The sequence below is a fragment of the Mus caroli genome, unplaced genomic scaffold (assembly GCF_978045245.1).
Source record: "Mus caroli unplaced genomic scaffold, Mus_caroli_1 scaffold_15, whole genome shotgun sequence".
Taxonomy (NCBI): Eukaryota; Metazoa; Chordata; class Mammalia; order Rodentia; family Muridae; genus Mus; species Mus caroli.
The window spans coordinates 39,531,933-40,685,365 of record NW_028227270.1 but is presented as its reverse complement, the minus strand read 5'-3'; the positions used below and the strand labels follow the sequence as shown (position 1 = coordinate 40,685,365).

General features: G+C 40.1%; 6 protein-coding genes and 1 pseudogene across 12 annotated transcripts; 4 read left to right on the top strand and 3 right to left on the bottom strand.

Moving 5' to 3' along the window:
- Positions 1-88,031: 88,031 nt before the first annotated feature.
- On the top strand, positions 88,032-100,713 carry Arrdc3 (arrestin domain containing 3). Of its 2 annotated transcripts, none has more exons than XR_002379473.3 (8): positions 88,032-88,569; positions 92,040-92,121; positions 93,710-93,857; positions 94,734-94,836; positions 95,172-95,428; positions 95,695-95,857; positions 96,084-96,276; positions 98,021-100,713. XR_002379473.3 is itself a non-coding variant. In XM_021180071.3 (8 exons), the coding sequence occupies exons 1-8, from the start codon at positions 88,290-88,292 to the stop codon at positions 98,075-98,077; spliced, it is 1,245 nt and encodes a 414-aa protein (XP_021035730.1). In that variant the 5' UTR covers positions 88,032-88,289; the 3' UTR covers positions 98,078-100,713. The 2 variants fall into 2 exon arrangements, 1 of the variants encoding a protein (XP_021035730.1); XM_021180071.3 differs by having other exon boundaries at positions 96,122-96,276.
- A 138,750-nt stretch (positions 100,714-239,463) lies between these two features.
- LOC110307713 (zinc finger and BTB domain-containing protein 44 pseudogene) lies at positions 239,464-246,933 on the bottom strand (annotated as a pseudogene).
- Positions 246,934-300,218: 53,285 nt separating this feature from the next.
- Adgrv1 (adhesion G protein-coupled receptor V1) lies at positions 300,219-804,388 on the bottom strand. Its single transcript, XM_085830825.1, has 92 exons — positions 804,283-804,388; positions 795,357-795,545; positions 791,772-791,953; positions 789,276-789,425; positions 788,848-788,943; positions 786,475-786,579; positions 784,307-784,420; positions 781,932-782,497; positions 781,369-781,639; positions 780,713-781,042; positions 777,601-777,777; positions 775,823-776,046; positions 773,094-773,126; positions 771,237-771,363; positions 770,965-771,150; positions 769,944-770,124; positions 768,861-769,024; positions 767,581-767,704; positions 766,177-766,443; positions 764,082-764,208; positions 763,268-763,482; positions 761,519-762,250; positions 759,569-759,942; positions 745,552-745,728; positions 744,456-744,636; positions 739,223-739,425; positions 737,341-737,470; positions 734,008-734,088; positions 732,588-732,727; positions 729,685-730,294; positions 726,559-726,774; positions 725,804-726,019; positions 724,781-725,025; positions 723,360-723,541; positions 721,843-722,654; positions 719,280-719,489; positions 712,835-712,965; positions 712,192-712,291; positions 710,695-710,874; positions 710,009-710,172; positions 707,432-707,525; positions 705,286-705,364; positions 705,048-705,186; positions 704,184-704,325; positions 700,182-700,444; positions 697,419-697,594; positions 696,793-696,917; positions 695,353-695,510; positions 695,112-695,258; positions 694,697-694,804; positions 691,260-691,524; positions 690,320-690,442; positions 677,689-677,911; positions 677,150-677,354; positions 675,322-675,468; positions 672,161-672,416; positions 670,622-670,824; positions 668,691-668,867; positions 668,203-668,385; positions 662,354-662,533; positions 655,838-656,002; positions 649,282-649,399; positions 646,838-646,958; positions 645,752-645,890; positions 645,406-645,591; positions 644,899-645,131; positions 643,018-643,166; positions 640,549-640,744; positions 639,913-640,132; positions 637,976-638,212; positions 636,064-636,213; positions 633,942-634,415; positions 628,439-628,582; positions 625,109-625,283; positions 623,002-623,137; positions 619,896-620,995; positions 614,889-615,006; positions 613,558-613,729; positions 605,750-605,992; positions 597,712-598,119; positions 591,572-591,756; positions 587,759-588,008; positions 586,936-587,075; positions 583,101-583,261; positions 575,133-575,233; positions 486,587-486,703; positions 474,131-474,309; positions 401,653-401,810; positions 366,191-366,312; positions 318,556-318,744; positions 314,822-314,999; positions 300,219-300,535 (listed from the first exon to the last, which is right to left on the bottom strand). The coding sequence occupies exons 1-92, from the start codon at positions 804,386-804,388 to the stop codon at positions 300,417-300,419; spliced, it is 19,194 nt and encodes a 6,397-aa protein (XP_085686951.1). The 3' UTR covers positions 300,219-300,416.
- Positions 804,389-849,208: 44,820 nt separating this feature from the next.
- Positions 849,209-865,008, top strand: Lysmd3 (LysM domain containing 3). Of its 6 annotated transcripts, none has more exons than XM_085830923.1 (4): positions 849,209-849,424; positions 856,177-856,390; positions 857,587-857,855; positions 861,700-865,008. In XM_085830923.1, exons 3-4 carry the CDS (start codon positions 857,597-857,599, stop codon positions 862,356-862,358), a joined length of 918 nt encoding a protein of 305 aa, XP_085687049.1. In that variant the 5' UTR covers positions 849,209-849,424; positions 856,177-856,390; positions 857,587-857,596; the 3' UTR covers positions 862,359-865,008. The 6 variants fall into 6 exon arrangements, with proteins under 6 accessions (XP_085687049.1, XP_085687048.1, XP_085687050.1 ...); XM_085830922.1 differs by lacking the exon at positions 856,177-856,390 and adding an exon at positions 855,311-855,436; XM_085830924.1 differs by lacking the exon at positions 856,177-856,390 and adding an exon at positions 850,189-850,245.
- A 1,348-nt stretch (positions 865,009-866,356) lies between these two features.
- On the bottom strand, positions 866,357-906,258 carry Polr3g (RNA polymerase III subunit G). The gene is made up of 8 exons (XM_021180821.3): positions 906,015-906,258; positions 895,071-895,220; positions 890,343-890,472; positions 883,927-883,986; positions 881,777-881,827; positions 876,167-876,249; positions 870,433-870,576; positions 866,357-868,601 (listed from the first exon to the last, which is right to left on the bottom strand). Exons 2-8 carry the CDS (start codon positions 895,185-895,187, stop codon positions 868,515-868,517), a joined length of 672 nt encoding a protein of 223 aa, XP_021036480.1. The 5' UTR covers positions 895,188-895,220; positions 906,015-906,258; the 3' UTR covers positions 866,357-868,514.
- A 12-nt stretch (positions 906,259-906,270) lies between these two features.
- On the top strand, positions 906,271-939,675 carry Mblac2 (metallo-beta-lactamase domain containing 2). Its single transcript, XM_021180819.3, has 2 exons — positions 906,271-907,133; positions 936,351-939,675. Exons 1-2 carry the CDS (start codon positions 906,680-906,682, stop codon positions 936,734-936,736), a joined length of 840 nt encoding a protein of 279 aa, XP_021036478.1. The 5' UTR covers positions 906,271-906,679; the 3' UTR covers positions 936,737-939,675.
- A 31,616-nt stretch (positions 939,676-971,291) lies between these two features.
- On the top strand, positions 971,292-985,227 carry Cetn3 (centrin 3). Its single transcript, XM_021180298.3, has 5 exons — positions 971,292-971,443; positions 972,719-972,854; positions 974,927-975,041; positions 980,060-980,251; positions 984,725-985,227. The coding sequence occupies exons 1-5, from the start codon at positions 971,427-971,429 to the stop codon at positions 984,766-984,768; spliced, it is 504 nt and encodes a 167-aa protein (XP_021035957.1). The 5' UTR covers positions 971,292-971,426; the 3' UTR covers positions 984,769-985,227.
- Positions 985,228-1,153,433: the final 168,206 nt, after the last annotated feature.

The window sequence follows — 1,153,433 nt, the reverse complement described above, 5'->3', positions numbered from 1 at the left end:
TGTTTCTTCAGAACAACACATTAACATTGAAAGACATTAAGAGCAACTATTCACTAAAACACGAATGCTTTAACCCTGAGCTGATTGCCTCCCTTGTTTCAGAGCTCTCTGACAACATATTTATAAACATCATCTTCTTTAGAGTCACTGAAAAACATTAAGAATCTGAGAGCTCTTGTGAGCCCTTTCTGGAAAGGCACTATTTTATCTGTCAGCCCAGGGATTTCCTTCTATACTTTTGTTTAAGTTACCAATTTGAGAACACTCAGGATGGTATCCACAATTCATCCCCAGACAGACATCTACTTTCTCTCTCTAGTTCCATTTGTTCTATAAGAAGAATTTTCCCTACTCAAAGGCAAGCACACTCTGAGTTTAGTCAACACCTTCCTTCATGACAAAGTCTTGTTTTTCATACCCACCACTGTTTCAGAACACATACCCTTCCATTCTTCACCCAGAACATCATCAGCTAGTTCTGTGACTATGAATTTTACAAAGTGTGGTGGTTTGGAGAGGTATTCCCACTACAGACTCATGTATTTGAATGTTTGGCCATAGGGAGTGGCTCTATTAGGAGGTGTGGCCTTGCTGGAGTGGGTGTGATATTGTTGGAGGAAGTATGTAACTGTGGAAGAGGGCTTTGATGTCTTCTATGCCCATAGTACCAAGAGGGCACTCCTTCTGCTGCCTGCAGATCAACATACAGAACTCCCAGCTGCTTCAGCACCATATCTGCCTGCATGCTGCATGCTTCCCCAAATTGATGACAATGGACTAAGTCTCTGAAGCCGTAAGTCATCCCCAACTAAATGTTTTTCTTTATAAGAGTTACTGTGGTCATGGTGACTCTTCACAGCAATAAAACCCTAACTAAGAAAGAAGTACCAGAAGAGGGATATTGCTGTCATAGGTCTGACCATACTTTTGTGGATTTTAGAACTTTGGGTTAGAAAAGCAACAGAATGCTTTAAATGGGGCTTAATGGGCCATAGGAGTCGAAGCATGTAAGACAGTGGTGCTGAGGATGATTTGAATTGTGTAGGTCTTGCTCACTAGGTTTCAGAGGAGAAGAATTTTAGTATGTTGCCTAGAGATTGTGCTTGTGTACTTTTCTGAAGAATGTGGATGCTCTTTGCCCTTGTCTGAAGAGTCTGCCAGAGGCTGAAGTGACGAGATTTAGATTAATTGCATTGGCAAAGGAAATCTCAAAACAGCTTAGAATGTATGCTGTCATAAGGTTCACTCTTATGATGAGTGTTTTCATGAAACACAACAAGCTAAGCAAGAAAAAAATTTACAAAATGTATGAACCAAGGATTAATGGGACATCAGGAAGTAGAATTGCTCAAGGAGATAAACCAAGTACAGATATTAAATGTAATTAAAGGAGTGGTAACCTTGGAGTAAGATCCAACCCAGTTAAAATTCCATCTTGTAAAAAGGAATTAAACACTTCTAAGTATGGTGGTACATACCTTGAATCCCAGTACTTAGGAGACAGAGGTATTCAGGTATCTGAATTCAAGGCCAGCCTGGTCTACTGACCAAGTTCCAAAATAACCAAATTTAGCCATTGAAAAAAAAAAAAAAAAAGAAAAGAAAAACTGATGAAGATGTAATTTACCAAGGGGCCAGGTTCCAGACCCAACAAACAGCATGTCAGCTTCAGCCACATGGTTCTGGATTTAGAGTCAAGGATAGTTGAAGGGGCTTATGGAATCTCCCACAAAGACTAGAGAAAGCTACTGAGGACAGGCATGTGGCAGAGGTGTTCTTGTATAAGGCCCCAGGGACACTATTGTATGAAGCTGTGTAAAGCCATTGTGTGAAGCTGTGAAGTTGAAATATGTATTGCTTTGGAGAGCCCAACATGTTAGATATGCCAGAGTCATGAGATACCTGTAGAGAGAATAGGACCAGCCTAAGACATAGAAGTGTATTGCAGTCATCACCACTGGAAGGAGATGGAGCTCTGCAAAATATTTTGACATCACACATGGAAATACAGAGTTTGATGGTTTGTCCAACTGGTTTTCAGTCTTGCTTTCATCCAATACTTCCTCACTAAGCTCCCTCTTAGGTTAGTAATATATATCATGTACTATATATAGTATATATAACACATATGTGTGTAGATAGATTAGATAGATAGATAGATAGATAGATAGATAGATAGATAGATAGATAGATAGATAGATAGATAGATAGAGATGTGTGTTTGTTAGAACATGTGATCTATTTTTTATTATTTTCATAGGGGATTAAAGATAAGAGATTGCATGAAATTCAAAAGAGACATTGAACATTGGATATTTAAACATTGTTGAGACTCTGATTATAGGGAGTTTGAAGTTGGATTAAATGCATTTGACATTATGTTATGGCTACAAGACTATGGGGGCCAAAGAATGGAATATTGTGGTTTGAGTAGGCACAGCTCCATAACTTCATGTGTTTGAATGCTTGGCCATAGAGAATGGGACTATTGGGAGATGTGGCCTTGTTGAAGGAAATGAGTCACTGTGGTGCTGGGTTTTGAGGTCTTATATATGTTCAAGCTATGCTCAATGTAGCACACAGTTTCCTTTTGTTGGTCATGGATCCAGATGTACAAATCTCACCTTTTCCAGCATGACTGCCATGCTTCCCACCATGATGATAACAGACTAAACCTCTGAAAATGTAAGGCAGACCCAAATAAATGTATTCCTTCGTAAAAGTTACTTTGGTCATGATGTCTCTTCACAGCAATAAAACCCTAATGGAGACACATGGAAAAAACAATGTTTGCTTTCATTATACATGTCAATATTTTCTGGTTGGAAAGTAGATATTCAGTTTCATCTTGACACACAGTTAACCACCTAGGAGCTGACATTTGAAGGTGCTATGAGAAAGAGCCACAACAAAACTTTTAAAAGTCCCACAATCTTTAAAATTCACCAAATCTAAAAGTTCAATATATCTTTAAAATAGCCAGTGTTGCTTAAGTGTGGGATACTCAAGAACAAAGAATAAATCAAAAAAAATTTTTTTTTGCAAAAGAGAATGATTAGGACAGACCATAGGAACAATCAGATCACAGCAAAAACAAGTCCAGCAGGGTAAATATCTCAATGCCCAATAGAACTTAGCCATGATCAGAAAGGGCTCCAAGTGGCTTAAATACTCCCTCCTCTGCCTCTCTACCATCTAAAGTAGACATTACTTTACTATTCAGATGATTCTACTTCAAACCAATTACTGTCCTTGGTGGAATGTCCCTCAGTTCTAGTATTTTTAATATCCTGGGGTATCCACTGCAACTAAGGCTTCACCTTTACAAAGGCATCCCAGGGTCTTCTACAGGGATCCAGCTCTTCAACAAAGTAAAGCCATGACTTCTCTCCATGACTCCTTCAATCCTGAACCTTTTATACCTTCAAAAGCATGAGGATGACTCTCACTTATCTCATCTTGAGATTAGGCTGCCACCTTGAGATGAAGACGTCCCCTCCCCCCTTTGAATAATGCTGATATCATCCACTGCCCCAGTGAAGAAAAAAGGCTGTATGAGTTTCTTGTTAAACACAGCTAATTCTTCAGCCCCAGCTGAGCAACAACCAGAGATTCTCTTTTATTATTTTTTATTCACTTTACATCCCGAACACATCCCTCCTCTCCTCACCTCCTCCAAGTCCCACCCTTACAAATCTCTCCCCACCACTGCCCCTCCCCCTCTCCTCAGAGAAGGTGAAGCCCCATTGTTTACCATCCCACCCTGGGATATTTAGTCCCAGCAGGACTACATACATCCTCTCTCACTGAGGCCCAACAAGGCAGTCCAAGTAGGAGGAAGGGGATCCAGTGACAGTGAATAGAGACTGAAGCAGAGTCCATTCCATTTATTAGAAGACCCCCATGAAGACCAAGCTGAACATTTTCTGCAAATATATAGAGGGTGTGTATGTCAAGCTCCTGCATGCTCTCTGATTGGTGGTCCAGGCTCTGTGAGCCCCCATGGTCCCAGGTTAGGTGACTCTGTAGGCCTTCTTGTCCTTGACCCCTCCATAGGCTTACATTTTTCAAAACTTACTTTAATAAGGGTTCTCAAACACTTCAACTCCCATTCTACTCCACTCTCCAGAGGTAGGGGAGAAAAGATGGTAAATAGGACAATGGGGATCGAGATCTATGTAGAAGTAGTCCTTTGGGGGCAATTGCAATATCCATTTGTCAGGATACCAGCAGTCCAGTTCAGTAGTATCAGGATACCAACAGTCCAGGCCAAAAAGTATCACCAAATACAAATCAACAGCAGTGCCACAATTCAGCAGAAACAGCCATGTGTACTTAATCTAAAATAAGGGGCAACAACCATGCCACACTTATAGTGTTTGGCTAAGACATAAATAGGACTTTAAAAGTAAACAGAAATTCTTAGCACTGGCATATGAAAAAATATAATGTTGAAACGTATTCAAAAAAATATGGAGGAATTTCAAGTTTTCCTGTCCTGCTTTTTTAAAATTACTATTAACAATTTTGAAATCTACAGATTAGCTTGTTTACCCTTGAGACAAGCTACTCTACAAATTCGTTTCATTGTTTAGCTTGTGCGGGTTTTTTGAGCCAAAGAACATAACTATAGCTGTGTCCCAAGATGCTGTCCTCTACCAGCTGCATGACACACTGGTCATTTCAATAAATAGTCATAATGGCCAACATGGGAAAAGAAAGAAGTATCTCCCTAACCCATGTTCTTTGGGAATTCTAAGGAGAAAACAAGTAATTACTAAAATTTGGCTGGCACATTGAACCTGGTACATAAAGAGAAACCATGGGACTTTTAATGAAGAAAATGATCCAGACTTCGGGTTTATATGCCATCAAATCAAAATAAATCCTTAAGAAAAGTACAGTAATGATGATGTGTTTCACTTCTGGGCATACTTCAGTCATTTTATCTGAAAAAATAGTTATTCTCCATAATTATAATGGTTTTTGTTTCTTAGCTGTGTAATCGGTGTTAACCAGGCAATAACTTGAATGAGGACATTCTCCACCCAGAGAGCCTGCCCTTCCTTTCATCCTCCTTTGTTCCTCCTTTCCTGTCTCTAAAAAATATTTCAAGATAATGGTTGTTCTGGCTAGTTTTATGTCTATCAGACCCAAGTTTGCTTCATTTTGGAAAAGGTACCCCTGTTCAGAAAATCCCCCCCTCCCAAGATTTGCCTGTGTTGTCTGTATTATTGATTGATGATGATTGGTTTGGGAGATCCAGCTGACTGTGGGTGGAGTCCCTTCTGGGATGCTGGTATTGGATATTGCTGGTACTGAACCAACGGAAGTCTGGGCAAACCATGATGTGCATGCCAGTAAGCAGCACTTCTCCATGACCTCTGCATCAGCTGCTGCATTCTGCCCTGTTTGAATTCTCATTTTGATTTCCTGAAAAGAAAAACTGATATGAAAGTGGAAGCAAAATAAACCCTTTTCTCCCCAAGTTACTTTTGAAAACGGTGTTCATCTCAGCAATAATTAAGTCTAATTAAAACAATGGCATTCACTATGTAAGTCCTAAAGTTACAAAATTACCTCTTGTCATGAAACACATAATATAATGGGAAAATACTCAACTGCTGGAGTATATAGCTCATTGGTATCATGCTTAAATAGAGTGCATGATAGACTAAGCTTAGTCCTGATTAACTATGGCTTGAACTTGATCTTCTACATAAGCATTTGTCTTGAATAATTAGTTCCCTGCTGAGGATGCCATTTTGAGGAGGTTCTGCAAATGTTGCAATGTGGAATACAAATGGTGAAAATAGGTCACTAGTAGTGGGCCTTTGAATGTTATATATGTGACATGTGATTCCTGCGTCACCATCCATGTATCCTGGTTCACCAGAATAGAATATTCTCTGAACATGTTGCTGCCACCATGAAGTGAACAGTGCCACCATGTCTTTCCCTCTCTGAACTGTGTGCTTTTAAAATGGTTTAAATGGCCAATTTTGTGTTATCTGTACTTCACTAGAATTTTTCTTAAAGACTGCATAGGATCTGTTTTCAAAAGAAAGGAACATTAGATTGATAAACGTGCACTTTTGGTTTGGGTTGTTGTTTTGTAAGAACAGCTTTTTTATTAACTGTGATGCTCAGATTCCTGGCACATGACAAAAGTTCAGTAAAAGAAAGTTAACTTTCACAATTGCGTTTTGTCATATATGCCTCTGATGGTGACCAGTTAGAAAGAACAACACCTACAGTTCATGTTACAAGGTAAAAAGTGTCCTCTAAGGAGTAAAGCATCTCCAATCCTTGTCATGTTTCTTGTCCTAAGAGTGTGAATAGTTCCCACCGAGGCATCTTGATGCTTTGGTCTCAGGTACAATAAGCTCTAATGCCATGGATTATGACATATTAAAGGAGATTCATGAAGGTATTATAAAAAGAATGCCATCTACTCCCCATTTTGGATAGTGATGTGTAACAATTGTCCCAAAATAAAATAGGCTTTTTTTTTTTACATCTCTCCTGATGACATATGAGTCATTCTAAAGAAATTCTGCAGGACTTGAGTATTTAGAAAGTAAGATTTTTAACTCACTTCTCCAGGAAAAAAAATAATCTACAAAAAATGCAAAACATAACTCATAATCGTTTATTTGATACATAGTCATGATTTTGTGTTACAATGCTATATTTCTACTCACCTACTCATTGGTGTCCTTGAATCTGACTATTTTTAAAAAATCAACCTATTCCTAATTGTGAGAGTTTAAACACATCATGACATGATCCCAAGAACTTGGCAAGCACACAAGTGACTTTACATCTGGCATCGCACACCAGCTGCATGTTGACGGAATGAAAGGCTTTCTGTTGCTTTACCTTGCTTCATTAGTGAGTATGTGGTGATGCATGAATTACCACATGTGTGCAGGCTCTGCTCTCCATATGGAGTAGGACACAGTGATGCCACAAAAAACAGACATCGTTGACTGCCATGCTGAACTTTCAGAAAATAACGTGATTTTTTTTTCCAAAATGCTTTCTTCTGTAAATGGATATATGGGGGATTTTTGCCAATAGAGCTAAATTATTAACAGATATAGGTAGAACCTGTTGCAAAATTTTCTAGGGAAGAAATGACTTCAGCTGTCACAGTGAACATATGTACAGTATGGTACCCATCTTCAAGTCATCATACAGTAAAAAAATCAATAAATTCCTTGCCAAATCCATGTCCAACACGTTTTCTATTTAGTTTTTGACAACTATACTACTTACTGGGAAAATATCTGTGCTGTGAGCTTTATATTTATCTAATTAAAGAAATCTTCCTGGTGCCCTCACTCTCATCATAACTCCGTGCATTACATGAATTTTGTAAATTTAGATGACATCTCTTCACATATGTTATCTGTTGCTGTGTAACAAGTTGCCCAAAATTGAGAGGTGTGAACAACAGTAGCAATTATGATATCATGGTTTAAGGCATCAGAGTAGTGGTATATCTAGGAACTCAACGCTAAAGAGCTCTCAGTCACAGTGTAATGCCATGGGCATGGTCATCCAAAGAATTCATGGTGGCTGCACGATCAGCTTCTAAGGTAACTCCCTTAAGTTGATTCTGGCCATTTTCTAAAGAAGTGTTCATCCTATTTGTGAAAACCCTCTAAAAAGCTCTTTGAAAATAATTTCATAAAACTCGAGTTGTTACCAAAGGCCAAAAGGCTAAGACCACAACTAGGGGTAAACAAATTCAGGGTTTCACAGAATGCAAAATTATAGGAACTTACAGTCAAAATAATGTCTTTAGTGACTACAAGTCAATAGACTGTCTTTGCCTATAGCCTAAGGAAAGAGAAAGGGATGTGTATGCTGATCTGTCTGTGCTTGTACTCTGAGGAAAGAAAAATGGGTGAGTATGGTGAGCTGCACAAAGAAAGCCTGCAACTAAATGGAGTGTACTTAAGTTTTTAAACCATTTTTTCCTTTGTTAGTGTGTATGCATGTGTGTGCATGAACACATATGCATATCAAATCCATGTGAATTGATGCAATATTAGCAAGTTTGTAATGGGTGTAACCAACTCTTTCTGGTTGCTTTGAAGCCTTCTTGATATCAGGGAATTCATATCTGACCAAAGTAAAGTGGGTAGGAAGGTCATAAGCTCTAGAGGAGAGCTGCTGCTTTTCAGTTTCTAACTATATATGAAGTGCTTGTCAAATTCTCTTTTAAATATGCTTGCTTATATCCATAAATCAGTGTTGCTTCCAGATTGGGCAAGACACTTATTTTTGCAGTGAACAGCAGTTACTACAAAGACTCGAAATTTATCATTGTTGTAATAATAAGTGGCAAGCTAAATGGGACACCTGCAGTGCCCTCTGCAGGTCAAGGAGCATCATGGAGAAGGAAAGTGGACATTAAAACCAGAGAAGGGGCAAAGCATTGTGGAAAACTTTCTTCCAGGTTCTTGCATTCTTGTGCACTCAGCAACTGTAGTCATCCGCATAAGATGTATGCAGTAGTAGGCCCAACAGCAGTTGTTCATGGGTGGGAGAGAAAGGGGGAAAGGGGATCATGATGCTACATCCCTCCCTGAGAATATCGGTGTACTTAATGATTTCTGGAAGAGGAAAAAGAAAAAAAAAACGTTTTCTTCAGTAATGTAGCTGCTGATAGATGCCCTTGCTCCTACAATTGACCCCTCACCCACTGTGGGCCTGGCGCTGCATCTGCCCTCAGGGTATTCAGGCACTGTGGAGTGTTGGCCTGAGAGAACGAACGGAACAAAGCCTTGCCTGGTGGATGACTTTGCAGTATCTCTCAGTCAAACCTAGTTAGTATGGGGTCAGAGTGGGGACGAGGCCTTCTCCAAGATGGTTTTCAATGTTACAGCTTTCCTTTATCAGTGGAAAGTGAAACAATGCTCTTATATGATAGTCCATGAAACAGCAGTTCTCTTTATTTGGGAGTAACAAGGGCTATGTAATCTTTGCGGAGTTGGTAGGGGTTTTCAATGAAAATGCACATTATTGGCCGGGGCTGAGGTGCTGGGAATGCTTTTGAAGAAGGATTCCAGGTGCTTAAACCTGCAATTTGGCCAAGAGGCTATATGACTTCCTAAGGACAGCTGTGGAAGTCATGGGGCTCCATGCCCCAGGGCTGAAAATAAGGGGAAATTAATCCTTATTCCTGCTGCTCTAAAGATAAGATTTTGGTCTCAATATGAAATTTTCAGGGTTTAAACACTTCTCAACCACACTCATGTTCCAGGCACGTTCTCCCCAGTTGTACTTGCCTCACAACCCATGACCCTATAGGCAACTCTAGTTAAACTTTGAGCTCACAAGAGAAGATGGGAGGGTTAGAGATGGAAAAATTAAAGAAGGAAAGGAAAGGGGAGAAGAAGGAAGGGGAGAGGAGGGGAGAGGAGAGGAAGGGAGGGAAAAGAGGAGAGGAGGGAGAAAGGAGGGGAAGAAGGAAAGAGGAGAGGAAAGGAGATGAAAGGCAAGGCAAGGTGATAGGAGAGAGGAAGGAAGGGGAGAAGAGGGAAGGGTAGAGGAAGAGAGGGGAGGGGAGGGAGAGGAGAAGGGAGAAAGAGAAGGGAGGGGATAGGAAAGGAGAAAAGGAGAGAGGAGAGGGATGGAGGGAGAAGATGAGAAAGGAGGGGAGAGGTGGGAGGGGACTGCATAGGAAGCAAGAATGGATTGTACAATACTTGGCCCTTTTTGCGAGCTCTTACATTCCCTTTTCTCTTCCATGATCCCTGATGTTGGAGAGGGTGATATCAAGGGAGTAAAGGGGAACAAGAAAAAGATGTGGGGGGGGGGGGTCATTTTTCTTCCTACTACTGCGATTCCTTGAGAAAAGCAACCTAAGGGAGAAATGGTTTATTTGGCTTACAATTCACAGTCTATCATTAAAAGCAAAGCAATATGGCAGGTACTTGAAGCAGCTAGTAACATTGCAAACAGGGTAAGGAGCAGACAGCAGTGAATTCATACATTCATGCCTCTGTTTAGGTCACCTTCTGCACTCCTAAACAGTCCTAAATCCCTTTCTTAGGAATGATGCCACGCCAAATGGCCAGCTGTTTCTATCACAATAAAGTTAAAATAATCTCTCATAGATGACCCCACAGGCAAACCTACCATAAAAAATCCCTCATTAGCAATCTCTGTCTTGCCATCAGTTTGTGGCAACTGATACTCTTGGCAGCAGCCTGGGTTGTTTGAGGGTTCCCATGCAATATTGGCCAACAACTCAAATAAATGTAGTCCAATTCCTTTACTGGAAGCTTCATTTGGTGACAAGAGATGGCCAGTGCTGAAGACAACACCTATAACAATTCATTGAACATGAAGAAGTCGAGTTGGTGACTAGAAAGAACTTTCACCCATCTTTAGTACAGGAAGGTACTCTGCCTGATACCAAAGGAGAAAGGCAAACACAACCCAGCCACAAACGCTTTCATCTACAATTGTGTCTTGCCTGCAAGTTTTGTTAGGACAATGGAGGCACTAAGTTTATGAGAGTAACTGAACAGTATCTGATTGGATTTAAGACCCACTGCTTGACAGGGACCCATACCTGATAATGCTTGGGCAACCAAGTACTGGAGACTAGAGAGCCTAGAAATATAGAAGAAAACCAAATATTACTGTCCAAGGAAAAAGGAAGAATAAAAGAAAGAAACACTAAAATTACACCTAATGACATTCTGACATTTTATTATACTCATCAACCAATGCCTTGATCAGCTATCAACATAAAAGATTCTTAATGCAACAGATAAGAACTAGTATAGAGATCCACAGCCAGACAATAGCACTCAGCTCTAAATGGTATAACCCTCACTCAAATCCCTTACCTAAGGACTCATGGAATTCCCATGAAAGAGGATACAGAAAGAGTGTAAAATCCAGACAAGATGGAGGACATCAAGAAAATAAAGCCCTCTAAATCAACAAAGTCAACACACATATGAACTCATACAGATTGGAGCAGCTTTCAGAGGGCCTGCATGGGACTGCCCCAAATATCATCCTAGAGGCTAGAAAAGTGGATACATGCCCCATCCCAAATCCCAAAGCTGTGTCCAATTGATAACATGGGTAGAGAGTCCCCTTCTCAAGCACAAGCCACATCAGCCAGAAAAACCAGTGAAGAAACAGAAACCAAGCAACAAAACACCCATCTAACAAACACAAATTTAGACAGTGACATTTAGACCTAAAATCACCCAAACCCCAGATGCCTAGATCCTAGCTTAAGAACACAATCAACACCAGCGAATGCAATATGTCATGACCAGAACCCAGCTATCCTACAAAGCAAGTGCTGAATGTTTCAACATGGCTGAAGCATTAAAAAAAGACCTTAAAACCAAATTGATGAAGATGATAGGGATCATTAAAAAAGAAAGGAATACATCACTTAAGGTAACGTGAGAAAATAACCAACCAGCTGAAGAAAACAAATAAAAGTGTCCAAGGTATGAAAATAGTAATAGAAGAAATAAATAAAATACAAATCGAAGAAAATCTGGAAATGAAATATTTAGTTAAGCAACTGAAGCTACAGACACAAGTATCACCAACAAAATGCAAGATATTGAAGAAAGAATCTCAGGTGTTGAAGAAAACAAGGAAGAAATAAATGCACCAGTGAAAGAAAATGTTAAATCTAAAGAAACTCTTGGCATAATAACCAGGAAATCTCAGACACTATGGAAAGAACAAACATAAGAATAATATAAATAAGAAGAAAATTTCAGCTCAAAGAGATAAAAAAATGTTTTCAACAAAATAGTAGACAAAATCTCAAAAAGGATATGCTTATAAAGGTACAAAGATTGCAGAACACCCAATAGATTGGACCAGAAAGAAACACTCCTTATTACATAATAATTAAAATGCTAAACATACAAAAAAATTAAAAGCTGCAAGGAAAAAAAAAAGAAGGTAACATATAAAGACAGACATATTAGAATTACACCTGACTTCTCAACAGAGACAAAAAAAAAAAAAAAAAAAAAAAAGCCAGAAGGGCCTGGACAGATGTCTTGCAGGCTCTAAAAGACCACCGACGCCATCCCAGACTACTATACTTAGCAAAATTTTCAGTCACAGTGGATGAAAAAACAAGATTTTCCATAATAAAGCCAAATTTAAACAATATCTATCTACAAATCCATCCTAATAGAAGATACTAAAGGAAAACTCCTATCCAAAGAGGTAAACTACACCCAAGAAAAAACAGGAAATAAATAATCTCAAACAAGTAAAACCAAAAGAAGGAAATATATACACATATATACAAAAGAGTTGACAACAATTGGTCATTGATATCTCTCAATATCAATGAACTAAATTTCCCAGTAAAAAGACATGGACTAACATGAATAAAGGATACATCTGTATAGTGGGTTAGCCTGATGCTGCTTGTATTTTAATGTTCATATTGGTTCCTCAAGATCTGGTTGCCCCAGTGACTAGAAAGTCTACACATAGACCCAAGTGATGCTATGTGACCTTGCTCTCCAGTTATTTCTGATTGGTGAATAAAAATGTCAACAGCTAATAGCTGGGCAGAAGAGATATAGGCAAGTTTTTTGGGGTTCCCAAGCCTGGGGTGTCCAGAGGAAAACCATGACGAGGAGTAGGTGAAGGAGGAAAGGGAAGTTGTCACAGATTAGGTAAGTTTGTGAAAACATGGTCCTGAGGGCTGACCTATTGGAGTTCAGAGCAGTTCAGATAAAATGTAGTAAGCAATATCTCAGGGTTATGGGTAGAAAATTGGATTTTAATTTAATGAAAGGTAGATATCTGCCCAGCTCTTGTGCCAACTAAGGTTTTCTGTAAATATAAGGTTGTGTGTGCCTTTTGTCCCAGAACTAAACGGTTAAAGGTATAGTAGAAATCCTGGATTGGATTAATATTTTCTGCAACATATCTGTCTGCTGCATACTAGAAACACACCTCAACATTAAAGATAAATATTACATCAGAGTAAAGGTTTGGAAAAAGGTGTTCTAAGCAAATGGACCTAAGAAGCAAGATGTTGTTGTCATTCATTGTCAAACCATGATCAAGCAGGCTTCATCACAGAGATGTAGGAATGGTTCAACATACAAAAATGTGCCAATGTAATTAAACATATAAAAAACTAAAAGAAAAATACCACAGTGTCATCTTATTAGATACCAAGAAAGGTTTTGACAAAATTAAACACTCCTTCTTGAAAAAAAAAATCTGGACAGAGTAGGATTGAAGAAACACCTTAACATAATGCAGAAAATTCACATCAAGACTATAACCAACATCAAATTAAATGAAGAGAAATTCAAAGTGATTCCACTAAAATCAGGGATAAAGCTGCCCATTCTCTCTACGTCTATTCAATATAGGATTTGAAGCTCTAACTACATCAATAAGACCACTGAAGGAGATCAAGGCTGTATAAATTGGAAAAGAAAACATCAAAATATTGCTATTGAGAGATAATATGATAGCATATATAAGCAACCTCAAAAATTCTATCAATTAATTTATACAGCTAAAGTTCACCTTCAGTAAAGTGAAGTCAATACAAGACTAACTCATAAAACTCAATAGCCCTTCTATAAAGGAATGACAAATGGACTGAGAACAAAATCAGGGAAACAACACCTTTCCCAACAGACTCAAATAATATAAAATATCCTGGGCTAACTCTAATCAAGCAAGTAAAAGACTCATATCATAAAAAACTTCACTTCTTTGAAGAAAGAAGTTGAAGAAATATCAGAAGATGGAAAGATCTCCCACACCCATAGATTGGTAAGATTAACATAGTAAAAATGACCATCCTGCCAAAAGTAATCTACAGATTCAATCCAACCCCCACCAAAATTCCCAGACAACTCTTTACAAACTTTGAAAATCTCAATTTTACAAGGAAAAAAAAAAACCCTAAGATAGCTGAGCCCATGCTGCACAATAAAAGAACCTTCAAAGGTATCGCCATCACTGAGCCCAAGCTGTACTGCAGACATATATTAATAAATTCTGCATGGTTATTGGCATAAAAACAAACAGGCTGATTGATGTAATTGAATCAAAGACCAAGACAAAAATCCACACAACTATGGACACCTGATTTTTTTACTTAAAAAAAAAAGCAAAAAACGATATAGTGGAAAAAAGAAAGCATCTTCAAAAGTGGTGCTGGTTTTACTGGATATCTGCATGTAGAATACAAATAGATCCATATCTATCACCTGCACAAAACTCAAATCCAAGTAGATCAAAGACCTCAACATAAACCCAGATACACTGAAGCTAACAGAAGAGAAATTGAGAAATAGCCTTGAGTGCATTGGCACAGGAGACAACTTCCTGAACCAACTGCAAAGGCAACAAGATTGACAATTAATAGATGGGACCTCATGAAACTGAAAAGCTTCTGTAAGGCAAAGCTTTATTGACACCATCAATAAAACAAAATGACACCTCACACAATGAGAAATATTTACCAACTCCACATCTGATAGAGAAATAACCCAAAATATATAAAGAACTCAAGAAGCTAGATATCAACAAACAAAATAATCCAACTTAAAAGTGGAGTACAGTTCTAAATAAAGAATTCACAGTGAAGGATCTCAAGTGGCTGAGAAATGTTCAACATTCTACTCCATTAGGGAAATGCAAATCAAAACTAAAGGACATTCTGCCCTACCTCAAGATCCGGCCACACTTACTCAACCATCTTCATAGTGGCTTAATTCACAATAACCAGAACATCATTAGGAATCATTTTATTTACTTTTTCCTCTCATAGGTCTCTGGGCTATCCAGCCTTCAATTCCTAGTCATGCTAGCAATGTTGTGCATAGGCTCCCTCTTGTGGCATGGGCCTCAAATTAAACTAGTCATTTGTTAGCCATTCCCACCTTCATTGCCCCAGCCCATCTTGCAGGCAGGAAAGGAAGAATTGTTGGAGCCAGAGGAATCAAGGACACCAGAAGAACAGGGCCTACAGAATCAGCTAAGCAGGGGCCCATAGAGAATGAACTGGCAGTTAAGAAACATACATGGTCTGCATTATGTCCTCCACATATATGTTATAGTTGTTTGCTTGGTGTTTTTGTCGAACTCCTAACAGTGGGAATGCAGGTATCTCTAATTCTTTTGATTGCTCTTGGTATCCTTTTTTCTCCTAAAGGGTTGCCTTGCCCAGCCCTACAATGAGGGTTTGTGATTAGTCTTATTTTATCGTTATTCTGTATTTGGTTAATATCCCTGGGAGGATGCCTGTTCTTTTCTGAAAAGAAACAGAGGAGCACTGTATCTGGGGGAGAAAAGAATTGAGGGGTGAGGGGGGGCTTAAAGTAGTGGATGGAGGGGAAACTATGAGAAAAAATAAAAAATAAATAAAAGCACACACACAATTAAAGAAAACAATGCACAGTGGCATTTAAAAAAAATGTACTTTTACTCCAAAGAATACTAAGTCCCATTTAGAAAGAGGTACCCCGTTCCTATTAAGTTATTTGTATGAGGAGGAAAAAAGCCCTCGCTACCCAGATGATTTTACATTGTGACAAGTTGAGAACCAAATCTAACTATCCCAGGGATAATTATTATCAAAACATATTATATGCATGTGTGTGGATTCCAAAATAAAATCCATTATTATATAAAACTAACATATACTAATAAAAACTCTAAATAAATTATGTACTGGATAAACACTCCATTTTACACCAGGCACCCATTTTGAGTGATAAATTCCAAGTAACTTGGACTCAGTGACCCTCACCCAAAAATACACAACCATGACTATTTACTTTGTTGTGATAGGATTAATTCCTTGTTTTGCTTCTGTAACTTGCTTACACAGATATCCAAAGACTCCTTTAAGCTACCCTAACCATTTAACTTGACAGGACAAAGAAGTTTTTGCTTGCTTGTGTAGATATCGAAAGTCTTCATGTAGTTTTGCCTTTATAACATCCTTTTTTAGCCAGGAAATGACGACACATGCAGTAAATTCCAGAACTTGGGATGCAGAGGCAGGCAGATCTCTGAATTTGAGGCCATCCTGATCTATAAAGCTGGTTCCAGGACAGCCAGAACTAAACCGTGTCTCAAAACAAACAAACAAACAAACAAAAATATTACTCCTCTTTCAAAACATGCTTGAGATTTAGCTTTAAGCCTGGCATCCTGCTAGCAGATAATAAATCTTTTAATCATAATTGCATTGAGTCTATAGTCGTTGTACAGAGGTCACAAACTCCATAACAAATAAAATCTACCAATGTCTGGAATGAGGTGCTTAGCTGGCTATTGTTACTTTTTTAAATAATTTTTATAATTTTAAATGTAATTAATAAAAGTAATACTAAAATTATTTCTTTTATTTTCTGGGATTGTAAAATTTTCTCCCTCCCATTCCTCCCTCAAAAGTCCTCCCTATACCACTCCTTGCTCTCTTTCAAATCATTAATTGTTGTTACATATGTGTGTATGTATACATATATATTAAATCTAGGGAAATCATGTTGCCTGGTACTTGAAAGATAGCTAACCATTCAAGGCCAGTGAAGTCGTGGATCTCAAGAAAAATCTACAACCATCACTTTACTAAACCAATAGAAGCCATAAGGAGATTTTAAATATTTGATGTTATGCCCATAGATAAGTATAGCCTTCACCCCTGGTGGTAGTGTAATAAGAGTGAGTCCCATGTGCTCATACATTTGAATACAATTTGGGAAACTGTGTGTGATGGGTTAGAAGAACTTGTTAAAGAATATGTGTCACTGGGAGTGGGCTTCAAGGTTTTCAAAAAAAAAAATTCATGTCATTTTCAGTTAGCACTCTCTGGTTCCCATTTATGAATCTAGATATGGGCCCTAAGTTCCTTCTCCAGTTCCATGTCTGTCTACCTCTGCTATGCTTCTGACCATGATGGTCACAGACTATAAACCTCTTGAACCTTGGGCCTCAAATTAAATGTGCTCTTTTCTAAGTTGCCTTAGTCATGGTGTCTTATCAAAATGATGGAAAAACTAAGACACCTCTCATCAAAAATAAAATGTTATTGGTAAAACAAAGACCATTACAAAAAAAAACCTACAACAAATCACATGGTATAGATGTGGAGCCTATTCACATTGGATACTTCCTAACATTTTTCCCATATAGTGTTAGGAATACTTGCCAGAAAGTTACCTAGCAGAACAAGTGGATATGCTTATAACCTAAATGGCTATGGTCATATCAGGTTGGTTCCTGCAAGTATCTATAGAAAACTGCCTTTGCCTTCCTCAGATGACTTAAAACTAGGTCAAAAAAGGCAATGCAATACTTAATCTACTTAGCAGTCACATATAAAAATTGCTTGTGCCATATACTACTTGTCATACACTATGTATTGGGTATATATGTGTGGTATGTATATTACAGACCAACATTATATAATATAAAAGTGACACAAAAGCTTGAAAATCAAAGAGGAAGGTCACCAGTGCCTATCTTACAGCACATCTCCTGCAGAATGCATCACAAAACTATTCACTAAATCTGTAACTTAGTACCCACTGCATTCCTTCAAAACATGTCTGAACAACTGTTGCCTTAAGATACTCTGGAAATAATGTATGCTAACCAAAGCCTTTACCTTCAGGGAATGCATAACTTGTTAGAGTAATAAGAGAAGGCTAATTTGTTCTCTAGTATTAATCACTAAGCAGATTCACAAAAGCAGAGATAAGAAAGTTAGAAAGAATGGGAAATAAATTCAAATGGTAGCTCAGCAAAGCATTATAGAATTGTGGCGTTTAAGATGACTCTACTGGGATGAATAGATTCCAATAGCAGGAGATGAGAAAAGTTATTATACTAAACAAAACAGCAGAACAAAAGGGCAAACAAACATCAGCAACCATGAGATTCTACTACAGATAGCTACCACAGCCCTGGTCCAAATGAGAAACGACAACCTATGGTGGTTTGAATAGGTCTGACCCCCCATAGACTCGTGTGTTTAAATACTAGGTGCATAAGAGATATGGCCTTGTTGGATGAAGTCTGTCACACTGGAGGCAAGCTTTGAGGCTTCCTATGCTCAAGCTACACACAGTATGGCCCACAGGCTCCTTCTGCTGTCTTCTAATCAAGATATAGGACTCTTGGCTCTTCAGCAACATGTCTGCCTTCATACAGTCATTATTCCCACTAGGATGATAATGGACTAAACTTCTGAAACTCTAAGTCAACCAGTGGCCTGGTACTGTTTGCATTTTGATGCTAATTCCGCTCTCCTGGGAAGGGTTATAGACAAGGAGTGAGTCACATAATCAGGTGACTTTTTGTGAAGCAATCCCCTAATGAATAAAGGAGCCAATCACTGGGCAAGTAGGAGGTACTTCCAGGTAGGATAGGGGAAGAGAGGAGGAAATGAGAGAGAGGGTCACTTTGGACAGGATATAGCATGAGAACAAGATGTAGCTACGAGTGTCTCCCCGTTTCAGTAACAGATCCAACAGGACTCTTTACTGGAGGGTTTAGATTTAATAAGGCTTACAAGTTAGGATTTTAGTTGTTGTGCCCAGCAATTGAGTGACTGTTGTTTCAGAACTAAGTTTGTGTTGTGTCGCCAGTGGCTTGTCTGATTTCAATAAGAAAGATATAGTAGCAAAGCATGGGTTCACCTGATGTGCCCCACAAAGACCATGGGGGCACTGAAGTATGGGTCTGGTGTGGTAACGACCCTCCAGTGGGAACCTAGCAAGCTGGGTGGAGACATTTTGGAGCTCTGAGTCAGAGTCTCCATGAGATAAAAATAGATCAGCCATTGCCCTCCAGTGCATGGCCAGCCAGGCTGCTGGGGAAAAGAGTTGCTAGCACAAGCACAGTAACATGATGGGTCACTTTTAATATTTCCCACAATACAACCTAAATGTTTTATTTTATAAGATTTGCTGTGTTCATGGTGTCTTTTTTTTATTAGATATTTTCTTTATTTATATTTAAATGTTATCCTCTTAGTTCTTAGTTTCCCCTCCAAAAACCCCCTAATCCCCTCCCACCTCCCGCTGCTCACCAACTCCTGCTTCCTGGTGCTGGCATTCCCCTATACTGGAGCATAGAGCCTTAACAGAACCAAGGGTCTCTCCTCCCATTGGTGACTGACTAGGCCATCCTCAGCTACATATGCAGCTGGAGCCACAAGTCCTTCCATGTGTACTCTTTGGCTGGTGGTTTAGTCCCAGGAGCTCTGAGGGTACTGGTTGGTTCATATTGTTGTTCCTCCTATGGGGTTGCAAACCCCTTCAGGTCCTTGGGTTCTTCCTCTAGCTGTTCCATTGGGGACCCTGTGAACAGTCCAATGGATGGTTGTGAGATTCCACTTCTGTATTTGTCAGGCACTGGTAGAGCCTCTCAGGAGATAGCAATATCAGGCTTCTGCCAGCAAGCACTTGTTGGCATCCACAAAAGTGTCTGGGTTTGGTGATTGTATATGGGATGGAACCCCAGGTGGGGCAGTCTCTGAATGGTCATTCCTTCAGTCTGTGCTCCACTCTTTGTATCTGTAAGTCCTTCCATGGGTATGTTCTTTCCCCTTCTAAGAAGGATCTAAGTATCCACACCTTGGTCTTGAATCTTCTTGAGTTTCATGTGGTTTATGAATTGTGTGTTAGATATTCCAAGCTTCTAGGCAATTATCCACTTATCAGTGAGTACATACCATGTGTGTTCTTTGAGATTAGGTTATCTCACTCAGGATATGTTCTAGTTCCATCCATTGGCCTAAGAATTTCATAAATTCATTGTTTATAATAGCTGAGTAGTACTCCATTCTGTAAATGTATCACATTTTCTGTATCAATTCCTCTGTTGAGAGACATCTGGGTTCTTTCCAGCTGCTAGCTATTATAAACAAGGCTGTAATGAACACAGAGGAGCATGTGTCCTTATTACATGTTGGAACTTCTGGGTATATGCCCAGGAGTGGTATTTCTGGGTCCTCAGTACTATGTCCAATTTTCTGAGGAACCGCCAAACTGATTTCCAGAGTGGTTGTACCAGCTTGTAATCCTGCAAGCAATGGAGGACTGTTCCTTTTTATCCACAACCTCGCCGGCATCTGCTGTCAACTGACATTTTGATCTTAGCCATTCTGACTGGTGTGAGGTGGAATCTCAGGGTTTGTTGGTTTGCATTTCCCTGATGATTAAGGATGTTGAACATTTCTTTAAGTGCTTCTCAGCTATTCAGTATTCCTCAGTTGAGAATTCTTTGTTTAGCTCTGTACACCATTTTTCATATGGTTATTTGCTTCTCTGGAGTCTTCTTGAGTTCTTTGTATATATTGGATATTAGCCCTCTATCAGATGTAGGATTGGTAAAGATCTTTTTCCAATCCCTTGGTTGCCATTTTATACTATTGGCAGTGTCCTTTGCCTTACAGAAGCTTTGCAATTTTATGAGGTCCTATTTGTCAATTCATAATCTTAGAGCATAAGCTTAATGGTGTTCTGTTCAGGAAATTTTCCCAATTGCCCATGTGCTTGAGGCTCTTCCCCACTTTCTCCTCTAGAAGTTTCAGTGTCTCTGGTTTTATGTTAAGTTCCTTGATCCACTTGGACTTGACCTTTGACAAGGAGATATGAATGGATCAATTTGCATCCTTCTCCATGCTAACTGCCAGTCAAACTAGCACCATTTGTTGAAAAATGCTGTCTTTTGCAGGGGCATGGTTGTAGGGATAAGCGGGGAAGGAGAGAGCCAGCGTCCTGCCTGAGTTCCTGTGCTCTGGGCAGGTGGACATGGGAGGACTGCCTGATGCTTTCCATGTGAACCTGCATGGGCATCTGGCTGTGTGAAGCCACTGACCCCACACGGCAGGGGTGGGGGGGTGGACAAGGAACAGCCTCCAGTACCAGGTTCTCAGTCTCTGGCATCCCACACTGAATACAGCAGAGGAGCTGAGAACAGAATAGGGGCCCTGGGCAGCACTAGGCCCTGGAGATACAGGAAGAGAGCAGAGGGAGAGAGGGGGCGCTGGGTGGTTCCCACTCAGGTGAGAGTCTTCAGTTCAGTCTGTGACTGGAGCACAGGAAGCCCTTTTGATAGGAGGTTAGAAGTGGCTGTTAGAAGAAAGCTTATCCCATCGCCCAAGCACAGGGGGCCTTGATGAACAGAGACAGTCTATGGTTTTAGAGCTTTATTGTAGGAAGGCAGGGGAAAATGAGAGAGAGAGAGAGAGAGAGAGAGAGAGAGAGAGAGAGAGAGAGAGAGAGAGAGAGAGACTGGCCATGGCCAAAAGGAGAGAAGGGGAAAAAAGAGAGATAGAAGAAAGGCTTGAGAGTAAGAAAGCTTAAAGAGAGAGGTAAAGGCTTAGAGGGAGAGAGAGAGAGAGTAAGGAAAGTAAAAGCTTAAGAGTAAGAGAGCTTAGAGAGTAAGGAGGGGCCAAGCAGCCCCTCTTATAGAGGGCTGTGTTATTTTGCTGTTGCTAGGTAACTGTGAAGAGGAGTCTAGCCAGAGGCCAGAAGCTTAGGACATTGTCTATGTGACTGCTAGCCATATGCTTCGCTTGTGGGGACTGTGGGGGCAGTAAGTTAAAGAGGAGCCAGGAATCCAGGAGACATGAGGAAACCCCTTCTGTCCCATGTAGGTGGGAATTACCACCACCAGGTCCTACCGGGGTTCAAAACCTCAGCTCAATTAGATACCAGGTCATCTGTGAATATCCCATTGCCCCACAGTCTTTTTTCCACTAGATGGTTTTAGCTCCTTTGTCAAAGGTCAAGTGACCATAAGTGTATGGGTTCATTTCTGGGTCTTCAGTTCTATTCCATTGATCTACCTGCCTGTCACTGTACAAATACCATGCAGGTTTTATCACAATTACTCTGTAGTAGAGCTTAATGCCAGGCATGGTGATTCCAGAGGTTCTTTTATTGTTGAGAATATTTTTCACTATCCTGGGTTTTTTGTTTTTCCAGATGAATTTGCAAATTACTCTTTCTAACTCTGTAAGGAACTGAGTTGGAATTTTGATAGGGATGGAACTGAATCTGAAGATTACTTTCGGCAAAATGGCCATCTTTATTATGTTAATCCTACCAATCCATGAGTACGGGAGATCTTTCCATCTTCTGAAATCTTCTTAGATTTCTTTGTTCACAGACTTGAAGTTCTTGTCATACAGATCTTTCACTTCCTTAGATAGAGTCACACCAAGGTATTTTATATTATTTGTGACTATTGTGAAGGGTGTTGTTTCCCTACTTTCTTTCTCAGCCTGTTTATCCTTTGTGTAGAGGAAGGCCACTGATATGTTTGAGTTAATTTTTTATCCAGGTACTTTACTGAAGTTGTTTATCAGGTTCAGGAGATCTCTGATGAGATTTTTGGGGTCACTTAAGTATACTATCATATCATCTGCAAATAGTGATATTTTGACTTCTTCCTTTCTAATTTGTATCCCCTTGACCTCCTTTTGTTGTAGAGCTAAGTATATAGTAAGTATAGTAGAGCTAAGTACTATATTGAATAGGTAGAGAAAGAGTGGGCAGCCTTGTCTAGTCCCTGATTTTAGTGGGATTGCTACAAGTTTCTCTCCATTTAGTTTGATTTTGGCTACTGTTTTGCTGTATTTGTTTTTACTATGTGGCTAAATAGAATAAATTGGGTAGAGTACCTTCTGTTTCTATTTTGTGGAATAGTTTGGAGTATTGGAATTATGTCTCCTTTGAAGGTCTGATAGAACTCTCCACTAAACCCATCTGGTCCTGGGCTATTTTTTTTTTTTTTTGGTTGGTAGACAATTAATGACTGTATCTATTTCTTTAGGGGATATGAGACTGTTTAGATTATAAATCTGACCTTGATTTAACTTTCGTACCTGGTATCTGTCTAGAAATTGGTCCATTTCATCCAGGTTTTCCAGTTTTATTGAGTATAGGCTTTTGTAGTAGGATCTGATAATTTTTTGGATTTCCTTGGTTTCTGTTGTTATGTCTCCCTTTTCATTTCTGATTTTGTTAATTAGGATACTGTCCTTGTGCCCTCCAGTTAGTCTGGCTAAGGGTTTATCTATCTTATTGATTTTCTCAGAGAACCAGCTCATTTGGTTGATTCTTTGTACAGTTATTGTTGTTTCAATTTGGTTGATTTCAGTACTGGGTTTGATTATTTCCTGCCATCTACTCTCCCTGAGTAAATTTGCTTCTATTTGTTCTAGAGCATGCAGATGTGCTATCAAGCTGCTAGTGTATGCTCTTTCCAGTTTCTTTTTGGAGTCACTCAGAGCCATGAGTTTTCCTCTTAGCACTGCTTTCATGTGTCCCATAAGTTTGGGTATGTTATACGTTCATTTTCATTAAATTCTAAAAAGTCTTTAATTTCTTTCTTTATTTCTTCCTTGACCAAGTTATCAATGAGTAGAGCGTTGTTCAGCTTCCACATGTATGTGGGTTTTTTCTATTGTTTATGTTGTTATTGAAGACCAGCCTTAGACAGCAGTGATCTGATAGAATACATGGGATTATTTCAATCTTCTTGAATCTGTGAGGCCTGTTTTGTGATCAATTATATGATCAATTTTGGAGAATATACCATGAGATGCTGAGAAGAAGGTATATCCTTTTGTTCTAGGATAAATTGTTCTATAGATATCTGTTAAATCCTTTTGCTTCATATCTTTTGTTTGTTTTACTCTGTCACTGTTTAATTTCTGTTTTCAGGATCTTTCCATTGATGAAAGTGGGATGTTGAAGTCCCCCACGTTTATAGTGTACAATGCAATGTGTGCTTTGAGATTTTATAAAGTTTCTTTATATGAATGTGGGTGCCCTCAAATGAGGAGCATAGATATTCAGAATAAAGTGTTCTTCTTAGTAGATTTTTCCTTTGATGAGTATGAAGTGTCCTTCCATGCTTTTACTCTGAGGTAGTGGCTGTCTTTTTCACTGAGGTGGGTTTCCTGTATACAGCAAAATATTGGTTCCTGTTTACATATCCATTCTGTTAGTTTGTGTGTTTTTATCTGGGGAATTGAGGCCATTGACATTAAGTGATATTAAGGAAAAAAGATTGTTGCTTCCTGTTAATTTTTGGTTAGAGGTGAAATTATGTTTTTTTTTCCTATCTTCTTTTTGCTTTGTTAAAAAAAAGACTACTTTCTTACTTTCTCTAGAGTGAAGTTTCCTTCCTTGTGTTGGACTTTTCCCTTTATTATCCTTTGAAGGCCTGGATTTCTGGAGAAATATTGTATAAATTTGGTTTTGTCATGGAATATCTTTGTTTCTCCATCTATGTTGTTGAGAGTTTTGTTGGGTATAGTAGCCTGGGCTGGCAATTGTGTTCTCTTAGAATCTGTATGACAGATCTTGTCTTTCATATTTTCTGGCAAGAAGTCTGGTGTAATTCTAATAGTTCTGCCTTTATATGTTACTTGACCTTTTTTCCTTATTGCTTTTAATATTCTTTGTTTAGTGCATTTGGGGTTTTGATTATTATGTGACAGGAGGAATTTCTTTTCTGATCCAATCTATTTGGTATGCTGTGGGCTTCGTGTATGTTCATGGGCATTTCTTTCTTTAGATTAGGGAAGTTTTCTTCTATAATTTGTTGAATATATTTACTGGCCCTTTCAGTTGGGAATCTTCACTCTCTTCTATACCTACTAGCATTAGGTTTGGACTTCTCATTGTGTCCTAGATTTCCTGGCTGTTTTGAGTTAGGATATTTTTGCATTTTCATTTTCTTTGACTGTTGTGTCAATGTTTTCTATAGTATCTTCTGTGTCTGAGATTCTACCTTCTATTTCTTTTATTCTGTGTGTGATGCTTGCATTGATGGCTCCTGATCTCTTTTCTAGGTTTTCTATCTCCAGAGTTGTCTCCCTTTGTGATTTCTTTATTGTTTCTACTTCCACTTTTACATCCTGAATGGTTTTGTTCAATTCTTTCCCCTGACTGGTTGTGCTTTCCTGTAATTCTTTAAGGGATTTTTGTGTTTCCTTTTTAAGATCTTCTACCTGTTTACCTGTGTTCTCCTGTATTTCTTTAAGGGAGTTATTTATGTCCTTCTTAAAATTCTCTATCAGCATCATGAGATATGATGTTAAATCCAAATCTTGCTTTTCCAGTGTGTTGGGGAATCCCAAACTTGCTTTGGTCAGAGAACTGGCTTCTGATGGTGCTAAGTAGTCTTTGTTTCTGTTGGTAAGATTCTTGTGTTTGCCTTTCTCCATCTGGTTATCTCTGGTGTAAGATGATCTTGCTGCATCTGGCTGGAGCTTGTTCTTCCTGTAGGTATGTAAGCCTGTATCAGCACTCCTGGGAGACAAGCTCTCTCCTGGTGGAACTTGTTTACAGAGGGCTCTGGAACAGCCCAAACTCTGGTGCAGATGGTGACTGGAAGGATTCTGTCCCAGCTGTTCCACTGTTCTTGTGCCCTGTGTGCTCCTTGCCACCCAGCTCCAGACAGTTGTTGGAGAGAAAGTGGCTATCTAACCTCTGAGTCCAGGAGTGAAAAAACTCCTGGGAGAACATGTATCTCCTGGCAGGACCCAAGCACAGTGGGCTGTGGAATAGCCTCAGCTCATGGGCACAGATGGCAGATGTGAAGACATGTTGTCTCTTCACAGCAATAAACCCTTTTTAAGAGAGAAGTTGGTGCCAGCAGTGGGATATTGCTGTGACAGACCTGACCATTCTTTTGTTTTGAGGAATATAGACTGTACTTTGGGGTAGGAAGGTAGTGAATGCTTTAAATGACACTTAATAAACCATGCTAGTAGAAGCATGGAAGACACTGTTCCTGGGAATGATTTAAACTGTGAGAGTCTGGATCAATAGGTTTCAGAGGAGAAGAAATTTAATATTTTACTTAGAGATCATTCTTCTGATATTTTGGTGAAGAATGTGGCTGCCCTTTGCTGTTATCTAAAGAGTCTCCCTGATGCTAAAATTGAGAGATTTTTAGATAAATTACATTGGCAAAGTAAATCTCAAGACAGTCTAGCATAGACTATGTCCTATGGTTCACTCTTATGAAGAGTGTTTTGATGAAAAAGAGCAGACTGGAGAAGGAAAAATATTAATTTTATGGTTCAAGGGTTAAAGGGGTACAAGAAAGTAGATTGGAGATAAATCTTGTGTTTAAGGAGATGAAGAGATTAAAGATATTGAATGGAGTTAAGGAAATGATGACCTCAAAGCAAGATCCCACCCAGCTAAGATTCTATTTTGTGAAAAAGAATTAAAGAAAAGCTTAGATTTAGGCATGGTGGCACATGCACTTAATCCTAGCACTCAAGAGACAAGAGTCATGTGGGTCTCTGAGTTCAAAGTCAGTCTACAGAGCAAGTTCCAGGACATCCAAACTTAGTCAGTGAAGGAAATCATTGAAAACAGAAAGTTGATGAAGATGTAACTGAAAAAGGAGGCCATATTCCAGCTCCAGCAAGCAACAGAACTTAGACTATTCTACCTCATGACTCTGTCTTTGAGTCAAGAACAAAAGAAAGGAGTTATGGAATCTCCCTCTGAGACTAACAAAAACCACAGAGGCTAGACATGTCACAGGGGTGCCCCTACATGGAGACCCAGAGAGGCAATTGTGTGAAGCTGTGAAAGGCCATTGTGGGATTCTTTGAGGGTGACGAATTGCCTTGGATACCCCAAGATGTTAGAAATGCCAGAGCCATGGAATACCTGCCAAGGAAAATTGCTAATAGGGAAGAGAACCAGTCTAAGAGAAAGAATTGTGTTACAGTCAGTAAATCTGAAAGGAGTTAGAAATCTGAAGATCATTTTGACATCAGACAGAAATGCAGAGTTTAGAGTCTGTCCAGCTGATTTTTCAGCCTAGCTTTAGTCCAGTATTTCTTCACTATGTTCCCTTTCCTATGTTTTGAAATAGTATATCCTATATCATTATATGCTGGGAGTAGGTGATTCTTTTTTTTTTCCTATTTTGATTTAAAATTGGATTACAGTTAAGAGATTGCATGAATCTCTGAAGAGACTGAACTTTGGGATTTTAAACATTGTTCAAACTGTTATAGACTATGGGAACCTTTGAAGTTTGACTACATGAATTCTGCATTATGTTATGGCCACAAGCTTATTGGAGCCAGGGAGTGGAATGTGGTGGTTTGAATAGGTATACCCCCACCCCACCCCCACCCCTGTAGACTTAGATGTTTGAATACATAGAGGACCATAAGAAAGTGGCACTATTAGGAGGTGTGGTCCTGTTGGAGTAGGTGTGGCCTTGTTGAAGGAAGTGAGTCTCTGTGATATCAAGTTTTAAGGTTTCCTATGCTCAAGATATGCCCAATATGGCCCACAATCTCCTTCTGCTGCCTGCTGATCAAGATGTAGAATTCTTAGCTCCTCCAGCATCACATCTGCCTGCATGCTTCCATGCTTCCCACTATGATAGTAATGGACTAAACCCCTGAAACTGTATGTCAGCCCAAATTAAATATTTCCTTTATAAGAGTTTTCATAGTCATGGTGTTTCTTCATAGCAATAAAACCCTAACTCTCTACCTGAGCCCAACAGACTTCAAAACCATGAGGCTGAAAATGAGCCTAGAGTAGCCTTCTTCAGCTGTTGTACCTTCGAGCTGTTTGTTTCTTAACAGTAGACACTGGCTGTGGCCATGGCTTCTGAAGACTGGACTGGGCCTCAGACTCTACTATTCCTCTTTAGGGTGTAATAGTGAAAGAAAGCTTCAGGTACATGGAAGAAAGACACTGCTGTATGAAAAAACCTTAAGGTAAGCCACACTGCCCTTGGGACACATGGGTAAGCAAAAGTGAAGAAATATTGAGAAGTCTGTTCGTAGAGCTTAATGAGCTTCCAGAAAAATATCAAGGGAACTGAGGGTACCTAAGGGGGCATCAAACAATGCTCATGGAAACTACAGGACATGTGATGGAAAATGAGAAAACAAGGTGCACTTGGATGGTGAGGCATAAAACCTGACAACACAATAAGCTATAGCAATGTGGACCAGAGGATGTGGATCTGATGGTCAGAAGCTCTAGCTGAGATGTGAGGCAGACTGCTGAAGTGGTGTCTGCTTCTCCACGGCTTATGATAAATGGCTAGAGGCAAAAGCCAAGCAAAAGAATGAGTTTCTAAAAACACAGCAAATAAAAGGACTTCTCACTCCCAGCCTTTTAAAATAAAGTCTCTATTAATAAATAATTCACATAGCATGAAGCTTTACCCATTTACATAATTCAGTAGGCTTTAGAATAGCATATTCATACCATTGTGAAACCATTACCAATTTTGTTGTCATTGTTTAATAATATTTTTATTTTTTGAGAATTTACATCTTATGTAAATATTGAATTGACACATTTCACCCCCTCCAACCTTTCTCCTTACCAAAACTCCTGCTCCCCTTCCCTGAACCTTCTCACTTTTATGGTTTCTTTAAAAAATTAGCGATTCAAAATTTAAAGTTGCACCTGGGCAGAGATGATAGCCCATTCACCATCAGGAAAATGATCATAAAATGCAACAGAGTGCAGAAATGTTAAAAGCTTTAGAAGGATTTGAAGTGGCAGCGTCTGGAACTGTCGAGTCACACTGAAAGCTCTTCAGGAATAAGAGTAGGTACTTTGAAGATCCTCTCAGTTAAACAACTATATTGTAAAGAATCCTAAAGGTGAGTATCAAAATAGACTCATATTGAGTCCATGTTTGAGAAGGACTTAGAATGAAGAAATAGTAGGGTGCATGTGTCTTAGACTTATAGTATGATACATTAAAACACAAATTCAGAGCCCTGTAAGAAAATTAGAGTTGTGCTTTGCTTAACTGTGGGGACACTGCGTTATTAGGTGCATTCATCATGAGTTAATTTCACCCCTATGCAAACAGCAGCAAAAGCTAAACCTAGATGATGAAGCTTAATGCATATCTAGGCTACATGACATAACAAACAGCTCAGCCTATTGTTCCTAAGATGTGGTAACAACACTTGATTCATTAACTCAAGTAGAGAGGAAATGATTTAATCAAGAGATGTAGGGCTGGACCTATAGCTCCATGATACAGCACCTACTTAGTATTTGTGAGGACCTTAGTACCATCCCTAGGACCTCAAAGAAAACCAAATGTAGTATAAGGCTAGGAGTGACATAAGACACTGTACTTGTTTACAGCAAGTTTTTTTTTATTACGTATTTTCCTCAATTACATTTCCAATGCTATCCCAAAAGTCCCCCATACCCTCCCCCCCCTTCCCTACCCACCCATTCCCATTCTTTTGGCCCTGGCATTCCCCTGTATTGGGGCATGTAAAGTTTGCAAGTCCAATGGGCCTCTCTTTCCAGTGATGGCCGACTAGTCCATCTTTCGATACATATGCAGCTAGAGACAAGAGCTCCGGGGTACTGGTTAGTTCATCATGTTGAGGAAAATGTTCTTAAATCACCTAAGAAAGTATTTCGTCATTATCAAATATCATAAACTATGCAATCCCCCCATAAACTATACTTTTATACCACTGGCTGAACAGCAAGGCTATTTGCAATGTCATTACCACAAACACATTGTTCTATAATGTTACAACAAATATGACTTCCTAAGCAGTAGGATTAATTTAGTTCTATCACAAGCGTGGAATCAGCAACATAAATGCAGTCCTGTCGGGCAGTGGGCTGCGCACAGACAGCCTGGTCTCCAGTCAAGCATAGGTCTTGAACTCCCGAGACCCGGTGAGGGGAGATTTCCACCTCCATGGGACAGCAGGAATTCGGCCATGCCTCCTGGGCACCTGACTCCTGTCAAGTAGCTAGAGCCTCCCACAGTCCCCTTGTAGAGGGGTATGCAGCATCAATCTCTTGCACCAAGCCCTCCCATATGTAAATAAGGTTTCCCCAAACTCTCAATCCACACCAATGAAAAGTACCTGCTGTCAAACCCTGAATTATCCCCAAAACTGTATATAAGTCCCATCCAGGGAATAAAGGTGTGCGAGAACTACTCCATCTTCTGAGCCTTTGTCCTAAGAGCTGTAAAACTTGGGGAAAGGAACGCTCTCCCTAAGCACTGCCTGAGGCCCTGCCTACTCCTTACTGGCTAGTCGGCTTCTCATTGGCCCAGCCCAACCAGACTCAGTGCAGGGCAGCACAGAATTCAGTGCAGTCCCCCCTCCCCCCTACCCCCCCACCCCCCCACCCTCCCACACAGAATTATGGCAGAGATGGAGGTGGAGCCAACCAGCACAGCAGAAGTGGGGAAGTGACTTCCCCTCCCAGCCTGCATTCACTTCACTGGAACCATCGCACCAGGCCTGGCCAGAGATCTCCGTTGAAAACCTCTGGTACCCAGGCCCACACAGTCCAGTGCTAACCAAGATGTCAATCTTTAGAGCATGAATTCTGGCAAAGCCACTGCCATCTTAGATTTAAAACATCAGGTAAGTACTTAATAAAAGATGGCTCAGAACTTCTACCATTGTATAGACAGGAAGTACAGTGAATGGGCTAATGAATGGCAAGGCTAAGTTTCCTTGAGGATTGGAAAACTGAATGCAGAGTAAGAGCCTAGAACATGTTACTGTCAGATGTGCTGGAGTCTTCATCTAAGATGGAGAAACACTTGGCCTTCAATGATGGCAGTACCCTTGATATTCTTTGTGTGTTGTACCGTTATTGTATTCTGGGGACGTAGGAGAAAGACCCGTCCTATTTCCTATGTCTTTATTAGTGTATGTTAATTATACACAATGATGTGGTTTATTCTTATGTTTTCATACAGTCTATAATGTATCTCTACCAACCTCTCTCCGTGTTACTTTCTCTCCCTCTGCCCTTTCAAACTCTTGCTACTTCCCTTCCTATCTCCAGGAAGTCCTCTCTAATTTCATGTATTTGTGTGTGTGTGTGTGTGTGTGTGAGAGAGAGAGAGAGAGTGAGAGAGAGAGAGAGAGAAACCCAGTGAGTTTCAGATGTACAGATAACAGCTTGTTTACAGAAACATGAGTACCTTATCAGTGGCTTCATTCAAAATATTTCTCCCTTCCCTGTCCACCTCTAACAGCATAAAAGTCCTCAGAGAGGATTGGGTTTCAAGATACATTGTGGCCAGAAGTCAGTGTCTCAAACCTTTCTCCAACTGTTCCTTCAGCCCTTACATTTGTCCTGCCCCTTCTTTGATGATGTTCCCTGAGCCTTGCAGGGGGTTATACAGATGTTCCATTTTAGCAAAACATTCAGCAGTCATTTGGATCTCAGCACATCAACCAATTGCCTACCTCTGTAGTAGAATGCAAAGAGAAGCTTCTCTGCCCAAAGTTGACAGCAGTACTGATGAATGGGTATAAATATGTTATTTACAGGGTGATTTATTAGGTATAGTGAGTCTATTTACCAAAACAACAACAATGGCATCCCCTAGTGCCTGTGATCTCCCAAGTATGGGATGTTTTTAAAATATTTAAGTTTTTGATATTTTAATATGATTATATCATTTTCTCTTCTTTTTCCTTCCCCCAAACACTCCCATGTAATTCCCCTTTCAAATTCATGACCTCATTTTCTTTTTTTTTAATTTTTAATATTTTTATTACGTATTTTCCTCAATTACATTTCCAATGCTATCCCAAAAGTCCCCCATACCCCCCCCCCACTTCCCTACCCACCCATTCCCATTCTTTTGGCCCTGGCATTCCCCTGTATTGGGGCATATAAAGTTTGCAAGTCCAATGGGCCTCTCTTTCCAGTGATGGCCAACTAGGCCATCTTTTGATACAAATGCAGCTAGAGACAAGAGCTCCGGGGTACTGGTTAGTTCATCATGTTGTTCCCCCTATAGGGTTGCAGATCCCTTTAGCTCCTTGGGTACTTTCTCTAGCTCCTCCATTGGGGGCCCTGTGATCCATCCAATAGCTGACTGTGAGCCTCCACTTCTGTGTTTATTAGGCCCCTGCATAGTCTCACAGGAGACAGCTATATCTGGGTCCTTTCAGCAAAATCTTGCTAGTGTATGCAATGGTGTCAGCGTTTGGAAGCTGATTATGGGATGGATCCCTGGATATGGCAGTCTCTAGATGGTCCATCCTTTCATCACAGCTCCAAACTTTGTCTCTGTAACTCCTTCCCTGGGTCCAGTTCTCATGACTTCTTTATGGCCTATGACCAAAGCCTTTGGCATCTTTGGCAAAGAATGCCTGAGCCATGAGTGTTGTTAAGTAGTCAACAGCAGTGGCAACTGCCTATATTGTTTTGGGAGCCTTGGGGACACCCTACTATCCATTTGTTCAGTTAATGGAGTTTCACTGAAGGAATTTCATCTCCAACTGGGCCTGATTTCAATAACAAGGTCCTGAACATTTAGAAGAGGACTTTGCAGAATAGGAGAAGAGAGCACATCCCTTCTAGCAGGCACTGTCCTGGGCCAACAATAGATGATGAGAGACACTGATTGACAACAGGGCTACAAATAGCCCTGTAACCCTAATAAGCAGTTACAGTAAGATGAAAGCTTTCCTATATGCCCAAGATGCTATCTGATGACATTTTTAGCTTCTGAAATGGTGAAAGTTAGTACTCTATTAACTTAATAGATTTTTTTAAAAAATAAAGAAAAAACAGGAGAGGAAAAGACTCACATCTCCCATATGTGCTCTTGGATCAAGCCCGTGGTGCTTTTACACAGGAAGACACACCTCGCTCACATGCTCCAATGCCAGCAGGCTCTTATCATGCCAACAATTAAATGACACGACTCTGGAAGACAGTTTCTGAAAAGCATTGCCAGGTCATTTCCGTGTCCTCGGTGGTTAATAGCACTGGCTGCTGCTCCACAAGACCAGTTAAAACCCCAGTACTCACATGATAGCTTGCAATCATCTACAACTCCAGTTCTAGGTGATCCAATGCCCTCTTCTGGTTTCTGTGGGTATCAAGCATACAAGTAGGGCACAAACATATATGCAGACAAATCATGCATACACACAAAAATGTTTGAAAGAAAGCTTTAATGAATACAATTTCTACTTTGATGTCTTTGGACAGTACCATCTACAAATGAAGAAAAATGTAGAGTCCACTCAAAAGACATACAGTTTTGGGTCAACATCCCCTGCTAAGTCTGTATTAACCTCCACTTCCACATAGGAGAAGGAATGATGTAGACATGGTCCAGTCAGTTTCATCTCACCACCACTGCAGAGACTTTCCAGGTACGAGACACCTAGCTGAATTCAATTTAGCTCCAAAATTGTTCAATAAAACCTACAATAATCCCTGTTTGGCTGGTCTTTTATGCCACTAAATATGTTACATGGTACTATACAATGAAAAGTTATCTACTAAAGTAACTACTCCTTAGATTGGGTAGGACTAAGTTACCTTTAGAAGCTCTAGCTTTCATACCACTGTTTTCAAGCAGTATCTTTCTCCTTTGGCATACATGGTCAGGAATACCTGCTTCCATTTGCTTGCCTACTTTGTCCTTTCTAGCTGTTGTGATTATAAAAAGATAAAGGGGTTTTAATATATGTTCTAAGGTGTGGTGAGGTATTCGGGAAGGTAATGTCTCAGCAGGCATATGCCAAGTCATCCCTTCCCCCTGAGGGACTAGCCTCATGATGGTATAGCATAGAATAGAGTTAATTTAGGGCTTGGAGAGGGGAGTTAAGAGGGTAGTAGAGGCAGAAAAAGGCAAAGAGAAGGAGAGAGTAGGGAAGTAGAGGCTGGCCATGACTATGTGGAGAGAGGGGGAAAGGGAATGGGGCAAGAGGCCAGGTAGAGAAGCAGAAGTAAGAGAGAGAAAGGAGGGGGCAAGCATCACCTTTTATTGTGGACCAGGCCTGCCTGGCTTTTACCAGTAGCTGTGGGGGTGGAGTCCAGACAGAATACCAACAACAGTCAAGGGAGAGGTTCTAGAATTTAGTGGATTTCATGTGACCCACTAAGGTGAGACAGTCTACCTAATGAAGGATGAGTCACTGGAGAAGTATAAGTGGAATCACTCACAAAAGTTATCAAATATAGTTGCAAAAGTAAAGCAGAAGTTTTTCATTTATTAACAATCCAAGAGAAGACACTTCAAGATTGGCAAAGTCACTGTATCCTAAAATATTATATGGGAACACAGAGTCTCTGTATTGCTCCTTATTCTCTCTGCTCATGGCCCATCTTCATCTGCAGGACCAGCACTACTCACTACACCATAGTCACACTGTGGCTTGCAAGGACAGAAGGAAGCAGAAAGAATGTTTAATTTTTTTCTTAATTTTTTATAAAATAGAGCCTATAATTTCTGTCCATTATGTCACACTCAACTCATTGGCCAAACCTATGAGTTACTACTGGTTACCAGACCTGGAAAAGTCTTCTCCAGCTAAACAGATATGTACCCAATTTTGATTCACAGAAATAGCCCAGCTATCTCTGCATTCCTGGGTTTACACACTTGCATGTTTTATGAATGAATCTGATTTAAAACTCTTTTTTCTCTGCTCTAGTTTATGGTGTCAAAGAGGAAAGGCATAGACTAGCATACTCTGAGTAGAAATAAGTAAATATGTGAGACTTCAGTAAATTGTAGAGTTGGGATCAAACCTTCAGAGTCATCTGAAGTTAAATAATGTATGTAAAGATTTGTCTCAAGTAATGAATATCCTGCCACTGTCAGTGTTTAATCAGAAGATCAATAGTTCTGTATCAGAGGCCACAGATCCAAGAGTGTACAGCACTTGTTGTGTAAATACTCAGTGAACAAGACCTGAAGAAATGACACTGCACACTGTCAAATATAAAGTTCTGTCATTCTTCAAAATGTCCATTTAAAAGAAAGTCACGTGCAGTCCTTGATATTTCTGAATTTCAGTATTTATCAACAAAGATATTACTACTTTTTAGGAAGTGTTTCCAACAGTCAAGAATATCATTCTTTAAGGAATCACAGTAAATATTTTATTATTGTTTTATGCACCTCCCTAAATGAGGAAGCTTCACTCCTACATTAAAAATGGAAAAATTAAGGCTCGCCATGCTTAATTAATATATGCAAGGTCACAATCCTAATAATATATAAAATCAAAATTTATCCTAAATCTTGCCTCTCAAGTCAGATTTCTTCAATATACCAGTTCAAAGAACAAAATGGCTGCTTAGCTGTTGGAAATAAAATATCAGGTTCAAAAAATTTTCTAAGTGAACTCGAAGATATACATTCTTCAGTTGGCCCAAGGAATACTTCTTTTATTTTATTCTCAAAAAAAAAAAAAAAGAGTCCTTGTGGTTAGATCAGAAAAGACTCTTATTCTTCTGAGCCTTAGCCTTGAATACAAAAGGAGGAAAGTAGTGTAGAGTGTGGGGGCAGAGAAGCAGGTTACTCGCTTTAACACCAGAGCAGGAGGCTTAGTGAGGAAAGCAAAGATGAACTACTTTCACTTTGGTGAAAACATATAGAAGAGGAATATCAGTGGCCAAAATCCTTGAAGTAAAAAAGAAAACAGAGGAGATCCTGGGCAACAGGGAGCAGGTTGGGACTTCCTCAGTAAGAAATAGAACTTTCAGTCTCTCCTAAGAGGCAGGAGAGCTAATTATTGTCCCTGTGACAGTCGTGAGATTCTTGAAACATGATTAAACACCAATAACGTTTTTATCACATGCAAATTCATCAAATATGCAGATTTCCAGTTCGATGCAGAGCCTACGGAATCAAAACTTATGAAGCTGGGACCCAGCACTCTGCAATTCAACATGTCTCCAGATGAGTCTAATGCATTCTAAACGTTACAAACTGCTGCACTGGGGAATGGGATTTGGTTCATTACAGCATGCGCCTGGGGAGTCAGTATTCCCCTGACAAAAGGTGAAAACAAAAACAAGTTGATTAGAAAGTAACTGTGCTGGGGAAGCTAGAGATAATGATTCGTTTCTTCAATTTTCAGCAACAGAAAATGTCACAAAAGAAGCCAGAAAAACAAACTATGGAAGGACCATGGCTCTTAGCATCTCTCCCACCTGTGTGTATTGCTGTACAACCAACAATTGATTGCTGATGGTCAGACTTGTGAATCAGTCAAAAGTATTCTCTTTAAGTACTATAAAATTAGTATTTAAAATGTGTGAAACTTATCATATCAACTAGCAACCAATTTGGCCAAACACAAATATGAGTAATATAAACACATATAATTCACTGCAATCAGACACATCAAAAAAATTGAGACCTGGTTATCAACAAAATATAAGGTGCTGATATCCTCATAAAATGGCTTATTTTTCAAATATGCAACGTGAAAAGTCTGGCTGTCTTTGATCTTTAGGTAAATTAAATTTGTAAATAACTGGATAAAGTAGTGGACAGTGTCATGACCCCACACCCATCTAAAATCAATTTTTTTTTTTTTTTTTTTTTTTTAGGATTTAACATTTGTTTAAATTTCTTGTAATGAGATCATCCTTTTTCTAACCAGAAAGACTTCAAACTCCTAAAGGCAGGGATTATAGACAGGTACCACCAAACCCAGCAGCAATGCATTTACTGTTTTAAGTTTATAGGTCTTATAACAACAACCAATTTCCTTATCATCATATAGAATATACTTTCCTCTTTTTTTCTTCTCTTTAAACATTGATTACACCAAAACAAGAAGAAATGACCCTGAAGACCTTTCTGACAACTGACAGACAACAACCTTTCGGGTTGCATGAGGCAAGGTAGCTAATGTATGAATAAGAGCAGACTGTCTGCTGTAGATCATTACACAAACACCAGTGGAGCTGGAGTGATGCCAGCACTCCTCCAAGAGGCTGGGCACAAAAGTCTCAGAGTTGTACACAGAGCAGAGGAAGGAAAGCTGTATGGTGGGTGATGACAGATGTTTCTCATCCTTGAGTACTTAGAACTGTCTTTATGAAGACAATGATAATGCAGGGAAAATATGATCTGAAGATACTTCTACAGCAAATCCCTTCATGGGGTTTTCTTTTCAAGCTTGCTATATTCAGAGACACCTAATTATATCACCATATGCTTTGAAAAGAACATTTTCCACTGCATTTAAACAAGCATATGGTGGAATATCATTCAGTGTTATCTGTTAAATGAAGTACAGAAGAATTGAAGCAGACTATAACACTTCCGATATATAAGTAACTTGAAGAATTTTATATATAACAGCAGAATAGGTAGATTAATAATTGCCTTGACATATTTCTGCATATTTGATTAATTGAACAGTATCTTGAGACAATGTCATTTTATATCAAGATTTGAGTGTACATGGGTTAATTTGGTAATGGATACCGTTTTAATTGGATTTAAAATTGGGGTATATTTCTCTAAGGATCTTTACTGGTCAGAGTAGTCAGAAGTATTAATTAATACATTTTAGAACACTAACTTATTTTCTGAATGTCTTGTGATTCTTCTGAGTTGACAGATCGGCAAAAGTCCCACAGCCTGATACTAACTCATGCCATGCATTTTTGTGTAATAAAAAATTCAAATATAAAATTATGGAAAAATGTTTTTAAAATATCATATGCCTTCTGTTGGTGACTTTTAAATTAGTTTATGAAAATATGCATGTAGTATCCAGGAAATTTTAATTTTGTGATATTTCAATGCATAGGCCCACATTCTTTACTCTAGTAGAGAAGGAACACAGATTCTTATAAATTCAAGGAAATTACTCTTCCTTTGAGATACATCCCCAAGGTCTTGTTTTGGTTTTGGTTTTAGTTTGAGCCAGGATATCTATATGAAGCTTAGACCAACTACTGTCTCATTAGATGATCCAGATTGGTCTCAAATTGACAGTCACTGACTCAAGATCCTGAGTGACAAATGTACAAAAATGAGTTCAACCAGACCCACCCAGGTCAATTTTCTGAAAGATACAATTTAAACCTGAAAGATTTTACCAATTCAAACTACTTTAAAGATGTGTAAGGATCTCATTGAAAAGTATGTATGTCAAAGTCATGAGAGAATCAATTATGGCTTCTCTATTCTGAATCTTTGCAAATCTAGCCAAGGAAACATGCCTTGTGGGTTTGGTGCCATATTGTGGGTATGATGCAGCACTATACAAGTGCCACAGTCCATTGCAGCCTATCTGTGAATCCAGTCTTCAACATCTTCAAGAAGGAGGAGCTTATGTCTGTTTGCTGACTTTCTTGTATTTATTGAGGCTCCAACAATTATAAAAAGACTCAGAGTGTAAGCATTATAATCTTTAGCTTTGGAGGGTATGACACTTTAAATTTTTATTCTTTTACAATTTCTCATGAATATATAGTTGGATTATATTTTCCCATTATTTTTTCTTTTCATCTTCTTCATCCCATGAAACCCCATTTTCCAAAAGAGATTTCCTTCCTTTCTTGTCTTGTGCATATATACATTTATGTATATATACACATGTTCATGCATGTATGTGCATGTGTGTACATGTGTGTGCATGTGGCATATGTGTATGTGTGTGAGTATATATACACGTGTGTTTGCATATATGTTTGTGTTTGTGTATATGTGTCTGTATGTATATGTATCTGTATGTATATGTGTGTGTTTGTGTATTCATGCAGCTCCTTCCTTTAAAAAATTATAAACATGCATGTATGTATTTCTATGTAAGTATAGGATCCCCTGGAACTGGAATTAAAGACATTTGTGAGCTACTGTGTGGATGCTTAGAATCAAACCTAAGTCACCAGAAGAGAGCAATTGCTCTTATCCCATAGCCTTCTCTCTAGCTGCCTGGCCCACTGAGTTTAATTGAGATTGCCTACATAAACATGAGTGGGAAATTATTTAATTAGTTATTGAGTAAGAGCTAATTACCAATGGCTTAATCCCTGACGACTTGAATTCCCCTACCCAGGTAACTTACTTTAGTTCCTCAGAGATCAGGAGTACTCCCCATCCATAATGGAATGTTGGTAAATCCAGTCTGCTACAGTACTGTGAAGCTAGCCACTGCTGCTGTGAGTTCATGCATGAACATGAAATTAGTTTTAAAAAGAAAGTCTTTTGAAATGTCAGTCCTCACAATGAGCATAACTTAACCGATCATTCTTCAGTGCATATCATGTGGATCCCAATGACCTCTTGAAATTACACATGTCCTCCAAGAATCCCTTCCATGAAACTTCTGTATAAGAGAATATTGGCCTACAACTTTCCAATCACAGTCCCTGAGACATCAGAAGAAAGCACTCAATGAATATGCAATCTTCTTCTTTTGAGTTCTTCCTTTCTGTTGGTGAAAGAAGATACTGGAACCTTATCTAGAGTCATATATGGCAAACCCTAGGAGTGTCTGGTGTGGCCTATAAAGTAGTACATGATCTGGACACCTTCTGACTTCCTACCTCCATCAACCTTTGTAAGTAAAGCAGCTTCCCTTGTCATTGATACCCTTAGAGGGAGCATCTTGGCTCATTCCTCAAGGGTGTGGTAACTGAGATCCCTATAGAAGACATTTGCTTTGTGATGCAGACAGCCTCTAAAGCATTGCTGCACTGGACCAGCATTGTTCCACATGCTACACAATCCCATGATACACTCAACAACAAGATTCACTTTCTTATAGTAAACTTTAGTGGCCTGTCCCTAGTCTGGCTCAAGTTCCTCTATGAAGAATTCTAGAAGGTGTGACCCTTCCTTCATATCCCTGCATTCAATCCTACATTCTCTGATAAGGTCATGTGAACGATTTGTCTCCCCAGCTCATCTTCATTATCTATGACTATGTACTTTGAAAATGTTTAGCTTACTAATACATCATTCAACTTCAGTTACAAAAAACAGAAGCTAGTTCCAGCTGATTTTTAAGCCAGTGTAGAGACATGGTTTTAAAACCTATAAAGAAGCATCATAAGAAACTAAGAACCCTGGTGGATAGTGGATGGTGGTAATGGATGAGATGAATGACTTTATTATCCACTGTCAAAATACATAGACCTACACACCACACGGAGAGCTAATGGTATCAATATAACAATGTTGCAATCTAGACCTAACACCTAGACAGGAATAAAGGAATCCACTCAAAATTCAAACTATGGCCCAAGTTAGTTTCCTAGAAAAAAAAGGCGCCTTAATTCCAGATGTCAGATTTTACCATCTCGATCAAGACAAAGAATATCAGAAACCAATCTTGTCATTCAAGGGCATTGCTTGAAGTGAACCCTGGAAGCTGGATATCGATACTTCCATAGCAAACAGTTGCCTAGAGTCAGAAAGAGTTTCTTTCTATGACTTCTTTGAGTTAAAGATGTCAAATCAAAGACTTGGGAAGATGCAAAATATTGGCTGAGCCCAGATCACACTGAAGGACCTTAAATTTTACAGTCCCATACACTCCTTAGAGCTTCCCCCTCCCACCTGGGGTCAAGGCTTGGTCAAATTCCATTCTCTGCCCACAGGAATATTCTTTTTTTTCATTCTTTTATTAGATATTTTCTTCATTTACATTTCAAATGCTATCCCCAAGCCCTCTATGTCCTCCCCCCACCCTGCTCCCCAACCCATCCACTCCCCCTTCCTGATTCTGGCATTCCCCTGTACTGGGGCATATGATCTTCACAAGACAAAAGGCCTCTCCTCCCACTGATGGCTGACTAGACCATCCTCTGCTACATATGCAACTGGAGACACAGTTCTGTGGGGTACTGGTTACTTCATGTTGTTGATCCTCCTATAGGGTTGCTGACCCCTTTAGCTCCTTGGGTACTTTCTCTAGCTCCTTATTTAGGGGCCCTGTGTGCCATCCAATAGATGACTGTGAGCATCCACTTCTGCTATTTGCCAGGCACTGGCATAGCTTCACAAGAGAAAGCTATGTCAGCAAAATCTTGATGGCATATGCAATAGTGTCTGGGTTTGGTGGTTGTATATGGGATGGATCCCTGGGTGGAGCAGTCTCTGGATGGTCCTTCCTTCTGTCTCAGCACCAAACTTTGTCTCTGTAACTCCTTCCATGGGTATTTTGTTCCCCATTCTAAGAAGGAGCAAAGTATCCACACTTTGGTCTTCCTTCTTCTTGAGTTTCACGTGTTTTGCAAATTGTATCATGAATATTCTAAGTTTCTGGGCTAATATCTGCTTATCAGTGAGTGCATATCATGTGTGTTCTTTTGTGGTTGGGTTACCTCACTCAGGATGATATCCTCCAGATACATCTATTTGCCTAATAATTTCATGAATTCAATGTTTTTAATTGCTGAGTAGTACTCCATTGTGTAAATCTACCACATTTTCTGTATCCATTCCTCTGTTGAGGGACATCTGGGTTCTTTCCAGCTTCTGGCTAATATAAATAAGGCTGCTATGAACATAGTGGAGCATGTGTCCTTATTACCAGTCAGAACATCTTCTGGGTATATGCCCAGGAGAGGAATTGCTGTATCTTCTAGTAGCAGTATGTCCAATTTTCTGAGGAACCGCCAGAATGATTTCCAGAGTGGTTGTACCAGCTTGCAATCCCACCAGTGAAGGAGTGTCCCACTTTCTCCACATCCTTACCAGCATCTGCTATCACCTGAGTTTTTGATCTTAGCCATTCTGACTGGTGTGAGGTGGAATCCCAGGGTTGTTTTGATTTGCATTTCCCTGATCATTAAGGATGTTGAACATTTTTTCAGGTGCTTCTCAGCCATTCGGTATTCCTCAATTGAGAATTCTTTGTTTAACTCTGTACCCCATTTTTAATAGGGTTATTTATTTTCTGGAGTCCATCTTCTTGAGTTCTGCATATATATTGTATATTAGTCCCCTATTTGATTTAGAATTGATAAAGATCCTTTCCGAATCTGTTGGTGGCTTTTTTTTTTTTTTTTGTCTTATTGACAGTGTCCTTTGCCTTACAGAACTTTGCAATTTTATGAGGTCCCATTTGTTAATTCTTGATCTTACAGCCCCAGCCATTGCTGTTCTGTTCAGGAATTTTTCCCCTGTGCCCATATCTTTGAAGCTTTTCCCCACTTTCTCGTCTATTAGTTAAGTCAGGCATGGTGATTCCACCAGAGGCTCTCTGGTTTTTTTGATCCACTTAGACTTGAGCTTTCTACAAGGAGATAAGAATGGATCAATTTGCTTTCTTCTACATGCTAACCACCAATTGAACCACCACCATTTGTTGAAGATGCTGTCTTCTTTCCACTGGATGGTTTTAGATCCTTTGTCAAAGTTCAAGTGACCAGAGGTGTGTGGGTTCCTTTCTGGGTCTTCAGTTCTATTCCATTGATCTGTCACTGTACCAGTACCATGCAGTTTTTATCACAATTGTTCTGTAGTACAGCTTGAGGTCAGGCATGGTGATTCCACCAGAAGTTTTTTTTATTGTTGAGAATAGTTTTTTGCTATCCTAGGTTTTTTTTTTGTTATTCCACATGAATTTGCAAATTGCCCTTTCTAACTCAGTGAAGAATTGAGTTGGAATTTTGATGGGGATTGCATTGAATCTGTAGATTGCTTTTGGGAAGATAGCCATTTTGACTATGTTAATCCTGCCAATCCATGAGCATGGGATATCTTTTCATCTTCTGAGATCTTTTTCGATTTCTTTCTTCAGAGACTTGAAGTTCTTCTCATACGGATCTTTTACTTCCTTAGTTAGAGTCACACCAACAAAAAGAGAGAGAGAGAGAAAACTTCAGACCAATTTCCCTTATGAATATCAATGCAAAAATACTCAGTAAAATTCTCGCAAACTGAATCCCAGAACACATCAAAACGATCATCCATCATGATCAAGTAGGCTTCATTCCAGGGATGCAGAGATGGTTTAATATACGGCAATCCATCAACGTAATCCAGTATATAAACAAACTCAAAGATAAAAACCACATGATCATCTCATTATATGCTGAGAAAGCATTTGACAAAATCCAACACCCATTTATGATAAAACTCTTGGAAATCTCAGGAATTCAAGGTCCATACCTAAACATAATAAAAGCAATATACTGCAAACCAGTAGCCAACATCAAACTAAATGGAGAGAAACTTGAAACAGTCCCACTAAAATCAGGAACTAGACAAGGCTGCCCACTTCCTCCCTACCTATTCAATATAGTACTTGAAGTCCTAGCTAGAGCAATTAGACAACAAAAGGAGATCAAGGTCAAGAGGTTACAAATTGAAAAGAAGTCAAAATATTACTATTTGCCGATGATATGATAGTATATATAAGTGATCCTAAAAATTCCACCAGGGAACTCCTAAACCTGATAAACAGCTTCAGTGAAGTAGCTAGAGATAAAATTAACTCAAACAAATCAGTGGCCATTCTTTACACAAAGGATAAACAAGCTGAGAAAGAATTTAGGGAAACAACACCCTTCACAGTAATAATATAAAATACCTTGGTGTGGCTCTAACTAAGGAAGTGAAAGATCTGTATGATAAGAACTTCAAGTCTCTGAAGAAACAAATTGAAGAAGATCTCAGAAGATGGAAAGATCTCCCAGGCTCATGGATTGGCAGCATCAATATATCAAAAACTGCTATCCTGCTGAAAGCAATCTACAGATTCTGTAGATAAGAACTTCAAGTCTCTGAAGAAAGAAATCAAAGATGATCTCAGAAGATGGAAAGATCTTCCATGCTCATGGATTATTATTTGTAGATGATATACATAAGTGACCTTAAAAATTCTACTAGGGAACCCCTATATTAGATAAACACATTCAGCAAAGTAGCTGGTACAAAATTAACTCACAAAATCAGTAGCTCTTCTATAGATAAAATACAACTGGACAGAGAAAGAAATTAGAGAAACAACATCTTTCACAATAGCCTCAAGTAATAAAAAATATCTTGGTGTAACATTAATCAAACAAGTACAAGAATTGCATGACAAAAACTTCAAGGCTTTGAAGAAAGGAATTGAAGAAGCTATAAGAGTATGGAAATATCCCCTGTACTCATGTTTCAGTAGGGTTACATCATCAAAATGACCATTCTATCAAAAGCAATTTACAGATTCAATGCAATCCCCATCAAATTTCCAATGCAAGTCTTTACAGATCTTAAAAGACAGTTCTCAATTTCATATGGAAAAAAAAATCAAACAAACAAAAAAGCCTGCAATAGATAAAACAATCCTGAACAATAAAAAGCTGCTGGAGGTATCACCATCCCTGATTTCAAGTTCTAGTACAGAGCTATAATAATGAAATGTCCATGATATTGCATAAAAACAAAATTGATCCATAAAATCAAACTGAAGAAACAAGACATAAATTTAAACACATATGGACACCTGATTTTTTTATAAAGAAGCAAGAAATACACCCTGAAAAACAGACAGCATCTTCAACAAATGATGCTAGTCAAAATGGACAGCCGCATTCAGAAGAATCAAAAAAAAATTTTTTTACTGTGTATTTAAGATGTATTTAGGATGATAGATTCCATTTATCACCCTACACAAACCTCAAATCCAAATGGACCAAAGACCTTAACAGATAACCAGATACACTGAACCTGATAGAAGATAATGTGAGAATAGTCTTAGACACATTGACACAGAAGACAATTTTCTAAAAAGAACACCAGTCGCACAGGCACTAAGACCAACATTAGTAAACAGAACCTCATAAAATTGAAAAGCTTCTGTAAGGCAAAAAATATCATCAATAGGACAAAAAAGCAACCTACAGAATGGGAAAAGATTTTTTACCATCTCTACATCTGATAGAACACTAATATCCAAAATATATAAAGAACTCAAGAAACTAGATATCTAAAAACAACTAATCCAATTTAAAAATGGGGAATGGATGTAAACAAAATGGAGAATTCTCAATAGAGGAAACTCAAATGACTGAGAAACACTTAAATAAGTGTTCAACATGCTTAGCCATCAGGGAAATGCAAATCAAAACTACTGAGATTCCAACTCACATCTGTCAGATCGGCTAAGATCAATCAACTCAAGTGGCAGCACATGCTGGCAAGGATATGCACAAGGAAAACATGCCTCTGTATGAGTACCAACTTGTACAGTCACTATGGAAATCAATATGGTGGCTCCTCTGAAAGTTGGGAATCAATCTACCTCAAGACCTAGCTATACCCTTGGGCATATACCTACAGAATGCTTCATCCTACTACAAAGACACTTGCTCAACAGTGTTCATTGTGGTTTTATTCATAATAGCCAGAAACTGGAAACAACCTAGATATCCCTCAACTGAAGAATGGATAGAGAAAATATGCTGTATTTATGCAATGGAGTATTACTCAGCTGTTTAAAAAACTGAGATCACAAAATTTTCAGATAATTTGATGGAACTAGAAAATAATCATCTTTAGTGAGGTAACACAGACAGGAAAAATAAATATGGTATGTATTTACTTATATATGAATATTAACCATTAAATAAATAATAACCAACTTACATCCATAGACCCAGAGAGGTTAGGTATGAAGGAAAGTGTTGCAGAAATTATTTTTAAAAAATAAGAAAAAGAACCCTCTCATTCCCATGCTTGTGCTTCTGTCCTGGAAGCCTGTCCGGCCATCCACTGGCCTGCAATGGCTGACTTGTTTTCATCTCAAGGAGACTCTCTGGCCCAGAGCTCCTGAAACATCTCCACCCAGCTCACTAAGTTCCTACTAGAGGGTTGCTACCATGCCAGCACCATGCTTCAAATCCCCCCACGGCCTTTGTGGAGCACATCTGGCAAACCCACGCTTTGTGGCCTTACCTTTTTCTCTTGAACCCAGATGAGCCACTGCTTGAAGGAAGACACAACCCAAACTTAGTTCTGAAATAACTCAATCGCTGGGCACAACAACTAGAATCCTAACTTCTAAGGCTTTTTACATCTAAATCCTCTGGTGTCAAATCCTGAATGATCTGCCTTTGGAACGGGTAGACACTTAATTACATCTTGTCCTCATGCTATGCCCAGCCAAAAATACCTCACTCTCTCCTGCTTCCTCTCTTCTTCCATCTAACCCTGAAGTGCCTCCTACTTGTCCAGTCATTGGCTCCTGTATTCATTAGGGTATTGGTTAACAAGAAGTCACCTAAGTACTTGTGACTCACTCTTTGTCTGCAGCCCCTCCCAGGAGAGGGCAATTCGAATACAAACAGCACCAGGCTCACCTACAACAGGAAAGGACTAAAGGAGACATTTGAATTTCCCTGGGAAAAGGAAACAGAATAGATTTCCTGTTGATTGGGAACAGGTGGGGATTGAAATGGGACAATCAGGTGGGAAGCGGGAAGGGAGAATAAATCTTTTTAAAAGAAAGTCAAATATGAAAGTAATTTAACGTCTATTTAAATGATAAACATTGGTAACACTCCCAGGATCATAGAATCAGAGATGAGGCAGACACAACATCTACCCCAACACCAGAAGTAACTGGGACCAGCAGGACACAAGCACCCAGAAACTCCTCCTGACCAGTAGCAGGGGTTCCTTTCAGACTGGGTTAATGCCCTAAGCAGACCTTAGGCACAAACTCTGCAGCCAGTCCCACAATACCCAGAGGAAGATCCATTCCCAGGCACTGTAACACTCAGAGGATCATAGGATCAGAGATTCCCTGAGCAGACCTTGGGCACTGACTCTGTAGCAAGTCCTACAACAATCAGAGGAAGCTCCACTCCCAGCTGCTCTAACATGGACCACAGAATAACAGGAACCCAGGATCCAAGGAGTTTGGTCATACCAAGAGGTAGCTTGACTTACAGGAGATCTGACACACCTAGGATCTCAGGATCACAAGATCCCAGAATCACAGGATCACAGAGACAACTGAACTCTGAGAAGTACTGACACCACCAGGATCACAGAAAGGATAAACTCCAGTCAGATATATCAAGGGCTGTTGGGAACAAAACAAGGGGGGAGGCACTGGGGAAGAAGGGGAAGGGAAAAAAGGCCAAACGTCCGGCCAGAGTTCCTGTGCTCTGGGCAGGCTTAGGTAGGCATTGGAGGGCTGCTGGGCACTTTCCACTCGGCCCTGGGTGAGCATAGTCTCTGACCCACTGGACAGGGGGTTGAGAAGGGGCAGCCCCCCAATCTGGGGACCCCAGGGCCACACCCAGTAGCCCTGGGGTTATAGGAGAGAGGGATCAGGGAAGAGGTTCCCAACACTGGCAAGAGTGACACAGCGGATCTAGATGGAGCTTCTCTATGGTTTAAGAGCTGTATTATAGAAAGGCAGGGAGAAAGAGAGGAGAGAGAGAGAGGAGAGAGAGAGAGAGAGAGAGAGAGAGAGAGAGAGAGAGAGGAGAGAAGAAGAGACAGGAGAAAAGAAGACAGAAAAAGGGAAGAAGACAAAGAGGGGAGAGAGGGGGTGAGACTGAGGGGTAAGAAGTAAGAACGCAAGAGTAAGAGTAAGAGAGAGAGGTGGGGGCTGAACAGCCCTTTTTATGGTCTTCACTGTTGCTAGGTAACTGGGGAGGAGTTTAGCCTGAAGGACAGAAGCTTGGTCCATTGCTTACATGACTATTGACCATGCTTCTCTTGTGGGGGCTGTGGGATGTGGTAACTTAGGGAGGGGCCAGAGTTCCAGGGGCATGAGGGAATGCCTACTGTACTATGTAGGTGAATTATGACCTCAGGGTTCAGACCTCAGCTCAACCGGAGACCAGCCTGCAATTCCCCACAAAGGGCAGGTAGCACTAGAGATAATCAGATAGTAGGAGTCAAGCATGTTCATAAGCAACAGAAACCAAGGTTACTTGGCATCATCAGAACCCATTGTCCCATCATAGCAAATCCTGGATACACCATTACACTGTAAAAGTAAAAATTGGGTCTAGGAACATAAATAACTCCTTTAAAGAAATATAGGAGAACACTGGTAAAAAGCTAGAAGCCCTTAAAGAGGAAACACAAAAATCCCTTAAAGAATTACAGGAAAACACAATGGAACAGGCAAAGGAAATGAACAAAACCATCTAGAACCTAAAAATGGGAATAGAAGCAATAAAGAAATCACAAAGGGAGACAACCCTGGAGTGAGAAAACCTAGGAAAGAGATCAAGAGTCATAGATAGGCTGAAGAGCCATCACCAACAGAATACAAGAGATAGAAGAGAGAATCTCAGGTGTAGAAGATATCATAGAAAACAATGACATTACAGTCAAAGAAAATGCTAAAAGCCAAAAGCTCCTAACACAAAATATCCAGGAAATCCATGACACAATGAGAAGACCAAACCTAAGAATAATAGGCATAGAAGAGAGTGAAGATTCCCAACTTAAAGGGCCAGTAAATATCTTCAACAAAATTATAGAAGAAAATTTCCTTAACCTAAAGAAAGAGATGACCAAGAACATACAAGAAACCTACTCCAATCAGACTGGGCCCGAAAAGAAATTCCTCCCAGCACATAATAATCAAAACACCAAATGCACAAACCAAACAAATACTAAAAGCAGTAAGTGGAAAAGGTCAAGTAACATATAAAGGCATACCTATCAGAATTACACCAGACTTATAACCAGAGAATTAAAACTAGAAAATAAAAAATAGAAGATCCTGGGCAGATATCATACAGACCCTAAGAGGGCACAAATGGCACCCCAGGCTACTATACCCAGCAAAACTCTCAATTACCACAGATGGAGAAACAAGATATTCAATGACAAAACCAAATTTACTCAATATCTTTCCACAAATCCAGCTCTACAAAGGATAATAAAGAGAAAACACCAACACAAGGATGGAAGCTATACCCTACAAAAAGCAAGAAAGTAATTTCAACAAACCCAAAAGAAGATAACTACACAAACATAATTCCACCTCTAACAACAAAAATAACAGGAAGTAACAATCACTTTTCCTTAATATCTCTTAACATCAATGGACTCAATTCCCCAATAAAAAGACATAGACTAACAGACTAGATACGGAAACAGAACCCAGCATTTTACTGCATACAGGAAATGCACCTTAGTGACAAAGACAGATACTACCTCAGAGTAAAAGCATGGAAAACAATTTTCCAAGCAAATGATCACAAGAAACAAGCTGGAGTAGCCATTCTAATATTGAATAGAATCAATTTTCAACCAAAAGTTATCAAAAAATATAAAGAAAAGATACTTCATACTGGTCAAAGGAAAAATCTACCAAGATGAACTCTCAATTCTGAACGCCTATGCTCCAAATGCAAGGGCACCCACATTCATAAAAGAAACTTTACTAAAGCTCAAAGCACACATCATACCCTCACACAATTATAGTGGGAGACTTCAGCACCCGACTTTCAACAATCGACATATCATGGAAACAGAAACTAAACAGAAACACAGTGAAACTAACAGAAGTTATGAACCAAATATACCTAACAGATATTTATACACATTTCATCCTAAAGCATAAAGAATATACCTTCCTCTCAGAACTTCATGGTACATTCTCCAAAACTGACCATATAATTGGTCACAAAACAGCCCTCAACAGATACAAGCACCCTATCAGATCACCACGGACTAAGGCTGGTCTTAAATACCAACAAAAACAAGGAAAAGCACACATACACATGGAAGCTAAAAATGCTCTACTCGTTGATAACGTGGTCCAGGAAGAAAATAAAGAAAGAAATTAAAGGCTTTCTAGAAGATGATGAAAATGAGGACACATCATACCAAAACTTATAGGACACAATGGAAGCAGTGCTAAGAGGAAAACTCATAGCTCTAAGTGCCTCCAAAATGAAACTGAAGAGAGTTTGCACTAGCAGCTTGACAGCACACCTGAAAGCTCTAGAACAAAAAGAAGCAAATATACCCAAGAGGAGTAGCAGGAAATAATCAAACTCAGAGCTGAAATCAACCAAATAGAAACAAAAAGAACTATACAAAGAATCGACAAAACCAGGAGCTGGTTCTTTGAGAAAATCAATAAGATAGATAAACCCTTAGCCACACTAACCAGAGGGCACAGAGATAGTATCCAAATTAATAAAATCAGAAATGAAAAGGGATACATAACAACAAAATATATCTTAAAATAATTATTCTGTTTATTGAATAATAACAGTTGAAAATATTAAAATCGTGTTCTATAAACATCATGGAAATATTGATAATTTTTCTCATTGTGCTTGAAATTATCCTTTACTTAATGTTTAACTTCAAAGAGTTTGTGCTATTTTGAAATTTTTAAAATATATTTACTGATAAAATAATTTCTCTCCTAGAGACACTGATAATCTTTTTTAAGTAAACTGATTGTTAGATAATGTACAAAGATATATAATGCATTTTAAATACTCTTTCATTGTGTCAAGTGGTATCATATAAGAGCTTTTGAATATATTTCTTAATGATTCATTTTTAATGTTTTATGCTCTTTTACTATGCTTAATTCCCAAAGAATATTTTGTATGTTTTGAAACAATTTAGTATACAACACTAAATATAGGATCCTCTGTTATGTATAGTATTAAATATTTATTAATGAATTTTTATGGTATAAAAGGATATGAATATAAAAGTTGAACAAACTTTTATGTATTATTTTATTCTCAAAATACTCAATATTATTAATGTTTGATATATAAAATGCATTTAAATAATAAAAAATTTAATAAATAAATAAATGATAAACATTAATGTTGGCAAAGCAAATAATATATTTTATTCCCTGGGTTCTTTCAAGTAACTCTTTTAAATACCTGTTCTATTCCATATACAAGTTAAGGAGCATTAACTGTTATTCTCTCTATGCCATCAACACAAATCAGTGCACCAGCTATGAACATCTTTATGCACAACTCTCTTTTCCTGATAATCTTCTTTACCATACCACTGGTCTGTGGAATAGAAGAGAGGATGAAGCATCTAAGAACCCTAAATGAAGTAGGTTTTGAAAAAATATAACCCTAGAGAGATCAGAGATACAAGGCACATACCTAAATATAACAAAAGCAATATACAGCAAGCTAATGGCCAACGTCAAATTAAATGGAGAGAAATTTAAAGCAATTTCACTAAGATCATGGACATGGCAAGGCTGATATATATATATATATATATATATATATATATATATATATATATATATATATTTAGTATAGTACTTGAAGTATAGCACTTGAAGTATAGTACTTGAAGTTCCAGCCAGAGCAATAAAACCACTAAATAAGATCAAGAGGATACAAATTGGAAAGGAAGAAATCAAAGTATTGCTATTCACAGATATGATAGTATACATAAGCTATCTCCAAAATTCTACCAGAGAATTCCTACTGAAGATAAACACCTTCAGCATAGTAGCTGGATACAACATTAACTCAAAAAATCAGTAGCTCTCCTTTATATAAACAATAAATGGGTTGTGAAAGAAATTAGGGAAACAATACCCTTTACAATAGCCATGAATATTATAAAATATCTTGGTGTAACTCTAACCAAGCAATTGAAAGACTTTTTGACAAGAACTTCAAGTCCCTGAAGAAAGAAATTGAGAAAGATATCAAAAGATGGTAAGTTCTCCCATACTCAAGGATAGGTAGAATTAACATAGTGAAAATGCCCATCTTACCAAAAGCAATCTACAGAATCAAAACAATTCACTATCAAAAGTACAGCACAATTTTTATATGCCTTGAACAAGCAATTCTCACCTTCATATGAAAAGCAAAAAACCCAGGATAGCAAAAACAACCCTGCACAATAAAAGAACTTCTGAAGGTATCACCACTCGTGACTTCAAGCTGTACTATTAGGCAATAGTAATAAAAACTGCATGGTTTTGGTACAGAAACAGACAGCATTGAATTGAAGACCCACAAATAAACCCACACACATACAGACACTTGAAATTTGACAAAGAAGCCAAAACTACACAATGGAAAAAGAAATTACCTTCAACAAATGGTGGTGGTCTAACTGGAAAGTCAGCATATAGAAAAATGCAAATAGATACATATTTAACCACCCTGCACAAAATTCAAGTCCAACTGAATCAAAGACATCAATATAAAACCAGATACACTAAATCTAATAAAACAGAAAGTGCGAAATAGCCTTGATCTCATTGGTACAGGAGATAAGTTTCTGAACAGAACACCAATGGCTCAGGTTCTAAGATCAACAATTGATAAATGGGACCTCAAAAAACTGAAAAGTTTCTGTAAATAAAAGGACACTGTCAATAAGACAAAATGGCAGACTACAAACTGGGAAAGAATCTTAACCAACCCTATATCTGACAGAGGCCTAATAATTCAAAATGTATAAAAACTCAAGAAATGGGAAAAAATCCAAATAACCCAACTTAAAAAGCAGGAAACAGGGCTGGATATCAAGACTCAATTCCCCAATAAAAAGACATAAACTAACAGAATGGATATGAAAGCAGGATCCATCATTTTGCTGCACACAAGAAACACACCTCAATAACAAAGACAGACACTACCTCAGAGTAAAAGACTGGAAAAAAGTCTTGCAAGCAAATGGTCCCAAGAAACAAGCCAGAATTGTCATTCTAATAGCCAATAAAATACACTTTCAACCAAAAGTTATCAAGCAAGATGGGGAAGGATACTTAATATTCATCAAAGGAAGAATTCAACAAGAGAAAGTCTCAATTCTGAGCATCTATGCACCAAATGCAAAGGCACTCACAAATTTTAAAAGAAACTTTACTAAAGCTCAAAACATATAATGAACACACAATAATAGTGGGAGACTTCCACACACCACTCTTACCAATTGACAGGCCATTGAAAGAGAAACTATACTCAATTTTAGCCAAAAGACAGAGAAGTGATTGAAAGAGAAACTAAAGAGAGACACAGTAAAACTAATAGAGGTTATGAATCAAATGGATTTAACAGATATATGCAGAGCATATCAACCTAAAACAACAGAATATGCCTGCTTCTCAGCAGCTTATGATACCTTCATAACCAGAATTGACCATATAATCAGTCACAAAACAAGCTTCAACAGCTACAAGAAGATTGAAACAATCCCATGTATCCTATCAGATCACCATGAACTAAGACTAGACTTCAATAACAACAAAAACAACAGAAAACTCACATGCTGAAACTGAACAATTCTCTACTAAATGATAACTTTGTCAGGGAAGATATAAAGAAAGAAATTTAAAACTTCCTATAACTCAATGAAAAGGATGACAAAGCACACCCAAACTTATAGGACACAAGGAAAGCAGTGTTAAGAGGAAAATTCATAGCACCAAATGCCCTGGAAAAGAAATTGAAGAGAACCTATACTAGAAACTTAACCGTACACCGGAAAGCCCTAGAACAAAAAGAAGAAAACACACCCAGGAGGAGTAAATGTCAGAAAATAATCAATCTCAGAGAAGAAAACAATCAAGTAGAAAGAAAGAGAACTAACAGAATCAATAAAAGTAGAAGGTTTTTTTTTTTTTAGAAAATCAACAAGGTAAATAAACCCTTAGCCAAACTAACTAGAGGGCACAGAGATATTATCCAAATAAACAAAATCAGAAATAAAAAGGGAGACATCACAACGGAAACTGAGGAAATTCAAAATATCATCAGACCCTACTACAAAAACCTATATTCAACAAAACTGGAGAATCTAGATGAGATGATGATTTTCGTTTTGTTTTGTTTTGTTTTGTTTTGTTTTGTTTTGTTTTGTTTTGTTTTGTTTTGTTTTGTTTTGTTCGAGACATGGTTTCTCTGTGTAGCCCTGGCTGTCCTGGAACTCACTGGAGACCAGGCTGGCCTCGAACTCAGAAATCCGCCTGCCTCTGTCTCCCAACTGCTGGAATTAAAGGTGTGCACCACCACCGCCCAGCCAATGATTTTCTAGACAGATACAATGTACCAAAATTAAATCAAGAGCAGGTAAACTATCTAAATAGTCACATATCCCCTAAGGAAATAGAAATCATTAAAAACTCCCAACCAAAAAAAAAAAAAAAAAAAAAAAGCCCAGGGCCAGATGGCTTTAGTGCTGAATTCTGCCAGATCTTGAAAGAAGAGCTAATACTAATACTCCTCAATCTATTCCATAAAATAGAAACAGAAGAAACACTACCTAATTCATGCTATGATCCCACAGTTACTCTGGTACCTAAACCATACCTAAACCTAACAAAGAAAAAATTTTCAGACCAATTTCACTTATGAATATTGCTGCAAAATATTTTAATAAAATTCTAGCAAACTGAATCCAAGAACACATCAAAATGATCATTCACCAAGATCAAGTAGGCTTCATCCCAGCGATGCCAGGTTGGTTCAATATATGAAAAATCCTTTAATGTAATCCGCTATATAATCAAACTCAAAGAAAAAAATCACAAGATCATCTCCTTAGATGCTGAAAAGGCATTTGACAAAATACAACACTCCTTCATGTTAAAAATATGGGAGACTTTATGAATTCAAGACCCATATCTAAACATAATAAATGCAATATGCAGCAAACCAACAGCCAATATCAAATTAAGTAGCCATATACTTGAAGCAATCCCACTAAAATCAGGGACAACGCACTCTCTCCATATCTATTTTAATACAGTACTCAAAGTGCAAGCTAGAGCAATAATACAATGAAAGGAAATCAAAGGGCTACAATTTGTCAAAGAAGAAGTAAAGGTATCACTATTTGTAGATGATACATTAGTAAACATAAGCAACCTCAAAAATTCTACCAGAGAAATTCTACAGCTGATAAACAACTTCAGCAGAGTGGCTGTATATAAAATTAACTCAAACAAATCAGTAGCCTTCCTTTATATAAATTATAAATGGGCTGAGAAGGAAAATAAGGAAACAATACCCTTTGCAATAGTCACAAATAATATAAAATATTTTGGTGTAGCTCTAAACAAACTGAAAAATCTGTATAACAGTAACTTCAAGTCTCACAAGAAAGAAATCAAAGAAGACCTTAGAAAATTGAGAGATCTCCCATGCTCATTGATTGGTGGGATTAACATAGTAAAAATGACTATCCAACCAAAAGCAATCTACACATTCAATGCAATCTCCTTCCAAATTCCAACACAATTCTTCACAGACATGGAAAGAGCTATTTTGAAATTCATATGGAAAAAAATAAAACAGGATAGTGAAAACAATTTTTGACAACAAAAGATCTTATAGGGGAATCACATTCCTGACCTCAAACTGTACTACAAAGCAATAGTGAGAAAAACTGCATGGTATTGGTGCAGAGACAGGCAGGTCAATCAGTGGAATAGACCTGAAGAACCAGAAATAAAACCACATACTTATGGACACCTGATCTTTGTCAAAGAAGCCAAAAATATACACTGGAAAAAAGAAAGCATCTTCAATAAATGGTGCTGTTATAACTGGCTGTCTGTATGTAAAACAATGAAAATAGATCCATTTTTGTCACTGTGCACAAAGCTCAAGTCCAAGTGGATCAACATAAAACCAGATAGGCTAAATCTAATAGAAAAGAAAGTGAGAAAGAGCTTTGAACTCATTGGCACAGGGGAAAATTTCCTAAACAGAACTCCAATGGCTCAAGCTCTAAGATCAAGAATTTATAAATGAGACCTCATGAAACTGGAAAGCTTCTGGAAGTCAAAAGACACAGTCAATACAGGACATATTGGTAACCTACAGATTGGAAAAAAAAATCTTCACTAACCCTGCAGCTAATATCCAAAATATATAAAGAACTCAAGAAGCTATCCTCCAAAAAACCAAACAACCTAACCAAAAAAAAAAAAAAAAAAAAAATGGAGTGTAGAGCTAAACAGAGAATTCACAACATCTAGAATAGCTAAGAGGCACTTAAAGAAATGTTCAGAGTCATTAGTCACCAGGGAAATGTAAATCAAAACAACACTGAGGTCCCACCTTAGACCAATCAGAATGGCTAAAATCAAAACTCAGGTGATTGCACATGTTGGAGAGAATGTAGAGAAAGAGTAACACTCCTCCATTGCTGGTTGTATTGCAAACTGGGACAACCACTCTGGAGATCAATCTGGAGGATCCTCAGAAAATTGGAAGTATGTCTACCTGAAGACCCAGCTATACCACTCTTAGGTACATACCCAAAAGCTACCCCACCATACCACAGGGACATGTGCTCCACTGTGTTCAAAGCAGTCTTATTTGTTGTATCCAGAAGCTAGAAACAACCCAGATATCACACAAACCAAGAATGAATACAGAAAATGTGGTTCAGTTACACAATGAAATACTACTCAGCTATTATGAATGAGGACATCATGAGTTTTGCAAGCAAAAGAATGGAAGTAGAAAATATCAGTCTGAGTGAGGTAACCCACACCCAAAATGATATCCATGGTATGTACTCACTAATGTACAGAATACCTAGGATACAATCCACAGAACTCAAGAAGTTTAACATACAGAAGAACCCAAGTGAGGATTCTTCAACTACTCCTGGGAGGGAGAAGAAAATAGTCATGGGAGGCAGAGGGAAGGAGGAACTTGGGTGAGAGAGGAGAGGAGGGGGTGAAAGGGGGCACATGATCAGGTATTGGGGGGAGAGACAAAAGAAAAGCCCTGAGAGCCAGCAGAATGAATGAAAATATGCAACTGTGGGGAGTGGGATTGGGGGAACCCTCTAGAAAGTACCAGAGACCTTGAGATGAGAAACTCTCAGGACTCAAAGGGATGAACCCTAGATGAAATGCCCAACAGTGGAGAGAGGAACTTGTAGAGTCCACCTCCAGTAGAAAGACAGTGCATTGTGTGGAGGGATGGAGTTGCTATCACACAGTCAAAATCTCTGACCCAGAATTTTTCTTGTCTAAAAGAACTGCAGGGACAAAAATGGAGGAGACTGAGGGAAAGGCAGTCATAACTGGCTCAACTTGGAATCCATCTCAAAGAGAGTCTCCAAGGCCTGACACTACTACTGATGTTATGGTGTGTTTACAGAGAGGAGCCTACCATGGCTGTCTGACTAAGACAGATGCAGATACCTTCACAGAACCATTGGACTGAAGTTGGAGACCCCTGCAGTTGAAGAGGTTGAGGAGGAAGGTGACCCTATAGGAAAACCAGCAGTCTCAACTAACCTGGACCCCTGAGATCTCTCAGGCACTGAGCCAAGAACCAGGCAGCATACACTAGCTGGCCCAAGGCCCCTGACACATATATAGCAGAAGACTGCCTGGTCTGGCCTTGGTGGGAAATGATGTGCCTAACCCTTGAGAAACTTGATGCCCCAAGGAGTGGGGAAGCCTGGTGAGGGGAGCATCCTCTTAGAGACAGGAAGAGGAATGGGATGAGTAATTGTGGGAGGGGGAACTGGGAGGGGGCAAAGGCTGGACTGTAAAAATAAATAAAGTAATAAATTAAAATTAGTGGATATTAGGCATAAAATGCAGAACAACTCTGTTATAGTCCACGGACCCAAAGAGCCTGGGTAATAAGTAGATCCCAAGTGAGGATAAAGAAATTTCACTTGGAAGGGAAAACTAAATAATTATCTGAGGTGAATGAAAAGGAAGAACTGGGTAGGAGAAGAAATGAAGAGGGAAATGAGAACAGTGGTACAGTGTGGGGAGAAAAGGGTATGAGAGAGGCTTGGGAGAGAGAATGGAAATGAGGGGAGGAGAGTCTCTGGTGACCCATTAGAGACTTGGGATGGGAGAGGATATGGGGAGTCTATGGGGATGAGCCTAGCTTAGATTCCTTCCAGAGGGGACATAGAGACTGAAATGGCCACCTCCTGATGAAAGAGGAAAAACTGAACTTTTCCTGAACTCTCTTACCCCTCCCATCCAGAGATTGTTCCCGGAACACACCTGAACTTTTTACCCCAGAGTACTCTTCACCCCAGAAGTCCGACCCCCTCCCAAATGAAAACTGTTCCAGGAACATTTTTTGAGATAAGGGTCTCCTGGAACGAACAAACCTAGTCCTACCCCTCCTAACTGAAGACTGTTCCAAGAACATTTTTGAGATAGGGGCCTCCTGGTACTACCCCAGAATGTTCCAATAGATCGAGTACATTGCCAAAATATAGGACACGACCCCTTGGTTATGTAAAGCCCCTTGGCAAGACCCCTTAGTGACGTAAATTTGTACTTTCTCCACCCTGTTCCCCCCTTGCCCTTTTCTTATAAAAGCCTGTAAAAATTTGGGCTGGGCGCCGAATCTCCTCTGCACCATGCTTGGTGCATGAGTTTCGACCCCAGGGCCTCTGGTATATGTGCTTTTTATGTGCTTTCTTGTCGTTGCTGTATTAAATCTTACTCTCTATACATCTTAAGTTCGGTCTCAGTGTCTTCTTGGGTGCGCGGCTGTCCCGAGGCTTGAGTGAGTGCCTCCCTTTGGGAGTCTTAGAGTCTTTCACTGAAGCCAAGCAAGATTTCCAGAGGAAGGGGTAAGCAACATCGATCCATGAAAAAAACAAAAAACAAAAACAAAAACAAAAAACAAACAAACAAACAAAAAAACCTTTAACTCAAAATTTGTCTTGCCTACAAGATGTGCCTGAATAAAGATGGAGCAAACCCTGAGGGGATGGTCAACCAGTGTGACTGCAACCAGTGTGATTGCTTGAGACCAATTCTATGTAAGAAAGCCAACCCCTGATACTATTAAGAATACTCTGCTATGCTTGCAGTCAGTCACCTAGTATAACTGTCTCCTGAAAGGTTTTATCCAGCTGTGGATGGAAGAAGATGGATGCAGAGACCCACAGCCAAATATCAGGCAGAGCTCGGGGAGTCTTATGGAAGAGTTGGGAGATAGACGTGAGCAAGCCAGAGGAGTCAAGGACACCATAATAAGACCCCACAGAGACAACTAACCTGGGAGCATGGGGGCTCATTGAGCCTAGACCACCAACCAGGGAGCATGCAGGAGCTGAACCAAGAACCCCTAAATATTTATAGCAAATGCACAGTTTGGTGTTCATGTGGGTCCCCTAACAAATGGAGTGGGGGCTGTCTCTGACTCTTCTGTGCCACTGGATTCCCCTTACCCCCTACTTGGGCTGACTGGTTCAGCTTTAGTGGGAGAAGATTTGCCTAGACCTGCAAGGTCTAGATCACGCAGGGTGCCACGCACTCTGATCGAGTCAGCTTGACAAGGCTTGGAAGCTACTCACGAGGCAGAAGAGTTTCATGGAAACTCACTCCTGGAGTCTGGCGTTCTCTCTAACCCATACATTAATTTTCCATTCCCACATTCATCTAGTGTATAGATCCACGTGCTCTCTTTTAGTATTATCCTATCATAAGTGCCTTTAAGATTGAATTCTGACATAGCTAAAGCCTTTGCCAATGTTCCAATGTCCTAGAAAGTCCTTGAGCAGACCATGGGCTTGGAATTCAGTAAGAATGTTGCTATTCAGTGACATTCAGAATTGCCTCTGGTACTACACTATCACTTTGAATAAAAGCTAAGTCACTGCCCTACACAGGAATTTACCATCACCTAGGAAGAAGGAAGTTTCAGACCTAAGGAGAAACCAGAGTAGATACTTAGAACTATAGATAGCTGAGTTACACCCAAACGCACGTATTTACAGTGGCCTAAGGGAAAAGTGGACTATACAATAGACTAAAATAGGAACTGTGGCAAGGGCACGGAGCCCTTGACCCTGGATTCTAAGATTAAGTGAATTTAGGTGGAACCCTTGTTGATCCCAGTTGTTAACAATGAATTCTATCCCGTGGTTCCTGTTAGACCTTCTGTGTTTGCATTCCTCTGTTTTATGTAAGAATCCAGTAACCTCTTTGTACCTTGTGGGTATGTCACCCAACTTCCTTATTGTCTTCTGTATGAAAAGTTTGATGCTCGATTTGACAAATTACATTCAGATTCTACACAACCTCTCCTGTGTGTATCTGTCTGTCAATTCATCCGACATTTTGCCCACCCACGACTAGAGACCCATTCCACACAGACAAAGGGGCCCAGAGGGTCTGCAGCAGCAGGGTGTAGTAATATCCAAGAGGGGCTTCCCTTATTTGAAGAAAAAGAGATGGGGTAATGGAGGAGGGTTTTTTAAGGTGGAACTGAGAAGAGAGTGAAAGGCAGGCTGTGATCCAGATGTAAAGTAAATGAATGAATCAATGAATAAATAAGTAAATAAATAAATAAATAAATACAAAAAAGAAGCATGAATGCTTTTTATGGAGTTCTGAGATACTCACTCTTAATTATTAAAAAACTATAGATAATTTGCATATGGTAATGTTACCTTGGTTACCTCTTATTATTCTGGGCTTCATTCCCCATCTATTATTGATGTAAAGTAAAATTTAAGCAGAAATTTTCTGAAGAGATGGATAAAAAATCTTTTTCTGGTATGAAATAAGAAAATATAAATCTTACAAAAGATAAAAGGTTGATTTTACAGTGTGAAAGATTGATTCAATACTTCAAGAATCATTCTCCTGGAATAAGCACTTATGTTCAAAATATAAAAAATATATATCAAACTGCTTCTTTTGTGATAAATTTGGCTAATAAATGTCATACAGAATAAAACTATCAATTAATAAAATCTGTCTTTCCTATAGTAGTCAGGAAAAGTGGTCCAATGTTTGGTTATAAATGTTTCATCATACCTGGGTAGCTTATACATCAAAGTGACACTGTAAATAATTGATGTGGGAATAACCCATATTTATCTAAGCTTGGACTTTCCGCAGCAGCACACTATCCAATCTAGATTTCAATGGCAATAGCTTCTAGGGAAGAGATCCAAGGCAGGCCACAAAGGAAAAAGTCAGATTTTGTGTGCTCAAGGCAGTCACCACTGACGTTCAGACTTAATACTAGATACAGTGTTTGAACTGCCTAAAAGAAAGATGGCTGAAGTATCTGGCCTCAGATCCATTGAGGGTTACTCACTAATTCATTCATGATCCTTTTTCCCTCAGAGAACACAAGGAGCTCAGAGAAAGCATTAGGGGTGGGATCTGATGGGGTATGAGCCATCATTGCCAGCCTTTTTTTTTTCCAATTTTTTATTAGATATTTTCTTCATTTACATTTCAAATGCTATCCCGAAAGTCCCCCATACCTCCCCTCTCTTACCCACCCACTCGCACTTCTTGGCCCTGGTGTTCCCCTGTACTGGGGCATATAAAGTTTGCAAGACCGATGGGCCTCTCTTCCCAATGATGGCCAATTAGGCCATCTTCTGCTACATATGCAGCTAGAGACACGAGCTCTGGGGATGCTGGATAGTGCATATTGTTGTTCCACCTATAGGGTTGCAGACCCTTTTAGCTCCTTGGGTATTTTCTCTAGCTCCTCCATTGGGGGCCCTGTGTTCCATCCAATAGCTGACTGTGAGCATCCACTTCTGTGTTTGCCAGGTACTGGCTGGTTTTGTGTCATCTTGACACAGCTGGAGTTATCTCAGAGAAAGGAGCTTCAGTTGAGGAAATGCCTCCATGAGATACAACTGTAAGGCATTTTCTCAATTAGTGATCAAGGGGGAAAGGCCCCTTGTGGGTGGGACCATCTCTGGGCTGGTAGTCTTGGTTCTATAAGAGAGCAGGCTGAGCAAGCCAGGGGAAGCAAGCAAGTAGAGAACATCCTTTCATGGCCTCTGCATCAGCTCCTGCTTCCTGACCTGTTTGAGTTCTAGTCCTGACTTCCTTGGTGATAAACAGCAGTATGGAATTGTAAGCTGAATAAACCCTTTCCTCCCCAACTTGCTTCTTGGTCATGATGTTTGTGCAGGAATAGAAACCCTGACTAAGACAGAGCATAAACCATTGGTGTTCTGTTCAGGAAAACCCTGACTAAGACACCAGCATAGCCTCACAAGATACAGCTATATCAGTGTCCTTTTAGCAAAATCTTGCTGGCGTATGCAATGGTGTCTACGTTTGGAGGCTGATTATGGGATGGATCCCCAAGTATGGCAGTCTCTAGATGGTCCATCATTTCACCTCAGCTCCAAACTTTGTAACTCCTTCCATGGGTGTTTTGTTCCCAATTCTAAGAAGGGGTGATGTATCCACACTTTGGTCTTCATTCTTCTTGAGTTTCATGTGTTTTGCAACTTGTATCTTGGATATTCTAAGTTTCTGGGTTAATATCCGCTTACCAGTGACTACATATCATGTGAGTTCTTTTGTGATTGGATTACCTCACTCAGGATGATACCTTCCAGATCCATCCATTTGCCTAGGAATTTCATAAATTCATTCTTTTTAATAGCTCTGCAGTACTTCATTGTGTAAATGTAACACATTTTCTGTATCCATTCCTCTGTTGAGGGACATTTGGGTTCTTTCCTGCTTCTGATTGCCAGCCTTTTTTAGACCAGGATTAGGCAAAGATTCTCTATAAAGGTGCAGAGCTAAATATGTCAGGATTAGCCATTAACAGTGCCACTATATTTCAAACCCAAGCTTAGAAAATACAGAAAGGAAGAAGAACAGCTGTTTCGCTAACTTTTTCTGTTGGAGTAGATATGCCCTTGTTAGAGTAGGTGTGTGAGTGTGGGCTTTAAGACCTTCATTCTAGCTCCCTGGAAGCCTTCTGCTAGCAACCTTCATATGAAAATGTAGAACTCTCAGATCTTCCTGCACCATGCCTGATTAGATGCCACCATGTTCCTGCCTTGATGATAATGAACTCAACCTCTGATCCTGTAAGCCAGACCCAGTTAAATGTTGTCCTTATAAGAGTTGCCTTGGTTGGGCTGGCGAGATGGCTCAGTGGTTAAGAGCGCCGACTGCTCTTCCAAAGGTCCCGAGTTCAAATCCCAGAAACCACATGGTGGCTCACAACCATCCATAACTCCCTCTTCTGACTCCCTCTTCTGGTGTGTCTGAAGACAACTACAGTGTACTTACATATAATAAATAAATAAATCTTAAAAAAAAAAAAAAGAGTTGCCTTGGTTATGGTGTCTGTTTACAGCAGTAAAACCCTAACTAAATCAAAAGTTGGTACCAGGAGTTGGGTATTGCTATGATAGGTATGAATGACCATGCTTTTGTTTGCAAGAATGTGGATTTGGGGGCTTTAGATTCGGAAAGTGGTAGAATGCTTTAAATAGAGCTTAATCCTAGTAGGAATATGGAAGACTTTGTTACTGAGAGTGATTTGAATTGTGCAGACATGGCCCAAGAGGCGTCAGTGGAGAATTTCAATATGTGGCCTAGAGACTGTCATTGTGATATTTTGGTGAAGAATGTGTCTACTTGATACCCTTGTATGAAGAGTCTGCCTGAGGCTAAGGTGAAGAGATTCAGATTAATTGCATTGGCAAAGGAAGTCTCAGAAAAGATCATTATAGACTTTGTTCTCTGGTTAAGTCTCATGAAGAGCATTTTAAACAAGCATAGCAAGCTGAGAAAGGAAAAATATAAAATATATGATTCGAGTATTAAAGGGACACCAGGAAGCAAAGTGGAGCTGAATCCTGTGTTCATGAATACTAAATTAAATTAAGGGAGTGGTAACTTGTGGGGCAATGGGCTATACACAGACAGTCTGGTCTTCAGTCAAGCTGAGGTCTGAACCCCGGGACCCGGTGGTGATAATTCACCTACATGGCACAGTAGGCATTCCCTCATGCTCCTGGAACTCTGGCTCCTGTCGAAGTTACAGCCCCCAGAGCCCCACAGGAGAAGTGTGTGGCTAGTAGTCATGTAGGCAAGCCTTTAATCCCAGGCTTCTGACCTTCAGGCTAAACTCCTCTTCAGTTACCTAGCAACAGCAAACCATAAGAGGGACTGTTTGGCCCCTCCTCACTCTCTTGCTCTCCTACCCTTACTCCCCTGACTCTACTCTACTCTCTCCTTTCCTCTCTCCACTCACTCTTTTCTGCTCTCTCCTTCTTTCTCTCTAGCCTTTCTTCTCTCTCTTTCTCTTTCCCCCTTCTCTCCTCCTGGCCTTGGCTGGTCTCTCTCTCTCTCTCTCTCTCTCTCTCTCTCTACCTTCTCTCTTTCCCCCCTGCCTTTCTATAATAAAGCTCTATGTTTTAGACCATAGACTGTCTCTGTTCATCAAGACCAGCTGCGCAGACTATTGCCTGTGTGGGAACCTCTCTCCCATAACCCTGGGGCTACAAGATATCACCCCAGGACTCCTTGGTTTCAGGGGCTGCCCCTTGTCCACCCCCTGTCGAGTGGGGTCAGTGGCTTAGATGCTCACCCAGGGCCAAGTGGAAAGTATCTGCCTGCCCAGAGCATAGGAGGAACTCTGGCCGGACATGGGCTATCCTTCTTTTCCCCTTCTTTCCCCCCACCCCCTTTAGTTCCCACAGTAAAACTTGTGGCAAGATCTCATCTAGCTAACTTTAGGTCCAGGTACAATAGTGCAAGCCTTTAATCCCAGGAGGCAAAGGCAAACTTCTTTGACTTCAAGGTCAGCCTAGGACAGAGCAGGTTCTAGGTGAAGAAAAGCTTAAGTCCAGGCATGGTGGTACACACCTTTAATCCCAGCATTCAGGAAACAGAGCCATGCAGATCTCTGAGTTCAAGGTCATTCTACAGAGCAAGTTCCAAGACAGCTATGTTTAGGCAGTGAAGGAGTTGAAAAACAGAAAGTGATAATGTAATAAAACAAGAGGGCCATGTTCCAGCTCCAGCAAACAGCAAAACTCGGCAGCTTTGGCCAAGTGGCTCTGGCTTTAAAATCAAGAATAGAAGGGACTACTGGGACAGCTGATGCTCTATAGCTGGAGCTAAGAAATTAGTGGTGATTAAGAAGAGACGAATACCGAATGGCAGAGAAACACCTGAAAAAATGTTCAACATCCTTAATCATCAGGGAAATGCAAATCAAAACAACCCTGAGATTCCACCTCACACCAGTCAGAATGGCTAAGATCAAAAATTCAGGTGACAGCAGTTGCTGGCGAGGATGTGGAGAAAGAGGAACACTCCTCCATTGTTGGTGGGATTGCAAGCTTGTACAACCACTCTGGAAATCAGTCTGGCGGTTCCTCAGAAAATTGGACATAGTACTACCGGAGGATCCAGCAATACCTCTCCTGGGCATATATCCAGAAGATGTCCCAACCGGTAAAAAGGACACATGTTCCACTATGTTCATAGCAGCCCTATTTATAATAGCCAGAAGCTGGAAAGAACCCAGATGTCCCTCAACAGAGGAATGGATACAGAAATTATGGTACATTTACACAATGGAGTACTACTCAGCTATTAAAAAGAATGAATTTATGAAATTCCTAGCCAAATGGATGGACCTGGAGGGCATCATCTTGAGTGAAGTAACACAATCACAAAAGAACTCACACAATATGTATTCACTGATAAGTGGATATTAGCCCAAAACTTAGGATACCCAAGATTTAAGATACAATTTGCTAAACGCATGAAACTCAAGAAGAATGAAGACCAAAGTGTGGACACTGTGCACCTTCTCAGAATTGGGAACAAAACACCCAGGGAAGGAGTTACAGAGACAAAGTTCGTAGCGGTGATGAAAGGATGGACTATTTAGAGACTGCCGTACCCAGGGATCCATCCCATAATCAACTTCTAAACGCTGACACCATTGCATACACTAGCAAGATTTTGCTGAAAGGACCCAAATATAGCTGTCTCTTGTGAGACGATGCTGGGGCCTAGCAAACACAGGAGTGGATGTTCACAGTCAGCTATTGGATGTATCACAGGGCTCCCAATGGAGAAGCTAGAGAAAGTACCCAAGGAGCTAAAGGGATCTGCAACCCTATTGTTGGAACAACATGATGTACTAACTAGAACCCCGGAGCTCTTGTCTCTAGCTGCATATGTATCGAAAGATGGCCTAGTCAGCCATCAATGGAAAAAGAGGCCCATTGGACTTGCAAACTTTATATGCCCCAATATAGGGGAATGCCAGGGCCAAAAGAATGGGAATGGGTGGATAGGGAAGTGGGGGGGGCGCTATGGGGGACTTTTGGGATAGCATTGGAAACGTAATTGAGGAAAATATGTAATAAAAATATTAAAAAAAAAAGAAATAATAAAAAAAAAAAAAAAGAAGAGACCAGCCTCAAGTCAGGCATGGTGGTGCACACCTTTAATCCCAGCACTTGGGAGGCAGAGGCAGGCGGATTTCTGAGTTTGAGGCCAGCCTGGTTTACAGAGTGAGTTGCAGGACAGGCAGGGTATACAGAGAAACTTTGTCTCGGGAAAAAAAAAAAAAGAAGAAGAGACCAGCCTCATTGAGGTGAAATCTTCTGGGAAGTGTTTGCTGAAAGCACAAAGAAGCTGTGTTCCAGATATAGCCAAGGTTTTACCCCCTGCAGCAGCTGTACTTGGTAATGTATAAGTGTCACCCAGATGATACCAGTTTGAAGGCATGAAGAGGTCATGAAGAACAGTTGAGGCTTGGCACTGTGAGAGGCCAGGGAAGGCCAATGGTGAAGGTGCAGCTTCAGTTGCAGTGATGGTCCAGGACTGAAGGTGTCATGCAAAGGATTTGAGGCTTGGCACCATGAAGAGAGCCTATGAGAGGCTATTGGTGAAGCCTAGTTGCAGTGGAAGACCCCAGTATACTGAATATGCCAATACCATAAAATGATCACCAAGAACAACAGCAGCAGTAGAGTGGATCAACCTGAGCTTAGAGTGCTACAGAGGGCAGAGCTGGAGAAGTGAAACCAGCCAACCCTTTGAAGGAGCCCAGAAGATCATCTGTGGATCCCAGACACTAGAACAAGAAGCTGTAACAGTGAAGCTGCCTTGGAGACATCAAGATGTTTGAGATACCAGAGCCATGGACTATCTGCTGAAGAAAGCTGTTAACGGGGAGTGGAACCAGCCCAGAAGAAAGAAGTTTGTTGCTGTCAAGAAAGATGAAAAAGGAGTTGAAGATCTGAAGACTGCTTTGACATCGTCCATGGAGATGCAGAGTTTGGAGTTTGCCCAGCTAGTTTCCTGACTTGCTTTGGGGATTACAGTGAAGTGATTGGATGAATCTCAGAAGAGACTTTAAACTTTGAACTTTTAGCATCGTTGAGACTGCTAAAGACTATGGGTACTTTTAAAGTTAGGCTAAATATATTTTGCATTATACTATGTTTAGGTAAGTACACCATAGACTCATATGTTTGCGCAAGCTTATGGGAGCCATGGAGTGGAATGTGATAGTTTTTATATGCTTGGTTCAGGGAGTGGCACTATTAGAAGGTGTGACCTTATTTGGGTCGGTGTGGCCTTATTGGAGTAGGTGTGTCACTGTCGATGTGGGCTTTAAGACCCTTATCTTAGTTCCCTGTAAGCCAGTTTTCTGCTAGCAGCCTTAAGATGAAGATATAGAAATCTCAGCTCCTTCTGCACCATGCCTGCCTAGATGCTGCCATGCTCCCATCTTGATAATAATGGACTGAAACTCTGAATATGTAAACCAGCACCAATTAAATATTGTCCTTTATAAGACTTGCCTTGGTCATGATATCTGTTCACAGCAGTAAAAAAAAAAAACCTAACTAAGACAGGCTACAATAGTTGAAACTCTGTTTTAATTTATGAAATTGTTTACCAAACATTTTGAAAATCACAAGAGAAAAAAGATTCAATTTTAAGCATATAAGATGATAGATAACATTTAATCACTAGTCTAACACAAAAAAAAATGACCTTGGTGTTTTGAAAAATAGTTTTCTCCCGCATTAATCTACTGTTTGCTGGAGTTATATGAGCAATGACGTGTGCGTCTACAAATCCAAATAAACCAATTACCCCAGACTTCCTTAACAACATACTAATTTCATCTTAAAAATCTGTTCTTGTTGATGCCCTGTTTTTCTATTAGAGGTGGACTCTACAAGTCCCTAATGTGCTAACCTTGCCATTTTAACTTCCCTAGTTGCACTTCTGACTAACTGTTCTTGTTTAGTGAAGAATGTCAACCCTTAGCACAGTGTTTGTGCTTAAAAACTCACCTGAGAAAGTCTTGCTACTACACTGGGATCCCAAACACCCAATGTAGTTGCAAGCTGACTAATAAACACTTTCTATTGACTATAAATAAACAAACAAACAAACAAACAGGATGATGAGGGGATTAAAGAGAGGGTAATGCGGTGAATAACTTCATAATACATTATATACATGTATGAAATTGTCATAAAAATAAAATTTAAACTTTCTTTTTTTTGATTTTTAATATTTTTATTACATATTTTCCTCAATTACATTTCCAATGCTATCCCAAAAGTCCCCCATACCCCCCCCCCACTTCCCTACCCACCCATTCCCATTCTTTTGGCCCTGGCATTCCCCTATATTGGGGCATGTAAAGTTTGCAAGTCCAATGGGCCTCTCTTTCCATTGATGGCCGACTAGGCCATCTTTCGATACATATGCAGCTAGAGACAAGAGCTCCGGGGTTCTGGTTAGTACATCATGTTGTTCCAACAATAGGGTTGCAGATCCCTTTAGCTCCTTGGGTACTTTCTCTAGCTTCTCCATTGGGAGCCCTGTGATACATCCAATAGCTGACTGTGAACATCTACTCCTGTGTTTGCTAGGCCCCGGCATCGTCTCACAAGAGACAGCTATATTTGGGTCCTTTCAGCAAAATCTTGCTAGTGTATGCAATGGTGTCAGCGTTTAGAAGCTGCTTATGGGATGGATCCCTGGATACGGCAGTGTCTAAATGGTCCATCCTTTCATCACAGCTACGAACTTTGTCTCTGTAACTCCTTCCCTGGGTGTTTTGTTCCCAATTCTAAGAAGGGGCACAGTGTCCACACTTTGGTCTTCATTCTTCTTGAGTTTCATGTGTTTAACATCCTTAATCATCAGGGAAATGCAAATCAAAAGCGAGGATGTGGAGAAAGAGAAACACTCCTCCATTGTTGGTGGGATTGCAAGCTTGTACAACCACTCTGGAAATCAGTATGGAAATTTAAACTTTCAAAACAAAAGAACCTTTAGATGTACTGCAATCAGAAAGAGTTTAATTTAGAAGTCTTGGCTTCTGGTAACTGCCTCATGCCAAAAATAAAAGACCCACCTATTCTAGCTAATACCAATATAGCAGCTCATGCTACAGCAAACCTTGAGCCACAGCTACAGTTCTAATACCCTCCGTTTTTTTCTAAAATGTTAGTGTTAATGTCTTCAGTGTCTTAGCATTTCTTCAGTTCCTGAGCTGGGACAGGAGTGCGCAGTTTGGAGGGTTGTTGTGGAAGCTGATAGAGACCAGCTGCTGAAAGTAAGGAATTTTGGTCTGGGTACAAGATGTCCACCCACTTTATCCCATGGTGCATTTAATTTAACTGGCAAAATCATCTCTGACGATGCTATAGTATACACATAGGACCAGGTTGCTAGCACTCTGTAATCTTGGCTCCGAGGAGGGCAGAGCAGAAGGATTGAGAGGTCCAGACCAACCTGAGCTAGAATGCAAAGATTCTATTAGCTTAACTGATTAGTTAAATGTTCATATATGTACATAAATCCCCTAACTCAGTCTCATAAATATTTCTTATATAACAAACAAGTGTCTCTTTTATTAAGAAGTACTCTTTTATATTAAAGACAAAGGTGCCGCTTTTGTGTGTTCCATTCTCAAGAATGAAAAACAAATATTGAATCTGTCATGTAACTATATTTTCCTTAATAACTATGTTTTGGGATTTGTAAAAGTTCCTGAGAGTGATAGTTTGAATAATTTCAATTGTTTACTTAATGATGTTCATTAGAACTTATGACTAAAAAGTAATATTTCCTTTGTTAAATCAAAGCGTGGGGGAAAAAGGCAATAAGCCTCCAAAGGAAAACTCGATGTGGAGCCAGCAGATGGCGCCATGTCCTCAGAAATGCTAGGGCAGGCACCATACCACAGTCCAGAAGGGCCAGATGTAGTTTGAATCATTTGTTTGCTTGGTTTGTTGTTGCTGTTGTTGTTGTTGTTGTTGTTGTTGTTGTTGTTGTTGTTGTTGTTGTTGTTGTTGTTTTGTCTTGTTTTGTTTAATGGATGCGAGGGCTTTGCCTGAACGTATGTACCACATACATGCCTGGTGCCTGCGGAGGTCAGAAGAGGGTGTCAGGTCTAGAACTGGAGTTTCAGACTGACTTTCTGAGTTTCAGGTTTTGACTTTGAATTTACCTGTACCGTGAATCATGAGAAATAATTTCCTGTGTGCTAAGATTTCTTTATGGATTCTCAGCCAGGTTCTTAGTTGCTGTGTCTGTTTTAATAAATCCTATTGAGAGTCTCAGCAACAGACCCATAAGCTTAATGAAGTACCTGTTCAATAAATATTAAGCTGTAAATTTTAAAAGGGTGGAGAGTAAATAAAATGTCTTACAGATGGGAAATTTTTATTTCAAATTCAATAGAACAGTATAAAAACTGAGATAATCAAGGGTTGCCATAAAAGAGAAGTATTTTAGCTCTATCTATGAGACATGAAAATGTTCTTTTTGCAGTATCCTTTGGGTACTTCCACTGACTGGATTAGGAGCTGTGCATTGTAAATCCACTTGTAGAACATGTTCTACATGGTTGTTTTGGAGACGCTCTGAAATTGTGAGTTTTCCTACTTTATCTCAATGAGATGATTTTAGTTTCTTCCTTAATTTTTAAAGATAAAAAATAGAATATGTTGAAGCAAGAGTAATTGACATTTTCAATCAATTAAAGTAGAAACCATGGAAAAATAAAATTAGAAGACCAACAACGTAGCTTGACAGGTGAAAAGTCTGCAGTGTGCACTCCTGGTAGGATGGGAGGAGAGCAGCAATTCTACAGTGTTGTCTTCCTCCAGCCTCTACACTCCCACCATCCCATCATAGGCCAGCACACACACACTCACACACTCACATACACTTACATACACAGACATGCATGCACTCGAGCACACACACACATGTGTTTACACACATGCACACATGACTTTTCTTAAAACCAAGAGTTACTAAAGAACAAGTCAGACCAGGTGAAGACAGACAATAAGAATGACTGGGCAGCGGGGGGGGGGGGGGGGGGGGGGGTAGGGGAAATCAAGATGGCCAAGTATGACTACACTACACATGTGACCAGACCACTAAGTTTTTTTAAGGTTTTAAGAGAGGAAGAGAGAGAATGTGTGCTGGAGAGAGCTTGGAAGACTGGGGGATGGGAAGAACATGGCTTTCATGGATGCCAACTCCCACTTCTACCAAGAAAGGTCTTTTAAGGTAAGTTCTACTGTGAATTCCCACCATCTCTTCTTAATCACAAGAAGCAGGGATACCAGCCTCAAAATTAAAACATGACTATATAACCATATTTTGGCCACTGCACTGTGGACCAGTAAAAACTGTGACAAGCCAACCTTTGTGCATAATGACCCGAAAATGCAAAGTTCAACTTTGATTAACGACAGAGACAAAGAGTCCTCAAAGTGATGCTGAGAAATTTCATCTGGTTCCAACCAGTCACTACTGTACATCCTTAAACACTTGAAGAGAGCTGCTTAGAACGTGGGAGTGGGTAAGAAGGAAAAGCTAGAAAAGAATTTTGAACATGACTCTACAGTGACCAGAAAGTTAGGGGCCTGGGCTAAGATACACAAGAACAAGCAAGCAGACAGATCACACTAATAGGGCCAGGAGGGAGCGTTAAAGTAGGTTTTCTCTTTTACACTACAGCTGTCTTTCTCTCTTTTTTCTTTTAATGATTTGTATAGAAATTGATGTTCTTAAATGTCTGACACACCAAAATGTTTCACAGATATTGAACATGCTGTATAAACAAACCCATCACTCAGCAATGAGAAAAACCATTTGAACATCCCACCCTGGCAGGGCTATCACCTAACCCTTCATCTGGAAGACATAAGCTCTTGGTGGTGTAGCAAGTAAGTCTTGCTTATGCAACTGTGGTCACACTTAGGTTTTTATGCGTTATGACTCAGTTGGCCACACAGGAAAGCAATTCTACTTAAGCAATAAATGAGTGGTTATGTGGACTCTGGGGAAAAGCATTACTAGTATTACTGAACAAAAGTTATTGTCACCAGGAACAACTTTATCCTCGAATAGCTTTAACCTAAATAACTTAGTAATTTTCTTTGACGTAATATAGTACTTTGTTTTTCCGGGAGGGGTTGGATAAAGGATTTTTGCACTAAGTGACCTTGTAAAATACATCTCTTTTTCTCTTTTTCTTTTCATGTGAAGGTGTGTATATATGTCTGCTCGAAAGCATGTAGATACACATGTGTATGTGAGTGATGCTCACAGGCATGTAGATATACATGTCTATGTGAGTGATCATGCTCATGTGCACACCTGTATAAAGATGCCCAGAGTTGATATCTGCCAGGGCTCTTCTTTGAGGACTCTTCCATGTTATTATTTGAGACAAGGTCTTTCAATCAAATCCAAAGCGAGTCTCACTACTCAGTTCAATCCCGAGATCTCCTGTCTCTGCCTTCCAAGGCTGAAATTACAGAACACAACCAGCCATACCTACCTGACACTCCTGAGCTATCTCCCCAGGCCAAATCCACCAGGATGTTTTTGTTTTTCTTTTTGTTTTTTGTTTTTGTATATGGGGTACTTCAGGGCTGTGAATAGACAGGCCTCATAGCCTATTCAGATCACTAAAGACACAAGAGTTAATCAAACTCACCAATCTGATCACCCCTGCTGTGGAAAATGCCATTAGCAAACATTTTTAAGCAACAGCATCAGTGAATTATGCCCCAGCTGTCCTACATTGCTGCAGATAGAGATTTGTTAGTTTCATTTCTTTTAATATTTTATTTTATGTGCATTGGTGGCTTGCATATATGTTGGTATATGGCTGTTAGAGCCCTGAAACTGGACTTAGACAGTTGTGAGCTGCCATGTGGGTACTAGAACTTGAATCATGGTCCTCCGGAAAAGCAAGTAGGTTCTTAAGTGTTGATCCATCTCTCTCCAACTCCAATCTTTTGCTTTCTTGAGAGTTTTTCTGTATAAGCCAGGCTGGCCTGAGATGTCTGAGCCTCCTGCCTCAGCCTCCATAGAGCTGAGAATACATGTGTTTCCCTGCTATGCTACTCTTTCATAAACCACTTAAGTGTATGAAACTATAAGGAGAATGATACTAAAGATACCTCATATCCAGTACAAGCTTACAGCATAAGGTATAGGCTGGGATCATTGTGCTTCTCCTTCTACACACTGATCCCAGCCATTTCCCTGCCATGCCAGAGACAAACACTACCTCAGTTTGGTGATCACCACTTCCTTGTAAGTTGTTGTATCTTTACAACACATGCAAGTGCCCATAAACTATATGTAATATTGTTTGCCCTGTTTAAAATTTACATGCCTATTATATTTGGGTTGTGAGCCTAGCCTTTAACGGCTGAGCCATCTCTCCAGCCCAACATGCCTATAATATTATACTATCCATATTTTTGCCCATGTTTCTAGTCTTAGTCAACATAATATTGGGGTTTAGCCATAGGATTGGTCTGAGCTATGTATTTTATACTACACTTGTATTTTATACTATATATTAGTCTATGGTTTTATAGTTACATATTTTTCTGTATTTGCACTCTGAGAGTGCTGTGGTCACCTTCTTATACACATATATGACACCATTGCTAACTTCCATATTGGCACGTGGGACAATCTCTCACCAACAGTGAGATTCTTCCTTCTTTCACCAGCACGTTGGTTAAATTGTGTAACTTTATGTCCTATGAATTGTATACAATGGTGGTACCTAGAAGTTTTCTTTTCTCTTTTGCTCATGGAAGTGAAGTTGTATTTTAACAGATCCTCCATCTCTCTTCCATAACAAGCCCATGTATGTATGCCCTTGCCTGTCCCTCTATTGAGTTGCTAATTTCTAATTAGCATCTAATTTTGAAGGTATCTCTTTGTGTTATAATTTAGGCTTTTCCTACTCTCTGTCCCCAAATAAGTGGAGAAAAGGGGAGGGGAGGGGAGGGGAGGGGAGGGGAGGGGAGGGGAGGGGAGGGGAGGGGAGGGGAGGGGAGGGGAGGGGAGGGGAGGGGAGGGGAGGGGAGGGGAGGGGAGGGGAGAGGAGAGGAGAGGAGAGGAGAGGAGAGGAGAGGAGAGGAGAGGAGAGGAGAGGAGAGGAGAGGAGAGGTGAGGTGAGGAGGAGATGGAGGAGGAGGTGAGCTGGAAACTTCAGGTGCTTGAAACCTGCCCAATAGTGAAAGGTAAGCACCCACAAGAAGTGATGAGGCAGGCTGGAAAGATGGTTCAACAGTTAAGAGCACTGACTGCTCTTCCAGAAGTCCTGAGTTCAATTCCCAGCAACCACATGGTGCTCACAACCATCTGTAATAGGATCTGATGCCCTCTTCTGGTGTGCCTGAAGACAGCAATGTGCTCACATTAAATAAAAAAATAAATAAATCAGTTTTTTAAGAGAGAGATAGGGAGAGAGAGAGAGAGAGAGATGATGATGATGATGATGAGCCAGTGGGGCTCCATTCATTGGTTGAATTTTTCAGTGATATTAATATTTTTTTAAAAAGTTCAAAGATGTATCTTTATGAAAGCATCAGTTGGCAACCTCAATGTTGGAAATTATACTGTGCACTTTTATAACCTACAAGAGTGTACTAGTTTTAATTCATTGCAACTATGTAACTGTCATGATTTGAATGAGAGGACCCCCCCCACACATGCTCATGTTTCAATGCTCCGTCCTCAGTTGGTGGAACATTTTAGAAAGGATTAGGAGGTGTGGCTTTGTGAGAAGGGGTGTGTCACTGGGGGTGGGCTTTCGGGTTTCAAAGCCCTTTCTCCATTCCCAGTGTACTGCTCTACCTCCTAGTTGAGGAGCTGTGTGGAAAGGATGGACCATCTAGAGCCTGCCATATCCAGGGTTCAATCCCATAATCAGCTTCCAAACGCTGACACCATTGCATACACTAGCAAGATTTTGCTGAAAGGACCCAGATATAGCTGTCTCTTGTGAGACTATGCCTAGCAAACACAGAAATGGAAGCCGGGCGTGGTGGCGCATGCCTTTAATTCCAGCACTCGGGAGGCAGAGGCAGGCGGATTTCTGAGTTCGAGGCCAGCCTGGTCTACAAAGTGAGTTCCAGGACAGCCAAGGCTACACAGAGAAACCCTGTCTCGAAAAACCAAAAAAACAAAACAAAACAAAAAAAAAAAAACCAAAAAAAAAAAAAAAAACACAGAAATGGATACTCACAGTCAGCTATTGGATGGATCACAGGGCCCCCAATGGAGGAGCTAGAGAAAATACCCAAGGAGCTAAAGGGATCTGCAACCCTATAGGTGGAACAACATTACGAACTAACCAGTACCCCGGAGCTCTTGACTCTAGCTGCATATGTATCAAAAGATGGCCTAGTCGGCCATCACTGGAAAGAGAGGCCCATTGGACTTGCCAACTTTATATGCCCCAATACAGGGGAACGCCAGGGCCAAAAAGTGGGAGTGGGTGGGTAGGGGAGTGGGTGGGAGGGTATGGGGGACTTTTGGGATAGCATTGGAAATGTAAATGAGGAAAACACCTAATAAAAAGTATTAAAAAAAAAGATATTTCTGCTCCCATATCTTTGCCCCACCATCATCAGTACCAACTTTTTGAAGAGACCAAATTAAATACTTTCTTTTACAAGTTGCCTTGTCATGGCATTTTGCCACAGCAATAGAAAAGTAACTAAGACTGTAAATAACCATAAAATATGTCTTGGATTTGGGCCTGGCACAGCCCCTTGTGCCTGTAATATCAGCAGTGAGGAGGTAAAAAAAAAAAAAAATCAACATAACGTGAAGGGTAGCTTGGAATACATGGAAGTTCTAAGTCAGTCTAGATTATTGAGTAAGATGCTCAAAAATTAATAATATATCCTGAATTCTAGATATTAAAAAATGATACCTTAACCTAAAATTTTGGTTTGTATTTGATAATATATGTTTATAAGACAAAAGTATATATTTTTAGGTTTCAGCTATAGAATGCTGTCTCTTCTGAGGCTATAGGTTTTCTTGTAGTGGGGTTTTATCTGGTCTCTTCCCACAAATATCAGGGTGAAATCTAGGAATTGGCAACAGTGGGAAGAGCTAAGCATTAAAATCACCTGGGTTTTCTTGAGTTGCCAAGGTGGCTGATTAAGTAAAGTCATCTGTTGCCAAGCTTATTAACCTGAGTTCAATTCCTGGGACCCACATAGTGGAAGGATACATGTAGCACATATGCAACACAACATACCCCAACATACATACACACACACACACACACACGTACACACATGCACACACGTGTATACATGCACACACACACATATACAGGCACACAAACACACACACATACACCACACATATAAATGGATACATGTAATCTTAAAGTTTTGTTTCTTCTCCGTGTCTTACTAGCTACATGATACAGGACAAGTTTATTAAAATTGAAGAGCCTCAGTTTTTCAAGATGGCAAGAGCCTCAGTTTTTCAAGATGGCATCAATATCCCTTAATTTGTTATCAAAGTGTCACAGGATTAGAAATAGAAAAAAAAATTAAAAATCAGCTTTGGTTATTACATTTGCTGGTTTTGTTGTAACTGAAGCTGAGCAGACAATGTTGTCTGAATTGAAAAAGCAGCCCACATGGTTAACATTACTCAGAGCAAAGTTGGGCTTGAGGATGGCTCAGTGGTTAAAAGCACTGTTCCAGAGATTCTGAGTTCAATTCTCAGCTATCACATCTATACTCACAACCATCTATAATGGGATCTGATGTGCTCTCCTGGTGTATCTGAATAGAGCAACAGCATACTCCTATAAATAAAAATAAATAAATCTTTTTTTTTTAAGTAACAAGGTTGAAGGCTGCCCTCCTCCAGTGTCAATCTTTGACCCAGGCTGCCAGAAGGAGATACGTTGGCTTGTTCCTGGCAGTAGTCTGGTCTCAGCTCTTGGGAAGATAAGCAAACCATCTCTTCCAGCTCTGTGATGAGTATATGGGTATATGGTGAGCCCCTGCTGGCAATCCATTACCCATAGCTCACATCGTACTTTATTGTCCTTGCAATATTTTCACTACTTATAATTACATTCCAAACATTTGGGTGAACATACTCATTCCATAACTCCACTGTTAAAAATGCAGATTCCATTAGAGAAGGTAAGTTGTCTCTATTGTTTTCCACTACTGGACTTTAAGTGGCTAGAGCAGTAGCTAGACCATGAAGTGAATTCAAGATATACTTATTAAATAGATAAAGCATTAATGTAATGTATGAGGATCAGGAAATTGAATGGAGGTGTATAGCAATCGGGGATAGGAAGCTGTGGGTAGCCACTAAAAAGTTCAAGACGTGAGGAAATGAAGAGGCTCCCATGACCCAATGGGGATGACATTACCTAAAATACTCAACAAAGGGGAGAGAGAACCTATAGAGACCCTATCCAGAGGTTAGTCACTGCCCCTGGTTGAGGAATGGGGCCACCCGTCCATCTCAAAAATACAGAATTGTTACTGTCTAAAGGAAATGCAGGGACAAAGAATGGAGCAGAGACTGAAGGCAAGGCTATCCAGAGACTGCCCCACCTGGGGATTCAACCCATCTGTAGACACTGTCTTAGTCAGGGTTTCTATTCCTGCACAAACATCATGACCAAGAAGCAAGTTGGGGAGTAAAGGGTTTATTCAGCTTACTCTTCCATACTGCTGTTCATCACCAAAGGAAGTCAGGACTGGAACTCAAACAGGTCAGGAAGCAGGAGCTGAGCAGAGGCCACAGAGGGATGTTCTTTACTGGCTTGCTTCCCCTGGCTTGCTCAGCCTGCTCTCTTATAGAACCCAAGACTACCAGCCCAGAGATGTTCCCACCCACCAGGAGCCTTTCCCCCTTGATCACTAATTGAGAAAATGCCTTACAGCTGGATCTCATGGAGGCATTTCCTCAACTGAAGCTCCTTTCTCTGTGATAACACCAGCTGTGTCAAGTTGACACAAAACTAACCAGTACAATTGACCCCTTGTCAACTTGACACACAAACACATCACTAGTAAGCCTCAACCCTTACATTCTTATTCATCCCCAAGATCTAAATAACTTTAAAAGTCTCACAGTCTTTACATATTCTTAAAATTTCAATCTCTTTAAAATATCCATCTCTTTTAAAATTCAAAGTCTTTTTACAATTAAAAGTCTCTTAACTGTGGGCTCCACTAAAACAGTTTCTTCCTTCAAGAGGGAAAATATCAGGGCACAGTCACAATCAAAAGCAAAAATCATTCTCCAACCGTCCAACGTCTGGGATCCAACTCACGATCTTCTGGGCTCCTCCAAGGGCTTGGGTCACTCCAGCCATGCCCTTTGTAGCACATATGTCATCCTCTAGGCTCCAGATGCCTGTACTCCACTGCTGCTGCTGCTCTTGGTGATCATCTCATGGTACTGGCATCTCCAAAACACTGCGTGACCCCTTCAGTCCTGGGCCTTCAATTGCAACTGAGGCTGCACCTTCACCAATGGCCTTCCATGCCCTCTCACAGTGCCGAGCCTCAGCTGCTCTGCATGACCCCTTCATGCCTTCAAAACCAGTACCACCTGGGTGACCCTTACATATTACCAAGTCCCGCTGCAGCAGGAGTACAACCTTGGCTATCTCTGGAACACAGCCTCTTTGTGCTTTCAGAAAACACTTCCCAGAAGATGTCACCTCAATGATGCTGGTCTCTTCTTAATCACCGCTAATTTCTTAGCTCCAGCTAACCAGCATCAATAGTCCCAGTAATGCAAAGTTTATGCTTTAGTAGTTCTGGTATCTTGTTAATCACAGCTGATTCTTCAGCCCCAGCTAACCAGAACTACAGAATCTCAACAATCAAAACAGCAATGGCCCTGAAAAGAGTCTTTAATTTTCCCTCTGAAATTTCACAAGCCAGGCCTCCATCTTCTGCACTGTTCTCAACATTATCTTCCAAGCTCCTACACAGCATCTGACAGAGCTCTTAACAATGAATGGATATTCAAGCCCAAGGTTCCAAAGTCCTTCCACAGTCCTCCCCAAAACATGGTCAGGTTGTCACAGGAATACCCTACTCTGCTGGCACCAATTTGTCTTAGTCAAGGTTTCTATTCCTGCACAAACATCATGACCAAGAAGCAAGTTGGGGAGTAAAGGGTTTATTCAGCTTACTCTTCCACATTGCTGTTCATCACCAAAGGAAGTCAGGACTGGAACTCAAGCAGGTCAGGAAGCAGGAGCTGATGCAGAGGCCACGGAGGGATGTTCTTTACTGGCTTGCTTCCCCTGGCTTGCTCAGCCTGCTCTCTTATAGAACCCAAGACTACCAGCCCAGAGATGGTCCCACCCACAAAGGGCCTTTCCCCCTTGATCACTAATTGAGAAAATGCCTTACAGTTGGACCTCATGAAGGCATTTCCTCAACTGAAGGTCCTTTCTCTGTGATAACTCCTAGTACCAAGAATCCCCGGAACTAAGAGACATCTAGCTGAGGTATGCTTCAAAGGCTAGGCCCACATTTAGAGAGACCTTTAAAAACGAGCCAAAGTTGAAGATTTGGGGGCTCAAATTCAAGATAGAAAAGGATAAACAAAGCCTGCCCGATGGAACCTAGTTCTGAGTGGATTCTCCTGCCTTTTTGTTGTTGTTGTTGTTGTTGTTGTTGTTTTTCGAGACAGGATTTCTCTGTTTAGCCCTGGCTGTCCTGGAACTCACTTTGTAGACCAGGATGGCCTCAAACTCAGAAATCTGCCTGCCTCTGCCTCCCGAGTGCTGGGATTAAAGGTGTGCCTACCACGCCCGACCTCTCCTGCCTGTCTAAGTAAAGCCAAATGTTTGACTATTTCCCAAATTACCTCTGATAAAATTCACTGTGTTATTTTGCTTTGCAAAATACAAATGAACTAATACCACTGGTCAATTTGGTTTTGAGTTTATGTTCTTGGGGCTTCTGAAATCTCAATCAGGAAGCCCACTTGCTTTGTTCCTTGACTGATTGACAAACTCACTTGCTCTCTGAGCCAGTCAGAGAACTGTGGGACTGAAAGTGGTCAGAAGCTCTTCTCACAGGACACCATCGTAGTCTCAGCAAGAACTAGGAAAACAGAAAGAACTAGGGAAACAATGGTGGGAGTGTAGGGAAAAGTTCACATTGAGTGTGGTGGCGCAGGCCTTTAATCTCAGCACTCGGGAGGCAGAGGCAGGTGGATTTCTGAGTTCGAGGCCAGCCTGGTCTACAAAGTGAGTTCCAGGACAGACAGGGCTACACAGAGAAACCCTGTCTTGAAAAACCAAAATAAATAAATAAATAAATAAATAAAGTTCACATTGGCGAAGGAATGTAAACTCTGCTACTACAGCTCTTATTTCAACCCAATCCCAACACCACACACCAAGCCCTCCATCAGCACTTACCAGATCCCATTGGGGGTCTACTCCATTTTCTTTCAACTTAAAGTTTATAAGTTAACTCCCATTCTACATTAAGAAAGGAAGGAGACAGCACAGTTTACAGATCACTCCAGTGGAAGAAACAAGCCTTTAAGGGGCTAGAATTATGCTTATCATCCATGATCTGAGAAAATCCCTGTGATTATTAAGTTTAATAATCCTATTAATTAATGGCATTTCAAAGTTCAAATGAGTTTTACATTTTAGGAAGCTATCAAATGCCTCAAGAATGATATCTATGGACATTGGGAATTCCAGAAAATGGGACTTAAAGAGGTTAATTTATTCTGACAGGAGGATGATTAATGTAAGGTAAAATTACTTAATCTCTAATTAACCTAGTCCATTATTGAGCCCTTAACAGGAGTCACTCAGAAAGAATTCTGTGGAGAGTGTCTGAAGACAGTACTGCTGCAGGAGAAAATCACTGTGTCTGCCACTGGGGGATGCCCAAAACCACCTTCATATCTAAGCCACAACCTAATTTTTTTTGTTTAAATCTTTGTTAAAGAAACTATGAGGCATAATATTATCAAGTATCTTTTAACACCAACTTTACTGATAAAGGTCTTTCAAAAGTCTTAATGGAAAAAAAAAAAAACTATTTCTTAATCATCGCAACTGTGCTTATAAACAAAAGTCTTTTAATAAAAATGGTTCAGTATGGGTGTTGAACTGTGCTTTCATGTGTTTTGTTTTGGATAAATTGATATTTATAAAAAATGGATGGAAGTTAGAAGCATATGTTAAGCAAAATAAGCCAGACTCAGACAAATATAATTTAGATTTAAAAGGAAAAAAATAGATATGTATTATTGGGGGATGTAGAGGGAAATGGGCAGGAAAGGTGCACTGGACTTCAGAGGGTGATAGTGTGAAGAATATGATCAATGTACAAAGGTACCTATGTGAAAGTGACCAATGTGGGAAGATAAACTCATAAGTGTATTAGTGGCGCACATAGTATGGGGGTAACCTGGTGTTTTCGGATTAGATTTCAGACTCACTCCACTGAGGGAAACTGAGTGGTGCTATAAATCTGGCCTAGAACTCATGGTTGGGGAGTTCCCAGGCTCCAAGGATGAATCTTGTACTACCATTCTGTTAAATAGGCATTATCCCTGTCTTAGTTAGGGTTTTACTGCTGTGAACAGATACCATGACTAAGGCAACTCTTACAAGGATGACATTTAACTGGGGCTAGTTACAGGTTCAGAGATTCAGTCCAGTATCATCAAGGCAGAAGCATGACAGTGTCTAGGCAGGCACGATGCAGGCAGAGCTGAGAGTTCTATGTCTTCATCTGAAGGCTGCTAGCAGAATACTCACCTCCAGGCAGCTAGAACTAGGGTACTAAAGCCATAACCATGACACACCTACTCCAGCAAGGCCACACTTCCTAATAGTGTCCCAAGCATACACAAACCATCACATTCCACTCCCTTGCCCCCATAGGCTTGTCCAAACATATGAGTCTATGGGGGCCATACCTAAACACAGCATAATGCAATATACATTTAGCCCTACTTCAAAAGTCCCCATAGTCTATAGCAGTCTTAATAATGTTAAAAGTTCAAAGTTCAAACCCTCTTCGGAGGTTCATCCAAGTACTTAACTGTAATTTCCAAAGAAGGACAGGAAACCAGCTGGGCAAACTCCAAACTCTGTATCTCCATGGATAATGTCAAAGCAGTCTTCAGATCTTCAACTCCTTTTTCATCTTTCTTGACAGCAACAAACTTCTTACTCCTGGGCTGGTTCCACTCCCTGTTAGCAGCTTTCTGCAGTAGATAGCCCATGGCTCTGGCATCTCAAACATCTTGATGTCTCCAAGACAGCTTCAAAGTTACAGCTTCTTGTTCCAATGTCTGGGATCCACAGATGATCTTCTGGGCTCCTCCAAATGCCTGGTGTCTTCTCCAGTTCTGCCCTATGTAGCACTCTAATCTTAGGTTGATCCACTCCACTGCTGCTGCTGTTCTTGGTGATCATGCCATGGTATTGACATCTTCAATACACTGGATCTTCTACTGCAACAAGGCTTCACCAACAGGCTCTCTTCATTGTGCCAAGCCTCAAATCCCTTGCATAACCCCTTCAGTCTTGGGCTGACAACTGCACCTGAGGGTGTGCCTTCACCAATGATCTTCCATGGCCTCTCACAGTGCCAAGCCTCAGCTGTTCTTCATGCCTTTAAACCAGTACCACCTGGATGACTCTTTCACATTACCAAGTACAGCTGCAGCATGAGGTAAAACCTTGGCTATCTCTATTTCTTTGTGCTCTCAAAAAATAATTCGCAGAAGATTTTATCTCAATGATGCTGGTCTCTTCTTAATCACCAATAATTTCTTAATTCCAGCTAACCAGCATCAATTGTCCCAGTAGACCCTTCTATACTGGACTCTAAAGCCAGAGCCACATGGGTAAAGCTGCTGTGTTCTGCTGCTTGCTGGGGCTGGAACATGGCCCCCTTTATTCTATTTTTAGTTTTCTGTTTTCCAACTCCCTCACTCCCCAAGCTTAGCTGTCCTGGAACTTGCTCTGTACATTGACCTTGAACTCAGAGATCTGTGTGGCTCTGTCTCCTGGGATTAAAGGTGTGTACCACCATGCCTGAACCTAAACTTAACTGAGTGGGATCTTGCTGCAAAGTTCCACTCTCTTAATCTGGTATCTTCTAGAACATAGGGTTCAGCACTTCCTGGTACCCCTTTAATATTTAAACCATATATTTTATATTTTTCCTTTCTAAGCTTGCTACTCTTGTTCGAAATGCTATTCATGAGAATTAGCCAGAGAATAATGTCTCTGCTGGGCATTTCTGAGACTTCCTTTGTATTGAATTGTACTTTATACTGATTCAGTACTCAGAACAACTAGAAAATCATGCATAAAAGTCATAAAGTAGAAACCTACTGAATAAAATCTGTGTGTTTTAATACTGATATAGCTTTTTAACCAATAAAACCATAGCAAATCCTGTCTTCCTTTATTTTCTATTGCAGTGATAAAGAGCAGGACTAAAAGGAACTTAGAGAAGAAACAGTTAATGTACTTCCAACTCACAGTCCAATGCTGAGTAAAGTCAAAGCAGGAACTCAAGACAGGAGGCTGGGTACAGAAACTCAGTCAGAAACCATGGAGGATGCTGCCTACTGGCCTGCTCTCCACGTCTTACTCAGCCTGTTCCATATAATGCCCAGGGCCATCTTTCAATTATGCCTGTCCTCCCCCAATGCCATACAGACTTGTCTACAGGCCAACCTTATGGAGGCATTTTCTTAACTAAGATTCCCTCTGCCTAAATATGTGTAGATTTGTGTAAAGTTAACAAAAACCATCCAGCACAAATCCTTAATTTTTTAAAATGAAGTTGGATATTACACCAAGGTAAGGATATCATGGGTAGCATTCACTTTAAAAAAAATTACTCTCTATTTTATTTATTTATTTATTTATTTAATGTACATTGGTATTTTGGCCACATGTGTGTCTGTGTGAGGGTGTTGGGTCCCTGGGAACTGAGTTACAGACAGTTGTAAGCTGCCATGTGGATGCTAGGAATAGAACCAAGGTCCTCTGGAAGAACAGCCAGTGCTCTTAACCTCTAAGCCATCTCTCCAGCCCCAAGGATTCACTTTTTAAATAAGGATGATTTGAACTTTTTTTTAAAGATTTATTTATCTATTTATTTATTTTTATGTATATGAGTACACTGTAGCTGTGATGGTTGTGAGCAACCATGTGGTTGCTGGGATTTGAACTCAGGACCTTCAGGAGAGCAGTCAGTGCTCTTAACCGCTGAGCCGTATCTCCAGCTCTTGAACTTATTTTTAATTCATCAGTCTCATGTGGTTTTTTCTTTGTGTGCTGTTAGCTAAATATATATATATATATATAAAATAATTAAAAAAATTTTAAAAAGTATCTTCCCATAACATTCTATAACCTTACAGTGAGCTTATGCTTAACACTGGTAATCAACATTTATGGAGCCAAATGAGGGCAGAGAGGGCAGTCTTCTGGTTAGACTCCTAATGAAGTCACAGAAACTGCATGTTACCTGCACAAGACTAAGCCAAGCAAAATCCTAGCCTAGCTTAGAAAGGTGCTCTGTAGTCTCCATCTCTTCCTGGGGAGCAAATGGCTACTGGAGAAGGAAGAATTACTCTTTGGTGGGTTTCTTTGGGAGGAGCTTGTGTCCCACAGATAAGACAGCCTGACACAAGTCTTTCAAAGTCCGAAATGATAAGGCATTAAAAGTCTGACAGATTTTCCCAAGTGAAATACATACATAACTATAAGGAGTCAGGCTAATCCTGAGTACAAATTTCTGATGCATCTTCTCTCCTGTAAAATATGCTGGTTTACACAGTTGCTAAAAAAAAATCAAAAGGTTTATATTACAAAAATAGTAAACATAAATCCAAGTGCCAATTATGCATGAGAATTTACCAAGCCATAGATGAAATGTGCTGTTTCACAACTTGAGCGATCATCTGTTTCCTGACCCTGAAATAAAAGGTCACTTGAAAACATCTTCTAGAGTAGCACGCCCTCAACCAACTTTTAGACTTAAATCACCTCATCTGCAAGTGTCCCATGAGACACTCTCTTGATTGATTTTAATCATAACTAGTCAAGTGAAATTCTCCACAAGCAGGAACAACAGCAACATGAACAGTGAGCTGATGGTGGATTAAGATCATCTCCTGCGGATGTTCAATGACTGTAAGTAAGGGTAGTTAACAATGGTAACACTAACCTGATGCTTGAAACCCTCCAGGATGCACATAGAAAAGGTAGCAGCCACAGGTAACGCCTGGGTTTTATTATATTATTTTTTGATATTTTCTTTGTCTGTCTTATTGGTTGCTACTGTTGTTTGTTGTTTGTTTGTTTGTTTGTCTTGTTTTTAACAGGATCTCAGATAGCCAAGACTGGCCTTGAATTCCTGATACTTCTGCCTCCACTCCTACCCCCAAATCTAGGATTATAGGTGCCCCAACCATGCCTGGCTTTTATAAACCTCGTTATCAAGAGAGACTACTAGGTGACGGGAAGGGCAACATTCCCCTAGTACAAACTTTCAGTCAGTAAAATGTGAATTTCCTATACAAAACTAGGAACCAATTCCTCTTGGTGACTCTCGCCTTTAAATTACATATTGGCAACAACAAGCCAAGCCAACAAAGGGGGCAGAAGATGTACTTGACAGGAGGAGAGACTTAGCAGATGAGTAGGAGGACAAAGCATATGAGATGTAGGCTGGGTTGCAGCAGGAAAGAGCCTTGGTGTGAAGATGAATAGCTGAAATCTAAATCAAAATACAATACTGTCCCAGTGAAACATCAGAGAAGCCCAAGATAGCACGCCACAAACCAGCACTCCCAGCTGTCTTGAGGGGAGACATTTTGAGTCTGCAAATTAAAATCAAAGAGAAATAACATACAAAATTTAACCTAAGCATAACATTTCTTTTAGAAATGAAAACATACACAAGTATTTAGAGGTACCAGAATATTTGTTTGTTCATCGTGCTTTTGTGGCTTCAATAACGAGGAGGGGAAAGCCAAATGAATCAAATATGCTTGTTTACACACGTGAGGGATACTATGTAACAAAACCTGAAAAGGAAAAGGGGACCAAAGCGAAATAAATGCAACATGGGTAAAAATTATTGTTGGTTAAGGTTTAGCATGTGTCCATTACTAACGTGTTTGAGAAGTCACATTAGACTAATAGCAAAGTAAATCCAATGAAGCAAAAGATCTTAGGAGCATCAAATAAAAGAGGGAGCGTTACAGGGATGGGGATGATTCCCCATTAGAAACTTTACAAACTACAAACAATACTAGGATCCTTTTCCATTAAATGCAATTCTCATGCTCTTAAATAGTGATACTTAATTTTCAGAAATGTGATACACACACACACACACACATATATGTGTCAGTTCACAGCACCCACGTAGCCAAGTTCACATCTATAACTCCAGTAACAGGGAGTCTGAGGCCACCATCTTCTGGCTCAACAGGTTCCAGAACACACAATGCATGCTCTTACATAGATATACATACATACATACATACATACATACATAAAATTTAAAAAATAATGTAAATTCTCCTTGTGCCCACTTTTAACTCCACTCCCTGCTCAATCTTCTGTGCTGTCTAATGCCAAAATCCACCTCATACTGAAGGAAACTTGACATTCTAGCAAAGACGTGGCTGTTACCACTAGGGGGAGAAAAACACCAGTAGTATTTGTTACCAACCCTTAGCCCAAGGGTTAGACACTTTACCTGGATTATCCACCAGGTGTCAACCAAGAGAAGAAAGTTGCCCCCACCCCCACCCCACACCCTGGCCCAAATACACAGATGTGTAATTTTATGCATAAAAAGCTAAACTCTTCAGACAAATGGCTTTTCCAGTAATTATTCCTGACATAGTTATATTTTAGTGTTTTTTTAGTTCAAGTGTCAAGTTCAATCTAACTAAACATGTAGATTTTTTTCTTTTTTAAATAAAGAAAACAGCAAAATGAATGTGTTTAGTTTGTTGTGATTCGACCTATCCAGATTTATCATGCAAAAAGAATCTAATGTTTAACTATGGACAACGTCCCCCCACATTTTTTGGTTAGGCATAATACAGAATTTTATAACATAGCCCTGATATGAGGTTATGTTGATTGTTAATGATCCATTGCCCCCTAAATCCTAATGATGTTTATGACTGAGTATTTTACTCAAGGCATTAAAAAAGGAGAAATGTGCCTGTATTTAAAGATGCAGCACGGCAATTAGCATGTTGAATTAAAAGTAAGGCTTAACAAAATTAAGCCTCACTTATATAACAAATCATACTTAGAAACCAAAAACCACCGTATATGCTTTCCTAAGGCTTTTCCGTCTGTTGTAAACCATGTCAGCTAAATGACTATGTTCAAACTGCCTCTTGTGAGGTGGTAATTAGGGGTGTGAGCTCTGTTCTTATTCCTGATACAGGAGTTGTAATCGCGTCATTCCCTGCAAAAGGAGCAGTAGGTGGTGTCTTGAAAAAGGACTTTTTCTCCCTTCGAGGAAGTGGTCAGGCCTACACACTACATAGACAACTTGACTGGGTTTGATGCTGTAGGAGCTGAAGATGAGAGCTGCCTGGAGCATTGTTCTTTGGCTCCTCAGGCCTTGGCTTAGTCCATTGCCACCCAGCCTACAAAGTCCTGCTTGCTTTTGTTATTTCTATCCAAGTCAACAACGCTTTCTTCTATGAACAATATTTGTCTGCTTTTTATTACGTTTCTTTTGAAATTCATTAGCTCAGACTCCGGCCACCAACCGCTTGCCCAACTGGTTTCTCCCCTTCCCCCACGGCTCGCACGTCCTCCGGGTCCGCGGCCCAGGCGCACACTCCTGGCCTGGCGCCGCCGGGTCCCTCTGCTCAGCTCCGGGAGCGCGTGCGGGGCCGGCGCTGCGGCCGCGGCGGGGGTGGCGGGGGTGGCGGGGTGCCCGCCTGCCAATCGCAGCGGCCCATGCACCGAAGTCGGCGGCGCCCGCTCCACACCTACTGTACCGGGAGCGTGCGGCGAGAGCGGGGCGCGCGCCGCGCGGGAGGGAGCGCGCTGGAAGGCTGGCCGCAGTCGCAGCCTGCGCCTGCGCACTAGGGTTGTTTTTCACAAAGCTGCTCTTAAAGTGAGCTGGCAGCCTCCAGCCGCCCGTCTTTGTAAGGAGACCACTGAGACGAGCAGGAGCGAGGAGCAGCGGCTTCTCTGCTGCCCTGACTTTTTAAGAAATCTCAATGAACTATTTGTAGACAATCACTGATCCTGCCTGCATGATTTTTTTTTCTTGCACGGCAAAGACACCCATCAGTGTTAAGTGAAGATCACATCTTATATGCGATCTTGACTTTTTTTTTGGTCTTACATTATATTTTTATAGATTTTGTTATAATCATGGTGCTGGGAAAGGTAAAGAGTTTGACAATAAGCTTTGACTGTCTTAATGACAGTAATGTCCCCGTGTATTCTAGCGGGGACACTGTCTCAGGAAGGGTAAATTTAGAAGTTACCGGGGAGATCAGAGTAAAATCTCTTAAAATTCATGCAAGAGGACATGCGAAAGTACGGTGGACGGAATCAAGAAACGCCGGCTCCAATACTGCCTATACACAGAATTACACTGAAGAAGTAGAATATTTCAACCATAAAGACATCTTAATTGGGCACGAAAGAGGTAAGTTTTTAATTAGTCACTACATTCGACTTCTTTGCATGAGAACTTTAATCTCATTTAGTGCAGTTCTAATCGGCAGTTTGATAAAGGTTAGCAAACTTAGAAGCTGTAGTTTCTCCTTGACGTTCAAGCGTGTTAAGCCTTAATCCATGCAGACGTCTGCAAAGTGAGTGCAAACTGCACTTAACTACATCTGTAACCGGCTTCATATCTGCCATACGCACCTTACAACGTGTTTAAATGTGACTCAGTCGTTTTACTAATATTTTCAAATTCATTTGCAAAAGCTGCAGTCCAATATTGGATATCCTTTATTTTACAATCTTAGATCCAGAAATGAGCTCCAATAAAGAACTGTAGTGACATTTAAGAAGGTTGCTAGATGTATCTGATTTTGATATTAACGTACAAACGACTTTGAGGACTTGATTATTGTTCTTTGATAAAGGGCTTCCATTGCCTATTTTGACATATGGCACCAACACCCCCACGTGTTTTCCCCCTATTTTTTCCCAATTCCTTTTAAAATGTACATCAAGCATCGTTTATTTCAAAGGATAATATCTATCATTATGCAAACTATTAAGTCAGTTTTAGAAGCCATTCGGGGTCAGTAATTTTCTTCTCAGAGCATCATGTCTAACTTTGGAACGTGGATTCAATGAAACCCATGGCAGACAGATGGAATTGAAAAGTATATGACACATCGGATTTGGGTTTGGGGTATAAGATAAAGATTGAAGCATTGTCAAAGGGAGAAGGGATCCTGAGATTTGCAATCTGTTGTTTAAGTGCCTACAATGTGGAAATACAGGCGACTCCAAGCTTGTTTTTCTAAGTTTCCACCCTTTGTTAGAAGCGGTTCAATCCTGTTTCGGACCAGTTCTGGGGGATGGTGAGGAGGGGCGCTTGTTCTGCTCTCAGCAGATTGGTTACACGCGTCAGGTGGTGGCGATGACTTAATTCCTAGTCCAAGAAGAATATAATGTTAAAACTGGTTATGTAATTTGTTTCTCCTTTCTAATGCAGTATTTTAGTGCAAATACTGGCGACTTTTCAGAGAGAGGAATACTTTGTTTTTTTAATATCTAAAATGTACATCCTAGGGAGACGTTAATTGAACTTAAGGCAAGTGAGAAATGGAGGATGCTTTAAGTTACACAGAATTAATGTATCGTCTTTTAAATATGAAGGCGAAGCCAATTCTTAGGGTTTACGACGCACCTACACCGAGGTATTCCACATGCTGAAATGGTTCCCTAGTTCTCCTTCCGCAGCGTCTACACGGATGGTCCGTACAATGCCTAATGACAGCGCTCTTATTTATTTTTTTTAAATAAGGGCAGACACATGAATTTGCTTGTGAGCCTGCTTGGACGTTGCAGCCTTTAATGAAATAAGAAGAGACAAAGGCTTTTGCCTTGAAGAGTTCAGACTTGTAGTGGGGGGGAATAGATAGAGAGATCTATGGACAAACACTTGATCCATTGCACCACGATCTCACGGTTAGGATAACTACCTGCACCCTGCGAGGTGCCCCGGCAAGCCTGGCTACGCGTGGACGGGCTCGTAGGGCTGGAAGAGTTTCAATGACTTCAAACTGGCAGCTCGCTCTCAAACTAGCCTGGTAGCTGAGCGCCCGCCCCAGGCGCCCGGGGATAGGCGGAGCAGCGTTTGTTAGCCTGTTGCTAAGGCGATGCCAGGCGTTGATTGGATTGGGCTGGTGGGGGTGGGGAGGATCAAGCCGGCTCGCGCCGGTTGGGGCGAGGCTTGGAACCGGCGTGCGCCGGTAAAGGTCCCTCCTGGCCCGCCACCTCGGCTTCTGGGCGCGCCTCTCGCCCAGCGCAGCCGCCGCAGGTGCCATTGCCCTGGGTGCAGTCTCGGTTAAAAATCCCCCCTACCGGGGATTGGGGAACGTGCAGGCGCCAGGGTTCCCGGGGCTGGTACCTGTCTGGCCCGAGGGGACATGACAGAGGCAGGGCAGTGCAGAGAACGCTGCGGCCAGCTCGGCCTCGCCCATTATTCCCCCGGGCCTTCGCCTCTCTGCCGCCGCCCCAGTTCCCCCCGGCTGTAACAGTGTAGGTGTCAGGGTGGCCTGAGCCAGATTGAACCGGTCACCGGCTGGGGCGTGGAAAGCGGAAGCGCAGCGCGCGGTGGCCCCGCCCCCGGCTCAGCAGGCTAGGCTGCGCGGGCGCGAGCGCCGCGCGACGTATGCCGTATGTATAGCGGGGCGCGCGGAGCGCGGGCGCGAGCGGGCGGGCCGGCTGAGAGCTGCTCAGCGCCGGTTTAGGCCGGTCCTCTCCTGCTCCAGTCTAGTTCTTGATTGACAGCCAGGCACTTGTTTACCACGGCGCGGCGGCCGCCGCTCGCCTCAATGAGACTGCTGAGCTGGCACAAAAGGGAACCGGGAGGAAGAAAGGGAGAGGGAGGCGAAGTTTGGGCGCCTTGGAGGGAGCGAATTGACGGGCCACGGTCCCCTGGCCGGTCCTCAGGGCTGACACTTAAGAGGGGCTCCCCAGGAGGCGCGGGCAGGAGTGTGCAGAAATGGGCGGGTCACGATGATTTGGGGAGGAAAATCATATTTTTTATGCATTTTCAGTACTTAGGTGAAGTGTAGTGATGCAGCGCCAGCCCCCACCTCCATTCCATTCTAATTAAAAAGGATTGCCCACCAAGTAAAGCTACTAAGACTTTGGTATATTACGTAGAAAGCCAAAAGTACCTTTTCACATTTTTTATTTATTTTCACGACACACACACATGAATCCGAGCAAAAGAAATGGGTTAAGTGAAAGCTTATACCCCCACCCCGCCCAAGCCCCTGCAAATGGAAACTACCCAATTAGACTTAAGGATGTTGAAAAAAATGGTTTCTTTGTAAGCATCTTTTAAATTCTGTGCCTTGTAATTAAACTTATAAAAGCAGATTTCAGTCTGCTGCTAAAACCAGTTGAGTGTTGAATATTGTCTAAGTAAACAATTGTATGTAGCTTTTAAACAGTTGCTTACCACTTTCCTTTGGACAGGGTCCCCTCTGGGTGACCCTGAGTCCCAGGGGTCCTCCCAACTCTGCTAACAGGGTGCAACAGGAGCAGTCTTCTCTAGAAAGTCAGTAGCCACCAAAAACTGGCAATTTGCGATTTTTGTTTTACTAGCACTTAAGTAAACAACTGGTGGCCAAGATAACAGTGTAGTCGGATACCACAACCTGGTTTTGATACATTTTTTAACTGTTTTTCTTTTCCACTAAAATAAAACAGCCTATAAAGTATAACTAACTATTCATCATCCCTAGTTGAGGAATGAAGAAAAATGGAAAGTAAGGATTTTTATTTTAGCCAGAGGAAATAATGAAGTTGATAATGGAACTCATAGCTTAAGATGAAAGCTTGTGGCTTCGATCATGAAGAACATCTTGGGTTACCACCTGAGAATAACAAGGTTTTGTTTTCTTGTGTTTTTCATTTTAGATGATGATAATTCTGAAGAAGGCTTCCACACTATTCATTCAGGAAGGCATGAATATGCATTTAGCTTCGAGCTTCCACAGACGTAAGTATTCTAAGGAATAGGTATTTTCTATGGATACTCTTAGTCAAGCAAAATTAGATACTCCATATTTAAATACAGAGTTTTTAATTTTTTTAGTAAAAAAAAACCCTTTTCATTATAGAAACTTGATAGAGGAAAACAACATATTAAATAGGAGCTATTTTTAATCTCATGTGGCAAAATTACAGAAAGCACACTCAGTTGTTAGAATTTACAGTAGTGTTTGAAGCTTATAAAACAGTATTTAATTTAGGACTGGTGATTCAGTAGGTGCTAATCAAACAGTAAACCTTCAATCAGCTGCTTATTGTTGGCTGTATTAGAAGAAAGCTGAGGCTCACTGGGTTAAAATTCAGTATTCTGTCTTTTCTCCTATTGTAAATGATTAGCAATAAATTTAGAATGTAAAGATAACACTCAAGGAGAGGCCTGTTCTTTAGACACACATTCCATAGCTTTGTATACAGAGCTACTGAGGACATTACATAAGCTATCATAACCTGGACTTAAAAGGAAACGTCTGTCAGAGCCACCAGAGTGGAAAGCTTGAAATACAGTACATTCTTAGCATTTTAACAGATTGTTGAGATAGAATATGTAAACATTTTTGCATAATGCCTCTTAAGACACTGGAGCCTGTAAACTGGCACCTGCATTGATCTAGAGAATGAATTTAGCTCATAGCAGTTTATCAGGCCTTGGCTATATCTTAACTTTGTGTTTACTCGTTCTGTATTAGAATTTTGTGTAGAGTTCATAACCATTGTAAAATAGTGGCACTTCTACCAGGATAATCTAGCCCTCTGGCTTGGAAGTAACAACGCTGAACATTTCTCTAATGGGTCAGGCTGCTTCTTAAAACCTTTTCTAAACACTAAACCCTACAATCTGCCAAGTTGAGAAACAGTTCTGACTCTTTTGACATAGGCTTAATAGAAATATTTTTCTTTTCAAGCCTTAGAAAGTAAAGCTAGTTAACAGCCAAGGGAGAGTTAGAATAGGAGTGGACTGGGGTATAAAGAACAATTCCCATTTCTGTGAATTTATGAAAAAGGAAGTTGTGAGAGTATTCTAGACCTTTTTATGCTATATTTAATTAGTTGCTATAAAAAGAGGCTCTAATTCCTGGCTAACAAAAGTAGAGCAGTTTAAAGACTCTTTTCTGAATGTTTGATTAGGATCTAGGATTTTAAAATAGAAATAGTGAGGCCAGTTTTTACTTTTTTGTATTAAATTTTTTACCTTTTCAAGAATAGTTTATTTAACTTTCATAATTTTGCCACCAACATTAAAAGTAGGCTCTTTAGTTTAAAAGAATTCTTCTGGCTTTAAAAACAAATTTTCTGTTACATTTACCTCTCATCATTACTTGAAAATAAAAGATCTTTCCCCAGTGACTTATCCCTTTGGAAAGTTGTAAGAAATTTTACTTGTGGTACCTCCTTGATCCAAAAACAGCACATGGTGACATCTTTCTATACGTGGTACCTCACAGACAGTTCAACATGCTAATGGTTTATTCTGATCTAATACTGAATTTTTAGAAACAGGCATAAGATTAATATATCCATCTTTATATTTTACACAGACCACTTGCTACCTCATTCGAAGGCCGACATGGCAGTGTGCGCTATTGGGTGAAAGCCGAATTGCATAGGCCTTGGCTTCTACCAGTAAAATTAAAGAAGGAATTTACAGTCTTTGAGCACATAGATATCAACACTCCTTCATTACTGGTAAGAACTGACTGAATTCTGGATTGCTTTTTAACTTAATACATAAAGAACAGTTACTTAATCTATGCAATCTCCATAGCTCTAATAAAGAAATTTTATTAAATTCCATTAAAAATGCCTATTTTAAAATACAGTAGAAATAGAGTACACAAGCAAATGAGTAATGTGCTCCTATTTTTCATGCTGTGCTAAGTAAATTTAAAAGACCAGTATGTGATGTGAAATAGCTTTTACTCTGAACATAGCAATAACAAAGCCTGGTTTCTAAATGATTTGATGCACAATATTATCGTTTAAGACAATAACATCTACTCTTACTTGAAACTGTCACAAATCCAGCTTTGTACTACATTGCATTCTTCCAATTAGGGATAGGCTTCAAGCGATGGGGATTCATCATTTTCATGGAAAAAAAAAATCTTAATTTCTTTTTAATTGCATTTTATAAGACTAATTCAAATTTGGCTTAAAAAACTATTAGGTTTAAACAAAAGATGACATCTTTAAAGAAATAAAATTTAACCTTTAAATGGACAGCTTACTAAATTTTTACATTTTCAAAGTAAGATGTTACCATTTGAAATTACAACCAAGTTTCAAACAGTTTATGCAGAATTTGGAAAGGGTTTTTTTGTTTATTTTCATTAGTTTTTATTTGTACATGATGGGTTAAAACTTTGCTTTGGAATAGGATGTAAAGCATTTTTTTTTTCTTTATTGAATGGAAGTTTATATAAAGACAGAAGTTTTGTGTCATTTAAAACCATTGATTAAGGGAACAAAATCAGTTCTCTAATTGGATTTTTAAAATGTGACATTTTTATGAGTTTGTACATTGATGTTTTTTTTTTTTTTTTCTCAATTTATTTTTTACAGTCACCCCAAGCAGGCACAAAAGAAAAGACACTCTGTTGCTGGTTCTGCACCTCAGGCCCCATATCCTTAAGTGCCAAGATTGAAAGGAAGGGCTACACCCCAGGTATGTGTGAGGTTGAAGCCCACAAAAAGCAGTTTACTAAATATTTGTGTATACACATAGAATATGACAAATACCAAAAGTAAGCACCCAGTCTTCCCTAGTACAGATGTTCCATTGTCTCTGTCCGTTTTCTTCTTACAATCGTGGGCTGCTTTTCTCTTGGGAAAGCAAGAGTGAGCAGGTCTTGTTTTAACTGTAAGTCACTTTGCTCACGTCCAGGATAGTTTCTCTGCCATAGAGTTATATGGGCTTCATAGTTGAACTTCAGAGGTCTACACTTTATAGTGGGTGTTGGCTGGTTTTCTAATAGTAAATTTAATGGCTTCCCTCTGCAGGTGAATCAATCCAGATATTTGCTGAGATTGAGAACTGCTCTTCCCGAATGGTAGTGCCAAAGGCAGCCATTTACCAGACGCAGGCCTTCTATGCCAAAGGGAAAATGAAGGAAGTAAAACAGCTTGTGGCAAACTTACGTGGCGAGTCTTTATCCTCTGGGAAGACAGAGACGTGGAATGGCAAGCTGCTCAAAATCCCACCGGTTTCACCCTCCATCCTTGACTGTAGTATAATCCGAGTGGAGTATTCACTAATGGTAGGTGTTACTGTACAAAGTTTTTATGACTTAAAGTTGTAGGGTTGTAGTGTTAGCTTATCCAAGTATGGTTTTTATAGTCCACTTATAGTGGAGTTTAAATGTGTGTGTGAAATTTTACATTGTAATTCTACCTCTCATAAGCCTAGAACATGGCACATAAAATTGTGAAGAACTTTAAAGGGAATCACAGCTAATAACAGAATTAGGTTGTGTTTTAAAGACGGTTGTACCTGGAGTGCTGACGGAAGCTTCTGTCTCTGTAGGTATACGTGGATATTCCTGGGGCCATGGATTTGCTTCTCAGTTTGCCACTAGTCATTGGGACCATCCCACTGCATCCATTTGGTAGCAGAACCTCAAGTGTGAGCAGTCAGTGTAGCATGAATATGAACTGGCTTGGTCTGTCCCTTCCTGAAAGACCTGAAGGTAATTACATAATACATTTTTAAATGTTCTCTATTACTATTAAGACTTTCTCTTTTGTTTTTGGTATATTATATTCCTAGTTAAATTGTACCTTTCCTTAGCACATGTGACCTTAATGTTAAGTTTGGTTATATGTCTCTCTTGTTTTAATCACCAAACAAATAATTACACTTTCACATGACACTTTTTTAATATCTACTATTCTGTGTATTTTGACATGCATAAGAACATGTTGTTCGAATTGCGTGTATCTTTCTCCTTCAGCACCACCCAGCTATGCAGAGGTCGTAACTGAGGAACAGAGACGGAATAATCTTGCCCCAGTGAGTGCTTGTGATGATTTTGAGAGAGCTCTTCAAGGACCATTGTTTGCTTATATCCAGGAGTTTCGGTTCTTGCCCCCACCTCTCTATTCAGAGGTAAGCACCAAGACAAATAACAATGTACTGAGTCTCCTAGGAAGCAGCAGTAGACGGTTTTAAAAAGGCTTTAGCAAGACAGTTGCTTCTTGATTATCCCAGGAGTAAAAAATTTAGAACAGCTTAAAAGTTACAATTGTCAAATTTTCTAACTTCAACACGTTTGACTTCGTCCAGGAAATAATATGATGTTCAAACTCTAGTTGATTCATTAGCATTTTAAAGAAATAACCTTATAACTTTGTAAACATTAATTAAATAGCTAGAATTTATATTATTCATAGTTCTCCAATCTAATTCTTACATATTTTAGCATTCTTAGTCATAAGAAAAGTTAGCATATTTCCAAATGACTTTTTAAAAAACACGGCTAAATTATTTATGCTCTTCCTTCATGTTGATCACACTGGGCACTCGTGAGTAAAGATAAGCACTTTGGATAGGCTCACAAATTAGTGAAAAAAAAAAAAGATTCAAAGTGAAGTCTTACTTTAACAGTGTTAGGAAACAGCACTCAGGTAATGAGCAGCTTATTGGCGCTTAGGAAATCAGAGTGCTTCCCTGAGAAAGGTGATTCTTAAAGCTGAATTTTAAACTCCAACTAGCCCTCCAAAGACGGGAGTATAGGCAGGAAGGGCAGGCCCGAGGAAGGACAGAAGGGGCTGGGTTCAGCAGTTTCAGGGCTTTCTTACATGACGAGCCAACAGTAGACATTTTTATAGGACCTTTCAAATTGACCTTGATAACCAAAATAATTATAAATCAAGAGAATCATCCCCTGGGTTATATAATTTATTCCACTGTCTCATATGCATTAGACACAAAGGATCTTGTTTTTACTTTGAAACCAATTGCTGTGACACCATAACTGGAGACGTGGTTCCCTAAAACCATCCTCATTGACTACAGGGTACTCAGAATCTGCTCATACACATTTTTGATTAGACATTTTCCTGTCTTATCGTAGTCTATAAAATATGTGTTAGATTCTGAAAATGTTCTACTATTTCTCACAAATTCTATTACTGTATTTTTAGTCTTATATTTTTTATTTTGCTTCTGGCTTACTTTGAGTATTCATAGCTTTCATGGGGGAATTTTTTTAAATGAATATATAAATAGTATTAATTTCATCTAATTTTTCATAAATTCTGCCCATTTCAAGATGAATATAAGTTAATTTAAAACTTGTACAACACTAAACTAGCTCTGGAATGTAACTTAACTACAAGACAACTGGCTGTTTTCTTCAGAAATGTGTATTTTGTGGAAAACTTCTGAGGCACTTTGGTGTCTCACATTTAAGTTCAAATGGATCAGACTTGTAGAGAAGACCCTTAAGTTTCACAGGAACCATAGAACCTCAGGAAAAGGTGCACTGGCCTTTAGAACAAGAACAAAACAGTCACTTTACAAAGAACATGAGCGATTTGATGCTATACTCCAGTGTTATAACTGAGTGTAAGCAACGCTGATGTTGAGTGAAACTGCCCTGCTAAAAGAGAGCCTGCCAGGAACTTGTGTGCAATTGAACTATTCATGCAGAACTATAATGCTAGTACCCTTGCATTCTCATGCAGCACGTCCGAGGGAGGGACACCAGTGTATAATTAACTAAGAAGTTATGTATGTCCTCTGATTATATTGGTTACATTTGCTGATTGTTACTGAAAAGCGGGTAAGTGTTGCATTCTTCCTACACCTTACCAAGTTAACTTTGTAAATTTTGTCTTATTCCTACTAGATTGATCCAAATCCTGATCAGTCATCCGAGGACAGACCATCATGCCCCTCTCGCTGAAGGAACACTTGACTGAGTCAAGTTGACATGGGTTCTGAACTGTATCTCTTCCAGCTGAGGACAGAGAAGTATCTTGGAGACACGTTTTCAGAGGAAGTGGAATTGCTTTTGCCCAGACAGATGGCAAACACATGAAACAACCAGTGATCATGCTTTAGAATCCTACAGCATCATTTGGGGCTGCTCCAACATGCTTGAAGATCTGAGCTTTCCTTCTTTAAAACTGGCACATGTTAAGGGCATCTTCTTAGCCTGTGGTCATCCGTGTCAAGACACCATTGCAGAGAAGGATGTTGTCCCTCCTATTTGAAAATTTGCACATGCTCAATGCTTACATTGTGCAGTTCAATGTCACTACAGCATTTTTTTTTCCATTTATGCCAGACTCTTGATACTCTTACAACTTGTTTATGGTCAGCACAACATGGAACAAAAGAAAGCTTTGAAAAACTTTGACATTAAAAAAACAAAACAAAATGCACTGACAGGTTTTTTTTCTTAGTTTTTTGTTTTGTTTTGTTTTTGGGTTTTTTTGTTTGTTTGTTAAGTTAATGTAGCCTGGACTCTACCTGCATATGCACATGCTCAGAATTGTCCTACTAGGCTGACCATGTATCACCTCTTCAGCTTGGATCCTACTGTGGATTTATTTACAAACATCAAATGCCTTCAAGCCAATCCTTTTGCTGTATGTTTTGCAGCCTACTGTAGTAGATAAGCAACAGATACAAGAAGAAAAGAGACAAGAGGAGAAGGCTGACAAGAGACTTTTTATGGCTGTTGTTTGGTTTTCTGTGAGAGTGTTGCCTTTCTACTATTGATAGCAGAGCAGCATTGTGTTACTGACTGCCTAACATCACTCAATCTCAGGTGAATGCATCACTTGCCAAACTGTTGGAATGCCGTCTATGTTTGTTGCACTGTTATGTTGTTGCTGTTGTTGTTGTTGTTAATTGTTGTTATTTGGTTGGATTTTTTGGAGAGGGATATTCGGAAATGGGACATACACAAAACTGATAACCCACCCACATTCCCCTTTTTATCATTACATAGAAGAAGAAACAAAGCTCAGAGTGGAGAAAGACAGTAGGGCGGGCGGGCACCAGCAGAGGCAAGGGCTGTTGCTCTGGAAAAATATTTTTATTATTTTAAAAACGAGTGGAAGCTGCCCGGTCACTAGGGAAGGGAGGGAAAAGTGCATTTATTTTTATACAGAGTTACTTAATTACCTCCAAAACACATGTGTTGGATATCAGTTTTGCTGATGCAAGGTACTTCAGTAAGCCAGAATATATCAAGGTCATGATGGGGGAAGCTTCATTTATACATTTGCTCACGTTTGAGAGAACAAAATCCCAAATTTGTTTCCAAAGTGTGTAACTTTCTAAGTAGAAAAACTAGAATGTTCGCTGGGATAAGTAGCTTTAGTTTGTACACGTGTATAATACTGTTTTTCAACAATTTTTCCTGTCATCTAAGAGGCATTGATAGGTCTCCAGCTTTGAGTATATATAAGTAGGGCAACACATGAGTAAATTATTTTTAAAGATAATTTATGGTTGGATTGTAACCATATACTAACATTCATGAAACAAGTAAAACCCCCACCTTCTCAAAGTACAAAATAGAGCGATTTTGTAAGAGTTGGCTTGTGTTCTTAGTGACACCAGCATCTCTGATGTTACAACATAATGTGTGAGATGGATCTTGTCATCTGCCCACCTTGCCATCTGACCCACAGTTACAGTGACTGAGAAGACTCGGAACTCTGGCCTGGTGCTTGACCTGGTTAAATACTGTCTTAAAGCTTCATACAAAATAGGCTTTTCCATAAGTGGCCTTTAAGAAAACATGGAAGATAATTCATGTTTGAAATAATGCTGACAGGGTGAAGAAAGCCCGTTGTAAAAATGAATCGCGTTTTAAGTGATTCAGTTAAAGGGTTTGTGCTCCCATAGCAAACTAATACTAGATAATAAGGAAATGGGGTGAATTATTTTTTTAATTGTTAAATCATTTTGTGAATGTCCCCCACCCCCACCCCCAGAAGAAGCTGATGGGATATTTGGCATAAAGGGCATTTGGTGGCTTTGTTTTCGTTGGGAGGGAGGGATTGTCTCAAAACACCTGACTCTGTGTTCTGTCTAACTAGGGAACAATTGTTGGTGTGCATGGCCTCTGGCACTCACTACCATGTTCTACACAATACTCTATTATAATGCAAGAATGACCAATATTCTGATAATTGGCACTGGTGACAAAATTCTTTTACGATTTGGCAAAATAAGGTTTTACTTTTCCCATTAATTCTTTACTCTTTAGAGGCATTATACTTCTAAATATTGGTCAATTCTTGACATAACACCTGAGGGCCACAGTCGTGCTCTAGTATTCAAGATAGCTTCCTAATTTTTCATTTAGGAAAAGTCAAATCCAAAATGTTCGAGAAACAAAGTGCAATATTAAATGTTTGCTTTATAGATTATATTCTATGGCTGTTGTAATCTTTTATTTGGTGCTGAATATGTCCTTGTAGGCTCTGTTTTAAGAAAACCATGTGGGAAATGATTTAACTTTTCCTATTGCTCTTCCTTGTGGAAAATAAAAGTGTTTTTTTTTTTTCTGTTTTTGTATAATTGTTTGCCAGTTTATTTGAAGTTTGGTCAAATTAGTGATGCACTACATTCAGACGTGATTAACATTACAGTTAAACTCTTAGATCCTTCTGAGTACTTTGTTTCTAAATTGGAAATTTACTGATGGAATTTACTGAGGATTTAAAAGACGTGAGTTAAGTCTTAATGAACCAAATGTAAGCAGGTAATTTAGATACTAGTCCCCAACCCCAAACACACAACACACCTCTGAAATACCTTATCCTAACATTATAGGAGAACCTACATTATAAGTTTAGTTGAAAACCACTGAACTGTTTTCCCAAATTTTAAAAACAGCAGTAAATATTTTTTAAAAATGGGTCTATTAGAGTGATTGGCAACCTTAAAAGTCCTTTTGGAATCTAATTTTTCTTGTTCATTGTTTACACATACATATAAGAATATCTTTATGTGCCTTAGAATGAAATTCCCATGTTACCAAGAAACATTTTTACATTTTGAATGCAATTATAACGTGTTACATAAATAGCTGAACTGTAAATTTGTCACGCAAACCAGTGGAAGACACAAATCTTTCAGTAATTAACAAATGAGAGGGGTCAGTGAGGAGGGGATGAACTCAGATCGTTGAGTGCACCAGGCATGGAACAAAAGGCTCAAGTTGATTTCCTCTTTGGTTACATAAGATGCTCACTCTTGAAGGTGTGAATTTGTCTTGTTTATTAAGGAAGTAAAAACACTATGATCTACCACCAGTGGCTGCCAGGTCTGGGCACTCCAGTGAAACTGACTTTGGAGTATATTAAGACTAAACTACCTATCTTACCTAGGTTAAACAACACTGTGGGTCCTCCACTGTCAAGCTGCTTCATGAATTTACTGAATAGTTGACTGACCTTGCTGTATTTAACCTTGCCATATTTGATTCTATAGAAAAGAAACTCATACTAGCTACAGTGAAACAAAGTATTAACTCATAATTCCAGGCATGATCTATATTAAACACAGCTGGATCTAGGAATGCCCTGGGGACGTTCTCTTCCCTTTAATTTTTTGAAATGAGTGTTTTTATCCTGAAACTTTTCATATGTATTTTTTTCATCCTGGCTTCTAAGCTAAACAGACCAGAAAACTTCTTGGTTCTCCAAAGACAAATAGGAGACTTACTCAAACTGACTTCAAACTCAAGATCTGCCTTCCTTACAAGTGCGTGCCACCATGTCCAGTTAATAAGAGATTCTGATTAGCTGGTATTTGAAACTCATTTGTTATGACATAGGTGAGTTTTCCAATAGAAAAACTTAAAATTCAGTATTATCATGTTCCATCAATAGGGCCCAAGCCAGCAACCACAGTATACGCCCTGGAAGTTTGTCCATCTCAGAATATTGAGTCAAAATCTACCTACTCAAAAATTCCTGGGTGTAGTTTGAATGAGAATGGCCCCATAGGCTCCTGTATTTGAATGTCTAGATCCTAGTTGTTTTAGGGAAGTATTAGGAGGTGTGACCTTGTTGGAGGAAGCACGTGACGGGTAGGGCTTTGAAGTTTCAAAAGCCTGAACTAGGCCCAGACTTGTGTGCAACCTCCACCGTGTGTGTGTGTGTGTGTGTGTGTGTGTGTGTGTGTGTGTGTGTGTGTGCGCGCGCGCGCGCACAACCATGACAAGCATGGACTAACGGAAATTGTATATAAACAAGCCCCCAATTAAATCCTTTCTTTATGAGAGTTGCCTTGGTCATGATGCCTTTTCATAGCAATGGACTAAGTGACTAAGATACCAGGTAATACGTTTGAGGTAGAATTATATAATCTCTGAAATAATAGGTAGTTATATCTTTGGAGTTCAGTGTCAACAGTGTGCATTTCCAAAAGCACTTGACTGGTGAAATAGTTACTTTTTCACTCTTTGATTTCATACTACAAAGAGGAAACATGTTGGAACTCAAAACATTTTATGGGTCAGAGGGCAACGTGTTTGCTATGTAAGCATGAAGACTTGCTTTCAGCACCTCCCCACCCCAAATAAAACATTAAACAAATAAAAAAGCCAGGTGTGGTAGTAAGGCCTTCCTTTAATCCCAGTCCTCATCAGAAGCAGGTAGCAAATCTCTACCACATTAAGCACATTCCATGCATGGAGGTCCAGGCCAGCGAGCCCTGTCTCACGTAAGTAAAAATCTTGAGCACTGCTGCCCACCTACAATACCAATGCTGAGAGGCAAAGTCAGAAGGATCCAAGGCTGCTGCTAGTCAGCTAGTCTAACCCAGTCAGCAAGGTCCAGATTCTGTGAAAGAGACTGTGTCCGAAAATAAGTCGGAGTGATAGAGGTTCCTGGCCTGCAACGTGCCCATATAAGCATGAACTCATATGCATACACTACACCCAGGACTTTTTTTTTTCTTTAATTGTGAAAGGAGTGTTCATGGAGATCAAAAGAGTGCACCAGATCCCCTGGAGCTGTAGTTATGAGCTACAATGTGAGTGCTGAGAACCGAACTCAAGTCATCTGTAACAGCAGCAAATATTCTTGACCAACAAGCCATTTCTCTGGCACTTCCCCACTCCCCACGTACAGTTTTTAAAAAGCAAGGTTATTTTGATTTTTGAAGAATGCTATATGCAATGTTCTTTTCAAAAGAGAAGAGAAACAAGGATATACTGGGAATGAGTGAATATGCAAAGTGTTTGTGGTATAGGTCTGAGTGTCCCAGAGCTGCTATGTGGGTGTCCTGGAGCAGCAGTGGGAAGAAGTAGGGCTTTGGGGAAGTAGGCCAGCCAGCAGTGTGCTTGGGTATCTTATCCCAGGCTCATCCATGTGGTTTCCTCTCTGTGTGTCCTGTCCTCCATGAGAAGATGAGACTCTGCCATGTCTTCAATCCACTGAGACTGTGAACCAAAACCTTTTAGGTTGTTTACATAAGATAGGTTGGTCACAGCATAATAAAGTAAATAATCCCAATAGGTTTCATGTATCAAAAATATATGTGTATACATTGTGGCTGGCCTATTACAACTCACAAAATTCAAATGTGGGGAACTGGGATGTAGCCCAATGGTTATGGTACGTGGTTAGTACACATGAAGCCCTGAGTTCCCAAATATCACATAACAACAGATACAGTGGCACATACAATGTAACCTCTCACTTGGAAATTGACTCAGCGCAACTCGGCATCATCCCCTTCTCTTCTTTTTTTTTTTTTTTTTTTTTTTTGGCTCTTCGAGACAGGGTTTCTCTGTGTAGTCGTGGCTGTCCTGGAACTCACTCTGTAGCCCAGGCTGGCCTCGAACTCAGAAATCCGCCTGCCTCTGCCTCCCGAGTGCTGGGATTAAAGGCGTGCGCCACCACGCCCGGCCCCTTCTCTTCTTGATAACACAATAGTGTGCAGTTTACAGAAGGGCTGTCAGACTATAATGTATGTACTGAGTTACACCTCACAGAGCACTCTCAATCCTGAGCTGTGAAATCAGAAGTTTAAAGGAAGCTTATCCCCAGCATCCGCCTTCTCAGACTGTCCTGGTACAGGTCCTGTGGGAGAGTTCTTTGTAGCCTCGCTTGCTGTTTTTGCATGTGTTGTGTGCAGGCCTTTAATCCCAGCACTTGGGAGGCAGAGGCAGGGGAATTTCTGAGTTCAAGGCCAGCCTGGTCTACAGAGTGAGTTCCAGGACAGCCAAAGCTACACAGAGAAACTCTGTCTCAAAAAAAAAAAAAAAAAAAAAAAAAAGAAAAGAAAAGAAAAGAAAAAGGGTTGGTGACCTTCCAGTAGCATCCATTCACAGTGTGTCTACTCAGCTAGAAATGTCACATCCTGGTATAGCACCCATAATCTTTAAGATCCATAGTGCTGTAAAATATATAAATATTTAAATACTGCAGCTTAGAATTTGCACAAATTAATTTCACTCTGGGAAATAATTAGCTTGAGCTTCCAGGACGAAGCTATCTTATTTCAAATAGTAGAATCTGGGCATGTTCTTTTAAAACTAGCCACAATCTTATCTAGTAATGGCAGTGTTTGAGGAAGTATATGTGGCCAGGATTAGTGAACTTCATCATAGTCTTCCTCTGTGCAGTCACAGGGGACAGAGCAGTGACTTCCTAAATGCTATTCTTATCACTAAAAGTGAAAGTTCCCACCGCTTTTAAATTTTCTTCCATCTAAATAGATCCTTTTGCCACAGGAATGACAGTGAGGGGAGACCCTTCTGCCACATGCCACAAATGGGATTTGCAGCTAAGTTGGTTATTTATACATGTCACACCTTACTTAAGATAACAGAATACCCAACTTCGGCATAACAATATACATTTTGATCTGTCTATCAGAGTTCTAGTGTGTAGACTTAAAGATAAAACATGCATACAAAAAAATCAAAATTAAAAAAATACTCCGGTGACTGCTAGTGCTCTATAGAACAGTGAGGTTGCTAAGATTGACAACAATTAGTTGCACATTTCAAATAATTAATAGAGAGCTGGGCTTGATGGTGCACACCATTGATGCCAGCACATGGGAGTCAGAGGCAGACAGATCTCTGTAAGTTCAGGGCCAGCCTGGTCTACATACTAAGTTTTAAGAACAGCCAGGACTATTATGTACAGAAAGCTTGTCTAAAAACCAAACGAACTAATAGGATTTTGAATGTTCCTAACACAAATAATGGTCTATAATGAAAGTAATAAATATACAACTTATTATGACCTCATTACCTATATATATGTGCTGAAATGTGCCTTATAACCCATAATATATTTGTTATGTGTTATAACATAGAACGTATAATATTTATAAATCTATAGCACATTTCTAGAATGTAACCAGTAAATAAGGAACACATTTGTAACAGGAAACATTTACTTACAGGAAAACCATTTGGGCCTCAATTGGAACAAGAGTCAGAAGGAAGGAAATTTCTAAAGAGTTGGCCAGTCCTGACTGACTACAAAACCACCTGCCCCCTTATTTTGCCCGCTTATTTATGATGAAGACACCTGTGACAGGGTTTCTTGAAGGGAGATTGGAGGGGGAAGCAGGGCAGAGCAAGAGAAAGAGGTAATCAAAAACTCCGTTGGAAGGAAAGCGTCCTCCCATTCACACCATTTATTCTATGGTGAGCTTCCAGATGGTGTTAACATTAGATTAAGGATGTGGAAAAGTGGCATACATGCTTATCTAAGTGTAAAAATAATAAATTTATATAACTAGTGCTTGTTCAATAAATACTATTCTATCAAGTTCCTGGAATATTACAATACACAATCTCTTTATATACATTACCTTAAATAAACCTTTTTACAATTTTGTATTTTTACTTTTTTGTACTTTATGTTCTAAATTTTAAAAGAGAAGCCATGATTAATAAAGATTGAGTAACTGTCTTAAATACCACACTTGTCAAATTAAAAATTATTCAGATCCAGAATTATCATAATTTAAAGTTCTTATATTTTACTGAAACCCAACATATATTATTAATTGGCTCTGTCCCTTGGTTTGACCCTAGTCTTTATTTTAAGGAAGCCCCAGTAGTATAAAATATATTTGTGTACAATTTAAGCCCATAAGGCTAACTACCATAAAGGTAAATACTTATAGCTAAAGAAGAGAATAGCTTGGGAAATCATGAACTCTTTGAGACCTAAGCTCTTAAAGGAGAGCCATGTTGGTATTGCATAGTTAAAGGGGAGCACTGCACATTGTCTACCCAGAAGTCTCTAAGGCCAGACTGACAGCAGAAGGGCTGTCATGAGGGGAAAATGTCAGTGAGAGCTCACCTGCCAAGGAGAGGAGAGGCCATGGTAGACCCAAGAGAGAAACTAGGTCACAGAAGAGTGTGTGCCCAGGCTTCTTGCCCACTGGGAATGCCTTAGTGAATATACCTGATGTTCTAACAGTCAGATGATGTGACAGAAAACTAGGCTAGCTAACCCCGTCATCTGATGGGAAAACCATCTCTGTTCACCATGTCTTCAAGTATATGAATGACCAACTGTGCTCGAAGCACTCGATTTGATAGAAGTGGAAAAGCCTGATGAACTGTTACAGACTGGGCTTCGGGAAGTATAAAATCGTAGCCTTCATTCAGTGAGAAAGTCAGCCAATACACATTCATTTGTCATAGCATGGATATAGTGTGCACCCTGAGAAAGTCGGGACTGGGTCCGTTATCTCATTTTCAATAGTTCCATACAGCCATGCAGCAGCTGATGAGCAAATCGTTCATGGGGAAGTGATGGCTCTTTGGTGCTTTTCTTACACAAATCTCTCTTCATATTTTCTCAGGAAGATCTGTTATTGTTTCGGCTTCAATTTTCAATCCTATCATGATTGGAATATCCACTATTTTCAACTTTTTCTCCTTTTTATCTGTATTCTCAGTGACATTATAATAACTTATTTGTTAAATGCCACAGCCAGAGCTCTTATAACGAAAGCATTTGGCAGGCCGTGGTGGTGCATGCCTTTCATCCCAGCACTTGGGAGGCAGAGGCAGGTGGATTTCTGAGTTCGAAGCCAGCCTGGTCTACAGAGTGAGTTCCAAGACAGTCAGGGCTACACAGAGAAACCCTGTCTCAAAAACAAAACAAAAACAACAACAACAACAACAAAAGCATTTAATCTGTGGCTGGCTTGCAGTTTCAGAGGTTTAGTCCTTTACCATCATGGTGAGGCATGCAGACCTAGTTTAGAGAAAGAGATGAGAGTTCTACATCTGGATCGGCAAGCAACAGGAAAAGAACTTGAGCCACTAGGCCTGGCTTGAGCTTCTGAGACCTCAAAGCCTGCCCCCAGTGATGCACTTCCTCCAACAAGGCCACACCTCCTAATACACAGGAGCTTTGGGAGTTGATAGGGTCTTGAAAGCTCTGCCTATATAAATGGGGCATTTTTAGTCAAACCACCACATTGTCCCAAATTAATATGTAGACATATGATAGATGATGGATATATGTTATAGTTAACATATATTCTATTTATATTTACATACACATATTTATATAAATATTATATACCATATGTAATACCATTATGACTTACATGTCAGCTCCACAGAGACCTGAGCTCATTCTAGCTCTGGCACTGATTCTCCCTCTAACATGTTTGTTCTGGTTATTGCTGTACTGGTGGCTAGTTTTTACAGTGCTGCAAGGTGTTGTACAGGCTTCTGGGAGAGAAAGATTACAGACAGTCTTAAAAAGCTGTGAACCTAGCTGGGCAGCAGTGGGGACTTTAATCCCAGCACCGGGGAAGCAGAGGCAGACGCAGATAGATCTCTGTAGGTTCCAGGTCTAGAGAGCCAGTTTCAGGACAACCAAGGCTACACAAAGCAACCCTGCCTCGAAAACACAACAATCAAGAACTGTGGTTCTTGCATGATACCTGCTGACATGCTAGGCCATTTGTGCCCCCTGATGCAATAGGAGCATGACTGTTATAGAATCAACAACTGCTTTCTTTCCTTATTAGATTTGAGACCATGTCCTAGAGGGAATTGTTGCCTGGTACTGTAAACCTGATCAAAAACCCAAAGCTAGAGAAATCATGAACCTAACAGGCAATCTACTGCTGTTACTTCCACAAATGAGCGTGTTGACAAACTGCCTTCTGAATAGTTATGTTTACAGATAGTACAGCTCTTAGCTTTGGTCAGAGAACTTTCTGATTGCAGACACTCCTCATTGGTCAAAGTGCTAAGAATAAGTGGAGATTGGGTAGAATGCTCAGCCCTAAACAGACATGTCACCCTGTCAATGTTCAGCAAAAGGAGGGGACAGAAAAAATGTGAGAGCCAGAGGATGGGGAAGGGCACTGGGAAACAGGTTCCTTAACAAGAAGTGGAAGACAAAAAAAAAAAAAAAAAGAAAGAAAGAAAAAAATCTGTCTCTCCTCTGCTGTATTAGGACAGCAAGAAGATGATAGTAGTTTGTTGTTTGTTGTTGTGGAGGTGGTTGTTTTGAGATGAGATCTTTCTATGTAGCCCTGGGCATCCTGGAATTTGCTATGTAAACCAAGCTAGCTCAAACTCACAAAGACCCTCCTATGTCTGGATGCTGGAATTAAAGGCACAGGTGATCCTTTATGAGCTAGGATGTGGGCTCTCACTGGAGTCCTGAAGCGCCCAACTCTCAGACTTTCAGCATCCTGAACTGTAAAATACTAAGTTTCTGTTGTTTGAGCTACCCTGCTCTTTATCAGGGATTAAACTGGCACTGAGAAAAGCTAATGTTACCAACAGAACTTTTTCTAGCCATTTACTTTTATGGAGAAAAAGGAAGAAAGGGGCAAGAGAGACTCAAAGAGAGAGATGTATACACAGAGACAAATGGACACACACACACTAAACAGAGAGACACACACATAGACTGAGGTAGGCAGACAGACAAAGAGATGTGGAGATACAGAAAGACACAAGGCACTGTGTATGGAAGAACACTTGAGGAAGTTACCATAGTTGTGGGAACTTCCTGACTGTGAAGGTGTAGTGAAAGCCTGGTGCAGTCTGGTTCTCTTCCTTCCCAAAGAAGCATTCCCCTGACCCACAGCCCTCACCACAAGATAGGCCCTAAGCCACTGTAGAGAATATTTTTCTGTTAGCTTAATCTTGTTCCCTAGGCCATGGTGAATCATTCAATCCAGACAGCATTGCCCAAAAGGACATCAGAAGACTTTTATGAGATTTCAAGGAAACTCTCGTCAGTCTAGTATACCAGATCAGAGTTCTCTCTTTCTCTGTAAGCTCCTGTGGAGGGAACAATTTCAGTCACAGTCAAGCCAAAGCTCGGGTGGACTGCTTTGTTTCATGGGCCTCGTGTATTTCATGTATTAGGAATGGAATCCTGAGGATTCATGTGTTAGTGTTTATAGACAGGACCTTTTGGAGTTGATAGGGTTTTGAGGACTCTGCCTGAATGAATGGATTAATGGGCTCCTGAAGGGTGGCTTATTTGTAATTCTAAGCTCTACCCCATGTGCCTCATCTGATTTGACCGAGAGACCCTCGCTAGATGCAGCACCATGTTCCTGGACATCTCAGCCCTGCAGAACATAAATTACTCAGGTTTAAGTATTCAGTTATAGGAATAGAAAATGAACTAAGACACAGGCCTGGGCAGAACTAGAAACGCTAAAGGTCAACTGAGCTGGAAAGCTGACCTGATTATCCCTGAAATCTGACCTTGCCGTGCACTTGAGAGCTCTATGAGCTAGTAAATTTCCTTCATTGCCTAAGCAAGGCTGAGTCTGGCTTTCAATTCTGTACAGCCAGAAACATTCTTCTTATAGAAGAAAAGACTAAGCTGTCTCATGGGGGAAGGATTTATTCATAAGAGAAAATGTATTCCCTCTCACTCAATGTTATCCCAAATGCCTTGGATGTGCCATTTTTCATTCATATATACTAGACCGTGTCTCTGCTAATCCATCCCATAGCCCAAGACTCTTGACATGAGTACATTAGATTGTGATTACATTGGTTTGTCCTCTCAGGTCAATAAATTATACTTTCTGAACTGAGCATAGAAGGAGAGAGTAAACATTGGAACAGGCAGTACATGAGGAGCAGACCAGACTGGGCAATCAAAATCCACTAGGAGAGGTGGAGGACTGACTGGAAATCAGTACGAAAACTTTTGATTCATATTCAGAGCTAGCAGGGAGCCAGGTGCAAGGAGCAGGAGGCCCAGAACGATGTAGTTTTCTTATAGCTAGAATATTATACATTAGCTAAAGTGTTGTGCTTTAAGGATCAGACATTTAAGTCACTTTTGGGTGGGAAAACTTACAGAAGATCTAATGACTGCAGAGTAAAACCTGTAGGGAAGGGGATGGGGGAGGGAGAATCTAGCTTAACATTAAAGCATGTGGTTACCTTCTGTTCATTTTCTAACACACATACACCACACAAACCAGGTTGTTACCACCCAAAGCTCACAAACTCAATGACTACTGGACTCTTGTCTATAAATGGTTGTGTACAAAGTGGACACAAGCTACTCAGTTATGTTAGATCCTGCTCATGGAAATAGCAACACAAGGTATTTTAAAGAGAAATTAGAATTGGGTGTTCAGGGATTATGGGGGGGGGTTAATTAGAAAATAATAATAATAATAATAATAATAAATCATTTAAGGAACAAAGTGGAGGGAAGAAATAGAAAGTCAGCGAGTCACATTTCCATTCTGTTGTATAGATGCCTCCTTAGACGGCCCAGATGACGTATCTTCAGGACACTTTCTACCCACATTGCGTTCTTCTGTGACACTCTTTGCTCCCTCGCTCCTCTGCAAGAGCTAGAGCAGGGCTCCCCCACCTCAAAGTGTGAATAGAATTACCTCAGACTCCTGTTAAGATGTACATCATAATCCTAGCAAGTTTTGGATGGAGCTTTACAGTTCAAAGGAGCTCCCAGGCTTTGATAAGATTCAAAATTCATTCTTAATAAAAGCCCTAGAACAAGTAGGACTTTAGGAAACATATGCTAACATAATAAAAGCTATATATGACACATTCATGGCCAGTATCATCCTAGATAAATAAAACCATTAGTAAGCCCCATTAAAATCAGGATTGGAAAGGACTGCCCACTGTCCCTACTGCTCATCCGTAATGTGATTGAAGCATTAGCTGGAGCAATAAGGCAAGAGAAGGGATACGAATGGAAAAAATTTTTTTTTTTTTAGTTTTTCGAGACGGGGTTTCTCTGTATAGTTCTAGCTATCATGGAACTCACTTTGTAGACCAGGCTGGCTTCCAACTCAGAAATCTGCCTGCCTCTGCCTCCTGAGTGCTGGGATTAAAGGCTTGTGCCACCACACCCGGCTCAAATGGGAAAATATTAAGTCAAATTATTTTCAATTGAAGATTATATTATCTTATACCCAATGTTTCCAAAACGTGACTAGAAAAAGTGTAGAAATTATCAGTAATTTCAGCAAAGTGTTATGATACATGATTAACTTACAAAATTTACCAGTCTTAATACACATGAGTAATGAGCATGCTGAAAAAGAGATCATGGACACGCTCCTCTTCCCAGTTTCTCAAATAAAATAAAATATTTAGAATATACATAAACAAAAGAGATTAAAAAAAAAAACAAACCTCTAAAATGAAAACTTTAAATGTGTGAAGAAAGAGTTTAAGAAACATACTAGAATTAGAAGACCTCCCAAGTGTATAGCTTGGTAGAATTAACATTGAAAAAAAAAAAACTTTCCTACTAAAATAATTTACTGATTTAATGAAATCACAATCAACATCCTCATCTAATTCTTCACATAAATAGAAAGAAAATCCTCAATTTGATACAGAACAACAAAAAACCCAGAATAGCCAGTTAGTCCTAGATAAGCGTTTCTATGTATTCTGCTCATTTTAAGTGCTAAGTGCATCTGTCTATGACCCCATCTTTTCTGTTGTCTGTTTCTATTGAGTTGATTTTGTTAGATATTATAATGACTACTCCAACTTGCTTCTTGGGACCATTTGTTTGGAAAATTGTTTTCCACCCTTTTACTCTGAGGTAGTGTCTGTCTTTGTCACTGAGGTACGTTTCCTATATGCAGAAAAATGCCGGGTCCTATTTCTGTATCTAGTCTGTTAGTCTGTGTCTTTTTATTGGGAAATTGAGTCCATTGATGATAAGAGTTATTAAGGAAAAGTGATTTTTACTCCCTGTTATTTTTATTGTTACAGGTGGAATTTTGTTTGTGTGGCTATCTTCTTTTGGGTTTGTTGAAAGATTACTTTGTTGCTTTCTCTAGGGTGTAGTTTCCCTCCTTGCGTTGGTGTTTTCCATCTATTAACGTTTGTAGCTGGATTTGTGGAAAGATATTATATAAGTTTGGTTTTGTCATGAAATATCTTAGTTTCTCCATCGATGGTAATTGAGAGTTTTGCTGGGTATAGTAGCCTGGGTGGCATTTGTGTTCTCTTAGGGTCTGTATGACATCTGTCCAGGATCTTCTAAGTTTCATAGTCTCTGGTGGAAGTCTGGTGTTATTCTGATAGGTCTGCCTTTATATGTTACTTGACCTTTTTCCCTTACTGCTTTTAATATTCTTTCTTTGGTTTGTGCATTTGGTGTTTTGATTATTATGTGTTGGGAGGAATTTCTTTTCTGGTCCAGTCTATTTGGAGTTCTGCAGGATTCTTTTGTGTTCATGGGCATCTCTTTCTTTAGGTTAGGGAAGTTTTCCTCTATAATTTTGTTGAAGACATTTGCTGGCCCTTTAAGTTGGAACGCTTTGCTCTCTTCTATGCCTATTATCCTTAGGTTTGGTCTTCTCATTGTGTCCTGGATTTCCTGGATGTTTTGAGATAGGATCTTTTTGTATTTTGCATTTTCTTTGACTGTTGTGTTAATGCTTTCTATAGTATCTTCTGTGTCTGAGATTCTATCTTCTATTTCTTTTATTCTGTTTGTGATGCTTGCATCTATGACTCCTGATCTCTTTCCTAGGTTTTCTAACTCCAGGGCTGTCTCTCTTTGTGATTTCTTTATTGTTTCTACTTCCATTTTTAGATCTTGGGTGGTTTTGTTCATTTCCTTTGCCTGTTTGTGTTTTCTTGTAATTCTTTAAGGGATTTTTGTGTTTCCTCTTTAAGGACTTCTTGCCGTTTACCTGTGTTCTTCTGTATTTATTTAAGGGAGATATTTATATCCTTCTTAAAGTCCTCTGTGAAAAGTGATTTTAGATCCAAATCTTGCTTATCCGGTGTGATGATGTATTCAGGACTTGCTATGTTGGAAGAATTGTGTTCTAATGATGCCAAGTAACCTTGGTTTCTGTTGCTTATGCTCTTACTCTTGCCTCTGGCCATCTGGTTCTCTCTAGTGCTACCTATCCTCACTATATCTGACTGGAGCCTATCCTTCCTGTGATCCAGGTTGTGTCAGAACTCCTCAGAGTCCAGTTGTCTCTGTGATCCTGTGATGATCCTGTGATTTTGGGATCCTGTGATCCTGGGTGTAAAGATTTTATTTATTTTTATGTATATGAGTACACTGTAGCAGTACAGATAATTGTGAGCCCTTATGAGGTTGTTGGAAATTGAGTTTAGGAAATCTGCTCACTCTGGTTGGCCCCGCACGCTTTGGTCAGCCCTGCTCGCTCTGGTCCAAAGATTTATTTATTATTATAAAAAAGTACACTGTAGCTGTCTATAGACGCACCAGAAAAGGGCATCAGATCTCATTGTGGGTGGTTGTGAGCCACCATGTGGTTGCTGGGATTTGAACTCAGGACCTTTGGAAGAGCTGTCACTGCTCTTACCCACTGAGCCATCCCATCAGCCCCTACATTTTTATTTCTTTACTAGCTTTTTTACATTGGTCTTATTAGCACTGAGGCTGGTCTTGAACTTACTTTGCAGCAACAGTCGACCTTTCCTTCTGCCTCTGTTTACCAAGTGGTGGTATTATACACATGTGCCATCAAGCATACTTCAGTATAGTTTTTAAATTTTTTCCTATCTCTTCAGAAGCTAGAATAAAAAGGAGGAACCTGTAAACTTTGCTGAAATGCCGTTCAGTAGACATGACAGTAGCAGCCAACATTGGTTGGCCACTTGCTACTTTCCAGGTAACTAACTCTGTTCATTCTGCTATAACAGAATGGCAGATCTTGGCTAATTTACAAAGAATACAAATATACCTTCTTAGGGCTAGAGAGATGTCTCGGTGGTTAAGAATGCTAGCTAAGCAACCAGAGGAACTGAGTCCTATATGCTCAGCACTTATGTGACAAGCCTGGTGTCTCCTGCATGCCTGACACCAGCTCCAAGTTGAGTATAGATGAAAGGCTAGCCAGAGCTTGCTGGCTTTGGGACTAGCTGAAACAAAATCCAGTTTCGGAGAGTGTGATGGCTAATTATGATTGTCTCCTTGTCTATATCTTGAATTAACTGGAACCCAAAACATGGAGAGCACACCTATGAGAGGGTTTTGCTTAATTTGAAGTAGGAAGATCCATTTCTAATCCAGACCATTGAGATAAGAAGATGTCCCTTTAATTCATCCTCCTCTAAAGAGGTGTAGCTCTTTCTAAGGACCATTCATTTTACTGAAGTGATACATAATGGCCAGTATAGTTTAAGATACAGGGGTCTGTTGTTAATCCAATTAGAGTAATAATTAAAGGCCCAGTCAATGTTGATAGCAGAGTAGTTAGCCAGGGGGACCAAGAGAACAGAGACCTGTATCAATTAACTGCTCTCTCTCTCTCTCTCTCTCTCTCTCTCTCTCTCTCTCTCTCAAGTTTTTTCAACCATGTTAAGACATTTAAAAATTACTCTGTATCAATTAGCAGAGAAATGTCAGGGATTTTTCTTCAAAGCCAAACATAGTTTTCTTTATTGTATGAGAAGTAAGTCTAAGTCACTCCATTTTGTAGAACCAATTTTTGCAAGGGAATCTGTTGTTTTAATATCTGTAGGTCCTGATCAACCTGTCTGCTTAGTTTGGAAAGCATATAAGAGGCACATTTAGTCAAACCATTGGTACATACCCACCAAGTAGTCTCAGGGCTTTGTAATCTTGTTATCCAGATGAACTAACCCATACGGCGAAAGAGAAGGCAACAGAATAAGGTAAAGAACCTAAGTTGATATTAGACAAGAATTTGCTCCTTACATGTTTTCTAATGTTATTTTAGGCTGCTCCAGTCACAGCAGGTTTTGTTAGTCAATGGGTGAAAGTCTGGTCACTTCCCATTCCTATGTAGTACATAACCACCAACCCTGGATGGGGTTTGGCTAGGAATTATTAACTTTATCTCCAGGGTCTCTTCCTATGGCACAGTGTCTGATTCCTCGGGATTTTCTTTTTATCCAAAGGATAAAATATTTTTTAAAATAAATTTTCAGAAAGCTACAGTTTTACAGCTCCAGTTTTTGCAATAGAAATTCCCTTTTTGGGGGAGAGCCAACTGCAGGGCATGCATAGAACTGTAAACTTCATATTCTTAATCATATATATATATATATATATTATACACACACACACACACACACATATATATATATATATATATATATATACATACTATAATAGTATATGCTGTATATGTATGTACTAATGATTTGTCTGGATCTTATTCTATCTTTATCTCTATCCCTATCCATATCTATATCTCTATATATCTGGATATATATCTATACCCAGACAAATAAATAGTCATATTAGCTAATATTTTCACTGTATCTGTCATCTTCAGTTCCCAGGTCCAGGCCTGAAGTATGACAGGGGTTAAACTATAACCCTGTGTTCATACCAAACCCAAGTCTCAAAAGGAGGTAGACAAGGAGGAAGTAGAAGTACTGAGGCCCAGTAAAACCTTAATTTCAATGGGTCATAGTCTGGAGACAGTCCATTTGGCAACAGCATCTGTGGCTTCTACTTCCTAGGTGTAGTGGACCCATGGTGTAGTCTCAGAGATCTTCACTGCCATAGGAGTGAGGAGACTCATTGCCTAGTCTTTTCCAAGTTGATTTCACTGTCTCTTTAGCTACTTGCCTAACCTAGACAGTATCACTGGACTAGAATAAGGGCAAGCTGGTGGTGGACACAGAGGTTACCTGGTTCTTTCAGATGGTCTGGTGAATAGCCTTTGTGGAAGCCTTTATGGAGTACCTGTGCTGACTTGAGAAAGGAATGGTTAGAGAGTTCTGCCAACTGCTGGTCCCTGACCCTGTGAAACTTGTCATCCAAGCATAATCTCATAGGGAGGTAAATCCCTCCCTATATGGGGAGCAGAGGGCCAAAACAAAGCAAAGCAAAGGAGGCCTATCCATCTTCTGGTAGACTCTAATGAGAGTTTTGTGTTCTATATATCATATATAACAATATATTATATACATATATAAACTAAGTATGTAATTTATACACATATGTATATAATATATACACCTACTTACACATACAGAGAGAGACTCACTTGTTATCCTTAAGAATCCTGACTCAAAGAAATAGACATGGTGAGTGACAGAGGAGAGCATCTGATACCTTCTTCTGGTTTCTATGCACAGGCATGCACACACACACACACACACATAAACAAACAAACAAATTAAATAAACTTTTAATAAAGAAATAAAATGCCTTCTCACATTGCTGGAGCCTGAGAGGCCTGAAGAAAAGGAGTGGCAGGTTCAACAGTGCAGTTAGATCACTCTTTGCTAAGACAGCACTTACAGATGAGAAGAATGCCATGTCCTCACCGGGCACAACATGGAAGGCTGGTAAGACAAATGCTACCTGAGACACACCAGAAGAGGGCATCAGATCCCATTACAGATGGTTGTAAGCCACCATGTGGTTGCAGAGAATTGAACTCGGGACCTCTGGAAGAGCAGTCAGTGCTCTTAACTGATGAGCCACCTCTCCAGCCCCCCGAGACCCCAATTCTAAGGGTGTCCTCATAACCCAGTCATACCCTAAACATTGTCACATTAACTACTAGATTTCAATGCCTGGATTGTTTGAGATAATATATTCATGTTATAATACTAATAGTATACTTAACAGCATGTGGTGGTTGAATAGAAATGCCCCCATAGGCTAATATATTTGAATGCTTGGGCGTTAGGGAGTGGTGCTTTTGGAAGGGATTAGGAGATGTGACCTTGTTAGAGTAGGTGTGTCACTAGGGGATGAGTCTTGGGGTTTCAAGTGCTCCTCTCTCTCTTCCTTCCTTTCTCTCCCACCCTCCGTCCCCGCTGCCTGCAAAGTTGATATAAAACTCTCTGCTCACTCTTCACCACCATATCTGCCTGCATACCATGCTTCCAGCCACTCTGAAACTCTAAGGAAGTCCCAATTAGATGTTTTCCTTTATAAGAGTTGCCATGATCATGGTGTCTCTTCACAGCAGTAAGACCCTAAGGTCTGTGACAGGGCCAGACATGGGTTAGATTAAGTATGTAGCTTCTAGAGGCAAACTGCCTAGTCTTGAATCCCAACTTAGCCACTTGCAAACTGTGAAATCTTAAAGGGATTATTTTAGCTATCTGTGCCCAATTATATATTACACATAGAAGTGCCATTATCATTACTATTACCTATGATTATTTGATCATTATATAATAATATATGATCTGCTATTACCATTGTTTTTCCCTCCTTATGTACATATGCCAATTTATTATTTCACACAATAACTGTCATTATCATTATTATTTCCCATGGCTATCTAATATTATATAATTGTATGCAATCTATTGCTACAATTGTTATTACTATTTTACTTACACATAGCAATGTGTTATTGCATACAGCAAGTATCATTACCATTATTTTTACCAAGAACTTTATGACAGTAACAGCATTGTCCTTTCTAATTATCCTGTCAGCTAGTAGAGCAGGGAGATTAGGGGGCTCAGGTCATCCTTTCACTCGTTTCTTTGCTGAAAAAAAAACTGCATCTTATTCAGGATATCCATCTCTCTCAAGTGATGTAAGAAGTGATCCTCATTAGCAAACTTCTCAGAATGAATTTGGATGCTTGTATGTTTGGCGTTTTTGCCGATAGCTGCTTAGTGCAAGGCATTTGAGAGAATTCTGTCTGGAGAGTATGAGGTATCAGGAAAGGATCTCTTTTGTTCCAAGGGACGGTCATACTGAGAAGCATGCTCACAAACACAGGAACAGTTGTCATCTCTAGAGACGATGGCTGGATGAGGCCTGAGGATGTATAAGGAACACCCAAAGCATCACCTGGGAACTGTTATGTCTTCATCCACTGTGTACCATAGTTCTGTTTTCAAAGAACACACAATCACTCTTTTAAATAGCCTCAAGATATTAAATGATGTCAAAACCACTCAAAAGCCAGTTGTCCATGTGGAGACTTTCAGCATTGGTTACAGTAGGCACGTATTGGGGTTAGCGCATACAGTGTGTATATACAGGCATGCACCTCCTAACATTTCTACCTCCATCAGGCTACATGTACCAAGGTGGCCCCATAGCTTTGAATGGAGCCTGGAGCATCCTTATCACCTAGTGATGTCACATGATGCCTCACTGGCATGTCTGTGGTACTGCTCATCTAAGCAAACCCATTGCACTCTCAATCGTATAAAAGTACAGCACATGCTATTGTATACAATTCAGAAGACATGGTAGTGATAAGAAATGACTGTTACTGGCTTATCTATTTTTATAAAGTACATATAAAACATTAACTGGAAGACAGTGTGCCTTGTTACACCACACCAAGCCTGTATATCTTGACTTTATTATGTCTCTTGATTGCATAATTTTCTTTTGTGCTTGATTTAATCTCTTGTTGTTTTGCTCACCATGGCCTCAAACATCTACTGGCTAGACTTCGAACATATACCATATAGTCTAGGTATGCTCATACAACAAAATTATTTAATGACACATTTCTAAAAACATCGTTTTGTGGCTAAGTAGCACATGATTCTGTTTAATTAGCAGCACACCGCACAGTGTGGATTTGCTTTCTCCTTTATGACTGTTATCCTCTTGTTTCATGTGGCTGAGTTAGTTTCTTTGGAATGAGACTATCAATTCTGTGGTTATTATAATAAACAACTTTAGCCATAGATAGTTTTGATGCACTCTTACTCCAGCATACATGGTTAATGTATATCTTTCTTAAAATAATTTAAATGTTATTTCAGAGACTTTGATAGAGACAGAAAGGATATTTGGAGGCAGAGTGACCACAGTGACACTTTCAATGGCAATACTTCTTAAGAAGAGGCTGCAGATCCCTCAGGTTCTGGAATCTAACATTTGTCATTTAAATATAATGTTCTATGTGGAAATATATACATTATAATGTTTATACAGACTTCTGAGCATGTTACGTTACAAATATGAATTTAATACACATACATTTAGCATGCAATAACAGCTAATGAAAAAAGAACATGGATTTAAAAGAAAGCAAGGAGGAGACATTGAAGGGTTTGGAAAGAGAAAGGGAAACAATGTAATTACAGTACAAACTCAGAATCAAAGAAAAAATTAAGAATTCATATAGATACATAAAACATCCTAGATAACCAAAAACAACCCTGAGCAATAACAACAATACTGGGAGTATGATAGGCCTGACTTCAAGTTGTGTTACAGAACCATAGCAATAAAAACAGCATGGCATGGCACAGAAGCAGGCTTTGTAGACAGATGGAACTATCTACATTGATGATGAGAGGGCCTCTTCAACAACTGGGGCTAGAAAAACTGGATCTCAACACGAGGATACAAGGCTCACTCCAGTGGTGGAATTCATACCTGGTTCTGTACCTGATTAAAAGTTCATGGCTGGAGGAGGGAGCATGAGCCCTATCAGGGAACCTAAGTGGACATATTGCCATATGGTCATATTGTCAAAGAACCTTCTAAGCATTTGTGCTTACACTCATAATTAATGGGTCAGAGAAGCTTCTGTTTATAGTGGGCAGAGGTTAACTGAGACACTTAACTATCCAAAGTGCTGAAAATATTGACTGTTGAGTACTCAGTCCTAAGTAGGACATCTATCTATATCACACACACACACACACACACACACACACACACACACACACTCACACACACACACACACACACACACACACACACACCATCCACAGCTTAGAAAATATCACAGAAGAAAGATGGAAAGAATGAAAAAGTCAGAGAATGGAACAGAACACTGTGAAACTGTCTTCTAGGCATGACATTGCTGCTTCATTCACAAACTCACCACAGCACTGGTTTCCTGCATAATACTTGCAAAAGAATGCAGAACTCAGTATTCCACCATGGACGAGTCAGGAACTCACACGGTCCCATCCCTTCCCTGGAGCTCTGGGCAAGCACTAACTACATGAAACAGGAGTCATAGTCCTACCTGGAGCAACCACCGTTATGGTGCTCTGGCTCAAGTAAACTCAAGTAAATACAGAACTCTTGATCATGCTTAGATGAAAAGGCATTTGTTCCCCAAACACACACCAAAAAAAAAAGTCATGAAAGTAAGAGGAGGATATGTTGACAAAAGTTTGTGAGAGTAGAAGGATTATAGGAGAGGATAATGGGAGGGGTATACAATCAAAGTATATCATCTGGGTAAGTATCAGGGAAAAATAAATAAAATGTAAAAATTCATCATAAAACCTGATAGTAAGCCCTCTCTATTGGAGAGCCTGTCTGAAACAAGACAAAACAAAAACTGATAAGAAATCCATTTGGTGTTATTTCCTGTTTTTAAGAAAAGATCTCATTGAGCCTATGCAGCCCTCAATCTTGCTTTGTAACTCATGATGGCCTTGAACTTCCAACCTTCCTGCCTTCACTTATTATGGACTCACAATGCAAGCATGCATCTGTGATCATGGCTCAACTTATTTTGTTGTCATTGTTTAATACATATTTTGAGTCTAAAGAGTAAAATTCCTGGCCTTCCCTCCCCCGGCCCCCAACACACACATTTCAAGACCTATAACATTAGGTAATATATTGCAAGCTTTTAGGAAATATCTATTTAATTTTCTCTGTGTGTGGATGTTTTGATTGCATTTGTTTCTGTGTTTCACATCCACACAGTGGTAGGGGAGGTCAGAATGGAGTGTTGGATGCCCTGAAGCTAGACATGTTGATGTTCTGGGAATCAAACCTAGTTCCTTGGGTAAAACAGGCAGTGTCCTTACCTGGCAAGCCATCTCTTGTCCAGTATGTTGCAATCTTTCTTCACTGGGTAGATGTTATCATGCAATGGCCATTGATAGACACAAATTTGTAGTTATTTCTGATGACAAGATCATAATACTGTACCTCCCTGTTATTTTAGGAACACAACAGTTGTTATTATCATCCAAAACTCTTGTTGATTCCTTTTGGTTACATAAAAAGAGCTAGGCAAGGTAACACACACCTGTAAGGCACACCTGTAAGCTCAGCACTCTCGAGGCCAACGCTTGGTGGCGCACACTTGGGATGCATGTCTTTAATCTCAAGACTCTGCAGACTGAGACTCAGTTCAAGGCCAGGATAGTGAGTTTGGGAATTGTTTGGGCTACATAGCAAGGTCACATTTCAAGAACAAACAAATAAAAACAAACACAGAAAAGTCGTGAATAATTTTTTTTTTTAAGATAAGCCCATAGTATCAGCGCTTGTACCTTCATTTCAGGAATACTCTACCCTGTCCCTCAATATACAAGAAGGAAATACAAGAAAGTAACTACAACGGAACTTCAATGAGTGTAAGGACAAAGGGAAAGGAGGAAGGGAGGGAAGAAGAGAGAGGGGAAGAGGAGGCAAGGAAAGGGGGGGGGTCTTTAATGACAAAGTGTCCTCTCACAGGCTGACTGCCACCACTTTTTTTCTGCAGTGTATAATTTCATACATAAATCTAGATTCTGTAAATAAAAAGAATTCTCCCCCCGCCCCAAAAATGGAGACCCCACCCCTTGACCTTGTCAGAGCAAAGAGAGCCTTGAAACGTATCTTCTTAAAACAGTTTCAGCTACAGTGCAGCTCTCAGACCTCAGCAGAAAGTAATCAAAGTTTGAGAGAGTAGATAGGGTAGAACACACACACACCACCACCACCACCACTAACAATAACAACAACAATGCTTAAGGCCTATGAAGAGTTACAAGTTGAAGTCTAGCCTGGACTATAAGACACTGTCTGAAAAATAAAATAAATAGTAACAGGTATATTACAAATAATACTCTGTAGCCTACACTTAGAATGCAATGTGTTAAATTAAAAACAATGATTTGTTAAACTTGTTATCTGCCAATAATTCTTTGGAAACAGTGCCACAGATGATTTCAACCAACAGGTCTGTTAAAGGAGAAAATGAAATCAATAGAAAAGTCCCCAACACAAGGCTTTTTGGTTTTTGGTTTGTGAGAAAGGGTTTCTCTGTGTAACAGTCCTGGCTGTCCTGGAACTCACTTCATAGGCCAGGTTGGCCTCACAGAGATCTGCCTATCTTTGTCTCCCACATGCTGGGACTGAAGCATTTGCTGCCAAGCCTGGCTTTGCCACAAGGTCTTTGACATAATTCTTCCTTCTTCTTTAATTACAAGCTACAACTATTTAAAAAAACTGACATGGGCTCAATTTTTTTCCAATGCAATCTCAATGCTAGTCAAATTCAGAGATTTTTGGTCATCTATTCAGCACAGTTTTTAGGAGTCATGAAAAATAAACTGTCATAGGGAGGCTTGAGTCCTTTTATCTGTGGGCTATAGTCCACAGAAGTCTGAAGAGGAAAACCTAACTTCACCCTAACTGGTTACATTACTGGCTCCATGTATCTACAATGTGCTTTTATCTGCTGAGAAAAAAAAAATGTGGGCACAAGTAGGGACTTATTCTAGTTATTCAGGAAGGTTTTGTCAGAGCAAAGAGAACCTTGGAAAGTATCTTCTTAAAACAGTTTCAGCCATAGTGCAGCTCTCAGACCTCAGCAGAAAGTAATCAAAGTTTGAGAGAGTAAATAGGGTAGAACACACACACACACACACACACACACACACACACACACACACCACCAGCACCAGCACCAGCCACCAGCACCAGCACCAGCACCACCACCACTAAGAATAACAACAGCAGCAGTGCTCACGGCTATTGTAGAAGAGGACCAGGGCAAAGCAGTGTCTTCCAGACATGACCAGACCACTGTAGTCATGAACTCACAAAAGCTGTTTTGGGACCAGGCATATATTTCATACCTTTAATCTCAGCATGCAGGAGGCAGAGACAGGTGAATATCTGTAAATTTGAGGCCAGCCTAGTCTACATAATGGGTTCCAGGCCATTCAGAGGTATATAGTGAGATTCTGTGTAAAAAACAAACAAACAAACAAACAAACAGACAAACAGACAAACAAAAAACCCCCGTCAAAAACAACCCAAACCAAAACATCAAAAAAGAACTGATTGCCTGCAGCAATAGAGCCAGTCCCAGTTCCAACTTGGGGAGAGGAGGGAGGAGCTATTGAAGTAACTTCTTGGTGAGGGAGAGGGAGTTTTCCTTAAAGGTCCAACCACTTATAGGTCTACCAAGCTCCAAGATAGCTTCCCACCCATGAGTACGTAGTATAAACTGATCTTGGTGTTTTGTTTTGTATTTTTTTCATTGTTTTAGTATTGGTTTTGTTTTTTTGAGACAGGGTTTCTCTAGGTAACAGCCCCCACTCTTAGAACTAATTTGTAGACCAGGCTGGCCTTGAACTCACAGAGATCTACTTGCCTTTCAAGTACTGGACCTAAAGGTATGTACCACTACCTCCTGGCTCTTCTCCTTCTGTAATGGTCCTTTAGCCTTGAGATTAGGGGCATGAAATGGATGCCCCATTTGTGGCTAAGCACACCACAGTCACTTATTCTCTAGACTTGGACCAACAGTGAATTTCTATGTTTATCACATTTACTGTAAAGAAACTTCTCTGATGATGTCTAAGAGTTGCTTTAATCTATGAGTGCAGAGTTACTAATTTAGAGGAAAGTGTGATGCTACATCCATTTGTTAAAATAGTAGAGGTTTAATCCTGGGCCCCAGCCATGGTTAAATGGCCAGATTTATTAGAACCATTCTTCTGTGGGGCAGGCTTCAAATCCACTGGGAAAGCAGTTAGCTACAAACATATCATTCATGCCATTATTGTAGTATGGGCATATCTTGACTGTCAATTGGATATCGTAGCTTATAGGGTTCATAATTCAGTAAAACTATTGATAGTTTTTCTTTCCCAATAGCCAGCAATAAGACCTTTCAGTAATGGGAGAGGTAGTTGTCAGAAGGGAGCTTCCTGGTCAGTACCAACTTGATATCTCTATGTCCTATAACCAAAGTGTATAGTGTCTTCATCAAAGGGGGCTTACCAACAAGTCCACTGAACCTCCCTTGATTGAGCTTTTCCAGCACCATCTCCATTGGTCTCTGTGCTTTTGTTTCTTCCTCCTTTATTCCTCTCACTGCAGAAGCAGACAGCTATGGCTTCCTTCAATTCAAGGCAATCCTAATGGTACACTCTTAGTTCATTTTCTGCTCCTATAACAAACCCACTTAGAGTCATTGATTGAATTGACTCACAGTTCCAAGCCTGAAAAGTTGGTGCTAAACATCTTTGCGCTTCCCCACTGTGTCATAACTCTTGTGTAGTGGCAGGATCATTAGGATATGAGGTCTATGCTCTTCTGCTACCGACACAGAAACAGGCAACTAGAAAACAGGACACATCTCAAAACAAAACAAATCGCTAATGCCATTAGGAGGCCTGACCCTCATGACCTCATCCAATCCTAATTCTTCTACCTTCATGAATCTCACCTGCAATCAACTTAAACGTAAAAATGTGTCTAGAACACATAAATGTTATGTGTATACATCCCAACCTTGGCAGTTACCCTCCTGTGAGAACCTGCGGCCTTTACCTTCTGCCTCCTATGGCTTCTGGCACCAAGCAGCATTTGCTCCCATCCCTCAAGTCATACTGTATGGGCTGATTCTTTCTGCAGAAAGCATTTCAGCTCTGCCTGGCTGTCTTTATCGCTTCTTAACTTTCACATCTAAGAGCTCAGGTTCAGGAAATCTTCCTTAATCTGTTTTCACTAAAAGATACCCGTCTCCACAGTGTGTTTCCTGGACTCTTTTCTTCAGAGTTGTCATAAAAAGTCTGCTGACTTTTTTTTTTTTTAACCTTCCCTTTCCTCTGTTTTGTTTCATTTTTGCATATCTGTAGCTTGTGGTCCACCCTGGCCTATCTGACTGCTTTACCTACCACAATCTGGAATTCCATCCTGCTTGGGTGGGTATGCACCATCCTGCTCAGGCTAGGGTTTCCCTCTCCTTTCTTTTAAATATTATCTCTCCCTGCCAGTTCATCGTAAGTTGGTTTTTTTTTTTTTTTAAGATTTATTTATTTCATTTATATGAGTACCCTGTTGCTCTCTTCAGACACAACAGCAGAGGGCATCAGATCCCATTACAGATGGTTGTGAGCCACCATGTGGCTGCTGGCAATTGAACTCAGGACCTCTGGAAGAGCAGTCAGTGCTCTTAACCTCTGAGCCATCTCTCTAGCCCTCACCCGTAAATTACGGATGACCTCGTCCCGTAAATCGGGACAAGGTCACCTCCTATTTCCCTGGCTGTTTCTCAGAGACCCAGGTATTACCTCATTTTGTAGTTGAGTTGATATTATCAAAGAGGGGGGCTTGGGAGACAACTCAGCAAATGGAAGCACTTGCCACACAAGGCTGACAGTCTGGACTCAACCCCCAGAATCAAGCATCTGTAACCCCATTAGTAGGGTAAAATGGCAGTAACCGAACAATCAGCAGTAGCTTTAAGGCAGCTAGCTAACCTGGAGTGTGAACAAGGGAGACTGCTTCTCAACTGAACAAGAGAGATCCTGCCCTTGGAATTCAGACACGAGCTGAGGTGCATATTTAACATTGGAAAGGGCCCTGACCTCCAGGTTCTCCTAGTACCCTTCGTCCCTACCTGTTACCAGGTACAGATGACAGACCCTGTTCTATGCCTTAAACTGTCCAGCAGAGAAGTTGGCCTCCCCCTGCCCCGAAGCTCTTCCCCATAGAATCCAGATATTTTGAGCCCCCTTTCTGCATTTTCTCTCTCCCTGCATGCCCAACACCTTTCTGTCTTCTTTCTTTCCCTTCCCCCTCCACCCTCTCTCCCTCCGCATGGCGACTTGCCTGCTTTAGTTCCTTGAGAACAGTGACTCTTCCATGTACACACACACTAATACATTTGCAAATTAAATAATTTAAGTTTTAAAAGAAATGAGTCTGTGTATTGCATTCTAAGACATTTAACACAACAAATGGAGGTTAAAATAAATGCCTCTTACATTTATCAGCGTACCTCAGGATAGCCGAGGAAGTAAAACAAAAAACAAACAAACAAAAAACAAAAAAACTCAGTTTAGATTTGAAGAATTAAACTGATTTCCACAATAAAGTAAAAAAACTTAAATGACTTAAGAGTGAGGGGTATCTGAAAGAAGAAAAAACTTGGGCTTTAAAAAACAGAACTTAGAGTTATAGACTAAGGATATATAGAAAGTCTTACCAGTTTTCAGGGAGCCAGGGCAGGAAGAGAGTACAAATTTAAGACCACCTGGAATACATAGCAAGGCTATTCCAAACAGGAAAACAACAAAACCAGAAAACTTTTACCTAATGGAATGACAGACACCGCAAGATTTTAAGAGAGTCACAGGTCCTTGAACACAGCTTTGAAGTTGTTCTCTGCTCGGGACCGAACCTTTACAGTTTGGTTTAGTTCAGTTTGATTGGAGATTTGATTGGAGATTGGAGACTGTCTGCTTCACCTTCCATCCTTCAATGCTTACCCACACCTTATAAATGGAAATCATCCCTTCCCCAAGTCTGCTGTTTTTGTCAGGGTATTTTACTATGGCAACAGGAAAAGTGGTGAAGATTGAGTCCTCTGGCTCCAGCTCTTGCTGGAGATTAAAATCCGAGTTTGCTTGCATGCTAAGCAAGTACTCCACCACTGAGCAACACCTCTGCTTCTATTTATGTCTGTTTTTCCACACTACGCTATGTACAACTTTATCACTTGGAGAAAGTAGACAGGCAGAGCTGGTCCCAGACTGATCCATAGAAGTGATAATGTTTGCTGATGCTTACCCATGGGTGCCAGCCAGGCTGCTTCTTAGAATGAGTGAGAATTCTTTTGTAGAGGACAAATTACTCTTGCGGCAGTGAAGTTCAGACTGGCTCCACAAACACAGTTTCAGAGACAAGATCTTTATTTATATTATTATATATATTATAATTAATTATATATTATATAATATATATAATATTATAAAATGTGGAATAGAGAAGCATCTGGAATAGCAACACTAAAGGAAAAGGGGACACTAAGGGAAGGGGACAATCCAAGTATAATAATTTTGCTTCTTTTGGCTTTTGGAGAAACGATTTTGTAACTTTGTGTGTGTGCTGTGGTAAAATTTCATTTCTTCCTTTTTAGATATGGGTTGTCTTCCTCCAAGTCTCTTTCTCGTCTTTTGCTAAAAGAGTTACTATTAAACACACTGCTGCTGCTCTCTTCTTTTGCCCCAAGTGAATGTTTAAATGTTTTCAATAAACATGTCTCTGCCGACTGCTGAACAAGATTCATTCCAGCCAGGAGTCGATCAGTGGAACTGCTGAGGAGATCTGGTTCTTATCCCTGTGGTTTACGCTTGTGGTAGAAACTGCACTAATATTTACATAAAGGGCGTGGTGGGGTGGGGTAGCAGCGAAGCCTGACTGAAGTGGGAATTTGTAGCCAATGCCCACTAATGAAAACAGCTATAGTTCAGTTGTCCTTTCCAAAAGCATCAGTAGGCCTGCCACATGACATGTCATTTCTACATTTCCACTCTTCAGCTACAAATTTTCTTACCATCCATTTCCTATTTTAAGGTGATTACTTAAAAAAAAAACAGTAAGATAATTCAATGTTTATGGATATTATATATTTAATATTTCTGGTTTAGGTTTTACTAGTTAAAATAAATTCAGCCAGGCCTGGTGGAACACTTACAACCTTACCACTAAGAAGAAAGTCACAGGGTAGTTTCAAGTTTGAAGGCCAGCCTCAGTTACATAGCAAGTCTGAGACAGCTTCAGCCACAGGAGAGTTTTATCTCAAAAAACAAAACAAAAACAAGCAAAGGAATAAAACCTCAGACAAACAAACAAACAAAATTCCCAATTTTCATCATGGTTACAAGGGGGGAAAAGTCCTCCATATTATCTTTCAGGTCTGAACAACCCTGCAGCTGCAGTGCTCTCACCATGTGGATGAGCTGCTTCAGATGGAGAGACTCAAATACCCTCTGGTCCTTGCAAGCATCCTTATCTCAGTGACAAGGAAAGTCTCTAACTGGAGGTTGTTTCTTTTCTTCTTTGTGCTCTGCACACTCAAACACAGTTTGTTTGTTGTCTGTTTGTTTGTTGGAACTTACTCAGGAAGAACATTCTAGAACTCAGTCTGTTCAATGTTGCACGATGAAATATAGGTATTATTTATTTTAATCAAGAAACTCTGATTTAATGCAATAAGACTTCTCTGTCTCGATCTAGATACAGATCTCAAGGTAGCTATACAAATGTTTGTGTACCCATTTTACTTGTTTTCCCAGAATGCTGGATGACGGTGATGTAAATCACCTCCCAGTCCTAATATTTATAAATAAAACACATCTGCTTCCTGGTTTCCTACAGAGGTCATTTCAGTCTTTTCCTGTCAGTATTTGTTCACACACATTTCTACCTAGCAGATAAGATGAAACTACTGATGTTTGAAAAAAAAAAAAAAAAGATCAGAGAGGAAAAAAAAAACTAAAAAAAAAAAATATTCAACCAACTTTTTGGTATTTTCTTTCTAAAAGTTGGGAAATTTCCATTATTTGATTTTAGCCCTGAAGACTTCAAGAGATGAGCCTAGCATTGCAGATTTTTGGTAGATTTGAAAACGGCTTAAGAACTATTCTGAGTTGGAAACCAGCTTTAATACATACTTGCTGCTAAGAGGGGGAAGGCAGCATTAATGTAGCCCACCTGCAAGGCAGCTGTGTGCAGGTCCCAACCCCTTTGATTGAGCTCTGGCTACATACAAGGCATCATCTAAACTCAACATATGGCTTAATATTTTGATCTTTAAGACAACTGTAAGAAGCACATATTATATGATGGATTAATTCATTAATTTATATGGAATTCGAATGCCACTCTGATGCCCTGGGGGTGGATCATGAACAAAAAGTCCTTGTTTGGCAAGTTCACAATTTTCATCAAGGGTATATGCCTTCCTGTCTGTTTACATCTCTGCTCCAGCATTCCCTTGCTAAGTGACCTTGGGAAGATTATATAATCTCTGTATTCCAGCTTGCTTATCTCTGAAGCACAAATGGTAACAGCTCCTACCATAGAAAGTTGATATGAAATGATAAGAAGATCTTAATAAGTTAACGTTTATAAGAAAGAGCAGTTCCTGGAAGGCTGCAAGGATGATTTGGGAGTGTGTACATTATCCTGTTCATTGTCAGCACAGTGAGCACATAAACACTTACCCCTGTGTTTGGCACAGAGGAACATACAGTGCACACACACACACACACACACACAGAGAGAGAGAGAGAGAGAGAGAGATTTGTTGTTGTAAGAGGTGAAGTAAAGATACATAAAATGAGTAAGAGAATTAAAGTCTAGAAGTACGAGCATAGGGTTCGCTTGCACAGATAGGTGGGAATATCCTTACAATGAAGGTAATGTTTGAACAGAGATATGGCCAAAATATCAGATTGTGTGACCATGTACAGGAAGGACAATCTAAACAGGGGGAACTACATATGTGAAGGACTTATTAAAGCGAATGCTTGATGAACCAAAAGCCCAGCAAGGAGGCCAACCTGACCATGAAAGGAAACATCAGGACAGGTGGAGCATGGATCACAGTCAAACAAGCCTTGCAGGCTGTGATGAGCATGAAGTTTGTTCAGAAGCAGATATGGAAACCAAGACATCAGCCCCATTACTCATAGCGGTCTGGTCCTAAGAAAATGTTTTAGGTTCATCAGTCAACTGGATGTGCTAAGATGAGGCAGGAAGAACACTGACCAGCGGCACATCACTTGGTGGGCACATGTGGAGGGGTGAGCCCTGGGATAGGCAGGTGGTGGTTTGAAAATTACTCCATACAACACTTATGTGCTAAGTCTTACTGCCCAGCCCAAGGTGTAACATCCAGCCTCTGATGTTGCTTCCTTTCTTGGTCATACTGGCCTTCTCACCATGCTTCTGGTTCATCAAGCATGCACTGTCCTGGGTCCTTCATATATATAGCTCCCCCTGCCTAGATTGTCCTTCCTCTATATGGTCACACAATCTAATACTTTGGTCAGATCTCTGTTCAAATGTTACCTTCACTGTGATAATATTCCTGTGATAATATTCCACCTGTGCACACAAACCTTATTGGGGAATAGTGGAAGCTTTAAATGGTAGGGTCTGTGGGAGGAAGTTAGATCTCTACTGAGCAACATAGGGCATGTATATACCTTGGAAAAGGATAGTGGGCCAGGCATGATGGCGCATGCCTTCAATCCAAACACTCAGGAGGCATAGGCAGGTGGAGGTCTATGTGTTGGAGGCCAACCTGGCCTACAAAGTGAGTTCCAAAACAGCCAGAGATACACAGAGACACTCGCTTCAAAAAGAAAAAAAAAAAAGCAAAAAGGACAATGGGAACCTGACCTTCTCAACTCTATTTGCTTTCTGCCTGCCATGATGTAAGAAGGTCACTCTACCACACATACCCCTCTGAAAGACTGCCTCATCACAGGCTTAAACCAACAAGGCTGACTGAGCATGGGCTGGAACCTCAGCATCTCTGAGCCAAAATAAACCTCCCTCCAAAAGAAGGCCAGTCAAAGGCTGTGGTAATAGGCATAGCGTGCATGCCTTTAATCCCAGCACCAGGACAGCAGAGGGAGACGAACCTATGTGAATTTGAGGCTAGCCTGGTCTACAATGTGGGTTCCAGGACATCCAGGTCTATTATATAGAGACAAAACCCAAACAAAACCAAAGCAAACAGGAAGAGTCTATGGTAATAATCCAGGGGAGAGAGGATGGCGCTGTGCACATGGGTGCTCATCAGTCCTGAGAGACAGCTGTGAGTCAAGACTGAATTTGAGGACAGTGCTAGCTGATGCAGTGGGTATAGGCCATAAGGGGAAAAAGAGTGTCAAAAAGACTCCTCAGTTTGCAAATTCGTGGAGGAGAAAGGTGCTATTTAGTGGTCTGACAGAGATGGGATGTACTGTGATTTGGGGTTGCCCCTCCCCCACCCTGTCTTTAGATGCGGGAGGATATTCTTCAAGAATCTGCAAAATTGCTGTAGCAAGGTTTTTCCTATTGGTGGTGTTCATCCCCACAATGTAATTCCTGGTGCCTGCCCTGTGGTCTTCTGTGTTTTCTCTGATGATCTCTAGCACTTTGCAAATATTTCCACCCATGGGAATGAATTTTTCTCCCACTTTAATTAAAACTCAAACCTGTGTGTATGCCACGTAACTATTTTAGAAGGGAGAGGGCAACACTTTTAAGCAAATGACTGGAGGCTGCCGCTAGCCCACAGTACATGACTGTGCCTTTATGAGCAGTCTCCTCCCTAGATGTATGATCCTCATTAGTCAGTGACTCTTGCTATCTGTGTAGGCAGAATGAATGAGCACTCCTAAAATGTTTAATACTAGACTATTCTATAGAAGCATAAGGAATGAAACAAAAACTAGAAAGGTAAAGGCAAACGGTTTTTTTAATGCCTGGAATTATGGGTAATTTTTATTTCTCTTTAGACTTGTTCATACTCAGGGTTTCTAAAAATAACGTTATGTATTTTAGAAATAGCCTCTTCCTAGGATGACTGATTCCTACAGTCAAAGTCCTCCCTGACCATGTGTACCTCACACACTTTGATGTAAGGACATACATGGGCTGCTTTATGCCTCTTCCAAGTATGCTTCGCAGCCTGTCTCTGTTTTTTTTTTTTTGTTGTTGTTGTTGCTGTAAAACACCACGACCAAGGTAGCTTACGGAAGAAAGAGTATGTTTGAACGTACAGTCCAGAGGGCTAAGAATGTATCAGCACAAGGGACACAACAGGCGGCAGGCATGGCAGCGCAAACAGGAAGCTGAAAGCTTACATATTCAGATTTAAGCATGGAGCAGAGAGGATGAATTGAAAGTGGTATGAAGTTAAATAATCTCACAGCCTGACCCCAGTGCAGTACTTCCTCGTCAAGCCAGTCTGCCTGACCCCAGTGCAGTACTTCCTCCAGCAAGCCAGTCTGCTTGACCCCAGTGCAGTACTTCCTCCAACAAGCCAGTCTGCTTGACCCCAGTGCAGTAAGTACTTGTTTGTCAAGCCAGTCTGCGTAAACCTCCTCAAACAGCACCACTAACCAAGGGTTCACATTTCTGAGCCTCTGCGGGAGCATGTCTCATGAAGAGCACCGCACATGTTGAAATTATAGTGTTTGCTGAGCAACTCTTGTCTGTGTCCTTTAAATCCTCTGCCTCAGAGTCTTCGCCTTTCTTCTTCAAGCTTCCAGTGTTTAGAAAGGAACCCAAAAACGCACTTTTTGTTATTTTTTTGCCCAATAAATATTTCTCATTAGCTGTAGAGATGGCTCAGTGGTTAAGAATGCTTGATACTTTTAAAGAGGTCCAGAGTTTAATTCTTGGCACTCACGTGCAACGGCTCACAACCATCTGTAACTTCTGCCTCCAACAATCTCGTGCCTTCTTCTGATGGATACAATCTCATAAATTTTAAGAAAATGTTTTTAAAATAAGTAAATGTTTGTTAGCATATCCCTACCTCATAGTGTAAAAGTATTGGGAGCAGAGAGAGAGTATCACAATAATTCTAGAAGACTCTATAGCACCCCCATGACTCAGAGTTGACAGTGTTTTGATGAAAAGACCAAAGCAGGAAGATTTCGAACACATAGTGAGGCCTCATCACAGAAAATAAAACAAAAAAACTTATGAAAAGAAAATTTACCAAGAATTTAAAAATTTCAGAAAGATCATAAACTTCAATTTAGGAAATTCTTAGGGCCAAATAAGATATTGCTAAAAAATTTACTTACCAGTGTCTTTATGTAATTAATACTGTAAGAAATACAGCTTACTTAAATGCATTATGATGAAGCCCTAAAAAAAAAAAAAGTCATAAGAGTTAAATTGCTATAGAAAGAAGTGAACTGCCAGGCGGTGGTGGCAGCGCACGCCTTTAATCCCAGCACTTGGGAGGCAGAGGCAGGCGGATTTCTGAGTTCGAGGCCATTCTGGTCTACAAAGTGAGTTCCAGGACAGCCAGGGCTATACAGTGAAACCCTGTCTCGAAAACAAAACAAAACAAACAAACAAACAAAAAACAACAACCAACCAACCAACCAACCAAACAAACAAACAAAAAACAGAAGTAATTTGAAAGAAGTGAATCATCTATTATTAACATTTAAAAGTAATAAGATAGTATGCTCAGTATGGCTCCTTACATATGGAAATTGTCTTAGCCAGAGTTCATGCTGGGTTATGAGATTGCAGATATCTCTGAGTTTCTTCTGGGCACTTAACTATGTATTTATTTATTTTCAATTACATTTGTTTGTTCATCTCTTTTTCTGTTGTATGTGAGCATGTGCATGCGTGTGTACGCATTCAGCAGAGCAGAGACATGGAGATTGAAGGGCATCTTGCAGGATTTCCTCCTTCTAACTCATGGGTCCCAGGGATTGAACTCAGGACATCAGGCTTGGTAGGAAGCACTTTTACAGATCAAGCCGTGTCACCTGCCCCCCAGATTCCTAAATATCTGCAGCAAAGAAACAGATTCCTGCTCATCTCCCTCCCTCCTCTCTTCTTCCTGACTCTCCCTTCCTCCCTCTCCCCCTCCTCCTCGAGGAAGGTTTCTGTCCTTCTGCTTCAGCCGCCACAATGCTATCCTAGATGTGTGTTATCATGCCTAGTTGTTCCATTGTGTTTTTAAATTATTATAGGCAATCAAAAATGGTATTCTAAGGACTTACAATTACACTATAACCTAAGAGAGAAAAAATTTAAATGGGAAGGAGATATGTGAGCAGAATATTTTCTTTCTTTATTTCTGTCATACCGATATTTATCTCAAGCAAAATCATAATTTATTAACTTTAAAGGGGGTTTGTAGAATGAATACTGCACTCAAAACAATCTAATATTGCACATTGTAATAAAGTCAATGAGAAAAATAGAGAAGGTATTACAAGGCACAGTTTACCATTATACTTAAATAGAATGTGCAGGGTTTGTAGGTATGAACTCCTCTTTGGGAGACAAGCCATGTGCATGGCTGATACTTGTAATTTCAGTGCTGAGACGAAAGCATGTCCAGTTCCAGTTACATTGTGATATTCTATCTGAAAAGAAAAATAGAAGGGGACCTGTAGCGATGATTCATTGGGTAAAGTGTTGCACAGACTAGAAGACCCGAGTGTGAGTCCCCAGCACTACTATGAAACCCAGGGTGTGTCTTGCATATGTAACCCAGCACTGCACACAGGAGGTTCCCAGGAGCTCCCTGGCCAGCCAGCTGCAGTGAAGGAGTGAGCTCCAGTGTTGGTGACAGACCTGTCTCAAAAAATAAGGTGGAAAGCAATAAAGACACCCAATGTTGATCTGTAGCCTCCACACAGTCTCAGAGATGAGTAGTATAACCTGTGTGTGCACATATGCACACTGCCTTCAACACATATGTTCACACACACACACACGGAAAAGTAAGATGGAAACAGTCCCATAGAAACTCTCTGGGGAAGGCACATATATGTAATCAAAGGTTCTCCCTGGCCTAAGACCTTATTGATGAATGACTGCTTTGGTGGTGACAAGCATGGATTATGGGAGACAGTGTAGGCTACTTCCTTAATCTCAGTTGCATTTTGCAAAAATAGAATATGAAATTCAGATGAGCCTGCAGGCATGTTAAAGCAATTTACTTTTCAAAGTTACAATTTAACATTTTTTAGTCTATTTCACGCATTTCTCCGAGCAACTAATTCAATCCCCAAATCCACTTCTTCCTATAGTAAAGTCTCTGTTCTTTAATATGAAATCTCTTAGGGTCCTTCTTGAACTAGGACCAGTATTTGTCCAACAAAATGTCCACGGGACATTTCCTTCAGTGATCAAGATGAAAGTGTGTTACTAAAACTTCAGCATTAGTTCTGCAATTTCAAGGAAATGGCTACAAGATAGGATTTCCTACCAGGCCTGGTTCTTAAAGCTTTGTCTTGCTACTGTCTGCCTGCCAGGGACAAAGAGTTCACAAATAAATGGGAACAAGTCATTACCACAGGGAAAACAAGTTAACAAGGATAAGTCTATGAAGGTAGGTATATAACACTTTATAGGACTTACGCACCATGATGTAGAGTCTAGAAATTTAAGACTGCTTTCAACACAGGGACTATGTTCATAAGCCCATCTCAAGATGATTCCCACACTCACAGCATAGGCTCATGCCTGTCAAACAAGTTCTGTCTGTCTCTAGATTAGTAAACTGTGATCTGTCACCTTCCCCCAGTGCCCAGTGAGACGCTGGCAAGACAAGAGTGTGTGTCTTATCGGAGACTGCCACAGACCTGCAAGGCTAAAGACACTCAGGTCCACAGACACCCGGGGAAATGTGATTCATCATTTACAGAGGGAAGGCAGCGCAGAATGTCCCATCTTCCAACTGCTGAGTCACTCTGGTGTGAGCTATTTAAACAGAGGCTTCCAGGACACACACATTCAGCACTCCACTTAGACAAGGCCCAAGCTTCTAGCTTGGCTTCCCAGAGCCAATTCAGTTCCATTTCCATCCTCTTTTTTCCATACTGTCCATCCCATTATGGGGGAGTACTGACTCCTTAACTCAGGTGGAGCATGCTCAGCTAACACAGGGGACCTTAGCACCGGAGGTACCCAATTCCTCTTCCAAATATTCGTATGCAACAATGTCTTTTTTTTTAACTTTATTTTTCTTTCTTTCTTTTTTTTTTAAAGTCTTCCATATTAACAAACATTGTTTGCTAATATTGAAGGGTGTGCATGAAGGTACAGAAATCACTGAAGGGTGTGCATGTAGGTACAGAAATGGTTAAAAGACAAGTAAGAGCTAAATAAAGAATTATCCACTGAGGAATACCGAATGGCTGAGAAGCACCTAAAGAAATGTTCACCATCCTTAATCATCAGGAAAATGCAAACCAAAACAACCCTGAGATTCCACTTCACACCAGTCAGAATAGCTAAGATCAAAAATTCAGGTGCCAGCAGATGCTGGTGAGGATGTGGAGAAAGAGGAACACCCCTCCATTGTTGGTGGGACTGCAAGCTGGTACAACCACTCTGGAAATCAGTTTGGTGGTTCCTCAGAAAATTGGACATAGTTCTACTTGAAGATCCAGCAATACCACTCCTGGACATATACCCAGGAGATGCTCCAACTTGTAATAAGGACACATGCTCCACTATGTTCATAGCAAGAAGCTGGGAAGAACCCAGATGTCCCTCAACAGAGGAATGGATACAGAAAATGTGGTACATTTACACAATGGAGTACTACTCAGCTATTAAAAACAATGAATTCATGAAATTCTTAGGCAAATGAGTAGAACTAGAAAATATCATCCTGAGTGAGGTAACACAATCACAAAAGAACACACATGATATACACTCAGTGATAAGTGAATATTAGCCCAGAAGTTCAGAATACCCCAAGATACAATTCACAGACCACATGAAACTTAAGAGGGAAGACCAAAGTGTGGATACTTTGGCTCTTCTTAGAAGGGGGAACAAAATACCCATGGAAGGAAATACAGAAAAAAAGTGTGGAGCAGAAACTGAAGGAAAGGCCATCCAGAGACTGCCCTACTGGGGGATCCATCCCATATACCATCACCAAACCAAGACACTATTGGGGATGCCAACAAGGGCTTGCTGACAGGAGCCTGAGATAGCTGCCTCCTGAAAGGCTTTGCCAGTGACTGACAAATACAGAAATGGAAGCTCACAGCCATCCATTGGACTGAGCACAGGGTACCCAATGGAGGAGCTAGAGAAAGGACCCAAGGAGCTGAAAGGGTTTTCAGCCCCATTGGAGGAACAACAATATGAACCAGTCAGTATCCCCAGAGCTCCCAGGGACTAAACCACCAACCAAAGAGTACACATGGAGGACCCATGGCTCCAGCCACATATGTAACAGAGGATGGTCTTGTGGGACATCAGTGAGAGGAGAGGCCCTTGGTCCTGTGAAGGTTCTATGCCCTAGTGTAGGTGAAGCCAGGACAGGGAAGCAGAAGTGGGTGGGTTAGTGAGCAGGGGAAGGGAAGATGGGATAGGGAATTTTCAAAGGAGAAACAAGGAAAGGAAATAACATTTGAAAAGTAAATAAAGAAAATATCTCATAAAAAGGGGGGCATGAAATCAGAAGGGACACATAGAGGGGTAAAGGTCTGGAGAGGGGAAAGAGGAAAATGGCACATGGTCATGATCACAATTTATTGCATAAATTTATTATCAATTCAGTCTCATAAATTTGTCCCAATTAAAACTTTCAAAGATGGAATGTTAAAATATTATTTAAAATATATCTGGCTAATCTATATCAAAACAAAACAAAACAAAACAAAACAAAACAAAACAAAACAAAACAAAAGACAAGTAAGAGAGAGACCTTGCTGAGCATGCTGGCACTCTGTAACTTCAACATTTGGGAGAGATTCCTTGTGCTTAGTAGCTCACAGCCTAGTGAAGACTATAATCAGTCAACCACAGTACACGATGTGCTGGTTCTGAGACAGGTGAGCACAGGATCATGATGTCAATGATCCTCTGGGCCTACTTTCTGGAGGAGGGAAGGGGGAGGACCTCTTCTGTTCACATTTCCATCTGTGAATGAAGGAATGCCCTGTAGGAGCAAATGCAGAGAGGCATCAAGGAAATGCAGGAGATGCGAATTTCTGAAGGGCTTTTCAGATCTCATGGCAATGTCTGTTTCTCACTGATGGCCAGTCTTTGCCTGGTTTGACCTGGCTGTGCCAGATCTAGCTGCTATGAGTTCTGCTGCTGCTGCTAGCTCTGCCCCCACCCCCCCCCCCTCCAAACTGGTCCTTTAGGCACTCCTTTCCATGTGTCAGATGAGGACTCCTTTCCCATTAGCTTGCCATCCACAAGCAGAGCTGTCCAGCCCAGACAGCTGCCTTTGGCTTTGAAAACTGCCTGGCTTACTTCCCCAGCAGTCTGTTAAGAAGTCCAACATGTCACTTGATATCACATGTGTTGCAGGTGTTGTGGATGAAATTGCTACAGGAGCTGGATGTAAATGATGTCATTGGGCAAGACGGGACTTGGCATGCCCACGTTTGTCCAAATGCTGTTCCTATCTCCTATCGAAAAGATGTTGTAAATAAAGAGAACAAGCACAAACTGATCTTAAAGACTGAACATAAGCAAGAGCTGTCCTGGGCACCATGGAAAAGCTTGCAGTTCTCATAGTAAGACTGCCCTTGTGTTAGAAACCTGTTGTGCAGACTGAGGAAGTAGAGGCTCAGACAGGTTCAGAGACTTATGTAAGGTCCCACAACTCCACAGATCCCTTTATACTCTCTCTCTCTCTCTTTCTCTCTCTCTCTCTCACACACACACACACACACACACACTCATAGCACACTCACACATGTATACTGACTCACACACACTCACACACATTTACACTCATACATAAATACACACACACACATACACACACACACACACTACTGAGGACAGCAGCCAAGGCCCTGCATACACTAAGCATAGGACTATATAAACAGTTACAGATTACTGTTTATCTTGAATCTGAACACAAATCAATGTGTTCTTTAAACTTTGGACTGGTTTACAGCAGGAACCATGAGATATTAGCATTGTAATAAGATTTCTGATTCCAGCCTGATTATCAGTTTTCTAGGAGTCAAACAAACATAGGGCATTTAGCCTGGGCCTATGAAGTCATGTTCATAAACATGCTATCCATCTAAATACATTGGCTTGAAAGGAAGCAGCAAAGCAATACTAACATAAAGGCCATCAGATAAAAATGTGGTTAAATATATGTGCATTCCCAGAACTACACTAGGGAAACGATGGGGAAAAGTATGCCTGTTTTTGTGACTTGTTGATAACCACCGAGTTTTTTTCCTTGGGACTAAAAACAATTTACAGCCTTGCCAACAGCATTCAGTACATTCAGAACAGGATCGTTTCACCCAGAGCTCACGGAAGGCCTTGCTCGGGACAGCACCGAGGACGGCTGTCCAGCAGACAGGGGAGTATGCCAGGTTCAGCAAGTGAAAAGCCAAGCAGGGCCATTTTAAGTAACACAGCTTATGTAAGTGAGAGCTAACTGTCTCACTGGAAGTGGGTCAGACAGGAGCTGGGAGAACTGGGGTCCTTATGACCCCAGTGAAACCTACAGATAGCTTTCCTTTGCGTCTCTTAGAATGTGACTCTGTCGTGAAACAATGTCAGAGTTCAGTTCAGGCCTCTGTATTTCCCACCCTCTTCTAGTTTCCAAATGGTTTTCTTTCTCCCTTTCTTCATTGTAATATGCTAAGCTGGCTGAGGCACACATCATTTGATAGAGTTTGATAATGTTACTGCTGGGAACAGGGAAAAAAGTAGGGGATAAAGAAAGATCCTTTTTGCTTCTCACAGCTGTGATTCAGTTCTGACTCAAGAGGAAGTGTGCCACCTACTGAATCACAGAAACCACTTCCTGTGGCTGTTTGGTTTATTCTGGAGGCATCAGGCCAGGCCAGGGACTGCCCTGCCCTGACCCTTGCCTGGCTCTCCAGAGCCAAGGCGTTCACAGCTTGAGGTGGTTTGGCCTAAGACTCTTGAGAACATTACATATTAAATTTCAAGTGTTTCGTTTCCTAGCAAAGAGTCTTTAGCAACATAAAAATGAGCATGTGTTATTTGCAAACCATCTGAACCATTACTCAACCTGAATGTTCCTAAGTTTTTGCAAGGTATGTATTCTGGATGACCGCTCTCCAGCGATCTGAATGTAATTAGTTTTTCCTGTGGGCAGCTTGGGCAGTCTGTAGGGTGGCACTAGCTGCATGAGTCTTCATGGGAACCCTTTAATCAGTGAAGCAACACTGGACTTGTTCTCATTGGTCCCTGTGTTTGAGCAAGTGCTCAGCCCATGTATGCAGATGGGTTGGGGGAAGTGGTGTGTGGGAGCCACACAGTGTTGCCCTCATAGCAGAACTGTGCTCTGCCCACTAGAAATGGGGCCCTGGCTGACCACCAGAGCTCACTTTGGAGTCAACTTTTCATGAAGGAGCCCCCAAGTACCTTCTTTAATGTAGAGACATATAGAAGAAGGAAAGGGGGGGGGATGGAGGTAGCCTCAACATTACTTTTTTTGCTGTATTTGCAGGTGAAAATAGGAGCAGTAAGTGGTTTGGTTCCATAACGTCATCTCCAAACAGACTAAAGGTTTTTGATTTTTTTTTTAATCCTAGGTGGTCTAAGATTCCACAGTGCAAACATACACATACATGCTCTCTCAATGATTCAAGTTCCAGAAGTGGATCTGCTTGTAGATCAATACTAGAGATCCCAAGGATCACTTCTGAGGGTTAAAAAGGCTTCTTTCCTCAGAATGCATAGGAATCCCTAATGGCAGAGAACAGATAGTTCCTCTGTCCTCCCCTGCTCCGCTGATGTGTAAAAGAATGCCTGCAAACCCCTGGAGTGGGCAGCGAACAATCTGCCCGTGTCAGCCAGCTGTCCTGAGGAGTCCTGAGCTACACAGCAGCCAGAGTGGTGCTCACACCTGTCCTGGAAGGGGGAGCTTTCCTTGTGCCCCCTTTCAGTGTCATTATCACTTCCATGTCTTCTCCCATGATTTCAGTTGTACCTGATAAGGCCAAATAGTTCCTCAGGGTATGATTGGTAACCTATGGTTAATGATGGAATTCTGTGACTGAACTCTCTTAGCCTGTGTAAACGCATGCATTTCTTTGGAAAAATGATAAAATATATGAAAAAATAACCACAGGTTGAAATGTCTTGTCAAAGAGATATCTAAATTACATGCAAAGTGTTTGCCAATTAAATACATGTGAGTAATATTTTTCCAAATTATAATATTCAACATCTTAAAAGGTATATGTAATCTAAACCAGATCATTTTTCTTTTGCTCTAAGGCTGTTCTCCATTTGACATAAAGAGAAGATGGGGATTTACCCCAATGTCTCTCAGGCCAGTTGAACACCTGATACAGTTTCTGCTTCTCCTTACCTATCATGCCATTTGACTCAAGAAAGCACACAGACTACATTCTAACTTGGGCTTTCAAAGTCCAGATAATCTAAACATTGTTCATTAAGTATTTTCCTGACAACAATAGCAAAAAGATAAATTGGATTATAATAATTTCAGAAGCCTGAGGACAATACTTAAACCTTCATCTTGTGTGCAATTTTGTTAGTTCCTATTGTTTTTATTAATCACCCTGCAATCTACTATGTAACACCTGACCTATAGTAAATGCTTAATAGCTATCTTATTAATAAATTTCAGCATTTACTCTCCAAATAACAAAAAGTATTATTCTGTTTTCTAAGTTTTAAAAAACATTTTATATGAAGTACTTGCATACATATGTCATCAGGAAAGAATACAATTTTCTGTCATTAATTCTTTTTGACAAGGTCTCATGGAGTCCATGCTGGCCTTAATCTCACTACATAGCTGAAGCTCACTGCTTAGATTGCATAAATGTGCCAGCACATCTGGTTAATACGGTACCCAAGACGGAATCCAGGATGGAACCAGGATTTCATCCCTGCTAGTAAGCACTCTACCTACTGAGCTACATCACCAGTCTCTAAATGCTTTATTATGTTACCTTTGGTTCAATGTCACAAAAAATTATATTGAACTCTTGACCAATCTATTTTTTCCATTGGAATATTGGCCCAAATAAGAAATAACATCAAGGAAAAATTATCCTTTGGCAGGAAAAATGTCCTTTCTAAATTCTTGTGTGTTTTGTTTTGATTTTTCCTTAGTGACTGGAGGCCAGTTTCAATCCATTCCAGCACAGATTCCAAATTTTCAATCTGGTTTTCCTGAATACAGACTGAGTGCCAAGAATGAGACAATGAGACAGAATCCCCACTAATACATTCACATACAGATACACAGGCACACACACAGAGATACATAGACACAAACATACAGATTCACACAGGCACACAAAGATACACAAAAAGGCACACAGAAATAAACACAGAGACACACAGATATACACACCGATACACACAAAGGCACACACAAAAATGTAGAGATATATACAGATACACACAGAGATACACACACACAAATACACAGAGATACACACAGGGACACACAGAAATATAGAGGCACATACAGATATACATATAGGACACACACACAGATACATACAGATGCACACAGAAATACACACACACAAATACAGAGAAATACACACCCACAGAGAAATGCAGAGACTCATACAGATACACACAGAAATAAACACAGGGACACACAGAGGTATACAAATACATACACAAAGAAAGATACAGACACACACAGAAACACACAGAGATACACACAGAGACATATACAGACAGATACATACAGATTCACACAAACACACACAGAAATCCAGACATACACAGATATACACAGAATTAGATACAAATACACACAGACTCACATAGAGATGTACAGCATAGACACATACAAAGATACTCATAAACACACAAACCATACACAGACACATACAGATATACACACAGGTACACACACACACATACACGCATGTACGCATGCATGCGCGTGCAAGCGCGCGTATGAGTACAACCAGAGTCTCAGGTGTGTCTGCTGATTTGCATGTTTCAATTCCTTCTAATACTTAGAGGGTGTAGTTTTAAGCTTTCAAATGAAACTTTGTTTAACAATGATAGTCATTGCTTTACTCCAAACACTGAAAATGTCAAATGGAAAAACCATAGAGAGTAGGACTTTGTAGCTTAGTGCCTACAGCTATTCAGGAAAATGACCCAGGAGGAGTGTTGTGAGTCGTAGGCCAGCCTGCAGTATGTAGTGATTAGACTGGCTGGTGAGACCCTGACTCCAAAAAAAGGTGAAAATGATGCTAAGTGTCGTCAATGAATAGTTTCAGGACAGTGGTTTTTAGGGATTGGGATACACTGATCATCACTTCAGAGAGAAAAATGCATGAATATTATCTAGTAATGTAAAGAAAAGTTCCATTTGTTCCGACTCACAACTCTCCTCCTTGGGTCATTTTCCTGAATCGCTGTAGGCATTACCTACTAAATCCTACTCTCTATGGTTTTTCCATTTGACATTTTCAGTGTTTGGAGTAAAGCAATGACTATGCTATATACAATGACTATATATTAAACAAACAATGATTTTGTATTAACCTAAGAGTAAAAAAGAGAGCAAATATTTTTGGCAACCAGAAAAGAATCATATGTTTAGTGTAGTGGATAGCAATCCCCTGAAGGATGCAGTGGACAGCAGTGCCCTGGAGGATGCAGTGCATAGCAGTGCCCTGGAGGATGCAGGTGACAGCAGTGCCCTGGAGGATGTAGTGCTAGCAGTGCCTTGGAAGAAAGGGTGGAGAGCCAAAAGAACAGATGTCCACAGCAAGTAACATGAGTACCAAGGAAGGGTGAAGTCCAGCTCTGTGGTGAGGCTTCCAGAAGTTTGTCTCATCTGCAATCTGTTTCTTCAACTATTGACTAGAGATATCAAAACATTCTGAATGTTTGTGACTCTCCTTCCTAAAGGTTAACTCATTCTGTTTTCCATAATTCCACAGATCCCAAAACAGTGACAGCCAAGTCCCCCCATTAAGAGTAATATGTACTTTGTATGGTTTCTTCCACCCTGCTTGGAGGAGGGGCACTTTCAAGGGCACATTCAGTCAGACACTAGCTGACAATTAAGGTCATTTGTGTTCTCGGTAAAGAAGGGAGAATGTCTGGCTGTGATCTAATCACTAATCAAATGTCTATTATTTGGGTCCTAGTAACTCTTTTGATATTAGTGATAATAGTTGACATTTGGTAAATTAGTTGCAAAACTCTGTGTGTGTGTGTGTGTGTGTGTGTGTGTGTGTGTGTGTGTGCTTACAGATGTGCATGTTGTATATACATGTGAAGGTCAGAGGTCAACCTCAGACATTGCTCCTTTAGAAACCCCTTATTTTCTCAAGCAGGATCTCTGGCTAGGATCTGAGGCTTCATGGTCAGGCTAGGCAAGCCCAGGGAGTCCTCTGTCTTTGCCTCCAAGCTCTGGGTAAAAGTGCAGCTTTTTATGTGGATGCTGTAGCTTGAACTTAGGTCCTCGTGCTTGTACCAAACATACTTTATTTATAGTTCTCTCCAGCTCTTTTTGGTTTTGTTTTGTTTGTTTGTCTTTTTGAGACAGGGATTTGTTACAAATCTGATCTTAAACTCACGGAAATCCTCTGATATCAGCATCCCAAGTCCTTGGATTAAATGGGTAAGCTGACACGCTTAGCTACAGTAGGCCATTTATTGGCACATGTAAGTGCGAATCCAGAGAAATGGCAGATCAGTGACTCTACATTGTCTCAAGGTTCCAAGGACTCTACTGCCTTGAAACTCAGTATTGGATACTTCCTAAGGCTAATCCTTTCTGTAGTGTGGCCTCCAGCAGAAAACTCTTTACTTGTCAGCAAATGCAATACAGAAGAAATCCCTCTACAATCTGTGAAAATGTGGAAAATGTTCTCCTTTTCGTTAGCTTAACTTTGGTCAGTTGCTCATGTCCACAAGGGTAGCTATTGGTGGGCAGTACACAATCACGTGCAAAGCCTTGAGGATTAACATTACCATCATTTTGGATGAATTAGACTTTATTCCAGGAGCTTGACACTTCCTGGAACCACACTGCCAGCTTCCCAGGGAAGAGGAGTAGACTAGAATTTGAGAAAGCCAACTGCATTGCACTCTGTGAGTATACAGATTCAGTAACTGAGATATTCAGTGTGGTGGGAGAGTGAATGGTTTGGCCAGATCTCAAGTAACCCTAGCTAACATACCATATACAGGTTCATTTATCTATCTTCTGTGTGTTTATGGGGAGCTGATAAGACTCCCCAAATGGTAAGGAGAAACCATAAGACGGGCTGGTAGGGGCTTTTATTTTATTCCTTTCAACTCTTCCCACTGTGGGAGCAGATTTTAAAATGGAGCTCACAAAGTAGGGTTTTTCTTTAAGAGTCATTGCCCAGAAACTTGTTAGAAATGCAGAATAATGTTAGGCATGTCACCTTAGACCTGTAAACCTAACATTTGCATAACTGAGTCATAGGGTTATAAGTTCAAGGCCAATTTTTCCTATGTAGTAAGTTCTGGGATAGCCTGGGCTACTCTGGGAGAGGCTGTCTGACAAAACAAAGAAAAACACAACCCTTGCTTCCACCCTGGTACTCTTAAATACCAGGATGCCTTTGGAAGTGGGGTTAGCAGCAGACAAGACCAAATCAATGTTTAGCAACCACCAGTCCAGCACATCGATGATAAATAGATGTTACTTGTTGGCATTGTTACAGAAATAAGCATATTGACTTCCATCTCCAGGAGTCCATATCCAGAAAAATGGCAGAAAGGGAGACAAAAGTTTTATTTGTTCCTTTTAAATATAGAACCACACCAAAGAATACATGCTTTAATATGATACCAACTAACATACTTTGAAATGTATAAGGATTTGAATTTATTTAAGAAGTGGAACTGGGAATGGTTATAGAAGGTAAAATGGCACAGAAAGCATTGAAAGTGTCTACTGCAAAATGCATTGAAAGTGTCTCCTGCAATGCCCTGCAGAAAGTTACCTTCAGACATATCTTTAACAAATTAGAAATCTAATATCACGTGGAAATAAAAATCCATCAGAAAATGCTAGAATATGAATACTTTATTTCTGAATCTGTGCTTCCAACGGTCCTCCATATTCTCCTTCTCCTCCGCCTCTCCCTTCTTCTCCACCCCTCCCTTCCCCTTTCTCTACATCTCCTTTCTCTTATTTCTCCTTCTACATATCTTGTTTTCTTCAATATCACCCTCTTTTTTTCATTAAAAGAGAAAATGAAGGGAAGAAAGAAAAGAAAGAAAGAAAGAAAGAAAGAAAGAAAGAAAGAAAGAAAGAAAGAAAGAAAGAAAGAAAGAAAGAAAGAAAGAAAGAAAGAGGGAGGGAGGGAAGGAGGGAGGGAAGGAGGGAGGGAAGGAGGGAGGGAGAGAAAGAGAGAAAGGAAGGAAGAAAGGAAGAAAGGAAGGAAGGAAGGAAGGAAGGAAGGAAGGAAGGAAGGAAGGAAGGAAGGAAGGGAAAAAAGAAAAAACTTGGACCTAGTGGCTGGTTCTGTACCATGGAAAATAAGAAGCCAGCACAGTTGCAGATTTCAGAGAGGAATGTGATACACACTGGTTAAGAAACACTGGACTAAATAAAGCTATGGTCTGAAACCACAGCTTAAAGAATCTTTACTAACATATTGAAAAAATGTGTACATTTTACCAAAGTCTCTGAATCTATTTGTCTTTTTGTTTTTTATTGCTCAGCATCTCTGAAGCACTGAATACCTATTAGTTGGAGGAAAACATCTGTAAGATGTAGCAAGTGGTGTCACCATCCCTGTGTGGATCACAAGGCTCTTGGCAATCGCTTTTGTACCAGACCAATGAGTACTGTTTTTCTTCTTTCCAGATGGATAGGCAGAAGCACACTGGAGATAAAGGCCTGGTTCAGTACCACACATTTCAGTCACCAAATGAGAAACAATGGCTGCCAGTCTTCACACCCTTCAACAATAAAGAGCTTTCAAGCTCTTGCTGTCAACAAGAATTCTGGAATGATTACACTGGCTGAAAGACACAACGTATCCACCCTTCCCACCCATGGATTCTTCATCTAAACTCAAGCAAATCAAGATGGACAGCATTAAGAAATGAACCTGCCCCGAGTATGTGCAAACAATTACCCTATCATGCTCCAAACAATGTGCTATAATAACTGTAGCATACTACCAGCTATTAAAATTAACCTAGAGCAGATGGGAGGGCATGTGTACACTACATGCAATACTATGGCGCTTATGCAAGGCTCCTGAGCTTCTAAGGATTTGGGCATCATAAATAGATGTCTGCTGATAGATATGCTTGTACTCACAGAACCGGAGAGGTGTGAGGAGGATCAGGAGTTCAAGGCTGGCCCAGGCTACATGAGTCCTTGTCTCATAAAACAAAACAAAACAACTCAAAATCAATCCAAAACTAAGGGGATCACCTATCTGGCTCTAAGCATAAGAGATAAAATAAAACAATGTGTCAGAAAAAAAGTGGCTAGAAGAAAAAATTAAATACAGCTATTTTTTAAATATTTTTAAAGGGATTTTTTTTTGCACAGCAAAATAAAAGCCAAATTATTTTTCCTTAAGTAGTAATTCTTATCTCTTTATTGTCATTCGTTCAATATATAGTTATTGATTGTCTTCAATGTACCAAACATCTCTATGCTAGAAAGAGAAAATAATAATTAAAGTTAAAAATACTTAGAGTAATAGCTAGCTTAATAGGTATTGATCATTATTGGTGAGTGGAGTAAAATATCAAGAAGGGGTCTGAATTAGCTTTGTTTTGGGGGCCACATCCATTGACTATGACACAAATAATGTGCCTTGCACTTCTGCTTTGGGGCTCTTTGGTTACCCCTTCTGTCTGGTAATGCTTCCACAAATGAGAATGACCTGATGCTCACTCTCCCTGTAAAAGCTGCTGGAGGTGACAGCATTGGGACTCTTTTCATTGCTTACTGACATACTAAAAAGATACATGAAGTAAAAGATATGATATCTTAACACTGTTTTAATGATAACAGAAGTTGTGAATTCTCCCTCTCTGCTCTGTTTGGGGTGGTGTGAGACACAGACATACTGAGATTGTGTTGGCTCCATCCCATAGATGAGTGTTGTTAAGAGGCAATGCTTTAAAAAGGACTCCAGTGTTTTCAATGTCAGGCCATACTAATGACGTGTTCAGATGTGAGGAAATCTTCTGAGGCAGAAAGTAGGAGGGAAGTGTCAAGGCAGAGTGGAGTGATGCAATATTTCTTAGTGTTGGTGTGGTTTTGCAATTTGTTTTTCAGTCTGCTTGGAAGGTCCAAGAAGGAAGGTTCTCATGTGTCAACAAGCACACGAAGTGAAGCCTAAAATCCTCAGAACGGAGCTGCGGAGCTGCGGAGTTTAAATGTGAATTCACACTCCTATTCATTTCCCCTGATGAGAACTTGGCTGGAGTTCACACTCAGTCTTGAGAAACGCAAATTCTTCTCTGACAGGTTCACTAAGCTAGCTTCATCCAAACAATGAACCAGAAAGGATGTTCAAGCAAATAAGAAAACGTTCTGCTTTCTCCCAAGTCAAACTGGGGACAGTTGGAGGGAAGTTCAGATGTCCTCCCTGGTCAGTGTTCATCATTTATGTGCTTAGTGCAGAGGGGCGTGGCCAGTGTGAAAGTGAGAAGCTGCAGTAGGCCTCCAGAAGTAAAGTACAAACTGTTCAGATTGTAAAAGTGAGGTCACTCACCTTTTGTAGTCCCAGGCATAACTTAAACTTCTGCTCTGCTGCTATGAAATGCTCACAAAAACAAAACAAAACAAAACAACAACAACAAGAAGAAGCCAGACTCCTACACCTTTACTTTCTCCCAGGCACCTGTGATCACCTCCCAGGGTGCTTATCAGTTATTCCATTCCTTGTGTACAGACATCTGTCTGCTTCTACCTCTAGTCAGCATCCTAGGTATAGTGTTGACATTTCTTTATTCTAAGCAAGTTAAAAGAAGGCAGAGTTCTTAAATGGCATTAAGAATTGAAGCAAAAGAGTCAGCAACTCAGTGAGTGAGGGGCTTGCCTCCATGCCTGACAAGATCCTACAGGGTGCAAGGTGAGAACCATTGCCTGCAAATTGTCCTCTGTCCTCTGCATGCCAAACATACAGATGTAAAATAAGTTGTTTTCTAAGATTTTATTTTAAATCATATATACATGTGCTTGGGTGCATGTATGTAAGTGTATCCCTGGGAATGTTTATGTGTGTGTCGTGTGTGTGTGTGTGTGTGTGTGTGTGTGTGTGTGCTCATGATAGCACGTGTCTTCCTTGATCTAGCTTCACCTTATACACAGAGAAACAGTCTTAATTAAGTCTAGAGCTTGCAGACTTGGCTGCTCTAACTAACCAGCTTGCTCTGGGGATCCCAAGCACTGAGATTTACAAGCCATAGGCCTCTACTCCTACACAATATTTACATAGATTCAGAGGACCCAACTCCAGGCCTCAAGATTGTGTAACAAGTACATTGCTTGAGACAACTCTTATGCTAGGTTATCTCAGGTTATCCTAGACTCCATTTTGTAGCTGAGGGTGACTTTGAACTTCTGATCCTCTAATCCTTGCCTTCCAACTGTTAGGATTACAGGCCAAAACCACTACACTCAGTTTGGTGAAGTACTAGGAATGGATCCGGGGTCTCTGTGCATGCTAGACAAGAACTCTGGTATACAAATAAATATGCCAGCTAAATGTAAAGTGACAAAATAAATTATATATAAATTAAATGCAAATTTACAATTTTATTGTCAGTACTAGAATCAAGCTTTTGAGATAATCTATATACCTTGGGGTCTTTCACTATGCATTTTGTCAATGTCCTTATATTTACTATACTACATCACATTAATAGGAACCATAAACATGTTTATTTACTTTAAGTCACAGTCCATTCTGTGCAGATTAAGAAACATTCACATCATTTTAAAGTCAGTGCACTTGACAAGTCTGTGCAGGGAAAGAACATGATGACACCAGAACGGTCATAATGGCACAATGAATCACATGGCAGTAGCAACTTCCATGAGGATTTAAGCTCTGTAGAGTAGCAGATTCGCTACTCAACATAAAACTTGGCCTCTTCAAGTCCCCTCTAGTTTCCAAGGCCATTATTTTTTTTAATGAATATTGCATGTATTTCTTATATTACATTTCTTTCTTCTACATTGTAGTAGTCTAAATGTATGATACATTTTGTAAAGTATATAACTCATTACCAAGTAATAATGATGCAAAGGAAGGGATCTGGTGGGATGAGTGACATGCCAGCATACTGCATTATAAGAGGTTGGTCTTTCGTGGATCCTCAGATCCAGAAGTAGAAGGCAAAGGTCCAGGGAGCCAGAAACTGCCTGGCAGCATCAATATCCTGGCTGTTGCTCCAGATAGGTTGCAGGTTTTGGCTTTCACTCTGAACCAAAAGTTCAAGTGTGAAAACCAGGACTAGAGCCTCTCTCTTGCAGGAGCCAGGATGCCCCCCAGTTCAGCCAGAAGTTAGTTTGAGGGTGGAGTGACCCAGCACTCCAGGAGTGGCACTTGTCAGCAGGAAATCTGCCAGGGCAGTGTCCCAACCACAGAACTGGGCTTGCCACACAGCTTTCACTTCATTAATATACTGGATGTCTAGGCAGCTGGGCAGAGGCAGAATTAAGCTGTAATTTTCATGCTACCAAGTCTCTTAGGTCAGTGTTGGGAAGGACGTGCTGGGTAAGAGTCAGGTTGAAGGTTGACGAGATTAACCCTTTCTCCGAGTACCTGAATACATCTTCTATCCCTTGTTTCCCCTCTCCCATCCTTCTTTCTCTCTTCTTTCTTTCTTTTTTTCTTAAAACTTGGAAAGAGCTCACATTTCTCCCTTTGTTTGTTTGTTTGTTTTTCTACAGAATCAAATACTGCAGCATACTTTCTGACAGCCCTGCATCAGATGGAAGCAAATACCAAACTACCTCCCAACAGAGTCTGTCCCCTCATAATGCTGGCATTTGGTATTGTTTACTATCACGATGTTTTTTGAAATTCCGGGAGGGTATTACTTTCAGTTAAATTCTTGCACTGTGTCCCAACAGAACAGGCTAAAATCATAATGGAGTCACTTACACTGAAGTCCTGACTCACCAATTTATTAGACCTTCTGACGTTTAAAAAGAAAAGAGAAATTTTCTAACTTAGCCATTTTCAGTAGCTTTCATAATTATGTTAATTCTTTTAAAAATTAATTTAATTCTCACACAATAAGAGATTTGAAGTAACTTTATATTTAGCAATTAGAGAAAGTAACTTAAATGACCACTCCCTCATCCCTTTCTTTCTTTCTTTCTCCTTGGTTTGAGACAGGGTCTTGCCTGGGTGCTGGGCTGTGTGTAGCAGGTGCCACCCTGTCCAGCCTCCTCTCTGTTCTTTGCCTTTTGTTTTTCTTAGCCCTCTTCTGTTTATAAAATTAACCTGTTCTGCTGAGCTCAGCTTGGCACTTACTCTATGGAATTAAGTGTTATGTAATCATAAGATGGACAGTAAAATCAATTAAGATCATCAAAACTGTTGTAATTAGTCCTTTGACTGATAAAAAGGGGAAAAAAATAAAAATATCTCCACTTCCAGACTTAACGTAGACTACGTCAGTGATCAGACTTGTGGTTTTTCTCACCCACGGAGCAGTTCTCTAGTACACACCAACTGAATGACCTCTCATTCCAGTTAATTACGGGACAGTCTGCCTGAACTAGTTCAAATCCCTCAGGCTAAAGTCTTAAGTTTAGGTTGTAACCTATATTTCTGACCAACAGGCTACAAATCAAGGTTCCTACACCCTGGGCTTTATGTTCAATAATTTGTTAGTATTGTTCACACATATCAGGGGGCAAAGCACTTCAATTTACTGGCTTATTATAATGATTATAGGCAAGTAGCTAAATAGACATACAGGACAGTGCAGGGACAAAGTGAGGTGGGGGAGGGGACAAGTTTCCACTTCCTCTTTAGGCATAACCACCCAGCACATCCTAGTTCTCTACCTCAGAAGGGCCTCAAACTTTACCTGATGGTTCACCGCCCCCTTTACAATCTTATACGTATGTATGTATGTATGTATGTATGTATGTATGTATGTATGTGTGTACACTACATGGATACTTGGTACCCTCGGAGGCCAGAAAAGGGTGTTGGATCCCCTGCAACTAGAGTTGCAGATGGTTGTAAGCTGCCATGTAGTGCTGAAGATTAAACTGTGCTCATCTGGAAGAACAGCCATCTTTTAACCCTGGACCCATCTCACATCAGTTTCTGGAGGCTGTAGAGTGGAGCCCACAGTACTAACTCTCCAGTCCTATGATTCACATAATTTCTTATATCTAACCCCATCCTGAAGATACCTGTAGGTCCTGCCCTATGCTACATCATTATTATAAATCCAGGTAGTGACAAAAAAAGCATGTTGGTGTGTGTGTGTGTGTGTGTGTGTGTGTGTGTGTGTGTGTGTTGTTTGTTTGGGGAAGGGAGCTTAGAACAGGTCTCATTCAGTCCAGACTGACTTCAAACTCCTCATAGCTGAGGATGACCTGGAATGCCTGACTCTCTTGGGCCACCCAGGCTTGAATCTGTGCACCTGAATAATCCTATGACTTTAAAAGGAGCTCTGGTGCTGAGAACAGTTTACAGCTCAAGTTTTGAATGGAAGAAGACACTCCTAAGACTCAGGAAGTCGCAAGGGTTTTAGGAGTCTTCTAATTAGAACTGAGGCAAAGAGCAAATGCATATCCTACCCAGACCGTAGACCTGGAGAGGCAATGACTGTCAGCACTTTAATGACTTGTGTTTGTCTGAGCTTTTCTCAACTTTCCTGGAGGTGTGCTATAAATTATGTATGTGTCCCACCTCCTGCTTTGTACAAAAACGAAATATTTCTCAAAATGTAAGTGCAGATTGCAATTGGAGGAGGGCCCAGCTATGATTTGCCTTTTTCTTCAAGGCTTGCCCTATGCTGGGGTTCTGTGGGTCTCATGAAAGAAAAGAGTCCTTGGGTGTGATCTGCAGAATCTAGAGCACTGAGAGCGGGTGTAGCCGCTGACATAAAGAGAGGCTGAGACCCTGCCCCAGTGACTCACAGGCTTTCGTGTTTCATCCCCTTTGCAAGGTCCCACACCAGGCAGCTGAAGATTAAACTTCAAAGGAAATTGGAAATAAATTTTCCTGTAGCTAAAACTTTATAGTTTACATTTATATCACTATTAGCACTAAAGGTAATTAGCTCTTTTTGTGGGAAAAAAAGATGGCCCAATTAGCTGTTCACACACACAAAGAATGCTTGTTCTCACATCGTAATTGCTTTTCTGCTAATGAAAGTGGAAATGCAACTCAGCAAAGTGTAGCATCCCATGCCGTGGTAATCTCATTCCATTACAGACAACACACCCTGACTATCTGTGAAAACTAACTGCTGTCCTTGTGCATATGAGTAAAGTAGAAGTTAGTATACCGCGCCTCCCCCCGCCCCAAAGAAGACAATAATAAAAACAGTTGAAACACCCTACACCTCGCTCTGTAGGAAAAAGAAACAGCACTAATCAGTGAAGTTTTTTTTTTTTTCTTACATTTCTTTTGTGTACCCACATCTGCCAGTAGGGTAATGCGACATACTACCTCAGAAAGATGGAGGGGTGGATGGAGAATGAAAGCCAAATACTCAGCAGCATTTCTGAGGCTGACTTAGAGAGGAGAGATTCAAAAGCCATCGCCTACAAGATACCAAAGACTAAGAGCTTGGAGGAGCCAGGGCATGAGGGTTTCTGTCACAGATGAGCTTTGGCAAAATGGTTATTTCTCCAGCACTAGGGAGGAGAGAAGATTTCTCTAGCCTAAAGGAAGGAAAGTCTCAAAGGGAGACCTAACTAGGCCTCCTTGCTACCTGGTCCCTGAGAACAGGCTGTGGAAACTTCACATGGCATTAAGAAGTTTGGATATGGAGAACATGGAAACTTAGCCTGATGGGACACAGGTCAAGGAAATGACATATGGATCAACTTGACAAAGCATCCAGGGTTGAGGGGAGGGTCTGAGGAAGCCAAACATACCCTTCCATGGGGTGAGTCTTTTTTCATAATATAGTTAATGATGTATATATTTATTATTTAGAGATGATACAGGCCTTTCTACCTTACCTAGGCTGGTTCCAACTCTTGATCCTCTTACCTCCACCTCAGTGGTAGTTGGAGTTTCAAGCAAGTGTCTCTACCTCAATAATCCTACAGTTTTCAAAAGTGGCACTGGATGAGAGGAGCTAAGGAGCCCAAAGGAACCCATGGGAGGGGAAGATCGAATGGCTAGGCCTAACAGATACACCTACAACTTACAGATCGGGCATCATCACCAGGGCTGCAGGACCAAATAGACCAGCAGCAATCAAAAGCGTAGCCAGGCAGGGGCCCTAGATGCCCACCCTGTCCCAGGAAGATTCGTGTGCAATCTCATTAACTCTTAATCATTGTGCTGCCCCTCTTCCTCATTCTCTCTTTTCTTTACTAACTCATGTCCCAGAAGGTGGAAAGAGAAGAATATATCCCAAATTTATCCCAAAGAGAATGAGATCTGAATAAAATACAGTTCATTATTGACAGTGGATATTGAAATTCTTGAGCTGGGTTAAATAAAAATCTGTGACAGAGAAATCAAGCCATAAGCCTATGGGTCTTTTTGTGGGAAAATGTTCAGCCACCATCATATGCACAGACATGTGAATGAGTGTGCTTGTCTGTGTGCTTTTCATAGTATGACAGGCCTGAGAGGCAGAAAAACCTGGGCTTGAATTGTGACTGATCTGCTTAACATGGCTGACTCTGGGCAAGTTCCACCGTCTCTAGTTCTGCTTTTAACAATGAAGAACAAGCACCGTGCTGTGAAGGTTGACGTAATGATTAAATAAGATACAAAACTGACTCTAAGATGGGCACATTAAGCATTTAAGTAAATACTATTTATCATCATCAACACCAGCATGGTCATCATAATTATTATAATTACTAAATCATAAACTATTTTTACCATGATGCATGTGAATTTTGACTGTCGGTGTGAGCTTTTGGTTGGCAGAATATAATTACATGTCGTATGTACATATGACACATCCAGCTCCTATGACTGTGTTTAGAGGTTAAGGGGATGTTCATGAACAGGTTGTTAGTGTTAGTCTTTAGTGTGAATCTGTGTAGCACAAGCTCTGACCAAATGCAACGTAGATAGTACACATTCACGTCATCTTACAGGGGACAGTCCATTATACAGGGACGATAGGCTAGGAACTTGAAGCAGACATCATGGAGGCTCAGTACTTGGTAGTTGACTTGGCAAACTCCTTCTTAGCTAGCTTTCTTATACAGCACAGAACGGCCTGCTTAGGTAATAGTGCCACCGCTAACTGGTTGGACCCTCCTATATCAATCACCTATGAAGACAATCAGTTTCCTACAGATATGTCCATAGGCTAATCTGTCTGATCTGGGGAATCCCTCAGTTAAGACTTTAGGCTATGTCAAGTTCACATTTAAAGCTAAGTAGGAAAATATGTGTGCACATATTGGGTTTAGGGAACAGGTATTACATCATAGCCCAAGCTGATTTCAAACTCCAGCAGACCTTCTGAGTTTCTCTTCTGAGTGCTGGGATTGCAAGCATGAGCCACTGTTCATGCCTACACTGATATTTATATATGTGAATGTAAATATGTATCTATATTTACATATACAAAACACTTTATAAATATAAATTATATGCATATAAATTATATGTGTCTAAGGCTTCCAGCAAATTTACTATCATTTTGTCTCAACTTCTAAAGTGTCAGGATTTACTTGTATGTACCACCATGCCAAGCTGAGTACATCCCTGTCACAATAACCAAGTGTTTACTGTAGTAGTAATTCATTCCAACAGCAAATTCTCTGGGGATAACTTCTGGTCTGGGTAAGTCACTAGACAAAATACCAAAAACACTTCTGGACTGAGCATCTCATACTTCTTATTCAAGTGTGGTTGGACAAGTTGTGTGATATGGTGGTACTTGGGAGGAAGAGCTGGGCAGATCTCTATGAGTGTGAGGCCAGAATGGTCTACATAGTGAGCTTAGGCTAGGCAGAGACACATAGAGGAGCTATATCTCAAAAACAAACAAACAAACAAACAAACAAACAAACAAACAAACAAACAGGCTTGGCAATCCTATTTCCATCCCTATACCATCAAATACAAAGCCTGAAGAACTGCCTGCCCTTGGGTAATGAAACATAATCATTATCCCTAGTGGTCTTTCTGGTTTTGGCAGTAAAGACAAGGTTGGCCTCATTCCTGGGTGGCTCAATACAGCATGTAATCTTTTGATACAGTTAATTCAGCTAAACTGAAAGAATAATGGATATTGTGCTAGTCTAAAGAGGACCAAAGTCCATGCAAATAAAGTGACTACCATTAGCCAGCACTGGTTTTCGTCATACAGTGAATAGTTTATTGTTCAACTCCAGCCGTTGCCATATTAATGCAACCTGTACCTAACAGCCGAATGACAACGGCTCATCTAAATTTATTCAAGATTCATTTTTATCTTTGTGTTTTCAGTCCTAGATTCTGACTGATATCTTCCTATCCCATTAGAAGGTAAGTTCTCTCCAGGGAAACATTTAGCTAGAGGCAGGCCTGACTTGGCTACCTGAGAAAGGATGACTGTGCCTGGCTAGATGTCAATTTAGGCCTTTCCTCATTCACACAGATTTCTTCTTTTTAGCTAAGTGCTTTGCTCATAAGAAAATCTGTGTGCAGATCTATATTTAGCACCTATTTCAGTAGGTAAACTATATTCATGCAGACATTAGGGACAAAATACTCTATAGCATATGCTGGTAGCCTATCCAAAATTTCACGAGTTCTTCAAGCTCATCTGAAAATGTAGAAATTGTGAGGTACTCTGCAGTCAGATCATGTAAATTATGTGCACATGTAGAGTAAACAGGCAATGTTATAAATGATCGCCATCAACCCGAAGGACAACTTGGACATCTGAGGCATGGGGAATATTTGTTTTTTATTACTCAACCCTCTTCAGCATCTATAAAATTGCCAAGGAGACTGAAAGAAGTGCTTTTCTGCAGCAATGAATGCCAGCAGTAGACTCTGGTCTGCTCTGGCTATGGAAAATCTCAGAAGAGATCTAGGCAGGAATATTTTGATTAGGGACAAGAGATTAGGTGATCACCATATTTGGTCATCGTTTGGCAAAGCTCTCTCTTGGCGATGGTTTCTTTTTCACTTAGGGCTACAGGATCATAAGTGGGACATTAGGGCTCCAGGACCTTATTGGGTCAAGGCCTGTTTGATTCAAGAAGACAATCAGCAAGGACATTTCTGGGGCTTCTTCAAAATACAGAACAGGCAAAGACAGTCCCAATGTGTATTGGGATTCCTCTCTTGACTTTCTTAAAGCAGAAAGCAATCCTGAAAGGCAGGTGCCCAAGGCTGTTCTTTACATGTTTCATGTGCTACTCCTAGAAAGATTCTCCTTCTCCAAGGAAAACAAGGTTCAGGGAAAAATTCAAATAATAATTTGAACTTTGGGCAGGGAGCCGTGTTTATTCCTTCCTGGAGACCATGACATGAACTGGCATTATTCTTTGTTGATTTGGTTAATGATGGAGGGTGTAGTTTACATCTACTACTTTTTTCAACAAACTGCCTACAAAAGCTGGTATAGCAGGACTATCTTGGAACTGTCAGTGATATAAATAATGACACAGAGGTTTATTAATATTTTAAACTTTCGGCCTTTTGCCTGGTTGTTTCCCAACTACTCTAATCCAATTCATCCTGGCACCACATCCAGCCATGTGGTCAAGTCTTCTTTTGCTTAGTTCTAGTCCATCTGCCCACTTCTGTGTTCACTGGAGAATCTTCTGCTTCTCAGTTCTTCTCTCAGAGTCCTTACCTCTGCCCAGAGTTCTGGCTTCCATCTCCTACTCAGCTATTGGCTGTCAGGTCTCTATTAAAGCCAATAAGATACAATTTCTAGTTTGCTTTAGACATGTGACAATGATTTATAAAATGTAAGACCAGGGATGGGCCATTAGCTCTCTGCCAGTACAGAATGAATAGTTGAATATACCAAGATGCATGTTCACACAGTATACTCCAACAGGCTGGCTAGCTCAAGTGCCAAAGTACATTAGACAAACACTAGACATGACATACTGCTTGCCTACTGCACATGTGTGGGTTAAATCTCTAATACTACAAATAATAATAACAAGAGTAATTTTTTACAAAGAAGCTGGGACGCAGTTAGTGAAAGCATTTTACTAGTCCTATGAGCTGTGAAATCCATCAGGCCAGGCTTCTCAGAGAAAATAGGACCTAACTGTGCATTGAGATAGAGTTGGATTTGGACACACAGAGAGAAGGCCAACATCACACATTATGCAGTCACCTGAAAAAAAAAAAAGCAGAGTAAAAGTGAGCACTGTGAAGGTTCTATGACATGAAATTGAAAATTGTAGAGACTGTGGAATGAGTTTATGAGAGATAAATGAAAGCATAGCAAATAACCTTCTACATCACACACACTGTGCTCCAGTCTTAGCAGGACTGAAGCAGTAGCTTTTTTTTTTTTTTTTTTTTTTTTTTTTCTTTTTGGGCGAACATTAGAAAGATATCATGGTGGCCTAGAACTGGAAAGGTGGGTATTGCTAAACTTTCATACTACGCCCTGATAGCTCAAACCCAAGTGTCGTCATGTGTGCTAAGTGCCACATGCTGAAGTGTTAAAAGAACAGATAAACACCAAACAGGCAAGTTCTTCCTGGAAGAACTGCAATGGGCCCAGGCAACCAAATCATAGTAATAAGGAAGTCCTTTTGTTTTGGTGGCACAAGAAAAGTGGCCTGAAGCAACCTGATTGAAGCTCTCTGTCTACTTTGTTCTATGACTTGTTCCTTCTTCCTGTCATACAAACCCGGCTACTCTATGCCTAGGCAAGCACACTTTCTGTTGTTTTCTAAAATCCCAAATAAAGCAGTCCCAAATAGAACATTAAGGTGAGTCGATTTTGGTTTTTCCTTTTAACATACTCAAAATCTTCCCCTCCCAGCACACACCTTCCCCCTCTTGGACAAACAACAGGTCCCTAGAGCACACAGGGAGAGTGCCTCTACCTACCTGCAGAATGAGGGAAGAGCGAAGGCTATGGAATGAAACCTCCATTAGCGTTCATTTTGTTCATGGACTTCTAGTGTCTGGCCCTGTGTGACACTGTCTGCTGTTGAGACTACCCAGTCTATGGTATTTGTTGTGGCCCTAGCTGTCAGACACAAGTACATATCACAGTTTTCCAAGAGAATCCGCTCTCTGCTGGAAAAGTTGGTTGGAGATTGACCATTGACCTGCGCCTACAGTTAGGCTCATCAGTCTTACCATTGGGAAGAAAGAAGCTCTTACCTCAGTGTGAAGGAACTGCTATGCATTCAGGCAGTTGATCTCTAGCATAAAGGGCAAAGGCTATGTCCTCTCTTCTGGGATTGCACTGCTTCTCTGTCCCAAGATCTCTCTAAGGATGCAAGATGGGGGGCTCTTCTTGGTGGTTTTGCATGAGTCACCACTTCTCTGGCTAGCTGGTGGCTAGCAGCACTGTCTTGATGTAAAGTCCCTTTACCTAATTTTGTCTAATAATGAAAGAATACTTGCCTAGATACTTAAGAATGTATCCAAGGATCTGCCCAGAGTCACTGAACCACCCCATTTGTGATGTAGAGTCCCAGTCTTTGTTACCCTAGGTAAGATTAATACTTTGTAACATCTGACCAGCTGCTTAATCACATTTAATAATAATGACAAGATACTAATTTGTTGGCTGCTTTTCACATCAGTGTTTTTAGGCATCCCTTCATTGAATACTTTCCACAAATTGATCAGCCAATGTGTCTGGCCTCCATTTTTCAGATGAGAAAACAGGATTAGCTAAGCCAAGAAACAGGTTCAAAGTCACACCTTAGGATAAACCTGGCCTCCAAATTCACCCTGAGAGTATCAAAGCAGCACAAATTTAAGTTAAGTAAGAATAATGACCCAGAACAAGTCAGTTTTAAATACCAGCTGACAAATATAACTAGTTGTATTTTAAATATCTACACAACATTGTCAAACTTTCAAAAGCTAACCTAACCTGTAGATCCTTGTCATCAGTAACTGAAATATGTTGCTTTCCATTTCTTAGTTCATCCATTTCTCACAGTTTTGTTCCCTCCCACCCTCCCTCTCTTCCTGCCTTCCTTCCTTCCTTCCTTCCTTCCTTCCTTCCTTCCTTCCTTCCTTCCTTCCTTCCTTCCCTCCCTCCCTCCCTTCCTCCCTTCCTCCCTCCCTTCCTCCCTCCCTCCCTCCTTCCTTCCTCCCTTCCTTCCTTCCTCCCTTCCTTCCTCCCTCCTTTTCTTCCTTCCTCCCTTCCTTCCTTTTCAATTTTGGTTTGGGGTCTTTAACTTCCTATAAAAAATCTGGCTGTCATGCCTGCACATAAGCTTGGAGAGTCACTTTAACCTCAAAGTTCTTCCCTGCAAGAAAAGCATTCCATTTTTTTTCTTTTTATATTTTATTTATATATTATTATTATTTTAGGGTCTTTGAGACAGGGTTTAAATTTAAACCACAGTGGTTTAAATCCTCCCCCCCAGTCCTCCCACCACACTCCTCTTTCATCTCTACGCCCTTATTATAGCTCCCTACCTCCACCCAGGGTTTCTCTGTGTAACCCTGGCTGACCAGGAACTCGCTCTGTAGACTAGGCTAGCCTCAAAATCAGGAATACACATGCCCTGCCTTTCGAATGCTGGGGATAAAGGCATGTGTCCCACCCCCACCCAATTTAAATATTTAATTTAATTTTTTTTTCTTTTTTTTTTTTGGTTTTTCGAGACAGGGTTTCTCTGTGTAGCCCTGGCTGTCCTGGCACTCACTTCGTAGACCAGGCTGGCCTTGAACTCAGAAATCCGCCTGCCTCTGCCTCCCGAGTGCTGGGATTAAAGGCATGCGCCACCACGCCCGGCTTTTTTTTTTTTTTTACAACTAGAAAAAAAGAGCATACATGTCTTGGGACAGTCTCAACCTAGTAAAAAGCAAGAAAAGCATTCCTAATAGAAAGAAGGCTATTCTACGGTGGTGCACTGTTTCAAAAGCACACCGGCATCAGGAGGAATAAGAATTCTCGGACCTTGAAAAACAATTGTCAACAGTTGGCACAGGTTCTAAAGGCCTAGTGTGATTGTCTTAAAAATCAGCTCAAAGGTGTCCCTGTCCCTCGACCTATCTCTGGATTATCTCATTGACTAGCTACACTGAACAATGCAACACTTGCCATTGGCTCTCAACATAGCATTGCTACAATCACCAGTACAGTTGGAAAAATCCGAACAGGATGCTAGAGGGCTGAATGCCCAGGACACCATCATGGTTCTCTGTTACTATCAAACATGCCTCCAGCTTTTAGAATCCTTTATGAGAAAGGCAATTGCACAAAGACCAAAGATTGGCTTCCTTTAACACTGCAAATCAAAACCGAGTTAAACTCTTTTTCCAGGGACACCCAATGCTTTACAATTCCACTAAGGCCACAATGATTTAACCTCAAAGTCGTGCAAAGGTTTGACACATCACTTGCAAGGCGTGTTTTTGTTTTATTTACTCATTCTTCCTGTGTCTCATTTAAAAATGTCATTTCTCAAATTGGGTGCGGATTATTAAAAAATTTAAACGTAAGCAAACAAAAGACAAAACCAAACAAAAGCAAAAACCAAACAAGCAGACAAAACCCACCCACCCCCCCCCCAAAAAAAAATCAAACAAACAACAACAAATACAAGCCAGAGCAAGAGAAATCTCCTATCTGAGGAAATACATGGGGCGAAAGCCTAAGCCCTGGAAACGGGGTCACGTGGTACCACCCCCATCATTCCCCCCCCCCCCCCCCCCCCGCTGCGGATCCTGGACGTCACCCGCTCTGGCCCGTGCGTGCGGCGGCGGGTGAGTGGCCCCGGGGTCTCCGCGGCCGAGGCGATGGGACGCCCTTCCTGACAGCCGGTCTCCCGGCACGTAGCGCTCGCCTGACTCAGCGCTGAGTCACCGCTCTCGCGGACTCCACTTCGCCCTGCACAGCCAGAGGCTGCCGGGCTCCGTGCACTCCGAGGCCGAGTCCTCAGTGCTGCAGACCGGTCTCTGCGCTTCCTGGAGCAGCGCAGGGTTTACAGCTTTTGAATCCCGACCAAGCCCAGCACTAACTTCCTGCGTTGTTTTCTTTGCCTTAAGGGCTGACTAGTCTAGGGATCAAATTCTTCCATTGAAGCTTGTTGGCGCAAATCCCCGGCTTTGTCCTTGAACAGTGACTTTGAGATGACCTTCGTTTGGATTTTTTTAATACTTCCGCGGTTCCAAACTTCTGTCTTATTTATGCCCTCCGTTTCCTTAGGTTATCTTTTCAGTGTGTTTGGTAACTAATCTTTGTCATAAAGCCACACTCCGGTGACGCAAGTCAGGTTGGAATCTGGCATGGTGTACAGGCAGTGACTTACTGTAAAATCCAGGGCCTTCATCGCGACATCCTATCTGTCATCTCAGGCGCTGATTAGCTGCCTTGCCCTTGGAGAGGTCCCGGGGATTTAGAAGGCCTGTTGAAATCTGTCTTTATAGCGGCCATGTTTCTTGCTTCCTCGGAGTTTAAAATGAAGAGAACGATAGATAAGCATTTCTGCAAACGTAGCTTGGACCACCTGTCCCAGAAGCACAATTTTACTCCAAACTGCAGCTGCAGAATGTCCTGAATAAAACTAGAAACCGGCCACCTGCCAGCGAAACACGTGATCCGCAAAGCCTACCAGAGGATAGGAGGGAAGCAGTTTTCCTAGACTGAACACACAGACCACGTTGGTTCTGGTGTTCTTATTCATCTTTCTGTCTAAAATACTGGAAAGGTAAAATGCAGGGCGGCCACATAAAATATCAGCGTACTGTTATAGTGATAGCCATTTACATCGCTGTTGATATGGTAGAGATGGAACCGAAGGCCTGATGCTCTAATCAGACACTGAGCTGCACAGCTATAGCCTCAGCAGGAAGTTGTTCCGACTTCTGATCCCTGGATATTTTCATTTCCCTGGGAAACTCTTCCAGCTTCATCTTTGCTAGCATTGGAGCAAACTCCCCGACAAGCCCTTGTTGGTCCAAGTAGAGTTCTTGGACCAGCAACGCAGCATCTCAAAGTAGCTCATAAGAAGCACAGGCTCTCTGAGTGCTTGCCTAGTATGCTTGAAGACTGGAGTAAAGGAAGGGAGAATAGAAATTCAAAATCATCCTCAGCTGCGTCGTTAGAGCCTAGAATCTCAGACTCCATCCAGAATTGGCATGTTTACAAGGTCTCTTTATATCGTGAACTTGGGAAGAACTGATCAGTGGGCTGGCAGAGGTAAGGAGAAGGCGTGGGGAAGGACAGCATCTTTCACTTTCCAGGACTGTGGTAAGAAGTGCCACACCTAGCACTGTACCTAAAATAGTAAAGAAGGACTATCTTAGTTAAGGTTTTACTGTTGTGAACAGACTCCATGACCAAGGCAACTCTTACAAGGTCAACCTTTAATTGGGGCTGGCTTACAGGTTCAGAATTTCAGTCCATTATCAAGACAGGAGCATCACAGCGTCCAGGCAGGCATGGTGCGGAAGGAGCTGAGAGTTCTATATTCCTTATCTGAATGCTGCTAGAAGACTGGCTCCCACATGGCTAGCAGAAGGGTCTCATTGTGCACCCCCACAGTGACACACTTCCTCCAACAAGGCCAACCTACTCCAGCAAGGCCACATCTTCTAGTAGTGCCACTCCCTGGGTCAAGCATATTCACTACCACATGGACTTACCCTCTTACAATCCTGGAGCCTGTCCACCATGTTCTAGGTAGACACCTCTAGGCTCCTTTCTACATCTCAGCAATGGCCATAGATCTCTGATTGTCCCTGGCATACAGTCAATACTGCTTTGATCACATGGCATTTTTTCTGTGTTTGTCTCCACATTAACTCCCTACAAAGGTCAAGTGCTCTCACTGGAGGCTCCAAGTTCCATACTAGCAGGTGCAAGTGCACACCATTTCTGGGATGGGTTTGGGGAAGTGATACAGATAGAAATAGCAGGTACAAGAGATACGATGGAGAAATGGGAAAAGGGGTGGGCTGTTATTAGGGAAGAGAAGGCACATAAACACAGAAGGAGAGAGTAAGATAACAGTAAGGATGCCTGAATCATACTATTAGCTACCATAAAAGAACCCCAAAATACCAGTTAGTCTATGTAAAATATCATATATAGTTTAAATAAAATTGCCTCATCTGGGCTGACAATGCTTTCTACCAGAACCAAAGATCACCTAAGAAAAACCCAACACCAGTAATCAAAGGCCTTCTTTTGAGTCATTGAATAGGGTTGTCCAAGAGACTTCCCCCACATACAGACTATGGCTCTTGTCCTTGTTGTTCCCCCAAAATGGAAAACAATCTCTATTACTGAAGATACCAGGTACTTCAGACATAGGGATAAGAAAGTGACCTGAATGTGCCCTTCCTGACAACTAGCTTTCATGGTGGTTCCAAAGGAGGGAGGCAACCAAAAGTTCTACCCAGCTATAATTTCTATAAGCAACAATGGTACACTAACGCTAAGGGTACGGTGGGGGAACATGAGCTTTGGCTGTAACCAACACCTCTCTAACTGGATTTAAGATTTGCTCAACTAGAGGGAAACTGGGGGCTTGGGACTAGAAACCTGTTTAACTCCTCAGGGCTAGTGAAATCATGAATTGGGAAAGAATCTATAATCACCACTTTTAGCAACCAACATAATATTTAACTAAATTCTAAATATCTGTTCCGTACCCACACATAAGTGTAGTCATCACCTCTTACCAGGAAACGTCTCTTTCCCACAGGGACCATTACAGAAAACCATAGCCAATCAAAATGCAGAGCTGTGGGGCCCAGTCCCAGTGAATACATCTACAAAACGCTTCCCCACTCAAGGAACACTGGAGAAGGTGAAAAGATTAAGAGCCAAAGGACTATGGGGTTTGCTGTGAAGTTATGTCTCCTACTAATGTCAGAAGCTACACCCATAACATCTGTCCCATTATGATTGTCTAAGGTGAGCTGCACAAAGATGATAGCACTGAAATGCCATGGTGGATAGAGCCTCAACCCTGTGAAGAATTACAGTCAACTAAGGATGCTGAGAGTGGGGGAAGTAGTCTTCTCCAGGGAAGAACACACCAATTGGTTATCCAGTACCAAATCATCAGCCCTAAGAACCTACATACAAGTTATCATTATACAGACAGAACAGAGGTACACTTAGGAATATATGTACACACATATGCACACACACACACACACACATCTCACAGGTCATATTATTGAAAGAGAGCAATGAGGGGAATGTGGGAATCTTTGGAACGAGAAGGTAGAAATGATGTTGATATAATCACAAAATTAAAAGAAAAATGAAAAAGGATTGATTTAAAAACTGGCCATGGGGCTGGAGAGATGGCTTAGTGATTAAGAGCACTGACTGCTCTTCAAGAGGTCCTGAGTTCAATTCCCAGCAACCACGTGGTGGTTCGCAACCATCTGTAGTGGGATCTGATGCCCTCTTTTGGTGTGTCTGAAGAGAGCGGCCGTGTACTAACATAAATAAAAGATAAAAAGCATGCACCAGGACAACCTGGCTAAGACATTTAAAGCACACAAACAACAATGAACTGGTCATGTCAGTGTGGTGGAGCATGCCTTGAATTCCAGCACTTGGAGGCAGAAATCGATGGATCTTGGATTTCCCAGTCATCCAGGAGTACATAATGATACCCTGTCTAAAACTTAAAAGTAAAAAAGTAAAGATACTGGCCAGATTGCATGAGGTCCCTTTTAAAATAAACTCATCTTAAATCAAACATACCTATAAATAATCTGTTTCCAAGTAAAGTTATATTCATAGCTAGCAACAGGATTTGGATGCCATTGAGAGCCATGCAAGGTATCATGGCCTGTACATTTAATCCCAGTTACTTGGGTGGCAGGACGATAGAAATCTAAGACCAGCCTGGACAAGACGGGGTGATATTATACTCATAAAAGGCAGATTTGGACATTTTACTTTTAATAAGTGAGAAGGCACAATGTAAAAATTGTCTTTAAAATAACCATTATTTTAAGATGTCAATCACATTTTGTAAAATAACTAATACATTATTCTCTTCTACTGGCTGTTATTTTATGGGTTTTAACCTGTCTCCTTCCAGCTAAACAGTGCCTTCTCTTCAAGGCAACTTCTCTTGAAGCCTTTATAATGTACTGCACTGCTTATAATAAGAATTCTGTAGCTACAAATAACAGTTATGGAGAATTACTGAACAAAATTCACAAAATTTACATGGAATACAAGCCAAGGCTTAATTATGCCAGGAAGAATTAGTTTGACCATAAAAATATGATCTCTAGAATTAAAGTATAATTATAAGCCAAAAGAACTTGAAAATCTTTGGTTTTTCTCCCCCTTCCTTGTGTGTGTATGTGTGTGTACATGTGCATATATGCAAGTGCATTTATATATAAAATAGCTTAGGTAGGGCTAGCCAATAGGCTTGGCTGTTTATTGATCCATACATGCATACGTATGTGTGTATGTATAATAAACAACTTAGGTCTAAGGCAAGAAAATCAAGCAAGTGCTCACAGTCCTTTCCTCTGAGAAGCCTGTGGTCATCCTTGGCCATAACTTAATCTGTGTAGAACCATAGAGGCAATGCTCGCTTCCCACTCGGGCCACCCTTTAGCAGAGAAACACATGATATTTTGTTTTATGTCCTGCATATGTAAGTTTGGAGTCTCAAGAATGCAGAAGATAGTTGGAGCTGAATGATTTTAATAGCAGTACTCAAACACATTAACCAGATTTTTTTTTTTTCTGTTTTGCCACCAGGACTACAGTGTAACACCAATTACATATCACTTCCCTGTGTCCCAAAAGCTGGAATTGTGTTGGCAGGTCACACCTTTAGTCCCAGGACCTGTGAATAATGTTTGAATCCAAGACCTACTTGAGCCACATAGTGATATCCTGCCTCAAATAAGCAAATAAATATGTAAAAAAAAAGTTTAACATAACTCCAAATATTTTATTAGAATTTTCAGTTTTAATGTTTAATTTTAACATTATTTCACACTGTTATTTTCAGTTATAATTAAAATTATATTTTTCTTACTGTAAGGGGAGGTGCTGATGTTAAGGTCCTGTTCCCCAATTGGTTCTTGATTTGTCAGTAAAGAAAGCTGTGGACCAATTGTTGGGCACAAGATAGAGACAAGACTTCTGGGTGCCTGGAGGCAGACAGAGGGACTCGAGGAGTAGATGGGCTTTTCACTATGTTTCGGAATGAGAAGAATGAAGCAGCCATGTGAAATCTCAGGAGGAGCTGGGGCCTGGGGCCACTATTACAGCCATGGATGTTTGGCAGGGGCCAGATGGAATTAGCTACTAAGTTTAGAGCAGGTGGAAGAGACTGAGTTAAGAACTTGATAAGGGCAGGCTTTTCCAGGCCGGAGATAGTAGTGCCCAGAAATTGTGCCAAGAAGGCAACTTGTAAAGGAACAAACTGTCTGTGTGTCTTTTATCTATGGATTCATGGGTCTCAGGAGGGGGCTAGTAGAGCAAAAGGGAAGCTGGGTAGGAGGAACTGGTATCAAGGCCCATCCCAGAGTAAAGGCCGTAGTGATAAAACTACATGAAACGAATTACCTTTGAATACAAAGTTATATATTTGAATCATAATTTCCTCTGACTTTCATAGGAACACTGTGATACATATTCTCACATGTGACCTTACACACCTGAACACAATAATAATACATATTGATAAGGACACATATTGATTATCCACCAAGACAACCTGCTACAGCATTTTGCATGCAAGTTAAGTAAAATATGTGCTTTGAAATATAACAGAATTATTTTCAGTTTGTTACTGTTTTTTTTAACCAGCTATCCTTGTCCTCTATATTTCAAGCTGAGTCTTTCCTTCCTTCTAAATCAGCCAAACTACCCAGAGATGCGAAAGAAGGAGTTTCTCCCATTATGAGTTCATGTAGGTCAGCAGATAATTTGTGAGAGTTGGTTTTCTCCTTTCACAATGTGTGTCCTAGGACTGGAACTCAGGTCATCAGACTTGACAGCAAATACTTTTACGTGCTGAGCTATCCTGCCTTTCCCTCTTATCATACTACTTTTAGACAGCAATGTAATTTTTATATGATCTCTATTTTTTCTTGGGGTTTTAATCACATTTCAAATAATAAAGTCTCCTAAAAAAAACCAAACAAACCACTTTCCCATTAGAGTTCAATGCTGCTGTTCAGGACTAGGAAGGCAGAGGAAGAGGAGTATGAGTCAGGGCCAGCTTGGCTTCCTTAACACACACACACACACACACACACACACACACACACACACTTTTAAAAACTTCCATTGATTTTGGTCAAGATAAAAGAAGTGACATTTATTGAATGGATAGTTTGTGTTTGTAGCTATATTATCCATAGATTTTTTTGCTTTTTATAGGTAATAGTTTAGTTTTTATGACTTTAAATAAAGCATTTAAATCTTAATATAGTCCCTTCCACCAGGGACAGGGATTCATGTGCACCCAGCACACACTGTACCACTGAGCTTAGGGTCCCAATAGGTATGTTCCATTTTGTTGAGACAGTTCCACACACATATTGCCCAAGCTAGTCTCATACTCAAGATTCTCCTGCCCAGCCTCATGAGTGCTGGGATTAAAGAAGTATGTCACCACTACCCAGCCAGGTGGGATTCATTTTATAGAGAGAGTTTCACATATTGTCCAAGCAAGCCTCAAGATCGTCCTGCACCAGCCTCTTAAGTGCTGCATTATAGGCGAGATTAACTCCAATCACAAAACCAGAAAAGGGCATACATAGGCCATTTTCCTCTTTATCTCTTTGTACCAGTGAAATTCTCTTCTCTGCATATCCTCTGACCATATTCAGATAGACAATGGTGGCATAAATAATACTTAAAGTCAAAAAATAGTAAAATATTTTTTTTGAGAGTGAGTCCTGCTATGTAGAGCAGGCTGACTTTGAACTCATAGACATTCACCTGGTTCCTCCTCCCTAGTGCTGGTATCAAAATCATGTGCCACCATCCCTGGCAATATGTGTACCATTAGTACTTTATGACTATTCTTTCCCGCATAAAATACTACATGATTACAGTTTCCCTGGAGTTCTTACGTTAAAAGCTGTTTTTTTTTTCCTCCATTATTTCCCATACTTTTTTTCTTTGTTTCTCGACTGCTCTATGAACACCTCATTTTCTAAGGAAGGTTCAGCATCTGGAAATCTTCCAGATCTGATGACCCCACTGCTTTCCAGTCCTGCCACTTAACTGCAGGACATTGTCACTGACTTCTGGAGTCCAGGCTTTACTCACTAGCTAGTTCTCTTCACTCTCAAGATTCTTTAAGAGAGAAGGCCTGGATGAACAGCTCACAGAGTCTACATGCCTAAAACTAAAGCTGTATGTTCAAAACCATCTTCTCTCAAAGCTTTTGTGACACCCTTGCCCTACAGTCATTAACACATTGATGACTGGGAAATACGACAATAGCATGGATTTAAATCATTCATTTTCCTACTCTGCCATTAGAGACTCCGGCATTATTCTCATGTGTTATAGACTAGACCCTGTAACCCTGATTGGCCTTCAGCTCTTTATGTAGCACAGACTGACCTTGAACTAGAAGTACTCCTCCTGCCTCAGCCTCCTGTGTACTAGTTTATAGGCATGTACCATCTGGCTTGGCTTTGTTCTAGCCATCTGCAGTTTAATGAGGTTTCCTCTATAGCTCTCTGTCCATTCTGCTCATTACTGACCAGGAATTTTGCATCTGATAACTCTTGAGATGTTTCCTGTCTTTATCTTCCTTGTCTTTTTCTTTCTGAGTGGTATTTATTAGATCTTAGGCATCTAAGTTGATTCTGTATTGTCCTGGCAAATATTCTATTTGCCTGCCTGCCTTCCTTCCTTCCTTCCTTCCTTCCTTCCTTCCTTCCTTCCTTCCTTCCTTCCTTCCTTCCTTTCTTTTTTCTATCTCTCTTTTGTTTGTTTTGTTTTGTTTTGTTTGTTTTTTTTCAAGACAGGGTTTCTTCGTGTAGCCCTGGTAGTCCTGGAACTCATGCTGTAGACAAGGCTTTCCTCAAACTCACAGAGATCTGCCTCTGTTTGCCTCCCAAGTGCTAGGATCAAAAGGATGTGCCACCACTGTTTTGACAATTTTCTTTTTTTCTTATGACAGATTTTTATGCTTTGCTGAATATTTGGAAGAATTTACTTTTGAGGGGGTCTTCTAATCCTATTTATGTTTTTATTTGGACTATTATATTTTCAATATATTAAGACTTTATCATTAAAGACCCCTTGTCTGCCTAAATGTATCTTGTAAAGTTATTAGATCTTTTTTTTTTTTTTTTTTTTTTTGGTTTTCAAGACAGGGTTTCTCTGTATAGCCCTGGCTGTACTGGAACTCACTTTGTAGCCCAGGCTGGCCTCGAACTCAGAAATCTGCCTGCCTCTGCCTCCCGAGTGCTAGGATTAAAGGCGTGCGCCACCACGCCCGGCATTATTAGATCTTTTTAAAAGAGAGTTCTTTGTTCTCTGTTACCTATTTCTATGCATTAAATTATCTATTGGAGCATTTGGTAGGTTTTCCTCTAATGTCTAGGGATAATTTTGGCTGTGTTTACTTAGTTATTTGTTCTTAAGATAATTTCATGCATCCTCAGCTAACCACAAATCTGTAACCCTCCTGCATCAGCTTCCCAAGTATGGGCTCAGATACCACACCTGCTTGTGTGTATGGAGAGATAGAGAAAAGGAGAGCACAGGCCAGGGGTGGTGTCACCTGTAATCTCATATTCCGGAGAGTGTAGGACAATTGCAAGAGGGCATCACATCTCATTACGGGTGGTTGTGAGCCACAATGTGGTTGCTGGGATTTGAACTCAGGATCTTTGGAAGAGCAATCAGTGCTCTTAACTGCTGAGCCATTTCTTTAGCCCCCTTCATGTGTTTTTAATACATCAGAAAAAGGTCTTTTGGAGATTCTGAAGAAAGAAGTCCCTCATGTTGAGTGTTTTCATTGAGTGGGGATAGAAGGGGAAATGTGGCTCCCTGTTATCTTCAAACCTTTGGTTTACATGGATCATTCTATTCTACTTCTTCTGTGACATTTTCCTACAGCTCAGGCTCTGAGAAGGTCACTGTGGGAACTGCAGATGTCTGCCTCTGGCTTTTCCTAGGAGGTACCCAAATATAGATTCCTGTGCTTTATACAGGGCTCCTGATTCTGGTCCTCTAGAATGGAAGCTCAGGGTCCCACATACCCAGGTCTGAGTAACTCAGAGTACTGTGGACTCAGGGAGGAGGTGATTGCACTGACTGAATAGAAGTGTGAGCCATATCCCCATCCTTGGCAAATGCATTATGTGGGGCAGAAGGTGGACGATGAAATAAACAATGCCTTCTAAACCTGAGCCGAAATGACTGCAGGGTTTCACACAAGCCGTTACTGTGAATGGGAAATCACAAACTTTTGATTTTCTTTACCACATACTATATTAAATGCCAGCTCCACAAAATATTGCTAAAATGCTCATCTTGCAGAGATGTCACTAATCATAGTGAGGCTAGATTATACTCAAATAAAGATAAGTAAATACATTTTTAGCTTAGAAAATGTAGAGTTCATAAATACATGCTAAAGGTTTATCTGCTTTTGACAATTTCTGAAGGGAGTTAACAGACACATAACTAAAAGAGCAAACTAAACAGCAAATAGTGGTAACGTTTTCTGATTTCCATTCAAACAAGTATCTTAATCTTTTAGCTGTAAAAACTAAATTTCAAGCACACCAACTCCCTTGCAACATCTAGAAACAGATGCAAAAAGTGACCATGGTACCAGTGACTCTTCCCAAGACTCACAACCTTACTGAAATGCTGTGACTCATGCAGCTCGCTTACTATTAATAGAAGAGTTTGATGACTCATTTTGTACCTTTAGAATCTGATGGGAATGTTCAAGTCTGCAATGCCTATGATGGTCCTTGCTTCTTCCTTCATTTTAAAACAGATTTGGGGGTAGATGATACTAATTTGAAAATATTGGTTTTTTTTTATTAAGATATGATTTTGTTGCTCTTTCTTTGCTCTGTTCTTGTTTTTCAAGGCATAGTTTCACTGCATAACCCTACTGGAACTCACACTGTAGATCAGAATGGCCACCAACTCAAGATGATTTACATATTGTAGTTTTTAATATCATTTAACAACTAGTTCTTGCCCACAGTCACACATACAACTACTCCATAATCATAACATAGAGGCATTCCTTTATTGTTCAAGCCCTATGCCCACTTTGGCTCTTGGAAAGCTCTCATCTATTCTCTGTGTTTCTGCACTCTTCTCCTCCAGAATGTTGAGTGAATGTTATCAGGCATAAGAAACCTTTTGAGTTGACTTCTTTCATTTAGTTGAGTGCATTTGAGATGCTCTGACTTTTGTCTCTTAGGCCAGCTGTTAGCATTCTAACGAGTAAGGTATGCCAGTAACTCAGTCAACATCAATGTTAAACCAGTCAAACTGACCTTATTTTATAGACAAAACTGACAACAAACCTTGCATTTAGTAAGAAAAAGGAAGCTGGGCTTATTGGCACATACTCTTAATCCGAGCACTTGGGAGATAGAAGCTTGCAGGTATCTAAAATTAAGGCCAGCCTGTCCATAGAGTCAATTCCAGGACAGTCAGGGCAACATAGCGAGACCCTGTCTCTAAACAAAACAACAACAGCAACAACAAAACCAAAAAGAAATAAAGAGAAAAATAAAAGTAATTGCCATTACCTCTTGAATTCTATAGTGAGTTTAGATTTATTTGAACATATATTAAGTTTAACTATTTCAAGAAGTACATGGTAACATACTTTAGCAAACAGTAGCTATTTATTCTTTTGTTTTGTTTTGTTTTGGGTTTTTTTTTTGTTTTGTTTTGTTTTGTTTTTCGAGACAGGGTTTCTCTGTATAGCCCTGGCTGTCCTGGAACTCACTTTGTAGACCAGGCTGGCCTCGAACTCAGAAATCTGCCTGCCTCTGCCTCCCAAGTGCTATACATTTGAATCATGTGGTCCAAAAGTTTTTCTTTTCCACCTACAAGGAATACAGCACACAGGGCGCCATGGCTAACATGGTATTATGTTGCTTTATCAACATATTCTGAAGGCGAGGACTCCATGAGGATCCCATTCAACCTAGACCTTTGAAAAGACTCGTTCCCACTTAAACCCTATTAATCCTACCCCATGGAGGCAACAGGTGGCTTAGAAAATGGCCAGGAGAAAGATAATTCTTGCCCTTCAGGACGGGTGCCAATGGAAAAAAGTGACCTGAAGTCCAGGTCTCAGGCCTGACATGATGAAAATCTAACGCCACAGCTGTTCTCTCTTAGAACCGTCACTCATCATGTTTTAATTTCACAGTTTTGATTTAATCTTTTCTAAATACAGCACTGGATAAATACAGAACAAGATAACAAGAGTTCCCAGCAAAGAAGTCAGGTTGGTCTTGGCCCTGTCTGGCCTGTCCCTAGACCTTTGGGTTTTATTTTCTGTGGAGAGTGTATGCCCAGGGCTCAGCTTTATGTGTAGGAGGAGCAGAGCTTAACATCAGCATGTAAGCCTGCCTACCAGGGATCCCAGAGTGGTGTCAGCTGGGATGCTTGCTCTGGTAAATGTTAACTTGTAACACTGAGCTCCAAGAAAAGAGAATCATTTCAGTGATCTTCCCATTCTTACCAAGCTTTGTCATTTTTATTATGAAGCCACGTTATAAAAAGCTGGAATAAGATGCTTCCTTTCTGAGTGTACAACACTGACTGCTGAATCAATAACAAACCCCCAAATCTGTAGTTTCTTACCAATGCCTCTTTCTAGTCAGTTCTGCCTCCACCCAGTTGTAGGCATTGACTTTAACAAAACAAAACAAAACAAAAAAACAAAACAAACAAACAAAAAAAAAAACTGTTGCAGCATTGACTTTTGTTACTGTGATAAGATAACATGACCAAAAGCAACTTATAGCAAAACAAAAGTGTAATTTTTTTGGCTTATAATTCTAGAGGAAAAAGAACCCACTATAGTTGAGGTATTAGTAAATTTCTTCCCCAGGGGAGACATAAGAACATTTTCCTGTTTCCTAAGATCCCAATGGCAAACAGAGGCACAAGTTCACTCTGAGGAACCGATGAGTTTATAAGGCTTTCTTACAGAACATAGCTGTGGTCTTAATTGCAGGGATGTAGGCACTCTTCCCCTACCAGTGGGCCATACCTAGAAAGCCTTTACTCAGTAGTGATCAGGGCTTTCCAGTAGCAAATTGTTTGAGGTCCCCCTCCCCGTCCCTCCCATCCTTCCCCTCCCCCGAAGGCTATAGACTTCTGCCCCTCTCTGAGGCCACATGCTATTAAGGCAATGATACATAAAACAGGTGGTAGGGAACAACTGGATAATTGAGTGAGGGGCTCATGATCTCTCCATCCCTTGTTGAGGGGAAGTAAACAGGAGCTGCAAGGAGCTGCAGTTCAATTCCCCAGGAAGGAGGTTGTTTGGATTGGGGGACAGCAACACACCACAGGAGGCATAGCAGCAAGTGGCAGGATGATGATAGAGCAGGAAACTGGCAGACCATTTCCAGCCACATGCAGAGTGAACTGGCAGGGAGACAAAGCCCAGTCCCTAGTGATACATTTCCTCCAGTAAGACCCTGCTTCCTAAGGGTCATACCTTCAGAGTGCAACAAAGTTTTCAAACACGTGAGCCCATAAGGGCACTTCTCTTCAAATGACTGCAATAGGTTCAATTTGTATTTTCTAGTATTTCTTACAGAGAATGTATACTCTCTGGACCTAGTTTGTTTGCATAGCATAGATGCTTTAAGATTCATCTGTCTTGCTCCATGTATCTATAACATGTTCCCTAGCTTCCATTGCATTCCATGTGATAGATATTAACATAGCTTTATCTGTATATGTGATAATGAACATTTGGACTGTATCTTTTTTGAGATACTACTCTGAGTAAAGCTGCTAGAGACATTTGTGCGTAAGTTTATATAGTTTTCATTTTACTTGGGCAAATACTCGTGTAAAAATGGTTTGCTTGTGTGAGTAAATTTGTTTGTTTATTTATCTGAAGTCTCTTGAAGACCATGATGTGCTTATGGGATATGTTGGACAGGGTAGTTTTATGTGAACTTGACACAAACTAAAGTCATCTGAGAGGAGGGAACCTCCATAAGACCCAGGTGTGGGCAAGCATGTAAGGCATCTTTCTTAATTAGTGACTAATGGGGGATAGCCCGGTCCGTTGTGGATGGTGATATTCTTGGGCTAGTGTGTTGAAGTTTTTTCTTTTGCTAGCTGTTGTCATGCTAAGTGCAGGCCCCCAAGATTTGGAGTCTGCACATAGTCCCAGTGACCCAAATTAATTCTGATAGGTGAATAAAGATGCCAGCAACCAATAGCTGGGCAGAAGAAACATAGGGGGGGTTTAGGTTTCCTGAGCTTGGAGAGGAGGATCACAAAGAAGAAGAATGTGCAGAAGAGGAGGAAGGAGAAGCTGTCACGGGTTAAGGATCAAGAGTATGTGGTTTTGAAGGCTGCTTAATTGGAACAGCCCAGATGGAACGTAGTAAATAGTAAGTAATAACTCGGGGTCATCAACAGGAAAGTAGATTCTAACAGCATGGAGGATAGGCAGCTGCCCGGCTACTGTGCTATTTAGGGCTTACTATAAATATAAAGGCTGTGTGTGTGTGTTTTATCTGGGAACTCAATAACTTAAGGCCAGAGTAGAAATCCCAGGCCAGGATTTAAATATTAATACAATACTGGTGGTCCTGGTTCTATAAGAAAGCAGGTTGAGAAGTCTGTGAGAAGCAAGCCAGCAAAAAGCACTCCTCCATGGCCTCTGCTCAGAAACCGCCTCTAGGTTCCTCCCTGTTTGAGTTACTGTCTGACTCCCTTTGACAATGAGCAGTGATATGGAAAATGTAAGCCAAATTAATCCTTTCTCTCATCTTGCTTTTTGATCATCGTATTTCATCCCAGCAACAGAAACATTAGGGCATTGGATCTGTGTCTACTGATTGTAATTATAGCTAAGATAGACTATTTGATCAAGTATTGACTTATTTATAAAGTTTTCCTCTACTGGCCTATTATAAAGACATCAAATATCAACATTTTTAATACCCATGCCAAAGAACCCGAAACATTGACAGAAAACCACAGTGTTAAACCAATAGTGTCCATTACTGGATAGGTTAATGAAATCTGGACAAAGAACTGACTATTAAGGCATCTCTTTGGTTTGAGATACCTAATGCTGCTGTAACTATATATGTTTTCATTCCACTTATTTTGCATTAGTAAAATCTATTCAAATATATCATTGTACTGCTTGCTGGTAGGAGTGATTTAGAAATTCACACAGAAAAACATTTATAAATACATTTAAGCAAAGGTGATTTGGAGACTGTATTTCAGTTTTCATGAGGACCCAGGTTTGGCTTCCAGCGCCCACATTGAGGCTCACCACCCATGACTCTAGTTCCAGGTGCTCACATGACAGGTGTGGTACATAATGCTATTAGGCTATTAGGCATGTGACACAATGATTCCATTTCCCCTGGAGTAAAAAATGAATAAACAAAAGCAAGGAGTGTTTACAGTATTTGTTTGTACAAATGCAGTTGGGTTGAAAGATTCTTTTGTTCCTCTGTAAATGTCTCTCAAATGTGTGAAGTAAGCACTGGCAACCAGGCCATGATGGAAATTTGTCACTCTTAGGCACAGCATATCCGTGCTGGCCCACAGAGAGGCCCAGTGGGTGAGAGCTCTTGCTCTTCCACAGGACCCAGGTTTGGCTTCCAGCGCCCACATTGAGGCTCACCACCCATGACTCTAGTTCCAGGTGCTCACATGACAGGTGTGGTACAGCATGAACACTGTGCACACACATTCATGCAGTAGAGCATTCATACATGTAAGACAAATTAAGCCTTAAACAATTTTAAAAATATATATTTGATAAGATCTATGACAAGTCGGTTGTTTAATAATTTGTGGGGCATTACTTTATCACACTAATAGGGTCATATTAAGTAAACCAGGAAAGTCATCTCATATTTGTGTGATAATGCTTATTTACAAAATTGATATGATGTATGCTATTAAGTAGTTAACACTAGCTGGTATCAATTTGTAAAGAAAACACTTTACCAAATTTTTAGGAGAATTAATGGGGAGTGATTTCTTTCTAATTTGAAAATTTTAAACTACAGTGCCTAATGATATGCCACATGTATTATGATGCTTGAAAGTATTTTATACTCAGGCCTGACTCTACACAGCTACACACATGTGCATTTTAATGTTAAAATCTAACATATTAGTTATTCCTTGAAAGCACTAATGTACTAAGTAATCCTACTTGTGTTTTCTGTGAAGATGGATAACCAGAAGCAAATATATGACAACGATTGCTTCCAAGTGTCTCTGTTCCACTCAGTCTGTGATAGAGTACTGATAGAGGCAAGCCAGTGGAGAAGTCCTGGCCAGGCAGCTCTGTAAACTTTCCATCCTCAGGCAAGAGAGCCAAGGTTTATTCTGCCTCCTGGTGCTGGCAGGGAACACATGGGATCATGCCTGTGCTCACAGAGAACCTCAATGTCCTTCACAAACATATCCTAAAGCACTCAATAGAATAATTAACTTTTAAGAAAGGAGCACTAAAATAAGATGTGGCTGTTTGTTTGACCTTATTGGGCATCTGGCCCACTCATCTTTATGACTTTCTATACGATCCAGAGTACTTTCTGTAGTATTTTCAGAAAATACAAAACATTTTTTTCCAGTGCCCCTCCCTCCTTTTGGGCTAGAATTAATGACTACCATCAGCCATTAGATTCCTTACTGGTAGCTTTGCCTCATGTCCATTGTGTGTGATCAGTATACAGAAAGACTAGTAGCTTGTCAGCTCTGACTCACTGTGGAAGGCCTACAGATCATTGTGGTGGGCACAGAAAGAAACACACACATAAATATTAACTTATTTATTATGCTGAGATGCTGGTAATCTAACATGCATCTTGAACTACAGTTTATACTTTTACTTTTAAAGTCAAGTAGGAAGTATGAGAAAAATATAGTATTTAGGGCTTGTTGTGCAAGAGATGGCTCAGTACAGAAAAGTGTGTGGTGCTTTTCCAGAGGTCCTGAGTTTGGTTACCAACATCCTCATCAGGTGTTTCACCAGCACCTGCAACTCTAGCTTCAGGAGCATGCTAGATCTCTGGCATCCTCAGGCATATATACACACACTCACACACTCACTCACACACACTCACACACACACACACACACACACACACACACACACACACTCACACACACACTTACATCAATGATAACTTAGTTTAAGGGTCTTGAGAATGAGAAGAGAGCCTATTTTTCCTGACTTAAATTATGCAACTACCTGCAATCTAAGTAATTGATAGTCAATAAACCTTAAGAATTAAATTGCTTTTATGGTTTGCATATGTATTCTCAATCAATTCTTTTTTTAAAATATTTATTCCTCTTTATGTGTACTTGTGTGTAGATGCCACGTGTGTGCAGGTGTCATGTAGCTAGATTTACAGGCAATTGTAAGCTGCCTCATATGAGTGCTGGGAAGCCAGCTCCTGTTCTTTGGAAGAAGGGGAAGCACTCTTAACTGCAGGGGCATCTCTTCATTCCCGGTCTGTTATTGTTTATGTTCTACACAAGTCAGCCATGTATGCCCAGGTTGCTAGAAGAGAAGAAGCTGAATGCAGAGGCCACCATGTGCTTCCTTCCTTCCTTCCTTCCTTCCTTCCTTCCTTCCTTCCTTCCTTCCTTCCTTCCTTCCTTCCTTCCTTCCGTCCTTCCTTCCTTCCTTCCCTCCTTTCTCTGTCTGTCTCTCTCTCTCTCTCTGTCTCTCTCTCTCTTTCTTCCTTTCTTTCTCTCCCTTCCTTCCCTGCTTCTTTGCTTCCTTCCTCTCTTCCTTCCTTTTAAACACAGTGGCTCTCTAAATAGCCTATGCTGCTCTAGAACTCATGATCCTCCTGCCCTAGTTTCCCAAACACTGTGGTTAAAATGTTGTGTGCAATGGTTTGAATATGCTTAGTCCAGCGAATGACATAAACATGTCACATAAACAGGCTGTGTGACCTTGCTGAAGTAGGTGTGGCCTCCTTGGAGGGAGGGTTTTACCATGGGGATGAGCCAGTCTTCTGTTTCCCATCTGAACATGATGTAAAACTCTCAGCTCTTCCAGCTCTGCCTGCCTGAATGCTGCCATGCTTCCTGCCTAGATAATAATGGATTGAACCTATAAACCTGGAAGCTAGCCCCAGTTAAATGTTGTCAATTATTAGAATTGACTTGGTCATGGTGTCTCTTCACAGCAATGGAAACCTTAGCTAAGACAGAAGTTGGCACCAGAAGTGCAAATTGCTGGGATAGCAAATTGCTGGGATAGACCATGCATGCATTTTTTATTTTTATTTTTTGAGAATGTGAATTTTGGGACTTTGGAAAGCAATGGAATACCTTAAGTGGTCCTTAATGGACCATCCTTGTAGGAACATGAAAGACATTGGTGCTGAGGGTGATTTGAACTGTGCAGACCTGGACCAATAAATTTCAGTGGAGAAGAATTTCAATAGTTGGCCTAGAAACTGTTTTTGTGCTTTTTTTTTTTTTTTGGTGAAGGCTGTGGCTACTTTTGCCCTTTTCTGAAGAACCTGCCTGAGGCTAAGGTAAAGAGATTTATATTAATTGCATTGGCAAAGGAAGTCTCAAAAAAGCCAAGCAGAGACTTTATTCTCTGGTTTAGTCCCATGAATAGCATTTTGATCAACTGTAGCAAGCTTTGGGAGAAAGAGTATAAAACGTACGGTTCAAAGAACAAAGGGACACCAAGAAGAACAATAGGGCGGAATCTTATGTTCCCAGAAATAAACAGATGAACATAGTGGTGACCTCGGGACAAGATCCCACCCAGCTTATTGTTTATGTGTTTGTAGTTGAGAAAGAAATAGTTAAATCATGCTAGACATTCTTACTTGGCTATGGTTTTCATTTGGACTTTTAGTCTGTAATGAACTACAATCCAGAAATGAAGGGTATACTTGTGATCCATATCTTGAGGCTGGAAGACATGGGCTTTTGATTCCAATCTTGAGGCACAGTGGCCATGAAAAGCTTAGGTTCAGGCATGGTCGTACACACCTTTAATCCCAGGAGAGAGCAGATCTCTGAGTTCAAGACTAGCCTAGTATGGAGCGAGGTAAGGGGCAGTGGTACACACCTTTAAGCCCAACATTCTGGAGATAAAGTCATGCAAATCTCAGAATTCAAATTCAATTTACAGAGCAAGTTCCATGACAGCCAAGCTTAGACAGTGAAGGAGTTGGAAAAGAAAGCTGGTAATAATGAACAAGTGGGCCATGTTCCAGCTCCAATAAGCAGTAGACCTCAGCCACTTGGACCATGTGGATCTGGCTTTAGAATCAAGAATAGAATGACTACTGGGAAAATTGATGCTGATTAGCTGGAGCTAAGAAATTATCAGTGATTAAAAGACCAGTGTCACTGTGGTGACATGCTTTCTGAAAGGAAAAAAAAAAAAAAAAAAAAAGCTGTGTTCCAGTGTTCCAGAAATAGCTGAATTTGGTAGTATGTAAGAATCACCCAAATGGTACTGGTTTTTTAGACATGATGGAGTCGTGGAGAGCAGCTAAGGCTTGGCACTGTGAGAGCCCAGGAGAGGCCTGGTGAAGGTACAGCCTCAGTTGCAGTTGACAACCCAGGACTGGAAGGGTCATGCAAAGAAGTTGAGGCTTGGCACCATGAAGAGAGCCTATGAGAGGTTATTGGTGAAGTATAGTTGCAACAGTAGATCCTAGTGTTTTGGAGATGCCAATATCAAGAATAACAGCAGCAGTGGAATGGAGTCAACCAGAGTGCATAGCTAAGCGATGTGACCCAAGCCATTTGGAGAAGCCCAGAAATTGGAACAAGAAGCTGTCATGTTGAAGTTGTCTTGGAGACCCCAAGATGTAGGAGGTGCCAGGGTTGTGGTATACCTGCTGAGGAAAGCTGCTAACAGCGAGTGGAACCATCCAAAGAGAACTGTGCTGCAGTCAACAAAGCAGAAAGGAGTTGGACATTAGACATGGAGGCGATGAGTTTGGAGTTTGTCCAGCTGAATTTTGATCTTGCTTTGGTCCGGTATTTCCTCACTATGAAGTTTTGAAATGGTAATGTATATCATGTGATGTTGGAGGTATGTGATCTGCTTTTTTGATTCTGAGCTTATAAGGAGTTCCTTTTAAGTAATTAGATGAACCTCAAAAGAGAGTTTTAACATTGGAATTTTAACATTGTTGAGACTATTATAGACTATGGGGCCTTTTGAAGTTGGACTCAATGTATTTTTGCATTATGCTACGTTTAGGTATGGCCCCCACAGACTCATGTGTTTGAACAAGTCTATGGGACCAAACAAGGAGTGGAATGTGTTGGTTTGAATATTCTTGGCCCAGGGAGTGGTGCAATTAGGATGTGTAACTTTATTAGAGTAGGTGTAGCCTCATTGGAGGAAGAGTGTCACTGTGGGGATGGGTTTTGAGACCCTCCCCCTAGCTGCCTGGAAGCCAGTGTTCACCTGTTTGCTTTCAGAACAAGATGTAGAACTCTTAGTTCTTCCAGTACCAAGCCTGCCTGGATGCTGCCATGCTTTCTGCCTTGATGATATTGGACTAAACATCTCAACCTGTAAGCTAGCTCCAATTAAATCTTGTCCTTTATAAGAGTTTCCTTGTTCATGGTGTCTCTTCACAGCAATGGAAACTCTAAGACACTGTTATTAAGTTAGGAAGAGATCAATCTTTGGACACTTCATACATTCTTAATGCCTACATCTCTGGAGTGTTTGCTGTTAGAAATGGTGACAAGTGCCTTTTCTGTCATCTCATCAAAATGTATTTTTAAAGGAACAAACCAATTAGAAACAAAGAAAATATCTCAAATTCTGTAAACTAACAGACTTGCATCTGAAGGTAGTTCGGGCAGGGTTATATTTCTGTAAATATTCTTATTGTAGGCTCTTGATTTTTTAATCTATACTTGTGATCTACTTTGTAACTTCTCTCTTGTATGATCTTTTGTTTTCCTTGGATTTAATCTTCAGGTTGTTTCTTTCTTTGGGAAACTGGTTGCAAGGGTTTACCTATTTTATGTTCCGACAGATGCAGAGACTAGACCAAAGTAGTTAAGACACCTCTTTAAGCTCTCTGCTGCTCTGGTTCCTGGTCTAGCCCTCAGGCCAGCAGGCCTTCCCAGATTTCAAGCTTAAACAGCCTGGGCTTCCAAACCCTTAAAACTCCAAAGGTAAAGGGAGCCATTCTCTAGAACCTAGCCTTGCCCCAGAGCCTTTCATCCCTACAGAGCCTAGAGCCAGGGGTGGGCCTGCTTGTCTTCAGCCTGAGGGTGAGGGAAGGAGTTTGCACTGATCCAATAACCGAGGATTTAGGGCATTTTTATGTATTTATACTTGCACCACTCACAAAGTACAGCTTTAGCTCAGAATGTCCTAGAAGTCCCTTAATTCCATCCAGATCATAGTCTAGATTTAGCATTCCAAACTCATGTTGAACTTTATATAAATGATTACTTTGGCTGAAGAAATACCTTAAAACTCAAGGTACCAAATTTAAAATGGTCCAGGCCACATTGTGATTTTTAGAAGGAAACTGGGAATTTTATGTTGGTGCTCAAGAGGTATATGTACATTTCCACATAAAGGAGAAGTAAGATGATAAGAATCTATAATATGCTTTAATACTACAAAGCATAATTTTCTGAAATCTCTCCTTTAAATGTTGGGTTTTATGTCTTTTTGTAAAAAGCTTTCTCACCTCTTCATTCTGTGAAGCAAGGCAACCACTCATACTGCAACGTAAGGGTCAGTCCCCTTTCTTGCTTTATGAGTCTTTGGTCAGAAATGACTACAATACTGGTTGCTAGGGAAGAAGTCACCTTCGTTATTTCCCATTTTCTTTTTGTACTGTTGCTGAGAACCAGCCCAGTACCATGCACTGAGGAAAATAGCAATTGGTAGTGTTGGTGGTTTCAGGGGCAACACTTGGTTTTGCAAGGGCAAAGGTTGCTCACTTTTAGTAGTACTTACCTTTCTTAACTCTTTGCTATTCATAGACCAAAAGCTGTTGGCATCTGGTAATTAACTCCTGATGCTCAGCAGCAGGGGAATTAAGCAAAGAAGTTGATTACTCTGGCTCTTTCTTCTTTTCTTGCAGACCCCTCGATGATAGATGATGATAGATGATGGGTGAGAGACTTGGAGTTCATTAACTTCTTGTGAGCCAGAGAAAAAGGAGGAGGAAGTCATGCATACAGAAAGAAAATATTTTACACAGGCAATATTCATGGACACACAAACACACACACACACACACACACACACACATGACACACATGCACACATACTCTGGTTAGGCCCAACCACCTGTCTCATCAACTCCACATGTGTTCATGCATACTTATATACACAGATCTATACTTATATATACATATATACATATACATATACATATACATATACATATACATATACATATACATATACATATACATATACATATACATATACATATATTTGGTGGATGGAGCAAAAGCAACTTACAATGAACAAGCTCCAACACAGAAAAAACCTCACTCATTCTAGATGAAAAAGGAGCTCCAACCTTTACTGCTCAAAGAAAAAGCTTCACCTTTTTATTTCTGAATGTAAGAAAAAGACTTCACTGTTATTGCTGGAAAAAAGCTTCTACCTTTTCATTGTTGCAACTAAGAAAAAAAAAAAGCCCTTTTCTTATTGTCGGTTCTTAGTTCTTATACTTTCTTAGGAGAAGAATAGATCATATGGTTTCCAAGTATTTTTCCCCTTAAGTTCATAGCAAGTTTAAGACACTAATTCAAGTCATAAATGATAAGGAATTACAACAGAAATGTTTACATGTGTTTCCATTAAGACTAATACCCAACTAAACATTATCTGTTGCTAGCTCCAAAAGTTCATTAAAAGTTTAAAACTATAGTTCTTATGTCATGAGTTAGCACAGTTTTACCAAAAAACAAATCATCTGCCTAGTGTCTTATTATTTTGAAATTTTTTATAGATAAACCAGTCAATATTTTATTTTCTGTCCTTGTAACCACAATATATTGTCCATTCCCAGTTTACGACCTTTATTTACCAGATAATAGTTTCATCATATCTAACCTAGAAGAAATGTTTCCCTGATCATAAATCTGTTTCAAGCCTGCTTTCTTATTCCAGTGCAATTAGCATGTAACACAAGAAGGTTTACAGAACCCCATTTGCCGATTTTAGAGGGCTGAAAATTATTTGTATAAATTTAAGAATTCTATAAAATCATTCTCAGGAATTATGAAGTTATCAGTATGTCTACACAGCATTGCTAAATGAGAGTACATCCTTGTTGATCTGCAGGAAATCTGCCCAGTAGGATGTACTAATTCCCAGGAACCATGTAATAGTGACAGGAAAGGCATATCAGTAGCAAGAAGCAATCCTGGAATGAAGTCTCTGAAGGCCTTGCAATTCAGAGTTTACCCACAGCAGCAATGAAAAATGGTGGGCCATTTCCCAAAACTTACTTTGATGCATTCAGTCTTTCCTAGATGCCTCCTGACATACAGAAAGAAAATATTTTACACAGGCAATATTCATGGACACACAAACACACACACACACACACACACATGACACACATGCACACATACTCTGGTTAGGCCCAACCACCTGTCTCATCAACTCCACATGTGTTCATGCATACTTATATACACAGATCTATACTTATATATACATATACACATATACATATACATATATTTGGTGGATGGAGCAAAAGCAACTTACAATGAACAAGCTCCAACACAGAAAAAAACTCACTCATTCTAGATGAAAAAGGAGCTCCAACCTTTACTGCTCAAAGAAAAAGCTCCTTTTATTTTCCTAAACAAAAGTACTTTGTACCTTAAGAAGCATCAAGAATATTGGTTGAAAAAAAAATCTTACAGAATTTTAAAAAGAATTAATAGTTCCACACCTCAGAGAACCCCATAAGGGACTGTTGCACATCAAGTTTTAGTGCTATCATATTTAATTTATTATTGGGAGTAGGTGTTGAAGCAGGGTCTCATGTTGCCCAGGCTGGTCCCATCCCAAGTAGCCAAGAATGATCTTGAACTCTAGGTAACCCTGTCTCCACTTCTCAATGATGGGATCACAAGCAAGTGCTACCATCCCCTCCATTCTCTCTTTTCATTGTGACTATGTTTATCTCCAAGTTAAAACACCTTTAATCCCAAAGTTTGGGAGCAGAGGCAGGCAGATCTTGGAGTTCAAGGCCAACATGGTTATCAGGGCTATAGAGAAATCCTATCTCAAAAAGAGAAAGAGAAAGAGAGAGAGAAAGAGAGAGAGAGAGAGAGAGAGAGAGAGAGAGAGAGAGAGAGAGAGAGAGAGAGAGAGAGAGACTGTTAACAAGTAAAACCACTCAGTCTGCATTTATTTGTTTGTGTTAGAGAAGAGTAATAAACACTGTTTTTTGTTTTCTTTTGTTTTGTTTGGAGACAGAGTCTTGCTGTTCCCATGGCTGGCCTATTGCTTGTTGTGAGGTCCAGAATGGCTTTGTACTTGTAGCTATCCTCCTGCTTCAGTCTCCCAAGTTCTGGAATTACATATGGGCAACCTCTTGGCCGGTGTTATAACCACTTTTAATTTATAACATTACAACCCTAATATTTGTAAACAAGGATAAGAAAAAAATAATATTAGCTCTTGAAAAGAACTAGAAGCAAAACACACAAGACAAGAACATTTATTTCCTGTGTTATTGATGGGGAGACTAGAAAAGGCCACAAAACCTTGCCTATTGCAAAACTGTGATTAGAGCAGCCAGCCTGCACCCAAAGTCTCCTTGAGTAGCAAACAGGAAGAATATTGTGGCAATGGTTCTGTCTTGCCAGCATGCTTATTTCTAGGGTAGAAAACGTATAGCAGAAAATAGTAACATTTTGAATGACATACATCAACTGATAGGTCTATAATTTAGCAAAAATAGAGTTGTGGTTATAATTGGGATAGATTGCTCACAGAGCACACTGCACAGGACTGCCTATAAAAATGAAAATGTTGTGTTTGAATGTGAAATATCTGCACAGACTCCTGTGGTTGAGGGCTTGGTCTCCAGTTGGCTGTGCTGTGTGTTTAGAGGTGGTGGAATCTTTGGGACCCTGCCTCCCTGGCAGGGGTGTGGTAGGGCTTAAACCTGATAGCTACTTCTGCTTCCTGACCATTCCCTCTTTTTTTCCTGCTTGGCACCATGATGTGACCAGCCACGACATGGTTGAAATGCTCCCACCACTGTGGAGTCTCTTCTTCTCTGCCATGATAGGCTGTAAGCCATAATAAACCTCTTCTTCAAGGTGCTTCTGTCAAGCTCTGTGCCACAGCAATGAGAAAAGGACCAGGGTCTGCCATGAGGAACATTTTTACAACTCACAATAGATGGTGCCACTCTCTTATTTTCTTGATAGACTTTCTTTGTCCAACATGTATTTTGCAAAATTAAAAGTTGCCAGTATAGAACATATTAAAGTGTGCAAAGAGTGCAGTGAACAACATGACAAATGTACATGTGCTGGGCTAGGGATGTAGCTCAGTTGTAGAGCAATGACTTAGTATGGGTAAAACCTTAGGTTCCATATATGTAACACCCCTACCCCCAGTGTGTGTGTGTGTGTTCCTGTGTACATATGTGTGTTAGAGTAAATAAATCTACACTTTTACAAAATAATAAGACAAATACCTTAACAATAAAATACTAACCCTTATTTAGGAGCTCCCATGCTCCATTCCTCGTAGTTTTTAGCTTGATGGAGCATAAGATTTGTCTTAGTCAGGGTTTCTATTCCTGCACAAACATCATGACCAAGAGGCAAGTTGGGGAGGAAAGGGTTTATTTGGCTTACACTTCCATACTGCTGTTCATCACCAAAGGAAGTCAGGACTGGAACTCAAGCAGGTCAGAAAGCAGGAGCTGATGCAGAGGACATGGAGGGATGTTCTTTACTGGCTTGCCTCCTCTGGCTTGCTCAGCCTACTCTCTTATAGAACCCAAGACTACCAGCCCAGGGATGATCCCACCCACAAGGGGCCTTTCCCCATTGATCACTAATTGAGAAAATGCCTTACAGTTGGATCTCCTGGAGGCATTTCCTCAACTGAAGCTCCTTTCTCTGTGATAACTCCAGCTGTGTCAAATTGACACAAAAAAATAGCCAGTACAGGATTCAAATTTGGAAATCATTTTATCCTGCAATAGTTGGTTTTAATTGTCAATTTAACTGGATTAAGAAATTCCTAGGGCATGACTGAGCCACTCCTTTGAGCTTGTTTGTAAGGGTGTTTCCAGACAGGATTAACTGTGAAAGCAAGCCCCACCCCAAAAGTGGTGGCACCACCATGGTGTACACAGGCTAGCTCGCCAGCTGAGTACAGCTGGGGGAAAAGAAGGCAGGTGAAAGCCAGTTTCCCTTTCTCTGCCTTTTGCTCTGTAGAGACAGGAACAAGCAGCTTCCAGAGACCTTGAACAGGACCAGTGTCACCTCCATCCTTTTCCCATCCTGATTGGCTGTCCTCTGTGGAGTCAGAGCCAGAGTAAACCCTCTTTTCTTAAATCATTTATAGCAGGCATTCTGCACAATGGTTTGAAAATTCTAATGTCTCTCTAAGACTTTTATCAACTTTGTGTGTGTGTGTGTGTGTGTGTGTGTGTGTGTGTGTGTGTGGTGCACGTGTGCATGAATGGAGGCTAGAGCTCCTTATAGGAGCACATGCAACTTGCTTTTCCATTGATGGAAAGCCTTTGTCCCCAGTATTTTGAAATTTCCTAAGGATGAGCCTTGGCAGGAGGATTTTTTATTCATGTGCTGTGTGCTCTAGCAGCCTCTTCATATGGAACTCATGAGCTTCTGCTCCACAGATGACTCTTTCACTGAGTTTCTCCAGAGCATTCCCCATGCTCCTTACTATTACTTAAGGACATGATGAGATAATGCCCCAGTTTTAAAAATGGGGTGTGGGAGTGGTCAAGACAGGCTTTCTCTGTATAATCTGGCTGCCCTGGAACTTATTCTGTAGACCAGGCTGGCCTGAGATCTGAAACACATGGTACCACCACCTGACAAAATTTTTAAAAAATTATCTTACAGCACTTTAACTTGTAATTCCACTTTCTAGAAGATTTTCTTAACTTTATCTTCAAACCTTTTAATTTATAATTTCTATTATATTAATAATTCCTAATGCCTCCATTTTTTTCCATCTGAAAGTGTAAATAATAACGTTTTCTCCTCTTTGTATGGTCAGGTTTCTTAGCTGTTTAGTGTGTCTTTGTTTTGGTGGTGCTTTCTCTATTCTGCAGAATTTCACATGTCTTGGTGCCAGTTCTTACTACTGAGCTCCACATCTGTGGGTACAGCTATGGGCCAGGAGAGTTTTTAAAAGGTGTTTGGCTAGGTCACTTTCTTGGGGAACTATTTGTGCCCTCTTCCAGAATACTGTCTTCCGTTTCTGTGCGTTGCCTGTAAATATGGCTGCTAATGTTTCTGCCAAAACACTAGTGAAGGAACTGGGCATGATCAGATGTAATATAAAACATTTTCTTGAGTCCCTCTGTTTTTGCTATGGTAGCCTTGATCACAACTGTTCCCTGAAGTCTGCAGTCAAGAAACAAAGTTATCACAAAACTATCTTACATAGGAGGGGGGTGATAGGAGCAAGAAGAATGTGCAACATCCTCTGCAGTTTGGTAGTTGACCTGACAAAGAAGATGAGGGGATGAAGAAAGGACAGGCACACAGGTACATGTCCAGAGAAGCTGGGGAAGGTGAGCCATAGCTTTGATGGAGATGCACCAGCAGCACTGATGCTCAGCTTGCTCATTACGTACAGCTGTGTGAGCACGTGGTTATTTTATTATTATTTTTTTTTTGAAAAATGTTTCTTTATTAGTCTAAGAATGTTTTAAAGCAGGGTACTGGGGTCAAACTCTTTGCCAATCTGCAATGAACAGGAATTGAGGTTTGTGTTGCTGTGAGGAAGACAGGAGATAGGTAATTCTCATTGGAAGTGTATGAACATTTTCATAGCAGTATTGATTAAAAAATATATGAACTCCAGTGATTCTTTTTTCATTTACATAAAAGTATGAATTTACCATGATTCAGTTATATAGATATTCATTGTTTTTAAAAATCATTTTGAGATAACAATTTAGTCACAATATTTGTCTGTTCCCTACCCTCCCTCCGTGTGTCCCTCCCCATTCTTCTGATCCATGGCTTCTTTTTTCATTAATTGCTATTGCATGCACATATGTATATACAGATGTATCCCAGAACACAACCTGTTCAGTCCACATATATATGTTGTCTATATGTTGTCAGATCTGATGGTTAGACAACGGACAAACAGTTGATGTGCTGTTCCCTGGAGAGGGTCACTTTTCTTATCTATATAGAGGTTCCTAAAACCTCTTCATTTTAGGCTACTTGCATGGCCATTTACCCATCTTGTCATTATTCCACTACCCAAATAATAGAGCATGTTAAGTGATGAATCTAGTGCCAAGAAGACACAGCACTTCTTTAAGAACCTCAGTCTATCTAGGGAGCTCCATACCACATCATATTAAGTACTCTGAGAGTAGGCACTGCTCATAAAGTGGGATTGAGAAGCTAAAAAAATAAATCTTTTTCTTACTTTAAGGACACATTTCTGATTGAGTATTTCCTTAAAGCAATATATAAACATGCATGTTAAAAATAGATCCCTTATAACCAGGAATGAGTAGACACATTCATATTCATTGGCTCAGGAAGGTCTCCAATTATTCCTCCTTCAGAGATACTTTTGCATAACCCCATGACCATCGTGCCAGCCTTAGTGACTGCCCCTTCACCTTGGCTGCTTTGATAGCTCCCACACTAGTCACTTACATGTGCTTTCCAGGTCCTTGAATATATACATTTTACCGTGCGTAAAACATCCTTCTTAGAGTGTTCACATACCTCTTCTGTGGAAAACACACGTGAAGCTTCCCTTGTATACTAAATAGCATGCTAATTTCTGAATATGCGCCATAAGTTCTTGTTGAATATGGTGTTGACCTCAGTCACACCTAAAGTCACCCAGCATTTTATTTGTTGTACTCCAGTAGCATCCCTGTGCAGGCTATGCCACATACATGGAGGTCCAAAACCACACGGAAGAGTCACGCCTCTCCTTCATCATGAGTTCCAGGGATTAAACTCAGATTTTCAGGCTTGTGCGGCAAGCCCCTCTTACTGATTAGGCCGTTTTACAATCCCCTATCACATTTCAGTGAGCCTGTTTCTAGCTGTCCAACTGCTTTTACTAGCAATTTTCCTCCATGTGTCCACGTGTCCTTTGTGCCCTGTGTGTTAACATCTGCATTTTCTTTATTTTTTAAATTTTTAATATTTTTATTACATATTTTCCTCAGTTACATTTCCAATGCTATCCCAAAAGTCCCCCATAGCGCCCCCCACTTCCCAACCCACCCATTCCCATTCTTTTGGCCCTGGCATTCCCCTATATTGGGGCATATAAAGTTTGCAAGTCCAATGGGCCTCTCTTTCCAGTGATGGCCGACTAGGCCATCTTTCGATACATATGCAGCTAGAGACAAGAGCTCCGGGGTTCTGGTTAGTACATCATGTTGTTCCGACAATAGGGTTGCAGATCCCTTTAGCTCCTTGGGTACTTTCTCTAGCTTCTCCATTGGGAGCCCTGTGATACATCCAATAGCTGACTGTGAACATCCACTCCTGTGTTTGCTAGGCCCCGGCATCTTCTCACAAGAGACAGCTATATTTGGGTCCTTTCAGCAAAATCTTGCTAGTGTATGCAATGGTGTCAGCGTTTAGAAGCTGCTTATGGGATGGATCCCTGGATACGGCAGTCTCTAAATGGTCCATCCTTTCATCACAGCTACGAACTTTGTCTCTGTAACTCCTTCCCTGGGTGTTTTGTTCCCAATTCTAAGAAGGGGCACAGTGTCCACACTTTGGTCTTCATTCTTCTTGAGTTTCATGCGTTTAGCAAATTGTATCTTATATCTTGGGTATCCTAAGTTTTGGGCTAATATCCACTTATCAGTGAATACATATTGTGTGAGTTCTTTTGTGAATGTGTTACTTCACTCAAGATGATGCCCTCCAGGTCCATCCATTTGGCTAGGAATTTCATAAATTCATTCTTTTTAATAGCTGATTAGTACTCCATTGTGTAAATGTACCATAATTTCTGTATCCATTCCTCTGTTGAGGGACATCTGGGTTCTTTCCAGCTTCTGGCTATTATAAATAGGGCTGCTATGAACATAGTGGAGCATGTGTCCTTTTTACCGGTTGGGACATCTTCTGGATATATGCCCAGGAGAGGTATTGCTGGATCCTCCGGTAGTACTATGTCCAATTTTCTGAGGAACCGCCAGACTGATTTCCAGAGTGGTTGTACAAGCTTGCAATCCCACCAACAATGGAAGAGTGTTCCTCTTTCTCCACATCCTCGCCAGCATCTGCTGTCACCTGAATTTTTGATCTTAGCCATTCTGACTGGTGTGAGGTGGAATCTCAGGGTTGTTTTGATTTGCATTTCCCTGATGATTAAGGATGTTGAACATTTTTTCAGGTGCTTCTCTGCCATTCGGTATTCCTCAGGTGAGAATTCTTTGTTCAGTTCTGAGCCCCATTTTTTAATGGGGTTATTTGACTTTCTGGAGTCCACCTTCTTGAGTTCTTTATATATATTGGATATTAGTCCCTTATCTGATTTAGGATAGGTGAAGATCCTTTCCCAATCTGTTGGTGGTTTTTTTGTCTTATTGATGGTGTCTTTAGCCTTGCAGAAGCTTTGCAGTTTCATGAGGTCCCACTTGTCAATTCTCGATCTTACAGCACAAGCCATTACTGTTCTATTCAAGAATTTTTCCCCTGTGCCCATATCTTCAAGGCTTTTCCGCACTTTCTCCTCTATAAGTTTCAGTGTCTCTGATTTTATGTGAAGTTCCTTGATCCACTTAGACTTGACCTTAGTACAAGGAGATAGGAATGGATCGATTCGCATTCTTCTACATGTTAACAACCATGCAGTTGTGCCAGAACCATTTGTTGAAAATGCTGTCTTTCTTCCACTGGATGTTTTTAGCTCCCTTGTCGAAGATCAAGTGACCGTAGGTGTGTGGGTTCATTTCTGGGTCTTCAATTCTATTCCATTGGTCTATTTGTCTGTCACTATACCAGTACCATGCAGTTATTATCACAATTGCTTTGTAGTAAAGCTTTAGGTCCAGCATGGTGATTCCACCAGAGGTTCTTTTATCCTTGAGAAGAGTTTTTGCTATCCTAGGTTTTTTGTTATTCCAGATGAATTTGCAGATTGCACTTTCTAATTCTTTGAAGAATTGATTTGGAACTTTGATGGGGATTGCATTTAATCTGTAGATTGCTTTTGGCTAGATAGCCATTTTTACAATGTTGATCCTGCCAATCCATGAGCATGGGAGATCTTTCCATCTTCTGAGATCTTCTATAATTTCTTTCTTCAGAGACTTGAAGTTTTTATTATACAGATCTTTCACTTCCTTAGTTAGAGTCACGCCAAGATATTTTATATTATTTGTGACTATTGAGAAGGGTGTTGTTTCCCTAATTTCTTTCTCAGCCTGTTTATTCTTTGTGTAGAGAAAGGCCATTGATTTGTTTGAGTTAATTTTATATCCAGCTACTTCACCGAAGCTGTTTATCAGGCTTAGGAGTTCTCTGGTGGAATTTTTAGGGTCACTTATATATACTATCATATCATCTGCAAAAAGTGATATTTTGACTTCATCTTTTCCAATTTGTATCCCTTTGATCTCCTTTTGTTGTCGAATTGCTCTGGCTAGGACTTCAAGTACAATGTTGAATAGGTATGGAGAAAATGGACAGCCTTGTCTAGTCCCTGATTTTAGAGGGATTGCTTCAAGCTTCTGACCATTTACTTTGATGTTGGCTACTGGTTTGCTGTAGATTGCTTTTATCATGTTTAGGTATGGGCCTTGAATTCCTGATCTTTCCAAGACTTTTATCATGAATGGGTGTTGGATCTTGTCAAATGCTTTTTCCGCATCTAACGAGATGACCATGTGGTTTTTGTCTTTGAGTTTGTTTATATACTGGATTACGTTGATGGATTTCCGTATATTGAACCATCCCTGCATCCCTGGGATGAAACCTACTTGGTCAGGATGGATGATTGTTTTGATGTGTTCTTGGATTCGGTTAGCAAGAACTTTATTGAGGATTTTTGCATCAATATTCATAAGGGATATTGGTCTGAAGTTTTCTATCTTTGTTGGGTCTTTTTGTGGTTTAGGTATCAGAGTAATTGTGGCTTCATAGAATGAGTTGGGTAGAGTACCTTCTGTTTCTATTTTGTGGAACAGTTTGTGAAGAACTGGGATTAGATCTTCTCTGAAGGTCTGATAGAACTCTGCACTAAACCCATCTGGTCCTGGGCTTTTTTTAGTTGGGAGACTATTAATAACTTCTTCTATTTCTTTGGGGGATATAGGGCTGTTTAGATCATTAACCTGATCTTGATTCAACTTTGGTACCTGGTATCTGTCTAGGAACTTCTCCATTTCATCCAGGTTCTCCTGTTTTGTTGAGTATAGCCTTTGGTAGAAGGATCTGATGGTGTTTTGGATCTCTTCAGGATCTGTTGTTATGTCTCCTTTTTCATTTCTGATTTTGTTAATTAGGATGCTTTCCCTGTGCCCTCTAGTGAGTCTGGCTAAGGGTTTATCTATCTTGTTGATTTTCTCAAAGAACCAGCTCCTTGATTGGTTGATTCTTTGAATAGTTTTTCTTGTTTCCACTTGGTTGATTTCGCTCCTGAGTTTGATTATTTCCTGCTGTCTACTCCTCTTGGGTGAATTTGCTTCCTTTTGTTCTAGTGCTTTTAGGTATGTTGTCAAGCTGCTAATGTGTGCTCTCTCTAGTTTCCTTTTGGAGGCACTCAGAGCTATGAGTTTTCCTCTTAGAAATGCTTTCATTGCGTCCCATAAGTTTGGGTATGTTGTGGCTTCATTTTCATTGAACTCTAAAAAGTCCTTAATTTCTTTCTTTATTCCTTCCTTGACCAAGGTATCATTGAGAAGAGTGTTGTTCAGTTTCCACGTGAAGGTTGGCTTTCTATTATTTATTTTTTTATTGAAGATCAGCCTTAGTCCATGGTGATCTGATAGGATGCATGGGACAATTTCAATATTTTTGTATCTGTTGAGGCCTGTTTTGTGACCAATTATGTGGTCAATTTTGGAGAAGGTACCATGAGGTGCTGAGAAGAAGGTATATCCTTTTGTTTTAGGATAGAATGTTCTGTAGATATCTGCCAGATCCATTTGATTCATAATTTCTGTTAGTTTCACTGTGTCCCTGTTTAGTTTCTGTTTCCATGATCTGTCCATTGGTGAAAGTGGTGTGTTGAAGTCTCCCACTATTATTGTATGAGGTGCAATGTGTGCTTTGAGATTTACTAAAGTTTCTTTAATGAATGTGGCTGCCTTTGTATTTGGAGCATAGACATTCAGGATTGATAGTTCCTCTTGGAGGATTTTACCTTTGATGAGTATAAAGTGTCCCTCCCTGTCTTTTTTAATGACTTTGGGTTGGAAGTCAATCTTATCAGATATTAGAATGGCTACTCCAGCTTGTTTCTTCATACCATTTGCTTGGAAAATTGTTTTCCAGCCTTTCATTCTGAGGTAGTGTCTATCTTTTTCTCTGAGATGAGTTTCCTGTAAGCAGCAAAATGTTGGGTCTTGTTTGTGTAGCCAGTTTGTTAGTCTATGTCTTTTTATCGGGGAGTTGAGTCCATTGATATTAAGAGATATTAAGGAAAAGTAATTGTTGTTTCCTGTTATTTTTGTTGTTAAAGTTGGCATTCTGTTCTTGTGGATGTCTTCTTTTAGGTTTGTTGAGGGATTACCTTCTTGTTGTTTCTAGGGCGTGGTTCCTGTCCTTGTATTGGTTTTTTCCTGTTATTATCCTTTGAAGGGCTGGATTCGTGGAGAGATAATGTGTGAATTTGGTTTTGTCGTGGAATACTTTGGTTTCTCCATCTATGTTAATTGAGAGTTTGGCTGGGTATAGTAGCCTGGGCTGGAATTTGTGTTCTTTTAGTGTCTGTATAACATCCGTCCAGGATCTTCTGGCTTTCATAGTCTCTGGTGAAAAATCTGGTGTAATTCTGATAGGCTTGCCTTTAATATGTTACTTGGCCTTTTTCTCTTACTGCTTTTAGTATTCTATCTTTATTTAGAGCATTTGTTGTTCTGATTATTATGTGTCAGGAGGTATTTCTTTTCTGGTCCAGTCTATTTGGAGTTCTGTAGGCTTCTTGTATGTTCATGGGCATAACTTTCTTTAGATTTGGGAAGTTTTCTTCTATAATTTTGTTGAAGATGTTTGCTGGTCCTTTGAGTTGAAAATCTTCATTCTCATCCACTCCTATTATCCGTAGGTTTGGTCTTCTCATTGTGTCCTGTATTTCTTGGATGTTTTGAGTTAGGATCTTTTTGCATTTTACATTTTCCTTGATTGTTGTGCCGATGTTCTCTATGGAATCTTCTGCACCTGAGATTCTCTCTTCCATCTCTTGTATTCTGTTGCTGATGCTCGTATCTATGGTTCCAGATTTCTTTCCTAGGGTTTCTATCTCCAGTGTTGCCTCATTTTGGGTTTTCTTTATTGTGTCTACTTCCCTTTTTAGGTCTAGTATGGTTTTGTTCATTTCCATCATCTGTTTGGATGTGTTTTCCTGTTTTTCTGTAAGGACTTCTACCCGTTTGATTATGTTATCCTGTTTTTCTTTAAGGATTTGTAACTCTTTAGCAGTGTTCTCCTGCAATTCTTTAAGGGATTTTTGTGCTTCCTCTTTACTGTCTTCTACCTGTTTACCAGTGTTCCTTTGTATTTCTTTAAGTGTGTTATTAAAGTCCTTCTTGAAGTCCTCTACCATCATCATGAGATATGCTTTTAGATCCGTGTCTAACTTTTCCGGTGTGTTGGGGTGCCCTGGACTGGGCGAAGTGGGAGTGCTGGGTTCTGATGATGGTGAGTGGTCTTGGTTTCTGTTAGTAAGATTATTACGTTTACCTTTCGCCTTCTGGTAATCTCTGGGGTTAGTTGTTGTCGTTGTCACTGTTTAAAGATTGGAGCAGAAGCTGTGTTCCACTCACCAGCAGTCTCAAAATCCTGTGGCGGGGTCATGGGTAGCTGGCGGGTGTCAGCAGACCCTGCGCTCTAGCTACCCCGGTGCTGGTCCGGCCGGAAGAGGCCTGTGGTCCTACTCAGGCCGGTTTTCTGCTTCCCTAACTAATGCAGTCTCAGGTCCCGTGCGCAATTGGATTGGAGCAGAAGCTGTGTTCTACTCACCAGAAGTCTTAAGATCCTGTGTCGGGTGTTGTGGGTAGCTGGCGAGTGTCAGCCGACCCTGCGCCCTAGCTACCCCGTTGCTGGTCCGGTCGGAAGAGCACATGTGGTTATTTTAAAGAGCATGAGGAGGAGGAGGAGGAAGAAGAGGAGGAAGAGGAGTTAGAGGCACTGGCAGCGCCAGCTTATTGATCTCTTTGGGTCTCTGTAGGTGAGCAGTCACAGGCTACAGTCATCCAAGCATTAGAAAGCTTTGGTTGATAGTTTCTGCATACAACGATTTTAGTTAAGGTCCATCATTCCTAGCATTTGTACTTGAACCACAGGACAGCTTTCCTTTTCCCCTGAGTCTAACCTCAGGAAGGCTCTCACATTCCTATGGATCTAAGGCATCAGAATCTGTCAATGATGCACAACAATTGGGACTTTACCTGCTCCTCACAGGGATGCTTTCAAGGAACCTCCTTCTGTCTACAGCTTACTGACAGATTTCAGCCCCTGGGTTAAGCTAGAGTCAAGGAATACAGTGTTTCCAAGGGCAGAGGAAACAGATTATGAGCACAGTTAGTGACTGTGTGACTGAGGGGCATGCTGGAGATTATGTTGCCGAAAACATGTAAATGTGCTTAATGAAATTTAAAAATAAACAAGAAATTGGTGACATAATGCACACCCTACCTAATATGTTTGGGTATATGGTATCAAATATGACTCAAGCAGAGAAATGTGGTGCCGGGATTTCCTCCAGCATCCCTGTTACCTTCCCATGTTCTGTACATAGATGCTGTGTTCTGCTCTGAGGGGCCTATATGATGGCTTGGGATTGTTTTGATTGTTTTACCTGGGACATGTGGTTAAATCCTAAAGTTCTGACTACTATCTCTCCCATGATTTTTCTATAGCCCACTCTGCTCTCAAATTTACCATCTGCCTCGGCCTCCCTGTACTGAAGTGACAGGTTGCATGCCGCTATTATAATGGTTTTGTTTTCCTTGTTTGGAATTCCTTCTTGTCATTTGCTTTCCTGGCAAGCCTGTCCTCACTAAAAACCCGTGTTATATTGCTTCAAAAGTCTTATTGGAATTCCCTAGACAGATTTGCTTTTATTTCTCTGTACTGTTAACCTTTGATGGTATTATTGTTTTTATGGGATTGTGGTACTACTTATGAGGCATATTCACTAAAATACAAATGTTCTCACAGGTACGAGTGTCTTTTGGGTCTTCTTGTGTTCATTCTCTAACTCTGGCTCAATCTCAGACACAGAAGGTATCCAAGAACTGTGGGTTGGTCATGACTGCTCCTTAACAACATTCTCTATGCACACAGTCAGCCCTTTACTCAGTTCAGCCTCTCCAGTGGTAGGTATTTCCTGGATGTGCATGCGCTGGCTGTTGCCCTGCTCCATGTTCCACATCCCCGTGAATCAGATCACTTCATTATGTAGGGGGATGGCATGACTTTTGCTCTTCACAAGTTTTATTTCTAAGAAGTGATGTAAAACATCTGTGAGTACACACAAAACTTACAAAGGCATTACAATTTAATTTAAATATATAGTGATTATTAAGCAGAGGGGTTTGGAGGCAGACAGAGCTGACCAGGAAAAAAGACCTATGACGTGAGTTGGGCACACAGGGAAGTGTGGCATTGTACCATCCTGGCTGTCCTCACTCACCCCTCAGCTGCCTGCTGACAAAACAGTCACGCCCTCTGCTCGGCAGCTGAACTATTTTCAGTAGACTTGAAGTCCAGACACACACATTTATCTCTCTCTTCAATGCTGCACAATTGGCACGCCTTAAAATGGAAATCTTTTCAAATTTGATCTTTCATGAATCTAACATCTCGTTAGAACAAAGCATACTTGCCAACTTTTGGGCCAACTGTGTTCTTCAACTGCGTTCTTCTATCTAGCAGCCTTGAAATGGTGTGGTGATAAGCATGGATCTTCCCATCGATTAGGGAAATCCTAACTCCGATATTAGTCTCTTCCATAATGTTCCAAGTGGCAGGGGATAGCACTGTCACTTTTGCAGACAGTGGTAGAGGTAGTTACTTCAGGGAAGCAACTTTGTTTGCAAAGGGCGTTAAACCTAAAGGAAGTGAGGCACTCACCTGTTCCATGATGATCCACCTGTTCTTTAATGCTGACAAGACATTATAACTAACACAAAACCAAGCAATCTAATAGTAACAAGCTCATAGGTAACACCAAATCTTCTCGTGAGTTAAAGTATAGATATGACTGGGACCTTATTTCAGGAATATGAAAGACAAAGAAGTATGAGAAATTGCCCAAGGTTTGAAAGAAAATGAAAATATAAAGATTTGTGTTCCAAGCTTGCGGCCGGTTGTTCTTGTAGGGTCTGAAAATCCTAAAACAGACTTAAAAACTCACAAGATGCCTTGTGCTTGTAACAGTTTTTTTTCCCTCCCATGTGGGGACTTAGGAAACTCTTTGCCATGAGGTTGGAACTCCAGAGAATTATAGCTGAGAGTAAGAGTGAGCTGGGAGCCAATTGGCTATGTCTAGGGTGGTAAGCTGGGTCCAAAGTACATTTATCATTGAAATTGAAGTAAATGATGATGAGAGACCCAGATAACCCAAAGCAAGCATTATCCTAAGTCACAAATTATGCCCACACATAACTGTTAAAAGACGAATTTGGATGCACAATAGCACATAACCAGGACCCGAGGGAAACAGAAAACCATAACTAAAATAAGAACTGTCCTGGAAAGACTTCAGAAATCTTATCACCAAGAAGGAATTTTTGAAACAACGTCTTCTCTCCTTACAGAAATAAAAGACAATATTTAGAATCACGTTTCAGAACTGAAAACAAGTAAGTCATATCAGAATTACAAAGGACCAGATAAAAGAAACTAGACCTGCAAAAGTAAGTACCTAGAATGAGTAACTCAAAGAGTAGATTTAATAGCAGTCTCAATGCAATTAAAGAGAGAATGTATGGTCTGAATAACGGAACAGAAAGAGATAGATTAGGTCATACATGGACCTAATAAGTAAGTGACAGACCACATGGAGGGGGAAGTCACATTGAGAAAGCATCAGATATAAACGAAGTAGAGTATTTGAAGAAATAGTAGCTCGAAATCTTCCAACTTTGAAAAGAAACAGTAAAGCCACATTCAATAGTCCCAAGGTAAACAGATAGTTTACCATACCCTGTGTGAAACTGCTATAAACAATTACAACCAGAAGGCTAAGTCTTAAGGGAAGCCTGAGGCAAGGGCAGGCTATTTTGTTTTTTTGTTTTGTTTGTTGTTGTTGTTGTTGTTGTGTTTTTGTTTTGTTTTTTTGTGTTTTTTGTTTGTTTGTTTTGGTTTTCGAGATGGTTTCTCTGTGTAGCCCTGGCTGTCCTGGAACTCACTCTGTAGCCCAGGCTGGCCTCAAACTCAGAAATCTGCCTGCCTCTGCCTCCCAAGTGCTGGGATTAAAGGCATGCGCCACCACTGCCCAGCTCAAGAGCACACTATTAAGGGCAAGAGTGAGATGGTGTAATCACTTGCAAAAGGAGCCGTGAGGTCAAAATAAAAAAGGAATCAAAAGAAAACATCTATAGTTGTTAGTTAGTGGAAAAACAACTTTCAAATATGAAGATGAAATAGCATTTGATTTTCAGCAATAATGGGCAGAACTGAAAGTCCAGCAGACCTACTAGGAAGAAAGCTCTTCTTGATGCTGGAGAAAAATCATTTCTGATAAAGGGTCAAATATTCAACAAGGAAACAATGAGAAAGCCAAGGTGGGCATTGTGACAGTGTCAAGTCAACCTGACACGCTCCAGAATTGCCTGGGAAACAGACCTCCCGTTGCATGAGTCTGGGAAGGACCATCTCTGCTAGGTTAGCCTCTGGCTGTGCCAGTGAGGCCTTAGGCTGATAAAGTTTACTGAGGTGGGAAGTCCCATTCTAGAAGTTGGCAATAATGCTTCCTGGTTTGAGTTCTAGGATGAGTAAAAAGAAGAGAGCAGGCTGAGTACAGGCCCTCAGCCCTCTCTGCCCCTTGGCTGTGTCTGGGCTGCAGCTGCTCTCTCTGCTCCTTGACTGTAGATGCGTAATGGTCAGCTGCTCTTCATTGCTCACACCTTCACTTCTCTGCACTTTTAAACTGTGAGCTGATATAAAAACCTGCCTCTGTGAAGTCACTCATGCCTCTTGTCACAACAATCCAACAAGTGAACACACTGTTGACAGCTATATTTGTCACAGCTGGCCTGGTTACACAGGTGCCCTGTGTGAGATGAACATAAATGAAAGCAGTAGCAACCCCTGCCAGTATGGGTGGTGTGGGGTAATGTGCTGTCCTCTGAGGACCAATACAGACCTCATTGTTGACCTGCCTTCCTCCTTCAGCTATCTTGGAGCCTCAGGCTATGGTTGTATCTGTCAGTCTGCATTCACAGTCATGAGAGGCTCCATGCAGCAGCTGACAGAAACCGATGCAGAGACCCAGGGCCAAACTTTAAACAGATCTCAGGAAGTCCTGTGGAAGAGTTTGGGGAATGATTAAGAGACCTGAAAAGGATGGGACTCCACAGGGAGACAACAGAGTCAACTAACCTGGACACTTGGAGGTTCCCAGAGACTGAACCACCAATCAAAGACTGGTGCTAGGACCCCTCCTGGCATGTATGTAAGCAGACATAGGAATATGTGGGTCCCCCAACAACTGGAGTGGGGGCTTACCCTGACTCTGTTGCCTGCTGGTGCATCCTGTTGTCCTAACTAGGCTGCCTTGTCTAGCATCAGTGGGAGAGGATTAATTAGTCCTGAAGTGATTTGAAGTGCTAGAATGGGTTGGTTCCCCAGGAAGGACCTCCCCCTTTCTCAGAGGTGAAGGGGAGGAGGGGCTGTTTGATGGGGGACTAGCAGGTGGGAGCTGCAATCAGGATATAAAGCAAATTAATTAATTAATTAATGGGAAAACACTGCCTCTGCTAAGTAGCTTTTGTCAGTGCATTTTATCATAGCATCAGGGAATAGAACTAAGGTGCCGGTATTTCCAAATGCATGTTCATGAAGCAAAATAACACCAATTGCATCGGATGAAGCTTTGTTGTTGTGATTTGGTTCTATTTCAAATTTTTAAATTGTGTGCATATGTGTGTGCCCAATGCACGGAATGCACGGCCACCGGACAACTTTCAGCTATCAGTTCTCATCTTCGTCTTGTTGAGGCAGGGTTTCTGGCCCTCCGGGCTAGCTCACCCAGCAGCTTCCATGCAGTTAGCCTTGCTAGATCACAGTTGTGTTCCACTGCAGCTGACTGTTTTGGTTTGTTTGTTTGTTTTTCTTTTCAACTCGGGTTTCATGGATCAAACTCAGGTTTTCAGGCATGAAGAATTAGATCTTTTACCTGCAGAGCCACCTTTCCAGGCAGCATTGTTATTCTTGAAACAGATTCTCACTGTGTAGCCCAGGTGTGGCTTGAGCTTAACCTAAAGACCTTCCTGTCTCAACCTTAAGTGCTAACATTACAGGAATATACCACCACACCCAACCTTTTGAAGGCTTGATATTGTGGAGAGACAGGGTTACACAGAGCTTTCACGCTTCTGCATATTTGTGAGTGCAAGGACCAGAAGTTTTGCTTGGACTATCTGCAGTGACTACTCGTAGAGCAAGGAGAACTTGGGACATAGAAACAGTGTCTCCCTCCAAGTCAATACAATATCTATTAGGGGTCTCTTTGGGACACAGGCCTGTTTACTCTCAACTCTCTTGTTTATGATACAGACTGACTTCTGGCTCACCCTGTGCCATCCCACTGGTCTTTAATGACACAGGGTTATTGACATGGATATAAAGCTCATGTTTATTCCCATACAGTAGTAATGTCCTTTATCTCTAACCCAGCAATTCTGTGCCTTTTGTCTTCTCAGATTGTTGGCAGTTCTACACACACACACACACACAGAGAGAGAGAGAGAGAGAGAGAGACAGAGACAGAGACAGAGACAGAGACAGAGACAGAGACAGACAGAGAGACAGAGAAGAACTACAAGACAGAATAACAGTATGTAAGCATATACATTGTGTTTAGTAGAATTTATTAAAAGAATGTAAGTGAACTCCTGAAAATTAAGTGCTACTTATGTCATTTGCAGAGTAAAGAAGAAATATTTATGGCCATGTCAAATGATGTATATACCTTTTAGCAATTTTAATATCCATTCATATTAATTGCATTTTTTTCCAAATTAAAACATAAAGGTGTTCTGAGTACATCAAGAAATACTCAGATGTCTTGATTTTTCTCAGTTCTGTTGTCACCATCATCACAGATGCCAGGTTTTGCATGATTCCTCCCACACACCAAGGAAGGCCACTCTATAGCAGTGGAGCTGAGCGGAATGTCTCCAATACAAGTTAGCTCAGGCACGTTCTGCTTAGATGTCAGATACACAGGTTAAGAGCTCTTTCCCTGATAGTGTCCACACCAATTAGCAGCCCCAGGTTATTTACCTATGTTTTTCTGAACTGCCAGCTCTATGTTGTGGTTTACCTAACTTACCACTTGGCCTCGATGAAGGATGAAGTGACTGACAGATCTTGGATGTTAATATTTACAGTTTATTATAAAGCACAGGTGACAAAAACCCAACATATTTAATGAGATATGGGAGAGGAGCTGCTTTACCCCCCCCACCCCCATGACCTGTGTGTGTCCAACTGTCCAGAGGCTCTCAAATCCTATCTTGTATTGTTTGTTTGTTGGTGATTGTTTTTGAGACGGGGTCTCATTGTGTAGCACTGGATAGCTTGGAACTTTCTATGTAGACAAGGTTACCCTCAAGCTCCCAGACATATGCCCTCCTCTGCCTTCTGAATGCAGAGATTAAAGACATGAACTACCACGCTCAAGCCCTTTTGAGTTTTTATAGAGACTCCATTCCTTGTCCATGAATGGATCATGGACAACAGTGGAAACCAACTGGAGAAGGGTATATGATGTAAAGCGAACATGCATGAGGGGGCATACAGTAAGTGGAGTCCACAGCAGTATTAATCTGTGCATGTCTTTGCAAATGTCTGGGCAAGATATGGAGCAAGTGATCTGGAATGAGGAGCGCCTTAAGGCCTACATCTAGACAAGGGCTCGAAGACAGGTCAGCAGAGGGGGTGGGTATTAGCGTTTCTATTTCCTTGGAAAAATAACTTCTAGTTTTTAAAGTCTATACTGAGGAAGGGATTGTGATTGAAAATCAGTACATAAACATGTGCATGCGCAAGTGACCGCACACACACACACACACACACACACACACACACACACACAAGCACACCCCTTCTCTAATATGATGAACATAAGAAACCTGTGGACAGGTGAGAGGGCTCAGCAGGTCTAGACAGCTTGCAGCCAAACCTGGCATCCTAAATTTGATCCTTAGCACTCACATGCGGAAGGTGAGAACAGACTCCTGCAAGTTGTTTTCTGACCTCTGAGAAAGTGCAATGGCATGTATAACTTCATCCAAACAAAGACATAAAGATGTAAGTCAATTCTAAAAACCAAGTTCTGTACAATGATACATAGAAGCCATGCTAGTACATCCTAGCACCTGAGAGGTTGAAGCAGGAGGATCACAAGTTCAAGGTTGATTGAATTACATAACAAATACTGTTTCTCCCTCTACGAAAGAAATACCAGATCTGGGTATGTCATTTTCTTAGCTATAAACCTCCAAAGTTCCTTTTAGAGGGTTTTGATCAGCTTTGTGCCACTCCAGTGAAATTTCTAGCACATGCTACTTGGGAAGTAAAGCCAGCAGATGGTTTTGGAAGTTCAAGTCCCAGATGGGTTAGACTGTGGTGTGATCCTAAGGTAAGTGTGGCCAGTCATGGTGAGTGTATCAGAACTCATACCTCGTCAGAAATCAGAGATAGGTGGGGAGCAGGTGGAGAATGGCAGGGTCCTACTATCCCTTTCAAAGCATCTCCTAAAATGAAGGACCCCCGCACCTAATAAACCCTACTTCACAGAGGCCTGGAGCTCCCCTGCTCTCCCCACTCTGAAGCCTGTAGTGTGAACTTTCAGAGGATCCATCCAAGGCATAAAAAATAGCAACGTTTCTCTCAAGTCAAACTGGGCCTTGCTGTGGGATGCAGAGGTGTCACGTATCAATGGTATCTGATGCAGACTGATCTGTGAGAAGTGATTACGCCCATTTGGTGCCCTCATATCGATAGTTCATGTCTGTTTTTCACAGTGCTACGGATCTGCCTCAGTGCTTTGTACACACTAGGCAAGCACTGTATTGTGTAGTACACTGAGTCATACCCAGCTCTATATTGATAACTTAAGATTAGTCATAGCAAGAGTAGTTATACCACAGAAATGGGAAATTACTATGTAACATATCTTTTTTACCCTGAAGAAACAGACATGTGTTAAACATTTACCAAAACATCATGGTATCAGTGGTCGAGAAAATAAAGGGAAGTAGAAACATGGTTTTATTCAGAGGAATGTTATGGAATTTGAAATGAAATTTAAGTCTGACTTACAACTGGAAAATGTTGTTCAAAGTTTTATGTATTTATTTAAAGAGGTATTTTTATATTACAGTGTGTTTGTGTATGTGTGTGCATGTGCATGTCTGTATGTGAGTGTGTTTGTATGTGTGTATTTATTTGTATGAGTTTGTGAGTATGTGTGTGTGAGTATGTGTGTGTGCAATAGCTTGTGAGTGTAGTTGTCTATGGATTTCAGAAGGTGTAAGATCCCCTGAAGCTGGAGTTGTAGGTAGTTGTGAGCCACCCAGTGTAGGTGCCCAGAACTGAATTCAGATTCTCTGTAAGAGCAGTAGACACTCTGCTGAGCCATCTTTTCAGTTCAATTTTTTAAAATGCATTTAAAGGATAACATACAGTTCTCTGAGGGTACTTCATTATGAAAGTGTGGATCCAGTTTATAAAGAACACCTAAGAATGTGTATCAAAGAACCATGCACATAGGCAATTGGATGTTGAACCAGCTGTCTAGGTTACAATCTGATTTAGACTTTTCTAGTGAAAACAAAACAAAACAAAACAAAACAAAACAAAACAAAACAAAACAAAACAGGTTTCTCTAGATAATAAGAGAAGACAATGGGAAGGACCAAAAGACCCTCCCAGCTGTAGGATGCAGGCTGATGAACACACAGGCAGGGGCTAGGTTGTTTGGTAGAGGCAGCTAAAGCAAGTTTTATCTTAAACTAATGAAAGCAGATAGATTTCTATGACACAATTTGGCTTGGTTTTAGAGTCCCACAATTTAACTTTACAAAGAAAAAACCTCACTGTTGCCTTTTCTCATCACCAATATGTAATCTAATTGATTACACACCAAGTATAGAACCAGCTACTTTGAAAATAATATAACCCACAGCACCCAAGAGGAGACTCTGCTCCCAGGAGCTCTAGCACACCCAGGATCTTAGGATCAGGGATGAGTAGGACACATCTGTTCCAGTATCATCAGGAGTAACTGGGACCAGCAGGATTCAGGGACTCAGAAACCCCACCCGACCAGTGGCTCAGGTTCCTTCCAGTCTGCACCGATTTACCTTGGATGCAAACTCTGCAGCCAGTCCCACAACACCCAGAGAAGGCTCAAACCCCAGGCACTATAGCACAGCCAGGACCACAGGATCCTAGAATCCCAGTATCCCAGGAGCTTGGTCACACCAGAATCTCAGGGTACCAGAGGGAGCTGAATCCCAGGAATTCTGACACACCCAAAATCTCAGTATCACAGGATCACAGGATCCTGGAATCACAAGATCACAGGGACTGCTACATTATGAGGAGTTCTGACACAACCAGGATTACAGGAAGGACAGGCTCCAGTCAGATAGCAAGGGTAGGTAGCATTAGAGATATGCAGATGGCAGGAGTCAATTGAAAGAACATAAGCAACAGAAACCAAGGTTACTTGGCATCATCAGAACCTAATTCTCCCACCATAACAAGTCCTGGATACACAATCACACCAGAAAAGCAAGACTCTGATCTAAAATCACTTCTCATGATGATGATAGAGGACTCTAAGATGGACATAAATGGCTCCCTTAAAGAAATACAGGATAAACAGGTAAAAAGGTAGAAGTCCTTAAAGAGGAAACATAAAAATCCCTTAAAGAATTACAGGAAAACACAATCAAACAGGCAAAAGAAATTAACAAAACCATCCAAGATCTAAAAATGAAAATAGAAACAATAAAGAAATCAAAAAAGGGGACAACTCTGGATTTAGAAAAGCTAGGAAAGAGATCAGGAGTCGTAGATGCGAGCATCACCATCACCAACAGAATACAGGAGATAGAAGAGAGAATCTTGGGGGCAGAAGATACTATAGAATACATTCACACAACAGTCAGAGAAAATGCAAAAGGCAAAAAGCTCCTAACCCAAAACATCCAGGAAATCCAGGACAAAATGAGAGGACAAAACCTAAGGAAAATAGGTATAGAAGAGAGTGAAGAGTCCCAACTTAAAGGGCCAGTAAATATCCTCAACAAAATTATAGAAGAAAACTTCCCTAACCTAAAGAAAGAGATGCCCATGAACATACAAGAAGCCTACAGAACTCCAAATAGACTGAACCAGAAAAGAAATTTCTCCTGTCACATAATAATCAAAACACCAAAAGCATTAAACAAAGAAAGACTATTAAAAGCAGTAAGGGTAAAAGGTCAAGTAACATATAAAGGCAGACCTGTCAGAATTACACCAGACTTCTCACCAGAGACTATGAAAGCTAGAAGATCCTGGGCAGATGCCATACAGAAACTAAGAGAACACAAACGCCAGCTGAGACTACTATACTCAAAAAACTCAATTAACATAGATGGAGAAAACAAGATGGAGAAAACAAGATGGAGAAAACATGACAAAATCAAATTTACACAATAAATCTCCATAAATCCAGCCCTACAAAGGATAAACAGATGGACAACACCAACACAAGGAGGGAAACTACACCCTAGAAAAAGCAAAAAAGTAAGCTTTCAACAAACCTAAAAGAAGATATCCAAGTAAACATAATACTACCTCTAACAACAAAAATAACAGGAAGTCACAATCACTTTTCCTTAATATCTCTTAACATCAATGGACTCAATTCCCCAATAAAAAGACATAGACTAAGAGACTGGATACAGAAACAGGACCCAGCATTTTGCTGCATACAGGAAATGCACCTCAGTGCCAAAGTTAAAACACGATCGGATAAATGATCTAAACAGACCCATAACCCCTAAAGAAATAGAAGCAGTCCTTAATAGTCTCCCAACAAATAAAAAATGTCCAGGACCAGATGGGTTTAGGGCAGAATTCTATCAGACATTTAAAAAACCTAATACCACTACACTGTAAACTATTCCACAAAATAGAAACAGAAGGAGCACTACCCAATTTGTTCTATGAAGCCACAATTACGCTTATACTTAAACCACACAAAGACCCAACCAAGAAAGAGAACTACATATGAATTTCCTTTATGAACTTTGATGCAAAAATACTCAATAAAATTCTTGCTAAATGAATCTAAGAACACATCAAAAGGATCATTCACTACGATCAAGTAGGCTTCATCCCAGGGATGCAGGGATGATTCAATATATGGAAATCAATCAATGTAACTCACTACATAAACAAACTCAAAGAAAAAAAAAACCACGTGATCATTTCATTACATGCTCAAAAAGCATTTGACAAAATTCAGCATCCTTTCATGTTAAAAGTCTTGGAAAGATCAGGAATTCAAGGCCCATACCTAGACACAATAAAAGCAATGTACAGCAAACCAGTAGCCAACATCAAACTAAATGGAGAGAAACTTGAAGCACTCCGACTAAAATCAGGAACTAGACAAGGCTGCCTGCCCTCTCTCTCCCAGTCTATTCAATATACTACTCAAAGTTCTAGTTAGAGCAATGCGACAACAAAAGGAGGTCAAAGGGATACAAATTGGTAAGGAAGAAGTCAAACTATCAGTATTTGCAGATGATATGATAATATACTTAAGTGACCCCAAAAATTCCACTAGAGAATTCCTAAAGCTGATAACCAACTTCAGCAAAGTGGCTGGATATAAAATTAAATCAAACAAATCAGTAGCCTTCCAATACTCAAAGGATAAACAGGCTGAGAAAGAAATTAGGGAAACAACACCTTTCACAATAGTCACAAATAATATTACATACCTTGTAGTGACTCTTACCAAGCACGTTAAAGATCTGTATGACAAGAACTTCAAGTCTCTGAAGAAAGAAATTGAAGAAGATCTCAGAAGATGGAAAGATCTCCCATGCTCATGGATTGGTAGGATTAAGATAGTAAAAATGGCCATCCTGCCAAAAGCAATCTACAGATTCAATGTAATCCCCATCAAAATTCTAGCTCAATTCTTCATAGAGTTAGGAAGAGCAATTTGCAAATTCATTTGGAATAACAAAAAATCCAAGATAGTGGATACTAGTCTCAACAATATAAGAACTTCTGAGGGAACCACTATCCCTGACCTCAAGCCGTATTACAGAGAAATAGTGATAAAAAACAACTGTATGGTATTGGTACAGAGACAGGTAGAAAGATCAATGGAATAGAATTGAAGATCTAGAAGTGAACCCACACACCTATGATCACTTGATCTTTGACAATGGAGCTAAAACCATCCAGTGGAAAAAAGACAGCATTTTTAACAAAGGGAGCTTGTTCACCTGGGGCTCAGCATGTAGAAAAATGCAAATCAACCCATTCTTATGTCCTCGTACAAAACTCAAGTCCAAGTGGATCAAGGACCTCCACATAAAACGAAGACACTGAAACTTATATAGAGGAGAAAGTGGGGAAAAGCCTCGAAGATATGGGCACAGTGGAAAAAAATCCTGAACAGAACACCAATGGCTTATGCTCTAAAATGTGCAATAGACAAATGGAACCTCATAAAATTGCAAAGCTTCTGTGAGGCAAAGGACACTGTCAATAGGACAAAAAGACAACCAATAGATTGCAAAAAGATCTTTACCAATCCTACATCCGGTAGAGGGCTATACAAAGAATTCAAGAAGTTAGATTCCAGAAAACAAAATAACCCTATTAAAAAATGTGGTACATAACTAAACAAAGAATTTTCAACTGAGTAATACTGAATGACCAAGAAGCAACTAAAGAAATGTTCAACATCCTTAGTCATTAGGGAAATGCAAATCAAAACAACCCTGAAATTCCACCTCATACCAGTCATAATGGCTAAAATAAAAAACTCAGGTGAGAGCAGATGCTGGTGAGGATGTGGAGCAAGAGGAACACTCCTCCATTGCTGGTGGGATTGCATCATGGTACAACTACTCTGGAAATCAGCTTGGTGTTTCCTCAGAAAATTGGACATAATACTACCTGAAGACCCAGCTATCTCACTCCTGGGTATATACCCAGAAGATGTCCCAACATGTAATAGGGACACATGCTCCACTATGTTCTTAGTAGCCTTATTTATAATAGGCAGGAGCTGTAAAGAACCCAGTTGTCCTTCAACAGAGGAATCAGTACAAAGATTGTGGTACATTTATTTAGACAGCTACATTTACTCAGCTATTAAAAATAATGAATTCATAAAATTCTTAGGCAAATGGATAGAACTAAAAAACATTATCCTGAGTGAGGTATCCCAATTGCAAAAGAACACACATGGTATGCACTCACTGATAAGTGGATATTAGCCCAAAAGCTCCAAATAACCAGGATACAATTCACAGACCACATGAAGCTCAAGAAGAAGGATGACCAAAGTGTGGGTGCTTTGATCTTAGAAGGAGAACAAAATACTCACAGGAGTAAATATGGAGATAAAGTGTAGAGCAAAGACTGAAGGAAAGGCCACCCAGAGAGTGTCCCACCTGGGGATTCATCCCATATACAGTTATCAAACCCAGACACTAGTGTGGATGCCAGGAAGTGCATGGTGAAAAGATCCTGACATGGCTGTCTCCTGAGAGGCCTGCCAGAACCTTACAAATACAGAGACGGATGCTTGCAGCCCATCATTGGATTGAGGGCAGGGTATCCAATAGAGGAGCTAGAGAAAGGCCCGAAGGAGATGAAGGGGATTGCAACCCCACAGGAAGAACAACAATATCAACCAACTAGACCCCCAGGAGCTTCCAGGGACTAAGCCATCAACAAAGGAGTACACATGGCTCCAGCTGCATATATTGCAGAGGATGGCCTTCTTATGCATCAATGGAAAGAGAGGTACTTGGTCGTATGAAGGCTCGGTAGATGCCCCAGTGTAGGGGAACTAAGGGCAGGGAGGTAGGAGTGGGTGGGTGGATGGAGGAACACCCTCATAGAAACAGGGGGAGGGAGGATGGGATAAGGGGGCTTCCAGAAGGAGGGGGGACTGGGTCAGGGGATAACATTTGAAATGTAAATAGAGAAAATATGTAATTAAAAAAAAAGAAAATAATAAAAACCCATTGGGCCTGTTGTCTATTATAAATATCTACAACTACTAAATGTATACTCAGGCTTTGAAACCACCATGGTATTCTGAAAATAATGGGCCTGGTCTTATATTGTTATTCATCAAGACCTTATATCCTCCCTGAGTTATTTTATCCTCTGTGTACATCTCACCATATGTCATACCATGGTTCTTTCAGATGTCTTCATCATCCATTATGCTGTGCAGACCTGAGTACTCAGGACCATTTCTGATTGTCCGTTGTGGTGTCCCCACTGCTACAAACTTAATGTATACCAACTGGCATGGCATTTGTGTTCAGTGACTACTTACTGAATAAGTGAATAGTTATTTAGTATAGGTAGATGGAAGCATGTCGGTACTGAACATTTCAGGAACCCATGCTGCTTGGAAAAAAAAAACAGTCAAGATGTACAGCACTGTTCTAAAAAGTTCGTCAGGCCTGGAGAAAATTCAGAGGGTAAGAACACTTGCTGTTCTTGCAGAGGACTGGATTTCATTCTCAGACCCCACAAGTTGGCTCACATCTATCTGTGACTCAGGCTCTAGGGAGATCTGACAGTCTCTTCTGAGTTCTTTGGAGTGTGGGCGTCATACATACAAGGGAAAATATCCAAATATGTATATAACAAGATAAAATGGTACAAGAAAAGTTTCTCATTATTGCCACCTACTAATATCATTATTTTTAAAGCATCAAAGGTATGTTTCAAAAATTGTTTCAATTTTTAGACTTAAGAAAATGTCTTAACAATGTTGTTTACTAATAAAAAACAAAGACAAACAAACAAACAAACAAACCAACAAACCAAGTTCCACACAGTTAGACTGCAATGGTTTAGTTGAAAATGTCCCTTCCCCATATGTTTAAATGCTTGGTCCCGGGTCAGTGAAATGTTTGGGAAAGATGAGAACATATGGCCTTGATGGAGGAGGTGTGTTAACGAGGCTGGGCTTGGCAGTTTCAAAAGTCCACATTATTCCCAGTTAGCTCTCTCTGCTCAATGTCAACTCTGTTGCCCAGGTATGAGTGATAACTTTGTTTCAGACCTACAATGAAAAAGAACAAGCATGGCAAAAAATAAATAAAAACTGAGCAGTTTGAGGGAAAAAAAAGAGCACCAGAGTATTCAATGTTGGAGACAAGGCTTGTGCTGAAAGAGGTAAGGTGGGGCCTGATGTGAGATTCTCATTGCCCTCATGTTGATTTACCATGTCTTTTTAAAAAGCCTGCTTGAAAGATAGTGCATCGTTTCACATGGCTTTCATTATATAAAACTAGTAACACATAAAGTTTTATTTATATCTCTTTTGTATGATTACTTTAAGAGTTGAAGTTTCTAATACTGTGTCCACATGTAAGTGTGTGTGTGTTGGGGGGGGGTACTCAAACTGCTAAATTATTAATAGAATCCTCCATTTAATGGTTTGACAAACAGGCTCCTTGGATGGCAAGGGTTTTGTCATCCATAATGTCTAGCATGGAAACTAAGAGCAGCGTTAGGCCCCACTAAGAGCAGCATTAGGTCCCAATAAATATTTATGGAATGAACACTACATAACTGGTTTTAAATGTAAGTGTCCCTGCAACTAGGCCTACAGCTTAGTTGAAAGATGTCATCCTCAGCTGTTCTTCAAAGCTACGTTTTTAGTAGTGAGTGATTTGATGCACGGTGAAATTGATTAAAGTATTACTAACAATGACCACAATTTTAGCTTGTATATTCCCAAATATCTTGTAATCTTTCAAAACCACACACAGACTACACACACATATTCACACATACATACATACACTATACACACATACTCACATACACACCCACAACACATACACACACACATTTATACACATATTTCAGCCAGTGGATTGGCCTACCCCATATTTGCTAGGTTACTTCAACTCTACTGAGCTCCCCTCTTTCTAGGAATTGAGGAAATCAACACTTGGTTCATATCTACACCAAAAAGTTAACAGTTATTTAAATCACTGGCCAAGCTATCATATTTCTAGAGGAATAAATCAATTGTATATAATTAAAATTATTCGTTAGGCCTAAATTTCTAAACTTTTTGGTTTTGAACTATCTACTATTTTAGTGTGGGTATATCAGCAGTGTAGACAGAAGCCTTGGGTACTTGCTGTTTGAATTTCTACTCCCTTATTCTCTGAGGGACACTGGCTGCATGGAAAGGTTCTGTACCTGGTTGCTTATTGGTGTCTTCTTGTATTTCATATAGATGTGTTTCTTCACCACAGACTTAAGCATTTTTCATTTTTCTCACCCATGTGCAATTGATTCTGTGTTCCATGGGTTTAACACCTGTAAATTTAGCCAACATCTGATCAAAAACATTCTTTAGACATATGTACACAGAAAATGAACAGGCTTTTTTTTTAATTGAAACTATTCCATAGCAAAACCGTGTTAAAATTATTTACATTGGGATGACATTATGAGTAATCTACAGAGGTTTAAAGTACACAGGAGAATGTGTATATACAAACACTAAAGCATTTGTGCTGGGCACTTGAGCACCTATGAGTTTTGATGTCTGTGGAGAATTGGAAGGGGATATGCTGGGACCAATAATTTCTGACATAAAGATGACAATTCCCCCATCACAAGGCTTATTTCCAGTATGGTTTCTGGTTATCTGCTTCATTGATCTTCACTTCTCTTTGTTCTATGAGAAAAAAATGTAGTTTGGAGCCAATAGAGGAAATAGAAATGTACTAGAAGTGTTTCCAATACAAGGGCATGTGACCTTTAAGAAGAGTCCAACTTCAATTTGGCTGAAAGGCTTTCTGTAGGCAAACCACCTCCTCAAGGTCAAGAGAGTTCCAAGAACACAGCAAACTTTGTTGAGCATGCCAATGAATTTTGTAAAAGTTATTTGTGTGTGTGTGCGTGAAGACATAGTGCTTGGCTGGTCATTCTGGCCTCCAGATGGTCACAGGATGCAGCCAGTAATGACCATGGAACACCCTGAAACAGATTATTAATTTAATAAACCAAAATTGTCTGATTTCTTTCTTTGTAAGAAGGAATGTGTTAAATTTTTTTTACTCTGTTCTCCCTCGTGTATTCTTTTATGCTGTGCCAAGTAACTATTTTTTTTGTTTTGTTTTATTTTATTTTTACCTAGAAGAGCTCATTTTAAAGCCTAAGTAATATTTTGTCACCAAACAAATATCCCTGGCTTGATAGTATAGTTAAGTACATTGACACACATGCACGCATGCATGCAAACACACACACACACACACACACACACACACTCACACACACACACTTCTTGCAAAGTCTTAATAGGTACCAGCAACAGTTATTTAACCTGTCTGGTGATGCCTCATGAGCTCTGGGATTCTCAGGCTGAACGGTGAGGAACGATAACAGGATATATATGACAGAAGCCTAACTTCAGCGAAGGGAACAGCACAGATATGAATAGTGTGGAAGGGCTGGGCATGGTGGTTCATATCTCTATTCCAGCATGCAATGTTGTGAGGCATGAAGACTCTTTTGAGATTAAGGCCACTGTGGACTACATAACAAGACCTCTCTCAAAAAGCAAGCAAACAAAACCAAAGATAAAGACATAAAAGTAAAAAAACCATCTGACCATTTGATTTAAAAAAAAAAGATATTTGCTAGAAACAAGGAAAATAGACGGAGGATGGACTTCTGAGCGAAAGATGGGCAACTTTCCTTCGATCATTTACTTATATATTTATTTTCTTATTCACTTTACATCTTGATTGCAGCCACCCTCTGTCCTTTCCTCCCAATCTGGCCCTTAAAAATCCTTACCCCAACTACCACTTCCCCTTCTCCTCAGAGAAAGGGGGTGCCCCCATCCCCCTTGGGTACCATACTGCCCTTGGCCTTGGGACATCGAGTCCCAGCAGGACTAAGCATATCTTCTCCCACTGAGTGTCAACCAGGCAGTCCAGTTAGGGGAAGGGATCCAGTGATAGGCAACAGAGTCTGAGACAGCCTCTAATTGTTAGGGGTCCCACATGAAGACCAAGGTGCACATCTGTTGCATGTATATAGAGGGGCTAGGCCCATGTTCTCTTTGGTTGATGATTCAGTGTGTGTGAGCTCCCATTGGGCCCAGGTTAGTTGAATCTGTGCATCTTCTTGTAGTGTCCTGATTCCTCTAATTCCCTTAATTCTACATCCCACTCTTCCCCAAGACTCCCTGAGCTCTGCCTGATGTTTGGCTGTGGGTCTCTGCGTTTGCCTCCATCCACTGCTGGATGAAGCCTCTCAGGAGACAGTTATGCTAGGTTCCTCCTGTCTGCAAGTATTGCAGAGTATAATTAATAGTGTCAAGGTTGTCTCTCACATGGGATGGATCACAAGTTGAGGCAGTCATTGGTTGGCTGTTTCCTCAGTTTTTGCCCCATCTTTATGCCTGCACATCTTGTTGGCAGGATAAATTTTAGGTTGAAGGTTTTGTGGGTAGGTTGATGTCCCCTTGTCTCCACTGGAAGTCCTGCCTGGCTTCAGGAGGTAGCCACTTCAGTTTCTATATCCCCTGCTGATAGAAATTTCAGCTAGGATCACCTCCATAGACTCCGTGTAGCCTCCCTGGAACTTCTTGATAGAGAAAAAAAAAAAAAGACAAGTGAATGCAGGCTGGTTCTATAAAAGAAATTGAACGCTATGTAGGTTAAAGAGTTATCAGAACAGTTTCTTAAAAGAAAAAAAAAAAAACACCAACACCCAAGTAGCACGAATCAACAGAGAAGCCAAGGAGTGCGCTGAGAAGTCTGTCTTTGGAATCAAGGCTGTGGATGGCCAGAGTTCCAAGGAGGAAATGGCCCACACTGGCAACCTAGCAGGTGATTTAATTAAAGTGGGAAGGGAGTGGGTAGTAAGGGATTTGACGGCAGGAAAGCCACCTTTGAGTTTTGCCAAGGAAACCTGAGCACTGAGAAGCAAGGAAAATAACTGGGGCTAGGGGAAAACCCCAGACTCTAAGGACAGGGGCCAGAGACTGAAGACTATTTTTTTGTGGAGCTTGGCTGTAATACAGAGAGAGGCAGAGAACAAGGTGATGGGCTGTGGAGTGGAAGTGAAAGAGAGTGAAATATCAAGTAAGCCTGGACTTGACTGTTTGCTTTTCCCTGGCTTGCCTCTAACACTTTGCTTTTGCCTGTGGTATCCTGCTGAGTTAACAGTATTCTGGGTCCAAAGAAAGCAGAATAAATACCTGCTGATTGACTGACCCAAATCCCAAAGCAGGATACTCCAGTCACAAGGTCTAAACAGGGACACAACACTGCCAATTGAAACCTGCCTTCCTGGTTGCTTCAGGCTACCCACGCTTGGCCAGGCTGTGAGCAGAAACAGTTGACCACAGCCATGTCTACCGTGGCCATAAATCAGTGTGGGAGAGAATTTCCTGGAGAAGAGACATTTCTAGCTGGGTTTTCTTTGTCGCCAGCTGCTAATCGTAGTTATACTGAAAACCCAGAGGGGCACAAGTACACTCTATTTTCCATAAAGCTAAATTATTGTTTCATTGTCAGTAATAAAAACTTCCTGGGCTGAGGGTGATGATGGTTAGAAGCTCCAATATAGTGAGAAAAAAAAATTCTAAGTAACTGCATTTGAGCATCTTCTTTTGCCTATTTTATTTTAAAATTAACTCTTTCCAGCATAACAGACAACATAGTGGGTTTCATTATGTTAGGTTAGTCTTAGACTCATGTCAATGTTCTTGCCTCAGCTTTGATTATCATCACACCTTGCCTGCATTGCTACATTTTCATAAGGAAAGATTACATTTCATTATCATTCAGCTTCCCTTCTTCTTTTCCTCTCCTTGCCTCCTCTCCCCTTGTTGATCCACTTCCTCCTCTCACACAGTCCGGCCTCCAGATTGCATGACCATATATATTTTATAGGCCATTGAGCGCTCTTCTGCAGGGGATCCTGCTGTAAGAGAAGCTAAACTGCCGGTTACTTTGTAGTTTAAATGCTTAGACATCATTTGCCACACCATACTATTGATTTTTCCTAGAAAGTTTTTTATTATTTTTTTTTTAATATTCAATTAAAGGATCTCATTTCCAATGCAATCACAATGTGATTAAAGTGCCAATGTATATATTATTTGAGGTCACAAATATGTAGCTTATACTATTAATAATATGAGCTGACTAGATTAAAGACCATTGGTAAGTGTGGTGTTCTTCCTTTAACTCCAGCTCTCAGGAGGCAGAGACAGGCAGACTCTGGGTTTGAGACCAGTCTGGTCTGTATGATGAGACTTTGCTCAGAAATACTGTAGAATACCCTTTTGTTTACTATGTGATGAATAGGTCATACAAGAGAAAGCATGAAAACAAGAAATTAGTTATAAGTCCAAAGTAATGGGTCAGCTAAGAGAGGATAACAGCTCGGAGTAGTGCAAGAATTGTAGAAAAGCGATGTGAGTGGGTCTGGCTGGGCACACTTTGAAAAGAGAACGCAAACCCATTTGCAGATGGATAAAGGAACTCTAGCAAAAGAGCAAAGACCATAGTTTGGGGTCTGAGCAACAGAACCTAGGAGGAGCAAAGGGTATTGGTGAAAGATCAAAAACCATGTTTCCAACATGGTAAGACTTAAATGCTTCTTACCCTATTATGCAGGGATTTAGAAAAAACAGATGAGGAATTTGTGGGGTGTTTATTCACCCCAACTTTCATAAGAGCATCCATGTGATGAAGATTTTCTATCATTTTGCTAGTAGCTCCTAAAATTAGCTATGGTTCAGTTAGCAGTCCAGTATCAAGTAGATAGCTTTCAGTGTCAGAGGGAAGCTGAGGAGACAGAACTCAGCCTAAAGTGATTCTAAGAAGAAAACCACTAGGTACATTTGGGTGTAATACTGTCCCTTGGTAGGCTTGAATCATCAACATTTCACTTCTTTTTTTTTTTTTTTTTTTTGATTTTTTGATTTTTAATATTTTTATTACATATTTTCCTCAATTACATTTCCAATGCTATCCCAAAAGTCCCCCATAGCGCCCCCCACTTCCCTACCCACCCATTCCCATTCTTTTGGCCCTGGCATTCCCCTATATTGGGGCATGTAAAGTTTGCAAGTCCAATGGGCCTCTCTTTCCATTGATGGCCGACTAGGCCATCTTTCGATACATATGCAGCTAGAGACAAGAGCTCCGGGGTTCTGGTTAGTACATCATGTTGTTCCAACAATAGGGTTGCAGATCCCTTTAGCTCCTTGGGTACTTTCTCTAGCTTCTCCACTGGGAGCCCTGTGATACATCCAATAGCTGACTGTGAACATCCACTCCTGTGTTTGCTAGGCCCCGGCATCGTCTCACAAGAGACAGCTATATTTGGGTCCTTTCAGCAAAATCTTGCTAGTGTGTGCAATGGTGTCAGCGTTTAGAAGCTGCTTATGGGATGGATCCCTGGATACGGCAGTCTCTAAATGGTCCATCCTTTCATCACAGCTACGAACTTTGTCTCTGTAACTCCTTCCCTGGGTGTTTTGTTCCCAATTCTAAGAAGGTGCACAGTGTCCACACTTTGGTCTTCATTCTTCTTCAGTTTCATGCGTTTAGCAAATTGTATCTTATATCTTGGGTATCCTAAGTTTTGGGCTAATATCCACTTATCAGTGAATACATATTGTGTGAGTTCTTTTGTGAATGTGTTACTTCACTCAAGATGATGCCCTCCAGGTCCATCCATTTGGCTAGGAATTTCATAAATTCATTCTTTTTAATAGCTGATTAGTACTCCATTGTGTAAATGTACCATAATTTCTGTATCCATTCCTCTGTTGAGGGACATCTGGGTTCTTTCCAGCTTCTAGCTATTATAAATAGGGCTGCTATGAACATAGTGGAGCATGTGTCCTTTTTACCGGTTGGGACATCTTCTGGATATATGCCCAGGAGAGGTATTGCTGGATCCTCCGGTAGTACTATGTCCAATTTTCTGAGGAACCGCCAGACTGATTTCCAGAGTGGTTGTACAAGCTTGCAATCCCACCAACAATGGAGGAGTGTTCCTCTTTCTCCACATCCTTGCCAACATCTGCTGTCCCCTGCTTATTTGGGCTCGTTCCATAATAGAACATCCAGTTTGGGAGTATGTGATTGTTTTAGTCCAGAGATACAGAACAGAAAAGGAGATAGCTATATATCTATATATCATCTATGTATGTATGTATGTATGTATGTATGTATGTATGTATGTATGATCTATTTATCTATTTATGATCAACATATATCTGCTAGTTAGTCAGATAATTTATTTACTTGGAGAGCTGACTCACTTGATTATGGAGACTGAGAAGACTCCCAAGTGAATTAACGGGGAGGTTGGAAAACTGGGCAAGCTAGCATCATGGCTCACTCCAAGTCTAAACGTTTTATAACTAAGGAAGATAATAGTGTAAGACTTACCCCAGGTCAAAAGCCCAAGATCACAAAGTATAGACCCCAGAGTTCAAAGTTCAGAAACTCAGGGCATAAAACAAACAAACAGCCTAACAAACAAATAAAAACAAAACAAAACAAAATACACAAGTAAAAGACATCTGGCTTGGGAACAACCAAGCCACATTTACATTTCACCATTGTATGGGCTTCTAGCTGTCTAGTTGGTGTCTGTCTACACTGAGGCCTGATCATTGCCTTAGTCCCCTTATCTGTTAACACAGTAGAGATTATCATTTAACGCCAAACCACCTTAGTTTCTTTTTCTTTTTTTTTCTTTTGTTTTCTTTTCTTTTCTTTTCTTTTCCTTTCTTTTCTTTTCTTTTTTTTTTAATCAGAATGAAGGGTTCAGTGCACACTGGGGCATTGGAAATGACCCTCAACATAATCAAGTCAGCAACTCAAATCACTCGTCTAATAATTGGGTGATCATTAGCACTTATATTTGCTTTTCCTGGTCATTTCCTGTGATGTGCTATGTAACATGGTACTTTGCAGCAGGACACATCATTTTATGCAGGAAGATATAGAAAATGGATTAGTAATCACACCATAGTTATTGGCTTTATCATGTATTTCATTATCCAGTTGTTATGTGCCTTATGGAACTTTGAAATGTCACACCACATGTTGTGGTGGCAGTCAGGAGGCAGCAGTCTGTGACTGTAGTGTAGCAATCTACAAGTCTATACAGCATGTGCTCTGAGGGGCTTGTTTATAGCATCAATATTTCTATAATCCTTTTCCTTGTGGAGTAGAACTAACTAGGGAATCACTTTGTATAGATGGGTCGTTCACAAAGCTGCTTCATTTTACTTTCCTCTCTGCTGGTCTGGGATCAGTAACTGCCTCAGCTGTCTTCCATTCCTTCTGTAACAAAAAACCCCAACAGAAACAACTCGAGGAGAAAAGTTTTATTTCTGCTCAGGTTCCAGACTCTTCAGGCTATTATAGCCAAGAAGGCTGGGTATTGAAGCTCAGGTCAGACCTTGGCAAACTAGGGAGAAGAGAAAAAGAACACAGGGCTTTGGCTTTATTTCCCTTTTATTATCTCCAGGAACCACTCTATTAAAGATGGATTTTCCCTTCAGCCTTCCCCATTTATCAACCCTCTTTGGATTGCCCTCATGCACACTCCCAGAGCTAGCCCTTACTGTTCACAAGCATTTGTCAATTTAGTCAAGTTGGTAAGATTATCCATCACAATCACTAAGGCAGGCTGCAAGGACTGAACAAACTGTCTTAACTGAGTTAAGAGCTGAGGGTGAGCAGTCAAAATGGAGGTTTATGACATAAAAACAACAATCAGTCCTAGCTCTGGGGAAATACTGTTGTTATGCAGTGAGTTCTCCTCCTCCTCTTCCTCCTCCTGCTCCTCCTCCTCCTCTTCTTCCTCCTCCTCCACTTCTTCCTCCTCTTCTTTCTTCTGAGACAGGATTTCTCTGTGTAGCCCTGGGTGGTCTCGAACTTTCAGAGATCCATCTGCCTCTGTCTCCTGTGTGGTAGCATTAAAGGCATGTGCTACCACTGCTAGGTCCATGACGCTTCTTAACACTGGTGTATGCACCACCTATGGTGAAAGGAAAGTGCTACTGAACATTGAACAAGGAGGTGCTCTCCCAGGATGAAGCTATGGGTGAATGTGGGGCTGAGGGTACAGGAACTCAATGAAAGTGCTTCTTAGGTTCATACCTTGCCCCTTCAATCCTCTCAATAAGTCCGTACACTGTTCAACACTCTTTGAATTCATTGAAGTGATTAATAGAGGTGGGTTTCATGCCAGCAAGATTTTGCTGAAGGGACCCTGTTATAGCTGTCTCGTATGAGGCTATGCCAGTGCCTGGCAAATACAGAAGTGAATGCTCACAGCCATCTATAAGATGAAGCACAGGGCCCCCAATGAAGAAGTTAGAGAAAGCACCCAAGGAGCTGAAGGGGTCTGCAACCCTATAGGTGGAACAACAATATGAACTAACCAGTAACCCCAGAGCTCGTGTCTCTAGCTGCATATGTAGCAGAAGATGGCCTAGTCGGCCATCACAGGGAAAAGAGGCCCCTTGGTATTGCAAACTTTATATGCTCCAGTACAGCCAGGGACAAGAAGTGGGAGTGGGTGGGTAGGGGAGCAGGGTGCATGGAGGGTATAGGGAACTTTTGGGATAGCATTTGAAATGTATATAAAGAAAATATCTAATAAAGAAGAAAGAAAGAAGGAAAGAAGGAAAGAAAGAAAGAAACAAACAAACAAACAAACAAACAAACAAAAGAGATGACAAAGCATCAGTAACGATGCATCACCAAGAGCCCTTGACAAAATAAGCCTGTCACATCACCTGTGACATGTGCACATCTTCTGTGCTATGTGCATTTCTACATGCAGCAGGCCTCTTGTACTTTCCACTTCCTGTTATTTATGCAGTATACTTTAGCATGGTTTATTTAAATATTAGTCTGACCATAGCATAATTCCAGAAGAGCTGGATTTCTATCTAGGTGAGGATTCTGCTGCTCTCTTTATATGGGGAAAGAGAAAGACAGTCACTTTAGGTTAAGCAAGAACTTCCTCCTTGCCACTCCCCCAGAAGTTAGTATGGAGAGTTCATGAGCTGATGTTTGGCTGCCAGAAGTTTGGCTTACAGGACGTTATGACTCATTTTGGCCACACGGCAGTTCAGCCCCTATCCATATTTGGAGAATTCCCCACTTATGGATCTTAGTGGGAGACAAAGAAAGGCTGAGTGCTAGACAGTGACATCCCTTGAGGACATAGTCTATGGTTCACATTGGTGCTTTGTCCAGAATTACTGATGCCAGGATCCCAGCACGGAAGTCTTGCTGCTTGGGACTCTGTCAATGACAACAAAAAGCTTGGTTTATTTCTTAGCTCAACTGGAGTAGGGCTCTGCAGTCCTTCCCGTGAGTCTGCACATTACTCAGGATCTTTTTGATAAATTCTCATTTTGCATAATTATAGAACTAGAGTTGCCAGAAACTGTGAACCTCAATCGATACAGCATTTGTTGAGACAACTCCCCATATTTTACCACTATCATGAGTTCTTTTTAGCTCAAAAATGAATTATTGAATTATTTTCCTTGCATTTTAAAAATATTGGCTTTCGCTCTGCTCTCTGGAATATAGCATTTGTTCCTCTCCACTACAATACGACATCCCTTAAAGTGTTTGAGGTCAGTATCACAAAGCATGTATCATGGATCTAGCCTTTCCAGCCATTTCTCAAGTGACACATTTTCCAGAACCTTTACTCTCTTATCTTGTACACTTGACTCCAATATGTTCTCCTTTGTCTGTGTTGTTTTTTACTAGAGTGCAATAAAATATATTTCTGTGAAAGAGTATGTTTGAGTGATTAAAAAAAAAAACAACCAAAGTTAAATAATAAAATAGAGACTTCAATTTTGTAAATTTGTTAACTGGGTCCTATTTTTCTAAAATAACTAGAACAGCAGTGTTTGGATTTGGAAGTAAATAAGACACAGTAGGGCTGCCTCCTTCTCCCTTCCCTTCCCTTCCCTTCCCTTCCCTTCCCTTCCCTTCCCTTCCCTTCCCTTCCCTTCCCTTCCCTTCCCTTCCCTTCCCTTCCCTTCCCTTCCCTTCCCTTCCCTTCCCTTCCCTTCCCTTCCCTTCCCTTCCCTTCCCTGTTGTTAAGGCAAAACTATGGAGTCTTTACATTAGCATACACCATCATTTTGTGCCCAAAGGGACTCAGTTTATCAGCACTTTGTTATCCCCCAAAGCATCCAATTGACTTTTAATTCATCTAGAGTTGATGTGATCGCTGACATGTTTATGTCCACCATCTGACTGTTTGCTTTCTATTTGAGTTGTCCTCATTCTGTTACTTGTATTTTCCTAAATTACGGGTCTTAAAGTTTCAATTCTTCTATTAGCTTGATCAGTGTACATTTTGTTGCTTCTTTTATTCATTTCCCTAGTGATTACAACATATGCATTCTTGACTCAGCAGATGCTAATGGATATTAGCACTGTTATTAGTTCCAGAAAACACAAAGAACTTAAAACTGTGGGATATACTCAAACTTTTAAAATTTGCACTATATTATGCAATTCATATGTATAGATGGCAAGGAGAAATTATTATTAACATGCCACATTCAATCAATGTTACTCATCAGTTTAGATTGATTCTCATGGCCTCTTTACCTGAGAACAATGTCCTTTAAGAGTGAGCTTTGGGGCTGAAGAGATGATGGTTCAGCTGTTAGGAGCTCATGCTACTCTTTACAGAGGACTCAAATTTTGTTACCAACACTTACATCATGTGGCTCCCAACTACTCTAACTCCAACTTCAGGAACCAAATGCTTCTGGCCCTTGTGGGTTCTTGCAATCATACACACATACCCCATCTCTCCCACACATACACAAAATTAAAAATAAAGTGTCTTAAAGAGGGTTTTAATTATCTGATGTATCATTTATGGAAACAAAATCTTCTACACAATACCTTCCCTTCATAGACTGTCTTGGTTGCGCTGTTTTGAATTTGAGTTCGCTCCTCCAAATGTAGAAATGTCCACACTGCACTGTGATCACTTTCTAGACACTGTAATTAGCGTAAATGGAATTAAGTGCATCATATGGAATAGGGGCAGTGCTCAGCACTTCAGCAGAACTTAAGTGATTCCTAAGCACATTGATGTGCAAGTCAATTGTTTAATTGAAAACTTGGGGTGGAGCCCAGAACTTAGTCCATTTCTTGGAGAAACTTTCTAGAACTCAGTATGATATTTAAGAATTTTATCTTCATTTCTGAATACCCTTTCACTTTTTCTGCTATTAAATTTGTGCTTGGCCACTATCAGTCTCATAGTTAATGAGAATCCGTATGCTTTTTTACACTGCTACTGATGTACCAGGTGTAACAAAAGTATACAGTATCCTAGGTTCTGATCTACTTGTGAGATATTTTGCCTCTGAATTCCTAGAGATTACTGTAAAGCCCCAGGTATCTGCTGGGTATTTAAAACATAGTTGTTGAAGAAGAGATTGAATAAATCAACAATTTTCCTTTGTGCTCAAACACAGGTTGCATTTGTTTTAAGGATATGTATGGTTGTCAGACACATGCTTTAAAACTAGCAATATGTTTTCGTCATTAAAAATAAATGTATTTAAGTGACTCTAGTGTTTCATAGACAATACTACTAGTTATGACCAAGGAAATCAAAATGTAAGTGTAAAAAATTATATATCGGCATTATCTTTGTGCTTAGGAAATATTTCAAAAAATAGTTGAGTCAGTGCTATCTTCAATAATCTGTAAACACTATATGAAGAGACTGTGATCATGAACTAGGTGAATAAAACAAAAACAGATTTTGTTTTATCTGTTAAATATGAGTTCAGTTTAAAACAAAAAGTACATATATAGAGAATAGACAAAATGTTGCTTAAATACAGTGCTTAGAAACAGTGGTAATCCAGATCACAGAATTATAACTAAAAAAAATAACAACTGCCGAGTTTAACTTGCTATTTTTGCAAAGAAGGAAGTTGGACCAGAAAGTAAACTTTAAAAATAAAAGTATAAAAATGCTGGGTGGTAGCAGCACATGCCTTTGATCCCAGCACTCAGGAGGCAGAGGCAGGTGGTTCTCTGTGAGTTTGAGGCCAGCCTGGTCTACAGAGTGAGTTCCAGGACAGCCAGTCCTAAACAGGGAAAACTTGTCTCAAAGAAAAACAAAACAACATCAAAGTAAACTTCTTGTTCAAGGTCATGTGGTTAGATTCCAGTCTCTACATAAACATTAGGCCTTTGCCTGTAGAGAGTGGGACTTCTTACTTTTAGCTAATGGGGTCTCGCATTCTTCGGTTTTTTGAGAAAGGATTTCCCTATGTTGGAATTAAAGGTGTTCACAACCACACCTAGCTATGTTTCCCTGTCTTAACAGGGATGTTTAGAAGAAAATCTTTGTTATTTTGCTTTTAAAAAAGAAAGGTTGATTCACTAGTTCATATTCCAGTGGCCTTATTTTCCTAGTGTGTGTTCTGAATGGAAAAGGACATTTCAGTCCTGGGATTTGCCTGAGATGTCTATAGAGGAAAAGCAGTTTGAGGAAGCTCTCTGAAGGACTTATTACCTAAGTTAAGATATTTGGGGATTGAGATGAGGTACTTGTAATAATTATGCTGAAAATACAGCTGTGAACTAGAAATCTCTCCAATAAGAATGGATACCCACCGTAAACAAATGTGCACTTGTTTTGTAGCTACTTTGGCAAGAATTCTGACAGTGGGTGTTGGAACAGAGCCTTGCATTTTTATACTAATTGTGTGTCTTAGGTAACAAGGAAGGGCTATAATTTGGACTTAATCCAAGCAAATAAATCATTTCGAATGTGTGTAACCAGAACTGTGTATTCACTATACCATTGAGTTCATAAGGATTAGTCACTAGAACACGAATCAGGTCTCATCGAGGTTGGGGAAAGTACATACTGTTTCAAGCACACCACCTCTCTAATTCCATTACTAATCTTAAAAGCCATGCAAATGTTTTTGTTTTCTTTTTAATTTAGGTCGCATTCCATTGTGCAGTGATGTAAGAGCTTTAACCAAGCATGGGACACTAATGAGCAATTTGAGAGATCCAGGTCTAAAAACTTCACCTTTGGTCACACACAGCCAGAACTTGGAATCTAAGAACATGGAGTCATTTGATTTGTAAGGTTAATTGTTCACCTGTTTACTTTTGGCATATTTTCTAGGAGGTTAAACTGGAAAAGCCAAGCATAGGTTATGGTCCACTTATTTGAGAGAAAAGAAAAATAAACCCGGAGTCGTCCAGTATTTTTCCTACCACATTTGAACATGCTTTTGGCCAGCATTGTTCTCCTCTGCAGACAGCCAAGGTTTGCTATGGTCAGTAGTTTCCAGGCTGCATATATGTCAGCATCAGCTAGGGGCAGTTTAAAAATCCAAATGTGTGGGCTATGTTTACAATCACTTAGATTATTCTTCCAATGGTATTTGATAAACACCAAAGATCACTCCAGCTTGAAGGCAAGCTTGAGAATTGCCCCCACCATGGAAGCTTCTCTAAGTCTGGAATCATAACAATGATTTGAAGAGTTTAGTTCCAGTCCTCCAAGTTGTTTGAAGACCTCAGCATCAAATTATAAACCTGATTTGCTTTACCCAGCTTTAGTAACTGAAATTTTAGAGAAAACCAAATGAAGAAAGGGAAGTCTTTGCAATTGAGGAGACCTAATTTTTATAACAAGACCAGAAACATATTAACTAGACAGATGTGAACAAGTTACTTATTCCCATCAAATCTCCATTCCTGTTTTGAAAAATGGGTCAACGATGCCTTCTATTGAACTGCTATTCCTGCATGCTTTGTTGATCAAAGTAAGCATTCTCTCTCACCTGATCTGGAGTTGTAAAATTCCACTTCTGGACAAATCTAGCTCTTCATGTGACTTTATATCCAACTACTTGGCCTCTGCTTTCTTCATGGGAATGCTTTCTCAATCACTACACTCTCCCCCTAAGACCAGTCCGAGATTTAGACTATTCTACCTGCTGACAATTTTTCCTATTTACAAATGTATGCTTATTTTTTCTAGATTGCCTATTTCTGGGCTCAAGTTCTCTGGTAAATAGCATGCTCTAGAACTTCTAACATTCCTTCATACTGTAGAATGTAACCACACACATTGCATGAATTAAGTTTCCTTGGCTGTATCTCTAATTGGACTATCACTCAAATTCTCTTTCACACCTAGGTATTGTGTTAGTTTTTTTTCATTCAACTGAATTTATTATGCACTTACATTCAAGTTCTTTGATCTACACAGAATATTTCAGTACAAAAAGGTTGTCAGTATAAGGACATAGACAAATCTAGGCCTTGACTATCCCTGTATCATTTTTTGACTCATCAAAATATAACATTTTTATCTAGGTGTGGTAATGTAAGCCTAGTACTTAGGGGATAAAGTAAAGAGGATGGTTTCAAGTTTCAGCCAGTCTGATCTACATAGTCAGTTTCGGGCCAGTAAGTGCTACATAGCAAGACAGTGCCACAAAAAGCATATAAAAACATATTTATATTTACTCATGCCATAGAATAAGATCATCATTGAAGAAAAATGATTTTAATGTAATTTTAAGGTGGAAACTGGAACAGAAATAGTAATTTGCTATATTAAGTTATGGTGGGCACTCATGTAGGCCCAAAATTCATCATGAATTTTGATTTGGTAATTTTTCAAAATTTCATTCTTTCACCTTCAAATATAACAAGCCCTATGCTGGGATTATTATTGTATACATGGGGAGAAGTCCATGAATTTCCTTGGGAATTATTTTGTATGACTTGTGAAGAGGGTATTCTACTTTCAACACTAAGAGATCTGGCTCCGCTTTTCAATACCTATAAATACATCAAAGATATAAACAGCCAATCTGAGTGAAAGAGTTGGCTGACCACTTTTTACCCCCTACATCATGCAACAATCAGGTAGGTTTTGCCTGTGCAACCTGTTTCTTCAGTGCACTGTGCTTCAGCCCCGAGTCCCCTTTGTGACTTTCTAAGTGCTTTTTGTGTCTGTAAGCTCCGTGATCTTGCATTTTTGGGGTGAGGATAGGAAGTGACCGACTCTACCGGAGGCAATTGAGTTATATATGACTACTAGGGGAGAAAAGAAAGAGGAAGAGAGGAGGGGAAGGGAGGGGTAGAGGGGGAAGGGGTCAAGGAGGCATGGTTTGGCATCTAGTAGATTTCAGAAGTAATACTGCCACCAGGGAATTCATAACCAGTAAACATTAAAGCTTTCCAGTTTCCTTAAGGCTGGCTTCCTAAAACTTACAAAGGAGGAAACAAAGCTGGATTTAGTAAACCTATATCCATTAGTAAGCTTCTAGCCCCTATGTGCTGGTTTCTTAGGGTGCCCTCTACTGGGCCCCAACTAATTCTTCTGACATGGGGCAAGAAGTTATGAAACTCACATGCTGAACTCTCATATAGAATAGAAAGACCATTTATGTCTCAAACTATTAGAATCCTAGTGTTTGCTTCTCAAGCCAACAACCCAGATAAACTAATTGCTGTCTATATGTTTTGTTCTGAAAGAGGGAAAAAGGCAAATTCTCCTGCCAAATCTGTTCCCACTATCTGTTCCCATTATGGCTTTATGGAGATAATATCTTTACTTTGCATCTAACTCACTGCTGATTAGTGATGGAATGGAGGCCAGGAAAACAGGGGGATGAATCAGGGGAAACAGAAGAATCAAAAAAGAAAATATTTTCCAACAGGCAGCAGGCAGGGCTGTGGGGCTTTCTTTAAAGCACATTGTGTGGGCAGCTGTCTGTCTCTACTACCGGCCCTGATCTGGGCACTTTCACCCTGCTCAGCCAGAAAAGAATGAGCATCAGTGTTTACTTTTTATGAAGAAAGCCTTGAGCTCTTTGGATGTCCTCATCTGGAATCTCAATAACAAGTAGGTACATGGCATTGTTTTGTGGATTCTTTTATCCATAAAGATGTGCAAGGGCTTTATAAGCATTGGCGCAAACAAGGCAGCCCTATGTACTTTCTCATCTCCTGAACTTATCTGGGTAATCTCTGTCTGTTAGTACATTTCCCCAGGGCTGGTTAGAGCCAGTCATCATAAGAGAAACTTATTATGAAACCAGGACATTTACTTTGTTGAAGATCTTTTAAGAGAAACACTTCATTAAACAATAAACTTGTTTTCTACTGGCCCCCACCTAGCTTCTTGGAAATCCTAGATCTTTAGTATTCCTTGAGTTTAGAATTAGAGAAGGTGAAAGATTATGTCTGACCTGTGTTCTCAAACATGATTCCTTACTGTTTAAATTTGTATCTGGGTATTTGTACTATTGAATATATCTCTTTAGAGTCAAGATCAACTAAACTGTTAACATATTATCAAGCTGAACTGGTCATGGTGGCATATGTCTCTGATCTCACCACTGGGAAGGCAGAGGCAAAATGATCTGTGTGACTTCAAGGCTAGCCTGGTCTACATATCAAGTTCTAAGACAGCCAGGAGTTATATAAAAAGAACCTGTCTTGTAAAACAAAACATATCAGGTTAATAATGTACTTAAGATTAGGAACTCAGAGGTCTTAAAACAAATTTTTGTGAAATTAGATTTCCCAAATCCCTGGCCCTAACTTTCTCTCCTTAAAATGTATTGTGCAATTTGTACCTTTTCCTTTTACACATCCATCTTTGACTTGAGGCAAAAATAATTGTTCTCACTCATTGCTTTTTAGTTATTAAAACTTCCATACTCATATTTGAAGTTTGAAAATGCTTTGGTGAGAGCCAGCCATCGTCATGGCTCCGGATATGTGTGTGTCCATAGATATCTGTATCTGATTTGTAAAGTAGGGTCTCAGAGGAAGAGAGAAGGAAAGGACCTAGTCAGAGAAGACCACAGGCTGATGGTGAATTGGCAAGTTAGGAGACCCAGCCTGCTTTTGTCCTGGAGGACTTTCACAGAAGGGCAGCAGTGGGATGAGAAGGCTTCTGGCAGTTGCATGGAGAAGGGATGCTGGGAAGGGATGCTGAGAGAGTGGGAGTAAATAGAACCCAAATGCAGAGTTGTCAGTGAGTATGAAAGAGGAGGAGATGTGGTGAAGCTCACAGGTCTAGCCAGTCCCTTACAGTCCTGAAGCAATTGTGAGTACATGAAGTGCTAGTCCAACATACAACTTAAAAGGGTCAACCTACATACTACTTTTAGCATACTTCTTTTTCCTCTAAAAATTTAAAGTGGGTTGTGGGGCATTGGGCTATGTACAGACAGGCTAGTCTCCAGTTGAGCTGAGATGCTGAAGCCCAGGACCTGGTGATGATAATTCATCTACAAGGGACAGAAGGAGTTCTCTCATGCTCCAGGAACTCTGGCTCCTGCCTAAGTTACCGCCCCCCACAGCCCCCACAAGAGGTGCATGGTTAGAAGTCACATAGACAAAGTCCCAAGCTTCTGACCTTCAAGCTAAACTCCTCCCCAGTTACCTAGCAACAGAAAAGATAGCAGCATACTTTAAAAGGGTCTGTTTGGCCCCACCTTGCTCTCTCTCACTCCTCTCACTCGTCTTGCTCCCTTGCTCTCCTCTCCTCTCCTCTCCTCTCCTCTCCTCTCCTCTCCTCTCCTCTCCTCTCCTCTCCTCTCCTCTCCTCTCCTCTCCTCTCCTCTCCTCTCCTCTCCTCTCCTCTCCTCTCTTTGTTCTCTCTTCCTCTCTCTCCCTCTTACTCTCTAGCCTTTCTTCTCTCTCGTTCTCTCCCTTTCCCCTTTGTCTCCTCTTGGCCATGGCCAGTCTCTCTCTCTCTCTCTCTCTCTCTCTCTCTTTCTATCTTCTATCTTTCCCCCTGCATTTTTACAATAAAGCTCTAAAACCATAGACTGTCTCTGTTCAGCTGCGCAGACTCTCTTGCTTGTATGGGAACTTCTCTTCCCTTTTCCTTCTCTCCCATAACTCCGGGGCTACAGGGTGTAACCCCAGGGCCTCTTTTGGTTTCAGGGGCTGCCCCTTGTCCACCCACCCTCCAATCTAGTGGGGCAGAGGCTTAGATGCCCACTCCAGGGCCAAGTGGAAAGCATCTGGCAGCCCTCCCGTGTCTGCCTGCCCAGAGCATAGGAGGAACTCTGGCTGGACGTAGGCTATCCTTCCTCCCCACTTCGTTCCCCAGGCCTTTTTAGTTCCCACAGTGGGTGATTTTTTTAATCTGTGGAATACTATATAATTTTATAATTGATCAATATATCTGTTGTTTGAAATACATTTCTTTCAGGAGTCAAATTGTAAAAAAAAAAAAAAAAAAGGTCAAATTTTTGAAAGATTATTTAAAATTCAGAGTTAAGTTTCAATAAAAAGACTTCTTTTAAACATTGAGTTTTTCTAGCCAGTCTTCAATATAAAATTATCATATGAAACATCTGGACTAGATCTCTATCAAGCTCAGGTATCTGCATGTTTTCCACAATCACACTGATAGAAGTAGTCTGAACAAAACTGTGAGAGATAGGGCTATAAGAGGTTGAAATGTAGATCATAAAGAATTGGAGACAGAGCACACTGAGCCATACCTGAAGCAGAGATAGTAAGGTATCACATTGAATTACTTATGTCCCTAAGCTACCAGGTCCCACTGGTCAATGACAATAGTTACCTCCCATGTGGTTACCTCCGCATATAACAGAGCCATGCATGGGTCAACACCCAATATAAACAGACTACATCAGAGTTTCCTCAGTTGAGAATTCCCTGTTTAGCTCTTCACCCCATTCTTTTTTTTTTAATTTTTAATATTTTTATTACATATTTTCCTCAGTTACATTTCCAATGCTATCCCAGAGTCCCCCATAGCGCCCCCTACTTCCCTACCCACCCATTCCCATTCTTTTGGCCCTGGCATTGACCTATATTGGGGCATATAAAGTTTGCAAGTCCAATGGGCCTCTCTTTCCAGTGATGGCCAACTAGGCCATCTTTCCATACATATGCAGCTAGAGACAAGAGCTCTGGGGTACTGGTTAGTACATCATGTTGTTCCAACAATAGGGTTGCAGATCCCTTTAGCTCCTTGGGTACTTTCTCTAGCTTTTCCATTGGGAGCCTTGTGATACATCCAATAGCTGACTGTGAGCATCCACTCCTGTGTTTGCTAGGCCCCGGCATCATCTCACAAGAGACAGCTATCTTTGGGTCCTTTCAGCAAAATCTTGCTAGTGTATGCAATGGTGTCAGCGTTTAGAAGCTGATTATGGGATGGATCCCTGGATACGGCAGTCTCTAAATGGTCCATCCTTTCATCACAGCTACGAACTTTGTCTCTGTAACTCCTTCCCTGGGTGTTTTGTTCCCAATTCTAAGAAGGGGCACAATGTCCACATTTTGGTCTTCATTCTTCTTGAGTTTCATGCGTTTAGCAAATTGTATCTTATATCTTGGGTATCCTAAGTTTTGGGCTAATATGCACTTATCAGTGAATACATATTGTGTGAGTTCTTTTGTGATTGTGTTACCTCACTCAAGATGATGCCCTCCAGATCCATCCATTTGGCTAGGAATTTCATAAATTCATTCTTTTTAATAGCTGAGTAGTACTCCATTGTGTAAATGTACCATAATTTCTGTATCCATTCCTCTGTTGAGGGACATCTGGGTTCTTTCCAGCTTCTGGCTATTATAAATAGGGCTGCTATGAACATAGTGGAGCATGTGTCCTTTTTACCGGTTGGGACATCTTCTGGATATATGCCCAGGAGAGGTATTGCTGAATCCTCCGGTAGTACTATGTCCAATTTTCTGAGAAACTGCCAGACTGATTTCCAGAGTGGTTGTACAAGCTTGCAATCCCACCAACAATGGAGGAGTGTTCCTCTTTCTCCACGTCCTGGCCAGCATCTGCTGTCACCTGAATTTTTGATCTTAGCCATTCTGACTGGTGTGAGGTGGAATCTCAGGGTTGTTTTGATTTGCATTTCCCTGATGATTAAGGATGTTGAACATTTTTTCAGGTGCTTCTCTGCCATTCGGTATTCCTCAGGTGAGAATTCTTTGTTCAGTTCTGAGCCCCATTTTTTAATGGGGTTATTTGACTTTCTGGAGTCCACCTTCTTGAGTTCTTTATATATATTGGATATTAGTCCCTTATCTGATTTAGGATAGGTGAAGATCCTTTCCCAATCTGTTGGTGGTTTTTTTGTCTTATTGATGGTGTCTTTTGCCTTGCAGAAGCTTTGCAGTTTCATGAGGTCCCACTTGTCAATTCTCGATCTTACAGCACAAGCCATTGCTGTTCTATTCAAGAATTTTTCCCCTGTGCCCATATCTTCAAGGCTTTTCCCCACTTTCTCCTCTATAAGTTTCAGTGTCTCTGATTTTATGTGAAGTTCCTTGATCCACTTAGACTTGACCTTAGTACAAGGAGATAGGAATGGATCGATTCGCATTCTTCTACATGTTAACAACCAGTTGTGCCAGCACCATTTGTTGAAAATGCTGTCTTTCTTCCACTGGATGTTTTTAGCTCCCTTGTCAAAGATCAAGTGACCGTAGGTGTGTGGGTTCATTTCTGGGTCTTCAATTCTATTCCATTGGTCTATTTGTCTGTCACTATACCAGTACCATGCAGTTTTTATCACAATTGCTCTGTAGTAAAGTTTTAGATCCGGCATGGTGATTCCACCAGAGGTTCTTTTGTCCTTGAGAAGAGTTTTTGCTATCCTAGGTTTTTTGTTATTCCAGATGAATTTGCAGATTGCACTTTCTAATTCGTTGAAGAATTGAGTTGGAATTTTGATGGGGATTGCATTGAATCTGTAGATTGCTTTTGGCTAGATAGCCATTTTTACAATGTTGATCCTGCCAATCCATGAGCATGGGAGATCTTTCCATCTTCTGAGATCTTCTATAATTTCTTTCTTCAGAGACTTGAAGTTTTTATTATACAGATCTTTCACTTCCTTAGTTAGAGTCACGCCAAGATATTTTATATTATTTGTGACTATTGAGAAGGGTGTTGTTTCCCTAATTTCTTTCTCAGCCTGTTTATTCTTTGTGTAGAGAAAGGCCATTGATTTGTTTGAGTTAATTTTATATCCAGCTACTTCACCGAAGCTGTTTATCAGGCTTAGGAGTTCTCTGGTGGAATTTTTAGGGTCACTTATATATACTATCATATCATCTGCAAAAAGTGATATTTTGACTTCATCTTTTCCAATTTGTATCCCTTTGATCTCCTTTTGTTGTCGAATTGCTCTGGCTAGGACTTCAAGTACAATGTTGAATAGGTATGGAGAAAGTGGACAGCCTTGTCTAGTCCCTGATTTTAGAGGGATTGCTTCAAGCTTCTCACCATTTACTTTGATGTTGGCTACTGGTTTGCTGTAGATTGCTTTTATCATGTTTAAGTATGGGCCTTGAATTCCTAATCTTTCCAAGACTTTTATCATGAATGGGTGTTGGATCTTGTCAAATGCTTTTTCCGCATCTAACGAGATGACCATGTGGTTTTTGTCTTTGAGTTTGTTTATATACTGGATTACGTTGATGGATTTCCATATATTGAACCATCCCTGCATCCCTGGGATGAAACCTACTTGGTCAGGATGGATGATTGTTTTGATGTGTTCTTGGATTCGGTTAGCAAGAACTTTATTGAGGATTTTTGCATCAATATTCATAAGGGATATTGGTCTGAAGTTTTTTATCTTTGTTGGGTCTTTTGGTGGTTTAGGTATCAGAGTAATTGTGGCTTCATAGAATGAGTTGGGTAGAGTACCTTCTGTTTCTATTTTGTGGAATAGTTTGTGAAGAACTGGGGTCAGATCTTCTTTGAAGGTCTGATAGAACTCTGCACTAAACCCATCTGGTCTTGGGCTTTTTTGGGTTGGGAGACTATTAATGACTGCTTCTATTTCTTTGGGGGATATAGGGCTGTTTAGATCATTAACCTGATCTTGATTCAACTTTGGTACCTGGTATCTGTCTAGGAACTTCTCCATTTCATCCAGGTTCTCCAGTTTTGTTGAGTATAGCCTTTGGTAGAAGGATCTGATGGTGTTTTGGATCTCTTCAGGATCTGTTGTTATGTCTCCTTTTTCATTTCTGATTTTGTTAATTAGGATGCTTTCCCTGTGCCCTCTAGTGAGTCTGGCTAAGGGTTTATCTATCTTGTTGATTTTCTCAAAGAACCAGCTCCTTGATTGGTTGATTCTTTGAATAGTTCTTCTTGTTTCCACTTGGTTGATTTCGCCCCTGAGTTTGATTATTTCCTGTCGTCTACTCCTCTTGGGTGAATTTGCTTCCTTTTGCTCTAGAGCTTTTAGGTGTGTTGTCAAGCTGCTAATGTGTGCTCTCTCTAGTTTCTTTTTGGAGGCACTCAGAGCTATGAGTTTTCCTCTTAGAAATGCTTTCATTGCGTCCCATAAGTTTGGGTATGTTGTGGCTTCATTTTCATTGAACTCTAAAAAGTCCTTAATTTCTTTCTTTATTCCTTCCTTGACCAAGGTATCATTGAGAAGAGTGTTGTTCAGTTTTTACGTGAAGGTTGGCTTTCTATTATTTATTTTGTTATTGAAGATCAGCCTTAGTCCATGGTGATCTGATAGGATGCATGGGACAATTTCAATATTTTTGTATCTGTTGAGGCCTGTTTTGTGACCAATTATGTGGTCAATTTTGGAGAAGGTACTATGAGGTGCTGAAAAGAAGGTATATCCTTTTGTTTTAGGATAGAATGTTCTGTAGATATCTGCCAGATCCATTTGATTCATAATTTCTGTTAGTTTCACTGTGTCCCTGTTTAGTTTCTGTTTCCATGATCTGTCCATTGGTGAAAGTGGTGTGTTGAAGTCTCCCACTATTATTGTATGAGGTGCAATGTGTGCTTTGAGATTTACTAAAGTTTCTTTAATGAATGTGGCTGCCTTTGTATTTGGAGCATAGATATTCAGGATTGATAGTTCCTCTTGGAGGATTTTACCTTTGATGAGTATAAAGTGTCCCTCCCTGTCTTTTTTAATGACTTTGGGTTGGAAGTCAATCTTATCAGATATTAGAATGGGTACTCCAGCTTGTTTCTTCATACCATTTGCTTGGAAAATTGTTTTCCAGCCTTTCATTCTGAGGTAGTGTCTATCTTTTTCTCTGAGATGAGTTTCCTGTAAGCAGCAAAATGTTGGGTCTTGTTTGTGTAGCCAGTTTGTTAGTCTATGTCTTTTTATCGGGGAGTTGAGTCCATTGATATTAAGAGATATTAAGGAAAAGTAATTGTTGTTTCCTGTTATTTTTGTTGTTAAAGTTGGCATTCTGTTCTTGTGGATGTCTTCTTTTAGGTTTGTTGAGGGATTACCTTCTTGTTGTTTCTAGGGCGTGGTTCCTGTCCTTGTATTGGTTTTTTCCTGTTATTATCCTTTGAAGGGCTGGATTCGTGGAGAGATAATGTGTGAATTTGGTTTTGTCGTGGAATACTTTGGTTTCTCCATCTATGTTAATTGAGAGTTTGGCTGGGTATAGTAGCCTGGGCTGGAATTTGTGTTCTTTTAGTGTCTGTATAACATCCGTCCAGGATCTTCTGGCTTTCATAGTCTCTGGTGAAAAATCTGGTGTAATTCTGATAGGCTTGCCTTTATATGTTACTTGGCCTTTTTCTCTTACTGCTTTTAGTATTCTATCTTTATTTAGAGCATTTGTTGTTCTGATTATTATGTGTAGGGAGGTATTTCTTTTCTGGTCCAGTCTATTTGGAATTCTGTAGGCTTCTTATATGTTCATGGACATCTCTTTCCTTAAATTTGGGAAGTTTTCTTCTATAATTTTATTGAAGTTGTTTGTTGGTCCTTTGAGTTGAAAATCTTCATTCTCATCCACTCCTATTATCCGTAGGTTTGGTCTTCTCATTGTGTCCTGTATTTCTTGGATGTTTTGAGTTAGGATCTTTTTGCGTTTTACATTTTCCTTGAATGTTGTGCAGATGTTCTCTATGGAATCTTGTGCACCTGAGATTCTCTCTTCCATCTCTTGTATTCTGTTGCTGATGCTCGTATCTATGGTTCCAGATTTCTTTCCTAGGGTTTCTATCTCCAGTTTTGCCTCATTTTGGGTTTTCTTTATTGTTTCTACTTCCCTTTTTAGGTCTAGTATAGTGTTGTTCATTTCCATCATCTGTTTGGATGTGTTTTCCTGTTTTTCTGTAAGGACTTCTACCTGTTTGGTTATGTTATCCTGTTTTTCTTTAAGGATTTGTAACACTTTAGCTGTGTTCTCCTGCAATTTTTTAAGGGATTTTTGTGCTTCCTCTTTACTGTCTTCTACCTGTTTACCAGTGTTCCTTTGTATTTCTTTAAGTGTGTTATTAAAGTCCTTCTTGAAGTCCTCTACCATCATCATGAGATATGCTTTTAGATCTGTGTCTAACTTTTCCGGTGTGTTGGGGTGCCCTGGACTGGGCGAAGTGGGAGTGCTGGGTTCTGATGATGGTGAGTGGTCTTGGTTTCTGTTAGTAAGATTATTACGTTTACCTTTCGCCATCTGGTAATCTCTGGGGTTAGTTGTTGTCATTGTCACTGTTTAAAGATTGGAGCAGAAGCTGTGTTCCACTCACCAGAAGTCTCAAAATCCTGTTGCGGGGGTAGTGGGTAGCTGGCGGGTGTCAGCAGACCCTGCGCTCTAGCTACCCTGGTGCTGGTCCGGCCGGAAGAGCTCTTCACCCCATTCTTAATAGAATTATTTGGCGCCTAACTTTTTGAGTTCTTTGTGTATATTGGATATTAGCCCTCTATCAGATGTAGGATGGTAAAGATCTTTTCCCAATTTGTTGGTTTCCATTTTGTCCTTTTGACTATATCCCTTGCCATACAGAAGCTTTACATTTTTACAAGGTCCCACTTGTTGATTCTTTTTGTTTGTTTGTTTTTGCCTCAAAAAAGAATTCTTTTATTTTGGGCAAAACAACACAGCATCAACATCCTCAACAATACATAAACCTATATACAAAATATAGAATATCGTCAATATTTTTCATTTATATGGCAGCACAATAGTATATGCAAGTGAAAATGCTGTTGGGACACTTCTCTGAGCAATGTTCTAGTTAGCCAGGTGTCAGGACTCAATGACAAGTAAGAGAACCGTCTAAAGAGAGTTCCTGCAAAGCTGGGTATATGTACCCTTTTCTGTACTCTGCCATACCATGTGCAGCCTGACTCTTCTCAATCACACCTCTTAGCCTTTGGAGTGGTAATATAAAGGCACAGGTACTGCCCGATACTAATTTTTCACCATGAAAATTCAAAATGTCTTAGAAAAGAATATACTGGATTTTAGAAGTTATTTACCTTCATCTGAAAAAAAAAATACCACAAGTGCTTCCAAAACTACAGGGTTTATAGCACCCTGTATTTAGGAATATACATTTACTTAGGCATTGTCAAATTTTTTAGTAACTTCTCATTAGCCCTCATATCTTAGGAAGGTCGACCACAGCCTGATTTCTTTTGTATCTGCTGCTGCCCACTTTTAACAATGGAAAGAAGAACTGCCATGTTCTAAGTCAGCTGCTTTTCCTTAAGTATCAAAGTTTGTATTCTGTTTCAATGTTACTTTAATGTACACATACAGAAGCAATATCTCAGCTATGAATAAACAAAACAAAGAACCGTCCAGTTTCAGGGTTTACAAAGGGAACCCCCTTTTTTAAAATTCAATTCAATTTAAACATATGAGACCACGCACATGTACTTTCCAAAAACCCAAACCCCAGGCCAATCACAGAATTACTCAATAGTTATAGCAGACAGCTCTGTCTTAGTGGGGGTCATCTCTGGGAGCCTCAGCAGGAGCACTGGTCTTTGTCTGCTTTTGCAGTTCCTCCTCATTTACTGCAAGCCCACCAAGGGATCCCAGGGCAAAGTGCTTTCACAATTCTGGGTTGAGGAGACCTGTGAAATCCGACATTTGAACAGAGGAGTTGCTTTCAAAAGTATGTTCTCTAAGATCAAACTGAACAAGGGACTCTTTCTTCTTGCTCCTGGTTTAAGTAGTCCGGTACTAAGAAATCAGTGCTCTGGAAGTAGTTTGCTAGCTCTGATGCTTCATGGTTCAGACTCCTCAGGTACACGACTAAATTTCCAGAGTTGGTGAACATGATGCCACGTGTTTTTCAAAACTCGTAAGTCCGAGGCTTGCGGATAATGTGCCGGAAAACCCTCATATAGTGTTTATAGTCCCGGGAGGAAATGAAAGTGGCACTATATATATGGCACTGGAAACAGCGTTTACATTCCTGTTTTTGTGAGTAAGCCCTGGTAAACTTTTTTCCATAGCAGTCACACTGAAATGGCTTAATTCCTGAGTGGATAAGCATGTGCTGTTTTAGATTCTGAATACAGGTGAAGAGAACACCACAGGTTGGACACTGAAAAGGCCTGTCTGGACCATTTGGACTTGGTCGTTCTGTACTATCAGCAGCAGCAGCATGAGCATTGGTGCTAGAAGTGCTCTGAAGTGTAGGTAGTCCTTCAGTGACCCCTTCATCTACTGAGCCTGTAGAGGAAGACTGTAAACTAATCAGAAGGTCCTCTTGAGCTGGTTCACTTCCAGGCACTGTCTGCTGATCACTCAGTGAGCTCTGAGATGCACTAACAGGCTGGGTCACTTCCTCATGGAACTCCTCATCACTTGATCTTTCTACTTCAACCCTGATGTCTTTTTCTGTACCTAGAGGCACGTGCTCTCACACGTCACATACTCAGCCGTTCTTCTATATAGTACAGGACAGGCAATTCTAAAGTCTGGGGATTTTCTGCCTGCTTTGCTTTCTCAGGCTGAATCCTTCGATCTTTTCCGAAAGGGAAAGTCCATGGAAAAGCTAAAGAATTCTCGACTGGCTGATTTCTATTTTCTGCATTGGAAGCTGAAGAATTCAATATCTGCGGGGAACTGGTTTGTGTGCTACATTTTACAGGACTCTCAGGCGATATAACAATGTAGCTTTTGCATTTTCTCTGGGACTCTCGGCAGACAGGAAGGTAGACTACTGGCTTGCTATATATTGTTGTATATTGCTTTTACTGTTAGGTATGGGTCTTGAATTCCTGATCTTTCCAAGACTTTTAACATGAAGGGATGTTGAATTTTGTCAAATGCTTTTTCAGCATGTAATGAAATAGCCACGTGGGTTTTTTTTTTCTTTGAGTTTGTTTATGTATTGGATTACATTGATGGATTTCCATATATTGAACCACCTCTGCCTACTTGATCATGATGAATGATTGTTTTGATGTGTTCTAGGATTCGGTTTGTATTCCCAATATTCATAAGGGAAATTGGTCTGAAGTTCTCTTTGTTGGTTTTTTTGTGGGGTTTTGGTATCAACATAACTGTGGCTTCTTAGAATGAATTGGATAGTGTTTCTTCTGTTTCTATTTTGTGGAATAGTTTGAAGAGTAGTGGGATTAGGTCTTCTTTGAAGGTCTGATAGTATTCTGCAGTAAACCCATCTGGTACTGGGCTATTTTTGGTTGGGAGACATTTGATGACTGCTTATATTTCCTTAGGGATTATGGTTCTGTTTAGATGGTTTATCTGATTCTGATTTAATTTTGGTACCTGGTATCTGTCTAGAAAATTATCCATTTCATCCAGATTTTCCAATTTTTTTTTTTTTAGTATAGGCTTTTGAAATGGTACTTTTTTTTAATTTCCTCAGTTTCTGTTGTTATATCTCCCTTTTCATATCTGATTTTGTTAATTAGGATACTGTCTATGTACCCTCAGGTTAGGCTGGCTAAGGGTTTATCTACCTTGTTGATTTTCTCAAAGAACCAGCTCCTGGTTTTGTTGATTCTTTGTATAGTTCTTTTTGTTTCTACTTGGTTGATTTCAGCTCCGAGTTTGATGATTTCCTGCCATCTACTCCTTTTGAGTGTATTTGATTCTTTTTGTTCTAGGGCTTGCAGTTGTGCTGTCAAGCTGCTAGTGTATGCTCTGGCCACTTTCTTTTTGGAGGCTCTCAGAACTATGAGTTTTCCTCTTATCACTGCTTTCATTGTGTCCTGTAAGTTTGTATATGCTGTACCTTCATTTTCATTAAATTCTAAAGTCTTTAATTTCTTTCCTTATTTCTTCCTTGACCAGGCTATAATTGAGTAGTGTTGTTCAGCTTCCATGTGTATATGGACTTTCTGTTGTTTTTGTTGCTATTGAAGACCAACGTTAGTCCGTGGTGATCTGATAGTGTTCATTGGACCATTTCAATCTTCTTATATCTGTTGAGGTCTGTTTTTCTTATATCAGTTGTGGTCAGTTTTGGAGAAGGTACCATGAGGTGCTGAGAAGAAGATATATTCTTTTGGTTTAGGATGAAATGTTCTATAGATATCTATTAAATCCAATTGGTCCATAACTTCTATTAGTTTCACTGTGTCTCTGTTTTGTTTGTGTTTACATAATCTGTCCATTGATGAGAGTGTGGTTTTGAAGTTTCCCACTATTATTGTGTGCAGTGCAATGTGTGCTTTGAGCTTTAGTAAAGTTTCTTTTATGTATGTGAGTGCTCTTGCATTTGAAGCATAAATGTTCAGAATTGAGAGTTCATCTTGGTAGATTTTTCCTTTGATCAGTATGAAGTGTCTTTCCTTATCCTTTCTTGATAACTTTTGGTTGAAAGCCAATTTTATTTGATATTAGAATGGCTACTCCAGCTTGTTTCTTGGGACCATTTACTTGGAAAATTGTTTTCTAGCCCTTTAGTTTGAGATAGTATCTGTCTTTGACACTGAGGTATGTTTCCTGTATGCAGCAAAATTCTGGGTCCTGTTTATGGATCCAGTCTGTTAGTCTATGTCTTTTTATTAGGAAATTGCATCCAATGATGTTAGGAGATATTAAGGAATAGTGATTGTTGCTTCCTGTTATTTTTGATGTTATTTTTATGTTTGTGTGGGTATCTTCTTTTGGGTTTGTTGAAAGAAGATTACTTTCTTGCTTTTTCTAGGATGTAGTTTCGGTCCTTGTGTTGCTGTTTTCTATCTATCATCCTTTGTAGGGCTGGATTTATGGAAAGTTATTGTGTAAATTATCTTAGTTTCTCCATCTGTGGTAATTGAGAGTTTTGCTGGGGATAGTAGCCTGGGCTGGCATTTGTGTTCTCTTAGGGTCTCATAGGTTTTCTTGAGTATGACATCTGCCCAGGATTTTTCATCTTTCATAGTCAGTGGTGAAACAGTGTAATTCTCATTTTCTGTCTTCATATGTCACTTGACTGTTCTCCCTTACACTTTTAGTATTCTTTCTTTGTTTTGTGCATTTGGTGTTCTGATTATTATGTGATGGGAGGGATTTCTTTTCTAGTCTTGTCTATTTGGAGTTCTGTAGGCTTCTTGTACATTCATGTGCATCTCTTTCTTTAGGTTAGGGAATTTTTCTCTATACTTTTGTAGATATTTACTGGCCCTTTATGTTGGGAATCTTCACTCTCTTCTATACTTATGATCCTTAGGTTTGGTCTTCTCATTGTGTCCTGGATTTCCTGGATGTTTTGGATTAGGAGCTTTTCACATATTGCATTTTCTTCAACTGTTGTACAATATTTTCTATGGTATCTTATGCACCTGAGATTCTCTCTTCTATCTCTTATATTCTATCGGTGATGTTGCATCTAGGATTCCTGATCTCTTTCCTAGGTTTTCTATCTCCAGGGTTGTCTCCCTTTGTGATTTCTTTATTGTTTCTATTTCCATATTTAGGTTCTGAATGGTTTTACTCAATTCCTTCACCTGTTTGGTTGTATTTTCCTCTAATTCTTTAAGGGAATTTTTGTGTTTCCTCTTTAAGGACTTCTACCTGTTTACCTATGTTTTCCTGCATTTCTTTAAGGAAGTTATTTATGTCCTTCTTAAAGTCCTCTATCATCATCATGAGATTTGATTTTAAATTAGATTTTAAATTTGATTTTAAATTAGAGTCTTGCTTTTTTGGTGTTGTGGTATCCAAAGCTTGCTCTGGTTGGAGAACTGGGTTCTGATGATGTCAAGTAACCTTGGCTTCTGTTGTTTAAGTTCTTGCCCTTGCCCTTTGCCATCTGGTTATCTCTGGTGTTAGCTGGTCTCGATATCTCTGACTGTGACTTGTCCCTCCTGGAAGCCTGTGTGTCAGTACTCCTGGGAAATCAGTTCTCTCTGGGAGGAATGTGAGTACTGAGAACTGAGGCACAGGGTTAGCTTCGGGGTACAAACAGAAACCAGAAGGATCCAGTCCCAGGCTTTTCCTTATTTCCTGTGTCCTGATGGTTCTGGGTGGGACCATCTTGGGCTCAGAATTTGAACTGAAGTGTGTGCTCACAGATGTGTTGGCACTCCTGGGAGACCAGCTCTCTCCTGGCAGTATTTGGGTATGTAGCAGTGTGGCAAAGGATTTGCTTGGGTGTTGTGTCACAGCATCAGCTTCAGGCACAGACGGGGTAAGGCAAGTTTTGAGAGCTATTCTTTGAACTTGTGAATTAGGACTAGAGAGATAGAAAACTTGATGGTTAAGGGCACATTGTTCTCTTGTGAAGGGCCGGGCTTCATTTCCCACCATCCATGAGGGACTGTTCACCATCCTTTATAATTCCAGGTCCAGGGTGTTTCATGCCTCTAGCAACTGAGAACAGCCTCCCTGACAGGCTCCTGCAGGTAGTTCAAGAACTTGTGAGTTCCTCCTTACCATCTTCTCCTCTTCCTGTTCTGGACACTGCTGCCTTTCACTCTAATCCAGCCCATGTCTTTCCTGAAAGGTATGTATAAGGAAGATTTACTCTAGTCCTCCCTGACAAACTCAACCACCTCACTACAGTGTGGAAGAAACCTCTGGAGACAAAATGAAACAGATATTATTGTATTACAAACTCCTTTCATTTTCCTGAATAGCAACTTCTTGCCATTATATGCCTAATTGTTTGTCTTAGTCTTTTCTTTTAAATTATTATAAGTAAGAATCAATAGAATTAAGTAAATATATTACTTAATCTATTACTTGGAATTTTTTTTCTGGTCAGTGGTTGTGGTCGGTGTCACAGATTTTACATGATAAGCAACACAAATAACTGGCTTTTCCTAAAATATTTGAGTTTTCATTATTTTGAGTTAATTTTGGATTTTAAAATGTATTTTTATCTTGAGTATGTGGATGTTTTGCCTGCAAGTACCTATGTGTGCCATGTGCATGACTAGTGTCTGTGGATGCCAGAGGAGGGCATCATGAATCCTGGAAACTGGGGTTATAGGCAGTTGTTAGCTGCCTTGTTGGAGTTGGGAATAGAATCCAGGTCCTCTAGAAGATCCTTCAGTGCTCTTAATTATTAAGCTATCTCTACAGCTCCTGGTGTGAATTTTTTATCTGAAAAGTTAACTTCTTTTTCTATAGTAGAGAAAGAATAAATGAGGAATCTCCTTCTACCTGATATCACCAAAGCTGGGTAGATGAGGGATTAGTTGAAATTCACTCATGAGGATCTTAGTTAGTAAATCCAATTTAAAAATTAAATATAAACCCAGTTAAACTTAGGTATTATTTGTTGTTAGAAATCCCAGTTAAACAACAATAATAAAATAATATTTAACAGTGAACTAGAAAAGTTTGGTAGAGCACATAAAATCTACATGATTTTTGTTTGTTTGTTTTTTTCTACATAACACTCAAGGATATGATTTTCTCCCCTGGTACTTTATCCTGTGAAGAACACTTTAAAACTTCTAATCCTTGCAGACCACCCAACTTCTACCTCTATAATCAACCATATACTTTCAGAAGCCCTCCATCTTCTTTACGGGCTTCTGGCTTACAGAGTGTTCTACCTGCTTGCTAAGACACTTAAGATCTCTTGCTTGTCATTCCCTCATCAGCTGTGTACCAGGCTCTGCTTAGATGAGGACAAAACCCCAGAGCCTGCCTCTAGTCATGCTGGAGAACTGTTCCCCATCCCCCTTCTTTTGAGGTGCATGCCTGACTACTCCTCCAGTCTTCTTGTAAAAGATAGGGTGATGTATGTGTCCCATGCTGATGGCTGCTGAGCAGAAGCCCTGTGTCACAGCAACAGCCATGACATACAAAGCCTCTCTGTACTGGCTGGTTTTGTGTGTCTCCTTGACTCAAGCTAGTCACCACAGAGAAAGGAGCCTCAGTTGAGAAAATGCCTTCACAGAATCCAGCTATGAAACCTTTTCTCAATTAATGATCAATGTTGGAGGGCTCAGCTCAAGGTGGGAAGCCAGGGCAAGCAAGCCAGTAAGCAGCATGCCTCCATAACCTCTGCATCAGCTCCTCCCTCCAGGTTCCAGGCCTGTATGAGTTCCTGTCCTGACTTCTTCCAATGATGGATTGTGATCTGGCAGCGTATGCCCTTTTCTCCCTAACTTGCTTTTTGGTCATGGTGTTTCATCACAGCAATAAAACCCTAAGACAGCAATAAAACCCTTTCTCTTTTTCATAATGAACACATATAGAACTGGCCCAGCCATAAAATGGAATGTGGAAACCTGACTGACTCATTCATGAAGGAGAGCCTGACAATTAGGAAAACCTGTTTTGGGCTTCATCAAAGAAACTAAAGGAACTATTGCTTTCAGCTATATGGATATAAGAGTTTATCTGCTACACTGCCTCAATTAATACTTTTCCAGAAAGAAAACTGTGTTGTATTTTCTTGTGTCTGTCTGTGTATAAGTAAAGTATGTGAAGGTCAGAGGTCAGGATTATTTCTCTCTTTCTGCCTTGTGAATCTTGGGGATCCAACTCAGGATATCAGTCTTGATGACCAACGCCATTATCCATGGAACCATTTCATCTTGAAATAGATATTAAAACCCACTGTACTGTGTGTTGGTGTGAGGGTGACAAAACATACTTTGATCTAAGTTTAGAGGATGGCTTAGTGCTTCAGTTACAGAATGGGTGGCTTGCGAGCAGAGTTCTGTCTAGATTTAAGAAAAGATAAGAGGAAAGGAACTGCCATCATGGAGAAAATTGTATGCACTTAAGACCCCAAGCGAAAACACTGATGCTGTTTTGGGCGGTGGTGGAAGTTTTTGTGGGTGGAGCCTAGTTGGACGAAGTGGGTGACAGGAGCATACTGTGGAAGGTGGGAGGAGGTGTCTTATGGGTTATGGCCTAGACTGTTCTGACAGGAGTTCTCACTGCTTCAGAGGAGGAATGGGACTGCTTATCTCCTTGACTCCTGCTGCCTCAGTGAAATGCTCTGCCGCCATGATTTCTCTAAGTAATGAGTACATCCTTTCTTCTCTGCTTTGCTTCTGTAAGAGAGTCTACCTTAGGGATGAGAAAAAGTATTCTTACACAAGTTAACCAGTCTGGAATCTGCAGAGCCCCAGACCCACTCACATGGAACATAAAGAGCAACAACTCACAAACAGACTGGATTCCTAGGCTCCTGTTAAACTGCTTTACTTAACAAACCTCCTTAAATTTTGGAACACAATTTCAAACTTTGAAATTAAATGAGCCTACTGTGGGGGAGTTAATGCTATGTGAACTTCTAGGGGTCAAAGAGCACAGTAATATACTTCTTCTGCCTCTGTAGTTCTACACAAATCAAATATATATGAGATATAAATTATTTTACATATGTATTTGATGAATTAATGGTAAAGAAAAGCCATATCTCATTAAAAACTATTTCTAGACTATTTATGGATACATATTACTCCAATTCTACTTGTCAAACAATTTTCTAGTAAAAACTTTTTGCTTGTGTAACATTTTGAAGAAAGCAAAATATTTTATCCTTTCAAACTTAAAATTTTCTGTGTCATTTTAGTCAATAAAAACTCTTTTATCTTCACTTTTCTATGCTTTGTCTAGGCTGATTGCCAGCTACCTGCTAATTTGGAGTGGACATTCAGTGGGTATGTTCTAGTTCTGACTTTCAAGAGGAAACAAGGGGCCTAACTTTGAGATTCATGTTCATCTTGTACTGAATGGATCCTAAGTTTTCTAGTCGCATCACAGTAAAAATAAATATAAACTTATCTGTTGACTAGATTAGTGAAAGATAGTACTTGCAAAAAGACCTGTATAAATAAAGGCTATATTAGATGTCTACAGTTCTAAATAAAAATCTGTAGGTAATCACATTGATTGACATAAAACAATTGAACTTATACAAGTAAGCTTACAATATATTTAAAACATAATTTGACAATATATTTTATCAACTACACGATAAAAGTTCGCTTGCACAGCTGAGTGAGTTCATGAAAACTTCTTTTGGGCTTTTCCAAGGGTATTGGTGATGGTAAGGCTCAGGGAAAGCATCCCATTTGAACTCCTTTCATCATTAATGGAGAAATACTGACTTCATGAAGGACATAAATAAATAAATATGAAAAGATAGGCAAGCGCACCCAAATAAATTAATCAGCTTTTCATATCAGCCTTCTGTATTGAATGTGCATGTTTCTTATGTAAATGATGATGTGACTTGGAACAATTGGGTTCCTTGCTTTATTTTCCTGTAGACCAAGAGAGCTGACTCAGTTACACCTGCTGCCTTAAGAGTTCACATGAACTTTGATCCTTAAGCAATGTGTTAAGCACTTAACCCCATCTCTTTATTGCCTACCGGTTATCTATTTATTCTTTCACTGTCTATATCCTTTGTCTCTGTTTTCTCAGAGAGCAAGGTGACATCTGTATGAAGCAGTTTGCCATTTGTTAAAGAGCCTTAATGCACACCTGTTGAGAAATTTTGTTTGCTTTGTCAGAAAAGTTCAGGATTACTGTTCAAACAATGATTCTGGTTGTTTTCAAGTGTCTCTGGAGGCTCATATGTTGAGGAATAATATATTTCAAAACCAAATTAAAATAATATTTTGTTCCTGTTTCTACAACTTTGGCAAATTTACTTTAATTTTATGTAAATATGTATACTTACCCAAATGCTTGCTTTCATATTCCAGGGAAGCGTTGGATTTTGTCTGGAGGACAGCATTTCACCGCTTCCAAGGGACCCTGCATACTAGAGCCATGCTCACCTTTCTGAACTGGCCCACTGGCTGTCTTTTCCAACTGCATGTCTCAGGCACTGTGTGTACTGCTTTGGACTACTAGCAATACTCCGCCATTTGGGGGATAAAGTGAGGAAATGTTTACACACAATCATCTTCAAGAAGCTGCGTATGTTCTGTTATGAAGTAAGGATGCTGGAGGTAGGCCCTAATCTTTGAAAGCTGTAAGCCACTATAAGTCTTTTTGATGATGCAGGGAGACAACCTGTTTGTTGGTTACTTTAGATTTGTAAGGAGTCTGTGACCAACACGAGTTGATCCACACAGAAGTGGCTCCTACAAAGTCACTTAGCTATTTATTGTTTTCATTGGTATTGTCTGGGAGCTATGGCTACAATTTTGGACTCTAACATAAATAGGCAATATTTTTTCATGAATTCCTTTTCATTTTGCTCTCTACATGTCTCTCTGTGTCTCTGTGTCTCTGTGTCTGTCTCTGTCTCTGTCTCTCTCTCTCTCTCTCTCTCTCTGTGTGTGTGTGTGTGTGTGTGTGTGTGTGTTGGGATATGCATACTTGAGTGCCATTACTCATTGAGGCCAGAGATGGGTTTTTCTGGAGCAGGAGTTACAGGAAGTTGTGACCTGCCCAATGTGGGTGCTGGGAACTGAACCCAGGTCTTTCTGAATGAGTAGGCAGCACTCTTAACTGATGATGTTGAGGTTTGAGGTTTTGTGGTTTACCAATTATTGTAATGCTAACTGCTGGCCTCCAAGATTTGGAGTCCCGCACATAACCTGAGGGATCCTGCCCTCAGTTAATTCTGATTGGTAAATAAAGATGTCAGTAGCCAATAGTTGTGGAGAAGAGACATAGGTGGGGTTTAGGTTTCTCAGGCTAGAGACCAAGAGGAAGGAGCAGGGAAAAGAAAGGAGCATCCATGGAAGAGTAAAAAAACATGTAGGAGAGAACAAGAAGAGCTGCCACGGGTTAGGGACCAAGAGAACATGGTCCAGGCTGCCTGGTTGGAGCTAAAAGCAGCCCAGATGAAACTTCATAACTAATAACTTGGGTTATAAAAAGGAAGGTAGATTCTAACAGCAAGGAAAGCAGTCCATTGCTCAGCTATTGTGCATCTTAAGGCATATTAAGATATAAAGGCTGAGTGTGTCTTTCATCCAGCAACATAAATGGTCAAAGGTGAGAAGGAACCCCGCGCTAGGCTTTTACTATTTTTACTACAGCTGAACTATTTCCTTTGTCCCATTTCTTTCTGTGACTGACATTTTTCTTTTAGCATGTCTTTGCTTCATCGCCATTGTTGCATACACCAGCATTCCCTCCATTCTAAAGCCCCTAATACACCATTGTGCGTACACACCACAAATTCTTTATCTGCCCATTTGTGGATACTGGGCTGCTTATACTCAGGCTACTATAACTGTTGTACAAAAGTTGCATCTTCCTCCATTTCACAGATTTATATTCATTTCTTCTACATTTTATCTTCAACATTAGGAACTTTCTAAGTAGAAAAATACAGTATTTTAAATAATTTGTATTATCTTTATCTGTAGACTTTTCTTATCTCTTCTGTTCAAGCATGTCTTCTTATGTCTGTAGCCAAGAAATTTAACTCTGATAATTTCTCCCCCTTGTTTCATTTCATTTAGCCCCCTCCGCTTCCAAAAGTGTTCAGGACTGGACTGGTAGTATTAGCTCTTTTCTGGATAAGTTGGTAGAGTCCATCAGTAAAGTTATGTAGGATAGTCCTGTGTTTTAATGAAAGTTTAATTATCAATCTGAGTAGAAGCAAAGTTGTACATTTCTGTTTCTCCTTGAGGCAACTTTGGTAAATAGTATTTAAGAAAGAAATCTTACTTGCATAGACATCTTTTAGTTTGCTGGCACAAAGTCTTGAGGGCATCTTCCCATTCTCTTCTCAGTGTCTGTCGTGATACACCTCTTGTTGATATTACTAATTTCCTCTTTATTGTTTTTCCTTTTTTGATTAGTTTTCCTGAGAACTAGTTTTGTAATGCTTAACTTGATATTTGTTTAATTAACTTTTTCTTTCCTTCTCTTCCTTTCTTTTACCCCTTCATTCATGTTGGAAATTGAACCTAGGACCTGCTTTTGGTAAGAGCTTTAATACTGAGCTAAAACCCTCAACATTGATTTTTTTAAAAAATCTTTACTATTTCCTTAGTTCCACTTTGAGCTTGATTTTCTCTAGTTATAGGTCTTAAATGACAGCTTTCCCACCCCCCCCCCCTCAATGTGCTGCAAAGGCCTACTCTATTATAATATGAATGGTATTTTAGAATTGATGGGACAGTGCTGTTTTCACAAGTACTTGTTTATTGACTTGAAAATCTTACAGCGGTGCTGCTTTAAAGACTTGGGACAGTTTCTCTAAAATTCAATGTAATCTTAGAAAATAATATTTTTAAATTAAACATAAAATAAGCATAGGTGATTAACAGACAAAGAAGCATGTGATGCAAATCATAAAAACTATAAGTAAAATGTATGTTTTTACTATTTAGATCGGTAAAATGAAAAAAAATCATAAATAAAAGCCCAATATTAGTAATTATGAGGAGCAATGCTCATTCCAATATTTTTGCATCTTGGATGTATTTGCTGATATATGTATCTGTATGCAAGCTGGACAGCCCTGAAGCTCAGGAACTCCCATTACAAATCATTTTAATGGTTACATATTTCAGATAAGAGCTGCAGAAGGGTAAATATATGTCATTGTAAAGATGTCTGCTTTTTAAACAGCTTTATTGAGATGTGATTCACATACCATACAACTTATTCACTTAAAGTATACAAGGCTGTTAGTTTATTCACAGATATTTGTAGCATCACCACAGTCAACTTCAAGATATTTTTGCCATCCCAAAGAGAAACAGTACAGAATTATCTGTCACTCCCGTATCCCTGCTATTTCTATTCAGTGTTATTTTGATAAGCCTAAATTCAGAAATGTCTTATGGACCTATTTTCTAATACATGTATGCATTTAAAAATTTAGAAACAAAAAAAGAATGTAGTCTTCATTAAGAATGCACATTAACTAAGAGGAGGTGAATTTTTATATCCCTGGATGCACTGAGTTTAATATTGATTGCTTTTGTTCAAGTACCCCAGTTTCATCCTTCTGTTATTCTGAGCAGGACAATAGCTAAGACAAAGCACCTTTTCTCTCTTGGAGTGTCTGTTGTCTCCTCCTGTAACATCAAATTCCCATGTTCTGTAACTCTAAATGCTTAGAGTACTGACCCTCATCCTTGCTCACTGTCCATCACAACCACCTAGAAGCTTTCTAAAATGACTAATGTCTGGACCATACCCTGGAGGTCCTTAAGTTGATATATAGCACAATCCACAAATCACTGGCAAAGTAAAATCAAAATTTCTCAGCAGAGAATAAAGACCCTCATGAACTTAACCATCCAATTATAATTCCTGGTATCTTTAGGGACAGCAATCCCGGACTTTCTTCTAAAGATGTGATGCTCATTTTCTTCACTGTGCTAGTTCAGTCTATTTACATAATAAGGACTGCTGTTTCACTCTGCATAGAGAAATTTAGCCTGCATTAGTTGCTGACTGACTGGTATAATAAACACCAAGTGACTTAAACAATAGAAATTACTTCTTGCTGTTTCTTCGGGCTAGAAGTCTGAGATCAAGTTTTGTTGTGATTTGAATGTGAAGTGTCTCCCATTGGCTCATACATTTGAACTCTTGATTTCAAATGGTGGCCTTGATTTGGAAGGTGATGAGACCTTTGGAAATGAGCCTCAGTGGAGGAAGTGGGTAACTGGAGGTGGATCTTGAAGTTTTATAGCCTGGTCTCACTTCCTGTTCTTTCTGCTTCCTGATTGCAGAGTCGATACTACCGGTCCCTTATGCCCTCCTTCCTCCCCATCATGGAGAATGTCTGTTGTTGAAGTGAGCGGAAGTAATTTCTTTCTTTCTTGAGGTGTCAGGTATTTGATCTCAGCAAGAAAAGTAACTAATATGGGATATTAGTAGAGTGGGGCTTTTTGAGGATGCGCTCACTGGTTTATCAATGGCTAGTGTCTCCTCGTGTTTTCTTCTGGACTTCCCTTCATCGATCCTGATTTCTGATGATATGATATGAACACTACTCACATTGGATTTTATTAACCTGATTACCCCCCAAAGCACATCTTCCAAAACAGTAGCATTTTCTAGTACTAGAGGCTACTTTCATATGAATTTTGTAGAAAAAAAAAAGGAGTCATCCCATTTTCTACATTGCTCAGCCTTCAAGGAGTCACCTCCACACTCGAGATTCTCCAGATAAGTGCAATCTACATTGGTTTCCCCATAATTTGCATTTGTTTATAAAAGCCTATTTTAAGTCCTTTTTCTGTAAATACTCCTGAGCTTATTCTTGAAAGTGTTTTGTATTGTTTTTCTCTTCTTTCTTTTCTTTTCTTTTCTTTTCTTTTCTTTTCTTTTCTTTTCTTTTCTTTTCTTTTCCTTTCCTTTCTCTTTTCCTTTCCTTTCCTTTCCTTTCCTTTCCTTTCCTTTCCTTTCCTTTTCTTTTCTTTTCTTTTCTTTTTTGAGATGGGTTTCTCTGTGTAGCCTTGGCAGTTTTGGAACTTGTTTTGTAAATCAGACTGGCCTCAAACTCAGAAATCCGCCTGACTCTGCCTCCCATGTCCTGGGATTAAAGGCGTGTGCCACCACCGCCTGGCTCATTTGTACCTTTTCTCCATATTTCAACTCACTACTTGGCACTCACAGTCATTATACTTAATGTGTTTAACTGTAGGGATGTATCTGTGTTTTCTGTGCATTAGTCTATTCCTGAGGATCATTACTGTTTGCATGTGCAAAGATGGTTTCTTCTGGAACTTCAAAATCCTTTTAAGATGGCCAAAGTATAACGTATTGTTTCTAGGTGCTAAGCCAGCAGGGCCATTCACATTAGACAGAACCATCCGTGCTAGCAGCTCTAATACAAAAACTTCTTAGTTGTTCAATACAATAAAAAGACTTGAATTTCTACCTGACATTTTGGTCTGCTACAGATCTGCTTCCACCATTTCGTAGACATACAATGGCTCCTGTGGTAACATTGGGCAAACTATCCGCTCTGCATGTGGAAAACACTCTTGACTATGCACAGTATCTAGAAGGAATAAAGGTGGAAGAAGAGGGAAGACAGCTAATGTGTGCATCCTTCTAGAGAGTCTTACTGTGGTTTCTCTGTTACTGCTCCTGTGGTTTATGGAGCACAGGATGGCGACTTCAGCTTTCCAACACAAACTTAACTATATCCCCTCCAGGACACTTCCAGACTCCAGCCTCAGACTGAGGCTGAATCACTCATCCCATTTTCTGGCACCTCCAACTTCTCACATCAAGCAGGTTTTGCATTCTCTGGCTTTCTAGTGCATGATAAGATGTTTCTTCGAGGTTCAACCCCAAGTCATATAAGCCAGTTTAAGAAGCAAATGCTATTTCCTTCTATATGCACACTCTTAGCTCTGTCCCCTGATTAATGCACAAGGGAATGCAGACTGCATATGCCTGAATGTGGAGAACTAAAAGTGTCTTTTCTCTGATTTAAACCCTGTAATCATTGTTTGAGGCTTCCATATATACATCTAATGTTGGGGATGAAGAGTCAGGTTCTTTTTTCAAGGATATGGACCCAAATATCATTTTAAACAAAACTGAAAATAATACTAGAAATGCCTTACCAACTTTTCTGCTATAGCTTTAAGACTAGCAGGATTCTAGCCTTATTTATAATAGCCAGAAGCTGGAAAGAACCCAGATGTCCCTCAATAGAGGAATGGATACAGAAAATGTGGTACATTTACACAATGGAGTACTACTCAGCTATTAAAAACAATGAATTTATGAAATTCTTGGACAAATGGATGTATCTGGAGGATAGCATCCTTAGTGAGGTAACCCAATCACAAAAGAAGTCATTCGATATTAGATATAATATCCACTGATAAGTGGATATTAGCGCAGAAACATAGAACACCCAAGATACAATTTGCAAAACACAAGAAAATCAAGAAGAGGGAAGACCAATGGGTGGATACTTGTTCCTCCTTAGAATAGGGAACAAAATACCCATGACAGGAGTTACAGAGACAAAGTTTGGAGCTAAGATGAAAGGATGGACTAACCAGAGACTACCCGACCTGGGTATCCATCCCATAATCAGCCACCAAACCCAGACACTATTGCATATGCCAGCAAAATTTTGCTGAAAGGACCCTGATATAGCTGTCTTGTGTGCCAGTGCCTGGCAAATACAGAAGTGGATGCTCACAGTCATCTATAAGATAGAACACAGGGCCCCCAATGGAGAAGCTAGAGAAATCACCCAAGGAGCTGAAGGGGTCTGCAGCCCTATAGGTGGAACAATAAGAACAATATGAACTAACCAGTACCCCCAGAGCTCGTGTCTCTAGCTGCATATGTAGCAGAAGATGGCCTAGTCGGCCATCACTGGGAAGAGAGGCCCCTTGGTATTGAAAACTTTATATGCTCCAGTACAGGGGAATGCCAGGGTCAAGAAGCAGGAGTGGGTGGGTAGGGGAGTAGGGCAGGGGTCGGGTATAGGGAACTTTCGGGATAACATTTGAAATTTGAAATGTATATAAAGAAAAAAAATCTAAAAAAGACTAGCAGGATTCTGAAAGGCCACTTTCCATTTCAGGGCATTCTCTGAGCCGAAGGAATGGGAAGCAGGAGGGGGCGGGGCATAAAAGGCTGTGCCTCTTGGGGTTCAAGGCTGGGGGGTTCAAGGCTGTGAAGATGGTACCTGGCTGTGCCTCTTGGGGTTCCTTCAGGTTTGATGGAGACTGTATTAGGACTGCAAATGCTGAACAGAATCCTACTGTTGGAGGAACTTTGGGGCTTGTCAGCCACCCCAGAACTATGACCAGCTGGCCAATGCATCTGGGCTGCAGCTTTGATAATATCTCTCTTTGATTCTTTGATTCAGGCTGGGGGGTTCTGGGAGTCAGTGCGATTCACTAATATGTCAGAGTAAGGTCATTTTTCTTCAGTGATATAGAAGGAAAATCAAGGCTAAGTTGACTTGAGATTCCAGGTCATCTTTTTAAGGTTTCTTTACAGCACCAGCAACAAATAGACACTGCCAAGTGCTCTGCTGCGGGAAAGGTATCCAAGAAGTAGTCTAGAATATTAATGAATCCATGCCTTCCTGCAGCCTGACTGAAGCCTGCTCCACTCCCCCAAGTACAGTCACAGAATAAAAGACAATGTAATGGCCTCTTTGCAATGGCCAGGAAATTTAAATAATTTAGAGTTAACTGATTTTGTTTTGGTTTGACTTGGCCCATTTCATTGCACAGCCCATCATTGGAAGAGCTGGCACATTGTGTAGTCCCTTTCCTGGCAGCAATCGCCATGGCGATATTTCCCTTCCCTCACAGCAGGTACCTCTGGGGAGCTCGAGCACTGACGTTCTGCCTGGCTGGTGGAACACAGCCCTTCCACGAGAGCTCGGTGCACTGAGTGGCAACTGAACGACAACTGGGATGATGAATAGCTGCTTGATGCTGCTGCTGTCACAGGATCTCTACTGTTATAATGGCACATCGTTGGCTACCACTCATTAGTTGGTGATTTATAGCTCAGAGCGATGTACTAGATAGCAGCAGATGGAGCTGGAGTCTCTTTGGAGAAATGACTAATCCCACAACCTGTAGGATTGTTCCCTGTGCATTTCGTTTTGGCATCTTTCAAAGCAGTAACCGAGAGGAGGGAATCCAGCCACCAGTGCTTCTAAGCTGTTCCTTTGTACATACAGCTCAGGAGCTGAGCCTTACTAGATGCCTAGTAGTTGTTTTCCCGTGCAAAGTCATCACTTTGGTTCTCTGTAAAAACTAGAACTCTGCAAAGCATCTAGGCTCGTTGACATAGGAAGTGTTATCCATAGTCTCTGCCACCCTCTGCAGATAATTTCTTTGCTTTCCAATTATATTAGTCTGCTCATACTGCTGTACAAGCAGTCTGATCATAGGCAAGGTGAATCGAATAATGAAACACATATTCACACAGTTTGGACTGCTAGGCCTTCAAGATGAAGATGCTTGTAAGGGCACGTTCTGATTGGAACATTTTTCTGTCACTGTCCCTTTATAGGGCAAGAGGAGAAGACAAAACAAAGTTCTTCTTTTTTAAAGAACACTAATCCCATTCTGAGGTCCTAGACTACCTGACATAAACTGGGTTCTCTCCCAAAGCGTTCACCTCTTGAAACCATTAGAAGGTGGGTTAAAATGTCAGTGTATAAGCTTGAGAACATAACCCAAACCAAAGTGACAATATAACTTTGACTATGAGTTCTCTCAGCATTATCTAGTACTTTTTATTGATTCTTTGTGAGTTTCACATCATGTACCCCAGTCCTGCTCATCACCCTGCCCTCTCATATTTGTATTCATCCTTGCAACCTCCGCCACAAAATAAGACACACAAGCCAACATACCACAACAGATTCAGACATGGTCCTTGGAGGGAGCTCAGGCTGGGACCTCTGCATGGCCCCAGGTGGCAAGGCTGCTACTCATGAATGCCTACTCTTCCCCAGAGCCTTCAGTTCCACCTCTCTTCATAGTGTTCAAGCTGCTCCACTTCTTTTTATCCCCATCTGACCACTGTATACTCTGGCACTGTGGTGGCTCCCACTGCAGCTTGGCCACATAGCTGTTGGCGCCTTGAATGAAATCTTCCATCCATGCTGTGTGGCATGGCATGGTGGCAAGTGAGTATCTAGAGCCCAGATTTTCCAGGTGCTGGAGGGCAAGCCTGTGGGTGACATGGTGGTCCACAGGTCTCTGCTTGTCTTCCTCGTCCTGTACTGCTGCTTGGACTTGATTTGATTTGATTTGATTTGATTTGATTTGATTTGATTTGATTTGATTTTTATGAGGCGTAGGCATAAGACAGCTTTGGTCACCAAGCCAAGCATTAAGCTAGGATGAACAAAGGAATGCCATCTGCTCTGCATGTGACTGATAAAAAACACCACCACAAAGTGTCTCTGCCCATTGCAGGAGAGGGAGGGTTGGAGCACAGTGTTGCAAAGTTTATCAAAGAAGCCTCTACTTCTCATTCGATAGTATAGTCTTAGCGCATCATTTTAACTGGATTAAGAACGGTCTTGAGCATGTAGAGAAATGCTTACTCCTGCCTTTGAGTTCAGTCTCTTCTTCTCCTCTTCCTATTTTTCTACTTCTGGGCACAACTGGGATGACTAACTCACTTGCTTAAAAGGGCTTCCTACATGCACATGTGCCTACCACCTTCATTTATATATCTATTTATATTCAATATATTCCAACGTATATTTCCCAATATTCTTTCTTGATTTTCAGGTCTGTATACCTGAAACTAACTACATCCTTACTGTCTCAATTCACTGCCTGATTAATACTTCAAATGACAAAGTTTTCCAAATCACTTAACTTGTCCCTTAAAACCCATATCTTCTTTACCTAATGGTTCAAGTAAAATCTGACAATGACCTTAACTATCCCCTTATTCTCACTCCCTAATAGCTTCAGTTGATGATCTTGCTAGTCCTGTTTTATCATCAGTCTGGATTCTCTACTGTCACGGTTGGTTTTGATGTCAAATGGCCCATCAGTTTCACGTGATTGAACACTTAATCCCCAACTGACTCTGCTGCTTGGTAGGGGAGGGGACTGTGGTTAGTGAAGATGAGTCACTTGGGGCAGGCCTTTGAGGGTGATAGATGGGCCTGCTTCTGAACTGGGCCCTCTCTACTTGCTGGTCAGTACTTGGAAGAAGCCCCAGCTGACATCCTACACCAGATCACCCCAGTAGCCATGCCTTTTCTGCCTTTACCTTAAACTGAGCAAAAACTCTAAAGCCACTGCTGTATGATATACAGTCACAGCAATGAGACAAGTGTACTATAGTCAATTTCCATGACCACCCTCACAGGAGTCAGCAAACTTGCACATTCTTCTCATCTGCTTTCTAAGCAGTGACTAGAGTGATGGTATATGGTTTATTTTAATAAGTGCTATGTGCTGCCATTTGAAAAAGTAACTAGGTTTTTTTTTTCCCTCCTCCTTAGATTTTCCTCTTCCTTGTACCCTGTACAACTCCCTTTTCATTTCTTTCTTTTAAATAGTCTTACTATGCAGCCCTGTCTGGAATTTCAAATGTAGACCAGGCTGGCCTTAAACTCACAGAGCTCAGCCTGCCTTTGCCTCCTGAGTGCTAGGATTCAAGGTTTGACCAGCATACCTGGCCCTACAAAAAGCTCGTGACAGGCACTTTCCACTATTCTTGCAATGAAGGGTAGTGTCTTTCACATGGCTTCTGTCCCAGTGCACTGTGGCCCTGCCTTTGGCTGTCTTAGCCTGTGCTCATTTTCTTCTTTCTCTCTGGTTTCCCTTCAGAGTGGCCTCCCAGCACTTACTAACAGTCTTTCCTCCTTGCCTGTCCTATAGAGTCTCTGTTTACTTCAGGCCTCAGCTAGCACGACCCTTCTCAGTGACATCTGTGAAATTCCTTGTTAAGATGCTTAGCTCCTATGACGCACTCTTAGCAGGCTTACGTTTGGTTTTCATCATAGTGGTAGTTACAGACTTCTCTCCCACGGTGCAAGAATGACCTCTGTCATTATCTGCTTAACGTTGTAGGAGTTCCAAAAATTCTTAACTCACAGTTTGTATTTTCAACTGCTACATTTTAAGAGCTAAGTCCCAAGAATGCGGCATATTTAATAAATATTTATTATCATATTGAAATAAGTAGACCCATCTCCCATACCACCCATGAATCACAGGCTGCTTTTACCTCAGGTCCCTTGAACAACTTAAAATAGAATAAAACTCCCTAATGAATTACCACAAAGTGAAGTATACCATGTAACCAGGCAAAGAGAAAAGTTCTTTAACCATGGAGATTGATCAGTTTTCTGTTTAAGAAAGTTGTAAATAGAACAAATTAGGGTTTTTTGTAAGGAACGTACTTGTAATTTAAAGTGCTTGTCCTCAACTGCTCATTTGAAAAATTTAGCATTAAAAATCCTGTTCCTTATGGCAGATTGCCAATTTATTCATGGAAGGGCTGGGATTTCATTATTGAAGTAAAATTCGGCCACATAGAGAGGTGTGATGTGCGCTCACCCATGTGCTATCCACTCATTTAGTCATCTGCTGGAACACTACGGTATTTAACATGTTTAGAGACCCCAAATGCCATTTTATTTTAACAACAATGGCTATTATTATTACCAATAGACAGAAATGCTCTCATCGCTAAGTCCAGCTCTTTGAAATCAAGTGATGGAGCAGCCGATTACAATCCAAACCAGTTTGGGAACCAAGCCCTTGGTTTTTGGTCATAACTAATCATGTCAAATGGAAAGTCAAAAGGAAGAACAGCATCTCAGTCTAGCCGAGGAGCTATGGAGCTGGCCAGGCTCAGTACTGAGAGCCAAGGCTGGCTTTCTGGTTTTCTGGTCTTGTCCTGTCTTGTCCCTTTCCTTCCCTTCCCTTCTTCCCTTCCCTTTCCCTTCTCCTTCCTTCCTTCCTTCCTTCCTTCCTTCCTTCCTTCCTTCCTTCCTTCCTTCCTTCCTTCCTTCTCCTCCTTTTTTTGAGATAGCATCCCATTATGCCAAGTTGCCTTCAAACTGACAGTGGCTGAGGATGACCTTGAATTTCAGATCTTCCTGCCTTCATGTCCAGAGCACTGGAGTCACAGGAGTGTGCCCTATGTTTTCATTTATGCAGTGATTGAATACACGGCTCTGTGCCTGCCTTGTAAGTGCTCCACCAACTTAGCTGCATCCTCAGCTCTGGATTTACATTTTAAGTGGTTATAAACCACCAATAGAAACTATTTGGAGGTGTGTAAAAATTATATGAAGTACAAAATTCTTCCCATCATGAGCAAGTATTGTTTATATCTAATTTTATACTATAGCAAAATGAAATAGTTACAGCAGACATAACAGACTTCCAAAGATTTTTTTTGTAATACATATATATATGTGTGTGTGTGTATACATATATATATATATATATATATATATATATATATATATATATATATATATATATATACACATATATATATATCCTCCTAATTGACAGTTTTACATGCATATTATTTACTTATTTAGACTAGATCTCACAGTGTTGCACTGGCTGAAACTCACAAAAAAATCATCTACCTCTGCTTCCTGAGTGATGGAATTAAAGTTTTGCATCCAGGTAGTTGAAAGATTTTAGAAAACTAATACTATTACATCAAACTTTCCTGTGTTCAACTTCAGTTTCATTTAAACAAAACGTTAAATATCATTTTCAATTTTGAACACTAATGTTTATTACTGACAATCTGAAAAACAATAATCTGATTTGTTTTCTGGGTCCTGGTGGCTTAATATTTTTTAGGAAGCTCAGAAAAAAATAGAACCTCTTACCAGCCAGTAAAATAAAACCCTGGATCTTAAAAAAAAAAAAAAAAATCAAAGAAGCAAACAATCAACCAGTTTCATGGGTGGCTTTCCAAAGAAGTATCCAGAGCTGAAAATGAACTCTGAGTTGAGTGAAGCTGATCCCGTGGCAGCAGGGAGGGGCTTGTTGTTGCAATGTAGAGTCTCAGCCCCAAGATAGAAAGAGGGCTTTTTAGCAGAACTTAGAGGTTACTTAAGCTGTTTTTATGTTCTAGTGTGAGATGCCCCACCCTAAACCAAGTAAACATTTGACTAACCATGGTAGCATTAGATACTCCTCTTAGTGGGAAAAGAAAAATGGCTTGCCTCTGCCTGGTTTTGGATTGGCAAGTGCACAGTGTGAGCTTGCTGGGACACAGTAGTTCAGAGGAAACAGCGTTTTCATTGATGGTGTGGTGGCTTCTACCTGGTGTGAGGGCACCCCATACTAAGTGGGTCAGAATGAGTTTCTAGCTGCAGGGCAGAGGTGACTCGGGAAGTGCCAAGTCATACCAGACCTCTGAGCTGGTAGGGAGCTCCTGCCCTGCCTTCCTTCATGCCTGATGGGCCAGCAGCAGCTGTCACAGAGCTCTCCACACTCTCTGCTTTCCACATGGATGAGAACCAGGCAGACTTCTAGGAACCAGAGTCCAGGCTCTGCACGTATGTGATTGGAAACACCCTCACTCTGGAAATCAAGGTACTTGCTCTTTGAAGCATTGGTCCCAGTAATTCAGGGCTTCCCAGGGACACAGTGAGTCATAGAGGAGATTGGAGGGGTGGGTCTTCAGCAACCTAAAACAACTCCTTGGAAACTTCAACCTTGGAGAGAAAATTTGCCCTCTGTAATTTGCTCAAGCCTACAGTTGAAATCCCAGCACAGTGGTTCCAAGCACAGGTTTACTCTCCGCTGACCTGAGTGACGAGTCCTTCACTGGTGATAACATTTTAGGTGCTGGTAAGAGATCATATCACCCAATATAGACTTTTGGTGTGGTTTGGGGTAGAGGGAGAAGAAACTGGAAATAGAGGAACTGGATTTAGAACTGAACTGACAGAAATGTAGCCAAGTAACAGCAGATCTAGGCAAGAGTTGGAGTCAGTGTCTTTCTTCCTCACAGGCTAAGAAAGCAACCCAAACAGTTTAACTTGAAATGCCCATGCTTTGAGCTGTCTTGAGAAGTCTCCAGAACAGCTTTTAGATGTCACAGCTTGTTCCGACCTTCTTGGGTGAGAGCACAGGCTAGAACGATGGTTCTCAGGGTGTGGTACCCAGAAGGGCAATCCCCTTCTGGAAACAAACTGAAAATGCATTCTTGGGTCCATCCAGATCCTCAGAATCTGAAGCTTAAGTGATTCTGAATCATCACTAGAGTTGAAACTGGTCTTCAAGACCTGTTAGCCCGCTTCATGAAACAGCTAGCTCCTAGCTGGCACTATGAGAGAGAGAAAGAGAGAAACCAGAGACAGAGACATAAAGGCAGATACTTAGTCCAGAGCACCAAGATTTACTTTGGATAGCCACAATAGCCCTTTCCCAATAATAGCTTAAAAACTGTAGTAACCAAGGAAACCTCATTAATCCTCACATTTTCCTAGCAGCTGTTGTTGAAGGTGACAGGCTCCAGTGGTTATGAATCTGTCAAAATGAGAAGAACACTCTGCTCTACTTACACAGTTGCATTATAACTTATGCTCAATAAACTAGATGAATTAATGCCTGTCTGGAAAAAAAATTAAAGTTCGTTCAAGCAAAGTGCAATTCACCTTTTGAAATGCGGTTAAAGAGAAGAACCTTCTGTTACCAACCAGTTCCTTGGAAAGCTAAATAATAAACCAACATTTATACAAAAGCAAGCAAACATGCAAGGTATAGGATATATTGGCTAAAAGCTATAAAAGGCAGCCTAATAAGAGCATCTAATGGAACAACAGACTGAAGTTTGCTGCTCAAAGATCTAGGACAGATCTAGTTCCTCAAGAGATCAACCCAGTACATACATTGACCTTTAGTAGAAATGTCTTCAGGATATTTTATGTGTGTTTTAAGGATTGCTTGAAAAAATAAAAGCCTCCTCCCTGCAATTACAGTAAGTATTTGAGTTAAGAAAAGTGCTTTTATTTTTGTCCATGCATGTGTGCTTGTATGTATTTCTATATGTTGTATGTGGGTGTGACTGTGATATAATGCACATGTATAAGCAGGTGTGTGCCTGTGTGTATGAGCACAGAGACCATAGAACATCATGTGCCTTCACCACTTTTTGCTTTCTTCCTTTGAGACAGGACATCCCACTGAGCTTAGAGCTAGGCTGGTAGCTAGCAAGTCATAGTGATCCCCCGTCTCCATCCTTCACAGTATCAGACTTAAGAGAGGTGCACTCAAGCCTTCACCCATTTTAAAAATATTTTTTAAATATAGGGGCCAGAATTCAAACTCGTGTCCTCTTATTTGCAAAGGAAGTGCTCTTAACCACTGAGTCATCTCTTCACTCCAATTACTCAAAGGAAATCACTAGTTTAGGCCATGTGCTAAGGGTCTATGATTAGCATGCACAAAGTTCTATCTTCAAATCTCAGCATAAAAATTATATACACATAAAATAGAAGTAAACAAAACAAAGGGTAAATGTTGAATAAACAAAAGAACCTACATTTCTTTAATTAAAAATCTAGAGAAGTCGGGGTAGAGACTGTCTCTAAATTAGCATGTTGCCCATTTATTCAGTCACTCCCAGGTCAGTTCTCTCATTTGTTTATTTTTCACATTTACACACTTTGAGCTCTCTGCCCATAAAGAATCATTGTGGGTGGAAAGAAATTGTGACACTTAATTATTGATCATCAAGGAAACAAATGTTTTGGTTGTTTACAAACTGTGTCTGAAGCCCAATTCTTTGTCCTTGACTTGGCAAAACTGTGTGATCTTGAGCCACATATTAAAAAAATATCAAGAACCTATTTTTTATTCCTGCAGCACAATTTTTCTTGTTAATAGGATTCGAGACAAATAACTGATTTTACAAAGGCAAGGGACAAAGTGCAGAAGGATAGAAACGTGTATTTCTACTGTTTGTTTCTCTTTGTAGATAACAGCAATGTGCTTAGTTTCTTTAGATTAGATGAACTTTAAATTCAAAATTTTCAAAAAGAAGCTAGCTATCAACTTCCTCACAGTCTCCTCCTTTTTAAAAGTCGGTACTTCAAAGCCTCGTTAGTCCTACTGACGAGCAGCTAAATGTCTGTATCTCCTTTCCAACCTGACAAATCCCTGCCCCTCTCTTTGTGGTGTCTCCCTCTTCTGGGTCCTGTGTCTGCAGGTCCACTAGAGACAGCTTGTGATTTTCCTGTTTCTACCATCTCTTTCCAAGCAGTCTAACAGGTGCTTAGATACTTCGAGAATGATACCACATGGTTTGACTCTTGCTCCAACTTTTTAGGGTTTCATGAATCTTAGAAATTGTTTTTAATATGAATAGGTTACAGGCCTTTATCTAGAAAGTGAAGATGATGAAGGTGACTTGTGAATGATCCTTTGAAAATTTAGCAATATGATAGATATAAAATACACATAGGACTGTATAAGGGCAAATAACGATAGCTGCTATATTTTTTGACAATTTAATCTGATCAAAGTATGTTTTATTATGGTATTGTACATTCAGACATCTAGACTGACTCTACTCTGCCAAACCTAGTAGAGTGCTCATCAGCTGACAAACTTACTGTTGGAAACCTAAAGACCCTTGTCATAATAAGCATGCTAACAATGCCATGCTGAGTCTGGGGAAGCCAATTCTATCATTCCACCAGGTGGGTTCCAGGGACCAAACTCCAGTCATCAGGCTTGCTGGCAAGAGTATTGTTTGCTAAGGCATTTTGCTAGACTGCACATATTTTAAAGTATTTTTCAGGAAGATTCAGACAAGCAGGTACATGGAAATGTATATATTATCCCTGAAATATGCTGTATGGTGATTCAGGCACAGTGGTACACACCAGTCATCCCAGTCAAGATAGGCTGTGGTCCAGATGCAGAGGCCTGCCTGAGCAGTATGACAAAACCCAGTCTCTTAAAAAGTGATAAAATCAAACACCAGGTGAGGATGTAAACAGAAAAAAGAAAATGAATGATGTGTTTGCTTTGCTCTGATGTAACTAAAAGTTTTATGAGGGACACTGAGTGGCTTTACCCATATCCCCTGTGGGTAGGACGGCCACACATTCTGTTACAGCCTAAACAGTTCATGTTTACATGCCTTATCTTGCCGTCATTGCTTACTTGTTCCTCTTCGTTGTATTGTAGTTGAAAATCTCCTTTTTCATTGTATACATTCCAATTACCCTTTCCCCTTCCCAGCTCTCAACACATGCACCCAACTACTCAACCCCAGTCCTCTGTTTCTGTTTGTAGAAAACCAGAGGGCAGGCAAACAAACAAACAAAACCTCATCAGAAACCCCTTCTCCACAGAAACACAAAATGGGAAATCCTAATATAAGAGCAAAGGGCCAATAAGACAAAAAAAAAAAAATGTTCCAACAAAGCTATATGAAACAAAAGTACCATTGAGTTTGCTTTGTGTGGGCCTTCTATAGCTGGCCATGGGTCCTACCCTGAAGTGTGGGTAATATACCCGGGAGGAATCCATTGGAGAAAACTAACTTTTTCCTTTGTAAGTGCAGTTGCAGATAGCTTCTGAGTTGGGGATGGGAGATGGAATACACCTCCCCTCCCAGTGCTGGGACCCTGATGCCTTTAACCTGTGCAGGCCTTGTGCATGCCAGTTTCTAGGATTTTATATGTGACTCAGTTCTGTTGTCAGGAGTCATCCATCCTCTCTGGCTCTTAAGGTTTTGGGTGTTTGCTTGTTTGTTTGTTTGTTTGTTTGTTTTGTTTTGTTTCTTGGCCTACTCTTCTGTGTAGTTCGCTGATCCCTGAGGGGAAGGGTTTAGTGAAGACATCCTCTTTAGGATTGAATGCTCCAAAACTCCTACCCTCTGCATGTTGTCCAGTGCTGGGTCTCTGTGTCAGTTCCCATCTGTGCTACTCTGATGCTGTCTGAGTGAGACAATGCTCTCTGGATACAGCAGAATGTCATCATTTCTCATTTTACTGATATGTTCCTTTAGCAAGAAAGTGTCTTACTTTAAATGACACATATTTACCTTATGTCCTAGTGTGATTTCCTGTTGCTGTGATAAAATACCCCAGCAAAGGCAACCTAGTAGAGAAAGGGTTCATTTGGCTCCCAGTTCCTGATTATACACAGCCAAAACCAGAATGCAGTGGGTTAATAATGTGGGCCTGCTGTTCTCAGCTCCTCAGCTCCTTCTCATTAAGCCCAGGCCAGCCCATAGGATGGTACTACCAATGTTCTGGGTTGGTTTCCCTCCTCCCTTGATCACTAAGAAATCCCTACTAGCCATCATCCCTAATGTATGTCAAAATCATTTGAACATCATTTCATATGGTGATAGATTAAAAGTGTCTGACTTCCACTCAAAAAACCTTCAGATGAAACCAATTTATTTTTCTAACTGGGCACTGTCTCTAGGAGTTGTTATTCAGGCTTCTTAACCACTTCGCATATATAGATCAAGAGAAATTCTGCCTGGAGTTTGAGGGTCAACACTCATGAGAATGAACATTTTATTCCTTTTCTGTGAGGCATCACCTGGGCAGACTTCTGAGATGGGATAGGAGTTCTGTAGAACCACAGTGTACCTGAGCTGTGCTTCTCAGCCAAACTCTCCTAAGTAGGGCTGAGAAAAGCTTGTTAATCTTATGACCTTTTCTCTGTTCTTTTCTTTCCCTTCATCCTTGCCTTCCTTCCTACTCATCTGTCTTTTTAGTTATCTATTTTTTAATTTGCTTATTGGGGGTGAAGAGATGGCTCAGCGGTTAAGAGCTCTGGTTACTTGTCCAGAAGACCCAAGTTCAGGTCCCAGCACCCACACTGCAGCTCACAATGGTCTGTAACTCCAGTGCCAGGGGATTAGCCAATGTTCCCTTCTACCCTCCTTAGACATCAGGCATGCATGAGGTACACAGACATGCATGCAGGCAAAGCACACATACAGCTAAAATTATACAAAATTATGAAATAACTTAGATATTTGAAATTTGTTTATTATTATTGTTGTTGCTATTATAGTGTGTGTGTGTGTGTGTGTGAGTGTGTGTGTGTGTGAGATATACCCATGTGAGTGTAGGAGCTCACATGTTCAAGTAAAGATGAGTGGACAGTGTCCTCTCCCGCTGCCTCTACTGTACTAAGTTCTTCAGGATGGTTGTCTCCCAGCTTCAGAGCTTTCTCTGTTGTCTGCCTCCTGTAGGAGTGCTGCGACCACTGCTTGCTTTCTCTGTGAGGTCCAGGATGCAGGCTTGTGTGGCAGATGCTTTAGCCACGGAGTTTCCTTTTTCTTTTTCTGTTTTGTTTTGTTCTGTTCTGTTCTGTTTCAAGACAGAGTTTATCTGTGTAGCCCTAGTTGTCTTGGAACCTACTCTGTAGACCAGGCTGGCCTTGAACTCAGAGATCTACCTGCCTCTGTCTCCCCAGTTTTGGGATTAAACGTGTGAGTCACCACTGCCCAGCACTTTAATAGATAGTTATGAGCCACTGTGTGGTGCTGGGCACCAAACCCATGTTTCCCCGGCCCTGCAGGGACAATTGCGGGGACCCAGGGCAGGAGAGAGAGAGAGAGAGAGAGAGAGAGAGAGAGAGAGAGAGAGAGAGAGAGAGAGAGAGAGAGGAGACATGAAGAATGAGAGCAAGTCAATCATACTGATCAAGCTCTCTAAACTTTATTCAGAAGTGGCAATATAAGCATAAGCAAGAGGAGGCTCCAAAGGAGGGGGGAAGAGCCCGGGGGCTCTCTAAAGTTCAGGTGGCAATCTTCAGCTCCTGGAACCAATGGTCACAGTGTCCTCTTTTCCCATAAACATTATTACTTATTACTGTTATGACCACGAATGTTCTCTCAGGACTGTTTATGTAAACTAGAAAATATCCACAAGGCCATGGCTGAGGCCATGGCTCCCGGAATCTTCTCCCTTTTAATTATTTTCAATAAGGCCCCATGTAACTGGGGTGGTCAATAGTCATCTCATCCTTGGATGAGTGGGTGTTAACCAGTGGGGGAGCATTGACCTGATTCCTTCTGTGGGTACTGTAACGACCCACAGTCATGGCTCTTGGTATCTTTTGGGGAGGAGAGGCAGAGCCTTATAAAAAATCCTTAGGATAAGGTTGAAAACAGATACCAACCTCCTTGCAAACCAGGTTTGTCTCACGGGGAATTCAGAGATGGTCCGTGTTAGACCTTCCCCTGTGGTGCTTACCCTCGCAACCCACACTGGTGCCCATACTGGATTCATTTTATGAAGAACCAGTATGCACAGGTCTGAATCTTTTTCAGCTCCTGAAGGAGAATTATCAACCTCAGGTCCAGCAAGGCCTCTGTCAGCCAAATCAAGTCTATGATAATAAATTTGCAAAGGTCTCAAATCCAAGGAATCAATCTGTTGTTTTATAAAACCAGTAATTCTATTAAAAATGAAAGGCCACAAAGTTACTAATAATAAAATGCTTATTAAAGGTTTAAGGAGGGGCATCAAGAGGGTGAACATAGAGGACTTACACCAATTATCAGCAGTGGCTGAAAACTGTTTTCTCTGGAGCTCCAACTTAAGTTTATGTAACCGTTGGATTCGTGTTTCCACTATACCTGATTCATTTACATAAAAGCAACATTCTTCTTGCAGAAAGAGACAGGTGCCACCTTTCTCAGCAGTCAGCAAATCAACTGCTCTTCTATTCTGTAAGGCAACTTGGGCAAGGGAAGTTCATTCTCTGGAAAGAAGCTGACGACTCAATGAAGGCTTCCACTGCCATCACAAATTGTTGAGATAATTTGGTGGAGGTAAGAAGAGAAAGGGTTAAAGTTCCCCCAGTCAAACCAGCAGCCACAACAGAGGTTACCAAGGAGATGCCACCACTGCAGGGAGGAAAACAGTTCACTTGACTCTAATATTTGGGGGGCTATTCCAGGTCAAATACAGGGAGTTAGCAAGGTCAACTGAGGAACAAGGGTCATCGGAAGACACAGCAATTTTTTACCGATGTTTTTGGAGAGAGTTTTAGTAAGGGTACTATTACATCAAAAACAAACAAACAAACAAACAAACAAACAAAACCCTTCAAGGGGCAATCAGATCCTGACTAGGCCATCTAGTGTGATTGCACAATTTATCATTGGGACTAGTGTAGTAGAATTTAAATTGTTTTTGTTCAGGGATCAAAAACCAGGATACTTCAAAAATTGGGGAAAAAGTTTTATGACTGGCACCAGACATATTTAAAGGGATGGGATAAGGAACAGCTGTCAATGGAGGATGTCCTAATGCAGCACAAAGGAAGCAGGCTGAGACATTTCTTAATCCAGTAATATTGGCAAGTAGCAGGCCCTCTCTTTAGAGAGATAGCCAAGAAAAAGGGTGACATGTGGACAATGTGGAGAGCTGTATACTCAGCTCCTTTTCTTTATTTTGTATCTCAGTGTGGAGTGTTGTTTGAACTTGAACAAGGGAGGACCAAACATCCGTCTGCTGGTCCAGGTTGAATGTTGTATCTTATAGATAACTCCTTTCACAGGCGAAGTCCATCTGGAATCCCAAGGATCCCATATGACCCGAGTATAGCCTGTGGCAGAATGGAAAAAAAATGTGGCTTTTATAAGGCTGCTGAAGGATAACCTCAGAACTTCTTAGGGATTTAACACTATGAATTCTGCAGGAGCGATAGGGGCAGCCCACACTTTCTTCAATCCATTCCTTTTTACAATAAGAATGGAACTGATCATGCAAGAAGCATAAAGCAGGAGAAGTTTCTCCAGATAAGGCCATAAAATTTGTAAAATTTAATAGTATGAGATTTTGACATCCTGTAGGTGGGCAGTCAGCTGTAGCTAAAAGATGGCTCTGATTTTTTGTTTTGGCATTCTTGGTATAATTCTCTGCAATAAAAAAGCGCCAGGCAAATGGTGAAGTGATCCCTCTATTAGCAGTTGTTATCATAGTTACCCATTGGCACAGGAGAATCATCCACAGGAAAGTTCCCCATTCTCCGATTACCTTCATCTTTTCTGAAAGAAAAAGAATAAATAGAAGTTCTCAGGGAAGGACTGGTTCCCTGGATTCTTTTTCATTATTAATTTCTTTTATCAATCTTTCTGGAAACCATCTGGCGCTCCTGCCTTGGTATCACAGATGCAGGCTGAGCCTCTACCCCATATGAGGACTGGGTCAGGTCCATTCCATCTGAATGTGAGAGGATCTTTCCAAAGACCTTAGCATAGTCCTTTGTCGTTTCAGGGTGCCAAAAGTGATCAGCGTCACACTTGCCATGGGCATCCAAATTCAGGAAACTGAGGACAAACAAGGCATGATGGAGGAGATTCTTGGGGGATCCCTTCTATGGGTACAATTCCCCTCTTTTTAGTTTATGTAGGGTATTTTTGATGGTCAAATCGGCACACTTAACAATGCCCTGTTCCGGAGGATTGTAAGGGATGCCTGTAATGTGTTTAATCTGTAGCAGGCATCAGAATTCTTGAAAATTTTTTGCAGTATATTCTGGACCATTATCAGTTTTGATAATTTTAGGTTTTCCCATAACAGAGAGGCAAGTCAAAACATGGGCAATGACATTTTTAGAGGTCTCCCCAGTATGTAAAGAAGCAAAAATAAATCCACTAAGGGTATCTATGGTGACATGAAAGTATTTAAGTTACCAAATTCAGGGATGTGTGTAACATCCATCTGCCAGACATCATTTGGAACCAATCCTCTGGGGCTAACACACAGGTGTGGAGTGTGCAGAAGTGTCACACAGGCGGGACACTGTTTAACAATCTGGTGAGCCTGTTCTCGGCTGATCTTAAAAGTAGGCAGAGGGTCTGAGCATTTAAATGATGTAGAACATGACCCTTTTTGCTTGTTCCACGGAACATAGTAGTACAGGAAAAGCCAAACGAGTGGCAGCATCAGCACAGGAATTTCCTTTAGAAAGGGGGCCAGGTATATCAGAGTGGGCACGCAGATGTCCAATATAAAAAGGTTGACGCCTTGCAACAATTAATCCTTGAAGCTGAGCAAAAAGGGGGGCAGCATTTGTGGAAGGTTTGATAAATGGAACTGTTTCAAGAATGGGGACAGAATGAGCAATGTAAGCACTATCAGTATACAAATTAAAAGGACGATTCATCAACAACTGAAAGACTTCAACAATAGCAAAAAGCTCAACAAACTGGGCTGATAAAAAGGGGGAGCGGACAGGGGTGACCTGTCCATCAACAACATAGGCTGCCAAGCCATTAGAGGAGCCATCAGTGAACACCAAACAGGCGTTGGGTATAGGCTGAGAAGATGTATGTTTAGGAAAGATAAAAGGGTGGAGTTTAGCAAATTGCAGCAATTTATCAGCAGGGTAGTGATTATCAATTTCTCCTAAGAAGGAGAAGGAACAAACTATGGGCCACTCATCAGTTTTTTGCATGAGCCAATCTAATTGTTCTTTGGAGCAAGGTAATATTATCTTATCAGGATTCTTGCCAAAAAATTTATGACTTTGTTCTTGTCCTAAAAGAACGAGTTTTGCAACCAAGGAAGAATAGGGGGTGAGTACCCTGGCAGGGGATGCAGAAACATGTACCCAGAGAAGGGGGCTGTGCTGTCAAAACACTCCAGTGAGTGTATGAGAGGTGGCACAAATAACAAATAAAAGTGTAGATTCATAGGCAACAAAGGAAACTCCCTGCTTCTGGATGGCACTCTCCACTAGCTCAAGAGCTTGTCTAGCTGAAGGGGCTGGGGGAGGAAGGATCAGGATCTCCTTTAAGGATGTCAAAAAGGGGTTTAAGTTCTCCAGTGGTAAGTTTAAGATAGGGTCTAATCCAATTTATATCTCCCAGCAGCCTTTGGAAATCATTTAGCGTTTTCAAATGTCCTACCTGGAGCTGCAGCTTTTGGGTGCCAATTTGTTGGTGACAAAGCTCAAAACCCAGGTAAAAATAGGGATCTTGTAGCTGTATCTTATCAGGGGTGATCTGGAGTCCTTGTCTGCCAATTTTTGAGACAGTTCTTGGCAGCAACAAAGTAATTGGGTACCATCAGGGCCAGCCAAAAGGATGTCGTCCATATAATGAATGAGATAAATGGAGGGCCATATCTTACGAAAAGGATCAACCACCTGGGCTACAAATTTCTGACACAGGGTAGAACTGTTAGCCATTCCTTGAGGTAGAACTCTTCACTGATATCGTGGCATGAACCCTTTAAAATTGGTGACAGGCAAGCTAAAGGCAAAACATTGTCTATCCTCAAGGTGTAGGGGTATGGTAAAAAAGCAATCTTTAAGGTCTATTATTATCTTAAAATAGCCAGCAGGGATGGCCACAGGAGTGGGCAACCCAGGATGTAAGGCTCCCATAGGGAGCATAGTTTTATTGATTGTTCTTAAATCTTGCAACAATCGCCATTTACCAGACTTTTTTCTTAATGACAAAGATAGGCGTGTTCCAGGGGGGAGGTGGTAGGCTCAATGTGGCTTGCAGCAAATTGTTCCTGTACTAATGCTGTCGCTGCAGCCAAATTTCCAGAAGTTAGTGGCCATTGATCAACCCACACAGCCTCATTGGATTTCCATGTAATTTTATCAGCGTGGGGTACAGGGATATCAATGACCACTAGGGTAAATTTTCAGCGCCAGTTCCAAAACAAACTTTTCAATCACAGGGAGGGGTTCCCTCATTCCCTGTGAATATTTTCCTAGTCTTTGGCCGGGGCAAAAACGCTGTTTTAACATTTGATAGGTAACAACCTTATTTGGGCTGTACATAATGAAATTTAATTGAGCAAGTATATCTCTGCCCCAGAGGTTAACAGGCAAGCTGGGCACAAAGTAGGTTTGTACAGTGCCAGAATTGCTGGCTTCATCTGTCCATGTGAGGACCTTAGAACTTTGTTGAGGGTTAGAGGTCTGTCCAATACCTTTTAAATGTGTCAAGGATGGTATGAGGGGCCAAGAAGGGGGCCAATCTTTATCTGACATCACTGAGGCATCAGCTCCAGTGTCCACCAATCCCTCAAATCCTTTTCCTTCTAATTTTAATTTGAGTAGGGGTCTATCTTGGTTAATCTGATGGATCCAATAAACATCAGACAAGCCAAGTCCACTAGAACCCCTAGACTCCCGGATGAATTTTTGATTAGAACATTTAAGGGGAATGAGAAGCAACTGGGCAATTCTCTGTCCTGCTTTTATGGTCAGGGGGCCAGATGTGGAAGAAGCTAAAATCTTTATTTCACCTGTATAATCATTATCAACAACACCGTGGAAGATATTCAGGCCCTTGATTGTTAGACTGGCACGTCCAAGGAGGAACCCAAAAGTATTAGGAGGCAAAAGCCCTAAGACCCTCGTGGGTAATACTTGTGTCCCGTTTAGGGATTAATATTGTGTTGGTGGAGGAAGAGAGGTCCAATCCTGCACTTCCAGCAGTTGCTCTGTAGAGGGAGGCAACAGAGGAGCCAGGTGGGGAGGGCATGGTGTTGGAGGGACAAACCCGACAGCCTCAGGGGTTTGACTCTGGTCTGGGGACAGGGGCTGGCCCCTCTGGAGGTTTCCCTTTTTTGAAAACAGAGAGTTTCCTTGTGAATCAATTTTTGAACAGCACTCAGAGGCCCAGTGCCTTCCTTGCTTACAGTGAGGGCATAATGAGTTAGGTGCTGCATGCGTGACTCTTGGTGCTGTGCAATTTCTGGAAAAATGACCTGGCTGTTTGCAGTTAAAGCAAGTTCCAGATTGGCTATTTTGGGTAAAATCTTTAAGAGCAGCACAAATGGTGAGTCCCATAGTATGGGCAGAACCAATGCCCACAGACAAATTAATATAATCAGAAATTTTGACATATGGCAGCCTGGCAGACAGGGTTTGTAGCCTCCCTCAGCCTTGAAGCAAGCTGATTCAGACTTTGCTGCCACTGAATGTGAGATCACCTGGGGTGTAGCCTTCCAACTTAGATGGCTATATTGTTATGTCAACTACTGATGCTCTTCTCCTAGACTCTGCTACCTGCTGAGAGACCCTTGAGACATTCCAGAGACACATCCTATCCTGCATGTCACCTACAGGCTGGCTCCAGGTACCAAGAATGGATTGGCAGGGGATGGGCCTCCCCCCTTTATAAGCAGAGTCTCTTAGTAAACTCGAGGCTTTGATCAGAACCTGTCTTGGCCTCATTCTTTTCTCATCGTCTAGTCTCTTATAGCCTCAGCCTGCCTTTCAGGAGTATCCAGTTCATGTAAGCCGAGGGTGGCTTACACTTACAGATTGGCGCCATGAACACGGACCTGAAAATGGCAGGGTAAATTGAGGGACTGCTGTCTTATGTGGAGCTCCACGAAAAGGGAAGAACAAGAAGATCGTATGGGGCACAGTGAGCAACAGGTATTTATGGTAGCACTAGCTTTAAACTTAAATTTTTAAAGTGTTGCTGGAGGTGCGATAGGATACGGGCTAAGTTGGAACAGTGTTGACCTGGCGCTGATTCCACTTAGGGTTTGGCAGCGAAATATGGGACTAGAAAATTCCAAACAGGCAATTGTCTGCAGCCTTCAAGAGCTGCTTCAGGCGAGAGGAGTAGGGTTTGAAGAACAATTGTTAGAAATTTTTTCAGAGAAGATAGATTCTTGCTGCCCATGGTTCAGAGAAGAAAAAACTTTAGATAAGAGAACCTGGGAGAGAGTTGGAGAAGCTTTGAAAAACACCCAGGCAGATAATTTCACCCTTTGCCTCTGGGAACTCATAAAAGATGCTATTGAAAAGGAGATCTCGCAGGTGTCAGATAGTACCCAGACAGAGCTTGAAGAATCTCAGGAAAAGTGCCTGTCAGAGAGGACTTTCTCAGAAAGGGGCCCTCTCAACCCTAAATTAGAAAGATATAGAGAGATCTGATGATGAGCTAACCTTAGACAAGGAAGATCATTCAGAAAGAGGAGCCGCCAAATATTTCGATGAGGATTGGCCTCCTCACAAACCTTCCGCTCCACCTATGGCCTCCACTATAGGAGATGCTACTCAAATGGGCATGCAACTAAGTAAATTAGAGTTTGAAATTAAGTTGCAGAAATTGACTAATGAGCTTCAGGAGCTAAAAAGGGTGTAAGATACAGGGAAGCGCAACTCCTCTGAGATGTACCAATCTCCCCTAGAAAGAGCTGTGCGTCAGGCTCGTGGGGAAGGGCAAGATACATCTGAAATGCTAGCCTTTCCTGTAGTTGAGATAATTGACCAGCAAAATAATAGAGTCAGACAATACCAGACTTTGGATTTCAAGGTGATAAAGGAGTTAAAAACAGCTGTTGCACAATATGGCTCTACAGCTCCTTTTACCCAAGCATTATTGGATACTGTCATGGAGTCACACTTAACCCCCCAAGATTGGTAGACTCTATGTAAGGCTACTCTGTCAGGAGGAGATTTCTTACTTTGGGATTCTGAATGGCGAGAAGCCAGTAAGAAAACTGCTGCTTTAAATGCTCAGACAGGTAATCCAGACTGGGATGTTAGCATGTTTTTAGGAGAAGGTCGATATGAAGGCAATGCTAATCAGATTGGTTTTCCTGTTGGAGTGTATGCGCAGGTTGCTATGGATGCCCGCCGCACTTGGAAACAGTTACCAGCTAAAGGGGATCTTGGTGGAAGTTTAGCCAGCATTCGGCAGGGTCCTGATGAGCTTTACCAGAACTTTGTGGATAGGCTATTGAAAGCAGCCAGTAGAATTCTTGGAGATTCTGACACGGGAAGTCCTTTCATTATGCAATTGGCTTATGAGAATGCTAAGGCAGTGTGTCGCACTGCTATCCAATCGCACAAAGGACAGACAGATTTAGCAGGATATATCCGTCTTAGTATATCCGTCTTTGTGCAGAGATTGGGTCGTCATATAATCAGGGTTTGGCTTTTGCCGCCGCTTTGCAAGGAACCACCGTACAAGCAATGCTTTCACAGAAACGAGGGAATTATGCATGTTTTAAGTGTGGAAGTTTGGGTCATTTTAAAAATGACTGTCCTTAGAGGTGCTGAGAGTGGGCAAGCAGGCTGTGATCCAGGAGTTTGTCCTCGATGCAGGAAGGGCAACCATTGGGCTAGGGTGTGTAAATCCAAGTCAGACATTCCAGGCCATCCATTGCCAGGAAATGAGAGGAGGGGCCAGCCCCAGGCCCCGAAATACCCACAGCAAGCAGCTTATGGGGCCATGAAGATGTTGCCCAGCCAAAGAAATCCATTTTTTAACTTGTCAGGGCAACCCCATGAAGTGCAGGATTGGACCTCTGTTCCACCACCCCCACAGTATTAACCCCAGAAATGGGAGTTCAAACTCTGCCTACGGGAGTTTTTGAACCTCTTCCTACAGAAACTTGTGGATTTCTTTTAGGACAAAGCAGTTCTATTGTAAAAGGTATGCAGATTTATCCAGGTGTTATAGATAATGATTATGAGGGAGAAATTAAAATCATGGCTGCTTCCCCTCATGGTGTTATAACTGTACCTGCTAATCAAAGAATTGCTCAACTTGTCTTAGTTCCTTTGCATCTGCTACCATCCAGATTTGTTAAGAATGAGAAAGGACAAGGTGGCTTTGGTTCCTCTGGTGTGTATTGGGTTCAATCTATTACTAATCAGAGACCTAACCTTAAATTGACAATAGAAGGGAAAGGCTTTGAAGGATTAATAGATACTGGAGCTGATGTAACAATTATTAGAGGACAAAATTGGCCTTCAACTTGGCCTTTGTCTGATATGCTTACTCACCTTCAAGGAATTGGTTATGCCAATAACCCAAAACAAAGCTCCAAATTGCTAACCTGGAGAGATGAGGAAGGCAATTCAGGACAAATGCAGCCATATGTTATGTCAAATTTGCCTGTTACCCTATGGGGAAGAGATCTCTCGTCACAGATGGGCGATATAATGTGCAGTCCTAATGAGGCAGTGACCAAGCAGATGCTCAGACAAGGATTTTTGCCTGGTCATGGGCTAGGAAAGAAAGGACAAGGTATTAAGACTTTTGAAGGTCCTAAACCTCACTCTAACACAAGAGGTTTGGGGTATTTTCAGTAATTGCCACTATCTTGCCTGCATCCCATGCTGATAAAATTCAACGGCTTAATGATATTCTGGTGTGGGTTGATCAGTGGTCTTTACCTAAAGAGAAAATAGAAGCCGCCTCTTCACTAGTGCAGGAGCAATTAGAGGCAGGACATTTAGGAGAATCTCAGTCTCCTTGGAATACTCCAATTTTTATTATCAAGAAAAAATCTGGTAAATGGAAATTGTTACAAGATCTAAGAAAGATTAATGAAACCATGGTACCTATGGGAGCTTTACAACCTGGGCTTCCGTCTCTGGTAGTCATTCCTAAAGGATATTATAAAATTGTGGTAGATCTGAAGGATTGTTTCTTTACTATTCCTTTACATCCTGAGGATTGTGAAAGATTTGCTTTTAGTGTTCCTTCTATAAATTTTAAAGAACCTATAAAGAGATATCAATGGACAGTTCTCCCACAGGGCATGGTTAATAGTCCTACCTTATGTCAAAAGTTTGTGGCACAAGCCATTCAACCTGTGAGACAACAATGGCCTATGATTTACATCATTCATTACACAGATGATGTCTTGATGGCTGGAAAAGACTCCCAGGATTTGCTTTTGTGTTATAGAGATTTACAAAAGGCCTTAGCTGATAAAGGACTACAAATAGCTCCTGAAAAGATACAAACTCAGGATCCTTATAATTATTTGGGTTTTAGACTTATGAATCAAGCTGTTTTCCCCAAGAAGATAGTTATTCGCAGGGACAACTTTAAAACTTTAAATAAATTTCAAAAATTGTTAGGTGGTATTAATTGGCTTCTCCCCTATTTAAAGCTTACTACAGGGGAATTGAAACCTTTATTTGATATTCTTAAAGTGAGTTCTGATCCTACCTCCCCTAGAAGGATTGCTGGCCTTACAACAAGTGAAAAGAGCTATTGAAGAACAATTTTTTACTTATATAGATTACTCTTTGCCTTTACATCTGTTAATTTTTAATACGATTCATATGTCTACAGGATTGTTGTGGCAAAGGGCTCCTCTCATGTGAATACATTTGAGGATATCTCCTAAATGTAATATCCTGCCATATTATGAAGCAGTAGCTCAGATGATCATACTTGGAAGGAAGCAGGCACTAACTTATTTTGGCAAAGAGCCAGATATCATTGTTCAGCCTTATAGTGTAGATCAAGGTACTTGGCTGAAGCAGCACAGTATGGATTGGTTGCTTGCTCAAATAGGATTTTTAGGAACTATAGATAATCATTATCCTCAAGATAGGTTGATAAAAATTTTAAATGTACATGAGGTGATATTTCCTAGTATGACTTCTTTACAGCCTTTGTATAATGCTCTTTTGATTTTTACTGATGGCTCCTCTAAAGGGTGAGCTGGATATCTTATGAATGATCAACAAGTAGTCATACAGACTCCTGGCCTCTCAGCTCAGTTAGCCGAGTTGACAGCAGTATCGAATGTTTTTCAGTCTGTAAATGATGCTTTTAATATTTTTACTGATAGTTTATATGTTGCACAATCAATTCCCTTATTGGAGACCTGTGGTACGTTTAACTTTAATATGCCAGCAGGATCTCTGTTTTCACAATTGCAAAACATCATTCTTGCCCGAAAGCATTCGTTTTATATTGGTCATATATGAGCTCATTCTGGTCTTCCTGGACCTTTAGCTGCAGGCAATGATTGCATCGACAAAGCTCTAATAGAAGAGGCCTTAATTTCAGATTCTGTTGCTTTGGCTAGATGTGATCATGATAAATTTCATCTCTCTAGCCATACCTTAAGGCTCCAACACAAGATCACTAAAGAACAGGCAAGAATGATTGTAAAACAATATCCTAAATGTATTACATTATCTCCAGTGCCGCATTTAGGAGTTAATCCACAAGGTCTTATGCCATATTTGGCAAATGGATGTAACTCATTATGCGGAATTTGGAAAATTAAAATATATACATGTTTGTATTGACACTTGTTCAGGATTTCTTTTTGCTTCTCTACATATGGGAGAGGCCTCTAGAAATGTAATTGATCATTGTTTACAAGCCTTTAATGCTATGGGATTGCCTAAACTCATTAAGACAAATAATGGGCCATCTTATACTGGCAACAATTTTACGTCCTTTTTAAAAGAAATTTGGTATCAAATATAAAACTGGAATTCCTTATAACCCCATGGGACAAGGAATTGTTGAATGTGTTCATCGCACTCTGAAAAAAATGGCTTTTAAAAACAAAACAGGGGCAGTTATACACCCCCAAGGTCACCAAAAGCACATCTTGCTTTTGTCTTGTTCGTTTTAAATTTTTTGAAAACTGATGTTAAAGGTCAGTCTGCAGCAGATCGCCACTGGCATCCAGTAACTTCCAGTTCTTACGCCATGATTAAATGGCGGGACCCATTAACTAATGCATAGAATGGTCCAGACCCTGTTTTAATCTAGGGAAGAGGTTCAGTCTGTGTTTTTTCACAAAAAGAAGACAGAGCGGGATGGCTGCCTGAAAGACTGGTTCATCAAGTGGACACAGATCCTGAATCTTTTAGTAAGTATGATTCTAACCTCGATGATGGCTAAAAATCCTTTTTAGCCGGAAAAGTTAATTTCGAGCACAGCCTCCACTCCCAGAGAATTTTCAGCCTTTCTGTCAATTCTCAAAGCCACCTCCCCCACCATTGCTAATTTGCAACTGAATAGAGTACCTGGACTTCCCCAAAGAAGCTTTTATCCTGTTGTTTTTCAACTGTCTCGACTTTGTTTTTTCAAGCAGGTCAGTCAACCACACCTTACAGCCTGTTTTCAGCAAGCATGCAGCTCCTAGCAAGCACAGGTGGCAGAAATTCATTGATATGAAGAAGCATATTGAGTATATATTGTGGCTTTGGTCTGATTTGGATATAAGGTGTGCTATGAGGGCTGGTCAGTCAAGGATGGGCAACCAGATTTTGGAACTATATCAATCTAAGACAGAGGTATATGCCAAGAGGCCGTGGTTTATTAATAATACACCACAGAGCCATGTTTGTGCAAAATAAACACAAACAAGCTGTATATATTCTCTTTGACCGATAAGAATAGTTCGGGAAAATCTGAGTCCTCAAGCCAGGCATGGCTGCCAGTCACCATGACTCCCAGGCAGGACTATGGAGCATAAAAAATTTGTATGCCCCAGTTCAGCTAATTTTTAGTATATATTTAGGGAGGAATTTTAGCCTTCCTCAGCCTTGAAGCAGGCTGATTCAGATTTTGCTGCCACTGAATATGAGATCACCTGGGCTGTAGCCTTCCAACTTAGATGGCTATATTTTTATGTCAACTGCTGATGCTCTTCTCTGAGACTCTGCTACCTGCTGAGAGACCCTTGAGACATTCCAGAGACACATCCTATCCTGCATGTCACCTACAGGCTGGCTCCAGGTACCAAGAATGGATTGGCAGGGGATGGGCCTCCCCCCTTTATAAGCAGAGTCTCTTAGTAAACTCGCAGCTTTGATCAGAACCTGTCTTGGCCTCATTCTTTTCTCACCATCTAGTCTCTTTCAGCCCCAGCCTGCCTTTCAGGAATACCAGGTTCATATAAGCCGCAGGCTGCTTACAGTTACAAGGGTTAGCGTTTTCAAATGCGAGATGTCTTTACAAAATGCTTTCAGTTTCCTCTCTGCCAACAAGCCTCTCAGCCTCATCAGTTAAATGAGCAACAAAGCTGCTGTATGGCTCATCAGGACACTGGAGGATCTTGGCAAGGGAAGTAAGTAGTGGCTGACCCTTTAGGGGGAAGTCACTTCTAAGCTTTTAGGGCTGCGTTTTAGATCTGTGCCATGATGCCAGGAGGAAACTGAGCCTGCTTTTCATTAAGGGCTTTGTCCCAGGAGTTTATCCTTGGTCCATCCTTTTGAAGTTTTACTTTCAGAATTACAGATAGCAGTCTCTCTGCAATTTTCAACAAAATCAGTTTTCCAAAGAACATAATCACCCCCTGAGAAGGTGGCACAGGCCGTAGAGAACTAGTCATTAGGAGTAAGCCATCAATCTCTGCGGCTTTCAATAAGGGACAGTGTGAAAGGAGCCATGGCACCATAATTTGACACTGCCATCTTAAGATCTCTAACATGTTTAAAACCCAAGTGGCTGTACCTCTGATTCTTTCTCTCATCTCTCTCAGCCTCAGAATCTCCTGAGGTCTCATTTTCATTATTAGAGGCCTCATTATCTGACCGTGCTGTTCCTCCACTGTCATCCTCCCCCTCAAAGAGACCTTCTTCACCTGTTAGGGTAGACTTTGTATTGGTAGTATCAGGGAGTTCCTTAACTTTACTCCTAGTGACTGGAAAGGCCATGATAGGCTTCAGCGTTTTTTATTTCAATTTACATTTAGGAGTGACTGGGGAGTCCTGGGAAGGTGAGGAGAGGGAGGTCAATTCTAAATCAAGGGCTCTTAATTCTTTTATAAGTTGGAGATATTCCCTTTTCTCTTGTAACAGTTTTCTAAGGGAAGCTGTTTTTTGGGAAAGCTGAGCTTTGGCCTTAATAGTATAATCATCATCGATTGAATCAAGAACCAGGGCACAAAATGAGGGGCAGGAACGCAAGAAGGCTGCCAAGTAGGGTTATGATCTTTTACTGCCTTGTCCTCTAAGGAAGATTCACCCTCATGGGAGAGTACATTATTGGTCCCATCCTTCCTTAGGGTTTTAAGGCTTGAGAGAAGGATAAATCTTTACAGGAACTGGTGGGGGAGAGGAGGCAGCTGCTGCAAGCTTTCTGAAGGGGTTGTCAGTTGCTAAGGCCTCAGGTCCTGGCTCAGGCATAGGGATGCAAACAGATTCACTAACAGAGGGAGGTCTAGATATACATTGTAAAGCTTTCTCTCCTTCTCTAACTACCTCTTGAATATCTGGCCAATGTTTACAAACTTTCAGAGTTTCATTAACAAGATTCCAATAAGAAAAGGCTTGTACAGGAACCTTTTCTGGGCCAAAAGTCCTATAAAAATCTTTTAAACAGTCACCCACTCTAGCCCATCTCTTCTCATCTACTGTTCCCTCTAAAGGAAACCAAGGACATACTTCCCCAACAAAGTCAAAAACTTTCTTAAGATCTTCTTTTTTAACCCAATGTTCCTCGTGTCTTGAGGGATTCCTTAAGACCCCTTAAAAACAATTCATGTTTACTTAAAGCTTGTCCCATAGTCTAGCCACTCTTCCTACCTTTCTCAGATCTGTCTCACAGTGTGGGTGACACTGTGGTGATCTCTGTGCAGATCTTCACTCATTTCCTAATGAAGTGGTGATCCAGTGCAGACCTTCACTCACACCCTGAAGAGGCGGCAGTCTAATGTGAACCTTCACCCACCTCCTGGAACCAATGGTCACAGTGTCCTCTTTTCCCATAAACATAACATAAACATAAACATTCTTACTGTTATGACCACGATTGTTGTCTCAGGATTGTTTATGTAAGCTAGAAAATATCCACAAGGCCATGACTGAGGCCATGGCTCCCGGCACCCATGTCCTCTGGAAGAGGTGCTCTTGACCATTGAGTCATCTCTCCAAGCCTCTTTGGCTTTTCTTGATGGCTCCCATTCGATTTTATGAGTTAGGGTATCATGTAGCTCCGGCTGCCCTTAAACTTATTAGGTAGCCAGAAATGGTCCTGAACTCCTGATTCTTCTGTCTCTGCCTTCCAAGTACTGGCATTACAGGCATAAGCCACCTTATTCTTCTGAACATGGAATTGACTGGATGGCCCTTGTGGTCCATTATGCTCCTGTTCTGCCTCCTTGTTCTGCAATTACAAAGCCTTTGTGTGGGTGCTGCAGGTTCAAACTCAGATCCTCCTATCTGAGCAGCAAGTCTTTTGCCCACTGCACTGCCTCCTCAGTCCCTGTCTCCTTGGCTTTTTTCTTGTTCTTTCTTTATGTTCCTAAAACTGAACTTCTTGTTGTTGTAAAGAGCTAACCAAGCAGGGAAAAAACTTAATGTGAGAAACAAGACAGAGTAAAGGAGTTCTAAGGAAGTCAGGAAAGGAGCAGGCACTGTGTGCAGGGGAGTTCAGATACAAATTCCTATTGGCAAAAATCTTATGGTTTCTGGGCCTCCGTTTCATAGTCATGAAAACATGGGAACATTCACAGTAACTAGCTGTTAGGGAAGTTAGTGCAAGTCTGTCATGTAAAGTACATGAAGTTCATTTTATAGGTGACCAATAATTTTATTTTTAATGTTATCAGACTTGGGGGACACAACCTGCATGCCAAGTCAGGTTCACCCACCAGCTCTCAATAAGCTACTTAAGCCAAATTAAAAGTGGGGAGAAAAAAAGGAAGAGGATTTCAATGTAGTCACATTGACTGATGAGACCCAGTGAACTCCTTAATCCACCAACAGACTTCTGAAGTAAAATCAAAGTTTAAATAGAGAGCCAAGGATACACACATAAGAAGTCCTGGACATAGGCAAGGTGTGATCACACCCATTGCTACCCATCATCCTCTGGGCTTCTGTTGTCTGAGAAGTTGTTAGAGCTGTGTGATACCTCTTTCCAAGAGACAAGTTCCTCCTTTAACTGAGGCCTTTTATTTCTCTCAACATGAGATTCTGGGGGAAATTCCTTTGTCTTTAGAATACAGTCTGATTGAGAGACACAATGGTGTCTGTAGAACTTCTTCACTAATTAATATGCTATACAAGAAGACAAAAGAGCAGAAATATAAAGATTCATTCTTAAAGCCATATTTGCATAAATATTCCTTTGGCAAAAGATAACTCCAATTTATTTTTTAATGAAAAAAATCATAATTCTAGCCCCGTTGAAAACATATTATGGAGATAATTTGATTCTTTCCCTCTAATTACTATATTTTATGTCTATGCCCCAAATACATAAAGAATTTTGGGCTGTTGCACTTCAATGATTAGCCTGGTGTGTGTGTGTGTGTGTGTGTGTGTGTGTGTGTAATTATCCTTGGTTTGCTTTTCAATTAAAATTCCATGAGTAATCAAATAACTTAGGACCTTTTGCAATGGAAATAAATAGAAAGTAGGCAAGGATGGGTCTCTTGACTTTGACTGATCTTCCTGAAAAGCCACACCCTCAATCCCATAGGTTTGTTGAATGCCAATCTGGAACAACTGCCATTCCAGTTCTGGATTCAGCTGACTTAGTTTTTCGGTGGTATGAAAATGAAATAACCAGAAAAAGATCACAAATGCCCAAAGAAGTCATTTCAATTATAGGTGGTGCCCTGTCTTCAAAATTATATATATATATTCAGCCTCACCCAGAGTAAAGAAGAGTGTGTAGCCCAGTCATAGAGAAATGACTGCAGTACACACATGAGGGAAGAAGAGACTTGGTACCTCCGTCTTTTCCTTTTACACATTTTAACAGGGAGCAAGCAACCATTTGCTCTAAAGGTCAAACACCAAGCAAAAGAGGCCTCCATCTTGGTGAGTCTCTGAGGAGACCTTCCTTGTGTTTTTATTTGTTCATATAGTTACATTCTCAGTTACAAGCAGCAAAACAAACAGGTACAAGTGACACCCAGGCCATTCTCTCTGTCAGTCAAGGAAAACAATAGCAGCTGGGAATATAGTCTATATACCATGTTTAATCCAAATTTAATTGTGTAAGATAATGAATGCACAAAACACATGTCAAGGGGTTAAGACACCTATATTAGGTTTTCTCAAGCCATCTCCTGAACCTCTTTGGGCTCAATATAGTTCTGTCATTATACAGGTACTATATGCAAACTTCTACAGTGCCAGATAATCATTAATAGAAGACAAATCATGGAAAAGAATCCCAATATGTATAGTTTTGCCATGTTATTTCTTACACATCAAATTCTAAAGAATGTTATAGCATGCCAACATAAAGTGCTACTCCACCAGAACCTGGTTCTATTGTTATCAGTTGAACAGGCATTTTAAAATTTCCCTGGGATGATTCTATGATACAATGACAGAGACCATGCCCACTCACTTATACTCTTTATCAGTTAGCAATGTCTAACACGAATTAAAGCTCATGCAATGGGTATGCCAGGAAAAGGTGATTGCAACAATTAATCACTAACAACCTTTTTAGAAATGAAAACAAAAGCAAAAATTTACGTTTTGAACTTGATTTGAGTTCATATTTCACATTGGCAATTTTTTTTTACATTTGTGGTGGTTTGTATAGGAATGTGTTTGCCATGAGGAGTTGCACACTATTAGGAGGTGTGGTTTGTTGGAGTAGGTTTGGGCTTGTTGGAGGAAGTGTTGTTAGAAGTACGTCACTAGGGGCTGGCATTGAGATCTCAGATGCTGAAGTTAGACCTAACATGTCTCATTCTTTTCCTGCTGCCTGAAGATAGATGTAGAACTCTCAGCCACCTCTTTAGCACCATACCTCCCTGCATGCTGCCATGTGGCTCACCATGGTAATAATGGACTAAACCTCTGAAACTGTAAACCAGCCCCAATTAAAAGCTTTCCTTTATAAGAGTTTTCATCCTCATACTGTCTCTTCACAACAGTAGAAACACTACTGGAGGTAGCATTGTACTAGTTAAATCAACAGACAATTGTGGTGGCTCTGAAGACACATCCACAGGTTCTTTGATATTTCTCCCTTCAATGAGGGTGGTGGCTAGTGTCCCTTTCCTGGAGTGTGTGTGTTGGGGGTGGGGGGTTTGATGACTGAATAACCAACAGAACACAGAATAAATCGTAGTCTATGATTTTGAAGCCATGGGAGACAACGGGACAGATCTTCTTCTGGGGAAAACAATGAACCCCAAGAACAATGAGGAGGGTGCTATGGAGAAGCCTGAGCTGTGATGGACTGAGGTTTCTTGGTGACAGAAATCTAGTTGAGTCATCTTGGAAGAGGATCCTGAGTCATCAGGTGGCTCTTCTAAGGTTCTATCATGACCACTCCTCTCCAAGCTAAGTGGTTCTCAAATCCCCAAGCTTGGGGAATTGTGTAAGATAATGAATGTTTGTGGCTTTAAGTTGATACTTTTTAGTGGAATTTGTTATGCAATGTTAGATAACTAATATAGTTATCCAAGATCCCTGACATAGACAGATATTCTTCTAACTGAACCCAGAACATAATGACAGTAGGCAATCTCTAGTCTCCTTCCCCACCCCCATTTTGCTTATTTTCATAATTTGAAGCAAAGTCTCGTTAAATTGCTCCAGTCAAATTCATACTTTCTATGACTGGCTTTGAACCTGTCATCCTCTGTCTCAGCTTCTCAAGTAGTTGTGAATAGAGGCCTATGCCACCAGGCCCGGCGTTGGCCACCACAAATCTACAGTGTATTTGGAAAGCTAGCCTCATGTGCACACAAACATAAATCTAACTCTGAAATGTTCTAAGTGTACTATTAGACAAACAGGACTGTTGTGCAGTGGGATTCCTCAGGGTGACATCCATATCACAGCACTTGTAAAATCAGTGTTAAAATCCTCTGAACTGAGCCATGAAGCTAGGCAGTTAACATATTTGGAATATACAAAATACCTTTCCCCTTCAGGGTAGCCCCGTGACATATTTTGACGTGCAGAATGAGTGAGAAGACGTCAATGCAGATGCTTGCTCAAGTGTCTTCCTCCCTCCCTATTGGAAGCTTACGCTGGATCTCAGACAGAACCTGGACCTTCAGTGGAGCATGGAGACTGCTTGTGACATGCACCAAAGCATGCTCCTGATCAGTCAGCTTGATCATTACAAGCTATGTGGAACAAGCTGGTAAGCAGTGTTCCTCCATGGTTTCTGCGTCAAGTCCTACCTCCAGGTTCCTGTCCTGAATTCCTTCAGTGACAGACTTACTTCAAAATTTAAGATGAAACAAACCCTTTCCTCTCCAGGTTGTTTTTAGCCATGGTGTTTCCCATCACAATAGAATTCCCAACTAAGACAACCTGTAAGCAGAACACACCATTTCCTCCAACACCATTTGCGTTGTATTCCAGCCACATAAAAGCAAACAAGGACAGAAATTTTTTATTTCTACCTGGAATTAAGACAGAGTAGTAGGAATGAATAAGGAGTGATACACCTGGCAAGAACAGCTCAGGGAGAGCTCAAATGATGGCAGAGAGGCAAGACAGAGACCACAGCATGGCTGGATTGCTAAAAAAGTGTTTAAGTGCACCAAAATATGCACTGGACTCAGGTGCTCACCTAATGCAGTGCAACTGTAGAAGAAAGGTGGGAGGGGCTCTCTTATGTAGAGATTGTTGGGGTTCATCTACATAAAGCTCAATACTATATGCTGAGTTCCTGTAGCATATAGATACCCTGTGACTGAGTAGCTAGCCAAATGGACTATTTTGTCCACAGAGTGCTGCATGAAAGTTTCCATTCATTCGTCCTTTCTCAGTCCACTTGCAAGTTCTGAAGGCTTCTGAGAACCTTAGAGGTGAAGCTGCAACCAAATGGGAGGAGCCAGTTGCTCCAAGAGTAAGGTACCGTGTGAAGCCACTGAAAGCTGAGTTTTGGTTGTCAATGCTTCTAGCACTAGTTGTCCTAAATAATGTAGTCTCTCTTTTGGTGTGATGTCTTCTTTTACACTATTGTAACAAGAAACTAGAGGATTGCAGACAGTAAAAGTATTACCCAAGAAGAGGGTGGTGGTGGGCAGATGAGAGAAGACAGATCCTCTGGGTCTGGAGGGCCTCATGAGTTGGGAAACATTCTGTAGATGTGCTGATCTAATTTTAGCACTGAGATAGACAACTCTAAATGTGTCTTGATTGGCATATACATAAGCTGACTTACTTTTGACAGCTGTAACTAAAACATATTATTATCTATTTTACACATATAAAGAGGCACAGTAATTTATTAGGAAAGATTAAAGAGAGAAAAAAAACAGACCCTAGGTTCTAATATAAATTGACAAATATACATCTGTCTAAAGGTTTTTCAAATGCTAATGTCCACCTCAGAGAGAAACAGGGGAGGCCTGGCACACTGAGCTTGAAAGGAGGAATGTTGACTGATGGGCACTGTATGTGGAGAATGCTGGCCCGCAGCTCGGTGAACCAGCAGTAGGAAACTGCCTCGGCCTTTTAGTAATTATATATGCAGGTGTCAATTTCTATTCAACAAGAGAAAAATTTAGTGATAGACTTGAACAGTTATCTGAAATTACAGAATCATTAAAGGGAACATTGTTAAGCTATAGTTTGCTTTAAATAGAGCATGGTTTCCTCAGTGAAATATGCAGTAAATCCCTACTTCTGAGTAATAACTCTAAATGTCGATTCTTCCACAAATGATTCCCTTTAACTGTCACATGTGAGCATTCTTTTGAATACACCAACATCTTTACACTCACATTAGAGGACGTGCACCCTTTGCTTCTCAGAGTTAATAGCGGGCATTCCCTTTGGCATAACCATTCCTCTTTCTTTTCTCCTTTTCTGTAACAGTCACAAAGGTCTCTGAGAAGCTGGTCAATGTTCATGATAGAGGGCCCAATGGCTGCAGCACCTCAGTATGGTGCACTCACACCACTCAGATCCTGCTCACCTCCTCAGCATGGATGAACTCTACAAGTATGCCCCTGGTACCAAGAACCAGGAGCCCAAAGGTCTCAGACTAAAATCTCACTAGTAATAACTATAAGGCAAGAAGGTGACAGGGCTAAAGAATAGATTCCTTAAGCACCATTTGGTTTCAATTCACGGGTCAAAAAATTCCATGAGCCGTGTTGCTTTTCATTTCTTTGTTTTTGTTGTTGGTGGTGGTTTTTGTATTTCAAAGATAATGCAAATCCTTTGTAGAAAACTTGAAAAGCTCAGAGAAGCCAAAAAATTGGAAAAATCTCCATAATTACACCAATACTTGTTACATACGTATGTGCGTCTGTAAGTGTAAAGACAGCTGTAAAATCTGTCTACTCATTCATTATACACACACAGAAAATACAGAAAAACTCTAATATATATTTATATTATAAATATGTAAATGAACATCATATATTTATGTAACTATTACTTTTATGTTTATACTGTGTGGAAGCTTTTATATTTGTGTTAATTTCATTATGCATGGGGTTTTTTTTTTTTTGTAGCTGCAAACCTTGGTTTATATTATAGACAGCTTCATACTTTAATTGGAAATTTAAAATTTTTAGTTAGAAGTTTTTATTATCTGTCTGTGTCAGTGTGGGGTGTATGCATGTGAACATAAGCATTACACACTGATCTTGGAGAGGACCCAGTGTAACTACTTGGAACGGAACTGGGTCCTCTCCAAGATCAGTGTGAGGTGATATGTGATCTTAATTATGGAGCCATCCTAATTGGTGTTGTTTTTAAGGACTTCTAAAAATAGTCTCTTTCAAATGTCTTCACTAGAATTCTGTTCCAAAATTATTTGTATTTTCCAAAATACACAGGAGAATCTCTCCCCGCCCCAGTGTGTGTGTGTAAAATCTGTTTATTTTACCACTATAGCTTCTGTTTAAGTGCTTCCTTCTCTGTAAAGGAAGCTTTGGAGTTATGAGGAAGCATTGTGCACTATGTGTAATTAGCATCACAGAAGGATAATATTTAACCTTATGCCTCTTTCCATGCCACCAGAGACCAAAGTAGAAACCATGTTTTTAAAAGTTGACCTGGATTAACAATGAATTTAATAATTTGGACACTGTGAATTTTTTTTATGTCCATGATGAATCAGCTATTGCCTGAGGTGACTTACTGGTGCCTCTGCTTCTCCTGTAAGGAAATGATAATTATACGACTCTTTAATGGTTTCCTATTTCTCTAGAAACTTTGGCACCCTCCAAATCTCTATGTTAGGAATGTCACATAAGTCACTAGTAAGTATGTGATGACATGTTGAGCTAAATTTTCACTCATGTTACAGGCTTTAGATCTAAGAGGGAAAGTCACTATTCTTCATTGGAGGAACCATACAGAGCTCTACATGTATTGCTGTGGCACCAAGAGTCAAGTTGACCAAGTATATGGAATATTTTCTATTGCCATTGAGGTTGTCTTCTTTGAAAGTGACAAACTTTCAGCAAGCGTGCCTGAGAGGAGCACAGACAGTAAGCATAAAACACTGAAGACAAAAGGCCTGACATCTTCAGATTTCTGAACTGTGCTTGAGGTTTGGTTAACTACATTCAGAATCATGTGATGGTTGTTCTCTAATCATAAGAAACCTGGTGAAATAGTCTAATTTCTGCAAAATGACATTTTAATGCTCCAAATGGATGCCTTCTATTCTAGAGATAGTTTTTAATCAAAGCAGAAAACTCATTGAACTTTGGATAGAACCATATGATCACAGTGTGGTGCCCAGGAACCAAGAAAAGTATGCAACATGCAGTGTGCACTTTGTTACTAGAAAATTTGAATTTGTGCATAGATGACCATGGCCTCCTAAGGTTAGTGGGATTTGGAAGTAGTAAGTGTTGGCAAAGGAGTTTTCTAGGGTAATCACTCTGACTAGTTAGACCTCTTCATAAAATCTTTCAGTGAACTTAGTAGATCCTGTTCTACAGTTATACCAGTTGCTTAGTAACTATTTCATGTTCCAATTTTGATATCTTTTTAAATTTTTTGTGTCCATGCTTCTTGTCTCCCTGACTTAAATATTTATAGTACTGAAGAAGTCCCATTTTTATTTATTATAATTGTATTAATTAAACACTTTATACACTTTACATTATTATTTCACTTTACATTCTGATGGCAACCTCCCCTCTCATCCCAGTCCCCCATCACATGGCTCTGGCCCCTGCACCCCTTCCTCTTCACTTCTGAGAAAGGGGAAATCTCTCCCAGGGAACCAAACCACCATGGCACTTCAAGTTGCTGATGGACTAGTTACATCCTCTCCCAATGGGGCCAAAAAAGGTGCCCAGTTAGGGGAGCAGGATCTACAGGCAGGCAAAAGAGTCAAGGTAAGCTCCCAGGGACAAACATGAAGACCAAACTGCACATCTGCTTCATATGTGCTGGCGCCCTAGCTCCAGCCCTTGTATGCTCTTTGGTTGGTTGGTCAGTTTTAGGGACCTCCCAAGGGCCCAGGTTAGTTGACTTCATTGGTCTTCTTATGGAGTTCCTATCCCTTCTGGGGTCCTCAATCCTTCCCCCAACTCTTCCACAAGACTTCCTGAGCTAGATCTAATTTTTGGCTGTGGGTCTCTGCATTTGTTTTAGTCAGATGGTGGGTGGAGCCTCTCAGGGGACAGATATGACTATGAATGCAGGCTGACAGATATAAGCATAGCCTGAGGCTCCAAGGTAGCTGAAGGAGGAAGGTAGACTAGCAATGTGTCCCCCACCACCAAAAGTTGGCAGGGATAGCTACTGCATTCATTCATGTCCGTCACAGACAGGGCACCTGTGTAACCAAGTCAGCAGTGACCAACATAGCTGTCAACAGTGTCTTCACATATTGTGACAAGGCTTTGACCAACAAAGAGGCATCAAGGTCTCACAGTGTGTCCTTGTGAATCCACTCCCTACGTAGACACAGTAGTACTTCTTTCCTACATCCACACAAAGACCTCCATGGAGATATGTCTGACTGGCACATTCATCAAAGTTGAGTTCACAGTGGTCTCCAAGGAATCCAGGTGTACAGTCACAGAAGTAAGCCCCAAGAGCATCTTGACACACAGCACCACATACACATGGCAGGGATCCACATTCATCAATTTCCAACTCATAGTTCACACTCTTAAGGATGGACACACATGTATCTATCTGCCTATCTCATTGAGGCATACAGCCTCACTCACACAGGGCTTAAATTCAATCACTTCCAAGTCACAATGCCTACCTTTGTGTCAGGCACACAGAAACAGGAGTATCCATTGATTCCATCCTGGCACACAGCCCCATTGTGGTAAGGGCTGGAAGCACATTGTCTCATAGAACTTTCCAACATATCCAGCAGGGCAGATACAGTCAGGGTGTCAGGGTCTTTATGGAAGGTGCCTCTATGTTGGGTAGACAGTCCCTCCATAGGAATTACTGGAAGTTTCACAGGTGAGCCCTCTGTACCCAGGAGGACATTGGCACAGGAAACTCCTTTTTCCTGATTATTCACACAAGTAGCAATTCCTTGGCAGAGACTGAAAAAGCAACTTTGTCCAAATTATTGGCTAATGTCTAAGCAACAATTGTTGTCTTGTGGAAAACCCTTGCTTGTAGAATTTTTTTGGCAAGAATTTAAGAGACACCTGGTATTGTTTTTATTGCAAAATAAATCCTGGCACCTCAAGTCACTACAGAACTAGGTACATCCTTTCCCACTGAGGCCAGACAAGACAGCCCAGTTAGGAAAGCAGAATCTACAGGTAGGTGACAGAGATTTGTTCAAATCTTTCCCCTTTCCTCTCCCCCTTCCCTCTCTCCTTCCTCCCTTTTTCTTCTCCTCTCTCTTCCCCACCCTCTCCCTCCTTCTTCTCCCCCCCGTCCTTCTTAAGACACACTCACTATGTAGTACAGGCTGACCTTGAACTTGCAATCATATTCCAGACCCAGCCTTCTGGGTTTCAGTATCTCACGTGGGAACATCCATGCCTGATTCTCAGCTCCCGCTTTGAGTTCTTGTATATACCTCTAACTCTTTACAATAAAGTTTATGCCGAATAAGACTTAATCTTTTGTGGATATTAGATGTATAAAGATCTATTTTATAATCTACATCTTTCTGTAGTTGCAAAGTTCATGAGTGGCCATATCTATTTGTATAAGCTCCTTTGTTTTATATCCAGGGAAGTAATTTCCTACGTAGGATTTCCTAATTATCAGCAGCAGGCTGAGAATAGGTAATGCCTATTACCTACTGGTCTGAATTTCAAAGGAAACTGAATGGTTGTTTGGCTATCAATTCCTAGCAACAATTTTTTTAAAATTTTATTTTAAGATAGGATCTCATATATCCCTGGCTGTCCTCTAACTCACTATATAGACAACGATGACCTTGAATTTCTGATTCTCCTGCCTCCACCTCACATGTGCCATAGTGACTGGGAATACACTGCTGAGAATCCAAGCCAGGGCTTTCTCCATGTTTAGCAAGCACTCTACCAACTGAGCTACGGTCCTAGCCCACTACTTACTATTCTTGAGAGAGGAAAGAGATGAAAAATGAAAATGGGGGGAAGATATAAGAGGGGTAATAAGGAAAGAAAGAAAATGAGGAAGAGGTGGAAGGGGAGAGGTTATGAGAATGAATGAACATTTCCCCTCCCCCACCTCCCCACTTGTTGCCTGGGAATCAGGATGTAAAGCTCACAGCTGTGTTTCTACTGCCTTGCCTATCTGATTTCCTCCAAGATGATCATGGCCTCATCCTCTGAAACCATAAGCAACCCCCCAACTAAATGCTTACTTTTGTAAGCTGCCTTGGTCATGGTATCTCTTCACAGCAGTAACAGTAACTAAGACAGTAGTCTATGGGGTACATATGAGGAGACAGTGATCAGCTGGTCATTTAGGCTGTGGCAAATTTCTATTTCTTTCTCCTAATATCCAGACAGAGGCACTTTACTTTAGTAGAATGAAGCTTATAGCATAATCAGTATTTATAATGTTAAGAATTACAAGAGGCTTTTCCTTTCGACTCAATCCTTCACTTGAGACCAAAAGGACCAACCCCAAATAGAGTGTAGTCAGAACATTCTGAAACAAACTAGGTTTCTGAAAGCACTGGAGATTTATAGCTGTCAATCAAAAAGGGCCTTGCATCATGTCCTGACCCCATAAGGACATATCTTCTGCTTTGACCTTTCAAGGACAGAACCTGGGGTAAGTCCTGTTCAGGAATCGCTTTTGTCAATCATGTCCTTCCTTCTTCCTGATCAAGTCACCTACAAAGACTGAGTGTCTTGTCATGCTAACACAGCTCCTTCTGTTCTATATACAGGAGGGCGCTTCATGCAGGATTATTAATCTTTATATTTGTTGAAAGTAATTCAAACAAGTGTCTGAATTTTCCACACAATATGAAGGCTAGTTGTAAAACTGTGGAGGGTGGAGGGATGGCTTGCTGCTTTTATAGAGGACCAATGTTTGGTGCCCAACCTTCACTTCCAGTTGCCTGTAACTCTAGCTCCAAGGATTCCCACACCCCCTCAGGTAGTCACAGCACCCACACTCAGGTGACATACTTGCCCACACAGGAACACACACAGGCACAAGCACAGGAACACTATTTTCACATATACAAAACCAAATCTTAAAAGCAATATGACTTCTCAATAATCTTTATTAATTTATTAATATATTAAAAAGAGCAGATTCGGAAAGAGTAAATGGCCAATAAGAAATGTACCCAATGTTTTACCTTTTGTTTTTACTATATGAACAGTCTTTTAAGGGAGGTTTTCAAGAATTAAAAGTACTGACAAATTGGAAAGAGGAACATGGGCTGGAGTTGATAGCTCAGCTCTTGTTCTTGCAGAGTCCTTGAGTTTGTTTCCCAGCATCCAAATGGTGGCTCAAAGCTGTCTATAACTCCAGTTCCAGGATCCAAAGCTAGCTCCTGACCCAAATGCACACAAATACAAATGCAGGCAAAATACCCATCCTCATAAAATTAAATGAATAAGCCAATCTTTTTAAAAGAGAAAATACAAAAGATGAATAATGTTTATTTAAATCAACCTTTATTTCAAATAGCAAACAAGCTACAGAGTGTGCAGCAGTCCATTGTAAGCATTAGACTTTTTTTTTTCATGAATTTAAAATAGCTTTTAAAAAATTAGGTGCTTTTCCAAATATTTATCCTTTGCCAGAAGGAAGGCTCTACTTCCCTGTTTAGTCTTTATCTTGGTGACTGGCAAGAAATCATGACTTTTGGATCATAACATTTTAGGTTGTTTTGAGGGATTGAATGCAGCTGGATATGGGAAGGTCTTGATGAAAGCTAACAGTTTGCTCCTAACACTTAAACAGAGCATGACATGATCATAAACATGAGAATCACCACTACCCCATGAATTTAGTACACTAAGTCTGTATTCACTGTGATTAAAACTGGCATGCTATCTAGTGTCAAGTGTGATGTGCTGGGTACAAGCAGCATGGATCATTCATGTTATGACAAATGTACACCACTGGAGTCCCTCACTGTTGGACATGATACATAGGAAGGGTGTGTGTGTGTGTGTGTGTGTGTGTGTATGTGTGTGTGACTTTCCATATTGGTTACTAGCTGTGATTAGCTGTAAAGGGCAAATGGCATTTGCTGTCTGCTCTTGGCTTGATGTTCTTTCTCCAAGTGATCCTTAAGAAACCATTTTGGTTTAGAGTCTGTGTTTGCTTTGGTTTGCCTCCTATAGGAGCATGTGTTGAAGGCACCATCCTCAGTATGGTGACATCTTTAAGAGGTGGGACCTAGTGGAAGGCAGGCAGGTCACTGGAGTGCTGCCCCAGAAGGGATTAATGCTCTGTCTGATTAGGTGCTCTTAAAAAGCAAGATGTTCTAGAACGTGAAGCCTGGCCACCAAATGGGTCACTGACTTCCTGTCTCATTCCATAAACTCTTGTTCACACTCATTTCCACCATAGTGGAATCTACCAAGCCATGCTGCCAGGAGCAACTAGGAAGAGATGAGATGGAGATGATGCTCCATCTTTTACTTTCAGAGTCTACAACTGCAAGCTAAATGAACCTCCTTGCTTTATAAAACACCTCTTGAGTATGTTGTTAGAACAGAAAATGAACTCATCTACTAATAGGCCACTGTCAAATGAACGTCATGTTTGTTATACGTCTTTAGCAGTTTTCAAGACTCTTGGAAGGAAAGAGCAGTGTGAATTACAGATATAATTTAATAAATTATAGCATTGGATATGAGAGGAGGAATAAGTTTGGTAACAGAATGATTGCATAGCGTTTACTATATACATGGGTTTTTAGGTGCCAAGCACTTGTAACAACATGTAAAAGATGAATAAAAGCAATGCTCTAACTTACTAGAGTGTATGGGCCTTGCTTTGTTTCAGCAATGATTCACTGGGCACTGGTTTTGATTTTGGAAGTATGTGGTGTACTTGGGACACAAGAAAAAATGCAAATTTTCCATTTTTAAGGTTCTGAGAGGCACAGTTGGGGTTCCAGAAATTAGAAGAAGACTTAGATTTTCTTCTCTGTGCAGTGCCAGTGCTGAGAGTGGATAGTGGACAGACGGCCTACCAGATTTAAAAAATGTATTCTACTGTAGGTGCTAACTTATTAATAAATGTTAGGCATAAAATATATTATGACTTATTATAAACATAAGCTGAAAATTGCTGAAGGTTATTAGCCACCTTTATTGAATCCTTATGCTCACTGACTCATGCTTGTCTGCCCCTGAGCCTCTGCAAGTACCTTCTCTGTCTTTTACTGTATTGACTATTTTAGATACTTCACATACATGAAATCATGCAATGTTTATCCTTTAGTGGTGTCTTAACTTATTTATTAATGAAGTAAAAAAGGAAACCTCGAGAATGGAAGAATACTTGGCAACCACATATCTTATAAGGTTGATTTCTAAGTTATAGAGGAACTCTACAACTAAAGAGAAATAAATAAATAGATACTCAACCTGGGAGGTGATGGTGCAGGCCTTTAATCTCAGCACTCAGGAGGCAAAAGCTGGTGGATCTCTCTCTCCCTCTTTCTCTGAATTTGAGGTCAGCCTGGTCTACAGAATGAGTTCCAGGACAGGCAGGACTACACAAAGAACCCTTTCACAAAACAAAACAAAACAAAACAAAACAAAACAAAACAAAACAAAACACAAAAAAAGGGGAAAAAAAAAGGAAGAAAAAGATACAAAAATAACCCCAATAACATAATTAAAATGATCGATTAAAAACTGTAAGAGAGTCAATGTAAGGAAGTGTCCTAGCTTCTGTGTATACCTGGATTTGTTCGTTGGTTTTTGTGCTTGTTTCCCTAGGGAAGCTTGGAAAAATGGGATCCATACCCACAACAATTTAAAAAAAAGACATGGAGGTCCTTCAGTGTTTCTTGCTCCAGGTCAGGGAGTGTTGGGGAAACTACTCTAGCATCCAGCCACTAGGAAGGTCAACAACACTTTATCTGACTGAAATCTACCCTCACACAGAAGTCCCCAGAGGCCTTAGTGCTAAACGCAAGGAGTCTCTCAAACCCTGTAAACACCCAGCGGGACACTTTGCCAACAACATTCCTAAAGTTGTATCCATGGTGTATTTATGCAAATGTAATCAGAATTGAGAGAGAAGAACAATGCTATTTAATCTTAAACCACCTTGATCGCACACTCAAAGCAGGAGCGTCTGTGCAGCTTAAATTACGATCTCCTACTGTGTAAAAGACCTGTTTCACTACCCATTGCCAAATGTGATCCTCTTCTTAACTTGCATCCAAATGATCACTTTTAATATTCTAAAGTACAGATTCTCAAAACATCCTTAAGATGTGGGAGTGGGGGTGGAATCTTAATCTCAGACGCACACTGCTCCAGGAATTCTAGCTGTCTTTGGCAGAGAAGAGAAACTGAGAGAGATGGGCAACGCATCTGGCTCAAATCGATGCAGGTATTTGAGGAAACAAGTGATGGTTGCTTGACATTAAAATTACACCATGCGTGTTGTCAGTGCTACTGAATTCTATACTTTGGACAGGTCATGAGGTGACTTCAATGCTATGATATATTAGCATATTTTATTAAAACAATAATAAAATAGAACAAGTACCATTAAATCACACATCTACAATAAGTGCGCTTTTGCAGGATGTCTGCCCCACAATGTTCACTTTCACTCTTGGTTTGATTTGCTCCTTCCAACAGGTGCTTGGCTCACAGGTGTCTCATTTCAGTCTGTGTCAAGACCTTGTGAATGGCAAATAGTCTCTGCTGTCTGCACATGAGGCTTATCTGGCCTGGTCTGGCACCTGGTTTCTAAAAGCTTTGGTTCTGTACTTTTAGTATATAAAAGGATCACATTCAACCATGGACAATGATCCAAAAGAATCAAGAATATCACAATGGGCCCACCTTCTCTCTCCACTTCCCTTTCGTCTTCCCTTCTTTCCTCGACCCTTCTCCTCTTCCCTCCCTCTCTCCTTTCCTCCCCGCTGTCTCCCCCCTTCTTGTGTGCTTATAGGATCAAATTACCCTATAATCCATTAAAGCAGAATTCAGCAGCATTGCTGGCATTCATAGTATAATTTGTAATGTTTCTTCAACCATCACTTTTTTGTTTGTCTGTGTGATGATTTCCCAGACAGGGTTTCTCTGTATAGCCCTGGCTGTCCCGGAACATGCTTCGTAGACCAGGATGGCCTCCAACTCAGAGATGTGCCTGACTCTGCCTCCTGAAATCTTGGATTAAAGATGTGTGCCACCACCGTCGGGCCAACTACCTCCATCATTTCATATATGATGTATGTGTATATACACAGACACACACACACATATATACCCTACCCACATTTTCCCAAATACTGAAAGCATTAAGAAGTAAAAATAGTAACTGACAATTTCCTTTGGAGAGAGTGTGAGTTTTAGGAATCTGAGAGAAAGTACTGCCATTGAGATGCCTGCTGCATGAAACGTGTAGCACCCTCTTTACCCAACACCAAGCTCAATGAAGACCAGTGACATTAGTGCTCATTAGTTTACGGCACCCCGCCTTCCTCTTTATGGATTTAAACCGAGTTTGGCAGTTGCATCCATCATATCATGCGACAGAGAGCCGGGCAATGCTTCAGCTGAAGGATGATAAATTTGTCACTTCCAGGGAAATTTAGTTCTAGCGCCATATTTTCCAAAGTTCCTAAAAGGGACTCTAGTCCACCAGAGAAGGTGTCTCTGCTTTATATACACTTTGATTTTCTTGTGGACTTTTTACCTTCTACTTATAAAAATAATCTGCTTATCACAGTTCAATGTAAGAAGGATGTGGGGAGCATTGAGAAGAAAATGAATGTCAACCATTATCAATAACCCAGTGCAGGTTTCATATAACATATAACTGTATTTGACACCTAGATGGAGCACTGTGGTGCTTTAACTGCAGCTTCAGGGGAAATCATGACGAGAACAAAGTTTCTTAAACTTTTAAATAATGTCATATTTTTTTGTTTGGGATGGAACTTAGTTTTCTTATAAAATATGTAAGAGCTCTAAAAGAAAAGGTCACAGAGCATTCCTCAGGGCAACTTTGTTCTCCTTCCAGCACGTCTTCTGGAAACACAGGAAGCGAAGTCATCTTGACTACAGCACTGCTCTGGGAGAGATTTCCTCATCTCTCATTCCAAGACAAAGAGAGACTAAAAATCACAAACCGAGAAAATTTTCTCCAAAACAAACTGTACTGATTCAACGGACCTCCTCTCAGTTTCGTGAGCGAGTGTGGTGGAGTTATTTTTAACTGAGGACAGAACATTCACTTTGGAAAGTGTTCAGAACCTTAAATTTGTTGAGAGCGGAAATCTATCTTGCTGCAAAAAGACCATCACAATCTCAGGGCCCCATCCACCCTCAGGTGCAGAATCATTCCCAGGCCACACATGAGAGCTTTCAGGACTCAAAATCGTCTAGATGGAGAGAAGTGTGGATGTTGGATCCCTACAACCACTCATGGAGGAGACAGGTGCCTGACATCTTCTAGATTCATACTCTGTCTTTTTGCCCCCACACATTTATTCATAAATAATGAGGCTGGATGCTACCACCTTGATTCCAATACTTTTATTGATGATTATTTTCATTAAACCATGTTAGCCAAGTTCGGATGATTAAAAAACAACTAATATTTTTGGATAATGTATATCCTTGTACATTACAGGAGTGATCAGATCTTTTATTATAGCAGTCTTTTTTAAATTGCACAAACACTAAGCGATGTATATTCCAAACATAATAATCACTTCTGTGTTACTCAGTACGATGTACAGGTCTCTACTACATGGCTGTAAATGCCTACAGAGTTTAGTACAAAAGCCAAGGCAATGAGGAAACTTGTCCTCTTTCTACTGGAGAGTGTAAACGGGACTCTCAGAGGTGGGTGTCAGCAATTGGTATCCTTCTGAGTTCTACAATCTGGGAGTCAGTCAGGGTGCCTCCTTCCTGGCTTCCCTGACCAGATTCGTTGTCACTGACACTGAGACCAGCACCTGAAATCATAAAGAATAAACACATAAACTCAAACAATTAGTGTAATAAATTCTGAATAGTCAAGTTATATTAAACCAAAACATCTTATTTATATATTAGTGAAATTTCAGGATATTTATTTGGAATAAACAACAGATAATTTAAAATTATGGTATACTTTAAATTCACACAACTTTGGTAGCTTTTAAAAGTAGAAGTTGATTTCTCTTTTGTTGTTGTTGATGATGTTGTTTTGTTTTATTTTTTTGTTTGTTTTCCCTGAGATAAGGTTTCTCTAGCTATCCTTGACTCAATTTGTAGAACAGGCTGGCCTCAAACTCTGCCTGCCTCTGCTTCCTGAATATTGGGATTAAAAGTGTATGTCACCATGCTCAATGTAGAAATTGATTTCTAGAGCTATAACTTCTGGTTCCTCGTGTTTTTGTTTTGTTCTGAGACAGTGTCTCATTTTGTAGTCCAGGCTGGCCTTAAATTCATGGTAACCCTACTGCTTCAGGTGGAGTGCTGAGATTCCAAGAGTGAGCCACCACATGTGGCTTTCTCTATCTCTTTTCCTTGTTGACATGTGATGGACAGGTAAAATTTATGATAGAGGATGTGATTTTTCAACTAAGGGCTTACCAAAATAGAGAGCCAGGCAAGCTAAGAGACTTTTTCATCAATGGGGTAGAAAACATAACCACCAATCCACTGGTTCCCATGCCAAAATAATTTAAAACTATATGATGTCAGTACTTGTTTTTTTCTTCAGTATGCAGGGACTGTATTAACTCTTGTTTCTTTTTCTACACACACAGGCACACACGTGTGCACACACACACACTCAGGGAGAAATGAAGAGTACAGATGTGGTCATAAGAGTGTGCTGGTACCAGGGAATAGCCCCCAGTGCTTCCCCCTCTGAAGGCTATTCAGCTTTGCAGAATGAAAGTCAAGTAAGAAGCCAGTGGCTGCAGTAGTTACCAAGTCCCTCACTGTGAGGGGGAGAAAGTAGTTCTGCTGGTAGCTATGGGTTAGTCTTAGCTTCAGAATAACCTATGTGGAGAAAGAACCAGGAGCCTATGTCAACTCCTTCTAACTAAGCCCTACTTCACCTGATCTTATCTGTCCCACCCTCTGACTCATTCATTCCTATGTTTCTATATTACATAAGGTGCCCAGCCCTGCTCAGAGCCCCTGGCTCTTTCAGGTTTTTTTTTTTTTCCTGTTTTCTCTCATGTCTGTTTTTCCTACTGTCTGTGTCTCAATGTTATCCCCATTGTATCCCCAAGAGGATACAATGTAGGATGCACTTGTAATCCTCTGTGCCCTTCAGAGGGCCATTTGTGCTCTTCCTGTGGAGATCAGTTCAGGTGCTGCCTTTAATTCCTGGCCTGTATCACATCCTTCCTATTTTTCTGGCTCACACTCATACAAAGTACTTGGTGCACTAAGGGTATATCTTTATGATGTGTATTCTGCAACCAGGCTTTGAGTCCACCTTCATCACCTTGTGACTGGACCTCTTGGTGCAGATCCAGTGGTCTTCACTGACATCCTTTTTTAGAGATTTCTCAAAAGATGGACATTAATGGCTGAGAAACATTTAAAGATGGACAAATATCCTTATTTTTTTCAGGGAAACACAAGTAAAACTACTTTGATATTTCATCTTATCCCAGCAACTTTTGCCAGGATCAATAAATCAAATGACAACAAATGTTGGTAATAATGCAGGGAAGGGGGACACTTATTCATTTGTGACAGGAGTAAAAATTGGTACGGTCACTGTGGAAGTCAGTGTTAACGTTTCTTAGGAAGCTAGGAATATATCTACCTCAAGATCCAACTCTTGGGCATATACCCAACAGTCTATACATCTTACGACAGGGTTACTTGCTCAATCCATGTTCACTGTTACTCTTCATAACCAGAAATTGGAAACAGCCTAGATGTCCATTAACTGATGGATGGCTAATGAAAATATGGTACATTTATATAATAGAATATTATTCTACTGTTAAGAAAAATGAACTATGAAATTTGAATGTGGATGGATGGCGCTACAATGTATCATTAGGAGTAAGGTAACCCAGACTCCAAAAAGACAAATATTGAATGTTTTCTCTTATATGTGGATGTCAGCTTTTAAGCTTTTGATGTGTGTTTCAGTCTGAGTGATCACAGAGGTTAGCAAGCAACCAGTGGAGAGGACAGGATCTTCTAAGAAAGGGTATACTGGCTGTTTTTGTGTGTCAACTTGACACAAGCTGGAGTTATCACAGAGAAAGGAGTCTCCCTTGAGGAAATGTCTCTGGAAGATACAGCTGTGAAGCGTTTTCTCAATTAGTGATCAAGAGTGAGAGGGCCCATTATGGATGGTGCCATCTCTGGGCTGGTAGTCCTAGGTTCTACAAGCAAGCAAGCTGAGCAAGCTAGGGGAAGCAATCCAGTAAGCAGCACTCTTCCTTGGTTTCTGCATCAGCTCTTGCCTATAAGTTCCTGCTCTTTATGAGTTCCTGTCCTGATGTCCTTTGTTGATGAATAGCAATGTGGAAATGTAACCTGAATAAACCCTTTCCTCCCCAACTTGCTTCTTGGTCATAATATTTTGTGCAGGAATAGAAACCCCAACTAAGACAAACTGGTACCAGAAGTTGGGTATTCCTGTGATAGCATGACCATGTTTTGAGGAGGACTGTGGAAGGACTTTAGAACTTTAAGCTAGAAGAGCTATTGGGATGTTAAGAACTCTGTGGGATGTTCTCTAGGAGCTTGTAAGATAATGTTGAGAACAGTGCAAACAATGGAAGCCTGGTTTGTGAAATTTCGAAGGAAGATTAAAGACTCCTATCAGGGCCTTTACTTTTTTGATTGTGAAGATTCTGTAATTTTGGTTAACTGGGACTGAAAACTCGGCTGTGATTAACAAGATATCAGAACTACAAAAGCAAAACATTTCCATTACTGGGATGTTTGATGCTGTTTAGCTGGAACTAGGAAATCAGCAGTGATTAAGAAGAGACTGGCATCACTGAGGTAAAATCTTCTGGGAAGTGTTTCCTGAGAGCACAGAGATGCTGTGTTCCAGAGGCAGCCATGGCTAGACCTCGTGTTGGCAGCCAGACTTGGTAATGTTTAAGAGTCACCCAGATGATACTGGTTTTGAAGCATGAAGGGGGAGCAGCTGATACTTGGCTCTGTGAGAAGCCAGAAGAGGCCATTGGTGAAGTTGCAGACTCAGTGGCAGTTGAAGGGCCAGGACTGAAGAGGTCATACAGAGAAGCTGAGGCTTAGCACCATGAAAGAGCCTATGAGAATGAAAGTGCAGTCTAATTGCAGCAGAAGATAGCAGTGTTTTTGAGATGCCAGTTCCATGAGATGACCACCAGGAACAACAGCAGTAGTGGAGTATAGGCAACTGGAGCCTAGAAGATAAAGTGTGTCCTACAAAGGGCAGAGCTGGAGAAGTGACTCAAGCCCTTGGAGGAGCCCAGAAGATTGTGAGGCACAAATGTTATGGGTATAACCAACCACTTTAAAAAAAGAAAAATAGATTTAAGGTCCACTCCATGAGATGGAACCCATGCCTAACACTATGAAAGTGACCCAAACCAGGATATTAGATATGTTATAGTGCCTAGGGGAAACCCTCCTACTATTATTCTGCTAAAGGAATCCCCATCTTCTTGCAGTAGATGAGAATGAACAGATATCTACACTTGGACAATGTGCAAAGCATGGAAGAGTCTGAAGCACCCAGCCCTAAGTGGGTTGTCTTTATCAAGCCCTTCCCTTCAAAGCCCAGGAACTTATGTGAACAAGAAAGTAGAAAGGCTGTAAGACCTGGAGGTGTTAGATGACTCCAAGGAAACTGCATTGTTCAGACACAACAGGGCTAATGTACATGAACTTCCAGAGAGACTGTGACAGTTTGCACTGGACCCAACAAGTTCAAACCAAACAAAATCTCAGCACAGAAAAGGGGAAGTGGCCATAGAGTGCTACTCCTAAGTAAGAACTATTCTCAATTTTCTGGGAAAAAGGAAATTCATTTTTTCCTGGGGCGTGTCACTGGGCACATTAGCCACACTCCAGGCTAGACCCATGTCCAGGAGGAGTTGAGCAACACAAAATGGACTCTGTGTTTTTATATGTCTGTTTTGCGTTTTTTAAATTTGATTTTTAAAAATGTTTGTTTTTCAGAGTGGGGGAAGAGGGGAAGGGGAGAAAGGAAGAGGAGAAGAGGGGAAGGGGGAAGAGAGGGGGAAGGGGAGAGGGAGAGAGACAGAGAGAAAGAGGAGAATGCTTTCTTTACTTTTAGTGTCTGCTCCAGCCCTCTGGAGAACTCTGAATTGTAGTGCCTTCTCAATGTCTATAAAAAAAAAAACTACCGCTCTTCCGCTCAGAAAAGCACCGGGGTAGCTAGGGTGCAGGGTCGGCTGACACTCGCCAGCTACCCACAACACCCGCCACAGGATCTTAAGACTTCTGGTGAGTGGAACACAGCTTCTGCTCCAATCCAATTGAGCTCCGGACCTGAGACTGCATTAGTTAGGGAAGCAGAAACCGGCCTGAGTAGGGCCACAGGCCTCATCCTGCCGGACCAGCACCGGGGGAGCTAGAGCTCAGGGTCAGCTGACACCCGCCAGCTACCCACAACCCCCGCCACAGGATTTTGAGACTGCTGGTGAGTGGAACACAGCTTCTGCTCCAGTCCAATCACGCGGGACCTGAGACTGCTTTGGTTGGGGAGGCAGAAATCCAGCCTACATAGGGCCACAAGCCTCTTCTGGTCAGAAAAGCACCAGGGTAGCTAGGGCGCAGGGTCGGCTGACACTCACCAGCTACCCACAACACCCGCCACAGGATCTTAAGACTTCTGGTGAGTGGAACACAGCTTCTGCTCCAATCCAATTGCGCACGGGACCTGAGACTGCATTAGTTAGGGAAGCAGAAAACCGGCCTGAGTAGGACCACAGGCCTCTTCCGGCTGGACCAGCACCGGGGTACCGCCAGCTACCCATGACCCCTGCCACAGGATTTTGAGACTGCTGGTGAGTGGAACACAGCTTCTGCTCCAATCTTTAAACAGTGACAACTACAACAACTAACCCCAGAGATTACCAGATGGCGAAAGGTAAACGTAATAATCTTACTAACAGAAACCAAGACCACTCACCATCATCAGAAACCAGCACTCCCACTTCGCCCAGTCCAGGGCACCCCAACACACCGGAAAAGCTAGACACAGATCTAAAAGCATATCTCCTGATGATGGTAGAGGACTTCAAGAAGGACTTTAATAACACACTTAAAGAAATACAAAGGAACACTGGTAAACAGGTAGAAGACAGTAAAGAGGAAGCACAAAAATCCCTTAAAGAATTACAGGAGAACACTGCTAAAGAGTTACAAATCCTTAAAGAAAAACAGGATAACATAATCAAAAAGGTAGAAGTCCTTAATGAAAAACAGGAAAACACATCCAAACAGATGATGGAAATGAACAAAACCATACTAGACCTAAAAATGGAAGTAGACACAATAAAGAAAACCCAAAATGAGGCAACACTGGAGATAGAAACCCTAGGAAAGAAATCTGGAACCATAGATACCAGCATCAGCAACAGAATACAAGAGATGGAAGAGAGAATCTCAGGTGAGGAAGATTCCATAGAGAACATCGGCACAACAATCAAGGAAAATGTAAAATGCAAAAAGATCCTAACTCAAAACATCCAAGAAATACAGGACACAATGAGAAGACCAAACCTACGGATAATAGGAGTGGATGAGAATGAAGATTTTCAACTCAAAGGACCAGCAGACATCTTCAACAAAATTATAGAAGAAAACTTCCCAAATCTAAAGAAAGAGATGCCCATGAACATAGAAGAAGCCTACAGAACCCCAAATAGACTGGACCAGAAAAGAAATACCTCCCGACACATAATAATCAGAACAACAAATGCTCTAAATAAAGATAGAATACTAAAAGCAGTAAGAGAAAAAGGCCAAGTAACATATAAAGGCAAGCCTATCAGAATTACACCAGATTTTTCACCAGAGACTATGAAAGCCAGAAGATCCTGGACGGATGTTATACAGACACTAAAAGAACACATATTCCAGCCCAGGCTACTATACCCAGCCAAACTCTCAATTAACATAGATGGAGAAACCAAAGTATTCCACGACAAAACCAAATTCACACATTATCTCTCCACGAATCCAGCCCTTCAAAGGATAATAACAGAAAAAAACCAATACAAGGACAGGAACCACACCCTAGAAACAACAAGAGGTAATCCCTCAACAAACCTAAAAGAAGACAGCCACAAGAACAGAATGCCAACTTTAACAACAAAAATAACAGGAAACAACAATTACTTTTCCTTAATATCTCTCAATATCAATGGACTCAACTCCCCGATAAAAAGACATAGACTAACAAACTGGCTACACAAACAAGACCCAACAATTTGCTGCTTACAGGAAACTCATCTCAGAGAAAAAGATAGACACTTCCTCAGAATGAAAGGCTGGAAAACAATTTTCCAAGCAAATGGTACGAAGAAACAAGCTGGAGTAGCCATTCTAATATCCAATAAGATTGACTTCCAACGCAAAGTCATTAAAAAAGACAGGGAGGGACACTTCATACTCATGAAAGGTAAAATCCTCCAAGAGGAACTATCAATCCTGAATATCTATGCTCCAAATACAAAGGCAGCCACAGTCATTAAAGGAACTTTAGTAAATCTCAAAGCACACATTGCACCTCATACAATAATAGTGGGAGACTTCAACACACCACTTTCACCAATGGACAGATCATGGAAACAGAAACTAAACAGGGACACAGTGAAACTAACAGAAGTTATGGATCAAATGGATCTGGCAGATATCTACAGAACATTCTATCCTAAATCAAAAGGATATACCTTCTTCTCAGCACCTCATGGTACCTTCTCCAAAATTGACCACATAATTGGTCACAAAACAGGCCTCAACAGATACAAAAATATTGAAATTGTCCCATGCATCCTATCAGATCACCATGGACTAAGGCTGATCTTCAATAACAAAATAAATAATAGAAAGCCAACCTTCACGTGGAAACTGAACAACACTCTTCTCATTGATACCTTGGTCAAGGAAGGAATAAAGAAAGAAATTAAGGACTTTTTAGAGTTCAATGAAAATGAAGCCACAACATACCCAAACTTATGGGACGCAATGAAAGCATTTCTAAGAGGAAAACTCATAGCTCTGAGTGCCTCCAAAAAGAAACTAGAGAGAGCACACATTAGCAGCTTGACAACACACCTAAAAGCACTAGAACAAAAGGAAGCAAATTCACCCAAGAGGAGTAGACAGCAGGAAATAATCAAACTCAGGCGCGAAATCAATAAAGTGGAAACAAGAAGAACTATTCAAAGAATCAACCAATCAAGGAGCTGGTTCTTTGAGAAAATCAACAAGATAGATAAACCCTTAGCCAGACTCACTAGAGGGCACAGGGAAAGCATCCTAATTAACAAAATCAGAAATGAAAAAGGAGACATAACAACAGATCCTGAAGACATCCAAAACACCATCAGATCCTTCTACCAAAGGCTATACTCAATAAAACAGGAGAACCTGGATGAAATGGAGAAGTTCCTAGACAGATACCAGGTACCAAAGTTGAATCAAGATCAGGTTAATGATCTAAACAGCCCTATATCCCCCAAAGAAATAGAAGCAGTCATTAATAGTCTCCCAACCAAAAAAAGCCCAGGACCAGATGGGTTTAGTGCAGAGTTCTATCAGACCTTCAAAAAAGATCTAATCCCAGTTCTTCACAAACTATTCCACAAAATAGAAACAGAAGGTACTCTACCCAACTCATTCTATGAAGCCACAATTACTCTGATACCTAAACCACAAAAAGACCCACCAAAGATAGAAAACTTCAGACCAATATCCTTTATGAATATTGATGCAAAAATCCTCAATAAAGTTCTTGCTAACCGAATCCAAGAACACATCAAAACAATCATCCATCCTGACCAAGTAGGTTTCATCCCAGGGATGCAGGGATGGTTCAATATACGGAAATCCATCAACGTAATCCAGTATATAAACAAACTCAAAGACAAAAACCACATGGTCATCTCGTTAGATGGAAAAAGCATTTGACAAGATCCAACACCCATTCATGATAAAAGTCTTGGAAAGATCAGGAATTCAAGGCCCATACCTAAACATGATAAAAGCAATCTACAGCAAACCAGTAGCCAACATCAAAGTAAATGGTGAGAAGCTTGAAGCAATCTCTCTAAAATCAGGGACTAGACAAGGCTGTCCATTTTCTCCATACCTATTCAACATTGTACTTGAAGTCCTAGCCAGAGCAATTCGACAACAAAAGGAGATCAAAGGGATACAAATTGGAAAAGATGAAGTCAAAATATCACTTTTTGCAGATGATATGATAGTATATATAAGTGACCCTAAAAATTCCACCAGAGAACTCCTAAAACTAATAAACAGCTTCGGTGAAGTAGCTGGATATAAAATTAACTCAAACAAATCAATGGCCTTTCTCTACACAAAGAATAAACAGGCTGAGAAAGAAATTAGGGAAACAACACCCTTCTCAATAGTCACAAATAATATAAAATATCTTGGCGTGACTCTAACTAAGGAAGTGAAAGATCTGTATAATAAAAACTTCAAGTCTCTGAAGAAAGAAATTATAGAAGATCTCAGAAGATGGAAAGATCTCCCATGCTCATGGATTGGCAGGATCAACATTGTAAAAATGGCTATCTTGCCAAAATAAATCTACAGATTCAATGCAATCACCATCAAAATTCCAAATCAATTCTTCAACGAATTAGAAAGTGCAATCTGCAAATTCATCTGGAATAACAAAAAACCTAGGATAGCAAAAACTCTTCTCAAGGATAAAAGAACCTCTGGTGGAATCACCATGCCGGACCTAAAGCTCTACTACAGAGCAATTGTGATAAAAACTGCATGGTACTGGTATAGTGACAGACAAATAGACCAATGGAATAGAATTGAAGACCCAGAAATGAACCCACACACCTACGGTCACTTGATCTTTGACAAGGGAGCTAAAACCATCCAGTGGAAGAAAGACAGCATTTTCAACAAATGGTGCTGGCACAACTGGTTGTTAACATGTAGAAGAATGCGAATTGATCCATTCCTATCTCCTTGTACTAAGGTCAAGTCTAAGTGGATCAAGGAACTTCACATAAAACCAGAGACACTGAAACTTATAGAGGAGAAAGTGGGGAAAAGCCTTGAAGATATGGGCACAGGGGAAAAATTCCTGAATAGAACAGTAATGGCTTGTGCTGTAAGATCAAGAATTGACAAGTGGGACCTCATGAAACTGCAAAGCTTCTGCAAGGCTAAAGACACCATCAATAAGACAAAAAAACCACCAACAGATTGGGAAAGGATCTTCAGCTATCCTAAATCAGATAAGGGACTAATATCCAATATATATAAAGAACTCAAGAAGGTGGACTCCAGAAAGTCAAATAACCCCATTAAAAAATGGGGCTCAGAACTGAACAAAGAATTCTCACCTGAGGAATACCGAATGGCAGAGAAGCACCTGAAAAAATGTTCAACATCCTTAATCATCAGGGAAATGCAAATCAAAACAACCCTGAGATTCCACCTCACACCAGTCAGAATGGCTAAGATCAAAAATTCAGGTGACAGCAGATGCTGGCGAGGATGTGGAGAAAGAGGAACACTCCTCCATTGTTGGTGGGATTGCAAGCTTGTACAACCACTCTGGAAATCAGTCTGGCGGTTCCTCAGAAAATTGGACATAGTACTACCGGAGGATCCAGCAATACCTCTCCTGGGCATATATCCAGAAGATGTCCCAACCGGTAAAAAGGACACATGCTCCACTATGTTCATAGCAGCCCTATTTATAATAGCCAGAAGCTGGAAAGAACCCAGATGTCCCTCAACAGAGGAATGGATACAGAAATTATGGTACATTTACACAACGGAGTACTACTCAGCTATTAAAAAGAATGAATTTATGAAATTCCTAACCAAATGGATGGACCTGGAGGGCATCATCTTGAGTGAAGTAACACAATCACAAAAGAACTCACACAATATGTATTCACTGATAAGTGGATATTAGCCCAAAACTTAAGATACCCAAGATATAAGATACAATTTGCTAAACGCATGAAACTCAAGAAGAATGAAGACCAAAGTGTGGACACTGTGCCCCTTCTTAGAATTGGGAACAAAACACCCAGGGAAGGAGTTACAGAGACAAAGTTCGTAGCTGTGATGAAAGGATGGACCATTTAGAGACTGCCGTATCCAGGGATCCATCCCATAAGCAGCTTCTAAACGCTGACACCATTGCATACACTAGCAAGATTTTGCTGAAAGGACCCAAATATAGCTGTCTCTTGTGAGACGATGCTGGGGCCTAGCAAACACAGGAGTGGATGTTCACAGTCACCTATTGGATGTATCACAGGGCTCCCAATGGAGAAGCTAGAGAAAGTATCCAAGGAGCTAAAGGGATCTGCAACCCTATTGTTGGAACAACATGATGTACTAACCAGAACCCCGGAGCTCTTGTCTCTAGCTGCATATGTATCGAAAGATGGCCTAGTCGGCCATCAATGGAAAGAGAGGCCCATTGGACTTGCAAACTTCATATGCCCCAATATAGGGGAATGCCAGGGCCAAAAGAATGGGAATGGGTGGGTAGGGAAGTGGGGGGCGCTATGGGGGACTTTTGGGATAGCATTGGAAATGTAATTGAGGAAAATATGTAATAAAAATATTAAAAATTTAAAAAAAAACTACCTTCCTACTTTAATCCTCCCCAATTGCTGTGATTTGGATATCAAAGTTATAGTCTCCTAAAACAATGTATATTAATCATAAAAGAAAAAGATGTCTAACAGAAACCTATAACATCTTTTCTTAAACTAAGAACTAGGCTATTCCCACAGGCAACACACTTAAAAGTTTTACTAATGTAATAATATTGAAATATGTATTATCTAACAAAAAATTTTATTTCTTTTTCTCTCAACCAAACAAAAAGAAAGTTAAGACAACTTGAGGCATATATTTCTACATTAAAAAAAAAAAAAGACAAAAGTATAGGTCAGAGACTCCAGAACACAACACTAAGATTTACCTCCAGGCTTTCAGACAACAGAGGGTACAGACTTCTTTGTTTATGTGACAGAAACCTGAGGGATCCATTTAAGAAGTATCCCACTGAACTCATCAAATAATGGCCATTCTATAGAGAGAAGGTGATGCGAGCAGGTTAATCTGGGCAAGAGGGAGATGAATGATAAGAGAACTTCTCATCATGAGACCAACTAGAGAGAAATGGCAAGCACCCTACAATTAGCATCTCAAGGAAAAGCAGGCAGAATGATGTAACAAGTACCAACCCTCAGTGATTTCAAGTCTGCCTGCTGTCAATTCTATGAGGAATTTGTTGTCCACCAGGATAAGGTACTCTGGAATGTACTTTCTGTACTGACAACTGGTTCAGCCATCCAAGGTCCTAAAAGGTGGAAGGAATAAGGCTCTGGTTCTAGTCATCTACAGAGTTAACCACATCTAAGTGACCCACAACCTCCTTTTTCCAACTTCTTTCCAGTTTAACGGAATGTACACCATGTAGACTCTAATCCCTCACTGGTAGGCAAAAGGGGCATGTGTTACCCATAAGCATAACACAGAATGATGGGGTAGAAACCATCTCTTTGCCATTCACTGAATGTTAGTTTACTCAATCTTTATGTCACAGTGACAAAACGCATAAGAAATAACTCAAGATGCACAATTAGTTTGGTTCATGGCTTCAGAGATTTCAATCAATAGTTGTTTGGCCTCATGTTTTTTAGTAAAACATCACCGTGGTGGAGGAGTTCTTCATAGAGAACAGTCAGTAAATAGATCAAGGGACAGGGCTACATGCAGCCCCATGCCATGCCCCATTTCCTGACCTCTATCAAGGCTCTACCTCCTGCCTTCACTATCTCTCAGTGGTAGTATTGTACTAGGAATCAGGCAGAGACCTCATCATGAAACCACTTCTGGAAACAGCATCCTAGACACATTCTGTGGTATGCTTGACTAGTCTAGACATTTCTCAATCAACCAAAATCAGCTATCACAGACTAAGATGTGATCTGCCTTCTGATTTTTCTGAAAGGTATTTTAGTCCTAATATATTAAGCCAAGAATTCAGGAAAAACTCAGTGACTGTGGTAGCAGCAGCTTTTTGGTAGAGAGAATGAGCAACTAAAACAAACAAACAAACAAAAAAACCCACCACCACCACCAACAACAACAACAAAAAACTACAAGCAACAATTTACACGACTCTTATGCATCCCATCTTCTCAGTAAATTACTGTGCATCGTTAAGAAGAGGGTGATGTTTACTCTGTTTTACAGATGCAGGTGTTAGGTGAAGATTTGACTTGCACTGATGGACCACATCACACTACAGAAAAGTCACAGAATGGAGATACCACTCAGTCTTGTGATCCTGTCTCATGTACTGGCAAATCTAAATGGTTCTTTCTTGGTCTTGAGTTATCCAACTTGGTCTTGAAGGGTTCAACAGTGTCTACAAAGTAAATATGAAACTTGGGACAAACATAAAGCATCCAAACTTCTATATCATGTGATAGTCATGGCATAGTCAACAATCTTGTGGTAGCAAACTGAAGTATGAACATCCTTGTATTGCTTTCCTCCTAGCTCCTCCCAGTCTCCTGCCCACATTCATGTACTTTTTTTAAACCCAGTGAGTCCAACTAGCAATGCCAGTATGTGCATGGGAATGGGATAATAGGACTTTCAAAAAAGGATATAATTGTTAACATAAAGAAGATAGAGTGAAAGAGAAGGAAGAGGTATATATACAGAAAGGGAAAACTCAGGGAAATGGAAAATACATGCCATGAAGGCAGACGAGAGGGAAGAACAGGGAGGAAAGAGGTATAGCAAGAGGGAAAAAGTGGAGATGCAGATAAGAACAAGCATATTTCTTTATACTCTAACACCTTGATTATTTTAAAATTCATATTGTTAGATGCTTTTTTCTAAACTTATGTATGGTATCTCTACAGTTTTAATATTTGCTCAAAAATGTTGAAATGCTATGTGAGTCGAGCAAAATACTTTGGTAGGCCAAGTGTATACTACAGGTCAATGATGAATTCTACTGTAGATAGACAGCATGTGGGTGGCTCCTTTATTTGACCATATCCCATGATAGAATATGTCCAGGGGATGAGGTCTGGTTATTATAGTATCTTTTCTAATAATACAAATAACCAGTGTTAGAAATTGCCATTTTGATGTCTTAAAATATTTTTTTCCCAACGAGTTTAGGGAACTCTATGGCATGCTAAGCTAAGTCTCTAAGCAAGTCATTCCATGCATTCCTGAACCAAATGCACTTAGTAGCTGTTATATATATAGTTCACAGATCTAATTTAATTATGTCCAAGAATTCATTGTACTTGAGTGTTTGAGCATAATGATCAAATTACACTGTATACAGAACAGGGACCTAATGTGCCCAGATCTTAATTTGTAGACTTCCATTCAGTCCCAACTTTACTCAGTATTTTACATAGCTAGTTAATCCATTCTCCTTAAAACTCTGTTTTGTCTTTAGTTGCTCTGTATACAAACTACTCACTAGGGTTCCAGATTGAGTGGAATTGAAAACAAACACACTCACAATATACATGCACCACACACACACACACACAGACACACAGACACACACACACACACACACACACACACACACAAGACAATGAATTACAGCGTGTGATTTTGACACTTTGGCAATGTTAGTTGCTTCTGAAAGTATCTGGAAAACATTCCTCTTAAATGATGTTGTTTTTTTTAAAGATCAGAACAAACCTCCTTAATGAGCGTCCTTATGCTGAATTTGACTTCCCAAGATCTTGGTGTTCTAGCTGGGTTTTAGGACACAGATATTTACATTTAGTTAAAGTATGTTGTTTTCTTCTTTAAAAGCAAATTATGAATACTTTTTAGTTTCTGTTATATTTGATGTGAAGAACAAGATATCCTTGGGTTTGCCTGGGATCAGAACTGGATCATGGGAAGGGGCGTGTACCAAGTGTGACAGTGCATCTGCATGTTCACGGAAGGGGACATGAAATAGCCCTGAAAGATGGCCCACTTGTAATGTCATGTGTGGGTCTCATACATACCAGTTTTTAATGCAAATATCAGGTCATCAAACTCCTGGGACTCTTCATCGGCTATCAGGGACCCCGGGCCATAACCCCCAGAAGAAGGGAATGAGGCACCATTCTGGGGACTTGTCTTCAAATCAGGGCTTGCCTGGCTGGTCTGCTGGAAGGATGATCTTTCCCAGTCAGATGGCACCTTTTGGTATTAAGGTAAGAATAGAAGGTAGTAATAATTGATAACATGAATGAACATATTCATTTTGAAGCCCGAGTTTGCAGTATATTTCTACATTTCATTAAAACCTGTGAATGGTCCATTGAGTTATTCATATGAGCATGCGTGTTATATATGTTCTCCATGACATTACCACTCCTAGTGTTAGTATAGACTGTTTAGAACAGTTTCTCAGAGTCACATGCAGATTGCTATGATTATATGTGTGAGGAGATAAAACCAATTTTTTTTTCTGTAAAATGTATGTTAAGGAAATCCAGAAGATACTCCAAATTCTTAATCTAAAATATATTTTAAATAGACAAAGGACATAATGAACTAAAGGGAATTTATGCATATTCCTCCTTGGTTTTTGATTAAATGCTCAAAAAGAGTTCTGTCCTGAGATGATTAAATGTCTTTCTAGGTTACTGACAAACCAGGTTAGTGGAAAATGAGCCCTCAACCGTTCTCCCTGTGGCCTCCCCTGCTCCTGCTGGCCTTTTAGATATCTCCCACAGTCTGTCTTCGACAGCTGGATCAAGGCCAATTTTGAGCCTCTGAAGAATGTAGACAGACTTTAAGCTACGCAGTTGTGCAACACCACAGAGGAACACTCAAGCAAGGGCTCCAGCCCAGGAACAGACAGTCACAGCTGTTACTTTCTATTGCAAGGTATGCTGAGAGACTGCAGGGACACCTCATGCTGAGAAAAGTAAACCAGGGACCTTAGAGAAGGTAAAACCTCAAGATGATTGTCACTAAGAATCCAAGCATCTAGACCTTTCTTCAGTGACAGAAATACTTCCTATCTGAGTTCTACAGAACTGCAGCTTCTGAACACACTTGTCTATGAACATTTACAGTGTGGTGGGGTAAGTCTAGATCTGAAATGTCAGTTACTTTAATTCGGCCACACATACCTGAAAGAAAGTTCAAAAAACAGGTCAAGCTGAAATGGATGTTAAATTGGTAATCATTCAACAAGAACAATGGATCTTAAATTATTCTTGTTGGTTTTGGTCACTCATTATGATAAAGTACCTCTGTTTTAAGAACATCTGACATATAAATATAGTGCTAACTTTCAATATATTTCAAAGTAATGAAGAGTATCTTGTTTTTCAAAAAAATTGAAGATTTATTTTTATTACATGTGTATGACTGTATTGCCTGTTTGCATGTATGTGCACCATGTGCATACCTGGTCCTTACAGAGGCCAGAAGACAACATTGGATCCTAGGACCTCAAGTTATAAATGGTTGTGAGCTACCAGGCAGGTGCTGGGAACTGAAGCTTGGTCATCCGTTAGAACAGCAAGTGCTTTTAACTGCTTAATCACCTCTCTGCCTCTGGCATATCTCAAATTTTTAAATATCTTTCTTAACTTATTCATATTACACCTAAATAAATATTCTTTTAAATCAATACCTTTCCTTTCTCCTACCTATCTACTTATCTACTTTATGTTTATCCATTATGAGTTAATAATTCTTTATATTAAAATTTTCCCATTCAAATCAAAAGGCTATACATAGTAATGGCATTGTAATCATTTGCTTAAACTTTAGGCTGATAGGAATGAAAGTACCTCCTACATTGCAGAGAAGACAATAAGATTGCTGGGAAGAAAGATTATCTATCTATCTATCTATCTATCTATCTATCTATCTATCTATCTATCTTTCTATCTATCTATCTATCTATCATCTATCTATCTATCTATCTCTATTATCTAATCACCTACTTCTGGCTGCGTATTATGACTTTTCTTTTCTCATTAATTCATTCATTAATTAACTTTAAATCCTGATTACAGTTTTCCATACCTCCTCTACCGCAGTCCCTCCCTCTCTTTTTTTCTCTCCTGTCCTCCCTCCCTTTCTTCTGTGAGAAGGGGAGGCCTCCCATGGATATCAACCCACCTTGGCTTATCAAGTAGCATTAAGACTAGGTGCATATTCTCATATTGTGGCTAGATAAGGCAGCACAGTTAGGGGAAAGGGATCCAAGGCAGGCAACAGAGACAGAGGTAACCTCTGCTCCTCTCTTAGGAGTCCCACATGAAGACCAAGCTGTACCTCTGTTACATACGTGTAGGGAACCTAGGTCTATCTCATGTGTGCGTCTGGTTGGTGGTTCAGTCTCAGTGAGCACCTATGCGCCCATGTTAGTTGATTCTGTAGGTTTTCTTGTGGTGTCTTTGGTCTTTCTGGCTCCTTCAATTCTTCCTCTCCCTCTTCCAGCAGATTCTCTGAGCTCTGCCTAATGTTTTGCTGGCAGGTCTTTATTACCACCAGAATGGCTAAGATCAAAAACTCAAGCACCAGCTCATGCTGGAAGTGAAAGATGACCACTCCTCCATTGCTGGTGGGAGTGCAAACTTGTACAACCACTTTGAAAATCAATTTGCCAGTTTCTCAGAAAATTGGGATCTCAAGACCCAGCTATACCACTTCTGGGCATATACCCAAAAGATGCTCCACCATACACAAGGGCACATGCTCAGCTATGCTCATAACAGCTTCACTCGTAATAATAACAAACTGAAGACAACCTAGATGTCCCTCAGCTGAAGGATGGGTAGAGAAAATGTGGTATATTTACTCAATAGAATATTATTGAACTATTAAAAACATTATGAAATTTGCTAGCAGATGGATGGAACTATCACATCTCTATTTAGCACCCATCTTGGAGTTACCCATCAATATCTATTTATCTAGCCATCTATCATCCTATCAGTATTTCCTCTTCAAGAAAGTGTTTCTTAAATACATGCCAATATATTTTTTTAAGCAAACCAAATATTCTTTTCCTTGCTTGTCTTCTTCATAAGGAATGGCTACTGAGCACATGCCTGACCTGAGCAGTTATGAGGGCTGTGCATCTCTGCCTCTTCTTCGACAGATCTATTCAGGTATGCTTTCAGTTTAAATAGTGGCCCTTCTAATATGTCGCCAAAAGGCAGGGGTAGAGGGCATGTGAGTCAGACTCAGGAAATCAAACTTGTATGGACAGAATAATATAGCCAGCAGTGGGAGGCAGTTTTATGGAGGAAATCCTGCCTGGATTTTCCAGGAGGGCCACTAAAGCACTCTCTGAGCCTTTGTTTTAGAATGCTTGATCGTATTGAAATTGAAAAGAGTAGCTACTTGTTTTCTTCTCTTGGTGGGGATTGAAAAAAGTGTCAGGGGGACAGGCAAATAAAGACAGCTAGCCGTGAGAGTGTGCTTTTAGGAAGAATAGTGTCTTAGAAGAGCATTTCTTAAACATATTGATATCTCTATCACATCAAATGAGGAGTTCTGAAGGTTTTTGAAGGAAATGATGCATTGTTCTCTGATTTCTTGAGATAAATGGCTGATCCAAATTGCTCACAGGACAGAAAAGACATAATAATGATACCTCAAATAATACTGCAGAGGGGAAAGGACTCCAAAGTCAATCAGTAACCTCTGTCTTACACTCAGAAGGAGAGGGAGGGCTGGTCAGAAGGTAAGGGAGGAGAAGCAGAGGTAGGGGAGGGGAACACACCTCTTCCATAGCATTGATGAGGTTCTGGGTAGACTTGTTTATCTCTCCAGCTGGAGGTATTCCGCTCCCAGGAGTGAAGAAGGCTGTGCTGGGTCCTGGGTGACCATTCATTTCTACTGTATAGCTGGCCTTCATAGGGCAACACGTTTGGTTGTGTAAAATGAAATAAACCACAAAAACATAAAGTCCCTAGAAAAAGGAAAAATCAATTAGTAAGTGTGTCAAAGGTCTTCTGGTCAGCTCAGCTAAACATAAACCCAGCAAATCCATCTGACTACCTTGAGGATGCTCCAGGCTTACCCGAATCCAGGAGTGACTGACAGGATGCTGGCAGCCAGGTAAGAGGTCACTGCCAGTTCAAAGTCACTAAATGCTCACCAGTGTTGCTTAGGAAGTGTGGACTCTCAAGTCATTTTTTAATTAATATATGTGTAACTCTGTGCCTTCCTAACATATGAAAGTGAGTTACAGAAATGTATGAATGAGCTGTATACATCTAGATGTATACATGTAGAGAGCAAACAGCTTGTCCTGTAAAAAAGGACTGTTTTTATTCCTCCGTCTCAATGTCTAACTAGCTGATGGGGCATTCTACTCATCTTGTGTGTGTCTGGAAAGGTCTCAATGTCTAACTAGCTGATGGGGCATTCTACTCATCTTGTGTGTGTCTGGAAAGAGCTGAATAGTTGTCACTTGACACCCTGTGTGCATCTCAACTCCTTACCTTCTTGGGAACCAACTCACTGCATAGGGACTCTGCTGATTGCTTAACAGTTAAGCAGAGCTTCTCCATACATGTTGCACAAGAACAGCAAACCTCTCTAGTGCATTCTTCAAAAGCCGTTAGCCCTTCAGATTCCTCACAACATACTTGAGCTCTTGATAATTACTCTGCTTCCGTCACAAAGAAGGACACTGCCTTTCTGTTTGCGTTCTGCTCATTACACCCTTCTTCCTTCATGTTTTCCACACGTGCTGTACTTACTGTATGACTACTGTTCAAAGCCTTGTAATTCTGACAGTTTCATTTAGACAATAAGATACCTTAAATTGTGGGGTATATATATATATATATATATATATATATATATATATATATATTTCTTGGTGTTTAAAATTTGAATGCAAATAAGAATGTGTCACTAAAATTTTGAACCCACAAAGATAAACATAAAGATACTCAGCTAATTAAAGAATAAATAGAATCAATGTAAAAATTTTTCTGAAAACATCAACAAGTGTCAGCATTTGTAAAATGTGGTGTCTCCATGGTTCCTATCATCTCTAGAGTACTGAAGCAATTGGAACTGTACCAGATGTACAACTGTACCTGAACTGTCTACACTTCTTAGCAATCACCACAGCGCCCTCCACCCCAGTCAGAATTAACTTTTACATACAGGAACTGAGAGGACAAGAGGCTATGCTACACATGGCTGTCTTTGGAGGCGTGTGAGAGTCCAGACTCTTCTCTTTCTTCTGGGGTGACACCTTTTCAGCTGGTCTCTATAACTAAGAGCATTTAAAAAGCAGTGGTGTGCATGCTAAACACACAAAAACAAAACAAAACTCCTCATTGTTGTACTTGTCACATCAGAGCAAGCAGAAACACACATTTCCCTTTGATTCAGGCTTGCCTGTTTTTGGAGAGCATGTTAATATTCCAAAAGATGTAGGCCCAGTGAATTGGTTTCAAGTACAAATGATAGTGTGCACATTAATAGAAACAAAGTCTTCCTGAAAACACCCATGCTCATCCAACATTTTTTCTTATACAACTAACTTTTCACATGACTGTGACCTAATTACATTGGCCACAGCAATAGACAAAACAGGAAAAAATTAAAGTGTCAGCCTTAAAGGTTGTGCAATGTTCCTGATTTATTTCGGGGTCACTGGAAGTGTTGAGATGTGTCAGGTTAAAAGCTGGATAAGGAAACAAACCTCATGCTTGAAAACCCATCTCTAAAGACCATCTGTTAAAGCTCGGCAGCCTCTCCTGCTTGTTTTCATATCGAGCCTTTCGTGCGCCAGGAAATGTTCTGCCTGCTGAACATAGCTACACTCAAAAACTGCATTGTTTTTGTTCTTAAAAGCATAGAAGTACATGGCAAATATTTTGAGACTTTTAGATGTGCTCCAGGAAACACAAACATGGTTAAAATAAAAAGGAAAGAATGTTTAAATGCAGATTATGCTTAAATTGACTCTTGCTTGGTCTCGGCCAAGCTGTGCAAATATAGAAAGGGGGCCTGCATTATCCAAAGTATTCAGCTGTGGAGGTTTCTGACCTCAGAGGAAAAACAAGTTCCCCTTCCAAGTACTGCACGCTGTGTGCAGGGTCCCACTACAGTGTTGTGTGCAGCAATTTCAACAAAGCACCTGGATTCTCCGTTTGTAGAATGTTGCGTGGTCACAGTCTACACTACCAGGCCCTGAGATGCATGGATGAAGGAGCATGGTTCCTGCTCTCAGACTGCTCACAAATAAAACAATATTTGACCCCCACCAAGCATCAGGTTCATAAACACCAGCTATCTATACTTCCTGTCATTTACAGATGGCAGATTTAGAGGGAAGCTAATTGTGTCTATGAGTTGCTGTTTTGACTATTTTCATGGTCCTCCTATAATCATGAAAATGCTTTTAAAAGTCTTTAACTTATTTACAGTTGGATTGACTATAAAATTAAGATCCATTCTGTATTTCTTTTGATCTAGGAATATAAACTTATTAATCAATGTTCTGTGAGCCACAAAGGAAATCATCCACAGTTTAAAGGATTACATATGCTCATAACTCTCTTTTTAAAGAATTATTTATTATTAGTTTATTATTATTTGTTTTTCATTTGTTATTATTTATTTGCTTACATGATTTTCTTTGCGTCAAATGCATGCAGAAACCCACAGAGGCGCTTGAGTCCCTTAGAACTGGAGTCACAGGGGTTTGAGTTGCCTTGTGGGTGGTAGGGAGCAAACGCAGGTTTAACCACTGAGACAGGTCTCTAGTGTGTTCAGCGTGAAGCAAGCAAAGGGAGTTCAGCTGTTCGCTCCATCATGTCTGTCAGTCCCGTGCTTCAGTTCACATGTTTAACAAGAAGTGGCAAGACAGAACTGGCTAAGACAGGAGGTGGAACGTGGCTTGGCTGTGTTGGGCTCTCTTCTGAGATCTTTCTCCAATTTCATCAAGCTATAAAGGATCCTGGCTGAGTGACACTTCAGGCTTCCATGTGGAGCCCTGCTACTCTCCTGCCTCCAGAGATAGGGCAGGACAAGGTGGCATCATCAGAATTAAGCTCTCTTAAGCTCAAATATTTGTTGCTGTTGTTGTTTTGTTTTTTTGTTTTTTTTTTTTTTCTTTTGGTTTTTTGAGACAGGGTTTCTCTGTATAGCCCTGGCTGTCCTCGAACTCACTCTGTAGACCAGGCCGGCCTAGAACTCAGAAATCTGCCTGCCTCTGCCTCTCGAGTGCTGGGGTTAAAGGTGTGTCCCACCATGCCCAGCTAACATTTGGCATTTTAAAGAAATCTCTTCAATCGCAAATTCTTAGAAAGAGGAAATGCTCAGCGCTCTTAGTTACGTTTTGTTTGTTTGTTTATCATATGGTCTCTGACTCAGACAGAACTCAAGAAGTAATTAATAAACCAGAGACCACGATTCTAAACTGTTATCAGCAGGCAAGTGTGGGAAGGGGTAAGGACAGAGGTGGTATGTGTTAGGTTTCTCGCTTTGAGTCGTTTATAATTATAGGTGGCCCAATTCAGTAATGGTTTGATAAGATTCTTCTCCAAGCTAGTGCTTTCCACTTCATGTGCATGTACAGACCCAGTTTTTCCAGAAGGAGCATGAAGTCAGGGGTTGGGGTGTGGTCCGCCGCTCCTCTGGTGGGTGTCTCTTGGGAGCTGCTGCTTTGAGCTAAGCTTCCTGTCTCTGATCTTTCTACTGGGGCTAGGTTTGTTCTTTTCTGCGGTTACTTTTCCCCAAAGGCTTAATGTTTTCACTCTTCCCTTGGCAGACAGAGGAAGTCACCATGAGCCCTTCTTTCTGGTTTGGAACTGCTCTAGGGTTCTGACCTGCTGCATTTTGAATGACTGGTCACTTGGCAATAAGGAAGATAGAGTTTGGGTCAATAACAAAATTGGAAAGACAAATACAAGGTTTCTACGTGTGTGCGTGTGTGTGTGTGTGTGTGTGTGTGTGTGTGTGTGTGTGTGTGTGTGAGAGAGAGAGAGAGAGAGAGAGAGAGAGAGAGAGAGAGGGAGAGAGAGAGAGAGAGAGAGAGAGAGAGAGAGAGAGGAATCTCATATTTAATTTCTTAATTTTTAAGTCTTTTCCTTAAGTTGAATTTTTTAAGTGGATCTTCTTAGTTTATACTTTAAATAAGATCTGCAGTTTAATCTGTATAGACAATAGAGAAAGGAAACATGAGCTCATTCTGAGGACTGTTGACTGGTCAGTGTGCCTGCTACCTAGACATTTAGAAGGCATTTATTACTCAAACACTTCTCACAGCATTGCCTACTATGTACTGGGGGTTCCATCAACTTCCGCTGGAATGCCTTCTCATTTAAGGGATTTTCAGTTCAGAACTCACATAAGGAAAAGGAAGTTAGCTGGTTTCAGGAATATCTGGCTCTGGTGAATGACAGGCCTAAACTCAAGAGATCTAGACAGATGTCTATGCTAGGATCCACACAAGAGAGAAAAACTACATGTGAAGTTTTCCGAAAGTCACACAAACACAAACAGCTGATGTCACAAAGCCCTGAAGTCCTGGATTGGAAGTTTCCAAATGCAAATCACATTGGGTTACCGAAGGATGGAGGGGCAGGTAACAGTGGAACTCACAGGGACAGAAAAAAACTCTACTTTGGGAGGAAAAGTAAAGGACAGGAATATTTTGTTTTCTCCAGGGATGAGCAAGCCCTTTGATAGATTATCCAATTCCAAGTGGTCATTCCTAATACATATACTCAGGAGCAACACTAAAGGAACGCAGCAGCTTGTATTCATTAGTGCATCTATCTTTAGATATGTAAAAAAATTTAAAGAATAATAATGAATTTTAGTGTGACTGGGGAGGAGAAGAAAGGGTAGAAATGATATAAATATAGTAGTTGGGTATAAAATTCTCAAATCTCCTAGAAGCCTATTCTTTATTAATGGAAGGCAGAAGAGGAGTTGAACTAGAGGGGAAGGGGAGTGGGGAGGGACTGGGACTAGAGGGATGGAAAACTGTAGTCAAGATATATTTTATGACAAAAGAATGTGTTTTTAATAAATGACAAAAATAAAAACACTATAAAATTCTAAATTGTACTGCTACCATTCACATTTCGTTATAAGTACTTTTTATTAACAATTGTCATCATCATCATTGTGTTTTGTTTTGTTTTTGACAGGATTTCTCTGTGTAGTTCTGTGCTATAAGCCAGGCTGGTCTTAAACTCAGAGATCCATCTGCCTCTGGTTCCTGAGTGCTGGGATTAAAGGCTTGTGCCACCACTGCCTGGCTTGTTTTTTTTTTAATTGGATATTTTCTTCATTTACATTTCAAATGCTATCCCAAAAGTCCCCTATACCCTCCCCCAACCCCCATCCTGCTCCCTTACCCATTCACTCCCAATTCTTGGCCCTGGCTTTCCCCATTACTGGGGCATATAAAGTTTGCAAGACCAAGGGTCCTCTCTTCCCAATGATGGCTGACTAGGCCATCTTCTGCTACATATGCAGCTAAAGACACAAGTTCTGGGGGTATTGATTAGTTCATATTGTTGTTCCATCTATAGGGTTGCAGACCCCTTCAGCTCTTGGGTACTTTCTCTAGTTCCTTTATTGGGGGCCCTATGTTCCATCCTATAGATGACTGTGATCATCCACTTATGTATTTTCTAGGCACTGGCAAAGCCTCACAGGAGACAGCTATATCAGGGTCCTTTCACCAAAACCTTGCTGACATATGCAATAGTGTCTGCATTTGGTGGTTGATTATGTGATGGACCCCCGGGTAGGGCAGTCTCTGGATGGTCCATCATTTCATCTTAGCTCTGAACTTTGTCTCTGCAACATCTTCCATGGATATTTTATTCCCTATTCTAGGGAGGAATGAAGTATCCACGAGTTGGTCTTCCTTCTTGATTTTCTTGTGTTTTGAAAGTTGTATCTTGGGTATTCTTGGTTTCTGGGCTAATATCCACTTATCAGTGAGTGCATATCAAGTGACTTCTTTTGTGACTGGGTTAGCTCACTCAGGATGATATCCTTCAGATACATCCATTTGCATAAGAATTTCATAAATTCATTGTGTAAATGTACCACATTTTCTGTATCCATTCCTCTGTTGAGGGACATCTGGGTTCTCTCCAGCTTCTGGCTATTATAAATAGTGCTGCTATGAACATAGTGGAGCATGTGTCCTTATTACCAGTTGGAACATCTTCTGGGTATATGCCCAGGAGAGGTATTGCTGGACCTACTTGTAGTACTATGTCCAGTTTTCTGAGGAACCGCCAGACTGATTGCCAGAGTGGTTGTACAAGCTTGCAATCCCACCAGCAATGGAAGAGTGTTCTTCTTTCTCCACATCCTTGCCAGCATCTGCTGTCACCTGAATTTTTGATTCTAGCCATTCTGACTGGTGTGAGGTGGAATCTCAGGGTTGTTTTGATTTGCATTTCCCTGATTATTAAGGATGTTGAACATTTTTTCAAGTGCTTCTCAGCCCTTCGGTATTCCTCGGTTGAAAATTCCTTGTTTAGCTCTGTACCCCATTTTTAATGGAGTTATTTGAATTTATGGAGTTCAGCTTCTTGAGCTCTTTGTATATGTTAGATATTACTTCTCTATCAGATTTAGGATTGGTAAAAATTCTTTCCCAATCTGTTGGTGGCTTTTTTGTCTTATTGACAGTATCTTTTGCCCTACAGAAGCTTTGCAATTTTATGAAGGTCCATTTGTTGATTCTTGATCTTACAGTACAGGCCATTGCTGTTCTGTTCAGGAAATTTTCCCCTGTGCCCATATCTTCAAGGGTTTCCCCCACTTTCTCCTCTATAAATTTCAGTGTCTCTGGTTTTATGTGGAGGTCTTTGATCTACTTAGACTTGAGCTTGTACAAGGAGATAAGAATGGATCAATTCGAATTCTTCTGCATGATAACATCCAGTTGTACCAGAACCATTTGTTGAAAATGCTGTCCTTTTTGCACTGCATGGTTTTAGCTCCCTTGTTAAAGATCAGGTGACCATAGGTGTGGATTCATTTCTGGGTCTTCAATTCTATTTCATTGATCTACCTGTCAGTTTTTATCACAATTGCTCTGTAGTACAGCTTGAGGTCAGGCGTGGTGATTCCACCAGAGGTTCTTTTATTGTTGAGAATAGTTTTTGCTATCCTAGGTTTTTTGTTATTCCAGGTGAATTTGAAAATTGCCCTTTCTAATTCAGTGAAGAATTGAGTTGGAATTTTGATGGGGATTGCATTGAATCTGTAGATTGCTTTCGGCAGGATAGCCATTTTTACTATATTAATCATGCCAATCCATGAGCATGGGAGATCTTTCCATCTTCTGATATCTTCTTCAATTTCTTTCTTCAGAGACTTGATGTTCTTATCATACAGATCTTTCACTTCCTTAGTTAGTCTCACACCAAGCATTTTATATTATTTGTGACTATTGTGAAGGTTGTTGTTTCCCTAATTTCTTTCTCATCCTGTTTATCCTTTGTGTAGAGAAAAGCCACTGATTTGTTTGAGTTAATTTTATATCAAGTTTCTACACTGAAGCTGTTTGCCAGGTTTATGAGTTCTCTGGTGGAATTTTTAGGGTCACTTATATATACTATCATATCATCTTCAAATAGTGATATTTTTGACTTCTTCCTTTCCAATTTGTATCCCCTTGATCTCCTTTTGTTGTCGAATTGCTCTGGCTAGGACTTCAAGTACGATGTTGAATAGGTAGGGTGAAAGTGGACAGCCTTGTCTAGTCCCTGATTTTAGTGGGATTGCTTCCACCTTCTCTCTATTTACTCCAATGTTGGCTACTGGTTTGCTGTAGATTGCTTTTATTATGTTTAGGTATGGGCCTTGAATTCCTGATCTTTCCATGACTTTAATCATGAAGGGGTGTTGGATTTTGTCAAATGCTTTCTCAGCATCTAATGAGATGATCATGTGATTTTTGTCTTTGAGTTTGTTTATATAGTGGATTACCTCGATGGATTTCCATATATTAAACCATCCCTGCATCCCTGGGAACAAGCCCACTTGGTCATGGTGGATGATCATTTTGATGTGTTCTTGGACTCGGTTTGTGAGGATTTTATTGAGTATTTTTTGCATTGATATTCATAAGGGAAATTTGTCTGAAGTTTTCTTTCTTTGTTGGGTGTTTATGTGGTTTAGGTATCAGAGTAATTGTGGCATCATAGAATGAATTGGGTAGAGTACCTTCTGTTCCTCTTTTGTGGAATAGTTTGAGGAGAGTTGGAATTAGGTCTTCTTTGAAGGTCTGATAGAACTCTGCACTAAACCCATCTGGTCCTGGGCTTTTTTTTTGTTGGGAGACTATTGATGACTGCTTCTATTTCTTTAGGGAAAATGAGACTGTTAAGATCATTAATCTGATCCTGATTTAACTTTGGTATCTGGTATCTGTCTAGAAATTGTCCATTTTATCCATGTTTTCCAGTTTGGTTGAATATAGCCTTTTGTAATAGGATCTGATGATGTTTTGGATTTCCTCAGGATCTGTTGTTAGGTCTCCTTTTTCATTTCTGATTTTGTTAATTAGGATACTGACCTTGTGCCCTCTAGTCAATCTAGCTAAGGTTTTATCTATCTTCTTGATTTTCTCAAAGAACCAGCTCCTGGTTTGGTTGCTTCTTTGTATAGTTCTTTTTGTTTCCACTTGGTTGATTTCTGCCCTAAATTTGATTATTTCCTGCAGTCTACTCCTCTCAGGTGAATTTGCTTCCTTTCATTCTAGAGCTTCTAGGTGTGCTGTCAGACTGTTTGTGTATGCTTTCACTAGTTTCCCTTTGGAGGCACTATCCCTGAGGTGGGTTTCCTATAATCAACAAAATGTTAGGTCCTGTTTATGTAGCCAGTCTGTTAGTCTCTGTCTTTTTGTTGGGTAATTGAGTCCATTGATGTTAAGAGAAATCAAAGAAAAGTAATTGTTGCTTCCTGTCATTTTTGTTGTTAAAGTTGTGAATCTGTTCTTGTGGTTGTCTTCTTTTAGTTTTGTTAAAGGATTACTTTCTTGTTTTTTCTAGTGTGTACTTTCCATCTTTCTGTTGGTGTTTTCCCTTTATTATCCTTTGAAGGGCTGGATTCGTCGAAAGATATTGGGTGAATTTTGTTTTGTCATGGAATACTTTGGTTTCTCCATCTATGGTAATTGAGAGTTTTGCTGGGTATAGTAGCCTTGGCTGGCATTTGTGTTCTCTTAGTATCTGTATAACATCTGTCCAGGATCTTCTGGCTTTCATAGTCTCTGGTGAGAAGTCTGGAGTAATTCTAATAGGTCTGCCTTTATATGTTACTTGATCTTTTTCCCTTACTGCTTTTTTTTCCCTCAATATTCACCTATATTGTTAAGCTGCTTTCTTGTATCTCTTGCTTTATTGTCTAAGAATTTAATAACACATACCATATGTTTTGATTATATTTATCATTTCCTTCCCTTCTGATTCCTAATCCCCCATTCTCCACCCCCATTAGTCTCATCCAAGTTTGTGTATTCTTTTTGGTTTTAAACCCAGAATCCACTTAGTACGGCCTAAGTGGCTGTGCGTGTCAGTCTATCTACTGTAGCATAGGTACCCCTTACTGCTTTTAATATTCTCTCTTTATTTAGTGCATTTGTTGTTCTGATTATTATGTGTTGGGAGGAATTTCTTTTCTGGTCCAGTCTATTTGGAGTTCTGCAGGCTTCTTGTATGTTCATGGGCATCTCTTTCTTTAGGTATGGGAAGTTTTCTTCTATAATTTTGTTGAAGATATTTGCTGGCCCTTTAAGTTGAAAATCTTCATTCTCATCTACTCCTATTATCCTTAGGTTTGGTCTTCTCATTGTGTCCTGGATTTCCTGTATGTATTGTATTAGGATCTTTTTTGCATTTTGCATTATCTTTGATAGTTGTGTTCATGTTTCCTATGGAATCTTCTGCACCTGAGATTCTTTCTTCCATCTCTTGTATTCTGTTTCTGATGCTCACATCTATGGTTTCTGATTTCTTTCCTAGGGTTTCTATCTCCAGAGTTGTCTCCCTTTGGGTTTTCTTCATTGTTTCTACTTCCATTTTTAGATCATGGATGGTTTTGTTCAATTCCATTGCCTGTTTGGTTGTGTTTTCCTGTAATTCTTTAAGGAATTTTTTGTGTTTCTTCTACCTGTTTAGCAGTGTTTGCCTTCTACCTGTTTAGCGGTATTCTCCTGTAATTCCTTGAGGGATTTTTGTGCTTCCTCTTTAAGGGCTTCTACCTCTTTAGCACTGTTCTCCTGTATTTCTTTAAGTGAGTTATTAATGCCCTTCTTTAAATCTTCTACCACCATCATGAGATATGATTTTAAATCCACGTCTTGCTTTTCAGGTGTGCTGGGGTATCCAGGACTCATTGTGGTGGGTGTACTGGGTTCAGATGATGCCAAGTGTTCTTGGTTTATGTTAGTAAGATTCTTACCTTTGCCTTTTGCCATCTGGTAATCTCTGGTGTTAGATGTACTAGTTGTCTCTGGCTGGAGCTTGTTCCTCCTGTGATTCTTTAGCCTCTGTCAGCACTGGTGGGAGTCCAACTCTCTTCTGGGTCCTAGTGGTCAGAGCACTCTCTGCAGGCAAGCTCTCATCTTGCAAGGCAGGTGTCCAGCAGTCTGGAGCTCTAATCCACCTCCTGAGTTCTGGGGTCAGAATTCTCCCTGTAGGCTGACTCTCCTCTGGCAAGGAATGTGCTCAGGGGTCTGGATCTCAGCTCTGCCTCCTGGCTGAGGACAAAGGCCTCAGGGGACCCTGACCAAGAAGCTCTGTTGCTTCTATCACCCACGTGCTCTCAGGTGATCAGGAAGTCCTGGGTGTGCTAGGGGTCCTGTGGTGTGGAGAGTCCTCTGGTGCCCTAGATGCCCACGGCTGGATTCACACAGAAGATGGCGGGGCTGGCCCCCTACCTGAACGGATCCCAGCCTCTGGTCAGGTGGGGTTCCTCTGTCCCTGTTCCTGCTGGGACAAGACCCTCTGTGATTCTTGGAGCTGATGTTGTGTTCCACTCACCCGCAATCCTGAGGTGCTCCTGAGGTCCTGCAGAGTGGAGAGCACTCTGGAGCCCTTAGAGGCTTCCACTGGGCTCAGAAGGAAGATGGCGGGGGTGGCCCTGACTGGCACTACCTGGCTTATTAACATTTACTAATTATACAAATTTCTGGATTTCTGTGATGTCTCCATATTTTTATCTGTTTTGTTTGCTCTCATTCTCATTCCTTCTATTTACCCTTATCTGCTCCACCTCCACACCTCCCACTCCTGGATAGCCTCTATAAATAACTTTTAAACAATTAAAAAATTATTTATCTTGTGTGTATAGGGTATATTTTGTATACAAATATAACTGTACCACCAGCAGCCAGAGGAGGACTTTAGAGCCCCTTAGGACTGGAGTTATAGGCAGTTGTGATACACCATGTAGAAATTAAACCCAGGTCTTCTAGAAGAACAACAAGTGCTCTTAATCACTGTTCTTAATTGTTGAGTCTTTCTAGCATGCCTCTAAATAAGTTTTGAGATTTTTTTTTCCCCTTGGGGCAGTGTGGTGGTTTGAATGAAAATGGTCCCCAAAGGCTTTATTTCTGGCCCCAAGTTGGTACACTGTTTCAGAAGGATTAGGAGGTGTGACCTTGTCAGAGGAGGTGTGTCACTGTAGGTGGGCTTTCAGGTTTCAAAAGCCCCAGACCTACACCAGGCCCAGGCTCTCCACCCCAACTTGCACCTCCCGCCTCCCCACTACTCTTTCGTAGCTGAAGACCAGAATATGAGCTCCTAGGTACTGCTCCAGCACCTGGCTGCTTGTTATTATGCTCCCACTATGATGATCATGGACTGACCCTCTGAAACTGTAAGCCAGCCAGTAATTAAATGCTTTCCTTGATAAGCTGCCTTAGTCCTGGTGTTACTTCGCAGCATTATAACAGTAACAAGGACAGACAGGGTCTAACTAAAAAGTCTAGGCTAGCCTGGAAATTGCCATGTAGCCCAGATGGGCCTCAAACTTACAGACCACCCATCTCAGCCTCCAAAGTGCTGGGATTACAGTCATCATGAATTCAGCCTAAATCTTTTAGACAGAGTTTTCATTATCATCCTTCAAGTTGCCATTTTGAAAACAGGGCCTTAAAAGTTAGTGCGCTGGTCCCTACTTAATCATCCTGTGGAGTAACCTCAACTAGGCTGCGGCAGGCAATCCGAGAAGAGTGTCACTCTGAAGATGAGTCAGGAAACTGAAAGACCTGGTGCCAGGGGAGATCAGTGGGCTGTGAAAGCAAACTAAACTGCTTGCATGTTTGAAGTGAAAATATGTAACATATTTTAAGTACCAGACTGGGGGGGGGGGGAGACAAGTAAGGTGAGAGGCCTACAAGTGGAAGACAGCTGTGTGGTAGATACCCAAGCTGTGTGGGTGTGTGACGTGCATGAAGAAGGTTTGTTGCTTTGTTTCTGGAGATACTGTACAGACTAAAGAGTAGAGTGCTCAAGATTAAATATCTAGAGAACATTCAGGAAGACTGACCTGAAAAGCAAGCAAGGGACTGCTAGCAAGTCAGAGGAGAAGACAACCACTGGTGTATGGCAGAAACAAGAAGAAGAGTCTGTTCTGCAGGCATGATGTACTTTGTGTTGTCAAAAACAGACACAGAGGAAAAAGTAAAGGAGGCATATTTTCAGGTGCCACTGCTACTACTGGGCAGAACACAGTGACCACAGAGAGACTGATGACAGGTGACTAGAACACACAATGTGCTGATTAGAAGGTATCTTTAGATGAGGAAGGTAGCCTGACTCATGATCTTAGATCCTTCAGTGCCATTCCTCAGGGGGCAGTTGTGGGAGGGCTCCACTGCTGTCAACACTACCAACTTCTGCCATTCTTTTCTTATTCAAAGCAAAAGACTATATAGCTCAGAATTCAAGTCCTTGAAACAGCCCAAGGAATGAGGTACTCCATCTGAGGGGAAACACTGAAATCATACTGTGCATCACCAGTTCCCTGCACTGCAAGAGAACTGTGGGCATATCCTTCCAGAAACTTCACCCCTTCTATGATAGAAATGCCTTGTGCTCAGTGTTGGGATTTGTAATTGATTCCTATCACATAAGCTGCTGAAGACTGTAAATATCTGCTAAAGTCATATACCCTGGGTTTCTAGATAATTTATATTGCTTTGTAAAGGAAAGGAATCCTATAAATAAGCTTTAAAGAAATGGTTGATTTCCTTACAGTATGGTTAATTAAATATCAAAGATGACTTAGAGCTTTGCTTTTTAACCATCCCTGTATGATTCCGTGGGAACACAATGAGAAACTCTAGCAAGCTCTAACACAACACAGATGCCATAGCAGGTAGAAGGTACAGCCTGAGAGAAAAAGCTTGCCAGTTCAATCAGCAAGGTCCAAAATGTTTTATTAGCAGATAAATATTCCTTATGCTATGACCTTATAGATGCCAATCTTAGAGATGCCATATAAAATATGCATAAACAATAGCTTCCAATTAATAATATTGTGGGGGTATTATTTGTTACAGACTTAATAAGCTGACATCTGATGACAAATTATTTAGTAGAGGCAAATAACAAGATATCTTTTTTTGTCTCAATTTTCTTATTAGAGAAGCAAAGATTCTATGGATGCCTTGTAGAGTAGTTACTAGCAAAACTTGAAGAACTCATACATGTGTTCTTTAAAAAATGTAAAAATTTGAGGCAAACTAAGTTTATGTTTATTGACAGAAAGGAAAGAGGAAGAAAATACAGGGACCAAGACTTCTTTAAATAGTAAATCTTAACACTCAGAAGGAAGTATTCAATCTTGGCTTAAAACTACAATTTCTGTGGATTTTCTGAAACCCATTAATTATGTGAGGCTCTTGTGTAAGCATAAAACAATAATAAATTAGGCAGAAGGTTGGATTTATAGCTGAGCAATTACTAGGGTGACCTTGGGTTCTACTTTGCCTGTGACCATGCTGGTTTGCTTTTGATTCCTGAGTAGTACAACCAATTTAAGTTTATCCCCAACTAGCTTATAAATAAATGAGATTCAGACTATGGTTATTTTGGCTTTGACAATTACCCCTAATCTACTCTTTTAACTTCTGGCCTGGCTACCACCCCAGGTTACTTGCTGGTATCCCAGGTACTTGCTGTTGGTCCTGGCCAAATGCTCATGGTCCATCTCCCCTCATGGCTGTTTCATATCTCCTCCTCTCTCTTCCTTCTCCTCTCATCTCTTTCCCTCAACCAGGTCACTCCAAACCCACCTCCCTCTAATCTCTCCAGTAATATTGGCTGTAGCCCATTTTATTTAACCAAGAGTTTTAAATCAAGGAAACAAGCTTTGCATAACAAAGGCTTGTAAACATGAAAATATACTCCTAGGCCCAGACTTCCCTTCGGGTACACAATTTAGCATTAAAGTACATAGCAACAGACCAAACCTCAACATTCCTGAGTTGGTGTGCTGAGTCAGCATCTTTCTTCATATCATTACCCCTACTCCCCCAGCCCCCACCACTCACCCCTCACCAACTATATAAATGTTAAGGACTTCATGGCAAACTAGCAATTGCTTACCAAGGGTGCAGCATTATCCATACTGCTCCAGTTCATGCAATATACCTGTCAAATGCTTCTCTGCCCCACTTCAAACAAAACCCATATTTTGGCCAGCTTCTTTTACATGGGGATGATCTACAATTTAAGTTCTCTACTACCAGTCTTGATTCAGTCATTGAGTTTACATGCAATAGTTGACTGTCCACTTGTAGAATTTGGTAAGCAGTGACTGGAAGAAAAGTTGACCCAATGGGCATGCAGGCTTGCTTTGCTTGACACAAGCTTAAAAACCTGAGGGCACGAATTTGGTAATAAGTTCTGAGCTTTGCAGACTCACTGACTGCTCAAATGTGCAACACACCTGAAGCCATTCATTAATTCATGTTTTCCCAGAAATAGTACAATTCTTAAATTGCAGTTCTCTTTTTGGCATCTGTTTCCATGGCAAATTCCAAGTAAATAGGGGGATGAAGGTTTGCAAGTACAGTTGTTGTCAGTTGTTAACTTGGAACAAAGTCACTTATAGTATGTACAGGGGTGTGTGTGGGCATTTGTGGGAATGTTTATGTGTGCATGCTCATGCGTGTATGTACGAAAGACCTTTGAGACTACACTGAAAAGTATGCCATATTCAAAAATTTTGTCCTTTTAATAATCTTTTAAGATATATATGTAAGGCAATAACCATATGTAATGAAAGAAAATTTCTAAAATTAAAAAGTTAAAGCCCTCATTCAAATTCTGGGTTCCTTTACAAAGTCTTGCAAGTCTTTCATGCACAGAGCAATTCATGACTTGAATTCAATGTTGCCAACCTTATTGGAGAATGCATATTTTACAAACTTACACTCAGGTTGTAATTATAGGGAAAATAAAACCGGGGGGGGGGGTGTTATAGGACAAAAATCTCAGTATTTTATGACAACAATAATCCTTAAAATGTAAGAAAACATTTTAGATTTCTATGAAGAAATGTCTGTGTAGTTAATGAGAACAATGCATTCATATATTTATATATGATTTCTTAAAATTATGATTCAGTGGCTATCAGTTTATATGATTTTTTTTTCAGTGTCTTAGGGTTTTATTGCTATGACAAGATACTATGACCAAAGCAACTCTTATAAAGAAAAACATTTCATTGAAGCTGGCTGATAGTTTCAAAGGTTTAGTCCCTTATCATCATGTGGGGAGCATTCAGGCAGACATGGTGCTAGAAAAGGAACTGAGAGTTCTACTTCTTGATCTGCAAGGAGCAGAAGGAGACTGGGTGCCGCACTGGGTATAACTTGAGCATAGCCCACCCCCATAGTGACAAAATTCCTCCAACAAGACCACACCTCCCAATAGTGCCAGTTCCTATGGACCAAGTATACGAACATATAAGACTATAGGGACCATACCTATTCAGACCACCACAGTCAGCAATAGCATCCTGACTCAAAGAAATAGCATGCAGTGCTGGAAGCAGGTGGAAGCTTACTTGCTTTTGTTTCACTAAAGAATCACAGAAACTTACGTTTTTAGGATACGCACTATTTTCCCTATGAATTTTAGGCATATGTGTTAAATCAGCAGGATGAGATATGAGAGTTTTGTCCTTTCATTTTATTGAAGCTCTGACATATAAAAATGAAGCCAGTAATATATTGAACAGTTTCCTTTCACTTAGTGATAGCTATGGCTAACTAGTGATAGGCCATTGCTTTTAGCATGTCATGTGAAAAAAAATTTATTTAGCTTAAATTTTAGTTCTTAACTAGAAGCACACCCCTTACAATAGAGAATCAAAGTCAGCAGTGTCCCCAGAAGTGTAAAGAGAAGCACACAAATGGAGAAAGGTGATTTCTCTCATAGCAGGTCTGAACGGCCTGCTCACCATCTCAAAGCTTCTGTATACTGTGTTCAAATCTTCAAATAATCTACAAAATACTTTCATTCCTCCTGATACAAGACTCCAGAGAGGTTCAGCAACCTCTTATCTGGTATGTGGTTCTCTTCATCCAGCTTGGACCCCCAAGTGGAACATGCCTCCATTGTTTGTGAGTTCTGTCTCAGCTCAGAGTGGATGAGCACACAGTCCCAGGGGAGCAAGGATGTGTGCAGCAGAAACTAGTGTTAGCCACTCTTGTTCATCTAGGTGGATCATCTCCAGAGACTGAAGATATCAGCAGAGCCTAGGATATCTGGGTGGCTCCTTCTCCTTCTGCTCCCAGCCCCAAATCTAACCCTTCAATAAAGTGAGTCAATTTTATCTTCAAAATATCTCGTAAACTTTTACCTCTTTTCAAATCCTACCCAGATTCTGTCTATGCTGTTCTTGTCTCCATAAGAGATGCCACATCTTCCTGCACTTGTAGCTATTTATTATCATCACTTTTATAATGAAGACCTAAATCTTAACATAGGCACATTTCAGCATGCCCTGGACACCACTCACACTTCAACACCAGCATTGATATGACACTCTCGATGCTGAAATTTAGTTACCCTAACTCTAAATAAATGTCCATGCCTATGTGAAGGTCTTTGTATGCCCATGACTTTTTCAAAAAATCTCGCTAATATTTATCACACATGTATCCACTGGCCACTGTGGTCTTGTGGGCATGAAGAATGCTTGGGCTGAGTAACACAGAGCCTCGTTCCTTCACTTCCTCGAAACCCCGCACATGAGCTTCCTTCTCTGTGCTTCTGTGGGACTTGAGCACATAATCACCGTAAGTGTATAAGATGTGGGGAAATAAGTAAAAATTAAGAGAAACAACAAACAAATAAACAACCCCCCAAGAAATAAACTCATCTTCCTTTACCCGAAGTAGAGAGAAAAGGTTGCTAATAAATGGTCTCATCTTAATGGAAAAAAATGTAGTATTGTTTCATGCTTAATTATACAGTTGCTAAAGACTTTGGATTGCTTCTGATTCCTGCCTGACCAGCAGCCCATGTCAGGGTGCCCAGGAGATTTTAGTCTCATCTGCTGGCAATGACACTAAGGATTTGAGTTTCCACCTCCCTGGGAGGCAAGGGACATGGGAGTGAGCTCCAGAGCTGATCATAAGGAAGAGTCATTCCAGGGGAGTTGAAGATTACACAGTTATAAGACTCACACAGCTTCTCCTTTTCAGGTTACTGGGGAGAAGGTTAAACCCATTTATTTACTTTCTGTAGATGACTGGTCCATTTCCTCAGACACACACAAATCACTCTGTAAATTTACACATCATGAATACTTAAACAGTGAATCTGCTTTTTGGAGACTTGTTTAAAAAAAAACTGCTAAACTAAAAATCAAATTTTGATTTATGATGTTTCCAAAGAAAATCAGCTTCTGAAATGAACTTGTGAGAAAATAACCAACCAACAACCCTCTGTCCTTCCCTGGTTAATGAAACAGGGGAGGCTGCTGTGGGAAGGGGAAATCATCCGGGAACTCCAGACAGGGAAGAAGTCTATATTCTTACCGAGTGGCTTGCGTTAGCATTGCTGTGGCCTCAGCACACTGTTACACTGGGGAGAAGATGTTAAAGTAGATCTTCAATGGGTCTTGCTCTTTTTCTGCATACCTCACAATCATGCATTGGAATAGACAGAGGCAGCACTAGGAAATGTCAGCTATACTTTTCAATTACAAAGGACATGAATTTCAGAGGGAGTTGTTATCCATAAAGATAGTAGTAGAACATTCTAAATGACTTTTACCTGAAAGTTTAATCTAGATTGGGCTCAACAACTCATCTAGTAAAGAAAGTCATCTGCCACCAAGTCTGACAATATAAGTTTAATTCTTAAAACCCCATACATGTAAAACAAACAAACAAACAAACAAACAAACAATATAAAAATACTATTACGTTTTCTTAGTTCAGACAATGTACAGCCAAGCGTCATATGATAGCAATGGCCAGTGGCAACACACTATAGGAAAACTTAATCAGCTTGCAACATCTCACATATCTTAGCTACACACACACTCAGAGTGAAATCTTCTGATGACCCCACCTCAGATCATGCATATTCCCACTGCTAAGTGGCACAGGCTGTGTTTTTAGCCCAGGTCTTGGCTTTTAGGTTGACTACAGTTTCCTTCATCTATATTCTGGTGTTATTAATAGAAGTCTTATTTTGTTTCTTACAACATTAGAGGATTGCCCTTATAATAAATCCTCTAGTAACTTAAAGAAAATACTTATTTCCCAGTTATCCTGTCTTGCCTAAGTCTGTATTATGTATGACAGTGATGCACATGCTAAGAGGGATGCGAGTGGGACATGGGGCAGCCATTCTTCTATGTAAACAGGACAGACATGTATGCCTCCATGAAGGTTTATTTTCAGGGCAGAGTAGCCTCAACTGGAGGTATAGGAAGGCAGAGAAGAGGCGTTGGGATGTACAGTAGGCCAACTCATTGTAAGGGCCTTTTGTGATTCTTAACATTCATTTTAGTATTTGTTCATTTGTGAAGTGCTTTGGAACCAGAGAAAACATAAACAACTGTCTTCAAGCAGGTACTGATTCAGAGAGAAGACAAAAATAACTTGATTGTATCATAAAGCTGGGATGAGATAAAAATCATATAGACAGAATTCAGAGCCGAGGCCTAAGACATAAGGCCATTGGGAAAAGTTCTGACTTAGCGCTTCCAGAAAGACACAGGTAAAAGAATAAAGGACATCAGAAAAGGGCTTTCAAGAGGACCAGACTGTCAAGTCTCAAAGAAACCTGGGACAAATCTCATACCATCTCTGTGGCTCCCCAGCACTTTTCATCCTGATGCTTCCTACCCTAAACCTCTCCAGCCCAGCAGCTAGTCTCCACTCCCCATCCCTGTATAACTCAGCCATTTTGATTATGCACTCCCTTGGTACACACACTGTCTTAGTTAGAGGTTTATTGCTGTAGAGAGACCCCCATGACCACAGAAACTCTTACAAAGGAAAACACTTAATTGGGGCTGGCTTACAGTTTAATAAGTTCAGTTCATTAGCCTCATGGCTAGAAGCATGTTAGCATTCAGGCAGGCCTGGTGCAGGAAAATGAACTGAGAGTTCCACATCTTGTTCTGCAGGTAGCAGAAGGAAACTGCCACAGGAAGCCTAGCTTGAGCATATATGAGATCTCAAAGCCCGCCTTCACAGTGACACACTTCCTCCACCAAGACTACACCGACTCCAACAAGGCCACACCTCCAAATATCACCATTCCCATGTGCCAAGCATTCTAACACATATGTCTGTGGGGAATATTCCTATTCAAACCACCACCCATTCTCTTGACCTCTTGGTCTGTGGCTCCTCTCTTGTTCTGCTTGCCCCTCCTTATCTTCCTCTCTTACCCATCTCTCCATGACCCAGTTCAGTCTGAACTCTGTCAGTTGTCTCTGGCTATTTTCCCCCTCATATCTATGATAAAACCATCTCCTCAACCATATCTAGAAGTGGCCATGTCCTCATTTTTCATTTACAGACAAGTTTCGTTTTGTTCTTGAGAGCAAAGACAGTTCAGTATGGTTGGAACTGGAGAGAAGTTAAATGTAGGAAAGATGGAGGAAGGAGAGTAGATGAGGCTGGAGACAGAGGCAGGGAGGACTCAAATGCAGTGGCCAAGGCTGGGGAAAGGTGGGTTTCAGGAGTGCATAGCTGAGGTCAAACTGGATTAGGTATAACATGGGGTTGGAAGTAGAATGTTTGAGTGAGAATTCATGAAGAGAAAGAACAATACTTACAAGTTCAAAATAAGGAGATTAAAGGACACAGATAAGTCCTATTTTGTACCTGTTGGGTTTGAGTTGTCTTTATTGTAATATCCATCAAGGATGTGCAACCATGCATAAAGATCTGGACCAGAGATTTGAAGTTTAGGGATCATAAATTTGTTGGTGTTGCTCTGGGATAGACTTTTGTAAGAAGAGAATTAAACACAACAAGCAAAACCCAAAGCTATATAGGGATAGTGACATAAAAATTATCTAGAATTCTTAGGCATACTTGTGAGGAGCCAAAAGTTAGGTAAAAAGTAATATAATTTATGATTTTGAAAATTACCTGTAGCCTCCCCCAGCCTTGAGCAGGCTGGCTCAGACCTGTTCTGCCACTGTGAATGAGACCACCTAGGGTGGAGTCTTCCGACCTAGATAGGTCTATTGTTCTGCCACCTGTGCTCCTCTCCAAGATGCTGGTACTTCTGAGAGGCTGAAACCTGTCTTCCTGAGATAAGCAACACCCTGGACCAAGTGCTAACAGGCTGTAGACAAAGTATCAAGAGCCTGGCGTGGCGGAGATGGGCCTTCCCCCTTTATAAGCTTAGACTCTTAAGTAAACATTGTGCCTTGATCAGAAAATTTTGTCTTGGTTTCATTATTTCTCTCGCCATCTATTCTCCATATAGCCCCAGCCTACCATTCAGGAACCCAGTTTGTGTGGCTGTGGGTGGCTACAATTACCCTTATGTTGCAAAGGGAAGAGAGTAATCTTTTGCACATTATATAGCAAATCTCCGGAAATATATTCTATCAGTGACTAACATCTCTCCTTACTTCCCTCTCCCTGCCCTGGTAACACCACTGTCCACTCCCTATGGCCAACTTTTTTACAGTCTACATTAGTAAGACCATGCTATCTAGTTCTGTGTCTGCCTCATTTAATGTCTTCCAGCTCCTTTCAATGTTGCTGCAAATGACAAGGTTTCATTCTTTGCTATGGCCAAATAATATGCCATTGTGGATATATGCCATAGTTCCCTTTGAAAAATGTTTTATTATCATGTATTAATTATATATTATCCTGAATTTCATGTCACATTTTCATAAATGTGCATTCTGTATTTGTATCACATGCACTCCCATCATCTGCTAATTTCCCTGTTCTTACCCGCTGACCCCCCTTCCTTCCCAATACCCCCACTTCTACTGTCAAAAGCATTGCTCATAGGATCATGGGTGAAGGTGTATTCCCAGGAATATGGGCAGCTTACCAGTAGCTACACCATGGAAGAAAATGTCTCTCCCTCTACTACCACCCATTTGTTTCATATAAATCTTGGGGGCTGGGGGGTGGGCATAATGAGCCTCTTCCTTGAGAAGCTGTTGACTTGCCCAGGGTTTACACATTTCCTTTACCTGTTCATTAGCTAGTGGATACTCTGGATTTTCTCCATTTCTAGGCTTTTGTGAACTGTGCTGAAACTGACATGGGAATGTAGATGTCTCTTCTATGTTTTTACTTCCTTTTATTTGTTTATATGAAGTTATGGGACCAGATGATAGTGTTCATTGTTCTAGGAACCCCTGTGTCTGTAACTGTGCTCCACAATGGCTGTACTAGTTAATACTCACATCAACACTATGCAAGAGGTTTCCTTCCAGCACATCCCCATAAGCATTTACTATCTGTAGTATTAATAGTAGCCTTTCTTGTGGGGTTGAGACATTGATTTACATATCCTGAATCACTGGGGATGTTGAATGTTCCACAGACCTATTGGTCATTTGTGTATCTTTTGAGAAATGGCTATTTAGATCTGCTGACTGTTTTCAAACATCGAGTTGTTATTATTTCAGCTATTGTTGCTATTTTGTACTGCAGTTCTTAGGTTCTTACATGTTTTACATTGCAATGTCTTTTCAAATATATACTTGGCAAATATTTTTTTCTTATATTATCTCTTCACTCTCATGGCTGTTTCCTTTGCTGTAGAGATTTTTTTTTATAATATGTGTCAGTGCACCATGTGTATATGTAGAGCACATAGCACATATGTGGAAGTCAGAAGACAACCTGGGTATCATACTTTACCATCTGCTTTGAAGCAAGGCATCTATCTTGTTCACTGATGCACAAGACTAGCTGGCCTACTCTAGGTTTTGCAGTAGATTTTTGTCTAGTAGGAATAAGGTGGAGAGTAATGTAGTGTAAAATCTGATGTCCCCTGGGTTCAACACACACACACACATCTACATCACATTGTTTACACATATACATACACACACATGGAATAACACAAAACCAAAACACCCACATAGCAAGGTTAGGACGGAAAAAACCTAAGAGTGATCCATATTTGTATCTTCTCTGAGTGCCAGTGCCGTTCCTGGCAGCTGATAATAATGGCGGGTGCTGTGAAGAATCCCTCAGGCAGCTAGATTCTAAGGTCAGCAGAGAGTTGACTGCTCAGGTTTGCAGAGCTGCTTGAGGATGGGGAGTGGAGACATACCACCCCTGTGAAGACAACAGGAACGCACAGCTGCAGTCCCAAAGAACTTGCAAGTCTCCCTTGCAAGTCTTCCACCTCTCTCTGTTATCCGCTTATCACAGGGCCTTCCAGTGGCTGTCATGCTGTGGGTCACCAAAGCTAGCCTCTGCAGTTTTATAGACAGCTGGCAACTACCCAAGACGTGAAGTCTGAATGTTATCTCTATAGTTTCAGGGGAAGGCAATGAGAATGTTTTAGAGCTCATAGATTTTGACTTCAGCCTTGTGCTTCATGTTTATCAGCTCGGGCACCTGGTTTGGGGTCTGACTTTAAAAGGTAAAATGAAATGCTGTGCACACACTCTCAGCTATCTGAGTCTCTCCACTGGGTGGTGGTGTATCTTTATTGGCAGATTCTTGGCTAGTTTATGACTTTCATGTCATTCATCCTTACTCATAAGTGTGCAGACATGGTGCTGGGTCTGTAGGGCTGAGGCAGGCCCAGCTTGGAGATTAAGGTCAGCAATTCACCTTGTCAGAGGATACCAGCTGTTGACTCTTCTAGACAGAGCCAGTGTCAGGCTCACTCTCTGATTTTTATGAAGTTTGATGTGAAAATTCCTAGGTTGTTAATGTTCTTATGTTTAAGGACAACCTTTACACATTGTGCAGGCCAATTAACGCTGACTGGCAGGCAGTTCATTGGTTGTCAGCTTACTCCCTCTGGCTTTCCTAGCAGGTTCTCCCTCACATTCCACAAGGATCAAGGAAATGACATTCTCTCAACTTTGCCTTTTACAAATTTTCTATATTGGACTTTTTTTTTCTTTTAAAAAATTAGAATTGTTTTAAAAAATTCTTTGACCCCTTTTTTTGAGCCTGGAACCAACCCCAGGTTCCAGGGTGACCTCAAATGAGACACAAGACGTCAAGTCGTGTGTGTGTGTGTGTGTGTGTGTGTGTGTGTGTGTGTGTGTGTGTGTCAGATCTGAGGTGGGAGAAGGGAGAGGCTGGACATTTGGCCCTGTTCTGGACCAGAACAGAGCTTCAAATCCCTCAGAAACACAGCCCCAGAGCAGGCACCAACCTACTTATCCTTTACAGCTAGGGAGAAGGAACATGCCAGAAACAGCTCTGCCGTGCTGCACGGAGCAGTGTGTACCTGTAAAAGACAGCACGAGCTATGGAGCACGGAGGTGATAAGGAAAGTAGAGAAGGACGTGGAGGACAAAGGATGCCCGCCCCCAATTGTCTGTAAGAAAAAGCCTTGGAAACCAAGAGGGCAAGACTGCCTGTCCACAGCAGGAAGGCAACACAGACAGACTCCCCGCCTGACTCAGGGCCATCCTTCCAACAGGCTACTGGGAATCCCCGCCCAAAATAGCCAGGAGTCCACAGGCTGAGATGGATTCAACAGGCTATTTTTGTTACAAGAAGTCAAGTTATCAGATAAAAACATGATACAAGTTAAAAGAACCTGTCACACACACACACACCCCCCTCACCGCCCATCCCATGGCGATGTCTCTTTATGGCGTGAGAGAGTCAGAGCCAGAAGTCTGAAGAACCAAGCCAGGACCTGTACTTTTGGCTTGAACTGAGCTCAGTTTAGAAACGTGCATAGAGTTTAGGTCAAAGACAATTCTGCCTTTCCAGGGGTAGTGTGTCTGCCCCCTTCTCCCCTCCTTTCTTCCCTCCCTCCCCATCTCTTCCTCCTCTTCCTCCCCCCTTCTCTCTCGTCTCTTTCTCCCTCTCTCTTCTTCCCCACTCTCTTTCCCTATATTTGTCTTATGTTTTTCTTTTTTCTTTAGTGCCCCGCACACCCCCCACAGAAAAAGGAAAAAGATGACCTCAGGCAAATCTGAGTTACAGGTCCATGTTCTTAAAGTTGTTTATTTACTCGTGATTTGAAAAGGAAAGGAAGAAGAAGAAGCCTGCTTGAAAGCTGTGTGTCTGGAAAGAGTTGCTCAAGTTGCATTATGCAGCAACTGGTTAAAATTGCCAAATTGTCTCTTTCGTTTCTGCAAAAATGGCAAACGTTGCTCTTTTGCTTCTATAAAGGTCAGTATGGTTTAAAGTGAAAACACACACACACACACACATAAAAACTTGGGTCATCAACTTGTTATTGAATTTGAGAAGTGTTTTTGTTTACTAGTAAAATAAATCTAAGAATGTTTCTGTGGCTCCCAACCCCAGAAAGACAATCTTACAATGCAGCTAATGACTTTCTGTTCCTTTCCTTGTCTCTCAGGATCCTTCCCCTGAAAGATGGATCTCACAGCAGCCTGTTTCTAATTACTCTGTGTGCACATGAACTGAATACAAAGTATAGGGGTGCTTGGGTGGTGTGTCATGATCTTTCCCTTGTGCATTCCTGCCCCTTTCACAGTTTTGAAGATAATATAATTGTGGAAATAAAGTTCTTAACGAATGCATCTCAAAGTGGCATTTTCCAAATGTAACCAGGAAAGAAGTCAGCTCCTTTTTATAATTGGTGAGGCATCACTGAGCAGGCATCAGCATGCGGATACCCCGAAGAAGAGAAAGTACAACTTGTGCAAGCCATTGTTGGTCATGAGCACTGCTTACTCTGGCCACAGTAGATTGTGACCTCACAACTCTTTCAAGAAAAATAAAGTGGGAATGCCTGGCATGCGCAGGGCACTGAGGTCAACTTCAGTCACAACAGGGAATAAACAAGTCAAGTAATAAGCAAGCGTGATTTAACAGTCCCAAACAATGCATGTCTGCCGAACAACATCTTCTAGTCTGCTTGTTAATTCTGAGTGTACAGGCCAGGGCATGATTGTCATCACTGACACAACACCCAGCAGTGACATTTTATACAGAAGTTCCTCTTCAGTGGCTCCTCACTACTATACTAGTCCTTTTCCTTCTCCCTCCCTTCTCCAACCCCCCCCAGCTTGCATCCTTGTGTTCACCCACAGGGGTGTCACGGGACAGAGTTCAGACATGACTTTTGCCAGGGTACTGGTATATGAGAGGGAGGGGAGAGGAAGGAAGAGGGAGGGAGAGAGAGAGAGAGGGAGAGAGAGAGAGAGGGAGAGAGAGGGGGGGGGAGAGGGAGAGGGAGAGGGAGAGGGAGAGGGAGAGAGAGAGAGAGAGAGAGAGAGAGGGAGAGAGAGAGAGAGAGAGAGAGAGAGGGAGAGAGAGATCTTTTAAATTCTGAACTGCTGGAAAAACATGAAAATACTGATCTTTTAAAGGACTCTTTAAAAGGGATACATTGGGCTAGGGAGATTGCTCAGTGGTTAGAGCACTGGCTGCTCTTCCAGAGAACAGCAATTCAGTTTCTAGCATCCATGTTAGGCAACTTAAAAAATTCAGATGCAGTTCCATAGTATCTAACACCCTCTTCTGGCTTCCACTGGCATCCACATACATACACAGAGCACACTTTACACAATAAAAATACATCTTAAAATTCAATGTGTATCATGTCTTTTTGAGGAGTGAATGAAAAAAAGAAACAAACAAAACGAAACAGGTAAGGACATGCCTGGTCCCAGATTCAGCGCCAGGTGAATGAAAGAAAGAAATAAAAAGGGGAGAACGTGACTGCTCCCAGGTTTGGTAGAGGAGAAAGCTTATCACATATGTGGGAGTCCAGAGATAATATGAGTCATGTAAGAAGACAGCACAGGGAAAGGGAGAGGGGAGAGAGGGGAACCAGCCAGAAGGCCCAAAAGAGAGTAGAAGACAGGGAGCAGATTACCAAACTGGTCAGATTACAGAGCAAGGGCAGCCCAGTCCCTGGTCTGGAGAAGTTTAGGGTGGGGTGGGGTATGTCAGCCAGGAGGGCCCTGTAACAGCTAGGGACTGAGATGATAGGACAATTTTTGACGTGTCACATAGGCACCTCAGCCATCTGTCTCAAGTTTGAAACCTAACAAAGAGAATGTTAGCAAAGTTTCCACTGCTGTGATAAACTTGACTCATACAAAAGTTTTATTTTGGCTCAAAGCTTCAGATCCTGGTAGCTCCCTTCACTGTTCTTATGCCGACGGGGATGAGGTGGGGTGGGGGAGGGGTAACAACACCATGATTGAAGTGTGTGGCATAAGAACCTTGCTTATCTCATGACAGCGAGTAAATACAGAGGGGCAATAGGGCTCAGTGGGACAGAGTCCTAATAGCACCTTTCTAGGGCATGCCTGCCATGCCCTAGCTTTCTCTCTACTAGGTTCTACCTCCAGATGTTTCAAACACTTGCTGGAGTACTACCTTCTGGGAGCAAAGCTTTAACACATGAACTTTTGAGAAACATTTAGGACATTAACCAGAACAGATGGGTCATGTAAGCAATACTGTTTACATAAACAATAGCTATGAAGATACAGTGATCCTTCTGTATGTGGGGAGGGTTGCTCCGGGATTCTACTGAGGATACCATAACATGTGCATGTTCAAGTCCTTCTTGAAAGTATTTCCATATAACTGATGCACAAATTCTTATATTTCCATATGTCATTTAGATTACTTGAAATACCTAATCCAAGGTAGGGTCTGTATAAATAGTTTTATACAGATTACATAAATATAACATTAATACTATATTATCTAGGCGATCATGACAAGAAGAGAAATATGTTTGTGTTCAGTACAGGTATGATTTGGTTAAGAATGTTTCCTACCTGTATTGGTTGACTCCTGACATACAAACCCATGGAAGGATGGAGCTCTCTGGGCCCTTGGAGGTGGAGAAAACTTAAAGTCAGGGCCATCATAACACAGAATTCTTGGGGTAAATGACTTGATGTCAAAGAATGCATTGAAAATTCTTAGGCTCAGAGAGGAAGCAGATGATTAGAGCAGAGACTTAAGTACTCGGGTCAGAGAGGCCTATTTCACTTCCAGGCCAGTGACACTCCTAACCCCTGGGGAAGTGAAATCCTGGAGCACTTAGCTCCATTCTGGGCACACAGTCTGTACATGTTAAAAGCAGCTTTATAACTTAGGAGGAGAAGGATCAGCAGAGGGGAGGAAAGAGAGATAGGAGAGAGGCAAGAGGAAAGAGGGAAGAGAGAAGAGCCTGACGGTCTTAAATAATTCTCAAATTTTATTCTGGTTAAATGTACTTTCTGTTAGTAAGCTGTTAAATACAGTTTACTGTAAAACAAATCAACAAAGCATGCACACATGCATTCCGAGGCACTGGGTGGATGACATCATGCCCATCCCCCTTCCTCCACGTTATTTTCCCCTTTATGATGGTTTCAAGTCTTCTCTTTGTTTGGTCGGGATCCAGTATTAACCTACCACTTCCTTGAAGTCTTCTGGGCACTCACTAATTTATAGTAATCTCTTCTGGTTCCACCCCTGCAGCGTCATGTTCTGTATTTCCCCCTCATTTGGCACTTTGTCCTCCACTGCCTGGGGCTGTTCCCTGAAGACCCACTCTCCCAGTTCCTCTGTTCTGACAGTAAAGCCCATAAATCTTAATTATAAGGCTAGTATATGATCCTCAGTAAATCCTTGTTAAATTCAATATCTTATTTGAAACTTCTAGTGCCCCACTCCTCTCCCACAAATCCACTTGCTCTGGAGAAATCTGGTCTTGAAATGACTAACAAGTTCTAGCACCTCATCCCCAGCCTGACATTTTCAGATTATTTACATACTTCATCATTTTCCAGTGTGTACTACCAAAACAACGTTTATATTAAAAACACATTTAATCATCCAACATTTTCCCCTAAGAACTGTGCTGATAGCCAGGGGCACTGTCACACTTAGAGGAGCTGAAATAAGGAAAGGTTCCATGCTTGACCAAATGATAGACTGGGAGTGGGGTTAAGAGGAGAAATGAGGTCAGCCCAAGACAGTCTGGTGGCCTCGAAAGAGAAGCTGGTGCCACAGTCAGCACACTAGGTCCACTGGAAATACATACTTCCTCATGTGCCAGATGCAGCCAGTCATGAGCTGTGTGTTTACTTTGCTTTGAGAAGTGGCTTTGCTTCTTGTAAGTTTTTTTTTTTTTTTTTTTTTTTTTTTTTTTTTTTTTTTCTGGTGGAAGAAGGCCAACACATGACATAATCTGTTTGCAACACTGGGCTAGAGACAGGATTGTTCTGTGACTTGGCCCTGTCATCTCTTAACTGCTGCTGTAGAAAACAGAGAGGGACTGAAGAACAGAAAACAAAAACAGGGCTGGGAGCAACAAGGGAAAGGCAGTGCTCGGCTGTGCCTCATTCACAAGCAGCCGGCAGCACACACAGTAAGATACAGTTTAATTCCTTAACGTCACAAGGCAGGCATCCAAGTTCCAGATCATCCACAGGTGTCTGTTTTGCAGTTCACAACTTCCTGCTTTCAAAATTCCGGTAATGAGATAGTGACTGCCTCGAGCCAAAGATGAAGTAGTTACTATCAGCGTGGAAGCCCCATTACCACCCCACCCTCCAGGGGTTGTTTATTACCCATGAACTTTATTCTGTAGGTACCGATCAAGCAGCTGAGCCTTTGCCCAGTGCAAGACGACTTAGTAGAGATATGAGTTATTGTAAAGGGGGCCTTGTGCAGAGTTTATATGTAAGACAGGTAGATAACTAGACAGTGCAGTGTGTTGCACATGAAGCAAAGCAAATTGAATTGGTAGCTTTCGTTCAGGATACAAAATCAGGAAGCTGGGTGTACAGCAAGCACCAAGACTTATCCCAAACCATTTAATTCTTGTTTGTTTTCATAATGAAAATTGGGATGCTTCCAAAATCAATAGACTACCATACTGTTGATTCATAACCTAAACAGCTCCCTCTGCCTCCTTCCTAAAGTCACAATGACTGTTGAACGTGCTAGAAGGAAGCCAGTCTCACAGTGCCATGAGTTCCTCATGGCCTCTGGCAGAATTGCTTGTAGCATTGTTTAAAATCTAATCACCCTGCTTAGAATTATAATTTCAAACAATCAACAGGATCCATTTGGGCCTTCTACTGTAGTTACTGGGAACTATATGGCTTGTTTAAGTAAACATCTGTGATCCCCTTTAGCTAGATACCACAGCTAATGTGCTGTGTGAAGATTCCAGTAACTGCCACTCTTTACTGCTGGAAACTGAGCATAGGATCCTAGGGAGGGCAGAATTTTCTGCTGGTTTCAACTTGGCCGTCTGTTACTTCTGTGGATGGGGAGGGAGGAAACACTATAGTATATTTTCACTTGAACTGAGCTGCTCAGTGCCATGACGTTGAGCCTTTTGTTGTTATGATTGTTCTTTTCTCCTCAGTGTATTTTATGGTACATTTTTTAGGAACAGAGCAAAAGTGCCTTTGTATATTGACCTATCAGTTGCCCTTGTCATTTATAATGAAAGGAGAGAATGAAAACTTTAGATAACACTAGTCTTTGATATCAACTTTGGTTCTGTGGACCTGAGCAAATCAGTAAGTTACCTTGAGCTTGTATCTTCATACCTCTGAGATGGCTACACTAACTGCTAGCTTAAGATCTGTTTTCAGTGTGAAATGATTTTCATTCTTTAGCAATTATGGTGCCAATCTAATATGTGGGACACCGGGAGGAGCAGAGCAATGGGCGTCAAATGGAAAGGCTTCTTGGAGATATATCTTCAGGTTGTAGTAGCGGTCCACAATTTCTTTGAAATAAAAATGAGAACTAGTGCCGGGCGTGGTGGCGCACGCCTTTAATCCCAGCACTCGGGAGGCAGAGGCAGGCGGATTTCTGAGTTCGAGGCCAGCCTGGTCTACAAAGTGAGTGCCAGGACAGCCAGGGCTACACAGAGAAACCCTGTCTCGAAAAACCAAAAAAAAAAAAAAAATGAGAACTAGAAAGTAAATACCGCCATCACAAATTTGTTACATAAATATGGAAATTTAGGAAGGCTGCACTGAAACTTCTCTAACGCATGTTCTAGAACTCTAAAACTCCAGTCTCACTGTCTTTAAAAGTCTCTAGCAACTGGGCATGGTGGCATCTGCCTATCATGTTACCCTCAGGAGGCTGATGCTGGAATACAACAGGTTCAAAGCCAGGTCAAGATATGAGGCAGCCTGGACAAGGTGAGATCTTGTCTTAAAACCAAAAAAGATTTCTGTAAATTTCTTATAGCAGTTTAGCCTTCAGAAGCAACTGAACATTCAAGAAGCTGTGACACTGTAGGAACACAGACTTTCTTTATCCATCCAATTCTAGAAATGATATAATAATTTTTTAAATTAAAAACCCTTCTTGTCTGGGCGCATGACTTAGTGGATAACATGCTCACAGCTTAAGCATGAGGAAAGTGTGGAGCCTACAGCCCACATAAAGCCATCAGTAGCAGCATGTATCTGTAATCCTAGCATGACTTTGGCAAGATAGAAGGTGGTGACCGATAAAATACAGAGAACAGTAGGGCCAGTGATATGGGATATTGGGTAAAAGTATTGTGATGGAAACCTGATGATCAGAACCCATGGTCGAAAGGGTCAAATGACTCTTAGAAGTGGTCCTCTGACCTCCACATACGCACTGTGGCAGACATGACCACGCACATATGCAACATGCACATGTACGTGCATATACAGATGCACACATACATACACAAGTATGCATGTGTACACACACACACACACACACACACATGCCCCTGCTACTATTTCCTGTACTCTAAAGACAAGATAAGGTTGCTCACTTCAGTGCTATTTCACTATGTGCTGAACTGCAAGTTCCTTTGCACTTCTGATGCCACAGGCTCTCAGCTCTGCAGGAGGTGCCACTGTGGTGAGATGCATGGGGAGGCTGTTATGGCACACTCTGAAGAACATTGCCCCCTAGATTACAATTTTGACTTATGAACGTGTGTTATTTATTATAGAAAACCCCTCCCATTGATGTGTGCTCTGTCTTCAGAGTAAGTATTGGAGAAAGAACAAGAACATCCACAGTAACAATTTGTATTTTAGCAAACTCTTTCTGATGCTGTCTCCAAATTTGTAGAAGGAATGCAAAAGGCCAGCATTCAAGTTTGCAATGGTTGAGATATCCACAAAAGAATTTTACAACGTTCTCTAAACTGTTCTAATAAAATACACAATGATGACACACCGATGCTTGCTCCTGCCCATCCATGTCCCAGAGTTTTTTCAATGTTATTTTCCTACACAGTTACAGTTTGGTTAAAAAATAAATAAAACTATGTTGTGTATTACTTGTGACTTTATCAATCCCTTTCTTCTACTTTGCACCTATAGAGACTCTCTTCACTCACATTCCATGACTTCTACAGTCCACCTCAAAGACCACACCTCCTGAACCCACTTCTGGATTCTCTTGATCCTCCTACTAACTCTTCATGGCAGTGGTATCATTACCAACAATAAATAGAAACAACACAAGATAAAACCACCTTTGCAGTGAGAGGAGCTAGTAATTTTGTTTCAGTTTCACATACACAGCCATACTTGACTCATGAGTTTTCCACTCCACAAGAGTTTGATGGCATTACCTATTCAGTTGAAATCATTGTGGTAGTTAAACCCTGACTGTCAGACTCATTAGATTAAAAGCTGCCCAAGGAGGTCAGAAAATTACAGTGTTCAGTGTCTGTAGGGGCATTTTTCTAAGAGGATTGATTTAGAAAGAAAAGACCTTCCCTGAGTGTGGGTATACCCATCACATGGGGTGGAGATATGGATAGAATAAAATGAGAAATACCAGCTAATGAGTCCACCTAACCCCTGCTCCTGGCTGCAGGGAGAGAACTGCTCAAATTTGTGTCCTGCCTGCCAGGAAGAAATGAGAAGTCTATACAGGTGAACCAAAATAAACCTTCCTGCCTCTAAGTTGTATTCCTCAAGTATTTTGTCATGGCCATGATTGTATTGTGTACTGTGTGCAGTATTGCATGACTGCATTGTGTGCAGTATTATATGACTGTATTCTGTACAGTAAGAAAGAAGTTACTCACAGTGTGGCAAAGTGACAGTAAATCCAAGTCCTTATAAGCCACGTGAATACAAAATTACTAGCCCATGCTCTACAGTTTACTGTGCTTAACAAATCACACAAGATAACTAACATTTCATTATAATAGGGGGTTAATGTAAAATGGTGTGGTCAACTGAGTGTAGATATAAGTTGTTTTTCTAGAGTAATAGAGGTAAGGTTTGCAAGGTTGTTTTTTTTTTGTTTGTTTGTTTGTTTTGTTTTGTTTTGTTTTTGCATTTAATGCACAACTGAAACCGTACCATGAGTGGGCTTATGACTTATTTAAATTCCTCTGTCTGCTCTGTGACATGATTCCCCCCGCCCCTTATTTTTCTCAGAGAGAAAAAAAGAATGCCAAAAGTTGTTCCCTTTCCAAATGATAAGCAGTGATGGGGAATTATTGTATGATCAAGGAAGTATCTAATTATTAAGTTATTCTCTCTTGAGTTGCTGTTTTACTGCGTACTTATCAAAGTATTATAAACGTAGCATTTGAGTAACAAGCTTCAGTAAAAATAAAAATTAAAGTTTGAATACAAAATGTGTTCTGTAAGTCTCAAGATATCTGAGAGAGTAAGGAAAGGCTTAGGGAGCACCTACATAGGGAGCACCATAGGGGAGAGACTACACAGGGAGCACCTACATAGGGAAGACCACCATAGGGGAGAGACTACACAGGGAGCACCTATATAGGGAAGACCACCATAGGGGAGAGACTACACAGGGAGCACCTACATAGGGAAGACCACCATAGGGGAGAGACTACACAGGGAGCACCTACATAGGGAAGACCACCATAGGGGAGAGACTACACAGGGAGCACCTACATAGGGAACATCTACAAGTGAAGAATTATGACCCCAAAGCCTTCTGGGACTGGTAGTTGCTGGAGATTGCAGATTCACTTCCCAGCCCTAGCCCCAATGGCCTACTAGTCTAAAAATGCCCAGGACTCCTGTAGTCTCAGTTTTTCAACTCAAAACAAAAATTCTAGAGAGCATTTATATTTGAAAACTTTGAAACATTTAGAAAAAACAGAATAAATGAAAGTGTCTACAAAACCCTTTTGGGTGCTGATACATAGTATGGTTCACTTTTCTTTCTGTTTGCTTTTCTAGTTTTACAATTAAAGCACCAAATCCCAGGTGAGTGGGGCTGGTTCTGCTTCGTTAAGATGAAGAAAGCAACCTTTAGGATCTTGGTCCAGGTCACACATTGAGATTGAGCCAGGTCTGTGTTTCCCAATTCTTAGTTGAGAGCTTTGCAACTCTGGTCATAGGTTCTAAAAATCCAGAAGTCCAGTTCCCTTCTTAAGAGGTTCCCTACTTATAAGATTTATGGTAATAAAGGTTTCCATTCTTCTTCTCCTCCTCCTCCTCCTCCTCTCCTTCTCTCCTTCTCTCCTTTCCCTTCTCCTCCTCCCCTCCTCCTCCTCCTTCTCCTCCTCCCCCTCCTCCTCCTCCTTTTACTTCAGAGACAGGGATTTTTTGTGTAACTCTGGATGTTCCAGAACTCGCTTTGTAGGCCAGGCTGGCCTCAAACCAGAGATCTGCTTGCCTCTGCCTCCTGAATGTTAGGAATAAAGGCATGTACCCAACTGAACTTGTCATTTTTCTCATAATCTTTCCTCAACGACCATTTTAACCCTAGATGAAAAGAACTGAAGGAACATTTTAAAAGACAAGTGATTTAGAAGGTCAGACTTTCCAACTAAGGTCTGTAAAATGATCTCATTGACCCATGATCACAAAGCCAGAGAGAATCTAGTTCAACGATGAAAATCTTAGTGCTTACATGAGAAGCAAGAGTAGTCCATGTATTTTTTATAGGAAAGGAACAAAAAGACAATAGAGTGTCCTGGGAGGTAGCAATGAAGAGAAGCATGAAACATGTATGTGCAGGGACAAGTGAGGACAGGAACTGTGATAGGTTGGGGGTTTCCGGATGCTGTATAGTGTCTATAACTGAGATGTCTACAGATGAATGTGAAAATATAATAGAAAGAACAGGGTTAGAGTGAGTTCCACAGCTGTGCACCAGAGCAGTGGAGCAAGGAGGGGGCAGACACTTAGACAATTCAGTGCTGACAGTGGAACAAAAACCACTGTAAGGCAGCAAGAGAAAACCAGCGTCAGGACTCCCAGGAGAGATAGAAGTGGACACTGGAGCAGTCTTAGAATCAGGGTTAGGCGTGCACGTGATCTCATTAATCCACACTGCTCCATGAACCCCTCTCGGTGATTTAAACAGACCCACAATTCTCTCAGAGTTTATACTTGGCTCCTATTTGCTTCTGCATGGAAACCATGCATGCCAAGCTTGGGAGAGAACACACATGCTGAGATGAAATATCAAGGACTAACAAAATGTGGTTTTGTTTTGGTAGATGTGACCTTTTTATATATTGGACTCTATTTTATCCTAAGATATTTGATTCATGTGCTTTAAAGGCATTTTTAAAAAGAAAGAGAGGGGGGGGAAGGAAGGAAGGAAGGAAGGAAGGAAGGAAGGAAGGAAGGAAGGAAGGAAGGAAGGAAGGAAGGAAAAGGAAAAAAACACCTGCTGTGGACTCTGCCCAAAGAAGAAAGTACTACATTTTAGTGTGGAAAGACAAACTTTGCAGTTGTCAAACCCAACGTTCTCATCATTTATATATCAATAAGGAAACCCTGAACCAGAGGAGGGTCTAATGAGGACTTTCTGGAGCGCATCCTCCTAAGCCTAGAGAGATACTTATCCAAGCAAATAGATAAATAGAGCAAACACAGAGATCACACTGGTTCCTAGATAAATTCTAAGATTTCTTGCTTTTGAAACTCATATGTCACAGCACAATCCATGATATTCTTCTCACTGAAGTGAGCCACAGCTAAGTGCACGCTGAAGCGTGGGCTAGCTCTACCTGCTTTGGGAACCTGCCAATCATCACTGAATCATGACATTATACCATTTTACTGAAAACTGTACATACTACACGTCATGATGACTTTGATGAGAGACATTCAACTTCTGTCTCAGACCCATACACATTTGAAAATGAACTTACTTTCCTAGACATTTCTTCAAATAATTAAAGCTTTGGTAATAACAAATTTGCAGCTATATTAAATTCAAGAAAATATGGAAATATTTTATATATTCCTGTAAAGGCTAATTAGATGGCTTCTTAGGATAAATATAGATCTTTAAACTACAATGATTAAGCAGGGCAACTGCCATTTTTACACATCTTAAACATGACTGTTCCTAATAATCTCAAAGAAAGAAAAGGACATTATTAATAATGGGAAAGTTACTGTCAGAGTATTATTACTAATGCCAGTCTGGACTGCCCACAATCTGGCTCCTGTATTTTCAGTGCATTGATGCTGCCCTGCTCACTTCAGCACTGTACTTTACAGAAAATATTTGAGCTCTCATTATAAACTGGCTTTGTGTTAAGAGGGTTTGTTAAACTGCATGCTTAGGTTCCAAGCATGTTTGAGAAAGGCAAAACACATCTTCAACTTAGGGTGTTTTCCACTTCTGTGGGATTATCTCGGGTGTGACTCCATTATGAATTGAGGGGGAGTGCCTGTACTCTTATACAACGACAAAGAAGCTGACTTTGCAGAAGCAGAAACTCTTGAGAAACATCTACACTGGGGATGAGGGATGCAAGCGGGCATCTCCATGGTTTCGTTTTATAGCAATTCTTCACAAATGTTGATGACTTAAAAGTAGCCGCATGTAATGGCTAGAACCACGATGCTACAATCTACGTAGGAAGATGATAGCCTACCCCCACTGAGACAGGATCACACCATGCATAACCAGTTTGCCAGAATCTCAAGAGATACAGTATTCGACTACTTTTGGAGGAAAAATTGTGGGCAGATATTCAGTTGTATTGTGCCTGCCTATCAAGTGTCCTGAAACACTTCAGCACACATAGATTCCATTAAGAATGACCTTTTAGTGGATAATCACTCTGGCAATCACTTAATGAGGATATGAAACTCTAGCTTCTGCTGATCTCTTCTACTCTGGCCTTTAGACCTTGCTAGTGCCAGAGGCAGAGGTGGACATCCATGATAAACTGTAAGTCCGCAGAACAGAATGCCACTACAGGATCAACAGCAGGCAGCATATACACACTGGGGCTAGAAGGCAGGGAAACAAGGCGGCAAGAACAGGGGCTGCTCCAATTCTAAACCCTCACTTCAAAAAGACCAGCTACATCTGGAACAGTTCCTCTTTGCGCTGAACAGTGGAGTGATTGTCACTTCATGTCCTGTCTAGTCCTTGGCCTATTGCAAGTATACTAAGTCGTTGCTTTCTCACTTCATTGGCCAATTAAGTAAACAGAAATAAAACTAGAATTCTAGCATTTTCCTAGAAACATCAGCTCTCCTCTGCATTTGCTGTAATGACATTATCAACAGATAGTTATAGAAAAACAGTATTATGTCAAGAGACCAGAAAAGAATGGAATTTGAGCATCACTGAATGTTTGGCAGCAGCCTTGGCCTCTCTCTTTACCTCAGTGAATGATGCCTTGGGGTATTTTCAGCCAGGTCTTCTCCTAGACATGAATAACTCTGAGCCATCAGCTCTAGTGCTTGGGTTTTTATAGCCCTGCCTTAGCCTCTAAGTGTCTCATATCCTTCTATCTAGTGAGGTCTATCTTTTTCTATTTGTATTACTCAAGGTTGAACCTATGGACTCCTGTGTTCTAGGCACACACTCGCTATAGCACCAGCATAAGTTCTGTTTTACATTTACATTATGAAGGTAGAATTAGTTGGGTAAAAGGCAGTTAGCAGTTAAAAGCATTAGCCCTGTAGAATGGGAAAACTAGTGAGGTGGGAGAGAATATGGGTGTTGCCATGGATGTAAGGACACACATTAATTTCACCTCCTCTCTTGGGGCTTCTTCCTGAATATGGGAGCAGAAGTCATACTCACTTCTGCACTTTCTTTTTTAATATTTATTTTTATTACTCTTGATCATGTGTGTACATGAGTGCAGGTACCCATGGAGGGCAGAGGCATTGGATTCCTTAAAGTTACAGTTAAAGATAGTTGTGAGCTGCCTGTATCATACAGGTCCTGAGACGTGAGTTCTGATCCTCTGGAAGAGCAGCAAGTGCTCTTAACCATGAAGCCACCTCTGCAGTCCCATTAACCTTTTCTTAATAAGTGCTTTCAAATGTCCTGAGTGGGAAACAGAAACTTTACTCACTAACTTGACTTGTTGCTTAAGGCTACTTCTATTAAGACAAGTTAAGTTATAGAATTAAGGAAACAAATGATATAAAGTTTCAGGGACATTTCACTATGAATGACAATTGTATTGAGGACTCAATGATGTTATCATTGCTGTTATAACATTAATTGAGGTATGCGATGACCAAGGAGTCCAGATGACATTGGATCCCCTAGAGCTCGAGGTAGAGGCAGCTGGGAGCTGCCTGACATGGGTGCTATGAACCAAACTTAAGTTCTCTAAAGGGCAGGAGAGATGCTGAGCCATCTCTCCATATATTGTTGTTAGTAATCTTAGCATTCACTTTGTTTCTAGAAGGCAAAGTACTATGTCTTTGCTTTATTATGCTTTATTCAAGTAACTAACATGGAAACAAAATGCAACAGTCTTAAGACAAGAGATGGAATTGGGGGTTTATGTGTTTTAAAGAAACCCATTATAGTCAATAATTAATGTATGCTAGCTGTGGGGGTTTGAATGTGCTTGGCCCATGGGAGGTGCTACCATTAGGGAGCGTGGCCTTGTTGGAGAAAGTGCATCACCATGGGGGGTATGCTTTGAGGTCTCCTAGTGCTCAAGCTCTGCCCACTCTAGGAGATAGTCTTTCCTGGTTGCAGTTGCATCAAGATGCAGAACACTCAGCTCCTTCTCCAGTACCATATGTGCCTGGATGCTGCCATGCTTCCTGACAAGCTGATAATAGACCTCTGAAAATGTAAGCCAACCCCAAATAAATATTGTTCTTCGTAAAAGTTGCCTTGGTCATGATGCCACTTCACAACAATAATACCCAAATTAAGACAGAAGTAAAAATTATCTTTTTAAAAATAAGAAAAATCTGTAACAAAGTAGTTCTCCTACAAGCCTATTCTAACCTGAAAACAGTTTAAGTCAGAATGTGTTCACTACACAGATTGACATAGTAGCTCAGCAGCATGGTGCCCATGAAGTGGGCACATCATTTGCCTTGGAGACAGCGTGGGGCTCAACCCCCAGGAAGGCTAACTCCATCTCCTAGCAGCCATGGTTATTTGCCTAGGGTTAAGACCCTGGAAAATCCCCTTTCACGTTAATATGCCCATCGGCTCTGCAATTGTTCTCCTGTTATTTGTGCAGCCATTTCCAGGACAGACTCTCCCACAGCTGATCTCCTGGTACTATGACTCTTACAGCTCTTCCTGCCCCCTCTTCCGTGATGTTCCTTAAATCACAGTTACAGGAACTGTAATGTAAGTGGGGCTGGGCTTTCCTTTGTTTGTCAAGCTCTGCATTGTGTTGAGTTGTGGTTTTCTGTGATGGTTTCCATTTGCTGTAATGGCAGGCTTTGTTGATGAGGAGAGAGAGCAAAACTTTTCTATGAGAAGTGGCTTACGCTCAGAGAGACGTTTATTTATTCTTATTGCATGTGTACATATGATGTGAGTGTGAAGTGTGGGTGTGCCTGTGCCACGGCATGCCTATGGAGGTCAGAGTACATCTTTGGAAGTAGATTCTCTCCTTCCATTGTCAACTCCTGGGACTGAACTCAGCTCTAGGCTTTTACTTGCTCAGACATTTTGATGTGGTCATTTTGTGGTCAATACATTTTTAAATATAAATTTGTGATTGATCTAGATTGATTCTAAGGTCTTATCCAGTTTATTGAATTTTGGTGATATACAAGGCATAAAGTGTACCTCACCTGCTGACTACATGATATTGCATGTACAAATATCCTTGGATTACAGTTCAGTTAGGGTACATGTCTTAACAGTAGTCACTAAATATCCAATGAATTGCAGTGGCTTTTAGTAGCTCCTCTTATTAATATGCATTTAGTTTCGCTTAAAAATTTATGAGATTTCTTTGAACTGAATCCATTTAGACTTTTGCCGATGGCTCTGAAGGAGTAGACAGTATTAGACTAATGTCAGTGAATAGAATCATGCAAGCTGGGGAAATATTTTTAGACATGTATATACTATGACAAAACGGTGGATGGAAGGCATTGGAGAACAGTGAAAATAGCTGGTACTTGAGAGGCCAAACCCTACGGACAAGGAAGCCCATTAAGAGGGGCACCCTGTGCTTGCTTTTGCATTTGTTTTTGTTCTTCTAGGGATGTTGCAGTTCTCAGTCAGACTCTTCTTGGCTCTGAACCATGCACCAAACATTCTCCTCCAAACAGGGAAGTTCAAATCTACCAAGAAACCTGGACTAGACATAAAAAGAGAAATTTCCAGATAAAAAGAGAACTACATTGCCATTTGACACTGCTAAAGCCACTTGTGCCTGAAGTGGAGGGCTAGGATACTGGACAGAAAGCAGCTACCTGGAAGGTTAAGAATTCAAGACTCTCAAAGGACTGAGAAGTGAAGAGATGACAACCAGGGACTGCAGGGAGGAATGGTTTCCAGAAGAGACAAAAAGACTTTCATCTGAGTTTTCATCCAGACTTTCATCTGGAGTTTCTCCAGAGATGCCATAACTAGGTTAACCTTCACAAAGCCTGAAGACAGTTTCTACTGATTAAGTTAGATCAGGATCAGCCCACACCTTCCAAAGGAAAACTAAGTTCTACTGTGATGAAGAAATACAAACATTTCTTTCCAGAGATTGCATGTTGGCTGCCTGCTGTGGGCTGTGGGAATTTACACTGCAAAAGTCTTTGCTTGAGCCTGTGTTTGCTTTAACCATTTGCATTTCAATGATGTTGAGGTGAAGGTTCTACTTCTAGCTTGTTCTTCCTCTTTACCTACAGTCTCAGCACAAGACCTTGTCAGCCTTATAAATCACTTGCTTGAATCTTAAGGCACAGACAGTGACTCACAAGAGCTCTGTGTCAGATGCCAAGGATGGATAGACCTATGGGGTCTGGGAGAAGGGTCAGGGGAGAGCCAGTCCTCCAACAGGAGACTTGAACACCATGATTGTAAGCCCATCACTCTGGCCCCAAGAGACAAACCTTTCCATTCACTGACTAATTTATAGTATTTTACATTTATAAAAATTACATTGTTTGTAAAAAAATATACATCTATATATATACATACCTATACATACATATATATATATACACACATATATATACATATATATAGTCATATATATGTATATATATATATATGTATATATATATATATATATATATATAGTCACACAATGCTTTCACAAGAACACAACTAGGTCTAGAGTCAGCACCTGTTTAAGAAAATAGACAACTAGAACTTAGAGCTCAGACATGTCAAATTGATGAATAGAATTAAGGTTGCAGGGCTAGGGTACATGACTCAGCAGTAGAAAATTTGCCAAGGCTGCCTAAAGCCCTAGGTTTGAGCCTAAGCACCCAGTGATGGGGGCAGAACTGAGTTTGACTGACAGTTTTATGCTCATTCTAGGGAACCTGACAGTCAAACATTAAATGTTACTGAAAAATGTGTATAGACAAGTATTTATATAAAAAACAGCCTTCCCCACACTAGAATTTGAACAATATAAAAATAATAAAATTTTAGACACTTATTTATTAAAAGTAAGAAAAAGAGAGCTGGAGAGATGGCTCAGCGATTCAGAGCACTGACTGCTCTTCCAGAGGTCCTGAGTTCAATTCCCAGCAACCACATGGTGGCTCACAACCATCTATTGTGAGATCCAATGCCCTCTTTTGGTGTCCGAAGACAGCTACAGTGTACTCAGATAAATAAAATAAATAAATATTAAAAAAATAAGTTAAAGAATCTGACTGACTATATATAAACCAGTCATTATTGTTTGTTCTGCTTTAAAAAAAACCAAAACATACAAACAAAAGAAAACCCCAAACAACAACAAAGCCAACCAACCAAACAAACAAACAAGCGAACCAGTTTTAAAAGAGACATTTGCATCTTGGTTACTGCAAATCTGGTAGGCTTGCGTTTGGGGTGTCCCAGTATGCTAGGTGCTTTTTCAGGTAAACACTCATGGTCCATGCTATACTTTTAGTCAGTTTAAACAGTGCATATAAAGGACCAAGGATTAAAAAGGCAGGAACAAAGAAACTAAAGCAGAGGATGGAGATGGGTAGAGGCATGAGGTCCTCGTTTCAGGAAGGACAGTCTATGTGGCCACAGGTGACCCAGATCCTACACCACCACTGGAAGTTCTTGCTGGCAGATCAGACACAAACGCTCATGCTGGGAAAACCAAGTTCCAGCCAGAGAGTAAACCCTGGAGTGCTCTGAGAGGTGTTGTTCATTGTCAAAAGAAAGAAGAAGTTCCCATAAACAGACATTTCACCACACCATATGGTATCAAACCCTGGAGAGCTTGGTGAGAAGTAAGGGAGGAACATTAAAATACACCTGCTCCTCTCAGCTTCTGTTTATTTATTTGAAAAGTTACGGTGACCTTCAGGTAGCTATGAAGAGTGCATCAGGCACTCATTAGACTCTCTGAATCTTACTCTACAAAACAAATGTAGTTCTTTCTTTTGCCCCTCCCCGAGTGAACTTGACATAGCTCTGGGATAAATCAGTAAAGAGTCCCAGTCTCCCTGGCTTCTACATGTTTATCCCAGGGTTTTCTGGGAAGGCTGCCTTTTCACTCTTCATGAATAGTTCATGTGCTAAGTCTCTAATGGAAACAAAGTGACATGTCTTATTACTGTTGGCTTTTTGGCTTTTGGAAGGCACTGGTGAAGGGAGTGCCTTGAAACAATTAGTTCTCTGTAACTGATTATTTTTATTTTAACAATGCCCATTTCCCAAGAGCTGTTTATCCTCCAAAGAAAACAGCTATGACTAAATGTGTATTGTATCTAAGCAGACACCTGCAGTGAACTACACTGGATGCTAAGTGGGAATTCCAAATGGAGAATGGAGAAGCATTTGATTTTGTAGTCTATTAGTTAATTTTTCCCCATCCAGTGAAATTTAGACAGTGCAAGAAACATAGAAGAAAAGCTTAAATAAATGGTATATATCAGACTGATTCTGACTGGTTCTGTAGACAGAACCATATTGTAGAAGCCAGTAGCTGCAGTGACTTGCAATATTTAGTGATAACCAAGGTGTGGCATTGTCCAAGCCAAGTGGTGCAATGTCTTGTGCAGGAGAAGCATCACGGGGTTCTAGCTTAAGCATTAGCCTTCTTGTGGCTGAAATCTGGAGATGTTTAGGAGATGTATGGAAGCATGGAATAGATTCAGTGGGTTTATACAGTAATATTTCAGCATTTTAATGATTGATGAGGTTCTACTTATGCCTCCCAGCCACGAATTAGCCTGGTAATTATTTCCCTCATTGTTAAACAAATTTGGATGTACTTTGGCTTAAGTAATTTAAAAAAGCAGATCTATAAATAGTAGCCTGAATCCACTAACAAATGACAAACTCATGATGGAGGGATGACTCACAGGTTAAGAGCACATACAGGGTCTGAGTTCAGTTCCCAGCATCCCTACTGGGTGGCTCACAACTGCCTATAACTCCACAGGCTTTGAACTTCTCCACACAATGGCCTTGCTGCCCAGGTAGAGAATAGAGAATGTTACAAGTCCTGTCTCTCAGCTGCAGCAGTCTCTCCACCACTGAGTTTTCTCCAGCTAGCAGGGCTTCTCAGAGAATCCCTCCATTCTGGTCTTCATGCCTCAGTCTGATCTTATACAAGAGCCTGTTTTTGGTTGTCAGTCTTTCCCTTTCTGGTTCTTTCCACAAAGCTCAATATTTTCTGTGTGAACCAGCCTCATCTCAAACTATAATCTTTTTGTTTTGTGTTTGCCTTTTTTTTTTTAACATTCTCCATTAAAACCGTGGCCTTTAATCCATAAATTCTGGATCACTCAAAAACTTTTCAGACATGTAAATTTTCAGAGTGCACTCAGATATTGTAACAGCAACTCCAGCAGTGAGGCCAAATGCTCTGTCTATTGAGAGTCTCCTTCACACAATGGATGGACCCTGAATGCAGACAGGGTATGGAGCCACCTATGAAGTCACATTGCTTCTACGTTCTCTTCCTGTTGTCTTTTTCACAGCCATGGAGTAGGTACCACTTCTTGTTTAAGCTCTTTTTTTCTATAGACTCCAAACTCGTAGCCTGGTTCTCTGCTGTGCTTCCTTCCACTAGCATCTCCACACACCCAGTCAAAAACTTTGCTGTAACTACCAGTGTCTCCAAAACCTCGCCAGCACTGCACCTTCTCAGAGATGTCTCCACATCATCACAGGGAGGCACCTACCAGTCAACTCAGGGATTTCTCAATGATGCTCCTCCCCTGCCCGCTACATTCTCATACTCAATCACTGAAAAAACCTCAACAGTTCTAAAACCTGTCACTGTCCCCACCTCAGCATTGTCCTAATACTCATAGTTCTGGTGACAGCAGCCTGCATGCTCACTGTGGCTCTTTTCAGTATTCTAAATAGTTCCAGTCATTCTCTGAAAGGGTAAGCACCCTCATATGAATATGCCACCTGTTATGAATGGCTCTGTGTTGCTTGTATTTTTATGTTAATTCTGCTCTCCCAGGAGATGCTGTCTAGAACTAGGAATGAGTCAAGAACTCAGGTACCTTCTTGTGAACAAATCCCCTAATGAATAAAGGAGTCTATCACTGGGCAAGTAGGCAGGACTTCCTGGATGGACAGTGGAAGAGAGGAAGCAGGAGAGAGTTAGGTCCTTTTGGAACAGGGACAGCATATGGGTAAGATGTAACTGCTAGAGTTTCCCCTTATCAGGACGGATCCTCAAAGATTCGCCAACGGAGCAATCGGATTTTAATAAGGCTTTCAAGATTAGGTTTTAGTTGTTGCACCCAGAGTCTGAGTTGCCATTGTTTCTGAACTAAGATTGTGTTGTGTTTCCCTTCACATGGCTGCTTGTCTAGGTTCAAGAGAGAAAGGCATGGTGGCAGAGCATGAGTTTGCCTGATGTGTGCCACAAAGGTCGTGAAAGATTTGAAGCACGGGGCTGGCATGGTAACTACCCGACAGCGGGAACCTAGTGAGCTGGGTGGAGATATTTCAGGAACTCCAGGCCAGAGAGTTTCCATGAAATAAAACAGTTTGCCCATTGCTTGTCAGTGCATGGCCAGCCAGGCTGCCAAGGCAGAGGCACAAGTGTGGAAACATGCAGGTTCTTTTTGTAATATTTCCCATAACAGCCACCACATCTAAAGGGAGAAAAAGATAAAAATTGACAATAAAATCCATCAAGGCAAAACAACCAAAACACCCAAGACTTCATATTTGGTTAGGCTGATGGTGAGCATCTCAAGGGTACGGGAGCTGGTATTTGTGTCAACCTGCACTTTCTGTCTCCTCTTTTCATCCCATCAACCATTTTCTTCATCTAGACAACACTAACCACTCTTCTTGTATACAGCCTCAGCTAACCTTGCTTTCTCAGCCCGAAATAGCCCGTTGTCAGCCACACATTCTTCATTTGTCTAACAAGCAGAAGGGGTGTTATGGATTCAGTTACAAGCAATAAAATGTACCACATATAATATGAAGTCATATACTCTACATGAAAGGTTTCTTCTCAGAGCTTGAAAAAAAAAACCACCATCTACGCGTTACCTTGTAAGTCAGAAGTTCAAGTTTTCAATGTTTTTCAATTTTTAAAGGTCTGCAGCAAATATTAAAGATCTGCACCACACCTGTGTACCATAGGGAAGCTGCCAAGTAAAATACATGTGCAAGTCTTGTGTAACAGTTTTCTCCGAGATCAAAACACTCCACCCTGCTTGTGAGCTGCTTAAACAGGGAGCTAAACAACTAAAAATTAGCTTCAGGAAGTACCTGAAACTGACTAGATTCACTAGGCCCTTCGCTGCCAGTGTAAACAGAGCCCAGTTACTAAGAAGACTCTCAGACAAGACCAGCTTCCAGGAAGAAGCAAAAGCCAGCTGATCTGCTTAAAAGAGGTTTAGGGCAGCTGAGGCACCTGAGAACAGTCTCCTACCTGTTGGTTGAGCTACCTGCAGACTGTGCAGTGTACTTCAGAATCCCTGCTATTGTGATCTGACACCCATGCTAGAGTAGACCTTGCTGATGCAGCTGTGTTTTGAGTTGTTTCTGCTCCTGTCAAAACCCCTTACCTATATCCTTTAAGTGACCCCAGTGAAACTCATTGGTTCACCAAATTGGACTTTGGTGGTATCTATCCTTTGGTCTGTCAAGGCTCCCTATCTGGGGTGTGTTTCATCTCCCCAGGAAAATTTTGTCACACAACAGCAAGCTATCAGTATGGACCTTGATCTTAATTCTGCTAGAACTTAGGTATTTAAAGTTGGCCTAACTTCCTACCTTTCCACTTAGAGTACATACTGGTACAGGCAGAGGGAAATGGTCCTTCAGCCTTCACAATACTTGGTGTAAATGTCACCAGCTGTGGCATATCTTATAGCTGATGGTTTACTCATTTCAATCATTGGTCCTACAGTAGTGTGGCAGTCTTCTCTAGGTATTGACAGTACCAGTGAACTTCCACTGTGCCTATGCAGAGGTGCCCATGTACTCTCTAGATTCAAACTTTTAGGTCACTTTGTAGTTTCCCCTTCCTAACCAGATAATGTACTTTGATCAAATGTCATCATGTACCTTGTATTCTGTTTAAAGAATGTGTCTCCCCCTCCTCTTCTCTTCTGCTTTTAAGACTAGGTAGTGACCCATAGACCTCCTGTGTGCTATGTAAATGCTCTACCACTGAATCATATCTCAGCTGCATGATTCTAAGCATGTGTATTTATGCACATATCCATTTTATAAGACAATAAACAAATAATGAGTATGTAAAAGCAGTTTTGGTAATTTTATTGAACTATTTTAGTCTGAGACTTTTTTTCACGTTGGAAAATAAGAAAAAAATGTGTTCATTTGTTTCATTTGATAATTTTAGAATGCAACATCTTCCCATTTCACAAAAGCTCTGAAAATCAGTTTTCATTTTTTGTTATAGCTATAGCCCTCAGTTATAAAACTTAAACATATTTTTCAAATTAATTTAAACTTGCTATTATTGGACTTGAGAAGGGGTCAAATATAACTTTTAGTCACTGAAATTTTCTTATATCTAAACATTAAGAGGAAATTGCTTAACCATCAATTTACTGTTCAATTGAACTAATGTGTAGATACACATGCCCCATGTATGTGGATTGTTTCTCCATCGTTACCATCTGATTAAAACTATCCATAAAGAAACACAGTTTTGCAGTTACTCAATATTGCTGAAAATAAACTAGTAAATACTTTCCCTTTTTATGTGTGCATGATAAGAAAGTTGGAATTTCTGCCAAATTCAAATGTTAAATATTTAACTCCTACCATATTACTCTAAAATGTTGTATGCCATTGTGCACACAAACTCAACTTTATGTAGACTCTTACGTTTTGAGCATTGACACTTGGTGCTTTGCATTCATTAAATGTGTATTGCCTGTAAGGCTTGGCTTACCTGCAGACTATTGAAAATGACAAAGAGAACCAACATCCAGAAGTGTCTGTAGGCCATATGCAGTCCTCCCCAAAGCCATGTCACAGAAATCAGGGCGAAGAGATATAAAATCAGAGGAATTTCTGGAAATCACAAAGAAGACAAGGAAAGATGTTCAGAATATTGCATGATTAATCACATGTAAACACAGTATTAGTTTGGACTCCTTCTCATGGTAGATGGTCTATACCCTAATACCCATCCAGGAAACAACCTTGGAAATCCTTCCTTTTCCTGTGTGGAGGAGGGAAGGCATTGTGCGGAGCCACATAGTTCTGGGTTTTCATATGGGTCTGCTTGCCACTTGGGGAAAGAGAAGGAAGACATTTGTCCCTGCCTAGGCTACCACCTGCTGGACTGTGTGGGAAGTCGCAGGAACAAGCACAAAGATTCCCAAATTTCTTGAGGTAGCCCTGTGCTCTACAGTAAGCATACTCCAACATGGCATTAAAATCATGACGTTTAAAGTTCTTTGCATGATACTCAGCTTTTATTTCCTTGAGAAGATAATAAAATGTATTGTGACTGTTCCAAGTGGAGATGAAGTGACTGACTCAGTTGCCATCAGGGGACGTGTGTTCTACCCATCATGCTCTTGTGCAGTTGTCCTGATGGTTTCCATACTAAGTACCCTGCACAATGGGTCCATTGTGTCACGGGAGCTATAAGTTGATTTTTATTATTTTTTGTGTATGTGTGTTTGCCTGAATGTTTTGTATGACCTGCTGAAGCCAGAAGAGGGTGTCAGATGCTGTGAAACAAGTTACAGACAGTGGTGAGTCAACTGGTGTGTGCTGGGAATTGAATCTGGGTCCCCTGAAAGGGCAGCAGTGCTCTCAACCACAGATCTATCTCTCTCTCCAGCTTCTCTAACAGTGATTCTGGGTCACAGGACCATGGTCATTCCCACTTGTCTCTGATTTAGTGAGGGAATGCTATTAGAGTTTTCAGATGTCTTTACAGAAAAGATTTTAATAGTGATATCACAATCTATGTGTACTTTAGAAAATTAATGAAATCTTAAAGCAGTCATACATAAATATATTTTCATGATATTGAAATGCATGAGGATAGACTACTGCAGGAACTCCCAGGAGAGTCCTGATCATCCATGAGCAGCACTTAAAAATCCTCACACACTCTGGGGATTTGAGTAGTTAGATATGACTTTAGCAATTAAAAAATTTTATTTTGTTCTGAAACAACCGCAAAAATGCAGATTAGATGTAATGTCAGTATGGCTACAGGACTTTGTGGTCTTAAAAATTTACCTGGAAGTTGTCAACTGCATCTTCTTTACTCTGTAAATACTACATTTTGTATTTTCTACAAAGATATACTGTTTTATAGACAGTTTCAAAAATGAAGAAAGCAACACTGAAACACCCTCAAGTTCCGTTTGGTTATTATTTTTAAATTTTAATTTATTATTTTGTATGAATGAATTTTTGTGTGTATGTATGTGTCTATGTATTATATATACATGATATGTAGGATGTATGTGTATGTTTGTAAGTATGTATGTACATATGTATTGAATATAGTATGTATGTATGTATATATGTATGCATGCATTTTGCTTGTGTGCCTGAGTGAGGGCAACTGCATTCCACAGCATGTGTGTTAGCCAGAGGACAACTTTCAGGAACTGATTTTGTCCTTTCACAGTGGATTCTGGGTTTCAAACTCAGGCCATCATGCCTGCATGACAAACACTTTTACCCACTGAGCGATCTCACAAACACCATTCAGTTATTCTAACAATTTCCTCTGTCCAGTGAGAGCCAGAGTTGCATTGTTGGCATCTCTGTATTCCTTTGAACCCAAATGGTTGAGATCTTTGACTCTGACATACTGATTTATTACAGGCAGTTTCTCTTGTAGAGTACTGTGCTGGTTAGCTTTACATTTCAGCTTGACTCAATTTAGAATCACCTGAGGAAGAGGTTGTTAGTGAGAGATCATTGCTATTGGGTTGCCCTGTGTTCATAACTACAGGGATTGCCTTGATTGCTAATGTTAATTGATGTGAAGAAGACCCAGTCCACTCTTGGTGGTTCCATTCCCTAGGCAAGGGACCTGGATTGTATAAGGGTAGGAAAATCAAACTGAACACAGGCAAACAAGTAAGCAGGTATACATGTGGCTGTGAGGTGACCAGCTGTCATATGTTCCAGCCACCTTGATTTCTTTTCTCTTGAACTAACTGTGAGAAAAAAAAAATAACCAAAAACCAAAAACCAACCAACCAACCAAACAAACAAAAAACCCCTTTCTCCCCTTGCAGTTGCTTTAGTTAGAGCATTTTATCATAGGAACAGGACTGAAACTAGAACAAGTACTCTAAAATTTGAGTTTATTTGATTTTTTCATGTTGACATTTGGAATGTAAATGTAGACAACACGTGATAATGGATATTTTAACCTAGAAACTCAGTTTGTCCGGGTAATGAAGATACTCATTCTGGTCACTTGGGTATGGGATTGCATAGATTTTCCATTAAAATTAGCCTTCTTAACAGTGGAAACCTTTGTAAATAACAAGTATCTTGTGTGGCACACCTTAGAGACTATATAAATATCTTTTTTCCACTACCAAATGTTTAGTCACTTTTATAGTTTGGACTGAGACATTCCTACTACATTTAGAAGAGTATTATTCATTAATATTTATCTTATTTTGATGCTCAGTTGCCCATAGCTGGAGTCCTTACTTGTGGCTTCCATGTCGTTTCCTTTCTCTACAATTCTATTGGCACTTGCCCAAGATGTTTCAGACATTCTCTACTCTGGTTCCAGGTTCTTTTAGGAGAGAATTTGAATGATCTGTATGACATACAGGTGGACATGGTCACTTGCTTTTGGTACTCCTAGGGGGTCTCAATAGCCAGCAACTGTCACACACACACACACACACACACACACACACACACACACACACCTGCTCCCAATAGCATATGCACTGACTCAAGTTTAATGTAATTTCTTGTTATACAAAATATTTGTTGATTATGAAGGTTTTCTCTTGGTAGAGGGTAATTTAAGATTAATTTCATGATTCAATGATATTGCTTCTACTGGTTCTTAGAGGATACATTCTCAGATATATGTATGAAAATGTGCACTGTATCCTGTTTTTTATGTCACCTGTTAATGATAATGTTGACAATATTTGCCTTTTCACTTGATGGCTTCTATTTGGCACATTAACATTGCCAGCTTCACTATTCTTGCTCTTCGGAGCTACCATTAAGTGTTATCTGTACCCAAGAAATACAATACTTGAGCAGTCAACCTGAAAGCTGACTGATAGCTTCTTAAGTGGCTAATAAATAGGCAGTTTATTATATATAGTGTAGATATATGTACAGTGTGGATATCCATACAGTGTAGATTCATATAGAGTATGGATACATGTACAATATGGATGTACATACAGTGTGGATATATGTACAATGTGAATGTACATACGGGGTAGATACACATATGGTATGGATGTACATACAGTGTAGATACACATACAGTGTTGATAGATGTACAGTATGGATATATATGCAGTGTTGTTGTGAATAGTCCTTGTGCTGTTTGTATTTTGATGCTAATTCCACTTTCCCAGGAGGGGGTTGCAGATGACAAGTGAATCATGTACACAGGTGACTTCTTGTGAACCTTCTCCCCACCTTAACTTGTAAAATAAATGCTAGAGCTGGTGACTGGGCAGTGGAAGGGAAGCTGGAGCTAACAAGTTTGGGGGAGAAGGAAGAGAGGGGAGAGGAAATATGATGAGGAGAAGAAGGAAGAAAGATGGAGAAAGAGGGAGATGATCCAGATTCGCATGGCTTTAAATAGCCACAGGTAGCTATGAATATCTCAGAAGGGATGGGTAATTACAGGACAATTTGTTTTATCTAGGTGGGAGATTTAAATCAATATCAATTGGCTCTGAGTTCATTGTGTGGGCATTTTGTGGGGTGAGGATTTATCAATATAATTCTGACTCACATATTACAAGCCTCTAGAGATTTGATTTTACTGGGTTACTGGGTTTTGGGACCCCTGAGCACAGGGGCTAGATGGCTGGGAATGTGAGCAGAATCTGCAACAGGGGACCATGAGATGTGCGGTCGCTTCTTGGTGCTAGTCATGGAGGCAACGGGGTTGCCAGGGCCGAGGGTAGCAGTTGATAGCTTAGAAGATCTAATTTTTTAAATATTTCCTGCAACACAGTGTGGATGTATGCAGTTTGGATGTACACAGTGTGGATGTACATACACTGTGGATATATGTCCAGTGTAGACACACTGGACAATGTGGTGATTGTGTCTCAGTCTGCACAGAACATTATGGCACAAGCTGTAATTGCTACTCAACATGATGTGTAATTAAAATTCGTGAATTGGCTCTCTTCAGGTCTGACCAGCACCTGGGTAGCTAGAGCTCAGGGTCGGCTGACACCCGCCAGCTACCCACGACACCCGCCACAGGATTTTGAGACTTCTGGTGAGTGGTACACAGCTTCTGCTCCAGTCCAATCGCGCGGGACCTGAGACTGCTTTGGTTGGGGAGGCAGAAATCCGGCCTGAGTAGGGCCACAAGCCTCTTCCGGTCAGACCAGCACCGGGGAGGCTAGGGCGCAGGGTCGGCTGACACTCGCCAGCTACCCACAACACCCTCCACAGGATCTTAAGACTTCTGGTAAGTGGAACACAGCTTCTGCTCCAATCCAATTGCTCGCAGGACCTGAGACTGCATTAGTAAGGGAAGCAGAAAACCGGCCTGAGTAGGGCCACAAGCCTCTTCAGGTCTGACCAGCACCTGGGTAGCTAGAGCTCAGGGTCGGTTGACACCCGCCAGCTACCCAGGACACCCGCCACAGGATTTTGAGACTTCTGGTGAGTGGAACACAGCTTCTGCTCCAGTCCAATCCCGCGGGACCTGAGACTGCTTTGGTTGGGGAGGCAGAAATCCAGCCTGAGTAGGGCCACAAGCCTCTTCCGGTCTGAACAGCACCGGGGTAGCTAGAGCACAGGGTCTGCTTACACCCGCCAGCTAACCACGACACCCGCCACAGGATTTTGAGACTACTGGTGAGTGGAACACAGAGTCTGCTCCAATCTTTAAATAGTGACAACAATAACAACTAATCCCAGAGATTACCAGAAGGCGAAAGGTAAACATAAGAATCTTACTAACAGAAACCAAGACCACTCACCATCATCAGAACCCAGCACTCCAACTTCGCCCAGTCCAGGGCACCCCAACACACCGGAAAAGCTAGACCCAGTTCTAAAAGCATATCTCATGATGATGATAGAGGACATCAAGAAGGACTTTAATAACACACTTAAAGAAATACAAAAGAACACTGGTAAACAGGTAGAAGACATTAAAGAGGAAGCACAAAAATCCCATAAAGAATTGCAGGAGAACACTGCTAAACAGGTAGAAGACATTAAAGAGGAAGCACAAAAATCCATTAAAGAATTGCAGGAAAACCAGACCAAACAGGTGATGGAATTGAATAAAACCATCCAAGACCTAAAAAGGCAAGTAGAAACAATGAAGAAAACCCAAATTGAGGCAACACTGGAGATAGAAACACTAGGAAAGAAATCTGGAACCATAGATATGAGCATCAGCAACAGAATACAAGAGATGGAAGAGAGAATCTCAGGTGCAGAAGACTCCATAGAGAACGTCGGCACGACAATCAAAGAAAATACAAAATCCAAAAAGATCCTAACTCAAAATATCCAGGAAATCCAGGACAAAATGAGAAGACCAAACCTACGGATAATAGGAGTAGATGAGAATGAAGATTTTCAACTCAAAGGACCAGCAAATATATTCAACAAAATTATAGAAGAAAACTTCCCAAACCTAAAGAAAGAGATGCCCATGAACATACAAGAAGCTTACAGAACTCCAAATAGACTGGGCCAGAAAAGAAATTCCTTCCAACACATAATAATAAGAACAACAAATGCACTAAATAAAGATAGAATACTAAAAGCAGTAAGGGAAAAAGGTCAAGTAACATATAAAGGCAAGCCTATCAGAATTACACCAGATTTTTCACCAGAGACTATGAAAGCCAGAAGGGCCTGGACAGATGTTATACAGAAACTAAGAGAACACAATTTCCAGCCCAGGCTACTATACCCAGCCAAACTCTCAATTACCATAGATGGAGAAACCAAAGTATTCCACGATAAAACCAAATTCACACATTATCTTTCCACAAATCCAGCACTTCAAAGGATAATAACAGAAAAAAACCAATACAAGGACGGAAACCACGTCATAGAAAAAGCAAGAAGGTAATCCCTCAACAAACCTAAAAGAAGACAGCCACAAAAACAGAACACCAACTCTAACAACAAAAATAAAAGGAAGCAACAATTACTTCTCCCTAATATCTCTTAATATAAATGGACTCAACTCCCCAATAAAAAGACATAGACTAACAGGCTGGCTACAGAAACAGGACCCAACATTTTCTGCTTACAGGAAACTCATCTCAGAGAAAAAGATAGACACTACCTCAGAATGAAAGGCTGGAAAACAATTTTCCAAGCAAATGGTAGGAAGAACCAAGCTGGAGTAGCCATTATAATATCTGATAAGATTGACTTCCAACCCAAAGTCATCAAAAAAGACAAGGAAGGGCATTTCATTCTCATCAAAGGTAAAATCCTCCAAGAGGAACTATCAATTCTGAATATCTATGTGCCAAATACAAGGGCAGCCTCATTCATTCAAGATACTTTAGTAAAGCTCAAAGCACACATTGCACCTCACACAATAATAGTGGGAGACTTCAACACACCACTTTCACCAATGGACAGATCATGGAAACAGAAACTAAACAGGGACACAGTGAAACTAACAGAGGTTATGAAACACATGGATCTGACAGATATCTACAGAACATTTTATCCTAAAACGAAAGGATATACCTTCTTCTCAGCACCTCATGGTACCTTCTCCAAAATTGACCACATAATTGGTCACAAAACAAGCCTCAATATATACAAAAATATTGAAATTGTCCCATGCACCCTATCAGATCACCATGGACTAAGACTGATCTTCAATAACAAAATAAATAATAGCCAACACACACGTGGAAACTAAACAACACTCTTCTCAATGATACCTTGGTCAAGGAAGGAATAAAGAAAGAAATTAAGGACTTTCTGGAGTTTAATGAAAATGAAGCCACAACATACCCAAACTTATGGGACACACTGAAAGCATTTCTAAGAGGAAAACTCATAGCTCTGAGTGCCTCCAAAAAGAAACTAGAGAGAGCACACATTAGCAGCTTGACAACACACCTAAAAGCTCTAGAACGAAAGGAAGCAAATTCACCCAAGAGGAGTAGACGGCAAGAAATAATAAAACTCAGGGGCGAAATCAACCAAGTGGAAACAAGAAGAACAATTCAAAGAATCAACCAATCGAGGAGCTGGTTCTTTGAGAAAATCAACAAGATAGATAAACCCTTAGCCAGACTCACTAGAGGGCATAGGGAAAGTACTCTAATTAACAAAATCAGAAATGAAAAGGGAGACATAACAACAGACCCTGAAGAAATCCAAAACACCATCAGATCATTCTACAAAAGGCTATACTCAACAAAACTGGAGATCCTGGATGAAATGGACAAGTTTCTAGACAGATACCAGGTACCAAAGTTAAATCAAGATCAGTTTAATGATCTAAATAGTCCCATATCCCCTAAAGAAATAGAAGCAGTCATTAATAGTCTCCCAACCAAGAAAAGCCCAGGACCAGGTGGGTTTAGTGCAGAGTTCTATCAAACCTTCAAAGAAGAACTAATCCCAGTTCTTCACAAACTATTCCACAAAATAGAATCAGAAGGTACTCTACCCAACTCATTCTATGAAGCCACAATTACTCTGATAACTAAACCACATAAAGACCCAACAAAAATAGAGAACTTCAGACCAATTTCCCTTATGAATATTGATGCAAAAATCCTCAATAAAGCTCTCGCTAACCGAATTCAAGAACACATCAAAACAATCATCCATCATGACCAAGTAGGATTCATCCCAGGGATGCAAGGATGGTTCAATATACAAAAATCCATCAATGTAATCCATTATATAAACAAACTCAAAGACAAAAACCACATGATTATCTCGTTAGATGCTGAAAAAGCATTTGACAAAATCCAACACCCATTCATGATAAAAGTCTTGGAAAGATCAGGAACTCAAGGCCCATATCTAACCATGATAAAAGCAATATACAGCAAACGAGTAGCCAACATCAAAGTAAATGGTGAGAAGCTGGAAGCAATCCCATTAAAATCAGGGACTAGACAAGGCTGCCCACTCTCTCCCTACCTATTCAACATTGTACTTGAAGTCCTAGCCAGAGCAATTAGACAACAAAAGGAGATCAAGGGGATACAAATCAGAAAAGAAGAAGTCAAAATATCGCTTTTTGCAGATGATATGATAGTATACATAAGTGACCCTAAAAATTCCACCAGAGAACTCCTAAGCCTGATAAATAGCTTCGGTGAAGTAGCTGGATATAAAATTAACTCAAGCAAGTCAATGGCCTTTCTGTACACAAAGGATAAACAAGCAGAGAAGGAAATTAGGGAAACAACACCCTTCTCAATAGTCACAAACAATATAAAATACCTTGGCGTGACTCTAACTAAGGAAGTGAAAGATCTGTATGACAAGAACTTCAAGTCCCTGAAGAAAGAAATTAAAGAAGATCTCAGAAGATGGAAAAACCTCCCATGCTCATGGATTGGCAGGATCAACATTGTAAAAATGGCTATCTTGCCAAAAGCAATCTACAGATTCAATGCAATCCCCATCAAAATTCCAACTCAATTCTTCAACGAATTGGAAAGGGCAATCTGCAAATTCATCTGGAACAACAAAAAACCTAGGATAGCAAAAACTCTTCTCAAGGATAAAAGAACCTCTGGAGGAATCACCATGCCTGACCTAAAGCTGTACTACAGAGCAATTGTGATAAAAACTGCATGGTACTGGTATAACGACAGACAAGTAGACCAATGGAACAGAACTGAAGACCCTGAAATCAACCCACATACCTATGGTCACTTGATCTTTGACAAGGGAGCAAAAACCATCCAGTGGAAAAAAGACAGCATTTTCAACAAATGGTGCTGGCACAACTGGCGGTTATCAGGTAGAAGAATGCAAATTGATCCATTCCTATCCCCTTGTACCAAGGTCAAATCTAAGTGGATTAAGGAACTCCACATAAAACCAGAGACACTGAAACTTATAGAGGAGAAAGTAGGGAAAAGCCTCGAAGATATGGGTACAGGGGAAAAATTCCTGAATAGAACAGCAAAGGCTTGCGCTGTAAGATCGAGAATCGATAAATGGGACCTCATAAAGTTGCAAAGCTTCTCCAAGGCAAAAGACACCGTCAATAAGACAAAAAGACCACCAACAGATTGGGAAAGGATCTTTACCTATCCTAAATCAGATAGGGGACTAATATCCAATATATATAAGGAACTCAAGAAGGTGGACTCCAGAAAATCAAATAACCCCGTTAAAAAATGGGGCTCAGAACTGAACAAAGAATTCTCACCTGAGGAATACCGAATGGCAGAGAAGCACCTGAAAAAATGTTCAACATCCTTAATCATCAGGGAAATGCAAATCAAAACAACCCTGAGATTCCACCTCACACCAGTCAGAATGTCTAAGATCAAAAATTCAGGTGACAGCAGATGCTGGCGAGGATGTGGAGAAAGAGGAACACTCCTTCATTGTTTGTGGGATTGCAAGCTGGTACAACCACTCTGGAAATCAGTTTGGCGGTTCCTCAGAAAATTGGACATAATACTACCAGAGGATCCAGCAATACCTCTCCTGGGCATATATCCTGAAGATGTCCCAACTGGTAAGAAGCACACATGCTCCACTATGTTCATAGCAGCCTTATTTATAATAGCCAGAAGCTGGAAAGAACCCAGATGCCCCTCAACAGAGGAATGGATACAGAAAATGTGGTACATTTACACAATGGAGTACTACTCAGCTATTAAAAGGAATGAATTTATGAAATTCCTAGGCAAATGGATGGATCTGGAGGGCATCATTCTGAGTGAGGTAACATATTCACAAAGGAACTCACACAATATGTACTCACTGATAAGTGGATATTAGCCCAAAAACTTAGGATACCCAAGATATAAGATACAATTTGTTAAACGCATGAAACTCAAGAAGAACGAAGACCAAAGTGTGGACACTGTGCCCCTTCTTGGAATTGGGAACAAAACACCCATGGAAAGAGTTACAGAGATAAAGTTTGGAGCTGTGAAGAAAGGATGGACCATCTAAAGACTGCCATATCCAGGGATCCATCCCATAATCAGCTTCCAAAAGCTGACACCATTGCATACACTAGCAAGATTTTGCTGAAAGGACCCAGATATAGCTGTCTCTTGTGAGACAATGCCAGGGCCTAGCAAACACAGAAGTGGATGCTCACAGTCAGCTATTGGATGGATCACAGGGCCCCCAATGGAGGAGCTAGAGAAAGTACCCAAGGAGCTAAAGGGAACTGCAACCCCATAGGTGGATCATTATTATGAACTTACCAGTACCCCAGAGCTCTTGTCTCTAGCTGCATTTGTATCAAAAGATGGCCTAATAGGCCATCACTGGAAAGAGAGGCCCATTGGACTTGCCAACTTTATATGCCCCAGTACAGGGGAATGCCAGGGCCAAGGGGTGGGGGTGGGTGGGTGGGGGATTGGGGGGGGGAGTGTATTGGGGATTTTTGGATAGCATTGGAAATGTAATTGAGGAAATTACCTAATAAAAAAATAAAATAAAATCTAGGTGCTTTCAAAAAAAATAAAAAAATAAAATTCGTGAATTGTTCATTTCAAGACTTAATTTTACTATAGAGAAATGGCACAGTAGAGTGTGCGGCACTGGTAGGACTGACAACTATAGGTGCCTATCTCTCTAAGTCATGAGATTTCTTGATTTATGTCACTACTTCTACTTGCCAACATCAAAAACATTACATCTGCTTATTCCCCATCCACATTTTGTGACTGAGTTCTCTGACATTGAACAGTTCATTCCCCATTACTCTCAATATACTTAGCTGTTCCATGCACTTCCCTGTATGGATCCTAGTTTCTAATGTTATCATCCTTACCCACTCACTTCTAAACTCACTTTGGATTCTACGCTGCACCCTACTGCCCACTGAAAGGACCATAGCAGAGACTGAGTTCAATGTTGTGTACCGTTTGGTACATGCATACCTAGCTCTGAACCAAGTAGTGGGTTTGGGATAGAATTGTTGAGGGAGAGAAAAGAAAAGAAAAATGAAAAGAAGAAAATAAGAAAGAGAAGTGGCAAGAGGAAGAAAAATCATATATATATATATATATATATATATATATATATGCCTTAGTAGGAGACTGTGCTGATATCTTGCTCAGATACACTGGTATAAAATCATGAGTTATTATAATTTCATAGGAAAAACTAGATAATATAAAATAGGTTTATTTATATCAATGATTCTGTTTTCATTAATGTCTTGCAACTAAAAAAGGGAAAATATGGTCAGATTTAAACTTTAATAATAAAAAAAAAAATTCCTGACTGGCAGTGGTGGCACATGCCTTTAATCCCAGCAATTGGGAGGCAGAGGCAGGTGGATTTCTGATTTCAAGGCCAGCCTGGTCTACAGAGTGAGTTCCAGGACAGCCAGATCTACACAGAGAAACCCTGTCTCAAAAAAAAAAAAATCCCCCAATTAAATCATGCTCAGTTAAAGGGTCAGAAGGCCCTGGTGAGACTGGGAAGCTGCTTCAAATATTCATCATCATTTCTACAAATGGCACTCTTTGCTTCCATTGTACAAACACAAATATCCATTCATGGCTCTTTGTGGAGCATGAAAGGGCATGCATAATTTTATTTGCACAATTTGGATGTACAGCTCCAGAATTTTGTTGACATGTTCTTCCAAGTGCCTAGAGCTAAGCAAGCACTATGTAGTTAGTGCTAAAGCCAACAGAGCATGCTGGGCCTGCTGCCCAGGAGGACTCACAGCCTATTCCCATCTGTACGAAGTGTGGTAGTCTGGCACTCCAGAGTACAAACTCCACAAGAAGAAAGCCTGTCGTAAATAACTCTGCACTTAGCAGCAGACCCCAAGCTGGCTTTCCAGCAGAGAAGCATCCAGTAATTAAAAGATGGTTTCAGATGGAAGAAACATCCAGAGGCATATCTGGATTTTGTGGGTTTGAAGCCTATAAAACTGGAGGAGGGGGCACTTCTTTAACAACAACTGCAAGTCTCTAATTGAGTTACAGCATCTTAGAAAGAGACTATCCAAGCAAGAGGTACTGAACCTCAAGTCTAACAGCTTTCTTGCTAATGTACATCTGAAGAGGTACGTTTTAAATTCTTTGGAACGCAGCAAAAGGAGAATAGAGAACGAGGATGGAAGTTGAGAAGAATGTTGATAAATGGCTACCATGCTACCATGAACTTAATTTGGTAAGCTGGATGTTATCATTCATTTAATGGAAATAACTTCAGTTTCATAATTGCCAAGCTGGGAATTTGCATATAATAAATGACCAGGAACTTATCTCTTGCCTATATGCCAATGCTTATCAAAGAAGACACTTAACAGTTGGTAATATTAGAGATAACTTATATTGAGAGATGGCTTTGTTAGCATCAAACAGAGCGATTTCAATGTCCTCCGTAAAAAGGGACCTTAGCACAGCATTTTTCTGTCCACGGGACAAGAAAATCTATGAAAACACAATGTTAAGCACAAGATACAAAGAATTTCCACAACTCAAAAACCAAAGGAAAGTCTCCAGACAGTCCAATTCCAAAGTGAGAAAGACTGGGAAAGATGTTTCTCTAAAGGAAATAAGCAAATGTGTGATAAACATTTCAAAAGATATGCAACATAACTAGCCACAGAGAGAAAACCCAAGGCTACAAAAAAAAAAAAAAAAAAAAAAAAAAAACCCTATCATTCATACTCACTATGGCAGCTACTCTGGAGAAATCAGAAAGCTGAAAGTGGAAAGTGAAGAGGGAAAGTGAGAGGAACCCTAGAGCAGGTGAGCACCACTGATGGGAATGGAATGAGGAGTTGCTATGGAAGCATATGTTGGGCCCTTAAAAGGTAAACAGAGAATTACCACAGGACCCACACATTTCAGCTCTAGCTTTATCCCAAAGAAGTGAAAGTAGGGGACAGAAACCTTTGCTTGTACATCAATGTTCACAGAGTGTCAGTAACAATAACCAATTGAAACAGCCAAATGTCCTCTAACCATAAACAAAACATACTTAGGTGTGTTGTGATATCACCCAGTGCAGTCATAGGGAGTCATGAAAAGGATGAGACTATATCAACAAGGCTTTAGGAAGCTGCCTTGCTCCTTTCAACATGTGAAGACCGTGAGGATGCCATTACTTGTGAACCAATGTGGGGTCCTTACCAAACACCAGACCATTGGCAGCATTGTCTGGGACTTCTCACTGTAAACCCCAAGAAGTAAGTGTTGATGTTTGTCAGGTATGACATTTTTTTGTCTGGTATTTTTGTTAAGACAAAGGTACCCTAGGTTACAAAAGAATGGGATCCTGTTATGCACTACAGTATAAATGAACCTTTTGTAAAATGTTTGGCTGGGTGAAATAATATGGACACAAAAGGACAAATAACGTTCCTGGCATCCAGGTAGTAAGCAAATCACTGAGACAGAAAAGAGAACGAAGGTTACCGGGAACCAGGAGGGCTGTAGCAAGGAGCTACCCTGCAGTAGACACAGAGTTTCTGTTTGGGACAATTAAAAGCTTCAGGATATTTTGATAGCACTGATGGTTACATAGCATGGTGGCAGCTGGTGATAATTAACTGTATAGTTAATGATGCTTAATGATAATTAAGTGGATATTAAAAACATTGTGATGTGCATATTATTACAAAAGGGGGAAGACTGTTAAACCAAGTATGTATGAAGATAAAGTTCTACATTGGAGGCATGAAAATGCCAAGAGGGGGAAAGCTTAAGTGAGGACACATATATACATATATACACATATACATCACATGCTTATAAATACACACATATGTATAATATATGTGTGTAATATATATGTATATACATACATATATATATGTATGTGTATATATATATATATATACATACATATATATATGTATATGTGTATATATATATATAAAGTTAGGTAAGGACTTGGGTTGTAAGGATCTAGGAGAATTGAATGTGGGGAGAGGTGATGGATAGGACCTAAAGACAATGCACTCATGTACGAAATTTCTGAAGAATAGAAGCAGTTTTATAAAAAAAAAAATCAAAAGATACTAATGTGATACACAAAGTATTTTAAAGTTTCTTGTACACAGTAGCAGGAAGAGTTGTGTTTGTGTTAGAGCTGCTGTCCCTGGGAAGCCCGTTCTTCACAGCAGTGCTGATGGACCGCATCCCATGTCCTTATTTATTTATTCATTCATTTATTTATTTATTTTTGTTTGTTTTGGGTTGTGGTGAGGATGTGTGTCATTTCAGTGAATTTAACTGTGGTTTGTGGAGAAAGCCTATTGCTTTCATAACTTTTTTTAATTCACCCATTATGCATGCAGTGACAACAGTTATGACCTCATTGTAAAAATAACACCTCATTCATGAGGCTGAAGTTTATCACGTGTTTGCAAGCTTCTAAAGTACTTGTTTCAGTCTTACCTCACTGACCTCCAGAGTTTTACAGTTAGGAATATAGTACTAAAACAGACTCATCAGTCCAGAACAACAAGTGTGATGATCAAACGGTGGGACGTTAAGATAGCTATGGGATTATTTCTGCCAGGGTACTAATTTTCAATTAGAAAAATAGGTAAATTGTCGGGGGGGGGGAGGGTATCAAAAGGTCTTGTTTCAAAAGCCTGTTTCCCAATGTGAAATTAATAGCTATTTGGTTACAAGGATGCTTCTGGGATCTGACTTACTTTTTGGTGAGATTATAGTGTGCATGTGGACTTCTTACCCTGTTTTAGCACTGATTCTACAACACACAAGCACTCACCAATGTTTTCAAATATACCTGGAAGCATATGGGCATATTTTAAAAATGCAAGACATTCATGTCTCAGAACTGGTCAATCAGCATTAGGCCAATATGTGGACTACATTAAGAAAAACAACACTCATGGGTGTGCTTTTATTTATAGAAACAACTTTCACCACATTTGGTCACCTTGTTTTTCCAATCTCTGATCACACGTCCTAAACATGGTTCTAATATTAGAACGTCTTTCTCATTTCAGTACTTCTGCAACAAGATCTTAAGTGTTTTGAAGAAGCTCTACCACATTCAAACTGTGACTGAAAATGTTCTGTCCAACCCCTTTTTTGTAGCAACAAAAGGCCAAGGGTGCAGTAGTGGCATGAATCTTATGGTGTAAACAACTACTTCAAGTCTGCTCCTCAAGAGGAAACCCATGCATGCACAGCATCATAAATCTGGCCAATAACCCACACAACCCATAGCTGTGGAGCCCAGAGGCCTACAATAAACAGATTACAATTCCATTAAGCGGATGTAGGCTCAAAGGGCTTTCTAAATTCCTATCTCTATACATATAGATTAGTGCACTTAGCCCTCATCAGTGCATCTTCTTTGTACAGTGTGGATGGTGGTTAATAAAGAAAGAAATTGATCAAATTAAAAAGTATTTGTGGAATTCTCAGTTACAAATGAGGCACACACATATATAGTATATATATATATATATATATATATATACACACACATACATATATATATACTATTGTATACACACACACATATATATACATATATATATATATATATATATGTACACCCCATTTGTAACTGAGAATTCCACATATACATATCTTCACATATATACCACATATAAACACACACACACACACACACACACACACACACACACACACATATATATTAACCCCAAGGCTCACCGTCCTTAGTGGTAGGGGGAGGCAAAAATATTCTAATAGCCTGAGGTCAGGGAAGAATGGAGCAACCGTTCTGCCCATGACCTGCACCAGATGTGCACAATATCAAGCTAGTCCACATTTGTGTGTGTGTGTGTGTGTTTTGAGATTCCACTGAAAAATAAAGAACTGTAGAAAATGTATGGTTCTTGGGAAGAAAAAGTCAGTTTTCTTTAAGGGTATAGTTGCTGGTGGTTGACCACAGTCCAGTGGATGGTCCTATAACCAGGATATATCAGTAGCACAAATTATAGTTGATGGGTTATAAAAATAAATAAAAAGAAGACAAAAAATTGGGGAATGGTAGGGGAGTCAGGGTAGGTCTAGGGAGAGTAAAGAAGGGTGAATGAGTATGATCAATAGTTCCTTGTACAAAATCCTTAAAGAATCATTATGTCTTTTAAAATATTTAAAAATATCTAACCATTTAGCAGTTTCTTTTCTACATTCTCTTCCTCTTTATGAATTTATTTTTTAAACTTCATAGCATTTATAAGCACCAAATTATTATGTAAGTTATGCAAGTCTTGATTTTATTTGTTAACTTGATAAGAGACTTAATAGCTGTTTAAACTTTTGGGTGTGTCTTTTAGGATGTTTCAGAAAAAGATGGGCATTTGAATTTTGGATAAAGAAGATAGCCTTCCTCAATGTGAGTGGTCATCAACCAACTCACTAAGGGCCTACACAGAACACAAAGGCATAAGAGAGGGTAGAGCTGTACCTTTTCTCGGCCTGACTGTGTGGTCTGGTACATAGGTCTTCCCTGTTCACTGTGCTCTTGGCTCTCAAACCTTCAGACTCAGACCAGAATTCCCTTCCTTTATTCTTATGTCCTTGACCAACACCACAGGCATCCAGACTCTCCAATTGTAGGTGCTGATTTTGAGACTTCCCAGTCTTCATAATCAAAGAAGTTAGCACTTTACATTATATCACTTTCCCTGGAGATGTCTATCTTCATGTCTTCCAGTCATCTATCTGCCACCTCTCTATTTTCTGTCATCTATCTACATATCATCTATTTATTCATCATTTATCTACCTACATACTTATCTTTCATTTATCAATGCATGTATACTACCTATTAGTTCTTTTTCTACAGAAAATCTAAATATAGTTGTATCTGTGATATTCTTTTCTGTACAAAGTCCATGAAAACACTCTTAAGTGCATAGTCTTGCACCTTCCTTATGAAGGAAGGGACTCAAATATAGGTAAATTAATAAGTAAGAGTCCAATTTTAGTTCACATCTCTGTAGAAATAGCTTTGCTGCAGTTAACAGAGAACTGATAGCTAAGTTTCCCTGCCCACAATTTATTTCCCTCACCTTCTACCTAAAGACAAAAGAACACACACACACACACACACACACATGGGATAAGGAAAGGAGAGGAAAAGTGATGAGGGGCTTTAAGGTGCAGAGAAGGCATGCTAGAAAAATGATGGCTGTGGGTTGCAGGCGAGGCTGCCTGCCAATAACTTTCCCCCAGGGACAGATCCCTCTGATTACTCTGTTACATTTAAATTATATGTATTTATTTTGGGGGTAGGTAGCTGAATGCTTCCATGTCCATGTGAAATAAGAGGATAATCTGGAGACTGAACTCAGTCTTCAGGCTTCGTATCAAGAACCTTTACCTCTTAAGCCATCTTGCCATCCCAATTACTTAATTTTTATGGAACTGGGGAAAGACAGAGAGAAATGGGGTGACAGGCATTGACTACTTCCAGAATCAGTCGATTTTATTCAAGATTGCCATAGTCATATACCAATTCGAATACCACTGAAGGAGACAGATCTGTCCTAAATTCATGAAGGTGAAACTCTGTATCGATCACAGATCATAGAAAGCAATGTATTTGTGAACTGCAAATTCTAGAGAGAAGAGCTGCATAAATACTAGCTTATTTTCTCACACTCAATACATTCTATGCTGTGTCATGCCACCATCCCATTCTGTCCATTCCATGCCACTTAAAATATGCTGATAATGAGACTTACCAGTGGCTTATGGTCCACAGTCATGGGCAAAGGAAGCCTGAGTGATCATATCCATAGCATAGGCCTATACTTAGCACCTTCAAATATAGGGAGCTGATACTTATAGAGCTGTGAAGGATGGCATTGGAGGAACTGTGGAGGTGAGGTCCTGGACCATGGGACAGAAGTCAATACTAGCTGAGAGTATATTTTGCAGGGTTGAAGGAATGTGAGTCTATTCCCCAGCATCTTAAGGTCTACGGAGAATTTAAGCATCAGGACTTGGCTAATGGCAGACTTGGCTCACAAGGATGTTAAAAGACAGCTCAGTGTCAAACCTGCTTTGGGTGTGATTTATATGGACCGAAAAGAAGTGGTGAAAGCCTAGAATTATGGTCTTGCCTTGCAAGAGCTATATATAATTTTCAATTTGCAGGCTATAATTTTGAATCTAAGGAGAATAACCAAGTTATATGAGACAGACCCACATCAACCTTGCAAAAACTGTTATTAGAGTAATTCTATTTGAACCACATACTTTAGAGTTGCCAGCTAATGCCCTGCTGCGTGGTGATGGAGGAGTTGGTTATGACTGTGACTCCTAAGAAAAGGTGAAATTCACGGTTGTCTTCCTGTGCTGCTAAACTTTCTTGGACTCATGGACAAGGGAATAGCATTCATTAACAGCTGACCGAGAAATTTTTGAAGAGTGCTTTACCAAATGAAAGTGGCAAATGCTCTTAGACAGCAGAGTTCTAAAACAAACATGGAACCGGTGAAGTAATAGTCAAAGACAAGCTTATCCTGGCTTTGTAATATTGTTACCAGTTTCTCAGAGGTAAAGAGCTGTGACACTCCTTTAAAAATGTGCTGGGTCACACGGTAGTAGTTCCTTCCACACAGCTATCAGAGCACCAGAAATGGACACTATATTGCCATTTTGAATCCTACTAGATGGCCTCATATTATTTAGAAAATAGGCTACTATTAACTACTAGTAACTAGTAGTAGCAGTTACTAGTAACTTGTTAAATGTGACTCTTGATTTGAGTATCCATCAGAGAGCAGTCATTAGGATTGAACAGGCTTAAATTCAGTGCCAGAGTCTTGACTCAAATAACAAAACATCTCATAATCATTAACACTAATGATGACTCTGTGTGTTGAAGAAAATACGTTTGTGGGTTGTCACATACGCCAGTCCCTAGAACCATTTTCTGATAGAGCCTCAGACTGGATAGATGGCGGCTTACCTCAAAACTCATTGCTCCTTTAACTTTGTACTTTGGCCATCCTACTAGAAAACACAATTTTAAATTTTACTTCTTTTTAAACTTTGACTGCTTTATCACAGGGATCTGCCTGCCTCTACCTGAGTGTTGGGACTGAAGGAGCTCACCGCTGCACCCCTGCCTTGTTTCTTTTTCAATGTGATCGATTACATTTCGTCTTCCATTTGCTATTAGATTACAAGGGGATTGCCTCTCCTTAGAAATAATGCTGCATTGCTCAAAAGGTGTGGGTGGATTACGCTCTCTTGTTAAATGACTATGTCTGTAAATGCAGAAAATGAACATCACACCCACATACAGAACTGTTCTCAGGAATGTACAGCTGACCACAAAGCAATCTGGTATCTGTGTTACATAAACACTTGCCATTGTCCAACAGCACACTATACACAGGTGGGGCAGGGATTTTTATACGAAAGGAATGAACTAATTCCGTATTGCTCATTCTTATTAGCAATCTCAGAGAATAGAAAAGGGGAACCAATTGTGTTGAGAAAGATCCTCCGAAGTCAAACCCCATGCATATGATTTAATGGGAAGGATTCAATTAAAGCAAAACAAAATCGTAAATCACTAGGCATGGTGGTACATGCCTTTAATCTCAGCATCTGAGAGTCACAGACAGGCAGATCTCTATAAGTTTCTAGCCAATCTGGTCTACATAGTGTGTTCCAGGACAGCAAGGATCAAGACCTATCTCAAAATAGAAAAAACAAACAAGCAAACAAACAAACCAAAAACAACAACAAAAAACCTTGGGGTGGGGAGATATGGTTTACTGGATCCTTCTAGAAGATCCAGGTTTGATTCTAGCATCCACATGATAGCTAACCACCACCCATAATCTTAGTCCATGTGGATCCTGTGTACTCTTCCGACTTTCACAGGCATAAGGCATGCTCGTGGTGTACAGACATACAATCAGGCAAAATACACATAAAAAAACAATACTAACCAACCTGCACATCCATAACAAAAAGAACAAAAAAACCTAATAAATACTTGTTTTGACAATTTTTTGTGTGCTATTGAGTAAATAATTTAAACACAGTAACCTGTATCTAATAGTAGATTGTTACATTTTTCTTTCTCTGTATGTCAATGTTTTATGTAATCTTTTGGGGTGTTTTTTGTTTGTTTGTTTGTTTGCTTATTTTGTTTATTTTTTTTTTGTTTTTTGGGTTTTTTTTTTTTTAGATTTAATTCCAGCATCTCTTTCCTCCATACTCTTGAATATTCATGTGAATTTCAAGTCATGGCTAGAATAGTCCACAGGGATATAGTACTAGAGCAGTAAGGTAGATGGTATTGTTTGGTTTATTCTCAAAGATGTATTCTCTCTCTCTCTCTTTCTGTGTGTGTGTATGTGTGTGTGTATGTCTGTGTCTGTGTCTGTCTGTGTCTGTCTGTCTGTCTCTGTGTCTGTCTGTCTTTGTGTCTGTCTCTCTCCCTCTCTGTGTATTTCTGTCTCTCTGTGTGGAGGTCTGTCCGTCTCTGTGTGGCTGTGTGTATGTATACTGTTGTGTGTGTGTCTGTGTGTGTGTGTGTGTGCATGTCTGTGTGTATGCCTGTGTGTATGTATACTTTTATGTGAACATGTACCCACAGATCCTTGGCTCCAGTAGAGTTAGGAATGCATTCATGAAGATGAAGACTGGAGCTTATTGTCTTGGCCTTGAAGGCAGGCAAACATGTAAATATTGAGGTTAGAGGAATAAGAATAGCATTAAAAAAAAAAGGTGAAAGGCACATTTCTAAGTCTGAGTAGGTTGTTCCTTTTGGCTACCGTTAAAAGCTCACAGAAGTGAGAAATGAGAAGAATCTCATAGCAATGGACCAGCTATGCAGAATGATAGTGCATCCCATAGAGAGAGCCCTTTCACATTTCTGAAAAAAAAACAAAAAAACAAAACGAGGTACCCATGACTGAAAGAGAGCTTTATCTCCCAGGAAAGTAAACAGGCTGATGAGAGGAAGCAAGAGCAGCCCCCCACCCACAATGGCAGCAGTCTAAGTAAATGACTGGAAAGGCCCAAGGCAAAGGAGTATCAGGAGAGCACCTCCCACAGTGTAAGTGGAGGGGCAGAGACACAGTGCAGACACAGAACTGTAGGGTACCACACATCAGAAAGCAATGGCAGATGGGAAACCATCACCAAAGATTCTAATTCAGTGTGGCTATAGACTCATGAGAGCAGAATTTCAGAAACCTTCAAGGTTCTGTTGATTCACTTATGATTACCAGTGATCTGAGTGGCTATGACTAGAGAGTGAAAGAAATTACACAGTTCTCCTAAATGCAAAAACAACATGAATTAAAAGCATGAGAAATAATATTGAGATCAGAAGAGCTGATGGAGGCAGATGACGACGTGAGACTTTCTCACACTTCCTGAGGATAAGCCATTGGAGGGAAAATGAAGAGTATCCATCCTAAATGCACACGAGGATGTGTGTGCTGCTAAGTGGGGACAGAGCAGGGATGGAGTTGGCAGATTCTAAAATTCCTGGCTACCCTGACATGGATAGTAGAAGCAGTCCCTAGAGAACATAGTCGCTTTGGAATTCGATCTTAAGGAAGAGCCATTAGCAGGGTGTACTGGCTAGTTTTGTGTCAACTTGACACAGTTGGAGTTATCACAGAGAAAGGAGCTTCAGTTGAGGAAATGCCTCCATGAGATACAACTATAAGGCATTTTCTCAATTAGTGATCAAGGGGGAAAGGTCCCTTGTGGGTGGGACCATCTCTGGGCTGGTAGCCTTGGTTCTATAAGAGAGCAGGCTGAGCAAGCCAGGGGAAGCAAGCCAGTAAAGAACATCCCTCCATGCCCTCTGCATCAGCTCCTGCTTCCTGACCTGTTTGAGTTCTAGTCCTGACTTCCTTGGTGATAAACAGCAGTATGGAATTGTAAGCTGAATAAACCCTTTCCTCCCCAACTTGCTTCTTGGTCATGATATTTGTGCAGGAATAGAAACCCTGACTAAGACACAGGGGATGAGTAAGAAAATGAAAATGTCACTACCTTAAGGGAAAGCATCTTCTGAGGAGGGCTAGCAGTCAGTACTGGCTGAAGCCTAAGAGTTTAAGGGTATGCAGATGAGAAAGAAGCTGGTAGGTCTGGTGTACACAGGCATGGGTGATGAGTGAGTCTCCCTCATGGTAGAGCTGGGAAGGGAAGGTGGTGAGCAAAACTGCTGGAGGGGCTCGTGGGTGAAGGGAGGAAGGGAGAGGAATGGTGCTAGCCTGATGAGACAGCAGCATTGTAAGGAAGCACCTCTAGGTTGTGTAAAGCGATGCATGTCGTTAGATTGTGAGGGAGACCCAGAGGACTGAGATTTAAGCTGTAAGACATCTTTGGAAAAATTAGCAAAATCAGTTCCAAGAGAAGGTAAAATAGATGAAAGATAAAAATGGGAGGTGATCCTGAGGAGCAGCTATGTAGGGAAGAAGGGCTGGACCCTGGTGAACAGGAGACAGCCAAGGATACTGAGCAGGTGAGGTAAGGAAAACTGAGGGTGGCAGCATCATGCTGTTTTTAATTTCTTGTATAGACAGAAGGCATTAAATGCAACATTTTATGGCAGTGGGCTCTGTTTCAAAGATTACTTGAGAATCAATTAAAGATAATTCAAAGATTTCTGGGAAGCAGATATGGGCCAGGTAAGCTTGCTTAGAATAAATTAGTGTCTATTATGGAATACCACTAATTGGCCCACAATTATTTTATATATTATTTTATTATCTTTATTTTTATTTAATTACTTTATTCTTTATTGGCACCCTGTAATACTTTCTGTTATTAAATAACTATGTCTGTAAATGTAGAAAATGAACATCACACCTACATACAGAGCTGTTCTCAGGAATATAAAACTGACCACAAAACAATCTGGTACCTGTGTTATAAGAAGGCTTGCCACTGTCCATTGACCATTAATCACTGAGCATGGCGGTACATGCCTTTAATCCCAGCCTTGGGGAGGCAGAGACACATAGATCTCCATGAGTTCTTTGCCAAAATAAAGAATAATAAAGATTAGTCTGTGGCCTAGACTACACTGGTGGTTAGCCAAACTACTTAAAGAGGAAAGCCAGTTGGTGAGGAAGTCGAAAGAGCCAATGCAAATGCCCTTGAAGTGTCCATGTTCAGAGGGAAGTGAAGGGATTGGGAAGAGAGTGTCACCCTGAGGACCAAGGACAAATGAGAGAGTGCTGCTGGAAGAGCTGCAGAGGCCTTACTGGGTGAGGCATGGAAGGAAAAATGGTGACACGAGGGAGGAGTGTGTATGATCCTGAAAGCACGCACCTGCCTCAGTTCAGAGCTGAAACGGTGGAAGCAAAGACCAGGCTCTGAAAACAGGGAACCAACCTTTGATGGCAGAGCTGTGCTGTCCTGGAATGTGAGGAGGGAAGATATTTCCAGCTCCTGCTAAGTGCAAAAGTGACCTAGTGCAGCTGGTCTAGAGGAAAGTACCACCTCACCACTTATTTTGTTTGGAATAAGGGCCCTGAAGGAGTGCACTTTTAGCTCAGTGATGTGTACATCACTGCTGGTATAGTGTACATTTCTTCAAAAACTATGTGTTGCAAAAATACTATTTTCCTATTTGATTTTTTTTTTACAGCACAGGCATTGTGCCTCCAATATAAGCTGACTTCTCATTTCCCAGATCATTCATTCCCAGTTTCTACCTTTTTAGTGATAACAACCCTACTTTTATTCACTCGCAGATCTGATCTCTAATATTTTATTAGCCAATCAGTTTAAAGTGCATCCATACAAACTATATTTCGAGAACTATATTTACATAAGGAGTAATGTAAACATTGAACCATGAGTAGGAAGGATTTGAAATAATAATAACAGCAGTAAAAAGTACATGGGAAAAATTACAATAGAGTCTGCAACTAAGAAGCTGCCCAACTGTGCATTAAGGGACCACGGTGGAGAGGCCAGCTGAGGGGTTCATTACCACGACAGAATATAAACAGTCCAAGATAAAACAGGCTAAAAAACCTGGTATTTCTACTGTCTAGCTAAATTTTATATACATTCATTGGCAATAGTGTAAATGCTAATTCTGGACAGACATATTTTTAAAATGAGAAATTGTCTTTTCCTTTGCCAGGAGAGGATGGAAGAGTGCTATCATCCACTAAAAAATTGCTTCCAGATCAAAGCAATAAACAAGAATAACTGTTTTATAGAGTTTTCGGAGGACGAGAAAGAAATGAGTCATTGGTAACTTTGAAAAGATAAGTAAAGCAGGATTTGAAGAAGAGTAAATCCTTCTGAAAAATGCATAAGCCACCAGGAAAATTGAAATTTAACACTTTTATTAAATTGGAAATGAGCAAGAAGAAAATATATTAAAAGTCAGTAAGTCTAATTGTGAACAATTAGAATGTTCTAGTGATTCTCTGGACAAATAGGATGTGGCATGACAAGGGTAGCCACAGGACTATTTGATAGCCATACATGCTTGTATTGTTTACCACACAGACTATATTGTCCACCAAAACCTCATAAAGATGGAGAGCAAAGCATAAATCCATTGTGGACTGGTGGCTCAGCAGATGGAGGTGCTTGTGCACACACTTCACATTCTGTTTGATATCCAGATACTATGACAGGCGCTCCCAAGAGCTGTTTTCTAACTTCTACACACACACACACACACACACACACACACACACACACACACACGCTTGTATAGGTACATGTATGAGAACAATACCGTGCCTCATTTAAAAAATATGGATACAGTTCTACTCTCTATCTGCTTCTGAAACTACCATAAATGAACCCAGGACACAAGAGTGAGCTTAGCTGTGTTAAATCCAGACTTATTAGAGTTACACTGCTGTTAGGTACACAGCGGCAAGGCTGTAAGTACAGCACAGGTGTGTGAAGTTCCCTCAGAAATAGTAAGGTTTTTCTTTTAATTTCAACATCTGAGGATTGTCGCCATTAGATTACTTTAATGGCATGATCAATTTGGACTTTAGATTGCTTCAGCATAACACAGAGGTAAACAAGAACCAAGGGACACAGTCTCAAGACAGTGACAAGAGTCTTAACTAGGAGACGATGGAATCCGGTGTCATGGATGGAACTGTGTCTTCTAGCCATCAAATTCACAAGGAGCCTGCCTGACTCCCAACATGGTGGTAACATGCCTCCAGGAGGTGACAAGATCAGTTATTAGAAGTCTCACAATGGGATCAATGACTTAGAAGAGATGCAGGAGGGATGTCTTTCTCTTCTGCGAGTGCACAGCAAGACCACAGCAGGAGGATGGTCCTCGGGATCCAAATCAGCTGGCACTGCTGAATCAGAAGTCACATCGGGGACTCCTGGCCCCTGTAACTGTGGGAAATGCCTGTTCTTTACATCTACGAGCCATGATGTCCTGAGTGGTAGCCAGAGCCATTCAGAGCCATCAAGACATAATGACCAAAAAGGAAGGCAAGGGACTACTTGAGAGAATTTCACAAAGTGTGTTACGGAAAGGATCTCCTAGTAATGTGTGTTGAGGTTTGGTTTGTTACCATGTAGCATAGGGCTAAATTCTGTATCCCAAAGTCTGGTTGCCTTGAGAGAAGTGAATTCTCACATATGTCAGCTTTTGTTGTACAAACCTTGCTCTTTAAAACTATTAGTTTAATAAAGATGCCTACAGCCTGTAGCTGGGCAGAAGAGAGCTGTTGGCAGGGGTAGAGGTCTCAGGATTGGGATCTGAGACAGGGACCAGGGAGGAAGAGGAAAGAGGATAGATGGATCATGAGGACATGGCCATGAGGACCAGCCCGTTGGAGTAGTAGCCCAGGCAGAACATGGCAAAAGGTATCTCAGGGCTACTGACAGGGAAGTAGATAGAATATCACAGAGGGTTGGTATCTGCCTAGCTCTGGTGCTTTAAGGCTTATTACAAATATAAAGGGTTTGTCTCTTTTACTTTGGAACTAAAAATACCAAAGGTGGGATAGAAAACCCCAATAGTATTTTCGACAAAAATTATGCAATTACACATTGTCTGGTATTAAATTAACAAGAAGAAACAAATTTCAAGCTGTTAGTATACTCTAGTGAGTTTATTAAGCACTTACAGATGTTGGCATTTTATCAATCAAATAATCTCATAAAATAGGCTAGTAACATAACAACTGTATCAACTAAGAGATAGAAAAAAAACTGGGTGTTTCAGTAATAAGAATAGAGGGAGAGTTTTCACTAGAAATAATATGAAGTAGAAAATGCAAAGAAAAAAAAAAAGTTTCCAGCCAAGAACCCCTCAAGCTCTCCTGGGGAAGAGAATCTAATGATCATTTTTATGAACATCTTTTAAAATTAAGGTTTACATATTGAGATTATCGGGGAAAGTTTGATTTAAAAAATGCTAAGGGGTCAGTATAGGTGCTGGCTGCCATGGTGGCTTGTGGGGCAAGTGGAACTGTGTCACCAGACAAAAACTGGGAAGGTTGAGCCGATTCAGAACCCCCGGTACTTCTCATATCTGAGAACAGTAGGCATTACATCTATTCCCCACCTGGTTCCTGTCCTAGAGCATGGGACCACGACACTCCACGTGAGGATCATGACCACTGCACATGTAACATAGAGGACAGAGTTCTCCATGCTATTGAGCTGTCTAGATGGGCTATCCTGAGGGTTTCACCAATAAGCTTCCCTTCCCAGACATTCCTTCCTGCAAAAGGTATTTAATCTCTGGTCCATCCTGAGTAAGTTGTATGTTTCCATTTTCTACTATGAATAAACAATTTGGACAAGGACTGTCTCCCTCCCTCATCAAGAAACATTAATCATACAGAGCTGTGCCATCTAAGTCTTCCACAGAAGGCCCCTCTGCTCCAGACATTCACCCCAGAGCTAAGCCAGATTCCCTCACCTCCCAGCCACGGGCTCATCACTGCTTACTCCTGCCAACTCCTCACGTTTCTGGGTTTCTGGGAGTTTGGGACCCCCAGACTCGGCCTCAGCCTGCTCCATTTCTCACCCGGGCTGGGGCCCCCATCTTAGGCTGCATTCTTCAACCCCCCCCCATCCCAGCAGGTGGGAGTTCCGTGAGCCTGGCACCTGAGGGTGGAATGTAGCCTAGCACCTCCCCGTTTTGTCTGCCCAAGCAGTGTTCACAAACCCCAACGGCAAGGCAAAACGTCGACCCACAGTGGCTCTGCAGAACTTAGTGCATCACCTGTAGTTCTCATTACAACTCCATTCTAGTGTTGCCTGTATTTTCCTGTCCGACTATAGAAGTAAGAGTATTTGTTTCATGTAAACTCTGAGATAAAAGCTCTCCCTACACCTAACTTCTTAGAACAGTGCCTGGCATATGATGAATCTTCGTGGTAGTGCAGTTGATGGTAATGGTGACCATGAAGTAGACCAGGACTTCGGAAACTCATACCTGTCACATAGGCAAACACAGTCCATTCACTTATTCTTGCATGCTTTATGAAATCTGCCTCGCTAGAAGATATGTTTGTTTATTGATAGCAAGCTACCCCTGTCAGACATTTGCCAGTAAGAGTGGGTAAGAAATAAAAATATACCCTGACACTGAAGCATTCAGGAATAAGCTGAGTGCGTAGGTAGGAAGTGGGAAGTGGACCTGGGAAGAGTTAGCGGAGGACTAAACACTTACTGTGGAGCTCTCAAAACACTAACAACACCAACACCAACATCCCACTTAATTGTTAATAAAAGGATATTCAGAAACTGTGAGTTATAGAGAAAGACCCTCCAGTCCCTTTTCTTCTTTGGTTACATGTATAATTTGGGGAGTTGAGAATAACTTTAAACGTTAAACTCTTTGATTTTATTCTGTAATTTTCATGAGGACAGGTAAAGGCGTGGGGGAATTCCTGAGAAGACTGTGCTAGAAAGTTTTGCTCGCTTATTTACAGTGTGAGGAATTAACCCCAGGAACTGTGACAGCAAACACCCTACAGCTGAGACACAGCCTCAATCCAGTTCTAAGACTTTTTAGTGATTAATCCTAAATGCAAAAGACAAGATAAGACAAACAAACAAACAAACCAATAAAGAAGGGAGGAAGCATTAACACCACACTGTAACTGGAGTTTAAAGATTTCTCATTTGAATCTCTGAAGACCTAGGTCTTAGAGGCTTCCTGAAACCTCTGGGATTTCCCCCATCACTGCTAACAGGATGTGGCAAGGCTGGGCTGAGCTTGCAAAGACTCAAGTGAAGGGGTGTATTCGCTGTACAGTGAAGAGGTTCATTGTATAGTGAAGAGTGGGGTTTTCCTTGGAGCTCCAGCCCCTGTGTTTTCATTTTCTTTTCTGCAGTAAAACTGGGACGAGACTGCAAACCAGCGTCTGCTGCCCAGACACTGTTTGTGAAACCTGTTGTGTTGCTCACTCTGGAGCTCAGGCAAGCATGCAGTACTGTTCTAGGAAACATGACTCTCTTTTTGCTTTAATGTAAGCTATACGGCTTGAGTATATATGAGTGTATATATATATATATATGTATATGTATATATATATATATATATATACACTCATATATCATTATATATATATATATATATATATATATCAAATGATATCTCAAATGGTATTTTTGCAATTTGACTTATAATCCATGAATGTTTCTGCAAGTCAATCTTAAAATGATAAGAATACATAATTTTGAAGTGAGAAACACGAGACTTCTTGATCTAGATGTTCCAACTATTTGTAACAAAGCAGCACAAAACCCAGTCACTTAAAATTGTGTTTTGCCACAGTCCTGCAGCTGCCTGTGTCAGGTTTCTGCTCTGCTCTGTGTGGCTGGATCCTACAAGATGGTTTCTTCACATATCTAGAAGCAGGGCTAAGATCCCCTACCCCCATCTCCAAACACTGCAGGATGGCTAAACATGTCTCTGCACATGTCTGTTCCTCACTGGCTAGCTTGATCTTTCTATTGGTGTGGTCATCTCAGGAAAACAGAACATACATGGTGGCTGGTTTCCGAGATAAAGACAGTTAAACGTGTTAGTCCTCCACCACACTAGACCCATCGTGAGACAGCATCATGTCGGTGAGATTTGTGTAAGCAAAACCAAAGCCTACCCAGACTTATGGAGGGAATAAGACTCTCACTGTGATTGTAGAAAGGAGCACCCACATCCACAGAGAGAAGCAGTCAGTCAGCTTGCTTGTACAGGGCAGTATGGAGATATTTCATTTCTTAGAGGCTATTTCTTTATTCTCTTATTCATTTGCATTTCAGTGAGTTTTGTGTATCTATTTGAATCATTTTTAAATGTTAGCAATTTTAAAAAGTCACTTAACTTTGAGCTGTGGTAAAATGTTTTACGTTCATCATAAGTTTTCAATGATTTCCATTAGAGTATGGAAAGTTATCTTACCTATTATTGTTAACTCTAAGGATAAAGAGAATGAGCCTTACAAGGGTTAGGAGCATTCTGCGGTACTGATGCTCCCACTCAAGCACTGGCCATTACCATTCCAGGGAATTCTAAAACAGAGAGTCTCCTTGCTCATGGCCAGTGGGATCAAGCCACCTCTCCCATCCAGGTACTGACCATAACTATGCATAGCCTCTGAGATCAGACCATATCAGGTGTGTTCTGGATGGTGTGACCCTGGACTCCACTCTCCTCTCCAGTTTTGTGAATATATTGAAACCTATGTAGAGATCTTTACAACAAAAGGACTCATAACCACCTACTTCCTCTTTTCCTTGCAATTAATTTTCTTTCTCTGGTCCACATATCTTTCATCAAGTAAGAACTGGCTGATGATTCAGAAAGGAGTCAGCGGCTTTTAAAATAAGTCTAAAAGGAGAGACCAGCTTATTGTTGCCCAAGATCAAACCTGAACCTGAAAATTATAGGCTTCATTTGAAATGCTGTTAGAGACACTGAAATGCGGTTTACGATACCTTTATGACTCATTCTTGAGTAGCCACAGAAAGGAGGAGAAAGCTAGTGATTCTCACAGAGAGCCATTGACCTTAAACAATCAGGTTCACAGAGGTCAACTATGGGTTCCCAAGGCAATGCTGTGAGGCTGTTCCAGGACTGCTCAGCAAGAAAGGTATAGAAGATGGCTACCTCAGTGCCCAGGGTATTTGACTTTGCTGGAGCTCCTGCCCCCTTTCCTTTAGAGTTCACCAGTTTTCTTGAATGCTGAGTGAAACTAAGGATGTCAGAAGGAACAAAAAGTCACTTAAAGTGTAAGATGCAAGGATTCTCATTGATACTATATTCAGTAGGGTCATATACTTGGGGAAGTTGGCCCTTTTGTCAGGCATATAGATTCTGGGAAGGGAGCAATTTGGAGAACAATTCTAAAGACAGTGGAAGATTCTAGGCCAAATGGAATGATGTAACCCCTTTCAGGTATTCAAGTATGTCTGACTCTAGTATTAACTATATCTGCTTAACTGTTTTAATGAAGGGGAAATTCAATAAAACTCTAAGCTGTCTGAGTTTTCTTAGGAGGAATTCTTGCCTTTGCATGTTTAGAACTACAGCAAGCTATGCTGGGCCTTTGGGAGAGTTGACTAGACCACACTCCAGCTCTGTCTTCCAGTGTCCAGGAGGGTGGAAACCCCAGCTGCTCAGAGAAAGAGAAGATGGTTCCAAATTTCCTGTTGTCTTTAAACTGAAGTTTTCAGCAAACAGTAAATTTGAGCACGCTATAGATTCTCAAGTCCTAAGTGGGAGTTGTCTGCTTACAGGAAGAGCCAAAAGCAAAGAAAAGTTACACACAATCCAGGTTTCCAAAATTCCAATACACACATGTTCAAAATGTTCTTAGAATTTTGATAGTACTCTCAGCACATATAGATTTCATGTATACTTATACAGATTACAGAAATTTCTGAAGCTTTATCTCTTCAAATTGTGCTGTTTATGGTTCCTCCAATTCCTTTCTTCTGTTGGAAGATCTGTTCTTATACCTTAGCCTCGTTTTAATTTTCTCTCCCTTTTTTTGCTTCCTTGGTGGTTCCCCAGCTTTCCTTTGGACTCTGTTCATGATCTGACTGTCTCCTCTCTGATGTGTTTAGAGTTCACCTCAATACTTGTGTAGTTAACATTTTTAGCAGTATGCTTGTTATTATTCCTGAAATAGGCCACATTTTTCATCTATCTATCTATCTATCTATCTATCTATCTATCTATCTATCTATCTATCTATCTATCTATCTATCTATCTATCCATCCATCCATCCATCCATCCATCCATCCATCCATCCATCCATCTATCTATCTATCTATCTATCTATCTATCTATCTATCTATCTATCTATCTATCATGTTTAAGTACTCTCAGAAATATGCCATCTTTCATATCAGAAGATACAGTTAAATAAGTTATCCCCTCCAGGGTGTCTAGTCTTAGGATTCAACTCTGCCTCATGAAAACATAGACAATAAATAAACAAACAGATGTGGGTTGTTTACTAAAAACAAACAGACACAAACAAAAATAATCCTTATATTTAAAAACAGACCAAGTAGGCTGCTGTGATCCCAGTAATTGGGAGGCAGAGACAGAAGGATCATCTGAGATTACGACCAGCCTGGGCAATACAATGAGATTCCCCCATCTCAAACTGTAGCCATTGCGGAAGACAGTTTTGCAGATTTGACAGTTAAGTGCAGTCACTTTATGGGCAAGCAAGTCTTCTCCTACATATACATACCTAAGAGCAATCAATATACGCATCAATGCCAAAACCTACACGTGTATCTTCTTAGGGGGCAATGGAAACGTTCTAGAGTTAGACTACGGTGAGGTTCCACAGCTATGTGAACATGTTAACTCTCCACAGACTAGGTGGGCTAAACAGAGGAGCTTTGTGTTATATAAACTGCATCTCAGTAAAGCTCTACACAACAGATAGAGTGGGGAAGCACTTTACAGAGTGGCTTGCAGGGGCCCAGCGTGCTCTTCACTGTGTTCTACTTTCAGGGTCCTTTCACCTCTTACAGACCTCTGCGTTGGATTACATTCACCATTTGTTACATTTTAAGGTTTATGCTTAGTTTCCCTTCAGTTTCAGATTGCAGTTAATATTGAATAGAAACTCTTTCTTTATTGGTCAGCCTTTATCATTGGAACGGTTTTGTTGTTGTCTCCCCGCCCCTTCCCCGTTGTGGCTTTTAGAGCCCTCAGGGAGCAGTTGATGCTGTGGTCTTTCTTTTTCTATGCAGGTGTTATAGCTACATAGATATCGGCTCTAACCCTGAAGAGCTTGGCAAACACAGGAGTAGATGTTCACAGTCAGCTATTGGATGTATCACAGGGCTCCCAATGGAGAAGCTAGAGAAAGTACCCAAGGAGCTAAAGGGATCTGCAACCCTATTGTTGGAACAACATGATGTACTAACCAGAACCCCGGAGCTCTTGTCTCTAGCTGCATATGTATCGAAAGATGGCCTAGTCGGCCATCAATGGAAAGAGAGGCCCATTGGACTTGCAAACTTTATATGCCCCAATATAGGGGAATGCCAGGGCCAAAAGAATGGGAATGGGTGGGTAGGAAAGTGGGGGGCGCTATGGGGGACTTTTGGGATAGCATTGGAAATGTAATTGAGGAAAATATGTAATAAAAATATTAAAAATAAAAAAAAAGAGCTTGGTATTTAACGTGCTGTGGCTGTATTCTTGGGTTGGTCTATTCCTTTAAATCAAAGCTGAAGCTATTACAGCAGTGTTCCCAAGCTTCTGCCAGGAATGACCCATTGCCAGCATCTTCCTGCCATTGATTACAATCTTACAGGTTGTTCCACTTTACCACCAGAGCAGATGCCAGCTCACAGCCGCTTTTTTTTTTTTTTTTTTTTTTTTTGTCTCAGGAAATATTAAGGTTTTGTCTCAGGAAATAGTAAGGTTTTGTCACAGATCACCATTTTATGCACTCTGTCTGGTCCATAGAAATACATTAATCTTTTTTTCCAGTTTTGTTGAATATAAATTTTTCTAAAAATATAATTTATTTTTTAAAATTTATTTACATTTCAATTGTTATCCCTTTATCCAATCCCCCCCTCCCAGAACCCCCTATTCCATCATCCCTCCCCCTGTTTCTATGAGGGTGTTCCTCCACCCACCTACCAACTCCCACCTCCTCAACCTCGATTTCCTTACACTGGGGCATCTATCAAGCCTTCATAGGATCAAGGACCTCTCCTCCCATTGATGCCTGATAAGGCCATCCTCTGCTACATATGCACCTGGAGCCATGTGTACTCCTTGGTTGGTGGCTTAGTCCCTGGGAGCTCTGGGGGTTCTGGTTGGTCGATATTGTTCTTCCTATAGGGTTGCAAACCCCTTTAGCTCCTTCAGTCCTTTCTCTAACTCCTCCTTTGGGAACCCTGCACTCAGTGCAATGGTTAGCTATGGGCATCCAAGTCTGTACTTGTAAGGCTCTGGCAGAGCCTCTCAGGAGACAGCTATATCAGGCTCCCTTTAGCCTGTATTTCTTAGCATCCACAATAGTGTTGGAGTTTCGTGACTGTATCTGGGATGGGACAGTTTTGGATGGCCTTTCCTTCAGTCTATGCTTGGCACTTTGTATCCATATTTGCTCATGTGAGTATTTTGTTCCCCTTTCTAAGAAGGATACATTAATCTTATTTTTAATATTTTTTGTTAATAAGTTATCTTTAGCTACTATCTATATTTGAGTATGGAAGAAGGATCATAAAGGTAATAAAACAGCTTACAAACCTGCAGTGCCACTTAAATTGGATATTTTAAAGGTCAGTGCATCCTATTTTAACAAGAAGGTTTGAGCAGAGTATTAAACATAATGGCATTTTACTACAGTGAGTCACACATTGCGTGAAAATGTTCCGGGTTCGAAGAAAAATTAGGACTTCTACATTGAATATTTCCTTTGTATTAATAAATGTAAAGCTATTCCTGGCTACAAACACTTCTCTGTACACATGATTATGCAAAGTGAGAGATGGGAGACGAGCTGGCAAGGTGCCAAGACCCTGCAGCTATTGAAGAAACACAGGAGAGTGAACTTCTCATCCAGCCATAAAGAATGCTTTTGCACCCTGATCCAGTTTAGGGGCGAGAAAGCTGTGTCATGTCACATGTATCCTTTAAGTGACAATATCAACTAACCCATAGTAATGTATTAGACATGGGTTGAGGGACTTCATGGGTGATATCTAAAATGTGATTAATTCCTTCAAGATGGCCATACATTCAATATTAGATTTGTAGAAGCTGAAAACAGGAAAGGTCACTGGCCCACAAGTTACCCCTTTTCCAGTTCAAAGCTCTCCCCTCAATTTCTCCAGTGTTTGACAATTTCTGTCTGTAGGTGTACAGTTATTGTTCCTTCCTAGTTAAGGAAATTCTTAGGAAACTCTATTCTAAGAACAACAGAAAGAGAATCCGACCATAAAAACCGGTGCTGAGCATGATTCAAAGGGAAAAAATGAGCCACAGTGGGAGCCAATGTGAGCTGGAAAGATTTGCACTGTTAAGTAAGCAGACATGTGTAGCCACTTATGAGGCTGTCTGATTACACATGTTTTAAAACATCTGTCTGCACAATCAGAAAGCCACAAGCAAAATCCAACACTCTCGAGCACCGCAGAGGTTTGCTTGACTCTGACATCTCAGAATCTACTAGAAGTGAAATGAGTTCACAGGTTGAATGCAGGTTGTTGCTTGAGTTGGGAAAAACCTGGGAAGCGATTTCCCAAAGCTGGTGACTCACTGGCCTGGACAGTGACACCTTAAGGGAAACTGGAAACAGCAGTAAAATCCACAAGCCCTGAAGGAGGAGAGCTGCCAGGAAGTTCCAAGCAGAAGGCAGCAGAAAGCTTAGTTCCAGGCTGAACTACGTGCTGTAAGCGGAACCTATTTTCATCCTTTCATTTCATTTAGAAGCAAAATAAAACAAAACAACACCCCCCCCAAAAAAAAAACAACAATTCTCCATGGCATTTAGCCCCCTGGAGAAATAAGTACCCATCTCTAAAATGCAAAAATAGGTCCTTCCCAACCTGCTGCATTTGTTCGTCCTCTGAAGACGTCATCATAACCCTTCCACTGCGGCTTCAGCTGGTAGGCATGAATGAACACCACAAATACCACCACGAGGCACATTAGAGGAACAAGAGCAGCCGTGAACAGAGCAGCATAGATGTTTGGGATGAAGCATCTGAAAGAGAGGAGGCAGGCAGTAACTCAGACAAGCACAACATCAAGAGTGTGTGTGTGTGTGTGTACGTTTATACATACATATGTATATATAAGTATTTAATCCTTTCACCATTTTGCCCTAGCTCTTTGTATTTAGATGCTGGCAACAGGAAATGTTGTCTTTACCAGACTAAAGTCATCACAGAGAAGAAGCTACAGGTTTCTCTATGCTTCGCTGAAGAGGTTTTGGCGTGAGTTTGCCTCTTGGGAAAATAAGAAAATATCCAAATAAGCATGCCAAATGACTCTTTGACATTTGCATTGTACCATGTATGTCATTTTAAATGAGAAGGCGTAGAGTTAGTACACCTGAACCTCACAATTAGAGTCATATTGAAGTGTATCAGTGCATTTTGAATAACAGACGTTAGGAATATTTAGCCTTTCTATGACTTCATATATCTTTAAAATAAAAGTTAAAATGGGGCCAGGCAGTAGTGCCACATGCCTGTAATCCCAGCACTTGGGAGGCAGAGGCAGGCGGATTTCTGAGTTCAAGGCCAGCCTGGTCTGCAGAGTGAGGACAACCAAGGCTACACAGAGAAATCCTGTCTCAAAAAAACAAAAACAAAAACAAAAGCAAAAACAACAAAAAAAAACCTAGACCAAAAAAAAGTTAAAATGGTGTCTATAGTAGAAGTTATGAAATTTGCTGAATTAGTTTACTAAACACACACAAAAAGTTTTAAACCACTAATTCTAGACTTAAGAAAAAGCATTTCTTTATCTTGTTTTCACTAGCTCCATTTTTCTAAATATCCCCTGGGGAGCATGCTGGGATATGAAGGCTAGGAATGGGGAAGTGACTCTGTAAAAACGCCTTCTGTGAAGGCCTATCTGTGATCCTCAGCACACACATAAAGGCTAGATATGTGCTTATATCCTAGCCTTGGAAAGGAGACAGACACATCCCAGGGTTTATTGACCAGGCAGCCTAACCCAATGGCAAGCTATAAGCCAACAAGAGACCCTGTCTCAACATAGAAGATGTGCTGGCCATGACTTAAGGATGGCTACTGTTCTCCACATGTGAACCCACACATACAAGAACACACATGTGCATGCATACACACAGTATCTATTACAAATTTGTAGATTCTCTACCCTGGCATTGACACTATCTTGGTTTTGCTATGACACAGTTTCCTCTGAGATGAAAACTTTCATCTTGAAGGGAAAGTTCTTGAGACACTGAGAGTGTATCTCTCTTATTTGTCTCCAGCTTCCTTTGTTATTTTGATGTATAACATTTGTAGATCTACATTATATTGTAGCCATAATAAACTCCAAAGAAAAGACTAGGAAAATATGTTTAGAAGAAAAATCTTAAAATATCATGCTCCAATAAATATATGGTGAACACAAATTGGACTTGGTATATGTTGGGGAGGGCACAAAGGTGGAAAGGTGGACCGGGGAGGAATGGGAAGCCAGCATGATGAAGGTGAATTGTGTGGAATTCCCAAGTAATCAATAAAAATACTATGTTGTAGAAACAACAACTAAACAAACAAAAATACAAAACTAGATAGTTGGCTAAAAACTTGTTCTTGAAACTGGGGAAAACACAATGTCTATACTGAACGTTTAAATGAAGAAGCTAGAGAGATGGTTCAACAGTTGGAAGAATGTACCATGCTACAGAGAATCCAAGTTTGTTCTGAGTATCCTTTTTGGGCTTCTCACAAACATCTGTCATAGTAGCTCCAGTGTATCCTGTATCCTCTTCTCAGCTCTTCTGATTTCTGTAGACACCTACATTCTACTTTTTTTTTTTTTTTTTTTTTGGTCAACTTGACACAAGCTAATGTTACCTGAGAAGAGGAACCTCCAATGAGACAGTGACTCCAGATTGCTTGTAGGCAAGTTTGTAGGGCAATTTCTTGATTAATGACCAACATGCGTTGTGCTAACAACTCTCTGCAGGTGGTCCTAGATTGTAGAAGAAAGCAAGCCCGGAGCATCCTTGGGGCCAAGACAGTGAGCTCATGCTTATGTGGTCTATGCTCCAGTTCCTGCATTGGTGTTCCTGCCTTGAGCTCCTTCCCTGACTTCCATTCATGAAGGGCTCTAACCCTGCAAGGTGAAATAAACCCTGTCCTTTCCCAGGTGCTTATGATCATGGTATTTGATAACAACGATAAAAACCAAACTACGGCACCTCCCACATATACACATATACAGGCACACATACATAATTAAAATAAAAAATAAATCTTTAAATAAACAATAAAAGAGTTTAAACTAAGCTACATTGGTAAGTGCCTTAGTCAAATGAACATGATGTATGTTCATTTGGTACATTTTAAGATATGTTTCAAAATATTCTGCATTTGCAAAAGGATGTCAGAATGATAAATTCCCTTGTTTTAGAATTTAATTTGGATGTCACAAAGAGTTCTTCTGTACCTAGCTTTATTCAGTCAGGCCTATTTTGTCTGGGTCAAAGACCTATGATTAAATAAAACAAGCAAACATTAATGGTTTGATACTAAACATGTTTCTGTACTGCAAGTGATGGTTTTGTTGTCTTCTGATTTTTTTTAACATGCTTTTCCAACAAGTAGCAGCTGTCTTCCACTTGAATGACAGATCATAGATATAGAACTCAGGTATTGATGAAGGATGAGAATACACATGTATGGTGTTACACTTGGGCTCCACTGCCTGCCTTATCTTTTACTTGAAAGCTATTATCACAGTCAAACTTAGGAATAAGTATCGAGTTTATTGTGGTTTGAGCTAGGTGTATAGTCATAAATAAATAGAAATAAATAAAAGATAATAATAAAAACGGAACACCATGGCATTGGTAGACAGAGAACGTGGGCCAACCATTCACATTACCCAGTAGCAGTCAATAGTCAGGGTCAGCCCTCTACTTGCAGAATTTCATAATCCTTGGAAATTGAGCCCTGGATAGCAATGACCGTCATGGTTCATTGGTCCACAGGCAAAGTAGATCTTCAGAAGGTCAGAGATAACTGGGCATCTCAATAGCACATCTCAGAAGGAGGAAAGATGTCAAGTGCCACTGTTTCATGACCTCTCCGACTTTGCTGTAATGGGTCATTCAGCTAATGGGGGGAAACACCCAAAGGAAAAGTACTAGGGTTTTCCTTTCCTGTTCCTTCAGAGCCCTATCCCATATGACCTGTCATGAATGGTAAGCCACTGAAAGCGTCCACCTCTGCCACCCACACAATGTGGGCCTGGATTTTTAAGGACTGCTTTGCTCCTCTGACATCTGACTGGCAACTCTTCCTCCTGTCCTCTCTAGCTGTGATTTGCAGTATTTCAAGATGCTTCCCTTCACAAACAATTTGTCCAGCTGAGCAAACTCTATCCACCTCCCTCCAACAAAAACAAGGATTTGCCTCCTGAACTACTGATAAGGGAATCCAGGATTACTTCTGACACACAAACATTTGCAAATGAAGCAGGGCTAAAGGAGACCCCACAGACACGTACAAGAAGGTCCCAAATTAGGCACAAGCCACTCCCAAACACCAATTTGCACAGAGATGCCTTTATTAAGTAGAGAAGAAAACTCAAAGTGACTGCTCTCTGACTCAGAAAAACAGCAACCCATGACCTTGCAGGTGTAATTTTTAAGAAGAGAAAAACGGGAAGTCTGTAGTATAATGGGCTAGGATGAGGTGGTATATTTTGATTGGGCATGTTAATTAGGTTAATTAAAGGGGGCTTTTGATTCCTAGACTTTAATATTTTGATAGATGAACCTTGGCAGTCAGCCTCAGGAGGAGGAAGTGGCCAAATAAGGGAATAGACCATGGTGGCTAGTTTTAGGTAAGTAACCTAACAGATTTTAACAAGGCAGAGGAAATGGAGAGAAGGGCAAGGCCTGCTAGAGCCACGTTTGCCACACTTGAACTGGCCAGAGTTCCTCCAAGGGCTATAAGAGTAAATCCCATGGGCAGATGACAGAGAGAACCTGACACTTCTGTGATCAGCCTTTGGGAGGAGTCTGGAGAAAGCTAAGTCACTGCATGTTCTGAATTATAACAAAGTCTTAATTTCTTGTCTAAGGCCTTATTTAACTTAAAAAAATAGCATTCTAACTTTCTAGCAATAGAATTTTTACTAGGGTGTAAGGAAATTTATAACATATATTTTTAAAAGGGCCAAAATAAATGAACTATATCTTATTCTTTTAAAAAAATAATCTAGCCAATCAGAATTTCTTCCCCCTCCAACTAAGTAACTAAATCCTGGTAGCTCTGAGTATTTGTTCCCATGAAATGGATATGAGGCGGTAGGAAATTTGTGTCATGGCAGAGTATTTCCTAAGCTAGGAACAAATTCTGGAAGAAATGGGATGGAAGGCTAAGGAGACAGAGAGTCGTGCACACACATCAGGGCAGTGAACTAACACGCTGGCAACCACAGCTTGAAGAGATCTGGCAGAATCTAGGAAATTAGATGAAGGCCATGTGGGTTTCCTTTCTTAAAAAGGATTAGCAAAGCCATGTTTTTTTAAAATTCCCAGCTCACCAGCTCCAAAGGACTCTAGTGTTTCCCCTTCCTGAGCACTGGACACTCTTGTATGTTTTAGGTTTTAAATATCACGTAACATTTTGGTTTTCTCTTTTAAACTTTGATAGTTTTCCCCCTCTTATTATTAGACCATGCTAATGTTTCTTGTCAGACTCCACTCTCTCCTCTATTTTTAACCAAATGCTACAAGCAAACGCATCTCATTATTCTCAGATTTTCCTCTCCCAAGTTCCCCCTCAGCATTCACAGAGCCTGAGATCACATTCTAGTTTAGTGAGGTTGTCACCACCATCAGCAACTCGTTATGCTTTCCGAACCATCTTCCCATGTGCCACCTGACTCAGCTTTCACAAACATGGCTGTGTGTGGTGTGGGTCTTCCACTTCGTTGCTGTCTGTGTGAAGTCAGCTCCTGAGTGGCTCAGAAGCAGCAGCAGCTCAGAGACACACTGCTTAGAGTAATTGACCTTTCCTGAAGGGGCACAGGGAACTCGCTGTACTGAAGATTGTGGTTCGAGCTCATCTAAATTCTATTTTAAAGAACAAGCTGACCCCAGTGGGCTGGGAAACTTGAAGACATCCAGCTGGCTGACATCTGGGTCACAGCTGGGTCACATAGGTAATGAGACAGGATGGAGGAAATGTAAGCGGAATAAGAATCCAAAGACTAAGTTCTTCTCAGCATCTCAGCATTGTTCACAGGTTCATGTGCCCATCTCCTTGGTTAGCTTTCCTCAGCACATCTTCAGAGATGGCATCCATAGCAAAAGGCACACTTGTCTCCACCAACCTTTCCTCCTGAGCATGTAAATTCACTTACTGTATTTGGAAAGTAATGGAGATGATCTGTCTGTTTTATTCTGTAAATTCACACAACATATAATCAATCCAGAATATGGATATTCAATATTTGATAAGGATAAATAACTATCCTTATTTAAAACAATTTTGCTTTATAAAGAAAATGAAGTAAATATGTTCACTGGCTTAATCAGGTGAAGAATAATGATGTTAAAATATGTTACTCTGAATTTCTGTTGTAAAGCATACAGTAATTTTCATACTCAACTTAATTCTAAAATGCATTTTAGTTAATAATTAAGCTTTACTTATCTTGGCTGGTTTTTGTGTATGGTGTTTTTGAGACAGGATCTCTCTAAGAAGCTCAGACAGGCCTGGAACTCAGTCAGTCCGGAGACAAGCCCGGCCTTGAACTCACAGAGATCCATGTGCTATTGCCTCCTGAATGATGGGATTAAAGCCATCACGTTAGGCCCTTGGGTTTCTGTGAAACAGAGTATGACTCTGTGAACCCACTGGTCTGCTTCTCAGTAGTACCCCAGGTTGTTCGCCAGTGTGTGATCCTCCTGCTTCGGACTCTTCACTCCTGCAACTGCACACGCGTATCTCATAACTTGCATAAAGTTTAACCTTTAAACCACAATAATCTTAGGATTAAATTTCAGCTAAGCCTTACAAGGTGGTGTGCCTCATTGGGATAGTGTGTGGACTTAAGAGGTCAGAGAAGACCAATATAGAGTATCTTTCTAAACTGAAATATTTGCACAGTTGAGATTATCTTTTTTTTCTTTTATTGGTTACCTTATTGATTTACATTTCAAATGCTATCCCCCTTCCCAGTTTCCCCTCCACAAACCCCCATCCCTTCCCCCTTCCCTCTGCCTCTATGAGGGTGCTCCCTCCCCACCCCCCACCCCCACCCCCGACTCCCGCCTCAGCATCCTAGCATTCCCCTATGCTGAGTCATTGAGACTCCACAGGACCAAGGGGCTTCCCTCCCATTAATGCCAGATAAGGCCCTCCTCTGCTACATAAGCAGCTGGAGCTATGGGTCCCTCCATGTGTACTCTTGGGGTGGTGGTTTAATCCCTGGGGGCTTCAAGGTGTCTGGGTAGTTGATATTGTTGTTCTTCCTATAGAGTTGCAAACCCCTTCAACTCCTTCAGTCCTTCCCCTAACTCCTCCATTGGGGTTCTCACACTCAGTCCAATGGTTGGCTGTGTGCATCCACATCTGTATTGGTCAGGCTCTGGAAGAGCTTCCACAATTGAGATTATCTTAATTGTTATCACTATCATTGATAGCAATAATTGCTACATGCAAGATAGGATACTGCATCAATACATGAATTAGACACAAAACATCAACATATAATCTTACTTGCCTTATTGCATGTACAAGGGAGATGGAGTCAAGTTGCCTGTAGCATTAATATGTTCACTATCACCTGTGGTTTTGAAAAATAGTTGCAAACTGCAATAAAGACAGTGATAAATAAGCCCACACCCCATTTAAGGACAGGAACCACTTTTCAAATGTTTTTACAGAGAGCTTTGTACAGTTAGACCCGTGTTTGGGTCCTAGCACTCTTCAAAAGCCATTCACCTAAAAGAATGAGGAGAGAAGTCAGTATTTCTTGTCTGCTCAGCTCAATAAAAGTCCAACCAGTATATCAATATCAACTATATACTAGGTATATTGGAAGGGCCTATAGAGCTGCTACATTATGGTCCATTGGGGGTCATAACCACAATGGATGCACAGTGCTTCTGAACCAACTCTTTTCAACAGGAGTATCAGCACCAACTGGAAACTCGTGAAACACACCAACTCTCCGCCCATACCAAGTTCCAGGGTCAGAACCTGTGCTTTTACAAGATCTCCAGGATGTCTTCTCCCCTCTCTCTTCTCCCTTTGCATGTTTATATAGAGATAGATGTGGACGTAGATATAAAGTCAAAGCTTGAGGTGTATTGTGCTAGTCACGACTGGGACATGAAGTAGTTAATTAGAGTCAGCAAATTAATCATTACTTCTCTTTTAACAGAGCAGTAGTGGGACTCTGCAAGCCCAGGGATCTTAGTGCCATGGAGCGTCCATCAGCCGGAAGAACCCGAAGCAAAACAGCAGAAAGAAGCAAAGCAGCAATCGGAGAGGCTGAAAACCGCAGACTGAGCATTCTGACTGCAGAAAGAGTGACGCTCATCTTAAACTGAGCACATGGAAGACTTGGAGTGGTGGGGCAGGAAGGAAAGGCATGCTGGGGGCTGGTGCATGCGCACAAGAACAACCCTCACTCTCCCACAGCTCCACAGCTTCAGTGGTTCTCCACATGTGAGTGAGGGGAGTGTAGTTACTTGTGACAAACCAGAAGTGAGAAATATTTTTGAGACACAGAACACAACCTTGATTCCAGGGCTAATTCCAGGCTGTTAGATTTTATTTTATTTTATTTTTCCTATTTCTAGAACATCCACGTGAATGCATAGGTTATAATTCTCTAATTATGTCCCTTCTTCCACATTCGAACTGGCTTTAGTGGGATTTTATAAGTAATGCAGTGGCCATACTTAAAACATATTCAGTGAGTACACAATGAAGAAGGGGAAAGAATGTAGGTTTGTTGGTGGTGGCCCTCATGAGAGGGTTTCTCACTCTGTAGCTAGGGCCTCCATTGAACGCAACTTCCATAGACAAAAGCTTCCAGACCGAGCTCACATTACATTTCTTTAAAAGACCTTGCTTTTGCTAGAAGGAAAGGGGACGTGTGTGCTTTTAATTCCAGCACTTGGAAGTCTTAGGAAGGAAGCCTATGAGCATGAGGCAACTCAGACAATAGTGAAATTCGCACTTAAAACAACATCAAATATAAATAAGGAAACGAAATACAGTAGCCGAGACATCCGGCACCCTCCCAGTCGGAGGACAGTGACCTGCCCTGCAGGGAACGCCATCTTGGCTCCGGGACTCCGCCGAGCTTAGTCTCTACAGGTCAGAGTGGGGACCACGGGAGCAGACGGCTTCTGGGACAGGCGGGAGCCACAGAGCTGCTGAGGCAGCACCCTTTAGGGGCCGCAGACATCCGGCACCCTCCCAGTCGGAGGACAGTGACCTGCCCTGCAGGGAGCGCCATCTTGGCTCCGGGACTCCGCCGAGCTTAGTCTCTACAGGTCAGAGTGGGGACCACGGGGGCAGACGGCTTCTGAGACAGGCGGGAGCCACAGAGCTGCTGAGGCAGCACCCTTTAGGGGCCGCAGACATCCGGCACCCTCCCAGCCGGAGGACAGAGACCTGCCCTGCAGAGAGTGCCATCTTGGCTCCAGGACTCCGCCGAACTTAGTCTACAGGTTAGAGTGAGGACCACAGAGGCAGACAGCTTCTGGGACAGGCTGGAGCCACAGAGCCGCTGAGGCAGCACCCTTTTGGGGCCACAGACATCCGGCACCCTCCCAGTCGGAGGACAGTGACCTGCCCTGCAGGGAACGCCATCTTGGCTCCGGGACTCCGCCGAGCTTAGTCTCTACAGGTCAGAGTGGGGACCACGGGGGCAGACGGCTTCTGGGACAGGCGGGAGCCACAGAGCTGCTGAGGCAGCACCCTTTAGGGGCCCCAGACATCCGGCACCCTCCCAGTCGGAGGACAGTGACCTGCCCTGCAGGGAGCGCCATCTTGGCTCCGGGACTCCACCGAACTTAGTCTCTACAGGTCAGAGTGAGGACCACAGAGGCAGACAGCTTCTGGGACAGGCGGGAGCCACAGAACCACTGAGGCAGCACCCTTTTGGGGCCGCAGACATCCGACACCCTCCCAGCCGGAGAACAGTGACCTGCCCTGCAGGGAGCGCCATCTTGGCTCCGGGACTCCGCCGAACTTAGTCTGTACAGGTCTGCTGACAGAGGATACTCAGAATCCCCAGAAGAACAACCTCTGAACAGAGACAACTGTAACAACTCCAGAGATTACCAGATGGCGAGAGGTAAAGGTAAGAATCTTACTAACAGAAACCAAGACCACTCACCATCATCAGGACCCAGCACTCCCACTTCGCCCAGTCCAGGGCACCCCAACACACCTGAAAAACTAGACCTGGATTTAAAAGCATATCTCATGATGATGGTAGAGGACATCAAGAAGGACTTTAAAGAACTACAGGAGAACATGGCTAAAGAGTTACAAGTCCTTAAAGAAAAACAGGAAAACACAACCAAACTGGTAGAAGTCCTTAAAGAGAAACAGGAAAACACATCCAATCAGATGATGGAAATGAACAAAACCATACTAGACCTAAAAAGGGAAGTAGACACAATAAAGAAAACCCAAAATGAGGCAACACTGGAGATAGAAACCCTAGGAAAGAAATCTGGAACCATAGATGCAAGCATCAGCAACAGAATACAAGAGATGGAAGAGAGAATCTCAGGTGCAGAAGATTCCATAGAGAACATGGGCACAACAATCAAGGAAAATGGAAAATGCAAAAAGATCCTAACTCAAAACATCCAGGAAATACAGGACACAATGAGAAGACCAAACCTACGGATAATAGGAGTGGATGAGAATGAAGATTTTCAACTCAAAGGACCAGCAAACATCTTCAACAAAATTATAGAAGAAAACTTCCCAAATCTAAAGAAAGAGATGCCCATGAACATACAAGAAGCCTACAGAACTCCAAATAGGCTGGACCAGAAAAGAAATACCTCCCGACACATAATAATCAGAACAACAAATGCACTAAATAAAGATAGAATACTAAAAGCAGTAAGAGAAAAAGGCCAAGTAACATATAAAGGCAAGCCTATCAGAATTACACCAGATTTTTCACCAGAGACTATGAAAGCTAGAAGATCCTGGACAGATGTTATACAGACACTAAAAGAACACAAATTCCAGCCCAAGCTACTATACCCAGCCAAACTCTCAATTAACATAGATGGAGAAACCAAAGTATTCCACGACAAAGCCAAATTCACACATTATCTCTCCACGAATCCAGCCCTTCAAAGGATAATAACAGAAAAAAACCAATACAAGGACAAGAACCACGCCCTAGAAACAACAAGAAGGTAATCCCTCAACAAACCTAAAAGAAGACAGCCACAAGAACAGAATGCCAACTTTAACAACAAAAATAACAGGAAACAACAATTACTTTTCCTTAATATCTCTTAATATCAATGGACTCAACTCCCCGATAAAAAGACATAGACTAACAAACTGGCTACACAAACAAGACCCAACATTTTGCTGCTTACAAGAAACTCATCTCAGAGAAAAAGATAGACACTACCTCAGAATGAAAGGCTGGAAAACAATTTTCCAAGCAAATGGTATGAAGAAACAAGCTGGAGTAGCCATTCTAATATCAGATAAGATTGACTTCCAACCCAAAGTCATCAAAAAAGACAGGGAGGGGCACTTCATACTCATCAAAGGTAAAATCCTCCAAGAGGAACTATCAATCCTGAATATCTATGCTCCAAATACAAAGGCAGCCTCATTCATTAAAGAAACTTTAGTAAATCTCAAAGCACACATTGCACCTCATACAATAATAGTGGGAGACTTCAACACACCACTTTCACCAATGGACAGATCATGGAAACAGAAACTAAACAGGGACACAGTGAAACTAACAGAAGTTATGGATCAAATGGATCTGGCAGATATCTACAGAACATTTTACCCTAAAACAAAAGGATACACATTCTTCTCAGCACCTCATGGTACCTTCTCCAAAATTGACCACAAAATTGGGCACAAAACAGGACTCAACAGATACAAAAACATTGAAATTGTCCCATGCATCCTATCAGATCACCATGGACTAAGGCTGATCTTCAATAACAAAATAAATAATAGAAAGCCAACCTTCACGTGGAAACTGAACAACACTCTTCTCAATGATACCTTGGTCAAGGAAGGAATAAAGAAAGAAATTAAGGACTTTTTAGAGTTCAATGAAAATGAAGCCACAACATACCCAAACTTATGGGACGCAATGAAAGCATTTCTAAGAGGAAAACTCATAGCTCTGAGTGCCTCCAAAAGGAAACTAGAAAGAGCACACATTAGCAGCTTGACAATACACCTAAAAGCACTAGAACAAAAGGAAGCAAATTCACCCAAGAGGAGTAGACGGCAGGAAATAATCAAACTCAGGGGTGAAATCAACCACGTGGAAACAAGAAAAACTATTCAAAGAATCAACCAATCAAGGAGCTGGTTCTTTGAGAAAATCAACAAGATAGATAAACCCTTAGCCAGACTCACTAGAGGGCACAGGGAAAGCATCCTAATTAACAAAATCAGAAATGAAAAAGGAGACATAACAACAGATCCTGAAGACATCCAAAACACCATCAGATCCTTCTACCAAAGGCTATACTCAACAAAACTGGAGAACCTGGATGAAATGGAGAAGTTCCTAGACAGATACCAGGTACCAAAGTTGAATCAAGATCAGGTTAATGATCTAAACAGCCCTATATCCCCCAAAGAAATAGAAGCAGTCATTAATAGTCTCCCAACCAAAAAAAGCCCAGGACCAGATGGGTTTAGTGCAGAGTTCTATCAGACCTTCAAAGAAGATCTAATCCCAGTTCTTCACAAACTATTCCACAAAATAGAAACAGAAGGTACTCTACCCAACTCATTCTATGAAGCCACAATTACTCTGATACCTAAACCACAAAAAGACCCAACAAAGATAGAAAACTTCAGACCAATATCCCTTATGAATATTGATGCAAAAATCCTCAATAAAATTCTTGCTAACCGAATCCAAGAACACATCAAAACAATCATCCATCCTGACCAAGTAGGTTTCATCCCAGGGATGCAGGGATGGTTCAATATACGGAAATCCATCAACGTAATCCAGTATATAAACAAACTCAAAGACAAAAACCACATGGTCATCTCGTTAGATGCGGAAAAAGCATTTGACAAGATCCAACACCCATTCATGATAAAAGTCTTGGAAAGATCAGGAATTCAAGGCCCATACCTAAACATGATAAAAGCAATCTACAGCAAACCAGTAGCCAACATCAAAGTAAATGGTCAGAAGCTTGAAGCAATCCCTCTAAAACAGGGACTAGACAAGGCTGTCCACTTTCTCCATACCTATTCAACATTGTACTTGAAGTCCTAGCCAGAGCAATTCGACAACAAAAGGAGATCAAAGGGATACAAATTGGAAAAGATGAAGTCAAAATATCACTTTTTGCAGATGATATGATAGTATATATAAGTGACCCTAAAAATTCCACCAGAGAACTCCTAAGCCTGATAAACAGCTTCGGTGAAGTAGCTGGATATAAAATTAACTCAAACAAATCAATGGCCTTTCTCTACACAAAGAATAAACAGGCTGAGAAAGGAATTAGGGAAACAACACCCTTCTCAATAGTCACAAATAATATAAAATATCTTGGCGTGACTCTAACTAAGGAAGTGAAAGATCTGTATAATAAAAACTTCAAGTCTCTGAAGAAAGAAATTATAGAAGATCTCAGAAGATGGAAAGATCTCCCATGCTCATGGATTGGCAGGATCAACATTGTAAAAATGGCTATCTTGCCAAAAGCAATCTACAGATTCAATGCAATCCCCATCAAAATTCCAACTCAATTCTTCAACGAATTAGAAAGTGCAATCTGCAAATTCATCTGGAATAACAAAAAACCTAGGATAGCAAAAACTCTTCTCAAGGATAAAAGAACCTCTGGTGGAATCACCATGCCGGACCTAAAGCTCTACTACAGAGCAATTGTGATAAAAACTGCATGGTACTGGTATAGTGACAGACAAATAGACCAATGGAATAGAATTGAAGACCCAGAAATGAACCCACACACCTACGGTCACTTGATCTTCGACAAGGGAGCTAAAAACATCCAGTGGAAGAAAGACAGCATTTTCAACAAATGGTGCTGGCACAACTGGTTGTTAACATGTAGAAGAATGCGAATCGATCCATTCCTATCTCCTTGTACTAAGGTCAAGTCTAAGTGGATCAAGGAACTTCACATAAAACCAGAGACACTGAAACTTATAGAGGAGAAAGTGGGGAAAAGCCTTGAAGATATGGGCACAGGGGAAAAATTCCTGAATAGAACAGTAATGGCTTGTGCTGTAAGATCGAGAATTGACAAGTGGGACCTCATGAAACTACAAAGCTTCTGCAAGGCTAAAGACACCATCAATAAGACAAAAAAACCACCAACAGATTGGGAAAGGATCTTCACCTATCCTAAATCAGATAAGGGACTAATATCCAATATATATAAAGAACTCAAGAAGGTGGACTCCAGAAAGTCAAATAACCCCATTAAAAAATGGGGCTCAGAACTGAACAAAGAATTCTCGCCTGAGGAATACCGAATGGCAGAGAAACACCTGAAAAAATGTTCAACATCCTTAATCATCAGGGAAATGCAAATCAAAACAACCCTGAGATTCCACCTCACACCAGTCAGAATGGCTAAGATTAAAAATTCAGGTGACAGCAGTTGCTGGCGAGGATGTGGAGAAAGAGGAACACTCCTCCATTGTTGGTGGGATTGCAAGCTTGTACAACCACTCTGGAAATCAGTCTGGCGGTTCCTCAGAAAATTGGACATAGTACTACCGGAGGATCCAGCAATACCTCTCCTGGGCATATATCCAGAAGATGTCCCAACCGGTAAAAAGGACACATGTTCCACTATGTTCATAGCAGCCCTATTTAGAATAGCCAGAAGCTGGAAAGAACCCAGATGTCCCTCAACAGAGGAATGGATACAGAAATTATGGTACATTTACACAATGGAGTACTACTCAGCTATTAAAAAGAATGAATTTATGAAATTCCTAGCCAAATGGATGGACCTGGAGGGCATCATCTTGAGTGAAGTAACACAATCACAAAAGAACTCACACAATATGTATTCACTGATAAGTGGATATTAGCCCAAAACTTAGGATACCCAAGATTTAAGATACAATTTGCTAAACGCATGAAACTCAAGAAGAATGAAGACCAAAGTGTGGACACTGTGCACCTTCTCAGAATTGGGAACAAAACACCCAGGGAAGGAGTTACAGAGACAAAGTTCGTAGCGGTGATGGAAGGATGGACCATTTAGAGACTGCCGTACCCAGGGATCCATCCCATAATCAACTTCTAAACGCTGACACCATTGCATACACTAGCAAGATTTTGCTGAAAGGACCCAAATATAGCTGTCTCTTGTGAGACGATGCTGGGACCTAGCAAACACAGGAGTGGATGTTCACAGTCAGCTATTGGATGTATCACAGGGCTCCCAAAGGAGAAGCTAGAGTAAGTACCCAAGGAGCTAAAGGGATCTGCAACCCTATTGTTGGAACAACATGATGTACTAACTAGAACCCCGGAGCTCTTGTCTCTAGCTGCATATGTATCGAAAGATGGCCTAGTCAGCCATCAATGTAAAGAGAGGCCCATTGGACTTGCAAACTTTATATGCCCCAATATAGGGGAATGCCAGGGCCAAAAGAATGGGAATGGGTGGATAGGGAAGTGGGGGGGTGCTATGGGGGACTTTTGGGATAGCATTGGAAACGTAATTGAGGAAAATATGTAATAAAAATATTAAAAAAAAAAGAATAATGTAATTTCCTGCTACTGAGAATAAAAAAAAAATATGTAAAAAAAAAAAAAAAAAAGAAATACAGTAGCCAAAAGGCATGACTCTTGATTAAGTGGTTCTCAACCTGTGGGTTGCAACCACTTTGGGAGTGTGGGTGTCAAACAACCCTTTCACAAGTCTTCCAAGACCATTGAAAAACACAGATATTTACATTATAATTAATAATAGTAGCAAATTCACAGTTACAAAGTAGCAACAAAAGTAACTTTATGGTTGGGAGCCTCCACAGCATGAAGAACTGTGTTACTGGGTCACAGCATTAGAAAGTTTGAAAATCACCACTCTTGACCATGCAGAGGCATATCAACACCTTGTCTGCCTTTGTTCTCTGGCTGGTGTTGTTAGCTGCATTGACAACCACCCCAAAAGAAGCCTGAGGACCAAAGGGCAAGACTGAAGTTCACTTTAAATGTGTCACATAGCCTCATGTTTGCAGTATTTGGGAAGATCAAGAAAAGAAAGATAAGGATGTATGTAATACAATTGCCCTCATCGGTCTCAATAATAAGGCAAAATACAAATGCACAGAGAGTTATGCCAATGGGTGATAGGCTTGAAGCGTAACACGTTAGAAGTAGTTGGTAACAAATGAGTCTGAATGCTATGATGCTCTTAAAGGCTTTTCTCAAGGTACTCAGCTTTGAGCCAACTGTTCACTAAGTGGAATGACATGTGCACATCAGCTGGATAGAGCTTGCCAACTTCCCTCCAGGTAGTTTCCAGTGAATCAGGCCTCTTGAGAAGTCATCAGAGAAAAGGTCAAGCTGACTTCTTAGTTTTGCACGAACTAATGCTCTATGTTCTCTCATAAAACCAAACAACTTGGCACTGGAAAATGTCATTGTCCTAGATCATTCAAAGGTGCCTTGCTGTTACCACTTTTTACCAGGATCCTGGATAATCAGGATACTTTCTTGTGTCTGATAATGGTGAAATGATAGGTCTTTGTAACTTGGTAAAAAAGATTTACAGAGGTGACTGTGAAAATACAACATTAATATTACAAACATCTACCCATCTCTGTTATCTATCATTATCTATCATCTATCTATCTATCTATCTATCTATCTATCTATCTATCTTTCATTTGTCTGTCTGCCTGTCTATCTATCCATCCATAGATCTATCACAGCCTCTCTATAGCATCTGATTGTAGGGAAAGTATGTGGATAATGGGCCTCTACATTTGACACTCACACAGCTTTTTTGAAGCTAAAAGTAGACAATACATGGGCAGGTTATAGTAGCTTCTGATCTCAACAAGTGCAATGACTTTTGGAGTTTTACATTTTGAAACCCATTTTTTGCAAGTTCTGTTTTTGTTCTTTGATGTTAAATCTGGGATTTCAATGAACTCAATAAAGATGGCTTAGAAGACATAGGTCCATGTGACATGTTAGTAAAAATGTTATTTCCGTTTTCTTACACAAAGGTTGTAGGCTTTGAGAGGATCTTTATCAAATGTTCTTGTAAGACCCTTGTATAGGAAAGCCGGAGAAGGAAGTATAAGTGGGTTTATTCTTCCAAGGGGTGTCACTGTGGGTTACTCAATGATGGGCATATTTGAGGGACAGAAATCCAGAGTGAAGGTTACTTTTATAGAAGTATCACTCAGGTCTTAATTAATAGAATTAAGAGGAAGGCTACTTTTATAGAAGGATCACTCCGGTCTTAATTAATAGAATTTTATAGAATAGTAAGCACACTACAGTGCCTGGGACATTCCCCTGGCTTTCTTCCACTCCGAGGATTGTGCACTCAGTCTCCCACGTGACAGTTGTGATCTTAAATTGGAAATGAGATACTTAAGCCTCAATTCTAACAGTCATCTCTGTGCTAATTTACTTCAAACTTGATATTATGAATTTTAAAAAGTTGTCTGTTTTTAGTGGCACAATAATTATAATTGTATTCCACATGTATATGTACTGTACAGGGATCAAGTGAGAGTGATTCCCATACCCATTACCCAATACATTGCTGTTCCTTGTGTATAATGTCTCCCAAAGGTTGGCAGTGATGGGTACCCTGGTTTTCAGGGATGTTGTGATAAAGAGGAGCAGGAGTCACACATGCCACTAGGATATGAACACTAGTCAACATGTGACCTTTGGAGTGGATAGATGATGAGAGGAGTAAGTCCATCTTATTTACCTCCTTCTACCTCCTGCCTACACTCTCAATGTTACTCTCTGTCATGGTCCCTCACAATGATGCGAAGACGTTGAACCTACAGAAGAAATTGCCAAAGAAAACTTCTCTTCTTAAATAGCCAATTCAGGTATTTCTTAAGCATGACAAAAAGCTAGTGAATGCATATACTTATCATTTCTTCATGGGAGGAACTCTAAAATCCATTCTGGCTATTTATAAATATATAGCACACTGGTGTTCTGTGTTTGTCTTACTGTATAACAGAACACTAGAATTTTCCTCTCTTATGTGCTTGTACATCTGTGTCTACTGACCAATCACATTGATCCTTCCCCATCCACTCCCCTGACCCCAGGCTCTTGTAAGTGTGATTCTATCCTTTACTTCTAAAATCTCAACCACTTTAGACTTCCTACACAAGGGTGTTGCAATAAACATGGGAGTGAAGGCGTCTTTTCAATATGCTGATTTCTGTTCCTTGGAATACAAAGTGAGAAGTGGCCAGATTATGTGGCATTAGAGTTTTAGGTTTGGGGAACCTCTATTTCACTTTCCATAATGGCTGTAGTGTTGGCTTCATTGCCAATATTGTCCAAGTGTTGCCAGCATTTACCATTTCTCATCTCTTTTTTTCTTCTTTAAACAGTTACTAAACGAAGCTGGATGATATGCCATCATGATTCTGATTTTTCATAATTACTGACGTTAGCTAGCCTCTCAAACACACAGTAGCCCTTTGCATGTTTGTTTGCTTTTTTTAATGTCTTCTTTTAGAAATGTCTATTCACATTTTTAAAAAGAATTTTATAAGTAGATGATGAACGTTGACTATCACCTCAGCTGTCACATGTTCTAGCTATTATTAGTCCTTGTCGGATGAATAAGTCTGAAATAGTTTTCTTCCCCTTAGTAGGATGTTTCCCCGCCATGCTCTCCTTTGCTGCACGGAAGCTTTTCAGCCTTTCCTGTAGCAATTTCTTAGATTGGGGCTTTATATTTAAGACTTATTGATGTTTGAGTTGAATTTTCTCACTCAGGTCAGGAACTGGGTTCATTCTTCAGTGTGTGGATATATACTTTCCCTAGAACCAGCAACTGGATCTCTTGATCTTAAATCAAAAATGATATTCCTACAGTAAGAGAGCACTATAAAGTGTCATGAAACTCTCCTAATATTTGAATATCTTAGAAATGTCAAATAAGTTAACTATAGATTACAATACCTAGGACAGCTGAGGAGATGTCACGTGTTAATTACAAAAAGCAACCATGAAACTACACGTGAAGAGGACAGAGGCTGAAGTCTGATTCGCTTTTTGGGAAATCCCTAGTATTGAGGGAGAAGGAACACATTTTTATGTTTTCTGAAACCTGGATACCTAAGAGACTGAATCACACAGATACAGAGGCAACATTTAAAATCCTAAGATGCACAGCTTAAATGAGCTACCACACAGAAAGACAGATGCAAAAAGATGCACAGCTTAAGTGAGCTACCACACAGAAAGACAGATGCAAATTATCTACTTTTTCCTCATCTATAAACAGGGAACGGCCTTGCTGTTGAGGATGCAGCTTGGAGTGGACAAAAGCAGTTCCTGACTGCTACCCTGAGTCGGAAACGTTCCCCCACCTGGTAATGTGTGTGAACACTCGAGTACCAGTTTGCAACACTGTCTTGGGCTTTGGATAGTGAATGCAGGGCCAGTGTTAACGGTTACAGGTGCTTCTGGATCTGGCCAGTGTCTTAGCTAGCTTCATGGGTAGGTGAGGAGTGTCAAACAAGGTCTTCTGCCATTAGACACTTTCTGGTACCATGCACTAAGCCACTCTGTATTGCCTCATTAGCAATTGTGGACTGAGACTCTTGTAGCCCAACTAATGGCTCAAACAAACCTTTTCTTCAGGAAAATGATTTCAGTAGGTGTCTGTTTACAGCAACACAAGGGAAACTAATCTACTGGCAGACTGAAGTATTTCTGCTTAGAGGAGAATATTGTCCAAAATGAAGGCTTTGGAGCTTCATGTTTTGGAACAATCTCGGAGCTCTTATCACATCTGTGATTTGGGCTGACACTTAGCTTTTCCATACCTTATTTTCCCAAAATACAAAATTAAGAGAATAGAATCATCGAACTGATAGGCATGTAATGAGAGGAATATAAGAGAGTCAGACTTGGATCCACACCATAGGCCCTCAATAAAATACAAATATGGTCTTTATTTATACCTGTGAATAAGATGAAATATACTTATATGGACTAGAATTAAGCATTATTGAAAAGAAAAAGCATTAAACAGTATCGAGGGGATTATCTGCTGTGTTTGCTTGTGTATCAGGGGAAAGTAGAAATCTTTGAATTTGCTGGAAAAATAGTCTTCCAGTTGATCAAGTCAAACTTCCTGGGTGTAGAGCCTGAGACCCTTTAAGGCTTGATATTCTCACTCTTGAGTTCCTCAGATCTAGACACCATTAGAAGCTCTACCTGAGACACTCATACAAATAAGATCATCTCCTGTGTCCAGAGCACCTCTGCCGCGGGGAGAGGGGTTGGGGTCGCCCCTTGCTGCTTTCCATATGACTCAAGGGTTTCTACAAAAGCTGCTTTGAAACCGAGGTTGTTCATTGCAAAGGGGAACACAGTTAGTTGTCTGGTGAGCTCCAAAACCATACATACAAGTAAGATCACACTGACTGAACAGGTTATACTTAGGAATATATGGGTATATGCAAATGCATATGTGCATGTAATAATAATTAATGGTGGAAAGAGTCCATGAATTTGAATGGGAGCATAGAGATTTATGGGCAGGTTTAGAGGAGGAAAAGATAATGAAGAAATGTTGTAATGAAATGAAATGAAATGAAATGAAAATTTCAAAACACAAACAAATGAACAAGTTCACTGAAGTTTGCCCTGCACCTTGTTTCTAAAATTCCAGGTCAGTGCTATATTGAAATTCTGGAGACTAGGTCAGACTCCATGGTAAAAGCAACTAATACGGTCCACATTCTATTGATAATTCAAAACCCCTTAAAAAGAAAGTGTTCCACATGCTTTATTTCACTTTGTGAATCCTCAGAGGTTACCAGAGACAATAAATTATATAATAAACCCCTGAACATGGTGTGCCTCCAAGGTTAATCCTCAGTATTAATGACCTCGATTAGATCATGCTTGCTCCTCCCATGAAACTGTCTTTACTGACACACTGTATATTTGTAAAATAAAACTCACACAACATCATCTGTTCTATTTGGTTAGAGATAAGATGAAGGCACACAAAAGGAACAGTGATTCCAGACATTCTGCTACCTATAAAGACCCTCCCACTGATGGCCCTGCCCCACATGGCCTTAGTCAAACACTATTTTATCATGAGGAATTTGTTTTTGTTAACAGGATATTCCTGTTATTTCCAAGACCCTTAGGTTCAGTAACAGGACTGGGGGCCTGTGAAATGAAATGAGCACATGAGAGACCATGAGAGAGCTACTGATTTCCAGGTATTCCCATGAATATATGATTAAAACACAATTGGTTAAAGATCTACTTTAAAACCAAAGGATGGTCAAATAAACTTTCTTCATTTCTTCTCTTTAAAAAAAAATGTGTCACAATCTAATATTAAATAAATAGCATTTTCTGAAGTTCTCACTTAAGTCAAACTCCTTAATCTTATACATATGTCATTTGGGAGGATGTCATGCCCTTTTAAATTATGAAATCTTCCATGGAGTCAATGTGGCTCTTCCTGACTCATTGCCTGGATGTTCGTGGGATGGGACCTGGAAAGTGCATATCCTTGGTATCTAATCTTTGCTTGAAGATTCTAATGTGTGCCCTGCTTAACATAGACTAACCCAACTGCTTGCACATATGGATAGAAAGTCATCCAAACCTACACTGTCCTAGGCATTCTGAATTAATGGCAAAAAACCACAACACTTTTTGGACAGCACAAATTGGTGTTGAAGGGAGCAAAAGAAGGATGTCAAGTTCTATAGGAAAGGACTGTGTGGATCTGGAAGAAGCTAAGGGAGGGAGGGAGGGAGGGAGGGAGGGAGGGAGGGAGGATATGATCAAATTATATGAAATTTTGAAAGATTGGGTCATCTAAAATGTTAGCACAATGTACTATGGTAGATGAAGAACCAGGAATAAACACAAAATAAACGTATGAAAAAAAGAAAGTGATTATCACAGTATTAACATGCAAAAAAAGTCAAGGTAGATGAAAACTTTCTTGTGTATTAAGGGTATTAGGAAGGTTGAGGACAGCCTAGAACTGCCTAAAGAATAGGAAGTGGACTCTCTAGACAAGCAGTCTTGCTGATACTTTGATTTTAGAAATCCCAGTCTATAATAGTATGAGAATGAATATTTGTTGCTCATGCAACCAAGGCTATCTTTTGCCATAGTAGCTCAATCTGACAAAGACTATTTCCTTTTATGTTGTTTCAATGTCTGGACAAAAGCAACTACATCTCTATGATAGTTTCTTCTTTTACTTTTCTCTTCAGCAAAGAGGTGTTTAATCTTCTTTGGTTTCTTTATTATTTATATAAGCTTCTAAGGCTCATCAAGATGTTTATAAAAATATATACCAAACATAAAATGAGAGAATGAAGCAAATGTGGAACCAGAAGTGGGTGCCCAAATGCCAAATGCACTCCATATTCATCACTTGAGCTGGCCCCTCCTTTCACTGTGACACACAACTCTTCTCAGTGTGAGAGAATTGTGCTTTCTGTAAGATACACCAAGCAATGTCTTAATCTCCTATGAGTGTCCCATGCAGTCTGACATGAGGTTTCTACTTACTCTCTTAGTATGCATTCAGTAAACATATATAAGCATGCCAATTGGTATTTTCTATGTGTATAGAGTTGGGTAAGATATGCTTCATGGCCCAGAAAAGAAGAGCATTTGTGTGTAATGTGTTAAGTATGGTAGCAATGCTACCTAAATTACCATGGGAACTCCCAAAACAATGAGGGGGCTACTGTGTGCAGAGAAAGTAGATGGTGAAATCAAACTTACCAAGAATTGAGAAAAATACATCTGTTCCTTTAACAGTCTTATGTGAAAATGGGTTTGACAGTCTTGGAGGTGTTATGTTCCCTTTTCCAGACAATGACAAAGGAAGCTCAATGGTCAACAACAACAACAAAACCAGTTTTGTTTCCTGTTGCTTCAGGAATCATCTGTGGTATGCACTTTTAAAGGGAAGCAGGGCTTAAGATTTTCAGGAAGATAATATAATTATCATTAATCTTTGTTCCTCTGGGACCATAAAACTTTCAAGGCCAAAGATTTGTGTATGTGTAAACTGAGACTGGAGTCAGAGGCCAGCACTAATAAACACACAGAACTAAAATGTGTGCCAGATTGGTCAAAAGATACAGGGACTATATAGTTTACTAAATTTAGAAAGAGTGACTGGAAAGCCACATCACTTTGTAACCTCCCTAATGCAATCTAGATGAAGAAGGGTAATCTTGGTGAAAAGTCCATCATACAAGGATTTCAAAAGGGTCCGACAATTTAGGGATCACAGTTAGGAAGGAGGCAGTTACTGAGCCAATACTTCCTTCCAGGATGCTTCAACCCAATGAAGAAAAGACAAGATACAACACATAGATCAAAACTGAGAGGAAAAGCTCAGAATGCACAGAAGGAATCTGGCTACCTGCCCCTCACCTCTACTTCCCTTCATTATCCTTTAATGAACCACATCTACCAATCTAAGAAAGCACCTAAGAAAGCAAACAAATTTAACAAGTTAAAACTCTAGATCTTAATGCTAAACTTTCTTCATAGAAATGTACCTACCCAGTCATGAAATTACATTGTAAAGAAATATGATGCATATTGTTCAATGCTATCAGCTAAAGATAGCACAAACCCATTCAGTAGATGATGCTACGACACAGCTTTGGGAATTATACTATCCACCATTCTCTTTTTAGGAGAAAGTTTTTAAAAAGATATTGATTGGGCTATGACATATGCACAGGTTGGATGGCTTACTCTTTAAAACAAATCTTTCAGTGCCAACTCACTGATATTAACATTTGCACTTGCTTAAAGATCCAAAGGAAAAAAGAAAGATAAACTGGCCAGTTCTTCCACAGTTTTGGAATAACCATTATCAAATGAATAGTACCAAGACATTGATCAAATAAAGTTACTAGCAGTCAGCAGCCTACAGTTAGTTAAGATGTTTGGGATTAAGCTAGGTTTAGTAGTAATTTAGCCCTAGCTATTCAGCTAGCTGAAGGTGGAGGATTTATTGAGCCAGGTACCTAAGGCTAACCTGTGCAAAATAGCAAGACTCTGTTATCACAAAATTTTAACCAAAACCCAAAACCCAACCACCAAAGAGCATATATGAACTCTCTCTCAGGGGTGAAGGGGAGGGAGAGGGGAGAACAACCCTGGGAGTGGTGCTGGGAGGGGCATCACTTGGGATGTAAATAAATAAAACAATTAATTTTTTAAAATTAAAAAAATAATTAAGAGGGGCTAGAGAGATGGCTTAGAAATTAAGACCATTGCTTTTAGAGAACCCAGGCTCAATTCCAGCACCCACATGGCAGCTCATAACTCACTGTCTGTAGCTCCAATTCTAGGGTATCTGGTACCTTCATAGACATATATGCAGGCAAGATGCCAATGCACATTGAAAAAAATAATTAAGAGGCATAAGACAACTGATTTTTATACCTGCCTCAGGTTGACATTTTCCCCATTTGAATCCATTTTATTTTGTTATAACTATCTTCAAATCTCAGTATTTGCCTAAGCAGAAGCTATTGGTAACTACTCTGAATGATATTTGTGATCATTCTGAATGAACACTCAGGATAACAGCTGTCAATATTTGATGATTCTATAACATGCATGCATTTAATTAACTAGTATCTCACGTGGGGGTACCTCATTCTAAGTAGGCCACCATGTGGCAAGTTTGAAAATATAACTTCTTTTTTTTTTTTTAAATGCTGGACTAATTTGCTGCGATCCTAGATGAGAAAAATCTACTCAACACAGATTTCACAACGTCTTCACAAAGTGGCCATAAGCAAATACGTGAGTTCTGAGTCACCCACAGGAAACCCTGTGAACTACGTGAGCTGGAAGCAAACTTTAAGACCTCCAAGCTATTTTCTCAACAATAGAAGAATTCAGTGTCCACCTCCATGCCCACTACCCATCCTCATCTCAAAAAAAAGATCTTAGGGTTTAATTTACCCCAAACACTCACCAGCTCTATATGTAGTATTTCATCTCAGTTATATTTCCAACACCCAGAAAGACAATTTTACAAAAACTTTCAAAGTCAGCTTATGAGTTTCTCCAAACTAATACACCCCCTATATTCTTTTACTGGAAAATTCTCACGTAAATGTTGGTAAGGGAAGTTATACCATTCTCAAGAGCAAACAAATGGGTGAAAGTTGAGGATAATTCAGTACTTGCTTACTACTAAGGTCTGTAGGGATAAGCTAGTGTTGTCTCATGTACATATTTTGTTCAGAGAGAAAGAGTTGCTAGTTTACTAAGCCTTTAAAGCTCTCCCCAAAATATGTTCATGAGTTCAGTAGATTGCTTTTGCTTGCATGCTCAGGGCCTTGGCCTTGTTTCCCAGCATACTGATAAATACTGGCAGATTCAGCTGAGTAATCTTTTCTGGCTTAGTATTAGTTTTCGTTTGCTTGCTTGTTTCGTTTCTATTACAGAAAAGCAAAATGTACAACAAATAGTTGTTGTAATATGAAAGCCGCACTAAGCCTGGACGGTTTAAATTGGTTAGAAGCTTGTTAATGTCCCTCACCTCTGAGTGGGTTATCTGAATTGCCCTCTGACAAAATAATCCCGTGTTGAAGTTAGAAAATTAATGAAGAAGCTAAAAAGAGCTGCAACATTTAGTAATTTTTAAACTAATTTACATATTTTGTTAAAATGACATTTTGGTGATGAGCATGTGGCATCAGTAGCCAGGATATTGAAGGCAGACTGTGACACAGACTGCAGAAAGCTGTGACACTGCAGGTCTCTGAAGAGGTTGGATGGAAAACCTTCATGAGTCAAGGGCCTTAAACAGGACAATTAAAAGAAAAAACGGGAGAACCAAGGAATAGAGAGCAAGTATTTAAATAATCCCTATCTCATTTTCCTGGGGAGAGAGGAGAGGGGAGAGATAAAGGAGCAGAAAAAGGGGGAGGGAAGGGGGAAGGAGAATGAGAGGGAAGGAAAGAGAGAAAAAAGAAGGGGAGAAAGGAGGAGGAAGGGGACAGGGTGGGGGTGGGAGGAGTGGGGGAAGAGGATTTAAAACTGTGCTGACTGCAGATACTCAGTAAGCCCCCTGGAGTTGCAGGAAAAATCAGCTCTGGTGTTAAAACCTAGAGACACCCTGGCAGTTCAATAGTCTGGTCTTGCAGCAATCGAGAGAAGGTCATTGGGATGACTAAAGCTATACTTTAAAAGTTTACTTGAGCAAAGTCTCACAAACATGTTTTTGGTGTATTGTGCAAGAGAAAGCTGGCATGAGATGATTCTAGTTGTTTCCAAAGGAACCTTCTAGGAGGGTCAGAAGGTTACAGCAGAGAGAGCCTGCATATATTTCTTGAGTTGCTAGAGACAACAAATGTTAAAGAATTTTCTAAAAGATAGCTTTCAATTGATGATTGTACCAACTAAATAAACATGCCAGTATCTTCCTGCCTGATTTTTCTATTCTTTCTCCTTGTGTTACAACTCGGGAGAATCAGAAATAGAGATTTGTTAACATTGCTAAATGGGGGTAGAAGAAATGAAGCAGACTTACAGCTCACCCTTCTTAAGTCCTAGCAATTGGAAGAACAGTCAAAGTGATAAATTAGAAGCAGCTCTGATAATACTATTGAACAAGACAACCAACTAAGAGACTGACTGAAGGAACAACTACTAAAAGTGACTAAGTTTGAAGAGGCTTATTTTATTTGGAAGCATAGACTTCTATTGAATCTATTATGAAGAAAGACACTAGAAGTAGAAGGTCAGTATTATCACATTTTATGCAATTCTCAAAGAATACAAATATTGAATCTTAAAATAATCAAGCAGGAACAACACAAGAGAATTGCTTCATGACTATACTTCATCAATCAAACATATGAGATATAAAATTAAAAAGAGTTGTATCACTGTCTCTATTATTCAGCATTAACTGCCGTGGTTAGCGGATGAAAGTGTTTGTGAGACATTATCCTTTACTGTCATGTAAGCTTGTCAGGAACTGACTATCTTAAAGGGCACTCACAAAGCTTTTCTAGGTTTATCAAGTATTTCTGCTTCCAGGTTCCATCTTCACCCTGAGCTGACTCTGTGCCACAGTACTCCATAACCAAATACTGCCAGGAAAGAGCTGTTCTCCAAGGAGTACTGACACACCGGCTTGCAGGAGAGACAGCCACAGTAAGAGACAGCAAGACTAGCTAACACCAGTGATAACCAATGTCAAGAGGCAAGGACAAGAACATAAGCAACAGAAACCAAGGCTACCTGGCATCATCAGAATCCAATTATCCCACCACAACAAGCTCTGGATATCCCAACATACCAGAAAAGAAAGATTCTGATTTAACATCACATCTCATGATGATGATAGAGTACTTTAAGAAGGACATAAATTAATCCCTTAAAAATTACAGAACACAGGTAAACAGGTAGAAGCCCTTAAAGAGGAAACACAAAAATCCCTTAAAGAATTAGAGGAAAACACAACCAAACAGGTGAAGGAACTGAACAAAACCATCCAGGATCTAAAAATGGAAATAGAAACAATAAGGAAATCACAAAGAGAGACAGTCCTAGTGATTGAAAACCTAGGAAAGATATCAGGAATCATAGATGCCACGGAATAAAAGAGATGAGAGAATTTCAGGTGCAAAAGATACCATAGAAAACATTGACACAACAGTCAAAGAAAATGCAAAATGCAAGAAAACAATCTTCTTTTAACAAACCAAAAAGAAGATATCAACATAAACATAATTCTACCTCTAACAGCAAAAATACCAGGAAGCAACAATCACTTTTCCTAAATATCTCATAACATCAATGAACTCAATTGCCCAATACAAAGTCATAGATTAACAGAATGGATACATAAACAGGACCTAGCATTGTGCTGCATACACGAAACACACCTCAGTGTCAAAGACAGACACTACATCACAGTAAAGGGTTGGAAAACAATTTTCCAAGCAAATGTTCCCAAGAAACAAGCTGGAGTAAACATTCTAATATTGAATAAAATCAATGTTCAACCAAAAGTTATCAAAAAGGATAAAGAAAAAAAAGAGAAAAAAAAAAGAGAAAAAAAAAAAAGGATAAAGAAAGACACTTCATAATCATCAAAGGAAAATTCTACCAAAAAGAACTCTCAATTCTGAACATCTATACTCCAAGTGCAAGGGCACCCACATTCATAAAAGGAACTTTACTAAAGCTCAAAGCACAAGTAGTACCTCAAACAATAATAGTGGGAGACTTCAACATTTTGCTTTCATCAACGGACAGATCATGGAAACAGAATCTAAACAGAGACACAGTGAAACTAACAGAAGTTATGGACCAAATGATATCTATAGAACATTTTATCCTAAACAAAAGAATATATCTTCTCAGCACCTCATGGTACCTTCTCCAATACTGACCATATAATTGGTCACAAAACAGGCCTCAACAGGTATAAGAAGATCGAAATAATCCCATGTATCCTGTCAGATCACCATGGGCTAAAGTTGGTCTTCAACAACAACCAAAACCAGAAAACCCACATACACATGGAAGCTGAACAATGCTCTACTCAATGATAAGGTGATCAATGAAGAAATAATGAAAGAAACTAAAGACTTTTTAGAATTTTAATGAAACGTTTAATGAAAATGTAGGCACAACATTCCCAAACTCATGGGACACAATGAAAGCAGTCCTGAGAGGAAAACTCACAGCTCTGAGTGCCTCCAAAAAGAAACTAGAGAGAGCATACACTAGCAGCTTGACAGCACACCTGAAAGCTCTAGAACAAATACAAGCAAATTTATCCAGGAGGAGTAGAGGGCAGGAAATAATCAAACTAGGGGCTAAAATCAACCAAGCAGAAACAGAAAGAACTATACAAAGAATCAACAAAACAAGGAGCTGATTCTTTGAGAAAATCAACAAGATAGATAAACCCTTGGCCAGACTAACTAGAGGGCACAGAAACAGTATCCAAGTTAATAAAATCAGAAATAAAAAGGGGGATATAACAACAGAAACTGGGGAAATTTAAAAAAAATCATTAGATCCCACAACAAAACCCAATACTCAACAAAACTGGAAAATCTGGATGAGATGGACAATTTCCTAGACAGATATTAAATACCAAAGTTAAATCAAGATCAGATAAACTATCTAAACAGTCTCATAACTCCTAGTGAAATAGAAGCAGTCATTAAAAGTCTCTCAACCATAAAAAGTCCAGGACCAAATGGGTTTTGTGCAGAATTCTATAAGACCTTCAAAGAAGACCTAATACCAATACTCTTCAAAATATTCCACAAAATAGAAACAGAAGGAACACTACCCATTCGTTCTATGAAGCCATAGTTATGCTGATACCAAAAACAAAAAAAAACAAAAAAACCACACACATACATACACACACACATACACATACACACACACGCGCACACACACACACACACACACACACACACACACACACACACACACACACACACACAGAGACCCAACAAAGAAAGAGAACTTCAGACCAAATTCCCTTATGGATATTGATGCAAAAATACTCAATAAAATTCTCGCAAACCAAATCCAAGAGAACATCAAAATGATCATTCATCACGAACAAGTAGGCTTCATCCCAGGTATGCAGAGATGTTTCAATATATGGAAATTTATCAATGTAATCCAGTAAATAAACAAACTAAAAAAAAAAAGACCAATGATCCTTTCATTAGATGCAGAAAAAGCATTTGACAAAATTGAACATCCTTTATCTTAAAAGTCTTTAAAAAAATCATAATTCAAGGCCCATTGCTAAGCATTGTAAAAGCAATATACAGCAAACCAGTAGCCAGCATCGAACTAAATGGAGAGAAACTTTAAGCAATCCCACTAAAATCAGGGACAAGACAAGGGTGCCCACTCTCTCCCTATCTATTCAATATAGTACCTGAAGTTCTAGCTAGAGCAATTAGACAACAAAAGGATATCAAGGGGGATACAAATTGGAAAGGAAGAAGTCAAAATATCACTATTTGCAGATGATTTGATAGTATAATTAAGTGACCCCAAAAGTTTCCCCAGAGAACTTCTACAGCTGTTAAGCAACTTCAGCAAATTAGCTGGATATAAAATTAACTCAAACAAATAAGTAGGCTTCCAATACTCAAAGGATGAGTGAGCTGAGATAGAAATTAGGGAAACAATACCCTTCACAATAGTCACAAAGAATATAAAGTATCTTGGTGTGACTCTAACCAAACAAGTGAAAGATCTGTACAACAAGAACTTCAAGTATCTGAAGAAAGAAATCGAAGAAGACCTCAGAAGATGTAAAGATCTCCCATGCTTATAGATTGGCAGGGTTAATATAGTAAAATGGCCATCTTACTGAAAGCAGTCTACAGATTCAATGCAATCTCCATCAACATTCCAGCTCAATTCTTCATAGAGTCAAAAAGAACAATTCTCAAACTCATTTGGAATAACAAAAACCCAGGAAAAAGAAAACTATTCTCAACAATAAAAGAACTTCTGGGGCAATCACCATCCCTGACCTCAAGCTGTACTACAGAGCAATAGTGATAAAAACTGCATGGTACTGGTACAATGATAGACAGGTTGATCAAAGGAATAGAATTGAGGATCCAAAAATGAACCCACACACCTATGGTTGCTTGATCTTAGACAAAAGAGCTAAAACCATCCAGTGGAAAAAAGACAGCATTTTCAACAAAGGGTGCTGGTTCAACTGGAGGTCAGCACATAGAAGAATGAAAATCAGTCCATTTTTATCTCCTTCTAGAAAGCTCAAGTCCACATCCATCAAAGACTTCCATTTAAAATCAGATACACAAAAACTAATGGAAGAAAAGGTGGGAGAGCCTCGAACACATGGGCACAGGGAAAATTTCTTGAACAGAACAGCAATGGTGTATGCTCTAACATCAAGAATAGACAAATGGGACCCCATAAAATCGCAAAGCTTCTGTAAGGCAAAGGACACTGTCATTAGGACAAAACCAACATATTGAGAAAAGATCTCTACCAACCCTACATCCTATAGAGGGCTAATATCCAATATATACAAAGGACTCAAGAAGTTAGACTCCAGAGAACCAAATAACCTTATTAATAATGGGGTACAGAGCTATCAGGGATGCTTCAGTGCTTCTTAGAAGGGGGAAACAAAATACTCACAGGAGGAAATATGGAGACAAATTGTAGAGCAGAGACTGAATGAAATGCCATTCAGAAACTGCCCCACCTGGGAATCCATCCCATATACAGTCACCAAACTTGGATGCTGTTGTGGATGCTGGGATGTGCTTGCTGACAGGAGCCTGATTTGGCTGTCTCCTGAGAAGCTCTGGTAAGCCTGACAAATACAGAGGTGCATGTTCACAGTGAACCATTGGACTGAACATGAGGTCCCTGATAGAGAAGTTGGAGAATGGTACTGAAAGGAGCTGAGGGATTTGTACCCCTATGAGGGGGAGCAACAGTATCAACCCACCAGACTCTCTGGAGCTCCTGGGGACTGGACCCATGACCCCGGCCACATATGCTGCATTGGATGGCCTTGTTGGGCATCAGTGGGGAGGAGCAGCTTTTGGGCCTGAGGGTGGTCAATGCCCCAGTGAAGAGGAATGCTAGGGCAGGAAGGTTGGAGGGGGTTGGTGGGAGGGGGAGCACCCTCATGGAGACAGGGGAGTGGGAATGCTGAAGGGGAGACCTAGAAAGGGGAAAACATTTGAAGTGAAAATAAAATAGCCAATAAAAAAAGGAATTTTCATAATTCTTCTCTATCTTTTTATATGGTTAAGGTGAATATTACATTCCACCTCTGGTTTTTGGTTTTGTTTGTTTGTTTTTTAGAACAAAGGTATTGTTTTCTGTGGAAGTTGTCTACAGGTTTTCAGTATGAAACCCAAGTAGCAAGCCTGAATCCTGGCCTCTCAGGTAAGTATGAATTTGCTATACCATGACCAACAAAGATTGACTAGGTCTTTCTCACACGGAATTTTACTGAAATAATTTGGTCTCAGATGCATCTGTGCTGTGATTACTCGCCCATGATTTTCATGAAAGCCTTGCTTCATCCTTATGAGACTCGTGTGTGTGTGTGTGTGTGTGTGTGTGTCTGTCTGTCTGTCTGTCTGTCTGTGTGTCTGTGTGTCTGTGTGTCTGTGTATTGCTTCAATTTTGACCAAAGGATCACTTACTAAATATGAGTATATAAATTTCACGTTTTAACGGATCAGTATTTGGCAACTGGCTAGCATCAATATCCACTATTTACAGAAACCTTGAAAACACAGCTATAAGAATCCAGTTAGAGGGAGGTCTAACATTTGTAAGATGGCAAGAAGCAGGCAAAATAATCTCCAGTCATTGGATAATCCTTAGTTCAAAGCACCTGCTCTAGTTTTTGGCAAGACTACTTTACCTGCATGTTTGTCTTTGCTTGGGTATGCTCCATGGATGGACAGTTCCCCTCTTACCAGCTATCTAGTGTATTGCTTTTGCTTCTTCAGTGCCTGTCCACAGCTTCCCAGTCTTAGCTCCTCAGGGTCTTCTCTGAGTACAGCCATTCACACTCACCTTCCTTGTTTCAAGACTGCTGTAGAAACTGAAGAACTTAACACATGTAACTGCCCTGCTACCATTTTTTGTGGGTCCCGCCCCCAACAGTTTTTCAAAAACAAAATTCCAGCTGTAGTGTTTTTCAATTCTGTTCCATTGAAAGCATACATGGTAAGAATTCAAGACATATTTGTTCTTTTTTCTTAAAAGTACCAATGATTTTTATTTTAATGAAATTTCAAAAGGTAAAGTCAATTTATTTTTCATCTAAAACAAAATCCAGAAATGACAGCATCAAAACTATTGCAATTCTGGTGTGGAGTAAGAGGGTCATCATTTTTCTGATATCCATATTTTTACAGGATGTCTTTAGTTAAAAAAGCCTTTGTCTACTTTTACCCTGAGGTATGTTCCAGAGAAAAGTAGTTCTGACAACTCATTGTTACATTGGGCAAAATTGAAGATGAGATGGTCTTTTCTCAACTGCAATATGGGGGAGGGGGTTGGGCATCTTCTAGTGACCACCTCAAAGTCTGTGTTTAGCGTTATTTATATTGGAAACAAAATTGTTGTTGAGAAATCAGACTGACAGGCCATGGTTTGCTATACATCTCTTCTTTGTTGGTTATGAGCAGTAGGGTCTCTCGATTCATTCCAGACTCCCAAAGGAGAAGCTATTTTGTTGTGGGAAAATTGTGATTATTTTGTGCTCTGAGGAGTTCTAACAGAAACATTCAGGTAGTTGTAGAAATAAATATATACATATACACACATCTCTTTTAAAACACCAGGGCCAAGAAGTGGGAGTGGGTGGGTAGGGGAGAGCGGGGAGGGTATGGGGGACTTTTGGGATAGCACTGGAAATGTAAATGAAGAAAATACCTAATTAAAAAATATAAATAAATAAATAAATAAATAAATAAAATAATTTTTAAAAAAGTCTCACTCATCGCATGCTTGCTTGGCTCCTTCTATCTAGATCACAGCCACCATTCCGACACTAGAGACACAGCCCTATATAACAGATCACCCCAAGAGGACATGCTTTTTAGGAAGAGAATTAGAAACACAGAATAAAGATGAAATGTTATAGTGAATAGCAGTTAAAGCTACATTTAAAAAAAAAAACAGCAAGAAGAATTTGAAAGTGAAAAGTGCTGACTAGAGGAGACTGTAAGGAAGAATGTGTGCAAAGAATGAGAGGCAGAGGTGAGACATGAACCCTGAAGCTAAGTAAGAAGCTGTCTGTAACTGATAGCCACTTGCAAAGACAATTTTAGCTTTCTCCATCGGAGTCTTGCTGGTCTCATAAACTACACTTGAAGGTAGGCCCTGTGCTGAGGAGTCGATGGCACAAAGCAAACTCAAGAGTATTTTTGTAGACTTTGTCTCATTTTGCTTTATGCAGACATTCTTTTGTTGCCTTATCAGTCTTTTGCTTGTATATTTGGTTTCCATTTTTGTATTTTTGTGGGAAGGTCTCATGTGTAAATTTCATTTTGTCTTGGGGTTTCTTTGTTTTGTTTTTTGTATTTTAAGAGAGAGAAAGAAAGGACTTTGAGTTGGGCAAGTTGGGACACAGGGAGGGTCTGGGAGGAGTTGGTAGAGTAAAAAACATGATCAAAATATATTGTGAAATAAAAGCTTTCAATAAAAGAAAATTAAAAAAAAGAATGGCTGAAAGAACATTCTAGAGGTAAGAGATTGTAAGTACAAAGGCTCTGAGATAGGCAGCTTTCCAAAAATATGCAAGCATGCTAAGCACTTACGGGTCATTTGGAACACCTTGCTTAATCCACAATAATCTAGACAGGGAAATATGAGCACTAACCTCTCTGATTCACTGGTGGAGGAAGCCAGGGCACAGAGGTGAATACTTGTTCAAGGCATTTCGGGGATCTAATTGCAAGCACTGGGTCTTACTTGAGTCCCTGCTCCCACTGCTGCTGACACCATCTCTTAGATTAAGGAAGGATAGCCGTTTTAACAATATTAACCCTGCCAATCCATGAGTATGGGAAATCTTTGCATGTTGTGAAATTCTTAAATGTCTTACAGCTTTCACTGTACAAGTCTTTCACGTCCTTAGTTATATTTATTCAAAATATATATTTGAATCCTGAATGGGATTTTTTCATTGATTTCTTTCTTGATATGTGTTTTGTTTGTATATATGAGAGTTTGTTGGTGGGCTCTTTAGGGTCTTTTATGTATAGAATTATACCACCTGGAAGTGGAAACACTTTGACTCCTCCCTTTTCTACTTCAATCCTTTCTCTTCTTCACTTGTCTCTTTGCTATAGCTAAGACTTCAAATGTTATGTTGAGTGGAGTGGAGAGAATGGACACAGTAGGACAACAGCACGTATTAACTCATTGTTGCAGCAAAATAAGCAAAATTTGTGTGATCCCAAGCCATACCAAATTCCACCATGGAGATGGGACTTGACCACAAATCTCACCTCTAGCCATGGAAATATTTGTAATTATTAGCTCCTTGGAAATGAAGAGACAGTTTTCTCTCAGAATACCTAGAATTACAGTCTTCTTAAACCCAGATATCTAGATGGCAGCATAAAAATACAATCAGTAACAGCCAGGGCAAGATGTGTCCACAAAAACCTGCCAAGCCTACTACAGTAGGCCCTGAGAAATGCAACATAGTTGAAGCACGAGGCAAGGATTTCAAAATGGGCTATGAGTGTGTGAGTGAAGCTCTTAGGAGGAAATAAATAACAGAATCCATGACAACATAAGCAAACAGTGGAATAACATGAAGAAAAAAAAGCAGTTCAAGATGTGCAAGTGGAAATAGAACCAATAACAACACAAACTGAGGGAAAAATGGAACTGAAAAATTTAGGAGCTCAAGCAGGAAATGCAGAGACAAGTGTCACGAACAGATTCCAAGAGATGGAAGAAAGGATCTCAGACATTGAAGATACCATAAAAGAAATGGATATCTCGAAAGAATTATGTATGCCTTCCCCAGACGGGGAGTAGGACATTGCAGATTCACACTGGATTGTGAAGAATGCAAGCATATAAGGCTCAGACTGTTGCTGAGCAAATATTGAGAAAGATGCTTGGGATCCTCATTTGCTCAAACTATAGTTTGTTTGTTCTCTTTAGAAAGCAAAAAAAAAAAAAAAAAAAAAAAAAAAAACAGAAATCAAATTTTAAGGACCTCAATAAAGAATTGGAGTACAACAGTGAGTCCTTTGAGCTCTCTGCGTCACATGACAACCATGATGGAGGCTGCATTCTGAGGTGCCTCCCATTTATGGGTCTACAAGGGCAAGTCTGTTAAAGCTCTGACATACATCATTTTATGACTGCATAAAGAAAACAAGACCAAGATTGTTTGCTAATGTGTAGGGTATTATTTTTAAAGGCTGCTATATTTTAATATGCTGAAATTTTATTCAGATTAAATTACTCTGATTTAATGTTTAGAGATAGCTTTCTGAAACTGGATTGCTGAATCCCAAAATGTAGATTGCTTCATCAATGCAAGATTTGTTTGGGTATATAAGGGTATATAATGCCTTCACCTGCTTACATGGTTAACCCTGGCCCAACAGTAAGTGACAGAAAGGGTTTGCAATGGTATTGGGAAGGGGTGAAATTTTATGCATTTTCCATATATTTACGATATAACATATATTGTGATGGTTATTATAATTCATTGAAACAGTGAGACTTACCAACTTTTAAATTTATTATTTAAAGTAAAAGATTTTATGAAAAATAAAAGGCAGTGTATTAACTACTCGACCGATTTCAAACAGACACATGCAGTGTTTGGTGAGAATTTTAAACTGAATAAATACATCTTCCTGGGCTTAGTGATACCTGAAACATAGTGCTTAGAGCACAAGCAAATTAGTAGAAACCACCAAAAGTATCAAATTTTAAAAATGTGTGCATAATGACCTAGGCCTGAGGTCTCCTACATCCTAGGGTGGACAAAAACTTGTAATGGCCCTACTTCAGAATTCTGGGATTACAGCCTGTGTCACTAGACCCAAGTCAATGAAAACTCTTGATGGCATTCACGAAGTGAAGTTAGTATTTGTTAAGACACAGCCTCAGAAAACTCTCCTTAGATTCAGAACATGCTTCACTTTCAAGTAAGTTTTAAGTAGTTCACTTTCTGCAATAAAGAGCATAATTTGCAATGATGAGTCATTGAACACCAACTCATCTTCAACTTAATTATCATGTATGTTATATGATGACTGGAGAAGAGAAGGTCAGGCTGGAGAGGTGCCTTACACTTCTTTTCTTAACCCAAAATCAGTGTTTAGGGGATGGGTTTCATTTGGGCATTATAAATATATATTTTCCCTTGTTTTTATTAAGCCCCCTCATCCTTTGTCCTTTCCTGCTGGATTTAGTATTGATTCTGTTCAAAAGGGTGCTGCATCTGTTTGCTTTTTATTCAATATAGCATGGCATTTATAAACTCTGTATTTCATGATTACTGCCAAAATGAACTCTTAGTTGATGGTAATGGTTGAAGGCAGTGACTCAGATGATGTAAAAGTTACAGATAATTGGAAATTACAGCCATACATCACACTGGCATTGTCTTTTGCTTGGATGAAGAACATTTCTAGCTTCTGTACGCTGAGAACATGATAGACAGGAAGCTGGCAGCCAAGGAGTCTGCTGCAGATGACAACAATGCCAGAATAAGACAAATATTTGGTAGCTCCCCAAACAGATTCCAGTCCCAGATAGGGGACAATTGCATGTATACACCAGTGATTATCATACAATTTATTCAGCAGATCTTTCAGAATCTACTATACCTTATCTTCTAAGTTGTGAATTGTACAGCATGTAATTTCTGCCCATGAAGCCTGTGAGTCTTCTAACTGATCACTTCCCTCTGAACAGTACAATGCACCCCAACAACAATAGAAAGAGAATAGATTTTAGTTTAGAAGATCCACAGAAAGTTTGAAATTCATTCAATTATTTCATTATTAGCACTTTCACCCAAGAAAGTGTCCATCTATAATAAAAAAATATCTCATGTGTGGACTTGAATTTCTTTATTTTCTTTTTTCTTGAGTACAGATGTTGTCTTAGTTAGGGTTTTATTGCTGTGAAGAGACACCATTACCAAGGCAACTCTTACAAAGGAAAACATTTATTTGGTGCTGGCTTACAGTTTCAGAGGTTTAGTCCATTATCATCATGGTATGACCCATGGCATCCTGTAGGCAGGAGGTGACTGTCTTTCACACCATGCTGAGTTTGATTGAGCACAGGAGACTTCAAAGCACTGCTTCACAATGACACACTTCTTCAAACAAGGCCACACTCCCTAATAGTGTCACTTTCTGTGGGCCAAACATTCAAATATATGAACTTATGGGGGAGCATAACTATTCAAATCACTACAGATGCAAAGGAAATATTCTGTTGCATAAAGGGAGCTGTAGGAAGGTTAGAAGCCATGTGCTGGTGAAGCTATGGAGACAGGCTTCCACATGGCTGATGGGAATATTCCTACAACCATTGTCAAGAGTATCTTAACAGTCTCTACAATTTAAGGTATGTGAAATACAACAATTTCGTTGTTACTTATATGATCTGGAAAACTGCATACAAGATTTTTACCATGTGTTTTCTCCATCACTATCTATAGCTACGAAATTTTCAGAAAACAATCTATGTATCTCCTTACATCTAATAAATTAGAGCAGTACTCTGCCTTACATTCAGACTGTGGCACAGAGAACAGTTGGTGTGAATTAAAAGTAAATATATTACTTGGAGTAATTTCTAAAATATTTTATTGACTAATCAGTTACAAAAGGATAAAAAAAAACCCACGTAAGTTTATACTCCATGTAGCTTATGAGCAGGAGTAAGCTGGAGAAATATAAATAGCAGTCCGTGTCAATACAGGACAGTAATGGAGGCCTGACAAGCCTAATGCTTTCACTTATTGGCCTTTGGTTCAGAGTGTATTTATAGAGGCCAGACTTTAACCGAGAGCTACTCAGTCCGGAGTTGGGTATGACAGCCCAAGATTAGTCTTGGTCCGAATGTTAGACAGGAACAGTCATGTATAAAATTGAGTGCCTTTCCCAGGAAGTTTGGAGGCAGGGTGGGGGTTAGGTCAAAGAGATGGGTAAAATGAAAAGAATATAAAACCAAACTTGAGAATATTAAAGGAAGCTTGAAGTCTTTTGAAAATACAGCCAAAGTCACAAACAAAGCAGCACATTTTACATTTGAGGTTCTCTGCTGGCTGGACAGAAAGGAGAGAAGAGTGGAACAAGTTCAAGCGTTGGCGTAGGATCCTTCATTAAACCAGATGGCCTCGAATTCTGCACGGTCCTTTATACTGATATCAATCTTTTCTGCTTCTTTAAGTAAGAAACAAAAGCCCAGTGACGTTGAAATTCTGCCATCCTTTGGGTTAAAGAATTCCCACTAAACCAAACCAAATTTGACCACTGTAGTAAGTGGATGGCTTGTGTTCATTAGCATACAAACCTGCCATTTAACAAATCCTGATCTAGAAAAATCTCCTATTATCAACAAAGGGAAGGAAAGGCTTGGTAGAGTTTCGAAGCCAGCAAGCTCTGTAGAAGGTCATTGTAAAAGTCAGTATTTATTCCAGCAGTGCTACTGTCAACAGATTAAGGAAGTATTGTACAAAACAGGAAAAGCAAAGGTCCATGTTTATCTTTTGTGGCTGATCACTTTTAGCACTGCTGTGGGAAAAGGAACTCAAACAATGGTAAGTTTCTCCCTAGTGGAATCCTAGCTAAACATTCTGGACCAATGTATAAAAAATTAAGTGCAGCCATGACGGCAGCAAAATTAAACTCTTTGATCCACCTCCCAAGTGCTTTTCAATTTGTGGTCAGTACCAAGTACAATCATTTATCTCATTTCCACTGAATGCATGAGCAGACTAGACAGATAATCCTTTCCCTGGCTGTTCTCCTTAGCTTTCCATGTTCTGCAACGTATTTGCATCCTCCCTGAGAAGATAAAGCCACTATGTTGCAACAATTTAGGATTACAAATTAATAGACTGCACAATACAGACTCCTCAGAGATTTGATCTATAGGTTTCTAGCCAGGATCTGATGAGGAGGTTTAGGACTCAGTTTTATTTATAAGTGTCTGATGCGCAAGAAAAAGAATTGCCAAACAGAGTAGCAACCATTATTTAGTATACTGTGTTATAGGTTCAAATTCAGACCTCAGAAATTGTTCTTTTCCTCAAGTTAAAAGTAGGCAGAACACAGGCTGATATATGATCCAGTGGGTTCCTCACCCATTCTTCATCACAGTGTAAAAGGAGAGATGAGATTATCTTTTTAAAATTAAATTATTTTATTTATTTACGTTACATATGTTGTCCCTTCCGGTTCTGTATCCTGAGTCCTTCACCCCATTCCCCCTCCTTTTTGCTTCTGAGAGTGTGCTCCCATACCCACCCACCCACTCCCACCTCACCCCTACTAGCATCTCCCTTCCTTGGGGTATCAAGCTTCTACAGGATTACGTGCATCCTCTCCCACTGAGGCCAGATAAGGCAGTCTTCTACACATGTGTCATGGGCCATGGACAAGCCCATTAATCCTTGTTGGTTGGTCTCTGGAAAGTCTGAGGGGTCCAGGTTAGTTGATACTGTTTTTCTTCCTGTGGGGTTCCTATCCCCTTCAGCTCCTTCAATCCATCCCCTAACTCTTCCATAATGGTCCCCAACCTCAGTCCAATGGTTAGGCTATAAGTATACACATCTGTCTCAGTCAGCTGCTGGAAGAGCCTCTCAGAGGACAGCCATGCTATCTCAAGTGGGGCGTGTCACTGGCCTTTCCTTCAGTCTCTGCTCTAGTTTTGTCCCTGCATTTCCTTTAGACATGAACAATTCTGGGTCAAAGAATATTGGTTCTTATTTATATCTTTCTTATTCATTTTAACCAAGAGTTCCAAGACTCCATTTATGTTAGGTTGCCAGACCTTTTGGGAGCCTCCAATACTCACTCAGCATATGTTCAACATGCCAGTCAAGCTCCTTAAACCTTTCACTATTGAACACTCTCAAGTCACACCAAATGCAAGCAGAGCAGTGGACACTTACTTCTGCTTCAGTGCCAAAACCAACTATTTGACCAGGAAAATGTTTTCATATTTAAAACCTCTGTTTCAATGTAGGAAGAGAGAACCAAACCAAAATAGAAAACTATTATTACATAACTAAATGTTAAGGTGAAAAAATATTGGCTTCCAGTACCCTTGTGTGTATGAATGCGGAGTTATATTTACAAGTCTATTTGATGACAATAGACTCCAGCTCTTCAGTTTTTCTGTCTTTATTTTTAGGGTTACAGTCCTTTGAATAACTCTTAAACCCCATCACAAACAATATGTACATAGTATTTTTTACTATAGCTTTGTGCCTATATTAATTTCACCCCAGGAAACTTAAACCTGACCAATGGCATATTTAGAACTGTATGATGCTATTCACTGGGAAATGTGGGTAGTTTTGAGTGCTTCTGTCAAATGCATTAAATTTCCTAAGCAAACTTTTGTTTGATTGTGGCTTTCTGTCCGAAAGAATCACAAAGACCTCTAGTGGCTTCCTCAGTATCCATGTTAAACTCACTCTACAGTGGAAGAATCAGTTTTGTCTGATTACCAGTGTCATTTTCAGAAATCTTTTGCAGTTTTTCATTCAACTAGTATTCTCTGCATTCATTGACCCTGGCTATTGACTCATTACCAGAGATACTGTGTGGCTTCCTAAGAGAAAAGCTCTTGGAAAAATGTCTGAATTTTTTTTTTTTTAAATTCACTGTCACCCTGAAGATGAAAATCACAGTCAAAAGAGGACAGTCAGGAGAAGTCACAATGATCCTAGTCCCTATTGTAACTTCTAAGAGAGTTTAAATTGGTGGTCAACTCATTACATGTAGATTTTTTATTACCTGAGAAAACAATAAAATTGATTACAATCGGATGGAACAAAATAATGGCTTATGGGGTCAGTGGTTACCAATGCTCACTCTCCTGCTGAGGCTTTGCTGTGCCAGCACCCATGTCAGGCAGCTCACAGCTGCCGGTAACTCTGGCTTCCAAGGACATGATACTTTTAAGTCACCTGCACTCACATCTCCACATACACAAACGTTAAAAAGGGCTTACATAATATTTATAAAACCCCAAAGCAGCCGAGTGACTTTTGCTTTATTTTGTAAAAGGCATTATTTTGTGCCCTGCAAAAAAACACCTTGTTTCATCTGTTTATATACCATTCTAATTTAAAGTATTTGCAAATATTTACTCCTGCTTGTAAGGTATACAAGTTTCAAATGGAATTTTCTGATAGAGCCATAGGTTGATGATTTATAACACTGACCCTCGAGCTGGCTCCAAGCCCAGTCAGCTACTTCCCAGCTGTGTGACTTTGTATGCATATTATGTAACTCTCTGTGGATCAGATGTCTCCCTTCTGAAGTTTTCCAGTGTAATAGCTGATCACAAGGATATCTTCAGAGTTACACTTGATAGTAAGCACAGAAGCAAACACTGTTGGATAGTATCTTCCTGTTCTCATCTTATCAACACTTAATACCGAACTGGTAACCTTTTCTCCTGTTCTGGTGAGAATGGAAGTGGCCTTGTGCTTGGAAGTGAGTTCTCTGCATACAATGTCTCATTCTACTGGTATATCCTTGGTTTCAGGACTTAAAACCAAAGTTGAACGACTTGGACACAACATCCTTTGAAGATGTGAGAGTTTTGTCATATCATTTCGCCATTTCGCTTACCATTGATCCCAAGCTATGCCCCTGATCATAGAGTGGAGTGTGTGGGTAAGAGGACACTGCTGGCTTAGTCTTCCACCTGTGGCAGATTTCCAAGCCATCAGCTAAAACAATCCAGCCTCATAACTTGCTCTCCCTTGAAGTCCCTTACAGAAGACCAAAGGTACAAGCATTTTCAAAGTGATTATATTCGTTGCTTCAATTATGTGTCCACAATGGCAAACTGGTTGTTTTGATTTGTTTTTATGTCAAATTGTGTGCTCTGGTAGGCTATTTATGCATCTACCTTGATAATTGATGTGACAATTCTGAACTGGCTTAGGTAAATCATGCCTTCAACATCTTCTTCTGATTTAGGTAACTGTTATTGTTTCCCCAGTGTATCTATCTGTTCCTGAATGTGTGATTTTAATGTAAATGATTTCCTGCAGTTAGAAAGATGGGCACAGTGATTCAGAGAACAGAACAGTAAAGTAAGGCACTGTTGTGAGTAGTTGACACAGAGCAGGGGTGATATGAATGGAGGATCTTTTAATTTCCTTTTAATTAAAAATGTTCATAGAGTTTGATCATTTCACCCTCCACCCTCATAGATGTTCCCTACCTCTCTACCCATCCTCTCTCCTTCTCCCTCCCTTCCTCCTTCTTCTTCTCAGGGTTTGAGTCACAGACACTTGCTGTAAGAAACCAACTCCCCTGCCTGAAATAAAAAGACCCTTAAAAAGCTTCAGTTTGGGCAAAGCAGGTAGTCATTGATGGAAAATCCTAGTCTTTTATCCTGGCACAATTCCAAAGGAAGCCAATGGGGACCCCAAAGACTGCAGAAAATCTGATACTTTACATTTGGTAAAAGTTTGCTGCCAAAGCTATTGCATCAAGTTACTGAAATCTTAGTGGGTGTAAATTGCGTCAACTGTCATTTATCCTTGTGAGAAACTTAGGGGCAGCCTTTCACTGAAAGGAAAGATTTAACCTTCTTATCCTGTTGTGCAGTAAGTAAAATTATAAAGCCTATGGAATGCTCTCATGATATAGTTTGGGACAAGTTAATTATATATACATGTGTATCTTTACCAAATGGAGAGTTTGATTGCAAAAGTACCTCTCATATTTAAACACAGAGACATTAGAAATTTTACCTTCTATGTTTTCATCATTGTATGCAGTATATTCTTTAATGTGTGTGCAACCAAGCATTGTTTTTAGGTAAATCTCAGAAAGGACACTGAGCAATGCTGGTTTATAAAAGATGTACAAAGCAGTTTAATGAGTTCAAATCTTTAACATCAGTCGGGTAATCACAGTGGTTAATAGATAATTTCCTTAGGGGTTGTTAATCAGCTTAATAACTTTGAAGCAGAAGCTGCTTCCAATTCCAGAGGAGGAATTATTAATGTTCACTCTTCTGCCCAGATCGGCACAGATCTGCAAGGTCAGTGCTCATCTCCTCTGTCTTGGAATCATGGACCCCTTGATGAGGCTGGAAGCACACAGGAAGCAAAGGCTGAAATCACCAAGGAACTCTGCCAGCTCAGACCAGGAAGTGCTCCAGGTCTACATGTTTGGAGAGTAGGAACCCGACGGCTCACTGAGTGTTGAAGAATACTGGGAATGGACGGGGCCATACTCATGCCCAGCCTTAAACTGTAGGTTCACGAACTGACTCAGGGATCACCAGAGTGGCAACATTCCTTTGAAAACTCTCCATGTGAGCTGATGTGCTGCTGAGTGGGAGAAGGACTGACTCGACAGATGAAAACCACACGAGTAAACTATTTTGCAAAGTTTGACCCTGGGAAATTTCTATATATTATTAGGGTTAGGTCCTAAAATATTTTTAAGACATCTTTGAAATTCTATTAGTTTTGTTCCTATGCATTTTCTGAAACTAGGGAACAGCTCTAAAGCCTTTCTCGTGCTTGAGGAAAGCACTTTTAGAATCCCAGCACCGTGCATGGCCCAAGATGCTTTAGTATTAGGAGAAAGAGCTGTGCATAGAAATGTGACTTATATTTCCACACTGGATACCAAAGCACACTCCCACAAACACCTTCCCCTCAGTGTTCTGGCAACCCCAGACCATTCAAGCAAATGAACTCTGACCCAAATTGCAAACAAAAGGCAGGGATAGAGAACCTGGGAGTGTAACTGGGAAGTGTAACAGTAACTGTGTCTCTGCTCACATCTTCACTTCCTGTTCATCTGCTACAGTGTGTATACCCTCTTATGTCCTCTACCCTGCCCACCCCGTCTTTTGTCACTTGCCTTATCATAAGATCTCATTTTAATTCACCATGAACACCTGTAATTAATCCTCCTGCTCACAGAATACAGAGCTTGTACTAAACTCATCCCTTAGTCACATATACTTCAGAGTTTTAAATTATTAGGATGTTTTAATATTTCAATCATTAAAATGCAAATTCATTATTTGCAACATTTCACATAGACATTGTTGATAGGAAGGTTTCAGTACAAGCCTCACTTCTCCTCGAAATCCCCTGCTGTTGAGTTACCCTGTAGAATTTTATATCAGATACAATTAGCTATTCCTATATTAAGGAATAAAAGGAAGTATTTACTACTGGAAATAATGCACAACCTAAAACATAAAAATATCAACAGACATCAAAATTTGTTTTCAAAGGTCCCAGGATTTCATGATGGAATTTAATTATTGCTTAGCTCTTTTGTCATTGTTAAATGTGGTATTTTAAGTAGTATTCTGAGAAGCTTCTGGTTAAAACTATAAACTGCGAACCTATTAGAGCAAACACACTTCTCACATTAAGGGAAACCAAATTACTATATCCATCCAGAAAAAAAAAATCCTTTTCCTCAAGTAAGCAGCCTTATCTGCAGCTCAATTTTAGTTGTTCCCAAGTAGGGGCTGTGTTTTCCAAATGCACAGGGTGGAAATACGAGCAGTCTTTGTGACCCTTTAGCACCTGTTGTGTTTAGCTTTACTTAGAAAGGTTACACAAGTGAGAATGTAAATATTTTTACCAGTAAGAAAATAGTTGAAGCCGGGGGTGGTAGCGCACGCCTTTAATCCCAGCACTAGGGAGGCAGAGGCAGGCGGATTTCTGAGTTCGAGGCCAGCCTGGTCTACAAAGTGAGTTCCAGAATAGCCAGGGCTATACAGAGAAACCCTGTCTCAAAACAAACAAACAAACAAACAAAAAACAAAAACAAAAAACAAAAAACAAAAAACAAAAAAAAGAAAGAAAATAGTTGAAGCATCCCTCACCCCTAAACCTTAAACCACACTGATGGCTCACTTTTTTTGTCCCCACATCAAATCTGAAGCAAACCTGAACTTGGAATGTCACTGATCCTGGTGCAGTTTGACATACTTCCCACCCGTGCCTACTATGCTTCTCTTAACATAAACCACCTGTTCACCTGGGTATCCCCTGAAAAGCCAGGGCAAGCCTCACCATCATCAACAGCACATAACATATAGCATGGTTTGTGGGGTAAGTCAGACCACATCTATCGCTGGCTTCTTTTAGATTATCTGGAGGATTCATCTGTCCTGAAAGCTTCCTTGGTAACATGGGAGGTGATGAAATAGACTAAGCATTTCATGACGTGTGTGTAATACGTGGCTTCCATTCTGTGTGGGTTTAATAGGGTCTTTCATTCATTTACCAGTACAGAACTTATTAATCTCAGCTTTGATTTCTCTACCAAATATAAATAAAACTGAGCTCATTAAGTCATTTGATATGTTTCCAGGCAGTCAAGTTGGGTTTTCTGGGCTTAACTTTGTAAATATGACATCACAAGGAAATTGAGAACAGAATTACAGCACAAAGGAAAGAGCAGGCTTCAGCTGGAATTCACACCCTATCTTACTTGCTGGTAAGTCAGACCCACACTGGTTTCCTTACATCATAGAGCTGCAAAGGCCCCGGCAGAGGTGCTGGTGATTGACACTCTTCAAATATGGCTAGAATGAGATTGAATTTAAAACTCTCTTTCCTTGTCATCCTCACCCCAACAATAGACTTAGAGAATTAAAATAACCACTCAGAGGCATATAAACCATTGATTAGGATTTGTTTTTGCTATGGGGAGAAAATTGTTATAAATTTGCATTAAAATTTGAAAGTGTATACAATGTGCTCAAAGCAAAACAGGTGAATTTCATTTGTGTGACTTGTAAACTGGGAATTAATCAAAGTTTAACATACTTCAAACCAAGTGGTATCTATGAAAACATTTCTTTGATATAAATCATGATGCAAGTACAGCATGAACTAGCTTGTATTAAAAGTCAGTGCACCTTAAATAATACTGCAGAGATTTAGATGTCCAGGCAGTGGTGTTTAATGTCTTTTCAAATTCCTCCTGCTGGCTCATTTCTCTTCCCAGGGTCTGCCCAGTGTCTTAGTGTCTGTCAAACTCCTAGACCTTCAGACTTGGGTGTCTGCACGTTCTCTGGCTTTAAGGCATTCATGATGGACGTGCACAATAGCAGTGGGTCTTTATGCATGCTTAGCTCTGTCTCATAGTCTGCCAGTGCCCAGATGGATTCCAGGCAGTTGTGTGATGGAAAAAACAGCCTTAGTCCAAAATACACACCTTACTATGTCATGTCTTAGTTCAACAACCTAGCCCAAGTCACTAATAGTCCTCAATCTTTACTTTTTACTGGCAAATATAGACTAATAAGAGCTCCTCCACTGGGGGATGAAAGTGGAAAATGTGCAAGACAGTGCTTTCTAACGTGAACCATCAAATGCACATGTGAGCTTTCTCATCATCTGCTGGCCGCATGATGTCATTATTGAGAGTCACGTGGTTTAGAGGACTGAGAAATGAAACTGGACACTGTTGGCTCCAAGTCAGTCTATGAAAGCACATGCCAACAACAGTGCTTTAGTGACAGCAATGGCAACAGAGGCATGACTAGAAAACAAACCCAGACAGTGTGGTCACTGCAACTGTGGAAGAGACATGGTGTCACACTGCTATGGGTGCAAGTCACATAAATTAATGTTTACAATAACTGTTACTTTACGGTGTTTTAAAGATATGCTATAGACTTTCATTATCAAGCTCCTGATGACCAGATACTTGGTGAGAATTTTAATATTTTGGCTGCTTATGATTATACACAGAGAAAGAATCAGATGTCTGGGGTGGTTAGAAAAGGAACAGGCAAAAAGGAATATCTAGACAAATGGATGAGGAACTGCTCTATGACATAAAGGGTGGTCCCTCTATCTACCTAAAGAGATATCTACATATTTAAATACATATCTACATATTTAAATACATTTCTACATACTTAAATAGTCTTAATAAATCTGAGCAAGTGAGACAATAAGGAACATGTATGTGTCTTGACACTTTTTTTAACCAACACCATTTTTTTTATTTGTTTTACTAGCAATCCTAGTTAAAATCAGTCATACAGTGGTTTCCAAATTATCAGACTCCTATGTGCCAGCTCCTTGCTGGCAGGTCCTGGAGAGAGGCGAGAGAAGAGAGGTTCCAGTCTCACTGGGGTCTCTCTGGGGCTGTAGTGGGATGGCAAGTGTGAGTGGCCCAAAAGAAACACACCGAGCATCAGTCTCTTGCTTATATACATTCAGAACATAGGGAGGGGAATTTTTGGTGGGGTAAGATGACATAGGAGGTAAGGCCAGGTGATAGAGGGTATGGAGTGACTGACAGGGCCAATGGCAAAGCTCTACATAAGCAAAGGCGGGGCAGAGGCAGGGCCAAACAGGTCTTGCTGAGTCACCCTGATATGGAAGTGACTGAGAGAGGTCTCAAAACTCAAGCCAGGCTTAGGCTCTCTCCCCATAAGGCCGCAAAAACTCGAGCCAGGCTCGGGTTTGTCCTTAAGGCCCAAGCCAGGGCCAAAATGGGACACAACACCTATAGAAATAGGGAATTATTGATGTAACATTCAATTTCCTTACATAGAAAAGAAATAACCTATGTGCTACCATTTGAATATGCTTTAGCCTAATGGTTCACATGCTGGAACATGATACTAAGTGCAGTGGGACCTTTAAGAGGTGTGACTTTGGAAAAGTTAATTAAGTATAATACAAAAGAGCTGTCTTAATAGTCATGTTATTTTTGACATATTTATCAAATTGTTAAATATAAGAAGGGATAGTTCAAATTGTTTTAGCTAAGATTTACTGCTTTTTTCCTCAGAACTCATGATGGTGTGAAATATACACAGATGCCATTTGTCTGCCCAACTATTCTTTGTCTGGTAATCGAATTTCATAATTTCCTATCATACTTCTGTTAACTGACCACAATCAACCTCACTCTTGCATAATTATTCTTGCTCTAGAGAGGAGCTTAGGACCCAAACAGTTGATGTTATCAGTTACCCTTAGCCATAGTAGTACGTTGATGGTTAACATGACAATTTCTAATGAGAGTTTATATTGGGAACTCTGGAAATGAGAATGGATTAGAAGCTGAACATCCAACATCTTGAAGTGGCCAGCTGCCAGGCTGTCATCCTGAGACAATCATCTTGGAGAACTGAAATGAATGAACTCATGACCTTGCCCATACTTAGATGAGTCACAATGCAGTGACCTCCAAGTTTAGCAATAACTGAGACAAGCCGTTCACGACAAACCTACCTAAGCGTTAGGGTATAGTCCATGCCAGGTTGGGTATGATTTCTGGGATTCACATTCACATGAACTCTGTAATTTAATTTTGCTTCACAAACATGAAGACACTTTTGAACGAGCATAAATGTGCTGTGGTCGACTACTTTGTAAGTGAGTCTGTGCGACTCTTTCATAAAATATTTAAGATTAGCTTTTTAATGCATTTATGTTAATTTATGTTAATAAATGATTGAATTTTTCGATCATTTTGTTTGTTTGATTTAGAACAAATGTAGTAAGAAAGATTTATAAATTTACCCTCACTAGAAGGGGAAAAGTTGCCTTTCACACGTAAGAACCCAAGTCAACCATGCTGAAATTCATATATTAAGTAGCATGGGCCTCATCAAGTTTGCACACCTCTCAGGGACTTCCCAAATGCCATCTTCCCATGTGCTGCTATGCACATTTCCAATTCCATCTCTAGTTCTTCAGGAACACAGTTCATGGAATGGCTGGCCACATCAGAGAGCAGAGAGCAATGTCTGAGAGACTCAGCTATCTCCAGGTTTGTAAGAGCTGAAAGCTCACTAGAGATCTGCAGGATGGCTGGCCAGCATAACAGAACAGGTCAGAAGGGGAAGGAGTGCTTGGTGCTGGCCGAAATTTTCCCTTTTTGAAGCAGCATCCTTGCTGCTTCTCCAGACATTGCACTCTTCTCCCTAGTAGGCCCAGGACACAGTGATAAATGCTGGGCAGGGCAAACTAGAAAGTTCTCAATTCAGCATGGATTTTTTGGATTCTGTCCTCCTCCTCCTCTTCCTCTTCCTCTTCCTCTTCCTCTTCCTCTTCCTCTTCCTCTTCCTCTTCCTCTTCCTCTTCTTCTTCTTCTTCTTCTTCTTCTTCTTCTTCTTCTTCTTCTCTTCTTCCTCCTCCTCCTCCTTCTCCCCCTCTTCCTTTTCCTCCTCTCCCTCCTCCTCCTTTTCCTTCTTCCTTCTTCTTCTTTCTCTCTTTCACTTTCTCCCCCATCCTCCAGAACACAATGGTAAATGCTAGTCAGAGAAAACTATGAACATTCTCAGTATGGTGGTTCTTTGCTTTTGGTTCCTTCTTCTCCTCCTCCTATCTACAAGCGTGTTACACATAGTCTGTATCTTTGACCAAGTAATGCGTACAGTTGTATTCTCACTAACAATTCAGTTTGACAGGAAGAGAATTTTAAGTTTTTAGGTGCAATTTTCAAATCCTAATTTGCATTTGAGTTCTTTGATGATTTCCTCAGACTTGAGGGACAACAGTCTTTGTAGAAGGAACCAAAAATTAGAATTTGCAATTGAAGTAAGTCACAGGAAGACCGCACTTTGCCAAACATCTTGAGAATCATTTCACATCCAAACTACATGTTTACCTGGGTTGTCTAAATCCATTTAAGAACAATTCACACTTCTGGAGATATGTCTAGAATTTGATGCTTTTTTTTTTTTTTTAAATCAGGAACCACAGAGGAAAAAGAATATATAGTAAGTAATTATTCTGGTCGGTTCTTTTGCCTGCCACTACCTCAAATGAAAGCAGAAGCTTTTAAACAGAGACACACAAAGCCATGAACACCCGTCATGCTCTTTGGAAACCCATCATGCTATCTTGGGAGGATTTATTTTTTATTCTAATTTTCACATAAAATTACAGAGAGGTAGCTATTTTCCTTTACTTGGAACAAATTTTATCTTGCATAGAACACATTTTGTACCTTGTCTGGTTGGATAGACAATCAACTAACAATAAGAGAGAAGATTCTTAATGAAAAAAGTATACCACAGATGGAAGTTTAGCCTTCATGACCAAATAAGGCCTCTCACACATCACATGAGCACTGGGTAAAACACATTTGCAGTAAGTGTTTTGTTATGTTTGGCAGCTCCCATGGAATGACAGGGTGGTACTACACCCAATCAAAAATTCCAAAAGCGCTTTCATGGCAGAAGTCCTTACACTGTGTCCTGAACATGCTAAGGACCTGCAAGCATCCTGCAGTCCAGGATCCCATCAGAGCCCTCTGCTCTGTCCTTTAATTCTCTCATTAGCTTGTCATCATCTCTCCCTATCATTGGGGCAAATACCAAGAGCCACTGTGTTACAGCAGGTACAGTGTCTGCTAGAGAGTACACAGAAGGGCTTTCAAAACACTAAAAGGCTGACGCAACCAATGAATGAAGAAATGAATAATGAAGAATTTTTAGTTCTTCATCCTTTACTCAGTCTATTTAAGCTGGAATGAGTAAGAATACAATTTCAGCATTTCCTATAAGATGCCTAAAATTCCACGATGCAGTCTTTTGAGGCTGAAATTGTAATGTGTTTCTTTTTATTAATGATGAAAAAAAAAAGAGTAGCCAGATTTTGATCTACCCAGCCAGAAAGTCAAGAGTTTTTCCCTTCTCTAGTTAGTAATCAGCTCAGAGTTTTATCTACCAACCCAGAGCTTCTCTGTCTGTAGTGAGTGAGCAGCCTAAAAGGAAATGCACTTAGAAAGGAAGGCCAAGAAAGAGATCCAGGAGTCAAGAAAAGAAATCTCTATGACCATAGGTGCATCTATATGTAGAACTTGGAAAGAGTGAGTGCTTGGGTTGGGACTAGACTGTAGAATCTACAGTGTAGATGAACAGGGAAACCTCCTGGACTACAGCATTCTGAAAGTCTTCACATTTTCTGAACTAAATATATGTTTACTGTTTCCAGTAAGTCAAAAGTTTGTTAATGATGTTGTGGAGGCAAGGTTCAGCTGTCGTGAATCATTTTGTCTTCTAAAGACTTTTACAGACACTCAGACAGACAGACAGACAGACACACACACACACACACACACACACACATAAAGGAAGTAAAGAGAGTGAGAGAGGAGAGAAAGAAACAGAAAGACACATGGAGAGAGAAACAGAGAGAAATAGATATAGACAAAAAGAAAGAGACACAGACAAAGAGAGAAAGAGTTTATATATTTATGAATATAATTTACTCAGATGCCATATCATGCTGGAGCTGATTGCTTCTTGTTTTTCATTATCTCCTGATTATGGTGGCTAGTTTTATGTCAACTTGACAGCAGCTAGAGTTATCTGAAAGGAGGAAACTGCAATTGAGAAAATGCTGCCTCTATAAGATCTGGCTGTAGCACACTTTCTTAATCTTTGATTGATGCAGAGGTGGAGGATGGGCCCACTGTGGGTGGTGCTATCCCTGTGCTGGTGGTCCTGGGATCTATAAGAAAGCAGGCTGAGCAAGTCATGATGAGCAAGACAATGAGCAGCATTCCTCCATGGCCTCTGAATCAGCTTCTGCATTTAGATCCACCCCTACTTGCGTTCCTGTCCTGACTTCCTTCAGTGATGAACTACATATAACATGGAAGTGTAAGCTAAGTTAACCCTTTTCCCCCTGCAATTCGCTTTTTGTAATGGTGTTTCATCAGAGCAATAGTAACCCTAACTAAGACACTCATTATGCTCCTTGATACATAAATAAAGTCAGAAGGAGAGAAAAGCTGCATAAACACTGACTCAGGGCACTGGCACCTGCCACAAGACTGTGTAAACAGAAAGTGATGTACAAAGGAGACAACTGTAACCAAAATGAAGGAGGGGGGCCCAGAACTCTTGGAAATCAACCTCAAAGTGAGCACAAGATTCTTTAAAAAGATATTTGAGGAATTATCATTTTAATTTCTTAAAAGAAATTTAATTTATTAAATTTATATTTATATAAATTTAATTTACATTTATATAGATTTAATATTTATTTAAATTAAATAAATTTAATTTATTAAAAGAAATAATACAAATGAGTGCATAGTGTAATTTGTGCAAAGGAGAATAATAACACACATTTCTACTAGGTTAGAATAAACAGAGTGTCCAATAGTTCTAGGAAAGCTGAGAGGTCTTTCAGGTACTACAGGGGAAATGAGATTTTATTAGGGAATAAGGAGGGACCTGGTCACCACAAGAATGACAGCCAAGAAGGCAGAGGATGCTGATTCTGATAGAAGAAAATTGCAGGGGATCGTCAAGCTATGCAGGCCAATATCCCAAATCTTACAAGTGTGTGCTAAGCTAAGGAACAGAAGAAACATCACATGTGAGAGACACCGTAAAGTAGAAACAAAAAGAGGTGTTAGCCATGAAGCATGGCTGGGGGAAATGGGATGCAGGTGAGTTCAGACACCTGGGAGAATTCTCAGCGACTGTGGCTCACTTCCCAGAAACGAAAGCATTTGAGTCTAAATGACTAAATCAGTTAATTGCTAGTATAGTCAAGAGAATGCAATTCCAAACTAATAAAACAGGTTTATCATGTGTGAGACCATTTCTGTGAGCACAGCTTCTCCACTCATCCTGATTTACCAAGTCGAAACAGAAAATACCTTTCTGAACAGGGAACTAAGTTATTACAGAGAAAAACTGGTAACGAGGATGGTGAGTGAACAGAGAAAGCTCACACTCAGATATTCTAGTTGCACAGATGAGGACTGTTAGGCAAGCACACACCATTCCAATATCCTAATTCACAAAAAGCATTCACAAAGGTAAATCGCCCAAATGTAACAGTATTCCAAAGAGACGAGAAAAAGTGTTAAGTGAGTAGGAGGACTAGGACTAAGGGGGAAATTTGTTTGTGTAATAAAAGAAGACAGACAGAGAATGGGTAAGAGAAGTTGGACCTAAGGGGGGAAATACAAGAAATGTAAAGGAAATTTTTTCTTTTAAAATATGACAACAGGTAAACTTAATTGCCTTTCCTTATCATTGCAATAAAGCAGCTATAAACAACATGAAAGAGGAGGGGCTTTCAGTGGCTTAGGTCTTTAGAAGCTTCAGTCTCCCATGTCAGGAGCATAGGGCAGAGCCCATTTCAAGTCATAGCCAAGCAGACTCGGGAGAATGGGAAAATGGCAGTCTCCTGGACTCCACCACCTGCTTCATTTCTATCTGGTCTCTGAAACCACCATTAGTCTAAGGGACAGTTTTTTGTTTTGGTTTGGTTTTTTTCCAATTTTTATTAGGTATTTTCTTCATTTACATTTCAAATGCTATCCCAAAAGTCCCCCATTCCCCCTCTCCCTGCTCCCCTACCTACCCACTCCCACTTCTTGGCCCTGGTGTTCCCTTGTAATGGGGCATATAAAGTTTGCAAGACCAAGGGGCCTCTCTTCCCAATGATGGCCAACTAGGCCATCTTCTGCTACATATGCAGCTAGAGACAGGAGCTCCTGCGGGTACTGGTTAGTTCATATTGTTGTTCCACCTATAGGATTGCAGACCCTTTTAGCTCCTTGGGTACTTTCTCTAGCTTCTCCATTGGGGGCCCTGTGTTACATCCAATAGCTGACTGTGAGCATCCGCTTCTGTGTTTGCCAGGCCCCGGCATGGCCTCACAAGAGACAGCTATATCAGGGTCCTTTCAGCACAATCTTGTTGGCGTATGCAATGGTGTCTGCATTTGGAGGCTAGTTATGGGATGAATCCCCGGGTATGGCAGTCTCTAGATGGACCATCCTTTCGTCTCAGCTCCAAATTTTGTCTCCGTAACTCCTTCCATGGGTGTTTTGTTCCCAATCCTAAGAAAGGGCACAGTGTCCACACTTTGGTCTTCTTTCTTCTTGAGTTTCATGTGTTTTGCAAATTGTATCTTGTATCTTGGGAATTCTAAGTTTCTGGGCTAATATCCACTTATCAGTGAGTGCATATCATGTGAGTTCTTTTGTAATTGGGTTACCTCACTCAGGATGACAAGCTCCAGGTCCATCCATTTGCCTAGGAATTTCTTAAATTCATTGTTTTTAATAGCTGAGTAGTAGTACTCCATTGTGTAAATGTACCACATTTTCTGTATCCATTCCTCTGTTGAGGGACATCTGGGTTCTTTCCAGCTTCTGGCTAGTATAAATAAGGCTGCTATAAACATAATGGAGCATGTGTCCTTATTACCAGTTGGAACATCTTCTTGATACCAGGAGAGGTATTGGAGGATTCTCCGGTAGTACTATGTCCAATTTTCTGAGGAACCACAAGACTGATTTCCAGAGTGGTTGTAAAAGCTTGCAATCCCACTGGGCAGTGGTTGCACACGCCTTTAATCCCAGCACTTGGGAGGCAGAGGCAGGCAGATTTTTGAGTTCCAGGCCAGCCTCATCTACAAAGTGAGTTCCAGGACAGCCAGGGCTATATAGAGAAACTCTGTCTCGAAAAATCAAACAAACAAACAAAAAGCTTGCAATCCCACCAACAATGGAGGAGTGTTCCTCTTTCTCCATATCCTTGCCAGCATCTGCTGTCACCTGAATTTTTGATCTTAGCCATTCTGAGTGTTGTGAGGTGGAATCTCAGGGTTGTTTTGATTTGCATTTCCCTGATGATTAAGGATGCTGAACATTTTTTCAGGTGTTTCTCAGCCATTAGGTATTCCTCAGTTGAGAGTTCTTTGTTTAGCTCTGTACCCCATTTTTAATGGGGTTATTTGATTTTCTGGAGGCCACCTTCTTGAGTTCTTTGTATATCTTGGATATTAGTCCCCTATCTGATTTAGGATAGGTAAAGATCTTTCCCAATCTGTTGGTGGCCTTTTTGTCTTATTGACAGTTTTTTTTGCTTTATAGAAGCTTTGCAATTTTATGAGGTCCCATTTGTCAATTCTCAATTTTACAGCACAAGCTGTTGCTGTTCTGTCCAGGATTTTTTTCTCCTGTGCTCATATTTTCAAGGCTTTTCTCCACTTTCGCCTCTATAAGTTTCAGTGTCTGGTTTTATTTGGAGTTTCTTGATCCACTTAGACTTGAGCTTTGTACAAGGAGATGGATCAATTGTACAATGGATCAATACACATTCTTCTACATGCTAACCACCATTTGAGTCATCAGAATTTGTTAAAAATGCTGTCTTTTTTCAACTAGATGGCATTAGCTCCTTTGTCAAAGATCAAGTGACCATAGGCTCATTTCTGGGTCTTCAATTCTATTCCATTGATCTACCTGTCTGTCGCGGTACCAATACCATGCAGTTTTTATCACAATTACTCTGTAGTACAGCTTGAGATCAGGCATGGTGATTCCACCAGAGGTTCTTTTATTGTTGAGAGTAGTTTTTGGTATCCTAGGTTTTTTGTTATTCCAGATGAATTTGCAAATTGCCCTTTTTAACTCTGTGAAGAATTGAGTTGGAATGTTGATGGGAATTGCATTGAATCTGTGGATTGCTTTCAGCAAGATACCCATTTTTACTATATTAATCCCGTTAATCCATGAGCATGGGAGACCTGTCCATTTTCTGAGATCTTCTTTAATTTCTTTCTTCAGAGACTTGAAATTCTTATCATACAGATTTTCACTTCCTTAGTTAGATTCACACCAAGGTATTTTATATTATTTGTGACTATTGTTAAGGGTGTTGTTTCCATAATTTCTTTCTCAGCCTGTTTATCCTTTGTGTAGAGAAAGGGCACTGATTTGTTCGAGTTAATTTTTTTTTCAGAGCTGAGGACTGAACACAGGACCTTGTGCTTGCTAGGCAAGCGCTCTACCACTGAGCTAAATCCCCAACCCTGAGTTAATTTTATATCCAGCTACTGCATTGAAACTGTTTATCAGGTTTTAGAGGTCTTTGGTGGAATTTTTAGGGTCACTTATATATATATATATATATATATATATACTATCATATCATCTGCAAATAGTGATATTTCGAATTATTCCTTTCCAAGTTGTATCCCTTTGACCTCTTCTTGTTGTCTAATTGTTCTGACTAAGACATCAAGTACTATATTGAATAGGTTGTAGAAAATGGGCAGACTTGTCTAGTCCCTGATTTTAGTGGGATTGCTTCAAGTTTCTCTCCATAATAACAAAGCACAGAATGAGGGTACAGATTTATATGATCTGAAGAAAAAAGCAGGATATAGAACACAGATTAGCTGTGTTATAAAGGAATAACAGAAAAGGTAGTTTAAATGAAGACAAATAGCAAGGAAGAGCAGAAGTCAGAGGAGGGAGAGCTGATATGAAGGATGCCTGAGAAAGCTTTGTGGAATCTTACTATTCTGTATGTATGTGTGTGTGTGTGTGTGTGTGTGTGTGTGTGTTGTGTGTGTACATGTGAATGTGCATGCATGCATTCATATCAAAGAGTTTAATTGGAATTACCCAGCACATGGGATTATGTTTTCCCCAGTGCCAGATGGGAGACCATCTTCAGCTGTTGCCCAAGTTGTACTGGAAACCCATAAAAAGGTATGAGCAATTGTCAGTGTTCTTTGGTTGCCCATCAGAACTTCACAGTAAGGTTCTACTGCTGAATACACAACACACTTAGATTACAGGGCTTGGAGAAATCTAAGTGGTATTGACCACAGAGTTTCTTTCCAGTTGGTCAGCTTTCACAGTAACAGAAGTCTTTACACAGGCTGTTGGGGGTAGGGTTATTGAGAGTCTTAAGGAGCTGGGATAATAAGTGTGACAAGATATTCTCATGGGTATAATAATGGCATTAATATAATGAGTGTAACCAACTGCTTTAGGATTGCATTTAAGGCCCATTTACGGGAAGAAATATGGTTGATATTATAAATCTAGCTAAGAATCTATGTGGGGAGCTCATGGGCCCAGGAATAAACATATTTATATTATACTTCTGTCTTAGTTAGGGTTACTATTGCTTTGATGAAACACTATGACCAATGAAATTTGGGGAGGAAAATGTTTATTTGGCTCACACTGTTTATCATAAAACAAAGTCAGGACAGAAACACAAGTAAAGCCTTTAAGCAGGAACTGATGCAGAAGTTATAGGGAATGCTGCTTACTGGCTTGCTCATCATAGCTAGTGCAGCCTGATTTCTTACAGAACCTAGGACCATCAGTCCAGGGTGGTGCCACCTACAATGGGCTAGAGCCCTCCCTCATCAATCACTAATGAAGAAAATGGCCTATAACCATATCTTATGAAGGCATTTTCTCAATTGACATTCCATCTTTTCAGATAATTATAGCTTATGCCAAGCTGACATAAAATTAGTTGCTAACTGGGTAGAGTCTCAAACTGTCTCCTAAATCCATGTATTTGTATGCATAGGTTACTTCATGAGAGATGTTTCTTTGTGTGACAGGATTTTCCCTGTCCAATTACATTAAAATATTAGTGCAGCAGGAGGCCTGTGATTGGACAGGGAAAGGGAGGTGGAGCTAAGAGTGGTAGAGACCAAGAGGGGCTTAGGAGAGAAGAAGCCAAGATAGAGACAGACAGACAGGAAGAAGATTCTGATCCCATGTGGTTTTAATACCCACAGGTAGTTATGATAAAGAATAGAATAACTGGGATAATTTGTCTAATCTAGGTGGACAGCTTTTATCATTATCAATTGGTTCTGAAATTATTGTATTGGTATCTTGTGAACTGAGAATTTATTGATACATAAATCGGATTGATTAATTATAAGTTTTTAGAGTTTTATATTTATTGGGTTGCTGGGTGTTGGGCGGCTGACCACGGGGTGGACAGTCATTGCATGGGGCTGGCATGGCAGTGAAGAGAACTCAAGAGCTCTGGCCCCACTGGAAAGTTGGAGGGCAGGGAGTAGCTGGATGGAGTATGGGAACTTGGTAGTTCTTTTTTTAATATTTCCCTCAACACTTTGTACAGTGGATGATGATGAACACAGAAACTCACAACTGGTCAAAGTGCAGTAGATAGTATCTGTGGAATGGCTACAAATGGGACATCCATATCACACTCCTCCCCAAGGCTCAGGGACCATATTGGAAGAAATTGGAAGAAGGTGCAGAAAGATTATGAACAGAAAGATTGGACATGAGCAGAGGGAAATAGTATCCTCTGGAGATGACCAAACTGCTGTACTCATAAATTCAGAGCAGTTGTGGCTGCCCGCACAATACTTACTCACTAATTAAACCAGTCAACGTTCTGACACATAAAGGGAGTGGCTCATGAGCCCCCACCTCTATTTGAAGAGCTATTGACAGTTGACAGATTCTGGTGGAAGGAGTGTCAATTTTCTTTTTCTTTAAAGATGTGGCATCTGGTAGTTGACCATAGCCTAGTGGATGGCCTCCCACTCAGGAGTATATGGGTTACACAAACTGGACTTTGATACAAAGGTAGAGATTGGTGGTAGGAGGAAGGGGTGTATCTAGAAGGTAAGGGGAGTAAATATTATCACATGTATTATTTACATATGTAAAAATTTCAAAAATAGAAATATTTTAATAGAAAGAAAGCATAGACAATAATAGAGAAAAACTTAGATGTGTGCTTAACAGATCATGCCATTTTCCTGTATTTCATGTTTTTGGTGTTTGTTGGATCATTAAATGTAAAATTTATTGTGATTTTTTTGTCTTCACAAAATACTTATTTTTATATCTACTTTTAAATTTCTGATTCTGTACACTTTTTATGATGGTTAGTTCTTCAAATGATAGAAGGCTCTGTTCCTCCGAAGCCTGTGTCTGTCTTAGATTTATCCCCCACAGATATCACAGGGATAATACTATGTGTTCAGTATAAAATATTAGAAGCATATTTACTCCCAGTAATACTTTTGAAGATCTTAAACATTTAAATAAAATGACACTTCCATAAAGACAAATCATGTTTATTCTGTAACACTATTACTTCAAGTTGAAAAAGCATAAAAATCCAGGCTTTAAGTAGCTATTGAAGCCTATTAAAACACTGGCTGGGAGCAATAAAATGCACCAACTGCAGCATATAAGGGTTGAACTCTCTTTCAGGGAACTTTAAGACTCTGGAGTGTTTTACACAACTTTGTGTTTTAAAAATGAACTGTCAAGCAGTGTATAGGGGGCACATCTGTAATCCTAGCAGTCAGCTATTAAGTGTTGGAAGCAGGAGGATCATGAGCCAATTCTTGACTATATGGCAAGCTCCAGGCCAGCCTGGGAACTCTGTCACTCTTTCTTAACATGCAAATGAGCTATAGTGATGTCCAAGACAAGCGTTAATATTGTAGGGCCAATGATACCACATCAGAGAGAATCTATTTCCGGAGCTTCAGTTGAAGGTCTGTGCGGTGGGAACTGACAGACTTGAAGTGAGATCAGAAGAATCAGTAGCCCAGTGACTAAGGCTATGGCAGCAGGTGAGTGGTGAGTGGGAGCTGCCAGGCTACCTAGTGTGAGCACTGTAGGACTCTAGCTGCCAAGGAGGAGAAAGATCCCCATGTTGAGGAAAAAATCCTTATTTTCTTTCTAAGTACTCCAAAGGAATTTAGCAATTAAGCTATTTTAGACTGTTTTTAAAGGGGAGTATTCAGAATTAAATTTATGTAACTGGGAATATTTGTTTAGCTTTTCATTTGTTTTGTGTTGTCTAACTGGCTGACCTTTCACATTCTTTAATATCCCTTCAAGGAGTCCTCTTGTATTTCAGTATTACTCATGGGAGAAAGAAATGCAAAGATAATTAAATCACTTTATGCTTTCTAAAAGTTTCTGCATAACAAATGAAATTCATTCAAAAGCCACCAAAGATGATGGAAGAAAATCTAGACTACTATACATTGGAGTAAAGATTTCTTATCTACAATACAAAATACTCAAGGGACGAAATACAGAGACAAAGTGTAAAGCAGAGACTGAAGGAAAGGCCATCCAGAGACTGCTCCACCTGGGGATCCATCCCATATACAGACACCAAACCCAGATACTATTTCAGATGCCAAGAAGTGATTGCGGACAGGAGCCTGATATAGCTGTCTCCTGAGAGGCTCTACAAGACCCTGACAAATACAGAGACAGATGCTCACAGCCAACCACTGGGCTGAGCACCGGTTCCCCAATGGAAGAGTTAGGGAAAGGACTGAAGGAACTGAAGTGGTTTGCATCTCCATAGGAAGAACAACAATATCAACCAACCAGATCCCCCAGAGCTCCCAGGGACCAAACCACCAACCAAAGAGTACACATGGATGGACCCATGGGTCCAGCTGCATATGTAGCAGAGGATGGCCTTGTCAAACATCAATGGGAGGAGAGGCCTTTCATTCTGTGAGGGCTTGATGCCCCAGTGTAGGGGAATGTCAGGGCAGGGAGTTGCAAGTGGGTGTGTGGCTGGGTGGAGGAGCACCCTCATAGAAACAGGAAGAGGGAGGATGGGATGGGGGTTTCCAGAGGGGAAACTGGGAAAGGGGATAACATTTGAAATGTAAATAAATAAAATATCCAATAAAAAAATAAATAAATATTTACAAAAAAAATACACAAAGAACTCAAAAATTAAATACCAAGAAAGTTATCAATCTACTCCAATAAAAATGCTAATGAAAAGTCATGGTTCTCAAAAGATAAAGTACAAATGGACATTCAAATATATGAAAAAGTGTTCCATATCCTTAGCAGAGAAACTCTAAAAGTCTGCTGAGTCCATCTCAGTCTAGCCAAAATATCCATCTTTAGGAAAATACACAACAACAAATGTTTCTGAGAATTATGGAACAAGAGCCCTTATACACTCTTTGTGAGACAGAACTGCTGGGATTCAGACCCAGGACAAGCGGCCTAGGTACGCATTTAATATACCAAAGCAGACCTGGCCTCCAGGTTCTCCCAGAACTACAGGGCATGGCTTGCATCACACCCTGTCCTCTGCCCTGGATTTTCCAGTGGAGGGGCTTGGCTTCCCCTCCCCCAGAAACTCTTCCCTCTGTAATCCAGACATCTTAGTCCACCCCCACCCCACCTGCCACTGGGCCTTCTTTCTGCATTGGCCCTTGCGGGCATGCTCCTTCTCTTTTTCTCTCCCCACCCCTTGTCTCCCTCTCCATGGCAACTTCCCTAACCCCATTCCTTGGGACCAGTGAACCTGCATGAGAGCCACTCCCAATAAACCAGTCTTTATACTTTAATTTGGCTTGAATTGGCTTGTTTCATCAGCAGAGAATAACTTATCAATAAGTTATTCCAAACACTATTGAAATCCAGTATAGTGGAACCTTACAGAACTGAAAATACATCTACTATATGACCCAGTTACACATGTATGTACATATCTGAAGGACTCTAGGGAGGTATTTCCACATCAATGCTTATTGCAGCATGATAGCCTGTTACAGAACCAGCCCAAGTATTTTTCAGCAAGTGAATGAACACAAATGAAGATCATCGATTGTGAATCAGACTTTATATACAGACCTAAAAATCACAAAAATAGATGCTACCTTGTTGGGTGAAGGAAACTAGCAACAAAGGGATGGAAAGAAGGTAAAGAGTTGAATGGGTCTAGCACATGCTACCTATATGAAATGTCCCCATGACACCCACTACATACAATGAATATTCCCTGTGGACTAATAACTCCCATTCCTGGTTTTTGTTCTGCCCTCCTCCCCTCTAGTATCCTGCTGAGTACAGGTCAGTTTGATCATGAATTTTAACCTCCTCCAGTTCCCCTTTTATCAGTTTGAGGTCTAAGCTTTTCTTACACTGACCTTTGTTTTCATATTATGGACGATTCCTGTGTTCTGCTTGTCCATGCTGAGTTCATCAGCACGATACATACAGATGCTGGCGCCACAGCATCTCCTTTGCCTCCTGTGCTCCTTCTTTAAAATACTTTCCAATAGTTACGTTTAAGTTGAAATTTTGAAACTTTCACTTGCTTCTTATTGTTCATGCTTGTGAATTATTATTTTTACTTTGCTTCAGAATTGACATTCTTAGTGTGCACATGAATTTTAGTGTGCATACAAATTATGAGCAGGATTGCTGTGTTTATCACAGGTTCCACAGGAAAATAGCATTTCCTTTTCCTTTCCTTTCCTTTCCTTTCCTTTCCTTTCCTTTCCTTTCCTTTCCTTTCCTTTCCTTTCCTTTCCTTTCCTTTCCTTTCCTTTCCTTTTTCCTTTCCTTTCCTTTCCTTTTTTTTTTTTTTTTTGGTTTTTTGAGACAAGGTTTCTCTGTGTAGCCCTGGCTGTCCTGGAACTCTATAGACCAGGCTGGCATTGAACTCAGAAATCCGCCTGCCTCTGCCTCCCAAGTGCCAGGATTAAAGGCTTGCTCCACCCACCTGGCTTGACAATAACATTTCCTGCTGGGAGTTTCTCAGCTCTGTTTTGAGTACTAAACAAAATTATGTTTTCTTGATTTCTTCTTTTAACTTCAAAGAAATCTTCCAATATTCAAAAATATCACCAATTTCCCTGTTTCAAGTAGAATAGAATTACCAGTGTGAGTGTGAAAATAGCTATGGATCTTTGGTCGAGTGAGACACACAGGCTTAAGGATCTATGGACAAGTCAGAATCACAGGGTTTTGTTTCTGATGTATTATTGCTGGTCACAGCCCATCACAGCAATAGCAATAAGTGACAATTGAGTCTATTGGCCTAAACAGGACATTTGTAATAAGTATCACCTCCTGTAAGGCTGAGGCAACACTGTGGAATTGAGAATGGATAAAAAATATAAAAGACAGGGAGAGAATACTGTGAAGTGATATTGGCTGTGTACCCACAAACCCTCAGCCACAGCGGTTACCACGTGGGACTGAGGGCCTGCCAGCACTCCCTCCTGAATAGCAGAAGGGCTTAGGAGATGTCATCACGCTCAGGGGAGCTTATATGGGGGTGAATGGTTTCTGTGGGGAGAAGTAGTTATACTTCTCAGTGATGTAGTCACTGGTCAATTGACATTGCTCAAGAAAATAACTTTCCATCCTTAAGTGTTTGCCACAGTTGATCTTCACTGACCTAGCCAACCAAGGGTGCAGTCTTCCACCTGGCAGCACCTGCAATTTCCTACAGGAACAGACTGCCTGCTGAGCTTGGTTTACAACATAATCCAGCTGGAACAAAGGATGGATCCGTGGGCTTTCCCTATATAAATATAGTGCTAAATATTAAACTTTGAGCCTTGATCAAAAACCTTTGTCTTGGATTCATCCTTCTCTCACCCACCTGTCCTTTTTCATTCCCAGCCTCCTTTTCAGGTATACCCAGTTCAACCAAAGCTTCTGGATAGCTACATAATATGATCAAAATAAATTGTATAAAATTCTCAATTAGTAAAATATTTTAAAAGAAAAATACAAGAAAAAATTAAGACAAATGGTATTGCTGTCTTCACTATAAATTGCATGTATTTAAAACTTATCCCCAATTTCTCTATCCACAGTTTTCACATGAGTATCATTTTCTCACTCATTCTGAGACCGTAATTTCTCACTCATTCTGAGACTGTAATTTCTTCCTTTTTTTGAGACTGTCCTCCTTACTTTTGTTGCTGTGACATAATATACTGACAGTGACAGAATCATATTAAAGAAGAACAGGTTTTTGGGCTCAGGGTATAGTCTATTGTTGCAGGATAGTCTTAGTGACAGGAGTTTGAGGCCATTTGTCACTGTACACCTCCATCTCCATCTCCATCCACAGTCAGGAAGCAAAGCAAGGCCGGTGCTTACATTGCATTCTTTTGTGTACAGTCCAGGATCCCTGCCCATAGAATGGTGCCTCTTACATTCAATGTGAGTACTTCTACCTCAGGCAATCAAATGTAGACAATCTCTAACAGGCATAGAAAAGTTTGCCTCCAATGTGATTCTAGACCCTGTCTAGTTAACAACCATTATTAAACACCTCCCTCAAGACCATATTCTTTTTATGGCTTTGGATCAGTTCTATATTTTGTATATTTTCCTTATGGTTTGTTCTCTTTTACCTGTAGTAACCAGAACCAACCCAAGAAAAATAGATTCTGACTTCTAAAGTTACCCAGCATCAGCCATTCAAATGAGACCACATCCAGATGCTGCGGTACTCAATGACCATCACTCAAGGGGAATTTATTTGTTTTTGTCACTCTCTGAGTTAAGTATAACTCCACCATAAATTGTAGGGGGGCTTCTTCTAATAACTGTAAATAGAGTGTATTTCTCCAGAAAGCCACAGAATATTTGTCTGAATGACAAAGAATCAAGTGTAGGTACATGTTATGTTTTCTGTGCTATGAAAGAAAAGCACATTTACAGCTTTCTAGCTCTTTGTGCCTTTCTCCAGATGAGGCTGTGTGAATTAAACTAGCTTCACCAATTCATTAGTAATGCCAAGTTAGACTTTGATCTTTTATGCACAAAGAAAGATTAATTTCTTACAAGATTTGGTGACTCTAGTGGCATTTAAAATATTTAGATATTTAGCATTTTTTGATGGTTTCCAGGTATATCACATGTTCTTAAACTAAGTATTATTGGGTGAGGCAGGGAATATACAGGCAAGAGAGAGGCTACAGAGAAGAAAGGGTGTGGGAGATGGAGCGAGATTAATTATATCCAGAGAGAGCACTAAAACATTCACTGAATTCTCATTTGTATAAACTCCTGTTGGGCTGTTAAATGGTTTACTTTTCCTAGTTCATCTCTTTTCACTGAAGGATAAGTCAAACCACACCTCACTCATTAGGTCATCCAACCATTATGTATCTGGGATTATGTAGTGATGTCCATGTTGAATCTCAAGTTGTCAAGCTGACACAAACAAGCAGTTTTAGTACAGTATCATTGATGCTGTCACAAGATTCATGAATGAGAATGAGTCTACTCCGTCTCCTGTATAGACTGAAGGAGGTATGTTTCACTCTGAAGATAGGTATTCATAAAATTGATACTTAAGCTGTCACTCTGAAGAAAAATAGTGATCTCCCAAGTAAAGGAAAATAATTTGAATTGTAAAATATTAAAGAATGTGACACACATTCATCTGCAAAGGGTAACAAAGGAGGATGGTTCGGAGCAATGATCTCAGAAGGAGGATCAGCAGCAGTGTCCAGTGGTGGTGACATGCTGAGCCATGACCTGGAAAGTTCTGAAAAGCACAACCGGGATGAAAGCACCAACAATTCAGTGACTATTACAACATGATGAAGTTACAAATAAGGAAGTGTGTTAGGCAACCTGTCATACTAAAGGTAAGAGAGGCCAAAGCACAAACATGGTGGGAAAATAGGGGAAGATTAAAATAAGACATGCACTAGGAAAAGATATGAATTATGAGATAAATTGGAAAATATTTCCTGCTTGTAGGATGTGGGCAAGAAGAGACAGAGCTTCAAGCTCTAAGTTCACAGCAATATATATATATATGTGTGTGTGTGTGTGCATATATATATATATAAATATATATATGTATATATATATAGAATCTTATACAAAATAATGGGTTTCATTATCACATTTTCACAGATGGATATAATGTATTTCCTTAATTGCCCAAGTCTCTCACATACCCACCATCCCCTTGTCTTCATTCCTTTCTGCTCTTTCAGTAGTCTCAATTCTTCATGAAGTTTCACCACTAGTCTCTACTGTGAGTGAAAGCACGTGATTCTTGTCTGTGTCAGGTTTTCAGTGAAAATCACAGCTCCTAGTTCTATCCAGGCATGATTCATTCTTCGTAGATGAGTAATCTATCACAATTGCTTCATCTGTTCATCTGACGATAGGTACTTGGCTGATCTTATGACATGGCTGCTAGGAATAGGGCAGCAATGGTAGAGGCAGACAATTAGCACTCCTGTATGCTGCCACCATCCTTCTGGTAAATATGCAGGGGTGGGATAACTGGATAACAGGGATAATTTTAGACTTAAGTTTTGAAGAACTTCAAAACTAGCTTCCATCGTTACTGGACTAATTTATATTTCTACTGACAATGCAAAAAGGGTTTCCTTTCTTTCTTAGCCACAGCATTTATTCCTATTGCTTCCTTAATGATGGCTGCTCTGGTTGGTATGAGTTTTAAAAAAATCTCCACATAGACTTAACTTGTGTTTATATTAGTTCATTTTAAAAATTTTTGATATTGGTTAGCTTTGCATCTTTATGAAAAATGCATTTATCAGATACCTGAATATATGCTATAGAAGCATTAGATTCAGACTATAAAAAGCAAACCACAGAAAATAGTAGTGTATCACTACTAGCAATACTAGTAGCTAAGAATGTTCTGAAGATAATATGAAGATAAACAAAGTTAGAGAACATTGATATTTTCAGCGATTCTTTGTGTCATTACTTCCAAAACATTACTTCTAAATTATAGAAAGTACTTAGTAAAAGTTTTGGTTTGGGTGATCCTTAATGTATGCTATTAGCCAGTACATTACTACACACACACACACACACACACACACACACACACGCTCACATACACACATGCTCACATACACACACATGTGCTTTCACACACACACACAATCAATAGAATCTATCTTAAAAATCCTAACTAACCAAATAAAATAACGTGTATAACATTCATCCTTCCATCTGGGGCAACTAGAAAACACAGATTAAAATTTAATCAAAATGAAACAAACAAAAGTAGTGTTTGAAGGCACTGGCAAGCTGCTCTGGCAGCAAAGGCTTGAGACCCTGGCGTTTTGTGAAGAAGAGTTCCCTTAGATGAGCCCTGTATTCTGCACAACACATTCTCCCTCAAGTTCCTAATGGAAAGCAGCTGCAGATTTAGGAAAGAAATGGGGCTGGTGGGAAGAAGTTGGTTTAGTGACCCGAAAGAGCCAAAAAGACAAGTTTCAAACCCTTCAGGAAAGAGAACCTGTAAGAACACAATATGGGCCAGTGAGCTGGCCCAGCCAGTAAAGTATGGCTTCTAAATCCAACAATGCGAATTCAATCGCCAGGACCCAGATGATGAGAGAGAGAACTGACTCCTATAATGTTGGTCTCCAACCTTCATTTGCAAGCCGTGGCTTGCTCATGTGCACATCCACATGTATATATGCATGCCCACACCCTTCACCCCCACAATGAATGTAAAAAAAAAATTACAATACAATACCACAGGAAAGTAGGTGCAAAGAAATTACCAAAACATTTAGAAATTTCTCCTTGAGGTATTTTCTGTTTTATTGGAGGGTAACTTAAGAAGATGCAAAATAATATCCCAAAAGAAAACTGGACGTGGGGTCTCAACAGCAAAACCATCAGTAAGTACTCCAATCTCCCTGATGGATAAAGCTCGCCCAGGACAGAGAGAGAGAGAGAAACAGAGAGAGAGAGAGAGAGAGAGAGAGAGAGAGACAGAGACAGAGACAGAGACAGAGACAGAGACAGAGACAGAGAGACAGAGAGAGACAGACAGACAGACAGATACACACACACACACAGAGAGACAGAAGAGATAGAGACACAGAGAGAGACAGAGACACAGAGAGACAGAGAGGGGGGGATAAAAGTATTAATAAAAAGAATGGAAAAGGAGAGATCATTGGAGCTTATAAACATTAACATGTGCTTGGCTAAATGAGATGGAAAATTTCATAGAGATGGCAACTTACCACATTCTTAAAGCTGGAAAGAGGCTATGAATAGTGAGATACTTTAAAGAAAACGCAATGCTAATTAAAAGCAACCCTGCAAAGAATAATCTTAGAAGTGGATGGTTTCACACATTCTGTCTTCCAACATTCTAATGAAGATATGACATTAGACCTTTGGTATCTTTTATGAAATCAACATGACCTTCAACTTGACAAACTACTAGAAAACTAGGAGCGTTTACATATTAAAGCCTTAGAGGGTTTAATTACAAAAATCTCCTCACAAGAAAGCAGATCATGACTGTCAAGCCATCACCATTCAGAAGATAACTACCATGCATTTCACACATCCATAGTTCCTACCAAGAGGCTTCAAGGTAGCATGCTATGACATGAAGATCCAGGTTTGCAATACTTTAATACAAATAAGAACTCATGTCTGCTCTTATGCTGAGACTGTGGCTCTATTGAAAAGGAGAATTCTTTAAAATTTGAATTTGTCTGGTGATGAAGAGGAAAGTTGTATGCGAATTAGGGAGAAAAGAAATTACAATATAAAGGTTAGCCACTTTGGGTCTCTAACTATTAAAGCCATCTGTAGAGTCAATGGGCCTTTCACTTACTATTGTTAAGCTGCTGGCAGACAGCATTTTTTGTTTGTTTGAGAAGGTAAGCATTTTACGAGGAGGTTCTTTCAGACATTCTTGTGTAGCTCTTCTCTGACAATCATTTTGGAAGCATCACGAGAGCTTCTTGGACCATGAGCTTTGCTGTTATGGTTCCCATCCATCAAGGCTAAGAAGATATGTAATGAATTACTAAAACCCTTCCCGAAAACAAGTCCTGCTTGCCAAGGAGTTCATAAAAGAAAGTAGCTGCCACCACAAGCTCTTGACTCAAGATTCCATTATGCTTAACAAAGAATCATGCAGAAACTTTAAAAATTAACTTGTACCTCAAAATTTAATAGTAAGTGTGTTTATTGTAGTTTTTTGGGCACATTGAGCAACAGGTATTCATGCTAGCACTGGCTTTAAATTTCATCTTTTTTACATTGTTGCTGTAGGTGCGATAGGATACCAGCTAAGTCAGGACAGTGTTGACCCTGATTCCACTTAGGGATTGACAGCGGAAAATGGGATTAGAAAATTCTAAACAGGCATTTGTCTGCAGTCTTCAAGAGCTGCTTCAGGCAAGAAGAGCAGCTTAGTTGACGTAACAATAGAGCCATCTAAATCAGAAGGCTACACCCCAGGTGATCTCAGATTCAGTGGCAGCAAAGTCTGAATCTGCAGGCTTCAAGGCTGAGGGAGGCTACAGGGAGCTGTCTTTTTAAAAAATTAGATGTGTTCTTCATTTACATTTCAAATGCTATCCCGAAAGTTCCCTATACCCAACCCCCCCCTCCGCCCTGCTCCCCTACCCACCCACTCCAACTTCTTGGCCCTGGCATTCCCCTGTACTGGGGCATAAAAGTTTGCAAGACCAAGGGGCCTCTCTTCCCAATGATGGCTGACTAGGCCATCTTCTGCTACATATGCAGCTAGAGATACGAGTTCTGGGGGTACTGATTAGTTCATATTGTTGTTCCACCTATAGGGTTGCAGACTCCTTCAGCTCCTTGGGTACTTTCTCTAGCTCCTCCATTAGGGGCCTTGTGTTCCATCCAATAGATGACCGTGAGCATCTACTTCTGTATTTGCCAGGCACTATAGACACTGATTGCTATTTTCTAGAAATTATATGAATGAACTCCATTACCATAACATAATCTGTATGAGAGGTTCTTTTTCACTCGATGAAAAGATAAAATAATTATAAATATAAATAGCACATCCATGTGTGTTTGTGTGCATTTGAACACGTGTCATATGGATTGCCTTTGGCTGCATGTGTGGCAACATTTGTATCATGGCTGTGTATGTGTGGAGCATCTTGGTGCACATTAATAACAAGTACTTATTAACTATTTAGCTTTTCAGAAGCAACATGATGCTAGAATGCCTTCTGCTTATACAGGATTTCACCTTTCAAACATTTTCCATATCTATTAAGTAACTGATATTTTCACAAAAACCTTTGAAGAAATAACAGGCAACACCGACTACTCTCATAAGCTTGTGAGTAGGTTATTTCTCATTTCAAATTTTACTTTTTCTCTCATTTCCATTTGAGCAAAAAATCTGGTTAAGCTTTATAATCACAAGAGTTCTTTTGTGGTTTTGTTTTTAAATAAAAGGGGCTAAGTAGTCTTCAAAACAGTAATATATCAGGTTCAGTGTGTGTGTGTGTGTGTGTAGAAGCATTTCAATTTAAGATTATGAATAGTTAGCAAGAATGCCTAGGAAAGACATAATCTTGTCACTAAGTTCATCATCAATACTTTTTCTGACTATGTATTTGGTGTTTAGGCATCTTAGGGGTGATGATGCCCACTACTCTCTATTTCCATTGAAGACATACAACAGCAGAATTTTTCTTTCTTCTTTTTAAAACCTCATTCTTATAAATCATTTTTCCTCTAATAGAGGAGAAAAGCAAACATGACTACAGCATTTTATTGTGTTGCTAAAATTTGGTTGCTTTAGAATTCCTTTGTTAGTAGTCCTGTGCTATAAAAAGAGAATCTCAGCCGGGCGTGGTGGCGCACGCCTTTAATCCCAGCACTCGGGAGGCAGAGGCAGGCGGATTTCTGAGTTCGAGGCCAGCCTGGTCTACAAAGTGAGTGCCAGGACAGCCAGGGCTACACAGAGAAAACCTGTCTCGAAAAAACCAAAAAAATAAATAAATAAATAAATAAATAAATAAATAAATAAATAAATAAATAAAAAGAGAATCTCTTCTTTCTGTTAAGGCACAGCAAGAGGCAAAGTGGATCCATGCTTCTGCTCTCAGCTGTACAATCCACACAAAGCGAAGAGTATTACTGGGAAGGACCACTAGGCTGTTTGGGTAGAAGTCTGCAAGATTCAAGGTCATAAGTAGAAGGACTGGTTCCAATTGGACCAGGGAGGTCAGTTTCAGAACATGCCTCCACAGTTCACTGGAGCAGAGTCAGAACTGCAAGCGGGCTTTTAAGAGATGGGCTCACTGTGTCTTTGGCTTCATCAGTCTCTCCTGTCCCTGTTGATGTCCCATGTACAGAACAATAAACTAAGGCAATGCAACAACTCTTTGGCCATTGATGCAGCTGCTGTTCTCTTGTACTCCCCATGTTATATCCTTGTTCTTCTTTAGTGTTTTTAATGAAAAGAGCAGATGGAGTTGGGGCTGGAGCATCCGGTGGGGCATCCATGGTGAAAGTGAAACTACTCCCTGGATTTACACCTTCCCAGCCATCTCATCCCCAATGCCTCCATGCCTCCCTGGGTTTGTATGGGCCTGAGATATACTACACCATAGTCAATATATGCTGTATGTATGGTGCTTTCTTGTTCTAAAGGAATACAGAACTCTGTAAGTAATATTACTCCACAGACAGAGGCAGCACACATCCTCAAATGTGCAGAAGCAGCTAGAAAAAAAAGTTTAATCCCTGGGTCAAGTCTCAAGCCAAAGGAAAAATTTAAGATTTTTTTTTTGTCTCTTTTTCTCACAGAGAAAACATCAATGTGTCATTATAAACCATCTTTGCATTTCACCATCATGCCTTTCAAGTTTGTCCAACCAACGCTCTTTCACTTCCTTCTGAGGTGAAGAAGCATCAGACTACTGAAAAACTTTCAGAAACATTGTGAAAAAAGAAGCTAATGTCTTCCCAAATACAATAAAAATTTATTCTTTAATGCAGTTTTTTGAAGTTTCTTTTGGTGTTTATAAACCTTTTGGGAATGCATGCCAGTTTTGTATTCAGTTGTTTTAAATAAACTTAAAAAACATTTCAAGCTTGATGAGTACGATCTTTGCATAGTTTAATACTTAGTTCTGTGGATACTTGATTCAAGAAATTACAATTGTAATTTTTTTTTCTTACAAAACTAAACATATATTGTGTTGGCTGCAGATGAAATCCCAAACCTGCTCCTGAAGGTTCTACAGGAGTAGATGCCAAGAGGGTACTGATGAGCATTGCCTACTTCAAAAGGACAGTGGAAAGCTTCATTTGAGAAGAAACCAAATGGGTTTTATCTTTTCCATGTGAGCTCAATGCCAGAATTCCCCATCAATTCATTATCTATTTTCACATGATTTGACTTGCCACACACAATCTGTCTAATCTGGATTACCTGGAAGGCTATAATGAAATCTACTATTGGCTACTTAATACCTCTCACCAGAGAAAACTGTGCTTCTCCAGAGGCAGTGGTTTAATCTTTAAAGAATCAATGAGGAGGGAAAGCACAGCGGCAAACGATGCGCCAGAAAAGCAAAGATCTCCTGAAATGTCTGCACTTAGACCTCTAGTTCTGCCCATGCCCACCATCTTAGGAGGAAAGCCAGCAGTAAAAGTACAAAAGAACGAGGGAGGCAGTGAGCTCCACAGACATACTCACAGGTCACCATGAATAAGTCCATAGATCTGCGGCATGCTCCGATGATAGATTCCTCTCAAAATAAGTATGAGGAGAATCACCACGAAAGATGGAAGCCCCCAGCTGAGAAGGCAGAAGAGCAGGCACCGCCTCTCCGTGTGCTCATCATTCACCACCAGCACGTACCAGAAGTTCACAGACTATGGAAGGAAACAAGATGCCCAGGTTCCACATTAATGGTACAGGACATGACTACTGGTGCAAACTACAGACTCACTCGGTAACAAAGGGTAAAGACCAGCTGAATTAAAACCGTTTGAGTTGGATATTTGTTTTAGCTAAAATATTCTATTATTTCATATTGGGGCATTAAAAAACAACCCTGGGAACATAAGGAAATATTGAGTTTATTGTCCTCTTTCTCTTTCATACTTTGTTCTGTCTTAAACTCTGTCGTAATCATATGAGACTTTCTTATAAATCTGACTCTGAGAAGACAAACACCATCATCCAAACCACCTTCCAAGATGAACAAATTCATAATGAGAATAAATAAACCAATGGCTCTGGACTTTCTTGATTTTTTTTTTTTTTTGACATCTATCACATGGGAGGGCCAAGCACTGCTTTTATGTGTGGTGATGCCCATGAGGAGGGCCAAGCTCCATCTCCAGTGTTTGTGTGTGTGTGTGTGTGTGTGTGTGTGTGTGTGTGTGTGTGTGTGTGTTCGGGGGAGGGGGACAGTTGTGCGCACAGAATCAAAACCACAATTTGACTGTGAATGGGAAAAATACAAACATGCCCCAGTCATGAAAGACTATGATCTGTTTTATTTTGTTTGTACTTTCTTGTTCATTCACTTGACTAATATTTACCAAGAACTTAGTAAGTATCAGAGATCAGGGTAGCCACTAAGGATGGAGCATTGAAATGGACAGGGAGGTAGTTACTATCTTGAATCATAGATTCTAACAAGATGACATCTAATAAGTAAGAGAAACAATTATATTAAAACCGAATCACATGTCTTTGAGTTTTAGGATAAAAGTATTCAAGGAACCAGTGTATACTAGGAAGCTATAGGAAGAAATTAGTTAGCTGGAATAAGGAAAATAAAGCATATAAGTGCTATCACTGGCTCCAAATACCACATCAAACATATGTCAACATCAAATCTAGAAGTTATGTTTTCTGTCTTCTATCAATCTCCCCTGTTGAATAATGCCTTGCTTAGCTGTCATTTAGTACAGTAATGAAATTGGCTGTTGCATCATATACAATAATATTTACTCCCTACAAAATTCATCCTCCTCAATTTAATATGGTGGAATGTGGGGGATAAATGCATTTCACATGTGTGTGTGGCACAAGGGGGGAGAAGTTGGCAGAGTGGCAGCCTTGGACAGGCTCTGCGTTTTTATGCAGGTGCAGTGACTGGAAAGGAAGGACAGCAAATGCTATGTGCTGAGCACACATTTACCACTGGGAAACTTGATGGCATTTCTTACAGCTTCTAGCAGGATGTGGGAGAGGATCAGTAACGTATGCCCCAAATCAATCAAGATACAGTGTAAGCCCTTTTGAAGTAGGAAATCAGCATGTCTCAATGCTTGGGCAAAGACTTTTAAACACTGTTTACTGAGACTTCCGAGCAAGATCCTATCTGGACCCTTTCAGCCTTGAGGGATTATACTAGGCTAAACTTGGGGAAAATAAAAATATGTGGTTCCTTGGAGATTTCTGTCTTTGAATTTATTTCCTTATCTTTATGTATATCTGCATATATCTGTAATTATAAAGCATGTTTTGAATTGTTGCTTATGCAAATTTGTTCTAAGTCCTATTTAAAAGTGATTAAGCCCAAAGCTTGTGTTATTCCCAAACTCCACCTCCTTCTACTCTTAGCATAGGGTGTAGACTCAAACTGGTAGACTGTGCTGAGTGCTGTGTGTTGTGTGCTGAGTGCTGAATGCTGAGTGTTGTGTGTTGAGTGCTGAGTGCTGTGTGCTGATTGCTGTGTGCTGAGGTAGTCAGTGTTGGCTATTAGAGGATGAAAAGTAACCAACCTACCTAAAAATCCCTACAGAAGCACCAGTTGTTTCTATTAGAGTGAGTCTATGGGAATTCACATTGAGGCATACTAGCACTGGAGAAGGGCCAATTAGTGAATGATTTCTACATTGATTCAGCACGGTGAAGCTGGGTATTTCCTAAATATCTTCTTTTGCACAGAATGACTACACAGCTAGGGTAACTGAACCTTCCAGTGACTTTTTAGCCACTGCTAGATATTTGCCACAGGCTTAGCTGAAAGAAAGATGAGAAGATGAGGCATTCTCCAGATTCATCCTTGCAGTGTGTCAGCAGTGTGGCTGGTTTCTCAGTGACCCAACTCAGGAAAGCAGCTCTAAATAGTAGAAACTTTTGCTAGTTTGAAAAAAATGCAAATGCCTTCTTTCTTAACAGGATCCAGTCACTGAAATATACTGTGAAGAGAATATCGTCTATTATGCACCATTTTTGATATTACAAAATGGAAATGCTATATAAAAATGCTTTAATTGTTCTAGAGAAGCCATGTAGTCTACATGTAAGACTGTCTCTAGCACATTTAAGCTTTCCTGAATTTTGTTTGCAAATTTATTTTTATATAATGTTTTAAAAATATTATTTTTAGTATGTGTGTATGTGTGTGTGTGTGTGTGTGTGAGAGAGAGAGAGAGAGAGAGAGAGAGAGAGAGAGAGAGAGAATATGTGTATGTATGCCTGCAGAGTCCTTGATCCCCTGAAGTTGGAGTTATTGGGTCCCAAGATCAGCACTATGGCCTTCTGCAAAAGCAACAGATACCTGTAAGTACTGGGCCATCTTCTCAGCCCCAGTGGAGGGCTTTTGGAGACAGGGCTTAGTGCAACACAGGCTGACCTCGAACCTGCTACACAGCCAATGATGGACATGCATTCCTTGTCTCCTGCTTCTACCTCCCAAGTATTGGTATTAGAGGCATGAGTCCTCACATATAACTTTAAGTTCTATTTAAATATACTTAGGTAGATATATTTTGGGATTCATGCCTAGGTCATGAATCTGTTTCCTAAGCCCTGTCTCTTACCTTTCCCCACCATACACATTTCTCACCCCATGCAACCATACACAGTATTGAATCAGCAGTTCCATGTGCCACATGGTCCTGCACAGCTGCTCACTACTGGTTTGGTCAGGGATAGAAGCCTGGTGGAGTCTGGACCATTCTCTTTCACTGAATCACCTTGTAATCCCAATATCATCTCTGTTGCTCATTGAAATAAAGGGAAATATGAACTGTGTAGCAGCTGTACCACAAGCATAGTCTAGAGAGGAAATGTAACTGCAGAGAAGATAGACAGACAAAGATAGACAAACTGCACTCACAGCTTTGGCTGAGTGAATGATCTTATACACGTACCATTTTCATGATCTCAATATTCATTTACATCAGTTTAACTTGATTTTCTTCTGTCTTCTAAAACTCTCTCTCTCTCTCTCTCTCTCTCTCTCTCTCTCTCTCTCTCTCTCTCTGTATGTGTGTATGTGTGGTGTGCACGTGCATGCTCTGTGTGTGAGTTATTACTGAAGATAAAAGATGATAGAATGGGAACTTAACCACCTTACTGTCCTTAAAATCACAGCTCCTCCTTTGTAATATAATGTTAGAGTATTAAAGTCATAGTGGCACATGCCTCTAATCCCAGCAGTCAAGAATTAAGGTTGCCCTCAGCTATATAGCCAGCTTTAGGCTAGCCTGAGCTAACTGGGACCTTGTATTAAATAAACAAATAACCCATAACTAGTTATATTTAAATTTATTTCCATAGAAGTTCATAAATACTAGTTTTAGTGTCCTGCTCATAGACCTTATTTTCTTATCTTTTCACAACGAACACACACTTTACATTTGAGTGTAGATCCACGCTTCTAGCAGAAATATGTGTAAGTGTGTTCACCCTCTGCCCTTAGTTTTATGGTAATGTTTAATAAATAATGAAAGAGTTATTAGCATGTAAATGGCTGAAGTCTAACTACAAGCTATTGCAGATTAATTTTTATACCTTGTATACAAAACTAAATTTTAATAGTATCTGTAAAATGTTTTGCTTATAATCCTTATTGAGAAAAATCAACAAAACAAAGATGCACATATTTTTGAATACCATTTTAACTGAATCTAATAACTATGTTTTGAAATTTTTTGTTGGCTACTTTCTTTATTTACATTTCAAATGTAATCCCCTTTTCTGGTTTCTCCCCTCCCAGAAATACCCCGCCCCATCCTACCTCCCCCTGCTTCTGTGAGGGTGTTCCTCTCCATCTACCCACCCACTACCACCTCCCTGCCCTCAATTCCACTACACTGGAGCATCTGTCAAGCCTTCATAGGACCAAGGACCTCTCCTTCCATTGATGCATGACAAGGCCATATACACATACATACACATACACATACACATACACATACACATACACATACACATACACACACACACACACACACACACACACACACACACACACACACACACATACATATGCAGCTGGAGCCGTGTGTGCTCCTTGGTTGATAGCTTAGTCTCTAGAAGATCTGGGGGTTCTGGTTGGTGGATATTGTTGTTCTTCCTATGGGATTGCAACCCCCTTCAACTCCTTCAGTCCTATATTGGGGGCCCTGTGCTGAGTCCAATGGTTGGTTGAGAGAATATGTCTCTGTATTTGTAAGGCTCTGGCAGGGCCTCTCAGGAGACAGCCATATCAGGCTCCTTTCAGCATGCATAGAAATGTTTTAAATTTCCTCCTATATATGTAAATGTGTGTGTGTGTGTGCATATATTTTAAAATCTTGTTCTAAAAAGAGGTAGAAGACTTGATGGTTCCATTTAATCAAACTCCTCTTAAGAGGAACAAGAGTTAACTAGGAAAGCTTAAAGATATTAAATATAAAACATGAATTTAAAAAATATTTATTGAATAATAAATGTAGGCCTCATGAGTTACTGTACATTGCTCTAATGTAATTCAGACAATTTTTATGCTGCATTTTAGTGCTTTCTGTCTCTGTCTCTTCTCTCTGTGTCTGTCTGTCTATCTCTCTCTTTCTCCTTCTCTCTTGTATTTCTCTTTCTGTTTCTGTCCATCCCTCCTCACAGGAAGGAAGAAAACAGGACACATTAAAAACGTACCTTTTCTTCTTCTTGAGTTTCATGTGGTTTATGAATTGTATCTTGGGTATTCCGAGCTTCTGGGCTAATACCCACTTATCACTGAGTGCATATCATGTGTGTTCTTTTGTGATTGTGTTACCTACTCAGGATGATATCCTCCAGATCCATCCATTTGCCTAGGAATTTCATAAATTCATTGTTTTTAATAGCTGAGTAGTACTCTATTGTGTAAATGTACCACATTTTCTGAATCCATTCCTCTGTTGAGGGACACCTGAGTTATTTCCAGCTTCTGGCTATTATAAATAAGGCTGCTATGAACAAAGTGGAGCATGTGTCCTTATTACATGTTGGAGCATCTTCTGGGTATATGCCCAGGAGTGGTATTGCTGGGTCCTCAGGTAGTACTATGTCCAATTTTCTGAAGAACCACCAAACTGATTTCCAGAGTGGTTGTACCAGCTTCCAATTCCACCAGCAATGGAGGAGTGTTCCTCTTTTTCCACATCCTCAGCAGCATCTGCTGTCACCTGAATTTTTGATCGTAGCCATTCTGACTGGTGTGAGGTGGAATCACAGAGTTGTTTTGGTTTGCATTTCCCTGATGACTAAGGATGTTGAACATTTCTTTAGGTGCTTCTCAGCCATTTGGAATTCCAAGATACAAGTCATAAACCATATGAAACTCAAGAAGAAGGGAGACCATAGTGTGGATACTTCAATCCATCTTAGAAGGGGGGAACAAAACACCCATGGAAGGAAACAAAGTGTGGGGTAGAGACCAAAGAAATGACCATCCAGAGACTGACTCACCTAGGGATCCATCCCATATATAATCACCAAACCCAGACACTGTTGTGGATGCCAACAAGTGCTTGCTGACAGGAGCCTGGTATAGCTCTCTCCTGAGAGGCTCTGCCAGTGCCTGACAAATACAGAAGTCGATGCTCACAGCCATCCTGAACACAGGGTCCCCAATGAAGGAGACAGAGAAAGGACCTAAGGAGCTGAAGGGCTTTGTAGCCCCATAGGATGAACAACAATATAAACTAGTCAGTAACCCCAGAGCTCTCAAGGACTAAACCACCAATCATGGTGGGACTCATGGCTCCAGCTGCATATGCAACAGAGGATGACCTAGTTGGACATCAATTGTGGGGAGAGGCCCTTTATCCTATGAAGGCTCTATGCCCCAGTGTGGGGGAATGCCAGCGCCAGGAGCAGGAATGGGTTGTTTGGTGAACAGGAGGAGGGGATAGGTGGCAGGGGGTTTTTGGAGGGGAAACCAGGAAAGGGGACAGCATTTGAAATGTAAATAAAGAAAATATCCAATAAAAAGTACATTTCCATAATTGGCAATTGGGGCTGGAATTTTTAAAATTTATTCAATTTAAAGCATTAAAAATAACTAAATTATCTAAATAAGATTATTTAGATTAAATACCTACAAGAATAAATTAAAGAGTGTGTCTATAAGCACACTGGCTATATTACTACATAGATAATACTTACCAAGTAGCTACACAAGAAAATCAGACACACATCTTATTAATTGCTTTAGTTATCATAGTTCAGAATTACGGCTTTATATGTTCTATAAACACAAATTCATTAGTTTATTATTATATCTTCATATAACCGTTAGTATGTTAGTAAGATATAAAGGAGAAATTTCACTTATTTTAGGCTAAATAAGCTATTTGAACTCCACAAATTTCATCTGAACAAAGACTGTATCCAGGCTCTTATATAATTCTTGATTATACAAGGTGATTTATAGCATTGAATTTAGTCTACATGACACATGGTACTATTTCTATCAGTATATTCTCTTAATCATTCATTTCAGATACAAATCTAAGAAATGTTCCCACATGTCCTTGTTCCCCTGCTTCCTCTTTCTTAATATCTATTGCTTTAAAAGAACTGCAGTGCTTTTTGAGACTTGATAATTCAGTATTTCCAGGTACATAATTTTTATCTTAGTAGTTACCAGTCTTCAATAATGTTTAAGTGTTGTCAAATTAGATCAATGAAAAAGGAAAACCATGGCCAATTTTAGCATCCCCTTCCTGTTGCTATGTCGCTGCACTCTCTACCAAGAGCCTGTCTGTTTCTTCAGAGTCAGGCTATATGGAAAAATTGAGGCACACAATATGAAAAAAATAGGCTATTTGAACTCCACAAACTTATGTTCAAACTCATGTTCAATCATAAGTTTAAGTGATTTCTAACCTAGTCTACCAATTTAAGAATACATTCTTCAAAGAAAGTGTACTTTCACATTAAAACAATGAATTCTGAATTAAGCTGCCATGTTAGAAATGAGAGAAACAGATTTCAGAGACAATGCAAGACCCTCATGGCCTTTGTGATCAAAGCAGATTCCTCTACAGTGGATTAACAGGGTGAATCAAATGACCGTAAAACTGAGCCAAATGAATACAGAAGCCCAGTTACATTTCCACTTAACTCTACTGCAAACAATCACAGTTTATACTATACTTCTTCAATTAATTCACAACTTGATAATCCAATTAAAAGTATGCCTTTTGTGACCATTCATAATAAAGACATAATTTTTAAGAATTCATTCTATGGCTACTCTCTAAACAAACAAATATAGTTTACATACAAAAAATGAATGACCATTAACCAGAATTAGAGACTACAAAATAAATTGTAGAATCATTGTATTGTAGCATAAAAAATAGTTGACCATAGTGAAAGTAAAGATTTCTAAATGTAAATATATACATACATTCACATAGGAAGTGTATACAACCACAAGGATACACATGTGTCCTTGTTTATAGATTCATAAATATTTGTCTCCTCATGAGGTCTTTGTGGAGGCATACCCAGGAAACCATTAGCATTGTTTACCTTTAAGCATAGCATTAGGGATAAGGCAAAAGAAAAGTGGCAAATAAGCAAAATAGCAAGAAAGAGATGGACATTTTGATTTGATATCACCCAAGTATTTTTGTTTTATAATATTAGAATATGCTTTCTCCAAAATAAGAAAAAACTGAAACACTTAGTCAGCAGCAGAGAGCAAAGACATGCCAACCTTCTGAATTCCCACTGTCAATCTGACTTATAGTAAACATGACCCTGGTATGTTAAGGAAGTAGGAAATGATATCAGTGTTCACACAGAGTGATCTTACATGCAGAACAAACAGAAGGGAAGGTCAATTATTCTTGACCAAACAGAGAATTTGCTAGTTGTTTGCTTCATACCAAATAAGCAAACTTTGCTGTTTCTACACTCCCACCAGGAGCTTGGAGCCTGTGCTAAGCAGGCGCATTCTCTATGAGGCCACAGATTATCCTTGCTGAGGCTTTGCAGCTATTGTGTGCCTCTCTTAAAATCATCCTTCTTTGCACATATCAAACACATCCCCCCTTCATAAAAAGATATGAATTATATTGGAAAAGTAAAATATTCAGCACAGTTGAAAATCTCTGTTATCTTAGCCACTCGTGCTAACCTCAGCAGCACCATACAGGTATTGTACACAAGCTGGGCTGGGCACGGGGCCAGCTTCCTGCAAGGATTAGTTTCGTATTTTCACAGTTTTCAACGGTGGCGGCGTAACAGTAACCTGATCTTCAAGATCGGCTCAGAGAAGTTATATAACTTGTTTATCAATAAGAGATTTCTCCCAACATTAAACTATACTCTCACTTCACCATGATGATATTGAAAGCTTGTAACAAAGTAAAGTGGGGCCATTTAAATAAGTTTATCCTAACTCTGAAAATGTGATGCCAAAAAACAAAAACAAAAACAAAGAAAACCCACGCAAACAAAAAAACAAAGAACAATGGTTTGTTATCTCAGAATGTTCACTGTAACATTTTTATTATCTTTCTTATGTGTGCATTAACCTGTGGTTATATGAAGGTGCACACATGCCACAGTGCATGTGTTGAGGTCAGAGAACAACTTACTGGTCATTTCTCTCCTTCCAGAATTTGGGTCCTGGTGATCGAACTCAGGTTGTCTGTGTTGACAGCAAACATTTTGCCCACTGAGCCATCTTGCCAACCCAGTGATAATTCTGGTGCTCTTAACCCAATTATTAAAATTGAATGATTAACTCAGTCATTACATTACTCATATAACATCGGATTCACTCTTGTATTGCTAAAAAATATGAAGTAGAATTGATAACGTTGACATTCTTTCAAGGTTTTTAAAGTTTTCATTTATCTTAGGTGTGTTGGTGTTTTGCCTGCATGTATGTCTGTGTACCATGTATGTGCTCTTTCAAGATTTTAATCAAATTTGACTCACAGGACTGGACTAGTGCTTTTAAAGATAGGCTTAGGGTTTTTTTTTTGTTGTTATTTATTTGTTCCATAAATGTGGAATTTATTATGAAAGCAAACAAGCAAGGTGGTTTTAAAGGAAGCAAAAGATGTTCAGAGCTTAGCCAAAGCTGACAAATGAAGAGCATTCTTTGTTTCTTTTCAGCTGGTACAGCAGACAAAGACATCCATCCTTGTAGTACTACTTTGGGATTCAATTCAGGCAGGCCCAGGACTTATTGCAATTATTCTCCATGGAAGGGTGAGGCAGAATCCTCTATGGAAAAGCTGTTGAACTTGCTCTTTTCTGACGACAGTTTTAAGGACAAATTACTGACTAAAGCTCCCATTGATAAGAGGTGTAACAACTTGCACTGTGCACATTCAGATCTCTCTTTAAAGTAGAATTCAGAGGGAAACGTCCCTGAGACAGAAAGAAGCAATGAAGTCATCCAAGTTCAGGGCCCAGACCATGGCACCTCCTAATTTGTTGCCCTTGAGCCACTGAGCCTTTATCTTGAAGCTCTTGACATTACAAAACCAAGGTTTTTAAAAAATGGTTTTAGCACATGGCATTTTATAAATGGAAAGTGTAGTTGGGTAAAATGACAACCTCTAGCCACAACATAACTTATTAGAAGAAAGCTATCTAAAATTTAGAAGTTATTGGATTTTCCCCTTGTGGTCACGCCGCAAACCATGAAGGATGTGTGGTGCACCAGCTGAAACGCATTATATTTCACTGCCATTTGCAACTATTTTCCTAAATTATGAGCTACACACAAATATAATTAGCCTACTAAATAAGCATCAGACACAATTAGATTTTCTTGCTGACCAGAAAAGCAGATATGGAATAACCTGACACTCCACCCCCCAACCCCCCCATTAACTTTGGCTAATACCCAGCAAAAGAGGAACTCCACTAGAAATACATGTGAAAGACATTTCTGTTTGAATGTACTTTGGTGATTTGATCACTTTGCTTCTGCAAATAGTCTCTACCATACCGAGAGTATTACTGGCTGTGAACACTCTTAACTTGAATGGATTTTTCCATGTCCTACTATTTGATCCATTTGCTCTGGTTCTGCCAAATGCAGATACCTGGTGTAGGCTTTCTCTCCTGCAGCATGTCTCTGGGTATTGTACACAGAAGCATCTCCCCACACCCGTTCCAAGATGCTGCCTTCTGACGGCTCCCATGCTAGGACATCAACTGTGAGTTTGGTTTTGTGTAAGAGGCCAGTGCATGATAGGCTACAATGGAGCCACAGCTGCCTTCATACTGTGACATGGAACCTAGGTCTGTTCTGTGATACTCTGCTCAAACTTACCCTACCACTGAGTCTATCATAAAGTAAAATTCTCAGCCATTCACATTATGTTTATATTACATTCCATCACTGATACAGTTCGCTTAGTGTGTAACCTGTGACTACAGGTTTTCCCTGTTGGTTCCACCTGTGTCTTAATCAAGCAGCTTCCTGTTGTAACAATTCTGCTATCTCTGTATATCTTCAAATCTGATAAGCAGTTTCCTGTGTTTTCATCTAAGTCATTAATCAGAAACTCAGAATATGTCAGGGACAGGGACAAAGACCTTCAGCACACCACTGGAGAATCAGGCCAGGCAGATAGATAACAACCTGCATAGTCTTGTACTTAAAAACTTCAGCTTAGAGCAATGCCTAAAGTAACCTTTCAATCAGAAATATAGTGTAAGAAATTTCTTCTGTTTTCAGATGTTTCATGTCCTGAATTTATGTCTATGGCTTAGACTTATTTTTAAACCCATTGACAGAGATATTAAAGTAAATGACTTATTTTCCATGATCGGAGGTGCTGACAGTTCTACAAAGCACTAATTTGAGGAGTGACAGATTATTCAGAGCCATCTCCTGCAGAGAGGTAATCATTTATTAGGTGTGCAGAGTGGCAGGGCCAGAGCCCTCCTTTATGACTCTCCTACTGTCAGGCCACAACACGGCAGCTGCTGCTGTTGTTCATGACTGGAAAGTCTTTGTCTCTTCTACAACGGCTCCTCAGGTCAGAACAGGAGCCACTGTCCATCAGACTTTCATGGCCAGTATGTGGGGACAGAGATTCCCATCTCCTGCACGCCTGACAATCAACATCCTATGCTAAAGTTCTGAACTAACAGAAAACAAATAACCATGTTACTTACTTTGTATCTACCGACAAGTCTCTGTTTAGTATGAGCATTCTCCAGTCCTCCTGGTACAGCCAACACTAGTAACTGGCTTCCCCCAGACACCCTTTTCTACCTCCAGTTAACCACAAATAAAGATATCTCTCCAAAATCGAGATGTAATCATATCCTCTCTTTCTTGAACAAACTTTTTGATGATTCAGAGAAAATAATTCAAATTTCTTATTCCTCGGGATCCCATAGTCCAAGCTCCTTCTGCTACGACCCTTTGGTTTTCAGTCTTACTAAATTTGCCTCATTTTTTTCCAAACTCTCCTCTAGTTACTAGAAATATTATTGCATTCACACGCTGATAGAGCTGTGATGGCTACCTCAGATTATTTCTACTTCAGGACAGAGAACATCTGGTACTAAGACCTTGTGATGGTTTGTATATGCTCAGCCCAGGGCATGGCACTATTAGAAGGTGTGGCCCTGTTGGAGTAGGTGTGTCACTGTGGGTGTGGGCTTCAAGATGCCTGGAAGCCAGTATTCTGCTAGAAGCCCCTCAGATGAAGATGTAGAACTCTCAGCTCCTCCTGCACCATGCCTACCTGGACGCTGCCATGTCTCTTCCTTGATGATTCAAGATGAATGAACCTCTGAACCTGTAAGCCAGCTGCAATTAAGTGCTATTCCTATAAGAGTTGCCTTGTTATGGTGACTGTTCAGAACAGTAAAACCCTAACTAAGGCAGCTCTCCTCTCGCAGGGTCACTGGATGGGAGCGCTGGGCAGGGAACGAACTACCAACCTGAATGAGCATCCAGCTAAACTGGCAAAGATACAGGTAATGCGCAACAGCAGCCACAGCAGAACAGCTCTCCTCACTGAGGTGGGGACTTGCATATGCAGATGCCAGGAACAAAATCTGGAAGACACAGGTAGTTCTATTTTTAAGTCACGCTAAGATTAATGAAGACCATCCAGAAAATAAGCCACTTTCATCTTAACATGTAATTGAGCTAGTCAAAGGCAAAGTTGACCTCAGGCAACCTCAAGGGGCAATGTGTGAGTGAACTCGTGTGTTTCTAAGAACCAATTAAAGACAAAAATATTGTTTTGTGTTGCTGTAAGTCTCTCAAGAGCAAATTCTCTCAAAAACCCATATTCTTGTGAATGCTAGACCAAACTGAAGCACTGAAGTCCACTTGTTCCAGGTAGGTAAGAAAGAGGAGGCAGTGTAGAAATGCCATTCCCAGCTAATGAGACAGGGAGATGAAGGGAATCTTTGACTTTCTATTACCCACAACTTGTTGCCAGATAGCAACATGTGGAACAAACAAGTTGCAAGTCTTAAAATTACCTAAATGGTGGGGTTTCATTATCATTTTCAAGACTCTCACCCTTTTATCAAAGATGACTATTTAAATTGCATGTCTATTTCTCTCTTTCCCAACACAATTGAATCTTAACTCTTTTTATAAAGAGAATCCTCATAACCATCGACCATATTGTGAAGTCATTATCATCATATCACCACAACCAACACCATCACTACCACCATCATCATCATCATGATCACTACCACCACCACCATCATGTTACTCACTAGAATATAATCTGTAAGCCAGCCCCAGTTAAATGTCCTTGGTCATAGTATCTAATCACAGATTTAAAGTCCCAACTAACACACCAGGCATATTTGAATTGTCAGAATTGCCATCAACTCGTGCCTATTTAATGAAACTAAACAAACATTATGGATGTCAGACAAACCTTCCACCACAGAGTTATAAGCTCCAGTTCTCTGTAATTTTTTAAACATAGGAGAATTAGATGCTCTGCAAAGCTCAATTCTCAGGTGAAAAAGACAGTGATGTTTCAGAAAATTTTTATTATTAATAAGAGGAAATCCTGTGTCACAGCACACACACTTAGGAAATGGGCTGCGTGATAACATGGGACATGGTAACTAGACAAAACCAAGGACAGAATTCTCAGTCCGTGTGCAAGCTTACAGAACTGCTCTTCCTGGGTAGCATAAGGATCCAACAGTAGTCTAGTAGAATAGTTTTTATTCTGACCTGTTATTTTTAGCAGGCACTTTACATTTGCAGACCATGTAAGTCTCACATTTTATTGTTATAGCGCTTGTCCTAAAGACAGTTATCTTTAAAACATACTTAGATAATATAATTTCCTCTGCATTTGCCCCGATTCATCTTTCTCTGGTGTTTCTTGTGTTTGTGAAAGTTCACACTCCCATCTGGTGCCATTTCTTCTGCCTGAAAGATTTCAGTATTTACCATAGTGCAATACTGCTGGCAATTCTTCCCTTTAGCTTAAATATTTGAAAACATCTTATTTAACCTTCATTTCAAATCTATTATGGTAAACAGATTTCTTCTTCTGTCCATAAACATGTAACCATACTTTCTCCTCATTTGCACTATATCCAAAAGAAAATCAGTTTTAATTCCTACATTAAATTGTTGGTTCTATATTTGTAGCTTTAAAACTTTTTCTCCTTGTGACCAGCTCTGAGCAATCTAATTATGACAGCTTTGTACACATCCCTTGTATTTCTGCTTGTGGATTACTGGTTGGTTAATTAAAGGCTTTATAACCTCAGAATGCTTGGAAATTTATTTTCAAATATTTTTTCCATGTACACTCTCTTCGCCAAGTTTGTCTAGGATCTCATCATACACACATATCTACCCTGGGCCTTTTCCCTACAACTCATTAATATTCTCTCCATCTCTGTGATTTTTTTTCTTTCTAGTATTGGTTTTAGACAATTATATTATTGTGCTTTTTCTAATTTTTCTTTCATTATTTCTAGTCTGTTACAGGTAAACTTTTAAACTTATATTTAGATCACACATCATAACGTTTTGTGGATTGAATTCATTTTAAATATTGTTAACACATAGTAGTCAGCTGCCATTATTTTAAATTCCTTCTTGCCTACCAATTCCAGCACCAGTTCACACTCCATATCAATTAATTCTTGACATGTCATATATGGGGTATGTTTTTCTGCTTCTCAGTATGTCTGACATCCTTTGATTGTAATACTCAGACTCCTATAAATAAAAATCCTAATAATTCACTTAGACTCCTTTCAATATCCGCTGTTACAATTAGCTGTGAAAGAGCACTGTGCTTAACCTAAAGCCAATTATTCTTCATGACTGAGGCAAGGCTCTTCTCCTGCACTCTACACAAGCACTTGGGACTCTGTACATCTGCTGCCCATAACACTTCCTGATCAACTGCACTTTCCCCACCTCCCACCTAACTGCAAGGTTTGAGACTACTGAGATCTGCTTCTTATGCCAAATCCTAAAATCTCTTAAGATATAGGTATCCAGAGAAATTAAGCTCACTTCATTTTACTTACATCAGATAGTCTTCATTGACAGATATCTAATGACATATATGTCTATTATTATTGCTATTTAATTTGGAGGGTAAATCCAATACTCTGTATTCCACCTAGATTCAAAGCAGAATCTATTAGGTACTTATTATTTTGGCTCTTGTTAACAGTATTTTATATAGTAAATGAACTATTGAACATTTTCATGGTATTCTGATTTGAAAAATTAGAATTATTTGCATATTCTTTAATTGCTTATAAATTTTGGTGACTCCCATCTCCTAAACTACTTTGCTTCTCTTGTTTTGTTTTTGTTTTTTAATGTATTTTTATTTTATTTCATGTGTGGGGATGTTTACCCTGCATATGTCCATAGACCTTCTTGGTGCCTGCAGAGACCAGAAGAGGGTATCAGATCCCCTGGAACTGGAGTTAGAGAAGGCTGCAAGTTGCAAAGTGGCTGTTGTAAATCAAACCCAAATCATTTGAAAGCAGTCAGCACTCCAAATATATCCTTAACCCCACACTAGAACTCTTTTTATTTTTTTTAAGAACTCTTTTTTAATGGTTATTTTCTTTTTTTTCTTTTTTAATATTTTTATTAGGTATTTTCCTCATTTACATTTACAATGCTATCCCAAAGGTCCCCCATACCCTCCCCCCCACTCCCCTACCCACCCACTCCCACTTTTTGGCCCTGTACTGGGGCATATAAAGCTTGCATGACCAATGGGCCTCTCTTTCCAGTGATGGCCCACTAGGCCATCTTTTGATACATATGCAGCTAGAAACAAGAGCTCCTGGGTACTGGCTAGTTCATATTGTTGTTCCACCTCTAGTGTTGCAGATCCCTTTAGCTCCTTGGGTACTTTCTCTAGCTCCTCCATTGGGGGCCCTGTGATCCATCCAATAGCTGACTGTGAGCATCCACTTCTGTGTTTGCTAGGCCCTGGCATAGTCTCACAAGAGACAGCTAAGGGAGCTAAAACCATCCAGTGGAAAAAAGACAGCATTTTCAACAAATGGTGCTGGCACAACTGGTTGTTAACATGTAGAAGAATGCGAATTGATCCATTCCTATCTCCTTGTACTAAGGTCAAATCTAAGTGGATTAAGAAATTCCACATAAAACCAGAGACACTGAAACTTATAGAGGAGAAAGTGGGAAAAAGCCTCAAAGATATGGGTACAGGGGAAAAATTCCTGAATAGAACAGCAATGGCTGGTGCTGTAAGATCGAGAATTGACAAATGGGACCTCATAAAATTGCAAAGCTTCTGCAAGGCAAAAGACACCGTCAATAAGACAAAAAGACCACCAACAGATTGGGAAAGGATCTTTACCTATCCTAAATCAAATAGGGGACTAATATCCAATATATATAAAGAACTCAAGAAGGTGAACTCCAGAAAATCAAATAACCCCATTAAAAAATGGGACTCAGAACTAAACAAATTCTCACCTGAGGAATACCGAATGGCTGAGAAGCACCTGAAGAAATGTTCAACATCCTTAATCATCAGGGAAATGCAAATCAAAACAACCCTGAGCTTCCACCTCACAGCAGTCAGAATGGCTAAGATCAAAAATTCAGGTGACAGCAGATGCTGGCGAGGATGTGGAGAAAGAGGAACACTCCTCCATTGTTGGTGGGATTGCAAGCTTGTACAACCACTCTGGAAATCAGTCTGGCGGTCCCTCAGAAAATTGGACATAGTATTTACTGGAGGATCCCGCAATACCTGTGAATTTCTTAACTTTTCATAGGTTTGAGTTGATTTTTTAATTTTGGGTCAATTATTGGATAAGAAATATCAAGACAAATCAGCATGTAAATTTATTAAATGTGTACTAACAATGTACTAGATTCAATAAGAAAATTTAGTTTTTCTAAAATTATAAATATGGTAATATGAACTCCAAAACTATTGTAAACTGAAGTACTATGTGCACACTTGGCAATGTTTGGTCTCTAGTACACAGGAGGAAGGAGATAACCATTACTTAGTGGGTTTTTTTGTCTTGGTTGGTTTGTTTGGTTTTTTGTTTGTTTGTTTAATGTGGCAGTTGACATTCTGTGGATTCAGCATAAAGCTTGTTTCTCATAATCTTCTAAGACATTTCTCCCTTTGTTACTGCAAAATAAACAAACTCAAAGGTGTCATAGGTACCTGCTGAGGAAGCCTGGGCTGGGCTTACTCAGCTCTAACTCAGTGACCCTTTCCTATTCTTTACTACTTTTCTTGCTTTGTTGGCATGCAGGTACCCATGGAAGATTCTCCCTTTCAGAAGTCATTAATTGCCTACAGTTCTTCACCTGGGGGTGGGGCTTGTGGAATTGTCCTCATCAACATTGGTATGCCAAGTGGTATTTCTACATTTGGGTCTTCCTTAGGTTACCATACTGATGAGATTTCTTGGTGTCATCTCTGTGTCCTATATAGATTTTTATCTCAGTGCAGGCATTCTGATCCTCTGGTCTTACAATCTTTCTGGCCCCTCTTCTGTGTTGTTCTCTGAGTCTTAGTTTAAATTGCAAACTTGTTTATTTTATTACTATCACCATTAAAAGATGCTTACTTAAAGCATAGCACTGACACAACTGCTTACAGTTTCATTTTCTAATAAAATGTGAATTGGAACAACTTAAGGTAAATCCTAATTATTGTAAGAAAATAAAGATACGGGGGAAATAAAACTTTAGTCTATAAAGCTCTGTGATGAGCAATGAGTTTAAAATTTATGATCATATTTTCATTTTACTTTGCAGCAGCATAAAATTCCACTTAGCATATGTTTCCCATTTTATTTATTCAGTTATGTAGGCTGGCTTCATTTCTTAGCTATTGTGAATTGTGTATTGTACTGTGGATATGGAGAGAGATTAGCAGAGAGGGATGGAAGTGGGTGGGCCTAAGAGGAACAATGTGCAATGAGCATATGCTAATGAAGCCTGTTCATTTATATGCTATTCCCAAAAGACTAGTAAAAACTTAAGATTACCTTAGTTTGGATCTTAAATATCTATATCTATCTTAAATATCTATATCTACCAAAGCCTATACATTAAACATTTATTTGCTAGAGTGGTGCTATTAGGAACTGGTTGTACCTTTAAGATGTAGGGCCTGTGAAGAGACACCCATTCCTCCTCCTCTTCCCTTCCAGTCTTGAGAAGCTCTGTCCAGCCACAGTCTCCTGCCATGATGTGCTACCACATGCTCAAAGCAATGAGACCAAGGGAGCAGAGGCTGAGGCATGAGAAACCTTGAGCCCAGATAAAACCTTTCTCTGTGCAATGCATAGCTATTTACCACGTTAACAGAAAGCTGACTGATATTGACTGAAAGGAAGCCAAAGTTTTCAATATTTAAGGGCCCACAAAAATTACAAGATCTTCTTTATTCTTTTGTCAATAAGATGAGACACAGGGGTCTTCAAACTTGGTGTCACTTTTAAAATGATATGTAACTCGTACTTGTTCCAATACAATACGGAAAAGCTATCATTCTCAGACCCTCTGTACAGTGTAATCTAACTGACTGTTTCCCTAGACACAGATGGTTATCGAGGAGCACATGGAAGACATTCAGGATGAGTGGACAGCACACATGCAGCAATTGGCAAGCCCTGACCCAAGCACTGCCCCCATCCAAGCACCACCCCCACCCGAGCTCTGCCCCTGCCTCCTGCTTTCCAGCTGCTTCTGTTTTAACCATAGTTGACATGCGATGATTATTGCTTGTTATGATAATGTAAAACAAATAAGAATAAGGCTTCTCACTTCAGATATCAGTAAAATAGTATTTTATATTGAATTGCACTATCTATGGGAAAAGGGGATATATAAATAAGATAATTGCTTGAGAATTAGTAATTTACAATTATGAGAACATAAAATGGATGCATACCAAAGCCCTGTCACTCCCGACCAAGCTTCAGATGGATAATTTTCCTCTCTTCTTCTAACATGCTCCCAGTGTCCTATTATTTTATATAAAAATCAGGAATACAACTTACTCAAGGAACCCACTCCTTTATTCCTTCATCTTTGTGCAATTAATTGTGAGATTCTACATGATATACTTTTAAAACAGTTCTTGATAGAGCCAGTCCCTCCAAACTGGACCTTTTCTGTCTACAATTTACATTTGTTATAACCATATTAGTGTTATATAATCTGTGTACACTCATGTATACTAATATGTTCGTGTATGACATGTGAGTATATAAGTTCACTTCTGTGGAGAAAGAGGAACACTCCTCCATTGCTGGTGGGATTGCAAGCTTGTACAACCACTCTGGAAATCAGTCTGGCTGTCCCTCAGAAAATTGGACATAGTACTACTGGAGGATCCTGCAATACCACTCCTGGGTATATACCCAGAAGATGTTCCAACTGGTAATAAGGACACATGCTCCACTATGTTCATAGCAGCCTTATTTATAATAGCCAGAAGCTGGAAAGAACCCAGATGTTCCTCAACAGAGGAATGGATACAGAAAATGTGGTACATTTACACAATGGAGTACTACTCAGCTATTAAAAAGAATGAATTTATGAAATTCCTAGGCAAATGGATGGACCTGGAAGGTATCATCTTGAGTGAGGTAACCCAATCACAAAAGAACTCACATGATATGTACTCACTGCTAAGTGGATATTAGCCCAGAAACTTAGAACACCCAAGATACAAGATACAAGTTGCAAAACACATGAAACTCAAGAAGAAAGAAGACCAAAGTGTGGACACTTTGCCCCTTCTTAGAATTGAGAACAAAACACCCATGGAAGGAGTTACAGAGACAAAGTTTGGAGCTGAGACGAAAGGATAGACCATCTAGAGACTGCCGCACCTGGGGATCCATCCCATAATCAGCCTCCAAATGCAGACACCATTGCATACGCCAGCAAAACTTTGCTGAAAGGACCCTGATATAGCTGAGTCTTGTGAGGCTATGCTGGGGCCTAGCAAACACAGAAGTGGATGCTCAGGGTCATCTATTGGATGGGTCACAGGGCCCCTGATGGAGGAGCTAGAGAAAGGACCCAAGGAGCTAAAGGGGTCTGCAACCCTATAGGTGGAACAACATTATGAACTGACCAGTACCCCCCGGAGCTCCTGTCTCTAGCTGCATATGTATCAGAAGATGGCCTAGTCGGCCATCAGTGGAAAGAGAGGCCCATTGGTCGTGCAAACTTTATCTGCCTCAGTACAGGGGAATGCCAGGGCCAAGAAGTGGGAGTGGGTGGGTAGCAGAGTAGGTGGGGAGAATATGGGGGACTTTTGGGATAGCATTGGAAATGTAAATGAAGAAAATACCTAATTTTAAAAAAAGGAAAAATAATAAGTTCACTTCTGTGCACATGTGTTTGTGTGTGTGAGTGTGTGTGTGTGTGTGTGTGTGTTTCTCTTTGTCACCTGTGGAGGGCAGAGTTTGATGAACAGAGGTCTTCTTCAGTTGCTAGTCATCTTATTATTTGAGACAGGTCTCCTTACTGAGTTTGGAGCTCAGTCTTTTAGCTCTGCTGGCTGCTGGCCAGGAGTTCTGTAACTCTGCCTTTCTCTAGCCCCTCATCCTGGGGTTGCAGCTTACAGACATGCCAAAGTTTTTACACAGATGCAGGGGAATCTAAACTGAAGTCTTCATGGCTTTATAAAAACCATGATCCCCAGACCCACACTTACATATTTTAAAGCAAAAATGATCATACTTCACTTACTGGGGACTTTGAAGATACTTTTTTAGAAAATAAAAACCTATTCCCTTTATTCTCTGTATTCTCTTCTTTTAGATTTCCTACTATCCAGTCATTGGACTCCTGGCCTGACTCTTCCATTTTACAAATATCTTTAGACTTTTTTTTATATCATTCCCTTTACACACAACTTCAAGATATTGAAGAAAAGTATTCATTTAAATGTTTTAAATTTTTGATTGTGAGCCTAAACTTCAATGGCTGAGCTATCTATCAGTCATGGGGGTCAGAGGGAGGAAGGGACCTGGTGGGAGAGGGGACAGGGAGGGGGAAGGGGAAACATGATCTACTACTGGGGGTACAGGACCAAAGCCCTAAAGGCCAGCAGAAAGAATAGAAACAGGCAACCTTGGAGGTAGGACGTGAGGAAACCCTCTATAATGTACAGAGACCTGAGAGATAAGAGCCTCTCAGAACTCAAAGGGAGGGACCTTGGGTGAAATGCACAACAATTGCAGAGAAGGAACTTGTAGAGTTCACGTTCAGTACAAAGATAGGACATCAAGTGGAGGGATGGGGTTGCAACCCCACAATCATGAGTGGTCACCCAGAATTGTTCTTGTCTGAAGGAACTGCAGGAACAAAAATGGAGAAGAGACTTAGGAAAAGGAGGTCCAGTGACAGACCCAAACTGGGATCCAGCTCAAGGGAAGGCTCCAAGGCCTGACACTATTGCTGATGCTATGGTGTGCCTACAGTCAGGAACCTAACATGGCTGCCTTCCGAGAGGCCCAACAAGCAGCTGAAAGAGTTTGATGCAGATACTAGCACCCAATCAATGGACTGAAGCCAGGGACCCCGATAGTGGAATTGGGGGAAAGCTGGAAGTAACTGAGGAGGAGGGTGACCCCATGGGAAGACCAGCAGTATCAACTGACCTGGACCCCTGAGATCGTTCAGACACTGGACCACCAACCAAGCAGCATACACTAGCGGGTCCAAGGCCTCTGACACATATATAGCAGAGGACTGCATGGTCTGGCCTCAGTGAGAGAAGATGCACATAACCCTTGAGAGACTTGAGGTCCCAGGGAGTGGGGAAGCCTAGTGGTGTGGGTGTGGGGGAGGGATATCCTCTTGAGATGGGGGGGTGAGGTATGGAATGGGGAATGGTTGGGGTGCACACTGGGAGGGAATAAAATATTGACTATAAAAGAGGATTAAAGAATAAAAATAAATACATTTTTAAAAGTAAAAGTTATAAATTGGATTACAATATGGTAATGTATACTAAGCTTGGAGTACAACATTTAAAAATGTGTAGAAATATGTAGCCAAGGTCAAGATATAGTAGAATATGTGTAATGCCTTGGAAGTTTCCCTCTGGCACTTCCTAACATGATCTCCACATGTATAAACATCACTAACTGTGACTTTTGCCTCTTCTCAGACTACAAATAAATGTAAATCAACACCATGTATCATTCCATGCATGGAAGATTTCTCTTGTTAAACATTTGTGAGATTCATTCATGTTAAATTCCATTGATACATTCTAATATGCATTATTTACTCTTCTGCTAGATATTATCAGTTGTTTACAATCCGTGCTTACCACTAAGGAAGATGCATTAAGTATTCTATATATCTATATTTTATAAATTACTTCTTTGGGGGTATATAACCAGACTAACATACATGTAGATAAAATGTGTTTTGTGTTTAATAGTTTGCATGTAGCAGTAACCTGCAATAAGCACTTAATGCTGTATGTTATCTGTTTTAATTTTAGTTAGTCCAGTTGAACAGTTGTATATCATAGTGGTTCCTAAATGTATATGTAATTACACACACAAACACACACACACACACACACATGGCCAACATACAGTGTTAGGGATCAAACCGAGGCCCTTCCACATGCTAGACAATTAACTGTTCTACCATGCTAGGCAAGTGTTCTGTCACTCAGTTACATCTTACGCCTTTGGTTTTTAAGGCAGGATTTTACCATGGAGCTCAGGGTGGCCTTGAGCTTGCTTTTGGCTTACACTAGACTTGAGTTCCTTCCTATATTTTCTGGGTGCTGGATTACAGGTGTCTAACACTAGGCCCAACTGTCAACTACCTTTAACCTGGATCAATACCCGATCCCCCTAAGATAAATGTCAACCTGACTGTTTAGTAGTCAATCTATATCCACTTTTTGATGTTTCATATTCTTATATATGCCTTCATTCTTCATAGTAGGCTGTACATGAAGGAGTGAGGGAGTCTCAGGTGAACGTGTAAGACATGGATGGAGTCCTGAGTGAATGTGTACTGTTGGCATGTGCACAGACATGTCAAAGGCACTAATGCTTTCAGTGTCAGTGAACTGACAAAAGCCTTCTGGAGGAGGCTCCAAGTGGAGGTGAAGTCTTGCTCTGTTCCAAAAACCTGTGTTTACGAATGATCAAGTAAATATAACTTCCTCCTCTGTGATGAGTGCACCCTGAGCCTGCTACCTTACAGAGGACCCCTACCAAGACCAGCTAACCCTGCCTTCTCCTGCTCTTCATAATAGACAAACAGAGGTTTCAAGTTATTGCCCATCAACCAGAGTGAGCATAGCCCATCTGATCCCAGCTTCTCTGTACGTGTGTCTCAGGTCTGTCCTTTTTTTAAAAATAATATTTTATTAGATATTTATTTTATTTACATTTCAAATGTTGTTCCCATTCCTGGTTTCCCCTCTAAAAGCCCACTGTCCCCTCCCCCTAACCCACCTACACCCCACTTCCTAGCCCTGGCATTCCCCTATACTGGGGCATATTGCTTCACAGGACCAGGGGCCTCTCCTCCCATTGATGACTGACTAGGCCATCCTCTGCTACATATGCAGCTAGAGCCATGGGTCCCACCATGTGTACTCTTTGGTTGGTGGTTTAGTCCCAGGGAGCTCTGGAGATACTGGTTAGTTCATATTGTTGTTCCTCCTATGGGGCTGCAAACCCCTTCAGTTCCTTGGGTACTTTCTCTAGCTCCTTCATTGGGGACCCTGTGCTCAGTTCAATGGATAGCTCTGAGCATCCACTTCTGCATTTGTCAGGCACTGGCAGAGCCTCTCAGGAGACAGCTATATCAGGCTCCTGTCAGCAAGCTCTTGTTGGCATCTGCAATAGTGTCTGGTTTTTATGGGATGGATTCCCCAGGTGGTGCAGTCTCTGGGTGGTCATTCCTTCAGTCTCTACTTCACACTTTGTCTCTGTAACTCCTTCCATGGGTATTTTGTTCCCCCTTCTAAGAAAGACCAAAGTATCCACACTTTGGTCTTCCTTCTTCTTCAGTTTCATTTGTTTTGCAAATTGTATCTTGGGTATTCTGAGCTTCTGGGCTAATATCCACTGATCAGTGAGTGCATATCCTGTGTGTTCTTTTGTGATTGGGTTACCTACTCAGGATGATATCCTCCAGATCCATCCATTTGTCTAAGAATTTCATGAATTCATTGTTTTTAATAGCTGAGTAGTACGACATTGTGTAAATGTACCACATTTTCTGTATTCATTCCTCTGTTGAGGGACATCTGTCCTTTCTTTATTTCCTTGTCATCTGAGTCAGATTACTCGGACCAGGCTATACAGAACATGGCAGAACTTGGCTCATTGGCTTTCATAGTATAAAGATTTCAGGAGTTAGCACCAAAGAGTCCCAGATATAATTCTTATATCACCAGTAATTAAGGTTTTGAGTATTAGTATCTACAAAATTAAACTTAAACTAATAATTACCTTATAGAGAAACTATGAAAACTAAATTCTCCCATATCTAGTATGTGTCACCCTTTTCTATTTAAGTAAGTGGTTCTCAACCTTCCTAATGCTATGACCCTTTAGTATAGCTCCTCAGTTTGTGGTGACCTTCAACCATATAATACTGTTGTTGCTACTTCATAACTATAATTTTGATATTGTTATAAACCATAACGTGAGTATCTGATATGCAACCCCTGTGAAAAGATCACATGACCCCAAAGGGGACACAATCCACAGGTTGTGAACTGCTGATTTAAGGAGATACTTGGGATAAGAACACTGGTATTTATTGGATCTGGGGGAAGTCTTAAGTTTTAAACCTTGGCAAAAATATGTTGCATGGGTGTGTTATACCAAATCTTTAAAAGTTTATGTAAACTTTATGTTACTCAATAGACCATGTTTATTTAAATCTAACTAGATATTAATTTTTTCATGCTATAAGGTAACGTCAGTGCTTGGGGATGCAGAAAGACAGGGCATCTGTGTGCTCTTCTCCCCATAAGCTCAGCTCCACAGTAAATATGTAATCGGTCTACGGACAAGAACACGGACTGTCTGTCAGGCAGTGCCTCCTCGCCCTTTTCCTCTCCTACTTTGGGAGCTGTCTTCTCTCTCTACTCCCCCTCTGGTGTTCCGTTGCTGAGTTTCCTCCCTAGTGTCTCTCATAATCTCGTTTCCATCTCCCAATAAGACTCGATTACTTCATAAGTCTGTATTTTAGCTTCATTCTCTCTCTTGAGAGCCACACTGACATTGTTAACAATGTATTCAGCAAATAATAACCAAAGGTAATAAAAATTATTATAGCCAGACCTCAATTTCACTATTTTTTCCTCCCACAAAAGCTCTGCTTTTCCTTTTCCTGGGCTGGAGAAATGCTTATACTGTAATAAAGTATTCTAGACATGGTCTTGCAATGCCTGCATGATCTCTACTGTATCTTCTTGTGTGACCTCATCTTGTACATTGCTCTGCTTGCTCCTCTGCCTCAGGCTCTGTGCAGATCCTTCAGCACACCAGGATGCTTGCTGGATGTCCTTTGTACACATCATCCTCTTCTCCAGAACATTCTTCTTCTGGATGGCTCCTGCTCAACTTACATATATCACCTCAAATATAATCTCTTCAGAGACCTACTCCCCACAACATTGCTTTTCTGTTTTATCTGCTTACACATTTCTTGCCCAGCTATCACAATTTCAAGTGATCATTAAATAACCTTAGCATTTAGTATGATGCAGAGTAGATGTTACCAAAAGATGATAAAGGAATAAAGGACCCCACACCACTGTCTCTTCTCCTTTAGCATCCTCCCTCGATGGGGTGAGCTTTATTGTGTTTGGCTACAAATCCACCATGTACTGTACTCACATACACTATGGATTGGACAAAATTCTCTCAATGGAACTTATTACCAATGCCTCAGAATTGATCAAATACATGGATCCGACATCCATAATGATCCTACGTCCTGCTAGCTCAGAAGCCCTGTCTTGAATCATGGCCATGTTGAATTAAAAGACAAGGAGAAAGTAAATCAGACAGCTGGCTATATCTCTGCTTCTTCCTAGTGCCTAGGTCTCAACCTCTCCTTTCCTATTGGAATGACTGGACTGTAAGATTAAAAGAGAGGGAGAGAGAGATGTGGGGGGGGGGAAGGGGAATGGAAAGGGGAAGAGGGAGAAGGGGGAGGGGGAAGGGGAATGGAAAGGGGAAGAGGGAGAAGGGGGAGGGTGAAGGGGAGAGGGAGGGAGAGGGGGAGGGGGAGGGGGAGGGGGTAGGGAGAGGGGGGAACGGGGGGTAGGGGGAGGGGGAGGAGGGAGGGGGAGAGGGGAGGGAGAGGGAGAGGGAGAGGGAGAGGGAGAGGGAGGGGGAGAGGGGAGGGAGAGGGAGAGGGAGAGGGAGAGGGAGAGGGAGAGGGAGAGGGAGAGGGAGAGGGAGAGGGAGAGGGAGAGGGAGAGGGAGAGGGAGAGGGAGAGGGGGAGGGAGAGGGAGAGGGAGAGGGAGAGGGAGAGGGAGAGGGAGAGGGAGAGGGAGAGGGAGAGGGAGAGGGAGAGGGAGAGGGAGAGGGAGAGGGAGAGGGAGAGGGAGAGGGAGAGGGAGATCTGCCTTTGCAATAGGTAGACACTGAGTTTTTAAACTGGGCCTTATCTAGGCATCTGAAGCAGTCTCTTCACCTCCAGCAGTAGCATTGCCAGTGCTTTCTAATGTATCCAGCATTTTAAATATGAGTTCTGTGGGTTGTACTCAGAAATCAAACTTCAGTCCTTCTGCTTACAAAACAGCACTTTACTCAACTGAGCTATTTCAGAACCCGGGGCATCTGAGTTTTTACACAGCACTCTGATCATTGCTGTATGGATGCTTCAGCAGCACTACATTGTTTAAACTGTCAAACTGATAACATATATCTAGCTCTTTGTCAGTAATTCAAAGGATAAATTAACTTTCATAAGGTATAATGATTTCACCCTTCAATTCAAAAGATACGACTTATGTCCCTGTGGGAAAATGCTGTTTATTTGAAGCAAAAAGGTCTTTTGACATTAAGCCACTGTAAGCATAAAAGTAAAAAATGAAATGGAGGGTTCTACCACCTCCTCTAGAGCACACCTACTGGGAGGAAGACTGTTATTCTAAATCTTACGGGCAATGGAGTCCTCCGAAGGTGACTTTATTTAGAAACAGTCTTTTCAGGTGTTACAGGTTAAAATGAGGGAATATTAGACATGGGTGGCTCTAACTCAGAAACTCTGGCTATCTGACAATGTGCAGAGATGGAAGGGCTGTAGCTGTAACCCACATTAGACTGAGGAATCTGACCCCCAGGGGAAGCCTGGAATTTGACCACGAAGGAAGCAATCTCACCCAGAGTTCTCCAGGCAAGGGAAGCTCTGATAACACCTAGATTTCCACATCTAGCTGTCAAGAGCACAACAATTTGTTTCAATGGCATCAAGTTGCTACAAAGCCCAAGGAAAGTTGAAGTCATGGGAGAGCCTTGGGAACCTTAGGTTATGTGAGGTTTTCCTGAGGAAGTGGCATCCTGGCTGTAACTTTTAAGGAAAAGAAAGTGACAGTAAATGTGCCAAAGTCCCAAGATGAAGTGTTTGTCAGTTCAAGAAGCCATGTGCTTTGTTCTAGGTCCTAAGGGTCAAGTAGTAGAGTTTGGATTTCCTCCTAGGTCTTTGGATTCCAAGACCAGAGGTTAAAGTTTCCCCATGATTCCTTCAATATGAAATGAACCTAACACACACACACACACACACACACACACACACACACATACACACACACAGAGTTCAATGTGCTGGGCAATTAACAGCACAGCATATACAGGCTAAGTGGTACCGAGAAAAAGAGAGGAGACTGCTAGAGTGACAGCCATTCTCCTTAGCTAATGTACCCTAAGAATGATAAGAGCAGCCAGTTTAATCAGCCCCCAAAGATCACCCCAGATTTGCAGAGTTCTTCAGCGCCCAGGTGAAAGGAGGGGTAGAGAGGCTTGCTGCAATCTGCAGGTCTGGTGCTTCCTACTCAAAATTGCCCACAATCATAGAATATTCCCCATACCTCTTTCCTGAATAAAAAGCCGAGTACTTCTCTTTCCTACCCTAATTTGGCTGTGATGCTGTGAGCTGAACTCATCCTTTAGACAGGTTTTGCTTGACCATTTCAGTACTCTAGATGTCTCTCACAACAGCTCAGATACCAAATGTCTCTGGTAAAATCAGAAGTCCATGCCATAAGGAATGACTATGAGCCTGAACAACGGCTTCCTCTTAGAAAGGGCACAGATGTGAATCTGTAGCTTCAGCCACTTCTGCTTGTGTGAGGTATCCATCTTAAACAGCTTGTCTCAACTCTTGCAGGCATTTGGATCATCAACAAGGATGAACTTTTTCATTTTCACCCTGACCTCCCTTAGGATGTGTCGGTTGTGTCAAGCTCAGACCCCACTGCCCCAAGAAACACGTCAATCTTCCATTCCTATGCCACCTGGTCCCCCTCATCCCATTCTCAATCCAGTTCTATCCTCTCAAAGAAATGACTCTAGCTATAATTTTTTACTTAGATCTACTTGTTCTATTTCTCCAGAAGTAACTTTTTTTTTTTTTTACTGGATTTGCCCCTCAGAGTTTTGAGTATTACATGATACTGTCAGTTACATGGCACACATATATTCAGTGAAGCATGGAGATTCTCATGAGTGTCTGTGCTATCATAGCACTTAGGAACTACAATGCACATGGCTAGCTTTCATAACACGTATCAACAGTGGAAGATACCAATCACTCATCACCAGAGCAGAGTTGGCAAGTCAGCGATTCGATTCACTTTAGATCAAATTAGCATGTTTTGCCTCAACCTGTTACTTCCAAACAGTCCATTACTCAGTGGCTGCCTATCAAAGAATTGAGAAAACAGAACCTAGTTTCCTTGTGAACTGTTTTAGTATAAAGGCATCATGACAAGAGGGGACAAAGACAATGGTTACAATTATTAAGTCTTTCCATGAGCTTGGAACTTACCATGGAAAACTGACGATGCATCATCATACTCTTGTTAAAAATACTACAAGCTGATCCTGTACAGCGTCTATGACGCAAAATGTGGAATAGCTACCTACTTAGAGGGCTCCTTTATGGTGTCACCAGCCTCCAAGGGCCTTTGAAATTGTGAGCATTCCCTTCAGAGTCTAAGCTAGGCTATATTAGACACCCCTCCTGGATATACCTTGAAACCTGTGCCTCAGCTCTGCACATTTTTTTATTGGATTTTCAAAACAGGGTCTCTCTGTATAGCCCTGGTTGTCCTGGAACTCACTCTGTAGACCAGGCTGGTCTAGAACTCAGAAATCTGCCTGCCTCTGCTTCTGAAGTGCTGGAATCAAAGGTGTGCACCACCACTGCCCAGCTCTGTACACCTTTTAGTTTTAGATTCAATTTTAGTTTTAGAGATTCCTTTTGAAAGCTAATTTACATAACAATGTATACAGAATAGCAGCCTATCTAGACCCAGCATAGATGTTTATAGTTAAACAGAACATTGCCCTTGGACTCAGCCAACTCACCTGTGTATTGTTCCTTTGCCAATACTAGGCAAGCTTGAATTAGAAGAAATATCACAGTCATGGCTGATTCACAAATTCAGAGTAAATGTCAGCTATATCCTGCCTTATGAGTTATCTGGGATTTCTGAAGAAAAGCAGAAAATTACCTAGAGGATGTGTTTGCTCTTTGTGTAATATGTTAAACACCGAATGTGCTCTGGTGTGTCAGAATATAAAGGTCATTTCCATTTGGGGTAAGACAGAATCAGATTTGTATCCAAGTATTTAAAAGACAAATAATAGGACCTTAACCCTTTTACATTCTTTACCTAAATTATTTTCAGGTGTTTTGGTAGTCTGCCAGTTGTAATAAATGCCCATAACTCTTTGCAGGAATAGGTCATGAAGAGAAAACAAGACAACAAAGACTTGCTCAGAGGCCTAAGGAAAATGAGACCACCATGTTGTGAGCTGAACAGCATAAAGAAGCAACTTGTGGATCAGAATCTACTACTTATATGGAAACTCCACTGCTCCCAGCTTTTCAAAATAGAATAAATTCATTTAACAGCTCTTATCCCCAGTGATGAACAGAATCATTCACGAGGTAAGGATTGCATGAGTCTGGGCAAACAAACTTTGAGATTATTATTCAAGTGCCAGGTATCATTACTATTTAACAAAGTGAGAAGCTACCCAAAGCCTCCATCCAGACCATACCAAAATTTCCAGAAGAACATTTTCCCAAAGATTTTTGATATTTCTAGGTGAATGGAGGAGATTTCTTTTTAAAGTTATCCTATTTTCCCACATTTTCTCCCATAGAATTTTATATTCTTATTATTGAGAATTGTTTCATCATAAGAGCATCAGCCTATAGTGTCTCCACGAAGAGGAACATCCATAGTGAACTGAAAATAATCAGAGAGCTTAGAACCAAGTGCTCATTCCTGACCTTCAGTTTCACATTGCATCTAATAGGCCGTAGTTTCTGAATAATAAATATAAATGAACCCAGTCACTACTACTCAAAACTTCATTCATTCCAGCAGCAGCTCAGAAAAAAAAATCTAGCTTGAATTTGCTTCCTTCTTTCCTCCCTTTTCTTTTCCTTCCTTCTTTTCTTCTTTCCTTCCATCCTTCCTTCTTTTGTCCCTGACCCCCTTCTTGTGAGGTCTCACTAGGTTCCTTAAGCTAGACCCAAACTCATCATCAGCACTTTCTACCATGTCTTGTTACAGTTCTTGTCATAAGATAACCTGGCATAGAATTTTCAATATGCTTCAGATGGCCTGAGATCAATGAAGACAAAATAATCAGTAAAAAGATTTAGGGTCTCTAACAATATGCACAGTCTAATTAAAAAATTAAAAAAATACACACACACACACACACACACACACACACACACACACACACACGGAATATGTGGAATAACTTTAGCTTTGCAAGAAAAGTGAATTAATGAAAGGGTAGTGAACACTAAGGAGTTCACCTAGACTGCAGCTAACATGATAAATGCTGATGATACAGGAAGGATCTCAGTAAGAGAGGAGGAGGGGAGGGAAGGACAGGAAATAGTAAAGTGTAGGAAGAATTATTGCTAAGGCCGCTACAGAATTTGAAAAAAATCATGCATCCTTAAGTTAAAGATACAGTCAAGTACTAAACAGAATAAAAGGCAGTCCATATAAGAATAAACCTTGACCTAGACAATTTGTAATGAAATGGCACAACCGCAAACATTACCAGAGGGGAACCTCAAACTGCACAGCCTTCATCAAGACCATCTGGCTTCTGCACAGTTTACCAGACATGACACAGCAGTATCCTTATGACCCAACTACTATGCCTGCAGGAATTTGATCTAGAAACAAAAGCTGAACAATGGCAAAACTCAGCAACAACATAGCAACAGCCGCAGGAAGTGGCCACCCCAGGCTGCTTCATTCTGCCCTGCACATCTTTGTCTCCTTGGGAATTATACTTGTACAAAAGAAATAAATGTAAGAAAGAAAGAAAGAAAGAAAGAAAGAAAGAAAGAAAGAAAGAAAGAAAGAAAGAAAGAAAGAAAGAAATAGAAAGAAAGAAAGAGAAAGAAAGAAAGAAAGAAAGAAAGAGAAAGAAAGAAAGAAAGAAAGAAAGAAAGAAAGAAAGAAAGAAAGAAAGAAAGAAAGAAAGAAAGAAAGAAAGAGCAAGCAGAGGAGAAACTTCTGACTCTCTAAACCAGATGGAAATAAGGTCAGGAGTATTTCCAAAGTAGTGAGGAAATGGAGGAAATGTTGCTCTTAACCTAGATTTTCATAACAAGGCAAACTGCAATGCAAGATTAGGGCAAAATAAAATTTATTTTTTGTTTTGTTTTGTTTTTTGGTTTTTTTTTTTTTTTTTTGAGACATGGTTTCTCTGTATAGCCCTGGCTGTCCTGGAACTCACTTTGTAGACCAGGCTGGCCTCGAACTCAGAAATCCGCCTGCCTCTGCCTCCCGAGTGCTGGGATTAAAGGCGTGTGCCACCATGCCCGGCAATAACATTTATTTTGTACAAACAAAATAAATAAATTTTGTACAAACAGCCATTCAGAGAGAGGCACCACCCTACTAAAGGGCTTATTGACATTAATTCTTCTGAGAAGAAAAATTAAACCCAGCATATGCAAACAACTGGCAAACACAGATACTGTGCATAACAAAGAACACCAATAACTTTTGTTTTACACACACACACACACACACACACACTACTATAATGACTAAGAAAAACTTACTAAGATCCTTATTAATATTAGATTAGTTTAAATAATTTCAAGCTGCAGTACTATTAGATTTGTAACAATGAACATATATATATATATATATGTACATATATATATAAATTTCTCAGTAAACATTAATATGATCCACAGTTGCCAAAAGATCATAGGGGAAAAGGCTAAAGAAAATAATTCATTCAGCAGAATAAATGGAAGTAAAAGGTGAAAAAAAGAATATACAATAAATACAAAACAATGGGGAAGCCTATTTAGTATCAGTTAGCACAAGAAATGACAAAAAAAATTTAACTAAGCATAGAATACTTGATTTAATGGTAAAAGTAAAACTAGTCATAGTTATACCCATGAATTAGTGCATCTCTCAGCCCTCATCAGAGAGTCTTCGTTTTACAGCAGATGGTGACTGACACAGACCCACAACTGGTCAATGTACAGAGACTGAGAAACTGAGAGTACTCATCCTGACAGGGATAGCTCAGAGATCATAGTGGAAGAGGGGAGACGAGGACTGTAAGAGGCACAGGTGGTGGATTGTTGCAGTGAACCAGTGGTTTGCATATACAACGGGCAGTTACAAATGTGTCACCATGCCCAAGACCTGTAAAGACAGAGACACACAAAACCCTGGCGTGGAGGTGGGAGATAGTCAGAAATTCTCACCCTTTTTGGAATAGGTTTTGACAATTGATAGATTCTAGGAGAGGGAGGAAAGGAGGGCAGGAGAGAGGGAGGAAAAAGAAGAGGAGAAAGAGGAGGAAAGGGGAGAAGAACTAGAGGAGGAGGAGGAAGTGGAGGAGAGGGAGATTGCTTCTGGGAAAGCCTGTGACAGGCTAGCCATGACCTAGGAGATAAGCCTGTGTATTCATCCTTGGGCTTAAAGAACGGGCGGCAGCGGAACTTGTGAAACTGGGAAGACATTGTGGTACTGACAGTGGAGGGATTAGAAAGGAGGAAACAGGGAGTTCACCTTGAACAAATCATAGTGTATAATGTGTGAAATTCTCAAAGGTTATATAAGAAGTTATAAATTCCTTGCCCTTAGGACGCTTTCCTCCTACCTGGCTGCCTTGTCTACCCTTAACAGGAGAGGAGGTAACTAGTCTTACTGCAACTTGATATGCCACAGCTGGTTGATATCCACTGGAGATGTGCCCTTTTCTGAAGAGCTGGGGGGGGGGGGTGAAAGGGGGAAAAGGGGGAAGGGAGGAAGAGGTGAAGGAGGAGAGACTGGGAGGAGAAGAGGGAGGAGAAACTGAGGTTAGATGTAAAACAAACAAACCAACAAAAGCCTGGGTGCAGCAGTGACTGCCTATAACCAAAGAGCTGATGTGGCAGAGTCAGAGGCATCCCTAGATGCTGCCCGCCAGCCAGCTCAGTGAGAGATCCTGTTTCAAAAACTAAGGTATTGGGCCAGTTGAGATGGCTAAATAGTGAAAGGCACCTGCAGCCAAAATCTAGTGGCTTGACTTTGATCCCTGGGAGCCAAGTGTTAGAAGGAGATAACTGATTTTTGATAGTTGTCCTTAATATCCACATGTGTAGCACAGTATGCAGCCCATACTCATATACAGATATATAAAGAACAGCATGGCCCATTGGCGGGGGTTGGTAAGCTAGGAGGGGAAAGACTACTTGAAAGATACTAATATTGAGCTTTGGCCTCTATCTATACGCAGGTACAACACACTTGCACGTGTACTTGAACACACACTTGCATATGCATACACATGCAAACACATACATACACACAAATAAATAAATATTAATGAAATGGTATCAATGTATCCTTAAATTATATCTAACTTAAGTGGTATTGAAAGAAGATAATAACAGCCATTCAGAACAGAGATTTCAAACATTTCCCTTAGATATTCACAGGTTGAGAAGATAAAACAACACAAGGGTGTAAATGGTTTGAAGACATAATAATTTGAAAAACCAATAGAAAACATTTACAAAACTTTACTATTATAGTCTGTCTAAATTTTCAAGAGAAGATTTAAAATAATGAATCAGATATGCTTTATTTTAATTTGGTGCTATCAAATTAGAAATCAACAGTAAAATAGTAAAAAGTGATACATTTTTTAATTTTAAATTTAAATTAATTTAATTTGAAAAAAATAATTTTAATTTAATTTTTAAATGCATTTCTCTATTAGTTCAGAATATTAAACATGGAAATAAAATGTTTAGAATTAAATGACAATGAAAGCTTTAAATACTAAAAAAATCAGTAATAAATAAAAATGATGAAAATAAAAAATAAATAAAAATATCAGTAATAAATAAAAATGAAAATGTAGACTAAATTGTACTTACTAAACAAAACAAAAATAAGAGACAAAACTGCAATCAGCTAAGTAAATAGAAGGTAAGCATACCAGGTAGACAAAAAAAAAAATAGATATGAAGGAAATATAGTCTTTCCTAGAAAAGAAAGTCAATAGAACTAAAAGTTTATTCATTGAAAATATTAATAAAACAAACTACCCTTATATAAACATTCTGCAGGAAACAATGAACAACTAAGTGGTCAGTGTACAGAGGCTAAGAAAGTACAGAGTGCTCAGGCCTAAGAGAGACATCTCTATCACACCTTTCCCCACAAGGGTGAGGGGCTGTGAATACCAGAGGCATCGTGTTGACTACAAGGACACAGTTTTCCAGACACAAGAGAGCAGTCATGACAGCACACATAAGACACAAGCAAGCTCAAGCCAGCCACAGTCCCAGCAGGGAGAGGAAGACTGCTGTGAATGAAGTCCCAACCCTTGACAAGGAGTTACTAGCAGCCAAGCTACCAGGACAGGGAGAGTCAATTGTCTTTAAGGGTGTGACAACTACGAGAGCTACCACATTGCAGGGGCTGGCCCCACACCCAGAGCTATGTGGCTCACACAATTGGACTTCATAGGTTTAAAAGAAGAAAAAGACCACAAAAAAATTGTGGGGGAGCTGAGAATGAATCTTGCAGGAGTTGAGAAGGAGGAGGTGAAAATGACCAAAATATAGTATACGAAATTCACAAATAAAAATCTTGTCCAAAATAGGAAATATTACTAAGGTTCAATGGATGGCATTCAAAATATCATAAAGAATAAATAATTTTCTATGTATGAACTTAAAGTCATAGACACACAGATAGATCTTTAGAGAGAGGATAAAATACCTAATTTGTGCAAGAATTAGACAGAAGGTAAAACGTAAAATCATCCACTAATGATCGCTTCTCTGCTGAAGGGAGAATCTAAAGCCTCTTGACCTAGAAGAAATCAAGAGCTGCTTGGAGGAATGTTTCAAAACACACAATTGTCGTCCATTCTTGCCACATAAAATAGTGACTCATAGCTTAGGGCTTGTACACTTCGTGTTGGAAGTCTATTATAAATGTAGATTGCCTTGTTTCCTTGGAGCAGAGGACAAGGCAAAAGTTCTGAGAATCTCCATGCTCACAAACAGGAGAGGTAATCCTCTAAGGTTTGGTCATTCGTCTTCTGAGAATATTGCTCTTCCTGTGCTGACACTCAGTGGATCTTCCTAATCACGGTGAGCACCAGGGTCATAATACGAAGTCACCATAACTACAGACATGACTAAATAGCAGCAACAAACCTATTATCGGGAAGTCACAGTCCCATCTTCCTTCTTTCTTTCTTTCTTCCTTTCTTTCTTTCTTCCTTTCTCTCTCTCTCTCTCTCTCTCTCTCTCTCTCTCTCTCTCTCTCTCTCTCTCTTTCTTTCTCTTTTTTTCCTCTACTGACTTTCTCCTGCTCCCTCCCTCTACACTTCTCCTTCCCACTCTCCTTTGTTTTTGGAGAGACAGAGTCTCATTATGTAGCCTCAACTAGGCTTAGAACTCACTATGTAGATCAGGCTAGCCTAGCCTAGAACTCAGAGATACTCCTCCCTCTGCCTCTGTATTAAAGGCATAACCCAGTATCCCCACTTCTTTCTGTATGTCTCTGTCTCTGTCTCCATCTCTGTCTCTGTCTCTGTGTGTGTGTGTGTGTGTGTCTGCGTGTGTGTGTGTGGGGGGGGGGGATTGTGGAGAGACCATAGGCCAACATGGAGTGTCCACTTCAATAACTTTCTACTTGGTTTTTATTTTGGAAGGGCAGCTCACTAGTGCAGCTAGATGCCTGGCCAGCAAGCCCCAGGAATCCTCTGGTCTCTGGATCCCTGCACAAGGATCACAGATCTGTCTTAGTGCCTAGCTTGTTCCATGGATACTGGGGCTCCAAATCAAAGTCTTCCTGACTGTGGGGTAAGCATTTACAAGCTGAACTTCCTCCCCGAGATGCCATTCTTTCTGTCTTTCTTTATCTTTCTGAGATAGAGTACCAAGGATCCCAGGCTGGCTGCAAACTCTGTGTAGCTGAGGATAGCCTTCAACTCTTTTCTTTCACTTTAATTAAAACATTTTTCATATAATATTTTTGATCATGTTTTTTCTCCTCCCCCAACTTCTCTTAGACCTTCCCACAGACATTATATTCTTTTGCTCTCTTTCTTTCAAAAAAAAAGAAAAATCATAAGAAATAAAAGCAAAAGCAAGAAATATAACCTTCCCCCTCAAAAAAGGAAAAATCAAAATGAACAAACAAAAGACTAATAAGACAAAAAAACTCCAGTGCTTCTGACCACTACATGCATGCACTCATAAGTGTTCTCTCTCTCTCTCTCTCTCTCTCTCTCTCTCTCTCTCTCTCTCACACACACACACACACACAGACACGCTCACATGAATAAAAATACTTTAAAATAAAATGATATTTTCTGTATTTTCATCACAGAGAAGAGACTAAGAAAGAGATGATGTGGTATGTGAAATTACAAAGTCTGACATAACAACCTGAAACATCTGACTTTCTGGCTCTAAGGCCTCAAGCATTCTTGACAAGACTGGGAAAGCCTTCTTGTCCAAGTGGGTATTCTTCGTAACTAAATTGATCATTGTGATAGAAGATAGTTGGAACCACCAAGAATACTAAAGATTAAAGTAAAAGAAAACAAAGTGAGAGTTATGAATGGAACTCTTGACTTCTAAAGTTCATATTGCACAGTCTCAGAACCACAGCGCAGTATCTGGAGACAGGGTCTTTGGGGGTGGGGGGGTAGTCTAGCGGAGGAAACAACCTCAATTCCAGTATCCTGTAACTTTAGGGTAATACTGAGATATACAACCCGCTCCTCTTTTTAAAAACTATTTACTTTATGCTATATGTATGTGCACGAGCCCTTGGATATCAGAAAAGACGTTGGTTCCTCTGGAACTCATCTTCCTAGGAACTGTGACCTGCCCCATGGGTCCTGGAAACGTAAGCCAGGTCTTCTACAAGAGCAACAAGTGATCCCAAGTGCTGAGCCCTCTCTCCAGCTCCCTGGGGCTCCCATCATAGTCATCTGAGAAAGATCAGAAGTGAGGCATGCATGCTGGGACTGGTGCCCACAGCAGAGAGTTTGCTTGGCTCCTCACATGTATGAATGCACAAAGAGGTGTGGGTGTAAAAGCACAGTGATACGCTGGCTGATACAAACCCTGAGAAAAAGACTCACAACAAAAACCTGTCTTGCTGATTGTCCAGATTGGTGGGCCATGCATTCCAGGTGATTAAAGAAAGCCCAGCTGTCAGTACTTTATTATGTTTAAGCTTGGAAACTAGACAAAAGAAAACGTAACAATCTCAGCAAGAAAGAAAAGTCCACCAGGAACGGGTGCTCTAAAGTCCCTGTACCTGAGAGCTGGAGCAACAGCTCAGGAAGTGATGGAACACCGGGTGATGAGTCAGAAAGACACATACAGACTGCCTGGGGAGTGGAGGAGAGCACTTATCGCCTATGATGTAAAGGACGGAGAGATGCCAGAAGGTTACAAAACTGATAAGCAAGATGGGCCTGAAAAGACATGCACAATTTATCAGGCTAGAGAGGGTATGTGACAATAAAAGGCCTGAAATAACCAAGGTTTGTTTTCCCTCTGAATTTCCTTGCAATCTGGACCAACCCTGATCCCTTCAAATGACAGCTAGACTGTGAAGCATTAACTGCCCAGGAAGACATCAGTCAGAAAGCAGAATGAAGACAACAAAGAGATCAAAACTCTGGACTAACATCCGGCAGAGGCAAAACATCCCACCTTAAATTAGGACTTTGAGCAGGAAGAAGAAAAAAAAGTGAAGAAAGGAGATACTGCTAGCTCCCAGACTAACAGAAGGAACAAGGGCAGGTTTGGAGACATGAGGTCACATGGCACCATGGCTACATTTTCTAAAACAGTTCTGGAGTAGAAAAAGCTACAGTGTTTGTAGTGATGCCTGAGAGCTGCTTCAACCTCACTCAGACTTTGTATGATTCTGAGTTCTGCACGCCTCAGCTCAGTTATGGGAAAAGGACAGGGAGGCCAGAACTGAGAATTTTTTTTTCAACCACCCACCAGAACAGGCCTCGATCTATTCGGGTATGGTCAGATATTCACAATATTCACAGATCTTCACATTGACTTTGATTCACACCTCAAAAATTGAAAAGAGGGAGAAGAGCGTAACTGGCCCTAATTTAGGCCCTTGTTATAACACAAGAGGATCGAGCTGGAGGGCATTTTTAAGAAGCAGCCAGAGAATTGAAACAGTGAGGGCTTTCGAATACCAAATCCACAAGATCTAATTTAAAGGAAAGATCTCAGAGAACCTTCAGAGGTTTATGGCTTGAGCTGAGGTCCACAGGAAAAAAAATACATATGCAGAAATGTGTAATGAATGTAATGGTGCTGACATCTGACAATAGATAGACACTTGGAGAATAGCACATTAGCTTGTATAATAAATAACCAGAAGTCACAATCTTGCTTGGGTAAGACAGATGTTGTTATTTACGTGGGCAACTGAACGAATCAGTTGCACCCATCGTGTTCGCCATTTGGTCCTCAAAACAAGTGGATGATACACCATTCTCGCTATCTGCATACTACAGTCAGCAAAGAGCCTCGGCAAAGTTAAACCTCCTCAAGTTTATGGAGAACTATTATTTCTTGTCTGGATAATTTTAAACCTTTTAAAACCAGTGTCCCCTCTTCCATCCCAGCCCCATTCAGTCTAGGTCTCATTGGATGAGCTGATAGTTCTCTGACCGAGAGTGTAATCCGCCTGTTCCGTAGCGAGTTCTGCTGGCATGCTCTGTTGTCGGGAAGAAAGTTCAGTGAGGTCTTCTTGGAGCCCACTGATTTTATTCTAAAATTCTTACATTCTAAACTCTGGTCTTTCACTATTCCAAGAATAGACCTCAGGACTTCCCTCATTTTCTCTTTGTCTGAAATTTCTTCCAGAGCACATCCATGATTTCCTTTCTGAGTTCCTTCAGATCTCAAATAAGACTTTCTCAGAGAGACTTCCTCTGGGATCACTGTACACGATGTCTCTATATCTCTCAGTTTCTCACCACAACTTTACCCTTTCTCACAACACTGACTGTGCCCCACTGGTGACCATCCTTGCCTGTCCCTACCCTAGAGACAAGTACCACTAACAGGTTTCTGTGTATTCTGCTGCTGCTGTAAGAGGAATAACAAATGGCCTTTGAAGAATATTTAAGTACTTAGAGAACAGTACTGATGGGGCAGATCTCAAATGCCAGCATAACAAGTTTAAAAGACCATGTTTTGAAAAGGAAAACAGCTAACTTCAATTGGAAGTACATTTTAAACATTCAGGGTATGATTATTTCTGGCATCAGTAAAAACTGTAGATTAATTCTGCTTATGGATCATATACTTGGGATCAAATACTACTGTGGGACACCAATGATGAACTGATTTTTCATGGGCCACTAAAAATAATGCAGTCTTAGTCACCTTGCCTTTGCCATCTGTTTAATAAGAGGTTTGAACTGAGTAATCACACGGTACACTCGGGCCTTTGAACGCATTGTCTCTAGATGGAGAGCTTATGCAAGTTCTAAGAGGTGTAGCTTACCAGGAAAAGGACATCACCAGAGGTAGGTGTTGAGAGTTTATAGTCTTGCCCCACTCCCAGTCTGCGCTCTTAGCTTTGTGTGTCTGATTGCAGATGTAATCACCTGGCATCCTTCTACAGCTGCCTGTGTCTATACACTATGAATTTTCCCTCTGGAGCCATATGCCAAAATAAACTCTTTCTTCCCCGAGCTGCTTCTGATAGTGGTGTTTCACTACAGTAACAGAAAGTAAATAATACAATACCTATGCATACCTTCACCTACATGATTTTTGCATATGAGAAGAAACTGCAAGGTTTACTGGGAACCATCTGGCTGCTGTGGGAAATAGCCTTTGTGAAGAGTACCTTCTAGTGGTCAGATTTATGTAGACTCGGGGAGATGGAAAAGTACCTTTTACTGAAGATGAAGTGGGATGTTTGGGAAATCATGCCTCTAATGAAAGAAAAAAATCTCAGCCTTGAAAACTCATTTCCTCGCCAGTCACCACTTCCTTGAATTCTCTCACCTGCTAAGATAATTACACACAGATTTATCCAGGAGGAAAAATAAGCTGAACTACATTGCCATGCCCGAGAAGGCCCTTCTAGCAAGTGGAAAATTTATAACTATATGAGGAAGGAAAATGAAACAATAAAACAAAACAAAGAGCAAGTTTTAAAAGCCTGAAGCATGCCTGCCTGCGACTTCAGCTTTACACAGCTGATCCTTTGGGACAGCTATCGTCACCTTGGTGACTTCAAACAGTTTTTGAGATTTCAAGCTCCCAAATTTATATGAAGCTGGTTGCTCTTTTTCTCAGTCAATGCATAGCAAAGTATTTTCTAGCATGTACATAACCACACTGGGATTTCTTTTGGTTAATTGCCTAGGAAATATGTTTAATCATGAACTCTAAGTAAAGCAGGGGTGGACAGCCCATGGAAACATGTCTCTTAAGAGCCTAGATGGCAATTACAACTGCATGTCGTCTATTCAGCTCTGTTCTTTACTTACTTATATCACATAGTAACCAAAAGATTCTTCCTTATTCTTCGTGGCTCTTTATGATTTGAGAATTCTGAAACATTCGTATTGAATTTTGACAAAGTGCATCAGCTAGAGACTTGAACTAAGAAGAGAGGGTTGATTCTATAGAAACAGAATGCATCTGCCTCCACTAAATGAGGTAGGTCCATTCGTCAACGCTGACATTTTACGTAACTGGTCCATCCCTTCTTCCATGCCACCACTCCTCTAGCTCAGTCCTCTCCCCTCACCCATGACGATGACGTAGTTTTGTTTGTCACACCAACCTGTTCAAGCTTTGCTTTACTCTTTAGCATCTCAAGCTGATGTTCCATTTTAATTTGCCAATACATGCGAGAGCCCATGTGTGAGCAACCTGCATTTACTAAGCTATTTGTTCAGCAAGGGGTGTTCTCTGCAATATTTCTTTCCTACCAACAATTATCCTTTGGTGTTCAGCTCAAGATCACCTACCCCTGTCCGCTAGGATAAAGGAAGTGGCCCCTTCTTTGAGCTTTCAAGGCATCAGTTCATGCATTATGGATTAAAGTTGACACCTGCAATGAGGTTCTCTGTTTACTGTGTTTTCACAGTCAGGTTCGGTCCTCCACAGTGCCAGCCTAATGCAAGCACGTAGAGGAGAGTGCTGCAAGTATTTACTGAATGCAGTAGTCTGTGCTTATGAACAGACTCTTATTTTGAGAGAGGTTTCATTAAAAGCCAGGTAAACAATTTCCACACTGGACTTGAAACTGCAGTGTCTCCCCATATCCATTACATGTGGCCTGTTACACACAAGAGCAGACTGACAAAGATAATGCAACTTACAGCCATCCAATGACAGCAGCATTTGGCTTCTTTTTAAATAATTAAGAAAACCTAAAACACCTAGCCCCACAAACACACAAATTTGCTAGAAGAATAATTTGGGTACAGAGTCCTGAAAATCCATTATAGACACACAAGCACAGTGGAAGGGTGTGTCCACATGCAGGCCAGAGGACTGGCAGAGAAGGAGCCTAGTGAGCCAAGTCTATGAAAAAAATAATGAAGCTGGCACTCCCATTCGCTGTGTCTCTTTGTTCTTTATTCAGAAAAAGAAACCCATCACATGACCTTGACACGTGGTCATTTTGTTAGATTAGCATTCAAAATAAATATTGACACCAGTATTTCCAATAGAAAAATGGAACACCTGACTAGGAAGTTGCTTCACCAAAAATTTCTCATCTCTGTCTTCCAAATGTCATTGTTAGCACACGTGCTCCTTCACTGTGGCTTTTCCAGATGAGCCATATTAAAGAAAGAAATTCATCTGCTTTATGCAGAATATGGATGAACAAATAACCTAAAGATTATTCCCATAAACCTTATACTCCAGAACTGGCATTGCAGATGGTTGTAAGCTACCGTGATGGTACTGGGAATTGAACTCTGGGTCTTCCAGGAGAACAGCCAGTATCCTTAACTACTGAGTCATCTTCCCAGCTCTCTTTCATTTACATTTGAGTACATATATGAATCTGTTTTTAGTTTTAAAAATACACTCCTTTTCAATAGATTTCCTGGGAAATTTCTAACTTCTGGTGGAACTTTACAATATATATTAAAATCCAAATCTAGCTTTTGTCATTAAATGTTTTATCATCTTCTATAAATATCTTAATGTATCTCACTTGTAGGATTTATTAAAAATATCCTTTTATCTAATGGATCTATCCACTTTATGTGAAACATACATTGTAACACTTCCAGTTTAAAAGGGCTTGGTCTCAAATTGCAGAAATACTTCAGTTTCTCAAAGAAACAAGTAAGTTTATTTAGCCTTGAAAACACTGAGATTCTAAATATGATTCTGTTGAAGATCACTCTTGCCCAAAGAATGAATGACAGAATACAAATTAGACCACTCAGCACACATATAAAGAGCCTATTGTATGTGCTTTTAGGAAGGTCTTAAGAGTTTCACATTGAACATGATACTGTTCCTGCTTTAGAAACTTAAAGTCTATAAGAAGCCACATCAAGTGTCAGTAGCTACTGTGATAAAAGTTGTGTCTATCACTGGGCCATCAGCAATGCCAGAGCTGAAGGGAATTAATTACGTGTACAGATACTGATTCAGTTAATGATGTCAGGCCCAATAGTCTGTATTTCTATCAGGCTTCTGAGAGACCACTGCTGCTGGTCTGCAGACCCTGTAATAAAGAGTAAAGGGTTAAATGCACTTAGCTTTGATGAGAGTAGGTTAGGAAAGCTATTGGTAGGATGTAAAAATTGCACAGGTCACAAGAAAAAGTGTTACTGAGCATGGTATGGTGGTTCACACCTGTAATTTCAACACATGGGAGACCGGGGCACAAGAGTGGTTCTCTGAGAGTTCCAGACTAGACTGAACTACACAATAAGTTCTAGGCTAGCCTGAGCTATACAGTGAGACCATTTCTCAAAAAAAAAAAAAAAAAAGGAAAAAAAGGGAAAAAAAAAGCACGAATGGGAGATAGGAGATATCAGAATAGAGGAGAGAAAGAGTTCTGAAGAAACAAAAATTTGAAAAGTTTAAAAATAAAGATGTAAGGTAACAAAAGCATGCTCTGTCACAAAGTGACAGTGAGATAGTGCACATTCAACATCAGGAATGTATGAGATAGAGTTAGATGGGACCAGAAATATAACCTGGCATTCCATTATGACTGTTTCACACACCTGTCACATATCATGGAGAATATATTTATAAGAAGTTCAGCAAGCCCAATCATATTTTCATTTTCCTGATATTAGATAAAAGAACATGAGTATCTGAGTTTATGCAGATATTTCAGGGGTGCGCTTGAAGAAGTCCATGAGGTGAGATGAAGGGGTTTGAAGTACTTTACACAACAGCTGGCGCTGCCCACGCACTAGCATGAAAGTCCTGCAACTCATTCAGTGCAGCCCCCTGTGGGACAGACGCAGGACAGAGCACTTAAGTCTATTCTCCCAGACTTCTCTGGTGTAGAGCTGTGACTTAGGGTGGCTTCCGACTGACAGCTTATGGTTCTTAGAACCCTTGCATCAAGCACAATGTGAGTAGTGAGCCATTTGACCTTGCTGAAGAATCCTCATTTGTGCCTGAAGTGGCACTGTCCTCTTTACAATGACTCTAAGGGTAACCTCGAAGGGCATTTGCTGAAAACGAAAGCACATGGTGTGCTCTAAGTCACTGAAGTGTTTCTCAGAGCAGAGCAGTCCACTGATCTGGAGCCCACACCTTAGACTTCGGTACGAGACAACATTCAGAGTAAACCAACCGGGACGGGCTTGAACCTGTGGCCTGCTTTACTGATCACGTGTGTATTACTTCCCATGCTCCAACTGCTCTGGCCTTACTTTTAGCATTCGAAGGGTTTGGGCACGGAAGCAGTTATAAAGGTTCAAAGACCCCAGGAGGACTAAATTTAACATCAAATCAGAAGATGTAGGCCTGGAGAAATGATAATAAACTCATATTTTGAAGGACGTTTGTGGTTCTTAAGGATATCCTGTTGGAGATATTTAGTAGGAGTTGAGACAAGCAAGGGGGGACTCAGAAGACCACGAGGCAGGGAATGCCTAGGGAGGGGCAGTGAGTAAGAAGAGGAGGCTGAGGGTGACAAAGCTCCAGGAAATCAAAATACAAAAGGAGACTCAAAAAACTATGTCAACCAGAAGGGAAAATGGGCAGTGGAGGCCATAACCACACAGTGGTATCACTTATGTAAACACACAAAATGATATGGCATATTCCCAGGGATGTATGTGCATGGTAGAGATGCTTAGGTGGTATATGTACTCAGTGCAGGATAGTAGCTACCTCTACTTAGGCAGGAAGGACCACACACTCGTCGTATAGTGCGTCTTACAAAATGGGATACGAATAGTGCATATGAATGTTTTCCTTTTAAAATACCTTACTTGGTTTCTTGATAGAATCTGAAAGCTACAAAACAGATGCATTTGTAGACAGATGGGTATTAGACAGTTCTACAAGGTAGGGTGTGGTAAATGGCATCAAAAGTCGATGAGAAATGGAAAATAATTATGCCGTTTACCAGAAGACATCTCATTGATGATATCCATATGAGGAAATTTGGAAAGTGTATATGATAATTTGTGTTAGATTTAAAAAAAATAAATACATTTATGTCATAATGGTATAACATTTCCATTGTTACTTATGGTTTAGAAAAGAATGTAACTGCTTTTAATAAGGAAATATAGCAGTGTTTGAACTGCTCCAGTTCACCTGATAAAATACATATTTTTGATGGGCTTGGTCCATTACAAAATAATTTTAAAATGTTAATCATTTGCCATAAAAATGACTCAAGGGGCATTGCTCATGAATGGTATTGATGTCCTTGAAAATTGTAAAAAAGAGACCAAAAGCTATTGTCAGGGGAGACACAGTGAAGAAAACACTAACCAAACATAAAGACACCTTCGCTAGACTCTCACGGCAACTTCGATCTAGAATTTTCCAACATCCATAACTGTAAGAAAGCAAAGGTGTTTAAAATCACAAAACCTGTGTCTGAGGAGTTACTGACAGTTGGTGGTTTCTGGGAATGTAAGACAGTTTATTTTAAAAGTGTGGTACATGGTGAGTCAACCATGCTCAGGTGGGTAGCCCCACCCATGGGAACAGAAGCAGACAGATTGTTCTTACAAAAGGAAGAGTAAAAAAGACTCTAGAGAGATGGGGTTGGTAAGGAGATGCTGAGAATGGGGCAGATCAGAATATACTGATTGAAATTCTCAAAGGATTAATAAGTCACATATTTTAAAATCATATTCTTTAAAAATGGCAAAGCCACATAAAATATATGGTATTTTGTTATAGCAACATCACAGACTAAGAAACTCTTGCAAAATGCTCTTTTTCCATTTTGATGGTGTAAATGCTTGTGATCTTGAGCTTGTGATCTGCATTTTAGTTATTGAATACTCAGAACTTCAACTAAATCTTACAACTATAGTAAATTTTAGCAAGAAAACATTATTTGGAGGAAGAACTTTAATTTTTCTAGTTACAGTTATATTTAAAAGACCACAGTGCCTGGCATCATGGTAATACCAGCACTTAGGAAGCTAAAACTGGAGGCTCACAAGTTCTAGGCCACCCAGAACAACACAGTAAGCTCCTGTCCTGTAAATCAAATACATACTAAGAAATTATTTGGATCTGTAGTAACAAACTCTTAAACAGATTAAGTGTGGTTACAGACATACTTGGCTATTTCATTCAGAAATTTTAGATTGCATCCTAATGCAAGACTTTCTGTTTCACTGCTGTTTATGAGTGTGGAGACACTGCTGAGAGACATAACTCAGACATGATAAAAATAAGGTGCAGATTTAGGAAGAACAGGAATGGGTCACTCAATCAGTTGTGTAGTTTGCTCTGATACCCCAGTTTTTAATATGATACCCCAGTTCTTAAATGCTGCTAGTAGCTGAACATATTAAAAACCAAAAGACGAAGTTTGGAAGTGGTATATAGGATAGACAGTTTGTAATTTTTCTGTAGTCAGAAAACAAAGGATGGACTGAGGTGTGTAAAGTAAACAATAATAGAATTCTAAGTGAAAAAAAAATGGTACCAGTCAGCTTAACAAGTTACTATGTAATTCTGTGCACCATTCACATTTTTCCAAGGCCCCACACTTTCAAGTCTGTGCACTGGAATGCCCCCAGAAGGTGCCATTCTTATGATTGTCCAAAATCAGGGTGCTGAATTTTTGCCCAGAAAGCAAAGGCTTGGAAGCCCAGTCAGGCCTTGAGAGTCAATAGCCAAGGCCAGAGTGAAGAAGCCTGTGCAATCATAGCCACACATCCGATGCACACACACAGGAGCTGGGGAATGGTGGGCAGTGCACACTTTGAAGGACCCAATTCAAAGTCATCGTTTTTAGATAGTAGCTTACTATGTGCCCCAGGCTTGCTTTAAGCTGTGGCAGTACTCCAACCTTCATGTCAAGTGCTGGGTTACAGGTGCCACAGCTCACTAAATACACTTTTGAAATAAAGATTGCAAAGTTTCAGAAAAGCAATTTTCCAAACACCTAAAGATACTGTGACAAGGAGAAATGGTCTGTTGGAGTTAATGGGATAAAAGAAAGGAAACAGTAAAAATTCATGGAAAGTCTATCCTGTTTCCTTAAGACTGACAAGACAGTGAGGAATGGTAAGTGTAGCCAAAGCATGCCTTCTGGTAGTCCTTTAAAGACAGGCAGAGAGGAGGGGACCATCTATGAGCACCATCGTCTTAGGTCCCAGGGTCAGGAGCACTGTGATTCCCTAAGATGAGCAGAAGCAAAATTAAGGAGCATCTGTAAGTCACCTTAACTAGTCACAGAGTTAGAAATACAAAAGGCGGGCTTGCTTAAGGAATCCAGTGTGGGATGAGGGAGAAACAAAGCCCTGAGTGTGGGAAAGTCCTGAGTGAAGGGTGCTGTTGATGAATTCATGGCCATGACACGGCCATGTCATGGACACTATTCTCAGCCCCGTGGTCATGGGAAAGCCTTCCACTGGTCGGAGTTGATGTTGATAATGTGTGGAGAACATATCCACCAGAATGTGGAGCCTGAAGACTGCTCCTAATGAGATAGCTCAACCTGTCTCCATGATCCAGCTGTAAACCATAAGCCCTGCCTCTGTACCTGTGTATCATAACCCTGCCTTCTTGTTCAGAGTGTGTAATAACTCCATCTCTCTGTTCTAATGTATATAATAAATACATTGAGCTCCCAGGGCCCTGTAGTTTCTTCAGCAGAGTGTCCAGACTACCTAATCCCAACTTCCCAGCCATTTATCCATCTGTCCATTACATTTTTATTCCCTCAATGCCCCAATCAGGGTTAACTTTGGAGCAGTGTTGGGAATGGTATTATAGTGTAGCAGAAAATATCATATAGAACATATATACTTACATTTACTCATTTACTCCAAAAATCTTTTCAAACTTATTATTACATGTATTCTAATGGCAGGAAGATTGAGGCATGGATATAGTATCAGAGAATATGAAGTTAGGAAAATAGGAACTGATATATATATATATATATATATATATATATATATATATATAAATAACTTTGCTTTATCTCCATTCAAAACCTGTAATTTTTCCACTCATCTTTGCTACAGCCTATTCATGTTGAGTTTGGAGACTTGTGGGTGTCAAAGAAGCAAAGGGAAATCCTAGAGAAGATGATGAAGAATCTCAACTGGGTGATATAATTGTAACTATAATAAAACAATGCTAACTTTGCAGAAATAGATGGTTGTGTCCCTTCTCAGGAGCAGACTTTTGTTCAGTCGGATAGACACGGCTAGCCATAAAAACAGCACAGGCTTCCTGAAAGTGAATAAAACCTTCCTGTCTGACCTTAAGAGCCCAAGCTGTCCACAACTGTGAACAACTTCCATTAGACTGTGCACCTATCATGTGACTTGACTTACTCAACTCTGATTGGAACTGTGTCAGCAAAAGAGACTTAGCCAATATCCTCAAGGGTTCAAGTACAGAGTTAGAGCTCGGGGCTGAGGTTGGGAGATGCCTCAGTCTGATTCCAGTGTCTGTGCTGCCTGGTTGAGTAACATCTCTTCTCTAATCTCAGTTTCCACATCTAAAAAGGGAATCATAAAATATCCCTCCCTAAGAGCTGAGATGAAGATTAAACAATATGAAACAGATGGAATATCACTGTAGCATGCACTTCACAAACGCTCCATTAAAATAAATGATGTTAATGACCCTGCTGGTGAAGCAAGCCAAACAGATTTGGTGGAGAAGGGTGGACTCACTCAAAAACTGTAAGACAACTGAACGTCTAGATATTTTGGTACTTGTGAGCCAAGCTCTTGTTTTTGGTTTGTTAAGCATTTTTATAGCCAAGGGTTAATACTCAGAAAAAAGCTGGTTCTCTTAACCCAAGGGATCACAGATTAAAAGAGTGAAGGCAGTTACAACTGTTCATTGACAACTGCTCTCTGGATTCACTGGAGTTGTTTATTGTGTTAGGTACCATGTGACTGTCAGAGCCAGGTAGTTAATTTTTACCCTTTCTAGACTGTTGAGATTAATTTGTCTTTTTAAAACTGTTGTTCTGGATGATTTAGAGAGTCACTAACCTGCTTGGATAGTTACAAAGTTGGTGTTGTGCACATCACCCTGCTTCCAGGGAACTGCCTTGGTTCTATGGATAAATGTAGCTACATGCTGAAATCTGTCACCCTCATTTTTAAGAGCCTGGAAAATAATGAAGATTTAAAATATATTTAGCAAATGATGTACTACGTTCCAGGAAAATTGTGATGAAGAAACCAGATTCTTGATAGTGCAGTAGTTGCTACATCCCTTATGAAAGCAACAGGCAGCTTAGAACAGCAGACTTGCTTATGCTCGCTCTCTGCGACATGATCTGGAAATGAGTCAAGATAGCCCAGTGCTATATCATTACTGTTCTAACTAGTGTACAATTAGCCAATGCTATGTGAAAGATAGACTTATGAAGCAACTGTAACTAGAAAGAATAATGGAAGACATCTGCTATGAAGTCAAGTCAATTAGAATCAAGAACTGAATAGAGCACACTATAGTGAGGCAGAAACTTTGTAAAATATGTTTCTTCATCTGGTAAACATGAAATAACCAGCATGAAGCCCTAAAAATCAGTACTAAGGCTTTGACACAAAAGGACCTCTCTAATCAGTTGACATAGAATTGCTTCAAGTATTAATAAGAATGTAAAAAACTTAAATTTTAAGATTTTCCTCCTTTCCTCTCTCCCTCCCTCCCTCCCTCCCTTTTTTCCTTCCTTCCTTCCTTCCTTCCTTCCTTCCTTCCTTCCTTCCTTCCATCCTTCCTTCCTTTTTTTCTTGTTTGTTTGAGACAGGTCTCTTCATGTAACCCTGGCTGTCCTGGAACTTGCTCCGTAGAACATGCTGGTCTTGAACTCACAGAGGTCCATCTGCCTCTGCCTCCCAAAGTCTGGGATGCAAGTTATATGCCACCACCACCAGACTACAAACTTTGATGTATCTTTATACATTTTAAACATTGTTAAATCATACCACTATTCAAGTGTCATTTCAAGTGAAATTTAAAATTTTAATTTTTTAAATTAAATTTATTTAATTAAATTATTTAATTCATGTTTTAGAAATCAAAATTGTCTTGTTAAATACAAAGGCTACTTGCAATTAACTTACTGGGATGGGATTCTGGAAGGATCCCATGGATATAATAGAAGGCAGATACAGTGACAGTAGACATTCTTTTTTATTGTTTTTTTTTAATTTACATTTCAAATGGTATTCCCTTTCCAGTTTCCCCTCCACAAGCCCCCTGTTCCCTCCTCCCTCTCCCATGCCTCTATGAGGGTGCTCCCCCACCTGCCCACCCACTCCTGCCTCAGCGGCCTAATGTTCCCCTATCCTGGGTCATCAAGCCTCCATAGGATCAAGGGGCTCCCTTCCCAGTGATGCCAGATAAGTCCATCCTCTGCTACATATGCAGCTGAAGCCATGGATATCCACTCTGTACTCCTTGGTTGGTGGTTTAGTCCCTGGGAGCTTCAGGGCATCTGGTTGGTTGATATTGTTGTTCTTCCTAGGAGGCTGCAAACCCCGTCAGCACCTACAGTCCTTGGCTTAACTTCCCCATTGGGGTCCCTGCACTTAGTCTGACAGTAGATATTCAATGGGAGGCCAAAAGCATCTTGTATACAAAGAACATCCCATAATACCTTGCCATATCCCATTTCCCCCTGTCCTGATCCTGTGCCACACTTAAGCCCACAAAATCTAAGACAATTATTTACAATTTTATCTTTCTAAAACAAATCATTTCAATACAACCTTGTTACCTAAATGGATTTTTTAAATTAAAAACTAGAATGTGTGAATTAATGATTTTGGTAGTCATAGCCAGAAGCCTATCCTCAGAGCCTCCATGTTTAGACATATTAAATATGAATTCATGAGCAAACCATGTGCTCATGTCACCATGTGTTGTTTTGAAGTTTCTAATCTTGGGACTTTATTTGAGGATGAGGCACGCCCATGTATTCCACTATCCAAGGGCAAATCCAGAGATCCAAAGGCTGGGATCCACCCATCTATGATCCCTGTGGGTGTGGGTACCCACCTGACACCAGCAGCTCCCAGCAGCCCTGACTTGCAACTCATTGATCGGGGGTTTAGAACCCAATGTGCACCTTTTACTCTCTTCCCATCTCCTTTCCTATCAATCCCCAAATCGGTGTTAATTTTTGAAGGATGTTTTGAATTTCTAAAAGAGATTAGTCTCAGACACAAAGGAAAAGCAAACAAGGTCTTTAGCCCAGCCATGCTCAGCTCATGTGGCTAGTCCCCAGACTTCTGACCAAAGGGCACAGAGATTAATAAGTAATGCTAAAGTCAGAGATCAGTTAGACATCTCTTGAATTTGTAAGCCAAAATCCACAGTTACGCCATAAAACAAACCTTAAAATAATTATTTTAGTATCAAGTTCCTCTAAACCAAATTATTGGCTATTTTTAACTTTTAATTACTATTCAACAATGATAAATAATGCCACGTAAGCTATAATTAAAAATAAATTTCATAAACTGTATTTAAGTAAGCATTTTCTATATAATCTTTGCCACATGCTAATAATAATAATTGCTAGCAAAAAAGTCTGCCTCTGCAAAAAACGATTTGGGAGAGTATATGGTGCTGAGAGGAATGGCTTATTCTGGTTCAATTTGTTATTTTAATACCTGAAAGTTAGAAATGGAAAAGCAAAGGACACAGTCACAAACATCACAACCCTTTGAGATTTGACGAGAACACCTGGGCAGAGACTATAAAACCACACCGCTCATAAACCTGCACATTACTTAAGAGTCCTGGTCTCCTAAGAGATCTGGAAGGTAATTAAAATATATTTCAGTGTGGTCCTAAGGTAACTGTTAATTAGCAGAGGATTCCTGGCATCAGGTTGTGGTTGTTGTTGTTTGTGTGGTTGATAAATGTTCTGGTAGACCTAAAGTTCTTATCAGAAATCATGTGACATATGGATGTGGTGAACAGGAGCTGAGAGAAGTATCAGGTAAAAATAAGTGAAAAACATCACTTTTGCTAAAATTCAATTATTCAGTAAAATAGTACTTATAAAATTTTGAACTACTTTTACTTAGTAAGACATTTATTATCCAGTTTTTGTTTATCGATGACAGAGTGGTAGATTAGCTCAGGCTGGCCTCCATTTCAGTTATCTAGCCAAGGCTGGCCTCAAATTTGATCTTTGTGCCTCATTCTCCTGAGAGAACTGTCTTACAGCCATATGTCATCACATGTGGGCTTATAGTTAGTTATATCTCAATCTGTATAAAATCTTACTCTGGAATTAAGCCTAAGTAGTTTATTCCTATTTAACACATACATAATCTTAGACAAATTACCAAAAAAGGCCCTTTCAGATTCAATTAAATCAGTTTAACTGTTTAAAAACAGGCACAGGATTATGTCATTCAACTATCTGTTGAAGGTTTATATGGGAATGCCTCCATGGAGGAGTTAGAAAAGTGACTGACACAGAACATAACTTCTCTTAAGAAGAGTTTGGGGCCTTCAATGTGGCTCAAGGGTGAAAGAGGCTTGCCACAAAGCTGGAGGACTTGATTTGGATTCCAGGGACCTACACTGTGGAATGAGAGCCAATTCCCCCTATAAGCAGTCCTGTAACCCCTACATATTTCAGAAATAAATAAGCAAGTAAGTAAACATTTTACCCTGGATTTTAAAACATAGTTTTTATTCAGCTAAACTTAGACACAGTGATTTGATTATCATAGTCAAGGTAAGTGTGGTGAGAAGGTCTTACTAGGCATCTCAAACTCCCCATGATGAAATTCTACATAGTGATCTACCTACAGAGATTCCTCTTGCTGAGGGAGAGCACAGGTATCACATAGCAATAATCAAAGTAGTATGTTTTTGATAAAATAAACACATGTATGTATGTACCTTGAAAGTCCCCTGCCTTGTGTTCCCCTGTGGACACTCATGATGCTCATTTTAGAATGAAGTTTCATGAAAGGAAGCTTGTGAGCTTTGTGATTATATTTTTAAAAATCGCTCAGCCGTGGAAAAAGATGCAGGAGTTGTGATAACTACACTTCTAACTCTCAGGAGAATGCACCTATGTTTCTACATTGAATTCAAAGTTACTGCAACAAAATAAAAGTAAAACTCAAAGACATTGATTTATATTCTGCTATTTAGTTTAATTACTATCATAATTCTATCAGAATGTTTAATGGCATCTTATAACTCCATGCATATATTAAGTTAAAACATTTTGTAGTATCACTTTGAAAACTGAAAATTTTACATCTCCTCCACCAAAATCAAAGAAAATACTCTTCACAAAGGTAACAGTTTAAATACTAATACAAGAAAAGTTCAGTAGACTCTAGAACATCAAGCTGATGCTCTGGACCATTATTATTAGCTGGATCTCCTGTTGCTAGTGTAACTCTGAATAGTGCAGGAAGGAAAGCTTACTTTTCAGATCTGGGGTGGGTACTGGGTGCTGTTTCTGCCTGCCCACAGGGAAGATACTGGCTATAATTCCTACTGTCTTCAGCTAGAATGTACATAATTTACCTGGGGGCCAAACTGTCCATGGAAAACACAAAACCCTGGCTCAGTGTGGCACATTTACAGAAATGATCAGCACTCTCAGCGAACTTTATTAACATTTAACAGGGTTAAGAGTGGTTGGCAGAGGCACACATTTAGGCATGTGCTCTGGGACAGAACCACCTACCAAGTGACCGAGTGGTTAAGTGGCATTTAGCTTTTAGAAAGTTAACTCTGTGTCATATGAAACATGGCAATGGTACCCAGTAACTCCTGGTGTAGTTGTGATGATGAAATAAGCTTATGTCTATACCAATGCCTGATGGATAAGCAGTTAACACTCATTGCTAACAATATACATATGGAAACATTTCTTTCCAGCTAAGGAAGCAGTCTTTTTCTTTTAAGTTGCTTCGGAACTGCTGTCATTTTCTTTGATCTAGACAAGATTTTTTAAATTGTTGAGTTTTGTTTTTCATGCAGTATGAACCTGCAGGATGAAAATATTCCATGTCCCAACGCTGAAAACACAAATTTTTACTATAGTGAAGTAAATGCAGACCATACAGGGTTGAGGAGTGGATGTGGTTAAGTCTGAGAAAAGGAAAGGTAGAGATGGAGAAGCTCCATTGGTGTAACACAATATCTAGCTGCTTCTCTTCTTCCTTAGCCCTGCCCACACTTACTCCATCATCAGGGATACACCCTCATTTCAACAGTGTTCTCTCAGCACTGGGCATTCACCACCATCTCACACACCCTATTACCATGGTTCTCTGCTACAGAGCCATAGCAATGAGCATGGCAGCTTGTCTTGGGAAGCACTCAAGCATCTTGTTTAGAGACGGACGATGTCTTAGCCTGTTTGATGCCCAAACCAACTGTGTGTTGGACTCCTGAAGCCCATTGCCTACATCAAAGCCTGCACTCTGATTGTTATGTTCCTGACAGCAGCAGATGTCACAGCTGTTATTGCACATCCTATGGACAATCTGGCCTCTGTCTGAGCTATGGGACGAAACTATAACCAGGAACATTATTTCTATTTTAATCAACTTCCTGGGAGTACAAGAGGGAAAGTCTAGGACACTGTTTCTGATTTCAAAAGTGTATAAACATTCAGAGATACAGGAAGGTAGGATAGTGGAAATCAAAATAAATACTAAAAGAAAAAGGACAAGTTTGTAAAAAAAAAGTATATTAAAAACTTAAAGTTTAAAAGTCTTTAAGTATATAAATATATACTTAATAAAAGTATATAAATATTATAATAAACATATACTGATAAAAATTACCATAAGAAAAAATAAACGTTTCTTTCCATGCAAACCAGTCAAGCAAGGTCTTGATTTCCAAGACACTAGGAAGGGAAGGGATGGAGATCACACTCTTTAATGAACATTGTGTAAGGCAATATGAATGATCACGGGTTTAGCATGTGAGGTCTGAATGGGTCAGATCAGGAGGCATGGAGCTGCATCCTAATATTTGCAGAATACGAAAGGGTCCAAAAGCTACATGCCTGGTTGTCTGTTCAAAAGGGTCAGAGTTAGTCAATACATGAAAGAACAGCCCTAAGTTAAAAATAGAATTCTTATCCTTCTGCCTACCCTGTTTTCCTGAAGAACTTCCCTTAAAATAGAGCTCTGTGGAGTTACAGCGCTCATAATGTTCTTTGTAAGGCATCCCATGCATGGGCACGCCAACCACTCTGTTAACACTTTCTGACTGGGTTCACTAGGAGGATGTCAGAAAGTATATTAATTGAACTCTATGGTTAACAAAAATTATGACCATTACAGACAAGATAATGTTATTATTCATTAACTTTTGAGTTACCATGTTCAAAAACATAAAACAAAATTGTAATGGAAGTAATTGTAAACACTGATAAAGCAATATTGTCACTGTAAAAGGGATTGAGTCACATTATAGCTCTGGTAAGAAGGGGAATTTCTAAATCTGTAAAATTTAGAAATATTATTATTGTTATTAGGGATAGAAACAAAGACATGAAATGTGTATGTATGTGTGTTTGCCTTTTTCCTTAGCAACTAAAAGTGAATTCATTCACCCAAAGTCATACTCAGTATGTTGAGGACGTATCTACCGGACCTGAGCTATTTACACAAGAAAGTTTGGTAGCTTGTGCCTTTAAGTGAAAATCTAGTCATTAAATAAATAATATTCTTTCATCAGAATAGACTTCAGAAAACTAAATCCCTCTTGTCATTCACATACTGAAACCATCCATTGTTGGAATTATTTGTGCTCTCTAAACATTTTTAATTAGGGAACTACAAAATAACTATGGTCACTAAAATGTGTTTGATCATTTGGTCAAGTGCAGATATTGTTTGTGTAGATGATATGAGACGTACATAGGTGAATACATATGGTGAACACAGACTTCTAAAGGTTGAATGTGAAGCTGACATAACCTTTGCATATAAATGGCCAACTTATAGGCAGAATATGACTCATGTGGGATCCTTTGTCAAAGACGCCTGAACAAATCAATAAGTGTCCTTGGCCGTCCTGGTTCTACTGCACCTCATTAGGATGTCATTGCCCTTTGCTCAAGCTGGGTTCAAAGAGTTGATCCTGGCTGTAGAAGTATGAGCTGCCTCTCACAATGACATTCTGAGAAGCAGCTTCAACTCTAGGTTCTAGGTGGAAATGCTCATAAGGTCCAAGCCTATTCTTTGAATGTTGTTTTTGATACAGCTAGAAACATGGCCTGCAAAGCTAAGCGCACATCAACTGCAATTGCTCCAACATGCTGGACAAACAAATAAGGTGCTCCAGTCAAGCATGGCAGGTAATGGAATTCTCTCTCTTTTCGAAGCCTAGGACCAAACTCAGCATGTGACCATCCGATATAAAGAGTAAGCTGGGTCAGCTCATAATTTAAATATTGGTCATTTTAAATACATGTTCACTTCCTTTGCATTTAAGTGAGAATATTATTTTATTTTTGGAAAAACTGAATACCTAGACTTTGTCATTATAATAATTTCTTTCCATTTTCCTATGAGTCATCTTGTTTACTTTTGAATCCAAATTACTCACTTTGAGGATCACTGATCTAAAGAATAAAACACAAACTTGAACTTTTCCTGAAGGTCTTCTATTCCAATCCAGTTTGACCTCATTGCTTTTCCCTCCTCTTGTATTCTTACAGATATTTTCAGTATCCACAAGTGAATCTGCTATATCAAGTAATCCAGTTGACAGGACAGAACAAGAATCTGGGCAGAAGACTGAAATCTTGTTTTATAGTTGGTAATATTAACAGTGCACTAACTCAGCACTAGACAGAGATTAATCCATACAGTAGGCCAGCAGCTGCTATAGAGTAATCCATGCAGTAGGGCAGCACTAGATATATAGCAATCTACACAGTAGGCCAGCACTAGATGCAGAAAAATTCAAGTACATAACAAGCCAGGTAGCAGAAGTGAGGCCAGCAAGCCTGGAATCTTGGCTTGGAAGAAATGAGAACTTACAGATCCCAGGCATTCAGAGATCAAAGGCAGAGACGCTGCACAGACAAGGGGAGGGCCAGAGCACAGTGGAAGGCTTTGGGAATGGTCAAAGGCCAAGGAGTCAGGAATCAGGAGATGCACTTTAGCCCCGGGTTGGTGAAGGGACAAGGAAACAGATGGGAGGCTCAAGCAACAAAGCAATTCCATACTGCAGGGATCTTCTGTTACAGCCAGGAAGTTCCTTACATGTTTCCTACTGGACCCTTTCCCAGAGCTTAGCCAGTGTGACCCCGTGCAAAGCAGGAGACAGACAAGAGTGATTAGTGAACAAAATAAAGGGACAGGTAGGGACCAAGGGAATATTCCTTACTCTGGAAACCTAGACGCTGTCATAAATCACTGTGTTTCTGGAGATCCTGTCCTTTTCGGTATTAACATTCCCCTTGAATCCCTCTCCTTCTTTAGTCTTTCTTTAACAGTCTTAGTGAGTCATTGCCTGAATTTCCATAGCAGTTATTTTATCCTCTAAGCTTTTAAATGCAACCACCTACAGCATTAGTTTGTGTGTGTCTGTGTGTGTGTGTGTATGTGTGTGTGTTTAACATTTTCATGAGTCCCTTTCCTCAGGTTTCCATTGCCCAGAGATAAGAATTCATGTTATACACGCTAGCGATAAATGATTCTTAAATGTTCCCAGGAGTCCCCAGAATAACAGGAATTGTCTACTTAGACAAATGCACAAAATAGTATGTCTGTAATGAGCATAGTTATATGATATCACATAATTTACCTTAAATTATTAAGTTGGGTTCATTGCAGTGGAGTTCAAAGTAATGAATAAGAAAGACCTCTGACAAAAACTCAATAGGCACAGATCTTTTCCCTTATGTGAGATCTGAAGACTCAGAATAAAAAATATTGGACACTAGTCATTATAATATTGATTACTGTATATCTATGGATGAAGTATCATATCACTAGTTTATTAATGTATTAGCAAATCCTATAAATACCTAAAATATTTCTATATTTACATACCTGGCAAACCCTGTGGAACATGTTAGATGAAGAGCCAGGTACAAGTAAACAACTATAAATGCAAGTAAAACATCAACCCTGTCTTAAAGACCCCCAGAGAATGCAAGGCAATGTAGCCATACCTAATGAAATTCAGAGATGTCCAGCCATCTTAGCAAGAACACATGCACAACAGTTGACAGATTTGAGAAGAAGAGAAATTCAGGAGAGGAAGCAGGATCACTATATCAAATAAATGCCTTCTTCTGAAACGGATCCAGTTCCAGGAAATCTGACCCACTTCCACAAGAAAACATTAATCCTCTGATTGTTGCAGTAGTGGGAATTGAACTCTGGTCCCTGTGAGTTACTGTCTCAGCCCAACCATAATCTTCTCATGATGGTGGAGTGCCTGTGAGCCAACTGTGTTCCATGAGATCTAATGTCATAAAGATATGCATTACCTCAGCATTGCCAAGGTCCCAGCAGAAGAGCTACAGTATGCATGAAGGAAAATCAGTAAAGACAGAAAGAAGATGTAACTTCTGCCCAGACTCTCCACAGAGCAAGTGCAGGGAAAATCACCTGGGGTGTGAGGCTGGACCAGGAGGAGGGACTGAAAACAGGAAGAAGGAGAGACTGGAAGGCAGTGGAGGGACAAAGCATACATTGTATTAAGGAGAATATACTGTATTAGAAGTCATCTTGGAGATATTGATGAGCCATGGCGAATTTTTAAAGAGCAAATTGGTAGACTCAGCCAGTCTCCCTAGGGAAGAATAGTTATTTAATAATTTAAGTAATTGCTTAACTTCAGACAGTTACTAGAAAAATATGTTCTTAACATTTTCGGTTGTGTTGGGGTGCCCAGGACTAGGTGGGGTGGGAGTGCTGCGTTCTGATGATGGTGAGTGGTCTTGATTTCTGTTAGTAGGATTCTTACATTTGCCTTTCGCCATCTGGTAATCTCTGAAGCTAATTGTTATAGTTGTCTCTGGTTAGAGCTTGTTAGTCGGCCATCACTGGAAAGAGAGGCCCATTGGACATGCAAACTTTATATGCCCCAGTACAGGGGAACGCCAGGGCCAAAAAATGGGAATGGGTGGGTAGGGAAGTGGGGGGGGAGGGCATGGGGGACTTTTGGGATAGCATTGGAAATGTAATTGAGGAAAAGATGTAATAAAAAATATTTTTAAAAAAAGAAAAATATGTGCATCCAATATTAGCATTTATTCTGCTTTCAAAGTTAGCTATTTTAGTTTTATAGAATCATTTAACCTGCTCTTTGAGAATTATATAAAATGCATCTGTTACTAAAGAGAAGATGACAGTGCCTCAGCTGAAAGCACTAGTGACCTGCCATATTTTGAAGTTACACTGTCTCCCAGTTACTTTTACAGATGTGTTTTAACTTTTAAAACATTGTCTATTGAGCTCATCTTTCTTGTCTTCTAAGATAGTGGTCTACAGACAGAATTCACCTGTTGCATCTCACCTAGTCAAGATGTATAACTTCAGGGTACTGAAGAACATAAAAATCACTATGTCATTATTCAAATTATTCATGTCTTCCTGGCTCGCGGATCTTTGAACTTGCCTTTTTGACATTAAAACAATGGAAAATAACTCTGATCTGCTGGCCCACTGGTTGAAGGTTCATTCTAATTTCTCACCCATAAAGTATACGACACAAGTGACCAATAGTTCGGGCATGGTCCAAACAAAACAGCATGATTCCAAAAATAATAGTTAATGTTTCTTCAGTAAAAGAGAACAAGACGGCTTTGATTTAGCTTCCACAAGAGTAGAGAATTGCATTTAAAGAAATAAACATGTTGTGTTAACAAACTTCAGTGTGTAGGATAAAACATAAAGGTTTTGACTCTAGCTAAAATCAATGCACGGCATAATTTCATGGAATAAAATACTACATTAGAGTAAAGTCCTCCAAATGAATACAGGAAGAATGTTCTTAAAAAAGAACAAAGATTAGGAGATGTACTTTAGCACATAATCCTGCATTGGGGAAAGGACCAGTCTCTTATGATCTAATAGGATTTTTCCATTCTTAACTCAGTTAATCTTAGACACAAAGCAAATAAATCATTGGTGCTTTATTAAAGTCCATGGTGATACTCAAAGGAAATTAATTCCTGTTGCTAAACATGGTTTGTAAAACAATATTGAAGTCAACTAAATGAAAGTTCTACATTTATTACTCCAGCAGAATGTCAATTGTTTCTGAAACCAAAGGGTTTTTCCTCCTGTCCCACAGTTTCTAGCATAGAAATGGCTAAATGATCTGGGTGGCAGAATGACAAAGGTGGGCATCATCATAACAGAGACAGTGATAAAGTCAGTGTTCTAAAGAGGCCGGCACTTCAACACACAAAGCTGGCTGCTCTGCTGAGAAAAGGAAAGGGGATTTCAGTAATACTGTGTTGTTCCTTAAATATGAAATGAAAAGGAACTGGTTACTGGTGAAAGGTGATTAAATTCTTACCAAACACAGTGACTACACTGGTATAAAAAGGATAGCAACATTTAGAATATTTATTGAACACATAGCAGCCATTGGTCTATAGGCACTAAATACCAATGACAGACACAGTTTGAACATAGAACTGAGACTTGTAGAAGAAGATATTACTACACCTGAGGCCATTGTATTTCTCTAACAAAGGCTCAGTGCACTGTACTGAGGAGGTAGTGTTCTGCCAGCGCTGGGCTAGGGAGGTTTTAGGACTTTCTTCCAACTGATTAAACTATGTGGAAATAGTCTGGTCTTTGGTCAATCAGAGAAGTTTCATGAAAGAACAAGGATTTCAACATCTGGTGGAAAGTTCACAAAACAGGTATAATCTGTAAGTTTCCATGGACAGATAGACAGAGAGAGAGAGAGAGAGAGAGAGAGAGAGAGAGAGAGAGAGAGAGAGAGAGAGAGAGAGAGACTGATAGGAAGCAACATAAAAATAGGGCACTTATATAAAGTAGAGTTCTTAAAGGAGAAGTCATTTTGTAATTTGTATATCCAGGGGAAAAGAATCAAAGATTAAATTAATCAAAATTCAAACCAGGATTGCTTTTCTTCTCCTTAGTTTGCCCACCTAGAGTTGATCCACTGGCAAATGCTGTCTGCTTCATGTTCAGGATGTATTGCAAACAATTTTGTTGCAATTTTGTTCCACCTCAAATCTTGTGGTTAAAACCACCATTATCTTTTACCTGGACACCCGGAAAGGCCTCTTACCTTTTTTTCCTAATTCCAGAATCTTCAGGGACCTGTATTTACTTGCAGTTGATTGCCCACAAGCAAAAACTATCAACAGCATATCACATGTCAAGGAGTACAGAAACTGTTACCAGGGACTAGACCTTCTAGGGTCTGGTTCCACAATCAAGCCCTCACATTCTCTGCCTTTCTTGGTCCCTGTTTAGTGGCTCAGGGTTTTTTGTTGATTCTCAGAACAAAATATCCCAGTTAACAGTTTTTTCATGCAGGGCAGACCTGGCCACCTACTTTAAAAATTACATGTCCTCTCTTAGCTAGGAGAATTTGCTACTTAATTGAATTATATAAAATTATGCAATTTTATATATGAAAATAGTTGTTTATATGATTACATCACAAAAATAGCAACATTACAAAGTCATGTTAGAATTCATCTTTTAGACAATAAGAACATGTGTTTGTTGCTCTCTAAACATTTAGAATCCCAGAAGCAGCAGACAGCAACTGATGAGCACATTCTATAAGTAAAGCAGTAAATTTGCATTCTTTTTTAACACATATAAAACAGCTTGTCACCCAAGGAGCTGAAGGGGTCTGCAACCCTATAGGTGGAACAACAATGTGAACTAACCAGTACCCACAGAGCTCCTGTCTCTAGTTGCATATATAGCAGAAGAAGGCCTTGTTGATCATCATTGGGAAGAGAGGCCCCTTGGTCTTGCAAACTTTTTATGCCCCAGTACAGGGGAACGCCAAGGCCAAAAAGTGGGTGTGGGTGGGTAGGGGAGCAGGGCAGGGGGAGGGTATAGGGAACTTTCAGGATAGCATTTGAAATGTAAATAAAGAAAATATCTAATAAAGAAAAAAAAGAAAAAAGAAAAAGCTAGTACTTTCAAAAACAAACAAGCAAAAAAGCAACTACCTATGATATATAAGAATTAACAAGGTTTGCAGAACAGGACAGAGTAACATTTAATCTATGAGATTATCAAAATAATGGAGATTTAAATAGACATCAGCTGAATACTAGCAACATCCCCAAGTGTTGAACTCTGTTTTTTCCCATGGAAAAAAATATTTTATCCTACTTTATTTTGTAATATTGTTTCTGAGTGTTAGTATGAGCAGTGCATGTAGGTATCTGTGCCCCTGGAGTTCAGACAGGGGATGAGATCCACTGGAGCTAAAACTCAAAAGTATGAATTCCAGTATGGGTGCTAGGACCAAAAGCCTGGTCCTCTGTAAGGGCAGCACATGCCCTCAAATGCTGGCCATGGCTAAGTGTTCACAGTCAGAGTATGGACCAGAAAAAAGGGCAAAAGAGCATAAGTACTAATTTAACAAAATATTCATACACTAAACACATGTAGTATTCAACTGGTGAAATTCATAGCAAACTCCAGTTGAAATAGGATATACGAATAAATAATCTGAATTTAAAATATAAGTAAATAGACAATAGGGATGGGCTTTTGGGTACAAAAAAGTAGAGGCAATAGACATAACGAGGACTGAGAATATACCATACACTTGCTGGTGAAGTCAGCATATTTAACTGCATTTATTTCTCACCTCTGATGAACTGAATTTGGTATTTGATACCTTCTTAACTAAGAATGAAAGTGAATCTGACCACCCTGAAATATGCCAATATGATTATTTACGGTAACTAGGGTAAGGATGTGTAACGGGCTTTGAGCTATACTTTGTGCTTGTTAAATCATCAGGAGACCTGGTGATGGCACAGGCATCTGGATAATAGGGATGAACACAATGCTCAGCTTGAAGAGATGTATCAAAAGTGAACAACACTGTAACAAAATCTCAACATGTCGGGAGGAAAACATGGTCTCATATAAAGACACAAATTAATGCAAGATGAAGAGTGAAGAATCCCTTAAATATGTTAAAACTAAACAGTGATTTAGCATGGGAGATGGGGAAAATAGGCAGACTAAGTAGAAATCTCTGCCCTAGCTCCAAAATTCCAATTACTCTTCTTTTAGAAGAAAGATTGTTCACTCAGATGCCAACATAGCCCTGGCAGCCAGTGGGTGTGTATAAAGATAAACTAATACACTCCCAGGCCAAATGCTGCCCACTCTTAATAGAAGAGCTCAGTTGTTATGAGGAAATGGAACTAGCAATGTTGTGGTGTCTGAAAACTAAGACATCAGAACACTGGACTTTCATTGAAGTTAATGATTTTCAAAACATTGAACATGATTAAATTAAAACAAAAATGTAGAAATAGCCCAAAATCTGTGTAAAAAAAAAAAAACACCATAAAGATTTTAGATGCTATGCTCAATTTAGTTGGCACTGTTTGTGCTGGGCTGGGGTGGGGGAGGGCTTTTCTTGAGTGACATACCACACTATAGTCAGGTGGTAAGAATATCTATTAGTATTTTAAATCTGTATTAGAGTTTTGCACTATTAGATAGTTTAGCTTTTTGAAGATCTTATCAAAGAATGTTGGATTTAATTTTATACCAAATCTTCCCGTTTATATCTTATCATACCAATTTTTAAGTAACATTAATTTTTCAAATATGTTTATACTTAGAATATTGGCAATATGTTGAACAGTTTGAACAATAACAACAATATTCAATGTGTACAATATTACACTACTATAAGGTCTGGGGAAATAAATAATTAATATTAATTTTATGTTTGTTACTAAATCTGTGAATAATTAGTCCTGTTTGCTGGTTGGAAACCCTTCTAGGGTGGAATTTATGGGCTAATTACACAAGATATTATTAAAACTTGCTAAATAGTTTTACCATATAGCCAAACATACCACGGCAGCAATTTCTTTAAGATGGTTCCAGTGGACCAAGCTGTTCTAGACTGTGAGAATATGGAAGGGATGGTACGTGACTAGAGACCAATGAACATTGCTTTCACCTTCATAAGCATTCTGCTTATGAACACATACATACATACTCACACATACATACACACACATACATACATACATACATACACTATATATATATATATATATATATATATATATATATATATATAGAGAGAGAGAGAGAGAGAGAGAGAGAGACAAACATTTCGAAGTAAAAGAAATAATTAGACCTGTAGGTAATAGTCCATGCCACTTCCGGAATGTAGGAAGTAGTTTTCGTGGAAATCTACTCTTCTTTAATCCATTAGAATCTTGGTAGATAAATCTAACTTGCAATTCTAACTTTCTACCTTTTCCATAGAAACTAAGGATGAGTACATAGCCCAGGTCATTATATACATAATCGAGATTTCTTTATTCACCATGACGATCACTTTTCACATATATACTAAAGTCTGACCAAGTCAAATACTGTATATACACATGCAAGTCGATTCATGTTTGTGGAGTTTATGATATTTGCTTCTTGGTACTATCAAAATCATCTAACATATTTAATAACATTATATACACATATCATTCTGAAAAAATGAGAGATAAGGTACTTTTATTTTACATCAAAGAAAAGTGGTCCTGATACACAGATACTTCATGTTTAAGGTGCTGTCCTGATGAACTTGTAGCAGGCAGAATACAACTTAAATAAGTGTCTTACTCATCTAACCTAGTAAACATGGGACCTTAGCCCAGCCTACTTTAAACGTGCTCAGAGCAGCTTGCATTAGCCCCACACAGGGCCATGTCATCTGGCACAGGGCTAGTTATCATAAGGCTCTAGGTCTCTCGACAACCTGTTGAATATAATGCACTGGCAGCACAGTACACGGAAGAGGACAGGTTAGTTGCTGTTAGGATTCGTGGCTGGTGGAGGCTAGCGCTCACTGCCACTGAACAGCATTGCAATGTGGTACTAAGCCCAGAAGAGAGAGAGCACAGTTCAGAAGCTCAAGTGACTTTTTCTCTAAACAATCATTGCTTTTCTTTAATGATTTTTCCTTTCTCATCATAGGAAACTATTTCCTCTTTCCTTTCTATTTCTGGCCAAATAACTGGATAGTAGTATTCTCTTAATTCCACTAACTCATACTTTAACAAATTAAAGGCTTGCTATAAACAAGTGGCTTTCTCAGAGTGACATGCACATACTGAGTTTGTTAAGCATGTGTAGTTGACAGGTGGAAAGCTGTTCTCCCCAGGACAGGTGGTAACTGCGCCTTTGACTGGCATCTATTTCTTGCTCCTATGAAGACATCAGGAAAACACTGGAAAGGAAGCATCTCAGCCTAACCTAAAAGAAGTCTAGATTGGGGCTTGATGATAAAAGGTAGATTTATAGTTACTTTAAACAATTACAAAGTCTTCAAATTATAAAGGGAATAAAGCAATATACTAGCACTGCTCATATATCTCAATAAAAACTATACTTTTTCTTTTTGAAGAGGTCTTAAAACAACAAATTTTTATTTTTTAATTTTAATATAATTGATATAATTATATTATTTTTCTTTTTAACATATTTAGTGATACTATATAAACATATCACTCTGTTCCCTATATACCCTTTTTGTTCTCTTTCAAAACCATGGTCTCTTTTTTTGCACTAATTGTTGTTATATACATACATACATGCAGACAGACATACTCTTACACACATAAACACATTCTGTTCAGATGTTCAGCCTGCATGTCACTTGAATTTATACTTTTAATTTTGAATGTTTTAAAAAATAAAATTACTGACTCTGAGTGTCAGCCTCTCATTGTGTTCCTGTTCTTAGTGCTGGAGGTTAAGTGTGAGTTTCTTTACATTTTAATTCCATCTCTAGGACTATTTTTTAATCAGAGAATGAAAACTGAAATATCAGGGAGATAGCCTTTTACTATCAGCCTACAAATATGGAGTGTTGGCAAAGGGGAAGGTAAAGTGGAATGCATGTACTACTCACACTCTACAGAGTAGCATAGGGTAGGGCAGTATCTGTAGAGAACAATTCTCAGTACGAATGAAGATCCTTTTACCCTGTGGTTTAGAAACTATCAGCCCAGGTACCATGAACAAGGGTCAATATGGGGGCTGTAAAGGAGTCATGCTAATAAATGCAATAGTTAACATTTTTACAGAACCACTTGCATGATTCTAAGTCTTCCATAATAAAACTATTATCATACTCTATAAAATGTCCCTTCTCCAGGAAGCCTACTCTACTTAATACATAAGCAAATCAAGGACCAGGGTTTATGCCTTGCCAAAGATGCCTAACTGGTAGTTGGAGAGTCCCAAACACAAGTGAGGCACTTCAAAGGTAAAAGTATATCAGGGCCTTAAGAACATACTGTCATAGTATGCTCACACAGAGCAGAACAGCAGAGATATGAAGCAGACCATAAAAGATCTACATAAAACGAACTGTATGTATTTGAATACATGAAATAACATCAAATAAAATTTAAAAAATAAAAATAAGATACTTAAAGTGGCCTTGATTGACTGACTGGTTTCTTGCAACTAAAATAGTTAAACCAATCCTTGGCTATATTAACAAAGATATAGAATCAAGATCAAGGAAAGAGATCTCTTGGGTAGGGACTGATGGTACAGAGCTACAATACAAAGTGTCAACGCTGTGAACTCATACCCTTCAGCTAGACTAGAATTTGGAGTGAGCACTGGTGAAGGGAAGGGTCTGCAGCTGTGGTGAGCTCTCCACGAGCTTACTATGCAAATTGTGGGCACACGCTCCTGGAAGAGCTTACCTTTTTGACTTGGGACAACTACTGTCACATTAAATATAAACATGTAGGGCTTTCTCACATGGGGCTAGAAAGGCGGCTTAGCTGTCAAGATGCATAGTTGCTCTCATAGAACACCAGAGTTTGGCTGCCAGCACCCATAGGGTGCAGGTGTCAATAGCCTATAACACCAGCTCTGGGAAATTCAGCACCCTCCTGGGCCTTTAGAGGTGCCTGCATTCACACACACACACACACACACACACACACACACACACACACATCCACACACACACGCACACTTAATAATGAAATAAATCTGTCTACCAACACATCCCTATCTATTTCTTTGACTGTATCTATATATGTAGATATCACACAAATGGTATCATGGTTCCACTTAGCTTTATTATGCTAGAAACAGCTCTCAAGTACATAGATGGCTACCAACACCAAACTGAAATCATAACTTATTAAAGAATATGTGAAAGTTGAAAATCTGATTATCTTTACTTAACTAAAAAAGATTATTAAATGATAAAAAAAAATGAAACTGAACACTACTGTTCTCCATTAGAAGTATAATATCAAAGTTCTAGTCTCTAGTACTGAAGTTTGCCATCAACAGGAAAGGCACACCACTAAAGAATGTATACCCTAGCAATCATTTTAGGAAGAAAATCTACCTTAGGGATATCCCAGTACAAAAACCAAGTTGTATGAAGTAATAGCTCGGAGTTGTCCTCCCCATGTGATGAATAAGGAACCGCGGTGCTGATGCCATGTACCCAGCCTTTACAGAGAAGCATTGCTTCCTATAAAAGCGAAGGTTTGTTTTTTTGTTTTGTTTTCTTGTTTTGTTTTGTTTTTTTTGAATTCTCTGTTGCAGAAAGACAGATATGATGAGGACTGATGTTTGAAATATCAAGGTTAATGTAGCCCTGACACAGGGCTAAAAGCTAGTTTTCATGGAAATGTAATGACCTAACAAGTGTGGCCTATATTAAATGTTAATTACTCTTAATCTCAACTGTTGAGAAGTGCTTTAGGTTTAGGTGTGGCAACTCCATTTGAAAACTCGTTGGCACTCTGGTGTAGACCTTGCTATGATTTCTTTCCAACACTGGACACACCTTGCTCAAAAGGCACATGACTCATGAGGCCACAATCCAAGACGTGATATTCAGCATTTAACTTGCTAATGATAGCCAAGATGTAGCCATGGCTTCTGCTATGAGAACAACAGTGGCCCAAGGATTAGACACTCGATGGGCTTGGTGAGGAGAGCAAAGGGAGTATGAAAGGAATGTCAAACGAGGTTACCAGGAGAAAGACCACAGAGGGATCGAGGAGCATGTGCCAATGTCAATAAAGATTTCTCAATGTTTGTATCATTTAAACAAAATAAGCCAAGCATAGAAGGTGAAAATGACCAGGTAAAGAAGGCAGGAAACAAAGGCACAGATGTACGAAGCACAAACCTGTATGAAACTGCTAACGAGCCAACAACTGACATACAATAACCATCACCAAGCAGCTTCCTCTTCTGCAGGAAATTAGACATACTGGTTTTGCCAAGATCCAGAAGCATATTTATGCAACTTTTAACAAAATAGTACAGTTTTGCCAAGAATATGTATTTTATACACTCTGACTTACAATAGGAGATTGCTATTTTACAGTTGCTGAAAGTGGTCATTTAGATGTAAGTTTATCTTATCTTATATATCTATGCCCTATTTACACAAATTTAAAACACCTTTTGCTCTCTAAGAGTTCATGTGCAGTAATGGGCAAGAAGCTGGTAGTTTGAGCAATAAAATCATGTTGTTAGAGGGTGGTAGGATATCCAGGTTTCACTTGAAGTTCAACTTTCCTTTTATAGGGAAAGAAGATTTAATGGCACCCAGTTTCACAGTCTAACACAGACAAAACCTTGTGTATTGAGGTTTGAGAATGCAATGACTTCCACATATAAATATCCACACAGAACCCCAGTGAGAGGAATGTTGCAGGAAATATTAAAAGTGACCACCAAGTTCCTGTGCTCCAAGGAGCTACTCTCTGCCCGCCAACTCTCCAGTGGAGTTAGCGTTCCCAAGTTTCCTTTGATGTCACACCAGCCTCACACAATGACAGTCCATCCCTTGGTCAGCTGCCACAACCCCCAGCAACCCAGTAAAAATAAAATTGTAGAAGCTTATTATTAACAAGTCAGATTTACATATCAATAAATTCTCAATTCACAAGATGCCTATGCAATAATTTCAGGGACAATTGATAATGGTATAAGCTGCCCACGTAGATTAGACAAGTTATCACAATTATTATATCCTTTGTGATATCATATCTACCTGTGGATATTTAAAGCCATGCTGGTTCAGGATCTTCTTCATGTCTGTCCTCCATCTTGCCTTCCCCTTCTCTCTCTCTCTTCTCTCTCTCTCTCTCTCTCTCTCTCTCTCTCTCTCTCTCTCTCTCTTTCCCCCCCCCCCCGCAACTCTTAGCGCTGCCTCTCTTTTCCCTGTCCAATCACAGGCCTCCTGCTGCACTAATATTTTAATGTAATTGGGCAGGGAAAATCCTACCACAGAGGAAAGTATACAACATAAGAGAATTCTGAACACAAATTTAAAAATTTAAGAACTCTGATTACCTTTATTTGTTTTATACTTTCCCTCAGATGGGAACATGTCTAGTTAGTCTCTGTGTCTAAGGTCAGCCTTGTGTTGTGTTGGTGTATATGTCTCTGTGTGTGTGTGTGTGTATGTATGTTTTAAACATAAAGAAATGGAGCTGAGGAGATGGCTTGTGAATATGCTGTCAAAAGGGAATGGACCTGAATTCAAATCCCTAGCCCCCATGTAAAGCCAAGGAAGACTGTGAGTACCTGGACCCTCAGTGTTGGGAGGGTGGAGACAGAGGTCCTCTGAGCTCTAGCCCAAAAGGCAGGCTTTAGATGTAATGAAAGTCCATGTCCTCAAATATACAGTGGAAAGTGACACAGGAAGACACCTCATGTCCTTCCTTGTTCATTACATAAGCAATCATGGCTATGTGGTTCTACATACACATACACATGGTATGCATATATGCATACATGTATACATATAGATACATATATGATATATATACACAGAAGAGAAATCATGTATTGTATTAGTAACAATGAAGTATTGATTTCTTTAAGCTGTTATACACATACTGTACTTCGGATAATGCAACTAAAGGAAGTGTATTGGCTGGTTAATGTTAAACATTTATACTAGCCTTTACATGAGCATGATGGAGAAAGGATAGCATGAATTTGAGCTGAATATTGAAACTCCACGTCTAACTTGAGTCTTTTTGGCTACAGTAGCAAATCAGTTATTCCCTAAATCCTATTTCTCATATAACATTGATGCTATAACATTAAAAATAAACAATATAATTAAAATTAGTTAATTCTATCAAAAATATGTATCCAGTGCTTATCCTTATTCAAGTACTCTGGTATGAATGGTTACATAGCAGTGAGGAAACCCACCTCAGTCCATGGCTCCCATAAACTGTGTATAACTAAATTGTTATAGCATGCTGAATGCAGTAGAAGACAAGGAAGAAGACCCTAGAAAACATGGTGTGTTGAGGTGGAAACATTTAGTAGAACACAGGAAGGCTGTGTGTAAGGAAGTATTGAACTATTCAGAGGATTGGAGGTGAATGCATTACAAAGAGCAAGTGCTTAGGCAAGGGTACTTCAGTAACAAAGATAGGGAAACTTCAGGAAACTAAGGTAAGAACAGTATGATCATGCCCTTGCCCTGGAGGAAGTGGATGTAAATGATCGAGGACAATCTTACCAGAGATAAGAGCATGTTCAATTGAATGTAAAGCATGGTGAGAAGCTATGTAGTATTAAACAGTAGAACATTATTTAGCCATTAAGAAAAACAAAATTATAGAATTCACCAGTAAATACATGACGTGGGAAACAGTCATTCTGAATGAGGTAACCAGATCCAGAAAGACAAACATCACATATTTTCTCTCATTTGTGAATCTTTGAATTTCCAAACACTATGTGGCCATGTCTGGGGTTAGCAAGCTTTCAGGGGGGTGAGGGGTGGGAGCGGAGAGATAGAACACACTGCCATAAAGAGTTAAGAGAAATAATAAAAAGGAAAGTTTAATTGGGTTATGGTGGGAAGGGCAGAGTAGAGGAAGAAATACAGAAAGGGAGAAATAGTGCAAAAGACCTTGCCAAAAATGTCATATGGAACCCTACTACTGTAGAAACTTTCATACACACACACACACACACAGAGAGAGAGAGAGAGAGAGAGAGAGAGAGAATGAGAATGAAAATAGAGTTGGTCTACAATGAGGAGAACATGGCACTACCAGGTACTACAATCATAAAATATGGAGAAATCAAGGTGGTATTCACCAGGTGATTGTACTGCTATTGGCTAGCTTTTATAATGCTGCAAATTGTCATATGTACACCAGAGGGAAAAAGTAATCAAGCATTTTACCAGATATGAACCCTGTGAGCTAAAGTAGTGAATGACCTAGCAACACATGGCCACTTGTGCAGTAGTGGCACAACTATCAGAGAAGTAACCAACCATTCTCTCATTGGATTTAAGTCACAAAATGAAACTCAAATCTAGCACCATTGGGGGGCCACAAATCCATAGCTAGACAAATCACAGGCTCCAGGGGAAAAGGCACTGCTACTTTTAAGTTAGTTTGACTTTTAATGACTTAGCATTCAATCCATAAATCATATATCTTTCAACTCTTATCAGAGAATCTTCTGTTTGAGTAGATGATAATGGACACAAAGATCCACCCTTTGCTAAGGTGCAGAGAATAGAGACTACAGAATGTTCAGCCCCACAGGAAACATTTGCATTTACAACCCCTCTACCCAAGTCATGAGAAACAGAAAGCAGAAAGTGTAAAAGCCAGGAGCAGTTGATGACTACAGGCAAAGAGTGCCTTATGGACACAGCAGGGCAGCTGTACATATGAACTCACAGACATTGCTACATCATGTGCAAGACCTGTGCAAGCTCAAGTCAGGCCAAATCCCAGCATTACAATAAGAATTAGGCATTATCCTCTCACCCCCTACTGAGAAGATATTGGTAACTGGTAGGCTGGGTATACAAAGAGAAAGGAATCAATAATGTCTAAGATGCTCTGTGAATGATGGCAACAAGTACTGAGAGATGAGAAGGAGACTGTGGGGATGTGGGTTCAAGAGAGTATCAAACACACTGTTAGCACACGTTATTATTGAGACAACTGTCATATATCCAAGATGAGCTACCAGAGAGCAGGAACACAAACAGCCAGAGCTCAAAGAGGGAATAGTGGTAAAGCTATAAATTTGCTAGTCATGAAGCATTGAAACGTAGTTAAAGCTTGAAGCAATGGCTAACGATGAGGTCACCTATGGAGAGAGTGTGGTGCAATGTTTCTACGATTTCTGTTTGTAGAAACATTTCCTGAGGAGATTCTGATTTTATAGGTGGTTGATGGTGACTTGTAAATGCATTTTTTAATTGAAATCTCAAAATAAGACTTATCCCAATAACCATTAGCTATTCCTGGTATGGAAAACAAAACAAAACAAAAAACCCAGAAACAAAAACAAGCTCAGTAGGGAGCTAAAAGTTTTAGCAGTTGATTGTTAACCAGAAAATGAGTTTACAAATTTGAAGCTAGATACCAACCCGGAAAGAATAATCTATGCACTCTGTTACACCTTCAAAGAGGAAAATAAAAAGTATCTGACAATTAGGTATTGCTAGTAAAATGCTAGTTTGTGTCACTTGGAGAAAGTTCTTATAAAACAGAGCCAAAGAGCACGGCTCTAGACAACAGGCCTGGGGCTTGTGGACGTTCAATTTTGAGCCTTGTCATTATGAGTGAAAGTAAGTACTGTCTGCTATGGCATTGTTTGCTCCTCTGAAGTGCAATTACTGACACTGCTCTACAAAACCTAGAGAGGGCGTCATGAGCTGGACATTGTCTGTGTTGCATTCACTGGGATCTCGATCGAGCCACTTCAAGGCTATTGTGTATATGGAAGGAGGAGTGCCCTCCCCTTTTTCTTTTTTGTTATATACAGAGAACTTCAGGACGTCAGTACCTATTAGCTCTTAAATCATGAGACTAAGACAATAATGACATTATGAGGCAGAGGCATTTCAGTCTTCAACCTTATATCCTGTCACCAAATCCATTCCTGCGAGTCTCCAAAATATTGCTAACTGCCTAATGTGCCATAATTCAGTGTCCTTGTAAATAAGAACTCAAGCTTCCATCTCCTCTCCAAGCTCCTCATGCTTACCCAGGCGTGTGTAATAGCTGATACACAAAACCATTGCATGAAGATGGTTTACCGCTTCCCACAGACTCAGAATTTTAGCAAAGACTTCTGCAGTGGGAAACTTTTAACTTGAAGGAGGTAGTCTATCATTAAGCTGCCCTTACATCTCTGTGGAGAAGATCTGCTAAGGATGGAGACGATGATACTTATAATCCTGAATCACCATCGTGCAGATTTCTATCTGCTTCACCTGTGAAATCTCAACTGCAGCTTAATAAGCCTGCCCTAATCACCTGGGAGGATGCAAATTTCAAAAAAGACTGCCAAGACTGCAAACTGCTACAGAAAGCTGATTTCTTGTTACGTAATACCTGCAAGAAGTCTTGAGCAAGTACATCCATGAGCTTCCTTTGTGAAAAGTCTGTACAGAGTCAAATATTTTCTTCATCAAATACAGCTAGAGGTAGTCCTTGCATAAGGGGGGGCTACAAATCAAAGGTAGCTAGGTATAAAGCAGTTAACATAAATATGTGGAGGAGTCAGACATAAAAGAACACTGGGCCCAGAGGTCCACAGCAAGTATTCAACTTTATTTTTTGAGAAATCCTGTGATTATTACACATAACACCTCTATGAGCCAAACTCAGCACACAGGGCTAGAATAAATTGATCAAAGTACCTTGCAACAGAAACCACCACAGGTAAAGCAGCACTGGTTACCAAGGAAAGAAAGGAAATATTAATTAAAATGTTCAGCTGTTCCAAATGTCCCCAAAGTGAGTGATGGAGCAGGCTCTTGGAGTGGCAGTACTCAGAGCAGGACAGGCCTAGGCAGATGGAGATAACAGGGAACCTTGAACACAAGGTTAATTTGCTGTGTGCTTTGAGCTTGGGAACAAAATACAACTATCACACAAGGTCTACTTTTTTTGAGACATCTCCAAATGACAGTCAATTTGTGGTGATGAGGCATTTCATTGTCACAGGCACATGACATGTGCACAGTGACAAAGCCAACTTAGAAATTATCTGAAGGAGGCTGTATTTACACCAGGAAACTGGGCAAGTTATTCATGTCTGTCTCTGTGATGCTCTTATAAAACTACTATCCTTTGTTTTCAATAAGATACTCAATAACATTTACTTCCTCTCTCATTCAAAGAAAATGAGAGAGAGAGAGAGAGAGAGAGAGAGAGAGAGAGAGAGAGAGAGAGAACAAAGGTGAATCAAAAAGCTTTCTTGAAAACAAGTTTCAGAATGGAGTAAAACCATTAAAATATTCTAGGTAAAAATATAGCAAATTTGACCTCAAGGTTTATAAACAGTGGACTAATGGATTGAGAATATATTAATGTAAATGGTATTCCTTATACCTGTGAGGAGCTTTCCTAAGTACACAAACTTCTTCTCCTTGTCTTAGTCCTTACTGTAAAAGTGGTCTGCATTCTGTGGTGGTTTGAATAGGTATGGCCCCATGGAAAAATGTGCTTGAATGCTTGGCTCATTCCGAGTGGCACTATTAGGAGGTGGGCCTTGTTGGACGTGGTGTGTTACTGTTACTGTCACTGCGCGGGTGGGCTTTGAGGTCTCATATATGCTCAAGTAACACTCAGAGTGGCACATTCTCCTCCTGCGGACTCTTGGCTACTCCAGCACCCTGCCTGCCTGCCTGCCTGCCTGCCTGCCTGCCTGCCTGCTGCCAATGCTTCCTGGTATGATATTGGACTTAATCTCTGAAACTGTAAGTCAGGCCAGATGAAATGTTTTCCTTTATAAGAGTTGCCATGGTCATGGTGTCTCTCCATAGCAATGGAAAACCCTAACTAAAACACCTTCAAATGTGGGGGGAAAAAAAGCTGTTGGTTGTCAGTTTATGCTTTTTCCTCTCCTTTCAAACCTTTAATCACTCTGCAGGCTTGTTTTTCAACATCTGCATCCATACCTTGGATAAATCTAAACATGATAAAACCCTCACTCACTTTCCATCTTTCACTGGGATCATCTGGCCTGAGTCTACCTCTCCTAAAGTATTCAGTGGAAAAACACAAGATTAAAAGAAAGAAAAGGTTTGCGATCGGACAAATGGTAGCACCGTTAATGAGTACTCAACTCAGAGTATTAACAGCTTGATAATTAGAACCTTTAATCAAAAATGTCAACTTAGCAGGGACATAATTTCCAGCAACACTGGACACAGGTGGACTTCATTGTCCTTTTTTATCCTTTCCTTTTAATTTGATTAAATCAAAAATAACAGCTACTGTAAGCCTTCCTGGAACTCATCGTTTAATTTCTGTTCCAAAATTGCACAGGTAGGATCCAGCCACTTCTGGCATAAAAGGTAGAGTGCAAGACATACAGAATATTCCACCAATTAGCAGCAGATATCACACAATGATGCTTTTAACTGTAATGATGTATATATATATATATATATATATATATATATATATATATATACATATATATATATATATATATATACATGCAGCTTAAAGTATTATCAAGCTCTGAATATTGAGAGTATGGGCTGTTTCCTTAGAAGCAGAGGCTACAGAGCACTTGAGCACAGAGCAGTCACTGCTCAGGGTCAGACTGAATAGGAAAGGGATCTCTAAGATCAGCCGCTGTTGACTTCCTCATAAAGACAAGAGGCTAATGGGAAATGGGGAACGTGAGGTGACCCATATCCTCAGGAGAAGGTGACATATTGAGGCTGTGGCTGTCATGAACAAATTGTTAGGTGAGCAGTTCTATAGTGATCACAAAGTGGAGCTGAGATGTGACTCCACAATGAACCATGTGGTAGTTGCTTCTCTGAGTGAACCTTTCAAAGCATAGAAGATAAAGCCTTGATGTGAAACTCAAGCTTTCCCAGCCTGTCTGGGAGACTAGGATTCTGCTTTCCCCAGTGATCTCAGTAAAGAGGATGCTGCCAGTCAGTGTTCCACTTTCGGGTGTATTTAATATTCCCTGAACTTTATAAAGCCCAAAGATATCACTGATGACATTTTGGGACTCAAGGGGCTTAAATATCATCTTAAAATAATTTACTCTAATTGAATTAAAATTTTAAATTAAATAAATGCTATTGACCCTTTGGGAAAATCAAAGATAAAATACAAACAATAACAAACAGCATAATGAAGAAGAAAATTGAAAATATAAAAGCCCAGAAGGAAATGGGGGGAAAGTTGTTCTTCCTGTAATGAGACGAATCCATTCCCCAAATAAAAATAGCTTTACTTCATGCATTTACAGTAAAAAGCAGTTAAACCTAAGCGAATAAAATAACTTGTATTTTACTCCTATGGTAATTGCTGTTTGTTCTTGTATGTTTTTAAGTATTTTTGAAATTATAATGTAATTAATCACATCATTATCCCTCTTTCCTGTCTCCTCTCTAACCCCTCCCATGTGCCCCCTTGGCCTCATTCAAACGCATGGCCTCTTTTGTTTTAAGAGTTGTTACATATATATGTGTGCGTTCTTAAATACATAAATACAACTTCCTCAATGTGCTTCATGTTCCTTTTATGTATGTTTTTAGGGCAAGCCATTTGGTTTTGGATAACCAATTGGTGTGCTCTTCCCTACAGAAGACTATTTCTCCCACTCTCTGCATTCCTTGGTTACTGACAATTCTCTGTCTGAAGTTGAGACCTCGTGGGATTGTTCTTTTCTTGTTACATTTTTAGAACGTACAACGCTCCTTGCTTCCCCGTGTTTCCTTTGTTTTCAAATCTCACCGATGGATTGCTCTAAAATATAAATGATGATCGGGTCCATTTGCAAGCCCCCCCCCCTTTCCCTGTGTATCTTAAAACTACTTGTAGAGTGATGGCATCGAATGGGTGTCTGAGAATCCACTCTTGATAGAGAGCTGTAGAAGTGGGGCTGAGCTTGCAGCCAGCTGTGCTGCTGGGCGGTCCTATCACTTCCTTCTGCTCGCAAGAGAGAAAAAGCAAACAAAAGTCGTGCACGGTCCATACACTGCTGAGTCTGTGACCTTTATTTCCTCAACCCCTTTCCCACGCTAGGCTCCACTTAGCAGCTGAAGTAGACGCATCCTAGGGAAACAATTACTCACAGGTAGACACTCAAAGGTTTCTCCTCGTGTTCCAGTCTATCAACAGGATGAGATTTAACAAACAAATATGAGCAGTCTTTACCCTCAAGGAAACTATAATCCACTAGCTGGAAAACTGACTAAATATGTAGCAAAAAAGGCAACTCGCATGCGGACCGCAATCCTTTCCACATACGGATCCGACAGTCTCCCCCAGTGAGCCTTAGACCACTGTGTCCTTGAGGACGACATCACAATTAGGCTGGAGTTAGTTTGTCTAATCTCACATCACAAGCAACTGATAGAATGACTGTGAAGACTGAGGTAATTTTTGGTTAGTCTGTTTGCTTACTCTCACATGGGACTTACAAATGATAGGGAATATGGAGTTCATTAAGTGAGAGTGGGTGGGTAGGGGAGTGGGGAGGGAGTGTATTGGGGACTTTTTGGATAGCATTGGAAATGTAAATGAGGAAAATACCTAATTAAAAAAAAAAAAAGTAAGAATCTTCTCACTGACCTTCAAAGACCTTCAAAGATGCAGCTCAGAAGGGGATTCTAATTAGCATTTGGGATTGTATGTACACTTGGTATCTCTCTGGGGGCGGGGCGGGGGGGGGAAGGGGTAATGAATTTATTTTTTTTATGAGAAACAAAACAAAAACAGAGTTCCAAGTGCTTATTTTAGTCTTTTAATTCCAAGTTAAACTAAGTAGTAAACAATCCTTTCTTAAGTGGTTTCCTCCCTCACGGCCACCACTGACGCAAGCGTCGCAGACATTGGCCTGGAGGGAGGCCTCCAAGGATTACGCAGCATGCAGTAGACGCAACTTGGCAGCCGCTTGTAAACTCCAAAATGAGTAAATCAAATATCAGCAGTCATTGTGGACCTGAATTGCTTCCTCTCTCCCAGTTTCTCACACAACTGTTTGCATCCAGCTTCCCCTCTCAAAACAGCAGCGGGCTCTGGCGGAAGTCTATTCTCTCCACTTTGCGTCTGTTCTGCGCAACTGCTTATATTATTTTTCTCAAGCCTATTAATAACTTTAAAAAAAAAAGAGGTACTCATGGCAAAATGTAAACAACAGAACAAGCATCTTCCTGTGTTGTTTCACCATACATTTTGGACCATGAATTCTGTCTTTAACTCAAGAATATGAATTCGACGGTAAGTTTACAAAAAGTAGTCCCACTGAAAATATACACAGGAAGATAAAAAGTAATCCAACTAAAAACATACACATTTGCTACAATTAAACAATTGTTATTTTTGCTTTGTAATATTATTGTATTTCTTCCTGAATTTTCAATATTATAACATAAAAGTTGTACTGATTAAGCCTTTGTGGGTCATTTTAATTTCATTCTTTATATTTTCATGAAGGCCATGTTTTTACATTTTTCCTTTCCTCCAATCCCTCTCATTTCCTCTCCATGTTCTCTTCCACATTTATGGCCTCTTTTTTATTAATAATTCTTACAAACATATATGTATATATTTTTGTGGGTCCTTAGTACATGGTTTTAGTAGAATGAATTTGAAGTAGCATTTAAAAATACTTCCCTTATATCTTTTCCTATTCCGTCACTGGAACAAGTATCACAGTTTTTTACATTGTTGTAAGACATTAATATTTTTTTTAAAAAATGATATATTTCAGTGTATAATAAATGACTTAATTTCTAATAGATATTAACTCAATACAAGAATAAAGGGCCAGTCGGGCATGGTGGCGCACGCCTTTAATCCTAGCACTCGGGAGGCAGAGGCAGGTGGATTTCTGAGTTCGAGGCCAGCCTGGTCTACAAAGTGAGTTCCAGGACAGCCAGGGCTGCACAGAGAAACCCTGTCTCAGAAAAAAAAAAAAAAAAAAAAAAAAAAACCAAAAAAAACAAAACAACCAAAAAATTCAAAACAAAATTGTGATCCCACTCACAGCTGACAGAAAAGAGGATTTTAAACCTTCCATGGAAAATAGTGTAATAAGGCACACTTTGGCCTTTTTAGATCAATTAACACATTTCTAAAAGCAGTGCTTGTCAGACACAAATACATACCTGTGGGGCCCAAACTCTCATCCAAGAATAGATGTAAGGAATTGTTATTTTTTGTTACTTCCCCCTAACTCAATCCTGCTTAGATATGGAGACTAATCTCCACCACTCCCAGGTCTGCACCAGACGGTGATTTCCTCACTCAGCAACTCTTAACCAGTTGAACCACCAATGAATCCTTGCAAACTAAACAGAACCTAATCCAGGTTCAAGAAATCCCTTTGCATCACTGATCCTACCAGACACACCCCATACCTCTGCCTTTACTAATGTTTGCATTTTAACTATAGATTCTACATGATAAAAAACATCTCAGCTTTCAATATAACTTGAGAATTCTCATCTTTGAGAATTCTTTGAGAACTTGAGCCCACTCCTCATCCAGGGTAGAATGAATAAATCCATGTTAATTCCTTCTACTATGTGCTCTGAAGACCCCCAAGCTTACTCTACTCTACAGAGTTCATCTGCTCACTTTGCCCATCTTCCGTACAAACTGGTGGATCTCAATTTTGTTCTGTGTATTTTCCTCTGTAGTTCCTATCGTATCATTTAATACATTGCAAAACAAGCAACATAATTGGATAATAGGAACAGTGAATAACTGTTGTGTACGGTAAGTCTAAAATGTTCTTACATAGATACCTCACAGAAGGCTTTTAGCCTTTATGTTGCATAAAAGGCAAATGGGATTTTCCTGCCCTGATTCAAACTCACATAGAACAGAGCAGGACTTCTTTGCTCTTGCCTAACTTTTTTATATTCTCACGAGTCCTTCGATCGTGAATCCTGGGAAAGATTTCAAAAGAGTAATTCCAAATCCTTAGAGTCAAAGATTCCCCAAGGGTTGTTTCTTTAAATGACAGAAGGACATTTTTGTTGGAGTCTCATGAGTATCTGGTGGGTTTGAGGATAATAATCACCCAAGTCAGAATACTAATTGTTGGCTAGGCTGAGTCCTTACAGCTAATCTCTCAGATTCCTGTAGCCCTGAACCTTTCTCTACAGAAGGAAAACTCTACGCTATTGGTGCCTATACACCAGGACTCATGTAATAGCTAGTGCTATTTGTTGCTCTTCTAAAATCAATATTTATTGATCACTTCCCTAGGCAAATTCAAAGTAGCAAGGAAACTCAACACTTTCAGTTTCATGCTTCCAAGGAATATAATTTTACTCCTTCAATGAACATTTTTGAAAATATTTTCAGGTGGGCAGTAGAAAGTTATGGTTGCTATGTAGCATTAATGCAGTTATCATAAAGAATGCGTTCAGCTAGTCAGCAGTTAAAAGACTCTCAGAAAGTGATATTAGATACAATAAATGAAGAATCTCATAAATATAAATATAACATTAATATAACAGGGTTGCTTTTGACGTCTAGACATAGTACAGTATGTTGAGGTACTTAATCTCAGCCTCATTCTAACACACTACTCATTCCTCACTACTTCAATGGCTTATATTAATTATTTTGGCATGACAGACATTTGCTAGTATTACATATAGGTAATTAATATTCATCATGAATATCTACACTTACCACACAATTTTTATTGCTATAGAATATAGAAAAATATTAAGAAAATGTCTTTCTTCTTATGCTATTCAGGTTGTTCTGTCATCTCATACTTTGACCACCAATAAGAAATTGTTCAAGCAGCCTTAGGAACAAAAAATTTTAGGTACAATTTATGTCCTCCAGCTTCAGAAATATTAACATGTCCTATTTGATTCACCTGCATTAGCATCTGCTTGACTGTAAAAAGCTGGTTAACGTAGCTGGGTTAGCTGCCTTCCCCCCACTTTACCTTTCCTTATCCGTCATGGGCCTGTGATTTAACCACCTGTCCCTGTGGCTTCTGAATGGGACAGAGCCCTCCAGCAGAGGCTGTGAGAGCAACAGGGATGCTCTGGAGGTTTCCAGGCAGAAGTTAAAATGTGTTTTATCATGAGAAGTTACAGAGTACAACTGAGATCCGCAATAGTCAGACAGATTATGAGATAAGCGGGCCTGAGCGTGGCATGTTAACTTTCTCTTATCATCTTTTCTTCTGACAAAACTAATTTTGGATTAAATACATTTAATGTAAAGATGCATAATACAACCTTTTCATTAAAAGTATATCCGTAGTACTGCATTTAAGAATAAGAATAAATCTTTTTAAAAGTTGTTGTAATTTGCCCTTTTAAGAAATTGAGAGCAGAGGAAGAAGTACATTCTTGGGAAATGGCGATAAGCAAGTTTCAGATGTCTGAAGAAGACTGTGAAGGACAAGCCTGTACCCAGCTTCAACCTCACTGCTTTGCTCAACTCTTCATGAGTCAGTGTGAAAATTTACTATGTGTCAGAAAGAGGTTTGTTTTGTTTTGTTTTGTTTTGTTTTGTTTGTGGGCAGTAGAAACACAGCAACAAAACAGACAAGTGACTTTTGATGTAGTAGAGGTGATATTATGGAAGATGAAAAGTGGATATGGAGAAGGGACACAAAATTCAATACAGGAAAATCCAGATCTTTATATGTAATGTGACTAAGGTTAACAGCAATGTAAATTTGTGGGTTGGGGGCAACTCAGAAGTAGCTATTCAAGTCACGAATGAAGGATGTACCAATGAAATAAGAGCATGTACCAATGAAATAAGGGTCTCAGGCCTTTCTGTGACTTAGCACAGATGGAAGTGGGTGAAAATGAGATCCCAAAAGAGGCACCAACTGACCCTGATCAGGATGGAAACCATGGGCTCTTCTGTTATGTACAGTAGGAGGCCCCAGAGTGTTCTGGTGGGACAATGATTTCAGTTAATTTTGTCTTTAAAGGGATCCCTCTAGCTGCTAAGAAGACAAAGGTCTACTGGATGGGACATGATGAACTAGTCACACAGGAGGACCTGAGTGTAGATTTGCAGCACCCACCTTAAAACTCAAAGAATTTAATCCTGGTGCTAGGAAGGTAGAGACAAGACGATTCCTAGAGCTCTTTAGGCAACTAGCTTAGATGAGTCAGTGTGCTCCAGATTCTCCCTTTCCTCTCCCCCTCCCTCTCCTCCCTCTCCTCCTCCTCCCTCTCCTCCCTCTCCCTCTCCCCCTCCTCCTCCTCCTCTCCCTCTCCCCCTCCCCTTCTCTCCCTTCCCCTCTCCTCCTCCCCCACTCCCCCTCCCTCTCTCCCGCTTCCCCCCCCCTCTCTCTCTCTCACACACACACACACACACACACATAAGAAGAGGAGGAAGAGAGGAAAGGGAGGGAGGAGTGAAGACAGAGACATCAGAATAAAGCCACAGGGAGCAGTTTGGAGGCTATCCTAGCAGAGATGGGTTGGGTGAATCTAAAGATTGAAGATTGGAATAAACAGACAAGACGAGACTACACTTTGTAAGGACAAAGAAAGCTCATTTAATTTTCAAAGATGGTTAAACTCTTCAGGTATATATTTTAAAGGAAATTCATACTTCAGAAAGTTGACATGCTTGGCTCAGCCCCCCTCAAATATTTACTTGCACTCAGCCTTAACTAGAAGGGCAAGGGAACAAACAGAAGCCTTGGGTGAGCTCCCACATTTCTTCCTTCTCACCGAAACCCCTGAGATCATATGCATATGCTCTCATTCGCAGATGAAGTTTGGCACAAAACCCTCTTGTTGTTGACATGTAACCTACAAATGTTTTAGTCTGGCAACCACATTCACCCTTAGAACCAAAACATGGTGTTTGGAACCAAGCTCCTCCCCTCTCCTGGCAGAACACAGAGTATATGTTCTTGGGAAATGGCGTGCTTAGGCGCAGCCAGAGAGGCAGGCCTATAGGAAAGCCTGTCTTATTTTTATGACCTTTTGGCATAGTATTGATATAGAAAGGAGTAGTGTCTTCCCTCAGGAGTTTAAAGTCCCACGAGGTAAACAGCCAACTTAACATAGTCCTCTCCCTTGGTAGAGCATATAACTCAGGAGAGTTCAGCTTGTAAAATGGAATTCTAGAGTCCACCAGAGGAAAGGCTACTGGTTGAAAAGTGTCACAAAAGAGAGCCATGTCCTATCAATTAAAAGAAAGGGCTGGTTATGGGCATAATGCAGCAAATGGCTAATTGTAAAAACCTGTAGTTGTTCCAGGGAAATAGAAAGAAAATCCTTCCCCAGGATATTGTATTGCACAGCCCTATAAAGATCAACTGTAGTTACACACATTAAGTGCCTTTCATAGTCAACAACACTGAGTACTTAAATACATCTTAGGATTTAAACACACACACACACACACACACACACACACACAAATGGGACATTCTGAGGTCCCATTTCATGGTTACTGAAAAAGAGTCACCATCTAGCTTCCTAAAAGCTCTGCAAGGTAGACTTTCTCACTCTTTTGATTGTTTTTCAATTCAGGGATGTTACTCATCATATTTATATATATGAGTATTTCAACTTTCAAGTGTGTATTTACATACCCAAACTCACTCTACTTATCAGTACACAGACATATACATACTTTCATAAACATGACTACAGCACATACTCACTTTTTAAAGTTCAAACAATTCCACACAAGCAATAAGGACACAAATATGAAAAATAATCTGACTAGAAGGAAAATATCTTATTTAAAAAAGACAAATCACTAATGTTGTCTAATTACCAACAATAGAGAACAACAAGAAAGCCTTGTGGCCAGTCCATCAAGGGGTGGGAAGGAGCTTAACAGACTGAACTGTTTAGAGAGGGAAAGAGGGGGACACAGTTACAAAGCTGTCGCAGTTCTCACAGTTGACTAAAGACAACATCTAAGTGTGGAGAGGCTGCTCTGGCTCTCTGAGAGGACACACACCACTGATGGATAAGGTTAGGGTGAAGGAGAGTCCCAGCATGCTGCAGGTGGGTGGCAGAACAGTCACTCCTGCTGGACACTGCCATCAGGACATTCTGAGGTCCCATTTCATGGTTACTGAACAAGAGTCACCATCTAGCTTCCTAAAGGCTCTGCAAGGCAGACTTTCTCACTCTTTTGATTGTTTTTCAATTCAGGGATGTTACTCATCAGTCCTTCTGATTCCAAAACCAGACACTTGCATATTTGTTGTGTAAAGTCCTTTAAGGGTATCATTAAAAGATCACAAAACATTTTTCTTGTCTTGTTAGACACATCAAAAGAAGCCTTCTAAAAGTCAAGGATAGTTTATGTTTCTGAGGCTGAAATAGAAGATTCCAAACTGGTATTTTTCTGGTAAACTCTGGATTTGCCTCATGAATTTTCCTAGTAACAAAAGCCATGTTGCAAACATGATAATGTCACTGTAGTCTCATTCAAAGCATGACTCACTCCTTCTGTTGCTTTGCTGCTTCAGCACTTGGGAAAGTTTGAATTTCCCAGTAGTGTAACCATGGAACTATTTTTATAACTTCACTGTCCACTTGTTTTCAATTTAGTGAGAACAGTCTCTTGGAGTTAAATTTTCAAAGCTCGTGCAGAAAATGAAACTGGATTTTATTATTGAACCATTTGGAAAAAGACAGACTTGATATAAAAGGGAAAAATATACTAAAAATAAACACAAAGATAAATGCAGGGTGTGTGCCTGTGTGTGTCACACTTCTTTCTTGAAATTAGTATTTTTATCAATACTCAAATTGATGCCATTTTTTTAACCTGAAGCATTATAATTTTCCCCAAGCACACCTTACAATGTTTTTCTTATAGAAGGTGTATAAATTGTTAATAATAATAATAACAAAAATGATGTGGAATTATAAAATGTGGTTTTTGTTTTGTCTTATGAGTCAGGGCCTCACTATACTGTCCAGGCTAGTCTCCTCCTGCCTCTGCCTCAAGAATAATAAAATCAGTCAGTCACCACAACATCCACCACAATGAGAGGAATTAGGATCCAAGAACCAGGGAGACCACTACAGCTTTAATCTTGCCCTAGCTACAATACTACTAGGTTTGGCACACAACTTAGGAGTGAGTGATTTATTATAACATTTTTTAATCAAAGTGATCAAATTATATGACTAAAACTGAGCAAAGAGAAAGTCACTGATCTCTAAAACTCTCACAGAGCTCCAAACTGCTCATTTCTAGCTAATAAACTTTCCAACCTTTCCCATTGAAGTAAAAGGAAATGGCCCCATCATGCCCACCTCACATTATATGTCATTTCTTGTTTAGAACTTGCAAATGAGGTGGTCTGGACCTGTCCCTTGGTGGCAAATGTAGGAGCCAGTTTCCTTCAATAAGCTTCTACAAAGCCACCAGAGGAGGAGGAGGAAGAGAAGTAGGAGCTGCTGCTGCCCTTGGTATTGAATCTTCTATCATCCTCTGCTCCAGTTCTGATTCCCCTAGGACACAGCCAGATCTCTCCCATTTCGCATGATAGCCATTTTGATGCCTTTGCAACCCATTTACTCTTTAATCTTTTCTACTTCCCACATTTTGCATAGGTTTCCAGGGACATTGTTTTTGTTGAACCCGAGGAATAATCTCTCACAGTAGAGCTATCCTTTCCTTCCTTGGTTTCAAAATATTCTTTATATTCTAATTATTCAAATGACCTTATTTACTCCATGAAACATGGAATCAAAAATCTGGGTTTTCTAGCCACGCAGACTTTGATAGAAATTCCTTTTTCTTCAACCCTCTTCAGATGTTACAGGCAGCAAAGTAACCTTCTACTTGTTAAGCCTTATTTTCCAGTCTGTAATGTAGGAATGATAACAGTATTCACCACCTCTAGAACACAGGAAGCAATACCCTCTAAAGGCATTTATAGCCCACAGAATCCTCATAGGTTTTACAGGACAGCATCAAGACATTGATACGAGAAATAGCTTATCTATCAGCTTGAATGTACTATGGAACCATTAAGGCCACAAAACTCCAAACTATGCTCATTTCCAGTTAATAAACCATCCAACTTTTTCTATGCCATTAAAAGGAAGTGACCCGTCCATGCCCACCTTATGTTATCTTCCTTCTTTAGTGATAAATTTGATGACGATCTCTTTTCTGAGGCAGCATTTCAGAGTATCAGCTGTGATCAAATCCCAGTTCTGTTACCACCATGTGGTCCTGACATGGAATTAAAATCTGACACAACTTCTTCATCTGACACATGAAAATAACACTATACCTATCTTATGTCATTATCTTATATACTTTTAGTAATTATTACATTAAAGTTTATTAAATTAGATAAAATCTACTGTGTATTCTTATTGTTGGTTTAAAGAAACAGGAAATCAAACTTCCACAATGCAAACAAGATGATTTTTATCAGTTTTTATTCCTTTGAACTCTTCATTTCCATCACTATTGGCTAAGTCTCAAACCAATGACAGTAAGGTAGGATTCCTCTTTAGGACCTTGTAAAGCTATGGAGAGAGTTGGTCTGGTGCTGCTATGTATTCAAATACTAAATACTGTATCCCAAGACCTAGTTTCTCCAACAGAGCAAATCCTTACTATACCAGCTTCTGTTGTGTAAACTTTAACCTCCAAGTTATCACTGACTGGTTAATAAAAATGCCTATAGCCTATAGCTGGGAAAAAGAAATAGATGGAGCTGGAGGTCCTGGGATTAGGGTCTCAGACAGGGAACACGGGAGGAAGAACAAGGAAGAAGAAAGAAGAAGGAAGAAGTTGCTCTGTGCACCATTCCTGCCAGAGGAGAGCTTGTCTCCAGGAAGTGCTCTGACCCTGGGACTCAGGAGAGATAGTCATTTTCTCTCCCATGACTATCTAAAGCAGGCCCAGCCAGGAGCACACAGGCTGCAGAAGCAGCAGAGCAGCTGGAACAGGGTGCTTCCTGCCTTCATCTGTACCCAGGAGGTGGGGCTGTTCCACAGCCCTCTGTGCACAGGTCTAGCAAGGAGAGAGATACTCTCCCAGAAGTGCTGACACAGGCTTACAGGCCCACAGGAGGAACAAGCTCATGGCAGAGACAGAAAGAACATCTAACATGAGAGATTGCCAGATGACAAAAGGCAAACTCAAGAATCTTACCAACAGAAACCAAGACTACTTCAGAGAACCCAGTACTCCCACCAGAGCAAGTCCTGATAACCCCAACACACCAGAAAAGCAAGATTCAGATTTAAAATCATATCTCATGATGTTGATAGAGGATTTTAAGAAGGACATAAATAACTCCCTTAAAGAAATACAGAAGATCAGAGGTAAACAGGTAGAAGGCTTTAAGAGGAAATAAAAAAAAAAATTCCCTTAAAGAATTACAGGCAACCACAAAAAAAAAAAAAAAAAAAAAAAAAGGTGAAGGATTGAACAAAACATCCAGGATCTAAAAAAAATCACAAAGGGAGACAACACTGGAAATAGAAAACCTAGGAAAGAAGTCAGGAGCCATAGATGCAAGAATCACCAACAGAATACAAGAAATAGAAGAGAGAATGAGAGAATATATCAGGTGCAGAAGATAATATTTAAAAACATTGACACAACAATCAAAGAAAATGCAAAAATTCAAAAAGCTCCTAACCCAAAACGTCTAGGAAATCCAGGACACAATGAGAAGACCAAACCTAAGGATAATAGGTATAGAATAGAGTGAAGATTTCCAACATAAAGGGCCAGTAAATATCTTCAACAAAATTATAGAAAAAAACTCCCCTAACCTAAAGAAAGAGATTCCCATGAACATACAAGATGCCAACAGAACTCCAAAGAGTTTAGACCAGAAAAAAAAATTCTATAACATAATAGTAAAAACACAAAATGCACAAAACAAAGAAAGAATATTAAAATCAATAAGGGAAAAGGGTCAAGTAACATATAAAGGCAGACCTAACAGAATTATGCCAGACTTCTCACCAGAGACAACGAAAGCCAGAAGATTCTGGGCAGATGTCATATAGACCCTAAGAGAACACAAATGCCAGCTCAGGCTACTATGCCCAACAAAACTCTCAATTTCCATAGATGAAGAAAACAAGGTATTCAATTACAAAACCAAATTTACACAATATCTTTCCACAAATCCAGCCCTTCAAAGGATAATAAAGAGAAAACTCCAATACAAGGAGGGAAACTAAACCCTAGAGAAAACAAGAAAGTAATCTTTCAAGAAACCTAAAAGAAGATAGCTGCATGAACATAATTAGAACTCTAACAACAACAACAAAACAAACAAACAAACAAACAAAAAAACCAGGAAGCAACAATTTTTTTTCCTCAATATCTCTTTTTTTTTTTTTTTTGAGACAGGGTTTCTCTGTATAGTCCTGGCTGTTCTGGAACTCACTTTGTAGACCAGGCTGGCCTCGAACTCAGAAATCCGCCTGCCTCTGCCTCCCGAGTGCTGGGATTAAAGGCGTGCGCCACCACGCCCGTCCTCAATATCTCTTAATGGACTCATTTCCAATATCTCAATGGACTCATTTCCCCAATAAAAAGACATAGAATACCAGATTGGTTCCCTAACTAGGACCCAACATTTTGCTGTATACAAGAAACCCACCTCAGTGACAAAGACAGACACAACCTCAGAGTAAAAGCATGGAAAACAACTTTCCAAGCAAATAGTCCCAAGAAACAAGCTGAAGTAACCATTCTAGTATCAAATAAAATCAACTTTCTAAAGTTATCAAAAAATATAAGAAGGGACACTTCATACTCATCAAAGGTAAAATTTACCAAAATGAACTCTCAATTCTGAACATCTATGCTCCAAATGCAAGGGCATCCACATTCATAAAAGAAACTTTACTAAGGTTCAAAGCACACATTGCACCAAACACAATAATAGTGGGATCCCACTCTCATCAATGGACAGATCATGGAAACAGAAACTAAACAGAGACACAGTGAAACTAACAGAAGTTATGAAACAAATGAATTTAACAGGTATCTGTTCAACATTTTATCCTAAAACAAAAGGATATACCTTCTTCTCAGCACTTCATGGTACCTTCTCCAAAACTGACCATATAATCAGTCACAAAACAGGCCTCAACAGATATAAGAAGATTGAAATAATCGGATGCATTCTATCAGATCACCATGGACTAAGGCTGATCTTCAATAACAACATAAACAATAGAAAGTCCACATACATGAGGCAGGGGAACAACACTCTACTCAATGATAACTTGGTCAAGGAAGAAATAAAGACAGAAATTAAAGACCTTTTAGAGTTTAATGAAAATGAAGTGACAACATACCGAAACTTATGGGACACAATGAAAGCATTCCTAAGAGGAAAATTCATAACTCTGAGTGACTCCAAAAAGAAAGTGTAGAGGACATACACTAATAGCTTCTCAGCACCTCTGAAAGCTCTAGAACAAAAAGAAGGAAATTCACCCAAGAGGAGTAGACAGCAGGAAATAATCAAACTCAGAGTTGAAATCAACCAACTGGAAACAAAAAGAACTATACAAAGTATCAACAAAACCAGGAGCTGGTTCCTTGAGAAAATCAACAAAACAGATAAACCCTTAGCTTGACTAAGTAGAGGGCATGGAGACAGTATCCTAATTAACAAAATCAGAAATGAAAAGTAAGACATAACAACATAAACTGAGGAAATAAAAAAAAAATCATCAGAGCCTATTACAAAAGCCTATACTCAACAAAACTAAAAATCTGGATGAAATGGACAATTTTCTAGATAGATACCAGGTACCAAAGTTAAACCAGGATCAGATAAATGATCTAAACAGTCCAATTTCCCCTAAAGAAATAGAAACAATAATTAATAGTCTCCCAACCAATGCCAGGCTGTGGTGGTACATGCCTTTAATCGCAGCAATTATGGGTGAGGCAGGAGGATTTCTGAGTTCAAGGCCAGTCTGGTCTAGAGAGTGATCAGGACTGCGAGGGCTACACAGAAACATCCTGTCTCAGAAAAAAGAACAAAACAAAAAGAAAACAAAACAGAAAAATTAAAAACAAACAAACAAACAAACAAACCAGCTCCCAACCATAAAAAGCCCAGGAACAGATGGGTTTAGTGCAGAGTTCTTTCAGACCCTCAAAGAAGACTTAATACCAATACTCCTCAAACTATTCAACAAAATAGAAACAGAAGGTACTCTACACAATTCATTCTATGAAGCCACATTTACTCTAACACCTAAATCAAAGACCCGACAAAGAAAGAGAACGTCAGACCATTTCTCTTATGAATATCGACGCAAAAATAACCAATAAAATTCTAGAAAACCGGATCCAATTACATATCAAAGCAATCATCAATCATGATCAAGTAAGCTTCATTCCAGGGATGCAGGGATGGTTTAATATATGGAAATCCATCAACATAATCCACTATATAAACAAACACAAAGAAAAAAAACCATATGATCATCTCATTAGATGCTGAGAAAGCATATGCAAAATCCAATACCCCTTCATGATAAAAGTCTTAGAAAGATCAGTAATTCAAGGCCATACCTAAACATAGTAAAAGCAATATACAGCAAACCAGTAGCTAACATCAATCTAAATGGAGAGAAACTTGAAGTAATCCCAAGGAGTAGGCAAGACTGCCCACTTTCTCACTACCTATTCAATATATTACTTGAAGTCCTAGCCAGAGCAATTAAACAACAAATGGAGATCAAAAGGATATAAATTGGAAAGGAAGAAGTCAAAATATCACTATTTTAGATGATATGATAGTATATTTAAGTGACCCCAAAAATTCCACTAGAGAACTCCTAAACCTGATAAACAACTTCAGCAAAGTAGGTGGTTATAAAATTTATTCAAAGAAATCAGTGGCCTTCCTCTACACAAAGGATAAACAGGCTGAGAAAGAATTTATGGAAACAACACCCTTCACAATAGTCACAAATAATATAAAATACCTTGATGTGACTCTAACTGAGCAAGTGAAAGATCTGTATGGTAAGAACTTCAAGTCTCTGAAGAAAGAAATCGAAGAAGATCTCAGAAGTTGGAAAGATCTCCCATGCTCACAGATTGTCAGGATTAATATAGAAAAATGGCCATCTTTCTGAAAGCAATCTACAGATTCAATGCAATCCCCATCAAAATTCCAACTCAATTCCTAACAGAGTTAGAAAGAGTACTTTGCCACTTCATCTGGAATAACAAAAAACCTAGGATAGCAGAAACTATTCTTAACAATTAAAGAACTTCTGGTGGACTCACCATGCCTGACCTCAAGCTTTACTATAGAGTAATTGTGATAAAAACTTTATGGTACCGATACAGGACAGACAGGTAGATCAGTGGAATAGAACTGAAGACCCAGAAATGAACCCACACACATATGGTCACTTGATCTTTGACAAGGGAGTTAAAACCATCCAGTGGAAAAAAAGACAGCATTTTCAACAAATGGTGCTGACACAACTGGCGGTTATAATGTAGAAGAATGGGAATTGATCCATTCTTATCCCCTTGTATAAAGCTCAAGTCTAGTGGACCAAAGACCTCCACATAAAACCAGAGACACTGAAACTTATAGAGGAGAAAGTGGGGGAAAGCCTCGAAGATATGGGCACAGGGGAAAAATTCCTGAACAGAACAGCAATGGCTGGGGCTGTAAGATCAAGAATCTACAAATGGGACCCCATAAAATTGCAAAGCTTCTGTAAGGCAAAAGACACTGTCAATAAGACCAAAAGGCCACCAACATATTGGGAAAGGATCTTTACCAATCCTAAATCTGATAGGGGACTAATATCCAATTATACGAAGAACTTAAGAAGCTGGACTCCAGAAAATCAAATAACCCCATTAAAAATGGGGTACAAAGCTAAAAAAAGAATTCTCAACTGAGGAATACTGAATGGCTGTGAAGCCCCTGAAAAACTGTTCAAAATCCTTAATCATCAGGGAAATGCAAACCAAAACAACCCTGAGATTCCACCTCACACCAGTCAGAATGGCTAAGATCAAAAATTCAGGTGACAGCAGATGCTGGCGAGGATGTGGAGAAAGAGGAACACACTTCCATTGCTGGTGGGATTGCAAGCTGGTACAATCACTCTGGAAATCAGTTTGGAAGTTCCTCAGAAAATTGGACATAGTACTACTGGAAGGTTCAGCAACAACTCTCCTGGGCATATACCCAGAAGATGTTCCAACTTGTAATAAGGACACTTGCTCCACTATGTTCATAGCAGCCTTATTTATAATAGCCAGAAGCTGGAAAGAACCCAGATATCCCTCAACAGATCAGAAAATGTGGTACATTTACACAATTACTCAGTAATTAAAAACAATGAATTTATGAAATTCTTAGGCAAATGGATGGATATGGAGGATATCATCCTGAGTGGGGTCACCCAATCACAAAAGAACACACATGATATGTACTCACTGATAAGTGGATATTAGCCCAGAAATACTCAAGAGACAATTTGCAAAACACATGAAACTCAGGAACAAGGAAAACCAAAGTGTGGATACTTCGTTCCTTCTTAGAATAGAGAACAAAATACCCATGGAAGGAGTTATAGAGACAAAGTTTGGAGCTGAGATGGCATGAATGACCATCCCGAGACTGCCCCACCTGGGGTTCCATCCCATAAACCACCACCAAACCCAGACACTATTGCATATGCCAGCAAAATTTTGCTGACAGAACCCTGATATAGCTATGTCTTGTGAGGCTATGCTAGTGCCTGGCAAATACAGAAGTGGATGCTCACAGTCATCTATAGGATGGAACACAGGGCCCTCTATGAAGGAGCTAGAGAAAGTACCCAAGGAGCTAAAGGGGTCTGGAACCTTATAGGAGGAACAACAATATGAACTAACCAGTACCCCCAGAGCTCATGTCTCTAGCTGCATATGTAGCAGAGGATTGCCTAGTTTGCCATCATTGGGAAGAGAGGCCCTAGGTCTTGGGAAGATTATATGCCCCAGTACAGGGGAATGCCAGGGTCAGGAAGCAAGAGTGGGTGGGTTGGGGGGCATAATGGGGGGAGGGTATAGGAGACTTTCAGGATAGCATTTGAAATGTAAATGAAAAAAAGATCTAATTAAAAAAGAGAAAACAAAACAAAACAAAGGCAGAGAATAGAAACACAGTTATCAGAGTCCAGAAGGGTAGAAAAGGAAAGTTAAGAACAGGCTGAATAACAGGTCCCAGGATGCAGGAAGATCAGAGCGATTTGGTCTAATGATATATAGCATCACAATGGAACTCTAGTCTGCCATACTTTGCTATACATTTCAACCTACTAAAGGAGCACCTGAGGATGTACAGGGGAGATGCTCACACTCATCTAGTCATTATTAAACATTATGTACACACACTGAGTCACATGGTACTAACAAATACGAGTTCAATTAGAATCTATTAAAAGGCAAACAGGTAACATGAGTGTCTGGAGGGGTGGCTCAGCAGTTAAATCAGTGGCCATGCAAGCAAGATTAGAATCGATATTGAACACATGCAAATCTATCGGGTCAGAAAGGTCACCTATAACTCCAACAGTAAAGATACCCAGAAGGAGGGAGCTGCTTAGCAAAGCTTGCCCTATCAGTTCTCTGAGTCTGACTGAGAGACCTGCCTCACTGAATACTGTGAAATGGGGATCAGAAAAGATTCCTGGTATCAGCCTTAGTCCTCCATGTGTGCGTACACACATGTGCGCGCACACACACACATACATATGCTTGCTATAAATGCACATTCATGGGGGGAAATAAGTTGACCTTAGAGACCTTCCCCCAAAACAATAAATGACTAAAAACAATTTTAAAGAAAATTATTTTTTTTAATCTTAAATAAAATAAAAAGCTAATGGGTTTTCTTAAGTTGACTTCCTTATGCAGACACATAGAGTTAGAACTAACGAGTGGCAGCAGCAGTGGCCACAGGCAGAGGCATGAACGGGGAGGTTACTCCAGGCTGTTCCAGTCCCTTCACAAACAGGATGAGGCAGCCCCTCTGATAACTGGCTCAGCATCTGAACTTGAGCAGACTGCTTACACTGAAGGTTGGGAAGTGTTTGATCTATTTCTATCTGTACAACATGTAGTCACAATATTCTTCTGAATGACAACCCTTGCTACAATACAGCTCCAGTTGCTAGTTCAAAGCAAGATCTAATTTTGATTCTATTATTTAACTCTTGAAACTTTTTTTTTTGTTGAATTAGCAAAAGTAAAGAGAACAAGATCCAGTCAGATTAATGAGTAGCCAGAAGTTCTAGCTAAAGGAAAACTATCTCTATTTATAACACTTCATCTTACTCTGCTTCAATTGACCTGAAATAGACAGGTAACAGACAGCTTGATGATGATGATTGATAGACAGACAGACAGACAGACAGACAGACAGACAGATAGATAGATAGATAGATAGATAGATAGATAGATATACACATAGATGGTAGATATATATACATACATGTAAACACACATACATACACACACAGATATGTATGTATATAGTTAGATAGATAGATAGATAGATAGATAGATAGATAGATAGATAGATAGATAGATAAATGATTGGTAGATAGACAGGCAGACAGAGTTCTTAGTTAATAGCATTTTGGGCCCTAGACATGTCTTTCCTATTTTAACAGTTTCAATGCCACAGGTCAAGTTACTTGGGGAAGTTAAGTCCTGTCCTACTGGAAGGAGAGAGGATTTTGGAGTCATATATGGCTTTGGGTTCAGTCTTGCAGTCAGTGATCCTTAGAAAGTCTCCAAGATGATAGATACTCAAAGTTAAAATGACAAGGGCTCAGACTAAGGGAAAGTCTTTTAGGAGTTGTGTGCAATCTGGATCATTCCTGAAAAAACAGACATTGTACAAAGACGTTCCTGAATGTTGCAGAGTGATAAACAGCCCAACTTTTACTGAATTCTAGATAATAGTCCTCAGAGTTAACATAAAATTCTCTTCTGCCTTCACAAAGAAGAGAAAGATGAAGTGCACATCCATTGGCTGACAAAAATAAGGTAAAAGCCAAATAAAACCACTTAAGTGTTTCAACTTCTGAACTAGTCACATAGACCATGGTGATTCAGTAGAGAGGCTTCACAGAGCTTGTACCACAGCCGTGCACATGAAGGTTCTCTGGACAGATATCTTTATTCAGTTTCAGAAGATGAAGTTAAGCCAAATAGACAAAAAGAAACAGAGAAATCAAGTGTTTTCCTGTTGGCAAGATTTATTAATCTGAGCAAACATGGTTATCTTTCTGTTCTTTTTTTAGATTTGGGGAGTTGCTTTTCCCGACAGAAGCTCTGGAATTGAGAACCCCGCCTGGCAAAGATGCCCTTTGTCCCTCCTGCCACCAGCCCGCTCAGGGCACACAGGGCAATGTGACTCTAAGATAAAAGTTCCAAAGATAGAAGTAGATGTTTTCCCCGGGAATATCTGGCAACAGCATGAAAGGCTGTTGGCTATGTTTCCCACCACATTGGAAGAGAGTGCTCTCACACCTTGCTGCTTAAGTGTTTCCTTGCAGATAAATGAGAAAAACACAACTTGACACTGAGGGAAATATACTGCTAAAAATATAAACCTTCTCTCAAAAAGTCTGTGATATTTCAATAAACACAATTTTCTACATTAATAGTAGGCAGGTTACTACTAGTTAGCATAAATGTAGTGGTGGAAAAATAACTCTATGGCCCCTGCATTTAAAAGTAACTGATGGGTGGGAGCAAGGTATTTCTACCAAGGACAGGTAGATACAAGCTTTCTGGTGTTAATTTACAAATTTGTCCACTGCAATTTTGAATACAAGAACAAAAAACATAGCCAGATACTCACAAATGTGTATTTGCTATGCTATACGCACTCTGTAGCTAGGCCAAAGAAATCTTTGAAAGGATCCTTCAGTTTTTAACCTTATTCCAACTCTGCAAGACTGACTTTGGTTTTGGGTGGGGGAAAAATCCTATACTGCCACCTGCTGGTATATTGTAGTCAATGCCACTTTTTCTTTTTTTTTTTTTCCAAAAATGTGTATTGATCATATTTTCCCCTCCAACTACATCCCTACTCATCTAAGTTCAATACAAGAACACTCTATTAATTCTTTTGTATCCATCTCCTCTTCAGAATATAAATATAATAAAATATATAGTGAATTAGTAATACAATATTCTATATGTTTCTAAAATTGTAGAACAAACAAACTTAGGCACATACCATACTCCTTCAAAATGAAGGGATGAGATATGGCTCAGGTGGTAGTGTTTGCCTAGCATGCACAAGGTCCTGGGCTCAATTTTCAGCAACATCCTCAAAGTTAAAATGGCATAGGGCTCAGACTAAGGGGAAGTCTTTTAGTAGTTGTGTGCCATCTGGATCATTCCTGAAAAGCAGACATTGTACAATGACATTCCTGAATGTTGCAGCGTGATAAACAGCCCAACATTTACTGAATTCTAAACAATAGTCTAAACCAGTCTGATGACGCAAGTCCCTAATCTCAGCATGCTGTACATGGAGACAGAAAGAGTAGAAGTTCGAGGCCATCCTCAGCTACATAGCAAGTCCAGGGCACCCTGTGCTACAGAAGAGCCATCTCTCTGTGACACACATGTACACACATGTGCACGCATGCATGTATGTGTGTGCGCGCGCACACACACACACATAAACATGACAATCAACTAAGCCTTGATAAGGAAAGATCTTGGCATGCCTGTCTTCCCCATATTCACAAGTCACACCCCTATAGGTAGGTGGAGACATTTTACTCCTTAAAAAGAACCATGGCCCAAAACCCTTGTTTTGTTTTGTTTTGTTTTGTTTTTTCATTTCTCCAGGTAATTTAAACTCTAATGATGTCTACTCAGCAAAGATGCAGGATCCAAAAATAGGAGATCCATTTCTGGAACTGTAATGGGCCCAATAACACAATTCTACAACTCATACTATAAGTTCTTTAAAGTTTGGTCAGTGTAAATAAAAGCCAGTGTTCCTGTAAACATTTCCATTTCTCGTTTTGGAGAACCTGAAATTTTTGGAAAGTCCTCACTTTGGAGCAGGAGAGGCAGCTCAGTTATCAAGGGCACTTGCTGCCCTTGCAGAGCAGCCGAGTGGTTCTCAGTACCCAAGCTGGGTGACTCACCACAGCTATGAATTCAGGTCCTCAGAATACAATGCCACTGTCTCTCTGCTACATTATACAGTTCATGTGCATATCCCCCACTCCTCATACAGACATAGTAACAAAATTAAATCTTTTAATTGAAAATAAATTCTTCTACAATACATCCTTACTACGGTTTTCCCTCCCTTCACTCCTTCTAGCCTCCCCCACTTCCCTTCTTCCCAGCTACATCCCCCACTCTATTTCCATTCAGAAAAGAGGAAGTCTCCAACAGCCAAACTGCAGACAACAAACAGCCAAACAGGACAAAAGAAGAAACAGTAAGACAAGTCAAAAGCCCTTCTATCAAGGCTAGACAAGGAAACCCAATAGAAAGAAAAGAGTCCCAGGAGACACACTCACTCCCACTCTTAGGGTCCCACAAAAACACCAAGCTAACAGTCATAGCTTATACACAGAGGACCCAGTGTAGACCCAAACAGACCCTATACTTTGCCGCTTTAGTCTCTCTGAGCTAAAAGAATAAAATATATCTTTAAAAATGTCTTGTCTAGTCAAGTGAGATGAACATTCACTTTAAGTTAGTATTTTTAAATATCCAGGCAGTTGGTAAATATGTTGAGTTTTTCCTATGGAAACTCTACCAACTGTACACTGTATGGCTTCTGACGTGAAATAACTAAACCTTACATTGGGTAAAAATAAGCTATTGAAATATTTTTTTACCATAAATCATCCCTTACATGATTTTATGCCATATTGTTTTGTCTACTCTAAAAATACACTGGGAATGTACACACCTGACTAATCATTTTTCTCAAAATCCATGTTAAGCACAATGTGAACCAGAAGCCAATATTCTAACATATCGATTCTGGTCTTTCTTTCTCATCCCCAGACATGAGCAAATTTGTCTGCTAGCATGCTGAGGAATTATCTATAATAACATGGTGCCATAATTAAATCTGTATTAATGCCACTGCCAAAACAACCCACCAGAGTGGTGGATACAATCGAATAAAATCTAATTATGGAAGGCAGGTTCTTTGCTGTGTTATGTACAAGAAGCAGAGGCAAAACCAGACAGTCCTGATGGCATCCTAAGGTAATGTAAATTACCTTGCCAAATTCAGTGCAAGCCCCTTTTGGAAACAGCTGCTACTGTCTACAGTTTGCACGTACTTTGAACACATAATCTGGAATACAGTCCTTAATTTTTCTCTGAAAAACAGGTTATGAAATTTAAAGGACATTTTCATTCCTGGAACAGAAAACCCACAACAGAGTGCCAATGTTTCGATACTTTTCCATTTCAGCCCCTCTCATACTTCAACAAAGGACGCCCAGGCTTGATGAGAAACTGTGTGCAATGAAGGAGTCACCCAAGTCGAGTCCATGCACATAAACAGCTCCAGTCACTCTGAATGCATGGCACACTGCACAGGTGGCCGTGAATCAGGGACTAGATAGGCCATGGATCTAGATCAAAACCAAATGCCATCTTTCTGGGAATGCAGCAATAAAATGATTCCTGATGACATTCTGCTGTGCCCGTAAATCTGTGTCTAACTCAGCTAGCCTCAGAAAAGCTTCCTCCAGAAGTAGATGAGAAACAATATGGAGATATACATCTGGACAATGTACAGAGTGAGAGACTGTGGAACACTGAGTCTTAACTGTGATGTCCTCATTAGACACTTCCTCCACTTCCCACCCTACCCCCACCCCTGGCTGAGAGAGCTGTGCAGAAGAGGAAATGGGAAGGTGTTTAGTGCCAAAGCGATGGAAAGTACAAAAGAGCAGTGTCTGCACCGGACCTAAGCAGAGGTGGTTCCAGCACCTAATGGGGGAGTGGACACAAGCCTCCAGTGCTAATCCAGAAGTCACCTCCTACTGACAAATGCATGAAAAGGAAAACTTAGTCTTCTCCATTGGAATCTCACTGGGCTATAAACCACACTTAAAGGTAGGCCCATGACCAGCAGTAGAAGACCAACACAGAATAAATCTCGTGGTATCTGCGTGGAGTCTTCGTCTGATGTAGCTTTGCTTCAGCAGTATTTTATCAACTGGTCTTTTGCTTTTATGTTATGTTTTCAAGGTTGTGTTATCAAGGGTTTCATGTGTGTTTGTTGTGCTTTTCCTTTCTCTTTTCTTTTACATGTATATATGTATGTATGTATGTATTCCTTCATATACTTATTGCTTGTTTGTTTTCTAAAGAGAGAAAAAGAAGATATTTAGTGGGAAGGATAGAGAATTCGGAGGTGATCTGGGAAAAGATGAGGGAGGGAAACCATGAAAACAAATACACTGAAAAATATTTTCAATTTAAAAAGGAGAGCAAGAAGAAGAAATCAGCCAACTAGTTCATAAGTGTTTTTTATGCAACCCTGATGACCTGAGCTGGACTCCTGGATCCCTCTGGGTGATAAGAGTAAACCAATGGAGGGAAACTAGACTCTGAGCTCCACAATCATGCCACAGCATTTGTGTACCTGTGCATGTATACACACACATACACACACATACACACACAAACAAACACAAATAACACAAATACACACACATACATACACACATACACACACACACACATACACCGAGAGCACAAGAAATAGTCTTCGCAGAGAAGATCACAGCAATTGGCTATCTAATAGCAAATGGTCAGCCTGAAAACAATTACTGAAAATAAAGACCACAAATTTGACAGAGAGCAAGGAGCAGTATGGTGGAAAAGTTTGGACACAAGAAATGAAACAGCAATGATGTAATTATAATCTCAAAACGTAGTTTTTTCAAATACATGTATTGAGCCTGATATTATTATTTTTGTATGCTCCTCTTCTCCATATTGCTCAAGTGCAAAGCAAGTAAGCTAATTTCAACTAAGTTGAGAAAAACTATGCATGGACAAGGATCACAGAAGCTGGGTGGTGGTGGCGTATGCCTTTAATCCCAGCACTCCAGAGGCAGAGGCAGGCGCATTTCTGAGTTCGAGGCCAGCCTGGTCTACAGAGTGAGTTTAAGGACATTGAGGGCTATACAGAGAAACCCCATCTTGATAAAACCAAAAAAAAAAAAAAAGGATCACAGAAAAGGAGACACAGCCGTCTCCTAAAGAACCACGAGTGTCATCTGTCTCCTACCTGGGTTCCTAAGCTGGCCGCCATCATGTGAGTCAGAAGCTTAGCTGCAAACATGGAGTGTCGGGCACAGAACATGTGTGAAACAACGGCCAAGCAGAGACCTGTGGAAACCAAAGAGCCCATGTGAGCTTTCATAATCCAAGAAAGATTATGTGTACAGAAGAAAAAAAATCTCTGGGACAGTTAAGCACAAAAGCCCAGCCTATACCGCAGAGCACAACCCTCTGGGAACGATTACGCTGGAATTTCAACATATCCCTTTTTTGCATGAAATATATCATCTTCATATTTATCAGTTAACCCAAGTGATAAACTTTAATTTTCCATGTTGTCTGCCATGGAAAAGGGAAGTCATAAATAAACAGCATGAAAAAATTTAATAAGCGCTTTATTTTTTCTATGTTGCTATAAGTGAGCTTGACTTTTTTTTTTTTTTTTATGCCTTTCATCCTAATTTAGACTCTGTTTTTTAAGAGTGAAAGCTTTGGGTAAATAGAAATATTTAGAAAGGTGACTAGAACTTTTTGAGCATAAAACTGTGAATGGTCCTCCAAATCCTGAAATTCCTAGCTACTCATCTCCAGCTCGCAGAGCAGATAGATGATTCCAGCAGAGCTCGCTGGGAACTTTCAGCCAACGCTGTGTTGCTGCATGTCAAAACCAGAACATTTTTTTTTATTTCTTCCACAATGAAATTAAGGATAAAGGTGTGAACTGTAGCTGGCATTATCATCTTTAAGCCTGTGTGTCTAATATAGTCTTGAAATTGCAATCCCTCTTCTTTAGCCTCCCAAGTGCTAGAATTACAGCCTCATGGTACTGGACCTTGAAGGCAGGTTATTTGCGGATATTTTCTGCCTTAAAATTTTCAGATAGTAGTTTAATAAATAGTAATTATTTATTTGTTCACAGGCTTTCTAACCACACATTTTTGTGGGTCAGTTTATTTTGTGTAGGAATCACTGAAGCCTTATAAATGTTGGCACACATATGCCACTTACTCATGTGGTTTTCATATATTACCTCATTTGATATCAATGTTGTTTTGACAAACAAGAGACGATGCAATAATTTAACATTTGGTTCTCTGAAATATTCTCTGAAATTGTGGTGTGATCTTTTAGAGTAAACCATATGTTAGAAAAAATTAAGCATTAAGCATTAAGCATCTACAAAATACCTACATGGGGTCTTCTGACTTCAGTTTCTGTTTAGAAATGCCTCTCAGAGATCAGGTTAGAGAAAATATTTTAATTATTCTTTATATTTCAATAGAGCAATAGAAACTCCCTAAGGCTTTTCATCTAAAAACTCCTCCAGGAAGTGGGGATCAATCCACTCTTAGAACAACCACCATCGCACTCTGGGACAGGCATGCAGGTGTTCCGGCAGGCAGGGCAAACATGCCCCATGTGGCAGCTCTCCTTTCTCCACTATTGGGCCTGGTGCTCACAATTCACTAATGTGTCCTTTCTGTCTCTAGGATAATCACAAATCGTTTAAAGTCCCTCCAGGTGTGTGCTTATGTGTGTATACGATATGCTGACTTAAAAGCAAGTGGTAACCACATTTTTCTTCTCATTATAAACCAGATGATCACAAGTATGTATCTCCTGCAAGTTTCCCGAGGTGAGTGGTAACAATTGAAGGCCCGAGTACCAGCCAAGGGAGGAATATGCACATTTCCTGCTCACTGTATCTCATAAGAAGAATTAAGTGACGTTTCCTTAATTTGGTGATCAATTCTCCATCATATTCCTGCTCCGTCTCAGAAATTTAGTACAATTAAGTGTGACAATCTTAAAAACATCAGATTGTGTATACGAAGCTTCGTTAAAATGCTCCCATGGCCCCTGGTTCTAGTTCAGGATTCAAAACCAGAGACAGGAAAGCAGGCTGGATTGTCTTAGCATACTGTTTCACAGTTATCTAGGTGTGCTGCTTAGGTTTTTATCTCACTTTAGCACAAGCCAGAGGGCAAGAGGGAACCTTAAATGAGAAAATGCCTCCGTCAGATTGGCCCATAAGCAAGTGTGGGGGGCATTTTTTAAAAAAATAAAGACTGATATGGAAGGGCCTTGCTATGAGGAGTACTGCTCCTGGGCGTCATTCAAAGCAGTCAGGAGGACAAAGTACCCAAGGAGATGAAGGGGTCTGCAACCCTATAGGTGGAACAACAATATGAACTAACCAGTACCCTCAGGGCTCGTGTCTCTAGCTGCATATGTAGCAGAAGATGGCCTCGTCGGCCATCACTGGGAAGAGAGGCCCCTTGGTAGTACAAACTTTATATGCCCCAGTATAGGAAAATACCAGGGCCAAGAAGTGGGAGTGGGTGGGTAGGGGAGCAGGGGGAGGGGAGGGTATAGGGGACTTTTGGGATAGCATTTGAAATGTAAATGAAGAAAATATCTAATAAAAAATTGGGGAAAAAAAAACAGCCAGGAGGGAGGGAGGGAGCGAGGGAGCAAGGGAGTGAGGGAGGGAGCAAACCAGGAAACCATAGCCTCTATGGCCTCTGCCTTGGTTCCTGCCTCCAGGTTCCCTCCTTGAGCCCCTGCTCTGACTTTCATTCATGGTTGACTGTGAGCTCTACGTTGCAATCCATACTTTGTTCTCCAAGTTGCTTTAGGTTTTATGACAACAATCTGAAACTGACTAGAACACTGGTCTATTGTTTCAATGAAGAATTCTCTTCTGCTGAGAACCTTAAGCAAGCTAGGCTCCAAACAAGACAAGCCCATCTGGCTTTGGACATGATCTAGAATACTTAATCTTTAAAGAAATAAATATTTTAGTTACTGAGTTTCTAAATCACTACATATGAATTTAAATATCCAAAGCTCTAAAACTAATATACTTAGGAAAGTAACCTTCCCTCAGTTTGGAAAATGAGTACTTATATTCAGTGTATATACTTAGCATTTACAAAGGAATATTTTCATTGCAGTTCCTTAGCTTAAATTCTTAATATAAATATTCAAATCATAAACATAGAATGTATAATGATAGAATTTCTAAAATGAAGTAAAACAAATTATAACAACTTCATGTATTACCTAAATATGCACCCGGCAGTCTTAAAATTTTATTTCTTGGCAATTCTGTAGAAGAACAATCTGCTTGCTGAGTAGTATTTCTTGTTTTCTAGCCCTATATGGATTATAGATTAGGCTGAAAGAGAAAGAGCCTTCCCTTAATCCATTGATACAAATGATTTTTTTACACATTGGAAAGAGGGACGGTAGAAACAAGCATGGCTGTTCACAAATGAATAACATTGATGACATGGGATTTAGCTAGGATGCAGATCTGAAGCAGAGATCTGTTCTTTGTCGCTATCCAACTTGACCAAAGAGCTTATGTGTATATACAATTTTGGAGTATGTGAACACATTTATTTGAATATAAATATGTTTATATGTGAGTAGGCAGAGCCAGGAGACATCATTGTTCGGTATTTACAGATGGGAAAAAATTTAATTTAGCCCCATGCAAGACAAATGTTAGTACATTTTCTACAATTTTTTAAAATGCTTATAAATATTGCATTTTCAGGTATCTGTCTACTACTCTCCCTATCCCTGCTTCCTCTAGATGAATCCTAAGGAGATCAACTTACAGCTGTCATCTTAAGTCAGTGTTGGCTCTCTGGCTTTGTTTATTTCTCACCCTTCTACCTCTTGCTACCTGTAATTCTCCGGTTTTGTTTACAAATGCTACTAAGTTGATTCTTTAAGTTTTTCTTCCATCAATGTACTTTGATTAGTGCTACTAATGAGCTAAAGATGAGAACAAAAGACAATTATCCCTGAAAAGGTCTCCAGTGGGAACGGATGTCAGCAAGAAGCCCCTTGGAGCACACAACTCCACGTGGTAGGGGAGTGATGCTTTAGCCAGAGAGAGAAGAGTCTTGATAATGAAGGAGTTCAACCTGAGCCCAAGAGCTACCCGCCTGGGGAAGTAGTTGAAATTTTCATGTGTTAAATAAAATAGAATTTAAAATTCAGTCATCTTTCAAGGATGTAGGACCATCCATGGCCAGTATATCACACATTAGACAGTCTAAAACCCTGTAATCATCACAGAAAGCCCTGTTGCAAAGAACTGTTAATTGTTCCTGAGTGAGGAAAGAATACATTGCATTTTAGAAGATTTGAATGTACAAAGTTGACACATTGAATAAATTACATCTGGTCTGCAGCACTTTGTGAGTTACTCACTTTTTTTTTCCAACAAGAAATAAGATTGAGAACACTGAATGTCAGGTGCTGTGCCCAACAATACTCAACAAGATGGACACTGGCTGGTCTCCCAGGGATTGTGTCCAATTTTGTCTGTCTCTTGTTCCAGAAAGTGCCTGGCTTATGAATGTTCACTGAACACGGTTTGGTCAAAGAGATGTCAGGGCAGCATTTTAGGTTACTTTTATAAAAGTTTCCATTCCTTTTCATGTGGATTCTGCCTTGCCACACCTGGACACTGCCAGTTTGATGCTTAAACGTGCTACAGCCATCTGAGACCACACCAGAAAAAGGCAAAGTAGTGCTGTGTGAGGAACACAGAGCAGAAAAACAAGAAAAGACAGAGTCTCTCTGCAGCATAGGCAAGGTGAGTGGGTGAGGCAGGGTCTCAGCAGCATCAATAAGGCAAAGAAGCTGGGTCCTGGCATCATAAGGGGCCTAATTGTTCATTCTGGGAGCTAAGTCAACATGAGATGCTTTCAGGGTCTCCTCTCATGTGCAGCCCAACTCATGCCAAATAAAACTCCTTTGCAGGTACTGCTAGATAAACCTATCACCTAATGCTGGGCCAAGCATTTTAGAACATTTAAGTGACTTTCATCTAGATTTATCCCGTCAAACTCTTCTTTTTAAAGTTCTATGTGTTTTCCTTGGGGATAAGACATCATTTAATTGAATGAAATTATTTTGATAGCACACTCCTCCACAATCATAATAGGTATCTCAAGACAATGGTTCCTGAAAATCTGAACTTGATGTTTCTAAAGGAATTTGACCAAAATTTTAAAACTAACACTTTAGGAGAACAATTTTGAGATGAATGCAATTGTGTTCAGATTTAACTTAATTATTGGGGTTCTGTTTCTCTGGCCACCCCATCCCTATCCCCTTGTGTGCACTCTGAGTTGCTTCATAATGACTTCTGTCACTATCAGAAATCTTTTCAGAGCTGGTTGGTTTTTGTTACCTTGAACATTTAACAGCATTTCAGCTTTCAGAGGAGAAAAAAAGGCACACCTTGAGAAGTTTGCTGTTCTATACAAGATTGAACAAAAGAATGGTCATCTTCAAATAATTTTTATTTACTTTCTTAACCTATAAGGCTTATATTTAGCCACTTACAAATTACTATTTAATAAGGAATTGACATTTTGTGGGCATTCACACACTTAGTATTCTATTTTAAGTAGATAGGATAATTAGCCAATTAACCAAGGACATTTTAGTTAGTGAAATATGTTAAAGCAAGCAACACCAATATGAGATCAGGCCTGCCTCTAACAGGGCAGATCCACTGGCATCACGGGATACTAAACTATAGACACGCTGAGTTCACTCAGTCAGTTAAAGTGAAAAAGAACTACACAATGACTGTTGCAGTATCTTGTTAATGTTGTAAGATTATAGAACTTTGTTAAAAGAGGCAGTCAGGAAAAATCCAATTAGACCATCATCTATATGGGATAGCATTCTAAGAGCTACAAAAAACACCCAAGACGATCTGCACTCACTGTCACCCAGGAGGTAGCACGTATGCACCTCAAGCCTGGCTGGTCTTACTAGTAATTAAATCGGATTCTGACATTGTTACCGGAAACCATCTTAATTTACACTTCTCCAAAGTCATCTCCATGGAGAGCCAAAGAATGCACACAGCCCCTTTTCATTGCATATTCCTTTTTTATCTCTTTCACGTCAAGGAATAGCCTTGAGCTCCTTTTCTTGTATTTGGCAAACCTGGAAATTTCCAGGTGTGTCCTCCCCACTTCACCTCTCTAAATCGAGGGTTTCTAAGCCTCTCTTGCCCTTCACCCACATCTTAAACTGTCAGCATTTAAACCTTTCTGCTCAGGACGAGGAAGCAGAACTACAAGACATACTGGCCCAAACATCCTAGAATTTATTGAGACTAAAACTGATAAGGAGGCCAGCTCCTGTGAATGTGTGCATTATTGCACTCCTGAAAAGAACCAGTTAACTATTACCAAACTAGAGCCATTCCATTTGGCCTGATCCAAACTATACTTTATGTGCATGTAGGAAACATCAAGTTGTCTTTTCTAATTTCTGAAGGCACATCAAGGAATGGGCATTGGTTCTAATGAAGAGAAAATGGTGGCAAAAACAGAATTTTAAAGCCTTACTTATCAAACACCTGAATACAAGAGGAGACAGATTCATAATTGCAGTGTCTTGACCCTGATCCCAAGTCAAAGGTACCAATATGGATGCTGGCATTTAAGATCTCAAGCACATGAACAGGTCAATGTCTCCTTTTCTGCACCAAGATAGAAAATGCAGCATGGCCGCCAGATCTCCAAGGACACGCTCACCCTCTGCCATGTCTACATGAAACTGGCAAAACCTCTTTTCATGTTCAATGTTTCTATAAAGCAGGAGATCCCTGGAGGTAACAGCAATACTTCAATTTGTTTGTAAAATAATATTTAGACTTTTATTACAATATAGTTAAGCAATTATTTCACTACTCTATGAAGTTTCATTGATTAAAAATATGCCACTATTGAAGTACAAGAGTCCCTCTAATTTTGGAACTATATTCACCTAGAAGGATTTATTGTGTAAGAAATGTCATCCATCCTTTATGAAAAATATTATGAATAGGAGGTTCTTTAATTTTTGTGATGGAATCTAAGACTCAAAATTCATATGCCATAAGGAAAGTTATAACTATGTAAAATTAAATTATACTGGAAACACTTAACAACTAAGCCAGGAATAATAATTAGTTACTGACTTTATCTCCAAAAAGACTTTCTAATGAATAAAATTTACTAGGTAGATTATTGGTACACTATATTTAGAAAGATAGTCCCTCTCAATAACAGACAAACCATCACTAAAGCAGAATATCAGCTGTGTGTGAGTTACTTACTACCCTGAAATGCACGCAGACTTGTAATCATAAGTACATTGAGGGTAGTAATTCTATGGTATATCAACTCATAAAATCAATAATTTACTCCAGTTCCTACAACTAGCCAATGACCACATCAGGGCTTGAACTAAGGCAATCTGGCTGCAAAGTTATGGTTAGTCATTATCCCATACCAAGTTATGTGCATAGCATATTGTTCCTAGAGACAATGTGTGGAGTACTTTACAAAGGAAAATTGGGTAGAGCAAAAGTGGAGCTAAGGCTTGAAGTAGTGTAAGAATGTGTCATTCTTCTCCACCCAACTGCACAGCATGGGGGAATATGTCTATAGTTAGGTTGTATGGAAACAGTTTGATAGACATTAATAAAGTCCAAGTTCCTATGACTTCAATAAAAGAGGGATTACATATGTTGAGTGGAAGATAATTTCTATCATAGGATTTGATATGTTTAGAGTTCTAAAGTTGAAGACTGCCAATCAACTGATGGGGAAGACTATCTCTTTAATTGGAAACACAAAATCTTTATGTGTACTGACTTCTGTCATCCCAATGTTCTAACTGTAGAGCCTGAGTTCTAAAGCACAATACACCATGAACAGTTCCCTTTCCTATTACCTTGCCTCCAGCTTACACTGTATCCCATACTGTTCATGAGTTAACAGAGGCAGTCATCCGTAAATGTTGGTTGTATTCATTAATGATTAAAACAACAGGACACTGCTGCATTACAGTACGTTCACATATTACATACACAAAAGAACTATGGGAAAGGTTCCTTCTCACATAGATTTAAAATGCATGACTTAGAAACGCTGCAACTGACCTGAGATGCATATCAAGCCAGCAGAGAAAAAAGCTTCATTGTATGATGACAAGTTGTCAGTCTGGGCGTAGACAGCATACACAGACATGTGTGAGCAGGCACATTCCACATAGTCCGAAGCATCTTCAACCACTTTGCAAAACTGGCTGTCAGACAACCAGCTAGAACAAAACACAATAGTCACTGATCTTTCAATAATATTTCAAAGATGTTAGGATTGTTTTAAAAGGAAAAATAACTAGCTGAAATTAAATGTTCTTTCCTCAAGACTTGAGCAGACTACATTTTCCAGAAGAAACACTGGAAAGAACATCTTGTTCAGGACATGACCCAACAGATTCCACCAAGACACCTTTAGAAGCAGTGTGCATAACAACCACACCTGCCAGGGCGTTTGCTGTACCAAGGAAGTTAGCCCTCCCAGCAACTGTGCAGCAGCCTTACCTATCCTAAAACAAATGTGCTTTTCTCTGTCATTCAAAATTTCCCACTGCTCTGAATAGCCATCCCATGTGTGAATCCTGACAGATCGGTGTAGCCATGGCGTCTATGGATCCCAAAAGACCATCAGAGCCATGGCTTATGGTGTGTGGTTCCCTATATTACAGCACAGCTGTCTTAGGGTTTCTATAGCTACAACAAAACACCATGACCAAACATCAAATTGAGGAGAAAAGGATTATGTAGCTTACACTGGCCTGGTTGGAGGAGCTGTGTCACCAGGAGTGGGCTTAAAGGTTTCAAAACCCCATGCCAAGCCTAGTCTTTCTGCCTGTCTCTGTCTCTCTGTTTCTCTCTCTGTGTCTTCTCTGTCTCTCTCTCTGTCTCTCTGTCTCTCTCTCTCTCTCTCTCTCTCTCTCTCTCTCTCTCTCTCCATCTTACAGACAAGATATAAGCTCCCATCTTCTGCTCCAGTGCCATGGCAACCTGCTCCCTGCCATGCTCCCTCCCATGATGGGAATTAAGTCTAACCCTCTGAAATTGTAAACAGGTCCCAAATTAAATACTTTCTTTTGTAAGTTGCCTTGGTCATAGTGTTTCATCATAGCAAAAGACCAGTAACTAACATATATGCTTGCCTATGAGTCCCTCCACATATTTTCTTATTTGCATTTTGAGTCATGTATGATAAATACATTTTATAAGGAACTTCAAGTATGTCTCTCAGGGAAGTTAATCTTACTGTCAATCAGTGGCTGCTTCTTGAATACATTCTTTTCAATAATTTTGATACCATTACTTTTCTAATGATGTAAAACTTAAATGTGGTACATTTACACAATGGAGTACTAGACAGCTATTAAAAACAATGAATTCATGATATTCTTAGACAAATGATCTGGAGGATATCATCCTAGTGAGGTAATCCAATCACAAAAGAACACACATGATATGCACTTACTGATAAGTAGATATTAACCCAGAAGCTCAGAATACCTAAGATACAATTTGCAAAACACATGAAACTCAAGGAGAAGGAAGACCAAAGTATGGACACTTCCCTCCTTCTTAGAAAGGGGAACAAAATACCCATGGAAGGAGTTACAGAGACAAAGTTCAGAGCAGAGACTGAAGGCATGAGCATCCAGAAACTGCCCCACCTGGGGATCCATCACATAAACAACCACCAAACCCAGACACTACGGCAGATGCCAACAAGAGCTTGCAGACAGGAGACTGATATAGCTGTCTCCTGAGAGGCTCTTACAGTGCCTGACTAATACAGAAGTGGATACTCACAGTCATCCATTGGATGGAATACAGGGTCCCCAGTGAAGGAGCTAGAGAAAGTACCCAAGGAGCTGAAGGGGTTTGCAGCTCCCTAGGAGGAACAACAATATGAACTAACCAGTAACCCTAGAGCTCCCTGGGACTAAACCACCAATCAAAGAAAATACACGGAGAGAAAACTCATGGTTCTAGCTGCATATGTAACACAAGATAGCCTAGTGGGTCAACAATGGGAGGAGAGGCCCTTGGTCCTGTGAAGGTTCTATGCCCCAATATAGGGGAATGCCTAGGCCAGGAAGTGGGAGTGGGTGGGTTGGGGAGCAGGGGGAGGGGGAGAGGATAGGGGTTTTTTTGGAGGGGAAACTAAGAAAGGGGATAACATTTGAAATGTAAATAAAGAAAATATCTAATTAAAAAAATTGTTTAAAAAATGATGTAAAACCAGAGACAAAATCTGGAACTGTGACGAAAGGATGGACCATCTAGTGATTGCCATATGCAGGGATCCATCCCATAATCAGCTTCCAAATGCTGACACCATTGCATACACTAGCAAGATTTTGCTGAAAGGACCCAGATATAGCTGTCTCTTGTGAGACTATACCGGGGCCTAGCAAACACAGAAGTGGATGATCACAGTCAGCTATTGGATGGATCACACGGCCCCCAATGGAGGAGCTAGAGAAATTACCCAAGGAGCTAAAGGGAACTGCAACCCTATAGGTGGAACAACAATATGAACTAACCAGTACCCCGGAGCTCTTGTCTCTAGCTGCATATGTATCAAAAGATGGCCTAGTCAGCCATCACTGCAAAGAGAGGCCCATTGGACTTGCAAACTTTATATGCCCCAGTACAGAGGAACCCCAGGGCCAAAAAGGGGGAGTGGGTGGGTAGGGGATTGGGAGGGTGGGTATGGGGGACTTTTGGGATAGCATTGAAAATGTAAATGAGGAAAATACCTAAAAAAAAAATTATAAAAAAAAAATGATGTAAAACTTCTTAATTCAAAATGCAGATTTCTTCTTAAAACTTCCATTATGCATTAAATGAGGATTAAAGATTATTTATGAATTATTATTATTCTTTGACTTACAATGGAGTGGACTGTTAAACACACTGCTTATTTTAAAATGTTTGGTGCAGATGTCTTTACTCTACCGAGCCCACCGATCACTACAGCTTAGCAATGCAACATACTTGCTTCCATCCCCTCATGTTCATGTTGCTAAGAGCCATGGCTCAGTGCCACTCTTCAGCATCATGAGAGAACATCATATTGCATATCATATGTGGGGAAGGTCAGAGTTCAAAATGTGAGCGGTTTCCATATAGTGCATCACTTTTGCATAAGCTTCAGGTATGAAATTGATAAGTTGAACCACCATATAAGGAGACCTTTCTGTATCAGGTTTAAGATCCAGCATCGGGCATTAGGAATTTCTATTCAAAATGTTTCATTGCAGGGAAAGAGAAACTAACCCAAATGGATTGTTTGGTTTTCCTGTCAGCTAAAACTTCAGTAATAATCAAAATCTCATGGCTGACATAGACAATTGACCCCTCTCCCAACATGACTGGACCACACAGCACTATCCCGAGGTTTGAGTGATAGTAAGTTCTTCAACCCAACTCCAAAGACCAAAGAGACTCAAAGAAACACTCAACCTCCTGTTTATGCTATTATCTGGACTTATTGCCCAAATGGACTTTAAGTCAGCGGTGAACAAGAATTCTTAAACCCTGTTGATCCCTCTCAACGTAAGGCTCAGACACTGAACCACAGATGTTAGGGGTGTAGAAAGGAATTTTCTTTCATGTGTAACAAATTAACAGGTAGGTTCAGAAAATTACTGAATAGTACTTATAACATAACCCTTGAGAATAGCTATAATGAAGAAAGAATACTATATTGTACACAGAGTTCTACTACCAACAGAATCCCCATTGGAATGCCAGACTGCTTTTGTTACTCATTAACAGACGATATTGCTCGCCAGTCTGACGCCTTCCTTGAGGCTGCTGTCTATGGACAGTATAAGCAGGTGCAATGCTTTCAGGTAGGGAAGCAGCAAACACTGATCATAAGATTTATCAGTAATACCTGGCAGCTGCCTGATTCCAGAGGAGACACCGAGATGTATGAGGAACAACTCTAGGCTCAGCTGCATGAATCCTGTAGAGAACCTCATTGTTGTTAGGCAGAGGTTGTGCACTCTGACCTTTCACATTCAAAGACAATACCTATAATGTCAGAAGAAATAAGAAATTTAATGGCAATTTTCCAATTCACATTAGAACAGAGTCTGCCAGTTGGAACCAGACTCCATTCCTCAGGTACTTAGCGCCTGCAGTGTTCTCTTCAGTCCCACGAGCTGGCTCACTTCCAGACTCTGACTGGCTTTTCCCTGTCACAGCTTAGCTTTGCCAACTCCACATTTTAGTCTTTAGCTGACAGCACCCACTGTAAGTATCATAAGCTGACTTCCTTAAAAGATAGGTATGTGCCAAGATATTATAGCAAGAAAAGCTCTAGTTATACTTTGTTGATACATACACACACACACACACACACACACACCCCACAAAACAGAAAGTAAACTTTTCCACCTACATTTGAAGCCCAAAATTCTACAAATGGCTTATGAAGAGAGAAAAATTTTCATGTACCTGACCCCCCCCCCGAAAAAAAAGTCTAATCAAATGTGTTCCAAATTTGTCTGCTAAAGGAAAATAAAATAAAATATCAGTTGATTTTTTTTTTCAAGACAGGGTTTCTCTTTGTAGCCCTGGCTGTCCTGAAACTCACTCTGTAGACCAGGCTGGCCTTGAACTCAGAAATCTGCCTGCCTCTGCCTCCCAAGTGCTGGGATTAAAGGTGTGCACCACCACTGCCCAGCGGTTGATTTTTTAAAATGAGAGATTACCTTGTCTTTTAGGGCAGGAAGGTTGTCTCCTGCTATGAACCACTGCTGGCTGCTGTACTCCACAAACTGAACTAATGTGCATGTATTTTTCCCATCCAGCATTTCTGCCTCAGGAACATCCAGTAACCTCTCTGGAATTTGAATGTAATCACCTTCCTTCCCTTCAAACTTGTGTCCATTGATCTGTTGAGGGTTCCAGTGAAGAGCCAGAATTGACAAATATGGGCAACTGTCAAGGATGGTTTTGCTTCTACAAGAGAAAAACAAGTCTTTGTTGAGTTGGCAGGTATTTGTATCAATATATCAGGTTGTATTTGCTGTAATGTTGAAATTGAGAATTTTCTCTTCTTGTAGAAGAATGACAGGACAAATCCCAACACTAAAAAGCCATCTGCTTTTGGTTTGCATGTGATTCTTACATCTCTCCACATCCCTGTGCCTGATCTTTTTTTGTAACCTAAACCAGGAGTGTCTGGGAGCTGTTACACACTTATCACAATACAATCTGCGGCTTGAAATGTACTTTTCTGTGTCAGTCACAGGCTGGAGTAGAACAGGGTGAAGAGAGGGTATTCCATCAGAGTGGAGCCTTTTGTTCCATTTAGAATCATTCAGGACATACCACCACAGCTCGGTTTCCATTCCACCTCTATGGCATGCCTGCCAGCACATCAGAACCTTAATACAGCCATCCAGCTGGTAAGATAACAGCCCTTGATACGTCTGATTGCTATTTTTTTCACAGCCCTTGGAGATAATAAAATTGTTAAATTGTTTTCTAATCTCAATGTGAGTTGAATGAATGCGGACTGGGTTTAAAGTCCAGGTGATACTCCAGCCACGGTAAGGCAAAATCGTTACATACAATACTTATGATTCAAGGAATGTGAATCTCTAACTATTTCCCCTAAAATCTGTTCTTGGATTCAACATCTTTGCATTAGTGAGCAGATAACCAAAATAAAATAAATATGAAACTGGCCTTCGAAAAGGTTGAGAGTATGTTAAAGGTTCTATCTGCCACAATGGATGTAGAGTATGCAGATTGATTGTGGATCAAAATGATACTCTGCTAAGACCTACAGCATGAGAAAGGTTTATGCTTTCTAAGCATAAAAGGTAATGTTAAGGGAAAGATGTGAGATGAGAAAGAGCAAAAGGGGAGCCTTTTCCTCAAGCTACCGGTCCTGTCTCTTGCAAGTTTCTTCCAAGGCTTACATGACAGCCTTTCAAGTGTTGAGTATTGGCTGTATCAGACACCCTGAAGGGCATGCCTGGAGTTGACCAGGTCAGCAGTACTTGATATGGATGCCATGATATGCTGGGTTGTTTGGTTTGTTTTTGTGGTTATTTTTTGTCTTTTCTGATTTTGGTTTGGTTTGGTTTGGAGGGTAGGTCTTTTGGAAAGAGAAAAAAAAAAACATGAAGTTGGGTGGGTAAACTTCAGGGGAGGGGAAAGAATAAGTGCAAAATATATTATATGAAAAACATCTGAAATAACTTTACATTATAACAAAATGAATAAACAAATAAATAAATACAGTGGTCACTAGCTTTGATGTTCTATCTTGAATCTACCCATTTATCTAGGATACTATGTTTCTGTGTCAAGCCTCCTATGTAAAAACCTCCATTTGTATGGGACCCATATACCTCTACAACCTTGTCAAAATCCCTTTCTTAATCATCTCTCCATTCAGCCCTCCATATCAAACACTGTTCTAGCCCAGACAGAACTCATTGCTAGGCAAAAAAAAAAAATAAAAATAACTACCTACAAGCTAATTGGCATTGTTTTTAGTTGGTTTCCAAGTGGTTTTCATCACTATTATTCTTGCTCAATTCTCAAGTTCTCCCCTCTCAGAAGATGCACTTGATGCCAAAGCTGGTGTATCAAGAATTCAAGCAAATTTAACTTAGCATAGTTAGCCTTTAAGAAAACAAACCAAATGTGACGCCATTTCTTTTTTTTTTCTCTTCTCTTAGCTACTAGCCTCTGAAGTTTCTCCCTTTTTAGCTTTCTTCTGTTCTTCAGTACCCTCCTCTCTCTCTCTCTCTCTCTCTCTCTCTATATATATATATATATATATATATATATATGAAAGTATATATTAAGAATATATCAAAATTCTCTCTCATACACATACACACACACACACACACACACACACACTATATTCCAAGCACATTTTGTGGTCTCAATGCAAACAACTAACCCATGTGGGAAGTTTCTGTAGCCAGGATTAGACATATGTAAATGGCACTAAGTTTGAACTGTCTGGCATTATCTCAGGTGGATATTTAGGAACCATGGTAAGAACTAGAGAGAAGATGTCCTGAAAGAGGGTTGTGTGAGGGTTTTCTGATTCTTCAATGATTTTCCCATTAGGAAAATATCAGTCCCTAGCACCCATTAGCAGGTTTTAAAGGAGTTCGGCACAAGGAGATGTGGGATGGCTCCCAGCTTCCCCATACCCTGGCATGGATCTGTAATGAAATTTGAGCTCTAAGTTTGTTTTTATTGCACTCTTGTGACTACACAGCCTGGTAGCCAGGAGGGAATATGGAATCAAGCAGGCCTATGGCTAAGCGTGAGATTCATCATGCACTACTACTCATTTGAACTTTGTCAACATGAGCAGGACTGTAGCTCTCAGTTTCTGAATATGTAAATATGAATCATAAGAGCACCAACTGAACCTTTCAATAGCTTATCTAATGTGAAGATTCATAAAATATGCATACGATATACACCAACTTTTATACATGAGCCTTATATACTTTTCAGTATCGCTCTGTTTCTAACTATGAAATAGCCATCCACATTATTCAATTTAATGCAGTCTAGTTATATCAAGGATATAATTAATATCATCAATGTTCTCTGTATTTTACACCTTGTCTTTCATATACAGTTTGCTGTTTTGAATTCATGTATCTACAATCTAAGAACTAATATTCAGAATTATGTAACCAACTCTTTTCTTTGTTAGTTTGACAGAACTCATTATTGAAATGACTAAAGATTACTGAGACTTACTAAACACTGATGATAATTTTTTACTGAAAAAAGTAATAAAGTTAATGTGTATAAAAATATCCTTAAACATATACCTATTACATAGTAATAAAATGACATTTATTGTTTTCAGGTAGGGTATATCAGCAACATGAAAATCAAGTTGGATTTTAATTTCTGCCCATATTCTAATGTCAGTAGATTTTAGTCTGTCAAATACAAATAAGGTATTTTTAAATCTTTAGACTACAATAATCACATTTAGATTATGAATGCAATTTTTATATCCTTGTACATAAAAAATATTAACACATGGCTACATAATTAGTTATATAGTTAATAATGACCATGAGCTACATGCTATTTTCTTTCTCTTGCAAGCTTCCTGCTATAGAACTCCAGCCACAAAAAATCCCTAAAGTTTGAGAACTTCCCCCCAGTAGATGAAACATCTGGGACTTAGGGCAGCATAAATCATAGCACCAAGGCTGGGAATCAGTGTCTTTTCTCCTCACAATGTGATTTCCACACACTAAATAAAAGCAGGGGCAGACAAGATGATATTTTATTCTTAAAGATGCTTTTAAACAAGAGCACTGTGGTGTTGATGGTACACATTCATTTTTTGTTGCCAGGGCTGCCATTTTCTTCTAATAATTGCATTCATTAGCCAGTAGATGCAAAGCACCAACCATGTGCTCCATGTATCATCTCAATCTCAACTTGCATCATGTACTGCTTGTAAGCCATGAGGAAATCCATTTCAGACACTGATAATTTTACAAAATACTTACTTTTCACCAGGGGACCCACAGGTAACATCGGTCAGCAGAGAAAAGGCAAAATGCTCAGCCACCTCCACAAAGTGGCTGAATCCCCTAGTGTCTTTGCGCTTTGGGTTAATTAGAACACAAAGGAGTTCATACAAAAGAGTTCTGCTTTTGATACTGAAAGCTTGATTTCTTCCTTCCATTGTTATCTGAAAAATAAATCTAAGAATTAAATTGTGTATTCAACAGTCTACTTTTTAGGATATGTATAATATATACATTGTATATGTTTTCTATTAATAATCATTGACAGTGACTATAAATGTGTCTTTTATTTGCCAAATGTAATTGTAGTCTCAGAGGCTGAATAAGCTCACCCTTTCTAGTTTTTTCTAAACTCTGGCTGGCTGGTTCAACTCAGGTGTTCTGACTCAAACTCCTCTCCAAACTGACTTTTCACCATGTGGATGAAATCTTTCTGTCAAATCTTTCTTTGATTCATCACTTTGACTGCTCCTCAATTAGCCATCACTTTAAAAAAATGGCTGCTTTCTTCTACAAACTAACTTTACCTTCACTGTTTGGAATTAAAGATGTGCACTACTGCCATGTCTATAGTCCACCTAGAGGGACTAAAAGTGTGGGCCTGTCTGGTTTCCAGCACGGTCACACAGACCAAGAAAGTCTTTGGATGGGATCTACTGCCAGAGCAGCCATGTTGCTGGATAAAATTTTCTCTACATCTGACAAAGATGGAAATATGAAGAATTGAAAATAGTATCAAAATTATATTTTAAATATAACCATTTCCATCCAAAAGGCATGGGTGATCATTGACAAAGAAAAGAAATAATCATTAAAATACTTTCTATTTACTTAAAGTATTTAAGCATTTAAATACTTAAATATTTAAATACTTAAAAGTATTTAAGTATTACTTAATGTCCTAAATAGTGACAACTATCCTTTAAATTAGCTGCAATAGTTAACATCATGAATTAAAATAAGTCACAGTTTTAAATCTACTCCAAGAAATCATTATTTCTTAACTGAATGAACAAGGGAATAATTATCTCAAAAATATGTCATAGCAGAGATAAGATTACTTTTAATTATCTGTGTTTTGATGAGCAAATGGCAACTGCCATATAACATTAAAGTACAAAATCACACCAAATGAGAAAATTCTCTCCAGTTAAGACCACTCAAGGCATCCTAGAAAACATAGCCTTTTCAAATGTGATTTCCTACCTTAAAAGAAGTTTCTATTGGGAGAGCAAGGACAATATTATTGTTCCTTCATATTATAATATATCTGGAAAATCTGAGACTTCTAATTCATCAGTTTATAATTCATCCATTGTGCCTTCAGCCCTGCCCCCCACACTATCACTCTCTGTGATTTATTATAATAATCAAGTCATGATATACTTGAAACAATTGCCTTTTTTCCTAGCAAGAGAACTTAATGAAGGCATACTCATGTTATCCTACTTTTTTCCAGCTTTGTAATCTCGCATTTTTAAACTCACATGCAAACTCAAGATCTGAATTTATGAGACTATCCATTTTGAAGATAAAAGAACATTCCACAGGAAAAATCTGATTCAAATAAGAATACAAATTTGATAGTACAATTACAAATGAATAGTACATGGACTGTTGGGTACAGAAGCAAGAGCACCAAATAAGACAAACAAAAGACAAGCTCAAGAGACTCTCTCAGAACTCAGAAAGCTGACTAACAAATGAGATGATCTTAGGATGAATCCCTAAGATACGCCATAAGAAAGCAGGTGGAAGAGAAGATAACAGATCCTTAATGAGCAGCACAAGTTATTTAAGCTTACAGGTGCAGAAATTATTTTATATCTGAGAAAAAATTTAAAAGTCAACATAATATTATTTCCAGAGCTATGAAATTACAATGGGCAATAGATGAGAAGTAACCAGGAATGGAGAAGCAAAGTTCATCTTGACATTAAACATTTCTGAAAGAAAATGTCAGAACCGTATGTGCACATTTTAAGAATTAAGGTTTGTACCCAAGAATTAGACAGCTGTTCAAGCTTGTATTTATGCTCAAGGGAAACAGGAAGTTCACTTAAGTAAAGTAACAACAACTGACCCATTCTTCTAACACTGGGTTAGTATAGGTATACTGTTACTCTCAATAATTTACAAAACTTCTCTAATCTGATAGATCATAGGCAGATCTTATTGTCATCTTTATTCCCAGATAATAAAGCTGGGGCAGAAAGAACAAACAACTTGACACAGGGCATGAGGCTTGGTTATTGGCCAAGCTCAAAACACGTTGGCCAGCATCTGCACCAGCTTGCAGTGTCCCCTGCTACTTCTCAGACTGTGACAGCACAACTTGAGTTAGTCCACTAGCAAGTCTGTAAAAACATTAAGTGAACTGCAAATGGAGCCTCACGTATTCCTAAACTAAATCACATTAGAAACATCTGCACTACAAAACATAAGATGATAGAAGCAAACACTTTGCCTCAAAATTATCAAACTTCATTTACAAATCAGTAAAGACAGGAACTTCACATGGGAAAACCTTAAGAAGCTTTCAAGAGAAAAATGACAATGAAGAACCATTTTGGATGTGCATGAGGGTGTAGTCTATCAGGCTCCAGAGAACATGCTAGTCCTGTGCTTGTATAGATGTTGCAGAATACAACATCAGAACTCCTGACTCTACTTCTACCAAGCTATAATAACCAGAAAGATGAAACTGATAAAATAAAAATATATATATGATATCAAATACTACAGGGGCTTGGACTCTGATATTGTTATTAAGGCACTGGAAATAACTGGGGTTTTTCCACACCTGGGAAAGTCAGGAGTCAGAAATATTGTTATGCCAAAGACTGTCTGAGCCCACAGATGGGCTTTATCTAGGAAATCTGTATAGAGTCTTTTGTTATTCTTTTTAGTACAACAGTGTTCACTTCAAATAAAAAAACAGAATGCTACTTCCAATGTACAAATTTCCATGTAGTATTCATTGGAAGAAGCATTCATGTTGGACAGATACATCATCAAAGTACTTAGAACCTGAGAGAAAATGTCAAACATAGTCACTTAGAACATATGGTCATACAACATTTTATCCAGCACGTGGAAGCTCTAGTCTGTGTTAAAGTTGAGGATGGATCACTTTTTTATTTCCTGTGGTGAGCACTTTATTATGTATTGCTGGCTCTCTTTGAATTTCAGACCATGAAGAGTAACTCTCTGCTCTTAGTGCATCTCAAATGAAGTGTTAGTGATGATGTTAAACTTAAAATGCATTGCTCGCCTGAAATTCATACATTAAGTAGTCACCCTTTGTTTTTATTTGCTAAATAATAGATAAGAATGATGCAGGTTATCTATATGTGGATATATGCACATCAGTCATTAACTGAAGACTCCTTTTGTCTTACTATGTAATGATGTCTAAAACAAAAACTACACTTTTGACAATATAGTCATGAGTGTATCACAAAGGGCACATTCTGATTTTACCATCAAGACTATGCTCCCACAAATCTCCATGTTCATCCACTGTGTACACAGGCTATGCAACACTGACTGCCACTCCCAGGAAAACCTGCAAGGAATTGTACTGGATAATGCATGCAATTATATATATGGCATTTGTGTATTCAAACATAGGAAAGGTACAGTTAAAACAGTAATTAATAGAGGGCTTATGGTTTCTTTTTACTATTGTGAAAACACTTCTGCACACACAATTCATTGTTGACTGAACCAATGTGTGACTAGCCCCACTTGAATGGCTGTTCTTTTTCCAATTTTTAAAATAATAGTGCTGAAATAAACCTTCATATTACACACATATTTGCACAAATGTTCCCATTTCTTACTCTAAAACACAATTCTCGCTAGATAGTCATAGGTTGAACTGTGAACACAGGTTGAATGAGCATACAATTAGGAGCTCTGACTTAAGAATCCCAGAGTGGTTTAAACTCTTTTCCAGCCAAATGTAATGGCTTATTTAATAAAGGTCACCAATGTTCAAAACAAAATAATGACCTATGATATTGTGCTATTTGACAATTTTATGGAAATAAGTTTTGATGTGAGCATGGGCCTTACATTGAAACACTTGCTGTAAGTATTGACTGAGGTGTTTTTAGACACAGTCTCACTATGCAGCCCAGATGAGCCTTAGACTACTTCTCAGCTGCCCCTGCCTCCACCTCCTGACTCGACAGCTACAATGTTGGAACATGCCCCCATATCTAAATTTTTATTTACTTTTCTGCATATATGTCTGTGTGCCATGTGTGTGCCTGGTGCTCATAAAACCAGAAGAAGGTATCAAATCCCCTGGAACTGGAGTTATAGCCAGTTGTGAGCCACCACGTGGGTGTTGGAAATTGAACCCTGGTGCTCTGGAACAGCAGCTAGTGCTCTTAACTGCTGAGTCATCTCTCCAGTCCCCTGTCATATTTCATTTAAAGTGTTGCATTTTGACTGATGACAATACATGGTTGTAAAATATAACTTAATGAGGAAAAAAAGAGCAGCAGAATTCCCTCCTACCAATTTTTCCTCTAAATATTTGAGATCTTCTTCTTTATATTCTAAAATATAGTGTCTACACATGGCTTCTCTCTTTTTGGTCAAGATCAACTTACTATTGTCCCATCTGTTTTATTACTCGAAGTTTAAATATCACTATTCTTTTGTATGAACTCTATCTTTAGGGTGTTCTCTACAGAAAAATGGCAGCCACCTCTCTGTGCTTTACAAAGGATTGCCATAATCTTTTCTTTATATGCTTGATAATTTTCTATTCCTCAGACATCTGTATATCAAGGCTTTGTCTGCACATATGCCTTGACCACGTGTGTGCCTGATGCCTACAGAAACATGCTGAATAGGAATGATATTCAAATATCCCACTGACGCATGAAACTCAAGAAGAACGAAGACCAAAGTGTGGACACTGTGCCCCTTCTTGGAATTGGGAACAAAACACCCATGGAAAGAGTTACAGAGATAAAGTTTGGAACTGTGAAGAAAGGATGGATCATCTAAAGACTGCCATATCCAGGGATCCATCCCATAATCAGCTTCCAAAAGCTGACACCATTGCATACACTAGCAAGATTTTGCTGAAAGGACCCAGATATAGCTGTCTCTTGTGAGACAATGCCGGGGCTTAGCAAACACAGAAGTGGATGCTCACAGTCAGCTATTGGATGGATCACAGGGCCCCCAATGGAGGAGCTAGAGAAAGTACCCAAGGAGCTAAAGGGAACTGCAACCCCATAGGTGGAACATTATTATGAACTAACCAGTACCCCAGAGCTCTTGACTCTAGCTGCATTTGTATCAAAAGATGGCCTAGTCGGCCGTCACTGGAAAGAGAGGCCCATTGGACTTGCCAACTTTATATGCCCCAGTACAGGGGAATGCCAGGGCCAAGGGGTGGGGGTGGGTGGGTGGGGGACTGGGGGGGGAGTGTATTGGGGACTTTTTGGATAGCATTGGAAATGTAATTGAGGAAAATACCTAATTAAAAAAAGAAAAAAAAAAACCAAATATCCCACTGAAAACATTTTCAGTAATTAAAGGTCTCCACGTAGGGGGCTCATGGATGGACCCAGACCTGTATGCTTGTAGATAAATATGTTAAAAAAGCATTATCTCAGTAAAAAAGCTTAAGACAAGCTATAAAAATCTTTTTCTTCAGTAACAATAGTTTTGAGATATCATTTTCCATTTATAGTCTTGAACTTTTATTACCTCTATATAGTTCCACATTTGTAGAAGAATAAATTAATAACTGACCTCATATAAATGCTGACTAGGGCAAATCCATGCAAATGAATGCCTACAATTCTTTGGCTGATCCTTATTCGTACTTTTCAACAAAAAATTTGTTGTTGGATTATTGGATTCTGGTTATCCCAACTTAACCACAGTTCCCACTCTAAGAGCAATGATGTCAAACAGGCCTTACTCAAGAAAAAGTACAGGGCAGGAATCTCACTCTTCTGGTTAGAAATTACATTTGGTTCTTACTTCATATTAACAGGCATTATAATCGATGAGGTATCTGTTTTGATTTGGGCTTCCTGATCTTTCCACTGAGCTGTGCACTTACGCTGGCAAGGATGCCCTACCTTTTCCATGATGAGCATCACAGCACTGAGCTGCTCATCTGTGCTCTCTGTGGCTACTCGCAGATTGAGGCTGTGGAGCACTCTGTTGAGAACATCTTCATGTAGGGGCTGATGTAGCAGGTCTTCAAGCCCCCAGACAGCTTGTGAATCCACATCAGAGATGAGAGTGATGTTGGCAGTCCCATACACTTTATCAATTCTGGCACCACCTTTTGGGTCAAAAAGCACAATCTGAAAGCGTTTAGGAAATTTATTTAAAGACCCTGTTTCTGGTGTTAAGACAACATCCAACACCGCACTTTTCTGGCCAGGCTCGAAGACCAATGTGCCTTCTGTCCTCACAAAATCCTTCCCAGAAACAGCTGGAGATATGAGGACCCGACCAACTGTTTCAGCGCTCCTCAGCTCCTGAAAATTAAACAAAGGCAGGAAAATGAGGCTACGATGTCTCTAAAGTTATCCTAATATTATTAAACGAATTGGCAGTAACTACACTGCCACTAAACATAGACTTTATACTTTTCTTTATTGCCTTCAATAAGCTACACAGAGGTTAGGGAGCAGGGGGTTTGCTTGCACCAAGATGAACCAAAGAGTCATGGATTGACACCGTTGTCTAGATCAGAATCCAGTTATGAACACAGCAAAAGTTATGCTTTAGATTGCACAAGCTGGGAAACTAAGCATGGGAGGTGAAGAAGTAGTATTTAAATTTTAATCTCACCTAGAAATTTAGGGCCAGGGAGAATTGAAGGTGGAAGGTGGGATGTAAGAAGGATTATGCTCTTTCTTACCCTTCAGTATGGAAATGAGCTACTGGATTGGGTCCCTAAGTAACGTATGCATCCAATTTTCCAAAGTCATCAACATTTCTTGAGGATGTTTTAGAAAGTTCAGGATGAATACTCCAGCCAAGGAAAAGTCAAAATAGTGTGTCTTTATTGAATACTGACTAAAGATTAACTTCCTAGGCAGTCTAGTATGGATATTGGAATGCAGAATGGATGGGCACACTCCCGACACTCCCAGAACCTAAGATTCTGGCAGAGGACACACATTCTGAATGGAATTACTACTATGTTGCTCCATGGTCATGAGTGAAGGGAAATAAGGCAAAGTAGGCAGAGACACAGGGTGATGGCACCTGTGTAGTAGGCACAATTATAAGCCAGGCTGGACATGGAATCTCAACAGAGGCCTCATTAAATGACTGTCCATAGGCTTACCTCAGAATACAGATTCTAGATCTAAGGTGAAGTATTCTAGGCAATGAGAACAACAATTTAAAAGTCCCTGTGGGGAGAACAACCTAAAAACCTGTTAGAAAGAACTTGAAGGCCGGTGCGAATGGCAGGGGCAGTGTCAGACCCTGACATGAGGACTGGATGGGGTCCCGGCATGTGTGGCCATAGTTTGAAGTGTCACTAGAAACTACAATATGGAAACAGAACAGAACAGTGTGAATGCAGTGAGTAGGATATTCTGCTACATTTATCAGGGCTGAGAGGAACATGAGGACTGAGGACAATATCTAATTACTGGCCTATTGCAGGATATTTGAACACACCATCGTGAACTGGGAAAATCTGTTTCTAATTGGGGCTAAGCCTTTGATCCTAGAGCTTTCTGTTTATTTTAAACAAGTATTTGTGGTGTGGCTTAGCCTGGCACACACCTTTAATTAAAGTGCTAAATAAAGTCAGCAATAGAAAATGAGGTGATCAAACATAAGTAAACAGAAGAGAGGGGCTTTAAGTTGAGAGGTATTTAAGACAGCCTGGAGAAAGAGAAACAAGTTTTTCCTTCTGGATGTCAGTGGAAGAGGAAGGTCAGCCGAGCTCTCTCTGCCTCTGAGCTAGCAGGCTTTCACTTTAGCATCTGACTTCCAAGTCTTTATTTGGTAAAAATCAAATGTTTGGGATTTAGTGTTTTAAATACACACTGGCCAGGATGGAAGAGTTACTATATAGATGGTGGGAAACCAAGAAAGTATTATTTATGACCTCCACAAAGTTTGTCATGTCTCCTAGGCACTCCACTGAAGATACCAACTTAGAACAGACAATCAAAAGAGTGTGACTTTCCTTCAGTGCGTGCTCTGAGTTATGACACATGACAGCTTCAAGGGAGTATCTCCTGAATATATGAGAAGATCCTATTAGCTGCACTCACACTCTGTTCTGAGCCTTTCTACCCCTGTATCCCTTGACTGAGCTGTCTCAGAGCCCTGTGCAAGCATATTCCCTAGCACATTCATAAAACACTTAATAAAACAGGCCACGCTCCTGTTTCCATCCTGTAGTATCCAAACATGGTCAACTGTAGACTCATTTAATGAAGTATAACAGAGTAAGTGACATTTTCATCACTTCAAGTAACAAAGACCAGAAATTCATTCTTAATGACAGCACAATACAGATGGATAACATAAGTTACGCTAAAACTGTGGTATTTTTGTACATGCAAGTGAAATGTATGTGAGCATGTTTGGTTTGATTACATTATTCCAGCTACAGTGAAGTATAAGGATCGATACCATTACACAGAGAGTTTTCAGCTCATGAAAAAAACTATTGTATATTCTTATCTTCTAATTTCACTGATCAGGGAAGCAAGAACAAAATACAGAACTCCCTGAGAAGTAAAACCATGATTTCTGACTTTCTTGTTTGTTTCCTATCTTTTCTTTACATTACTGTTCTCCCATACAATATATCCTGACCCCAGCCTCCCCTCCTTCCACTGCTCTCAGCTCCTGCCCGAACCCATCCACCCCTCCTTCTTCCCTGTTCCCCTACACACTTGCCCTGTCCCCCAGATCCACTGCTCCTCCACTTCACATCAGAAAAAAAGCAGGCCTCCCAGGGTTATAGAATGCAACATAACAAGGGGCAATAAGACTGGGGACAAACCCTCAAGTCACGGCTGTGTGAGGCAACCCAGTAGGAAAGAGGAGGATCCCAAGGCAAGGCAAAAGAGTTAAGATAGCCCTACTCCCACAGTCAAGGATCCCACAAAAAAGCCCAAACTAAACGACCATAGCATGTGTGATGGTTTGAATATGCTTGGCCCAACGACTGGCACTATTAGTGTGGCCCTGTTGGAATAGGTGTTGAAGTAGGTATACTGTGGGTGTAGGCTTTCAGACCCTCATCCTAGCTCCCTGGAAGCCAGTTTTCTCCTAGCTACCTTTAGAACAAGAGGTGGAACTCTCAACTCCTCCACACCTGTGTCTGCCTCAATGCTGCCATGCTCCCACCTTGATGATAATGGACTGAACCTCTGAACCAGTAAGCCAGCCCCAATTAAATGTTGTACGTATAAAGAGTTGCCTTGGTCATGTGTCTGTTCACAGCAGTAAAACTGTAACAAAGACAGCATGTATGTGAAGGACGTAGCTCAGATCCATGCAGGCTCTGTGATTGCTTCTTGGGTCTCTGTAAGTCTCTATGAGCCTTGCTGAGTTGATTCTATGGGCCACGTTCTCCTAGCATCCTAGACCCTTCTGCTATGGTTTCTGATTTTAAGCTGTCCCTTTTGATTCTAGGTGTGTCTTCTTATATTGAACTAAAAAGCAAAGCAGTATTATTTCCTATATTTTCTACTCAAATTCCCTTATTGTCAACACCTTGCAAAATGATATTAACACTGACAGGGTCACAAACAATTTCCATTTCTTAAGAATCCTTTACAGTAACTTTCACGATCACTCAGTTTCCTGCCTGACAGTCCCTCATTGTTCTAAATGAGGATTAAGTTCTGCATTTTTATGATGTTGTGACTTTCATATGTGAATGGAATCTTTCACCCTACAATTTTGGAGATTTTTTTGACATGATCATTAGATTACACTGGCTGATGTGTCTCGATGGCTTGTTCCTTACCACACTTAGTAGGAGTTCACAGCTCATCTAGCCTTTTGCCAACTGATGGACAGTTTTATTATAATAAGCTACCACAAATATTCATGTAGAGATTTCTGTGTAACAAGTTTCCATTGAAATAAATGGCCAAGACAGTAATTGCATGGACCTGCATAATTCATGTGTAGTTATTTAAGAAACTAACATCTTTCAGATGGTTATATCATTTTACATAGCCACCAGCAATAAACAAATTAGCCAGTCTCTGAATTCTTGCCAGTATTAGGTATTGTCACTGATTTTATGACAGCCATTCTAGAAGGTTCAGATAAACTCTCCGTGGCACACTGAACATCATATACAGATATGTCCTCTAGTGCAATGTCTTCATGTACCACTCTGGTTTTGCTTACTGTATTCTTCCTTGCATAATCATAAACCCATTCTTCTTATCACTGCATTTGAATTTACAAGATGTTCTGTCATGGTGTTCTTTCACTGGGAGCATATTGATATGAAAATATTACTTTTCTAATGCCTTAATTTCTCTTTCATTGTGTAGGGATGTTTTTCTACAGGTGAAATAACTTATTTCCACCATTTAGAAGCTACAATTTATAATTGGGCTCCAACACTTCGCTTCAGTATTTTCCTCTCATTTTTAAGTTTTTATAGTTTGATTATTATACACTGTTATTGTTAATATCATCAACCTCACAGGATCTAGAACCACTGAAGAGTCAGGCCTGAGAAGACCTATAAGGGATCACTTAGATTATGTTAGCAGAGGTTAACCTACCTTGAGTGTACACAGTAACAATCTAGGATCCGGAATCCTGGATTGAATGAAGGTAGAAAGCTGGGTGTGTATCTGACTCGTCTCTCTCTGCTTCCTGACCATGGACACAGTGTAACCACTGCCTGTGTGCATCTGACTCATCTCTCTCTGCTTCCTGAGCATGAACACAGTGTGAGACTGCCTGAGCCTCCTTCGCTTCACTGCTGTGATGGACAACATCCTTAAACTGTGAGCCAGCACAACCCTCTCCCTCCTGAAGTAGCCTTTGTCTGGTGTTCTGTCACAACAAGAAGATGATTACAGCACCTTAATAAAGGATTTTCTTTTTCTTATTTATTTTGCCTGTGGATTGTTTTTTAGTTTCTTCAACATATGTTCTAATAACCTTTGTGAAATTAAAAGCATTCCCATCTCTATTCTTTCAAGTGTTTTCTTTTCAATCCCTATCTCTTTCTTCTTTCTTTCAGGACTTTAGAGTCATAAGGTTAACTTTTGCTGTTGCAGCTTTGTAGGTCCCTAAGCCATGCTTTGTTAAGTTTTCTCAATCTCTCTGCTGCCGTTGTTCAAACAGAGGACCAACTATCATACTATCTACAAGATAGGTCTTTCCTTTCTCTTTGTTCTGCTCCTGAGATTGTCTAGGCCATTTTAGTTATTGTTTATCCACATGTAAAAAAATCTCCTATGCTACTCTTTATGTTCTCTATTTACTTCGTAAGAGTTCTTCTTTCCATATTTAGACAATTTCTTTCACTTGTTTAACTGCTGATTAAAGCATGTTGTGCAGCTGTGTTAAAATCTTACTGAGTATTTCTCATATTTGGCTCATCTTATTGCTGACATCTACTTATTACTGTTTTCCATTCCACTTGAGATCATTCCATGCTCTGATGAGACAGATCTGTGTTGACTGGTACGTGTACATGTTGTACCTTACCTCAGGAGACTCGGGTTATTGTTTGTTTGTTTCTTATTTATTTATTTATTTATTTATTTATTTATTTATTTATTAGCTCATTTTGACACTGCTATGAGCAAAAAAGGGAACTATTCCTCCTGACAGTTGGGAAAGTGCAGTTTTTCCTCGCTGGTTTCTGAAGTAGAGGGAAGGAGGGCCTTCTTTATCGTTAGGTGGAGTTGAGAACTTGTCAATAATCTCACCTCCACTGGTCTCTCCTCTGAGAACCTCTCCATTGCCATTCAGCGTTCTCCACTGACACTTTGCCAATGCTGGGCACCTTTAACTGTTAGACAGTGGGCAAAGTCCTAACTCTCAGCCTGGTCCTCTGACATGGCATGCAGAGATCAAGGTTCCCGCAAGGGATTCTCTCTCTCTCTCTCTCTCTCTCTCTCTCTCTCTCTCTCTCTCTCTCTCTCTCTCTCTCTCTCTCTCTCCCTCTCTCTCTCTCTCTCTCTCTCTCTTTCTCTCTCTCTCTCTCGTTCTCTCACTCCCTCTCTCCCATCCCAACCCCCCATCCTCAGCCCCCTCCCCAGCTGATATGGATAAAGTTGGGTAAAATCTTTCTGGCATGTTTGACCAGAGAATACAAAAGATTTTCATCTAAAAGCTTTCTAACTTGCTTATCTTTCCCTTCCCTTCCCTTTGCACTGCAGAATACACACCTGCATGGGGTGTCCCGATCCTTGCATTACGCACATTATATCTGTATGAGGAATTTTGTTATTTGCACTACAGACAGCATATCGGTACGGGATTTCCCGCTGCTGCTACTTACACTACAGACATTATAACTTTATGGGGAATTTTGCTCCTTGCACTACAGACAGCACATCTATATAGATTTTTTTTTTTACTTCTTTTCCCCCATGACTGAATCCATATGACAAGTTCTTCAGCTCAAAGCCTTGGGTATAAGGGAAAAAGAGAACTCTAGAACTTGCCTTTCTAGGTACTATGTGTGCCCAAACCCCCAGCTCATTGCTCCTCTCCAGTTTCAGAGACTCCTAATATTGTTCTATGTGTAACACCAAGGCTCTGTAGTTGATCTCAGTGGGGAAAGACGTATCTGCTCCATGGTCCAAAAAACAAAGTCTTCCTTTATAGGAAAAGCCTCAGATTCCAGCCTTCACTTCCATGTCAAAACTGTGAAGATGGAGCCCTGAGTCTGTGATCACAGAGTAGTGTGTCTAGTGCACCACAGCCCTGAGTCTGTGATCACCAGGAGTGTGTCTAGCTAGTGCACCACACCCTGAATCCGTGATCATGGGGTAGTGTTTGTCTAGTAATTGGAATAGCAAGTATGTCTACATGGATACATATATCCATCTATCAACTCCTCAAGTCTCTTATCTGGGCATGTGAACTTGTTCATAAAAGTACTTCAAATATCATCATTGTAGGCTTTGTATCTCTGGTTGCCCTTCTTCTATTCTATAAACTCATGACCTGATAGTGATAATATTTCTTGAGTGAAGTGTGAGAATGAAACACAAATTTTTTTATCATTTCTCTTCCTATCATAAACATGGTAGACAAAATATTAAAATCTATTATGAATGAAAGCATTTTTTTCTCTCTTGTTTGTCATACTATAACCAAACAAAACGGAGCAGCTCTCACCCATGATTCTCAATCTACCCTCCTATTGCCTGACTCTATCACATTAGGCATACCTCTGCTTTATTGGATGTGTAAAATGGTGGATTGTTGGAAGCAGTCAATGGTGGTAAAGGGGAAAGTCAGAAGTGATATGGGAAAACAACAGAGAGCAAAAGTGGGAGAGCTATCATCTCCACAGTCAAGCTTTAAGCAGAATAGACAACATATTTTTTTTTTACTGTATTAGAATGTTGCTGATGAATCCAAATAAAAGCAGTAGGGCTGAAAAGTCATATGAGAGTATAGGAGCTAGTCTCCTCATGTGCTCAGCTGCTGCTCTGAGCACCGTAAACCCAGCCATTCTTTCACTGGACACCATGTGAAACGATGGGTAGGCAGGAGTGCAGTCACCTAAAACCAGTGTTGTGTACAACTTAAGCTTGGTCAGTATTTAAGGATATGAAGAAAAAAAAATTCAGCTAGTTTGAATGTAAGCTGTAGGCAACTTCGGCAATTTGTTCAAGTCCAAAGAGTAGCAGTGGAGGAAGCACTGGGCTACAGCTGTAGAGATGTGACAGATCAGAGTTCAATGGGGTGCCTTGGTCGGACATTGAAGGCTGCCAAATCAAAATAGCCTGTGATGTTAAAGCACCACCTCCTAGTTACGAGGGGTAGGGTAGGTGATAGAAGGAGAAAACAGTATAACACACAAGCACTCAGCAATCATCATATCGTCAGAAATCGCTGTTTAGATTACTGTTTCATTACAGTCTCAGCATATACAACTCGTATATGACTATACCTTTGCAAGCCTACCTGGGTACTAAAGTTAACAGACATCATGATTCCTGTCCCAGAATCTCTGGCCACCTGCAAACTGATCAAAGTAGACTTCTTGTGAGCCACTGCCAGCCGAGAACCCACAGAGAAGGAAACAAGGCTCTGAGGGGCACCACTCTTGGAAAGTTTAACCGGAGCAAATCTGGCACTGTTGTTTATAGCTGCCCCAGCAGTGACGTCATACAGCTCCACAAAGAAAGGCATTTCAATTTGATGCACCTGATAATGAGGAAAAGAAAGATTTAACTATTGCAAATATACTCCTGTTTTTATATATTTCTATGACTAAGCCATGCTACAGTTCATCTACAGCATTATATAAATGAATATACACATTTACATTTTATATATGTATATATATTCATATGCATGTAATAATAATCAAAAAAGCAGAAGCTATTAATTTGAGAATTGATGGGAACATAAGAAGGTTAAAGGGAGGAAAGATAGAAGAGGATGGAGGGGGGAAAGGAAGGGAGAAAGTTGTATAATTCTATTTTAATTACAAGCATGTTTAACAGAAACAAATATATAGTTAAGGAAACATTTTATATAATTACAGAACTAAATTTTTACATTGAATCACTATGGCAACTATGTTTTTTGGGTTTTTGTTTTGTTTTGGTTTGGTTTGGTTTTGGATTTTTTACTTCTTTCTTTAAAACATCTTTTTCTTATATTGGGCTTCTCACTGAAGGTTAAATGGCTGTAGTGATTTGAGTAAAAATGGCCCTAATGGGCTCATATAGTTGAATGTTTAGTCACTAGGAAGTATGAAGGATTAGGAGGTGTGACCTTGTTGGAGTAGGTGTGTCTTTGTAGGAGGAAGTGTGTCACTGGGGTTAGGTTTTCAAGTTTCAAAAGCCAAGTCTAGGCCTGGGCTTTCTCTTTCTGTCTATGGATCAGTATGTAGCTCTCAACTACTGCTCCAGTGCCATGCATGCTGCAATGACATTGTTGTGATAATAATGGATTAAACCTCTGAAACTGTAAGCATGCCCCCCAATTAAATGCTATATTTTAGAAGTGTTGCCTTGATCATAGTGTCCTTCACAGCAATAACAAGTGACTAAGACAAGGTCCAAAAATAATATTCCTAAGCTCAATAAGCAAATGATGAATAAATAAATGTATCCACAGAACCAGCTGATTAAAAATTGATGAAAGCAATAGACTATTCAAATATTTTTCAACATAAAATATCTCAAATATGGATATATAACAGCAGGATTCATAAAGATTTCATAATTAGATACATATATATGATACCTTAAGTATAAAAATAAAAATTGTATAATGTTTACTCCATGTGGTCAAAAATATTTACATAAATATTCAAAGCTTAAACAAAACATTACACATTATAGCAGTTTTCTCAACACTGATATCAGGTAGAAACCAGGGCAGAGTGCAAAGTTAAATAACACTGTAGGTTGTAAGAAAAAAAAGGATGAGGGGAGAATTGAACTTCATGTAAGATTTACTTATTTACCGTTTCTTTTGAGATAGGGTCTCATGTATCACAGGCTGTTCTTGAACTCAGTGTGTATTCAAGAACAACCTTGAAAGGGACCCTGATATAGCTGTCTCCTGTGAGGCTTTGCCACTGCCTGGCAAATACAGTAGTGGATGCTCACAGTCATCTATAGGATGGAACACAGGGCCCCTAGTATAGGAGCTAGAGAAAGTACTCAAGAGCTGAAGGGGTCTGCAACCCTATAGGTGGAACAACAATATGAACTAACCAGTACCCCCAGAGCTCATGTCTCTAGCTGCATATGTAGCAGAAGATGGTCTAGTTGGCCATCATTGGGAAGAGAGGCCCCTTGGTCTTGCAAACTTTATATGCCCCAGTACAGGGGAACGCCAGGGCCAAGAAGTGGGAGTGGGTGGGTAGGGGGGTACGGGGGAGGGTATAGAGAACTTTTGGGATAGCATTTGAAATGTAAAGGAAGAAAATATTTAATAAAAAATGTGGGAAAAAAAGAATAACCTTGAATTTCCTGAAGCTCCATCTGGTCTACCTCTCAAGGACTAGGATCAGGTGTGCATCAAGACTTCCTGTTTATGTGGCACCAAGGCATCAAACCCAGGGCTTGCTTTGTGCTAGGCAAACACTCTGTCATCTGAGCTACAATCTCAGCCCACATTTTTTTAAAAAAGGTGTTTAAGTTTTAAACAAATATGAGGATATATTGATAACAAGTTCTGAAATTTCATATAATTTTCAAATAACATTGTATCAAATCAAAATTAACTCTCTTCATCCTGCATCCTTGTTTTTCTCCTCCCTGAAACCACCCATTCTCTGAAGTCTGAACTGCTTCTTATAACATGTTGTCAATCTTCTGATTTTACAAATGACTTACTCTTATAGAGAAAAATCTGAATTGTTTAACTGTCTTGTTAGCATTCTGGCATATCCAGTTAAAGTGACTTGATGTATTTTCAGCTGCACATGTCATTGTCTAACCATACATTAGGCATATTTTTATCTGTCAGCAAGAGTCTAATCTATCATTTGTTTTGTGATAATTTGAATGAAAATGAAACAAAACAACAAATCCTTCTTTATGATCCAAAAAAGCTCCATCCGTGTCACTCATTAAATGTTCTTAATCTCGCTTTCAATGTTTAAAGAAATGGGTTTAGCTATCCAACAGCATATAAAATTCTTTACTTTTGCCAATACACTGTCCATAAGTGTTAGAATGTGGAAATAAGTGTATTCTTTCCAATATGAGAAACTATAGTTAGCAAAAGCAAGAAGCTGAAGCAGTAGGGAAAGTAAGGCAACTGTATTTCAAGAGCTAATATTCCCTAATGGCCCTGGGAACTTGAATTCACAATAGTCTCTTTGAAGTGAGGAGTTTGGCATATTAAGTTCCAATAGACACTCTTGTCTTTATTTTCCAGTAAAATATTCCTTTTCATTGTGATGATGATTAGAACATTACTTATAACCACTTACCATCAAAAGAACGAGTTGTAACTTAAGTAAAGAACTATCTAAAAATTGAATAGTGTACAGATGGAAGCCTACATATAATTAGACTGGAGACAAAATGAATCTTCCAGCCAGGCAAAGAAATGCTCTATTCAGACAATGTGCCTGAATTCTATTGAGGAATAAGATTTAAAAATCATATCTGAGCATCTCCAGACCTCACATGAACTCATTGCACATGTACGTGCTTTGGGACCCTCTTCTAGTGGGGGCATTTGTACTTTGGGGTGGACTTTTGCCTTAACTAGTAGAAAATTCCTCCTTCAGGAGTCAAAAGTGCTCAGAAGCAGAAAAGTAAAAACAAAACAATATTTTTCTAAAGGATATTTGTACCAAAGTCTAAATGCTTTAGTTTAAATAGATTTGGTGGGTTAAGAGCGTGCCTGCTGTTTTAGGGTTTTTTGTTTTGTTGTGTTTCGTTTTGTTTTGTTTTGTTTTTCCTGTTCTAATAAATTAACCTGACAAAAGCAACTCAAAGAGGTTATTTGGCTCACAAAACCAGATTACAATCTACCACTGTAAAGAACTCAGGGAAGTGAGAAGTTGAAGTAATTAATGACATTACATGCACAGTCAGGGGCACAGAGCATGAATTAGCACAGGCATGCTAGGTCTTAGGGCCTTTTCTCTCTTTATTCCATTTAGAGAAAAGCCTGTAAACTGGTGCTGCTCATATTCCGGGCAGTTCTTCCTGCCTCTGTTAACCTAGTTAAGAAAATGCTCACAGGCACACCTACATGCCAATGTATTGTAGAAAATACCTCACAGAGACTTCCTTCTAACGTGATTCTACATTGTGTTGACAACCAAAACCAAATACCCTATTCCTAAGCTAGTTCTTATTTTATATGTTTTCTTAATATAGGTCTATGAGATAATTCATCAGAGAAAGGGTGAGTTGACTAAAATTCAAAAGGTGGATTCTAACCTGTCTAAGAAGTTGATGAGGCAAGTCAGTTAAATTCTTCATAAGTTAAAAATGAAAGAAAATAATTATGGAGTTGACAATGGGGAAAATAGAGTTAAAGGTTTTAAAGTTGAGGGTCAAAAAACTGGACCAAGGGAGACACTGCTTTGAATTGTTGTGTCACTTTGCACACAGACGTGTTCTGTGTATCTGTGTGTTCACATGTGTGTGTTTGTGTGTGCACACGTACATGTATAATATTTGTAAACCTCCACTAGTGTTGATACAGCTACTGCAGAAGTTCCTCAGGCTCCTGGCCCATCCCTTCTTACTAAAAGCACTATCAATCATCTCTAAGGGTCAATCGATTTCTTGCCAAGAACTGTGCTAATAATCTTCATTTGTTATTAAAACATTGAATCTTCCTAGTAGCCCATTTATTAATCCATTTAAACCTGGGAGGCCAATCAAGGCTAAACACCTTATCTATTACTGCCTAATTAATTAGTGTATGAACTAAGATTTGAACCAAGATCTTCTGTCATCAGAGCTAAAACTCTGCCTACCACATAGTCTGCTGAATAAGCTCTGTATAATTTAAACCATTTCTCTGGCAACCACTGAAGACAGCTCTTAGGACAAAAGGTTCTCACAGGCTCTCAAACCTCATTGCAAAAAATAAAATAATAAAATAAAATAAATGACTTCTGTATTTCCTGACTTATACTGTTAGCTCTTAGTTTGTAAGAAATAAAAGGAATCCAAACTTGAGAAGCCAAATCCATGCAAAATAATCAAACATAGTTTGTGAAAATGAATAGAAGATTGTTGTGCATGTTTTAATTTTCTTTAAGACACTATCATATCCCCCTCATTTACTTTTGAGATATGGTCTATTAGCCCAGGCTGGCCTCAGATGTGTGTTTTTTGTGCTCCAGCCTCTGGAGTGCTGGGATTACAGATCTGTGTCTCTACTCTCAGTTCCTTCTTGTTTTATATTTTCTTTGACTGACATAAGAATATGTTGTCCTCATCTATACTTTAACCGCTGGAAAGACAATGGAGATATAATATTTTGAAAAGAAGTTATCTTTTTTAACTACCTGAAACAACTGAATTCTGGTCTCTGTGGCCTTCCTCTAGTTAGACCAGTGGTTCACAACCTTCCTAATGTTGTGACACATATATGCATATATGAAAGCAATCTAAATAAAATCACCAAATAAAGTAGACAGAGACCAAATGGAGATATCTTGTGACCAAATGAATCTTCCAGTGCCAGGAATGTTTTATATTTAATTGAGTTGTTGACCAAAGAGATCCCATAAAAACCACCAAACAACCAAGACTGTTGCCAAGACTGTAGGATGCTCTCCACAAACTGATGACAAAGTCTCATTGTTGTGGACAACACACACACACAACTCATTGTACATGGAGAAGTCAAGCTGGTGCCTATATATAGCCTTCACCCTTAGGTTCCGGTGTGTTTGGTACAGGATGGTAATCTGCACACTATCAAAGCAGAAAGGGAAACACCAACCCAGCCACAAATGCTTTGCTCTACAAGACTGTCTTTCCTGCAAGATAATCCTAGTGTAATGGTGGCCCAAAGCTTGTGGGAGCGACCAACCTATGTCTGATTGAGTTAAGGACCACTCCTTGAGATGAAAGTCATATCCAACACTGCTTGGGTGACCAAAAAACTGACACTCAATAGCCTAGAGTCAGACAATATGCAGAGAGTGAAAGACCTAAGGATACTCTAAAAGGGTGTTTCTATCAAATCCTTCCCCTGAGGAATCAGGGAGCCTGCAGAAGAGGAGGCTGGAAGATCATAAGAATCAGCAGGGATGGAGGACAGGAAAAGATAAAGCCTTTTAAATCGACAGAACTGACACACATATGAACTCACAAAGCCTGAGGAGATTGAGCAGGGCCAATGTGGATCTGCACCCAATGAGGTCTTAAAGCTGAAAGGAGATGTAGATACTTGTCCCATTCCGAAACCAGAAGCCATCTCCGATTGGTAACCACTTGCAAATGAAAATGTAATTTTTGCCCAAGGAGTTTCATTGGGGAAATAAACTCTTCTTAGGAGTGGGCTGTGCACTCAGCAGTAGGGGTTTTTCCCCACTTTTTAATGCTAAGGGCCTCTGGGTATATATTATATCTTCTAGTTTTATGTTTTTATAGGATTCCTGATATATTCCTGATAGTGTGTCTTTTCTTAGGCTCCTTTTCTTCTGTTTGTTGGTTTTGTCTTATTCTAATGTGTTAGTTTTTGTTCTTTTATATTATTATTTTATTTTAATTCATTTTATATTATATTATTTTCTCTTAGAAGCCTGTTTGTTTTCTAATGAGAGACAAAAATGATCAATGGGAGAGAGGAGCTGAAGGAGCAGGTGGGGGTGGTGAGGAGGGAGAAACTGTACTTACTATGTATTATATGAGAAGAAAATCTATTTCCAATAACAGAAAAAGTTAAAATGATGGTCATCACTGATCTTTCTGCATTTAAGTAGTTAGAACTTAATATTAAAAACTGCATATAAAGATTTATTACTAGGAAAACCAAGAATGGCATAAAAAATTGGAATATGTGATTAGCACCTGTGAACTGTAAACAAATGAAGCAGAAATAAGGCCAGCAGCACTTTTCTCAAACAATAGACCATGAGGCTAAGGAGGGCAGACTGTTCTCCCACCTCAACCAGGTTGCCCTTCCAGAAACAAGGAGGCCATGGCAGCAGGCTCACAACTGCTAAGGCTCTAACAGGACCTCTATACAGCTGGCACTGCAGCGTTATAAACAAGGTACTGAGAAAATTATTCTTCAAGGCATCAGTTAATAAAATACTTTAGTGTACATGAATGGTGTTTCTCAGAAACATCTAGGGACAGGAACAAGGTCTCACATCTCAACAAAATCAAAATAGCTATCACCAAGGGCATGCAAGCCTCAGTGACCAATGACGGGTTGTCCCTTTTGCTTTCAGAACAAAAATTCCCCAAAATATGAAAATATGTATGGAAGCCACCTTGGAAGACTATAACTATTATGGCAATTCTCAAAAGCTGAAAAACTAAGGAGAAAAATATTTTTTAAAATTGAAACCAACAATGATGTTATTTTCAAATAGGTTTAGTGTTGTGAAGAGCTTTGGGGCAAGCGCATCTGTGTGTGTTCTCTGCTGTGTGATGTTTGTGGATCATGCAAAGAAGCCATTGTGCTTCAACATTCATTTCAGAATCTGGTGGGCAGGTTTTTAATAGATGTTTTTATTTAATAAATGTGCAGCAAAATTAAATAGTACTGAGTGTACCTTAGATGGCCAAGCATCAAAATCTCACATAATCACTTCCATGTGATTATCAAGTACCCTGTCAGCTCAGGTGGGTCACTGTGAGAAAACCCATTTGAGTGATGCAGACTGTCCTGACAGTGGGCCCAGTGTCTATGCCCCAGAGCCACATGCAGCTCATTTACCTAAGGATATACCAAAAGCAGTCTGTGTGCCTCTTTTATAAATTCAAAACTATTGTAACTCAAGGATATATGAAACAAAGATCTCTCATGTATAGATAGAAAAATGTTTATGAATATAAGAACAAAGCCACAAATAGAGTAGTTAAAGAAATTAATTTGGCTGACACACAGCAAGGGTTTGGGCCAAACGTACCCTAGACGTGGCAAAAAACAGAAAACTCTCAGCAAAAATTTATGATGGCATAAATTTTACATCTAAATCTGGTCTAAGAAAGGTTTAGACATCATGGCAAGACAATCACCACACAGTAAGTTTCAATCATGACAATCTGAGGTGGGTAATTCTAAAGAAATGTTTAACAGCTCACAGCACTTACCTTCTTGGGATTGAGCTCAAGGTGAATAAAGCATCGCGTTTGACCCCCTGTGCAAGTCGTGACCCCTGCCACAAACCGGAGTTCATCTGTTAGGTTTAGCCCCTTGTCCTGGAGAATGGTGGCGGTTTGGTTAAGTGTGACTCGCCAAAAGATCTGAACTTCTTCAAAGGCCCTGTGCACAAACAAAAAAAGAACAGACACTGAACTCATGAACTGTCGTAAAGGAAGACACACAGTGATGGGCACTGGGAGCCTTCCTTGTTCCTCCACAGGTAGGGCAGCACGTACTGTATGACTGGCAATGGTACACAGGAGCCGCATTTCCTGCAGCAGATAAGAACACTATGGTCTCCATAGCATTCTCTAACTACCCACTGGTCAGTGATGAGCTGACACTCAGGGAGGAATGTTAAGTCAAATTCTTTCTGTCCAAGGTAACAAAATGTGCAAATAAACAGTAGAGAGAAACTCGGACCTCAAGAAAATGGGTATTATTTGGCTTTTAACAATAATTACTTTAGAGGAACACACTACCCCTAAAAACAGATATAATTGTAATGGTTAAAACCAAAAGATGTCCCACATTTTTACAGAGCAGGCCCCATGTTTTAATCCATACATATGTGCATGTACAAAGCAAGTAAAGACATGTAATAAGTTCCCAAAAACTCGCTACTGAGTTTGGGCAGAAAGAAGACCTTTGATGCTCCAAGTCTCCTCTGGAGCACAGTGGTTGCATACACAGTCATCAAGGAGTGGTTATCATCATAGAGAGGGCACAGTGCTTACATACACAGTCATCACGGAGTGGTTATCATGCTAGAGAGGGCACAGTGCTTACATACACAGTCATCACGAAGTAGGTACCATGATAGAGATGCTCTAAACCATCTGACATTGATTTGGATGGTATGTAAACATTCTAGGCATTCCTATGTTATGGCTAAAAATCCAATGTGTTACGTAATAGATTGAGAATGACATCATTCCCAGGCTAGTTCGGTGGCTTGGCTAATAAATGCACTGGCCATCTTAGCCTGACAATCTGAATTTCATCCCCAAAAACCCATCAGAGAAGAAGAGTGACAACTGAAAGTTGTCTTCTGACCCACCCATACCATTAGATGGGTTACCCCCCCCAATAATAATAAATACACTTTTAGTTAAAAGAATACATATTAATACTGTCAAACTAGCTTGCAGGCTACCATTATCAATATTCACCCTGTCTTCATCATTCATTATGGGTCTTAAGTTCTGTATACAATTTCAGGATGCTACATCTTCACATGTGAACACACATGCACATGCACACGCACACACACACATACCTGTTTGGCTGCCTTGTGACTACTAGGCGCTGGCTGTTCTTATCAGCTCCTTCCCTCAGTTCCAGGCCTCTCTGGGACTCCTCACTGAAGCCTATGATGCCATTATGGAGGTCACTCCCTGGAATGGAAAATGGAGGGCTATAATACATTTAGGAATCTATAAACCCTCCAGTGCCGTAGTCATCTTGATAGCTGAGAGAGTATAAAGGAGAAATGTACACGTGGGAGGTGGGAACATTCATTTTTAATAACTTTTTCCTAAAAACATTCCCAGACTATAATGCCAAAGCAGATATCAATTCGAGAAGCAAAGACCAACAGAAACCACCTTGACATCCTCCTAGTGTATGCTCATGATCCACAATTTGTGCTTGTAATCCACACAGTGTGTGCTCGTGATCCATGGTGTGTACTTGTGATCCACTGTGTGTGCTCATGATCCACAGTGTGTGCTTGTGATCTACTATGTGTGCTTGTGATCCATTCATTGTGTGTGCTCGTGATCCACTGTGTGTGCTTGCGATCCACTGTGTGTGCTCATGATCCACTGTGTGTGCTTGTGATCCACTGTGTGTGCTTATGATCCACTGTGTGTGCTTGTGATCCACTGTGTGTGCTCGTGATCCACTGTGTGTGCTCATGATCCACTGTGTGTGCTCATGATCCACTGTGTGTGCTCATGATCCACTGTGTGTGCTTGTGATCCACTGTGTGTGCTTGCGATCCACTGTGTGTGCTCATGATCCACACAGTGTGTGCTCGTGATTTGTTTTCCTTTTGTTTTAACTTATTTAATTTTTATTAAAGATAGATTCTTTTCTCAGACAAGTTATATTCTGAGCAGTTTTTCTCCCTCCATTCTTCCTCAATCCCTCCAACCTCACCTCTCCCCAAGATCCACTCCCCTCCATTTCTTCTTCAGAAAAAAAGCAGTCCTTCAAGAGATAAAATGAGATACAATAGGACAAGGCAAAGGCCTTCAAACTGAGGCTGGACACACGTGTGATAGCAGCTGGCCCTTTACATGATTGCTATTCAAAGGTTGTGCATTCACACGCAGTGCAAGCTCCAACGGAGCAGTGCTCCACTGTGCTCCTAGCACATGAAGACTGCCAGCTTATGGGAAGCCTTTAATAAAAAGTATTTGTCAAGTAAATGAAGTGTGTAATTAACTCACCTTCCTTTAAATGGGTAGAAAGTTTATGACACATACTTACTTACCTGCCCTGGGACAAAAGGAAAAGAGGATTAGGCAAATCCTGAGTGTTAGAGGCTCCTTGGTGGTTATTAGAAGTATTTTACACACACACACACACACACACACACACACCACCACCACCACCACATCACCACCACCACCACCACACCACACACCACACCACATACATGCACATACCACACACACACATACACACCACACACAAACATATACACACATACATATACACATATACATACTCACACATACCCATACTCACACACACACATATACCACAAACATTCACACATGCACATATACACACATATACACACAACATGCACACATGTATATGCACACATATACATACTCATAAGTACATATACACCACATGCATACACACCACATACAAACATAATACATACACACACATACATACACACCACACACATACACATATGTGCATGCTCATATGCACACATATACATACTCACACACAACATATACACACATTCACACATACATATATAACACACAAATACATAGGTGTGTGCATATGCACACATATACATACTCACATACATATACAAACCACATACACACACAACACATACACATTTTCAGACATATACACACCACACATACATATCACACACACACATACATATATATACACATACCACACACACATACACATGCCACATAAATATGTATACATACATATGGACACACACACAAGCACAAGCATAAGCAGGATCCAACCTGGGGTCTATAGCATGCTGTCACAGTCATTTCCTGTCCAACCGGCATGGGTGAATGTGGGTTAGGGCAGTTTCTGAACTACTATAAGCACTGCCTCTTTCTGAGTGTCACCTTTCAAAGTCATCCTAGAGCCGTGGTTCTCTGCATTCCTCATGCTGCCACCCTTGAATACAGTTCTTCAGGTTGTGGTGACCCCAACTGTAAAATTAGGTTTGTTGCTATTCATAACTGCAATTTTGCTGCTGTTATAAGTCGAAATGTAAATATCTTTGGAGATAGAGGTTTGACAAGGGGGTTGTGACCCACCAGTTGAGAACCTCTCTCATAGAAGGATAAAGTAATCAGCCTCAAAAACAATTTACATCAGCCACCCAGAAACATAACTTATGAGATTCCAAAAAAAAAAAAAAATGTACTTTCCAGAGGTAAACACTGGGGCAAGTTAGTGAGATGAAAAACTGTAACTGTCCTGCTTGGAGAGAGAGAGTAACCAGGAGGTCTGTTTCCCAGTTCTGACATGCAAGAAAATGTCCTCACTCCTCCTGTGTGCTGTTTATCAGATAGACTGACAGTCCTGGTTTTCATCAGTTAACCATTATAATCATGTTTTAGCCCATTCGAATTTGAATTTCCTCTTCAGCAGCACTCGTTCCCTCCAGCTTTGCTTCGGTTCTTTCCTGGTGGGTTAGTTTCCTGTTTCCTTTTGTAGAGCAATAGCCACTGACCACGGTCAAATTAAAATTCTCTTTTCACATCTACAATAAACTCGAGCCGTATTTCTTGGTAAGCTGATTCTAGATTTCTAATGTACCAGTGCTCAGAACCAAGACCAAATGAGCCATTTAGTATTTGGCTTCTTTTAAAGTGGGTTCTAACATCTAAACACGGAAAGATTGTGAGGACTGGTTGATGACAGGGGAATCAGGACAGTTAATGATGCACTTAAAACAGAAATATTATAAAAAGGACAAGCCAGGTGTGTGACAGGAACCTGGGCAGAATAGAAGAATAAAGAAGCTTTAGATAATGTGGACGTGGCTGGTGATGGTCTCAGGTGTGCTACATCACATGATATTACAGACAGGCATGGCGAGGACTCCATTACATCCATTCCTATGACAGAGAGTCTCCCACTCCGCAGACACTTGAGAGCGGACATTTGAGCAGGCTTCGGTGTGCCCTATTGCCTGGTATATATAGAGGCATTTTCATGCCCGATACCATCCTAATACCACAATTGCCATGCTGATCACCAAAGAGCTCTCTATCAACCACCTAACCAGGACTTGAAGCCTCCCCATTACACGGTAACTAATGGAGTAGTGTTCAGAAGAGCTAAGAACCTCTAGAGACCGCTTTTATTTTCACTGGACTGATATAGGCCACACTAATTGCTAGAGATTTTGACTGTCAGCCATGGTCATAGCTGAATGGCTGTGATTAAATATTTAAACATAGAATGTGAGACTGATGCTTAATTTCAAATAAATCTTAATAGAAATGTACAAATTACATCAAGCCGATGTAAAAAAAAAATGCAGAAATGAATTAAAATTTGCAATGATTTCAACACACTTTTGAAATAGGAGTGATGTTAGTTATAAATAATGAAAATTTGTAGCGTGATAGAAATAGGAAAAACAGTATAAAGGAAGTTACTACATCATTATAACTGAATGACTAAAATGACACAAATCCAAGGAAGCCCTAGTAGTGAGCCCTGAGATCCAGTGTGTAGCATTTAAGTAGTAAACACCATAGCATTGTGCTCTTTAAGAATAAACCTCAGAAGTTCTCACCTCAGAAACATTAAGATTTGGGATGATAAATAGGGTAGTTAGCTTGATTTAATTATTTGACAATTTATTTATAAATCACATCTTGTATATATGAAAATAGACAATATGTAATCAAAATAAAACATAATCACAAACTGGCCTTGTTACTGCCTTACTTAGTTATTGCTAAGCCAATCTATTTTGTGCAGTGATACATAATATTCATTCTGAAGTAAACAGCAAGTTAGCACCAAACAATATGTGTGAAGAACTTCTAAAATAAAATAAATAAAAATCTATGTAAATGCATGTAAATAGGATATGTGCACACAGAGAATGTGGGACAGAGAGGCAACAATGCAATGACTGGATCAGTTGCATTAGATAAAAAAAAAAGTAGAAAAATTTAAACTATTCTAACACAAATGTATAGGGCTTGTGAGTTTGTGCATGTGTATACATATGCATACACATGTACATCATACATGTGCATACACATGCCTATACTCAAATATATACACAGTTTCATGTGTGTAGTGTGTGAGTGTGTGTGTGTGTGTGCATGTGTGTGTATCCAACTAGTACAATGCTTATATCAATTATCTTGGCTCAAAAACAACAAAAGATAATAATTTTAATCTAATTCATAACATATGCAGAAGATTTCTTGACAATTACATCTTTACTTTAGGACTGATTACTGGAAGTGGCTCAAAAACTTAAAATATAATTTCAAAACAAGCAATCATATGTTTGGATATCCAAAAACAGCATTTTTCTAGAAAAATAATGTGGACTTAAGGATTTTTCTCTATGTTGTAAAATTACAGATTTATAGATCATGTACCTGGTTCTTATCTAAGTAACATCTATAACTCGTTAAATTGTAGTCTGGCCTGAAAAAAACTCGAGCTCATGTTCATTATTTTATTACTTTCATTCATTCATTCATTCATTCATTCATTCATTACTTTAGGAAGACAATTATTTCCTGTTGATGTCATCATTGTTGTTATTTAGACAGGCTCTCACTATGTTTCCCTGACTGTCCTGGAACTCACTATGTAGAGCAGGCTGGTCTCAAACTTGGAGAGATCTGCCTGCCTCTGCCTTCTGAATGCTGCAATTAAAGGCATGCACTGCTATGTCCATCCTAAAGGAAAACAATTTTTAATGAATTATTATGAAAGACCGATATATTAAAGACACTATAATGTACAACTTGATATACTATACCCATCAGTATGTTGTGATAATGTACTACTGTACCTGAGATAATGATGACAGCAAAGGCTGAAAACCCAGTGCTGTCCTTTCCCCTCACAATCTCTGCTCCCCCTTGAGGGTCTGTGAGAAACACGTAGAAGAATTCCTGCCCCTCGGGCTCATCATCATCCAGAATGTGAACTGCGAGTTTACGTTCTCTTTCCCCATAGAGGAATGTAAGGGTGAGCATTTGTTCTTCAAAGTCTTCTTCTTCAAATGCCCATGTTAGGTTGCCAACTCCATAGACATCCTGGAAGGGCCACACACTGGGTTCTTTCTGAGCACATCTTCCACCGAAAGTTTTCACTGTTATGGTGACATTGCCTGCGAACCCACCCATCCTCTGGATAAGGATATCTGCAGTACTGGGAGTTCCATTCTTCATTTCCTCTGACACATAAACAATGGGGGGTCCAAGACTCAGGGTTCCATAGACTGAAGCATGAACAGTTCCTGGGACCACATCAGGCTTCACAGATATGACACTATGAGCAGTAGCAAGTTTCTCAGGGATAGCAGACACAGTTATTGTCTCTGTAACAGGGGCAAACACCTCTGTGGTGTATGGAATGGTGGTTATCTTGCTTTTGTTAGGGTGTGTGGTAGAGCCAGTTTCCATGGCAAGGAGAGTACTGTCAACTGCCACAGTCCCTGCTGTCACAGGGACAGAAACAGCTACTCCAGCCAAGTCATCATTGTCCACTATGGTGACCACTGCAACACTGAGATCTGGATTTAGGCGAGGTCTCCAATTCACATCCCCCTTCCCTAGCCCCCTAGTTTCTACTGAAGTAAGATTAATGTAAAATGTTTCTTCTGTCTCAGGAAGCTGATCATTAATAATGGTTATTTCAAAATCAATCTCAGGTTGGAATCTCTGAAAAAAAACTTCCCCCTTCTGAACAGGTTCGAAGTCCTCCGGAGGCTTGGCACTTCCTGCAGTTGTCTCGTAGGAGACTTTAATCAGGTCACCGTGAAACCCAAAGAGTCTTTGCACACATATTCGGATCGTCTGTGCATCCTCTGACACTGTGATATTTCTTGAACTAGGGGAAAATTGGAAGACTCCCATGGGTTCAATTTCAGCAGTAGTGAAACCTGACCTGGAAAAAAGTTAAAACATATGGACTGAATTTAACATAAGCATGCCGCTGTAGAGTAATTTCCTTCAATACTTAAAATGCAAGAATCATGTGAGAAATACCATGTTCTCTCATATTCCATAAAACCTTATTTACACACTCATAAGTAAAAGCCTGAGAAACATACAAGCAGAGGCTGCAGCATCAGGGGCAGGGCCAGCCACAGCTCAGAGAAAGTATGCATCTGGGATCTGATACCCTGTCACACAGGAGCGGTAGACTGATGGCCTGAAACGCGTGACTCTGTGGTCAGGACAGAAAGACAACACCCATGATACCGAATGTTGGCCTTCTCTCATGGCTACCACACCAAACTATTCTTTCATACTGTGAGCGAAATTCTTCTGTCTTCCAGCTCTTAGAAAGGAAACTATTCTCTCCAAAAAAATGTAACTAAAACTTGCTTGTGAGTTAGAAACATCACTGGGTGAAAACTTTATCCTTACCTCTTACTTATGTATTTTTAATAATAGTTACATCTGAAGTTAGGATTAGTGATAGCCTACTCCTGACCATGGAAAATTTATAAATAAATATAATTATATTTATATATTGTATGTCAAACTTATAAACTATATATACTTGCATGATGTTTTAGCGGATATCTCAAGCCTGTCTGTCTCCACTGAGAAGCACATAAATACTGTCCAGAGCTGAGACAGTGGCTGGAGAGCCTGCGATCACATACAGATTGGGAGAGTGATACTGGGTTCATTACATAATCTGTCTGTCCTGGTTAGTTGTACTGGGAAAGAGGAACCCCAATGGAGAAAATCCATCAGATTGTTTATGGGCATTTGCCTAATTGGTGACTGACGAGGGAGATCCTGGCTCAGTGGGAGTAGTGCACCCCCAGTGATCCAGGCTTGTACTCAAAAGCAAGCTGAGCAAGCCATGAAGAGCAAGCAGGTAATCAGCATTGTTTCACAGTGTCCGCATCTGCTCCCGCCTCCACATTCCTGCCTTGATTTCCCTCAGTGTGCTGTGAAAGTTGTAGTATAAAATAAACATCTCCCTTCGTTTGGACATGGTGTTTTATCGCAGCAATAGAAAACTCACTAGATTACCACCCACCAGCTACCTGCTCATTTATAAAATAAGACACACAATGCTAAGTACACAGATGGTACTAGAGGTAGCAGAGCGGGGCAGGCTTACAGCAGTGTCTGGTTTAGGGGAAGCACTATAAACCTATTTGTTATTAATGTTGTTGTTTAAAAAAAACATTTGTCACCCTGAAATATGTTCTTTAGATAAATATTATTTCAAGTGGGATATATGAAAGCATATTTGACTCTACAGATAACTATCCCGCCGCCCCATGCACAAACATGTATGTGACCGTTTTAAACACACACTACTCCATTGCTCTTCTTCTGCCCAAGTCCATTCCAACTGCATTTACGTATAATCTATTTATCTGAAAGTATACCAAATTCTATATAAGCAATTATTACAGATAAGTAACAATGTTAACTATAATTAGGCAGAAAGGATCCACTGATTTCAACAAGTCATGCCGTTCACTGACTGTGATGGGTGCTTATGCATAGTTTTAATAATCTGTGGAAATGCAAGTTTGCAGCTCTTTCTCAGAGGTCAGCCCCTTTAAAACTGAGGCTGTGTCATCAGGGAAGCTGTGAGCCCCGGTGTTCACTCTGAGGTCAAGGTGTGCGCCACAGCAATTCCAAGGTCACGGTTTGATCTCTTATCAGTGGTTCTTAACCTACCTAATGCTTTGATCCTTTAATGCATGTCTGCATTCTTGTGGTAACCCCCAACCATATCATTGGGTTCATTTTTACTTCATAACTGTAAAAGTACTACTGTTGTGAATTGTAATATAAATATCTGATATGCAGGAGATATGATATTCGAACCCTGTGAAAGGGTTGTTCAACCCACAGGGGTCTCGACCCATGGGCTGAGAACTACTACCTTAGATAGTGAAATTCTCCTTGCCTTACCTAAGCTGAGCTCCACCAGCAGCACTGCTCCTCAGGCCTGACAGATGAAGGACAAATGCCTCTGGCCTGCCAGGGCTGGGAAATGTCCACAGCAGGACGCCCTTCCTCTCTTCTCCATGCACAAAAGAAAGGCTCCCTGGAGAAAGAATGAGAGAGAAAGTAGGGCATCCCTCTTTGCTTCTGTTTGTTTAAATTCTATTCTATATTCATGGGTGTTTTGTCTTTGTGTATGCCCATACATTGTATGTGTGCAGTGTCTGTGGAGGCCAAACAGGGCATAGAATCCCTGGGACCAGAGGCACAGAATGTTGTGAGCCATCTGTGGATGCTGGGAATGGAACCCTGGTCCTTGGGAAAAGCATCCAGTGATCTAAACTGCTGAGCCATTTCTCCAGCCTACTTGCACTTCTTAAACTGGACCGTGTTGCTAAAACACACGCTGAAATTACCTCTTTCCCAAATTTTGATTTGGTTCCAAAAAGATAAAATATTTAATAATAGGAACAAGAGATTAAACACATTTATAGACATCTCTGGAGACCACACAGTCCTGTTTTTTTTTTTAACTCCCTGCTTACTCCCCTCTCTTTCCTTCCCTCTCCCTCCCTCTCCTTGCTCTCCTCCCTGCTCTCTCTCACCCCTCCCCTTCCCCTTCTCTAGGCTTTTTCCTTCTCCTCCCTCTACTCAATTACCAAATGTCGCAATGGGAAGAGAATGGCTATCATGATGTTAGGCAAGCTTTTCTGCAAATTTGGTGCTGAGCTGTAGTTTGAACTCTGGCCCCAGCATTTTTTAACAGCAGGGTATCACAGGAATTTAGGGAAAATATCAAAATATATGTATTTTATTTTATGTTAGAAGAAAATGTCATGAGTAAGAAGGTTTACAACTGTTAAGTGTAGTCCATGGGTTTAGGGATTATATTTATTATTTTTTATATTTAAAAGTTATTATAATGGATCAAAAATAATCTAATTTTCTGAAGATATGTACTTATTTGCAATTCATTTAATTTTAATCAAGTTATTATAAATTCACAAAAAAATTTTCAAAGCTTATTTGCAAGCCAAGTCACATACAAGCACGTACCTAAAAAACAAGATTTCTACACATAGACTGTGATTAAATACACCTAAACAGACATATCCCCAAAAATGACAGAAAGGATAGAGGAATGATAGTGTATGGTAAAGGGGGACAAAATGCAGATAAGAAAGATAATAAAAGATCTTCAACTTAGGGGACAAGCCAAGAAGAAAATGACAAGCAGCAGCAGCTGATACATAAGATCGAGGATGCGTTGTGTGGATGTGAAATGCTCCACCCAAGGCAAGTCTGTGGCTGTAGTGTCACAAAATGACTGTAGCACACAAATCCACTCTACATTGAGAGTGGCCTGACACTGCTGAGGAAACAAAGGCGTCCTGTTTGGTGTCTGCATTCTGTTTGACTTGTCTAAAGTTATCGCTCATTGGCTCAGCTAAATGCAACTGAAGAAAACAAAAATCATCCCATGCTCATGGAGGGAATGTGGATCTCGGCTCTTCTGTAAGAGGCATGAGGCGTGTGTGCTACAGAACCACTTGCCTAGTGAGCAGGGACAGACTGTGAGTACGCAGGGGAGCACAGATCTGCAACAGAGGTGAGGAGCTGGTCACAACTGTGCACCAGTTGAGATCATGCCACCCAACACTCACACCTTACCTGTTCTCAAAGGGCCACTGACATAAATCTAACGATCAAGTATGTGAAGTGACGGATGCCCATCTGTCAGCAATGCAGAACGTGTAACCGGCACAAAGCGCAAAGCTGTATCAATTTCTTGCTGTATCGTCTGGATGAGATACTGAAAACTACTTTTAATGAATCCTTAAGAATTGACAGCTGTTGGCTTGGCCATCATCATTTTTACGTGGTGTTTAAGATTTCAATCTGACTAGAAAGCTCCTCTCCTCCTCACCAAGGAGCCTGTCACCCTGGTTACGCAGAGGAGCACCACTTTCAGTCTAGGAACAATGAATTAAGACTCACACAGCTCAGGTTGAGGGGAGGGATAACCTTGATGGCTGTCAATTGCACACCTCTATAAGATGCAGGCTGGACTCACCCAGGGTTGGTGTCATGTTGCCAATGACAATAGGCTCAGGAATTTCAGATCCAGGGGCGTAACCTGTGGTCCAGGCCACAGAGAGCTGGCCGTATGTGCCTTTCCTGGAGACCATGACTTGGCTTGTGCCGGCCTTGATGTCCATGAGCTGGAAAGCAGCAGATTCAAAGCCAACCTGAAGAAAAACAAGCTTAGAGGACATGCACACCAGGGACGCTTTACCGCTCTCTGAAGAATGGGTCACACGGACTCCTCTTTAGGTTTTACAGTTTATGCTCCCAGATGATGATAGACTCAGAGGAGAAATACTCAATATCTCAGATTTGAAGTTTTATTCTGCTCTATGCTTCCAATTATAGTTTCAAGCTTTCTTTTTTTTAAAGTAATTATTTGAATTATAAAATATCCAAAAAATAGATGCAATAATAACTGAATAAAAGCAAAAGAGTTTAATTACATTGTTTCAAAAAATCTGTAGTGACTATGTGTCTTTCATTTCTTCATTAATGTTAATTAATGAATTTATCCTTTAAACAAAGGTTCCATGTATTGTAGGCTGACTGGTAACTCCCTAGACAACCAAGGATGACCTTGAATTTCCAATTTTCCTGCCTCGGCCTCCAGAGCGCAGGGTTAGCAGGCATGAAGCACCACATCCAATTCGTGGATAGCATATCAGCGTCCTTGCTCACTGGGAATCTTTCAGAACTGGATCTGTCTAGACTGAAATTCACCTGAGACAAACTGAGCCTGTTTCCTTCCTTCCTCGTCAAAGCAGACCCTCGCCTAAGGCTCTCAGTTCTTTCATTAAATTGGACATTTGGGGTATGCTCAGAAAGCTTCAAAGGTAATTTAGGGTTTTTTGTTTTGTTGTTTTTTTGTTGTTTCCATTTGCTCCTTTGAAGTAGCTATACTTCAAATGACCATCATGTCAGACTTTGTGTTATGGGTAACTTCCAGGGTATGTGATTTATAGCTGAAATTAGTTCTAATCTGTGGCTTAGAATGAAGCCTGATTTCAGTCTCATGTGAGTGAGCAGCTCAGGTTTCATCTCCTGCTCTCACCACATGGAAATGTGGGCGGCCACTGGGCCAGTAGTCATCAATTAAGACGTATGTCCCGCTTTGAAATTCTGATGGGACACTTCTGGGATGTTGGTTTCCTGAGGGACACTTCGCATCTGCAGCTCTCAAAGGCCAAAGAACAACTGGCAACTTTAAGACATTTTCTTTTCTTTTTGAAAACAGGGTCTTACCATAGCCCCTGGGCCTGGAACTCACTGTATAGACTGAGCTGGTCATACAGCAATAGATCACCTGACTCTTCATCCTGAGTGCTGGAATGAAGGGTGTGTGCCGGCTATGGTCTATTTGTCTTGTTATTAAAACAAGACATTAGTTTGTGGACTCCACTATAGGGACAGAACAAATTCATTCCCTGTGGAAGAGATGCCCAGGAGGAAGAGCCCACACTAAAGCAATCGTCCATGCCCACGTTCTGGTACAATCATGTTAATTAACCCCTAGTAGACCAGGCTTGAATTCACTGCTAGGGCTCACTGTGGACAGGGTTACGTCTCAGACCAGCTTGAAAAACACATTCCATAGCCAATAGCATTTTTTTTTCCTGCAAAGGGCCTAAAAGGAAAGGGTTTCATTTTTGGTTTTTATTTTATTTGTTTTGGTTTTGTTAGCCTACAGAGTGACTGGGAACAATCTTTTTAACTTAGATGCACATATTCAGGTTATAACAGTCACCAGTCACCAGTCACCAGTCAACATCACAGGCTTTCTGTGGCAAACCAAAGCCCAGGTATAAAGAAAAATTTGAATATTGTAAGGAAATAAAAAGTATAAAATGTTTCATTATAACTGTACTCACTTAGCACTAAATGCCTCAATATTAAAGATTTTACACTAACAATTAGAAATGTTTGGCTTTAGTTGACTACTCCTTTCAAAAGGATGTATATTCTAGACCTTACATTCCAGCTGTTCAAAATAAAATCTTTCAACAAGCTGAAAAGGCAAATACATTTCTAACTAAATTTTTAATATTGACAAATTATTTTTATATAACAAATCCTTTGATATTCATGGGACTGTTTAAATTTGAAAAAGTAGTTAATCTTAAAAACAGAACAAAACAAACAAACAAAACCCCCAGTCTTTTTGTCCCTGGTAGGTCAACTACGCTCCAGTGTTGATCAGCACCAACCAGACTTGGTGGATTTTTATATTTTAAATTTTCTTAATTTTAAAAACAGTAAGAAATTGAGTGCAGTTGAGGGAGGGCACAGGTTTTGCAGGAGTTATGTGGAAAGAGAAGAGGCTGAACAAGATCAAAATCCACTGTATTCAATTCACAGAGCATTAAAAAAAATTTCTTAAAAATAAATTCTTTGTTCATGGTCTGCGCTGTCACCAGAAACCACGAGGAAACCCAGGATCTGAGCTCCAAATGAAAGAGCAAGGAGACTACTTTGGCAGTGACATCGACGACTGCAGATGCACAGCTGAGAAAAACTGAGAAATGGGGACATCTGTGATGAGCCCTACTCACACCCGAAGCACCCCACACCTGCAAAAAAAACCTAACAGCCTAGAAAGGAAGCCATCAAAGAGAACGCTTAAAAATCCGTCCTAGGCCTCCCGGCACGTATGTAGCAGATGTGCAGCTTGGTCTTCATGTGGGTCCTGAACAACTGAAGAAGGGGTTCTCCCAGAAGCTGATGCCAGGATGTGGGATATGCTCTTCCAGCTGGACTGCCTTGTCAGGCCTCAGTGGGAGAGGATGAGCCTAGACCCCCGGAGACTTGATGTGCCAGGGTGGGGGATACCCAGGGAGGACCCACCTGCTCAGAGGGTGGGGGATGGGGAGGATTGAGGGAGGAGAACAATGGGCGGGATATAAAGTGAGTAAGTTAAAAATAATGAAAAGTAAAATGAAATAAAAATTGCGATACGGATGCTGAAATGTGCCTCTCCAAAGTCGGTAACGTGGTGTATAAGAACTCGGTTTTCTTTAGGAGGATGGCCACACGAACTTTGACAAGGCTCCAGAGTGTAAGGGCAGTACAACTCGGGCTTGTTTGTTGTTGTTATTTGGGGGATGAAGGGAGGAGAGAGTCACCAGGGCAAGAAGATGGATATGAAAGGACTGGGAGGTGAGTGAGATCGGGAGTGTATGCGGTGAAATTCCAAAAAAAAAAAAAAAAAAAAAAATCAATAAAAATATTTTGAATGAAGAAATTCTTGAAGACCTTAGAGCTTCCTGTTAGTGCTTCCCTCTTGTGGTTGACTGTGAGAACTACACCCAGGGACAGTTACCTGGGAATTGGCAGCTTCCTCGGGAACAGAGAGAATAGCATTCTTCGCTTCCTGGAGAATTGTTGGTATTCCATAGAAAGGTCCACTCAGAAGCCTTACTGACACCAACTGCAGCGTGAAATTGGAGCCCAGAGATAGGAAGACCTGTAAACACACAGTTAAGCAATCTTCAGAGATCTGGGTCACAGCAAACACTTAAGTTCCTTTAAGAGAAGAGAGTTTCGTCCGTCCCAATCTTTCCCTAGTCTTTAAAAAGAAGCCCCAGGATTTTAAAGGGTGGGGTGCATGGTTGTAGTTGTAGAGAACAAATATAGGAATTTACAACCTTTCCTCGTGTGCTGAAGTAGTCGAAAGAATGATGAGAACCACAGGAGACATCGCCACGGAGCCCAGGAGATGGAAAAAAACGAGAGTGGAGTGGGTAACCCAGGGAAACCCACTGCTGCTCTCTTCCGTAAGCAGGGACTGTGGGTTCTAATGACAGTCGCTCAGAACTGACTGTGACATGGGTACCTTTGTTACTGCAGTAGTCTGGGCAAAGAAAGACCATTAGCACGCTTGCTGCATCACTAACGTCAAAGTTTAGCAAACTGGGCAATTGTGAACTTACAGATTGCTATCTTACTAGAATCATCTGAAACTCAGAGTGTTATCTTCTCATTGGCTATTGATAATGGTTGACCCCTAACTTGGTTACAAACACAGAATATTCCTTTAAAAAGTGTGCATGTTTGTGGAGTCCAAAGCAATCCTGTCTGTTTGTGAAATGTGTCCTTCGGCTATAACCTTCAGTGAATATTTTACACATATAAAAATAATTTAAGAGTAGGCTGAAGAGATGGCTTTGAGATAAGAGCACTGACTACTCTTCTGAAGGACTCAGGTTTAATTCCCAGCATCCATATGGCAGCTCACAACTGTCTATAACTGCAGTGCCAGGGTATCTGATAACCTCATCTGGTCTTTGGGCACCAGTGTAATATGTGGTTCACAGACATACCTGTAGATAAAACACTCATATGCACAAAACAAATAAATAATTCAAAACCAAATAACTTATGATCCTATTATATCCATGTGCATCTATGACAGTGCATATCCATCTGAGATTGTAATTGGCTGTTACTGAAATCAGTCTGGCAGTTCCTCAGAAAATTGGACATAGTACTACCCGAGGACCCAGCAATACCACTCCTGGGCATATACCCAGAAGATGCTCCAACATGTAATAAGGACACATGCTCCACTATGTTCACAGCAGCCTTATTTATAATAGCCAGAAGCAGGAAAGAACCCAGATGTCCCTCAACAGAGGAATGGATACAGAAAATGTGGTATATTACCCAATGGAGTACTACACAGCTATTAAAAACAATGAATTTATGAAATTCTTAGATAAATGGATGGATCTGTAGGATACCAGCCTGAGTGAGGTAACCCAATCACAAAAGAACAAACATGATATGCACTCACTGATAAGTGGATATTAGTCCAGAAGCTTAGAATACCCAAGATGAAATTCACAAACCACATGAAACTCAAGAAGAAGGAAGAACAAAGTGTTGATACTTCAATCTTACTTAGAAGGGGGAACAAAATACCCATGGAAGGAGTTACAGAGACAAAAATGCGAAGCAGAGCCTGAAGGAATGACCATCCAGAGACTGCCCCACCTGGGGATCCATCCCATAAACAACCACCAAAACCAGACACTATTGTGGATGCCAACAAGAGCTTGCTAACAGGAGCCTGATATAGCTGTCTCCTGAGAGGTTCTGCCAGTGCCTAACAAATACAGAAGTAGATGTTCACAGTCATCCATTAGACTGAGAACAGGGTCCCCAGTGAAGGAGCTAAAGAAAGTACCCAAGGAGCTGAAGGGGTTTACAGCTCCATAGAAGGAACAACAATATGAACTAACCAGTACCCCCCAGAGATCCCTGGTACTAAACCATCAATCAAAGACAGAACATGGTGGGACTCACGGCTCTAGCTGCATATGTAGCAGAGGATGGCCTAGTCAGTCATCAATGGGAGAAGAGGCCCTTGGTCCTGGGAAGGTTCTATGCCCCAGTATAAGGAAATGCCTGGGCCAGGAAGCAGTAGTGGATGAGTTGGTAAGCAAAGGGGAGGGAAACCAGTGTTTTGAGAATTTCATGTGTGCACATAATGTGTTTTGATCAAATCCACCTTCTACTCCCTCCATTCCAAATCTTATTTTTCTTATCATGTTTCCCTCCCAATTTCATGTAGGGTTCATTAAGTTTGTGAGTCCAATGAATGTCACCTGTATGTGCATGGTGGAGCACCATCCACCGGAACATGGACAGCCTATCAGAGGTCACAACTCTGACAAAAACTGACTTTTCCTCTTCCAGTAACCATCAGTTATCAATAACTTCTTGGCAAGTGGTGGACTGGCTAGACCTTGTTCAGGTCGAGTTGCTGTGAGTTCATGTGTGGAATGGCTTTGTCATATCCAGAAAGCATTGTTCCACAGCTGTCCTCCACTTCCTGTGGCTCTTATAATCACCCCACCTCTTCTTCCACAATGACCCCTGAGCCCTACAGGAAGGGAATCTGATTGAGATGTGTTGTTTACAGTTTCCTCTGAGATTGAAATGTTCCATAGGAGAGCTCCTTAAGAAGGAAGGTCAACAACAAACTAGGTTCAGGAAGTTCCTGCACCTCACTAGCTTCATTAGGCACCTTCTTCACGAGAGTAGGCAAGCCAAGCTGCAGAGAAGACTCAACCAGAGCAGCTGCCTGGAAGAAGCAGGACCAGCTGAGTTGCCTGCAAGAGGTTGAGACCGAAAGAGGTACTTAGAAAGGACTCTCTTACAGCCGTTGAGCTGCCTGAAGTCGTGCGTGATGCTGCAAGTTTCCAACTTTTGTGCACTTGTGGCCCATGCTGGGGAGGGCTTTGGTGATGCAAAGTCATTTGTTATTTCTAATCCTGTGAGTAACCCCTCACCTGATAACTCATGCACATCTCATTTCCCCATATTTTCATTATGTTTTCCTGTACAGTTGTTTTCTAGGCACAGGGCATAGATTTCAGAAACTGACAAATTAGTCATACTTGAACAAGTTTCCCACAGATCTGCAGAAATGTCAGAACAACTGTGATAGCAGCACCTTAGCAAAAGTCGCAATTTTCCTCATTCACTAAGCACCAACAAAACTAAAGACCTACACGTACAAAAGATTAAAAAGTCTCACGGCAAGTGAACATTCTTGTACTAGGCATGCTGTTTATCATTTCAAAGGGCCTTGTTGTCACTTACATGAAACACAGATGGCATGAACAGAAAGTCTCTACATTTCCCCATTAGTGTCTTACAGTCTTTCCACCACCTTCTGGCATCTATATAACTCACTCTCAAAGTTGTAATTTTCAAAAACATAAAAGATCAGATGTGCATCAACTAAAATGTAGCTGTGTGTTCAAGCTCTCCTACTTACACCAGTTCTTGCTTGACCCACAGCAAGATCGACAATGGAAGAGCAGTCACGTTATCTTTGGTTTCTTCAGTATGGCTCCAACCTCCCCAATGCTGGACATGTTCACCTTGTTCTGGGCAGTTCTCCAATAACGTTAGCTAACACAGGCAGACCAGCATGACTAACTGAAAACAACACCCAGGTGCTTTGCAGCCAGTAAACTAATGTGGGTGCTCCCCAGGGGCCTCAGAACTGATGTGTGTGCTCCCCAGAAGCTTCAGAACTGAGGTGGGTGCTCCCTAGGTGCTTCAGAACTGATGTGGGTGCTCCCCAAGAGGCTCAGAACTGATTTGGATGCTCCCCACGGGGCTCAGAACTGATGCGGGTGCTCCCCAGGGGGCTCAGAACTGATGTGGGTACTCCCCAGGGGGCTCAGAACTGATGTGGGTGCTCCCCAGGAGGCTCAGAACTGATGTGGGTGCTCCCCAGGAGGCTCAGAACTGATGTGGGTGCTCCCCAGGAGGCTCAGAACTGATGTGGGTGCTCCCCAGGGGCTCAGAACTGATGCGGGTGCTCCCCAGGGGCTTCAGAACTGATGTGAGTGCTCCCCAGGGGCTTCAGAATTGATGTGGGTGCTCCCTAGAGGACTCAGAATTGATGTGAGTGCTCCCCAGGGGCTTCAGAACTCTATTCTTTGTCATTCTTCCACTGTGACAGTACCCTCCACCATGACCCGCTAGTTTCTCAATGAAAGCTTTAGATTTTTCTCATGGTTTTAATCTAGGTACTTTCTGGGCAGATTTCTTAGCCATAAAATACAACCACCATGAAGTGCCATGTGAATGAACTAAAGGAGCCTCTCTCGTACAACAGAGAATAGAATGCATACTGTCCTTGTGAACATTTACACAGTTGCTCAAGACACTTCTGGTGGATTTAGACAGAAAAGACTTCTGGGGTCTTCTAGCAGTCTGAGGTCTAGCCTTGTGTATGTGGCAGGGTGAGTGTGCATGTCTCAGAGGAAATCTATGCATTAATTTTTTAAAATATTACTTTATTTTGAGCATTTCTATGTAGCCCTAGCTAGTCTATCACACCGGCTTTGAACTAGCAGAGATCTGCATGCCTTTGCCTCCCAAGGACTTTGTTATGTCTCTTTCTTTCATAAGCTACCACTGCTCTAGTGTGAAGGCCAAAAGACAAATTATGAGCTCTTTCCACCACCATGCATGTCACTGGAATTAAACTCAGGCCATCTTGGTGACAAGTGTCCTTATTCTGTGAGCCATCTTACCCATGTACACGCATTCTTATCATGGTCACTCCAAATGTCAGCAGCATAGTTTGCTATGCTTCCTCCTCCTCGACATCTCAGACAGTAGCAGTCAATTCCAGTGTTACAGATCTCTGAGTTCAGGAGCAAAGCTATCAGGCTGTGTTTGTAGTTGTCCAGATCCCAGGGAACATGTATCAGTTCTCAATATTGATCTTTGTAAGTACTAAACGTGTACCTACCAGAATCAGGGTGTGATGGTTTGTACATGCTTGGCCCAGGAAGTGGCACTATTAAAAGGTGTGGTCCTGTTGGAGTAGGTGTGTCACTGTGGGTGTGGGCTTTAAGACCTTTATCCTAGCTGCCTAGAAGCCAGTATTCTGCTAGCAGCCTTTAGATGAGCATGTACCTATGCCTGCACCATGCCTGCCTGGGCATTGCCATGCTTCCACCTGGATGATAATGGACTGAACCTCTTAACCTGTAAGCCAGCCCCAGTTAAATATTGTCCTATATAAGACTTGCTTTGGGCATGGTGTCTCTTCACAGCAGTAAAACCCTAACTAAGACACCGGGTGAAGATGTATTATATCCAAATAGAAACCTGGTTTTCCCTCACTTCAAACTCACCAACATATTATCCAATAATTATATGCATTTTGTAAATTTGTCTTATAGGTTACCTTTAAATATCAAAATATGCCTTTCAGCATTGACTGAGAGGTACACAGGGGCTCCCCCAAAGGAATTCTGCTTGAATTTTCAGGAACTTAAAGTGCTACAAACCTGATTCTTCAAGGGCACCGAGCCTACTTTATATCTAGCACCATCGGTGATCACCAGCTGCCTCTCTTCATTTTCAGTAGCCACTGGGTCTTCTTTATTATCAGATAGTATTTGAACTCTGACAGCCACAGCACCAAATGCTCCAGCGAGCCGGGTGATGTTAATCTGGATGGATCTATCAAGGTTCTGCCCAATCAGTACTGACTGCCGATCTGAATACAGGGCAAACACACCATGCGGGTCATCATTGGCAGACACAGAGAACCTTGCAGTGCACTTTCCCAGGTCCAGTTCTGCACCTCCCTCTACAGAAACAAGCTGGACAGCGTATTCCTCCTCAATCTCAGGCACGTCATCTGGCAGCAAATGGACATCAAAACTTGCGTCACTCTCTCCATCAGCGATGGTGAAAAATCCTCGTGTGGAAAGAAAGTCTCCAGTGGTGTCAAACTCACTGCTTAGCTCCCAGTGCACCTGGGATGACAGGAAGAAAGGCAGCAGTTATGGAACTCAGCGTGTGCAGAGAGAAACCTCCCGACTCTACTTCTTCTGGGACATGCAAAAGAGAAACGTAGGTTAGATGTTTTTAACCTTCAAACACACTTGGAAATATATGCTGGTTTCGAATCACAGTGACTCCCTTCTTACACAATCTGAAGGACAGGGTACCTTTTCATCTTATTATTTATCTTCTTCTAAAATAAGCGCATGAGTTGAAAGGATGGAAAGCAAGTAAACTCTAACATGCCAGTTCCACACATACATCAATTTGTGAACCGTACACAGTACTTCAATGCCAAAAGTATGCACATGGCACATCCTAGCTCACTTCTGCACATCCTCCCAGAGAACCCCACACCGCCCTGCAGAGAGACTTGTACATCCACACTCACTGTTGCTTCATTCTCTGTAGCAAAGAATTAGAATCAACCAAGTTGTTCTTAGCAGACGAACGGATAATGAGATTTAAAAATATATACTTATATACTAATGTTACTATGCTCCAAAGAAAATGAAGTTAAAACTTTGGCAGTAAAGTAGGTAGACTTAGGATATATAATATCAGTTGAAGCCACATAGCTCAGGAAGAAAAAAATGCATGTTTTCTCTCATATATGGAATCTAACCAATAATACGTGCATATATGTAAACAAATATGCATGTGCCAACAGTATAACATGAAGAAAACGGAAATGCTAAGGATTAGGGGGTGAGGAAGGAGAACACAGAGCCACAGTCACCGACTGTGAAAGAAGACAAGAACTGAATTGTCCTTCCACTTCTGATTCGGTTGTGGGTTCTTGTCATTGCTGTTTGCTTTAGTGGTGGGTAAGTCACAAACTATATTTGATATTGAAAATAGAATATTTATGCTGGTGTTCCATAGCTTCTATCAGGTAAACTTTGGTGCAGGGTGTGTTTATTTACATGAAAGTTTAACATTAAAGTTTCTAAAAATCATTCAAAGTAAGTATATAACTCAGTAATTATTTTTGTTGTGTATTTGAATGAAAAGAATATCTGTAAAATACAAATAATTACTCATGCCACAAGTGCTGCCTCCAGACCGCAAACTTTTAAATGGAAAAAAAATTACTAGTAATCTTCAATTCAGAGGAGAAATAAAGGGTTTAGGGGAATTTCACAAACTGAGACAATTGTTGGTTAGAACAAACATGTGAACTTTATCTCTTAGCCAACACACCAGAACTCCCAAGAGCACCTTAAGCAGGCTACGCCAACAAACACAGGCTGTGGTTTTTAAAAAGCAGTTGCTTACATGGAAACCTTCTGTGAGAAATAAGGCCATGGCAAATATAATGACTTACAAATGTCACCAAGGGTTTGAGCAGAGAGCCAATGAGATAATAGAAAACATCTCAGCCCTCATGATGATGAAGGTGGGCAGTGGTGCCCACTGTACCAACGTTAAATAAAAGAGCATGTCAGGGTTCTTTAACAGAACACAAAGGCACACAAGCCTCTTAGTTTTGCTGTAAACTGTAACAACCTCAAATCAGCAAATTCTTTAACTAGAACATAAAATTTCTCTGTTCTCCTAAGCACATAGGTGATGTGTGTAAACTGATACTCCTTCAGGAAAATCAAATCAAAGTCATACCTTGATATCTCCAGAGGTGCCTCTGGACCTTGTGACAAGGAAGGATAGGAGCAGGGGTCCATCGGACGGAGATGGCTCTGAGAACCTTTTCTTAGATAAAGACTCAGGAGCAAAATGAATAACTCCATTGGGGTCCCCAAACTTCTGTATCTAACAAACATTAACAGGAAGTGAGTAGAGTATCAAATAATCCTAAGGAAAAAGCAGGAGTAGACTAACCTAGGGATAAGCAGAAGAAATTCGCCATATAAGGAGTGCTTGGATACAATCTGCCACTCCACTTGAGGGGAAAAGAAACATCTTCCTGCTAGACTCACTGTTGTCTAGCTCAAACCCATTCTTACCCTCAAAGAGAGAAGCAATTAGAAAACTGTAACTTATAGAAGGTGAAGGGTTACTCTGTTTCATGCCTGTGCCTTTGAGTCACCCTGTGCTTCAAACATTCAGCCAGGTGGCTCCATTTAGATGCTTCCTAAGATAGAGAACAGACAAAGAAAAAACAGCCCTATGGCAATGGTTGTTGCTTTGGATGAGGAGGACAAAACCGAGGGCTCTGTGTGTGCTCAGCAAGGGTTCCAGCACTGAACATTACTCGCCAGCCCCTGTGCTGTCTAATTTTGTGTAGCAAATAGGCAAAGGTATGATATTAAACTGTCTGGTGAAACACCACTCTAGATATATCTGTGAAGGAACTTGTAGATAGGATTAAATTTTTGAATCAGTTGTTTCTAAATAAAACATATTACCCTCAACAAGGTGGGCGGGTTTCATCCAATCAACTAAGACTAAGGAGTAAAGCAGCTTTGAAAAGAAAGAAGATTGCAACTTAGAAGCCATGCCTGGGCTTCCTGTCGCTGCCACAGGGAATACCAAGACCTCTGCAGCAGCTCTTCCCTGTTTCTGGCCAACTGGGTGTCTCTCTCTCTCTCTCTCTCTCTCTCTCTCTCTCTCTCTCTCTCTCTCTCTCTCTCTCTCTCTCTCTCTCTTTCTCTCCCTCCCTCACTCCCTCCTTTCTTCCTCCCACCCTCTTCCTACCTTCCTTCCCTCCCTCCTCTCATACATGTTATATATGCACACACATGTGTGCTTGTGTGTGTACGTGTACACATGTGCACGAACACAAGTGTGTGTTTGTTTGTGTGTGTGTGTGTGTTTCCCTTTGGTTCTTTTGCTCAGGAAAACACTAACAGATCCAGACCCAAAAGAACACTATTTTTCAAATCAAAATATATTATTTATTGTCGCTGTTTTTATCCCCCTCTGCTGGATAGGGTAACTCATATGAAAGACACTGAACTCGGATCAGATATAGCACTGTATCACTGGGCCAATTAACAAAAACCTTCAGTCTGACTCATAAGCTAATTTTTAAAAAGTTGATAACAAACTTCTACATTTACCATGAGATAAAAAAAATTACTACTCTTCTCTAGTAATATCAAATATTCTCCATACACCAAATTTTCTCTAAGATTATAAAATAAGTACTTTAACATTCTATTAAAATTTTAAGAATTGTTAATATTGAGGCTGCTATGTAATTAATATAAAATGAGAATGTTTGATTCATAGGGATTATTAAAACTTCATGTTCTTGTTTGTTTTGAGACAGGGTCTCCTGTACACCAGATTGCCTCAAACCCTCTATGTAGCAGAGGTTAACCCTGAATTTCTGATCCTCCTGCCTCCACCTCCTCTGTGTCGGGTACACTGCAGGTGAATATTGCCAAACAGTGTTGTTTGGGGAACCCTGGGTTTCATGCGCAAGCAATGCCCCAACTGAACCACGCCCCCAGCCCCTTCTTAAGTTTTAGTATTTTCTATTCAGCATTATAATGCCTCAAGCAGTAGAAATAACTTTCTGACAAATCCGTTAAATCTGAAATCTTGCAGTGAATGTGTTCGGACTTACTGTTAGTGTAACAGCTTTAGCTCGGGGATCTAACTTCGCTTCTCTCAAAGGCTTGAGCTGAACAATAAAAGTCTCCTCAGCTTCAGTTTCTTCGTGAGGACAAACTCTGAGGATGATGCTTCTCACACCACCTTCTCCGTCTCCAAAAGAGACTGTCCCACTCACTGGGTCTGCAAAGTCTCCATTGTGTGGCGGTAATGGTTCCTCAGCATCGGACCCTACCACCTCCCAGCTCACCTGCATGGCATATCACATTTTAGTAAAGAGCAACCTTAAGCAAAGGATTTTTGTAGTGCATGCACTATTAAAGTACAGAAACATGAAACTATTCTAGAATATACCAGGCTATTCCTGGTTTATCTATGCTGAGAATAATATTTTTAATTAAAAAAATGAAATATAGTTCCTAGTTATTTGTAATCGTCACAGGACAAGAAGACTATTTAAATATTTATATGTTACAAACATACAAACGTTGATAAAGTTTATGAGTTCAACACTGTCTAGCCATGTGCTTGGATTCCGGCAATCAGAGCATAGTAGAATATGACATTCTGTGGTGTGCGTTTTTCTTTAAATATCTTAGATTCCTACTGTAAAAATGAGTGCAAATGTAACATTCATACATTTGATCAGGAACTAAAGTTTGGATTAAAACAAGCAGAGCTTTGGGTTTCTATAGCTCTAGTGTGTGTGGTTTTCATATCATGTCGGGAAAAGCCATTCCTCCCTCTCAGCATGCCTCTTCTTTTTCGTTCCCAGGCTTCTTCCCCTCTCCTTCCACCCCAGCCTTCTTTCTTCAGACCCCTACAAGGCAGGAGCACAAGACTCAGCTCTGCTCTCATCACAGCTCCAGCAGTACTTATGCTCTCATGGTTGCAATGGCTTCCTACATGCAAGCGCCTGCTCTACCTGTCATCCCTGCTCATCTGACAACAGGCAGAGCTCAGACTAGGTGAGCCTTCCATGGGCTTGTCTAACAGGACACCAGATTAACATGTACAAAGCAGAATTCTTAAGTATTTACCCCAGCTATGAAATTCGTAAGACTGGCACCACATTCCAGCAGTTTTTAGGAGGCACCCAAAATTTCTCTATTCTTCAGCCTCCATCTCTTTTCTTATTCATTCATTGACTCATTCTATGTGTGCTTTGCTGCATGAACACCCATATGCCAGAAGAGGACATAAGATGTCAGAAGAGGTTATGGCTGCTGAGAATTGAACTCAGGACCTCCTTTGAGCTGAGCCATCTCACCAGCTTCAGCCTCCATCTTTAACCCAACCAGCTGTCCACATCTTGTCCCCTCTGCTCCCACTCATAACAGAGTGAGGGACCACAGCCTTCCAACCATACTTCCTGCTGTGCACTGCTCCACTGCCTCTTGACAATCCATCTTTCACAGGGCAGGCATAGGTGAGCTACAGATGTGAAAATGGTGATATACTCTCTGGCTAAGTCTCCCTTGATGGCATGCTCTTTGAACGCATGGTAACATCTCAAACTGGTCCTGCATCAGTCCTGGGTCCTATGTGCCCTCTGTGCTCTCTGGTCCTCTCATGTCGGTATTAAGTCCCCAGTTCTGTAGAGTTCTCCTAACAACAGGTCAGGCTTATTTCTCTGCAGGATCCATTGTTCCTTTCTCCCAAGTCATCGCACCATTAGGCAACCCGGGCAACCCAGGTTGTATATCCCAAAGTTACAAGCAGAGTTTATAGAACTCATGCTTTTTTGAAAAAAACATGGTTTACTACTATTCAATTGTATTCTGCTCACATCATTTTCAAATATGTTCATCGAGCTCAGAAGCCACTTAATATTTACAAAGTAGTTAGTAGTAAATACTATATAGTCAAACACATCTGGGGAGTTGAAAGTCCAACATCACATATGATATTTCAAAATTTCTTTTAACATCACAGGGATAATAACTCTACCTGAATCTCTCCCAAGAGTCCTCCGGTCCGCTCCAGCACCAAGTGTAAAGTCATTGTGGAACTGGGGTTAGGAAGAGAAATTTTGCTTTGGTTGAGAAATCGTACGATGCCAAAGGGAGAGTCACTTTTGGCAATGGTGATTTTGCTCACTAGGTGGCGCCCAAGGATCGCTCCTCCCGTAGCTCCAATGAGCAGAATTTCAAACTGCTTCTCAAATTCACTGCATGGCAAGAAGGAGCAATCTGTGAGTCTAAACATATTAAAATGCTTGTAAAATCCAAATAGCTAGTCATTTTCCAAATTGGCCATACATATTCAAGGCCCAGCAGGCACACACCAGGAGGAGGGTGCTCAGTCAAAAGCAGACGCAACATGAAGCCCTCACAACCCACTTCTTGACTGTAGAAGGTGGGCTGGGAAGCACTGCCACATCCTAACCATTCTGGTCCATGTGAGGAAAAGAACCGTTCTCCTCTATCTGAGAAAACCGAGGTTTCCATCCTCAGTGCCAGCTCCTTTGCTGGTATTCCCCTGTCTCTCTCAAGTGCTGCTTCTCGGCAGGAACATGCATCTTCAGTGTAAGTTAGGTCACAGTACCCATGCTCTGTGTGTGTGCACTGTTTCTGTAGGACTAACCTTTCATTGTCATCGATGATGGAGACATTTATAAAGCTTAGGTTCTGCCCATGCTGAAAGGTGACTGAGCTGCCATGCAGTACATAGCCTCCTGGAACTGCAGAGAAGCCCCGGGAGCTGAAATCAGCTGACACGTGGCCATAAGTTCCACGAAGCCTCAGGACAGGGAGTGTGATCACGCCAGCATCTTCCTCCACTGTGGAAGGAATGTGGGGTTAGGCGAGTTACTAGGAAAAGCAAATGACATTTACACGATTCAGCCAGACTAGACTAAGCAATTAAAGACAAGGGTCCAGTGCACACTCTTCTGTTTTTCATGTTTTGTTGGTCTTATGTCTTTATGAAAAATATAGCTTACCATAGGCTGAAATTTAGAGGGAACAATTCTTAAAAATGAATGTAGCCTATGCAATCATTAGTACAGGCTTTCCTCCTCTTCACGATATGCACAAATAAAATAAAAGCATCTCCACAAACTGAAAATATTCTGAACTGCTTTAGACATTTAGCTGAAATACATATAAGTGCATACAAAGGACCCTTATATTTCTATCACATGATATTTTTCATTTATATTGTGTGTGTCTGTGTATGTCTGTGTGTGGTCTCTGTGTATGTGTGCTTGTATGCACCTGTGTGGAGCTCAGAGGACAGCTTATTGGCATCATGTCCCTTCTCCTACCAGTTGGTGTCCAGGATTGATTTCAGCTTGTCAGGCTTGGCAGCAAACACATTTACTCACTGGGCTATCTCAACTGCACTTGTATTAGTATTTTTAAATCTCTCTATATAAACTATTATATTTTTCTGGTCCTAAGAAATATATTAAAAAAACATCAACATCAATGCTTGATTTCAATTTAAAAATTCAAATTTAAATTTTAAATTAAAAAGGTATCCATTACCAAAAACTTCCTCTCAGCAACAGTGAATTAATGAGAAATGGGTAAATGGAGGAAAAGTCCTATTATTTCTCGATGTAAAAATACAGCATCCCTTTACCAGAAATGAGCGGAAATTCACAAAATAGCTTATGTGATAAGCCATGGCTTATCCAAAAAGGCCTTAGGAAGTGCACAGAAGGACAGTCTTGTTGAACTTGCAAGATAGCTAGACAAAGAATCTGGGTAGAGGCACTAAAGCCAATAAATCATTTGTGGAAACAAGGTATTATGTTTACTTTTAAATTATACTATAGTCTACCTTTGAATAAAGGCATATCCTAGGAAGGTAGCCATCTCTTTCTGCCTGGAAAGAAATGTAACCACATATTCTGTGTCCTGATTTTATGGTAAAGGGGAATTGTAACATTGGGCAAGCCTGAGAAGAGCTGAAGACAACATCAAGTGCTCAGATATTATCTACAGCTACAGAACAGTTAAATGTTCATCTCCAGGGTGGTTATTCACTACAGAGTAAATAAACACTAGATAAACATTACATTTACATACATTTGGAAGGTTTTCTTTAAAATATATTTTAGATTTATTTAATTTTTATTCATGCGTATGGATCTTTGAATATGTAAACTGCCCAGAAGCCAGAAGAGGGCATCAGATCCCCAGGAGCTGGAATCCAGCAGTGTGAGTCAGTTATCCAGGTTTGCAAGAGCAATGTGCTGTTTGGTTTCTGTCGAACTGACACAACCTGGACATATCTGGGAAGAGAAGTTTTTTGAGAAGATGGCTCCATAAGACTGGCCTTAGGCAAATCTGTGGGGCATTGTCTTGATTAATGATGTGTCTGAGCATCCCCAGCATGTAAGCGTTGTCACCCCTGGGCAGGTGGTCCCAGATCATAAAAGAAGGCAAACTGAGCAAACCCGGAGGAGCAAACCCGCTGCTTTGGGCTTGCTCCTCCAGGGCTTCTGGGTCAGTTCCTGACTCTGAGTGAGGCGCAAGCCCGGAGCATCGCTCCTCCGTGGCTTCTGGGTCAGTTCCTGACTCTGAGTGAGGAGCAAGCCCGGAGCACTGCTCCTCCAGGGCTTCTGGGTCAGTTCTTGACTCTGGGTTCCTGCCTTGAACTCCTTCCGGCTCTGACTTCAGGATGGCAGGCTATACTTTATAAGATGAAATAAACAAACCCTTTCCACCCCATGCTGCTCCTGGCCACAATGCTTTATCTCTGTAATAGAAATCTAACTAAGACAACACCAAATAGCAACGACTCTTAACTACTGAGCCGTTTCTCTAGCCCCTTAACGATGCTTTAAACAGACATATTTTAATAATCTTTAAGGTTTAAACATCATTTTTTTTTCTAAGCCAAGTAACAATTTGGCTTTGTAAAACACAAAGAGATTCAAGGCTACGTAAAAGTAACTGAAAATATATTTTTAAATGTAAACATACAAACGCAGGGGAATTTTTTTGTAATCACACCAAAACAATTTGCATATAAGAATCCTGATTCCTTTGCAATTGAGAAAATGTTGTGACAGTTCAGTTCAGAGAAGCCAACTAAGCTCACCTGAGATGTCAGTGTACTTTGGATCAAATTCAATGATGCCTTCTGCATTATCATTTTTCATTATTATGATTCGAACAATGGAGATGTTCCCAATTTCAGGAGGTTGATCTATCTGAAGTCCATTCTCTTGGATGGTAAAATCATACCCTCTTGCAAAGGAAACAGAAGTTAAAGCACAACAAACCAAAATATCAAGACATACATGGGTAGTATGAACATAAAATTCTTTTCAGCTCCTGCATCTTAGTTCTCTTGCACTGACTCTGCTATACAACTGCACCGTGAGCCCACAGTCTCATGCATGCTTAGAGAATGCTGTTCCTCAACCCTGGAACTGTCTTAGACGGCCATAGTACTAAGGCTGCCGTGTGTGAAATGATGTTTAAAATAAATACTGGCTTCCAAGTATTGGTGCTTATATGAAACACAAAATAATAAAAATTATAAGCTTGGACAAAATACAAATAGCAAGAGTATAAAGAGATGTAAATTAACCATCATACATTATCAGTTTACTTGTATAACAACGTATTTCTGCAAAAGACCTTTTCAGATTGATTTCCCCATCAAACAAGCTTTGACTGCCATGCCTTAGAGCATTTCAGTTCCTAAAGTAAAAGAATTTTCAAAAAAACACTAAACAATTCCAATCCTTCCTTCAATTCCCAAATTCTTTGCATTTGGTGTTCATGGGCTACCCTGTGCTGAAAGGGTGAAAACTGCTAAATAAGATGGCTCGGAAGAGAATTCAGAGAGAGGGAACCAAGGGGATACACATTACTGGGGAAGCAACTGTCCTATCAGCATCCTGAGAGTAGCCTGAGATTAGACTCAGGACCTACCAAAGTAGCAGGTCTCTTAACTGAGAGGCAAAACAGCAAACACTGCTTCCTTTTTGTATCAAAGGAATTGTTATTTGCAAGCAAAAACTATTAGAATTCATGTGGAAATTTATCATTGGAAGGACAGCCAAGAAGGCAAAATCTCCAAGTCCTGATCTCCAAGACAAAGCACAGGCTGCTGTCTCCTGCGGGGGAACTACTGTCTCCAACATGCCTTCACTTAAGGGAGACTGCGCGGCTGGAAGAACTTAAGTCCCACTGCCAGATACTGTATCAGATCTTGTAAAGGAACGATATGATGTTTATGTGAACTCAAAATATATCTTTCCATTTCTTAGGTAAGAGAATACATACTCTTACCTATGTTTCTGAGTGAAATACTGAATTAGGAAAAATTGAAACATGAAATCTATATTTAACTAATGAATATATGTTTTAATATATAAACAAACTTTGAGAATTCTCAGAATTCACGCACTATTCTAGGGGAAGGCCCTGCACGGGGTCCTTTACCGGGGTGATGATAAGACTGACCACCTTAGCCAAGAGCAGCTGCCAATGCCTCCTGATGTCAATCAATCCGGCTCCAGGGAAGGATGGGCCTCAGAATGACGAAGTCTGATTCATCGTTGACAGCATGCTACACCAGTTTGCTTAACTACCATTCAAATTGTTCTCCGGTTTGAAACTGCTACTGGACAAGAATCTATCTCATTTACCAACAGAGAAGACAGCACGGCCTTCAGGATACCAAGGAGAGCTGCCCCCCACTCCTATTCTTCGTGGGTACAGAAATGGGATAGGCAATTCTTGCCACCCCATCCTACGACTGCTCTCACTGTCAGGAATTGTGGGATGGCATATCGCCATCAATGCTCTGGCTTTGCTGGGTGAATCCACATAACAGGACCATTTTCTCTCAGCAGGGAAGTAGGGGGAGGAATAAAGTTTAGACAATGATGAAAACCATAGTCATTCAGTCCTGGCCTGAAGTCTCCCCTTTCCCTCTCCTTCCTCCCCTTCCTTCCCTCATCTTTACCTTCCCTGGAGGTCCACTCTTGTAATGGCAAGAATGAATTCCTCAGGGCCTTCAGGAAGGTTGTCATCAAGAATGTCAATGTACAGACTTTTCATCTTCTCTCTGGCTTCAAAGAGTAGCTCCCCTGAAGCGGGAACAAAGTCCCAGCCTGCCTCAGCCGTCCTGCTACCTGTCTCATACAAGACTCGTGCACGTCCAAAGGAGCCGCCTGAGCGGACAACTGTGACATTAACCTAGGAGAAAATTGCTTACCTGTTCAATTTGCATCTTCAACCCACTGCACAAATCATCTCTAATTATCCTATTTACTAGGATTATGTGGGAATTAAATTCTATAAAATTATAGTAATCACATTATAATAACAATACAAGGAAAAATTAATCTATGGGGGGGGGAAGTTTTAGAAAAGGAACAACAACAACAAAAACCAAACAAATAAACCGCATTTTAAGGACCTCTCCCCATACTAGCAACAGCAGATGGAGCTTCTGCAGTCCACACCATACCCTCTGTGCTGCTTCGGAAACGTGAAGCTGCTCATGTGAAAATGAGAACCGGCCATAGGGAGAGTCACTGGCCACCATGGTGATGCGGGCGCTGACACTGGCTTCATTCAGCATCCCACTCTCACTGATTTCAGTGAGCTGAAACTCATAGTGACACTTCTCCTCTGGGATGTCATCATTCAAAGCCTGGAGAAGGTTTTAAAAAAAAAGCCATTCTGTCCTACACATAGAAACAATAGAAACAGCCATAGATTCTATAAACTCCCTCCAATCACACACACACACATGCACACACACACACACACATGCACACACAAGGGATAACAGAAGGCAGCTGCACTGGTACCTGAATAACTACTGTGGCAGCAGACTGTCCATCCAGCATCGTCAGTTGTCCTGATGTCTCCACAAACTCCCCCCTGGAAGGAGGCAATATCCTCCAGTTCACTGTGATCTCCCCTGAAACCCCTGGGCCACGAACAAGGCTACAACAGTACATGGACATGTATTCAGTATATTCTTAATTAATCATCTTAAGCCAATTTTCACTTATTGCAAGAATATTATGACTTTAAATAGCCTTACCCATCAATTGTAAATCAGGCAGAAATCTTAGAATTCCCTAGAATTCCTAAGCTAAAAGTGAACACTAAGCCTGATTCACAGATTTTTTTAACACTTACATACAATATGAGTAGCATAACAGATCCTCTAAAGAACAGAGACACTATGCTCCACACATAGAAAGACTCGAGGAAAAGGAGGACTGGATAATTCAGGGGGCCTCTGTGCAGACTACAGACCTCTCAAGTCAAACGCAGCTGCATCATTGGTGGCTGCTGCTCCATTTGCCATTAGAAAATGTGGAGAGACAAACTTGCCCACAATCCTATAAATTTACTCGTGTGGTAGGATCTGATTTGAGAATCCACAGAATCAAGTTTATAGAGAAAGTAACACCTTGTGTGTGAGATGACAGAATGGGACTGTCTTTTTTTACCCTCATGGACTTTGCAACCCATCCCTGTAACTCATCCCTGAGTGAACAGGGCTACTTGTGATCAGACTTCAGGTCAGCTCAGGAGAAAGCTTTTAGTTTGTACCTTAAGTCTGTTCTATTCTCCACACAATGCTAACCAATATGTACGTTGATAATGCATACTAATGCATGCTTAAGAATGATGCTGTAGGCCGTTGTGTCTCAACCTTCCTAATGCTGCAAACATTTAATGCAGTTCCTCATGCTGTTGGTGACCCCCAACCATAAAATTATTTGGTTGCTCTTTCATAACTGTCATTTTCCTATTGTTATGAATCTACATGTCAATATCTGATGTGCAGGATATCTGACATGCATCCCCCAAGGTGGTCACGACCCAGAGGTTGAGAACTGCTGCTCTAGGCAACTTAAATAAAATCACAGAATCCTCACTCAATGGTGGCAGTGCCATTGTATGTGGCTGAGGGTTCCCCAATAATGATGTGTCTAGAGGATGAAGCAATTCCAACTTCTGATATGCTCTTATCTCCTCGGATGATGACTGATGCTCTACCTGCATTGAAGATAAGATAGCCCATGTTGCGGCAAACATGCAGATGCACACAAACCGCTAAACAATTAAATGCAGATGACAATAATCACTGGCAGGTATTGGTTTCCACCTTTCACCAGGAGGAGATCAGCTCTGGTGCCTTTCCAGCCCTTCCTGCAATCACACTTGCAGAAGAGGGCAGGAAAAGCCTGGCCAAACCCCATTCTCACTGCCTGGTAAGCAAGCAAGCTATCCTCTACCACATGCATGAAGTGATTCACCATATCTTTGTTCACTGGGTGGGTTTGTCAGTAGCCTCAGGAGCAAAAGCAAGAATTATTGAGAGCATTTTCCCTTCCTTCTCTCTCTCTCTCTCTCTCTCTCTCTCTCTCTCTGTCTGTCTCTCTCTCCCTCTCTCTCTCTTCCTGTCTTCCTCCCTTCCTCTCTTTTTTTTCTTTGTTTCTTTGTTTCTTTCTTTTATCTTTCTTTTTCTTTCTTTTTTTGTTATCTTATAACTTTATTTTTGACCAATGATCATTTAGGTTATCTATGTCAATATTTGTGATTATTACTTAAATTTATTGGCAATCATGTAATATTCTATTCAATACATGAAATGACTTGATGTTTGGTTTGCCTCCAGTGTGGATCAATCTGATAGATGGTTTAGAAACTTCTGTCAACTCTTCTGGGGAAATAGGTGCAATGCTTTTTTTCTTCCAATAATTATTTTATCGATTCACTTTATATCCAGACTGCAGCCCCACTGCCCCCAGCTCCCCTCACATAGCTCTGCCCCCTTCCCCCTTCTCTTCTCTGAAAAGGGGGAAGACACTCTCCTGGGTACCAAGCCACTTCAGTCCTAGAGCCTTGCTTAGCATGGAGTTTCCAGGTTATAAAAGGATGGTGTCACAATAAGCAAATTTATAATTTTAAATATTTCCCATCCTTTTTGTTGTTATTATTATTCATAGCACAATGAAATCATTTAATGCCTGTCTTCCTATGAATATATAAAAATTGGGATACTTGTATGAAATATTAAAAGAGACAAGAGATTAATTTTAGATAAAAGCATGTAGACTTAGACTATACTAATCACACTTCATGTGTTAAATTTTAAAATTATGCAACATATGTTTGCTAAAAACATATAGAAATTATAATCAATCAAGCATCACTACCAGCATTTCAAGGTAATAATTATAAATTCATATAAGAACATAATATTAGATTATATTGAGCATGGAGCATGTACACCAATTTTGTAACACAGCAAATATCTGTGCAATTAAATTTCTTGGGCTGCCGGGAGGTGGTGGCGCACACCTTTAATCCCAGCACTTGGGAGGCAGAAACAGGCGGATTTCTGAGTTCGAGGCCAGCCTGGTCTACAGAGTGAGTTCCAGGACAGCCAAGGCTACACAGAGAAACCCTGTCTCGAAAAACCAAAAAAAGGGAAAGAATCCTTGGGCTTGGAGAGATGGTCTAGAAGTTAAGAGTGCTTCTAGCTCTTACAAATGGCCAAGTTTCTGTGCCAGTATTCTCAACCAGCAACTCATAAAGGCTATAAACTCCAGTTCAAGGGGATCCAATGCCCTCTTTCGGCTTCCATGGGCACCTTTGCTCATGTCTGTACACCAACACACACACAAGCACATGCACACATACTCATTTGCATACATACACATAAACTAAATTAACTGGTTTAAAAATAATTCTTGGGTCTGAAAGATGGCTCAGAACTTCAGAGCATGGGTATCTTACAGAGAACCAGAGTTCAGTTCACAACTCCTATGTAGGGCAGCTCCTAACTCAAGGTAACGGCAGTCCCAGGAAGAGCGAACTCCTCTGCCCTACGGAGTCACCCTCACTCACGTGCACACATCCACAGGAACGCATATACACAAGAGTTAACTAAATTTTTCAATTAATTTTAATTAAAAATTAATTATTTTTATTTTAGTTCAATGAAGAATTTTTCTGCTTACTGCTGTTTGATCACTTAGTGCTCATGTTTTATTTTATAAGCATGAGTAGAGTGAAGAACTTTATTTTAAAACAAAAAGCCAACAGTATAGGATCTTTGACCTGTGACCATATAAATCATATATATTATATCATAAAGATATAATTTTAATAAATTCATTTATTGTTTTATAATACAATAGTTATAATTTATTGTAGTGTATTATAATTTTAAAAACTTCCTAGACTGTAGAGTAAAAATATACCTCTACACTGAAGCACACTTTTAAAAGTTATAAAACTTAGCATTGCCTATCTTTGTGACTACTTCTTTTTAGAAATACATAGCTTCAAAACCTCTGTGAATTTTTCTTACCTTTCACTGGAGATATTTCTACCTCATCAGCAGCTATCAGCTCAATAATGAAGCGCCTGTCTTCCCCCAACATGCCGTCCTTAAGTGTGTGCAATATAACAGACTTCTGGGATTCAGTCTACATTAAACAAGCAAAAAAAAAAAAAATTTTCAAGATCAACAAAAGTCAACTTCTAAATGTTTTCATTAGAAAGGTGAGACATTTGTGCTTCTTAAGATGCCATTTTATCACCTACAATTCTGAATTACATCCAGGAAGAATTGCAATAAATATTAGCTCTGAATTCTATTTTACTTTCTTGAGGGGAAAAGTGAAAAGTAAACAAAACAACAACAAAAACCAAAAACCACAACTGTTAAATGTATTGAAAATTTTCCATCATTGAAAATCCAAACTTGTAGAGCTAATTGTCCACATCCCAAAGAGTCAAGGGGTGGAGCTGATGCTCACAGGACACAGCAGCCTGCATTCGAGGGAGAGAACATTTCATAGCTGCAGTCTGCAGCCCTTGGGATGTGTGCAGCACACCACCACTGGGAAAGCTTCCAGCATCCTTCATCAGTGCCAGGTTGGTGGCCCCTTCCTAGTTGGCAATACTGTCTGGGAACAGCCATGCGACTGACCTATGAGAGAATAGAGTCTCTACCCAGAAGCCTGCTGCTCTGTTACAACTTTCAGTGTCCATTAATTCGTAACTTTGATGTTTTATTTTACTGTTTTCATGCACATCTTGCTTGTTTCTTACTGAATTTATTCCTGAATACTTTACATTTTTCCAATACTAATTTTTATCTCTAATGCTAAGTCACAAAATGTTACTTCATGTGTCAATAAATGTTTTCTTGTACCCCCAAATGCAGCTTGCATTCATCCCACATTTGTAGCCCTATGTGCTGGAGGGCACACAGCACTTCAGGTTTTTATATTCTTTTTGTCCCGTTTGTCTCTCCATCTCAGCTGCACTTTTCGGGCCTGTCCCTCTTGTCTGTCACCGTGCACACTGCTTCTGGTGTTCTCTGTGGCATACATGCTGCATTGCCCTCCATGAGTTCCATTCATCCTTTGATTGTTATGGACATTCCATTGTTTGTATTTACAATTTTATGTTCATTTAACTGGCTACTTACTATGTTAATAAATGCTGCCACGAAAATTCTTATATTTATCCTTATGTTTGTGTGAAGACGTTTCTCTGAGTTTGCCCTGTTGATTTGCCATCTGTACTGGCTAGTTTTGTGTCAACTTGACACAGCTGGAGTTATCACAGAGAAAGGAGCTTCAGTTGAGGAAATGCCTCCATGAGATACAACTGTCAGGCATTTTCTCAATTAGTGATCAAGGGGGAAAAGGCCCCTTGTGGGTGGGACCATCTCTGGGCTGGTAGTCTTGGTTCTATAAGAGAGCAGGCTGAGCAAGCCAGGGGAAGCAAGCCAGTAAAGAACATCCCTCCATGGCCTCTGCATCAGCTCCTGCTCCCTGACCTGCTTGAGTTCCAGTCCTGACTTCTTTCAGTGATCAACAGCAATGTGGAAATGTAAGCTGAATAAACCCTTTCCTCCCCAACTTGCTTTTTGGTCATGATGTTTGTGCAGGAATAGAAACCCTGACTAAGACAAATTGGTACCAGCAGAGTAGGGTATTCCTGTGACAACCTGACCATGTTTTGGGGAGGACTGTGGAAGGACTTTGGAACTTTGGGCTTGAAGATCCATTCGTTGTTAAGAGCTCTGTCAGATGTTGTGTAGGCGCTTGGAAGATAATGTTGAGAACAATACAGAGGATGGAGGCCTGAGTTGTGAAATTTCAGAGGGAAGATTAAAGACTCTTTTCAGGGCCATTTCTGTTTTGATTGTGAAGATTCTGTACTTCTGGTTAGCTGGGACTGAAGAGTCAGCTGTGATTAACAAGATACCAGAACTACTAAAGCAAAAACTTTGCATTACTGGGACTATTGATGCTGGTTAGCTGGAGCTAAGAAATTAGCGGTGATTAAGAAGAGACCAGCATCGTTGAGGTGACATCTTCTGGGAAGTGTTTTCTGAAAGTACAAAGAGGCTGTGTTCCAGAGATAGCCATGGTTGTACTCCTGTTGCAGCGGGACTTGGTAATGTGTAAGGGTCACCCAGGTGGTACTGGTTTTGAAGGCATGAAGGGGTCACACAGAGCAGCTGAGGCTCGGCACTGTGAGAGGCCATGGAAGGCCATTGGTGAAGGTGCAGCCTCAGTTGCAATTGAAGGCCCAGGACTGAAGGGGTCATGCAGTGTTTTGGAGATGCCAGTACCATGAGATGACCACCAAGAGCAGCAGTAGCAGTGGAGTACAGGCATCTGGAGCCTAGAGGATGACATATGTGCTACAAAGGGCATGGCTGGAGAAGTGACCCAAGCCCTTGGAGGAGCCCAGAAGATCATGAGTTGGATCCCAGACATTGGATGGTTGGAGATTGATTTTTGCTTTTGATTGTGACTGTGCCCTGATATTTTCCCTCTTGAAGGAAGAAACTATTTTAGTGGAGCCCACAGTTAAGAGACTTTTAATTGTAAAAAGACTTTGGATTTTTAAAAGAGATGGATATTTTAAAGAGATTGAAATTTTAAGAATATGTAAAGACTGTGGGACGTTTAAAGTTATTTAGATCTTGGGGATGAATAAGAATGTAAGGGTTGAGGTTTACTAGTGATGTGTTTGTGTGTCAAATTGACAAGGGGTCAATTGTACTGGCTAGTTTTGTGTCAACTTGACACAGCTGGAGTTATCACAGAGAAACGAGTTTCAGCTGAGGAAATGCCTCCATGAGATACAACTGTCAGGCATTTTCTCAATTAGTGATCAAGGGGGAAAAGGCCCCTTGTGGGTGGGACCATCTCTAGGCTGGTAGTCTTGGTTCTATAAGAGAGCAGGCTGAGCAAGCCAGGGGAAGCAAGCCAGTAAAAAACATCCCTCCATGGCCTCTGCATCAGCTCCTGCTCCCTGACCTGCTTGAGTTCCAGTCCTGACTTCTTTCAGTGATCAACAGCAATGTGGAAGTGTAAGCTGAATAAACCCTTTCCTCCCCAACTTGCTTCTTGGTCATGATGTTTGTGCAGGAATAGAAACCCTGACTAAGAAATCATCCCTAGACAGTAAGTTGGCCTGTTCTCTAAAACTTATTTGCAACCTTAAATCAACTTCTGGAGTGTTTTTTTGTTGTTTCTAAATACATGAGTATTATAGCAAACCTAGAGTTGTTCTAACATGTTTTTGTGTTAACAACTATATCCCAAACCTGAGTACAGTTTATCTGACACACAAAGCTTCTGCCACCTCACATCACAGCCAATTCCTACAATACACTGGGGGTTGCTTTAGGCAGTGAAGTCACGAGTACATAAATGAGGAAAACTGATTTTGAACAGACTATTAAAAGGACAATTGTTTACATTATGAGGTAAAACAAGTTAGTTTTCTTGTCTTTCCTCAGCAGGGATTGTATAAAATATAAAAGCTGAATGCCCCGTCATTCCCCTTGCTGTCAGATAGGAAAACATCAGGCATCTTGCCAGAGGGATACAAATACAGCTCAGTGGGTAGGTACACTGGGAAATGCACGGGAGCTCAGACTCACTGAATCATAAGATTCTACTATACTCTGTACGCTCGCACGGTCCTCGAACTTATTACATGCAAAGGTTTTTCATGTCACAGAGTCTCCAGTTCTCAATAGAACAAAGTCACTGAAAGCAGGGGAAGGAAGTCATTCCAAGTCAATAGCTGTGTAATGCTGGTTACAAACGGTAACAATGAATGCCGGGCACAAAGACGTAATGAGGACGATTTGTGCGGTGAGCTTAGAAAAATTCTCCTAGAGATTCAAATTATACTTAAGTACAACGTTTCTAAACAACTCTTCCCCTAAACCCTCAAGAAATCCTCCATAAATTAATCAAGAATTTCCAAAGATATTTGATCATGGAAAAGTTTCCCTTAAATTTTTCATTATTCACATTCTACACAAAAACTGTATGGAGCAGCAACTTGGGAATAACCTCTGTGGGTGATTTCAGAGAGACAGGAATATAAACTATTTGTTTGCTTTGGAGATTCAAAGTTATTAAACTTTAAGCACACAATGTAGGAAAGATGAATGTCACTACACTAAGGTGGCAAGCTGCTATTTTCATAGACTCTTTACAAATATCACCTATTTTATTAAGTACTTGAAAACTGTCCGCAAATTAGCGTGCTCACAAATACAATGTCTTCATCCCTCACACCTTGCCTTTGTTAAACACTGTTGTTCTCATTTGTACTTTGGAAACCAAATATCATCAGCATTAACAAATTTATGAAGATCCACATGGTATGAAATGGTAGGAAGACAATTTCAAGTAGCCTCACTACACGTAAAATCTGTCCAAGGTTACTTCCAATATTACAAAAAAAAAAAAAAAACAAAAAACAAAAAAAAAAAACAGAAAGAAAACGCCACACGATTGAAAGGAAATGAAGCTGATAAAATTAATGTAAATGCAGGTGACCTAAGCAATCTGTCATAGTGCAGAATACATGACAGAATTGAAGAGAAGAGAGCACCAAGCAAATGGCGTGAACTTCGGACAGATAAGAAATCTCAGAACTACCAAAACCACGGTGGTACCGAGAGACCCGGGGGGTGTGCAGGTGCCAGCAGTGAAGGCTGAGAAAAGGGATGCGTTCACCCACCTTTCTGAGGCAAGAGATTTGTTTAACATGGAAAGTAAATGTTTAGTTTAAACCACAGTATGGAACAACAAGTTATGGAACAGATTGCGGAGCACAAATTGCATGTGTGGAGGAGAAGGTACATAATGTTTTGGAAGGATTAAGAGAAGCTATCAATAGCGGTTCTTATAGGAGGCGTGGGGAGAAGGCCCTTGTTTATCATCCTTCTGTGCTGTTGAATTTTATACCCAGAGCACATGCTTGTTCTGGTTGTTTTGCTAGACTAAAACATAAACATGGAGAGACTTCTGAGCTAAACTAATGCTGGGCTGACTGAGGGAGATGTACCCTCCTTCAAATATATGTGTATGGAGGCACTACAGGAGCACAGGCAATAGAAAGAGACTGGAGCGCTGGGGATGAGTGCACCCCAGGAGTTAGGGACCTCCTAGGAGAACATCAGTTAAAGCTTCAGGCAAGAACTCATGTTTTCCTAGAAGCTGTCACATAATTTTAAAAAATATACACAGACTAGAGAGATGGCTCAACGGTTAAGAGCACCGGCTGCTCTTCCAGAGGTCCTGAGTTCTATCCCCAGCAACCACAGGGTGACTCACAATGGGGTCTGATGCCCTCTGATGGCACTCAGGTGTACATGCAGATAGAGTACTCATACATAAAATAAATAAATCTTAAAAAAATAAAAATATATATGTTCCTTATAAAATGCAGCTCACATTACAAGAGAACAGCTCTATATAATACACACAACTGTATATGAATGACAATCTTAAGGATGCCATTGCAGAGAGGACCCTCACCCCCATGACTGCCTATTGTGAGATTGAGGCAAAGAACTTATGCAAAAGGGCAAGAGTTCCCAAGAGCAGCATAATCCACAGGTAAACATGGCATCCGTGCAGCCGAGGAAACTGGGTTGTCTTCTCAGACTGAAAGGGAGTAGAGAAGAAAATGTCCCTGCCAGCCCGAAAATCCAATCTACATCCTCGGCATACTTCCTTTCTTCTCTCTTTTCCCCAAGGACTGTTTTCCTTCTAATAACATACCCTAACAAACATTCCTAAGAAGTTTTCAGCTAAGAGAAAAGCTTGAGAGGGAAGGAGGACTCTTGGGAGCGAGACGATGCTAGGCATTCAAGGGCCACAGGAATGGGCAGAAAGCAAAGAAGACAAATGGTAAGCAGAAACCTAGCACCAATAGACCAGCAGAAGGAAGAGGAGGGATGTGCAGAGCAAGCTCTCCTTCAGCCTGTCCCTAACGCACATCTCTGTAGTGGCTGCCTGAGGCATTATCTCAATCACACTATCCAAGCGTCAATGTCTTTAAAAATCTAAGTCTGTAAGTCTGATGTTTTCTTTGAGAGTATGAGATTATGACTCACTATTAACATGTGGACTGGATGTCTGTAGAGTTGACATTGTCTTGGAGATGCTATCCATGTTTTGAATCACTGTAGAAGTTCTACACAGTTAGGGTGGTAAAAGACCAATTTCAAAAGAAAATAGACCATCAGACTCAGTGATAACATATAAAGAATGGCTGCAGAAAGGCTGGCTTTGGGGATGACACTGGGACGAGCGGTTAGTCTGGCCGACTCAACCTTCAATCAGGAGAGGAATGTGACAGAAAGGCACTTTGGACTGTGACAGAGGCAGGGTCTGAAGTATGCAATCTGATCCCTACTTCCCTATCCCTCCTGCTTTTCCCCCTTGTCTACTCTCATTCTCTCTCAATGTACATGGATTTTAAAAAATACAAATATTGAACACGAGCATGTGAAATCATAAGCAATACCTCAAGGCTCGGTGAAAAAAAGCAAGATAAATGTTAAAGGAGTTCAGAGGCGACTATACCTCATCAAAGTATAGTGTTCCATTCAAAGGACTGAGGTCATCTTTGGCCTTCTCTTCAATAGCCCAGTGAAGTCGGACAGCTCCTTTTCCTCCTGGGGACCGGACGACTGTCAGTGTCACATATGAATCAGAGTCATCAGACAAAAGTGGTCCATCAACCATTACCTGTAAGAAATAAAATCCAATAAGGTGAACACATTAAAATATGGGAGATAGTACAAGGGAATGCCAGGGCCAAGAAGCAGGAATGGATGGGTAGGGAAGCAGGGTGGGGAGAGGGTATAGGGAACATTCGGGATAGCATTTGAAATTTGAAATGTATATAAAGAAAATATCTAATAAAAATATATATATGGGAGAAACAATCTTACTGGATTGTGATCATTGTAGTTTTGATTTGAGATTCTATTCACAACTTGTTATCATGTGACCACTAAAAGGGTCTCTCAAACCTGTTGCTTTTCTTCCCTACACATTAGGCCAGTTGGTGTTTCAAGTTTCTCTTGAATATTTCCTCTTCTGAGAATCATTTGTGTGTGTGAAAGCAGGCGCATGTGTAACACTATGTATGAATGGTCATCAGAGGACAACCTTGCGCACTGGTCCTTGGCCTTCCACCTTATCTGAGACATGGTCTCTTGTTTGGCCACTGCATACACTAGGCCAGTCAACCAACAAAGTTTCATGGATTCTCCTGTATTCACCTCCCACCTCTCAATAGGGAATGATTTGCATAAGAATGCATACCACCCTCCCACCTCATCCCCCATGGCTCATATATTTGAATGCCTAGATCCTAGTTGGTAGAACCATTTGGGGAAAGGATTAGTAAGTGTGGTCTTGCCAGAGGAGATTATGTCACTATACAAAAACATGGGCTTTGAGGTTTCAAAAGCCCATGCCCCATACCCAGTCTCTCTCTCTCTCTCTCTCTCTCTCTCTCTCTCTCTCTCTCTCTCTCTCTCTCTCTCTCTCTCCTTAGCCCCTCTCTCTGTGCCTCTCCCTTTCTCTCACTCTTTCCTGCATGTGCATTTGATATAACCTCCCAGCTCCTGCTTCAGCGCCATGCCTGCGAGCCTGCTACTGTACTACCCACCATGATGGCCATAGACTCATCCTCTGAAACTACAAACAAAGTTTCCTTTGTTATGGTGTCTCTTTACAACAACAGAAAAATAACTAAGAGAACATAAGAGAACTGGGATTACAAATGAGCCCACTATAGATTTGACTCTTATGTAAGTTCTTAGGATTTGAATTCATATCCTCCCATTGACTCCTCTCCTGAGCCACCTTTCCCCTTATCATAGGAGACTCACAACATTAATTTACTAAGAATAGCATTTCTTCTGCTTAAATGTTATAAAAAGATCTGTTATGGTGGAATTATACATATTCACTATGGACAGAAAAGTCCAATGGAACCTCTAATACTCAGATTTGAAATGTAAATTAATGTTTTCCATTTTGAAGACAAAAATATAACACAATTTGTTTTGTGGTTTTTGGTTTTGTTTTATTTTGTTTTGGTCCACTAGATTTTATGTTAGAATCAGGTTCAGAGATTTGGAGCTAACTGGTATTCATTAAGCATTTATTGTGTTACTTCTTGAATGTAGTTTATTTTATTTAAACCCCAGAAAACATCCAAGAAATCCAGGACATAATGAGAAGACCAATCCCAAGGATAATAAGTGTAGAAGACACTGAAGATTCCCAACTTAAAGGGCCAGGAAATATCTTCAACAAAATTGTAGAATAAAATTTTCCTAGCCTACAGAAAGAGATACCAATGAACATACAAGAAGCCTATAGAACTCCAAACAGACTGGACCAGAAAAGAAATTGCTCCCATTACATAATAACCAAAATGCCAAATGCACTAAACAAAGAAAGAATATTAAAAACAGTAAAGGGAAAAGGTCAAGTAACATATAAAGGCAGACTTATCTGAATTACACCAGACTTTCACCAGAGACAATGAAAGCTAGAAGATCCTAGGCAGATCTTCTAGCAGACCCTAAGAGAACACAAGTGCCAGCCCAGGCTACTATACCCAGCAAAACTCTCAATTACCATAGATGGAGAAAACAAGATACTCCATGACAAAACCAAATTTACACAATATTTTTCCACAAATCCAGCCCTACAAAGGATAATAGATGAAAAACATCAACACAAAGAGGAGAACTATACCCTAAAAGAAGCAAGAATGTAATCTTTCAACAAACCCACACAAATATAATTCCACAAAAATAACAGGAAATAACAATTACTTTTCCTAAATATCTCTTAATATGAAAACTAATATTACCAATATATCCTGATTGATTGAAATTCAAAAATATGAGGAATTAGAAATTTGTTGGCTGTTATCCAGTGGTGTCTGGAATTTGATAATTGGAGAAATAGGTCCAATATTGTACAATCCATATACACTTTCTGCTTGTTTGTATGTGACAGTGTCTTGCTGTGTGCCACACAATGGTCTTCAAATCATGCTTCTCCTATTTTAGCCTCTCCATTAGTAGGATTCTTTATTTGATGTTTTTACACTATACTATGATTTTCAGAACAGCTTACATATTTCAAAATTATTTATACAGCCAAAAGAAACGTAGACAATTAATTTGGGAAATGGCTTGTAAGAGAACAACAAAAAAAGTGAGACTGAATGCTTTGCTTGATATTTATAATTACTGTGTCCATTTTGAAGAAGAGGACTTTATAAGTTACTCCTTTTCTGAGATGAATGCTTTTTAAAATCATCACAGCCAACGAACTAGAATCTTACCCTCACCTGACATCTGTGCCATCCTCCAAGCAGAACCATTGTTCATTGAAACAGTTGATGAATGACTTCATGGTTAGACCATCTTAATATACACACCATTTTTAAATGAATGTAACCTGTTCCCTGGGGGCTGAGAATAATGAGGATCATTCAAGTCAAACAGCTTTGACCATAGCAGGAAATCTGTATCCAAAACTCGTACCTGCAATTCATTCCTTGGCACAGCAGAATTGTCAACTCTCAACTTAGCTACTATGGAGATAAAATCCTTTGGTGATGTGAGGGACACTGAAGTACAGCCTTATCACAATGAACTCAATGTCTAAAAAATTGTTCATATTTTGGGTTTGTACCACAGTAGGAGCCAAGATTTTAAGTTCTACTAAAAACAAAACTAACAAACAACAAAAAGACTTTATCTACTTATTCTCATTAAAAAAAAAACTAATAGTGATATTTTATTTTAAAATACCATACAGTTAACATATTTGGAGTTATTTAAAAATTTTACTGTGAAAAATTTATGTATTTTCAGTATTGCTATAGACAAGCATCTACATAAGACTGTTCAATTGATTGTTGTTTTATATCAAACAACTTTTATAATACTCATTTTTATTGATACAATATTTTATAAATTTTAAAGAATATAATAAAATAAAAAAAGGAAAGGTATGGCAGGTATTGAATGGGGGGTCTCTGGAAGGAGTTAGGCTACAAACGGGAAAGAAGAATGTAATTTCTTAAAATACATTTTTAAATGTTTGCAAATTCAGATAAATTGAAATAATGTATCTTTTCTCATCACAATTAAATAAAACTTGAATCAATTAAAAAATAGATAACCATTCAAAAAATACTAATTATATTTGATACTATATGCTAGGAAGAAAAATTTTAAAACAACAACATTTGTACCCATTTGCTAGATGCAATGGCTTTTGTTCACTTTCCACAGAGGAGCAAAGGGATTTGTTTGCACCCTTCAAAGGAAAACAGCTTTTGGGCTTGCTCTTCATCCCTAAGCACCTCTCCTCAGACCTTTCCCCTCAGACCTGCACATTCCTTCCCTTGTCAGAATTTCCACTTAGAAGACAAGGTGCACTTCCTATTGCAAACTCTGTCTCTCTAAAGGTAGCACAGTATTCCAAGGTCTCTTGAATCAGGTGAAGTCTTGCTGACCCATTCTTTACAAGACACAAAATTTTGTCTCTTCCTATGTTCTTCAGACGTATTCAGCTCCCTGGGTACTTTCTCTAGCTCCTTCATTGGGATCCTGTGCTCCTAGCAATGGAAGGCTGTGAGTGTCCACTTCTGTATTTGTCAGGCACTGACAGAGCCTCTTAGGAGACAGCCATGTCAGGCTTCTGTCAGCAAAATCTTGTTGGCATCTGCCATAGTGTCTGGGTTTGGTGGTTGTTTATGGGATGGATCCCCAGGTAGGGTAGACTCTGGATGGTCATTCCTTCAGTCTCTGCTCTGAACTATGTCTCTGTAACTCCTTCCATGGGTATACTGTTCCCTCTTCTAAGAAGGATCGAAGAATCCACACTTTGGTCTTCCTTCTTCTTGAGTTTCATGTGTTTTATAAATTATATCTTGGGTATTCTGAGTTTCTAGGCTAATAGTCACTTTTCAGTGAGTACATATCATGTGTGTTCTTTTGTGATTGGGTCACCTCACTCAGGATGATATCTTCTAGATACATCCATTTGTCTAAGAATTTCATAAATTCATTGTTTTTAATAGCTGAGTAGTACTCCACTGTGTAAATGTACTACATTTTCTGTATCCATTCCTCTGTTGAGGGACATTTACAGCTTCTGGCTATTATAAACAAGGCTGCTATGAACATAGTAGAGCAGGTGTCCTTATTACATGTTGGAGCATCTTCTGGGTATATGCCCAGTAGTGGTGTCGCTGGATCTTCAGGTAGTACTATGTCTAATTTTCTGAGGTACCGCAAAACTGATTTCCAGAGTGGTTATACCAGCTTGCTAACCTACCAGCAATGGAGGAGTGTTCCTTTCTCCATATCTTTGACAGCATCTGTTGTCATCTGAGCTTTTTATTTTAGCCATTCTGACTGGTGTGAAGTGGAATCTCAGGGTTGCTTTGGTTTGCATTTCCCTGATGATTAAGAATGTTGAACATTTTTTCAGGTGCTTCTCAGCCATTGGTATTCCTCAGTTGAGAATTCTTTGTGTAGCTCTGTACCCCATTTTTTAATGGGGTTATTTGATTTTCTGGAGTCCACCTTCTTGAGTTCTTTGTATATATTGGATATTAGTCCCCTACCGGATTTAGGATTGGTAAAGATATTTTTCTAATATGTTGGTTGCCATTTTGTCTTATTGACAGTGTCTTTTGTCTTACAGAAGCTTTGCAATTTTATGAGGTCCCATTTGTTGATTCTTGATCTTATAGAACAAGCCATTGCTGTTCTGTTCAGGAATTTTGCCCCTGTACCCATATCTTCGAGGCTCTTCCCCACTTTCTCCTCTATAAGTTTCAATGTCTCTGGTTTTATGTGGAGTTCCTTGATCCACTTAGACTCGAGCTTTGTACAAGGAGATAAGAGGATCAATTCGCATTCTTCTACATGATAACGACCAGTTGACCCAGCACCACTTGTTAAAGATGCTGTCTTTTTTCCACTTGATGCTTTTAGCTCTTTTGTCAAAGATCAAGTTAACCATAGGTGTGTGGGTTCATTTCTGGGTCTTCAATTCTATTCCATTAATCTACCTGTCTGTTGCTGTACCAGTACCATGCAGTTTTTAATCACAATTTCTGGGCTGTATTTAAAGTTTCAAGTATCTGAAAAATGGAGATCTCATAGACAAGTTGTAAAGCTCTAGATTTACAGCCACAGAAAAGTAAGGATGGGGTGTTAGAGCAGCGGGCTTATTGCTAAAGATTACCTGTGGCAAATGACAGATTGCATGATTAATAAGATAGTGAATTGGGACAGACTGAACCAGAAGAGTTTTTCAGTAAATATGAATTATCTAAGGATCTTTAGCTCAAATTGGAGTTGTCTTTAAGAGATAAATTTAGAGTAATTATATATCATCACACACAATAATTGTTATGATAGAGGTTTTCCTACTTTTATATTTAAGAGGATGTTCATGTAGAAACTGTCACCAAACAAAGCTACATAAACATTGCATGCTTGTAAATGGTTTAGCTTTGTATCTCCGCTCAAGAGAGAAATCTGTAATAAGTGGCTTCTCTCTTTCAGATCCTGGAAGAAAACAGCTAATGAACAGCAGAAGGACAAAGATAGGGAAATCTGTCAGCGGTAGGGACAGAGAATATAACCCAATATTTTGTTCAATATAATTCAAGGTAAAACTCCAGTACAATGGATGAGTAGCAATAATTCTCACAACTGAACCTATCCTAACATGCAATCCGAGACCTGTGGTAAAGGCTCTCTCCACAAGGGCAGAATCCTGGCAGTAAAACAGGCAGAAAATAGAAGACAGGTGGGAGGGCACCTTGGTCTACCATAAGCAGTAAAGATGAGAGATCACCTGCTGTGACCAGCTCTCCTGTATCTAATTGTGTGCAGCCGCTGCAGGAATATTTCCTAAGGCAACAGCCTACTCAAAGACCATTCCTGAAGAGAGACTCATTAAAGTGGAAGGTAATGAGAAGCTTCAAAGCTACATGAAAAATTGGGAAAAAGAAGTCCCCTGATATTTTTAACTTACAGTTTTCTTTTCGAATCCAAATATTCCAAAGGGTGAGTCATTCGGTGCTATGGCAACATTCACCGAAACATCATCACCTAGTCGGCCGCCACCAGTCACACTCACTAGGGAGATGCTGAACGTTTCCGAGAGCTCAAACTCAGAATCATCAATAATAGTTATGTGTATTGGTGCGATGACCTATGAAACACAAGGTGAGGAGAGGAGAGTAGTCAGAGGGCGAATGGGAAGAGCAGGGAAAGACACAGTGTAATAATCATGTTTCCTCATACATGTTTTCATTAATTTTCATGAGTGAGACAAAACACAGTAGAAAAGAAAAAAGCAACTTTTTGCATATTATGTCCATAATACATTTAAGATAATGTAAATATCATATTATTCAACATTAGGAACTGAAAACCTATTATTTTCAAGGTTAATTGCAAATTTAATAAGTAATTCTTTTCCTAGTGATGAAAACAGTAATGACGTTTTAAATGAAAATTTCTAAATGACATGCAGTTTCTAACAACCAGAAAAGCATAAAACCCAGTGTGCCCAATATTAATACTAGATGACAATAGAGAATGGGACCACAGAGCAAGCAGGGTGGGCCGGAGAGACAGCTCAGGGGTAGAGAGCACACAATGCTATTGGAAGGAAGCCAATGTGATTTCCAGCACCAAGTCAGGTGGGTCACAATCCCCTGTAATTGCCCGATTCTGGCTTCCTCGAGAACCTGCCCACACATCCACCAACCCACACACAGCCATACATATAATTAAAAGAAAAGCAAATCTTTGAAAAACATTATCACTGACATCTTTAATCAAACCTGCAAGGAGAAAGGAATGAGAAAAATGAGCTGTTAAAAGATATTTTTAGCCGGGCGTGGTGGCACACACTTTTAATCCCAGCACTTGGGAGGCAGAGGCAGACGTTTTTCTGAGTTCGAAGCCAGCCTGGTCTACAAAGTGAGTTCCAGGACATCCAGGGCCATACAGAGAAACCCTGTCTCAAAAAACCAAAAAAAAAAAAAAAAGATATTTTTATTGATATTTACATGACATTATGACTACTGATCTGACTCATCAGGATCTATGTGAAACATTTTAATAAGTATAAAATAAAATTGGGCCCAGTCTGTGATTTCACATGTGGTCATAAAAATACTTTGGCTTTATTGTCACGTTCGAACCTTTGTCTGTACACTATAGCTAAGCTGCAGTACTTTGATACACTGATCATGAAATAAATGGTTTTCTATCTAAAACATTTCACAGTTGGGAAAAGCAAGAAATTGAGATGCCACACTCAGGTAAGCAGAATAAAATAAATAAAATAAAATGATACCACAGCTTGATGTCATAGCCACACTTCAAATCTGTCCTATACATTACATGTCCTGAATGTCCTGAACATTCCCCGTCACATCATGAAATTTAAAAGATAATGCTCCAGAGAGTGCTGGTCAACGGTGACACTTCACATTCAGACCTGGAAGAAAATGCCAGAGTCCAGCTGCTTCAGGAAGAAGCCAATTTATACTACAAAAACTCCCCCTTTACCTGTGTTACTCTCACCTCATGCTTGCTAAGCAACATTTCAAAAGTTCTGATTTAATAAACAATCGTTAGCTGTAATAGGTTTCCGTGTACAGAACGTCTAGGTCTGTGTGTATCCTTGAGCATTACTGCACTCCTAGAAACAACTGATGAGTTCTGCATGCTATGTGACTCTGTTCAGGCAAAATCAAGTTAAACGTAAGTAGATGGTGCTATCTGAATGAGTTAAAACATGCATGTGGTCCACACACCCTTCTATTTACTAAATAAGAATGTGTGCTGGGGATATTGTTCAGTTGGTAAAATACTTGCTACACAAGTGTGAGAACCTGTGTTTGGATCTCCAGAACTCATGGAAACTGATATGCAGTAGCAAACACCTGTCAGCCGAGCAGAGAACTGAGACAGCACCGAATCTTACAAGCCAACTAACTTGCCATGTGCAGCCAGTGAGGGATCTTCTCTCAAATACAGTGAAAGGTATGGGATGAACACTTGAAGTTGTCCTCTGACTGCACACACACACACACACACACTATACACACACACACACATACACACACTACACATACACACACACACTACACACACACTATACACACACACTACACACACACATACACACACTACACACACACACATATACACACACACTACACACATGTACACACACACACACCACACACACACTACACACACACACTACACACATGTACACACACGTGCACATGCATATGTGCACCCACGCAGACAGAGAGAGATTTCTAACTTTGTAATAAATTTATATGTAAACTTATAAAACTACTATTTGTACATATTACAAGGACCAAGCTTATAAACCAGTAACACTGAGGAAATATCTTTATTGGTTGTTTAGCCTGATGCTAGAATATTGTTTTTTCCAATTTTCCCAAAACTTAACTATTTTGCTCCTATTCTATCATTTTTCTCTTTTAACAGAAAGTTTTGTATAGTAATTAAGTATCCACATACAACAAGTTCTCCACTTAAAAAATATCTATATCCGAGTGTGATCAGAAGACATGAACAAAGCATAAATATTTTTAACAGTATTCATACAAATTAAAATTCTTTTGAGGTTTCATCTTTCTACAATCAGAATGCCTATAATAGAAAGCAAATAGTGAATGAAAGCGGGGATGTAGGAAAGAGGAACCCATATGGACGTAAGCTGCTTTAGAAGCTATAGAAGTCGGTGCAGTGATGCTTTGAAAGCTAGAAACAACCCAACCATATGACCCTGCTATATTACCCCTGAGAACACATCTGAGAGTCTGTCCTCATTGTGCTACGGAGATACTCAGACATTCACACTCATTGTTGCACTATTCCCAACAGCCAGGAAATAGAACCTGCCTATTGTCTACCAACTGATGACTAAAGGAAATGTGCAAGATAAACACAGTATAATCCTATGCATTGACAAAAACTGGAACTATAAAAACTATAAAACATGTGGGAAAAGGGAACTAAAATTACAAAATATGGTCTAAGATTGACAGCCCCCCCCCAAAAAAAAACAAAGAAAAGAAAAGAAAAGAAAAGAAAAGGAAAGAAAAGGAAAGAAAAGAAGGGAGGGGAGGGGAGGGGAGGGGAGGGGAGGGGAGGGGAGGGGAGGGGAGGGGAGGGGAGGGGAGGGGAGGGGAGGGGAGGGGAGGGGAGGAGAGAAGAGAAAAGAAAAGAAAAGAAAAAGAAAGAACCCTGTATATTCTGTCTCGTACGTGAGATCCTAGTTTCAAGTTCTCGGAGCAGTGTGTGCTGTCTAGAACATAAGGCAGGGGGGAAGAAAGGGACAACTGAGCAGGGAGGGAAGAGACATGAAGGAAAGGAGAACAGGCACATGTAATTGTCTGGATGGGGACACTGGAAGGGGGAAGGTTTAGAGTGGAGACATGTGGGGTGTGACGGAGAAAGTATACAGGAATGGACTAACCAAACCAGCAACATGTGGGAAAGCACTGGAAATCTGCTTTTCTGCACACTTATTAAATGATGTAACATTTTAAAACAAATTTGAATGGAGATAACCAGTATGAATAAAAAAAATGTACCTGTACCTCCTTGAAGTCACCATAGGTTATTAAAAATTCCGGTACCAGCTGTGGGCTACTTCCCTACTGGTTGTTGGCTAAGGAGGTCTCCCAAACAATGCAATCTATTGCCTCTGCTTTTGCTGGCCTACCAGAACTTGATGGTACAAACTTGTTGAAGACACCAGCCACACCCTGAAGACATCAAACACAGAAAACAAGCTGCCTCTAAACAGGGAATCCTTCCCTCTGGCTAGCTGTCATAGTAGCGGAAGATGCAGCACAGACTGCTTGTGAAGAAGAGCTATTCACAGTCCAGTGCAGAGGGAAACCCTGCTAGCTGCAATACTGCCCCACAGTAGTGATCGGACTGGGGAAATAATGTGATGCTTATGACAGGACCAGACAACAACCCTCTGAGTGGATCTGAGGCACATTCCCCAGGAGGGTACCCATGCCTGGTGTTGTGAACTATTCAAGAGCCTATAGCCGTGGCCCATTCGTAGGAGAACCTACTAGTAGTTAAAAGGCATGTTAAACTGCCTCCCACACACCGATGTATGTACCCCGGGTTTAGTTCTGCTCTCACTCCTCATCACGAAGCTTCTTGAAACTACAGGCAGCAGCCAGCCGGAGACTCATAAGAGGTCAAACTAGCAAGAATAAATGCTAGTAGGTATGGTCCAATAGAGAGCATATATATCATATCCATAAAGGCTCAGAGAACATCATGGAAGAGTGGGTAGAAAAATCTTACAAGCCAGGGGATAAAGAGACATGCCACATAGTTATTGACTCTCAAACTCACTGAAGATGGGATTTTGTGTGTAAGACATACATAAGATTAGTCCTGTGAACATTTCATCAGGGATAGGGGAGGGCCCATAGAGTCCCAACCCTTCTCGAGGCACTATAGTCAATTAATGGATGCTTAGGAAGAGGCTGTCACATCTTCAGTGGTGTAGCCAATGAGCTGTAGCTCATGCTCTCAGAAATATGCTCCCACCCATGGTTATTCAAGCAACCAAAGCAAATGTGGTCACAGGCAGGGAAAGGCGTGTAGTAGAACTGGGAATGTATGGGGGAAAGTTTCATTAGGGCAGAGTCGAGAGAGGAATGAGAATTATGTATCTAATTCACTATGTAAATGAGCAATTGTTCTGTACAATAATTAAAAATAAAATCAGGAAATACAAATTTGTAAGTATAAGAAGTAAATAAACTAAGACAAGGAACAAAATAGTGAATCAGGCTTTTTAAAAGATATTTTTTGTTAAGAACCTGTAAGGCACACAACTTCTATTTCAAATGGAAGAAGAGTTTACAAAAAAAGCAGGATGCCTGAATCTTGGAATTCTCTTTCTGGGGTTAGAAAAATTGCTCAGCAGTTAAGAACACCGAGTGCTTTTCCAGAGATCCTGGGTTTAATTTTCAGCAAGCACATGGTGGCTCACAACCATCTGTAATGGTATCCGATGCCGTCTTCTGGTGTGTCTGAAGACAGTGACAGTGTACTCACATACATAAAATAAATAAATGTTTTAGAGAATTCTTTCTGTAGGATGCAGAAAGATGGTTAAAAGCCAGAGGCAATGGATGATTCCATGGAAAGTATCTTCCAGACCCAGCACACTGATGCATGTCCTGTGCATCTCAGAGACTGGGGCAGCATGCACAGGGCCTGCATAGGTTCAAGCTAGGGGGTCCCAGAGCAGAGAGGAGGAAGTGGACCTAGGCCCCTTCCAGCAGCTGGTAAAGGAAAAGTTAGTTTTCTCCAATGAAGTTTCACAGGGTATATTTGCCGCGCTTCAGGGCAGGCCCAGGCCCATGAGTAGTTTGCCAAAACAAAACAAACACAGTAATATTTTTGAAGACATTTTGTCTCCTTCACTTTGCTTGAGCATTTTTTTATCTTGTTTGTATATTTGGGGTTCTATTTTCGTGGTTCTGTACGTGTTTCTTCTATTTTGTATTTTTAAGGAGAAAGGGTATGGAGCTGAGTGGGGTGCAGAGGATTTGGATGGGGAGAAGGAAAACGTCTGATTAGAGTGCATTGCATACATATTTTTCATTAAAAATCATAAAGATGAGTTCTGGTCCTGTGATTATTAATGGGCTATATAGTAATTAGTAATATTTAACTTTATTTCATGAAGAAACAGACTAGGATGCACTTAGTAGTCACTATCATATGTTTACTTGGTAGACGCTCTCACATGCTCGGAGTCAAGCCTGGTCCTAAGGAACGTACTTGTCCATCAGCAAACTGGAGCATCCCATGAGATGGCTGAAAGTCTTCCAGGCCAGCACTGTCTGGTGTTGCTTTCCAATAAACATTCACTGTCTCAAAGGTTCCAGCCATCCGGACAACAGGAACTTGAAGAACGTTCAAGGGCGGGGGCCCCTCATGAGCAATAATGACTCCACCAACATCCTTTAACAAAGAATAGAGGTTGAAAGGCAGCTAAAAGTTCAAAATTACTAGACAGCAACTTGCTGAATTTATTATTCACACTTACATGAGTAACAAGGTACTTAGAACTCAGAGAGAAAGGCAATGAAAGAGAATGTCTAATTCTGTGGTCTGGCTAAAAGAACTAAAACTCATTGACAATACAAATGGAGTACCTATCTTAATATACACATCTACAAATAAGTAGTAACATGCCAAGGCACTGGACAAACCAGCAAGGGTCAGCTTTACTCAGTTTACTATAGATGAGAACAATGTCATCTTACTCTGACAACATGAAAGTTAAAAATCCCTCTGGGATCATCGTTTTCTTCAATCATTATCTCCGCTGACTCCATCCTTGGTCTCTGCACACGGGGCTGCTCTGCAGGAAAGTTGGGGTTCACCAGGTTCACTGCAGCGATGGTGACAATGAGTCCTTCATCCAGCTCAGGAACCTCATCCTGGAAGGGTGGGAGAGATGCTTCATTTGGTTGTTTGGGTCCTGTGGCGATGCCCAGGTTGGTCTCAAACATGTTGGCCCAGGTGCCCCTCCCACATCCTCTTGAGCAGCTGGAGTTACAGATGTCTTCCTCCATGCCCAAATGATATATATGTTATTTGTATTGTAAACCTGACATATTCATGTGATCTCTTGCTATATTTGAATGTGTCCAATATCTTCTCAGAGAATCCTCAGGCTCTATGATGTATTCAAGACTACTGATGATCTTTCTAAGGTACCTACAACTGCATTATCAAACGTTTAAAATCCTTTCCCTCAATTTTGATCTCACCCTTTGAATACATCATATATATACAGTATCCTGAAAAAAAAAAACCTAGGAAAATTTGATAAAATTTACATGTATTGTAAGAGTGCAAGTCCTAGATAGAAATTTAGGTATAAGCAAATATTATAGTTAATTTTGAAAAAAAAATCACTTTGTGTGAAAATAATAAGAAGAAAATCAAGATGTAGAAGTAACACACATAAAAAAAAAAACAAACCAAGGAAAGCTCCATTCTACCCCTCCCCCCTTATGTGTCCATTCTACCCTCCCCACTCTGTGTCCATTCTACCCCTCCCCCCTCTGTGTCCATTCTACACCTCCCCCTTGTGTGTCCATTCTACCCCTCCCCTTTGTGTGTCCATTCTACCCCTCCCCCTTATGTGCACATTCTACCCTTCCCCCTTGTGTGTCCATTTTACCCCTCCCCTTATGTGTCCATTCTACCCCCCCTCTGTGTCCATTCTACCCCTCCCCCCTTAGGTATCCATTCTACCCCTCCCCCCTTAAGTGTCCATTCTACCCCTCCCCCTCTGTGTGTCCATTCTATCCCTCCCCCCTTAGGTATCCATTCTACCCCTCCCCCTCTGTGTCTATTCTACCCCTCCCCCCTTGTGTGTCCATTCTACCCCTCCCCCCTTTATGTGCTTTCCCTACAGGACAGGTAACTGTTATCAGCAAAACTCTAACAGGAACACAAATATTACTGTATCTATGTAACAGCATGTGACATGTCTATATTGTCTAACATGTATTATTTTTAACCTTACATGCTAATGTACTATTAAAGCATTCTGTGGCATTGCATATCAAATACAGGGCCGAGTGCATGCTAGGCAAGCAGTTAGCTCTGAACTGAATCCCTAGCCCTGGTCATTATATGTTCCTGTAATGTTATGACACACTAAGCAGTAGCCTCTTTGATGGCTTATGCTCATCTAAGGTGCATCTGCCCGTTTTCTCCCTTTGAGTTTCACTTCTCTGCCTCCATTTTCTCTCTAGACAGAAAGAAGACCTAGTATGACCTAGTACACAAACTTAGTCTATCTAAATATTCCTCTATATTGAAATTACTGTCATGAAGTAAAAAAAAAAAATTTGCTAACCAAACAATAAAAATAACTAGATTCACCTGGAGATTTAATTCATTCAGTTATTTAAAGCAACTAACAAGTCTTTATAGTATGGCCAATCAGACATAAAATCAATCAAAATTCAGCATTTCAAATGCATTCAAATCATTTCTACTCTAAAACAAAAATAATAGATACACTTGCCATTTTCCATCCAATAAAATATTTGAGTGGTAAAATTTCACATTTGTATTTAAAAGCATATTTTAATCATTATTAACTACTGGAGAATTACAGGTTTATGGTTAAAATCATGTTAGCTTATCTTACATATGGATTAGAATCTATACTTACTGGCAAAATGGCAACTTCAGCATGAGTTTCTTTTATGTTTTCTTTCATTATTATTACTGAGTCTTGCAATACAAAATCTTCATTCTCAGTAGCTTGATTATTGATGTGTAATAAGAAATTGGGTTTTGCTATCAAGTGAATGGAAATGTCCCCAAATAGTCCTTTGTCTCGAACAATATGTAACTGAACGACAGTGATGTTCTCTAGGAGATAAACGCGCCTCGAGTTACTAAGCTGTTCCGTGTTCTGCTAATGTCACAAGCACTCATGGTAGAATTCACTCTCTAGACAGTTAAGGAAGTAGGGAGTACACTAAGGCAGCATCCTAGGGAGGAGTTTTCTGTTTTTCTCTACATTGTTTCCAAAGTTGGGCTCAGAATCGCCATCCACTCTTAGATTGCATCTGTCCCCAGACATAGCCTCTCATGCATTCCATGTCACACAAGAAGTAAATCTGATTGACATCTTAGAAAAGTGAACTTATGGGGGTAACACATAGGTGACAATTGCATAATATTCACAAATGTCTTGAAAATGGGTACTTGAATAAACTGTCATAATTTAATACTAACCATTGAAATCATGATTTCAATGTCTACCATGAGGTGTCAATCACAAGGTTCAAAATGTCTCCGAGAACCTAGTATTTTTTTGTTCCTTAGAGTAAGATAATTTGTCATATAAAGTACTTAAAATGTTTATTAATATCCTCACCTCTCTAAGAGTTTCTGATGATTGTGATTATTTCCAAAAAAAAAAAATACCATTCCTACAAATTTCTATGTTTTAAAAATGCCTTTTGAATGAAAATGAATATATTATTTTATTAATGTCTATTGTCTTGGGTATTGCTCACACAGATAGTCAAGGGCCCAGGAACATCACTACATGCCACTTTCTTATCAGCTCTGTGTAAAAGAATTCTGAAATCTGTTTATCTGTTTCTCTGTCTGAAAAGTTTCAAGCAATCCTGTAAGTTTGTTATAAATACAAGTTTTATATAACATTTTATTTCAATAGGTTGATTGATCATAATCTATTAGAATATTAATTCAACAAAGGGAATCAGAAATAATTTAGGGAAACAGTTCAGCATGGGTCACTGTATATATCACCGGGTGAAATCACTCCAATTACTGTGTGGCATAACATAATTGATACTTCCAGCACCAAGTCTGTCTTTCAGGGTAGTGACTGTGCCCTGTACCTGCTGAGAGTACACCGGAAATCTTCACATGCAATGCAAACAAGTGAAGAAATGATAAAAAAAGAAAATAAAGGCCAGCTCTGCTACTAGTGGGCCATCAATTAACACTTTCTGTTATAAAAGCATGCTCGGAGAAATTAAAAGTACTGTAGTAGACATTATTGCAAGGTCAGTCCATAATTATAAATTTTAAATGAAATTAAAATGAATATGGCCTATCAAGCTGAAAAAGTCATACGAATAATGAAATGCACATTCCTTTTAAATGGCATAATTAAAATGGCCAAGGAACCGTTTTTATTAGAACCTGACAAATCTTTACCAGGACTAACCTGTGGGCTCTGGCACTCTATTGAAGAGAGACTCGGTGTGCCAGCGAACCACACCGTAGGGCGAGTCACTGGGCAGGATGGTCAGCACAGACCTGCTTCTGCTCTGGTCAATTGTAGCACCTTTCAATGGGTCCTCAACCCCCTCTGTGACAATCTGGGTAAGTGTTACAACCACAGCCTCAGATAACTCCGGCAGATCATCCGCAAGAACAGTCAGAGTGATCATAGACATTGCCTGGTCCTCTGTGAATGAAATCTAAACAGGAGAGTTTTACATAGAGTAGGATTAACATCACATCATAAAAATGTCCATTTCTTATTTTTGTTTAATATGAGCATAATTTATAAACCAAAGATGATTCTAGCGCATAATATGAATTCATCAACAAACCAAATAAATGTCTTTTATATTAAAATTAGAAGATTGAAAAAAATTAAAGCTCTTCAAAAACTTGAGTTAATATCTATATTGAACTTGTCATCTCTCGGTGCCTACTCTTCATTAGACTGTAAAGAACCTAGTCTCTCAGGAATCGTAGTCGTTGATACTACACATAAACAGCTAGAGAACAAAAGAAGGTGGTTCACCACTTTAAATGTTTGAATCTACAAAACGTTTGCAATAATTGATGCTGCAGATGGATGTTTCACCTCATAGATGTCATTTCTATACCACACATCCCATATTCATTCACAAATCAATCATTCAAACCATCATTGCAGGCCTAGGCCTCCACCTCTCCTATAAGCCAGTCCTGTTTTATATAAATGAAATGTAATTGGGATGTGGCCAAACAGACTGGAGTAAACACACTCACTACCTGTAATGTCTGCTTTATGTTACTGGACAATTGTACTACAAAAACAAAGTAGTTTTTACAAAGAAAAAAAAACACACAGTACATAAAATCAGAAGCATCTACAATGTGACCCCTTACAAAGTGTATCTACTACACTACATAAAAATAATTCTTTCTACCTTGCTGCCTGGACAAGGTACAGAGCCTGTTCTCTTCAGTGCTGCTGCTAGTGGGGGGCTGGGTCAGCTCTTCTGCTCCCTGCTGCTGGTAGCCAGGGTGGAGGGGAGAGAAAGGGCATCTCTCTCCCTCACCTATACCACTGCACAGCAGATGAGCATGGCATACTCGCAGGTGAGCTGGCCTCATAGGCATCAGTGTGGGAAAGCTGGCCCTGTAACTTGTCTACCATGTATTGGTGTGAGCTAGGCAGACAGGAGAGCTGTTGCAGAGGTCATGAGAGCAGGAAAGCTTGTCCTGTCCATCATTGGCTGCAGCACTCAGGAATGGGCCCTGTACCTCCTCTAGGCAGCACAATAGAGCCAGCTCTGCTGGCATGGGCAGTGGTGAGCTGGCCAGAAGGATGTGAGAGCAGGAGAGCTGGTTTTGCCCCTTGTAGAAAACAGCATTGGGTGATCTAGCCTGGGCAGTGCTGGAGAGCACTTCCTGGTGGTGTGGGTATGGGACAGCTGGTGGGATGACCAACTAAGCTACTTCCAGGCCCAGACCTAGAGCTTTGGGTTGGCCCACCCCAACATCTATCCCATCTATGAACTGCTGGAGCATGTAAAAGGCCAGTCCTACAGCTCCAGAGCTGCAGGATCTCCATGGCACAGGGCAAGAATAGGTTATCTAAGAGGACTCCCAGTGAGGATCCAGTATGGATAATATAGGAAAAGCCAGAAGCCTCAAACCAGATCAATGACTCATAACAATGAACACTTGTAAGTAAAGAAGTGTAGACTAAATGGTATTTTGTTGTACACAGTGTCAGACATGGCAGTTTCCACAATAAGCCTTGTTTTTCTTTAGGAGGAGGTTGCAAGGGTGGAGAGCAGATACAAAGGGACAGGGAGATGAGTGGGATTGGGGTGCATGATGGGAAATTCACAAAGAACCAATAAAAAGGTTAAAAAATAATTCTTTCAAAAATAATGACAAAGAAAGAGGCAGTTGGAAGTTTTAAATCTTAAACACATATATATATAATAACTTAGAGAGATATATTTCAGTGCATACAAAAACAGAGATATTAGTGGTAATTTGCATAGAATATGTGTTAAATACAAGAGACTGCTAAAACATCCTTAATACACTGAAGCACCCATCAATTTGAAATTACAAGAACCTAAAAATACTGAACTGCTACACATATTTTTCCCAAGATATAACTTCATAAAAGCTCCTCTCAGTGATTCTTCAGAGAAATATTTGAGCAATACTGATATATAGAACCACAGAAAAAAAAGGAGGTCACACTTCTTGGAAATAGTTAGCAAAAGGCTCCTTGAATCCTCTTTGTGAGTCAACTGTCCCCTTGATGTTCTGATTCCATTTTGGGAAACAGAGCATCAATTTTATGCTAACTTGCATAGTGGATAATGTGATCCTTAGCCTAGACCCTTTCCTGTGGCTGATGAGGCCATCCCTCAACTATTGAGAGCATCTGACTCTGTGCTTACCTTTGGAGATAGACCTTAGCAAATAGTGTCCATCACAGTCAACCCCCACCTAGACACACCATAGCCACGAACACCTGCTGAAAGGGGGAATCCCAGTGGGAATCCCAATTGATCAGGCCTGAACCTGGGATGACAGCCAAGGAGCAGCTTAGACATAGAATTCTCCCAAGAATTAACCTCACTGGATCTGCAATTGCTTGTGGATGAAGCTCTCCCTATACACCTCTCTGCCTTCCTCATTTCCACCTGATTGATTCATGCAAGCCTACTGTCCAAAGCTCTCCCCCTCTGTCTATTGAGAGCAAACAGAAAGTTCTTCAGTCTACAGCTCTCACTGACCTTTCCACAAGAATGCCTATTTCCCCAGACTTGTTCTCTGAGAACTGTTTCAGCTTTTCTTATGTCTTGACAAATTTCCATTCCCAGTCTGGCTCATTTGTTCTTTCTGATAATGAAATGTAATTTGGTTAACTCAGGTAGTGAACCTCAAAAGGCTTCATTATTTTATGTCTAGATATATATATTAAAAAAAAAAAAACTAGCGTTAAATTGTATCTTACTCTACGGTGATTAGCAAGATTCCAGTGTTAACATCATCAAACTCAAATGTTTCTTCCAACAGGCAAGATTTAGTCCCATGCATCAGTGATTATGTGTCTTCTATAATTCTGTAATTACATACCACTCCTGAGGTGGGAAACACATCACTGACACTTCCGGCTGCTTCCCATGCTACAGTTATGCGGCCGTGTGTTCCTCTCAAGCGTTCAACATTCAGAGTTACCAGGCTATCTCGTTCCAATTCCTCCAATTGCTTATGCAATGAGTTCTGAAAGATATGTAGAAAGACTCAGGGGGTTGACTTGAAATACCTAAGCAATTTTTGCTTTGCATTGCCACATATTTATAAACTTAATTCTGAGCAGAGTGAAATGGCATGAGAAACAACTGTTACCAACAGTGATACATTGAAAGGTGTGGTGCTGAGGCTACCAAGGCCAGGAAGACAGCAAGTTTGAGTCTGGCCAAGACTATAGAGTACAACATCTCAACAAGTGAGTATATAAATAGCCCGATGTCACTAAAAACAGTCGTATTGCATTGTATTTTGTTTGTTTGTTAGTCTTCCTGATATATTTGGCTCAATGGACATACGTTACTTTTATACCCAGCATGCATTCCTCTTTAAAGCAGTACACATAACATTTATTGAAAGGTTTGTAGAATAGCAAGAACATAGTCCAGAATGGCATGGAAATCCTTTGCATCTGCGTAAGGTCTGCTAATTCTTCCAAGTCTCCCTTTCCTAGTAGTAAATTAAGAATTAGCTCTAGAAATTTCCAATCCCATACCCACTGCAAGAGCATCCTGAGAACTGAGACTGTCTGATCACTTGCTAATGTCTCTTGGGCTTAAGTTCCTATCCTGTGAAATATTTGACTAGCTAATCTATTTCTGTTGATGTTTCATTCCTTAGCTCACAGTCTGTGCAACTGTTCCTCCTGCCAGAAAGAAGAAATCCCTCTGTGCTATGTAACAATCCCTCTCTCTCCATCTCTCCTCCCTAGACATGTTCGTCATTCCAGTTCTAGTGGCCATCACTCCGTGAAGGTTTCATTCTTAAGCAAATGCAGGCAGCATCTTGTGCTAGCTATTTAAAGATGTTTTCCTTCAAAAGACTCCTTCCACACATGTCTAACCTTTAGACATTGTGACATAAACTTATCTACAGAATTCATTTTTTTTTTTTTTTGGTTTTTTGAGACAGGGTTTCTCTGTATAGCCCTGGCTGTCCTGGAACTCACTTTGTAGACCAGGCTGGCCTCGAACTCAGAAATCCGCCTGCCTCTGCCTCCCGAGTGCTGGGATTAAAGGCGTGCGCCACCACGCCATTCTTAATATTCATACAATTGTTGGAATAATACGACATGAAAGTCTACCTTTCTTCTCATGGGGAAAGAAACACGAAACCCAGGTATAAATAAGGGAGCCTGAGAAGATTTTCAGAGTTCTTTCCTTGAGACAAAGTGGCAAAGGCATCTCTGTGTAGCATAAGCCACACCATGCTCTGGTGTAATACCTATCTGCATGTGATATGTGTGATATAATTCACTGTATAACGTGTATGAAATAATACCCAGTGCAAAGTATATCTAGCTTCTCTCTTGTTACAACTCTCTGGTTTTTAAAAAAATAAAATAAAATAAAAAAACTTTTTAAAGATAGTACCTGAAGCAAAACACTGAGATGTCCAAATAGTAAATGTATTATGATCGATAAAAGTAAATAAACAGAACAAAGGAGGATGCGGTATCCCAGAGAACCCACTGGAATTCTCAGTAGAATTCTACTGTAGGTAAGAATTCTCTGTAGTAAGAAGTGAGGTGGAGGCAAGGGAAGGGATAAAGACTGAAGACCGGGCAAGTATCTCTCTCTCCGTGAAGGCATTTCAGAACTAATTTATAACAACAACAACCTCGACACAAGTGTGGACTCTTGGGTCCTTTTACCTGGGCAAATGCTACAACTCCATAGGCACCATCATTGGCGAGAACAGTGACTCTCACAGAACTGCTAATGCCAATCTCTGCTCCGCCTCTTGGATTTTTAAGCTGAACTCTGAATGATTCTTCTTTTTCGGGAACTGTGTCATCAAGGACATTTACTGCTATAATTGCTTCCTTGTCGCCAGGTTCAAATATCAATTCACCTAAACTAGCATGAGAAGCAGATTTAAAATGAGCCAGTGATGACCACTGAATGGTACACATGGGAGATTAGTCCCAGATTCCTAGCACACTGAATAACATTGAAGTCTCACAAGGACCAAAACATTCCATCAGTAAAACACGCATACAAAATATCCATATAATACTGGTCAACTTGATAGACTAGATACTAAAAATATGGACAACGAACAGATGTCTGGCTTACTAATGGCTGCTCTGTTTTACATAAAGCAGTAACTCAATCAATGAGGTAGAGAAATTTGGTGCCATACACAGAGGTGGGTAAGTTAAAAACACTAAGCATCAGCTACTGAACCTACCTAGGAATAAAGTCAGACTGGCTGGAGACGTAGGTCAGCTCATACAAATGGGAGTCAGTAGCTCCCACTAAAGCAATTAAAGTCTTGCTTGAATTAAGCGACTTCACTGTCACAAAAGCTGCATCGTGCGCAGCAGGTGCTTCCAGGACGAAAGAGAAGGCATTCAGCTCTGAGTTCCAGCAGTAAAGAGCAGAACCGTCTTGAGCAGTTAGAAGTATGTGGACTGGAAGGAGAGAAAAGGATCAGAAATGAAGTATCCTGTGCCCACCTGTTCTCTTCACAGCTCCAAAGCCAAACCCGTCAAAGCTCCACATGATTCCTAGACTAAAGCAAACAGGATTCTGTTTTTGAAACAACAGGATATAAGTAACTTTTTGTTTGTTTTTTTCGAGACAGGGTTTCTCTGTATAGCCCTGGCTGTTGTGGAACTCACTTTGTAGACCAGGCTGGCCTGGAACTCAGAAATCCGCCTGCCTCTGTCTCCTGAGTGCTGGGATAAAAGGCGTGCACCACCACGCCCCGCACAAGTAATTTTTAAGTGCTGTGCATTGACAGATTCAGGTTGACATGGAACACATAATCTGTTTGTGAAAAGAAAAGCCATAACCTGATCAAATGGAAATAGATTTTGTAATTTTGTGTGTCCACGCTAAACTACATAAAAGTAACTTTTCAAAGCCAAAAGTTTTCAGCATTTCACCACCAAATGCTTCACTTTCATTTTTGATTCTCTAGTCTTTTTATAATTTATAATCACCAGTTGTAACTAAACAAAAGTTCTAAATCATCCTGTTCCATAATTACAGCATTATGCAGGTCAATGAGCTACCACGCAGTAGGGGTTGGGTATCTTTATAGCATATATGGTTGCCAGGTTTGGCAGCAACAACCTTTGGTCACTGAGCCTTCTCACTCATACAAGCTTCTCATCTTAATATATAATTACTAGTCTCTACAGCTGTCCTTAAATGTATTTAAGATTTTCTGTAGACTGAATATTTATTGTTCTCAGCACGAAATAGAAACAAAATGTTCATTTTCACTGAGCAAATTATTCAAAATATTTAAGTAATCCAAAAAATATGAACACACTTATGACACTTTGAACATGCTTTCCAGAGCACTTGTGACATAGCCAGGACCTGTGACATTGTTAACTCAGGACAGTGGTATACATCTGCAGCCACACAGACTAGGAGAGAGGTGGCTTAAATACTACATGGGACACTAAAGGCTCTTCAGTCACAAATGGAGCAGGGCTAGGGAACCACAGAGAAACACACACACATTCTAGTGTTGAGTGACACTCAAGAACAGATGGCTGTTAAGACTGGGGAGGCGCGGATCAGCGCCGGGGTAGCAGGAGAGCAGGGTTGCCTGACACCCGCCAGCTACCCACGACCCCCGCCGCAGGATTTTGGGACTGCTGGTGAGTGGAACACAGCTTCTGCTCCAGTCCAATCACGCGGGACCTGAGACTGCTCTGGTTGGGGGGAGAGAAATCCGGCCTACATAGGGCCACAACCCTCTTCCGGTCAGAGGAGCGCCAGAGCAGCTGGGGCGCAGGGTCGGCTGACACTCGCCAGCTACCCACAACACCCACCACAGGATCTTAAGACTTCTGGTGAGTGGAGCACAGCTTCTGCTCCAATCCAATTGCGCGGGACCTGAGACTGCATTAGTTAGGGAAGCGGAAACCGGCCTGAGTAGGGCCACAGGCCTCATCCGGCCAGATCAGCGCCGGGGTAGCGGGAGAGCAGGGTTGCCTGACACCCGCCAGCTACCCACGACCCCCGCCGCAGGATTTTGGGACTGCTGGTGAGTGGAACACAGCTTCTGCTCCAATCTTTAAACAGTGACAACGATAACAACTAACCCCAGAGATTACCAGATGGCGAAAGGTAAACGTAATAATCTTACTAACAGAAACCAAGACCACTCACCATCATCAGAACCCAGCACCCCCACTTCGCCCAGTCCAGGGCACCCCAACACACCGGAAAAGCTAGAAACGGATTTAAAAGCATATCTCCTGATGATGATAGAGGACTTCAAGAAGGACTTTAATAACACACTTAAAGAAATGCAGGAGAACACTACTAAACAGGCAGACGACAATAAAGAGGAAGCACAAAAATCCCTTAAAGAATTGCAGGAGAACACTGCTAAAGAGTTACAAATCCTTAAAGAAAAACAGGATAACATAATCAAACAGGTAGAAGTCCTTACAGAAAAACAGGAAAACACATCCAAACAGATGATGGAAATGAACAAAACCATACTAGACCTAAAAAGGGAAGTAGACACAATAAAGAAAACCCAAAATGAGGCAACACTGGAGATAGAAACCCTAGGAAAGAAATCTGGAACCATAGATACGAGCATCAGCAACAGAATACAAGAGATGGAAGAGAGAATCTCAGGTGCAGAAGATTCCATAGAGAACATCGGCACAACAATCAAGGAAAATGTAAAATGCAAAAAGATCCTAACTCAAAACATCCAAGAAATACAGGACGCAATGAGAAGACCAATAATAGGAGTGGATGAGAATGAAGATTTTCAACTCAAAGGACCAGCAAACATCTTCAACAAAATTATAGAAGAAAACTTCCCAAATCTAAAGAAAGAGATGCCCATGAACATACAAGAAGCCTACAGAACTCCAAATAGACTGGACCAGAAAAGAAATACCTCCCGACACATTATAATCAGAACAACAAATGCTCTAAATAAAGATAGAATACTAAAAGCAGTAAGAGAAAAAGGCCAAGTAACATATAAAGGCAAGCCTATCAGAATTACACCAGATTTTTCACCAGAGACTATGAAAGCCAGAAGATCCTGGACGGATGTTATACAGACACTAAAAGAACACAAATTCCAGACCAGGCTACTATACCCAGCCAAACTCTCAATTAACATAGATGGAGAAACCAAAGTATTCCACGACAAAACCAAATTCACACATTATCTCTCCACGAATCCAGCCCTTCAAAGGATAATAACAGAAAAAAACCAATACAAGGACAGGAACCACGCCCTAGAAACAACAAGAAGGTAATCCCTCAACAAACCTAAAAGAAGACAGCCACAAGAACAAAATGCCAACTTTAACAACAATAATAACAGGAAACAACAATTACTTTTCCTTAATATCTCTTAATATCAATGGACTCAACTCCCCGATAAAAAGACATAGACTAACAAACTGGCTACACAAACAAGACCCAACATTTTGCTGTTTACAGGAAACTCATCTCAGAGAAAAGGATAGACACTACCTCAGAATGAAAGGCTGGAAAACAATTTTCCAAGCAAATGGCATGAAGAAACAAGCTGGAGTAGCCATTCTAATATCTGATAAGATTGACTTCCAACCCAAAGTCATTAAAAAAGACAGGGAGGGACACTTCATACTCATCAAAGGTAAAATCCTCCAAGAGGAACTATCAATCCTGAATATCTATGCTCCAAATACAAAGGCAGCCACATTCATTAAAGAAACTTTAGTAAATCTCAAAGCACACATTGCACCTCATACAATAATAGTGGGAGACTTCAACACACCACTTTCACCAATGGACAGATCATGGAAACAGAAACTAAACAGGGACACAGTGAAACTAACAGAAATTATGAATCAAATGGATCTGGCAGATATCTACAGAACATTCTATCCTAAAACAAAAGGATATACCTTCTTCTCAGCACCTCATGGTACCTTCTCCAAAATTGACCACATAATTGGTCACAAAGCAGGCCTCAGCAGATACAAAAATATTGAAATTGTCCCATGCATCCTATCAGATCACCATGGACTAAGGCTGATCTTCAATAACAAAATAAATAATAGAAAGCCAACCTTCACGTGGAAACTGAACAACACTCTTCTCAATGATACCTTGGTCAAGGAAGGAATAAAGAAAGAAATTAAGGACTTTTTAGAGTTCAATGAAAATGAAGACACAACATACCCAAACTTATGGGACGCAATGAAAGCATTTCTAAGAGGAAAACTCATAGCTCTGAGTGCCTCCAAAAGGAAACTAGAGAGAGCACACATTAGCAGCTTGACAACACACCTAAAAGCACTAGAACAAAAGGAAGCAAATTCACCCAAGAGGAGTAGACGGCAGGAAATAATCAAACTCAGGGGTGAAATCAACCAAGTGGAAACAAGAAAAACTATTCAAAGAATCAACCAATCAAGGAGCTGGTTCTTTGAGAAAATCAACAAGATAGATAAACCCTTAGCCAGACTCACTAGAGGGCACAGGGAAAGCATCCTAATTAACAAAATCAGAAATGAAAAAGGAGACATAACAACAGATCCTGAAGACATCCAAAACACCATCAGATCCTTCTACCAAAGGCTATACTCAACAAAACTGGAGAACCTGGATGAAATGGAGAAGTTCCTAGACAGATACCAGGTACCAAAGTTGAATCAAGATCAGGTTAATGATCTAAACAGCCCTATATCCCCCAAAGAAATAGAAGCAGTCATTAATAGTCTCCCAACCAAAAAAAGCCCAGGACCAGATGGGTTTAGTGCAGAGTTCTATCAGACCTTCAAAGAAGATCTAATCCCTGTTCTTCACAAACTATTCCACAAAATAGAAACAGAAGGTACTCTACCCAACTCATTCTATGAAGCCACAATTACTCTGATACCTAAACCACAAAAAGACCCAACAAAGATAGAAAACTTCAGACCAATATCCCTTATGAATATTGATGCAAAAATCCTCAATAAAGTTCTTGCTAACCGAATCCAAGAACACATCAAAACAATCATCCATCCTGACCAAGTAGGTTTCATCCCAGGGATGCAGGGATGGTTCAATATACGGAAATCCATCAACGTAATCCAGTATATAAACAAACTCAAAGACAAAAACCACATGGTCATCTCCTTAGATGCGGAAAAAGCATTTGACAAGATCCAACACCCATTCATGATAAAAGTCTTGGAAAGATCAGGAATTCAAGGCCCATACCTAAACATGATAAAAGCAATCTACAGCAAACCAGTAGCCAACATCAAAGTAAATGGTCAGAAGCTTGAAGCAATCCCTCTAAAATCAGGGACTAGACAAGGCTGTCCACTTTCTCCATACCTATTCAACATTGTACTTGAAGTCCTAGCCAGAGCAATTCGACAACAAAAGGAGATCAAAGCGATACAAATTGGAAAAGATGAAGTCAAAATATCACTCTTTGCAGATGATATGATAGTATATATAAGTGACCCTAAAAATTCCACCAGAGAACTCCTAAGCCTGATAAACAGCTTCGGTGAAGTAGCTGGATATAAAATTAACTCAAACAAATCAATGGCCTTTCTCTACACAAAGAATAAACAGGCTGAGAAAGAAATTAGGGAAACAACACCCTTCTCAATAGTCACAAATAATATAAATTATCTTGGCGTGACTCTAACTAAGGAAGTGAAAGATCTGTATAATAAAAACTTCAAGTCTCTGAAGAAAGAAATTCTAGAAGATCTCAGAAGATGGAAAGATCTCCCATGCTCATGGATTGGCAGGATCAACATTGTAAAAATGGCTATCTTGCCAAAAGCAATCTACAGATTCAATGCAATCCCCATCAAAATTCCAAATCAATTCTTCAACGAATTAGAAAGTGCAATCTGCAAATTCATCTGGAACAACAAAAAACCTAGGATAGCAAAAACTCTTCTCAAGGATAAAAGAACCTCTGGTGGAATCACCATGCCGGACCTAAAGCTCTACTACAGAGCAATTGTGATAAAAACTGCATGGTACTGGTATAGTGACAGACAAATAGACCAATGGAATAGAATTGAAGACCCAGAAATGAACCCACACACCTATGGTCACTTGATCTTCGACAAGGGAGCTAAAAACATCCAGTGGAAGAAAGACAGCATTTTCAACAAATGGTGCTGGCACAACTGGTTGTTAACATGTAGAAGAATGCGAATCGATCCATTCCTATCTCCTTGTACTAAGGTCAAGTCTAAGTGGATCAAGGAACTTCACATAAAACCAGAGACACTGAAACTTATAGAGGAGAAAGTGGGGAAAAGCCTTGAAGATATGGGCACAGGGGAAAAATTCCTGAATAGAACAGTAATGGCTTGTGCTGTAAGATCGAGAATTGACAAGTGGGACCTCATGAAACTACAAAGCTTCTGCAAGGCTAAAGACACCATCAATAAGACAAAAAAACCACCAACAGATTGGGAAAGGATCTTCACCTATCCTAAATCAGATAAGGGACTAATATCCAATATATATAAAGAACTCAAGAAGGTGGACTCCAGAAAGTCAAATAACCCCATTAAAAAATGGGGCTCAGAAATGAACAAAGAATTCTCACCTGAGGAATACCGAATGGCAGAGAAACACCTGAAAAAATGTTCAACATCCTTAATCATCAGGGAAATGCAAATCAAAACAACCCTGAGATTCCACCTCACACCAGTCAGAATGGCTAAGATCAAAAATTCAGGTGACAGCAGATGCTGGCGAGGATGTGGAGAAAGAGGAACACTCCTCCATTGTTGGTGGGATTGCAAGCTTGTACAACCACTCTGGAAATCAGTCTGGCGGTTCCTCAGAAAATTGGACATAGTACTACCGGAGGATCCAGCAATACCTCTCCTGGGCATATATCCAGAAGATGTCCCAACCGGTAAAAAGGACACATGCTCCACTATGTTCATAGCAGCCCTATTTATAATAGCCAGAAGCTGGAAAGAACCCAGATGTCCCTCAACAGAGGAATGGATACAGAAATTATGGTACATTTACACAATGGAGTACTACTCAGCTATTAAAAAGAATGAATTTATGAAATTCCTAGCCAAATGGATGGACCTGGAGGGCATCATCTTGAGTGAAGTAACACAATCACAAAAGAACTCACACAATATGTATTCACTGATAAGTGGATATTAGCCCAAAACTTAGGATACCCAAGATATAAGATACAATTTGATAAACGCATGAAACTCAAGAAGAATGAAGACCAAAGTGTGGACACTGTGCACCTTCTTAAAATTGGGAACAAAACACCCAGGGAAGGAGTTACAGAGACAAAGTTCGTAGCTGTGATGAAAGGATGGACCATTTAGAGACTGCCGTATCCAGGGATCCATCCCATAATCAGCTTCTAAACGCTGACACCATTGCATACACTAGCAAGATTTTGCTGAAAGGACCCAAATATAGCTGTCTCTTGTGAGACGATGCCGGGGCCTAGCAAACACAGGAGTGGATGTTCACAGTCAGCTATTGGATGTATCACAGGGCTCCCAATGGAGAAGCTAGAGAAAGTACCCAAGGAGCTAAAGGGATCTGCAACCCTATTGTTGGAACAACATGATGTACTAACCAGAACCCCGGAGCTCTTGTCTCTAGCTGCATATGTATCGAAAGATGGCCTAGTCGGCCATCAATGGAAAGAGAGGCCCATTGGACTTGCAAACTTTATATGCCCCAATATAGGGGAATGCCAGGGCCAAAAGAATGGGAATGGGTGGGTAGGGAAGGGGGGGCGCTATGGGGGACTTTTGGGATAGCATTGGAAATGTAATTGAGGAAAATATGTAATAAAAATATTAAAAATCAAAAAAAAAAAAAAGAAAGAAAGTTCTAGGCCAGCCAAGACTATATAATGAGGCCCCGACTCTAAAAAACAAATCCTTATAAGAGGTTCGATATGAAAATTGAGACTATGCTGCTATGTTTGCTTTTATTACTTTATTTTACTATGTAATAAATTGTGGACAATAAAAAAAAAAAAAAAAGACTGGGGAGGCATTAAAATGATACGGAAAAAAAAAAAGAAAAAGAAAAACAAGCCGGGCGTGGTGGCGCACGCCTTTAATCCCAGCACTCGGGAGGCAGAGGCAGGCGGATTTCTGAGTTCGAGGTCAGCCTGGTCTACAGAGGGAGTTCCAGGACAGCCAGGGCTATACAGAGAAACCCTGTCTCGAAAAACCAAAATAAATAAATAAATAAATAAATAAATAAATAAATTAAATAAAATGACACAGACCTGGAAAGTCTGACACCAGCCTTCTAGTTTGTATCCCATAGGTTACAGTGGGAAAGCCAACATCCTGATTCTCACTCATTAAAAACTCCTAATCATTATTGCTTACTGCTAACATATTAACTAGGCTAACTAATGTAGGTACTGTAGCTTAGGTACTAAGACTTGCATAAAGGTAAAGATGGAAAAATGATAATGATATATTAGAATCTTTAAATGGCCAAATATTTTGCATAAAGCTATGTAAAATTACAGACATTCCAAAACAAATTTTAAAAGAGTCCCCTTTAAAGCTGTCTTAAAGCAGTCAGCAAAGAGGGTCTCTATCTCTGTGTCTCTATGTCTCCATGTCTCTATGTCTCTATGACTCTGTCTCCCTTCCCTCCCTCTCTCCCTCCCTCCATCACCTTCCCACAGAGGGCACTATAAGTTTTAGGATATATACCAAATGTTTTAATTCCCCATTTAATTGGCTTCCTAATCTTTCTTTGTTTGCCCCTCTTGCCATTATTCCCTCACTGCTTCTGTTTGGACCACACTGGGTTCTTCCTGGTTGTTTCCAGAAAGTGCATGCTCACAGCCACTGCCTGAGCTTTGCTTAGGTATACTCTTTGCCTAGAGCCCATCTCCTGTGCAGCTCTTTGCCTCCTACTAAACCCATAACTCCTAATTGAATATTTATTGAAGAAAGCTTTGTAGGTATACCAAAAACTAGCTTAAATTCTTTGCATTGTTTTATTCAATTCTTTCCTGGAAATTATCTGTTGTAGCTATAATCGTATTTGTCACATGTGTACATATGTGGGTGTGTGTGCATGAAATGCACATTCATGTGTGTATGTGTGTGTGTGTATGTTTGTGTGTGTGTGCGTGCGCACACACACACACACATGCCTCTTTCTCCTACTACATGATACATTTTTGCATGACAGAGACTACATGTGCTCTGAGCTGCCCTTGTTTCCACAGGTTCTCTCCTGTGATTCTTACCTTAAAAGAGTTTATTTACCATTAAAGGAGCCAAAAATAAAAAAGAAAAAAAGAAAAAAATGGCAAGTCTACATATCCTTGCAATAAGTGCCCTGTTCATGTTCCCTCTTCCATTTTCAGAAATCAGTCATGGAGCTAACCAAAGCATAAATATGTGAACCCATGCCCCTGGTTCCAATTTAACATTTTTAATAAAATATTTGATTTATACATAATAAGAAATCCTTTGTACATTCTTCAACACATGCTTTCAGCTTTCAGGAGTGTATAATAGCTATTCTGAGTAATTCCCTGCAGTCTTTTCATGTCTCTACAACTTCAAGTCACAGAAACAAAAGAAACAGAGAGACTTCACAATGGGCTCTTCATAAAACTCTGGCAGAATTTCTCCTGAGTTCTTTTAGAAAGTGCACCTATTATATTTTTTTAAAAAAAATCTTTAAAAGGAATTCTATAACTTCAATTAGCAGCCCATCTGAACAAAACACTTCTTCCTTAAAAACATTCATTAGGTAACTACTGTGAGCATCGGGAGGTGACCTGAGTAGACACCATCTGAAAAACTGAAGGATGACAGAAGCAGAAATGAAGGTCCCAATTAAAGGATAAGTAGGGGGTAGAGCTAACAAACATAACAGAAGATACAGAATGTATTCAGTAAGTCCACTGTTGAGTGGATAAGAAAGCCAATCTTCCTGCACATCATAGGAAAACATCATGTTCATGTCCGTGTGAGCACGAAAGGGTTGCCTTCAGGGCGCAGGGGAGAGTGAGACAAGTGTGGGGACTGGAAAGGCACACAGAGGACCAGGTAGAAATTAGAATGTACAGGATGAATGCAGAGCCATGAGGAAGGAAAAAGAGACATAGAAACAAAGGAAGTAAGAGAACTTGGCTTAAAACAAAAAAGCAGAAACCCACAGGGCAAACCCCCCATTCGAGCTCAGTGGCTGAGGGAGATGAGTGACCCTGCTGGGAGATGCAAGGCTGAATTATGATTCCACAGAGAAGAGAAAACCAGACTCCCGTAGGTTTGACTAATTCTGCTTGTCTTTTGTACTTTGCTCTATTGTTTTAACTGTGTAATCTTGCCTACCGCCAAGGATCAGAGTCTCTGAAATCTAAACCTCTCACTTTCTCCTGAATCTGTGCCACAACTCTAACCACCTGGGATGCTAAACATTACCTTGCACTACAGCCACCTAGAACCAAACTGCTGACTGCCACCAATAGACACATTTCCCTACAGCCTTCCTCAGTTTCAAACTAAGATTCTTCACATTACCAAGGTGTGAGAGTTTGGCTGCCCACATTCGAATACTCAGAAGTCCTCATGAATGAAGAGCGCCTGTGTCTCTGTCCACAAATTTTCACACGTCTACGATCCCTTACAGCTCAGGGCCTTCTTTTAGCTGGTCTAGACAGCTGCAACACATTTCCTTCATGTTTCTTGCACCAAAGCAAGATGACATTATTAAAGAGGGGCTCTGAGCATCAAGTGCCTCTGAAATGCCTTTCAGGATTTCTCTACCTCAGAAATGTTCATGCCAAGAGTCCCGAGACTCTTAGATAATGTGTGAGGTCCGAACTGTATTACAGAGAAGTTATTTGTGAAGTTCACTCCTCCTGTATCATCAAGTTTCCTGGGTTTCACATGACTGGCTATATTGTAACAGACCAGACAAGAGAATCCAGATTCTGAAAGAGAACGCTGCAGTTCTCTTCCACAGACTAAGATCCTTTATATGAAGAGTGAAGGACGAGAATATTTCAGATTTCAGAGATTTTCAGATTTTTGGAATAGTTATATATATGGTCAAAATGTGCTGAGAATTAGACACAATTATAATCATAATTCACAAGAATGGTGTCACCACCTTTATTTCCAGAGTCAGAGGCAGGCAGAACTTTGTGAGTTTGAGGCCAACCTGCTCTGCAAAGTGAGTTTTAACACAGCCAGGGCTATGCAGAGAGAACCTGTCTCAAAGTAAGAAAACAACAGCCACAACATAAAAGTCACTTTCCATCTTATAGTATTACCAAGGGTAATCTCACATGAATTTTGTATTAATTTTACCCTTAAAACAAGGCATTGTGGGTATAATATTTCAGTTGTGACATCCTTTCAGACTTCAAATGTTCATGTTAAGGATATTCAACCAGCCTGAGAAACTGAAAAAACATGAACGCTTGTAAAAAGAACCTACAATGGGGCCAAGGGGATGGAGCCTTCGTAACAGGAGCCTGCCATACCACGCTCTGCCCATAGACTCCATGTCCCTAACGGGGAGCTCACTGCAAAGCTCTGCTCTTACCTCCACACGCAACTGGGGCACAGGCTTGCCCACAGGTGCACATGCACATGTACACACATGCACAAACAAATAAGTAAACAAATCTTTAAATGAAAAACCCTGCAATGGTGGTTGCCACAGGCCTACAATGCAGGAACTGGAAGGAGACGGATTAAAGAACTTATCAGTTGTGGATAAGTTCTGGAGAGCTCATTGTATGGGGGGGGGGGGACTGTACAACCAACAATGAGTTGAAAAATCTGAATATATCAGGAGAATAAATCTTGAGTTTCCACTACATACAAAAAAGTGATGGGCTGTGTAGCTTAATGAAACAATTATTTACATGTGCTTCAAAGCATCACACCATAGGTATTAAGGATATATAGTGCTTCTATGTCAGTCATACTTAAATATATCTAGAAAAACAAACAAATTAAAGGTGACCTAGAAATTATCTAATAACCCAGACATAAAATAAGAGCACCATCCTTCTCAGAAATGCTATTTAGAGTAATTTTTTTTTTAAAGAAACATTTTAAGAGGCTACAGATGACTCAAGGGGTAGGGATGCTTGCTGCAGAAATGACTTCCTGAACTCTGACCTCAGCACTCACTTAAAAGAGCCAGGCAGGACTGCATACCCACCTGCAGTCCTGGACTCCAAGCACTGTAGGAAGCACAGATGGATGTCTGGGGCTTGTTGAGTGGCAGCTGAGCTCCAAGACTCCTTCTCAAGAAGAGTAACAGAGCAGCACAGCACACACCTTCACTCAGTTTGCACACACACACACACACAGACACACAGGTACACACACACATGCCTGCACATGCATGCTACATACACATTGCCTCTAGGTTTCCGCCTTGAGTTTCTCCCTTCCCTTCCCTAGGTGATAGAGTATGAGCTGGAGTTATAAGGTGAAATAAACCCTTCCCTGCTCAAGCTGCTTTCTCTTGGTGCTTTGTCACAGCAACAGACACCCTAACTGAGCCAGGAGGGAATGCCCTTGTATGACCTCCATGGGCAACAAACACACACATAGGACATATACTAGCATGCAGGCTAAACATATGAAATAAAACACACAAAGTCAAATTAATAAATCAGAAAGTATCAATTTTCTTGAAGCTCTTAGATTTCTGGATGGACTATTATTGCACAGTTCTGATGTGAGAGTCCTACTAAAACACCCAGTCTCTGAGGACTTACCATTCTATCTAAACTCAATGAGACCAGAATCAGTCTAACTCCCCATAGTGCATTGAAGACTGGCTAGCAGTTGAAATGCCCTTACCTATGCCAGAAGCTGGTGTGAAGGAACGGATTCTGTTAACAGCAGCAAAGTCCAGGGATTGGAAATACCTCAACGATGAATGCCCCATCTCCCAGACAAAAATGTCAATTGCATTCTGATTTCCTGCTTAAGAAACGAAAAGCAACAAGCTGAACAAAGAAGATGACAACACTGCACAGCAGAACTATAGGAAAATATTAAATTCAAGGAAACTTCCCACGGAAAACATCGATCTTAACAACTCAGCTTGGTGGGGTACACAGCAATCAGTTTCTGTTTTTATAACAGGAACCACACACACACTAATACACATGAGGAGACATATTCTGTAACATCACACACACACACACACACCAAGCTACACACAAGGAAGACTTATAATAAACTGTTTCTTGGCTGGAGAGAAGGCTCAGTAGCTAAGAGTACTTGCTGTTTTTCCAAAGGATCTAGATTCAATTCCCAGCACCCACATGGTAGCTTACAGCTGTCTGTAATTTCAGGTGTCTGACACCATCATACAGACTTATATCCAGGCAAAAGACCAATATAAATAAAATAAGAATTTTTGTTAAAAAAAAAGAATAAATTGTTTCCTTGTTGATGATTGTTGGCATTTCATCATTGACACTGAAATAACCGGAAGAAAGTATATTCTTATGCAGATTATATCTTGAATCAGTTTTATCAAAAGTCACTAGGCATTATTTTATAAATTTCTCATGACAGCCCAAGTACAGTCCTACAAGATTGCCTATTCCAGAAGCTGCAGGAGCAGAGGGAAATTGACTATAAAATCTTTATACACATTTTCACATCACCTATCTACTGCTCATTTTATAGGAATATAAGTTTAAACTGGTTCAGTCCAGCACAAGATTGCAAACGTAAAATGCTGGGTGGTTTGGGTAGCAACTGTACGCACCTTACTTCATCCACTCACCTAGAAAGGTATTTTTGGCAAAACATAAATAAACATCATCGCCTGAGGACAAAGCCTCAACTTGTGTTATCCCACTGATGGACAGTTCTTGAAAGTTAATAAACTGAGTACCAGACCATGTAAATAAAAGGGAGGTTTGTCTGATGTTAGCCTGAGAAATGGCTAAGAAGACAGAGCCGCCTCTGCTGAACAAGGCCATGCCCAGCACACCTCGGACAGGCAGTGTCTGATGCCAGGCAAAGTTGTTTCCATTCCATCTGAAGACCTGTAGGGAAAGTCCAAACACAAGCTCCTTATGACCAGGAATTCGGCATCTGTGACAGTGCAGCAGCGTCATACACCTCCACTCCTGCAGCCTGCTGGTTAGCTGAGTGAGGGTGGTGTGGGAATATTAAAGTAATAAAATTGATGTTTTTCTCATTCTCTCCTCTCTCCTCTCTCTTTTCTCCTCTCTCCTCTCTCTCTCTCCTTCCCCCTCTCCTTTTGCCTCTTCCTCTCTTCCCTATGCCTGTGTGTGTTTGTGATAAATAAAAGAGAAGTTATTTGAGAAGAAATCAGTATAAAATATATGGAGAGGTAAACAAAGCAGAAAACCAAAAATTGAAAAGAATTGAACCGACTATAAAAATAAAATCCTTGATGCCTCCACATCTTCAATAGCACCTCAAACAACAGAACAGAGAGACATCTTCACCTGAGGACAACGGTCTGATTTTCTGTCCCCATGGTAGCAAGGCATGTAGGGCTTCAGGGTAAACATCCACAGAGTTAACCTTAGAAGGAAGTTCATAATTTACCTGGCTTGCCCTACAACCTTTTCACTTTTATAAAGCATTGTAGTGCTGAGGTAAAGTTTGGACTTCCAACCAAGCATTAAGTTTGGGGAAATGAATACGTTCAAGGCCCCATCAATTATCAAGATGAGATAATTAAGCTATCAATAAGTAAAAAGACTGTGCACTGAGTCAGTCCTGAGCATGACAGTTAAGATGATAGAGCACAGAATATGGATGTCCTGAGGAAGTCAAGTTAGACATGCTGGCTCCAAAGACAGAACGCCTGTCTTGTTCTAGGCAAAGAGTACTTCAGCCTGAAACAACGTGAAGGGAATGTGGGACTGGAAAAAGGTAAGGTAAAGCTGTCCCTTTCCTTGGGGCGAAGGCATGACAGTTCAGATGTGAATCTCTGAGACAGTACAATATGAGTAAAAATGATTCTATCAAGGCAACAGGCATGCTGCAGCAGTGACCTAGAAAAATGAGAAAAAGATGGTAATGCTATATAACATACAGACATTAAAGATGGACAGTCTGTATTAAAGACACAGTCTATCAAAAAGTCTATATAAAACTTTGAAATTTAGTAAGTAATTGGAAGTTGCTGAGCAGCTTTAAAATGAGGAATAACACAAAGTAATGTTGTTTTAAAAGGTAATTGCAGACACTCAACAGAGAACGGGTCTACAGAGGTGAGAAGATTCTAGAGATAGGCTGTGATGGTATTCTAAGTGACTGACTCAGTGGGAAATGGTGGGGAAATGCCTTAGTGGAAGCTAAGAAGTAGACAGATGAGACTGTATTCCAAATAGTATTGAAATATTCAAAAAAAGTACTTAATAATAACCAGATATAAACGAATATAAAAGGATAATTGAGCAGAAGCTAGCTATCCCATAATTCTTCTTGAATAATTCTACTTTACAGGGGTGCTATTTCCTGATGTTAAAACAACAATGGGTCCAGTCACATGGAGAAAATTTAAGTTCAGGCCAAGTTATTATCTATTACATGCTGAAAGTATATGTGAGTGGATATGGAAAGAAATAGTCACAGATGTCTAGAATACAGAGGAAAGGCTTCAGGTGTGATTTGGAAGACACTGGCCTACAGCTTGTATGTCAAACCAGACTTATGAAATTACCCAGAGCAAGTACAGAGAAAGAAAAGTATAAATTAAAACTGAATTCTAAAAAGCTCCTGGACAACTCAGTTTAGAAAGGAAGTGGGAAATGACAGTAGTGTCTGGGAAGGATGGACAGGAAGAGGGGGAAGCAGAAAAGAGAGAGAGAGAGAGAGAGAGAGAGAGAGAGAATAGGAGAGGGAGGCATAGAGGGGAGGAGAGGGCAGGGAAGATGGTGACTGATAAGGGTAAAATAGGCAGATGGAGAACATTGATCTGTGCAAGAGAAAAGATGTTTCAAGTCTGAGGCCATGCTGACCACCATACACAATCACAGTGAGGATACACCAATCCCAGCAGACCGGACAACCCCGTGAAAAGTAGCATTAACTATGTTTCTTGTTTTATGATAAAGGATTCTGACAAGAGCACCTGCATGAACAGTTTATTTGGTTCACAGTTCCAGGATACAGTCCATCACAGTGGGGAATGTACAGCAGTGGGAACCAGGGCAGCTGGGCAGCATGTATTTACTGCCTGGGGACAGGGAGATGAATGCTCAGTCCACTTTCAGCAGCCTACAGAATGGTACAGGTGGAATGAAGATTGGTCTCACCCCTCAAGTATCCTGATCTAAATAATCGTCATTGTCACATCCAAAGATTAGCCTTAGTCTGTCAAGTTGATGATGGAACTCAGACCAAGTGAGGAGCGATTTCCTCATATCAGAGAGAGAGAGAGAGAGAGAGAGAGAGAATCAGGAAGGAGAGGCTCTCTTTTTAAGCTGGGCAGTGCTTGAACACGGTGCTCACTGTAATAACCACTAGCGCGGATGGAATAGCCAGTCTATGAAGGCAAGAAAGGTGTCATTGTGAGAGGAAAGGCTTCCATAGACAGGGCCCCACAGTGATGGCAGGTGGGAGTAAGACTGGGTTTCAAGTGTTGTAAAAGTAGTAAGCCTCCTTCTGGAAGATTTCATTCCTTCTGGAAGATAGCATAGAACATACATCATCTTCTATTTTGATTAATCTTACAAATCTGAGTTGCACTTAAGAATATACAGAAAAAGGAAGATTCTTTTTTTTTTTTTTTTTTTTTTTTTTTTTTTTTACCAAGAGAGCCATTAGCTGAACATGAAGAAGTAAGAAGCATGGAAGCCTGAGAGACAAACATCAAATAAGATCACAAGATGGAGTGTGCCAGAGAAGTGTGAAGTGTGGGCTGCGGCACCGAGTGCCTGCTTGGCAATGGTAGCCGTGACTTTTCACTGATCCCATCTGTTGAGCTGGGATTTTTCTCCATAGTGCTTTCCAACTCGATTAGCCCCTAATCAGATGCTTGTGCTATTATTAGATTGGCGCTCTCTCCTGAAGAAAAATCTAATGTTTTAACCCTAGTCTTCAAAAACTGTGTCCAAGCAATATCGTTCCACACCACCACCAAGAAATTATGGCATTTTATAAATCCTATAAATAGGAACAAATTTTAATTAGTGTGTTGTAGAAGGGAGGAGATTTTTCACTTTAAGCGAATCACACCTGGGTTAATTCAGAATCATTTCTTTGACTTGCAATGATGAAATAGTCTTGACTGTCTGAGGTGAAATGCCTTACTTGACAACTTCCTGAAATAATGATTGTCTGTATCTGCAAAAGAGAGGGGATAAGTCAGTGAAGGTCACTAATGACCGAAGCAGCTTCAAGTCCACAATAGCATGCATTAGACCTGGCTTACCATTCAAAACTGTATTTAATTTGTAGACTATGCATTCCTAAATATCAGCTGGAGACAAAAAAAAAATCTCCTTCAATTGAGATACTTGCTACAATGTATATCAAATTGCCAAAAAGTTCTTTCACACAGAACATACAGCATCTTCCATTTTGATTACTCTTACAAATCTGAATTGCACTTAAGTACAGAATCTACAGAAAGAGGAAGAATGTTTTTTACCAGGACTAGTCTGAATCCAGCAGTGAGCCTGTACACACTGTTAATGGAAGGCTTTTCTCCATGTCTTTCCCCATGAGTAATCACCAGATATGGGGAAACGCCAATATTAAAGGCCTCACAAGTTTTAGGACTTTCTACCTTTAAGTCCTAGGAAACAGAAATGACATTAGTAACTCATGTTGCATCAAAGTTTTCACATACATTTTATTTTGTGCACCACAAAGCAAACATGGATGCTTACCTCAACGGGAACAAAAGTCCCTTGCCATCGATAAACAACCAATGAGGATTTTCTTAACATTATGCCGTAAACTGAGCCTTCAGCAGTAAAGAAACACCAGTCCAGTGCTGTCTTGTCAAAAAAGCTTTGAAATATGGAAAAGACAACATCCATGCCCCCTGAAATAATAAAATAAATATTTATGTGTATATAGTTGCATCTGAACCTTATCTCATTTGGCATTAAAGAGTGAAGCTAGTGGGTGTGTTAGAAAGATAATGATGGTAATGAGGAGGAAGAGGATGTGTGTGTGTGTGTGTGTGTGTGTGTGTGTGTGTGTGTGTGTGCACAGGCGCTCACGAGAGTGTGGGTATGTCCATTTTGTATGTAAAGGAGAATAGACACTAGCAGTTCTAAACCACACTTAGTCCACTCTCGTTCCTCAAATCATACTTCTTTGATAATTTCCCTCTTAGATGGTGGCTTGAACTTCCCCTCAACTGTTTAAGCTAGCAACATGGAGTTTTCCACGCCTCTCACTCATTGTCACAGACAATCCAACCCTGGGTCTGAGCTGCGTAGCCTGCTGCCTCCTTGTTCATCCGCTGCATCTTCTTCTCTCTTCTACACAAACAATTCTTTATATGAGATTCTGAACAGTGCCTATAAAGTATAAATATGGTCATGCCGCACCATTCTTACGTGTACCTAAACCACTGAGAGGATTTTCCTTAAAGCTAGGATGAGTATGGCATCCAAGGGATGTTTTTCAAGTTCTTTAATGATCTGGCCTTACCTAACTACTCAAGGTAAATATTCTCTCTTACTTCTCTGTTCACTGTCCATTCTATATTTTATCTTATATACCAGTTAATGACTCAAGTCTGCAGCCTTGACAGCCATTCCCTGCTGTCTCCAGCTTTCTCCAGCCCAGTGCTTCGCATCCAATACCTATTCATCAGTCTTCATGCAATCACTGACTCTCCTTAGAAATACCCACCTTGTATTTTTTAATGGTGTGTGTGTGTGTGTGTGTGTGTGTGTGTGTGTGTATGTGTGTGATTGAATATGTGCCATGTGTCTGAGTGCCTGCAGAGGCCAGAAGAGGTCATGTCAGAGCTCATGATCTAAAGTTCCAGGCAATTGTGAGCCTCCTGACTTGGGTGGTAAAATAGAATTCAGGTCCTCCAGAAGAGAATTCAGTTACTCATAACTGTAGAGCCATCTCTTCAGCCCTTACTTACATTTTACTACTTCCAATTTCCCCTAAAGCATTATTATCATTTGCAATGCAAATTTTTTTATTTCTTATAGTTATTTATGGGAATGCCTAAATGCATGTGAGCTGAGTTCCAAGTCTAGTGCATGAATAATGCACAGTAAATACCATGGATCCAATAACAGAACCAAGTACCTGGTCTGTTGGTAATACGCCATGTATGGAGAGAAAGGTAAACGTACTCATGCCAAAAGCTGTTTCAGATACTGTCTCCCACTGCACACTCGCAGTCAGGTCAAGGCCATTCGTACGCGACACATTGAGGTACACACTCCTGTGGGATTCTTCAACGTCTATAGAAGTGGCACTAAAAGAAAAACAAATGGATTTTGGAGAGCAGAAGAGAATAATTTCTAAATATTTAAAATACACATTACACTGCCAGCATATTATTTGATATACTTGTAAACCTGTCCATTCCAATGAAACCCACAAATTTTATGCAGTGGAGGACTAGACTCTAGTATTCAAATGTATTCAATTATGGAGAATTTTTTAAATAAAAAATACAAATGTAACACTCCAATAACATTATCATAACAATGATTAAATATCTGTCACTTTACAATATATATCAAACAATATTACCAATCTAAGCTCTCTCCATACAAAACTCAGAAATAGGTGAAGTAGAAAAGATTTAGCCTATTAATAATATTAGATGCCTTAATTATTCTAAGAAATAAAATATAAGTATTTGTCAGCTCTCAGATATACTAAAATAACCAGATATTAATTTCTATCTACATCTTCTCAGTTCAGTACATATTTTGATTCAAAATGTCAATGCTTTATAAATAACCCATACCTATTTTCAACAGCAGAGATACTGAATAGTCCCAAAGGAGCCTGGTTTTGCAAAATTGTTATCAAGGTTTGAACTTGGACCCCTAGTCTAGCACCTCCAGTTGGATTAAGCAGGGTGCAGACGAAATGCTCCTCCATTTCTGGTTCCGTGTCTAATATGGCAGAGATGCGCAGGGCCTGAAATACAACAAAAGAATAAAGTTAATAGAATATGGTCTTTTGGGAAAGACACATTTGGAGAAATTTACTATACATTTGCATAACATGTTTTGAAATATGACTTCTATTGATTTATATTTGATTCCCATCATGTAGTGACTACAATTGTTTCAAGTTCCTACCTCAGGGATTTGCAAAACTGTATTCTACTACCCAAGAGTGTCTGAAAAGTAACAGTTGACAGCATTTAAAAAATAACCCTGATTGGGGATGGAGAGATGGCTCCTCAGTTAAGAGTTCCTGCTGCTACCCTAGAGAATCCAAACTTAGTCCGAACGAGTATATACCAGACAGCCAACAGGGACCTGTAACCCTAGTCTTAGGAGATAGGATGTTCTCTTCTGGCCTACATGGGCTCATTCATTTGAGCAGACACATACAGACCAATCCACATGCTTAATTTTAAAATAAAACACTTTTGTTGTTGTTGTTTGAGACAGAGTTTCTCTATATAGCCCTGGCTATCCTGGAACTCACTTTGTAGACCAGGCTGGCCTAAAACTCAAAAATCCACCTGCCCTCTGCCTCCCAAGTGATAGGATTAAAGGTGTGTGCCTCCACTACCCAGCTAGAACTCTTTTTTAAAGTTCTCAAAAAAACACTGATTACCAGGTTAAATTCATGTGCTGATTTCTGTAACATTTTTGTCCTATCCTGGCTACATAATTTTCTTAACCTAGTGTAGTCTGGAAATGACTGGCTAGAAGTAATGACAGGCAGAGTGGGTACAGACTAGAACCAGTACAAATGCTGGCCAGCAACAGCATAAAAAGTCTGTGGCCTCAGCAATGGAATGCAGCACAGTAACGGGAAATGAACAAGCTACTGACAGGTGCGAGCATGTGCTCCTAACAGGCCAAGGGAAAGGGATCAACAGAAACGATTAACTGCTGAACAACCTTGTCTATACAGAGCAAGATAGTCCTGGATCTTAAAAGTTGGAAAGCTGCTTTCTCTGGAAAGGGCAAAGGTCAAAAAGAGGCGCTGCTCAAGGCAGTTATTTAGACATCTTCCTCCGCAGGGTAGTCATATGTGTCCCTATATCCTTAGGGACTGTATACCTTACAACTTACATTTTTAAAATTAAAGTGTGGGAGGCAGTTAGGTTAGTTCAAAATTTATTTAATTTGTTCTAACAATTAATTTTTTTAGTGAACATATCAAAGATCTTAAGAATATAAAAAAAGTTCAAGGAAAGCCAAAATAAAATGAATTTTAACACAAAAAAGAATAAAATAATAGCAAATTCACAAAACACTTATGCTTTAAGCTTTTATATCATTTCAAAATTGGGGTGGGTCTCTAAGCAAATCAATTAAAGGTTTCGATTTTCAAGAATGTAAAAATGTTGACCTTGGAAAGCATGCTAAAGTTTGCACACATCTGAGGACTGAGATGTAGGTGAGCTGCAGGGAGCTTGCGAGCTTTCCCAAGGCCCTGGCTCTAACCTACACTGCAGAAAACAGACTTCATCAATTATTATGTGACCTCCAATGTTAAATCACTGTAAATATACTAGTTCGGTACTGTATTTGGCTGTAAAAAGCATAGGAGAATGTAACCAAAGATGTTTAACTGTATCACAAAAATAAAGCTGAGGGGGTGGCAAGATGGCTCAAGTGGTTAGGAACACTGGCTTCTCTTCCAGAGGACCTGGATTCAATTCCTACCCATAGGGGTGCTGAGTTCAGTTTAGTACCCATATGGCAGCTCACAACTATCTGTAACTCCATTTCCAAAGAACTCAAGACCCCAGACACACATGTGGTACACAAACACATATATGGTCAAACACTCATATATATATATATATATATATATATATATATATATATACCTAAAACAGAAATTTTTAATAAAATTGGGTACCAATTTCAAAAAGTTCTTAGAGATAAAAGCAAGGTTGGAAGGCAAGTTTTGTTTTATTTTATTTTTTAGTAGACTGCATTCATAACTGATTTCAAATCCAACATTGTCTCCTCTAAACTACTGTTCATCTGTCTGTCCATCTGAAATATGGCAGGCAAGAGTGAAAGGACAAGCATGAAGGTTGCTTTTGGCTTATATTCTTACAGACAATAAGCAGGAAAAATACCATTTAAATGATTTTTTTACTTTATGCATGAGTGATCTATCTGCATGTACACCTGCATACCAGCAGAGGGCATCAGATCCCAATACAGATGGTTGTGAGCCATCATGTGGTTGCTGGGAATTGAACTCAGGATCTCTGGACGAGCAGACATTGCTCTTAACTGCTAAGCCATCTCTCCAGTCCCTGATTTTAAATAAACCATGCAAACTACAAATTCTAATTCTTGCATATTTCTTTAGCATATTAACAGGCAATTTCCCCAGCTGCCATCTGTGTACACTTCATAACTCTGAAATGCTTACCACACACTCGAGTGCCATTGTTTCTCTCCTTTAAGAAGATTTTTGCTTTGTTTCTTTGAGAACCAAGGGCATACTTCTGAGGGAAAATCTTTAAATACTAAAAGTAATCTTGTGTTCTTAATAAAGGTATTAAAGACTCATACTATACCTTGGACCGAACACCTTCCTCTAGAACAATAAAGCCTTTGGAAGGAGACAGGTCCTTTGATTCAGTTGAAGAGTTGACTTCTGTCACAACAAACTGAACTGCCACTGTTCCAAACAGACCTTGGGCAGGCTCCCGAACAATGACTAACACTGCTACACTCTCCTGCACGTAGAGAGATGTCGGTTCCCTGAGGAAGATGTGCCCGCTGTTGTTAAAGGACAGAACTCCAGGGCCATCGTCATTGGCAAGGACAGTAATCAAAGCTGTTAAAACAAGAACATCCAAGCAGCAACTGAAGAATGAATGTTACAAATCCTAACGATGCTGACCTCTGACCTTGTAACCTGTATTAACTTAGTTCTCACCACTATCCCCACCTTGTATCAGATTATACACAGGTACTTTATAGAAGTTACAAAGCTGGAAGGAAACAGAACTGTGGTACAAGCCAGGAAGTCAGCTTCAAAATCTTCGTTATTCTTACAATCATCTATGTATTCATTTATTTGTAGAGAAAGCCCATGTCACAGTGTGTTTGTATGTGGAAGTCAGAGGACAAAATGTGGAAACCCTTCATGTAAATCCCAGGGATCAAACTCAGATCATCAGGCAAACACCTTTACCTGCTGAGCCATCTTGCCAGCCCAGACATATAGACTTAAGCATCATCACATCTTTATGTATCAGCTGTCATTGATTGAAAATATACCATTGAAAGGATCTTCTTTTGTTTGTTTTATTTTTGTTTTTGTTTTTCGAGACGGGGTTTCTCTCTGTAGCCCTGGCTGTCCTGGCACTCACTTTGTAGAACAGGCTGGCCTCGAACTCAGAAATCCGCCTGCCTCTGCCTTCCAAGTGCTGGGATTAAAGGCGTGTGCCACCACATCCGGCGCATTGAAAGGATCTTGTTCAAAATAGTTGTTCAATTGACACAGAAATTGATGTGAAAATATAAGAAAATGAACACAGAATGTTGATTGTGGTGACCTTGTCTCCCCTTTGATGCACTCTTACATCCCTCTAAGTAGTTCACATTTGAACAGTAGTCTCTCTCCCTTCTTCCCTTTCTTTCTCTCTCCTTCCCCCCACCTCTCTGAATTATATCAACCAATACCTGAGAAAGTATGCAAGCCTGTGAGGAACTCATTTCAACAATGACTACTGTGGGAATGCACGGCACTCTTGGCTTATATTAAAAAGCAAGCCAATCAAAGCCACAGAGAGCAAGGTCATAACCACCATTCTTCCTGAGTTCTTCACGACAGTCACAAGTGTCAGCTCTACATTGACGTAAATCCTGTCCCGCCTACCCCTAGTGTGCTTTAGTCATGGTGTTTATCTCAGAAGCAAAAAACCAAACTAGGACAGATAGATAAAAATAAACTTTATATTGAAAATCAGGAGCCAATAAAGGTACATCTTTAAAATTTAGGGCAGTGGCTTTACATTTTAGAATAAAATAAATTTACGTTCTTTTCTCACATATTATCATTATCAATAAATAATTTCCTCCTATGTTAAAATAACCACACATAAATCAAAATTACACAAATTTCAGAAAAATATAGTAAAAATATGTTTATTGGGAGAAAAAGCAAATAGAATTTTAAAAATAAAAATAATACTGATAATTTTAGAACAGTATATAATAAAAGATAACGTAATTAACTTAAAACGTAGGAACAAGCTCAGAAGATTACTTCTAAAATGTCCAATCACTGAGCCTATCTGCTCATCCTGGCTCTAGAGCAGCAGCTGCATGTTCCCAGGCAGCGCCAGCCTCATCGCTGAGATGTGATGGTAGAGGCCAGGGTAAATGAATTTTGCATTCAGGGTGTCTGGTCAATAAGACTACCTCAAAATCTAGCAAAGTGTATACCATTGCCATTAATGACCTCATCGTTGACCTCAACCACACGGTCTGCATGTTCCAGGATGATTACACCAAACTAAGTTCCACAGTCAAGGCTGAGTACTGGAAAATTTTGTCACTTAAGACCATCTCTTATCAAATAGGGTGATTCTGTACTGATTATGTAGTGGAATCTATTAGTATCTTTACCACTATGGAGATGTCTGGGGCATGCTTGGACACTGGAGCCAAAGCACCATCTCTGTCCTCTGCTTACTGTGCATGTTTGTGGATGGTACGCAGGAAAACTGCAGTATCATGGTGGCTGGGAGGATTCTCAGAATACCATCCAGCTTCCACTAGGATGTAGGCAAGGTCATCCCTGAGCTAAATGGGACATTCACTGGAATGACCCTCCCAGGTCCTACCCTCAGTGTGTATGTTGTGAATATAGAGAAAGCTGCCTGATATAAGGACATCAATGAAGTGACTTTAGAGATGCCACAGGGTCTCCATTGGTCATCCTGGGTTACACTGAGAATCAGGTTGACTCCTATAACCTTAACAGAGACACTTGGTTCTCTACCCTTGATGATGGTAGATTTGCCCTCAATGAACACTCTGCCAAGCTCACTTACAGCTAAGACAATGAATTTGGATCCACTACCTGATGGTAGACCCCATGATCAATATAGCCTTGTGGTGGATTGAATATGCTTGGCTAAGGGAGTAGCACTATTAGGAGATGTGGCCTTATTGAAGTAGGTGTGACCTTGTTGGAGGCATTGTGTCACTGAGGGGGTGGGCTTTGGGATCATTCTCGTAGCTGCCTGAGGACAGTCTGTTCCTGGCTTCCTGTGGAAGAAAGATGTAGAACTCTGACCTCCTCTCATACCATGACAGCCTGGACCCTGCCATGCTCCTGCCTTGATGAGTATAGACTGAATCTCTGAACCTGTAAGTCAGCCCCAACTAAATGTTGACCAAAAGCTGGGCAGTGGTGGTGCACGCCTTTAATCCCAGCACTTGGGAGGCAGAGGGAGGCGGATTTCTGAATTCAAGGCCAGCCTGGTCTACAAAGTGAGTTCCAGGACAGCCAGGGCTACACAGAGAAACCCTGTCTCGAAGGGAAAAAAAAAAAAAAGAATAAAATGTTGGCCAAGAGTTGCCTTGGTCAAGGTGCCTCTTGACAGCAGTAAAACCCTAACTAAGACAAGTCTCCAAGGAGTCTGCAGCCCTGGACCATCCACACCAACAAAAACAAGGAAGGAAAAAGAGGCCTTCAGCAACTGGAAAGTTTCAGCCTCAATTTAGCTGCAACACACTAAGTATCTCCCCTCAGAATATCCATCCCAGATACCCAAGGAGTGGAGGATTGTAAGACCCCTACATTCTCACATACCATCAATAAAGTTCACTGTACTTCCCCAAAGGAATTGAAACTCTGCATTCCAACAGGATAATATACAATAACACTAATTTACAGTAACATAATCTACAAAAACAAAGGAGGAGGAAGGAAAACAAAAAAGAGACTTGACGTTAGGAGGGGACATGTTGAAGGAGGTGGGTGTAAGGAGAGTTGGAAGGGTGAATTGTGGATGGATATAATCATATTTCATTACAAATGTGTATGACATTTTCAAATAATGAAAACTTATAACAACTTCTAGAAGTAAATGTGTTTTCTTATTCAGAATCTGATACATCCATGAGGCTCTCTCTGCCATTATTGCTGTCATTGTGAAGCAGATATTATAATACCTAGCCCACAGTGAAACTGCACTGTTAGAAACAATGTCAAACCATTCCAACTAGAGAATTAAAGTTCTTTCAATATATCTGAGGCAGAGTACCCCAATTCTTGGCACAGACTTCATAGCACTGACCCAGCACTAGAACTATCTCCATCATTTTTGTCATTGATAGCACAAAACCACATCAGAAAGCTACTTCTGACAGAGAGACATTTACACATTGAATAAAACCTCAATAATTGAGAACATCACACACACACACACACACAGAGGCTGGACTCCTTCCCACTGACATGAGAACTTATAAATGCTGAGATTAGGGGACTTCACATACGAGGCTACCCTAGTGAACCAGGATGGAAAAAAGGAGACTGTGAAAGGAAAGATAACTACCTATGGTATTTTTCCCCAGCTCTAGTCCAGGAGAAGGATTTGTTAATAGCAACTGAAATCTTTCGTCTCCTTCTGGAATGTCATCATCCAGAATCATGACGTCCACATGCTTAAACCTTTCTCCATCAGTAAAGTGAAGAATCTGGTCAAAAAAAGATAAATGAAAAGTTCAAATACGTAAATTCACTGCGAGTGTTCATCAGACATTCAGAAAGCACATGTGACAATGGCGAGAATAAGCTATTCTAGTGGCTGGAGAGGCTCAGCAGTTAGCTCATATTTGCTGCTCTTTCAGAGGACCCCACGTGGGCTCCTACAACCTTTGTCTTGCTTCTTGTAATCTCCTGAAGCTCTAGCTGCAGGGAATGCTAACTTTTACATGCTCTCCCTTTGTTAAAACTTAAATTGAAAGAATTTCAAGTAAACTACTGAGAGGAAGAAAGCAAACATTTGGTTACATAATAAATGGGATGAAGACATGAAAATTTTTAAAAAGTATTTCAAGGGCTTCAGATATGTCCGTAAATTGAGTCAAAAAAAATAGACTACATTTTTTTTTTCCAGAAGCATAGGAAACATTCTGGGAGAGTCTAATAATTAACATTTTTAAACATTATGTAGCATTCTTCAGAATTAAATACTTCAAAAATAGTAAATTTGGGGTGATATATAGAATAGAATTAAAACTTAATTCAAGCACCTATGGCAGCAGAAAAATTATACAAAATAGAAATCTTCCTCCCGGTCTCCCTATGGAGTATCTTACACAGTAGTTATTGAGATTAATTTTCCAGAAAATACCTACATCACTCTGATTTTCAATGAACAGTGGTTGCAAATAGGCATCAGAGGTGATTTCCCTACCTGTGGAGTGCACATGTAATCCAGTCCCGCCTGAGCCTCTAGGTTCTGGGCATACATAAACAATGACACCTGGCCAAGGGCTGCTCTGCTCCTCTGTGCTACCAGTGTTACAACGCCATCGGTTTCATTCACTTCAAATCTGGAGTAACAGAATACACTTGGTTTTCTCTCATAACTTCTGTATGGTAATTGTGAAGAATGTGAAACTAAGGAAGGAATATATACATCTTGGGCTTACCTGCTACGCTGCCATTCAATCACACCTTGGGCACCATCATTGGCATCTATGATAATCTGTGCCGTCAAGCCTTCTGAATCTGACAAAACAGAGATAGGTTGAATATAATGTAATATAAAATTCATTAAACTATATTGAAAACTACTGTCTGCCAAGGAATTTGAAGACTGTGTTATATACATTTTCATGTGTAGGTATTATACACAGTGAAAATACATTTAAGAAAATAAAAACAATACTGGTAACACTAGAAGAGAAATATTTTTTATTACCAAGAGTTCTTGGTGTATAACTCCTCAACTAAGAACAGTGTGACAATATGTTACAGATGTTATCGCTTCACTTTAAATAAATTAAACAATATTTACATCTCTGTTCTATTTCGGGATGGGAGAAAATGGTATTGTTGGGGAAACAGGAGGGACAAGAAACAGAAACAAAGTGGAAAGAGAAACACACATGGAAAGAATGACCCAGAGGGGAGTGTTAATACGAACTAGGGAATGAGTTTGATAAAGCAGAAAGAAAGAGTGGTCTGATCTGGATGCATTATGTCAGTATGCTACAATTTAGCTGCTCTTCTATACTGAAACATTACTTCTCTTCCTGGTGTGCTTGAGTGTGTGTGTATGTGTGTGTGTGTGTGTTTCCATACTTTATTCTTTAGTTAAGGACAATTATCATAGCTATTTAGTGAGGAAAGGAATAAGAAAGCCAATTCTCTTTAGATTGAAGTGGATAACACCGTTCAGGAGGCAGTATAAAACCAGGATTTGTACCCAACGGACTACAGGCTTCTGGCCAAACAGTCTAGAAATCACAGTACACTACTAAAACATAGATACAAGTAACACTGTATGGACCCCACAGGTCTTATTTTTGAATATCTGTGTGTGTGTGTGTGTGTATTCATACAATAACAATTAATGAAAAAAGAAGCCATGAATTTGAAGGAGAGAAGGAAATAGATATGGCAGGGTTTGGAGAGAGAAAAAGGGAGAAATGTTTTAACTAAATTACAATCTCAAAAATAAACAAAAAATACTTTTGAAATAATAGTGAAATCATAGGTAATTAAAATTAAACTTTTAGTTTTTTTTTTTTAAAAGAATCCAGCTCTTTCATGTTCTGGTTGAAATTCGGGGCATATTCCTAAGCTTCTCATGGTTCGCACTGTCTCGTATGTAAAATGGAGGAATGTAAGAAATGACAAAACTAATACATACAACAATTCAAGGTAGAAGACCAGGGCAGAAAGAGCTCCGTTGGAACTGGCACTCCACGGACTAACACCCGTCCATCCTACAGACAATGGACTAACTCCCTCCATCCTACAGAAAAAGGACTAACTCCCTCCATCCTGCAGACAATGGACTAACACCCCTCCATCCTGCAGACAATGGACTAACACCCCTCCATCCTGCAGACAATGGACTAACAAACACCCCTCCATCCTGCAGACAATGGACTAACACCCCTCCATCCTGCAGACAATGGACTAACAAACACCCCTCCATCCTGCAGACAATGGACTAACACCCCTCCATCCCGCAGCCCTGCAGCCCACGGACAGAACAGCGGGACTGGCTGATCTACATGCTACTCACTCCAACTTGGCATGCCTCACACACTTTCCAGCAATACTTCGACTATATCTATTGAAGGGTCTAATTAAGTTTCTACCAAGTTCAAGTTTTACCTTTCAGTCTGTAATGAATTAAGTTTTCTAAAAGCATGAAAAGAAAAAGATCAAAGGTCAGAATAGAAGCAAGCACTGAATCCACAAAATAAATATTAAACTTAAAAGAAAACTGTTGACTTATGAAGATAGCTAGTTACATTTTAAAAGAAAATGAAGGAAAGATACATTCGAAAAAAGTAATACCCCCTTGCAGGTTGCATATCTGGCTATAACATAGTTGTAGAATTTTAAAAGCACCAGAGTAATTATTGCCTTACCCCGCTTACAATGATAGTCTCTAACTAGAATAAGTCTAAATGCCCATCACATCCTCACTCATGGCTGAAATTAGCAAACAAAACAAGGGGCAGTGTTACGTTCCCATAACAACTCACTCTGATTTAAACCATGACATCCTCTCACTCTCACGGTTAGGCAAAAGGTTCATAAAGGAGAGTCCCATACCTAGTCTTGGAGGAGATGAAGTCAGAGGAGCCATAATGAGATCAACATGAGTTAAATTCACCAAGAAATATTCTTTTAGCTCTGGTATATCATCCTGCAAAAATTAAAATCATAAAAAGGCTTTAATTATGCTTAAAGAAATTATTCCTCATACACTGTTCTTTAAGTTATATTACAAATGCATATACACAAACAGTAAAAACACAGTGGAAAACATAAACAAGGAGTAAAATTATTACAATTAAGAAATATATATATATATATATATCAGTGTCAAACTTATATGTGGAATTTATTAGGTGAACACTATGAAAGCACCTCAAAATTGTAACATTTTTAAGGACAGTTTATAAGTAAACCAACTATATAAGTATATAAATCTAATTATTTCAAATATAACATATGCAAAAAATGCTCAATTTCCCTGATACCTACTGTTTGGAAAGGAGAACAAGAAAACTAAGAATAACCCGTGGGAGTTTAAGGTGAGCCACTTATAGCCCAAAGCCTCAACTCTACCATGTTTGTTTTGGATAAATAGTGACCACAAGGGCATGGTTTGCTGGTAATAATTAACAATAGTGTATGAGGGCTATCCAGCTTCAAAAAAAAAAATCCTTTGAACATGGTAGTAATTATTATTAATCAGTAGTTCCACAATTAACAATGCAAACAAAGAAGGTACCCTAACACAGTAGTAGTAAAACCTGGGTCAGGAGTCACTACAGGTTGTGAATACTTACAAAGTTTACACATTGTGTGTGTGTGTGTGTAGTATGTGCATATGTGCATGTGTATATGTATGTATATATACATATATATGTATATGTGTGTGTGTGTATATATATATATATATATATATGCCTAAAGTATCAGTACACACATACCAACATGCTTTTCACCTTACCTGAGACATGTTTCTATGTGAGACAAGTAGAAGTTTAAAATTGTACTGTGTACTCTCTATACAGGCAAGAGTATCTGGGCAAAGATGAACAACAACCCTCCCTTCTCACAGCCCACAGTGGCTTGCTTCTGCATGTCAGGCCTGCTGTGTTCTAATCTAGCACTGCTCAAAGGACAAGCCTTGAAAACAACAAAACAGAAAAAGCAGTGCATAGAAAACCCACGCTTACAAAAGTAGACTGGGGGGGGGGGGCATACATTGTACTCTCAAAGCTCACTTAACTAGAAAGTAAGCTGTGTGCATGTGTGTGTGCCTGCGTTGTGTGTATGTGTCTGTAGTGTCATGTATGTGTGTGTCGTGTATGTGTGTGTGTATATGAGCGTGCAGTATAGTGCATGTATATGTGTGTGTTTCTGTGTATGTAGTGTCATGCATGTGTATATAATATGTGTGTGTGCCTGTATTTGTGTGTGTGTGTGTGTGCCTGTGATGAGTGTATGTGTCTGTAGTGACATGTATGTGTGTGTAGAATAGTATAGGTATGTGTATGTCTGTGTAATATAGTGCATGTGTGTTTATGTGTACGTGTGTGTAGTGTACTGTATTTACTAGTGTGTAATTCATAACATTAACAGATCAGGCATTTACCATGGTTGTGTAGACATTTTGTCAGGTCCTGTTACACAATGACATGATAGCACCTTTCGTTATTGAATCTGGAGTTCTCATGTTGCAATGGTCCACAATGCAGTGGAAATAATAACCTCACAGGGCATATAGCTTAAATATTTAATAATCTTGTAAAGCTGAGAAGCCTCTGAATAAAAGCCATACAATTGAACCAGCAAATACCAAATAACAGAAATGTATTTCAAGTATATAGTCATTCGCACCACTTCTATATGCCCCACTGTCTTTATACTTTCTGTTCACAGTATTCTTTCCAGGGCCTCCCAGAAGTATATTTACATAGTGGAACCACAAACTCCCCAAACACAACATTTCATGGTGCAAAAACTCATTTAAGGAGCAATGTCAATCACTGCTGGTTGCATTAAGCTGGACCAAAACTTTGTTTTCTACTATCAGCCCTTAGAGAGTTTCCAGTCCCTAATTTAACTAATCTCACCCAAAAAAACCATGATCTACATGAACCTGTGGGTCTGGTGAATCCTTGGGCATTAAAATGGAATTAAAATGGAACCTCTTAGGCCAGAGCGACTTTATAGAAAACTGTCCTAAGGAAATTATCTCTCACTCAATGTTTCTATAATAAAAACACAACAGCAGGCTGGCAGATCTAAACCAAATGGAAACTCCCGGGTGGTTAGAAGTTAAAGAAAAAATAATCAGGGGAAGCCATAACCTGATCTAACGCCACCAGCAGAGGAGACGAACCAAATAGACTCTTAAAATCTCTAAACATCATAGAGTTTTCAAGTTTTGAAGAAAGTTTACAAATATTAAAGATAATAGTATTTAATACAGAGACAAGCAAAAAGTATATAATCGTAGTCACCGTGAAAACTGCTACTTTTAAATGCAAAGTTGTTAGAAATCTCTAAGTACATTTTACAGTTTATATTATATGTAAATTAGTCTATCAACTTCTGCTCTCTGTGTGATCATTTGGGTTGAATATAAGATCGTGGAATAACATAAGCGTTTACCTCGAGGACAGTGATACTGATAGCTGCTGTTGTTTCCCCTTCCTCTAAAACCAGAAAGCCCAGCACAGGGACGAAGTCAGACTCTGGCTCTGCTAGGTTGCCTTCTGTGTTGTTTTTCAGACTTACTATTCCAGGAACAGTAGCATATGTGACATTGATGGCTCCTAGAGGAATTCGTGTTTTTAAAGAACCATGATTAGCCACACCTTTAAAACTGTGACGTCTTTCCTTTTATTTTCAGTCCCATCAGTGGTCCTCATGCTGCTGTATCCTTTCTCATGGACCAGCACGGTGATGTCCACAGTTATGAAGACACAGATGCCTGCCTCTGGACTTGTTTCAGTACAGAGTGAAAGTGGTGATGTAGTACTTTTAAGCCTATGCTCAGAGAGCCCAGTATAGAAAACCCACATTCACCGAGCCTAGCCTAGAGACCCCATCACAGCCTACTACCTCTGAGACTCAATGGCTGTTTGGTACACAGTCTTTCTGTGAAATCAGATAATTCCTTTAATTTAAAAAAAAAAAAAGATATTACAAAATACTGTGCTAAACACCATCCTCCTTTGAGGATTTGTATTACCAATGGTTTCATATACACAAACATATTTTTTAAATTAAAAACAGAATTTTAAAGGTCCTTGCCTAGAAACCCCATTCAGTACTTACTCCAGGGAAACACAAACCTAGAGATCCGAACTCTCTGTTGACGAAGAGCTGAATTGTTACGTTAGCCTCCTGGAGCACAACAAATCGTGAGGAGAGAGCAAAGTTTAAAACACCGTGTGGCTCATCGCTGGCTTCCACTGTCAGCACAGCTGCATATCCCTGGGCATCAAGTAGAGCAACTCCTGCTGGCGACACTCCTAAAATTCAGGGAGCCCATCAGGAACCCAGGGAGTCTCTTCAGCAGCTTCAAAATTCTTAAAGCACTTAGCATGTTGACGGAGCACATGAGAACCAGTCAGCCCTCCTGCCACTCCCAGAAATGCTCAGGCTGACAAGCCGTCTACATCCCACTCTCCCTCCACACAGCAGCACGTGGATTCTTCTAACGTGGATGGTATTAACACTACTGAGTATATTGACTGTGTGAATTATAGAATTAATAAACAGGAAATAACTACCCAAGCAATTTGTTCAAAAATGACTGAATTTATCTGTAAACAGTAATTGGTTCAAAATCTAAATTGGTTTTCTAACAGAAAAACAAACTCAAAATTTTTATGTTTGTAAATGTGTGGGTTTTTTTTTTTTTTTTTTTTTTAGCAAATGACTATCTAATATGTCAAGTACATGTCACCCAGCGCATTAGGCTATGGCAGGAAGAACACGAGTTTGAAGATAACTCAGGCTACATGTACAGTAAAGTTGAGGCCAGCCTGGCTACATAGCAGGACCTTGTCTCAGAAAATTTACCTCTGTATAAAAGTGGCAAAACATTTTAAGTCTTTCTTTAGTATTTGTTTGTGTATGAGTGTGGCTGGTTTCGTGTGTGTGTGTGTGTGTGTGTGTGTGTGTGTGTGTGTGTATGTGTGTGTGTGTGTTGTGATGGTGCCCATGTGAACATCCATGAGTGTAAATCCCCTCCTTCTTCCCTCCTTGTGACAAACTTTTTTGTCGTTTGCACTCTCGCTGCCAGACCAGCTGGCTCCACCTCCCACTCAGCAGCAGGATGCTTGGACTTACAGATATGTACAAGCATGTGCAGCTTTGGATACTGGGTATCTGTGCTAGAGTCTTCAGTCTCACAGCAGGTGCAATACCTGCCGAGCCATCCCCCCAGCCCTGTGGAGCAGAGCTTCTACAGAAGGACTCTATAGAGTACTTTTCCACAGCCCATACAGACCAGTGTTCATATGCCAGCCTAGGAGCGTTTTCAAGCTAATATTTCTGTGGGGTGTTTAATATTTAAAGTAGCACATTATCAAAGAAAGAATCTCACTTTGTAGTTCTGGATGGGCTGGCACTTACAATGTGAACCCAACCTCACAATCCTCCTGCCTCAACCTTCTGAGCATGGAAATCACAGATGTACAGCACTATGCTAGCTGCAAAGCAACTCTCTTTTAGTTAGCATATACCTACTTCTTAGACACAGGGATAGGAACTAGCTCCTTTCATTTCTTTCTTGTCTGAAATGAAAACAGCAAAGAAAAGTTCAAAAGGAAAGTCTAAATTACCTTGGGTCTTGACATCATACAGAACAACCTGGTATACTTCTTTCTCCTCAGGAATATTGTCATCCAACAAATGTACAAATATTGTTTTATTCAATGTACCCTATGACAAACAGAGAGAAATACCATACTTGTATTTTTACTGCACATAACCTATACCCTGCTTTCATTTCATATACTTATAGTGTGCAGTAAAACTTAGCTTCCTTTGAATCAACATTATCTTAGAGATTAACAGAAACCATTGGCTTGAGATACCAGGTTTAAAGTACTAACTCGACATTTTGACTGCTGAGTCAATCAGTTTAAATCTTAGCCATGACTGGTGTATATGAGAAAGCAGTAACACAAAGATATCTCTGTATGAGTGATGAAAGAGAAAAATGAGAAGAGAGGACACTAATGGCACAGGGTTCCAGTTATTATACGCTCAACCTAGTACAGGAAATGACAGCCGCTGGGCTTTGGCTCTATATCAAAGCAGGAGAAGTGAAGACAAAGGTTGAATACATCAAATGAAGAGCCTAAGCCAGGAAGGTGTAACGTGAGCACACAGATAGTCAATACAATGCAGTGGCCTTCATTTTCTACCCTGTCTTCCTCGAGATGCTGCTTTGTACGGAAAAGCTTTTCTTCATGGTGTTACCTCAGAGAAGAAAAGTTGGCCCGTAGAGTTAACAAAATTGACTTCTAGATTTTGTCCAACAACTTTCCAGTTGACAGTGACATTTCCTCGACCTGGGGGTGTTCTTACCACATGGAACTGCAACATTTCTCCTGCAAGGGAGAGAATACAATTAACAAGCACTTAATGGGGGTGAACTTTATGTTCAAAGTTAGCAAAACCCAAACTCAAGCATGCCTCTGTTCCGGGTCCTTTTCCAAGAACATAACAGAACACTTTGTTATGTTGTGAATTTTTTTAGCATGTGAATACACATGCTTGCCATTCATTAGTGCAGAGAGGTCCTACTTCCAAAACCTTGCTGTGGGTAGACCTTCAGGATTACAAGATGCGTTACAAAAGACTCTCATGGGGGCGAAGCAGCAGGAAAAGTGGGAAGGAAACATGTCAACACGCCAAAGCATGCACCAGACCACACACAGGGGTTCTGTAATGTCAGCCACAGTCAAAACTATAGGGACACAGTGAACTCTTCCTTCATTTCCCCAAAAGACACAAACTCCTTATACGAGGAGGCAATGTGATTTTACACAATGCATGCAAAATAATGCTTACAGATACCTGAAAATCACATTTGTTTAGGTTGCAACTTACATATACCACCATGGAATTGTTTTATAAAAGGAGATACAAGGAAAGGTGTCCATCGGCTTCTACCTGTAACTTTCCTATGGTTACATTAGCATTCCCTAATAACTGCATAGTTATTTTCATTTCTTGACTCTTAACAACATGTAACGTTTTATAAAAATGAAGAAGATTATTAGAGTCATTCCTTTCACATTATTAAAAGAGAGAAAGAAGGAACTTGTAGCTATGCTGGTGGCTTTGTGGCTTCCTAACTCTTTACTCAAATTGCTAATTCTGCATAATTATAAACACAAGTTACAATACACTATGAATAACCTCATTAGAGTTATGAAGACATGGCAAGTAGTATTTTTTAAAAGCGTTCAGAACACATCATTATTTGCAGTTTGTAGCACAAAAAAGAAGCTGAAATCCACAAGTACACACTCATGTAAGATGCCATTTTAAAAATAGTTTTGTGTATATTAGTTATCTTTCAACACTTTTCAAACAAGAGTAAAATAAAATATAAACGCCATGTTCTAATATTCTTTTCAAACTAGTGCATTTCTAAACTTCTAAACATAGCTGACCTAAACAAGGACTTCTTTCTTTCTTTCTTTCTTTCTTTCTTTCTTTCTTTCTTTCTTTCTTTCTTTCTTTCGTTTACTTTTGGAAATGCTGGGAAATACCCCACCCCACCCCTGGTATATGCAGGCCTTATACATGCTAGGGGAATGCTCAGACAATGGGCTACAGCTTCAGACCTCAAATTAGTACTTTTAATAGAATTTTTTTTAATTAAAAGGCTATGACTCAATTCATTTAAAGAAAACTTAAAATTATGAGGGAAACAAAATAATAAGTCTAAACACAAAATTTGAGTAAAATTAATTATTTGGAGACAGTGTAGGAACTATCAGAAGTTAAAAACACCAGAAATATTTTTAAATACACATTAAGTATTTAATACAAATGTATTTAGTCATAATTAGTTTCTAGACTATGCCTTTGATTGTTTTCTTGTTTAACACATGGGGATGGCTGATCATGAAGAGAGTACTTCAAAGAATGAAGAGTAGCTGTGAGTACACACTCAGACATCATCACCTGCACATCATTGCATGTGTTTACATTTGCATAATCCACAGGAACTAAAACAAACACGAACTCCTAGAGCCCCTCTTGTATGCCGCACAGAGTGCTTCTTACAGAGCACATCTGTACTGAAGGCAAGGGAAGATTTTTGCAGTTATCAACACACTTCACGGGCAGTGTCAGGGACTGACAAGGTTTCAAAATCACAAAAGCTAACACTAATTCAAAACTACTGGTTATTTAATGAAGTACACAAAACACAAAAAGAGCACAAATGGAAAAAAGGAAAAGGCCAGGTTCATGATTGTCCATGCTGAAGGAGATCCTGTATGCATAATAAAAGCTGGGATTGTAAATTTGTATACAAAGACTTGGGGAAAAGACACCGTTCTGTAATAAAGATAAAATAAAATGTACAGAAGAGGAAGACAGTAAAAGAAAAATTCCTTGAGCCTGCCTCATGTGAGATACTCAGCTTCTAACACTGCTCTGTAGCTTTCTACCATAGAAATTACTTGTCTACAGAAATACGGCTTAAAGATGGCCATTCGATGCCCATACAGAAGTAAAAGGCACTTCTCCCCCATATAGTCTCACAAGTCTTCGGAGTGTTTATCCTGTCAGGAGCAAGAACAACATGAATACTTTTCTAAGCTATAATGAAATCGAAGAACCTGGCTCTGCATCTTTCAGGAAGAAGCCCAAGAGCCATCGAAATTGCCCCTTAGGAAATGTACAGCAAATTCCCGAGGCAACCTTCATAAGGCTGCACTCAAAAAACAGACACAGGAGAAGGAAAAACCAGACCTATTGCCTTCCCAGTCTGCAAAGGACTGGAGGCAAGTCTGAGAGAGAACATGCTCTGATTTTCAAACATAAACATTTGCTGGGGTCAGGAACCACCTTCCCTATCTTGGTGAGGCATGGCTCCTCTTGCCCCTCACCCACCAGGGGCTGTGCATCACTGGGAAAATCATCTGATATGAAGTTCACAAGCCAACTTAAAGTGGGGGGACACATATGGTGAGGGTGATTGCATGTTTATTTTGAAAATCATTTTAAAGATAAAGTTGAAGACAATCTGTGGTGGGATACAGAATATTCTCATTAAATAAATATGTTGATTACATGAAATAGAGGAATCCTGCTTTCCACTACTGTAACTCCAGAAATGAATCCTAGATCCTGAAGTTTTATTCTGAAAGGAAAGATGATTGTGAGAACTACACATCACCCTCATAAATCTATAGTTACAACCCAAGTTTGCTTTTTCTCCCCCAAGAAATCCATTGGATCTCCAAACTGTGCTGTTTATTTTATTATTTTATTTTATTTTATTTTATTTTATTTTATTTTATTTTATTTGTGACTGTTGTTCTTGCTGATTGTTATTTAACGATAAGATCCTTGAAATTCAGTGGGATTATGGTGGTCTTTCCTCTTCAAGCATAGCAATTCCCAGTGCTCAAACATGCTCAACTGTCTGATCCGCAAAGGCAGAGCTTAGAAATCCTGTGTGTTCTGCTGACTTTCCTAGATCCATCTCCTCTTCTCTTCTCCCAGTGTCATCTGAGGGATCACACGGTGTGCTCCGTAGAGTGTATTTGTTCCTTCAGCATCTGCTCTGACTTGGTGGCTGGCCATGGAACAGGTCACTGGATATCAGTCTACACCAACACTTAATTCCTAAGAGCCTTCCTTAAGTCTGTGAGACCATACTCAGAATGTGGGTTTTCTGACTGGATTTAATTGCTAATTCATTGAATTTAATTATTAATTCCTCTTCTTTTTATTTGCTGATGACATGTGACTGTCAGAAACTAAAACAATCAAAATATCTTTTCAGGTGAAATTCATTCATCTCTAAAAGGTCCCAGTAGCCAGGGTGTACCTTTCTCTAAGATGCTAGTGCCCCTTCAGGGCTCCTCCACACACTATTCCTACCACTACTTAAGCACCCACAGAATTACTGATAGGACATAATTGTTTTAAAATTGAAAACCGGTAAGTGGATGTTGGGTGTCTATACACGCTTTAACACATATTTTAATTAAATCTCTAAGAATTTCATACATTGTATTCTGGTTGTATTTGCTCCTCGCCTATATTTCCTCCCAGGCCCACCCCCATCATAGCTCACTCACCTTTGTATCTTCTTAAAAAAAAAAATAATCTAGCAGAGCATGGAAACACATGGCTATAATCCCAGAACTCAAGAGGCTGAAGCAGGTGAATCTCTATGAGTGTGTAGCCAGCCTGGTCTACAGAGTGAGTTCTAAGATAGCCAGTGCAACATAGCAAACTGAGAGAGAGAGAGAGAGAGAGAGAGAGAGAGAGAGAGAGAGAGAGAGAGAGAGAGAGAGAGAGAGAGAGATTGAGACCAACAGACAGATGGGAAAGCCATGAAGTCCAGTCAGTGATGGCGATACACTGAGTGTGTGACCATTCAGTAAAGTGTGGTCTACCTACCAGGGAACACAACCATAAAAAAGACTGATTCATCTTCTTGAAGCAGGGGTGGGACTCACACCCACCTCTCCTCCTCCTGATGATATTTTAGCTGACATGTGGAGGAGTCCTTGTGGAGGGCTTGAAGCTGTCACAACCAGTGTGGGTTCACACATGCCAGGACACACTTCTGTTCAGTTTTCTACAGCCTCAGACTCTTAGAATCTTTCTATTCACTGTGCCATGGTGATCCCTGAGACTTAAGGAAAGGAGTGCCATACAGATGCCCCATTTAAGGCTGAGCATCCAGAAATCTCTTACTCCACATGCCTTGACCAGCCGTGGCTCTCTGTATTAATCACAGTCCAGTGCCAACAGCAACTTCTCTGAAGAGGGTTGAGATATGGACTCATCTATGGGTATAGCAACACATCCCTGGGAGCTCATTTGGTACTGAGTGCACTGAGCAGAGTAATAGTACGCTCCACCCGAAGAGCAATGACCTACGTAGCCACAGTTTCTTTGTCCTGATGTTGGGACCAGATATGGGACCATTATCACAGAAAGGATGAAACTATCATAAACTTTCCCATCTTCTTGTCACAGACCAACAGCAGAAACTTTAGGCAGAACTTGGGTTAACTTGATACCCACACTGGGTGGCTAAATTACTTAGTCATTTTAGACACTTGCTTCTGCTCCCATCTCTCCCTTCATTCTGCCATAGCTGCTGCTTTTGATTGATGGTTTTCTCCTATGGGTATCTATTTGTGTTCTTTTTGCTCCTGGGTCTCTTCTGCCCTTTCTCCTGTCACAAAATCTTTCTTTCCAGCACCTTAGCCTGCTGTTCCACATGGCTCCATCCTGACCATTTGCTTTTCCTCTCAGTCCAAGACATCCACGAAAATCCAACTTACATTGCTAACTAGAGGTAGAGCAAGGTTCTCTTTCCCAGTTCCTTTTTTCCAAATAGGCAGCACTACTTAGATGTATTAATCCTACATTGAAATCACTTCAGATGTTTACAGTGTCCTCCACTGTCAGGTTCTACAGAGGACACAGGCTTTGGATTGCAGTACCGTGGAGGTGAAGGTCCATTGTTGACCTCAAGTGCCATCTCTTTATTTCAGAGTGTGTGATATCCTACACTAGACATCACACGGAGCTGCCGCTAACATACAGAAATGATGGGAGTGGAACCAGCACCCAGGTGACACTCCAAATGCTTGTCAACATTATTAAGGAGTCCTGTGATGGTGTTTTAATTTACACTACAAATAGCTTTTGATAGCGATTTGTCTTTACAGTAGGCTTATGACAATTTATCAGTTACTTTTATTCATTATTGGACTGACAAGACGCAAATCTAAACCATTAACAAAAGCAATGAGTGTCAGTGAAGGGCTCGCACGTTTAGATAAGTTCAGCAAACTTGCAAGTTGAAAGGATGCAGTAAGGAGACAGCAGGTGCACACTGACTACCATGCGGTAAGTTGCCGGCACAGACACTCACAAGATCCTTGGCCCTATCATGTCCTTTAACCTGTGTGTGAGCTTTGTGCTCTCCTCTGAAGAGATCCACATATGTGAGCCATATCATTTTCATCTCTTATGTCCTTAGCATAGAATTATTTTAAATACAGGATTCAAATTATGTGGTGAAGGACATTCTGTAATGTTTCATTAATTTCAAAACAGTTTTTCTTTTTCAAAGATACCATCATCGTTATATTTGAATCAAACAAAACAGCCTTTTGCTGAGACAGAATGCCAGGAAATTGTAGTGTTTAAAACAAACACTATATCAGGCCTTCTAGCATGGCACAGTATTCATAAAACACAGTAAACTACAAAACTGAGGGTAAAATAATCACCAATTATGAATATTTTCACTGATGTCCAATATTTTGCTGTGCAAAAACAAATTACACATACTACACTTGGCAAAAACTGTACTTAGCACTTGGAATTCTCAGCTCACTTCCTGAAGACCTCTGATATATGGACTGTGTTGTGATTTAGCAGAGAAACCCAAGCCTTCCCACATGGAGGCACCCAGCACCCCCAGAAGTGGGAATCGTATCTGTAAGCTAGGTCACAGAATCTGTGAGGCTCATACATCTAGTTAAGCAGTGCATACCAGTGATCCTCTGCTAAACAGAGTGCTACGCAGATCAAAAACACAGCTCAACAAGAAAAGGAAGAAAAATACAGATGTTTCAGAACATGAGACAAAGAATCACATCTGTGCATATAAGAAAGACTGTGTTCAATAACAAACGGAACCCACCTTCATGGCCTATGACAGATCTGGAAGCTGTCTGAAAGCTGACAATTCCTGCCACATTGTCGTTTGCCAAGATGTGGACTGTCACAGTGTCTGAGCTGGGCAGGATTCTGCTTCCGCCCTCTGTGGCTACCAGACGGACAAGGATGCTTTCATTGTCCTCTGGCTCAGAATCATCCAAAATGGTTAAAGTGGCCATCTTTTTGGTTTCACCTAGAACATGTTAAAGGAATTAAAAGTTAAATCAGTGAAACACCAACCTGAAAGTCTAAAGGTAACCTTTAATTTTAAAAGGTAAGTAAAAATGTGTTAATTATAACAGTTTAGCGCTGTGGGCAGCCATGTCAGCACCGCATCAAACTGTGTGCATGTTACTCGTTTTCTTAAATTCAAGGCGCTATAAAAATCTCAGTGTGGTCAGGCTATGGAGAAGACATTGAATAGCAGAAAGTCAGTGAGGACAACTATTTCCAAGACTCACGGTTTACTCCCTGGTCTTTGTCAAAAACAATACTCGACCTAGGAAAGAGCTCTGAAGTCATGTTTACAAGTAGTTCCCATAGGGCAAATGTAATCTCATTTCTATTCCCATTTCTGTGAATAGTGTCGGCCATCCCTACGTCTTCCTCACACGCCACTGGCACCTGTGCAACAGTAATCAAATGGCACAGAGGAACAGCACATTCTAGCTGAGACAGCAGCATGAGAACGGTTGGTTTGGGGAAGATGGTTGAAGAGGCAGCATCATACTTTCCAGTATTGCATGAAAAAAAAAAAAAAAAGAGACAATGGAGGACCACAGTGAGTGAAGAGGGGCAATATCTGACACAGTGCTCCTTTAGTCAAGAGAGTGCCCTCGCTCGGCAGTTCACCTGAGGGAGGCCCTATGTACTTCCCATCCATGTTCTAAAAGGGAGATGGAAAAGGAGGGACCACAAAGCATTGTGATAAGTACTTCAGGGCGAAGACTGCCTCAAGACAGTGTGGTTATCGTTTCTCCCCCTTATGGTTCTAGGCATTGAACCAGGAACCTTGATTTGAAACTGCGTATTATCTAATAATCTAAGCTAGCTAGAAAATAAAGTCCATTTTGTGTGAAGCTGAAGTTCTAATTCAATATAATAATGTATATAATGAAGTTGCTTTACATGATATGGTCCTTTATATTTATCTAAGCCATGATAAATTTATCTATAACTTTTATCTCTTGTTTTTATAACTTTAATCACCCCCCCATATTGTTACACTATTGTTACTTTCAAACAGGGGAAAATGTCACCACTCCCCAGCCACCTCCTGCCATCACTCACTCGGGATTCAGCCTCTTTCCCACTCCCTGTGTGCAGAAATGTTTTCCAGCATTTTATTCTTTTTCATTTTATTTTTTGAGACAGTCTATCTAACGGAGCCAGCATTGCCTCAAACTCAACATATAGCTGAAGACAGTGAACTCCTGCCCTGGGGGGTCTATCAGCTGAGTGCTAGGATAAGATGCAAATATTTCCACCTTGGTTTCCATGGTGCTAGGGATTATATCCAGGGCTTTGTGAATGCTAGACAAGCAAAGGACTGACAAAACTGCCTATCCAGTCAGCTTTAAGACACTTAAATTTTTTATTCTCAAACACAGTGTTTACTAGATATTCTTAAAGTCTGTTACATATATAGTTACTAGTTTCAAAAAGTATGGGCATTAAAATATAAACAAATACAATTAATTGCTCTGGGGCATAGAATTGTTAATAATTAAAAACTTTTATCCAGTGTATATTCTGAGATTCTTATAAATATGTGTAACTTTTTCAATCTGGAGTAAAAAAAAAATTAACTATGGGTTTTTCTAATTGTTCAATTCAGCATTTTAAAAAACCCCAACTAAAATTACCTTTCTTATACCAAGGTAAGCTATGAACTTCTCCAATTTTAAATACCATATCCAACTAGTGCTAAGATTGAGTATGTGATGACAGTCTTCATTAGACTCTCTTGGCTGTGTTCATACATCACTCATGAAAAATTCTGTGGCACTCTTCTACAAGTTTAAGAATATTGCCACAGTAAGTTAATCTATAGCAAAGAGCACCTTAAAATAAATACAATTGTCAAACTTCAGGCTACTTTTACTTAAAAATTTCACTGACATTCTATCCTACTTTATCTAGTACATTTGAAAACGTTATATTCTCAGGTAGCATTGCTCCTTCAACAGGTTTGTTTGTGAGTCCATAGCTCATTCCTGTAACTTTCCTTATAAAATAAGAACCTGTCTTGTGATTGCTTCTGACATATGAATGCCATAGTCATCATGCATAAAGGCATAAAATTTAGATGTTCCCTAAATGTCTTCTTTAAAAAATAAACTAAAAACATACATATACAGGTCATATGAGCCTATATCTGTTACTATAACCATTTATAAGCTGAATCACTATTGTTTGCAAAACTACATTGTATCTCTATACAAATAAGAATATGCAGGTAGATAAAGTATTTACGAACATCACCATGATATTGACTCTAATACCTTTAGCAAGAAATGCTGAAATCCATGTATAGCATGACTCACCTTCTGCAAAAGTAAGAACGTCTCCAGCACCCATAAAATCGAAACCTTCAGTAGCCGTTCCACCAACAACGCGCCATTCGACCATGACCTGCCCCAGGCTGCCTCCTGTCCTGTAGATAACTAGTTCCACAGAGGTTTGTGGCTGTTCCTGCACTTCCACACATAAGCCATCTTCCGAGGTATTGGGACTAACACTGTAGATAATGAATACTCCAAAGGCATCGCCATTCAGTCCTATGACCACAGCGGAAGTATTCGGATGTCCTATGGTTGGCTGGTTTTTAAAACTGTCTGAGATGTTCATAAGGTGAACTTCAAGGAGAGAAATTAGGAAACTTTCATCCGTCTCGGGAACATCGTCAGGAAGTACAGAAACAGTGAGATTTGCAAACTCATCACCTTCCAGTATCACAGCCCACTGTCTTGTCACAGGCTCGTAGTCACTACCAGCAACTGCCTGGCCACTGAAAAGAGAGGCCACCCTAGTCATGTTCTTCTTGTAGGTTTGGAAGTCAGAGCTGTTCACGGTTACGCTGACCCACGAAGTCATCCAGAAGCACCGAGGGCCCTCGGCACCACTGACAACTGAAAACGCTGAGCAGGCATGTTCTTTGAGACACAAAGTGGCACAGGTATACTGTGTCTCCTCCACTGCAGACACGTTCACCCAAGTTCTCAAGAGTGGGTCGGGCACCCCTTGAGTCGGTGATTCATAGTAGGATAACACATCTTCACCTTCCTCAATTGCACGAGCCACTACATCAATATCAGAAGTACTATAGCACAACAGCAGGCGACCAAAGTGTCCTCCGCTGAAATGTGTGGGCAGTGGGAAAGCGGTTAAGCACTCAGACTGATATGGGAACTGCACACACACAGAGAACAATGCTGATTGATTGTGTTTTTTGAGAAGTCTTTTCTTAGTAATATTTTAAACACTAGTACTAACACAACCTTATTTCTTAATTATGTTTGTCTTTCAACACTTTATCTTCTGGTGTCAACTATGCTGCCTAGTTTTCAACCAGGTAAGGCTTACTTGTACTCATGCTATGGAAATACTTTGCAAGTTAGGCAAGTTGTATCCATCTCAGAGTTCCCCAACCTAATTACAAAACTTTAACTATTATATTTCACACACAAAAAAAAATCAAACAAACAAACAAAAAACCAATGACAGCAAAAAGAATATATTTAGAGAGATGTAACTATTTTGCTACAGGTCCCTCAAGCCTCTCTGTTCTGTTCCTGAAGGAGGCCAGTGAACAATATTCCCTACAAAAGAAATGCAAGAAAATCATAACCTAAAACTCCACCCTTCACACATCTGAGTTTAAAAGCAAAAGGTCATCTTGATTTCACTCACTGTGATTGTCTTTCTGGCAGTACATAATCCAGCTAACGTATTATACCAAGCTATGGAGTAAGTTACAACAGTTGACAACATATGACTCTACATTGTTTAGTTAGAATAGGATCCCTCCCCAACCCACACTGCTACAGATGCAGCAACGTACCTTCTCCTGACAGTTATGTTAGCATAGGAACTTCTCTCGAGAGGCTCTTGGACACGAAAAACAGACTGAACAAAGGCTACTGAACCGTAAGGGTTATCATTGGCAGGAATAACAATATTTGCCACTCGATCTAACCCAATTGTACCTCCGCCAGAGGCAGCAGCTAGTTGCACCTGGACAACCTAAAAATATAGTGAAAACTTCCTTAACAGCATCCCAGTTCTGAGAAGAATGACGCAGGAAAATATCAAGCACATCCACATAATAATAAATTATTATGAAATGTAGGTGAGCCCAAAGAAACTGCCCAGTACACTCAGAAGTTAGCATATAACAAAATAATAAATGAGGAACTTTTAATACAAGAGCACAGTAATGCATAAGAAACACAAGATGCTCAAATCGCTTAGTATTTACTTAGTCATGAGAATCAGTTTTTTAAATTTGTCTTATTTTTAATTAAATTTTTTAATTTAAATAAGTTAATTTTTAATAATTAAATATTAAAATTTAAGTAAATTTAAAATTAAAGTAAGTAAATTTTTAAATTTAAATTAAAGACATAAATTTATGTATAGCATTGTAATAATATGACTTTCATAGCCAAAGCTTTTCTTATTTAGGAGAAATATTACGTATCCACTTAGGTGGCAAGTGAAAGTTTTCTGGGTTTCCCCCATACTATCTTAAATTTTAATTCTCAAGAAAAGTTTAAAGAATCAGTGTATAATGTTATTTACGTTTAGAAAGAAGAAAATATATTACATGTACTAGTGCATGGTTAATATTTTTAAAATGAATAATGGCATAATTAGCAATAAAAATAAATGTTATGGACTTCATATGCCCTTAAATAAAATTGTTATAAAAGGAATATGAGATCTAAACAATAATACTTAAATTTCATAAAATAAAATTATTCATAGTAATTTTAATGATTAGCTCATTTATTCTTATTTTCCACATTTCATTTTCATTACAAGAAACACCAGGAAAATGGACCTAGCGTGTTGGTTATAATAGTATAAGAAGAATGGGAAGGTGAGTCTGTGGAAAATCAAAATCTACACTTAGTTACAACTGGTTCATACTCAGAACAGGACAGAGATACAAGCCAGAATGATATGAAACAAATATTGCATAATTATGACATCTATGCATACATACATATATACATTCATACATACATAATCACTTAGCAGAAGTGTTCTAAAACACACCATAAATGCACACAATCTTAAACAGGCAAGCTTGCCTGTGCACTGTTTCTCTTTCTGTGTGTGTTATAAAACAACCTTTAGACTAGCAGTCTGGGGGAATCCCTGCAGACAGCATGCATTTGTCATTCTCACAGCAGCACAGGCACTCTACAAGACAAGGCACAATTTACAATGTCGTTCTATACTAGTCAGTCCTCTCACCTCTTCAATCTCCGGAACGTCGTCAGCCAGGACCTCTAACAACAAGGTTTGAATGGTTTCCCCAGGGGCAAAGGTCACATTACCTGAGACAACTCGCAGGTCGCCAGTAGCAAACTGTCCATTAATGATGGCAACCCATTGAACAGTAACATTGCCGAGTGTCCCAGAATTTCGAATTATTGGCACGTTTACCCTCACTGAGTTAAACTCAGGTTCCTCTACAATAAATTTAGTATTCTGAAAACCTGAAAAGCAGACAGAACAGTTGATTTTAGATACAACATGAAAATGTGACAAACTAAGACCAAGCTGGGGCCTCTGAGAAAAGAGACTCCCCCGCTGCACCCTAAGCAGTGGCTGCGATGTAAACTGGGCAGGACTGCCAATGTTTCCCTGTAATTTTTAATTCTGGTAAAAGCAGACTGTGGATGTCTGCAGGGGACAGGTTTGTGCCCAGTATGAGCTGAATAAGCCCAGAAAGTGCAGCAGCTGCTGCAGGGCCAACCTGGGCTACAAAGGGACACTGGGCTACTTTGATTCCTGACTGACATGCAGGAGAAGCTTAAGCAACCCAATGTGAGTAGAAATTGTGTTAACTTTTTAAAAGAATTATCTAGAAGTAAAAGTCAGGCAGACAGTCCATGCTTATCACCAGTATTGAAGAGGCTAAGACGGAATGTCAAGTTCCAGGACAACCCAATTGTCACAGGTAGCATGACACTGTCTCCCAAAGCTCAGACAAAGAATTTACATAACATATCTAGGAGCCAGTATTGACACAAAAGCAAACAGGTTTTGGGTATCTCCATGTTAAAAATGTGATGTCTTACTTCTTGGGTAGCCATTAACCTATGCCAGGAATCGTATGTGTAAGTAGTAATACCTCAAAAACAAAACAAAAACAAAAAAGAAAACCAAAGCAAACAAAAAAACCTCCTTTGTCAACTCCATCTTAAATAAAGTAAAGGTGACTTTTCTTTCTCTGACTTTCAGAGTAAGAGATAAACAAATTATTCTAGTTACCAAACAGTCCGTAGGGGTCATCAGAAGCCTCTATGGTAATGACTGCCTCTCTTAGAGGCCCCAGTGTGGCTCCGCCTGTTGTCTCATTTAGTAGCTGCACAAGAAAGGCTTCTTCCAGCTCAGGGTAGATGTCGTTAATGATATATATTGGCACAGCTTTCGTGGTTTCCCCTTCCAGCAAGACCACGTCTGAAGATGCTATACTATAGTCCTCACCTGCAAAGACCCATGGACGAATGTGAAAGCTTACTCCAGAGTAAACATTCCATACACCGGGGAAGTGATGGCCCATACTTGGAGAAAGAGTTCTGGAGGCTGTTTAGCTAGCCTTGTTTGAAAAAGAAGTCTTATTTCTCAAACGAAAAAAGTATATGTTTGATAACAGACAACTTCCTGTGTTCTCCTGTTCATTCCCACTCACACACCTAAAGATAATAACATTCTTCTGAGATATTCAAAATGCATGTATAAACACACACAAAAAGGAAGACAAAGAGAAAGCGGTAACTCCATTTTTTAAAAAATGTTGTGTGCATGGTGCTGTCAGAATAAAACAGAGCTAGAACTGTAATCTCAGTTGGGAAGACAAGCTGTCCAGCTGTTCAGAAGCCACAAGTGAGCATCCCCATCAACAAAGCTGGAGAGGCCTCACAAAACTGGGTCAAGTGCAGCTGCTGTGGACCACCCTAGGGATGGAAGGGGGACGTGCCTTACAGGGACACAACCTCACTGCTCCTCTCCGTGACTTTTCTTACCCGCTGCTGCAGTTATTGGCACAGCTTTAAACTTAACAGAAACATCTGCAAATGTTCCTCCAGTTCGAGTCACATTGATAATGGGTCCAACATGATTTTCTGCCACATGAACAGATGATGCAGACAGCTGCACAGTTCCAAATGCATCGTCATTGGCAACAATAACGAGATGGGCCACAGTCTCTACCTTAGGCCCAAGGCGTGGAGAATGTGGGACTGAAAGACATAAGAAGAGGCAATACAGCTAACAGCCATCAAGAATCCAACAGACTTCTCATTCTCTCCCCCTATTTATGTTTTTAACAGTTCAGATATGTATATCTATCAATCTTAATCTAAGCATTGAAAATACAAAAAGAAGGAAAATAGGAAATCTCCACTGTCTTTTAACGTATACTCTAGGAATTCAAAACATTATCAAAGGAACAGTTTTACTATAAGAATATTTTAATAAGCATTGAAGAAATTGATGATCCAAGTGTAATTAACTATCAAGTTATGTAGCATTAATCAGATATTAAGAGCCTACAGTTACACTATCATAATTAGGTCACTTGCACCATTGTTAAACAAAATTCTAACACAAAATTGAGTAAGAAGGTCTTTGAACCCAGAGTCTAAGTACAGCTGCGAACACTCTTCCCCTGTCTGTGTGGCGCATGTGGGACCTCATTCCCTCATCTTACTTGGATGCCTGCTATGAAGCTGTCCTCTCTCTCCCTCCCCCTGCGTTTCTTAGCACTTGGTAATAACCACTGTACTGATCTGTTCTTTGGAACAAACTTTCTAAGCTTCTACATAAGAAGTTGCAATGCTTATCTTTCTGTGCATGGCTTATTTCAATCATAGTATCTGCCAGTTCCATCTGTTTTGTTGCAAACACAATTCCATTCTTTGTGCAATTAATATGCACATGTCTTTTTTCTATTTATCTGCTGATATATTTGACTTGAATACATGTGTTGGTTAGAGTTACAGTTGCTGTGATTAAACACCACGACCAAAAACAACTTGAGGAGGTTTAGTTGGCTTATGCACCCCTAGGCATAATCCATTTACAGGAAGCCACGGCAGGAACTCAAAGCTGTTGGGAACCTGGAGGCAGGAGCTGATGCAGAAGCTATGGAGGGCTGCTGCTTACCTTGCACCTCATCGCTTGTTCAGCCCGCTTTCTTATAGAATCCAGGACCACCAGCCTAGGGACAGCATCAAGCACAGTGGGCTGGGCCCTCCCCCATCTATCACTAATTAAGAAAAAGCCTTACACCCAGATCTTATGGAGGCATCTTCTCAACTGAGCTTCTCTCAGATGACTGCGGCTGGTGTCACATTGACAGAAAACACAATATATTGGATATATTTGTATATATAAATAATATATTTGGATTACATGTATACATATACACAAACACACGTTTCTACAGATAATGACTTAATGTCACAAAGGGGTTAATAAAATAATCTATGATTTTATATTAGTACCTGTCAGACATAACCAAGAAATAAACTATAAAACTTCACATTCTCCTTCACTGTACAGTTCTCAGCGAGCCATGTGTAATGCCTGTGGTTATCCACAGGTGGGCACCCTCCTCTGAAAAGTCTTCTCATACTACTACCATTCACAAAACTTGGTGACTACATTCAAAGTAGTGAAGGCTTATCAGACCTTACACTAGTTTTTGCCTGAGTCTGTCTTGCCCTCTCCTCCCCTGCGCCCCATGGCTATGTTCGCTTTCGCCCTTTAGCCTGCATAACAGCTGCTCTTTAATGGTCCACAAATGGCACACTGACATCCCAACAGCACAAAGGTTCTGCACACATGCCGTCCTACTGACTGCTCCACTACTGAATGCTTACAGTAGAGCAGATGCCAAAGGACTTTTACATCTATCACCACTTGTAGTCCCCTAATATATCCACATTATGAATAAAATTTATTTACATTTCTATCATTTCATAATTATATAAGGAAAATGGAGCTTTCGAAGATTACTTTCAACAACTTATCATTATACATTGAAATGAGATTACCCAACTTCAGCATGGGCAATCCATGCTACTTTTAAGTGCAGTCAGCCATTTAGTTTTATTTCAATCTCAGCAAGTTGTAAACTGGTTGAATAACAGTATGTGCTTTATAATTCTTACATTAAAAGACTAATTGTTGAGTTCTATTTCAACTTCTTTGCTGTCACAACTGACCCTAAATCTATCTTTATAAAAGAGCAAAGATGTTTCATGAAAAAGCTGTTAACCTGAAGACTTCATGTCAGCAACTATAAATTGCCTTCTGTAATCCTTGTCTGTAATTAGTAAGGCTATGTCACCTTATTATAGTCTTAACCCAGGGAAGTCCAACAAACTTGCTGACAAGAGATCTTAATCCGTATGGCAGTATATTATAGGCTGCGGATCTTCGAACCTTACACCCCATCCCTTGTAACTCCACAAACTCAGTTCTTACAGGTGCACAGCCCTGTCTCTTCACCTTATACACATCTTTTGATTAGAAAATCTGTTAGAGGTGTACCAACATAACGTGGCTCACTGTGGTGCCACTTTACATGGAGCTATGTATGGGCACTTCGCACTGACTGCAAAATTAGTTCTAAGCAACAAAATGGCACTGGAGTCAGTTATATAATTATTACACACAAGTTTTTAAAATACTTTGGGGGCATGCGTGTCTTTTTAAAGTATGATTTCTAAGGAAAAATACACGCCTGATTTCCAGGTGTCTTAAAGAAAATCATTTACGAAGTATATGCTTTCAGAGATACTTAGAGCTAAAGAGATAGTTCAGTGGTTAAGAAACACTTGATGTTCTTGCAAAAGACCTGAATACAGGTCCAAGCATCCACAGGGGGCAGCTCACAACCAGCTGTAAGTCAAGTTCCAAGAGATATGGTGGCCTCTTCTGGCATCCTCAGGTACCTGCATGCATTTAGCATGCATGCGGTCAAGCACACACGAGCAAATTAAATAAATAAAGAGAATCATTTAAAGGTAGTTTTACTTACCTCTAATCTTACCTTCCTTATAGACTTTTCTGTTATATAAAGCTTTGGGTTTTCACTTCCATATGTTATCTCTAACAATAATAACACATTAATAGATACTTACTTGGGCGATTCTGTACTTTGTCTACTAACGAGGAATTGAAAAGTTCAATGAACACAGATTCTGACCGTTCTGGTTCAGCATCATCTAGGATTGAAATAGTGATTGTTGCCTCAGTCTGATTGGCTCTGAAAAGAGCCAATCCAGATGCTGATATGTAATCTCCTCCTTGAGTTGCTCTAGCTAAATTAGGTGGGAAATACGGTGGCTTTTCCATGTCATCTATGGTTGCATATGAGACTGCAACTTCTCCCATGAGGCCTTTCAACCTTATTATCGATAATGTGACATTCTGGGTTGCTTCTTCAACACTCATAGGTCTAGTTTTGTTAGGAAAAATGAACACCCCATAAGGATCATCACTAGCCAAAATTGTCAATGTGGCATTTGTAAGAACTCCCAAGGAGCCACTGGACACGTTGAGGATAGACACGGTGAGTGCCTTGTCTAGCTCTGGCTCTTCATCTGACAGTATCTCCACAGTGATAGAGGCAATCCTCTGCCCAGTCTCAAACGTGATGTTGCCAGATGTGATGGCAAGATCTCCATCTGGGTCCGAGTCTACCTTCCATTGCAAAGTCACTGGAGACAGGGCTCCTCGAGTCCGTGTGACCTGTGAAATAGTTGAGATTTAAAAAGAAAAACTGGCACACTGACTTAAGAATGTTAGTGTATAATGGTAGTGCCTGGGTAAATTCCAAACTTTCTTTAACTTGTTTTTCACCTTTTATTTTTTAATTTTCTAAGTTTTTAAGACTATAAAACTATTGAAGGTAGCGGCCGTACACAACCTACCCCTGAGTTGATAGCATATAAAAAGTGACAACAGGTGGAAAATCACAAACTAGAAGAATATATTCAGGTTCCAAGTAAACCACAGGTGTTATAATATATATATATGTATATATATACATATATATATGAGATCAAACATGAATGGTAAGGTAATTTATTATATTTATGCACACACAAGAAATACTCTTTATACTTATTGAAAAAGAGGCATCCTCCACTGTAAAAAACAGACTAGGAACATTTTCCAGAAAAGGCTATTTTCAATATATTTGACCCAAAGTACAACAAAGTGCAGTTAGAAGTACTGCTTTAATATATTAAGAACAAAAGCTTAAACATGTTCTGAAGAAATCATAATAATCATTTATTATATTTAAAATATCATTTTCAACTCAAAATAAAATGAGGCACTTATTTTACCAAAGAATCATCCTTTCTCAGAATTTTTCGTCCTAAGTTCTTTCTAAAGTTACTTGATTAATTTTACAGAAGATTATTCAATTATTTCAAAAGGACAAAATAAAATCTGTCATAAGCATACAGAAGGATGTGTTAGCATCAGTCTTCCTCATCGCTACATGGAAACGAGGAGACTGAGTGAGCTGTGGCTCCATTGAGTCATTTATCAATATATCCTCAGTCTGTGCTAGAACTCAGCAGGACAGGCACACGCGCGCACGCGTGCGCGCCCGCGCGCACACACACACACACACACACACACACACACACACACACGACTAAATAGTATTAATGTTAGTTTTACTATTCACAAGTATTTGGCATTCCCTTTTCTTCTATATGAGGTGGCACAGGGTCTCATGGACATGCAATTCACTTACAGATATTCAGAAATCCCTTCCCTCTCAGAATGCACATCTCTCAACCACTGCTCTTATGAAGGTAATCAATACTTGTTTCCTAAAGCAAGCAACAAGCCAGAGTCCTTTGCTGCCTCAGGGTGGATATACACCATAAAAGAATGACTTCCACACTTGTTCATTTGTTTATTGGTTTAGGGCAAGCCACAGTTAGAGTGTAGAGGACAGACGATGACTTTCAGGAGTCACTTCTCTGCCTCCACCATGTAGGCTCACAGTTTAAACTGGGGATGTCTGGCTTGCTGGGAAGAGTCTCGTTAAGTCCTCTCACTCTCTAGCCCACCTCCCCCAGGCAATGTTTCCTTGCACTAAGAAGCCACTGAGATTGTGAAGTGTTTGTTGCCACAGTCTATGAGAACTAATGCAGAAACCTGTTAAACAGAATTCTAGCGCAGGTCCATCATGAAAGGTAATGGCCTACAAGCCTCAGTTGACTGAAAACCTCTGGACTGGAAAGTTGAGCTGACTGATGACGGAAGCTTTGGATGAGGAGTTCCCTGCACCACACCTACTGGTTTCTAACACTCCACAGTGCACAGAAACAGACTTAAAGATAGACTCTTCATCCCCAAAGCTCCCCTTTTCCTTCCCATAAATCCTCAAGGCCCCACGCCACACACACAGTCTCCCTCGCATGTTTCCACGGCCCTTCATTGTTCCAACTAAAGAACAGTTCTCTTCTTCGGATGCCCTTCTGCTTTTGTTTTTTTCAAGTTGCCTCCAGGAATCCAAGTCAAACACAGTATATTCTCTAAAAGTAACAACATTCCACATAAATGCAACCACACATTACTGCTAAGTCACTAATCAGCAATCTACCCTACTGGCGTATAGACTCACTCTCAACCCCTACACAGAAGGGGAGGCGAGGGGAGGGGAGGGGAGGGGAGGGGAGGGGAGGGGAGGGGAGGGGAGGGGAGGGGAGGGGAGAAGAGAAGAGAAGAGAAGAGAAGAGAAGAGAAGAGAAGAGAAGAGAAGAGAAGAGAAGAGAAGAGAAGAGAAGAATAAAAAGCAAAGCAAAGCAAAGACAAGAAAAGAAAAGACAAGACAAGACAAGAAAAGAAAAGACAAGACAAGACAAGACAAGACAAGACAAGACAAGACAAGACAAGAAAAGAAAAGAAAAGAAAAGAAAAAAAAAGAAAAGAAAAGAAAAGAAAAGAAAAGAAGAAACATGCCCTACTAAGATTCTATACCATTTTGCCATTTGGAAGTGTATCAGAAAGTACTCACATTTAACACAACAGTACTGTATCCGTCCTCTGGTTCAGTTCCACTGACGAAGAGTGATTCAGGGCTGAATTCAAACACTCCATGAGCATGGTCAGAGGCAGCAATGGTCACCAGAATCTGGGAAGCCACTCCTAGACTGGCTGCAAGTTCCCACAAATAGAAAAAAATATTAATCAGTATTTTATAAACTACCAAAAAGCCAAAGAACAAATGTTTGGAAAAAAATTTTTAAACACTTTCCATTTATGGAGTGTGTACTCTAATTGGCTCTAGAAAGAAAACTGGATTCAAATGGTTGCTACACTTGTGCTGCTGTGACCCTCTCTCCTGGGACAGCATGAGCTGCTGGGACACTTGGCAATGAATAGGGAAAATTTGTGTTACTTTTTCCCTCTATGCAAGAACATTCTCCCACATAAAACTTGTGAGGAAGGCATTTCACAACTCTGCTGCCCTCTTAAGGACATGAGGCAAACCTACTCCAACCTCTTCGAGACAGTGGTTTCCCTAGGACTTTAATGCATCCAGATGCAGAGGCTGGATTTCCAATGTGCACTAACTCTAAGCCTACTTTTTCATCATATTATAGATTAGATTCGATCCCAAAGAATCCATGCATGGAGCAGAAAATATGCTAAAGCCTAAAGCAGCTTTAAGAGCAGTCCTCCTAATTAGTATTTTTTATTGATGCCTGCAGACAAGAAGATGGACAAACCTAAAAACAACAGTCACAGAAATGACATGGGATGCTGACGGCAGGAGCAACTCTGAGGCCACCGTGCAAACGCTGACATTAGCAAAGGGAGCATTTGAGGGTTGGACAGTGTGATCTGTCACAAGGAAGCCATTCTAAATATTCCCTGCATACGCGAGAAAGCAACTAGGGTAAAAAGCTCAAGCACATCTGTATCTGAATCTACTTCAGAAGAAACCTCTGTTCAATTACAATTAACTAGGAACTGATTCTCCCTTCATTTCCTTCTCGTTTTTCTCATTTGTTTTGGTCAAGTGGTGCATATAAAGACTCATGCTCCTTGTTGTACAGAAAATAAAGTGGGACAGATTTAACCTGAAAATACAAATGTTCTGTCAATTGTTTTCCCTGGCATTCAACACCCTGTAAAGTATTTTCAACAATCTTTCATTTAAGTGGCATCCAAGCAAAGTTTCTATGCATTCAGAGTCAGCAAACTATGTCAGGTCCATGTGGTGAGGAGTCCGTTAGAAGCAGGCAAGAATGAGATTCTGTCTCCATCACCAAGAGAAGATATTTCATAAAGCTGTTGTGCTGGTTGGTGAGTTAAAACACACAGCGGATCATCTAGTTACAGGAGAGGACAGGAAGTGGTCAGCATTGTTGTCTCTAGAATGAGAAGCTGATGTAAAGGCACTAGAAAGTGACCACGGGACAGCTGCTTACCATGCGGGAGGACAGGTGGAAGGAAGAAATCCGTGTCCGCTTCTCCACTCCCACTGCCATCAACCCTAAAGAGGTCAGACACTTCACAAGCGACACACAGAGACAGCCCACACAACACACAGCAACACAGTGAGACAGTTAAGATCACTTAAAACATAGCAAGTAAAGAAGAAAAGGCACTAAGAGCCACTCAGTGATGCACATTCTTCTATAGACAATAGGTCATCTTGGGTGATGATATGTAATATCATGTATAAAATTACTAAATCTTTCTAGTTTTAGAAAACATAAATAGTAAATAATATTGGCCATGTCCAATTATTTAAATAATCTTATTTAGAGATTTTTTTCCAATTTATAGTGATAAAAATCTGTAGCATTTTGAAAATTTTGATATTTGTGTATATTACTGTATATTTAGACTTACATGCCAGTGAAGTTTACCTTGTCAGTCACAACTAATTCAAAATGAGGGAAATGCCGCTAACATCTCCCCATGCACACACGCAAGCTTCACCACATCTACCCTTCTCCTTTTTTTAAAATTAGATATTTTCTCTATTTGCATTTCAAATGTTATCCCCTTTCCTCATTTCCCCTCCGAAAATCCCCTATCCTCTCTCCCTTCCCCCTGCTCCCCAACGCACCCACTTCCACATCCTGGCCCTGGCATTCCCCTATACTGGGGCATAGAACCTTCACAGGACCAAGGGCCTCTTCTCTCATTGATGACCAACTAGGCCATCCTCTGCTAGAGCCAGGAGACCCTCACTGTGTTTTCTTTGATTGGTGGTTTAGTTCCAGGGAGCTCTGGGGTTACTGCTTAGTTCATATTGTTGTTCCTCCTATAGGGCTACAAACCCCTTCAGCTCCTTGGGTACTTTCTCTAGCTCCTTCATTGGGGACCCTGTGCTCTGTCTAATGGATGACTGTGAGAGCATCCACTTCTGTATTGGTCAGGCACTGGCAAAGCCTCTCAGGAGACAGCTATATCCCGCTCCTGTCAGCAAGCTCTTGCTGGCATATGCAATAGTGTCTGGGTTTGGTGATTATTTATGGGATGGATCCCCAGGTGAGTCAGTTTCTGTATGGTTGGTTTGACATGGACATGGTCAGCAGAGTCTTAGATCATCAGTCTATTTTTACCCTATGTAGGAGAAACATCAGTTGTAAACTCTCAACAAAGCACTCCATCTTCCTCAGTATCCAAGCTTTCTTACCTGCAAAGGGCATTGTAGTTTACAGAAATCTCACAAAGCTTTAAAAACATACTTGAAACAATACTTTAAAAAAATATATTGCCTGGAGAATATAGGAGAGTTATAACAAATATAAAGTAGTTACACTTTCATATCTAATACACCTTATACTCCAACCATGATTTTGCAAATATTTGTAAAGAAAGGAAGGACAACAACAACAAAAATGAAGGAGCAGATATGAAAAGCAAGTCATATTTACATGGGTCCTTGATTGACAGGCCCAGATTCAGATTTGTCTTGGTTTTTGTCCTTCCCTCAATAGTGACTGGGATATTACAGGCATGAGAATTTATAGCACACCCCATGACCTAAAATCATCTCAGAGAGAGAACTGATTGCCAGCTACTATACAGTTCCTAACTCTGCTCCCATACCATCTAGAAGTCATAAGAAAGAAAGAAAATTCAATGCCATGCATACCTGGACTAGTATCAAACATCTATTAAGGCCATGGTTAGCATGTTCAGTCAACTTTGGAGAAAAAAAAAAAAAAAACAATATGGCACAAGGAGTGCTCTTTTGACCCATGAAGAATTTAGTCCTGCAAGCTGTTTCATTTATTACACAGACACTAAGAATTTGTACAGAGGACAGGTCAATGTCTAAACAACTTTTCCTCTTACCCTCAACTCACCACCAAAAATTTAGTTCATCTTACTAGAAAACTACAAATAAGAATCTACCACCATCTGGTATACAACTATGTATTCTCAATATCTGAGGAAATGTTTCTATATAACACCTATCACTATGATGGTAAATGCCCTGGTCACATTTGGTGGACACAGAATGGGATGCAGTTCTGTGGTTAGTCACTTCCTTGATGTGCATGGGGCCTTGGCATTCATCCCAGGCCTGCAGAGCTTTGAGGATTTCTTTTTTGAGTCAGAATCTTACTAAGCCCTGACTGTCCTTAACACATGCTATAGACTAAGCTGACCTCAAAGGTGCTGGGATTAAATGTGTGTGACATCACACCTGGCCCTTGATGGTTCATTATTAACCATACCGGTGACAGTCACTAGCATTCTCTTTCTAGGTATTGTTTGAGCTCAGTGATAGAAATAGTGACCTATAATAGTTCACATTGATCACCTGTAATAGTAGTGCACACTGATCTTCTTATTGCTGAAGTGAGTGATGAGGCCTGCGTGAGAGCACCCCTGCGGCAATGGGAAGCTGCCTTGAGACAATAGTGGCATTTGTATATGCAACCATGCAGCTTCTGTCCCTGCTTTATGCATTCACCACTGTGCAGCACTACCTCGTGACTATGTCCTCTGCCCCCAAGCACTGGCTTGGTTCCCTGTGTCTTCATCTAGGTTAGGAACACAGGAAAAGGGAATTTTCTTTACTTACCCCAAAATCTTATATATATATATATATATATATATATATATATATATATATATATATATATAACCTGTTCTTGTATACATGGTCTACCAGACTTCTAGTTTGAAAGCTCTATTTTTCCCCCATTTACATGATGCAGATGTTAATAAGAATGAGATTAAGGCCAGGCTATGCTATTTAAGAAAATGTCCATGAAAACACTACCTTCCTCCCAGTTAGCAAAGGTAAGGCAGTGCACAGTGCGTGTATTCGATCGCTGCCTACGCAGCCCCTCCCTGATATATTAATACCTCTGCAAAGAAACAGAACTAGTTCAACCAAGTGGAAGAAATGTAACAGCTTCACTTTAACACAGAAAGCAATGCCATGCATTGAGTTTTAACTGTAAAGACTTTTGATAATTACTTTTCTGACTGTCAGAATTTGGAATAAGATACCAAGACCTGTCTTCCCTAGAATTATTTCTCTGGACTACACTAACAGATACGTGCATTGTATCTTAAGACAGCTCTAGTGCAACCATTAAGAAATTTCAAAAGGAAAGAAAATAACCTAGGCATTTAAGGGTTAGTCAGTACGAATGGCAGCTCTAACTTTTGCATTCAATGCAAATGTACTGTGAGTGATTCACGGGAATCTTTGAATTGGCTCTATCTAGTGACATCATGGTTGGGAGACAGGCAAATATTTGATATTCATATGCTACCAATCTTACCTCCTCCATCCAAGTTTAACAACTCAACTTTAAAAGATTTTTCCAGTTCAGGGATGGAATTATCAGTGATGTTGACAAATATATATTTATATCTTTCTCCTGATTGAAATTCTAATGTGCCAGCAGTACTCTGAAACATAAATGAGAGTTATCAACCATATTACAATTATTCTGTATGTAAAACTGCAAAAGGAAAACATTTGCTGCGTGCCAAATTGTCATAAATTCTGAAATGGGAAAAATTTAACACACATAAGTAAATATGAAAACATAGAATGTAAATTCTAAACCCATGTGCTTTTCATTATTATTGTGTGTGATGCTGCAGATCCAACACAAGACTTTTGTATGATTATCAAATGGTCCACCAACGAGACACTCCCCAAGCACTAACAAATACTTAATTTTCAACTACATAAAGTAGTTGACCCTGTGTTTTTCTCACTTCATATTCATCAAAAAAAAATAGAGATATAAGAAACCTTCATAGCTAGTACATAATGGTTCTTTAAGAAATGTTTCCTTTTCGCACAAGGAATTCTCTTCCAATATTTGACAAAACCATTTTCTTGTTGAGTTTCCTGCCACAAACTTTAAAGTAATTTAATATTTTTGATATCAGTGTGTGTGAACACTTGTTTTATCTTGTTATTACACTGTTAATAAGATTATTAACTCTATCTATCTATCAGCTCTAACTAAGAGGCTGGAATGCAGGTTCTAATTTAGTCACCATGGAGACTGTGCAGGGCACCATTGTTTCATGCATGAGATCCTAAACTAGCCAACACCAATCAGACTCTACAGAGAAGATGCTAAAAAGAGTATCAGAACTCAGCAGTTAAGAACACCAGCTGCTGCTCTTCCAAAGGACGACAGTTCAATTCCCAGTGCCCACAATTCCCAGATGCCCAGTGGCATCTCACAACCGTCTGTAAGTCCAGTTCAAGGGGATACAGTGCCTTATTCTGACCTCTGTAGCAGGCATACACATGGGGAGCAGACATACTTGCAGGCAAAACATCAATACCCATCAAAATTTTAATTAGAACTTTGCAAAGATGAAAGCGTGTTAAGTGTTATTAAAACAAACCATCAAGATGGAACACATGAAATAAATAAGAGTGGAGACGGAGCTAGTGTGCCTGGATGTTGGTACTGGATACAAGAATTCCACAGTTCAAAGGACAGACTGACATTTGCCCATCTTAGGAAACTGCCTTAAGCCCAACAGTGTCTTACACAGTAAACACTTCTGGCCTTGCTCATCAGTGGTGCTGTAGTATGCCACAGTCTCTATTTTTCTAATGTCCAAATTCATCCCTGTCAGGGATCCTGAAGGAGTTTAACGCATCAAAACTATTTGTACAGAAGTGGATGCTCACAGTCAGCTATTGGATAGAACACAGGGCCCCCAATGGAGGAGCTAGAGAAAATACCCAAGGAGCTAAAGGGGTCTGCAACCCTATAGGTGGAACAACAATATGAACTAACCAGTACCCCCAGAGCTGGTGTCTCTAGCTGCATATGTATCAGAAGATGGCTTGCTTGCTTGCTTGCTTGTTCGTTTGTTTGCTAGACTCCTCAAAAAACAGTAGACCCTTCCAATCCTCTGGGAGGACTGTGGTCAAGTACAAAGGTATAAATGCCCCTTCAAAAGGGTTGATGGGCTGAAGAAAGGGCTCAGTGGTTAAGAGCACTTATTCATCCTGAGGACCCACATGTTGTCTCTCAACTCGCTGTAACTATGATTTCAGGGGATCTGAGGCTCTCTTCTGGTCTCAACAGAGAGGGCATGCATATAGTGACAGATACACATGCAGGCCAAACACTCCTACACATAAAGTAAAAATAAAAAATGTTAAGTCATAGTAATATGTACCTGGTAGTCCTCTGGACTAAATGCTGTCAGGGATACTGTTCTAAATCCTACAGTCACCCGGCCAAGGAGCCCTTGTGCACGAATGACCAGTAAACGGATTTCACCATCCTCTTCCCGCACTGTGATGTGTGGCACACTGCTGGCAGGCAGACTCATTGAATCTTCAGGCTGAGGAGGCAACCCTGTGGAGAACTGCATCAAGCCTAGTGGAGGCAAAGACAGGGGCTCTTAATTACCTGTGCAAGGAGCTCTTGATCACCTGTACACTCTTTTGTACAATCTTGTTCAATCATTTATGTCATCCATTTAAAATCCCAAGTTACTTAACATGGAAAAGATGTTAACAGTTAAATCAACATACTTTTGATGCAGAATATTTTTCTTACGACTTTTAAAAACTTTTTTATTTTGGAGATTATACTTTCATCACATCCCCCTTCCCCTTCCTCCCTACCATATATAACCTCCTTGCTGTTTTCAAATTTACAGCCTCTTTTTCATTAATTGTTGTTATATAAATATATGTGTGTGTGTGTTGTGTGTGTGTGTGTATATATATACACACACATATATACATATATATATACACACATATACATATATGTGTGTGTATATATACACGTGTAAATATATATATATATATATATATATATATATATGTATATGCTTAAATATAGAAATACAACCTGTTTAGTCTACATGACTCAGATTGTATATATAAGTTTTCAGAGCTGGTCATTTGGTATTCATTAACCAGTTGCTATGCTCTTCCCTAGGAAAGACAATTTCTCCCACTCTTGGCATAACTTGGTTGCCTGTAGCTCTCTGTGTCGGGTTGAGGCCTCATGAGATTTCCCATCTATATTCTCATGTCTGTTGGTAATAATCAGAACAACAAATGCACTAAATAAAGACAGAATATTAAAAGCAGTAAAGGAAAAAGGTCAAGTAACATATAAAGGCAGACCTATTCGAATTACACAAGACACTATGAAAGCCAGGATTTAGTGCAGAGTTCTATCAGACCTTCAAAGAAGTGCAAATTCCTATTCTCCTCAAAATATTCCACAAAATAGAAACAGAAGGTACTCTACCCAATTCATTCTATGAAGCCACAATTACTCTGGTTCCTAAACCACATAAAGACCTAACAAAGAAAGAGAACTTCAGGCCAGGTATGGTGGCACACGCCTTTAATCCCAGCACTCGGGAGGCAGAGGCAGGCGGATTTCTGAGTTCGAGGCCAGTCTGGTCTACAGAGTCAGTTCCAGGACAGCCAGGGCTACACAGAGAAACCCTGTCTGGAAAAAAGAGAGAGAGAGAGAGAAAGAAAGAGAGGAAGGAAGGAAGGGAGGGAGGGAGGGAGGGAGGGAGGGAGGGAGGGAGGGAGGGAGGGAGGGAGGGAGGGAGGGAGGGAAAGAGAGAGAGAGAGAGAAAGAAAGAGAGAGAGAGAAAGAAAGAGAGAGAAAGAGAGAGAACTTCAGACCAATTTCCCTTATGAAGATCAATGCAAAAATAATAAAATTCTCAAAAACCGAATCCAAGAACACATCAAAACAATCATCCATCATGATCAAGTAGGCTTCATCCCAGGGATGCAGGAGTGGTTTAATATACAGAAATCCATCAATGTAATCCACTGTATAAACAACCTCAAAGACAAAAATCACATGATCATCTTGTTAGATACTGAGAAAGCATTTAACAAAATCCAACACCAATTCATGATAAAAGTCTTGGAAAGATCAGGAATTCAAGGCCCATACCTAAACAAAATAAAAGCAGTATACTGCCAACCATTATCTTTCATAACTAAATGGATAGAAACTTGAAGCAATCCAACTAAAATCAGTGACTAGACAAGGTTGTGCACTTTCTACCTACCTATTCAATATATTACTTGAAGCCCTAGCCAGAGCTATTAGACAACAAAAGGAGATCAAGGGGATACAAATTGGAAAGGAAGAACTCAAAATATCAGTGTTTGCAGATGATATGATAGCACATATAAGTGATGCAAAAATTTCCACCAGAGAACTCCTAAACCTGATAAACAGCTTCAGTGAAGTAGCTGGATAAACGATTAACTCAAATAAATCAGTGGCCTTTCTCTATGCAAAGGATAAACAGGATGAGAAAGAAATTAGGGAGACAAGCCCCTTCACAATAGTCACAAATAATATAAAATATCTTTGGTGGGACCCTAACTAAGGAAGTGAAAGATCTGTAGATAAGAACTTCAAGTCTCTGAAGAAAGAAATTGAAGAAGACATCAGAAGATGGAAAGATTTCCCATGATCATGGATTAGCAGGATTAATATAGTAAAAATGGCTAAAGCAATCTATAGATTCAATGCAATCCCCATCAAAATTCCAACTCAATTCTTCACTGAGTTAGAAAGGGCAATTTTGCAAATTCATCTGGAATAACAAAAAACCTAGGATAGCAAAAACTATTCTCAATGATAAAGGAACCTCTGGTGGAACCACCATGCCTGACCTCAAGCTGTACTACAGAGCAATTGTGATAAAAACTCATGGTACTAGTATAGCGACAGACAGGTAGACCAATAGAATAGAATTGAAGACCCAGAAATGAACCCACACACCTATGGTCATTTGATCTTTGACAAGGGAGCTAAAACCATCCAGTGGAAAAAAGACAGCATTTTCAACAAATGGTGCTGACACAACTGGCGGTTATCATGTAGAAGAATGCGAATGGATCCATTCTTTTTTTTTAATTAGGTGTTTTCTTCATTTACATTTCCAGTGATATCCCAAAAGTCCCCCATACCCTCCTCCACCCCCTCCCCTACCCACCCACTCCCACTTCTTGGCCCTGGCATTCCCCTATACTGAGGCATATAAAGATTGAAAGACCAATGGGCCTCTCCACTGATGGCCAACTAGGCCATCTTCAGATACATATGCAGCTAGAGACACGAGCTCCGGGGGGTACTGGTTAGTTCATATTGTTGTTCCATCTATAGGGTTGCAGATCCCTTTAGCTCCTTGGGTACTTTCTCTAGCTCCTCCATTGGGGGCCCTGTGATCCATCCAATAGCTAACTGTGAGCATCCACTTCGGTGTTTGCTAGGCCCTGGCAATGGCCCTTCTCTACATAAAGGATTAAACAGGCTGAATGGATCCATTCTGATCTCCTTATACTAAGGTCAAGTCTAAGTGGATCAAGGAACTCTACATAAAACTTGATACACTGAAATTTATAGAGGAGAAAGTGGGGAAAAGTCTGGAAGATACGCGCACAGGGGGAAATTTTCTGAACAGAATAGCAATGGCTTGTGCTGTAAGATTGAAAATTGACCAGTGGGAAGTCATAAAATTACAAAGCTTCTGTAAGGCAAAAGACACTGTCAGTAAGACAAAAAGGCCACCAACAGATTGGGAAAGGATCTTTACCAATCCTAAATCTGATAGGGGACTAATATCCAATATATATAAAGAACTCAAGAAGATGGACTCCAAAAAATCAAATAACCCCATTAAAAAATGGGATACAGAGCTAAACAAAGAATTCTCAACTGAGGAATACCAAATGGCTGAGAAGCACCTGAAAACTGTTCAAAATCCTTAATCATCAGGGAAATGCAAATCAAAACAACCTGGAGATTCCACCGCACACCAGTCAGAATGTCGAAGATCAAAAATTCAGGTGACAGCAGATGCTGGCAAGGATGTGGAGAAAGAGGAACACTCCTCCATTGCTGGTGGGATTGCAAGCTTGTACAACCACTCTGGAAATCAGTCTGGTGGTTCCTCAGAAAATTGGACATAGTACTACCAGAGGATCCAGCAATACCTCTCCTGGGCATGTATCCAGAAGATGTTCCAACTGATAATAAGGACACATGCTCCACTATGTTCATAGCAGCCTTATTTATAATAGCCAGAAGCTGGAAAGAACCCAGATGCCCCTCAACAGAGGAATGGATATAGAAATTGTGGTACATTTACACAATGGAGTAGTATTCAGCTACTAAAAAGAATGAATTTATGAAATTCCTAGGGAAATGGATGGATCTGGAGGGTATCATCCTGAGTGAGGTAACACAATCACATAACAACGCACATGATATGCACTCAGTGGTAAGTGGATATTAGCTCAGAAACTTAGAATACCCAAGATACAATTTGCAAAACACATGAAATTCAAGAAGAAAGAAGACCAAAGTGTGGACACTTTGCCCCTTTTTAGAAAAGGAAACAAATTCCCATGGAAGGAGTTACAGAGACAAAGTTTGAAACTGAGACTAAAGGATGGCCCACCCAGTGACTGGCCCACCTGGGGATCCATCCCATAATCAGCCACCAAATGCAGACACTATTGCACATGCCAGGAAGATTTTGCTGAAAGGACCCTGATATAGCTGTCTCTTGTGAGGCTATGCCAGTGCCTGGCAAACACAGAAGTGGATGCTCATAGCCAGCTATTGGATGGAACACAGGGCCCCCAGTGGGGGAGCTAGAGAAATTACCCAAGGATCTGAAGGGGTCCGCAACCCTATAAGTGGAACAACAATATGAACTAACCAGTACCCCCGGAGCTCGTGTCTCTAGCTGCATATGTAGCAGAAGATGGCCTAGTCTGCCATCATTGGGAAGAGAGGCCCCTTAGTCTTGCAAACTTTATATTCCCCAGTACAGGGTAACGCCAGGGCCAAGAAGTGGGAATGGGTGGGTAGGGGAACATGTCGGGGGGGGGAGGGTATAGGGGACTTTTGGGATAGCATTTGAAATGAAAATAAAGAAAATATTTAATAAAAACAAACAAACAAAAGAGAAGTTGATCTTTACATTGTCTTTCATAACCAATGTCCTGCAAAACAGCAACATAGATGTCCATGCTTGCAGAGGTTTTTAGGAAGCTCTTGTTCAGAGTCACTTGTAAGAAGTTCTTTAAAGCCGGGCGAGGTGGCGCATGCCTTTGATATCAGCACTCTCGAGGCAGAGGCAGGTGGATTTCTGAGTTCGAGGCCATCCTGGTCTACACAAAGTGAGTTCTTGGACATCCAGGGCTATACAGAGAAACCCTGTCTCAAAAAAAAAAAAAAAAAAAAAAAAAGAAAGAAAGAAAGAAAGAAAGAAAGAAAGAAAGAAAGAAAGAAAGAAAGAAAGAAAGACAATCCAAACCCAAACAAAACAAAAAGAAAGAAAAGAAAATGAGAACAGCAAGTGAAGAGCGAACACTTCACGCAGCAGAGAGGTGTACCATAAGGATGGTCACTAGCTTTGACAGTGATGTCTGTGGTTTCCTTTTCAGGATCTATGCTGGCACCACTGATGGGAGTTGAACCAAGTTTTCCATCTCCTGGAACTGCAGACACCAACGTCACCCGAAAATATTCATTTAGCTCAGGCATGTCCTCATCAAGAACGTACAGATTCAGGACCTGTTCAGTGCAAAAGCACAGTAGTCATTGTCACTTAAGGAAAAAAACAATTATACAATGTATGATTGAAATTGCCATCAAACATCACTTATTTCAACATGAACTTGCACATTTAAACATATATACCTGTGTAGGCACATATATAAATAAAAAGAGTTCTGAGGATATTAATTCCTTAATAATGTTTGCTTGAATGAGCTGCATCTGATAGCCCCAAAGTTCAGATGTTAATATCTTGCTGCCAAGGTGACTGTATTAGGAGAGAAGTCCTTAGAAGAAAACTGGGTCTTCAAGGATACTTATTGAATGGGATCAGTGTCCTTATTACAGAGGCTGTGGGAAACTCATTTATGTCTTCTTCTAGATGACACAGTCAATTGGTACTGTAGATTTGGTGCAGAAAAGGAGCCTCAGCAGACATAGAATCTGCAAGCATCCTGCCCTTGGGAATCCCATGATTATAACTAAACAACAAAATGTTGCTGTTTATAAACTCTCCCTGTGTAAAGTATTTTGTGATATCAATTTAAACACATAGGAATGGTAATACACATCTATAATACTAGTACTCAAGAGACTGAGGCAGGAGGATGACAAGTCCAGGGCCAACCATGGCTATATGTTTCAAAATAGATATTTAAAAATAATTTAATAATAGGAATCTGAGATGATATATCCTCAAGCTATATCAATTTTATTGAGTCATCATTAAAGAATTTATAAACTAACTTTCAAAACTTAATTTCCCTCATGTAGAAAAGCAAAATTATTTTGTCTTATAAAATAATGTATACACCTAGTTTCACACATAGTTTAAAATATGTAAATACCAAGGAATTGATAATCAATGAATAAATAAACACACAGTGAAATTCTTTCCAAGAAGCATCCAAAAATGCAGGCAGCAGAGTTTACCTCAGACCTCTGCCAAGGCAGGAAGGTGATCGTGCCACTGGCATTGGCAAAATCATCAACGAGGTAATTGATGCCTTCTGACTCGATCTGGGAGATGGTGTAGAAAACATGAACGTAACCCAGAGCTCCCCTGGTTCGCTCAACCACACAGGAAACAGTGGACCCCTCCTCTGTCATCTGGAATTGAGCATAAGTAATTTTTAAGTACATGCCATTGGCACTGGTGATGAAATTAGTTTCCATGAGTCCTTCTACTCTTTATTTCATAGTTCTACAACTTTCCATGCCTCTAGACAGGCTTGGGGTCTCTACATTTGCAAAGTCTATTTAAGAGCATTGTTTCCTCACATGGTTATTAGGTAAAAAGCAAAAACAATTGTGATCTCTTTACTACATACATAGTTCATTCATTGATAGTTCCTGCCTGCTAGACACAGTGCCAGGTGTGATGGTCACAAAATACATTTTTTTCCAAAACAATCCGTCCACTGAATAAAAGAATTCTGAAGAATGCAAAAGTGTCACAGTATAACAAGTGATAAAGTGCAGACAGAGCAAATCAGGGCAAGGTGAGTGGTAGGAGGCTAGACACATCATCAAGAGCATCCTAGGAATGGGTATAAAAGTGGAGAAATGCTGTATTTGGTGGAATCATTTGGAATTTATACAAAGCACAAAAGGTAAATACTTTAGAAATGTCTAGCTAGATGGCTTTTAATCCAAGCACTTGAGAAACTAAGACAGAAGATTAAGATTTCTGTGAGCTCCAAGATAGCCTGAACTATACAGAAAGGCTCTGATTTCTAAAATAAACAATTAATTAATTAATTAATTGGAAATAAATGTTTTATATGGAGGAAACAGAATATAGAGGATATTTTGTGTTCTGCTTGGTATCTTTTTAATGCTTTTATTATGCACACTTAAAAAGCATAAACATATCTGTGTAAATATGTGTATGTATGTGTATATATATAATAAAAGGTAGTATCTAAATAGCTTAAGACAGTGAATCAAAGCTATATGGACCAAGAAGTCTGGACTCTTTTAAATAGATCTGCATCCTCTCCACAGGGTCTCAGTTTGACTTCATTTTTGCATTTGGATACCTAATTCACAGGGAAAGAACTGCAATGAACTGCACCAAGAGGTAAGTATCTCCCATGATATAAGATTCACTTTGGTGCTGCTGTTAGGGCTGTAGAAAACTGATTGAGAACGTGTGTACTGGCTGGTAATAGTGGAAAGATTTCTCAAAGCAACTGGACTTGTCAGGATTTTCTCCAATAAATCCTAAATTTCAAGGAGCAGCAGGAACCCACAGGGTTCTGAAGTACACAGGACGGGGCACACAAAGGTCAACGTGTCAGTTTTTTGTCTGCTGGCCATGTGGTACAAGATGAAGCAAACAGATAAGAGTTAGGTGAAGTTCTAGGTCTGTCTTGTGCCAGCCTAGTTATTCCCAGAAATGCAGTCAGGGTAGAAAATGGTTGTGTGAGAAGGATGAAGGCTGGAAGCTGATTCAGATGGTGAATCAGAAAGACTGTGGGGCTAGAGCCAGTCTCGTTCCAACTTCCTGCTTCCTGGGCTTTAATCCCAGGTATCAAGTACACAGAAACCAATAACAGCACTCACTGCACATAGGATATCCTTGGGACAACATCCCAACACTACAAGGCAAGGTGTAAGATAGTAACTTGCCTGAGTATTTCACTAGCCATCAAATGCATTTGCTTCGGGTGAGATGGTAAGGCAAGTGATTTTTTTCTGTGTGCCTATTGTCAGACTTTCACATAATATGTGGCCACATGATACATGTTCCCCAACTGGTTAAAACAGGCACACATTAGGCCTTTTCGTGTTGGTGCTGGCAAGAAGGACTAGGAAAGCAAATCCATTACCTACATCAATTCCCTTAAGAATGAAATGCTACTCCTGTGGCTGACATGGATCTACCACTAAATGATTGACTGGGAAGTGCTTGATATGGGCCACTGTTTGTTGCCTGAGATACATTAGTTTGTATATGCGTCTGAGAACAATGAAACCTATGCTAATATATTATGTACAGCACCCAGCATGCTCTTGTTAATGACAGCAGTGAGGTGGCAGAGGAGAATCTGGCTAATAAGAAAAGAAGTCTCAGGTTGGCTTCCTGATTGCTGAGAATCCCTTGAAAAAAGGTCTATCTTAGCTCTGATTCCCATGCCTCTTTCTCAAACACCTTTATTTCTAGTCGTCTTTATTCTTCTAAATCCCTAGTAATTAAGCTATAACACTAGTATTGCTCAAGAGTATGTATGCCTTTACACTTCAAGCCAATTCACCCTCCACCTTAAGACGAATTGTCCAGTAAGCTGTTTATAGCTCTGCCTCTCTGTCCTTCTCAGGCACCTCTGAATAGAGCAGTAGAAAGTTAGTAGCCTCTAGATGGTCCATCTTTCATCTCAGCTCCAAACTTTGTCTCTAACTCCTTCCATGGGTGTTTTGTTCCCTTTTCTAAGAAAGGACAAAGTATCCACACTTTGGTCTTCATTCTTCTTGAGTTTCATGTGTTTTGCAACTTGTATCTTGTATCTTGGGTATTCTAAATTTCTGGGCTAATATCCACTTATCAGTGAGTACATATCATGTGAGTTCTTTTGTGATTGGGTTACCTCACTCAGGATGATGCCCTCCAGGTCCATCCATTTGCCTAGGAATTTCATAAATTCATTCTTTTTAATAGCTGGGTAGTACTCCATTGTGTAAATGTACCACATTTTCTGTATCCATTCCTCTGTTGAGGGATATCTGGGTTCTTTCCAGCTTCTGGCTATTATAAATAAGGCTGCTATGAACATAGTGGAGCATGCACCCAGGGATTCATCCCATAATCAACCTCCAAACACTGACACCATTGCATACGCCAGCAAGATTTTGTTGAAGAGACACTGATATAGCTGTATCTTGTGAGGCTATGCCAGTGCCTGGCAAACACAAAAGTGGATGCTCACAGTCAGCTATTGGATGGAACACAGGGCCCCCAATGCAGGAGCTAGAGAAAGTACCCCAGGAGCTAAAAGGGTCTGCAACCCTATAGGTGGAGCAACAATATGAACTAACCAGTACCCGGGAGCTCGTGTCTCTAGCTGCATATGTATCAGAAGATGGCCTAGTCGGCCATTATTGAGAAGAGAGGCCCCTTGGTCTTGCAAACTTTATATGCCTCATAATGGGGGAACGCCAGGGCCAAGAAGTGAGAGTGGGTGGGTAGGGGAGTGGTGGGGGGAGGGTATGGGGGACTTTTGGGATAGCATTTGAAATGTAAATGAAGAAAATACCTAATTTAAAAAATGTTATGCATAAATAAAAAAGAAAGAAAGAAAGAAAGAAAGAAAGAAAGAAAGAAAGAAAGAAAGAAAGAAAGAAAGAAAGTTAGTTAGTAGCCGCCGGGCGTGGTGGCACACGCCTTTAATCTCAGCACTCAGGAGGCAGAGGCAGGCGAATTTCTGAGTTCGAGGCCAGCCTGGTCTACAAAGTGAGTTCCAGGACAGCCAGGGTTATACAGAGAAACCCTGTCTCAAAAAAACCAAAAAAAAGAAAAAAGAAAAAGAGAGAGAGAGAGAGATTTAGAGAGAGAGAGATTAAGAAAGAAAGAAAGAAAGAAAGGAAGGAAGGAAGGAAGGAAGGAAGGAAGGAAGGAAGGAAGGAAGAAAGAAAGAAAGAAAGAAAGAAAGAAAGAAAGAAAGAAAGAAAGAAAGAAAGAAAGAAAGAAAGAAAGAAAGAGAAAGAAGAAAGAAAGAAAGAAAGAAAGAAAGAAAGAAAGAAAGAAAGAAAGAAAGAAAGAAAGAAAGAAAGAAAGAAAGCAAGCAAGCCTGCTTTCAGGAAGTGCCAACATTTCAAGCAGGCTTGTCTATGACTTTTATATCAAACTGTCAAGGAATTTTTTTGTAAGAATTAGAGATGAGTTCTAAATATATACCAACTTAATTGGCTATTAAAACATCAAAGCAATGTTTCAAATTGACAACCATGGAATGAATTTACAAGTCTAGAGAGGTCAGGATTGATCTAATAAACCTGGAAGTAAAGAGATAAATGATATCAAAGCCAATATACAAGTAGTATCTATACATAAAATTTGATAAGTGATGTATCAAGACAGGCTGAGACAATGCAAGTAGTTGAGTTCAGATAGAAGAAAGGGAACTAAGCCATCCAATTACACTGAATAAAATAGTGTTGATGCCATGACATTGTTTCAATGTGTTGAGAGGGGGAAGTGAACATGAACATGTTGAGAGGGGGAAGTCTCCAACGGACAGATTGCTTACAAAGCAAACATTAGTTTTCTCTAATGGAGTCTCACTGGGTATACAAAACACACTTGAGGGTAGGCTCCATGCCCAGCAGTAGATGGCACACACAAAACCAGCTCAATGGTATTTTTTGTAGAGCTTTGTCTCATATTGCTTTGTTTGGGTATTTTTAATCTTTTGATCTTTTGCTTATATATTACAATTTCAGATTTTGTGTTTTTATGGGTTTTGCTTTTGAGTGTCTGGGTGTCTCTATGTGTATGTATTTCTTATATTTTTTTCTTGCTTTGTTTTTCATTCTGGTTTGTTTGCTTTTTATTTTGCTATTTGCCTGTCTTCTAAATAGAGTGGGGAGCAGAGGCATAAAGTGGGGTGAGTAGGGAGGTTGAGGGAGGGAAATCACAATCAGAATACATAGTATGAAAAATGATTTTCAATTTTAAAAAAAAAGCCCTTCACAAAAAATAACTTAAATACACACTGAAGTTTGCATTTGGTTATCAATGTGACTTCATTCACAAGATATGTGATGAGCACAGGAAACTATTCTCAGTTAAAACAAGCAATGGAAAAATATGCACATGCCTCAAACATCTACTGGAGACCTACTTTTAGCATTCTTGTTGTGAGCCACACTTATCTCTAGTGCTACAGTTCTTCTGATTTTAAATAACTGTCCATGTATCACTTCAGGGTACCAATTAATCTGTAACCTTAGGACTGTTCTTACAGGTAAACTTGGGTTTCTTCGCAAGACAGTAAGTAGACCACAGCACATTTGCTTTAGGAAGCTTTAAATGTTTACTGTGCACACTGTTAGTCCCCATCTTGCTCCTTAAGTATCAGTGATAGTGTTCTTTGCATTAGTATCTCCTGCTACTGTCTCTCTAACAGGCTCAGTGTTCTCACTACCTGACCTGGTGACTGTGATGGCTTTCAGAAAGTCATCCAGCATGCTACAACAGAACTAACTGCTCCATAGGCGAGACCCTCCAACCTTAAGGGCTGATGAGAGGTCAAAGCATCAAAAGACCCAAGTGCATATCTGATCTGTGTGATTCCCTCTAGGGACTCTGTTTGGCATCTGCACTGGCAGGATTAACCTGAGAGAATGTGTGATAGGAAGAGAGTGGTCCAGTGTCATTGTTCTGAGCCCCTTAACTGTGTGCTCATCAGCTCCTTCTGGACCCTTATCATAAGAATTGCTGGACTTGGATGGAAATTAAACAGGAACCATACATAGATTCTAGTAATACATTACTATGTACAAGTATTTCATCCTTTAGAAATAGAGACATTGGGCAGTGGTGGCACGTGCCTTTAATCCCAGCACTTGGGAGGCAGAGGCAGGCAGATTTCTGAGTTCAAGTCCATCCTGGTCTACAAAGTGAGTTCCAGGACAGCCAGGGCTACACAGAGAAACCCTGTCTCGAATAAAAAATAGAGACATCCATGTATTAACAGACAAATGCTATGTGAAAAGGCCTCAATTTATAAAGAAGAAATGTGTATATACTGAAAAGCAGGATTCTTGTGCGTTTCAACTTTCAACACAATGACAATTGATTTGCTCCAATTTGTCCTCCAAATTTTGTTTTTATTTATTATTTGTTAAATCAATATAATATATTTTGGTCATATTCTTTCCCTTCCCCCATCTTCCCTCAGATTATACTCTCCACCCATCCAACATCATGCTCTTTCTCTGACAAAAAACAAAACAGGAAACCAAATAAAACAACAACACAAACAAACAACAGAGAGAGAGAGAGAGAGAGAGAGAGAGAGAGAGAGAGAGAGAGAGACTGAGTCTTCCTTGTGGTGGCCAGCACCTCCTGGGCTTGGGGTCTGCCTTGTTATTGCTCCAAATTTTAGTAAGGATGAATTTCTGTTCAGTCTAAGCTAATAAACCACTTATTTGAATATGTAAATATTCAACGCTTTCTTTCCGCCAAGGCCAGGGAGTGAATAAATCCAAAGATTTACTTAGAAATGTGTGAAGGATCTTTTTAGACTTAAAAAGCATGACTGGTGGGATCAGAACTAGAATAAAGCTTTGTTTCCACATTACACCTTCAAGTAGTAAAACTATCTAGCAAATCTATAGCCTCCTGACATTCTATGCAAGTGTGCTCAAATATATACCATGTATGAGGTTTAAACAGAAAAATGAAATGGATTTGTCCTGTATTTAGCAATGCATACCTACAAAATTTCAGTTAAAGTTTCCATTAAGTGTCAAGAGTCCATAAGAATGAATCATCTAGGATGCTTGGCGAAAAAAATATATACTATTAATGTTTACAAATATTATATAGAGAGAAACAGCATCCCCTGAAGTTTTGTTGTTTTAAATACAGCTCCTCTAGGTGTGTGCATGATCGGTTACAGAGACTTTAGATTCAGGCTTATGCTTTTACCCACACCCCCATCTGACATCTGATGGTGGAATGGCATCCTGATTCAAGTTGCCTAGGAACACAAATTTGACATTTCTGACACATTTAGAAAAGCCATGAACTACAAAATCTAATCACTGACACCGGAGTCTATGAAGAGATAGAAAACTATATATATATATATATATATATATACCTAATTATCATATTTATCTACAATGACATTAGAGTTGACACAAACAATGAGGCCAGCAAATGGATCCGCCATAATCTTTAAAGCCATGTTTACTGGGTTTCACACTAGAAACAGTGCTCCTCAATGCTGCATATCTTCTTTGGTTTTACATTTTTAACTCATTCTAATTACATGTATGTAATTAGAATGAATGTAAGTGCGTAAGTATGTGAACCAGAGTTCAGGTGTCTTGGAGGCAAGAAAGGGTGCTGGATGTCCCTGGGATTGGAATTCTGGGCAGTTGTAATCTTCCCAGTATGGATGCTGGGAACAAAACTCAGGTCCTCTGCAAGAGCAGTACATGTTCTTAATCACAGGGCCATTTCTACAGCACCGCATTCTTCGCCAGCATTGCAGAATACTCATAAGAAAGATCAATAGAAGTTCAATGGAAGATGAGCAGTAGGGGTCCTCAATAGCAGAGTGGTCAAGTCTGTTTGCTCAGAAACAGCAGCTGTGTGAAATGTAAATCAGGCTTTTTAGTTGAAACAGAAAACTAAAGCTAAAAAATTATAAATCCACTTAGGGTTTTTATTCTGTTTCATGTTTGGGTAAGGCATTGTGAAGGATTGTATCATATTGGTACAACACTAAAGGAATTTATTCATATAATGTGGTACATGCTCAAAATACTTAAGGGAAGACACTATTCTTTATTCTACAATGATCGTCCCCATCCATTTCTAAATTAATTCTTTTTTTTCAATTTTTTATTAGATATTTTCTTTATTTGCATTTCAAATGCTATCCCAGAAGTCCCCATACCCTCACCCCCCTGCTCCCCTACCCACCTACTCCCACTTCTTGGCCCTGGCGTCCCCCTGTACTGGGGCATATAAAGGTTGCAAGACTAAGGGGCCTCTCTTCCCAATGATGGCCGACTAGGCCATCTTCTGCTAGATATGCAGCTAGAGACACGAGCTCTGGGGGTACTGGTTAGTTCATATTTTGGTCCACCTATAGGGTTGCAGACCCCTTCAGATCCTTGGGTATTTTCCCTAGCTCCTCCATTGGGGGCCCTGTGTTCCATTCAATAGCTGACTGTGAGCATCCACTTCTGTGTTTGCCAGGCACTGGCATAGCCACACAAGATACAGCTATATCAGGGTCCTTTCAGCAAAATCTTGCTGGCATGTGCAATAGTGTCTGCATTTGGTGACTGATTATGGGATGGATCCCTGGGTAGTCTCTGATTGGTCCATCCTTTCGTCTTAGCTCCAAAGTTTGTCTCTGTAACTCCTTCCATGGGCATTTTGTTCCCTATTATAAAGAGGAATGAAGTATCCACACAGTGGTCTTCCTTCTTCTTGTTTTTTTTTTTTTTGTTTTTTTTTTTGTTTGTTTGTTTTTGTGTGTGTGTTTTGAAAATTGTATCTTGGGTATTCTAAATTTCTGGGATAATATCCACTTATCACTGAGTACATATCAAGTGACTTCTTTTGTAATTGGGTTACCTCACTCAGGATAATATCCTCCAGATCCATCCATTTGCCCAAGAATTTCATAAATTCATTGTTTAATAGCTGAGTACTACTCCATTGTATAAATGTACCACATTTTTTGTATCCATTCCTCTGCTGAGGGACATCTGGGTTCTTTCCAGCTTCTGGCTATTATAAATAAGGCTGCTATGAACATAGTGGAGCATGTGTCCTTATTTCCAGTTGGAACATCTTCTGGGTATATGACCAGGAGAGGTATTGCTAGATCTTCCAGTAGTACTATGTCCAATTTTCTGAGGAACCGCCAGACTGATTTCCAGAGTGGTTGTACCAGCCTGCAATCCCACCAGCAATAGAAGAGTGTTCCTCTTTCTCCACATCCTCGCCAGCATCTGCTGTCACCTGAATTTTTGATCTTAGCCATTCTGACTGGTGTGAGGTGGAATCTCCAGGTTGTTTTGATTTGCATTTCCCTGATGATTAAGGATGTTGAACATTTTTTCAAGTGCCTCTCAGCCCTTTGAAGAATTCTCCTCAGTTGAGAATTCTTTGTTTACCTCTGTACCCCATTTTTTAATGGGGTTATTTGAATTTCTGGAGTCCAGCTTCTTCATAACTTTGTATATATTGGATATTAGTCCCCTATCAGATTCAATTCTCTGAAGAAAGAAATTGAAGAAGATCTCAGAAGATGAAAAGATCTCCCATGCTCAGAGATTGGCAAGATTAATATAGTCAAAATGGCTATCCTGCTGAAAGCAATCTACAGATTCAATGCAATCCCCATCAAAATTCCAACTCAATTCTTCACTGAGTTAGAAAAGGGCAATTTGCAAAATCATCTGGAATAACACAAAACCTAGAATAGCAAAAACTATTCTCAACCATAAAAGAACCTCTGGTGAAATCACTATGCCTGACCTCAAGCTGTACTACAGAGAAATTGTGATAAAAACTTCATGGTACCCGGTACAGCAACAGACAGGTAGATCAATGGAATAGAACTGAAGACCCAGAAATGACCCCACATACCTATGGTCACTTGATCTTTGACAAGGGAGCTAAAACCATCCAGTGGAAAAAAAGACAGCATTTCAACACATGGTGCTGGCACAACTGGTAGTTATCATGTAGAAGAATGTGAATTGATCCATTCTTATCTCCTTGTACAAAGCTCAAGTCTAAGTGGATCAAAAACCTCCACATAAAACCAGAGACACTGAAATTTATAGAAAAGAAAGTGGGGAAAAGCCTCAAAGATATGGGCACAGTGGAAAAATTCCTGAACAGAAGAGCAATGGCTTGTGCTGTAAGATCAACAATCGACAAATGAGACCTCATAAAATTGCAAAGCTTCTGTAAGGCAAAAGATACTGTCAATAAGACAAAAAGGCCACCAACAGATTGGGAAAGGATTTTTACCAATTCTAAATTGATTCTTAAGCCAAGTGTATAAGAGCATAAATCAAAGGATTAGTTATAAGATGTGAGTCTAACAAGTTCTATAAATTATTGTGAAACAGTAATTTCATCAGTTAGTTACATGAAGTACATAATTTTATAATGTGAGCTAAAGAAGAAATAAAATAAAAATTTCACAAAGTTGTAACAGGCATGGAGAAGGCATATGATAACGTGTGTGGGTACTGTGCTGATAAGCAATCTACTCAATACAGATCCTGCCTGCACTCCAAACAATCAGAGCTCTGATCCACTCATATGTTTATTGACCCTCTCATAATTTACTAAGTACCTGCAATTTCCTGGGACATAATACACCTTGGTTAAGAATAAACAGGGATGGGGTTGCCATCCCACAGTCAAAAACTCTCAGAATTTGTTCCTGTCTAAAATAACTGCAGGAACAAAAAATGGAGAAGAGACTGAGGGAAAGGAGGTCCAGTGACTGGCCCAACTTGGGATCCATCTCAAAGGAGGCTCTAAGACCTGACACTATTACTGATGCGATGATGAGCTTACAGACAGGAGGCTAACATGGCTGCCCTCTGAGAGCCCCAACAAGCAGCTGACTGAGACAGACATACTTACACCCAACCAATGGACTGAAGTTGAGGACCCCTGTGATTTAATGAGGGAAAGGCTGGAAGAAGTTGAGGAGGATGGCATCCCTATTGGAAGACCAGTAGTCTCAACTAACCTGGACCACCAAGATCTCTCAGGCACTAAGCCACCAACCAGATACCAGACACTAGCTGGTATGAGGCCCCCGACACAAATATAGCAGAGGACTGCCTGATGTCAGGGAGAGAAGATATACCTAACTCTCCAGAGACTTGAGGCCCCAGGAGGTGCGCAGGGGGGTGGGGGTGGGGGGTTGGCATGGGTTGGGGGACATTCTCTTGTAGAAGGGGGAGGAGGAATGGGATGAGGGCAGACCAGGAAGGGGATAACACCTGGACTATAAAGAAAAGATTATAGATAATTTTAAAAGATAAATAAAATAAGGTATAAAATTATGCTAATTTTCAGGATTAGAAGCATTGGATATTGAAGGACTTTGGGTTCTCTGTTTATTTTTTGTTTGTTTGCTTGCTTGGTTGGTTAATTGGTTGGTTGGTTTTGGCTCATTGATGTATCATCAGAATCTTCCTGGAGAAGGTAAAACTAAGGGTACAGGTATATGAAGTATGGACTCTCAAACACAACAATGAGAGCAACCTAGGCAAGGCAGGTTGAGGAAAGTGAGCTGGACCTGGGAGAGACTTTTGTGAATATCCACATAAAGAGTACCACATGAAGACAGAAGATGAGAGAGCAAGGCATACGTCCTGAAAGTGTCTCATGAAGCATGCTGTCTTAAGACATTTGTGCTTTAACAGATTGATTTTCCAGCTTTGAAATAGTATATCACTTCATATGTACTAAATATATATATTCAGATGACTATTGCAAACTACTAAAGCATAGACAGGAAGATTTACAAAAAGAAAATGTCCCCATGAATTTCCCATATTCAAAAGCCAATAGTTATAACACCATACCTAATCAAACATAGTGAGTGCTGGGGGTACAGAATTAGACCTAAATCTTCTCTGCAAGGAGTGTAAAGGGGAGGGGAAGGAAATACAGGAGTTTAATGTGTTCAGAGTATATTATATAGATATTTGAAAATGCCCTTATATAATCCAGTATCATGCTAATGAATATATGACAAGAGAAAACATTTAAAAATAATAAATAAAAAACCCATAAAAGTAATTATGGTCACTTTCAATATTTCTGAAGATAAACCAAGTAGCTATTAAATTCAAGGTCAAAAGAAGCATAGAGTAAATAAAGACTTCTCCAATCTTTTTATTTGTGGAACCAGCACATTCATAAAATCACTGACAAGTCTAAATAGTTTCTGGGTATATTTGTGAAGTCTGAAGTTCTGCACCATACTACAATATAACAATGAAATAAGTAATGACTAATAACTTATGGCAATGCAACCATAAGCCTGCCTATCAACACAAACAGCACATATTTTGAGTAATAGCTATGAGCCTTGCACATATAACTGGAAAACAGTGGCACCTTCATAGATTTTTAAGATAATTATGTGTACTGCAGTACTACACCAAAATTTGAAAAGTGCCATGTGAAACCTGCAAGCACGTTGTACTGCATTTTAACCAACTGCCTACCATGCACTAGGAATCAATCTCCTATTCATGCAATGGTAATTTAGAACATTATTAGCTTACTGAGCTCTTCATATCATCTACATGTTGACATATTCAATTATACAAAGCAATCACACAGGTATAGATCACTGGCAACATTACCTCAAACATCTGAAGTACTAGAAAACAGTCAAACTCACTTTGGCTCATAAAAGTTTCTAAAATTTAGATTTATTTCACGTGAAAGATGAATTTCTTATTACCAACCCAAACCATGATCTGTCTTTCTCATAACCAACAGCTCATTTTGTGAAAATATGTGCCAAATTTCAAAGTCTGCACAAACAATCCTTGTCAGCCACTTTTTAACCCAAGAAAAAGGTGTGGTCCATGAACTCAGCAGCTATTCCTGCTCATGATTCAAAACTGTGTCTGGACCTTTCTTCACTTACCCACCATGGCTTTCAGTCATGTATGTATTTATGTGCATGTGAGCGGTGTGTACATGCTGGTGTACGTGTACAGGTGTATGTGCATGTGGTGGACCTATAAGAATCCATGTTTCCACATGTGTGACCTCACCACTATGTATGCACATGTGAAGGCCTGAAGTTCATGTTGGGTCTATTCTGCAATACCTCTCCATTTGATTTGTTGATACAGGGTGCCTGCAGAACCCAGGGCTCACAGGCTCCATTCATCTGGATTCCTGGACTTCAGGTGGCCATCATACCTACCTAGTTTTCTGTGGGATAAGGGCAAGCACTCTAACCACTGAGAAATTGCCTTAACCCACCACCACACTTATGGATCACATGGTTAGTGCAAAAGTGCATGTGAACATGCACACGCATGTGTGAGTACAGACTTCAGCACCATGGAGCTGGAGCTACAGGTTTTGAGTCAAACGTGGGTTCTCTGCAAGAACATCGCATCTCATGGCACAGAATATTTGAAAAACATGTATTTGTGGTTTGAGACCTTCAAAACTTAAGATATGTACCACCAAGCTCAATGTCCTCAGTTTGATCCCTGAGATCCAAATGGCAGAAGAGGAGAATTGATTCCCATAAGTTATCCTCTGACCTCCAGAGACACAGCATGGCACATGTACACCCATATACATACAAAAATAATAAATGTGAAAGAGCAGTTTAAAATTATTATTGACATATATGATATTTCTCAAGTTTACAAAAAAATTGCTGAAGATCTTTTGTCTTGTGGTTGTCACATAAACTAAGGGGACCACATAAAATTCCAGAGATCTAGATGCCCCAATTGAAGCTACAAGGACCTCTTTGACATGGGTAAATTTTTTCAGGTTTTACTCATCCTGTTTTGCTCATCACCCAATTCCCATATATGTTCACCCAGATCTCCTGGTGCCAAGCTGCAGAGCAGAAGGCACTCTTGGCTCTTGGCAGCCTTTTCTGGACACAGAGCATTTGCTGTCATGCACAACACCTGGGAGGCAGTTTCCCAAGATCTCCTATTACTTATCAGGAGAGATGAACACGTGTGCTTGAAAGCTTAGGAAGAAGAGATAAGGCTGGGACACCAGCCTAGTGAATTGAGCCAGCCAAGAATGTTGTTGGGAAGAAACAATTACAATCAAATTGGGAGAACCCTATAAATGTCCCCCCTAAAAACAAAGGAACATTGAAATAAAGTTTCATTTTTAATTATTCATACGGGGTTTCAATATGAATTATTTTATATCCATATATATGGTATTCAAAATATAAGCCAAATTAGAGGTGGTAATACTCATAATTACTCATTCTTTAGAGTGATCAACTTTAAAGTTCAATCACTAAGAGTTACTTGATTTTTTGTTATTGTTTCTCTCACCTCAATAAGGAGACTCCAGCTACAATCTACCAGGAAAAGGAGCTGAGATTTGTATGTGCAAACATGACTCCTACATACTTCAAAAGCTAGTTCAGCCCCAGACTAATCCACCTACAATGAATGATTTACCTTGATATTCTCCAAGCTCCTTACTTACCTCTGGTATACAAGCCCCAGTGAAGCCAAACAGGCCATTGGCATTGTCACTTTTCTGTATTCTTAGCCGAGCAGTAGTATTTTCCTTAGAAATCTGAGCCCCACCGTACACAGAGACCAGCTTAAGAAGGAATAATTCTTCTCCTTCCTCGTCACTGTCATCTCTTGCAGCGACAATGAACGACTTGTTAGTTTCTCCTTGTCTGAACTCCAGATACCCAGAAATCGGGTGTAAATCATTCCTTGCAGGCACAGCATGAAGTTCGTAAATCTCGTCAGGAGTCAGCTTGCGCTCATAGGTCCTCACATCCTGCATCCAACCTGTGAATCTGTCACCACCATCCATCCCTGCTCCAATTCTCAGGATCCCAGGACCTGAAATCAGACATGCGTTTAGATGCTATGACAGCCACTATCTCCTATCACAACCTAAAAGTGTGTTTCTGAAAACAAGACTATTTCACTGAATTGAATGTTTGATAAGGAAAATTTGGGCATAACTAAAAAGTGACCCAATAAATATTATCTTCTACGATGACAAAAAAGAACCTGCACAATGATTGCTGAATTTTCTGATCTTCCACTGCAAGATCTGCCTTCAAATTTAAATGATGGTTACTGGGCTGGAGAGGTGGCTCATTGGTTAAGAGCACTGACTGTTCTTCCAGAGGTCCTAAGTTCATTTCCCAGAAACCACATGGTGGCTCACAACCATCGGTAATGGGACCTGATGTCCTCTTCTGTTGTGTCTGATGACAGCAAAGTGTACTCATATACATTAAATAAATAAATAAATCCTTTTTTTTTAATTATGGTTACTTATAAGTAATTTATATCAGTCTGTCAAAATCACTTGTGGGCAGAAAAATAATCACATTCAGACATATATCTATCCACACATGTATATTTCTGTGTTATATAATTACTTACTGAACTAAATATGGAAAGGGTTGGTTCTGTTCCAATTTTAAAACTACTGAAGACTATAGAGAACTTGAAAGCTCTATGTGTTAAAAATTCATCTCGAGTTAACTAAAGTGGTGATTCTAAGGGAGTGGTGGTTTCTACAGGCCAGATATATCATTTTGTGCAAAACCTAACTGAACATAGAAACCAGTAGTTCTTAGAAACACTACATTCAAGCATGAAGCACTTTTCAAGACAGTAACAGTAGACGGTCCAGCTATAAATCACTACACCTCCACAGTCCTTTTTAGGATTTTGTCAATATATAGTTCAGTTGGTTTGTTTTTTATTTTGGTTTTTGGTGATTTATGACAGGATCTCATTATTGCTTCTGGCCAGCAACTTGCTAAAGAGCCCAGGTTGGCTTTGCTCATGATTCTCCTGCTTCAGACTCCTAAGTACACACAGTCCACAGTGAGTTATCCTAAGAGCGGGTGTGTGATTTGGCTAAAAGCCAACAAAGATTATCCCTTCAAAGCAAGGCAAGGAATTCATTGGTTCACCCGCTGATAACACAGTACCTGTAATTATTTTTAGTTAATATTTTCTCTCAATGGCTCTTCTGTCTTTTTTCCATTACCCTTCACCTCCAGACACACTGAAGGAGAAAGTTTCCCAGATATAATGAGCTGTTTCACAGTTCCAGACCTTTGCTCATTCCTGTGCAAAAACAGTTCCTTCCTGATCACTAACTAGAGACAAACAAGATTCCTATTGTTTCTTATCTTCCCACAACGTTCTGTAGTGATTTGCTTGCGCAGCTTTAACCTAGAGCCTGTTTCTGATTTCCCCAGTTGAGTGTGTCTGAAACACTCAACTTAACACTGTTTTGGTCTTGGTAGGAACACAGATTTACTAGAGAAAACATAAAGTCAAGTTCCAAACTATTTGCTAGCTCTTTCTTTCAAAAAAAACTCCAACTTTTTAATTGAAGAGTTGAGACTCTTTCCTATTCAGTGTGCTAGTCACAACACAGACAACTCACCATCAGTAATAGCTTCTCCTTTCAGACTCTTTATGCCTCTGGGCATTGCCTTTCCGTCCAGATAGAATTCAATTATGCCATCATCTAAGATGATTAAAACATGAAGCCAAACACCTTCCTCTAAATATTTCATGACAGTGCTCTTGGCAATATAGGTAACATTTGATCCAAAAGTTTTATAATGAAGGGAAAGGGTCACGTGGGTTTCATTTGTTTGGATTTTTACTCCATAGTAGATGCTACCATGACTGTCATCCTTTGCTATGAGAAATCCATTTGTGTTGGCATTAGGCATTACCCAAGCTGAAAACGTAAAGTTGGCAATTGTGTTATTTCTGGAGGGTTGGTACTTGGGATCAACAGTCCCAAATGCACCCTCTAGTCCACTGAAGTACAGGACGTCTGTTCCGCTGTGGTGACGTCGCATATGTGGTTGCAAAGGCACAGTGCTTGGAAAACTTCCTAGCAGTATAAAGTCTATCATTGGTGGAAGGCCAGCAGTAAACTCTCTGGACAGGACTTCCCAGCCAATCCGTACATCACCAAAGACACCCTGTTGTCTCAAAACGGTGAAGCTGGTAATGTAAGACATGTCGTCTTCTGAGAGGACATCTTCAGCCACTTCTCTCTCTAGACACTCTGGATCGAAGATGAAAATTCCAAACGGATCATCATTGAATGGAATCATGACTGTCACCTGAAGGTTGGTTTCTGCTAGTTGACCTCCAAAACCTGGAATGGGAAAAATTTAGAATACTGAAAAAGCCAGAAGCTAAAGACTTTTTAGTCTAAGAAAAAAAAAGGCAGTATGTTTTACAGAGAAACTTCTAGTTAAATAATTTATTCATTATCAGTAAATAATGGCATCATCATTTTGTTTTCACCACATTTGAGAGGCAATGCAAGCAAATAACATCAGTTAACATATCCATATTAGTAATCAGTCAAGCCCCTACCAATAGAAGCATTTTATGTTTAAACTGAAAACAGTGAGAAAAAGGAAGCCTCCATCTGTAAAATGGAGTTTTCCAAAGCCCATAAAATGAACATGCCAAAAATATTTTTTTAGCTGAGGGCATAGTTAAATGGTAGAGCATGTGATTAACACAAAGTCCAAGGTTCTATGCCTAAGACCAATGAATAAAGAAGAAAAACTAAGTCAACACATGACTAACACAGAGTCCAAGATTCTATGCCTAAGACCGATGAATAAATAAAGAAGAAAAACTAAGTCAGATACAGTGTCATATGCCTATAACCACAGCACTCTAGAGATATAGGCAGTAGGGTCTAGATGTAAGGTTAGCCTGAGCCATACAGTGAGATCACATTTCAATAAACCAAAACAAAATTTCATCCCTGGTGGCACACCAGCAGTGAACTCTCTGGATTGTATTTCCAAAAAAACCTTCATATCACCAAAGACATCCTGAGGTATCAAAATAGTCAACAAAAAAGGGCTAGGATGTACCTCAATGGTAGAGCACTTCCTAATGTATATGGGCTTAGGGTTTGACTCTCAGCTCTACAAAAACAGAACAAAACAAGACAAAAACAAAAACAAAACAAACAAACAAAAAAAAAACACCACCAACAAAAAAAATCTTCTACCAAGAAGATACTTTGACATTAAAATCAGACAATAATAATACACTTAACTTCACTGGCAACTTGGTTTTGTACACAATTCTATTTAAGTAGAATCTATAAAGTTTTGATGTTAACATTAGAGATGGGAAAGGTTAGTACCTGAAATATTTACAAGCCTTAGAATATAAAATTCATTGAATTCAGGAATCCTATCTGGGAAAGCACGGAGAATGACTGGTTTTGTTCCTTCTCCATCTGTGAAGTTAACAGTCCCTGATGTTTCATAGAACTCTTGTCCCGGCTGCAGAGAAGCATTCTGGAACAGCTGCCAAGCCACAGAAACATTGCCGAAGTGTCCTCGGTGCCGTAAAATCCTGCGTGAAAATGGAACAAAAGTGTTTTTATGAAAAGTGTACGTGGTGACTATGACTGTAACAAAGGCATTCTGTGCTCTCTTGAAAGTATACATTTCGATTTCTCTCCAAATTAGCCAGCCAGTCTCACTGAGAAACCATGGAAAAGACAACATAGCAAGACCAGAAAGAAAAACCAAACAATCTAAGAATCTCTTCTTCAAAACCAATCACCATGGCAAATTCTAAGCCCAAGTTAAAAAAAAAAAAAAAAGAACTTAATAGTAACGGGCAACATTTTTCAGAAGAAAAAATCTGAGGCACAAGGAGTCACAACCTGCAAGTTCTATGAAGATTGTTCCTGGAGACTGAATAACCGAAATCCTCTAGTCTTGAAAAGACAGACATAAGGGGAGAAGGGCAAAGAGATCTAGTTCTGTCTAGCAGATGTTGTCATGGATAGTTACTTACTGAAAATATTATAGCATAGCATAAACAAAGTTACCATTTATCCCATTTACATTTATATCTGAATAGATTAATAGTGTTTCCATTTTCCTCTCTTAATGATCTCATTTTATTGAATCCAATTTTAACTTTCCTTATCCAAATACACTTACCAAAATGCATTTGTCTTTCCTTCTTCCACCGCTTTGTCTATGGGCTCCAGAGAGAAAACACCATTTGGGTCATCGTTGGCTTCAATTATGACTGTAGCTACCCCAAACTCATAAACCACCGTGTCACCTAAATTAAACACGACAGAGCCAGTCAGTTTTTTAAAAAGCTAAGCTTTATTTTAACAAAATTTCTTAACATGTTTTCATTTTATTCACTTAAATTTTAAGAAATATGCAACTACAGATACAAAAAGGCTTTGGGGCTGGCTCAGTGAGGAAGATGCTTGGAGCACGAGGATGGTTTCCAGACCATGGGTACTCTATGTTCCAATTCCAGCCACTGAGTAAAAGCTAAGGGTGTCTGTAACCTCAGCTAGGAAACCAGAGGCAGTTGTATCCAAGGGGGTTGTGGGCCAGTCAGCACAGCTGAAATTGCACAAATGAGGTTCAGTGAGAGACCCTACCTTTCAAAACATGAACAGACTGCTATAGGAGGAAGCCTAACAATGCACACACACATACACGCACACAAAGTATCTGTGCGTGTGCATATATACTCCCAGTAGGCGTACATTAAAAGGCACTAGAAATAGCAAAACCTCACTATTTCCCTAGAAACAGCAATAACCACAGCCAGTGACCAGACTCTAATTATTAAATAACATTTTTAAAGTCAGGGCTTCCAAAAGAACTGGATAATTTCAGGATTGTGACAGGAAAATTACACAGTGAGCTTGGAACACCTTGCTGTGAGAAAAAGGGAAGAAAAGCTTAAAGAATAAGAAGGACGTGTCCAAAGACAAAGATGCCGTGCTGGGTAGATCGCCATGAGCCAAGTTTGGGCAAAAGTAATCATAAACTTAAGTGATGGTTATAAAAGCAATCACGTCACCAAATAAAAATGATGATTTTATTTCAATAAATATTGTTGCGGTAAATCTCCAACCCAAATATGCCCCAGCAATGAAAACACAACTCAGTTAATATCAATAGATGCTGTGTGCCTAGATTGGGCAGATCTACTGCTACACTACCATCTTCCACAGCTTATGAGACCCCTTAGAACTTGCAGTTTCTCCAGGCCATGTGCTTCTGCTCCGCTTTTCTTCTTCCTCCTCCTTTTCTGTGTCCTCTCCCTCTTCCATTTTCTCCTTCTTCTCTCTCCCTACCTTCCCTTTTATCTGCCCAATCATCAGCTCTCCTTTATTTTACAAAAGGAGAGAAGCAGGTTTTACAGGAAATCACCTGTAATGAGTGCTGACTCATTCCTTCTTCACAACCACTCACTGGAGAACAGAATTAACATCAAATATAATTAGCCCCAGGGTTATCCACAACAAAATATCAGTGAAATTTTGAAAAAAAAGTGAGTAATAACACAGCTACATAATTTCATGTTAACAGGCCACAAGCATTTATTAATGACACTAAGAAGCAAGCTTGTAGGTCATCATTTTAACTAAAGCAAGTATAATGACTGGACAAACCAAAATCCTGATGAGGGCATATGAAGAACACAGAACTGCTTCTGTGGTGTTAGTACCAAGGATAAAATAACCTGTGTCAAATAAAAAAGAACCATCAGGCCAACTCAAATGAGACATATTCCGGCTTGTGGCTTTGCTGGGAACATGAGAGCCAAAGAAAGACAACAGAAGATTGGAGGAACGTTACCGTTAAGTGAAATGCATAATTCTAGTTTCCAGTCAGGGTAATTTTGCTGTGTTACTGGGAGACCTAAAGAAACCTGGAAGGTGACAGAGGTGGCAGTCTGCACTGCTATTAGCTTCCTGACTCCCAAGCTGTGCTTCATTTCAGGCATGGAAACAATGTAGCTAAGTAGCCATGACCGGCCTGGAAACAGGAGCCAAAGCCTCTCGGCTTATAAATTGATTTTCCTAGAATTTTATCACACTGCGATTTCATTTACACTGCACAGAAAGGTTCAGTGACCATCTTCTTCATCCCAGCAGTAAAGAAAGCAACAGTACACAGCCTTCTTCATGAGCAGTCTAGAGATTATAGCAAAGGTCGACCTGGCATCACTATTTACCAGTACAGAAAACCACAGATCAGCCGGGACAGTATTTATTACCTGTTGAGTTGAACAGGACTATATAAAAAGGCTCATCTGTTTCTGGGATTCCATCATCAGTGACATATACAGATATACTCTGCTCTCTGCTTCCAACTTCAAATACAAGAGTTTCTCCTTTCTCAACAGGAACAAAGTCTCCCTCTTCTCCTGAAGCCTTTCCATCCACGGTAGCATACTGAACAGTGCAGGCCACGTCAACAGATCCATTTCTGAGAACTGTAAAGTTGGCAGTCTCACCCTCCTGGACCCTCAAAACACAAGGCTCTGAAATACACACAGAACAGAAATACATCAGCCTGTTCCAGTCTATGCGCATATTTTCAGATCACTCCTGTGTCTGCCTGACATTGACAGGGAAAGCTGGGCTTAGAGTTTACTCTGCTCCCCGCTGATACAAGCTCCCTCTGAAGGTCTCAAGTCAGCGCCCCTCCTTACTGAATGCCCAGTGTCTGTGGCAACTGAGCTGTCGGTAAATATAAGATTTCCTTCTTCTTCCAACTGCAGCTTATATATACCTCATGTTAAAGGTGAGTCCTTGAATAAAAATCTCTTGCTTCATTTTGTCATGGTAGTTAGAAAAAGGATAAGCGTAAGACTAATTCATTAACTACATATTACCTGAAGGTTGGAAATAGCGTAAATAGAGGCTCCGGATGCTACTATATGATAAACTTCATTTATATACAACTTATACAAAAGAGATTTCAAAGAATCAAAAATTTGATTCAGTCGCATAAACAAAACTAAAAGATACTTCAGGTGCAAAAGACTGGTGTAAAGAAAGCAGTAAAATGACAAAGAGGGAGGATTCTTAATATGTTGATTCGCCATCAGCTACTGTAACAAGTGAGCACTCTTAGAAAGAGCAGCAAGGCCCATGCCCATCAGACTCTGTTAGCAAGTGACTTCCCAGACAGTTCCTCTTGTCTACCCAAAGCAAGGCATGCTGGGGGATGAAAAGCAAGTAGCGAGCTGCCAATTGCCCTTTCTTGTTTGGTTTCAGAAGGTCCTAAAAATAAAAATGTTTAAACTCAAACACAAAACACTAATTATCAAATGAATCATAAAATTATACTTAAACAAATTTATTATACTATAGAAAATGTTACGTTAATAATTCTTCTTAAACCTATGTATGGGGGCTGGAGAGATGGCTCAGCAGGTTAGAGTACTTGCTCCTCTTACAGAGGAGCCATGTTTGATCCCCAAGACCCACATGACAGGTCATCCTGATTCCCGTTGCAGGGATTCATTGTCTCCCGTGACCTCCACGGGCACAAGGCATGTACGGGGCACACATGCATACACGCTGACAAAACATACGTACAAATAAAATTGTCTTAAAACATATCTATTATTTAAGACTGATGTAAATTCACTCAAACAACATAGCAGTATCACCTGCAAAATAAATGGGGTCATCGTTCCTTAGAATCCTCAGGGAGGCAGTTGTCCTGATTCCTGTTTGAGCTCCTCCAGTGGCATTAAGTAGGATAATGGTGAATTCTTCCCTCTCCTCTGGAATCTTTGGCAAAATGGCACATACTTTAAATCAACTGAATCATGCATCTAATTACATTATACATGCCTGTTATTTGTTTTTTGAAAGCTCAGTTATTACTGCTCATATTCATTTTCCTCTCTAAGACGAAGGCTTCTTTAAAAGTTTTCCCATAAAACTCCGATTGTCCTAAAACCATTTCAATACTGTTCTTCCAGCAGCCATTTTTATTTCAGGGGGCAATAAAGTACAATAGGAATACGTATGTTTCCAGTTAAGTAAGGAAAACCTGGCCATACCGCAGAGGTTTATATTATTTCTATAAGAAAATGGAAAACAAGTTAACTATAAGGGAGAAAATGGACCAGAAAAACAATGTAACAATTGAAACCCTTCCAAACAGAGAACTAACACTTGCTGGGCTATTAGCTCCCCAACTCTGTCTTAAAACCTTCTGGAAGGTTCCTGAGGAGATCCAAAGACATCCTCACTCTCGTGTCTTCCAAAAGATGAGATTTCCATTTCTCTGATCCTTACATACCCAGATGGGAACTAATTTTCTTTCTCATTGTCAGTGTGACTTAGTCTTCTCCTCGACACAAAACAGGGGCAAAAAAAGTGATGGTTTTGTCTGTTGGGGGCCAATTCTGGGGGAAAGGGACAAGTTTCAATGCTTTGCCCCGAGAAAGGTCCACTCTCCACCTTAGCAAAATTCTTTATCTTTCCTGAGAAGCTGACGACACCTGTACTTAGGGTCCTGATAGTGAAATGCAGGATACCCAGAAGACAGCTCTTCTTCAAGATGCCAAAAGCCGGTATGTTGCTAAATGTCTCCCACAACCCTGAATCCATGATTTTTGATATATAATGGGTTACTGACCAGCGAGCATCAATTGTAAGAGTTTTAGAAATGCCTTTAAGACACCCCTAAATGGCTATCTTGCTTTATAACCAGCCAGTCATGCTAAACCTCTTTATCAAACAACATCAGCACAAAATGTATCGCCAGGTATTTAATTATTTGATGAAAAGGAATGAAAAAGCTATAAATGTAGACTGCTTGCATGACACAGAGTTTGACCACAAGCACCACAAAAGATATATCTAGCAAATAACACCAAAATGGTGTGATTTGATGCTTACAACAAGCCAGGCAGAAAACTATATAAGCAGCACTTACTTCATCAGCAAGGGAGTAGACAGTGATGTTTTTAAAGAATTCTTGGTCTCCAAAACAAACAGTTCCTTGCACAGGAAATACATCTTGCGTAAAGTCTGGACTAACCATCCATGATACATTAACAGCACCAAAGTTGCCTCGAGTTCGTATTACACCATAAACAGCTGAGAGATACACACAGGAACATAGGGGAACAAGCAAAATAAGCAGAAATCAAGCCCCTCTTCATCAACACTTGCATAGCATATACTCCAATGTTGATGTTCGTGTGGTGTGTGTGTGTGTGTGTGTGTGTGTGTGTGTGTGTGTGTGTGTGTGTGTGTGTTTAGCCTGATCAATCTTTTGCATTGCACTTTGGGATACTAAGAATCATCTAGCATAGGGATGGAATTAGAATCAACTATGGAATTATGTACAACTATTATAAAGCCCTACAAGCAAATTCACCAACGGCACTTGCTGGAAGCTTGCCTTGTTACTTTACAAGCAAAGTCATTTTATTACCCAGACAGTGCTTTAAAAATAAAAGAATTCTCATCTCTGGGCACTGCAGTGGTTTCTCAAACGTAACTCTTAGCTGTAGTGTGCTCTCCTATTGACTGACTTGATTTCTTCTGAGTTTACACTGTATTAGCTAAAAGCAAACTGTAACTAAGATCTTCAATATCACCCCAGAGCTATGGGAGACATGAAAACAGCAAGCCTAAATATGTGTTTTAAAAGAGGAGTTTCTAAGTTGCATGCAATTTCTGAGGCAGAATGGAAAAGTGACAATAGTTACAAAAGAAATGATCTAAGGGGTGGTGAGATGGGACAGCGGTTAAGAGCACTTACTGCTTGCTCTTCCAGAGGACCTGGGTTCGATTCCAACACCTAATTAAGTGGCTCAACACCGCTAATGTCAACTTCAGGGGGTCCAAGAGCTTTTGGCTTCTAGAGGCCATGCATACATGTGGTGCACAGATATGCACAGGCACACACAAATATGCACAGACGTAAAAATAATTCTTTAAAATTAAGCTGAAAAGAGATTAATGTCCTCTTCAGAGAACAAAATAAAATGTAGCAAGCAGAATAATTTACCATGATAGAGATCCTCCCCTTTGCTCTCTTTTATCAATGCACTCAAACCATCGGAAACAAATTCTATAATTCCATGAGGATAGTCATTTTTGAGAATCGTTATGTTGACAAGTGTAGCACTGCCCAGCTTGCTCTCTCTCTCACCATGGCTGCTGAGGATCACCCAGAAGTGCTCGTCCAACTACAAAAGGCATGGCGAATTAGAAAAAGATGTAAAGTTGAAGTTTTCATTACAAATAAAATGGTATGTGACTGACAATGCTAACATGTTCAACTTCTCAGCATCAAACATCACATGGAAAAGACAAAAGAATATATATTATTCCTAATTTTTAAAACTACTTGTCAACTCACTGAAAGATAGGAGATATACTTTACATTTTATATATATATATATATATATATATATATATATAGAGAGAGAGAGAGAGAGAGAGAGAGAAATGGCCATACTATTCTAAGCCAGTAAAAATTCAAGGCCTTTTCATTGGTGATTGAATATTCATTTAAATGAGCAAGAATAAAAATAAAATTAATTTGAAAGCTGCATATGAATTGCAGTATAAATATATTGGAAGTACATGTGATTCTTCTATTATAAAGCAAATTAATTTCTTTCTGAAAAATAATTTCACAGCAGAGCTTTAAGAGTTCAGTGAGTATAGAGCATGCAGAATGAAATGTATCGTAAGTGGAGAAAGCTGGGCGGGGTCAGAAGCCCTGACCACAGAAGCCCTGACCACAAAAGCCCTGACCACAGAAGCCCTGACCACAGAAGCCCTGACCACAGAAGCCCTGACCACAGAAGCCAAGCTGCTCAGGGTTTTCTAGTTCTTGCTTTAGGACAGAAATACACTCTTATAATTTGAATGAATTGTATTCTGCTTTTCAAGCTTCGTTTTAAATTTTTCTAAACACGAGTACCTAACTCTTTCTTATGTCTTTCTGTCACTGTTCAAAATATTTCTATTCTCAGTATCCTGATACTGTCAATCTTTCACAAGGACGTGGATCACGGTACCTCTGGTGTGCCATCCAGTCTGGTGAGGAGGGTGATCAGTACTTCCCATTCGCCTGGGGTGAATTCTAGCACCCCCATGTTTCCATAGAATTCATTGCTCTCTCTGGGTTCCACGTGAAAGCGGAGGAACTGTTTAACCAGCGACCCCCTGGACCGAGTAATCCGGAGCTCCACGGCATCTCCTTCCTTTAAAAACAAAGCCCACAAGAGTTCAATTTCTTCTACAACATTTTTCTGAACGTTATGAATCCAGAGTGAAATTTCGGACGTACTTTTATAACATAGGGTCCTCTAGAATCATAAGAAAATTCAAAAATGCCTCCAGGGTCATCATTTTCCAAAATAATCAAGTCTCGGCTAGTATAGCCTGATTTTAGGACGTCACTATCCACGCTTACCCTGGAAAGTGAGATGGAAAACACACTCTGTTAGTCTGAAATTTTCAAGATTTTTTTTCAGGTTTTTTGTTTTTTTAAAACACCAGCAGTATTGACAATTCTGCCAAATAATTTAAAAAGCAAATAAGGTTTATACCTTAAAACAAATTTACATGTATTAAAATCACTTCATACTAAAACTGTTTTTCATTGATAGCACTTACTGAAAGATTTCTGAATTCATTATATCCTTTTTTATTTGACTAGATTTCATAGGTACATAAATAATAGAGAAATTAAATCCTGTCACGTTTTATTAGTATTTTAGAAAATTGTAGTTTGTAATTAGTAGAAAACATTGAAACAACTTGATAGCTGCTGGGTGTTGTGCTTCTCTGATACATGTGTTTTCAATGTTATATTTAAGTCTCCTTAAATATTTATATTAATTAAGTCATATGTTAAGTGGGTAAATACAAGCCACAAATAGGCAAAGCTAACTAAGTAAACACAATTATGACCTGACTCTTGTAAATACCTTTTGCTTTCAAGTGCTCTCTATATGTCTCAGTTGTAACCTCAACTATTTTTTCATAAAAAAATGTAAAATAGAATGAAAGAAATAAAGTGAATCTGAGATGCTGATATGCAATAACAACAAGTGTGTGTATGTGTGTGTGTGTGTGTGTGTGTGTGTGTGCATGCACACACATGTGCATGTGTGTGGGAGTGTCTAATTGTGTCTGTTGATAAATAGAGAAATGGATAGATAAAATATTTTATAATTTCAGGTATTTGTGCCTAAGTATAATTAGGATGATCAAAGAGACTGGAGGCTGTGAGACTAGAGTCAGGTCTTAGGAAGTCTTAGTCATGCAAACTGGATTGAAGTTCTCCAAGTGTGATTTCCTAGGGAACAAAAAATATGGTCATAATCTGACTCCCAAGTCACAGTGAAACCACAAGCAATCCAGAGACCTGGACACAGGCCTGTGGTTTCTGTGTGGCAAGGAACATGAACTAACATGCTTCTGTTTTAAGAAAACAACAGACAACATGGCACATGCTAGTGACCACAGAGGGTGTAATCTGAACACCAGAGCAATTATTTGTTGTGTGGTCAATGACTCATTTCATTTCTATAAATATCCTCATTGCTTAAAATCCCCGGTGTCCACATAAGCCAGAGACATGAAAACTGGATGAGAAGCAGAGTATGCAAATTCAGTGTGAACATTAAATAAGTGAAGTTATTTTCAGACTTTGTAAAATATGCTATCATGTATGATTCAGACTCTGAAAAAAAAATCTCTATAAAACGCAAACATGGAAGGAAGAAAGTACAAAGATACACCCAGAAATGCCACAGATGTCATTTTCTCTGTTAAACAAAATACACAATTCATAAAATATTTCACCTCCAAACCACAACAATTATTCTCTGATGTAAACTCTATGGAAAGTTAAATTTTAAAACTCTTCAAAATGTGTGATAACACTCAAGTCTTTAGTGTTTATTAAAAATTTTAAACACATCCATGGTGCAAAACTGAGTCCCCAAATCCCAAGGCATTCATATAGCTCCCACTGTTACTAGAGACTGAGATCGCAAACCGACATGCACAACAAGGCAGACAGGCCGCATTGCTCAAGCAGGGCATCGTGCATGCAGAAGGGCAACTCATCACAAAACCATCATGCACAGAACAAGAGACCTAACCTTCAAAACAAGCCGTTATTCTGCACACTTACCCAAAATACACAACAAATCTGTCAGTTTCCACCCTGTCAACACAGAAAGAACGGTGGGAAGGGCGAAGGGAAGGCAAGCACATCCTTTGCTAAATTCTCGCTACGACAAGCTTAAAGTAGACTGGTAAAAGTGAGTTAAAGAAAGCACCCTGCATCCCCTGCACACTGTGTCCACTGCTATTGACAAACGCTAGCCAGCCCACTTCTATGGAAGATGACCCCATGACCAACAGAGTGTGTCCAGACATTCCTTTCTGGGCCCTCTCCAAAGCGTGGATGCCTGCCAAGTCCTGTGCATGTCCACAAGCCACTGCAGCTGAGCAAATTTCATTCAGCCGGACTTGTAATTACTCACTTTAATGAGGTTTGAGAAAAAAATTCTCCCATCCTCAGATCTAAAGCCAGTTGCTAGTTGAATTAAAAAATCATCAAAACCCTGTGGCAGAGACATCTGTACCTTTCAATGTTTGCAGAGAAATCTATTCAAGGAGTCACAAGACATCATCACTTTTAATTATAGTTCTATGTCAGGAAATCTAAATACTTCCCACTTCCCCAATGTATTTCATTTTCAGATAATCTTGAAAGGTACACAGCAAAATAAATAGACCTTATCATTTATAAAGCTATATACATATAATTAGTTTTTATTAAGTAAAATGACAAAAGTTGCTTCTAATTTCAAAATGTTAGAAAGAATACTTTTAACAGGCATTATATTAAAGGTACTTTTAATTGTTTCGTATCAGATCAACTTTTGCTTGTATTTAGTTTAAATGTAAAGAACTTGAGTTTGAACTTAAGAGAAAAGTGTACGATTCACCCTAATAAAGTATCATGTTTTGTTGCAATACAATCACACTAGCATGGGTTCATTCATTATTTTTCTGAATCTTGGTTAAAACCTTGCAAAACTATCCTGACAACATCACTTTGAAATGGTAAATTCCATCCTCATTCACTTATATAAACACTTCTTTGGATACAGGAATGCACTTACTTCATTCTTGTTTGCATATCAGTTTTTAACTGAACTGACATGTTAGTGCACATTTTTATTGATACATTCTATTTTAAAAGAAGTGCAATATTCAAAATTAGTGCTGTGACTTGCTCTTCCAGGTGGTGTGTATAGTCTTTCACATACAAAACAAGGAATGGACAGGAAAAGGAAGAGCTTTGAAAAGTTATTATTAATTCACTTCTAATATTCTTGTGACATTTGAAAGACTATAAAGAAGAGCTGCCGAATTTGCTGAGGTATAACTGAAATTATTCTTTAGACATCTGGTTGAGATCAGCCAAGCTGACAAAGTTTCTATCAAGGGCCACAGGCTGAAAAGCACTGGTCAATTTGCTTTAGTGTTCCTTAAAACTGTCCATTGACTTAATTGTGTTCACACCTAAATTATTCAAAAGTTTCATGAAAAAAATCTATTTCAAATTTATATTTCATTGAATTTTGCTAGCTTTTATGAAGTAAAACAGTTAACCATAAAACCCTCTGTAACATATTATGATGGCATCATTTAGACTGTGTGTTGGTTTTTTGGATTTATTGTTTTTACTTTTGTTGAAGAAGAAAATAAATGTGTACTTCTGAAAGAAATGATCAGTGGCCTCTCAATTGATGTGTTCTCTGTAGTCTACATTTTGTTCATTCACATTAAAAATTATGCCAACCTGTGTTTGCCTTCTAGTGTCTTCTGTGAGTCTGGATTTGTGGCATAGAGAATAACCTCAATTATGTTAAAGATATAATTATAAATAGATAAACTAATAGGAGGAAAATATAACTATCTCATTAAAAAGAACTCCGCCAGACAGTGTGCACCTTCAATGCCAGCACTCCAGAGGTAGAGGCAGGTGGACCTGAGTCTGAAGCCAGCCTGGTCTACATAGAGCATTCCAGACCAGACCCCTAACCTCCCACCACCCAAAAAGATGCATAGCGACTGCTAATCAGATACAAAAAAAGCACAGGAGTCCTTCTCACTGATTCACTCATTTGCGATATAAAAGGCCTCACATTCATCCTGAATCTCACTTTTCGTAGCTATGCCCTGTGCAGCATCCTCCAGTTGCATGTCACGGAAGGTGACTAATCAGATTTCATTTTTTCTTTACCAAGTATTTTCTGAATTTTATAACTAACTAAGTAAGTAACTAATCAAAACATACCAGAGGCCCTGAGGCTGTACTCTTTCTGAAGTGCATTCAGAGAGATGCTGCATAGTTCTTATTACAATGGCTGAAAAGGTAACACGTGGATTCATGTAATTTTTTTTTATTTTATAGAAATAAAAATTATTTATTCTTTAAATGCCATGTAACAAGAATGAAGGTAATCTTTTCTTTAAATCACATGATAAATGTTTAACCTCGGCATTCTTGAAAGTAAAGACAAGAGAGTAGAGTGTGTGACCTAATGTTTCAACTGGCTCGCTGCTACCCTCATGAACACAAGAGAATTCACCATGCTTCAAATTTGTCAGCTACTTCCCATAAACTCTCTACATCATACTTCCTCAGAGCAAAACAGAGTGGTAAGGGGTCACAAAATATAGTAATCTTCATATTCAAAGAAGAAAACCCTCCCGTATACAACAGAAATGCCTGAAAGTCTTAATAGCACTTCCTCATAGTTTTACTAACATAGGGAGAAATAGATTAAAACAAAATCCCTAATCAAACACATAAAAGGTACCGTTGCCTGCATGAGCTCTTACCTATCTAGAGAAAGGGTTAGAGTTTCATTCAACTCCGGTATGTCATCGCCTTTGACAGTAATGTTGATTGATGTTTCGTTTTGTCCAGATAAAAACACAACAGAGCCATTAAAAGGACCTGCATCATCCAAAGTCACTGCTTTTGAATTAAAGCCTGAGGGCCGCAAACTCCAGTACACGGTAGCCTGGCCATCGGTTCCATCTCGATGCAAGGGGATATATACCTTATTTTACAAAGAAAAAGAAGAAACTAAAAACTCTGCTGAAATGTATGCTCGTCCGTAACATGGGCTCACCACACACACATGCAAATGTGATTAGCTGACCTTGTCTTCTCCACATAAAGACGTAAACAATCAGGCGGCATCATAAACATACTTGGAGAAGCAGGACAATAACTTTATATACAACTTTAACTGGTTTTGCTACTTAAATTTATCTACAATATAAACCTCACCAAAAAATCTGACCCTGGAGTCATCTTAATAAAAATGCAAATATACTAAAAAAAAAGGTAAAGAATAGTAAAAAATATAAAATACTGACTGCTTTTCTATTCTAGCTAACAACAGTCAGAAAGTCAGAGAAGTAAATAAAGGACGGTTCTTAAAAAGAAAATAAATAAGTATAAAATAAGTCTAAAACTAACAAAGAGCTTTCCCTCAGCCACCAGAGGTGGTGAAGACCTGGAATGGTTGAAACGGTAAAGTCACCGCTTCACACAGTAAAGCAACCAAGTAGCTCATTCTCTGGGAACAATGTAGACACTTCCTTGGCTTTTAGAAGGAAATTGTTAACTTTAAAAAATAGATAAAGTCAAAATCATTTTGAAACTGACTCTCTGCCCATTTATAGAATTTAATAACAAAAGAAGGAAACAGCGGTCATGATCCTTTGATAGGAGACTTTGATAACAAAAACAACTGCCCTCATTTCTGACCTATACTCCTAGCCAATTTAAGCCAAATCCAAGTGGGGCAAGCTTGCTACACTGTGGTACAGCAATGCCAAGGTATTCCTAAATAGAAAGACACCTGGGGAGAATTCATCTATGGCAATGCATACTTGGGTTGGGGAGGAGAGTAATATAAATATACTTTAGTGAGCGTGTGTGTGTGTGTATACATACATACATATTTTATATACATGGTTATAGTTATAGTTAATCTGATAAGGTTCAGCATTTCACAACTTCACCACCATCACAACTGGCATCAACCATAGGATGCAGAGTCACCTCTGAGCACTCAGTCCCACATGAGGCAGCACATAGAGTACTCCAAAGACAGAGCCCCCCAAAAAACAGTCGTGTTTCCACAACATGACCACTAAAAACCAGATTCATAATTGGCTATGAAATGTCACAACACTGTGTAAAACCAATCACTATTAAACAGTCTACACTCATCACAAGCAATAAATTCTATTTTTAATTAAAAATTTTATAAAAGTTCTATTTTAATTAAAATAGTATTATATCACTTCCCTTCCTCTCTTCCCTCCTTCTAGTCATCTAGCCCCTCTTGCCATCCCAACTCTCAAGTTCTTCATCTTTCTCTATTACTATATTTGTTACATACATATTTACACATCTATGTACACAAATATAGATATAAGCATAACTTCTTATGAATAGTAAAAATTATAGAAAAACCAGATGCTTACCAGTTATTTATTCTAAATAGAATATAGTCTATTAAATACATGTGAATCCTATATTAAAAAGTCTTCCTGTTCTTAGATACATTAGGACAGATGAATAGAAAAGGCATACTTACCACCTCAGCAGCAGAATCTTTGGGTTCATGCAAAATAATTGGAAGGTTGCTAAGAAAGCCAATTTCTCCATTTGCAATGGCTGGGGTAACCAGTAATGAAATATTTCTGATTTCTCCGAATCTGGGACTTACTGGTGGAATCGGAGGGAATATGTTCACCAATACCACAGCTTCCAACTACAAAACACAAACAAAAACAAGAAAGATAGTTTTAAAATTCAGGTCACAGGTCAGCAGTAACAAGAACTTCAGGACCTGCCCTTCCCTACACTGTCCCTCTTACATCTCCTGCAGCGTCCACCAGAGTCTCATCTTTTCCTATCATTAGGCATGGTTAATATACAGAGTTACCTTATAACATCATCCTACCGCTTTAATAATGTCTGAGCATCTCCCTCAAACTCCAAGTCATTATAACCAGTTACTACTGTTATCTCACAACTGTCACATGGACATTTTAGAGACAGATGAATCCAAATAGAAACCACTGTCCTGCTCCAGGTCCTATCGCCATGACTTTTTTGTGTATCACCACCTGTCTGTCCACCTTGTCACTTATAGCCAACTACACTGACTCTTTAGAAAACAAATGTAAAAACATTTGTCCACATTCTCTGCCTGGTTTCCAGTGACCTATACATCCAATCAGTTACCTACTCCCCTTCTTTGCCAGACCTAAATCACTACAAAAACACCATTCAGAACTCCATTCATGCCAAGAGCAACCTAATGCTTAAAGAAGGACAGCACACATATAATACACTATTAATCTGCCTGTAGCTGATGAAGATGGTATTCTCCTCACCTAGAATGGCCCTTCTTTCATCATCTCAGAATATGAAGTATATGACCTTAAAAACCAACTAAATGCCCCCTCTTCTATATGAAGATTTGTTGGGATTCTCCAGTTGCCTTTGATCACTTTTGGAAGCTCTGGGAGTGGAAGTTTCTGGTTTCTTCAAAACCCTGTTGGGTCATGTGATGTCTTTCTGGAAGCTGTCTTATGAGAGAGCATGTGATGTTTTGCTGAAAACTGATACCTGAAAGGCCCTTAAACATGATGTTTAGAAAGAATAGACATAGAACCCCTACCCCCAGACAGTGTGAGGAGGCTCTTGCATTGCTATGCCATGCAGCACTTCACTTGGCATCTCTGGTTCTCTCTCTGGTCCTCTCTCGTCTTTGCTGGTCTTCACTTCATAGAGAGAAATGTGCAAAAGAACTTCTTCATGTATTCTGGCTTATTCTGGCTGCTTCCACCGACCTGTGCTGATTTGACAGAGCCTTGCAGTTTCTGCTGGATTTTGCTGCCACTGCTAATTCATGTTTGGTGCTTACTATAGGGCTGGACTGCTGATATCCTGACAACAAAGAGTGGAATCACCCCAAAGTACTACATCTAAACAGCTCCACAACTCCCTTTTTCTATTAACCTTCGTTTGTTGAGGTTTAGTCTGTTGCTATGTATTATAATGATAAGTGTGGTGGTGGTGATGGCGGGGAGGCATGACCTGGTAGCCCCAGAGACAAGAGAGTCTGCTCATAGACCCAAGGACACTATGTGACCTTGATCCCAAGTTATTTCTTATTGGTGAATAAAGATGCCTATAGTATATAGCTGTGCAGAATTGAGATAGGTGGGGCTTGGTGTTCCCAGCCCTGGGTTGGAAGGAGACCACAAGAAGACAGAGAAGAAGGAAAAGAGAGGAAAAAGAGACCATGGATAGGAGTTCAAGAAAGCAAGGCCAGGAGGGCTGGCCAATTGGAGTTAAGAGAAGTCTAGATGAAACACAGTAAGTAGTAACTCAGTGTTAGTGATAGCAAAGCACATTGTAATAGCATAGAGTATAGATATCTATCCAGCTCTGTTGCTAATTAAGGCTTATTGTAAATAATAAATTGTTTGTCTTTTATGCCGAAACTGGATGATCAAAGGTGAGTTAGAAGTCCTGGATTGAAATAAAGTATTTTCTACAACATTCTTTCTTCCCTACCTAGAAGGGAGATTGAAGTGTTTAAGAACCGTAAAGTAGGTTTTGAAGAATATAAGCCTACAAGCTCTACTACTGTCATTACTTCTAACTTAGACATAAATTTCATGTGTTCATCATTTTACGACTTGAATTTTTGTTTATTGGTGTGTCTGTAGAGATCCTAAAGGCCTGTGCCCTTTGAGCATGTTGTCATAGCACAAACCTGAAATGCTGCTATGCAAAAGCAGTGTTAACTCATCCCTCCAGGATAACGAGCCCTATACAGGTCACTGACACACTGCAACTCTCAATGCCTTACATATGGAACTTATCTATCTATACTGTTCAATTGCTTCATCACTACAGGACTATAAAAAGAAAGCTTTTAAATTCACATGAGTTTTCAGCTTCACAAAGCATTTCAAATCTCCAACTCTGCAAAGCTTTGAAATATTGACATGACACTGCTAAGAAACCACAGTAGAGATCTGTGAATTGTGTGTTTTTTTTTAAATTACAATATATAAATAATAGGTTTACAGATAGACGTTGAAAAGGAAGGACGACAAGATGGAAGGATATCAGGAGAGGCTCTTCACAGTGGGAGGCCAAGGGATGTGATCCACACGTAATGAAGAAACAAGTGAAGAAAGTGCCTCCTGTAATAAATGCTGTGGGAAGCATTTATTCTACAAATCCAACTGTTATGTCCTACTTTCTAAGCCAAGCCACAGCTATGGTGCATCTATGTGGCCTTGTTCGCCGGTCTATTACATCACTTTACTATGTTATCCACTACAGTCCATTTGCATTCCATATCTGGTGTTACCTGTAGTACCACCTGGCTAAAACATTTATTTCATCAGAATCCTAATATGCCATAGGAGAAAGTGTTGTCTCTTAAGGAACACTCAGTTTCCAACAATTTCAGTACGTAGTCCAGGCTGGCCTACAGCTCCTGATCCCCTTGTCTTAGACTCTTGAGTACTGGATTGCAGGTGCCTATAGGTATACCATCCCTAAGTAGTTTCAAGTAACAAATAGAACATAAATTATAAATACAAACAAAATAACTTAGCTATTTTTCATAGACTGTTGTCGTTTAACCAAAGTTGAGATTATTTTCATCATTATAATACCTGCACTAGGAAGTGGGCCCCATTCTGGAGGAACGCATCATTCCTTATCGGTAATTTTATAGAAACTTGTTGGCTATGTTCTGGGAAAAGGAGGCTGCTTCTCCTGGATGTATTTAAGATGCCATCTTTTGCTCGCAAGGGGTCCATAGCTCCAGCAGGAATATAAAGTGCAGAATAAATCACCCTCACGTCTCCTTTACTTCCCCCGAGTCTCGTCAAACTCAGGGATAAGGATCGCTCACTCGGGCTGCTTTCAATCTTCTGGCTTTCCCCAGGAAAAAAGGCTATTTTTCCATAAACATTATCGCTGTCCTGAATGTAGAACAGAAGCTGCAAACAGAAGAGAGAGGTAAAGAGTGAGAGCTGTACAACTGGGGTGGCCCAGACTCTTCTGATTTATTACTTATTTGTACACCATGTCTTACGAGATCACTTTGTGTATGAAAACGTGGCAAAGAATCAAAAACAGCTTTGAAATTTTTCAGAAAATAGAAGTTTTGAAACTTTTTAAATGGTAAAATATTTGTCTGGGTTTAAAGACAGTGGGGGAAGGCTGGCTTCGCATGGAGACGTGTACAGGACGTGTACACTTACATCCCCCAGCTCTTTTGTTATCATAGAAGTATTGACAGGGTGAAGCACAACAAAGGCCCTACCTGTGCTGGCTCGCTCACTTCAGCGCCTCCTTGTATGGTGTGAGGCAAGATTGTTAGTAAGTAAGCTTCGGCCTCTTCTGGAAGATCATCGTCAAAGACCACTAGAGAAATTGGCGCCAGCATCTGCCCTTGTGCGAACTGCAGAGTCCCAGAAGCAGGGGTGATGTCTGCGGTCACTGGTGAGGGATCACTGCTGTTCCGTGTCAACACCCAGCTCACAGAGACATTCCCATGTGTGCCACCATTTCTAACCACTGTAATTTCTTCAAATCTAGAACTGTTTATAACATACAGAGTCATGTCATATACACTTTAAAAAGACAGAGACCCACACAAAATTTATTATTTTAATATGAAAAATACACATACATGATATAGTCTAAGAACTTATCACCATGTGAGTTCATTTTAATAATTAAGTCACATTAAAAGAGAAATCAGTAAAGCAGTCATAGTGGAAAAGGCATATATTCTACCAGCTCAGCATTGCGTCAGCACCATAAAAATTAAATCGTGTAACTACCATAAAATAATTATGGTTATAAGTTTGAAGTAATTTATACCTGGATGCTGTATCTTCATCAATTATAACTGGTCTTTCAAACAAAATACTATTGAATGAAAGAACTCCATAGGGCTTGTCATTTGGCTGAATGGTGACCTGTACTGTAGAAGGGCCCATTAGCACAGCATCTCCCTGCAAGGTGTTCTTTAGTAACATGATGTGAAATGACTCGGCTATCTCGGGTATGAGGTCATCGATTATCTGAAATTTCAGGTGTGATTCATGAACAAAAGGGGGAAAGACAAGAGTAGTATCCGGCTGAAGATCAATAAAGTCAACGTTTTGCTGGGCATGTGCTGTTGAATCCCAAGTCATTACTTTGTATCTGACTGACACTTGGGTTTCATCAGATCCAATGAGATTTCCATCACTATCCTTCCCACGAAGCACTGGAATAGTGAGTACGTGGTCGTCCTCGGGAACCACGTAAACACTCTGCACGAACTTCACAGGACTATCATTTTTCTTCACAATGATTTCAACCGAGCTCCTAGAAGCATTAATCTCTGCTCCTCCTTCTACACTTCTCAGTTGAATCAAAAACAGTTCATCATTTTCTGGTACCTGTTACAGGATACAAGCAAAACATTATTAGCCAAAATACCCACAAACAGGCTCAAGTAATAAAAAGTGAGTGTTTCATTGAAACTGAAAAGCTTGAAGGAAGGGGAACAGAAAGAGGCTCATTCAGACACCACACACCAAGTTCTCACTAAGTTCTCTTCCAAACATTAATTGATTTTCAGTTCAGATAGAAAATAATAAAGTAACTCTGGGAAGAATTAGTGATGCATATCTGTTTCTTTGAGTCTTGATCAGTGTTGGGAGAACTGTAAAGGACACACAGTCCAAGTGTGAATAAATCCTTGTCAACTTCAGATCATTGGTAAGGTCCTAAAGAGAATTCAAAGCCTAACAATACCCTAGAATCTGGAAAGTATACTAACTATCAAATAGTTGCTAAATTTCAGAATATGCATAGCTCTTGCATCTCTAATGATGTTTTGCTTGTATCCTGTAACAGGTACCAGAAAATGATGAACGATTTCTTTGATTCAACTGAGAAGTGTAGAAGATTCCTGTAATGTGTGACTCTGGAGTCAGTTCTAGGATTTTTAAGAGTTCACCATGCCTCTCAGGAGAATGGTCCAGGGACATCATTTCTCCAGAAATGCTAGTGTGACTGAAGAGGATAGTTTGTTATAGCTTACACAAGTCCTGGGGCTAATCTCCACTATGCCTCGCTGTTCAAGCACTGCATTCACTGTTAATTCCACTTTTATGCATTTTTTGTCATTTTATGAATTTATGAAGTAAAAACCCACATCATTTTGCCTCCATCAGTAGAAATATATCAAAGGCACTTATCCCAAAATATACTATTCAGTCTTTTCCATTTACAAGATCAGTAATCAATTCCTCTTAACCTACTATTGTCCTGGGAGCTCTGAGGAGAAAGCCTTTGTTGATCTCCCATCCTAGAAAAATAAGGTCATCTACGCCTATCAAATGTCTCAGGTTGTTACAGAGAAATCTGCCCTTCTAACATTTCTAAGGAATTTCCTTCTTTAAGTATTGTTTGTGTTTGGTTACGGGCTTTTTGTAGGAAGCTACATGTTTCTCCTGCTTTCTCTTCTTTAGCAGCACTGGGCTACTTTGCAAGCTTTTCTTACTGGCTCATGAAAGACATCTCTGTGCACTACTATTGAGCTCTGTCATATATGTAAATTTGCAGTGGACTATACATAAAATATAACTATAAAGCCTTCTCTGTGACTATGAAACTAAAAATATCTAAACAAAGTAGGTAGCATGATAGCTTATCAGTTATAGATGCCTCATAAGATGGTAACCTGTGATTGATTCCCAGTATCTATGTGTATAGTTGATGTGCTCATGAACACATGTGCACTGATAAATAAATATTTTAATCTAAACAAAAGTATCAATTGCAATAGAATTTTTCTTGAACTTATATTAAAACGTGGTTGCCAGGTGATCACTCATGTCCCGGTTCAAATATTAAATGATGAGTGTAAAAATAATAAGCAGATGTTTAAAATTCTTCAATCTTTATATTACAATGAACTTAAGACACTGGGGATGGAAGCCAGAGGTTTGAACATGTTAGGCAAGTGACTCCCACACCTCCAGCCCTGTAAGCATAATTTATTATGAAATAAGTCAGGTATTTGCAAACCTACATCCCCAAATAATAACTTGCTACTCGTGGTTAACGTGTAAATGGGTATAACATTAATTCTGCACCCCTGAATAATTTCAAATGACAAATACAATTCAATATTCAAAAATAGTTCTCTCCGAGTCTCCATCACTGATCCTGCCTCTTCTATGTACTTAGCAGTGCTTGACCTCATCATCAAGAACTGTCATGTTGTAAATCACAGTTGCTCTGCCAGGTGGGAAGGTGATATTTCCTCTAACTGGATTCAAATCTTCCTCAGGGGGATTTGGGCCACCTGATACCTGCAAAGAAATAAACAGTGCCACTAGTTAAACAAAATATCTAAAAAATAAAGTAAGATAAAATAAAATAAAATAAAATAAAAATACCAAAGAAAACATTACTCTGATGTTGCTAGCAAAGTTCTAAAATATAAAGATACTTTACACAAAACATATGAGCTTGTCTACGAGCCTCCTTCCCTTTATAAATGTCAGGGTCTATAATGTCACTACACACCTGGACTATAGTTATAGTAAGTTGTGTTTTCTAAGATTTGGGAATTTTAAATGTCATATTAAACCTGGGGAGGGGGACTGAAGAAACCCATCTTCTTGAGAAAGATATTGGGGACAAATCCACTGCAGAAATGGTTCTAGCTCCATCACTGGCTATGTGACCTTGGAAAGCTGTCTGACAACTGAGTATCATTTTGCTTATCTTTAAAATGAGCAAGAGAGCAACTGTTTTGCAGGCGGGAGGTGAGCATGTGTAATCTCACTCACTAACGTGTTCAGCGAGCAGCACATGCCTTCTCTCTTAAGTCCTACATATAAATACTGGAAAGCAAACTCCTCCTTAAGATTTCCTGTACAAGCCGGGCGTGGTGGCTCACGCCTTTAATCCCAGCACTCGGGAGGCAGAGGCAGGTGGATTTCTGAGTTTGAAGCCAGCCTGGTCTACAAAGTGAGTTCCAGGACAGCCAGGGCTACACAGAGAAACCCTGTCTTGAAAAAAAACAAAAAAAAAAGATTTCTTGTACAAAACTTGCAACAGTCCTGCATTTTTAGTTGAATGCTGTGTGGGTTTTTGTATCTATTGTCTTATGCTATTTTATGTTCTGGCTTTTTTTTAATCCTTGTATGTTTGTGTGCTGCATGTGTGCATGTATACATGTGTGTTTAGTGCAGGTCCTTGCCTGTGTGCATGTATACATGTGTGTTTAGTGCAGGTCCTTGCCTTCCACCTTGTTTCAGACAGAGTCTGAAAGAGTCTGTTTGCTTCCAGGGCATCTCCCACCTCCACTGTGGAGCACTGGGGTTTCCCTGCTGGCCTTCCTTCCATGGGTTATGAGGAGCCAAATGCAGAGGCTCCTGCTTGCCTGCCTGCCATGTGCTTCTTTCCCACACTGAGCCGTATCCCCACATCCCTACTTTGTGTTCTTTTTTTTTGGGGGGGGGGTCCTTTTCGAGACAGGGTTTCTCTGTATAGCCCTGGTTGTCCTGGAACTAACTCTGTAGACCAGGCTGGCCTCGAACTCAGAAATCCGCCTGCCTCTGCCTCCCTAAGGCTGGGATTAAAGGCGTGCGCCAGCACTGCCCAGCGCTACTTTGTGTTCTTATACAGTAAAAGAGGCATCATCTGGTTTAGACATCCATAACTATAATAAATATCTCCTCTGTCACAGCAAAATTGTGTTATATTAATCTAAATATAGAATCCACTTATGTTACAGTTAATCACTAAAACAGGAATGTATCAAAACTTTCAAACACTCTAAAATTGTAGGTCATGTTTAAGACATTACAGAATGGAAAAGTAAATTGAAAGTTTCAGTGTGAACCTCATCAGATATCATTGTGGGAAGCAATAAAATATGCCTCCCTACAGTGTGGGTTATTCACACACCACTGTACAATATCCACGAGCCTCCATGACAGAGGTAACTGCTGTTCAGACGATCTATGGCATGTCCCGAGGAAATGGATGAAGATAGCATATCAAGTAATGCTTTATTAACCTCAGTAATCTGTGTTAATTGTATACCTTTTAAAATGATTATCATAAAGATTCCAGAAATTTTATATAATTAATGCCACTAATCTATTTTATTGTTATTATTATCCTATATCTAAAATGATTCATTAAGTTTCATGTAAGCTCAATACATACAAGCAGCAAAGAAAGGATTTCTCTACTAACCAAAAGGTTATAAAAAGCAGGACTCTGTCTTTAAGTAATTTTAAGTCAGCGTGATATTTATGTCCCAGAAGATTTTCATATTATTTTAAATTGCAGTCATGTGATATGAATTCTTAACATGGTATTATCTAAAGTTATTTCAAAGTAAACTTACATCAAAAGTCACGGTGACCATTCCATAGGTCCCTTTTTCTCTGATGAGAGTAAGAGGTACAGATGCATTTCTGCTCCTTGGCTCAATCACTGAGATTGATGAGGGCTATTGAGAAGAGCAGAGGCAATCAGGCATTGATCAATCAGAGAGAGGGAGGACATGGTAAAAGTACCGCCCTAGAAACTCTAAATGCCACAGCACATCAGCTCAGATTGTACTCTCACAGTGTGTATTCCTAGCACCAATATACTATAGATGATTTTTTGAAATGAGAATGTAGAAAAGCAGTGTAAAGAAAAACAAAGCCTGCATGAACAGGTTTTCCCAGCCCTACCAGCATCTGCTCTGAGGAATCTTGAACTTGAAGGCTACTCAGCTAAAAGATGATAGATGAAAATGCTCACAGAGCCCAGGAGGTCACAAAATAAGCTAAGCATCCGGGGCAAGCCGGCTCCCTAGGACCACTTGTCATGCACACCTGCCTCGGCATCAGGCAGAAGGTCACATAAGACATACAGCTGTTAATGACTTTCAGAACCAAAAAAGGTGAAACAGGGAGAACTTCAGCTTTGAAACATGCCACCATGGGTAGTGGCTGAAACACAGGGTATAAGGATAAGGGAAGCATTGAGTGCAGACATGTATACAGCAGTGGACATCTCTGGGGGTGCAATGTCAGAACCATCTATTCATAGGGCTAGGAGAGCTATCTCAAAGGTTTGTGACTAGATTATCAAGAGTTCTTCCTTCCTCCTGACACATGCAGAATATTCAATACTGTTGGCTCTACCACACCACCAATGCCATGATCATTATCAATATAATTGTTAAAAAGCTAGAGATGGAGGCAGGCTATTGAGTACAGTCTGTGACATGGAACTCATGTGGAGTCTGTTAGAGAAGGCCTAGTAACACTGGGACCAACCCCAAAGACTAGGACTCATCCCCACAGTCTAGATGCTCAATGGCACAAAAAGGAGAAGAAAGATAGGAGAGAGGAGGTCAAAGAAAAGAGAACCAATTTTTAAACAAATCATTATAAGATTTGGTGGTAAGGAGGAAGTAGGTATGAAGGTATGGGGAAAGTTAGACAGAAGAACATGTGCAATAATCTCTTCATTCAATTTGAATTTATGAAATTAATATCTATTAATGACAGTAGTGTCAGATTATCAAATATCTACTAAATTTAAATTAGGAAAACATCCTCTTAATAATGGTAACTCAAGCATAAAGACCACATTTATCTAGAGCTTGCCTTGTTTCAAAGATGACTTTACAGAGCTATGACATATAATGCACACAAGTGCAGGAGTGTTCAAAAATGGAAAATGGATAAAAAGCTAGAGACTGTGGTATCAGGTGTTTAAATATTGATTAGCAATGGAATTAAAAAAGACTATCAGAAAGATTATTATAGCCTCCTACTTGGTATCCAAATCCAGTTGTGTTGAAAACAACCTTTAATTTTTGCTCAAGAGGCTGGAAACATTTTCTCTCCAGGAAAGACTTGTCTTGTGTGTTTGTTTTTGAAAATGAAACCCTCTGAATATTGGATGGGCTAGAAGAACAAGAACCTGATGAAAGAGAGGAAATGGCCTGAATGGAATTTCAGGATATGTGTCCGAGCTTTAACGTCCATGAAATATGAATTAATAAGAATGTCTGAGGGTTGAATTGGAAGGGCTATCACACCTGCAGATTGATCTTATATTTACTGGAGGCTTTCTTTCCATGTGCCCCCCACCAGTCACTCCAAATGGAGTGCCCAATGGACAGATGCCCCCCCAGTCACTCAAAATGGAGTGCCCAATGGACAGGTGCCTCCCCCCAGTCACTCCAAATGGAGTGCCCAATGGACAGATCCTCCCCCCAGTCACTCCAAATGGAGCGCCCAATGGACAGATGGTTCTGGAAAATAGTTTAGACTTCCTTAAGTGTGATTTGAAATTAAAAATGAGCCAGGCGTGGTGGTGGATGCCTTTAATCCCAGCACACGGGAGGCAGAGGCAAGCGGATTTCTGAGTTTGAGGCCAGCCTGGTCTACAAAGTGAGTTCCAGGACAGCCAGGGCTACACAGAGAAACCCTGTCTCGAAAAATCAAAAACAAAAAAAAATTTAATATGGAGGAGCCCAAGAACACATCCCCACAAGAGGCCAGGCAATTAACAAATTGGTCAATGGTCACAAAGGGTCAGAACCCCTTCAGTATACAAGTGTAAATACACAGAATATAGAGTAGCTATAGAGTCCATGTCCGGTCTTATTTAAAATCACAACAGAATAGCACTAGCCAACACCAGGAAAATAGGGCAAGAGAAAATTGAAAGGAACAGTATCTTGCAACCATTACAGTCTCCACTGTAACCATACCATACTAAAGGAAATGATTCCAAACGCATTGTCATTTGATAGGATTGTCACAGAAGCAGCCCTTGGCCATCCAAGTTTCACATTTGCTGAGGGTTTCTAAAGTGAAAACAAACAAATTAATACATTAAATATTAGAAGAAAAATAATCTTTCAACAGAATTTCAGTCTTCAAGTATTAATATAGATAAATCCTAAGAACCTACAGGCAGTTGACAGCTTCTGGGGGACTGAAAGATTTTCTGCAGTGATGTATCTACTAGCCAGGAGCACCAGTCCATAAAGAGACCCTCAACCACACTACTGTACATCTGTCAAAGAGATCTACAGAAACCACGAGACGTGTCCCTTGCCTTATCACTAACTAACTAGATTTTCAAGTGTTAAAGGGCGTTTTAAGAACTCAACATGGAAGGGAATGAAGAACTTACCTGTAATGTCAAGTGAAATGTGAAGGTTTCATCAGGCTCCGGAAGATCATCATCACACACTGCTATGTACACTGTCCTGTTTGTTCCTCTGGCAGGGATAAACGCTGCGGTGTATGTATCAAAAAAGTCACCAGTGTCTTCTCCGCTCAGCTACCAAGGGTGAAACAGAACATCCGCATTTAACAAAGAGCTAAGCAGGCAAAGCAACCCTCACTGGAGCAACCAGAAGAAAGGGTGCAGATCAAGTGGCACTGTCATTGACAATAGGATTCCCAGAGACCAATGTTTGGCAACTGTTAAGACTCATCTTTTGAAGAAATATCACAGAACCAGCAAGATGGGGTAAAAGTCCTTGCAGTCAAGGCTGATGACCAGAGGTCCATTTCAGACTCACATGAAGGAAGAAAGGACCAGCTTCTGTAACTTGTTCTCAGACCTCTACCTGTGTGTCCATAGACACACATACATACATAGATGCATACATACATACATAAATGTAATAAATAGTTTTAAAACAGGGAAAATCACAAGAATAAATCATTACATACAAAACATCTCTTTATATAATAGAATCAAAGTTAATTGCATACAAAAAAAAACCACTAAGAATTTCATTGAAAAGTAATTCGAATGTTTTTCCTTTGTCTCTTACCCAACTTGGTGTAGACTACAGCCTAGCAGAACAAAGTATGGCTAAAGTCTTATAAAGACGAGGTGCAACATGGCCTGTAAAACTGAGGAGGTGCCATCAGTTTCCCAGTGACTTTAGAAACATAACATCTCTATCCAAAACCTTCAGCCTACAATTGTACTTCCCCTATCCACAGCAACTGAAATAGACCCAATGTTTTAGCATTCCAAAGTATTAATGATTATCACCCTTCCTAAGATCTTAATCTCTGGATGCAATGTTAATAGTAAGGCCCTCAGCAGACTGATAATCTTGTAGCAGACAGATTATAAAAGAACAGTTCATTGTACAACTGACATTTCCTCTGCTGAAGCTCAAAATTAATAATTTAGCCACTGGGGAAATTTACTTAGCACAAATGAGAAATAAGAACATATTTGGGGGAAGTTTAGTCATTGTCTAGTTCTAATTTATACTAAAGTAAGTTTTAAATGGTTGAGAAATCAAGATGAGTGGGAGAGTGTTGAGAGGAACATGGGAGACCTGCTCAGATAACTTTCTATGGAAAGTGGCAGTCGTTCAGAAAAGATGCATTAAACAGGCATAAAAATACATTAATCCATTCTCAGAACCCAAAATACAAAGAAATAATCATATCTATAAACAGTTCTTCAGAATGACATTCACTATAGACAGCAAAACATGGAAGAAATGTCAATGAAAAGCAATGGAGGAGTGTTTGGAATACAATGATTTCCCAAGGAAAGCAAAATACAACAACCTGAAAGGACCAGTGAACACCATCAAATACCATGTCAAATGCAACATACACTACAACTGGAAACAAACTCACAAAACGTATGCATATATGTCAAATTGAACAGAAACTAAAATATGCAAAATTATAACTTTGGGTTCATTTTTTAGTTAGGTTTTCTTTTTGGGGGGTTTTCAAAATTTTTATAGATAATTTAACCTATTGCTCTTTAAAAAAATCACTTTGGAAAAGATAAAAGCTGGGTTAGCTAATAAACTGTCTTTCCCACAGGTGGCAGACCACTCATCTGTAACTTAGTGCTGTGGGTGTGGTGGTACAAAGGTCCTTGGTGAGAACTAATGGGTCACTCTTGTCCATCCATGAGTGGCAGGCTCAGTAAGAGATGACAGTGACAGAGAGGAAGCTGCTTGACACTGACCTGGCTCTGCACACAGAAGTGTATGTGTGTATCTGTATGTACAGATGCACATGTGCATGGATAAACAAGCAACAAACATACACAGTATTTTTGTCCCAAAGTTTTAAGACATAGAAATATATTTATTGGCAATATGACAATTGCTTTCTGGGCAAAAATAGACACAAACATATAAGCTAAAGCATCCCATACAAACTTTAAACTTTATACAGTACAGAATGTATATAATCTACATAAATCTTAATGAAGTTAGTATACTTCATTTCTCCAACAGAGACTCTCTAACTGAACTTAGCGTGGACTGTTTTTTCCTGTTGTGTCCTTTAAATATTGCACATTTTTACCTAAGTCACCTTACAATGAATGTCTAAAAAATGATCCTATGATTCAGATTACCCAAAGTAAAATAGTTTTGTTTGAAAGCAAACATATAAATGATTTAATTTAAGATAATTAGCCTTTGTCTTGAAAATGCACCTGTCAGATATCCATGGTGACACCGGAACATTCTCTGAATCGCTAACAGATTTAGATACAACAGCGTGTTCTCCAGATCATTTATCACAATGAAATTCAGACTCCGATCCCCAAACAGTTAAAAGTGTTTCAGTTGAGACTAAGAAGGGTCACATGCATCTGATTAAAAACATGGCTGTGGTCATGTCTTACCGACACAATGGCAGTAACATTTGCTGGCTCTCCTATCCTCTCAATGACAAGACGAATAACTGTGGTACTTGTCTCATTAACGAAGAACTCTGTCTGTCCAGTGAATCTTATTTCTGCTTCTCCAAATACAAAAGAGATGAACAAGGTTGACAGGTATACTAATAAAAATGAAGAGATCATCCCTACAGAAAGAAAGAAAAAAAAAAAAAACAAAGTCATAAAGCTAGCTGATCTATTCTCCTTAGTTTTGTTCTCAATATTACAAAGAATAAGAAAATAAGCAATTAAGACAGATACAAAGACATCAGATATTAAGACATCCAACTTGAATGTGTGATGATAGTTACAAAATCATAATTTGTTATGTTTTTTCTTTTAAAATTACATTTTTGCATTTATCCTCTTCATCAAGATAATAATTATAAATTTATGAAATTCGTTTTTTCCATTAATTTATTTATTCACATTGCATTCCAACATCAGCCCCCTCCTCTCAGTACTCTCCTCTCACAGCTCCTCCTCCCACTCCCCCTCCTTTTCTCCTCGGGACCTAGCCTTGCCCCACACATTGGTCTTCATGCAAATCCTCTAGCAACTGAAGCGAAGGTTTTCCCTGAATCTGTTGCATGCCAGCGCACTCTGTTCCCCTAACTAGGCCACCTTGTCTGGCCTCAGTGGGAGAGGATGCACCTAGTCTTGCAGTGACTCGATGTGCCAGAGTAGGGGAAAAACAATTTTATGATCCCAAATAACTTATTGCTATAATCACAGACCTTGACCTCCATCAGAGAAAGCTTCCTTGTGCCACACATGACAACTGGTCAACATTTAGAGACTGGAGTTCTCAGTCCCACATGGCACCTTTATATCATATTCCCACCCCCATGGAGCTCCCTGGAAAAGAGGGGAAGGAGGGGTTGTTTAGGGGGCAGCAGTCAGAAGTGATGGGTAGCTTCGAGTATACAGCATTTGTCCATAGCTTCGAGTAGATGGCATTTGTCCAGATCCAACAGGCCAGCTGTACAGATGACCTCTCCATGATTACGAAGACATTCAGGATACCTGCTCCAGCTCCAGCCTGACCAAATCCCAGCATGGAGGCATCAAGGCTAGCATGAAATCCCAGTTAGTGGAGGAGCTAATGATGTTTGATAGTTGCTAAGAGGGGGGACAGTCTCTTTTCTTTAATGATGTGACCCCTGGTAGGTCAACCACACACTCCAGGGCAAACTCCAATCCTGGAGCAGTAGGGGTAACACACAGTGGGGAAACATAAGGAAGAAACCAACCAGGAATTTGCTGGATAGGAATGAGAGGCGAGAGAAAGTGGGGGGATCTGAGGGGTGAAGGTAATTCAACACATACTATAAAATTCTCAGATAATAAAAGTATTACTTTAAAAAGCTAGAATTTTGAGTGCTTAAGTATAAAGAAAGGTAAATCTGTGGTCTGACTTAAACATTATATAATGAATACATGTATCAAAACTTTACATGCTATCACATTAGTACAAATTATTTTATTAAAATATGGAAAATAGTTGTTTTTTAACATAAAAACAACTTGACTTTAAAAAAAAAAAAAAACAATTATTTGAAATGGCCAATCCTTCTAAAGTGGTAAATTTCCAAGGCTTAAATTTCTTTCTTCTTTTTTTTTTTTAATAGCTGAACTAACACTTTTTAGAAAAATGTCAACATGGCTTTAGAATAAGTAAATTCAGCCAAGCATGTTCGTTTCCCATAACTCCTATTTCTTTCTTCATCCTACAGTCTGTGTGTGTACGGAGCAGAAATGCTGTTCCCACTTTTAGCTGCATGAGACTCAAGAGTTTTGAAAAGCCCAGCCCTGCTATGGCCCCTCAGATGCACTGTTGTTTTGTAATGTAGATGTACCTCTAAAAATGAGAGCAATTTATCGCACGGATCATTAAGATTCCAGTGGATCTATGTGACCAGCCACATGGACATAACGCATTTGTGCATCTATAGGATGGTGACCAAAGCAGAGGCACATTACTTACTCCAGGAGTCAAACTGCTTTAATCTCTCCTTAGCCAAAAAGCAATGAAACTTTACACATGTGGTATTTCTACATGACTACACGTGACTTTGTACATAAGGAGTACGAAATGTATGGGTCCTTGACATATTTTAAAGTTTAATTGGAATATACACCATACAGTGAATTCTGACCAACAGTTTCACACAGTTTGATGATGTCTCACATGCCTCTTAATTGTAAGATCACACAAATAGAGACACAGTTCAAATGGAGTGCAGGGAACAAGCACAGACCAGGGGTCAGAAATGCCAGGGTCCTGGCTGTTTTCCCCCCATCTGTTTCTAAACACAGTGAAGTAGAGAAGATCTTTTGTGGATTGGATTCAAAAGCCAGAAAGATTCCGCGCACTAATTCTGACAAACTGTGGGAAAGGAATGACAGGGAGGTAATAAAAATACCAAGGACTGGGAGGGTGAGGAGGAGAAAGGAGAGAGTGACTTTGATCTGATGTGACGTTATGAGAAACAAGCCTCAGTCCTTGAATATGAGCTATCATAGAATCTGAGTTGCAGAACTCAAATGGTCATCTGGATGCCATGGTGGGAAAGGGTGAACGTAAGAAGACAGCATAAGAATGGCACCACACACCCTGCAGAGCAGTTCTCAAACCTGACCCAAGTTATGTGAGCTTTGTGTCAACCCCTACACTCCTTATAAAGTCAATTCTCACTCAGAAATTCTGACCCAGGAGATCAAGGCTGAGTCCCAGGCACCCACAACTTTTAATACTCATTTCCTTTAACTCAACTGCAAAGTTCACAGGGTACACTTATAAACACACTTCTCAAAACGGTGAGGATCAGACCTTCCTGGGGCCATGTCAAAGACGACATCTGTAGCTTTAAGTTAACTCCTGAATTTTTCAAGGCCACAGACAGGAACTTACCACATGCTTTCTCCTTTGTTTTTCTACCTATTCTGGTACTGTAGTTTAAGATTTCATGCATCATGGCTGGAGAGATGGCTCAGCGGTTAAGAGCACTGACTGCTCTTCTGAAGGTCCTAAGTGGTTGCTCATAACCACCCATAATGCGATCTGACGCCCTCTTCTGGTGCGTCTGAAGACAGCTACAGTGTACTTAGATATTGCAATAAATAAATAAATAAATGAAAATATAAATAAATAAATAAATAAATAAATAAATAAATAAATAAATTCCATGCATCTTAAAGGGGAAAAAAATGTAATGACCTAATAGTATTGCAATAGCAAATATTTCTTTACACAACGTTATCTGACTACTGTATACATATGAATGCACGCAGTTCCCATAACACCTCTATGGAAGTTCAAGAACCACCGACCTCATGTTAAGTAAGGCACAAACAGGTTAGCACAGGCAAGGCACACTGTCACTCAGCTATGTAGCTGGACAGGTAGGACTGAACTCCTAACCTCTTTTATTCATTCCTAAAAGTTACAGGTTCCCTTTACAATGAAAGACTGAACAATATTTCCAACCATTCAAATATTTGAAAGTTGCTGGCCCCAAGTTGATCCTCTGCCACAGGGCTCCTTACCTAAATAGCGCCAGGAGAAAGCTAGCCTCCGAGGAGTGCAGACAAGCCTGTGGGCGCAGGTAAAACCACCACTGCCGCTCAGAGGGACCCTCCCAGAATCTTCAGAACACAGGAACCAAGGAGCAGTCAGGGACAGGAACCTTCCAGTTTCCTTCTGCACTCGGAGCTGATCTTGTGCCACAGAGCTACCTACACAAATACCACCAAGAGAGAGCTGGTCTCCCAGGAACACTGACACATCTTCGAGCACAGGTAAGGCCACCACTTCTGTTCAAATTCCTGGTCCAAGAGGGACCTGCCCAGAGCCATCAGGACACAGGAACCAAGGAACAGCTGGGGACAGGATCCATCTGGTTTCTGTCTGTAGCCCAGAACTGACCCTATACCACAGCTCTTCATGCCCAAATTTCTCCCAGAGAGAGAACTGATCTCCCAGGAGTACAGACATAGAAGCTTGTAGGAGGGAAAAGCCACAGTCAGGGACAGCAAAACCAGCTAATACCACAGATAACCAGATGGCAAAAGGCAAGGGCAAGAAACAAGAAACCAAGGCTACTTGGCATCATCAGAACCCAGTTCCCATCACAGCCAACCCTGGATACCCCAACATGCGAGAAAAGCATGACTCTGATTTAAAATCACATCTCATGATGATGATAGAGAAATTTAAGGACATAAATAACTCCCTTAAAATACAGGAGAACACAGGTAAACAGGTAGAAGACCTTAAAGAGAAAACACAAAACTCACTTAAAGAATTGCAGGAAAACACAACCAAACAGGTGATGGAATTGAACAAAACCATCCAAGATCTAAAAATGGAAATAGAAACAATAAAGAAATCACAAAGGGAGACAACCATGGAGGTAGAAAACCTAGGAAAGAGATCAGGAGTTACAGATGCAAGCATCAGCAACAGAATACATGAGATAGAAAAGAGAATCACAGGTGGAGAAGATACCATAGAAAACATTGACACAACAGTCAGAGAAAATGCAAAAAGCAAAAAGCTTCTAACAAAACATTACGGAAATCCAGGACACAATGAGAAGACCAAACCTAAGGATAATAAGTATAGAAGAGAGTGAAGATTCCCAACTTAAAGTGCCAGTAAATATCTTCAACAAAATTATAGAAGAAAACTTCCCTAACCTAAAGAAAAAGATGCCAATGAACATACAAGAAGCCTACAGAATTCCAAATAGATTGGGCCAGAAAAGAAATTTCTCCCATCACATAATAATCAAAACACCAAATGCACAGAACAAAGAAAGAATATTAAAAGCAGTAGGGGAAAAACGTCAAGTAACATATAAAGGCAGACCTATCAGAATTACCCCAGACTTCACACCAGAGACTATAAAAGCTAGAAGATCTTGGGCAGATCTCATACATACCCCAAGAGAACACAAATGCCAGCCCGGGCTACTATACCCAGCAAAACTCTGAATCGCCATAGGTGGAGAAACCAAGATATTCCATGACAAAACCAAATTTACACAGTATCTTTCCACAAATACAGCCCTACAAAAGATAATATATGGAAAATGCCAACACAAGGAGGAAAAACTACATCCTAGAAAAAGCAAGAAAGTAGTCTTCTTTCAACAAACCCAAAAGAAACATACAAACATAAAAATAACATGAAAAATAACAGGAAGCAACAATAACTATTCCTTAATATCTCTTAACATCAATGGACTCAATAAAAAGACATAGACTAACAGACTAGATATGTAAACAGGACCCAGCATTTTGCTGCATACAGGAAATGCACCTCAGTGTCAAAGACAAACAGTACCTCAGATTAAAGATCTGGAAAACAATTTTCCAAGCAAATGGTCCCAAGAAACAAGCTGGAGTAGCCATTCTAATAATGCATAAAATTGACTTTCAACCAAAAGTCATCAAAAAAAAAAAAAAGATAAGGAATAACACTTCATACTCATCAAAGGAAAAATATACCATGAAGAAGAAATACTTGAAAGTCATATAAAAAAACCCAAACTGCCATGACCTTCTGAAGGTTTTCCTCCTATTACTCTAATGAGCATTCAGGATATTTGTGACACTGCAGTTCCACCAGTACCTTAAATATTTAATGGCATCCTTTCATGTAGAGACCAGTGAACTCAAATTCTGGGTTCTCACCACCTCCCAGGCAAGTAGAATGCCCAGATCTCATGTTTATCTCAGGAAATTAATTTTAAATTGTCCCACATCAATGAATTTTGAGATTATGGAAAAGGAAAAGCAGGCATGACTGGGATGGCCTCAAACTGTGTGACATCATTGGTAACCGCATACTGGACGCTTCCATCTTTCACACTGTAAAAAAGGTTGTTGGGGCAAGGATGAATAGATGTACTCATAGATAGCCTTGAGTTGATAAGAGATGAAGCAAAGCCATGAAAATGAAGCTTCCTTTACAAGCAGGCATAAGTACACTGAAGCATGATGCTGTGTTTTAGAGTAAGTAAGGCCATTCTCTGCTATCATCCTAAAAACTGAATGTTTGAAAATTCCCTTTTTGATTAAACTCAAAACAAACATTATTCAATGACCTTATTCTAAATATTACTAATACTTCAGTTCCCCTTTTCCTTAGATTTGATAAAATTTTTACAGGTCCTTTAGTTTATTGTATGAAATTCCCAAATCATCAATTGGGTTATTATGTTGGGGGAAAATTAAATAAATTAAAAATATAATATCGGAGATATTATAAAGAAATGGCTAACAAATACATGAAAGAAGCAATTTATGAAGTTTAAAAAATAATTTCTGAGACAAAAAAATAAAATGAATTTTCAGCAACATATGTGCAAAAACCACAAAACATGGAATTTATACTATCACAATTGTAAGAGGCTAATTTTAGACTCACTGACACACTCCTTTCCCTCCATACAGTTAACACAGCTGACACACTTCTTTCCTTCTGTACAGTTGACACAGCTGACACGCTCCTTTCCCTCCAAACAGTACAGTCCTGGAGCATCCAAATCCTCTCCACTGCTATATTCCACTCTTGCTTGGTATGAGTCAGAGGGAACATAACTCTTGTGTGCTGCCAATAGATTTCTGGTCTCTCAACAGAACTCTTGCAATGTTCAGAGACTGGAGAATTAACACATATTCTTGTTAATTTCCCTAATGGTACTACAAAGTTTGGTTTGTTTTAATAACATAGAGGTTCAAAAGCATAGCTTCTTAAATTCTCAACATCATATTCATTCTACGCAAGGCACCTAATTCTGCAAGAAAAAAAAGTAAAATTTGAAATATATTTAGGTAGCTTATAAAATATAAACTGAATGCTTTAAGAGACATATTCGACAACTTGCTAGAGCATTTGTATTTTGAGACCCTATTCTAGATTGTATAAGCCCTCTGCTAATCACTGAGGATCCAAAGATATTTAAGCATGAGCCTAGATTCCAAGATACCTACAGGAATAGGGACATGAGCCAGGCATGGAGAACCAAAACAAAAGGGACGGTTTGAGAACTTTTACTCAAGCCCTGGAATGTAAGTGATCTGTGGCAAGTATTGGGTTGTGATTTTGGGGCAAAGGTCCCTCACAAGGACATGAAGCCAGTTCAGCTAAAGCCAGAAGCAGGGTTGGGAGGAAGCAATACCTTAGTAATCAAGATGAACTAGTCCGATTCCCTGATGACACCACAGCCTGAGGCATCCCAAGAGATCTACTGCACACAGGGCAACTGGTAAGAACCCTTCCAAAGAGCCACAGCTGCCTCTGGGAGGCCAGAGATCTCAGGACCCATCACTCCCCAAAACCCCTGCCCCCTGAATTCCACTCCCCTTCCTGCCGGTGACTTCGGCTGGGGCAAACTACCAGATAGTCTGCTCTCCTGAAGACACCACAGCCTAAAACATTCCAGGAGATCCACTGCACCCAGGGCAAACAGATTGTCTGTTCTCCTAAAGATACCACAGCTTGAAGGCATCCCAGGAGTTCCTCTGCACACAAGGCAACTAGGCAACTGACATCAAAGTCTGAAGACCTCCCAGGGGCCTCAAGACATGCAGGACAACTGACACAACAGACTGAAAGCCTCCCTGGAGTTCTGCTGCACACAGGGAAATAGAAACCACAGCCCATAGGCCTCCCTGGAGAACAGCTTCACACAAGACAACAGTTTGACTGCTCCTCTGAAGACCTATCAGTCTGAAGGCCTCCTAGAAGATCTGCTGCAGCCAGGGCAACAGATCAGCAGCTTCTATGCCCCTCTGAAGACCCCACAATCAGAAGGCCCCACAGAAGGTCTGCTACAGCCAGGGTCGCAGGCCTACCAGGAGACCTGAAGCAATCCAGGGACAAAAGAGGCAGGCTCCAGACAGAAACACCCAGATCAGCAAAAACCAGGGATGACCAGATGGTGAGAGGCAAGCACATGACCATAAACAACAGAAGCCAATATGTGTGGGTATCATCAGAACCCAGTTCTCCCACCACAGCAAATCCTGAATACACCAACACACCTGAAAATCAGGAAGCTAACCTAAAATCCTATCTCATGAAGATATTAGAGTCCTTCAAGGAAAACATAAATAACTCACTGAAAAAAATACAGGAAAATACAGGTAAAGAGGTAGGAGCCCTTAAAGAGGAAACAAATAAATCCCTTAAAGAAATACTGGGAAACACCACAATCAAACAGGTGAAGGAATTCAACAAAGCAGTACAAGACCTAAAAGTGGAAGTAGAAACCATAAAGAAAGCACAAAAGAAGGCAACCCTGGAAATGGAAAACCTAGAAAAGAGGTCAGGAATTACAGATGTAATTATCACCAACAGAATACAAGAGATAGAAGAGAGAATCTCAGGTTTAGAAGATACTTTAGAAGAGACTGACACAGCTGACAAAGAAAATTCAAAACATTAAAAACTCCTAACCCAAAACATGTTGTGGTAAGTCTCTCCATTCCAAATATGGCCCAGCAATGAAAACACAACTCAGTTAATATGATTACATGCTGTGCACCTAGACTGGGCAGATCTACCGCTACACTACCATCTTCCACATCTATGAGACCCCTTAGAACTTTCGGTTTCTCCAGGCCATGTGTTTCTGCTCTGCTTTTCTTCTTCTTCTTCCTTTTCTGTGTCTTCTCCCTCTTCCATTTTCTCCTCCTTCCACCTTCCACTCCACCTTCCCTTTATCTGCCCAATCATCAGCTCTCCTTTATTTTACAAATTAAGGTGGGAAGCAGGTTTACAGGAAATGACCTGAGTGCTGACTCATTCCTTGTTTGCAGCCACTCACAGGAGAATGGAATTAACATCAAATATAATTAGCCCTAGGGCTATCCACAACATCCAGGAAATCCAGGTCACAATGAAAAAGACCAAAACTAAGAATAACAGGAAGAACAAAGATTCCCAGTTCAAAAGACCTGAAAACATCTTCAACAAAATCATAGAAGAAAATTTCCCCAACCCAAAGAAAGAGATGGACATAAAGGTATAAGAAACCTATAGAACACCAAATAAATGGGACCAGAAAAGAAAATCCTCTCATCACATAATAATCAAAATACTAATGCACAAAACAAAGAAAGAATATTAAAAGCTGCAAGGGAAAAGGGACAATTAATGTATAAAGGCAGACCTATCAGAACAACAGCAGACTTTTCAACAGAAACACTAAAAGCCAGAAGAGCCTGGTTAGAGGTCATGCAGACTCTAAGAGAACACAAATGCCAGCCCAGGCTACTATACCCAGCAAAACTCACAATCAACATAGATGGAAAAACCAAAATATTCCAGGACAAAAACAAATTCAAACAGTATCTTTTGCCCAATCCATTTCTACAGAGGATTCAAGAAGGAAAATTCCAACACAAGTACACCAAAGAAAAGACAAGATACTCTGATACCTAAACCACACAAAGACACAACAAAAAAGAAAACTTCAGACCAACTTCACTTATGAATATTGATGCAAAAATACTCAAAAAATTTTTGCAAACTGAATCCAAGAACACATCAAAATCATCATTCACCATGATCAAGTAGGCTTCATCCCAGCGATACAAGGTTGGTTCAATATATGAAAATCTACTAACGTAATTCACTGTATAAACAAACTCAAAGAAAAAAAAATGATATGGTCATCTCCTTAGATGCTGAAAAAAAATTGACAAAATACAACACCCCTTCATACACACACACTCACACAGAGAGAGGACCTGAAGGAGAGAGGGAGAGAGGGAGGAGAGAAAGAAGGGAGGGAGATTGATTTAAGAATACAGGCTTTCCTCCACTCTAGCAGCAGACACAGTGCTGAGCCTCACTGTGTTCCTGCCTAGTCTACACAGGATGATAGGAATGAATGGCCATGAGGAATGGAGCTTCAAGAATTCCTCAGGTTGTTTCATCTTCTTATCTTGTTGGACATGGTGCTCTCTGGGCTATGGTGAAGGTTCAAGAGGATTGCTTTCCATGTGATTCTATATTCAGGTCCACCCAAAGATGGTGATTTTGCCTATGTTCTCAGAGTTTGTTATGTCTACCCTCAGCAAGGCCTGGCTCGTCTGCTCTGTTTCCCTCTATGTTGGAGAGGTCAGGGAGGGGAACAGGAGGGAGTATGTCTCTGTCCTGCTCAGCAGTAGCAGCAGCAGATGTGAAGCTCCACTTGGAACTCACAGCCCACCAGCAACAATGGCTTCCAGATAGTGATATGTGTCCAACGTTATTTCTCAATTAAGTTTCTTAGCACATAACTCTAAATGTCATACATACTGTTGCTGTTAAATGTTATCTAGGCTGGTATCTTTCTTCACAAAGCTTCTCATTAATGAGCACCTTAGGAAATGTAAGCAGTATATTATATTATAAGATAATGGGAATAGTTCCCTAGTTAAAGATCAATAAGTCTGTAAGGGTAAAGTAGAATGAGAAAATGGGTTTAAAAAAATGTAAATTTCAAATAGCATCTGAGACCTATAGAAAAGCATTCCTCATTCCACTATACCTCTGTGATATACCCACTAATATTTTACATTTGCATACATTTTTGACTTTCTTTGTTCTATCAAACTACAAAAACCTCATGAAACTACTTAAATGTTGGAAAATGGAATTTGAGGTAACTTAAATCCATATTCCTGGGCCAATGGTTGCTTTGAATGGTTCCAGAAGAAATTAACTCTTATTATCTTTTAAAAAAGAAATGGAGTAAAACTAAATATAAAAAAGAAAGACTCAAAACAACAGGGTACAATTAAACATAAGATGAAGTGCGAATTTCTGGTTTCGTTGAAGACTCAGTTGTGTCATGTGATATGTCCCTGGAAGCTGTCTTAGGAGAGGATATTTTGCTGAAGCAAACACATGAGAGATGTTCTGCTGGAGGTGTGTTTCTGGAAGCTTCTGGTGAAAGGTCATATAATGTTTTGCTGGAGAAGATGCTTAAGAGGACAGGTGATGTTTGAAAAGAGTGTAAGTATAACCCAACAGACAATGGTCAATGCTCTGGCATTGGTTCACCTTGCTGGTCTTCATTGGGCCTCACTATCACTGGTCTTCACTGATGATGCTCTGGCTTAGATTGCCTCACTTTCTTCTCTGATCTTCCCGTGTCATGACTTCATAGGGAGAAACGCACCAAAGAGCTTCTGGTGGTGCTCTGGTTGCTTCTTGCTGCTTCTTCGAATTCAGATTGGCAGAGCCTCATGGTTTCTTCTGGATCAAGCCGCTGCTGCTGGTTAGTGTTTGGTGTTTTGGTAGTGTACTGGACTGCCGACAATGAAGATTGGAATCACCACAAAGAACTACTTCTAAACCAGTCCATGCCCCCCTTGTCCTATTAGCCATCTACCTTTGGTCAGTGGGCTATAAGTGAGGTTGAATCGTTTAAGAACTCTTATTACAGTAGGTTTTGAAAACTATAGACCTATGTTAAAAATTCAATTAATTTTATAATAATCAATTTCTATTTGTAAAAGGAGCTGAGGATACGGTGCAGTGTTAGAGTGCTTGCCTTGCATGCCCAAGGTCCTGAGTTTGATCCTTAGCACTGAGAATGAAAGAAAATTGTTTTTCATATGGTGAAAGCCAGCTCTGCCTTTTCCAGTTTCCAAATACAGCAACTGTACTAAATTTACGAGTAATAGGTAAGTCCTGAAAAAAAGCTAAACATTAGCAGTGCATTCAAAGGGGTGTGTGGTGCTTTCAGCTTCAGCCTCTGTCATCAGTGACTTAGAGAGCATCTTCCCACAGAGTGATCACTAGGTAATTAGTACTGAAAATATGATCCCAATGGAGCAAGGTTTTCAAGTTTAGAATTACTTCAGTTCTCTTACCTTTACTAAGGGGCCTTGTAAAACTATAGAATTACTCCTGTGGAACAAGAGAAGTTCCATCATTCAGCTGATCAATTATTCAGCATTTAAGAATTCTTAATCTCAGTTGTTTGTATTTGACAAGTTTTTTATTTTTAAAAAAAAGTTTATTTTTTCTTTTTGTAGTACCACTATTGAATGTAACCTTGCAGTTTCCAAAGGAAAGCATCATGGCAGATACTTTCAGCATGCTGAGAGGCACAGGTACAGCCAACGTTTAAAGAAACGCACTCTGTTTAATTAAGACTTGCTCACTACTGATAAAAAGATCTCAGGCTTAAAGACACTTTGTGGAAACGACATTTTCTCTAAGGTAAAGGCACAAATAAGTTTTGTCTGAAGTAACAGCTGCACAGTATATCATGGATATTAAGGGGTAGTATCACATAACCAGTTTAACCCCAGAAAGCTTCAAATTGCCTCCCTTGTACTCTTGAAATAAGATTAACAGAGCCCTCAACATGACTTCATTACACATGAGTCAGGTTTGTAAACTTCTGCTCACTGGACTTTAAGATTTTTTTTTTCCCAAAAGAAGCCATGACCAGCAAATTACCTTGGAACACAGATAACTCTTTGATCTTCCCACCACCACCTGAATGACTGAATGACTGGTCTAGACTGAAGTAGTAATTCTTTGTACTAAAAATAAGTGACTTCATGGTTCAAATACATTTCTTTTAAATCCTGGATCTGTGCTTCTGGATTCTAACTTTATTCCACAGTATTTAAGATTAACATTCTGCAATCATACCATATGTGCCCATTGGCATGAATCCCCAAGATGCAAAAGAAAAAGCCATTTACCCTGCTTCTAACTGGGCCACATCTGCCCACCATGGAAGAACCGTCTTCCAAAGCCTCAACTCTAGAGCTCCATGGGGCTAGAGGCTCATGGGCTTCAATTATGCTTTCTTTATCCCCCTTCTGCAAAGGGGAAGATAAAGATCCCAGTATTCTACGTATTTGAGGCAAGATCAGAAGCAATGAGGTAAATGCAGGTTTGTCTACTCAGTGAGAAATCTAACTGTGTGATGGGAACTGTCAAAGCCAGCTAAGATATATGTGACTTTTAAATAGATTTATTAATTCTTTGATAATTTGATACAGCCATACGATAAATCTGATCCTATCCACCCCATTCTTCCCCTAACTTCTGCAGGATCAATTCCTGTCCGGCACACACCCACAACGTCCTTTTGGTTTTTTAAAACCACTAGGTCCAAATTGTGCTGTTCGGGTGTGAGGCAGTTCTCTAGAGTACAGCTGATCTATCAGAGAGAAAACTGCTCTCCTCCGCAGCAGCCAACAGTTCTCAACAGCTTCTCCACTAGGCTGGAAGAAAAGCTGTGGATGCTTTATTCTTCCGAAAATTAAGGTCCTAGTGCTTAAGATCTCATGAGCTACCATTAGATGGCACCACTCTGTCTTCCAAAACAATCTAATTTCTAGCCTTAAGAATCTAATGTTTTCCACCTATAACTCTTCATAAACAGTAATCCTATAACTTCACATACATTTTGAATTTTTCTGGAAATGAGGTAATTCAGCACTGTTCTAATCAGTGCCAGTGAAGTAAAACTTGTGTTTCCCCCCCCCCCAAGGTTTAATGCACATACATAGAGTGACTTCTTCCTGAAATTCTTGGGGAGTCTCTTCTGCATCTAGTTGTTGGAAACACTCCAGTTCTACTTAGAAAAAGACCTGTACTTCCTAGAGAGCTTGATTGTGCTTACTGCAGGTAAAGAAGAGAAAGCTATGGTAAACCTGGAGGCTTCAACCCAGAGGTCAAAGGAATACATTTTAGTAGAAATTATATTTATAAAAAAGATCACAGAAGGTTACTTTCGGCAAGAACTGAAAGGTGAAGTCAGGCCATGGACACATGGTTAGCAGTGAAGATAACTGTAAGCTAATTTACCAGAGACTTCAAGCTGAGTTCCCAGCCAGTACCCATGTCACACAGCTCATGATTGTCTAAAACCTTGGCTCCAAGGGACCTACTTCTAGTCTTTGTCTACACACACACACACACACACACACACACACACATATGCACACATGCACAAACACAAAAACTAAAAAATCTTTTGTGGAAAATATGAAAAATCACCTCTTTTAAAATAGACTTCCAAGTTCAAGGCCAGCCTGGTGTACAGAGCAAGTTCCAGAATAGCCAGAACTACAGAGAGAGCCTATCAAAAAAAAAAAAAAAAAAAAACCAAAAAAAAAAAAAAAAGAAAAGAAGGAAAGGAAAGGAAAGAAGAGAATAGAATAGAAAAAGAAATGAGCTGGTGAGATGGCTCAGTGGTTAAAAGCACTGACTGTTCTTCCAAAGGTCCTGCATTCAATTCCCAGCAACCACATGGTGGCTCACAATCATCTACAATGTGACCTAATACCCTCTTCTGGTATGTCTGAAGACAACTACAGTGTATTCATATACATAAAATAAATAAGTCTTTTTAAAAACAAAAGAAACAAAACTAAAAGACTCGCAGGCTATTTTTTTTTTTTTTTGAATCATCAGGAGTTATCACAGTCAAGGTCCAAATTTCATCACAGTGTCAAAGAACACACCGTTATTTTGGCAGAGAATTTCCTATCACTGTAGCCTCCCAATGTATCCTCAGGCCAGGTTCACACAGAAAGGCACGAGTATTTTTCATGACAAGACATCCATGTATACACACACACACACACACAATCAGCTTGTGAGCTGTTATCTCCATCTCTTCATCATCCCAGAATTTTGATTTTATAAAACAATGGAAGTGTTGTTGGCAGGGCTCAGAAGACAGCCTACCACAGATACCATGAAACCTCTCCCTGGAACACTGAGGGCTCCTAGGGTGTTGGCCCTTTGAGATCTCCTAAACAGGAGGCAGTAGTGAGACCCAGAGCCAGCCTTGATTTCTAATCTGGTCTTTGCATATTTCCAGTTTCATAATGTTGGACACATGCTGGTCATAAGTGGCATCAACCATCAAAACCAAGCACAAAGAGTAGCTGCAGCACCAGGACAGTCATGAGCTGAGAGGTGGGTCCATCCATGCACACTATGTAGTCAGGCTCCAGACCTTCGGTTTCCAGAGTCAAGAGACCAAATGCAAAGACTACTACATCCTAAACTATCTAAACTCAGGACACTCAGCATAGCAACATCAGAATGACAGGTAAATGGGGAGCATGGGGAACCACAAATCTGACAGCAGGGGAACCAATGCAAGCCTGTATTTGAAACAACAGCATGACAGAGATTGTGATAGACGTGAATCAGCACCCTGAACTCAAATCAGTGTGAGGGATGCACCCTAGCAGGCACAGACGCAAGTGAAGAACAGTCTGGAGACACTAGGCATGCCCATGTCCCAGCTGCATCTATCTTGGCTGTCCTAGTTTGTTTTGTGTTGCTATGATACAACACTGGCTAAAACTTTCATAGGAAGAAAAGAGTTTATTTTAGCTTACAGTTTATAATCCATCACTAAGAAAAGCCAAGATAGGAAACCAAGGCAGGAACCTGGAGACAGGAATTACAGCAGATGACGGCAGAACCCTGCTTACTGATTTGCTTCCAGGCATAGAATCAGTTACTTTTCTTATACAGCCCAGGCTTAACCATCTAGAAAGGTCACTGCTGATGGAATGCTAAACCCTGCCTTAGCAATTAACAATTGAGAAAATGCCCCACAGAGATTCTGACAGCAAATCCAATGGAGACATTTCCCTTGTTGAGGTTCCCTCTGGTAAAGAATGTCAAGAAGACAACCAAACTTAACTGTCAGGGGCCAAGAGGTAAAACCAAACTTGCCAGTGTTAGGAACTGCAGTCTGTATCTATCTGTGTGTGCCTTTTCCAGGGCTCCAATGAAAGTGGGCAGTTAAAAACAAAAGTGAGACAGGATTTCCCACACAACACACGAGCAAAGACCATGTGCCCAAGCTCAACCATCATCTTACAAGGAACTGGTTTGTCTTAACCTTAATTTTTAAAATAAATGCTTATTAGTCATTTTCAAAATAAAACAAGAAAGAACATGTAATGCAATTTGAATCTAACATTTAATTGTGATAGAAACTTCACAGTACTGGTACAGCAACAGACAAGTAGATAGATGAAATATAATTGAAGACCCAGAAATGACCCCACATACCTATGGCCACTTGATCTTTGACAAGGGAGCTAAAACCATCCAGTGGAAAAAAGACAGCATTTTCAATAAATGGTGCTGGCACAACTGGCAGTTATCATGTAGAAGAATGAGAATTGATCCATTCTTATCTCCTTGTACAAAGCTCAAGTCTAACTGGACCAAGGAACTCCACATAAAACCAGAGTCTTTGAAACTTATAGAGGAGAAAGTGGGGGAAAGTCTAGAAGATATGGGCATAGGGGAACAATTCCTGAACAGAACATCAATGGCTTGTGCTGTAAGATCGAGAATCCACAAATGGGACCTTATAAAATTGCAAAGCTTCTGTAAGTCAAAAGACACTGTCAATAAGACAAAAAGGCCACCAGCATATTAGGAAAGGATCTTTACCAATCCTAAATCTGATAGGGGACTAATATCCAATATGTTCAAAGAGCTCAAGAAGCTGGACTCCAGAAATTCAAATAAGCCCATTAAAATGGAGCACAGAGGTAAACAAAGAATTCTCAACTGAGGAATACCGAATGACTGAGAAGCACCTGAAAAATATGCTCCACATCCTTAATTATCAGGGAAATGTAAATCAAAACAACCTTGAGATTCCACCTCACACAAGTCAAAATGGCTAAGATCAAAAATTTAGATGACAGCAGATGCTGGCGAGGATGTGGAGAAAGAGGAACACTCCTCCATTGTTGGTGGGATTGCAAGCTGGTACAACCACTCTGGAAATCAGTTTGGTGGTTCCTCAGAAAATTGGACATAGTACTACCGGAGGATCCAGCAATACCTCTCCTGGGCATATACTCAGATGTTCCAACTGGTAATAAGGACACATGCTCTATTATGTTCATAGCAGTCTTATTTATAATAGCCAGAAGCTGGAAAGAACCCAGATGCCCCTCAACAGAGGAATGGATACAGAAAATGTGGTACATTTATACAATTGAGTACTACTCAGCTATTAAAAAGAATGAATTTATGAAATTCTTAGGCAAATGGATGGATCTGGAGGATATCATCCTGAGTGAACTAACCCAGTCACAAAAGAACACACATGATATGCACTCAGTGATAAGTGGATACTAGCCAAAAAGCTCAGAATACCCAAGCTACAATTTGCAAAACACAAGAAACACAAGAAGGAAGAACAAAGTGTGAATACTTTGATCCTTCTTAGAAGGGGGAACAAAATACTCATGGAAGGAGTTGCAGAGACAAACTTTGTAGTAGAGCCTGAAGGAACGACCATCCACAGACTGCCCCACCTGGGGATCCATCCCACAAACAACCACCAAACCCAGACACTATTGTAGATGCCAACAAGAGCTCCCTGACAGGAGACTGATATAGCTGTCTCCTGAGAGGCTCTGCCAGTGCCTGACTAATACAGAAGTGGATGCTCACAGCCATACATTGGATAGAGCACAAGGTCCCCAATGAAGGAGCCAGAGAAATACCCAGGGAGCTGAAGAGGGCTGAAGCCCCATAGGAGGAACAACAACATGAACTAACCAGTACCCCCAGAGCTCCCTGGGACTAAACCACCAATCAAAGAAAACACATGGAGAGACTCATGGCTCTAGCTGCATATATAGCAGAGGGTGGCCTAGTTGGTCATCAATGGGAGAAGAGGCCCTTAGTCCTGTGAAGGTTCTGTGCCCCAGTATAGGGGACTGCCTGGGCCAGGAAGCAGGAGTGAGTGGGTTGGGGAGCAGAGGGGTCGGAGAGGGAATAGAGGATTTTCAGAGGGAAAACTAGGAAAGGGGATAACATTTGAAATGTAAATAAAGAAAATATCTAATAAAAAAAAAGGTTTGTAAATAGAATCTCATCTTTAATGAGTTTTGTCTCAATAAAAAAGTCACTCTTCTTTGGATCAGTTTTCACTTCCCAGCCCCACTTTCTACACTATCATCGTGTGAACAGTTATAAGAACATGAATTGTATAACTAAATCAGTTTTCACTTCCCAGCCCCACTTTCTACACTATCATCGTGTGAACAGTTCTAAGAACATGAATTGTATAACTAAATCAGTTTTCACCTCCCAGCCCCACTTTCTACACTATCATCGTGTGAACAGTTCTAAGAACATGAATTGTATAACTAAATCAGTTTTCACTTCCCAGCCCCACTTTCTACACTATCATCGTGTGAACAGTTATAAGAACATGAATTGTATAACTAAATCAGTTTTCACTTCCCAGCCCCACTTTCTACACTATCATCGTGTGAACAGTTCTAAGAACATGAATTGTATAACTAAATCAGTTTTCACTTCCCAGCCCCACTTTCTACACTATCATCGTGTGAACAGTTCTAAGAACATGAATTGTATAACTAAATCAGTTTTCACCTCCCAGCCCCACTTTCTACACTATCATCGTGTGAACAGTTCTAAGAACATGAATTGTATAACTAAATCAGTTTTCACTTCCCAGCCCCACTTTCTACACTATCATCGTGTGAACAGTTCTAAGAACATGAATTGTATAACTAAATCAGTTTTCACTTCCCAGCTACACTTTCTACACTATCGTGTGAACAGTTCTAAGAACATGAATTGTACAACTAAATACATTGCCTCAGAATATCCATCATATTCACTGTCTACCTGTAAACTTTCAAACTGAGAGACTTCATTCCCCTGCACCCAAAAATGTTCCTTTTCCCACCTCTATAGGATACCTCCAAAACTGGAATACCTACAAACTTCCCTATGAAGAATCTATCACCTGCATTACTCAGTCCTGCTTTCACATTTGAGATATTGTTCCTACTAATCTTACCCTGTCTTCTCTCTCTCTCTCTCTCTCTCTCTCTCTCTCTCTCTCTCTCTCTCTCTCTCTCTCTCTCTCTCTCTCTCTCTCTCTCTCTCTCTCCTCCCTTCCCTCCCTCCCTCCCTCCCTCCCTCCCTTCCTCCCTCTCTCCGTCTCCCTCTCCCTCTCTCTCTTTGAGTGTGTGTGCGCATGTGTGTAGTGTGTGAGAAGAACTGACTCCACAAAGTTGTGCATTATCCTCTGCACAACTATATATCATGCACACAGACACACTCAATTAATAATAATAATAATAATAATAATAATAAATAGTAGTAGTAGTAACAGTAGTAATAATTAACAATATTTTTAAGCTTTTTTAAATGTCATGTTTTAGTTTCTTTCAGTCTTCTGCCCTGAGCTTAGTCTTATTCTAAATCAATAATCAATAATTTTTGTTTCAAAGAAAAAGAATATATTGCTCATGGAATTACTTGTTTGAGTTCATCCTGCCAAGGTTAAATCTTAGCCAGTGGATTAGCATCTCTAAGTCTTAACTGTGCTTCTAACACGTTTGCCTCATCAGAAAATGTGGAATTAAGTCATCTGCCTCAAGGGCTATTCATAGTTCTATTGAAACAGTATGTTTCCAACAGTGTTAGCACAATGCCTGAGACACACTGCCCACTCAAAATTGCATATTAATCATAACATTTATAATAAAAATCTTGCCTCTCCAAGGATGCTTCCAGAAGTAAGAAATTATACATTTTGAGCAGCTGAAATAGGAACTCACTGTAAATGCTGAGAGGTTTTCAATCACTGCCAACTCTAGAGGCTAATCCTGAGGCCCTAGCAGTTAGCTTCTCCTTTGGCCAACCTGTAGCTGGGCTAGCATTTTATTTTCTTTTGCTTAACACTCTGCAGTTCAAGGTGAGCAATTTATTCTGTCATTAATCTGTTAGCATTAGTACATAATCCTTTTACAGCTATGCCTTCATAAGTAATTTGCTATATGAAGTCACTAAAATTATTTTAAATATAGACAAGGGATGATTGATAGCCAAGGGCAATAAGGAGGATGACTAAATCATCAAAATATGATATTTAAATATTACTTAAAGAGATAATCACACAGATGCCAGCTTCTCAGTAGCAGTATGTAAGTGAATATATGACAGATATAATTGGGTAGATCACTAAAATAACAAGTTATATCTATGTGCCTTACTGGAAAGTTATAAGGAATTGTTAAGTTTTTATTTCTTTAATAACTTTTATATATGTTTGCCTGCATGCTGTATCTGTGAAGCACACTCACTCTGTAGTTTCCAAATCTACATTTCCAGCTTAAATTCGCCAATTCCTTTCAGTCTCAGGTCTCCAAAACACTATTTGCTATCTCAGTTAGAAGAACATTTTAATCTAATCTTTATTTTCTGAATATTACATATATATATATATATATATATATCCAAGATTAAAACTTTACAAAAATGTTCTCATTTTCGTTCATCTACTGCTTCCTTCCCTATGGAAAACAATACTTAATAGACTTCTGAAATGAAGTGTTATTATAATTGTGTATTGCATGAGCATGTGTGTCATCAAACAGCATACACACACACAAAACCAAAAAGACAAAAAGCAAGGGCACATGTTCATGGATAGGTAGGATTAACATAGTAAAAATGGCCATCTTACCAAAAGCAAGTTACAGAATCAATACAATACCCATCAAAATCCCAAAACAATTCTTCACAGATCTTGAAAGAACAATTCTCACCTTCATATGGAAAAACAAAAAACCCAGAATAGCCAAAACAGTACTGAACAATAAAAGACCTTTGGGAGGAATCACCATCCTTAACCTCAAGCTGTATTACAGAGCAATGGTTAAAAAAAAAAAAAAAAAAAAAAAAAAAAAAAAAAAAAAAAAAAACCTGCATGGTTTTTGTTACAGAGACAGACACATTGATCAACGGAATCAAACTGAAGACCCAGAAATAAATCTACATACCAATGGACACTTGGTTTTTGATAAAGAGGCCAAAAACATGAATGGAAAGGAGAAAAGTCAAGTCCAAGTGGATCGAGGTCCTCAACATAAGACCCGATGCACAAATCTCATAGAAGAGAAAATGGGAAATACCTTTGAAGGCATTGGTACAATGACAATTTCTTGAACAGGAAACCAATGGCTCAGGCTCTAACATCAGCAATTGATAAAGGAGGCCTCATAAAACTGAAAAGCTTCTGTAAGGCAAAGGACAGCGCCAATAGGATAGATGAACAACCTACAGATTGGTAGGTGAATAATCTTCACCAATCCTACATTTGACAGAGGGCTAATAACCAAAATTTATAAAGAACTTAAGAAGTTAGACACCAACAACCCAAATAACCCAATTTAAAAATGGGGTACAGAGCTAAACAGAGAATTTCCAACAGAGAACTCTCAAATGGCCAAGAAGCACTTAAAGAAATGTACAAAGTCTCTAGTCATCAGGGAAGTGGAAATCAAAATAACTCTGAGATTCCATCTTACATCCGTCAGAATGGCTAAGATTCTTAATCATAAGGGAAATGCAAATCAAAACAACCCTGAGATTCCACCTCACACCAGTCAGAATGGCTAAGATAAAAAATTCAGGTGACAGCAGATGCTGGCGAGGATGTGGAGAAAGAGGCACACTCCTTCATTGTTGGTGGGATTGCAAGCTTGTACAACCACTCTGGAAATCAGTTTGGTGGTTCCTTAGAAAATTGGACATAGTACTACCGGAGGATCCAGCAATACCTCTCCTAGGCATATATCCAGAAGATGTCCCAACCGGTAAGAAGGACACATGCTCCACTATGTTCATAGCAGCCTTATTTATAATAGCCAGAAGCTGGAAAGAACCCAGATGCCTCTCAACAGAGGAATGGATACAGAAAATGTGGTACATTTACACAATGGAGTACTACTCAGCTATTAAAAAGAATGAATTTATGAAATTCCTAGTCAAATGGATAGACCTGGAGGGCATCATCCTGAGTGAAATAACACAATCACAAAGGAACTCACACAATATGTATTCACTGATAAGTGGATATTAGCCCAAAACTTAGGATATCCAAGATATAAGATACAATTTGCTAAACGCATGAAACTCAAGAAGAATGAAGACCAAAGTGTGGACACTGTGCCCCTTCTTAGAATTGGGAACAAAACACCCATGGAAGGAGTTACAGAGACAAAGTTTGGAGCTGTGACAAAAGAATGGACCATCTAGAGACTGCCATATCCAGAGATCCACCCCATAATCAGCTTCCAAACGCTGACACCATTGCATACACTAGCAAGATTTTGCTGAAAGGTCCCAGATATAGCTGTCTCTTGTGAGACTAAGCCGGGGCCTAGCAAACACAGAAGTGGATGCTCACAGTCAGCTATTGGATGGATCACAGGGCTCCCAATGAAGGAGCTAGAGAAGGTACCCAAGGAGCTAAAGGGATCTGCAACCCTATAGGTGGAACAACATTCTGTACTAACCAGGATCCCGGAGCTCTTGACTCTAGCTGCATATGTATCAAAAGATGGCCTAGTCAGCCATCACTGGAAAGAGAGGCCCATTGGACACACAAATTTTATATGCCCCAGTACAGGGGAACGCTAGGGCCAAAAAATGGGAATGGGTGGGTAGGGAAGTAGGGGGGGAGGGTATGGGGGACTTTTGGGAGAGCATTGGAAATGTAATTGAGGAAAATACGTAATTAAAAAAAAAAAAAAAAACTCAAGTGACAGCAGACGCTAGGCAGGATGTGGAGCAAGCAAAATACTCATCCATTGCTGGTGGGATTGCAAACTTGTAAAATCACTTTGGTAATCAATTTGGTGGTTTTTTCAGAAAACTGTGAATAGATCTACCTCAAGACCCAGCTGTATCATTCCTGGATATAAACCCAAGAGATGCTCAACGATCCCACAAAGACACATTCTCTACTCTGTTCATAGCAGCTTTATTTGTAGTAGCCAGAAACTGGAAACAACCTAGATATCCCTGGACTGAAGAATGGATAAAGAAAATGTGGTACACATAGAGAATGGAATACTATTCAGCTATTAAAGGTGAAGACAACTATTAATTTTGCAGGCAAATGAATGAAAGTTAAGAATATCATCCTGATTAAGGTAACCCAGTCCCAAAAGGATATGCATGATAGGTACTCATTTATAAGTAGATATTAGTCATAAAATACAGGATACCCATGCTATATTCCACAGGCCCAAAGAAGCTAAACAAGAAGGAAGGCAGGATGTACAGTGAATAAGTAAAAAATTTAAAAATTAATAAATAAATGTTAGAAATCAAACAAAACAAACAACAACAACAAAAAAACCCACAGGGTCCATCAAATGATGATATAATCACAGGCAAGAGAACTATTTCTAGTTGCTTAAGGATGTACTATTTAATACCCTTATGCAATTGCAAAGTACGCTTATATTTCACTCAGCATCCTCAATAATATCAATATCATGTTAAAAACAAATTATTTGGCTTTACAATATAGAATTTAGAGCCATGTTTTGCTCACTGTGTTATGTATTTTTGGAGCTTCAGGTATTATATGATCCAGCAAGTAATAACTCTGGATGAGAAAAGGAATTACATAAAGCCTCTTCGAATGTGCAGTGTTATTGTCTCATGACTGGGTTAAGTACAAGATGTCTCCTGGCTTTCTTCCACTGAAATGACTTAGAAACAGCAACCACTCAGTAGTAGTAAGCATCACCGATGTCCAGAGACTTGTCTCTAACATCACTTCTCAGGGAAAATGAAACAAGGTTTGCTAGAGAACTAATGTCTGGGAGGGATCTACCAAGAGTCTACAGTGATGCTATTGAGAATTGATGGATTTGTTTTGTTTAAAAAATAAAACAAAGAAAACTAGCAAATCTGAAGTTCAGAAATACAATAACACCATTAAACTAGAAATTCAAGTTCAAAAACTGATTTACAAACTTAAATTTTTATTTCTTAAAATGGCCAGTATTCAAGTACAGCAAAACTTACTAGATATGTAAATAAAACTACCGCCAACACAGAAGTGCAGGGCTGAGTAACCAATAGAAACTAATTTTAGGAATCTCGATATTGGGCTTAAAAGCAGCAGAGCAGATTATTAAACTTGATATGAGTGAAATTATCTAGTCTTAAGAATCTAAAACCGAAGAAGAAAAATAAATTACTTCGGTCCTATGTACATTAAACACACTAAAAGCACTTAGAGCTCCAGAAGCAACAAAGACAGATACTTGCTAGCAGTGAGAAGCCATAATCACAAAAATGATCCTGTTTAGATCCGTCTTCCTGTGAGAAACCAAGGTTGATGAATTCAAAGGGCAGAACGAAACAGACCATCAAGAATTGGGGGAAAAATACCATTCAAATAAAAGATGAAATTAGGGGCTGGAGAGATGGCTCAGAGGTTAAGAGCACGGACTGCTCTTCCAGAGGTCCTGAATTCAAATCCCACAAACACATGGTGGCTCACAGCCATCTGTAACAAGATCTGGCACCCTCTTCTGGAGTGTCTGAAGACAGCTACAGTGTACTTACATATAATAAATAAATAAATCTTTTTTAAAAAAGATGAAATTAATAATCCACAAATGAACAAAAACTATGAGAATTTCTTTCTCATAACCTTCCTTTCGAGAAAGGATTTTCAGAGCAATATTTAAGGGCACTAGAAACTGAATCTGTATGAAAAAACTAGGGACTGCTAGTAAAGCTCCCACAACAGAAGTGCATAAAATCCAAAACAGGAGTTATGACACACAGGAAAGGTGGCTTTGCTGGTGGTGATGGGTTTGTGTTTGTTTCCTTTGGGGGTCAAGGTTTCTTTTGTTTTGTTTTGTTTTGTTTCTGTTCTTTTCAATCTTGTGGGCTGACTGAAGAGCTCTGCACATACTTAGCTTAATAACTGACCATGGTTGTTAGGTTTGAGTTCTGTGATGCCCAGGGCAACGAACAGAATCAACAGAAGGAACAGAATAAAAGCAGCAGCCAGGAAGCTGAGACACTTCTGGGGAAATGCCTTTTTAAAAGGAGGAGCAGCTGAGGAGCCTGGGAAAGGTGATGGGCATTTAACCCTAACATGTCTGTAATCAGATCAAATGTGAGTAAGTTGTACAGCATAGTGTCACAGCCACCTTTCTCAAATGTTTTTTCTCAAGAAGACAAAAATCATAATCTCTTCAACAAATCCACGGAGACACTGTGCACCCAAATGGAAATAAAAGTAATTAAGCCCAAAATTCTTAACACAAATGTAATAACAGTTAAAACTGTAAAACTTAAGAGTCCTGCTAATAAATTTCTATGGCTTTGGGTTAGAAAACGGTTTTATAGGTATGATACCAAAGCATAAGGAACTAAAGAAAGCTTACATAAATCATTGACATATTAGCTCGGTTACCAGCTCCCAAAGGAAGAGGACACTATCAAGAAAGTAAAAATGAAAGTCTGTACACTGGTGGAAAATGTTGACAAGTGTCATATCTGGTAAGAAATTCTCCAAAATCCTCCGATAACTTCTATAATTCCATAAAAGCAACCAAATAACCAAGGTTATAAAATGGCAAAGGACTTGGAAAAATATTTCCCCAAAGAAGATATGAGCCACACGGACAAAGAAGTCACTATTGATCTGGGAGACTGACCAAAATTGCAAGGAAATCACACTTTACAGCTAACAGGATGCCTAAAATTAAAAAAAAAAAAAAATAGCGAAGATGGAAGAAATAAATATCCATGGGTTGCTAAACACACACACACACACATACCTGTACAGAGATCTTACAGCAACCTAATAGTTACAAAGTAGAAGGAACATAATACCCATTGATTAGTAAATTATAAATGAGTGCTATATTCACATACAAGATTTTTATTTGGCAAGTAAGGAAATCATACAGGTGACTCTTAAAAAGCATACCAAATGAAAGAGGCTAGACACCAAAACATAATGGCTATAAATTATCAGTGTTTAAAAAGTGGGTGTTTCCTTGTGTCTCCTCTGCTTCCTTCAACAATTCAAGCGAGATTCAAATAACATACTTGAGACAAGACATTAGATGCTTCTTGAATCTGTGCCTTTGATCTGACCCATTCGCAAGCCCACTCCTTAACCTGCCAGCATGTTCTCTCCTCTGTCTCTACATTTCCAACTCTAGCTGACTAATCTTCAGGTGGCATGGGAGCCTTCTCCATCCACACATCAGCAGTAGGAATACAGCAGCTTAATAACTAACTTACCAAAGCTCTGTGTCTAACCACAGATTGAAAAACTCCACTATCTATCTCATGGAGTTTCCTAAAATTATACTGACTACCTGCAAGGCTTCTATCGAAAGCATTGCTTTTATGTTTTCTTTCAGCTAGCCAGTATCTGAAGAGTAAGGATATCACATTATCTCCAAATAATTTGCATAAGGACAAACATGCAAAGACGGTGGCACACGCAAAGATAAGCAGAACCAAATTGCTGTCCCACTACTTAAAGATGAATATCACTCCAATTGATCTCACAAGAGAATTATCATACATCCAGTGTTTCCTACATAGGGGTGTCGGGATATAGGTGGAGCATAGTAATATTACCAAATTATCCAAATCCATGGCTAAAGAAGCTAACAGATCCTCTTTCTAATCAGCACGGAGACTCAAAACTTTAAATCTTCTCAAAATGGTCCTCAGAGCATTGTTCACTTGTTAGAACACTTAAGAATCTTTCCTTTTTGACTCATTCACACTTACAGAAAATAGCTCTTGTATAAAGACAGTATAGTTACTATTAAAAAAAAAATGTGTCTTCATATGCAGACAAAGTGTGGAGCAAAGACTGAAGGAAAGACCATCCAGAGACTGTCCCACCTAGGGATCCATCCCATATACAGACACCAAACGCAAACACTATTGTGGATACCAACAAGTGTTTGCTGACAGAAGCCTGAGATAGCTGTCTCCTGAGAGGCTCTGCCAGAGTCTGACAAAACACACAGATGGATGCTGGCAGCCAACCACTGGACTGAGTTCAGGGTCCCTGATGGAGCAGTTGGAGAAGGGACTACAGGAGCTGAGAGAGTTTGCAGCCTCATGGGGGGAGCAACAGTCTCAATAGGCCAGACCCACACACACGCACACACACACAGTAGAGCTCCCTGGGTCTGGATCACCAACCAAAGTTGCAGACCCATGGTTCCGGCCGCATATGTGACAGAGGATGGCCTTGTTGGACATCAGTGGGAAGAGAGGCCCATGGGCTTGAGGGTATTTGATGCCCCAGTGTAGGAGAATGCCAGGGCGGGAAGACAGGAGTGGGTGGGTGGGGGAGCACTCTCATAAGGCAGGGGGTGGGGGGAATGGGATAAGAGGGTTCTGAAGGGGAGACCTGGAAAGGGGAAAACATTTGGAATGTAAACAAAAAAATATCCAATAAAAGAAATGTGTCTTCATTGTTAATTTTCAGTCATCCTAGCTCAATAATGGCAGAATATACCCCCTTTATTTGTGGTGCATGTTAACAAGTAACCATGACACACAAGTGCCTTTTTTAGAGTTATTTTTTTTAATAGAAGGCTATTTTATATCTTCCAACCTGTGTCATAAGTAAAGGTAGCTATTTATAATTATAACCATCTCCTCATTAGCTTGGCATTTCATTTTCCTTCCCCTATGGTGCCCTACAGTTGAAGGCAAACTCTCTGTTGAGTAGTTATTTCAGACCAGCCACAATAACAATGCTGGAGAGAAGGCTACTTGGAGAGAATTATATAAGACCAAGCACTCAAGGACTCAGACAGAGCAGCAAATTATAAAGCCCAGTACTTGGTAGCATGTAACCAAATGGGCCAGTTGAAATGCTAATTGCCTTTCAGGAAAACTAAAGCCAGACAGGGGACCTTGTACTTCACAGAATGAAATGCATTTTTCACTCCACGTCTGTGCCCTTGGCTTGCTGAGAATTATTTGAAATCTATTCATAAAAGGTAGCTCTTTCCATAACCTTTAAGTTGTGAGAAATTTACTTAGCCTCTCTCAGCACTTCAAATATGCTGATGTACCAAGATGTGAACAGACCATTGGCTCAAAGCCATGCTAAGCCCCTAATAAAGAAAACATGAAAAGGCTGGTCTCAAGTATGTGACATAAACTGAGGAAATGTACCTAGGGAGAAGTTTTCAATAACAAATTCATGAAATTAATTTTAAAAAGACACTCTTTAAAACACTCTGTCAATGTAATTACACTCATATGTACATGGAAAATGCTCTCACTAACTCGATGGCCTAGTCGGCCATCAATGGAAAGAGAGGCCCATTGGACTTGCAAACTTTATATGCCCCAATATAGGGGAATGCCAGGGCCAAAAGAATGGGAATGGGTGGGTAGGGAAGTGGGGGGCGCTATGGGGGACTTTTGGGATAGCATTGGAAATGTAATTGAGGAAAATATGTAATAAAAATATTAAAAATCAAAAAAAAAAAGAAAATCCAGCCTCCTTTTTAATAACTTAATAATTCTGTATTGTGTCAAAACTCATTAATGGACAATTACTCCAACAGCCCCTATTCCCTACCATAGGATGGGTTCCTCTAGGCTTTCCAGATCATTAATAGTGAGTGAGAACTAGCCTATCAGCACCCTGCCCCCTTTCTAGGGACAGCCAGACTTACGCCTGACTGCACAAGAAAAGGGCCTGTGACCACCTGCCCAGCAGCTGGGGGAGGGACTTGGTCTAGTACATTCTAAAGTGGATAGTGTGTCACAGTGGAATCAGAAAACACTGCCTTTGTGCTACCAAGCTTCCAGGGCCCCAGCTCCACCCTCTTCTGCTTCACCACAATCAGGCCAACAGACCTGGGGTGCCGTCTTCCTGTGTGGCCTGACAGCCCAGCTTATGGGGAACCCTCCCTATGTACAAAGATTTTTGCCTGTGCAAGCAGATGGAGAAATCAGCCTCTCATATTGCTCCATGTTTCATGATTTGTTAGTGATAGGTTTATCTTCATTTCTCAACGAACATTTTTATTGATCTATCCAAACTGCCTGGCAACAACAGAACACTAAAACTAACTTTAAGTAGAACTTTAAAGCATAAATGTTTCAATAAAGCATTGAGCTCTTACCCTGACTTAACAGGGGTCGGAGGGTGAAAAGCATCACCCTGGGTGGCTTTCTCCACTATGTTTGAATGAAGGAGGTCGCAGTGACTTTTATTCGTTGTACTGTTTGAACTTGCTACTTGATTTTACATTATCTTAACTATTCTATAACCTAACAAAATTGTGTAAGGACCTCAGTACACCTACAGGGTCTGTGAGCCACTAAACCGCCCCTCCAGAAAGTAGCAATGGTGACTCCACCATAAACATCTTATACATGCAACATTAGCATTAACTAGTGGTTGCAGAGAAATAACAGGGCAATGACTCAACTGGTCAACAACTTTGCTACATCTGTAGATAGTAGAGAAAGACACAGACTCTGTCCTTAAAGGCTTTGCTTTCTAAATGGTGCAACCTGGACATTTTTCAATGAAATGGCATCAATACAGCAAGGGCGTATATAGCATCTGTGAGTGACAATAAATTAACGAGCACATTTGCCCATTAACAGCTAACAGATGAAAGGATTGCTTGGGTGACCAAAATGAAAATAGAATGTGTGACCTTAACTGCTTCTCAGCTTTCCTAAGTTCCACTGCAGTCACACACAAATGAAAAGAAGTCAGTCCAGTTTGGCTACAAGGCTTCTCTTGGTGCTTCAGGAGTTCATTCCTGTCTTCCACAGCAATAAAGAAAACAATGTGTTTTAGAAGGTGGGGGAAAATCTCCCAGGATGTAGATCTTTCTGCCCTAGTTTCTTCATATGGAAATCAAAATTACAGTTCATGGTTAATTATAAAGTTGATCTGGATAAAGGGATTAGTCGAATTCCTGGCATACTGCATACACTAGGCAAAAGCTGCACACCATTGCCATTCATGAGGATATAAACAAAGCCTTTGGTCACAGTTAACTGATGTAAAGCCCCTTCTCCCACGGCACATCATCCCTCCTTGTCTTGAGCATAGCCACCTCCAAGGGTCAAACAGCTGACATTCTCTGGTGTAACATGACCTTTTGATCCTTCACATTATTTCTAACAATTGTTTTTATTTCTATAAGAACATTTGTGCCCTAAATATCTCATATTATTATTCTATGGCATCAAATACAATAGGAATTCAACAGCGTAAAACTAAATTATTTTCCTAAATACTGAGAATTTTAACTAACACTCTGTTCTTATATCTAATGGCATCAAGACTTGATGTTCTCACATAGTTAGCCTTTGTCTCACTGTGGACTTGGTATAGTCAGATTTCTTGAGTCTGTAGGAGATTAAGGTAGCGTTCCTAATATTCAGCATAATGGATGTCTAAAAGCACTCAGAAAAGACCATTGATCTGGTCTTCATCACTGGGGATTTGAAGCAGAAATCTTGGAAGTTCCCAGCTTCAGTGTCACTGTCTGGGAATTAGGATACTGCTCTTTAGTTCTTCGCAATCACCTAGCACAAAGAGCTTGATTTTATGTGAAGAAACAAAATCCTGAAGAACAGTTTTGTGTTCAAAGTCATTTAAGTTGTGGCAGAAGTGGGATATAATTCTCCAACACATGCAATCGCATGCATTTTTTTTGTAATAATTCAGAATGTATTTGTAAATCAGTAAGAGTTTACCACTTAGCCTAGGAAATCTCCCAGACATAAGTCTGGTACCCCTGCCCTGATCAAATGTCTTCTGTCTTCTTTAATGTCCTTTCTCTTTATTTCTTTGGTCTAGTTCTTTGGAGAGATGACTCACAAAGAAGGAAGCTCTGGTTCGGGAAAGGTGTATTTTGTACTTTTCCTGTCAAGAAGTAACATCTTAATTCCAATTTCTAAGAATGTGCAGCTTATGAAGGGGTCTGCAGCCCCCTAGGAGGAGTATTAATATGAACTAGCCAGTACCCCCAGAGCTCCCTGGGACTAAACCACCAATCAAAGAAAACACATGGTGGGACTCATGGCTCCAGCTGCATATGTAGCAGAGGATGGCCTAGTCGGTCATCAATGGAAGGAGAGGTCCTTGGTCCTGTATAGGTTCCATGCCCCAGTATAGGGGAATGCCAGTGCCAGGAAGCAGGAGTGAGTGGGCTGGGGAGCAGGGGGAGGGAGGAAGAGGATAGGGGGTTTTCGGAGGGGAAACTAGGAAAGGGGATAACACTTGAAATGTAAATAAAGAAAATATCTAATAAAAAAAGAATGTGCAGCTTATAAACACATTATGTACATTTTTAAAGGCTATAGATTTTGGAAGATGTTAGTTTACACAAGTTATATACAACTTAATGCTGTACCTTAAACTTATTTTCTCAATGAAAATGAAAAATAGTTCAGGAAATTTAAAATATAAAAGAAACATGTGTGTATATACATAAGGAATTTTTACACTCTATGCTAATTTCAAACTCATCGGAAACAATGTGTTTGACTGAAATTCCCTGAAGCAGTAGGTATCTGGAACATTAACAAGATTCCTTTAAAGTTACCTCGATATTCCCAAAAAGAAGTTTTATCTACCGACCACCTGCAGTTCTTGCCCGATTATTTTTCCGGGCCAACTTTGAAACTAGAGCCTGTGTTTTCAACTGGGCAGAAAGAAAAATAGGAACTTTTCGCTCTGCTCATCCCAGTCTCCTCTTCTCTGTGATGGCAGCTTTGGAAGCAGCTATGCAATGCCGCAGCCTTGTGCAGGCGGCAGGAACCAGGCACTTGTCCCGTTACCCGCAGCCCGCCACCAGCTTGTCCGTGCCGCCGCTACCCGCCCGCCTTCTGCGCCGCCCTAGCTCCTACCTCCAGCAACAGGTGCAGCGGCGGCTCCCCGGGAATGCCAAAGAGATGCTGTAGCCCTCCTCGACCCACTGGATTCCCTCAGCACCAACCCCTAGTCACATCCTACCTGGCTCTGAGGTCACCGACATCTGCGTGCCCTCCGATCCCCGCCGGTGCCCGGCCTCCCTTCACACCCAGGGTCCCCACCGCTGCCGCTCCTCCCTTCACACCCAGCGCTGCCCCTCTGCAACGCTAATCCTTTCCCCCGCCTAAGACTTCATCCTCTCCCCTCCCCCTAGCGCTCCTCTGCTCCAATAGGACTCTGGCCCGGGGGATGGGCTCACCTGATCGGTGGAGCGGGGGTGACTGTCCTGGCAGCTGGCCGTCCTCTGCGCAGCGGGCAGCCAGGTCCGCACTCCGTCGTGGTGAACTCCCCGCCTTGGCCATGAATAATGGACTCTTCCAGCAGTCAGGCGTCCAAGCTGACCTACTGGGTACCACATCGCTTGGCCTGTTCTCTTAGGCGCTAAACTTTGGAGCTGCTCTGCTGTAAGGGACTCCCAGTCTTCTCTCCAGTTTGCCAAACCTAAAAGGGTGTTTCTTTTACCATCGATTAAAGCCCTTCTTCAAGTGTTCACTCTGAGTACTCATTCACTGATGAATTACTAGAAATGAAGGCAGTATCTCTATGCACACTTGCAAGGCAAGGGTTGAGGTCAACATCTTTGTCATCTCATATTGTATTAATACCTAATTTATTACCTACTGTAATAATACCTAAGTTCTTCAAGGATTAAGGGAATCAAGTTTTGTCTGGTAGCACACAGGGCATGTGTATGTGGGACGGAGAGGGGGTCGTCATTCTCCCCTAGACTTAGTCATGAAGGCTCCATAGTCGGAACAGCCGTGGGGGTTATCAGAACAACTGCAGCATCATTCATGGGAAGTTTCAAACAAGGAAAAAGACTAAGATTTTTGGTCCAACCCTCTGCCTCCACTTTTTGTGCTAATAATTATTTAATTTTATGTTCTGTTCATCGCTAAGAGTGACAGATTCCCCCTGAAACTGAAGTTGCAGACAGTTGTGAACTGCCATGCGGGTGCTGAGAATTGAACCTGGGTCCTCTAGAAGAACGTCAACTTTCCAGACCCCTGCCTCCACTTTTTAATGAAAGAAGCAAGGTTATAAATTAAGAACAGATTTAAAAAAAAAAAAGTAGGAAAAGACAGAGCGACTAAATGAAATAGAAAGAGAGGCAGGCCAGTGGAGGATCCAAGATCCATTCCAAACTAACAGAATAGAATGACCTTTAAGTAACAAACTGGGATCCAGGGACACAATTGCAGAATGCCTCATCTCAAAATTGTAGGACTCGTCAAACAGCTGGATATCAAAGATAAGGTTAGGCAAACTAGTTATTGTACACCATATTCATGGGGCTGAAAATGCCCAGGGCACACACTACAAAAGGTAAGAGTAACCTGCTGCTTCTAGAAGCCGGTGAATGAAGTGGACACAAACGGGCATGAGCTCTCAAGTCGGTAGCATAGTAACAGGATTTAAGACGACAGAGAGTCAAAATCATGAGCCAGTTATCCAGATAATCATAATGCAAAACAAAAAATGGGAAGACGGAAGAACATTTTGGCTTGGTTTGTTTTGCTATTTACAATGTCTCGAACTCTGTCCCTGTAGGTCGCACGTTCTTAGTCCTTCTTTCCCGAGTCTCATCTGCAAGCTCACTGTTTACAGCCAAACACACCATGCATGTGTGCTCTGAGTATGACATTCTTTCTAAGCATTGAAATGAAAATTCATTCTCCTAACTCTTTCCTTCAGGATGATAAGTAATTAACTAACAATAATCACTGGGTGTTTAGGATACAGAAGAAGAGGAGGGCACTGTGGGAAAACAGCAATTGAAGACATGGTGCTGAATTTATTAAGCTTGCATTCTTTCTGGGGTGAAAGTTCAATCCACTCAATGTCAGAATATGAAAAACAAAAACTTACTGGCCCAGGAAGTGATAGAGACACTATGTTGGTCAGTTTTCACCACTGCAGCAAAACACCTAAGCCAAGCAACTGATAAAGAGAAATGTTTTGTTTTGGCTGCGGGCTTTTTGTTTTTTGTTTTGAGGTTCCCAAGTGTGATCTGTTGGACCACAGTTTTGCATCTGAGTTGAGGCAGCACACAGTATGAAAGAAAGAAAGAAAGAAAGAAAGAAAGAAAGAAAGAAAGAAAGGAAGGAAGGAAGGAAGGAAGGAAGGAAGGAAGGAAGAAAGAAAGAAAGAAAGAAAGAAAGAAAGAAAGAAAGAAAGAAAGAAAGAAAGAAGGAAGGAAGGAAGGAAGGAAGGAAGGAAGGAAGGAAGGAAGGAAGGAAGGAAGGAAGGAAAGAAAGAAAGAAAGGAAGGAAGGAAGGAAGGAAGGAAGGAAGGAAGGAAGGAAGGAGGAAGGAAGGAAGGAAGGAAGGAAGGAAGGAAGGAAGGAAGGAAGGAAAGAAAGAAAGAAAGAAAGAAAGAAAGAAAGAAAGAAAGAAAGAAAGAAAGAAAGAAAGAAAGAAAGAAAGAAAGAAAGAAAGTCTTCAGCGGGTCCATAGAACAAAAGAGGAGGAAAGGCCGGTTGTCTTACTTGTAGGATACATTTCCAGTGACCTAAGGAATCCCTACAGTCTCTCACAAAGATTCTTCTACCTCTTGAAGATGCCACTTTGGCAGCCAAGCCACATGGGCCTTGGGGACATCTAAAATGCAAATTGTAGCTGTTATTCCAAATGAAAAGAAATACGTTGGTTTTTCAAGAAGTGCCAAAGACCAGCATTGACTTGGAGAGGGGAGTCTGAGAGAAAGGGTGTCTGGGAATGGTGAAACAAATGACTTGAAGTCAAATTGTGGGTCCAAGCCTATGTTCTGCTTAAGATGGTACTCTGTCTTCTCTCTCTCTCTCTCTCTCTCTCTCTCTCTCTCTCTCTCTTCCCACTCCCCCTCTCCCTGCTCAAGACAGCTTTTCAGAGTGCTCTCTGTGCTCTGCTCTAGACAGCCTTCTCTTGCTATTCTAAAAACTGTCTGGATAGTTCATCTCTTGCAGATCAAAATCCCAGTTTTTTATTTACATATCAATTCAGTCATTGCCCCAGGTTCTCTCTTGATTATCCTCGGAATCAGATTCCCAGGATCCCAGCCCTTTTCTGAGGAAGAGACACCTGGCACACATTTATATTTTTAACATTTGCCAAAGAATTCAGAGATCTACCTGTCTTTGTGAACTTAGTTGGGTGGGTCTTACCCTGCCATCGCCACTCCTTAAATCTCTGCATCTCCTTCCTTAGCATCTTTCTGACAAGCTGACTCACAATGCTGCTGTCTCTGTTCCTTTAGCTCTGTGAAGCTCCTTATACAATTCATACTGCATCCTTATATTTTTGCATAGTTGGGGACAATATATTTCCAAACTCATGTGTTCACCATTCTTTACCACAGCCTTAAAGGCTGTCCTGAAGGTCACAGCATTCTACCATTTTGCTGAGACATAGGCACACCCTCACCTCCCAGTCTTGTGCTGTCTCTGAGTATCACAGAACCATTAGTCTTGGTGAGTAGAGTAGGCCATTCCTCAAAGGAGGAACGTGACACTATATACAGACAAGCTTTATGCCCACAGCAATCATCAACACTTGTGGAGGCCCTGCTGGCTCTGTTTCAGGGGCAGAAAACAATGTCATACTGTCCCTTACATGGCCCAACCAGACCGAGAAGAAGCTCATGGTCTGCTTAAAAGGAAGAAGCCACAAAAGGCGGGAGAACTGCAGTGTTCAGCCCTCAGGCTGCTGTACCTCAGTCCACACTCCTGATATATAGACCCAGTGTCCCCATGTGCTGCTACTGTGCTTCTTTCCTCCAGCATCACCATTGCTATCTCTGTCTGTTCACAGTATTCCCAGCATACAGCAAACTCACTATTACCTCAGGACCTTTGCATGAGGTTCTCCCTCTGCTTGACACACAGTTCCTGGAGGTCTTCCTGTGGTTGGCTCCCACCATGAAACCTTTTATTAACCCTTAACCACTATTTACAACTTAGGAGGGTTTTATTCTTCAAGTCAAGCTTTGAGAAGGAAAGAAAAAGGGAGGGAGGGGAGGAGGGAGGAAAGGAGCGAGGAGAGGAAGGAAGGGAGGAAAAAAAGAGGACCAGGACTGTTTTGGAATGAGACACCAAGAAAGGAGAATGTTGGAAGAAAAGGTGAACATTCTAAAGACAAAGCCTGAGCCAGGCATGGTGGCTCATGCCTTTAGTCCCAGCACTCGGAGGCAGAGGCAGGTGGATTTCTGAGTTCGAGGCCATCCTGGTCTACAAAGTGAGTTCCAGGACAGCCAGGGCTACACAGAGAAACCCTGTCTGGAAAAACCAAAAAAAAAAAAAAAAAAAAAAAGCCTGAATTCCCAGTTCTACTTGAGCGCAGAACTGAGCTGAGAGAATAAGCCTTCCCCTCCCCCCATATTCATCTTCATCAAACCAGTTCTGTAAGAGCTCCTCTTTAAAGCAATTGGTCTTTTAAAATTTATTAAAAAATATTCTTTCCTACGGCAACTTAGTTAATCTTGCATAATAAATGACCCCTATAATTCCCCTCAGCCGGTCTTTCTAGGCCCCCTGAAGAGGATAAAGCTTGTGGGGGAGGAGCAGTTCGCAAGTACAAGCCTGCATGAAGAACTTTTAGCACGGCAACTCAAACAACTTAGGCACTTTTTACAAAAAGCTCCTTTTACCTCCCAAAAGCAGAATTAGATTATTGCTTCCAGCATATCCAACTGTTCTAAAACGCTTCTTAGACAGCAAAAGGACTACCAAGAGCCCGCCACAGCTGAGTCTCTTCCTTCAATCCTTCAGTCTCTTCCTTGCAGGCTTAGAACATTCCTCCCATCTGGAACCTCAAAATAAAGCAGCGAGTCACTCCAAATGGATCTTCTTGTATGCAGTGTAGTCAAGGTCTCCTTAAGGTTTACTGTTTACTGTGAGCTCTGAAAGTAAAAAAAAAAAAAGCAACAGAGCTTAAGTCAAGTTCCTCTTCTAGCCAGGACACAAGAATACATATCAAACATTTGTCATATCAGTTATATGACCGAGGAAGCAAGGATGCAAAGCCCGTAACTTCACATGCAGAATCAGGATCTGTGAGGGAAATGGAACCATGTGCTACTCCAGACGGTCACAAAAGTCAGGGATGGACACCTGAGAATAGTTGGAGTCCAACAGCCGAGAGGGGACATCTTATGTATTGTATCAATACATCACCTGTCAACTAAAGAACAGATGCCCTATTGGAAAGGGTAGGCTAGAAGGTGGGACATCTTGGAGACAGAAAGGTAACCAGCTATGTGACAGAATGTAGATTAGAATGAATGGGTTATTTTAAGTTATGATCTCGTCAGAGAAGAGTGTAGTTATTTGTAAATGTATTTTGAGTCTGAGTCTTATTTCTGGGATCCTGGGTCTGGGAAGCAGAACCAGACCTAACTTCTTCACAACAATCCACGTCAGGGACAAAAAGTACATAGTGTTGAGCCTTCAGTCATTACAACGTCTCAGAAAGAGTATTGTTTCACACGGAGCTATGGCATGCTACCACCATTCAGTCAAACACTGTCCCAAGCTGGTTTTCAGGTCACCATGCTGGGTTGACAAGCAGAGTCCCTCTGCCAGACAGTCCCTGCTTGTCTCTTTCCTCTGCTGCAACAATACTGTTACTACAATGTATGTTTCATTGAATAGTCACTTGCTCAGAAACTTTACTGAATACTAACAGATGGGTCATGGGCAAAGTGCAGTCTCTGTCCCTATAGAGTCCACATTGTGTCAGAGACAGGGCATAAATCCAAAGCACAAGAAGGTCTGTGCTGTCAAAGAAATGTAAAATAAGACTGCTCAGCGTTACAGAGGAGAGTACATGTTAGCTTAGCTCTAATGGTGCTCTCACAGCTGCCTTCTTTTGGTGCCCTGGTTGCTGCTGCTATCTTTTAGACCAGAGGTGCTCAACCTTATTAAGGCCACGGCCCTTTAATGCAGTGTCTCATGTTCCCAACCAAAAAATTATTTCATTGTTACTTCATAACTATAATTTTGCTACTGTTTTGAATCATGATATAAATATCTGTGTTTGCTGATGGTGTTAGGTGACCCCCTATGAAGGGTGACTCAGATGGCTCTTGACGCACACGCTGAGAACCACATGATTTACACACACCAACCTGCTGCTCTGGTACTTTTTACCTGCCTCTGCTTGGAGCACCCAGGCCATCACTACTATAGCTAAATTACCAGGAAACAAGTCAAAACAGCATCAGAAGACATCTTCTGCAAGATCCAAACAGTAAATATTTCAGTCTCGGCCAGTGTCATCTTCGTTACCTGGATGGGTACTCAGAACTCCACATTATTTTTAGGAAGGTATCTAAGGACAGAGGAAAGCAGAAGAATGAGCCTGAGGCATCCAGTCACAGCCTAATGACAGTGTGGTGGGCAATCCCTGCTCTGTGCAGTTCTAGAATCAGGTGTTCAGTCCACAAAGGCTGGCTGTCGGAGATGGCATTCTTGGAATCTACCTTGGTATAGAGGAATTTTAATCCACCAATATGGCTGCTCTGGCAACGGGGGTTCATTCAAAGATATGATCCAGTTGGAAGACAAACACAGCACACACACCTTTAATCCCTCTGGCTGGGATTTGTTCCCCAAAGTACAAAGATAAGCCCTGGGTAAGCACCTTTGATGCCAAACAATGACATTTCATTGAGAGGCAGACAAAGTGATGAATTAGAGAAAGATTTGACAAAATGAATCAAAGATCGAACATGCCCAACTTGAGGACAGATAGGAAAGAGAGGTTACTTAAGAGCAGAGAGAGAGAGAGAGAGAGAGAGAGAGAGAGAGATTCATTTCAGTTCGGAGCAGTTCAGTTTGGTGAAATTTAATTGAGCATAGAACAGAGCAGAGGAGTTTGGAAAAGTTCACTTCTCGGAGGTCAGAGGCAGTCTTTCCAAGCAGAACAACTCAGTCAGAAGCCAATTTGAGTCAGTCAGCTTGGAGAAGAGTTTGAGCCAGAATAGTTGAGTTGAACCAGCCAGTCAGAGTTCAGAAAGAGTTAGAAAGTGTGAGTTTATTCATCAATAAGTCTCAGAGGCTAAAACATTCTAAGCCAAGATAAGCAGACGAAGGCTGAAAGCTGAAGCCTTTAAGGTCCTGGCTTGCAGAAGGCTAATATAGCTTGCCAGCACAAATTAAGGATTTAACATAGGGAATATACATGCATATAGAAAAAGCTCCAGACAAAAATTCATCCTCAGTGAATTAAAACTACTCAAGCAAAGGCTTTGTCTCAACATTTCTAAAATTATTATTATTATAGATTTAGTTCCCCAAAGTAAAAAGGGAAAAAGTTTGGTAGGGCTACCACACATGTGGCAAGTATTCTTAAAACATCATTAAGAACAGCACATTATAAGAGATCAGAGCACTGTAGGAAATAAACAAGTTTAAATTTGTTCATCAATTCACTTGATCCTGTACAGAAACTTCTTTCTTGCCTATTCCTATTTTAAAAAATGCTTTTAGAAATGATCTTTTTAAACGTATTAAATTCTGTTGCAGATATTTGGGCTGGATACCACATTTGTTCTCAGCATTTTGATCTGTCTGTTACAAGGGATGTTTCTTTCACGATGGATGAGAACTATACTTACCTGTGGGTATAAGGACATATATTAAAGATGTAGATAAAACATACACAAACAACAACACAGCCCCATAGCAAATGCCTTGGAATCTATCTCCTACACCAATCAGAGACTGATTACAAATTTTCTTTTATTTTACTACTTACCATGTGTAAGTTTTTATTATCTTATTCACCAAAGAAGTAGTTGAACATAGTTGAACATATGCAAAATATTTTGAATCTATACTTTCCCAAACTAAGCACATTAGTCCTCAAGAAGTCATTTTAGAAAGCATTTTCAGAAAATGCTGTTGGAGACTTTTAAAACCCCAGTATTTATTTCTTAGCTAGAAGCAGATTTCAGGATAGTTTTTCTTATAGCTAAAAAGGAAATTCCCTATGAATCAGACAGACATGTGTGTATGGAATCTTCAATCCCCAGAGGACAGCTAGTTAAATCATTCTTCCAACCTGCCTCGGTTTAGGCTTGCTGGGTGGCATGTCCCAGAGCTCATCGCTTTGCTTCAATGGCAGGGGTAGGAAACCCTCAGGCTCACTAACCCCATCGCATATCAACACATCACCATGGCAGCCTTTGTCTCCCTGCCACAGTCCCTCTGCAATGACTCAGCCATCCATTCTCCTGAATCAATATTGAAACTCTTGACATCTGTTACTTGAGGTGTGTGTATGGGGTGTGGGAGGGGAGACTACCAAATCCTTTACTCCTAACATCAAATTAGAGTGAGGCCATGGTTATGATTTCTGCTTCTGTTTCTCTTTGAGGAGAGACTATACTATAAAGTTTTCACTCTGCATAATTACCTTGAACTCACTTTGCATTTCCATTCTTGGCAATATAGCAACAACCAATTATAGTTTCCAAAAACCTTCTATGTGCTGCAGGAAATTTACAAAGTGCTGAATTTAAATAGTTAATCACCTTGGCAGTAGCTTGTATAGGAATATGGAGGTGGGGTGGAACTATAACTATTTTGAAAAGTAATAAAATCTCTAAATCTTTGGTGTATAAATATTAAAATTCCATTCTATATACATTTATATACATTTTATATACATATATATAGTCCATCTCTAAATATAAGTAGCAAGAGCCAGAATAAGCATGTTAAATAGTATTTCCATCAGGCATCACCATTCAACAAATATCAAATTATAAAATGGACCCTCCTGTTTTAAAATACAATTTTTTTTTTTGTTTTTTTTGTTGTTGTTGTTGTTTTTTGAGACAGGGTTTCTCTGTATAGCCCTGGCTGTCCTGGAACTCACTTTTGTAGACCAGGCTGGCCTCGAACTTAGAAATCTGCCTGCCTCTGCCTCCCAAGTGCTGGGATTAAAGGCATGAGCCACCACCACCCTGCTCAATTTTCTTTAAAAAATATTTATAATCATGTGTTTCTGATACGATGAATCACAAAATGAGTCTAGTTTTCAATCAAGCACTTACTGAGTACTTTTCAGTTCTCTTTAGACTAAATTCAGAGCAGAAAGCATCCTTACTCTGTGAAGAGGAGACTATGAGTTAAGAATAAGTGCACACCTGCCTCATGAGACCCTCAAGAGCCTTTGGTTTTGTTTCCATATGTAGAAAGCCGGGCTACAGTAAAGGAGGACACACCTCGCTTCATTCTTTCTCAGTTGCATCTCCTTCCAGAATGAGCCAGCTCACAGGGCAAGATCACGCTCAGGCCCATCTGATCTGCACAGGGCACTGCTGTAATTAAAGTATCCTCAGCATGGTACACCAGATAACCCAATAAAATCATCAGTGCTGGGGACGACAAAGCTCTCCCAGAACCCCTGCTCTCTACCAAGGATTTCTCCAATCTGAGGTAATGTTTATTTTACCAGTGACTGAAAGCAAACAAAGCCCCTGGAAACAAGGATCCCACTGTCTATTCACATCCGGGTGGGAAAACCAAACCCCAACACAAGAAAGGTTTGGCTGATGGTATGTGAGCATCATGCAGCGCTTTGCAAAGTTTGTGTTTTACGTGTGGGTGCCTAGTTCTTGTAACACAGAGATGAGTTTGGGGTGTTCCACTGTTCAATTCATATTGAAACACATGCAAAAAACCACTCAGCAAGCTCTGCTATGCTGTCTGCAGATGTTAGGAGTCAGATAGTATCAGGAAACATACACTAGACTTACCTTATTTTTTTCTTAAAAAAAAGTTTAAAGTTCTGAGAAAATAAAAAGATGACTAATGTTGTGCTAAAAGATTGCTGTGCAGACAAGGACACAGCCTGGGCTTGCCCACGGCAGTCCCTGGGAGTGGTCCCAAACAAACTGGAACTCCCGCATGCTCATGACTATTCTCTTTTTCCTTCCACTTTATACTTTGTTCTTCCAAAGTGAGAAAGAGAATTTTGAGTGTTTTCTATAAGAAGTGCTGAAGTAGCTAACTTCTGATAATTATAAAATCACTGGTGGCCACTAGTTCAAAAGAAAATCTTTCCCAAATAAAACCAATTATGAGCAGACTTCAACTGTGTCCCTTCATCCACTGCCAAATGCAGTATCAATAGGATGGAATGTGAAGGCTGCCGCTTTGAGGGATCTGAAAGGCACTGAAAGTATTCATCTTTTTGTGGTGGCTCCGCCCCCACGCAGAATAGAAGAAAAGAAAGGGGAATTATACAGCATCAAGTTGAATTGTGCAAGTGGGGAGCGCGAAAGGAAAATTATAACCAGATGCGTGTGTGGTGTGTGGATGGTTTCTTTTCCAATTTTCCAGTGAGCGCAACAAGACAACCCACGCCCTCTACTGGCAGTGTGAAGTAACTGAAAAGTGTGAGAAAGAAAACATAAAATTGAAAAGTATTACAGTAAAGAGATACTACTATGATAATGACATTAAAACAACATCAGGCTGAGTCTTGAAACATATTTCACTGTGATAAATAATCACAAAAATGTCAAAAATAGTCACAATTCCATGTGGTTCCAACTACTACCTCCCTTTTTTACTGAAAGAAGTGATGGTCTGGTCTGTTCTTTGTCATTGTCACTCAGTAGGAAAAAATATGCTTGGTAAATTATTTTATTTACCTTATTTTATTTAAATGTCAAAAGCACATGAATTAGTTAATATCTCTGCATTCCACTGGGTAAGGAAAACTTACTCAGATGCCGAGCTCTTGCCTTGGCGTGACAAGCTTTCCACACTGAAATGTTTACATTTATAATCTTTACATCACATAAGCCTTTCTATACTTAAAACAATGATAGAAGAATACTGCGTGTGCAAAGAAGCTGAAAAGTGTGCTGGCTTCTCAAAAATGGTGATGCCAATGGAGCCCCAGGCTTCTTGTCTTTAATAGTTTGGAGCCCCAAGGCAGATATTGTGGGCACCCTGTGAGAAGCAGGATCAAAGAGCGGGATTAGAGGTTGCTGGAGCTGAACTGGATGAAGTGACTCTAGGAAGAGCCTGGATGCATCTGATCTCCAAACTCTAATCAGAAACGTCTAGTGTCCTCTGAGGCCAGGGAAAGCCCAGTGCTGCAAATAGAATGTAAAATCAGTTAGAAGCTGACTGAAAGTAGAGACTGTGGAAGGGAGAGAAGATTGCTGGAATGGGAAGATGGGCTAAGTCTACCGATCTGGCAGAGAAAAATAAATGTGCCACTGTTTCCTGTACAACCAAGTTTAAAGACAGTGGCTTGAGCGAAGTAAAAGGTGGACATGCATTATCTCTGTTCCAGAGCTCCGCAGCCCCCAAGCAGTGCTGATACGCAAATGGCTGTGCACACACAGATAGCTACAGCTGTGACATATTACAAGGGGGAAGGAGGATTGGGGCAACAATATTGAAGAAATTCCAGGCTGTCCGTGGTAATCTACTCTACCCAATAACTAGAAGTGTTCAGTGCAACTCACACACAAAAAAATACAATTAAATAAAAATTAAAATTAAAAGAAGCCACTTAGTTCTGGATCCTCTCCCAGGAACAGAATGGCCCGGAGACTCTTCTTCCTAGACTGGAGTCAAGGGTCAGAGGCATTGTGGACGTTACAGAAGTTTCTTGCTCACAGTCAAGTGTAAGTCTAACCTAAAGGAATACAACTCAAAACCTTAGTGGCCAGATTATTACATGAACTCAATTTTGATCTTTCTCACCAAATGACCCATGACATCACTGTCCTTTCCTGTGATAACATGAGCGTTTGAGAAGATGCCCTCTTTCACATTCATCTCCTTTAAAATAAATTAAGATGTATTTGGGTGTATGAATCGTTTTGCGGAGTGTATGTATGTATGTATGTATGTATGTGTCGCACACTCATGCCTAGTGCCCACAGAGGTCAGAAGAGGGCACTGGATCCCCTGGAACAGGCAGTGCGATGTTTCAGAGCCCCCATGTGACCACTGGGAACTGAAGCCAGGTCCTTTGCAAGAGCAGCAAATACATTCAACTGCCTACGCTCTGGCTTCAATCCCTGTAGACATCTTTTCATTTTATTTTACTTTTCTTGTTTTGTTTTGTATTTTAGTTGGTTGTTTTTGGTTTTTTGATTTTTGTTTATTTGGTTTTTGTGTGTGTGTGTGTGAGAGACAATGTCTCTCTATGGAGCCTTGGCTATCCTGGAACTCACTATGTGGACCAGACTGGTCTTGAACTCACAGAGATCCATCCACTTGCCTCCACCTCCAGGGTTCTGGGAATGAAGGTGTGCCTTCCACTCCCAGCCCTTTGCTTTCTTTCCCACATTCATTTTTCATTAAAACGTGATTCCATTTCTCAGACAGTAAAAAGCAAAGCTTAACCTTCTCTTTAATCTCCATCAGTTAATTCCTTGCCTACTTGGATTTTTTCCAGATTGTAAGCCTGAAAGAGGGCAGAGACCGAGTAATTCTTTCTCATACTCCACTTCTTCCTCTATCTCTTACATTCTTTCCATCTCCTCTCCACAGCAGCCCCAGGCTTTGGAGGGAGACGTCCCATCTATGACTGAGCGTTCAGCGGTCACTTATTTTACACACTGGACCAGCGGTGTGTCTCTGCACTCATCACTGCACACCGGAAACTTCCCAGAGCAAATGTGAGATAATGCAAGGCTATACACTGTGAAAGACCCTCCTCCAGCAGTGATGTACTTCCCCCTGCCAGCCCATGTGTCCACAACCTTCCCAAACAACGCCCCCCAATTGGAACCAAGTATTAAAAGACCTGAGCCTATGGAAGACAGGTTTATTCAAACCATCACTCTCTGGTTTTCTTTTGTTCAACCCTTACGTTGTTCTTCCTGTCATGTCTTCTGTGATAGCCCCTCGGCGTACTTAGTTATTAGTCACTAATGCGATTGGGAGTACTTTTTCCTGATTATGCTTTTTTTTTTTTTTTTTTTTTTTTTTGGTTTTTCGAGACAGAGACAGAGTTTCTCTGTATAGCCCTGGCTGTCCTGGAGCTCACTTTGTAGACCAGGCTGGTCTTGAACTCAGAAATCTGCCTGCCTCTGCCTCCCGAGTGCTGGGATTAAAGGCGTGTGACACCATGCCCAGCTTCCTGATTATGCTTTATGATGCAACATTTATACTCACAACTGACTAATATTACCAGAAAGCCTTCTGAACCCAACGACCTCCATAGTGCCTTGGCTTGCTTAGCACTCAGGTGGCACTTTACAGCATAGCTTAGTAGGTAGCTGTCAATGCTCCTCCTTAAGATGCCATTGCGTTCCTAAAACCCAAAGATGTAAGTAATATCTATCAATATGAATAATCATAAAACATACAGTTTAGAGCATTTACAAATACATATTTATTAAGTAAAATACCCAGTTCACGTAAGGAGAAATAATGTATTTTTAGAAAAATGCATTACTGAGAAAAAAAATCTTTAGTGAAATCAGTGGTATCATTTGCCATTTTAAAAATGTCTTAAATATCTGTGTAATAGAGAATACCTATGAACTATGTTATGAAGAATACCTATGATCTGTGTTATAGAGAATATCTATGTTTATGTTTTATTGTACTAACATACGTACCACCCAAAAGTCACCATTTTTAAATGTGCAGATTTAGTGAGATGTACCGTGTTCACAATACTTCCCAGTCATCACTGGTTTCTAGTTCAAAACATTGCCAGCATCTCAACATGGCGACTGATTTCTAGTCCTCCTTCTCTCTAGCCCTTGACAACAGCTCACCTGTTTTGTCTCTCAAAATTTAATTGCCAATGCTAAGACGATGTCATGGGGAAAAAAAAACAGTAAAAAGGATTTCAGAGTCAGCGCAAGGAGTGGAAAGTTACAAAAGCTGTCTTCTCGGACTGACATGGCAGTTATAGTCATGATCTCTCAGCACTTGTGAGTACATGCACAAGATGTGTAGAAGACTGGGCTGATCACCATTCCCTTACTCAGTTGGGAGTCAGCAGAGGAGCGGCTCATGAGGCCTCTCCTCCCTCAGAATCTACAGGTAGTTAGTTGTTGGCTGCTAAGTGACAGACATTTCTTTCAGTGAGATAGCCAATGATAAGACACCTATGATTGTACTGTAAACAACTCATTACCTGTGTTCCTGTACACAACACTAATTAAACTCAATATCACACACACACACACACACACACACACACACACACTGTAAAAGCAGAAGGATGACTGAGAAAAGGAGGGGGATCAGCAGGAGTGACAGGGACGAGAAAGAGTAATGGAGAATGAATATAATCAAAATAGATTATGTGCACATGTGAGAACATCATGGTGAAATCCATCATTATGTATAATTAATCAATGCAAATTAAAACATAACTGTTTGTTACTGATGGATTATTGCATGGACAGATCATTACTTTCAGTTGTATACTCACCAATAACCCCAGTTCAAAGGCCTCACAGATGGCTCTGATAAAATGAAATTGATCATAAGACAAAACCAAAGGTCATAATTCTTAGAATGTGACCAGTAGGGAACATGGGTGTGGGACATTTCCCAGGAGTAAGGAGATACACAGGGTGTGGGAGAGAGGAATCAGAATACATTCCACGCACAACATTGTTAAATAACAAAACATCTATTTTTTTAAAAATTAGCAAAAAAAAAAAACCCAAAAAACAAAAAAAAAACAATGGCATTGAGATCTTAACAAGGATTATATTGAATCAGCAACTTTCAACTGCCTCATGATATTTAATCTTTGTCAACCTACTGTGTCTTTCCATTTACTGAGAAATCATCTAGTTTCCTTCAGTGTTATTTGTGGATGCCTGACTTGCCAGCAAGGAAGACGTCACAACAGGATTCTTCTGCACACGTTTATTGGGAGAGCTTGATAGCGAAGGCAAAAGACCCCGAGCCCCAGAACTGGCGCTGTTTACATAGGCCTAGGATTGGCATGTCTATACCTGATTGGTTGTGCTTTCAGTACCTCATTTACATTCCCCTGGATGGGCTGTGACTTGGCGCGAAACCCTTATGCACATGTGCACATTGGTTGTTTACCCGAACTTAGGGGCGGTGGCCAGCGGTAGCCAGCGCCATCTTGTAATGGCGTATGTGGCTGCCCACAGTTATTGTGTACTGTTTTACTGTACAAGTCTTGAACTGACCACATTCCTGAGCACTTGATTATTTTGATGCTGTTAAAAGTAGAGCTACTTTCCTAGTGTCTCTTACAAAATGCTCATGTTAGTGTAAAGAAATACAGTGGCTCCTCTGTTACTCAGGGTTTATGTGCTTTATTGATAAGCCAAGTTTGCTCTGTATTCGTCTCTCCTCTAATCTTGACTCAAACATGTAAACTGAATCTGACGTCACATGAGTTTTTAGTTGGAATAGAGAAAAAGATATAATAGGTTTTTCATATAATTTTGGATCTTCTTCTTGGATACCATGCCAAAACTCAATAAATGGTGATTTTATAAAGGTCAATTGCAATGTAGCATCTGAAACCATATCAGCAAGGTTGCTTTGCTCAGCCATATCTGTCTTCATTTCTTTTCTGTTGCTGCGACAAATTGCCATGACTAAGGCAACTTATAAAATAAGCATTTAATTTGGCTTATGGTTGCAGAGGGTTATAGATGGCCAAGCAGATGAACAGTGACAGAAACAGCTGAGATCATACATCTGGATCTGCAAACAGTAGGCAGAGAGCACACTATGGATGAGAAGCTTTGAAAGCCCATGCCCAGTGATTCACCTTCTTCAATAAGACCACACCTCCTAATGCTTCCCAAGCAGTTCCACTAACAGGGACTATGTATTCAAACCTATGCACCTCTGGCGGCCATTCTCATTCAAACTACAATAGTGAAATACCTTGACCTTTCAGTTGGATCAAATCTCTTGTCTGTGGATGACTTTGTAGCATCAATTCATTACCTGATTGGAAATTATTGGCCCGCTGAGTTGTACAGATTCCCCACATGTTGACAAATCTCATTTTTTTTCAAATATCCCACTGCTGTTACGAATGTCAATTTTCTCACAAAATTATTTTAGTTTTGAGAGCCTAACAACTTTATAGACTTAAGTAAAAAAATTTCTAGACTATGTTGTGATTGAAAATGTGAATTCTGTTAATGCTAGCAAGTATTGTCATACTTCATGTGGCAGGAAGTAAATGGTTTATTATTATAAATGTTTACAGATATTACGCTCAGTTGTTGGAGGTAGCTTTATGCTATCCCACCTTAGCCCCAGGAAGTGAACATGCTACCAGCCCCCACCTAGCTTCCCTGAATCCACAGATAAAAGATGCACACACACACAGTTGTTCCTTTTCAACTTTCTTGGCACAATTTCTGGGCACTAGTATCGCCTGCTTGGCGAAGTGTGCCCTTAACAATATTCTTATCTCTGTTCCTCCCACCTGCCCTAAACTTTAGTTGCTAAGATACATCTAGTCCCTGCTAAACATCCCTGACCACCTACTTGTTGGAGTGGCCTGTGTTACTGCTCCTCCCAAGTCTTCACATGGCTGCTTAGTTCTTCTCTCTCTAAAGCACAGCAAACTTGTCCTCCTCCCTTATGTCTCTCTTTTTCCTCCAGGGACCCGGAACTCTCATCTATTCCTTCTGTTTAGCAATTGATCCATGACAGATGGAGAACTAATTGGGGAACCTCACCCTACACTCAGTTTTTCATTTTAAATTTTATTTTATTTTTGAGATTATAATATAATTACATTTCTCCCTTCCTTTCCCTCTTGCTCTCCTTCAAATTCATAGCCTCTTTTTTTTCAATGACTGTTATTGCATGCACATGCATGCATACATACATACATACATACATACATACATACTACCTATTCAGTTCATACAATGTTTACATCTTGTCAGGGCCTTCGGTCACTGGACAAGCAATTGTTGCTCCCTCAGTTGTTCATTGTCACACTTTCTATTAAAAATACTGGTGTCTGATGAAAACTGGTTGCTCACTTTTGTCATGAATTAGTACCCTAGCTTTTTCCTGGTAGCTACTATATTTTGATGCAAAACTGAAGGACTTTGTAGATACTAGAATTTCATCTGAAAGGACAAAAATTCATGCACTCTGAGATTGAGATTTGATAGAAATTTTGAAAAGATTCATTGTATTAAAACATATGTACATGTGTATTATGTATATGCATGTGTGTGCAGGTGCCCTTGGAGGACAGAAGAAGGTATTAGATTCCCTGAGACTGGACTTACAAGAGGTTTTGAGCCTCGGGAAGTAGGCTGAGGACCAAACTGATCCTGTGCATAGTGAAAGTGCTCTTAACAGTTGGGCCACCTCTCCAGATCCTTAGTAGATTTTTTAAAAACTCCTTAATCAAGGAACATTAGAAGTATACATCAATTTTTAAGTGTTTTCATTTATATTTATGTTGTTTATTCTACTGATGCTAGGGATTAAATCTAGAATCTCAGGCATGCACTCTACCACTGAGATATATTCAGAGAGCCCTTACTTATTTTTTATTGAGGAAAAAGAGGAGTGGAGAAGGCAGTGAACACTAATGTGCTTTGATTAATCCACCTTAATTTATGCTAAGGATTAAATATGAAGGTGAGTGATATCAAGGTGGGGTGGCCTGTCAAGTCTTGTAAATTATTGTGACAGTACTTGAGAGTTCCAATGTTTCATTAAGAAATGAAAGAGAGAGAGAGAGAGAGAGAGAGAGAGAGAGAGAGAGAGAGAGAGAGAGAGACTTCCTCCTGTAGTAGTTCAGACCAAGAGTGAGCCCAAACTTGAACTCTCCAGTTCTCTCCCTGTGCATTTGATCTTGGTTTGTGGTTACTGGCCGGCCTGCTATCTGTTGTAGTGTCTGACCCATCCCTACTGCCTGTCCTTGTTACTTGTCCCTAACAAAAGGCTTTGTTCTATACTTACTAAACACTACATAAGGTATGGTGTAGGGAAGGAATGAAGGATACATTTCTACAGATAGTTAACAGAATTTTACAAGGGAGAAAGTGACTTTGCTGACATGAAGAACACTCAAAGTACACACAGACTTTGTCACTGTATCCCATGTTGCTTCCAACCTTTATGGAACATTTGTTTTAAAGGTTGCTTTCAACATGTTGGCTACTTTGAGCACATGGTTGCCACCACACATATGTATTATTCTGTGTCAAAGGCAAGGAAGAGTACATGGTTTAAGATTAAACTTATGCATTTATTTCAGGTTGTAAAAGCCTATTGAATGGGAAACCCAAGGTATAATAAAGGGTGATTACATTGTCCTCTTAAGAAAGGTTAAACTTAAACAGCCTGAGGACACTGGAGGACAGCATGTTACATATATAATTTTAAATGGTCTCGGGTCATAGGAGACATTGATGTCAAATGTTCAGTCACTTCAAGTAATATTTTCAGAAAAGAAGACTGCTACAACAGGGTGATTTGATAAAGGAATCTTGGGGAATAGCAGGAATATGTAAATCACACTTGGACAGCAGTTGTTATGGCGATTAACATGTTTTGCACAGACTGCTTTAATTCATTAATATTACAAGAGGTCGATGTTGCCATTATGGTTTTTTTTTTTTGCTCATTTTGGTTTTCGCTGTGTAGTCCTGACTGTTCAGAAACTAGTTCTATAGACTGGGCTGGCCTCAAACTCACAGATATCTACCTCCCTCTGCCTCCTGAGTGCTGGGACTAAAGGTGTGTGCCACTGTGGCCTGCCAATGTTGCCATTCTTATCTTCCTTTTCTTGTTGCTATTTTCTCCTAGCTATGCATTTGCTTCTCTCATTACTCATAAGGGACAAAAGTCTCAGATTCTGTCTTTTATGACACCATCATTTTAATTAAGGCAGATATTGAAAGAAAGGTGAACATGGTTCATGGAATTTATAATGGAATAGTTGGGGGAAAATAGCAAAATCTTTTGTGAATTCTCACCATATTCACCTCCAAACACTGTCCTATTCTCTTGGGAAAAAAATAAGAATAAGGAGAAGGAAAAGGAGGAGGAGAAGGGGGAGGAGGAGGAGGAGGAGAAGGAGAAGGAGAAGGAGAAGGAGAAGGAGAAGGAGAAGGAGAAGGAGAAGGAGAAGGAGAAGGAGAAGGAGAAGGAGAAGGAGAAGGAGAAGAAGAAGAAGAAGAAGAAGAAGAAGAAGAAGAAGAAGAAGAAGAAGAAGAAGAAGAAGAAGAAGAAGAAGAAGAAGAAAGAGCTAGTTTCACTATTTTACAGATTATGCTTTGATATTTTATGGCTTTGACTGCCAAGCAATAATATTTTCACACGAAGAATCATTTTTTATCATGATAATAAATTTTATGATTCCAGCAAAGGTAGGAATAACACCAAAGGGCATTTTTCTAGAGGGCTGATATACTAAAAGTTCATCTTTCAAAGATATGATTTAAAAGACAGTATTTATTCATCTTTGTAAACTGAACACTTATTTGTGGAATGCCAAGCTAAATCTGCCATATGATCTTAAGGACAGAGTAATGACAGGGACATGAATCAAATTTCAATTAACACTAATAGAATCCCCCTTAAATAACAGATGTGCAAATTAAAATAATTAAAAAAAAACTTTAAAGAAAGTAAGTCATTTTGAAAACAACAAAGAAATGAGTTTCTGGTTTTTCTCTTAGCACATTGTTTTTGGGGTTTGCTATAACATGCTGTTCTGAGTGGAAAGAGGGCCAGTTTCTCTACTCTTGTTACACCCAACTAAGTGTTACATGCTTTGAAGTCAGTGGACATGCTTTGCTTCAAATAATTCTAAGCGGATTTAGAAGCCAGATAGGATTAAAGCTTGGGAAACCAGGAGGATTTCAGCTCAAGTTCTACTGCAAATAATAGAAAACATGGTAGGAAGGGAGACAGAAAAGTTGACTCAGACCCAACCCTTGCTTCAGCAGTAATCTGCCTTATTTAGAATCATTAGTGAAAAGAAAACCTAAGTACAGAGTCCTTGTCAATGTTGGCAAGAAAGAACTTTGAAATGATATATTAAGGACCAAGGTTAATTACTCTCATAAAACAGGAGGCTTTGGAAAAGAATTTAAATCAAGTGGTTTTAATCCAAACAGATTTAGTGGTTGGTGCTCCTCTGTGGTCCAAGTCAACATGTCTTGTCCTGGCCACTTCAATGGTTCTTAATGATTTCCCAGTTTCTACTTTACTCCTAAGGGATTCCTTTAAAAGGGAAGTGATGATCTTTCCTTCCAGAATAATCCTTCCGTTTTATTTTGGCTTGATGAGGGGAAAAACCCATTATTTTGCAGTGGCTTAAGAGTCGAACAGTTTGGCTCATCTCCTGCCTTTCTCACGGGCAAACCACTCCAGCAGAGCTGGCGTCTTTGTTGTTCGTTCAACAGCTCTCAGCTTCTCCTCTTTTTTCTTTTCTCCCTTACTCCTCTCTCTCTCTCTCTTTGTTTTTATTTGTACTGGGCAAGGACCTTAGGGTCTCACACATACTAGCCAAAGCTATCCATTACAGGTATACCCAGCTATACCCAGGTAATTTTTAATGTTTTTAGGTAGAGTGTTCTTAAATAGCTCAACTTGTCCTTTGTACATCCTAATCACCATCCTACCCCCAGCACAGAATATCCCTGAACTTTTAATCTTCCTGCTTCAATCCTATGTGTAGCTAGGATTATAGGCCAGTACTGCCAGTCAGTGTATAATTCTTAATATGAGCAGGGAAACTTTAAATGTTGCTTTGGAATTTCTCAAAGATTCTTAGTCAGGTCTGTCAACAGAGGCAGTGTCAACCTGGGAAGCCTTAGACCAGAATAATATGTTGTTTGCATTTTTCCCCTTTCTTTTAAAAAAAGATGGGCTTACCTATTGGAACATGGTCAAAAGTGACATGGTGACAATGCTTTGGGGAACTGTGAGAGAGAGAGACTCCAGGGGAAAGGTGCTTTCTGTTCCCTGGATTGTTCTTGGGCACAATTTAGTGCCTCCTGTGACAAACATTTATATTCAATTCATAAGACATGTTTATTCTTGTTGGACGTTAGAACATAGCTATAGATCCCAGTCTGGTCAGTGGACCCTAAATCTGGGTATGGCCTTCTACCTTGCTTTTGAGCTTTCTCAGATATAATCTATAGTATGTGCCAGACAGTTGTATTTAAATTGGTATGTCTTAAGAACATTCTGGGAAAGGCCTGTCCTGTTAATATTTAGTATGTGTTTACTAGGGTTTATTTACAAATTTTTCTGATTATGTTTTTCTGAATACAAAAGACTTTCCTTGGATCATTGCTTGCTTTGTTATTCATGTATATGTACATTGAAACTGAAGTAAGGTTGTCTACAGTAATAAACTAGTCTGCCCCATTCTTTCAGGTATTCAGAGCCCAGGCCCAGGAGATGAGAGATCTGCATAGGTAGACAAAGTTGATGTTTACCTACCCCTAACTTTCTTGGCTGTGCTGCTGTAGCACTTAAACCCTAGAAACTCTGGCTAGATAATCACTGTGGTGGTATGAATATGCTTGGCCCAGAGAATAGCACTCTTAGGAGGTGCAGTCCTGTTGGAATAGGTGTGGCCTATTGGAGGAAGTGTGTCACTGTGGAGGTGGGCTTTGAGACAGTTTCCTCCTAACTGCCTGGAAACCAATTTTCTCCTGTTTGCCTTCAGAAGAAGTGTAGAACTCTCAGATCCTCCAGTACCAGGCTTGCTTAGATGCTACCATGCTCTTGCCTTGATGAAAATGGACTGAGCCTCTGAACCTGTAAGCCAGTCCCAATTAAATGTTATCCCTTATAAGAGCTGCCTTGGTCATATTGTCTCTTCACAGCAGTGAAACCCTAAGACAGCCACCTTTGCATTCTCTGTTGAATACCTCTGTTTTTCCGAGTGATCACACTCTGCCTTCACCTTTGTCCTCAACCAGTTTCAGAGACAGAAATATCTTTTTTTTTTTCCATTGGTGTAGACTGAATTCTTTCTAACCATCTTGGCTAAGCACTGGGAAGAGTAGGTCCACAGTCAAGTATGCTATAGAATCTTGCAGAATTAATTTATGATTTACCTGTGTGAACATAGTTCTTATAAAGACCATTAGAAAAAAAGTATTTTAATAGGTGACCTACTTAACTATAAGCATATAACTTCCTATCTATCTCTACTGCCTACCTTAAAATAGTATTTGCAGGACTAGTTTTTATCTAATAAAATCTAGATAGCCCGAGACATTGGAGCGGGTTATTTTTGAGTCATATTTAATCTCCCTAAATGACTTACAAGTGTTTATAAGCATCTCTATATCCCCACGGTATATTTGGCTCTTCTTTCATCTATATGTAACAAAACTGTGATTACTATAATCACCATGTTTAAAACTATAGGGTGAGAGGCAAGTCTATCTACCACAACAGCATAACAGATCTAAAGCAAGCAGTGGCTTATTTCCTACCAGCAAGGGTCTCAAGAAGAGAAGCAGTAATATTTTCTATATATAAATTACAACTGAAGGCTTTTAAATTTTCACTCCCTAATCCAATTTGAAATTAGTTTCATCATTTCTTTAATGTATAACAGTGCTTTCCAGATTTGCTTCTAAAAAGGTATAGAAAGTAGCAAAGAGTGGCAATGCAGGGCTGAAAGAAGTCAGCCACAGGGGACCAGGAAGAAATGTAAAAATCATTAAGGCTTTGGCAATGGCATTAATTTCTGAGGGAATTGAAATTTTTTTTTCAGATATGCATCACTTGGATACAAAGTTCCAAACAACTTGAGGATGATTCAGATATGCACAGTTAGCTCTGGGGAAATAGGTCTAGTTATTACAAAATACAATGTATGTATTTTTAATATTTTATTGATAATAAAGTGGGGCATGTACATTTAAGTTTTATCCCAAAGGAAAACACAGTGTATCTCTTATGTAACTGTATTTTTTTAATCTTTAAAATGTATTTTGGAAATCTTTTTACATGTATATAGTCATAAATGCCCCCCAACCTGAAGTCATCTGAGAGGAAGGAACCTCAACTAAGAAAATGGGTCCAGAGAATAGGGTTGTAGGCAGACCTCTAAGGTACTTGTTTAAATTAGTGATTGATGAAGAAGGACCCAGCCCATTGTGGTTGTCCTGGGTTCTATAAGAAAGCAGACTGAGCAAGCCATGGTGAGCAAGCCAGCAAGCAGCACCCCTCCATAACCTCTGCATCAGCTCTTGCCTCTGGGTTTCTGCCTCATTTCAGTTCCTGTCCTGACTTCCTTCCATGATGAAGAGCAATTTGGAAGTGTACGGCAAACCATTTCCTCCCCATCTTGCTTTTTGGTAATGGAATTTTGTCACAGCAATGGATACCTAAACGAAGACAGGTGTCCTGCTGTCCTTCTGCTTTGGTCCTCTCAGACAGAATTGTCCACGGACTGTGAACCTAGACTGGTGGCCAGCAAGTCCCAGTGGTCCTTCTGAATTCACTCTCCCGGACCCCAGAACCCAGGGGGTTACAGGCACACATGCAGCCATGTCTGGATTTTTATTTAGGTTTTCTGCTTCAAGCACATGTCCTCATGCCCAGGATTTTGTTTTTTAAAAAAAGAACTAAATCTGCAATGGCTGGAATATATTTCTCGTACATATGCCTTTTCGTAGACAAATTTATTAATAAATCTGTAAAGAAAGAGGAATCTAAATCTTTTGATCAAGTATTATATTGTTTTAAGGAAGTCAAAGGATCCTGTTATTCCTTTGAGGAGCACTCTGATTGTTTTTCCTTTTGACATTAATCTGATAAACATTCCTAAACTTATTTGTTAAATCTGATTCAGTTGTTATCTGTACGTGAATTTAAGGTAGGTACTAGTTAATTTTATTTTTAATTTTAATGCATTTTAGCAAACAGTGCTCCTCACAAGTGGTATCGATTTACTCTCTACAACACCGCATTTATTCTGTCTCAGTCTAAATGTTAGCTACAAAACCACAAATTCCTAGAAACATGTACTTCTCAACTGAACAATTTTAACAGACAACATAGCAGATGAGATCTGAAAAAAAAAACCAATTACATTTGGCCTTCGGATTGCTGAGAACACCCTCTTTTCCAAAGACAAATACTTGTTCTTACCGGCCAACTTTCTGGAACTCAGCCAACATTCGTGGCTAACTGCTTCTTTTGTATAGTCTAATAATAAAATATACACATATTGTGCCCTTTTGGTAAACAAATAAACACTCGACTTTAGTTAGATACAAACAGTCATTCAAAAGCTTTGCAGATCTCGGGTAGAATGTTTCTTCAAAGCAAACAGGTAGCAGTCCTGAAGAAATGCTTGGAATTCGGTTCTCCCTCAGACTCTCCCAAGGATTTCATGCCCTATTGACATTAAAATAAGAAAAGTAACCTACTTGCAAAAAGACGGTTGCATTCCATTAACATTCATGAGGACTGAACAGCCGAGGCCCTACAGATCAAGAACGGAATATATTCTTTGTCTCCTGATGAGAAAATGTCTCCGTGATAAATGGCTACAGACAGCGGTGTCATAGGGGCAAGAGCTCAAAGAATAACTTGGGCGAACTTTTTTCCCCCGTTGTCTTTGCCTGGAGTTCTTTGTAGCATTGTTCAGCACAGTGCCTTGTCCTTTCAAAAAGGCGCTTTTTTGCAATGTAAGTAGAATCCCAGTCCTTGCAGAGGCACTTCCCAGAAAACCAGCCGACCAAGGAACCAACAGAACAAACAAACAAACAAACGACCCTTTGGAAATTGGAACAGCGTTCCAAAGGCTTTATAATTACTAAGTATTCGGACAGTAAAGAAAAGTGTGGTACGTCTTTAGGCAATGTTGACCAAAATGGGTAAGCATTTAGTCAAGTGCATTGTCGATGGTCAGCACAAAACACCAGGCGCACCTTTAAAATGTCATACATCATTTGCATAAATACAAACACTATATTTACCACTTCGGCAAATTTCTAAAAATAAATAGATAAATAAATAATAAGTCAGAAGACACGAGGTATTTATTTCACTGCCATAAGATAGTGCAACACCAATGACGTCCTGTTAATTTTCAAATCCAAGTAGGTTAGTTACAAGTTGTTGACAACTTTGTCCCATCAATGTGCAGCTCCAGGGAAAACCGTTCCCGGGCTTGGCTAGGTGGCTCACTCTGCTCACCTACAGACCCAAGGTACTCTGCCTATCTTGTTTGCTGCTCTAAGGCTCATAGTTCGATTTGCTAAAGCACGGCCCAGTGTTTTTGCTTTCTTCTGCCCCATCGAGAAGAAAGTGCCAGGTACAGAGCATTAAGAAATGCACAGCGGCTCTCCATTGGCTCTTCCTCAAGCATGCCCTCCGCTCAGTGTGTTGGGTTTAGATTCACAGACTGCAGGGGTCCAACATAGCCCGGCGGCCCCCGGACGGGCGGGGCTAGAGGCGGGGCTGAAATCAGGCCCCGCCCCGGCCGCATCCGCGCGCCTGCGTGCTGGCGTGGGCCTGCGGTTGGCCGCGGGGTTCTGGGTACCCCGCCCCGGCCCGCGCCCTCGCACCTCCGCCTACTCTACGCGATGACGCACCGCAGGTTTGCGGACGTGGCGGCGGCTGTCGGTGCGGAAGGCGGGGACGGCGGCGACGGCGGCGACGGTGGCAGAAGCGGACCCAGACACCGGAGAACCTAGAGTCGGTCATGAACTTCTCCGGGGCCGCGGCTGTGGTGGAGGACATAACCGTGTCGCTGCGCCCCTGCTAGAGGACAGGTGACGGTGGCTGTGGGGCGGGGCGGGGCAGGACGACGATCAGGGGTCACCGTGGGGCGCTGTCCCTGGTTCGGGAAAGGACTCTTACCTCCCGGTTATGGGCAGCCCTTTCCGGGCCATTCTGTCTGTCCCCATAGCATCTGCTCCGAAGCGTCCCAGTCTGACGCTGCGACTTAGAAATCAGAGATGTAATCTTTGCGGGGGACGTCCGGAGGAAAGGGAAAAATAAAAATAAAAGCGAGTGGAATGGAACAGGGAGGAAGTTTTGCAGTTGTTGCTTAGGTTTAAAATTGGCCCTGGAGAATAGGATCGGGGTGATTCTGTCCTAAGTGCTGAACTGGCTTGTGCCCTGTGAGTCTTCTCTTGCTCCCTGCCGAAGGTCAAGACCAAATATTAATATGCAGCAATTAATATGTAGTACCTAGGGATTTGAGAGGTCGCTTTCCGGTCTAGACCCGGTGGATAAAAACATGCTCACGATATCCATTGATGATCACTTTCAGGACGTTTGTCAGCAGTGCAGTATGCAACATGTTCTAGTTTTCTGAAGCCATAGATTCCATAGATAATTTAGAGAGGTAAAGAGAATTGAGGCTGATGGTTTTGATTCTGTGTACTTTCTAATCTTTAGTCCTTCCGATCTTTAGTAGATTGTACATGTCATTACCTTACTGGGCCAAAGTGCAGCTTGGCACTTGGATTACAGACGAACACAGTCAGACTGTAGTGTCCAGATTGTTTATTCTGCTTTCCTTTCGTTTTAGAGGAATAGAGTCAGATGCGTGAAGATGGGAGTCTTTTGGATTCCTAGTTAAGACATGGTGAGGAAAAGACTGCTAGAAGTACACATTGTTTCAAATGGCTTCTGGGTATTACTCAGTAATTTCAGATAGCTGTACTAAGAATGGGAGGGAGAGCGCTTTAGAGGGCTAGCATACCTAAGGCAACGTAACCACCTATATGCATTGCTTTAGAGCTAATCTTTTCTGCTCATGGATGCTTTTGAGGATCTGAAACAGATATTTCCTGAGGTAGTACATGTATGCATGCAACTTGCTACTGGTTCCACAAAATTGACAGACATCCTCTACATCAACGATGTGGGCTTTTTATTTCGTTTTTAGAAAAGACCTAGATAAGGGAGTGGAAGCGTCCTTGTAGAAACAGGTATGCTCCTTACTTTAAACTGAGATGTGAAACGTGGCTCTCTTTTAGCTTGGATCTGTCAAATTCGGAGTGGTTTTTGGCAATAAATAATGTAGCCCCTGTGGGAGCAGCTGAAGCAAGCTACTAATGTAGCTGTCAATAAATTATCTAAATAGAGACTTTTCAACTTTTAAAGCAATACAGTGTCCCTGTAAAGCAAGGTCAGAAACTGGATTTTAAGGGCTGGATTTCATGAAATGAAATAGGTATGTTTTTACATAGAGACTATCATCTTTTTGTTGTCTGAGTTTTTGTTGTCTCCTGCCACCCCCCCCCCTTTTTGTTTGTTTTTTATTTTAGTTTTTGTTTCTTTTCAACCATCCTTCTAGATGGCATTTTGCATTCTAGGGTCCATGCATAATTTTTTGATGGTATCTCCCCCACCCCCCATTGCTTTTCCAAGTTTGTTGGAAGATGTTATCTTCACTGAGATAAACACACTTGTGTGTTTAACATTTGTTTTGCTGTCTTAGAGGAATTTATTATGATTGACCTAGTTTGTTTTCTGTTGCTTTCTGTTGCTGTGATAAAAACCATAACCAAAAGCAACTCTTCTAAGGACATTTAATTGGGGCTGGCTTACAGGTTCAGAGGTTCAGTCCAGTAAGTCAAGGCAGGAACATGGCAGCATCCAGGCAGGCATGGTGCAGGAGGAGCTGAGAGTTCTACATCTTCATCGGAAGGCTGCTAGCAGAATACTGGCTTCCATGCAGCTAGGATAAGACTCTTAAAGCCCATGCGCACAGTGACACACCTACTCCAACAGGGCCACACCTTCTAATAGTGCCACTCCCTGGGCCAAGCATATACAAACTATCACAGTGGGTTTCTTTGGCTTATACATCTCCATCCATCCTTGAGGGAAGCCAGGCAGGCACTGAGAGACAATGGTGGAGGATATTGCTTACTGGCTTGCTTTCCATAGCTTGCTCAGCCTGCTTTCTTATACAGCCCAGGACCATCAGCCCAGAGGTAGCATCACCACCCACAATGGGCTGGGCTCTTCCACATCTGTCATTGATTAAGAAAATGTTACCTCAATTCCCCCCAATCCCCTACGCCCAGATTTGCCCTCAGGCTACTCGGAGGGAGGCATTTTCTCAACTGAAGTATCCTTTCCTTTTCTCAGAGGACTCTAGTTTCAGTCAAACTGACAGAAAACTACCAGAAAAATCAAAGCCCATCTCTGTGCAGCTCTTCTGTCATCCAGGTTGTAAGAGAATGGTACTATATTTAGCTGTGAAGACTTTTTAACTTCTTGTTTCATGACTGAGATACATTGGAGTTTGAATTTTGTTTTATCTGCAAAGGCCCCTCTTACTCCATCTTACTCTTACATGGATAAGTATGGGGAAGCCAGTACTGAATGAGAAGTCGGTTGTTTTAGGTTCCAGTCTCTTTTTAATGAGAATTGGACCAAATTGATGAAGATAGTGACTGTATTAGTTAGGGTTTTACTGTTGTGAACAGACACCATGACCACGGCAAGTCTTATAAAAAACATTTAATTGGGCTGGCTTACAGGTTCAGAGGTTCAGTCCATTACCATCAAGGTTCCCACCTTGAGCATGGCTGCATCCAGGCAGGCATGGTGCAGGAGAAGCTGAGAGTTCTATGTCTTCATCCAAAGGCTGCTAGTGGAAGACTGACTTCCAGGCAACTAGGATGAGGATCTTAAGCCCACACCCACAGTGACACACCTATTCCAACCAGGCCACACCTCCAGATGGTGCCACTCCCTGGTCCAAGGACATACAAACCATCACATTCCACTCCCTGGTCCCCATAGACTTGTTCAAAAACATGAGTCTATGGGAGCCATACTTAAACATAGCATAATGTAAAATGCATTTAGTCCAACTTTCAAAGTCCTCATAGTCTATAGCAGTCTCAACAATGTTAAAGTTCAAAGTTCAAGGTCTCTTCTGAGTTTCATCCAACTAATTAACTGTAATCCCCAAAGCAAGGCAGGAAACCAGCTGGGCAAACTCCAAACTCTGCATCTCCATGGATGATGTCAAAGCAGTCTTCAGATCTCCACTCCTTTTTCATCTTTGTTGACTGCAACAAACTGCTTTCTCCTGGGCTGGTTCCACTCCCTGTTAGCAGCTTTCCTCAGCATGTATCCCATGGCTCTGGCATCTTTAACATCTTTGAGTCTCCACGGCAATTTCAATGTTACAGCTTCTTGTTTCAGTGTCTGGGATTCCACTTGATCTTTTGGACTCCTCCTAAGGGCTGACATCACTTTTCTAACTCTGTCCTCTGTAGCACTCTAAGCTCAGGTTGATTCACTCCACTACAGCTGCTGTTCTTGGTGACCATCCCATGGTACTGACATCTCCAATACACTGGGGTGTTCCACTCCAACTAGGCTTCACCAATAGCCTCTCATAGGCCCTCTTCATGGTGCCAAGCCTCAAATCCTTTGCATGACCCCTTCAGTCCTGGGCCATCAACTACAGCTGAGGCTATACCTTCTCCAGTGGCCTTCCATGACCTCTCACAGTGCCAAGACTCAGCTGTTCTTCATGACCCCTTCATGCTTTCAAAACCAGTACCACCTTAGTGACTCTTACACATTACCAAGTCCAGCCGCAGCACGAGGTACAACCTTGGCTATCTCTGGAACACAGCTTCTTTGTGCTCCCAGAAAATAATTCCCAGATTTCAACTCAGTGATGCTGGTCTCTTCTTAATCATTGCTAATTTCTTAGCTCCAGCTAACCAGCATCAATTATCCCAGTAGTTCCTTCCATTCTTAACTCTAGAGCCAGAGCCACATGGCCGAAGCTGCCGAGTTCTGCTGCTTACAGGAATTAGAACATGACCTACTTATACTATTGCATTGTTACTGGCTTTCTGTTTTCTAAATCCTTCACTGCCTAAGCTTAACTATCCTGGGTCTTGCTCTGTAGATTGGCCTTGAACTCAGAGATCAGCCTGCCTGTCTCCTGGGATTAAAGGTGTGTACCACCATGCCTAGATCTAAATTTAGCTGGGTAGGATCTTGCCCCAAGGTCCCACTCCCTTAATCTAGAACACAGGATTTTGCTCCATTTCACTTCCTGGTACCCCTTTAATACTTGAACCATATATTTTATATTTTTCCTTTCTAAGCTTGCTGTGCTTGTTTAAACTTCTCTTCATAAGATTTAACCAGAGAACAAAGTCTCTGCTGGGCTTTTTTGAAACTTCCTTTGTCAATGCAATTAATCTGAGTCTCTTCACCTTAGCCTCAGGCAGACTCTTCAGACAAGGGCAAAAAGTAGCCACATTCTTCACCAAAATACCACAAAAATAGTCTTTATGCCATATTCTGAAATTCTTCTCCTTTGAAATCTCTTGGGCCAGGTCAACACAGTTCAGATTACTCCCAGCAACTAAGTCTTCCATATTCCTACTAGGATGACCCATTAAGCCCCATTTAAAGCATTCCACTGTTTTCCAAATCCCAAGTCCCAAATCCACATTCTTTCAAATAAAAGCATGATCAGGCCTATCACAGCAATACCCCACTCCCAGTACCAACTTCTTTTTTTTTTTTTTTATTACGTATTTTCCTCAATTACATTTCCAATGCTATCCCAAAAGTCCCCCATACCCCCCCCCCACTTCCCTACCCACCCATTCCCATTCTTTTGGCCCTGGCATTCCCCTGTATTGGGGCATATAAAGTTTGCGAGTCCAATGGGCCTCTCTTTCCAGTGATGGCCGACTAGGCCATCTTTCGATACATATGCAGCTAGAGACAAGAGCTCCGGGGTACTGGTTAGTTCATCATGTTGTTCCAACTATAGGGTTGCAGATCCCTTTAGCTCCTTGGGTACTTACTCTAGCTTCTTCATTGGGAGCCCTGTGATCTATCCAATAGCTGACTGTGAGCATCCACTTATGTGTTTGCTGGGCCCCTGCCTAGTCTCATAAGAGACAGCTATATTTGGGTCCTTTCAGCAAAATCTTGGTAGTATATGCAATGGTGTCAGTGTTTGGAAGCTGATTATGGGATGGATCCCTGGATATGGCAGTCTCTAGATGGTCCATCCTTTCATCACAGCTCCAAACTTTGTCTCTGTAACTCCTTCCATGGGTGTTTTGTTCCCAATTCTAAGAAGGGGCACAGTGTCCACACTTTGGTCTTCATTCTTCTTGAGTTTCATGCGTTTAGCAAATTGTATCTTATATCTTGGGTATCCTAAGTTTTGGGCTAATATCCACTTATCAGTGAATATATATTGTGAGAGTTCCTTTGTGATTGTGTTACCTCACTCAAGATGATGCCCTCCAGGTCCATCCATTTGGCTAGGAATTTCATAAATTCATTCTTTTTAATAGCTGAGTAGTACTCCATTGTGTAAATGTACCATAATTTCTGTATCCATTCCTCTGTTGAGGGGCATCTGGGTTCTTTCCAGCTTCTGGCTATTATAAATAAGGCTGCTATGAACATAGTGGAGCATGTGTCCTTTTTACCGGTTGAAACATCTTCTGGATATATGCCCAGGAGAGGTATTGCTGGATCCTCCAGTAGTACTATGTCCAATTTTCTGAGGAACCGCCAGACTGACTTCCAGGGTGGTTGCCAGTACCAACTTCTGTATTAGGGTTTTACTGCTGTGAACAGACACCATGACCACGGCAAGTCTTATAAAAAAAACATTTAATTGGGCTGGCTTACAGGTTCAGTCCATTACCATCAAGGTGGGAGCAGGGCTGCATCCAGGCAGGCATGGTGCAGGAGGAGCTGAGAGTTCTATGTCTTCATCCAAAGGCTGCTAGTGGAAGACTGACTTCCAGGCAAATAGGGTGAGTTTCTTATGCCCACACCCACAGTGACACACCCATTCCAACCAGGTCACACCTATTCCAACCAGGCCACACCTCCAGATGGTGCCACTCCCTGGTCCGAGAATATACAAACCATCACAGTGACTTTGAAAGTAAATAAGATGTATTCATTGATAAAGAATTCTTAGTCCAATTCTCAGTGGGCATGTATATTTTTTGTAACTGAATATAAATGTCTAAAATCCTTTCAGTCTTTATGGCATATAAATTGAATTTGATGAGAGTTTTAGGTTATATCAAAAGCTTTCAAAGAAAAATCCCTGGTCAGGAACAAAGTTATGACCTATAACAGAGTATATCCTGTAGTGTACTAAACATTAATTCTGAATTTACCATGGGCCAGTGAGTAAGAAGTACAGAGGTACGTTAATCTCATGTGAGTCAAATGCAGAACAAAAAAAAGGTTTGAATTCCACAGAAGTATTGCAGCTTGTGTGTGTATGTGTGGGTGTACAGACCAAATATTTTGAGTCCTTCAGAACTAGAAGTTGCAGGTAGTCAAAAATTCTTAGGAAATTAAACAAAATTTTCCAATTTTCTTCCTAGTCATAGAATAAGAGCTTAATATTTTGACAACAAAAAGTACGGTAACTTTCTAGTTTAAAATACAGTTATCCTATGTTTTGTTATATATAGTTCATTACATCACACCTTCTTTTATTTTTGTTATCTTTTCTTTTTGTTTTTAATTGAGACAGGTCTCACTGTAGACCAGACTGGCCTTGAATTCTTGGAGACATCTGTTTATCTCTACTTCCCCACTGCTGGGATGCAGGGTGTGTGTCTCCACACACAGCCATAGCTTCTTAAAACAGGGTCTCAACCACGCCTGGGCTCACATACCTGAAAGTGGGCTTAAGAACAATCCGACAACAATGAAAGGGTTCTGAGTGTAGAGTAACCGAAGCTGAGGTGAGAACCAGGTATCCAGGGTGTTTCTGGCATTGCTCACCCTGCTGCATGCCTAACTGACTGCAGCCTCAGTTCTGCCCATGTGTGCTTGCTCTGTCACCAGATTGCATGATGCTAATCAATAGATTTCAGGGAAAGCTCCCTACTTTAGAAAAAACATAATACAAAACAAAGAGGTGTAATATTTTTCTATTGTCATTTCACAGCATTTAAGTATCAAACAAAGATGTTTTGGATACTATTTTACTACAATGTTTGATTTTTTTTTTTTTAAATGCTGTTAGAGGACTGGCACATGACTTAGTGTACAAAGGTTCTTGCTGCCAGCACTGGTTGAGAGGGAGAACTGAGCATCTGCAGTTGTTCTCTGGCATCTACTTGTGACAGCGCACACACTGTAAGAAGCAAACAGTTTATAGATTTCTGAATTTGGATTTCGTAGGAAATGGTTAAATGCATTTATTTGGCTTGAGATTTTGGACAGTTTCCGAACTGGCCCAAACCATGGCACATTGTGTGCTAGCACTGAAGTGAAACTGCATGCTTAGCTCTGGCATCTTGAATCATTTTATTGATAACTCTGAACGTGCTGCAAGTTCTCTTCCCACTGCAGAGTACCAAAAGCCCAGCCAAAGTTCAGTTCGCATATAATGTTTTTACATCATGGATCTGGAGGCCAGAGGACAGTTTGTAGATATCGGCTTTCCTTCTACCGTGTGACTCACAGGGATGAGCTCATGTGATCAGGCTGGGCAGCGAGCACCATGAGCCACTGAGCCCTCTCAGTGTGCAAGACTGAGCAAATCCGTGCGTGATAGAGGAGAAACCATCACAGTGTCTCGGGACTCAGATTTACTTTTTGTCTTTAGTAAGTGGTAAAATTGTATGCCAAATAATGGGCTAAAATGAACATCTTGATTACCTGCTGTAGAAACCAGTAAGCCTGGGGTTGTGTAAAAGTGTCTAGGTGAACACGGAGTCCTGAGTGGGAAGTGTCAGCAGTGCGTTAGCTGACCTCTTCCCACGCTGCGGACCCCACTGTCCAGGTGTGCGCTGCACTTCCATAATTGCAGAGCCTGAACCTAATCCCACATAACAAAAACAGTATTAGGAAAAGTAGTGCCTAGCCTGTAAGATGCATGTAAGTCACTGAGTGGATCAGCCACATTTCAAGGTTCTCTCTTTCCTTCCCCCAGCTAGAACGTCATGGCGGGGAGGAATCAGAACCGGACGGTTTCCCTCCCAGGAATTCAGGCCAGTGGCCATGTACATGCTTTTGGGAATTGTACAGACAATGACATGTTGGAAGAAGATGCTGAAGTCTATGAACTTCGGTCCAGGGGAAAGGAGAAGGTTCGAAGAAGCGCATCGAGAGATAGACTTGATGACATTGTTATATTAACCAAAGATATCCAGGAAGGAGACACTCTAAACGCAGTAGCCCTTCAGTACTGCTGTACGGTAGGTTTGAGTTTAATTTATGTTGAGTAATATCATCCAGAATAACCGATTTGTTCATTAGACCAACCAGGATTGAAGTAAATTCTGTGTCCACTTTCCTTCTTTGCACAGAGATCTCCTAGTCCTATGGACATGACCTTGGTCACATTTTAAGGGAGTGGATGACTGACTCTCAGTTCAGCCTTTCACTTTGGTGTGTTTCTGTACTTTGTGTGTGTGCTTGTATATGTATCTATACAGATAACATATTTAAAGGTTGATAAAGAATTGATATATTTTGTTCTTTATTTACCGTGTATTATTCTGCAACTTGCGGTTTTCATATCTTAGATATCGCTTATAATCTTATAGACGTCATTGGAGGCTAGAAGAGGGCTTTGGTTCCCTGGAGCTGGAGTTACAAGCTTTGTAAGCTGCCTGAGAGGGTTGCTTGGGACCAAACCCAGCAGCACATGCCGTTTACTCCTGAGCCTCTATAACCCTTTCTTATTTCTAACATACAATGTGAACTTCTATATCCTTCTTTTCCTGTTTAATATTTCCATATTTTCATAAATATATTTTTATACTTGAAATTCCTTTACTGGTGACCTGTTTATACTACTATGCAGTGAGAACTCACATTTTCATACATTTGTTGTATAAATGTCTATTTGTATATATGCTTAAATAAGATTAAAAAAAAAACAACTTCCTGTGGCCACACTATTCTATATAATATTTTTTCAGGTTAAACTATTGTAGTTATTCATAGTACGTGAAAATAAATTATAGCTTTAGATTTAAAGATTAATAATATCTTTCATTGGCATGTTTGTGACGAGGTAGAGATGAGCACCAGGTATCACTCCTTAGCCGCCTTTTGTGCAGCAGCATCATTGCAGTCCCTGAGAACTGAAAGAGGCAGGCTGACACCGATGAGCTGTGGAGGAGAGGAGCTGGACCCCTTGTAAATGTGATAATCTTTTATTCTCCTGAAGTGACTGTTGTCTGGGTGGCTTACTGCTTCTGTCTGCTAGTCCTGGAATCTACTAGCCTCCCTGCAATCTTCTCTAGGCTTAGAATGATTTTTCAGCCTCTGAGATTTGCTGCTGAATAAACTCACCCTTTCTTGTTCTTTCTGAACCCTGCCTGGCTGGTTCATCTCAGCTGTTGAAGCTCAAATTCCTCTCTCAGCTGACTTACCCAATCTGGCTTTTCAATCCTCCTCTGAATTGTTCTGCTTGGTTTCAAACTAACTCTAGCAATCTTTTCTAATCTTCTGGCTCCATCTCATTGTCTTGCTTGTTCTGTCCACCTGTGTCTAGCTTGTTCTCTCTTCAACCTGTCTCTGTAAAACTGTCCTGGTCACACTGCCTCCTTCTCCCTCTCTGGGCTGCTCTACCCTCCCTCTCAACTCTACTGTTCTGTTTTCCATGAACTCTACTGTATCCCTGTACTGTACTCTCTTCTTCCTGTACTGTCTGTTTCTCCCTTAAGTAGCGTCCCTCTCCTCTCAGTTGGACCCATCCTATTCTGTCAAATATTTCTCTGATTCATCACTTTTTCTGCCACTTGATATCTCTTTAAAACATGCATGTTTCCTTCTACAAACTAACTTTACCTTTGTTGTTTGGGATTAAAGTTGTATTCCAGCCAGAGGGATTAAAAGTGCGAATGAGTCACACCCTAACTAGAAGCAGATTCAAATATCCAGAAACAGTCACTCATTGTGCTCCCTTGTGATGGAAACTCAACCTGCAAAGAAACATTCTCTTATAGAAGGACCTGTGTTGCTCTGAAGGTGCACTCAGGAATTATTGCTATATTACAAATATATGCTGTTACAAAACAGTGATTAGGGGAACAAAAGATCAGGGTTGGAAGACTAAATGTGTCCACATTAGCATAACAGAGAGCGTGATTTGGTATGCTTAGAGATGTAGCTTAAGTACGTGGTGAGTCTTAGATGACGAAATCATAGACTACCAAGTAGTTCTTAGCAAAGCAGATGTTAAAACAGAGTGGAGCCATGCTTTGGGGCTTGCCACTGAGTCTTCATGTGTTTTAAGACAAAAGGGGCTGATGTAGACAGGCAAACAGGTACTCTTCTCTCTCACCTCCTGGTTACTCTGCAGTTCTCTCAGGCGTCATCCAAAAACACACCGTACAAGACTTTGTCCAGTCGGATGGTTTTAAATTGTCCAAGTACAGGTCACTAGTCTGGTTCTGTTCATGAGCTCCCTCTTTAGCCCTCTGCTTGACCTCCTGACACTCACTGCAGGCTTCAGAGACTCAGACTGCTTACTAGTCAGTAAATGCTAACATTGCATGGATAAGCTGTAATTTACCACTACAAGTACTCTTTATCAATTGGAACCCATGAATATGCCCACCAACCTTATAAGGTAGGGAATCTTACGATTGGCATTTTACAGATATGAAAGGTTTCTCACCCTAAACCACATAGTTAATAGAAAGGGACTGTTGTGTGCTTCAGACACAGGTGTGTGCACAAGACCATGTGATACTGCCTTCCTCAACACTCTTTCCTCATGTCTCACACACATGGTGTTGCACAGGCACCCTCCTCTCACTTTTCCTCAGAATCTTTTCTAGTGACTCCATCCAAGTCTCACATCCTCTCAGAAGAGTTTCAGACATCTGTCTCCATCTCTCCTGAGCATGACTCACTTGTATATCTCAGGCACCTGAAAGTCACTGTATCTAAATCTGTGTGCATCCTCTTCCCACTATCTAGCCTCTTCTGTATCACCCAGAGGTCCATCCTAGACTCATTCTTCATCTCTGACATTAGTTGGGTACCCCAGGATAAGAGCTTAAGTGTTGACTTAAATGTAACAAATGGAACTAATAAAGGTAGGGAGAGAACCTGGCTAATGGTAATCTGAGAAACAGCCCATCCTTTCTTCCCCTATCAGAGCAGAAAGAAGAGGAGGGGGTTATAGTGTATATAAAGAAACCACGAGCCTGGTGTTAAAGCTTGGAGTGAACTACACATTAAACGTCAAGTACATGTTTCTCACATTTTAACTCTTTGAAAGTAGTATACATATTAGAACACAGTCCAGGAATAGAGCTGTGGAGGAGAATGCTGAGTGCTTGTGAGAACACTCCAAGAAACCAAGTCAAGAATCTCATTCACTTCAAAACCCAGAGTTGTTCTTAGAGATGTAGTAGACAGAAGTGAGTTTACTCCAGACGTTGTTATTCATACTCTTTTAAGGGAAGCCACGTTTTTCCAAACATTTGTGGCTTCTCCCTATTATTGTATTCTTTATTCAGATTCTTAACCCTTGGAGTATAAGTTGTCTGACACTCTGAATACATTTGGCTATTGCCTACCCAGCTAGAGCAGGAAACAGAGCTTTAATATATTTGGTGCAGCTTTTCCTGCCTAGAGATAACTAAAACTGCACTATGGAGTTAATGGCATTTTACTTGTGATAAACTAAAGCCTTTTGAACTGGGTAAGTTAAAGTGCTTATGCTCTACTTGTCAGGTCAGAATAAGGAACACTGGTACAAGTAATTGTTCATTCACACATTCCTTGCGGACATACATTACTGTGGTACATTTGTATGCTGTACGAAGAGAAACAGCAGAATAGATGAGTGTTAACTAGTGTTACTACTATCTAGGCGATAACACCACGTTGTTGGTGATTTCCTAACACTACATGAATTTAGGGTTGCAATTCTCATATACAAGGAAACCTACATCTGTGTGTGCCAACAGCACTGATGGTAAGAATGTAACTGAACTGTTTTCTCTCCCAAGTGAGGGAATGAATGAAGGTCTAGTTTTAGAATTCAGTTCAATGTTGCATTTTTCTTTTTTGCAGGTAGCAGATATCAAAAGAGTTAACAATCTCATCAGTGATCAAGACTTTTTTGCTCTTAGGTCTATCAAAATTCCAGTGAAAAGGTTCAGTTCTTTGACAGAAACTCTTCACCCTCTGAAAGGAAGACAAGGTTTGCATCCTCCACCTGTTCCGTATTTCCAAGAGCAAGACATTGTGCCAGCTGATGGCTCTCTTTCTTCCAGTGAGTCAGCCGGCAGTTTCCTTAAAGAAGTGGACCGAGACATAGAACAAATAGTCAAGTGTACAGACACCAAGAAGGAGAACCTGAATGAAGTTGTGTCTGCCTTAACAGCACAACAGGTCCGATTTGAACCTGATAACAAAAGCATTCACCGAAAGGATCCGTATTATGGAGCAGACTGGGGGATTGGTTGGTGGACAGCTGTAGTGATAATGTTGATAGTGGGTATAATAACACCAGTGTTTTATTTGCTGTATTATGAAATTTTAGCTAAAGTGGACGTTAGTCACCATTCAACCGTGGGTTCTTCACACTTGCATCCAGGACTCACACCTCCAACACAGCACAGAGAGATGGAAAATGCAATTGGTCCAACAAAAGGAATACCTGTTGGTCAGCAAGATGACCACAAACTATATAGGCAAGACCCTCAGGCACATGATGCTCAACACAAAACGTAACAGTGAGCTGCATCAGTGTTAGTGGTCATGTGTGCATATGGAATATGGTGACTCACATACATCCGACAACTGCTTCGAAGTCAGAATCTAGGACATTGAAGATGGTTTGTTTTTACCTTTCTAAAAATTCCTGAACTTTTACAAATGGACTGTCTAGAACACCTGCATATGCTATACTGAGATTGGTCAGTCCATACGCCTGCTATATCAGGGCTTAAAGCAGAAATAATTTAAATGTATGTCTAGGAATTCTAACTTAGAAGATGCTGTCATTTTTCTTATTCAGGATTAGCGATGTTTAAATTTTAACTTTTAAAAGATTACCTTTTAGTTTACGGTTGTTCATGTCAAGGATTCCAAATGCTTACAACTGAAGAAAATTTGATACCATACCTACCACCAAAATATTAATTGTAAAAGTTTTAATTCTAAAATTATTCCTGACACCAAGTACTTAACACTTAAATTTGAAACTTTAAAAATATGTTTAGCATATGCGCCATGAAAGCAAATGTAGAAACAGATATGGAAACATAGTTTATAATTTGTATAATACAGGCTAAGAAATAGATATTTTAAGACCCCTCCAAATAATGTCATTGGGTTGGAAACTTCCCATTTGATCACATGGACACTGTAATGGGTCAAGATCTATTCCTTAAAAAAGGAATCCTTTATGACTAGCTCTTCAACCTCACCTCCACTTCATTTTAAAAAATACTTGTGTCTGATATTTGAAGGCACTTTTGTAGTTCTTTGATGAAGTGTTATACAGAAAAGCATATTCAGCAACTTCCTCTTTCCATGCTGTGACTACTTATTGCTGTTCTAAATAGTAACATGCCTTAATTAACACCTAATGCCTTACAAAGTTACTTGACCCAAGTTCATGTACCCTTCACAATCAAAGTTTGTGTCAGATTTTATTGAATAGGCTATCATTTCACAGGCTATGTAAATTTGTCTGTCTTCACTTTTGAGCATAAATTAATGAAGGAAAAACAAATTTGTACAACCTGCTTCTGCAGTCTTGCAGAAGAAAATGATTCATTAAGCAAAACTGAGTAAACAAGACTTTTACACTAGCAGTAGACGGGTTGCTTTATTCGGCACTCTACTGACCCCTGCTTTTCCAAAAAGAACCTGTCCAGTTTAGATTATCCTCCTGATGTGCATCATCCAACTGAGAAACATATCCAAAGGTGTGTGGCGTGCTCAAAGGGCTTAATAGTGGCATTTTCTACATCTAATGTGGGACAACCAGTTTGGCTAATTAGTATGTATTCTAAAAATACACTTTTAGGGAGTGGGGTCTGATTTGAGTGGGTTTTGTGAAATAAAGTACATAGCGTAAAATATGTCACATTACCTCATTTTTTAGACTCTATTTCCTAAACCAATGTTTCAGCTTTTTAAACATTTTGTATAACAAATTCCAATCCTGATACAAAGAATTATTAATATCTACTTGTTATATTTAGGATTTTATATACTTTCAGAAGAAAAAGCAGTACAAAAGGACTGACATGGAAGTCAATCATTTTAAGGCCCCTACATCAGAGCAGTTTTAGAAATTTTTCCTTATTTATTAATAGGTATCTTTTGATAAATTGATCCTTGAGTAAATCTTATTTAAAATCATTTTTTCACATACCATGTGCATTTTGAAATCAGAGTGATCGTTAATTATGCTCAGTATTAACACAGCCAGTTTACATTTTATCTTTATTAAGCCTGCTGAAAAAATCAAGTTTTATGGTAAAAAAAAAAATGCAGATTTCAGGGCAGAACAGGCTACATAACCTCTTTTTCATTAAACAGAGTTGTGATTCTTTTATAGGTGGTTTTACTTGGAATTGTAATCAAAGGGTCTGATCACTTATATTAAAGGAGAAGGTATATTTGCTGGTTAAAATGGTTTCTGTCTTGAGCACTCTTTTTTAAGGAAATACAACATATATCCTTAGGACACAACCAAGAAATTTCCTTTTCCTATATATCTTAGAATCATTAATAGAATATAATTCAATATGTAGAATTATGCTTTCATCTTTAAAAGAAAAAATTAAGCATTTAGTAGAATTTTTGAAAATACATTTAATGTACATTTGCAAACTATGCCAATTTTTGGCAACTGCAAACTACATTGTATTCTAAACATCAGCACAACTGTCGTCGTTTGTTACACTAGATCATGTCCAAGCCGCTGGATTTTCTTTGAGGCTTTAATTTTTCTGTGTTCAAGTATGTGGATGCAGTTACAAACATAAGAGAACTGAGTCATAGCCATTGAGTTTATTACTTCACCTAAAAACTCGGAATTGCAAATAAAGAGAAATCTGATACTGTTATAGGGCAAAATTTTGATTTTGTGAAGACTTGGTACATGGTTGAGTTTCTTTTGGACCAATGGATAAATTATTTAAATATTCTCACTGTCCTGTCTACAAAACCAGGTTATGATCTGCTGGCCATGTACAGATTAGGAAGGAGTGTGTAATCTAAAGTTTCCTTTCCTGGTGGATTTTCATTCTTAAAGCTTTTTTATTTTTTTGACTCTGCTTTTTTGGTGGTGTGACAAGTTCATTAAATGAACCACTCTTTAGTAATTGATTGTTAGTCTTTAGTAAAAAAAAAAAAAAAAAAAAAAATCTCCTGACATTACCTCACTGCAGTGCGAAGGCTATAGTTAGAAACAGAAGTGGAGATCTAGACTCAGAGTATTACAGAGATAAGTTATTTAAATACTGCATTATCGTGGGACTGTTTCTTATTTTGAATTACAGCACTGTTGCTCAGGAAATCAGTATTTTTTTTTTCTACGTATGTGCATATTGCACTTAGATCATAGAAATATATGAATGCTTTATTTAATTCACTTGATGTATGTAAAAATCTAGGCATCTTTTGTATAATGTATTTTATATAATTGCAAATGTATTAAACCATTGTTAGCATGCACATCTGTAAAACTGGTTTTTAAACTTTTGGCCTTGTTTTTCATATTTTTAAGGATATGCAAAGTATAATAAAATTTCTATTTTATTAATCAATTTGAAAATGGAAGTTGTTGAATATAATCAAATAAGCAAACAGTTTATCTTTCAAGCTATTTGGAATACATTTCTTCACATTAGTTCTTTAAAACCTCAAGTTTTGTATGTGTTTTGTTCATATTCACACATACTCCCAGCTCTCCCCAGGCCCTCCTCTCCCCTATGCAACCAGCATCGTGTCACACACACACACACACACACAGGTTTGATGCCCCAGTTATTTTTCGGTGTGTGCCTTCCCCTGGAGTGTGGTGGTTGACAAGCAGGAGATACATTCTTGCAGAAAACTGACTCTCGGTTCAGCCGCTATTGCTATCGTTTGCCACTTGCTCCATGGCTAGAAGAGGATTGTGCCCCTAACTTCCTTCCCTGGCCATACAGGGACTGAATCTGACTTGAGCTTGCACAGGTCTTGTACACACTGATACAATAGCAGTAGTTCAAAGGTGTAGCTACCTCACTGTATCCAGATGTTTCCAAGTCATTCATTGTCTCTGGCTGTTACATATTTTCCACCTTCTCTTAGATGTACATCACATATATAAAGGCTATGTTTGTAGACACACACACACACCAAACATGAACCATAAATGAGAAAGGTCTTCAGGGGAAATTTCTCTTTTCCATTTTAAAGCGGGTTGACATTATAGTTGTACTTACAATTCCTCTGACGCTTGTCACTTGAAGGTGTGGATGGAAAGAGGGACAGCAATCCTCTGACACTTTGGCATCTTCCAGCAACTGTTCAAGAAAACTGTGAGCACATACTCCCTGCCACATTAAGGTAAGAGGTTTCTTTTGTTGTAATGGGGGTGGGCTGGGGGTTGCTCCACAACCATCGATCAATGAATAGTTACTTTAGCAGGAAAAAAAAAAATCAGAATTAACTTGTTTACCAAATAAATGTTCACTGCAAATCATCTTGGTATTAAGGCCAAAATTTTATTTTTTAAATTTTGTATGTGTAAACAAATACAGAAAAATCAGCATGTGGCAACTAGTTTTGTTACAATAATGTTAAAGATATTTTATCACCAGTCCCAGTAAGTACTCTTATCTAACTATTAAGAAGCTGTCTCTCTACAAAGTAATTTCATAGACTCAGAGCTAAAGTAAACAAGATTTATGGTAATCAAGCAGCCTGGAAAATCTCATCTTTCCTCAAAATTAGTATATTTAGAGTTGTAAACTGATCTTTCAACTGAGGATGGGCATCCTTAGAAGAGATGCCAAGGGTTTCTGAGTCAATCCTGTGCAAAAGCGCTTCCCTCTGGGTGGTAGGCGCACACCCTTGAAGACAGTGGAAGCTAGGGAAGAACTCACTGCCAGTGCAGCTCCCAACTGGAAAAGTTATCTGTGGATTTGTAATACTGGAAGGAAACAGAACCAAAGAGTGTCTACAAATGAAATCTTGTTTATCCCCGGTACCAAATGTAAGAGAATAAAGTACTTTTTATTCCCAAATCACACATTTGCCATAATTACTAAAACTTAATGTAAGTTCCCTAACACACTGAAGCTTTGAAGACTTGGTTTCCACTAGGAATCTTACAGCATTTTTATCAGCTCCTGGGAACTGGATGTAAGTGTTCAGCTCTCGAACCCATCAGGAAGTGTTTAAAGAAGCAGTGCCATTGACAGTAATCCTTCACCTGAGAAAAGACTTGGAATCTCTCCGATCATACAAATAAACTACGGTTTCTAACACAGGTACAAGATTGGAAATCAAATTATAACTCAAGAGGAAACGGTTCCTCACAACAATTTCACTTCCACAGTACTATTTACAGAGCAAACAATTTAAGACATGATTGTTTCTGTAACGTAAAAGAAAGCATATTTGGCCAATTCTGGTTAGTGTCTTAAACACTATAAATTTTCCTATAAATTTTCCTAGGAAACCATTTACAAGTGGAGAAACTAAGGCACCCAAACTTAAGCTTAATATTAAGGTTATCTTGATCCTGAGAGAAGAAGCAGGCCTCCAGTTTCCAGGTCAGAGGATAATGAGTACCAAGTCTCCCACTGGGAAAAACCGATTTGGTTTTCATCCCGTAGGCAGGTACTTTTAATACATTAGTTTTGAAATGCATACTATGAATTCCCTTGAAAATCTTTGGCATGTTTTAAAGTCCTCAGAGGTGAAGGGATCTGGATATATTCTCCTGCAAAATATAAAACTGCAGGGGAGTCACCCTGTAAGTTAAAACAAGAAGAATCGATCATAATTCCAAAATGACCTGAGATTTTACAGTGATTATATAATTGACTTGCAGTTTCTGAGTCTTGTGAAATACAAAGGAGGGGAGTGCCCTTCACCATATCCACTCACACACCATTTTATCATGAGGTTTATACAACCAGGACTTGTTTCCAGTTTAAGTCCAGAATTAAGCAGTGTGTCTCAGCTTCCCCTCCCCCAAGTCCCAGCCCAACAAGGTGAAAGTGTCAGACTCACTACAATGGAATCATTAGTTTACACACTGTACACTGTAAGGCTTGGAGTTATCCCTAAGGCCAAGCACTGAGAACCTTCCACCCACGTGAAAGTCTCTGTTGTGGCTGAGATGTAAACTGAAATGGATTTCACCCAGGTCACTGGTGTTTGCTAAGAGCCTGTTTCCTATCAGCATAACTCTACTGTTAGGAACTCAGGGACATTTACGAGGTCAGTTTATGAGGTCACAGCGTGATAAGACAGAATGTTCCAGGGAAGAGAAATCATTGTCCAGTTTGCTTTTAAAGTGCCCCACGTGCAGTATTAAGAGAAATCCACTATGACTAGTAACACTTTCTCCCGAAGGTCAGCAGGTGAGCCAGAGTGAGCTTTTTAAACTGTGAACACACAGAGTGATGCGAAAACTCTTTAGAAACATTCAAATCCAGACCAAACAAAAGCCAGAGAACCCACAACCGCATTGCATAGTCACAGGTGTGGCAGAGGTAAGGGAGTTAGGTCATGGGCTGTAAACACAAAGTCGTTCTCAAGAGTTGGATACAGAACTCTGAACAACAGAAAATACGGACTTAATCCTTATCCAAAATAAAGTGGATCCAAACGCTCGAAGCTGAATTCCCCAAACATCTGAGGATTCCACAGCTAGTAGGTGGCTTCATCCATGTTGTCGTCGCTGTCTACACCAAAATCATCGCCGTTGTCGAAGTAGGAGTTAATGTAGTCATTCTCCTAAGTGAAGGGATGGATTCCTCAGTCAGTCAAGTGATGAGAAGGCACCATTTAAGACAATACAGAAAAGAACATCTCTGTCGTTTACAGATACCAAGTTGAGGTAAAAAGGAAACACAGAAGACTTGCATAGAAAGTCTTGCTTGTGTGCACTCCTTTTTCAAAAGAAGTTTTCACACATTTTGATCAGCCCCGCTTTCTTTTAAAGTACCCTTTTCTACTGTGCTCAGGTGCTAACCAGCTAAAAGAACAGAAAGAGCTGTGATTACCCCTCGGCAGCAGTGCCCTGTGCAGCACTACTTGGTGGAGCGATGAGGTGGTTAAGGAGATGAGACTCTTAAGCATTTGTTGTACCCATGCATGGACCACCAAGGAAGAAGTGTTTGTTTCATCAATAGTTTTACCCTGCACCAGAACCCAGGCATGAAGTCACAAAGCTTAATGGCACCACAGAGGGACTGTCCCTTCCAACCCAAACCTATGGGAAGCGACACTACATTCTTCTCAGGATTTCTTGGCTTCTGGCAAGGTGTCAGTTCTAACTGAGTCCTTAAGGATTCAGTTCTGGTATAAAAGATTCGTGCCTGGTATCAAAACTTCAAAAATCCATTTGATTATAGGCAGATTAAGACTTCTTGAACAGCTGCAGTGCATAGGTTTGTAACAGAGACTTTTGAACCAATCAAAATTTAACAGTAGTTAGATATTTGATCATATTAAGTGCAAATACACCATGGTGTTAGAGAGCTCTTACATTTGTGTCCACACTGATACTCTTAGACATGGAATGAGATAGAACAATGCTAAGGACTTGTTTGATCTCTAGGGTAGACTGGGGGCATGGAAGGTCAAAGACTGACAGGCCGGGATCCGATACATGCACAAAAAACGTGAATGGACAATTAGCTATGCAGGAGAAGCATAGTGGCTCACACCTGTATTCCCTGCATGAAAAAGACAGCAGAAAGAACTGTAGAGTTCAGAGTCAGCCTGGACTACATAGATAGCAAGACCCTGTTGTACCCCACAGACCCTATCCCCTAAATATCCACATTTCAACTATTTACATTGAAAACAGATGGCATTCTCAAAAGAAAGCTTTTGGAAACACAGCTTTCTCTTACAGATTAAAAAAAAAATCTAGTATGTATATGTACATTTGTGTATTTTATATTACTTTCTCTTCCCTAAATCCTGCAAGTTTATGCATCCAACAAAAACCCTTTGTAGATCCATAAAATTGGCCTAACTTCTCTGATACCTAGAAATCCATAAATATCCAGACACCAAGTTGGAAGGGGTGGCTGGCAGAGCACTCAAAAGAAGGCACCTAGGAAACAAGGCCTTGGCTCTATACATGTAAGGAAATATGAGCAAATTAATTCCCACCCAAAAGCAAGTAAGAGAAGCCCTGGCATTCACAGTCAAACACTGTACTTTAGCCGTGGGTCCTTACTCCAAATGTTTGGTGACTCAGATGCTAACAGAGATGCTAGCAGTCCTACTCAGGCATAACACAGCTGAGCCTGCTGAGCCTGGTGGCCTGAGTGGCTCTTGGCTCTCCACTGAGTTCCAGATTCATTCTTAAGCTAAATATTCAAATTATTAACAGCAAAAAAATGTATTTTCTTTAATTAACATAGACATGTTAGCAGATGAAATGCTCCCTGTACTCGTTAAAGTGAAGTATTTATCAACTCAACTCCATGAGTAAGTTAATTACCATGAAATTTCAATTAATTAATCAATTAAAAAGACCAAAGAGCAGAACTTTCAAGTTACAAGGCCTCTAATGGAGTTAGTCTCTTATCTTCCTAAGACAGACTTTTACCTCTTCTTGCTCCTCTTCATCGTAGTCCTCCTGTTCTGCATCTTCCTCGCCATCTTCCTCATCATCTTTCTCTTTCTCTTTGCTCCCTTCTTTCTCTTCGTTTTCTTCATCCGATCTTTCACCCTCACCTCTTTTTTCCAGTTCCTGATAAAGTGAGATTCATTAATGTACATGCAAATGATTACTCTTTGATCTACACACCCAGTTAAAAAAGAAGAGCTACGATTATCTGCCATCCTCGCTGAATCCTAAATTACTGGATTACCAGCCAGCCTCCTGCCTCTCAGGAAAGCTGCAGCCACTGCCTTCAGAGCAACACCCACTCTTCATTCTGTTTCTTATCACTGGGCCTCCCTCAGCTACTCTAGGCTTAGATTCTAATCCGAAACGCTTTCTTTTTAGGCTTTCTATCCTACCTCCTCCTAAAGCGTTTGACGTGATTTAAGTTTATCCCACCCCTGTCTCCTTTGTCTTTCATGACTTCCCATTGCCAAGAATTTCTGCTTCATGATACAACTGGAAGGTTGTGAAAAGGAGATTAAAACACATCACTGAACACACTGTTGGTATTAGCAACTGTAAAAATAAAGAAGGGGAAGGGAGTTGGAGAGGCTTTGCTTTTGGGCGGCTCCTGCTGTCTACCTGGACACCACACACTGGACATCATCTCACAGCTTTGATTTTATAAATGCCTTATTACTACCAATTATTTTTTCAATTGATAAGTTACCTAATCTTATTACTGTCTCTATCTGTTTGCTTAGTTGGGTAGCCCTCACCCAACTGAATTTCACAGGTTTTCTGTGAGATGGGCACAGCAATCGTTTTCATAATTAAAGATTCACATGACCTAATTTCTGATTACTACTAACAGTAATTAGAAGAGTAATTAATAGCCGGGCAGTGGTGGTGCACGCCTTTGATCCCAGCACTTGGGAGGCAGAGGGAGGCGGATTTCTGAGTTCGAGGTCAGCCTGGTCTACAGAGTGCGTTCCAGGACAGCCAGGTCTACACGGAGAAACCCTGTCTCGAAAAACCAAAAGAAGAGTAATTAATGACTTATTGTGTTAGCATGTTCCATCTCTCTTTAAGGCTTTGTTGATTATTCATGAGCAGAAGACATATTTTACATCCAGAGTAACTATAACTTTGCTGCTCTTCCTAAATATTCACTTTAGAAATTATTTTAGTTCCAAATTGAACTGAAGAAATTCAAAGGCAAAGGAAAGATCACATTAACCAAACCCAATGTAGATGAATTTAGAATGTTTATGTGTGTGTGGAATGCATGTGTGCATGTTAATGTGCTCATTCATTTGAACATGCTGGTGGAGGCTGGAAAGCAACACTGAATATCTTCCTCATCCATGCTTCATGTAACTTACTAAGGCAGGTTCTGGCTAGTTTTGCCAGCCCACTGCTTGCCTTAGGGACTCCTCTCTGACTCCCCAGTTACTGGGATTACGGGCTGCTGCAGGTCCACCTGGCTTTGATGCACATGCTGAGACTTGACATGTCAGTTACTATGCTTACCCAGTAAATGTTTCATCTACCGAGCCATCTCTCAAGCTCTTAAGACCCAATCTTTAAATAAAATTCAAACAATGTTGCTTGTAATTCACCTCGCTCAGGCAGAACAAATCAAAACCAAGACCTGTATACACACATGGGATAGCTTACCATAATAACAACCACTGCCTTGCCTTGGCAGTTATTTTGACAATATCATGTGTACAATTTCCCAACTGGCCATCTTCTTAGAAATCCTAAGTAACCCAAATTTTCATAAGCCTTTTGAAACATCTAAGACTGACAGACAGACAGGTACACACACACACAGACACACACACACACACACACACACACACGCACACACACACAAAATATGCTACATTAATATTAAGATGTGTCTTTTTCTGTTTTTTTACTAGACCATACGTAAAAATGCCTACAATTAAATTCAATTAAAATGGAACTGAAATATTTATTTTACTTTGTGAAAAGTATACTCTATTATCTTTTTAGAAAGTCACTAATTATTTCAAAATTAGAAACAGAATTGTTTTCCTTAAAACAAGGCATCAACTGTATTATTCAGAGTACAGCACTCATACAATGTACTCTAAGGACCAAAGACTGTATTTCTACTGTTGCCAAATCACACAGTCAGAGCAAACAGCCTCATCTTTACCTTTGCCACACACATCCAACTCCAGCCCACCATGTACATCGGTAGAGTGAACAGAAGCACTTTCAGACTTTCTTTATAATCCCAGGGACGCGTACTGTGTGATGACTTTGTTCTTTTCAAGGATCTAATGGTTTTGGCTCTCCTACTCAGCATCCTCCATTTTCTCGTCCATGACCTTTAACTACTCAAGCTGACTGTGCAGGTAAAAGGAGAGAAGGACTGACATCTGGAAAGGAGGTAAGATGCAGACCCTGAGCAGTTCTAGCTTAGACACTGGACAGGCAAGGAAAGAAGACATAAGGAAGGTGTGCATGCCACTGCTCTGAGACCGGACCTAATGCTGCTAACTCTGCCCGGAGATGCCTCCATAATAAAGCACGAAGCTGCTTTTGCTGGAGACAACCAGGAACAACCGTTGCTCGGTTAAAACTGTACACACATTAAGATTTCTATGTTTAGAATTTTTCTGGAAAAGGTGGCAAATGTCAGCACCAAGGAAGCACAGTTTGTCCTAAGGGAAACCACACCCAAAGGGAAGGGCAATCCACGCAGTACTGTGCGTGCCTCTGGAGAGCTTCTCCAAGCTTTCTGTGCCGGCAGGACCGGACACAGCCCACCATCTTTCTACCTAGTGAACCTGACACCTGCTGCTGCTCTGTCACTGATCTTCCAGATGTATATTTTGGCCATGCCCTCATCCGGCTCAAGCACTGTTCAGAAAGGGAAGCAGTCAAATGAAGAGCTTCCCATCAAGCAGATGTGTCAAAGAGGCCAGCAACTCTACTCATGTGACACGCTTATTATAAACTCTCAGCATTAGGAATAACAGCAAAACACCAGAAGAAACAAAGGGCTTCAGTAGCACATTAATGACGTGAGTAAGTAATTACCGTTCATTCTCACAGCACTGACAACAGAATGAGGGAGCTCTGGACAGTCACATATGGAGCCATGCCTATGTTAGGCATGTTTTGTTAGGTAATAACGTGAAAATACAGAAGTGTGGCATACTATCTTCATCACTGACAGGGGAATTCAGGCTGGCTCAGCAGCTAAGAGCCATCTTTTGACATCTATGGACACCAGGCACACATGTGGTGGTACCCATACATACATACATACATGCAGGCAAAAACACTCATACACATAAAACAATAAAATAATGTTTAAAATTTAAAAAAAAAATGACAGGAGGAAGTTCTGTCTTTTTTTGTGACAAAGTATTTCTGAAAAAAAAAATATATATATGAATTTGCATAGTTCCGGAGTCCACAACAAGAACATATATGTCACAGGCAGGGAGGAGACAGCAGTCTCGAGGTACTAACCAAAATTGTGTTTGTTTTGATTAAGGATAGGCAAATAAATTCCAGAAAATGCCATCTTTGCCTCACTACAGTCTTCTACTTACACATTCCAAACCACTGCGATGTGGGGTGAGGGGTAAAAGAGCCACACACCAACAAAGGGAAAGCAGGGCGTCTGTAAAGAATCGTAAAGAATCGCATCCGCCAGTTGTGCCAGCACCATTTGTTGAAAATGCTGTCTTTTTTCCACTGGATGGTTTTTGCTCCCTTGTCAAAGATCAAGTGACCATAGGTATGTGGGTTGATCTCAGGGTCTTCAATTCTGTTCCATTGGTCTACTTGTCTGTCGTTATACCAGTACCATGCAGTTTTTATCACAATTGCTCTGTAGTACAGCTTTAGGTCAGGCATGGTGATTCCTCCAGAGGTTCTTTTATCCTTGAGAAGAGTTTTTGCTATCCTAGGTTTTTTGTTGTTCCAGATGAATTTGCAGATTGCCCTTTCCAATTCGTTGAAGAATTGAGTTGGAATTTTGATGGGGATTGCATTGAATCTGTAGATTGCTTTTGGCAAGATAGCCATTTTTACAATGTTGATCCTGCCAATCCATGAGCATGGGAGGTTTTTCCATCTTCTGAGATCTTCTTTAATTTCTTTCTTCAGGGACTTGAAGTTCTTGTCATACAGATCTTTCACTTCCTTAGTTAGAGTCACGCCAAGGTATTTTATATTGTTTGTGACTATTGAGAAGGGTGTTGTTTCCCTAATTTCCTTCTCTGCTTGTTTATCTTTTGTGTACAGAAAGGCCATTGACTTGCTTGAGTTAATTTTATATCTAGCTACTTCACTGAAGCTATTTATCAGGCTTAGGAGTTCTCTGGTGGAATTTTTAGGGTCACTTATGTATACTATCATATCATCTGCAAAAAGCGATATTTTGACTTCTTCTTTTCCAGTTTGTATCCCCTTGATCTCCTTTTGTTGTCTAATTGCTCTGGCTAGGACTTCAAGTACAATGTTGAATAGGTAGGGAGAGAGTGGGCAGCCTTGTCTAGTCCCTGATTTTAGTGGGATTGCTTCCAGCTTCTCACCATTTACTTTGATGTTGGCTACTGGTTTGCTGTATATTGCTTTTATCATGGTTAGGTATGGGCCTTGAATTCCTGATCTTTCCAAGACTTTTATCATGAATGGGTGTTGGATTTTGTCAAATGCTTTTTCAGCATCTAACGAGATGATCATGTGGTTTTTGTCTTTGAGTTTGTTTATATAATGGATTACATTGATGGATTTTCGTATATTGAACCATCCTTGCATCCCTGGGATGAATCCTACTTGGTCAGGATGGATGATTGTTTTGATGTGTTCTTGAATTCGGTTAGCTACAACTTTATTGAGGATTTTTGCATCAATATTCATAAGGGAAATTGGCCTAAAGTTCTCTATTTTTGTTGGGTCTTTATGTGGTTAGACACCAACAACCCAAATAACCCAATTTAAAAATGGGGTACAGAGCTAAACAGAGAATTTCCAACAGAGGACTCTATTGGATGGAATTTCCAACAGTCAGCTATTGGATGGATCACAGGGCCCCCAATGGAGGAGCTAGAGAAAGTACCCAAGGAGCTAAAGGGAACTGCAACCCCATAGGTGGATCATTATTATGAACTAACCAGTACCCCAGAGCTCTTGTCTCTAGCTGCATTTGTATCAAAAGATGGCCTAGTAGGCCATCACTGGAAAGAGAGGCCCATTGGACTTGCCAACTTTATATGCCCCAGTACAGGGGAATGCCAGGGCCAAGGGGGGGGTGGGGGGTGGGGGGGGACTGGGGGGGGGTGTATTGGGGACTTTTTGGATAGCATTGGAAATGTAATTGAGGAAATTACCTAATTAAAAAAAAAAAAAGAATCGAATCCATTACAGTGCCAGTGGGTCACGTGTCTCCCCCCCCCCCCCCACGCCACAATCCAATACAATGGGGGAGTTAGTGGTACAGTGAAAAGAAGGCCTGGGGCTGTGGGCAGAGCTTAAAAAGTCAGGGTGGGAGCCCCCAGACAGCAGAAGCCCTGGAGGGCTCAGACAGGAGAGTTCTTTCTCCACACCTCCATGATAGCAAAGCTCAACCCTAACTTAAGCACTGGCCTCTCTTATGCCAAATCCACATGATTAAAGGAGAAGGCTGAAAGGCTGGGGAAGAGGTAGTACCCGTTCACATTTATAACGACCAACTTACCTCGATCGTTTTCAACACATCCGCTGAATTTATGAGTGATGCAACCTTGGCTGCAGCTTTGCTCGGCTTGGATTTTGGATCCCCTGTAATAAAAGCACAATCTCTTAACAGATTCATTCATATTCTCTCTCTCTCTCTCTCTCTCTCTCTCTCTCTCTCTCGATTTCTTTATTTTATATATATGAGTACACTGTAGCTGTCTTCAGACACACCAGAAGAGGGCATTAGATCCCATTACAGATGGTTGTGAGCCACCATGTTGTTGTTGGGATTTGAACTCAGGACCCCTGGAAGAACAGTCAGTGGTCTTAATCGCTGAGCCATCTCTCCAGCCTAACAGATTTTCTACTGTGGCAAGGAGAGCAGGGGCAGTACCTCCAAAGCTCTGTGGTGTAGCTCTATGGCATACCAGGCAGACGCGTCATTTGCTCTAAGCAAATGATAGTCAACTCTGCACAGTACTCTTTAGACTACAACCAGGTATATTTTGACTAAGTCCTGAAACTTTAGTCTTACCATTAATATCATTAGAGACAAAATCTGCTATAACATTTCTTGAGACAGAAACACTAGACTAACAAGAAAAGGCCCTGCAAGGGTTTCTCGGTCACCCATCCATCAATGAAGTCCATTTTAACACCAGCAGTGCTAAGCAGATGTGAAGCAAAAGAAGTGCAGGAAAAATCCGCCCTGGCAAAGGATTAGGAAAGAGATTTCACCTGATGTTTGCAAGAACTGTTTTCACAGAGAAAAGTAAAACGGTTAGCCGGTCACTTCACATCCGTGAAAGGAAGTGTTTCAACAAGCTCAAAGATACACAATTTGTTTTACTCTAAGCAAAATATTTCATTTCCAGGATTACTCTAAAACAATGGGCAATTACAGAATTATTTCCTATGAAGAATGCCAATTACCAAGGAATTCTTATAAGAAATAAGTGATTCTCACAAGATGAAATGATTACAGTTCTTTACCAAGATCAAATACCCCCCAAACCCTTAGGTATCAAAAACCAGGCTCAGAAAGACTTAGCCGTGTTAAAGATAAACACTCAACACACAAATGATTTGCAGACCACAGTGGATGACCCATAACTGGTGGACTTAAAACCTTTAAATGAAGAGTCACTACTGTAGTTTGAATAGCTGCCATCACCTCCCCCTCCCCCCACACCCATCCATATACTCATGTGTTTGAGTGTTTGGCCCATAGGGAGTGGCACTATTAGGAGGTGTGCCTTGTTGTAGGAGTAGCCTTCTTGGAGGAAGTGTATCACTGTGGAGGTGGGCTGTAATGTCATATATAGGATCTTAAAGTGTGTGTGTATGTGTTTAAACTCTGCCCAGTAGGGAATCCAGTCTCCTGGCTGCCTTCAGATTAAGATGTAGAATTCTCAGCTCTGTCAGCACCATGTCTGCCTGCAAGCTGCCATGCTTCCTGCCATGATGATAATGGACTAAATGTCTGAAACTGTAACCCAGCCCCAATTAAATGTTGTCCTTATAAGAGTTGCCTTGGTCACGGTGTCTCTTCATAGCAATGGAAACCCTAAGACAATAAATGCTACCAGGACAGTGGGGTATTGCAGACAGTCCTGACCATGTGTTTTGGGGAGGATTATGAAATGACTTTGGAACTTTGGGCTAGAAAAGCCATTGAATGTTAAGAAGTCTGTGGGATGTTCTGTGGAAGCTTAGAAAATATTAAAGTTGAGAGCAATGAAGAGGATGGAGGCCTGGTTTGTGAAATTTCAGAGAGAAGACTGAAAACTCTATCAGGGCCATTTGCTATTTTGATTTAGAAACCTTTACATTGTTGGGACAATTGATGTTCCTTAGCTGGCACTAAGAAATTAGAGGTGATTAAGAAAAGACCGGCATCACTGAGGAGAAATCTTCTGGGAAGTGTTTCCTGAGAGCACAGAGAAGCAGTGTTGCAGAGGTAGCCAAGGTTGTATCTCATGATGGTAGCTGGACTTAGTAATGTGTAAAAGTCACCCTGATGACATGGGTTTGAAGGCATGACGGGATCATAGAGAGCTGCTAATGCTAAGCGTGTGAGAGGCCAAGAGAGGCCATTGGTGGTGGTGTAGCCTGGGTGGCAGATAAAGGCCCAGGACTGAGGGGTCATGCAGAGAAGATGAGGCTTGGCACCAGGAAGAGAGTAGAGTGAAAGGTCAAAGTGAAGTCCAGTTGCAGCAAGGGACCCAGTAGTTTTGGAGATGTCAGCACCACGGAACAACCACCAAGAACAGCAGCAGCAGTGGAGTGGAGCCAGCTGGAGCCTAGAAGATAAGTATGTATGCTGCAGAGGGCAGAGCTGGAGCAAGCCATGGCCTGTGCATCAGCTCCTGCCCCCGGGTTCCAGCCCTGCTTGAGTTCCTGTCCTGGCTTCCCCCAATGATGGACTATGATGTGGAACTGTAAGCCAAATAAATCCTTTCCTTCCAAATTTGTTTTTTTTAGTCATGGTGTTTGGTTGCAGAAATAGAAACCCTGACTAAGACAGTTACTTTACAGCTCTTGAATTAATGAAGTTTCCTGGAAAAAAATAACCTAACATTAAATGGTGTATAAGTTATAACTTTTGTTGTCTCCCTGGAAGGCAAGGACTGTTTAATAAGTACTCAAAGCATAGGTATGGTATGACCAAGAGCTCCATAAGTATGGAACACTGCCAACAATTGTTAGCGGAGAAGGTCGTCCATTCACACTATAAAGCCATTTTTTTCTAAGGACTTTTTATGAAATTATTTAATTTCACAATATATACAACAATTAGGTGAATACAACAAAAGTTATATAATATATAATTAAATTCATTTAAAGTATTTAATTTTTTATTTGGGTGTGTATGGGTGTGGTGTGTGTATGCCAGAGTGGGCTATCAGATTCTTCAGACTCAGAGTCACAGACATGTATGAGTCACCTGATGTCACCCGATATGGGCTCTGGGCTCTGAACCCTGGCCCTCTGATGAGTCAGGAAGCACTCTGAACCACTGGGACTTCCTTACAGGTACAGTTGCTATTATTTTACTAAAAAGTCCCACATTCAACCCACTCATCTTTCCTTCTCTGTGTTTTAATACTTAATTCATGCACACATGCTAACATTCGGAAGTATCAAATCACCAATAGTACAGAAAGACTGTTTTTTTTGGATTTTTTTTTTGTTTCTTTTTTTTTTCTCAAGACAGGCTTTCTCTGTGTAGCCCTGATTGTCCTGGAACTCACTCTGTAGACCAGGCTGGCCTCAAACTCAGAAATCCGTCTGCCTCTGCCTCCCAAGTGCTGAGATTAAAGGTGTGCACCACCACCGCCCGGCCAGAAAGACTGTTTTTATCCTAAAATGTTGACATGAAAATTTCCCATAGTTACAATAATTTTTTATGTGTGCACATATTTGTACTTGTTTCTTTCTGTATCTATCTGAGGCTGGTTCTTCAACAAGCCTCTGCCAACTTTGAGCCCTCTGTGGCTATCTATCTACCTTCATGTCCATCAATACAGGCCATCACAACTGGAAGGAACAGACACAAAACCTATACTGCGCACAATTAAGAATATTAGCACACTACAGAAGTGGATGCTCACAGTCATCTATAGGATAGAACACAGGGCCCCCAATGAAGGAGCTAGAGAAAGTACCCAAGGAGCTAAAGGAGTCTGCAACCCTATAGGTGGAACAACAATATGAACTAACCAGTATCCCCCCCAGAGCTCGTGTCTCTAGCTGCAAATGATTCAGAAGATGGCCTAGTCGGCCATCAGTGGAAAGAGAGGCCCATTGGTCGTGCAAACTTTATATGCCTCAGTACAGGGGAATGCAGGGCCAAGAAGTGGGAGTGGGTGAGTAGGGGAGTGGCGGGAGGGTATGGGGGACTTTTGGGATAGCATTGGAAATGTAAATGAATAAAATACCTAATTAAAAAAAAAAGAATATTAGCACACATGGGGAAAGAGTATGTAATTTTGTTTTTCAATAAATGGAATCCTTGCCACCAGAAGCGGTACATTAGCAGTACTAATGTATGAAGCTCCAATGATAACCAAGATAGGTAAGTTCTCAGATCTCCAGTCTGCTACACATGGTAGCACGTGACCAGCATTATCTACGCACTTGCATGTTTTATCATGATGGTAATGGTCCATCCACTGCGCTTCCTCAGAACTTTTCCCAGACTTCCGAAAAGCACATCGTATGTTTTTGTTTCATAATGTGTGTGTGTGGGTATGTATGTCTCTGTGTCTCTGTGTGTTTGTGTGTGCGTTCGAGAGTTGATCGGCTGGCCAGTGAGCCCCAGGCTTTTGGAGGTGGGTTCAGCAGTGCCAAAGTTTTTACATGGGTAACAGAGATCTGAATTAAGGTAACCCTTTACTGACCAAGCCATCCCCCAGTCCTTTCATGTTGTTCCTCCACCTAACTGTAAGCTCCAAGAAGCAAGAATAGTCTCAACTACATGAGCTCTCTCTGTTCCTCGTGGCAGTGTCTGGTAATAGCAGACAATTATTTATTGAATGGAATTATTAAAGAACAAACAAACATATATACTTTGGTATCTTTTTATCTAATATAAAACTCTACCAGGGGGGCTGGAGAGATGGCTCAGCGGTTAAGAGCACTGACTGCTCTTCCGAAGGTCCTGAGTTCAAATCCCAGCAACCACATGGTGGCTCACAACCATCCGTAACGAGATCTGGCACCCTCTTCTGGAGTGTCTGAAGACAGCTACAGTGTACTTAAAGCATACAATAAATAAATAAATCTTTAAAACAAAACAAAACAAAACAAAAAAACTCTACCAGCTCTTCAATTTTTCCCAGTACATGCCTTTCTTTTTAATTTTATGTTGAGGTTTGGTCTGTTGCTAGACGCTGCCATGAGAGGGGATGCACATGGCCAGAGCAACAGCGAGTACCTGGGGGAACACAGCTGGGGAAGCAGGCAGGCCAGCAGTTAGAAAAGCAGATCAGGGGTTACCTCCCACACCAAGTAATTATCAAAGCCAAATAAATAACCATAGTCTGAGTCTCATTCATTTTACGCTAGACAGGGATACGTTTTTGTTGGTTCAACTACAATATTAAATAGCTTACTAATGCTTCATGAATTTCATAAATATATACAATGTACTTTATTTCAATTTGCCCTCCCTCCTCCCACTAACTCCTCCCAAGTCCCACATTCTCTTCCCAAATTTATATCCTCCTCCTTTTAATAATCCACTGAGTTAAATTTGTCAACTCAACACTGGCCACATCCTTAAAGGTTGATTCTCCTCCCCCAACAGCCAACAATTGTTGACAGTGCCCCAATTTTAAAATGTGTCCTGTAACAATGTAGAATATAGGCGGTGAGATCATAAAAATCTGCACATATACAAATGAGTCAGTCTGTATAACAGAGTTCTTTGCTAGCACAGCAAATTTTCACAATTAAGGAATGAGATTAATCTAAGAAAATAGAAGATTCAAAAGTCAACAGTCACTAAGAGGCAGTAAAACAATCAAAATGTCAGACATACTTAGAGAATTTGCAATACTGAGTCTAACTTGAGCTTCAGCAATACTCTTTGCAAACTCGGACTACAGTCTATTAGCCAGTGTACCTTTTTTGCATTTTTTCCTTGGCATCATCTCTCTTGGAAGTCTTCTCCAATCTATGTGTACAAAAGAAAGAATAGAAAAGTCTCAGTGTCCTTGGTGGCTCTGGACTTAGCTAGTTAACACAGTGACAGCAGCTCATGCAAAGACAGCAACATTTCTTAGTATCTGCTTGTACAGATTTAGTGTGGAATGTAACAAAACAAAACCAATATAAATAGAACAACCCTGACATAGTTTCTCCTGTAGAGAAAAAGATCTCATTAAACAGCTTTGAAACGGTGTAATAAAGTGCCTTGAAAAAAAAAATCTTATGGAAATTCTTTGTGGATGTTATTATCAAGATGACAAGTGCTTTCTTCAATATTATTATTTGGCTACTTTGTATTTTGTAAGTTGTCTGTTGATATATACATATTATGTAAGTTTTTTTTTTCAAAAGTTAAGGCAGGTAATCAAACCCAATACATAAGACATAAAATAATTTTAATAATTATTTGGAATTTTCAATTAAAAATGCTAGTAGTTCTGAACATATAAATTCTCCCCAAGGATGGCTTTCCGTTGCATTAACTAAACAATTCCTTTATTTATTTATTTTCTTTTAATTTTCTGGAGGGTGTTAGAAATTTAACTCGGGGCCTTGTATATGCTAGGCAAGTATTCTACAATCCTTAGTCTCGTTTTTAAATATAGATTCAAGGGGGCTGGAGGGAGGGATGGCTCAATAGTGGAAGCACTTCCTGGTCTTTCAGAGGACCCAAGTCCAGTTTCCGGCACCCCTACTGTGTGGCTCACAACCATGCATAACTCCAGCTCTAGGAAATCTGGTGTCCTTTTTTGGCCTTCTGAGGCCATCTACACACATTTGGAGTATACACAAACATATGCACGTGCACACATGTACACAAAACACAAATATATAAGTTAAAATATTTGAAATATTCAAAAATGGTTTAAAGATAGGGGCTGCTGATAAAGGAATGCCAGATTATTGTTACAAAATAGTTAACCATTGTTATCATTTTACCTACAAAGATAATTTTTTATTTGAATATATTTTAGGGTTTTTTTTAAGATTTATTTATTTATTATATGTAAGTACATTGTAGCTGTCTTCAGACACCCCAGAAGAGGGCGTCAGATCTCACTGCAGATGGCTGTAGAGACACCACGTGGTTGCTGGGATTTGAACTCAGGACCTTTGAAAGAGCAGACAGTGCTCTTACCGGCTGAGCCATCTCTCCAGCCCCATATATTTCAGTTTTAAACTTCTTAGATCATGAAAAGGAATGATTTGGAAAGGGGTTCCCATCCTAGCCCCACATCTTAAGATCAACAAGGCAAAGAGAACACTCTACGCTGGGAAAGTGACAAGCTTGTTAATGATATTTACAGTCACCTAAGGGCAGTTTCTATAAAAACATTACTGTCAGAGGTATAAAAGGAGGCATGTCTGAGGAACGGCAGGCAGTATTGGTAAGAGACCCTGACATCTTATTTCATTTCTATGACGATTGTTTTCTGTTTATAATATAAACTGGTTTAATGAGTTTCCTTTAAGGTCCCCTCTGTCTGTCGCTATGCAATGTCACACCTCTAAGTGCTAACAACGAGCCTCTCAGCAACTTTCTACCAAAATGGTATGCTAGTAGCTAAAACTTGTCTATGCCTCATAGCATACGAGAGAGACTTAAGGTATCCTTAAAGTGATTTTCATTACTCATTAATTATAGGAGGGGAAAAAAAGCCTACTTTTCGACAGCTAAAAACAAAGAAAACGCCCAAGAATCTAGTAAACTTTTATGGTATTTGATAGGGAAGGTGGTCTATGGTATTTGATAGGGAAGGTGGTCTATGGTATTTGATAGGGAAGGTGCTCTATGGTATTTGATAGGGAAGGTGGTCTTTAAAAAGTATTTTAAGGGGCTGGAGAGATGCTTTAGAGTGCTTTCTTCACATCAAAGTTTGGTTCCAAGAACCACACCAGGGAGGTCACAGCAGCCTCGTCCTGGGATGCTAGCCCCAGGGTATCTGACTCCTTCTGGCCTCCAAGGGACTCACAAACATGGCATAGACACACACAAACACAGACATAAATACAACTAAGATGAATCTTTGTAAAAGTCTGTTAGCACACTCAGTTTTATAGTACCTGGTACCCATTCTTCTTTATAGACCTTCATGTATCGTTTGCTATACCTTTCAATATCATCTAGGGTGAGAAGAGAAAAAGCATTCATTAGAAACACAAAAACTCAAGCCATTCTTTAAAGCAACTTATATTACCAGATAATGACTCTTATTTTCATGTATTTCCTACATTTGTATATAACATACGTAAATGGATCAACATTTACAAATTCAACTAGAGTAACCTGGATAAAATTCACTGATAGCAATGACGGGCTAAGCAGAGACAGCAACCTTAAACCTGGTTCTCTCAGTCCTGAGTGCGATGTCTTCTCCCCTACACTCTTTGGAGCTCTCAGTCCTGAGTGGGTGGAGCTCTCAGTCCTGAGTGGGTGGAGCTCTCAGTCCTGAGTGGGTGGAGCTCTCAGTCCTGAGTGGGTGGAGCTCTCAGTCCTGAGTGGGTGGAGCTCTCAGTCCTGAGTGGGTGGAGCTCTCAGTCCTGAGTGGGTGGAGCTCTCAGTCCTGAGTGGGTGGAGCTCTCAGTCCTGAGTGGGTGGAGCTCTCAGTCCTGAGTGGGTGGAGCTCTCAGTCCTGAGTGGGTGGAGCTCTCAGTCCTGAGTGGGTGGAGCTCTCAGTCCTGAGTGGGTGGAGCTCTCAGTCCTGAGTGGGTGGAGCTCTCAGTCCTGAGTGGGTGGAGCTCTCAGTCCTGAGTGGGTGGAGCTCTCAGTCCTGAGTGGGTGGAGCTCTCAGTCCTGAGTGGGTGGAGCTCTCAGTCCTGAGTGGGTGGAGCTCTCAGTCCTGAGTGGGTGGAGCTCTCAGTCCTGAGTGGGTGGAGCTCTCAGTCCTGAGTGGGTGGAGCTCTCAGTCCTGAGTGGGTGGAGCTCTCAGTCCTGAGTGGGTGGAGCTCTCAGTCCTGAGTGGGTGGAGCTCTCAGTCCTGAGTGGGTGGAGCTCAGTCCTGAGTGGGTGGAGCTCTCAGTCCTGAGTGGGTGGAGCTCTCAGTCCTGAGTGGGTGGAGCTCTCAGTCCTGAGTGGGTGGAGCTCTCAGTCCTGAGTGGGTGGAGCTCTCAGTCCTGAGTGGGTGGAGCTCTCAGTCCTGAGTGGGTGGAGCTCTCAGTCCTGAGTGGGTGGACCTCTCAGTCCTGAGTGGGTGGAGCTCTCAGTCCTGAGTGGGTGGAGCTCTCAGTCCTGAGTGGGTGGACCTCTCAGTCCTGAGTGGGTGGAGCTCTCAGTCCTGAGTGGGTGGAGCTCTCAGTCCTGAGTGGGTGGAGCTCTCAGTTCTGAGTGGGTGGAGCTCTCAGTCCTGAGTGGGTGGAGCTCTCAGTTCTGAGTGGGTGGAGCTCTCAGTCCTGAGTGGGTGGAGCTCTCAGTTCTGAGTGGGTGGAGCTCTCAGTCCTGAGTGGGTGGAGCTCTCAGTCCTGAGTGGGATGACCTCTTCTGACTCCCCTCAAAGTTTGGAGGTGACTGATGACTCCATGCAATGTCTTCAGGCACAACAGGATCAATGTACATATGAATTCCAAGAGATGGTGGCAACATACATGGGGCCTACACAGGTTCAAGACAGAAGAGGTCCCAGCCATAACCGTTGGTACCCACTGGCAAAGGGAACAATCAGTTTTCTCCAGTGGAGTTTCACTAGATATATCTAGGCTCCATGCTCAGGGACAGTTGGCCAAAGCTTACTGTTTTTTGTGTGTTGTTTTAATATTTGATCTTTCTGTTACCCATTTGTTATGATTTTTCTTTTTGTATCTTTGTGAGAATTTGCTTCTTGTCTTTTTGTTTGGTTGGTTTTGTTTCTTGGTTTTTTTTTTAAAGAGAGAGATGGAGAGAAAGAGAACACAAAGTTAGGAAGGTTAGAGGTGGGAAGAATCTGGGAAGAGTTAAGGAAGAGGAAAAACAATCAAAATACTGCATGAAAAAAATTAATAACAAAAAAAATATTTTTAAGTGGCTTGGAGGTTTAGATGGAAGACGAGCGGGAAGACGAGCGGGAAGCAGGTGGAGGTGTGTGAGCTGCTGAGCAGCCTGGCCTAAAGAGTGAGAGCCTGTCTTAGAAAAGAGTATACAAAAAAAAAAAAAACTAACCAAAGATCCAGGATTGTCATAACAAATGCGTGCTTAGTGTGGCTGGGAATAGAAGGCAAAAATGCAAGCAGCAGAACAAAGAGAAGAAAAGCTCACACAGACGGTTCACTAAGAAGCTAAGAAAAGCAATCTGCCAGTACCTCTCATTGCTACTTGATTTGGAGATAAATTTAACCACAAGAGATAAGCCCGTCTGCATGGAGGTGACTGTGTAACAGCTGTCCCCACAAGCAGAGCACTGCGTGGCAGCTCATGACTTCAGCTTTCACATTCACATGGGAATGAGTTTTATCGCATTGCCTGTGACCTTCATTTGTGCTCCTGTCATCTAAATCTGTGGTTCTCAACTGTGGGTCGCTAGCCCTCTGGCAAACTTCTCTTTCTAAAAAATATTTACATTTTAATTCATAACAGTAGCAAAATCACAGACACAGAAATATTTTTATGGTTGGGGGTCACCACAGCATGGGGAACTGTCTTAAAGGTGGCTGAGTTAGGAAGGTTGAGGCCCTCGGAGGAGTCCAGATGGCTTTCTGATAGATTCTGTCCTAGCCTCACCTGTACTTCTAACTCTTGAACTTCCATAATTAAAAGTCAGAATTAAAAACAAAACCCAAAACTTTGGAGCGGCTGGGGACGCAGCTTGGGGTATGGCATTTGTCTAGCATATGTAAGACAGAGAGTTTGTTCTTTAGTCTGTAAAACCTGAAATAATCAAATAAATCAATTAAATTTAAAAACCTTTGATGACTTTCACTTTTCTTGAATAAGAGAAAGGATACTATTCTTTTTTTTTCTTTACTGAAAATGATAAACATGAGTGACCCAATAATTTTTCAAAATTTTATATAACCTTCTGTCTGATCAGTGTCTCTGGTTTTGGCTTTAGCATTTCTCTATTTACAAACCATAGATGATCAGTTTTGGTGAATAAATATCAAAATGAAAAGAAATATGGTCACCTGCATTTTAGCAAACAAGATGCCAAATGGTTATAAATTCTCTGATGATATCCTTCTCAAAGATTCCCAGCATAAGGACAGCACATTTCTTTTGAATTCCTGAAGGACTGAGTCTGGTATTCACTGATTCTCATATCCCTGACGATCTACCTTAGATTTTGTCATCTGGGGATTCGGTCTGTGATTTTGCTCAGGCGTTCGCCTACCATCCGCATGCAGGGAGCTTCTGCTTACTGGTGCCTTCATTTCCTGACTCGGCATTTTTCTATGGAACACTCTTCTCTTTGGCATTATTAATGCAGGAGGAGTGACTCAGCACTTTCTGGTTAGTGGCCCGCAATGGCCCACACATGTACGGCAGGCAGGCGCTGGCTTCGGCATTCACTAACCCTGGAGAGGTTACACCCGGAGGGAGCCACACAGAGAGGAACAGAGCCTGTGACTTGGGCAGCCAGTGCCAGCTGTGCAGGACAAGCAGTTAGGGACCAAGGGGACATGGACAGAGGGTATAAAGGCACTCTCTCCATTATAATAATAAACTAGTCTGCTCTGCTTCTGCTTCTGATCTGGCTCCTGGGATTTGTGCTGCTGATTCTATGCCTTCTTATCCCCTACTCCCACAGACTATCTCGGAGGGCTGGGGCTAGGGCAACATATTAGTATTGAATTTTCAGTTCAATGGAAGTTAAAAATAAGAAAATAACTATAAAGATGAAGGTTTCTGAAATCTTCTTTCATATTTTCTTAACAACTGATTTAAGTTGAGGATGCTGGTACACATTTTAATGCCAGCATTTGGAAGAAATAGGCGGCTGGACTCTGTGAGTTTGAGGGCACCTTGGTCAACACAGCAAGTTCTTGGCCAGTCAGAGACAGAAAGTGAGACCCTATTTCAAAAAGGATAAAAACAAAAAAAACAATAAAAAAACAACAAAACAGACAAAACTAATTCCTGACATAACACTTTGCCTCTGTCTAGCATCCCCATGTCACCCTCCCAGTCCTCAATGATGGCACCATAGTGCAGTACACAGTTGGGTACGATCTGTGGGTTCAGGCATCCTCTGGTGACGCCTTGGAACATCCTGACCGTGAACAGAAGGAGACTACTGGTTAGCGTGTGCTCCTATACACACATAAGAATGTACACATCTTATTTAAAGCTGTAATTTAAACCACAGAGCTTGAGCCGGGCGTGGTGGCACACGCCTTTAATCCCAGCACTCGGGAGGCAGAGGCAGGCGGATTTCTGAGTTCGAGGCCAGCCTGGTCTACAAAGTGAGTGCCAGGACAGCCAGGGCTACACAGAGAAACCCTGTCTCAAAAAACCAAAAAAAAAAAAAAAAAAAAAAAAACCACAGAGCTTTTTAAAACATACCTAGGAAAGAGGAGCAGAAAGGAAGATCTGAAGAGATTTTACTTCTATCAATTTGTAAAATCCCATAGAATTTTCTATGGGCTTAAACAAGTAAGTTGCGACGGTTTGTATATCCTTGGCCCAGGGAGTGGAATGTCATAGTTTGAATATGCTCTGCCTAGGAAGTGGCACTTTTAGAAGGTGTGGCCTGTTGGAATAGGTGTGCCACTGTGGGTGTGTGCTTTAAGACCCTCACCCTAGCTGCCTAGAAGTGAGTATTCTGCTAGCAGCCTTCAGATTAAGATGTAGAACTCTCAGCTCCTCCTGCACCATGCCTGCCTGGATGTTGCCACGTTCCCGTCTTGGTGATAATGGACTGAACCTCTGAACCTGTAAGCTGGCTCCAATTAAATGCTGTCACTTGCCTTGGTCATGGTGCCTGTTCACAGCAGTAAAACCCCAATTAAGACATAAGTATTATATTTTTTTATATTTTATATGGCCCCATGACTCCTATGTTTGAATGCCTGTCCCTCAGGGGAACACTTTGAAAAGGATTAGGGGTGTAGTCTTGTTGGAGGAGCTGCACCACTGGGACAGGCTTTGAGGCTTAAGAGCCCATGCCAGACCTGGCCTAGCTCTCTCTCTGCCTGTAACTTGTGGATCACATGTGAGCTCTCGGCTACCTTCCTGGTATCATGCCTGCAACCAGATTGATCATGACCTAACTCTCTGAAACTACAAGCACGCCCCAATTACATGCATCTCTGTACAAGCTGCCTTCATCCTGGTGTTTCCTCACAGCGACAGAACAGTAACTGAAACCATGAATACCTACAAGAATCATCTGACTGCTTGAATGATCTGATATACCTTTTGATTAGACCCGCACATGAATAAACACATCCTATCAGCTAAACATGTCTCGTATCTAAAGGAAAAGTCTAACTTTAATAGTATCAAAGTATACCATGCCTTGCTAATTTCTAAAATGAATATTTATTAGTTCATTTTAAAATATATAAAATTTATTTTAATTTTTAAGTCCCGACAAAGGCATGCATGCAACAAAATCGGAAAAGTAAAAATAAAAATAAAACCTCTCTATCGTTGAAGTAAAACATCAAACCATTATATAAACAAACTCAAGCAGATAAGTCACTGAAAACTAAGCTTGTGCAGTCTGCTTCTTAGGAAGACAGGTAACACCATACATGACTCAGCCTGACTGACTCAGTCTGACTCAGCCAATGTATCCTAGAGAGGAAATAAAAACACTTTTAACACTAATGGCCTGATTGGGTACTATATGAATTTCTCATGTTTTAATGATGTTGTTTTAAGAACTCAAAGATGATATTGATCTCTCTAATAATCAATACGGTTTTATTGTGCTAAAGATCTGCTCATCTGATAAGCAGGCTCCCTTCCTCTAACACCACTTGCCATTTCTAGCCTGAGATGGTTGAGCCTTGAAGCACAATTCCTCCTTTCTGCCTTTAGCGTCAAGAACTAACACACAGTTTATATCATCAGAACATAGACAATAAGACAAAAGTCAAGGTTTTAAATTTTTTCGTTAGCCTAAACTGTCAATAATCAGAGGCATCCATTAAAAACTTATGCACAATGGCATAATCACAGCATTGCATAGTTTAAAAAAAGAAGAACCACTTTATTCTAACAGGAGGACATCAGTGCTAATTAACATTTTAGCCACCTAATGGAGTAACATAATCATTAAATTATGTTTTTCTAAGAATACCAAGGAAATGTTAAAAGGCTAATACTGTATTACAAAAGGAAGACACAAAGTATTATGAGTAAGTTGCAAAAAAAAAAAAAAAAGAAGAAGAAAAACAATACAATAAAATATAAATGTTTTTCCTTTTTGACAATCCTGGTAAGTAATGTTTTTTCAAGTTGGGTGATTGGCTGACTGAGTCACATGATCACAGGTCCCTGCATCCACTGCTCCTTCTGTGAACACTGAACTGCCTGCCTCAAGAAGGGCCTGACACATGCGTACCTTGTTTTTCTTCAGGGGGTTCAATAAAGTACGGCAATCGTTTCACTGTTTCCCTCAACTCCTGCTTCAAGGCCAGCATGTAATCCTCATCTTCTCCTGTTTTCAGGGGCACCGGCTTGTAGTCTGTATCCTATTTAACATAAGAGACAAAGTCTATTTAAATACGTTAAGAATTTTACTATTTCTTTTATCCATGTTCTAGAAAATGTGGCTGTTATTTAAAGATTACGCTTCACGTGCAGTAAAGGCTATAACCAAATCCAAAGCTACTGAGCCTCTAGGCAGGGGAGGTGTTCGATCTTGTAATCCCAGCATTGGAGGGTATGACGAGAACACTGCTTCCAATTCAAGGCCTGCCTGGGCTACACAGTGAGTTCCAAGACAGCACAGGCTAACACATGAAACTGGTCTCAAAATTTTAAAGAAAATGAAATAATAAATATGTTGAACTAATATAACCTAACTTTTAAGCACATTTCCTTCTTTATTCTTACCTTATAGGTAAGAAGAAAATATTCCACAATACTCATATTTATATGAATGTTCAGGTATGACTATTTGACCATATGTATAAATTCATTAAAAAGTGGGTTCCCAGAATACAGATAAAGATACAACAGGGTAAAGATATAGTATCTTTCCACAGATGGATTCTCAATCTATTCAGGCATTCAAAACTACTTCCTTGGCGCTGGAGAGATGGCTCAGCGGTTAAGAGCACTGACTGCTTTTCCAAAGGTCCTGAGTTCAATTCCCAGCAACCACATGGTGGCTCACAACCACCTGTCATAGAATCTGAGGCTTTCTTCTGGTGTGTCCAAAAAACAACTACAGTGTACTCATATAAATATAATAAATAAATCTTAAAAAAAACAAAACAGAAACCAAAAAACCCTACTTCCTTGAGAAAGTATGGTATACTAAATAACAGAACCCACACCCCAAGAAAGAAACACACAATTAAATAAACAAGGGAGGTACAATAAATTTCAAATCATGAAGACAAATATAAAAGAACAGAAGATGTGACATGAGGGTCAGGTAGCAGCTAATCTACACAGAGTAAAAATTCACAGCCTCCTGCGTAAGTCATATTTGAACAGAGATATGGATTAAAAACCAATCAGCTATTCATGCAAAGAGAGCAGACTGTTAAAGATAAGAATCCAGCAGGAACAAAGACCTGAGAGGGCAAGAGGTCCAGCACAGCTGGGACCTGAGAACCCAGCAGTGAGAAAAGGCTGAGAAGATAGGGAAGGGCAGGGCAGGCACAGCCTTCTAACAATAACTTAGTACTATTCCCAAAAGAAAGTGGTGCTACGTGCTTCCTCTTCCAGCGTTTGGAGATAATGCCACATGTTGTGGCCTTATTTTGAGGGAAGCCACTATAAAGAGATATTATGCATATGGCTGAGATATTTGTCTCTGTTTTCAAGGTATATTGAGTATTAAAGGTAAAATATGAAGAGCAAAAATGATAATAGGATACAGGTCTCTGAAGGGGAAAGGGGGGACTTCAACTGGGGAGAAGAAGGGAGAGTGATACAGAGGGAGAGGGAGGAAGCAGAGAGAAATGACACTGAGGATGTTTGGGAAAACCACAGGGAAACATTATTTATAAGCATGCATGCATATCTAGTTTAAATACAGCTACAGTACACAGGATGATAATGCTCTCCCAAAAGCCATAGAGTGTCAGGCTTGGGAAAGCCCCGTTCAGTCTTTGGGTGAGGATATCCAAAACAGTTCTAAAACAATATAGGCTACTACCACTGTCCTTCATGGCCTCCCAGACCATTAAAGTGCTGGAAACAAGACCGGGAAGCCACTCCAAGAGGATTTCCTCTTGAGCTACTGGACAGAAGGTGCTATGTGAACTGCCAAAGAACCCAGTTGTAAAGCCTATGAACAACAATGACTGGGGCAGAGGCAAAATATCCCCAATGATGTAGTGATGGCATTTTTAACTTGGGGATAACCAACAGCTGTCTAGCTGAACTCAGGGCCCGTTCAATAGGAGGAAACTCATCCCTCATACTACAGAGCTAGCTACTACTAGCCAGCTACTCATGGTTGAAGAGGTTCTAGATCCTAGAGAAAACCTACTACTGCCATTTCTCTTGATCAATATAATTTCTAATCAGATTCTACATACAATTATCCTTATATCCGTGGGTAAATGTGGCTTTCACCCCTCACCAGAGAAGCTTCCTTCTGCAGCACTCAGAGGCACTTATAAAAATCCACAACTGGTCAAAATGCAACATAAGAGACCATGAATGTCCATTTGGCATATCTAAAACACAACCCCTACAACTGTCTGCCTTGGCCATGGCAGGAACAGTGTGACATGGTTCTCAGCCCTGGAAGAGAGCCAGCACGGTATGGGCCTCCATGAATGTCAATGGTCGCTGTGGGCATAAGGCTCACATGTATAACAGTATGTATGTATGTGTGTGTGTATATATGTGTGTGTGTTACTTCATGTTCCTCTTTTGGAGAATAGTCTCTCTGCCAAGGTTAATGACTCCATGATAGTTAGAAACAGCACAAGTCCATAAGTTGAGGGTATGCCTATGTCTCAGCAAAATGGTAAAATGGCTGTGGGAAAGAACTTGGAAAACATGAGTTCAAAAATATATAATTTCTCAACTATGCTAAACAATAAGGATGCAATATGAATTATATAAGGAGCATCACAGATCTAAACAAACAGAGGCAACAGTACTGTGAGCCAACTTGTCAGAAAGATACAAGGTAAGGAGATAAAGAGATTTAGGGAGTGGTGATCACAGGGCAAGATCCCACCCAAATAAGTTTTTGTGCTCACAACAGCAGGCAGATTTCTGAGTTTCAGGTCAGCCTGGGACAGAGGGTGTTTAGGTCCAGGGCCAGGTGAGGTAGGAATGGTAGAATTCCAGCTCTTAGAATGTTTTCTAGCAGCTATCCAGGGAGAACTGCTTGGAGAGCTAACATGGCTTTTAGAATTTTTTTCTGGCTTTTTGATTTTCACCAGAAAGCCCAATAATTACTTTTAGAACTTTTCTAACAGCATTTCTAACTTGGTCAGAAAACCCAATAATTTTTTTAGCAGCTTTTCTGACTTTGATTTGAAAACCTATGAGCTATCCAGAAAGCATTTAGTATGTTTTCTATTACAAGGGAGCTGTCTCAAGCAGGGAGCTGTTTCAAGCAGAAAGCTATCTCAAGCAGACTATACAGTGCTAAGAGCTATCTACAAAGAGCTACCTAGGGAGCCATCTCAAACAGAACACAGGCCATCAGTTTGTACCCCATGATTTGACTTCAACCCATTTGTTTCACTGTTCTCAAAGACCCCTTCTCTCAGAACTCCTCTCCAAGTTGAGGCTAGTCCTTGGCATTCACCTAAGCCTCAGGAGGCATCAGAGAAGAGTGAGTGAAATGAAAAGAACCCAGCGACTAGGAAGGACACATGATGTGAGACAGTGTTATCGAAAGATGACACAAGTCACATCCATGAAATCTCAACAGTGTTGTTGTCAAAACAGACCTGCATAAGGACAGCAGCAGCTGAAATGCCAACATGGATGAGGGAATTCAACCCCAAAAGAAATGGCCCCAGGAACTCCATAAAGAGCTATAGTCAACTAATCATTGCAGAGAGAGGGAAAAATCTGCTTTCTCCAAGAACAAGGCCCCTGATAGGTTATCCAGTTTCTAGTAGTCAGCCCTTCACACATACATGTGAGCACCATTAAACAGACCCAGGAGGCTGTGAATATATGTGTACATATGTGTACCTGTGTGTATAATGTTGTGCATATAAAGTACATACATACAACAACAATAATTATAGAAGAGGTCATGAATTTGAGAGGGAGTGAGGAGGATATGGGATGGGTAGGAGTGAAAACGATGGAATCATATATAAGATTCTGTAAATGATAAAATTCTCAAAAAAATCCAAACTATTTAAATTTTTAAAAATGCATAATCTCTTTATGTGTGTATCTAGTTCTATACTGCCACGAGTCCTTCAACATGGGCTTCTCCATCTGAAACATGACAGATTAATGCAGAGAAGAGGATCAGGTCACTCATGATTGTTGGTTTCCAGCAGGAGCACATACCCATCTGGAAATGGAAACTTCCGCTTTCAGCTGAATGTAGAGGAAACATCAGCTGTTCTATCATTCAGTTTAGAAGCAATCGCAAGAGCAGGAGAAACGTTTCTGGCCTGAGCAGTTAACAAACTCTGAAGTGACTCAGAACAGGGATGCAGCAAAGACAAACTTAGTGAGACAAACACGGCATCATAGTAAGGAGCAAAATCTTTTTTACAAATACAGAATATGAAGAAAACCACTAGCTACACCAGGGGCATCATGAAGCTAACTTGGCTACTTAAAATGTTATTCTGGTAATTAAAATATATTAATGACATCAGTAGAAGACACAGATTTCAAATAAATGTTCTTAGTATACACATAGTCATCATGTTTGTACAAAGTTATACATACATACATACATACATACATAGTTTTGTTCTCTGTTTTTTAAGAAAGCAGTCTTTGGCAGGATCCGAGAATAATCGGATGTTTGAGTGCCAAGTAAATGCCACATACTCCTTTACTCTTAGACATGAGGATATCATGACACTAGCATGTACTCAAGCCCTAAGCAGAATTGCACTTTCCATTGAAACACAAAAACACACTGTGAAAACTGAGCTGTCATCACACGTACAGGAAACAGGGGTGGAGGCTTCAACACAACATCAGGTAACTTCTCCCCTCTGCTGAATCCAACAGCTTCGATATTAAAGGTGTAGGCAGCACGCCCTCTTCCTTTATTGCCAGCCATTGGAAGCAGCTATAGCAGCCGTGTGGACCAATGCTGAAAGACACAATTAGTGGGTAAGATTCACTGGATCATACACAAAAGGAAACAAGCATTTTAAAACAAACTACAAGATTCTAGCCCTCACATAGCATGGTTGATTTAAAATAATTTTGAACAGGGTTCAAGGATCTAAGCAGAAGAGGATCTATGCAGGGATCTATGTATATTTTGGCAGAAAGATTTTAAGAGCCAGAGTGGATGGATTAACTGCAAAGAAAATGTGTCTTCAAGACAGAGCAGGTCTGGTGCACATGAACTCACAGAGACTGTGGCACCACACGCAGGGTCTGCACGGGTTCAAGTTAAACAGGGTACCAGGACCGAGAGAGTAAAGTAGACACAGACTGCATCCCCATCCCCATCCCCAACAAGGAAGGCAAGTAGATCCTGGCACTCACCCCTAACCAAGAAACCACTGGCACAATACAGCCTACACTTGCTTGCAAAGTAACAATTTGTTTTTAGTTTTCTCTAATGGAGTCTCTGGGGAGGCCTGAGGCCCAGTAGTCTGAACTTAATGGTCCTAATAGTAATTGTTTTAGAAAGAATTTTTGTTTTATATTGCTTTGTGGAGTTTTGTCTTACTGGTCTATTGCTTGTATATTTTAGTTTCTGTTTATGTGTGTGTTTCTTGTTTTTGCTTCTTAAAGAGAGAGAAAGAAAGGGTGTGGGGTTGGGTGGAGGAAAAGATCTGATAGGACCTGAAAGCAGGTTAAAGTGTCATTAGAATAGATTGAAACATTTTCTTATCAGTTAAAAAGAAATGTGCTTAGGAACAAGTGTCACTGAAGGCTAAAGTTTCACTGCCTCCACCAGTAGGGATGTAGCCTAAAAGCTACAGCCCCTTCACTTAGGTCCTCAGGAAAGGGCTGACCCTAGGTCTCCTTAGAGATCCAGCTGGAACTATACAGCCAACTGATACAGTTCCCTCCATCTCTGTGGGGTGATAACAAGATCTCAGATATACAGAAGAAAGAGGAGAAACGGGGAGAAGGAGGAAGAGGAAGACACGAGGGGGTGATAAATTCAGGCTGAGAAGAGGAAAACTTATGTCAATTTGAGCACTAGTAACCATACACTGTAACTCCACACAAGTTATTTATCCTAGAATCTGAGTGTTAAACAGGACTCTGGGCTGTAACATCCTTTTAGGAATATGAAAGGTATTCATAAGGCTCTGAAAAGGTCTAAGTAAAATAATAGTAACCATAGTAACTGCTGAGGAAGCCTCCAGACTACTCAAAGGAAAACAAACATGTTCTCTCAGCATTGAGAGGTATGACGCTATCACATGCTCAGGACTTGTGCTGAATATACAGACGAGCCTGGAAGACGACTCACACTCTAGAGTCCTGCTTGCTCACTTGCTTGCTTGCTTGCTTGCTTTTTTCCCTCCTTCCTACAAGAAGGGCATCACTGTGAAGCCATGACTAGCTCAGAACATCCTCTGTTGGTCTAAAATTGCAGTGATTCTCCTGCCTCTGCATCCTAATACTGGCATCATAGGGGTATACCATCACACCTGTCTTAGTTAGGGTTTCCATTGCTGTGAACAGACACCATGACCAAGGAACAAATTTAATTGGAGCTGGCTTAGTTTCAGAGGTTCAGTCCACTATCATCATGGCAGGACATGGGAGACAGGATCCTCTAGGAAAGGAGAGTTCTACATCTTGATTTGAAGGCAACCAGGAGAGACTGAATCTCTCTTCCACACTGAGTTTAGAAGCCCCAAAGACTACCCCCACTGTGATACACTTGCTTCCTCTAACAAGGCTATACCACCTCTAGGAAAGGAGAGTTAAGTAAGGCCATGATTCCTAAAAGTGACACTTCCCATGGGCAAGGCATAGTCAAACCACAACACCTAACAGAAGCCTTACATTTGTGTGGGAGGAGTGTGGGAGTATGTGCATGTGTGTGGGAGGAGTGTGGGAGTGTGTGCTTGTGTGGGGGAGGACTGTGGGAGTGTGTGCTTGTGTGTGGGAGGAGTGTGTGTGCTTGTGTGTGGTGTGTGTATGTGTATACATGTGTGTGAGAGGAGCATGTGTGTGAGTGTGTGTGTGTGTGTGCTTGTGTATGGGATGCATGGGTAGAGGCAGAGTCTATATTACCATGGACATCTTGCTTGATTGCTTCTCCACTATTTGAGACAAGGTCTCTCAAGGAACCTGGAGCTGGAGACCGGCTGGTCAGTATGCACCAGTGATCTGCTTCTCTCCATCCCCAACACTGAAGTACAGACTTGTATACCACCATGTAAACCCCTGCATCTTACACTGACCCTGTATAAGGTTGTAGAACTGTGTCTAAAAAAGACAAAAAAAAAAAAAAAAAAGACAAAAAAAAAAAAAAAACCCAACAAAAAAACCCCTAAAAACAAAGAAACGACAGTAAAAAAGGTTTCTGAATGAGCAACAACCAAAAATAAATGTAATATATCATGAACGCTCACCTGTATCACTGCAGCCTTGTTACTGAAGGAAAGCATGCTCACTCAACTTGCACAAGCTCTATGTCCCGTCCCCCTCCCCTGTCACCTCCCCACCCCACCCCACCTCAATGCAGGCAGTCACTACCTGAGACACAGTCACACTTGGCTTGTACAGGCCTGCCTAACCCCTCACCACTGAAGGAGGCAGTGCTTGAGACATCTAAGCTCAGATTCAGAATTCCTGTATGCTATGAAGTGCAGAGATACAGTGTTTCATTGTTATAAAACATAATGGAAGACAAAGACTGTCAATATCTTATGAAGACTTCTATTTTTCCTCTTCAGCATATATCCACGCCTCCAAAAAATCCCACTAGATTCCATTGTTAGGAAGTTTAATTTTAAAAATTGCTCACTCAAGTTTCATAAAAACTTGTTTAATAGGTCTAGGCTCAGGACTAAGACAGAATTTCCAACAATCTCAGAAAAGGCTCTAAGACATTTCTGCCAGCTTGAACTCCATCTGTCAAACAGTGCTTTCAACACTGATGGTCATAAAATTAAAGTATGGAGAAACCATACTTTAGAACTTCAAGATGCTTTCTGTCCTTCAACAGCAAATAGCAAGACCTCATTTTTTAAACAACATCTACCTTCTTAGGATTCTTATTTGCTTTTTGTCTTAATGAGTGGTAAAAATATATGTATACCAATTAGGTTTTTTAAAATCAAGTTGTGATTACCAGTGGCTGTGTGTATGTCTACATATGCATGTATACTTGTATACTTGGTGTTATATAAAATACTCAGGTAAGCAGGGGTCAAGGGCTGGGAGAAGTTTAAGAGGCCCTGCTCTGAAGCATGAGAACTGGGGAGGCTCAACTGTGAACATGAAAATGCACATCCCTGCCTCTCTCTTGCTGATGCAACAGTGAGGCGCATTGAACCCGGGGCACCCAGGACAGTGATTAGACCTCTCAACCACAGAAGACCGCAGGAACTTTCACTTTCGCCTGTGTAACAGCCTCCTTTCTCACGATCACACCAGCAAGGGGCAAGGGCAATAGCAGTTGCTGTGTTCAAACCAGGTCTCTTGGCAGGACGAAAGACCATCATCAATGGTAGTTCTCTCGGGTTTGTGACGTTAGCAATAAGGGCAAGCCTCCAAAATTAACAAGGGGCTAGCTACTTCTTTGTAGTTTTCTGATTATAATAGCCTGGTCCAAAAGCCTAGAAATCTAAGCTTCCTTCATCATGGGGCCAACATAAGAGTTTTTAACCCTAGCAATCACTAGAACTCTTGGATAGCTTAGAAATCTGGAGCAGTAGTTTCCAAACAGTGCAGCCTCCAGTGCATCCAGGAAAGTGTTGAAAATGGAAATCATGGGGTCTTCCATAGGGAAGGAGACGGGCGGGGAGAAGCAGAGGCAGAGGGGACACACCTGTAGGGGAAGCCGTCAGTTTGTATTTTAAGTTTGTGCTCTAAGAAGGTCCCAAGGGAGTTGTGATGCATGGAAAGGTTGTGAATCTCTGAAACCATCAATCAAAATTACGTGGTCGGAAATCCTCCTAGGTGACTATAAACACACACTATGCTGAAAGTACTGGGGTGGATGCTCTTCGGGGAAGTCTCCCTGCTCAATAGTTTAAAAACAGCTAAAAGAACGCAGCATGTCACAGACCAACCTGTTAGTGCACTTACAGGGGGAAGCAGTATTAAATCGCTGAACTTTTAAAGGCATGGTGGCTGCCAATGTTAATAATCTCATATGTCTAGGGCTGTAGCTACATATAGAAAAATCCAGTCACTGGTGAAATGCAGTTTTCTCTCTTCTGTGAAGCACTCAGGCAGCACGGGCTTTGACTTATATAAGGGCTGACAGTGAGAACATTTTCAGACACAATTTTACATTATACATTTTGTAAATTTATCCCAGCATGTCTACATACTTGACATTCCGACAATAATTAAGAAATGATTATATAATCTCATTACTGTCACTGCCAAGGACAACTGGGGGCTTTTGACTTCCACTGACTTCTACGATACTATGGACACACACAAGCAGGACAGACAGCTTAATCAGCTCCCATGTACCTGACCATTCAATTCCAATAGTTATCAATATATAACCAGGCCCTTCTCTTTTAGGCTCTCCCAATCCCATGACTCAGGTTATTTAAAACTCTTCATTATGTATATTCTCTGAGAGCTAACAGAGGGGAAAAAAATGCCATGCAACCACTGTGGAAATCAGTGTAGAGCTTTCTTAAAAGAATTATGGTATGCACCAATTACAGCCTCCTAGGCACATACCCAAAGGGCTATGCAAACTCCCATGGAAATGAAGTTACCTGCACATCCATGTTTATTCCCTGTTTATACAGTAGCAAGAACACAAAACTAGCCCAGGTGCCCATCAGTAGCCTAGCTATCCATCCATACAAAATGGACAATAAAAATACAATACATATACACAATGGAAATAAATTCATTCATAATTATCTTAGTCAGGGTTTTTATTCTTGCACGAAACATTTTGATCAAGCAAGTTGGGGAGGAAAGGGTTTATTCAGTTTACACTTCCATTTTGCTGTTCATTACCAAAGGAAGTCAGGACTGGAACTCAAAGCAGTTCAGGAAGCAGGAGCTGATGCAGAGGCCATGGCGGGATGTTACTTATGGGCTTGCCTCCCTTATCTTGCTCAGCTTGCTGTCTTATAGAACCCAAGACCACCAGCCCAGAGATGGCACCACCCACAAGGGGCCCTCCCCCCTTGATCACTAATTGAGAAAATGCCTTACAGGTGGATGTCATGGAGGCATTTCCTCACCTGAAGCTCCTTTCTCTGTGGTAACTCCAGCTGTGTCAAGTTGACACAAAACCAGTCAGTACAATAAAAAATAAAATAACAAAAATTGAGGGAAATTTACAGAGCTAGAAAATACTTCTACTAATTGAGGTAGCCCAGGATGGAAATGATAAATACTGTATGTACTCTCATGTGCAGATGCTTTTCTACATGATTTTCCACGTATGTGAATTTCTGTAGCAGTGAGTATAGTTAGTGGTCAGGAAACTAGAATGGGGCCCAAGATGGAAGAAGAAAGAGAGCCTTAAAGGAGAGGAGAGGAATAAAGATAGAACCCACATGGAACAAAAGTGGAAGGGGAAAAGGGAGGGCTGAAGAGTCTGGAGTTGGGGAGCAGGAGAAGGGTGTGAAGATCAACCACAACTAAGTACATATGAAAAGGCCATAGGAAAGCCTGCTAATCCGAGAGCTCATTAGACAACGTAAACCACAGATGTAATCGCTATAGCTCCTTACTATCATCTCTTATGTAATCAGCACCCACACTTCCTCCCTTAGCACATTAGGGAATTTATAGGTTTTATTATTATTATTATTCAAGACAAAAAAAGTTCACATGGCAGTTGGAATGATGTCTTTTTTACATTTCCTTCCTTCTAATTCTAGAACGTCTCCCGTTCTATTATTCTTACTATTTACTTATGGAAAAGACTAGAAGGCTGTCCTGTAATACACACATCATCAGAGCATGAAGGCGCATGCAGATGCTTATGTTCGGATGGTCCTGAGCAAGGACTTTCGAACATACTTCCGGAGGGACAGCAATGTATCTGAGCACAGCTCAGAATTAGTAACAACCTCCCAGATTCTGGGTTGGAAAAATCACACACCTAGGTAGTTTAATGCATTCCTTTGACTATGATTTCCAATGAGCAGGTACACTAGCCGCTAATTCAGATTTTGGATTGACTTCTGCTACTAGGATAGTTAAGAAATACTGTCTTTAGCCTTGCAGTGGTGGGGCACGCCTTTAATTCCAGCACTTGGGAGGCAGAGATAGGCGGATTTCTGAATTCGAGGCTAGCCTGGTCTACAAAGTGAGTTCCAGGATAGCCAGGGTTATATATACAGAGAAACCCTGTCTCGAAAAAAAAAAAAAAATAGAAATACTGTCTTCCCACTGCATCACTCAGGATGGTCTGTGGTGAGTTACTACCAGTCTGTCTTGTTTAGTGTAGGATATGCTCGCTCATCAGCGCCACCTACATGTCCACATCTGCTATTTCACTGTAGATTGCAAAACGCCGACATACATTTTTTTAAAAGCCTGCAGACTTGAGTGATGCATATATTTTTATAATTTTTCCATTTTGCTGATTGGAACTCTACTAGGTATTGACTGTGTTCATACACCATTACCTTAAAAACAAAAATCCATTAGGAAATTCATTTACATTTCAAAGCTCATTCCAGCTGTCTACTCTAAAAGACGTAAAATATCACAATGGCTTCATTCCCATTGCTGAGTCACTCTACTATGCTGATTCTACAGAAAGCTGGTCTTTCAAGTAGGACCTCTGCTGAGTAAGGGGACTTACACCGTTGCTCAGCACCTGTAGGAGCCCAACAAGCAGGGCCAAGACCACTGTGCTACCTGCCAGTCTATCACTAACTAGAGATTAGAAATAAATCTAGGAAAAGTTTACCAAACTTGCATGATCAGAGGCATTAACTGGGAGATAAAAAATATAAATATAAAACATAGTGAGTCCTGGGGAACACTTAGTTCTCAAACCTAATAAGCCAACATCTTTGAAGTTAGGCCCTGGAAATGGTTTGGGAAATTCACTCTAAGAGTATCTGAGTTAACACTGTTTAATGGAATATTGTCCCAGAAATAAGCTCTGCAGACTCCAACTTCCTATTTTTATCTTGCAGTCATTGGGCATAAACTGATAACAACAATAAATGTATCCGGCAGAGAACCCAAGGCTAGCTTTTGAGACACATTGGTTACAAGGCGCACTGCCCTACAGCTATCCTACAGTTTGATGTTGCAGACAGGGTGCTCCTGTATATACAACACTAGGTTTCTTTTTCTTTTTCTTTTTTTTTAAGTTGGATATTTTCTTTATTTACATTTCAAATGTTATCCTCTTTCCAGGTTTCCCGCCCTCCCGGAAACACCCAATCACACCAAGAGTGGGGAGGTGGGAGTGGGTGGAGAAACACATGGTTTCTTAATTCATTTTCTTCCCCTGTAGCCAGAGACTGAATCATGAAAGGAAAGGTTCACAAGTGAGGCCTAGGCGCCAATCACTTAAATCCTTATTTGATGTATTTATCTAATACATTGATTTTTTTTTTTCTCAACCTGTCAGACTTTTTCAAGGGAAGGTGTGTTGTTGGGAGAAGAGGGGTTGAACCCAGAGCTTCACACACACACTGGTAAACGTCCACTACTAAACTTTATTCTCAGTCTTCTAATTTTTATTTATTTACATATATACTTCGTGAGGAAAGACTTGATAGTTTCCCAATGTGGACTTGAACCCTTTCTATAGCCTAGGCAGGCCTTGAATTTATAATCCTTCTGCTTCAATGTTCTTAATAGATGGGACATCGCCCCAGCTCCCAAACTTTGTGAATGAAGAGTTTTTTATTTCTCGATTTCCTCATTACCCAATCCAACTCAGTCATTTACTCAACTAGCTTTGATCCTTTTGGACAGGCACTGAGCAATTCTTAATTCTTCCTTCAAAGCATCCACTCCTTTGAGATATTTTGGCATCTCTATATACAATAAGTGACCCATCCCAAGGCTTCACTATTTGGTCCTGGCTAAACTAAGAATCACAGTAGATTCAATCTCCTTGCTTTGTAGAAGAGTAAAAAGGTTATAAAGGTCATCTGATCGTCTCAAACAATTCCTACCAAAGGTGAGCATACACAGGCTGAGGAAGGCCCTTCAATGCCCTACCTATATTTTACTTCTGGAAGCACATGTAAAGTCATTGACAACCTACTTTTTGTTTGTTTGTTTTTCGAGACAGGGTTTCTCTGTAGAGCCCTAGCTATCCTGGAACTCACTTTGTAATCCAGGCTGGCCTTGAACTCAGAAATCCTCCTGCCTCTGCCTCCCGCGTGCTGGGATTAAAGGCGTGCACCACCACTGCCCGGCAACAACCTATTTTTAAATCCCAGATCAATGAGGGAAATTGGCAACTGCAAAAAGTTCTGAATTTCAAAATCTTAAAATGTGTGTGGGGATGTGCGGAGAAATGCAGGTGCCCAGGCAGGTCAGAAGAGGATGCCAGGTCATCAGGGCTTGTGAGCCACTCGCTGTGGTTGCTAGGAACTGAACTCGGGTCGTCGTTCCAGCCCCAAATCTGAAATTGAAAACACTAGATCGACAAAGCAGCACTGCCACCATCACCTCAGGATGCTGCCTGACTGCCAGCTCAGAGTCCTGCCTCAAAACTTCAGAATCTGTTCCAAGAGATCGGAAAATGGGTGTTGTTCAAGCCTCTCCTAAACAACTGTACACATAATCTCCTGGAAGATGGTGAGCTCAGCTCTGCAATTCCTCCTAGATCTAAAATGTTGTGCGTTATGATTGTGACTGAAATGTAGCATCCTCTTGTACACACAACCCTGCTCATTTAGATGTTCAAGTAGCTGTAGGCCAGGAGAGACAGCGAAAGCCAAGTCACAGTATCTTTCTGAAGAATGACCTAAGCTTGCTGTAATCACGAGCCTGACTCATTCCACTCTGGCTGTCTCCTGTGATCACCTAACAGAAGACTATTAGCAGTGTGTTCTCTATTATTCTCCTCTCTTCTGCGTTAGCTCGGGCCTTTAACATCGACCCTCTGAAACATCCTAGGCATTTTATGTCCAGATCCCTAACAATTCATCTCATCAATTTAACAGAAGGCTAATCGTCTGATATGTCATGCTCTTCAGTGAACAGAGCTTAGGACATTTAACTTCTGCTTCTCACCAAGTAACTATCCACTAAGGTCTTTATTAAGACCTAACTCTAACCCTAACCTCTGGGTCAAACCAGACTCTTAGTGTTGGAAATACAGAGGCAAACAAAATGACATCTCTGCTCTTCATGGAGTTTACGATCGAGTATGGGAAGTGGGCAAAATATACTTTAGAGAACCTGTCAGAACCTGATAGGTGGTGTGAAAACGAAGCAGGAACCAGGCTAGAAAAACTAGCTGAAGAAGTTCTGCCTCTTTCAGGACTATCTGAGCTTAAATTTAATTAAGACGAGAAGCAGAGTCATACTGAAAAGTAGGAAACAAGTGTCATTGGGAACTGTAGGTCCAAAGGACTCTAGAGCCCGCCACAAGCCAGATAGTCATCGCTGAATTCTTTCTGAGCTTATGGCCAAGGAACAACACTGTGTCATCTTACCGAGTGGCCCCCTTCTGCAGCAAAAGCAAAGTAGAGAGGGCACTGTGTTTCTCTGTGGAGAATGCGTTCTATACAGCCAGTACAATCATTCACTAGTCCATCTATAAGTAGAATCCAATTTTTGCATTTTTTTTTGCATTATATAACAAGTATTTGTGTACAGGTGTTAGCTTCCTCAGATTCTTGAGAACTCACATCAGACTTTTTTTGTTTTTAAACAGTCTTCTGCTTGTCACACACCATTTAACGGAGGCACTGCATAACAGATGAGATTAGTAAAATATTCAAAAGGGCAGTGACCTGCTCCTACACCCACCAGAGAGTTTTGGAGTGTAGGAAGAACACAGTTCTCCCTCTAGGAAACTTATTAGGAGTTACCACAGTAAGAATCTTCCTAATTATCCTTTATAATGTTGTCCCGTGGGTCTCTTTATAATTTCTGAAGGTTAGTCAAATTCTCAAAGGGACTTCTTAATCCGAAATAGATGCATCAATAGCTAGTGGTTGGGTGCAAGCACAGGGACTTGATACTGACAGTGGGGGTGATATCCGGTGGCTTGCAAGGCCACACCCAGTCACTATCCACTTTTCGTGTCCCCTCAAAGTGCTCCGCCTTTCCTTAAGCTCTAACTTTCTCTGCTCTCTTCAAAGAGCAAAGAACCACCCAGAACTATGACGGCCATTTAGGTTTTCCTTTTTAAAGAAAAATTTTATCACTAACCCCTCTCCTCACTATCAAGGGTGCCAACAATTAAGAAAACAGAAGCGATGATTAAGTATGCCATTATCAGCAAACTGCCGCCAAACTTTGAATGAACAAAAAACACAGTCATCAGATTTGCATAGTCTTCTCTTGTAAGAGGATAAACTCCCTTCTTTCTCACTGAGAACAAACCCACCGGAAGGCTGGGAGATCTGGCTACGAAAACTTTAAACGGTTTGGAAGATGGCAGCTGCAGCTTTGGGGAGGTAGGGATAACTCCCAAAGTCACTCCAGAGGGGCTTTAATGAATGTTGGCTCCGGATACCCGGTTACCACGTTCTCCACGTGCCCCATCAACTCCCTTCTACCCTCTTCACCTCCTGCCCAGAACGGGATAGCTTCCAGTTACCTGCTAGCCAAGTCTCGAGGCTTGGGCACAAGGTGCAGCAGAGAAAGCAAGAAAGCCCGCAGCCCCTCCAGCAAGGAGCCGCAGATTCTACCTCCGGAGTAGCGCGCCCCACACCGCACGCGGCTACAGCGCAGGAGAGCGCATTGGAAGCCCCGCCCACTCCCGCGAGGCCACACCCCCGGAAGAGAGCTTTTTAGCCCTTGGGAGGCGCCATAGTCCGCCTCCAACAGGCTCGGCCTCAATCTGGGCTCCGGCGGCGAGTGCAAAGCCCCCGCTGCCCGTGTGGGGGCGGTCCTGTGTGTCGCTTCCCAGGCATCTCTCCGGGCCCCTGCAGTAGAACCCCGAGCAGGGCAGCATTGCCCGGTGTCTCCTCCCCGCTTCACCGGCCTGCGTTACTGCCTTGGTGCTGCGGCTGCAGAAGCTGCGGCAACGAGTGCAGCCTGCGCTCTGCGGCTCGGACGGGAGGGCGCGGAACAGGCGATCTGGGCAGTGTCGCTGCGTCCTATCCACGCTCCCTTCCGCATCCCCGCCCCTCGATCGCACCTCCTCCGGAGCTGAGAGTAGCTCCTCGGGCTCTGCAGCAACAGCAGCAGCAGCAGCAGCGAGTCCTGGACTGCCTGTGGGAGGCACACCCACCTAGCCTGGCCGCACCCCTGCGCAGCAGCATGTCGGCGCTCGAGTGGTATGCCCACAAGTCGCTGGGCGATGGCATCTTCTGGATTCAAGAACGGTTCTACGAGTCAGGCAACCGGGCCAACATTTGGCTGGTGCGCGGCTCGGAGCAGGACGTGGTGATAGACACTGGCCTGGGGCTGCGCAGCCTTCCGGAGTACCTCTACTCCTCCGGCCTCTTGCAGGATTGCGGGTCTAAAGAGGATGCAGGACGCCGGCCACTGCTGGCCGTGGCCACCCACGTGCACTTCGATCACTCCGGCGGTCTCTATCAGTTCGACCAGGTGGCTGTGCACCGCGCCGAGGCCGAGGCCCTGGCTCGCGGGGACAACTTTGAGACCGTGACCTGGCTTTCTGACAGCGAGGTGGTGCGGGCACCCAGCCCTGGCTGGCGGGCCAGGCAGTTCCGAGTGCAGGCAGTGCAACCCACCCTCATTCTGCAGGATGGTAATGGGCCCCGCGGGCGTGCGCTGTCACTGAGGGAGGGGCTTGGAGAGCGTGTACAGCATGTTGCAGACCTCCGTGGCACTGTTGTTGCAGACCTTCGTGGCACTGTTGGGGTACAGTGCGGGAATACTCTGTTTCACCCTTTGCTGCCTGGAAGCCAGCTTAAGCAGAGACTAGGCCCTGGCAGGCTTCTCTGTCCGGAGATGCGCGCTGCTGGCTGTGTGGCTGTCCTTTGAAAGCTCACACCATCCCCAGTCAGTCGGCTACAGTAGTAACACTGCAGAGACTTGTGACTGGAGATTTTCCATTCTTTTCCCAAGTACCGGTTGAACATTTTCAGCTTTTGTAACGAGTAGGCTTTTAAGCAATGGCACCTTGTGAAGAGTGTTAGGCTCTGTGCTTTGAAAACTGCTGACTTCATCTGCGTGCTCACTTCTCTGCATAGTGCCTATCAGGTCCACCTGTAGGCTTGGAAAGCTTTGGTTCCGTTTCATCCATCCTGACCTTTCAGATGGATTTGTTTGCTTATTGCCTCCCAAAGGGGAAAAAAAAAAGGCTTGACAGTGAACATAAAATGTAGAATTATGACAAATATCTGGTCTGGATGAGAGCAAGGCCTAGGAAAGATCAATAAGGGAGTTGTTTCCGGTGGAGAAAGTGTGTGTGTTAATGAGGACTTCATTCTCTTGGTCCTAAGAAATTGATAGAATGGAGCAAAATAGACAGGGTCCCAGTCCCTTTCCCCTCATGCTGGAACTACACTAACTGAACTGATTAGCAACAGCAACAATATTTGATTTATCAATTTTATATTTTTGTCTTGATTTATTTATTTATTTACATCCCCCAAACTACTCCTGCTCCGGCTCCCTCCCTCACAGAGTCCCTCCTCCCATTCCCTCTTCTCTTCTCCTCTGAGAGGGTGGAGGCCCCTCTGGGTACCCCTCCCCCCAACAGAGCACATCAATCAACTCTCTGCCAGATTAGGTGCATCCTCTCTCACTGAGGCCAGATAGGGCAGCCATGGAGCCTGAGGTGCTTGCCTGCACCATATGTGCCTGGAACCTCTTTTCAGTCTGTGTGTGTTCTTTGGTTGGTGCTTCAGTCTCTGAGTGCCCCTAGGTTAGTTGACTCTCTTTGTCTTGCTCTTGAGTTCCCTTCCCCTTCAGGGCCTTCATTCTTCCCCAACTCTTCCATAAGAGTCCCAGACCACCGTCCAATGTTTGGCTGTGGGTATCTGCATCTGTTTCAGTCCCACTGCTGGGTAGAGACTCTCAGAGGACAGGTATGCTAGGCTCCTGTCTGCAAGCATAACAGAGTATCATTCATTAATAATGTCAGGGATTAGTGCTTGTTCATGGAATGAGGTTTGAGTTGGGCCAGTTATTGGTTGGCTTTTTCTTCAGTTTCTTTTCTATCCCTGCATTTCTTTTTAGACAGGATAAATTTGGGGTCAAACTTTTGTAGGTGGGTTGATGCCCTTACCAAAACTGCCAAAACTGGGAGTTTTGTCTGGCTACAAGAGGTGGCCTCAGCTAGTTTCATGTCCCCACTGTTAGGAGTCTTGGCTAAGCTCACCATCATTGACTTTCTGGAAGCCTCCTCTGTGGGACATCCTGGAGATTCTCCCCTCCCCCAACTTACACCCCCATCCCCACAGCTGACGATCTACATTCTCCTGGCCCTCTGACCCTCTCTCCTGTCTATCCCTGTACCTGATCCTATCCCACCCCACCCCTTACCCCATTCTGCATACTTCTTGAGTACATACCATGATTGTCCTTTTGGGTCTGAGTTACCTCACTCAGGATGATATTTTCTAGTTCCATCCATTGGCCTGTAAAATTCATGATGCCCTTGGTTTTTGGTTTTTGTTTTGAGACAGGGTTTCTCTGTGTAGTCCTGGAACTCACTCTGTAGACCAGGCTGGCCTTGAACCCAGAAATCCGCCTGTCTCTGCCTCCCAAGTGCTGGGATTAAAGGCGTGTGCCACCACTCCTGGCTTGATGTCCTTGTTTTTAATAGTAGGATACTATTCCATTGTGCAAATGAACCACATTTTCTGTATCCATTCTTCATTTGAGGGGCATCTGGGTTGGTTCCAGTTTCTGGCTCTTACGAATAAAGCTGATACGAACATAGTGGAGCATGTGTCCTTGTGGTATGTTGGAGCATCTTTTGGGTATATGCCCAGGAGTGGTATAGCTTGGTGATATAGGTAGAACTATTTCCAGTTTTCTAAGAAACAGACAGATTGATTTCTAGAGTGTTTGTCCAAGTTTGCAATCCCACCATTAATGGAGAATGTTCCTCTTTTTCCACATCCTCTCCAGCATGTGCTATTGCTTGAGTTTTTGATCTTAGACATTCTGATTGGTGTAAGGTAGAATCTCAGGGTTGATTTGATATGCATTTCCCTGATGATTAAGAATATTGAACATTTCTTTAAGTACTTCTCAGACTTTCAAGATTCTTCTGTTGAGAATTCTGTTTAGCTCTATACTCAATTTTTTAAAAAGATTTATTTATTATTATACATAAATACACTGTAGCTGACTTCAGACGCACCAGAAGAAGGCATAAGATCTCATTATGGGTGTTTGTGGTTGCTGGGATTTGAACTCAGGACCTTCAGAAGAGCAGTCAGTACTCTTACCTGCTGAGCCATCTCTCCAGCCCCATACTCCATTTTTTAATTGGGTTATTTGGTTTGTTAGAGTTTTTCTTGAGTTCATTATATATTTTGGATATTATCCCTCTGTCAGATGTGGAGTTAGTGAAGATTTTTTTCCCAATCTGTAGGTTGCTGATTTGTCCTATTGACTATGTCTTTTGCCTTACAGAAGCTTTTTCATTTCATGAGGTCCCATTTATCAATTCTTGATCTTAGAGCCTGAGCCACTAGTGTTTGGTTGATGAAATTGTCTCCTGTACCAATGTAATCAAGGCTATACCCCACTTTTTCTTATATTAGATTTACTATATCCAGTTTTATGTTGAGGTCCTTGATCCACTGGAACTTGAGTTTTGTGCAGGGAGATAAATATGGATCTATTTTCCTTCATCTACATGCTGACTGGATGTCAGAACAGCAGCATTTGTTGAAGATGGTTTCTTTTTTCCATCATATGGTTTTAGCTTCTTTGTTGAAGATTAAGTGTCCATAGGTGTGTGGGTTCTTATCTGGGTCTTCTATACTATTTTACTGATCAACCTGTCTGTTTTTGTACCAATACCATGGTTTTGGTTTTGGTTTTTTGTTTTTTGTTTTGTTTTGTTTTGTTTTGTTCTTTTATCACTACTGCTCTGTAGGTAGAGCTTGAGGTCAGGAATGGTTATTTCTCCAAAGGATCTTTTCTAGTTCAAGATTGTTTTGAATGTCCTAGGTTTTTTGGTTATCCATATGAAGTTGAGAATTGCTCTTTCAAGGTCTGTAAAAAAATGTGCTGGGATTTTGATGGGAATTGCATTGAATCTGTAGATTGCTTTTGGTAAGATGGCCATTTTTACTATTTTAATCCTCCTGGTCCATGAGCATGGGAGATCTTTCTGTCTTCTCATATGTTCTTCAGTTACTTTCTTCAGAGACTTGAAATTCTTATACAGATCTTTCACTTTTTTGTTTAGTGTTAAATGAAATATTTTATATTATTTGTGGATATTGTGGAGAGTGTTGTTTCCCTAATCTCTTTCTCTGCCCTTTTATCATTTATATAAAGGAAGGCTACTGATTTCTTTGAGTTAATGTTATATCCAGCCACTTTGCTGAAGTTGTTTATTAGCTATAGGAGTTCTCTGGTAGAATTTTGGGGATTGCCTACATAGACAATTATATCACCCATGACTAGTAATACCTTGGCTTCTTCCTTTCCAATTTGTATCCCCTTGATCCCCTTTGTTGTCAAGTTTCTCTAACTATGACTTACAGTACTATATTAAAAAGTTAGAAGGAGAGTGGGCAGCCTTGTCTTGCTTTTGATTTTAGTGAGATTGCTTTAATTATCTCTCCATTTAATTTGATATTAGCTGTTGGTTTGCTGTATATTGCTTTTATTATGTTTAGCTATGTCTCTTGAATCCCTGACTTTTCCAATACTTTTAACATGAAGGGGTGTTGTATTTTGTCAAAGGTTTTTTTCAGCATCTAATGAGATGATCACATGAGTTTTCTTTCAGTTTGTTTATATGGTAGATTATTTTGATGAATTTCTGTATATTGAATCATCCCAGCATCCCTGGGATGAAGCCAACTTGATTGTGGTGACTAATGTTTTTGATGTATTCTTGGATTTTGTTCCTAGAATTTTATTGAGTATTTTTTCATCAGTGTTCATAAGAAAAACTGGTCTAAAGTTCTCCTTCTTTGCTGAGTTGTTATGTGGTTTGGGTGTCAGGGTAAGTGTAGCCTCACAGAGTGAATTAGGTAGTGCTCCTTCTGTTTCTATTTTGTGAAATAGTTTGAGGAGTATTGGTATTAGCTCTTCTTTGAAAGTCTGGTAGAAAACCATCTGGCTCTAGGCTTTTATTTTTTTTTATTTTATTTTTGGTTAGGAGACTTAATGACTGCTTCTATTTCCTTAGGGGTTATGGGACTGTTTAGATAGTTTAACTGAACTTGATTTAACTTTGGTGTGTGGTATCTGTCCTAGAGTTCATCCATTTTAGGTTTTTCAGTTTTGTGGAGTACAGGCTAATGATTTTTTAAATTTACTCAGTTTCAATTATTATGTCTTCCTTTTCATTTTTGATTTTGTTAATATGGATACTGTCTCTGTGCCTTTCAGTTAGTTTACCTAAGGGTTTGTCTATCTTGTTGATTTTTCTTAAAGAACCAGCTCTTGGGTTTATTGATTATATTGTTCTCTTTGTTTCTAATTGATTGATTTCAACCCTGAGTTTGACTATTTCCTGCTCTCTACTCCTATTGGGTTTTTTGCCGCTTTTTGTTCTAGAGCTTTAAGGTGTGCTATTAAATTGCTAGTATGAAAGATCGCTCCAGTTTTTTTTATGAAGGCACTTTGTGCTATGAATTTTCTTCTTAGCACTGCTTTCAGTGTGTCCCATCAGTTTGAGTATGTTATCTCATCATTTTCATCGAATTCCAGGAAGTCTTGAATTTCTTTTTTCTTTCTTCCCTCACCAAGTTATCATTGAGTAGAGAGCTGTTCAGTTTCCATGAGTATGTAGACTTTCTGTTGCTTCTGTTGTTGTTGACATCCAGTCTTAATTAATCTGTGGTGGTCTGATAGAATGCAATGGGTTATTTCAATCATCTTGTATCTGGATTGTTGGGGTTTTTTTGTTTTTTTTTTTTGTTTTTTTTTTTGTTTTGTTTGTTTGTTTGTTTTTAGAGCTGAGGACCAAACCCAGAGCCTTGTGCTTGCTAGGCAAGTGCTCTACCACTGAGCTAAACCCCACCCCCACCCCCCAAGGCTTGCTTTGTATCTGATTATATGGTCAATGGAGAAGGTATCATAAGGTGCTAAGAAGAAGGTTTGTTCTTTTATTTTGGGGTGAAAGGTCCTATGGATATCTGTTAAATCTATTTGGTCCATAACGTCTATGAGTATCATTGTTTCTCTTTATTATCTGTTTCAGTGACCTGTCCAATGGTGAGAGTGGGATGTTGAATTCCCTCACTGTTATGCTGAGGGGTTCGATGTGTGATTCGAGCTATAGTAAAGGTTCTTTTACAAATATGGGTGCCCTTGCTTTTGGAGCATAGATTTTTCAGAATAGAGAGTTCCTCTTGGTCGGTTTTCCCTTCCCTATTTCTTTTGATAGCTTTTGGATAAAAGTCTATTCTATTAGATATTAGAATGGCTACTCCAGCTTGTTTCTTGGGTTCAATTGCTTGGAAAATATTTTTCCAGCCCTTTACTCTGAGGTAGTATCTATCTTTCTAGCTGAGGAGTGCTTCTTGTATGCAGTGGGATGGTCCTGTTTATTTATCCAGTCTGTTAATCTGTGTCTTTTTATTGGCAAATTGACGTCATTGATGTAGAAATTTATTAACGATCGATGATTGTTAGTTCCTAGTTTGTTGTTGGAGGCGATATGATGTGTGTGTGATTCTCTTCTTTTGGTTTTGACATGAGATGATTAATTTCTTGTGTTCTCTTGGGTGTAGTAGTTTCCCTCCTTGTGTTGGAGACTTCGTTTTAGTATCCTCTGTAGGTCTGTATTAGTAGAAAGATATTACTTAAATTTTGTCATGGAATATTTTGGTTTCTCCATCTATGGTGATTGAGAGTTTTGTTGGGTATAGTATTCTGGGCTGGCAGAGACATCTGTCCAGGATCTTATGGCTTTTAGATTCTCTGCTGAGAAGTTGCATGTAATTCTGATAGGTCTGCCTTTATATGTTACTTGGCCTTTTTTCCCTTGCAACTTTTAATATTTTCTTTGTTCTGGACATTTAGTGTTTTGATTATGTAACAGGCAGATTTTATTTTCTGCTACAGCTTATTTGGTGTTCTGTAAGCTTCTTGTACATTTATAGCTACCTCTTTCTTTCTTTCTTTCTTTTTTTTTTTTTCTGAGACAGGGTTTCTCTGTATAGCCCTGGCTGTCCTGGAACTCACTTTGTAGACCAGGCTGGTCTCGAACTCAGAAATCCGGCTGCCTCTGCCTCCCGAGTGCTGGGATTAAACGTGTGCGCCACCACGCCCAGCTATCTCTTTCTTTAGGTTACAGAAGTTTTCTTCTATCATTTTGTTGAAGATGTTTTCTGGCCCTTTGAATTGGAATCTTCATCCACTTCTATTCCTATTATTCTTAGGTTTAGTTTTTTCATAGTGTCCCAGATTTTCTGCATGTTTTGAGTTATTTTTTTTTCATTTTTTATTAGATATTTTCTTTATTTACATTTCAAATTTTATCCCCTTTCCTCATTTCCTCTCCAAAAACCCCCTTATCCCATCCCCCCTCCCCCTGCTCACTAACCCACCCACTCCTGGTTCCCTGTCCTGGAATTCCCCTACATTGGGGCATCAAGCTTTCTCAGGACCAAGGGCCTCTCCTCTCACTGATGTCCCACAAGGCCATCCTCTGCTACATATGTGGCTGAAGCCTTGAGTCCCTCCTTGTGTACTCTTTGGTTGATGGTTTAGTTCCTGGGAGCTCTGGTGGTACTGGTTAGTTCATATTGTTGTTCCTCCTATGGGGCTGCAAACCTCGTCAGCTCCTTGGGTCCTTTCTCTAGCTTCTCCATTGGAGATCCTGTGCTCAGTTTAATTGATGGCTGTGAGCATCCACTTATGTATTTTTCAGGCACTGGCAGAGCCTCTCAGGAGACAGCTATATCAGGCTTCTGTCAGCAAAGCACTTATTGGCATCCACAATAGTGTCTGGGTTTGATAACTGTATATGAGATATATCCCCAGTTGTGACAGTGGCTGGATGATCTTTCCTTCAGTTTCTGCTCCAAGCTTTGTCTCTATCTCCTCCCATGGGTATTTTGATCCCCCTTCTAAGAAGGACCAAAGTATCCACACTCTGGTCTTCCTTCTTCTTGAGCTTCATGTGGTCTGTGAATTGTACCTTGGGTGTTCCGAACTTCTGGGCTAATATCCACTTATTAGTGAGTGCATACCATGTGTGTTCTTTTTGTGATTGGGTTACCTCACTCAGGATGATATTTTCTAGTTGAGTTAGGAACTTTTTACATTTGACATTTTCTTTGATTGATAGATCCATTTCTTCTATGTTATCTCCTATGCCTGAGATTCTCTCTTCCATCTCTTGTATTTTGGTGGTGATGTTTGCATCTGTCGTTCCTGTTCTCTTTCCTAGGTTTTCCATCCCCTGGGTTGCCTCCATTTGTGTTCTCTTTATTGCTTTTATTTCCATTTTTAAGTCTTGGACTGTTTTTTTTTTTTCCCATTTCCTTCACCTGTTTTTATTTTCCTGGATTTGTTTAGGCAATTTATTTGTTTCCCCTTTAAGAGCTTCTACTTGTTTGATTGTGCTTTCCTGTATTTCTTTAAGGGGATCAATTATATATCCTTTAAAGGCCTCTATTATCTTCTTGAGATGGTATTTAAGGCCACAGTCTTGCTCTTCAGGTGTGTTAGGATATCTAATGCTAGCTGTAGTAAGAGAGCTGGTTTCTGATGGTGCCATATTATATTGGCTTCTGGTGATTATGTTCTCATGATAGGTTTTGCCATTGTCTCTGGTGTTGGCTGGCCTGGGTGTCCCAGGTTGCAGCAGCCCTCCTGGGAGGTGGGCAGAGCTGTGGGTGAGGTGCAGTGTGCTGATCCCTGACTCCAGTAGGTATAGGTTAAGGCCAGAGGGAAGATAGAGCTCTGACAGTGCGGGGCATGGTGTGCTGATCTGCAAGTTTTGCTTGTATAGGTGCAAACTGGAAGGAAGTTGAAGTTCTGACAGGACAGGGCAGAGCCCATGACTGTCAGTAGGATTTATTTTAAATTTTATTTATTTTAAATTTTATCCACATAACACTTATGAAGTGAGGCCAGAGACCACTGATTAAATGTCTCACCTAGAGTCCACTAAACAGAATCATAACCAAACCCAGGACTTACACTAGGGCAAAAAAGATGAAAGTACACAGAATACAGAAAAATGCTAATCATAAAAATCGTGGGTAGATCATGAAAATCGCTTTTTCTGTGTTAATAATCTTAAATTTCCTACAAATTTCTCTGTAATATTAAGAAAAATCCAGTTGCTGCATTTTAATGAAGCCTACTAAACAATATGCCAATAAAAATATTTTACAGAGATACATTTATTTAAAAGTATGAGATTCCCTTCCAACCAACTAACAGGTCTCTTCATTAAAGTTTTTAAGTCTAAAGATTTCATTTTAAAAAACTTCTCTAGATGGGAGTCTGCTTTGAAAATTATAAGCTGGGTGTAATGGCACACACCTTTAATTGCAGCACTTGGGTGGTAAAGGCAGGTGGATTTCTGTGAGTTCAAGGCCAGCCTGATCTACAGAGGGCATTCCAGGACAGCCAGAACTACATACTGAGACCCAGTCTCAAAAACAAAACAAACAAGCAAAAACATAAAACAAAACAAAAACAGAAATTATACATCTACACTAGATATAATTTGCATTACTATATTTCTTCTTAAAGTTGATGGTTTCAGGAAGAAATCTAAAATTTATATTAGCTGTGTATGATGGCGCATATCTTTAATCCCAGCAGTTGAGAGATAAGCAGGCAGGTCCCTGCGAGTTGGAGGCTAGTCTGTTCTACATAGTGAGTTCCAGAAAAAAAAAAAAAAAGAAAAGAAAAGAAAAAGGAAAAAAATTTGAAAATTACATGCCGTGAGCCTATAATCTCAGCTCTTAGGAGGCTGTGGCAACAGTTCAAGGCCATCAAAAAATTAAAATAATCTCTCTTTCTCAGAGAAAACATGCCTGAAAAAACAAAACAAAAAAATTACATTAATATTTAAATACATTAAATTGTTGGAAATAAAAATATTTTATTTGTTTACTCTTTATGATCACCAGCAATACGAAGTCAAGAGTCAAAGAAGCGTGGGGAAGCAATGAGATGGCTTAGTAGATAAAGCATTTTCCATCAGCCTGATAATCCGATTGTGACCCATGAATCCTACCTACATGGCAGAAGGAGAGAACTGCCTCCAGCAAGTTGATAGGCACACACAGAGCTTGACATATGATCATGCTTGTGCATGTGAGTGTACACACACACACACACGTTTGCGACTTTCTTTTTAGGAATGGTAGGCATTACTGTTCTGTAGGAGAGGAGAGACTAGCTGAGTATCATGGCGATGATCACCTAGTATTATTTTAATCCTGGTTTCCCAAATCCGAGTTGATGGTGTTGGGGTTCGGGAATTGCCACACAAACCATCCAAACACCAATCTCAGTTAAGAAAAGGTAGTTTATTGAACGCACACCTAAATACTTGTCAGACCAGGGACATCATTCAGAATTAGGTCTGAAACTATGACATCATACATTTCTTAGAGCAAACTTTTTATAGGAAAAACCAGGTTCCAAACTTTGACAGCAAGCCGTGAAGTGATGTGCTTACTAGACGGAGCATTATCAGCTGACCTTTTAAGCAGATTGGTCCTGAGTGAGGAAAGAGGGGTGGTGGACAGGTAGTGCACAAGGGACTATCAGTACATTGAGATAACAGAACATAAGTGATTCAACCATAACTTTTTGGCTTATTAGTGACATTTTTCAGTGGCAGCTCTAGATAATTACTTCTGGGAATTGGAGTCTAAGAATCTGAACTTAATTTCACCTTATGAGCAAAATGGAGACTGAATAAAAAATGTCTTCCTTCTGTTATGTTAAAAGGAGCGGGCCTCAACAGTGGCAAATCCTGACATTTTTGGAGCTGGAAAAGCATTGTAAATTACTGGTATGTGGTGCTTTGAGCCTTGTTTTGAGAGCAACAGGACCATGTCATGTAAAGTGGCTTCTCATTAAGAGATGGACACCTCAAGCTTTCCAGCATCATCTGCTCTCTCATCTCCGGAAGATTAATTTCCTGTCTTCTGATGATGTGGGCTGCTAAGTGAATAGTAACCCAGTCCAGATGTCTGGAAGGAAATGTAAGAGAGAGATATTAAAAATTCATTTACAATTTGCACACACACACACTGATATGCAGCTGTAATAGAATAGCTTTGGTTAGAATACACGAAGGCAAAGGCACTACATTTCATTAAGTGAATAGATGATTTGCTGTCAAGGCAAAGCATAAATCTACACTGTTATCTCTAACCTAAAAGCTGCCTCTAATTGAAGGTCAAAGAGGTCAGCAGTCTCATCGAGTGCATTACCTCGATGGAAAACAATGCATGTACTAGAGTGGAACAGCATCTTTCTGCAGATGAAAGCAATAGACCTGAGATATATTCCAGGCCTTTTGAACTAGAACACATCACTTTGTCTATTTTTCACAGTATTCTGCTGATTCCATTTCAAGTGATTTTTCCCTTTGTCCTCATTATCTAAACAGTTTCCCTAATGTTGCCCTGATAAATTATGTCAGAGGAGAGGAGCGGTTTCAGATAGACACTGTCATTTATGAAAATTAAAAACAAAAACTGCAAGTACCAGAAAAAGGTGAACAGACATGCAATTTGTTTCCTTCCTGAAACCTACTGGAATTATGGGTATCCTTGTGGCCACCAAAGCCAGGAGAATGTCCTTCTGGGAGACGTGAGGCGGTTCTACTTAATATAGTGCTTCTCACCCTGTGGTTTGTGACCCCTCCTGGGGCTCTAACAGTCCTTTCGCAGGGACCACCTGTGACCATAGAAAACACTTGTATTAAATGATTAAACTGTATTAAATGATTATCTGTATTAAATGATTGCAGAGTTATGAAGGCTGAGAACCACTTGTTTAACACAACTCGGCAGCTGGGCTGGTGTTGGTTCAAATTTTAGGAGTCATCAAGTAGTTTAGTTTACACATATTTAAGTGCAACAGAATTTGGAAAAAAAAAATTTCCAGTGATAGTTAATTCAATCTTGTGTGCACAATAAAGTTTAAGACACATACCAAAAAAAAAAAAAAAAAAAAGCTGGGCGTGGAGTGCATGCCTTTAATCCCAGCACTTGGGAGGCAGAGGCAAGTGGATTTCTGAGTTCAAGGCCAGCCTGGTCTACAAAGTGAGTTCCAGGACAGCCAGAGCTACAAAGAAACCCTGTCTCGAAAAACAAAACAAAACAAACAAAAAAAGCTTAAGACACAAATACATTGAAAATCTTTTAAAGTACAAGTGATATTTTATATGAATTTGGGTTCGAGAGATTAACTGAGGAAACATGCTTTAGACAAACAAGTTTATTATAAGGGTATAGGGGTGGAAAGTACAATGGAATGAGACAGGCAAGCTCAAGATAAGGGTCTGGAGGGAGCCAGTGTGGTCTGGCCATATAGATAACACAAAGGCCACCAGGCTGTTAACCACATCTATTCCCAGCTTTTGGGCAGAAAACAGGTATATACCTCTCTCTTTGAAGAGACAACTGTGCATTTAACATTCTTGGTTTCCTACAAGGACCTAATGCCTCCTACATGAAACTAATATTACCATGAAGAGACTATGACTTGAAGTTTAAGTCTATATTGGTCAAGGAAATGAGCATGGATGGTGGAAATGAGATGTGACCAAGTGAACAGTTCTGTCTCAAGAGCCAGTTCAGTGTGAGGACCTCAGTGGGAGTGAGGGAACACTAACACACATGGCATAAGTGTGTGAGCATTTTAAAAAAGGAATGGCTTCCCCATTCACATAGGTCTCATGGGATTGAAAACAAGGGGTTTTCTTAATTGAGGAGTGCTTGGTACAGTCGAGCTCAGGGAATGAGAGTGTGAGAGTGCTCAGTGTACATTTTTTACTAGATCTCAGGAGAATGAGAGCCAAGCCATCTAAGCATAGGAAAGTAGAGAATTATCAACTAGACTGATTAGAAACTGGGGTTTTAATAAACAACCACCAAACCCAGACACTGTTGCAGATGCCAACAAGAGCTTGCTGACAGGAGACTGATATAGCTATCTCCTGAAAGGCTCTACCAGTGCCTGACTAATACAGAAGTGGATGCTCTCACAGTCATCCATTAGATGGAGCACAGGGTCCCCAATGAAGGAGCTAGAGAAAGTACCCAAGGAGCTGAACAGGTTTGCAGCCTAGGAGGAACAACAATATGAACTAACCAGTAACCACAGGGCTCTCTGGTACTAAACCACCAATCAAAGAAAATACACAGAGAGACTATGGCTCTCGCTGCATATGTAGCAGAGGATGGCCTAGTCGGCCATCAATGGGAGGAGAGGCCCTTGGTCCTGTGAGGGTTCTATGCCCCAGTATAGGGAATAAATGCCTGGGCCAGGAAGTGGGAGTGGGTAGGTTGGGGATCAGGGGGAGGAGGGAGAGGATAGGGGATTTTTGGAGGGGAAACTAGGAAAGGGAATAACATTTGAAATGTAAATAAAGAAAATATCTAATAAAAAATAAAAATTAAAAAAAAACCAAACTGGTATTTTTAACCCTGTTTTCCCAAACCACAGTCAGTGATAAATCCTGAGAGTTCTGGAGCTGGAAAAGTACTGTAAACTCTTGGTGTGTGGGTCTTTAAGCTTTATTTAGCCTTTGAAGGCATGAAAGAAAACTGTACAAAATGCTTTGAAGGTTATAGGAAAGTTGGTTTTCATTAATAGATAGATGCCTCAATCTAGCCAAGTTTCTGTCCAGAATTGCTAACACAAGATCAAATGTCTTATCATTTAGCGTAAATCAGTTTGGAAGTCGATGTGGGATCGTCATCAGCCAGCAAAGCTATGAGAGAAGTATTCTGGAGGTAACGAAATTGGGCAACAGAACACTGTCCATAAAGAGTGTAGGAGACTTAAAGAAAACAATTCATTTTGTAGCAGATGAGTATAATAAATGTACAAAAAAATGGGTAAGATGGACCCTAAGGGGTAAAGAATAGGTAAGCAGGGAGCCTTTTGAAAAGGCCATCCCTGGAGTGATGAGTGCAGAGGTCATTTGAGGAAGGCAGAGGTGTAGAAGCAATCCAAGGCTGTGTCCCACATGGAGAAGATGTGCATCCAGACTAAAAGACCCCACAGGATTGCCAGCACAGGGATGAAAACTCACATTGTAAACAATAAGAACACTGAGGACAAAGAAGACCCTACAGGTTCCCAGAAGTAAACAAGTCAGGTATTGGGATCAGAGCCAGTTTAGAGCAGCCACCGTCTTAAAAGGCATCCATCCCACCATCAGCCACATGCTCACAAAAGCACTTCCCAGGTGCTGTTAACTTAGGAAACCACAGAGTCTGCCTCTCACAAGGAAGGAAGGAAGCCAGCAGAGGAAGGCACTAAGTACAGTAACAAATGTAATGGAAAGGAGAATCAAAACAAAGCATGAGGATGATGGAGTCGGTGCCCTGATGATGACTGTACAGGTGTAGACAGATCACAGTTCTTTTGATGGGCTGTGTGGTGAGAAATGCATGTGTGTAAGGATGAAGAATGAAAAAAAGCTAAAAATGTAGATAGCAATCAATAGCATAAACATCTTAAACCAATAGGGATACATGCATGAAATCGCTGGGGTGTATATATAATTGTTACATCAGAAAACATAGTACAACCATTACTTAGAGACAACTATGTTTTGTGGAGGTAAGTCTCAGAAGAAACTAAAGTTACGTAAAATGGTAGGAAATGTCTCTTCCATTTTAAAGCCCTAAACAACTTATTTCAAATATGCGTATATTTTTCTATTAAAAACTGAAAATAGAAAAGAGATGGAGGATGTTTACATGGGAAATGGCATTTGAGAAGTCAAGAGATGGTGGGAAGGGAAGGAGAGACGATTTCATAGGTAAATGGTCCTTGTAAGTTTTCATGAAACATGAGCACTTCTCAGAATGTAGGAAGCATTTTTTAAAACTCGAGGTGGAGTAGAGCAGATGGATTGGCACTGAGGACTCCCCATGGTTAGTGTCTGGTTGCGTAGTCTCTATTTATCTCTTTGTTGTAGTTGTTAAAACAGTTTGAATATCACATAGGTATTACTAAAGAATAGACTCCAGTCTTGCATTGGTACTCCTTTTGAACATAAAACTTCCCTCACATCACTCCCTTCTGTACATTTCTTAAATAATCGGTTTCATCTTGTACTGGCTAGTCAACCTGACATAAGCTGGAGTCATCAGAGAAGAGCAAATCTCAATTGAGTAAATGTCTCCATGAGATCCAGCTGTATGGCATTTTTAGAAATTAGTAATCAATGGAATAGGGCCTAGCCCATGGTGGGTGGTGCCATCCCTGTGCTGGAGGTCCTGGGTTCTATAAGACAGCGGGCTGGGCAGGCCAAGAAGAGCAAGCCTCTTGGTTCCTGTCCTGCATGAGTTTCTGCCCTCCCTGTTTTTAATGATGAACTGTGAGCAAAATAAACCCTTTCTTCTCCAAGTTGCTTTTGGTCATGGTGTTTCATCACAGCAATAGTAATTCTAAGACATGACTTTTGTATAGATTAACTTAACAGTGATTTCTTTCCCTAACTTTCCAGTCATTTAGTAAACAAATGGTGGAGGTGTTTTCATTCCCAGAAGTACCTTAAATCTGTAATGATCATCTAGTAGAAGGATTCTGACCTCAAGAAAAGAATTTGGAGAAATCTAAGGATGTCTTCCACTAACAATGTTATTGCTGAGGTTTAAGTCAGAACCAGACAGGATGAAGCAGTAATGAGCCTTTTCTTTTTTTCTTTTGTCCTGATATAGATAAAAAGATGTTCTGTGAGAACAATCATGATTTCAGTTGTCTTCAGCTCTGTGCTTATGAATCCTTTGAGATAATTTGTTAATTAGGAGTTACTGTGGTTCCAGAACTTTGGGGTTCAAAACAATCACTTGAGGAGATTTGTTAAAGGCAGAAATTCATAGGCCCTGATAGCCAGAACTTTAGATGCCACAGGGGTGATATAGGACAAAGGAAGCCTCGTTGTCAAGGGACTCTCCAGGTGACTGATGTAGTCAGTGCAGAAGATGATGTTGCCCTGTTAGACCACATGAGTTCTGCCTTTCAGCCTGGAGACACTGCTTTTCACTTCAAACTTCTTCTATCTGAAGAGGCAGGCTCTCTCAATAGTACCTCTGAAACTGTGGTCCTGGATTAAGAAGCCTCCAAGTTGCCAGGAATTGGTCAAAATGCAGATTCTTATACACTACTTTGTATCTATAGAATCAGGAATGTGTAGGACCTGACTCTAGTTTTACAAACCCTTCATAGGCTGTATGAAAGTATGTCAGTATGAAAACAGCTGGTGTGGTTCATTGATCTCAAAGTTGCCCAATATCAAGAATCACCTAAAAGTTTCACAAATTTCCCCAAAAGCCTCCTTGTCTGGGGACCACCTGCTCACACATATGAAGTATCAGAGACATTTGCATTTCAACTATAACATTGTGCTTTCCTTTAGGCAGAAACATTGTTTTCTTTTCTTGCTGTGACTTTATTGCACATTTAAGTATCTTCCTACTTTATCTTTCTCATAATTGTCTTTAGTATTCTGGACTATGTACGTTTTTATGGGTTTTTTGTTTGCAGTTCTGTAAATTAAACTCACATCCTCACAAGTGTTAGCCATGGACTCTACCACTAACCCACAACTTCAGCCTTCAGATAAATTTTATAGTCATTTCCTTTTTAAAAAATTTATTACTGTCAGAACAACCTATGGAATAGATTCTATTGTTATTGCCATTTTGTAGATTAAAAAAAAAAAAACACTCTCTCCAAGAGAGAAAGTGACAAGATTGTACATCCACACAGCAAGTGATGGGCAGAACATGAAAGTAAGCTTACGTCTAGAAGCATCTAGCTTGGGACATGGAGGAGCACGGTAGCAGTGATAAAGATGTAATGACTGGCATTTTACTGGTACACTGAGCAGCATTCTAAGTACAGATATTGCATCACTTAAACTAAAAACAATTCTGTAAGGCAAGAACTATTGTTATTCCCAATATGGAAGTATGCAAACTGACCAGTTAGAAAACCTTCCCAATAAGAAATCTAATGTCTATGCCCTAACTCTTCCCATCTCTTAATTTCTGTAAATTATATGAATAGATACAAAAATAGGGTCATCGTGTCACTTGCATATTTTGCTCTTATTTGATACCCACCACCCACAATTGCACACTCGCGCTACCTCCTCCACCCTAACAAATCACGTTGAGATTTTGATTGAGTTTCTGTGAATATGCATAAGTATAGCTACCACAAAGCACATGTGATTGTCAAAATACAAATTGAAATGAGCCAGATGAAAATTAAAACTCTGGTCCTAATTGCACTACCATCATTCCAAGTAGTTCTCAGATTCAGGTGGGCCCCACAGACTGCTTCAGCCATGGCAGAAGGCTGTGGTAATGCCGCAGTGGGTCTTCAAGTTATTTGTTTCTTTTTACCCCTGAATTAGTCCGGGTTCTCTAGCATCACAGAACTTATGGAATGAATCTCTCTAAATATCAAGAGACTTTATTGGAATGACTTACAGGCTGTATTCCCTTAGCCCAACAATGGCTAGCTCTGAAGTGAAAGTCAAAGAATCTTGTAGTTGCTCAGTCCCACAAGTCTGGATGTCTCAGACACTGGTCTTCTGTATATGGTGGAAGATGTCGGCTCCCATGCCCTTGAAGAAATGGGTGTGCTAACAAGGCGAGAGCAAGCAGGCAAAGGGCAAAACTTTCCTTCTTCCATGCTCTTATATGGGTTTCCAGCAGAAAGTGTGGCCAGATTAGAAGTGTGTCTTCCCTTCAAGATCAGAACTAAAGGCAAATGTCTACCTGCTTCAAAATCTATATCAGAGGTGTGACCTCCTACCATAGAGGTCTGGACCCACCTTAAACCAAGCAGAATATCTGTCACAGGTGTTCCCTCCATTTCTGAGTTGAAGTTTGTTTCAGATATAGTTAAGGTGACAACCAAGGATAGCCATCACACGCCCTCAACCCCGGTACTAGGGCTTGAACCTGTGCCCTCATCCATGCCAGGCAGATTCTCTGGCATTGAGCTACATCCTAGCCCCCTTTGTTTTTACCTCTCATTGTTTTCATCTTTATATTTTGAGCAAAGCTGTTATTAAATTTCACAGGTTGGCCTTAAATATATGCAGAAATCTAGGGCAGCTTTGTAGTTCTGCCATCCCTACCTCAGCTTCCCTCCCTGGTAGCTGAGCCCAGTCCTGCCATGCTCTCCTGTGAGCATCTTTCATCTTTGCCTGAGTATTTTTTTTTTGGTGTTTTTTTGAATTTTTTTTAAAAAAATTGTTTTTGATAGTTCCTTGTAGTTTATATAAATATAGTTAATTTAATATTTGTGTACTGGCCTGATACCTTTCCCTTTATCTCAGTTCTTGGGCTATTTCTTCATTATATAGTGTAGGGGGCATGCCGGTCCTTTGGCTTCAGGTAAGCGCTAGGGAAACCAGGGATGTTAAAGACACATACATGGTTGTCTCTTCAAACAAAGTGTTCTGCCCAGAAGGCTGGGGATGGATGTGGTTAATAGCCTTTGCATTATCTGTGTGCACAGGCCATATCAATCCTCCCCAGAACTTTATCTGAGCTTATTTGTCTCCGTCTATGCACACAGGACTGAGTTAATTATCACCAGGAACATTCTGCAAATGACACTGAGCTTAGATGACTAAAGTAAACTACTTGGGGTCAGACCCCAGAAGGTTGGTTACTGAATGGTTGCTGAATGGTGCTGGATCCAGCTACCTCCCTATCTTCTTGTAGATCATTACTGTGCTGGCCATGGTGGACGGACACACACACACACACACACACACACACACACACCAAGCATAGGATTTCTCTGTATTAGATCATAGTACCTGTTAACAAAGATACAGTTTCTTCTTTTGTAATACTTGTGACTTTGCTTCTGTTCTCCTTAAGGTCTTTGTGAGAACCATGTTCCTGCCTTAGAAGGAAAGCATTTGTCATTATTGTTGAGAGAAATACTACCTGTAGATTTCCCGCAGGAGACTTTTTATCAAGCTCAGGACCATTTTCTTCTTTGACTACTTTGCTTGCAGTATTTTTTTTTTTTTTTTTTTTTTTTTTGAGACAGGGTTTCTCTGTGTAGCCCTGACTGTCCTTGGAACTCACTTTGTAGACCAGGCTGGCCTCGAACTCAGAAATCCACCTGCCTCTGCCTCCCGAGTGCTGGGATCAAAGGCGTGCGCCACCACGCCCAGTGCTTGCAGTATTTTAAGATCATTTCATGGTTGCTTCCTCCTCCTCTTCCTCCTCTTCCTCTACCACCACCACTTGGGCCTTGTTTGCCTCCAGTCTCAATGTAGCCCCCACTAGCATGAAATCTCTGTTTTTCCTCAGCCTCTTGACTGCTGGGATTATAGGTTTGAGCTACCATGCTCAACTCTCCTTTATGCTATGAATATAGTGTATTATATATTATATTATAATTAATTTATTCATATAAATAAAATATTTGATTTTACAAGTTAAAATAATAATTAAATTTTATTTTTTCACATTTATTAGAGAGGGGGGAGAGTGTGTGTATGGGGGGGGAGCGTGCGTGGGTGCATGCGTGCGTGCACGTGCCAGGGCACACAGGTGGAAAGATAGATTACCTTGCTGGAGTCCATTCTCTTCATTGTGTGGATCCTGGGGATCACATTCAGGTGAAGGCTTGGTTGCAGGTACCTCTGCCCACTGAGCCATCTCACTGGCCCACAAATTTATAGTTTTCTACAATAAACTCTTGCTTATTTTCCTGTTTATAAGCCATTGAATTTGATTTGCCTGTGTGTGGGGACTAATTTAGTTAGAAGTTTATGTAGTGTTCATTACTTTGTTTCATGCTTCACACTGCCTTTCTCTAGTTTTTATTAGTGTAACATTGATTTCTTAGAAGAGTTTTTCCTTCTATACTCTAAAGGTCTCTCTATAGGATTGCTATTATCCCATTAGTCAATGACTGGCAGAGCTGGCCAGTTAGGCTCTAAGTCTTGGCTGAACTTTGTGGGGAGATTTTAAATTACTGGTTATTTTCTTCACTTAGTATAGTTCAACTTAGACTTCTTTTTTCTTGTAGCACGTTTGAATACTTGTCCCTTTTAAAAGATACTCTAATTTCAAGTAAGCACTAAAATTGGTAGGCTTAACTTGTAAACAGTGCTACCTTACTGTCCTTTTTAATTGATTTGTTTAATTACCATATGAATAATAAGTTTCATTCTGACTATTGTTGTGGGGGAGTTAGGAGTGTGCTTATGTGTCTATATTCCTATTATAAAAATAAACATATTTAGTTTGGGGTTTGGCTTGTGTCACTTAGCCTGACTTCCCTTTTGTAGGTTCTTAATCTTATCGATAAAAGAAACAATAGACTCAGAAGCAGCATCTTTCTTTCTTTCTTTCTTCCTCTCGCTCATTTATTCATTCATTTGACTTCACGATCTAAGCAGCAGGTCAGGCAGCCTACACATGCTGGCCGCGATGGGGAGCAGGAAAGTAGCTGAAGAGATGAGAAGGTCCTCAGCTTTTTTTGAGTTAATATCACAGACAGGCTCAGTAAGCTGGCGTAGCCTGAGACAGAATGAGAATGTCTAGGGTTTCAGAGGGAGTGCATTTCTTCCTTTGGATGGTTAATATTTCATTTCTTACAGGTTCTAGATGTTAATTCTTGATCAGATATACAGTTGATAAGATTTTCTCCCATATGCCTGCTGTCTCCTGCACTTGGGTAATTGTCCCCCCATTGTAAAATACTTCTGCATTTCATGCAGTATTATTTGTCAGTTTGTACAGTTATTTCCTGAACTAATGGAAGCCTTGTGAGAACATTTGCTCTAGCAGTTGTTGGTGTTCTGGGTTACCGGGGATGATGGTGAGAGAGAGAGAAAGACATCAGATACAAGAGGCCTCTCTGCAGCCTGGAAACAGCTCTGATGAACTGGCTGCCTGGGAGCTTCACAGAAGCCTCTCTATTGTTACACAAAAGTCACTCTTATTGATTCCTTGTGATTTTGAGATCAGGCCGCCCAGTCCTGCTCACTTCCCAGTCTCTATTATCCACCCTTTGATCTTGCAACCTTCCACAAAATAAAAATCATACAAACAAAAAAAGGAAAGAAAAGTACAGAGAACATCTCTCATCATGGAAGCTGTAGCTTGTCACAGTGCGTCCCACGTTATATCTCTGTCCACACATCTTGCTGCTGTTCATTGCAATGAGTCAACAGTCAGAGTCATTGTCTCTGTCTTCTGTGACATGATCAATATTGGACCCTGGGACTGGAAACTTCTCCTGGTTATCCTGTTGTTGCCCTGTGTCATGGAGATCCTGTAGCTTTGGATCTGCAGGACTGACCCTTTTACTTACCCCACCCATTTGAAGGTGATACAGATTTGGGAGTGAGCCAACTCAGAGCCATCATCTGGGCCTGAGTTGCTCAGGTCTTTGCCTCTTCCTTATCTGCACCACCAGGGTGAGCTCTCCAGCACTATTCTGGCTAAATCCCCCAGTAGATCCATCGACGAAAGGCAAAGGTCTCCAGCTCTCATGCCCTCAGGCCAGCTCACCTTAAGGCATCCAGAACCAGCTCCACTGTACTGCCCTGCCAGGAAGCATTCGCCCAAAAGGCACTTTTAGCAAGTCTTTTCCACATACCAAAACCTCTCATCTGATTTAAGGAACCATTACTTAAGCAATTTTCAGACTTTCTGGTTTGCCAGGACTCAGGTCTAAGTTATGCAAACGAAAACAACGTCAGAATCTCAGATAGCAACCAGTGACTAATCACAAAAGGCGATTTCACAGCCTATGTGCCAGCACTCAGAGCTTATCCAGATACAATGGCTCTGCTAAAATTAGCTACACATTTTAGGGTTTCTGTGGCCTGCCAGTGACCCATTTTGGATGGTTTTGCATGGGGTGAGACAGATGGGGATCTATTTTTCAACGTTGGGAATGTGGTATTAGGGAAGGACTCTTTTGTCGGAATGTAGCATGACTATTAGCCAACGTGGAGCAAATATTATTGTAACCTCCCCAGTACTCTTCTTAATTATGGTCATTGCAGCGAAATAAGCAAGACATAATGCGATAGCTAGTTCTGTGGTAATGGTGATGGGAGTGTATATCTCCCTTCTAGAAGGAGAGCGACTGGAATTTCCCCCATCACACACCGTTCCACTGGTGAGCACGGCTCCACGTAGTCTTGGGTGCAGAGCAAATAGGAGGTGAATGATTAACTGAGGTTGGGACTTAGATGCAGCGCTTGTGAGTGCTGTTAACTGAGGTTGGGACCTGTGATGCAGTGCTTGCAAGTGCATCACCCAGGCTGGCCAGACTTTGCAGTGCTGGAGTGCTCCTGTAAGTGACTCCAGCAAGCTAGTGGCTCACCAAGTTCATTTGGGTGGAATTGTTTCAATGGCCCATTGGCTCTGCTCTTTGAGGGTTAACAGATGTGTGTTCATTCTCTCCAGGGGAAGTCACACAAACTGTGAATATCTTGCTTTCCCGGCATGAGTCACTGAAGAGGCTTTTCCCCCAATGAGTACTTAGGACAAATTTGTCAAAAATTAGGTGGCTGCAGGTATGCATATTTATTTCTGGATCTTCTGCTCCCTCCCATTGATCTGGTATCAGGTTTTGTGTCATTAAATGCTGATGTGGCCCTTACAGTTCTGTAGTGGAACTTGAAACCAGGTGTAGTGATGTTGTCACCGATACTCCTACTATTGGCTAGTCAAAGTGTTTTTTGAGTCAGTGTCCTTCCTAGAACTGTTTTTGGCCTTCTGTGACAAATGCCGCTTGCATTTTGATAGTGATCGCATTAAATCTGTAAGTCTTCTTGGTAACATGGCCGTCATCACAATTCATAACGTCCTGAAGTTTGGGAGACTAGTGGGTGCTATTATCTTGACAGAATCTAGAACCACCTTGGAGAAGGGCCTCTGGGTGTGCCTGTGGAGGGATCATTTTGATTGCATTCATTGATGTGGGAAGATCCATCTCAGTTGTGGACAGGACCATTTCCTGGGCTGAGGAATGCTGAGCTGTATAAGATGGAGAAATAGCGGGTCAGCAGCAACAGCCATTATTTATTTCTCTACTTTTTGGGTATGGATGCAACGTTCCTGATGTTCCAAATGCCTGCTTCCCTGTTTTAGTTCCCTGTTATGATAGACTGTACTGTGACAGAGGTAATCCTTTCTTGGAGTTTCTTTTGTTAAGGGCATTTTGATTACAGCAACAGGAAAAGAAACTACAGCAAGATGGTTTGTTTGTTGGTTTGGTTTTGGTTTTTTTGTTTGTTTGTTTGTCTTCAATTTTTTTCTTCAGTGTGCTAAGGTCTCATTATACAAGCTTTTCACCTTCTCTGTTTGGTTTATTTCTAGGTATTTTACTGTTTAAATTATTATATTTTAATTTTTCCTAATGTATTTTTCTTTATAAGTATGCTATTGGTGTACTAAAATAGCTGATGGTTTTCATGTCAATTTTATATCTTGCTGCTCTGTTGAAAGTGTTGCTCATATTTAATATTTCTTTGGTGGCTGAGTGTAATGTGTGTGCCTTTAATCCTAGGAGTTGAGAGGCAGAAGATAGATCTCTGTGATTTTAAGATGTATGTATACCAGCCTGGTATACATAGGGAGTTCTAGGACAGCAAGATCTACCTAATAAAACTCCATTTCTTAGTTACTGTTCTAGTGCTGTGAAGAGACACCATGGCCAAGGTAGAAAGCATTTAGTTGGGGGCTTGCTCATAGTTTAAAGGATTAGTCCATGATCTTCATGACAGGAAGTAGACAGGCATGACACTGGAGCAGTAGCTGAGAGCTTTATGGAGAAGGGGGTAAGGCAAGGCAGAGAGTTGGGGAGCAAGGGAGCAAGAGTAAGAGAATAAGAGGTAAGAGAGCAAGGAGGGGGTAAGCAGCTCCTTTTATAGTGGGCTGGGCCTACCTGGCTGTTACCAGGTAACTGTGGGGAGGAGCATACCTGGCTGTTGCCAGGTAACTGTGGGGGTGGAGTCCAGACAGACTACTAGGAGCTTGGGGCATTGCCTACTGACTGATGACCACACACCTCTCTTCAGGGGGCCAGGGGGCGGGGACGGGGTGGGGGTGGGGGGACCAGTTGGAGGCTGTAGCTGCAACAGGAGCCAGGGGCCCAGGAGGCGTGGCCAAACACCTGCCGTCCCTTAGGGTCACCAGGGTTCCAGGCCTGTGCTCAACTGGGGACCAGGCTGTCTGTGTACAGCTCACTGCTCCACATGAGCTACTTGCTATTCTTCCTCTCTAAAACCTCTTGAGTTGGGCTTGCTTGCCTGGTTCACGTTGCTCTCAGCACTACTGTCTTTCATGCTCATACTACCATGTCCCATCTCAAGGTGTTAAACTGCTCTTCTAAATCCAAAGTCCACAGTGCAAACAAGCAGCGTGATCATACCTGTCACAGTAATAACCCACACCTGGCACCAACTTCTTAGTCACTGTTTTCTTGCCTTGAAGAGACACCATGGCCAAGGCAACTCTTCTAAAAGAAAGCATTTAATTGGGGACTTGCTTACAGTTTTAGAGGATTATTCCATGATTAATACAGCAGGAAGCAGCCAGGCATCTTGCTTGAGCAGTAGCTGAGAGCTGTATATCCTAATCAGCAGGCAGAAGCAGAAGAGGTGTGTGTGGGGGGAGGGGGGGGCACTGGTAGGGAGTGACAGACAGACAGACAGACAACCTAAAGCCCCGCTGCCAGTGATATATCTCCCCGCAAAGAGGCTTTCTAATCTTTCCCAAGCAGTCCTACAAAGCAGTGTAAGGGTCTAGGATTTGCCAATGAATGATACCCCGGACTCAAATAGTATGTAAATGCAAGGAGTGTTTTATTCTGCAGTTTACCGTTACCTTGAAGTGAGCTCACAGGCTGGATTTAAAGCACATTAGGGGAATTCATGTGGGTCCTGAGAACAGACCATGTATCTTCTGCAGGAGCAATAAGTGCTCTGACTGGTGGAGCCATGTCTCCAGCCTTTGAAATGTATATTACTTTTCTTATGTATTGTATCAGGGAGGAGATGCACACATTAGCGCAGGTGCTCATAGAGTCTAGAGGAACTTGATCCCATTGGAGCTGGAGCAGGAGTGTGTGAGCTGCCCCACCATGAGTGCCAGCATCTGAACTTGGGTTGAACAAAATGAACTCTTAACTTCTGAGCCATCTCTCTAGCCCTTGATGTGTATATATTGGTTGAGTCATCCTTGATCCTTGAAGTGAAACCAGCTTAATCATGATTTTTATCATAATTTTTATTTGTTGTTGAATTTGATTTGCAAGTATTTTATTTAGGACTTTTGCATGGGTTTTCCTAAGGAAAACTAGTCTATAGTTTTAATATTATGTCCTTATCTGATTTCAGTACTGGCTCATTGAATTGAGTTTGAGTGTTCTTTCCATTTCTATCTTATGAAGTACTTCAAGGAGTTGATTTTAACTTTTTTTAAAGGCCTGTTAGATATGAGCAGAGAATCTGTCCAGTCCTGAGCTTTTTGTGTTGAGAATCCACCTATTATGGCTCTTATGTCATTGCTTGTTATAGGCCTGTTTGAGTTGTTTGTATTTTCTTGATTCAATTTTGGTGGGTTATTTGTGTTTTTTTGTTTGTTTGTTTGTGAAATATGTTTTTAAAGTATTCCCTAATTGTCATGAATTTTATTGTAATCTGCTTGATGTCCCCCATCTTATCTGAAATTTTACAGATTTAGGTCTTGTCTTAAGGGTTGGTTGATTTTATTTTTTTCAAAGGGCAGTTAATGCATTTTTTTCTAGTCTTTTGATTTCTGTTTTGATAAATTTCTGCCCTTCTTTTCTGGTGTTTTTTTTTTTTTTTTATTTCCATTTCTGCCCTTGGGCTTGACTTGTTCCTGTTTTTACATCTCAATGTGCATCTCTAAATGCTTGGGAGCACTCGAGATTTTCAGTGTAATCACTAGCTTTTACTTAGTCTTTCCTCTTAGGACATCCTATGCTGTTGGGCTGTCATTTTCATTTGATTCTGGGATTTAAAATTTTTTTTTTTATTTTTCACATATGGGAGTTTTATCTACATGTGTGTCTGTGCACCCAGAAAGGGCCAGAAAAAGGCACTGGCTCTCCATTGGAACTCAAGTTACAGAAGCTTATGAGCCTCCAAGTAGGAGCTAGGAATTGAGCAGCTAGTGTTCTTAAATGATGAGCCATTTCTCAAGCCCCAATTTATTATTTAAAAAAAAAAATCCCTGATGTTGCCTGCAACCCACTGGTCATTCAAAAGCATGTTGTCCAGTCCTGCATTTGTTTGCATAGTTTCTGTCATTTCTCTTGTTATTGGTTTTTAGTTTATTCAGTTATGATTTGATAAGTTGACTTTTTTTTTTCATTTGGAGACATTTGCACTATGGCCTAACATGTGATTTATGTCAGAGAAGGTTTCAGAAGATTAATATTCTATAGTTGGTCATTTGGAATATAGTGTCGACTGACTCTGACATTTCTTTATTGACTTTTAGTATGGATGATCTCTCTAAAGATAAGTGTTATATGAAGCTGTTCACTATTACTTTATCAGGATCTACTTCCTCTTTTATGTCTATTAATATTTGTTGGATAGATTGAGAGTTCCAATATTTGATGCATAGAAATAATTCATTTTTGGTTAATCATTAACTTCTTTGATATGCAATGATCAGCTTTATCACTTCTGGTTAATTTTGGATTGAAGTCTGCCTTATCAACTACTAGAGTAGGTAGATATGCCTGCTTCTTTGGCACTCCACTTGAGGGTGCATCGATTCTCACCCTTCCACTCCTGTCTGTGTCTTTGCCAGTGAGGTGTGTTTCTTTTAGACAACATATAGTTCAATCTTATTTTTCTAACCTAATCAGCTACCACAGACCTTTTAATTGTAGTGTTAATACCATTTACATTTAGAATTACTATATAGAGTAATTTCTGTCATTTCATTGTTTTTCCTGTTTGGTTATATTTTTCTTTGTTATTTTCTTTCTCCCTGTATCAGTTAAGGGTTTGGGGGTTGACTGGGTTTGGGGGTTGACTAATTTGGATATGATTCATCATTGACTGTTTTGCTTTCATTCATCTCTCTCTCTCAGAAATATATTCTCTCGTGTGTTGATACTGCATTCCTTCTTTCTGATTTGAATTCACCTGTATGGCTTTGTGGTAATGGATTTCTTTAACTTTTTTAGGTCTCAGAATACCCTTATCTGCTGATTTTAAAAGATAACCTTATGGGGGCTGGAGAGATAGCTTAGTTATTAAGAGCACTGACTGCTCTTCCGAAGGTCCTGAGTTCAATTCCCAGCAACCACATGGTGGCTCACAACCATCTGTAATGAGATCTGACTCCCTCTTCTGGAGTGTTAGAAGATAGCTACAGTGTAATCCTATAATAAATAATTAAATCTTAAAAAAAAAAAAAAACTTTAAACGATAACCTTACTTTATATCTTTATTAGACATCATTTAACCTCAGGGCTTGAAATACATCATTCATGCTCTCATGACACTTAGTTCTGTTGAGTGCTCTGATGTTATTTATACGTGTTTGCTTTTGTATGTCAGTTGACATCTTTCTCTTACATCCCTAATATTGTTCCTTGTTATGTGTTTTTGTCATCTTGGCCATAATAGGTCTCTAGTCATGTCTGTGTAAGACTTTAAATGTGTACTTTTCTTGGATGTCACTGTATTTAGATTTGGGAAGTCTAGGCTATCAATCACTAACAAGATTTTTTTTCTTTTCTTATTTTTTCTTTTCTTTCTTTCTTCCTTTCTTTCTTCCTTTAATTACTCAGTGCTGTCTTCTCTCCTTTTATTCTTTATTTTGGGAATTTGTCTTTTTTTACAATTTTCATTTTGATTTGCCTATATAAAGGTATATTAATTTTGTTGCATTATTCAAAAACCAATTTGGCTTTACTGATTTTTCTCTAATGGCATTTGTTTTCTATTCTATTTTTCCTATATTCTTTTTGAAAATGACTTATTTATTTGTATTCAATGTATATAAATGTTTGTCTGCATGTACACTACATACTTGGTACCAAGGAGGCCAGGAAGAGTGTGTGCTCCCTTGAACTGAAGTTACAGCTGCAATGTTACTGCTGGAAAACTAACCCATGTCCTCTGCAAGAGCAGCAAGTTCTCTTAATGACTCAACCATTTCTCTGGCCCCATTTTTTAAAGTAATTAAGTAATTACTTTTTTAAGTAATTATTTGTTTGTTTGTTTTTTGTCTGGAGCCATGGCCTTGTGGAAAATTTCTAGCTTAAACAACCCCGAGAGAATATTCGTGGTCATAGCAGAAAGAATATTTGTGGGTAGAGAGAGCACTGTGATCCTTGGTTCCAGGAGCCGAAGGTTGCCACCTGACCTTCAGAGAGCCCCTTGACCCCAGGTTTGCCCTGACCTGTAGGGATAATCAGTGGAGACCTAAGGGCTGGGGAGAGAGCATGGGAGGGACAAGAAACACGCAAGACAATTAGACTGATCAAGCTCTGAAAAACTTTATTCTGGGATGGCAATATAAGAAAGAGGAGTCTTCAAGGGAGGGGGGAAGAGCCCATGGGCTCTTTGAAGGTCAGGAGGCAATCTTCATCTCCTGGAACCAACGGTAACAGTGACCTCTCTACCCACAAATATTCTTTCTGCTATGACCACGAATGTTCTCTCAGGGCTGTTTATGTAAGCTAGAAATTTTCCACAAGTCCATGGCTACGACCATGGCTCCCAGCAACTCTTAATTGGATACTTTATGTTTATATTTCAAATGTTATCCCCTTTCCCAGTTTTCCCTCTGCAAACCCCCTATCCCATCCCCCCTTACATCCCCTCAGTTCTCTGAGGGTGCTCCCCAACTCAGCCACTCCCAAATTACCTGCTTCTTATTTCTAGCTATTTCTAATAATACTTTTCATTGCCTTGTGATCAGAGGGTATATTTTGCATTTTATTCCTTTAAATTTATTGAAACTTACTTTATGTCCTAGCATTATAGGCAAATGAATATTGATATATAATCAAATAAATGTTATCTCTCTGCATATAAAGTGTTTTATATATGTCAATTATATTAACTTGATCAATAAGTGTTGTTTTGGTCTTCTGTACTCTGGTTAATTTTCTCTTGATTTTGTTATTTTCTTTTTTTTTTTTTTAATCTATTTTGGTCTTTTTTTTGAGATAGATAGACTTTCACTTTGTAGCTCAGGATAACTTGAAAATTACTGTTGCCCAATCTATCCTTGAATAATGAATTATGGCATTCCCCCTGCCTCAAACACACACACACACACACACACACATACACTGAAGAGCACACAGTACACATAAACACCACATACACACCACACACACCACACATGCACATACACATCACACATAGAGACACACCACACATAGCACACATACACACACTACACATACATACACAAAACACATGCATGTACACACACACACAGCACACATACCCACAGAGAAACATAACCTGAAAGTAAATTTTGTCCTTAATTTCCTCGAAACCCATGTAATAGTCCTCTGCCTTTTTCAATGATTAACATCAAGCACACTGTCATGAATTTATCAGTAATTTCTGTTTCTATTTTAGGGGATGTGATCAACCTTGGCGACAGACAGCTCACTGTTATGCACATGCCAGGTCACTCCAGAGGCAGTATTTGCTTACACGATAAAGACCGTAAGGTGCTCTTCAGTGGTGACGTCGTGTATGATGGATCACTGATTGACTGGCTCCCATACAGCAGGATCAGTGACTATGTTGGGACTTGCGAGCGTCTCATAGAGTTGGTGGACCGAGGCCTTGTGGAGAAGGTGCTTCCCGGGCACTTCAATACCTTTGGTGCCGAAAGGCTGTTTCGTTTAGCTTCTAACTATATTTCAAAAGCTGGGATATGCCACAAAGTGTCTACTTTTGCCATGAGATCTCTTGCAAGTTTAGCTCTCCGTGTAACAAATCCTAGGACCTCACCCTAGTATCTGCACTGGTCATTTGTTTGTATTAACTGTGTAAATTAACCCAGTTCCCCCATGTTGTTGGAAACAGTTACTAGTGAGCATTTCAAAAAGTGCTTTAAGACCACAATTGTATGTTAGAGAAAAAGAGGATTAAGGAGGAAGCCAAAAGAAAAAAGAAAAAACAAAAACAAAAACAAAAACAAAAAAACCAGAGTCTTAGCTTAGTATCTTTTTCTTTTCTTCAAGGAAGAAGCCACTTAAACAAGCTTGCAATTGGCCAATGCTGTCATTTCAGAGTGTGTGTCCTGGCAATGTTGTGAAGTGCTCCATGCATTAAGGATGCACTCACAGCATCTCAAAGAACTGCCCTTGTCCCATAGTTTACTTCCCCAGATAATGACGGGGAAATCATATGGGGTTCTGTGCTTATAGTTTACACTTGATTTTATCTCCATATTTTATTTAAAGATAAAGTTTATTGGGTTCAAAAATAAAGTAGAACTCAACGTAAACTAGCATTTAGAATGACAGTTAAAACAGCCCATATTTGTGATCCTGGATTTTATGCCTCCTTTTTTATTTATTTTTTAATTTTTTGTATAAGGCATAGAACATGCTATCTAACTTTACAGTTGAACAGTACAATGGATTTTTGTCTTACTGCAAAGCTTTAAATGTAAATTGCAGAGCACTTCAGTAAAAAGCTACTGCTTGTTGTTTGTTATTGTGTAAGTAATATTTTCAAGTCATGAAAGTGAAATTCAAATGTATGTTATCTAACTATAAATTGTCAGATTTCTTAAAAGGACACTGTCAGGCAAATTTGAAAATAAACACATTGAGAATAATTTTTTATTATATCCTATTTTAGTATTAATAGATACTATAAACACATTTTTTTTGGGTTAAATAGCAATTTCAGTATTGTGTCATGTTTTACAGTACCAAAACAACTCCTGATATCTCTGACATCTTGATGTAAACAATTCTTTTCATTAATATAACATGTATATTACCACAGAAGAATATTTAAATTTGTTGCAGTATATGTATTATCTATTAACTAGAGCCAATGGCCTTCTTTTCCTGATTCACAACACCTGTTCCTGTTCAGTATCCGTTGTCTTAAACAAGAACAAGTCTATGTTCATATGTCATAGAAAATTACTAAACCGCAATTCAGTGATACTAGGTAAAATGTTTGGGTTCGGTGCTTTCAATAATAATAATAACTTCTCAAAACACCTTTTGGAATATTTCATAAAAGTTTTTAAAACAGTTTCCCACTACTTTTTTTTATTATTGCTGTTTTATTATTGACATTGTCGACCAAACAGATCTACTTTTGAAACTCAGATCACTCCGTACCAGCAGCTCTTGTTTCTGTCAAGTTATGTAACATTTTTTCTCTGCAAACTACCCAGGTTCTTTAGGTTTTTTATTCATTCAGTAGACACATATGCAGGCATGCATGTGTGATCTCACACACACAGACACAGACACACAGACACAGGCATGCCACATTTACACATAGGTACACAGTACTGTGCTAAACAATGTAGGATGTTCAAAAGTGAAAGAACTCACTATAGCTAGAAGTTAAGGCCACAACCCCCCCCAAAAAAATAATACATGCAAGTTGACATTAATAAATGTAATGCTTAAATGTAAAGGATACAAGGAAGGCTGTGAAGTTGGGTAAGGGCAAATTCCTTGGAAGAAGGGATTTTTTTAGTCAGATTTGGAGGGAGGCTGGGAAATAAAAAAGATGTGGGAAATAAAAAAGAAGTTTTCAGGAATTGGTAGATGGACTAGCCTATTCCTTGCGACTGTATAAATTTAATTTTCTGGAATCCCATTTCTTCCAAATATCATATGCTCAGCATGAAAAAGACGGGTTTGTGATATTGTATATGTGGCTCATTCTTAAAGTCAGATGAACTGAGCTGTCATGTGCCACCATATAAACCTTTGCTGACACTCAGAAAGGAGGTCATGATTGGCTCTGTCGTCCTTGAGGACGGTGGGTCTGTTTCAACTGGTGTCACAGTACCGAGAATAGAGATTGGTTCAGGGCGACTACAACCACTTAATAAGCCTTAAATATAGCCATTATTTTTGTATCAGCAGCACAAAATAAAGCCAAAAGTCCTTAATCATTGACTATTTTCTCATATTTTAGTATTTACTTTAAAATCAGGATAGAGTAGGCATTAAGCTTTATTAGGAAAATTTATTCCTGATGAGATGTTTATTTATTAAAAGTGCAATTTTTCAGTATGTTTTTTAAATTGCAATGTAAGATTGCGATATATTTCACTATTGCTACCCTGTGAAAATATGGAAGTAAATTTATACTCATTTGGTGTTCACAATCCATTTTAAATGTGCGCCCTGGAGGTAACTGGCCATCATCACACAGCATGGGCTAGGAACAATGCTAGTAAGTGCACACAGGTTTGCCTGCTCCCGACCACGCCCCCTCTTAAACCTGCACAATACACAGAATTGTCCACATAGATTTTTTTACTTTCTAACATGCCATATATGTGAAAATAAATCAAATAATATCAAATCCTAAGAGCAGTTTTAGAAAATATGAAAATATGTATTTTCACCCTGACAGTGACCCTTGTAAATTTATGATTTTTTTTTGAAATAGAATATTGTAGTGGAACTCAAGGTTGTCAAAATGTTAGACATGTCAAAATTATTTCTTATTTATTATTGCTAATAATGAGCTTGTGGACTTTCACTTTATTTAATTAATGTCTCTTTTTAACTGAGAAGCTTGAAGCAAACAGAAACTTTGTGTGTTATACTCATATAATTGAATATCTGGTTATATGTATTTGTTCTAATGTGGGAAATATGAATGTGACATGCACAAATTGTCCTATAATTTTCAAATATGTGTATGTAAACATTGGTGTGGTAACTATTAAAGTGGCCATGTATTTCAGTGTTCAAGTGGTGCTTTTTATATAACAACATATTTCTTTTAAATATCTTAGTATATACTATATAATACATTTTGTTTTACTAAATGAAACTTTGTAAAGTTCATAAAAATAAGGTATAGAGTCTGGGGAGAAGCTATACAGAACCCAGAAGCAGCAAAACACCTGTAGAGGCTGCTCGACTTCATGCACGAGGAAGCCAAAAGTCAGTGGATTCAGCAGCAGTACGGTTTCTCCCATGGGAGATAAAGTCGATAAAAACAAATCTGAAGTTGATTCAAAGTATAGATGTGTAAACCAGAGCTTATGTGTATGCAGTAGGAATGGGAGGAGCCCATTAAAAAGACTCAATTACAACAAAATTTAAGTCTTAATAGGAGCTTGGAAGACAAGAATGCTGAAAGCAATATGGAGTATGGAGGCCCAGCTTAAGCAGTTTCCCTATTAACAACTGGGCTAGAGACCATTCTTCTGGTATTTTGGCAAAGAATATGTCTAATTTCTTCTCTTGTCCTAAGAATCTGCCTGAGCCTAAATGGAAAAGTTTTATACTAATTCCAATAGCAGAGGAGATTTCAAGACAGCCTAGCATTGACTCTGTTGCATGATTATTAATAATCATTTTTTAATGCAGTTCTACAGTGAAAAATGGCAGGCAAGGAAAAAAGAATATAAAATACACTTTGAAGAAAAAAAAAAAAGCACTGCGGAATTTAATATAGGAGCCAGAGCTTGTGTTGAAATCTATAAGGAGAGGTAAGATGCTAAATTGAATGAAGGCATTGGTTCTCTCTGGCAAGACCCCATCCAGCTAAGCCTGCAATTTATAAAAGCAAGGAGCCTGTGGAATGTTTATTTTAAAAAAGCAACAAATCAAAGCTTGTGCAACTGTAATTCAAGCCGAGGCCAGGCTCCATCCCACTGCCAACAGTAGCCAAACAGTTCTGGCTTGAGTGTTCTAAACGATATACAAGTAAACAGGGTGTGGACTATTCCTGTGCAGTTAAGGAGAGCCACCGAGGCCAGGTGAGTTGGCAAGGAGTCCTGGCATGGAGGCCCCAAGAGGCCATCTGTGAGATCATGAATGTTAGGGTTCAGGAATTGCCACACAAACCGTATAAACACAGATCTCCATTAAGCAAGAATAGTTTATTGAATGCAAACCCTGATACTGAACGTTCAGGACCACAAAAAGGACTTGGAAGCTCTCGGGGTAGGTTTTGTTTAGGCAAAACCTTGGTTCAAAGGTTTAAAGGGCAAGGAGGGGAGCAATTGGCTAACTAGGCAAAGTATTATCAGCTAAACTGTAAGCTGATTGGTTCTGAGTAAGGTAAGGGGGTTGATGGGTGGCTGGTGAGCAGGAATTTCAGAGCATTGAGATAACAGAACATGAGTATTATAATCATAACTTTTTTGGCTTATTAGTAGCATTTTCAGTGTCAGTCATGAAAACAGGAAAAAGTGCCTGGTGATCAGCTTTGACTAACGCCTTATTAGATATAACAGTTCATACCGACCTTTGATTTTATGGTTCCTATGTAAAACTTTGTGGAATTTCTTAAGATTAGCAAAGTTCATACAGAACATTCAAAATGTATAGAATAAAACAGGGTATGTGGTCAGCATGTCCTTGAGCCAAGTCACTTCTCTGTGTCCCTGACTGACAGGCATGCTACAGTAACATTATGAAATAGCTGGCAGGTATGGGACAAAATGGCTACAGCTGTTCTGGGGGAAGAGAGGAGGGTCAGACCATAACAGTGAAAGTGAAAGCTGAGTTGCCTTAGGATGTTGGAGGTATGAGACCTATGGGATGTCTGCCAAGGAGAGCTGCAGACAGAATGAAACCAGAGAAAAGTGTGCTGTAGTCAGTGAAGCCAGACGGGCAGAGCCATTTAAGCTGCATGATATCAGTCATAGAACTACATGATTTGGAGTTTGCCTTGAGCCAACATTTCCTCACTCTGCCTCTTTTCTCCTCTTGGAATAGTAATGTGGGTTCTGCACCATTATATGCTAGACATACGTAATTTGCTTTTTGTTTCTAGGTGGGGATTAAAATTAAGAAATTGTCTTGGGTCTTAGAAGACATGTTATACTTTTAAACAGTGTTGAGGGTGTGAATGACTATGGAAACTTTTGAAGTGGAAATAAATGCATTTTGCATTATGATACAGCTGTGTGCCTAAGAGGCGCCAGGAAGTGGAATATAGTGGTTTGACTGAGAATGACCCCATAGGCTAATATGTCCCAATTCTTGGTCCCCAGATGGTGGAACTGTTTGAGAAGGATTAGGAGGTGTGGTCTTGCAGGAGGAGATGAGTCAATGGGGGAGGGCTCTGAGATTTCAAAGGCCCATACCATTTCCCACTTTGCTTTCTCTGCCTCATGCTTGTGGATGAAGGTGTCAGCTCTCAGCTACTGCCCCAACCCATGCCTCTCCCTCCTGCCATGCTTTCTTCATGATGAGCCTGGGCTCATCCTATGGATTAGATGTTTTCTTTTGCAGTTGCCCTGACCATGGTGTTTTATCACATCAGTAGAAAGTAACTAGGCAATAGTTTTAATAGATACTATACAGCTTAGTGTCTTTAAGGGCTTGTGTATTTGCTGATACATAGTAAAGATTAATATGCAAAGAACAGTTTTTACTAAGTGTTTGTTTGGATGGCTTTACTCTTAATAGAAAAAAAAAAAACCCTAGGATTCAGTTATCTATAATGTACTTGTTCATGATTGTCAACATTAGCTATAATTTTAAAACTCATTGTCAGAATAAGACTTAGAAAAACACTTAAAAATTGTTTTATGCTTATACATATATTTTCTATAATTTAGTTCTTATTGACTTAAAACTCACAAGTGCCCAGTACCAAATAAAACAGTAAAGCAATGAATATAGCATTTTTATAAAGAACAGTTGGTAATGTACTCTGTGTTTGTAAGTCATAATTAGATACTAGGAAGCTATTTTGGAAAATGAGACACAATGGAGAAAGGAAAACGGCAGGTGAATCATTGACCAAAGAATTAAAGAGATAGTTCAAGTTGTGTGTATGCCTCTGCCCGACCCACTGCAGCTTAAAGAGACAGTACAAGTTGTGTGTGTGCCCTCTGCCCTGTCCACTGCAGCCAGCTCCTTCTCTGGCTCTGCCTGTGTGAGCACTCATTACAGAGTAAGTATATCTTTTGTGGAACAGCAGCTAAGGAGACACCACTGCTCTCTGTTATGAGAGAAAACCAAAGGAAGGCATAGAAACTGAAAGCAAAAATAATAGTTATTTGAAAACATCAGGGCAGGATGTTTCTGTGAAGCAGCTTAAGACTGAGAGGCAGACACCACCCAGTAAACTAATGAAAGTCAATGTGAATGATTCAGGTTCTTAATGAAGCAGAGTTTGTCAAATCAATTCTGATTTGAAGGCAACCAATCTATAAAGCAGATACCTCTGCACAGTTGGTAACAAAGGTCTAAGATACAGTATATCTGGCCCAGAAGCAGATAGGAAATGCCTTCTAAAAAGAGAACCTGGGGGCTGGTGAGATGGCTCAGTGGGTAAGAGCACCCGACTGCTCTTCCGAAGGTCCAGAGTTCAAATCCCAGCAACCACATGGTGGCTCACAACCATCCGTAACAAGATCTGGCGCCCTCTTCTGGAGTGTCTGAAGACAGCTACAGTGTACTTACATATAATAAATAAATAAATCTTTTTTTTTAAAAAAAAAAGAGAACCTATCGATTTATTCTAGGATTTTCTGAAAGGCACAGAATACATTCTCAACTAGAAAGCTGCAATTTGGGACTCACTTTTAGTCTGATGCTCTCTCCCTGTGGGAGCCCCTCCTTCTATCACACTTCTGTTCCTTGGGAACTCTGCCTCTTGGCCCAGACTAACGGTCCTCCTCCTTCTTGCTGCCCTTCTGAGCCTTTACACTAGCTTGTTTCCACTCTTTGTATCACTTATCTGCAGAAACACTCTCGACAAGGCACCCCACAGCCACTACACTTGTCCATAGTGGGACAACAGCCACAAAAGAACAAGACAAGATGTATACACAAAGAAACAATACAAACATTGTAACTCTAGATGCCCAGATCCAGTGCAAAAAGAAAAACATGAACATGCAATATGGATGTTTCCTCCAGAATCCGGCAACTGTGTTGCAATAGGGCCCAAAGGAAAGCTACTTAGCTCAAGTCCAAGAGAAGGACTTCTGTAAGTGCCCAAGCTTACTGGGCCAAGGTCACCTGATATGGCCACAGGGTCAGCTGGGAAGGGAGCACAGCAAGACTGAGGTTGTGATATTTTATCGAGAACAATCAGAGTTTTTATACCTTTATTGGAAATACAATATAATGGCAATTGCCAAGATCAATACAGTTGTAACTGTCAGAATACAATAAAGTATGAAAACTATATAGGTTACACAAGATAATATCTAAGACCAATTGTCCTACCAGATTTGGATGGTTCCTTGACGACTAAGGGAGAATACAAAGAAACACAAAGCAGCCAGAATGCTTCACTGCCTGAGAGAGTGCATTTGTCTCATAAGAACTAGAAGGACCTTGTGCCCCAGGAGCCAGGGACTCTAATCTGAAAAACCTACGATGCATGCCTCTCAAGGCAGCTGGGCCAGGCCAACTCCATGATTGCCTGCAGACTTCAAAATATCAATTGTAAATGTGTCCAAGGACCTTAAAGAGGATATTGATAAATGCCTTAATGAAGACCATAAAAACACAAACAATATAATGAAATAATGAAAATGGGCTGGGCAGACAGCTCAGAGGCTAAGAACACTGGCTGCTCTTCTAGAGGACCTAGGTTCAATTCCCAGCTCCTGCACCCCAGCTCACAACTCTCTGTAACGCTAGGTCTAGGGGAACCATCCACGAGGCATGCACGTGGTGCACATATCTGTGCATACAGGCAAAATACCCGTACACATACAACAAAATAAATCTTAGAGAGAAAAAAAGAAAACAAAAACATTACAAGACATCAAAAGAAAATTTAAAAAGAAATAGACTCACTAAAGAAAACTCAAACAGAAATAAAACTGAAAATAAAAATATTAGAATGGAAACAAAAACTTCAGAGGTTAAACCTTTCCAACAGATTAAAAAACATGGAAGAGAGAATTTCAGGTCTTGAAGACAGAGTAAAGGAAACGAATACCTCAGTCAAAGAAAATGTTAAATCCAAAAATTTCAGGAACAAAGTATATGAGAAATCTGGGATACCATGAAAAAAAAAACTTAGGAAGTATAGGCATAAAGGCACAGAAAATATTTTTAACAAAATCATTGAAGAAAATTTTCTCATTTAAAAAAAGGAGGAGGAGGAGAAAGAAGAGGAGGAGGAAGAAGAGAAGAAGAGGAAGAAGGAGGAGAAGGTGGAGGAGGGGGAGGGGGAGGAGGAGGAGGAGGAGGAGCTTATCAAGGTACAAGAAGTATACAGAACAGCAAATAAGCCCAGAAAAGAATTTTCCCTTGATACCCAATAATCAAAAGATCAAATATATAAAACAAGGATGGGAACTGAAAACTTTACAAGGGGAAAAGACCAGGTCCTATACAAAGGCTGGCCAATTAGGATAACAGCTGGTTGAGTGCTCAATGAAGACTCTTGGAAGCCAGAGGGGTTCAGTAGATGTCATACAGGGTCTGAGACACCAGGTGCCATCCCAGAGTACTATACCCAACAAAACCATCAATCACAGCCAACTGCAGAAAGAAAGGCATTCACTGTGAAACCGAGTTTAGGAAACTTCTATCTGGTAATCCAGCTGTACGAGAAGGAAAATGTCAGTCTGAGGAACTTAACCGCACCCAAAGAGACAGGAATAAATAATCCAAGAACAATCCATCAAAAGAGGCAGAGAAATACCCACAGCACAATCAAAAAATAATAGGAATCTATTTTAAAAACCTTGCTCAAAATCCAACACCCCTTTGTGATGAAAGTCCTGAAGAGGCTAGGGAGACAAGAGACATACCTAAACACAATGAAGGGATTTACAACAAAGTCACACCCAACAGCAACCTAAATAGAAACTCTAAGCATTTCTACTACACCAGGAACAAGGAAAGAATATTCATTCTCTCCATACCTATTCAATATAGTACTCGGAGTCTCAGCTAGAGCTAAAAAAAAAAAAAAAACAAAAAACAGCTGAAGGCAATCAAGGGACTGTAAATACAAAAAGAACTTTAAGTATTTTTGTTGGCAGATTACCTGTTTAGTTCACGTGAGAGGAAGGAACCACACCTGAGAAAATGCTTCCATGAGAGCGTCTGAAGACAAGCTGGTGGAGGGTTTCCTTAACTAGTGATTAATGGGGTGGGCCCAGCTGCTAATTCTGGGTTCTTTATGAAAGCAGAAGCCAGGCAGTGGTGGCGCATGCCTTTAATCCCAGCACGTGGGTGGCAGAGACAGGTGGATTTCTGAGTTCAAGGCCAGCCTGGTCTACAGAGTGAGTTCCAGGGTAGCCAGGGCTATACAGAGAAACCCTGTCTCAAAATAAATAAATAAATTAATTAATTAATTAATTAATTAATTAATAAAATAAAAAATAAAAAAAATTAAAAGGAAAGGAAGGAAGGAAGGAAGGAAAGAAGGAAGGAAGGAAGGAAGGAAGGTAGGAAGGAAGAAAGCAGGCTGGGCAAAGCATGGGGAGCAAGGCAAGCAAACCCGGGGGAAGCAGCCAGTAAGCAGCATTTCTCCATGGCCTCTGCATCAGCTCCTGCCTCTAGGTTCCTGACTTGTTTTCATTTCTGTCCCAGCTTCCTTCGATGATGGATTATGATGTGGAAGCAGAAGCCACATAAGCCCTTTCCTCCACAAGCTGCTTTGGTTACGGTGTTTATCACAGCAGTCGGAAAGTGGTGCCAGGAGAGTGGGGTGTCGCTATGATAGACCTGACCGTGTGGTTTTGGAGGATCTTGGAAGGACTTTGGAAGTTGAGGTGAGAAAAGCTACTGCATGCTCACAGCTTGGTAAGCTGTTCTGTGGGAGCCCGGAGGAAGAGAATGATGGGAGCCATGCAGAGGATTGCAGCCTGGCGCGAGAAGCTCCTGAGTGGCGTTTGAGATTACATTTAGACCATGGGACCACTGAATCTTGGCTGTTTTAAAGAATCTGTGGTTCCGCTCAGCTGGGTCTGAAGAGTCACCTGTGATAAACAAGAGGCCTGGAACATTGAGATGAAACCTTTGCTTTACTGGGACCGTGGATGATGGTTAGCTAGAGGTGAGAAATCAGCGGTGATTGAGACCAGCATCATGGAAAGAGTGGTTTGTGGAGAGGAAAGAGAAGGAGGGATGATGTAATATATTATAATCTCCAAAAGTTAAAAAAATATATATATTTAAAACTCAAGTTACAAAAGGAGGAAGCCAGAGGGACCTGGCTTCCCTGGTCTCCATCTAGAACCCTCCCGAGAAAGCTGCTTCCAGGTCCCTGCCTTAAGCTGCCTGGCAGGCTCTGTCTCCTGACAGCATCAGTACTATGGTCTTGAACCTGAGCTGAGCTCAGAGTTTCATGCAGACTGGGTGCATGGTGTGTTAGCAGGCGCTGTGCTCAGAGCCAAGGCTATGCTGAGGGAAAACATTGACTTCGTTATGCATTTGATTTTGAATTACTTTTGTGTTCAGAAATCTTCTGTTACTCCCAGGTATCTTCATGTCCACTGCCTTCAATTATGTGACCTCAAAATGGGGATAAAATACAGGGTCTTAATATATGGCAGGCAAACGTTGCAACATTGAGTTCCTCCTAGTTTGAGACTGTTGAATGAAGCCACATCGCACTTAAATTGCAAACCAAGTCAGAGACGAGCTATTTCTTATTTTCTTTGAATTTTTTTATGTATCTTGTACATCAGCTACTGCCAGTTAAGGAAATCTACTGATTGCATGGTTACTGAACTTTGCACGATTCATTCTGTAGAGAATCGAGTGCAAACAGTGCCTCCCTGTGGTTTGTCCTAGTATGGCTACAAGTGGAATGAGACTCTCCAAAGGGGCTGTTCTTCCCAGAGGAGTCCTGGTTATTTGTAAACAACACTGTTAAGAACCCTGTCTTCCACTTGGAGGTTGTGAAGAGAGGCTCTTGAGTTTAGCAGGCCCTCTGGGGATTTTCTGCTTTGACAAGACTGTTACTTAGCCCTGGTCTGATCGACTGGAAGGAGTGGACAGCTCTTCTGCATTTCAGGAGAATTGGTAGAAGTTTTACATGAGTTACAAATTAGTTAATTTTATCTGTTAGAGATACACTTTCAAAAATAGAAAAAAGTCACATTTACACTGCTTTGTAGGATATTAAACAGTTGGGCATCTGTCAGCAAAGTTTTTGGGTGTCCTTGGTTGCATTTATATGTTATACATGTTTTTGAAAGTTTCCCTTAAGCCGCTTCTTAATGAATGAGGTGAATAAAATCTTCCACTTGTGTTCATTTCATATTTGCATGAACATAAAGATTATTATTGTTTTTACTTTTAAAAGTATTATAATTTAGGGCTGATGAGTCCAGCTACTCTCCCAGAGGAAATGGGTTCAATTCGCAGTGCACGTATGATAGCTTCCAACTCTCTGTAACTCTAGTCCAAAGGTATTTGAGTCCTTTTTCTGGCCTCTCAGGGCAACAGGTATGAACACAGTACATAGATATGCATTCAGGTAAAACTTCATATACATTAAAAAAGTAGTATACCAATAACACGTTTGATACTTTTATTTTCACATTGAAATACTTTTCATTTAAAAGGCAAGCCAGAGGGCTATCAAATGTATGAATTTAAATTAGAGAAAATGAATACTATGGTCTGGGCTAGAAGAAGTGAGCATTCCTGCCTTCAACTTTTTGTGTAAAGTAGAAAAGGTGTAATGTGTAAAATCCTCTATGGTAAGAGACCCTTCCAACACAGCTGCCGTCTGTTAGTCTTGCTTCCTACGTAGCCTAGTCTGGCTTTGAACTCGGGATCCTACTACCTCGTGCCGAGTGCTGAAATTACAGGTGTGTATCACCGCACCAGGGCCTGATGAAGCTTTTTAATCCAAAAAGTGGAAAAAGATGATGACATTAGGCAGTAGAGAAGTGAAGACAGATTTGAGAGCACTGGTCATCTGTGTTTTTGTGGGAGAGGTCTCCTTTCAGACCTTGTAGAGTAGCTGAAGAGAAGGCATGCTTCTCACCAGTGACTCCGGCGGCTTCTCTGTCTCTGTCGATCAGAAAGGATGTAGACGTGCCATAACCTTGAAACCCCTCTACTTGTAGTTTTCTTTTTCTTTTTCTTTTTTTTTTTTTTTTTTTTTTTATAGAATCAAAGAATAGTCATTTGGCAGCATTTAAAATATAATCGTTTCCTAAGGAGCTATTTCGCTAGTGGTTTTACAAAAGAAACGAGGATAGTGCCATCTAGTGGTTTAATTGAAGAAATTCAGTTACGCACCACGCTTCCCTTCCTGGTAAGTTTGGCTTAGTTTCCTTCATGAGGATAGACTGACATGAAAGCATTTGCAGAAGAATCACTGCGCCTCTGGAATCAGTACTGCAGACCTGGCCGTTCATCAGTCTTTTTCAGGCCATATTCCCTATTAAACTCAGAGGAATATGATTCAGAACACACAAGATCTTTCCACAATTGAGAATACTGACAAAGTACCATGATTAATTGAAGAGATTTTTTTTTAAGACGCTAAAAGGTTAAACAAAAACTAAATTGGTTAAATTAATATTTACAAAATTTAAAAATTAAAATAAAACCTATGTGTATAATATGTAAATGATTATGTATACTTATGGCTGTACAGTAATGTTTCCTGAAGACTGTCAAAGCTAAGTTCTTTTGATTGAATTGAATCCATTCATTAGGGCTGGGGAGATAGCTCTGGAAAGGTACCCATGCCACAGAGCTTGATAACTGAGTCCAATCTCCAGGACATACATAGTGGGAGAAGAAGAAAGACTCTCAGAAACTGTCCTCTCTGCAAGTGCCGTGGCCATGGCATTTGCATGCACATGCACAGAGTCAAAAATAGATAGTTTTAAAAATTCTTCATTATAGCAAGAGTGCATATAAAATAATATTCCACTAAATATTATTCATAATTGAATTGTATTATAAAATACTTCTGTAGTACTGTCTAATAAGCTTGACATACCTAAGCATTTAAATATCATTCTAGCAAAATAGTAATATATAAATCCAGATAAGTCACTAGTAATAATATTTACTTTCCTTATTAATATAAGCTTTTTTTCCTCTGTAAATGAGAGTCACTCCATTCTATTGGAGATCTATTTAATTTTTTTTTTCTTTTTTCGAGACAGGGTTTCTCCGTGTAGCCCTGGCTGTCCTGGAACTCACTTTGTAGGCCAGGCTGGCCTCGAACTCAGAAATCCACCTGCCTCTGCCTCCCGAGTGCTGGGATTAAAGGCGTGTGCCACCACCGCCTGGCTCTATTTAATTTCTGATGAAGTGCCTTGACTCCACCTTTCAAGCAAAATGTAGACATTTGAGAGCAAATAGCTTAGCCAGGATTAATCAGGAAAGAACTTGTTTCTCAGTCATAGGCTGGAGAGTTCTGTCATGCTGTCCATCCAGCCTGGGACAGAGCAGACTCTGGCTCTTTAGTGGCATTTTCTAGGACAGATTTAAGAGTCGCAGAGAGGTAAAGAACTAAAGAGAAGAAGAGAGGCGCTCGGTTTATGGACCACAATGCTTCTTATACTTTCTACTCTGAAGATGGTTCAGAGGCCCTGATACTTTACTCCTGAACAGTTCCTAGAGGAGTGGGAAGGTGTATGCTAGTTTTCATCCTGCAGGCCTCTCGACGGCGCTCACAGAGTCTTCTAAGATGCAGAGGATAGGAGTGGAACCCTTGGGCATGCATACCTGGTGGTGGCTGACGGTCCATCAGTGCCATCTAGGTTTCTACTGTAGTAGTAATAGAAGAAGATGGTGGTTAGACAATGGACTTTATTTAGATGTACTAAATAATATACATTTATTTATTTATACAAAATGAAAACTGATGAAACTAAATCATGAAAATATAGCTGATTTCAAGGGCTGTTTGTGGAGTGTTCTGATAACTGTCTTGTCACAGTGTAAATAAACATAAGGGGAGGTATCCGTTTGTAGAATGGTTTTCTTCAGGTCAAGTGTATGATATGTAGATACTTATGTTAGGAGTCATAATGTTGAAAGTACTGAACTTTTGTCTGGGGATAAGGCTCAGTGTTGAGTACCTCCAGAGTGTGTTCGAGGCACCCGATCTAGTCCATGGTGCCACAAAAATACACAAGCAAAAGAAAACAAAACAGCTTTCAGCCTTGACCTTCCTCAAACAATGAGGACAATTGCTCTGACATCTTTGTTTTGTTAGAACACTCTCCCTGGCCCTCTGATACCTGATTTTGAGAATTAGTCTACCAGGCTCCAGTGACCAAACTAATAAGACTAAAGACCATTTTGGAAGAGATTTTGAGGCAACCAAGGGTGAAGAGGTTAACAACTGGCCAGATTTAATAGCCACTTAGCTGCAGAACTGGCAGATTGCCAATGAGATTTAACACTTACACTCCCAAGGGTACGCAGAGTGCACCTTTAATATACTTTATCGCCACAGGTATCAACTTGGTGACAATCAGTGTGAAATGGTGGAAATATTCAAAGCACATTTTTTTATTGATTAAAACATTACTTGCAGAGCACCAAATGCATGTTAGGACTGATGACAGGCACCAGAACTCCAAAAATCGGTGCCCTCTTCTTTAGGAAATCTGTTGCGTAATCAGACGACTGGTAGACACTGGTGTAGCTACAAATCATCTATGAACTTCTCAACAATGCAAATGTTCCACATCTGCTTATAAAGAATAATGATGCAATTAGCATGATGGATTATAAATGCATATTTATAATGCTGTAACTGCATATTTATAATGCAAGCTGTAAGATTTATGTCGTTGTTGCTGTTGTTTTGAGACAGTGTCTCACAATGTAGCCCAAGCTGGCCTGGAACTTGCAATATTTTGCTTCCAAGTTCTGGGATTACAGACAGGTGCCACCATGCTTGATGTAAGTGGTGCATTTTAAGACATCCACAGAGACACTACCTGATAGGTGGTTCAGACCACAAGAGAAAGGTGATGGTAAGGACCTCTTTTCAAAGAAACTGACAGTACCTTGAATTTCTGAATAAGAACTAGGCTTATTGAGGAAAGAGAGGGAAGTTGGACAGTGGCTCCATAGGATGAGAAAGTGTGGAATGTAATAAGCACTGTTCTAGGTCTGGGATTTAGGAGTTGAGAGAAAGATAGGAGGAAGATGAGATTGAAGAAGAGAAAGGGGAGAGGTGTGGAGGTGGAGAAGGCTGCAGGGGAAAGCTGAGTTAGGGAGGGAAGGAACGATGGTAGAGGAGAGTGTGGGTGGGGGATTTGGTTCCACCGCTCAGCAGCAGTGTGTTGTCCTCTACTTTCCTCTCCTTGTACAGACGCTGCTTTGGCCTTCTTCAAGCTCAGTGCTTTGTGTTTATACAGCTGTGCCTTTGATTGGCAGTCACACTGTTCTAGGTGTTCTAGGACATACATCATCTCACTAGGACAAATGTCATCACCAGCCCGTGCTTAGTCCTTATCCTCCTTTCAGGAGCTGATGGTAGCCTTAAAAGGCACTTCTTCTGGTCACTCGGCTTTCTACCTTAAGTCCCGGGGCTTTACATAGAAATTATCTCTGAACTCTAATCTGTGCAAAACCTGTGGTCAGGTCCTGGCAGAAGTATTATGGTGTTGATATTCCCAGAACAAAGTCAACCAAAGAGTTTGAAGTTCCCATCTGTTCAGTGAGAAAAACAATGGTGGCCACTAAATAGCCAATGTTGTTAGTGGTTTCTCCCTTCCCTGCCTCACTGTTTCCTGGGATCAAGTAACCAATTTGTACTCAAATCTTGCCTTGGAATTTGCTCTGGGGCACACCCAAATAAAGGTAGTAAGTCTCCTAAAAAGCTGGAGAAAACAGGAAAAAAGCAGCTTTTTGCCATTTATACATGTGCAGGTGAATACTTGGAAAGATTAATTCAGTGGTCTGGATCACTTAGCTGGTAAATACTAAAAACCCAGATTTGAATCTAAATCAAGTGTTCTTAACACTAAACTACCCTGCCAATCCCAAGTACCAAGATGCACAGTTAGCCTCATTGTTGTGGTATGAAACCCAGGGGCGGTCTGTCTGTCAGTTTGTTCTAAGGTACCAGGAAACTGACTAGTATTTTCATATTCTGATTGTGATTATTATAACTGTTGAACTTGAGACATGTCTGCTAGCTCCTTATGCCTTTTTTTTTTGCTCACTTTAGTAGGCTGAAAATTCATCTTGTAGTTTCTTCCCCTTGCAGAGAATGGCAGTCACAGAGAATTTAAAAGCTGAAGAGGTCACTTTTTTGCAGTCAACCACAATTGAGTACTGGAAAGTAGTTCAGCTCATTATGTATAATTAATCACACACACACACACACACACACACACACACACACACACCCCTTTCCCATAACACTTTCTTGGTGTGCTTTTTCTTGAGTAAGAATATGAGGTGCAAATGAGTGAAGAAGAGAAATGGAAACGAAGACGAATTACATCTAAAACTCCCGAGCAGTCCAGAATTTCTTCTCCTTGTCCATGATCAACTGAAGTGACTCATGTGGCTTCATGTGTGTAGGAAAACACTGAGGGGGTGGGGGAGGGGGCGGGCAGATCTGATCTCAGCTCCTTCACCAAGTGGTTGTGTGGCATTGAGCAGATCACCTCACTCCTCAAGGTCTTTGTTGCTCTCTGAAGAAGGAGGAGGAGGAGGCAGGGGGAAGAAGAGGAGGAGGAGAAGGAAGAGGAGAAGGAGGAGGAGCTGATGGTGGTGGTAGTGGTGGTGGTGGTGAAGGAGGAGGGAGAGGAGGAGGAGGAGGAGGAGAAGAACTAGAAGAGTTCAAATGTAGTGTGCTGACTATTTCAGTATTTCTGTGGGTCTCTCACTCTGAGATAGCTCGCATCAAGGCTAAAGGAGAAGCAGCATTGCCTGCAGTATTCCACTTTACACTCTGTAGAAATTGTGGCCTACTGAATTCATGTGTTTGCTTTTGCTTCCCCTGTCATGCAGAATGTCCTTCTCTTACAGAAGTTCAAAATTCTTAATGATTACAGAAATAATCGGGCCCGCCCCTGCATCCCTAAGTATTTATTATCACAGCACTCATGCATGTGGCACTTGGCATTTATAGCACATGAAAACCCTGTGAGAGACCTTACAGTGGGCATAGACTATAGTTTAATTGCTGGAGAAGTGGTTTGAAGTGTAGTTCTCAACATGGGGTGGAAAAATCACATTGAGAATTACTAATCTAAGTCTGTGCCCCTTTCTTCCTGATCAGATGCATGCTAGCATGCCATACACTGCAGGATGAAGATAATTAGTATATAAATGAATTCAAATACCCATATACTCCATAATGCACAAAATGAAACAGTACCTTGCAGTGGGAGAAGGGACTCGGGGAAAAAAAGGAGATCATAATTCCCACCTGCAGGGGGCAGCAGCGCCTCGACTGTGAGGGTTCAGAGCCTATGCGCTGGATCTTGCTTCTTTAAGAAAAGCCCCACTGAAAGTCTTTGTTCTTTGTTCCTGATTTTATAATGTTAGCAACAAAGCCAAGTATTTTAAAAATACCCTTTTAAGGTCTTCTTTGGTGGTAGGTGGCCTCTTAGGCTATGATCATTTCTTCTTCAGTCCAACAGTCTTTCGAACAGTGTCTAATTCTCCCTAGGCCTCACTAAACCAGCTTTGTGATCCAGAAAACTAACTTGACAGGGCCACCTGTCAATCAGATTATCAGATTACCTCTCCCTTTCTTCCTCCCTTCCCCCTCCTATCTCCTTTCCCTTAAGAAACCTCATACGAATAAATACATTAAATTACATTACATGCAACACACGAGGGGTGGGGGTGGGGGCGGGAACAACTGCAAAACAAAAAGGATTAGCTGTATTTCCTGGAGGTCTGCTCCTGTTGAGCTTCCCAGTGGGCTCTGAACCAGAGTGGCCCACTTATTTTTGTGTCCTTTGTGTCCTTTCTCTCTGCTTATGCTCCTTTGGCCTCCTTGGGAAAAGCGCCTTCTCAAGTTGTAGGTTCTTCATAATAAACACCTGTCTCCCTTTTCTACTACAGTTTAAAAGCTGTTCGTTCCTTCTCGAAACTTCCAACCTCTTACAAACATAGAATAATATTCTCAACCCCTGTGTGCTCAACTATCCTCAACAGGCACAGACCACCTGTGTGTATTCTGGAAAGATGATTATATGTTCTTCCCAAGACTTTACAGTCTTAGTATTGTAGTCGTATTAGTCTTAGTTTTTGTAGTATAAGATGTTCCTTATGAGACATACTGTATAGCTTGAATAAAATATATAGACAAAGGGTGGATCTTTGTTAACTCTTACTTTTGTGGGTGTGTGCTGGGGGTTGAACCCAAGGCTAACCATGTGCTGCACCATTGAACCACACTCCTAGCCCAACAACTCTACTATTAATAATAAAAGAGAAAGCGGTAAGCAGGAAGGGATAGAATTATAATAGATAAATGTTAGAGGAGGAAAAGATTTCTCACATTTCCAGGTAAATCTATGGTTTCCATTACTAGAAAACAATTTCAAAATGTGTTTCACATAAGTCTTAGTTAGAAGTAGAAATGCTGTGACTACTTATGATTAATAGCATCTGACTTCCAATGCCAGTGCACCACAAAGGCAAGGATTGTTGTGTTTTGCTTATTTATTTGTCTATTCCATTACTTTCTTCTTTCTGTAGAAATGTAGCAAGGTGCCACTTATTTGAATGAATGATTTGTGTGTTCGTAAACACATACACGGACACATGTGTGCATGAACACACATAAGTATATTCCTCTGGAACTTCCTTTTCTGAGGGATGGACCAGACACAGCTTCGGCAATCGATAACACAAGTTTGTTCAAAGGAGGCAGAAGACCTAAGAGCTTGTGGATTGGAAGGACTTGATGTTGTGTTCCCTGAGTGTTTTGTTCTAAGGACCCTAGAACGTGTGATGGAGGAGTCGGCTACCAGCAGGCACAACTCAACACAGTAACAAAACATGGAATGCACAGAGGAAGCCAGCTTTCTTGAGCCAAGTACACAAAAGAAAACCATCAAAAAAGATAAAATGTCAGGAAATTGACTGTTACAATGCAGAAGGAAACAAACCATGGCCTCTTCCACACCAATGCCAGAGGGGCTGAAAGGAGATGCTTGAACTCCCAGCTGTAACTCCACTACTTCATAATCTGCCTTCCTTGAGATCACATTTGTGAGATACTTAACTGTGCTCATTTCTTCCCTCCCCCAAAAGGTTTGTACACTTCAGTTTCGATGTTCATACACAGTCTAAATGGCTTGCCAATGCAGTTTCTCTAAGTCCCCTGTCAGTTATGTTGAAGGGAGCCTTACTCTCCCCAACAAAGCTAAGTTCTTGTCCTTTCTCCCACGCTCTTAACATTTCCCACTGCATAAATACTCTGGTGTGCTTTCTTCTTTGTCTCACAAAACCAAACAAAAACCAAACTCAACATCTTCATCTGTAAGTAATTCTGGTGGCTTTTGGTTAAGGAATATTGGCCATCTGAACTGGCACCAACTTGTATTAGTATGATTTTATTTTTTACTCAATTGATTAGTATAGTCTATATACTTCTTTTACTTTCTCTTCTTTGAGTAATGATCTTTGTAAGGCACAGTGCATGCTAGTTCATATAGCAATCCTTATTCCTGTTCTTTTTAATAGTTAAACATGCATTCCATGACATTTGTGAGTATGTTTATCCTGCTCTCTCTTTACAAACAGTTGGCATCTTTGTTTTCAAGCTTCATGGACAGCCTCATATGTATCTCAGGCACAAATGCAGGCAAAGCTAAAGGATAGCTTCAGCTTTGAGAAGTGTCAGTGAGGTCAGTGACTCCACTGTCTCCAGGCAGGAACTGGAGAGAAGGTACAGAGTTAGAGTGATCATTGTTTCATTCCCAAGACCCAGGCCTGCCCCACAATTGCCTGTAAGTCCTACCCAGGTATTTGACATACCTTTCTGACTTCCAGGGACACCGCCATACAGGTGGCACAAACACCCACCCCCAACTCCACCCCGACACACACAAACACACACAAACATTTTTTAAAAATTAAAATATTTTTAAAAACTGGTTCAAAAGGTTTGTGCACTTCAGTTTCAATGTTCATACACAGTCTAAATGGCTTCCCAATGCAGTTTCTCTAAGTCCCCTGTCAGTTATGTTGAAGGGAGCCTTGCTCTGCTGTCCTACCACAGGGCACTTTTGTTAGCAAACCCAGATCTTTGCAAACCCAGTATGTGGAAATTGCCATCTTGTTTTTGGGGGGCACTTATCTTATTTTTAGGGTTCAGTAAGCCATGAGTACAGCTAGTTACAGATCTTTAAATGATCTGTATTCTTACAAAGTTAAAAAAAAACCCAACAACGTTTGTATATAAACTAGTATTACAGCAATGTATGATATGTGTACGTAATAGCGTGGCTAATCTTTGTATCATTTTACTTCATAAATAAAATAGTACAGTTTTTATTCTACTGACTCTTTCCTGTGGAGTTTATCACATAACTTTCCAAGTGCGTTTCTGTGTTCTCTCATCTTAAGCCATGGACGTTCCTGCTGTGATTCTTGGCTTTATTTACACATATTGACTTTTACTTTGATATTTAAATATTGATAGTTCAAACCTTTAAAGATTTTTGTTGTTGTTGTCGTCGATTTTAGATTTTCAGTTTCATTTCCCTTTACTACTTTTTAAACTTTAAATATATACATACATATGTATATATTTGTATATATATGTGTGTGTATGTGTGTGTGTGTGCGCGTGTGCGTGAGTATATTTAGGTTTGATATTCTGTGGATTAGCCGAACTGGCCCTTCTTTTCCTGTAATCCTATTTTCTCTTCTTTCTGTCTTCTCTTCCTCCCTCCCTTTTACTACCCTTTGGACTCATATAATCTGTTGCCACAGCAATCACTTTGTATAATTAGATGCCCCAATTTGGGGAGGAAAGAGAAGAATTTTTCAGAAACATTATGGTTTATTAAACGAAAAGAACCATTCTTTTGCTCCCCCTCTAGATGTTGTCTTGATGTTGTATGTAGGTGGCAGCTAAAAATAACCCTATTAATATTCTCCTCTGTGTTGTATTCACTAGCATGTTTAGTGCCTCATTACTAATGAGAATTCATCAAAAAATAATGTAGAATTCTGTGTCTGATGGTTGTAATAAGAGCACAATTTGAGTTCAAAGACATCTTGTGAATCTACAAATATGTATATCTAAATACAACTTGCTTGATTATAAAAAGTATAAAGCAGACAAAGACAGAGGACATGAAATTACTTTTTATTTAGCCAAGCCTCTGAAATGCTAGTTTCAGGCCTACTACTAGCTACCAAGTGTTCTGATTTGAAGAATAGAGCTGAGATTAATACATCATTTTCTGTTTTTTGCAATACTTCATACACAGTAGGGGCACTAAGAATGACATGAATATTTTATATATTTCATAAAGATAGAGGAAAAGATTTTGAATGCTCTCACTATAAAGAAAAGACAAATATTCAGGAAGACAGATGCATTTAACCTAATTTTAGCAGTATACAATGTAAACATACAGCACAAATAAATAAATTAAAAACTCAAATGGGAAAATACTCCTTTGAAAATTAAAAACAGCCCCTTAATAAGAATTTAGAGTTTTTCTAATTTACGCTATATTTTATAGGATATTCTGGTCATGAGGTATATGTTCTTTTTAGTCTAAGTGTTACTAGAGTCTTCCTGCTGGAAGGTAACAGTAGGCTGCTACTGTAGTCTACTTACATATAGGAAGGCAACTACCTACTTTTGGAAGCCAGAAGTGTTGACGATCATAAACCTAATTGTGACTAGCTAAAGGTTCTCAGTTTTGATTTCAAGAGACCAAGTTCAGGATGACTCTGCTCCTGAGTGTCCTCCCAGTGCAAGCCCTTCCATAGGAGGGAGGGACCTGAAACCTGTATTCACCTCTTTTCCCTTCAAACACATAGAACACAAAATCTCTGCCAATATGGCTCCGAGTCACCTCTCAGACTTCCACAAGGCAAGGACCATGCCATAAGGGTGTGGATCCCTGACACGGATAGGACCCAGTTGGCCCCCTTCAATCTGTGGGAATCAGGGGTTTCAGACAGATGGGCATAGAGTCGGCAGGAATTGACAGACACAGACATGAGAGAGTGTGCTGGATCTGAAAGTAATTCATCAAATCGAGCATCAAACGTTTTATACAGAAGAAAATAGGGAAGTTAGGTGACACATCAGCAAGGTACAAAGAGGTTACTGGATCCTTACACAAAACAGAGGAATGCAAACACAGAAGGACTGGCAGGAACCAACTGGAATAAAATTCATTGTTAACAACTGGGATCAAAAACTGCTCCACCTAAGGTCCACTTAATCTTAGAAGCCAGGGGCAAGGGCTTCATGCCTTTGCCCTGGTTCCTATTCTAGTCTATTGTATAGTCCACCTTCCCCCTAGGCCACTATAAATACTTGTATATGGGTGTAACTCCGCTATCCATAGTTCTAAGTATCTACTCTGGTTCCTCCTTAGATCACAAACTTCTTTCTTCCTAGATAATGGTAAATTCCTTCATAGGGCAGTGACTTAGCGATCCATGCCCAGGACTGCCTAGAATCTAACTTAGCTATACTTAGTCAAACTTAGTCTAAACTTAAAGTATATCTTAGTTATATTTAGCTAACTTAGTCAAATAGAGGCATTTATAATAAAGCAATATTAGGGGAAAACACACAGATCTGTTTACCAACTAAAGCAAGGACATTGGAGCATTTGTTATACAGGATGCCACAGTTCCAGGAGACTAAGTTTCTGTGAACTTTTCCCCTTTTCAGCCTGTCAGGCCGGTCACTACTGGAGTGGATGTAGCAGATCCCTAAGACCAAAGCTGACCAAGATGACCAAGAGTGAGATGGAGCTTCCGTTTGCAGAATGGAACATTCAAATTCATATATTGGAGGCTCCTTACAGTATAATTTAGAGGCAGTAGGAAGAGAAGGTAATGTTCTTACTCCCTCCATATTATCAGTGTTCAGTGTTGTTGTAGTTTCTTTTCCTGTTGATACAAATATTCTAACAAAAGCAACTTAATGAAGAACTGGTTTGAAGGCCACCGTTCAAGGTACAATTTATCATAGCAGAAAAACAACAGAATCAGGGGCTTGAAGCTGTTTGTCACACCATAAGCTGTTATGCAGTAAATTCTTCCCCATCAATACACTTCATTTTGGGGCATTTTAAGACATTCTAAAGCAGTGTTTTTCAACCTTCCTAATGTTGCAACTCTTTAATATATTTCCTCATGTTGTGGTGACCCGCAACTATAAAATGATTCTTGTTAATACTTCATAGCTGTGATTTTGTTACTGTTATGAATCATAATGCAAATATTTGATATGTAGATATCTGATATGCTACTCCTATGAAAGGGTCATTTGACCCCCAAAGGGATCATTACCCATAGGCGGAGAATTCTTTTGTAAAGGGAGGTAAAACTTTCCACCCCACAGAGAAGTTTAATTCCCTTAAACTGAGGGAGGAAACAACCCAGGTGCTTCAGGAAGTCCCTGAGACAGACTCACTGGGTCCCTAAGCATAAATGAGCAACAAGGCCTGCTGAGAGAACTCTATAGCCATCAACCATGTTTGGGGGCTGGCTGGGGGCTTTATTGATGATGATGTCTTTGAGTCACTCCTGCTCCTCTAAGCAACCTCTCACCCATACTTCTGTTAAGTAACCCCAATAGAATTTGTTGGTTCAACAAGTTGGGCTTGGATGGTATCTTTGGTCTGTCACAGATTCTCTATCTGGGCTGCATAGATGTTCCCTGATAGATGTTCCTCTACAGAAGTAGTATCAGATAACTCACACATCAGGAAATAGAGAAGGATGAAGGAATGCTTGCTGGTCTTCAGTTCATTTTTTTTTTAAATGTTTTATGTAGTCTAGAGTCCCAGTCCTGGGACTACCCACTGTGCTGCCAACAGTGGGAGGGGCTTCCTCTCTCAGTTAATAAAATCAAGGTAATCCTCCATAGATAGAATCGAGGATATATTCTCCTAGGTGATCCTAGGTGTGTCAAGCTGTCAATTAACACTGAAGACCATAAGCACTCAATGCCTGTAGTTTTTCTTACCGAATTGTATTGGTGAGTTTGCAGTGAAGCAGTTAGTTGTTTAAGGACTCAATGGATCTGGTTTTGTTTCGTTTCTCTAATGTCAGACTCTCTTAGCTGTCATATCCTTTCCATGGCTTGTAATTCTAGTCATTTTTTGTGGACTAGAATGGACATGAATTAGTCAACCTTTCATCTATTGTGGAGAACATCAAGGGCGGTGCAGTGGGCAGACTCCTCATTATAAATATTGACATGTAATCTGCGTATGTTAAATGCATTAACGATAACCTCAGAGGCACCCAAACACCTCGATGTTACATCAAAAACCAAAAATACCCAACAACAACAACAAAAAGAACAAAAAACCCTCAGTACTTCCCCTTGAATTAATTTGACCGAGAGCAAGGCAAAGTTGTCTTCTCCACTTTATCTTTGGATTTCTGTCTGTCTGTAGATTTTGGTAACTGGCTTTGCCTGTAGCCTGACTCTGAATATAATCAACCTCTATTGTCTGTGCTTCTAACCAGCAGGTTTGCACTGTATTTATTGAGAAGCACAGAAACCTTGTCATTGGTAGGAAATAGGAGATAATTTCCAGAAAAATTTAACGGAGTTTTACAAAGTTACTAACTTCAACTGACCCCAAAACATTTAGTACTATAAACAGCATTATCAAACTATATCCATACTCAACACTGACAGTGGATATTCACCACATAAACTTGCTTTCTATCTATTGGCTGTTCTAAGGAAATGATTACCACAGTGAACACATGTATTGCTCTGAGGCAGAGGCATGGAGGAGTCCATAACTTCAAATCAAACGGATGTTTTAGCTTAGGCTGTAAGAGCTGATCACATGGGAATCCAAGGCTAGTAAAGTAGAAGATTATTCTCTTAAAGGCAGGCTAAACAAACAGGCCAAGTACATGGCCAGATACCAGGTCAATTTTTAAAGATATTTATTTTTATGTATTTATTTTTATGAATGATCTGCCTTCACAGATATCCAGAAGAGAGAATCCAATCCCATGACAGATGGCTTTGAGCCACCATACAGTTACTAGGAATTGAACTCAGGACTTCCGGAAGAGCAGCCAATGAAGTTAACTGTGGAGGCATCTCTCCAGCCCTCAGGTCAAGTCTTACATCACCCCAAAGTGGACTACTAAGTTGGGTGTGTGGTCCAGCAAAAATTTCAGTCTCTTTGAATATACAAGATAGTTTCATAAAATCATTCTTACTACAGAATCAAGTGAGAGAGTGAAAAAAACTAATTTAAAACTTGAAAAAAACGGGCAAACAATAAAGCATAGCCTAACACACACACACACACGGTTATTTAATTTTTTAGGACGTGTCATTGGTCATGGTTTTCTTTGTTAATGCACCTTGGTTCAGTTTGTTACTTACTGTTTGTAAGAGTTCATGCTGCTGAAACGGTAGCTTATAGACTTTGCGCTATGGAGATGCAAATGTTTTTTGTCTAGTAAAAAGAAAGTAGTTGTAAATATCCATTTATTTTGAATACACAGTGTTAAGATGTAGGGTGTTGAAGTTTACACTTATTCCAGACCTTCTTTAACAGGCTGTGACCACGCTTAACTTTTCTGTAAATCAGCTACTCCATCTTTCTGGTCTCCTCAGTAAAGAGTTAAATCGATTTTGGAAACATTCATTCTATATTTATATGATTGGCATATCTTTAAATTTTGAAAATTGTATTTTGACAATTATTAGGAGTTAACCTCATTCTAAGGGGTTACATGAACTGGGTGACTGGTGTTGCCATTATTCATGACAGAAGGAAAAAGAGGAGAGAATACATTAAAAGGAAACGGGGATGATGCCAGATTTTGTTTTGGCACATTAGGCTCTATTGAGATACAAGTATATGATCCACAGATAGAAATATAAGTTTCAGGAGTAAGATAACTAGAAGGGTACAAATGAAACACTGAAAAAAATGTTAGTTATTAGCATATAGGTGATACTTAAAGACAAAGAGTAAAGTTTGGGGATTGATGGGGAAAGTCAACATTATAAGAAGCTAGGGAAAGTGTATGAGAGGTAGCTGGGAGAGTGGTTTCAAGAGCAAGTGCTTAACCATCAAGTGTGACTCAGAGATGCGAACTGAAAAGATGCAATTGAATTTAGTAACTAGCAAGTATGCAATGACCTAGCAAAACATTCTAGGACAAAGGAAAGGCTTGATAGGCCTTGAGTTGGGAGAAAAAGAGACCTGGGAAATGGGTATTGGCGATACAGATGGCCCTTTAAGGAAATTGAGGTCTAAAATCTTCATTAAAGCACAATATCAGTTCAAAGGCTGCTAATGTCTTTTCATTCCACTTAGAATAAGATTCCCTGTGTCATCGTGGTGTACTGCGATCCAGAACTGTGCTTCTCAGTTTAATTTCTTGTATCATTTCACTTCGCTCATTATGCTTCGCATTGTTCTTCCTCTGCCTCTAATGTGCCAGTCAATGCTTTCCCTCTCTCAGGGATTCACTGTTTGATGCAGCCTCCTTCTCCAGGGTAGTGGCAGTGCAATGAAGACACATTACTTGCATCTTCCTTTAAGAGGACCTACTGTGAGCAGTAGAGGTAGCTATCACTCAGCATCTGTAGGGTCACACCTGCACTCAATCCTGGGCTGACAGTGACAGAAAAGTCACTGGGTATGGTCATCTGGGACACTTGACCTTTGTGAACTTCCTCTAAGGGGAAACTTTTTTTGGGGGGGTCCCTAATGGACTGATTGCGATTTTCTTACAACCCTGTAAGTCACTGAAGTTCTTGCTTTCTTTTTTCATGGGTCTCAAAACTGCCTTGTTGTCTGAAGGCTGTCTAATCTTCTGTTTGCTATATATTACCGATTCACAGGTGTTTCCTGGCCTCTCTTCTGTCCCATGAATGGACTGAATGTGACAGTGGCAATCATTTAAACTGTTAGCGCAGCTGCCACTCTGCGGACAGTTTTACAGACCCACAGCTCCCAGGCACCACTTATCGCCAGTCCCTCATTCTGTTTTCCTATATTATTGTTCTACCTTTTTAATTCTTAAACTCTGCGGGTGTTGGTTGCTGGTTTTGTGTGCTATTTTAAGGTGAATCTGAGACATTTTGAACATTTTACCTTGAAAAACCTCTGTTTGCATCTCTAAAAAGAACATTTTCATAAGTGGACAAAAATATTATTAGAATGCCTGAGAAAATGAATGATTTCTTTGTGTAATTGAATTCCCCATTCATACACAGATCTCCTCAATTATCTCCATAATGCCTTTTACAGCTGCTTTGTCAAAACTTGCATCTAAGCCAGGACAAGGATTTTCTGGAGTCCCTAAGTCTTTTAAAATATAAGTCAATTTCTTTTTCTCCCACTCTCATTTGTGGAGGCACGGACAGTTATCGTAAAGGAAACTTCCCTTCTTTGACTTGTCTGGTTGTTTCTTCACAGTGCCTTTATAAAAAGGTGCCTCCCCTTTCATTAATTCCAGTCTGAGATAGCACCAGTTAACCAACAGCTAGCTCTCCATTCCTCTCATCTGTTGTCTCTATGAACTGCTTATTCGAGGTTATTTTCTATAAGCAGAATAAACTATCTTTTTTTGGTGCTTGGATTATGTCATTTAATGCAAAAGTTTAAGGATCAACCCTGTTCTAGACACACGGAATTCATTTCATAAGGCCAGATGATATTTGTAGTGTCCAGTATATGTTTGTTATTCATTAACTCATCAGTTCATTTGTATTTATTGGTTTCCACATTTTGACTAGTGTGAATACTATTACTATGAGTGTGTTTCCTGTTTGATTTTCTGTTTTCATTTTGTTTGGGCATATACCTGAAGTATGCCATGTTGACTTTTTAAAAAAGAATCACTATTGTTTCACCCAGTAATATTTTATATTCATGCCTACAATCCTAAGACATGGTGCTGGTGTTTGTCTGGGGGAATCACTCAGTTTGTTCCCTGGCACTGACAAAGATTTGGCCATCTGGGAAAGACAGAAGCCCATGCCTCTGAGAAAGGGACAGTAAGAGCTGTATCCCTTCAGGATGGTAGAGTCCATAGGCTAGGAGTCCAATACATGGATTCTGGCTTGGGTCCTCCCGTTTCCACTGTTGGGACTGCTCAGATGCCTGCCCCACGCCTTCCTACTATCTCTGCTCATAATGCCTTCTGTGACTAAGAAGCCAGCATCTTGGGGAGCAGGGTCACTTTTGCATTCTTTGTCTGCCTATATTCTTCAATTCCCCTTCAATCCTACACCCATATCTACAGGCATTAATTTTTTGCTTCATATTGTTATTTTATGTTTTTAACTGACACAATTATCATATAAAGGAAAGGGGTGTAATTTGATGTTTTGGTTTATATATACAGAATATTGACCAATTCAGGGTACTTAGCATGTTCATCTTTCAACACTTATAATTTCCTTCTGTATCACAATTAACCCCCCTTCCTATCTACTTAGAGATGTGCAGTATATTATATACTAATTATTATATACTTATTCTCATGTAATTGATTTTGAGCCTATTGACCAATCTCTGTATGTTCCACTCATCAACCTTCACAGTCTTTAGCAACATTAGTCTATTCATTTTCTACCTCTACATGATGAAAATTTTAAAAGTAGTAGATCAAACATTTAAACTCTTAGAATATTTAATCTCTGAAGGGGATCTCATAATATTTTTGAGCAGGAAGTTGTCAACCATAGTCATTTATCTAGCCCTATAACTGATTTTCTTTAAAAGTATTTAAGTTGGTTTTCTTGTCATTGGAATAAAATGACACAGGAAAATAACTTAGGGAAGTGTGGTAGCTTTCCTAAGATTTGCCTTGGTCATGGTGTCTTTTCACAGCAATAGAACAATGACTAAGAGAGGAAGTGGTGGTTGATTTTTGGCTCACAGTTTGAGGGTACAGTCTATCATGGGAAGGGAGGCATGGTGACAGGCAGCTGGTTACATTGCATCTGCAATGAGGATGCAGAGAAAGATGAATAATGCTGTTCAACTCCTCTATTTTGTTTTTAATTCAGTCACAACTTGAGCCCAATAAATAGTGCCATTTATACTTACAATTGTTCTTCTCACCCCAATTCGCCTAATCTGGAAAATAGTTCACAGATATACACAGAGATTTGTTCCTATGGCGACTCTAAATCCCATCAAACTGATGATCAAAACTAAGCATTATAGTAACCTAACTATTTCCCTTTTAAATTTAAATCAGTATGCTTGAACTATCTTGCTCTTCTTGAACAATGTATTTCTTATGTTCCTTTAAAAAAATTCTATCATATTTCTGTAGCTTAGCTAGATTGTGTATGAAAGACACTATAATAGAGATGTATGCAAATTAGGTTGAACAGAAGGCTTCTTAGAAACAAGTTTTGTAAGGAACTGGCAGAGCAGATTGGATAGAGGGAGAGGGTGAACTATGAGGTGATTAAGACAGAAGCCTCAGAAGATTGGAGACTGAACCATGAAGTTCAAGAAGCCTTTCTGTTTGTTTTACAAAACAAAAACAAAAACAAAAACCAAACGAACAAGCAGCCTTCTCCTTGTTCATACTGAAAAGTCTTCGGGTGCATCTTGCCTGCATGGAAGTTGTTTATTACTGCTCAAGGCATCTACTTTGTGTAGAACAATTGCCCAGGAGGAACTGAGCTATGAGCTTTCAGTAGCCAGGGCTCTTGGACTCTGGAGGAAAAATGTTCCTGATTCTGAGAGGGGAATGTGACTGGTACTCCACTGCATTTACTATCACCTCACATAGTGTGTTTTGGCTTATGACATTTTAAAGAAATGATATTCTTTTTTTTTGCATATACACACTTATTTTATTTACTTTCTGTAATAAATATGAATTTAAGTCTGAACTCAATGTTCAAATATTTTGCTCACAATTTTTGATTTTTAGTTGAAATCAATATTTTCCCTTGAAAATGTAACTATTACACAGCTCTTATCAATTGCACAGACCTTTTAAATAGTTTATATTTTTCTATTGACTAGAAAGATACCTAAATCATGAGTGGTGTTGGGAGGTAATCAACAAAACACATTTTACATTTTCCTCAAATGCCAAACCAAAAAATGAAATAATTTTACTATCAATTTAAGATGAGGATGAGTGAGCAGTGGTTTAGATTGTTCTTTATAATTCATAATCTTAACCAACACATAATGGAACCAAACCAAACTGTAACAGAGGCGATAAGGAGCTTGTGGGATATTTGACTGTTTTTGTGACTTCTGAAACTGATTTAATGAGATCAAAAAATGGTAATCAAGAAAGGGGTCTATTCCAGTATTTTGGTAGTAGTTAATGGCATTTGAACTATTTAATTGTGCCACCTCTCACATAGTCTTTGTGAAAGCACTTTATAGTAGCTGTGACAAATCTTAAACAAGTTTGCTTGTAGTTTTGAAAGCCAGACACTATCTGCAGGCTTCACTGTGCCAAAAAATGGTTGGAAAGGCTGGGTTTCTTTTGGAAATGTCTAGCAGACATATCTAGCCTTTTGAAATTGGGAACAACACTGTCATCTATGAAGTTTACTATGGCAAACTGCACAATTGAGTTATAAATCGTTCCACCAAATTGTCATAAGTCTTTAAGTAATTTATGTGTTTGCATTTGGTGGTGTTCCCCACTGTCCTGAAGTCTGACAATCCTGCTTTCAGAATATCTTTATTCTTCACTGTTAGATTCCAGCTTCTAGCATCTATGACTCAGGGAGGTGCCTTTGACGTCTCTGGTTCTGTTCTCAAAACCAAGTTTTCTGGCCCTGATCATAGGTGGGGGAAATCCTGTACTTGTCAGAATTAGACATTGTGATTAGACTCTGTTCACTCTCATGACCCATTTTAACCTCATATCTCAAGGTCTGAACTCTAATCACACTTGTAGACATCTTTTTCCTTATTAGGCACCATATTTATGGATTCAGGATACCAAGATGTAGCCTTAACTATTATTCTACCCACCACACTACTATAATCTATGCACAGCCTCCAGAATAGTCACTTATGAGTCACTGATAATTCTACCTGTGCATATTTAAGAAATGACATTCTTATTAAATTGTTTACTTTTCAAGAACTATTTAATTATCTTTGCTTTTCTGTATAGAGATAAGTACTGTCTTCACCATGCCAGTGAATGCATCCACCTTCTTTGTCTCCATTTCCATTGCTTGATATTCATTTAATTTTTCTTTTTGAGAGTTTCCCTCCCAGTACCCATCAATCTGTTTCAGGCCAACAGCTTTTTAGGCTTCTTGTATTTCCTTGTTCTCTTTGTTGACTTGTATCTTAGTTGGGTTTTACTGCTGTAAACAGACACCATGACCAATGCAAGTCCTATAAAGGACATTTAATTGGGGCTGGCTTACAGGTTCAGAGGTTCAGTCCATTATCATCAAGATGGAAACATGGCCCCATCTGAGCAGGCATGGTGCTGAAGAACCTGAGAGTTCTACATCTTCATCTGAAGGCTGCTAGCTGAATACTCAGTTCCAGGCAGCTAGGACTAGGGTATTAAAGCCCATACCCCCAGTGACATATCTACTACAACAAGGCCACACCTCCTAATAGTGCCATTCCTTGGCCCAAGCATATATAATCCATCACAACTTGTGAAATGTTTTCATTTAATATTGCTTCTAGGTGGGGAGGGTATGGGGGACTTTTGGGATAGCATTTGAAATTTAAATGAAGAAAATACCTAATAAAAATAATATTGCTTCTAGGACAAATTCCTATAAGCTTGGTAAGTTAAAACATTACCAATGATGCCATATTTCTACAGATTAGGTATGTAGGTATAGCGTTGTATAAGTAATTTGCTTAGGGTCTTGCAATTCCTACCTAGGTATGAGTAATGCCATCCCCCATTCTGGAAGCTTTTGAAGATGAGTGTGCTTTCTGAGACTGTTACTCCAAATCAGTTCCCTGCCTTTGTTCGATTGAGGTTCCCGCTTTTCTTTTTGAAGGCCATTTTATGACTTTAAAAGAAAAACAGCAGGGTAGGCAAGTTGTCTTAGTAGCTTCTCAGAGAAGGTGGGAGAGGCAGCTAAAGACCAATGAATTGGAGTGTCTGCAAGAGTTTTTAGCATGCTGAAGTTTTTTGCTAGTTACCTTTGCTACAAAGTAAAAATTATAATTATCATGCATTGAATTTAAAGCATGGAAATTAGCTCAAGAATCTTTAAAAAAAAACTTGTACAAAAATCCAAGTGGATCAAATATGTTTTAGTTATAGAAACAGAATTTTCTTTGATTACTTTTGTCTATATTGACCAAATCCAGTTCTCCAACTTTTGGTTACTTTTAGTTACTTTTATTTTCTTTGAAATAATTTAAATTTAACTATGTATTAGAAGCATCAAATTTATAATAATTATTGTGTGTGTGCATGTGGGCCATAGCCATGGCATGTGTGTGGTGTCAGAAGACAATTGTTTGAGGTTGGTTCTCTCTTTCCACAATGGGTTTCCAGTGGGGTTGCAAGGCATGAGAATTCAACTTCCCTCACCAGGCTTGTATGAGAAACACTTTTAAGCAATGCACTGGCTTGCTGGCCTATTTAAAACTTTCTTTTAAAGTATTAACCTTAAGTAATAATTTCTACTTTATTTCACTTCCTAGAAGAATGTGAAATTTATGTGTTTCAAGAAAATTCTTCATATTAAATGAGAATATTTTACCGGCTTTTTTAATTCTACCAAAGTTCCTTTTAAAAATCTCATTATATTATTTCTCAGTAATTTATTCCTTTTAGTTTAGTTTATTTTGTCCTTTGTTTCAAACATCTCCATAAAAATGGTTTATTTTCACCTTTATTTAATACTTTTCTTCTTAGGTTTGGTTTTACAATCTTAAAAATTTAGTAGATTTTTTTTTCCCACTAGTGTTCTTTAGTATATATATGACTTAATCTAATTTCCTTTTTGTTTGTTTGTTTGTTTTTTCGAGACAGGGTTTCTCTGTGTAGCCCTGGCTGCCCTGGAACTCACTCTGTAGACCAGGCTGGCCTCGAACTCAGAAATTCACCTGCCTCTGCTTCCCAAGTGCTGGGATTAAAGGCGTGTGCCACCACTGCTCGGCCTAATTTCCTTTTAAACTTGATAATAAAAGTACTTAATTTTTATATTTTAGGCAGGGTCTCACTACTAGTCCTAGCTGGCCTGCAATTCACAATGTAAAGAATTCAAAAGATCTGCTTACATGTCTCTTGGGGCTGGGATTAAACATGTGTAGCACCATGCCCGGTGAGTTCTTCAACATTTTTCTACTTTGGTTTTGGGAGTGCTATCATTTAGCTATTACTTTTTAGCTTTATCCCAATCCTTTACTTGTCCAAATTCCTATCTACACTCTAGGCTTAACTCATGCATAGCCAATTACACAGCGTCCTTCGTTCACATACAAGCTTACATACAATACAAGCTTACATACAATATTTGCTGTTTCTAATTCCTAGCCCCAGTTTATTGTATTTATACCGAGAAGCACTGCAGGTTAGCTCAGTAGTTTCCAAGTTTTCTACAATAATACCTCATTTTATGCATCAAGTATTTATGAAGAACCTAAGTTCCAGATATTTTATTTGGTACAAATACTCGTGTAAACAGAACCCTGGCCTTGAAGACAGTCAGTCTCGCAGTCTGATGATCTAAGTAAACTTTAAGAGGCTTGGTGGGCAGTGAAGATAAGACGCACATAAACACTTTATAGCACTAGAAAGCGAGAAGCAGAGGCAAACACACATTTCCAATCGCACATTAGAAAAGGGTGGTTTGGCCAGTCTCATTGTAAACGAGCTAACAAAACAACAAAACGAAAAGCTTAATCCATAATCCAGTCTGCCTTAAAATCACTTGGGAGAATTGTACCGGGGAGAACGCGCTCAGCTTGGTCCTTACTGAACTAAGAATAAAGAATGTCGCCTTTAGATTTAAGTTTCTCTGGTGCACCGGCCACCTAAAATTGTTCATCTTTTCGCTCCCTCGTTCTGAGCAGGCTGCTTGGGTTGTGCCTGTTCCCTTCCCTCGGTCGACGCCGTGCATGTCACCCGTGGGGCCTCGCCTTGCCTGCCTGAATCTCGCGTGGTGACTCTAATACGCGCGCAAAGGAGTCGGGAAAGAACCTGGCCAATCCAGGGGGCCAGACTGACAGCAAAGGGGCAAAAATGTGTACTTGATTGACATGAATGCTGACCAATGAAAATAGAAGAGCAGCGACGCTTCCGCCCCAACAGGCCGGCTGTTGGCAATTTCAGCCAATCGCGCCCAGAAACTTGTCTGGTGGGTGGTCCCCGAGGCGTGGAGGTTGGTGGCTGTTGAGCGGTTCCCGTGGTAAAGTCCCTGAGTGGAACATCTCTGTCGGAAGAGAGAATGAGTTTAGCTCTGAGGTCGGTAACGAGGGGGCCGTGCCTCCGTCCCCCAGAGGGCCAGGGCGGGTGTGGACGGGAGGCCGGGTCGGGGGCGGGTGTCCAGCGCCGAGCACCAGACCTCGGCGGTTCCCGCCTCCGGACACCGCCGCAGCCCGAGTGAAGTCTCGCGAGGTTTCCCTCACGCAACTGCGGGACTCGGCCCTGGTTGCCTGATTCCCCCTGGAAAGTCGCAGGAGCGCTCGCCTTTCTCCCCGGGCCCCGAGGCACGCTGTGCTCTCGGCGTCTCGGGTGGAGCTCGTTTCCGTGACACCGTCCTTTCACTTCCGTCCATCCCTTCCCTCATTGGCTCCTCACCTTGTCCATCTACAGTTAAAGGTGCCCGGGGCGGGCCGCGCCGCCCCTTTGGCTCCGCAGGGTGACGAAGGAGGCGGGAGCTGGCGTGGGTGTGTGGCGAGTCGGGGGCAGCTGGGGTCACGTGAGGCGACTCCTGCTCCGCACCGAGTCGGCTCCCCGGGCTGGGCCACTGGGCGGGCGTCCCTGAGCCCGACGCCGTGCAGACGTAAATAGCGCGAGCTGTTAGTCAGCCGAGTTTCAAGGGTTTGAGGTTTCAAGCTTCCATCTTTTAGAACGTGCTGATACACGTGCTGTATCCTCGTTTACACATTTGGACTGCTTTTTGCATTGGCAGCTTTGGAAGGCAGACATTTTCAGATCCAAGTGCCCTTTTTAGATTTTCTTTCAGCTTCTCCAGAGTTTTAAGACGTTTAACCTATCGTTTACATGTTAAGTGAGAGTTAAAACACTTTTAAACATCACGTAGACTTAAGCACGACAATTAGATGCTGTGATTTTTTGGGTGTCTAGTATTTGAATGTTTAAACCCTTTTATATTTTGCCTGGCTAATATCAGTGGAATAAAACCACAAAGCACTGTTACAAATGTATAATCTAAAAACATTTTGAGCTTACAGTGCAACAGTAACCCTTTAAGTTTTATGGTTGATTTTTGTAGTAATTGTGAGAATTTATAAGCTGTCCAACATCAAGTCTATTCTGGTTGATTGTTATTTATTTTTATGCTCTTGGTAGATGACATGAATAATATGTATGGTGTTTTCGGTGCTTTTGACTTTGTTTAGGATTTCTCTTAAAAAAGTACATTTGGACTACAGGACATTGATTTAGGGGCAGTTCCTTTATTTGCCAGACTGCTCTGCTTTGTTGAAATTTAGAAAACGAATCTTTGTCCTAAGTCGGGTTAAAGTGGCCTAAAGACATTTTTCTGTGTCCTAGAGGTGAGCTTGTAGTAGACAAAACAAAAAGGAAAAAACGAAGAGAGCTCTCTGAAGAACAGAAGCAAGAAATTAAAGATGCTTTTGAGCTGTTTGATACCGACAAAGACCAAGCCATAGATTATCATGAATTAAAGGTAACAGGGGACTTTTAAGACCCATTTTTGTTTAACTCAATTGCATTTGTGACTGTTGCTTTAAAGTCTATTTTAGAAGCTTGTTTCGGAACTGTGAGGCTGTTTGTAGTGCCCACCCACAGGTGGTACAAGAAAACTTAGTACAAACGGAATATGGCTTGTAGAACCTTGTATTTAAGTGCGTAATGATGGAAAGTGTAACTTCTCCATTCACCCAGTTAAAGGGACAGTCCTTAGCATGCTCTTCCCACTGCTGTTTTCCTCTGTGGGATGGTATAGCTCAGCTTTTTAAAACACGATGTTTGTGGCCTATGCATGTTGCTTGTGCAGGCCTGTACATTCCATGTGTATCATGTGCAGTGCAGAATACGGCCTTGTGTCCCTTCCAACACTGTTGCCTTGAGACAGACCATCTCACTGAATTGGAAGTTCAGTACTTTGGCTAGGTTGGCGAGAGAGTGAACTCTGGGATCACTCCAATCAACACACCTCTGTCACTGGCACCTGCAGCCAGGCCTATCTTTTTACATGAGTGCTGGGGATTTGAACTCTGGTCCTCAAGATTGCAGGGCGAGGAGCACTCTTACTCACTGAGCTATAGTGCAACCTAAAAAGTTTTGAGATGGAGAGACCATTGTCTTTGCTCAGACATTTCTGAGATTGAGATTTTAATTTTAAGATAGTACTAACATACTCTTAGTGTGCTCGTCTCTGTTACAAAGGATATAAATTGTCTGATGCCTAATGTTGCTATGTGCTGAGGGAAAATACCCAATTTAAGGATTAAAATTACGAGTAAAGATAGAGGGGGAAATTGGTTATGAACACATTTCTTATGTTCAACCCAGTAAGAAAGATAACATTTGATATCTTAAATGTTAACTGTAGTTTTTAATTGGGCGACATTGTAGGTGATTTTTAAGCATTTCAAGTAGGGGTAGAAACTGTAGTGAGAGGATAGACTCTCTGAAAGTATTACAGGCCTGAAGCTGTGGCCTCAATCTTGAGGCCCTCTGTTTGCTCCTTCCCCATCCCACTTGTGTCTTGCTGCTGCTCCCTCCCGTGCAGCCTGAGTTCATCCTGTACAGTGTCTCAGCCATTTGTTGGCATTGACTGTTTCGGTTTGGGACTTGGTTTCACAGCTAGAGCTTCCTCCTTTCCCATTCGTCTTTACACTACCCTTACATATCTATCTTTCTTGAGTTCTTTGACCATGTTGTTAGCTCATAAGCCTTTCCTGGCTGCCCCTGCACACTAAGTAATGCTTGCCCTTTGGATGCGGCTGTCTCCACTACCTCCACTTGTTACTGATTACTTCTGCTCAGAGCCTCCCTGCCTGGAGAAGGTGGCAGCTCTGCTCACAGCCCTCCATCCCAGTCTTTGTCTCCCATCCTTTCCACCAGCTCTTCCTCTGTTTAGTAAGGGATGTCTGACATAAAGACTTCACTAACTAGTGACACAGCTCTCCTTTCCTGGTACTAGTAGCAGTTTTCTGTTTAAACTCAGTCATCTGAAACTAATTGTACCACAGTAGCTAATTATGTATGCTCTGGTGGGAAAGCCAATTGCTTGCTTGTTTGTTGAGAAAGGCTCTTAATGTGTATCCTATACTAGTCTCAAACTTATGACAATCCTGTCTCAGTCTCCTGAGTGATAAGATTATAAAATTCCACTGTGTCAACCATGGAGGCCTGAAATTTTTATGCTTTTTTTTTTTTTTTTTTTTTACTGCTTTTATGCTCTTGTCTAGCCTTTTAATATTTGTAATATGTCTTTATTCCCTTGGTAACAAATATTTATCTTTGTATTTAGTGCATTGTTTTATATATTTTTGTAAATTCTTTTTAATTAGTCATATAAAACAGCAAAATGCCAATGAAAATAATTCCTATTTATTTTCAAAATGAAAAACCAGGATGTTTCATATTCTTAAGTTAGAGGTAAAAATACAGAATAACTGTGCTTTAGTAATCTGCTGTTGTCTTTTAAGATGGAAAACTTCCTTAGAAATCAGTGATGACTTCTTTTGTAAGGAGTGCTTTACAATTTGTTTTTCCTTTTTAATCCAAAAGGTGGCAATGAGAGCCTTGGGCTTTGATGTGAAAAAGGCTGATGTGTTGAAGATTCTTAAAGATTATGACAGAGAAGCCACTGGCAAGATCACATTTGAAGATTTTAATGAAGTTGGTATGTACTTAGTCACCTTTATACCCAGTACTTGTTGGAAAATTACGAGATTTTTGTATGTTTTTAAAGGAAAAAAATATATTTCTAGCTATACTGTGAGAATTAGTGTTGGCTTTTGATGATTTCTTGAACAAGGAATTATTGTCTAGATTTTATGGTTTATTAAAATTAATCACTAAAGGGTGACTAAAAATTATTTCTTGTCAGTAAAATAGAAGATTTAGTATCCTGATGTTTAAGAATATTAGTGAAGACTGCTGTGCTCTGTTACTTTTGTTAGTACAGTGGAGAAGAGGGAAGTAGGACGTGGTGTCTTGGTGGGAGATGGGGACATGAAGTCCATCTTGTTAAGTTGACAGCTTGTTAGGCTCTCTACTCACTAACCTTAATCTCAGGGATTAAGGTGTAAAGTTGAGACAACCGCGACGACACTGTTGTGAGGGATGTCTTTGGCAGGGTAGAAACAGGAGCACTTAGGAAATGCCACCTGAAGATGGTGGCAGCTTACTGTAGTTGGATCTTGGATAGTGATCTTAATGAGTTACTCAGGGTGTATACAGGTAGAGATTTTTCAATAGAAGATTCTGGAAGGCTAGGAATTGACTACTGTAACTTAATTATATTGCTTATAGTGTTATATAGACATTATATGAATTATTTTGTTAAGTTACTAAACAATGATACCATTTTAGGGGTCATAATCTAAGCATGTCATGTAGTTATTTACATATATTAAAAAATTAAAACTAATACAATTATATGTATATACAAAACCTTTATTTAAATATTAAAGAAATAATACAGGAAAGAAAAGAAATGGTAATGATGGTAATGATAAGGCAGGACCCCCCACCCCCTTTTTTAGGAAACTCATGAAAGCACCACAGTGAAGTGTTAGCACAGGCTACCTTGGAACCAGATTCCAGGTTTCAGATCTTGGTTCTGACTCTGTGTAACTTGGTTAGTTTACTTGTCTGTGACTCATTTTCATCGATGAAATGGGGACCAGTGTAATGTGGTTTCTGGGAGGTATGTAGGTGATTAGTATGTGAAATGTTAAAGACTATACTGGGTAGTAAGAGCTACGAAATGCTGGTATTGTGATTAAGAGTAATCCCAGCACTCAGAACAAAGAAGTAACCCATTCTCTGGAAGTTTGAAGTCAACCTGGTCTGCATAAGGAACCCCAGGCCAGACAGGGCCAGTGAGACTCTGTCTCCAAGCAAATCACAGAGTTTGTGCCAGGGGAGAGAAAATAGTGTTTCCTTTGTTTCAGAATTCAGAAGATGGAAATACATTTGTATTGTTGGGACATTAAAACATTCTATTCTATAATCTCATTGTTTTATTTTCTGTCTTTAACTTTGAAGGCTACTTTAAGCATTATTATTCATAGTTTTGTAAAACATCTTTTCATAAGTACTATTTTAAGTATTGTAGATTTTTGTATTTTACTACTTAAGAACAGAGTTTCATATCACCTAAACCTTAGCTTTATGGACCATTTGTTGTTGCCTAAGGACACTGTCCCACAGATCTCTGCAGAGGTGCCTGGCTTATTGGGCTCTCCCCATTATGAGCAAACAGCCTTCAAGTGCACTCAGTGCAGGGCACCTAGCGTCTTTCGGCTGAGGCTAATGAGGAGCAGGTGCTTCCTGAATTTCTGCTTTTAAAGTAAGGTCAATAGAAGTGAAATAGTTTCACTGCATCTGTTCTTGGCTTGTATTTCTTACATTTTAAAATCCTATCTAAAATAAAATGTTACAGTGTTTTCATTTTGAGTATTTATCCAGCACTGAAATTTTTGCATTTGGTGGGATGAATGGTAGTTAAGATTACCAAGAAATTGTGGTGAGGACCTTAGGATGTAAGTGTAGGTGACAGTACATTTTGATTCTGTGTGAGAGAGATTGCTATCTTGGGTCACAGTTGTTACCTGTAGCCCCGGGACTGAACTGAACTGTGCTCTCTGTGCGTCCCACATTTGTGGACACTGCTTCTCTGCTACCAAGTAGCGTAGCGGTTTAGACTGAGCTTAGGACCCTGAAAACCTAAAATGTTTCCTGTCAGGTCTTTTATAGGAAATCTTTGTCAAGTCTTCACCCAGGAAAATATGAGTTTTTTTGCAAGGGGGATTTTTTTTTTAACTTAAATCTCTAGGGATAGAAGATGTCCAAGAAGATTGTAGGAGTAGAGTAGATGCAGTCTAGCATAGAAGTGACAAAGCGGCGTGGTACTACATGCTCAGCACGTTGAGAAGCTTGATGTCATGCAGTCCCTTCTGTTAGAGGAGGGTCAGAGCACTGGGACGGCAGCCTTGAGTCAGACTGATGGTCTTACACAGTGAAGGAAGATGGGACTTCAGTCAGCGGAGTTTAAGGAATGGGAGGTTGTGTTTTACAACAGTCATTGATGAGAAGATCAAAGATGAGCTGAAGTGATTTTGGAGGCAGAACGTTGTAGACTTTATGATCAAGATTGTTAGGGTGAAAAGAAAGAGACTCTATTTGAGAGTAAAGTAAGATCGTGTCTTCAGAACTCTAAGGGACGTTTATGGGGTTGAAGGTAATGCCACTGTTTCAGAGTCAGTAATGCAGCTACCTGCCCTTCAGTGGCAGTCTAAGAGGCTGCGAAGCCCATACATGGAAGGACTTGAAAGTCCAACATTTTTGAGTTTGAAGTAAGTATTAAATGTTTGGATAGGAACTTTCTAACTTCTCTCTCTCTCTCTCTCTTTCTCTTTCTTTCTGTACTTTTTTTTTTAATGTAAGAGTGCTTTGTTGTGTGTATGTATACCTACATACCTGAAGAGGGTGTCCGATTCCTTTATAGATCCCTTTAAAGATGGTTGTGAGCCACCATGTGCTTGCTGAGAATTGAACTCTGGAAGAGCAGCCAGTGTTCTAACCACTGAGCAATCTCCCCAGCTCTCTAACTTTATCTTTTATGATTTTGATTTGTCTTTTCAGAATTTTGTTTCCTTATGTGATTTTTTTAAGATCTAATACGTTTGGTGGACTGACAATTCCAACAGTGTAGTTAAGTTGTATACCGTCGTAATTGGTTTTAGTAATGTGCTTTATGTCATTACAATGTAAAAATCAAAACAACAGGAAGTAGTTGCATGCACAGAAATTTGGAACTTTTTGAACCAGGTGATATCTTAGCTATGTGTGTGTGTTAATTGCTTTAAATCCTCCTATTTTTTTTTATAGGTGTGGGCCACCATGCCTGGTTTGTTTTCATTGGAAAAAAAGATGTCTTACAGAGAAGTTGTACTTGTAGAGCAGAAATGAAAGGTGACGATGTAGATGAGAGTCACCATAAAATCCTTCATGTTGGGTGATGCTTTAGTTGCTCAGGGTTATGAGTCCTAAGAGAAGTGCATTCTGTCAGAGAGTATCGGCGGGCGTTTTATAGACCAGTCTGTCTGAAGTACTGATAGCGCATGCAGGTGAGATAGTGTGCGTACTTGTTGGCTTCCTGTCTGTTGTGGCTTTAATAAGCACATTAGTCTTTTCAGCAGTCTGCCTTTCTGCTTTACCTGTCATGTATGTTACTTAATCCATGAAGAAAATTTCATAACAGTTTTTTTTTTTTCTTGTCCTGCTTTTTTGTTGGGACTGAATTCAAAATACGTTGAGTGTGTGCCATAGAGTTAAGTGTGGTATTTTATTTTGGTGTTATGGCTGTAGGTATGCCAATTCTTGTTACTGAATATTTATGAGCTTTGATTTGCATACTTATAGTAATAGACTTCAATTAGGTTTTTGGAAATCTTTTTTTTGGATAAAATTAATGGCGAAAGATAATTTTGGATATATGTGTAGTTGATGTAACATTAGCTTTGACTAGGTGCTTATTCAGCCAAATACAGATGAAATAACAATAGACAGACAACAACTTGTAGAGGACTTAAATTGTATTTTTTCACTTAGGATTCAATAAACATCCCAGTACTTTCCATCTACAGACATTTGAAATTTTCAAATGAATCTATAGATCCCAGCAGTTCACTGTTAATGATAGAATGATAAGTGCTTTTTCTTATAGTAGCAGAACAGCATATGGAGTTACTTCAGAAATAGATACTTTGAGAATTCTACCAAGCAACATGAAATTTTATACTATAGACATCAGTTTTTATTATGACTTTATTAAAGGCCTATGCTATTAAAATACATAAGCTTAGTATATTGATAGTGGCTTTATTCTAAAAGAGTAAAATGGCCCTGCTTTAGACCTGCTTCCAGAGGGGTTTAACCCATCTTCACTGTTGGTGAAATCAGTGTAATTTTTTGAATCATGAAAGTGCTGATAGAATTGGCATTTACTAACTTGTCTTATGCTTATATTGGTGTTGGCAATGACTTCTGTTAATTTCACAGGCTTAGTTGAATTCAACTAGAGGAAGAATTGGGGTATTAAATTGTTTAACAGCTTTAACATGGTCAGGGCAAATTGTTCACTTAAACTTAGTGACCTGAGAGAGGTGGAGTAATGTTTTTGTGGACTTAATTATTTTATACTTACATATACTTAGAATGAGTGCGTTGCTCGCGTGTGTTTACATTGCACTGTGTGAAGGAAGGGCCTAGGTCAGAAGAGGGCATTGGGTCCCTGGGACTGGACTTACAGACTCTTGTGATTTGCCAAGCTTGCTGGGAATTGAACTCAGATTCTCTGCAAGAACCAAGAACAAGTGGTCCTAACTGCTGAGCCATCTCTCATCCTCAGTTTAATTCTTAACAATAGAAGGCTTTAAATAAATAGTGTATATATGTTTTCCCTTTTTTGGCCTTTGTACAATATAATTTAGCTTACATTTATAATACGGACATTAAAAGTTTAACATTTAAAATTTGGATTTGGAATTCAGGTTTTATTTTTGAGTTTTAGTGATCTACTGTGACATTTAATTATTAGACTAAATGTTGACAGACTCCCAGGTGTTGCTCTCAGTGAATAGCTGATTTTTACATGAATGTCCTCACTTGAAAAGTTTCTTTTAACTCTAGTGACAGACTGGATACTAGAGAGAGATCCACATGAGGAGATACTGAAAGCATTTAAACTATTTGATGATGACGATTCAGGAAAGATAAGCTTGAGGAATTTACGGCGTGTTGCCAGAGAGCTGGGTGAGAACATGAGTGATGAGGAGCTCCGGGCCATGATAGAGGAGTTTGACAAGGACGGCGATGGAGAGAGTAAGTTTACCTTATTTTTGTCTAAAATCTGTTGATTTCTGTGACTCCCAGCAAGTTCTCCCCCACCCCCACTTTTTCTTCCCTTTTATTTTTGAAGACAAACTCATGATACCTTAAAGTGATTTCAAGTTTGACCTTGTACTTAAGATCCTTTGTCTTAGCCTCCTGAATAGATGAGAGTCCAGTTGGATGCCAAACTCTGTAAGCTTCATTTGTATTGAAGCAGACCCTTAAAACAACTTAATGAGCTATAATACGAAGTATCATACATACTTCTCTGAAGATGAAATATTACTAATATGTAGCTCTTTACTAAAAGTTTAGATCTCAGTGCTTTCTTCCTTAACCTGTTTACACTTCTGAACTATTACTAAATTCGTAGATTTTTCTTTTAACCACTTTTAATCTATTTTTGTTTGTTTGTTTGTTTTTTTCTCTGCTGCTCTATTTCAGGTCCTGAGTTATATTTAAAATGTCACAATGTTCTTTCCCAGGCTGCCTGTGAGGTGCAGCGTTGTGTACCACCTGTCCGGCAAATATATGCTGGTGTCTCTTACAGCCTCCCCATTGCCCTCTGGGCTTGTTAGCCTTCATCTCCTTTTCATTCTGTCGATAATATTCTGTTCCTAAATGTGGGTTGTAGTGTTGTCATTTCTGTGCTCAGACACTGAAGAATGAATCTTCACACTTAGTACTGAGGTCTATTTATGCTGCGTTCTTCATTCTTGCTTTAACTGTTGTGTACCGAACATCTATATCCTGATGACGTTGGCTTTGCTGCTTTCTTCTCTTAGGGAGCAGAGAGCCCACTTGTCTGTTGAAGTGCTTCTCACTTTCTCCAGCAAGAACTTTGGAAACACCATCTTTTTCTCAAAAGCCTCCTCAGTGGTGTATGGCAGCTGATGAGGGTGCCATTAAGGGCTCATGACATTTAGAAGAGCAAACTACCTTCATAGTTTAGTATGTTTAATATGGATCTTCTTGGTTGCAAACCAAGTTTTGTACTTTTTTTTTTTATATTTTAAACTGATGAAGATAAAAATATTTTGTTGCCATTTTGTGACATTTAGTAACTCATTTGCTCTTATAAATGTTTAATGGTATCCAATTTTTAACAATAACTATTTTTTTCAATATTATGGGTTTAATGAAATAAAGACTGTGAATGTGGATATGAAGGCAAATAATGTATACTACAAAATAGACATAAATATGTAGGCATATCTGAAGATATAGAAGATTAACACCACAGTCTCTCAAAATAAATATAAATAATATAAAACAAAGTACACTATGTGCTTTTATAAAAATGAAAGTAACATTTAAGAAGCTATAGCAGACCACTTTTTAAATAATGATATGATGGTTGGAATCTTTTATGTTACTCAATTTTCATAATAGCTTCTGTAAAGTGGATAGAGTACTGTAGCTGTATGCACATAAGACAGATGCATATATAGTAGATATCACAGAGCTAGTCCATGATAGCAGCAGAACTCAGACTCAGCTCTCCACTGTGAAAAGGACATTCTGTATTGTTTGAGATGATACAGTAAGGTGTTAACTGTGATGGGAAGCAGTGTATTAACTTATTGACTAGTACTTCTGATGCTAAACTTTGTTTTTTTATTTTTTCTTTTGAAGCCATGTAGCTTCTCAGGTACTCAAACTTTATATAGATTGTGTGTGTATGTGTGTGTCTGTCTGTCTGTGTTTGTGTCTGTGTGTGGTTTGAGAGTCATTTCTCACCTTCTTCCTTGTTGAGGGAGTGACTTCCTGTTTCTGTTTCCGGGCTGCATACTTCTGGCTACCATGCCTGCTAAGATTCTCCCTTCTCTCTGTAGGAGTGCTGAGATCACAGAAGTGCACTGCACTATCTCTCAGGTTTTTATCTGGGTCCTGGTGATTGAATTCTAGTCACCAGGCTTATGTAGTGAATGCTTTTACTGGCTGAGCCATCTTCTTGGACACTCAGATGCTTATCTTTATTTAAGCCAGGTGTTATGCTGTTGTCAGAAAGATGGTTGGTGAAGTTAGGAAGCCTGGCTTTCTTGTCACCTCCCTAGTAGTCAAGTGGCTAGTTTGGTTCCTTTAGTTACTTTGTTCTTTACTGTTTTAGATTTAAGTGTTATGTTTTTGGATATTAAATCATGAAATGGATTAAAATATTTTTGTAATACTATCATATGTTAAAGTGTATATAAGTAACATAAAACGGCTATTTGTGACTTTTACAACTTTTTGAAGCTGAATTTGAAGTTTGACTATTGAAATTTTATATTTTAAGAAAAGTAAAATCTTGAATAAAACTAAAGTACTTAGTTTTTAGTCATAGCTCTGTTACAGTATTAAATGATTTATAACCAAATCACTTTGAAGCTCCTTTTATTGCTTTCTTAAGAAAATAATACTTTCTGGTTTGGCCTAGAAGCCTCAGTGTAGATTGCTTCAATTGTGTTTTTAGATGAAGCTCCACACTGGCTTAGGATTCTTGTCTATTTGAATTCTTAGTTGGGAGACAAACAGGTCGTAGTCTCATAAACTCTTTAGATGTGGTATTTAACCAAAGAGGTCACAACTTTTAATTTCTCAGGTTCATGAGTTGGTTTGTGTCCTGTCTCTTCCGTGTCTGTCAGAGTACCTTGTAAATGTTTAAGACTGAGCAGGAGTTGATGGAAGTCTGCCTGCTTTGAGTTAGACATCTCACTGGTCTTAACTCACGGTTTACCTTTCTAGGTGTGTTTCCTCTTCCTGTGCCTGGGATGGCACTTCCCACCTTGCCTTCCCTTCTTTCTAAATGCCACGCTTTTAATTGACAATCTGAGTCATGAGTTGTCTATATCTAAAATCTTCTTAATGATTTCTTCTTTAGTAGTGTTTTCCAATACTTTTTGATCCATATTTTATAATATATTACTGTAAGTTCTGTCCATTTATTCTCTATTTCAAACTGAGCACAATTATTGCACCAGCTCTGGGGTTACTTTATTAGATTAATTCTTGACATATATGCCATAACTGAACATTTTGTAAACCACTTGAAGGTAACTTTAGCGTGAAAGTAACCTTACCCACATATTAAGAACATGACTCTTTAGTATTTTAGCATCCAGTACCTGAGAATGAGATCTTTCAGCGTTATGATTCATTGTTTCATTCAGTTAGCAACAATTTTATAGTGACATTTATTCACCTCTGTTTGACTCAAATGTACTGTAGAATTGCAGCCCTGCATGTTTTGATGCATTATACAGTACTTGGCATTCATTTGACCCCTGGGAATAAGTGTGTCCCTCAGTAAATCACTGTGTAGGATTTCAAAAGACACAGTCTAAAGCATCCTCTGGCAGTTTCCTTTCCAGACGAGGAAGATGGGGTGCAGAGCTGGTGTGTACAGAGCTGTGACATGAAGCCAGGTCATGGTTTTCAGTGTGGTGGTTTTTGCTATAATCAGTTGCCATTTATAGCTTGTATCTTAAAGATTTACTAAGTCTTGATGTCCATATTCTCACCTGATTTACATAGGAAACTTTGTTTTCTACACATTCCTATGTATGAGTGTGTGTACTTTTTTGTTTTTTGTTTTTTTGAGCCAGGGTTTCTCTGTGTAGCCCTAGCTGTCCTGGAACTCACTCTGTAGACCAGACTGGCCTTGAACTCAGAAATCTGCCTGCCTCTGCCTCCCAAGTGCTGGGATTAAAAGCGTGTGCTGCCACCGCCTGGCTTTTTACTCTGTGTGTGTGTGTGTGTGTACTTCTTAAACATTACATTTAGGATTATTCAGTCCTCTTTACTATAGTTCTGTTTATTATTATGTTGTCTTAAACAAGCCGTATACATTCACGTTCCTTACTAAAGTTTATATATAGTTTTAGTAAAAGTGTCAAGTTAGCATGAATGATTTATTTCCTGTATTTTTAGTTTTTTTGTTTTATAGTTGCTGTATAATAATCTGTATTTTCTTAAAGTACTTTTTCTATTGATGTTTTTAAGGTTTACATGAGGTAACTGGCTTTTTTAAAAAATAAGCTTCCAAAATTAACAATTTGTTATTTTTTTCTAGTTTTAAAACTTTTCATTCTTTAGAATTTTGTTAGTTCACATGCATGGTATAGTCAAACTTAACTTATGAAGGGAGGCCTTACTAAATATATTAGTAAAGTACTGACTATAAAGAGTGCTTAACTACTTATATTAAAACTGTCACTTTTTAAACTGTGACAAATATTATGTCTGTGGCTGACTTTTACGGTATCATCTGTTGTCCCTACTTAATATAATATCATATTTATTTGTAATGCTTATCACATTTGTGTATACTTTTATTTTAGAAGTTCCATTGAATAAGTTATGTTTTGACTTGTAAGATTTTTGTATATTATAAAGTTTACTACATTGTAAAATGATGATTGTATTTCTTGGGTTAAGAAGGTTCCAATGTCTCTGACGATGACCCTGTCTTTTTTGCCACAGTAAATCAAGAGGAATTCATTGCTATTATGACTGGTGACATATAAAGACTTCCAAGAATCAACACCAAAATGTTACTTTCACCATCTATCTTCTCTTTGTGTGCCTGGAGTCCAGTTTAAGAAAATGAAACAAAACAAACGTAGTTCTTTTTCTGAAAGGAACAAAACCAAGCATCCTTAGTATGTATATTTCAATATTGTTAATTTATGTCATCAATGTAGACTTCACATTTATAATACATGTTTATATAAAGTTTTAAAACATCAAATCATGTGGTGTATGTTATTTGGAGGCTTCTAAATTTAGCACTAGCTAATTGCTTTTATTTTCATACACATGTTTTTTTGACATTCATTAATAAAATATTTATTTTATTAGTATGTTAATGTTTGGTAAATTTTTTATTTTAGATTTCTGATATCTATTAACAATAGAAGATTTTTTAAAAAATCTTTTGTCTTTACACTTTCACGTGTATTTGGAAATAAATCAGAAAAACCAAATGACAGTAGTCTGGAACATTTGTTCATCACTTGGGGGGACATCAGCCTTGACATTTTGCATTTCAGTACAGGACACTTCAGTGTAGGTCTAATTCCTTCCTAAGCGTACAGTCCGTCAGTTTGGAGGGACTACGCACTCTGCATATCGCTGATCTTTGCTGTGTAATGTATTGTCGAAATCTGTGTTTTGTAATGACAAATTGAGGGTGAACATTTCTTCATTACACTTGTTGAATACAGTTGTAATCATTTAACTGCTTGGCAAAGTGAAAGATTCAAACTTTGGATTTTCATGTGCTAGAGAAAATGGAAGCCATAGAAAACACTTAAGGGTTAGGTTTATCCATGATGTATCAAGTGGTGATAGAATCTCCAGGTGTTAGTGGGCAATTCTGCCTAACTGCAGTTTAGGGCAGACAAAAGATTATGGGAGATAGGTCACAGAGAAATGGTAGCCTATCACATCTTCAGTATTCAGTTCTGATGATAGGAGCTCTCCTAAGAGAAAGTGAGCGATACAGTGAGTGTTAATTTAAGGAACTGTTCTTTAAATTACAAAAACAAACAAAGCAAAAGCAAGACAAACAATACAATTAGAGGTAGTTGAAATACTTTGAGTCTGTTAGAGTAGTTTAAAAAAGTAAAGTCAGGGCTTTGCTTTATCTGATGTATGTGTGAGAGTTGCCCCAATGAGGAACACTCAAAATATTAAGTGTAATTAGTTATTAGGTAACTATATATAAAAATCTAAGTTGCTTTTTTATCAGAACTTTAGAAATTATAAATTTTATGCTGAGAATACACAAACATTTCTCAGTATGCAGTGATTTTTAGGAATATGACCTTTTATAGAACTGAAGACCAGCAGGTTACCTTCATTTTATACTTAATTAACAATATTTTAGAATTGACTTTCTTTATTCCATAATAAAAGAAATCAGGGATACTTAATAGAATCCCTGGAGTTCGACATTTCTGATTTTAATATGCTTGTAACATTTGCCCAACATACCACTGTGTTCTCTAAAAAAAGCGACCATTTTCTCTGTGTGGCATTACCATAGACGGCCTATCCCCAGGGTCTTCCGAAAGGTCCATGCAAACCCGACTGCAAGGAAACGTGCGCACTGTAGAACATGAACTCCCGTGACCTAGCGGTGAGAGCCTACTGATAGATGGCTCTTTAGAATAAAAACCACTCAGTGTACATCAACTAAATGCTGAGTGATAAAAATATTTCCAAATCATGTTTTCTACCATTGAAAGCCCCTCAGATTTAACAGCAGGGTAAAGGTTTGGGGTTGGCCTACTGAGGAGTAATCTTTTATTGTAAAATGTGCATTTTGATTATTCTCAAAGTTCATGCATTTAAAGTCTCTGCCAAACAGGTAGATGCAACCGTATTTTAAGCAAGATCTATATTTCCTTTTTCATTTTCTTTAAAGATTATGTGTTCAATTAAATCTCAGTAACTGGCCCAGACGATAATTTATGGGAGATTTCTTCTCTAGCTGTCTTGCTGGGCGATAATTGTTATGAATTAAATCCCAAGGGATAGTAGGATAATTTTCAACAGTGGCAATAAAAACAAAGTAACTCCCTCAAAACTAGTTGGGGAAAAAGAGGAAAGATTTGTATTTTAAGAATTCAAATCTAATTGGCTTCACCACTGTGCCAAAAAATAAAAGAAAAAAAATTAAACTAGAAAGTTAAAAGATATCATTTGGGGAAAAAAATAAATGTAAAAATGTGAACTACAAAAACATGAAAATATAAGTTGTTACAATTAAGAGTTATTCTGTAGTTTAAATTATTGGTCCATGGGCCTAACTGCCTGTAATTCTGTAATTATTTGGCCTTGGAAAGTCTGTGATCTTTAGGGCCTCTCAGGACCTTTTAAATACACACCAGAATAGCTAGGGTATTGTTTAGAGGGGAATTATTATTATCATTATTTTCTTTTAATACTAAGGGTTAGACCCAGCCCCTGGTGCACACTAGGCAGGCGCTCTCCCACTCAGCTATCAATGAGGGTCTATACAGTGGGAACTGGTGGAAGTCTTAGGGAAATACTAAGCTTGCTGGGACTCTGCTGGCAGCAAAAGGACTGCCAAGTCATCACTGGCCTGTGGGCTCAAGTGATTTGCATCTGACCTTGGATGTCTCAGATTCCTGGTGCACTTGAGGTAAGAAGTTTAATTTCTTTGAGTACTCATCTTTAGTAAGTTAAATGTTCATTCGTTTGGAGAAGGTACAGTCTGAGGAACTCTCTAGACATGCTATTAACAGCTGGTTGAAGTAAACTTGAAATTTATGATTTGTATATCTAGCTACTTGGGTAGTTATTAAGAGCCAGAGGTTTTGTTTAATTTTCAAGTGACATGTGCCTCTTGCTTTCTACAGTCTAATAGGGTCTGCACTTTTAAAAGAATAATTCAGATAAAAAAAAGCAAATTTTTTACAATTTACTTTCCATTTTATAATTTATACTTTTTTTTTTCAAAAATAGATTAGTGGAAGATGTCACACATATATTACTAAATTAAAAACAAATTGCCAACAAGAATGAGAAGAATACAGACAACTGTAGTTATTTAAGGTCAGGTAAAGGAATTTTGAGACTAACAATTAGACAATAGAGACCTACAGACTCCAGATCCAGAATCAAACTAGGATTTCAGAGGCCTCATCTCTCCTTAATGCTGCTATGTGATATTTCCAGCCCTTCTTTTGCCTATTTGTTTTGATATATGGTTAATTAACTTGTATAAGGATTTCTGCTTATAGAAAAGGGAAAATGCTAGACCGCTATAGAGAGGTTAATCTGCTCCTATTTGATCCATAGGCTTGTTCCAGTAATCCAAATTTAAATAAAAGATGAGAAACTGTGTGTGGTTTACAATGTGACTTACAGTATGCATGCAGAGTGCTAATTTCCATACTCAGGGTTCAGTGACACACCTCAAGTACCACCAGTAACATAAGCTACACATGGTGGCTCATGCTGGTGATACCAGTACTCAGGCCAAGGCAGGTTCGCCACAAGTTCAAGATCTACCTGCACTTCATAGTGGATTTCAGGCCAACACGAACTACAGAGTTGACTGGAGCTCAATGCTATCATCTCCAAATGGGTTCAGATTATGTATTTTACTTGGCCTAGTATCTTATGACTCAAGAATTCTGTTGGATTAGGCTTCAAGAAGTCCACTAACTATTATGAGTAGCCTCCAGGGCTGCTTCTATGACTACGGAAAGTCAAAGATTTAGGATTGATGTAGTAGAAGGCATTGGCAAATAATGAGCAACATCAGGGCAGTGGTGGAGAAAGAACCAAGTATTTACTGGTCTGAGTTCAAGTGATTGCCACTTCTTTACACAGATAGGAGCTCTTCAGGTCCTCCAGGACTTTTTGGGATAGAAGAAGCCCCTAATTCTGCTTTGAGAATTTCTATTGTTTCTCTGAGCTGACAACGCATGTTGGTTTGCCAAGGGGTACAGAATGAAGTCATTTCCATGATTTTTTGAAATGACTGAGCTTGTGGGTGGGCATCCACTGATGAAACTGATTGGAAACATGTTCAAGAACTTCTGTTTTACTCATCCATAGAAGTTGGTACATGTGTGTCCAATTCTTAAGACAGAATAAGCTCAGAAACGTAACAGTCTCACGATGATTGTCTTGAGGGCTATCAGTGAATAATGACAGTTCTTTCCCATCTCAGGCATCATTGTCATATATACATGAATATGCACCAAGTATGATGAGTCTTTGAGAGATTTGTGTAATCTGTCAATCTAATTTTAGAAAGCATCATATATTGAAGATTGTACTATCAATTGGGACTTGATGATTTGGGGGGGGTAGGGTGAAACGGAGTTTTATTTCTGCAATTATGAATATTGTTAATTACAAATTTACATGTAGAGAAGATAAACCAACCTTCCACTGTCCTTTAACCAGGCACCTTCTTTTCATACAGCTTTCACTTTGCTTTCACTATATATTTCAAAGAAGAATGGCACTTAGTTAACATGCTCCAATTAGATTGCTCTTTAGACCACAGAAAAATAGGACACATATTTTCAGTCTCCACCAGGGGGACCTATTGTTGCAACTTAAAAAAAAAAAAATCCGAGGAAGAACTTGGCATTGTGCAAGAGAGCTCCATGCTTTTATATGTTTTTATTGTGTTTGTGTTTTATGTTGTTGGGGATTGAAATAAAAGCCTTGTGTATACTAGGCAAGCACTCAAACACTGAGCTACACCCCACACTACAGATTTTATTTTAAAAAATTGTATACACCTGTTTAAAAAAAGAAAACTTTTCAATTCCACGTAATGTTATTTCACTTTATTTTATCCGACAGAATATATAATTAGTTATAATCTGAGGCTTTTGCTATTTGTTAGGGTTAGTATTTTTAAATAGAATAATTATGAGATCATGGTATAGTAAATCTTTGAGGATAATTTATAGTTCAAATATTACACAATTACATGTAGAAAGCTAGAGAATATGTTTTTTTCATAAAGCACTTAAAATTTCCTAAATAACTGTATTTTTATTCTTTTGGTTTTTAAAGATGATTTTGTGAATTATTTTCATACTATAGTATTTATACTGACAAAATGGGAAGGTTCTGTGACCACAAAATAAGTAACTTTATTCTCCTTTTTGTTATGAGGATGTTTTATTTTGTGGTTTTGGATTCTACTCACATCTCAGCATCAAGTACTGCTCTGTTAGCTTAAACTCACGCCTCTCAGTCTTCATCAATTTTATCATTCAAATGTTGTTCTTGAGAAAGCGATTTTATATAATTTTTATTTTGCATATGTTTTTAACTGACTCAGATAAGTACCTTCATCCTGATTTTATCAATTAGAAAACTTTATGTTTCAGTTTCAGTGGTGAACAGTTGGCAGGCACTGCAAAAATACTCCTCCTTCCACTTTTTTCAGATAAAGAAATGGGGCAGAAAATGATCACATTATTTGGCTAATGTGACATTTTCTGCATTGTGATCTTAAGACCAATGTTCTTTCCAAAGTATACAGTTGATTAATAACATATTCCAGATACAGAGTAACTATTGATCCACGCATGCTTCCTTAACCAAGCTAGACTAGTGAACTTGTAATTAGAGCCTGAGTGTGCGTGCTGTCACAGACATGGTCTGTATGAGAAATGCCTTGCTCTGGTAACTGCTTCAGACTATTTTCGTTGTCCTTACTAAATCTGAATATTTTAGACGTAGGGAAGATATTTTTTAAATATCAAACTTGTGTATTTGGCTCAGCAGTGTTGGAATGATGCCTTTGAACCGATGCTTATGCTCATACATAACAGACATAATATACACATTTTCCTTTCTTAATAGTTAGCTGTTAGTACACAGTGCAGCTGAAACAGAGTGAAGGGAAATACATCTGAAAGATGCTATAAGGAAATGTGAACTTCAACTGTATTGGAAACTACTGTTTTCATATTTGCTTTTATGAGATATTCTGATCCATATTATAAAGGAGGTAAAACATAACAAAAGCCAAACAAACAAACAAACAAAAAAACCCCAACAAACCAACCGAAAAACCAAACCCCAGATATTATTTCCCATTAGGGATAAGAATTAGTGCAACCCTTATTTAGGGTGATTGGCCAATTGACATTCCACTTGGCATGACGTTTATTGAAACTTAGTCCATGTATATACTTGTATATATGTCAAATTAGTTTTAATCCAAGATTATTAATTAAAAGTGTGTTAGAGTAGAGATTAGAAATAAATCAAATACCCTGTCCTAGAAAAGTTCCTTGACAATTCACCACATAGGAATTAGAAAGATGTCTTGATGTCTATGGTGACATGCAGACAGCGTCAGTTGACTCTACGTGAGAACTGCAGACTGCAGAACAGTTCTCCAGTGAGCTACTGCTCATACAGAACAACAATAGGGTGTGCATTTCCTTAATGCCTTGACAAATGAAAGACTAATAAATATTGGCTCTGCTTGAGATTAGGGACAAAAGGGGCAACAGAGGTTTGAGAGACAATAATTTTCTTTAGAACAATGAGAGCTCCACTTTCTTAAAAATGTGAATATGAGAGATGAGGGGGAGAATATGCAAATCATTGTTTCACTAATTCTAAAGTAGAAGATTATATGTTTGCTTCCTAAAATAATATTAGATTTTCTAAAAAGGAATGGGAAAGGAAGTGAATTGGATGCTGGAAAGCTATTGAGTGAGTGCTTCTGACCTCAGCAGGCCTAGGGATCCAAAGTCTGTGCTGACAGAGGGAAAACTGAGATGCTCGCACACTGCAAAATACCCAGGAGGTTTGCGAATTGGCATTTCTAGATATGTGTGGAAATGGGTTTGAGGATAGAACTAAAAATAGGATTATTGGCTAAAATCTTCATATGAAATATTGAAATAAATACCCATTTACATAGACAGACAGCTTTCCTTCTATAACCTGACAGACTCTCAGAGGTTTAATATCCAGAGTAGATAATCATTTAAAAAGGAGCAAAACCTGTCTGGATTGAGAAACATGCACATGTGTGCAGGTGCACATGTGCACACACACACACACACACACACACACACCCCGACGAGGAAGAAGGACCGTTATTTGCAATGGAATTGAAAGCAATGTGATAAGTTCTGTATTTGTGTAGGGAGTGCTCAGAGCTTCCCTCACATCTCTCCCCTTGACTACCAGAGTGTTGGTTGCCCAGGCAGAAGATGCTTCCTTATGGAATCTGGCCCGTTAACAGAAAGATAACTGAGAACCAAGGAAACAAAGAGCCAAAACACTGCAGTAGAGATCATAGTAGTTTGCAGCCAACAGTCAGCTTGTACTGAGTGCTTTCAAAGCTGCTTTTAGAGACGACTCGCTTAAATATGAAATACCAGAGATCACCAGTTAACTGACAAAATGTCCTGATGCAGAAGGTTGACCATAGAAGATACGTTGCATTATGAAGATTGGCCCTCCCAAGACTGAGAATTTCCTCTGGCTGTTGGGCTAAGCTGGCCACAGATGAATGGTGCTACTTGGCAAAGAGGGCTTCCTTTATCAGGAGCTGCCTGGATGAGGTGTAGGGCAGAAACGTGACCACAAAGCTCTAGTTTAGTTTCCTAAGTAGGAACCATTTTCCCACCTCCAACAGTGGCAGAAGCATCACAGTTTACATTTTCATTTGTCTTTTGCACACTCATTTCCTTAAAAGTATTTAGACATGAATGTGAGAGAAATTTGTAGAGAGGAGAGATGGTGAATGACTGGTTGCGGAGGTGGAAGTTGAGAATGGTCAGTATGCACAGTGTCTATGAGTCTATTTTATTAACAGATTCAATAAAAATTTTACAGTGACAAAAAGGTATTGTTTCTCAAGGACACTCCCCAATTAATTATCTGCTTGAAAATCTGGACACAGGAAACTGGAGGAAACCTACAATAGAATTCAAACCTAAGAAACAGAAAGTGTAGGATGAATAATATTAGATTATTCATCTAGACAATTAATAGTAGACAACATTAATACTAGAGACTATGTTACATCTATAATACAACAGCAAAGAACCATGAGAAATCAGCATTCACAGAACATAAACACCTCCAGAAATTCAAGAAAAGATTGTAGGAAGAAAAGACCTCCATAGAGGAATTAGGAGATGACAAAGTTGAGGATTAAGATGGGCAAAAGAAACATGTAGGAAGTAAATATTTGGCATCTGAAAAGGAGATTCAGAATCGACAGGGAAATGGCTGTCATGGGGATGAGAACAGGAAAGCAGATTTTAACAAAGTAAGTTTACAAGCTGAATGTTAGAGACAAATTAGGAGCAAGGGGAGTAGATTCATGGCTAGCTCAGGCTGAAGAACCTGTGTTTGATACACACACACACACACACACACATACACACACACCTGCCTCACCAGCACATATATTACAAAGTTGTAGCATCTGTGAAAGAAATAATTTTTGAAAGGGTCTTGTTATGTTTCCCTAGCTGGCCTTGAATTAACTACCTGCTTCAGCCTCCTCAGTGCCAGAATTATAGTTGTGTAGCACCATGCCTATTCAGAAGATTCTAACTCAAAGCAATGCCAAGCCAAGCAAAAATTTCCATGGTGTTTAAGCAAGATACAAGGCAGTTGCTGTGCTTTAAGCGTAGAGAGTGATTTGTGCAACCTGGAGAAGGTCTGAAGAAGTTACCTAAATAAACGAAATTACGAGGCTGTGTGATGTGAGCAAAATGAGAGGGAATTAACAAATTCCCAGTTGCTTTTTGGCCTTTTGGCAAGATCAACTGGAGATTTCATTATTTTCAGAGAGTTTAAGATTAAATCAATGACAGTAATGAATAAGAACTAACCAAGAATTAAAACAAGAAAAATAAAAACTACCTACGGGGAATAAAAACGTGAGAAATAATATTCTGTGTGTTGCTTGACTGTAATGAACACCATAAATGTAAACAACTAGTGTTGCTTTAGATAAGCTTAATGAAATAATTAATATAGGAAGATATTTCCATTTGTGTGTATACACATACGCATGTGCAAAGAGTGACTGGTCATCATTCATAGTGAAAATGTACAATGGAATAAGAGTCTTTTATTTATTTTAGTTCTTTAATTGCTTAGATCCAAACATTATCTCTTAATTCAACCACTGAGGCTTTCCTATTGTCCCATAATGGTTTTCCCTTAGACACAGCATGGAGGCAGATGTTCCATCTTCAAGTCTTTGATGGAGTCCAAGTCAGCATACATTAGAGATAACTGCATACTCACAACTGCCAAACTGTCCTAGTGTTAATAGATATAAAAATATACATTAATATTTTAATTAATAAAATAAATGTGAGAATTATTCAACCATCAAGCACAAAACATATTATTTGCAGGAAAATTGTTCAAATTGGTGTTCGTCATGTTCAATAACATAAACCAGACCAAGCAAGACAAGCATCCCAGGTCCTCTGTCACATATGCACTCTGAGTAGAGAAAGACAGAAAAGCAAAGATGCGTTGGGAAAAGGGAAGGGCCTAATGGGGTGGGGAAGGCAGAGGAGAGAATGTAATAAAAGTAAAATTTTATACACATAATCAATGTGTATAAAAGTGTCAGAGGCCACATGAGGTGGGGCATGCCTTAACCTCAGCACTGACGATGCTAGAGGAAGGCAGATTGCCAAGGCTAGCCTCTTCAAACAGTGAGTTTAGGGCCAACCAGTGCCACATAGTGAGATTTCATTTTTTATTTTTGTTTATTATTATTATTATTATTATTATAACACAATGAAATATAATACTTTGTACATTTAGCATACACTAATTAAAACAAAAAGATAGCAACACTTTACATGGAGCTACAGTACCCTCGTTTAACATGCCATTCTTTTTTTTTTTTTAAGATTTTTATTTATTATTATATCTAAGTACACTGTAGCTGTCCTCAGATGCACCAGAAGAGGGTGTCAGATCTCATTACGAATGTTTGTGAGCCACCATGTGGTTGCTGGGATTTGAACTCAGGACCTTTGGAAGAGCAGTTGGTGCTCTTAACCACTGAGCTATCTCTCCAGCCCCCTTAACATGCCATTCTTATGGTCGTAATGGTATCTGCCATTCTTTTAGCATCTGGGAAGAGTGATAAAATTGTTCTGTTTGTCTAATCCAAACTGTCTTTCACTCTTTGAAATTTCACAGGGTTTCAAGTCCCTCTGAGCAACTTTTCTTATCCATAGAGGACAAAATCATAACTCTGTCAGAGAGCAGTCCATGAGACGGCCATGAGGCATGGTAAAGGGGAGAAGACATATAATGTAGAGACAGTTGTGCTCAGTAGCAGGGGAAGGAAAAAGTCCTTTCACTGGAAGGAGGAGAGAGAAAAGGGGAAGACTCAGAAATTAATCCTCCAGTTCTCTGATTTTTAAGCTTGAGAGGAGTGTTACAGGCCAGAACTCAAGAAGTTAGACTCCAGAGAATTAAATAACCCTATTAAAAAATAGGGTACAGAGCTAAACAGAATTCTCAACTGAGGAATCTCTAATGACTGAGAAACACCTAAAGAAATGTTCAACATCCTTAGTCATCAGGGAAATGCAAATAAAAACAATCCTGAGATTCCACCTCACACCAGTCAGAATGGCTAAGATCAAATATTCAGGTGACAGCAGATGATGGCGAGGATGTGGAGAAAGAAGAACACTCCTCCATTGCTGGTGGGATTGAAATCTGGTACAATCACTCTGGAAATCAGTCTGGTGGTTCCTCAGAAAATTGAACGTAGTACTACCTGAGGACCCAGCAATACCACTCCTGGGCAAATACCCAGAAGATGCTTCAACATATAACAAGGACACATGCTCCACTATGTTCATAGCAGTCTTATTTATAATAGCTAGAAACTGGAAAGAACCCAGATGTCCTTCAACAGAGGAATGGATACAGAAAATGTGGTACATTTACACAATGGAATACTACACAGCTATTAAAAACAATGACTTCATGAAATTTGCAGGCAAATGGCAAGAACTAGAAAATATCATCCTGAGTGAGGTAATTCAGTCACAAAAGAACACACATGGCATGTACTCACTGATAAGTGGATATTAAGAAAAAAGCTTGGAATACCCACAATACAACCCACAGACCATATGAAGCTCAAGAAGAAGGAAGACCACCAAAGTGTGGATGCTTCAGTCCTACTTAGGAGGGGGAACAAAATAATCACAGGAGGTAGAGGGTGGGAGGGATTAGGGAGGAATGGAGCAGGGAGAGGGAAAAGGGGGGGCAGGATCAAGTGTGGGAGGAGACAGGGGAGATGTATAGAGGGTCAGGAAGTTGAACAGAGATGTGTAGCAATGGGGGAAGGGGAAATTGGAGTAGGCACCAGAAAGTCCCAGATGCCAAGAAAGCAAGAGGCTCCCAGGATTCAATGGGAATGACATTTACTGAAATACGCAATAAAGGTGAGAGAGAACCTGTAGAGACCATATCCAAAAGTTAGGCATGGCCCCTTGGAGAGGGATGGGGCCACCCACCCATCTCCAAAATTTTAACCCAGAATTGCTTCTGTCTAAAGGAAATTCAGGGACAAAGAGTGGAGCAGAAACTGAAGGAAAGGGCATCCAGAGACTGTCCCACCTGGGGATCCATCCTATATGCAGCCACCAAACCCAGACTCTATTGCTGATAAAATGAAGTGCTTGCCACAGAAGCTAGATATAGCTGTCTCCTGAAAGGCTCTGCCAGAGCCTGGCCAATACATATGCAGATTCTTGCAGCCAACCATCAGACTGAGCATGGGAATCCTGATGGAGGAGTTAGGGGAAGGACTGAAGGAGGTGAAGGGGTTTGCAACCCCAGAGGAACAACAACAACAACAACCAACCAGACGCCCCTCCCCCCTCCCGGAGTTCCCAGGGACTAAACCACCAATCAAAGAGTACAGATGGAGGAACCCGTGACTCCAGCTGCATATGTAGCAGAGGATGGCCTTATCTGACATCAATGAGAGGGGAGGCCCTTGGTTCTGTGAAGGCTCAATGCCCCAGGGTAGGGGAATGCTAGGACTGTAAAGCAGGAGTGGATGGGTGGGTGGGAGAGCACCCTCATAGAAGCAAGGGGAGAGGAGATGTAAGGGGGTTTTTGGAGAGGAAACTAGAAAAGTAAATAAATAAAATAACTACTACTACTACTAATAATAATAATAAAGAATAGATAGAGTCTGGAACCAGTGGGGTCTCTCTCCTTGAACTGCCTGCATGCATCAATAGCCCTCTTCTCTGTTTTCTCAAGAAAGGGAGATGAAAAGCAGAGACTTTGAACTTAGCCTTGACTGCATATATATAGTTGCAAACACAATTATGTTGAGTTACCTCTAATCAATGACTTTGTGTTCTACTGGGCTGGGGCTCCAGAAGCAGAGGCCACTAGCATGCCAAATGCACTAATTATTCTCACCTCAAAGTATTTGAGTAATTCTTATTTTATGTATTTTACTAATTTTTAAACCCCATTGGGGAGTGACTGCGGGAAAGTAGAAAAAGAATGCAAGGTGAGGCAGGGGAGCTGTGGGGCTTTTAGGAAACACTAGATATGCACACTTTCAGAAAGCATCAGTTAGGATTATGTAAAAATAAAGTTATTTAGCTAGTCAATTGTTTAAACAAGTTAAATGGTTGGTGATTTTTTTTTCTTTTTCTTTTTCTTTTTTTTAATTAGATAGTTTCTTTATTTACATTTCAAATGTTATACTCTTTCCTGGTTTCCCCTCCGAAAATCCCCTATCCCCTGCCACCTCCCCCTGCTCACTAACACACCCACTCCTGCTTCCTGACCCTGGCATTCTCCTAATACTGGGGCATGGTTTTTTTTTTGTTTTGTTTTGTTTTGTTTTGTTTTGTTTTGTTTTTTTTGGATACAAAAAAGGCAAGTATGAGCTTATTTAGCTGCATGATGCATGCATTACAATGCATTTTTATTATGTAAAATTTATTACATAATCATGATTCACACAGAAACAAGCTACCAGGTCACTGTTATTTCTTTCCTTTTCTCTCTCTCCCCCCACTCTTGAATTATGTTTTTTTCTTACTATATGTGTTTACCCAGGTGGAACAATAGTAAATTTCTACCATTTAAAACAAATATAGCTTACTCAGGCATCAAATTTATTTTCTAATTGCATTACAACAAGTCAAGAATATTTATGGTCACATGTAGTATTCAGTTTATATTTAACAGATGTATAACAATATTAAGAAAATTTGTTGGCCAAAATGTTGTAATAGCTGCTAAAGAGACATGAATAAATTTTAATATACAGAGAGAGAAAAAAAACAGACATACAGTGTGTTTTGCAGGCACATGTATCATTTGAACACACGCCAGATTTATGTAGCTAAAGATTAAAGTGTGATTTAGAGACATACTCCACTCCAAAAGCAGGAGCTTTGCCTCCATTAAAATTAATAGAATTTACATGCACCCTGTTAGAGGCGAGAACTGAAATTTGTTGAAAGGCAAAGGGGGATGATTTTTAACTTTGCCTATAATTCCAGGAGCATGGACCATATTATTAAAAGCTTTGTGAAAGGCCTTAATTTAGGAACCAGGACATAGAAGCTTTATATTAAACCACTGCATGCATACTGTGTTTGGGCTGTTAGGGAAAAGGATCCAGAGAAGCTAGAGGATTTGGAAAGGCCATTTTGGGATGAATCATACAAATGGGAAAGTGTGCATTTTGCATGAGGTAACTTGAAGAACATAAGGAATTGTTAACATGAGAGGAAATGTGACATGTCACTGTGGGCAGTAGGGTACATGCATGGGCTCACATGTTTCTATCACTACAGTTGTTTACAGGCATCTGTGTCCTATACAGGCTTTAAGAGGACATAATCGAGCTTCCTGTTGAACGGACTTCTTCTCCTTGCTTCAAGATCACTAAATAGATCATTGAATCCAGAATAAAGTTCCAGAATAAAGTGTCTGGGGAATTGGATTGAAAAGCCAATTTGTATCTTTCAAACTACTGCTTCCCAGGAAGGAGCTCCTGCTAAGCTTATCTATTCCTTTTGTATAGAAACAAGTCACTAAGTATGGAGTCATACCGTCATGGCAATATGTAATAGATTTAGCTTCTGATAGAAGTAATTGTATTTGAAAGCACTCTTCCTTTTGAGAAGCACTTAGCACATTCCCAGCAGCTCATACCATGTGCACTCACATTTTCCACTTTGTTGATGAAGAGACAAAGAAGATAAAGTTCCTGACCTAGTATATTTTACAAGTGAGCAACTTGTACTAAAGAATACAAAAGATGGAGACTGGATAGATCCGTCAGTGGTTAGAAGTGCATGCTACTCTTGCAGAAGACCTGGAATTGGTTCTCATTACCCAAGTTGAGTGGCATACAATGCCTGTATCTCCAGTTCCAGTGGCTCCAACATCCTCTTCTGGCATCTGTAAGCACAGACTCATAGCTGCAATGCCCCACCTATATACTCATAATTCAAAATAAATTTTCAAAAAAAATGAATGCTAAAAATATTAGTACTTTGGGGGATATATATTAGATCTTTCTAACTAAATTACTATTATAAATTTTTAAATACACAAAATTGACACACGAATGTTTTCATTGAATTGTCTCTTATAAAAAGAATTTTATGCGTATGGTACTTTGCCTGCATGTCTATATGTGTACCACATGTTTGCCTGTGCCTAAAGGAGTCAGGACAGTGGCATCAGCTCCAGAGTTAGGGACATTTGGAAGCTGCTATGTGGATGCTGGGAACCAAACCCAATTCCTCTGAGAGAGCAACCACTCAAGCCTCTGCACAATTATTTATAATGCTTATAAACTCTAATCTCCTCAAGTAAGTATCAGTAAAAATATTATGTGCTAAACATACTTGTGTGTGCACGCATGTGTGTAGTGATGGAGATTTACCCCAAGCCTTGCACATGCGAGGAGGCAAAGGCTCTGCTGCTGAGCTTCATTTCCAGTCCATTGCATGTACCTTGAATTTTCTATAAATAAACACCTCTAGGTAGAAAAGTCTGGAATACTTTTAGTTGTCTTGAGACATTGAGCTCCCCTTTGGAAATTCCTGAGCACACACACTTTTTTACCTAGACATGTAAAACAGAGTATGGTGGGAACAGATAGTTGTGAAAGTAATGTATTCTTTGTACATCACCTCCTAACTACTGAAGGCCATCAGCTCCTGTGCCTTAGTGGACAGCACACCTTAGTGGGCTCTTTCATGTCTCAGAGCGAATTAACTGAGATGTGCATTAGATGGTATTATATGCTTGAGCCATATTTGAGCTTTAACTGGGAAGAGAAAAAATGTTTTCCTATTTCTTATCAAATAATATGAGGATAGGTACTAATCCCAGGGCCTGGGAGGCAGAGCCTCAAGAATCTCTGTGAGTTCAAGGCTGCCCTGGTCTACATAATGAGTTAGTTTCAGGCCAGTCAGGGCTACATTAAGACCTTGTGTCAAAAGAACAAAACAAAACAAAACAAAAAACCAGAAAAACAAAACAAAACCAAAAATAAACAAACAAAAACAAACTAGGTATTTAAGTACAAGCTATGTCACAGTGAATTTACAGTCATCTTCCACTCAACATAGCAGGATTAAAGTCCCCTTTCTTTCTGGAATGAGGTGGGCTAAGTCACTTGTTCTAAAGAATGCAGGCTGAGAAGTGCTGTATCTCACTAGAGGTGAGGCTGAGTATCTGGAGTTTGTGTGTCTCTTGTCAAGGTTCATTTTGTTCAGATGTACCATCCACATTTAAGCCTCCATCTCTTAGTAGTTTAAGATTGAAATTTCAGGTCCGGGATGACAATATACACCTGTAGAAGGCAGTGCCCTTCTTTATGTTACATTTGGATCACATGTTATCGGGCAGACAAGGTTACTAAACAACTTCTATGCTAGACTAGCCCGCAAAAAAGAAGGAACCCTTAGGGTTTCACAGGTAACAAATATTAATTATAGAATAATTAAATCTGTTACATTCTGTTGCGATTTAATTTTTTTATTAAATTTCTTCTTTTGTTTCCCAACTCTTCCCAGATCCTCCCACTTCCTTAGTCACTCAACTTGATGTTTTTTTCCTCTCTCAAGAATAAATCCTGCTATTTCCTGTCATGGTTTCTCCTATACAGAGTGACAGTGTCTCATTGTGTAGTCCTTGCTGACCTGGAACTCACTGTGTAAATGATTGACCTTGCACTTTCAGTGATTTTCCTGAAAGCACTGTGACTCTGCCTCCCAAGTGCTGGGTCTACAGATGTGCACCACCACCCACAGCTCTATGCTGCTGGATTTTGCAAGCAGTTTATTATCATATACTCCAAGGTAAAAAATAAAGCTAAAAAATAAAGCTATTATGATGAGACAAATTTTTATCCACAAGCCATTATGGAACAACATTAATTCAAGTAGGTTGAATAATAATTTAAAAAACTATCCAACTGGTGATTATATAATAAAGAGTCAGAAAGAGTTACTGATCTTTAAAATCTCCAACACCAAACAGATTATTCTCTTTGTAGTTACCTTTCTTAGGGCAGGAAGCATTCTAAGGACAGCTTTCTCTGTTGACCAGACCAGTCCCATGTATTTCCCATGCAGTGGGAATTGTTTCAGCAAAGACCATAAATGAAGAGCACCGGTTTGGCTTTTTTATAGTTTAGGAGGAAGGGGAGAAGAAGAAGAAGAAGAAGAAGAAGAAGAAGAAGAAGAAGAAGAAGAAGAAGAAGAAGAAGAAGAAGAAGAAGAAGAAGAAGAAGAAGAAGAAGAAGAAGAAGAAAAAGAGAAGGAGGAGGAGGAGGGGGAGGAGGAGGGGGAGGGGGAGGAGGAGGAGGAGGAGGAGGAAAGCAGCAGCAGCAGCCACTGCCTGTGCCATATGTAGATGAAATCCTTGCTTTAGAAATAGTTGTGTGAAGAATCTTCCAAATCTTGACCAAGGAAAACGGAGATACCTTAGTGTATCTATTTATTTAATTATGTAATAAATGATTTATTATGCAATAAATGTTAAACTAGCAGTTTCTAAGTCTGATTCTATGGATCTCAGTTTAGCTACTGAATTATAACTTCCTTATATTTCAGGTAAGTTGTGATAATCTGAAGATTCTTTGCCTTATTTTCCTTTAAGACATTTAGTATAAAGACATGACACACTCCTAATTCTCTTATGAAAATGTAATTATGAGGGCTGGCAAGATGGCTCAGTGGGTTAAAAGGTACTCACCACCAAGTTTGGTGATCCCCAGGACTCATAGAAAACGAAAAGATCCAGCTTCTGTAAGGCCTTCCTCCATCTCAGCATGCATAATATGGTGTACACACACGCACACACACACGTGCATGTACACACTCATGCATGCACAACACACACGCACATGCACACACACACTCATGCACACACACACACACACACACATGCACATGCACACACACTCACACACTCACACACACGCACACACACTCACACACAAACTCACACACACACACACACACTCTCTCTCTCTCTCTCTCTCACACACACACACACACACACACACACACACACACACAGAAAGAGACCACTAATAACGGTGATAAAACATTTACGGAGAGAACCACACTTTTTTAGTGCATTTGTTTTACTGCTTTCCCTGGTTTCATTTTTATTTATTTTTTCATTCCAAAGTTCTAGTAATTTTTTGGTATGTTTTGTTTTGATTTTCTTATGATTACAGTTTTATTGTAGTAAAAAAGGTTACAAATCCAAGTTATCTAAGTGTAGATGCATAGAAGGGTATTGTTTCTCAACCTGCAGGCCACCATGTGGGAAGTCTCTAGTATCTTCATCCTTTGGAGTTGGGATACAAGCACTGACTTGGCACAATGCTGTTCAACGACATAATAGACAAATACATGCCTAACACAGATCACCCAGATGTTTGTGTTCACAGGGCTTATTGCAGTTTTATTACCTAACAAGAGTGATTCAGTCTCTAGATCTATTGCCATCTTGCTAATGTCCCATGTCTCAAAATCCCAATTCCCTAGTTACATAAGGAGTAGCCAAGCCCCAACTTTGAGCATTTTATTGGTATAGATCATCCATCACCTAGTTAGTATAAGCCATAGGGATCGTGGGCAATAGCAAGGTTACACGTGACACTTAGAAGATTTGCAGGCCATCCTCTAGGAACTGAGGACAAAGGCCAGAGCCCTTCTGTAGTTACTCAGATCTGGACTAATAATGGCAAGTCAGTTTCCTGGATTCTGTTCTCTGACCAGCAGCCACCATCCTTCTGTCTTTCTCTTTCTGGTGCCCTAATAGCCTCTTAGGCTTACCACGCCTCCTCACCCATCGCCCCTCCCACCACACCAAGTCTCACCATCTTGGCAGGCATTCTTCTCCCCTTAGTTACCTTCCTTACATTCATTATAATCCAGCCTAGAACATGTCTTTATTGGATTTTCTTTCTTTTCACTTTGACTCATTGTCCTTGCAAAGCCAAAAACACAGACCTGCTTAAATCCAAGCTTCCAATTGTTTATTGCAAACCTGTAACTGTGAAGCTGAATGTGGTTAGTAAAAGACTCACAACCTTACTCATTAGTTTTCTTTGGGATCCAAGACCACACACCTCTTACAGGACTTCATGATGCATATGAATGAATATATATCTATCTAATCAAGGAGGTGAGAGGGAAAATAACCGATTACTTTTGTATGTTCCTGCTCATATAATACTTTGAATACTTTGTGTTCTTTTTTTATCAGCTAATAACTTTCCACTCATATCATGCTTTCAATATTTTCCATTCTTTCTAGCTAATAGCCCCTCTGTCTACTTTATAAACATTCTAAAACGGATTTCCGTAGAAACCCATTGTCGTATCTACCAGCATCTACCCAATAACAACTCTTTCACCACCACTAGAAATAAATTAAAATTATTTAGTTGTAAATATACCTTTTTGGGAAGAGACCTTTTTTTTTTTGTTTTGTTTTGTTTTTTTTCGAGACAGGGTTTCTCTGTATAGCCCTGGCTATCCTGGAACTCACTTTGAAGACCAGGCTGGCCTCAAACTCAGACTGAAAATCAGAAATTCACCTGCCTCTGCCTCCCAAGTGCTGGGATTAAAGGTGTGCACCACCACTGCCCAGCTGGGAAGAGACTCTTACTGGAAAACCTTTCCTCACATTCGGCAATGAACTCTGGGATAAGGCACCTGGTCACTGTGCAACACTCTGCCTCCATGATCATCTCAGTGAATGGGACGCTTTTACTCAGAGGAGAAGATCAGTAGTCCACGGTGTGTGTGCTTAGGTAATAATTAAAGCATGGCAGTGGTGGGCACTATTCGGCCTTGGTTTGGGCCTTAAGGACAAACCCTAGCCTGGCTTGATTTTCGAAACCTGTCATTCACTTCCACTTGAGAGTGACTTGGCACGACTTACCGACCTGAATGAGACTGCCTCTGCCTAGCTACTGCTGATGTCAAAAGTTTTTATAGGCCCGGTGAAGTAACCCCATATCCCTCGTCATCTCACACCACCCCATATGTCATTTCACCCCATATCCCTATCCCCAATTTGCCCTGTCTCTATAAGCAAATTGCTACCACATTGAAGTGAGTTCCTACTTCGACAAGACTCCAGGCTCCACGTGGTTCTTCCCTGGTCGCCTACACTCACCATCCAGCTCATTTCTCCTCGCAGCTACCTGTGGACAAAGAGCTGCCATGGCAGTGTGGGCTCTCCACTCTTGTTTTTGTAAGTTGCTTTAGAACGTTTTGAATCAGAGTAGTCTTGGTGGTCTACTCTTGGTCATACTGAATAAATTGGGATGGAATAGCTTAAGATAGGGCAGAAGAATCCCCTATAGCAAGTTCGCCAAAGTGAGTTTTGTATACAATAAATTATCTCTGCTTAATTAAAATAGAGTTGGGAAAGAGGTAAATTTATTCAAAAGACTTGGCTCCTTCATGGCTAGGATTGAGGGAGTGCAATGCATGCTAACGCTTCGGCGCCATGTGAGTTCTGGCCAAGTCAATGGATTAATCTTTTAATACAATCATAATATGAGGCTTTTTTGTTTTGTTTTTGGTTTTTCTTTTCTTTTCTTTTTTTTTTTTTTGATGTAAGAACACGAGGTAGTTTAATGACGGAGCTCCGGGCCGACACATATCTCCCGCAGGAGACAGAGGTGTTGACCACATGGTGGAGTCATAATGGCGGAGCTCCGGGTTGAAACGTATCTCACGCAGGAGACAGTGGTTTCGACCCCGAGGCTTGGAAGCTAGGGACTTTTATAGAAAAGGGGTGGGGTCAGGGGAGGAATTGGCGCGGTTTTACATGATTGGTCCATTTAAACATCAACAGACTGTCAGAAGGGCGGAAAATAGGGAGGCACTAGGCCAGTCAGGACATGTAACTACGGGCCTGCCCGGGCATGTCCTGGCCTGTTCTGCTATGTTCTCAGCCCCAGGTTTCAAAGCTCACAAACAACTCTTTGGGCTATTTGACATACATTACATGAATCACAGGTCTCAAGTTTTATTTCCTTTCATTCCCCTCTTCTTCTACTAAATAATTCTAATCTTAGAATTTCAGAAGTCTATATCTCTATGTGGAGAATAGAAATCATAAGAACAAAAACAGAATAAGAAGGGATAGTAAACAGAACTAGGCAGGGACCCTTCTCGTGAGGCTTGAGGGTCTGGACATGATGTAGGTGTACGTGGATCAGATCTCTGGCTGGAACTGGTGAGATGTCTTTTGGAGTACCCGGCTCGTTTGCTGTAGCCAATTGTGACCAGCCTTTTTTCTGCACACCTGTAAGCCTTTTAACTTAGCACACAGATTATTATTACAACATGTAAATTTAAACACATCATTTAAGACAGTGATGAACATGGGAGCCCCATAAAGGATCTTAAAAAGAGTAAGGCTGAATCAAAAGGGAATATTTTTAGTTCTAAATTGGGCATGGGGAAGGAGCACCAAGTCTGCACCAGTCTCTTTTAGAATTTTATTTATCTTTTTACCCGTCCTGAGCTTTGGAGCCTGTATGCAAAATGTAACTTCTAATTAATCTCTAATATCTTGGCCAGTCCCTGATTTACCTGGGCAACAAAGGCAGGTCCATTACCTCGGGAAGATTTCTTTTAGGATCTTCTTGGCTATCACATTGGTCGTCTCAGTCCTGGTAGGAAAAGCTTTTATCCATCTTGAAACGGTGTCTATAAACACTAAGTACTTGTTGCCATATCTAGCTGGTTTAATTTTTGTAAATTCTATCTCGTCATAGCACAGGCCTTGCAGCTTTTGACTATTTCTTCTGCCAAGTCAGAGAGTCCTGTAACATAGTAGTCAAAGGACCTAACCACACTTGGCCCCCAGGTGGGTCAAGCAATGTCCATAACTTGATAGTGCTCAGGGGTGTATCTAAAGCTGGTCTCTTTGACATCATAATAATCTTTAGGCTCCTTGACTGTCAGGATCATTGCTCTTTGGGCCACATGTTTGGCGGTTAGATTTGCCATCTGATTTCCTTTAGCCACAGCATCTTAGGTCCTTCTCTGCAGATGTCAACAGCCCTCTTTGTATCAAAGTCACAAGTTTAGCTTTTTGGGCCGACGTCCCTTTAGGGAGGCTGCTGGCCTAGATTACTTGCTTTCTGTCCACCACCGTACTGTTGTACCCGCCTTCTGCTTACCTTTAACCGAGAGGCTATTGCCATCAGTGTACCAGCTCGAACTTTCAGGCCAAAGCTGATCTGATCCTTCAGATCATTTTGAGTACCAGTTTCTTCTGTCAGAACGTCAGCGCAGTGATGAGTAGGTGAAGTCTTGGGCAAAGTAGGGTAGAGATTGAGGACAGCAGGTGGAGTGAAGGTCACTTGTTTAGTCAACAAAAAGCTCTGATGTGTCACAGGAGCGTTGGTCGTCATCCATCAGTTAGGGGGCTTTCGGATATTGCTTTTAAGAGCGTGGGGTTCCACTACAGTTATTTGTTGTTTCAGAGTGAGCTCATTAGCATCCTTGACAAGCAGAGCTATGGCAGCAATAGCTTTTAGGTAAGAAAACCACCCGCTGGAAACAGGGTCTAACTTCTTGGATAGGTAAGCCACTGGCCTTTTTTAAAGTCTCAAAGTCAGAGTAAGGACTCTTCTGGTGACCCCTGCTCTCTCATCAGGCAAGGCTAAGGCTGGGGCCGTTAGTAGGGCCTTTTTAAAGGCTTTTTGGTGATCTGGGGTCTACACAAACACTTCCCCTTTCTTGGTTATGGGGTACAACGGGCAGCTAAGGTCGCCAACTCAGGTATCCAGAGCCTGCAGAAACCAGCGGTGCCCAAGAATTTTCTTACTTGCCTTGGTGTAGTTGCAGTCTTTTTCTGGCTTCTTTTAGCCACTGTTTCCCACCTCGAAGGTTGTATTCCAAAAAGTAACTTCAATCTAACACAGCTGAGCCTTTTTAGCTTCTGTTGCCCAGGTTTTTAGGTCCTGTCTTCTTTTTTTTTTTTTTCTCTCCTACCGCTGCAGCCAAGATTCTAGTCAAATTTTTCTCTTGTTTACAATCCCTCGTCTTCTCTTTCTTTTGTCTCTCTCTTTTTCTTTCTCTCTCTCTCGTAATATGTCTTCTCTGCCTCTTACTTACTGGTTCTACTCTAAATATTTCTCATTTAGAGTATCTCTCTCATCTCAGAGCTCTCTAATCTCCTTCATCTCTATTTTCACTGTCTCTCCTGAGTCTGCTAGAGCTTTGCTCTTCTTTACAGTCTAAGCTCACCTTTTTCTAGACCTCTATACCCATTTGTCAGAGCCTGGTGATTAGACTAGTAGGTGCTCCTTACCTGGGAAAGTTTTAAGTGAGCAGATGTCTCCCTCGCTGGTTAGCAGCTTAGGCCGGGGTTGCCCTAGAAGAGAAAACATGTGGGGCAGGGAAGGGAAGGCAGCTCTCACAGCTGGCTGCACTGGGCCAACTCATAGAGACGGCGACTCTAGTCAGCCAGGAGGGGCCGGCAGCGGTATCAGTGTTCCTGGGCCACAGTTTCCCACGTGGCACCTTGCCTCGGCCAGCGTGCTGCTGCCGCCAAAGCTGGAAGTTCTCAGTTCGGCCTTGTGGCTGTGTCCGGGAGCTCCACTGAGAGGCCAGGGGCGCGCTGAGTTGTTTTTCTTAACTATCACTGACAAATTTAGTCCAAGTCCACAGTCGGCACCACACACACAGTCTGTCCCATGATGAAAACCACAAACAAAAACAAGACAGTAACACCAAAACAAGACAGCAACAAATAAAAGACACCAGTATCTAAGCACACTCATTCCTCACTCTGTCAGATGTAAAACCAAGGCACGAGGTGGGACTCAAACCCACGATCTTGCAACCCTAAAACGAAGACACGAGGTGGGACTCGAACCCACGATCTCAGAACCCTAAAACGAAGACACGAGGTGGGACTCGAACCCACGATCTCGTAACCCAAAAGCCAAGACACAAATTTACAAACCAAGACACAAATTTACAAACCAAGACACAAATTCACAAACCAAGACATAAATTTAGTGGTGCCACACTTAGACAACAGACAACATGTAAGACGCACACAAACAAACATACCTCCAAGGGGTCTTTCGGGGTTCCTGGGTGTCACGCAGATCTCGGTGGGACCTCCAAATGAAAGAACCTAGTGGGGAAACCCCCACTCAATTCTCGATTCAGTGCGCACCCAAGAATCACGAACAGATGGCCAACTTGATGTAAGAACACGAGGTAGTTTAATGACGGAGCTCCGGGCCGACACATATCTCCTGCAGGGACAGAGGTGTTGACCACATGGTGGAGTCATAATGGCGGAGCTCCGGGTTGAAACGTATCTCACGCAGGAGACAGAGGTTTCGACCGTTTTTGGTTTTTCGAGTCAGGGTTTCTCTGTATAGCCCTGGCTGTCCTGGAACTCACTTTGTAGACTAGGCTGGCCTCAAACTCAGAAATCTGCCTGCCTCTGCCTCCCAAGTGCTGGGATTAAAGGCGCGCATCACCATGCCTGGCATGAGGCTTTATTAGAAGGTTGGGGAGTAGGACTTGGGCTTGGGGGGTAGTCACTGGGGGCAAAGCATACTCTTGGGTATATCTTGCCTTGAGCTCTTCTATGCTCTAATCTCTGCTTCCTGTTGACTAAGAAGTGAGAAAAGGATTGCAGCCACATTCCTACCATATGGCATTCTGCCCAAAGGCAGGGAGTTAAGTGACCATGCTCGTTATTGAGTTGTTCTCATGATTTTCATAACAGCAATGGGGAAAGTTCCACAGAGACCTTTGTTCCTGGTACTGGAAATTGCTCCTGAGAATAACTTTTGAGTATATCATTTTTAGTCTTTTTTTGGTAATCATTGTAATAGGCAAGTGGAAGGTTGATTAAAATCATGAAATTGGGATGGAAAGATGGCTCAGTGGTTATGATCACTTGCTGCTCCTGCGGAGGACTTGAATTTGGTTCCCAGCACCCATATGGCGTCACATAATCTGTCTATAACTTAAGTTCTAGGGGATACAACATCTTCTTTTGGTCTCTGTAGGCACTGATATACACGTAGGCAAACACTCATACATATAAAATAAAATAAAATAAAATAAATCTTTAAAATGATAAAATTGATGGACTTTTTACCACATGGTATGAGATGACATGTTATAGAATAGTCATTTCTACATTGGCTGTAATTGTCATTCAGAAATTATTGGATCTGTTTTATCAGGGGCAGTAAAATAGAAAGCCCGTAGTACTTCAGTGTGAGGAGTTCAGTGCTAAGAGAATCTTATAAACAATTCAAATGTAAGTTAACTTAACTTGCACTCATAAAATGCATGAAGATGTATTGACCAATGGCAGGCCATATATATGACAGTGCTCTCATAAGATTATCATTGCTCTGAAAGGATACAGCACAATGCATTCTTCACAGATGACAACAGGTATAAAAATAAAACCTACTGCACTAGCAGTGTACACAAGTACACTGCAAACCATTATGTGCTCCCAGCACCTCCTTGCTAAGTTACTGTGTGCCCTGCTGACCTTTTTTTATTGTTCTAGAGTGTTCTCCAACTTGCTAACATTTTTCCTGGGGATATGAACACACTCAACAGCTCCGGACAGCTATGCTTCCTTTGTTTATTGAATGCATGCATAGGTTTTTCCTGTTCCTGACTGAAGTTTATATTGTTCTCTCATCATCATTCCAGAAGCAAGAGGCTATTCCATGAACATTCCAGATCAGCCTGGTGTGCAGTTTGTTGTAGCAGCTAAGGTTGTATGAGTAACACACTCTAGGCTGTCCACACAGTGAGAGCACTCACCAAATGATGCATTTCTCAGAACACTGTCTGATCAGAAGCAAAGCCACTTGTTTAACTTACATCAGTTTGAATTTGCTGATTTTATTCCTTCTTGCTTTTCCTTGCTGCAAGCACTTTTAAAATTTTATGTTTTCCACCCTCTTTATTTTACTTAGCTTTTAATGAAATTTCTACACAGTGTTTGTAGAAAGTATCTGGCAGATAACTATGAAGGGTTAAGTCATAAACATTTATTACCACAAGGGGGTGTGATTTATAAGGCAATGACAGGAAAGAGACAGGAGTTTTCTTTTTGTTTTTTGTTTTTGTTTTTGGATGGGGTCTCATTATGTATCCCAGTTGCTTCTGAGAATTCCCTATGTAGGACAAGCTGGAACCCATGGAGATCTGCTTGCCTTTAAGTGTAGGGATTAAAGGTGTAAGGTGTAAATGCCACACCTGCTGACATTTTATAAATATATCTATTTAAAGCTTTATTAAATGTCGATTTTACTTGAATGTATTTAATAAAATATTTTTTTTTAAAGAAAAGGATACTTAAGACAGAAACAATCTCATAAAACAAACAGGAGATTTTTTGAAGGACCTTTTCTTTCCAGGTGGTCCTTAGGAGTTGTGGCAAGGTTTGGGAGAAGGCACTGGAAACTGCCCTAAAGGTTATCTTCAGGAATTCCTAACTTCCATGACATTGGTACACTTATCTATCCAGCCTTTCTATTTCATCTCAAGTCATGAGCTATTGCTTAGAAGAAATACATCTTCTTGATTAACTATTTAAATATAGACAAACGAGTTCATTTTTAGATGTAGCCTACTAGAGGAAATGACTTTTTAGTTTCTAAACTTCTTAACCAGGGAAAAAGAAAATAAAGAAGTGTCCAACTAGACAACACATCCTTGCAAGAGTCCTTGATAGAAGGGAAGAGGAGGCAGAATATCTGAAGCTGGAGTTTATGCCTGATGAATGATAGCCTTCAGCTGTCCATTCATCTGAGCAGACCTATGAGAGAGAACAGAGGATTTGGAAATACTGTGCAAGATGGACATTTGGAAACTTAAACTTTATTTAGATGTCAAAAGAAGCTTTCCAGAGTTTTAAGCAGAGCGGCGTTCTGATCCTGTTATGTTGTGGGGATGACAATGGAATGTTCCCAAACAATGTGAGTTTTTTTCCTAAACATGCTAAGCTATGTCATGCATATAAAGATGTTCTACATTAAGTAAAAGGGGATTGACTGTGACCTCAAGATAGCCAGCAAAATGAGGTGTGAGGAGAGCAGTGCCTTTGAGTGACATTCCACCAGAGACAGCCTTTCCTGAGGCTCCTGCTGTACCATGCTTTTCTAGTTCCATCTGAAGAGTACCCAGTAGGGTCTGTGCTGCAGGTGACAGGGGGTTCACTACACAGCTCACAGTTACATTAACAGAGTCATTAAGTTGCTTCACTAATGTCACTTGATCCTTCCAAACTCTTAATTTCTGAAAATTATTGCCCAGGAAGTTAGAAGCTGTCAGTAATTTTATTATTCATTTCAAAAAGTTTCCAAACGTCAAGTTACATAAATATTATATTCCACCACATTTTCTTCAACAGTTAAGTCCCAGGCTGGGCTTGAAGTCATGATCCTATTGCTACTACCACCAAGTTCTTGAATTATAGGCTTATGCCACCATGCCTGGGCCAGATAATGCCAATTAAGGCAACATCAAATAGCTGTTTACTCTTTAAAAATTGGTTTCAAATTCTTCTTTACTAGTCCCCACCTACTTACTAGCCTCAACCAGACTCCCAATTCGTAAATATTTTGCATTTCTTCTCCTCTTCTGAGACAGCAATTCTAGTCAAGGTGGTGGCTGCTTCTACCTTGGCAAGAGCTAATGGGTTTACTTAATCAAGAAGTTGTTTTTATGGGTGTAAAATATCTATGCAGTCAATTCTCACTGAATTCTGTTATGTATTTCTTATAAGTAGTGACCCATAGTTTGAAGCCACAGCCTAGCTTAATAACCCAATAATCTCTCTGTGTATACTTTGTAATTTCTTTCTTTCAGTGTAACAAATGGCATTCAAGTCAGAGAGGGCTTTAGGAGTAGCCTCCATGGATCAATTAAAAATTATTGTTTTTCCAATTAGTGTGATGTATTATGACTACAGAAAGAAGCAAGTGAACCATGATTCCCAGCCAATCAGCCTACGTCAACCAAAAAGACTTTTGCAAAAAGCTATATAGATTTTATGTAAATTTGGTATTTATGAGCACCAAACTTTTAGCACTGACATCTGCCTGAGAAGAAACTTCATTTACAGCAGTGGCAGAGATGAAGTTCACTGTGAACTAGTTTTGAAGACCATATGCTATAACAAGCTGAAGAAGAAGGGAAAAGAGGCTCTTTAAAAACAGCTTTTTCTTGGTCTCACTCTGGATGATGCTGCGTGACAACATTGTGACATCATAACTTACGAGCTTTTGCTTGCTATTGCACCAACGGAGCCTCAGGGAGTGTAACAGCACCTTGGAAGTCTATGGTGCTTCCCTTCCCTGGAACGTAAGGCATTTCACAGGCATTTTCTTTCTAAACCTCACAACATCTCTCTAAGGTATTGCCAAACTGGAGACAAATTTCACAGTTTAATCATGTGGAACACATTGGTAAATATAGATGTGCCTTTTAGAAAGTTGCTTCGAAGTGTATTTTGCAGCTCACAAGACGTTTCTCAGGGTGTAAACCAGTGGTGTAATGTAAAGCTTTTAGCCCTCCCCCATGTGAGCAGGGAGGGTAGACAGACGTGTTTGGTGTAACACTCAAGGTGGCGCAGGAGGAAAGGCGGGTGTGTGTGTGTGGGTGCAGGCTATTTTGTTCCCTGTCCTCCTCCCTTCTCTTCCTGTCTCCCAAGCTGCACAGGGGTGCTGCCTGTGTCTCCTCATTCTTCTCTTCTCATCGTCTGAAAACAAGGCCAAGATATGCATTTAGTTTTTAATGAAGAGTCTGGTTATATCTCCAGGGTTAAACAAAAAAACTGATTTAATTCACTGGGCCTGTTGGCTAATTCTGGCAATCAAAGAGGTATTTATAACATAGGGCAAAGTGGAAGATGTGTCTTTTTTTTCTTTAATGACCTGGGAGGGTGGTGATAATGAGGACAGGATAGAAAAAAAAACTTGGGATAGGGACCCCCAAAGCAGCAGTTCCAAAATTGACCTTGCTGGAGGCCAGGAACGCTGGGAGAGGACTCTGGTTTCCGATTCCTTGTTTTAGCTTCACCTAAAGGAGCATCTCTGGTTAGATCATGGCTGAGACAGCAGCCCAGACTGGTGATGAACAGCTTTGGAACCGCACATCTGGACTTTGATGGTGTAACTCTGCCACAACTCTTTCCAAATTTCAGACCTTTTCAATTATTTCAGGATCTCCATTCTTGATGGGGAATTTGGCAGGATCTGTAGAGGCCATGAAAGATAGGCTCCTGCTGAACTGAATACCACTAGTCCTGGTGTAAACATGACATCCTGATATACTCTAAAGTTTCAAACATTATGTAGTATTGTTTCCTCCTTTAAAGATGTAATCGTGCTGGGCCTGTCAATCACTTGCCCAAGAGATGACCCCTCAAGCAGGTGATGCAGCTAAAGCTGCACTGAAGAGATGGGAGGGATGACTATAATGCACTGAAGAGATGGGAGGGATGACTATCCCGCACTGAAGAGATGGGAGGGATGACTATCCCGCACTGAAGAGATGGGAGGGATGACTATCCCTCACTGAAGAGATGGGAGGGATGACTATCCCATTATGAGATAATATACTTACCTTCTCAGAAATGTTGTTGTTGGGTCACTTGCTTACAGAGATTCTCTGTGCTCTTTCCACTCTGCCTGCCTGAGTCCTAAATCAGAAAGGAAAAACAGGAAAGTTATGATTTTCTATCTCTTTCTTCAGATGCTGGCCTGAGTCTAAACATGTTTTCTTCGGCACTTTGGGCTTTCTTACTCCTTTGCTGAAACTACCCTCTTTCTGCTGTGTAGCAGTGTGTTGCCATGCGTTATCTTGGTGACCCTCCATCACTGAGCATGCTAGTCTAACCCAGAAGACATGACTCTCTTTCTTTGCCATATACCAGCTCTCAGCAGCCCCTGGGGTTGGAAGCTTGTTTGCCCTGTTGTCCTGGAGCTTCCTGCTGAGTCTACTTATATGAAAAAGTCTAAAAATCCCAAAGGGAAAAATCCACCATTTCTCTGGTAACATCTGACATTCAATGTGGGGTCCCCAAACTTTCTGGCAACAGTAACTTTCAGACATGCCCATTTCTTGTCTCAGTTTCTCAGCATTTCCAGTGAAAGGGAATGGGGTCTCAATGTTTCTCCACAGCTGGGATGCTTCCTGCATGAAATTCTGGCATCCTGGATGCTGAGACAGAGGATCGAGAGTTGAAGCCTAGCGTGAGTGACATAGTTCGACTTCCTCGCAAAACAACAAAACAAATCAGACTCTCTCTCCATCTCTAACATCATCCTTCTCCTTTCAAGAGCCCCATTCCCCTCCCCCCCCAAGTTTCCATAAAAGATGCCATGGAGCAGATACTCTGACGGGAGTTTTAATTTCTTTGGCAATGGCTGTGGGCTCCCCAAGAAGTCTCCCTGACTCACTGTTTCTCCATAGCTGATGTAGAGCTCTGAGTTAGAGTCAGAGTTGTTGAGAAGATGAAGATAATGCATGCTATAAATTCTAACTCGTCATTCAGGTAAAGTGTAATATTTCCCTCTGCTGAAGAGCTCTCTAGTAGGTAAGAATACGTTGAGGCAGAAATATGTCTACTGTCCAGTTTCTTGGAGAATGACTTGATGTATCCTTTGAGTAGCATCCAAGTAAGGATACTTTAAAAAAATTATTGTTTCCCTTTTATTTAGTCTTCTCTCATATATTACAACTGCACTTTCCCCCCCTCCCTTGAGTCTCTCCCCACAACCTCCCCTTTCTACTGATTCCTACCCTTGCCCTCCACCTCCCCTCAGAAAAGATCAGGCCGTTCAGAGACATCAGCCAAATATGGCATAAGAAGCTACAATAAGACCACCCACATGTTCTCAAAAACAGCTGGATGAGGCAACCCAGCTGGAGGAAAAGGATCCCAAAGGCAGGCAGAAGAGTCAGAGACAGCCCCTGCTCCCACCGTTAGCAGTTCCACAAGAACATGGAGCTATATAACCATAACATACACAGAGGACCCTAAGTCAGAGCTGCACAGGCTCTCTGGTCTCTCTGAGCCTACTTGAGCCCTGGTCAGCTGATTCTGTGTGAGCCATGTTCTTGTAGTGTTCTTGATCCCTCTGGCTCCTCCAATCCCTCTTCTCTCTCCTCCACAGAGCTTCCTGAGTTCTGTTCCCATTGCTGGACAGAGACTCTGGTCTCTCTGATGACATCATGTAGGCAGGACAAAGTGTAGGTTGGAAGTTTTATGGCTGGGTTGCCTTCCCAATCACTCTACTCAAGGCCTTGCCTAAACCAGGATATTTTTGAGAGAGAGGGAGAGAGAGAGAGAGAGAGAGAGAGAGAGAGAGAGAGAGAGAGAGAGAGAGAGAGAGAGAGAGAGAAAAGAAGAAGAAGAAGAAGAAGAAGTAGTAGTAATTGGTGATTCTTTTTTTAATTAATTTTTTTAATTAGGTATTTTCTTAATTTACATGTCAAATGCTATCCCAAAAGTCCCCCAGACCCTCCCTCCCCATCCCCTACCCACCCACTCCCACTTCTTGGCCCTGGTGTTCCCCTATACTGAGGCATATAAAGTTTGAAAGACCAAGGGGCCTCTCTTCCCAATGATGGCCAACTAGGCCATCTTCTGATACATATGCAGCTAGAGACACAAGCTCCGCGGGGGGGGGGGGGGCGGTACTGGTTAGTTCATATTGTTGTTCCACCTATAGGGTTGCAGATCCCTTTAGCTCCTTGGGTACTTTCTCTAGCTCCTTCATTCTTCATTGGGGGCCGTGTGTTCCACCCAATAGCTGACTGTGAGCATCCACTTCTGTGTTTGCCAGGCCCTAGCATAGCCTCACAAGAGACAGCTATATCAGGGTGTAATTGGTGATTCTTAATGGATAAGTCTAGAACTTTTCTAGGCAAATCAAATGTGCTCAGCCTACACAAAGGCGCCATGCAGTGAGCAGTGCCTGTGTTTGTTTGTGATATGGGGACAATGGACTCCCAGAGTCTGTGGCAGTGCTGAGCCCTCTTTAGATCTGCCTGACTTGTTGGGCTTGGTTCCTTGACACTCAATAGCTACTGAAGGCAGGCTGGGCCAGTGCATTCTGATCCTTTTGGCTCATGAATTTTTGTGGACAATGGAAGGCTGAACTTTTAGACGAGATTGGGCGTGTTCAGGGTGGTATGGCTGTAGACGAGGCTGAGCTTTTAGAAAGAAACTTGATTATAAGAACCGGTTTATGGGAAAGGAAACAAGCAGCGCTCCTGTGTAGCAGAAGTGGGTCCCAAGAATGAGCAGCCACTGATGGGGCTCCTGTTGTAGAGGGAGTGACCAACTTAATCCCCACGGTGAGGTGGACCTGAGAATCTGGAGATTAAAAAGTCCTCACACTCTTTGAGTTTGTCTAGGATCCTGGAAATCAAATTTCTTCCTGATAACTGCTCTAGGCTCTTCCACGCGAAGAGGAAGGGTTGGTGTCTACTTTTCCTTCCTGGCTGGGCTGTAGAGACAGCACTGCCCTCCCTAACCCTTGCCTTTTTTTGTTTAGCCTGGATTCTTTCTTTTGTGTTTGTAGTCTCTTCAGTGGAAAGCATGGTCTCTTCCTATTGTTTGTATTTGTTTGCTTTGAATGGAGATGGTTTACACAGCATATCAAGATACTTGGTATGAGTCGTCAGAAATGTTATTAGCAATTACTTCCTTTTTAAAAATGCATGCAAACATTTGAGGGACGGCGACGTACGGGTAGCTGTGGACACTAGAGCTCAGGCTCTGTGAGGGTTTACACGTATTTGTGGAGGATTTTATGTATATTTTCAGAGTTTTTTTTTTTTTTTCTTCTCTTGTGGAACTTTGAAAAATGGAGAGAATTAAGTTGTTTCTAAAAAGCCAAACCAGCCTGCCATCTCTTTTTCTTTTCTGGGCTCCGGTCCAATTTGCACAGCAGTTGCAAAGAAAAAGCAAACGCATCACCAGCTTCAGCGAGAAATATTGTAACAGTATGTAATCTCTGTCAAGATGAAATTGCTTTGTGATTTACATTACAATAAATCCTGACCTTTAAGCGCTGCAGACTAAGCTAATCTGTGAAGTACTTTATTCCAACACTGATTCAGCGAGTGCAGCTCAACTAGAGTGACTGTATTAGTCCCACTGTGCTGTGGTTAAAGAGCCTATATATATCGAAGCAGATTACAGAGTGTTGTTCTATGTGTACTATAATAAGTAGAATAATTGAAATATTCAGTCTGTTTCATCAATGTGAAATAATAGAATTATTTTAACCTCTCCTTTGTTTGCCTATTATGGGAATTACAAGTAGCTACATTTAAATATCATTAAGGCCTGATTTAGATTGATTATAACAAGGAAATTCAGAATAAGGTTAAAATACCACATGACATTTCAGCCTTAATTCACTTCTCTGAGTTAAGAATTGTTATATCTGTTCTTTTTCCTTTCTCTTTTCTGGGTAAAATGTTCAGATGCCATGTGAATTTTTCACTACCAGCTTTGAATTTTTGGCTTTTAGTCTGCCCAGATTAAAGATCAGGGTCACCCAACATGAGAGAGAAATTATTTTTGGAGACATTACAAACAAACAAACAAACAAACAAACAAGCAAATAACAAATTGTCACACTTAGAAACTATCAAGCCACTGTTTTCCAGTATCTTTTCTTTTCTTTTCCTGTACAGATAGATCAGGACCACACCCACTGATGGACCCTTTAACAGTGTCTCAGGGGCATGATGGGCTTTCCCTGCCCTTACCTGGATGGTCATCAGTAGACATGTCTTTAACTCATTAATTTTTGTATGAGGTGTTTACTCTGCTTTTTGGCCTGTCTGGTAGATTTCAGGATAAAATGTCTGTTCGAACCTAAGCACACGCACCTGCTTCTCTCTTCACTGCATCCACACTGGTCCATCCTTCATCTCTGTCCTCTGCATATTTTTATTACGTCCAAAACTGAAGACATTGAAGGGGTTCTAGACTTGGATTTCTTTGAGTAAAGTTGGCTCTTGCTCCAGTTTAGGAATCACAGTTTCTGAAGCTTACCGTTCAATATTGCTGGGCAGAGCAGCATCAAGGAAGTTCTTGCCTAGAGGCTCTCCCCGCCCCCCGCCACCCCCCACAGGGTTTCTCTATGTATCCCTGGCTATCCTGGAACTCACTCTGTAGACCAGGCTGGCCTCGAACTCAGAAATCTGCCTGTCTCTGCCTTCCAAGTGCTGGGATTAAAGGCATGCACCACCAATGCCTGGCGTCCTAGAGGAGTCTTAATTCTGATCTTTTCTTATTCCGACTGCAGCCATGTAGGAGCTGTGGGATGGTGTGGCCTCCTCTTTTCTGCTCAGAGTTGGCTCTGTTCTTTTGCATGCACTTATACATACCTCGACCGATCTGAGCGAACACTCACAGATCCCTGGGAATTTCAGTGTAACACCTTCTCTTTGATACCTTGTCCATAAATCCTAGCCTTTTGATCTTCTTCAGTCACCATCTGCCTTTGCTATTTAGAGAGACCAGTTTGGGTTTCCTGCCCTATGGCCAGGTAGTAAGGCAGGCGAATGGTGGAGATCACGTTGCTTCTCTTGGGGATCATGCTTCTGTGCTGTGGAATATATGAACACAATGATTCTCAGTAGTCTGAGATTCTCATGAAACTGTAATCATGTGTACCCTAATAACAGGGCATGCCTGAGAAACCCTCCTTACACTATTCCATTGTTCTTCTTGCTCTGCTGACATCTGAACGTCCCCGCACAAACTAAAATGGCTTCTGCATCCAGGCACAGTCCTCTTATAGAATTGTAATGGTGTATGCATCCCATCTGACCAAACCATCTCTAGGTGGTACATGACAGAATTTGTTTGGTACCTTTGGCAGAACATTTCTGGCAGTACTTTAAAGTTTAGTAACAAAAATAAAAGAATATGAATGTGTATGTGTAACCTTGTCTATATCTGTCTATTAACATTCTCATATAATCTTTTACTTAAGCAATTACTTTCATAGTGTTTGTCACAAAATAAGTGCATCTTGGTGCGATTACTGTGTTACTGTGACTCCTAAGCTGGGACAAGAGCCAACTTTGCTCAGTGAAATCCAAGTCTAGAACCCAAACCCAATATTCAAGGGTAAGTGTCAGAAACTGTGATTCCTAAACTGGGACAAGAGCCAACTTTATTCAGTAAAATCCAAGTCTAGAACCCAAACCCAAAGTAGGTGATAAGAAACTCGTTAAGACAAACAGCAGACATTAAGCTGTTCAAATTGTCAGTGCTTGTTGTCAAAGAGCCACGTAACAACTGCCAAACACATTTAGCCATAATCACTTCACCTCCTTAAAAATAGCAATTGTCAGTCAGAGAGCTTTACAACAATGTGTTTTACAGGGTGCTAGACCCCACCTTTTCCATCGTTTCTTTTCCTCTTAAAAAGCATTTAGTGTGCATGCACATGTGTGCGTGCTTGTGTGCATATGTATGCATGTGGACAGCTATGTGCATGTGGAAGTCAGGAGACAACTCACAGAAGGGGTCCTCCCTTTCCAGCATGTGGGGTTCAGGAATAGAACTCCTGTCACGGGCTTGGTGGCAAGTTCCTTTACCAGGTGAGCCATCTCCCTGTTTCTTCTGGCAATTCTTGCTCTGCTCTACTTAAAAGTTACACTGAGTGAGGGGAATAGATTTTAGTTTAATAAGACAAACTTTTTTGTTATGTTGTGTTATTTATTTTAGATTTTTATAATTAATTTATGGGGTACCTTGAGGGCAGTTCAATTTGCATTGTAGGGAGCCACCTGAGGAACTCACTGGGGACAGACCACTCTGTTCTGCCTTGAGCACAATTGCCTGGAACCAGAATTGTGCATGAGATGTTTCACATTATATATAGTGACATCCTCGGGGCACCATATCAATGTAGTCTGGAGGGTCTTCTAATGCATTTTGAGGGGGAAAACAGCAATTTTGATATTCCCAAGATGAGACAAATATTCCTGATGTACAAGGGCATTTGAGAATTTAGCTGAAACACTTGTGTTTTGAAAGGCCAGCTTCATGTGCCAATTTTAAAGTTACAATATAGTGATTTTTCTAGATTCACTGGTTTGTGACAAACACTATGAAAGTAATTGCTTAAGTAAAAGATTATATGAGAATATCTATAGACAGATGTACACAAGGTTGCATGCGCGTGTGCACACACACACACACACACACTTTTATTTTTCTTACTAATTTTTACAGTGCTCCCATTCAATGGAGTGCTATAACTTTCTGACTTACTCGGCACAGTGCTCTGTGACAGTCTGCAAGCTGGCTGTGAGCGTGCTTCACTCATCTTTTGTGCTCTGAAGTAAATCTGCAAAGTGTTTCAAAGGAGCCCTCGCTTTACACTGGGAAGCCTTCTGCTTGCCTCAGACTTGATAGGCCACATTCACCCTTTTGCATACACAAGTACGAATTCCACACAGTCTTGGGCCTGAAGAAGCTTTGTCTGTTTATAGAAAATGGGACCTCAGTCATTTAATTAATTAGATCTTGTCTGTGGGTTTTCCAGTTTGCTTACATAACTTTCTTTCTTCTTCTTTTTTTAAGGTTGGAACTTGGCAGTGGGGACGGGGGTTCAAAATATGCACCTGTGATCACTGTCTCCCCATAATCTCCCTACCAGTTCAACTTCTCATCTGTTTTTCTTTTTTCTTTTTTTTGGGGGTGGGGTGGGTGGGGGCTGTATACTTAACTTATTTTTTTGAATTGGATATTTTATTTGTTTACATTTCAAATGTTATCCCCTTTCCTGGTTTCCCCTCTGCAAACTCCCTATCCAGTCCCCTCATCCCCCTTACCCTGCTTTTATGAGGGTGCTCTCCCAACCACCCACCCACTCCCACCTCACCACCATAGCATTCCTCCACACTGGGGCATCAAGCCTTCACAGGACCAAGGGCCTCCCCTCCCATTGATACCAGAAAAGGTCCCTTCAGCTCCTTCAGTCCTTCCCCTAACTCCTCCACTGGGACCCCTGTGCTCAGTCTGATGGTTGGCTGTGAGCATCTGCATCTCTATTGGCCAGGACCTGGCAGAGCCTCACAGGAGACAGCTGTATCAGGCTCCTGTCAGCAAGCACTTCTTGGCATCAGCAATAGTGTCTGGGTTTGGTGTCTGCGTGTGGGATGGATCCCCAGGTGGGGCAGTCTCTGGATGGCCTTTCCTTCATCTCTGTTCTACTCATTGTTCTTGTATTTCCTTTAGACAGGAGCAATTCTGGGTTAAAATTTGGGAGATGGGTGGGTGGCCCCATTCCTCAACTGGGGGCCATTCCTAACCTCTGGATATGGTCTCTACAGGTTCTCCCTGCCCTTTGTGGGGTATTTCAGCTAATGTCATCTCCGTTGTGTCCTGACAGCCTTTTGTTTTCCTGGCATCTGGGACTTCTGGCTACCCTAGTTCCCCAGTCCCCATTGCTACACATCTCTGTTCAGTTTCCTGACCTCTGTACATCTCCTCAATCCTCTCCCATACCTGATTCTGCCCCTCTTTTTTCCTCTACCCCTTCTCTCTTCCTCCCAAGTCCCTCCCACCCTCTACTTCTCTTGATTATATTGTCCCCCCTTCTAAGTAGGACTGAAGAAGCATCCACTCTTTGGTCTTTCTTCCTCTTGAGCTTCATGTGATCCATGAGTTGTATTATGGGTAGCCCATGCTCTTTGCCTAATATTCTCTTATGAGTGAGTACATATCATGTGTGGTGTTTTTTTTTTTTTTTTTTTTTTTTTTTTTTTTTTTTTTTTGCTTTTTCTTATATAGCTCAACATTTAATTGGGGCTGGCTTACAGGTTCAGAGATTAAGTCCATTATCATCAAGGTGAAAGCATGGTAACATCCAGGCAGTCACGGTGCAGGAGAAACTGAGAGTTCTGTATCATCTGAAGGCTGCTGGTGGAAGACTCCCTTCCAGGCAGCTAGGTTGAGGGTATTTAAGCACATACCATGTGTGTTCTTTTGTGACTGAGTTACCTCACTCAGGATGATATTTTCTTGATCCATCCATATGCCTGTAAATTTTGTGAAGTCATTGTTTTTAGTAGCTGAGTAGTACTCCATTGTGTAAATGTACCACATTTTCTGTATTAATTCCTCTGTAATGTGTGCTTTGAGCTTCAGTAAAGATTCTTTTATGAATGTAGGGTGCCCTTGCATTTGGAGTATAGATGTTTAGAATTGAGAGTTCATCTTGGTAGATTTTTCCTTTGATGAATATGAAGTGTCCTTTCTTATCTTTTTTGATAACTTTTGGTTGAAAGTCAATTTTATTTGATATTGGAATGGCTATTCTAGCTTATTTCTTGGGACCATTTACTTGAATTGTTTTCCAGCATTTTACTTTGAGGTAGTGTCTGTCTTTGTCACTGAGGTGGGTTTTCTGTATGCAGCAAAATGCTGGGTTCTGTTTATACACCTAGTTCATTAGTCTATGTCTTTTTATTAGGGAATTGAGTCCATTGATGTTAAGAGATATTAAGGAATAGTAATGGTTGCTTCCTGTTACTTTTGTTGTTAAAGGTAGAATTATATTTGTGGGGCTATCTTCCTTTGGGTTTGTTGAAAGAAAATTACCTTCTTGCTTTTTCTAAGGTGTAGCTTTCATCCTTGTGTTGGAGTTTTCCATCTATTATCCTTTGTAGGGCTGGATTTGTGGAGAGATATTGTGTAAATTTGTTTTTTGTCATGGAATATCTTGGTTTCTCCATCTATGGTAAGTGAGAGTTTTGCTGGGTATAGTAGCCTGGGCTGGCATTTGTGTTGTCTTAGGGTCTGTATGACATTTGCCCAGAATCTTCTAGCTTTCATAGTCTCTGGTGAGAAGTCTGGTGTAATTCGAATAGGTCTGCCTTTATATGTTATTTGACCTTTTCCCCTTACTGCTTTTAATACTCTTTCTTTGTTTAGTGCATCTGATGTTTTGATTATTATGTGATGGTAGGAGTTTCTTTTCTGGTTCAGTCTATTTGGAGTTCTGTAGGTTTCTTGTATGTTCATGGGCATCTCTGGAAGTTTTCTTCTATAATTCTTTTGAAGATATTTACTGGCTCTTTAAGTTGGGACTCTTTGCTCTCTTTTATATCTATTATCCTTAGGTTTGGTCTTCTCATTGTGTCCTGGATTTCCTGGATGTTTTGTGTTAGGATCTTTTTGCATCTTGCATTTTCTTTGACTGTTGTGTCAATGTTTTCTATGGTGTCTTCTGCACCTGAGATTCTCTCTTCTATCTCTTGTATTCTGTTGGTGATGCTTGTGTCTATGAATCCTGATCTCTTTCCTAGGTTTTCTTTCTCCAGGGTTGTCTCTCTTTGTGATTTCTTTATTGTTTCTACTTCCATTTTTAGATCCTGGTTGGTTTTGTTCAATTCCTTCGCCTGTCTTGTTGTGTTTTCCTGTGATTCTCTAAGGGATTTTTGTGTTTCCTTTTTAAGGACTTCTACTATTTTACCCGTGTTTTCCTGCATTTCTTGCTTTTCTAGTGTGTTGGGGTATCCAGGGCTTGTTGTGATGGGAGAACTGGGTTCTGATGATGTCAAGTAGCCTTGGTTTCTGTTGCTTATGTTTTTGTGCTTGCCTCTTGCCATCTGGTTATCTGTGGTGTTAGCTGATTTTGCTGTCTCTGACTGTGGCTTGTCCCCCTGTAAGCCTGTGTTAGCACTCCTGGGAGACCAGTTCTCTCCAGGCAGAATTTGGGTATGGAGAGCTGTGGCACAGGGTCAGCTCCGGGTGCAGATGGAAACTGGAAGTATTCTGTCCCTGGCTGTCCCTTGCTTCCTGTGTCCTAATGGCTCTGAGTGGGTCCCTCTTGGGTCAAGAATTTGAGCTGGCAAGTATGTATGTGCACCACACTTGTACATTGCCTGTTGATAGCAGAAGGGAGTTTCTGATTCTCTTGAACTCAAATTAAAGCTGGTTGTGAGCTGCCTTGTAGTTGCTGGGAACCAAACCTAGGTACTTTGCAAGAGCTGCAAGTGCTTGTCAGTGCTGAGCCATTTCTCCACCTCTTGTTTCAGCTGTATTTCCTCTAATGAGTCATTTCCTTATTTATTATTCCTTTTCTACACTTATCTCATCTGATCTACCATTAAATTTATCTGTTGATTTTGTAAAAGATTTATTTATTTTATGAGTACACAATTGCTCTCTTCATACACACCAGAAAAGGGCATTGGATCCCATTACAGATGGTTGTGAGGTGTCATGTGGTTGCTGGGAGTTAAACTCAGGACCTCTGGAAAAGCAGTCAGTGCTCTTAACCATCGAACCATCTGTCTAGCCCTCTACTGATTTCTTAAACTCAGTTACTTGTTAATTCTAGAATTTTTATTTGCTGTATTTGGAAAAATAGATGCCAGTCTAGATGAAAGGCTTCCTCTTGCCATCTCTTTTCTTGAAAATGTTATTATAGATACTTAAAACCGTCTTGACAACTCTAATATGAATGCATTTCTGTTTTATTTGCATTTCTCTGATTGGGTCAGTTCATTTTATGGCTTGTCTGATAAGTTTTTACTGAATGTTGGACATTGTAAATTAGAAAAGTAATTGAGATTTTTGGGAATTTTACATTTTCCCAGAGAGATTGCCCTGGTCCCTGCAAGAGGCATTTAGAAAGAGATGCCGTGTCTTGGTCCATTTGCTAGTGGTTTAATTGTACACTCTTCTTTCTCTCACGTGGTTCTCAGCTGAAAATACTCTGGTGTTCTCACCCAATTTTGGCTTTCCCAAACCACAACGTTCGGCAGAATCGCATCTGTTTCAGAGAGCTTTGGTGCCCCACAAGCAGATGTTCTGAACATACTAAGTTTTGGTGAAGGTATAGCTTGCCTTCGAGCATTTCCCCTTCGGCCACAGCAAGTAAGCCCTGGCTGCCTTGATTGCTTGCGGTGATGCGAACCGGCTGTTGTCTGCCAGCTTCCAGCTGTTTCGGGTTGAAGGCTTCTGAAGGAAGTTATGGCCACAGCAGTGAACACTAACAGTTACTTTCTATGCGATTTCCTCCTCTCCTTGTCTTGATCGTCAGTATGCTGTTTTCAAAGCAGCAAACTTTGGCCTGATTTCTCATTCATGGCATAGTTTGGAAACTCACAACTTTCAGAGTTTAAAGACTTTTCTTCCCTTTCCCTCCACCTTTCCAGACCTCTTGGTATTTTGATATTTTATCTCCTGTATGGATCCCTTAATTTTTAACATTGTGTTCCCACCCCCCGCCTCCTCCCCACCCCCAGGCCAGCTGGTTCAATGTTTTGTCCTGCGGCCACAGTATGGCTGTTATTTTTTCTGACAGCCAAGTGAGGAAAGGGTTTGGGGAAGGCTGCTCAGACCGTCTTCCTGTCTTCTCCTGGATGCTGTGTCCTAGTTTTCGCTGTTCCTTCTTCCCTCACTACAGAGCTTCATGAGTCCGTGCTCTTCATAAAGCACCGAGACTGATGGAGGAAGACTATTGACGTTCGGTTTCAGGCCACACCATCATATGGCAGCGCCAGGTTTGTGGAGTTTCCAAATCCGAGGCACGATCGGCTGGAAACCCATGTTTTGTGTTTCTTGGAGGATTTCCAGGCAGTCCTACTCTTGCTCTTCGTGCTCCGACATCGTGTCTTCTGCTCCTGTCCCTAAGCCCTCCTCCTTCACATTGTTGAAGCCTTTATGGATTTGTCGGTTTTTTTTCTTCTTTCTTTTGTTCTTTCTAAAAAAACCAAAACAAAACAAAACAAAAAAACCCACCAAACCGCCTAGAATTTTCAGGGCGGAAACATAAAGCAGGTGTGTTTAGTTTACCATTTCTCACTGGAATTTTCAGGTGCATTATGTACATCAAGAGAAACTTCCACAGCAGGTATTAATATAGATGAGGGAAATGTGGAAGTAACAGGAAATGACAGGGTTAGAATTAAAATTCACTCTATCTGGCACAAAGGCCTTCATTTTGGAAAACACCTCCCCCAACCCCTTTAACTTTAAATATTAAAGTTTTGTCCCCAGGAATTAGCAACCCCCTCTTCTCCAAAACCAAGTAATTGATGAAATTTAACAACAACAACAACAAAAATCACAATGCGCATTCACTCATTCTCTCAGCTTGGCAGCCAACCCTTGTGTGCTTGTCCTACAAAAGTAAACTATAATTTCAAAAAGCCTATTTTAATTTTACACTTTTTTTTCATTGTAGCATTTTGGTTTGTATTTGAATTTATTAAGCTTACCCTGATGAACTGAAACTTTTCTGGACTTTATTTCTTCTTTCAGGTGGTAGAAGAGATGATATTTGTTAAACTGTTATGGATGGGCCAGACTGGCTCCATCTTCGGCCCAAAGTCATATTCTAACAAAGACAACCTAGATGTATTCCTGCTTATGATGAAACTTCTGCTTCTCAAGGATTTCCCCACTCCTGTAACCTTAAGCACAAATGGTCCAGGAAACAGCAACTGTGTCATTGTTTCAAGACCATCTTTCAACACTACCTTTGTTTCAAAGGTTGTTGTGACTACCATGTTATGAGTACCTGTTCTGACTATGTACTTACCACTATCTTGCAGTCATGTCTTTGTTTCAGGAGTCACTATGACTAACCTGATGTGCTTATGCTCTGCTTCTGTAACTCTGCCGATTTTTCCTGCCACATCCTCCATTTGGAACATCCCTACCCTTGAACAATAAAAACCTTGCCTTCTTCACATCCAATGCTGGTCTCTTGAACCCAGTTTTTAGGGAGAGACAGCCCATTTACACGGATAATAGGCTTACTTTGGTTAATTTGGCCATGATGATTTGTGTCAGTGGTCTTCTACCTCAAATCTTTAGGATTAGCATGACAAGAAATATACCCAGATAATCAGAATCAGAGACTAATGTGGAAACATCTGATAAACTGAGAATGAATTATACCCTAGCCAAATTGTTTAATTTGTTCATAGCAACTCATTTCTCTTAAATGTCTACATTCTTGCTTTCTTAAAAAGTAAAACTAATTTTACTTTGTTAGCAGTGTACAAAAATTTTGACTTTATTTCCAAGTTTCTATCCCCAGGAACTTTCTTTCACCCATTAAATCAGAAGTATTCATTTACTTCATTGCTTCTGAATAGTTTGTATATTCATTTTGCTTGATTTTTCTTACACACTTGCATTCTCTCTCTCTCTCTCTCTCTCTCTCTCTCTCTCTGCTGATCTCTGAATGGCTCTTTTCTGTTCTCTTTCTTCCAGCTTGATTGCAGTACATATAGTTAGGGAAGGCCTGCATGCTGACATTGTAAAAATACACCAAATAATTTTTTTCTTCTGAGAACAGAAGATAAATGTTAATATTTTAATTTTACAGTATGTGTTCTTTAGAGGAAGAACTAGTTGTTGAAAAAGCCCAGAAGAGACTCTGGTGGTCAGTCCAGAGCCTGAAGCAGCATGCCATTTTGTTGTGGGTGTCTTAAAACAGGATGTGATACTTGAGATAGACTCTGTGGTGTTCTATTGGCTGTAAACAGCAGAGGACAAAAGTTCTTTAAAAAGGCAACTGATTCAAAGCAAAATAGTGAAATACCATCTGAGCAAGCAATTAGCAGACAGAAGCACATGACAAGTAAGCAAAGAGAAATCTTTGCATCATGAAAGAGTTCACACACAGATCTAGTGTAAACAGCAATGACTTCTCCAGTCAGGGGAATTTCCAACAGTCAGCTTTAGCTAAGAGTTCAGACATGGCTGTTAAAAACAAGAGGAGGAAATAAAAGCAGAGGAAGGAACAGCTTTAAAATGACTTTGTTGTCAAGGCTTCTGATGATAAAAAGTAGTGATAAAGAGGAACGAAATCTGCGTGCACCCAAAGATGGGTCCAGTAAGGATGAAACCCACAAGCTGCTGATGTGAATCCCCCAGAAATACAGCTGCAAATGGAGACCCAGTCTCTCGGAGGGACCGATGACCCTGATGTCGATGTTACTTTCCTCCTTTTAAATGCACAAATTCAGTGGAAACTCAAGTTCGAACTTGGGTCTGCGCTTCCTTACCTCACAGGTGTCTCCTCAAGCTTCTTTATTTAGTCTATCAGGGAACAGTTTGTGTGATCCTCAGCTGACATGCTTGTGATGAGTTCTTAGAGCTGAGCTTCTACTGGGGAGGGAGCTGTTAAACACTACAGGAACCAGAAACACGGAGGAGTACAGTGAGCACCTTGTAGCTCAGACAATTAGAACAAGACAAGGAAAGATACAGTATAAGCAGATGGCTATGAGTACCTCCCACATAGCAGGGTCCAATAAATACTCCATGAAAGAAAGGGGGAAGAGTACAATTATGAGTTCTGGAAGAAATTGTTCCCAAGTTGATGGGAACACCCAGACAAGTAGTAAAAATAGCTAGCCCCTATCCAGCCCTTGTCACCGTTCCAATTCATAAAACACCTTTAGAAACCAGACATTTCCCTCAATTTACCCATTAGCCTCAAAGATAGTAAATGTCTTTTTAAAATATTTTAGTATTTATTGCCTGTCAAATAATTATATTTTACATACTGGTAATAGTTTGTCCAAGCCAAATAATTAAGTCAATAACCAGTAAGCAAAAACTGAATTCAGATCTGTCTACAGATCTCGTTTGTCAGGCAGTAAAGCCTCTTTTCCTTGAACAAAGTAAATGAGGTCAGGATGGCCCTCTACTGAGTTATTTAGGAGATACTAAGTTCCCATAGAGATAGATGCTTTAGAGTAACAGTGTAATGCCAGTGTTTTGTCTGCCCTGTAGGCAAGTTTATTTGTACATTCCACAGCCAGTGGTCCATGAGGAAAGGCCTGGACCTGAGCTCATTTTCTTCCGTGTTCATCTGCAGTTCCTCTGCCCTCCATTGCAGCTAATAGCACCATGGTCTTCTCTGGAACCTCTCATTCTGTCTCAGTCTCCACTGATAGCTGAGTCACCGAGTCCTGGGTTTTCAGCTTTATTCTGTCTGAACTTTCTCTCTGTTCCTGCCGCCCATGTCAGACCCTCATTTTCCCTTCTAGTACTTTGGCTTGTCTCCGTCTTCCATCACTGCTGTCTCTGCAGCTCAACCTCAGCGGTGCAGCTGGAGTCATTACCCTTGACTGAAAAACTGCTGCCCTAGGGGAAAAGAAATCTCTTTGCTCCCACAAACTCATTCACCACCTGAATGTTGATAAATTGCAAATTTCAATCTGCAGCCGGATTCAGAGTTTCTACACTGTTTCTGGCTCAGTAAACACCAGTAGCTTTGCAACGTCTCTGACCTCCTCACTTTACTGCAATAGTACAGGCTCTCCTTCCTAGACAGCTTTCACTTCTGCCCACTGTCTTCATTCTAACAGATATGAATCTGACTGTCTCAGACAGTTGCAATAGGCTGAAACACCATGGCAGCGTTGCTCACTAACTAGTTGCTCTGTGCCCACTCTGTTTTTGACTTCTAATATGCTTTCTTTCCAAACACTTTCCATTAAACTTTTATGCCCATTTAAAAAAGTATTTTAACATCTCTGAACTCAAAAAATATTTTTTTACAGTCGATTTCCTATTATTTTTCTTTTAAACTACCACTGGGGATTGTATTGAAGGACTCAATGTGTGCCGGGCTAGACACGTTACCAATGAGCTATACGTTTTCCAGAAATGATTAAAATTTCCCTCTGTCTCTGTCTCTGTGTCTCTGTGTCTCTGTCTCTGTCTCTGTCTCTCTCTGTCTCTCTGTCTCTCTCTCTCTCTCTGTGTATGTACCAAGGTGTGTATGTGAAGGTAAGAAAACAACTTCCGTATTGACCCTTGTCTGCTGCCTTGTTTGAAACAGGATCTTCTGTTGTTCAAGTAGCCTGTATGACACAGGCTACTTGACCTTCAAACCCCAGGGGTTCTGCTAGTGTAGTTTGTCTCTTTGTAGGAACATGGGGATGCTCACTGTGTTACAACAGTTTACCTGGGTTTTAGAAACCCAAACTCAACTTCTTATGCTTGCACAACAAGTACTATCCACCGAGTCATGTCTTACAACCTTACAATCCATTTTAAAAAGTTGTACTATTGCAACCCAACCAATCCCATTTTTGAAGAAACTCCATTTTGGGTGAGATCAGGAGCTAAACTCCAGTTCCAGGAAGAAAATCACACCTGAGCAAACCTTCTATGATATCCCCTTTAGAGGCAGCCAGGCTACTATAGCAGGACCAGGCACATAGAGGTAACCTAAGATGTCTTGCAGAGAATAGATAACCTGGTTATCCTGTTTGTTAAGTGATTCTGCCCTCGTGTTCAGTTCCTGCAGATTATACCAGAATTGCAGTTTTAGAAATATTAGCTTGTTGACCTGTATGGAAATTCCCCAAGCTTGCTGTAACCACAATAAAAACCCTAAACCCCTAGACTTGAGGCTCTCACTCTGACCTGCTGTGATGGTAAGAGTCTGAGAGACCTTGCTCTCAAGTTCTTAATAAAGACCTTATGTGTTTTACATTGGAGTTGGCTCCTTGGTGGTCTTTGGATACCTACAATCTTGGGCATAACAGTACATGACTATACATTTGGTAGTGATATATAAAATATGATAACAGAAAAAATCATTGTTCTGGATGTGCTTCTGCCATGCACTAAAACTTCAATATTTTCCCATTGTTCTAGGAATAAAACAGAACCATCTTAACATGTCCATAGCATCCTGCATGTTCGTTCTACCCCTTGCATCCTGCTATAGAAACACTTTGTGCTACTTGCCTAGTAAGCTGATGTTCATGCACATTCAGCCAATGACTAACTTTTGGGTATCTACTGTGTGCCATTCACACTTATTCCCCAAATTAGGGTAGCTTCTCTGCTCGTCATTCTCACTGCTCCGTAGAAGCCCCACCCTGAACACACACACACACACACACACACACACACACACACACACACACAGGATTTGGTATTCTGCTTCTCAGCTTTGGGGTCTCGAGTATGCCAGTCTTGCCAGTCTTTGGGCAGACTCTCTCTGCCTAGAGGCACTTCCGTTCCTACTGCTCCTGGAGTGTGTTTTGCACAGTACCTCCTCCTCATCAGTCCTGTTACATGAACTCATGGAGGCAGCACTTCTGTTCTTCAGTAGAGCTCTTGTTTTCCACACCATTGCAATGTGAAGTCCTTGATTGTCTCTGCCTAACTCAACAGTGTGCACTTTAGCCCTTACTCTAACCTGTGCTACACTAGCTCTTTTTTAAAATTCATGGATTGAATTGTGATAAGGAATGGAATTGTGCACCTGGAGATACTCTGAATTGTCTTCTACTTGAGTGTATTATTAAAATAAAAACCATACAAAGGTGAACCCTTAGCCAACAGGATTACATGGAAGTTTTAGCTTGACAAGTTAAAAAGAAATTACACAGTCAGTTTCACGTTATGATACATAAAATGCTGACATAAAACAGTATTGTGTTTTTCTCCTTAAAATAGTTGTAGTACTCTAGCATCATGATGTTCATTACAATCAGTAAATACACTGATCCAAACCCTATGGTATATTTCTGCTCTGACACGCTAGATCTCATTCTTTCTCTGCTTTGTTTAAACCTCTTTGTCCCTTGACTTGAAAATGTGCTGCCTTTGTGCAGTATGGATTAGCTCAGCAGGGAATATTTTCAAAGTATTTGTAGATTCATCTCCTCCTGGTGAGTTTATCTAGCCCTCAGACATAGTTTACACTTCTGCTCTTCTGCAAACATAAGTCCAGTTATCTTCTGAGGAAGCAATTCAGAAAGAAGCACACTTTTGTCACATTTAAAATGCAATGTATTTTCCCTAGAATTCAAAGCAATCTTACTGTTCTTTCTTTGTTCTAGAAATGCATTTTTCTTATTATATATACTCTATTTCATTATGCAGTTGTGTACTTCAAGTAATTGTCATTATATTCATATTAGCATAATCCTCTGAGTTACCAAAGAAAAAATTTGAGAAATCGAAAAACAACAAAAAATCCTTACCCTTAATATGCTCTGCAATAAGTAAAGGAAGATTCACAGCTTTGGATTTTTGAGGTGTTGAGTTTTGGCTCTCCTGTTTTTAGTAACATGTCCCCAAATCCCTGGACTAAAAGGCCATAGAATTTGAAATGTTATTACGACAACCTATAGCAACATGCTACCTCAACACAGGTATAATCAAAAGGAAAATTTCTTGTAACTACATTCATATTCAAAGATCTTGTGATATAAGCCAACCCCTGTGAGGGTATTATTTCCAAACATAACAGGTTGACATTATATAATTACACACTGCTGGATATTGAAATATCAAAGAGGAGTGCTTATAGTGGTGCACACAGCACACTGTTATGAATATTCACATCCATCCACACATTTTTTAGAAAATTATTTCTAGTTATGTATAACAGACGTTAGCAAAGATTTGGTGATTTATTTAATATCAACATTAGGTTTTGACATTAATGTATTAGCAAGCAAGCACAGGGAGGCTGGATTCAGAGACTCACCTCTCAAAACTGTAAGGACTCCAAGGGGAAGCTCTTGTTATTCCATATGCAGTATCTTGGGTATTCCAAGCTTCTGGGCTAATATCCATTTATCAGTGAGTGCATATCATGTGTGTTCTTCTGAGACTGGTTTACCTCACTCACCTCATATTTGCCTAAGAATTTTATAAATTCATTGTTTTTAATATCTGTGTAGTACTCTATTGTGTAAATGTACTACATTTTCTGCATCCATTCCTCTGTTGAGGGACATCTGTCTATTATAAAAAAGGCTGCTATGAACATAGTGGAGCATGTGTCCTTATTACAAGTTGGAGCATCCTCTGATTATATGCCCAGGATTGGTATTGCTGAGTCCTCAGGTAGAACTATGTCCAGTGTTCTGAGGAACTGCCAAATTGATTTCCAGAGTGGTTGTACCAGATTGCAATCCCACCAGCAATGGAAGAGTGTTCCTCTTTCTCCACATCCTTGCTAGCATCACCTGAATTTTTGGTTTTAGCTATTCTTACTGGTGTGAGGTAGAATCTCAGGGTTATTTGATTTGCATTTCCCTGATGACTAAGGATGTTGAAGGTTTTTTTTTTAGGTACTTCTCAGCCATTCAGTATTCCTCAGTTGAGAATTCTTTGTTTAACTCTCTACCCCATTTTTAATAGGTGAAGTCTAGCTTCTTGAGTTCTTTGCATATATTGGATATTAGCCCTCTATTGGATGTAGGATTGGTAAAGATCTTTCCCTAATCTGTTGGTAGCCTTTTTGTCTTATTGACAGTGTTCTTTGCCTTACAGAAGCTTTGCAATTTTATGAGGTCCCATTTGTCGATTCTTGATCTTACAGAACAAGCCATGGGTGTTCTGTTCAGGAATTTTCCCCCTGTGCCAATATCTTCGAGGCTCTTCCCCACTTTCTCCTCTATAAGTTTCAGTGTCTCTGGTTTTATGTGGAGTTCCTTGATCCACTTAGACTTGAGCTTTGTACAGGGAGATAAGAATGGATCGATTTGTATTCTCCTGCATGATAACTGCCAGTTGAACCTGCACCATTTGTTGAAAATGCTGTCTCCCCCCCCCCCCCACTGGATGGTCTTAGCTCCCTTGTCAAAGATCAAGTGACCATAGGTGTGTGGGTTAATTTCTGGGTCTTCAATTCTATTCCATTGGTCTACTTGTCTGTTGCTCTACCATTACCATGCAGTTTTTATCATAATTGCTCTGTAGTACAGCTTGAGGTCAGGGATGGTGATTCCACCAGAAGTTCTTTTATCCTTGAGAAGGGTTTTTATTATCCTAGGATTTTTTGTTATTACAGATGAATTTGCAATTTGCTCTTTTTAACTCTTTGAAGAATCGAGTTGGAATTTTGATGGGAATTGCATTGAATCTGTAGATTGATTTTGGCAAGATGGCCATTTTTACTTTATTAATCCTGCCAATCCATGAGCATGGGAGATCTGCCCATCTTCTGAGATCTTTGATTTCTTTCTTCAGAGACTTGAAGTTCTTATCATGCAGATCTTTCACTTCCTTAGTTAGAGTCACATCAAGTTATTTTGTATTATTTGTGAATATTGTGAAGGGTGTTGTTTCCCTAATTTCTTTCTCATCCTGTTTATCCTTTGTGTAGAGAAAGGCCACTGATTTGTTTTAGGTAATTTTATATCCAGCTACTTTGCTGAAGTTGTTTATCAGGTTTAGGAGTTCTCTGGTGGAATTTTTGTGGTCACTTATATATACTATCATATATCATCTGCAAATAGTGATATTTTGACTTCTTCCTTTCCAATTTGTATCCCTTTGATCTTCTTTTGTTGTTCTAATTGCTCTAGCTAGGTCTTCAAGTACTATATTGAATAGGTGGGAAGAGAGTGGACAGCCTTGTCTAGTCCCTGATTTTAGTGGGATTGTTTCAAGTTTCTTTCCATTTAGTTTGATGTTGGCTACTGGTTTGCTGTATATTGCTTTTATTATGTTTAGGTATGGGCGTTGAATTCCTGTTCTTTCCAAGACTTTTATCATGAATGGGTGTTGGATTTTGTCAAATGCTTTCTCAGTATCTAATGAGATGATCATGTGGTTTTTGTCTTTGAGTTGGTTTAGATAGTGGATTACATTGATGGATTTCCATATATTGAACCATCTCTGCATCCTGGGATGAAGCCTACTTGATCACGATGGATGATCCTTTTGATGTGTACTTAGATTCAGTTTGTGAGAATTTTATTGAGTATTTTTGCATCTATATTCATAAGGAAAATTGGTCTGAAGTTCTCTTTTTTTTGTTGGGTCTTTGTGTGGTTTAGGTATCAGAGTAATTGTGACTTCATAGTATGAATTAGATAGAGTACCTTCTGCTTCTATTTTGTGGAATAGCTTGAGGAGTATTGGTATTAGGTCTTCTTTGAAGGTCTGATAGAACTCTGCACTAAACTCATCTGGTTCTGGGCTTTCTTTTTTGGTTTGGGTGACTCTTAATGACTGTTACTCTTTCTCTAGAGGATATGGGACTATTTAGATTGTTAATCTGATCCTGATTTAACTTTGGTACCTAGTATCTGTCTAGAAAATTGTCCATTTCATCCAGGTGTTTTTATTTGTTGAGTCTATACTACTTTTGTAGTAGGATCTGATGATTTTTTGGATTTCCTCAGATTCTGTTTTTATGTCTCCCTTTTTGTTTCTGATTTTGTTAATTAGGATACTGTCTCTGTGTCCTCTAGTTAGTCTGGCTAAGGGTTTATCTATCTAGTTGAATTTCTCAAAGAACCAGCTCCTGGTTTGGTTGATTCTTTGTATAGTGTCTTTTTGTTTCGACTTGGTTAATTTTAGCCCTGAGTTTGATTATTTCCTCCCATCTACTCCCCTTGTGTGAAGTTGCTTCTTTTTGTTTTAGAGCTTTTAGGTGTGCTGTCAAACTAATAGTGTGTGCTCTCTCTAGTTTCTTTTTGGAGGCACTCAGAGCTATGAGTTTTTCTCTTCTAACTGCTTTCATTGTGTCCCATAAGTTTGGGTATGTTGTGGCTTCATTTTCATTAAACTCTAAAAAGACTTTAATATCTTTTTTTATTTCTTCCTTGACCAAGTTATCATTGAGTAGAATGTTGTTGAGCTTCCACGTGATTGTGAGCTTTCTATTATTTATGTTGTTATTGAAGATCAGCCTTAGTCCGTGGTGATCTGATAGGACGCATGGGATTATTTTAATCTTCTTGTATGTATTGAGGCCTGTTTTGGTAGTGATTTTATGGTCAGTTTTGGAGAAGGTACCATGAAGTGCTTAGAAGAAGCACTTGTTCTATAACAAAATGGATGAAATGTTCTATAGATGTCTATTAAATCCATTTGTTTCATAACTTCTGTTAGTTTCACTGTGTCTCTGTTTAGTTTCTGTTTCCATGATCTGTCCATTGATGAGAGTGGGGTGTTGAAGTTTCCCACTACTATTGTGTGAGGTGCAATGTGTGCTTTGAGCTTTAGTAAAGTTTCTTTTATGAATGTGGATGCCCTTGCATTTGGAGCATAGATGTTCAGAATTGAGAGTTCATCTTGGAAGATTTTTCCTTTGATGAGTATGAAGTGTCCCTCCTTTTTTTCTTGATAACTTCAGGTTAAAAGTCGATTTCATTTGATATTAGAATGGCTACTCCAGCTTGTTTCTTGGAATCATTTCCATCTTTTTACTCTGAGATAGTGTCTGTCTTTGTCACTGAAGTGAGTTTCCTGTATGCAGCAAAATGCTGAGTCCTGCTTACATATCCATTCTTTTAGTCTATGTCTTTTTATTGGGGAATTGAGTCCATTTTTTTTTTTTTTTTTTTTTTTAGATTTATTTACTTATTATATGTAAGTACATTGTAGCTGTCTTCAGACACTCCAGAAGAGGGCGCTAGATCTCGTTACGGATGGTTGTGAGCCACCATGTGGTTGCTGGGATTTGAACTCTGGACCTTCGGAAGAGCAGTCGGGTGCTCTTACCCACTGAGCCATCTCACCAGCCCGAGTCCATTTATATTAAGAGATATTAAGGAAAAGTAATTTTCGCTTCCTGTTATTTTTGTTGTTAGAGTTGGAATTCTGTTCATGTGGCTATTTTTTTTTTTAGGTTTGTTGAAAGATTACTTTTTTGTTTTTTTTCTAGGACTTATTTTACCTCCTTGTGTTAGAGTTTTTTCTTTATTATCCTTTGTAGGGCTGAATTTGTGGAAAGATATTGTGCAAATTTTGTTTTGTCATGCAATACCTTGGTTTCTCTATTTATGGTAAGTGAGAGTTTTGTTGAGTATAGTAGACTGGGCTGGCATTTGTGTTCTCTTAGGTCCTATATGACATCTGCCCAGGATATTCTAGCTTTCACAATCTCTTTCGAGAAGTCTGGTGTAATTCTGATTGATCTGCCTTTATATGTTAAAGTGACCTTTTTCCCGTACTGCTTTTAAATTCTGTCTTTGTTTTGTGCATTTGGTGTTTGGATTATTATGTGATGGGAAGAATTTCTTTTCTGGTCCAAACTATTTGGAATTCTGGAGGCTTTTTGTATGTTCATTGGCATCTCTTTTTTTAGGTTAGAGAAGTTTTCTTCTATAATTTTGTTGAGGATGTTTAGTGGCCCTTTAATTTGGGACCCTCTATTCTCTTCTATACCTATTATCCTTAGGTTAGGTCTTCTCATTGTGTCCTTGGTTCCCTGGATGTTTTGTGTTAGGATCATTTTGCATTTTGCATTTTCTTTGACTGTTGTGTCAATGTTTTCTAAGGTATCTTCTGCCCCTGAGTTTCTCTCTTCTATCTCTTGTATTCTGTCGGTGATGCTTTGTATCTATGACTCCATATCTCCTTCCTAGGTTTTCTATCTCCAGGGTTGTTTCCTTTGTGATTTCTTTATTGTTTCAACTTCCAGTTTTTTTAGATCCTGGATGGTTTTGTTCAATTCCTTCACTTGTTTTGTTATGTTTTCCTGTAATTCTTTAAGGGATTTTTGTGTTTCCCCTTTAAGTATTTCTACCTGTTTACCTGTGTTTTCTTTTATTTCTTTAAGAGAGTTATTTATGTCCTTCTTAAAGTCCTCCATCATTGTCATGAGAATTGACTTTTGATTCTTATCTTGCTCTTCTGGTGCGATGGTGTATCCAGGACTTGCTATGGTGGGTGAATTGGATTCTGATAATGCTCAGTAACTTTGGTTTTTGTTGCCTTTGTGTTACACTTGCTTCCTGATATCTGATTATCTCATGTGCTTCCTGCTCTTGATATATCTGATTGGAGCCTGTCCTTCCTGTAATCCCGGTTGACTCAATACTCCTTAGAGTCTAGCTTTCTCTGTGATCCTGTGATTCCAGGTTCCTGTGATCCTGAGATTGTGGGTGTGTCAGAGTTGCTGGGAGTCAAGCTGCCTCTGAGACCCTGAGATCCTGGTGTGACCGAGTCCCTGCGATCCTGTGATCCTGTGATCCTAAGATCCTGGGTGTGCTACAGTTCCTGGGAGTGGAGACTCCTCTGGGGACCATGGCACTGTCTACTGAGTTTGGGTCTAAGCTCTATCCTTCTTTTAAAATTGTATTAGTTAACTGTAAGTCTAAGGCACATCTTTCATGCATTATATGTATTTTATTTTGAGACTGGGTTTCTTTATGTTGCCCTGGTTATCCAGAGAATTGCTCTGTAGACCAGGCTGGCCTTGGACTCAGAGATCCTCCTGCCTTTGCCTCCCAAGTGCCATAATATTTATTTTAGGAGTATTAGAAAAACAGGCTGTCTGTGTGCACCATGGGTAGGAAACAGTGAAACTACTGCTTTCCTCCTCACAAAAGTCAGTGAGCCAGTCTACAGATAGAAGTACCCAGTGGCAGGACAGGTCTCCCTATTTACGGAAGATTTAAGTGTGTGCATGCTTAATAAAGGGGCTGTGGGATGGTTTGGGGGCTAACTGCTCTTCTTTTAGAGGACTGTATTTCATTCCAAGCCCTGGAATGAATAGCTGTAATCCTTGTAACTTCAGCTTCAGTGGATCTGGTGCCCTCTTCTAGCCTCTGTGGGGGCAATGCTCTGTTGTGTAACACACACACACACACACACACACACACACACACACACACCACACCTGACAACAACAACCATGACAACAACAGCATCAACAAGTCTGGAGAAATGGCTCAGTGGTAGAGCAAGTACTTCTCTTACAAAGGATCTACGTTTGGTTCATAGCACCTAGGCCATGTGACTCAGAGCAGCATCCTGTAACTCCAGCTGCAGGGGATCCAATACCCCCTTAAGATCCTTAGGCATCTTTACTGGAGCACATTCCCACACATAATTAAAAACAATAGAAATACATTTTAAAAAATGTGACCTCAAATTGTTCCTGGTAATCAGGAGAGCATCCACATAACCCTGGCTTAGACTAGGTTAGTCTTAGCTACTAACTCTAGCTCTCTTTCTAGGAACTTTCTTGATCTTTCTTACTGTTGGTACAAGCTAAGATCCCAGATGCTAGGATACCAGATGAAAGTCAAATTATTGCTTCTTTGAACCTCTACAGGGGCAGAGTGATGCATAAAACAGGCTCTGCATAAACTAGAAGAGTAGCGTGCAAGAGAAGCTAAGTTGGCCTGCCTTGTTTGCCTGTTAATGTAATATTTCTACTTGGAGAGTCTTTATTTAGGGGAACCTTGACTGGCCTTTAAAATGACAGTGGTCATTATCTCTCAGAAGAAGTAAAAAGAGGAAATCTTGTCACTAGACAAGCAGACTTGAGTGGAAATAAGCATCAAGTAAAAACGGCACCCAGACACGCTGGAGATGCAGTGTAAGCTGCTCTATCTTCTCAAGTCTGCTTTTCACACCCTCTATTGCTTCTTTAGGGTGTTGCTATTCATGAATAAAAATATTACTTTAAAAACAAAACACAAACTTCTTTGCTTTAATTAGGCAAAATGAAAGCCTTCTGTTACAATTTATATTATTAAAATTTTGACATTTTATAATGGCATACAAGAAATTCTATTTTTGAAAAGTGCTATATTAGAGCGGTGCTTTAAAATGATGATTGAATTTTTGTGATTATTATTTGATACAGAAATTATGGTGTAATGAAATTATTTTCGGTAGTCTCTCCTTCTATTTTAAATAGTCATCAACCTCTGCAGTGGTATGTAATCTGGGGCAAATTAACTTTAGAAATGCAATTATTATTATTGAAAGTTACATATATAAAAGCAATGGCTATTTCTGTGATGTCTTGAGCATGAAGCAGTCAATAAGTTTACCCATACCCAAACAGCTGAAGAGAGTTCTCTAATCCCAGGCTCCAAAACCCCAGAAAACTGTAGAAGATGACTGAATTCAATTCAATAACAACAAACTTTAGGTCCCAAAGAAACTCAATGCTATCTGTGGTGCCTATTAGCAAGCCAAAGTGCATGCTGGTAGCCAAGCTCACTTAGTACCTTTGGTTCCCTTCAGCTCTTCCCCGAGCCCTAAACCTCTTCAGCCTAGGACCTTCATTTCCTGTCTCCAGCTTCTGACTCCTGTCTTTTAGGCTGTCTGCTGTCTTGCTCCTTCAGGCTTGGCTTGTTTCTGTCTTGGCCCCTTCTTTGCTTTAGGTCCTCTCTCTCCCTCTCTTTTCTCTTCTCTCCCTCTGTCCTGTCTCTCCCTCTCCCTCTTCCTTTCTCCTCCCACTTTCTCCCCTCTCTCTTCCTTTATCCTCCTGCTTTCTCTCCCTCACTTCTTCCTCTCTCCTTCTCTCCCTCCCCTTCCCACCTCCCCTCCACCCAGGTTCAGTCTAGACTCTTCCAGATGTATCTAGATCCCTCATATCTACAACAAAAACGGTCTCCTCAACCATTCCTTGGAGTGGTCATATCCCCATTTTCACTCACAAAAAACACAAGGGGTATGGTATAAGCTTTGATCTAGCCATCAGTTCTTTCTAATAAATGGATGGATAGTAAGTCTGTGGAGTAAAGGGCACCATTTCTGCTCTAAGCACACATCTCCTCACACTTTACTATGTATTATGTATTTAAATATAGATGATAGCACCTTTTGGTATACTTTTTCTTGCATTGGAGCCTTTATTAAATATTTGAAATATTCTGTTTAAAATGCCCAATATGGGCTGGAGAGATGGCTCAATGGTTAAGAGCACTGACTGCTCTTCCAGAGGTTCTGAGTTTAATTCCCAGCAACCACATGGTGGCTCACAATCACCTGTAATGGGATCAGTTGCCCTCTTCTGGTGTGTTTGAAGAGAGTGACAGTATACTCACATAAAATAAATAGATAAATCTTAAAAGAAATGCTCAATGTTTAGCCCAGTGAATACCTTTTTCTTAAAACAATTTAAAATTTAATTTTTAAAGGGAATGATTACTTTATTATACTAGTTATATCTCATCCTATAGAAAGAATTGTGGACTTTTGTTCATTCTTCACATATTTATTGAGTACTTTGTTAGGCAGACATTGTGATGGATATCATGAATGAAACAGCTGATTAGATACCACCATGGCCTCAAGGAAACTCATATACTCACAGAGAACACAAAACAAATAAGATCTTTGCTATGTCCTCAAAACCTGGGGCTGGGATGAGTCAAGAAAGATAAGGGAGGGCATAGAGCATAGTTGTCATGGGCCAAAGGAGCTCTTGTAGAGAAGAGAAAGGAAAACTGAACCCTAAAACATGAGTGAAATTCAGAGGGATTTAGTGGAGAGAAAGAATTCCTCCTGGAACATAGGCAGCAAGCATACTGTTTTGGGGGGAGAGGGAAGGGAGTAGGGACAGCAGGTGGGATTGAACATGTTCTGCCACCAAGCTATATGGCCTAGCTCAGCAGTCTCTGTCTTAAACTGAGAAGACCTCTCAGGAAAGAAGTGCTGAAGCTGAGTCTTCATGTGGAGATGCCTGAACCATTCTCATTCACAACAGCTTGGATGTTAATGGGCTGCCACTCACATTTAATAGAAGGAGTACAAACCTACTGACATCAGTTTGTTCTAATAGTTCTATCCATTAATAAACTGAACAAATTAAAAGTTGGGGCTAACATGGTTGTTAACAGGAGCTCGGGGATACAAGTAGCAACAGAAAAATAGCAGTTAAATTGAATAAATAGGAAATATTCCAGGAGTAAGGAATAGTCTTCATACCCTAATACTGGTGTGAGGTATCTCAGGACTAGTCGCTTTCAGCCTTGATCTCTGTAACACTCAATATCAGTTTTATCTTTGCCTGTTCCTTATTATGGTTTATTCTTGAGACCAACAGCACTATGACATTCCATTTTGTCTAGTCAGTTTCTATTGTTTCTCAGTCTTTTAAAAAAAATTCTTTTCTTTATTTTAATTTCAATTATTTATTACAAATGATGCACGTGTGTGTGTGTGTGAACATGTATGTACTCATGAGAACAACTTTTGATAGTCGATCTTTTTTTTTCCCCATCTTATGGATCCCAGTAATCAAACTCAGGATATCAGACTTTCTTGGCCCTAGATTTTTTTTTTTTACATTTTACTTGACAAAATTGAATACGTTTATTTATAGAATATAATATGATATTTTAGTACATATTTACATTGTGGAATGATTAAACCCAAGATAATTTAAACACTAACTATCTCTAATCACTTTTTTTTTGTCTTGAGAACTTTTAAAATGTAATCTTTAAACAATTTTGAGAGATCCAATAGTGTAATCGTTGCAATGACTACTCTGGATCCAAATCGCTAATGAAACATTTTCCTGCTGAGCAGAAACTTTGCATTGTTTCATCAATGTCTACCCCATTCCAATGTACATCTGACTACAAGGTCCTGGTAACATTGACCTGTTCTCTATTTCTTTCAATTTGACTTTTGAAGATTCTACATATGTGTGAGACAATGTGAATCTGAATTCATCAGGAGTGGGTTAGAGCCTCTGTCACAGTAGAGTCAGTTCATTCCATCAACCTGATCAGTATAGTGGAGGATATATCCTATCCGCATTACCTACATACTGTTGCCTGCTGAGTGAAGTAGTTCTGTCAGAGAGTGTGATGAGCTTGGAAAGGCAGCACTGATATCTGGGGAAAATCATAGTTCTACTGGGACAGATGGAGGGACGTGAATACTGAGTAGGCAGACAAGAGTGTGCCCAACCAACTTGTTTCCTTCTTCCTGTATGTTTGTTTTGAATGGAAAATGGTATCTTGAGCAGGAGGAGGAATGCTTTAACCGCTGAGGCATACAGGGCCTGATCTTAGTGGATTCTAACCTTTTGATCTGTGTGGATTGGTAATTAGGAGGAGATGGAGTCAGTGTGGAGCTGTGGAGACCATTGCTTCATAATTCCCTCTTTCCTTCCTGAACTGTAGTTACAAATTTCTGCATTGGCTTCTGTGGCTTGCATGTACCATAGAGTAGAAAGGAATTGTAGGCATTTATTTTGCTGTAAAAAGTATTTTTAGGTGTTTGTGGGCTGTGTATCAATTACTGTATAACATAGAATTAGGAAGGAATGTGAAGAATATATTTAGCAACTGCTGATAATATTTTAAGAACATTTGATTCTGACACATGGTATATAATTTATAGAGATGCAGGTTACATCATCAAAAGGTTATATACTAGGAAACCTACAAAAAAAAAATCTGTAACTAAAATACTTTCTTGAAACACAGACTGAGGAATGTTCCCTCACAGAAGGAAAAAAAATGTGCTACGTATGATTGCTCAGGTTTTTCTTTTCCTGGCTGTTTATCCTCCTTTGTACTTTCCACCAAGAACAGTTGGAGGCTTTTGATAGGCAGATGACTGAACCAGAAGAGATGAATGTCAATCGGATGCTTGACCCTTATTTTTTATTGAGAATTGTTCTTTCCCTCTGGCCTCATAAGGTGGAGTGATATCTTGCTAAAGGCTGGACAAAGATGAACATATCCACATATGGAAGCGGCAGTATTCAACTATATAAACAAATGCTAAAGAGTTTTCAATAATAATAATAACTCTAAAAATAGTAGAAAACATTAATTTTCACTTAGCGTTTGCACACCGTTGTACATTTCAGAATGTTTTGTGTACATCGTCTTCTGTGGTTGAGTAAGTCTACTGTGGAGGAAGACTGGGAATATAATTTTCACTGATTAGGAAATCAAGATAGAATAAAGCTTAATGAAAACTAGGTTCAGACATTCAAAAAGTTTTCTTCTTTTCTTTGTGTGTTTTCTAGTAAAATAGAAATGTTTCTCTCCTCTTCCCTTCTCTCAAAGAAGGAAAAGAAAGACAGAGTGGTAAAAAAAACCCAAGAAAGTCTGCTTGCTACGCTAAACACACATTCTCGGTTTCTGATGAACACACAATCACAGGGTCGGATTGTCCTGCAGATGGTGGCTGGGCACTAGCGATGGGCAGTGGCAAATTTCCTAAAGGACCCTGGAGATGTAATGTTTCCAGCTTTCATCTTTTGCTTCTTCCTCAGGTGGCGACTCACACACCGACCAGTTCTCCTCGGTATATTTCCTAACCTAACCTAATCTCACACCGTGCCTGAGAGGTTTCCATTTCGCTGTCGCGAGTTCTCCAGCAAGGGGCGCCACTGTGGGATCACGCATGCTCAGTGGGCTCTTTCACATCCGTTGAGAATTCCTTGAGGAAAATACAACTAGGGAAAAGAAAGTTTCTGAGCATCTTTGACATTATGTGTGTTACCTCATGGTTACCCATTCCTGGAATGCCCACAGACATTTGGCACATAGTTGTCCACAAGTAAACAGCATAAAGAACTAAACTTGCTGTTAGAAGGAATGTGCTATATGATTTTGTGTGTTCTGAATATAAAATAGAAATCTGAGTACAATATACCTTTGGACAGCTGCTGGGAAACAATTTAATTTGTCTGCAACTAAAACAGCAGAAAATAAAAGTAAAAAAATAAAATTAAAAAAAAATAAGTGAAAAGTAAAAGTAAAGGAGGCTCATGAAGATGGAGAGCCTCACACAATACTCTCAAGCCGTCTCTGATCTGGGTGTTTGAGAGAACTTTGCTAGCACCTTTCTTGCTCTTGTTGGTGATAAGGAAGCAGCAATTCCACTTAAAGGACAATGGAAACTGGCAGGGTGAGGGAGCAGCTCATCATCTTGGTCTCAGACATAGAGGCTGTGTCTCTCAGTAGCAATGCACTGTATCCTTGCCCCAAACAATCTTTTTCTAGCTCTGTATAAATTACCTACCTGGCAAAATGAAGACTAAAGCTGCGAGCAAAAATACTCTTCTGTGGGTGTAATTGTATTCCTGGCCAAGTGGAGTTTGGACTTCTTCCATTAGCAGGGATGCCTGGTGGTAGTACTAACTTTAACACCCAGAGCTGTCAACAAACAGAAGGCGCCTGGCTGAGCAGGATCAGGAAAGGAGTGGGGATATGGGAAAAACAGGCAGGGGCTTCAAAGGACTCAACCCCAAACCCCCCAAAGAGAACCGACTTAGGGAGAGAAACTTTTCTCAGGGCTGGGCTCATTGTCTCCTTTTCACCAAAGACTCCATTCTGTCCTGTTTTCTTCTTGCTTGTCTGGAAACACCAAGTATGAGGACATGCAGATTTTTGTTAGAAGGCTGGAATCACTGCCAGTACTCCTTCCTCCTAGTGGGGTCATTGAGCACTTTGGAAAGTTGTCTTTCTCACAGCAGTTCTAATCACAATGGTTCTTGCTGTTGTGAACTGAAACTTTGCTCAAAGGAAAAAATATAACACAGAAAACTAGACATAATTGAATTATTTCACAAGGTGGACTGGAACTCCACAATTGTGAAGAGTTGGAATGGTGCAGACTAAGTGCCAATGTCATCTTGGATTCTGCTTAGTTCCCTCAGTAGCCATTTATTACCCACCTCTGTATCTAACATAGCATCCTCTCACCTATCAGTTTAAACCTTCTTAAATGTATCAATTTAGCAGACCACTAACTTCCATCTTCCCCAAAGCTAAGCACATCATCTGGTAGCATCAGAAACTTGCAGTAGAGACTTCTTCACCAGTGTATTTGGTAAACACACTGATTTATGGTTTTCTTTTGACCTATGACCATAAAAAGTTCATGTGTCTTTCACATTAGAGCATGCCATTCAGGATAACCCGAGGCTGTGGTCACTAATAGTTAGCTCAGGAACTAAGGCCAACAACTGACAAGTGTGAATCTTATAAAAGTAAAAATCTCCTGCATGGCAAAATGAAACAGTCATTGAGGAGAAGTGGAAGCCCACAGAATGGGAGAGAATATTGCCTAGTTATACAACTTATAGAGGATTAACATACAGATATAGAAAGAACTCAAAAAAAATGAAGTCACAAAAACAATTTAGATGGCTATGGATATGAACAGAGAACTCTCAAAATAAGAAATAAAGTTATCTAACAAAATATCGCAAATGTGTTCATTATCCTTTTCTATTACAGAAATGCAAATTAAAGTAACTTTGACATTTCATCTTATCACAATCAGAATAACCAAGATTAAGAAAACAAACTGATGGCATTGCAAGCTGGTGTAGTTACTCTGGACATCAGTGTGGAGAAGTATCAAAAAGCGTAAAAAGTTCTACATATGACCCAAGTACACCGTTCCTTGTGATCTGCCTACAGCCCTCAACACCACTGTATATGAGCTGCCAAATGACAAGAATGACAAGATATCTTGAAAAGTGCAATAAAGGCATATTTATCCTGGGGATAACCATCAGCCATACAATTGATCTTAAGGCCCATTAAATAAGAGGGATTTCATAGCTGGTTCTGTAAACCTAGCCCAGTACCCATAGCTATTAAAGCCATAGATGCTAGAGAAGAAAATCTTACTGTAATTTTCCTAAACAGGTATAATTTCTCACTGCATTTAAACATTTTCCTTATACCCACTGGTAAGTGTAGCTCTCAACCATCATTAAAGAACTTTCTGCTACAGGGAGAGACTATCCTGGGACAACCAACTAGGCAAAATGTAGGGAACAACTCACCGCAGCAATACCAGCACCAACTCGTCCATCTACAACCCCTAAAGCTAAGGGAACGTTGAGGAAGAGGAGAAATGGAAGGATTACAAAAGCCAGAGGTCTGGGAAGTCTGATGCAAGATTGTGTCTTTTATACACGGTGTGCTAGGGAAGCTGAACCCATGAAATATCAACAGTATGGCTGCCTTAGAAAGACATGAACAGCTAGAGCAGCAGTTGAGTTGTCAGTGTGGATGAGGGAGATTTCATGAGGCCCTGATCCTAAACAGGAGCCATAGGCAAGTAATGGCTGTGGAGAGGGAGAATCAATCTTCCCCAGGCATGAACACCTTCATAGGTTAACCAAAACAAGTGGTTAGACCTAAACACGTGTTCACACAAGTAACATAAAAGGGACTAAGCAAGTTGAATTCATACATTTATTTGTATTAATATAGTAACAATAATAATTAAAGAATAGGATGCCACAAATTTAAGAGGGAGTCGGAAGTATGGGACATTCAGATTTTAGTTAGAAGGCTAGAATCACTGCCAGTACTCCTTCCTCCTACAGGGACCATTGAGGCTGAAAATAATGTAAATACAATAGTCACATATGAAATTTTCAAAACATTCAACATCAAAAAAGAAAATATAAAATATTAATAAAACACCATGCTCTAATATAATCCTCAAAACAAATGAATTATTTCCTAATAAGTAGTGGCTTTCTTGGTCAATTCACATAATGTTTTTGTTCAGATTTAAAGATCATACTTATTTAATTCACTGTCAAATTAGGTTTTCGTAAACATAGATCACTAATAGAGTGTACTTTAGATATCGTCTTGGTAGACCATTTGTGTGGGTTTAGGTCAGCTAATTTTAATCTACTGGGGTGTATTTATAAATGGAGATGTAATTAGTTTTAATCCTTATGTAAGCGTCTTGTTTGCTAATGTGAAAACTTAGGCATATGTCTAATTAACAAACAGCAGTTTTTCCTCTTAACACTCCGCTATTGACCAGATGAATAGATGACGAACTTCAGAATTGCAGAAGAAAATACAGAAAACCCAAGGCAATATGGTCAGTGTATTGAAGATATTAGAAACTAGGGCTGTTTGCTTGGTCTACAGTGTTGGGTATTGTGTTGCGTGTAGTTTTAAAAATCGCTACCGCCTTTACCTGGGATGGCTGCCGCAAGACCAGCCCCTCCTGGCTCCCTTTTGCTCCATCTGGCTTAGCTCTGGGATTGACTCCCACCAGCCCTAACTGAGGACCCTTGAATCCACAGATAAAAGCCACACACCCAGCTTGTCACTTTACAGCTTGCCTTCCATGGCACAATTGCCGGGTGCAGATACCTCCTGTCTGGAAAGGTGTGTTCTTATCAATTTATTATCTCCTTCTCTCCTTCTGCCCTAAACTTAATGGCTAGTTCCAAACATCCTTGACCACTCACCCATTGCAGATGCCTCAGGTCCTAGCTCTCCCCAAGGCCTCTGATTACTGTGTCCTTCTTCCTCCAAAGCATTACAGAAAGGCCTCTCTTTTTCCTTGCATCTGTCTTTTTGTCCACGAACCCAGAAGTCTCATCTGTACCCTCAACCCAGCAATTGGCCCCAGCCTTCTTTATTGACAAATCAAGAGCCAATTGGGGAAATGAAGCTAGCCACTGAACCTCCCCTTACAGTTGTTGGTCTTTGTCAATTTTAGACCTGTCCTATAGAGATAGACAGCATAGTTTAACTATCTTATTATCTGCAAGCCTTTCAGCTGTCTCTCACATGCCCATATTGGCTCAGGGGACCTAACACTCAAGCTGAGGGTAGAAACCCCGATTTTCCCTGCTCCCATCAAGCCTAATTCCACATGGCCATCAACAGTCACTCAAAACCTCAGGACCTGCAACTCCTGATCTGAGAAATAGGGATGACTAAGGTCCACTCAACTGACAGACTTTGGACAGTACGAGTGGATGCTGTGAGTTTCTCTAGGTTCTGTGTTGAAATTCTCCAGGGAAACACAGCAGTCGCTTAAGTAGCTATTTTCCTGAGTTATAATCAAGCTTGTGTAGAAACACACTGTTCACTGCAGTTCAGCTCCATTTCTTCCTTTTAAGACACACCAATTACCCATTTTCAAACAAGATTCTATCTTGATAACTCAGTGACTAGCTATAAAAATACCAAATAACACAATGTTTGAGAGAGGCTGTGGACCTGCCTTGGGTGGTTGAAGGCCACCTCTGTCATTTTCCAGGTTGTTAGCATCATACGAATGGCTGGTTCCTCTATAGCTTGGTCTCCACAACTCTTTAAGTGGCTGGTATCAGGAAGATTTAAGCAGCTTCGATTCTGGGGAAGTCTCACATCACAACTGTTGGCCATTACTGTGTGAGTCCATTGCATCCCTCTCCCTTTAGGCTAAATATCTGTCATCCTTTTTTCCCCTTTATTTTTTATTTGGTAAGGTCATGATAAGGAGGACACTGTGTTTCATTTCTAGGAATTTAATGCAAATGAAGCAACAACTGTAGGGACGAGATCTTGCTGTTAACCTCTCCTTTCTCTCCAGAACACTACAAGGGATTTCTAGTATATTTTAAAAATTAGTAAGACTCAGAAGCAATTTATAGTGCACACCAATTATTGCACATCTTGGTGAAGTTCCCTTTTTTAAATAGTCCTCTCTTAAGAGAAAAGCCAAATTTATAATTTGTTTATAGCTTGCTACAGTGGCTTCAGCATAGAACATTTTCATATTAAAGCTGACAGATTCTAGGAGGAACAATTACTTCAGTGCAGCTAGGCTGTCTGGGTAACAGCCTATCAGACGATTTTGCATAGAAGCATGTCAAATCCCCGATTATGTTGAGTATTTGTCCAGAACATAACAGCTTAGGTTGAGTACTTGTCTACAACTGGGGTGAAAGGCTTTATTGCCTCACAATCCACAAACTCAGCGAAATGCAAGCTGGGAAAGAAAGGCATGGCTGTCAATGTTGCAGGGTGGCAGGTCTGGGACTAAAGTGAGGGTGCGATTTATTAGGAAAAGTAGAACTCTAGGAATAGCGTGCATTTCACCTTGTAGAGGAAGAAGCCCGAACCCTGGGAGCTCTGTGGGTGTGTCTGAGAACATGCAGGGGGCGGAGCATCACTTTTGAGTGGCGTCTGAGCTTAAGAGAAATAAAACAACTCCAGTCACAACGTGGTGCTTTAAAATATATATATGTATCTGATCTTTGTCCTGATTGCTGTCGGGATTTTCCTAAAGCATTTGGATTCTCTTGATTAGTGAGATTGTCTTTTGTAGCCAATGAGATTATAGGTAGCCAGCAGAAGGACCAAGACATAATTAGTAGTGTGGAACTTTTAGCTCCAGCCACTAGTCAATCTCTGGGGAAGGGACAGGAGCTGGCGTGTGAACTGCTTGGTGGTGAACAGGGATTAGCCTGCCATTCTTACCTAATGAGAGCACTATATACTTTTGCAGATAGCACTGGAAAGCTTCTGCTGGCCAACACTTTACAACGCCGTGGGTGGGCTGCTCCGAAAGGGCACAGAAGGGTTGTGTGGTTCTCGACCCTCACTTCTTGTTCCACATTCTGCTTTTCTGAAGTCATATCCTTTACCATGAAGCGACATATGTGAGCAAAAGATTCCTTTTCTGTGAGCACTCCTAGCAAATTAATAAAACTGATATGTGGTTATGGGAGCACAGTATTTTTATATTGTGGGCCATGTTAATGGCAGAGTGCCTTCTTCACCTGTGACATCTATGCTAAAATCGATAGTTTGGGTGAGAGACCATCTAGTTGGTGGCTTGAGAGTTGCATTTTAGTTTGTGTGAGGAAAAGCTCCATGTGTTTGCTTCAGAAGAGTAAGGAAAAAAGTAGAGCCGACACAGTCACAACAGAAGGCAGATCCCTCCAACGCAGGGAAGTCTATGCACTGGAGTGTCTCTGGCCCTACCCAAATTCCTGCCTGAATACATTCCCCAATGTAAAAACATTAAAAGAGTGTGGCCTTTAGAAGCTGATTGAGTCAAGTTTCACAAGTGAGATTAAGTCCCCTTACAAAACCCTTTGGAGTAGGGAGTCTTCCTCTGCCCTCTGGTTTTGTCCACTACATGATACTTCTGATATTCAAGACAATATCTTCAGAAGGAGAGCAGTCTTGCCTGAAGAAGCAAGCTTGCCAGCATTCTTAGTTTAGTCTGCAGAAGTGTGAAGAACACATTTTGTATATAAATGCCAGGCTCTGGTACCCTGCTACTGCAGCACAGATAGAACAAGGACTGACTCATCTTCCTTCCTGCTTACCAGACTGTCTATGTGAAGTGGGACTCATACTCGGAAGAAACCCTCTTAACTGTAGACTGTAGTCATGGGCATTGAAGGAGGCATAGTGTAAGATAAGAGTTAAAAAAATGGAAGAAAATTCCCTGGAAAACGTGTTTTCACCATAATAAAAACAAAGCAACAAATAGAAGAGTAAAATCAAACAACAACAAAAACATGCCCATAGATTTTCATAGAAAGAAAGCTTTTCATTCCTCCACCATTCTCTCTCTCCAGAATTGAGGAAAGAAAGAAAGAAAGAGGAAAACATATTATATATATATATATATATATATATATTTTTTTTTTTTTTTTAGGCAGAGTCTCATGTAGGTGACCTCAAATAGCCTATGTGGTCCAAGGGTATTCATGAGCCCCCGATCCTCTTGTCTTCACTTCTCCAGTGTTATGGATCATAGGTGTGTATCACCACACCATTCAAAAAGTGAAATTAAAGGGTTTTTTTAAAAAGAGCATAGGAAATACCAGATGCCTTGAAAACATCAGGAAGCAAATATCAGGAAGCAAATAAAAAAAAGAACAAAAAGGCAACTATTAGAAAATAGAGTATGATACACTTAAGAAAATCAATCCAAAATTATTTTAAAATGTAAGGAAAGAGACCAATAAAACAAACTTCAAAGAATAAACTGAGATCATCTGGTTAAACAGGCAAGACCACCACTACTACCAACAAAAGCAGATTAAGCAAAACCCCCCAAAAGGAAAGTAATTGGTCAGGAAAAAATTAAGTCCTGGCAATGTACTTTTTAAAACAGCAGTTGTCAGTGCCTATAGGGTATTATGTAGCTTGGTACTCTTAGGAGTAGAAACGAGGAACCAAACTCTCTTGAGTGGGCAGAGGTTTTGTTGTGCCTGTTAAACGTTCTTGATCCCCAAAAGATCAACAAGGAGTCCAGAATCTTTAAAAAATTTTAGCTCTAGTTTGGGCTCACTGCTGACCCTGACACAGCAGGCAGAAAGGTGAAGTTCCCAGTCCAGTCTTAAGCAAGAATCTATAAAGGCAAGTGAACAAGCAAGGGGATTTCTAGCCTACTACACATCTGATTGGGGGGGCTGTTATGAAATCTGTTGTCCTTTAAGATGATTGGATGGTGTTGCGAGCCAAATCATAAACTTACTTCTGCTTTCCTCCTGATTGGTGCTTGCTAAGGAGTGACCTGGAATCTAGTGTTAGGCGCTGGCTTGTGGGTAAACTCAACTCTGACCTCAGGATCAGGCTCTCTGAGATGGAGCCTGAACACAAGGTGGAGTAGGTCTGGACTCTTAGTTTCAGCTGAGAAACATAAGACAGTTAAAGAAGCAGTGCTAGACAAACTATGGGAAGTAGTCCACATAAGCACGGCACCAAGAACAGTGTGTAAGCACGCGTGATTTGTAAGTGTTTATTACTGAAGCCCAAGGGAAGATGGGGCAGGAGACAGAAGATGGCAGAAAGTAAAAGAAGCTTGATAGTTGTGTCTTAAGTAACATTGTAGCATTTAAGGTGGCAAATGGAGTAGTGGAAAACAAGCCTGTATATGATTCCAAATACAAGCACTGTAAAATAGTAAGTGAGGGAATGGAGGAAGCAAGAAGACTTGGGAGGAAACAGAAAATCAAATCTCAAAATGAGAGAGCCCTTAAACTGTCACCATGACCTGGTTTTAAAATTACATGTTTATATAATATCTATTTGATGTTATTTAAGCTAATATAATTCAGTAACAAAAACATAAGAAAGTGTTCAAATCTGTTTTATGAAGCAGGTACAATGTCAATATCAAAACAATTAAAACTGAAAAAAAAAACCCAGACCAATCTCACTACTGAATATTGATACAATTATATTACATGGAACTTTCAGCAGTATGGTATTGTGGGGTATTTACCAGGGAAGACTGTTTGGACATGGATTTAAGCCAATAGAAACTCTTTGTTAACCATCCAGCAACTACATTGGGCTGGGATCTCAGAATAGCACCAGGCCTTTCTCTTAGTGAGCTTTTAAATACAAAAACCATGTTCTGAGTTGACAATACTTCAGTTAACAAAAACAGTTAGCCAGAAGCATAAGAAGAGAGAGAAAGAGCAAGGTTAGTACATTTAGCACATTAGACTCTCCCAGAACTATAGACGCTGATGGATTAGGTCATTTTAGCAGGTGGCACTCTTTGTGTGCTGAGTTCTATGGCCTAAATAGTACTCCCACTGTGGAGACAGTTGTGCTAAGGTCTGAGGTCCTACTAAAATCTGGGGACCTGTTACATAAAAAACCAAATGTTTTATTACTCAAAGATGTTCTAACATTCACAGTATAAATTTAAGATGATATGTAAAATTTTATATAGCATTAAGAAGAAAAATTACATTATGTCCATAGATACAGGAAAAGCATTTGACAAAATCCAATCTCCATTTTTAATTTACTGGAGAGAATAGAAAGGAGAAATCAATGCACTAACTATATGTTTCTTCTGGGTGTAGAAATGTCTATGTACAGATATTTACACATGCACTCACAGATATGTGAATATTTATGTGCCATAATGACCCAAATGAAGATTTAAAAAAATAAGTTTTCTCGCTAAAGTTGGGAATAAAATGGTAATGACATGCATTTTCACCACTAGCATTTAATATTGGCAGCTTTAGCTAGGTCAATTAGATAAGATAAACCAAACAATTTAAACTCATAAGGCTAGGAACAGAAAAGACGAACTATGCTTGGATGCCTAGAGAGTCCATGACCAGGGAGATAGCTCAGGAAGTAACACTTGCCCTTCTAGCATAAGGATCGAGTTAGATTTCTGTAGCTCATTCAAAAAAGCAGGTTACATGCAGGAGGGGGTGGTGACTAGGGAAGCAAGAGACAGGAGGAAGCATGGGGGGTTGCTAAACAGTCAGCTTAGCTTCCTTGGTGAGTTCCATTTTAGGCCAGCAAAAGATGGCCACCCACCTCTCCAATCCCCCCAAAAGATATGAAAGAACAGAAAGGTCCTGAGTAATGACACCCAAGATTGTTTTCTGGTTTCCATATGTGAGCACACACATCAAGAAACACACACCCATCTTCATACACATGAACAAACAAACACACACAGACACACACAGACACACGAATGGACAGACTTGTACACACACATGCACATACTTTCACATGCCTGGCATTGGCAGTAAGTGATTGTTTTAGTACATTTTTGTCTATCAAGTTTGGGGCCCCATGCAGACCATTAGTCTGCACTGTGAGCTGCTCATGGAGAAATCATGAAATGCCAAGAGACACTGGATGTGTCCTTCTTCTCCACTTGATTGCACTGGGCATACAATGTTCTGAGAAGGTGGAGATATGCAGAATCTAAATGTGAAGTCATCTTTACACTGCAGTTCAGAACCAAAGTCATCCAATTGTAGCATGTACACACACCTGCATCCTCCCCCCAAACATGTGTACACACATGTGCATACAAAGATGCACACACTCCCACACACACTTACACATGCACACATGTGCACATACATGCACACTCATACAAATAGAGGAAAGCTTGTCAATTAATGCACACTGCATGGCATGTAACTCATTTGCTGAGAGGAGGTTAAGTTCACTCTGCCCCTCTCTGTGTGGCCCCTTCCATCCCATATGCACACCAGTCTGGTCCCTCATCTGTTGCTATATGTCAGCATCTGTCACAGCCAGGAGCACCTTCTGGATATGTCTGGATGCCCGAGTTCCTGTACTCTCAACTCTAAGACCCAAAGTGAGCAGAGAAGCTTCACCATCTCAGGCACATAGGTACCAATTCTGTCAGGTTCTGTCTTTGTACCTTCCTCCTTCTATTTATTCTTAAGGAAATTGTAGTCTTAGAATATCCTTTGGGAATTTACTACAAATGATTATATTGGAGCAACCAGATTATTTTCAAAGGGGTATTTACTGTTAAATTATACTGGAAGGGAGTTTATTATAACACTAGTAAAAGCCTTTCCAAATCTGGCTGTGTTTCAGAAGCATGCACAGGACTATATATATATATATATATATATATATATATATATATATATATATATATACACATATGTACACACACATATATATACATACACCTATATGTACATATATATGTATATACATGTGTGTGTGCATGTATGTATGTATATTTTTTTATTTATTCATTTATTTTTGCAGGCTCCATCTCCAGACATTCTAAGTCCAGTTCCCTGTTCCATCTTTGAAGCCAGTACAATAACAGTAATTTTGGGTAGTTCTACCTTCTGGCTCTTTGATGAGAAACAGTTAGACTTATCACACAACATCACACATGTGGAAAGCATGTACAGTGGAAATGTAGAGCTGAGAAAGGAACCTTCCTCATAGAGAGGGATTGGTAGATATGACGTTGTGTCACAGCACTTCCAGGGACATTTTAGGTCTTTGGCGCTGCAGTTTCTAAGCATTACTACTTAATATTTTCATAACAAATATACTCCTTTTTTTTTCTCCAAGGACAAATGAAGAAGTGGTATATTGCTTTAATAGCTTGGGAATAATTAAAGTGGAAATTTTAGATTTCTTTGGAGATTCAGTTGTGTTATGTGATGGTTTTCTGGAAGCTGTATTATGAGAAGATATTGTGCTGAGGCAGACACTTGAGAAGAGACATTAAGTTTGGGAAGAGTATAAGTATAACCCAATAGACAGTGACTGACACTCTTGTATTGGTGATCTCACAATGCATTGCTGATCTTCACTGATCTTTGCTTGTCATGGCTTTGTAGAAAGAACCATGCATCATGGTATTCTACTTGCTTCTTGCTCCTTCCATGGACTTGTGCTGATTGGGCAGAGCCTTGAGGTTTCTTCTGGATCAACTGCTGTTGCTGATTTGTGTTTGGTATTTGTCAATTGGATTGGACTGATGTTAACTGATTTGTGTTTGATGTTTTGGCCTGGACTACTGATATCCTGACAATGAATTGTCCCAAAGATCTACCTCTAAATCGGTCCCCAATGCTCATTTTCTTAACAGTAGCCTTTCCTTTCCTCTACCTCTGGTAGGTGGGCTGAAAGGTTGATTGAAGAATTTAAGAACACTTATTAAAGTGGGTTTTGAAAATCTAAGCCTAAAGATTAGACTGCTTAAGGTATTGAAGTGGAGCCCTCAAAGATCCAAAGAACTTGGAGCCAGTGTAGCTCAAGATTCCATGCACCTCCCATCCCAGCCTTGGTGGACTAAGAATGTCACATTAATAGCAACAGGAGCATTAGGACAAGAAAACCAAGCAAGCAAGCAAGCAAGCCTCTTCTCTGTTGAATGCCCTGTATATTTTCACAGAAGTGACTCAAAAGAGAAACAGCAATGCAATTCTATGATTGTCACAATCTTTAGTAAGAGGAAGGAGGGGGCCTTCAAGGAGACAATTGAAAAAAAAAAAAAAGAATCAAGTAACTTTCTAAAAGCCAGAGGGAAAGATCTAAGAAAAGAGAGCACAAATGAGAAAGACCATAGAACAAGCAACCACTGGAGAATCAGCAAGTTTTCAAAAAACCTCTTGAGTGGCTCCAGTAATGGGTATTGTAGAAATTTTAATACAAGTGGATTTGTTTTGTCAAACTCAGTTCATTCTTACCTGCTCAATGACATGGCAAGCATTGCAAAATGGTAATTTTTATGTATCTACTTGTACCATAATTCATAACTCTTGAATTTTTAAATCAATCCATTTTGTTTCTATCTAGAAAAACATTCACTTCAAGTTTTATTGTTAGAAAGACGTGGGCATGCTTAGTTCTGGGGAATGAAGGCAAGGTTTGTACAGAATTGGTAAGTGCTCAATTACTGAGTGAGATATTCAACTCTAAAATACATTTTATTGAGAAGTATTTGTTTAATAATTGAAGAAATAATATGAGATTCAAAATAAATGCAATAATGCATTGAATAGCAATGATGCATGTCTTTAAACTCAGCACTCAGGAGATAGAGTCCGGGGATCTCTGTGAGTTCAAGGCCAACCTGGTCTACAGAGCAAGTTCCAGAACAGCCAGGTCTAAACAAAGAAACCTTGCCTGGAATACATTTGCCCCCCAAATGTATTAATGCATTTTAATATTATATAAATGGAATCTCAAAGCTTACATGAAAGATGAAGTTGATGCATCAAGTTGTTGGTGTGTCTTCTCTGCTATTCCTGAATCTCTCCTGTTCCTTCACTTTCCCACAGTAAGGTGCTTGGGAGGTTACAACTCATTTGTCAGCTGAGTTTTCTCTCATCCTTTCTCCTTTCTACAGCTATCTCACTCAGTTGTTAATTCAGGTGTCACCTAACCATTTACTCTTAAAAACAAGATCTGTTGGGTGTAGAAGGCTGAGCCATGAGATTGCTTTGAGCTTTTAACTGCTGAACCATCTCTCCAGACTTTGATTTTTTTTCTTTTTTTAATTGTTTATAAGGTACAACTAGTAACTGATGGGCACTTTGATATGAAACATAATGATGTCACAATCAAAAAATTCTCATCTGTGTCAAGTTTTAGTCTGAATGTTGCAAAGTATCACGAATTAAAGAGAAGCCTAGTAGTTGTGCATAGAAAATAAAATGTTTTACAATAATTTATTAAGGTGTATTTCCTGCTTGTTTTACTGTTGACCTTCCCATTTCACAGACATTGAGCTGAAGTGACTGACTCTCAGCTTATGACCACAGGTTTATGCTCTTCTGAGTTATTTGGAGAGACTCCAGCCTTCCCAATAGTATTTTGTCTGATTTGAAGCAGGGGGGTGGAGGGTGGGGTATGGGGGTGGAGGATGAAGGATGGGGGATGGGATGGGGTGTTTCTGGAGGGGAAACCTGGAAAGGGGATACCATTTGAAAAGTAAATAATAAAATATCCAATAAAAAGTGGCTATTTCTGACTAAAAAAGATTTATGTGGGCTCCAATATGGACAATATTACATCGATTTACATTGATGACAATCCACCAATTACCAGTATGATTATGCCAGTGTGCTTATTATTTGTCCATTACTTACAGTTAATCAATATTAAAAAACAATGTCCTTTTCTTAGCTTTTTAAAATAATAGGATAAAAGGAAACAAAGTTTTGGAAGATTTTGTGTTACATTCTTGAAGAACTAGTTTTGTTTTCCCCAATCGTGATTTCTCTAGCTACTGCAGGAGCTTATTTTCTGAATAACTGAGAAGCATCAGAAAGCAGGGCAACAAGTGGTTTTCGGGATTAGGTTAAACCTCCCCTTGAAGATTTATTCTGTGACCAGCTCACAATTCCCAACAACTTTATTTTAACCAGCGGCAGTTGGTGGGTTTGCCTTTCTTCTACACTTTTGTTTTCTAGGGAAATAGACCCTTGGGTGAAGCATCCATAAGTTCTATGCATATGACTGCTACTGACATAAATGGAGTGTAGCATATAAGCCAGTCTTCACTGCGGAGGGCTGATAGTGTTTGTCATTCAATCAGACTTCTTGTTTCCAGTTTCAGTGAGAACAAGTAGAGATATTTTTCTCTATCAGTTTGACTGCATCCCTTGTTATTCCCTTGTGAATTCAGCTCTCATCCTGAGGTTACAGCTTTCATTTTACATTAGCAACTCACCATTTCAAATATTTATATATTCAGTTTATGGCTGTCTAAGGGAAAATAGTGCATTGTACATACATATATCTTTAACCTGTTTTATTTTATTTATTTGTTTATTTAGAGACAGACCAGACAACACTGCTTCATTTTGCACAGTTAGGAAGAGGGCCTTAAAAAAATCATTGTAAAAGTGAAATAATTTGGCCTGTTTAATGAATGCCATTTTAATACATACTTAAAAGGGATATAATTAAAAACACTTTACCAGTAACACATCCAAAATGAGAAACTATGAAGACCTGTATCCTGAGGACCAGTTTCCCAGTTCTGACCCTGCACATGTCGATACTAAAGAGATTTAAAACGTATGAATATATTTATATTTCATTGCTATGGCACTAGGAAAATATTAACACATCATTCTGTAAGCATAGTGACCCCACTCTCATCCTGGAATTGTGAAGAGAATCTCTCTCTCTTTTTTTTTTTTTGTCACTGCACACGATTCTATGTCCTGATGACATCAGTCATCTGCTGGACCCCATGGCAACAACTTGAATTGTTTCTAGTCTTTCGCTGTGACCACTGACAACTTATTTGTTACATCTGCTTTACATCTGAATAACAAGAACTATAGGATAGAAGCCAAGTGGGATTTTCCAAACCTTGACTTTGTTTTAATGAACCAGACTATAACTATTTTTTAAAGACTCCATGAGACAGTACCAGCACCTCTGCCCACTTACAAACTTATGCATATGGAACCTGAGACATTTCTGCTCCTTCTCTCCATGCCTGGCCCAACTGCACACATTTCCTAGTGAATGTGCATCAGGGTTGCTTCCAATTGAGCCCCTACATTCAGAAACCATCTTTCTTGTCCAGAAAAGTACTTTTACAAACTGGCTCATTGCTAGTACATGTCTCCTTGAATTACCATATCATTGTTTAAGAACAGGTCCCTTCTAAGCATGAGAGGGAGAGTTCTTTATTCTTTTGCTAAATTGGTCAGCCAAAGAACAGCTTTTGGTGAATAAAAGATATTCTCATTTTAGCAAATGAAGGGAAGTTCTATTCCCTCCAGTCCAATGCAAAATGTTGTTATTCCTTAAAAATGTTCTAAGTGCTGGAAACCGTTCAGAACACACCACAGAACCCAGTTCCTCCCCACATTCAAAATGTTTACATTCTAAAAATGACAAGAGAGGGAAGGTTGGGAAGGAAGCTGGATCCGGAGCAGATGGGTACACATGCCCTCTCTCCTTACCAAATGCGGTCCTATGGATGGCTCAACAGTTAATGTAGATTTCTCTTCACGACGAAGTTTTATAAGTAACTCTGCCGAGCACAGCCAAACGACTTGAAATGTGAAGATGTACCGCCTCTTTGCTGTGCCCTGCTGCTCAAGTGTTCTCAGCTTTGACAATTTATCACGCTGGAAAATGTCTTCAGAATGTCAGTCACTTCAGCTCCATGCCTGCCATTTGCATGTGGCACACCTGCTGGTATCGTGGCTTGTGCTCTATTGTTATTTTCCGTGGGGGCGGGGAAGGGAAAGTATTCCATTTGCAGACTTGGAGTTTAGTTCCTGTGCAGTTTGGGAAAAGTTTCTGTGAGTCCAGCTGTTCTTATCAATATCAATGTGCTGTACAAATGAGCACATGCTGGGTATCTGATGAAACAGAGGTGAAAAGTAAAAGAAAAGTCCTGTCGCTAAGGGATTAGGTCCCACTTGAAGGTACAGAGACATACATCATCACACCAAGTCACCAAGAAGTCCTGGCAAATAATAAGGTGGAGCTGTCCATTTAACCCCAAATAATTAAAAATATAGATTAATACTGGTTGCTCGGGAAGAAAAGGAAAATGAGAACATGAAAGAAAATCACAAACTGTGCCCTATATTCCTCTTCACTGTTTGTTTTTCAGTGAACATACGATGTTTTGTTTCAATGAGTATGCAGTTACTTGTTTAATTAAAAATAAATAATTTAAGACTGCAATAAAATAATTTTATATCACACTGTATTGGTGGTAACTGGCTGTGATAAACTGCCTGTGTTCAAATTAGATGAACTAATAAAGCATTTGTTGCTTGACAGGAGAGAACCAGAGGAGAATGACTCCCTGCATGAGGTCAATCAGCTGTTCTCTGCCATTCTGTGCTGCACCCCGAGCTTTCAGTGCCGCACACTTTTAGCAGTGCTGGTGAGGTGAACTGAGAAAAGCAAAGATTATTTCTCATCTCAGGTGTCTTTCATTCCTCTAAAAGTCTTCTAATATTAGAAAAGTTTAAACATGTGCTTGTCGCCTAGCCTCAAGAGTTATTTTACCAATCTGTCTTATTATTTCCCTGCAATTTGGTTTTGCGTGAGGGTCTTCAAGCACATATCACGTTTGATAGTCTTTAAGCTGGCTGTTTTATCATAGAAGGAAAGCCACAAAACTTATTACATGTCAAATGCTAACAGCTTCTTAGACTTTCTCATGAACTACTATGTGTTCACTTTTCCTTAACTAGCTACATGAAAATATTTCAGTCTATGGTGGGGTGAATAATAATGGTCCACATAGGGTCATATGTTTGAATGCTTTGCACCTAGTTAGTGGAACTGTTTGGGAAGGAATAGAGATATGGTCTTGTTGGAGGAGGTGTGTCACTGGGTGTATGCTTTGAGGTTCTAACGCTGGCCTGTGACAAGCTCAATCTCTCTCTCTCTCTCCCTCTCCCTTCCCCTCTCTCTGTCTGCCTCCTGTCGTGGATCAGGATGCAAGCCCTCAGTTACTGCACCAGGGCTATGCCTGATTGCCTGCTGCCATGCTTCCTGCCAAGGCGATGATGGACTCACGCTCTGAAACTGTCAGCAAGCCCCCAACTCAATGCTTCGTTTTAATAAGCTTCTTTACATATTGTGTCTTATCACAGAAATATGAGAGTAACTAAGTCACAGATCATGCAATATTTTTGTTACATTTATTGAAACATCTTTTATCCTATGACAATCCCTTCTCATTCATAATTGTTGGAGAAACTAGTTTTTATTTTTGTGAATGAATTCAGATGCTCCTTGCACTGAAGAAGCTGGAATATCTCTAATAGACAATCAAATTCTATGTGAGAACATGACTATCCACCTTCGTGTCACTATTATCTCCTTAATTTGTGATCGTTAGCCAGTTGACTTTATTAACTTTAAGCTTTGCTGGCACTCTGACCACTTTTTTAGCATTTACATTAAATCTGAAAATAACAGATTAAATGTAAATAATATAAAGGACAATTTACATTATATCTGTATTTTTACATCTTGTACAAGTTCATTATGGTCTGTATATGACCTCAGCATGTCACTGCCCTCTGCCACACTTGTCTGTCATGGCATTGTCCCAGGACCCATCTGAATGTGTTGAAGAATTCTTGGCATCAAAGTTTATTTTCAGTTTCTTAAATTTCTTTGAGGTAAGTATATAATATGATGTAAGCATAGAAGAACACATACAAAACAATTTTAGCATAGATAAATCATTTTTTCAGAATAAGGAATTTCTAAAAAAAACTCCAAGTTAGTTCTATACAGCTTCAAAGAGTGGATGAATTCTATACCAATGTAATATGTTGCCAATACTTTGATGCTCTTTCTGCCACAGTGTAAGAGGTATGTCTTGAGAGGTCTTGAGAGCCTAAGGCCAGATTCCTCACTAATTTGTTCACATAGTTAAGCTTACAAAAGAAAATCAGAGTGATTATGAAGCATATATGTGGGGAAGAGAAAATTTCGGTCTAAACAAAGAGAGTATGTTATGTGGGTTTTCTGAACAAAGACAGCAAAATATACAATTTTGGGAAAAGATAAAATCTAATTCCAGAGAAACTTATACATATATGCATAATTATACACACATGCATATGTATGTATTTCATAAGGATGAAGACTATAATTTCAAAATACATTACAGTTGTCTACTAAGGAATCTGGGAAAATAGCTAATTTTTACTATTGTATAAATATTGTATATATATTATATATTGCATGGATATTAACTTATTTAATCATATAAATTATTTATAAACATATCAATCATATAAGAGATACAAACTGAGACATAGGGACGTTATTCTCTAAAAAAAACCAAAATTGTATTTTGGGTCATCAAAGAAGGATGTGGATTGGCAGACCTGAAAGGCTAGGAAACCAAGTCTCTTATTGTCAAGTGGTTGAATGAAACTTGTGAACATGGAGGCTTAGAAGCTTCACAAAAGTGACTTTATCATGGCCAGCGCCATCTGCTTGCAATGTAGGTTTTGTGCAGTAGTCTTAGCCCACAGAGGACATGTTCTATATGCGTGACTAGGAGGAGATTGGTAACTGGTAAAAGGATCAGGCCTATGCTTCTGTTCTACACAAGCACTGACCCACCTTTCAGTGCTGAAAATAATTATCCCCACAAATAGTGAATATCCCTGACTACTAGCAGTCATACAGTACTTTAGCTGGACAAAAATTGTAAAAATTGTGTCTGAAGTTACCACCTGAGCATGTTCTTTCATAGGACTTTCAAAGAGATAATGCAAGTATTAAGAACGTTAGTGTCTTCTCTAGCTTTTTTTACTCATAGAAATTTCTTCACAACCACCTAAACACTAGACACAAATGCATTCTTTGGATGCTCTCTTGTTTCTGCCTCCATCTTTGGAGGGAATACACATTTCATCCTTTCTTCCTACTGGAATAGTCAACAGGCTCCAACATCAGATGGCAGTTTTCTGCTTCAGGGCATCACTCACATCGGTCCACTCTCAGATCAAATAGATATCTAGTGTCTTAAGTTGAAGGACACTGAACCTTGACTTGCCTAGGCTAGTCAGACTATCTGAACTTCAACTTTTGGGGCCTCTAATGATGCTAGTTCTTGCTCTTGAGATCTTGAGGTTATTTTACTGTTTTTCTGAGAGCTAATTGTTCAGATTTTAAAAAAATGTTTTATAAACTATGTTTTCAAATAAATTCCTTCCTTTTTGTGAGCATATGTGATTGAAATGTTCTTACCATCAAGCCACCAACTACTGGGGGCACGGGTATGGGTGTTGTGGATTTAAACTCTGATCCATATGCTTGTACAATGACCACTGAGTCATCTCCCCAGCTCCAGCAAATTATTACTTATGTTTAATGTTATTGGAGCTATCTTTTCTGATTTCAGCTGGAATGCTGTAATTACATATCCACACACACATTCACTTTTATAGTTCTTTTAGAAATTTCCAGTCTCTTTGGACATGACTTATCAATGGTGCCAAAATGAAGTTTCAAAGTTCAAAACACTAAAAACGTTAAAAGACATATACAATACACTAATATAAACACAAATTTACTTTGCATTATATATGTGCTACACATACTTCATGTAAATATAAATAAGTATGTGTATTTTCTATATGAACATGTCAGTTTCATATGGTTCATTTTGTTACAAATGAAAAAGCTTAATTTTCTTATTTGTATTTTTGTTTTCTGTTTTCTCAGGGTACTGAATATATATGGGTGCATGAAGATGATACTGAGAGGTAGAACTTAGGTGGTAAAAATACCTTAGTAAAGTAGTAACATTATGTGAAAAATTAACTGTATGAAGGGGAAGGGTGACATGCTATATGGAGAAAAATGAGATGCGGGGATTTCAGGATCCACATGGCTCACATGTCCTTTCTGTGCTAACATTTTGTCTGTGATGTGGCTTTTTTCTCTAAAAGTAGTTTACAAAACTGCCTACAGGACTGGGGTTATGGGCTCATGGGTAAAGGACTTGCTGCATACATAGCAGGTATGAGGACTGGAGAGTTATATCTGGTAAATGTAAAGTAAATGTCTGGTGGGTGAAGCAGCCTGCCTGTCATTCCATTGCCCAGACGGTGGAGATAGGGGATGCCTGCAGCAAACTGGCTAGCTAGCTAGACAAGCCTAATCATTGAGCTCTGGGTTTAATTGAGAGGTCCTGTCTCATTGAATAAGGTAGAGCATGAGTAAGACTCGTGGCAGCCTCTGGCCTCCGTATGTATGTATACAGATCCCTTGCTTTCATACATACATGTACCTACACACGTGAGCAATTAACCACTGAGTAGTCTCCCCAGCTACTTGTTCTTATAGCGTTTGCTTATGGGTTAATCACTATGCATTTCCGTGTGTTACCATTGTGTGTCCTTATAGATTTAAAAACAATACATCTCAGAGGCCCACAGGACCTGTAGCTGAAGTGCATGGTATCTTTAGCAATAAGAACTTACCTCCCATATCTTGGGGGTGCTACCAAGGCTTATTGCAATTGGCTGTGAGGTTTTGGGAATCTATTGGACAACACTGACTAACAACTCCAAATAAGACTTTTTATGCATTGTGTTAGGATTATTGTTTGGTAGTCATTGGCTCTTGGAGGGAACATGGTCAGCTAAGATACAAAATTTATTTAGACTATGTATGTATATTTATAAACAGAATTATGTTTATTATAGAAACTAAACTGAAAACATATTCTCTAAGAACTGTATTTCATGGTAGCAGAGGTTCCATGCAAGCTTCCAAAAGAGGGAATCAACAACCAGTCACATCCAGCTATGACATCTATGAACCACAACAATGACCAGCATGGCACAATAACCTTGAAAGTACAGTAGTAGCATTTATACCTTGGCAGTAACCAACAGCTCTCTAAACTGGGCTTAATACTTGCTCAACAAGAAGGAAATCCTATCAGGTACTAGAAACCTATCCAGCTATTCAGGACTAGTAAAGTTATGGTTAATTAGGGAGAACCTACAACTATTAATTTACTCAACCAGAATCCCTAACCACATTCTAAATATCTGTTCTTATAATGACAGATTAATGTAGTTCTCTGCCCTCATCAAGAAAATGTCTCTTTGCAATATACAGGGACCATCACAGAAAAACTCATCAATTACAATGCAGAATGGTGGAGCCTACTCTCGACAGATAAATCTATAAAATGGCTCTCACATCTAAGGCTCAGGAATCACTGTAGAGAGGGCATGGGAATATCAAAGAGTTTTCAGTGAGATTGTCTCCTAGTATAGTCAGAAACAATGCCTACGAGGTCTCAGCAACACAGAAACAGCAATAGACATGCCAAAGTAGATGGGGGAAGCCTATGAAGCCTCAACTCTGCACAAGAACTACAGGCTACTAAGGAATGCTGAGCCTGGGAGAAGAAGGAAGTCTTCCCCAGGGAAGAGCAGACCAACTGGTTATCCAATAATGAAGTCAGCCCTGAAAACATACTTATTCTATGTATGTATATATGTATATAACTATATGTATATACACATACATAACATATGCATATAACACATGTTTATACATGTATATACATACAAATGTACATGCATATAATAATAATTAATTAAAAAGAAGCCATGGATTTTAGAGAGAACAAGGAAAAATATATAGAAGTGTTTGGATGGAGAAAAGGGAACAAAAAAATCATGTAATTATGTTGTAATCTCAAAAATTAAAAGAAATAATTTATAGAATTAGCCTTATACTTATAGTTTTAAGTAATGACCTAATTAACCATTTCTTATTGTGTTAATTGTACCCAAATACCTGTGTTTTCTATATATTTGGATGCTTTTCTTATTTTTAAACTGTAAAGTGATGGATATTTGTTTATTTCCATTTTGTATCTCACAAGTTTTATATAATTTTGTGAAAAGTTTGGAAAAGCCATTCTAAAACACATCAAATAGTCAAGTATTTATTAAATGCAAGCAGCAGTGTCCTCACTCCTGCAATAAGGATTAGAAAAAGGCAGAAGTCATAAAAGAGTCAATTTTTACTTTTGTGAAACTTGCAATCTAGCTATGATCGTACATTATGGGACAACTGTGTGAAGTGGCATGAGCCGGTATATGCCAAATTTGATGTGTTGATTATGAAATGGTAATGACTTACTGCACTGTGAGGTTGATGAGACTTAGAATTGCCAAGGGGTAAGCAGGGTGTTAGGTATGCCGATGAAGATGGGTGAGTGGACAGACAAGATATAGAATATTACAGATGAAGAGAATATGAGTAAAGCTAAGTTTAAAAAGGAAAACAAACCCAGGAGTCAGACTGCAGTGACAGAGCAACACTTTCTACTTTAAGACCCAGTATAAGCGTTGACCTACATCATCCTTTTATTTCTTCATTATGCACATGGTGTTTTCCATAACCCATAGTTATGATATTATTTATGTTATAAATGCACTGCATTCTTGTTTCTTAATTCATGCCAATGAAATAATCAATAATGTTTTTTATTAATAATTTTATGCATCTATCTTAGCCCAATACTGATCATAAAATTGTTTCTTGGTAAATGCTATGGTTACATGTTGATATAAGATGTTTAAAGAATGAAAATTAGTCTCTATCCTTAATGAATTAGGAAAAATGAAAGCATTTTCTTTTTTATATTTATTTATTTATATTTATTTATTTATATTTATTACATATTTTCTTCATTTACATTTCAAATGTTAACCCTTTCTTAGTTTCCTCTCTGAAAATTCCCTATTCCATCCTCCCCTCCCCCTGCTCCCCAACATACCCACTCCCACTTCCTGTCCCTGGCATTCCCCTAGACTGGGGCATAGAATCTTTGCAAGACCAAGGGCCTCTCCTCCCATTGATGACATCCTCTGTTACATATGCAGCTAGAGCCACGAGTACCACCATGTGTTTTCCTTGACTGGTGGTTTAGTCCCAGGGAGCTCTGGGGTTACTGGTTAGTTCATGTTGTTGTTCCTCCTATGGGGCTGCAGACCCCTTCAGCTCCTTGGGTACTTTCTCTAGCTCCTTCATTGGGGACCCTGTGCTCCATCCAATGAATGACTGTGAGCATCCACTTCTGTATTTGCCAGGCACTTGCAGAGCCTCTCAGAAGACAGCTATATCTGCCTCCTGTTTGCAAGCTCTTGTTACATATGCAATAATGTCTGGGTTTGGTGGTTGTTTATGGGATGGGTCCCCAGGTGGGGCAACTCTGGATAGTCCCTCCTTCAGTCTCAGCTCTGAAGTTTGTCTTTGTAACTCTTTCCATGGGAATTTTGTTTCCCCTTCTAAGAAGAGTCCAAGTACCCATACTTTGGTCTTCCTTCTTCTTGAGTTTCATGTGTTTTTCAACTTGTATCTTGGGTATTCTGAGCTTCTGGGCTAATATCCACTTATCAGTGAGGGCATATCATGTTTGTTCTTTTGTGATTGTATTACCTCACTCAGGATGATATCCTCTAGATCCATCCGTTTGTCTAAGGATTTCATAAATTCATTGTTTTTAATAGCTGAGTAGTACTCTGTTGTGTAAATGAACCACATTTTCTGTATCCATTTCTCTGTTGAGGGACATGTGGGTTCTTTCCAGCTTCTGGCTATTATAAATAAGTCTCCTATGAACATAGTGGAGCATGTTTCCTTATTATATGTTGGAGCATTTTCTGGGTATATGCCCAGGAGTGTTATAGCTGGGTCATCAGGTAGAACTATGTCGAATTTTCTGAGGAACCGCCAAACTGATTTCCAGAGTGGTTGTACCAGGTTGCAATCTTACTGGCAATGGAGGAGTGTTCCTCTTTTTCCACATCCTCACCAGCATCTGCTGTCATCTGAGTCTTTGATCTTAGCCATTCTGACTGGTGTGAGGTGAAATCTCAGGGTTGTTTTGATTTGCATTTCTCTCAAGACTAAGGGTGTTGAACATTTTTTAAAGTCATGGATCAGTCATTGATCCACTTAGACCTTAAAGCATTTTCTTTAAAAGTAGAAATGAGACCAGGGTGTCTACTCTTTCTAATCTTTTCTTAAAAAATATTTTTTAGTACATATTTTCCTCAATTACATTTCCAATGCTATCCCAAAAGTCCCCCATACCCTCCCCACTACTTCCCTACCCACCCATTCCCATTTTTTTGGTCCTGGCGTTCCCCTGTACTGGGGCATATAAAGTTTGCATGTCCAATGGGCCTCTCTTTCCAGTGATGGCCAACTAGGCCATCTTTTGATGCATATGCAGCTAGAGTCAAGAGCACCAGGGTACTGGTTAGTTCATAATGTTGTTCCACCTATAGGGTTGCAGATCCCTTTAGCTCCTTGGGTACTTTCTCTAGCTCCTCCATTGGGAGCCCTGTGATCCATCCACTAGCTGACTATGAGCATCCACTTCTGTGTTTGCTAGGCCCCGGCATAGTCTCACAAGAGACAGCTATATCTGGGTCCTTTCAGCAAAATCTTGCTAGTGTATGCAATGGTGTCAGCGTTTGGATGCTGATCATGGGATGGATCTCTGGATATGGCAGTCTCTAGATGGTCCATCCTTTCGTCACAGCTCCAAACTTTGTCTCTGTAACTCCTTCCATGGGTGTTTTGTTCCCAGTTCTAAGGAGGGGCATAGTGTTCACACTTCAGTCTTCATTCTTCTTGAGTTTCATGTGTTTAGCAAATTGTATCTTATATCTTGGGTATCCTAAGTTTTGGGCTAATATCCACTTATCAGTGAGTACATAATGTGTGAGTTCCTTTGTGATTGTGTTACCTCACTCAGGATGATACCCTCCAGGTCCATCCATTTGGCTAGGAATTTCATAAATTCATTCTTTTTAATAGCTGAGTAGTACTTCATTGTGTAAATGTACCACATTTTTTGCATCGATTCCTCTGTTGAGGGGCATCTGGATTCTTTCCAGCTTCTGGCTATTATAAATAAGGCTGCTATGAACATAGTGGAGCATGTGTCCTTCTTACCGGTTGGAACATCTTCTGGATATATGCCCAGGAGAGGTATTGCTGGATTCTCCGGTAGTACTATGTCCAATTTTCTAAGGAACCGCCAGACTGATTTCCAGAGTGGTTGTACAAGCTTGCATTCCCACCAACAATGGAGGAGTGTTCCTCTTTTTCCACATCCTCTCCAGCATCTGCTGTCACCTGAATTTTTGACCTTAGCCATTCTGACTGGTGTGAGGTGGAATCTCAGGGTTGTTTTGATTTGCATTTCCCTGATGATTAAGGATGTTGAACATTTTTTCAGGTGCTTCTCTGCCATTCTGTATTCCTCAGGTGAGAATTCTTTGTTCAGTTCTGAGCCCCATTTTTAATGGGGTTATTTGATTTTCTGGAGTCCACCTTCTTGAGTTCTTTATATATATTGGATATTAGTCCCCTATCTGATTTAGGATAGGTAAAGATCCTTTCCCAATCTGTTGGTGGTCTTTTTGTCTTATTGACAGTGTCTTTTGCCTTGCAGAAACTTTGCAACTTTATGAGGTCCCATTTGTCAATTCTCGATCTTACACCACAAGCCATTGCTGTTCTATTCAGGAATTTTCCCCCTGTGCCCATATCTTCAAGGCTTTTCCCAATTTTCTCCTCTATAAGTTTCAGTGTCTCTGGTTTTATGTGAAGTTCCTTGATCCACTTAGATTTGACCTTAGTACAAGGAGATAGGAATGGATCAATTGGCATTCTTCTACATATCAACCAGTTGTGCCAGCACCATTTGTTGAAAATGCTGTCTTTCACTTTATATGCCCCAGTACAGGGGAATGCCAGGGCCAAGGGGTGGGGGTGGGTGGGTGGGGGACTGGGTGGGGGGGAGTGTATTGGGGACTTTTTGGATAGCATTGGAAATGTAATTAAGGAAAATACCTAATTAAAAAAAAAAAAAAAGAAAATGCTGTCTTTCACTGGATGGTTTTAGCTCCCTTGTCGAAGATCAAGTGACCATAGGTGTGTGGGTTCTTTTCTGGGTCTTCAATTCTATTCCATTGGTCTACTTGTCTGTCAGTATACCAGTACCATACAGTTTTTATCACAATTGCTCTGTAGTAAAGCTTTAGGTCAGGCATGGTGATTCCACCAGAGGTTCTTTTATCCTTGAGAAGAGTTTTTGCTATCCTAGGTTTTTTGTTATTCCAGATGAATTTGCAGATTGCACTTTCTAATTCGTTGAAGAATTGAGTTGGAATTTTGATGGGGATTGCATTGAAGCTGTAGATTGCTTTTGGCAAGATAGCCATTTTTACAATGTTGATCCTGCCAATCCATGAGCATGGGAGATCTTTCCATCTTCTGATTTCTTTAATTTCTTTCTTCAGAGACTTGAAGTTTTTATTATACAGATCTTTCACTTTCTTAGTTAGAGTCACTCCAAGATATTTTATAATATTTGTGACTATTGAGAAGGGTGTTGTTTCCCTAATTTCTTTCTCACCCTGTTTATTCTTTTTGTAGAGAAAGGCCATTGACTTGTTTGAGTTAATTTTATATCCAGCTACTTCACTGAAGCTGTTTATCAGGTTTAGGAGTTCTCTGGTGGAATTTTAGGGTCACTTATATATATACTATCATATCATCTGCAAAAAGTGATATTTTGACTTCATCTTTTCCAATTTATATCCCCTTGATCTCCTTTTGTTGTCGAATTGCTCTGGCTAGGACTTCAAGTACTATGTTGAATAGGTAGGGAGAAAGTGGACAGCCTTGTCTAGTCCCTGATTTTAGTGGGATTGCTTCAAGCTTCTCACTATTTACTTTGATGTTGGCTACTGGTTTGTTGTAGATTGCTTTTATCATGTTTAGGTATGGGCCTTGAATTCCTGATCTTTCCAAGACTTTTATCATGAATGGGTGTTGGATCTTGTCGAATGCTTTTTCCACATCTAACGAGATGATCATGTGGTTTTGGTCTTTGAGTTTGTTTATATAATGGATTACGTTGATGGATTTCTGTATATTAAACAATCCCTGCATCCCTGGAATAAAACCTACTCGGTCAGGATGGATGATTGCTTTAATGTGTTCTTGGATTAGGTTAGTGAGAATTTTATTGAGTATTTTTGCATCAATATTCATAAGGGAAATTGGTCTGAAGTTCTCTATCTTTGTTGGATCTTTCTGTGGTTTAGGTATCAGAGTAACTGTGGCTTCAACATAGTGCTCAGGTGGTTCTGTTTCTTCCTTTTCTTCCCCTTCACTTGTTTTTCTTGTTCTTGTTCTTCCTCCTCCTCCTTCCTTCTTGTTTTGTTTCATTTCATTTTTGTTTTGTTCTTTTTTTTTGTTTTTGTTTTTGTTTTTGGTTTTGGTTTTGGTTTTTTCGAGACAGGGTTTCTCTGTATAGCCCTGGCTGTCCTGGAACTCACTCTGTAGACCAGGCTGGCCTCGAACACAGTAATCCACCTGCCTCTGCCTCCTGATGTTTTGTTCTTTTTAAATTATATCTTTGTTACATAAAATGTTTTAAAAATTCAACTATATTTTGAGCATATTCTTTCCCTCCTCCAAGTTCTTCCAGATCCTCTTCTTCTCCCTACCTACCCAACTCATGTTATTTCTCAAAAGCTCAGTTCAACAGCAAATCCTCCCAACCCAAAATATTCTCCCCAAAAACAAACCAACAAAAGTCCCACCATATGATAAAGAGCCCAAGAGAAGTCAAGAAAATCAGACACAATTCACACACTCAGGAGTCCCAGAAAACCACTAAGCTAGAAGTGGTCAGGTACTTAACTAGAGCAATGAAGCTGGAGAAGAAATAAAAAAATACAAATATTTAAGGATGAGTTTACATCTTTAGATGATATTATTCTATACTGCAACCCCCCCAACCCACCCTCCCCCAGGGTTCAGCAGAAATCTCATATCTGATGAGCCCTTTCAGCATAGCAGCTGCATTCAAGAACCAACATATAGGAAGCTAAAGCTTTTTTATATACCACTAAGAAATATGCTAATAAAGAAATGAAGAAATCTCAGTTGATTCAGAGGGCCTTCTTCTTCATGTCCTCCATATCCTCTGTCTTTTATACTTTTCTGTCTCTTCTTTCTCAGGGTTCCCTGAACTCTGAGGGAGGGATTTGATGGAGAAATTCTATTTAGAGCTCTGTGTTCCAAGTTCTCTCTATCTGCGCAGTGTCTGACTGGGGGTATCAGTATTTGTTTCAGTCTGCTCCAGCAGGAAAGCCTCTCTGATGATGGCTGCATACAACAGTGATTTATGAGTCTACAATGATATCACTCAGAAACCATCTCATTGTAACTTTTTTTTTATAGTAGTAGTATTTGGTTTTGCTCTAGGTTTCTAGGCTATGCTATCTATCTCTGGATCTTGGTCATCCAAGCAGTATTTGTTATGGGTTCCATCTTGTATGGGCCTTAAGTAAAATCACACATGAATTGATTACTTCCAGAAACATTATGCCATCATTGTCCTGCCATATTTTGCAGGCAGGACAGGTTGTAGACCAACGTTTTTGTGGCTGGGTTGGTGTTTTCATGTATCCTTTGATAGCTTGCAGAGTACCTTCCATTACCAAAGACACTAGAATGTGGGGTGAATGTTTTATGTGGGTAGCAGCTTGAACTCTCCATGTTCAATGAGTTGTCCTCAGCAAAGGATGCTTGCTGTCAGTTTGCAGAGAACAAACAACCTATTGCTTTGGCAACAGCCTGGGTTGTTTGGGGATTTCCATGGGTCCCCTTTGGCCAACAACTCAATTGAATGTAACCAAGTTCTGGTATTGGAAGCTTTATTTATAAACTCACAGAGATGGAGGCAAAAATACAGAGACAACACGTGTCTGCAACAGGTCTTCTGTGTATAGTTTTCAGTTTGGTAATTTTAGGGGACTCCTGAGAATGTGAATGAATGGGTCTGTAATTCTTGTGCCTTCTCGTGGGGTTCTTTTTATTCTATTCATTTGCTTTGTCCAACTTCAATGTTATGGTTTTTGTTTTAGTTAGTTACAGAGAAAGAAAGAAAAAAAGAAGGGAAGGAAGAAAGAAAGGAAAGGAAAAAAGAAAAAAACTAACTATTTTTATCAGCTTCAAGTTTCACCTGTCAATATTGTGAAGCCATCAGAAAGATTAATTTCATACATTTGTATACACAAACACACACACACACACATGGAGAGATAGATAGATAGATAGAGAACATATTAAGAAAAAACACTATTTAAAATAGCCCCCAAAATGCTTAAGAATAGACCCAACAATGGAGGTGAAGGACATCTTATTGTGAAAATAATTGAACACTGTATAAAGAAAGAAGATGGAAATACACAAGAGGATAGAAATATGTCCCACATTCATGGATTGAAGAAATTAATATTGTAGAAATGTTCTATTGAGTGACCGTTTCAGGGGAATCATAAATAATGCTTATTTACCCCCAAAGACAGATCATATAAACAAATCTACTTAGTTTAACAAACCAGTGAGTTTATTGGAGCTTGCTTATAAAGTGTGAGGAGTTATTTAGCAGATGCAAACAACTCAAAGGAACACCTTAGAATGGCTAACAACTTGTGAAAGCCACATACATCCCTGGAGGTCTCTACATGACTTTCAGGCATTTGTACCAGTCTGAAATTTTCCTCTATTCTCCCTAGCAGTTGTTACTGCTTATATAGCTCTGGGAATGGGCCTTGTGAATCTTGTTCATTTCAGGAATTCCTGAGACTTATGAGTTTTTTTTTTTTAACTTCTTGAGTATTACACGGTTAATTTATTTCCCAAATCTAAATGGGTCTCTTTCCAGGATTGAAGGTCTTGTTTGAAAGGCATCATTACCCAATGTGACAAGTCATCTACAGGTGAGTAAGAGTCCCTTGGAACAATCCAATTCACTTAGAACCAGGGGAAACAAATACAAGGATGCACAAAAGATTCCAAAATGAACCAATTCTTAGTAGAATCAGAAAATCTGGTATCAAAATACTCGATTTCAAATTATATTTGGGAGCAATAGTGACAGAAATAACATAGTATTGATACAGAAGTAAAACATGTTACTGGTGTAATAGAGCAAAATTTCCCAAAATACCCACCCCAGAGTTACAACCACCTAATTTTTGACTAAGATGCTAACCCCCCCGAAAACAGAAACAATTACAAACAAACAAACAAAAAACAAAAACAAACAACAAAATCTCCCAAAACAAACAAACAAAAACCCCATATCTTTTAAAAATGGTTCTGGAAAAAATAGACTTTCAGCTCTTACTTTGTGGTAAAACAATTCAAATGGGTCACAACCCTTAATGTGAGACCCTCGACTTCAACTTGATGAAGATAATGCAGGAAAAACATGTCCAGATATTGACAGGTAGTAACTCAGGCAGTAAGAGCAAGAACTGACTAACAGAATTCCACTAAATGGAAGAGCTACATAGCAAAGGAAGCAATAGTCATAAGGAAGAAAGGCTTATAGATGGAGATGGCTTTTACTAGGTTTTTAGCGGTTGATCAGGAGCTCAGTGATAGGAACATATAGGATATTAAAAAATTAATATCAGAAAATAAATAATCTAATAAATAAATTAGATAATTTTCAAAAACTCAGTAGGAAATGAATGCATGAAAAACATTTAACAGCTTTAGACACCAGGATAATGGCAATCAAATCTACACTGAAATTACATGTGTCCCAGGTGAGAGTTACCATCTTGAGAAAAACAAACAGCAGCATCCTTATGAGACTGCAGCACTGATGGCATGGGAGTGAGTAGTGGGGATGGTGTGTTTAGAGATAAGTGTAGGAAGGAGAAGACTGAAGGATGGGACAGAACTCTACACACATCCATATTCCTGGTGGAGAATATGTCAGAAATCAATACGGAGGTTCCTCAAAACTAAAAATTGAACGATAAAGTGATCCAGATATAATGTCTCTTTATATATTAGAAGAAATGAGTATTATCATATAATAAAAATGCTTGAATATCCTTGTTTACTGTGATATTATTCACAATAGCTAAGTTGTACAATCAGCCTAGGTGCCCATCAATGAAAGAATGAATAAAATAAGAAGTGTGACGCATATAGAGGTGTATAAATCAAATGATATACGTGTAGAATACACACACACACACATATATATGAATATATATATTATAAATATAAATTTAAAATATATAAATATAAAAGCAACATATATATATATATATATTTATATTGTTTCTGGTATTGTGATCAACATCATGACCAAAGGAAACTTGGGGAGGAAAAGGTTTATTTCATGTTACAGCACCAAGGTCATAAACTCTGTCAGTGAAGGAAGTCACAGTAGGAAGTCTAGGTGAGAACATGAAGGGAAGGTGAAGTAGAGGCTATGGAGGATTGCTGCTTACTGGCTTGCTCTTTTTGCTTTGTTCAGTTTGCTTTGCTATACAATCCAGGACCACCTGTTCAGGAATGGCACTGTTTACAGTGGTGGATCCTTCCACATTAAGTATCAATCAAGAATATGCTCTGCAGGTCTGGGAGGCTAATCTCATGGGGACATTTTCTCAATGGAGGTTCCTTCTCAGATGATCCAAACTGTGCCAAGTTAACAACAACAGAAAACTAACCAGCAGAACAGATGACTGCTATTTACTGCCTTTCTCCCCATTCCTTACTCACATTGCTTTTTCAGACAGCCCAGCATTACCTGTACCAAGGACGTCATTGTTTACAATAGGCTAGGTCCTCCCACATTAATCCTTCTTTGAGAACATGCCCCAAAGACTGGATCAGACAGCTCATTCTGATGGGGGTATGTTCTCATTTGAGGTTGTCTTTTCCCAGATGATCCTGGTTTATATGAAGTTGACAGAAACTAAACAGCTCAACATACATATACCCACACACACACGACAGTCAGACACACACACACACACACACACACACACACACACACACAGAGAGAGAGAGAGAGAGAGAGAGAGAGAGAGAGAGAGAAAGAGAGAGAGAGAGAGAGAGAGAGAGAGAGAGAAACAGAGAAACAGAGAGAGACAGAGAGAGAGGGAGGGGGACAAAATCATGTTATTTGCAGGGAAGTGATTGGCTATCAGAACGTTAGGAAAATAAGCTATGCTCAGAAAGACAAACCCAATATGTTTTATGCCATGAGGAAGATCTTGAGAGTGGAAAAGAAGAAAATCAGAAGAATGGTTATTTTGGAGGAGTATGAGGACTGGGGAGAGGAGGGACCAAAGGAAGATAATGATGGGATGAATATGATCAGAGTATGTGAAATGCATGCATGAAAATGTCAGGATAAAGCCCTCAACATGAAGTCACAACTAATGTATGCTAGTAAAATATTCTCTTGAGTTTCTCTTTTATATAATCAGACTGGAATGGGAAAGAACAGGTCCAGGCATAATGAGGTATAGATAATGAAATATATAATCAGCATATTTACCATTCCAGCTATTAAAAGAAGATGTTGAGATGATTTTTTTTCTTTGTGAAGAAGAGGGAGATTAAGGCCAGAGGAAATTCTGACAGTGCGGAAGCAACACCCATGAGGATCTCAGTGGGAGAGGTGGCCGTGGTAATAGGAGGTTGTGGGAATGTACTTCCCTTGTGGCTAACACTGAACTTTGGGGCCAGATCCTGGGTACTGTGGCAGGCTGGTGGGTATCTTCACTTAGAAAGGTCTCTAATGCTCACTCCCCTTGTGATGAGTCATGAAATCAAGTTTTGTTTGGAAACTGATTGGCTTATATGTCTTTTGGACAGTCCATGAATCGCAGGGATTCATTTCCAACACAACAGCTGCATCGGCCATAGCTAATAAATTCTTTCCCCTGAGACCAACTTCACTAAGTACTGGCATGGGTAAGAAGTGCTCCTGGAGTGAAGACATTTCAAAGACATTTTAATACAGTGGCACCACGCAGAGTGCATTAATCTTTCCTGTGATTTCCTCTTATTGTAACAGAGGAACGGCTTCTAATGTGCGAACCTCGTTAAATCAATCATCTTGGGGATTCAGGCGCTCAGTGTGATAAAAGCAACAACTTGCTCTACCTTTAGGCAATTTCCCATATATTTTAGAAGTTAGAATTTGGGGAAATAAGTTCTCTGATAGATTTATGATTTAGCTTCAAAGGTAATATTTGAATTTCACTTTATTAGTCGGAAGAAATGAAAAGCCCTAAGTAGCCAATAAAATGCTTCCCTTTCAGATTGAGTGTTTATTGTTTTCGTGGCTACTTGGATGCTTTATCTTTAAGCTGGGACTAAATTGATGGAATGGAACACAAAGTGTATTAATTTGGAGCAATGACTTATTTCCACTGTTGCTTACAAATTCACAGTCACTTCAATTTTTATTTAAAAAAATTGACTGGTTTTATCTAAAGCAGTTTTATCACAAATAAAACACGAAGAAACTGTTTAAGACCAAACAACCATAGAGATACACATTTCCCCAAATTTAATGCCTTACTGTTTATTTACAGATAAGTACTTTGGGAAGAAGCAGTGGCTCCCAGAGTATATTTTAAATTCAGAACTGATCAGACCCAGGCTTCGCTCAGACTCTGGCAGGCAGCAGCACCGCCCAGAAGCAGCTTTGGTGGTAGGAAGAGACTGGTTAGAGCAAATGCAAAACTGAGACTTTCTTTCTTAAGCTAGCTTCTGCTGCTGTGTCAGTGGAAGATATTGACATGCAATATTAATTTTGATGTGCTTTTATTACATGCATCTAGTTACCTGGCTGTTGGAGCAGATCCAGTTGCTTCATGAGGACAGGGATGTGAGGTGGTCGATAGGCAAAAAAGAGTTCATTCTTGTCATTGTTGGGGGACCTACGTATAAGCATCATAAAGTTACTGAGCTTAAACATTGTATTGCTTAGCTCTCCAGTGAACTCTGCTTAAACTATGCGTATTTGTCCCAGGAACATGGACATTGTACCTATAGGTGAAGAGGTACAATTCTGTGAACTCAGTAATTCCACAAGTCAATATCATATTGAACCCATTTTCACACTGCTTTCCCATGGTTTCTGCTTTGATGTTCCTGGACGACATTAGCATTTTCAGAGATACTGATGTCATAGCTTCCTCTGAGTGTACCCTACTTCCTTAGTTAGTGTGATTGCAGCTTTATTTGTACTTATCTTGCAGTAGTAAGATAGTGTCTTAGTTACTCTCCCACGAATGGAATGAAAGACCCTGATAAAGGAAACTCATCAAAGGAGACACTTAACAGTGGCCTTGTGTACTGGCTGGTTTTGTGTGTCAACTTGACACAGGCTGGAGTTATCACAGAGAAAGGAGCTTCAGTTGGGGAAATGCCTCCATGAGATCCAGCTGTGGGGCATTTTTCTCAATTAGTGATCTAGGGGGGAGGGCCTCTTGTGAGTGGGACCATCCCTGGCTGGAGTCTTGGGTTCTATAAGAGAGAAGGTGAGCAAGCCAGGGGAAGCAAGCCAGTAAGAAACATCCCTCCATGGCCTCTGCATCAGCTCCTGCTTCCTGACCTGCTTAAGGTCCAGTCCTGACTTCCTTTGGTGATCAACAGCAATGTGGAAAGTGTAAGCTGAATAAACCCTTTCCTCCCCAACTGCTTCTTGGTCATGATGTTTGTGCAGGAATAGAAACCCTGACTAAGACAGTTTGCTTTTGCTTACATTTTTAGAGTGTTAGTCTGTGACCATCACGATGGAGAGCTTGGGTGCAGGTAGGTGAAAGAAGAAAATTACTGACCACCAGAACTTCTCACCCCAGAGTACATTCTGAACTCTCACACCAGAGTCAGACCCCCTCTCAAATGAAAACTGTTCCGGGGACATTTCTGAGATAAGGGTTTCCTGGAACGAACCCAGTCCTACCCCTCCCAACTAAGGACTGTGCCAGGGACATTTTTGAGATAAAGGGTGTGAGTAAAAACCTCAGTTTCAATGAATCAAGTACATGGCCAAAGTGTGGGACGCAGTTGCAAAAGCACTTTGGAAAAACCCTTGTTTGAATCACTTAGTGACGTAAAAACTGTATTTTCCCTGCCCTGCTCCCCCCCTTGCCCTTTTCTTATAAAAGCCTGTGAAAATTTGGGCTAGGGGCCGGATCTCCTCTGCACCTTGCAGGCTGCATGAGGTCCGACCCCAGATATCTGGTATATATGTGCTTTTTGTTTGTTTTGTCTGCTTTCTTGTCGTTGCTGTATTAAATCTTGCTATCTATACATCTTAAGTACCGGTCTCAGTGTCTTCTTGGGTGCGCGGCTGACCCGAGGCTTGAGTAAGTGCCTCCCTTTGGGAGTTTGGAGTCTTTCATTTGGTGCGTTGGCCGGGAATCAGCGCGTTTACCCAGAAGTCCTGGACCCACTCAGAAGTAAGATTTACTGTTCTGCTTTGGTCTGGTGTCTGTGTTCTGTTAGTTTCTGAAGGCCATTCTGTATCTGGTGCGATCGCTGTTTCGGTTTTGCAGACGCTCAGTGTGCAATGTGCACAGTGAGACCGCGCTCCGGGTAGGAGCGCAGGGTGTGGATAGACAGACGTGTCCAGGTTTCCACCGTCTGTGCGCCCTGGGAGACGTCCCAGGAGGACAAGGGGAGGACTAAGGACGCTTAGTGGACCCCTCTGTGCGAGATCGTGGGTTCGAGTCCCACCTCGTGCCTCTGTGCGAGATCGTGGGTTCGAGTCCCACCTCGTGCTTCTGGTTGCGAGATCGTGGGTTCGAGTCCCACCTCGTGCTTCTGGTTGCGAGATCGTGGGTTCGAGTCCCACCTCGTGCTTTGGTTTTTTTCTTTTTGTCTCAGTCTCGTGTCTGCTTTTGTCGTGTCTGCTTTTGTCGTGTCTGCTATTATTCTAGAAATGGGACAATCTGCTGGGTGTGTAGGTGTGGAACTGCTGCATTTGTGTATTCTGAGATTGTGGGTTTATTCTGGCAGCGGCTGTGAGAGGACGACTGTCTATGGCCTCAAGGTCCGCACCCCAAAAGAGATGTTCCAAGGGAGACCCTGGAAGGAGTGCCCAGGGTACAGAACAGTTAAAAAGACCTGGCTGTTGCCTGGCAGAGTGAAAGAGAGAGAGAGAGTGTACTCTCTGCCAGAACGGGAGTGGATGTGGAATCCCACCCCTATCAGGAAAAGAGTCAATGTGGAATCCGACCCCGTCAGAAAGTGGCGTTTGGCTGGTTGTGTTTGTGTCACGTGACAAGACTGTGTGTGTGTGTGTGTGTTAACCCTTTGTCGACTGTAGACTTGGACTGACGTCAGGACAGAATTTGTCAGAAATGGTTTTAAAAGGAAAGAAAAAAACTCAGTGCTGGTGAGTCCCAGGCTGCTCAAAAGAGCTCTGAAATGCAGAGCTGGGCTAAGAATTTCCGGCTTTGGCAGCGCGGGTAGGGCTTTGATAGCAGCAGTGGTGCTGAGGTTCTGAGTTCTGCAGACACAGCAGCAACGGAGGCTGTTTGTGCCCTGCAAATGAGTTGTAAAATGCTGATAGTGAGTGCAGCGGCCTGCCGGCCCCCGCCTGCCAGTCCCGGAGTGGCCCTGAAGCCTGCCACAGCTGGGGAGGGGCCGACTACAGCATCCCTCTTTTGGTCCCCCCCCCCAGAGTCTACCCGCACTCCCTTGTGCCGGCCCGGCTGCGTGCTCCCTCCCCAAAAACAGTGCAGAGAACACCGGGCGTCTATCAGGCAGTTAAATAGTTAAATTGCAGCCTCTCCCTGCCAGCGTTTGTTTGCCACTCCCACATTTCCGCTGTGGCGCGCGGCGGAGACTCAGCCTTTGCCTGCCTCCTGGGTGGGAGAAAGGCTCATTCTCCTGTCCCCTGTATCCTGTCTCTTGTTAACTGTTAACAGAAAAAATTGTGTTCATTTTGAGATATCAGTGTGCAGCCAGATGTAAAAGCTACACTCCCTTCTCTGCCCCATGTGTTTTCTCTTCTCAGGCACTGCCCTGAGCTGTGTGAGTTTGTTTTAAGCTCCGGTGAGGGAGATATACAAGGTAAGGAACACCTACGGGTCTAGTTGCCAGGCTCTGATAAAGGTCTCGTCTCTGTGGGACTAAAAAGTGCCCCAACGATCTGGTTAAGAAAAGGATAGAGGTCTGCAAAAAAAAGAGCTAAGAGCAAAGCTTCAGCAGACTCAAAAGAAATAGGTTAACAGTAAAAAGAGGTGAACTATGAAAAAAGTTAAGTGACAGAATATAGATGTAATAATTAGATCCATTGCAGTTAAGAAATAGGAGCAAAGAGAGATAAATGACAAAGACTAGAACCTAGCAAAGTGACACTTGCTAATAATACTAGCACTTAGTGATGATCTGTAAAAAATAAGGAGCCAGAAAATTTTAAAAAAAAGATAAGAGAAATGAAATGCTGGTCACAAAAGTCAGGGAGACTAGAAAACTTAGTACCTGGCAACAGAAAAAAAAAGGAAAGCTTTTGGCTAAAGATCAGAGTGTTTGCTGTTGAAAAAGAAGAGCACTGGGTGAGAGACTGTCCTAACAAAAAAAAGAGGAGCCCCCCCTCATGACCAAACCCTTCACCTGTTTGTGGCTGAAAGTAAAGAAAAAGCAGAAGGGGTGCTAACACAGAAGCTGAGTCCTTAAAAGAGACCGGTGGCCTACCTGTTAAAAGCAGCTAAAAAGAGACTGCGTTTCATATTCCTCCACTAACCAGTGCAAAGCAAGTTTAAAAGGTTCCTGGACACTGCAGGCCTTTGCAGACTGTGGATTCCAGGTTTTGCTGAATTAAAAAGATAAACAGCCCCTCGTATAAGAAATAAAGAACAACCTTGGATGGCCTTAGATGCTATTAAGACTGCCCTAATGTTGTCCCTAACTTTGGGACTCCTAAATGTGACTGAGAACAAAAGTATTGCCAAAGAGGTTCTTACTCAGAGATTGGGACCCTGAAAAAGACCGGTGGCATACTTGTGAAAATTAGATCTGGTGACTGTAAGATGACCTGCTTGTCAAGGACGCAGATAAACTGACTCTGAGACAAAACTTGGCACATGCCCTAAAAGTGTGGTTCAGCCCCCTGACCGATGGCTGACTAATGCTCTGGAAAACATGAACTCCTGGCACTAACCCAAGCCCTGCGGTTGGCTAAAGGCAGAGACCGAGGTGCCGAGACGACGAAAAGCGGTGGCTCACCGAGGCCAGAAAAAAGACTGTGATGCTGATCCCAACCCCCACCACCCCGTGCCAAGTACGTGAGTTTCTGGGGACGGCGGGCTTTTGCAGAAAGAAAAAGTCCCATTCACCTGGACTGAGGAACACCAAAAAGCCTTTGACAGCATAAAGGCAGCCCTGCTTGTTAAAGACGCTGACAAGCTTACTCTGGGTCAGCATGTGACTATACCCACTACCAGAGTTTACTGCTCCTTGGCGGATGACTCCACTCCTGTACATCAATGTGCTGATGTCCTGGCTGAGGAAACTGGAACAAGGAGAGATCTGACTGATCAGCCTTGGCCAGGTGTGCCTGCCTGGTACACAGATGGCAGCAGCTTTGTCACAGGAGCAGCAGTAGTTGATGAAAAGCAGCTCATATCCATGGGGCCATCTACCAACAGAGGGGGCTACTTACCTCGGCAAGTAAAGATCAGATCAGCCTTGGCCTGAGAGTTTGAGCTGGTACACGGACGGCAGTAGCCTCGCGATTGAAGGTAAGCGGAATGCGGGGACAGCAGTGCAGCGGTGGACAAAAAGCAAGTGATTAGGCCAGCAGCCTCCCTAAAGGGACTTCAGCCCAAAAAGATAAACTTGTGGCTTTGATACAAGCCTTATAAAAGTCTACACTGACAGCAGGTATGCTTTTGCCACTGTATGGAACAATATACAGACAAAGAGAGCTGTTGACATCTACAGAAAAAGACCTAAGATGCTGTGAACAAAAGAAATCAGATGGCAGATCTAACCACCAAAAACAGGCATCCCAAAGAGCAATGATCCTGGCAGTCTGAAGACTATCAAGTTATAGACAAATTAAGACTGGTAAAAAGAAACCCTGTATAAAATGGTAAAAACTGAAAGAAAGAAAACTAGTCCTCCCTTGAAAAGACAGACCTGACATCAACTGAGAAATAAACTTTACTGAGAAAAAGACGTTCTCAAAATGGATAAATGAGACTGCTCACATAGTCATCAAGAAGATTATTGAAGAAAATTTTTCCAAGGTTCAGAGTGCCAAAAGCAATAGTGTCAGATAATAGCCCTGCTTTGTTGCCCAGGTAAGTCAGGGTGTGGCCAAGCATTTAGAGGTCAAATGAAAATTACATTGTGTGTATAGACCTCAGAGCTCAGGATAGATAAAATAAATTAGTTTAAAACTCTATGACAGACCTTGACTAAATTAATCGTGGAGACTGGCACAGACTTGGTGTTCCTTCCCTATGCCCTATCTCTTGATTCAGTTTTACTCTGTTTAAAATCCTTTATGAAACTCCTATGCCCATTACTGTTTCAAATGATGTGTTTAAACCTATGTTGTTAATAATGATCTGTATGCTAAGTTAAAAGGCTTGCAGGTGGTCTGGTCACAACTGGGAAAAATAGGACTGAGTACACGGACGACATTGCTCCAGGGATCCCAACAGCTGAGACAGTGAACGAGCTGGGTACCCCAAGGACATCTCACCAGTTCCAGCCAGAGATCTGATCTACGTGCACCTACATCGTGCCCGGACCCTCAAGCCTCGCTAAAAGGGCCCCTGCCTAGTTCTGTTTACTAATGCTTCTTGTTCTGTTTTTGTTCCCATGTTAAAATAGAGTCTTTCATTTGGTGCATTATGCAGTATCTGAAATTCTAAGATTAGAATTATTTACTAAAAGAAGGGGGGAATGAAAGAAGAAAATTACTGACCACCAGAACTTCTCACCCCAGAGTACATTCTGAACTCTCACACCAGAGTCAGACCCCCTCTCAAATGAAAACTGTTCCGGGGACATTTCTGAGATAAGGGTTTCCTGGAACGAACCCAGTCCTACCCCTCCCAACTAAGGACTGTGCCAGGGACATTTTTGAGATAAAGGGTGTGAGTAAAAACCTCAGTTTCAATGAATCAAGTACATGGCCAAAGTGTGGGACGCAGTTGCAAAAGCACTTTGGAAAAACCCTTGTTTGAATCACTTAGTGACGTAAAAACTGTATTTTCCCTGCCCTGCTCCCCCCCTTGCCCTTTTCTTATAAAAGCCTGTGAAAATTTGGGCTAGGGGCCGGATCTCCTCTGCACCTTGCAGGCTGCATGAGGTCCGACCCCAGATATCTGGTATATATGTGCTTTTTGTTTGTTTTGTCTGCTTTCTTGTCGTTGCTGTATTAAATCTTGCTATCTATACATCTTAAGTACCGGTCTCAGTGTCTTCTTGGGGGCGCGGCTGACCCGAGGCTTGAGTAAGTGCCTCCCTTTGGGAGTTTTGGAGTCTTTCATAGGCATGGTGCTGGAGCAGTTGCTGAGAGCTCACATCAGATGCTTATGTTACAGACAAAGAGACAGTGCCCGATGAAGCTTTTAAACATCAGGTCATACCTCTGAGTCCTCTCTAAATAGTTCCACTAACTAGGGAACAGGCATTCAAACACATAAGCTGAGGGGCCATTCTCATGTAAACCACCATGGTGCTAAAGATAGAAGCAAAAAGTTATTAAAACAAAAGAACTATTCCATTGCTATACAATCCATACCTATTAGGAAATTCAAAATATCAAGCAATAATATTTGAGAAGAAAGATCAAGCATTTGTTTATATGTATATGCATATACATTATATACATATGAAATGTTTTATAGACAGATTATATTCTGAAGTGTAGGGTCATTAATGAAGTCACAATTGTGCTATATCGTATGCTAAAGGACCAGTAATTCTGTAGTTTTTGAGCGGTTGTCAGATAAATTTTGTGTTAGATAATTATTGTTTAAGTAAACCCCAAAGCCTTGAAAAGTGGAACATAAGAGTATTGTCCAGGACTCAAAGCTTACATGGCATATGGATAAGTTTATGTTGTTTATTATTTGATGTTAGATCTTCATACCTCTGTTGAAAAGGAAGACTGTGGGAATAAGGAAGTTATTTGGGAGTTAACTAAGTAGGAATTCTTTTTTTTTTCAGTTTTTATTAGATATTTTCTTCATTTTCATTTCAAATGCTATCCTGAAAGTCCCCTATACCACCTCCCTGCCGTGCTCCCCTACCCACGCACTCCCACTTCTTGGCCCTGGCATTCTCCTGTACTGGGGCATATAAAGTTTGCAAGACCAAGGGGCCTCTCTTCTCAATGATGGCCAACTGGGCCATCTTCTGCTACATATGCAGCTAGAGACATGAGCTCTGGAGACACAGATTAGTTCATATTGTTGTTCCACCTATAGGGTTGCAGATCCCTTCAGCTCCTGGGTACTTTCTCTAGCTCCTCCTTTGGGGACCCTGTGTTCCATCCAATAGATGACGGTGAGCATCCACTTCTGTATTTGCCAGACACTGGCATAGCCTCACAAGAGACAGCTATATCAGGTTCCTTTCAGCAAAATTTTGTTGGCATATGCAATCGTGTCTGGGTTTGGTGGCTGATTATGGGATGGGTCCCCTGGTGTGGCAGTCTCTGGATGATCCTTCCTTCCATCTCAGCTCTAAACTTTGTCTCTGTAACTCCTTCCATGGGTACTTTGGTCCTCATTCTAAGGAGGAATTAAGTATACACACTTTGGTCTTCCTTCTTGATTTTCTTGTGTTTTGCAAATTGTATCTTGGGTATTCTAAGTTTCTGGGCTAATATCTGGAATTCTTTTCCCAAACAATTTAGCTTGTAAAAATTACTTTTGTACTGGCAGTTTGTGTTCTCAAAGTAAAATGCCATTTGCTTTCTCCTTTCTTCCTTCCTTCCTTCCTCCCTTCCTTCCTTCCTTCCTTCCTTCCTTCCTTCCTTCCTCCCTTCCTTCCTTATTTCCTTCCCTTTTTTCTTTTGTCAACATCTCTGTTGTAATTGTGTGGCTTCCACCTTCCACAAGGTTTTAACTTGAAGACAATGCCATTAGGCTGTGCTTTGGCCTTTCTTGGTGATATATTTTAACATCATTTACATATTGAACTGTTATGTTGCTGACATTGCAGCCCATCTTCCTTTAGTGAGTGGCTCTGGGGAAACTGACTGAGAAGATCAAGATCGCCAGTTTATATTTATGTAGATACTTTGTTGTTGAGAGGATTTGAACAAATTTTGTTGTTGAGAGGATTTGAAAATTTGAAAGGATATATGATTTCTAAATAGGCAAATGTTCTTAAAGAAAGTAGATTATGTATAATTTAGTGAGACATAAGGAGAAAATCAAGCAATGTAAAACCTTAGTCACTAATTAGGGGTGAAGACAATACATGTAATTTACTGACCAGTTCAGGACAGATGTTATTTTACATTATTGATTATCACATTAGGATAAAATGGGTTTCACAGTCTTCATTATTATGCTATGTAATAAAATACTGAAAAACACAAAGTAATCTCTTTATACAATTAACCTTGCATTTTGTCAGAAAAACCCATTATGATGAAATGGCAGATACAATACTAGTTTTATTATTGTATTACCCACACCTGGCAAACATGCTTCTGAACATGTGTACTGTGAGTTCGGAGGTAATGTAGAGCACATTTGCTACATGCTTATAAGATGGAATGAACATATAACAAAAACTGGGTAAGTGTGTGTATGTGACAATAGAATTCTAGATTTATTTTTAAAAGAGATACATTCTTGTTAACCATGTGGTTGTATTTCCTTTCTTCTTTTGTGAGAGCAAAGGCCTTGGCTCCATCTTCCTGGCTTAGTCAGTGCCATCCATTCTGTCATTGTCACTGTAGGCTTTGCTCTTGCCTGCATGTGAGCTCCAAATAAGGAGAGGAATGCCTTCACTCGCACCCTTCTGTTTTCTTTGTCACCCTCCTTGGTATTTGTTCTCAGCTCACTGTCACTTGTCTGCTCTGATATTTTCAAAGTGACGGTGACTTTTACACCTTGATCAGGATTTTAAAAGTTTTACAGATTTCTTGTGAACTGAACCTGGTACCCTGCTTAGTTCTTCTTTTATGTCTTCAATATTTTGTATGCTTTCCTTTGTTAAGTTTTGCCAATTGATTTCCAAATAAAATACATTTAAGTTGTAGCTCACCAGATAAACGGTGGTGGTTTGGAAACAATTTTGTTTCTGTCATAATTCCAAGATCTTGTGAGTGGTTTCAAGTGTTGGGCCTATGCATAAATATGGCACAGTGCTTTTCCTAACCTAACTACCTGCCTATGAGAGAGGTACTAAGAGGGTAAGAACCTTACCATTGTGAAAAGACTTTAGACTGTTAAATTAATCAGCTACTGTAATGAAAAGTGTGAGAGTAGAAGATTTCTAGAGAATGCTTCATTTGGGAAAGAATATGGATAAACCTTAATAAAATTCTAACAGGAACTGGTTGAAGTTTTCAAATGAGTGACCCTGAAATTCCATCTTATACCCACCATAATGGCTAAAACAAAAAACTCAAAGGACAGCATATGCTGATGAGGATATGGAGCAAGAGGAAGACTCCTCGATTGCTGGAGGGAGTACACATTTATATAACCACTCTGAAAGCCTTAGTTAGACTTAATTATGTTTGAACTTGAAGACACCCATCAAAAAGGTACACCTGGTCAGGCAGTAACCTAAGGGCTGGCGAAAGTGACAAAATACCTTTGATCGACTACAATTGAATCTTTTGAGTATGGGCACCAAAGGTGATTGAGATTTATCCTTACAGTGTAAAGCATGGATTTCATCAAAGATGCAAAGCACAGATAAGAGTAGTTCAACATGCAGCTCAAGCCTGGGAGGAGGAAGGAGCTGCAATGAGCTGAGGTTATTAACAAATCATGATGGAAAAGAGGAAAGGGATGAGGCTGGAAGGATTCCAGAGTTGGCAAGTGGATGGCAGTCTCAGAAGTGAAAAACAATTAGGGGAAAGACCTATGGCAGAGGCTTGCAGAAGTTGAATCAACAGGCCTATCAGATCTCTTTTCAGCAGTCTTTAACAGGGCAAAAGAAATAGAGGTGAATAATGAGCAATCAGCAGGTAAAGTGGAAGTTTCTGGGTTTTTTGAAGACTCAGTTATGTCAAGTGATGTTTTCTGGAAGCTGTCTTATGAGATGAGATGCTGTTTTGCTAAAGCAGACACATAAGAAGGATGTTTTGGAGACACTTGAGAGGACATGTGATGTCTGGAAAGAGTATAAATATAACCCAACAGACAGAGAATGACACTCTTTTATTGGTTCACCTTGCAATGCTTCACTGGTCTTCACTGGCTACACTATTGAATTGGTTCTCCTTGCAATGCTTTGTTGGTCTTGGCTGATTTTCCTTGTCATGACTTCCTAGATATTTTCTTTATTTACATTTCAAATGTTTTCCCCTTTCCTAGGTTCCCCTCTGAAAATTCCCTATTCCCTTCCCCCTCACCCTGGTCCCCAATTCACCCACTTCTGCTTCCTGGTCCTGGCATTCCCCTATACTGGGGCATAGAACCTTCACAGGACCAAGGACCTCTCCTCCCATGGATGACCAACTAGGCCATCCTCTGCAACATATGCAGCTATAGCCACGAGTCCCACCATGTGTTTTCCTTGATTGGTGGTTTAGTCTTGGTGAGCTCTAGGGAAACTGGTTAGTTCATATTGTCGTTCCTCCTATGGGGCTGCAGACCCCTTCAGCTCCTTGGGTACTTTCTCTAGCTCTTTAATGGGGACCCTGTGCTCCATCCAATGAATGACTGTGAGCATCCACTTCTGTATTTGCCAGGCACTGGCAGAGCCTCTCAGAAGACAGCTATATCTGCCTCCTGTTTGCAAGCTCTTGTTACATATGCAATAATGTCTGGGTTTGGTGGTTGTTTATGGGGTGGGTCCCCAGGTGGGGCAACTCTGGATAGTCCCTCCTTCAGTCTCAGCTCCGAACTTTGTCTTTGTAACTCTTTCCATGGGAATTTTGTTTCCCCTTCTAAGAAGAGTCCAAGTACCCATACTTTGGTCTTCCTTCTTCTTGAGTTTCATGTGTTTTTTCAAATTGTATCTTGGGTATTCTGAGCTTCTGGGCTAATATCTACTTATCAGTGAGTGCATATCATGTTTGTTCTTTTGTGATTGTATTACCTCACTCAGGATGATATCCTCTAGATCCATCCGTTTGTCTAAGGATTTCATAAATTCATTGTTTTTAATAGCTGAGTAGTACTCTGTTGTGTAAATGAACCACATTTTCTGTATCCATTCCTCTGTTGAGGGACATCTGGGTTCTTTCCAGCTTCTGGCTATTATAAATAAGGCTGCTATGAACATAGTGGAGTCTGTGTCTATATTACAAGTTAGAGCATTTTCTGGGTATATGCCCAGGAGTGGTATTGCTGGATCTTTTGATAGTACTATGTCTAATTTACTGAGGAACCACCAGACTGATTTCCAGAGTGGTTGTACCAGCTTGCAATCCCCCCAGCAATGGAGGAGTGTTACTCTTTCTCCACATCCTCACCAGCATCTGCTGTCATCTGAGTTTTTGATCTTAGCCATTCTGACTGGTGTGAGGTGAAATCTCATGGTGTTTTGATTTGCATTTCCCTGATGATTAAGGATGTTGAATATTTTTTTAGGTGCTTCTCAGTCATATGATATTCTGCAGTTGAGAATTCTGTGTTTAGCTCTGTACCTCATTTTTAATAGTGTTAATTGTTTCTTTGGAATCCAACTTCTTGAGTTCTTTGTATATATTGGATATTAGCCCCTTATCAGATTTAGGATTGGTAAAGATCTTTTCCCAATCAGTTGGTTGCCATTTTGTCTTATTGACAATGTCCTTTGCCTTCCAGAAACTTTAAAATTTTATGAAGTCCCATTTGTCGATTCTTGATCTTATAGCACAAGTCATTGGTGTTCTGTTCAGAAAATTTCCCCTGTGCCCATATGTTTGAGACTCTTCCCTATTTTCTCCTCTATAAGTATCAGTGTCTCTGGTTTTATGTGGAGTTCTTTGATCCACTTAGACTTGAGCTTTGTATAAGGAGATAAGAATGGATCAATTTGCGTTCTTCTACATGATAACTGCCAGTTCAGCCAGCACCATTTGTTGAAAATGCTGTCTTTTTTCCACTGGATGGTTTAAGCTCCTTTGTCCTTTAGATCAAGTGACCATAGATAGGTGTGTGGGTTCATTTCTGGGTCTTCATTTCTATTCCTGTCTGTCATTGTACCAGTACCATGCAGGTTCCTCCTTTCCTTTCCTTTCCTTTCCTTTCCTTTCCTTTCCTTTCCTTTCCTTTCCTTTCCTTTCCTTTCCTTTCCTTTCCTTTCCTTTCCTTTCCTTTCCTTTCCTTTCCTTTCCTTTCCTTTCCTTTCCTTTCCTTTCCTTTCCTTTCCTTTCCTTTCCTTTCCTTTCCTTTCCTTTCCTTTCCTTTCCTTTCCTTTCCTTTCCTTTCCTTTCCTTTCCTTTCCTTTCCTTTCCTTTCCTTTCCTTTCCTTTCCTTTCCTTTCCTTTCCTTTCCTTTCCTTTCCTTTCCTTTCCTTTCCTTTCCTTTCCTTTCCTTTCCTTTCCTTTCCTTTCCTTTCCTTTCCTTTCCTTTCCTTTCCTTTCCTTTCCTTTCCTTTCCTTCCTTCCTTCCTTCCTTCCTTCCTCCCTTCTTCACAGTTGTTCTGTAGTACATCTTGAGGTCAGGCATGGTGACTCCACCAGAGGTTCTTTTATTGTTGAGAATAGTTTTTGCTACCCTAGGTTTTTTGTTATTCCAGATGAATTTGCAAATTGCCCTTTCTAATTCATTGAAGAATTGAGTTGGTATTTTGATGTGAATTGCATTGAATTTGTAGATTGCTTTCAACAAGATAGCCATTTTTACTATATTGATCCTGCCAACCCATGAGAATGGATTGAGATCTTTGATTTCTTTCTTCAGAGACTTGAAGTTCTAATCATACAGATCTTTCACTTCCTTAGTTAGAGTAACATCAAGTTATTTTGTATTATTTGTGACTATTGTGAAGGGTGTTGTTTCCCTAATTTCTTTCTCAGCCTGTTTCTCCTCTCTGTAGAGAAAGGCCAGTGATTTGTTCAAGTTAATTTTATATCCATCTACTTTGCTAAAATTTTTTATCATGATTAGGAGATCTCTGGTGGAGTTTTTGGAGTCACTTATATATATGCTATCATACCATCTGCAAATAGTGATATTTTTGACTTCTTCCTTTCAAATTTGGATCCACTTGACCTCCTTTTGTTGTCTAATTGCTCTGGCTAGGACTTTGAGTACTATATTGAATAGGTAGGGAGAAAGTAGACAGCCTTGTCTAGTCCCTGATTTTAGTGGGATGCTTACAGCTTCTCTCCATTTAGTTTGATGTTGGCTACTGGTTTGCTGTATATTGCTTTTATCATGTTTAGGTATGGGCCTTGAATTCCTGATCTTTCCAAGACTTTTATCATGAACGGGTGTTGGATTTTTGTCAAATGCTTTCTCACCACCTAATGAGATGATCATGTGGTTTTTGTCTTTGAGTGTGTTTATATGTGGATTACATTGATGGATTTCTGTATACTGAACCATTCCTCCATCCCTGGGATGAAGCCTACCTGATCATGATTGATGATCATTTTGAGGTGCTCTTGGATTTGGTTTTCAAGAATTTTATTGAGTACTTTTGCATCAATATTCACAAGGGATATTGGTCTAAAGTTCTCTTTCTTTGTTGGGTCTTTGTGTGGCTTAGGTATCAGAGTAATTGTGGCTTCATAGAATGAATTGGGTAGAGCACTTTCTGTTTCTATATTGTGGAATAGTTTGAGGAGTATTGGAATTAGTTCTTCTTTGAAGGTCTTAAACCTTCACTAAACCCATCTGGTCCTATTTTTTTGTTTGTTTGGTCTTTTTGGGGGGGTTGGGGAGAGACTATTAATGACTGTTATTCTTTCTTTAGAGAATATTGGACTGTTTAGATCTTTAATCTGATCCTGATTTAACTTTGGTGCCTGATATCTGTCTAAAAAAATTGTCCATTTCATCCTGATTTTTCAGTTTGTTGAGTATAGGCTTTTGTGCTAGGATATGATGATTTTTTGGATTTCCTCAGATTCTGTTTTTTATGCCACACTTTTCACTTCTGATTTTGTTAATTAGGATACTGTCCCTGTGCCCTCTAGTGCCTGGCTAAGGGTTTATCTATCTTGTTGATTTCCTCAAAGAACCAGCTCCTGGTTTGGTTGATTTTTTTGTATAGTTTCTTTTTGTTTCCACTTGGTTGATTTTAGCCCTGAGTTTGATTATTTCCTGCCATCTACTCCTCTTGGGTGAAGTTGCTTCTTTTTGTTTTAGAGCTTTTAGGTGTGCTGTCAAACTGACAGTGTGTGCTCTCTCTAGTTTCTTTTTGGAGGCACTCAGAGCTATGAGTTTTCCTCTTCTGACTGCTTTCATTGTGTCCCATAAGTTTGGGTATGTTGTGGCTTCCTTTTCATTAAACTCTTAAAACGTCTTTAATTTCTTTCTTCATTTCTTCCTTGACCACGTTTTCATTGAATAGAGTGTTGTTCAGCTTCCATGTGTATGTGGGCTTTCTATTACTTATGTTGTTATTGAAGATCAGTCTTAGTCCATAGTGATCTGATAGCATGCATGGGATTATTTCAGTAATTTTGTATCTGTTGAGGCCTGTTTTGTGACCAATTATATGGTCAGTTTTGGAGAAGGTACCATGAGGTGTTACGAAGAAGGTATATCCTTTGTTTTAGTATAAAATGTTCTATAGGTATTTGTTAAACCCATTTGTTCCATAACTTCTGTTAGTTTCACTGTGTCTCTGTTAAGTTTCTGTTTCCATGATCTGTCCCTGATGAGAGTGGGGTGTTGAAGTCTCCCACTATTATTATGTGCGGTACAATTTGCACTTTGACCTTTTCTAAGGTTTCTTTAATGGATGTGGATGCCCTTGCATTTGGATCATAGATGTTCAGAATTGAGAGTTCATCTTGATAGGTTTTACCTTTGATGAGAATTATTGTGCCTCCTTGTCTATTTTGATATCTTTAGTTTGAAAGTCAATTTTATTCAATATTAGAATAGCTACTACAGCTTGTTTCTTAGTACCATTTGCTTGGAAAATTGTTTTCCAGCCTTTTACTTTGAGGTAGTGTCAGTCTTTGTCCCTGAGGTGGGTTTCCTGTATGCAATAAAATGTTGGGTCCTGTTTAGGTAACCAGTCTGTTAGTCTATTTCTTTTTATTGGGGAATTCAGTTAATTGATATTAAGAGATATTAAGTAAAAGTAATTGTTGCTTCCTGTTATTTTTGTTGGTAGAGTTGGGATTCTGTTCTTGTGGCTATCTTCTTTTAGGTTTGTTGAAAGATTACTTTCTTGCTTTTTCTAGGGTGTAGTTTCCCTCTTTTTGTTGGAGTTTTCCCTTTATTATCCTTTGAAGGGCTGGATTCATGGAAAGATATTATGTGAATTTGGTTTTGTCATGGAATACTTTGGTTTCTCCATCTATATTAATTGAGAGTTTTGCTGGGTATAGTAGTCTAGGCTGTCATTTGTGTTCTCTTAGGGTCTGTATGACATCTGTCCAGGATCTTCTGGCTTTCTTTCTTTTTTTTCCTAATAGTATATCACTATTAGTTATTTTTTAATGAACATAAATAGATAAAGTCTTTTTGTTTGTTTGTTTTGTTTTTAGTAGAGCTTAAGATCTTGGGTCTGACTGTGGTACAAACACCAAATAAGAACAGTTTTTGGACATTGGAGTTTATTGTAATAAGGCTGTACATGAATGTCTGTCATATCACCAAAGGATTTTACCTCCATAGTAGATAAGCTAAGAGTTGACAGTTCTGCTGCACCAAGGAATGGTTTTTGAATACAGTTTTCCTGCTACGGTCAAAGCTATTTGAGTTGAATATTGTTGTCATTCTCAGCCTGCAGGGAACAGGTTACATTCATTTAAGAAACGGTGTGTGTCCAGGCAGAATGGCTAAGATCAAAAATTCTGGTGACAGCAGATGCTGGTGAGGATGTGGAGAAAGAGGAACACTTCTCCATTGCTGGTGGGATTGTAAGCTTATACAACCCCTCTGGAAGTCAGTCTGGCAGTTCCTCAGAAAATTGGACCTAGTACTACCGTAAGATCCAGCAATACCACTCCTGGGCATATACCCAGAAAATGTTCCAAGTGGTAATAAGGACACATGCTCTACTATGTTTATAGCAGCCTTATTTATAATAGCCAGAAGCTGGAATGAACCCAGATGTCCCTCAACAGAGGAATGGATACAGAAAATGTGGTACATTTACACAATGGAGTACTACTCAGCTATTAAAAACAATGAATTTATGAAATCCTTAGACAAATAGATGTATCTGGAGGATATCATCCTGAGTGAGGTAACCCAATAACAAAAGAAATCACTTGATATGCACTCACTGTTAAGTGGATATTAGCCCAGAAACTTAGAATACCCAAGATACAATTTGCAAAACAGAAGAAACTCAAGAAGAAGGAAGACCAATGTGTGGATACATCATTCCTCCTTAGAATAGGGGACAAAATACCTATGGAAGGAATTACAGAGACAGTTTAGAGCTAATATGGAAGGATGGACTATCCCGAGACTGCCCCACCTGGGAATCCATTCCATAATCAGCCACCAAACCCAAACACTATTGCATATGCCAGCAAGATTTCGCTGAAAGGATCCTGATATAGCTGACTCGTGTGAAGTTATGTCAGTGACTGGCAAATATAGAAGTGTATACTCACAGTTATCTATTGGATGGAACACAGGTCCCCCAATGGAGAAGCCAGAGAAAGTACCCAAGGAGCTGAAGGGGTCTGCAACCCTATAGGTGGGACAACAATATGAACTAATCAGTACCCCCAGAGCACGTGTCTCTAGTTGCATATGTAGCAGAAGATGGCCCAGTTGGCCATCATTGGGAAGAGAGGCCCCTTGGTCTTGCAAACTTTATATGCCCCAGTACAGGGGAATGCCAGGGCCATGAAGTGGGAGTGGGTGGGTAGAGAAGCAGGGCAGGGGGATGGTACAGGGAACTTTCAGAATAGCATTTGAAATGTAAATAAAGAAAATATCTAAAGAAAAGAAAAGAAAAGAAAAGAAAAGAAAAGAAAAGAAATGGTGTGTGTATTAAGATGGTCTATCCATGAAGTCATTCATCATCTCTTTCAATGGACAACTGTTCTACTTGGAGGGTGGTCAGGGTAAGATTCTGGTTCATTGGCTGTCATAATTGTGAAAGGTATTCAACTCAGACTAAGAGTAACTTCTAAAGTCCTCTTCTTCAAAATTGATACATTAATTATAAATATCAATCAAAGCCTCAGTCTCACTCTTTGCTGTTCTCTTACAAGCCACCTCCCAAATTAATTGTCTAAATTTCTTTTGGCTGTATAAATAATTTTGAAATATGTAAGCTGTTCTGAAAACATAATATGGTGTAAAATCTTCAAATAAACAGTCCTACTAATATAATAGAAAGGCTGAGATAGGAGAAACATGATTTCAAGACCATTATGTGGTACACAGCAAGACACTGTCATGTACAAACAAGCAGAAAGTGTATATGGATTGTATAGTATTGGACCTATTTCTCCCATTAGAAAATTAGAGAGACAATGGATGATAGTTGACAAATTTCTAATTCCTCATATTTTTGAATTTTAGTCGATTAGGAGATGTTGGTAATATTAATTTTCAAAATAAGAGATATTAAGGAAAAGTGATTGTTTCTTCCTGTTAGATTTCTTGTTAGAGGTGGAATTATGTTTGTGTGGGTTTGTTGAAAGATTACCTTCTTGTTTCTTCTAGGGTGTAGTTTCACTCCTTGTGTTGGTGTTTTCTATCTATTATCTTTTTTAAGGCTGAATTTCTGGAAAGATACTGTGTAAATTTGTTTTTTTTTTTCATGAAATATCTTGTTTTCTCCATCAATGGTGATTGAGAGTTTTGCTGGGTATAGTATCCTGGGCTGGCATTCGTGTTCTCTTAGGGTCTGTGTGAGGTCTGCCCAGGATCTTCTCGCTTTCATAGTCTTTGATGTAATTTCATAGTCTTTGGTGTAATTCTGATAGGTCTGCCTTTATATGTTAATTGACCTTTTTCCCTTACTGCTTTTAATTTTTTTTCTTCGTTTAGTGTATTTGGTGTTGATTATTATGTGATGAGAGGAATTGTCTGACTGGAGCCTGTCCTTCCTGTGATCCTGGTTGTTTCAAAACTTCTCTGAGTTAAGCTGTCTCTTTGATCCTGGGATTCTGCATTTCTGAGTTTCTGAGTGTGACCGAGCTTGTGGGAGTCAAGATTCTTTTGGACCTTGAGATTCTGGAGTGACCAAGCTCCTGTGATCCTGTGATCCTCTGATTCTAGGTGTTTTGGAACACCTGGGAGTGGAGCTGCCTCTGGGTGTTGTGGGGCTGGGTGAGGAGTTTGCGCCCAAGGTCTGCTCAGGGCACCAGCCCAGACAGACCAGAAGGAACCCATGCCACTGTTCTGGTGGAGTTCCTGCATGCCTGGGTCCTGCTGGTCCCAGTTACTCATGGTGTTGGGGCCAGATGTTGTGTCCTCCCCATCTCCTCACCTCTGATCATGGGAGTGTTAGAGCACCTGGGAGTGGAGCTGCATCTGGGTGTTGTGAAACCGGCTGTGGAGTTTGTGCCCAAGGTCTGCTCAGAGTCTGGCCAGGACAGACCAGAAGTAACCTATCTCTTTTGGTTTTCATAGTCTCTGGTGAGAAGTCTGGTGTAATTCTAGTAGGTCTGCCTTTATATGTTATTTGACCTTTTTCCCTTACTGCTTTTAATATTCTATCTTTGTTTAGTGCATTTGGTGTTTTGATTATTATGTGTCTGGAGGAATTTCTTTTCTGGTCCAATTGAGTCTATTTAGAGTTCTGGAGGTTTCTTGCATGTTCATGGGCATCTCTTTCTTTAGGTTAGGGAAGTTTTTGTCTATAATTTTGTTGAGGATATTTACTGGCCCTTTAAGTTGAAAATCTTTCTCATCCATTCCTATTATCCTTAGGTTCAGTCTTCTTATTGGGTCCTGGATTTCCTGGATGTCTTGGATTAGGATCTTTTTGCATTTTGCATTTTCTTTGACTGTTGTGTCCATGTTTTCTATGGTATCTTCTGCACCTGAGATTCTTCTATCTCTTGTATTCTGTTGGTGATTCTTGCATCTATGGCTCCTGGTTTCTTTCCTAGGATTTCTATCTCCAGAGTTGTCTCCCTTTGAGATTTCTTTATTGTTTCTACTTCTATCTTTTTTTTAGATCCTGGATGGTTTTGTTCAATTCCTTCATCTATTTGTTTGTGTTTTCCTGTAATTCTTTAATTTTTGTGTTTCTTCTTTAAGGGCTTCTACCTGTTTACCTGTGTTCTCCTGTAATTCTTTAAGGGACTTTTGTGTTTCCTCTTTAAGGACTCTTTCCTGTTTATCTGTGTTCTCCTGTATTTTTTTAAAGGGAGTTATTAATGTCCTTCTTAAAATCCTCTACCAGCATCATGAGATATGATTTCAACCCCAAATCTTGCTTTTCTGGTGTGTTGGGGTATCCAGGACTTGCTGTGGTGGGAGTACTGCGTTCTGATGATGCCAAGTAGTTTTGGTTTCTGTTGGAAAGATTCTTACATTTGCCTTTGCCATTGCCATCTGGTAATTTCTGGTGTTAGATGTTCTAGCTGTCTGTGACTAGAGATTGTTCCTCCTGTGAGTCTGTAAGCCGGTGTTAGCACTCCTGGGAGACCAGCTCTCTTCTGGCAATACCAGTGCACAGAGGGCTGTGTAACAGCCCAACCTCCTGACTGCAGATGTAGGCTTGTAGGACCCTGTCCTAGAAGCTCTGCTGCCTGTGCCCTCCTGAGCAGACTCTCCTTAGAGAGACCCTCCTTAGAGAGACACAGGCTCTAAGGAGGCAATCTCACCTGAGTCCCAGGGTCAGAGCCCCACCCCCCTGTCCTATTAACCATATTATTTCGCTACCTCTGGTTGGTGGTCTAGAAGGGACGTTGAAGTGTTTAAGAACTGTGATTAAAGTAGGTTTTGAAAAAAAAAAACCTAAGCCTACACACAGGTTTAGATTTGAGGACTGGCCTGGCAGATAATTGAAGGGACTGAGATAGTGATTAATTAGTAGACTAGAAAGAAAACGGCTGACAAAATGAGGTTCTGATTTAGTAACAGTGACTAATTGCAAGGAAATAATTGTCACAAGGGAGGTAAGTAATGACATAAGCTCTTGGAGTACAACTTCTATCTTTAATGTTTATTTTTAATGTGAATATGTGTATCTCCTGTGTTCATGTATATGTAGATGTCAGCTAGAGATGAGGTCATTGTCTGATGTCTTCCTGAATAGCTCTGTATCTTAACATGTGGAATACAGTCTCTTCCTGAAACCAGAGTTAGTCGTTTTAGCTACACAAAGGGCTGAAGAGTCTAGTATGTGTGGTTTCCACCTGTCCTTGCCTCTGCAACATTGGGTTTGGAGGTATGCACAGCCTTGTCAGGCCTTTCCTCTTGGATTTTGGGAATTGAACTCAGGCCTTTATGCTTGGATAGAAACCACTTTACCGATTGAGCCATGTCCAGAACCCCAGTAGTATAAACTCTTAAAGAAGCACTAATGCACCATTTTCTTCATTTGCCTGCAATCCACCCTCCAATAATGATATTCAAGACAAGTTGACCCTTTTGTTCACTTACATTTCAGTTTCATTTTTTTCTCTTTTGTCATAAAGGCATTGGGCAGCATTAACATTTCATTTACCCTCTTATAATCTACCATGGTTCTGTGAGAGCTTTAAAGATATGCCAAGTGTGGAAAATGTATTTCCTGCATTATTCATGAGATATTCTTGACACAGAGCACTGTTTAACTATAGCAAAAATGTCTGGTCAGTACCATTTGATGCTTGCTCAGTGATGTCCTGAGGAATGTATGAGTGAGAATATGAAACTTCAGATTGATCAGTATTGGGGTATTAAGATGAATCCTATAAAATCATTTATTATGGTTTGGCTTCATGTTTATTTTAGCTATTGCATGCAGATGTGTATTATTTCAGATGTAAACAAAGAAAATCCAAGAGAATTCTCTGGTCTGTATACTCCACTCTAACTAATGACACTATGTAATTCAGAAATAATACCTGGGGATGGTCTTGCTAACAGATGGTTTTTATCCACTGAATAACTTCATGATTCCTTCTCCGTTATTTCTCAGATTTTAAAACCATCATTTTATTCAGGGGACATCATTATATTTGAAAGAACAAAGTGATCCTCTTTGTTATAAAGTTTTACTAGAAATTTTTGGGCTATGAAAAAGTCTTCCTGTTCTTAAAGTGAGCTTGAGCTGTAGATAAATGGGGAAGCTGCAGGTTAAAATGTATTGTTATGAGCTAGTTTAAAAATTTACAGTCTATAGTTCATGGCAGAAGAGTGAACACCACTTTTACAAATAATGATTCTGGGAAATAGCTTTTGATGTCTAAGTGGAAGAAAGCAAACAATTAGCCAGTCATAGTGTTGCATGCTGATGACCTCAGCACTTGGGAAAGTGAGACAGAAGGGTCGTCTTGAACTAGAAGCCAGTCTGTCCTCCATAGTGAGTATCAGCCTAGCCTGGGCTACATAATGAGACTGTGTCTCAAAGAAACAGGAAAAGCAACATAAAATGTGAACCATTTAAGGTACTCTTAGGTGGAAAAGAACAAATCTGGATGGTTCTTATAGACATAAGAACCATCTTATGTTTTACAGACAAATTGCTTCTTTGAGTTTTATCTGTCACACACAGAGGTACTTAATTTTTGTCACCGTGCAAAGAACAGCTTCTCACGCATAAGCAGCTGAATTCCTCTGCTTACCAGCTCTACATTTTCTGTTTGATGCGGATATCTTGTAATTCCTTCCCAGGTGCCTGCTCTTTCTGTTTTCTACAGACTTATCATCCCAGTGGCCACCTGGTTTCTATTCCTTTTGTTTGAGTCTAGCTCCCATCTCCCTCTGTTCTGAATAGTTCTGCGGAGATCAGCATATTCTATTTCTTGCTGAATGCTTCTCTTTCTCTGAGTTACATTTGTTGTTTTTGTAGTCTCATTTAATCTTTTTTTTTCTTGCCTCTCTCCTAATTAACTCCATCGTTGCCTTCTTCATTATGCTTGTAATGAGGTCACCGAGGTGTTCCAAAATTTCTGCTTTCCCCATCTGCTTCCGGGTTCCAATTAGTTTTCTTTGGAAATCTAAAGGTTTTTTGCTTAGTAGAAGCTTCCAATAAAGCTAACTCTAGGATGGCCTCTTTTCCTTCATCAGTTCAAATGAAAACTTTCAAGATTACACAGCTCTCAGTGGTGTAAAAGCCATCATTTTTCTCTAGCAGAGAAATGGAGTTAGAGACAACAACATTTGAGCTACATGGAAAATTTAAATATCTTTTGAAAGAGTGTGAAGTCTGTTCTTCCAGATTGCAAGTAGATGCAGGTGAGAAATCTCAGAAAGACACTTTTATCCACACTTGGACGTGAAGGGTATGTAGCTAACACAACAAAATGAATTTTTAAAGGAAATTTGCAAATAATGTTTTAAGGAAAAAAGTTTCTTAACTTTAGAATCTAGCTTTTGGAGCTTGGTTTATGTATAGGGTTTTGCAATAGAGCTCTCTACCACTATGGACTGAATTGGATCCCTCACTCCTTAGATTCATGTACTGAAACCCGAACCCAAATGTGACTCTCTGTTTGGACACAAGTCAGCAATTTAGTAATAAACAGCGTATGAAGCCGTGGAGGTGGGAAGCTCATTAGATGGGCTTGGAGACTATAACAAAAGCTAGAGAGACCAGAGCTTGTCCAGATCTTGACATGGTCACAAGAAAAACCATTTAAGGACAAAGCAAGCCAAAAAAAAAAAAAAAGGCCACACCAGACACCCTGCTGGAACTTTGATTTTAGACACTAGCTTACAGAACTCTGAGAAAACATAGCTCTGATGTTTAACTGTATACTAGGCAGTATTTTGTTATGGCAGTGTGAACAAACTATGACAGATATTGAAATGAGTCTTCTAAAGGAAAAAGCATTTGTATAGTTTACAAAGCAAGGAAAAAGCATGTGTAATGAAAAATTAATTTAAAAATTAGTAAAGAAACCAGAACCTTGATACATTGCCGATGTAAATATGAATAACACAACAATTGCTCAACTATCTGGCTTATGCTCAAATTCTTAAGCACAGACTTGACAAAAGACCTAACCATTCTATTCTTTGAATTACTTGTGATATGGAAGTAGGTACTCACCCAGAAACTTGTGCCTGAGTGTTCCTAGGAGCATTATTTCTTTTTTTCTCTTTTCTTTCTTTTTTGTTTTGAGGCTGCTTCTCTCCATGTAGCTCTGGCTGTCCTAGAACTCACTATATAGACAAGGCTGACCTCAAACTTACAGAGATCCTTCTGCTTCTGCCTCTCAAGTTCTATCTGGTGTGCTATCTGCCATTCCTGGGAGTGGCAGCATTATTCCTAACAGCTAAATATAGATAATAGTCTGAATATTCATCATATGATAAGTGGTTCAATAAAACATGATATATATATATCATGATATATAACATTCAATATAACATGATATATATATATATATGTCAATAAAACATGATATATATTGAAATATACTTGAACTGATACATGAAAACATCATGCTAATTGAAGAAAGCAAGTCACCAAACTCTATCTAACTTGATTCCATTTGTATAAAATGCCCAGAACTTACAAGTCCATGGATACAGAAAGTAGATTAGTAGATGGGCTGTTAGTGGGAGAGAAGTGGGGTGGGACTTACTAATTAAGTGGTACCCTGGGAGAGGCCTTCTGGGACTCTGAGAGGGTGAAACTGTTCTGAAGCAGACTGTGGTGATGGATATGTATATTATTATATGTATAGATATGTAATAATCATATTATTACATGTACACATACACAATAACTTACTGTAAGAATACATATTAAAACATTAGTAAAAATTTTATGTCTATAAATGGTCCACTACTCACATTTTTCTTCTTCTTTTGAAATAATGTCTCACTTTATAGCTCAGGCTGTCCTCATCCTATAGCACATGCTGTCTTCAAACACACAGCAATATTCCTAGTGCTCTCAAGAGCTATGCAATATGTCTAAGCATTCTACTATGATCTTATTGGTATGTTTCCTCTAGATTTTGATTGGTAAGATTAACATCTGGCCTTTAATATTATAATATAATAAAACATAGCCAAAATAATATCACATAACCAGTCAGAGGTGATGTCCCTGCATGTTTTCAGATGAGATGAAAATTATTCAGTGTGCAGAGATCCATGACAGCTACTGTGAGGGGAAAAGACACCAAGAACAATACTTACAACTTGTATACATAGGATTTTATTCTGTGCCCAGCCCTGAGCCACTTGCTTTATTAGAGTTAGCTCATCTAGTGCTTTTAATCCTGATGAGCTAGGCGTCTTTGCCTAATCTGTGTATACATATTCTGAGTGGCATCTATAACCAAACAATTTTGTTCAACACTGTCTGGGATTTATTACAGTTTCTACAAACAGACTTTGTTACTCTTGACTCAGGGCCTTGATGTGTGTTCTCAGTTTGTAATACTTTCTATACCCAGTTACTTTGACTTGGAATTCATACAGTATTTTCAACTGCAAGTCTTCTTTTAGAGCCTAATTCAAATACTCCTCTTTAAAATATATTTAAAAGGTTGAGACAGTGTCTCTGGAAGCCCAGGCTAACCTAGAACTTCTGATTTTCCTGCTTCCATATCCAAGGACTGCGATGACAGGAGTAAGTTAGTGTGCCCAACATTAAAGGCTTTCCTTTCAGATCTTCCTGGATTTTGAAATTCATTTGAGGCCTAACTATGCTACAGTTTTATGCAATTTTGATTTTTAAAAATTCTTAATGAGAGTTCTGGTTATACATTTACAAGTATATGTGTACTTGTTTAGTTCATTACTATTTCTCATTATAATTTTAGTAGGAATTGAATTATACACAGGTCCTCATTTTTATTTTTATTAGGACATTAAGTTACAGTAGGCCATTAGGTTACAATCACCGTTTCTAGCATGTTGTATATCAATCAATCAATTTTCACTATTTGTATAGATTGTAAACTTGAAGGCTTATGTTTGTTTACCTTTCAGAGTCTGTTTATAATACGTCTCTTCCTTCATCCATATTGCCACTGTAAACAGTCCTTTGCTTTCATCAGCATTTTTGAAGAAAAGAGAAGTGACTGAATATATATCACTAAGGAGATTTATCACTCTTTACACAACAAGATCTGTGGACTCCAAAGATGCCTATCTACACTCTGGAACCTGGCAGTTCCTCAGTTCTTTATAAGACTGGACAAGTCAACGGTCCTGATCTGGTGCCAAAGGCCAGGAGGCTTTCTGGAAAGCTACTGATGAGACCACTGGAGGTTGAACAAGCTAGGTTCCAGTGTCACTGAAGGCTGACAACAGCAGTAGCTGCATCAGAGTAGTTGCATTCATTAGCAGGGAGCAAAGGGGGCAGGAAAAAAAGTCAATAAACTCTCCTTAAACCTTTTCATATGTGAGCCACTGCCCATTCTTGGAAAAGGTTTTTGGCTACTCAACCCTTTCAGGATGTAACACTCACAGACACATCTGAAGGCATATATCTTATTTGAGCTCAGATCCAGTCAAGTTAATTTCTGAGATTAATTATCATAGGGTTCAACAGTACATGCCTGTCATTGTGTCTCTTGGATATAAGCAACTGCCACATTAATGTGTGTCCCAACTTCCAATTGTATTTAGGATTAACTCTCAGTTTTGCTACAAACAATCCTCACAGCTGATAGCAAAGACATTTTGTTTTGTACATTCATTATCAACCACGGGTATGTGTGCCTTTGAGATTATCACTATTCAAATCAGGTCATAGATCAGCTATTTTTGAGAAAAAAAAAAAAGGTTTGGAAAAATGATCCAAACCCAGGAATTTTTGTGCAAATGGGAGTTGGTTAATGCATTTTAAAAGTATGGATTTCATAATCTTGTAATGCAATATGAAACGGCTGGTGTAAGGATTATAGTAAAAGATGGTAATACAACCCAAGTTTCCAAAACAAGGGGGGCCAGAATGTGCTCACTTCTCTGCTTGAGAAAAATTAAAATGGGAAGCAGAAAACAAGACAGAAAATTTCTGAGGTTCTTAAAAGAGGCAAAAATTTACAAAATTCAGTCTCCTTTGGGATTTTTATTATGCACAACCATTTTGTAAATATGAAAGACCAATCATAAGATAGAGTAGGTCTTTGTCATTGTTTTCAGGTAGCATGATTACAATGAGATTTTATTTTGTTTCCATTTATAATTGTATTGTCATAGGTAATATAGAATGTTCTTTTTAGAGAATGCCAAGTAGTCTATAAAGCTACATAATATAATTTCCAATGTGTGTTTACTATGGATAAACTTTCCCTTTATATCATTTAATTCAACAGCAATTATGAGAAGACACAAAACTCCTGGATCACTTTCAAGTAACCTGTAGGAAACTCAAGAGAAGAGAGGTTCATTTAGGCTCAAGGTTCAGGATCACTATTCATCAGGGTGGGGAATGCCTGGTGGGAGCTTGTGAAACAGCTTGCTGACATTTTCATAACTAGGGGACAGAGGCCTCTTGCTGGAATAAAGGACAGGTCAAAAGACTCACCTCAGTATGACCAGCTTTCTCCAAATAAGCTTCACCTCCTGAAACACTACCATCTGCAGGGATCAACTTTTCTAACATACACCCTGGGGGGATATTTCACATTTAAACACTGACAGCCAATTAATAAGAAACTATAGAATTTTGATATATGAGTTGACTAACATACAGGGAGTGCGAGGCTGAGACAGAGTGAGAGCGAGAGCGAGAGATCGAGAGCAAGAGAGAGAGAGAGAGAGAGAGAGAGTGAGAGAGAGAGAGAGAGAGAGAGAGAGAGCAAGCGAGCGAGAGAGCAAGAGAGCGAAGAAGGAGGAAGATGAGAGAGATTGCAGGGAAGATAGGGAGGGGAAGAGAGGGAGAAAGGAAGAAATGGAAAGAAGAGGGGAGGGAAAGAGGGAATAAGGGAGGAGGAGAGAGACTAATAGTTTGAGAGAGGCGAAGGAATTTGAACACTGCTGAATCAGACTTCAAGTATATTTTTGAACTGCTGTCTAACTTCTCATTTCAGACTAACTAGACCCATTCTCTTTAGAGATTATTATTATCAATTATTATTACTTCACTTATTCACTTTACATCCTGGTCATTGTCCCCTTCCTGATCACCACCTCCCACAATCCTTCCCCCATCTCCCCTGTCTGTCTCATCTGAGTGGGTGGGGCCTCCTGTTTATCCCCTGACCACAACACATCAAGTCTCTATGAAGCTAGGTGCTTCCTCTCCCACTGAGGTCAGACAAGGCAGCCTATCTAGAAGAACATATTCCATGTACAGGCAACAGCTTTTGGGAAAGCCCTGCTCCATTTGTTTGGTGCTTACATGAAGATCAAGCTGGACATTTGCTACGTATGTTTGGGGAGGCCTAGGTACAGCCAGTGTATGTTCTTTGGTTGGTGGTTCAGTCTCTGAGAGCCCCAAGGTTAGTTGATTGTGTTGGTCTTCCCGTAGAATTCATATTCCCTTTGGGATCTGTAACTATTCCTCCTAGTCTTTCATAAGAATCCCCTATGAAAAATGGGGTACAGAACTAAAGAATTCTGAACTGAGGAATACTGAATGACTGAGAAGCATCTAAAGAAATGCTCAACATCCTTCGTCATTAGGGAAATGTAAATCAAAACAACCCTGAGCTTCTACCTCACATCAGTCAGAATGACTAAGGTCAAAAATTCAGGTGACAGCAGATGCTGGCAAGGATGTGGAGATAGAGGAACACTCCTCTCCATTGTTGGTGGGATTGCAAGCTTGTACAACCACTCTGGAAATCAGTCTGGCGGTTCCTCAGAAAACTGGACATATACTACCTCGGGACTCAGCTATACCACTCCTGAGCATATACCCAAGAGATGCTCCAACATATAACAAGGACATATGCTCCAATGTGTTCATAGCAGCCTTATTTATAATAGCCAGAAGCTAGAAAGAACCCAGATGTCCTTCAACAGAGGAATCTATACAGAAAATGTGATACATTTACACAATGGAGTACTACTCAGCTATTAAAAACAATGAATTCATGTGGCAAATGGATGGAATTAGAAAAAATCATCCTGAGTGAGGTAACCCAGTCACAAAAGAACACACATGTTATATATTCACCAATAAGCGGATATTAGCCCAAAAGCCAGGAACACCCAACATACAATTCACAGACCACATGAAGCTCAACAAGAAGGAAGACCAAAGTGTTAATGTTTCAATCCTTCTTAGAAGGGGGAATAAAATATTCAAGGGAGGAAATACAGAGACAAAGTGTGGAGCAGAGACTGAAGGAAAGGCCAAACTGAGACTGCACCACCTGGGGATCCATCCAGTATTCAGACACCAAACCCAGACACTATTGCAGATGCCAAGAAGTGCTTGCTGACAGAAACCTGTTATAGCCATCTCCTGAGAGGCTTTGCCATAGCCTTACAAATACAGAGGAGGATGCTCACAGCCAACCATTGGACTGAGCACAGTGTCCCCAATGGAGAAGAAGAAAGAACTGAAGGAGCTGAAGGGGTTTGAAACCCATAGGAAGAACAACAATATCAACCAGCCAGACAACTCAGAGCTCCCAGGGACTAAACCACCAAGCAAAGAGTACACATGGAGGGACCCATGGCTCCAGCTGCATAAGTAGCAGGAAATGGCCTTGTTGGACATCAGTAGAAAGAGAGGTCCTTGGTCCTGTGAAGGCTGGATGCCCCAGTGTAGGGGAATATCAGGGTTGAGAGGCAGGAGTGGGTGGGTGGGAGATTACCCTCATAGAAACCCTGAAAGGGTAGATGGGATAGGAGGTTTCTGAAGGATAAACTAGGAAAGGAGATAACATTTGAAATGTAAATAAATAAAATATCTAATAATAATAAAATAATAATAATAATAATAATAATAAAAGAATCCCCAAGCTCTGGCTACTGTGTGGCTGTGGGTGTCTGCATCTCCCTGAGTCAACTGTTGGGTGGAGCCTTTTAGAGGACATCGGGCTCCTGTCTGGAAGCATAGCAGAGTATTATTAGTAGTGTCAGGGACTGGTCCTTGCCCATGGAATGGGTCTCAAGTTGGACTAGTTATTGGCTGTCTATTCCCTGAATCTTTGCTCCATCTCCTGTGCCTGCATTTCTTGTAGACAGGATAAATCTTGAGTTGAAAGTTTTGTAGGTGGGTTGGTGTATTTATTGGTCCATTAGGGTTTCTACCTTGTTACAGGAGGTGAACTCTTCAGGTTCAGTATCCCCAATGCTGTGAGTCACAGGTAAGGACACTCCTATTGATTCTTGGGCATCTCTTTTATCCCAGGTCTCTGTCTCTTCTTGGAGATGTCCGCCCCCATCTTCCCATCCTGTTAGTTGCAGATTTCCATTCATTCTCATGGGCATCTGGCCATCCCTCCTGTGCCTCCTCACATTTGATCCTGAACTCCCATATTCTCCTCCCCATACCCTTTCCACCCAGTTCTTTCCTTCTATCTGCTTCTTATGATTGTTTTATTCTCCCTTATAAGTGGTATTCAAGCAATCTTGCTTGTGCCTTCCTTCTTGTTTAGTTTCTTTGGAACTGTGGAACACAGCATGGATATCCTATATTTTGTGGCTAATATCCACATATAAGTGAATACCATACCACGAATGATTTTTTGGAATTGAGTTACCTCTCAGGATGATATTCTCAAGATCCATCCATTTGCCTGAAAAATTCATGATGTCTTCATTTTAAATAGCTGAATAATATTCCATTGTGCTGTGGGAACTAAAAGGGAGGCAGGGAAGGAGGGGGAAGGGAAGATAGCTTGCGCCCCGCCAGAGTTCCTCCTATGGTCTGGGCAGGCTGTCGGATGCTTTCCACTTGGCCCCAGGTGGGCATCTGTTCTGGCTAGTTTTGTGTCAACTTGATACAGGCTGGAGTTATCACAGGGAAAGGAGCTTCAATTGGGGAAATGCCTCCAGAAGATTCAGCTGTAAGGCTGATCAAGGGGGGAAGGTCCCCTTGTGGGTGGTGCCATCTCTGGGCTGGTAGTCTTGGTTCTATAAGAGAGCAGGCTGAGCAAGCCAGGGGAAGCAAGCCAGTAAGAAACATCTCTCCATGGCCTCTGCATCAGCTCCTGCTTTCTGACCTGCTTGAGTTCCAGTTCTGAGTTCCTTCAGTGATGAACAGCAATGTGGAAGTATAAGCCAAATAAATCCTTTCCTCCCCAACTTGCTTCTTGGCCATGAAGTTTTGTCCAGGAATAGAAACCCTGACTAAGACAGCATCTAAGCCATTGACTCCACTTGGTGGGGGGTGGACAACGGGCAGCCCCCGACTGGGGCCCCCAGGGCGACACACTGTAGTCCTGGGGTTATGGGAGAGAGGGCTGAGGGAGAGAGGTTCTCATGCAGGCAAGAGTAAGTGCAGCGGGCCTTGATGAACAGAGACATTCTATGGTTTTAGAGCTTTACTGTAGAAAGTCAGGGAGAAAGGGAGGAGGTAAAAGAGAGAGACTGGCCATGGCCAAGAAGAGAAAAGGGGGAAATGAGAGAGAGAGAGAAGAAAGGCTAGAGAATAAGAGGGAGAGAATGAGAGGAGAGGAGAGGAGAGGAGAGGAGAGGAGAGGAGAGGAGAGGAGAGAGAGGAGACGAGAAGAGAAGAGAGTAAGGGGAGTAAGAGCAAGAGAGTGAGGTGGGGCTAAGCAGCCCCTTCTATGGAAGGCTGTTATCTTTACTGTTGCTAGGTAACTAGGGAGGATTTTAGCCTGAAGGTCAGAAGCTTGGAACATTGCCTATGTGACTACTAGCCATGCTTCTCCTGTGGGGGCTGAGGGGGTGGTAACTTTGATAGGAGCCAGGGTTCCAGGAGACATGAAAGAACTCCTTCTGTCCCATGTAGGTGAATTATCACCACCGGGTCCTGGGGTTCCACCTCAGCTTGACTGGAGACCAGACTGTCTGTGCATAGCTCAATGCCCCACATTGTGCAGCAAATAGTATTCCTTGATTTACCACATTTTCTTTATTTATTCTTCAGTTAAGGGACATCTAGGTTTTTCCAGTTTCTGGCTATTATGAATAAAGTTGCTATGAACATAGTTGAGCAAGTGTCTTTGTGGGATGGTGGGGTATCTTTTGAGTATATGCTCAGGAGTGGTATAGCTGGGTCTTGAGATAGAACTATTCCAAGTTTTCTGAGAAACCGCCAAATTAATTTCCAAAGTGGCTGCACAGGTTTGCAATCCCACCAGCGATGAGGAAGTGTTCCGTTTGTTCTACAACTTTTCCAGCATGTGTTACCACTTGAGTTTTTGATTTTAGGTATTCTGACTAGTATCTCAGCATTGTTTTGATTTGGATTTCCTGATGACTAAGGTGGACACGGTCTCTTTAAGAAAGACTTTCTAAGTTTCCTGATAGCACTGAAAGGTATTTCTGCTGCTGCTGCTGCTATACTTGACTAGTCATACCAATAAATGTGAAGTTATGTGCTAGCGATTGTTCTGTCTTTAGGGTAAATATGGCTAAAAGGGTCCTTACGGTCTGGCCATTCTAATAGAAGATCTAGGATATTACAGTAAGTGCTGAGCAGAGACTGACTATTGGTGTCAAACATTGCTGGAGCCCAGAAGCTTCTCATTGAATAATGTAATGGAAGGTGCCAGGGGCAGATACCAACGTGACATGCTCCAGTGATGGTACCAGAAAGACCAGACTCACTAATCATGGAGTTGAAGGAGAAAGATGGAATTGGAAAGTAGTGGATATTCACTTCATGTGGGGATTTGTAAGGAGGAAGGAATTAGTTTAGTTTAATGGACTTAGAAAGCCACTGAATGAGGTTAACCAATCACAAAAGAGTACACATGATATGCACTCACTGATAAGTGGATATTAGCCCAGAAACTTAGAACACCCAAGATACAATTTGCAAAACACATGAAACACAAGAAGGAAGACCAAAGTGTGGATACTTCATTCCTTCTTAGAAGGGGGAACAAAATACCCATGGAAGGAATTACAAAGTTCGGAGCTGAGACTGAAGGAAGGACCATCCAGAGACTGCCCCACCCGGGGATCCATCCCATAAACAACCAACAAACCCAGACACTATTGCATTTGCTAACAAGAGCTTGCAAACAGGAGCCAGATATAGCTGTCTCCTGAGAGGCTTTGCCAGTGCCTGACTAATACAGAACTGGATGCTCACAGTCCATTGGATAGAGCACAGGTTCCCCAGTGAAGGAGCTAGAGAAAGTATCCAAGTAGCTGAAGGGGTCTGCATCCCTATAGGAGGAACAACAATATGAACTATCCTGTAGCCCCAGAGCTCAAGTCTCTAGCTGCATATGTAGCAGAGAATGGCCTAGTAGGCCATCAGTGGGAGGAGAGGCCCTTGGTCCTGCGAAGATTCTATGCCCCAGTACAGGGGAATGCCAGGGCCAGGAAGCAGGAGTGGGTGGGTTGGGGAGCAGGGGGAGTGGGGAGGGTATAGGGGATTTTCAGAGAGGAAACTAGGAAAGGGGATAGCATTTGAAATGTAAATGAAGATAATATTTAATAAAAATGAAAAATAAATATTCCTATTTCCTTATGGAACTAGGTAGTGGGGAGCAAGGTTGAACCGAGGAGATGAGTCAATGTTATTATGATATTCCAGGTGAGATGTTTTGAAGGGAGAATGGGCCTCAAACCGAAGTGTTCAGAATGTCTCCTCAGGACCTGCTAGAATATGGACATATGCCTTTCAGCTGCTCTCTTCAGGTGGGCTCTTGATTTGTAGATCTAGGATGCGGGCAAGTGGGAAGGCCATGTTGATGTTGATTCAACAAAGGTTAAAGAGGGGCATAATAGAGAAAAAAGGAAAATATTTGGAATGTATTTTGAAGTAGAAGTGATAAGCTTTAAGGGGTTGAATTTTGGAGGGAGAAAAAGAAAGTCCATATTCAGAGTTGGGGGTAAGTGACAAGGATGATTTTATTCAAGGGAAGGGGAAGAGTGTCACAGGAACCAACAAGTTCTAGTATGTCACAGGAACCAACAAGTTCTAGTAAGTAATAGTAGCAAAAAATTAGTATTGAATTAAATCCAGGGAAAATTCTGAAGATGTTACAGTTTTAATGTCTGGATTATACTAAGTGTAAGAGTGATGGATTATGGCAACCCAGTCCTTTCCCCGAGGTGGCAAGGCTGATAGAAAGGATATGCTGTGTTTTGCAGATCCCAGCTATTTGGTGGGTTCAGAACAGACTGAAGCTGGAGAGAAAACTTTGGGCGTGGATGTGGGATGCCTGACTCGCCAGCAAGAAAGACACCACAATAGGATCCTTCTGCACACGTTTATTGGGAGAGCATTGACTGTGTAGGCGAAAGACCCCGAGCCCTGGGCCTCTCACTCTTATATACTACCAGTTCCCATCCACTCACAGCAGGCCACATCACCTCACCAGGTACGCAGCTTCAGCTAATCAGGGCAGCAGGGGCATATCTCCACCAAAATGGCTTCGCCAGTAACCTGGTACACCTGCGCAGCTCTCATGATGTTTGTGGCTTATATGAGGAAGTCAGGTGCAAGTCATACGACTTAGCTGCAGTCCCTGGCGCCTTTGGGACTGCTGCCACACCTGCTCCCCACACGTGGAAATTGTTGTGGATTTGGTCTACTGCTTCTATGACATTCATTGAGTCCCCCAAATTACCTGAATCTGTTTTAAGATGCTGAGGGTCCCTTCTCTCAGTTGGTTTTGATTGGTAAATAAAGTTGCCTGCAATCAATGGCTGGGCAGGGAGACAGGTGGAACTTTAGGATTCCTGGGCAAGGGGACCAAGGAAGGATATAGAACCACCATGCAGGGCAAGGAGTAAGGACCAGGCCTGAGAGATGCAGAATAAAGAGTATAGCAATTATGTAGGAGCAAGAGAAGAGTGGCCCTAGGGAGCCCCCAATTTGGTCTAGGGCAGTGAAGATGGAAAATAGATTTTAGTAAGCCATACCTCAGGAATATTGGAGGGGAGGTGTTAGCTATGTGGAGATTTTGGAGTGGCCCAGTCATTGAGCTGTTTAAGGCATATTAAGATATAAGGCTGTGTGTGTGTGTGTGTGTGTGTGTGTCTCTTTCATTTGGAAATTCAAAACATTGGGACAAGCAGTGAGGAATGTGCCACCACTTGCTGGTCAATTTGAGTATAATTAATTGGCAATTGCAACAGGGTACTAGAGGATAGATTCTAGCCATGCAGAGACATGACAGAGCCAACAAGATGGCAGGGAGTGGCATTGAATGATGCTTTATTCTGGCAGAGGTGGAATGCAGCGATGATTCAGTGTCTGCAGGCGAGTGAGGAGAATGAGGTGAAAGTCTGGTCTTTACTGTTCACACCTGATGGTCGTAAGAAGCATTTGCTGAGTGCACATGTGTACTCTGAGAGCCATTCTTGAGTGCTTTCCATAGACCACCTGTCTTAATTCTTAGACTATTTCAGAGGAAAAGTGTCATTACTCCATTTTTCTAGAGATAAAAATCTTACAAAAACCATGTGAGGGCATCGTGGCTGAAATCACGTGACTGGAACATCTAGAGCTAGCATTTATACTCGATGTAGGTGAAATCAAACCTATTTTAGAAGTCTTCCATCTGTAAAAATGTAAAGCAGACAGTGTGTGTGAGTGTGTGCATGTGTGTGTGTGTGTAGGGGGAACTAGACTATTCAGCTTTGACTCCACAGTGCATACTGTCAGCCAGTAGAGAACACACTGCCCACTTTCATCATGGTCCCTTTATGAAAAATCCCAGTTCAATCATATCACTTGAATTGAATTTTTAAGAATTTAACTATTTATACATGTGGGGGCTGTGCATAGACTGTTCCTGAACACTATCTTCCACACAGAATTATCTAGAGTTTATATTACTGTTCTCAAATGTTAATAAGTTAATATTGTGTGCTAATACGTTTGAAAGTGTGACATTTCCTTGCATTTTGGAAAAGGGCAAGCGTTGCTTTCTGGGGTGCTAGGCTGTGTGACTGCTCCCTTCCTCTTCCTTTGTTTAGTATCTGTCACCCCCTCTTGTTTCTTGACCTTCATCTTCCAAAGCAATGTTTACTTGCAACAGACGATAAAAAAAAAAAAAACAACCTAAAACAAGTGACTCTACTGATAGACTTGCATTTATTTTCTCTACTGTCTGAGAAGAGACCCTATGCTCCTACCACGGTCCTAAACCTTGGCTGCTGGCACAGTCCTCACACAGACAAGGAAGAGAATCCAACAGGCTTGCTGGGGAAAAAGACAGATAAGAAAAATAGAATTTTTAGAAATGTTATTGCATAGGATATTTTTTTCTGCCTAGAGCAGCATTCTAGGCATTCCTGTGCTTTTTTCTTTCTTTCTTTTTTTTTTTTTTTTGTCAGTCTCCAAATGAGTTATTCACTTGAAAACTTTAGAAGCTGAACAGGGATGAGAAACCTAGCAACTGGATATCGGCTCTCTGAGGGCAATAGAATGATAGGTTTTAATTAAAGAAACATTATCCATCAGTACTATAGTATATATTATTAGTAGTAGTTAGGAAGTTTAGTTTTGTGAAATCCTGCTGGCTGTGAATCACCGGTGGCAGATTTGTTATATACTTTGTCCTCCACTAGCTGGTTTTTGTTTCCACAGACAGAACTTTAAAATGCCCCTTCCCATTTATAATTAAAAAAACATCACCCACCCCACAAAGACAAACAAATAAGCATAAAGGAAAGCCAAAACCAAATACCTTCAAGTATTAGAATATCAGGTTTTAAATACTGCATGTTATGGAAACATAAACATAAAATACATTTTGTTTGGGAATTCATTTGAACAGAAACATGTGATAATTGTGCTCTGGTCTAGTATCTTGAACTAGGATGTGTTCAAGGGTGGGAGACTTTGTGAAAAGCACCACTGTTTCTGGAGGTCAAGTAGACCCCCACTTGGTTTCTATCCGCTACAAGCTATACTAATCTAGACATAATCTGTTGGGGATAGGATCAAGTTGTCAATTAAGAAGAGATGTCACAAATATCTGAAAGTAAGAGTGAATGAATATACCTTTAGTCCCAGCACTCAGGAGGGTCTCTGAGTTCCAGGCCAGCCTGATCTACAAAGTGAGTTTCAGGGTAAGCAGGGATACACAGAGAAACTCTGCTGGAACTCCTCCCACCCCCCACCAAAAAAGAGTGAACTACAACCTGGTTCATTATAGATTATAGTGGGAACAGTAAAGCTATTATCAGGAGGCTGTTAACACAGGCACCAGGGTGAGCCATGAGGAAACAGAAGCTGGAGGGATATTACACTTTGAGTAAGCTCAAGAGGGCAGTGGTTAAGAGCACCCACTTCAGGGAAGGTTGACAGAGGGAGGGAGCTGGTGGGGATGGTAATCTCACTGCAAACTCTTTGGGAAAGCGGTCTGTGTAAACATTGGCTGTAACCAAGGCACACAGCTCAAACACTGACTGTTAGGCTTTGCTTAGGATTACTTGATGGTAAAATATGGACTCTTGTCATCATTATACTTCTAAATACTTAGAGATATGACTGGAGGAAGAAGTCAGCTAGAAGAAGCAGGCAGTGCATTCCTATTGAAGAGGAATGTGCTGATTTTGTGTGTGTTCAGTGGCAATCCAGTTTGGAAAACTCTCACCCCATTTCATCCATCTTAGTTTTTTCTTTCATTTATGGCGTGCAGAGGTCTGAGGCTGTGTGCAGTGTAAAATGATCGGATGACTGCTATCCTATCTGCTACCTCAGAATGAAGTTCTTGCATATGGGAGCCAGCTATGAAATTCTCTAGTAGCACTCATTGCTGAACATAGATGGGAATGAAGCTTTCACTTCGATTGGCTTCACAAATTAACGAGTGTTGCACTGTCACAATTTACCTAAAGTAAACCGAAGATAGCTTTTGTATCAAGGTAGGTTAAATTTATATTCTGCAGAAAAGCCTGCTTTTCTACACCACCCAGTATAGCACCTATTTCTAAGAGTTTGCTTCTTATTAGTGATTAGCTCTACCTTGGGATGAGACTAAGAGCAGAGATTATAGAGAAACTGCAGACAGGTTCTACAGGGGCCTGGACAGTGCACATAGAAAGACACGTGTTATGTAACATGTTAGGAAGTGGGATTGCAGCCCACACAGACAAGATGCTGTCAGACAGCTGAGGAAGGGAGAGTGACAATGTCACTTTGAACTAGGGACTGGACCCTTTATGGCTCATATTGGGACACTTCTGAGAGTGACAAGGAAAGGACTGATAACATGTGGTTGGTGGATGCAAACCAGAAGTCTGCAGGAAAGGCATGCATTTATCACCTTATAAGGAAGCCATTCTGTATTTGCTCTGTAAAATGCACTTTTAGTACTGACTAAACAGCTAAAAGGTGGAAGGTCCTAAATTTGGAAAGGATATTCTCAAATCCTCTTCCTTATTCAATGAATGTCCATAGTGTGTTCATGACTAGGGCCACAACAGGTGGATGTATTTTAAAGCAGTAGACTTGAGTCAGTGGTCTGTCTGCAGATACTTCACAGGTCTGGAAGGATGCCCCTTGGGGCTTGCCAAACATACTGTGTTGCTGTGTCTAAGTACCTCCCAGCCAGACTTTCTGGGCCAGATTAGATTTTAGGTTAGAATAAGAAATTCTTTTCCTTTTCCTTCTTTCCTTCTTTTCTTTCTTTCTTTCTTTCTTTCTTTCTTTCTTTCTTTCTTTCTTTCTTTCTTTCTTTCTTTCTTTCTTTCTTTCTTTCTCATTTTCTTTTGTTGTGATTGACCAAAATTCTCACCATTTTAATCATATCCAGTGGCTTTTAGTGACTCCATAACACTGAGAAACCATCAGCTTCAACACTGGTACAGGACATATTCTTAAAGCAGTGGAAAACCAACAGCTGTATATCATACTACGCAGCTACTGAGTACAGCCAAGTAGCCTTTGTAGATTAATGAAATGATTCCTAATGACATGCTGATGTACCCACAGAATAATACTAACTTAACCTCAGAGAGAGTTTTCCCAGTAGACATGGGATAACACAGAGACACACGACTGGACAATGTTCAGAGAGTGAGAGACTTTGGAGCATTCGGCCCTAAGTGGGATATTTTTAATCATCCCTCACTTCTCAAGGGCACAGGGATCTATATGGAAGAGAATATGGAACTGGAAAGACTTAAGAGACAGAGGCGGTGAATGACTCCCAGGAAGCAACATCATTCACACAGAAGAGGACTGATATGCAGGGGACCCAGAGAGACTGGAACAGTGCACCTTGAACCTGCACAAGTTCAAACCAAACAGAATCCCAACACAGAGAGGGGAAAGTAGACTCAGAGTTCCACCTTTAACTGATAATCAAAACAATTTTTTATAAGATCATTTGTGTCTATATGATAATGTTACACTATATTTTTAAAGGAAGCATGGAATTAGTTTCCAAGTAGGCTAGTAATAATGGCGTTCTCAGGCAGGTCATGAAGGTCAAGAATGGGAACGTCTGTCTACATATGGAACCATTTCCTCAACAGCTGTTACTCTAGCATGTGGCCGGGGGATACGTGACTATTTGTCTCTAAACTAAGCAGATCCTGGAAGACAGACTGATTTCCAGCCCCTTACCTTGCCAGTGAATCTGTTGATTCAAATAATAAACAATAATAAAGAAGAAGATGTCATCAATTTGAGAGTTGGGGAGGAAGCAGAAGGGGTTGGGAGGAGGAAAGTAAGGGGGGAAATGATAATTTTGTTTTAATTAAGCTACATTAAATGAAAATGTGATTTTGGTATAATTCTTTCTTTCATTAGAAACTATTCATATTTTCTCAAGACAGGAATTCTCTGTGTAATGTTGGTTATTCTGGAACTTGTTCTGTAGATCAGACTGGCCTCAAACTCAGAGACCTGCCAGCTTCTGCTTCCTGAGTGGTGGGAATAAAGGTGTGCCCCACCTCACTGTTCCTCCTTTTTAAAATTGTTTTATTTTTCCATGAATTTATCTAGAAACAGAAGAGCTGCATATCCTTGGAACGTGAAGAGACATGAGTCTATGATTCCCAATGTTTTACCAATATAACTCGAGAAGCTTAAAGAGGGTGGAGTAATATCTAAATTTAAACTGGGAATTCTGTAATTTGTTTGATTTCTTTTTCAATGGAGGGTCCAAGAAATAAGATGGGTTTTCTTGGTGTCAAGCAGTGAACAAACATGGAATACCTGTAGGAGTTATCTGAGCAATTGTTACCCATGTGTAGAAGATGCTTAAAATTGTTTTCCAGCATTATAAAATGTCTCTGTGACTTTCTGAAGTATGTTCACATTCTATAGATCTGAATGCTTTGACATCATCTGTTGGCCTTTCTTTGGTTTTATGGGGGGAGTTAGTAGTGCTGGATACAGAAATATTGGAATAATAAGTATAATCTGTTATCATGATTATCCAAAGCTCACTTGATTATATTTCTGTACTCCTTCATTCTAGAAAATCACAAGAAACTTATTGTTCTTTACAAAGAGAATTTTGAGTATTTCTAATATCTTTCCACTATTGTGAGATTTATTTTGTAAGACTATTTACTTCTGCTTTAGGTTCACAAGTAACATACCTTTTAAATCAAGACTACTGTAATTTTTCTTTATTAACTTTCCAAGCTTTCTGTGTTTTGAAACCATCACAGACAATAACTAATAATAAAATCAGTATGCTAATTAATAAAATAATTAAATGCAATGACAAAGAGAGGAAGACTGACTGAATGAGAAGGGCGGGTGAGGTCAGGGTCCTGCAGCATGCTGGGAACTATACACGGGGATCCTTGTGAGAAGGTTGCAGCTCAATGTGCAGAGATCCTCACATTTCATTGTTCTAGGGATCTGATCTGATATGTGTTAGAATGTGTGAGTGCATTTATCTCAGCATTTCTTTTTAAATAACAGAATCAACACTGGAATGTAGATTGGAACTTATTTAGCTTTTCCTCTTAGTTTTGTTCAAACACTATCATTTTAAAGCTCAAGGTCTGAACATAATACTTTGGTGTTCATTGTGGGAAGGAGAATGGACAGCAAGGGAAACATAACCCTGCCAGTCTCTTTTGACTGTGGAAGAAAAAAAAAATTAATCAGGAAGCGAGACCAGCAGCAGAGGCTCAGCATCGGTTTTACTTTTTTAGGGACCACATGTCACAGACTCCTTCATTAAGATCCAATGTATCTAAGCTGGAATTCAGTGACACTGTATTTTAACCTAATTAGATTAGAATCAAAGAACCATGAACAAGGGGATGAGAGAGATGGCCGGTGCCACCATTGTAAGCATTTCGGGTTCTACTACACTGGATTGCATCTACTGTAGAAATTGTAAACTTGCAGGCAGGGTGATGCATTTTTGAACATCTGAGCTACTATACACTGAAAACACTATGAAATAAAAATAATCTCTTCACACTTCCCAACTGGCTGTTTATCAGCTTTTCCCTTCCCCACATTTGTGCATGAAGTGTCCCTTCACAGCCAGAAATCCTGTGGTGTTTTTGGCTCTGATTTGGACAGTAACTTGCTTATTTTCAAAGTTAACAGCAGAAAGCAAAGGAAAATGTCGTCTATTAGTGTGTTACATTATGTAAAGAAAACAAGATTGCTACACACTGCCATCCACTAGCCTTTCCAACCATTTCTTTAAACCTTTTCACTTCAAATCAAACCACCATATTGAGCAGCCCCCAACTATTTGGAGAAAAAAAGGTAAAGATTGTGGGCCCCAGAACGACCATTTATCTGAAGTTTCCATGGACTAAACCTCCATCAACCAACCTACACAACTACAACACAAATTCACTTGCAAAAATACAGCAAACAGTAAATGTTAAATATTGAGATCCTCTTTCCATAAGTCCCTGCAAGAATAGTATAGGATTCAACCTTTCCAGTGGTGTGTGTGCACTCCACTTGCTTTGAGGTTCATCAGCTACATATTTATAATGGAGTCTGAGTGTGAATATGTTGTGGTTTTTCTTTCAGATGAGCCTGAAGCCAGCTGTGTTCTGTCTGTTGGTGGGACATGAAAAGACTATGAAAGCAGACTTTGTTCCTTGGGCAAGAGAGGCTCCTCACAACATGCTGTTTCAAAACCAAAATTCAGGGCTAGAGCTATGGGCCAATAATTCTGAACAATGTTTTGTTTTTGCTCAGAATAATTAAATTATGCCATCCTAGAATGAAAAGATATACTTTATTTTTTCATGGAAAAGCAAACAAATTATAATTATACTATGTTCTGGTTCTCTGATCCACTAATTATATATGTGCCCTTCCATGTATCTTTGTAGGTATAGGAAGACTAGTTTAGAAAAATGAACTATAACTGGCAATGAGGATTTTCTGCTAGGAGCAGATTTGAGTTAGAATTGGGGTGATGATCAACTGAGATGAGTTATTTTTAATGTTTGCCATTTAATGTGAATGCATACATGTGGCATGTGAGAAATGGGAAATTAGACTAACTTGAAAAAGAAAATACCTTTTCTGGCCCCTTGCCCTTAAACAGAATGTTGAAGTTGTTTTGAATGCCCTGTTATTTTTCCTCTCAAAGATTTTATTGATGGAAAACCTTATTCCTAGTCACTTTAGTGTTTTTTTTTTTAAAACCAAAAGTTGTAATTTTTCTTTATCTTTAAGTGAAACAAAGAGATCATAAATATCTCTAAAATTTCTCTTAGTTTTGCTTTCTTTATGAGATGAATGTAGGGGAAGTGTGCCAGGCAGTGCTGGGAAGCATTATGAAGTAAAAAGGATGCTGCTGAAGATGTTCAAGATGTAATAGCAGTTTTCAGGATCATCTGACCATCAGCATCCCTCATAACATGGATTCATTTATGGAATCAAGCACTGTATCACAAATATGAACAATACTACCTTTCTGAGGTAAAAAGCTTCGTGGAAAACACCACAACCAACCTGACAAAGTCTTCAAGTAAGAGACACAAAACAGTGGGGCTTCGCCTGCACTCGTAGCAGTCACCTTCCTTTGTAGTATTTTTATTATTTCTTTAAACAGAAGCATCATCAAAGCAATGCCGAGTTTATGTAGCTGGGATGACCAGTCCCCTGGCTGGCCTGCAAGGCTGTCACTGGCTCTGTCCTTACTGGGTTAAATTAGAACTGGTTCAAGATACCAAGCACTAGCTTGGTAAGAACAATGTTGCGTACCGGGTCTCTGAGCAGCTTCTGTGACTGTCCAGGAGTTGGAGGGAATTCTGCAGACTCAAGGAAGCTCCTCTCCAGCCCTCCCCACAAAAGGCTGTGTGTCAGTTTCAGCCCTAGCTGCTGTTAGCTTGCTTCTCATTAGTTAGTTCCTCTGCTGTTTGGCTGCGGCCTCACCTGCCAGCCCAGACGACAGAAACAGGCCTAGCTCCTGGTTACTCCACAGTGCCTTGCCTTTTAAATGGCACCCACAGCATTCCTTGAAGTCTCCTCAGTGTCTGCTTAGTGGTGACCCCGCAATTTCCTGTCAGCCTCTTCTTCCCTTCCAATAGGGCCTCCACACTTCAGAGTTAGGAGTTTGCTCTCTGGGACAGGATTTACATCAGCATGTTTTAGGGATCTTTTGTTCATTACATGCCTCAGCTTCTGTTCTTTGGCTTCTTCCCTAGACTTCCTTAATGTTAACTACATTCACAGCTCCTATTTACTCCATAGCCTGCTTCATGCTTTATGACTTGTCCAGGCTTTCCGACTACAACCATCCTTCATCTAACACAGTGCAGATCTAGTGGTTCTCGTTTGTAGCAGCAAACTATTTACCAAGGCAAGCTTTCTGAATGTTTAACAATTGATAACTCCAAGAATTATGTCCTAGAGGAAACATAGTCACAAAGAAGATTGATTATATATTTAAATTATTATACTGAGAAGGGTTTATATCACAATTTAATGCCAGCCATCTGTCCTAGTTTACATATTTAATTAAGCATATCAGTAAAACTCTACCTTTTCCAAACCTAATTTATACCTGATCATCACGGGTTGTGATATCTGTATGAACATATCCTGTATAAAAAGACCCTCTGGGGCTGGAGAGATGGCTCAGCGGTTAAGAGCACTGACTGCTCTTCAAAAGGTCCTGAGTTCAAATCCCAGCAACCACATGGTGGCTCACAACCATCTGTAATGAGATCTGACATCCTTTTCTTGTATGTCCGAAGACAGCTACAGTATTCTTAGATATATAATAAATAAATATTTTAAAAAAAAGACCCCCTGTCCTCTTTAGAAAAAGTACAATTACAATAAAAATAGGTTTCACTGAGGTGCTTTGATTTAATGACAATAAATAATTTAAATATCTATAAGAATATGTTGAAAAGTTATAGGCCATATTGTTAACTTATAACTCTAAAAGTTATCTTGGTATATTTATGTAATTTTAGAAACTGTACATGTTAACCTTACAAGAGGTAAATGTGCTATGAAGTAATAACTTCCTTATAATAACAAGATGTATTAACAGAGTTTCATTAAGAGAATGTTAGCATCATCCAAGGCTTAATAAGATGGCAATCTCTTTCCCTGTGGCTTCATATAGCTGCACTTGGATATAGCTGCACTTGGTCTGGAGGGCCAGGGAACTCTGGCCCTACCACTCTTTTTTTTTTTTTTAATTTTTAATATTTTTTTTTATTACGTATTTTCCTCAATTACATTTCCAATGCTATCCCAAAAGTCCCCCATACCCTCCTCCCCCCACTTCCCTACCCACCCATTCCCGGTTTTTTTTTTTTTTTTTTTTTTGGCCCTGGCGTTCCCCTGTACTGGGGCATATAAAGTTTGTGTGTCCAGTGTGGCCCTACCACTCTTAACTGCATTGTTTGGCTGCCTGACTGTGTCCATCGATCATAATCCCTCTGTAAGGCTAAACCTTAACACACGCTTCCTTTCCTGAGTAACGACCTCACCTAAGGATGAGTTTATACACGCAGACTGCGTTATTTGTGCCACAATATTCAAAGACCCAACTCTTTCTTGGAAAAGCTACAAAACTTGTGAAATGAGATATGGCAATTATTAGTTGGCAACGGCACAGATTTTCTTTACAGAACTACGCCTTTTTAGCAGATCTTGGTCACTCAGGCCAGTGAGTCTTGCACAGCTGTGGTTTAACCTCGAGAACTTTTGTCACTTTTTTTTTTTTTTTTAATGAGATGTGGCTCAGTTCTGACATTTAGAAGATTGCAGTTTTGAAGAGTTTGTGTCGACTTTCTCTAAGCGTTTTATTTTGCTAACGAACTAACTAAAATTGATCTCTGTAATTGAAAGATAACGACACTATTTGAGTGTAATGACTAAATACCAATGAAAGACTGCTCCGCGGACGCTCCCCTAACCCTGACCAAGGTGCTTTATCTTAATTATAAAATCACATTGTATAGTGCATCTCAATTGCTTAATTATGAAAGAAAAAAATGGAATGAGCAGTAGCAAGAGACATTGCAGAGTTGGTTCCAAGCTGGACTTGCTACAAAACCCTGAGGTCTGCTCAATGTCCCGGGGCTCTGCTGTTTGCTTACAGGCGTGGTGCGGTGGGGTTATTTAAGGTCTCCTCCAGTGCTTCCAGCTCTCAAGCTGAATCCCACCAAATTGATTTTTCATACTCAGGGAAAGAAAAAAAAAAACCTGAACAAAGCTGAACTGTGAAATATTTGACAAGTATTAACAGGATTGAGCATGTTTTAGACATTCAGCGTTCTGTAGGAGAAAAGAACAGTTAGAATCCCCGCCCCCACCCACCCCACCCCTGTATAACTTGTATTTATTTAAATTTGAAACACTGAGCAATTTCACTAAGCTGTTTTTGTGCTTCTTGTGGTACGGATGGATGCAGAATGCTCCAGCCCATAATTTCCCAGGGCATGTTACCCTTTACAAACTTAGTAGCGGAGAACTGGGTCAGTTCAGGTGGCCAGACTATGGAATCCCTCCTCACAGGATCAGGAATTCTACTGAAGTTGTCCACCTCCCGCAGGACGGGGCAGGACAAAGCAGATGAGAACACTCTGGTAGTAGCACAGCACCTGCTGCCGTGTGGCTGTTTCTGAGAAGTCTAGAAATCTAAGCCAGTGCTACAAATGGCAGCCAGGAACCCCAAAATCATTTATAAGTATTTTACTAATTCTTTCTGAAATCAGATTTACCAATTGACTCACACACAAAATGCAACTGTCTGTACCATTTTATGAGGGGATACAGAATATGAAATTTCACAGAAAATTCACGCTAATTAATTAATTAATTAATAATGATTCTTCAAGACAAAAATACTTTCTCTCCTTTTTACTGCCTAAGTGTAAGATAACTGCTTAGAAATATCAGAGAGGTTTTAGAAACAGGTAAAATAGACTTGCTTAACAAACCACAAAACACTTCAGTTTATTTTTATCCAGTACTAAAAATAGTGCACATACATATATTTTGAAATGAAAAGGTATAAACAAAAAATACAGTTGTAGAGCAGACAACTTGAATTAATAGGCTACTCTTTTCTTTTGCCTCAGTATTCACAGAAGGCTAGCCATTGATACCAATGTATATTTTGTCAAGTAACCTGCTACAGTTTTTGATAGTGCTTAATTGCCTTTTTAAAGGACAAAGTATTCTGTTGCTTGGAAAGAAGGCTGCTACTCACAGGCTTTGATTCTGAGTAAGACATGTGTGTCTGCCACTCATGACTCTTTCTATAGTGATAACTGCAGCTTCACGCACACATAAAAAACCAAGGCTCTTGCTACAATTCAGAAATGTCAAGCAGTTCAGGGCCTATAGTACAGAAAAGGTCTATTTTACCCAGAATGGGAGGAAAAATGAAAGGGCAAGTACCCGAAGCTAGGAAAGATTTTTCCATCAGGGGCTAATTAATGGGAGGTGCTGGAGGATCGATAGTGGATATTGAAGTATTTCCTTCAGGATCTGTTGAGGTTGGATCTTTTGATATGCACTGTAATGATAATGATATGTACTGTGATGTATGTAATGCGAGATGAATACTGGGCCCAAGGCCTGGTTGGTCCCAGGAATGAGAGAATCTGCAGATACAATGTGATCTTGCTCATTAAGTTAACACTATTAGTTAAATAAAGATGCTGACGGTCAAAAGCTGGGCAGAAGAGACATAGGTGGGGTTTGGGGTTCCAAAACTTGGGGTCTGAGAAGACCATGAGGAGAGAGACGAACTAGAGAGAGAGTGAGAGAGAGAGAGAGAGAGAGAGAGAGAGAGAGAGAGAGGAAAAAGACACTGTGGCATAAGTATCTTAAGATCACAGCCATGAGGGCTGTGCAATTGGAGTTAAGAGGAACCTAGACGGTACATAGTAAGTGATAATTCAGGGTTATTGATAGGAAAGTAGATTCTAACAGCTTGGAGGGTAGATATCTGCCCAGCTTTAGTGCTGATAAAAGCTCATTGTAATTTAAAAATTGCATGTGTCTTTTATCTGGGAATCAAATAATCAAAAGTGATGGTGAAGTCTTTGATTGAGATTAAATATATTCCACAAAAAGTATCCATCTAATAAGCTTAGGGGCATCCTGTATGCACCCCAGCAGTGATAAAGCCTGTGTTAGTCCTTTCTATGACTTGACTGGCTTATCTAAACATTAGAGTGACTGTGGAAAATCAAATAAAAGGAATAGCTCAAAACTACGTAGGACTCAGTATTACTTGCACATTGCTTTAATTGAAAAAGCTGTCTTCTGTGGAATGAATACAACAAGCCAAGAACTCTCCAAATACGAATTGTATTTTAGGGAGGAAATCTTAATGTTCAGAATGATGACATTTCATTCATGGTATGAGTTAGGATCAGGCCTATTTTGTGAAATCAAATCTATTTGAAAGTGATATAATAGAATTTATGAAAATAAATAGGTGACAATATACAAAACCATCAGAGTTGACACAGATAATTAAATTCATTTCGAAGTCAGTCACTTATTTTCTAGACCGATAGAAACATACATGATATCTCTCTCTATAGACATGTATATATGATATGCATCATACGTATATAAATATGTATTTGTATATATTATCTTCATCAGTCATTCCCCGAACCAGAAGAAAAAGAAAGGGAGAAATCAGATTTCACCCATATGACTGTGGTATTATAAGGTTTCTTGAACTCTACCTTGTAGATTTAAACTGGTGTGTGCCCCTGTTGAGTCCATCTCATATATACTCCTGTTGTGAGCCAGAGCCTCAGTCACAGGTGAGGTCGAGTTCACTTACACAGATGTCTTTTCCTGTTCTTAAGACATATTTGCTAAGATGACATAAGCAATGATGACTTGGACTTTGGTTCTTTAGGACTCTTAAGTGCTATTTTACTTCAGAGTCTGGGAAAGGACTCAAACTCCTGTATTGATGTAGGCATTGATAACTCAGGGGAAGGGCAGTGGACCTCCTTGTAAGTGGCACTTAGCTGGGCTGTGTTAATGAGTCACTGATGTTTGGGATGACTGTGACTCCTCAGGAGTCCCTTACATGAGTGCCCTACCTTCCCAACTTTCACCGTGGATGTCACTCCACCCCTTTCAGAGAGCTGATGAGAATTTGCTAAAGGAATGTGGTGACTCTGGGATGAGATTGCTTTGTTCGTATAAAAAGTGTTATCAGAAAAATGCTTACATTCAGACAGTCCCGGCGCCTTCAAGGACATCATCACTTGGAAACCACTACCCAAAACTTGTTAGAAATACAAATTCCTTAGTCCTATCTTAGACAAAAAAGAACCAAGGGCTTTGGAAATGGACCCAGCGACCTTCTTACAGCTCTCTGGGTGACTTTGTTCTCATTTCTAGTTTGAGAAGAGATTTAGAAGAAGACGGTTCTTGCCTCGTACCTGCCACGTTCTAGTCATTAAGTTCTGGAAAATTTGCTTAGCAACTCCATGTTTCTGATTTCTACATCCATAAAGTGAAGGATGCTCAACAATGGGCCTCACAGCTCTGACATTCCCAGGGTCTAGGATTCTAATTATCCAGTAAAAGAGAATTCATTAGGGAAAAGCGATGCCTAGACATCTGGCTGCAGGGCTAATCTAATACTGTTCAGCCACACACCACGCCCACGAGTTTAATGCCTTCTCCATCCTCATTAGCTGCAGGTCTTCCTTGTAGCAGCTACTATAAAATTATAAAATAAAATGAGCCTGCTAAATAGCTCAAGACTAATTCAGTTGTTCATTGAGTAAAATACACGACAAGGATCTTACTTTTAATTGTTGAAAATGATGCACAGCTTTAATGATATTATAAAATGGAATTTAAAACTGTATATCTTTCTTTTGAAGGTTTTCTTTCCTGCACTTATCATAAATGCGTAGAAAGTACATCACTAGGCCTGTAAGCATTAATAGTTTGCCATGACTCCCCCCTCTACTTTATGCAATTTATGTAAAGCTTAAAGCATGACAAACATAAACGTAAGTGTCTGATAGTGAAGACTTCTAACACACCAGTGGAGGTTAGTTACTTTAAATGGCTGAAAGGTGTAATTCTTATTTCTGAAATTTTTATTATTCTAAAAATTATTTCCAAATATTAATATGATTTCCAGTTTATTCAGATGCGTGTTACTATTTGGCAAGTTGGTCCTTCCACTGAGGACTGATATGTATATGTATGTATATATATGCATTTATTTCTATTAAACATCAACATGAGTGTTTACTTCATATCCTGGCATGTAACTCTGCTGCAACAAGATTAGAACCCTGAACCCGGAGAAACACAGAGGCTGATATTGTACATTTTTGCTATGTTATTCCTGCAGAGAAGATTAACTCTCTTCATGTCATTATTTTACTAATTAGAGCAGTGTTTTTAATATTGTGGGGTAAGCTAGTATTTGAAACACACTATTGATAAGGCTATTTTGAGTAATGAAGTAACTGGGCAGATGTTACCATCTGTGAAACAGGAAAACTCACTCTCCACATCTGGACCAGATGTGACTCAACCTTTACCCTGACTATTCATTGTTTCCTTAACTGAGATGCATACAATACATATGTGGTTGCTTTGTTGAAAAGGCTCTGTGGATATGCTTTTTTTTTTTTTTTTTCGATAAAACAAACTCCTAGTATTTGTAATTTTTCCATGATGTTGTGGAGCAAAAATACAGTGATTAACAATATTTCATTGCTTATTTTCTTAGCGTATATAAACCAGGACATTATTTTTAAGAACAATTTTGTGAGATGTTAGAGAAAAAAGTGCCGTACAAAATAATTGTAGATCACTTTCGATAGTGGGTGATGCTTGGGCATTTCATAGAAAGTTGTTGTATTCTCTTATTTACAACAAATGATTCCAAGCTGGTTTCTTTGGGTTTGAGGTGGGCCCTGAAATAAGAAAGGAAAACAATAAATGGTCTGTCTGGTCTTCTTTTTCAAGTGACATTGTCATTTGTCCAGAAGGGGGCGCTCTCAGCCCGTATGCAGCAAAAGCTCAGAACAGACAGTCTGATCTGCTGCGAGGAAACTGTCTGAAGGGAAAATATCAACACAAACCATGCGTTTGCCGCTGGAGCACGCTGGACCTCATCTGCTTAAAAAGATGCACGGATATAGTCATCACAGTTCATAATTTAATAAACTGCTAAAAAAACCCACACATTTTCATTTTAGCGACTTTGGTCTCACAACTAAATTCGCATTGCTACAAAGACATTTGAATTTTGCACTAATATGTCATGAGCACGGCACCCACTGCAAATTAATGAGTCTCTGAATAGCACTGTGCATTTGTCATTTGAATTTATGCTAATGTAGTGAGGTCTCCTGGTGATGCTGATAGTCCATAGCAGCCGCTTGAACCAGAGAAGATGTCGGCACGTCTCTCTCACTTTATAATGCGATGTCCTCTCTTGGCTTTTCTGTCCTGTCACTTGGGCGGCAATCCTGTAACTGGTTATTGATAGGGCTGCTAATTATCTTTGACTTTACACTATTGGCCTGACCCCCAACACTGGGCAGAGGTAATGGATCAGTGTTGAGAGAATTATGTACATCAAACAGTGACAGCCTCGGACCAGGAGGTCAGAAGGAGTTCACTGAGAACCAATGGTATTTGCAAGGGATGTTGATATAGAAACTGTTGACGTTTTCCAGAGATATTGTGTAATTTATATCAATAAGTCATTCTAAGAAAGTGTACTTTTTGCAGATATGATGAACAGCATTTGTTTGTATGTACAAAAATTAGAAGCTCCTGACTCTTTCGTTTTCCTGTTCCTACTGTATTTACATTCAGTCTAAGACAAAGGTCCTAGCGATGCTTCTGGCTATCTGCATGTTCATTATGGTTGTACCCATTTCCCGTCGGTCATGTGTATGTAGTGACACATTTGAGTCTAATGGTAGGATTGCTGGCATACTGGGCATGTTGTAGGAAGGAAAATGAACAAATTACAAGCATTACAGAACGGAACATCAGTTAGTGACAAAAGGTTCTCAGTGTTTTTATCTTTAGCCCCAAGACTTAATTGTGAAATTAATTTCCCCCCTTGATTTGTATTTGCCTCTCTTCTAGTTACTGAAAATAAAAATGGGCAGTTTACTCTAGTGTATTCAGAAGAATCAGATTTTATGATTACAAATAAAATGAAAAAGCAAATAAAAACTTGAAAGCCCCAAACAAAAGTATGCGTGTTAATTTTGCACCTTTTAAAAATTGTTTTTCGATTGTAGAATGTGTGTTTTGCCCCACTCCAACAGAGACAAACATGCAAACTTTTCTTACTATATTATAACAATTAAAGCACACATATGAGTTTTGATTAAAGTATACCATTGTTACCATCCATTCCCAGGTCAAAAATGAAGTGGAGATAAATAAGAGAATTCTTGGATTATCTCCAGTAGAAAAGGCATCCTCTGGCTGATGGGGGGGGGGATCGCTCCTTAAGCGACTCTGAGGAGCACGGTATGGAGAACTGAGGGTGACCCGAGGATCGTGCAGAATCCCCAGAATGAAAAGGCTCCTCCCTGAACAATGAACGCTCACAAAGATGAGGAATTTAATTCTAACCCTTCAGCATTGCAAGCGGCAGAGGGCAGGGACCCCAGGGGAGGCAAGCGTTGCCTTCCCTCTCTCTAACCTGTTGGCAAGGCTAAGGGTTAAAGGGCTGCTCTGGAGAGCGAAGCGGGAGTAAGAAGGCAGCTAATAGATTCTTCACTACAGCTCCTCCTGTTTCCCATCAAGGAAGGGAGACGTTTTTCACTCTTTTTGGAAAAACTTTGAAATGTAAACTGTTTCGATTGATGGCTCCTTCTGGCCCTGGCAACTCTTTTTGGTAGCTGGTGCTCTTTCTGTAATACTTGTTAAAAACGTCTCTGTAGCAAAGATGTTGTTTTTTATGTGATTTTTTTTTTTTTTTTAAGTCAGCGCATGTGTGAGTACAGACAGGCTCTCATCTTGCACGGCGGAGATAGGCAGGTGAACACCTCCCTCCCATAGTCCTTATTCATTTGCAATACTTTATATGATTAGCCTCTCAGAAAGCTGTTTTCAGTCGAAACTGTCAATCCACTTCCAATGTGGCCCCTCTCCCTGGAAAGGAGAAGGCTGTGGCCACAAGCCCCTTTCCTAGCCTGGATACATTTAATATGCCAGATAACCTGCTAACCCTCCCATAGAAGGATTGCTGAGAAGGTTTTAAGGAAAGCTATACATGTTTATCTTAAAGATCATATTTAGTATTTAAACAACATACACTTCCTCTAACCACCTACACAATTTTAATTGTTTTTTCTTTTAATAAAAATTCCATTTTAATCAGACATCTATGAAATGTCTATGTGCAGGTGATGTTTAATATTCTGTTAATGGTTTCTAACTATTCATTTTTGAAAAATGCAGAAGCTAAAATTCATCATCCTGCTTAAAGTAAGATCATTGTGTTTCAGAGGGTGAAGTTTGTTCAACCACACTGAACAGTATGAACATATCCATGCCAGTCTACATTTTAATTTCTAATGTGTATCTGATAGACTTCTCACAATGATACGCCATTCTCCATCCTGTGTTCCACAGCCGTTTTGTGAGTTATCTACTATTATTTTCTCATTGCTCATGCCAGATAAATTGCAGCACTATTTGTAATGCCTAAATATTGATTTTTTTGTGTGCATGTTTCAAGCCCAGTGGTGACGTGTTTCTAAGTGATCCTACCTTTCCTTGCACGGATCACTAAGTACCCTGCCCACCCTAAGTCCTCCACCTGCCAGCCATTCTGTTGATCAAGAGTGCGTTCTGAAGCCACGAGGCAACAAATCAATTTGACTTTTTAAGTGTTAAGCCAGGGTCTGTTTAGATAGTTGACCTCCAGGAAAGAAACTCATGTCTGAAGTAGTCATTTTTAACCACGTGTCTGCTCAGACAGTCAGAAGCCCTTCTTTCCCTTTATTCCTAGAGACAGATAGGCAGACAGATGGACAGACAAATGTACATATACACTCAGGATAACACGGAGACTTTCTCTGGTTTTGTGTGCTCTCTACATATATGCATGTATATATAAGTGGATATATATTTATGAATATGTGTGTATATATATGTGCATATGTTTACACATGCAGATATGTGAATAACTATGTGTATATACACACAAAATTAGACTAGAACTATCATACTGTTATTTTTAGTATTTGAAGTTATAAGTTAACAAAGAAAGAGCGGTGTGATATTATCAAAAAATTTCAAGAGGTTTTCAAGCTCTTTACTGAAATACAGGTACATTTAATCCTTTCTGAATAACTATGGTTTGTATAACTCCCTCATTTGGGACAGGATACGTTGCTCCCTGTCTCTGCTTCATCCCAGCATGCAAGCCCATATATCCTTGGTGCATTTTGATTCCTATAGCGTTTTCATGAGCTTTGTGCCCTGGCTCTTGCCTTCAAGATACCTGTAATCAAGTATAAAAACAGTATCTGAGCACCATGAACAACATAGCGTAATCAGAAATAAATAGGAAATTTCAAATAGTATACGTATTCTTTTGCATGGGAGAGAGGAATAGTGGGCAACATTTATCTTTCACAGGGAGTTCTAGAGTTTGTATGTATAGTTGTTACTTTCTTGTTTTTTTGGAACACGGAAAAATTCAAAGAAGAAACTAAATGACAGAACCCTTTGGTAAGGCTGGTGTTAAACTTCTTTTTTCCTCAGCCTCTCATTTAGCCTATGGGAGTCTTAGGAGCTATGGTGAAATCTCAACCTCATAGCCATCGGTGTGGCTACTGTTAGGACCAAGCAGAAGTCATATCACTGTTCTGTAGATGCAGAGAGAAATTTTGCAGGCACTGCCTTTTCAGGGAGGATTTAGCTTTCCCTAAGTTCCTTCCATTGCAAAGCTTACTTCTTCTGTTACAATAGAGGCTCACACTTTGTAAATAGAATTATGACTACTCTCTCCTTCTCTTTCCTCCCTCCCTCCCTCTCTCCCTCCCTCCCTCCTTCCCTCCCTCCCTCCCTCCCTTTGAGATGGATCTCACTATTTAGCACAGGGACTTGATATTTACATCGGCTGCCCTTGAACTCTCAGAGATCTACCTGCCTCTGCTCTCTTAGTTGGCATTAAAGGTGTGCTCCACCATGTCTCGTTTGGTGATTTACTTTCAAAGAAACAAAATACTCCTATTTGCAAAGTGAAGATGAATCTGTAAACAATTAGATATTATTGTTTACGAATTCTTTTAAAGTAAAAATTATTTTTTACTTTTCCAAATGGCAGAAAAAGTTTTTGTTTCTAAATAAATATCTCTATTAGTTGGTTGAGAGTTTTGTAATATATTTTGATAATATTTACCTCAACTTCTTTTCTTAACTGTGCCCAAATCCAACTTGCCTCCTTTTTTTTCCGATTTTATATCGTCATTTTTAAATTATAGGAGTCCATCAACTCTGATTTTTTGTTCCTCATGTATTTCTGGGTGTGACACCATCCAGTGCGGTGTGGTGGTTAGTTTACAGGAAGACACACCCTTAAGGAAAACTGCCTGTTCCTCCCCTGAAGTTGTCAACCCTCCATAGCTCCTCAACTACAAGTGGGAGCTCATAAACCTCTCACTCCATGCTAGAACATTGCCTAGCTTGATCGTGTGCAGGTAACACAGGTCTTATGTGTCATGTCCAGAAGACACTGCTTCAATCAATCCAGTCCTTTGAACTCTTAAAATGTTCTTGTTCCATTTTCTGTGAAGGTCCCTGAGCTCTGGGGACGGTGTGACCCCACTAGTGGCTGAGCATTGCACAGTTACTTATTCTCTGTACTTTGACTAGCTGTGAGTTTCTGCATTAACCTCCATCCATTGTACAAATAAACTTCTTTGATGATGTTTAAGAAATGCACTAATTTTGGGAATAGAGATAAGAAAGCACAGGTCATTTTGATTTAATGTCCCTTTATCAACAAAACAAAACCAGCGATCTCTCCAACTCAAGATAAACGAACAGCAAACAAAGAAAACTCTTCAGACCTGTGGCCAGGTGAGTCCTAGGCTGTACGGGAGAATTTAATGCTGTTATCCTGCTGGATGGGCATAGCTATAAACTGCCCTCTAAGACCCTGCCTTTATATGAGAGGTTAGCACAACTCTCAACACTTATCAAAGAAGTTGCTGGTTTTCAGTACATAGTTTTCAATACAACTGGTCAACCTTCAGGAAATGAGTCTGTAGAGTGCTTAGTTTTAAGTGGACGTATTTGTTTTTTGTTTTATTTTATTTTATTTTATTTTTTAAATATTTTTTATTACATATTTTCCTCAATTACATTTCCAATGCTATCCCAAAAGTCCCCCATACCGCCCCCCACTTCCCTACCCACCCATTCCCATTCTTTTGGCCTTGGCATTCCCCTATATTGGGGCATATAAAGTTTGCAAGTCCAATGGGCCTCTTTTTCCAGTGATGGCCAACTAGGCCATCTTTCGATACATATGCAGCTAGAGACAAGAGCTCCGGGGTACTGGTTAGTTCATCATGTTGTTCCAACTATAGGGTTGCAGATCCCTTTAGCTCCTTGGGTACTTTCTCTAGCTTCTCCATTGGGAGCCCTGTGATACATCCAATAGCTGACTATGAGCATCCACTCCTGTGTTTGCTAGGCCCCGGCATAGTCTCACAGGAGACAGCTATATTTGGGTCCTTTCAGCAAAATCTTGCTAGTGTATGCAATGGTGTCAGCATTTGGAAGCTGATTATGGGATGGATCCCTGGATATGGCAGTCTCTAGATGGTCCATCCTTTCATCACAGCTCGAAACTTTGTCTCTGTAACTCCTTCCATGGGTGTTTTGTTCCCAATTCTAAGAAGGGGCATATTGTCCACACTTTGGTCTTCATTCTTCTTGAGGTTCATGCGTTTAGCAAATTGTATCTTATATCTTGGGTATCCTAAGTTTTGGGCTAATATCCACTTATCAGTGAATACATATTGTGTGAGTTCCTTTGTGATTGTGTTACCTCACTCAAGATGATGCCCTCCAGGTCCATCCATTTGGCTAGGAATTTCATAAATTCATTCTTTTTAATAGCTGAGTAGTACTCCATTGTGTAAATGTACCATAATTTCTGTATCCATTCCTCTGTTGAGGGGCATCTGGGTTCTTTCCAGCTTCTGGCTATTATAAATGGGGCTGCTATGAACATAGTGGAGCATGTGTCCTTCTTACCGGTTGGGACATCTTCTGGATATATGCCCAGGAGAGGTATTGCTGGATCTTCCGGTAGTACTATGTCCAATTTTCTGAGGAACCGCCAGACTGATTTCCAGAGTGGTTGTACAAGCTTGCAATCCAGAAAGTCAAATAACCCCATTAAAAAATGGGGCTCAGAACTGAACAAAGAATTCTCACCTGAGGAATACCGAATGGCAGAGAAGCACCTGAAAAAATGTTCAACATCCTTAATCATCAGGGAAATGCAAATCAAAGCAACCCTGAGATTCCACCTCACACCAGTCAGAATGGCTAAGATCAAAAATTCAGGTGACAGCAGATGCTGGCGAGGATGTGGAGAAAGAGGAACACTCCTCCATTGTTGGTGGAATTGCAAGCTTGTACAACCACTCTGGAAATCAGTCTGGCGGTTCCTCAGAAAAGTGGACGTATTTGTAATAACCCTTTACATCAAGACCCAAGAACCATTGCAGAAAGCTTGGCAGGAAGATTGTCAGAGACAGAACAGTAGATGTCTGTAGTAAAGCAGGATTGGTTGGCCATGGAAGTCCATTGTGCACATGAACTCACAGTGACTGTGACTGCATGTTCTTCAAAACTTGTACAAGATCAAGCCAGCTGAAATGCCAGCAGAAATGTAGGAGGGTTCATGAAGCCCCACCTGCAGTTGAAGAGATCTTGGCAATAAATGGCCTCATGGAAAGGAGAGTCAGTGAAGTTGGGAAGGAAAATGGTCATGGAGGGATAAGGGATAGATTGGTAAATAGGAAATGGGGAGGGGTGGATTAAAGCAGAACACATTGTGTAAAAGTGTAAAATTCCCAACAAATAAATACTGAAAGTTTAAATGGTTTTTACTTTAGCACTTGAAATAGGAGAGGGAAGGATATGCATCTATTTATTTGTCTGTCTGTCTGTCTGTCTGTCTGTCTATCTACCTACCTTTTATGATCTATTTATTTATTATACACCTATCTATCTATCTATCTGTCTATCTATCTATCTATCTATCTATCTATCTATCTATCTATCTATCTATCTTCTGTCATCTATCAGTCTTTGGAGAGATGTGTTAGAGAGTAAAAGGAAGAGGAAACGGGAAGCAAGTCTGCTGGCAACTCTTTTGAGAGTCCCTGAAGTGAACTTCTGCTATTATTTTTTAACTTCTTAGTTACTTGACATTGAATAACTTGCTTTTCTGATGTAGATATGGGAATGTAAAATTGAAAAGTCTCTTAACCCTCAAAGGATTAAGGATGTGCACAGAAAGTGCACATCATTATAGTTGCAGTCATGTATAAAGTCGAAACAGTGATATTTTAAAGTATTTACACTTGTAAGAGTGCTTACAATAAAAAAATAGTGAAAATGAGAAGATTGGGATTACAATCTAGCATTTCATGTCACATGAAAAAGTTTACAGTTTTCACTTACTTTTTAATAGTCTGAATTAATAGATAGGCTTTTATACATTTATGATATAAACATTATATATGTATATATTCTGAAATAGTTGAACCTAGTTTAGGAATACAACATATAACAATCATGCCTGTGGTGACAATGCTTAACATCCACAATGCATTTGTTAGGACAACACACCCTCCCTCATAAGTATAGCTGCCACATCACAAACAGATCCTTAGAGTTTATTTCTCTAATCTGAGTTAATTTGTAATCTTTGAACTAAGCCTTCAGCCACAGTTCCCACTGTTAGCCCACCCTTCACTCACATTCTTGCTGTGTTTCTGTGAGATCAAGGCTTTCAGGTCAAGGCTTTCCTGCGTAGGACCAACACCATTTGGCATTTCTCTTCCTATGCTTGTGTTATTTTACCTAATGTCCTCCCCATTTATCCATTACAGAATTTCTTGTACTTATGGTGAAATAGTGTTTTATTCTATAGGTTGTCCACACTGGACTTGAAGCTTTACATTGGTGCTGTTGTCAATATTGCTGTGAGGATTACGAGAGTGCAATGCCCCTTTCCTGCATGCCTTATGCCTGCATGCTCAGGGTTCTTGCTAGACATATGATGGTAGCTGTTTGAGGATTTTAAAGATCCTCTGTATGGTTTCCATAGTATCTTTAGTATTTCACATTTTTACTAATATAGACCAGTTCATTTTCTTCTTGTTTTATTTTTTCATTAGTGCTGGGGATGGAAGACAACCTCTCAAATGCTAGGCAACAATCTACTACTTAGCTACATTCTCACCCTTTACTACTTTTATCTTTTGACCCTATTAATTACAATAAAACTGTGGTATTGCTTATTATGATTTTGATTTGTAATCTTTTGATGACATAGAGATTTTGAACATTTACAAAGCACTTGCTAGCTGTTTCTGTTTAATTTTGAGATTCACCTAGTCTGGAATTTTTCCCATTTTTATTTGGTTCCTTCTTTTCTTGCTGTTGAACCAAGTTCATTATACACTTTGAATATTTACCTCATATCAGTTGACAAAAATTTTCTCCTCTTGTAGGCAAAACCTACTTTAATAAATGTACTTAAATCCTTTAACCTCCTTTTAGCCCACCACCCACTAGAGGCAGTAGAAAGGAGAGGATCCTAGGTCAAAGGAAGGTGTGGACTTATTTAGAAATAAGAGTCTAGTCTTGGGGAGAGTCTAGTCTGCATTGTCAGGATATCAGCAGCTGAGTTCACACAAATCAGCAGAGGTAGCTTGATCCACTCACCAACACCATCCAGGAATCAGCAATGGTAGTTTCATCCAGAAGAGACTCGAGGCTCTGCCAAATGGCCCAAGTCTGCAGAAGTGGCACAAAGTCCCTCTGAACACCACTGGAAGTTCTTTGTGTGTTTCTCTCTATGAAGTCATGACAAATGATGATCAGCAAAAAGTGCCAAGGCGAACTAATAGCATACAGCATCACCAACTGTCTGTTGGGTTAAATTTATACTTTCCAAACATTATGTGTTCTCTCAAACATCCACTTTAGCAAAACTTCACATGTCCTTTTTCCAGGCAAACATCACATATCTGTTTTCAGCAAAACATCTCCCCACATGTCTGCTTCAGCGAAAACATCCTCTCTTAAGACAGTTTCCAGAAAAACGTCACATGACGCAATGAACTATCCAAAGACACCAGCATTTTTGACTTCATCCCATACTGTGGATTACTGCTTTGTCTGTAGATTTTTTCAGCAGTTGCACAAAACTGTTTTACTTTAATGTAATTTTACTTTTTATTTATTTATTTTATTTTTTGTTTGTTTGTTTTTTTGTTTTTTGAGACAGGGTTTTTTGTGTAGCTCTGGCTGTCCTGGGACTCACTCTGTAGAGCAGGCTGGCCCCCGAACTCAGAAAATCCGCCTGCCTCTGCCTCCCAAGTGCTGGGATTAAAGGCGTGCACCACTACAGCCCGGCTAAAAATCACTTTTTTGTTTGTTTGTTTGTTTGTGTTTTGAGACAGGGTTTCTCTGTGTAGCCCTGGATGTCCTGGAACTCACTCTGTATACCAGGCTGGCCTGGAACTCAGAAATCTATCTGCCTCTACCTCCTAAGTGCTGGGATTAAAGGCATGCGTCACCACTGCCTGGCTACACATTTTATGTCTTTTGGTTTTATTGCCTTTGTCTTAATCATCATGTCCCCATAATTATTGCACATACTACCAATGTAATGAATATTTTAGCTTATATATATGTATATGATCTATATGTATATGTATGTATATATATATATATATATATATATTATAGCTTGAGTTTATAGCTTGCATTTAAGACTTTAATTTGTTTTGTGTTTTTCTTGACTATGCTGAGCCTCTTCACAATACTGATGAAGTCCTCTTCTCCTTCCTTTCTCTTGTTTTCAGTCTTTCCTGCTCAGAACTCCCAGTGATCCTTGTCCCTCAGCCTCCCTGATTTGGGCACTGCAGGCCTGAGCTACCACACCCAGGTTTACCTTCAGTCTTTGTATGCAGCTGTCTAGCTCTAAACTTGATTCAATAGACTGTTCTTAGAGAGCAGTTTTAGTTTTTATTGTTTTTATCAAACTCCAACTGACTGGTAATGTCTACATGTTTCCTTTCTGAGCTCTGTGTTTTGCACCGATGGTCTGCATGTCTGTTTATTTTTATGAAGCACTGTACAACTCTGGCTACTAAAGCTTTGTAGTGCATTTTGAAGCCAGAGAGTCAGACGCCTCCAGCTTTTTCCTTTTGTTTAATGTTGTCATTTACTTTAGTATAGAATATAAAGCGTTTGACTAACATTTTATTGAAGCCACAGGGTAATTTCAGTAACACACATGTTTAAACCCTTAAAAAAATCAATAAACAATGGATATATGTCTATTCATCTGTTTTTTATTTAATTTCTTCTTGGTTACATTGGTTAAAAATACTTGGTTAAGTATTTTTTTTTGTAAATATTGTAAGTAGGATTTTTCATTGACTTTCTTCAAATTTTACTATTAATACTTAGAAATGATTCTGATTTTGGAATGTTTATTTTGTAATTTCTAATTTTCAGAAGTTGTTTATTAACCAGTTGAAACAGTTGCTTGATTGATTCTTTCCAGTTTTTTTTAAAGCATAAAATGCATCTACATTAAAAGATTTTTAAATTTATTTTTTTCCAATTTTTTAGGTCTTTAGTTTTTCTCTGACTAGATATCTATGGGTAGAACTTCTAGTCTATGTTGAAGAAACACCATTGAAAAGGGCACTCTTGTCTTGCTGTAGATTTTAGAGAGAATGCTTTAAATATTGTAAATTGGTATGATTGTAGATGTGAGTTTGTTGCATATTTTTGGAAACTTACCTTGTCCTTATGATGAGAAGTTTAATTTTCTTAGTTAATAAACGACTTCCTGACATGAGCATCTGATATTTATCCATCACATTGATATGATGTACTGTGTCTACTTATTTGCATAGGTTGAAGCATTTCTCCTCCATACTTGGCAAGAATCTTACTCAGTCATGGGGAATGAGCTTTACAATGTTCTATAGAGCTTAGTTTACTAATATATTTCGTTTATCTTCATCAGTACTATATGTTTGTAGTAGTCTCCTTTTGCTTGGTTTCATCTCCAAAAAAACTAGCAAAGAAAGAGATATAATAAAATTGCAAAAGATTAATGAAAAAAGTTCAGTTTTTTAAAAAGATAAATAAAGTTGCCAATTCTTTAGCAGTCTGTATATGAAATAATAGGTAAGAAAAGAAAATGTTAATATATTAAGAATATTATTTGAACAATGTCTATGTCAATAACTCTCTGAAAAGGACATTATCCAATTCATGCTAGGAAAATTGAGCAAATTTTGACAATTTGAAACAAATATAGAAATAGAGTACTGCACATGAAATAAAAACCCATTAAGAGACCCAAGTGATGCTGAAGGTATGGCTTCTTCCCCTTAACTTCTGGCTCAATGGCTAGGGAGCATCGAGCTCACAGTCCTGTGTGAACCATGTCCCAGTCCTTGTAGGTTCCACTTAAGGTACAATGTTAATAGAAATGACACATAGTGTATGCCAAGCAGTTTATTTTGCTACAATACCATAATCAGCTTAGTGGAACTTGATGGATTAAAAATACATACAATATCGAAAATATATCTATATTTTCAATATACAACTGAAAAACAATCCAAGTCTTCAGAAATTGTATCTGGCACTATGAACATTGTCACTACAGAAATTTCCTTCCCTTCCTCCTCCCACTCCCAATTTAAATCAACTAATTAATAAAGGCTGTAACTAGAAAGAAATGATTAACTCATTAACTTAATCATTGTCACACTTGTGAATATGGACTTGTACCAGAGTTAAGAGGTTAATGAATTCAGATATATTGCCAAAGCTGTCTATAGTTTCAAAGAAGAGGAAGCTATCTATGTTCTACACAGTTTTCTGCTGGAGCAGCAGAGCTCAACTGTGATAAGGTTTGAACTCACAAGAAGTTATTTAAATCATATAGTGGATGGGAAATAAATAAGGGTTTCTCTTTATTGCTATTGCTAATGTTACTGTTACCTTCAAAGTCTCTGCCACCAACGTTGTTATAATCATATGCTCAAATATTTCTTGCTAGTAGGGTGTTGGCTTGCTTGAGAACTGTCTGCTTACATGTAGAGAGTTTATTTCTGTAATTGTTTCTAGATATTTTCCCTTCTACAAATGTTTTACAGCCATGGATTTGTCTAGTATATGTTAAAAACTTCTAGACAACTGTCTCTAGCATAGCACCCTCTGAACTCATTACCTGTTCTTTCAGTCACCTAATATAATAGGTGTCATGCTAATGGAAGACTTTCTACTTGTCAGAGGAAAAGACACAGTCCCTGTATCGGCAGCGTTACAATCAATCTGGGTGGGTAAAGTCAATAAAGAACAAAACTAAATATCTAAATCCACAGCATTTCAACTATCTTGATGCATGTGTGTGTGTGTGTGTGTGTGTGTGTGTGTGAGAGAGAGAGAGAGAGAGAGAGAGAGAGAGAGAGAGAGAGATTGATTGATTGATTTTGTTTCAACTGGAGAGTAAAAGAGAAGGCTATACACAGGTTTTCCTGGCCATGATTAGGAAGAAAGAATGAACTAAGAATTTAGTTCATGCTAAGATAACTGAGATTTTTGTTTGAACAATGCCGTTGTTATTTGTGGAGGAAGTGATGCTTTAGAGAACAGAATGGAAGCACACACAGTGGACTGGCAGGCAGTGGGTGGTACCTAATAGAAAGCAGACATGGAAAAGACAGGGATGTATTAGAGTTAAAGCTGAGAGACAGATGCCTATCAAACAATGAGCAGTTGGTATAGATTTGAAAAAAAACCTCATGTGTCAGTAAATGCCACACTCACCACAAGATTATAGGACAGCTGGATAGAATATTTGAAGAGAGATACCTCTATATACTGTGACTCCAGGGGTCCATTATAACTTTTCCTGGGTATGGTGTACCCTCGAGCCATGTAATAGTGCCCCCGTGGATGCAGAATATTAAGTGTGCTTTGCTGCTTAACATTATAAAATGGGATGCTGTGTTCAGTGCTGCCATGCATGGTTTCATTTACTTGGGAGGCTATGGACTAGGAAGTATACTGAGACGTGCAATTACATCAGTCCCTAGGAAGGAGATACATTTTACTAGTTGTTTTTCCTCAAGGAAGGCACTTAAATGCTCACTTTTGCTGTGGGACAATTATTGTTCAGTGCTTTGCTATTGTATAGCTCCCATGCCTTAACTAGAGGTCTCATAATTGTATGGTAGCAGAAGCCATGCTTCCACTGGTGAGATATCCTGTATGTACCACAACTCACCTATTCAGCAAAGAACCATATGTGGGCTGATGGTAGGTATTTGTGAGAAGAAACAAATACATCAGGAGATGTATGCCCACTTTAAAGGTCCTCCAAGTTGAGATTTAGTGATCACGAGAGTGGGTCTAAAGAGTGTTGTGGCATGTTTAGAGCAGTATTAACAGAGCAGTATGAGACATTTCAAGATGGACTAGATCTATTGACATATGCAATTATCAGCAGGCAGGGCCGTGAGAGGAGCTGCAAGCTAATGAGGAACAGAGAGAAATTCACACAGATACCTGCGCAATCGGAGTATGGCTTTGTTGCACATGAGGGGTTGTGTTGTTCAAAGGCAGGAGTGTATTTTTATGGCTGTTTTCTCTGATTTGTCCTGTTTTTTCTTCTTTTTTTCTTTAGAATAGGCCTTTCTCTTCAGCCCTGTCTGTATTAAGACTGAGAATTCTTTTACTTGTATGTTCTGAGTGCTGGGATCATGGGCACATGCTCACCACAGCCAGCTAGAAGGACAGTATTAATGCTCTATAGAAGCCATTGAACCATGATTGGAAAAGATTGGATTAGCCTAGTGATTCAAAGTACCCCAAATACATGGTTCTGCCCTTTAAGGGAGGAGTTTATTTTATGGATCTGAGGTATGTATGGCAGCCATGTGGGTTTCATGTGTTAACCCTAGCTACCAACATCACTAGCTTTAATAAATGTAATTTAATACATCGTATATCACACACATACCAATACATAGGAGGTTACCCAAGAATAGAGAAACAATCAATTGTATTCTTTAAAAACCAATATTTAAAAGTGTTCATAGGAATTGCATGGGCTTTTGTCGATACTGTTATTATCAGTGTACAAGCTAAGGATCTCAGACTTAACATTTTCCTCTCACAATCTATAGTGATAACGTTAACTCTGCTTTAATGAAGTGAACTCCTTAGATAATATAAAATTGAACAAATTATATGTTAAAAGTAAAGGAAATTTTCTATGTGTTTATTTTATGGATAAACAGTAGAGGAAGCTGCAATGCAGAACGGTGTGTCCCTGTTTATGGATTTCTTGCTGATTTGATAGATCAAATGCTAATTAACACAGGTGCTTGTTAGACCAGATCCTGATCACCAGGAGGGACGCTGCTGTCTGTGGTATGGGTGCTTTGCATGCAGAGCAATTGCTGTTAAATAAAAGAAATGCCATCTCCTATCACTTTCCACAATATTTGTTCAACTCAGTTTTAAGTAGTTATAATTTTATTTCATAGAAACATAAAATTAAAGCAGGCTCTGGTGTCAGCAATGCGCAGGTTGAAAGGATAATGCTGTCAGCTTGTCAGTACCTTACCTCAGCCCAGAGAAAACTGCACTGAAACTCACCAAATGTGAATTCGTGGTTCCACACAGCAAAGTACATGCTGACCTCTCACTTTGTTCTGTTGTTTGGGCAATGTGTCTTGGGGAAGCCAGCCAGACTATCTGGCATGTACACAACCACTGCATTTTCAGAATTTCAACCGAGTAACTTCTATTTACTTTTAAATCAGTGCAGTCAGTTTTCATGGAGAGTTTTCCTGACTGTATATTAGGCTGAGTCTCATCTGTAGAAACCTCTCTAACACACATTTAGAATTGCTCAAGGGATAGTTTCTTCATCATGAATTTTATTAAGATAATTCTTGTGTTTTGTTCAAAACTATGCCCTGCAAACTTGTTCTAAATACTTGGAAAGTATTTTGCATTAAAGAGCTTTGAGATAACTGGAAGTTGAAAATACGTTGCCCAAAACATTGATATAATAATTAAAAAATGAGACATAATTTTAGAATTTATTGATATATTACTTGAAATGACATATTAGTTAAAGAAAAATCATAGGCTTGGATATTAAACAAAATGAAAGTTTGATAAGTGGGCAATTGTCTTACATTTCCCTTCCCAGTCTCATTCACTGCTCTGAAAGTTGATGCTGCATTGTCTTGGAGGGTGTAGTCTCACATGACTACTCCTTAGTCACATTTGACCTGGTGTGAACTGAGTACATTCTTAAGAGCTTCAAACTAGTTTGAGATTTCAGTTACTTTTACTAAATATCCTAAGGATTTATTGTAAGGTTTGGCTGCTTCTCAGACCCCTCCCATATGCCCATCCTTTAAGTGTTTCCATTGCCCTCTCTTGACCAACTATAGTTTTTCCCTGCTTTGCACAGACGTAAATTACAGCCTTACAGCATTGGAGCCTTTGTTGTTCTGATTCCAAGGAGGACTGGAAGCTAGATTCCTTCAGGTCATGACTCCTATGAGTTTACAGCACGACTCTATGTTTCCAATCTGGCAGTGTGGACTCTTCAGGCAGCACTGGGGTACCCATGTTAGTCACCTGGAGTCAGCTTTTCATCACTGACTGCTGAGCCTCTAGTGGATCTCAAACTGTGACTTTTAATACTCTGCTGCCAGTAAAGAACAATGAAGTGCATGTCTGCTCTGTTTTGCAGGGTTTGGATCAGAGCAGTTCTATAGTACACTGTGGCTATTTGGATTAACAGAATAAGTCCCCATCTGGAAGCAGGGACTAGAATAAACATTATAGAGGTTCTTGACCACGTGCTATTGAAAGATCCTGATAGAATGTAAAAGGTCACAGAAGCCCTGAAATTGGCAAAATAGATTTCATTGTTAGTAGAACTAGCTTCACTGATTTAGAAAAATAAAGGTGCACAATGCTCTGGCCGCTCCTTGAACCTGTGTGTCTGCCAATGTTCTGACCAGGTGTGTGCCCATTGCTGCACCTCACTGCCAGGTGTTTGTGATATTGGTTGCTGGGAAAGAGTCGGGAGATCTCCCTAGCAACCATAGTCGGGGCCAATCCGGAGTTGCTGCACCTTCATTAGATTCTTTCCTTGTTTCCCTCCCATACCCATTTCTTGAGGAATCAATCATTTTAGAATAGACATTGTTTAGATCTGGAAATCCCCTACTCCCCCCTTCTCCTTTCCCCCCTGAGGGCCTATAAAAACTGGGTCCTCTTTCCCCTCGAGGTCGACTCCTCTACCCCTGCGTGGGATATGAGTCATCTCTAGAGCTCTGGCTTTCCCAGAATAAAGCCTCATGTGGTTTGCATCAAGCTTGGTCTATTGTGAGTTCTTGGGTGTCCGCTATTGTCCTGAGGCCTGAGCGAGGGGCTCCTCTCGGAGTCTTTCACTATCAGCAATCCTAAAAGTCCTTTCTAGTCACTTCTTTTTGTACACCCCACAAACAGTAGCCTTTTTCTTCGTTTTTGGTGATAAAACACCAATTCTTATACATCAGTCTGGAACCTGGGAGGGTGAGGTGAACTGTGAGTAGGTAATTTTTAATTTCCATCCCTACATTATACATATGCTTAATCAGCCTTGTAGTTTGAATAAGTAGTAGAAGCAATGCTATATATTTGAGCTATTTTGAGATATTGAAAACATTCCGTCTCTTTCAAAATTGGCCACATCTTTTTTTGATACTTTTCCCACTCTGAACATAAAACAGGTGCGCCAGCAATCATTGGCACAAAGTGGAAACTTTTTGCATTGAGGACTGATCATTTTTTGTAGTTCACTTCATCTTAGTCATCAATGTTGATTCAGAGATATTAAGTATGGTAATAACTTGAAGCCAAATTAGTCAAGATTTGGCCAGCGTTAACCAGGGTTTGCTTTAGCTGTGGGAGGAACTTGCAAAAGGCAATATTGATTATCTCTGGGATATGCCAATTATAACTTGACATTCTGATTTCTGTTTTTTGTTTAACTTAGAAGCAGATTCTGCTTTGCTCTATTTGTGAAAGACAACTGGATGAGTGGAGACTGCTATGCGATGAGACTACAAATGTATCTGAAATTAGAGGCAGAGATAAACTGTACCTCATTTGTGCTGCTTCTGGTTGGACAGAGGTGAGGAATTTTACCAAATGGTGTTATTTTGGTAAAAAGGGAAGGATGGAGGGGATACTATGGAGCCTGAGGTAGATGTAAAACAAAACATAATTAAGTACTTGAAAGACTTTGTATCTGACTTTCGTGATCATAGCAGTGAGGACATTCTGTCATCATGAGATGCTACATCCACCCTAGTAGTGAAAAGTGTGACAGACCCCAAAAACCTGGGTGCTGTCCCGAGGCTAAAAGTTCATGGAGACTTAGTCTCCTGGAATCGTGGCATCCTGTATAACGAATGCTCCAGTGTCCTTGCTTTAGTTGGTAAACGGATCTGTGTGCTTTCCCTTAATATTTCTTTATTATAAGTGCCTCTATTTGACATATAGCTAAGTTAGATTCTTCACCAGTCCTAGTTAGTCCTTGAGCCCTGGGCATGGATTGCTAAATCACTGCCCTACACAGGAATTTACCATAGATAGCTGAGTTACACCCATACACAAGTATTTACAATGGCCTAGGGGGAAGGTGGACTATACAATAAACTAGAATAGGAACTATGGCAAGGGCACGAAGCCCTTGCCCCTGGCTTCTAAGATTAAGCTGACCTTAGGTGGGGCTGCTTTTGATCCCAGTTGTTAACATTGAATTTTATCCCAGCTGGTTCCTGCCAGTCCTTCCATGTTTGCATTCCTCTGTTTTATGTACGAATCCGGTACCTTGTTGTACCTTGCTGGTGTGTCACCTAACTTTCCTATTTTCTTCTGTATAAAAAGTTTGATGCTCGATTTGACAAATTACATTCAGATCCACACTCCCTTGGGTCAAGTCTGTTTGTCACCCCTCCATCTCGCCGACTCCTTTGCCCACCTAAAACCAGAAACCCATTCCGTGCAGATAGGAGACCCAGAAAGGGTTAGTCTGTGGCAATGAGAGAAGGTGATTGGGAACTGAAAAGCATGCAGAATGGGTTGTCATGTAGAGACCCGGTGTTTTAGAGGAGTTACACATTTTAATCAACACTGCCTACACAATGACAAAGATGCTCCCAGACAGAAATTACACTTTCCTAGCAAGCAGGACTCCTCTCCATTTTGGATGAGAAATGAAGCTGATTGGAGCTGCATGCAATAATAAATTATGTGATCACTCATCCAAGGACCCAGAGAACAACTCAGAAACTTCTATTGAGCATGAAGAAAGTTGAGAAAGAACAGAATCTGTGAAAAGATTTGTGAGAGAACTTTGGCCCTTGTGGGTAGTGCAGAAGTATCATGGAGAGAGATCTTTCCCTCCATCCTACAGCAGAGGTTAAGAAATTCAGCTTAGAGAGCTGGAGATGCTCTACTTGTGGTCAGAGAACAGCTTTAATGGGACAGGAACACACACACACAAAGTGTTTTTTTTACCTGTAACTCTGGCTGGAGAACAAAAGTTCACAAGCTAAAGCCAGGGAGAAATGCAGGAAAAAGCTTTGTCTGGAGTCATTTAAATGAGGGAATCTGTAAGCAAGGATGGTGCTTTTTCCAGGGCACACTGGAATAAGTGGACTTGACTCTGGGATTACAGCATAACATCTCAGTATAGAAAATAGACTCTCCAAATAATGAGACCTAAAAATAGTTTGAGCAAATGTGGACATTAGCTAAAGATAAACATCAAACAATGAATTTATACTTGTGAGAAAGCAGGGACATTTGCTATGTGTGGGTGTCCAGTTGCAGGAAAGAAGTCAACTGGTAGCTGATCCTTATGAAGTAGATACTCTTTCTTTGGCATGAATCCATTGCTAGTCAAAGAGCCTCATAGCTTTGGGTGGCAACAAAGTGTTGCTTGAAGAAAATTAACCAAGTTTAGGTTGTAGATTAGTTGAACAAAGAGGCTAGAATCTGTAAAAGTATTTACATATCACTAGGATTCCCAGACTGGAGGATCCTGACCTAAAAGGTTAAGAGTGGAGAGAGTGGACAAAGGAATGATACCAGAGAAGGCCAACATTATGGCATTTGCATTAAATTGTAAAGAAGAGAATGATCACACTGAGAGACAAGCAGGACTCTGAGAGACAAATACCTAACTCCTGAGCTTGGTAGACAGAGACAGGGTGATAAGCAGTTCAAGCCAGCCTAGTCACACAGGGAGTTTGGGTCTAGATTTAGCTACCCAAGACACTCTTATTCCTGCTGAACTCAAACCAAACCCAACAGGAAACAACAGCAGCAACAACAGCAACAAGAACAAATATATCATGCATTCTCTCATACTCCGGAACTACTTTTTAAAAATATATGAATGTGTGCTCAGAGCTATTTGAAGGAGGAGGCCAGTGAGTGTTGGGAGGGAAGGACAACAGAAGGTGAAGGGGCAAAAGTGACCAAGCATATTCTATAACAATGAAAGCTGTGACGTTGCAAACTATTATATGTAAATCATGATTAAAGTAAAGAAATTCACCAGACTCGGAGAAGCTTTGCATTTTCAAACACTGCGTGGAGTTGTCTGCAAACCAGTTCTGCTTCTGGGAATTTTTGTGATGGGGACATTGTTTTCAGAGGCCCGTGTTGTGGACATTAACCACGCATAGCTGCAGTGTGGCTAATGATTCCAAAGAACTGGTTTAAAAATTTTAACCAATTTCAGTTATCTCAAGTTTGAAATCATATACTCCCATGTGGGTAATGGTTTCTGTTAGTGTACACCTCTTCCTCAACAAATTACGTTTTCCACACTTGATTGGTGAGGGGATATGCTGTGTTTCTTTGGCAGTGATGCTGCTTGGCCAATGATTTGTTGTTAGTGATCACTACACGGAGTGTTCTTTTACATCTTCTTCTGATTGATAAAAATAGAAAACACAAGAATGGCATTATTAGTCTTAATAAATGTGGGCTTCATAAAGTTGGCATAATTAATGGAAAGATGGAAATCATTAAGTGTCCTAAAAGTGGCAAGATTTCTGTCTCAACCTGTGATATAATTATGAAGAAAGTACATAAAGACTGCACATAAATTATAAGATATAATATAAGATTTATATAATTTTATAACCCCATTATTATTTAGTAATGAACTTTGAGATGAAAGATTATAATTTAGTAATCATATGTTCCATTTTAGCTTACAAAGTTATTAATAAATTATATATGAATACAAAGAGTTTCTTGCATATTGTTTCTAGGATATTGAAACTTATTTGTATCCTTATTAATTAAGAAAATACAGCAATTTTTTTATAATCACACAGAATTGTATTTTAAACACAAACACATAGCTGATGCCTAAGGTTAAATGTTTGAAGATAAAAATGGGACAGCAAGTTTTTAAAGTATCATGTGTAACAGTTTGTGAATAATATTGATATGTAATTTATGAATATTTTGTCACTATTAAAATTAGACTTAATCACTTATATTGTAATAGTTAACTCTTTGATGATTAATTATAAAGTATAATGCACTATTGGCAATTTTGCAAGGAAAATTTAATGTTTATTAAGGAAATAAAAACTTAATTTATTAAGCCAACACATATATTTTCTTAAAAGTATAATAAGAAAAATATCATTTTCAAAAATTTTACTTAAACACAGTAATCTCTATTCCTGATTCCTCCCTCAACTAAATTGTTGATATTCTTCTAGTTAATGGCAAAAAATAGAAAAGGAATACTCTTTGGTCCTATTTCAAAATCATACAGATACGATCCTAAGTTAAGTTATAAATACTTTGCAAATCATCAACAATAATCCTGCCCTAGCAACTTTGTTTCCCCCAAATCAGCCAGTCACTAAGGTACTCACTGAAGGTCAGCACATCCATACTCCCATGTCCTCAAGTCAGTCAGTCCCTAAACTCCAGAGTTTCCTTCAAATAAATGCAACAACAGGTAATTGCTTTGTCACAAGTCTCAGGATAGGTGAGTGATCTTGTCATTCAATATTTCTTTCATCTTTCCTTTGGTGAGTAACACCTTCCTGCCTTCACTTTATTTCTTGATGTATTTACTAAGACAAAAATGATTGAGAAGTCTTCTAAAGCCCAGGCTACAAACTCCTCATTGCCTGCACACCCGGTTCTCATCTTTCTCTTTGAAGAAATGCAGGAGAAAGCATAAGAACTTGCTGAGTGCTGTGGCTGGTGACAGCTACATCCATGAGCTATTCTCTTTCTAATTTGTTTCTTCAATATCCACTCAAGACAGGCCAATTAAACATGAAACCCATGAGAGTCCTTGGCTTCAAAATGAATTTGGTTTTTAAAATATATTAATTTGCATATTATGAATTTGGTTGTAATCCAACACCAGCTTCATAGGTCATTGCTCTAGTTTCTCTTTTGTTGCTGTGAGAAAATATTCTGATCATTAGCAACTCAGGGGAGTTGGCTAATATTTGACTTAAAATTCCAAGCCATAGTCCATTGTTAAAGAAAGTCAAGGTAGGACCTCTAGGTTGCAATTTGAAGGCATAACTGTTTGTCGTTCCACAGTTTTACCTCCTAAGAGGGAGTTCAATCCACAGCCAAAGAACTGAAGTGGAAGGCATGGAAGACACTGCTTGATTAGTAGCTCATGCTCATACATGACATATATGATATAGCATAGTTCTCATGCTTGATAACTAGTTAATGCTCATCTAGCTTTCTTATAAGTTCAAGACCACTCTCCCAAGGAACAGTATTGCCCAGAATGACCTGTGTCCTCCTACCCCAAAGAACAATTAAGAAAATCCCTTCCATACATGTTCACAGGCCAGCTAATCAAGACAATTCCTCAACTGAGGATTTCCTCTCAAATTCCTACAGGCTGCATTGAGTTTATAGTTAAAGCTAACAAGCACAGTCATACAATGACAATACAGAGTATAAAATCTTTATTGCAGTTTACGTGCAGAATCTTTTTGCTGTATGTAATACCTAATGAGAGATTCTGGAAAGTTAGTCCAGCTCTTTACACTATCCGGATGGTGGTATTCTTTGTGGAGGTCACTAACTTTTGGATGATTGTGTTCTGCCACCACATCTTCATATGGGTGCCCGCCCGCCCTCCCTCCCTCCCTTCTTCCTTCCTTCCTTCCTTCCTTCCTTCCTACTTTTCTTTGGTGTGTGTATGTGTTATATCTTTTATCATATGATACCCCTAGCTCAATGGCTACTTAGTTCAGGATATCTACTTTCTAAGATGGAAATCTGACAAACAGTTAAAATCTGTTTGATCAGATTTTACACACACACACACACACACACACACACACACACACACACACACCCCTATTGAGACAGCACATCTGGGGAAAACCTAACTTTCATATTTAAGTTGTTATTATTCACTTCAAACAAAAAGCTATCAAACTTGATAGATACCTTTAAAAAATAGAAATGGATTCTTGTGTATAATAATGTACTGTCTTGTGAAGAAAAAAAACGAGGAAGAGAGCCTTAAGCATCTCTCCCTACTGTCATTTTATCACAGAAAAGGGCCTTAGAGAATCCTAAAGCTCAGCCTTTAGCTATTGACCTTACAGCAGATGCACCTGCTCTTCAATGTGCTTGTTTTGCTTTTGCTCATTTGACCCAGGCATAGTTTCTTTCTTTCTTTCTTTCTTTCTTTCTTTCTTTCTTTCTTTCTTTCTTTCTTTCTTTCTTTCTTTCTCTAAGTCCTCAGGACATGAGCAAAAGTGGTGACTGGTATACAGCAAACTAGAATCAAGTTCACATGAGAAAAGTGCTTGACAAAAATATTTCATCTAAGATATTTTCCAGCTGAGTTGCTTTTGCATTCTGTTCCCACCACATTCTCTAAACGGTGTGGTGGAAAAGCTGAGACATTTAGCTTATGGTCTGAGAAGTACTGGGAACTCAGGCACAGAAAACCAGGTTTTTTTCTTTTCTCATCCTTTCTTATCTTGAATGAGGTTTTGAAAGAAATGAATTCTTAATTTTGAAAATAAATATGGCCATTTAAAACATGAAACAATTATTTGAATAAAGAACAACTTTAGGGCTGGAGAGATGTCTCAGCGGGTAAGAGCACCGATTACTCCTCCAGAGACCCTGAGTTCAATTCCCAGCAACCACATGGTGGCTCACAACCATCTGTAATGGGATCAGACCCCCTTTTCTGATGTGTTTGAAGACAGTGACAGTGCACTTACATACATGAAATAAATAAATAAATCTTTAAAAAGAGAAAATTCCTTAAAAAAAAGAACAACTTTAGAACAAAATTACTTTAAGTGCTATTGGTTCCTCTGTTACACATTCTCATGCTGTAAAATTGTACTTTGATATTGAAAATGTATACAGAAGTAATGAGAATATCCTTTTTATCATTTAGTTTGGAATTATGCATGTTGCCATCATAAAAACACAGTAAGCCTGAGGTTGCTGGTAAAAACTTTATTGATCTCACACACACAAACATACACACACACAAGGTTGCAACTTCCAGTTACATACAAGATAGTGTATTAGATCCTGATGCCGGGACATATCCAAGGAAATCATAAACTATTAGAAGAAGAGAGATGAATACAAATGTTCATGAGATATGTTAGGTCACAAACAGTGTGTGGTTCTGTCCCTTGTTCTATCTGTGAGAAGTTATTGTAGGAAGTTTCTATATCTGTGAAATGGGCTTTTTTCACCTCCAAGATTCTTTCTAGTCTCTAAGCAAATGTCATTTAATAGAAGGACATGTTTATAGCTTGTAGAGCTTAGTACACAATCCCTGTCATGCCTTCCTTCTTCCTCTTGGTGTTATCTTCCCCAGACTTTTCTTGCACTCTCTGTATTCCCACATTTCTGAAAGTAGTTCACCTTTTGAGAGAATCAGTCTTTGTCACACAAGCTCATAAAAGTCTATTTGTTCTTGGCCCCATTTGTACCTACCACTGAAGTTCATGTGGCTTTATATAGCTAATAATAGACTTCCTCCATGACTATATCAGCTCTCTTATGAGAGAAGTTTGTTTAGGTGATTCATTGATATTTCAGAAATTCTTAGATGTGTCTGAAACACTGAAGGAACTTATATAAATATTTGTTAACAAAGTAAATTGCTTTACAATGACTCTATGTTTTGAACATCAGCTCCTCTGTTTTTCTACATACATATTTATTTTCAGCAGTATTGAACTACCTAGCTTCATAATTTGATCTAGACTTCAGGTATCACTTTCTTCTGCCTCCACTCTCTCCCTCCCTTGCTTCATTTTTCTTTCATTTGAAATTTGGGAAAGATTTTGGGTCAAATAATTAAGAACATGTAGGTTCTACTTTCCTTAAATATCAAACTACAAATCTTATGACACTCCAGTGTTAATACAGAGTTTTGAAATTTCTCAGGTTTAACAAAGTGATGGAAGAAACAAATTTGTGTGTGTTTTAATCCATCTTGTTTGTCAGTGTGAAGAAGAATGAATAGAAAGACTAAATGCACATAATTTTTACATTAAATAGATATTTGACCTTTTTAAATATGTTTCATCAGCTTAGGATGGGGAAACAGATCTCTCCTTTATTTTTCATGAATGCAAAATAAGCAATGTGGAGAGTGAAAACTGAACTGTAGGTAAAATTAGCTCATATCATGAATCATTAGGACATGTTGACAGTCACACTGTCATCTTCAGAGA

Bases quoted from the DNA above. Each gene is read 5' to 3' on its own strand.
- Arrdc3 (XM_021180071.3), top strand. From the start codon at position 88,290: ATGGTGCTGGGAAAGGTAAAGAGTTTGACAATAAGCTTTGACTGTCTT. The intron at 95,858-96,121 runs GTAATTACATAA...TTTCTCCTTCAG, and splicing joins CCTTCCTGAAAGACCTGAAG to CACCACCCAGCTATGCAGAG. The intron at 96,277-98,020 runs GTAAGCACCAAG...TATTCCTACTAG, and splicing joins CCCCACCTCTCTATTCAGAG to ATTGATCCAAATCCTGATCA.
- Adgrv1 (XM_085830825.1), bottom strand. From the start codon at position 804,388: ATGAAGTCACTTATTTTTAGTACAAAGAATTACTACTTCAGTCTAGAC. The intron at 788,944-789,275 runs GTAAGTTCTTCA...TTTTCACTTTAG, and splicing joins CATTTCACTTGACATTACAG to AAACCCTCAGCAAATGTGAA. The intron at 694,805-695,111 runs GTAAAAAACATT...TCTCTTTTGCAG, and splicing joins CTGGATTCAGACTAGTCCTG to ATACAGACAATCATTATTTC.
- Lysmd3 (XM_085830926.1), top strand. From the start codon at position 857,597: ATGGCGGGGAGGAATCAGAACCGGACGGTTTCCCTCCCAGGAATTCAG. The intron at 857,856-861,699 runs GTTTGAGTTTAA...TTTTGCAGGTAG, and splicing joins TCAGTACTGCTGTACGGTAG to CAGATATCAAAAGAGTTAAC.
- Polr3g (XM_021180821.3), bottom strand. From the start codon at position 895,187: ATGGCTGGCAATAAAGGAAGAGGGCGTGCTGCCTACACCTTTAATATC. The intron at 883,987-890,342 runs GTACGCATGTGT...TTCTCACCCTAG, and splicing joins ACCCCCTGAAGAAAAACAAG to ATGATATTGAAAGGTATAGC. The intron at 881,828-883,926 runs GTACTATAAAAC...TTGTACACATAG, and splicing joins TAAAGAAGAATGGGTACCAG to ATTGGAGAAGACTTCCAAGA.
- Mblac2 (XM_021180819.3), top strand. From the start codon at position 906,680: ATGTCGGCGCTCGAGTGGTATGCCCACAAGTCGCTGGGCGATGGCATC. The intron at 907,134-936,350 runs GTAATGGGCCCC...TTTCTATTTTAG, and splicing joins CACCCTCATTCTGCAGGATG to GGGATGTGATCAACCTTGGC.
- Cetn3 (XM_021180298.3), top strand. The intron at 972,855-974,926 runs GTAACAGGGGAC...TTAATCCAAAAG, and splicing joins TAGATTATCATGAATTAAAG to GTGGCAATGAGAGCCTTGGG. The intron at 975,042-980,059 runs GTATGTACTTAG...TTTTAACTCTAG, and splicing joins TGAAGATTTTAATGAAGTTG to TGACAGACTGGATACTAGAG.